At 46.6% G+C, this 1,048,775-nt stretch overlaps 11 protein-coding genes, 4 long non-coding RNA genes, 4 other non-coding genes and 12 pseudogenes across 58 annotated transcripts; 15 read left to right on the forward strand and 16 right to left on the reverse strand.

The window, feature by feature from the left end:
- Window positions 1–4,475: 4,475 nt before the first annotated feature.
- On the forward strand, window positions 4,476–10,517 carry PLD6 (phospholipase D family member 6). Its single transcript, XM_064378024.1, has 2 exons — window positions 4,476–4,908; window positions 7,721–10,517. The coding sequence occupies exons 1-2, from the start codon at window positions 4,476–4,478 to the stop codon at window positions 7,966–7,968; spliced, it is 681 nt and encodes a 226-aa protein (XP_064234094.1). The 3' UTR covers window positions 7,969–10,517.
- Window positions 10,518–27,141: 16,624 nt separating this feature from the next.
- On the reverse strand, window positions 27,142–180,033 carry MPRIP (myosin phosphatase Rho interacting protein). 7 transcript variants are annotated; one of them, XM_064378203.1, is made up of 25 exons: window positions 179,893–180,033; window positions 147,223–147,300; window positions 144,960–145,025; window positions 83,624–83,775; window positions 78,814–78,898; window positions 74,061–74,280; window positions 72,082–72,595; window positions 67,720–67,858; window positions 66,822–66,935; window positions 64,709–64,765; window positions 63,402–63,470; window positions 60,700–60,789; window positions 56,646–56,755; window positions 52,077–52,647; window positions 49,763–49,879; window positions 43,254–47,060; window positions 39,344–39,491; window positions 38,422–38,539; window positions 37,026–37,185; window positions 35,967–36,086; window positions 34,876–34,962; window positions 34,070–34,232; window positions 31,206–31,291; window positions 30,622–30,684; window positions 27,142–27,872 (listed from the first exon to the last, which is right to left on the reverse strand). In XM_064378203.1, exons 1-24 carry the CDS (start codon window positions 180,013–180,015, stop codon window positions 30,652–30,654), a joined length of 7,227 nt encoding a protein of 2,408 aa, XP_064234273.1. In that variant the 5' UTR covers window positions 180,016–180,033; the 3' UTR covers window positions 27,142–27,872; window positions 30,622–30,651. The 7 variants fall into 7 exon arrangements, with proteins under 7 accessions (XP_064234273.1, XP_064234278.1, XP_064234275.1 ...); XM_064378208.1 differs by lacking the exon at window positions 43,254–47,060 and having other exon boundaries at window positions 72,436–72,595; XM_064378205.1 differs by lacking the exon at window positions 30,622–30,684 and having other exon boundaries at window positions 72,436–72,595.
- On the reverse strand, window positions 41,009–41,111 carry LOC135275821 (U6 spliceosomal RNA). The gene has a single exon (XR_010343392.1). It is a non-coding gene; the product is annotated as a U6 spliceosomal RNA (small nuclear RNA).
- A 51,298-nt stretch (window positions 180,034–231,331) lies between the features above and the next one.
- LOC105723586 (TBC1 domain family member 26-like) lies at window positions 231,332–236,470 on the reverse strand (annotated as a pseudogene).
- An 8,276-nt stretch (window positions 236,471–244,746) lies between these two features.
- Window positions 244,747–282,140, reverse strand: TNFRSF13B (TNF receptor superfamily member 13B). Its single transcript, XM_012461746.2, has 4 exons — window positions 282,052–282,140; window positions 259,739–259,969; window positions 245,827–246,012; window positions 244,747–245,296 (listed from the first exon to the last, which is right to left on the reverse strand). The coding sequence occupies exons 1-4, from the start codon at window positions 282,110–282,112 to the stop codon at window positions 245,046–245,048; spliced, it is 729 nt and encodes a 242-aa protein (XP_012317169.1). The 5' UTR covers window positions 282,113–282,140; the 3' UTR covers window positions 244,747–245,045.
- Window positions 282,141–307,270: 25,130 nt separating this feature from the next.
- Window positions 307,271–308,509, forward strand: LOC105723587 (ribonucleoside-diphosphate reductase subunit M2-like; annotated as a pseudogene).
- Window positions 308,510–325,947: 17,438 nt separating this feature from the next.
- LOC105723588 (lipid scramblase CLPTM1L-like) lies at window positions 325,948–341,792 on the reverse strand (annotated as a pseudogene).
- Window positions 341,793–342,302: 510 nt separating this feature from the next.
- Window positions 342,303–651,201, forward strand: SPECC1 (sperm antigen with calponin homology and coiled-coil domains 1). Of its 7 annotated transcripts, none has more exons than XM_064378212.1 (15): window positions 342,303–342,319; window positions 425,096–425,263; window positions 439,496–439,631; window positions 536,608–538,187; window positions 556,357–556,564; window positions 561,359–561,432; window positions 561,792–561,997; window positions 584,603–584,748; window positions 585,888–585,988; window positions 592,551–592,632; window positions 596,187–596,343; window positions 598,969–599,071; window positions 629,736–629,852; window positions 637,894–637,953; window positions 644,412–651,199. In XM_064378212.1, exons 2-15 carry the CDS (start codon window positions 425,117–425,119, stop codon window positions 644,499–644,501), a joined length of 3,207 nt encoding a protein of 1,068 aa, XP_064234282.1. In that variant the 5' UTR covers window positions 342,303–342,319; window positions 425,096–425,116; the 3' UTR covers window positions 644,502–651,199. The 7 variants fall into 7 exon arrangements, with proteins under 7 accessions (XP_064234282.1, XP_064234281.1, XP_064234279.1 ...); XM_064378211.1 differs by lacking the exon at window positions 342,303–342,319 and adding an exon at window positions 373,530–373,606; XM_064378209.1 differs by lacking the exon at window positions 342,303–342,319 and adding an exon at window positions 405,206–405,624.
- On the forward strand, window positions 440,885–444,181 carry LOC135275727 (BTB/POZ domain-containing protein KCTD9-like; annotated as a pseudogene).
- Window positions 444,277–454,979, forward strand: LOC110567545 (keratin, type I cytoskeletal 18-like). Its single transcript, XM_064378215.1, has one exon. It carries the CDS (start codon window positions 448,651–448,653, stop codon window positions 449,299–449,301), a length of 651 nt encoding a protein of 216 aa, XP_064234285.1. The 5' UTR covers window positions 444,277–448,650; the 3' UTR covers window positions 449,302–454,979.
- On the reverse strand, window positions 455,728–455,832 carry LOC135275832 (U6 spliceosomal RNA). The gene has a single exon (XR_010343401.1). It is a non-coding gene; the product is annotated as a U6 spliceosomal RNA (small nuclear RNA).
- Window positions 624,888–624,986, forward strand: LOC135275834 (U6 spliceosomal RNA; annotated as a pseudogene).
- LOC135275680 (solute carrier family 66 member 3-like) lies at window positions 650,190–652,647 on the reverse strand (annotated as a pseudogene).
- A 659-nt stretch (window positions 652,648–653,306) lies between these two features.
- Window positions 653,307–725,496, forward strand: LOC135275736 (uncharacterized). Of its 6 annotated transcripts, none has more exons than XR_010343310.1 (6): window positions 653,307–653,577; window positions 672,313–672,526; window positions 675,939–676,041; window positions 677,636–678,932; window positions 717,458–717,575; window positions 723,419–725,496. It is a non-coding gene; the product is annotated as an uncharacterized LOC135275736 (long non-coding RNA). The 6 variants fall into 6 exon arrangements; XR_010343309.1 differs by lacking the exon at window positions 723,419–725,496 and adding an exon at window positions 687,719–687,900 and having other exon boundaries at window positions 717,458–720,734; XR_010343313.1 differs by lacking the exons at window positions 717,458–717,575; window positions 723,419–725,496 and adding an exon at window positions 687,719–688,717 and having other exon boundaries at window positions 653,313–653,577; window positions 677,636–677,702; window positions 678,634–678,932.
- LOC110567841 (D-3-phosphoglycerate dehydrogenase-like) lies at window positions 667,626–669,030 on the reverse strand (annotated as a pseudogene).
- On the forward strand, window positions 682,494–684,413 carry LOC135275729 (phosphatidylinositol 3,4,5-trisphosphate 3-phosphatase and dual-specificity protein phosphatase PTEN-like; annotated as a pseudogene).
- LOC135275728 (leucine-rich repeat-containing protein 37A3-like) lies at window positions 688,724–727,550 on the reverse strand. Of its 4 annotated transcripts, XM_064378223.1 has the most exons (14): window positions 727,535–727,550; window positions 726,454–726,555; window positions 724,254–725,435; window positions 722,272–722,343; window positions 718,160–718,231; window positions 715,140–715,211; window positions 713,794–713,874; window positions 703,941–704,012; window positions 703,194–703,268; window positions 694,497–696,081; window positions 693,875–693,973; window positions 690,899–690,948; window positions 688,993–689,047; window positions 688,724–688,911 (listed from the first exon to the last, which is right to left on the reverse strand). In XM_064378223.1, exons 3-14 carry the CDS (start codon window positions 725,150–725,152, stop codon window positions 688,774–688,776), a joined length of 3,270 nt encoding a protein of 1,089 aa, XP_064234293.1. In that variant the 5' UTR covers window positions 725,153–725,435; window positions 726,454–726,555; window positions 727,535–727,550; the 3' UTR covers window positions 688,724–688,773. The 4 variants fall into 4 exon arrangements, with proteins under 4 accessions (XP_064234293.1, XP_064234290.1, XP_064234291.1 ...); XM_064378220.1 differs by lacking the exons at window positions 726,454–726,555; window positions 727,535–727,550 and having other exon boundaries at window positions 724,254–725,495; XM_064378221.1 differs by lacking the exons at window positions 718,160–718,231; window positions 726,454–726,555; window positions 727,535–727,550 and having other exon boundaries at window positions 724,254–725,495.
- Window positions 727,551–732,516: 4,966 nt separating this feature from the next.
- LOC135275768 (U7 small nuclear RNA) lies at window positions 732,517–732,578 on the reverse strand. Its single transcript, XR_010343353.1, has one exon. It is a non-coding gene; the product is annotated as a U7 small nuclear RNA (small nuclear RNA).
- Window positions 732,579–737,442: 4,864 nt separating this feature from the next.
- On the forward strand, window positions 737,443–757,351 carry LOC135275739 (uncharacterized). The gene is made up of 3 exons (XR_010343318.1): window positions 737,443–737,511; window positions 756,578–756,625; window positions 757,263–757,351. It is a non-coding gene; the product is annotated as an uncharacterized LOC135275739 (long non-coding RNA).
- Window positions 747,289–748,580, reverse strand: LOC135275731 (laforin-like; annotated as a pseudogene).
- On the reverse strand, window positions 748,879–749,877 carry LOC135275732 (ribosome maturation protein SBDS-like). The gene has a single exon (XM_064378228.1). It carries the CDS (start codon window positions 749,860–749,862, stop codon window positions 749,110–749,112), a length of 753 nt encoding a protein of 250 aa, XP_064234298.1. The 5' UTR covers window positions 749,863–749,877; the 3' UTR covers window positions 748,879–749,109.
- Window positions 757,352–762,298: 4,947 nt separating the features above from the next.
- LOC135275734 (prothymosin alpha-like) lies at window positions 762,299–762,674 on the forward strand. Its single transcript, XM_064378232.1, has one exon. It carries the CDS (start codon window positions 762,334–762,336, stop codon window positions 762,643–762,645), a length of 312 nt encoding a protein of 103 aa, XP_064234302.1. The 5' UTR covers window positions 762,299–762,333; the 3' UTR covers window positions 762,646–762,674.
- Window positions 762,675–770,089: 7,415 nt separating this feature from the next.
- On the forward strand, window positions 770,090–820,554 carry LOC105714590 (uncharacterized). 13 transcript variants are annotated; one of them, XR_010343298.1, is made up of 8 exons: window positions 770,090–770,230; window positions 794,812–795,258; window positions 798,355–798,575; window positions 799,173–799,337; window positions 806,603–806,788; window positions 808,844–809,214; window positions 809,765–809,874; window positions 810,313–820,554. It is a non-coding gene; the product is annotated as an uncharacterized LOC105714590 (long non-coding RNA). The 13 variants fall into 13 exon arrangements; XR_010343299.1 differs by having other exon boundaries at window positions 799,173–799,283; XR_010343304.1 differs by lacking the exon at window positions 806,603–806,788 and having other exon boundaries at window positions 799,173–799,283.
- LOC105725764 (voltage-dependent anion-selective channel protein 3-like) lies at window positions 782,685–785,078 on the forward strand (annotated as a pseudogene).
- LOC135275735 (developmentally-regulated GTP-binding protein 2-like) lies at window positions 805,234–851,575 on the reverse strand. 5 transcript variants are annotated; one of them, XR_010343293.1, is made up of 6 exons: window positions 851,356–851,575; window positions 844,472–844,521; window positions 818,923–819,021; window positions 808,337–808,522; window positions 806,709–806,762; window positions 805,234–806,044 (listed from the first exon to the last, which is right to left on the reverse strand). XR_010343293.1 is itself a non-coding variant. In XM_064378233.1 (4 exons), the coding sequence occupies exons 1-4, from the start codon at window positions 851,441–851,443 to the stop codon at window positions 805,958–805,960; spliced, it is 279 nt and encodes a 92-aa protein (XP_064234303.1). In that variant the 5' UTR covers window positions 851,444–851,575; the 3' UTR covers window positions 805,234–805,957. The 5 variants fall into 5 exon arrangements, 1 of the variants encoding a protein (XP_064234303.1); XR_010343292.1 differs by lacking the exon at window positions 808,337–808,522 and adding an exon at window positions 827,107–827,223 and having other exon boundaries at window positions 851,356–851,370; XR_010343291.1 differs by lacking the exon at window positions 808,337–808,522 and having other exon boundaries at window positions 851,356–851,374.
- Window positions 851,576–860,367: 8,792 nt separating this feature from the next.
- On the reverse strand, window positions 860,368–869,738 carry LOC135275730 (TBC1 domain family member 3G-like). The gene is made up of 13 exons (XM_064378226.1): window positions 869,565–869,738; window positions 869,320–869,402; window positions 867,701–867,740; window positions 867,135–867,215; window positions 866,575–866,682; window positions 866,132–866,241; window positions 864,840–864,888; window positions 864,172–864,292; window positions 863,361–863,455; window positions 862,906–862,971; window positions 862,362–862,461; window positions 861,856–862,002; window positions 860,368–860,925 (listed from the first exon to the last, which is right to left on the reverse strand). The coding sequence occupies exons 1-13, from the start codon at window positions 869,640–869,642 to the stop codon at window positions 860,528–860,530; spliced, it is 1,476 nt and encodes a 491-aa protein (XP_064234296.1). The 5' UTR covers window positions 869,643–869,738; the 3' UTR covers window positions 860,368–860,527.
- A 2,944-nt stretch (window positions 869,739–872,682) lies between these two features.
- Window positions 872,683–911,364, forward strand: NT5M (5',3'-nucleotidase, mitochondrial). 2 transcript variants are annotated; one of them, XM_064378230.1, is made up of 5 exons: window positions 872,683–872,949; window positions 876,056–876,156; window positions 889,341–889,401; window positions 908,544–908,676; window positions 910,488–911,364. In XM_064378230.1, the coding sequence occupies exons 1-5, from the start codon at window positions 872,683–872,685 to the stop codon at window positions 910,628–910,630; spliced, it is 705 nt and encodes a 234-aa protein (XP_064234300.1). In that variant the 3' UTR covers window positions 910,631–911,364. The 2 variants fall into 2 exon arrangements, with proteins under 2 accessions (XP_064234300.1, XP_064234301.1); XM_064378231.1 differs by having other exon boundaries at window positions 908,544–908,658.
- Window positions 911,365–930,348: 18,984 nt separating this feature from the next.
- LOC135275737 (uncharacterized) lies at window positions 930,349–934,275 on the reverse strand. 3 transcript variants are annotated; one of them, XR_010343315.1, is made up of 4 exons: window positions 934,186–934,275; window positions 933,658–933,707; window positions 932,278–932,499; window positions 930,349–931,196 (listed from the first exon to the last, which is right to left on the reverse strand). It is a non-coding gene; the product is annotated as an uncharacterized LOC135275737 (long non-coding RNA). The 3 variants fall into 3 exon arrangements; XR_010343314.1 differs by lacking the exon at window positions 930,349–931,196 and having other exon boundaries at window positions 932,079–932,499; XR_010343316.1 differs by lacking the exon at window positions 930,349–931,196 and having other exon boundaries at window positions 932,079–932,499; window positions 934,177–934,275.
- Window positions 934,276–980,921: 46,646 nt separating this feature from the next.
- LOC135275767 (5S ribosomal RNA) lies at window positions 980,922–981,040 on the reverse strand. Its single transcript, XR_010343352.1, has one exon. It is a non-coding gene; the product is annotated as a 5S ribosomal RNA (ribosomal RNA).
- Window positions 981,041–990,874: 9,834 nt separating this feature from the next.
- LOC105706505 (E3 ubiquitin-protein ligase LNX-like) lies at window positions 990,875–992,826 on the forward strand (annotated as a pseudogene).
- Window positions 992,827–1,030,727: 37,901 nt separating this feature from the next.
- LOC105706507 (tRNA-splicing endonuclease subunit Sen15-like) lies at window positions 1,030,728–1,031,312 on the forward strand (annotated as a pseudogene).
- Window positions 1,031,313–1,048,775: the final 17,463 nt, after the last annotated feature.

The raw sequence follows: 1,048,775 nt of genomic DNA on the forward strand, positions 1-1,048,775 counted from the left end.
TACTAAAAATACCAAAAAAAAAAAAAAAAAGCTGGGCTGGTAGCGTATGCCTGTAGTCCCAGCTACTCAGGAGGCTGAGGCAGGAGAATCACTTGAACCCAGGAGGCGGAGGTTACTGCACTCCAGCCTGGATGATAGAGTGAGACTCTGTCTCCAAAAAAAAAAGATATTTATACTCAGTTTTCTTTTCAAGGGAAATGGGTCATCTTACAGATTCCAGGAACAGGCCTTCTGAAGCATTTGTTCAGCTTATTGGGCAGCTACCCAAGCATTTTCCCTAAATTCCTCCATTTTTTTTTTTTTTTTTTGAGAAGAGTTTCGCTCTTGTTACCCAGGCTGGAGTACAGTGGCATGATCTCAGCTCACTGCAACCTCTGCCTCCCGGTTCAAGCAATTCTCCTGCCTCAGCCTCCTGAGTAGCTGAGATTACAGGCACCTGCCACCATGCCCAGCTAATTTTTCTATTTTCATTAGAGACAGGGTTTCACCATATTGGCCAGGCTGGTCTCGAACTCCTGACCTCAGGTGATGCACTCGCCTCGGCTTCCCAAAGTGCTGGGATTTCAGGCATGAGCCACTGTGCCTGGCCAGCTTTAGTTTTAGTTTTTTTTAAAAAAATAATCATCCTAATAAATGTGAAGTGATACCTCCTGTGACTTTGATTGCATTTCTCTGACAATTCATGACATTGAGCTTTTTAAAATGTACCTGTTGACCATTTGCATGTCTTTGGGAAAATGTCTATTCATGTCTTTAGTCCATTTTTTAAAAATTGGGTTATCAGCCATAGGAGCTGCTTACATATTTTGGAAATTAACCCCTTATCTGATAATATAGTTTGTATAACATTTTAAGAAATGTATTGTGTATATTTAAGGTACACAACATGATGTTAGGAGTTACATATACACACATATACTAAAATGGTTTTAGAGCCGGGCACAGTGGCTCACACCTGTAATCCCAGCACTTTGGGAGGCCAAGTCGGGCAGATCACGAGGTCAGGAGGTTAAGACCATCCTGGCTAACACGTGAAACCCCTTCTCTACTAAAAATTTTAAAAAAAAGTAGCGGGGTGTGGTGATGCGTGCCTGTAGTCCCAGCTACTCAGGAGGCTGAGGCAGGCGACTTGAAACCGGGAGGCGGAGGTTGTAGTGACGGGAGATCGCACCATTGCACTCCAGCCTGGCAACAGAGTGAGACTCCTTAAAAAAAAAAAAGAATTTTATTGATGTAATCACTGACACAATACATTTTACTTATTTAAACCATACAATTGGACAGGTATATCCCAGTGAAACCACCAGTTAAGCTGATAAACACCCATCACTCCACTTCCCGGTGGCTTTGTTGGCCCTCCAGGCAACACTGGTCTGCTTTCCTCAGTCTAGTTTGCATTTCCTAGAATTTTATGTAAGTGGAATCATACAGTATGTACTCTTTTTGTCTGGCTTTTTCCACTCAGCTTTGTTGAAATTCATCCATGTTGTAGCATATATGAGTACTTTTTTTTTTTTTTTGAGACAGGGTCTTGCTGTGTCACCTAGGCTGGAGTGCAATGGCACGATCCCGGGTCACTGCAACCTCCGTCTCCCAAGCTCAAACGATTCTCCCACCTCAGGCTCCTGAGTAGCAGCAGTTACAGGGACACGCCACCACACCCAGCTAATTTTCATATTTTTTGGTAGAGACAGTGTTTCACCATGTCGGCCAGGCTGGTTTCAAATTCCTGAACTCAAGCTATGCTCCCGTCTCAGCCTCCCAAAGTTCTGGGATTACAGGTGTGAGCCACCATGCCCGGCCACTTCATTCTATTTTATTGCTAAATAGCACTCCCTTGTATAGATATACAAAAGTTTGCTTACCTGTTTACCTGCTGACACACGTTTGGGTTGTTTCCAGGTGTGGGTTATTGCACGTATGCCTGCCGTGAACACTAGTGTATGCATGCTTGTGTGAATGGATCCATCCTTTCTTCTGGGAGTGGGATACCTGGATCATATGGAAGGTGCAAGTTTAATATTTTAATACATTTTTAATTTAGAATAATTTTAGATTTACAGAAAAGTCTCAAAGATAGAACAGAGTTCCATTTACCCCCATCCAGCTTCCTTTATTGTTAGCCTTTTACATTCCTTTCACACATTTGTCAAAGCTAAGAAACTGACATTGGTACAAAGTGATTAAGCTCCAGACTTTATTTGGATCTCACCAGGTTTTCTGTGAATGCCTTCTTTCTGTTCCAGGATCCAGCCCAGAACACCATATTGCCCCGTTTTCCCTTTGCCCCCGGCTCAGTGCCCACTAAGACAACCCTCAGCTGCCTTAGTCTCCCCTCTGTTTATGCTTAAAGCAGGGCAGCCTCCTTCCCATAACACCGGAGATCCAGTTGGGTGTGGGTAACACCCCCCAGGGGCACCGAGGAAGGAGAACTGTGCAGACCCCGGGCACAATTAGTGCCTGAAGTTTAACTCACTGCTTACTTATATCTAGCTTATATATAAAATCATACTAGGTCCCATATGATCTTTCTATATAATCATATAACTTACTGCTTACTATATGTAGCTTATATATATAATCATACTTAGTTCCATATAATCTTTATAATCATATAGGTATTGTGGTCGGAACTGTACAGACACATTTAGTGCTGATTTATAGAATCCTTCTATATAACCATATAGTAGTTTGTAGTAGTAGGAATGCCTAGAGCAGTCACAGAACAGAAGCAGTACATGGGAAAACAGCCAGACCAGGACGAGAACCAAAGACTCAGGCGGTGGCGTCCCTGCCTGAAAGGGCATACATTGTATGGCAGGCTTGGAGCAAGAGCCTCTCCTCCTGATAAAGGAGTTTAGTACCTTGCATCCAGTTCCTGTGGAAAGCAGGCCTCAGGCCTGAGATCCCGCAGATGACTGAGGGAGAAGAACCCCTCTGGTGTGACCCAGTCACGGCGGCCGTACACCCTGTCAGCCTTTTCTCACTTCTGTGCTAGCTCAAATCATCCTCCCATAAATAAGAGCACAAGTCTGTCAGCTCCCACTGCATTGGCTTGCAGTATCTGTCTATTAGAAATCCTTCGAAGTCTCCAGCCCCAGATAAGAAGTGTCGCGCACGACACCTATTGCACACAGCCCACCTCTTTGCCTCGGTGACCTAATGGGGGTGGACCCCTTTTCTGTACACGACCCTCTACTACTGCTCACGGCACAGCCCCCTACTGCACACAGCCCACCTCTCTGCCCAGGTGACATAATGGCGTGGCCCCCTCGCTTGTGATTCAAGTAATTATGTGTGCCCTATCACTAAGCCTATAGGTGATGACCTCACTCACGACCCTTCCCCCTGCTTCTACCTAATAAATACAGACGCTTCTGGGCATTGGGGCCTCGCCTGTCTCTGCTTATAGCTGGCGTGCCCCCACCCCCAGCCCGGCTGCTCTTCTCCAGTTCTCCAGTGTCCTGTCTCTTTACTTCTCGGATCCTGCACCTCAGCACAGCATAAGGGACACCCCATAACCCTGTGGGGCCAACAGCCCTACAGTTGGGCTGGGAAAAAAAACCTATAGGGGCCTAACTCTGGGCTTGGGCATCCCCATTACGCCACCGCCTCCAGCAGGCTGGGTTCCAATGCTGCCTCCAGCTGTGTGGATTCCCTCATATCTGTGTTTCCAGGTCCTTCCCCAGCCCGAGGGGACAGTGAAGGTGTCCACATTTCCCGAGCAGCTCTGCTGTGCTCCAAGCGAAGAAAGCTGGGGTTGCTGAGGCTTCTGGGGCGGCGGGCGGTCTCCGGCCTGAGCAGGTGAGTGGTGCAGCGAGGGCCCGTGGCCTGCAGGTGTGCATGAGGTGCCGGGTGATGGCGAGTCTGGGGGCGCGGCTTGCTTGGTACATGGTGGGAGGTGGGACCTGGGGGGCGTGGCCGGGGGCCTGGCTGGAGGGGAAATAGGGGGCGCGGCCTGGTGTTGGCAGCGTGTGGCCGGTGGGGGCGGGAGTGTGGGTAGTGGTCTGGCGCGAGGGAGGCGTGCCCACCCCTTAGGGACTAGGCAGCACGTGGCCCTCGGGGCTGGGGGCGTGGTTTTGCACGTGGCTGTTGGCGGCGCGTTGGGGGGGGCGTGGTCTGGCGCGTGGCGGTGGGAGGGGATGGGCTCAGCTTGGTGAGTGTCAGTTGTCGGGGAATGGCGCGGCCTGGCACAGGTACTTAGGGGGCTGGGGGCGTGGCCTGGCACGCGGCCGTTGGTGGCGCGTGACGGGGGCGTGGCCTGGCTCGTGGCCCTCGTTGGGGGGCTGGGGGCGTGACTTCGCACGTGGCCGATGGCGGCGCGTGACAGGGGCGTGGCCTGGCACGTGGCCCTCGGGGCTGGGGGCGTGGTTTTGCACGTGGCTGTTGGCGGCGCGTGGGGGGGGCGTGGTCTGGAGCGTGGCGGTCTGGGACTGGGGGCGGGCAGACTCGGCGGCTGCCAGGGCAGCGGCGGCATGGGGCGGCTGCGCTGGAGGGTGGCGGCTGCGGCGGCCGTGGGCCTGGCGCTGGCCCTGGAGGTGCTACCCTGGGTGCTGCGCTGGCTGCGGTACGGGCGGCGGCGGCGGCGGCTGCGGCGCGAGGTGCTGTTCTTCCCGTCGCAGGTGACCTGCACCGAGGCTCTGCTAAGGGCTCCGGGCGCGGCGCCGTCCGCGCTACCCGACTGCTGCCCGTGCGGCCTGCCTCACGGCGAGAGCTCGCTGAGCCGCCTAATGCGCGCCCTGCTGGCCGCCCGCGTTAGCCTGGAGCTCTGCCTGTTCGCCTTCTCCAGCCCGCAGCTGGGCCGCGCCGTCCAGCTGCTGCACCAGCGCGGGGTGCGAGTGCGGGTCGTCACCGACTGCGACTACATGGCCCTCACCGGCTCACAGATCGGCCTGCTGCGCAAGGCAGGTAGGCTTGGCGGGGCCGCAGGTGGAGAAGGCCGGCCTGACCCACGAGGGGTCCTAGGCAAAGGTGGACACTTAGGGGAGGGGGTCTGGGGTCGGACTGAGACCTCATTTACTTTCCCTCGTGGCCATGGGGGTGTCGGGGTGGTTTAATGCGGAGAAAGCGGAGCCCCCTCAAAAGGCCTAGCTGGCTTTGCGGGCAGAAGCGAGCAGGGCCCTCGGTTGTCTCCGCGGTGAGGGCGGTTCTCTGAGTGACTGCCATGCTGGAAGCAGGTGCCTGCGTGTGCTGGCTTAGAGGCGGGGCCGGCTCCCCCAGGAACTCCCCCGCCCTACCAGCGGAGGAGTTTTCGTGACTGCTGCATCCCGGCCTGCCGTCCAGCAGGCTTTCGGAGACCCCCGGACGGCCTCTGGTGACCTGGATCCTGCTGGCAGGGAAGCTGGACGCCAGGGTTGTGCTGGGACTTCCGTACTGAAGGGTTCCAGGGAGAGGCGGCCACATGCTGCTGAGCAAACCTCAGGCCACCGGGCTTTGGGAGACCTAAAGATATGTTCTAGAAGGCAGCGCCAGGACGTTCGGTTGTTTTCTCAGCTGCATAAGGAGGGGGAAGACATATCTCTCTGGCGGGGGTGCCTCTCTCACGGGGTTGACAGAAGGGAACAGGAAATGTGAATTAATTGGGATCCTTGTCCTGCCTGAGGATTCTCAGGCCATCCTGGCCCAGTTCGGTGGCCCAGCCTGCTCTTGCCTTTGGGGTATTTGCACCCACAGACTCTTGGGCTTCTCTCTGTCTCCATCACTCAGGTACCCAGAAAGTCACACCTGCACGTGCAACCATTGGATCTGGTAATTCTGGTCACAGTGACTGAGAGACCGTGGAGTCCTGGGAACTGCCCACGTTGGGCAGTGGCCACCAACGCACTGTTCCTTCTGCATAGCCGCGGCCTCTTGCTGACTTGGGCAGCAGAGCAGCCTCTCCAGAGTCAGCCAGCCTCCCTCTCCACTCTGAGTGGTGTGGGGTTTGTTGCATCCCCTGTGGGAGCAGAGTGGGGCGAGTGCTTTTCATATTGAGGATGTGCCTTTCTCTTTTGGCAGTCACAAGAGCTGTCCTCTCAAGTGTTGGTCATTTTAACAGGGGAGGTGTGGGGACCTCCAGGCGTGCACAGCACAGTTCTGTTTGAGTTGCTTTTAGAGTCGTAGAAGCTGAGGTTTGTGGGACCAAGGTTCCATCCGATCCCCTCTGTGATGGCCTCCCAGCGTCCTTGCTGACTTTGAGGCTGTCCAGTGGCATTCACCCATTCAAGGAAGGAATGTCCCTGTGTGCCAGTATTTGTGAGGAGCCGGGACACCCTAGGGCACAAGGCCAGGTTCCCATGGGGATGCCAGCTAAGTCACGCATATTTCACTTAGGGCACCAAGAAGGGTCAGGAAAACTTCATAAAGCAGGGTGAGGAGGCAATGGTGTGGGAGGAAGTGGCGTGGGCCAGGTCGGCTGCCCAGGGGCAGTGACACTCAGGGCAGGGACCTTGATGACACGAGTGGGCTGTCCGGAGGGAGAGGCATGCAGGGCAGTGACACTCAGGGCAGGGACGTTGATGACACGAGTGGGCTGTCCGGAGGGAGAGGCATGCAGCTGGAAGGGGCAGCAGCACAGACGCCCTGGGTCACAGACTGACTTCCTTGTGAGGAACCGCATGTGTCCTCTGTGGCTGACCATGGGAAGTGATGAGCAGGGGTAGGCCGGGCTTCCCCTGAGAGGCCAGAAGTGGCAGGCCGCGGGGAGGGCTGGGGGTTGGGGCAGTAGATCCCAGTTGAGGCAGGAGGTGTTGGCAATGGTGAGACTTTAGATTGCCCACCGTTTGGAGGAATGTGTTTGGATGGCAGCGCCGACAAGGCATGTTGCTGGTGGAGTGGCCAGAGTGTGAGGAGGAGGGTTGGATCCCCCAGGTAAGGAAGCCACCAGGCGCAATGCAGGAGGCACAATTAAATGTGAATTCCACACGCAGGGAGTGAGTTTTAGGGTATGTTCCTAGTACTCCATGGCACATACTTCCCTTCAAAAATGACTATCTGAAACTCCATTTAACTTGATGTCCAGTATTTTGATGTGGAAAAATCTGGCAACTGTGTTGCGTGGCAGCCTGTTTAAAACTTTTAAGCCCCATTTCTAACGGCCTCATTCCTTGAGCAGGTCGTGAGTGAGGCAGTGTTATTCCAGGGGAGACAGACAGGCCCTTCCCCGCAGGAGTTTGAAAGCTGGGAAGAGGGGAGGCGGGCATCACTGGTTCTTTGGTGAAGGAAGCAGGGGGGTGTGGAAGAGGAGAATTCATTTGTGCGTCAGTTAGTTAGGGCCCTTCCTCCCTTGGTGGCCAAGGTTGTGCCAATGAAGTGAGCTCTGCTCCCAGACTCCAGGGCCTCTCTGGGCAGAGTGGGCACAGTCTCAGCCTTAGCTGTGGAAGAGTCAGAATCTGAAGGCAAGGGGACTCACAACGCTGTCTTTGCCCCGGTTGCCTCTGACTGGGTTAGTGACAGCCTCAGCAGCAACCAGTAGCTCCGAAGGGACATGCTGCATAGACTCAGAGGTGTGGTCTCACCGAGACCATGGCCTGTGTGTGATGTTCTGGCCCCATGAGTGATGCCCCCTCTGTGGTTCTCAGGATCCCTCCTGGGAGCTTAGCCGCCACCACTCTGTGAAACATGGTGGGCTTTCCTGGCCCAGCAAACTGGAAACAAATAGTAAAGCCATTTGCCCCCAGGAATAGTCCACACTGGAGGCGGGACTCCTGAATGGAATGAAAGCACCTTGTCCTTTCTGCAGGTATCCAGGTCCGGCACGATCAAGACCTGGGCTACATGCATCACAAGTTCGCCGTCGTGGACAGGAGGGTGCTCATCACTGGCTCGCTCAACTGGACCACACAGGCCATCCAGAACAACAGGGAGAACGTGCTCATCATGGAGGACGACGAGTACGTGCGGCTTTTTCTGGAAGAATTTGAGCGCATCTGGGAAGAGTTTAACCCTAGAAAGTATACCTTTTTCCCACAAAAGAAGAAAAGTCACTGAAGCTGTGCCCCACCTGTCTCCAGAGCTGGAGGGAGATCACTTTCACGGCACAGAACTTGTGGCACCTCCAGCCGAAACCAGACCTAACCAAGAAGGGGACTGTGCCCTCCCTTTGCTCTAGTGCTGTTCACACACAGAGACCTCAGCACTAGAAAACCATTGTTAAACTCCTGTCCATTAGAATACTAAATTGAACTAAAGAAGGTTAGGGAAGGGATGTCTGTTATTTCAGGTCAGTTATTTTGGGCCAGACTTTTTTTTTTTTTGCCCCTCTGCCAAAATAACTTCAGTCACAGCCTGCCACAGGGATGCTTTCGGGAGCCTGGTCTTTATCTTGGTTTGGAATCGAAGCTTCTGCCACAGTACAGAAAAGGCATAGTGCCTCGTCCAGGTTGGTCCCATTCCCTTCCCAGATTCTAGAAAACCTCTGCTTTGCCTAACTTGGCCCTTTTTGCGTCTCCATGAGAGTTCTTCCCTTGCTCCATGTGGCATGCTGGGGATTGGCTGGGGCCAACAGTCTCCTTGTCCCTCACACTCTGTCCCTGTCAGGTCTCTGTCTTCAGAGTAGGGAGAGGAAACAGAAGTCAGGAAGAAGAGAAGATGTGAGCGTGCGGTGGGGGTGGCAGGCAGCCTTCGGAGCAACCCTGTGAGCATCATTGCCACCAAAGGCTGGCTGTTCCCTTGCTTCCTTGCATAATTTCTCTTTATAACCAGTGTGCATGCCAGTGCCAAGCTCTGCAGCCGGCCTGTCCTTGGGTAGTAAGTGCAGTGGCCTGTCAGGACCAATGGCCAGCAGCTGCTTCTGTTGCCAAGGTGGGCTTTTAACTTTTTTTTCCGAGATGGAGTCTGGCTCTGTGGCCCAGGCTGGAGTGCAGTGGTGTAACCTTGGCTCTCTGCAACCTTTGCCTCCCAGGTTCAAGTGATTCTCCTTCCTTAGCCTCCTGAGTAGTTGGGATTACAGGCACTGCCACTACACCCGGCTAATTTTCTTTTTTTTTTTTTCTTATTTTAGTAGAGACGGGGTTTCACCATGTTGGCCAGGCTGGTCTTGAACTCCTGACCACAAGTGATCCACCCACCTCGGCCTCCCAAAGTGCTGAGATTATAGGCGTGAGCACCCACGCTAGTCGGGCTTTTAACTTTTAATATCCTTATGTTTAAGGTAATTTTGTTGTGTGTTTAGAAGTGACCTTACCTTTAACACTGTGGACTTAGTGTGTGCACATTGCTGGCTCAGCATAACCCATCACGGGACCAGAGGAGAGGAGAGGAGGGAAGAGGAGAGCAGCTTCAGGCTGTGGTGTCTCCCATATCTGCTCTTATTTGCAGCTCAGGGTTTGCATTCACAGGTAGAACAGGTGTCGTACATTGTGAAATGTTTTAGGTTATTTGTTCATAATGTGTATGTCATATATAGATAGCTCCAATGACATCTGAATTTGTGACTTCACCATCTTGCCGTATTTCTATATGATGTGCCCCAGGTCCCGTCCTGAGGTCTGCTGGCTGTGTGTGTGGTCTCACCTCCCCGGCTCATGCTGACACTACCACCTAGAGACCCTTCAGTGCTGTGTGTTTTTCCTTTTTAAAGTTACCTTTCAACAACAACAACAATAAATAAGTTACCTTTGACTCACAATGTTAGGCAAGTCAGCTTGAAGTTAATTTTTTAAAAAATTCAATTGAAGCTGTGAAGTATAATATACAGATTGGAAGTCACCAGAAATTGTTTTAGTTTGTGAATTCCCACAGTGTATGTTCTGAAAAGAAAATGGGAGAACTTAGAAAGCACCTCCTGAATGTGAAGCCACGAGGCCCTGGACTTCCGGCACATCTCAATAAGCATGTTCTTACTCTGGAATGTGAGCGCTGTGTTTCTTTGCCTTAGCCTGCTGCTAAGTCCTTCAAACGGGGGCTACTCTTTGTTAAATACAACTTTTTTGAGGGCAGTGTACAGCTATTTGCAAACAACTGTTAGTCAAAGAACAGGAGACTCAAAAAGGAGTAAAACTTTAAGATGTTACTTGGGTGAAGAAAATAATGTATACAGTGGTCCATTTCCAAGACAAACTGCCTTGAATCGTCTTAGGTCGGCAAACTACGGAACAAACGATGCACTAGGCCCCTCAGGATAGCTGATGCCTGCTTGTCGGTTTCCCCTGTGCCCCCTTCCCTCTTCCTTAGTTGCCTTCACCTGAACCAAAAGAGTTTAGTCTAAAATGAGTTACTAGCCTGCAAAATAGCTCGCTTTGTCTGTTCTTACCAGCCGGCCTGGCTACTCAGCTGTTGTCAAATACTTGAAGAGCCCCTAAGCTATGATTGCAATGCAACAAAATGCAGCAAGACAACCAAAAGCACCTAAAGTCCCTACCTAACGATCAATAAGCAACGTCTGAGAAGACCGTGACTCCATAGTCCTCAGCCTAAAAGGAAGGAGGAACCTGCACACTAGGGGATAAATTGCTCGCTGCAACTGTGCTGGGTGTGCCTGCTCATCAGACACCCGATCTTCGAAGATGATTGTTATTAAAAGCCTCACTTTCACTGTTCTCCGGGTCTCTGAGTCCATTCTTTGGTTTGGATGGGTGCGTTTATTTCTCACACTGGGTGCCTCCTAGGTTAAAATATTTCCCAAAATGTCCAGGTGCTCTCTCTAGACCAGGAGTTGGAGCAAGGCTCAGCCCCTGCTGTTGCCCTGACTTGTGTGGCATGCACCCTGCCACCTGGGGACCTGCCCCACGCCCAGCGCAGGTGGGAAGGTGCTCCAGTGGTATCCGTGGGTGAATGCATACAAAGTAACCTGCCCAAGCTGTCAACAGGAATGTTTTAAGAAATGTGGAATTGCCAGGAGCGGTGGCTCACGCCTGTAATCCCAGCACTTTGGGAGGCCAAGGTGGGTGGATCACCTGAGGTCAGGAGTTTGAGACCAGCCTGACCAACATGGAGAAACCTGTCTCTACTAAAAATACAAAATTAGCCAGGCGTGGTGGCGCATGTGATGAGTGGAGATCGTGCCATTGCACTCCAGCCTGGGTAATGAGTGAAACTCCATCTGAAAAAAAAAAGTGAAATTATTTCATATATTTAGTACTTCTTTTTTTTTTTTTTGAGACGGAGTTTCGCTCTTGTTACCCAGGCTGGAGTGCAATGGCGCCATCTCGGCTCACCGCAACCTTCGCCTCCTGGGTTCAGGCAATACTTCTTAATTATTGTTAGCAGCAGAGGGAAATTGAATCTCACAAAAAGTTTCAGATACCAGTTAGCCTTTCTTTTTTCTGAGACTGGGTTTCACTCTGTTGCCTAGGCTGGAGTGCAGTGGCACGATCATGGCTCACTGCAGCCTCGACCTCCCAGGGTCAAGAGATTCTCCTGCTTCAGCCTCCTAAGCAGCTGGGACTACAGGTGCAAGCCACCACACCTGGCTAATTTTTAAATTTTTTGTAGAGATGAGGGTCTCATGTCCAGTCTGGTCTTGAACACCTGGGCTCAGGTGATCTTCCTGCCTCAGCCTCCCAAAATATTGGGATTATAGGTGAGTCACCACACCCACCCCAGTTAGCCTTTCTGAAAAGAACTTAAGCTAAAGTGAGATGTCCCTTGAGGGAAGTGTGTCTGAGGAAATTTGGTGATAAAATCTTCCTCAAAAGTGGAGGCTGTTTTCTGCCCTGCTGCCCCCACCATGGGTATAGAAGATCCTTGGGCCACACACAAAGATTGCTGTGCCAGTAGCAGGCAGGCATGCGCAGGTGACCCTAGAACTGCAGGCCAGCTTCTGCTCCAACACCTAAGGCGAGTGATGCTAGAAGGCGGGGGTTCACTGAAGATGAGGGCTGGGGAGGGGGCTGTGTACTGTGTGTGTCACCTGAGCCTCTTTTTGCCTGCAAGATTGTCTTGCTGCCTCCTAGAGAGAAACTTTAAAAGAATAAAAGAAGTAATAGCACCTGCAATCCCAGCACTTTTGAAGGCCAAGGCAGGCGGATCATGAGGTCAGGAGTTCAAGACTAGCCTGACCAACATTGTTAAACCTTGTCTCTACTAAAAATATAAAAATTAGCCAGTCATGGTAGCACGTGCCTGTAATCCCAGCTACTTGGGAGGCTGAGGCAGGAGGATTGCTTGAACCCAGGAGGTGGAGGTTGCAGCGAGCCGAGATCACGCCACTGCACTCCAGCCTGGGGGACAGAGCAAGACTCCATCTAAAAAAAAATAGGCTCAACCCTCTTGACCCAGAGATTTCTTGCCTATCCCTTTTCTAGAGACTTGTTTAAGGTTCAACCTCACATGCTTGAGGAGTTTCTTGCCCTTCTTTTCCCGGGGGAGGGTTTTTAACTGTACCCCCACCCCCAGAGGTCTCTTACACTCTTTTCCTTTCCTTTCATCCTCTCTGGCTGCTCCCCCAGAGGAGATTTAGGCCCCTCTTAGCAGTGGCGTGTCAGTGCTATGAGGTGACCACAGAACTGCAGAGAGGAACGACTCACTCCATCCAGCAGCAGGGCTTATCACCAGCCACAAAGGCAGCACATTCAACCTCCAGAATCCTGACCACCAAAGAAATACTTTGTTGCCCTTGTGACGTTTCTTACCTTCGTCTGTCCACAGAGTTACCTGGTTGCTGCGGTGTTGCAAGCCTTTCCCTTCCCCACGTTGCTGAGAACCCGGATTTATTCATCACAATGGGTGGATCTCGGTCTCCCATCTTGAGGCCACTACAACAAGGCAGTGGGGTGCACCTTCCCTGGGAGGTGACCAAAGACCCCTTCCCTGAAGGAGAATGGTATATCCTGGATGAGTCCCCAGAATTGTTGGAAGTAAAAGTTTGGCGTCGTGAAGAAAATGAACACTTGAACAAAGAAGTTCTCACCAAGGCAATTTTTACTTCTGCAGAAGGGTGCTGCTTGTGAGCCTGGTTGCCACAAGAACACACCGAACAAAGGAGAGGAGGGCTTTCTATCCCTAATGTTTGAGGTTTCTACTACTGTGTCCAGTCTCCATTGGCTGGAGCTGGACTGCACAGTCTAAGCTACACCCGACTGGCTAAAAGCTTGAAACTTTCCTAAATAGGTAAAAGCAATGGAGAACAAAGGAAGGGAGGAAGTGGCTTGCATGGCTTTTAAAAAGGCTAGGAAAGCAATAACATGTTAAAATAAGGAAAAGATTATATGCTACAAGCTAAGACATGCCTGGGCATATCTAGGCATGCCCTGACGGATCAGGAACCAGTGGATTAGGCCTGTTAAAAATAAAAGAACAGGGAGGCTGGGCGCAGTGGCTCACGCCTGTAACCCCAGCACTTTGAGAGGCAGAGGTGGGCAAATCACTAGGTCAGGAGTTCAAGACCAGTCTGGCCAACATGGTGGAACCCCGTGTCTATTAAAAATACAAAAATTAGCTGGGCATGGTGGCGAGTGCCTGTAATCGTAGCTACTCGGGAGGCTGAGGCAGGAGAATTGCTTGAACCAGGACCCAGGAAGTGGAGGTTGCAATGAGCCGAGGTCACACCACTGCACTCCAGCCTGGACTACAGAACGAGACTCTGTCTCCAGAATAAATAAATAAATAAATAAAAGAACAGGGAGACAGAGTATGCTTTATTTGAGGAAGAACTTTACTGCATCTGTCACTGACTCAGGGCAGCTGCTACAATGTGGCTACTAGAGGATCCTTCTCCAGTCTCAGGAACTGAAGCTGAGACTGGACCATTTTCAGAAATTTCATCATGAAGATCCTTACACTCAACGCTAAGGTGATAGGTTTCCGCGTGACTTTTCAAGACCACAGCCAATGCCTTTAAAATCATAGCTGGCTTATGTGTCAACACGTATTCTCCACTCAAACTTCAGAATAAGGCATGAGGAGGATGTGTGTGATGGCACCAACTCTGCCTTCTCCTTTCTGGTGACCACTCAGGCCCTGCCTGCACCCATTTTTACTCATTTTAGGGCTCTGTCCTTTACTCTGAGCCTTCAACTTGCTTTTCACTGTCTGCAGATGCCTAAGAAAGGCATCACTAAAGGCCTTGGGCTGTTGGCTGCACTCAGCACCTATGGGAGCCGCCATGATCCAACCCACAGTTTTTATAAAAACACTTGATCAGCCATGTGTGGTGGCTCACGCCTGTAATCCTAGCACTTTGGGAGGCTGAGGTGGGTGGATTGCCTGAGCTCAGAAGTTCGAGACCAGCCTGAGCAACATGGTGAAACCCTGTTTCTACTAAAATACAAAAAATTAGCCAGGTGTGGCAATGTGTGCTTGTAATCCCAGCTACTTGGGAGGCAAAGATAGGAGAATTGCTTGAACCCAGGAAGTGGAGGTCACAGTGAGCCAAGATTGTGCCAGTCTGGGAGACAGAGCAAGACTGTCTCAAAAAAAACAAAAACGAGAAACAAAATACTTGATCAAGATTTACATACCATAAAATCCACACATTGAAAGCATATGATTCAATAGTGGGTTACAGTATATTAACAAAGTTGTGTCACCATCACTCCAAGAAGAAACACTGTCTCATTAGCGGTCACTCCCCATTCCCTACTATGCTCCAGCTCCTGGCAATCACTAGTCTACTTTGTCTTATAGATGTGCCTACTCTGGGCATTTCCTATAAATGGAATCCTCTATGCAGCCTTTTGGCTCTGCCTTCTTCATCTAGCGTCATGCTTCAAGGGAATCTCTGCTGGAGCCTGTTCCATCACCTCATTTCATAGTCTGGCCGAATAACATTCCATTGTATGGATAACACATTGTGTTCACCCATTCATTAGTTGGTGGAATTTGGGTTGTTTCCTCTTTTTTACCGTTATGAATAACGCTGCTATAAACATTTGTGTACAGGTGGTTGCACAGACATGTTTTCTTTAGTATACACACCTAGGAGAGACATAATTGGGTCACATAACACTATTTAACCACTTGAGAAACTGCTAGATTTTTTTCCAAAATGGGAGTATCATTTTCTATTCCCACCGGCAGTGAATGAAGATTCCTTTTCCTCCACATCCTTGCCAACATTCGGCATGATCTCACTTTCTGATCAGAGCCATTTTCTTGGGTGTGGTGTCTCATTGTGGTTTTGACTTGCATTTCTGATGACTGAAGATGATGAATGTCTTTTCATGAGTTTATTGACCATTTGTATGTCATCTTTGAAGAAATGTCTATTCAAATCATTTGCCCATTTTTTAGGTTGTCTTTTTATTGTTGAGTTTTAAGAGCTTTTGTATATGTTCTGGATACAAGGATCCCTTAACAGAAATATAACTTGCAAGCTGGGGACAGTGGCCAATGCCTACAATTAGCTGGGCATGGTGGCACATTCCTGTAGTCTGAACTACTCAGGAGGCTAAGGTTGGAAAATGGCTTGAGCCTGGGAAATTGAGGCTGCACATCATCATCCTGGGCAACAGAACAAGACCACCCTGTCCCAAAGAAAAAAACAAATGATTTGCAAATGTTTCCCTTCTTTGGGTAACAGGTTTTGATGGAATTGTTTGCAGCATGTAAGGTTTTGCTTTTGGTATAATCTATTAATATTTTTACTGTTGTTGCTTATGCTTTGGTGTAGTATCTGAGAAACCATTGCCCAACCCAAGGTCACAAAGATTTGCTTCTCTGTTTTCTTCTGTCATATATCTAATTTTTTTTTTTTGAGACAGTCTTGCTCTGTTATCCAGGCTGGAGTGCAGTGGCATGATCTCTACTCATTGCAGCCTCTACCTTCCATGTTCAAGCAATTCTCCTGCCTCATCCTCCCGAGTTACTGGGACTACAGGTACCCACCACCATGCTCAGCTAATTTTTGTATTTTTAGTACAGATGGGGTTTTGCCATGTTGGCCAGACTTGGTTTCGAACTCCTGACCTCAAGTGATCCGCCTGCCTTGCCCTCCCAAAGTGCTGGGATTACAGGCATGAGCCACTGTACTTGGCCATTGTGTTCTTATCACTTACACTTAGGTCTGTGATCCATTTTGAGTTAATGTTTGTGTATGGTGCGGAGGTCCACTTCATTTTCTTTTGCATGTGGCTATCTAGTTGTCCTAGTACCATTTGTTCAAGAGGTTATTGTTTCCTCACTGAATGGTCTTGGCATTATTGTTGAAAATCAATTGACCATAAATGTAAGGACCGTTTTTCTGAACTCTCAATTCTGTTCCACTGATTTACCAATGTCTATCCTTATGCCAATAGCACAGTTTTTTTTTTGTTTTTTGTTTTTGTTTTTTTGAGACAGAGTCTCCCTCTATAGCCCATGCTGGAGTGCAGTGATGCAATCTTGGGTCACTGGAACCTCTGCCTACTGGGTTCAAATGATTCTTGTGCCTCAGCCTCCCAAGTAGCTGGGACTACAGGCATGTGCCACTATGCCTGGCTAATTTTTGTATATATATATTTTTGGGTAGAGACAAGGTTTCACCATGTTGCCCAGGCTGGTCTCGAACTCCTGGTCTCAAGTGATCCATCTCTCTCGGCTTCCCAAAGTGCTGGGATTATAGCTGTGAGCCACTGCACCTGGCCTACCACACTGTCTTAATTACTGAAGATTTGTAATAAATTTTGAAACTTGGTGATGTGAGGCCTCTTTATTCTTCTTTTCCAACATTGTTTTGGATATTATGGGTCCCTTATATCTCCATATGAATTTTAGGCCCAGACAATTCTGGGAAAAAAAAATCCCAGCTAGGATTTTGATAGGGATTGTGTGGAATCTGTAATGAAGCTGGGGAATATTGCCATTTTAACAATATTAAATCTTCCAATCCATGAACATCGGATGCCTTTCCATCTTATTCAATTTGTTTTAACAAGGTTTGTAGCTTTCAGTGTACAAGTTTTACACTTAACATTTTTTTGATGTTACTGTAAATGGAATTGACTTCTTAATTTGTTCATAATTAGAGTATAGAAGAAATACAACTGAGTTTTGTCAGGATAAACTGGTCGTGTATCCTGCAAACTGTTGAACTCAATTCTAACAGATTTTCTGCTGGATTCCCTAGGATTTCCCATATTACAAGACCATTTCATTTGCAGAGATAGTTGTAATTGTTTTTCAATCTCGATGAAAAAGAATTTTTCATTTTCCTTGCCTAATTGCTCTGGGTAGACCCCTCGGCAAAATGCTGAATAGAAGTGGTGAGAACAGATATCCTTGTCTTGCTACCGATCTGAGGGGGAAATCGTTCAGTCTTTTACCATTGTGTATGATGTTAGCTGTGGGTTTCCATATATAGTCTTTATCATATTGAGGAAGTTCTCTTCTATGCCTACTTTTTTTTTTTGAGACACAGTCTTGCTTTGTTGCCTAGGCTGGAGTGCAGTGGCACAATCTCGGATCACTGCAACCTCTGCCTCCCGGGTCAGGTTCAAGCGATTCTTCTGCCTCAACCTCCAAAGTAGCTGTGACTACAGGTGCATGCCGCCACGCCTGGCTAATCTTTCTATTTTTAGTAGAGACAGGGTTTCACCATATTGGCCAGGCTGGTCTCGAACTCCTGACCTCGTGATCCGCCTGCCTTGGCCTCCCAAAGTGCTGAAATTACAGGTGTGAGCCACTGAGTCCAACCTTTTTTTCCCTTTTTTCATTTTTTTGAGACATCTCGCTCTGTCACCAGGCTGTCATGAAAAGGTGCCGAATTTTCAAATGTCAACTGATTTTAAAAACTGCATTTACATAGCTTTACAAAAATAGCATATGTTAAAACCATAGGAGGCTGGGCACAGTGGTGCATGCGTGTAATCCCAGCACTTTGGGAGGCCAAGGCAGGTGGATCACTTATCAGGAGTTTGAGACCAGCTTGACCAAGATGATGAAACCCTATCTCTACTAAAAATACAATTAGCCGAGTGTGGTGGCGTGTTCCTGTAGTCCCAGCTACTCAGGAGGCTGAGACAGGAGAATAGCTTGAACCTGGGGTGGGTGGTGGCAAAAGTTGCAGTGAGCTGAGATCCCACCACTGCACTCCAGCCTGGGCGACAGAGCAAGACTCTCTCTCAAAACAAAAAAACAAATAAGAACAAAAACAAACAGGAACCATAGGACACCATCTGACTATAATAATTTTTTAAATGGGCAAAAAATTATTGAAAAATCATTAAACAACTGGAGTAGCAGACTGAAAATATGTATCTTCTTATGTCTGCACTTTTTTGGGTTAAGTTTTATAAATCTCTTAAATTGATTTTTTTTTTTTTTGAGACAGAGTCTCGCTCTGTTGCCCAGGCTAGAGTGCAGTGGTGTGATCTTAGTCACCACAACCTCCTCCCCGGGTGCTCAAGTGATTCTCTTACCTCAGCCTCCCCAGTAACCAGGATTACAGGCGTGCAACACCACGCTCAGCTCATTTTTGTGTTTTTAGTAGAGACAGGGTTTCACCATGTTGGCCAGGCTGGTCTTGAACTCCTGACCTCAAATGATTTGCCCTCCTTAACCTCCCAAAGTGCTAGGATTACAGGTGTGGAGCCACCACACCTGGCCTCTTAAATAGCTTTCTTTTTTTTTTTTGAGACGGAGTTTCGCTCTTGTTACCCAGGCTGGAGTGCAATGGCGCGATCTCGGCTCACCGCAACCTCTGCCTCCTGGGTTCAGGCAATTCTCCTGCCTCAGCCTCCCGAGTAGCTGGGATTACAGGCACGTGCCACCATGCCCAGCTAATTTTTTGTATTTTTAGTAGAGACGGGGTTTCACCATGTTGACCAGGATGGTCTCGATCTCTTGACCTCGTGATCCACCCGCCTCGGCCTCCCAAAGTGCTGGGATTACAGGCATGAGCCACCGCACCTGGCCCCTTAAATAGCTTTCTTATCAGTAGAATCAACTTTAACTTTTTTCAGTGTTATCTGGATGAAAGTTTAGATTCCCACAATGTCACCCATTTCATTCTAAATGTTGTGAATATATTGTTTAAAAAGCCCAGTTTCTTTGTTTTTTTGAGTTGGAGTCTTGCTCTGTTGCCCAGACTGGAGTGCAGTGGCACTACCTTGGCTCACAGCGACCTCCACCTACTGGGTTCAAGCAATCCTTGTGCCTCAGCCTCCCAAGTAGCTGGGACTACAGGCACGTGCCACCACACCCAGCTAATTTTTGTGTTTTTAGTAGAGACGAGATTTCACCATATTGGCCAGGCTCGTCTCAAACTCCTGACCTCAGGTGATCCACCCGCCTCAGCCTATCCACCCGCCTCAGCCTCCCAAAGTGCTGGGGTTTACAAGCATGAGTCACTATGCCTACCCTAAAAATCCCAGTTTCTTAAATTTATTTAGTGGGTCACAATCAGAATTTTTAAAAATGAACAAAATCATCACAGTATATCATAGTCAGGGTGCATTATTTTGTTAAATTTCAGGTTGTTGGTGTGTGTTTATTAGGTCATGATGTAAATTGCATTTTCTTCTTTAAACGAAAGGTAAAATTTTATTGTAAATAAATCTATTCATAAGAGGGACAGGGATGGGGAATTACAGAACCTTGATTAATAAAGGCATCACCACTATCAGCACTTCTCATCGTCCCTTTAGCCCCTGAAGGGTTCTTTAACTGAAACAGTGTACCTTAATTGATTCTGGATGTAAAATATTTCTTATGATGGCTTGTGTGTGAGCAGGTAAAATCTGAATTTTTATGTGAACTACCGTAATTCTGAAATGCTGAAAATTGGCTGGGTGTGGTGGCTCACACCTGTAATCTCAGCACTTTGGGAGGCCAAGGCAGGTGATTACCTAAGGTCAGGAGTTCAAGGCCAGCCTGGGCAACATGGTGAAACCCTGCCTCTACTAAACAAACACACACACACACACACACACACACACACAAAGTGAAACCCCATCTCTACTAAAAATACACACACACACACAGCCAGGTGTGGTGGCGCGTGGCTATAATCCCAGCTACCTTGGGAGGCTGAGGCATGAACATCACTTGAACCTGGGAGACGGAGGTTGCAGTGAGCTCAGATTGTGCCACTGCACTTCAGCCTGGGCAACAGAGAGACTCTGTCTTAGAAAAAAACCCCAGACAACAAAAAAACCCCACTATAATTAAAAAGGAGGTAATGAGGCCCTGGCACTGTGTTCATGCCTGTAATCTCAATAATTTGGGAAGCCAAGCTGGGAGGACTGCTTTAGCCCAGGAGTTTGACACCAGCCTTGGCCACACAGGGAAACCCCATCTCTACAAAAAATGCAAAACTAGTTGGGTGTGGTGGTGATACCTACAGTCACAGCAAGTTGGGAGGCTAAGGTGGGAGAATCATTTGAGCCTAGGAGGCAGAGGCTGCAGTGAACCAAGATCGTGCCATTGCACTCTAACCTGGGTGACACAGTGAGAGCCTGCTTAAAAAAAAAAAAAGGAGGTAATGAAACTGAAAACAACCCACTCTAGAGCTGGAGGCTACTGCCCAGTTTCTGACTTCTGACATGCATGCAGATGTCTCTCAGCTAAACAAAAGCTCCTAACACAGCATGCAAAGGGTGATGCAAAAATAGTTTATTATGATATAGTTTATGTAAAGTTAGGTAATATTTACAAAATAAAAACAATCAGCTACATCCAGGGAATCTAGCATGTCACACAAAGGAATAAATATTCTGACAAAGTAACACTTCAATTGTAGTGAACAGTTGATCACAAATATTGTAAAAAAAAAAAAAAAAAGCCTCAAAATGTCCCCTCCCCTCCATGCCCCCCTCCCCCAAAAGAGAGCAGCAGCTCAGCTAGTCAGGCTTTCTCCAGACACTGGGCTGACGGAGGGTGGCCACCCCACCCCGGGGCTCTACCTCTCATACCCGAGCGCTGCGCTGGAACCTGGGGAGGCCGGACTCATTCCGCCCTTTCTTCTGCACATGGCTTTTAGTCTGTTAAACGTTACCATTTAGTATTAGAACAGAAATGAAATGCCAGTTAGAATTGTACAAGCTGCTTCTTTTATCATGTGACAGAACGTTTCTCAGAACCACTGGAATCACAAGCTGTGGCAGAGGTGACTGAAGCATTGCTACTCGGTCACACACAGCGCCCCAGCTTGGCACAGTATGTTTTGTCTTTGATAACAGATTGAGACATTCACCCTGACAGAAGGGCATATTTGTGAGAAAAATCATTAACTGTAATTGTTGAGGAGCCACTTGGATGCTTTCTACCTTTTATGAATATTACCCTAGGAAAACCACAGGAAATAATTCTTACACTTAACTGGTTTTGAATCCTAACAGTAAGTCAGTTAATAAGTGGTTAATACTAAAGGTAAATCCTAAAATCCTTTAAAATCCATTTTAATTGAAGCTTGTGATATAATCATAACACAGTAGTGAACTGCGTGTTCTTCACAATCTATTCCTAGCCGTCTATAAAATAAAACTAAGTATGTGACACCACTAACTTCTCAAGGGGGGTGTGGGGGCGGGGAGTGACAGGCGTGACTCTGAGGCTGCAGGCGGTGTGTGTATGTGTGTGTGTGTATCTGTGTCTGCACCTCCACAACACCCTTTCCTCAGGTGGCTGAGCTGTGCCTGGGGAAGGCTCCCACTGAGGCCGTGCCCGAGGAGAATGCGGTGCCCACCACTTGGGACTTGTCCTCCCAGGCCATCCTACAGTACTGGAGTCTCCAATTCTTAAGTATTCTGTAACTCAATGTTTCCTTACCAATTTGACAAAAATACATGTTGTAAAAAAAAAGCTGCATTTAACTTCTGCAGCCTCCATGGAATTCTAGGATATGACCAAAGGGCTGGGGAATTCAACCAGCTCTGGTGCTGCGCACAGAGCCCTGCCCAGTGGGTGGTCTTGAAGGTTCTCAGAAACCACACATTTCGACCTCAGTCCCAGAACCATGCCTTAAACCAAGTCTCCCTATGATAGCCTTACGTTACTGTGCAGAATTCCGGTCAAGACGGAGCTATCATTTTCTTCATTTTCCTTGAGGACTCTGGCTCTACCAAGAACAGGCAATACAGAATTATTTCAATGAAAACAATGTATGGATACAGGGCTATCGTTTTTTAGATAATGTATGCATTCTTTAAAGACATCTATTAAATGACCAAACCTTTTACAAAGACTTAGCAGTCATTAAAAACATTTCCTTATAATGCTGGGCGAGGTTCAACGGTACACTTAATCCTGTTCTCCCCATCTTAAAAAGGGGTGTCTAATAAGATTTTTTTTAAAAACCCATACAAACTTTGTCACAAAAATCCCTGCAGTAACTTCTCAGTAATATTTACATTGCTTGCTCTGAATAATATACAGGTTATTTTGACGGAAATAAACACAGCTGCTTTTAAATACAGAGAAATTGCAAGCTACACCAAGCATGCAGTAGCTCAAGTATCCACAAAGCACTGCACCCGAATACCTAAGGACTCGGACCCAAGGTGCGTTCAGACGGAAACGGCCCCATCTACAGGGATGATCTAGTGTTGAGCTACTGACTCCCCTACCCTGCCAAGAGTCTTTTCTTTTGTTGAAGGATTTCAGAAAAGGGAGAGATGTCTTCCCTTTACAGAGAAGCAAGAATACTTGAAGCTCACAGTTCTGAAAAGGGCAAGAGAATAAGCAGGGTTTTGTCCCTGGCAGTCAAAATTTGAGAGAACTGATAATGTTCCTTTCCACACTGGGTTTATGTCAGGCTTCCCTTTTAAAGGGCCTACAGCGCCGTGTTACTAGCCTTCAGCTTAGGCTGGTTCTTACTGCCCTCAGCTGTGGACACATGCCCTTGCTGAAAGCTGTCAGCACAAGTGTGTAAACAACTGCACGAAGGTACAATGAACAGCCACCTCTAAGGGCAGGCTGCAGAACAACCTGCCGTAGTTGCTGTGCAAGGAAGAATGCCCGTCTTGGAACGTTCTGTTGCTTGGCACTGAGAACCATGGTGGCCTTCACCTTTCAGTGTGAACATGACCTTTCATGTGATCACAAATCTAATATCTGAGGAGTTTACACCTTTAAAGAGGGTGTAAAAGTGAGGAAAAAGTGAGGAAAAGCCAGAGGCGAGAAGGAGTGTGCTTGTACATGGCCAACCTTCAAGCTCTAAGTGCATGGAAAACCCACGTGCAGTCGCTGAGTATTTACCCACTGGAGACTTGAGCGGGCTAGGAACCTCTCTTCAGAAGAATGCTGGAGGGCAGAAAAGCCCAGGAAGGTGAAAGGTGGGAAAACAGTATGCAGATGCCTAAATTCTAAGGAGCTTTTGAATAAGCAAGTTCCCAGCAGCTTTCGTCCTAAGTCCTTTTAGAAAGCCGGGAGGGCTGTTTTGCCAACACACTGAGAAACTTCGATCATCTCAGCGGAAAGGAGAAAACACAGGGCTGATCCCAGCTTGCAGGAAAAGAGAATTGAAACATTGTCTCTACCTATGTCATCTCTTAGTGCTCCAACATGGACCTTAGGGCAAGTTACAATCTAGTTATAAAGCAAATTCCTTGTACATCAGACCAGTGACTCCCGTAGCCAGGAATGTTATCTCATACCCTAAAATGAATAAAGTTCCCAGGAAAGTGAAACTTCTCATCAACACACCAATTTTTCTTTGAAATTTGAACATTAAATTCCTTTGAAGTACAGTATCATTTCCATTCTTCATAAAACTTTGAAAATATTTAATTTCTTTCTCCCTTAGTGACAAAGGGGTCACTTTTTTTTTTTAAACCTGTATCTCATAAAGGAAAGTCTATAAATTCCAAGCTTCTTTAGGACCATGTTGAACAAATTCTTCTTTTCAGGAAAAATAAATACTGATGTGTCACATTAAATGTGGCTGTCTTGGAACGTAGGCAAGTCAGTGAATGAGCAGCTGGGAGAAAGGGGTATGTGGCCAGCCATTAAAGTCACCCAATATACAAAGGAGCAGGGGACAGCAGAGCTTCCCCCACATCCCAAATTAGACTTCAGGTCATATTCAAAGCCTAGTAGGCCAAATAAGATTGTTTGTGTAGGGACCTGGCTGCCAACAGGGACCCCACGCAGGGTGGCCTTGGCCTCCAGGGCCCAGCAACACCTGGCGGGCTCTGCTCTGTGTCCCAGCTCCATGGCACATGGCAGCCTCCCAGGAGATGGCCAGGCGGGAGTGATGACCTGGATTGTGTTCAATTCTCAGCATGTTTCCATGTACCCAAAAGTTAAGAGCCCTATCTACCTCCATAGTAAAATGAATGGTAGTAAATACATTCCATAAAAATGTTTTTCAAGCCATCAGTTTTGTTTCTGGCCTTATCTGTCAGTATTCCTTTCGGGTTCTTTTAACAGCCGAAATGCCCTCTTCTCCCTGTTATGTCCTGCGTGAGCTGGAGGGTAAGGGGTGACGGGAGCCAGTGGCTGCTGCAGGAACAGGTTCTTGTCCGGCCTTCTACATCACTCAGCAGCCTGTGGGGCCTCGCTCTCTGTGCTCTTCTGCCTTGATACTTGCTGAATCTGAAGGCAAGATCCTCTCCGACATTACCTTTTGTTCAATAAACCCCCATGTTCCCGATGCTGCCTCCTCTAGTCCCCCTGGGACGTCCACTGCATCACCCGCTGAGCACAAGCCCATTATGACTCCCTGAAGCAGAGGCTTTCAGCTCACAGGGAAGTGCACTGTCTGCCTCCACCCCTGCCCAATGATCCACTCGGACCTGGGAGGCTGTGGACAGCGCGTCCTCTGGAATGCTGGTCTCCACACTTGCTTGGGGCTGAGGCACCACATGTGATAAAGAAACTGACCAGCAGAAAGGACTATTCTACATGTGCATGCGTGCACACAAGGTAATCACGCACATGCCCGAAAAAACTCAACGAGAGTCAACCTGCCTCACTTTCTCGTTAATATGTGCGGCATGGCTTACCAGCTCGTGCTAGCATACTACACATAAGTACATTTATAGGAAAATAATTAAAATGCTGAAGTCTATTTGAACATCTTCCTCATTGATGAAGCTGGGAAAGCTCACTGTCTTGTGGGTGGTGCCAAGGAGCAGCCTGAGACCCCACTCGCAGCTGCCCCTAAGAGGACTTTCCTCTCCCCATACAGAAACCAATTCTACTTCTTCACTGTTCTTTCTTCTCCGTGGAATTCAGGGGCTAAATCCTTTCCAGGGTATTTGGTTGCCTTCAGGAAGGAAACTGGAGAGAGCACCCAGCCCTCTGCAGCACGAGGCTCCCTGCCCAGTGTGGCAGCAGTTGACACCTGTGCCACTGTTGCTGGGACATGTCCAGGTGGAACATGAAGACCTTCATCCTCTTTCTTGCCTGGTTCACTCCATCCGAAGGATGTAGCCCACCAGCAGGGAACCCAGACTTCCTTGACCCAGTTTGTGGCTGTCCCTATGTGAGGGCATTTTCAGGAGCCCTTAGGAAAGGGGCCTTTGTTAGAATGGCCAGAGAGTACCTCCCCACCTGTTCTCTACTGGCATAGCAGCCTCAGTCTGTTTCCTGGCAATACCCTACACTAAATCAGCCCCTGGGGGAGAGGCCTGTGGCAGAGGAACACAGATGCCCAGCTGGTCTGTCTCTGACTCCTCACAGGGTGCACTCATATTAATTTTTTAGGATTCCTGAAGTCCAGTCTCAAGGGATAAGTGATGGAAAAAAGTCAATCGAATTCTCTTTGACCTATGGGCAAACTTGCTTTAATTTAAAGAACTGTGAGGGCTGAAGGCAGACGGATCCTGTCTCTAAGCACAGACTCTGCCCAGAACAGAAGGCAGGGAGCTGTCTGCAGAAGGGCCAGTGGGTCTGTACCCAGGGGGCAGCAGGGATGGTTACAAAGGAAACCATGCCAGGCAGGGCAGGTGGTGGACCTCAGAGAATGATACAAAGTCACAGCATCCGGATACCAGGCAAAAACACTCCTGTCTGGTCAGATCTGAACCCACACCAGGTCCCTGTCTGTCTTGGAGCATTTGTGTGTCAGCAGTGTCCTGGAGACAACAATGGGGCTGTGGAGGACAGCTGGGTCCCACACATTCCTTCTGTATATTCCCATCGACAGAGAAAAGTGCATTTCTCAAAGCACTGCCAATCTAAATGGTCAGTGGGGTCTGATAAGTATATCTATATTTAATATGGGGCCTCACTCTGTCACCCAGGCTGCAGTGCAGTGGCACGATCATGGCTAATTGCAGCTTCGACCTCCGAGGCTCAAGTGATCCTCCCACCTCAGCCTCCTGAGTAGCTGGGACTACAGCTGCACAACTGTGCCACCTCAGATAAGTATATTTGTAAACAAATCCAATTTTCTCTTGCTGTTAACGACATGGAAGACTAGTATCAGAGGAGCAAAAGTGTGGGTTAAAACCCTTAAAAACTTGTGGAAAGGGCTCAATGCCTATGGAGAGCACTTAGTTATTCCAGTGAGAAGAGAACACCTAAACCCGGGTCCTAAAACAGATGAAGACTCCAGGCCTTGCTTCCTGCCCTTCTGCACATTAGGGGTGGGGCCAGAGCGCCACAGATGGCCTTGCTCATGACTTAATCAAGAAACTGAGCAATAGGATTTCTACATTTCTACCCCCCAAAGCATCTATGCACCCACAGAGATCACCACACCAACTCAAGCATGAATACAAAGTGAAAGAATGCTCCTGGCATGAAAACCATCTGCTCACACCCCACCTAGTTCCTAAAGTAGCAGAACCTGTTCCACCAGCCAGGGTTTTGTTTATACTCCTTATCTGAATGGGAATAATGGTTTTCATGGGGCCGAAATAGAGACTCCAATTTAAGAGATTTTCAAGAATTGCTATAGAATGTTTTGTGGCAGTTAAAAAGGCCTTCCTCAAACTGTTAGAAAAAGCAAAATTGTTAGTATAGGTTTAGTTTAACTAGGCCCTTTTAAAGATAAATGCTGCAAGATAGGTTTCCAGAGCTCAGATTAATTATGAAAGTTAAGATCAGAGTCTTAAAACACATTAATGGGCTGTTCTCATCAGGTTCTGACATCCTCTGTACCTTCTTCTTTACTTAACAGGGGTCTCCTCTCAACCTTTTCCAAAGCAATGACAGTTTCTTCTCCAAAAGGCAAAAAAAACCCAAACCCCAAACCTTCCCCTACTTTGAATGATTCCCGGAGAGAATTCATCATTTTTTGCAATTAGAGTCTGAAACCCAGGCTGCAGGTCAACAATCTTGAGTAGTTATGAAAAGACCAGGGTTACTGGAGACCAAGAAAAGAACGAGCGGAAAAAGGAAGAAAGGAAGGAGAGGGGCCGGGGATTTTGTGCAAGATTTAATAAAAAACAAACAAAAATAGGAATGGTTGCTTTCAACATTTTCCAGGTTGTGAGAGGTTTGCCACAATTATCAGGGGTGTGGTTCTAAGCTGCATCAGTGGAACAAATAGAAAATGCTGTCCTCCTCCCAGGCCGGAAGGCAGCACACCTCCTCCTCTAACAGCCAGACTAGCAGGTGAGGAGTCAGTGCTGTGACCCAGGCCAAGCTGGAGTGTCCGCACGGCTTTTTCTCTGACCATTCCATCTACTTTGAGGCATGCTGGCTGGGCCCTGTTTCCACACCAGTGCGTGGTGAGACAGGGTAGCTTATCAACAGGCTGCTGGGCCTTAATACTGACAATGAGTGCGGCGGGTCACAGCCAGGAAGGGGCTAACACAGATGTCCTCCCAGCCCCCAATGCTGGCCTAAGTTTACAATACCATGGAAAAAAAGCTTTGATGAAAACAACAGGAAGTCAACACAGCAGAGTGGTGTGGTGTGGACAACCCAGAAGCCAGCCTCACTCATTCCATGCCCACAGTTAACGATGACAACAGCAATAATAATAATAAAACAAAGGTACAGGTGAAAAGCAGCGCTCAGGGTGTGCTGCTGCAAGCTGGGGAAGGTGCGTGCTCAACTTGGATGGGACACAGCTAGTCTTTCTTCAAGTCCCTGGATTCAAAGAGCTTCAACCGTTCTTGCACCGTCAGGCCTTCCTTCAGACTCTGGGTAGAGACAGAGCAGGAGAAAATAAACACACTGTTAGACCCCCTGCATCGGACCGGACCAGACCAGACCCGATCGCTGGTGGAGCCGGCATCGGTCAGAGAGTCGGGTGCAGGTGCAGTTAGTGGGCATGCCAGGAGGAGAGGCCTGGGGAAATGCTGTTATTGGTGGAGGATGTTTTCCCCTTCAGAAAATTACTTAAGACGAAAAAGGAAAAAAATCAAGAGAGACAAGACCATGTGTTTAAAGCAGCTAAATTCTGAGCTTTGGGCTCTTTAGACAAGCAGTGATCAGACAAATCCAGCCAGGGAAAACAGTGCAATGAGCGAGGAGACTGCCCATCCCTGTGTCTTGTCCTGTGTGTGGATTTGTCCGCATTCAGCTCCTGAGAGATTCTTTACCTAACAGCCTCAGATGAGGAGGGTATAGGGGTCTCACAGTAGCCAGTCTTGCAGAGGACCTGGGTAGACATCTGGTTACCCTTGAAGGCGCTGGGGCCGAGCCAGGCAGGCAGCCCTGAGCCTAAGTGTTACTCAGAGGCAGGCCCCTGGAGCATGGCTGGGGGATGTCACTATCACATCCCGCTTCCTGCTAGCTGTGAGTTTGATCACTCCTAAGGCCTGGGTTTGCTCCTTGCAGGCACTGCATCAGAAGCCCCAGAATCCTCCTACAGCAGGCCCAGGGGAGTAGGGGAAACCCTGACAGCCGCCCCAGTTACAAGGGCACACCTCAGGCTCGGGTGATGTTGGGCTTGCTACAATTCCAAGGGTGGGAAGGAAGTGAAGCCCCCTACACTATCCCCACACTGGCTGCAGGAGGCTGTTTCTCTCTCTGTATCTTCTGGCTTCTCTCCTGGTGGCTGTTCAGCTCAAGGACTCCCATACAGGTTTGGTTGCCATGCCTGGCCCTCAGGGTTCAGCCAGCTCCCTCTGGGGCTCATCTCCCCCTTGGCTGGCCTCTCCACTGAGCGCCTCCTGCAGCACCATATACTGAGCTGACCACAGACACAGGGCCCCTTAAGAGCCCTGAGGGATTCTCAATCCCAGAAATGGGGTCTTAATCCCAGAAAAGGCTATGCTGCTCTTAAGCAATTTGCTGGCTTTGATTTTGTAGCAGCTGAGACTTGCAGTCCTTTTGAGTGAGGCACGACAGAAAAACAGAACAGAACGAAAGACACAGATCAGTGTACATCAGATGCCATACCAAAAAACACCAATGAGAAGTATGGTTTCTGGGCAACTTCATGCCCATCTTCTTGAAGGGTTGGGTGGAGTCTTCAGATACAGCTGAGGAAAAAGATGACGCCCACCTGTGCCTGTGCCTCCTAATGTGTCCTGGGAGCGCCAGCATGGCCCCATCCTGTCCTGTTGCATCTACGAAGTCCTCATCTTTCTGCTGGGGTCAGCAGGACTGGCCTTGCACTCCAAGGACTTTCTTATCACAGAAACACAGCCAAGCCAAACACCAGCTTAAAAACACTTCAGGAGGACCCCATCCGGGGGTTTCTCTCCATCCTTTGAGTCTGCCCTGGGGTCCAGATAGTCTGCTCCCTCATCCCTGCTCTGGCTGGTTCTCAGCCACTGTGAGAATCCCCCACCCATGAGCTACACAGAGTTACTGTCAGGGGCCCTGGAAGGGTCTTGTCAGTGACAGCCGGTTCTCTACCCTGAGTGTCACTTACAGGCATGGTCCAAAAACCCAAATCACTAATAGTGAACTTCAAACTCATTCAAGAAAAGCTCAAAGACACTAGCTAGAGGGTAGTCTCAAAGAAGCAGCAGAATTTTCAATAAGAAAACCATGAACCAAAAAAGAATGTTTCATTTTGCTAAACAAAATGTTCTTTATGTTTAAAGAAAAATGCCCAAAAATTTTTGATCAAGCCCAAACCATGTTTGGGTATAGGTGACTTAGGACTGTAGAAAAATAAAACAAAACTGACTAGGCTTAAAACCCTCAACTCTTTAGCCAAGCCTCAGGCTGAAGTCCCTCAGCTGGCACGGTGCTGTGAGTGCACCTGAGAAAGGACCAGTGTAGGCAGGAAGATGTGGTTCTTGCTTTCCTTCACCTTCTCATCCCAGAATTAATGAGATCAAGCCACTGAGCTGGCAACCGTTCAGTCTCGGGGTGTCTCCCACCATGGGCCTGCCCCCACTTCCTCTCTGGGATAGGGCCTTCAGTGGCACCTAGTGAGAAGCTTTTGTTTTGTTTAAAAAAAATACTGGTAAATATTTAGCCCCTATTGCTTGCAGTTATCATGCTCTTCTGAACCACCTGCATGAAGCTCTAGTCCTGATTCATCCATTCCTAGAATGACTGGCCTGTTAGCCCTGAGAGACAGAGGCCACTAAGTGGCTCACTAGGTGGGCAAGGCCTTTGGTGATGGTGGACTTTACTTGCCAGCGTGGGTATCTGTCAACGCCACCTTGAGAGAGATGGCAGGACAGGTGTCCTCTAAGAGGGTAGAGTGAGTTCAGTCGTTGTGCACAGATTACCCCACATGCATGCTGATGGGTGCCTACCTCTCTGCTGGCATGGCCACCAGGCTAGGGGAGTGCCTCACTGCCAGGGTTAACTCTGTTCAGAGGTTAGAGTGCCAATTAACTTCCCAGAGCAGGTTAAAGAAACCTCACTTGGATTTGGTATGTGTTTGTTGGAGCAGGATGAATTGAAATAAAGTAATCATGATGCAGGTGTTTGCCATGGGGGTGTGAGCAGTGCATGCAGGTGGTGGGAGAGGCGGTTTACCTCCTGCATGGGCCGGGAAGCAGGTGCATTTCAGGTATCCCACGAGACCTGCTCAATTACGGACTGTCAGAGGAGAGAGCAGACATGAGACACACAACCAATCCCAAACACACGTGGTGCTGCTCCCACCTCCGCCCGCCCTCCTGTGCCCGCCCAGCTCTGGACAGCACACTAAAAATGTGCTGCTTCCTGGCTGGGGAAGGAGAGCAGGCAGCATCATTTCTTGCGAGGCGGCACCAGTGTCACAACAGTGATGTGCAAGAAACAATACAACACAGGCACAGCTGACAGCAGGCCGACACGAGCGGGGCTGGGTAAAACCTGGTCTTGAGGCAGGAGCCGATCACACCAAGCACTGCTCCTCACAGCCCTGGCCTCTCAATGTCGCTGCCAGGAGGCACCTCCAAGACAGAGACAAAGCTCAAAGACACCAGAACCAGCCCAGCAGGGTGAGCTTGGGGCTGGCTAAGTGCTGGGCTCTGGGGCTTTGCAGCTGTGGCCCATGGGAGCACCCAGACTTCAATTTGGGCTCTTCTCCCAGTGTCCTCAAGCCTCTCCCACCAGGGGCTGGATCCCAGACTCACCTTGGACCTGATGTTTCTGAGTTGCCGGGCGACACAGGATCTGTCTTTCTTCAAGAAGTCAGGGTTGCTTTTAGATTTCATTATATCTGAAGTACATAATGAAAACAAACAGACCTGTTATCTTTGCTTTCTGAAATCCTCTGGAATCAGACTGAATCCTGAAACACTTCCCAAGCTTCCTACTGCAGCATACTTAGGATGCTTCCTTAAACAACACTAAGGAAGGCCAGGTGCAGTGGCTCACGCCTGTAATCCCAGCACTTTGGGAAGCCAAGGCAGGTGGATCACGAGGTCAGGAGTTCAAGAGCATCCTGGCCAACATAGTGAAACCCCGTCTCTACTAAAAATACAAATTAGCCAGGAGTGGTGGCATGTGCCTATAGTCCCAGATACTCAGGAGGTTGAGGCAGGAGAACCGCTTGAACCCGGGAGACAGAGGCTGTAGTGAGCAGAGATCGCACCACTGCACTCCAGCCTGGGTGACAGAGCGAGACTCCGTCTCAAAAAACAAACAAACAAAAAACTCTAAGGGAATTCAAAGCTAATAACCATAAAATATGCTAGATCTCTTCAGACCACCATAAAACACCAGCACAATGGGAGAATGGGTATGTGGGGTGCCACCAGGGCTTCCTGCAGTATGACTGTAGCCCAGAACAGCATTCCCTCCAAAGGGACTTGGTCTCCTCATTCTGGTGTGGAACCTCAATGCTGAGCAGACTCTACCCCCATTATCTATGATTCTCCACCTTCCTCCTGCTAGCACAAGGCTGTCTAAAGCAAGATGATAAGGCCAAGGCCTTCTTATCCACCCACCCAACATCGTCCACCCACCCAGACAGCAGTCTTTTAGGCTTCTTACAAATGTCTACTTAAATACCTGCAACACAAATGTATATTGAGTCATAGCATACAAACTGTGCATGTGAGTTTTTTGTTTTGTTTTATCTATTTTTTTTTTTTTTTTTTGAGACAGAGTCTCACTCTGTCACCAGGCACCAGGCTGGAGTGCAGTGGCACGATCTCGGCTCACTGCAATCTCCGCCTCCCAGGTTTAAGCAATTCTCCTGCCTCAGCCTCCTGAGTAGCTGGGACTATAGGCACACGTCAACACGCCCAGCTAATTTTTGTATTTTTAGTAGAGATGGGGTTTCACCATGTTGGCCAGGATAGTCTTGATCTCTTGACCTCGTGATCTACCCACCTTGGCCTCCCAAAGTGCTGGGATTACAGGCGTGAGCCACCGCGCCCGGCCTTCTCTATTTCTTTTAAGAGACAGATTCTTGCTGTTGCCCAGGCTGGAATGCAGTGCCTGTTCATAGGTGTGATTCCACTACAGCTCAGCACAGATGATTTTTTTTTTTTTTTTTTTTTTTTGAGGCAGGGTCTCATTCTGTCACCCAGGCTGGAATGTAAGCAGGGTAGTCACAGCTCACTACCACTTCCACCTGCTGGGCTCAAGTGATCCTCCTACCTCAGCCTCCCAAATAGCTGAGACTACAGGTGCATGCTAGCAATCCTGGCTCGTTTTTTCTATTTTTTGTATAGACAGGGTTTTGCCATGTTGCCCAGGCTGGTCTTGAACTCCTGAGGTCAAGTGATTTGCCCACCTCAGCTTCCCAAGGTGCTGCGATTACAGGTGTGAGCCACTGCGCCTGGCCAGCATAGGAGTTTTGATCTGTTTCACTTAGACCTGAGCCAGTTCACCCCTCCTTAGGCAACCTGGTGGTCACCATATTGATAGCAAACTTAGTGTGGACACCTGATTGACTCAGCTTGGTACATGACTGCCCAGAACTGCTGGGCTCAAGTGATCCTCCCACCTCAGCCTCTTGGGAAGCCAGGCCTACCACCATGCCTGACTACTCAATGTATTTGTGGAAAAATGATTCTTCCTCCCAGCATCTGTCAATACCATCATAATCACTATTTCTTGCCTGACAGAAAAAAAGCTGATTTTTTATTGCGGGGGGAGGCTATTAATGAGCTAGCACATCTTTTCCTGTTGGTGGGTCTTTGTATAAAAGGTCAAGATAAAGGTCAAATGAGATTATGTATAATCTGGCTGGGTACAATGGCTCACACCTGTCATCCCAGCACTTTGGGAGGCCAATGTGGCTGGATCGCTTGAGCCCAGGAGTTTGAGACTAGACTGGGCAACATGGTGAAACCCCATCTCTATTAAAAATACAAAAATCAGTCAGGTGTGATGACACGTGCCTGTACTCCCAACAACTGGGGAGGCTGAGGTGGGAGAATCCTTGAGCCTGGAAGGTGGAGGTTGCAGTGAAATTGTGCCACTGCTTTTCAGCTTGGGAAACAGAGCAAGACCCAGTTTCAAAAAAAAAAAAAATTATGTATGATCTGAAAATGCTTGATAAAATGTTACCTCTTTCATCTTCTCTGCCATCTATTTTTTACAGGGTATCTAAATGTTTTTAGCCAAGAAAAAAAAGAGTCAGTCCTGCTGTTCATTCCAGAAAGCAGGGAGCTCCCTCCCATTCTCCACTCTATGGCCTTTTATAGATTTTATAGTAAAATCCTGGGATCAAGCAACTAGTAAGAGCTACTTCTGTCTAGTGGTTGAGTTCTTCAGAAAAACAAGACTTGTTATTACTTTGAAAATATTATGCTGATATTGTGGGTTCTCTGTAGAGCAACTGGCACAGCGTCCACCGCTGCGCATGGGAGCGAGGGCTGTCTAGGGCAGCCGTGTGAGGCTGGTGCTCCTACTCCATGGGGATGCCTGGGTCTATAAGCAGCACTGGGAATCTTCTACTTCGAGTCAAGCACCGGTAAACCTCTATGATCAAACCCCACAATCCCCTGAGCAATAACCCAGAGGGCATGACCTGAGGACGCACCGTATCCCGACACTGTGGCACTGTCAGGGGACTTTTCCCCCAGTGCTTCTGTCGCAGCCTTGAGCTGCTCCTTCAACCTGCTGATGTCACAGTCAGCCTTAGCCTTCGCGATGCTGAGCTCTGTGTAGATGTCTTTGTACTTGTCACTAGCGTACTTCTTGTCCTTGGGAGTGAAATGACAGAATGGTAGTTACATCCAGGAAAGAGGGGCATGCACAACATGGCCTATCTCCCCGGGGGCTGAACATGGTAGGGAGGCTTGTTCACCTCTGTCTTCTAGAGGCAGAAAGTGGACAGAGAGGGAAAACCATGGGACCTGAGGACACAGGCATAACCATCTCGATGTGGCCCTGAGTGCCCCAGCCCCTCCCTTGTGGGCTTCAGCCTGGAAAACTCTCCCTGTGTCTTGGATTCCCTAAGTGACTGAGTGGCCACCAATGGTTCTGTCATCGTCCCTGACTCCAGGAGTCCCTGGAGGAAGCTAGTGGAAGCCAGGAGGCTCAAATGGAAGTCAAGCCATGTCTCACTTCACAGGACTTTTCTCTGAAACATTCCTTCCAAAGCACACAAAAAGCACACACACATTGATGCTGGAGCCAGGCCAGGCAACCTGCTCACATCCACGTTCCCACAGCACTTGCTTGCAGGCTGGTCTTTTAAGAGGACTTGATTTTGGAAACTGCCTTCCTCAAAAGAGTAAAATCTGCTTCAGAAGAACCCTCGCTGAGCCCCAGCCTGAGTTCAGGAGGCTCATGTCACCTAAAGCCTGTTCCTCTACCTGCCTTCCTGTGGTGTAGTGGTCTTACCCGAAGTGCGGTCTGCAGCTCATCCTTAAGGGAGCTAATCTCCTGTTTCAAGTACTGTATTTCCGATTCCTTGACCCGCAATAAGACCTAGAATGACAGAGAGATCAGGGACCAATATTCAGGAGCAAAGGAACCTGCAGGGTCTCCAGTGCAGACTGAAGCATGCAGAGGGCTCTCTAATCACCAGTGAGCAGGGCAGCCCCATGGTGCCCAAGCATCGTTTAAACACCGCTCACAGCTTCAGCCTCACACACAAAAACAGGAAGAGGAAAGAAATGGCCGTGATTCCTCCCAGTGCCGAGGACTCCCTCCTCAGCCTGGGGTGCCATGAGCTAGACCTGCTTGTCTCTGGGGACCAAGCCCGAGAGAATCAGTTAATGTTATCACTGACACTTGTGTCACAACTCATTCAGCCTCCCCTGCTAGCCTTTTTGGTAAAGCACTCATTTAGTACAAGGCACAGGCACAGCAGACAGTGGCCTGACACCTGGCCTTGAGGCAGGAGCTGATCTCACCAAGCAGTAATCCTCCCAGCCTTGGCTTCTCAGTGTCACTGTCAGGAGGCAGCTCCATGACAGAGACAAAGCTCAAAGCCACCAGAACAGGCCTAGCAGTGTGAGCTCCGGCTGGCTGAGTGCTGAAATTTTAGCACATTTTAGGGTGAAATTTTAACTGAATGCGGAGAAATCTAAGTGCCTTCCTAAAAGGACACCCAATGTTCCAGAATCAATTATTCCAACGTAAAGCGAGCCTCCCTGACCTGAGCTGCAGCAACCACCTGGCTATGGAACGTGTCCTTTTGAGTGGAGTTTGTGGCATGGCAGAAATGGAGGGGAGGGAGTATGGGGAGTGAGATGGGGTCAGGATCCCCACAGCCTCTTGAAGGCTCTGCTGGGCCAGTGGCTCTCATGCCACCTGGCAGCTCACTGCTCCTTGCCACCTTGGGGTGACTTGAATCTTCCCAGACCCTTCCACTCCTGCTGTCTTGGGTCTGTCCCTCCCACAATCCTGTAAGTCAGGGGCCATGCTGCACTCCCCTGGAGCTCTGGGATGCAGAGCTGAGTCAGGCAGGGCCTGGCTCCTGATGGTACCTCCAGCTCGTAGGCATCCTTGCCCTGTGCAAGGGGTGACCCAGTGGCCTCCCCACCGCCGTCCCCAGTCAGTAGCGTCCGTAACCGTGTGATCTCTGCAGCCAGGCGGTTGTTCAGCTCCTAGGGGACAGCAACACAACAGTGACACTCCAGAGCCGCCTGGGGCCAAGTCGTATGACACAACTCGGGAAGGCTATTTCCCTGGGTTCTTTGTATATCTGTAGAACTGTGTAGGGAGGATCCAATCGATAACACTTAATTCCTTTCCATCACGATAACTGGTGTCACTCTGTTCAATGGCTGGTCCCACCTGAGCTCCTGTGGGGTCATCTTTAAGCCACAACAGAAATGAGCGGACCTAGTCCTGCCTGAGTAGCCTCATACACAGCCTGGTGCAGCAGCCATGGCCCCTGGGAAGGCCTCAGGTGAGAACGAGACTATGTGCCCAGTCCTAAGGGGTGCTTGTGCAGGGCAGGGACATAGAGGGCTGCTTAATTGGTGCCCACAGAAAAGTGAATACTGAACTAACTCTGACTCAAACCTTTCAATTAGCCAGGATTTAAATGGACCCCGATTAACTGAGGAGCAAGCAAATCTTAAGAAAAAAATCTGACAAAAATAAATGTGAGTACTAAGCCTGACCCTGAGCTGTATCAGCTCAGTCCCTGGGGGACAGGATCTTCAAGGAGTGGGATGATCCTGCCAGGCCCTGCCCAGAAACAGTGAGCCGGAGGTTCAGAGGAGCACAGAGAAGACACCAAGACACCCGAGAGTCTCAGAAAGGGTCAAAGCAAGAGTTACTTCATGTGTAAGCAGATGGTGCACATGGCAGTACAGCCTTGCTCCAGCTATTTGCAGTGATGTTTCTGACAACAGGGACGGCCACGTTGGGTGGCAGGGTGAAGCCTTGGGGCAAGGACCACTCTGTGGCTTGGGGACCTTCATGCCACTTTGAGGGTAAGGTCTGGCTCCAGCTCCAGTGTGGGTTCACCTGACTATGGGTCCACCTGACCTTGAGTGCCCCTGACTAACCTTGGGCTCACCTGGCTGCAGGCTCACCTGGTTGTGGGCGTTGAGCTCCTGGTTCTCACGCTGGCACTGACGCAGGGCCTGCCGCTCGGCCTCCAGTGCCTGGGCCAGGTGGGCGTTCTCCAGGCACTTCTGAGAGTACTGCTCCGAAAGGACCTCCAGTTCCCGCTGCACTGACTGCAGCTCCTCCCTGGGGAGAGGGCAGCACTCACTCCTCTGCCCGGTTCAGGACCAGGCCTCTCAGAGGCTGGTGTCCCTCCTTGACACCAGACCAGCCAAGCACAGGTCGGATCTGCGCAGTCTGTTGTCTTAATCAGCCTGGGTCACACAGAATAAGGAACCCCATACAGAGATGGCCCCATGCCCCTCCCTGGTCCTTTCTCACAATCTGACAGTCCTATATCCAGCGCTTTTCTGGGGATGCCAGTCAGGGCAGAATCCAATACCTGTGGCCACAGACATCCCATTTCTAGAACTCTCTTCTGACTTGGAGTTTGTTTTCGGTAAACCCACTTTTGAAGGTATCTGTGCCTAATAGCCAGGACCAGGCTCTATGCAAGACTCAGAAAACCAAGCTTCCTGAGGCTGCCCTGCCACCCTGAATCCAGGAGGGCCGTCTCTCTTGCAGGTGAACCAGGGACAAGAGGCTTCCAGGTGAGCCACCCTGCTCTGACCGAGGTGAGCATGAGCCTCTACAGGGTGCCACTAACTGCTGCCAGCTCCTGAGGCAGGACCCCTGGCTTTGGCTACACTGCAAAGGCTCCTGGCAGAGCCTGAGTGCTGCGACACTCATGGCACCCAATCTGTTGGCTCCTGGCTGTGGCAGTTCTACCAAGCAAAAAGTCTACAGCAGTTATTCCGGTGTTGTTCTATCCTCAGCACATGTGCAGTTTTTTTGGTTTGTTTGTTTTGTTTTTAAAAGACGGGGTTTCACCATGTTGGTCAGGCTGGTCTTGAACTCCCGACCTCAGGTGATCCGCACGCCTTGGCCTCCAAAGTGCTTGGATTACAGGCGTCAGCCACCACACCCAGTCAACATGTGTGGTTTTTAAATGGTAGTCATAGTTCTCACTTCTACCCCATATGACCAAGCCTGGCCGCCTGGCTTCTGGTGGGCTACGGGGCAGCTGTTGAGAAACACATGTGGGTAGCCGCTGGGATCAGCCCTGGACAAGTAGAAAGTTTAAGATTTCGTTGATTTCATCACATTTGTGGCATTTCAAGGAACAGCCTCTCTGAACAGGGGAGACCCTTCTTGGGCCATATCCTGCACTGGACAGGAGGGCATCTGAGCTGCCCTCAGCACCATCCCTGGGCCCCAACTCTCAGAGGCCTCTGCAAAGACACAGGAAGGGCCCAGCTTCGGCCTGGCCAGCCACTCCCCAGGGGCACTCCCGAGGGTAGATGGGCAGGCCTAGCCACTTACAGATACTGGCGCCGCAAGGCCTCAACGTCTGAGTTGACGCTGCTGATCTGGGACCGCTGGCTCTTCTCCAGTTCCCGCTCCATCTCCTCCCGGTGGGCGTTCTTCATGGCTTCGATGGCTGCAGGCAAGAACAAGGTCTCAGCACCAAGGGGCCACACCCTTCCCCAGAGGGGGGTGGGAGTGGGGAGCTCCACACAATGGGGTGGTGCCTGCCACTGCTGCTGCTTGCTTAGTCAATCAGCAATCGGATTTTGCATGATAGGCTGGCCCCTCACAAACCAATTCTCTGAGGTAAGTGGAGGCTGAGAATTCTCCATGAACTCCTCCTGGAAGGAATGCAGATTTGGCTTTTTTTGTGCGTGTGTTAGAAGAAAACCAAACTGATTAAATAAATGTCACTGTTTAATTCCAACATGAGTTTATAAAACAAGCAAGCTTTTGTGCTGGTGTATTTTCTTCCTTGGCACTAAAGTAACCAACCGCTGAGGTGGCAATTACACAAAGGGAAGGTAGCACAAGGTGGAGGGGATGTGCTTGTTCACGGCCACCTGCCGTGAGGCTACGTTTCCTCATGCTGAGGGCATGGACACTCTGGCCAGAGGTGGTCCTACATTGACAGATGTTTGTTGGCGTAAATCACTGGCTGTATTGACACTGGTTAGTCACTTGTTGGGACTGGAAAGTCACTGGTCGGGATAGCTCCCAAGCAGTGTGCAGGTTGTGTGCAGCCAGCCAGGGGATTGCCAGGGGCTGAAGGGTGAGCTCTCAGCTTAAGAGCTCTCAAAAGGCTCCTTATATTTCAATAACAAAGCTTACATCTCAGCCAAAAGGCAATTCAAAGGCTGCCATTCCTCTGAGTTGTGTGTCTAGCTCAAGAAAAGCTCGTCATCCACACTGCCCTCGGGGTTATCCCACCCCCCACCTGAGATGGTGGCGGCTGTCTCCTCGGCCAGGAGGCGGTCCTTCTCCTCCCGAAGTTTCTCTAGCTCCCGCTGGTGCTGCCTCTGTAGATCTTCAATTTTCTTCTGGTGCGTTTCTTCCATTGCTGCAAACCCTCGCTCACATGTGGCCTGCAAAATGCAAAAGGGACTTTATTGACTTCTTTTTTTACCTCTAAGTTGGGGGCCTTTTAAAATAAATGAGCCAGAAATCCCATGCCATCCAGGCCCAGCTGTGACTGGGCACTCACTGAGCTTGCTCCATGTTAGGTGCCCTGAGCAGGATCCCTGGGGCTGTCTGGGGATTCTCAGCGATGCCATCAGAGCACTCAGAAAAGGGTGTTTGTTCCCAGTCAACTCTACATCTTATTTCTGTGATTGTCCTGTGCCCCATTTCTTCCTGGAAGAAGTGGTATGTTGGGTGGGGAGAGGCTGCTATGAAATGGAAACCAAATCCCCAACCTTCCTGTGGGGCTGCCAGGTGGGGCCCACAGGAAGGAGGGAGGAGAAAGCACGTGTGCAGAGGCTGGTTGTGTCTGGTTTGGAGGGACACAGTGAAAGGCCTGTCAAACAGGGATGAGGGACTCGTCTGCTAGAGGGAGCCAAGGCCATTTCACAAACAGTGAGTGGCCTGGCAGGCACTGGGCTGGGAGCCTCTCAACCCACAGTGGGTTGGGGGTACAGAGTCCCCTTCTAGGAGCTGGGGGTTGGGTCTTGCCACTAGCCAGCTGACAACCTCCAGCTGGTCACTTAATGCTCAGGTGTTGCCCGAGAGAATAAGATCAGGCTACAGGATCTTGTTCCTTCTAGCCTGTGTCTTCTTTCTTACTCTTTTCTTAAAGGAGAAGGGCACCAATGACTTAGCACCTCTGCTAACTCTAACAAGAACATGACAGGAGACCAGCTTTCCAAATTTGCCTGCACCTCCCTAGAGCAACACAGGCATGCCCCAGGATGGGAGCAGGCCACACCAGGAAGCCCAGGCCTGGTATCAGAGCTGTGCTTGACAACAAAGCACGTGAGAATGCCACACAGCTGCCAGGAAGCGGGGGTGTGCAGCTATTTTGAGCACAGAGGAATACACTTTCTGTCTAAATCCTTTACACCGTCTGCTTCAGAGAATGGACTGGGCCTTTCACTGAGTTTCAAAAACTGGAAGAACGTGGCCACATTCCATTCCAAATTCAAGTGTAGGGGCTTTCCCACTCTGGCTCACAGGCTCACTACTTGGTTAATCTTCTTGCATGTGGATTCAAGAAAGGATACCAAGAAATCCTATTGGCATGCCTGGGCATCTTTCTCTGGGCCCACTTTTAGCAACGACCCTCTGTGAGAACCTTAAGCAGTATTTCCAAAGTCGTGGTCAGTCTGGACTTGACTGCAACCCATGTGCTTCTCTGGGCAAATGTCTCAGCTACTGCCACCATTAACTGGGCATCCCATCCCCTCTCCCAGCGGCTCCACCTGGAAGCACCTGTCTCTTCCTGCCACCCTTATGCCTCAGGATAGCTGCAGGAGCTTGGAACTCTGGATCTCCTGGTCCTCAGGCCCCAAGGCTGAGCTCCTCTTTCTCCTTCCCATTCGCTTTGGTTCGTATGTGGCTTCTCAGTTAACACATTTAACTAATAGTTTTTTTTTTAATTAAAAAAAAAAACATGGAATACTTCACAAATTTGCATGTCATCCTTGTGCAGGGGCTATGCTAATCTTCTCCGTATCATTCCAATTTTAGTATATGTGCTGCCAAAGCAAGCATAACTAGTATTAATAGTCTTTTAAGTCTTATTGGTTTTTTTTCTCTCTGAGTCTACTTCCTGGGAAAAGTCTTATTTTGATCTGAGTGCTTTGGAATATTATGCAGATAAGAGTCAAAAATCTAACAGAAACACTGAGATATCTTTAGAGACCCAGTTGCTTCTTTGGAGAGAAACTATATGCTAAAAGATAATTGATCTTGCAAACAAATGTTAATTTTTAAGCCAATCATTCCTGGGACCAAAAGAGGTTCCTCGATGACTCTGCAATGGTGGTGTGGTGGGGGCCTGTGGATGTTAAAGGATGGCTGTTAGGCCAAGACCCTGTCCCCCTGACCCAAGTGGAAATCTGCATAAAGTGATGAAATCTCAAGGTGTTGTTTACAAGTTCCACATGTCTGCAGGGGTGGGTGAGAGCACCACACCTGGGCTGAAAGCTCCCAGGCATAGGAAGGGAACACTATGCAATGGCAGCTAAGACAGCAGGGAGTGGACAGCTAGACAGCAGGAGTGGATTGTGTCCAAGCCCCTAGGGGGCCTCATCCCGACCTACACCACCTGTTTCTCCCTCCTGGGTGACACTGGCCCAGCACAATCTTCTGGTCAGTTCTCAACATGAGGCACTCCTCTCCTTTCTGGTTTCTTGCTGGTGGTATAATGGCACCCGAATGGGGCCTCACCTGCACCTGGCTGACTAACCTAAAGCAGCCTCGCTGTGGAGGGGGCTCTTGTGGATGCAGACAGGAAGCAGAGCATTGCTGTGCCCAGGCCCTGCCCCGATGGACTTTGCTGAGTGTCTGGGAAGCTGCTGGCTGCTCTGCTGCTCTGGCATGTTTGGGGTCAAAGCAAAGGTTTGTGCAATTAACTTTTCAAGGCACACCTGGCCCCAAGGTGCACCTGGATGCTGCTCTTGGTGAAGTGTTGTCACATACACACACTTTCAAAAGACAGCTGTTGAAAGCGTCTCACAGCTCATAATGGTTTTTAAAAGGTTTTGACTGACTAAAAGAATGGTGAAAAACAGCTTCTCGGCTCTCCTGAGAAGGTGCTCGCTGACAAGCAAACCTGTGTGTCTGGCTGGGGCCAAGTATGCCACATAGAGGTGACATGCGAGCTGTTTCCATTCAGAACTAGAGAAGTAAGGGGCTGGGAAACATAGGCATTTGCTCCACAGTGGCTGTGGGGATATGTGGGCAGGAGCAGTGGCAGCTGCCTGGTAGTTAGAAGCTCGCTGCACAACGGTGCTGACCATGTGTGCACCCAGCTCTGCCACTTGAGCGTGGGAGGTGCCACCTGAACACAGCTTTGGAGGGGCCTAGTCATTTACTGGGGCAGCTTCCAGAGTGGGAGGAACATAAGGGCACAGTATGGAAAACTTTTGAGTCTAAGGGATGACACTTGGCAGTCACACATGGTGGGTGTGGCCTGCAGCTACACAGGGTGGGGCCAGAGAGCTGGGTCTCCACTCAGCCCACCCCCCACCCCTGAGGGGACTGGCATGTCACCTTAGTGTTCCAGGACCTCAGGGGCAGAGGTGTAAGACAGTTTTGGGGAAAAGCTACTTGTAAAGCTCCCAGGGAAGGGGACAGGAGTGGCTGGAGGCTGTGCTCAGTGGAAAAGCTCTTCTCACCAGAGCACACATCAAATGCCAGTTCCAGAGGGACCCTCTATCCAACTCTGCTCTCCTGGGGCGATCAGGAGACTGCCCTCTAACCGGGCCCTGGCTCTCTGGGATGTTGCGGTGAGCGCAAGGCTGTCCTCAGGCAGCTGCCCAGATTTGGGTTTGGACTGGACCAGGCGGGGTTCTGGGGGTGGTGCAGGAAGGAGGCAAAGCTGGCAAGGGGAGTGGGGGCTGCTCTCAGGAACACGGAGAGGCTGCATTAGGGAGGCAGAGAGGCACTGGGAAGACTACATGCTCCTCTCCCACCAGGGATCCCGCTGGCCCTCCAACTAGTTTTCCTGGTGGAGTATGCTGTGGAATGCTGAACAAGAGGCTGCGACCAAACCATACCCAGTGAGTAGAGGGACGGCAGCACATCCCCTCAATTCTGCCTGCACGGTAGCTGAGCCAGACGGCCCCACACCCACACCCCCATTATCAAGGAGGATCTGTTTTGCAAATTGAATAGTGTGTTAAGACCTTAAGGCTTTCCAAGTCCCTCTGGTACTTCTCGCGCAGCGTGTCCGCATCGCCCTCCAGCTCCTTGTATCCTAGTTCCTCCCGCATGACGTCCATCTGGGCCTCCAGCTCCTGGATGCGCTCCCTCAGCCCCGTCATGGAGTCAGCCTCCCCCTGGGTGGCCTGCCAGTGGGGGGCAGGGGCCGGCAGGGCCTTGGGGTGCGGCCCCTGGTGGAGGCAGAGGGTATCCTGCAGGCACCTCAGGCTCTGTGAGTAGTGCTCCTGCAGGGTTCTCAGCTCCTCCTCATGGATTGTCTGTAGCTCCCGGACCTTGAGCTGGAACCTGTCCTCCAGGGTCTGCATCTGCTCGCCATGGTGCCTCTCCACGTCCTGCCTGTCTCTGACCGAGGCGTCCAGCTGGCTCAGGACTCGGCTGCGCTCAGCCTGCAGTGTGTTCTCAGTCCTGGTCAGCTGCTCCACCACGCACCGGATCTCCTCCTCGTACCTACCCCGTAGGGCGAACATGCTCATGCTGTGCTTGCTATCCGTGTCCTCCAGACACCGCTGCTGATGGTCTAGCTGGGCGGCCTTGGCCTTGAGCTCTGCATTCTCCCTTTCAATGATGGCGATCACATCCAGGTACTCGCTCTTCTGCTTTCGGAGAAGCTCCTCGTACTCCTCCCTCAGGGCCTGGGCTGCTTGTGCCTGCTCTGGGCAGGGGGGCTCCCTGGTCTGCCAGGAGTCCTTATAGAGCTGGAGCTCCTTCTCGTATTCTAGCCGGATTCTGCAGGCTGTATAGCACACCTGGGCCTGAATAATGGCATCCTGAACCAACAATGAAGAATACTGACTGAGGCCTCCCAAGCAAGTGTTATATGAGAGACTCTGGGATACCTGGAGAAGCTTCTGGCAATCTCTTAGTGATTCCACAGGTGGCAGAGATGTTAAGGCAGCAGCTATCTCCTCTAAGAGGCTGGCCTTCTCCTTCAGCTGCTGGGCAAGCTCCTCCTGAATAGCAACAAAGGCCCTAGGGCTCTGGTCAGACACATGAAAGGGCTCCTGAGAGCCTTCTGAGTCTTGGCCCAGTACTTCTCCTAAGGGGCTCAGGTCCCAGGACAGCTGCACACCATCTTCATGGCCCGTTGGAAGCCTGAGGGCTTCCAAGACCTGCTGCATCACTCTCTCAAAGTCTGGGGTTTGGTAGGCTCCCAGGATTTCCCTCAGCAGGTACTTGTGCTGCCGCAGGGCCGTCTGGGTGCCCCTCAGGGTCTCCTGGATGCTTTGCAGCCTGCGGTGGAACGACTCCCTCACTGACTGTGTGGCAAAGCTGAGCTCTGCCCTGACCCATGTGGCATTGGCCAGGATGGGGGCCAGGCCCTGTGGGATGCTCTGCTGCCCACTTCCTGAGGCACTGACTGCCTCTTCTCCCAGTGTCCCCAGATGCTTCCTTAGGGACTCAACCTGGCTCCAGAACTCACCGTCCACCAGCACCTTTCTGGCCCAGGTGTCTACAGGGGCTCCAGCAGACTCCATCAGTGGCTGTCCTGACCAAGAAATCTCGTGGAGCATTCGGGAGACATCTGATGTCGTGTTCTTCAGGGAGTCTGCTATCTGGCTGATCAGCGAGGCCTCCAGAGTAATCTGGTCAGAAAGAAGCCTCGCCTGCTCCTGCTCTGTCAGCTCAGGCTGGGGGCGCTGCTGCAGGGAGGCAGGCTTCCCATTCTCCTCGGTGCCACCCATCTCCAGCTGTGCATGGGCCCCGCCATCATCTGGGACGGGCCAGCGCCGCAGGGCTTGAATGGCGCTGATGAGCGCACTCTCCACACTGGCCAGGGAGGCTGCGCGCGCATCCTGCTCATCCTCCTGGCTGGCTCTAGGCAGAGATCTCAGCTGTTCTCGGCAATTTTCCAGGCACATCAGGGCCTGACTGTTCTTGACCTGAAAGTCCCCGAGCTCTCCAACATGCCCTTCAACCCTCCTGGCCCTCTCCTGCCTCTCCTGCTCCAGCTGGGAGGCCAGCGCACCAACCTGGAGCAGGCTGGCACGAAGCTGCTCACGCAGCTGGGCCTCAGTGCCCGCCCACTGGTGGTGCAGTGCGAGCAGTGCCTCACGGCTCTGACCCTGCTGGCTCTCCAGCCTCACGGTCACGTCTTTGAGCTTTTCCTCTGTGACGTAGAGCTTGGTCTCCAGGGAGTGGATGATGGAGAGGTACGTGTCAGAGTCGCCAGCTGCGGGCAGTGCACTGGGTGCAGGCTCTGAGGACATGCTTTCTTCCGAGGGTGACCGGTCCTGGCTGGTATCAGAAGATGTGCTGCTGGTCCAGGTCTTCTCGGACCCTTCGGGGTGAACGTATCTTTGGCACTGTATTGTGGAGAACCGGATTCTTTGCCTTTTAACACCAGGTGCCCCCTGGTCGAGTTTGGTTGTACCCTGCTGATGCCCCTCCCTGTCAAGCACTTCCACTGACTTTGGGGGCACTACACTCTCTTCCCTATTGGGGCTGCCATCGCCGTATTCCTCCCCCGGAGGACCCCCCAGGTCCTCGTCCTCATCCTCGAGCCTCGTTTGTGGAAAGGCCAGAGCAGCCCTGGTGGCTGGGACTGGATGGCCTGGGAGCAAAGTGCCATCCCTTTCTGTCTCTTCAGGGGTGCTCCGTGGCTCTTCCATGTCCTTTGGAGACTCATTTGCAAATTTCCTTAAAATCTCCTCTTTTGCCTGGAGCTTAATTTCTGTTTCCTCTAAGCTGCTCCCCAAGGCAACCATTTTAACCAAAGCCTCATTGAGGTCCTGCTCCTTCTTCACCAGAACCTTCTCGTGTGCTTCCTTAATGTGCTCCAGCTCTTCCTCCTTCTCTCTCAGCAGAGTGTGCATGCTCTGCAGCTGGCTGGCGACCCTTTGGTAGGAGTGCTCCAGGCTCTGGTTGTCGGCCTCTCTTCTCTTCAGCTTTTCCCGGAGCTCAGCCACATCCCCATCGGACGTGGCCACACGCTCCGTCAGCTCCTGGAACCGCTGCCTGAGGAGGTCCCGCTCGTCACAGAGGCTCTGCACATGCTCTGCGAGCCGGCGCACGCTGGCCTCTCGTGCCTCCAGCTGCTCCTCCAGCTGGTGCACCTGCTCACTGCCCTCAAAAGTGGCGCTCAGCTTCTCCTTCTGCAGGGTCTCCACCTGCTGTGCCTGGCCCTGCAGCTGGTCCTCGTAGGCGCTGGCCTTGTCTTCCACCTCCTTCAGGTTCTGCAGCAATGCCTGCTTCTCCTTCTCGCAGCTCTCCAGCAGCAGCTCGTAGTTTCTCTGCAGCTTCTCCTCCATCAGCCGCTGGGCCTGCTCACTGGCGCCCAGCTGCTGGCTGAGGTCGGCGATACGCTCCTGCAACCTCTGGACCTCTTTCTGCCGGTCCCGCTGCAGCGCTTGCTGTGTCTCCAGGCCCCGTAGCTCCTGCGTCTTCTCCAGCAGCAGGGCCTCGGCGCTCTTGAGCTTCTGCTCACTGGCCCTCAGCTGGCTGCTTAGTGCTGCCTCGCTGTGTTGCCGCTCCTCCAGCTGCTCTCGGACCCTGCCCTGCTCCCGCTTCAGGTCGCCTTTGAGCTTGGCCAGTGCCTGCTCCTTGATGGCCAGCTCTGCGGCCGCATTACTGAGCCGTGCCTGGAGGCTGCGGATCTCAGCCTCGTGGTGTCGGATCGTGTCCTTGGCCTCCCCATAGCTACGCTTCAGGGTCTGAATCTGGTGTGTAATCAGCTCCTGGCGCTGGCACTGGGCTTCAAGCTCACTCTGAAGGTCTTGGTTGACTCTATGGAGCCTCTGCCAGGCACCCGATGGGGAGGCGGCCACTTCAGTCTTAAAAAAACCGATTAAATACTGGTTAGTAACACTCGGGCCTCCCAGTTCTGAGTGTCACACCTCTGGCCAGGAACAACCACAGAAAGCTCCTTGGTGGCTTTGGCTTTTATCCTTTGCACAACTTTATTTTTTTTTCCCATTAAAACAATCCAACAAATTATCTTTTTTTTTTTTTTTTAAATAAGTAGCTGCTTCCAGGTAAACAGAAAACATGGACAATAACATCAAAAAACAGCTTTAACCTTGGAGGAATAAACCAAACAAAACTGAATAATGGAACACACTGAGAAGCAAAACAAAGACTAAACGACAAGAGAGTGCCAGGAACAGGGACAGGCAAGAGGAGCAGAGCACTTGCAGCTGCTTGTTTTGCAACAAAAAGTACACGGTCTTGACAGCAAATCCTAAACAAGCGCAGGATGTAAGGTGTACGTAAATGATGCCACTTCCTTCTAAGACAGGAGGAGAAGGAAGGAAGGTAACGCTCGGGAGATGTCAGCAAGGTGACATCCGAACATTTTCCTGTGGAAAGTGTAGCCAGTCCGCTAGAGTAACAGAAGAACTAATCTCTACCTGTAAGAAGACAAAACGAGGGGGGAACGGAAACCATGGAATAAAATACGATAATCAACAAAACAAACAAACCTTTGTGGAGTTCAAAATAAGAAAAAGTGAAGCATGCAAAAACAAAACACAACACAAATGAAACAAAACTCCCCACACTGAAAGGCATGCAGAGACAGAACTCATTAATGTAGGGAAAAACAACACGAACAAGAGTAAGTGGAACCCAGCCTAAGAATCTGGCCTGCCTGTAGCTCCCTCTCGGTCTGCTGGCCGGGGAAGCCACAGATGTGACACTCAGTTAAGTTCAAGTTAAACTTCACGCTCAATGTCCAAACCATGCAAGCTCCTCCCAGCAGTCAGTGCAGCACCCACCCCAGCAGCTGGCTTCTGACCCTTAACCCCACGGACCCCCTGCTCATTCTGAGTCATGAGTAAAAGCATTTCCAAAGCATAAAGGGTGGTGAAAAGTCACAAGTTATTAGATTTAGTGGGAAGGTATTAAAGACCAGCTTTGCCCAGTGCTGACTGACAGGGGCTTCAGTGTAGGCTCATGCAATCATCCAAGTTAGACCAAGAGGCAGGTTCCTAGGTTAGCAATGTGCAAAGCCCACTGCTAGTACAAATTGAATATCCTTTATTCAAAATACTTGGGACAAGAACTGTTTGGAAATATTTGCATTCTACTTACTGGCTGAGCATCCCAAATTCAAAAATCCAAAATCTGAAATGCTCCAGTGAGCATTTCCTTTGAGCATAATGTCAGCGTTCAGTTTTGGATTTTGGAGCATTTCAGATTTTCGAATTTGGGATGCTGAACCTGTATCTTTACCACCTGATTTGAAGTTAATTCTTGCAGGATGAGGCCCAATCAAGAATTAAAAAGATGCTCCCCAAACCTGGAGGGCATGCAGAAATGACCTTGGTGGGGAGGTCCACCATTACCAGGTGTGAACTGGGCATGGCAATGACTATGACGCAAGAGGCTGGAGAGGAGAGTCCAGCGCACGGAGGGGAGAAAGAAAGAGAAGGTCCAGGGAGCATGCAGGAGAAAAAACAGCAGAGTCTGACTATGGTCAGAGGCCAGCTGAGTGCCCCTGGTCCATCTGCTGCCTGCGATGACTCAGACCAAGGTCAGCGCACTGTGGTCTGGAAATACAGACACTCATTATATGACAGAGACTTGGGGTCTAAGAGCTGGAAGGGCCCCCAGGGATCACTGGGTCTAAGGCTATACAAGCAGCAGGCTGCCGCTTAGAGGAGGGGACATGTGCACTTGCTTTGGGGGTCAGTAGCAGAGCCAAGTCTTGAACTCAGGACCCTGATTCTAATGTTGTAACCTCAGCCTTTGCTGAGAAGTTAGGCTCCCTGTTCTGGTACCCACTTCACTTCTCCCGAAGTATTCATGCATCAGTCTCCCTACCACAATCTCCCCTACTGCTCAATGCAGGCAGGAATATATCTGTTTTATGCCCCAGACCTGGCACAGGGCCTGGCACGCTGCAGGAAAGTCAGCACACACAGGCCTGCCCTTGGGCCAGGCTAGCTCCAGTCTTGTGACACTCCTACATCAGGGCTCGGTGGTACAGAATCTCGGTGCAGGTATTCCGGGCTTGGGCTAGTAGTGTTAACAGCCCCAGGTCTGCCTGCAGGTGTGGTACAGACACAGATGGGAATGGGGTCCAGTGCCAGCTCTGCCATTGACTTACTCTTGTTGTAAGCAGGCACTGGGCTTGCTGTATGATTCAATGTCTTCAATCTGTACAACAGGCCCAATATTACTACAGTGAAAACAAGGAGAAATCACATGCATATGTATGGCACTTATAATAAATGCATACTGGCCACTTTCACAGCCAAAGGGAAAGGTCACCAAAATGATTTTATTACCAAAAAAAGTCCTTAGATATAGAGGTTTGAGGGAGATTCCCAAAATGTCATACCAGGAGGGAAAAATAGAGCTCCCCAGCACACTGAATGCCCTGATCCCATGGCAGAAGAGCCCAGGGCCGTGAGCTCCCAGGAGGCAGACCCTGCTCAGCCAAGTTTTGCACACTTCTAGCCTGCCTAAGCATGAACCCTTCACACTGAAGCTCCTGAGCGCACCATGGGCCAAAGCAGCCCCTCCACCCTACCTGCAGCACGTAGCCCTCACGGGCGCTCTGCTCCCGGCCCAGGGCCACCCTCAGCTGGTCCTGCAGGAGCCGGTTCTGCTCCAGAAGGTCTGAGGCCTCCTTCTGGCTCTGCTCCAGCTGTTGGCAAAAAAACACATTCTTTTGTGCAAAATGACAATGATAAACAAAGCAGCTGCACAGCACAGACTCTTCCACTGGTCTTCCTTGTGGCCCAAGAGTTTTGGAGTCTCCACATTTCAGCAGATGTGCTGATACGGCCTTTACCTGCAGCATTTGGAAGTGAAGGTTCCAATGCAAGCCATCAGTAAAAATGGCAGACTCGGTACCATCTGGGGACCAAGGGACTACCTTGTCCTTCCTACTCCAGGAAGCCCTGGGTGCCCACATAATTCCCACACCAGCTCAAGGTTCCAAAGTGCATGCCCTATATAGATGCCAAGGCCCATATAGGGTGTGTCCACTGGGAAACAAGGGCTTTGCATCTGGAGGAAGACCACCCCGTGGGGTCCTTCAGGTGTCCTCAGCTGGTCACACAGGCCAGGCTAGGCTCTACAGGGTCCACTGTGAGTGACGGCCCCAAGCAGGCCTCACTTCAGGGCCTACCATGGTCTCAAGTGAAACCACTCCATTTGACCAGTTTTACATGATGGATTCCACATAAAGTTCTGTTTGCAAAAAGGGTTTCCGCAGTTCCCTTAAACAAGATGTGGACACCAACAAGTAAGCTGTTTTACATTTTTCTTGCTTTCAACAGCTTCAGCTACTCATTCATCCATCCACCTCTTCCCCACACACTTCCCAGGTGCCTCCTGATGTCTGGTCGTGTGCAGGTTACCCATCCTGCTCCCACGGCTCATGCTGAGTGGAGCTGTGTGTGTAGTGGGCAGTCAGGTCAGTGAAGCCCAGGGTGCTACCAGGCTATACTGTGAGAGGCGGGGAGACTCCTGACTTTAATTTTTAAATTTTACTTTCTTTTGAGATAGAGTCTTGCTCTGTTGCCAGCTGGAGTGCAGTGGTGCGATCTTAGCTTACTGCAACCTCTGCCTCTTGGGTTCAAGCGACTCTCCTGCCTCAGCCTCCTGAGTAGCTGGAATTATAAGCACATACCACCATGCCCGGCTAATTTTTGTATTTTTAGTGGAGATGGGGTTTCACCATGTTGGCCAGAATGGTCTTGATCCTTGACCACAAGATCTGCCCGCCTCGGCCTCCCAAAGTGCTAGGATTACAGGTGTGAGCCACTGTGCCCAGCCAGCCCCTGACTTTTAAACAGTGAAGACTGACCCCCCAGATTGTTGAGTCAGTGTGTCTCCTGCTGGCTGGCCCATTTTGGTAGCTTGAAGTAATTGAGTTTCAACTGTTATTTTATTTCATCTTGCCTTTATTATTTGTTAATGGACAAGGAAAATGAAAAAGTACAAGTGTTAGTGCTGGTCTTAACTCAGCCTCACACACTTAATAAAATACAAAAAAAGATATGAAGCGTGAGGCAGACCTAAGTGGCAAATCTTTAACAAGCTACTTACGTAAAAGAACATATTTGAAACAATGCTGAAAACTGTCCCCAGATGGAGAGTGAAACAGGGAGTTCTACAAAAACCATAACGCTATGCCTACCTGGTTACAAGATTCCCCGACCAGACATGTAAATCCATTGCTGAAGTTCTACAGACTGGATTTCTGGATACATTTCCATGAAAGAACATCTTACGCTATGCATCGGGGGCTGGCTTGTTCATCTTTGTACCCAGGTGCACTAAGGGCCTCATGGAGGAATGACAGTCACAGGGCAGCCTTCATCCATGGCCTACCCACTGCCTTCTGTTTCACATCCTCACGACCTGAGACCTGGCTGTTGTCTCCTGCTGCATGCCCCTGGCTTCAGCTCTGATCAGCTGCCCCAAGCCACTAGGGCTGGTCTCTGCCTCCAGCTTTGATCTATCCAGGCCAGGGCTGCCTAGTGCAAAAGCATACCTGGCCCTGCTCACTCCCCTCCTGCCATCGGGAGGCACAGTGAGGAAACCATCTGGGCCCTGTAAAGTGGCTTGCCTCTCAAGGGCAGTGGCCCGGACCGCAGGATAAATTCCTCTGTGCCTGGAAGGCCCCCTCCCTGCCCTGTACGCACTGGTACGCTCCCTTAGCTCTCAGGTCTGCCTCAACTATGAGAAGTGATCTGTGTGTTTGTCTCCCCTAGGTCTGCAAATCTCTTGAGGGGCAGGGCTATGTAGATGAACTCTTCAGGCCACAGGTGGGTACAGCTGATATTCTGGAAAGGCTGCTGGGGCAGGGGGAGGCTCCAGCCCCAGGCTATTACCTCCTTCTCCAGCAGAGAGGTCAGCTCGTGTGTGGAGAGCCGGTCACCTCCATCTTCAGAAGACAGGTGCACGGGGGCGATGGGCACCTGCTTCTCTTCCCGGAGAGGCGTGGTCTCCACCTGATGCCACCGCTGCTCTATCTCCACGTGGACGTTATGTGTTTTGAGGTCGCTCACAGGTAGCCCTGGGCTCCGGTCCACCTCCATGCGCAGGGCTGTATCTTCAGTGCCCGGCCCGTCTGTGGTGTCCAGCATCCCGAAGCGCTTGCGGCGCTCCTCCCGCCTCCGTGCACGCTCTCGCTCCAGCTCCCCAGGCTCTGCCTCAGGGCGCAGGGGCTCATGGGTGTCAGGAGGCCCCATGTCACCCACCCGCTCCTGAGCCAGGGCCTGCTGGATGGGGCGGAACTCAGCCCAGTCAAAGGTCTTGGAGCGGCCCTCTCGTCTCCGCTCCCGTGCACGGCTCCTCTTCTGCTCAGGGTCAGGCTCCCCCGGCTCTGCCTCTTGCTTCTCACTCGGCCTTGGGCATGTCTCAAAAGAGGAGCTGCTCTTGTTTTTTTCCTCTGGCAATGAGCTGTGGTGCAGGAGGATGGACACAGCCTGTAAGGGGCGGCTCTGGTATGGCCTGCCAGGTAGAAGCTGGCAACGCTGAGCTATGACCCAGCTCCTGCAGGCACCACATCCTTTTTCTATCCCAATCCCAGCTTCCTAAGTGCAGGGAGGACAGGAATACTCTGTCTTTACCCCACGTCCCTTCCCAAACTGGTTCTGAGGGGGAGGAGAGGGGAGAGGAGGAGAGGGCAGGGGAGGGATAGAAAAAGAGCCTCAGAAGGCTGAGGTTTCCCAAATGATGACACTAGGAGGGTCCCTTGACCAAAGAGATGCTGTGAGGGTATCACTGTGGTGGCCCCGCTGCCAGGGTATGGAGCCAGGGGAGTCCCAGGACTCCCACAGCCTCACAGGCAGGATGGCCAGCCCTCCCTTGTTCAGGGTCAAGAAATGCATCAGGCTGTACCTGGGCACAGCCACTGTACCTGCCTGGTCCGAGGCCTGGCCTCTGTGCACCCCTGGACTGGACTGTGGTGAAAGAATGAGGAAAAACCAAACCTTCTCTAGAAGGGCTTATTTATTTATTTTTTTTTTGAGACAGAGTTTTGCTCTTGTTGCCCAGGCTGGAGTGTGATGGCATGATCTTGCTCACCACAACCTCAGCCTCACGGGTTCAAGCGATTCTCCTGCCTCAGCCTCCCGAGTAGCTGGGATTACAGGCATGTACCACCATGCCTGGATAATGTATTTTTAGTAGAGATGGGGTTTCTCATGTTAATCAGGCTGGTCTCGAACCCGACCTCAGGTGATCCGCCTGCCTCGGCCTCCCAAAGTGCTGGGATTACAGGCATGAACCACTGCTCCCAGCCCAGATCTATATTTTAAAAGCCCAATCCAGCTGCTGGTATGACAGATGGATGAGTATGAAAGGCTGGGACCTCCTATGGGTACAGGAGACAGGAGGCCCAGGTGGCCATGAGCTCACACGATGCAGTAGTCAGGGGCTGGGAGGGGAAGGCAGAAGGGTAGAAGGACACTGGGTGACCAGCCACCTTGAGGAGGCAAGTGGCAGTCAGGAAAGGGAATCAAGCTGTGCAGGTTATGCTTATTGGTGCTTCTACCTACTCTGCAGTCAGTGGAGTTAAGCCAGGTCTGCATGAGGAATCCATGCCTATTCTCCATCTGCCAGAAGCAGAGATTCCTGGGGAGGCCTAGTCTGGAGCAGGGGAGGGACAGGGTCATTACCGATGGCAATTTGGCAAAGAGGCTGAGAGTGTTTGAGGTAGAGGTTTATGGGCTCTGGGGATAGGCCTCAGAGACTGCCAGTTGGCCTGAGGCTGATTGAGTGGCCCCTAGTCTTGCCTAGGCCATCAGAAGGCAGTTGCAAGCCCACCTGGGGACAGTGGGGGCCCAAGGAAGAGTTCCAGGGAGCACATGTGTTTCAATCAGGGCCAAAGGGAAAGAAGCCTTTAAAGAGAGACCCAAGGAAAAGAGAAGATGGCTGCTGTCACCACCTCACTAGATTGCTGTCTAGGCAGCGATCAAGTGAGAGGCAAAGTGCTTCAGAGCAGCAGGATCTGCCGGTGCCCACTGTAAGAGCATGCTAACATCTGGATGAAAATGACATAGGGCAGATCTTGTGATGTCACTGAACTAAGAGCTCAGGCTCTTGACCATGGCGAGAGTCAGGATGACACACACGGCAGGTATACACGGAGGCCCCCAGCCGGGCCCTGACAGCAGCCACAGCCACACCAGAACTGGCCGTGCTCCCCGGAAGAAACTTCCCCACAAGCTTCTCCAGCCCCAAAGGCGGGAAGCACCCTGCAACTTCCCCACCCCAGACTTCGAGACACTGACGAGAGCAGGATGAGGACAGCAGCTTCTGAGACTGCGATTTCTGTTTTCATGGCTCCTTGGGAATTTTCCTGGCAGCACTAAAAAAAAAAAACACCTCACATTTTTCCTCAAATAATAAAAGCCTATAAAGAGGAAGAATAAATGCTGAAAACAAACTGGTGGAGAGTAAGCACTCTACTAGACTACGTAGACACGGTAGATTATGAAGTAATTCTAGTCAGGAGGCCAACTGCCAGGTGAACTTTCATATGAAAGTAAAACCCCTAGTCTCCTCTGTCATACCACTGGGCCCAAAGCCCCTACATGCAGGGAAGCAGGCACTCAAGTGTGGAGGCACCTCTCCTGAGCCATGTGCAGGCACATGCATGTGCACAGGTACATTCCTGACACCTGCCCTGGGACATCCCAAAGCTGACTTCTTCCAGCCAGGATTTCTGATCCACAGCACTGAGCCCCGGCCTGGCTGGGAAGAGGGGCAGGAGAGGACCTCAGGCCCGCCAGCCCTATGAACTGCCCACCACTACCCCTCCTGGACCCCTGCAATAAGCTCTGCCTGCTGCCAACCGCCTGGGCAGAGAACTGGGGCCTTTCTCACTTTGCTCTGGGGGCTTCCTAAAGGTGCTTGGAAAAGAGTGCTTAGCTCATCAAGCTTGAGTGTCTGCTCTTGATGGGAGAGTCACGGAGGCAGTGGCTGAGGCCACCACAGGATGCGGCCCCTGGAGGGCGGGAGAGCCTGCTGCAGCTCTGGGTGCCTCCCACCAGCTGTGCACGCAGACGACTTGCCACTAACCAACAAGGCAGCTCTCTGCACAGGATCCTGAGAGACAGAGGGCAACCTATCCTGGCCACAGCCTCTTGGCCTTACTAGACAGTGTCATGAATAAATGATAAGACACAGAAAAGAGGGCTAAAAAGAAAATAATCAATTTAGGTGTTCTTTCCTTCTTAAGCAAAGAGGTGTGGAGTCAGCAGAAAGGAGGCAAAGGTTTGGATAAAGAATGTGCCTTTAGGCTGAGCATGGTGGCTCACACTTGTAATCCTAGGACTTTGGGAGGCCAAGGCGGGCAGATCACAAGTTCAGGAGTTTGACCAGCCTGGCCAACATGGTGAAATCCTGTCTCTACTAAAAAATTCAAAAATTAGCCGGGCATGGTGGCAGGCACCTGTAATCCCAGTTACTCGGGAGGCTGAGGCAGAATTGCTTGAACCTAGGACATGGAGGTTGCAGTGAGCTGAGATTGCGCCACTGCACTCCAGCCTGGGGGACAGAACAAGACTCTCTCTCTCAAAAAAAGAATGCACCTTTAGATCAAGGGTCCCATGGACAGCCCCTGTTGAGACATCACCACACCCAAGCAGCCTAACCCACAGCACAAGAAACACATTCATGGTGTAATCTACATCACATGACATGAGAAATAGCACCAGAGGTGCTTAGATGTGTGGAGGCTCTGAAGCCCTGAGGTGGGTAAAGCTGAGGTCTGGCCCTCATAGGACTAGCTCTCACACTGGAATCCTCTCTTTTTATTTATTTATTTATTTATTTATTTATTTTTTTGGATGTGTCTGAGTCTTCTGATTCTCCACTTTCTTTTAAAATGACAACTAGGTTTTTAACTTTCAGGGCCGGTGGAAGAAAGCCCAAAGCAAAATCTGAGGCACAGGAATCACAGAATGCTAACATAGGAGAGGATGGTTTTTTCAACTTGGCTGCACAGAAATCAAACAGACATAGGAGTGAGGTGAAAAGAAGACCAAGACAAGACAAAGAAGCACTGGGTGGTCTATGGATGCTGCACATGGGCCTACCCTCACACCAGCAGCGCACAAGGCCTGAGCACTGACTGCAGGGGTAGGGCTCGCCTGGCCAGGTGCCTGCTGACACAGATTATTCTCTACCAAAGCCTAGTTCTAATGACCAGCACACACGCTACCTGCAAGATAAAATCACCCAGGCTTAAAAGAGGAAAAGAACCAGAAATGTTTGTTCTGATGTGCTCGGGACAGGAACCTGAGCAACAGAGGGACACAGAAGGGAAAGAGCAGCTGACTGGGATGCGCTGGGCTCAGGCCTCAGACTTCAGACTCGAGTCTGATACTGCCCTGGTGGGAGTGGTGCCCACAGGAGGCACGAGGGGCTCCCTGGTATCTTCACCATCCTACCTGGTCACATCCGGGGCGGTGGTCGGGTGCACATGCTTCATGATGGTCTGGATCCAGTTCCGCCGGATCCCGGACGTCATGGCCGATAGGGTGAACTCGCCCTCCTTTGTCTACATGGGAAAGATGAGGCACTTTCAGTGACTGTTCCCTGGGGTGCCTGCTACCCTCTACCTCCAAAGGAGCTCCCTGCATTGGGTACAAAGTCCCACAGGGAGAAAGGCTGTGGCTGACTGACCCTTCTAGGAGTTCCACACGTGCCCACTACTGGGACAAGAGGGAGCTGGTAAGCAGGAAACAAAGCTGTGGCAGGGATATCTGTGGCAATGGTAAATCCGGTATCTTCTCTCAGTAAGGTCAGCTCGCAGTTACTGAGCACCCACTATGCACCATCATCCTTCCCAGTTCAGACAGAGGACACTAGGCCCCTCTCTTTAAGGAGTTCCCAGCCTTGGGGGAAGGGCAGAATCAGCATGTGCTGAGCATGGGTGGAGGTGGGGAATGGGGAAGGGCATGTGTCTTGGGTGGGGGAAGTGGTGCCTGCAGTCTGCACCCACACAGGCACATGGCATGATAGGGCCCGGGGAGTGGTCAAGAACAAGGGGTATCAGGGTCTTGGTGGCACTGAGAAAAGGCAGGAAAACCTGCTGGTTGGTTACTGCAGCTGTCCAAGTGATGAGAATTAAGGTGATGGCAGAGAACGGGGCAGCTCAGAAGTAACAAAGCGGGTAGGCACAGTGCCTGGCTGGCTGGGTTGGGGAGCGCCTAGGACAAGCCCTGGACTCCTGCTTGGATGAGGCAGAGTCTAGGGCTTGCCCTAGGTACTTGCCCAAGGCAGTGGGGTGGGAGAGACTGTTCTGGGTGGGGATGGGGCAGCAGGTAGGACAAAGAAGCAAAGAGCATATGGCTCTATGACATGACCACTGGACCCCTGAGCAGCCCTGCCTGGGTACCTTCGGAAAGGGGAGGGCCGTCAAGTGGCCTGCATGGAGCTGGAGGCCAGCTACTGAACCTACAGGCGCCTGTCCAACAGAAGTGAGGGCTGCAGCCCTGAACTGAGAGCTGCTCACAAGCAGACTCAGCAGCCAGGTCAGCAGGGAAGCTGATGGCAGGATACACTCACGGGGACAGTTGTCAGATGGCTGCTACTAGCCTGGCTGGGGGCCAAAACAGATCATGTGCCGGCCTGACATGCCACAAAACACAGCTGGGACCTGACGTGCCCCTCCAGATGCCCGATCAAGACACTGCCACTGCCCAGCTTGGTCCTCTATCAGTTCTCATGTCCTCATGAGCTGAGGTGGAAGCCCCACCTTCTCCACCCCCAGGTGTGGGCGTTGTTGGAGTCTGGCCTCAGAGCTCCACATAGAGCCCTTTTCTCCAGCTGAATTTTCTTTCCCAGCAGCTGCCTAATGTTCTCTGAGAGCCCATCATGCCTCAAATGAATCACTGCCAGAATTTCAGGGGATCCTCATGCTTCTGCTGGCTTCTGGGCGGGGCCTTGCCATGCTCTGGGTCCTGGTCCTGTCCTCACCTCTTCCTCCCGGATGCCACTCCTTCCTTTCTTGCCCAGCCTCACCATGCCAGCCTGCCTGGCTCCTTTCTAACCAACCTGCACGTCCTGCCAGTCATGTATCATGAACACACAATTGACTGGCGTCTTCCCCTTTCTGTGCTCTCCAAAAGCACTGAAGACCAGCCCCAACCTGACCTTTGACCTGGCACTCTGGTCCCAGACTGGCTCTGTGCTCTCTGTGCCACCAGGTCTGGAATCCAGTCTGGGATATACTTTCACACTCAGCCTTCCTGCTGAGCCTCGAGGGATCCTCCTCCAGGAAGTCTTCACTCTGGAAACACCTCCTCATTCCTTAAAACTCTCAGTACTTGGAGTTCACAGAAAGTCATCAGGGTAAGTAAGCCCTACCAGGGTGAAGTGAGGAGGGGTTGATCAGTGGGTAAGAATGGCTAATGCCCTCATTTGTCACTAGGAGAGTGGGGCAAGTTCTCAGATTTTAGGTGTGCCCTGCCGGGAGAAAGCTGCTCATGAAGATGGGAGGTGGATGGCAGGAGAGGAGGCTCACTGGGCACTGTGCTCGCAGAAGGGCCTCGAAACTTTGACAGTGCAGGCCGCTAAGAGCAGACAGTTCATGCCCGGCCCTAGTGCCACGCTGTAAGTGCAGCCTCCAACTGTGACTCAGCTCCTCTCACTGACGCCTGCACACAGGAAACCACTGCCAGCAGCCCAGTGGGCTGGCGGCCAGGATTTTCCTAGTAAATGAACACACTGGCCTTCGGGTCTATACTTCAGTCTTCTCTAAGTTGGGTCAATTTGAGTCAGCACCAAATAGAGGATCAACTCTCAACATAGCAATACAATTGAGCTTCTGGGTCCCAAAATTTTAAGGTAAGACTCTGCTACAGGTGAGTCCATCAGAGTCTAGCCTTGTGTGAGAAACCAAGTCCCAGAGCCAGGGCCCAAGCCCATGGTGGCAGCTCTTGATCCACCACACTCTCCACCTATTCTTAAAGCCCTTGCGAGTGATGAACTAACTTTACCCAAAGAGAGGCCTGGCCTCTGTCCTGGTTCGTGGGAGGTAACTTCCAAACCTTGGAATTTCCTGGATGACTAGAGTCTTTGTTATTCATGGTGGTCCCCTGGGACCCCACCTGACACTCCATCCTGACAAGCCAACTCAGGGTGGAGGCTGGCCTGTAGAAGCAGGAAATTAGAGGAAAGCCATTAGAGGGTTGGGATTTGGGCCATGTGAAAGCAGCCGACCACGATAGGAAGGGCTACAGGTGGAGTTCAACAGTGAGAACAACTCTGTCAACCACAGCAGCTACAGAGTCTCCTAAAGCTCAACACTGGGGCTCAAGTGGGCTTCCTGGAGATGCTCTGCGCACTGCCCTGCATCAGGGCTAAGAGGGCACCATGTCCCCAAGGATGCAGAAACTTTGGCATTTGTGATTCCCCTAGTCCCAGATTCCACTCCACATGGCTCTCCTTCGGCTGGTTGTGGCTCGTATACTTTGTCTATAATAAAACTCATTGTAAAGACAGTACTTTCCTGAATTCTGTGTCATTCTAGTGAATTCTCAAACCTGAAGGTGGTTTTGTACTTGCAATTGGTGTCAGAGTGGGGACAGGGCTGGGCATAGCGGTTCATGCCTATAATCCCAGCACTTTGGAAAGGCGAAGCAAGTGGATTGCTGGAGCCCAGGGGTTCAAAACTAGCCTGGGAACATGGTGAAACCCTGTCTCCCTAAAAAAAATAATAATAATTAGCTGGGCATGGTGGTATGCACCTATAGTCCCACCTACTCTGGAGGCTGAGGTAGGAGGATCACTTGAGTCTACGATTTCAAGGCTGCAGTGAGCCATGATTGTGCCACTACACTCCAGCCTGGGCAGCAGAGCGAGACCCTGTCTTGGGGGGGGGGTGGCGGGGGAAGAAGTGGGGCAGATGTGGCAATATGGAGGACTGTGCCCTTAACCTGGAGTCTGGCTGACTGCAGCCAGCCTTTGATCCACATAGTTTTGAAGAAACAGCCAATAAGAACCATTCTGTCCTACCAATAAGATTTTTTTTCTATTTAAAGAACAAAGCAATGCCTTGCTCATCTGAGTACCTCACAAGATTTTGGGAAAAAATAGACTTTAAGTAAATGAATGAACAAACACATGAATAAGTGAGTAATAAACAGATGTAAATAACTGACTAACACTTTCATTCTTATTCCCCATACCCCACAACCTCCCAACTGCCCCAACTCCAGCATTACAAAAAACAAAAGAAAAGAATCTTCAGAAACAAAAATCTTTTCAGCAGTCTTCAGAAAAAAGATACTAATGTCTAATGTATTGTTCAGATCATGAACTGGGGAAGAGGGTCAGGTGTCACAGGACAGAGGTGTCAAGGCTAGTGGGAAAGACTAAGTGCTGACCACACATGCTGCATCAGGCCTGCCCAGAAGTGCCCCTAGGCGAGACATCAGGCTCTCCGACATGTGTCCCTGCCTGTCAAGCCTGTGGCCCCACTTCCATCCCTGGGCTCACATGTATCTGGAAGCCATAGTTTCTCTGAACTGGATACTCTGTGACATTGTAACATGTAGACAAGTCAATTTCCCCATCCAAGTCGGCTGCCTGCAGAGAGAAATGAAAGGGTCTTGAGATTTTTAGGAAGTAGAATCAATGCCTAATTTCCATAAGCGATTTCCTGCATTGACTTTATTTTTAATAGTATACACACTGACAAGTGAGGATACCGTCTATCCTACCACTGCACGACCCACGTCCCTCCCTGAGTGCAACCACACCACCATTTGTCCCTGTACCTGGCCAAAGATAGTTCACACCGGTGGTCCTCAAACATGCTGCTATTGAAATTCTTTCACACTCCTAAAAACTAAGGACCCTAGAAGAGTTTCTGTTACGTGGATTTCATCTACTGATGATATTTACCATGTTAGAAATTAAAACTGAAAAATTTAAATATATTTGTTCATTTGAGAAAAATAACCTCATTTCATTTTAAAATAAAATTTAATTAAACAATCAGTGTGATAAGAGTCACACTGCTTTTAACTTTTGCAAATCTAACATCTGTCTCCAGAAAGGACAGCTGGATTCTTGTTTCTGCATTCAATCTGGTGAATAAAGAAAGCAATTTTTTTTTAGATGGAGTCTTGTTCTGTTGCTCAGGCTGGAGTGCAGTGACATGATCTTGGCGCACTGCAACCTGTGCCTCCTGGATTCAAGCTATTCTCTTCCCTCAGTCTCCTGAGTAGCTGGGACTACAGATGACCACCACCATGCCTGGCTAATTTTTGTATTTTTAGTAGAGACGGGGTTTCATCATGTTGGCTAGGCTGGTCTCAAACTCCTGACCTCAGGTGATCCGCCTGCCTCAAGCCTCCAAAGTGCTGAGATTACAGGTGTGAGCCACTGCGCCTGGACAATAAAGGCAGTATTGTAATAGCTTTTTCAGATACTTGTGGCTGTTCTTTGATAAGTAGTAGGCTCTTAAAGGTTAACTACCATGTGGTATTGAAATCATGAACTCTTTGTACTGTGTTATGTTAAAACCCATGCATGCTTTTGTAACATTAGGTATTGGTCAATATTAAGTTATGGGAAATATTAAGTTATGCATAGCTACATGTAGCAAATGTCTACGTATTTCATTATGCAAGATTAAAATATCACCTTTGCTAACACCACCACCTATTGCATCAGAAGAATGTAAGTACAGGGAAGTTCGTAATGGTGAATACAAATTTTCTCAAGTTCTAATTTTTGCTTGGAAGCTCAAATTATATTACTGGCAACAAACTCTGTCAGTTGTTTTCCTTAGAGGAATGAGCTAACTTGGTTCATTTTCAGAAAAAATATGCCAAACACCCAAAATGAATGATGACAGTTTTGCCTATCAGTTGTTTTTCAAGTAAACATGGTGCTCCACAGAGAAACTGCTAGTTCAGCTGGCAACTCAATCACATGAGTTCTTTCCACGAGAAAGCCAGCATACTCCAGCATGTAGCTAGGTGATGCTTCTCATTTCAAATCACAGAATATTAAAAAGATGGCCATTTAAAGATTGAGACTTCATAGAATTAATAACTTCTACTGGTCCTTCAAGGACCTTTATTTACTTTAAAACCATTATTTAAAATGTAAGGCAGTGAAGAATCCAGTGACCACTGTTCCAGCCTGTTGCTACAACTGGGGCTGTGCCAAGTGCTAGTGGCTTTGCCTCCCATTGCTTTTACACCATCAGTGCAGATGGCCGCACATAAAAAAAAGGTCAACGACATCTTAATATTATAAATCATTTTAACCATCACTGCTCTCCTGAGAGGGCCTCTGGGACCCCCAGACGTCTACAGACCACAGTTGGAAGTGCTATTCTGTGCACACACAACCAAACACTTACATAGGCTCCTTACTTCCCCAACGTTGACCACCACCAGAGGCCCACTGCCCACACTCTCCTACCCCTACTTTTTATCACTACCGCCTTTAGTCTGTAAAAGACTGGCTCAGAGTATTTCATACTTTAGCTCTTAACAATGGGTATTTAGGCTCTTTCCAATCTTCCGGCTATTGCAAATGTGTGGGAATGACTAACCTGAGTATGTGGGAGTATATCTGAGGGATTCCTGGAGTAGAACTACTGGGGAAATGGCGGAAGAGGCTTGCCAAACTGTTTAGAAGAGGTTATTTTATTTGTAGGTGAAAAAAAAAAGTCCCTTCTAGTTTTCTTTGACCACAGAATCAGGATTGTCAAGGGGCCCAACAAAGCTCATCTATCATATCTTGTCCTGGTCCAGAAGGAAGGCGACAAGATTTAGCTAAATTCTTCCAACTCCATTTACCATGAAATCTCTTTGTGGAAAAAACAAAACCGTTTATCCTGAGTTTTCAAATTTCAGTGCTTTTCAAAGAACAGAGAAAATAAAAGCTGCCCAGATCCACTGCATGTAGGCACCTAATTCAGGGCCTTGACGAAGTCTGGCATCATAGCCAGGAAAATGGTCACAAGGACAAAGGCTGGTCTTGTGCTCACCTTCCCACCAAGTTGGGACTGGGAAACCTAAGAGGGCAATATGGACACACCTTTGGCAAGGGAACATCACTGAAGGGCATTGTCCTCAGAAATGGAGACGTTAGCCTAGGGGAAGCAGATCTCCCAGCCCCAGATGCCACCTGGACCCCTCCAGCTGTCTCCACAGCAGAGGCAAAGCCCAGACACTCACCTCTTCAGCCACTGAATCCCTGTAGTATCTCAGGCTTTGATCAGCCAGGACAAACCAGTGTTTCTTCCACTGAAGGGGAAGAAAAGAAAAAAGACTCGACTACCAACTCCCATACAGCATGCCTGCCACTCCATGGCGATGTGCAGCCAGCTAGAGCCTGTGGGGCCCTCCCAGAGCACAGGGAAAGCAGGGGACAGGCTGACTCCCTCCCTTGACCGCACACAGGGGACTGTGCTGGGACCCGCAGGCAGCCATGCACTCACGTCCTCAGGACGCTCGCTAAGCTGCAAACCTCCAGTGAAGAGGCAGCACAGACAGCTGAGCAGGCCTTGGCTGTGGACCCTACGACCAGTGGTATGGCTGGTGGCCAGGCTGTGCAGTCCTCAATAACTAGAGAGGCTGCAGACAACAGGCTGGGCCCATCGGAACAGAAAGGTGGCTGTGAAATGGCATTTCCACCTGCAGGTGGCAGCCTGCAAGCCATGGCCATGTGGCCACTAACCAGCAGGGGTAACTAACCAGCTAGAGACCAAGTCTTCACTGTGAGCAGTAAGGAGGGGAACTTGAGTCTTCAGGCCAGGTCAAGGGCATTTGATATGGAGGAGAGAGAAAGAGGATGTCTTGCCATAGCAGCTCAGGAAGCAGGAAGGGAGTGCAGATGGGCTGGGCGTCAGGGCCTCTTAGGTAAGGACCCAGCAGGCTCCTCTTCATGCCTCCTTGGGAGCCCTGGCCTTCCAGCCCAAGGCACAGGGTCAAGGTGGGCTGGCAGGTCCAGCCTCAGATGGCTCTTCCTGCTTGAGTCTGATGGCAAGAATGTACCATGTTTGCTCCTTCCAGGGCTAACACTGCCACTGCAGCTGAGGGGTCTCACGCATGAGAGTCCTGCAGTGCTAGGCTACCGTCTACTTGGCTAGCTTGCATGGAAACACAAGCCAACCCCAGAGCCAGAGGTTTTCTTTGTCCCTGGGGAAGCCAGGCCCCTAAAGAACTTTTAGGAAAGATCATCAGGTGGGGGCTACTGTTAAAAGACATCCCTAAGGCCTGAGGCCAAGACCCCTTGCCATCAGCAGACAGGCCGACTGAGCGCCCCTCCAGAGCACCCTCCACTGCAGAAATGGAGGCTGTGTGCCTGCACTTCTAGGGGCAGATGGGAATTTCAGCCACAGCCCTGGTCTGTAAGACAAGGGACATGCATGCAGGAGGCAGGCACGGAGCCAGCACTCGCAGACTGGCTGGGGACGAGGTCAGCTCACCCTCACCCTGCCCCAAGACACTCCCCAGGGGCTATGGCAACCCTGCACACTCACCTGGCCATCCTCATACTGCTTAGTCAGCCAGCCTTTCTTGAAATTCAGCAGGTCGGGCTGAGGGAGAAAGGGAGAAAAACAAACAGCTCAGAGGAGATCCTATAGTGTTATAGGTGTTTGATGGGGCCGGTATTTCTGTCCAGATGAGGCGGGTACCAGGAAAGGGGTTTCTCCACCTGCCAGACAAGCCTGTAAAGCCCCCTCACCCTGGTGGGTGCTGCCCACAACCCGCCTTCTATAGGCACGCGCAACCTTCAAGAAGGAGATGGTGGGCTTGGCAGGCTGGCAGGAGAAGGTATGGTCTCATTGCCTGTGAGCGGTGTGGGCTCCAGCCTGTACAAGGCTCACAGCACAGGACCTATCTGGGGGGCAGAAAACAAGCCCAGATGAAGAGTCACAGAGCACTTTACTTGAAGGGAAACATCTGCAGGGAAGGCTGAAAGAATTGATTCAAAAGTTCTTGCAGAAGCCACAGGAAGCCTGGGAAACAGAGACGTGTGGTTTGAGGAAGCAGCAGCTGCAGCCCCACTGAGACCCTCAGGCCATTTCTCCACCAGAAGCAGGCTTGACCTGTATTCCCCACAGGTCAAGGAGCAGGACAGCAGACAGTGGGGCAGCGCCCAGGCACAGGGCTCTGTCCTTCCTCCACCTGTGCTGCCCAGACACACCTGGAACCTGAAGAGTAGCCTGAGAGAGCAATGCCACCTGCAGCCCACCTGGCTGGGTCCCACAGAGACACGGGTCACCCCACCTCTGGTCCCCGGTGCTCTCCACTTTTCTACAGCCATCTCATCAGAAACCAGCTTTGATGTCTTTCTGTATTATCCCAAGGAGTGAAACTAAGTGAGAATAGGCAAGAATTGTCAGGACAACTACCAGGACAGAGCGTTCTGGGAGCCTCTGCTCAGAACCCTGTCTCTTTGAGGAGTGAGGGAGGAACCACAGGTGGCTGCTGCCTAGGTCTGGCCAAGGCTGACCCAGATAGATAAGAAGTCCCTCTACAGAGCCCTGTTTCAATCCCAGCATCCTGCCAAGCTGTGCAACTTCCTTGCTGCCAGAGTTATTTGAGGCACCCAATCAAAAGCAACACTGTGAAATTAGGATACCCTAAGCCAAGCGACCCTTAAATAGGGAGGTCCTCTCCTACATGCTTGTAGTTGCCATTGTGGCACAAGACCTGAGGCGTGGGCCTGCCACCTGACCCCTCTGACAGCCTGCCTAGCCTGTGGATCTTTAACAAAAACTTATTAACGTCCATATCGTGGTTGTGTCATTGAAGCCATACCTGCATTCCAACCCCTGATGGCGAGGCCTATGCAGGTGGGCTCCCTACTGGTGCTCTCTGCTGGCTGCTGGGGACAGGAGCTCCCAGCTAAGCTGACAGAGAATCGAGTGGTTTTGTTCAGGTCACTTGAAGCAAAACCCAGACTGAAGGAGAAACCCAAACCTTACTCCTCCTCACACTCCACATGACACATCAATCTGTGGTTGGCAGCCCCCAATCCCTGGGGCAGGCCAGGGACCCTTGGTGAGCTGCTTTGCAGGCAGCAAGGATGAGACAAGAGGCAGTGAGCAGGCTCCAGGCTCCCATGGAGGCTGAAGACAGCATGCTGAGGTGGCCTTGCTCCCATACCCTGACCACTCCCTGCCGCACCTCTGCTGTCGTAGCTCTGAGGACTTTGGAGGACCCAGGGCGAGGCCTGCTCTTCTACTTGAAGCATGAAGCGAAGAAGACAAGCTCCAGCAAGACATAGCTCCTGACTCTGAAGTGCCACAAAATCAAATGCCCAAAGCCAGAGGAGCAGAGGGTCCCTGCTGCAGCCCTGCCTCCTGGAGTCAGGAGTCTGCCTGGCAGAGGTGGCCTCCTCCGCAGGGCTTCCTCCCGGAGCACAGGATGCCATGGAGCCCTTGGTTCTGCTAGGACCAGAAAAGGGAAGAAACATAGAATCTGCGGTTGACGGCCTGTGGGTCGGTGGGTGGGGTGCTCACAGACACGAGGGCCTGTGTGCAGAGGAACAGCTGGCGTGGATGCATAGACAGAAACAAGACAGCGCCTCAGAGTGACCAGAAGCAGAGGAGCACGGCCTCCAGAGGACACAGCGCCTGGGCTCACCGTCACGGAGGGCTCCGTGGACCTCCTGTCCAGTGACTTGGCTCTTCGGTGTGGAGACAGGGGGGAAGCCGAGGCGTCTGGGAGAGGAGCTGGGGGGGCTTCGTTGGTGAAGTCCTGTGGCAGAGAGCAGCCACCAGTCAGTGCAGCCCAGGGCAATACGGGCAGGTGAGGGACGAGCTGGTGCTGTCCACACCTCCAAGGGCCACCAGGCCCTTGCTCCTGGCGAGTGGCAGTGATTTGCCTAGGCCCCCACAGCAAGTCTGCAGCAGGGCCACAACAGGACCCGCGTCGTGAAATGCCCTGATTGATAGAGCAGTCTTTCTTTTTTTTTTTTGATACCCGGTCACCATCACTTTCCTGGTCCCACCCCATCCGCCAGCTTCTCTGGGTCACAGAAGGAAGACACCTGGGATCTGTGGTGGCAGGTGGCAGGCTATGGGCCAGGCAGTGGGCACTAGGCACCTTGTGAACAAGAGAGAAGCAAGGAGAAGATGAGCTTGGACTTGGCCGGCCACAAAAGCAGCAGGCAGGTGCCCAGGAGGATTTCAGAAGCCGAGTCTACCTTGGGCTGAGTGGAGAAACGAGGGGTGCAGCTGTACTGAAAGGAAGAGTTAAGAAGGTGTGACACTGAGCCTTGTTTCCGGGCTGCCTCGGAGAGGAAGAGAGTGACTCTAATTCAATTTGGGATCTAAAACGTGCGAGAATATCCTTTAGCAGAGACAGAGACGGCTCTGATACGAAGCTACAGGAGACAGGTCTGCACACGAGGTGGTCACTATGCAGAGGAGGCGGTCAGAGAGCAGAAGCCTGGCAGCAGCACATCCTAGGCATGTGTGGAAGGGACTTGGCACATGGGGTGCATGCTGATCCGAACCCGAGCCGCCCCCCAGGAGCTCACCCGCTTTCTAGGGAATGCTCTCTTCTCGCTGCGGCCCTGGCGCGTGTCGCTGGATGGCGAGAGCCCCACTGCATTGGTCTCCATGTGCTCTGCCTTCTCAATGTCCAAGGCCTCAAACTTTTCAATCACCTGGGACCTCCTGCAAGAGAGGACACAAGGCCCTGAGGTGGCAGTAAGGTGAGAAGAGGCTCCTATAGCTGACTCCTCCCATGCCTGGCCTGGCCTGGGCCTGATTTCCCTGAGGTTTGCACAGCATAGAGGTTGTCTACACATGTGCTCAGCCAACCTGAGCTCCGCCTGCATCCCTCCATGGCCCTCCCTCCCACCAGGCCTGTGCTCGCCCCTGCTCTCTGCCCTCACGCTGGAGGCCCCACAGGCTCTGTGGTGTTGACCCACTCAGCATTCACACAGCTTGGCACCCAGCAGCCTCTCCTGAGCCACAGACATGATCAAAAGGCAGGCAACCACCACCTCGGAGGGCGGCCTCCATTCTCATTGCATTCCTCATGGATCACAGTGCAGCCCCCACCCCAAAATTTAGCAAGAAAGAGGCCCTGGAATTAACATTGTTTCTGCCAACAGTAAAAGGAATCAAAGACCAAATTAAAACAAAAACAAAGCAGGCTGATTTCATGTGAGAGGGCTGGTGGCCTCCTCAGGCTGTCTACTGCCGGAGACGGAGCTGAGATGGGGCGAAGCGGGTGGAGGAGGTGCAGCGCCACCCAGCGGCACAGCAGGAGAGCGCAGAGGCAAGACCTGAAAGAAAACAAGGCTGGGAAATGAATACACGGAAAAGCACTGCTTTTTCAAATCAAATAATGGTGAACCAAAATTACCCAAAGAATTAAAGAAGCAAAAACCCAAGGTAATCACTGAAGAAGGAGAGAGACCATGATTGTCCACCAGTGGCAAGGAGTCACCCTGGTGGGGTCAGACGTGGGGGACATGCCAGCTGAGGCTCAGCTCACGGGGACTGCTCACCTGGGGGGCTTGGGCATCACTGTGTCAGGAGGGTGGCCCCCTTCTCACGGGGCTGGGGCCTGTTCTCCCAGGGACACCTAAGTTACCTGGCAGAGAGGGCGTCACTGTTGCTCTGGACAAGAGAATAAGAACTGAGGGGAAGCGGGTGAAGGGCTCCCAAGCCAGGAAGCCTAATTATCTCCACAAGGAAGAAGAGAGAAAACGAGATCAAATCCTGAGACCCCACCTCTCCCAAGAGGCCAGCTGCTTCTCAGGGAGGGTGAGGGAAACCTGAAAACCAGCTGCCTAAGGTGTTTTCACCACCAAGCAAGGAGGCCCAGGGCTGGACTCTGAGGGCCCCAGGCTCCACTTTCTCCCTGCACTTCCACACAAAGCATCTTTCTCAGGAAAGAAGCTTGTGCCAGGCCAGCCTGCCAGAACCGGCAGCGGACGCAGGCGCTGGGACAGGGGAGCAGGAGAGGCCGTGGCATCGTGAGAGCAGGAAGCTAAGGAAGCTGCTGGAATTCCTGGGTACCCAGGGAGAGCTTGGGTAAGTGCAGGCCGAGCATCCACCATACTTGAGCCATTGTGGTGCGATCTGGGTGAGATTCAAGGCCCACCAACAGGCCTCAGTGCCGTCACTTCCAGCATGAGGGCTCCTCTGCCCAGCACTGGGGCCTAGAAAGCCCCAGGAAAGCAGTGAGGGGCTGCTGGGCTTGAATTCCATGCGAGTTGCATGCCATGGTATAGTGGGGATCCAGAGAGAGGAGTTGCAGAAGAAGGAAGGCACTTGCTACAGTTGCTTTGCATGGGGGTCTGGGGATCCTGTAAGACCACAGGCTCGCGCAATGGCTGCCATGATCTACTGGGGTAGGTGCAAAGTTACTAACTGATGTCCTGGAAGCACTGCAGGTGGGACAGCAAGTGCCTTACTGGCCAGCACAGAAAACTGGGCCTGCACCCTGTAGCTCCAGGGTTCCTAGGGCACAAAACCCTGTGCTGAGGGCAGGGGGGTTAGGGTTACATGGGGAGCTGGCCTTGCTGCCAGTCACCAGCAGGTCAACCAGGACCACAGCTTCCCCTACTTGGCAGTCAGAGGTGACTCATTATCCAAGAAACACTCTGGAAGTCTGAGGAGCAGATACATAGAAGCCCACAGCTGGTCAGGTTCAGACAGGCCTGCCTAGATGACTGTGGCCTGTCAAAAAACCAACTCTGTGGTCCCAGCAGTCTGGCTCCTGGGCACACCTGTTGTGGCTGCCATTCCAGGCAGCTGTGGACAATCTCTTGCCAATTTGGAGATTCTGTTCTAATCAACTAGGGGACAGGAATCCAATTAAACCACAGGGTAAGCTACTAGGGATCCAGTGAGCAGGCCTCGGAAAGTGACAGTAGCCAATCAGATGTCACCAGGGTCAGGAGAAAGGGATGCTGCAGTATTAGTATGCAGAACTGGCAGGGCCAGCACCGGGTGAAAACCTGTCCCCGTGTGGCAGTGCATGCAGAGTACAAAGCCCCAGAGACTGCACCTATCCCAGGCCAGGAGACCAGAACAAGTACAAAAGGAGTTCCTCTGAGAAGAAGCCAAGCCAAGCAGGTGTGCTGAATGCTAATTCTGTGGTCTGGCACTAAACCAGGACATAGCTGATCCTGCTCTGGAGCCATGACGACACACAGCCTGCTTGCCAGCCAGCGTGAAGCCTCCCCTGCCCACCCACTGGCCTCCTCCTCTCTCTAGCAAAACCCTTTATTTATATATTTTAATTGCTTAAAAGGGCACCTTTGGCATCAGTCCTGGGTCACAGGATGGGAGCAGGGACTTCCTGGCTAAGGCCCCACTGGGATCTGCACCAGCTTATCCACTGTGAGAAGTCACTACTCCTGAGCCTCAGTTTTCACGTCTACAATGGGGGGCGGTAGTAACAGGTCCTCATCAGGCTACTATGAAACGTTAAGGCAGTGAAGTGCTTAGCAGAGCACCCTGGGGCACCAGGCAGGGGCTGAGAACCACTTGGGTGCCCTTCCTTTCTTTAGGAAGTCAACGTGTCATTTTCCTCTCAAGAGCAGTATCTCTGGGAGATGCTTCCTTATCCTGGAGACTAACCTGCAGGCTCACAGGTCCTTTCCATCTGGGACGTTTAGAAGAGTGGGTGGGTTGTCAGCCAATGTGGGTGTTCAGAAGAAAAGGGCACAGGAGGTAAAAACACTTCTATCCACCTGCCCTTTGAGGCATGGGAGCCCATGGCTGCCTTCATCTGTCCCTCCCAGTAGCATCTCTAACTCTGAGCTCCAAGGTTGTCGTTGGAGAAGTGAGGATGCTCTGAGAAGACTTCCAGAACTATGCATTGAACCTCTTTTCTGGACAGTGAACCTTGGGAAACTAATGAAAACTATCGGTTTTCTTCCCAGAAGAGTGCCCATATATACTGTGGAACTGTTTTGTTGAGGAGGCAGGTCATGATGGACCTTCAGAAGTCTGTAAGTCTACCCATAAACTGGGCTGAGGACCCCTGCTGTCAAGGCAAAGCCTCAGTTTATAGATGTAGGGGTGTAAGCCTGATCGAAGGCATGCTTGGGCGCTTGGGTCTGGATCTGGGCTTGGAGGCCTCAGATGGCATCCAGCTCTTTTCTAGTTCTCTAGGAAACTCTGGCATACAAGGGCAGGGCAGGGCAGGGCAGGGCATGGCCCCTCCCTCTTTTTAGGCAGCAGTCAAGTTCTGCACCTGTGCTCCTTGGCCCCTGCCCTAAGCCCGGCTGTCCAAACTGTTTCTTTCCAGCCAGTCAAGGTCTTAGAGGGCCAAAAGCAATGCTCCCTTGGAGGGCAAAAGCAATGCTATTGGGTGCTCAGCTGCTTCACAGGCTGCCTCAGGGTTCCTGGGGCTGTGGCTATCCATGGAGCATGTCCTTGAGAGAGGAACCTGTGCTGCCCATCCCCCACCTTCCTGGGCACGACTGTCTGCCCCTGCATCTCTCTCAATGCCCTTTGCCCACCCTGGAACTGCCAGAGTGAGGAGTGCCTCTATCACCATGTGTAGCTCTAGGGTCTTCCTGCCTCCATGCCACTTAAGCGAATAGAAATGGCCCAGGAGGAAAAGATCCAGCCCCACAAGGAGCAGGCAGCCAGGAATCACCAGGAAACCCTAAGGTCCCAGTCCTAGGAGGCACGGATGTGAAAACTGCTATTCTTGGCTTTGATCTCTGATGCTCAGAAATTCTGCATTTTGGCTGCAAGAGCTGAGTTTTGGGCCCAGAGGGAAAATCCCCCTACGCTCTGAATGGAAAGTGTGCTCCCCTAAGGGAGGCTTGGGGACTGTATGTGAGAGAAAGAGAGTGTGAGTGTATGTGCATGGGTGGGAGTGCATGCGTGTGGATCTGACTGTTCAGCCCTAACCTGCTCCTTACCTCCGCTCGTTGCCAAACAGACGGGCCACCTCCTCCCTGCCAGGGCTCCGGGCCCGAGTTCTACGCTCCAGCCGCCTTCTCTCCACCTGGAAGGCTTCTCGGTGGCTGATCCTGATGGCCTTAGGAACGTCGGCCAGGGTGGCATATTGCCTGCTGGCTTTAAAGGCAAAGGTGCTCCCCAGTCTCTCTGTCCCCCGCCCCCCAGTGCTGCCAGAGTCCACGTAGGCAGGTGGCTGGCTGGCCACATCCAGGGAGCCGAGGGAGACGCTGTAGACCATTCGGTGGGGAAGTCGAGGACCTGGGGAAGGAAGGGGACCACCGAGCTCCCGGGAGGGTGACTCGGGGCAACTGTACCTGTGATTAGGGGTGCTGGGGCTGGGAGGGGAGAGCGGCAGGGGCAGCTGCTGCTCCTCAGCCTTCAAGTCCTGTTTGGTCTTCTCCAGGGAGAAGTAGCCGCTCTCCACCCGGACTTTGCGGCCACAGTCTATGCGGTCGCTACTCATGGCGCTCTCCTCTGGAAGAGACAGTGGGAGGGAGGAGATGCACTCAACCTGCTGCCAGCTTTGCTTTGAGGACTTTTTTTATAAAGTCCATGTAGGACCCAAGCAGGGGCCTTTTCTACCTCCCATCTCTAATTTACAGCACAGCCCACTCAAGGGCAGATGTTAAAAACCATGGATGTGTGAGAAATATTCCGTGCATGCTTTTTTCCCTCATCCATCTCTCCCCTGCAGCTGACTGCCTCTCAGCCAGGCTGGCAGGCAGGCCCTACACGTCTAGTCTGGGGGCTCGGCTGGGAGAGCAGATCTGTACCTCAGGATGTAAGACACTCACCAACAACTGCTTCTTACCATCAAGGGGGAAGCTGACAGTCAACCAGCTCTTTAGTCTTCTTTTTTTTTTTTTTTTTTTTGAGACAGAGTCTCACTCACTCTGCTACCCAGGCTGGAGTGCAGTGGTACAATTTCAGCTCACTGCAACCTTCACCTCCTGCGTTCAAGAGATTCTCCTGCCTCAGACTTCCAAGTAGCTGGGACTACAGGCATGCACCACCATACCTAGATAATTTTTGTATTCTCAGTAGAGATAGGGTTTCACTATGTTGGCCAGGTTGGTCTCAAACTCCTGACCTCAGGTGTTCTACAGGCCTCAGTCTCCCAAAGTGCTGGGATTACAGGCATGAGCCACCATGCCCGTCCCCTTCAGTCTTTTAGTGCATTCTGGGGGCGGGAAGGGGCAGGGGACTTCTGCAGAAGTAAGACAGAGTGAATAGATGTTTAACATCGATAGGCCCGAGAGGAAGACTGAGACACCTTCCACCCAGAGCGCATGTGAAACATGCAGCCAGAGTAAGCTGGGCTGGCCACAGCTGCTCACTGATCTTTAACAATCTAGACAAAATACAGATGGGAAAACCTAGCCTGTGTCTTACAGAGACCTCTAGGGACTGGGAACAATAGAGGCAAAGATAAAAGCCTTGCTCCTGCTCAGGCAATTCCAAAGTGCTAAAAAAACAGGGCACAAGGATGCCAACTGCTGTCTCCCCAGCACCCCTTCCCCTCCTTCTGCCAGGGGCCTGGGCAGAATGTGGACAGTCAGAGGGATGAAGCTGTCTGACCACTGCTTCTTGGGGCAGGATGCACATAGAAACACAATAGTACAGTGATAGAGGCCTGACACAGACCCTGCTGCAAAATGTTTCTGATTCTCCTGACAAGCAACTGGGGCTGACAGAGCAGGTGCTGTTTTCCTCCTTTAAAGATAGGATTTAGGAGCCAAAAGGGGCAAGGCCAAGACTGGAGCCCAGGAATCTCAGTCCATACCAGGCCAGGGGCTACCCATAGGGCTGATGGACAAAGGGAAATCAAGGTCCAGGGCTTGTGACTGGGCTCTAAAGCCGTTGGCTGAGTCCCCAGTGCCAGCCCTGATAGGAGGGAGGGCCATTCTAGTGCATACAGGCCAGCCTGGCCCCTGCTCACCTTCTTTGCTCTCCAGCCCAGGTTCCCGCAATGAACTGGCAGCAGGAGGCTGACTCTGGCTGGGACTCTGAGCTGGACTCAGGCTGCTGCCATCTGGTTGGTCCTTGGCCCTCATTTCTTCCTGCCAGAGTGTGGACTTGGTGGTGGGGACTTTCTCGGCACTGGGGATGCTGCTGCTGCTGCTGCTGCTGGTGACAGCCACTTTGGCAGGCCCAGGCTCCTGTAGGAGGAGAGAGTGGTGTCTATGCAGGTGCAGGAGCACATAGCCCAGGCTGGGTCACACGTGCTGGCTGTCCAGCTATGGGGGGCACCCGGGCCAGCTACACAATCTCAGGGAGCTGGAATCTTCAGACAGTGCTCTGTAACAGTGGGCCAGGCATTCACAGTGAGACCACAGTAGCTGCTTCGAAATCTGTCATTCCTAGGCATACAAGACTTGAATAAGATGAGACAGAACAGAGTGAGAAAAGAGAACACACCCTTGAGACACATCCAGCATCATCTGTAGATCCTTATGGTGAATGCAAGAACAAGTTCACAGCACCCAAGTCTGGGCCAGCCCTGTGGCCTTATCCAGCCTCTGTTTTTTGCTCCTAAGAAGCTAAAATGGAATGCCCAGACGCTATGTGAAGCGAAGAGTCATCAGATGCAACTAAATGCTATGGTTTCAATGCTGTGTCTCCCCACAACTCATGTGTTGAAATCCTAACCCCCAGGGTGATGGTTATCAGGAGGTGGGGCCTTTAGGAGATGATTAGGTCATGAGAGTGGGGCCTCATGTATGGAATTAGTGCCTTCATAGAAGAGGCCTCAGAGAGCTGCCCTGCCCCTTCTAACATCTGAGGACCAGCAAAGGGGCCCTCACTAGATCCCTAAAGTACTAGCACTTTAATCTTAGACTAACCAGCCTGCTGTGAGAAAAATTTATATTATTAATAAGCTGACCAGTCTGTGGTATTTTATTATAGCAGACAGAACAGACAAAGACACCAAACACCCGACTTGAATCTGTACACAGGCACACACTCACAAATGCAAATATATATTCACATGCACATGCTCTCTCACACTCACAAGCTCATATATGCACAAGCTAGATACAAGCCAGTAGCCAAGATGGAAAGAGTGTCAATCCCCAATCTCTCCAGGCTGTAGAAATGGTATTGCTCCCCGAGGGAGAAGCATTTGTTGGGGAAGCATTTAGGCAGACACAGAGTCCAGACAACAGCAGGGCTGTGATCCCTAGCTGCTCCACAGTACCAGGTCACAACCCGGGCTCCAACAACCCTGCCTAGAGGGCTGCCAAGAGGATGGCTTTGGCCCCTCTCCAGAAGTGAAGCACATCTGAGCTCTCTTGCAAAAGACAAGAGCATGATATACAAGTGCCCAACTCCCACTTCTATCCTGATGGCCAAGCCTCATTTTTAGAAATCCACCTTAGTCCCTCTCTGGCTTGGACCCTTGGAGAGGGTTGCAGATGACACACGTTCTTTACATGCATGTGTGTGTGCACACTTGCAGATGCAGCGTCACCATTAGGCTATTTATTAATAGCCTGGCTGGGCTCCATACATCCAGTTTCACCCATCTACCTCTCAAGGAAGGCCACAGGGGCTGAGAGCAGAGGCAGTGGGCCCATGCACGCAGAGCCAGTGAGGGGCAGCATGGGGGTGTGAGTGTTTCCACCATGTGCCCCAGAAGCAGCAAGGCCATGGGGTTGGGGGACATTGCCTTGGGTGGGGCTCTGGGTCCAAAGCTGTTGGCACTTTTGCAAGGATTCCAGGCCTCATGTACAGGATAAAGGCAGGGAGGCTCTTCCCACAGACCCAGGATGCACACCTGACTGCCTACTTGTCTCAGGGCCACCAGCAGACAGAATCCCAGGCTGAAGACTTCCTCAGAAGAAGCCAGCTTCTCAGAGGCAAACAGTGAAGGTTTCTCCTGACAAGTTTCCCAAGGGCTCCAATGACCCATGGGGATGCCACCCTAGGACCACCTGTCCCTGCAGCAAACACAGCACCCTGAGATGCTTACCTATGGGAAACCAGCAGCTGTGCTGGATGCAGAACCACCCGAATTGCCCACCCTGGCAGCAGCGCTTCCCCAAAGCAAAAGCTGCTCTAGAGCCCTGCTTGCCAAGCAGGAACCTCTCTCTGCATGTGTTTCAGAAGGCTCCCCACTTCCCTAACAGGAACATGGAGCAGGGCAACCGATGGGAAGGAAGGATTCTGACTTGGAGTAGGGGGTGGCAGTAGGCACCCCAGTAAAAAACAGCATTCTTAAGGAAGGAGACACTCATGTGGGCCCGGTGGTGCTGTCTCGGCTCACACTGAGGCCTGTGGTTCTACAGGTCTCAGAAGAAAGCCAGAGAAAAGCAGAAGAACCTGGGGGGCTGGGAGATGGAGGAGCTGGCCTCCCTCAGGTCCACTTGAGAAGTGGAGACCTGGGGCCTGGAGACCTGGCTAGAAACACAACTCTGGGCTTTCCGCCTGTTTCCATCCTTCCTGCCCTTCATACCTACATGGGTCATCGTTTCCTTCTGCTCTAGGCTCTTTCCTTCTTTGAGTCCTAACGCGAGTTGAGTAAGAAGCCGCTCCCTGGAGCCCGTGCTTCTCAGACCACAGGCTTTGGAAGCTGTGGTTAGGGCCAAGCCAGTCTCCTCTCTCAGCCCTAGACTCTCTTGAGACCCCTGCCCTCAGCTGAAAAGCTGTCTGCTGCCCCTGTAGTGCAATCCTTGGCCCCAACTTCTGGAAGCAGAACCTTCCAGAAGGTCCCACCTGAGTTCCTCAAGGGCAGAAGCTAATTCTTACTGGGCACAGTGGACAGTCAATGCTTCAAGCCCTCCACTGGTTCAGTTTGAATGAAACTCTCCTTGGCCTACACTGGGCCATGGAGAAGGAAGTCAAGTATACAGTCTTGGGTTCTCACCTCTACAGGTGCTCTGAAGGTGTGAAGCTTACCCCCAGCCCCATCCTAGGCCTGGAGAATGCCTTTAGCATCAGGCTGCATGCAGAAGGGAGGCCTATCCAGAGACCCCATCTCAACCACGATCCCTGCTGCTCCTTTGCAGTGCCCCCACGTCACCCCCACAAGACTGCCTTGACAAAGAGATGGTTCCTGATTAAAGTTCAAAGCTTCTGGAAACAAGCAGCCTCAAATGGCATGCTCTCAGGACCAAGGGGTAGAAAGGAGAGACTCTGCAAGGTTGACTCAGGAGTGGGCTGAGTGCAGAAGGCTGGGACCCCTGTGTTCCAGACTCTGAGACCTCAGGGAAGTGGATAACCTACCCACCCTGGGATCATGTGGCTGGCCCCTTCTACCAACCAAAAAGCTGAAGCTTGGTCATGGCTAGCTGTTTTGGGAGCTGGGTGTCATGAGGGAAGGAGAGTAAGCAAGCTCCCTGGCCTCGGATGAGAGCAGCTTCTTCACATGGAGTTACCTTATTGGAGGCAGGAGCTCTGCTTCTGCACTGTTTCCAAGGCATCACCATGGAAACACAGCATAACCCTAAACACTGTTATTCTGCCTGTGTTTTTTTTTTCTCTCAAACCAGGCAGCTTTGGGGGATTTACGTATTAACTGCTGTTCCACAGCAGGAGGCTTTATTTTCTGTCTCCAAGAAGCACTCTGTATTTTTTGCTGATTTCTTGCTAGCTACATCTCATTTCCAGTGGATGTTGGCTTGGGTGCCCCCACCTCCCTTCTTGACCCCAAGATGGAGGGTGGATGACCATGGACTGAGAGTGGTCCAGGCTGATTCCATCAGCAGGAGGGCCAATACAGCAGCCCAGGGCAGGCACATCCAAGGGCAGCCCAAGGGGCTGAGGGGAGAAGGGGGCCCAGGCCAGTGCATGCTCCCCACCTCTGCAGCCCGTGGCTGGCTCTCTTTACTTCTGTGGGCCTCTGGCCTTGTGATGCCCAAGGGACCCCCAACCCTACTCTGCTCCCTCTCAGGGTGACTATGAGGCTCAGGACAAAGCAAAGCGCTTGGGAACAGTAGTGTATAGTACAGAGGGGAAAGGAATTACATTTACTGAGCACCCATAATCAGTCTAAAACTTCCTTTCATGCTCACAACAATATTGTCAATTAGGCAGCAACAGGCCCGCTTTGCAAGCTAATTAACTGAGGCTTAGAAAGGTTACCTCATTCCTCCACGGCCCCAGGAACGTGGGGAGTGTGGTGAGGCAGTGCAGGACCCTTCTACGCTCTGAGCCTTGCACACTGGCCAGGGAGGGAAGGAGGATTGTGGCCTGTAAGGAAGAACTGGGCCTAGAGGGACCACCCCAGCCAGCCATGCCCTGCTCAGGTCACATGGGAGTTGGAGCAAGGGCCCCTGTGAGCTCCTTATGGGCCACGATACTCCAGGACTCTCTTCCCCATCCTACTGCATCTGGCTGCCTGCAGGGCCACCTGTGGGTGCAGAGTCCTTTTGACTGTGGCTGCAGGCTGCCCATGCTGCCCCTCCCCAGCTGCCAGCAGAACAGCGAGGAGAGGGGGTCACAGCTGTGTACTGTTGGCTGGCTGGAAACTTCCCTTGGGCAGCCCCAGAGCATACCAGCAGGCCACCCTGTCCTTGTTGTGGGTCCCTGTGGCTCAGTCCCTGCTGTGCAGCCCACAGCAAGGATGTGCAGGGTTGATGACTGCCTCAGCCCTGGCCTATGTCCTCATTCTCTAACCTCCAGGGAGCCCTCACTTCTTCCCAAGCCCTGGCTCCATTGAGGGGATGGCACCTGGCAAACCCACTGCCTACCTGCGGTGTGGGGGGCTCCACTTTCCGTTTCTTCTTCTGGTTCTGTTTGTTGGTCCGCGGATAGACCATGAGCATCTCCAGCCACCTGGGAAGACAAAAGGAGATAAAGTACCAGGTAAGACCCTGGCACTTGAGGACTAGAAGCCCTGGCCCTTGCCGGGGTGGTCCAGGCCTCTGGGTACTGAGAAGAGCAGGGTACCATCCCCAGTGAGAGACTGCTACGCTGGGGCCAGAAGTGCCCAGAGAGGAAGCCTGAACGATGACCCTGCCACAACCACAGCAGGCTCAGGGCACAACACAGGCTCTGTGCTAGCAGAAAAGCCAGGCCTGGCCATGGGCCTCAGACCACAGGACGTGTAACTTCCAGTACTGACCTATATCCAGGGCCTGGACTTGCCCTAACACTGCTCTCCCAGAGTGGACTTGGTGAGAGCACAGATCAGGTATGACTGGGAGCCATTTAGGGCAACAGAGGCAGGTGCTGGCCTTGAGGCGGGAATCTAGGAGCTGTGCTGGCCAAGTTCCTGCAATGGGTCCCCTCAAGGGACTGGAGTGGTGGGTGCTGAACTCCCACAGCCCCTGTAGAGGGAGAGTGCTGGTTACCCTGGCTTTGAGGAAGCCTGGGCAGAGCTGCCCAGGGACCCCATCAGGGCTTGTGTATGGGAAGTTCACTCTGGATAAGCACCAGGGGTGAAGCAAGGGAGCACAGCAAGAGCAGGTGCTGCCAGCAGGAGGACTCTGGATCTGGCTCTGCCACCATCTCACCACAATCTTGGGTAGCTCCCTGCCCCTTGGAGCTTCAATCTTCTCATTTCTAAAATCAGGAGCTAGATCAGATCATGGCACTACAACGACTACTTCCACCATACAGATTTTTACAACAAACAAAGGAACTAACAGCAGTTGCCCTGCTAGAGCTGCCTGCCAGTCCTGTGGAAGCTGGAGGACGGGGGTGGGAGGAGTGGAGAGCAGTGTAGGTCCTGCCTCTGAAGCCCCAGATCCAGCCCTGGGCCTGGTTGTGCAAGGGCAGCCCTAGTGTCCTCTCCAGAGTGGAAGGAGCCTCAGAAGACACTGCTCCAGGTCTTCCTCCAACACTAGGGTCTGTGCTGGGCCTGTTGGCAGCCTGGGCTTGGGTTGGGGATGGGAGGGTCTGCACTGCTGCACCCTGCTAGACATCACACGGGTGCAGCACCCAGCAGCACACCGAGCCTGAGCAGGAAAACAGCTCGAGTCTTCGTGCTAAGGTGTTTCTTTAATTCGAGGTGGAGAGGAGAGGAGGGAAGGGGAAAAGGGATAGAGAAGGGAAGAGAGGAAGAGGGTGGGCAGGAGGGAGGGAGGGGAGGAAGGAAGGAGGAAAGGAAGAGAGAGAAAAGATAAAATGAAGGAGGGAAGGAGGGACACACAGACAAAGGGAGGGTCAGTCACAGTCACTGGCTTCTGAGACAGCCTCAGGATGGGTGTGCTGTTGACAGCTAGTAGCTGCAGAGGCCAGGCTCAATGCAGGGAACCAAAGCAACAGAGCTGAGGGGCCACCCTCAGCCCAGCTCAGCACACAGCCAGTGATGCTGGATTTGCTGAGGATGAATAAATACCTGCACTGCCAAGCCACAGGTCCTGTGGGTCACTCCCCCATGGCCCCAAAACAAGAAAGGAGGGCATGATCATCTGCAAAGCCAGCAGACAGGTGGGCTTTCTGAGGGTCCTGAGCCCCTCTCCTCCTTGGTCACACTTATCACCAAGGCTGGCTGGGAGCAGAGGTCCCAGGAAGGGGCTTCACTCATACAAGTGAGGTGCTCACAAGGCATATGGGGTTAAAAAGGTTTGTCCTTCTGGTCTGCCATGGCAGCTACCACTTCTCCTGAGCACTCTGAGGGACTGTGCCTGCAGAAGGCTGCACTTAAAATTTCACTGAGGTGTGGAGCATGCCAGAGGTGCAGAACCCTGCCAGTTACCCCATACCCCTGCAGACTGGAACCTGGAGGGGAGGGGAGAAAGCTGCACTGCAGGCACTCTGCTGACTACGTGAGCTGCTGAGCTCTCCTGGGCTGGCTCCAGCAGCCCAGGACTCAGGAGGAGCCAGGACAGCAGGTGTCCCATGTGGCCTCAGTCCCATTATGCATCTTAGTCTCTGTTCAGACTGGAATCTGTGGCTGGAGTCACAGAGATGCAGGGTCCAGCAACAGACGATAGAACGTGTCCTCTGCACTTGGATTTCTCACGGAAGTCCAGTAGGAAGCATCTAACATCATCCAGATGTATTATAAATGTTAACAAAACAAACCCAAGAAGAGAGGAGAGAGGTGAGTGTGAATATGGGACTGGTAGGTGCTGGGGCTCTCCAGCTGGGGAAGGTAGAGCCCAGATGAATGAAAACAGGGGAGTGGGTAAGGTTAAAAGGCAGGGCAGGGAGAAGGGAAGTTCAGACTTCACCCAGCTGAGCACAGAAGAGCTCCCTTGGCAACTCCTACCCAAATGCCACTTCATCTAAAAGAGCTGTGTAAAATATAGCCCAGCATCCTGGAAGTGGGAACTGGAAAGAGTTGCCAACTTCTTCCACCCAGGCCCAGGAGAGACCTGGCATCCCATGCAGCTGTCAGGGCTATGCAAAGAAGACTTGGGAAGAGGGCTGGGTGGGACTGTCCCTAACCCACCTGCCTGGTGGAAGTATCTGCACCTCCTTAGGGACCAGCTTTGATGTGACCAGAGAGCTCAGACCCAAAATGGCGCTCCAGAGCCTAGGGATGAAGTTACTGGGCAGAGGAGTTATAACTGGCAACAGAGGGAGGCAAGAGAGGGAGCAGAGGAAGGCGGCTGTCAGCAAGGGCAGGAGACAGAGGAACGGGAGGTGGTGGCAAAAGCACTTGTCCTCAGGGTGCACAGGCCACACCTGACTTTCTCACGCAGCGGAGCATCCCAGCTTGTGAGAAGGTGAGAAAGTGGCTGCCAGGAGCCCAGGGCAGGCTGCCACGTGAGAACCTGCCTGTTGGATGCGAACTAACATGGCCCACAACCAGGGCAACGGGAAGGAGAAGAGCCTTGGGCAGTGTATTCTGGTTTTGGATATGCCACTGAGCCACCACACACATGGGGCCCCATACCATGTGTACCTGGTACCTTGGTGCATTAATGATCTTGTCTACCCAAGCTGCATGCGTATGGCAAGCCTGAACATGCAACAGAAGAGAGCAGAGAAGTAGAGGGCTCAGGATGGAGTGAGGACCTCTGGCAGGACTTAAGCTGCCTGCTGGAGGCAGTTCAAATGCTAAACATCACCCTCTCCTCATACCACATGGTACAACACATACCTCTCTGGCCTGGTCCCAGAACCATCCCTGCTCCAGACACTCCCCAGCCTGCCCTGGAGACCCAGAAATCCCATCTGTCCCACCTGTTACCTACACCCTCTCTGGGACCTAGCTCCTGTGGAAACGGTGAGGGTTTCCTAGGGAAGCTACCTAGGCAGAGGGAGCCTCAATTGTGTCCTGCCAGGCCAGCACCAGCAACAGGTGTGAGCCAGGAAGTACAGAAGATGCCCTAGGCCAGGCTCCCATCTCCAGGCCCTGGGTCTTCTCAACTGTATCATGAGGACTCTTCAGAAGCCCTTGACATTCTTGATCATATGGTTCTGGATTAAGATCAGGGGAGACACAAGTGCTCCTCCAGCTTGGGTCCAGGTGCTCAGAAATGCAAACCTGCCTCTCCTCCAGGGAAGGACTCTAGGGGAGGGCATACCTGAGCAGAGAGCGCCCTGGGGCCCAGCACTGGCTCCTGGACGCCTTGGCCATGTGGCTCTGGACTTCAGGCTGTGCTTATTCACCAGGCTTGGCCAGGCTGCAGCTGAGAGACTAAAGCAAGCCTGGTGTTCTGAGTTGTCCATATGTTCAAACCCAAGGGTTCCATATTCCTGAATCCCTCTACTCTGTACTGCTAGTCAGCCTGGCCCAGCAAGCCCCAGGTTGACTTTTTCCCAGAGCTTCTTAGACTCATGTGCCTCCTTCTCAGACTTAAACAAGACAGGGATTCTCAGAGATCCAGTTTGTGAGTTCCTCTCAGGCCCAATCAGCCTGTTCACCTGCATGGACCACATATAGTTTTTCATCACAGCCCAGGCCATGCAGGTAGCAAAGAATCCCGTTAGACTGGGAGCTCTGGGAGGGCAGATGCTGCCCTGGGCCCAGGAACACAGTGCACAGGCCCCTAGACTATGGGCTTTCTCAACCTGAGCTGGTCTGCTACTCTCAGGGGACCTGGGTGAGCAAGAGACTTATTCATCCTCTCCACTCACAGAAATCAGTCTGTGCAGTGGCAGCAGAGTGGCCCGGGTGTGAGGTGCTGGGGATGTAATTGAGACACCCCTTGCCCCTGCCATCACTGAGACACGTGGACACAGCAGATAACCTGGTGCTTTCATAGGTGTAGAGCCCAGCACCCACCCTGGAAGGAAGAGCAGTCACCCAGACCGGGGGAGGGTGTGCCCAGGTCATGTGCTTCGGAGACTGATCCCCTTCCAGGTTGAGAGGTAGGTGAGTTGGGGGTGTGGTGAGTGTGAAGGTGGAGAGGCCCAAGGAGGGTAAGGTGGCCAGAGCCAAGAGGGGCCCCCAGAGTCTGCAGGTGGAATGGCACATGTCCTGGTTTCCAGTGTGCTGAGCGGATCTCAGCGGATCTCTGTCTCTGAGAACAGACAGAGCCCAGGAATAGAAGTGCGTAAGGAAGCAGACAACATCGACACCGCCACAGGAGCACGTGGCCCATTTGGTATCGGCCCCGCATCAGGTGGAGACGCCTCGTTCCACAGTGCCAGCAGACTCACCCGCTGACTATCTCCTTGGTCTCCGCTCGGATGAAATGCTCCTTCTCAGGCGTCAGAATGCACAGGGAGAACTTCTGGCCCGTTCGGCCCTCCCCATCCACCACATCTGTGCACTGGTTCATGTTGATGGTACCCTGAGGCAGGGTTGTGGGCTGCAAGAAGGGGGCAGAGAGTCACCCAGAGGCCAGCCAACAGGGCCATAGACGTCCCACAGCCTCAGGCCATTCCTGACCCTCCCAGCCTGTGGGGCCCCCAGGTGCGCTCTCCCTCGCCCCAGCCCCATTCCTCTTCCTTTGTGCTCATTTCAGGGTAGATGGGAACAGGTCTGGCCTTCTCCAGAGGACACCCAGTTAAACACCCCTCCTACATGGAGAGCAATATCCCACTTGCACTGGAGGAGGTGTGCAGGCGAGGACAAGGTGGGGACAGCTGGGGTGACAGGGGCAGCCGAGATCCTGGTCTCAGAGGGGCTGCTGATCCCATAGAGAAGCAAGAAAAAGCTCCAGAGGAGGCAGTTTCAAAATAGCAGGGTTATTTTTAGAGGCAAGGAGGGGCCAGAGAGAAGCCACATCCTTGAGAGCAGGCTGTGGGGTGGGTGCACCATGCGTTCTTTAGAGGCGGCCAAGGAGCACACCCGGCAGCCTGGTCCATGGCACCTTCCCAGGGCCAGAGCCGAGTCCAGCAAAGGCTGCCACGCCAGCTCTGGCATGGCAAACAGTGACATTTTTTTCTCATAACAAAAGCTGTTAGACACTGAAATTAGGGACAGAAAACCAAAAGCAGGAAAGGAAGCCTGTAAGAAATCCCTACTGAGGCGAAGAGCTAGACTTGTTTAGCCCTGTGCCCTCTGGCCTCTTTCTTACTCTCCCAACATAAGGATGCTTTGGGAAAGCGGATGGGTCGCTATGACCAGCACACGAGGGGTGCTCCTGTCCTTAACACCCTCTGCACTGATTCCACCCCACTGCTGGGCAGCTGCTGGCTTCTCCACCGAGCACCCTCAACAGCCCACCATTTCCTTGGTCTCATTCTTGAAGAAACAGAAGACGCTTCTGACACATCTGAGGGGTGGGCTGCAGTTGGGCTGCCTTCTACCCAGAAGTTTAGAAGGTTCCTACCACCATCCAGCCTCAAGCTCCTTGCCGACAGTCAATGGGGGCTTGGTCTGAAGAGCAGGATGCTGGGTCTGGTGCCCACATTGAGCTCAGACCAACCACTCTCCACACCCCCAACCTTCTTTCTCTGTCAGATGCAGGTTAGGTGCAACCTCCCTGTCCCTCCAGCTCAAGTTCCTGTGATCTTCCTGTTAATTCCTCTGATCCACTTGCCACCTCTTTCCACACCCCCTGATGCCTGCCTGCAGGAGCCAGACCCGAGGGCTGCTGGCTTTGCACAGCCCTTGCCTATGTGGCTGCTGGCTCTTTTCTCCATGGTTAAGTGCCCAGCTCTAAGAAGCCTTTCCCTGTGGGGTCTCTGGGCTCAGCCATGCCCTGTGGGCCCAGCTCAGAATGGAGGTGGCATAGCAGGTGGGATGGAGGTTGAGCTCACAGGAAAGCCTCTTCAGTGGTTTCACCCTTTCAGCAAACACCCTTGGCATCCTGCCTCAACACTGACCCTAGGGGGACATGAGGAGGAGCCACATTCAAGCCTAGCTCAGTGTTCTCTCCATCAGTGGAGTGGCCAGCAGGTGCCTCTTCCAGACACTTTTGGAGGGTCCTTGAGAAGGAGCCAGGAAAGGGAGATAAGTGGGTTTGCTCTGCAACCAAGCAGTGGGTGTTTCCTGAGGAGGAGAGGGTAGAGGAGGCAGCCTCGGACCCTATCTTTACGTTAGTCCAGGAGGCCTGCATCCAACCCCCTGCCATCTTCTGACTGGGGAGGCCCATACTGAGTGCTATGGCCACAGCCACAGGACAGGTGGGCCTTCCCACCCAGGGCAGGGGTCATAGCCTTCCCAATCTCTTCTCTCCAGCTCCAGCCCCTTTACTCTATTCGACAGAAGTTCTCATCCTGGGCCTCCTGGCATGGTGTAGGTGCCTGCCTGAACCCTCTGGGCAAATGAAGGGTTGCTCTGACTTCCCTCTAGAGCCCAAAATCCCCATGCAAAAGCACAACCCGCCCTCACCTCCCCAGACAAGGCATCCTGTTTCTCTGAGGTAGACTCTCTTACTTGCTAATTGAGGAAACTCCACGGACCACAGTGAGGACTGGATGGCATGAAGCAGTAAAGTGCCCAGTGCACGCGGGTACCAGAGTGAGCCATCATGGAGGAACCACTGTGGAGGCAGAGGGGCTTTCCTAAGGCAGCCCTTCCTCTCTGGTCTTTGACTCCCACCCTGGTCCTTGCGACAGTGGTCTCACAATGCTGACAGTGCAGGCCCTGGATGAGCTGTGTATCCACACCATGGTGCCAGTCTATCATGAGCGTGCACGCATGTGCACACACACGTTAGACGGAATATATCAACAGAAATTCCAATGTTTTCTTCTCATGGGATCATCCACTGGGCCCCTGGAGGCACAGCACAGGCCCCACTTTGAGGCCACCATTCCAGGGTTCAGTGTCACCAAATTGCTCACTGTCCCTGAAGCCCGTTTGTCTGGACACCTGGCCCCCAGCCAAAGCTCCTGCTCTGCCGCTGAACGTGGTTGTCTCTCAGTCTCACCGAGTATGAAAAAATGTCTACCATGTCTCCACCTGTTTAGGCCTCAGTTTCCTTATGTATAAAATGAGGGTTCTATCTCCTTCCAAAAAGGATTTCAGAAACGTTAATAAAAGGCAAAAACATGCCAAGCTGGGCCAGGGCTGAAGGAAATTAGCAATTAACTACCTGTGTGTCAAGATCTCACAGTTATAATCTCTTCAACATTACTTACTGTGAGGTGGGCATCACCTAACCCTATCACACACGAAGAAAGGAGAGCAAATGGGGGTAAATAACAGTTATCAAAGAAGAGCCCAATCTATTTCCATGAAGGAGGAAAACTTCCTGCTTTTAATCAGATGATCTCATTTTTATTTAATCCTGGTATTAACTTTTCGTTTTTGTGGGTTTTTTTCTCTGATACTAACTCCAGGTAAACTTTTTCTTTTTTCTTTTTTTTTTTACTTTTTTTTGAGACAGAGTCTCACTCTGTCGCCCAGGCTGGAGTGCTGTGGTGCAATCTTTGCTCACTGCAACTTCCGCCTCCTGGGTTCAAGCGATTCTTGTGCTTCAGGCTCCCGATTAGCTGGGACTATAGGTGCATGCCACCACGCTGAGCTAATTTTTGTATTTTTAGTAGAAATGAGGTTTCATCACGTTGGCCAAGATGGTCTCAAACTCCTGACATCAACTGATCTGCCTGCTTCAGCCTCCCAAAGTGCTGGCATTACAGGCATAAGCCACCGTGCCTGGCTTAACTTTTCTTTTTAACAACAGCTTTATTGAGATATAATTCACATATAATTTATCTAAAGAGTACAGTTTAATGGCTTTTAGCATCATGTTCACAGAGCTGTAAAGCAATCAAGTGCAGAACATTTCCATCATCCCCTGAAAACACCTGGACCATTCAGTCACTTTCCTTTGACACCTGCCCCGACCTCAGCAACTGCAACCTGCTTTCTGCCTCTGTGGATGTACCTCTTCTGGATACCCTGTATAAATGGAAAATTCTGGCTTCCATTTAGCATATTTTCAAGGATTTAGCATATTTTTGAGGTTCCTCCGCATTATAGCATCTGTCAGTCTTTCAATCCTTTTTACAGCTGAATAATGTTCCATTGTGTGGCTATACAGCATTTTGTGTATCCATTCATCTGTTGATGGACATTTGGACTATTTCCATCTTTTGGCTACTGTGTATAGTGCTGCTGTGCACATTCCTGTACAGTGTTCATGTGCTCTCATTTCTCTTGGGTGTGTACCTAGGAGCAGAAGTGCTGGGTCATATAGAAACTATATGTTTAACTCTGAGGAGCTGCCAGACTATTTCCCAAAGTGACTGTTCCATTTCACATTCCCACCAGCACTGTGTGAGGGCCTGGGACTAACTTTTTTTTTTTTTTGAGACGGAGTTTCACTCGTTACCCAGGCTGGAGTGCAATGGCGCGATCTCGGCTCACCGCAACCTCTGCCTCCTGGTTTCAGGCAATTCTCCTGCCTCAGCCTCCTGAGTAGCTGGGATTACAGGCACACGCCACCGTGCCCAGCTAATTTTTTTGTATATTTAGTAGAGACGGGGTTTCACCATGTTGACCAGGATGGTCTCGATCTCTTGACCTCGTGATCTACCCGCCTCGGCCTCCCAAAGTGCTGGGATTACAGGCGTGAGCCACCGCGCCCGACTGGGACTAACTTTTTAAATTGTATTATGCCCTGCTTCTAACCAGCACTCTTGGAAGAGAGGTCCAGGTACATACTGAGGACCTGCTATGAAAGTAGCTACCTTCAACTGTGGAGAGAAAGGAACGCTTATACACTGTTGCTGGGAGTGTAAATTAGTTTAGCTATTGTGGAAGACAGTATGGCCATTCCTCAAAGACCTAAAGATAGAAATACCATTTGATCCAGCAATCCCATATATACCCAAAGGAATATAAGTCGTTATATTATAAAGACACATGCATACCAATGTTCACTGTAGCACTGTTCACAATAGCAAAGACATGGAATCAACCTAAATGCCCATCGATGATCTAGACCAGATAAAGAAAATGTGATATACATACACCATGGAATACTATGCAGCCATTAAAAAGAATGAGATCATATCCTTTGCAGGGATATGGTTGGAGCTGGAGGCCACTATCTTAAGCAAATGAACACAGAAACAGAAAACCACATAGTGTATGCTCTCACCTGTAAATGGGAGCTAAATGATGAGAACACAGACACATGGAAGGAAACAATACACACTGGGACCTTTCGGAGGGTGGAGGGTGGGAAGAGGGAAGATCAGGAAAAGTAACTAATGGGTATTAGGCTTAATACCTGGGTGACAAAACAATCTGTACAACAAACCCCTATGATACAAGTATACCTATGTAACAAACCTGCACTTGTACCCCTGAACTTTAAAAAAAAAGAAAAGAAAAGGAAAGAAAATGGCTCCCTTTAAGTCTCGTAACGCAGTGTTCCCCCTCCCACTGCCACCGATGGGGGAAGCAGCAATGACACCACCAGCACGGGTGCAGAGCGCAACGCTGCTCATGTTTGCACTCATGCCCCGAATACCAGGCACTGCTGCAAACTCTTCCCCTGTGTCCTCTCACTCAACATTCCGAACACACTGTGAGGCAGGCACTACTGTCACCCCCATCCCAAAGACAAGGGAGTAGGCCACTGAGAAGCTAAGGGCAGTCACGCACCGCATACAGTGTTAGTCAACAGGGCCCTCTATTTTTGCTGTATATGGACACATAAATACTTGCCACTGCGTTATAACCGCCTACAGTATTCAGTACAGTATGTGCTGTACAAGTTTATGGCTTCAGAGCAATAGACTCTACCACATAGCCTAGGTGTGCAGTAAGCTGTATACTGTCTAGCTTTGTGTAAGCGCACTCTAGGATATTTACACGAGGACAAAACTGCCTAAGGATGCATTTCTCAGGATGTGTGCCTGTCATTAAACAACACAGGACTGTAATTTAGATCTAAGGTCACAACGCTAGGGAGTAACCATGCCAGGATTCAAACCCAGGCACTCTGGTTCCAGAGCTGGTCCCCTTGCTGCTCTGCGCTCAGCAGCATTTCCAGTGCTTATAAGGCTGGAGCAGATTCAACCATTGGCTCCAGGAAGCCCCTCAGCCAGCACCTCTCCCCTCTCCTGCCTCTGTCTAGGAGGGTAGGTCACACCCATCTATGTCTGGCTAGGCCTGAACCTTGTGCTGTGAGAGTAAGGGCAAATATCTAGACTGTAACCCAAATCCAGCCAGAGGGAATGCTTCAGCTCTTACGCCATCAGCAAAGCAGCTCTGACGAGCTCCCTGACCTAATTCTATGCCTCCAGAGGCCAGGAATTCAGGTTTCCTAGGAGGCTAAGTTTCACCTAGTTTTGCTGGACTCATTTTCCAAAAAAAAGATAGGTGCTCTCCGTAGGACACTGACTCTACTATGTCACTAAGTTATGGGTTCAGCAGCCACATAGCCCTCCAGCTATCTGAAGCCTCAGGTCCTCTTCTGGGCTCCACTCTACCCCAGTTAAGAGGGCAGAGTTGCTACAGGCTGCAGATTGTTTACGCAGGAGGACACAGGACGACACAGGACAAAGGCTTCTCTCCAAAGAGATCAGCACACCCTGCTCCCTCTGCCTGTTCTCTGTCCACGGGCCCACAGGAGGCTGGAAGCTCTGTGCACTGTAGCCAGGGCATCTGTCAGAGGCCAGAGAGACCTTCCTAGGTTAGGATAATATAGCTACAGCAGGCTCTCCACCTAGGGACCCTCCACCACACCCCTGGCCCAAGCAGGCGCACTTTTGGGAAAACTGGCCTGTTTCTTACTGACCCAGTAAGTGTGGGAAGACAAGCTTCTAAGAGCCAGAGAGAAGCAAGAGGAAAGCAAGCAGAAATACAGTGAGGGGCTGTTTGGTGTTATCAGGCAGCTGCTATTATAAAACCAGTCACATGTAAGACCTGGGTGGGAGTCTTCCTTTTATCCCCTAATCCCTCATTCAGACTGTAAAATAGAGACCCACAAAAACAAAGCTTTTCCCCAGGGCAAAGAATTATCCCCAAAATCTCAAGGTCATAAAGGGTATTCCAGGGTGAAGCCTGACGTCCCCCAACGCCTGAAGTCCTAAGACAGCGTGTTTCACAAACTCATCCAACCAAGGCCCACAAGGAACACAGCATTCACACCATGATGAGCACACACACAAGTGCACACATGCACATGAAATGGAAATGGTGAGTCAGCATTTCTACCACGTGCAGTGCATTTATTATTTTTTCATACGCACGGTGAACCACAGCAGGAGTATGAAAAGCTTTGCCTGAAAACCTTGGTGCTGAGTGGTCACCTCGCTCATCTGCACACTGCCAGGGACAGGTGGCTCAGCCTGTTCCAGGGAACGCACAGGGAATTGCCTTGCCAGAGAAGCGGGAAGTGCATCCAGCAATTCCAGGTTGCTCACTGTGGTCAGGTCCTGAGTAGTTGTAGGTACTGACGACAGCTTCAGGAGACAGGCACATCACTGTCCCGACCTCCAGATCTGCAGGCTGGGGATCCAAGTGGTTACGGGACATGCTGCTCTGTGGGGCCAGCCAGAACAAGTCTGGTCCTCTCTGACTGGCACCCTTGTCCCTCTCTCCTTGGCATCTTTCCTCCCTGGACTTTTCAACTGTTTGCACAAAGTTATGCCTAAGTTTATCAGAGAAACTGCAGGCAGAGCCACCCTGCCCAGACCACATGGAGACTTGCACGGCCCTGCCTTCACTCTGGCCTTTCACTGAGCTATGGCCTGATCAGACAGCGCTAGGCAGGAACACCAACTCCCTCCTCCCTTGGGCTGGTGGGCTGTGCTGCAGACTTGGTCTGGCTGCTTCCTTTCTTTGGAATTCAGGAGGTTGGCTCCAGAATTTTCTCAGGAAGGAACACAGCCCTTGGGGAGCACTAGTTAAGTACAGTTCCTAGGTGACCCCAGAACCCACATCCTGGGAGGCATAACACGTGAGCTGGTCTCCCTGGCCTGTGTTGTAGGTCTAGCCTGGGTGGCCCTGGCTGGCCCAGGTCAAGGGTGGTCTCCTGGCTCTTCTTGCTGCAGCCAAACTGATTCTAGGAGCGCAATCTAACAAATCACAAGCCCCTCTCTTTTGAGGAGGCGCTGGTGACCACCCCAAAGGCCATCAGGTGTAGAATGGGCACTTAACTCTTGGCCCAAAGTCCCTCCGGGGCTGCAGACCTCCCCAGTGAGCAGCACTCTCTGCAGACAGATATCCCCAAAGCCTAGGTTATCTGAGAAAACTGTAAAGAGCCTCAGAAAAGGGGTCACAAGCCCATGCAGACCTGGAGTAAGCAAAGCTTCTGCCTGGTCTCTGTGCCACAACTCAGAGAAGTGTTAGGCCAACCATACCTAGGGACTGACAAAGGGACGGAGCAGGTACCCGCCAGGCAGAATTCCCTTCCCTCTTCCCAGTTGTCACTGCCAGTCCTGGTGTATTCCACAGCCTGTGTGGTTCAAAGGGCAGTTCCACAATCATCTTCCATACTGTAGCCTCCCGGGGCTACATGGAACAGCCCCTAGGCTGGGCTGAGCCCTCATCCCAGTGTCTGTCCTCAGGTGCCAGGTCTGATTCCAGTCATATCACCTCCTTGGGAAGGGAGCCATGATTCTGCACTCTTCCAGATCCTTCAGGTGTCCCACATGACATCTGCATGTTACAACCTGGCAGACCCTAGGGAGGGTCCTGCAGCCCCGGAGGGACTTTGGGCCAAGAGTTAGGTGCCCATTCTACACCTGATGGCCTTTGGAGTGGTCACCAAACCCTAACCTTCTCAAAAGAGAGGCTTGTAATTTGTTAGATGAGGCTCCTAGAAGCAATTTGGCTGTAGCAAGAAGAGCTGGGAGACCACCCCATGACCTGGGCCAGCCACACAGCCCCCATGAGCCTCCCAGGACCCTAGGTAGCCTTGGCCAGCCAGGGCCACCCAGGCTGGGGAGACCAGCTCATGGGGCTTCCATCAGCCCAGGACAGAAGAGAGAGTTGGAGCCACAAACCACTGCTCTCCCAGCTGTTTCCTTCTGCAGAAGTTCTGAGATCTAAGATAGACTTTAAGCTTTCTGTTTTCAGAGCTCTCTAGCCAAGAATAGCCTACCCTTGGAGTCAAGTCCTAACTCCACACTCACTAGCTCTGTGATTCTGGGTAAGTCTCAAATTGTGAGCCTCAGTTTTCCTAATGTAAAATGATAGTAAATATAGGCTTCATTTTGATTGTAAAATGATATAGCTATTATGGGAAAGTTTAGTAGTTCCTCAAAAAATTATAGAGTTTCCATATGATCCAACAATTCAATTACTGGATATATACCCAAAGAACTGAAGCCAGGTGCTCGAACAAAAACATGTACACAAATCTATCACAGCAGCATAATTCAGGATAGCCAAAAGGTGGAAACAACCCAAATGTCCATCAGTGGATGAATGAATAGACAAAATGCAATATTCATGCAATGGAATATTATCTTACTCAGCCATAAAAAGAATAAAATCTTGACACATCCTCCAACATGAGCGAACCCTGGAAACATCAAACTAAGTGAATGAAGCCAGTCACAAAAGGACACATACTGTGTGAATCCATCTTGGTGAAATGTTCAGAAAAGGCCAACCCATAGAGAAAAAGCAGAGGAGTGGTTGCCAGGGCTGGGCGAGGTGAATGAGGAGTGGCCTAATGTGTAGGGATTTCCCTTTGGGGTGATAATCTACTCCCTTCTGTCATAAGACTACAGACGATATTGCAAAGCTGAAGCAGGACTTGGGCTCAGGTTTGGGCTGGCACATCCATGTGGTCCCCTCTGCTTCTCAGCGCACATCACCACTCTCCTACCAGGCAAGGGTGGTGGTCAGAAGCCAACAAGTTCAACAACTTTCCCTGAACGCTTAGGAAGAAGGGAGGACAGTGTCAGGCATGTTCTGTCTCCTATCCTGGGGCACAGAGGCAGGGCTCAGTGAAATGAGGAGCTCTGGGCATCACAGGCCACCCTCTCCCACAAGGGGAGGAGGCACATCCTCTATGCAGTGGCCACGGCCAGCTGCTTGTGCTAAGATGGCTGATGAGGGCTCTTGAAAACAATGGGCCAAGCCTTAAGTACCTCGTAGATTCTTCGTGTTCCTCGTGTTCCTCTCAGGCCCTTGCCTTGGGGCCCTGGGGAGCACCACGGGCTGTTTCCCAAGCCACATTCCAGGGGAGAACAGGGTCTGCCCCTCTGCTAAGCCCTAGGCCAACAGCAACTGGCCCCAGATGCTAGCTCTTGTGATTTTGGGCAGGTCGAAAATTGTGAGCCTCAGCTTCCCTAATGTAAAATGGTGGTAAATACAGGCCTAATTTTAATTGTAAAATGGTGTAAAATACATTTCTGACCACTCTTCCCAGCTGCAGATACTCGCAGGCCAGGCCCTTTCCCAGTGCCCACCAATACAGACTGGAGACTGGGAGGAGAGAGGCCTCAGACCTGTGATTCTGGGAGTTCCATGGAAGGCTTGGTCAGATGCACCCAGCTGGGAACACTTGGTACACACTGAAGAGGCCCATGAGTTCTACCCTCCAGGCACAGTGGCACTTGGGGCCTCAGAATGGTTCAATAGAAATAGCCCCAGAACCATTCTTCTTCAGCACAGATCTAGCCAGGTCATCCCCCGACTCAACTGCTTCAACAGCTCCAACAGCTCCCAGCCCAAGTTCTGCTCCCTACACCAACTGCCCGACCTTGCCTCCTGGACCTGCTTGCCCCACGGCTACCCGCTGCACAGCGCAGCCTCCTTTATCGCTGCCCTGCCAGAGAGGCCTGCCTGGCATCCTCCCCTCCTGGATCACTGTCCTGTGCTCCCTGAAGGGAGGCCCTGGGCAGAGGCCATGGCCCACCTGCAGGTCTGCCCAACTGCTCTGCATACTAAGCTGAGAGGTGCTTGATAAAACTCACTTTATTTACTCTATACACCTAGGTCAGTACCTTCTAATAAGAGCTTCAGTAAACATTTCTGAATGATGAGGTTGGAACAAGCCAACCCTGCTAGATTTATATTTTATATTATAGATTTAATTATAATGTAAATATTTTATTTATTTATATATGTGATAGGTTTTATGTATAAAATAGAAACCATCAACTTTACCAAAATCTTATATTCATTAAGGGTTAACAGGATGATATTTATACAAAGATCAGACAGTGACATGCTCTGCAAGGCATGAGGTGGAGAAGCAGCCTGGAAAGAGACGCAGGCCCCTGAGGAATGGCTTTCCCATGATCAGTAGCTAGGCCACCAAAGCCATGGTGTTGGTCGGCAGCTACCACCCCGGCCTTGGGCCAAGGACTCTGCTGCAACCAGCAGATGGTAAAGTTGTGAGATGATATTGCATGACTCAATTTACACGAAACATCCAGGACAGGCCAATCGAAAAAGAAGGAAAGCAGAGGAGTGGTTGCCAGGGGCTTTGGGGAGGGTAGGATTGGGGGTGGCAGCTAAGGGGTGCAGGGTTTGTTTGGGGGTTGATGAAAAATGTTCTGAAATTAGATTGTGTTGGTGGTTGCATAACCATGTGAATATCCTAAAAGACAATGACTTGTACACTTCAAACAAAACAAAACAGAACACTGCACAGATAATAGGGAAAAACCATGCGCTCGGCAGCAAGCAGGCCAAGCCCTTCTCAGGCCTTTATGGCTTCATCAGGACAGAGAGCTCGCCTCCCTGCCTACCCAGGCCTGGAAGGCACTCTGCATCCCACCTCTCCCCTAAGGTCTGGACATGGAAACTGAGGCCCAGGCTTCCTAACTCCTAGCCCACCACAGCATGCCACCTCCACCACAGAACCAGCAGGGACTATGTAGCCAGGACCAAAATCCCGAGGCCCTACCTTTCTTTCTCTCTACTGGGATGTGACAGTGCAGAGGCAGAGCTATTGCTCCCATTCCAAGGAGGCCCTCTTTTTAAGATTCAGCTCTGGCCCTCGAGACAGTGTGGGCTTTCTGAGGCATTCATGGATTAATAGGAGGGGGCCTCCAAGACGTGAACATCTGCTGCTAATCCCAGCAGCAACAGTGTAGTGTGGGCCCCGTCCCAGCCTTGGTGCTGCAGTGGATGGGCTGGGCCTTCTGCTGCAAAGGACTTTGTTAAGATGCTGCGGAAATGACCCATTCAGGGCTTTCCCAGGGGCATAGTTAGAACTGCTAAACTACTTTTTTTTTTTTTTTTTTTTTTTTTTTAAGGGAGAAAAGAACAAAACAAGGACCTTTTTCACTTGCTACCAAGACCAGGAAGTTCCTCCTCACACCTGCTGTGCCAGGCTAGCCTGCTGGCTCTGACCACTGCCTAGGCAGCAAGATTACCCAGGCCCCCGCCAAGTGGCCAAGGGCCCTCTGCCAGAGAAGCTTCCCTTGGGAGCCCTCACCCAGCTAAGGCCCACTTTCCTCCTAAAACTGGTACATGGGTAGATGGGAAGGGGGTGGGAGAGGCATGTAAACTGGGGAACAACAGCTTTTCACTCCCCTCACCCACTACAATGGTTAGCTTGCAGGATCCACCAATCAAGGGTTACACTACACCATATGCGACAATGAACTAAAAATGGAGCAGATACCTCAATGCAAGAACAAAAACTATAAAATGCATGGAAGACCAAGGAGAAAAGCCCCATAACATTGGATTTAGCAACCACTTCTTGGATATGACAACAAAAGCACAAGCAATAACAACAACAAAATAAACTAGACTTCATCAAAATTGAAAACCTTTGTATATCTAAGGACACTATCAAGAGAGTGAAAAGGTAACCCAGGGAAGGGAAGGGAATACTTGCAAATCATATATCTGATAAAGTATTAGTATCTAGAATAAAGAGCTCCTAAAACTTAACAACAAAAAACAGTTAAAAATAGACAAAGGATGTGAATATACATTTCTCCAAAGGAGATATACAAATGGCCAAGACACACATAAAAAGGTGCTTGATATCTTTAGTCATTAGAAAATGCAAGTCACCTAGCACTTCAGAAGGCCAAAGTAGGATTGCTTGAGGCCAGAAGTTTGAGACCAACCTGGGCAAGGTAGTGAAACCTCATCTCTAAAAGAATAAAAAAAAAAAACCAAATAGCCAGGTGTAGTGGTTCTACAGTCCCAGTTACTCAGGAACAAGGAGGATCCCTTGAGCCCAGGAGTTTGAGGTTGCAGTGAGCTGTGATGGCACCACTGTACTACAACCTGGGCAACAGAGTGAGACCCTGTCTCTTAAGAAAAAAAAAAAAGAAAGAAAAGAAAATGCAAATCAAATCAGCCAAGTCACACTCACTAAGGCAGAGATTATTAAAAAAAAAAAACAGAAAACTACAAGTGTTGGTGAGGACATGGAGCAACTGGAACCATGGTACAGCCAATCTGAACAGCAGTATGGAGCGTCCTCAAAAAATAAACTGGACTTTATAGATTTGCTGTTTCATCCAGCAATTCCACTTGTAGGTATATACCCAGAGGAACTGAATGCAGGGACTCAGGCAGATATTTGTACACCCATGTTCCATGGCAGCATTATTCACAATAGCCAAGAGGTGGAAGCAACTCCAGTGTCCGCCAATAGATGGAATGAATAAATAAATTGTAGTATGTACATACACTATAATATAATTCAGCCATAAAAAGAAATGAAATTCTGGTTTGTGCCATACTATGGATGAATCTTGAAAATATTATGCTAAGTGCAATAAGCCAGTCACAAAAGGACAGATACTGTATGATTCTACTTATGTGAGGTACCCAAAGTAGTCAAATTCATAGAATGGTGGTTGCCAGGGTGAGAACAGGTACTGCCAAATTTCTTTTATAAAATTCTGTACATGACCTATACCCCAGCAACTTTTCTCTGATATTTCTGTCCCTGTCTTCATAGAAAACAGACCCTTTAGGGCTATACCACTAGTGATGGACTCAGATGGGGAGGGCAAGCAGGGATGCCAGTCAGTGGAGGAAGAGACTGCAGGCCAGGCCAGGAGCTGTCTGCAAGGGCAGCCCTAAGTTCCCACCCCCAGGGCATGAAACAGTTCCAGCCCCAACCCAGAGGAGTCCCCAAGTGAACAGCTCCCAAAGCTCACGGGAGCTAGTGAGACCTTAAGTTCTACCCCAGCTGCCTGAGCTAGGAGGGCCCCTGGGAGAGAGCCCAGAACTGAGAACACTTCATTGGCCTCCTGTGGCCAGGTAGAAAGGACAGAGTGAGTTGGCTACATCACCAGCAGATATGCCCAGCCTCTCCCAAGGCCCATGTTCCTCTGAGTGGGGATGGGACGCAATACATGCACAGCCTCAGAGCTGCCCTGTCCTCCCCCCACCTAGTGCCACTGGCTGCCCTAAAATGCCTTTGTCCAGAGGCACCAACCCACAGCCGAGTCGAAGCCCTGTCCTCAGGAGGCTGTCCTCCTGCAGAGCTGGGCCCCCCTTAAAAGGGCAGAGGGGAGGAGTCTGAGAATAAGTGTAACTCAGTTCATTGGTGCAATGAACCATGCAGAGGGTCCTGAGTGAGCTCCACAGGAGCAGACAGCAGGAGCCAGGGCTGTTCCACATACAGAGAACAGAAGCCGCTGGGGAGGGGCTAGGGCTATGGGGCAGGGCCACCATCCCCTAAATATTTTAACTCCATGGCATCCACTGGACATTAGGCTTGGGATCACAGTGATGAGGAAGACATGGAGCCTGCCACAGACTTCATGATCCGGGAGGAAAAGACACAACCGCTGAGAGATGAGCACTTGTGGAATGCAGGGGCAAGAAGGCCTGGTTTGGAAGATTCAGATATCTTAAGGTGGCTCCAGGCACAAGGCTTGAGACTTGTCCTGGGAGATCCCGACAGAAAGAGTTAGGTCCTTGGAGCGGGAGGGCAGAGACAGAGTTCAGCCGGAGACAAGAAAGGGGAGTTACCCAGGCCTTTCACACAAACACGTTCTGTCCCACAAGTATGAGGTGCATCGCTGCCACTGCATACACAGGGACACCAGCTGGCAAGCGCAGCAGCATGCCTAAGGTGGATCATGCTGCCCGCAGCACCCGCAAACCTGGTGAACATTATTATTTACCCAGCAACTGCTCTGTGCAGTGCCAATGACCATCATGCAACAATGAACAAAACTGATGAAACCTGGTCTGGACGGCTGCCCTTCCAGAGCAGTCAGGTAAGCTCAACAAGTAGCAGGGTGGGTAGCATGTCACAAAGTGGGGAAGGGCCTCAGTGAGAAACCAGCAGACACAGTGGGAGAGGCCTCCTGGGGACAGAGTGAGCGAGCAGTGCTGGGGAAAGTGACCCTGCTCGAGGGAGCCTGGGCACAGGTCTGACCAGACATCACACTCAGGAAGGTAGGAGGCTACCTGCTGCTGGCACTGCCCGTGACGGCCGAGTCAGTCCACAGTTCCTACTTGGTCCTGCTGCCTTTGTTTAACAGGCAGAAGAGTCTGAACAAGTCCGACAACCACAGAACATGTGGTCCTGAGAGGGACGCCAGCTTTAGCCTCCATAGCTGTTCCCCAGCACAGTCTCTCAGGTGCCACCCATTGCCAGGTCTCCCTCCTCAGCAGAAGCAGAAAACAGAGCCCCCTGGACACATGGGCCAGCAGGCAGATGCCCAGGCCACAGGGAAGATGGTGGAAAGCCCCTGGCAAGGCTCCTGTCACAGCCTGAGCTCCCACTTCCTGGCTTTCCTCTCATGACCTGGGCCCGCAGGCCTGCCTCAGGATACCTGCCGGGGGCCTCCATGGCCAGGGTGCTGGTCTTCCCTGGCCTTAAGGGCAAGTCCACTGGTACCTCTTTTCCAGGTCTTTCTTGGCAGCTTGGCCTAGAGTGGCTTCCTCTCTGAGTCACTTTTTTATTTTTATCTTTTTTTCTTGATATTGTTCCTTGTGGAATATGCACCCCCCACCCATAGGCACTGTGCCTAGAGGATTTTTTTTTGTTTTTTAAACTTTTTAAATAACCTTTTAATTTCAGAATAGATTTAGATTTACAGAAAAGTTGAGAAGAGAGCGTGAAGAGTTCTCCTATACCCCTCACCCAGTTTACCCTGTTATTAATACCTTAGCTCACTGCAGTGCATTTGCTACAATAAATAAACCAATACTGACCTGTTACTAACTAAAGCTCACACCTCATTCAGCACAACTTGATTCAGGTGACCTCAGCTTGCATCTATTATCCTCTTCCTGCTCCAGGATCCCACCCAGTACCTGCATCACATTAAGTGCCCTGTCCCGAGGTTCCTTTTGGCTGTGACAGTTTCTCAGACTTTCTGTGTTTGGGTGACCTTGATGGTTTTGAGGAATCCTGGTCAGGTGTGTTACAGATTGCACCTCAATTTGGGTTTGTCTGATGTTGTTCTCATGATTAGACTGTGGTTATGTGTTTTAGGGAGGACAATCACAGAGGTGACGTCCCCTTATCTTCCCATCCTTTAAGGCTTCATGACTGATCATTGTTGATGCTGACCTTGAGTGCCTGGCAGGGGTCATGACTGCCAGTTTCTCTGTTGCAGAGCTGCTCCCCACCCCTGTGCTCTCTGGAAGGAAGTCACCACTCAAACGGAGTGGGGGGCTATGGCCATTTCCTTAAGTGAGGAGTAGCTGCATAAATTACCTGGAATTCTGCACAGGACATTTTGTCTCTTCCTTTTTATTTATTTTTTTCTTTGCTAAATCATTTATTTCTTTAGTAACGAAATAAATATTTCCTTCCCATTTATTTCTTTCTTTGCTTAATCATTTCCTTATGGCAATATGAACTTATGGATATTTTATACTTTGGATTATAATTTGTCTTAAGTCTGTTTTGTGCTGCTATAAAAGAATACCTGAGGGCCGGGAGCGGTGGCTCACGCCTGTAATCCCAGCACTTTGGGAGGCCGAGGCGGGTGGATCACGAGGTCAAGAAATCGAGACCATCCTGGTCAACATGGTGAAACCCCGTCTCTACTAAAAATACAAAAAATTAGCTGGGCATGGTGGCGCATTCCTGTAATCCCAGCTACTTAGGAGGCTGAGGCAGAAGAATTGCCTGAACCCAGGAGGTGGAGGTTGCGGTGAGCCGAGATCGCACCATTGCACTCCAGCCTGGGTAACAAGAGCGAAACTCCGTCTCAAAAACAAACAAAAAAAACAACAAAAAAAGAATACCTGAAGGTGGGTCATCTACAAAGAAAAAAAGGGTTATGTGGCTCACAATTCTGGATGGCTAGAAATTTCAAGATTGGCCATCTCATTGGGGGAGGGCCTTGTGCTGCTCTACTCATGGTGGAAGGCAAATGGGCAGAGAGCACATGGCAAGAGAGGAGGGCGAGAGTAAGAAGGAAGCTGCCAGGCACTTTTTAACAACCAGTTCTCAAGGAAACTAACAGAGTAAGAATCCACTTGCACTCCTACCTAGGGCATTGATCTACTCATGAGGGATCTCCCCTCATGACCCAAACACCTCCCAACTAGGCCCCACCTCCACACTGGGGAACAAATTTCAACATGAGATTTGGAGGGGACGACCATCTACACTACACCATAATCCAACATTACAGTATTTATTTTGTTGCCCGAATTGTTCCATCTTTGGCTACTGGGAGCTTTTCAGCCAGCTCCTATGTACCCCTGACCTACCGCCATCCGCATGTGCACCTGTACAGCCTCAAAGCACTTCCTGGCACTGCAAGGTGCTTCATGTACCTTTAGGGTATATTTCCTGTCTCAGCCCTAGAATCGACCTTTCTTCCAGAAGCCCTGGTTCACTTTTATTGCAAAGTGCCATGTAAATTCAAGATCTGGGTGACAGGTGTGCTCATTGCTCTGCAGGTCTCATGGCGTCTTCTTTTTTTTTTTTTTATTATTCTGAGACAGAGTCTTATTCTGTTGCCCAGGCTGGAAGGAATGCAGTGGTACGATCTCGGCTCACTGCAACCTTTGCCTCCTGGGTTCAAGCGATTCTCCTGCCTCAGCCTCCCAAGTAGCTGGGACTACAGGTGTGTGCCACCAAGCTCGGCTAATTTTTATCCTTTTAGTAGAGACGGGGTTTCACCATATTGGTCAGGCTGGTCTCGAACTTCTGACCTTGTGATCTGCCTGCCTCGGCCTCCCAAAGTGTTAGGATTACAGGTGTGAGCCACTGCGCCTGGCCAGGTCTCACGGCTTCTAGTCCCTCTCCGCTAATGGAACAAGGACAGAAGTGTATATAACCTGGGTATACCACATATCTATAATCACTTCTCTCTGTACCCTTATGCATCTTTATTAAAGTCTCTATCAACCAAACACACTAGTACCTCTGGATCACTCTAGCCTCCTTCCCTTGCCTGCCTGTTCCTTGTCACTGCGTGCAGCAGTGGCTCCTGCCACCTGCTGTCCATTTGCTTAACTGTTCAACCCCAGTACACATGCATGGTGGTCTCAAAAGTGTCAGTACTCCTGTGGGAGAACTGCTTCCCCTTGAACGCAGAGCCTATATATGGCTCCTCTGGCCTCTAGGTTTGCAGATTCCACTCCGCTAAAAAGGTGCACACTTCCTTTTACCCCACTGTCTGGAAGTCCCTCTGGTGAATTCGCAGAGAAGAACTTGCCATGGTGCTCTATATACCTACAAGCTCAGCAGTGGGTAGAACAGATTTTAGTTGAATATTTTATAGCTTTGCTGTGAGTTTTTGAGACCTTTTCAAGGCAAGTTTGGATAAGAAATGAGGGGAAAAAAGTGGCGAGGATAAGGAGAGGACACAGAGGGAAAGGGAGAGAAGGGGGCTAAGGGCCCTTTAGCCTGTCTGAGTGCTTTCGAAAATCTGTGGACCAGGGCCAGAGGAAGAAGTTGTGCTGGAGAAGAGGCAGTGCTGGCACACAGGCAGGCGGAGTGCTGCTGCTGGTGGCCTCGGATGGAGCTTCCTGTGTCCCAGCTTGCCTGGTCTCCAAGTCCACCTGAGCCTGAGAGGGAGAGAGCACTGCTATGCCACATGGCATAACTGCCTTTTCTGCCCAAAGGCCTGCCAGGCAGACGTAGAGAAAAAAAGCTGCTTTTGTGGCAGTGAGACTGAAAGCAATGCAGCTATGAGGCCCATAACATTCACCCAGCCCCATCCCCAGCACCCTCCTGGTCACCCCAGGGGATCTAAAGCAGAGAAAAGCAGCTTCAGGGGCCCCAGACCTCTCTAGAGGCTAGAGACAAAGGCCAGCTGGCTTAAAATGGCAGGTTTTAAAGCTTAAAGCAATAGTTCCAAACTTTTGCTGAATAATGGAATTGCCTGGAAAGATTTCAAAATAGACGTTCCATGCCCAGATACTCAGATTTAAATTCTCTGGGGTAGGGCTAGGGCGTAGGAATTCTTAAAAGCTTCTTTAGTGCTTCTAACGTCCAGCCAAGGCTGGGAACCACTGCCTCAAAGGGAGACCTTGGTCTCTATTTGATGCCAGAGGCTTGGCTCTGATGGCTGTCTGTCTGTCCCAGGCTGGCTACCCAGCTGTACTAAGTCACTTACAGCTTTTTGATGGGCCACAGAGGGCCTGATGAAAGCAAAGAATAACAGAAGAGTGTGCAGACAAAATGCAGCTGTAAAGAGCCTGCTGGCAGTGGGGGTGAATGGACACACTGGAGCTATGATTTCATTAAATGTTTGGGGGCAGTACCCTGGAAGGCCATGCCAGTCACAGGAAAGAAAACAAAACCCTCAGGCAGCCTGAGGGACAAGGCAGCAGGGAGGCCATCTTTCTCTAGCAGGCCTGGGAAACAGGAAGAGGTGGTGGCTGTGTAAGGCAACTGCTCTGTCTACAGGGAAATGGCCCTTGCAGGTGTGTGAGGTGGGAGATGTGGAGAGGGCTCCGGGGAGGCCCCTGAGTAGTGAGCAGCCTCTGCAGCCCTGGCCCTAAGCTGGCACACCATGGGCTCTCACATATGCACCTTCTTGCCAAACACTTTCAGACCCAGAGGGCAGCAGGCAGGCATAGAGGAATCCACGCAAGCTGGAAGCCCAAAGGACTTCAAATCACCTGCTGGGGAGAAATTCAAGATTCCAAACCAGCCAGAGAGATGGGAACTCAAGAATGAGCTCAAGATACAACAGGAATCTCTGGGTTTCCCCAGCCATCAGGGTCTCAGACACGAAGGGGACAAAGGAGGGTAAGGATTGTCCTTTAGCAGGGGATGAGCAGGACCAGCCTGGGCCTGTGTGCCAAATCCATTTGAATACAGGCGAGGCCACAGTCCTCCCTGTTGCCCCCCAGGACACTGGACTCTAGAGGTAGCTGCTACGTGAGATGATGCAGATGTCTCCCTGCCCAACAGCATCAGGCTCACAAGGCACCTGCCAGCCGCAAATCTTCTAAGGACAGGTCTTGTGCCCAAATGCCAGATACCGAAGCAACCTGAATAGCACCCAGCCTCTGTCTGGCTCCTGCTCCTCACATCTACCCGAACCTGGCAGCAGCCTCGAAGTCCCCACCCTGCCCAGGCGCTGAGGTTCCTTCCTGAGGACTCATGGGGTTTGTCACTGAGAGTAATTGAGCTTCCTGGCTGTAAGTCCAGAACCCTGGAAGAAGCACCCTGTTGTTCTCAGAACTGATTCACAGAGAAAACCCACAAACACCAACCCTGTCACTCTAAAGGCACGAGCAGGCGCTAGAGCCCATTAAATCCTGACACCCTCCAGGCTACACTTCCAAAGGACAGGAGCAGGAGCTAAGAATCAACCAAATGTGTTGTAGAGAAAACGTTCCTCGAGAAGGAAGTATGACATTAAGTTCCTCTTTGGCTTATTTTCTGCTTCCAAAGACTTCCCAACCCAAGAAAATAATTATTAAGAACTGAGATTGAGATCCTCAGCCAGCATTCCAGGAAGGCCAGCATCTGGGAAAGAAGTCCTTATCTTGGATGCTCTCATCTGCCTCTCTCCCACTGGGAATTCCCAATCTGCTTCTCAGAAATCAAGCATGTTACGGGAGCTCTGTATCAACAGTGATGTTTGAACCTCCATCCTTACAGCCTGCCACTCCCACCTTGTCCTTCCAAGGTTGAGAATAGGTACAATTGGTCAGTTATGATGGCACAGTGGCAATTTCTTTCCACGTGTGGGTCTTTTTTCCTTGTGTTCAGCCCTGACCCACCCATCCTCTGAGACTGACGTGCCTTCCAGACTAAACAGCTCTCCATCCCGGATCTCTCCACTGGGCCTGGCCAGCCTTCACCGGTCAAAGCCACTGAGGGACTCAGGAAGATTCGGTTTTGGAAGGAGGAGAGGGAACACTACATGGATCCTGCCTGGTGGGTAAAGTCCAGGTCTCAAAGATACCAAGCTCTGTGAAGGGTGGGCTCCGGGGTGCTCTTGGCACCCTCTCTCAGAAGTGGTGGAGGCTCAACTCTCTTAAGATCACAGGTGCTGCCCACACCAGGCATGGCATGTTTCTGCTGCTGCCTGCTCAGGATAAAGTTCTCTGGGCAGAGGGGCTTCTACAAGTCGACCACAAAGGGTGAAGAAGCAGAAACACTGAGACATGGCCACAGATTCACTAGAAAAGACTAAGAGTGTAGGAATCAGTTTCCTTTCACCTGTTCAGTCACTCAGTGGACAACGGGATACTGGGTACCTCTGCTGTGTAGGGCGTTGGCTGGGCTGAGAGACATGGTGGTGAGGTCACCCTGTGTGTCGTAGCAACACTCTGCAGACGCTTTGCCCTGGCCAAGCTCCCACGCCCACCTAGAGATGCCGTGTTTCCTGATCATGGCACTGGCTACACAGGTGTGCTCAGTCTGTGAAGCTTCATCAAGCTGAACCTATGATGTGAATGTTCTTCTGTCTTATGGCTTACTGCAATAGTTTCTTTAAAAAGCCTCCCTTTGAGTGGTAGATGTCCTATATGGGGTGGGAACGGCTATTTTAAAGATCAAAACCCTAAGCTGTATTGAAAGGAAGACCCTGCCTAGGCCATCGGGCTGGTAATGGCTGAGCTGGAAGTAGGGCCCAAATCAGACCCCCTTCCCATAGTCCTGGAGTCACACTGTTTCCAGCCCTTACTGGAAAGCATCTCATTAGAGAACTTCGGATAATCAGAGACAGCATCTCTCACAACACCACCAGTGAGTGAGTGCCTGCTCTCCTCTGCCTCAGTGGGCTGACTCAACGGCAAAGGGACCCATCCATCTCTGAGGTGAAAGCATTCCCGTCTTGATTGCCCTCCAAGCCGAGGCGAACAGGGACCTCACCCCTACCCACTTCTTAGGGGGACAGAGCAGACCTGCCCCAGTTAAGAGGAGCAAGGGGGAATGGAGGGGTCCTCACCCAGTTTCAAGACTGACTCCACATCCCTAGGAGTGTGGGTGTAGAAAGATGTGTGACCTCACAACAGCAACGGGCAACCCTGGACTCCTAGGAGACTGTTGGCCAGGGAGGAATAATAGGAGCTGCCTGTGGGTGCTGACCAAGGCCTGCAGTGAAAAAGTCCAACAGCATCCCTGCTGGGCCCTCAACCCATACCACTATGAGGGTAGGTGAGACACGCTGTGGGACAGCAGGCAGTGCTCCCTGCCCTGGGAGGAAGCAATGCCCATCCCAGGTTCCACTGAATGGGATTAGTGTATACTTCAGGATGAACAACAAAAGTCTATTTGTAGGCTTCTGTGTGAGGTTTACATAACCCTAAAGTGGGCTAACTATGACAGGGAAGACAGGAGAAAGTAGCAAACACGCCCAGTGGATACCTGGGATCATTCTACCAAAGCACCTGGAAGCAACAAGGCCCCTCTCAACTCCACAGCATGCCAACCCTCCCCAAACCAAGAACCACCCCAACAGAGAAACCTGAACAAGTGCCCACACTGGGTCCCAGAGTGGGCTCAGGGCAATAATGAAGCGGGGGCTTAAGGACAAAGCTGGTGGCCCATACCACTGAGCCACAGGCCCACACTTTGGTGAAAGATGGAAGGGAGACTGGAAGGGTGGGTGCTCCGAAGGGAGGAAATGGCTCCCTGCAGCAAGCTAGCTGGTATGGCACTGAGACCTCATGGGTAGCTGAGAGGGAGGCAAGGAGAAGATGCAGTAGAAAGAAAACAATCAGGGCTCTGTCTGTGACGCAGGACAGGTAATCAGCTAGCAGCCAGGGGAAGGTGACAGGGACAAAAGGAAGGACGGGGAAACAGTCCTGCCTTCGTGGCTCCCCACTTAGGCTTGAATGCAGCCTTGGACTGGTCGGCAGGAAAGGCGGATGAAAGACACAGCCACCCAGCCGGCAGGAACAACAATCCTTGCCACCCACCTTCATGCCACATCTCCTTTACTGGCGGGACACAGAAGCAATTCTCTATCAGGAAAAGAAAAATGTTCTGTTGGTTCACCATCAATTCACTCACAGCCAAAGGCTCTATGCAGCAGCACCCCATGGTCATGCAGCCTGGTACACTGCTGTATGCGCATCCAGAAAATAGCTGCTCACGTCCATGAGCCAGGAGTGCTGGGATCATGTTAGATGATGCAGGCACATGGTCACATAGCAGTGGGACAACTCAGACTCTCTAGTCTCAGTTTTCCTCATCTGTATAATGGAGGTAAGCATGGGGCCTATTCCATAAAGGATTAAATGAGAATGTTTACAAGCACTTAGTGTCTGTGTCACATGAATATCTGACATGCAAATAAGACAGACATTATTCATTATCATCTTAGTTTTACTCCTGAGGAAATGGGCTCACACACCCATTCCCAGAGCCACCAGGGACACACAAAGTTCCTTTCCTTTGGGAAAAAGCTAAATGATGACTGTGCCCAAGAAAACACCTGGTCTCCCATCCTAGGAGATATCTCATTGCTAAAAAGGAACGAAGAGGCTTTACTTGAAGATTTGGTTCTTTCAGCTTAAAATAAAGTGAGGGCATCAAAAATGAGAGCAATCATGTGCAAAGGGCCATTGTCTGAGGCAGGATGTAGGACAGCATTTTTGAAACCAATCTGTTTTTCTGCAGAGAATTATACTTCCATCTTTTTCAATACTCTTTTCAGCCCCCAACCCCTGATGTCCTGATATAGCAGATAAGAGAGGGAGATCTTATTAGGAAGGAACCAACATTAATGCTGACAACCCACTGGAAATTACTTAAGAAACAGAGCAGGGACCTGAGAGGGGCAGGGTTTTTTTTTTTTTTTTTTAACAGCAAAAGCGTTTGTCTCCTGCTAAAACAAATTTGCTTTGGTCAGGCCATGAACTTCAACTCTTTCCATGTAAAAAGAGGAGGTGAAACAGAAGGATCAAAGCACAAGGTGAGCTGGTTAAACTCTACCAGGGCCTCCAATTAGGCAGCTTACTAAAAATAGCAGCTGCTGCTCCCAAAGAGCCACTGCAAGCAGATACCCTCATGGCTGCTGGCCCTGGGGTCTGAGCTGGTTTCCCAGCAGTGCTGATGGGGACACAGTGCTGGGGACAGGGCCAGCTCCTGGCAACAAGCCTGACCTCCTTAGCTCCAGGCCTTGGCATGGAGGAAACAGGCCAGCTGTACCTGGAAGCTGGCATACATGGGTCTTCCAACCCTAGCACACCCACACTTGTGTCAAAGTATGTGAGGCCTGCATGTAGCATCAACTCTTGGGGACCATGCCAGACAGAAGTGGTTACAAAAGGGATAAACAGAGGTCCACCCCTAGAAGAGTGCAGGTTTGACTGGGTAAGGACAGGAGGAAGAATTACACGGAGCGGCCTGTCCACAGTGTTGACCTCAATGTTGCCCAGCAGGCCTCTAACCTTTGAGGTGTTTCCTTCAGAGTCCTTTGTGGACAGGAGTCTACTAGCTGGGCTGGAAGTACAGAAGACAAGGAGGGTGGGTGGGCTGCCAGCAGATGCCACCTGAGCAGCTGTGTCAGCCCAGGCCTGGTCTCTCTTGGGGGTGTGCATACCAAGCACACGAGACGTGACACATGGCCATCTTGCTGACTCCTTAATGGCCCTGAGGAGGGAGCTATCACCACTGCACAGGTGAGAAAGTGGCTTAGCCAAGGCTGCTCCACTAGTGACTGGTGGACCTGCTTGCACACTCCACACATGCCCTGACCATCACCTGCCCCATCACAATGACCTGGCAGAGAGGAAAGCCTGACAGTTCCACACTGCACTCACCCTCTGGAGGCCTAGGTGTCTCAGCACTGGCTTTCTTGGCATCTCCCACAATGCCCGGAACAACACAGAGCACAAGGGAGGTACTCATATAGGCCAAAGGAGAGGCAAGGACCTTGTGCACTTGGGGAGCTGATGGCATAGCCCCTTTCCTGACCTAAGGCCTTGCCTTTACTATGGCCAAAGCAGACAGGAGTGGCCCATAAAGATAGGAAGGGAGACTGGGTGTGGTGGCTCATGCCTGTAATCCCAGTGCTTTGGGAGGCCAAGGCAGGAGGATTGCTTGAGCCCAGGAGTTTGAAACCAGCCTGGGCAACATAGGGAGATCCTGTCTCTATTTTTAAAAAATAAAAACAATTAAAAATAATAATAAAGATAGGAAAGGGAAGCCTAGAAGCCAGAGGACTACATCCACCTAGACGTTTCCTAGTCCTCAACCCTCAGCTCCCTGATGCTGACATTTGAGCCAAGAGTAAGCCAGTCCTCCTTTAGGCCAAGCCTGACCTCCTGGACATCCGGACGGCGAGCCAAGGCAGGCAGGCTTTCTGGGCATGGCTTGAAGGGAGTCCATGACCTGGAAAGGGCACTGGAACTGCAGCTGCCTGAGCAGTCTATACACCTGCAACAGGGGCCACAGCAGCAGGACCTATAGCTGTTACATCTGCCGCAGGGGCCACAGTAGGACCTATAGCTGTTACACCTGTCACAGGGGCCACAGCAGGACCTATAGCTGTTACACCTGCCACAGAGGCCACAGCAGGACCTATAGCTGTTACACCTGACACAGGAGCCACAGCAGGACCTATAGCTGTTACACCTGCCACAGGGGCCACAGTGGGACCGATAGCTGTTACACCCACCACAGGGGCCACAGCAGGACCTATAGCTGTTGGCCTTTTCTGTTCTATTTCTAGAACTCAATCCTCAGGAAATAATTCTCAGGCAGGAAAATATCCTCACTGCTGTCTACACTACTGTTTAATGTTGCTGAAGGCTTTTTCTTCAAGTAACTATATGTGTGTGTGTGTGTGTGTGTATATATATATATATATTTTTTTTTTCTTTCTTTCTTTTTTTTATCTTTTTTTTGAGATACAGTTTCACTCTTATTGCCCAGACTGGAGTGCAGTGGTGTGATCTCGGCCACTGCAACCTCCACCTCCTGAGTTCAAGCAAATTCTCCTGCGTCAGGCTCAGCTCGAGTAGCTGGGATTACAAGTGCCCACCACCATGTCCGGTTAATATTTGTATTTTTAGTAGAGACAGGGTTTCACCCTGTTGGCCAGGCCAGTCTTGAACTCCTGAGCTCAGGTCATCCACCCGCCTCAGCCTCCCAGAGTGCTAGGATTACAGGCATGGGCCACTGTGCCCAGACTTTTCTTTCTCAAAATCTGTACATAACATTACTGAAATGTTAAACTCTGCTTCTTAACCAGTTGGCAGCTATCACTGGGCCTGAGACCAGGAATGGACTTTTTTGAGGGTGAAGTGAGTCTCTCCCTTGCTCAGAGGATCACACAAGCACAGCAGAACACAGCAGAAGGTTCCCCTGCCTTCTTCCCAACTCTTAAGATAAATTCCCTGAGTGAAGCAGAAGGGTGGTAGAGAAGACAGGATATAGCACTCTACTGAGTTCTGGTTTAAATCCATAGTCATCCTAAAAAACTGTTATTATTCTCCACATTCTACAAATGAGGAAATTAAGGTTTAGTGAGATTGCAAAACTGTTCAAGGTTAGCTAATGCAGCGTTCCCCAAACTTTTTGGCACCAAAGACCACTTTTATGGAAGGCAGGTTTTCCAGAGTAGGGGGGGAATGAATGGATGGTTTCAGGATGATTCAAGTGCATTACGTTTATTATGCACGTTATTACATACTCTCCATAATGTGTAATCAGTGGGAGCCCTGAGCTTGTTTTTCTGCAACTAGATGGTGCCATCTGGGGGTGATGGGAGACAGTGACAGATCATCAGGCATTAGATTCTCATAAGGAGCACATGAGCTAGATCCCTCTCATGCCCAGTTCAGAATAGGCTTCATGTTCCTTTGAGAATCTAATGCTGACAAGAGGTGGAGCTCAAGCGGTAAGCCTCGCTCGCCTGCTGCTCACCTCCTGCTGTGCAGCCAAGTTCCTAATAAGCCATCGACCTGCCTGAGCACTTGGGCACCAGCAACCCCTGAGCTAACAGATGGGAGAACTGAAATACATACATACATACAAACACACACACACACACCCAAGTTATATATTTTTTGACAAATTGCTTGAAGACAGACTAATCCAATTTCGTTTGTTTTGACTGGTTAGACAAGGGGGAAAAAGTCCAGCTTGAAATGAGCTATGAGTCTGGCCTCTGAACCTCGGACTCACTGGGCCATTTATGCCATGTTTTCCAAGAACCGTCTGTGCACTGCAGCCTGTACCCCAAGCCAGACTGAACTAGGGTGATTCAGGAGGGGCACCAAGGCACTCTGGAAACCTTGGATCTCAAGTCAGAATCTCTTTGGTATGGGGAAGTGTAGGCTTCCAAATTAACGTGTTTCCAAGTCAATGCTAAATCTGTACCCTTCTATTCAAACCTCCGTCCAGGATAGCTACAGTGCAGGGTAGAGCCTGGTCAGAGCTATCGAAAGGCCTCCAAAAGACTGGCCACCCCTCCCAGTGCCATCCCAGGAGAAGACCACCCCAACAAGGATAAATGTCCCTTCACCTTCTATCAACTGCCCCAAGTGACATCAAGTGGAGATGTACCACCTGGAAGGATTCTTCCTGGAGAACATCTTTTCATCTTTGTGCTTACCTATTTTCACAAAATTTACAATTTTTACAAAATTTGAACAATACATATGTTGGTTTTATAACTGGGAAAAACACCTGGAACAGCAGACCATTTTCATGGCATTTGCTCTCTTGCATATGACCACTCCTCTTGGCTTGCGATCAAATCCAATCTTTATATATTTTTTATTGTCTACACTTTTTTTTTTAAAAAAAGAGATGGGGTCTCCCTCTCTTCTCCCAGGCTAGACTGTGGTGGTGCAATCAAGGCTCGCTGCAGCCTCCCACTACCAGGCTCAAGAGGTCCTCTGGTGTTAGTCTCCCAAGTAGCTGGGACTACAGGTATATACCACCGCACCCAGCTAATTTTTAAAATTTTTGTACAGACGTTAGTAGGAAGAGTCACAGTTGCAGGAAAAGCAAACCAAAGGAGGACTTTTCACATTTCCTCATGGGTTTTCACAAAAAGCTGCGGCCACCTGTTAAGTGAATTTAGATGCAACTCAGTTACCTGAGGGAGGTGCTGGACCCTACAAGGCTGCAAGACTGGTTGGTCCAGCAAGAGCTTCAAAAGAAGGGGACTGCAGAGGAAGGGGAGTGCGTCCAAGGAGGAGGGAGGGAGGGAGAAGCAAATGGCTTTCAGCTGGTTCTTCTCGGCTGCTATTTGCAATGTGTGTGTGCCTCTGACATGGCTATTTTTGGGTTTCTGAGTGGGGGAAAATGAAAAAGAAGACTTTTGCACAGCCACCCTTTGCCCTAGCCCCCCCTCCTCCCTCCAAAGCCCCCCTAGGGGATGGCGGAAGCAGATCCTTGCGTATTCTTCATCCCCCACCCCACCCCCCTGCTTCTGGAGTATCTGTAGGCCTCACCCACGTGCTTGTCTCTTTATACAGAGCTGGGAAAATGTGGAGATAAATAAAGCCTCTATTAGGCAGGCATCCAATGCTGGGGGGCGGGGGGTGGGGCAGGGAGGGGTCTGAGCCTCTGTCCCAATCTAGGAATGCCTGAGAAAGCTCCAGGGGCCTCAGGCAGCCTGGAGGTTGGAGGCTTCCCACAGACTCCTTTCGCCTGTGCTGACCAGGCGTGGCTGGGGCTTGGGAGCCAGCTTCTTTCCCACCAGGAACCCACAGCAGGGCCTGGCTTCTCTCGGCCATCTCAAATGCAGAGAGGAGAATGGGGTTCTTGCTCCTTTCCCCTTCCTTCTTTCTTGATTCCCTCCTCTGAGTGTGGGCCTGCACCAATGCCATGCCAGCCCTCCAGACCCAACAAAGGCAGCCCTTCTCTTTCAACTCTGGAAACTCAGCCTTTCTTATTTATTCCATTCTAAGCCTGGAAAGAGAGGGAGATCTTATTTCCTCCCTGAGCCGAGGGTTGGGGGAGAGAAGTGGGCTCTGTGGGGACAGGCCTGGGTGGGAAGAGACTCGCGGATATTTTTAGAGACATGGGAATTAGGCAGGCAGGGGCCTTCTGGAGCCTGAAACATTCTAGTCCCAATTCCAAAAGGCCAAATGGGGTGGTGGAGAGTGAGGGGCCTTGGAGGTGGAGTGGGAAGGCATAGGTTCTAGAGAAAGAGGTTGAGGCTGAGTGCTGAGCTCCCTGTGGCTGCTTTACCCTTTCCTCCTGCTGCCTAGTGGTTTCCTCATTTATCAAAAGGTGGGTGAATGCTACTACTTGGCGTTGGGATCCTGGTGCCTGGCTCCAGCAGGAAACTTCCAGCGGCCCACTCTTGGCAGAAGCAGCACAGAGAAGTAACAGGAGTGTGGGGGCTGGGTGAAGGCCCATCACCCAGCTTCCTTTGCTGCTGGCTCTGGTTTGATGGTGGAAGAACGAAACGGGATCTAAAATAAGATTTCTCAATTATCTGTAGGCTTCGAATGGGTCAGGCTACCTCATTTCTCAAAGACCACAAATTTAGTATTAAACATCTGTGTGGTGCCTCACTCAACAGCCTCGGGAAAAGTCAGACAAATCTGGGGGTAGGATGTGGAGAAAGGAAAATAGGAAAGTGAGAGACCCTGGGTGCCTCCTGCTGCTGTTGGGAGTAGGTTGGTTCTGGAGACAGGTAACTACCGGCTGTCTCAAACACGCTTGGACCTTTGCACTGGCAACTTTACTTCCAGGAATATTCTCTGAAGCACTACATTAACAAAGTAAAAATTTGAAAACTTGGATGTCCAAAAGTACGAAACAAAGAAATCAGATATAGCCACCCAATGGAATGCGGTATAGCTATTAAAGACCATATGTAGAAGGATAGGAAAGGAACTGTGAGACAGAATTTTTTTTGGTTTTTCAAGAGACAGGGTCCCCCTCTGTCACCCAGGCTGGAGTATAGTAGTGCAATCCCAGTGCACTGCAGCCTGGAATCCCTGGCTTCAATCGATCTACCCACCTTGGGCTACCACAGTGTTGGGATTACAGGCATGAGCCACCATGCCTGGCCAGAAAATTCTTATTAAAAATAACTGGTTTATTTTTAAATTCTTATTTTTAGGTCTTATATAAGTACACAAATATGCATCATAAGAGAATAGATACATAACCACAATATGAACAGATTTTTATCTCCAGGTAGGGTTTAACGGGCAACTTTGTTTGCTGCATGCTTTTCTGTTTTCCCAAATTTTCACCATGAATCTATTTTACTTCTGACATTAGAGGGGAATCACTGCTTCTTTAGCCCCACTGCTTTGGCTGATCCTGCCTTTTGCATGGGGCACTCCCTCTCTGCTCCATACCCCAGACTGTTCCTAGATTGTTCTTCCTCAGAGAGTTGCAAGGCTGCCAGCCTGCCTATGATACTGGGCAGGCACGTGTGCCTGTCTCAGTGCTTATGCTTCCTGTGATGGTTGGCCCCTTGGTCTTCCCAACGAGATTCTAGAAGGTAAGGACACTTTTTCATATTTATTTTCCACCTTCGAGCCCCTCTGAGGAACAGAGCAAGCCAGCAATGGGTGAATGAATCCAAGTTACCTTGTGGTTTCCCTATGCCCCAAGGAGAGTCACTGAGAAGACATTTGGAGTGAGGAAAAGGAAAATATATCAGTGTTCTGTGGCCCTGGGTAAGGACAGGGCCGAGCCCCAGATCTGCCTGATGGTATTCCTCAAGGCAGCCAGAATATCAGCTGTGGAACCTGCCCAGTCCAAAACAACAAGGGCCTTATTGTTAGTCCCAGGTAGGTGATTGGGACCCAACAGTGAATGGCCTTATTCACTAGAGGGAAATGAGATAAACTGTCTCCTCTCCCTCCAACCTTTCTGGAATAGCAGTCATCTTTAACCCTAGGGTTTCCAACCAGAAGAATCTGGTATTTCAACTATTTATGAAAGTATCTTTTCCTCATAAAATTTGCTCCAAGGTATTAGAGAAAATTATGGATGGTACATTTAATGCAGGATGCCAACACACACAGGTCCCCTGGCAGGCATGTGCATTGACACTCACACACACGCACACACACCCTGCCAAGCACACACAAAGAGCTGCAACAATATGACCCACACAGGGAACAGTGTAGGAAAGGACAGGGAACAGTGGCATGGAAACAGGCGGGTGAGAGGCACAACGTGCCATAGTGGACACCAACACGTGCCGACAGGCTGCAGGCCAGTTCCTGACATGCAGAGGGACCTCCAGTTAAATACAGGTGACTGAACATATCAGAAAGTTCAATTTCCTGCTAAAACCCTAATTAATATGACCATCAAGGTGGGGGGAAAGGTATAAAATCTCAAGGATAAAAAGCTGGAGACGAGACAAGAGCAGATATGAGATATCAAGTAAATTTTGAGTGAGAAGTGGCGGATACATGGAAAGTGGCCTGGTGGCTTGAACGAAGGTTCCTGAGGACAGCCAGGAGGAGGCAGGCTGGCACTTCTACAGACATGAGAAAGTTCAGGGCCTGGGGGCTCTAGGGGACTCCCACAGCAGGGGCAGGGCTGAGAGCAGGAGGAACGATCAGCACCCATACAAGAGCAGGCAGATCCCAGGGCCTGGCTCTGGCCAGAGAATCCTACATACTGGCCAGCACAGAGGGCTGCCCTAGAAGGGCCCTAGAGTCAGGGGCAGCAGGCACAGCTGAGGGGGCAGGCGAGGCAGAGGTGAAGGACTAATAGCAGGAAGGGTCCAAGAAAGTCTGCATCCTAAAAGTTGAGTCCCTCATCCCCAGTCTTTCTGCTGCCCATAGGTCTCCCTACACTGGAGATGAGAGAATTCCTATCGGGGAAACCAACTAGCCCAGAGAAAGATCTCCTAAAACTGTCATTCTCCATGTAATGGAGATGAGAGGGCTTACACCTGGGGACATTCTAGGGTCTCTCCCAAAACAAACCAGTGCCCTGCCTGCCTGTCCTCTTAAGGCAAGGCCTACCTGTTGACATTCCTACACGCACCCCAAATACACACACAGTCTCCTTCTGAAGGGTCAACACTCATTTAAGAGAGTTTAAGACCAAAACAAACAGAAAGGGTACTAGGAGAATGAAAGTCAGACCAGAGACAGAATACAACTTCAAAATAACTGAAATGATTAGAGAAAATACCGCATCCATGAAACACAAACAGGATGCTACAAAAGAGGACACACGGAAAACACAAAAGAAATTAAGAATTCAATAGCTGGAACCAAACCCCAATAGAAGGGTTAGAAGCAAGGTTAATGCGATCTCAGGCACAAAAGAGCTACGCAAAAAGACAATAAAATTAGAGACTCTAGTCAGAAGAACTAATAGGCAAATAACAGTAGTTTCAGAAGTAAAGACCAGAAAAAATAAAACAAAAGAAATTACCAGGACGGGCACAGTGGCTCACGCCTGTAATCACAGCATTTTGGGAGGCCATAGCGGGCAGATCGCTTGAGTCCAGGCGTTTCAGACCCGTCTGGGAAACATGGCGATACTCTCATCTCTACCAAAAATACAAAAATTAGCCAGGCGTGGAGACACATGCCTGTAGTCCCAGCTACCTGGAAAGCTGAGAAGGAAGGACTATTTGAGCTTGGGAGGTTGAGGCCACAGTGAGCAGTGATAGCACCACTGCACTCCAGCCTGGTAGACAGAGTGAGACCCTGTCTCAAAAAAACTGGCCACGTGCAGTGTCTCACACCTGCAATCCCAGCACTTTGCACCTGCCAAGGTAGGTGGATTACCTGAGGTCAGGAGTTCGAGACCAGCCTGGCCAACATGGCAAAACCCTCTCTCTACTAAAAACACAAAAATTAGCCAGGTGTGGTGGCAGGTACCTGTAACCCCAGCTACTCGGGAGGCTGAGGCAGGAGAATCACCAGGAGGCAGAGGTTGCAGTGAGCCAAGATTGTGCTACAGTACTCTAGTCTGGGTGACAGAGCAAGACTCTATCTCCAAAAAAAAAAGGCAATGAGGAAAGGAGAGAGATGATAAGTTTAGTTTTAAAAATTAAAGTAAAAAAGAAGGAAAGAAATTACCAGAGAAAGAAAATACAAGACACATTCTGGACCAGAAGGTCAGAACTTCTCACACTGAAATATACACAAGCGTCTATCTTAATAAAAGAAAACAGATCCACACCAAGACATATCTTCATGAAATTGTAAAACTCAAGGGACAAAGAGAAACTCCTAAAAGTTTTCAGAGAGAAAATTCAGTTTATTTGCAAAGGATCAAGAATCAGACCCTTGCACATGAACTTCTTAATAGCAACGATGAAGTTAAAAATGAACGACACCTTCAAAATTTCAAGGCAAAATTATGTCCCATCTAACATTCTAGAGCCAGTCCAGCTGCTGGTCAACAGTGTGCACAGGACAGGCATCCTGAGACAGGCAAGGCCACAAAACCTTTCCTCTCTGTGCCTTTCTCAAAAGGTTTCACCAAATGAAGTAAACTGAAACAAACAAAAAAGGGGTCAGGGGAAGGCAGAGGGGGAGACACTTCCCAGGATGAAGGTGAAGGTCAATCCCAGATGGAGGGCCATGCAGCCAGCCCAGAGGACAGCCAAAGCCAGTCTGGAACATGAGAACGGCTGGCTCCGCGAGCAAAATGACCAGGAAAAACAAGGGTAGTGGGGTAGGAGAAAGGAGTTAGGCAGGAGAAAGAGCTAAATCCTATCTATGGCATATAAAAACCAATAGATATTATCTCCTAAAACTCAAGAAGTAGCAGTAAAAACCAGTTATTTACAAACACAGAAGTAGGCACTGGAATATTCTGGCTAGAAGAGCTCGAATGGCTTCCTCTAGGAACAGGACTCAGGAGTAAGAAGAGATAGAGCAAGAGACTTTTAGTATAAGCTTTACGGTTACATATCTGACTTTTTAAACTACTGAACGTGCACTATTTTGGGGAAAAAAAAAAAAGTATAGCCCCTCCATGCCTTTAAAATTCCCATCTGGCCCATTTTCAGCTTTCACATGTATCAGGGAGCACAGTAAGATCCAAGGGTAAATACTGCACAATAGGGAGAAAAAAATGGGTACATCTTATGTACCCCCCCCGCCCCAGAAACAGTAACAACAACAACAAACTTCTGCCCCACTATCACACCAAAGAGAAAACAGAGTAACTTTTAAGGGGTCTGAAAGATTGCTCCCAAGGTCCTCAGGTCAAGCAGTTCTCACTTCTCTTTAGGTGTGTTCACATGTTAAATTCTTCATTGGAAATAAAGATTGTTTCCCTAAGTCAAACTCCTCAGACAGGGCATCCACTACAGGAGAGTCCATGCAGGGGCTATGCAAAGATCCTTTCCAAGCCTCCAAGGCTGTCACAATTCAAACACGTGACTTTGGGGGAACTATAAAGTTTACACCAAATGACTGATGTGTTCTAAAACTAGGCAAATGCTCTTCTCTCAGCCAGGAAAAGGCTAACAATATATGGGGGAAACTAGCATAGCCAAAACTGCCACGCGTTTATCCAAAATTCAAATGTGTTATCTAAGCCTACAGTTCTATACCGCAGCCCTCCCCTTCCCCAGCCCTCAAATTACTGCACAGGGTGCCTCACAGCACTCAGGACTTCTCAAATGGCTGGTGAGTGACAGAACAAACAGTAAATGCACACTCGCACGTCTATTCCTTTCCACAGACTATGACCCCTGGTATGGCCATGGTACTCTCCTCACCCAGTGGGAGCCACGGCAGAAGGGCGAGGCTGTGGTCCTAGAACACAAGCTGGATGTCCTCTGACATTACCTAAGTTGTCTTTCCCTGCAGAGTCTCTGTAAGAGACAGAGAGAACAAGGGTGAAATGGCCCCAGGAGGAAAACTTGACTCTCCTTTCCTGCTCTGGAAAGGACAGGGCTTGCATTTACTTCAGCAACAGAAACACAGTGAAGGAGCTCGGTGCAGGGTCTGATCCCATGGGCTGAGGGAGAGGAAAAAACGTGAATAGAAGCAAGCAAAGAGGAAGAAAAGGGTGAGGGAAGCCTTTGAGAATTCCCACCAACTGCACTCTGGCTTCTCTGTCTTCCCACTCCCACTATGCTAAGAAGGGAGGGACTAGAGATTAGAAGTGTCCGCCTTCCTAACCTGACCCTCAAGGACTGTCACAGTGGCTGTCACAGTGACATATTCTGCACAGCTCAGTGCTTAGCACAAGTCAAGCAGATGACCAGACTGCACCTGACGTATTCATAGCCATTCCCCCTCCCTAAAATTCTAGTGCTGCACATTTAACACAACTATAACACCCCTTGGACCATGAGAAAGAGAAATTTGAAGTCTGGTCACATGGATGACATGAATGAGGCGGTCACCTGTGGCTCCAGGCATCTGCCTCGTTTTGTAGGGCTTACGCCGCCCATCTTCAGAGGAGAAAGAGGATGCCATGGGGAATACGGTGGAAGAAGCAACAAGATGGTACAGGCAGTCAAACAAAGGAAGCCAAGTAGGGCTCAGGGAGGTAAGGGGTTGTTCCCACAGAGGGCCCTGGCCTGACGCTGTGCTCCTGCACCCCTCCTGCAGTGTGCGTCACCACAGCACCACCCGAAAAGAGCACAAGTCCATTTACAACAATATTCGACTGCACCTCTCCCAGATGTCAATGTTTATAGAGAATGCTGCCAGGTTCACTGGAGTGGGGCTGTTTTCTTAACCTTTTCTCATGGAGCACAAATAGTGTTCTCTTCTCCATCTTGGAATGTAGCTCCCAAGAAACAAGAAACCCAAGGCATTCTCACAACACACTTCCCACCTCTCTCCCACTGCAAGTCCACATCTCTCATCACAGCCTCTCACCTTCCCCCTGCTTTGCACCCTTGGCTTTTCCTGGGGGAGAACTGCTTAGAGAGGCAGGGCCAGGAGGGCCACAAGGGATGTGGCATAGTGAGAAGGGTGCTGGACGAGGTTCGGTTGTCCAGCCATGGTTCTGGGACAACCAGCTGCCTGACCCTGGACAACACATTCCATTCAGACCCTAGTCACCCAGCAGCTGCTACACACTTGGGCATCTGCTGGGCTGGGCCATGAGGAGTGTCTCTCAGTTGCTCACAGCTCACTGAGAACTGCCCTATTCACACCAATCTGGGCAGGGAGAGCTGCTGCAGGGAGGCAGGCGGCATCTGTCTCTGAAACCTACTGGAAGTGGTAGTGGAGACCCTGCCTGCCTTCTGGGTCTCAGTTTCCTCATCTGTCAAAGGTGAGCGCTGGACTATGTCCCCAAAGACCCTCCTTCCCAGACCTCCCCGCACCTACCATTCTCATAGCCCCTTCAGATACAGCTAGAGCGGCCTCTGGGTCTGCTGCTGGGACCAGAATACATAGTAGTCCTGGGTGGGTCTCTTGTTGACAACCTGCTGGAAGTCAGGGCGAGGCAAGCATGTCCTCCACATCCAGATGCAAGTCAACCCCCCCGCCCACGGCCCCCGAGATCTTCAAACCTCTGCTGCCTTGGGGGATGAAGTCAAGAGAACTCCTGGCTCTGTGCTCCACTGTGGCTGACACGCTCCACGGGTGTTGGCCACCTGACAGCGTTAGTGCCCATTGCCTGGCAGAGGTGTAAAGACCTAGCATATCTGAGATCTTCAAACATTAACCAGGTAAGGCTCCAAAACCCTCAGGCCAGAGGGGTGCCTGGGTCCCAGCTCACTGAATGGGAATGGAGCCAGAGCAGCTCCACCTACCAGGTCTCCAACCTGTGGCTCAATGCAAGACCCCCAGCTCTCCCAGAAAAAAACCTGACTTTGGACAATTTACTGCTCTCCTCATGGGACAATTTTAAGGATTAAATGGAAACACAATGAGGACGCTAGCACTGTGGTTGGTGTGTGATTTCTTTTTACCTCTGCACTGATCACAGAGGCTGGTTCCAAAACCTGTACTTGGTATCTGGAGGAAGTGAGCCTTGGACTTCCACCCCATGACAGCTACCGCACCCTGAAGACAGATAGGGGACACCACTAATGAACCCCAGCACAACTGCTTCTCAGCCGGGGCCTGGGCATCAAAAAGCACCCCCAGGCACCAGGTGCAACCCTCCTGGGCTCAGAGGAAGACAATGACTCACTGCTTATTAGACTTTGAGGAGAAGCCTGTCTACCACCCTTCCATCGAGGCAGAAGAACACAAAGAAGCCCGAAAGCAAGCATTAGCTACCTAAAGAAAGACTGAGAGTAGGGGATGGGTCGTGGCTGTAAGACCCTTCTGGCCAAGTGGGACAAGCCTGCCTCAGTGCAGCTGGTTGCGGTGGGTCACAGCTGGGACAGCACAGTCCTTCAGAGCCTTGTGGCTTCAGGGAGTCTCTCTCTTCCACCTGCTCTGCCCCTGTCCCTTCACCTTTGTGTCCCACGGGCTTGGTCACACACCAACCACAGTGCTAGCATCCTCACTGTGTTTGCATTTAATTAAAATGGTCCCAGGAGGACAGTAGTAACTTGCCCAAGGTCAGGATTTTTCTGGGAGAGCTGGGGGTCACCATACCTGTCTGTACCTCACAAGTGAGAAGTAAACACAAAACCAGTCTCACCAACAAGACAACACTGCTCAAGGACAAGGAGTATTTTCCATTTCCCCCTCTCCCCCTGGGGCTGAATCAGTGAACAGGAGGCTGCGCATGGTATCTGCTGCGCCCTACACACTGAGGGGCTCAGCTCCCAAGTTGACTTGAGTCAGGGCAACCTTCAAAGCTTTGCAGTCCCAGGCTCTACAAACTGGGGCAAAAGTCAGTTCTCCATTGCCCCCACCTGTGGAGGGGGCTGGTTCTTCCGGGTCTTTTCCTATAATGACATTCCCTGATCCTGCTTCACACTGAAAACACAAATGCTCTGGAAGGCGGTGACAATGATACCCAGGTGGGGACTGTGTGTCTATCAGAGCAGTCTCTGGTGGCCTTGTCTTCCTTTCTCCGTTTCTCATGCCTATACCTCATACCTGGAAGGAGCTCCCACAAGTCCTACTTAGCCCTGCTGAACTCCCCTGAACAGCTTGCTGAGCTCACAATGGAGCACCTGTAATCCCAGTTACTTGAAAGGCTCAGGTAGGAAGACCACTTGGGCCCAGGAGTTCAAGGCTGCAGTGAGCTATGACTGTGCCACTGCACTCCAGGATAGGTGACAAAGCAAAACCCAATCTCTAAAAAATAAAAAAATGAAACAAAAAAGCATCCGGATCATGATCTAACAGGGAGACAGAGGAAAACGTGACAAAGAGGAGAAGGAAATGTGACGACAGGAGCAAGAGACTGTAGTGGTGACAGAAGGGTCTTGAGCTGGGGAAGGCAGGTGGCCACTGGAGTCTGCAAGCAGTGGAGAGGGGATTCTCCCCCAGGACCTCAGGAGGAAGCTGCCGCGCCCAAAGTGGTACTCATTTTGGACTCTCAACCTCCAGACCGATCAGAGAACAAAGATGTGCTGTTTTAAGCCACTAAGTTTGTGGCAACTTGTTACAGTGGCCACAGGAAATAAACACACCTGCCATGTTGTGTGTTGGGACCGGCACCGCCACGAAGGAAGCCACCCTGGAGTTCGAGTCTGACAACTGCAGGCAGGTGTTTGTGCGTGACTGGTCTGTGCCTGCAGGCAGGTGTTTGTGCGTGACTGGACCAGCCCTCAGGCCAGTACACAGCACAAGGTGAAGGACACCTCCTTCCTAAGGTCCCTGCACTGCTGACCTGCATCTCTGAGATCCCACCAGTGCAACTGCCCCCCCAGGTTCAGAGAGTTTTCCCCACCATAAAGAATATATCCTTCCTGGCCAAAGAAAAGATTCTTCTGAAAAATGGTCTTGCGGAGGCCAGGAAAGGTTAAGACACTAACATATTACATTGCCTGCCACAAGTGGAGCCCTATGCGGATCAGCTCATCAGACTGTTTTTGGACATGACATATTTCCCAGGAATGCCCCAGGCAAAAGACATGGCAGGTGGGGATCTGAGTAGGGGGCAGAGCAAGGGGACGCCTAAAAGGTGAGTGTGTGCGAGCACTGCACAAACACGTGAACACACTAGCACCAGCCACGTGGCTTTGATTTTTCAACCCTAAATGTTTTCTGCTGTAACTCCCATGAAATGACTTTTTTTTTTTTAAGAAGTGAAAAGGGCTCACATATTACTGAACCCAGCCAACCAACGCCTTCATAACAGATCCAGAGAGGAAACTCTGTTCAAACTTCTCTGGATAGTGGTGACATTTTTCAGCTTGAAAATGTAACATGATTGTGACCTTCAGACAGCATAAATGTGTGTGCCAACTCAAGTGTAATTTCTTGTAGACCCAGCTTGGTTCTTCTCCAATGTCTCCTTTTGGAGTTGTACCTGATTTTATTACCAGTTTTCATCTGAATTCACTGGGGAATGGGACAATTTTGCTTTTGTTTCTTGGCCAGGAATTGCTTAATCCTGAAAGTCTTGTGAGAAGACACGGCGAGAAATGGAGTAAAGCACACACCACGACAGCGGAGAAAGGAAGAGAGCGAAATGACTTTTTTTTTTGACAGTTCTTTCCCTGCTGCTACTTAGTTTCCTAACCAATTATTCCAAGCTTTTCACTTTCTTAATACCTAAAGTAATTTCTCTCTGTGTGGGAGGGAGACGCCCAGCGCATTATCACAAGCCTTCATGCTGCAGGGCAGCGTCACAGCTGCTGCAGAGAAGTCCACCCACAGCTCTGAAGATAGCCCAGCAGGGGTGCCAATCAAAGCCTGTCTTCCCAGCTGCCTCCCCAGTGTGGGGTGTGGGCCACAGAAACCCCTCTACCTCCTCACATCACTGAAAGAGCTGTGCACACGGCAAAGGTGTGGACAGAGAGCACCTCAGTGGACAACCAGGTGGAACCCTCTTCAGTCCCTTGGTAATTAATTGTGGGTGGCCAGCAGTCACTCCACTCACGCAACACAGGGAAGGCAGAGAGATAATGTGGGTATCTAATTATGGCCCTGAACACAGGCGGGCAGCTAATTCCTATTTTGCTGTCCTTGACTCACCACTTACGTAATGGGAAGGTAAGCACACTGGACAGTCTCGATGAGCCAGAAGGCGCTCACTGGGTACCTCAAGTCACCAAATTCTCTGTGTGGCCTGAAATTCAAAGAAAGGGGACTTCTGGGGGGAGGTCTACATGAAATATTTATACCAGAAACTCAAGCACGAAAGAGTTGGGGAGCACAGCTGCCCAATTCTCCAGCCCTGTCTATGCAAGCAGACACCAGTGCTGCCAAGAGGCACTTACGGCCCTGTAGACAGAGATCCTCATGGAAGTAAGTGCAAGGTGTTCCCCATGCTGTGACAGGTGTCCTGGGGTTAGGAACACAGGGAGGACTCGTGTCTGGCCAGGGCCAACCTGTATCTTCTCTTGGCTCTCCAGAATGACCCAGGATGACCTGCAGAGGTTCCTTTGTTCCCGTCCTCTGATCCTCTTTGCCTGCTCACTCTGGCACATATTCTCCAACTTCTTCCCTCTACCAGGCTCAGCCATCCATGTATAACTCCAATACCAGAGGCAGAGGACATCCAAATTGCCCCACGCAGGCCCAGTCCCTTCCCTCTCACTCTTCCCTTCCCTGAAGGGCAACTCCCAGGTCCTAAGTCGGGACAGGAGATCCAGGGACCTGGATGCTTGTCCACATCTGTAGTTCAGTCACTCCTGACCCCTCCCCCTGGCTGAGCTTCCTTACCACAATACGGAAGGTCTGAATCAGGTCACAGCTGGAACCCCCGACCATCACCCTCAGGAGACTGCTGTTTTTGGTTCACACAGCCCCCTGATTAACCGCTGCTGGCTTCCATTCCCAGATTCTTTCAGTGTGGGAAACATCACTTGGGCCTTGGGCAGAAGTACAAATAACAAGGAAGCTCCCGAAGGCGAAACCTGCCCCTGCCTAACAGATCCGGGTCCAAGAGTCTTAGAAGACTGGGTCCCAAGACCTTCCTGGACCTGTCATTAGCTGACCTCCCACAACCTCCCAACTACGACAAAAGGAGGGTAAGGAGCTTAAAGTTCAGCCCCCAGTTTCCAGAGAACAACATCCATCTCAAAGGTCCCATGGAGATTCAGAGAATGCTCTGACCACTATGCACTCCATTCTAATGGGTGAACTTTCATGAGTCACCATAAATTACACTTTAGGGAAAAAAAGTGGGTGTCATTTGTCAGTGAATGGCTCTGAGCTTCCCTTATGACCCTTAACCTCTACTTTCACAGCACTTAAGAAGCATTTCCATCCCACCTGGGTTCACCTGCACCCAGACCTGGCTCACTCACCTTTAGTATTTCCAAATAACTTAAATCTAGCCACAGATGCTTTCAGGCGAAGTGGTCTGCAGGAAGCTCAGTCAAGCAGGGCCCTCCCCACCCCACTTATTATCCCTCCAACTCCCTGCTGCTTAAAGAGCATCATACAGACACCATCCTGTGGAGTGGTTCAGACCTCACCTTCCAGCCAAGACTCCACCTTCCTTCATTAAGGAATTCATTGTTACAAATAGCCAACATCTCAATTGTCATGACCGAATCAAGACGGGATGGGGACTCATCTAAGGCTCTGTGTCCAGAAAAGTCAAGTGGGGCAGGGGGCAGGGATAAAAAACCCTCAACACCCTGGAAGAACCTTCTCAACACCATTGCCTTGTCCTCAATTTTTGGAATCTCGTGGCCGTGCCAGCACTGACAGCCAGCAGACTGTTCCCCGAGGCCCAGCCGCTTCTCCTGGTGAACACGAGCCCCCGTGTGCCTGAGAGTTCACCTATAAACATGGGCGCTGCTCACGCACAAGTCACCATTGGCAAAGAGCTTCAAGACATTGACTACTTTGGGAAATCTTTAAAAAATAAGCTTATTCATTTGGAAAAATAATCAAATGATCACACAAGAGGAGGTGCCTTTCCTGAGCAGGTCTGTGATCTGGACCTCTGGGCATCTGGATAATTCCTCAGAGAAGAAGGTTGTTCCAGTCTGGTCAGTGTATATTCTTTTCTGCGGCTGCCAGGGCAGGGTTGTTGATGAGGGAGAGGTCAGAAATATTTCAAAACTTCGAATAAAGCAGCATCTGACTGTATACTTTTTAAAACTTGTATTAAGACTCCATGCAGAATTCCACTTAAAGACAGAAGTCTCTCAACCAAAAGTCTGAAAGCACAGAGACCCCAGGGGAATGTGATGCATGGGGACAGCGGGGGGTGAGGGTGCGCCTCCCGCATTAACAACCCCTCATACCTTGCTTACAGGGCTTGTGTAAAGATGAAAACACACCTGAGTCTGAAGTTATTTTTAAAAATGATCTGATTCTGAAAGTACACAGCACAGAGCTAGAAATGAGCTGCTGGGCAAAGGAGCAAAGAACTCAGGGCTTCCTGCAGGCCAAATAGCCTCGGAGGTGCCTACAGAGGCAGGAAGGGCCTAAGTGACCCCACAGTTACCCCACCCCGACAGGTCCTCCCTAAGATACTCCACACACCACACAACAGGGCCTGTCTCCTTCCCCTTGCAACCAGGACCTCGTGGAAAAGCACAAAGGCCAGGACAAGGCTGAAACATGACAGACTGAAAGCTAAATCTGAAAGCATAAGACTGGCCCATAAAACAACTTCCCTGGTTCCCTGTTTTGCTCCTTCCTGTTCTTTAAACATGAAGGGTCTGCAGGCCTGAGGAAGCTTCTCTGCCTCTCAGACAATTACAGGCTCTACATTCTTATTTTTCTGATCTTTAACAAGAGCAAGTGTCAGAACTGCTTCAAGCCCCGCGAGTCGCATCTGCTCAATGATGAGGACCTGACGCAGGTGAGAGGCGAGGGCCGGCCTGGCATCTCTGTCTGGGAAGCCTTGAGCAGGGCGGCCGGGGGCTGGGGCGCCACCGAGGACTGTGGGGAAAATAAAAATGGAGCAGGGAAATGCGCGAGTCCTGGGACATGGGGATGGGGACGGGAAGTGCATTGACAGAGCCTAGACAAAGGAAAAATCCTCGAGTATGCCGAAAAATAACACCCTTTCCTGTTCCCATTGCCCGGCTGTGTGTGATCGATGCTTTTTGGGTGACTCAAAAGTGACTGGTTTCGCTTAGTAGAAACAAAGCGCTTGGGGATTGGATGCCGTTTGACGGGACCCCCCTCAGAGGCTTGCTTAGGATGGGACTTGGACTTGTCCAGTCAGAGTGGCCCCAGGGGGCGGATTATTGGGGGACAACTGTGGGCTCTCGGAATCATCATCACCGTCAAGGACTGGATAGAGGCGAAGCGTGTCCGAGTCTGGCGAGGAGGGTCTTGCTCTTGAACTTAGGCTGGGAGGCTGTAGTTGAGGGGAGAGCTGGGACCAGTTCCCTGGTCACTGGCCTAGGGGTGAGAAGACCTGTGGGTCCGCGGGAATGTTGGTTTCTGTCTCCCAGCCTTCTCTGTCAAACAGGGTTTTGAACTAGTTGTAGCTCCCAAACCTGCATTAGAGTCATAGCCATTAAACAGCGTTCTGGCTTTGGGAGATGGGGAATTTGTATTGCCAAAAGGCCCCAAGAGGCTTGGCTGCAATCCTCATGGCCCTCCGGAACCCCTGCAGTGATTGCTCTTTGACTTAGAGTTCCAGGATTCTGAGCCCTTGTGTGCGCCTCCTTGGGAGGTGCCTGGGCGCCTTCCCCACTGCCATCTTCTCCATCCTCTTCAGAGCTTTCAGCCTCTTGAGTGAGGGCAGGGGAGCTCCCTTCACATTCCAGTCCAGTGTGACCTAGTTGTAGCCACTCCTGTCGCAGAACCACACTTTAGACTGAAAACGTTGCTTTGAAGTGAAGGGGCCTGGTTGGTTTTAACGCCACTTCAGTGCACCCAGGGTTTGACTTGTTTACATGGCCGACTGGAGTAGGGTGGTGGGGCAGGGGTTATGGCCTGGGGCGTGGGGCCTTTCTCTGAGGTCAGGTTTCCAACCGCTGGGAAAAAGATTATTTTCATCTAAACGCAAAAGCTTAAGGAAACACTCAAGGCTGCAAAGTCATAGATGGTTAAGATACCAAGAGCTTTAGGGAAGGTCTACTTGGGATGGGTAGAACTCAGTTACTCAGTTACCTTGGTGTTCTGGAGTGCAAAGGAGACCTTGACTCATCTCATTTGGATGCTTTTTTGGGGGGAAACAGTTTATGTGATGAGGAGGAGTTGGGAGACTTTGCTTCAAGTGTTGGGAGACTTTGCTTCAAGTGTTGGGCTGTCACTTTCACCCGTGTGACCTTGAACAAATCCCTATACCTCTATATTTTAATTTCCTTATCTGTAAATTGGGAATCCTGGTCCCTGGCTTACCTCCTTCACTGACCATTTATGAAAAGCAGGAAATCTTATTTTATTATTTTTCCCTTACAGTTTAACAAACCAAAATATCCTGCCACTTTTAGAGATTTCTGGTCAAGGGTTGTTCTGACAGAGGTTTGTAAGTTTCCTGGTTATTCTAAGCAATTGTCAAAATTGGTAACTTTACACCTCATAGGGGCTGTTTGTGGATTCTTAAGCTTAAACTAGAATGGAATCTGCATGTTTGAGTACAATCTGCTTAAGTTTTTTTTTTAATCTGTTGATCATTAATTGGATTTACTGGGGGAGGCAAACTTAAAATACTCTCACTGTATTCAAAGTTGAATTGTGGGTTTTGAAACAGGCCTGAGACCTTCAGGGCACAACTGGAGTGGTAGTTTCTGAAATAATGAGTGGGGTTATTTGTGCTGGGAGAGATTAGCCCAGCCTTCTACCTCCTGGGATCTTTCAGGAAGAAACTGCTCTTGAAAAGAGAGGAGGGAGACTCAGGGCTGTTGCCAACAGCCTTCTCTGCTGCTCTCTGCATCCGGCCCTCCCCCAGCCTCTCACTCTCATCCTTATGGCTCCATTAGAAAACCTCAACCAATCGGTTCCCATCAGTCTCCCCCAAGCCCCTGCTTCCTGCCCCTCCCAGCCTTGAGCTTATTTTAGATGGTCAAAGCTGGAAGATACATCAGCCACCATTGAGGCCACCCCTGTTTAAGTGGAGAGGATACTGGGCCCAGGGAGGTGATGAGCAGCCTTGGCCGGCTTTTGCTCTTGAGATGTCATCTTCCCAGGAGCAGACATTTCTCTGAGCTTTCTTGGTTTGAGCTTTATTTCCTCAGCTGTGGGTTTTGTTTGTTTGTTTTTCCTCTAGAGAGGCACAGAAACCTCTTGCAGGGACTGTATTAGGGCATCAGATCTGGAAGGGACTTGGACATCAGCTAACATAACCACTTCCTCTGACTGATGAGAAGACTGAAACCCAGAGAAAGAAAGCGACTGCCTAGTTCAGGGATGGAGCCAGGATTTTGAAGCAAATGTTACTTTCCCTGCTTCTGTGGCCATAAACACATGACGAGGACAATAATGTCAGGGATGGTTATGTTGCGGAGGGTGCCTTGAGAATGGTAGCTTGGAGCAGAGGAGTTCTTTGCCTTCTCCTCACGGGAATTCAGAGTGATCTGGGATAAGTGATAGGTGATCGTCCTTTATTACTTGTCCCAGGCCCCTGTTCACAGAGTGTCATTTGTCTCCCAGTTTTCCTGTGCATTTCTCGGTGACATATGGACTCAAATATACAGTTAAACCTTTTTGTCCTGAACTGTGTGCATGTATTTGTGCTGTGACATTTTCTTGTTTTTTTGCTTAACAGTATGTCTTGGCATTCTTTTCATGGTGTTACATATAAATATGCCAGAACCACTTTGCATACTGGGCCTTTAGGAGTGTACTATAATTTAACCTATTCCCTTATTGATGGACATCAAGGTTACTTACAGGTTTTGGTGTCATATACAGTGAATGTTTCTGCAAACAGCCTTATAAATGCTTTTGGGTATGTGTGCGTGTAAGCACGGATGAAAGTATTTCTCTGGGGGCAGATACCTATAAATAGAATGGCTGGGTTGACATCAAGTGCATTACATTTTTTTTCAGATACCATGAAATTGCCTTCCAAAAAAGACTGTGTCATAACATTTCCAGGTCTGGATATTATCAAATGATTTAATTCTCTAATAATTTTCCTAATTACTGGTGAGGTTGAGCCTCTTTTTATAGTATTTACTATTTTTGTTTCTTTTGTGGATTGCCTGTTCGTATTGCTTGCCCATTTTTCTGTGAGGTTAGTTTTTCCCCCAGTTGATTTGTAGGAGCTTTCTATAAGTGCTTCAGGTCAAGGGTCTGCAAACTTTTTTGGTAAAAGGCCAAAGAGTAAATATAATTTAGTCTCTGTGGGCCGTATGGTCTCTGTGACAACTGTGCAACTTTGCCGTCTCATCACAAAGGCAGCTGTAGACAACACATTAATGAATGAGTATGGCTGTGTTCCAGTAAAACTTTATTTACCAGCAGGGCGTGGTGGCTCATGCCTGTAATCCCAGCACTTAGGGAGGGTGAGGTGGGCGGATGACCTGAGGTCAGGAGTTCGAGACCAGCCTGGCCAACATGGTGAAACCCTGTCTCTACTACAAAAATTAGCCGGACCCGGTGGTACATGGCTATAATCCCAGCTACTCGGGAGACTGAGGCACGAGACTTGCTTGAACCTGGTAGGCAGAGGTTGCAGTGAGCCGAGATTGTGCCACTGCACTGCAACCTGGGCAACAAAGTGAAAACTCTTTCTAAAAATAATAATAATAAAAAATAAATAAATAACTTTATTTACAAAAACAGGCAGCTGGCATGATGTGGCCTGCGAGCCATAGTTTGCTGACCCTGCTCTAGATGTTAGTCCGATGCTTGCCGTATATTCCAGGTATTTTTTCCCAGAATGGCACTTGTCTTTTATGTGTGGTCATTTTTCTTTTTCATAATATGAATGCAGTTAAGTCTGTTTTCCTTTAGTTTGTGGTTTTAATGTCATATTTAAGGCCCACTTTCCAAGATTTGTAAAATAATTTCTCAGATTCTTTTATAGCTGTTTTAATGCTTAGCTTTTTAATCTATCAGGCTTGTTTTTTAGTAAAATAATTCTGGCTAAAGGCAGACGATCTACTGGAGGCTGTTAAAGTAGGTGAATTACAGTAAAGGCCTTCTCTCCAGATCAGTGCTGGTGAGGATGGAAGGAATCACACTAGGAACAGGAGGTTGTCGGTTTATCAGAGGTCAGTGTTGAGGAACCTGGGGTAGTTAGAAGTGTACCTTTAACAGAGATTGAGAACAGATTTGGAGTAAATTGGGGGGATGGGTAAGGGTAAAAAATAACATGGTAAGTTTGACCTTATGGAAGTAGAGGGAAGCTGGGTAGGAATTGTTGAGTCTTGGATGTGGAGGTAGTTGCTGAAATCATCGGAGTGAGTTCGAGCACTCAGGAGTCTGCATAGAGTGAAAGGAGAGGAACCAGCCTAGGGAGCACACATGTAGTGGACAGGCAGAAGGGAAGCAGATGCAGAGGCCGGGAGGTGAATCAGAGGGGTGGGCGTTAGTGGGAGAAGCAAGTCTGGAACCCAGGGTGCTCAGCTTCCACATCCATGTGGGCTCTCAGTGGGTGTTGATCTGGAGGTGCTGTCTCATTCTCCTGCTGACTGTGTAACTTCAGGCATTGCCTCTGTGAAAGGAGCCACTGCCCACAAGCCTCTTTCTAGTTCTTTGTGTAGCCCTGTTTTTTGTGGGACCTTGGCTGGGTCATTTTCGTTGTTCAGGCCTCTGTTTTCCCATCTGGAAATGAGCTTAGTCTTGCTCTCTCCCAGGGTTCTTAGTCTTCCTGGTGTGTCCCATACCCCACTGCCAAGGGTGCAGGGGCCTCAGGGTAGGAATTTCAGACATAGAGGGTGTAGGCCAGGATGAGGTCTCAGGGAAGCATTTCATCAGGTTTCCTTTGTTCCTGTGACATTCATACAAGTTCTAAGGCATAGGACTTCCTGATTTGACTTAATGTGTATCTCAGAGGCAATGGGGAGATTTCACGTTCACCCTTGTAGAAGATCTGTAACATGGGTTGGTTTGTTGTTTGGCAGGGAGCTTGTCAAAAATCTCAGACACACAAAATCCTATTTCAAACTGCCAAGCACCAAATTTTCAGCATCGTCATCAGGAAAACCCAAATAGAAACCACAGTGAGATACTACTGCATACCAGTCAGGATGGCTAGAATTATATATAACACATTGGTGAGGATGTGAAGAAGTTAAAACCCTTGTGCGTTGCTGGTGGGAATGAAATGGTATAGCTGCTGTGGAAACAGTTTGGGGGTTTCTCAAAAACTTCAGCATTGAACCTACCACATGAGCCAGCAATCCCACTCCTAGGTATATGCCCAGAAGAATTGAAGACAGGTATATTCAAACAAATACTTGTATGCAAATGTTCATAACAGCGCTACTCACAATAGCCAAAAGGTGGTAACAATTCAAGTCCATCCACTAATGAGTAGATAAGCAAATCATGGTGCTTTTGTACCATGGAATATCATTCAGTTCTAAGAAGGAGCGAAGCGCTGAGACATGCTGCAACATGGACGAACCTAGAAAACATTGTGCTAAGCAGGCATGAAAGGTCATGTGTCACATACTGTATGATTCCATTTGTGTAAGATGTCCAAAACACGTAAATCTGTAGAAATAGAAAGCAGATTGATTGTTGCCAGAGGCTGAGGGTTGGATGGGCGATGCGAAATGACTGCTAATGAGACTGGAGTTCTACTTTGGGGGTGATGAAATGTTTTGGAACTAGATAAAAGTGCTGGTTATACAACATGTGAAATGTGCTAAACGCCACTGAATTATTCACTTCCAAGTGCTCCATGACTTCTGAGGGACTTACGGTGGGGGTACATCCAGGTGAACCCATCAGACCTATCACAAACTCAAAATCCTAAGTCAGGGATTCTCTGTACAAGAATTTCTTTCTCACCTACACACCTGCCTTCTGCTCCTTGTGTCACCTAGAGTGAATATCTGATTGTTTCTAGAGTCTACACCAGGGATTGGCAATTTTTTTTGAAGGACTCTTTTTTTTTTATCCTGGGAACTCCTTCCCCAAGCCACTCTTTCCCACCTGAATGACACAACTGGACCAAGTCAGTGGGTTTCAAGCTTTCATCAAATCCCAGAGTCTTTTACTCAAAAGAATCTTGTAAATATTTTAGGTTTTGCAGGCCAACAGGCAAAAATCGAGGAGTTTGTGTAGGATATAGCCATTTAAAAATGTAAAAGCTGTTCTTGGTTAGGAGGTCTTAGAAAAGCAGGTCGTGGGCCAGATTTGGCACAGAGACACAGTGTACCACCCCTCAGTTAGACCAGCCCTGTCCTCTAAAGCTGTACTAGAAGCCACATAGGAAATTTTAGATTTTCTAGTGGCTACATTAAAAAAGTAAAAAGAGGTGAAATTAATTTTAATTATATTTTATTTAACCAGACATATCCAAAATACTATCATTTCACCATGTAAAAAAGTTATGATGTGCGCATTTTACCTTACAGCACATTTCAGCTCAGACCACTTTCCCACTGCTTAGTAACCCAGTGGCGTGGCTGCTGTCTGCAGTCCTGGCGGCAGTCCTGGGGTGGCACAGGTGGTGGTGAGTTTCTTCCCTCCCTCCCTCAGGCCCTGGGTTGCAAGGTTCCTGGAGTGCTGCTTCTCTAGGATGTATTACTCCTGTTTGTGCCCCCACTGCTCCTTGGCTCTTGGAGTCTATTGCCAACTTTTGAAGTTTCTTTGTTTGACTATCACGTCTTTGGTGGCTTCTTTTGGTGTGTTAGAAGCGCTGTTCGGGGCTCTGACCCTGACCCCCTGCCCAGAGGCAGAGTTTAGGGGCAAGAAGGGTGCTGGCCAGGGCTTCAGGACTGTCCCATGGGGAGCAGGTGAGGGCCTTGGGGGGCAGGCTGGTGTGTCCATGTGTCCCGCTCTAGATTGGATGTATGATGTTTCAGTGTCATGTAGTTGCACCCTTGCTTTTTCCCCTGGGTTCTAGCCTGTTACCGACCTTTTCCTCTGAGTTCTGTGTCCCTTGTCACATAGGACTATAGTCCAAGGCCTGTGTTCTCGTCTTGGCACAAATGTGCAGGGTGACCCAGGAAGGTGACTTATGTCTCCCACCTGTAAAGCGTGTGCCTGCCTTGTGTTTGTAGGGAGGGAATAGTGTGCTGATGGAATGGAGGAGTTCCCCTCCGTGGTAAGGGATGTTCCAGGAAGCACACTGGCTGCGGCCTCTTGGGGAAGTAGCCTTTCTTTGGGCAACCTCATGATTAATAGGACCCTAATGCTCTTTAGCAGAAATAAAACATTCAACTCGGAATGTTTAAGTTGTTCCAAGCTGCCACTTAGTCTTGAAAAAGGGAGAGAGCGTGGCAGCGTGGCACAGGGAAAGACATCCTACTGCTGGACGTGGAGGATCATTGGGTGCTAATTTGGAAGCATCTGACCTAAGAAAACAAGCTCTTCTTTTATCCTGGGAAACTCACTCCCCTAGCCACTTTTTCCCAGCTGAATGACACAGTTGGACCAGGTGGATAGTTTTCAAGCTTTCATTAAAAGCAGTGTGGCTCTGGGCGATGCGGTCCAAAGCCTGGAGCTGGGCCTGTCATCCTGGGGGGAGCCTTGGGTCATCTCTGGGGCCATATGGGGCAGGTTCAAACACTCTGTCCTAGATTTTGTGCTTTTTCCAGTTTCAGCAATTAAGGCAGTCTCACAGCTGCTTTGGGATGAAGCCCCATGCCCTACCCAGCACTCAAGGTATTGTCACTTCCGTTGGGGGCAAGAGCACCTAGGGGGTTGAGTCACTGGCATTTCATCTCTGGAAGTTGGAACTGGAATCTTCCAAACCACTCACTGGTTTTTTCAGTCAGGGTCATCCTAGTTCACATGAAACCGGAGCCTGGTTTTTGCCTGGAGCCTGTAATCCTTCCTTTTTTTGAGATGGAGTTTCGCTCTTGTTACCCAGGCTGGAGTGCAATGGCATGATCTTGGCTCACCGCAACCTCCGCCTCCTGGGTTCAGGCAATTCTCCTGCCTCAGCCTCCTGAGTAGCTGGGATAACAATCATGCGCCACCATGCCCAGCTAATTTTTTTTTGTATTAGTAGAGACGAGGTTTCACCATGTTGACCAGGATGGTCTCGATCTCTTGACCTTGTGATCTACCGGCCTTGGCCTCCCAAAGTGCTGGGATTATAGACTTGAGCCACCGCGCCCGGCACCTGTAACCCTTCTGACTCCTTCCCCTTGGGCTTGGCTTGGCAGTTGCAAGCTGTGCTGGAGGTGGCCCTGGTGTCAGAGCTGCCTTCCAGCAAGACTCTGAGTGGATGGGCCTGCTGGATCCTTTGAACCTCTGTCTACTATATTGTGTCATATCCTGTGATTTCCCACAGGCCTCAGCAGGCAAGGATGGCCAGCAGGGCTGGTGGCAGCAAGGCCTCCCTTGGAGAAGGGGACACTGAATTTTCAGAGAGGTCGTGCGGCCTGTCCAAGGTCACTGAGCTGCTCAGCAGTGGGGCTGTGATGCACAGCTCACCTCCCATGCCAGCATCTACCCTGGCTCCAGACTCATCCTCTCTGTCCTTGGGAAGGCCACTTTGCTTTGTAAATGCTTTAGTGTTTTTGTTTGGCTTGGGACGGATGGGTGGTAGGGAGATTCATATATTGCAATATTGCAGAACAAATCACAGCTGTTTAATGGACTTCTAGTTCCTAGCCCTGGGAAAAGGGACCTGCTGGGGCTGTCTGTAACCGCCCTCTCCTCCTTTCCCCCATGTTATACAGGTGAGAAATTGTCTCCAATTGGCAGATGGAACCGCTGAGACCTGGAGAGGTTCATCGACCTGCCTAGGTCACAGGAAGGCCAACATGTTTTTTTTCTGAAGTCCTGTTTGGCTACCTTGTCTCTGATAAGTGCTAACCTTTGCTATCAGGAACAGGGCCTTGCCCCAACTTGGACTCCTTAGTTCTTGGGTGTGTGGTGGGGTGTGTGTGTGAATGGTGCAGGCTGTTGCTCAGGGCGTCGCCCAGGTCTTCACCTCCCCTCAGCTTTGGGGTGCCCCACATCCCCAACATGGGCTACTGGCCTAGGCAGCAACCACACCTTTGGCACAGCTCTGAACAGGAAGCACAATTTTTTCCCTGTGAAAGAGGAATTCAGAATCAGGAAATAGCTTTGCCCTTGATCTCTGTAGGTTCCGAGGCACTGGTTTTAACAGACCCACAAGCACCCATGGCGCATTTTCCACACAAAGCTTCTGACCTTCTCGTGGTCCTGCCCATAGCTAAAGGAACCAAGGGAAGGGGGAGCAGCTGCAGGGGGCCCCAGCTGAGCCAGAGAAAGGGGCCATGTCTCCTGGGTCTCCTGATGCCACACCCAGAGCCTTACTGTCAGGACTGAGTGAGCCACTTGGGGCTCAGGAGCCTCAGGGCCCGGCAGAGCAGGGAGTCAGGGCATTTGTATGGCTTCTGCTTGGGGACCTGCTCTGACCTAGAAATCTGACACAGTCCCACTTTTCATTTCAGTGTGCCCAGACAAGGGAATTGGAATGGTGGCGAGCCCAGATTTGAGTTTCCATTCTTGCTCCATTTTCCATGCTGATGGGTGCAAGTTACTTAGAGCTGAAGCATCTGTGCCCCTCATCTGAAAACTGGGGGGTTATAATAATAGTGCCCATGGCTTTGAGTCCTGATGAGGATAGTGGAAGATGCTTGCAAAGCCCTCAGCAACCGCAAGATTGCTGTGGCAAGGGCTGAGTTTGTAAATACTGGGTTACATGGTAGGTGCTTAGTAAGTGGGATCCGTTTTATCAGCTATAGACCATGCAGTATGGAAGCTCTCACTTAGCATGCTGGCCCATCTGCGCTTGAATGTCCACCATGGGCCAGACCCTGGGCAGGATGGGGCAGAGGCAGTACAGGGAGTGCTGGGTCCCGATCCCTCTTAGGTTACTGCTGAGAAAACAGCCCAGGGAGGGGACCTTCCACCGTGATTTTGTGAGCGAGCTGGCCTTCAAACCTGTTTCTGTCTGTCCCATGCCCATTAAACAGAAGCTCAGGCTGTCTCCTCTCCCACTGAGCTGCTCTGCACCACCCTAGCAGCTTCCTCATGTCAGCCCCTTGAGGACTGGAAGGACAAAGTCGGTTTGCCTTGTGTGTGTTTGATTTTTCAGAATGTATAAGTACAGTTAAGTCCTCACTTATCGTTGTTGATAGGCTCTTGGAAACTGCTACTTTAAGCAAAACAACATACAACCAAACCAATTTTATCATAAGCTTATTGATATAAACAGGATTTAAGGTTTTACAGCATATTTCTGGTTACAAAAAAAAATCAAACTTCTAAATAAAGATCCAAAATACTTCTAATATTAAGCATGGAAATACATGTGAGCTATTACATACATTTCAGAAAGATGAATAAAAACAAGTAAGATCATTATTTATCCAAGTTTTGGTGAATCAGTGAGTGATGACAGTTACGGTGGTGGGTTAAATCAAGGAATAAATGTCTGCAAAGTGAAAACCATAAGGCACACCTCCTATTGTAACCGGGAAGTTCAAAAACAAGAACAAAAGTGGCGAGTCCGCTGGGTGCTTCTTACTGTGTAGCTTATTGTTGTGTATTTGTATGATTATTGTAGACTTGATGAATTTTTAGTTGACAGTTACCCGTATTCATTCATTCATTTTCCAGCTCATTTATTCCAGTTCAACGTCACAGGTGTCTGGAACCTCTCCCAAGGGCACAAAGCCTGGACAGGATGCTGTCCCACCTCAGGACACCCTCGCACCCACACCTGCTGAGACTGGGACCATTTAGATGTGCCATTTCACATCTAAGAATGTGCTCATCTCTGAGATGTGAAAGAAAGCAGAGTACCCAGAGAAAACCCATGCAGACATGAGAGCACACAAACTCCACGCAGACAGTGGTCACTGGAATCCTTTTTTTTTTCCCCAACATTTTTATAACAAATCAATGTTGAATAAAATGATATTATTTGAGGGCCTGCTGTGTAAGATTTTAAGAATCTTTACATCAGGTGCTATAGCTTACACGTGTTATCCCAGAACTTCGGGAGGCCAAGGGGGGCAGATTGCTTGAGCCCAGAAGTTCTAGATCAGCTTGGGAAAGACAGGGAAACCCTGTCTCCACAAAAAATTGAAAAACGTAGCCAGGCATGGTGGCACATGCTTACGGTCCCAGCTGCTTGGGAGGCTGAGGCGGAAGGATTGCCTGTGAGAGGAGGCAGAGGTTTGCAGTGAGCCCAGATCACACCACTGCACTCCAACCTGGGTGATAGAGCAAGACCCTTTGTTAAAAATAAATTTGTTTTTTAGAGGGTAGGAAGTGAAGGGGCCAGGCATCATCAGTTTAGGATTTAACATTAGAGGCCACTAGAGAGGCCACTTCTGTGCCTCTATCAAGCCCAGTGAAGTCATGCAGATCCCATGAAGGGCAGAGCAGATCCCAACTTTAGGAATCACTTTGAAGGGAGTAGGAGAGGATTGAGAGAAGCCATGCTTATCTCACTGGTATCCTGTGGGGCAACTGCCTTACAGTTGTCTGAGAAGGAAAAATCCTTGTGCCGGGCATGGTTGAAATGCCCAAGGAAGGTACAGAGGAGCCCAGAGCCGGGGACCTGGGTCTAGTCCCAAATCACCGGTTGGGTGGGAGATCTGGCCAGGACGTTTCATGGCCCTCTGGTCACCGGTGTTGAGTGGGTCCCCTCAGCTGGCGGGCAGGTCCTTCCAGCCTCTCTGTCCACCTCACCTCCAGCCTTTACAAGTCATTCACCAGTGCAGGGAAAGGAGCCTCTGCTGAGGGGACCCTTCTATGAGATCTAAACAAGAGGAAGCCTCTTCTTTTGAGCCTGAGAACTAGCTCTTCTAACAGGCAGATGCACCTCGGCAGACAGCCCACTGCTTCTCAATTCCACATCTCCATTCCCACCTGGAAACCCCGTGAGCCTGCGAGCTTAGGAGTCCTCTTCCTGGGGGGCCCGGCCAGCTAGCACCTGGCCTTCTATGGTGTGGAGGTTTTCTTATACAGAAATTGCTGAAGGGTGGCCTGCTCTGGGATTGTGTTGTTGCTCTGTTGGTGGTATTCGTAACTGACAGGAATTGCCCTGTGCCACTATTAGCTCATTTATATTTACAGCAGCCTCAGAAGGTGGAGATTAGAGAACGGTAGAGAGGTAGTATAATGTGCCTAAGGCAGCTCCTCTGGTGGCAAAGCCAGAAGGAAACCCAGCTGTGGGACTCTGGGATTTTATTTTTCCTTCACTTATGAAGCTTAGTTTGGCTGGATATGAAATTCTGGGTTGAAAGTTCTTCACTTGTTGAAGGAAAGATACCATCCCTCTCTCAGACGGAGTCTACCCTGCCTACACATCAAGGTTTGTGACTCATTAGTTGAGGCACCTCACAATCTCTGGGCCTAAGTCTTTTTAACTGTGAAATGGGCATGGTATCTACCACTGTGCAGACTAAGATAGAAATGGGAAGAAAGTGTCACCATGGAGCCCCAGCCGGGCACATGGCTCTCCTGAATCTCTGTGATGAGCGGGAAGGCAGCCAAGTGCCACCTCTCTCCTCTCGGAACACTTCTCTGCCTCCCCAACCACCCACCACCTTTAAGGGCCTACATACCACAGTTCTCCTAGGGATTTAGTCTGCATGTGTTCATGTGGGTCCCGAGAGATACGAGTTTCACCACAGGAGGGGCCTTCTATGGCCTAGTGTCCCTTCAACTGCTCTGTTATGAACACAGCTGCCACTATGGTTCCCAAAGAATCAGATACCCAGGAAGTGCCTCAGCACCAAGGGAGGACTAGATGGTTCTTCTCGCCTGCCTGGGAAAGCTCTGAGCTAAAGGAAAAAAAGGCAGAGCTTAAAGGAGCAGTTCTCATTGGAGTGCTTAAAAATCACATTCACTTCGGGAGGCCGAGGCAGGCAAATCACAAGGTCAAAAGATCGAGACCATCCTGGCTAACACAGTGAAACCCTGTCTCTACTAAAAATACAAAAAATTAGCCAGGCATGGTGGCACACACCTGTAGTTCTAGCTACTCAGGAGGCTGAGGCAGGAGACTTGCTTGAACCCGAGAGGCGAAGGTTGCAGTGAGCCAAGATCACACCACTGCACTCCAGCCTGAGCGACAGAGCGAGATTCTATCTCCAAAAAGAAAAAAAAAAAAAAAAAAAAATCACATGGAGTGGTTATTTAAACTGGTCTCCCAGCCCCGCCCTGCAGATTCTGATACAGGGTAACATCTACAAAATGCTGGCTTAGGGAGCAACTGGAACTAGGTGATCAGCTGCAGAGAAGGGAGAGAAACCTCAAATGACAGATCCTAAAGACAGCAGGGCTCTGCGGTAACGCCCCTCCTCCTAGGCTCTCACAGGCCCAGGCAACTTTGGGCTGCTTATGGCTTTAACATCACCAAAAGTAGCAGAAATTTGTCAAGAGTGAGGTGAGCAGAGGTCCCCAAGATCAAAGCAACCTCCTGGACACTCTCCTATAGGAAGCAAACTCTAAAGAAGCCAGACTCTTCTTGGGAGTGCTCTGAAGATCCTTTGGACCAAGCCTATTTACTTCACACACAAGTACATAAGCATCCCAAGTTAATTTCTCAGGACCTTCATTTCTTATGGGACTCACAAACTCATAGGTTGCCCCTGTAAAAGGCACATATCCAAGAGCTAAAACTGTTTACTGTGTCTGAGGATGTGAGCTGAGCTATGAGTCCTTAGTATGGCCCCTACACAGGAGGCAGCTCTCATCTCTCACGAGGCTCAAAGATTCCCCAGGCTAGGACGGAGCGGAGCTCCCCATTGTGGAGGCTGGCCCTCAGTACCATGCCTGCCACAGAAGGTGGCCTCATGGTCTCTCCATGGCTTCCATGTATGAGAGGCTCAGGGTCAGCGGTCACGGTCCAAGGGCATCAGACCTACTACAATCAGGAGGAAGGAAATTTTGACACCAACACAGTTGATCTCTCAAGACCTTTATGCTGAGTGAAACACGCTAGTCACAAAGAACAAACACTGCATAAGCCCATTTATGTGAGGTGTTGGAGGAGTCAAATTCTTAGAGACAGAGAGTAGCATGGGGGTTTCCAGGGGCTGGGGAAGGGGTGCACAGGTCAGTCAGCAAGTTGAAAAATGTCCTGGAGAGGGAGGGTGGTGGTGGTTGTACAACAGTGTGGATGTACTTAATACCACTGAACTGAACACTTAAAAACAGTTAAGATGGTGAATTTCCTGCACACTTACCAAAGTTAAAAACATTCGAACAAAACATTCGATCATCTTTTTGCCTTGGAGAGCAGGCCTGTGAGAATCCCAAAGCATGGCCTGGCCTGCTCCACCCCAAGCTCCTGGCCCTCCCACTCTGCTTCTAGACCTGGAATTCCTCCCAAGAGCTTTCTAGTGATGTCTGGTGACACCCACACCTCAGCTTGACATCAGTACCCAGAAACTCAGTGGCAGAATTAGGTAAAATCATGGGGAACATTTTACAGGCAGAGAAACAAAGGCAGAGGACAGAGGCAGCAGTCCAGGTTTCTAGACTGTTGCTTCATCCACTCCTGAAAAACCAAGGGCCAGCCAAATCTCTCAGGCTCCTACTTGTCTGTGCGGCCGCCCAGAGCCCACCTCACCTCAGCCTGCATTTGAGAAATTTCCTTTTTCGGGAAATTTGCCTCTCCTCCACAGCCACCAGTTACAGGGTACGTGGGTGTATCGAGAAAGAAATTTCCCAAAAAAGGAAAAGAGATTCCCCAAAGTTAGTCCCATCTCAGGGCTGCCTGGAGAGGCAACGGTCAGTCTCCAGAACTGGACAAGGTCCACCAGCCCGAGGCCCAGCAGAAGTCCGCAAGCAGAAAGAGCTTCCTGGAGCTACTGTCCCCAGATCCAGGGACTGCTGCCTTCCTCCCCCTCCTGCATGCTGTGACCTCCTGATGCCCATCTTCCTCTCCAGGTCCCAACCCAGTGGGGCTGAGGTAACCTTTCCCCCATCCCGGTTCTCAGGAGCTCTTGGGAAGTTTCTCCCTTCTGCTGAGTAATCCCTAAGGGTCACCACATCCCTCATGAGGAACACCCCTTGTCCCACCTTCTCTACTTTCCTACCCGCTCTCTGTCTTAAGGTTTTAAAGCTGGGAGCAGAAATTCTGCAGCAAGGCACTGACAAAGGTGGTAGCTCAACTCCACAAATATTTACTGAACATCTGCTAGATTTGTGCCGCCCAAACCCCATGCTAGCAACATGGAGAGACACTTAGAATTATCAGGGGCCCAACAACAACAACAACAACAAGTCAGTCTAGTTGGCAAGATAACACCCAAGCAAATGAAATCAAATGGTAACATCGTATAAAAATCAGTAACAATTCGAAACAGATGGTGACTAGTATTGAGGGCACGCACCAGCCATAAAATGCTACAGTTTATTAGGTGGGCCTGGGAGGGTCAGAGGTGGCCACAAGCTGCTCAGAGCTGCTGCTTTCGGAGACAAATGCTGAGGCAGGGCTCACTTTACAAACATTACGGTCTGAGGGCACCATGCAGGGAGTGGCACTTATGTGCTCCCTGGGACACACAAGCAGTTCTGCAGGCCTTGTGGTTGCCTGGTATGCAGGGGCGCCCCATAGAACTCTCCAGATGAGGAACAGGCCTATCCCATTCCATGACTGGCACTGTGCCATCAGCAAGCCAACTCTGTGCCATCACCCCCTCACTCCCAGGAAATCTGACAGGTGAGTCCTGTGCTGTTTAAGAGCAGAGCTAATAGCAAATCGTATTTACATTTTCATTTTAAAAAATAAATAAGAATTTAAATAAACCATTGACCAAATCCCTCAGTTTCTCGGCCTTGGCACTGTCGACATTTTGGGCTGGAGCCTTCTTTGTTCTGGGGGCTGTTCTGTGGAGGACCTTCAGCAGCATCCCTGCCCCAGGTGTGACAATCAAGGATGACTCCAGACATGGCCAGTGGTGGACAGTGGCCCTGGGCAGCACAGTACTGAGGACCACTGGTCTATTTCAAGGCACTCACAGAGGAAGCTTCTAGCTTGGCTGGAGTTCACCCACACATGAGCTTGCCTGAAATGGAGTTCTCCTGCTCCAGGTCTTAGGATCCTGCCAGCCTGGTTGGGATGGGATTCTCAGCTCAGGGTGGCTGACCGTTAGGCTGGAGTTCCCTGGCCACGGGCTGTCTGCTCACCCTGGGGAAAGGCTCTGAGGAACAAATCCTGATGCAGAGCACTGGGTACTGGAGAAATCAGCCTCTGCCTCCTCCCACCTGGCTTCTACCCCAACTGCTTCCTTGCAACCTTCCTCTGCGACCTTCCTGATACAACAGGGAAACGCCTCCATGGCCTCGGCTGGGCAGAGCCACACTGATGGGCTCGCTGGGTCAGTCTCTCCAGCTCCCAGGTCATCTGCCAGGAAGCAGCCCATGGTCAGAAATGCCCAGCTCTGGGCATGTTTTCCCTGGGGCCTCTCTCAGTCCTCTCTCTCTCAGTCCAAGTTTTCCCTGGGGCTTCTTTCTTTCCCCACATCTCTAGCACCATCCTACCTCTGCCTGAGCACTCCATGAAATAATACCCAACCCATATCCAGGTTGCTGGGAGACCAAAGTACACTGTGAAGTGTTAGTGCTCCTGGCTAGGTGGCCTCTATTATCCAGGAGCTGCACCTGGGAAGCAGCATGTGCTCTGCACTTGTGCCAGCACCAAGGTGTCCCCAGGAGCTACCCTCTTCGTGCTTGTGCAACTGAGCCAGAGGGAATAATGGAATTTGCTGGACTTCAGTTAGACCTAAAGAAAGATTTCCTGACTGGAATTATCAGTCCCCAAGGAAAGTACAGGGAGCTCTGTTTTTTGGGATGGTTCATGACCCAGCCCAGCCTAAATGCAATTCAGGGACCTCTTAAGGCTCCTTTGATACTGTTGGTCAATTGCAGGACTTAAGAACCAGTCAGCCAGCTACAGGGAGGCAAGGTAAACCTCACAGCTGCAGGAGCCCAGCTCTGACCCCAGGACTACTCCCTGTGTAAGGGCTAAGCCAGGAGAATACCAGTGTGAAGTCTATCCTCTAGGTCTGCTTTCTTGCCTCAAAGGAACAGAGTGTCCAAATGCACTGTCTCTCTGCTCCTACTTCTAGCCAAGTCCACCATCAGTGCTCACCTCCAATCCACTACCCTGGAGCACAGATGTTCCCACAGCAAAAACCCCCTGTGGTCTAATCATGATGTGCAAATATGCTCACCAGAAAGAATGAAAAGGAAGACAATTGCTTTTAAGAATAAATCAATGAGGTGACAGCTGATACAGGATTATGGTATCATACCTCTTAATTCAACCCAGAAACAAAAGTAGAAAAAGTATAACATCACAAAGGTTAGGACTCAGGTGCAAACAAACCCAGTTCTGGCCTTTGCACATGTAAGCTGTAATGACCAGCCAAAAATCCCAGGGCCCCCCACAGTCTGGAAGGTCCCTGGAGGGCACAGTTATCTCCACTCATACTTTCAGAGTCTGTCTCACCCTTGCAGCAAAGAAAGAAACTCTGGGTAGGACAGGCAGGGGCTGCCTGTTTTATATAGTGTGACTAGACTTTCCAGGACAGCCCCAATTTTAAAATGCTGCATATATGTGCACACAAACACTCACCCACCAAATGGAACTGGAAAAGGCGATCAAATCTCCCATCTTCAACCCTCTGCACAGTTTGGAATACAGTCCTACTTTAATTAGTAGAGACTAATCTCCTTTAGAGAAAAAGTCAGGAGATAAAATAGGTGGAAAAAGAAAAGCCAGAAATTCCACCTAGCTGATTTTCAGGTTTGGCCTCTGGGGCAACAGCAGCAAATGCTCATCCAGCCCAGGAGGCAGCTGGAAAACCAGGGAGGTGGGGAGCAGGAAGGAGTCTGTCTGCCTGGTTTAGTGACCAGCTGACGTGACCAGGAGGCTGGCCTCTGAAGTCGGCTCAGAAAACTATGTGAAGCTCAAATAAGACAAACAAAACCAATTGTAGCTGTAGAACTCACAGGCAGCCCCAGAACTAGGTATGTGAGCACGTGTGCCAGCTCCAGGGCCAGTCCCCGCCCCACGCCTACAGGTCCACAGCCTGTACCCGTCCTCACTGTGACCCAGGACTTTGCCCTTGCTTTCCCCTAACCAGGAGTGCTCCAGCCAAGTCCACACTATCAATCTTGAACAGAAATGACTTCCTCCCTCACTTCTTCCTCTCACTCAAGACCACAGAAGATGATGCTTCAAAGGTCTGGGTTTTTAGGGCGGTCTTCACAAGGTGCCACAAGTTCTTCAAAACATTCCAGACTTCCAAACAGACAAAAGTGGGAGCACACAGCTGCTGTGCTCTTACACAACAATGCAAGGACACTGTAATGGAGGGAACCGGCGAAGGCTGGGGACAGGGAGTGGGCGAGGATGACACTTACCATCTCATCTAGGGCATAGCGCAAGAGGCCGTGCTCGTAAAGGATGAAGAACCGTCGCTGCCATTTCTGCAATGGAGCACAAGATGGGTGGTTAGGAGGATCTGGGTCCTGGCCCCAGAGCTTGGCTTGTGGAGTTCCCATGTCTGACAAGCCCATATCTAAGGAAGGCAGTTCCACAGATTCCACTTCTGGGACAGGTGGCAGAAAAAGAGGGACCCGACGCCTAAGAATGCTGATTCGTCAGCCAGGACTGGGCTGGGAGAAAGGCCCAAAATCACGTGAGTGATCGAGGCTTAACAAGAAGCTTCTTTTTTTTTTAAACACTTGAAAGCTCCTCAGGAGCAGAAACAATCTGTGTTTACCTTTTCATATTCCTTCTGGTGCCCAGCACAGAATGCATCACATGATATGTGTCAATATTTATTCGATGAATGATCTGACATAACATGGAATAACCCAGGAATGTCAAGGCACAGATTCACCACTTCTGAAAAAATCTAGCAAACGCCACAAAAGGTCATTCTGATGATCCACTGGCAAAGAGGAGGCACAAAGACAGCCAGGTTCCAGAATTAACTGAGGGGAAATGAGCTACTGAAAATCAAAACAGAGGAGCAGCAAGACCAGTGGAAATAACTCCAATAACCAAGGAGTGACCAACTGGCAGAGTGTCCCCCGCTCTACTCTCCATCCAAAAGCCAGACCACTGGGAAGTGCCCATGGTGGTCAGATGCCACCAGAAGCTGAAAAGAAAAGGACTACGAAGTGTATGTCTTCCTTTGTGTGGGGAGAAGAGCCTTGTCATGAATGACAGGCACAGCTCCCAGCCCCAAATCATCAAGGGTCCATGACTATATTCAGTATTTCAAAAAGCTCAATCCAGCCTGGGCAGCATGGTGAAACCCTGTCTCTACAAAAAAACACAAAAATTAGCTCGGCATGGTGACACACGCCTGCAGTCCCAGCTACTCAGGAGGCTGAGGTGGGAAGATCACTTGAACCTGGGATGTCAAGACTGAACTGAACTAAGATCACACCACTGCACTACGGCTTCGGTGACAGAGCAAGACTCTTTCTCAAAAAAAAAAAAAAGAAAAAGAAAAAGAAAAGAGCCCAGCAATGCTCAAAGTTTAACTGGCAATAAGGCCACATGAACTGACTATGAAAGCACATCTCTCTGCTTTGGGCCAGGGTTATCATTTATAATAAAGAATCCCATCAGAAGCTGGAAATGGCAATTTTGTATAACCTCAATATAAACTAGGAAAGGGAACTACTCCCTGGAAACTGCAGTCTGGCTGGACCAGTGATTCCTGAGCCCTCCTGTCTGGGTGGGGACTCAAAGGGCCTTGCTAAGAGGCCTTGTAGAGGGCTGCTCCATGCTGGGTGTGTAGAGGCCACCTGAACATGTTTCCCAGGAGCATTTCCAAGGGCCTTATGTGCTGCCTTTGAAATCAAAACCCATTCCGGAAGGAATCCCAAAGACCAGAGACACAATGCAAGGCCTGTGGGACCAGAATATACAGCCCAAGGCCCCTACTCCAAATGTATACTCATGGTGGGGAGAGGGTAAGTAGTGGATACTAAGAAGAAGGGGAAAGGGAGCTCCTGGGGATGGAGGGGGCTGAGTGGAAGCAATTTATAGGGTATGAGTGGCAAAACCGTAAGAAAGTGTGTGAAGAAGGACAGTGTTTTAACTGGAGTCAAATCCAGAGGGGCTTCTTGGCAGAGAAACAAACCACAGATCAGGCCAATGGTGGTTCCAGCTCTAGCGGGGCCCTGCCCTGGGCAATGCATAATTTAGTAAGAGGTGAGCCAAGGCTTCTGGGCCCCCAACCCTTCACTAGTACTAGTAGGCTGAACCCCTGGCTCAGGAGGAAGGGAGGTGTGATAGGGGCAGGCCTTGGCATGGAAGGAATTGGGAGCTGCTTATTGGGAGCTGCTCAACATAACACAAACGTTTGTTAAACAGTTCTTTTGCCTCTTCCATTTGACTGTTTCCAGAGTCAGGCTTACCCACAAAACAGGTAACACCCACATGAAAGCTCCTCACTCCGAAGGGAGCACTACACATAACTATGTATAACTGAGACCTTTTCTGTACAATGTACAAGTGCACCAAATGGGGGAGCCCTGCTGATTCTGCCACCCCAGGATCCACTGTTCAACTCTCCATCTCCCTCTTCCATTCCGCCAGTTCACCCTTAGATAGGCCCCCTTCTTTGGTTCCTCCCACCCTGAGAGTTGGCTCTGATGCCCTTACCCGAGACCGGTGCACTGGGTTGTCAAAGTCGGTCCCATCTGGAGCCAGGAGCAGCCAACCGCCATAAATGGGTTTTGCCTAGAGGAGAAAAAAGAGGGCAGGTCACCAGCAGCGTTCGACATAAGAGAGAGAGAGAGAAAAAAAAAACAGCTAAAGTTAATGGCAAGTACTTGCTGGAAATGGACACTACCTCTGCTCAGCAGAGGTCATGCCACCCATTCCCGCTGCAGTGCATCTGTGGCTGCTTGAGAATGAGAGGCTGGTGGGGATTCTGCAGCATCCGGGATAGAGAGCGGAACACAGACCTGAGCAGGAGTGTGAGAACCTGTAGAGTACGGGAACCCCTAATACATGCTGCCTCCCTCAAGCTGCTGATCAAGCCACCAAGATCAGGAAAAAATGATATTTTATTAAACAAATATGTGAGTGACAATGTGTAGCAGGTGCCAGGAATAAAACATGAACACAGTCAAAAAGCCTTATCCTCTCACACCTGTAATTCCAACACTTTGGGAGGCCAAGGCAGGTGGATTACGAGGTCAGGAGTTCAAGACCAGCCTGGCCAAGATGGTGAAACCCTGTCTCTGCTCAAAACACAAAAATTAGCTGGGCGTGGTGGTGGGTGCATGTAATCCCAACTAGTTGAGAGGCTGAGGCAGGAGAATCACTTAAACCTGGGAGGTGGAGGTTGCAGTGAGCCGAGCGATTGCACCACTACACTCCAGCCTGGGCGACAGAATGAGACTCTGTCTCAAAAAAAAAGGAACCTCAACCTCATCCTGAAAATACAAAATAGAGCCAAGAGAAGAGACTGCTTTTGTGATCAAAGTCAGCTCTAGCTAAAGAATCATCAACTGACTGGCTGTGTGACTACATACAGAAACCCTCTGAGTTCAAACTCTTCCATTTGAAAAGTGAGAGTGATAACAATTCTACCTAAACCTTATGACTCTGATGTGAGAACTAATGAGATAATGCAATTAGTAAAACCCAGCACAGGGATGTAAAACGGTGCTGCCACCTTGGAAGAGTCCAGCAGTTCCTCAGAAAATTAAAAGCAGAATTACCCTGGGACCCAGCAATTTGACCCCCATGTATACACACCCCAGAAAACAGAAAACGAGCTCAAACAAAAACCTGCACATGAATGTTCATAGCAGTATTATTCACACTTGCCAAAAGGTAACAGTCTAAATGTCCATGGACAGAAGAATGGGTGAACAAAGTGTGATGGATCCCCACAAGGGAACACTATTCGGCCAGAAAAAGGAATGAAGCATCACACACACTACAGCACAGAGGAACATCTAAAACATGATGCTAAGTCAAAGAAACCAGACACAAAAGCCCACGTTACAGAACTCTGCTTACACGAACGGTCTAGAATAGGCAAATCCACAGCACAGAACGCAGATTGGTGGTTGCCAGGGACTGGAGGAAAGGGAATAAGGAGAGACAGGTAATGGGTATGGGGTTTCTTTCCTGGGTGATGAAAATGTTCTGGAATTAGACAGTGGAGATGGTTGCACAACACTGTGAATACGCTAAAACTCACCAAACTGTACCCTTTAAGAGGGTGAATCTTAAGATAGGTGAATCATATCTCAATTTAAAAAGCTGCATAAGCACAAAGAACACTGAGCACAGTGTCCGGCCTGTGAGGTCTCAACAAATGTGAGGCATTGTTCTACTTCACCATCCACAGTCCCCACTCCCCAGACCGCGGGTAGGAGCTCAACACAGGAGATCTAGACACACACTCTGGTTCCATCTCCTTCCTCAGCCACACCCAGCTGGTGAGACCAGGCTGGAAAAGGTACAACCAGACCCATTTATTTAGTCCCCTTTGGAAGTCATTAACACAAATTAAAACCCAAATTCTCTGACTGCTGCTTACACACACAGCCTGATCCCTGGATCCCCTCACGGGTTCCCCATGTGCTTTTTATTCAGTGCTCTCCAAAGTAGAAGGCTCCACCACACTACCTCATTTGGTAGCTGCAGGCTGTGACTCAGAGAGGGCAGGTCATGTGCCAGAGGCCACACAGCCTCCAGGCTGAACCAAGAACCCTCTTTTCTTGGCTTCTGCCTGCAGGGGTCCTCAAGGTCCCCAGAAGCACTGGCTTTCCTCATGAATGACGGGAGTAGAGCTGTGTGCCCGGAATTGGGGGAAAGCTGTAAGGACAGGAGAGTGGGTGCTGGCTGCAGACACAGTCTAGGAGGGCCAATGGGTGTATGGTGGAAATCCCACCTGGGAAGGCAGAAGCAAAAACAAGGAGAGGTCTGCACTCTCTACGAACTCTAGCTGTGTCCAGCCAACCTCAGGCAGGCACACACACTTGGCCTCTCCACACCCCATTCCAGAAGTACACACCCTAAGCAGACCCTCCCAGAGGCCCTGCATACGGCATGGGAAAGACGTATGGACAACTCTCCGTGTGTATCTGGACTCTGACTCCCAGCTCAGCCCCTTGTCAGCCACAAAAGCCCACCTGTGAGGTCGGAGGCTAGCCCACCAGGCCATTCCTCCAACTCTGGCTTAACTGTGCGACACCACCTTGGCTTCTGAAGGCAACTTGGGGTGTCATCGCATCATCAGCTACATTTACCTGACCTTTCTCCAGGAGGGACTGTGGGGAGCTGAGGGCTCAGCATCTGTTCCCTCAGAACCTGAGCCCCGGTCTCAACCCAGGCATCCTCAGCAAAACCTCTGCTCAGAATTTTTTTAAAAAATCACTTATCAAGGAAAAGCCCTAAAGAAGGTAAGGACCCCATACACGGGGGAGGCCTGGGGTTGAGAAGGCTCTCTGGGCAGGGGCACAGCTGACGCATAGGTGCAAAGGCAGGAATGACGGTGCCATGAGGACACAAGGAGCAATCTGTAATTACTGAGAATTTACTCCCCAAGCCCAGGGAGCCAGGGACCAGAACCTGGCGGGCTATGGCACTGCCACTCTTCCCTCTCACAGCTAGCCATACGGCCTGTGCAGCTGCCTCCAGCCTCCTCAGTTCCCCAAAACCTGGCCCTCTCTGCCATCCCTCAGGGCTTCCCTAAAATGCCCCTTCCTCAAGGGACAGTCCTGATTCTTCCTCCGTCAGTCTCTAACTACTCACTTCTGCCATTACTGTCACTGTACATCACAGAACTAATTTCTACCTATGGTTTCATTATGCAATTACATTGCTATGACATGACGGCCCCCCCACCCCCACCCCAGAACCTTCACTCCAGGAAGGCAGAGATGGGGTTGGCCCTGTGTCCTTGATCCTGAGGCAGGTGTGCAGAGGGAGTAGAGGTGAGTACCCCGCTGGCCTAGGCCAGCAGTGGGTGTGTGGTGCCCGCTTTGCGCTTCCTTCTCCTTACATAACCTAGGTCCCGACTCAACCTGTCCTCATCCCCCAGGCATGGGAAAGGCCTCCCAGGAAGAGCTGCCACTTCTCTATGTCTCAGTCTATCTAAAAATGCTGCATCCTCCCCCGCACAGCAGACCACAGTGTCTGTGAGTCCAGAATTTCCCACAGGCAGAGGCTCCCATGCATGCCCACCTGCTGCTGGAGCAGCGCCTCTGAAAGGCCCTAAGGTATTCTCTTCCAGAGTGACCTATAATAATCTGAAACTGGGACACTAAAACAGAAAGTCCAAAAGGCAGCAGGGAGTGTGCTTTGGAAATGCTGCCCGGGGAGGCTTAGCTTTACTGCTTTCTGGTTGAGCTGCTGGGCATTTTGGAGGGAGGCATGAGAAGCAGGTATCTGTTGTTGACACGGGGGATCCAAGCTGGGCTGTAAGGACACAAAAGATGGGGCCTGAGTCCTGTTTCAAGCAGCCCTGCACACGAGGCACCTTTCCTATGCAGGTCCTCCCAGAGGATGCATGTGGCTCCGGACCCAGTATAAACGTGATCACATGAGAGACTCCCCGGAGCTATCTCTTCTCCAATTGAACTTGGCCTTCCCTTGTGATCTATACAAGCCAGAGGCTGCACTCCTGGTTGGCCTCTAGGAAGAGGCTGCTGGTGGTCTGGGTGTGCCTTCAACCTGAAACTCTTTCAAAAATAGTGCTGTGAAACTTCTGCTTCCTGGACAATGGGGTAGATATAGATTTCCCTATTCCTCCTGCTAAGTACAACTAAAAATTTGGGACCATCATGTGCAAGACAAACATGAGAAGACTCCGAAAGGTGGAGAAAAGAAGGTAGATGGGCCAGGGACCCACGACCTGAGGAAGGACACCATGGCGACTCTCCCAGGCTTTTTCTTTTTATCTCACTATCCCAGAGTGGGTACTGGAAAAACCTGAAAACGCCAATGGGCACACAACGAGAAAAAAAATCAATCAAAAGCTACTCTCCATAGCTGACACATCAGAAAAGAACAGACAAACAAGACAGAAAACTCTTAAACAAGAACTGCCCTACTCTGGCCAAAAGCCATAGGAAAGACTGCACCCCAACCTTCCCCTCGCCCCACCACCAAGTGAGCAAAAGCTGATTTTCCATCCTTGTGAAGTGCCCCACACCCCGGCCAGGGTGGTGTCAGAAGACACAAGGGCCGTACATCCCACCAGCAGCAATGACGACCCTTCCCCCTCCATGCTAGATTGTGTCAGAGGACGCCAAGTGGAGAGTCAGGGTTTTTACCATGGCCCAGTGGGAAGGTAACCCATGACGAGGAGCCTCTCCAGTTCAGGCATCAATGGAGGCCGAGGGGTGGACTTCTGTCTCTCCCTGAGTAACTAGGTGGTCATGGTGACCCCCTTCCCCCATGAAAACATTGTCAGAAAAGTCAACTGAAAGAGAAAGTTCCAATGAGACCTAGAGTCACCCAAAAGAATACAAAAACACCTGGGTTTCCACCAAAAATCATCATTATACCAATAACCAGGAAGGTCACAAACTGAATGAAGAAAGACAACCAAGAAATGCCAACACCAAGACGCAACCGTGCTAGAATTATCCCACATTTAATTTAAAATACAATAACTGAAATAAAAGCTCCTGGGTGGGCTCAAGAGCAGAAGGATGGGGGCCAAGGAAAGAACCAGTGAACTGGAAGACAGAACAACAGAAATCATCCCATCTGACAACAGAGAAAAACACAGACATGAAAAAATGAATAAATAAAAGGGACCTGTGGAACTGTAACAAATAGTCTAACATTCATGTCATCAGAGTCTCCGCAGGAGAGGAGGGAGGAGAAGCAGAAAAAGGGCTCAAAGAATGGCTAGAAACCTCCCAAATTTGGCAACCTACACATTCAGTAAGTTTAGTGACCATCAAAGGATAAACCCAAAGAAATTCAGACCAAGACATATAATAACTAAAGAGAAACCTAAAACACAAAGAAAGACAAAAACAAAGAAAAAAAATCTCAAAAGCAGTCAGAGAAAATTAAGACCTTACAGATTTGAGAAAACCAAGCAGAATCACAACAGATTTCTTATCAGGAACCACGGAGACCAGAAAGAAGTGGCACACCACTTTTCAGCTGCTGAAAAGAAAACAACTGTCAACCTAGAATCGTGTAACCAGTAAAAATATCCCTCAGGAATGAAAAGGAAATCCAGACCTTCTCATATGAAGGAAAACTAAGAGAATTTCTTAGCAGACTTACTCCTAACAAAATGATCTTCTCTAAACAAAATCATGGAAAAAGGAATTTTGGAACATCTGAAAAGAAGCAAGAACACAGCATTTAAAAAGGGGGAGGAGGCGAATAATTAGGCTTTCCTTCTCTTGACTTTTTAAAATTATGTTTCGCCGGGCGCGGTGGCTCAAGCCTGTAATCCCAGCACTTTGGGAGGCCGAGGTGGGTGGATCACGAGGTCAAGAGATCGAGACCATCCTGGTCAACATGGTGAAACCCCGTCTCTACTAACACAAAAAATTAGCTGGGCACGGTGGCGCGTGCCTGTAATCCCAGCTACTCAGGAGGCTGAGGCAGGAGAATTGCCTGAACCCAGGAGGCGGAGGTTGCGGTGAGCCGAGATCGCGCCATTGCACTCCAGCCTGGGTAACAAGAGCGAAACTGCGTCTCAAAAAAAAAAAAAAAAAAAAAAAAATATGTTTCATGACTGAAGCAAAAATTGCCTAATGTGATTCTAAATGCATGTAAAGGAAACAATTAAGACAATTATCAAAGGAAAGGTAAAGGGATATACAGATAGGTACTCTCAAACTGGTAAAATGACACCCAAGAGACTATGACAAGTTATGTCTATATAATGTCTCATTAAAACCACTAAAAAGTCTACACAAAGAGATATACTTAAAAACTATTTGTATTTTTTATACATAAATCAAAATACAATTCTAAAGAAACATTCAAGTAACACAAAGGAAGCAGGAAAAAAAAACCAGAAATAACAACCAGAGATGCAAACAGAAAACAAAAATAATTATGTCCTAAGTTATTAGTAAATATTTTAAATGTAAATGATCTAAATACACCAATTAAAAGATTGGTAGATTCTTAAAATGATTCAACTGTATACCGTCTACAAAAGATTCACTCTGAATATAATGATTACAGGCAGGTTGAAAAGACTAAATATGATACATCCTGTAAATATTAATCTAAGGAGAGCAGAGTTGTTGTATTATCAGATAATTTATATTTCAACACAAAGAAAATGACCAGACCCCAAGAGGAATATAACGATAAAAGGGTGAATTCACTAAGACATAGTGAGCCTAAATGTGCATGCACATTTAAACATCAGAGCTGCAAAATAATGTGAAGCTAAAACTAATACGACTGAAAGAAAAAATAAATAAATCAACAAATATTGTTGTAGACTTCAACACCCATCTCAATAACACAACTAATGCAGTCCTAAGAGGGAACTAAATATAACTAAAATGCTCACATTAGAAAAGAGGAAAGGTCTGAAATCAATAATCTAAGCTTCTACCTGAGGAATCTAGAAAAAGAAGTACAAAAGGTACCAAAAGCAAGAAAAAGGAAATAATAAAGATAAAAGTAGAAATCGGGCTGGGCATGGTGGCTCATGCCTGTAATTCCAGCATTTTGGGAGGCTGAGGCAGGTGGATCAGGAGGTCAGAGAGTTCGAGACCAGCCTGGCCAATACAGTGAAACCCTGTCTCTACTAAAAATACAAAAATTAGCTGGGCTGAGGCAGGTGGATCAGGAGGTCAGAGAGTTCGAGACCAGCCTGGCCAACACAGTGAAACCCTGTCTCTACTAAAAATACAAAAATTAGCTGGGCCTGGTGGTGTGCACCTGTAGTCCCAGCTACTTGGGAGGCTGAGGCAGGAGAATCACCTGAACTCAGGAGGCAGATGTTGCAGTGAGCCGATATCGCACCACTGCACTCCAGCCTGGGCAACACAGCAAGACTTCGTCTCAAAAAAAAAAGAAAGATAAAAGTAGAAATCAATGAAATTAGAACAAAAACAAAATCAATGAAACAAAGAGCTGGTTCTTTGAACAGACTGATAAAACTGACAAACTTCGGCCAGGCATGGTGGCTCATGCCTGTAATCCCAGCACTTCGGGAGGCCAAGGCGGGCGGATCACCTGAGGTCGGGAGTTCGAGACCAGCCTGACCAATATGGAGAAACCCTGTCTCTACTAAAAATACAAAATTAGGCGGGTGTGGTGGCATGCCTGTAATCCCATCTACTTGGTAACCTGAGGCAGGAGAATCGCTTGAACCCAGGAGGCGGAGGTTGCAGTGAGACGAGATGAACCAAGATCGCACCACTGCACTCCAGCCTGGGCAAGAAGAGTGAAACTCCATCTCAAAAAAAAAAAAATTTTTTTTTGACAAACTTCTGACAAGACCAACAAAGAGAATAAAGACATCATGGCACAAATTAACATCAGAAATAAAACAGGGATAGCATTACAGATTCTGCAGACTTCAAAAGGATAATGAGGAATACTAATACAATTCTACAAACATTAATTTGACAACATATAGGAAACTGACTCACTTCACTAAAAAGCAGATAATTTAAATGATCCTATAACTATTAAGGAAATTGAATATGTAATTCTATAACTCACAAAAAAGAAATCTCCAAGCCCAGATGGTTTTACTGGAAATTTCTACCAAGTGTTTAAAGAATTGACACTAATTCTATATCATTTTTTCTAAAAAACCGGAAGAAACACCTTCGAATTTATTTTATGAAACTATTATTACCCTGACACCAAAACCAGACAAACTATATGAGAAAGCCCAAACATTTTTTAAAAAGGAAAAAAAGAAATATGGGCTAATATCCCTCATTAATAAACAGTAGTTCCCCCCTCCCTCATCTACGGTTCCACGGTTTCACTTACCCACAATCAACCACAGCCTGAAAATATTAAATGGAAAATTCCTGAAATAATTTACAAGTTTTAAACTGCATGCCATTCTGAGTAGTGTGATGAAATCTTGCATTGTCCTGCTCCATCCCAGCTGGGATGTGGATCCTCCCCTTTGTCCAGCGCATCCAGCTGTACACTCTGCCTGCCCCTTAGTAACTTAGTAGCTGTCAGTTATCAGATTGATTGTGGTGGTGTTGCAGTGCTTGTGTTCAAATAACGCTTGTTTTACTTAATAATGGCACCAAAGCACAAGAGTAGTGATGACAGCAATTTGGATATGCCAAAGAGAAGCCATAAAGGGGTTCCTTCAAGTGAAACAGTAAAAGTTTTCAATTTGAGGGAAAAAAAAAAAATCAGCCGGGCACAGTAGCTCACATCTGTAACCTCAGTACTTTGAGAGGCAGAGGTGGGTGGATCATGAGGTCAAGAGATCAAGACCATCCTGGCCAACATGGTGAAACTGCATATCTAATAAAAATACAAAAATTAGCTGGGCATGGTAGCATCTGCCTGTAGTCCCAGCTACTCAGGAGGCTGAGGCAGGAGAATCGCTTGAACCAGGGAGGCGGAGGTTGCAGTGAGCCAAGATTGTGCCACTGTATTCCAGCCTGGCAACAGGAAAAAAAAAAATCACATGCTGAGGTTGCTAAGATCTATAGTAAGAATAAATCTTCTAACTGTGAAATTGTGAGGAAGAAAAAGAAATTCATGCTAGTTTTGCTGTCACACCTCGAACTGCAAATGTTACAGCCCTAGTGCGTGATACAGTGCTTAGTTAAAATAGAAAAAGTATTTATGGCTGGGTGTAGTGGTTCACACCTGTAATCCCAGCACTCTGGGAGTTTGAAGCAGAAGGATGACATGAAGCCAGGAGTTTGAGACCAGCCTGGGAATTACAAGACCCTGTTTCTACAAAAAAAAAAAAAAAAAAAAAAAAAAAATTACTATTAGCTAGGTGTGGTGGCAAGACCTAGCATAGGCCCTGCTACTTGGGAGGCTGAGGCAGGAGGATCACTTGAGTCCAGGAATTCGAGGTTGCAGTAAGCTACACTAGTACCTCTATACTCCAGCCTGGGCAGCAGGGCAAGACCCTGCCTCAAAAAAATAAAAATTAAAAAAGATGGAAAAAGTATTTGTGGGTTTGATATGAGGGGATACCTAGGTTGTTTCCAATCAGAAATGTGTTCCGACTGAGAACAATCAGGTTCAGTAGCTTCAGTACTATCTGTGGTTTGAGGAATCCACTGGGGGTGTTGGAATGTATCTCCTACAGATAAAGGGGGACTGCCGTACATGCAAAAACCAACAAAATGTTAGCAAATAGAATTCAGCAATATATTTACAGAATTATATACCATGACCAAGGGGGTTTATTCCAGGGATGCTGGCTTAATATTCAAAGATCAACCAATGTAATCCACCAAATTAATGCTCTACAGAAGAAAAGTCACATGCCCCTACCGATTGATGCAAAAAAGGCATCTGACAAAACCCAACGTCCATTCATAATTATTTTAAAAACCTCTCAGAAAAGTAGGAATAGGGGGGAACTTACTCAACTTCATAAGGGCATCTCTAAAGAAACCTCCAGCTAATATTATAATAATAGGGAAAGGCTGAATGCTTTCCCTCTAAGATCAGGAACCAGGCAATGATGTCCATCTCAGAATTCTAATTCAACATAGTGCTGGAATTTCTGGCCAGTGCAGTAAAGCAGGAAAAGGAAATAAAAGGCACAGAGATCAAAACAGAAGAAATAAAATCTTTACAGATGACATAGTTATCTGTGTAGAAAATCCCAGAATCTATAAAAATCTCCTCGAACTAATGAGTTCAACAAAGTTGCAGGATACAAAATCAGCATAGAAAGATCAATTGTATTTCTATATGCTAGCAATGGACACAGGGACACTGAAATTAAAATACAATGCCATTTACAACTACTAAAAAAAAAAAAAAGAAAGAAATACCGCAGGACATGTACAGGAACTGCTGCACGCTACACAACACTGATTAGAGAAATCAAAGATCTAAATAGAGAGACATAATGTGTTCATGCACTGGAAGATTCTAAGATGTCAATTCTCACCCAACTGATATTCAGTTTAACACAATTCCTATCAAAATCCCAGCAAGAGTTTTTATAAATATGGATAAGATTATTATAAAATTTACAAGGAAAGGCAAATGAACTGGAATATTTTTAATTAAAAAGGAATGAAGAGGATATAATCTATTTACTAAATTACAAGACTTATTATATATCCACAGTAATGAAGACTGTGTGGTATTAGGGGAAACTCAGACACATGGATCAACGGAACAGAAGCTAGCAATAAACCAACACAAATATGCCCAATTTTGACAAAAGTACAGAAGGAATTCGATGGAGGAAAGATGGCCTTTCAACAAATGGTGCTAGAGTAACTGTTTGTCCATAGGCAAAAAAACAAAAAATGCCTCAAGCTGATACAAAAAGTAATGTTATACAAAAAAAATGACACAAAATGGAACAGATTTAAATTGATAAATTGGACTTCATTAAAATTAAAAACTTTTGCTCTGCACAAAGTCCTGCTAAGGAAGACAAAAAAATATTTTGCAAACGACATATCTGACAAAGAACTAGTATCTAGACTGTATACTAGTATTTAGACTATATAAAGACCCTCAAAACTCAACTGTAAAAACACAAAACAATCCAATTAGAATATGGGCAGAAGACACGAGAAGACTTTCCACGGAAGATAAATAGCATAAAAAGGTGTTCAACACCAAAAGCTATAGGGGAAATACAAATTAAAACTGCATCAGATGTTACTATACCCCTATCAGAATGGCTAAAAAAACAAATGGTGACAACACCAAATGCTGGCAAGGTCACAAAGTAAGTACATCACTCATATCACTCACACACTGCTGCTGAGAATCAGTTTGGCAATTTCTTAAAAAACTAAACATGCAACTACCATACAACCTAGGAACTGCACTCCTGGATATTTATTTCAGAGAATGCACTCACACAAAAACTGCATGTGAATGGTTATAGCAGCTTTGTTCATAATAGCCCAATATTGGAAACAACCTAGATGTCCCTTGTATCATGGAATGCAAGTCAACAATAAAAAGGAGCCAACTACTAATCCAAGCAACAACCTGAATGAATCACCAGAGAATTCTGAATGAAAAAAGCCAATCTCAAAGGTTCTAGGTTGTATGATTCTCTTCACATAACATTCTTGGAATGTCCAATTTATGGAAATGGAGAAGAATTCCTGGGTGGCTGGGGCTGGGGTGATGTGGGAGGGAGAAGGCGATGGAGACGCTGGGTACTCTGTGCATTGTAGCCAGTATCCCAGCTGCGGTGCTGTACCACAGTGTTGCAGGTCACCATTGGAGGACCTGGACAAAGGGGTACATGGGATTTTTGTTATTTCCTACAACCACAGGGGAAACACAATTATTGCAACATAAGAAGTAGTAAAAAAGGAAAACAAAACCCAGCCACTGTGGCCTCTGTAGTCAGTCCTCAGGGATCTATGTTGGATGGCCATGGGCCTCCTCTAGGGCACCGGCCTGCCATGGCCTTGAGCTGCACCATGTATGCTCTGCTGGCCTCTCCAGCTGCTTCCCTGGAGGCTATGCACATTCCCTCTCTCAGGAGTTCTTCTGCCCTTTCCCTTCACCACCCTCCCCAGCCAGATCTGGGATGCATGTCAGGAAGAGCACAACTGTCTAAACTCTGAGTTGTCCAACTGCCCCAAATGGGTGGCCGGGGGCAAAGGACAGAGAAATATCCCAGCCTGCTCTTCTGGGTGTTATCAAGCTGCCAATGTTGACACTTCCCAGATGTCCTCTGGACATAGCCACCCCATAACAACCAGCACACATGACATGCTTGGCTCTCACTCCATGTGGCCTGTCTGTGGCTCCAAGAGGAGCCCTTAGACAGCAGTGGGCGGGGAGAAAGGTGGTCAGACACATTGCACAATCTGGCACCGAAGAGGGCAGCCCTCAAACAATGTAGACAGGTGGGTCTCCCCCTTCTTACCTCATCACATCCTGCCATCCCTCTAGGGTCCCATGCCCCTCACCTCTCATACACAAACATCTTCTATTCCATGGAATAAGGTGACTCACTGTCCCATACACAGCCCCCTCAAAATCCCACACCTTCTTCAAGAACACTAACCAGCCCCAGGCCAAATGTGTCCGTTCTCTCTCACAACACCACATCTAATCGTTGGGGACAAGAATCCTGCCTCATCCAGCAAAGCACCGAATACAAAGCTGGGCTCCAATGACCAAATAAGTAAAACATGTGAATGAGTCAACGGGTACATTTATTAGTCACTCACACCCAGCTGAAAAGGTAACTGCTCCCTAACAGCTCTGAGTGCTGCTGGAAGGCCCTCCCAGCCAAGCCCTGGGCGAGCCAGGCTGCACCTCTGCCTCCCACACCCGGAGCTCCCAGGTCACTAGGACGATACTGGTCAGCATCCAGCAGTGAGGGACAATCAGCACTCTGAGGAGCAAGTAGACATGAGCCAGGGCTGCATCCTCACATGGCTGAATCCAACTTGTATTTCTCCTTTCTCTTGAGTCAAAGTCTCCAGTTATACCACTGTGTGCACTATGCCACCAAGGACAAGAGGCAGGGCGTAGGCAAAGCTGGCACTCAGATAGCAGCACACGGCCACACGCAACAGCCACAGTGCTTCCATGCTCCTGGTACAGTGAACCCACATCCAAAGCCTGGGCCTGAAGAACTCACACAGAGAGAAGCAAACAGTCCCATTCCCGATGTGGGAAAAGCTCAATGCCCAACAGATAAACAGTTTTGAGAGTGATGATACATCCACTTGCTAACATGCTACCTGGCCATTTAATGACCAGTGAGGACGAGGATTCAAGAAGCCCTCCAGGGCACCACTCACACCATCGAATGCAGCCAGCATGTCCTGGTGACCAGCAACCCCTGAAGGTGTGCAATAGAATTTCTCCAGCAGCTGCCCTGAAGCTGACACCGCTCAAGGCCCCACAGATAAAAACATGAAGTACACAGGTCTCCCAAGGGGCTCATGGTCGGTTCTGTTTGTAACACATGCAAGGATGGATAAAGATTGAGAGTTAACGAGAAAACAGCTATTACATGGACTGCAGGGATCAGCAGCAGGTTGGGAGGTTTTTGCTTGATTTGACCATTTTTTTAATATAAATGCCACTACACAGCACTTATCAGTTATTTTTTACGGGAGGGAAAGATGCCTGTCTGATGGAGCATACAGGACTTCTGATACGACCCTGGCAGAGCGGCTTCAATGGGGGGGTGTTGGTCATTCCTGGGAGAAGTAGGTGCAGTTAGGGAACCCCTACACTTCACTCTCCACAAACCGGACCTCACAGCTCCAGGTATTTAATGTAAACTGGCCTGGGAACAAGAAGACCAATTCAAGTCCTGGCTCTACCACCTAGTGGCCCAGGGCAAGGCACTATCTCTGTGATTCTCAGTTTTATCATCTACAATGGAAAAATACACATATTCCTTCCATACCATTTTTTATTAAAAAAAAAAAAAAAAGATCATGTCAGACACAAGCATACCTTGGGTAACTGCACAATCAAAAATGCCTCAAGGTCAGGAACATATACCCAGCACTTACACCGATACACAAACCAAACCAGTGCTCACAGGAGTGCTTCACAGTGGAAGCAGCCAGTGGGAGCCCCAGAAAAGCATTGTGCAGTTCAAGCACTGCAGGGTTTCTACTTCTGAGGGTAGGCCAAGGATCCAAATCCCACACTGGCTTCCTCACAGCAGGCTCCACCCTAGACTCCAAGCAGAGTGTTCATCCCCAGGAAAGTTCTTCAAGAGGGAAAGTTCCACACAGTACTGAAGAAGGGCCTACACCTGTAAGCAGAATGTGTGCAAACTATGGCTAATACAGTCTCCATAGTTTTCAGGTTGATTCTTGCCCTTTTCTTTTTCCCAAAAGAAAACATTTCCATACTCACAGCAAACAGGCTGTTTAATAATGTTTTCTGCATTTAAATTTGAAAGAGAAAGGATACCTGAGTAGCAGTCATCTGGCCCCCTTTCTAAGCTTGTAAATCATGGAAGACTTCAAGGTTGCCTCTCTTTTCTGGGACATTCCAATGTAAGTCAGTAAGACAGTGAGGGATGAGGGCACATTAAAGTCCAGACTCAAGCGTCATCCCTGCCAAGACTTTGTGTGTCCTGTGGCCACCCAGGTGGACTGTGAGAAAAGCAGGGGTGCTGAATCCAAGCATCTGGGGAGGGAAGCTTCTTGGCAGAGCTGTGACCACCTGCCTCACCACAGCGGGGTCAGCACACACCTCTGACCATGCTCTGAATGGGGAATTCTCTTTCAGAACAAGCCTGCCAGGGCCAACGAGCACTGGTCACCACTGTACACCTCTCAAGAGGCCACAGGCTTGTCCTGTGTTGACCAAGCTGTGCTAGAACTCCTAAGAGTTGTCCATGGGGCCTTGAGCCCTGGAAAATACTGTTCTGTTGCTGTACAATCACACAATTCTAAACCCAAACTATGTTCCTCAATGCAATCATCATCATCTGCCAGCCCAGGCTTCTGGGAGCAGCCAGCCACTCTGCAGGTGTTAAAGATAGAGCTATAGCCTCTGAAAGTGTTTCAACATCATCAGGACCCAGAGCCATGTCCAGGGAGGTAGCCCAGCCTCCGAAGAACACCAGCTCACCAGCTGGCAGGAAAGCACCCTGTGGGGAGGATACACACCCCAGCTATGGGAGCCCAAGGGTAGGTCTGCACCCCTCCCCACTGGCATTGGAGCTGACCCCAGGGCTTAGGGCATTATGAGCCCTTATGAACTCCATTTTATACCCGAGGAAACCGAGGCACACAGAGACTCAAGGTCTATCCGAGGCCACAGAGCTAGGAAGCGGTGGAAGCAGAACGGGAGCCAAGGCCACGTGGCTCCACATCTGGCCCTGGCCCTGGCCCATGGGACACTCTTCCACAGGTTAGCAGGTCACTCCAGAAGGTAAAGGTGACACAGGTGAATGGCATGTTCCCAAGTGAGATGTTCTCCCAGGGGTGGGGGTCTGGTCCTCACCAGCACAGCACTCAGTTCCGTCCCACATCCATGCAGCTGGGGCCACAGCCCTGTGAGGCTGCATGTAGGGGCTCAGGGACCCAGTGGGGCCCCCAAGCACATTGCCCATGAGGCACACATGGAAGGAAGAGCCCTACAGCCTTTACTTCCAGATGAGCCAGCCACAGACCACTCTTCCACAGCACACACCCAGCCTGGCCAACTGTGCAGGAGTTCAAGAAGCTGGTGAAGATGGCAGACTGTCCTCCAGAAAGACTCTTTCTTACCTGTGCCAAAACATCAAGCCTGGGCACAGGCTACCACCTCTACTCACCCCCAAAAAAGCTGGGCCAATAAGCCATCTACTTCAGAGTCTCATCAGTAAGGAGCTCAACATAATTTATCATCCAAATTGGGGTACTTGGGCAAGGAAAAGGGATCCTGCTAATTATGCCAGGACTGCTGGACCCAGAACTCAGAACAGCTGTGCCCACACCAGCACCTGCAGACTGCAATTGGCTCACCTCCCAACTGGGCCATTCCCTGCCCCCCATTCTGCTGCTCTCTATGGAGGCAGGTCAGGGATGCCCCTGATGTTTACCAGACACTGCAAGGCCACTGATGCAAAGATTGCAAAGCCTCTAAGAATACCAATAAGGAGATAAAGGCACGAAAGGTGGTGCAAAAGGACAGGAACTCACCACTGTGCCGGGGAGCAAAGCGGAGGAATTTGGGAGACTTCCCTGGGAGTGGGCAAAGGGCAGACTTCAGAAATTGGAAGTCAGGGGACACCACCTGTGGGAAGCTGACACAGCCACAGCCAAGCAGGCCCCAAGGCAGCGGCGCAGCCTAGAACAGTGAACTGCAATGCCCCTCCTATCGAGGCTGGCATGCTTCTCCAGCCAATGGCCCAACTTAAGCTTGACCAGTGGTCCACAAGGGTGGGAGTCCCTGAGGCTCTTTTTAGGGTCCCTGAGTCAAAACCATTTTTTTTTGAGACGGCGTCTCACTCTGTCACCCAAGCTGGAGTGCAATGGCATGACCTTGGCTCAATGAAACCTCCACCTGCCGTGTTCAAGCAATTCTCCTGCCTCAACTTCCTGAGTAGCTGGGACTACAGGCGCACGCCACCATGCCCAGCTAACTTTTGTATTTTTAGTAGAGATAGGGTTTTACCACTCTGTTCAGGCTGGGCTCGAACTCCTGACCTTGTGATCCGCCCACCTCGGCCTCCCAAAGTGCTAGGATTATAGGCGTGAGCCACTGTGCCTGGCCATCAAAACCATTTTCATAAAAATACTAAGACATCCTTTGCCCCTTCTCTCACTCTTTCACGAGAGTACAGTACAGCTGCCCAAAGGCTACAGGACATGCTATGGCTGCAGACTGCAGAAGCTCTGGGAATCCAGCTGTCTTTCATTACGACAGACAGTAAAGAGCTCTGCAAAGAAGTAAAAATGTGGGGCTATTTAGCAATTTTTTGTTTTAGAAAAGTTATTTTTCAGAATATATGTTACTTATGTGACTACGTAATAGGCTTGTTACTTTAAAGTGAATTTATGAATAGTTTTAAATTTTTCAGTTTTAACTTCTAATAAAAGAAACACCAATGAACATAACCCACGTAAACTAAAGCCTTCTGAGGGCCTCAATAATCAAGAGCATAAAAGGTCTGAAACCCCAAAAGTTTGAGAACTGCTGACCTAGGCACCCACTCCCCTAGCATGTCCCCATCTTTCTGCACCTCTGCTCGGGGAGCAGCCCTGTACTTCTCAGTTGCCATGGGCCTAAACACAAACATGCCTTTAAGTCTATCTCCTGATTTCTACTCAGAGTCCTTTCTATCCAACAGCACTACCTTAAAAGGCGACATCTAACCCAGACTTTCTCTCCGTGGCTGTGTTACATATGGTCCATCTGGAAATGAAACAGACTCCAAGGCACAGGCAGACAGGAAAACCTTTCTCTCAAAAATGCAGACCTCTGCCTTGGTGAGGAGGCCAGGAGGAGGGAATACCTGTTTCCCCAGGGACCTGCAGCCCTCCCTCGGTCCCCACTCCCCACGACCCTGGAGCTCTGTTCCCGGGTCCCCACTCCCCAAGGCCCTGGAGCTGTCCCCCCAGATCCCCACTGCTAATAGTCCTGGAGCTCTCCTCCCCGGGTCCCCACTCCCCACAACCCTGGAGCTCTCCTCCCGGGGTCCCCACTCCCCACAGCCTTGGAGCTCTCCTCCCCAGGTCCCCACTCCCCACAGTCCTGGAGCTCTCCTCCCCGGGTCCCCACTCCCCACAGCCCTGGAGCTCTCCTCCCCGGGTCCCCACTCCTAATAGTCCTGGAGCTCTCCAATCCCCATGGCCTTGGAGATCTCCTCCCCGGGACCCCACTCTCCACAGCCCTGGAGCTCTCCTCCCTGGGTCCCTACTCCTAATAGTCCTGGAGCTCTCCTCCCTGGGTCCCCACTCCCTATAGTCTTAGATCCTTCCCTGGGTCCCTGCTCCCCATGGCCCCTGGAGTCCTCTCCCTTGGTCCCAGTCTGCAAAGAGGGACTTGAAGGACCTCAAACATAGGCACCTTTACTATGCCACGGGAATAACATCCCTGAGCCTGGAGAGGATTCAGAAAAGCAGGGGACTCCACTGGAATGTGCTTCTGTCTGTGTTCCCTAGAACAGCTCAACCAGCACTGGCATGAAGGGTAGTGCCTGAGCTAACCACCTGGGCCTTGGCTACCACCCCTAAATCATCCCAGGTCACCTCTGTGGAAAAGATGCCATTGGGGAGGGGCCTGGAGGATGCTTTGACTGTATGTCAGTGTTCTCTTTCTTAAGTCAGGTGGTAGGTTCATGAGCATTCATTTTTATTAGATTTATATTGTAAATGTATACTACTTGTATGCTTTTATGTACATCCGATACTACATTCTATTAAAAAATATTACTGCAAGTATTATAATACACTAGTGGTTCTACAGCACATCAAACTGTGAAGATCCCTGGAGGTCATGCTTGAGGGGCCACCTCAGGTGTAGGATGGGGCAGGGGGTGGGAGGTCAAGGTGGTCTCATAGCTGGGGCCATTCCTCTTCCTGGTCTTCAACATGAGAACATTCAAGCATCATATACGTGATCTCCATGTTTCATTTCAAGCGGCTGGGTGTTCTGCTGCCAAATAAATGAAGCTTGAAAACTGGTAACAGTGACGAACAGCTCAGAGAAGGCCTTTTCCCTCTAGCTGACCCCAAGGTCCTCTGGGGACGACTGTGGGGCACCATGGGCCAGCAGCTCCTAGCACCTAGCACTGTGAACACTCCATGTCTCCCTGGGTTCTCCAGCCTTCAGCTCCCATGCTCCACAGCCCTCCTTCCAATGATGTTTAAGGATTAACTTGCCTCTTTCTTGGCAGCTCAGCTGATCTTCAGGTCAGACAAAAAGGAAAGAAAGAAGGCATGCACCTCCTAGCAGCTGAGCTATCCCTGCACCTGCATGGCCCCCTGTGCCATTGCCTCATGGTGGCATTTCATGTGTGCGACTCTTGAGGGATACTCCAGGAACCCAGTTTCCATCCTGGACTCCTCTGTGAGGAGCACCAGGCTTTGGGTGGGCACTATTCGGGACCCACCCATAGCCCTCCCATCCAGTAGTCTGTAGGGCTGACATCTGGCTCCAGGTGCTGATGCCAAACAGCTCATTCACAGAACGGCCACAGGCCAGCAAGTTCTCTCCTAGGGTCCACTCAAAAGCTGAAAGTAGGTGTTCAGACAAATGTCCGCACACCTGTGTTCACAGCAGCACTATCCACAACAGCCAAAAGGGTGAAGCAATCCCAGTGTCCACCACCCATAAAAGGAATGAATTCTGACCTGTGTTACAAGGTGGATGAACCTTGCAAGCATTATGCCAAGTGCAAGACGCCACAGACAAAAGGTTACATACGGTATGATTCTGTTTTGACAAAATTTCCAGAATAAGTAAATCCATAGAAGCACAAAGCAGATTTGTGGTTACTGGGGACCAAAGGCAGGGGTGACTGCCTAATAGTTATGGGGGGGCGTCTTTTGAAGCAATGGAAATGCTTTCAACTGAAGAGGGGTGGTGGTTGTACAACACTGTGAATGTGCTAAATGCAATGGAATTGTACATGTTAAAATGGTTAATTTTATGTTGTGTGAATTTCACTTCAAAAAAAAAACACCCTCAAAATCAAGAAACCACACACACAGTTCACCCCATAATGGCACCAGGGCGGCAGGGCCCACAGCTGCTGGCCAACTATAAACTATCCCCCAACTCCCACTGGGCTCCTGGTCACCCCCTGCCCACACACAGGCCCTGCAAGCCCAGCCCCAGTCCCTGATCCTGCTCCCCTGTACTCCAGCTGGAGGGGGAAAGTCACATTTTAAAAGCCTCTTCCCTGTTTGGTCTTGACAAACAGCCCATGGCCACAGGATTTTTGGAACATGACGCCATTCATGGCAAAGGGAAGAAAGCTGGAGAATGCATGGGGATGAACTTCTGGGGCAACATCTTTGCAAGGAAGTCACACCCTGTTCCTCAAAAAGCTGTCCTTCCCATTCAGAAACAGGTAAGACAGAAGTATTGTAGAAGGAGGAGCAAAAAAGGGACAGGAAAGCTAAAAGAGGTCACCCTTCTCCACACACACCGAGGTGGTCAGGCCCACTCCTGGACACTAGGGGCCAAGGGGGCCACACACGGACAAAGAGTGATCATCTCAAGGCCGAGCTCAGCCTTCTCAGGTCATGTGGAGACAGAGAAGGCCCAGAGTCCCACAGCTGGGTTTCCTTCTGGCTTTGCCACCAGAGGAGCTGCCTTAGGCACATTATACTACCTCTCTACCGTTCTCTTATCTCCACCTTCTGAGGCTGCTGTAAATATAAATGAGCTAATAGTGGCACAGGGCAATTCCTGTCAGTTACGAATACCACCAACAGAGCAACAACACAATCCCAGAGCAGGCCACCCTTCAGCAATTTCTGTATAAGAAAACCTCCACACCATAGAAGGCCAGGTGCTAGCTGGCCGGGCCCCCCAGGAAGAGGACTCCTAAGCTCGCAGGCTCACGGGGTTTCCAGGTGGGAATGGAGATGTGGAATTGAGAAGCAGTGGGCTGTCTGCCGAGGTGCATCTGCCTGTTAGAAGAGCTAGTTCTCAGGCTCAAAAGAAGAGGCTTCCTCTTGTTTAGATCTCATAGAAGGGTCCCCTCAGCAGAGGCTCCTTTCCCTGCACTGGTGAATGACTTGTAAAGGCTGGAGGTGAGGTGGACAGAGAGGCTGGAAGGACCTGCCCGCCAGCTGAGGGGACCCACTCAACACCGGTGACCAGAGGGCCATGAAACGTCCTGGCCAGATCTCCCACCCAACCGGTGATTTGGGACTAGACCCAGGTCCCCGGCTCTGGGCTCCTCTGTACCTTCCTTGGGCATTTCAACCATGCCCGGCACAAGGATTTTTCCTTCTCAGACAACTGTAAGGCAGTTGCCCCACAGGATACCAGTGAGATAAGCATGGCTTCTCTCAATCCTCTCCTACTCCCTTCAAAGTGATTCCTAAAGTTGGGATCTGCTCTGCCCTTCATGGGATCTGCATGACTTCACTGGGCTTGATAGAGGCACAGAAGTGGCCTCTCTAGTGGCCTCTAATGTTAAATCCTAAACTGATGATGCCTGGCCCCTTCACTTCCTACCCTCTAAAAAACAAATTTATTTTTAACAAAGGGTCTTGCTCTATCACCCAGGTTGGAGTGCAGTGGTGTGATCTGGGCTCACTGCAAACCTCTGCCTCCTCTCACAGGCAATCCTTCCGCCTCAGCCTCCCAAGCAGCTGGGACCGTAAGCATGTGCCACCATGCCTGGCTACGTTTTTCAATTTTTTGTGGAGACAGGGTTTCCCTGTCTTTCCCAAGCTGATCTAGAACTTCTGGGCTCAAGCAATCTGCCCCCCTTGGCCTCCCGAAGTTCTGGGATAACACGTGTAAGCTATAGCACCTGATGTAAAGATTCTTAAAATCTTACACAGCAGGCCCTCAAATAATATCATTTTATTCAACATTGATTTGTTATAAAAATGTTGGGGAAAAAAAAAAGGATTCCGGTGACCACTGTCTGCGTGGAGTTTGTGTGCTCTCATGTCTGCATGGGTTTTCTCTGGGTACTCTGCTTTCTTTCACATCTCAGAGATGAGCACATTCTTAGATGTGAAATGGCACATCTAAATGGTCCCAGTCTCAGCAGGTGTGGGTGCGAGGGTGTCCTGAGGTGGGACAGCATCCTGTCCAGGCTTTGTGCCCTTGGGAGAGGTTCCAGACACCTGTGACGTTGAACTGGAATAAGTGAGCTGGAAAATGAATGAATGAATACGGGTAACTGTCAACTAAAAATTCATCAAGTCTACAATAATCATACAAATACACAACAATAAGCTACACAGTAAGAAGCACCCAGCGGACTCGCCACTTTTGTTCTTGTTTTTGAACTTCCCGGTTACAATAGGAGGTGTGCCTTATGGTTTTCACTTTGCAGACATTTATTCCTTGATTTAACCCACCACCGTAACTGTCATCACTCACTGATTCACCAAAACTTGGATAAATAATGATCTTACTTGTTTTTATTCATCTTTCTGAAATGTATGATTTAATAGCTCACATGTATTTCCATGCTTAATATTAGAAGTATTTTGGATCTTTATTTAGACGTTTGATTATTTTTTTTGTAACCAGAAATATGCTGTAAAACCTTAAATCCTGTTTATATCAATAAGCTTATGATAAAATTGGTTTGGTTGTATGTTGTTTTGCTTAAAGTAGCAGTTTCCAAGAGCCTATCAACAACGATAAGTGAGGACTTAACTGTACTTATACATTCTGAAAAATCAAACACACACAAGGCAAACCGACTTTGTCCTTCCAGTCCTCAAGGGGCTGACATGAGGAAGCTGCTAGGGTGGTGCAGAGCAGCTCAGTGGGAGAGGAGACAGCCTGAGCTTCTGTTTAATGGGCATGGGACAGACAGAAACAGGTTTGAAGGCCAGCTCGCTCACAAAATCACGGTGGAAGGTCCCCTCCCTGGGCTGTTTTCTCAGCAGTAACCTAAGAGGGATCGGGACCCAGCACTCCCTGTACTGCCTCTGCCCCATCCTGCCCAGGGTCTGGCCCATGGTGGACGTTCAAGCGCAGATGGGCCAGCATGCTAAGTGAGAGCTTCCATACTGCATGGTCTATAGCTGATAAAACGGATCCCACTTACTAAGCACCTACCATGTAACCCAGTATTTACAAACTCAGCCCTTGCCACAGCAATCTTGCGGTTGCTGAGGGCTTTGCAAGCATCTTCCACTATCCTCATCAGGACTCAAAGCCATGGGCACTATTATTATAACCCCCCAGTTTTCAGATGAGGGGCACAGATGCTTCAGCTCTAAGTAACTTGCACCCATCAGCATGGAAAATGGAGCAAGAATGGAAACTCAAATCTGGGCTCGCCACCATTCCAATTCCCTTGTCTGGGCACACTGAAATGAAAAGTGGGACTGTGTCAGATTTCTAGGTCAGAGCAGGTCCCCAAGCAGAAGCCATACAAATGCCCTGACTCCCTGCTCTGCCGGGCCCTGAGGCTCCTGAGCCCCAAGTGGCTCACTCAGTCCTGACAGTAAGGCTCTGGGTGTGGCATCAGGAGACCCAGGAGACATGGCCCCTTTCTCTGGCTCAGCTGGGGCCCCCTGCAGCTGCTCCCCCTTCCCTTGGTTCCTTTAGCTATGGGCAGGACCACGAGAAGGTCAGAAGCTTTGTGTGGAAAATGCGCCATGGGTGCTTGTGGGTCTGTTAAAACCAGTGCCTCGGAACCTACAGAGATCAAGGGCAAAGCTATTTCCTGATTCTGAATTCCTCTTTCACAGGGAAAAAATTGTGCTTCCTGTTCAGAGCTGTGCCAAAGGTGTGGTTGCTGCCTAGGCCAGTAGCCCATGTTGGGGATGTGGGGCACCCCAAAGCTGAGGGGAGGTGAAGACCTGGGCGACGCCCTGAGCAACAGCCTGCACCATTCACACACACACCCCACCACACACCCAAGAACTAAGGAGTCCAAGTTGGGGCAAGGCCCTGTTCCTGATAGCAAAGGTTAGCACTTATCAGAGACAAGGTAGCCAAACAGGACTTCAGAAAAAAAACATGTTGGCCTTCCTGTGACCTAGGCAGGTCGATGAACCTCTCCAGGTCTCAGTGGTTCCATCTGCCAATTGGAGACAATTTCTCACCTGTATAACATGGGGGAAAGGAGGAGAGGGCGGGTACAGACAGCCCCAGCAGGTCCCTTTTCCCAGGGCTAGGAACTAGAAGTCCATTAAACAGCTGTGATTTGTTCTGCAATATTGCAATATATGAATCTCCCTACCACCCATCCGTCCCAAGCCAAACAAAAACACTAAAGCATTTACAAAGCAAAGTGGCCTTCCCAAGGACAGAGAGGATGAGTCTGGAGCCAGGGTAGATGCTGGCATGGGAGGTGAGCTGTGCATCACAGCCCCACTGCTGAGCAGCTCAGTGACCTTGGACAGGCCGCTCAACCTCTCTGAAAATTCAGTGTCCTCTTCACCAAGGGAGGCCTTGCTGCCATCAGCCCTGCTGGCCATCCTTGCCTGCTGAGGCCTGTGCGAAATCACAGGATATGACACAATATAGTAGACAGAGGTTCAAAGGATCCAGCAGGCCCATCCACTCAGAGTCTTGCTGGAAGGCAGCTCTGACACCAGGGCCACCTCCAGCACAGCTTTCAACTGCCAAGCCGAGCCCAAGGGGAAGGAGTCAGAAGGGTTACAGGCTCCAGACAAAAACCAGGCTCCGGTTTCATGTGAACTAGGATGACCCTGACTGAAAAAACCACTGAGTGGTTTGGAAGATTCCAGTTCCAACTTCCAGAGATGAAATGCCAGTGACTCAACCCCCTAGATGCTCTTGTCCCCAACGGAAGTGACAATACCTTGAGTGCTGGGTAGGGCATGGGGCTTCATCCCAAAGCAGCTGTGAGACTGCCTTAATTGCTGAAACTGGAAAAAGCACAAAATCTAGGACAGAGTGTTTGAACCTGCCCCATATGGCCCCAGAGATGACCCAAGGCTCCCCCCAGGATGACAGGCCCAGCTCCAGGCTTTGGACCGCATCGCCCAGAGCCACACTGCTTTTAATGAAAGCTTGAAAACTATCCACCTGGTCCAACTGTGTCATTCAGCTGGGAAAAAGTGGCTAGGGGAGTGAGTTTCCCAGGATAAAAGAAGAGCTTGTTTTCTTAGGTCAGATGCTTCCAAATTAGCACCCAATGATCCTCCACGTCCAGCAGTAGGATGTCTTTCCCTGTGCCACGCTGCCACGCTCTCTCCCTTTTTCAAGACTAAGTGGCAGCTTGGAACAACTTAAACATTCCGAGTTGAATGTTTTATTTCTGCTAAAGAGCATTAGGGTCCTATTAATCATGAGGTTGCCCAAAGAAAGGCTACTTCCCCAAGAGGCCGCAGCCAGTGTGCTTCCTGGAACATCCCTTACCACGGAGGGGAACTCCTCCATTCCATCAGCACACTATTCCCTCCCTACAAACACAAGGCAGGCACACGCTTTACAGGTGGGAGACATAAGTCACCTTCCTGGGTCACCCTGCACATTTGTGCCAAGACGAGAACACAGGCCTTGGACTATAGTCCTATGTGACAAGGGACACAGAACTCAGAGGAAAAGGTCGGTAACAGGCTAGAACCCAGGGGAAAAAGCAAGGGTGCAACTACATGACACTGAAACATCATACATCCAATCTAGAGCGGGACACATGGACACACCAGCCTGCCCCCCAAGGCCCTCACCTGCTCCCCATGGGACAGTCCTGAAGCCCTGGCCAGCACCCTTCTTGCCCCTAAACTCTGCCTCTGGGCAGGGGGTCAGGGTCAGAGCCCCGAACAGCGCTTCTAACACACCAAAAGAAGCCACCAAAGACGTGATAGTCAAACAAAGAAACTTCAAAAGTTGGCAATAGACTCCAAGAGCCAAGGAGCAGTGGGGACACAAACAGGAGTAATACATCCTAGAGAAGCAGCACTCCAGGAACCTTGCAACCCAGGGCCTGAGGGAGGGAGGGAAGAAACTCACCACCACCTGTGCCACCCCAGGACTGCCGCCAGGACTGCAGACAGCAGCCACGCCACTGGGTTACTAAGCAGTGGGAAAGTGGTCTGAGCTGAAATGTGCTGTAAGGTAAAATGCGCACATCATAACTTTTTTACATGGTGAAATGATAGTATTTTGGATATGTCTGGTTAAATAAAATATAATTAAAATTAATTTCACCTCTTTTTACTTTTTTAATGTAGCCACTAGAAAATCTAAAATTTCCTATGTGGCTTCTAGTACAGCTTTAGAGGACAGGGCTGGTCTAACTGAGGGGTGGTACACTGTGTCTCTGTGCCAAATCTGGCCCACGACCTGCTTTTCTAAGACCTCCTAACCAAGAACAGCTTTTACATTTTTAAATGGCTATATCCTACACAAACTCCTCGATTTTTGCCTGTTGGCCTGCAAAACCTAAAATATTTACAAGATTCTTTTGAGTAAAAGACTCTGGGATTTGATGAAAGCTTGAAACCCACTGACTTGGTCCAGTTGTGTCATTCAGGTGGGAAAGAGTGGCTTGGGGAAGGAGTTCCCAGGATAAAAAAAAAGAGTCCTTCAAAAAAAATTGCCAATCCCTGGTGTAGACTCTAGAAACAATCAGATATTCACTCTAGGTGACACAAGGAGCAGAAGGCAGGTGTGTAGGTGAGAAAGAAATTCTTGTACAGAGAATCCCTGACTTAGGATTTTGAGTTTGTGATAGGTCTGATGGGTTCACCTGGATGTACCCCCACCGTAAGTCCCTCAGAAGTCATGGAGCACTTGGAAGTGAATAATTCAGTGGCGTTTAGCACATTTCACATGTTGTATAACCAGCACTTTTATCTAGTTCCAAAACATTTCATCACCCCCAAAGTAGAACTCCAGTCTCATTAGCAGTCATTTCGCATCGCCCATCCAACCCTCAGCCTCTGGCAACAATCAATCTGCTTTCTGTTTCTACAGATTTACGTGTTTTGGACATCTTACACAAATGGAATCATACAGTATGTGACACATGACCTTTCATGCCTGCTTAGCACAATGTTTTCTAGGTTCGTCCATGTTGTAGCATGTCTCAGCGCTTCGCTCCTTCTTAGAACTGAATGATATTCCATGGTACAAAAGCACCATGATTTGCTTATCTACTCATTAGTGGATGGACTTGAATTGTTACCACCTTTTGGCTATTGTGAGTAGCGCTGTTATGAACATTTGCATACAAGTATTTGTTTGAATATACCTGTCTTCAATTCTTCTGGGCATATACCTAGGAGTGGGATTGCTGGCTCATGTGGTAGGTTCAATGCTGAAGTTTTTGAGAAACCCCCAAACTGTTTCCACAGCAGCTATACCATTTCATTCCCACCAGCAACGCACAAGGGTTTTAACTTCTTCACATCCTCACCAATGTGTTATATATAATTCTAGCCATCCTGACTGGTATGCAGTAGTATCTCACTGTGGTTTCTATTTGGGTTTTCCTGATGACGATGCTGAAAATTTGGTGCTTGGCAGTTTGAAATAGGATTTTGTGTGTCTGAGATTTTTGACAAGCTCCCTGCCAAACAACAAACCAACCCATGTTACAGATCTTCTACAAGGGTGAATGTGAAATCTCCCCATTGCCTCTGAGATACACATTAAGTCAAATCAGGAAGTCCTATGCCTTAGAACTTATATGAATGTCACAGGAACAAAGGAAACCTGATGAAATGCTTCCCTGAGACCTCATCCTGGCCTACACCCTCTATGTCTGAAATTCCTACCCTGAGGCCCCTGCACCCTTGGCAGTGGGGTATGGGACACACCAGGAAGACTAAGAACCCTGGGAGAGAGCAAGACTAAGCTCATTTGCAGATGGGAAAACAGAGGCCTGAGCAACGAAAATGACCCAGCCAAGGTCCCACGAAAAACAGGGCTACACAAAGAACTAGAAAGAGGCTTGTGGGCAGTGGCTCCTTTCACAGAGGCAATGCCTGAAGTTACACAGTCAGCAGGAGAATGAGACAGCACCTCCAGATCAACACCCACTGAGAGCCCACATGGATGTGGAAGCTGAGCACCCTGGGTTCCAGACTTGCTTCTCCCACTAACGCCCACCCCTCTGATTCACCTCCCGGCCTCTGCATCTGCTTCCCTTCTGCCTGTCCACTACATGTGTGCTCCCTAGGCTGGTTCCTCTCCTTTCACTCTATGTAGACTCTTGAGTGCTCGAACTCACTCCCATGATTTCAGCAACTACCTCCACATCCAAGACTCAACAATTCCTACCCAGCTTCCCTCTACTTCCATAAGGTCAAACTTACCATGTTATTTTTTACCCTTACCCATCCCCCCAATTTACTCCAAATCTGTTCTCAATCTCTGTTAAAGGTACACTTCTAACTACCCCAGGTTCCTCAACACTGACCTCTGATAAACCGACAACCTCCTGTTCCTAGTGTCTGATTCCTTCCATCCTCACCAGCACTGATCTGGAGAGAAGGCCTTTACTGTAATTCACCTCCTTTAACAGCCTCCAGTAGATCGTCTGCCTTTAGCCAGAATTATTTTACGAAAAACAAGCCTGATAGATTAAAAAGCTAAGCATTAAAATAGCTATAAAAGAATCTGAGAAATTATTTTACAAATCTTGGAAAGTGGGCCTTAAATATGACATTAAAACCACAAACTAAAGGAAAACAGACTTAACTGCATTCATATTATGAAAAAGAAAAATGACCACACATAAAAGACAAGTGCCATTCTGGGAAAAAATACCTGGAATATACGGCAAGCATCGGACTAACATCTAGAGCAGGGTCAGCAAACTATGGCTCGCAGGCCACATCATGCCAGCTGCCTGTTTTTGTAAATAAAGTTATTTATTTATTTTTTATTATTATTATTTTTAGAAAGAGTTTTCACTTTGTTGCCCAGGTTGCAGTGCAGTGGCACAATCTCGGCTCACTGCAACCTCTGCCTACCAGGTTCAAGCAAGTCTCGTGCCTCAGTCTCCCGAGTAGCTGGGATTATAGCCATGTACCACCGGGTCCGGCTAATTTTTGTAGTAGAGACAGGGTTTCACCATGTTGGCCAGGCTGGTCTCGAACTCCTGACCTCAGGTCATCCGCCCACCTCACCCTCCCTAAGTGCTGGGATTACAGGCATGAGCCACCACGCCCTGCTGGTAAATAAAGTTTTACTGGAACACAGCCATACTCATTCGTTAATGTGTTGTCTACAGCTGCCTTTGTGATGAGACGGCAAAGTTGCACAGTTGTCACAGAGACCATACGGCCCACAGAGACTAAATTATATTTACTCTTTGGCCTTTTACCAAAAAAGTTTGCAGACCCTTGACCTGAAGCACTTATAGAAAGCTCCTACAAATCAACTGGGGGAAAAACTAACCTCACAGAAAAATGGGCAAGCAATACGAACAGGCAATCCACAAAAGAAACAAAAATAGTAAATACTATAAAAAGAGGCTCAACCTCACCAGTAATTAGGAAAATTATTAGAGAATTAAATCATTTGATAATATCCAGACCTGGAAATGTTATGACACAGTCTTTTTTGGAAGGCAATTTCATGGTATCTGAAAAAAAATGTAATGCACTTGATGTCAACCCAGCCATTCTATTTATAGGTATCTGCCCCCAGAGAAATACTTTCATCCGTGCTTACACGCACACATACCCAAAAGCATTTATAAGGCTGTTTGCAGAAACATTCACTGTATATGACACCAAAACCTGTAAGTAACCTTGATGTCCATCAATAAGGGAATAGGTTAAATTATAGTACACTCCTAAAGGCCCAGTATGCAAAGTGGTTCTGGCATATTTATATGTAACACCATGAAAAGAATGCCAAGACATACTGTTAAGCAAAAAAACAAGAAAATGTCACAGCACAAATACATGCACACAGTTCAGGACAAAAAGGTTTAACTGTATATTTGAGTCCATATGTCACCGAGAAATGCACAGGAAAACTGGAAGACAAATGACACTCTGTGAACAGGGGCCTGGGACAAGTAATAAAGGACGATCACCTATCACTTATCCCAGATCACTCTGAATTCCCGTGAGGAGAAGGCAAAGAACTCCTCTGCTCCAAGCTACCATTCTCAAGGCACCCTCCGCAACATAACCATCCCTGACATTATTGTCCTCGTCATGTGTTTATGGCCACAGAAGCAGGGAAAGTAACATTTGCTTCAAAATCCTGGCTCCATCCCTGAACTAGGCAAGTCGCTTTCTTTCTCTGGGTTTCAGTCTTCTCATCAGTCAGAGGAAGCGGTTATGTTAGCTGATGTCCAAGTCCCTTCCAGATCTGATGCCCTAATACAGTCCCTGCAAGAGGTTTCTGTGCCTCTCTAGAGGAAAAACAAACAAACAAAACCCACAGCTGAGGAAATAAAGCTCAAACCAAGAAAGCTCAGAGAAATGTCTGCTCCTGGGAAGATGACATCTCAAGAGCAAAAGCCGGCCAAGGCTGCTCATCACCTCCCTGGGCCCAGTATCCTCTCCACTTAAACAGGGGTGGCCTCAATGGTGGCTGATGTATCTTCCAGCTTTGACCATCTAAAATAAGCTCAAGGCTGGGAGGGGCAGGAAGCAGGGGCTTGGGGGAGACTGATGGGAACCGATTGGTTGAGGTTTTCTAATGGAGCCATAAGGATGAGAGTGAGAGGCTGGGGGAGGGCCGGATGCAGAGAGCAGCAGAGAAGGCTGTTGGCAACAGCCCTGAGTCTCCCTCCTCTCTTTTCAAGAGCAGTTTCTTCCTGAAAGATCCCAGGAGGTAGAAGGCTGGGCTAATCTCTCCCAGCACAAATAACCCCACTCATTATTTCAGAAACTACCACTCCAGTTGTGCCCTGAAGGTCTCAGGCCTGTTTCAAAACCCACAATTCAACTTTGAATACAGTGAGAGTATTTTAAGTTTGCCTCCCCCAGTAAATCCAATTAATGATCAACAGATTAAAAAAAAAACTTAAGCAGATTGTACTCAAACATGCAGATTCCATTCTAGTTTAAGCTTAAGAATCCACAAACAGCCCCTATGAGGTGTAAAGTTACCAATTTTGACAATTGCTTAGAATAACCAGGAAACTTACAAACCTCTGTCAGAACAACCCTTGACCAGAAATCTCTAAAAGTGGCAGGATATTTTGGTTTGTTAAACTGTAAGGGAAAAATAATAAAATAAGATTTCCTGCTTTTCATAAATGGTCAGTGAAGGAGGTAAGCCAGGGACCAGGATTCCCAATTTACAGATAAGGAAATTAAAATATAGAGGTATAGGGATTTGTTCAAGGTCACACGGGTGAAAGTGACAGCCCAACACTTGAAGCAAAGTCTCCCAACACTTGAAGCAAAGTCTCCCAACTCCTCCTCATCACATAAACTGTTTCCCCCCAAAAAAGCATTCAAATGAGATGAGTCAAGGTTTCCTTTGCACTCCAGAACACCAAGGTAACTGAGTAACTGAGTTCTACGCGTCCCAAGTAGACCTTCCCTAAAGTCCTTGGTATCTTAACCATCTATGACTTTGCAGCCTTGAGTGTTTCCTTAAGCTTTTGCGTTTAGATGAAAATAATCTTTTGCAGGGCGCGGTGGCTCAAGCCTGTAATCCCAGCACTTTGGGAGGCCGAGGTGGGTGGATCACGAGGTCAAGAGATCGAGACCATCCTGGTCAACATGGTGAAACTCCGTCTCTACTAATACAAAAAATTAGCTGGGCATAGTGGTGCATGCCTGTAATCCCAGCTACTCAGGAGGCTGAGGCAGGAGAATTGCCTGAACCCAGGAGGCGGAGGTTGCGGTGAGCCGAGATCGTGCCATTGCACTCCAGCCTGGGTAACAAGAGCGAAACTCCGTCTCAAAAAAAAGAAAAAAAAAAAAAAAGAAAAAAAAGAAAATAATCTTTTTCCTGGCGGTTGGAAACCTGACCTCAGAGAAAGGCCCCACGCCCCAGGCCATAACCCCTGCCCCACCACCCTACTCCAGTCGGCCATGTAAACAAGTCAAACCCTGGGTGCACTGAAGTGGCGTTAAAACCAACCAGGCCCCTTCACTTCAAAGCAACATTTTCAGTCTAAAGGGTGGTTCTGCGACAGGAGAGGCTACAACCAGGTCACACTGGACTGGAATGTGAAGGGAGCTCCCCTGCCCTCACTCAAGAGGCTGAAGGCTCTGAAGAGGATGGAGAAGATGGCTGTGGGGAAGACACCCAGGCACATCCCAAGGAGGCGCACACAAGGGCTCAGAATCCTGGAACTGTAATTCAAAGAGCAATCACTGCAGGGGTTCCGGAGGGCCATGAGGATTGCAAACAAGCCTCTTGGGGCCTTTTGGCAATACAAATTCCCCATCTCCCAAAGCCAGAACGCTGTTTAATGGCTATGACTCTAATGCAGGTTTGGGAGCTACAACTAGTTCAAAACCCTGTTTGACAGAGAAGGCTGGGAGACAGAAACCAACATTCCCGCGGACCCACAGGTCTTCTCACCCCTAGGCCAGTGACCAGGGAACTGGTCCCACCTCTTCCCTCAACTACAGTCTCCCAGCCTAAGTTCAAGAGCAAGACCCTCCTCGCCAGACTCGGACACGCTTCGCCTCTATCCAGTCCTTGACGGTGATGATGATTCCGAATCGGGGCAGGCTGGGTCCCCCTAGATGGGAGCCCACAGTCGTCCCCCAATAATCCGCCCCCTGGGGCCACTCTGACTGGACAAGTCCAAGTCCCGTCCCAAGCAAGCCTCTGAGGGGGGTCCCGTCAAACGGCATCCAATCCCCAAGCGCTTTGTTTCTACTAAGCGAAACCAGTCACTTTTGAGTCACCCAAAAAGCATCGATCACACACAGTCGGGCAATGGGAACAGGAAAGGATGTTATTTTTCGGCATACTCGAGAATTTTTCCTTTGTCTAGGCTCTGTCAATGCACTTCCCGTCCCCATCCCCATGTCCCAGGACTCGCGCATTTCCCTGCTCCATTTTTATTTTCCCCGCAGTCCTCGGCGGCGCCCCAGCCCCCGGCCCGCCCGGGCCTGGGCCGCGCCTGCTCGCGGCTTCCCGGACAGAGATGCCGGGCCGGCCCCGGCCGCTCACCTGCGTCAGGTCCTCGTCATTGAGCAGATGCGACTCGCGGGGCTTGAAGCAGTTCTGACACTTGCTCTTGTTAAAGATGTTGGCCTGGAATTTCCTGCACGGGTTCTCCTTGGCCGCCGACATGGTCGGCGCGGCGGCTGCGGCGGCGGCGGCGCAGGCCCGGCCGGCCTGGCGCTCCCGGCGGGCTCGGGGCTCAGCGCGGCCGCCGCCGCATCCCTCGCCGGCCCCGCCGCAAGTCCGGCCCGGCCTCCTATCCGGCCGGCGGCTCGCTGCACGCGCCGAGGCTCCTACGCCGCCCGGGCCTCACAGCGCGCGCGACGCCCCGCGCCCGCCCGCACCGCCGCCGCCCGGCCGCCGCGGGCCCATGGACGCGGCCTCGGGCCCGCTGCCCCCCGCTGCGGCCCGCCTCTCAGGCGCCGGTCGCCGCCGGCCCGGCTAGTCCGCGCCGCCGCCGCTGCCCTCGGCGCCCCGCAGCCGCCGCAAATGGGAGCGGAGCGCCTCACGCACTCCGGGCGGGGCGGGCGGTCGGGCGCGGGGAGGTGCCGGGGCGTACGAGGCGGGGCCGTGCCCAACGCGATTGGCAGCTCCATCGACCAATGGCGGCAGGGTACTCGAGCTAACAAAGGAACCCCTGGGCCCATGGAAGTTGGGGGCGGGACAGAGGGCCGCCAAGCTCAAGGTAAGTTGTGCACTCCGGGAAGGTGGGGGCGCCGGCTTGGGACGTTCAGGTTTGGTGGACTGGCGCCGAGGCCAGCCGGGCTGACAGCTGCAAGGCTTGGGTAGGGGCCGCGGAGGAAGGCGGAGCCGACCTCTGGCTGGCTCTCGGCAAGCCCCTCGCTCCAGGCTCGCCTTCCCGCGCCCACGCTGCACATCCGACGGAGGCATCTTCCCCAAGCCCGGCTCGGAGAGGATTAGTTTAGCACCTACTGTGTACCAGGTCCTCTCGTAGGAGTCATTGTTAGCGTCGGGAAGGGCTGGATACTGCTCCAAGGGCTCGCTCATTAAAGTTTCACAATCTCTCCATTCTCATCCCCATTTTACACAGGAGGAGACTGAGGAGCAGAGAAGTAATAGCGGGTAGTGTTTCAAGGGATGACTAAGAGAAGACGTCAGCGGAGTTGAAGAGCTGTCAGCTCCATTATGGGAGATTAGCCAAGGCTGACTCTCTGCCAGGTACTAAGCTAGGCATTCTTTCCCCCGTGATGTGCTTGAGGAAATGAAGGGTCAGACACCTGGAGTAATTTGTGCAGGATCACCCTGCTAGGAAGGGGCCGAGTTGTCACTCCCGTCCTCCACTGTCCAGCTTCCTGGCCAAAAGACAACCTGGAGAAGGCTGTCAATGGCTCAGGCAGAAGGTTGCAGGAGCCCAGAGAGGGGAGAGATGCGCTCTTTAGAAAACTTAGGTTGGCTTCAAGGAGGAGGGGACGTTTAAGTGGACAGTGAGAGAAGGTTGAGTGTGGCTGGAGGTGGAGACAGGGGAAGAAGGTGCAAGAGGCATTGGAGGAGGGCTCGGTCACCCAGGCCTTGTATTCCAAGCCCCGGTGTGCACATATCATCACACTGGCAGCTGAGAGTCATGGTGAGTCTTTAAACTGGGGGTGAGCGAACCCAGCCTTCACGGAGGAGGTGACATTGGAGTATGTGGTAGTGGCAGCCACAGCAGCTGTTGCTCAGGGAATGGGGAGGTTTTGGGAGGAGAAGTAGCAAATGCTTCGGGAGCTGTGTACTTTTCCACTGATCATCTGGTAAATATCCCAGGGAGGTGGATTTCAACTCAGTGTAAGAAAATGCTTTTCCTCCAAAGAGAGCTTGGGAAGGCAGATCAAAGTTCCTCAGCAGCCTAAGGGGGAAAGCCCAGCTCCGCGGCAGGAGCTCTGTGGCCTCGGGTAAGTCCCTTAACCTGCCTGATTGTCTCAGTGACCTCATCTACAAAATTGGCATTAATTAATTAATGTGAACATTAAATGATATAACACTTGTAAATTAGCATACTGTGGTAAAATGTTAATTGGCATTCTTGCAACTTTTCTGTTGCTTTAAATTTTTGCAAAATAAAAAGGGGAGAGAGGACTGACAATTCTGGCCTGCGTCGAATACTCAGAAACTGATATGAAAGGTGGCCTCTGGGAAGGGGTGCTTGGTGGTTGAGAGGTGACCTACTTTTAATTTTCATTGCAACCCCTTTTGTTTCTGCTGAATTGAGTATTGTGTGCATGTACAATTTGTTTTAAGGTAATTTTTTGATGTCCTACCCATGCCTCAAGGCCCCCTCCCTTAAAATGCTAGGCATGTTCTGCCCAGGTTAGTAGACGCATCCAGCACCTGCACTGGACCGGAGGGGTCCGCAGTGGGGGTGCAAAGAAGAGTTTCATTCAGAGATTCAGAGGCTGCCCACCCGGCAGGAGCCCACACTCAAGCAAGGGGTGACAAACAGAAACAGGAGACAGACAAATTCAGTCCGGGGTGTTGTGGGGGCCCACACAGGGGCACCCAGACCTGTAGGCAGCTTCAGGGAAGGCTCCTGGAGGAAGCAATGCCTAAGCTGTATCTGGAGCTGAGTAAGACCCAGCCAGAGAAGGTGGAGGGAAAGATTTATCAAATGGGGTCACCAATTATAGAGTCTCAGGCCTTGAAACCAAAGGGTGTGTTCGTGAACAGAAGCAGCTTTCTATCACTGGGTAATGCAGAGAGGTGGGAGTGACCAGCACTGAGAGGCACTGGGAGGAGGAGTGTGGATAGGGCAAGCCCAGCCTCTTCAGGGAGACAGGTGTGGTTGTTGTTGTTAATACTATTTCATCTCCATTTTACAGAAGACGAAAACGAGGCTCAGGACATATCAGGAACTTCCCTTTGGTCACAATTATAGACCCTACAGGTGAAGATTTGAGCCTCCCAGGCCAGCACCGGAGCTGCCTGGGCCAGGGGCAGTCATCAATTTTGAATTTTTTTTTGGCTGAGCACTTAGGTAGGGGCTGCTGATCTGGAGAATGAATCAGAGGCGAGGACTGAGAAAGCTCTCAGAGGAAAGAGGGTAGTAGCCTAAGATAGGGTCGGTGGGAGGCAAGGGATTGAATTTGGAAAACGCTTAGGAGATGGAATCAGTTAATTGTGCTCCTCTCCAAAATCCTCAGGGTAAGGTGGGGTCTTGGTTGCTACTCCATTTCCCATGTCTAGTTCAGTGCCTGACATAGAGCCAGGGCTCAAAATCACCCCATGGGTGAATGGATGAAAAACCATCATTCTGCCTTGTATTATAATATCTCCTTCACCAGATTATGAAATCCATACCGACAGGGTCTTATAACCTTGGTTTCCCTTTCCAGGGGCCTAGAACAGCAGTTTGCATGAAGTTCAACACTAAGTATAAACATGTAAACATTCATTGGCTGTACTCTTTTTCACTGCATTGTGTACACCTCGATGTATAGTGTTTATATCAAATAAACAAATGAACAAACAAGCAAGCAAGCAAGAAAAGGCCTCTCAGGTGAGCCTCTAATGCAGATAAATCTTGCTTTGTGGCTCTGACTGCCATCCTGGCAAGTTTTCCCTGCATCCTGTTAGGGAGCAGAATTTATACACACATAAATTATCCAGAGGTAACCACTATTTTGATCTCCATCACTCTGGATGAGTGGAATTCGCTACAAGCCTGCCTGGCTCTTCTCATTCAACAGTATGTCTGTGAAATTCATCAATCCACACCACTACTTTAGGTATCAGTACTTCATTCTTTTTCACTGTGGCCTGGTAGTCCCTTGCCTGGAAATACTACAATTTATCTGTGCATGTTCCCATGGATAGACATTCGGGATGTTTTCAGTTTGGGGGACATTATGAATAAAGCTATGAATATCTTCATGCTTGTCTTTGGTGCACGTAAGCACTTATTTCTTTTTCTTTTTTTGAGACGGAATCTCGCTCTAGCCCAGGTTGGAGTGCAATGGTGCAATCTCGGCTCACCGCGACCTCCGACTCCCTGGTTCAAGTGATTCTCCTGTCTCAGCCTCCTGAGTAGCTGGGACTACAAGCATGTGCCACCATGCCCAGCTAATTTTTGTATATATACATTTTTTTTTTTTTTAGTAGAAACAGGGTTTCACCATGTTGGCCAGGATAGTCTCGATCTCCCGACCTCGTGATCCACCCTCCTTGGCCTCCCAAAGTGCTGGGATTACAGGCATGAGCCACCGCACCTGGCCATAAGCACTTATTTGTATTGGGAATACTCAAGAGTGGGGATGGCTAGGTTTTGGTAAGCAAATGTTTAATCTGATGGGAAATTGCTGAGCAGTTCTCCACACCTGAGAGCTGGGCTCTCATCTCATCCTTTTGCTGCTAATCATTGATAATAGGATTCATCTGGAGGAATATGTGACTGCTACAGGTTTCCGGGGCCTCCCATGGAATTATTTATCTGTTGGCGTTCATGAATCTATTTTTTCATTGTTGTTGAGACAGGGTCTTGCTCAGTCACCCAGGAGTACAGTGGTACGATCTCGGTTCACTGTAGCTTTGACCTCCCAGGCCCAAGTGATCCTCCCACCTCAGCCTCCCAAGTAGCTGGGACTACAGGAGCGTGCCACGTTGCCTGCTAATTTTCCTGTAGAGACAAGGTCTCCCTATGTTGCCCAGGCTGGTCTCAAACTCCCGGGCTCAAGAGATCTTCCTGCCTCAGCCTCCCAAAGTGCTGAGATTACAGGTATGAGTCATTGTGCCCAGCCGAAGAATCTGTTTTTAAAATATTTCTGTTAGGCAAGTTTTAGAAATAGTGGGTAGAACTGTGGTTCTCAAATCCTAGGGGATTTAAAAAATTCCTACTCTACAGGCTGGGCTCGGTGGCTTATGCCTCTAATCCCAGCACTTTGGGAGGCCGAGGTGGGTGGATCACTTGAGGCCAGGAGTTCAAGACCAGCTTGGCCAACATGACAAAAACCATCTCTACTAAAAATACAAAAATTATCTGGGCATCATGATGCAGGCCTCTAATCCCAGCTACTCAGGTGGCTTGAACCTGGGAGGAGGCAGAGGTTGCAGTGAGTTGAGATTGTGCCACTGTACTACAGCCTGGTGACAGAGCTAGACCCTGTCTCAAATAAGAAAAGGAAAAAAAAAAAAGATTCCTATTCTGGTCCATTCCCAGATATTCTGATTTAATTGGTATCTGTAAAGGCTCCTCAGGGGATTCTCATAGCCACATAGGAGTTTGAACCACTGGATAAAGGAGGGTGGAAAGGTGAAGGCTCTGGTGTGGTGGTGTCTCAGTCAGCTGTTGCTGCAGGAAACACCCCTACCCTACCAAGCAGAGTGGCTTGACCACCATTTTCTTGTTTCTCTGGTTCCGAGAGTTGTCTGGGCTCTGCCCAGCAATCCTGTTGGTCTTGCTTGCTATAAGTGCAGCTGCACGGTAGCTGAGTGAGGTCATTGGAGGCTGGACTGAGACAGGGCTGTCTGGGCCCTCATCCTCTTCTTTCAGCCTCAGAGCCCCTCTTTCCTCGTGGCCTCCCCTTCTGCTCTGCGGGCAGCTCCTCAAGGTTTCCCAGAGCGAGGAAGCAGAAGTGCCCATCTTCCTAAAGGCCAGGCCTGGCACTCGACCACATGCCATTAGTCAGCACATGGCACAGGATGTCCCAGACTCAAGGTGGGGGGCACACAGGGGTGTTTGCCCCAGGAGACGTGCTTCACTGGGGCCACTGTTGAGACTAGCTACCGTAAATAGTAACCATGTCATAGGAGTATTGTGAGGACTAAAGAAATTTATATACGTGGCATGCTTAGAACCGTCCCTGAAACACTGTGTGAGCTCAGGAACTGTCGGCATGTATTAGTACTCCTATAACCCCTATGCCAGGGGTTGGCAGATTTTTTCTGTAAAGGGCCAGTTAGTAAATATTTTAGGCTCTTCGGGCCATATGGTCTCTGTCGAAACTATTCAACTTTGCTATTATCACATACAAGTATCCATAGACAATACATAATGAAGGGGCATAGCTGTGTTCCAATCAAACTTGATTTATGGTAGAAAGTGGCGGGCTGGACTAGGCTGTCTCTTGGGTTCCCTCTTTTTCTGTTGCTTGGGCCTGTCTCTCCTAGACAGTCTCTCTGAAAGTTGGTCTCCCTGTCCCAGCCAGCACCTGTCAGCACTCAAGAATTCATGACTATTGAGCACTGACAGTGTGCCAGGCTGTGTGCCATGTGCTGGGCATCATCATGTCTCATCTCACTAAGTCCAGCTGTCATCATTTTAAATTAGCTCTGGCAACATTGGTGGTACCTGATGGGGGTCCTTAGTATCCACCTCCGGTCCTCCATCAATTCCCCACAAAGCCACTGAAAATAAACGTATACTTTGCAAATGTAGCCTGAGGAAAATCTCCTAGCCCCTTTCCAGTTGCCACTCTATAATTAGTATTATCCCCAGCTTACAGATGAGGAAACTGAGACACAGAGAGGGCAAGCATGCAAGGTCATACAACAGTAAATGGTAAGGCTGGGATTCAGACATGGGCAGCATCTTTGTGAGCACTGCTCTACACAACCCCAACCCAAGGAGATGCATGCGGCCCTGACAGCATCGGGGCTGGGCCCTACCCTTCCCTGGAAGCCAGACCACAAGATCTCTGAGGCCCTTTTCAGCTGTGACTCTATGAGGCTTTTCTGCAGCAAGTACCAAATGAAAATAGTCTCCAGATGTGTACTAGGAGAGAATGTAGTGTACTGGACGCAGAAAGTCTGCCAGAAGGTGGCCAGGTGCGATGGCTCACAACTGTAATTCCAACACTTTGGGAGGCTGAGGCGGGTGGATCACCTGAGGTGAAGAGTTCGAGACCAGCCTGACCAACATGGTGAAACCCTGTCTCCACTAAAAATACAAAAAAGTTAGCCGGGCGTGGTGGTGGGTACCTGTAATCCCAGCTACTTGGGAGGCTGGAGCAGGAGAATCGCTTGAACCTGGGAGGTGGACGTTGTAGTAAGCCAAGATCTTGCCATTGCACTCCAGCCTGGGCAACAGGAGCAAGATTCTGTCTCAAAAAAAAAAAAAAGAAAAAAGAAAAAGAAAAAGGAAAGTCTACCAGAAGAGCAAGTTGGACATTTTATTTATTTATTTATTTATTTATTTATTTATTTATTTATTTATTTAGAGACGGAGTTTCACTCGTTACCCAGGCTGGAGTGCAATGGTGCGATCTCGGCTCACCGCAACCTCCGCCTCCTGGGTTCAGGCAATTCTCCTGCCTCAGCCTCCTGAGTAGCTGGGATTACAGGCACGTGCCACCATGCCCAGCTAATTTTTTTTTTTTTTGTATTTTTAGTAGAGACGGGGTTTCACCATGTTGACCAGGATGGTCTCGATCCCTTGACCTCGTGATCCACCCGCCTTGGCCTCCCAAAGTGCTGGGATTACAGGCGTGAGCCACTGCGCCTGGCCCTAGACATTTTATTTAAATGTTAAGTCTGTGACCCCTTTGACATAGTGATTCCACTTCTAGAAAGATAAGCTGTAAAATTGCTTACACAGGTACACAGAGGTATTATGTACAAGGATGTTCATTGCATTATTGTTCTTAATAGCAGAAAATTGAAGACACTCCAGTTGTCTACCATTAGAGGATCAGATGAATAAATTATGATTCTTTGATATAGGGAAGTACTATGGAGCTATTAAAGACGGAGATAGTGTTAACAAGGCCAACCATCTCAAAATGTGGTGAAGTAAAAAAGCTGGTGGAGAAATGGTGTGCATTGTTGTAGCTCATTCTTGTTTTAAGAGCATGTGTGCTGGCAGTATTCACAGCTCGTGTTTGCATGGAGAAGGTCAGGGGCACATATACCGAATTGTTCATTGCAGTTAACCCTGGGAGGTGAAAGAAAGGGGACTCACACCTAAGCTAGAGATTTGTATCATGTTTTAAATTTTTAATATAAGCTTTTGTTTTCTTACTAATGTAGAGAAAATCATATAATGAAGGTGGATGTATCTATCACCCAGCTTCCATATCAACTCAGGCAAGTCTTATTTCAACCATACTCCCTCATCCACTGTGTGTGTGTCTGTAAAAGATAAGAACTATTTTCAAAGAGTAGCCACAATACTATTATCACACCTAAAAAAATAATAATTCTTTAATATCATTAAACATCCAGTAAGCAATTTCCAGTTATCTCCTAAAAACATAAATTATTTTTGTAATAAGAAAAAAAAAAGGCTGAAGAAGAAAAAGCTATCAATCCAGAGAGCAGATGAGTACAAATTTCCTGGAGCTTTGTTTAGTGATACTTATCAAGTGCCTTAACAACGTGCTTATCTTTTGCCCTAGTAATCCCCACCTGTGAATTTATTCTAAGAAAAAAAAAATAAAGAGGTATACAAACATTGTTTATTAGAGTATGCAGTGTCTGTTACAGAGAAGTTGTTTGAAAACTGTAGAGGCCAGGTGTGGTGGCTTTCACCTGAAATACTAGTGCTTTGGGAAGCCGAGGCAGGAGGATTGCTTGAGGCCAGGAGTTCCAGACCAGCCTGGGCAACATAGCAATAGCCCATCTCTACAAAAACATTTTAAAACATAGCCAGGCATGGCGGCTCATGCCTATAGTTGTAACTGCTTGGGAGGCTGAGACGGGAGGGTTGCTTGAGCCCAGGATTTCGAGGCTACTGTGAGCTGTGATCACACCACTACAACTCCAGCCTGGGTGACACAGCAAGACCCTGTCTCAAAAGAAAAAAAAATACACAATTTTTGTTGAATTTGAAGTTGAGCAACAGCACTGCGGTTTGCAGCTTTGTTTGTAAAAGGAAAAACTGAAAGTCATGGAAGTGTGTGACATTAGGGGACCTGCTAAATAAATGAGGGCAGATCCATAAAATGGAACATTGTTCTGTCATTTAAAATCATATTCTAATAATACACATAGATAACCACCCCTTCCAAGAGGCAGAGCTTCATCCTCATCCTCTGCTAGTGTGGAGTGGACTTTATGATTTTCATCCAAAGAATGGCATATGGAAAGAAGAAAAACAGTCCTTTTACAGTGAAGAAACCCAGCAGACGCTACCTCAACATCACTGGTGGTAAGTTCTGTGGCTACTGGGTACCCCCTGACACGATCACAGGGGCACCTCACCTCTGTAGTCTTTTACCCAAAAACTAGTAACCTCGGTCTCGTCATGAGAAAAACATCAGACAAACCCAAATGAGGGGCTTCTACAAAATACCTGAGCAGCATTCATTGAAAGTGTCAAGATCATGGAAAACAAGAAAAGACTCAGAACTGTTAGGGACCAGAAGAGCCTCAGGAGATGATGCAGACTGGATGCCACGTGGGATGTCAGATGAGATGTTGGAACAGAAAAAGGGAAAAAAATTGGGAAACTGGCGAAATCCCAATAAAGTCTGTCACCTAGCTAATAATGTGTTCCTAATGTTAACTTTCTAGTTTTGACAAATGTAGCATGGTTATGTAAGATATTCACGTTAGGGGAAGGTGGGGGAAGGGTACAGGAACTCTGTGCAACTTTGCTATAAATCTAAAATCATTAAAAATTATTCAAAATATCAGGATGTGGATATTTATTAGCCTAGACATGTATTCACAACATATTAAGGGGAAAGTATGTATGGTCTCATATAGTTTTTGCTGAATGAGGCTATTTTTGTAAAAGCACTAATAACAAGGTGTGTGTTTACATGAATGTGTATATATACACATGTAGGCCGGGCACAGTGGCTCACGCCTGTAATCCCAACACTTTGGGAGGCTGAAGTGGGTGGATCACCTGAGGTTAGGAGTTCAAGACCAGCCTGGCCAACATGGTGAAACCCCGTCTCTACTAAAAATAGAAAAGAATTAGCTAGGTATGTTGATGCACACTGGTAATCCCAGCTACTTGAGAGGTTGAGGCAGGAGAATCACTTGAACCCAGGAAGCAGAGGTTGCAGTGAGCTGAGATTGCATCACTGCACTCCAGCCTGGAAGACAGAATGAGACTCCATCTCAAAACAAACAAATAAAAAAATATATATATGTATATATATACACACATGTACACACATGCAAGGATATGGGACTATATACATATGTGTATGTGCATATAAGCCATTCACGAACAGTGTTTGTGCACCTCTTTAATTTTTTTTCTTAGAATAAATTCACGGGTTGGGATTGCTAAGGCAAAAGATAAACACATTGTTAAGGCTCTTGATAAGTATCACTAAGTAAAGCGCCAGGAAAGTTGTACTAACCCACTCTCTGGATTGACATTTTTTTCTTCTTCAAGACATGCAGGGAAGCATGTAGTTCCAGGGTCGCACACTCAGATGCCTCTGGGGCCAGGCAGGTGACGGCAGTGGCCTCAGTGAGCTGAGGTGCTCATGCTCCTACCACAGGCAGCGGCTCCATGGCCTTGGTCAGTAGCCGTCTGTCCTGCAGGATTTGGGCCTAGTCCTGACCCATCTCTTAATTTTCCAAAAGAAACCAGAAATCAAGGTTGTTACACAAATTTTCAGGGCCCAGTGAGTTGTGGGCAGGTGGCCTTCAGGATCACACAGCCAAGAAGAAGCCTGGGATTCAAGAGGCAGGCAACACAGGCCTCAGGCTGGGCTGTCCCTGCCCTGGCCCCACCATTCGCACCAAGCCTGGAGGATGGCCAGCTGGCCGGGGCAGGGAGAGGCGGCAGCTCTTCCGGCCTGCGTGCCTGCGTGCGGCCAGGCTGGGGAGTGGAGGTTTGCTCAGAGTCCAAAGGGCTGGGGGCTGACACTTCTAGTTCACCAGATCACTACAGAGGCTGTGACTTGTGTGTATGTGTGTGCGTGTGTGTGTGTGTGTGTGTGTGTGTGTGTGTGTGTATATCAGAGTCAAGGATATATCATCTCCTTATGTGTCTGTGCATGTCCGGGGGGTCTGGCTATCTCTGAGGGTGTCTCTAAGAATGACCACAGTATGTGTCTACATGCATATTGGCCTGTTTATCTGGGGGTCTGTGTCTGCATCTCTGAGTTGTGAATGCGTATGTGAATTGTACACATGCATCCATCTTTGTGTGTCTGTTATATGATGTGTGAGATGATGGTACACACTTATGTGAGTCTGTGGGCAACTGTGCTCTCAGGCTGGCCCCAGTGCATATATATCTCGGCTTCTTTGTGATTGTCTATCAGTGTCGTTGTGTGTGTGTGTCTATTCTGTCTGATTGAGCTGTGTATGTTTGCTTGTCTGTTGTATGTATGGGGGTCCATGTGTCCATATCTATGTGTGTGTCTGGGCTAAGCAAGTTGCCTCATGCCTGCAATCCTAGCACTTTGGGAGGCCGAGGTGGGCGGATTACCTGAGGTCGGGAGTTCGAGATTAGCCTGACCAAAATGGAGAAACATGGTCTCTACTAAAAATACAAAATTAGTCAAGCATGGTGGCACATGCCTGTAATCCCAGCTACTCAGGAGGCTGAGGCAGGAGAATTGCTTGAACCCAGGAGGTAGAGGTTGTGGTGAGCCAAGATCGTGCCATTGCACTCCAGCCTGGGCAACAAGAGCAAGACTCTATCTCAAAAAAAAAAAAAAATTAGCTAGGCATGGTGGCACACACGTGTAGTCCCAGCTACTCAAGAGGCTGAGGTGGGAGGATCACTTGAGCACATGAGATTGAGGCTGCAGTGAGTTAGGATGGTGTGACTGCACTCCAGGCTGAGCGACAGAGTGAGAACTTGTCTCTAAAAATAAAAGTAATAATAAATAGAGTAAGATAAGTGCATGTCTGTGCCCATGCCTCTGCGTGAATGTGTCAGCGTGCATAGCTGTGTGTTGTGTCCGGCTGAGTAGGCACATGTGCGTGCGTGTGAGTGTTGGATGCTGGGGCAGTCAGGGTTCAAGTCACTCACAGTCAGCACCTGCTCCTCACTTCCTCATGCCTGTTCCCTACAGTTCCCCACAAGAAGCATGCAGGGCCCAATCCCCCACCCCTGCCACCTCTGAATCTCAAGTGCAGACCCGAGAAGGGTGCGGGTGGCCGGCTGCAGGGCCCAGGCTTGGAGGATCCTGGAGCAGAATCCTGGTGCACATGCTACAGCCACCAGCCTGCCCTGGCCTGGCTCCTGGGAAACGCTTGCCCTTGGCCAGCTGGAGAGCTGTGGATTTGGGACACAGCCCCACAGTGACCACCACTTTATCCCGCTCCCAAATACTTCCTAAGGCCATTTGTTGCTAGGAGACAGGCACAGGCAGCCTGCTTTGATGGCTCTCTAGACACAGGCTCCCAGGACAGGAAGCCTGTCTGGCCCCCTTCCTATGAGGTGGCCGGGAAGGGTAGGAGTGGGCATCGAGGATGAAATATAGATGGGGCAGCTCAGGCAGAGTAAGCAGCATGAAGCATGTCCCCCAGAGGGGACAAGATCCTGACTTGAGGTCACATAGCAGCAATCCCTGGCAGAACTAGCGTTCCTTTTGGAGAAATTCAGAGTTCATGGCCCCAGGAGTCATTCATTCACTCATGCATCCATTCACTCAGCAATTACGTATTGAGCACCTACTATATGCCAGGCCCACTTCTAAGCCCTGACATTCAGCAGTGGACAAGACAGACGTGATCCTCACCTCACGGAGCTGATGCTCTAGTCAGAGACAGAAAGCAAGTGAAGAAGTAAGATCACATCACTTTGTGCTAAAGGCTAGCAAATAAAATTACACCATGTGGAACACTGGGGTTGTTCTGTCCAAATGGTGGCCACTAGCTCCACGTGGCCATTTGAGTTTCAAGTAATTGGAGTAATTGAAAATTGAGAGTCCAGTTCCTCTGTTGCAGCGGCCACATTTCAGGGGCTCATTAGTCACATGGGTCTGGTGACTTCTGACAGAGGCTGGTGACAGCAGACAAAGGGCACTTCCATCGCAGAAGGAACAGCCGGACAGCGCTAGTGTGGGGAGTGGACAGAGGGCTGGGGACTGCATGGCTGAGGACAGCAACATCTGGGCTGTCCTGCTGAGAAGGGGCAGCCACATGGTCATGCACCAGGAGGAGGGGACAGCAGGTGCCATGTCGGCCAGGTGGGGATGTGCTTGGTGTGGTCAAGGGACAGAAAGGACAGAGGCAGTGAGGGGAAGGGAGAGCGAGGTGGGATTGGGAAGGTCAGTGGGGGCCTCTGAGACCTAGGTAAGGAGTTTCTGCTTTATGCAGAGGGTGTCAGGAAGCCATGGGGGGAGGGGTTAAGCAGGGGAGTGGCATGGTTTTAAAAATACATGGAGAATGGATTTGTGGGGGCAAGAGTGGAAGGAGGGAGCCCTAGCGAGGAGGCAATTGTGTCACAGAGAGGAAGGTGACTGAGACCTGGGTGACACGGGGGAGGGGGTGGTGGGCAACAGCCATAGCCCAAGCCTTGGAGCTCTGGATCCAGCTGTGCCTGAATCTACAGCTTGCTTGATCCTGCCCCCTTCCTAGTTACTGGGCAGTTACTGGGCACTGTCTCGAACACCCCTCATTATTACCACCCACATACCCCCTCCCTCACAAAATCCTCAACTGTCCCTCTTTCTGTCCCTGTGCGGAGCACTCAGACAGGGCCTGGACTTCCCTCGGTGCCCTGTGTCCAGTTTCTTTTGCAGGGATTTTCCCCTCTCACCACATCCCAGAGCTGATAAAATAGCTCCATCTTGGGGTCCTGGGAAGATACCTTAGGCCACCTGGTGTTTCACTGACTTTCTCCACCAGGATGCTGTCCCGGAGCTGTGAGCAGGAGGCAGGAGGTACCAGCTGGCTCTGGGTCTGGGGGGCAAGGGTGACTAAAACAGAAGGCTCAGCTTGGCCGGGCACAGTGGCTCATGCCTGTAATTCCAGCACTTTGGGAGGCTGAGGCAGGAGTATCATGAGGTCAGGAGTTTGAGACCAGCCTGGCCAACATGGTGAAACCCTGTCTCTACTAAAAATACAAAAAATTAGCCAGATGTGTAAAAATACAAAATTACAGATGGCGCACGCCTATAACCCCTACTCGGGAGGCTGGGGCACAAGAATCACTTGAACCCAGGAGGCAGAGGTTGCAGTAAGCCAAGATTGTGCCATTGCACTCCAGCCTGGGTGACAGAGCAAAACTCCATCTGGAGGAAAAAAAGAGAGAAGGCACAGCTTCAGTTGCAAAGTCCCTCGGAAGGACTTTGGTTTGTTCTTAGGAAGAACTTCCCCTCTGTAAAAGGCCGATGTCATCCCCGTACACTCGCAGTGGAGGGGATCCCCTAGGGCCCTAAAAATGAGGTGGAAAACCTGCTCCCTAGAGCGGGTGCCCAGAGCCCAGCTCTGCTCCTCAAACACTGGGCGCTCATTCCCTCGCTCTGCACTCTCCTCCTGAGCAGTGATGTGGATTGCCTGATGAGCCCGGCTCCCTCCTCGGAAGCACCTTGTCTGTCTCCTGTATGAGAGTGCCAGCTCCACAAGAGCAGGGTGGTTGTTGATCTTGTTTCTCTCTGTCCCCTTCTGTCTGGCACTGTGCCTGGCATGGTGGACGTTCCCAGGAGGTTTTTGGAATGAGCGGATGTGTGGGGTGAGTGTGGGCAGGTGGCTGCCATGCATACAGAGGCTGCCAGGCCCCAGAGGCCTCAGACTCACCCTCTCACTGCACCCTCCCAATGGTCCCTTGAGGAAGGTGGGATCAGGACTTTGAGGCGTGGAGAGGTGAGGTCACTCACCAGAGGTTGCACAGGCAGTATATGGTGGGCCTGGTCTAGAGAGGCCTGGAGGGGACTCTGGAGGGTGCTTTTCCCTATGACAGCTCTTCATCCATCCACAGGCCCTGCTTCCCTTGCCAAGTCCCACATGGGCTTTCCCCGGCCACCTTGAGTCCTCAGGTACAGTTGCCACTGCAGGGCCCTGCCCTGTGGTGCACAGCAATGGGCTTTGCAGCCCAGATTCACACAGCAAACAAATGAGGCATGGCTGAAAACCATGTGTATGGTGGCCTTGGCTGGGCCACAATGGGTGGACCCAGCCCTGGGCAGGCATGTGGCTCCACCCGTCACTGGGCAGGCAGCCCTGCCTCCTGAGTGCACCTGCCACGCCCGGGGCTTACGTCAGCTGAGGGGACTGGGGCAGCCTCTCTGAAGAATGCAGCTCATTGTCAGCGATGGGGCAGGATTCCTTCCCAATGGCCACACCCAGAGGCAAGTCTGTCCAGGCAGACAAGGGCAGCTGAGTGAGGCGCCTGAAGAAGGCTGACTCCGTCTGCCCTGTGATGGGCCAGCAGCTCCAGGAAAAAGGACCAGAGTGCCCATCACCACCTGACCTTGCAACCACACACACGTGTGACTTTTATAATGAGAGAGAAAAAAACAAGTTATAAAATCAACTTCTGTATGACTTGACCAATGGCAGGATTAGTCTCAGCATGGACTCTTTTTTTCTTTAATTTAAAAAAATGTTTGAGATAAGATCTTGTTCTGTTGCCCCAGCTGGAGGGCAGTGGTGTGATCATAGCTCACGGTATCTTGGAACACCCAGACAGCAGATCCTTCTGCATCGGCTTCCTAAACTTCTGGGATTACAGGTCTGAGCCACCGTATCCGGTTTAAGCACCATATCTTAATCCTGACAACAACTCTCTGAGGAGTAAGTATTATCCTTATTCACATGTTGCAGATGGGGAAACTGAGGTCTAGGTAACTGGCCCACGTTCACACAGCCAGGAAGCAGGGAGCCAGGATTCACAGCCAGTGTGACCCAGCGTTCTCCCAGTTCCTGAGTGGCACCACACACAGCTTTCAGAATCGTACACACAGCTTTCAGAATCGTGCACACAGCTCTCACTCTGGAACCATGGGGTAGGGCTGAGAAAACTGGGCATGGCAGTTGAGTTCCACCTACCTTTCCACACGACCTGGTCCAGAGTTTGCTCAAGATCTTTATTAACCAAACGATACAGCATACCATGGTGGTGAAAAGGCCAGGCTCTGGTTGAATTTCGATAACAGGCAAAGGCGGGTGAGGCGGCTCACACTGGTAATCCCAGCACTTTGGGAGGCTGAGGTGGGAGGATCCTTTGAGCCCAGGCAATCAGCCTGGGCAACATGAAAAACCCTGTCTCTACAAAAAATATAAAGATTAGCTGGATGTGATTGTGCACCCCTTGTTGTCCTAGCTAGTTGGGAGGCTGAGGTGGGAGGATCACTTGAGCCTGGGAGGTTGAGGCTGCAGTGAGCAGTGATTACACCACTGCACTCCAGCCTTGGCTACAGAGTGAGGCCCCATCTCAAAACAGAAATACATACATACATATGTAAATAAATAAATGTTATTGTGTATATTTAAGGTATAAAGGCTATCTTATATATAAAGACAGTAAAAGGATAACTATAATGAAACAAATAAACAGATCTATCATCTGAGATATTAACAGTGACCCGTAGGTTTTGCTTTTGTGGCAGGAAGAGCTAAAATCTCCTCAACATGAATCCCACACACTGTGCAACTTTCTTAGCTATGAGTCCCATGCTATACATTAGATCTCTAGGCTTGTTTTGTTCTTTGTGTATATTTGATTTTTTTTCTTCCATTCCACATATAATTTTCTTTTTTTGAGACACAGTCTCCCTCTGTGGTCCAGGTTTAGTGCAGTGGTGTGATCTTGGCTCACTGCAACCTCCGCCTCCCTGGTTCAAGCGATTCTCATGTCTCAGCTTCCGTGTAACTGGGACTACAGGCCTGTGCTACCACACCTGGCTAAGTTTTGTATTTTTAGTAGAGAAGGGGTTTCACCATGTTGGCCAGACTGGTCTGGAACTCCTGACTTCAAGAGATCCTCTCACCTTGGCCTCCCAAAGTGCTGGGATTACAGGCATGAGCCACCGAACCTGGCCTAATTTTTTTTAATGAATAAGAAATGCAGGCTCTAGAACCTGACTTAAATCTCTGCTGCTTTTGGCTGGGTGACCTTGGTTGCTCTACTCCCATTTCGTCATATGTATGTTTGGGGGTGATCCTACTACTATAACAACAATGGATTATCCAGAGCAGAAATGGAGCGTCAAGCACCCAGCGTCGTGCCTGGCACATAGGAAGTGTGCGTGAATTAGTAGCAATGATTGATAATGAGATTTACACCATGAGAGGCATGAGACATTTACCTACAAATATTAGTTAAGCACTGCGTGTGCCAGACCCTGGACTCTGGGGATAAAGCAGGAAACAGAACAGACCCAGCTCCTTCACTCAGGGAGCTGACATTCTAGTACCTTGGCTGTCAGCAGCAGCTCACTGTGACTTGCCCACAGCGGCACAGCTGGAAGTGCTTCAGGGGACCCCAGCTCGGCCCCTCTGCAGGGGAAGCGTATGCTTTTGCTGCCTGTGCTTGGGGCATCCCCAGGTTCTGACAGACAGTCTCTGCCCAGCTCAGGGCTCCTGTGCCTGTCACCTCCAGAGGGGTTGGACAGAAATCCTGGGAGCTCAGAGCAATGAGGGCTGTGAGTAAGTGACAGCCACTGCTGGGCTCTGGAGGGAGAGCAGAGAGTCTCCAGCGGAGCCAGGCCCGCGAGGCTCCACTCACTAACAGGTCACTTTGACCTTCCTCCCTTCTCCCTCCTCTACCGCTGCTTCCTGGGATCATATGTCCCCCAAAACAGCTTGTCCCCAACCCTTATGTCAGAGCCTGCCTCGGAGGGTGCCCCTTAACAGAGCCGGCCATGGGCCATGTGGAGTGGAGTTTCAGAGGGGGTGGAGATGCCCCTGGCCAGGAGTATGGACCCAGCTGCCCTCTGGGACAGCTAGACAGGAGCCCTGCTCTATCTCAGGAAGGTTCTGCAGAGAGCAAGGAGTCTGGCTGAGGCCTCGGTCATGTCCTGGCTTTTGGAGGTGCTCCTGGCTGCTCTTCCAACCCTGAGTCCCTCAGGAGGCCATGATCACTGAAGGGAGGGAGCTGGCTTTCAGCAGGACCATGAGGTTGGTCCTGACCCAAGGGAGAGGGGCCTGGCCTCAGAAGGCCTACCCTCTCGGAGGACCGGGGAGATGCTGCCAGCCTAGATCCCAATGTCATGGATGCTCTCAGTCCATCCTTCTTGCCACAAATCCCCCAAACGGCATCAGTAGCCATAGCAACAGGAGCAATAATGATCTCTTTTTGTGTGGAGATGGGTTCTTTACAGAGGTTATCAAGTTAAACTGGGGTCAGTAGCGCAGGCCCTTCTCCAGCATGACCTGTGTCCTTATCAAAATTGTGCGGGGGAATCCCCGCAAGAACCGAGGCAAGCGTCTGAAGCCTCAGCCTGTTCTCATATAAACATAAAATTAGAAATGAATTAGAGATGTAGTTATTCCTATATATATATAATTATAATTACACGGCTATTCATATGTAATCATAAATATATACATTTATATAATCATATAATCTTTAATCTTACTAAGTCTTAGGTCAAGAAGTATGGGACCGAAGTGGCATTGGAAAAGAGGTGACCCTAAGGCAAGATGCTCTAAGTCCTCTGTCACGCCTGCATAAGGGCTGCTGGAGGACGCCTTGGCTGTGCGACTGTGCCAGCACTGTGAAAGCGCCTGCTGTTTAGCCAGCTAGGGAAAGAGACGTCCAAGATGGCCAAGACGTCTCCTTGGGGGAGTGAGAAGAAAACTCCGCTCTTGTGGCAGGCCTGGTGGCTGTCAGGGAGGCCCGCAGACATCCGGGGACTTAATTGTCTCTCTCTGGTGCTGTGCTTCAGAGGTCACCTTCCATGGCCACTTTCAAGTTCTGCTTCTGCACCTGGTTCCTCTTTTTCTTAGAAGATAAGAATTAGTAATGGTAACATAAATCTTAGTGACCTTGTTATTCCTTGACAAGTATGAAAAAAGTGCTGACGCCTTAGGTTTCCTCCTCATCTCGGCTTCTTCAAAGTCTTGGGCCCCTGTCTCCAAGACACGTGATTAACCCGACCTTATCACTGACCACCATTACCTACCCTGCCCCTGCTTTGTACTCAATAAAAGTCAGAGTCCAGATACTCAGGGCCACTGCCGGACTCCGCGCTTTGGTTGGCCGTGGACCCCTGGGCCCAAACTCTGTTTTCTCTTTCTCTGTGTCTTGTGCCTTTATTTCCACAGTTTCTCGTCTCCACACCTGTAGAGAGGGACTCACGGGACCCTGTAGGGCTGGATCCTACAAAAAAAGGGGAAATTAGGGCCAGGCACAGTGGCTCACGCCTATAATTCCAGCACTTTGGGAGCCCAAGGAGGGTGGATCACAAGGTCAAGAGTTAGAGATCAGCCTGGCCAGCATGGTGAAACCCCGTCTATTAAAAATACAAAAATTAGCTGAGCTTGGTAGCGGGTGACTGTAGTCCTAGCTCCTTGGGGGGCAGAGGTGAGTGAGAGAATCGCTTGAGGCGGAGGTTGCACTGAGACGAGATTGCACCACTGCACTCCAGCCTGGGCAACAGAGAGAGACTCTGTCTCAAAAAAAAAAAAAGAGAGAGCGATACAAGTCGCATACCAGAACATTCATCCATTTAAAGTGTTCAATTCAGTGATTTTTTTTCTAGTAACAGAGTTGTGCCACCATCACCATGACCTAAGTTTAAAAGATTTTTCTTCATCCCAAAAGGAAGCCCTGAACCCACTAGGTGGTAACTCCCCATCCCCTCCCCCTGGCCCTGGTAGACACTCGCCTGCTTTCTGTCTCCATGGATTTGCCTGAGCTGGACATTTCAATCCATGTGATCAGACAATCTGTGGCCTTTTGTGTCTGATTCCTTCACTCAGTATCATGTCTTGGAGGCTCATGCACACCGTGGCAGGTCCATACATCATTCCTTTCTATGGCTGAATAACAGTCCATTGTATAGATGAGCCGTTCATCAATTGCTGTGTCATACAATTTTGTTTTAAAAAGAGGATCTGAAGCATGGCAAATGTTCACATTTGTTAAATCCAAGTGGTGAGAACATGGATATTTGGTATGTTTCTTTATATTTTTCTGGATATTTTAAAGGTTTTATAATTTTTATGCCAATAAATATAATGTAAAAATATGTATTGAAGGAGACAGAGGAGTCTCCAGGCATGGAAGGGAGGGGCGTTGCTGACATGCTAAAGAAAAAGAGGGATCTGGTGTTAGGAAAACAGCAAAGGATTCCTGAACCTTCTTTCCCGTGATTACCTGTTCCAGTGTCACAGGGACAGAGATGTTACTTAGATGAGCCCTGCAAGGGTGGGGACCCATCTGTGGTATTCTCAGCTCCCTTCCCAGCAGGTCCTGGCCTGGGGCAGTGCTCAGGGAAGGTGTGGGATATTCCCTGAGAGTGGGAAGGGACCACCAGGCTGCTGGGTTGGACCTGGCTCCCCAGACACTGCAGCCTTCCCCTCTCCCCACCAGCAGGCTCAGCCCCAGCCCCACTTCAGTAACTGCCATGTGCATTGATGGGAAACTCACTGCCTTAGGAGGTGGTCATCCCACTGCTGACCACCAGGGAGGGGTGCCCATGGCCCCTCCTACCTGGGAGACAGTCCAATGGCATGCCCAAGGTGAAAGGCTCTGAGGACAGATGTCTCTGGGGACATGATGTGGCCTTACCTGTCACTACTGACCGTGTCACCACTGACCCCGTGCCCCGTACTGACCCTTGGCTTTCCATTGTGTTTCATTCTCCCAACAGCTGCAAGAGAAGGACTCTAAGGACTCCATGGAAAGATGGGCTCCGAGGGGCACAGTGCTGGCCAGAGGACCCACAGCCAGAACCTGAGCTCATTCTGTACCCCATGCCCTCCTTATTCACTCACCACACCCAGCAGCAGACCCAAGGCCCTGGGACCTGAGACTCACCTCTGCCCAGGGACTCCCAAGCTCACCTAGTCATCAAGCCCCCACTGCCCTAGCCCGGGGGTAGGCGGCCTGCACGGAAGCTCTGGGCCTACCGGATGAGCCAGAACTGTCAGCCCCTTGTTTATAGAAGCTTCTGGGGGGCCTTGTGGCCAGGCGTTGAAACAAAGATTTCATCCTGCTTGCGTTTCACAGGAGGGAAAATACACATTTTTCATCCAAGATGATGCCTTATCTGACAAGCACTGTGCTGTGATGGGATTGTACGTGCTGTGGCTGAAAGGCCCCACAAGGCCTAGAGGAGAGGCTGTTTCGGATTCCCCTGTGAGCTGGAGGTAGTGGGAGGAGAGCCGGCTTCCTTATCCCAGTGTCACAACCAGGCCAGGCCAGCCCTGCACCCTCTTCACCAGGGCCCTGCCTTGCTCTGCTCCTAGGCAGGCTGAGCTGGTAAACAAGTCAGAGGGTCCATGGGACAGCTGGGAGCCCCTCCTTCGGGGGAAGGGACAATCATGCTTCTCAGGACCCAGCTTCAGATGGAGCCCAGAGGGGTGGGAGGGAGGAGACGCATTCCCCTCCTACCACACTGGCATTCTTTCCTCGAAACCTTGCAAAATATGACTGTGTGGCTCCCTGCTGTGGCCCGGCACTTGTGGCATCATTGAAATGCCAGAAGGGGCTGGCACCGGGTCGCCCACGGTCCTAGCAGGCACTGTCCCCGCTGCCCTGAGCTATGAGGAGCTGAGCGGGTGGGCCCCTCCCACGTCGTCTGAGGCCCAAGAATGCTGTCATCTGGCCACCCACAGCCTTATCAGTGTGGCCTTTCTCAGGATTGCTGGGACAAAGGGTGTGGGCGTCCTCAGGACTCCGGGGGATTCTGGGAATGTGTCTCCGCCTTCCCAAATTGCCAGCTCCCAGAGCAGGATAGGACCCTCACCCACCTCCTTACTGAAGGAGAAACTGAGGCCCAGAGGGAGGTAGGGACTTGTCTGAGGTCACGCCTGCTTTGTCGGTGAGAATCAGACCTTACTTGGAGCCTCTTATCATTTCTGGGCTACAGGCTCCTTTGACAATGTGAAGAAAATTCTAGGCCATTACTCCAATGCCCAAGGGCTGGGGCTGTGGTGTTGAGGGCTGGCATGGCCTGCTGAGCGTGGGCTTTGTCTGGAGCCCAGGTCCCCCACCTCTGGCTCACTGTGGCCCTGTAGGGCACCAGATCGTCCAGTGTTTCAGAGGAACCAAAGAGCCATCTTTCTGTGTGAAAACTCATGTTCAAATGTTGGCAATGCATTAAAAACGTAAAACTGTCATTATGTCAGCCCAATTAAACATCTGTCAGCCAGATGCGGGCTGAGGACCACCAGGATGGGACCCTTGCTCTCGACCCTCTTCCTAGGAAGAAGTTCACAGGAAAAAGTCCTAGGAAGCCGGTCACCCAGGGGAGAGGCCTGTCACCTGGAGCTGGTGGCCATGTGGTTTCCTCGAGAGGCACTGATTGGAGTTGACAGAGTTCTGGGCAAGGAGTCGCAGGCTGGGCGTCAGGCTGGCTTGTCCAGGCTTGCCAGGAGGAACTCCAAAGAACGTCTCCTTCCAGTTGAGGAGCCTGGATTGCAGAGTGGCTGAACAAGCTGGCCAGGCCCCCTCACCACCAAAGGAGCCGGGGAGGTGGGAGGAGGTGAGGTCAGAGCGGCGGTGTCTCATCACTCCGGGCTGTGGCTTGAGGAAGCAGAAGAGGGTGGGATCCAATCTTGTTCCTGCACTTGGCTCTTAATTCACGTAAGCTCAGTGGTTAGTTCACGTCGGGGGTCAGAGTGACTCCAGGGTGCGAGATGACTAAATACCCACAGGGCCCAGGCTGGGGACACGGGCTTCCCGGGAGTCAGACACAGCTGATTCTCACTCCTGGACAGGGAGCTGAGCACAACACACAAGTAACAAGCCCTGGGGGCCCTGGATGGGGGGCTGGACCGCCTGGCCTTTCGCCTGCCACCCAGTCCTGCACGAGAGGTGGTAATCACCTCCCCTGGTTCAGTTTCCTCCTCCCATCCCACCCGAAGTTTCTTACCTGGCAGGTGGTGGGGGGCAGCATGGGGTGGTGAGAAGAGAGCAGTCTGGGGACCAGGTGCACCTGTCCAGGCACAATTCCGGGGCACAGGACCTTGGGCCATTCCCTTCCCCTCTCTGAACCTGTTTCCTGAAGTGTAAAGAGGGAGTGGGCAGAGGAGAGTGGAGCACGAGGTCACCAGTGGAAAGCCACGCCAGGGCCGCTTCTTGCCCTCTCCCCTTCCCAGGTCCCTTTTAGTGAAAATGGTCACAGCCCAGCTGTCGCTCTCCCTCCCTCTGGTCCAGATCGCAAGTCCTGACTGCAGGGGTCTGCTTAAAAAACAAATTGAGTCTGGTCACACTCCACCTAACCCTCTCCTCTTGGCTCCTCCAGGTAACCAGAGCCACACTTGGTGGCCCCATGGCTTCCTGGCCCTGAGGCCCGGCCCCGCCTCTCTCCTGCTTCCTCTCTCCCCGCTCCACCTGTGCCTCAGCTCAGCAGGACCTCAAAATGCTCATTCTTTCCTGCCTGGGGACCTTTGCACTCACCATTCCCCAACCCAAGCTAGCCCCCGCAAGCCCCCTTCCCCACTCCCCCAACAGCTTCCTCAGTCCTTGGACCACAGAGCTGCCCACAGAGCTGCCCCCATTCCCCCAGCACCTCAGTGCCTTGAGTCCCTATCTCCCTGTGTGTCCACTTGGTCCTCGTCTGCCCCCTGCCCCATCAGGACGGGAGCTCCGTCAGATCAGGCAGCAGACCTGCCCCCTCCACCCTTCCCGTGTCCCCAGCCCCAGGCCTGGAGTCTGGCACTGGAATGTCCGGCAACCATGAACAAATTCTGGAATCTATATTGGTTCTTAGACATGCCAAAGACTCTGTTCCTGGCTGTGGCCCTGGGCAGGCCTGGTGTGAGCCCTGTCTGAGGAGGGGCCCTGGAGGGGGAGAGCTGCCCAATGGCCCTCGATTGACGTGGACATGGGCCTTGCGGCTCTAGACCCGGTCAGACAGGTCCGACAGGATTGCTGTGGACAGGACTCAGCCTCTGCTCAGAACAGCCTGTCCCTCACCAGCAGCAGTTACCTGGTGCAAGGCCTGGGGGCTCCTGGCCTAGGAGGACTGGCTGAGCCTCTCCCTGGCCTGGGGATTGTTCCTCAGTCTCCCTGGCCTTCTCTACAAGAAACACATGCCAGGGCCGCCTCGCCATCCCTCCAACAACACCCACCAGGAGTCTACAATGTGCAGGGGCTCTGCCTGGGGTTGGGGGTTCAGCAGTGAGCAGGAAGGATGGATCCCAGACTTTTGCGGGAGTCACAGTTCAGGAACATCAGGTGACATCAAGTGGCTGGGGCCTGGGGGTGGGGATACATGTATCTCTCTGGGAAGAGCCCTGTCTAGGGTGGGCGCCCTGGTTTGAGAGGAGGATCAAAGCACAGGGGGCTTATGTGGAGGGGTCCAGAAAACACCAGTTGCTGAGTCAGGAAGTGAGGCAGGCAAGAGAAGCAGGAAGGAGCCGAGACAGGATGTGCCAGGGAGTGCTCTGGGCACACGGGGCTCCCTCCCTGGGGGAGGATCCCTTCCTGGAGTGGGGGTGAGAGGGAGCGCTCTGGGCACATGGGGCTCCCTCCCTGGGGGAGGATCCCCTTCCTGGAGTCAGGGTGAGAGGGAGCGCTCTGGGCACACGGGGCTCCCTCCCTGGGGGAGCAGAACATACCTCAGAGGCTCCCCAGCCCGGCCAGCCGGCTGTGATGTTGACCCCAACTGTCTCTGGGTATTGGCTACCGGCAGGTCTGAACTGACGGTGATGGAGTTGGTTCTGTGGTTCCTCGTGGGGTTAAATGTATCACAGGGAAAGCCCCAGCCAGCCAGAAGCTGGGCCCATATCCCTGTGGCTGGGCCTGCGGTGCGGGTGCTGGGGCAGCTTCTGCCACAGTCTTTAAGGCCCTTTTCACGGCCGTGGAAGGAGCACTCGCTCCTACATCAGTCACGTCTGTGCCCAGCACCACAGCCTGCCCACAAGAAACACCAGGGCCACCACAGTATTCCAGGGACACTCAGAATAAAAGCCTGCCAGGCCAACAAGCAGGGTCCTGCCTGTGTCCACCCCATCCCGCTGACCGCCTAGGCTCACTCTCTCGGTCCCAGCCGGTCTGGCGCCTCACTTCCTTGGAGCTCTGCGGCTCCTTCCAGCTGCCCGGCCTTCCCTAGGCCACTTCCCCTGCCTCGAATGCTCTTTGCTCGTTGTTTCGATTTCTGCCACGTCTTGGTTTATGTGGTCTTGGTTGGAGGATGGGCTCTCTGACCGACACCCCTGCACGTGGGACCCTCTCTCTGTGGCCTCCATGCTCAAAATGCTCATTCTCTCCTGCCTCAGGGTCTTTGCACTTGCCATGCCCCCACCCAAGCTAGTCTTTTCAGGCACCCACTCCGAGCCACCTCCCCACTTCCCCACACAGGCTCCTCTGTCCTTGACTTGCAGGGCAGTTCTGGTTGCACTTGCATTTGGAGTCGGTGCTCACTATGGCACAGCCCTCCTGTAAGCTGGGAAATGCAGCCAGGAAGGAGTGCTTGTCAAAAGAATGAGTGAGCACTCAGCAGTGATTCAGATTGGGTTCTGCGTCCACATGTGTCCCCCAATGCAGTGTGTGACCTGAGCCAGCCCCCTCTGCACCGAAGCTCCTCTGTCCCCTGTCATGGTTGGTCCCCAAGATCCCCAAGCACCCTGCTGGCCTCACATTTGGAGTTCTGGGACACAATCATCAAGGGAGACCTGCTGCCTACATTCCCAGAGCTGAGAGCCCAAACAAGCTCTTAAATCAATCAGCAGCATCACCTTCCAGGTGAAGAAAGCAGGATCCCTGGCCTAGACACGAGGACAGGGCAGAGGAGGCTGCAAACGCTCCTGAGTGAGCTGGCTAGGAAGGGTCACTGGTTGCCTGGACCTGGAAGTTGAGGGACCCACAGAGAAAGCAGGGAATCTCAGCTGGAAGATGGAGATGACACCAACTCAGACCCTCCTCTTTGGAACCTCAACCTGGTGAGGGAAGTGGATACATCAAGACTCCTTACACCACTGAAATCAAGTCTGGCTAAGTCCAGCCAAGGCAAAACAAGCAAGGAGTGTGCTGGGAGGTTACAGGTTAGCTCACAGACCCAAAAGAAGAAGTGAAAAACATACTGGAAAGGACTGGTTTGGATATGAAATTTAGGTAGCACAACTAATGGGAAGCCCTTGGATGAATGAATTCCCTCTGCCTCCATCTGCAAGTCACTCTACTCCAAATTTCCTTAATATATAAAGAATTCCTACCAGTCAATAAGACAAATGAAACAAAAATAGAAAAAATGTCCACGAGTATGGACATGAACAGAGAGTTCACAGAACAGGAAATGGCCCTTGAGCTTATAAAAAATGTTTAGCCTTATTCATCATCAGAGAAGTGCAAATGAAAACTCTAGTTCAAGACCATTTTTTTACCGATTAGATTGGCAATCATCCAAAACTGTGATAACACTGTGTTAGCGTGGGTGTGGGAGACAAGCTCTCTCCTACATTACCAGTGGGAGAAGAAACTGGTGCAGCCACTGTCAACATTTTTTTTTAATGCACATGCCTTTTGATCTGAAAACTTACTCCTAGAAATTTACAGGGACACTTGCAAATGTGCTGATGGCCCTAGTACAAGGATATTGATTGCAGGATGTTTTTCTTGTAACAGCAAGATTGGAAACAATCTATATACCCATCAATAGAGGTCGGTGAGCTCCATGATAATGTAGCCACTCAGTGAACACCGCGACTGTGAAAAGAAGAGAATGAGGTAGCTTTACATACTGCAGCCTGGAATGAACTTCTAGATAGTGAATGCATATTCGTGAAAAAATGGCATTCACTATCTAGTGCATGAGAAAAGCATGGTGCATGCATATCCGTGAAAGCCTCCCTCCTGGTCTCTGAATTCAGAACGCTCACCTTTGTCTTGGGTGGCTACTGTCCACTCTTCACTGATAGGTCACAGAAGTGACCCCTTGCACCTTTCCATGTGCCCCTCCCCTGGCCTGAATGGCCTTGGCTTCTAGCTGTCCACACCTGTGACTCTTTGCAGCAAGACTGTCATCAGGCTATTGGAGCCCCTTGGCCTTTTCTGCAGAGAGCTAGAAGTGTCCTCCTGCTGCAGGATGGCCCTTCACTAATGACTGACACATATATCCACAGCTCAGGCTGGGAAACAGAGATGTGACCTCCCCTCCACAGTCCCCTCAGGGATCAGGTCCGAGCACCTGCCTCTGTAGGACTTTGTCTGGGGTCACAGCCTTGCACGGCTTCTCCCCTCTCTGTCTGACATCCCCATTCCCTTCCTGCTCTCCATGGTACCTGTCCATCAGTCACTGCCATACAAATCAGGGTCTCCTTCTGGGGAATGTGCCCAAGATAGGAGCTCCCTTACCCTGCTCCTTGCTTTTTGCAGGTAGGTTGTGCCTGCGTATGCAGGTGTATGATGCAATGCAGGCACCATGGTTCTTCCTGTTTCACAGGTGAGGGACCTAGAGCTCCACGGCTCACCTTAGGTCCCAGGTAGGAAGTGGCAAGTGGTTTTGAAACCAAGTAGTCTGGCTCCAAAGCCAAATTCACATCCACTGTTATGTTGAAAATAGCCTAGAGAAGGAAAGCTCCAAGTGCAAGGAAAATCTCCATTGTCAAAGCAGGCCAAGCAGGGAAGATCTTTTATTTTTCCAAAAGATTCTTTTCTGTGGTCTTCCCTTCAAAAACACACATCCCACTGTCAGATGCAAATCCTAGGGCTAGAAATGGGGCAATCAAGGTAGGCAGATCTCCTGGGAACAGCACGTTTGCAGAGATGGGAAAGGAACCTCCCACTGGTTTTCGTTTCTCCATGGCTACAGGCAAAGCCTGCCTGCTCTGCATCCGGGGATCTTGGTCAGGGGTGGGAATCAGTGGGTGCATTGCCAGTACACTTGCACTGTGTCCCAGAGAGCCTCTATGCATTTCAACTCCGATTCTCCTTCACCACCCACGTGCAGCCCACAACCGCAGGAACCCGCCCCTGGCCCTGAATCTCCCTGTCCTGGCGCCAAGCAGGTGAGTCAGCCCAGGAGGAGCAAGGTCTCCCGGAAGCCAAGCCCATGCTGGGGTGGTGAGAAACAACTTTCTTATGCAAGGAAGTGCCCGAGAATGCCCTGATGATCAAGCCTGAGCCCCCTGACCTCCCCAAAGTGTGGTGGAGGAAGGACGAACTGGAAAGAGGTGGCGGTCTTAACCTTCTGCGGTTGAGTGTCTCACAGGTGCCAAGTTTTACCTAAGCTGGGCACCATGTGCTTAAAGGCTCGAGGTCTTGGTGGGCCCAGGGCCTTGGAGGGTCCTGGATGACCAAAGGATCAGAGGTTCAGGCCCTGGCTCTGTATGGGGAAATTTTGCGAATGTTGGAAGACCACAGCTCCTACCGAGAAATGAGCCAGAGGCCAGATCTTTTGTACAAATCCTGCCTGTGTTCCTAGACCGTCCCTCCTCACCGGGGCCAAGCTGACCCGGCAGGCAGGAGCCTCAGTCCATTCACCGGACCAGCATCCTGGCAGGGCTGTGGCCTGAGTGCTCTGCTGCAGGGGACCCTCATGCTGGACGGTCAGCCACTTGGCACCGTTTACTCTGTGGGGCGGGGATGACATTTGAGAGCCTCCAAAGATGGGCAGGAAAAACAAAAGCCACCACAGAGGAAGCTGAAGGCAGAAGGAGATGCAGAGAAAGTGGGAGAAGCTCAACTGTGCTTTGTGGGGGACCCTGCAGGGACATCCTGAAGGAGCGAGAGACAGGGTCCCCTGAACTTTGACACTCTGTTCTCCTTGAGGCCTGGCCAGCCCTGTGGCTCCTTGGAGGAATCTGGGTGCCTCCTGTCCCTAGTACCTGACAAGCCCGAGATGAGAAGACCTGAATTCACCTGCACTGCCACTTGGAACTTGATGGCCCCGGCACCCTCACAGGGTCCAAACAGCGGCCCTTTCCCTATTTCCCAGATTGCCACACTCAGAGGCTCACATTCCACCCTGCAGCCTACAAGTCAGCCAGGGGCCTTTGGCCACATGTGCTGATGACGAGGATCACTAGATTGTAAGCTGCAAAAGGGCGAGGATGGCGTTTTGTTCCCACTACCCCCTGCACCTGAGGCCCAGTGAGGATGGCGGCTCAGGATGAAGGAGAGTGAGTGTTCGTGGAGCCCTTTGCAGAAGGCATGGGAAGCTTCCCGTGGCTTCTCAGGGTTAGTTCTCAGGACAGCCCCATTTTCCAGATGAGGAAGAGGAGCCTAAGAAATGAGGATAAACTTGTCCAGGATCGGTGGTGAAGCTGGGATTTGACCAAAGCCTGTCAGACTCAACACTGCCTCTGAAAAGATGGGAAAAGTGGGCTGCCTCCTTCTGGCTTCAGGAACTGGGCAGAGGAGCAGAGCTGGGCCAGCCACGTCACCTCCCGAGCCCTGCTGCACCCAAGGGTTCCCAGGGTCCCCTTCCTCCGTTTGGCTCTTTTCCTTTCCGGACCCTCCCACCTTCAAGGACTGGACTCCTTGCAGGGAGCGCAGAGCAGAGAACAGAGGAGGCCCATCTGAGGACAGCGTGCTGGAACGAATGGGGCACACAGAGAGTCCAAAACCTGAGCCTCACCTGGAGGTCGGCTCCCTGCAAGCTGAGCCTCTGCATGCCCTGAAGTGACATGGGCATTCAGGGAAGGGACTGAGGGAGGGAGAAAGGAGCCATTCCTCTTCCAGCGGTGGCTGCCCTGGGTTACTGAAGTAGGCTCCGTGTTTACATCTGCAAAGGCCAGTCCCAAATGTGCCGGAGTACGACGACCTCCCTTAGACCCAAGGCCGTTCTCAGAGCAGCAGGAGACAGCCTGTCCACCCCCACCGAAGGTGGGTCACCGGGGAGACACCTCTTAGAGCTCCTGAATTCCTGAGAAGCAAATAGAAACGTGAAAAACAGGCCTGGCGAGGTGGCTCACGCCTGTAATCTCAACACTTTGGGAGGCTGAGGCGGGTGGATTATTTGAGGTCAGGAGTTTGAGACCAGCCTGGCCAACACGGTGAGACCCTGTCTCTACTAAAAATACAAATAAATAAACAAGCCAGGCATGGTGGTGCACACCTGTAGTCCCAGCTACCTGGGAGGCTGAGGCAGGAAAATCATTTGCATCTGGGAGATGGAGGTTGCAGCGAGCCAAGATCGTGCCGCTGCACTCCAGCCTGGGAGACAGAGCAAGACTCCATCTCAATTTAAAAAAAAATTACAAAAAATGAGAGAGAAAATAAATGCAGTAAGATGATAACGATGGGTGAATGTAGGTGAAGGGTTTGTGGCAGGGTGTTTTTTATTCTTGCAAATTTTGTGTAGGCTTGAAATTATCTCAGAACAGCAAATATAAAAATAATCCCTGCAGACACCCGAGTGGTTTTAGCTGTTCATGGGGCTCAGGCAGGAAGCAGGTCTCTCGCCCTCCCTCTGACCCCGGTCGCTTAGTCCAGTCCCTGAAAGCAGTGGATGGACAAGCATGCCACCCTCTTTCCCCAAATACGCCTAGTGTTGTATCCTGCCCTTTGTGTAGCATTAGATCACGGGCATTCTCCTGTGCTATAAATATCCCTCGAGCACGTGGTTTCTCGTGGCTCCCTAGTGTTCTCCCCATGATTTCCTCGGCTGCCCCGCCCTGGTGGAATTCGGTGATTTGTCCGCCTTTTCACCATTGTAAGTGACGCTTTGATGAACAGCTTTGTAGGTTCATCTGTACTGCACCTCTGACCAGTCTCTTCTGGAAGAGTCTAAGGAAGGAGACAGGGGAGGGGCATGGACCACTGGCTTTTGAAGGCATTCGATGGGTCCTGCCACGCTGCCTTCCAGCAATCTAGAAAGGTGGTCCCTGTGTACAACCCACCAGTGCGGGTCCCCGCTCCACGGCACCATGGCAAGGCCAGCGTCCCTATACAGCAAAATTAAACCTTTTGCCAATTCAGGGTGCCCCAGATGGATCTCTCTGTTCTCTTTGATGACTGATGTGTCTATTTTTGTTTCCTTCTGTGCACTAAGACTGCATTTTCCCATGACTGTCACAGTGGTTTTCTTCCCAACGTGTGGTGGTTGCGTCGATGCCTGTAAAGTGCTGGCCCAGTGTAAGAAAAGCACCCAGTGCTTGCCGGCTGTGTGCTGTGCCACTGCCCGGGTCACAGGCTGGGTCTGCTGCTGGCAGTGCCGCTGTAGCCAAGCTGCTCACCTTGCTGAGCCTCAGTTTCCTTCTCTGTGAAAGGGGAGCACCTTCCTTACAGGGCTGTGGTGGAGTGAAGGCAGATAAGGCACCTAGGAGGGTGCCCTCCCATACCCGGCGCTTGGCAAATGCTGCTGGGATTTGCACAGGAAGGAAGTTGACCCTTTGTCCTATTTATTGCCCATAGTTTCCTTCCGGAATCCAAAAGTGGAGTGTGGTGTGGCTGGCAGAGCAGACTGCCCAAGGGAGCCAGGAGGAGGGGAGGAGGGGACGGGTGGGGGAGGCCTCCTCCATGGCTGCTGGAATGCTGACCTGGAAAAGACCTCCAGAGGGGGGCATGTCCAACACTCAGCGGGCCCTGCTCCTGCCACTAGGCCTGGCACAAATCGGGTGCTCCCTGAGCCACGTCGAGGAATGAATATCTAACGCTTGAAAACATTCTAGAGCCATAAAGATAGGCCTGGTTGGCCCCAGACCAAACCTCAAATTGGTCCCAAGGAAGATTTCACAACTTCCTTTGAGAAATACCTCCCAGTGTCGCCTGGCGTGAGTCAGGAAGTCCTTCTTGAGAGCTAGCCTAAATCCTTCCTGCTCACCCTCCTCATGCTCGGAAGAGGAGGCAGAGACTGTGCCCCTAAGGAGGTAGGAACAGGTGGGCCTTGCACCTCATAGCCCATGTGAGGTCCCGAGAAGGCGAGGCTGACACTGACTCAGCTTCAACACACAACGTTTCCATTCCCTTCCCGTGACTCAACAGGGGAGGAGCCCTGGGGCCACTCACCTCTGTCTTCTCAACCTGCAACTCCCCCACCCGTTCCTGGATTCCTGGGATGCAGGCATCCCTCTGGTCTGTGTGAAGGAACCCAGAGCAACTTGAGACGGTAGTGGATGTACAAGCCGGCATGAGTCACCCCTCAAAATCAGGGCCAATGAGGGCTCGAAGAGGTCACACCGTCCCTGGCAGCCTGGCCTCTTCTCACTTCTCTGGGAAAGTGGCCTGGAGCTTGTGTGGCATCTGGGCCAGCTTCTGCCTCTGACCTGCACTGTCCCCTGTGTCATCTGCCTCCAGGGTGATCCTCCTCCTGGCATTTAGACAGCTCCACTCACTGCTTCACACAAACCTCTGCCATCCTGGTTCAAACATTGACCAACTGTGTGACTTTTCAGAAGCCCTTCCCGTGTTTGAAAACCAAGCTGGGAGGACGCTGCGTCACTGTGTCATGGTTATCACTGAACCGTCAAAGGAAAAAGAACTTCTTGTGCTGTGGCTACGAGCAGAACAGGCTTCCCATGCCTGAGTCCCCCAGCCCCCCAGAGACACTGCCAATGAAATGCCATCAGCCTTGAGCATAGTTCTTGGTACCCAGCCCGGGAAAAGCCACGTGCCTCAGGCCTTCAGAACCACAGTGCCCAGAACTCCAGCTGGGCTTTGTCCCAGTGGATAAGACTGGCCAAGCCCTGGCTGAGCTGGAAGAACAGCTCCCTCAGCTGGCAGGGAGCTGCCCCGTTGTGATTTGGGCTCTGAGTAAATGCTGATGGGGCAGCCTGCGTGCCAGGCCAGGAGGACAGAGGCAAACTCTGTACCCTCGAGAGCTTAGAAGCTAGGGTCGGATTATCTGGATCAGTGGCTGGGCCATCACAGATCAAGCGCAGTGACTTTCGGTGTTCAGTGGTCGTTCTCCACACTCTGCAGCCATTTTAACCAACTCTGAGCGCAAAATCCAGCCTCTCTTTATGCGGCAAAGCCTGCCCAGTCAGTGACCCTGCTGGACAGATCCAAGGCTGGCCCTGGTCCCCTACTGCAGCCACCATCCTGATGTTCATCAGAGCAGGCTGGGGCCTGGCCTTCCTGGCATGAGTGGGTGTTCTGAGAGGCCCCCAATTTGTCCCATCTGCACTGCTGAGAGGTCTCCGGGTGGCCAAAGGAGCGAAGCTGCCCTCCAGGTGCCTGTCCATGCCTGGGAGAGCAGAGTAGAAGTGTTGTGCAGTGACGCCAGGCGCTGAACAACTACCCTGGACCCTTGGGCCTGTATCTGACTCTCGGCTGCAAAACCGGAAGCTGAGTCCTGGGAGAACAGAGTAGGAGCATCGTGCAGCTACTCTAGGTGCTGAAGAACCCCCCTGGACCCTTGGGCCTGCATCTGACTCGCGGCTGCAAAATCAGAAGCTGAGTCCAGGCAACTGCTCAGTCACTCCTGGTCGCTCCTCCCCAGACACCCGGTTACCAAAGTCAGCAAAGAATGCAGTAATCGCCACCTGATTACCGCGGGGTGAACACAACAGTCACCAACACCTCCTTGACCGCTCAGTCTTCAGGACCAGGGGTGGACAGGCAGGTTTTCTGTGTTTACGAGAACCACACAGACTAAGCACAAGCATGGAACCAGAATTCCAGGTGAGGAAACCCCACTTACAGAAGCCCAGCCTGCTTCTGTGACTCCACCAGGTAATACAGCGTGCCCGGGCTGTGGGTGCCAGGAGCCAAGCCAGGGACACGTCATGAGTGGGAATCCCCACGTTCCTGTTACTACCGTAAAACAGAAGGTAAACAGTCTTATGAATGTATTTCCTTAGGAAAACTATTCTAAAAACTTTTATTAGGAAAGATATCTATTTATTTAGTATTGGACTTTGGCCTACTTTGTGATAGACTATAAAAGTAAAGAAATTTAGGAAATCCCTATTTCTCACTTCTGTATTTTCTCAAAAATAATTTTGTTGCAGAGTTCAGTATGCCGTGTACTATTGATCTTCTTTTTTCAGATGGAGTCTCACTCTGTCACCCAGGCTGGAGTGCAGTGGCACGATTTTGGCTCACTGCAACCTCCGCCTCCCGGGTTCAAGCGATTCTCCTGCCTTAGCCTCCTGAGTAGCTGGGACTACAGGTATGTGCCACCACGCCCGGCTAATTTCTGTATTTTTTAGTAGAAACGGAGTTTCATCAAAGTGGACAGGCTGGTCTGGAACTCCTGACCTCATGCTCCACCCACCTCAGCCTCCCAAAGCACTGGGATTACAAGTGTGAGCCACCGCGCCCAGCATACTACTGATCTTCTATTGTGAAAGCAAAGAATTTCATCAAAACAAATATTTTAAATTATGAGTGTGAAAATTGTGTATAATTTTGCAATTGTAATATTAATCAAACTGTAATTCTAATCAGGAAGTGATGTGTCTTAAATGCCCCTCCAGTTGTGGGTTGGCAGTGTCTGGGCAGGGAGGACCCATCACCCAAACCCTGAACGATTACGAGACCAATTCTATTAAAAACATTTCAAGGCAAAAAAAAAAAAAAAAAAAAGCAGCAGCAGCTAGGGTCGGAAAGCACGGGAAAGGGTCAGACACCCAAGAGAAACAAGTGCTGATGTCCACTGAAAGAAAGTATCTTACATTCTATAAACTAAAAAGAAACAAATGTCCTCCTACATTACATAGCAAAGGAAAAGACCAGATGACTCTTCTGTGCAATAACTTAGATGAATCTCACAGACAAAATTGGACAAAAGAATCCAGACACAAAAGAGCCCGCACAGGACGGAGTTCAAAAATAGGCAAAAGTCATCTATGGTGGTAGAAGTCAGGGCAGTGGTTTCCTGATGGGGCTGGTGGAGGATGGGGTTGTAGACAGGAAGGAGGCACCAGGGAGCTTTTTGGGGTGCTGGAAATGTTCCATGTCTTCATCTGGGGCGTGACCACAGGTCAGACATGTTTGTTAAAAGGCACTGAGTTGAACACCACCATTTGTGTACTTTGATGTATATTTTGCCTTTATTTCAAAAAGAAGAGGAGGGAAGAAGAACCGGTGGGGAGCCCAGCTGGGACCCCCTGCTGCTGACTCCTTCACGTCTCATGATTGGCAGGGCATTCAGTCCTCCTGGCAGCCTGGGAGACCTAGAACTATCTATGCCAATAAAACACCCCCAGTTTCGGAGTCAGGTGGCCTAGGAGGGCCCTGGAATTAGCATTTCCAACAAGCCTGCAGACCATGCTGAGGCTCTGGCTCAGGAATGTGCTTTAGAAGAGACGGTAGAACGTGGTACTGGCTACAGCATGTGCGGTGAGATCCCTCCAAGCTGGGAGGGACCCAGGCAAGTTCACAGAGGAAGTGCCCTTGAAAGATCAATAAGATCTGAAAATGCCCAAATAAGCAGGAACTGCTGGTTCCAGGGAGGGAAGCCAGTGTGAGCCAAAGCAGGGAGGCTGGGAAGTGAGGCGAACACATCTCAGCCCACAGGAGGGCAGGGCGGGTGGAGGAATGTCGGAGTCCGTTTTGTGCTGCTCTAACAGAATGCCTGAGACTGGGTCATTTACAATAATCAGACATTTATTTGGCTCATGATTCTGGAGGCTGGGAAGCCCAAGGGTATGGTGCCTGCATGAGCTCAGCATCTGGTGAGGGCCTTCTTACTGCCTCATCCCATGGCGGAAAACGGGAGGGTGAGAGTCCAAACAGCCTCAAGGCCTTTTATAATCAGCATTAATCCACGCGTGACCTGACGGTGGGGACCTCAGAACCTAAACAGCACATATTAGGCCCCAGATCCCAATACCATTGCATTGGGGATTAAGCGTTGAACACATGCCTTTTGGGGGACACAGTCAATCCACAGTAAGAGGACATTGAGGCTTCTGCTTAGGAGGTTTGGTTTTGCATGATAAATCTTGAAAATAGGAGGAAGCTCTGGAAAAATGACCCTTCCCCACACCCACTGGGCGATTATGTTCCAATGTCAGAAGGTGAGGCATAAACCAGGTGTGGTCATTTACCTGTGACAGCCTGTGATTGGCCTGTGAAGGTAGACAGCCCGGCTCAGTACTGAAGGGCTGGAGCAGACACTTAGTTCACTGCTGAGCGCCAGGGAAAGCCACCCATGTGCACTGAGCACTTATGTTGGATGACAGACCTGGACAACAAGCCCTCCAGCCCTTCCCTGTAGCAAGCAGGAGCCAGGACTGAAGGACAGAGGCAAAGGGCAGCTGGGTCTAATGTGGGGAGCAATGTGGGGCAGGGCCAGGAAAGGGGCCTGCAGCTGTTGGTAGGCAAGTAGGTAACGCATTACAATGGAGGTGTGGTGTTGACCGCTTTCCTACAGCTCATAGGCCGCCTTCACTGCACTTCCCCTGCTGTTTCTTCAGTGTAATCTTACAGCTATCCTGTCAAGACACCACGTTAAAAACTAGTGGTTCACGTCTGTAATCCCAGTACTTTGGGAGGCCAAGGCGGATGGATCATGAGGTCAGGAGATCAAGACCATCCTGGCCAACATGGTGAAACCCTGTCTCTACTAAAAATACTAAAAAATTAGCTGGGTGTGGTGGCACATGCCTGTAGTACCAGCTACTCAGGAGGCTGAGGTGGGAGAATTGCTTGAACCCGGGAGGCAGAGATTGCAGTGAGCTGAGATTGTGCCACTGCACTCCAGCCTGGGTGACAGTGCGAGATTCCCTCTCAGAAAACAACAATAAAAAAACTAGCTGAAAAGTCACTGTACAGAATTATCATGTAATCTAGTAATTCCACTTTGGGGTATATGCCGAAAATAATTGAGATCAGAGTCTCCAAGAGATATTTGTTCACCCATGTTTACAGCATTATTCTTTACAAAAACCAAAAGGTGGAAGCCCCCAAATGACCATCAACAAACACAATGTGGCCTATGCGTACAGTGAAATATTATTCTGTCTTAAAAAGGAAAGAAATTCTGGCGTGTGCTACAATAAGGAAGAACCTGAGGACGTAACATTATGTGAAAAAAGCCAGCCACAAAAAGACACTCAACATGATTCCATTTATATGAGCTAAGGGAAGGGGAATGGGGAGCTGCTGCTCAGTGGAGACAGCGTTTCAGTCTGAGGAAGATCAAAGAGCTCTTGAGATGGACAGCCGTAACGGTTGCACAACAATGCGAATGTGCTTAATGCCACTGAACTGCACACTTAACAATAGTCAAGATGGTAAGTTTTATGTGACAGAAAGAGCACAAGATGTTTGTATTTAGGATCTAGGTATAGCTACAATTAACAACCGTGGCTTTAACAAGACAGAGATTCGTTTCTCCTGCACACAATCTGGAGGTGGCAGGGCAGGGCTGCCGTGGCAACTCTGCTCCATGCAGCAATTCAAGGATCCATCCTCCTGTCTCCCATCCATAAGGTGTTTCTCTTGTCCACGTAGTTCAAGACAGTGCGCCATGATGTCCATGTCCTAAACAGCAGGATTAGGGCTTGCCCTCACCCTTCATAATTGTTTTTTGTTTTTTTTAGAGACCGGGTCTCACTCTGTCACCCAGGCTGCAGTGCAGTGGCACCATCATAGCTCACTGCAGCCTAGCTTGGGCTGTAGCAATCCTCCCACCCTAGCCTCTGGAGTAGCGGGGCTATAGGCGCGTGTTACCATGTCCGGCTGATTTTTTGTTTGTTTGCTATTTTTTGTAGAGATGGGGTCTCACTATGTTGCCCAGGCAGGCCTTGAACTCCTGGCCTCAAGTGATTCTCCCACCTCGGCCTCCCATAGCTCTGGGATTACAGGCATGAGCCACCGTGTGCAGCTCCTGCCTCTCTTGAAGACCTGACATTTGGGCCTCTGCTCTGAAAGGGGGTGCAGTTGCTGCTGGGTGTACTGTCCATCCCTCCACAGGATGGCAGCCGCATCTCATGTCCCTTGGCCGCCACGGAGGTACGCTGCTCAGGTCGGACTTTAAGAGAGAAGCCTCTGCAGGAAGTGCAGTCAGCTGACAGCCGCCAGTTACTTGGGGATCCTCCGCCACATTCAAATCGTCCTGCCCAACCCGGGACCCCACTACTGGCCATCTTGGGCTCCCCCGCCCAGCCCTCCAGCGGCCCCTCTCCTTCACAAGCATCGTCCTTGGTGTGCTCCAGGCCTTCCCTGCCTGCTCTGTCCCCTCACCCCTTTCTCCTTTACGCTCCTGCTCCTAACGCAGGTCTTGCATTTCTAACTCCAACCTGTTGTCTACTTCCCAGGGGACCTGAACTAATACCTTTGCCCAAGGCCGTATCCCCAGCACACAGACGAGTGCCTAGCGCAAAGTAGGTGCTCAACAGGATTTCCAAGTGAGCACAGAAAAACGCAGTAGGCACTCCACACATGTGTGTTGAACTCAGCAGATTGCAAACAGCTGGGAAACAGGCCCGCTCCAGCTGCTGAGCCCCTTGCTCAGCACAGCCCTTTCCCGACACCTGCAGGGTGGGGTCTTCCAGAGCCCACAGAGGGCACAAAAGGAAACATCTGCTCCCAGCCATGCAGGCCTCCCTGGCATGGGCACCCTGAGAGTCCCGGTCCTGGGAGCCAGGAATAACAAGGAGGCTTCCAGGGCCAGGTCCCTGGGATGCTGGCTGAGGGCAGAGCATGCCTCCCCAGTTTGCCAGGCAGGAGGCTGATTGGGCTAAATGGGCTTTGTTAATGGTGACCCTTCATTCCCCCATGGCGGCTCCCTCTGAGGATATGTTTTGGAAGCTGTTCATTCTTCCTGTTTCCCCGGCTGCCGGCCCAGAGACAAGGAGAGCAGCCTCCCAGTGGCCTGGTGGTTTGTAAAACAAAACAGTCAGGTGTGAGAGGTTACATCATGTGCTTCTCTGGCTTCATGGTCTGCGAGGATGTGTGACCAGTGTGGCTTTAGGTTGACGAACTGTGTGAGGCTTGGGAACGGGCAGTGGACCGGCCAGCGGGAGCAGCAGGTCACTCCAGCCTCAGGGATGGACGTGAGGGAGCTGGGTCTGAATAGGCAGGAAGGAGACATCAGCAACAGCACTGGGGGGTGGCGGGCAGAGACAAGCCAGAGATGCCTGGATGATCCGTTCTGCAGAAATAACAGCCTCGAATCCGGGGCTGGGCCTGGCTGTGGCCCGTCCTGGGCAGGGGTGGTGAGCAGCAGGTGTGCTGATTGCACTTAGGAAGACCACTGGGGCCGGGCGCTGTGGCTCACGCCTGTAATACCAGCATTTTGGGAGGCTGAGGCGGGTGGATCATGAGGTCAGGAGATCGAGACCATCCTGGCTAACATGGTGAAACCCTGTCTCTACTAAAAACACAAAAAATTGGCCAGGTGTGGTGGCACATTCCTGTAGTCCCAGCTACTCGGTAGGCTGAGGCAGGAGAATCACTTAAATCTGGGAGATGAAGGGTCAGTGAGCTGAGATCTGCCACTGCACTCCAGCCTGTGCCACAGAGTGAGACTCCATATCAAAAAAGAGAAGGCCATCAGTGTCAGGTCAGAATCCCCAGGCTCCGCGCCTGAGGCTCCTGCGAGAGGAAAGCGAGAGGGGCTCATGCATGCCGAGGATGTAGGTGGGCACGTGGAGGTGCAGCTCCAGGGTGGGGCTGTGAACACAGCAGAGTCTTGGAGCTTTCTACTTCAGGGGCAGGGGCAGGAGGACGGCCACCTGGCTTCACCACAAAGGGCCCGAGAGCATGGCACGAAGGGAGAGGCAGATATAGGAAGAATGCCTGCCCGTCTGCGGAGAGAGGTGGAGGACTGGGTTGAAGAGGGGAGAATTCCAAACACAAATCCTGAAATGACGAAGGGAAAGAATGACAAATCCAATTACACAAACACGAGCAACTTCCAAAGACCAATCACAAAAGCAAAACAAACACGAAGGCCCCACCAACACGGCTGAAAGCAAAACAGTTAGCTGAGAAGAAATATTTGTCGCCTGCAGACCATGGCAGACACAGGATATTATTTTAAAGCACCCTAAAAATCACTAAGGAAAAAACCCCAAAGAAATAGCAGTTTGGGTGGAAGGGTGTGGTGGCTCACACCTGTAATTCCAGCGCTTTGGGAGGCTGAGGTGGGTGGATCACCTGAGGTCAGGAGTTCGAAACCAGCCTGGCCAACATGGTGAAACCCCGTCTCTACTAAAAATACAAAACATTAGCTGGGCGTGGTGGCGCATGCCTGTAATCCCAGCTACTTGGGAGGCTGAGGCAGGAGAATTGCTTGAACTTGGGAGGTGGAGGTTGCAGTGAGCTGAGATCGTGCCATTGTGCTCCAGCCTGGGCAATAAGAGTTAAACTCAGTCTCAAAAAAAAAAAGAAAAGAAAAAAGAAAAAGAAAAGAAAAATAAATAGCAATCTGGAAAAGGACACAAAGAGACAATGTACAGAAATGCCAGCAGCTGCCAAATCCACGGCCCATGGAATCTTGGATCAAACAGGCAAGAGATGGCATGACAAGGTGCCACTCTCGCCATCGGGTCGGCACAGATTTAAAAACAAGAACCTGGTATTGCCAAGGATGTGGAGAAAGAGCCCTGTGGGTGAGGGTGTGAATTGGGCAATGCCTGTCAACTGCTAGAAGAATCACATGTCATTTCCCTTTGATCCAAGAATCCCGCTGGGGGGAATTATTCCCATAGAAATGTTTGCTCAGGTGTGCGAAGATACCTGCATATTTTTCATCTCAGCACTATGTGATGCTGATGCCACAGGATGGTGCCAAGACACCTTCTGGAGAGGACCTGGAAGGCCTGGCTAAGGGTGGGGCCTTGGTGCTGTGGTCTCTGCCTGGGGGATGCCTGGCTGGTGCGGGGCAAGAGAGAGTTGGTCCTGGAGGCTGCCTTGATCTACCCACAGGAGTGCATGGAACAGGGGTCCTGTGAGTGTGGGATCAGGGTTCCCCAGCCCCATCTGCCCCCTCATGCCCAGTGGCATCGAGCCGGTGTGTTGGCCACTCTGATCTCCGCATCCTCCTCTGTGAAATGGGGTGTGATGGGACTCCCTCTTGGGCTCCTGAGATCCTGGCATGCATAGCGCTGTGTCAGGCGCAGTTCTAGGCCCTCTCCCTTCGCTGGACCTAGGTAGCCTCCTACCAAAGGAGGATGAGAAGACACAGAGAAGCCAAGCAATTGCCTGAGGTCACATAGCTGCCCAGCGGCCGCAGAGGATACAGCTGGTGTCCTATCCATCAGTCACCCACCCTCCCCACACAGGACTCGCCTCTTCACGTCTAAGCTTGGGATGTCCCAGCAGGATCCTTGGGCTGCTTCTCCCAGCTGCAAGGGCGGGCGGGCTCCACAGCTGGAGGCCTGGAGAGTCACTGCCCTAGGAGAGGCTCTCGGCCAACAGTGGCTGTGGGGGTGGCGGACAACTACTCCAGCCCCTCGCTCCTCAGAGGTTGCTCTGGGGCCTGCTGCACGCTGTCTCCCAGGGCTCCCCACAGCCGGGAGCCTGGAGCTTCACTGGTAACTGCCTTGATAACACACCCTTTACTGGCTTCTTCCCGTCCCTGCCTCTTGCGCCCTCCCCTGGGGCTTCCTGCATCTCCCAAACCAAGCACTTTCTCTGGGATCCTTGTCCCAGGGTCTGACTCTCCCCTGCCCAAGACAGTGGCAAAGTCGGAGTTGGACCGGACAGTCGGGCTCCAGAACCTACTTTAAAAAAGTTTTTTAAAATAAAGAGACAACAAGGTCTTGCTTCGCTCTGTCATTCAGGTTAGGGTGCAAGGGGCAGGCAGTCTCGAACTCCTGGGCTCAAGCCATCCTCCTGCCTCAGCTTCTCCAAGCCCTGGGATTGCAGGTGTGATCCACTGCAGAAGACTGTGTTCAGTGCGGTGGCTGGACTGGTTTTGACCCACTGGACTGGTTTGCGAAACTCCCCACCCAGCACAGCCTCTGGACATTTTCCCAGATTGTGATGAAGGGTCACTGCCAGAGGAGAGCGAGGGAGGCTTTGCCCTCCTGTGCCCCCTGTACCTGGGTCAGAGTCCTGAAATTTATTGCACCCACTGCCCCAGGGACACAGTCCTCTGCACCTCTGCACAGGGCAGGCAGCCAGCCCCTTGACTGAGGCATCAGTAAGGTAAAGAAACCGGGGCCGGGCGCGGTGGCTCACGCCTATAATCCCAGCACTTTGGGAGGCCGAGGTGGGTGGATCACGAGGTCAAGAGATCGACACCATCCTGGTCAACATGGTGAAACCCCGTCTCCACTAAAAATACAAAAAATTAGCTGGGCATGGTGGCGTGTGCCTGTAATCCCAGCTACTCAGGAGGCTGAGGCAGGAGAATTGCCTGAACCCCGGAGGCGGAGGTTGCGGTGAGCCGAGATCGCGCCATTGCACTCCAGCCTGGGTAACAAGAGCGAAACTCTGTCTCAAAAAAAAAAAAAAGGAAGCCGGATCCACTCGTGCTCACCACCTGACTTCAGTCCAGGGTAGGCGGCCCAGGGGTCCACCACACCCAAGCTGGCTCCCTCCCAGCTCCACCCAGAACCCAGGATGCAGAGGGACCCAGTGCCTAGGTCAGGGGCGCCACCTGCTGGTGACCATCAGGAGGTGCTGGTGCCTGGTTCTCTGCAGGATGCCAGGCAGCCACTCAGGGGCAGTGAGGGCTGTCACCCAGGAGAGCTGTTACTCAGAAAACCTGTCACCCAGGAGAGTTGTTACTCAGGAGGGCTGTCACCCAGCAGGGCTTTTACTCAGGAGATCTGTCACCCAGCAGGGCTGTCACCCAGAAAGTGCTGTCACCCAAGAGGACTGTTAACCAGGAAGGCTGTCACCCAGGGGGGCTGTCACCCCAGGAGTGGCCACTCACCCACAGGTGCTGAGGGGCCTTTAGACAAGGTCTCCTACAAGCTGCTGGGGTGCCTTTTGGCAGCCATCACACAGTGTCACAAACCGGGTTTAATACAACAGAAGTTTATCCTGTCAGAGTTCTGGAGGCCAGAGTCTGGGATCAGGGGTCGGCAGGTCTCACCCCTCCTGGCCCCTTCCCTGGCTTTCGCTGGTGGCTGGCTTTCCACGGTGTTCCTGGGCTCTGGACGCACCACAGCCACCTCTGCCTCCGTCTTTACAGGGCTTCCTCCCTGTGTCTCTGTGCAAATGCCCCTGCCTTATAATGACACCAGTCACTGGGTGAGGACCCTCCTTAATCCAGCAAGCCCTCATGTTCCCTTCATCACATCTGCAGAGAGACCCTGTTTCCACGTCAGGTCACCTTCACAGGTGCTGAGTGGACATGACTTTTGGGGAGGTCGCCACTGAACTCAGCACAGAGGCTCGGCTCACACACGGCTCCCTCCACGCAGCCCCACCCCACCCCCTGCAGCGCCCCCTGTCCTCTGAGCCCAGCAGGGCGCTGAGGGTCACTGGATGGGCCTGTGCCACACTGCACTTGCTTGCTGGTTGTGAAGCATTTTCTCCCTACATCTACCTCACAGCACACAGCTGAGTGGCATCTCCTGGGGAGGCTGAGCCGGGTTAGGGGCCCCTTTTCTGTGCCCCATGGCCCTGTGCTGTTCCGATCTTAGTGTCATTCATGCATTCAGTAGGGATGTGACCTCCGCACTTGCTGTGGACTCTACAGCTGGAATTTAGTTCTGATTTCAGGCACCGTCACTGACATGCAGGCCTAGAACACTCCGAATGGAGTCGGGTTTTCCAGGTCGAAGCCTGGGAAGAACTGTCGGGTTTCCGCGTGTAGCGTCTGTTCCGTGACAGGATGTACAAGAAGGAAGAATGGAAGAGGCTGTGATCCCAGCTGTTTAGAGAAAGGGCTACGGTCAAAAACGGCCGCACAGTGAATCCCGTTGTCCATGGTGTTGAATTCTTGGAGACAGGTGCGTCCCTGCCGACCAGCAAAGTGAGAAACGATGTTTAAGATTGTTTTGATTCCAGTGCTTATGAGCTTATGAAAAACAGGGACGGGTGGGACAGGGAGTGGATTTCTGCCCAAAGCAGTTCCTCCATGTGACCGGCAGGGCAGATGGCTGTGGACCAGCACGCAGCCAGCCAAAGGGAAACCGGTGTGCAGAGATGCACTCCTGAGAGTCAAGTGCTTAAAATGCAAATCAAACGTGGGAAGTGCCAAGAAACGTTATATCGGGACATCACTCCGAATTTGGAAATAGAGGAGAGGCGGGCAGTGGGGAGGTGACCTATTTGAGCCACACTACCCCAGCCAGGAGAGGAGGCCTTGGGGAACCCGTCTTCTTTTTGTCACAAGAAAAAAGTGTATGTTCATAGTAGATGACAGTGATGGTGATATTGAACAACCATCGTTAAAATTACATCACCTATATCTTCTGATGACATTTCACAGTCTTCCTGTAAGCTGGTCTAAGTGGCTGCAAAACATTCATTAAGTTTCCCCGTCTCTTAAGTTTCCCCTATTGCTGGGTATTCAGAGACTTTCCAGCTTTGGGATTTAAAAGTGATACTCGCCGGGTGAGGTGGCTCACGCCTGTAATCCCAGCACTTTGGGAGGCCGAGGTGGGTGGATCACTTGAGGTCAGGAGTTCGAGACCAGCATGGCCAACATGGTGAAACCCCATCTCTACTAAAAATACAAAAATTAGCTGGGCGTGGTGGCAGGTGCCTGTAATCCCAGCTACTCTGGAGGCTAAGGCAGGAGAATCACTTGAACCTGGGAAGTGTAGGTTGCAGTGAGATGAAATCACGCCACTGCACTCCAGCTTGGGCAACAGGAGTGAAACTTTGTCTCACAAAAAATAAAATAAATAAATAAAAGTGATACTTAAGTGTATGTGTCAAATGTTGCCCACTTTTTGGATTATTTCTTGTGGGTGGATCCCTAGAAATGGAATTTCTGAGTAAAAGGGAGGCAGGAGTTCCTTGATCAGTGATTTCAAACTGATGGATCACGGCCAATTTGGCTTTTAGCTGAATTTGATTTGGCCCATGCAAGCCCATGCAACTTTTTAATGCACATGAATTTTTTTTTTTTTTTTTTTTTTAGATAGAGTTTTTGCTGTTGTTACCCAGACTGGAGTGCAATGGCGCTATCTCGGCTCACCGCAACCTCCGCCTCCTGGGTTCAAGCAATTCTCCTGCCTCAGCCTCCCAAGTAGCTGGGACTATTGGCACGTGCCACCATGCCCAGCAATTTTTGTATTTTTAGTAGAGACAGGGTTTCACCTTGTTGACCAGGATGGTCTTGATCTCTTGACCTTATGATCCACCCGCCTCGGCCTCCCAAAGTGCTGGGATTATAGGCGTGAGCCACCGGGCCCGGCTGAATTTTTCTTTTTTAAGAGGTGGATTCTCACTCTGTTGCTCAGGCTGGAGTGCGGTGGTGCTATCTCGGCTCACTGCAACCTCAGCTTCCCGGGTTCAAGCAGTTCTCCTGCCTCAGCCTCCTGAGTAGCTGGGAGTACAGCTGCGTGCCACCACGCCCGGTTAATTTTTGTATTTTTAGTAGAGATGGGGTTTCACCAGTTGGTCAGGGTAGTCTCAAACTCCTGATTTTGTGATCTGCCTGCCTCAGCCTCCCGAAGTGCCGAGATTACAGGCGTGAGCCACTGCGCCCAACCTATAGTTTAAACTTTAAAACAAAGATAACAGCCTTTTCCCAAAACAAACCTTTTTTTTTTTGCCTGGGGACTAGACTGCCTTTGTAAGACTAATAAATTAGTCACAGGGCTAGAAATTATGGTTTAGGAGTCATTTAGCTGGAGGCTATGACTCTGACCCTCCCCAAATTGCTCCATGGAATTACATCACTATTGTAAAGCCTGAGATCGTGCTTGAGAGATTTTACCCACCCTACACTTGATGGATCAACTGGTGCCACCCAGATTGATAAACTGGCTCATCTCATTTTGTGGCTCCTACCCAGGAACTGACTCAGCTCAACAAAACAGCTTCGACTCCCTATGATTTAATCTCTGACCCAAGCAATCAGCACTCCTGACTCACTGGCCTCTCCCATCACCCACCAAATTATCCTTCCAAACTCTGATCCCCAAATGCTGATGGATCATGCAAATGGAGACTGATTCAATTAATAATTCTGGTCTCTCATACAGCTGGCTCTGTGTGAATTACTCTTTCTCTATTGCAATTCCCCTGTCTCGGTAAATTGGCTCTGTCTAGGCAGCAGGCAAGGTGAACCTGTTTGGCAGTTACAGGGGCACCCCTGCTTTCCTGGGGTGTCCACCACAGAGTGTGAAAGGCAGGTGTGTGGGCCTTTCTGGCAGCTGCCTGTGGTTTGGCCAAGCCCTGCCTCCCCACTTCCCCCTGGGCTCTCTCCTGTCTCAATTTGTATTTAGGGGTGGCTGTTGCTCTGGAAACATTAGAATCCAGAAGAGAAGTGGAGCCACATTAGTTTTTTTTCAGGCATCATTCTAAATGTTTGTATCCAAGTTAATCCCCCTTATTCACTGTGGCATTGCCTTTCTAAGTAATTACCTCTGTGTCTGCTGCTAAAGAACTTCTTATCCAAGGGGGGCAGCGGCCCTGGGCACTATTCTGGGCATTAGGTCCTGTGTTTGATGTGCTCTTGTGATTTTACTTTGTTAGAACCAAGTATTTACATGATGGGTTTGGGAATCTCTCTTCTTTTAGCTCCCTATCCAATATGAAATTCAGGAAACCAGTTTGTGACAAACTGCATCTGACCGCTAAGGGACACCCTGGGTGACCCCCAACACATTCACACCAGTGTATTAAAAATCGCCTGCATTTCTGAGATGCTGGCTGTTGTTTCAGTGCTTCACAGGAAGATAAATGGGCTTTCTGTCTTCAGATACCTGAAGGGAGTGCTTTAAGCTCAGTGGTATGCAACCTCCCTCCATTCCCAGGGCCCTCTGTGAGTCTGGGCTCCCTGGCAGGCACTGGAACCTCCCTGGATGTTCCCTCCTGCACCAGCACCACTGCAACATATAGACCCAAGTGTAATTTATTCTGACTTGGCGTGTATGCTTTTCATTGTGTAAAATTGCTGTTCTTTTGACAATTCAAGAGACTGTTTTGTTTACTATAACTTTGAAAACAAAAATTGTAATAACAACATTGTAATCACTGTGCTATGGTTCCAGGCTTTATTACCAGCATATTTACACCTTCCCTTCCCCCTCATTTTCAGGAGCTGTTTGACTACTCCTCCCCTAATAACTTGTAGTCTTTCCTATGTCATAACAAAGCTACATTTTCTTCTGAAAACAGGCAGGTTCTCCCTTCCTAACACAGACAGTGGAAGAGAGGGTGGCAGGAGGGAGAAGAGCAGCCAGGGCAGACCAGACTGCACGGAGGTGTCCCTGGTCCGAGTCAGTGGCCAGAGCTGCAGCCCAGCTTTGTGCCCAAAGTCTTGCCTGGGTGTCAGGAAGGCCACACGCTCACGTCTTATCCTGTTCTGTGACTGGCTCGCTATTCGTTGACCCTCGTTCCTTCTTTTTTGAGCAGGAATGTGTCATCCTACCCACAGGTGGCCAGCTAGTCCTCCTGGGAAATAGTGCCAGCCCAGGGATCGCCCCCCAGAGTGTAGCCTGCGGCTCTGGGTTCTTGGGAAGCCCCCTTGTGCTGATGGGCCTCAACCTTGGCCTTAGGGACAGCCTTGTTCGGCCATGCTGGGGGAAGACAAGGCTTTTGTTGCAGGCAGGCTGATGGCATGAACTTGGCTGTGCATGAAAGTCACCTGAGGCCTTTGAGATGAAGGAATCCTTGCCAGGCTTGGATTGCAAGACCCAGGCTGTGGTATAGCAATGTGCGTTTGGTAGCTAGCTCCCTTAGTGATTGGAGAGTTGCAAATGGAAAGAAATACTATAATCAGTGGAGAGAAAATGTGCACAGCTATTCTAGTGCACAGTTCTGTGACAGATCACAAGGCCGGGGTGGACCTCTATGACAGCATCTCCCAGCCACCCCCATACTTCCCCTGTCCTCAAAGGGTCACGATTCTCCTGCTTGGCCTCATCTTTGACTCTGAAGCCTCTGAGTTCTGAATAGTTCTGCCCCCTCTTTTTTCAGATGCCTCTGTGGCAAACTTTTGTGGCAAGTTATTTGACTTTCTTTACATGGAAACACCAAGAACAGAGAGTGCCCTGGGTTTCAGACTTAGTCCAGTCTCTTCACATTAAATAGAAACATTGTTGTGTTCCCCTGGGGGAAGCTCCACTCTGCCTGGGTCCTAAGACCTTCCAACCGGCAAAGCTCCATTTTTCCAGGACAGGAATAGAAAACTTTGTGACTGAGAGATGAAGTGCAATACTGAACATTGTCCGCTTTCACACGTTGAATCTCAGACCTGTACCTCCTGGCTGTGAGGGCTTCAGCGCCATCTACTGGTTTCCAACAGAAATGATAAAATTCAGCATAACTGAGTGACCGTAAGCCCAGTGGCTTCCAGGCGGTGGGTGATGTAGTGAGAACAGTCAGTTCCTTGGTCTGGGGTTACTGCTGCATGTCCCTCGCTGTGAATGAAATGACCTGGTCAAAAGCAATTCGATGTGGGCTGCTGTCATGGTGACAGGAAGGATGGGCAAGGCAAGTCTATATCCAGGTAGGGGTTCCCTGCAGTGAAGGCCGTTCTCAGCCCCCTCCACAGTGTAGCATCCTACCCACAGGCGGCCAGCTGGTCCTCCTGGGAAATAGTGCCAGCCCAGGGATCAACACCAAGTCTCTCATCAGCAGATGGGGCGCTTGGCAGTGGTGTTGGCCTGGTCAGCCTTGGTCAGGCCACGTGCAGCATGCTGAACCTCTCATGTCCCAAGCCTGCCTGATGGCCACTTGTCCCCAACCTAATGTGGTGGCCAGGGAAAGGAGCTGACTCCATCCACCTGGCATGCCATTTTGCCCACCTTTGATCAAGAGCATCCTCTGTAGGGAATCTCTTTGGTGGGAACAATGGAAATGTGGATGAAACTACCTTCCCAGTCTGCGCTGCTGAGGCACCTCTGCCCTCTGGGAAGCCCGGCTGGAAGGCGCTTGGCAGTGGTCCCTCCTGTGGCTGCGGCAGTGGCTAGGCTGCAGGACAAGGCTTTCAGGAGGGGAATGTGGCAGGCAGGGCCTCGAAGTCTCCAGGTGGCCTGTTGGCATAGCAGAGCGGGGTACTCGAGTGCTGTTGGGCCAGGCTATGGGGTGCAGACTGCCCACACAGCAGTGATGAAGTCAGGAAGAGGCAGCAGTGTTCACAGCTGTTGACCCCCTGTGCCAGCCACCCATATCATCACTGCACAGGCTCAGCGTCTCTGGTCTGGCTTGTCCAGGTTCTCTGATGTGAATCCTCGTAGCATCCAGGGCTCGCAGTGCCCTGGTCCCCTGCATGGTCACCTGGGGACCCGCTGTACTCCTCTCCACCAAGGACTTGGGTTGAAGCCAGGTCCCTCTTGGCCTGAAACTTGGGCCCTGGGGGAGAGGCTCTGACCCACAGGTGGGGTCAGAGGTCCCAGGGCATGCTGCTGGCTGGCGGAGACTGCGGGAACCCCGTGCTCAGCCTTCCCTTCAGAGGCCTTGATGGGGTCAAGTTCCTCATCGAGCAGTATTTCCCAAGGCCCAGAAGCCAAAAACATAAAATAAAAATAAAAGGGCAGTAGGAAACAAGGTCCAGCAGCCATCTGGGTCTTCGAGGCAGCTGGGCAGAGGGCCCCTGGGCTCCTTCCATGCCATATTGTTCTTCTACCGAGGGGAGTCGCATGCAGGGGAAACCTTGTTGCTGGGGTTTCTCTTGAAATGCCTCCTCTCTGTCATAAGCCCAGGCAGGACCTGGTGTCAGGGTCCCACTGGGTTCGCTGGGCGGGGTCCGTCTTGTAGTTTCAGGGCTGTTCATGGAAGATGTAGAAGCGACAGAGTCCCAGGAGCCATGTTGGAAATGGCAGCGTAGGAAACACGGGTCCCCAGCGGGCAGGTCTGTGTGGAGACCTGCCCTCCTCTGTGGCACGGAGCTCCCAGATGAGTGTTTCCGTGAAATGCAAAGCCTGACCTCAACGGGGGACAGGCAGCCTTCATCTTGAGCCTCTGGGCCCTTCAGAGTGCAGTGTGCGGCCCCAGGTCCTGGAGAAGCCCTCACAGAGTCCCTGGAGCGGTGTTGGAAATGGCAGTGCGGAAAACACGGGTCCAAGACGGGCAGTTCTGGATGGAGCAGTAGCATGGAACTCCTGGACCGGCGTTTCCATGGAATGCAAAGCCTGATCTCGCTGAGGGACAGGCTACCCTCTTCTTGAGCCTCTGGGCCCCCCAGAGGGTAGCCTGCGGCTCTGGGTTCTTGGGAAGCCCCCTTGTGCTGATGGGCCTCAACCTTGGCCTTAGGGACAGCCTTGTTCGGCCATGCTGGGGGAGGACAAGGCTTTTGTTGCAGGCAGGCTGATGGCATGAGCTCCTGGAGCTGAGCTGGAGGGGTGGGCAGGGCCAGTCTGTCCCCCTCACAGAAAGTCCCAATGCCAGGGGACACTCTCGAGGACACTTGCTCGAGCTCAGCTGAAAAAAAGAAACAGACGTGGTCAGCATCCTCACCGCCATCTGATCTCTTCAGGGCTATGCCCCGCAGGCCTGGTTCTCTGGAGTCGGGGTCCCTGTGTGGCCCCCTAGCCTGACACTGAGGATGCCCCTGCAAGCAGCTGATCCCAGGGCAAGGGCTGTGTGCAGTCTGGGGTGGGGGAGCTTTCGAGGAACCTCAGGTCACTCCTGGAATGGGGACCTGGTGCTGGAGCCCACCTGGGGGTGGCAGGTCCCAGTGTGTCCTTGTGAGTTCCTCCATGAAGGCTTGAAGGCTCCTAAGGACGGCATTGTCCTCCAGGGCCCAGCTCTGAGAGAGCCGCTCCTGAAATTCCCAGACGGTGTTCCAGGAAATCTTCGTGAAGTGCCCTAGGAACAGGGTGGGCATCAGGCCAGGAGGGTTCCCTGGGAGGGGTCGGTGCCCACACCCTGTTTCCACCAGGCCCACCTCCCACTGGGTAGTGCCAGGTCCTTTTTGGCCACCCGGGGTCGAGCTGTGCACGGGAGGCCACAGCTGCGGAAGGCCGTGCAGGGAAGTGCACCACACTCCTGACTTTCGTCTGGGTCACGTTGTGGGTGGACTCAGTGTCATCATGCCTTGCCTAGCCCACCAGGACAGACCCCCCCCACCCGATGGAGCAGGCAGTGTAAGGACAGTTCCCTCAGGCCAGCCGGGGTCTGTCCCGCGTGTTCCCCCAGGCACCCTCGGGCATGCGTAACTTACTCCTGTGTATTTTGAATGATGCATGCGCCATGGCCGTCAGTACCCGCTCGCCCTCCAAGATGAGCACATCCCACAGTCACAGGGTGACCCTGTGGATTTCTGTAGGGACAGCAGGTGTGGGAGGACTTGGCCTTTCCAGGCTGGGGTTGGTGGCCTGAGCAGGGCCCATTGGGGTTTCAGTCCGCTGGAGTGCTGGGGACCCCTCTCCGTGGGATGAGACCCCCACCATGAGGCTGGGTCAGACAAGGTCCTGCAGCTCCTCATGGGAGACTCATCTCATCAGTGCTGTGGCTTCTGAGGAGGGGCTTCCTGAGAACTTGGGGCTTCCCTGGGCCCTCCCAAGACAGGTCCTGACCCAGTCTGCCCACAAGGCTGGGCTGAGCCCTGGCCTTTGTCATGAAATCTCCCCTCTCAGGCAGAGCCTGGCTTGTGTGCCCTGCAGGGACCTGCCTGTGCCTTCTGCGGGCTGGGGGTGAGCCGGATCCTCCTGGGGGAGCCGGACCCCTGGGCTGAGGGAGCCAGACACTGCGGGGCAGGAGGGTCCCTGGGCTGGGGTCTCCCTGTGCCTCCTTACCCTGTCAATGAAACACCGGAGGAGCCTTGTCAGCATGGAACCCTCAATGCACAGCCCTTCCTTGCCCTGAAGAAAGGAGCAGAGGTGCTCAGGGCCCCCTGGGTTGCCCTGAAATCCTCCCACTTCCAGGCCCCTCCGCAGACCCTTCCCCAAGGGACAGAACCCCGGGGGTTGGCCAGGGCTCCAACACCTGCCCCATGGACGGACGCTCAGTGGACACACTTCCCTCAGCCCTGCTCAGCTGTGGCTTGGCCCTGGTCCCAGCACCTCTGCCTCCACCAGGGCAGAAAAAGGAAACCCAACTCCGAACCCATGGAGAATGCCCATCCCAGGTCAGGCCGTGGCTGGGACTTGGCCTCTTGCCAGCCCCATGAGGAGCTCGGGCCTCCCCTGGCCCAGGGACCCAGGGCCTCTGGGGAGGAGCCGAGGGCGTCGTCCACTCACCAGGTGTCTCATGATCTTCGGGAAGGACTTGTGCAACACCTGCTCCTGCAGCGGGGTTGGAGCTTCTGCAGCGGGGCTGTATTTGGGCTGTAGAATGCTGAGAAGTCCCCGACCCATGACCCCATCAGAGCCCACTCCCAAGATGTGGAGGCATCAGCTGGAAAAGCTGGGCAGGGCAGGGGACACCGGACCCTGAGGCCTCCCTCCCTCCCATCTGGTGACCCCTCATGCAGCCTTAGCCCTAGGGAGATGGGTCCTGGCTGGAGGCGCTGCCCAGTGGCATCCTGGGTCCAGATGCCAGGAGGGCAGGCCCGCCTTTGACACCATGAGGAAGATGCCAGCAGGGAGAACAGGGTGGGAGCTCAGGGCTATGTGAGCATCTCTTGGATGTGAGGTCAGGTTGGGGGACATGGGATGGGCAGACACTCCATCTTGGCTTTGTTGGCCCATCCGTGGGCAGGGAAGGTGGCTGGGAGCACAGCCAGCTGGGAGGCAGGAGGACACTCAGGGAGGTGAGCGGCACCTGCACAAAGTTGGGGCTGGCTTCGGTGACAGAGGGCGGCCAGGGGGAGGTATCGATGCCCTCTGCTGTTGGGGATGAAAGGCGTCTGACTTGACGTGAGGGGGTCCCTGCCCAGACCCAGGCTGCTGTGGGACCTCAGCAGGGGCGTCCTGGAGTCTCCAAATGAGCTGGGATGCAAGGAAGGTGCCTTGCCTGGAAGTCGGGCTCACTAGCCAGGGTGATCGTCCCCTGGCATGGCTGTGTCCAGGGACAGATGTCCACCTACCTTGCAGGGAGTGCCCCTCACTGGCCAGCAGCTGGGTCAGTGCCCAGAATGCATCTTCCTCTGGCAGATACAGGAGGAGGATTGCGGTGATGCGGCTCAGGTCCCTGTGGTAGCACATCTCCTGCAAAAGCCAGAGTCACTGTAGAAGGATGTCACCTGGGAGGGCTCGCATCACCAGAGATGGCAGAGGTCCTCAGGGACACCTGCCTCAGGCCCCAGGGGATTTGAGGTGTAGCCTCTGCACCCCTCCCCTGGCCCTGGGCATGAGGACTAAGCAGGTCACATGCAACTCAGTGGACAAGGAGCCTGGGGGGGATCCCTGCCGTGAGCATTCAAGCTCACATGGCCCAAAAGGGCACAGGCAGGGATTGTTCATGCCCCTCCCATGGGCCAGGCTGGAGAAGCCACTGTGCCAGGCCTGGGGCAGTACCTGTGAACTGCACCCACTACGAGGGCAGGTGGCGGGGCGCTGAGCACCACACAAAGGTCCCGCGACAACAGCCCAGGGGCTGCCTGCCGGGCACAGGAAGGCAGCTGGGTCCAGACCCCGTGTGGGCAGCCCATGGAGTCGGTGCAGCAGCTCTCCCTGCCTGGAATGGTCTGGAAAGTGGGGGCCAAGCAGGAGCAGCCACCTGGGTGACCCCCTCCCCTATCTGCTGTGCTCCTATGGGGTTTGAGCAAAGGGGAAATTGTATCCTTTCCAGGTTTCCATTGAAGAAGAGGCTTCCTCAGGATGCAGACTCATTTCATGACAAGAGCCTGGCCCATCAGGCACCTCAGCAACGTGTCAAACCTGTCTCCTGTGAGGGCCAGCCTGCGGGGGACCCTGCCAAGCTCCCAAGCTTTGGGCAACACCAGGAAGGGAAGGTCATTTCTTTATCTGAGACGTGGTGGTTGGGTCCACGTGACACCAGGAGTCTGGGTCTCAACCCTTTTCTGCCAGCAGTGAGCTTGAGTTCTGTCTACTATGTTCTGGTGGGTCATGAACACAGAATTTTCAAGAAGTGCCGACACCCCCGAGAGAAACCCATGCCTGTGAATATGGGAATATGGCCCAGGATATCGCTGCCCGGGAATACTCACAGGGTTATATGCAGAGTAGGCCACGAGAATGTCACATAATTCCTGCTGCCTGGAAAAGCGGGAAAAGAGAGTTTTGTTTGTTTTGTGTGGATGCTGTCAGTTTCATTTTGTCTACAAACCCGGACCACAAACACAATTCTGGGTTCGGATGATCCCCCAAATAAGTAGTGAGCTCTTCAGGACACCTGAGTTTTTAGGAATTGTTTCAGTAAAATCCACATTCCTTGCAATGCAAATATCACAGTGTACAGTTGGATCAGTTGTCATTTTCACTCTGGTTGATTTTTTTCTTCCTTCTTTTCTCGGTTTGGACACACAGAAGTCCAGTCTTTGGGACGTGCAGTTCCACGGTTCTGAACTAATGTGCAGGGCCTCCTGTCCACCACTGCAGCCCCTCCCGGAGCAGCTCCTTCATCCTCCAAGTCCCCAGTGTGTTCCCTTTGCAGCCGACCTCTCCTGGCTCCGTCAGCCCCTGGCCATCCTGACCTGTTCTCTGTCTCTGTGGTCTGTGAATACGGTCTAGACCCTTTTCCAGAATGACCTAGGAATTGGAATCCTGCAGTGGTGTGGCCTGCTGGGTCTGGTTTCATTCTCTCAGCAAGACGCATCTAAGTTCCACGCATGTTCCTGCGGGCATCAGGGGTTTGTTCCTTTTCCTCACTGAGTCGTCTCTGTCTGAAGAGCGGAACTCCCTTCCTCCCCAGTTCCCGTGTTGAAGATCATCTCGGCAGCCTCCGGGTGTGAGTGACAATCAATCAAGCAGTGAACGTGGCATGCAGGTTTTACTTGGATGTCAGTTTGAAATCAGTGTGGTCGATATCTGTGACACTCTGGGGACATGTGGTACGAGGCCACTGAACTTTGTGAGCCGTGGCCTATCTGACTTCCAAAGTGGCTGTGCCCTGTCGCGTTCCCACCAGCCATGGATGAGAGTTTCTGGGCCCTGCATCCTCCCTGGTACTGTGGGCTGTTAGTGTTGCCCAGGAAGGCTCCCGAGCCCTGGCATCCTGCCACCTTCCCATGGGTCCCTGCCCTGGGTACTTGTGGGCCATGGAGAGCACTTTTCACCATTCTGTATGATTTTTTTTGCTGCCTTCCGTCTCCTTGGGAACCACCTGGGTTCTGGCCTCACACATCCCAGCCTGGCCCAGGGCTTAGAGCCCTGGAGGTGCTCAGTCCATGGTGCCGGCTCCTCCCAGGGGCTGGAGAGCCCTTGGTGGCTCTGTCACCCCTCCTGGGTGACCCCGGCCTCTGCCCTCCTGGGTGACCCTCTTTCCTCTGGATTGCCCCATCTTCCCTGGCACCCCTGCAGCCCCCACAGGCCTTACTTGACCCCGAATCTTTCTATGAACATCTCGTGCTTCTGGAGGGTGTGGCTGACATCTAGCTTGATGCGGCTGATGATCCTGGAGGAACTCTTACCCTTCTCCTTCATGACCTGTAGGGAAGGACCAAGAGGAGCCTCAGAACAGACAAAAGACTCCCTGCCCCAAATAGCAGCCATCCCACAGTCAGCACTTCCGCAAGGAAAGGAGGAAGGTTTCCTTCTGCAGAAAGCTCCTTTTTGCCTTGTTTCTGAAGCTAGGGAGGGTCAGCAGAACCCAGCGCACCTGTGGTGCCTGCGTCACCATCTGTGCCCGGATGTGCGTCTGACTAGAACCCCCACTCCCAACCCGGGCTCCACGATCCCTCCAGCTGGGGTCCTGGGCACCTGCCACAGCCTGGCCTGTTTGTCCTGCCCTGGTTGAGTCTGGGAGGGCCTTACCCTATATTTCCCCGGGTTCTCAGCCTTGACTTTGCCCATGTCAAGCAGGAGTGACCACACCCGGCCCTGCACCGCCAGGGGAATGCCTTTGTACACTCTGTGGGAGAGCTACAGACAGAAGAACATTCTAGTGAGATAGGACATGGGGCAGCCCCAGCGAGGAAAGCTGGAGAACATAGTGAGGATGGGGTGCCACCCACCCACTGAGAGGCAGGTGGTGCCAGGTCACAGCCATGGGCGCCTGTCTCCTGGCTCTGCAGAGAGCAGTCACAGGGGGCCACTCCCTCCCCATGGTACCTTCTTGCTGTTCCTGTGTTTCGGTCTCTGAGTATCTTCAGCCACTTCTTAATTTGTATTATTTCCTGACGTCTGTGCTGTGAAATGGGCCATGATGGAGTTAGCGGAGCTGTCAGGCTTCTGGTAGCGGCCCGAAGATGCTGGGTCCTGGGCTTCAGGGTCCGGAAGGGACCCAACCGGAAGGAGCCAGGAAAGGGCAGACCCCAGGGGCTGAGACCCTCTGAACTAACTGGAGCTGGCAGTCTGGACTGGTGATGCCAGGACACACCATCTTCAGGCCACAGAAGCCCTGAGTTTCGGTCAGTCCCAGGCTTCAGCTCGGGACTTGGTGCAAACAGGCAGTGACCTCTGGGCCAGCAGTTCTTGGGTTTTGGTGAAACCCTCAGGGGACAGAGTTCAGCAGGAATGGCTGCCCCTCCCAGTGATAGCTGTGGTCCATTCACCACCTGGGCCCATGGGCCACCCTCGCTGCCTCACCCACCTGATTCCCTGTCCCTGGACCAGCTTCCCACACAGCAGGCCCAGGCTCTTACCTTTACCTCCAGAACACTGACGGGGGGCAGCTCTGTCTCACTGTAAGGCAACCCAGGCAGAGCTGACAGTCTGCCCAGGCCAGGATCCATCCCCCTCCCAGAGAGGACCCCGGGGAAGGACCAGCCCATCCCTATCCACCCTAAGTCTCAGCCCGGAAGAAGGTACAGGGAAGGAAGGCAAAGCCTCCCTGTGGAGCCGCCCGCCCGTGAGGCACTGGGAGCCTGGAGGAGAGGGAGCTCGAGGCTGGCCTGGGGGTGGGCACTTGGGGCCCATGGGGTGCCTCGGGCTGCACAATGGGGATGCCCCTCCTGGGCTGGAGGCAACACTCTCTGTGGGAGCTGAGCAAGTCCAGTCCTGAGACGGGATGGGTGCCGCCCAGGGTGGGTGGCTGAGCCCTGACTGACGGGAGTGACCACATCACCCACCAGAGTCCAGGGAGCCTGGCCTGAGAGCTGCCCAGGGCCCTGAGGACGCACTTGGAGCCCGTCCCACCTGACAGTCTCATGGGCCTTGCAGGGTCTAACTTCCCAGCTTTCACCTGCCTCTCCCTGCACCCTGGCCACTGACCTTCCCCGTCTTCCCCCTTCCTGCCCGGCCCAGAGACTGTGAGACTGTGACCCTCTCCAGCCACCCTGGCCTTTCTGTGACCCTCTTCCTGTCAGAGCGTAAGAATGAGACCCCCAGGTCTCTCACTGGGCTGCCCAGCTCTGCTGGGGAGTAGCCTGGGGTGACAAGGTGACCACGGGCCCTGCAGGCATGGGGCTGGCCCCACCATCTGCATCCAGCCTCAGTTAGCTCTCAGGGCAGTCGGCCTTCAGCCCTCAGCCTCCTTCCAGCCACAACAGCAGCAGCCGGGACATGGGGTGCCTGGCAGTCCTCCCCCTACTGTCTTGCCAGCTCGAACTTGGCCCCTCCATTCACCCTCTGCAGTGCTGACTGAGCCAGCAGGAAGCAGAGTCTCTGGAGGGCCACACAGAGCCTTGGGGACTGACTGATTACCCCACTGAGGGGTCCCAGGTGACTCACCAGACACAACCTAGGAAGTGACTAAGGGACCAGATACAACCTAAGAAGTAACGAAGGTCGGCGGAGACAAAGAAATTAAGAAACAAGATAAGAGTGCGTCAAGGTGGGCTCCCAGGGCGCCGAAGCAAGTAGGCGGATGCGAAGGCTCTGAGCACTGGAGATCCACACTATTGATTGTTTAAACAAAGAAGCATGTGCTCAGGGATGGGGGCGTGAAAAGAAGGGAAGCATCAAGCATGTGATCTATAGCCGTGGCGGTTTGGCGTTTCCTCTGAAGGTACAGAGCATACTCTACTCTAGAAACAATTGGTAAACAGATGGGAAAAGGCTGCGGCTAGAGCCAGTGAGTCTGACCACATTCTGGTGCTTCAGAGAGGTCTTCCTTGCTTTGAGCAGGGAGCATGTTCTTCCATTAACTCCCATCCTGTGCCAGATAAGCAGGTCATGCGTCAGCCCTTTTCCCAGCAACTGTTCCCTGCCTACCCCATCTGTTGTCCTCTCCAGATTGTCAGCTCCACCCTGGGATGGCTTGGTTCAGGTGCATCCCAGAAATGGCAGGTCTCAGGATTCACCTTGCCCCCCTCCCCCTGGCTCCTCCTTTCTCCATCCCGTGAGTCCTGAGGGGTTGGCCCCAGGCTGGGATCCCCTTCCCAGGTCCAGAGCCCTTCCCAGCACCACTCCCGGGGTCTTCAGCTGCACTCCCTGTTGCCCCCGCTGGCCTCACCGTTGAGATGCCCAGGCCGGGCCCTGCCCTTCTCCTCCCCCAGCCTCCCATGGTCACAGTCCTTGATGTCCCCATGCCACTCCCTATAGGGTGCCTCAACTGGGCTCCCTGAGCTTTCAGAGGGGCACAACTGTCCACAGGCCTGGCCAGGTGTCCCCTAGCCCTGTGGCCACCACCCTCAGATCTTACCAGGGCAGACCCTAAGGGGATGGGGCCAGACCCTCAGGCTGCCCTCTCTCTCCTACTGACGTGGAGCCCTTAGTGCTGACAGCTCGGGGCCTGACCCAGCTCCCTCTGTCCCACCTGCTCTCCCAAGCTCCCTAAATGGGTCTCGAGGCTCTGCCCCAACCCTGACCAAGGGCTGGACCTGCAGGAGATGCAGGGAGGAGTTTTGACCCTGGAGAAAAGGTTGGTGTGAGCCGGGGAAACATGTCATCTCAGAGAGGCCTTTCTAAAAACAAAACACGTCCCTGAGGTGAGACTGGTGGGTGGGGTTACAGAGGACTCACGCCACAATCCAGAGACGATCGGTGAATTTCCAGATGTCAACACACTCACGTTTCATGTCCATGGCTCCACATCCCTGTGACCTAGAGGGGCCAGGGAGAGGGGCGCAAGGTAGGGACTTGGGGGCACTAGGGCATGGATAGCCTGTCCCGGCCCTGTGATCTGAAGGAGCCCTGGACCCTCTGATCAGGGCACAGTGGGTGAGGTGAGGCCCCACCTCCCTCAAGGAAGCAGCCTGACCTGTACCTGCTCCTACTTGTCAAAAATGTCCCCTCGCCCATGTGCATGCAGGGTATCCATGACCTCATTCATCACCATCCTGCGAGACAAAGTCATCCAATGGTTCTGCTGTACCCGAGCGCTCCAGAAAATACCCAAACCAGTCCTGCTGTACCCCCAGATGCCCTCCGGCCCGATGAGCCCCATTCTGCCACCTCTTCCAGGTGACATGGGGCCAGACCCAGTGACCCCACTCCTGCCCCAGTCTCTGGAGTCCTTGCCTCCAACCTAAGGTGGGCTCCTTCCTGAGGACTTGAGCACAGGGCAACCTGGAAAGAGAGGCCTATTGTCCTCAAATGCTCCAAGATGGCCATACACCCGCACTGGCAGGGCAACTGGCCCCCACCTGCCGAGGGTGAAGAGCTCATGATGAGCTGTTCCAGGAACCTGGAGGCAGATGGGGTCAGGGACCGGACGTCTCTACAGGATTGATCTCCATGAAGATAGCCAGTTTTCTGTAGGAAGCAAGATATCTGGTGATTGCTCTGTTCTATTTCAATTCTCGCTCATTCTGGCAAGGGAAGCCACTTTAGGAATAATGCCAGCCAAGCCAGGAGGATGTTTGGTTTGGGGGAAAAATGATCTATTGAATCCAGAGCAGCCTCTGTGCTCATGGAGACCCCGTCTCAGGTGGAGGGACAGCAGACTCCACAATTCCCAGCTGTCAATACAGGAGGGGGCTTTATTTTCCCAGGTCACCAAGAAACAACAAGAGAACTCTGGGGCATTGGTCCCAGAGAACACCCAGGGGAGCCATCCCTCCCAGGAATACTTGGGGCAAAAGAAGGGCAAGGCCTCTAGAGGATCCGACACAGAAAGGGCTGCTCGGGGAAGGTCCCAGTCCCCAAGCCCTTTTGACCGTGAGGGACAGTTGTCACCCTCCAGGCAGCCCTCCAGAGCTTCTTCATTTTCCACAACTGACTGAGGGCAAAGGGCTCCCTACCCCACTCCTAGACGAAGGACCCTATGTGTCTAGTGAGTCCCACAGCAACCATCAGTGACTGCACCTGAAGTCTGAGTTGGTGAGACCTCCTTCCAGCTTAAGGCACAAAATTGGACTGAGAACCCCCACCCCCACCACCCATAGGGGCTCTATTTTAGTGGCTCTTCCAGGGTCACGCTCTGCCTCGTTGAAGTCCAGAACTCCAGGAAGATTTGAAATCCAGGACAGGGAGGCTGCAGAGTTCAGGGCTTGAGCCCAGCACAGCACTTGGCAGGCCTGAGAGCACATCCCAGGGTCACATCTGGGTCCCCGGGCCAGTATCTGCTTCTCTGACTCTAGACAGCTCATTTGTCCAATGGGTACATTTGTGGACAGCACCCACCCCACAAAGTTGCTGCGAGGATGAAGGAAACAACTGTCCACCAGGTCAGTGCAGAACGGGCACCTGGTGAGCGCTCAGGGATGGCCCTCCTCGGCTCCTGCCTAGAGGCCAGCACTGCCCACCAGGTAGCGACTGTCCCAGGTCAGCAGGGAGGGAACAGAGCAGGTCACACTCACCTGAGTCTGCTGATCCAGCTGTGCCTCTCACTTAGGAAAGCCTCCTCTGTGCAGAACCACACACCCCTGTGTGTCTTGTCTCAAAGAGCTCCAGACATAGAGTAGGGCAGGCGGGTAGGCGGGTAGGTACCCAGCACCAGGGACACTGTGGGGTCACGGCACCCACTACAGTGGGCCCCTGCCTGGGTCAGCAGGGCCCAGAGTCAGCGCCCTGCAGCCCCCGAAGTGTCAGCATGCGTGTGTGCGGTGTGTTTGTGCAGGTGAGTGTGCGTATGTATGTGAGTGCCCTGATGCGTACATGCATGTGTCAGTCACTGCTCTGGCCAGGCCTGGCTGCCCCACTCACATGTGCACCCAGGTCCTTGTCACTGTCGCCACCCCTGGGACCCGTAGCCAGCATCAGAACATCTGTGTGTGCTCCCCAACCTGGGCCAGTCCTGGGGATGCAGACAGGGAGATGAGCGGCTGACAGTTGAAGGTTGAGGGTTGAGGGCAGAGGGCCTCAGTGCCCATTCCTTAGCAGGGACTCAGCTAGGGTGTAACGGGGTGTCTGTGTGGCAGAACTGGATCCCATACACCTCCTCGCTCCTCCTCCCAGTGACCCTCTGGGGTGCCACGACTCCTCCCTGCTGTGGACGGAGGAAAGGAGGCTCCTAGGACAAACCCCTGCCTAAGGTCACCTAGTGGCCACCTGGCCAGGCTCCTCTAGCCAGGACTCCACTGACCAGGTTTGTTGTGTCTGAGCCCCAGAGTTCAACTCTTTGTGGACCAGACCCCCACTGATCAGACCCCTGAGGCGTGGTGCTCAAAGTCCCCTACCAATGGCCCCCTTAGTCCACAGACCCTTCCCTCCTTCATCAGGACCCACAGGCATTTGAGAGTCTTCTTGGGAATGGACCCCCACTCCAGGACACAGGGAGAGGCAGTTGGTCCCAGGCTCTGGTGCCTAGTTTCACACTCGCCCCACAAGGTCCTCTGGGCCCATCACAAAGGGGGCAGTGACGTAGCCTGGCACACCTGGACACACTGTCTGGGCCTATTCCTGAGCCACACAGCCAGAGGAACAGGAGGATGTTTGTCAGGCCAGGCACCCCGCTCTACTGGGTCTCTCAGGGTCCTTCCCATGGAGGCTGGATCCAGAGACACAGCACAGAGGCCCCAGGGTGACCGGCCCAGAACTCTCGAGACTGGGTGGGGGACCACACAAGGGGTGTCCCTAGACAGCCAGAAGATCCTTTGCTAGTTTCTTGGTAACTCATTTCTCACCAGCCACCCTCCCCCACCAGGAATCCCCTTCATGCGGAGTCAATGAGAAGAGGAAGATGGTCACAGGATCCGTAGAAAGAAAGAAAACCAAAGATGGGTGGGGGGAAGAGTTGGGAGTGTAGCGTTGTAAGGTTCCTACACTATGCCTGTTATTTGACGGTTGACTGTGATCAATTAAAGGTATATCTTGTAGACAACCCACACACTACACACACACACACACACACACACACACACACACAGACACACGCTCACGCAGAGAAAGAGACAGGGTCTTACTCTGTCACCTGGACTGAAGTGCAGTGGCCTAATCACAGCTCACTGCAGCCCTGACTTCCCAGGCTCAAGCGATTCTCCCACTTCAGCCTCCTGAGTAGCTGGGACTACACGTGTGGCCCCCATGCCTGGTTGCTTTTGAAATGATTTCTTGTAGAGAAGGGATCTTGCTAGGCCAGGAGGTCCAGGCTGGTCTGGGCCTCCTGGCCCCAAGCAATCTTCCAGCCTCGGCCTCTTAGTGTTAGGATTACAGGCATGAGCCACTGCACTCGGTTTACACGTGTTTTTAAGAGGCATAAATACTAAGGTCAGTGTTGCCATGAAGTCAGGCAGGGGAATGGCCCACGATCCGGAGGCAGCCCCCTCCTTGTGGTGAATAAAGGTTTATTGGAGCCGCAGTTCCTCCCTGTGTTCATTTCTCGTCTGTGGCTGCCTTGGGGCTGTGGCAGCAGAGCTAAGGAGTTGTTGAGTAAGTGCAACAAAGACCGCAGGGTCCACCAAGCCCAAGATACTTACTACCAGGTCCTTTGCAGAAAAATCTTGCTGAGCCCTGGGGAGGGGGCCAGGTGGCATTGGGGAGGCCAGTGGGGAGGCTGGTACAGTAATCCAGGTGAGAAATGATGGGAACTCAGATTAAAGAGGTTATGACAAGTGGCTGGAATCAGGATATATTTTGAGGGTAGGACCAGTGGTGCATGGATCACGTGGACAGTATTTAGAGTTTCAAATTTTCTTTCTACCAAAGGATCCCTCTCTAGAAAAAAAAAAAACTACAAAAGATCAGTTTAAAAAACTGACAGGCCGGGCGCGGTGGCTCACGCCTATAATCCCAGCACTTTGGGAGGCCGAGGCGGGTGGATCACGAGGTCAAAAGATCGAGACCATCTGGTCATGGTGAAACCCCATCTCTACTAAAAATACAAAAAATTAGCTGGGCATGGTGGCGCGTGCCTGTAGTCCCAGCTACTTAGGAGGCTGAGGCAGGAGAATTGCCTGAACCCAGGAGGCGGAGGTTGCGGTGAGCCGAGATCGTGCCATTGCACTCCAGCCTGGGTAACAAGAGCGAAACTCCGTCTCAAAAAACAAAACAAAACAAAACAAACTGACAAACACCACCAGATTATTTGTGTGGTTGAGGCTGGGGTTGAGCCTGGGCACCCTGTGTTTTCAGCACCCCTAACACACTGGCTATTCCAGAGGCTCCCTACAGAGCCCCTTCGGTTCAGACGAGCAGATCTTGAAACCATGGATCGGAAGGAATAGAAATCTGCACCTTACACACAAGCCGTAACATTCTAAGTCGCATCTTTGCAGCACACTGACGTACGGCCGCTTCGCCCACAGCCAGCAAGCGTCTGCACCAGTGCCAGGGTTCGTGTCCACCTTGTTATAAAAAGGCAGCTGTGTGCGTGAGTCATGGCGGTAAGGAAACAATGCCACCTGGTCTCACCATTGGCCATGTGGACTGGCTGGACCGTGGGCCAGATGCATGTCTTGGACAGACACTCTTTAGATGCCAACTTGCCTGTAGACAACAATGACTCAGAGGTGGCCTCGGGGAAGGCCTGTGTGATGGGTTGAGTTTGTCCCCCGAAATTCCCGTGTTGATGTCCTAAGCCCCAGTGCTTGAGAATGTGATCTTGAAATAAATTAACAATGAAATACAAGGTCAGTAGGGGGTGCCCAATTCAGTATGACTGGTGTCCTTATGGAAAGGGGAAATTTGGACAGAGCGAAGAGACACAGGAAGGCCACCTACACGCCTGGAGAGAGGCCTGGAACAGAGCCTTCCCGCACCGCCCTGGAAAGGGACCTTTCCTGCCAACACCTTGATCTTGAACTTACAGCCTCCAGGACTGTGAGACAGTGAGTTTCTGTTGCTGAAGCCGCCCAGTCTGTGGTACTTTAAGGCAGCCCTAGCGGACCAACACAGCCTGGTAGCCCACGGATGGTGAAAAGACAGAATGAGCGATGGAGCCCCTGGCTTCCTGTCTACACCTCCTGAAGTGCGATGTGGGATCATTTGGTGGGTGTAGGTATGCAAGGTAATTTTGGGGGTGCAGGGTGCATGATTTCAGTGTCCATTATTATGGATTTACCTTACTGTGAAAATGCTTCTAAGAATAGTTAAACAACTTAAGGTTTACATGCTACTCAAGATACAGCTGTAAATGCCAATAAAAAGTGGATGCAAACGAAAACATTCTCTTGCTGTGGTCCAGGGAATTTCAATCTTTTTTGCAGCTTTGAGCTAGAGCTGCCCTCTCCTTCCTGTCCACTGCACACCCCTACAACACACACATGTACATACATATGTGCGCAGACACACACGTGCACACACATATGCACACACACGCACACACACATGCACACACACGCACACACGCATGCACACACACATGCACGCACGCATACACACATGCACACACACATACACACAAATGCATGCACACACCTGCACATACACACACGCTGTGCTTCATGCCTTCACTAAGGGGGCACGGAAGGGAATGTGTGTCTGTGAGGAAATGAAGACAGCAGAAGCCTCTGGTTCCCTGGTGTTTGCACAGGCGCCCTCCCCGCAGACCATTCTTTGGTCTCTTTCTCCCTCTTAGAGAAAGAGAGAAGCAGAGCCCCAGTGGGTACTCGGCTACTTAGGGCCCGACCCAAGGTCACAAGCTTCCTCAGGAGCCTGGTGAGATGGGGGCACCACAGGTCCTCCCAAACTGAGGGGGCAGCGTTCAGTGGAGCCTTGAGCCCAGGAAGGTGATAGACGGGACGTCTCCATTCATTAGACACAACCAAAACCCAGTGAGGAAGGGCAGCGGTCAAAGGTTTTATTCTCCAGGAGGAGGGGCTCTCGGGGGCTGTAAGCAGCAGGCACCAGGACTTTATCACGTGTGGTCAGGTGATGGCGACCTACGGCTGCACCAGAAACTGGGACCCAGAGCGCCCGGACCTCCTGCTCTGTCTCTCTCTCCCTCTCTCCCTCTCTCTCTCTGTGTCTCTCTGTGCCTCCTCTGCCTCTCTCTCCCCTCTCCTCACCTCTCTTTCTCTCTCCCCCTCTCTCCATCTGTCTCCCTCATTCTTTCCCTTTATGCCCCCCATTTATGCACCCGGGCCCCCCTCCTGGGCAGGCACACACACGATGCCAAGGCGGCTGTCTGGGATACACGGGCAGGGCTGCAGAACTGTGGTCCTGGCGTGGCATCCCCACCCTCCAGTGCAAGTGGGGTCGGGGGTCTCAGGCGTGACCGTGCTCTCCTGGGTGGGCACCCTGCACTCGGGGAAGCAGAAGCCGCAAGTCTCCACTGGCTCAGGGGATGTGCCCACAGGGATGCTGGCTTCCGTTGCGTGATCTGCAGAGGCGAGAGTGGAGAGTGTGGGCCAGGTTTGGCCCTGTACCGGGGTAGGGGTGACGGTGTGGGCAGCTGCACTCTCCCTGGCCCAGGAACTGAGGGCAATCACCCACCAGCCTAGGATGCCCCCAGGCCAGTGTCAATGTCCCCCAGTTGCTGACCAGAATCTGTGCTGGGGCAGGGGTGGGCAGGCAAATCTTGGCTCTCACTTCTGCCCAGCTCCAAGCCTGCCATGCCCACCAAGGGGACGCTCCTCCAGTGCTTAGCCCTGATGGCCCTGCATCCTGAGGACCCCAGGCCCAGGCAAGCCTGAAGGCCGGCACCCCACACCCGCCCTTCCCGGATGCCACTCTCCCAGGTATCTGCCTTCCACCATGTCTGAACCTGATCTTATCAAGCTACAGCAGGTAACAGGGATGAGCCCCGGGCCTCTCTGCCTAGAAGCAGGGACAGTGACAGGACTGAGGGGTGGCCTGAGGCTTGCCACCCAAGCAGCGAGAAGGGTGAGGACTCCAGTTCCATGCACTCACCCTGGGAAGACTTGGCCGGACTTTGACAGGGCCTTGTGTGGGGCTGGCAGGAGCAGGGATCCCCCTTCTTCTTGAGGAAGCAGGCCACCGCCACCAGGAAGCAGCAGACGACAGCACACAGGCAGAGCCCCAGCGTGCTGTAGACCAGGGCCAGCTGATCTGCACTCAGCTTCTGCCCTGGGAGAACTGCAAGACAGCAGGAGACCACTCTGCAGTGCCTTCTCCTCTTCCCCTCATTAGGCTCCCGCAATCCACATGCGTCTGACCCACCCTGCTGCTGGCCCATCTGGCTCCCGGAGAGGCTGGGCTCCTCTCCCGACCCTGAGGCTTCTGGGATGCTCTCTGGATCCTGGAGGAAGTTGATCCACTCCTCCATCCTGGCAGCAGCTTCCCAAGACCTCGAAGCTGGAAACGTGATCTGGGCCTTCTTGTTGTTTCCACTTGCTAAGGTTGTAACTGGGACAGCACCGGAGATGGGCTGATGGGTGAACAGACGAATGGACGGCGCTCCAGGGAGCATGTCCCTGTGCATCCTGAACTGGGCCCTTCCTCCAGGGAGAAGCCTTCCTGTGTGAGGGTTTATAGTGGTCCCTTGGTATAGTATCCATGGGGTGTGGTTCCAGGATGCCCCACAGATACCAGAATCCACAGATGCCCAAGTGCCTGATATAAGATGGCCTCTTATTTGCACATAACCTATGCACATCCTCCTGTACAATTAGATTTATCTCTAGATTGCTTACGATACCAAATACAATATAGATGCCATGTAAATGGATGCTATACTGTGTTGTTTAGGGAATAACGACAAGAAAAAATGGCTGCAGAGTCAGTATATCCGTTTTCTTTCCTATTTTCCAGCCACTGTTGGTGGACTGCTCATGAGACAGGGTTTCTGTTTGGTAATAAAAATGGTCTTGGGCTGGGCACGGTGGCTCACATCTGTAATCCTAGCACTTTGGGAGGCCAAGGCGGGCAGATCACAAGGTCAGGAGATCAACACCATCCTGGCTAACACAGTGAAACCCCGTCTCTACTAAAAACACAAAAGATTAGCCGGGCATGGTGACAGGCACCTGTAGTCCCAGCTACTCAGGAGACTGGGGTAGGAGAATCTCTTGAACCCAGGAGGTGGAGGTTACAGTGAGCCAAGATCACACTACTGCACTCCAGCCTGGGCAACAGAGTGAGACTCTGTCTCAAAAAAAAAGGTCTCAAATTAGATAGTGGCTGTGTCTGCATAACCTTATGATGTGCTAAAAACCACTGGGTGTACCCATCAAAATGGCAAATTCGATGGTATACAAATTCTGCCTCGATTTTTTTAATGGGGCTAATTGTCCTTCATGAGAGCAGGAGGATTAAGGGGGATGGTGTGGAGGAAGTGCCCGACACAAAGTGGGACTCACTCTTCTAGACATGTTGTCTTAAACCTGGCTCATCTGTCCTTCCACCCAGAGCCTGGAGGATGCCTAACTCCAGGGACAGGGAAAAGCTTGGGATAAGGAGAACTTCCAAGGGGAGGGCTTTTGCCTGGGCTGAGTCTGTCTCTGGCATCCAAACCTGGAGGCTCAAGTCATGAGTCACAGGGCGTCCAGGTGCCCTGCTGCCCAAGGCCCTCCTGGTTGGCACCTGCTGTCCTGGTCTCATTAGTGTAACATCACCTGTTCTACTCTCAAACCATAGTGGCCCCTCTGTGTCCACGACACTGCTGTGAACATTCACATCCACGTGTTTGAGTGGATGGATGTTTTCCGTTTTCTTGGGTGTATAGCTAGGAGAAAGAATGGCCGAGTCACATGATTGATGAGAACAAAACTTGATGTGTGTGATGAATTATATCGTTTACTGAGAAACGATGGCAAGGAACACCGAGCCGTCCCCAGGTGGAAAACTGCTCAGGGCCTTCTAGAATAAGTAACAATAGATAGATGTCATGCGACAGTTAAACTAGTTCTTAAAACACAGGATACACGACCCTGCCCCCATTGCTCCCTCGCAAAGAATGCTTTCTAGTTTATCTTTAATTAGTAGCGAACAGGCACTAGCTGCCCGCCTACTTTATGTTTATTCTATGAAAAAACATAGAACACCTGCTTGTTAAAAACAATCACTTGTTCACACTTGAATAAATTCCCAAGTGAATAAATATGTGGGTCAGAGTCTGCTCTGGGCTCTCAGCTGGGAATGCTGTCAGCCCCCTGAGCCCACTTTGCACTGTAAACTTGTGTCTGACTCTTAATTCCTTCAGTGCCACCTGGGTTGGGGTCTCCATGACCATGCTGGTCTCAGTAAGTGGCGCCCAAACGTGGAAATCAAACCCAGGATGAAGGGTTGCCTGAGCGATGGAGAAAGGAGAAGCTAATCTAAGCTGAAGGACACCCGAGAATGCTTGAAAAAATCTCCCAGGTAAATTAGGGGGGGCTTGGAAGCGTCAGGGTAACAATGGGACACGGTTCAAGCAAACGCAAAGCTGATCTTAGCTTGCTTTACCATTTGCTTAGAAGAGAGGGAGTTAAAGTTAGTAGTAGCCACTTAGCACAGCTTTTTAATGCAGTTGAAAGATATTGCCCCTGGTTTCCTGGGCAGGGAACTATGAATATAGAAGAATGGGAAAAAGTGGGTACTATTCTAAAAAAGGCATAAAAAGGAGCTGAGGATGTTCCTGTTCCAGCATGGTCAGTTTGGGCAATGGTGCATTCAGAATTAGAGCCATTTCAAACTGATGAGGAGGAGGAAGATTCAGCGGAAGAAGGAGAATATAATTGGGATGAGGAAATTAAAGATAACCCAGTTAAGAAAAAAAAAACGAGGAAAAAGAAGGAGGCTGTCTGTCAGCCCCTCCTCAGTGTTTAACCAAAGCATGGCCAGATCCCCCTGACATTCCTCCGTTAGAGGAATCAGAGGCTGTTTCTAAAGTGAAACTTGCTGCTGCAGTGGTAGTATTTACGCCCTCCACAGCAGTAATTGGGAAACTCCCATTTATATTCCTTTCCCTCCTTTGTTGCGACCTATGACGTGGTTAGATCCCCCTGTGGATTGGGTCTATACAGGCTGGAATACAACAGGCTCACAGGGATGGAGATTTAGAGGCTTGGCAGTTTCCTGTTACAATACACCCCCAAATCAACAAGGACAGTTTCAGGTAACATTTGACTTTTCCATGTAAACTTTTAAAGGAATTTAAACAAGCAATTAGCCAGTATGGCCCGGGATCTCTGTTTGTTATGGGACTGTTAAAAAATGTGGCCACCTCTAATAGATTAATTTCCGCTGACTGGGACACTTTAACTCGAGCTTGCCTATTTCCTTCTCAATTCCTACAGTTTAGGACCTGGTGGGCTGACAAGGCTAATATTCAAGCTAATATGAATGCCAATGCTCAGCCTCCAATGAATATTACTGCAGAACAGCTCACAGGAATTGGTGCATGGGCTCCTTACACGCACAGGCTGCTACGGCTGATTCGGCCATAGAGCAGGTTAGGAAGGTGTGTTTAAGAGCTTGGAAAAAGATTACATCGGGAGGTAAAAAATTTCCATCTTTTAGTACAGTGAGACAAGGGCCAAAGGAGCCGTATGCAGACTTCATAGCTAGACTACAAGAAGCAGTAAGAAAGGCAATCACAGGCACAGAAGCTCAGGACGTAGTGCCATAGTTACGAGCATTTGACAACACAAATGCAGAATGTCAGGCTGCCATGTCACCTATTAAAGGACAGGCTCATTTGATGGAGTACATTAAAGCTCGTGATGGTATTGGAGGAAATTTACACAAAGCTATTTTATTAGCACGAGTCATGGCAGGTTTAAAAATAAACGAAGGAGGTATGCCTTTCCCTGGAGCTTGTTTTAACTGTGGAAAAAGGGGACATATAAAAAAGGATTGCAGACAAAATCTAAAAGCAGGGCAGCCTGTTACTGTAAGTAATTTGATAGTAGCTATGATGGTGGTTATCACCACTGCAGTGAGAATTCCTGGAGTTGGGGCAGAAGTGAAAGGAAATTTTACATATTGGGCATATATTCCTTTCCCTCCTTTGTTGTGATCTATGACATGGTCAGATCCCCCTTTAGATGTATACACTAATGAGAGCTTGTGGATGCTGGAGCCGATAGATAATCGGGGCCCGTCACTTCCTCAAGAAGAAGGTACTTTGATGAATCTCTCAACTTTGAACATTTACCTATATGCCTAGGAGCAGCTGAAGGATGTTTAAAAGCAAAAATTCAAGCATGGCCAGCCATAATACCTGGAAAAAGTCACACTTGAGCTCAGTTACATATGATCTCTGGCTTTAGTATTTTCTATAATAATTCAGGAAATAAAAGTTATGTTTTGTCCCCCAAAACCTACATGCAGACAAAATAAAGAGTGGTCCTCTAGCCGGGCATGGTGGCTCACGCCTGTAATCCCAGCACTTTGGAGGCTGTGGCGGGCAGATCACGAGGTCAAGTGATCGAGACCATCCTGGCCAACATGGTGAAACCCTGTCTCTACTAAAAATACAAAAATTAGCTGGGCGTGGTGGCATTGTAGTTGCTAGGGAGGCTGAGGCAGGAGAATTGCTTGAATCCGGGAGGCAGAGGTTGCAGTGAGCTATGATTGTGTCACTGCACTCCAGCCTGGTGCCTGGCAATAGAGCAAGACTCTGTCTTAAAAAAAAAAAAAAAGAGTGGTCCTCTAAGTTAAAAATATTAATCTGGGAAGATTGTGTTTCGGCAGAGGCTGAGCTGCTGTACAATGATTTCCATGGAATTGTTATTGATTGGTCCGCTAAGGGGATATTTAGCATTAATTGCACCTGGCAGCCCTCTTGTTGTGACACGGAATCACTTCGGCGGCAAGTAAAACATAATAACTGTTCCGAGTCAATACCCACTGAGACAAATGCCCCTATTATTTGGAGAAATGGGGGCAGGGTAGGACCACGATCAAGAATGATTTGGCCAAGATTGGGAACTGAACAAAAAGAGCTTTGGAAGATGTTTATGGCTTTAAAACCAGTAAAGGTCTGGGAAGGAAAGTATAATGGAGGATTGGGTTCTAATTCTTATCCTTCGGAGTTTTTAAGAAACAAAACTATATGGATGGGGAGCTGTGTTAAACCTCCTCACCTGGCAATGGTAGGAGAGCTACAAATTAACTTTGTTAACTCCGAAGCGGCATGTCAAAATTGTAGATTGTTTTCTTGCATTAATCCTTCTATGTTCAACTCTCATCAATCTATACATATTGTTAGTTAGAGCCCGAGAGGGAATCTGGCTACCTGTAAATCTGTCTCATTCCTGCAAAGCGTCTCCCTCAGTGCACATTCTTACTGACATTTTACAAAAGGTTTTAAAATGAACCTGAAGATTTCTTGCAACTTTAATTTTAGTTAGCATGGGTCTGATTGCAGTCATGGCCACAGCAGCTGTGGCCGGAGCAGTCTGGCACCCCTCCAGACAAACCGCTGAGTTTGTCGACAACTGGCAAAGGAACTCCACTTTGCTGTGGAATTCTCAAACAAAAATAGATCAGAATCTAGCTAATCAGATTAATGATCTTAGGCAAGCTGTCCTCTGGTTAGGGGACAGAGTAGTTAGTCTAGAATACAGAATTCTATTACATTGTGATAGGAATACTTCTGATTATTGTATTACTCCTCATCCGTACAACGAGACAGCATAACGGGGAAAAAGTAAAGCATCACCTCGAAGGGCATGCTGGAAATTCATCTATGGATAATTTTAAATTAAAAGAACAAGTTTTTCAGGCTTCTCAAGCACATTTAACTTTAATTCCACAAACGGAAGTGCTTCAGGGAGCTGCTGATGGATGGGCAGCCCTACATCCAGTGACCTGGGTAAAAACACTCGGAGGATCTATGGTGGCTGTTATGACTGTGTTACTAATTTGTCTGACTTCTCTTTGTGTAGTCTGCAGGTGCAGATCCTGAATCCTTCGAGAAATAGCTCACTAAGATAAAGCTGTGTTTGCTTACCTAGCTTTGCAGAAAAAGAAAGGGAAACATGATGAGAACAAATCTTGATGTGTGTGATGGGTTATATTGTTTACTGAGAAACGATGGCAAGGAACACCGAGCCGTCCCCAGGTGGAAAACTGCTCAGGGCCTTCTAGAATAAGTAACAATAGATAGATGTCATGCGACAGTTAAACCAGTTCTTAAAACACAGGATACACAACCCTGCCCCTATTGCTCCCTCGCAAAGAATGCTTTCTAGTTGATCTTTAATTAGTAGCAAACAGGCACTAGCTGCCTGCCTACTTTATGTTTATTCTATGAAAAAACATAGAACACCTGCTTGTTAAAAATAATCACTTGTTCACAAAGAATAAGCAAGTGGTCAGAGTCTGCTCTGGGCTCTCAGCTGGGAATGCGTCAGCCCCCTGAGCCCACTTTGCACTGTAAACTTGTGTCTGACTCTTAATTCCTTCAGCGCCGCCTGGGTTGGGGTCTCCACGACTGAGCTGGTCTCGGCACATGATAACTGTTTCATTTTTTGAGGACCTGCTGGACTGCTCTGCACAGCATCCCACCGTTCACACTCCTTTTTACAGGTGACAAAACTGAGTCTCTGCAATATCGTTCCAAGTCTCAGACCTGCACCCAGGAGCCAGTCTGACCAACTCCCAGGCTGGTGCTCCAAGCCAGCAGGCCGCACAGGGGCCCCAGGGCTGGCACTGTTCCTCTTCCTCACACACGCTCTTAGATTCAGGAATCTCATAAAGTGACAGAGCTGCCAGGACTCTTAGGGGCTATAAGTGTCACTCTGACATTTACAGGCGGGGGATGGGAACTCAGGGTGAGATAGTGTCATTCCAGCAGCCCATGGCTGGCCTTCCTGTCTGGTGTCCAGAGCTCAGAGACGCCTAAAGGTGGAAAGCAAAGTCCCCAGGACCTGCAAACTTGGTGCCACACATTCTGAATCAAATGCAAACAGTGCCCTGGAGGCATCAGCAGGGGAGACACTGGCAGCTGTCAGAGCACAGACAGAATGCCCAGCTATAAGATGTCACTAGGTGGAAATGAACAGCATTGATTCAAGGAGGAAGACCAAACATTCATGCATATTTCAGTGTTTCAGCATGAGATTCTGAAATCCGAGTGTTCAGAGACCATGCCTAGAGCACAGTCACCTGATGCCATGCCCTTGTAGACTATCTGAGCTGGGCCTCATTCTATCCAGGAGAGTGCCGTTGGGGCAAGGCTGTGCCACTCTGGGCATCTGCCTCAAGAAGGCCCGACAGCTTCGGTGTTTGCTCACTTGGGAGCCCTGAGCCACCACTGGAGAAGTCCAGCTGGAGAGGCCCCGTGGAGAGGGGCAGGCCCTCAGATCAGCTGGAGGAGAAGCAAGGCCCAAACATCCCAGCATCAGAGCTGAGCCTCCAATGGTTCTATCCCAGCACCATCTGCAGGAGACACCCCAAGCAAGAGCACCAGAAGACCCGCCCAGCTGAGCCCCACCTCCCCACAGAGCCAGGCAAAGTCACAACATGAAGATAAGGATCTGGAAATGAGGTCATCCTGGATTCAGGTGGGCCCCAGAGCTAGTGGCAAGTGTCCTTCTACAAGAAGAGAAGGGAGGAGACACAGGCACGGGAGAGAAGCCACGAGAAGACAGAGGCAGAGATGGGAGTGATGCAGCCGCAAGCCCAGGAGGCCTGGGGCAGCTGCCAGAAGCTGGAGGAGGCAGGGAAGAATCCTCCCCTGGAGCTTTCAGAGAGAGCGGGGTCCTGCTGATGCTTGGATCTGACTTCTGGCCTCCAGACCAGAAGAGGATCAGTTTATGGTTTTTTTTTAGACGGAGTCTTACTCTGTCTGGCTGGAGTGCAGTGGCATGATCTTGGCTCACTGCAACTTTTGCCTCCCAGGTTCAAGCACTTCTCCTGCCTCAGCCTCCCGAGTAGCTTGGACTACAGGTGCATGCCACGATGCCCAGCTAATTTTTGTATTTTTAGTAGAGACGGGGTTTCACCATATTGGCCAGGCTGGTCTCGAACTCCTGACCTCGTGATCCATACACCTTGGCCTCTCAAAGTGCTAGGATTACAGATGTGAGCCACTGCACCCGGCCAGTTTGTGTTGTTTTCAGCATCCAGCATGTGCACACTGTCACAGCAGCTCCGGGAAGCAAATACAGCCTATCCGAGGACAGCACCCACCCAGCCAGGTCATCAGTCCTGGGCAGGTGCAAGTCACTGAGGCTCCACAAGAGCCCTGTGACATCAGAGCCATTATGATCATTATAGGTGGGGACAGCAAGGCATGAGTAGCCCAGATGCGCCTAGATTAATTCTGATGTTGCAGAACGTTCAATATTTAGATCTCAGCACCAGTGGTTTTTCCTAACCATATGTGCTTTGATGCATTCCAGATCCTTATTCTCAGAAGGGGCCATGGGCGCCCCCAGTGTCTGCAGCACACAGAGGCTGAGCAGCTCCATGGCCATCGCCACTCCCTCCAGTTCCAATCTCATGCCAATGCGCTGTCCCTCTGTCCCCCTCCCAGGTCCTTGTCATCTCTGGTTCCCCTTATTGCCAGAAATAGCCTCTCACAGGGCCCCTGCTGCCATCAGCATCATCCGGGGGCAACAGGACACTCTCCCCACAGCCCTGCTCTGACCCCCTCCTCCCATGGCTGCCTCTGCCCCCAGCAGGACATTGGCCTCCCAGCCTGGCACATGGGGCCCACTGTCACCTGCTATCTGGTCCCTCCTGGTGCCATTTCCAGCCGCCCCTGAATGCTTGCTTTTCCCAACTCAATCCTCTGCAGCCCCCACATGGGGGACAGTTTCCTGCACTTAGTGCTCCTTCTCTTCCTCCTCTGCCGGACAGATGAGCATCCCACCCGCTGGGGCAGGCTCCCTGGGCCACCTGCTCCCCTCCGGGAGAGGCAGACACTCCCTGCACCTGCCCCGGGGCCCAGGCAGGGAGCTCCTCACGTCAGCCTGGAGTCATCGCAACAGAACCCACACCAGTCTCCTTTGCTGCTCACATCTCGAGCTATTTTCAGTCCAGCTTGGGAGCCTGCCCTGCTCTTCCCACGAAGCCCCTTGTGCGAGCAGCAGGGCTTTCCATGTCCTCTTGGTGAGCATGTGGAGCCGTCAGCCTCTACCTTCAGAGCAGATCTGGGGTGGGGTCCCTCCTGCTTCTGTGGAGTGGCCACCACACTCCTGCAGGCTAGGAGCCCCGGAGAAGGGATTTAGCCTCCAGCACAGAGCCCCTCACAGCCTTCTCTGCGTGCTGCTGCCTCTGCCTGGAACCCTGTTCCCACTGTGTGGCTTCAACATGGAGAGCATGTGCTCCCCCAAAAATGTGTTCTCCCAAATCATCCTCACAGTGACTCTATGAGGGTGAACAACAGCCTCACAGAACCAAGGCTCAGAGAGGGTCGGTAGCTCGCTCCAGACCACACAGCTTTTGAGGGACATAACTAGGGGTCTACCTACACACTCCACACCCCTGGCCCAGCCTGCACTAAAGCTCCTCCTCGGGGAAGCCCTCCTTGTCTCTGTCTCCCCTGAGGCTGGGTTACATGGCCCCTGTGCAGTAAGAGGAATGTGTTATCTGCCTGACCTTTCACAGGACAGTGAGCTCCATGGGTCTGAGACAGGACCTGCCTCGTTCACTCCCCTCCCCACGCACAGCAAGCCTGCCACCGTCCTGGGTCCCACTAACGAGTGGCAGTTTTGAATGGGATGCAAGAGAAACCTGGAGTTGGGGTGAGGTGGAGTCTGGCAGGGCTGGAGAGGGGGCAGCAGAATTCAGGGAGCCCACGAAGTGGGCAGAGGACAGGTCAGCCCTTCCACTGTGTGCAGCTGGACAACTTGGTTACATGGTGTCCTCTGCTGCCTGTCCTCAAATAGGTCCACCTCTGGGTCCCTCCCCTGGCCATGCAGCTCTGTACTTCCTGTTTGCGGTCCACAGCAAGCTCCCCTCCTGCCTCAACAGCCCATGCAGGCATCAGAGGACAGAGCAAAACAGACCTTAGCCCTGGGCCCCTGGAGAGATGCAGGGCAGGGCAGTGCACAGCGACAGTCACAGAGCCACCGAAAGCTGCGCCATGGCAGAAGTGTGGCAGCTGAGGCGGGGTGAGGCATAGTAATGCCGATCCCAGTGACACCAACACGTCCTCACACGGCTTCCAATGCTCACAGCCTGGGGCTCCATCCCTGGAGCCAAGATGAGGCTCCAAGTTTCTGCCCAGTGCCCTCTGGGAAGGGGGCTTGGCTGGTGGTCACACCTTGTCCCACGGGTGATAGTTCACCCCACAAGGAGCAATAGCCTTGTGGACGCTACTCTGGGTCATTTTGCTGTTGCAGAGGGGGAAAACTTTGGAACCCCCAGACTGTGCTCAAATCCCAGCTCAGCCATGCACTCGCTGTGTGACTGTCAGCAAGTCACTCCAAATTTGAGACTGCCTCTCCATCTGTGAGGTGGGTAGGAACGACCGGAAGGAGCGTCTATTGTATCGGAGGTGGGCAAGGTTCCAGTTTGGCGGGAAGTTTCAAACGCCTCACTGGATGCAGGGAAAGCATGAGGGTGGCCAGACACCAGGGCGGCAGGCATGGCCACTCACCTCTGCGGTTGAGCTCATCAGCTCCTCTGTATCCACACCCCCTCCATGCGAATCTGCGCTTCTGCTCAGTAGAGGCTGTGTTAGGTTAAAAACAGCCTTGGAATTCACCATGGCTACAAACTCCCCCCTCCCCATGCTTGCTCCAGCCAGCAAGAGATGGCGTCTGTTTCCCCTCCCCTGAATCCTCTGACACTGTGACTGGAAAGAGATGCAGAGGAGGTGATGAAATGCAAGTTCCCAGCCTGGGTGGGAGAGGCTGCGTGCTTCTGTCTGCTGAGCTCCTGTATCGTCATGAGATGGACACACCTGGCCAGCCCACTGGTTCCAGGAGAATGAGAGGCACATGGAGCAGAGCCAGCTGGGCACAGCCAAACCCCCGACTCAGGAGGAAGCACCCCCCGCCCCGCATTTGGGGACGGCTTGTTATGCAGCAGCAGCTAACTGACTGTAGAGTGGGAGATGCCAGGCTAAGCAGAGACAATGGGGTGCTGGGCAACCTCCTCATCAGACACATAGGCTCTGCCCTTGGGACCTTGGCTCTGGGGCCCGGCCTCATGGAAACAATGTTATCCCAGGAAAGTCACTACAAAGGAAAGGAACCCATCAGCCCCCTGAGAAGAGCAGGCCTGCGGTCTCTCCTGGACTGGCCGAGAGCAGGGCAAATGCCATCGCTAGTGTTTATGGATCCACACGGCATCCCCCTCCCGTCCTTTCTGGTGGCACAGAGCAGGGCAGGTGCACCAAGAGGTGTTTGCTGGGAGGATTAATTAGATCCTCTCCAATGCCTGACACTTAGCAGATGCCCAGCTCAACAGGAAACTTCTTCCCATGTCTGAAGTGGCCATCTCCAGCCATAAGTTTTTTCATTTTCTTTCTTTATTTTTTTATTTTATTTTATTTTTGAGACGAAGTTTCGCTCTTGTTACCCAGGCTGGAGTGTAATGGCGCGATGTCGGCTCACCGCAACCTCCGCCTCCTGGGTTCAGGCAATTCTCCTGCCTCAGCCTCCTGAGTAGCTGGGATTACAGGCACGCGCCACCATGCCCAGCTAATTTTTTGTATTTTTAGTAGAGACGGGGTTTCACCATGTTGACCAGGATGGTCTCGATCTCTTGACTTCGTGATCCAGCCGCCTCGGCCTCCCAAAGTGCTGGGATTACAGACGTGAGCCACCGCGCCCGGCCCTCTTTCTTTATTTTTTATTCTTTTTAATTTTTATTTTTTTGAGACACAGTCTTACTCTGTCCTCAGGCTGGAGTACAGTGGCATGATCTCGGCTCACTGCAACCTCCACCTCTTGGGTTCAAACAATTTTCCTGCCTTAGCCTCCCAAGTAACTGGGACTACAGGTGCGCACCACCATGTCTGGCTAATTTTTGTATATTTGGTACAGGTGGGGTCTCCCCTTGTTGATCAGGCTGATCTTGGACTCCTGACCTCAAGCGATTGGCCCACCTCGGCCTCCCAAAGTGCTGGGATTACAGGCGTGAGCCACTGTGCCAGGTCTTTTCTTTCTACAATATTTTTTTCCTCTGGCAATGTCTAATGAACCACATAAACTCTTTTAGTAATGCCTTTGCCTCCTCATTCTTAGGAAGCCTCCCCTCTCTTGCCTCTAAATGAAATCTGATGGATTCACAGCCAGATTCCACCAGACGCACGAAGAAGAGCTGGTACCAATGCTACTGAAACTATTTCAAAAAATCAAGGAGTAGGGACTCCTCTTTAACTCATTCTGCAAAGCCAGCTTCACTCTGGCACCAAAACCTGGCAAAGACACAACAACAAAAAAGAACACTACAGGCCGACATCCCTGAGGAACATACATGCAAGATGGAGTCGAGATTTAAATGAAGACCCTAAACTGTGAGAGTCCTAGAGAAATCCTAGAAAATACCATTCTGGATATTGATCCTGGGAAAGAATTTGTGACGGAGTCCTCAAGGGCAACTGCAACGGAAACAAAAATTGACAAGTGGGACCTGGTTAAACTGAAGAGCTTCTGCACCGCAAAACAAACTATCAACAGTGTAAACAGGCAGCCTACAGAATGAGAGAAAATACGCACCCAGTGAGGGTCTAATACGCGTAATACGTGAGGAAGTTAAACAATTCAAACTGCAAAAGCCAAATAACCACATTAAAAAGTGGGCAGAAGACATGAACAGACACTTTTCAAAAGACAGGCAAGCAGCCAACAAACGTGAGAAAATGCTCAACATCACTGATCATCAGAGAAACGCAAATCAAAACCACAGTGAGGGACCATCTCACACCTGTAAGAATGGCTACTGCTGGTGAGGCTACAGAGAAAAGGGAATGCTTATACGCTGTTGGTGGAATGTAAATTAGTTTGACCACTGTAGAAAGCAGTTTGGAGATTCCCCAGAGAATTTAAAACAGAGTTACCATTCAGCACAGCAATCCCATTACTCGGTATGTATCCCAAGGGAAAAAAAACAAAAAAACACACACGTATGTTCATCACAGCACTAATCACAATAGCAAAGACATGGAATCAACCTAGGTGCCCATCAATGGTGGAATGGATAAAGAAAATGTGGTACATATACACCATGGAATACTATATAGCCATACAAAGAAAAAAATCACGTTCTTTGCAGCAACATGGATGCAGCTGGAGGCCATTATCCAAAGTGGATTAACGCAGGAACAGAAAACACCAAATGTTCTCACTTGTAAGTGGAATGCTAAGCATTGCATACAGATGGACATCAAGATAGGAACAACAGACACTGGGGCCTACTAGAGCTGGGAGGAAGAGAGGGGACAAGGGCTGAAAAACTACCTATCAGGTACTATGGCCACTACCTGGGTGACAAGATCGTTTGTACCCCGGACTTCAGCATCAAGCAACATACCCATGTAACGAACCTACACGTGCACTCCCAGATCCAAAATAAAAGTTGAAATTATAAATAAAATAAGAATATAAATAAATGAAGTCTGCAGCATTGGCGGAGGGCAGGCGGTGGCTGTTACTCAGGTGCTCACACAGGCGGGTCTGCTGCTTACTTGTGCCTGTGCTTTGAGAACTCACACGGCCTCAGCAGCCTCCAGTACAGGCTCTTCCTCACATGGCAGGTCCTTTTTCCTGCTTTCTTCTTGCCCACAGATTTCTGGAAATGTTCCCTACATTGTTTTTTTGTTTTTTTTTTATCCTGGGATGACCTCCCTGGCTTCTGGCCATCTGCTTGGACTCTGGGCTTCATGCATTGTGGACTCTCCTGTTCTAGGCCTGGCATCAGTCTTCCCATTCCTTCCGACCCTGCATGGCACTCTGCAGGTTTGCCTCAGATAGCTTACCTGGACTTGCTTCTGAGCCTCTGTGCTCCGATCCTTGGTCTGAATTGCTTTCAACTTCTCCATTCCTCTGTCTCCTGAGCTCTGGTGGGAGGTTCACTGGGCTCCTGAGCTTGTTCTCACAGAAGTATGCACATTGCTTAGGGTGCTGTCCACAGATGGAGGCACAGCTGACACAGCGCCTCAGGAGATGGTCATAGAACCTGCCTTGCTCCTTGCGGCAGCTGAGTAACCCTGGGAGATAGAAATGTGTGATACTCTTGGGTAACACAGACCAGCAGGAGCTCTAGGTTTGGCTACAAAGGACATCAAAGTTAAAAAAAAAAATGGTAAAATTCCAGAAAGCAATCCCAGAGTAAGCCAAGTACTTTTACAATATACAAATTGAAGACTATGCATTGTCCTCTAAGTACTATTTTGGCTGCATTGCATTTTGATGTGTGGTATTTTTCCTCTATCTAGTTCAAAATGTACTTGTTTTTCATTATTATTTCTTCTTTGACCTATGGATTATTTACAAGTGCGTTTCTTAGTTTCCAAACATATGAAGAATTTCAGTTATCATTTAAAATTGAGATCTAGATTACATCGTTACATAAGACCTTTACTTGCATTTTTCAAGCCTTATCGAGGAGAAATATATTTCAAATTAGCATAAGGAATGAAGGGGAAAAACCAGAATCCTCTTTGGCAAGTTGGAGGAGGGAGCTGGAAGGAAAGTAGAAAAGTTCACATGAATAATATTTCTTCTCTCTGAAGACTAGATGAGAATTACAGCAGCTTACACAGGTATCAGCACCAAGGTGCAGAAGCCAAGGAAACTAAACCCAGTCACACTTGCCTTAAGAGAGCACAGTGGACCAGACTTTGAAAGTGTAAAGAAATCCATCTGGAACAATCCATTGTCTAAAGCCTCAGAATATTTCTTTTTTAATTTTTTTTTTTGAAAGGGAGTTTCACCCTTGTCACCCAGGCTGGAGTGCAATGGTGTGATCTCGGCTCACTGCAACTTCTGCCTCCCAGGTTCAAGCAATTCCCCTGTCTCAGCCTCCTGAATAGCTGGGATTACAGGTGCCCACCATGAGACCCAGCTAATTTTTGTATTTTTAGTAGCGGTGGGGTTTTGTCATGTTGGCCGGGGTGGTCGAAAACTTCTGACCTCAGGTGATCCATCTGCTGTGGCTTCCCGAAGTGCTGGGATTACAGGCGTGACTACTGTGCCCAGCCCAGCCTCAGAATATTTCTACATGAGAAAAAGGCAAGTTTTCTTCGTATTTAGAATAAGGTATTTATGTCAAAATGTGGCTCACACACATTTGTGAAGGACACATTTCAGAGGCAGTGCAGGATAGTGGATAAGAACCCAAATTTCAGAACCGAATTTCCGTTGGGGCCATCCCGGCTGTACCGCTTGCAGACAGTGTGGTCTTAGCCTTTCCATGACTCAGTTTCCTCATGTCCAGCATAGGGAAAATAACTGCACTGACTTCTTAGGGTTGTTGGTGGAGTTGTAGTGCCTGGCACATACCAAATGCTCACTTAATGGAAGGCTTGAGTAGAATATTCATTTGAGCCTCTTCACAAAACAAACACACCCATCCTTGTGCCTTTGACAGAGTAAAGGAAGGACCTAAAAGATCATGGAATTGGGGACTTGGGGAAAACTCAGATGGCCCACATGAGACCAGTGATCTCCCCTGCTCTGGCCCTGCCCTATCCCCAGGGCTCCACTGAACAGCACAGAAACCCACACCTCCACTCTGTGTCACACAGGGTTGGCCCAGCAGTGGTGTCCTTGGGGTTTTTTGTGACCTCCTCCCCTTTTGCAGGTGGTGCCTGAGCACCCCAGACCAGGCCCTCCCTGCCTGACCTCACAACCTGACCAGCCCCTACCCAGGACTCAGTCCTCCGCACCGCGCTTCCCACCTCTGCGCCTCTGCTCATGCTGCCCTGTCTTCTAGGCACCCTCCCCTCATCGGATTTCTGCATTCCGTGGCCTCTTAACAATCTGCCTCTGACGGTGCTTCCTCCAAGGACACCTCCCTGCTCCCCTGCCCATCAGCTGAAGGTGGCCTCTCCCAACTGTGGCCTTCTATCTTGACACATAGTCATTTCTCCCATTAGGTGACACTGTCCTTGAAGGGCCATGCCAGATTCCTGTTTCCATGGGGCTGGAGCACTCCATCTGTGTTTGTGGGATGAACCAATGAATGTTCTAATTTATTAATGGTTAGTGGTTCAGGCCATGATTTAAGAGTCAGAGTCCTGGGTTCAAACCAGGATGCCACTGTGACGTCTCCACTTTTCCACTGTGTGATCTTGGGTAAGTTACTCAGCCTCTCTGAGTTCCCCTCAACAAGTATTCATGAAGGACTTACTATGTGTCAGGCACTCAATGTTTTCAATGTCTCAAACATGCCACATTCTCTCCTGCCTCAGGTCCTTTGCACGTGCTATTCTCACTGCCTGGAATACGTTCCCTCTATCATCTTCTCTCGGCCCCTTCCTACCTAATCTTCAGATCTCAGCCCAAATGTCAGGGGTCTCCTCTGACCATCCAGTAGAAGTAGGCCCTCCCTTGTCACTGTCTGTTGTTTCTTTCTTTTGAAATTGTTTATTACAGAACTTATCACACATGTACATAAAGAGGACAGCACAATGATGCCCTCTGCACCGATCGTCAGCTTCACAAATTGTTTAAATTCTGTCTTATACTTTTGTAAACATTTTTTTGGGGGGCTTGTATATTTTAAAGCACAGCCAAGATCTCATATAGTTTTTTTTTTTTTTTTTGAGACAGAGTTTCACTCTTGTTGCCCAGGCTGGAGTGCAGTGGTGCTATCTCTGGTCACCACAACCTCCGCCTCCCGAGTTCAAGCGATTCTCCTGCCTCAGCCTCCCTAGTAGCTGGGATTACAGGCATGCGCCACCACACTCGGCTAATTTTGTGTTTTTAGTAGAGATGGGGTTTCTCCACGTTGGTCAGGCTGGTCTGGAACTCCCGACCTCAGGTGATTGTGTGAACCTCAGGAGGTTGTGTGACCAGAGCAGAAAGGTAGAGAGTAAGAGATGCCACAGTGTACACCTTCTCCTGTCACCCTTTCCTCAGCCACCTGACTGTGGGGCCAGAGGGTGCTCTGCAGGGAAAGGACGGGGGTGATCCCACTGTCTCCTGGGCTCAGGCCTCAGAAGTCACTGCAGAAGGCTGCACAGGTGCGCTGGCTCTGACAGCTGCAAATGGCTTTGCAGGAAATGCAGGTGCCCAGCAGGGGATCCCAGTACTGCTCTTCAGGGCAGGACCTCATAGTCGGCCCTGTCCACAGGCCAGCAGCGTGAGCACAGCTGGTAGGCAGCCACAGCCTGACCTCTTGCTCCTGGTGGAAACCCAGATGGCCTCTCCTGCCCACAGTCCCACAGACATCCTTTCTGTCTCAGAAGCAGACAGGGCAGACAAAGCTGGCTTCCAACCCCCACTGCACTTACTGGGGGCCTGGGGCAGCCACCTCCCCTCTCCAGCCTCAGTTTCCCCATCTGCACATGGTTGTTTTCAGGCCGCCTGCTCTCTCATATCAGCAGTGCCCTGCTGGGCCTCGCTCCCTGCCCTCCTTAACATGCCATGCCGCTCCCTGGCTCAGTCTTTGCACATGCTGTTCCCTTGATGTGCCCTTCTCCCCAGCCCCTCCCCTCAGCTGCTTATTCCTCCTCAGCCTGAGACCTCTGTCTAAACCTGATCTTTCAGGGAAGCATTTCTGACTCGCCCCCAGACTAGGACGCAGTCCTTCTTCTACACACTTGCACTGCCCTTCACTTGTCATTGTGGTCACTTTCCTTCCATACGTGTGGTTATTTGATGCTGGCTCCAGCACTAACTGTGAGCACCATCTGGCAGGGACTGTGCCTAATTTTTTTTGTTCATTGCTGAGTCCTCAGAACCTAGATAGTACTTAGGACATAGTAGGTGCTCATGAAATGAATGAATTTTTAAAAGCAGACCAAGTCAGGATCTAGGGCACAGCAAGAACCAAGACATGTCAATTTCCTTCCGATTTCCTTTTTTTTTTACTGAAGTATAAAGCAACCACAATGATGTGTGTAAGGTGCACAAAAAGCTGAAGAATACAGCTTGGTGGAATTTTATGTATGTATGCATCTGTGTTATTATAGCCCACAGTGAGACGTAGAACGTTTCCTGCTCCCCTGAAGACTCCCTGGGGTTTCCTCCCACCCAATGCCCACTCCTAGAGGCGGCTACCGTTCTGTTGTTACCCCCATAGGTTAATATTGCCCCTTCTGGAACTTCCATGTCTGGTTTTGCCTCTCCACGTGGTGCCTGAGACTCATCCATGTGGGTGTTCTCTATGTGTCTGGTTTTGTGTCACTGTGAGTCTTCCACTATGTGCATGCATTACTTCTGTTTTTCTGATTTCATGACCTTTGCTTCCACCAATAACTTCTCCTTAAAAATGTTTAAAAGCATTTTGCAAGGCAAGTGTTTATTCTTTAATGAAAGCAAGCTGAGGGAAGACCAGAGGTGGCTGGGCACCGTGGCCCACGCCTGTAATCCCAGCACTTTGGGAGGTTGAGATGGGAGGATTCCTTGAGGCCAGGAGTTCAAGACCAGCCTGAGAAATATAGTGAGTCCCTGTCTCTACAAAAAGATTTAAAAATTAGCTAGGTGCTATAGTCCCAGCTATTCAGGAGACTGAGACAGGGAGATCACTTGAACCTGGGAGTTCAAGGCTGAGATGAGCTATGACCACATCACTGCATTCCAGCCTGGATAACAGAGTGAGATCCACTCTTTAAAAAAGAAAAAGAAAAAAGATCAGGGGCCCCCCATTTAACACAGCAGCTTAAACACAGGGGTTTATCTTCCTTCCCTCCCCAAACCATGCTAAGCTGACAGTCAAGTGCAACTGTCTTCAGAGATAAAGGGAATGGCAGTGGTTTCTACAGCAGGGAACGCATGTCTCTAACATTCTGGGAGTTGGAAGGACTGGAGTGCCAGACTGCCTTTGAGGATCTCATCATTGATGCCTACAGGGGAAGGAAGTTGTTCTGAGTCACAGAACTCAAGGCAGTCTCCAGAATTGGAGGCACCAAGTCTCTCTGACAGCAGGGGCTGGGCGGGAGGCGGCAAGCTCTGAAAGAGGATTGGTTGGAAACTTACATGAAGAGGGTGTGACCCCAGCACATCCCCATTCCAAGGCTGAGGCCAGCCCCTCACCCACCCAGGCATGAGTGGGGTCTTCTTGGACACAGCTGAGGGTAGAAAGGTGGTCTTTCCTGGCAACAGGGGAATTGTGAGAATCTTATTCCTGGACACTCAGTCTCCCCTCTCTTTATCCACCCCAGTTTCTATCTGAAGAGTGCAGCAACCATGTTTTTAAAGATGCCTCCTTCCCTACCCTGCAACTGGCAGGAAATCAGAAGTCTCTGCTCTCAGAAAACAGACCCAAAGGAAAAGAGCCAGAGGCACTGACGGCGGGAGAGTCTCTCAGGAAAATATCCAAGTCCCCGCCTGATCCCAGTGGAGCAAAGCTTCTACATCAACCAGCCCATATGGGCTCCAGGCAGCGGTCAGTGCCTGTCTGACTTCTGAACTGACAGCCAAAAGTCACCTGACATGGGAGCACCACCTCTAGCATGAAAGTAAACTCAAAGCAAACAGAAGACAAACACCTGGAGCCGATGAAGACACGCAGGAAACCGAAGAACATTTTACAACAGCAGCAGCAGCAGCTGAGATCCCCAGAAATATGAGAGGATTGTGTATCTATGGAACAAAACAGTGGACTATTTGTAAAGGACATTCATAGGACAAAAGAGAATTGTTAGAATTATAATTTATAGCCAGAATAGAAACATTAGTAGAAGGGCTGGAAGATGTAATCGAATAAATTGTCTGGAAAATAGGAGACAAAAGATATACAATTATGGAATCATTTCAGGAGCTCCGAAGGCTGACTAATGATTTGAGGGACGCTGGCTCCAGATTGGAAGAGTCAATCAAGCATCAGTGCAGTACGGTCACACAAACTGGGATACATTATCATGTAATTTAGGAGGACCAGTGATTATGAGCTGATTCTAAAACCTTCTTGAGAACAAGCAGGTTAGCCATAAAACTCTGTTAGTTATGAAGTCAGGACATCTCAAAAGCAATCCTGGAATGTGAGGAGTGACATGGAGGAAAGCAGCAGAGAAGCAAGCTCTGGGAATCTGTGCCTCCTGCTCACAACTACGGGGCCGGCAGCCGCCGCCTGAAGTCACTATTTGGGAGCTCTGGAGTTGTCCAGAGGAGAGCTTGATGGTAAATTTTAGGAATTTCAGCCTATGACATGGCAGTGGCTACTATTCCACAGCAGTGCCACTGGCTGGAGCCAGGATGAGTAAGAAGGACCCTTGTCCTCCAAATACTGGGGCTGTGGGTTCTGATTGCTGACGGCTGCCTGTGACCACTGAGGGGTCAGCACAGAGGACATCGTTTCAATCCCCAAGGACTCAAGTGGCTTCCAGGGGATTTAGAGACAGTATCCTTCTCTGGCCTGGGAGCCAAGCACTTAAGGAAATCCTTGTCAGGTCACTGGTTGACTGCAGAGATAAAAGAACAGAAACATCAGTGACTACATGCAACGAGGAACACACGCTGTGCAAAAAAAATAAAGTTGGGAAAAAAATAAAGCTGAAAACGAAAACTTTGGAAAAGTCACAAACAGATGGCTTCTGCCCTTAACAGGCAAGGTTCAGCAATCCTTGAGGAGTGGTAAGGTTAGATTTCCAGTCACCACAATACACCCCTCAAAATGTCCAGGTCTCAAAAACATTGCAAAGCAGCAGCTTTACCACATTTACAGGAAATACAGACCATGACAGAAACCGTTTCCAGGAAGTCTACATCTTGGAATTACTAGTCAAAGGTGTTAAATCAAGATTTATCTTAAATATGTTAATGAGCCTAAGGAAACCATAGACAAAGAACTAAATGAATCAGGAAAATGTTGTATCAACACAATGAACACATGGTAAAGAGACAGAAGCGGTAAAAAAGGAACCAAAACTTGGAAGCCACCAAAATGTCCTTCAGTAGGTAAATGTATAAATAAAGCGTGGTATATTCAAACAATGGACTGTTATTCAATGGTGAAAAATGAGCTATCAAGGCATGAGAAGACGTGGGGTAACCTTAAATGCATGCTACTAAGTGAGAGAAAAAAAGCAAAAAAGGTCTTTGGTTGACTGCAGAGATAAAAGAAGTTGATAAAAGTTGATTTCAACTCCATGACATTCTGGAAAAGTCAAAAACTATGGAGACAGTAAAAAGATGGGTGATTCCTGTGGGTTGGAGGATGGGAGGGATGCGTAGGTGGAGCACAGAGGATTTTTAAGGCAGTGAAGCCATTCTGTAATATACTCCAATGGTGGACACATCTGTGTACGTTTGTTCAAACCCAGGTACAATACGAGAGTGAACCCTGATGTAAACTAGGGACTTTAAATGGTAATGATGTGTCAGTGTAGGTTCACTGATTGTAACAAATGCACCATCTGGTTGAGGATGTTGATAGTCAAGGAGGTTGTGCAGGGGTGTGTGGATAGGGGTGTGTAGGAACTGTCTATACTTTTGCTAAATTTTTCTGTGAGCCTAAGAATGCTCTAAACATAGTCTCTCTCTCCCCACCCCCCATCTCTCTCTTTTAAAGAACCATACAGAAGTTCTGGAATTGAAAAGTCCAAAAAGTGAAATACAAACCTTAATGGAAGGGATTTACCAGCAAATTTAAACAAGCAGGAGAAGGGATGGGTGAACTTAAAGACAAGACAATTAAAATAATTGTCCATGTAGCAAAAATGAAAAAAGATTGAGGAAAATTGAACAGAGCCAAATGTACTAACATTGCTCACAAAAGTTACGGAAGGAGAAGAGACTAAATGGAAGAAAAGGTATTTGAAGGAATAATGGCTCCGAACTTCCCAAATCTGAGAAAACATGTGAATATACTCATTCAGGAATCTCAATAAATTGGATGCAGGAAAACCTCAAAGAAACTCACATCAACACATATTACAAAAAATTGAGGAAACCCAAGGACAGAGAGAATGGTGAAAGCAGCAAGAGAGAATCAATTTCTCGTGTACAAAAGAGCCTCAATATAGTAACAGCTGATTTCTCCTAAGAAACTGTGGCAGCCAGAAAGTAGTGGAATGATATATTCAAAATCCTAAAAGAAAAAAATAAGCTGTCAACCAGGCATTGTATGTACTTTTAAATAACCTTTCAATAATGAGAGCAAAATTAAGACATTTCCAGATAAACAAAATCTGAGGATTGCATTATCAGCAGATTGCCCTACAGGAAATGCTAAAGGGCGTCTTTCACGATGACATGAAAGTACTCTAGTCAGTACCTTGAAGCCATAAGAAAAATAAAAAACAATGATAGAGATAACTAAGAAAGTAAATATAAAAGCCAGAATTATTTTACTTTCTTCGTGGTTTGTAACTCCTATCTTTCTCCTATGTGATTTATTAGGCAGTGAGTAGAACAGGGATTATAAACCTATGTCAGTGGTCAGTGTGCAAAGATGCAATACGTGACAATAGCAATAGAAAGGAAAAGGCCTCAAACCTGTAATCCCAGCACTTTGGGAGGCCGAGGCGGGTGGATCACGAGGTCAAGCGATTGAGACCATCCTGGTCAACGTGGTGAAACCCTGTCTCTACTAAAAATACAAAAAATTAGCTGGGCACGGTGGCGCGTGCCTGTAATCCTAGCTACTCAGGAGGCTGAGGCAGGAGAATTGCCTGAACCCAGGAGGCAGAGGTTGCGGTGAGCCGAGATCGCACCACTGTACTCCAGCCTGGGTAACAAGAGTGAAACTCCGTCTCAAAAAAAAAAAAAAAGAAAGGAAAAGGCAGGGACATATGGTAGCAAAGCTCTTATGTCCCACCGAAATTAAGTTGGTATTATTCAAACTAGGGTGTCATACATTTAAGGTATTAATTATAATCCCCAAGAAAATAACTAAAATATATACAGGAAAAGAAAGGAAACGGGACTCAAAATGGCCCCCTACAAAAAAATCAACAAAATACAAAAATGGAGTAACTGAAGAAAGAAAACACTATGACATACAGAAAACAAACATATAAATGGTTGAAGTGAATCTTTATCAATAATCATATTAAATGTAAATGAACAAAGCTCTGCTAGTTAAAAAAAAAAAAATTGGGAGATTGGATTTAAAAACCCACAGTCTTCACGTATTTTCTGTGTATAAGAGACATACTTTAGATAAAAAAATACAAAGAGGTTGAAAGCAAAAGAATGGAAAAAGGTATTTCATGCAAATAGTAACTAAAAGAGAGTTGGGGCAGCTGTATTATTGTCAGACAAAATAGACTTTAATCACAAAAAGTTTACAAAAGACAAAGGAGGACAATATATATGAATAAAGGAGATACAGCATGAAGATGTAACAATTATAAATGTATACACACCTAATGGCAGGGCCCCAAAAGATATGAAAAAAGATTGACAGAATTGATGGGAGAAATAGATAGTCCTACACTAATACTGGAATATTTCAGTACCTCACTTTCAATAATAAGGCGGAACAACCAGACAGATAAATAAGAAAATAGAGGACTTACGTAACAGACATACAGACAACACTCAATGCCACAACAGTGGAACACACATTCTTTTCAAGTGCACATGGAACATTCTCCAGGAGAGATTATCAGTCACAAAATAAGGTTAAAATTTAAAATGTTTTAATTTAAAAAAATTAAAATTATTCAAAATTTCTTTTCTGATCATAATGGTATAAAACTACACATCAATAATGGAAGGAAAACTGGAAAATTCACAAACGTAGAAATTAAGCAACACACTCTTTAACAATAAATTGGTTGAAGAAGAAATGACAAGGGAAATTATAAAATATTTTGAGACAAATAAAGAAAATACAACATACCAAAAGTTATGAAATACAACAAGAGCAATGCAAAGTGGGAGATTTATGTAAATGCATACACTGAAAAAGAAGAATCATACCTGATCATAACGAAATCATAACCTATCATACACCTTGAGGAAATAAAAATAGAAGAGCAAACAAATCCAAAAATAACAGAAGGGAAGAAATAATGAAGACTAGGGCAGAGATCAATAACACAGAGAATGAAAAAATAGAGAAAATCACCAAAACCAAAAGCTGGCTCTCTGAAAAGATCAACAAACTTGAAAAACCTTTAGGTGGACCGACTATGAAAAAGAGAGATGACTCGTATTATTAAAATCAGAAATGACATTGAGAACATTATTACTTATTTTACAGACATAAAGAAGGTTGTAAAATAATACTATGAACAATGATACGCCAATAAACTGGATAACCTAGGTAAAATGGACATTTTCTTAGAAACACACAATCTACCAAAACTGACAAATGAAGAAATAGAAAATCTGAATACTCCTGTAACTAGTGAGGAGACGGAGTCAGTAATCAGAAGCCTATCAGTGGCAAGCTCAGGACAAGATTGCTTTACTAGTGAATTCTACCAAAACATTTAAAAAAGAATGAACACTAATTCTTCTGAAAATCTTCCCAAAAATCAAAGAGGAAGGAACACTTCCTAACTCATTCATGAAGTCAGCATTACACTAATACCAAATCACAATAGGGAAGTCACAAGGAAAGAAAATTACACACCATTATGCCATATGTATACAAATTGAACCCAATGACACCTTAAAGGTTTACTCACCATAACCAAGTGGGATTTGTTTTTGGAGTGCAATGGTAGTTCAATATACATTTTATCAACCAGTAAAATGCACCACACTAAACGAATGAATAATAAAACTAAATGATCATCTCAATTGATGCAGAAAAAGCACTTTACTACATCCAACTTTTTTTTTTAATGATAAAAACACTCAAGAAACTAGGGATACAGAGTAACTTCCCTATCATGATAAAGGCCATATTTGAGAATCCCACAGCTAACAATGTTCTCAATGGTGAAAGTGAAAGCTTTCCCCTAAGATCAGGAACAAAGACAGGATGCACACGTTTGCCACTTCTCTTCAACATAGCACTGGGAGTACTAGCCAGAGCACTTAGACAAGAAAAAGAAATAAAGGTATAAACATTGGAAAGGAGAGCAAAAGATTATCTCTGTTCACAGATAACCCAATCTTATATGGAGAAAACACTAACAATTCCATTAAATGGGGAAAAGGACAGTCTCTTCAACAAATGATGCTGGGAAAACTGGATATTCACATGCAAGAGAATGAAGTTGAACCCTTACCTAACACCGTATACAAAATGGACTCAAAATGGACCAAGAGCTAAAACTATAAAACTTTTAGAAGAAAAGATAGAGGGAAATCTTCATGTGCTAAATTTGGCAATGATACCTTTGATATGGCACCAAAGGCATAGGCAATGAAAGAAAAAATTAGATAAATTGGACTTCATCAAAATTTAAACCTTTTGTGCACCAAAGGACACTATTGAGAGACTGAAAAGACAACTCACAGAATGGGAGAAAATACATGCAAATCATATATCTGATAAGGGATTCATATCCAGAATATATAAAGAACTCCTAAAACTCAACAACAAAAAAACCAAACAACTCAAGTCAAAACCGAGCAAAAGGCTTGAATCAGCGTTTCTTCAAATAAAGCATTCAGGTGGTTAATAAGCACATGAAAAGACGCTCAATCTCATCAGTCATTAGGGAAATGCAGATCGAAGTGACAATGAGATATCGTTTCACACCCATTAGGTTGGCTATTATAAAAAAACGGAAAATAACCAGTGTTGGAGATGTGAAGAATGGATGTAGAGGCACTGCTCATGGGAATGTGTAACAGTGTGACAGCGGTGGAAAAGCCTGGCAGTTCCTCAAAAAGTCAAACATAAAACTGCCACATGACCCAGTAATTCCACTCCCAAGTAAAAATCCAAAAGAGCTGAAAACCAACGCAAACAGATACTTTTGCCTCAACACCCAGAGCAGAATATTCACAATAGCCAAAGGTGGAAACGGCCTAACTGTTTATCAGCACATGAATGAATAAACAAAATGTGTTATAGGTACACAGCAGATACTACGGTGCTATTGAAATGCATGGAATACTTATACATGCTACAATGTGAATGAACTTTGAAGATACTATGCTAAGTGAAATAAGACAGTCATATAGAGACAAATATCATACAATTCTGCTTGCACGAGAGAAGCAGAAGAGGCAAATTCATAGAGTTAGAGAGTAGAATAGAGGTATGCCTAAGCAGGAGTTACGATTAATGGGTACAGAATTTCTGTCTGGTTCTATAAAAAAAGTTTTGGGTATAGATAGTTGTGCTTGTGCATGTGCATAATGCCACTTAATTGAACACATCATAATGATTAAAATGGTAAAAGTTCCATTATATATATTTTACCAGCAAAATGTGGAAGTAGAAAGCAGAAAGGGAGCAGAAAAATGAAGGCGTGCCCTAAAGTTTATGATTGATAGAAAGTGATTTTCAGTCTAGAACATTGTTATCTATCAAGTATGAGGGAGAATAAAGACTTTCTCACACATGAATGGCCTTGGAAGCTGCTGGAGGACGTGCTCCATCGAATCTGGAAAGTCAACAAAGAAAACCAGGGGTGGTGAAGAACAGGACTCCTCTCACAGCAAAGAAGGGGAGGTGGACGTTCTCAGCACGATGGTGAAGGACGTTCCCAGTGACAGCTGCTTGGAGGTCTAGAGGGTACCCTACCCCAGCTAAGATGGAAGAGAGGGGAATGCTACCAGTGAAATCATGGAAGTGTTGCATAAGTGAGAATGTCTGACCAACTGACAAGGTGGCTCTGTCTCAGAGCTGGAGATGAATTACATGCATAGAAAACAGAGGAGTTATCAACTCCAGGGAAACAAAAGACGTCACTAAGAAAAGAAAGGTAGGCTAGGTGTGGTGGCTCATGCCTGTAATCCAGGCACTTTGAGATACTGAGGCAGGCGGATCATTCGAGGTCAGGAGTTCGAGACCAGCCTGGCCAACATGGTGAAATCCTGTCTTCACTGAAAATACAAAAATTAGCTGGGTGTGGTGGTGCATGCCTGTAATCTCAGCTACTTGAGAAGCTGAGGCAGGAGAATTGCTTGAAACCAGGAGACAGAGGTTGCAGTGAGCTGAGATCTTGCTACTGCACTCTGGCTTGGGCCACAGAGTGAGACTCTGTCTCAAAAAAAAAAAAAAAAAGGAAAAGAAAGAAAGGTAATCACAGGACATGTACAGCTCAGCTGTGGGGAATATTTACAGTGTCTTAAATAAGTGAGCCATCTGAGTCAATGGGTAAGGTGGAGATGTGGAATTATTCCTTCTGTAAAACAGTTTACTCACTGTGAGAGCCATTAGACCACTGTCAAAGAACAAAGGCAAAAACAGGCTTTCTAGGAGAGAGGAAGAAGACAGGAGAGAGCAAAACTGCAGAGAAGTTGACATTCTGGGACAGAGCTGGCGGCCAGCAGGTGTCTATCTTGACTCTAACTGAGCACGCACTCCTCCTTCACTGGGGGCCTGGGGAGGGGAGGCTGCGTGCATTCAGATAGTGACGTCAGAGTTACGTTCTCACCTTAGAAAGTGGGAAATCAATCCAGAGCATCTAAAATGGACAAGCCAAGGACCAGCAGGGGGAATGGACCAGGTTACGAGCCTCTTTGGGGATGACCTGGGGAAAGCCACAGGGCAGCCCTGCTTGGGAACCCTGGACTGTGTGCCTCACAGGACCGGTACTCCTCTCTGTGTAACTCTGGGCACAACTTCCCCTCTTCAAGAGCCAGCATCCTCCCCTGTAAACGAGGAAGCTGTTGCTTATGTGCAGGGTCATTGAGAGCAGCATATGCACGGCAGGTGCCTAGTGTGGTACTGAGCACATTAGTAAAGGCTTAACCCCCTGAGCTGCTGCTGTTATTAATATTGGCACTTCCTGCCATGTGGAGTGCTTTGCTGGACAAGGCCTACACCTGAATGGAGAAAAAAATTTTTTTCAGGGGCCAATTCCTGTTGGCCTGAGCCAATTCCATCTTTTCCTCCTCGGTGGGGAGGGGTCTTTGCAGGAGTAAGGGAGCAGGGCTGCGGGGAGAGGTCGACTTCTCGTTCTTGCCCTTTGCAGTCACACCAAGGAAACCTGCAGATGTGACTGGAAGAGAAGGAACAGTAGCTCGGTAATAGGCGGAATTTCTCATTCAATTATTCAAGCAAACACTGAGTGCAAACTAGGGCTGGGCACTGATCTGAGCTCACCAGTGGGGTGAGGGCAGGAGAAGATTCCAGTGTGCAGAGACAGGGGTGTGCCTGGATGAGGCTGCAGCTGAGACCTGGGGGATGTGCATGGGAATGGAATGTGACCTTACAACCTGGCTTCTGCTAATCAGGAAGGAGGAGGAGGAGGAACTGGAGGAGGAAAAGCAGGATGCGGAGAAGGAGGAGGCAGAAGAGGAGAAGAAGGGTGAAAGAGGAAGACAGATGAGGAAGCCAGAAAAGAGAAGGGGAGGAGAAAGGAGGAGGAGGGAAAGATGGCTTCTGGTTTCTGTGAGCTGTGTATGCTTTTTCCCCAGGCTATTTTGAAATATTGAAAATGGTTCTAACACCCCCCTGCCTGCTCCCACTTCCACTCAGAATGAAACTTCAGAGATTTTCAGGGTTGAGAGTCAACCAACCCCATCTGGTTCTTTTTTTTTTTCTCTAGATGGAGTCTCGCTTTGTCACTCAGGCTGGAGTGCAGTGGTACGATCTTGACTCACTGCAACCTCTGCCTCCCAGGTTCAAGCGATTCTCTTGCCTCAGCCTCCCAAGTAGCTGGGATTACAGGTGTGGGCCACCATACCAGGCTAATTTTTGTATTTTTACTAGAGACAGGGTTTGGCCATGTTGGCCATGCTGGTCTCAAACTCCTGACCTCATGTGATCTGCCCACCTTGGTCTCCCAAAGTGCTGGGATTACGGATGTGAGCCACCGCACCCGGCTTCCCATGCTGGTTCTAAAGGAAGAAGAACTTAGTTAGGTCCTGGGAGAACTGGTCAAGTTACCTTCTCAGTTTTTGTTTGTGAAATACCCATCATAATTTTTACCTCCTGTCAGCTCATGTTGAAAATAGATTCACCATGGTTCAGTGACCCAAGTGTGCAGGAGTGAAGTGCCCACAGTGGGGAAAGCATGGCTGAGTCATCTTGGGAAGGACTTGGGCTGTGCACAGCCTCAGTTTTCCAGACCTGTAAAATGGGGATTCTAGATTTTCTTTTGTAGATCTTCTCAAGGGTGTGTACATGACAAGCATATAACGGCCCAGGACATGGCTGCTGCTACTGGTAGTTATTATTGTGATATAAATAGTATGAAATATAATGGGCTAATAGTTATTTTATAATAATATAAAATAATTTTAATATTAGTGATAATTAAATTTCCTTTTGTAGAGACAGCAGGGTCTTGCTCTGTCCCTACAAAATTACAGTAGTACACTCATAGCTTACTGCAGCCTTGAACTCCCGGGTTCAAGCGATTCTCCCCACACAGCCTCCCAAATAACTAAGACAACAGGTGTGAGCCCCCATGCCCAGCCAATGATAATCACTAATAGTGACAGTAGCATAAAATTAGTGCCCTGCGGGGGGGTGGGGGGGAACTACCTCCAGAACCTGAACTCCTAGTACCCACTGTTCGGTGACATTTCTTGTTGGTGATGTGACATTTCAGGGTGTAGCCATTCTGCCTCCTCCTACTGTCTCGTTCGTCTCTGCATCCAGTGCCTTCCATGATAGCAGGCACACAGCAGGTGCTGGATAAATGCTTTTCAGTGACTGGATTCCTTGTATATAGTTGTCCTCAGTAAAGACTTGTGGAAGGAAAAGCAAGCCGCATTCTTGCACTGTGTTGATGGACAGCTGGGCAGGGATCATATTGAGTTTCATGAGCGCTCCTTCCCTGCCTGCATCTCCATCCAGGGAGGACGCAGGGAGAGGTGCCCTGGTGGGGAAAGGGGGAAGTCCTGGCTCTTGCTTTCAACACTTTGGAGAAAGGATTCTTGGCACAAAGTGACTGGGCAAGAAATGAGCATGGGAAGCAATTTCCCTCAGATCAAAAAGCAACCCAATAACATACTTAAATGTGAAAGGAATGAAAATACATACATTTAATAGAGAAGAAACCATTTGATAATTTTTACATCATCAAAGTGTGAAAGGCCTTTCTAACTATGACCCAAAATCCATAAAAGAAAAGATGCATAACATAGAATCCACAAAACAACAAGCAAACAAATGAAACATTTTTGTGGCTGGACATGGTGGCTCACGCCTGTAATCCCAGTTCTTTAAGAGGCTGAGGCAGGTGGATCACTTGAGGTCAGGAGTTCGAGACCAGCCTGACCAATATGGTGAAATCCCATCTCTACTAAGAATACAAAAATTAGCCTGACATCCTGGTGTGTGCCTGTAGTCCCAGCTACTCAGGAGGCTGAGGCAGGAGAATCGCTTGAACCCGGGATGGGGAAGTTGCAGTGAGCCGAGATAGCGCCACTGCACTCCAGCCTAGGGGGCAGATCAAGACTGTCTCAAAAAAACAAAACAAACAACAACAACAACAACAACAACAAAAAAAAAACCTCAAAACTTCTTCATGGCAACAAACACCCAAGTCCAAAGACATATGAAAAACAGGAACAAAACCTTTGCAACTCAGATCCAAAGAATAAACAGAAAAAATAAAGATCAGCTACCCATGAGAAAAATGGGCAAAGGGCATGAATAGACACAGTTCACAGACAGGGAAATACAACATAAGGATGCTTGATCTCATTCAAAAGAGACAGGCAAATTCAAACTACACTGATACCATCTTCACCCTGAGATTGTTAAAATTCCAAAAGTTTAATAATACCCTCTATGGGCAAAGTCATGGTGACAGTGGCACTCTTACTCATCATGGAAGGAGAGTAAATAGAAGTAACCCCCATGGAGGGTAATTTGGCAACATTTGTCAAAATTACCGATAGATTTACCCACTGACCCAATGATTAAACTTTGAAATGTATCCTGAAGTGTGAAATGATAAATTTATTGCAGCAACATTTTTTTGTAATTTTTCTTTTTTCCTTCTTTCTTTTTTTTTTTTTTTTCTTTTGAGATGGAGTCTCTCTCTGTTGCCCAGGCTGAAGTGCAGTGGCACGATATCAGCTCACTGGAACTGCTGCCACCTGGGTTGAAGCGATTCTCCTGCCTCAGCCTCCTGAGTAGCTGGGATTACAGGCACCCGCCATCATGCCTGACTAATTTTTGTATTTTTAGTAGAGATGGGGTTTCACCATGTTGGCCAGGCTGGTCTCGAACTCCTGACCTCAGATGATCTGTCTGCCTCAGCCTCCCAAAGTGCTGGGATTACAGGCGTGAGCCACCGTGCCTGGCCAATTGCAGCAACATTTGTAATAGCAGAAGATTAAAAGTAACCCAACATCCATCAGCAGGGAATTGACTAAGTTACAGTACATTTACATAGTAGATTATTATGTAGCTATCAACAAAAGGAATGAGGAAGTGCTCTTACGTTGCTTTGGAAAGAACAGCAAGACATATTAACTAAAAAACAAAAATAAAAACAAAATAGCATGGCTCATGGGCTCTATTTTTGTTTTGAAGGTTATTTTTTTAAAAAAGGGAAGTTCTAATCTATATTTGTAAATGGTCATATATGCATAAAGAAATCCTGTTAGAAAATAGGAAACCAATAACACTATTTTAAAGAAAATAAGAAGAAATTTAATAAAAGGAGTGCGAGACATACATAAAAACTAAAAAACATTGTTGAAGGAAATGAAAGTTTTAAATAAATGGAAAGACAGCTCATGCTCATGAACTGAAAGAAAAAAAGAAAACATAGTTGGAAGACTCAGGGGTTTCCTACATCAAAACTTATTGCAAGGCAATGCTAATTAAGACAGGGTGGTACTGGCATCAGGATAGACGTAGATCAGTAAAATATAATTGAGACTCCAAAAATAAAGCCCAGCAGCTATGATCAATGGATTTTCAACAAAGGTACCTGACAATTCAATGGGAGAAAGAATAGTCTTTTCAACAAATGGTGCTGGGTGAACTGGCTATTCACATACAAAAGAATGAAGTTGGACCCCTATCTCACAGCACGCACAAACCTTAACTCAAAGTAGATCACAGACTCACGTGTAAGAGCTGAAACCATAGCACTCATAGAAGAAAACACAGAAGTAAATCTTCATGATTTGGGGATAGGCAATGACACCAAATGTGCATGTGATAGAAGAGAAGATGGATCAAAATTGGACTTGAAAAACTTTTGTGGGCCGGGCGCGGTGGCTCACGCCTGTAATCCCAGCACTTTGGGAGGCCGAGGCGGGTGGATCACGAGGTCAAGAGATCGAGACCATCCTGGTCAACATGGTGAAACCCCGTCTCTACTAAAAATATAAAAATTAGCTGGGCATAGTGGCGCATACCTGTAATCCCAGCTACTCAGGAGGCTGAGGCAGGAGAATTGCCTGAACCCAGGAGGCGGAGGTTGCGGTGAGCCGAGATCGCGCCATTGCACTCCAGCCTGGGTAACAAGAGCGAAACTCTGTCTCAAAAACAAAAAACAAAACAAAACAAAAAAACTTTTGTGTTCCAAAGAACATCATGAAGAAAGTAAAAAAAAAATCCACAAACTTTGAGAAAATAGTTACAAATCTTATACCTGATAAGAAGCTTGTATCCAGAATATATAAAGAATGCTTAGAATAATGAAAAAGAGACAAATAATCCAATTTTTATATGGCCTAAAGATTTCAATAGGCATCTTCCTGAAATAATCCAATTTTTATAAGGCCTAAAGATTTCAATAGGCATCTTCCTGAAAAAAGACATAAATAGCCAACAAAGCACTTGAAAAGATGCTCAACATCATTTGTCATTAGGGCAATGCAGATCCAACCGCACTGAGATACCACCTCACACCCCCTGAGATGGCTAGAATGAGAAAGACAGTCAACGACAAGTGTCGGGGAGGATGTGGAGAAATCGGAACCCTCGTGCGTGAAGCGAATTATAAAATAGTGCAGACACTCTGGAAAGCAGTTTGGCACTTCCTTACAATGTTAAACATAAAATTTATCATATGACTCAGCGATTCCACTTAGAGGTATCCATCTACTCAAGATAAATGAAAACATGTCTATCCAAAACTTGAACTCAAAAGTTCATGGAAGCATTATTAATAATCAGAGTGGCTAAAAAGTAGAAACAACACAAATGTCCATCCACTGCTGATTGGATAAATCACACGTGATAGATCCATAAAACGGAATGTTATTGGCTGTGTGCAGTGGCTCACTCCTGTAATCCCAGCACTTTGGGAGGCCCAGGCAGGCAGATCACCTGAGGTTGGGAGTTCAAGACCAGCCTGACCAATATGGAGAAACCCTGTCTCTGCTGAAAATACAAAATTAGCTGGGCAAGGTGGTGCATGCCTGTAATCCTAGCTACTCGGGAGGCTGAGGGAGGAGAATCGCTTGAACCCAGGAGGCAGAGGTTGTGGTGAGCCAAGATCATGCCATTGTACTCCAGCCCAGGCAACAAAAGCGAGACTCTGTCTCAAAAAAAAAAAAGGAATGTTATTTAGCTACAAAAATGAAGGAACTACTGACACATGCTACAGCATGGATGAAAACATTATGCCAACTGGAAGAAGCCAGGCACAATACACCATATGTGATTCAATTTATGGCAAACGTCCAAAACAGGCAAATCTGGAGGGACAGAGTGGATTAGCGGTAGCCTGGGCGGGGAGGAATGAAGACTGACAAGGTTTCTTTTGGGTTTCTCAGAATGTCCTGAAACTAGCTTATGGTGATGGTTGCACAACTCTGTTGTGCAAATATACTAAATACACTTTACACAGGTGAATTTCATGGCATGTAACTTATATCTAAATAAAGCTGCTTATTCTAGGGGAGGCAGGAACTGGGCAGATGGAGGACAAGGAGGGAAAAAGACTTTCTGTCATATATCTTTCAATACTTTCCGGGTTTCAAACCATCTGACTATACTATCTATTCAAAAGCAGATCTAAAATCAAAGGATCAAACAAAATTAAAGACAGACCCCTGATTCTCTCCCCTTTTGGGTGGCGGAGCAGAGAGGGAGAAAGCCACACCCACTGCATATCACTGTGAAGAGCTGGCTGAGTGGAAGGTGGGCAGCAGGCTCTATGTGACAAGGGCAGCCTCGGAGAGGTTCCGAGACCCATTCATTTCCTGGAAGCCACCAAAGCCACTGGACCCGATGGAGAGACGGTGCCCGACTGACCAGATGACCTGAAGGCCTGTCCCTGTCCCTTCCTCTAACACCATGTGGACCTACGTAAAATCCCAGAACCAACATCAAGTGTCAAAGGAGGGCAGAAAAACCCCAAGACTGACACCAGCCAGGAAGAATAGAAACTTGAGAGAGAAGCTCCGTTGACGGAAAGGGAAGAAACAGAACTCCTCTCTGACACTAGCTCTGTGGGCTGGGCTCACACCCCGGGCTGCTACAGACTCAGATGTGGGATAGAGACTCACCCCCTGCACCCTGAGACCACAGAGCAGCCAAGGAGGGTGATTCTCAGAGCCCTCTGCTTGTGTCTCCTCACGTGCTTGGCGGGTTAATGGGCGTTACACCAAGAAAGATCTCTGTAGCCAAATTAGCTTGAAAAATGCTGGGTTAAAGAAAGTCAAGGCATTTTTTTTTGTTAACTGCAGGCCTTCTCAGAGCCTTTCCTCGTGAGTCTCCAAGAGGGTGTCTGGCAGTTTCATCAAAGCACTTTTGTGTTTTTGAGGGATATCTAATAGGAAAGATCGTCTTCTCCATTTTACAGCTGAGGGGAAGTGGCTCAGCCAGCGTCCCAGAGTGGGTCAGTGAACAACTGGCCAGGGTGCTGATTCGGCAGCACCAGGCAGCCTCTGCCAGCGCCAGGTCATGATTCTGGCTGGGTCCCCACTCATGGTCCCAGAGCACTGGGCAGTTTCACCCTGTGTGGAGGTGTCCTCTGGTCACTGCCTTGTCCAACTCTCTCAGAAACTTGACGTATTTGAGCCCTGGCTGAGGATTCTGGGGACTTAGTCACCGGACATACAAGAGGATCAGAGAACAGATTCGCTCCCTGCCTGGGGTGTGGGACAGAGCAGCAGGGAGAGGCTGTGACTCCAGGCTTTGCCCCGGGTCCACCCAGCCTTGGGTTCTGTCTGCACGGTGAGGACCGGGGGCCCTTTCATAAAGCCTTAGAAACCTACCCTGATAAAATGCTATAGGGGCTTGGGTGCGGTGGCTCACACCTATAATCCCAGCGCTTCGTGAGGCCGAGGCGGGTGGATCACCTGAGATCAGGAGTTTGAGACCAGCCTGGCCAACATGGTGAAACCCCATCTCTACTAAAAATACAAAAAATTAGCCAAGCATGGAGGGCACCTGTAATCCCAGCTACTTGGGAGGCTGAGGCAGGAGAACGGCTTGAACCCTGGAGGTGGAGGTTGCAGTGAGCCGAGATCGCACCATTGGCAATAGAGGGAGACTCTGTCTCAAAAACAAAAAACAAAAAACAAACAAACAAAAAACTATAGGATAAATAGTCTAGTTTCTTCAACAAATAAATAACCAAGAAAAAATGGGTGGAAACTGTTATAGATTAAAACGTAGCCAAAAGTCTAACATGGACCAGGCTGGGATCCTGATTTGAACAAATCAACTGAGACAGACATTGATGAGGCAGTCAGGACAGTCTGAACCCCGGCGGACTGTGCGATGCTGTTCGGGAATTGTATTTCAGCTTAGTTTTTGGTTTTGTTTTGTAGTTAGAGTTTGTGTTCTTAAGGAATAAATCCTGCTGTCTCTACAACTCAAACAATGTGATACCTGAGATTAGCATTAAAACGCTCCAGAGGGGATGTAAGGGGAAAATGGGGGCTGTGGGGGGGCATAGTGACAAGGGGAACTTCTGCTGGTGTGGCCAACCCTGCAGCCTCAGTGGCTTCTCTCCCGGAAGGCAAGCCCCACACCCCAGAGGTATTCAGATTCAGGGCTCTCCATGTGCAGGGGCTTGGGGAGGCCAGGACTGCCCCAGTGTGTGGATCTGCTGGGGGCCCTGCACCCACTGGACCCAGCCAACCTCCACCAGCACTCAAGCCCAACCCTCCTCACACCTCCCACCTGCCCTCCTGCCCTCCTGCCCTCATGCCCTCCTTCCCGGCTACTCACACCGCTCCTCTAGGTCCGCCCGGCTCCGGCCACCTCGCCTGCTCCGGCCCAGGCCACTCATTACTCAGGATGCTTATTATTAGTCTTAGATTTGATTAGTGCCTGGGCTGCACTTCCTGGGTTTTCCCCTCAACCTGTTGGATGTAAATCAGCCACACCCACTCCCGCCCCCATGCCTGTGCATTGGGTCTCAGGATCCCAGGTGGGTGGTGGTGCCCCAGGCTCCTGGCATCCCGGTGGGTGCATGCAGAGCAGTGGAAGGCCTGCCTGGCCTTGGGATGAGGTATTGACTATGGAATGGCCCAGGCTCTTCTAGATCTGACCCTGGCCACCCCTTGGACCCGATCTCCTGCCCCACTGGCACACACTCTGGGCCAGGCCAGCTCTCCAGCCTCCCAGCATCACTGAGGAGGCCCTTCCCTTTTCCTGGACATATTTATTCCATTCATTGCCTGGTCAGCTCCTCCTGATCCTCTTCAAGGCTCTGTGGAGCTGTCACTTCCTACGGGAAGCTGTCCCTGACCCAGCCCAAGTCAGGTGGTGTTCATTCTCTGTGTCTCCTTGGCCCTTTCCAACACCTAGCAGAGCACTGGAGAGGTTGAACCCAGAACCAGACAGCCTGGGTTTGAATCTTGACTCTGTCGCAATCTTGACTCCTCTGTGCCTCCGTATTCTCTGTGGAAAAGGGGATGAGAAACGTTGCCCGTCTCACAGGTGGTTATGAGCATGAGGTGAGGGAGCACAGTTACGTTCTTAGAGCAGGTTCTTGGCACATAGTAAGTTCTCAACAAAGGCTGTGGACGATGGACACTGTGGCCTGTATTACACCACACGGCAACTTTTCTCCCGTGTCTTCCTGATCCTCTGAAACCTCCCAGGGGATGGGAAGCCCAGCAGCTGCCAAGGGTGGAGTGAAAGGAACGTAAAAGCCAAATAAGGCCCATGGGCCCTTAGGAAGAAATGAAGGATGAGGAGGACACAGGCAGATGGAGAGGAAGGAGGGAGGCTCCGGGAAGCAGCTGGAGCAGGGGGATGCTGCACAGAGCAGGAGAGGGGACGCAGACAGTCAGCAAACACAGAAAATGCCCAGTCTCCCAAAATTCAGAAAAACACAACTGAACAATGAGAAACTAACTTTCACCCATCAGGTTGGAAAGTTTTAAAGTTGGTAACATCAAGGGCAGGGGGTGATCTACAGAAACATGAACCAACACCCCGCTGGAGGAGGGAGCTGGCAGCAGCCTTCTGGAGGGCAACCGGCCAGAGTCAGTTAAATGTAGAACACAGACCTAACCCACCCCTCAGAAATAATTGTCCTCAGTGAGCCTTCTCATGACAGCGAGAAACTGGAAACAATGTAAAAGTCCATGCAGCAGAGGATGCCTGAATAAGCAGGGGGCACAGGCCAGAGCCAGGAGTCTATGCCACAGTTAACACAATGAGACAGATATGGAAGGTCTCAGAACAGATGCTGAGTGAATACAAGTAGTTTATGGCAGGAGCCTTACAGCATGATGATGTCTTTTAGTAAAACAAAACCCCAAAGCAAACAACGCATGCGTGCACACACACACAGAGTACAGTGCCAAGTGGTCCGTGATCACGCGCGCACACACACAGGGTACAGTGCCGAGTGGTCCGTGATCACGCGCGCACACACACAGAGTACAGTGCCGAGTGATCTGTGATCACACACACACACAGAGTACAGTGCTGTGTGGTCCGTGATCACGTGCGCGCACACACACAGAGTACAGTGCTGTGTGGTCCGTGATCACGCGCGCACACACACACAGAGTACAGTGCTGTGTGGTTCGTGATCACACACACACAGAGTACAGTGCCGAGTGGTCCGTGTTCACGCACACACACACACAGAGTACAGTGCTGTGTGCTCCGTGATCACACGCACACACACACAGAGTACAGTGCTGTGTGGTCCGTGACCACGCACACATGACTGCGAAGCGTAAGAAGCCTTCAAGGACTTGCATGACGAAGGTGGCTCTCACCCAGTGGGGCAAGAGGGAACCAGGACTGGGTGTGACTGTCAAAGGAGACTTGAGCCCTATTTGTAACTTTTAAATTTAATTACTTGTGTCAATGAACAGTAACAAAACCACAGCTGGGCTCTGGCAGGTGGATTTCTAAGAGAGAGGTAAGAAAGAGATCCCATTGCCAGGAACTTTCTGCCTGTTGAAATGAGCAAGCCTAAAGTCAATACAGGATGCCCTCACTGTGTCCCACCTCACCTCCTGTTTGCACACCCCCAGGGTCAGGGCTCTCACCACCTCACAGAGGAACTGGCTCCCTGGGGGTAGCTCTGATGGTTAGAAAGTTCAGCTCTAGCCTGGGCAACATAGCAACCTTGACTCTATAATTTTTTTTTTTTTTTGAGTCTCACTCTGTTGCCCAGGCTGGAGTGTGGTGGCATGATCTCAGCTCACTGAAACCTCCACCTCCCGGGTTCAAGTGATTCTCATGCTTCAGCCTCCTGAGTAGCTAGGAGTATAGGTGTGAGCCACTATGCCCAGCTAATTTTTGTGTTTTTAGCACAGATGGGTTTCGCCATGTTGGCCAGGCTGGTCTTGAACTCCTCACCTCAGGTGATCCACCTGTCTCAGCCTCCCAAAGTGCTGGGATTACAAGGGTTAGCCACTGTATCTGGACTACATTTTTTTTTTAATTAGCTGGGTGTGGTGGTGTCCACCTGTAGTCCTAGCAACTTGGGAGGCTGGAGGATTGCAATCCTGGGCTGGGGCTCAGGAGTTCAAGGCTACAGTGAGCTATGATTGCACCACTGCACTCCAGCCTGGGCTACAGAATGAGACTCTCCTGCAAAAAAGGAGGAGGCAGAGGAGGAAGAAGAAGGTGAAGAGAAGGAGGAGGAGGAAGGAGAAGAAGAAAAGACAGCAAGTTCAGCTGTGTCCAGTGAGCAGACTGTTTCTATGGGACTGACTGCTGCTCTCTGCAGCCACACATATTGTCCTGGTCCATTTGCAGCACTTTGGAGTTTGAAAGGCAATACCTGTTATGCACGAAATGAAAAACAAACAAAATCCAGCCTGACGTGGGGAGTGGCTGAGAATTAAATGGCAGGGTTCCCTAATGTCTCATTACCAGTCACAGCTTGTTAATGCTTTTGCTCAAATGCAGTTTACAGAGAATGGATTTAATTTGCTTTCTTTAATTAGATGGGGTAATTTACAGACAGTGAAATGCACCCTTCTAAAATGGGAAGTTCAGTGAGTGTTCGCATACAAGCACACCGAGGCAACCACAACCCAGATCACGATTTAGAGCAGGCGCAGCCCCCAGAAGGCCCCTCACCGCCCCTTCCAGCCAGCACAGCCCACCCCATCCCCAAGAGAGCCACAATTCTGACTCTCAGCACCAGATTCATTTTGCTTGTTACCCAAACTTTGTGTAAATGGAAACATACAAATGGGATCATTTCATGAAACACAAAAATAGATTCCGCCTCTGCACTGGCTCCGTCCGAACAGGTGCTGGAGGTTTCTAAACCTCATTCTGAGACCAGACTTTTTTTGAACTGTCTCCCAAGAGGATGCAGGATTCTAATTTGAAGCTCCACAGCCAAGGTGACAGAAGAGATTTACAACCAGAGTAGAGATACCGCATACACCTCAAGGCTTTGGACCTGGTTTACTTATATATGTATAATTAATGAGTTAAAATGCATACATAGTAGAGAAAAATTCAAGCAGTATAAAAGAATAGGGCAAAAGTAAATTTCTCTCCCATCTAGTTATCCTAGACTCATCATGTCCCTACTCAAAGGCAGCAACCCTCAGTGGGCCTTTTTCACACAGCCTCCCAGCAAAACACAGGCATTTCCCAGCAAGTGTGTGTCGCTAGAGGATGTATTTCACCTCCCCCTACCCCCATACCTTTTTTTTTTTTTTACACAACTGCTGGCTTACACAGACCAAGCTCGCTGTTTAGCAGGCTACCTTCCCCATTTAGTATAGCCTGCCAGGCAGGCTTTTTAAATGAACTCCTATGGTCACAACAAGGAAAACTTAGGGCACTGTTCTAAACACATAACATCTGCTCATTTAATTCACATTTTACTGTCTTTGTGTGGCCTTGAAGGGCATGAGTTCCTTAAGTGAAATTGCTTGATGAAAGGGAACACTGTCCTGTCGATCAATATTTCCCAGGGAGACGGCTCCACTCTGCCCTAGAATGTCCGTGGTATTTTGGCTCTAAACACCCACGTCCCTGCAGGTGCTGTGGTCTCTTTGAGCTCCCTCACGTCTGCCACTCAGTCCTGGCCCCTTGATGCCCTGCTGTCAAACCTCCTCTGAGACAGTTCTGGGTGTAAGACAAAAGGAAGAGTCTCCAGAAGAGGACATTTCTTAGACATGCAGCGAAAGCCCTCAGTTTCATTATCGACATTTATTTCCTATGTTGCTAATGTAGCTGTTCCTTTATGCTAATTTCTCAGAAATGCCAGATACCATTATTTTAGCAAAACTCACTTTATAAAACAAAGAGAAGGGTTTAAAAATAATAATAGTAATAATAAGGGTCCCCAGTGTTCTGTGGGAAGATCTAGTTTCTCTACTTTAAAATGTTTTCCCCCTAACTTTTTATTATGAAAAATTCAAAACTTCAAGAAAGTTAAAAATATAAGGAAGACTCAGGGACCCTCCACCAAGATTCAATAGCTCTTTGGTGTCTGCGTGGCTCCATGTGTCTCTGTCTCTTCCTTCCTGCCTTCTTGCTGAGACCCTGAAGGCAATTTGCAGACATCCCGACACTGCACAAGTGCTTCCACAGACACCTCCTAAGAAAATGGACATTCTCTCGCACAGACTGTCATGATCACATCTAAGAAAGTCATAGTTCAGTAGATCATCTGGCATCTAGTCCACATTTAAATGGCCCTGATGGTCCAAAGAAGTTTACCATGGCTGCATCTTTTGAATCAGAGTCCCACTGGGGATCACACATTGCATTTGGTCAATGTCTCTGTTTAGTCCTTTTTTGTTTAGAGTAGTCTCCTCCCTTTTGCTCTTTTTCTTTTCTTTTATCTTCTTTTCCTTTCTTTGGTGTGTTTGCTGTTGACTTTGTGAAGAGCCGTGGCTGTGGTCTTGTGGAATGTCCCACGGCTGATCTCTCTGGCTGCTTCCTTCTGGTGATGTTTCACATGTTCCTCCATCCTCTGAGAGCTCCTAGAGGTGCATGATGTTAACTTTTTCCTCCCCACAGTGATGCTGTCAGATCCCTTGTTAAGGTGGTGACGCCAGCTGTCCCTCTGTGGAGGCACACTGTCCCTTTTGCAATTAGCGTCCCCTGTGGGCAATGCCTTGTGAGTGTCCTGCCTGGTTCTCAACAGAAAGGACGACCCTTCTGTTGATCATTTTAGCATCTTCGGCCAAAACAAATATTCCATTTGCAAGATGGTAGCTTTCTAAACCTTTTACATTCCTTCTACACTTTTTAGCTGGTGTTTTTCTGTAAATAGAGTTTTCTTTTTATTTTTCCCCTTTGGAAAAAAATATACAGAAAATAATCATGAAAAATATAACCAACATCCATATTCTCACCACCCAGAATTTGTGTTAAAATTTTGGCATATTCACCTTCAATTTTTTCTGATAAGAAAAAAAAGTGACAGTGAAATCTCTGAAATCCCCTACACTCACCATCATAAATGTGGCTCTATCTTCCCGGTCCATTTTTACACTTTTATGAATACAGTACTGAATGTTTTAGCTATGAAAAACACAGTATGTAGCATTATTCTGCATGAGTTGTTTTTAAACATTTTGCATCAATAGCATTCCATAGCTACCACTGTGCACCCTTCTTTTCTCACCCAACACCTTTGAGCTCAACTCACATGGACGCTCGTATAATGAGCTCATCCCCCTTTAGTGGCTGTGGGGATTCCACACACACTTTTCCATTCCTCCTTGTAAGGAACATGTGGACTGTTTTTGAGTCCTTGCTGTTAGGAGCCATGCTACAGTGAGCAGACCTGTGCGTGCCTCTGTGCAGACTAGTATACTTTTGCCAAACTAATAGATGAGAAATGGTATTTGTTGCTTTAATTTGCATTTCCCAATTACTAGCAAGGCTGTGCACAGATGTTTCTCAGCCACTGGGAAGGGGTGCTTCCATGAGAGACACGGGGTGATGCTCTGCTCTGCGGATCTGAGCTGCTAGTGAATACTCGGTCTCTCCTCTAAAAAGCCCACCCTCAGCCAGCCGAGGTATGTTTAACCATCAGGTGGTTATCAAGAAGGGAGTGAAATTATTCTCAATTGTCCTTATATTTGTATGAATAATATTGCTCGTCACCTGGTACTGGCTTTCTATGTGCCAGGCTTTATTACTTTACCGGCTTTATTTGATCCTCTCAGAAATTTATTTTTATTTACGTATTTATTTTGAGATAGGGTCTCACTCTGTCACCCAGGCTGGAGAGCAGTGGCACGATCACAGCTTACTGCAGCCCCGATCTCCTGGGCTCAAACAATCCTCCCACCTCGGCCTTTCGAGTAGCTGGGACCACAGGTGTGGACCACCATGCCTATCGAACTTTTAAATTATTTTTAGTAGAGACACAGTTTCACTTGTTGATGAGGCTGGTTTCAAACTTTTATGCTCAAGCGATCCTCCCACCTCAGCCTCCCAAAGTGTTGGGATTACACGTGTGAGCTGCCATGCCAAGCCTAAGAATCCATTTAATATTTCCATTTTGCTGAAAAGGAGACGGAGGGTCAAGGAGGTACAGTGACCTGCCTAAGGTCATAGAGCTGGTAAGTGATCTGTTTCCAGAGCCCATCCTTTCCCTCTGTTCAGTGATGCTCCTCCACATTCCTCCCAAGTGCCCAGATAGTTCCCAGGTAAATAAGAGATGGCTTCACACTAAAAGAAGAAGATTGGTTCTGGTTTTCTTGTCTCCTTCCCTGGTTCCCATGGCTATGAGCAGAGAAGTTGTTTGTTAATCAAAAATTACAGCCTTGCAAATAGCTCCCAGCCCATTTGTCCAGGTTTCCGGGTAGGAGACGAGCAGAGCAGGCAGTTATAGTGCAGCCAGCCCTCCACACCTGCAGGTTCTGCCTCCACAGATTCAACTAACCATGAGTAGAAAATAGAAAATAATGGCTGGGCGTGGTGGCTCATGCCTATAATCTCAGTGTTTTGGGAGGCTGAGGCAAGTGGATTGCTTGAGGTCAGGAGTTCAAGACCGGCCTGGTCAACATGGTGAAACTCCTTCTCTACTAAAAATACAAAAATTAGTCAGGCATGGTGGCGGGTACATGTAATCCCATCTACTGGGGAGGCTGAGGCACAGGAATCGCTTGAATCCGGGAGGCGGAGGTTGCAGTGAGCAGAGATTGCACCATTGCACTCCAGCCTGGGCTACAGAGCGAGACTCCATTAAAAAAAACAAGAAAGAAAGAAAATAAAGAAAGAAAGTAGAAAATAATACAAATGAAAACAATGCAGTATAACCGTTTTTATAGCATTTACATTGTATTGGGTATTATAAGTAGTCTAGAGATGATTTAAACTCTATGGGAGGCTGGGCATAGGTTATGTGCAAATACCACATATTTTATATCAGAGACTTGAGCATCTGCATATTTCGTTATCCTTGAGGACCTGGACCAGATCCCCTGTGGATACTGAGGGATGACTGTGCTTCTTTCTCACTCCAGCTCAGGAAGGAAAGGTGGATTGGTGAACTCGGATCTCTTTAAAGTTTTTGGATTGGTTGTAGCCAGGGTAGGAGATCTGGGTGGGCAATGGAGCCACAGAACTGAACATTCAAGAAACTTTTAGATCCTAAGTTGGGAAAAAAGAATCTCTCTCTCATTTGCTTTCGTTAAAGTCCTCTGTGGTACATGTGGTATTGGGCAGAGATATATACGGGCTTCTCCAGTGTCATCAGAACTCCAGAGAGAGGTGGCTTCCAGGCAGATGAGCTTTCAGGACTTCAGGTCTGGCCTGCCTGTTTATAGATGGGAAAGCAGAGGCATTGAAACTTCTAGGTCCTGGGCTGCTTGAAGGCATCAAAGTGCCTGATGGGTCCTCAGAGCCTGGCAAAGTATTCAGCTTATAACATACATTTCGTGACTATTTGTTGAATGAATAAATAAATGAACAAGAAGTTTGGAAACTTAAATCAAATGCACAAAACCCCCAAGCTTTTGAGGAAGGAGAATCAATGAACCGGGTCCTTCATGAGAAGATGGGGCCAGGTCCCGCCGTGAGGCCCTGGGTGACTCAGTGAGCACTCCCTGTCCACAGCTCAGTGACTCACAGATGTCCCAGGGGTGGGGGGAGGAGTACAGAAGCTCAGAGTCTGGACGAGGCCCCAGGCTACCCAGCCCCTGCCTCTGCTGTCCTCTGCCGTCTCTCCCCTTCACTCCGCTGCAGCAGCAGGTGTCTTGGTCTTGAGACAAGCCAGGCCCATTCCCTGCTCAGGGGTGTTGCCCTGCCAGGGGTGCCCAGCCCGTGGCTCTTTGAAGGACTGAGTCTGGTTCCAATAGCACATCCTCAAAGAAGGCTTCCTGGATACCCTGGCCAGAGTCCCCACCCGGACCTCCCCCTACAGCTCCCATCTGGTTTATTTCCTGAGCACTTGCTCCTGCTTAGACTGACCTGGCGTGTCCCCATGCCCACTGGTGGGCTATCTGCTTCCCTCATCTGCATGCCACTCTGCCCCCTGCATCTGGGGCTGTGCCTGGCACATGGCAGGCACTCGAGACAGCTGGTGGAAGAACAAGAGGAAAAGAGGCTGGGGCTGAGCTCCATGCTGACGTCTCTGGCAACCTTATCTCTGAGCACTGAGGAGCCCCAGCTGGAAAAGGCAGGCACGGCTCATGGTGAAGGTGATGATGAGGATGCATACGTGTGCACGGCAGATGTTAGGCTAACAATAGGTGGCCACAGTTAGCTGAACACCTACTATGTGCCAGATGCAAACTTGAGTTTTAAATCACTCCATCCTCAGAATAAGGCAGATGCTGTCATGACCCTCTTTTTACAGACAGGGGAGTCGAAGCCCAGAGAGACAGCATTTTGCATCCATACTGTGATGTGGAGAACTGAGATGTGCTTCCACAAATCCTGACCCCAGAGCCCAGCTGGGCTCTTTCTAGTGGGCACTGAACAGCTGAGGCTGTTACCAGTTTTCATCAGGCCCCGAATAGCAGCCCAGCTTCCTGCTGACCCTGTTCTTCTTCTTTCTGTTCAGGGACCCCCATCCTCTCAGAGCGAACAGGTCCAAAAACAGAGTGTTCACTCACTCAGTCCACAAACATTTATTGAGCACCTATGGTGTGCAGGGGTGTGGGGATAGAGCAGGGCTTAGTCAAAGCCACACTGGGGGAGCTCACAGTCTGCAGGGGGCATAACAAAGAAGTAGGCAAAGGAGTGGGCAGCAGACATTGGTCTGCCCTGGGACAGTCAGGAGACAGGACCAGGAGAGCCAGGGCTGGGGACCTGGCAGGACAGTCAGGCAGCCTGTCTGTGGAGGAGAAGCCAGCTTGCAGCAACTCAGGTAGGGGCTGCCCAGCAGCTGGGCATTTAGGAGAGAGTGGACTTGGCACACTAGCGAAGAAGAAAAGAAGGCCAGTGGGAGTGGGGGTGGGGAGCAAGGGCGAAATGGGTACTGAGCTAACGAACATTGAAATATCATCTTGGGCTCCCCCAGTGCCTGGCACACAGAAGCCCCTCCAGAAACGTCTGCAATACATGGGATTGGATCAGGTCAGTGCCCCGCTTGGCAAAAACAAAACAACAATTTCTGGTACAGCCTGTCTCACAGAAAAAATTCCTTCAGGGAGGAGGATGAATGAAGGTGAACCTCCTGGTTTTAGCAAACCAAAACAATATATGCAGATGGAGTAAAGCAGATTAGCAATTCTCAGATTGCAGGGTGCAGAGGCAGAATTAAACCCGCTTAAGATCTTTTTTTTTCCTTTTTTTTTTTTTGAGATAGAGTCTCATTCTGTCACCCAGGCTGGAGTGCAGTGGCATGATCTGCAACCTCTGCCTCCTGGGTTCCAGCGATTCTCCCGCCTCAGCCTCCTGAGTAGCTAGGATTACAGGCACCTGCCATCATGTCCAGCCAATTATTATTACTATTATTATTATTTGGTATTTTTAGTAGAGACAGGGTTTCACCCTGTTGGCCAGGCTGTTCTCAAATTCCTGACCTCAAGTGATCCACTGCCTTGGTCTCCCAAAGTGCTGGGATTACAGGTGTGAGCCACCACACCCAGCCCCACTTAAAACCTTTTATGTTGCAGGAATGAGCTTAATCTTCCATTACTATTGAAGGCTCATCTATTTTTCCCTTTTTGCAGATAAAAGAGGAGTCGTCTCTGGTACAGGAACTAAACCAGCTCTGGGATCCCTAAACCACATGGCTGGGCTGGCCTGGTGGCTTCAGCCCTGGATTCAAACTGGGCAAGGACACAGGAGCCCAGGGGTGGGAATGGTAACATCCTGCTTCCAGCTGCCTGCCCGAACCATTGACTTAAATGTATGTAATAGCAGGAGCTAACATTTAATCATCCTAATAAAGCTATGAGGTGGGTGTAAGTGTGGCCCCACCCCAGAGATGAGGAAAATGTGGCTGAGAGAGAGTAAATTACCTGCTAACGTAACACATCCCAAACCGCTTCCTTCCCCAGTCTTTCCCATTTCAGTAAATGACGCCACCCCTTACTGTACTAAATTGCTCAAACCAGAGATCTGGGATGACGCTTGATTCTTTCCTTGGCTTACCCCCACATCTTACCCATCACCTATTAATCTGTTCTACCTTCCCAAACAGGATCTCCTCAACGTGGCTATTTCTCTTCATTCCCACTGCTATCACCATCACTGTGCCCACCATCGGCTCTCTGCGGAGCCGCTAACTGGTCTGCTACTATTACCCATTCTCTTCCAGTAGTGGTAGGTGATCTTTTCAAAACATAAGTCAGACACCAGGTCAGCCCTCACTGAAAACTCGCTGATGGTTTCTCATTGCTTTTATTCTTTTCTCCATCTAGTTGTAAGATTTTTCTCTTTGTCTTTCATTTCCTGTAATGTTATACTGTGCCTAAGTGTGGCTTTCTTTATATTTTATGCGGCTAAGTGTTCACAGTCCTTCTCAAACCCATGGCTCGATGTCTTTCATTTACTTAAAAATATTCAGCTGGGTTCAGTGGCTCACACCTGTCATCCCAGCACTTTGGGAGGCCGAGGGGGCAGGGTGGATCACCTGAGGTCAGGAGTTCAAGACCAGCCTCACTGACATGGTGAAACCCCATGTCTACTAAAAATACAGAAATTAGCCAGGTACAGTGGTGGGTGCCTGTAATCCCAGGTACTCGGGAGGCTGAGGCAGAAGAATAGCTTGAACCTGGAGGTGGAGGTTGCAGTGAGCCAAGACTGCGCCATTGCACTCCAGCTTGGGCAACAAGACCAAAACTCTATCTCAAAAAAAAAAAAAAAAAAAAAAAAAGAATAGGTCAGGCATGGTGGCTCACGCCTGTAATCCCAGCACTTTGGGAGTTCGAAGCAGGCGGATCACGAGGTCAAGAGATGGAGACCATCCTGGCCAACATAGTGAAACCCCATCTCTACTAAAATACAAAAAATTAGCTGGGCATGGTGGCGCGTGCCCATAGTACCAGCTACTTGGGAGGCTGAGGCAGGAGAATCGCTTGAACCCATGAGGCGGGAGGTTTCAGTGAGCCGAGATCGTGCCACTGCACTCCAGACTGAAGGACAGAGGGAGACTCCATAAAAAACAAACAACAGCAACAACAAAAAAAACCACATAATTACAGTGATTGCAAAGTCTGCGTAATCTGGGTGATGAAGATTATTTATTCATTCAACAAGATGAAGATGATTGCAAAGTCTGATAATCCCACCATCTAGACCCCCATTGGCCTGCATAATTACAGTGATTGCAAAGCCTGTGTCTGATAATCCCGCCATCCAGAACCCCATTGGCCTGCATAATTACAGTGATTGCAAAGTCTGCATCTGATAATCCTGCCATCCGGACCCCCATTGGCCTGCATAATTACAGTGATTGCAAAGTGTGCATCTGATAATCCCGCCATCCGGACCCCCATTGGCCTGCATAATTACAGTGATTGCAAAGTCTGCATTTGATAATCCCGCCATCCGGACCCCCATTGGCCTGCATAATTACAGTGATTGCAAAGTGTGCGTCTGATAATCCCGCCATCCGGACCCCCATTGGCCTGCATAATTACAGTGATTGCAAAGTCTGCATCTGATAATCCCGCCATCCGGACCCCCATTGGCCTGCATAATTACAGTGATTGCAAAGTGTGTGTCTGATAATCCCGCCATCCGGACCCCCATTGGCCTGCATAATTACAGTGATTGCAAAGTGTGCGTCTGATAATCCCGCCATCCGGACCCCCATTGGCCTGTTTTCATTGTTCGTGTTCTTCCCCCTGAATTTTGGTCAGGTGTTACATTCTTGTAAAGACAGACATTAAACAGGAAAAATGGTACAGATAATTTGTGTCATCTTCCTCTTTGCTTTTGCTTCTTACAGGCGTCTAGGCTGGGAACACTGGCAGATCCAGATCACCTAATCCAAAGACAAACTGAGATGGCTTGAAGCTGAGGTTCAATCCCTGTAAGGGTTTATTTCCTGTTTATTTTTATTCTACAAATGTAGCTTTTAAGGATCCCAACCTAAAGCCTTGGGCGTTTAATAAATCCCTCCTTCTTGGCAGATTCTAAACACCAGTTTTGTACCTTCCTTCTCCCAAGCTCAACGAGTCTTGAAAGCTTTGCCCAGCTTCTCAGCCTCTCCGATGCTGTTTGCAAATCAGTCATCACCTCGAAGGGAAGAGTGGTTTCTATGCCAGCCTGGCCACTCTAGACATCCACACTCTCCCAGATCGTGGCCCCATAGTTCCACTAATTCCTTGTGGCCTTGATGGTTCTCTGATACCGGGAAACACTTTTTTTAAATTAATTTTGAATGAGCACCAACCCCCACAACATTATCTTCAGAATGATGAAAAAATGTCCTGTCCTTTCTATCAGGCAAGAGATGACTTAGATACTGCCTTACCTGCATGATTCATTCATACCCCCCTCCCCTTGCTCACTATACTGCGGTGAGATCTTGTCCTTCTTTCTGTTGTTTGAATGTGTCAACCTCCTTCATGCCCCAGGACCTTTGCGTACGCTCTCCCCTCTGTCTAGAATGCTATTTTCTTTACCTCATCCTTCAAGTCTCTGTTTAAATGTCACTTCTTCTGAGTGGCCTTTCCTGACCTTGCATCGGAAATAGGCCCACCCCTCACCTAACACGTTCGAGACGTACTCACACTCCTCTCTACCCGGCCTCTCTTAGATGTACAGTTGACCTTCCCTGTCTATGAGTCCTGCATCTAGGGATTTAACCAAACACACATTGAAAATATTTTTTAAAACTTGTCTGTACTGAACAAGTATAAACATTTTCCTGTCACTACTCCCTAAACAGCATAGTATAATAACTATTTATAGCATTTTTGTTGTATTCGGTATTACAAGTAATCTAGAGATGATTGAACGTATACAGGATGATTGTGTAGGTTATATGCAAACACCATGCCATTTTATACCAGGGACTGGAGCAGCCTCGGATTTTGGTATATGCAGGCGGTCTTTGCAGCAATCCCCCTCAGATATGGAGGGATGAATGGACAGTGTTCCTCCTTCACACCCTTACCACAACTTCGAACTGTGTATTTGTCGATCGTTCTTTCCTTATTAACCCCTTCCCACCACACCGGTGTCCTGTGAGGCCCAGGGCTGTTTTGCTTTGGGCCCCACCATAAGCAGGCACCGTGATGAAGATGAAATACTGGTAGTTGTTTAGGAATTGCAGGTCTTGGGGGTGGGAAAGTGACACAAGGAGGGGAAAGCCGTCAAGAAAGGGTGTGTTATGATGCCGGCTACCGCAGCGAGCAGCTAGAGCTTCCTCGCGTGGGGAAGCTGGGAAGTGGTGTAAGACCCTTACCCACGGGGGCTGGGGTGTCTGTTCAGCAGTTCCCATCTGTCCCGTTGGTTGAAGGCCGCTCCTAGGGTATATTAATTCCCTGGCACTTCTGCCCTGCCCTGCAGGCAGGCATAGCAGCCCCCCACAATTCTAGGGAAAATCCTCGGGCTCAGAGATACAGACATGGCATGAGCCGATTCCTGGCATTTGGGAGTTTTCTGGGGCCCAGTGAAGCAGCGAGGCCAAGGGGGAGTCATGAGGGGCTTAAGATGATTGTGTTCACTTTGGCGTTCATTTTATTCCCAGCCCCCAGTAGTAGGAATTCCCAGCCTGGCACATAGTAGGAAGTCACTAAATAGTTGCTCAATAAATGAACTTTAAAAACTCTGCCAGGATTAGGGCTGTGATCTTTGACTGGGCTCACCATGTTACTAAAGACAAATACTGAGGGCCGTCAGTCAGGCCCCTTGGGGAGGTGGTGGGAGGAGGGCAGGCAGGGCCTGGAGCCTGTCTCACAGCACCCTGTGGAGAGGAGGAGGCTCCGTGGCAGTCCCCACGTGCCCCTGGGGGGCATCCTGCAGGGACTCCACAGCCCCACAAAGAGATGAGGAAGAGCTGCTCCAGCCAACACTGCTCAAGGCTGTGCCAGCTACGGAGTGAACTCCTGTCAGTGTTCTTGAGAAGAAACCTTTAGGTGGAAACACAGTCCCTGCCCGAAGGCATCCACACTCTGGTTGAGAGGATGAGACATCACTATTCCTAGGACTGGAGAAAAAGAACTCATCCAAAAAAAAAAAAAAAAAACCTCAAGACAAAAATACTCAAACTCAACTCTTGCTTGGGAGAGCTCACACTGGGCATCAGGTCAGGGGAATCTAAGGCAGGAGGAGGTAAAAAGAAAAAAAAAAAGGCAATTAGACCTTTTCTTTTTTTTTTTTGGATGGAGTCTTGCTCTGTTGCCCAAGCTGGAGTGCAGTGGCGCGATCTTAATTCACTGTAACCTCCGCCTCCCGGGTTCAAGCTATTATCCTGTCTCAGCCTCCGGAGTAGCCGGGATTGCAGGTGCACGCCACCACGCCTGGCTAATTTTTTGTATTTCTAGTAGAAACAGGGTTTCACCATGTTAGCCAGGCTGATCTCGAACTCCTGACCTTAGGTGATCTGCCCGCCTCGGCCCCCGCAAAGTGCTGGGATTACAGGCGTGAGCCACCGTGCTCGGCCGGCGACTAGACTTTTCTGTGTAACTCATGGTGTTGTGTTTCACAGGGGTCCACTTGGTCCATGGTTTGCGATCTTGTTGTATGAGGCCTTTGTTAGGTTTCAGAGCACCCAATACCTGTACTGAGATCCTGACAAGCCCGGGAGGGAACTAAAGGACACTGGAGATGTTCCTGGGGATTCTGCCTGGATCTCTGACCTGTGGGCTCCCGACTTCCCTGGTTCCATGTTTCTGCCCTCTGCCTCTCCTGATGTGATTGTCAATTTTTTATGTTAATTCAGCTAGGCCACAGTACCCAGATATGTGATTAAATACCAGTTTAGATATCCCAGTGAAGGTATTTTTTAGATGAAGTTAACAAATCAGTCAACTTTAAGAACAGCAGATTGCCCCAAAAGCTGGATGGGCCTCATTCAGCCATTAAAGGTTTTAATGAAAACCCGTGGTTTTCATTAAAAAGGCCTGTGGTCCCCCGGGGAAGAGGGAACTCTGTCTCCAGAACACCTTCAGGCTCGAGTTGCAGTATCAGCTCTTCCCTGGGTGGCTAGCCTGACCGCCTGTCCTGCAGATTTCAGATCCACCAGCCCCACAGTCACCTGAGCCAATTCCCTAAAATCAATCTCTTTCTCTTTCTCTATCACACACACACACCTGACTGGTTCTGTTTCTCAGGAGAACCCTAATATAGTTGGCCTGCGTTCAATGACAGCACCCAAATTCCTATCTGCGGTCTGGGCTTCAGAACTGAGGGTCCACTGGCCTCCTCTGTGTCTCCTCTAGGATTCCTAGTGGGCAGCTCAGTCTTAGCACAACTTCACCAAAGTGAGCGTCTGACTTCAGCTCCACGACCTGCTGTGTCTCAGCCATCCTGGTCTCAGGAGTTGGCATCCACCCCAAGATTCATGTGTTGGAAACCTAACCCCCAATGCAACAGTGTTAGGAGGTGGAGTGTTTGGGGAGGTGTCAGGTCATGAGGGCTCCACCCTCAGGAATGGATTAATGCTGCTATAAAAAGGCTTGTGGGAGTGGGTTCCCCCATTCTCCTGCTCTTCCACCATGTGAGGGCACTGAGTTCATCCCCTTTTGTCCTTCCACCTGCTGTCACGTGAGGGTCCAGCAAGATGGTCCACACCAAATGCCGGTGGCTGATCTTGGACTTTCAGCCTCTAGAACAGTAAGAAATAAATTTCTATGTAAATTACCCAATCTCAGGGATTCTGTTACAGCAGCACAAAATGGACCAAGGCGAACATTGGTACCAGGAGTGTGGCTGCTGTAAAAAACACCTAAAAATGTGACAGCAGCTTTGGAACTCAGCTTTGGGCAGAGGCTGGAACAGGATGGAAGTGCATGCCAGGAAATGACGGACAGGGTATTAAAAACAGGAGGGAAGGTGATACTTGTTCCAGAGTGGAGAAGAACCTGGCTCAATTGTGTCCATGTGTTAGGACTTCATGGAAGGCAGAACTTAAGAGGGATAAATGTTGATTAGGCGCAGTGGCTCAAGCCTGTAATCCCAGCACTTTGAGAGGCCAAAACAGGAGAATCATTTGAGGCTAGGAGTTCAAGGCCAACTTGGGCGACATAACAAGACTCCGTCTCTACACAATTTTTTTAAAATTAGCAGGCATGGTGGCATATGTCTGTAGACCCAGCTACTCAGGAGACTGAGGCAGGAGGGTCAGTTGAACCCAAGAGTTCAAGGCTATAGTGAGCTATGATCACACCAATCTACTCCAGCCTGGGTCACAGAGGGAGACCCTGTCTCAAAAAATAAACAAAAAAAAATTTTTAAGTAATCAACTAGATATATGGCAAAAAAAAAAAAAAAAATCTCCAAGCAGCAAAGTGTTTAGGATGCTGTATGTCCCCTCTTTGTTGCTCACAGTAAAATGCAAGAGGACAAATGATTTAAAGATGGAATTTATAACCACAAAGGAAGCAGAACACAAAGATCTGGAAAATTCTCAGCCTGGCCGCTTAAAGAATAAAAAGGTGTGTTTGGGAGAAAACACCAAGCGAATGACCAAGCGACCATGTGATAAGGAGATGGGTGTGGCTGGAAAGAAGCCCGGTGCTGCTCTTCAACACCGTGGGAGAAAGACTGAAGGCATCTGAGAGACCTCGCAGATGACTCATCTCATGGGAAGCCCAGAGCCCTCGGAGCTTGAGGGCAGAATGAGGCGGGGGAGGGGCTAGGGGCTGCCTTGGGCCTCTGCTCGCAGTGCTCCTTGGCCACCCCAGCTGTGGCTTGAGTGGGCCCAGGTGTGGCTTGGACTGCTGCTGCTGCAGAGGGTGCAAGCTGTGAGCCTTGGCAGGGTGCACGTGGTGCTAACTCTGCAGGCACACAGAGGGCAAGAGCTTTGGGGGTATGGCTGCCTCCATCTGAATTCAAAGAATGCCATGGAGGGACGGCCTCCGTGAGGGCGATGCCCTGCAGAATTGTGGGGTTGGGGCCTAAGACGAAGACAGGCCCCAAATCCCTGGAGTCATCCTTGACTTCGCTTTCTCTCCCTGTCCCCTTCCCTTCCACCAATCCATTAGCAAACACTGTTGGCTTGACTTTCAAAACATGCCCAAGGTCATCTGACCACTTCTCGCCACCTTCATTCCTGCTTCAAGCCACTCCCCACCGGCCCCTCCTCAGCGGCCCCCGCCCCCAAGTGCCCTGTACCCTGTTAGCACCTGAGCCACAGCTGAGCCTGCTGCTGCCCAGGACCCTCTGCCACTCCCCAGCGGCTCTGCCTGAGCGCTGGATCCTTATAATGACCCTGGGCCTTCTCTCCCTGAGCCCTCTGCCACCCTCCCCTGCTCACACCAGGCCAGATGCCAACAATGTCCCCTCTGTGCCGCTCCGCTGCCGGGATGCTCTCTGCCCAGCTGTGTGCCTGGGTGACTGCTTGCCTCCCAGGAACCTTGCTCAAATCTTGCTCCTCAATGAGGACAGCTCTGGCCATTCTTCTAGAAGGCAAGAGGCACAGAGCATGGGCTCACTACATTTATGGGGAAGGAGGAACGGGAGTGGGGAAGAGGAAGGGAGGAGTGCAGCACGCCGTTTCATTCCAGTGAAAACAGCTTACAAGGAACACCCAAAAGCAACCTGGGCAGTACAAAACTAAAGATGACTAAAGGCCACCGTGAATGGGTGGCAGAGGGCAGCTCTTGTCCTCAGCCCTGGGACAGATGTGGAGACTCCAGATGTGTGACGTTTGGACAGCCCCTTCTCTGCCCCTTCCCACCCCCTGCCCCACCCATCCCCAGGGGTTCAAGACAGTACAGGAGACAGCTGTCCTTCTGCCAGGACCCCAGGAATGGCTGGGGCTGGGAAGACGCTCAGTGGCCCTTGAAACTCATCTCATTTTTGTTCCAAATGGGAGACCCTGCCACCCCCACGAAGAGGAAGAGCACTAGAATGAGAGTCCAGACTCTGGACTCTAGTCCTCTTGATGTCCCAAGCTCAGTGTGTGACCTCAGACTACGCACTTAGCCTCTGTGGGCCTCAGTTTCCCCTTCTGTCCAAATCAGGGGCGTTGGATGTGGTCACCCAACAAAAAGCCCACTGTATACACTGAGCATCTATAAATACAAGGAACACACGGTTGATGTTAGGAAACCCATCAGCCCCATCCTGAGCTGGATGGGTTTCACTCTGACATTGTATAGTCAAATGCTCTACCCTTGAGTCACACCCTCTACTCTGACGTTGTGACCGCCGCACCTGGGCTGACTGTACCCCAGACCAGGGGCAATGTCACCTGGCACCACCCCTTTCCACTGCTCTTCCCTCTCGAGAGAGACCAGGGTTTCACACAGAGCAGCCGAGCCCCATAAATAGCAGCTGGCCACTCACAGGCCAACCCTCCCAGGCCCCAAAAAGGAAGTGAGAGAAAGGCACTTCTGTTCTTCCTGCAGAAAGTGCCGTTTCTGCAGTAACTCGTCAGATGCTCCCCAGAGCCGGCGCAGACTCAGCTCCGCCCCACTTCTCTGGGTTGGCCAGATGAGTGAGAAACACAGGCACAGCCCACGAGATGGAGCTGAGGCCGGACCCAGGAGTCTTTTGCCTATGGTAGGGGACGTCTCTGTGTGAGGAAGCCCCAGCCTTGAGTGAGTTGCCAGAAGGAGGTGGCTTAGGATAAACTCCCTTGTGCATTCACTTCTAGATCAAAAAAGTCATCCCCTGCCTCCTTAGGCAAAACTGGATTTGAGGCATCACAGTGTTTGCAGATAACCTGGCCCCAATGAGTCCTCTCGCAAGGGCCTCTGGAGCCGCTTCTGCACATGGACACTGTGAGAAGCTGTGAGCAGAGGCAGTCCCTGCAGCAGCTTCTGAAACCACGAACCCCGGGAAGACAATGTGGTGCCACGTTCGTCAGCCCTGCCCACGCCTTGCTAAAGTCCATCCATTCAGCTCTTTTCCACACTGAGCGCTCCTCTGTTTCCTGACCAGGCCCTGCCTCATACAGCAACAGGGGTGATGTTGTAGCGGAGCATCACAGACCAGGTCAAGGATACGACCTTGTGCAGTGATGAGTGCAGACAGCTGGGTCAGCGTGGCTGCATGTCAGTACATCTTAAACACGGACGCCAACATAGCACTAGACACTGTTCATAACACTTCCCTACATATGTAAAACACAAAAGCAGATTGGAGACACGCAGAGGGGAGACCGCAGGGGCCTTAGCCTCTCATCCCTCTCCTCTTCTCATCAGGCCATCTCTACACCAGCGGTTCTCAACCAAAGTGCTTCTGCTGCCACTGTCAGGAGACAGGTGGTTGTGCCTGGGGACATCTGGGGCGTGTCAATGATGGTAGTGGGAGGGATTATTACTGGCATCTAGTGGGTAGAGGCCAGGCATGTTGCTAACCATCCTAGGACATGTGGGACAGCCCCACAACAAAGCTGATGTGGCCCCAGCTCCTTCTCAGCTGTCCACTCTCTCTGGGAGGAGTTATGCAACTTGTACAACCACATGCAAAATGTATTTGTTTTACAAAGAATTCATGCACACAGTGCCCAGTCTGAGAACTCTGTACAACAAAAGCGTTTTGTTTTTGAAAACTGAAATTACAGAATAAATACCGAAAGAGAGAGAGAGAGAGAGAGAGAGAGAGAAACGTCACCATATGGGTTCAAGTGAGCAAGCTGAGTATTCTCAGCTCCCGGTGAAAAGAGAGGCGCTAATCTCAGGCGAGCCCATTTGCTGTGGCACAGGGCTTGGTTTTGAGCTGCTCCTTGCACTTCTGGCACAAGAGGAGCAGATGTTTAGGGCAGCCGCGACCAAGACTCCTGTTTACACAGAAACTCATGTTCTCAGTGGAACGGAAAGCTCTGCTGACCGCTCACTCGGGATGAGAGGTGTGGTGAGTCACCAGTGGGGCCTTTGTGTAGCCCAGACCAAACAGCTGGTTCTAGGCATGGCAGAGGCCAGTGAGGCAAGGCCCTGTTGGGTAGGTAGTGCCCATCTGAGTGCTACCCGGCTAAGGCCAAGGAGGAGGAGCCATCCAGCAGAATCCGTTCATGCAGCTCGCTCGCTCCAATGTGGTGGCTGCTAGTCTCTTGTGGAGATTTAAATTTAAAATCTTGCTTCTCAGCCCACCAGGTACGTTTCAGGTGCTCAGCAGCGCACCTGTGCCTTGTGGCTGCCTTCTGGACAGCACGGACACAGACCATCTCCAACCATCCCAAAAAGTGCCACTGCAGGCACTGAGGCACAGCTGGCCACAGGAATGGAGCTGACAGAGGGCGAAGCCCAACCTCACTTTGGTCAACACATCAAGGACAGGTGCCCAGGGGCAGGTGCCCAGTGGCAGAAAGGTCTTCAGGGAAGCTCCCTGCCCACAGGCACTCCCTCAGTGCCATCTCCTGCCTCCGAGCCCATCCGTGGTCTTTAGCCCGCCTTGGCCCCTGTCCTCCACTCCGCCCCAAGCCGGAAGCCGTCTGTCCTTCCTCTAAGCTCCTGGAGTCTCCAGGAGGTGTTTATGGGCTGACTCTGTTGAAATGCACGGCATTGCTCAGAATAAAGCTCACCAGCCCGTGTTGGCCTGGAGGCCCCGCCTGCCCAGCCCCCAACCCCTCTGACCTCCCCGCTGGCTCTCTCCACTCTAGCCCAGGTTCCTGTTTGTGGCCTTTGCAGCTGCTGTTCCCTCTGCTCAGAATGCTTTTCCCCAGCACCCCCAGTTATCCCCCCACCCCACTGCTTCTGCCAGGTCTCTCAAATTTCACATGAGAACGTCTCTCCAGAACATTCTAGCCAAAAGAGCTCAGGCATATGCACACAGACACACACACGCGCGTGTGCGCATGCACACACAAACACACACTTTCACACATTCTGATGTTCACATTCACACATTCTCACTCACACTCACACACTCTACATGCACACCCCCACCCCCCACAGGCATACCCCCTCCACACACTCCACAGTCACACACCCTCACAACCCACACACACACTCCACAGGCACACATCCCACATGCCCCCACACACTTACACACCCCCTGCGCACACTCCCACACCCGGATACAGCCCAGAGGCTCACTGCGCTCTGGGCATGGGGCTGTTCCACCGCCGATGCTGGAAGCCTCCCCCGGCAGCCGCTCCCCGGATCAGGGGCCTGAACTCCTCTCTTCCCTCACCTGCCTGTGAGTTTCTGAGAGTCGGAGCCCTTGAATGGGGCTCGCAGCCCTATGCTTTGGCTTCCCGTCTGTAGGAAACCTGTGTGGCAGGAGGACAGGTCACTGGTCTCAGGATCAGACGAGCTGGGCTCCAGTCCCGATGCTCTCCTTGACTGGCTGTGTGACCTGGAGCAAGTCACTTAACGCCTCTGAACCTCACTCTCCTACCCACTGAAATGTGGGAGTCAATGTGTCGAGCAGGGTTTGGTGAAAATGTTTCTCTCCTGGATCCCGAGTGGTGGTGTAACTGACTACACATTCTCTGGAAGGGGATTTGGTAATATGAATCTAGAGTAGGGTTCTCAAACTCAGGTGCCCCTAAGAGCCAGGTAGGTGATGTAATAGAGGGAGAGCCCCTTAACACAAGGGCAAGGGCAGCTCTGATTTTCTGCGGGTTTTTTTGAGACAGAGTCTTGTTCTGTTGTCTAGAGTGAACACAACCCACACACACCCCACACACCCCACACACACACTCACACACCCCACACACACACCCCACAGACACAACCCACACACCCCACACACATTCACACATACCACACACACATCCCACAGCACACCCCACACACTCACACACCCCATACACTCACACACCCCACAGACACACCACACACACTCACACACACACATACCTCACACACACCCACACACTCACACATCCCACAGACACACCACACACACACTCACAACCCAGACACACCACACATGCTCACACAACCCAGACACATCACACACACTCACACACCTCACAGACACACCACACACACTCACACATCCCACAGACACACCACACACACTCACACATCCCACAGACACACCACACACACACCTCACAGACACACCACACACTCACACAACCCACAGACACATCACACACACACACCTCACACACATACTACATACCCCACACACCTTCACACACCCCACACACACACCACACACACTCGCACACTCCACACACTTCACACACCCACAACACACCCCACACACCCCACACACATTCAGACGCCCCACAGCACACCCCACACACACCCCACACACACTCACACACCCCACAGCACACCCCCCACAGACACACTCCACATATCCCACACACACTCATACACCCCAGAGACACATCACACACACACCCCACAGACACACCCCACACACCTCACACACACCCCCTGCATACTCACACACCCCCACACATTCACACACTCCACACACTCACACACCCCACACTCACCCCACAGACACACACCCCCACACTCACATTCCACACACACACCCCACACACTCACATACCCCACACACACTCACACACCACAGACACACCACATATACCCACACACATATACCACATAGACACACCCTATACACCCCACACACACTCACACACCCCACAGACACATCCTATACACCCCACAGACACTCACACACACCCCTACACTCGCACACCCCAAACACACTCACACATCCCACAGACACACCCCACACACCCCACACACACACACCCCATACACATTCACACACCACACAGCATACACCACACACACCCCACAGACACACCACACACACACCTCACAGACACACCACACACACCCCACACACACCCCCACACACCCTACACACTCACACACCCCACAGACACACCCCACACACACTCTCACCCCATACACACTCACATACCCCAAAGACACACCCCATATACTCCACACACACTCACACCCCACACACCCCACACACATCCCACACACCCTCAACACACACCCCACAGACACCACACCCCCCACAGACACACCCCACACACCCCACACAAATGCCCCACAGACACATCACACACACACCCCCACACCCCCACACACAGCCTATACACCCCACACACACTCACACACCACACACACGCCCCCCACAGACACACCCCATACACCCCATACACACTCACATACCCACAGACACACCCCATACACCCCACACACACTCACACACCCCACAGACACACCCCATACACACTCACACACCCCACACCACTCCACACACACTACACACTCCACACACTCACACACCCCACAGACACACCCTATACACCCCACGCACTCACACACCCCACAGACACACCACATATACCCCACACACACTCACACACCCCACAGACACACCACACACACTCTCACACCCCACACACACCACACAGCGCACACTCACACACCCCCCACACACTGATACACCCCACAGACACATACACTCACACGCCCAACACACAGTCACACACCCCCACACACACCCCACACACACACCCCACACACTCACACACCCCACACATACACACCTCACAAACACATACCCTCCACACACTCACATACCCCACAGACACACCCCACACACCCCACACACACTCACACACCCCACAGACACAACCCACACCTCCCGAAGTGCTGGAATTACAGAACTGAGCCACTGCAACTGGCCTGATTTTAAAGAAAAAAATTGGCCTCACCTCGGGAGGCCGAGGTGAGTGAATCAACCTGAGGTCAGGAGTTCGAGACCAGCCTGACCAATATGGTGAAACCCTATCCATTAAAAATACAATAATTAGCTGGGCATGGTGGTGTGCACCTGTAGTCCCAGCTACTCGGGAGGCTGAGACAGGCGAATTGCTTGAACCTGGGAGGCAGAGGTTGCAGTGAGCTGAGATCATGCCACTGCACTCCAGCCCGGGCAAGACGGAGCAAGACTTTGTCTGAAAAAAAAAAAAAAAAAAAAAAAAAAAAACAGAAAAGAAAAAAAATTTTTTGAGGTAAAACTCACATAACACAAAATCCATCATTTTAACTATTTTAAGGTGCACAATTCCGTGGTGCTTAATACACTCGCAGTGTTGTGCTACCATCAGCTGTAACCGGTTCCAGAACATGTGCATCACATGAAAAGGAGACCTGTAGCCCTTACGCAGTCAGCCCCCATTTCCTCCTCCCCTCATTCCCTGACAGCCACTCATCTCCTTTCTGTTTTTATGGATTTACCTATTCTGGCCATTCCGTATAAATGAAATCATACCATATGGATTATTTTATATCTAGCTTCTTTCACTTAGCATACTATTTTTATAAACTTATCCACGGCATAGCATGTATCAGTATTTCCTTACTTTTTATGTCTGAATAATATTCCATTATGGATAGACCACATTTTGTGTATCCATTCATTTGTGGTGTTTCCATCTTTTGGCCATTACAGCAATTACAATGTACTGCTAAGAACATTTGTGTACAAGTGTTTGTCATCAGCTCCTTTGGATACACACCTAGGAGCGCAAATGCGGGGTAATTCTATGTTAAACTTTTTGGGGAATCGCCACATTGTTTTCCACAGCAACTGCACCATCTTACATACCCACGAGCAGTGTACAAAGCTTCCTGCGCGCCCCTTCCCAGGCGCCCGGCCCGGCCGCCAGCTCTCCGTCCGCGTCCAGCTCGCGCCCATCACGGACCCGCAGCAGCTGCCACTCTCGCCGCTGAAGGGGCTCAGCCTGGTCGACAAGAACACGCCCCCGGCCCTGAACGGCACCCGCGTCCTGGCCAGCAAGACCGCGAGGAGGATCTTCCAGAGAAAACCCGCGCCGCTTTGTCGTTTTCCCCACCGAGTACCACGGTATCTGGCAGGTTATCTGAAGGCGGAGGCCTCCTTCTGGACCGCCGAGGAGGTGGACCTGTCCGAGGACATTCGGCACTGGGAATCCGTGAAGCCCGAGGAGAGAGACTTTATATCCCACGTTCTGGCTTTCTTTGCAGCGAGTAAGGGCATAGTAAATGAAAACTTGGTGGAGCGATTTAGCCAAGAGGTTCAGATTACAGAAGCCCGCTGTTTCTATGGATTCCAAATTGCCAGGGAAAACATACATTCTGAAATGTATAGTCTCCTTATTGACACTTACATAAAAGATCCCAGCGAAAGGGAATTTCTCTTCAATGCCGTTGAAACGATGCCTTGTGTCAAGAAGAAGGCAGACTGGGCCTTGCACTGGACTGGGGACAAAGAGGTTACCTATGGTGAACGTGTCGTAGCCTTTGCTGCAGTGGAAGGCATTTTCTTTTCTGGTTCTTTTGCATCCATATTCTGGCTCAAGAAACGAGGACTGATGCCTGGCCTCACATTTTCTAATGAACTTATTAGCAGAGATGAGGGTTTACACTGTGATTTTGCTTGCCTGATGTTCAAACACCCAGTACACAAACCATCAGAGGAGAGGGTAAGAGAAATAATTATCAATGCTGTTCGGTTAGAGCAGGAGTTCCTCACTGAGGCCTTGCCTGTGAAGCTCACTGGGATGAACTGCACTCTAATGAAGCAACACATTGGGTTTGTGGCAGACAGACTTATGCTGGAACTGGGTTTTAGCAAGGTTTTCAGAGTAGAGAATCCATTTGACTTTATGGAGAATATTTCACTGGAAGGAAAGACTAACTTCTTTGAGACGAGAGTAGGTGAGTATCAGAGGATGGGAGTGATGTCAAATCCAACAGAGAATTCTTTTACCTTGGATGCTGACTTCTAAATGAACTGAAGATGTACCTTTATTTCGCTGATTTTTTTTCCATCTCATGAAAAAATCAGCTAAAGTGTTATCAACTAACTACACCATGAATTGTCCGTAATGTTCATTAACATGGTCTTTAAAACTGTGTAGCTACCTCACAACCAGTCCTGTTTATTTATAATGCTGGTGCTATCACCTTTTGCTAGCAGGCTGGCTGGCTGTGACTTGCCATAGCAGTGACAGTGGCAGTCATCTTGGCTTTAAAGTGAGGGGTGACCTTCTAGTGAGCTCGACACAGCAGGATTGAACATTTCATTTAACCAGCACAGGCAGTTGAAAGATGCAGCTTGCTGCTTCAATGCAGATTTTAATATTTACTTAAATATAAAACTCTCACTTTACAAACAAACATTGTTTGTACTCAAAAGATGATAACAGCTTGATTTATTTGGTTTCTATACCAAATACAAAGCATTCTCCTGACCACTAATAGGAGCCAATTCACAATTCACTAAGGGACTAACGTAAGTTAAACGTGTATAGACTAAGCATGTAATTTCTAACTTTTATTTTAATCAATTAAAATACTCATTAACAACAACAACAAAAAAGCTTCCAAGTTTTCCACATTTTGACCAACACCTGTTATTCCCCCTGCTCCACCATCCTGCTAGGTGTGAAAAGGTACCTCATTGTGGTTTTGATTTCATGTCCCTAATGATTAATGATGTGGTACATCTTTTCCTGTGCTTATTGGCCACTTCAATATTTTCTTTGGAGAGATGTCTATTTAAGTCCTCTGCCCATTTTTAAATTGGGTTGGTTGGTTTTTTCGTTGTTATGAGAGTTCTTCCTCTATCCTGGATCCTAGATGTTGATCAGCTATATGCTTCGCAAATATGTTCTCCTATTCTGTGGGTTGCCTTTGCACTCTCTTGATAGGGTTCTCTGCATATACATTTTCAATTTTGGTCAAGTCCATGTTATTTTTTCTTTTGCAGCCTGTGCTTTTGTTGTCATAGCTGGAAAACCACTGCCAAGCTCAAGGTCATGAAGAATTACCATTATGTTTCCTTCTAAGAGTTTTATAGTTTCAGCTCTTATATTTACAATTTTAATCAATTTTAAGTTAATTTTTGTATATGGTGTGAGGTAAGGATCCTATTTCATTCTTTTTATGGATATCCAATAGTCTGAGCACCATCTTTGAAGAGATTAGCCTTTCCCCACTGAGCAATCTTGGCATTCTTGACAAAAATCAAGAGACCATATGTCTGAGGGCTTAATTCTGGACTCTTAATCGATTTCATTGTCTACATGTCTGCATTGTCTCAATCCATTCCATTGTCTATATGTCTATATTCCATTCTGTAAGTCTGTCCTTATGCCAGTGTCACAACCTTTTGATTGCTGTAGCTTTGTAGTAAGTTTTGGAAATCAGGAAGTGTGAGTCAGTCAACTTCATCTTTTTTTTTTTTTCCAAGATTGTTTTGGCTCTTTGAGGTCCCTTGCAATTCCACAGCAATTTGGGGGATCAGCTTTTCCATTTCTACAAAACAAGGCCATTGGAATTTTGATAGAGATTGTATCAAGTCTGTATTCTGCTTTGGGTGGTATTGCATCTTAACAATATTAAGTCTTCTAGTCCATAAACATGAGCTGAGTTTCCATGCATTTAGGTCTTCTTTCATTTCTTTCAGCAATGTATTGTAAGTTTCAGTGTACAAGTCTTTCATCTCCTTGGTTAAATTTATGCTTAAAAATTTTATTCTTAAGGATGCTATTATAAGTGGAATTGTTTTCTTAACTTTCTTTTTGGATTGTTCGTTGCTGATATGTAGAAATACAACTAATTTTTGTGTGTTGACTTTGCACACCACAACATTGCTGAATTTCTTTGTTAGGGCTAATACTTTTTCAGTGGATTTTTTCTATATAAGATCATGTCGTCTGTGAATAGATCATTTTATTTCTTCCCTTCCAATATGATGGCTTTTATTTCTTTTTCTTGCCTAATTTATCTGGCTAGAATCCCAGTACTGAACAGAAGTGGTAAAAATTGGACATCCCATCCTTTTCCTCTGTTGGGATAAATGCTTTCAGCCTTTCATCATCAAGTATGAGGTTAGCTGTTGGTTTTTCACAAATGTGCTTTTTCATGTTGAAGAAGTTTCCTCTGTTTCAAGTCTGTTGAATGTTTTTATCATGAAAATATGCTGCCTTTTGTTAAATGCTTTTTCTGCATCAATTATGATGATCATGTGGCTTTCTTCCTTCAATCTCATAATGCAGTGGATTATACTGATTGACTGCGTAACTCAGATTTTCCAAGATAAGCTATTAATCTGCATTCTGATGGTAAATCTTACTTTTTAAAATGTGTGCACAGGCCAGGTGTCTCATGCTTGTAATCGTAGTACTTTGGTAGACTGAGGCAGGAGGATTGCTTGAGGCCAGGAGTTTGAGGCCAGCATGGGCAATATTACACTAACCTGTTTCTACAAAAATAAAGAAAAACTTAGCCAGGCATGGTGGCATGTGCCTGTAGTCCCAGCCTCTGTGAAGGCTGAGGCAGGAGGATTGCTTCAGCCCAAGAGTTTGAGGCTGCATTGAGTTATGATCATGCCACTGCACTCCAGCCTGGGCAACAGAGTGAGATCCTATATCTAAAAAACAAAACAAAAAACTGTATGTATATTTTAAAAATTGGGACCGGGCGTTGTGGCTCACACCTGTAATCCGAGCACTTTGGGAGGCCAAGGCAGGCAGATCACGAGGTCAGGAGTTCGAGACTAGCCTGGCCAACATAATGAAAACCCATCTCTACTAAAAATACAAAAAATTAGCTGGGCGTGGAGGTGGACAACTGCAATCCCAGCTACTTGGGAGGCTGAGGCAGGAGAATTGCTTGAACCAGGGAAGCAAAGGTTGCAGTGAGCCGAGATTGCCTCGTAGAACTCCCGCCCTGGCTACAGTATGAGACTCTGTCTCAAAAAAAAAAAAAAAAAAAAAAATTGCATAGGCCAAATGAAACTCAGCTAACAGCCAGCTTGGTCGTGGCCCACCAGTCTGAAATCACTAATCAAGGGACTTAAAAGTCCTCCCTCCCTTTGACTCAGGAATTCCACTTCTAGGGATCCACCTAGAAGAAATAATCCAAAATGTGGGCAACATTTGACACCTGCGCTTGAGTATCACCTTTAATTGCCAAAGCTGGAAAGTCCCTGAATACCCAGAAACAGGCGACACCAACATGTCGTGGTCAGCCCTGTAGAGTGAATGTTTTGCAGCCACTTAGAATGGCTTACAGGAAGACTGTGAAATGTCATCAGAAGATATAGGTGATATAATTTTAACGATGGTTGTTCAATATCACCATCACTGTCATCTACTATGAACATACACTTTTTTCTTGTGACAAAAAGAAGACGGGTTCCCCAAGGCCTCCTCTCCTGGCTGGGGTAGTGTGGCTCAAATAGGTCACCTCCCCACTGCCCGCCTCTCCTCTATTTCCAAATTCGGAGTGATGTCCCGATATAACGTTTCTTGGCACTTCCCACGTTTGATTTGCATTTTAAGCACTTGACTCTCAGGAGTGCATCTCTGCACACCGGTTTCCCTTTGGCTGGCTGCGTGCTGGTCCATAGCCATCTGCCCTGCCGGTCACATGGAGGAACTGCTTTGGGCAGAAATCCACTCCCTGTCCCACCCGTCCCTGTTTTTCATAAGCTCATAAGCACTGGAATCAAAACAATCTTGAACATCGTTTCTCACTTTGCTGGTCGGCAGGGACGCACCTGTCTCCAAGAATTCAACACCATGGACAACGGGATTCACTGTGCGGCCGTTTTTGACCGTAGCCCTTTCTCTAAACAGCTGGGATCACAGCCTCTTCCATTCTTCCTTCTTGTACATCCTGTCACGGAACAGACGCTACACGCGGAAACCCGACAGTTCTTCCCAGGCTTCGACCTGGAAAACCCGACTCCATTCGAAGTGTTCTAGGCCCACACGTCAGTGACGGTGCCTGAAATCAGAACTAAATTCCAGCTGTAGAGTCCACAGCAAGTGCGGAGATCACACCCCTACTGAATGCATGAATGACACTAAGATCGGAACAGCACAGGGCCGTGGGACACAGAAAAGGGGCCCCTAACCCGGCTCAGCCTCCCCAGGAGACGCCGCTCAGCTGTGTGCTGTGAGGTAGATGTAGAGAGAAAATGCTTCACAACCAGCAAGTCAGTGCAGTGTGGCGCAGGCCCATCCAGTGACCCGCAGCGCCATGCTGGGCTCAGAGGACAGGGGGCGCTGCAGGGGGTGGGGCGGGGCTGCGTGGAGGGAGCCGTGTGTGAGCCGAGCCTCTGTGCTGAGTTCAGTGGCGACCTCCCCAAAAGTCATGTCCACTCAGCACCTGTGAAGGTGACCTGACGTGGAAACAGGGTCTCTCTGCAGATGTGATGAAGGGAAGATGAGGGCTTGCTGGATTAAGGAGGGTCCTCACCCAGTGACTGGTGTCATTATAAGGCAGGGGCATTTGCACAGAGACACAGGGAGGAAGCCCTGTAAAGACGGAGGCAGAGGTGGCTGTGGTGCGTCCAGAGCCCAGGAACACCGTGGAAAGCCAGCCACTAGCGAAAGCCAGGGAAGGGGCCAGGAGGGGTGAGACCTGCCGACCCCTGATCCCAGACTCTGGCCTCCAGAACCCTGACAGGATAAACTTCTGTTGTGTTAAACCTGGTTTGTGACACTGTGTGATGGCTGCCACAGGACACCCTGGCAGCTTGAAGGAGACCTTATCTAAAGGCCCCTAGGCACCTGTGGGTGGGCAGCTGCTCCTCCTGGGTGATAGCCCCCCTGTGTGACAAGCTTCCTGGGTGACAGGCCTCCTGGGTGACAACCCTCGCTGCCTCTGAGTGGCTGCCTGGCATGCAGCAGGGCACCAGGTGCCGGCACCTCCCGATGGTCACCAGCAGGTGGCACCCCTGACCTAGGCACTGGGCCCCTCTGTACCCTGGGTTCTCGGTGGTACTGGGAGAAGCCAGCTTGGGCGGGGTGGAGCCCTGGGCCGACTGCCCTGGACCAAGTCAGGTGGTGAGCATAGGTAGACCCGGCTCCTTTACCTTCCTGAGGCCTTGGGCCAGGAGCTGGCTGCCTGTCATGTGCAGAGGTGCAGAGGACTTTGTCCCTAGGGTGGGTGGGTGCAATGAATTTTGGGACTCTGTGCCCAGGGACAGGGGCACAGGAGGGTATATGGTCCCTCACTCTCACCTGGCAGTGGCCCCTAGTCAATCTGGGAAAACGTTCAGAGTTTGTGTGGGGTGGGGTTTTTCAAACCAGTCTAGTGGGTCTGAACCAGTCCAGCTGCCCCTCTGACTCTGAGAGGCTGGGCCTGAGCCCCCCACCCCATGCAGACTGAGATGAAAGGGGGGTCTGTCCCAAGAGGGGCAGGAGCAGCCTTCCCTTCTGCGGATCCGCTGGGGTGGGTGAGCTTCGTCCTCCTCCTGGCAGAGGGAAACGCTGGCTCCTTAAAGGACGATTTCTTAGGGTGAGGTGGCGTGGCGTGGGAACAGGATTGGTGGAAAGAGCGCAGATCAGGAGGGAGACCCAGGGTCCAGCCCCCTCTGCCACTCACCTGCTGGGCGCCTCCTTCCTCTGGATTGTAAAATGGGCCTGACTCTGTCCCTATCTTTCACAGATGGGGCATCAGTTGACTGGACAACACACAGGAAAGGCTCTGCAGAGGGTCCTCTCTGGTGTTATTGGTTTTCAGTTTGGGGTTTTGCTTTACGTGTGGTAAAATGCATGGAACATAAAAGCTGCCGTTTTAACTGTTGTTAAGTGTCTGGTTCGGTGGCATTAAGTACATCCACACTGCTGAGCAAACATCCCCAACGTCCATCTCCAGAACCCTCTCAGCTTGTAGAAATGAAACCCTCCCCATGAAACACCAACTTTCTTCCCCCTTCCCCAGCCCCTGACAACCTCCATTCTACTCTGTCTCTAGGGATCTGACTACTCTACTGCCTCACCCATGTGGAATCATACACGATTTGTCTCTGTGTAACTGGCTACTTTAGCTTAGCATCATGTTCTCAAGGTCCATCCATGTGGCAGCATGTGGCAGAATTTCCTTCCTTTTGAAGCCTGAAGAACATTCCGCCAGGCAGCTTTCCCACTCTCCGCCTCTCCATTCACCCGTGGATGAACGTGGGACTGCTTCCCTGTTTCAGTCGTTGGGAATAAGGCGGCGGTGAACACGGGCGTGCATCTCTTTGAGACCTGCTCTCTATTCTTTTGAGTATGTTCCCGGAAGTGGGATGCTTGGATCATGTGGTAATTCTATTTAATTGGTGTGTGTGTGTGTGTGTGTGTGTGTGTGTGTGTGTGTGTGTAATCTTCATCCTGTTTTCCTCAACACCTGCATCAGTTGACATTGACACCAACAATATGCAAGCGTTGCAGTTTCTCCACATCCTTGCCAGCATTTGCCATTTGATTTATTTATTTTATTTTTTGGTTTTACAGTGGCCATCACAATGGATATGAGTGATATCTCCAGGTGTTTGAGCAGCTAGGATTTGATGCAGGCATCTAGCACTTACAAAATCCCCGGACAAGTTGGAGGAGAGGTCTATGGGTTGCCCCTGCCCCATGCCTCCCAGAGGCCGGCAGAACCAAGCTGCCCAGGGAGCTGACCGGGCGGTGGGAATCAGGGGCACCACTGAAGCACCACTATCTTTGTGGGGTGCAGGGAGCTGGGATCAGGGCCACGGGGCAGCTCAAGACCAGACACTGGAACACTGCTTTAGACACGTCCACGTTCCTGTGACCCTGCTGGGTGGCAGAACACAGTCCAGAGCTGTGAGAAGATGCTTCCCTGCCCCGCCTCCTTGTCTCACCTGAGTGTGTTTACTGGTGGATCCTAACCCACATTTGGAAGCTGCTGCAACAGAACCTGGAAATGCAGCTTCAGCTTCCCAGCCCCTGCTGGTCAGGAAGGAACAGGAGGAGGTGAGAATGGGTGTGGAGGGCCACACACCAGATCAAGGCAGGAGGCGCTCAGAACACAGCAGCCTAGAAGCAGGGTACAAGAAGGGAAGCCCCTCAGTCGCACCAGCCCTTGGGCCCCAGCCAGGCTCCCCCTCCTGCCAAAGGCCTTTGTGCATGTTCTTCCCACCTCCCCAAATGTTCCTCCCTATCCTATCTGCCTCCGCATGGCAAGGTAACGTCTACTCAGCCAAAAACTATCACTGTCGAGCACAACCCAAATAACCATAAACAGAAAACATCAACAAATGACTGTATATTCATACAAGGAAATATTATACAGCAATGAAAAAGAACAACCTATGACCACATGCAACAATACGAGAGGATCTCACAGGCATCATTGTCGAGTGAAAAAGACGGACTCAAAAGAGCACCATCCACACACCTCCATTCCTAGGAAGCTCAAAAAGAAGCAGAATTAATCTATGACCAAAGGGCTGAGAAGAATGGCTACTTCTTGTGGGAGAGTATTGGATGGAAGGGAACAAAGACGCCCTCTAGGGGCTGGGCATGAACTTGGTCTTCATCCAGCTCGGTCTGGGAACTGAGCCTGAGTGCACCCATGGGTAAAAGCTCATCAAGCTGAACACTTAAACTGTGCGCTCTTCCTACGATGAAAAAGTAAAAATAACACAGGCCCCTTTCTCTGATAAGCCTTTTCCCAGACTAGACCACCTTCCCCAGGATGAGCTGCCAGGGTTTGTGCACCCTCCTGCAGGCTCTTGTCCGGCTGTGACAGTCTGTTTCCCCATGGGATGGTCAGATGGTCGGCTCCTCCAGATGGTAAGCTCCATTCAGGAAGTCTCTCTGTCTTTCCAGGGCCTGTGTCGTCAGTGCTCAGATCTTAAGCATCTGCTGCAAGCATGGGTGACCCCCATCATGGAACGAGCCCACTCTCTGGCAGCAGCAATGTGAATCTTCTGCTTGTAATGTAAATCTAAAACCCAGGGCCAGGGAGAGATTCCTCAGATTTGCTGTGCAGCCATGGATGGCAGGTTTTTCAAACAGAAACTCTTCTTCCTAAAAATGTTCCATGTTCAAATCTTTTCTCCACCAAAAAAGACAAAGGATTCTTTTACTTTGAAACCTCAGCATTAAAGATCCTTAAAATCATGCCCATGGAATATTCATGTAACTGTGCTCACATGACACATAAGTGCTTGAAGTTGGTCTGATGTGTGTGTTCAGGGGTTTGTGTATGGAAGGGGAGGAAGAACAGGAGCTGGTGGGCAGCAGCCCAGGAAGAGCCGAGGGACTGACAGTGACAGCTCAGTCACTGCACCACCTGGGCCTCCTGCTCTCCCAACACAGCAGAATTTTCACTTCAGATTGCAGAGCCAAGCCGGTGGAGAGACAGATGTTGGCTCAAGTGTTTTTTCTTTTTTTGAGACAGAGTCTCCCTGTGTTGCATCAGCGGAAGTTGCAGTGGCCCAATCTCAGCTCGCTGGACTTCCGCCTCCTGCGTTCAAGCGATTCTCCTGCCTCAGCTTCCCAAGTAGCTGGGACTACAGGCACATGCCACCACACCCGGCTAAATTTTTTTGTATTTTAGTAGAGATGGGGTTTCACCATTTTGGCCGGGATGGTCTCGATCTCCTGACCTCGTGATCCGCTCATCTCGGCCTCCCAAAGTGCTGGGATTACAGGCATGAGCCACCACTCTCGGCTGGCTCAAGTGGTTTTGAGGGCTGGTGAGCTCCCTGTCCCTGAAAGTGTGTAAGTAGAGACTAAAGGACCACTCATGAGGGATACTGTGAGACAAGCAGGGGTTGGGACTGGAAGGATGGCCCCTGGAGGACCTCAGAGACCCAGGAATTTTGTGTCTGTGTCCTTTTAAAACTCTTGGTCCTCCCCGAGGAAGGGATGCCCTCCAGCCTGCCTGGGACCACATAAGGTCTTGGGAGACAGCAGCAGCTGTAGCAGCTTTGTGTATGAAGGTGCTGCCGGGGCTGGGCACTGTAGGGAGGGCTTTCCTACCGCATCCTCTCAACGAGGGGCTTCTGTAGAATATGGTTAAGAATGCAGATTCTGCGGTGGGTCATACCTGCGATCCCAGCACTTGGGGAGGCTGAAGCAGGAGGATGGCTTGAGCCTTGGATTTCGAGGCTGCCTGCCCCCTGCACCCCAGCCTGAATGACAGAGCGAAATGAGACCCTGTTGTCTCTTTATTAAAAAAAAAAAAAATAGGTTCTGAACTCTGAATGTTGCAGAGAACCAGGCGCCGGCCCCTCCCGATGGTCACCAGCAGGTGGCGCCCCTGATCAGGTGCTGGGCCCCTCTGCACCCCAGGTTCTGGGTGGCGCTGGGGGGAAGGAGCCAGTTTAGACAGGGTGGAGCCCTGGGCCGCCTGCCCTGGACTGAAATCAGCTGGTGAGCACAGGTGGACCCAGGTTCTTTACTTTCCTGAGGCCTTGGTCCCGGGCTGGCTGATCTTGTCATCACTGCTTGAAACATTTCAATGGCTTCTCACTGCCTTTAGGGTAATAGACAAAATCCTGGAGGTCTACGAAATCTTGTGAAATTTGGCTTTTACTCATTATACCAACCTCGTTTCACAGCGACTCTCCTTCCATCTCTGTGCTGTAGTGCAGCAGTTCTGAATGCTTTAGCATCAAAGGACCTACTGCAACTATAAAAATTATTAAACACCCTAAAGACGTTTCATTTATGTGGGTTGTGTCTACCAATAGTTACTATACTACAAGCTAAAACAGAAAAATTTTAAGCTATTAGCTAATCCGTTTAAAAATAATTGGCCAGGTGTGGTGGTCACACTTGTAAGCCCAGAGCTTTGGGATGCCAAGGCGGGTGGGATGATGGAGCCCAGGAGGTGGAGACCAGCCTGAGCAATACAGTGAGACCTCATCTCTTGAAAGAAAAATAGAAATAAACAATTATAAACCTGTTATGTGTTAGCACATTATAATTTTTTATTTAAAAAAACAACTGTTTTCTTTAACCAAAAAATGTTATTATAAAGTATGGTGGTGTTTTACGCATTTGCCAATCTCGCAGAATATAGCAGAAGAGAGCTATATTCTCACAACTCCTTCTGAATGCAACTTGACATGATATGTTGTTTTGGTTGACACGCATGAAGAAAATCCAGCATCATACAGATATAAGTTAGAAAAGGAAAGATTATTGTATAGTCTTTTCAGGTAATTATGGCTATCCTTCTTGGAAACAGCTCCAAAACTGAACGAGTGGGACTTTCTGAAAGATTAGGTGCCCTCAGCAGCCCAAGCATCTGCAAGAATATTAATGAGTCATGGAAGGTAGTGTTTAACAAGTGGAGCTGAGTCCCCAGGCCAGGTACAGGCACCACTCAGTAGGGCTAATTGAGGGAGAAAGGGAGGGAAGACATTTGTATTAAAAAAAACACACTTAAAATTAGGCAAAATGGACCGGGCGCGGTGGCTCACACCTGGAATCCCAGCACTTTGGGAGGCTGAGGCTGAGGGACCACCTGAGGTCGGAAGTTCAAGACCAGCCTGACTAACATGGAGAAACCCCATCTTTACTGAAAATACAAAATTAGCTGGGCATGGCGGCACATGCCTGTAATCCCACCTGCTTGGAAGGCTGAGGCAGTAGAATCGCTTGAACCCAGGAGGCAGAGGTTGCGGTGAGCTGAGATTGAACCATTGCACTCCAGCCTGGACAACAAGAGGGAAACTCTGTCTCAAAAAAAAATTAGGCAAAATGTGGTAAAAATCTGATTTTGTCTAAGTTTTCAATTGCATCTGGTTTGGAGGAAGACAATGTAATATCATCCGAAAGTATAAAAATGATAATGTAAGAATACTAAACATTGTTCCAGTTATTGGCAATTAACTAGATCAATTTATCTATTAAAACTTTCTCATAGTTGTTATTTTTTAGATGTGTTCTCACTTTTAAAAACATGTGTTATCAGAAGATGACTCAGGTTGGAAGCTTGCTTTCTGCTCTTCCTCGTGTAATTCTTTCCAGGCCCCAACTAGGCAGTCTCGGGACCCAGAGTCATGAGCTGCCCCTCTCCGTAAGTTTTACTGACAAGGCAGAAAGGGATTCCCCTGTGGTAATACATACAATGTGGCATTGGGTCCTACTGTGTAGTTTCCACTGATACCCTCAAAAAATTAGATGTTTTCACTGAAATGTTTTTTATATTTTTCATGATGTAACCTCTGTTTATAAGTCCCTTAGATTGAGTGGACTGTACAAAAAAGGTGCATGCTTCACCTCCCTCCCACTCCCACCAATTCATAAACACACTATCATCATGTTAGCAAAGTTCACATAGCTGGGGCAGTCTGTGGAGTGAAACTGGAGACTCACGCTTTGCTGTTAACAGATCAAGGACTGTCTGCCTCCATCTCTGCTCTGGCTCCCTCTCTGCTGGCCGTGCTTTCCTTAGTCTTTTGCAGCGACAAATAGTCTGCTGGTCCTTGCAACTTATATTATGGTTCTTGGCATTCACAATTCCAAGGAGAGTAGCTCTTTCCAAATAGCTCCAGCAAAGTCCCTGAGGCTACTTCTCAGCTTTGCTTGAGTCATTTTAATCACCGAACCTTTTATAATACCGCCGTGTTGGGAAAAACAGCACAGGAGAAAGGACTGACAGAGTATCTACATAAATTGGTTATGAGTAACATGCAAACAAGGAACAACAAATTGCAGAGGGCCGCAGGAGGCCTCTGAGGAGGAAGCCTCTCCATGCCTCATGTGCCAGTGCAGGGTGACTTCACTCTGTTACCATAAACACTGTGCTCAAGGACTTAAAACCCCTTCGTAGCACTATGAGGTAGCCAGACTCGAAGGCTCTTTGTAAGGCCCGTGTTTCATCAGCTGTACTTAGATAATAAGCTGAAGGATAACCACATGTTCTCTTGTTTTGTGAAACTCCCAAACCACCACTGTTATCAATCCTTAGGATGACACACCAGTTCCGGTTCACTGATTCACTCCACCATCACCCTCTCCCCACCATCACTCCACCTCTACCCTGTAGATCAAAGTGATTGTAATCAATATATAGTGTGAATGATGAGAGCTCGGGGCCTTCACTGTCACCTCCAGAGTAATAAAGTGGTGGCCCCCTGGTCCCACTTTTTCTCTTAATCTGTCTTTTTCGCATTCCTTTGTTGCCACCGAATTTGGGCTACCCATGGGTGATGTCGGGCTGGCTCCCTGCACCCTGGAAATGGGTTCCTCTCATCGACCAGGCTTGAGTCTTGTAAAACCCTGGAGGAAGAGAGGGCGGAGTACATCCCATTGACACAACTTGTACTGTGGCTGGGGAAGGGGTGCTTCCCTAAAAGAAATCCGAAGGTGCTGTGCAGGTAAAACAAACACTGCCATTGGAAGCGAACTTCAGCATGACATGAATAAGACCGTCTGGTCTCCTGCTCCTCATATATTGCCCCCCAAAGAACAGGTTTTTAAAGATCAAACAGCGATACACTGACAGAAGTCTAAAACCTAAGAAAGTATTTACAACATTGATTTCAGAGAGTTTCTGTGCGGGTTATGTGAAATTGTATATGTGAAGGGGTTTTGTGGTGCATTGCTGAGTTATGATTTGATGATAATTTTCTATTCTTTGATGTCAGGCTCTGAAAAGCATGTGCCTGTGGGTGGGAGACCCCATAAGTGCCAAGGCAGGAGTCGGAAGCCTCAGTCTATTGCCATATAAATAATGAAGAAGAAAATAACTAGAGATATAACCATAGTAGTTACTCGTAGGTGATCTTAGTTATTCATATGTGATTTTAGTCATTCAGAGGTGATCTTAGTTATTCAGAGGTGATCTTAGTTCTTTTACTAATGCCTCTCAGGTCGTTAAGTGTGAACCTCAGGTGACATTGTGAAAGGAGTAACCCTAAAGCAAGATGCTTTAAGCCCTCTGTCATGCTGGTGTAAGGGCTGTGCGGCAGTGCCAGCACTGGGAAAGTGCCCACTGTTTAGCCAGCTAGGGAACGAGACGTTCAAAGATGGCCGAGATGTCTCCTTCCTCAGTGGAGTTAGGAGAAAACTCTGCTCCTCCAAGTTCTTGTGGTAGGCCTGACAGCTGTCAGGGAGGCCCGCAGACATCCGGGGGTTTAATCGTCTCTATGTGACGCTGTGCTTCAGTGGTCACGTTCCATGTCCACTCTCATTTTCCACTTCTGCACCTGGTTCCTTTCTTCTTAGAAGAGATAATCAGTAAAAGTAATATAAATCTTAATGTCTTTGTTCTTTCTTGACAAGTATGGAAAAGTGCTGGCGCATCATGCTCCTTACCTCATCTCCGCTACGAGAAGGCCTTGGGCCCCTACCTGTATGACACGTGATGTACTTGACCCTATCACTGACCACCAATGCCATACCCTACCTCCCCCGCCCCCAGCGTTGTACACAATAAAAGAGCGTCCAGGCACTCGGGGCCACTGCCGGACTCCGTGCTTTGGTTGGCAGTGGACCCCTGGGCCCAAACTCTCTTTTCTCTATCTCTGTGTCTACAGTTTCTCATCTCCACACCAGCAGAGAGGGGCTCAAAGGACCCTGTAGGGCTGGATCCTACATGTACCTCTCACCAGGGTGCCAGTTCTTAGTGCTAACCTGTGCCACCTGCCTTTTGTGGGCTGGCAGGGAGTCTGCTCATCTGTAGTCATTTAGGGACCCAAGATGATATAGGGCAGCCACCACCATAAACATTACTTTTGCCGGCTGGGCGCTGTGGCTCATGCCTGTAATCCCAGCACTTTGGGAGGTCGGGGTGGGCATATCACTTGAGGTCAGGAGTTCGAGACCAGCCTGACCAACATGGAGAAACCCCGTCTCTACTAAAAATACAAAAAAATTAGCTTGGCTTGGTGGTGCATGCCTGTAATCCCAGCTACTCAGTAGGCAGAGGTAGGAAACTCACTTGAACCCAGGTAGCGGAGTTTGCCATGAGCTAAGATTGCGCCATTGCACTCCAGCCTCGGCAACAAGAGCAAAACTCTGTCTCAAAAAAAAAAAAGTTACTTTTGCCATATCAAAAACATAATTTCATGTATGGTTGACTCAGTTTCCAGTCTTATGACCTATGCATCTCATAGTGTAGTGACTCAAACCTGCTGGGTTATCCAGGACTGTAATTTTTAAAAACCCACGGTGATATCTGGCTTCAGATATGACTGGATTCATATAATTCAGAAGACTTCATCAGATCATTTCTTGCTTTCTCAGCACCATTTAATTCATCTGAATTTATAGTTAATGATTTATAATTTATTATAATAACTAACAATATCAGAACGAAGGAGAGTAAAATCCTTTATTGGGGTATCACATGACTATTTGAAAGAGGCGTTGATCAGTGTTTCCCTGAGAGTAAGAACGCATTATATACAACGTGGACGTCTCCAGGGCCCTTCCAAACATAAGTAAGTATACAGTTTCTGAAGCATTTATTTTAGGAATATATCTATATAAAATTAAACTAGGGAAGGTTTCTCTTCTCTTTGATCTGACACCTCTTCCAATAAACAGAGCAGCTCTTACAATCATTTTGAACTAATTAATAACCTTGGGACATACCAAACCCAAGTATTCCTTACATTTCCTGTTTCCTTACATTTTATGAGTGCCATATCATAAGCTCCAAGATAAGGGTCTGTTCTGGCTTTGTTCATTTATATAAATATATACCTACATATAATGAAAAGCGTAACACAGCACGAAGCACAAAACCATAGTTCTGAGGAGAGACAACTCTACTGTTTGGGCAGATTACACAGAAGGCAAAGAATGATCTTTCCTTTTCTCTTGTTGAACAAACTATCACTTAAGCAAACACAACCAAAGCTTAATCTTTTAAAATACAATATTTTAAATTAAAGATTTCATAAAGATTTTAATGAATAAACCCCACGTTATAGTTCCCAGATGCCAGCCAGTGGCCAACCTTGTAGGCAAATCTTTCTGAAGATAGCAGGCTGAGCCTTGCTATGTTAACTTTTCTGCACAGTTTTGTTGCCATTATTGTTTTCATCCAGGCTCGCAGCCACTCATATTAATCACAGATTTGCTAACCAAAGAAATTAACTGGGATATAGATAATCAGAACTCTCTACTATAGACAGGCAACTGAGCAGACGAGCAAAACTCACAAACACATAAAATAACCTCCTGCAGCCACACATCCCTTTTACACCTTAGCACACACATTTCCTAGCTCTGTCTACCGAAAGGGGCTAAAAGCAACGACACCTCAGTTTCAATGTGCCCAGATCTTGGTTTCTGATATCGTTCTCTACTAAAAGGAACCAAGGCTCCTCAAAAAAATGGCCTATTCCTGGTCTAAGAAAAGGAGATCTTCTCCAAGAAGATCCTGGAACATCTCAGGAAAAAAAAAAAAAGTACTCAAAAATATGATGAGGGTAGGTCACAAAGACACAGGAAGTAGACCTCACTGACTAAATCTGGTGCGATTTGAGCAGCAAAACAAGACAATGATGAATTGTAAATCATTGAAAAAGTAGTGGTCCATGAGTTCACATTGATAATAAGTAAATAAATGAGCGATAACAGAGGACCCTTGCTTACAGCAGAATACCCGGTGCCAACGTGTAAATGCGAAGGGAATGTTGGAGCTGGAAAACTATCATTTTGTAGCCATAACACTAAAGACTGATTCAAACAAGAATCATCAACACATACTAAATCTAAGGGGAAATTTTGATGAGGAACAGGGTATTTGATTAGAATTCAAGTATCTTTTCCAGAGATTGCTTGTTATGATCAGCAATTGCAAAGCAAAAAAATAATTAAATAGTGGAAGAACTGGGAGAAACTTTGGATATGTGATCAAAATGAATATAATGAGTAAGTGGCAGAGGGACATTGTGTGCCTCAGATGTGACGCCACGAGAAGGCCACAACGTGCGGTGTGTACTATTCTGGCTGGGAATGCATAACTGGAATCTAGTCACAAGGAAATATTTGACAAACCCCAAAATGAGGACTATTAAAAGGACTGCATTCTTCTAAAATGTTGTCATGAAAGACAAGGAAAAGCTGAATCACTGTGCCAAATTAAAAGAGACTAAAGAATCATGACAAGCAAACGCAATACAGAATCTTGGACTAGGTCTTGTGTGAGAGACAGTCCCCCAAAGACATTATTGGTTCAATTTTTAAAAACTGGATTGCAAGCAATAGAGTAGAGAAAAGTATTGTGTTGATGTTAAATTTACTGCAATTGATAACTATATCATGGTTATATAAAGTATTAATAATATCTTCATTATTGAGAAATGTATATTGAAGTATTTAGAGGTAAGGAAGAGGAATGTGGGCCAGGTGCAGTGGCTCATGCCTATAATCCCAGCACTTTGGGAGGCCGAGGCGGATGGATCACCTGAGGTTGGGAGTTTGAGACCAGCCTGGCCAACATGAATAAACCCCGTCTCTACTAAAAATACAGAATTAGCTGGGCACGGTGGCACATGCTTGTAACCCCAGCTACTTGGGAGGCTAAGGCAGGAGAATCACTTGAACCTGGGAGCAGAAGTTGCGGTGAGCTTGGGCATCAGACTCCAGCCTGGGCAACAAGAGTGAAACTCTGTCTCAAAAAAAAAAAAAGAAAGAGTAATGTATGAAATTTACTTTCAAATGATTCAAGAAAAATTTGTATATAGAAAAAGCAAATGATAAAACAAGCAGGATTAAATGTTAACGGTGTGTCAATCTGACTAAGAGGAACCTGGCTATCCTTTGTAATTCTATTGCATCCTTTGTGTAAGTTTCAGGTTTCTTTCTTTTTCTTTTTTTTTTTTTAATTTGCTCTTTTAATGCATAAATAAATCCATATTATGTATTACTTTCTGGAAAAGGGTTAAACTCAAATATCTGAAGTACTTTCCATTATTATACCAGGTCAAGAAAAATACCACAGCCAGAAAAAATGTATTTAAAAACAGAAACATACATACATTAAGCTTTAAAACAATCAACTCTCAAAAGAGGAAAGAGCCTTCGATCCCAGAGTCCACACGGAATGAATTCCATATGTGTTTGCAATTCACATAAGGAGCACTTAAAAAAACCACCTGAAGTGTTAATCCGACAGCCCCCGTACCTGCGAGGGCTCCCGCGTCTGCCAACTCCCACTGGACACTCGTGTGCCGGGAGCCACCACAACTCAGGGTGACTGGCAGTGTGCAGCTCGGTAACCGAGACAGATGTTCACACGTGGGGGGCATTGTAAGCACTACCAGCTCCAAATCTGACATGAAGGGAACTTGGGAGAGGTCTGAGCAATGTCCAAAGGGATTCTGGCAACACAGAAGATGCAATGTCTAGGAATTCCATGAGATGCTTCCAAAAATACTCATTGACAATTCAAGTTGCAGTTGGCTGGCAGCAGCCCGGGCAGCCCCAAGGGTGGGCGGCCTTCAGTCCGTGTGGGGTGTGCACGTGGCCTCCTCATAGGACTCCCCTGACTCGTTCACTCTGTGTTTGTCCACAGGATAAAGCTGGGACAGGTAGACCAGAAACACCATGTGGGCATGGTGATGATGAAGGCAAAGACGTCAATGAAGGTGTTGAAAGCTTTGTAGGTGAAGGCCTTCCAGGGCAGATGTGCCACTGACTTCAGCTTGTAGTTCAGGAAGAGCTGGAGCAGCATGAGGAGGAAGCCGAAGGCATAGACCCTGTTGACAAAGCTGTTATTAACCAGGAGTACCAGCTCTTATGCTTGATGTTCAGGAGCGAATAGATAGCACCCTCCATGCAGAGAGGGTACAGCAGGTAAGACAAGTTCTTCATGGCCTGAGTATCGTACTCCTTGGTTTTCCTCTTGGAGTCTCTGTAAGTGCCAAAGTGAAGTTCCAGTCTCAGGCCTCTACAAGGAACAGTCATCTTCAATGCCTTCTTCACTTTCCACACCTTCATAGTGGCTCCCATGCCCGCTGGGACCAGCACCAGCAGGCTCCTCTGCGCTTCCAGCAGGAACAGGAAGATGACCACGTGCTGAAGCGGCTCCAGAGCACTGCCTTGGTGAACTTGTCAATCATGCTCTTCTTCTTCCAGAAACTGATGTCATTTTTAAAGGTCAGGAAATCAAAGCGAAAATGGAACGCTGCGACAGAAAAGGTCAGCGCCAGGAAGTACAAGCAGGTATCTACAAAAATTCCTTTCACCTCATCAGCATCTTTCTCTGAAAACCCGAACTGCCGGAGGGAGTCCATGGCGTCCTGCACGTGGATCCAGAAGCGCAGCCGCCCCAGCGAGACCTTGTCGTAGGACACCGGGAGGGGCAGCTCTGTGTGGAGCGGTTTACGACCCTCAGGCCCTTCCCGCGGTTGCCGAGCTGGCGGATGAGCAGGATGGGGAGGTGGTGCACGGTCTTCTCTAGCTGGACCGTCTTCATGTGCAGATACACGTGGGCGGGCAGGGAGGGCCAGCGGAAGACGAAGCTGTCCGCCGTCACGTTCAGCGCCAGCCGCGGTCTCCCGCGGGACAGCGGCTCATCGGGGCGCCGGTCGGCTTCTTCTCCGCCTCCATCTGCTGCTGCGTATCAGATTCCCCAGGGAGCAGGTTGATTTCTTCCAGCTTGGGGACCATGGCGGTGGTCAGAGGACCGACGGGTGCACCTGCTTCCCCTCGTGCCAAGGCAGGATCCCAGCGTGCTGGAGGAGGATGTAGGCATGCAGCGTCCCATTATTTCTTGTTTTCTTCGGTACAGAAACATGAACCGTCCTTTCAAATTTGGACTCCACATCAAAGACTTCCACCTTCAAGACCAGGTCGATGTTGTTCTCAGCACCCAGGTGGGACCCCGTCGTGGGGTACACGCTCAGCTGTAGCTGGGGCCGCCGCGCTAGGTAGGGCTGGATGCAGCTGGCGTCGCCGGAGCACGGGCGGGTGTAGACGATGTCCGGCAGGACCCAGCAGGTGCGCACCACGCAGACCACCAGCTCGCCCAGCACTAGGCTGGTGAAGGAGCCGCGATCCCTCTACAAGGCGGCCCCGCGCCCGGAGCCCCCGGCCCGCCCGACTCTCAGCCGCGGGCGCCACCCGCCCGGCGCCCAGCCCGCCGCTCCGGCCGCCGCCTCCGCCACCGCCGCCACCGCTGCGGGGGAACGAATGCGCCGCGCGCTGCTGACTGCTTGCCGCCCCGGTTTCTTTCAAATTAAAAATTAAGTGAATACATATATTGACCCAAAGTTAGACCCATTCTGTAAAAATACAAGGCAAAAATGCTTATAACACAACTATGTCAAAAGACCCTTTTTGCTATCTTACCTAAAACACGTCGCCAATGATTGATTATCCATTAATAATCTCTTTCCTTTTCCTTTCTCTCTTTTTTTTTTTTGAGACAGAGTTTCGCTCTTGTCGCCCACGCTGGCGTGCAGTGGCAGCGATCTCGGCTCACTGCAACCTCCACCTCCCAGGTTCAAGTGATTCTCCTGGCTTAGCCTCCTGAGTAGCTGGATTACAGGCACGCGCCACCACACCTGGCTAATTTTTGTAGTTTTAATAGAGACAGGGTTTCACCGCGTTGGTCAGGTTGGTTTCGAGCTTCCGACTTCAGGTGATCCGCCCACCTCGGCCTCCCAAAGTGCTGGGATTACAAGTGTGAGACATGGCACTCGGCAATAAGTTCTTTCTCAAAGATAGATCACAATTTATTTTATCAAGAATTTATTTTTAAAAACTTCTCAAAGATCATTTAGAAAGATTATCACCGTAGAAAAAGTTTAAAAAATTGCACAGACCCCTGAAAATACGATTATATACGTTTTCTTTTTTGTTTTGTTTTGTCTTGTTTTGGTTTCTTGAGATGGAGTTTCACTCAGGCTGGCATGCAGTGGCACCATCTCCGCTCACCGCAACCTCCGCCTCCCGGGGTCAAGCGATTCTCCTGGTCAGGCTCCAAGTAGCTGGGATTCCAGGTGTGCATCAGCACGCCCAGCTAACTTTTTTTTGAGACCGAGTTTTGCTCTTGTCCTGCAGGCTGGAGTGCAATGGCGCTCTCCGCTCACTGCAACCTCCGCCTCCCGGGGTCAAGCAATTCTCCTGCCTCAACCTCCCGAGTAGCTGGGATTACAGGTGCCTGCCACCACTACCGGCTAATTTTTTTGTATTTTTAGTAAAGACAGGTTTTGTCATGTTGGCCAGGCTGATCTCGAACTCCTGACCTCAAGTGATCCGCCTGCCTCGACCTCCCAAAGTGCTGGGATTACAAGTATGAGCCACTGTGCTCAGCCTGATTACATATATTTTCAATAAACATATATGAAAATGGTCTCAGGCCTTTTAATAATTAGAAGACCAAAATAAATAAAAATAACATTACCCACTATCCAGACTATATCAAAGAAACTGACAAAGCCAGGTGTCGGAAAGGACATCTAATTAGAATGCTCTTAAACTTGTGGTTGGGTTGTATATTAGTGAAAAAAATTTTGGAATTAAAAAAATTTAATTGATAAATTGTATGTATTTCTGGTGTACTACATTTTATGTATATGCACACACACACACACACATTGTAGAATAGTGAAATCTCTGTGTGTGTGTGTGTGTGTATATATATATCTATAGCCACAGACATACATTGCAGAATGGCTAAATCAAGCACATAGCGTATCAGTTACCTTAGATACTTACCGTTTTTTGTGCGGTGAAAACATTTAAAATCTGCTGTCTTAGCGATTTCAAGCATTACCACATTGTTATTAACTATAGTCAACACGTACAACAGAGCTCTTGAGTTTTTCCTCCTAGCTGAAATTTTTGGTGACATGCATTGCATTTGAACATAGGCAGTTACTATGACCAAGCTATTTTATTTGTAGGTCTGTACTTAATTAAAATATCTATACATGTGTACCAAAAGAAATGAACAAGAATGTTCATAGTGCCTTTATTGCTAATAGCCCCAAACTGGAAACAAACCAGTGTCCACCAACAGTAGAATTGAGAGATGTGCCATATTCATGCAGAGCACCACCGAGCAGGGAAAAGAAATGAACTGCTTCATGAAAGCACATGAAGGAGCGTCACAAATGTGATGCTGGGCCAAAGAAGCCACACACACACGCATTCCTACTGAATGGCCCTCCATGAATCCATTTATGAAACAGGCAGCACTAATTGGGGCTGCTAAAAACCAGGTGATTATTTGCTTTGGCAAGACAGATGGGTGGTGGTTAGGGAGCAGACCTTCAGGAGAGGGATTTCCAGATTGTTATTTTTATTTCATTTTTTTGGACTGTGTGGTAGATCCAAACATGTATTCTCTTTGAGATAAATCACTGAGTAGTAGAATACTAGGATTATTTTATATTATACTATATTATTTTTATTTTATTTTATTATTTTTAATTTTTTTTTTAGAAAAAAAAGAATGAAGAAGAGGAAGAAAAAGGAAGAGAAAGAGAGAGAGAGAGAATGGGAGTATTGCTTTCTTGCCCAGGCTAGAATGCAATTTAGTAATGGGTATTGAAAACCTCTTTTATACCAATAATTATACTTAATGATGTAGACAGGAAGGAATAAGGGAAGAAAATACATTTTTCATTGTGTTAATGCTCTTTGCTTTTTGATATATTTTTGGAAAGGCTGATATTGGTTGCTCCTTTATATGTATAGTGCTTCTTTCAGAAGCTCTTGTAAAGCAGGCCTGGTGGTGGTGAACTCTCTAAGTACTTGTTTGTTCGCAAAAGATTTAATTTTTCCTTCGCTTGTAAAGCTTAGTTTGGCTGGATATGAAATTCTGGATTGAAAGTTCTTTTCTTTAAGGATATTAAATATTGGTCCCCACTCTTTTCTGGCTTGTAGGGTTTCTGCTGAGAGATCTGCTGTAAGTCTGATAGGTTTCCCTTTATGGATAACCTGACCTTTCTCTCTGGCTGCCCTTAGTATTTTCTCCTTCATTTCAACCCTAATAAATCTGGCAATTATGTGCCTTGGGGTTAGTCTTCTTGAAGAATATCTTTGTGGTGTTCTCTATATTACCTGGAGTTGAATATTACCCTGCCTTGCTAGCTTGGGAAAGTTTTCCTGAATGATATCCTGAAGAGTATTTTCCAACTTGGATTCATTCTCTTCATCACATTCAGGTACACCTATCAAATGTAAATTAGGTCTTTTCACATAGTCCCATATTTCCTGGAGACTTTGCTCATTCCTTTTCATCCTTTTTTCTCCAATCTTGTCTTCTCGTTTCATTTCACTGAGCTGGTCCTTGACTTCTGATATCCTTTCTTCTGCTTGATCAATTTGACTGTTTAAACTTGTGCATACTTCGCGAAGTTCTCGTGTTGTGTTTTTCAGCTCCATCAGTTCACTTATATTCCTCTCTAAATTGTCCATTCTCGTTAGCATTTCATCAAACCTTTTTTCAAGGTTCTTAGTTTCTTTGCATTGGGTTAGAACAAGTTCTTTTAATTCACGGAAGTTTCTTATCACCCACATTTTGAAACCTGCTTCTGTTATTGGAACACACTCGTTCTCCATTAAGCCTTGTTCCGTTACTGATGAGGAATTGCGATCCCCTGTAGAGGGAGAGGCATTCTGATTTTGAGTATTCTCTGCCTTTTTAGGCTGGTTTCTTCTCTTCATTATATATTTATCCCTCTGTCGTCTTTGTAATTGCCGACTTTCTAACTAGGTCTCTGAGCGGACGTCCAACTTTTGATTCCCAGAGCCGAAATCTGAGCAATCCACTGCGCCGGCCAAAACAGCGGTGTTAAGATTGATGGTGCTTTTCTGCCCGGGAATCTCCGGACTCTGCACCAAGAACTGGTGCGCTAAGGCGCCAGCAAAACCGTCACGCCGGCCACAAGAGTCGCCCTGGCGACCCGTGGGGCTCCTCCACTGGGAATCTCCTGGTTTGTGAGCAACAAATATTCGTCTGAAAGTGTGGCGTCCTCTCGTTCTCTGCGCTTTCACTGTGAGCTACGTGCCCGAGCTGCTAGTGATCAGCCATCTTGGATCTCTCTCCTATACTATATTACACTTTAGTAAATGGATTTGAATTCATTTTTGCCATTATAACAAATAATATACATCATAATAAATCTTTGCAATTTTAATATTATTTCTGGTTGATAAAAAATAAGTTACCCAAAGGATTCCAAACCTGGGTATTTCAATATAGAACTTATGCATGCAAATACATATTTCTGGAGATCCACAGCTATCTAATGTCATTAGAGTATAAAAAAGCACAGTTATGTTTACAATTTGCTGACTCTCTAACCTTTTACTTTAAGCTAAAGCACTCCAGAGGGCTGCTGGGAGGAGGAGGTGAGCAGGTATGTGGAATCCAGCCCTGACTCACACACCTAGCACTTTACAGCCTAGCTAAGTCCCCTACTAGGGAGGGGGCCCTGCCCTTTGCCCTTTGACCCAACCCTCAACCTTCTCCCCCACATCCCCATCTGCAATTCCAGGAGCTTCCTGGATGGGGAGGTCTGAAGTTAGGGAGCACCTGTGAATGCTCTGATAATGGCCATGGGTCCCAAGGTGGAAGACAGTGGCAAGGGTGACCCAGTGTCCTGGGTGCTCATGTGAGTGGGGCAGCCTGGCCCAGCCAAAGCAGTGACACACACATGCACATATGTGTTCACCCACATACACGTGCATGCTGACATGCACAAACACTGCATGCACGCATGTTGACACTTCACGGGGTGGAGGGCACTGACTCTGAGCCCTGCTGAACCAAGCAGGGGCCCATTGTGATGGGTGTCTTGACTCCACAGTGTCACTGGTGCTGAGCACTCACCCACCTACCTGACTGCCCTCTCTCTGTCAGAGCTCTTGGAGACAAGACATAGAGGTGTCTGGTTTTGCAAAGAAGTTTTCCCAGTGAAGCTCCTCTATAAATTGCTGTCTTCCTCTAACTGATCCTAGCTTTGAAACTGCATTCCATATTATCTGGTGGTTTTGTTCATCTAGGGCTCCTCCAGTCTTAATCCATATGGGCACAGTGTTTTTTTCTTCTGCCCGTGTGAGTATGTTTACCCAAAATCTGATGTCCAAACCCTGTATCCTTTTGAGAATTGGGCAATTGCAGAGTCGAAGGCATTGACAGCTTGGAGGCCAATTATAATTTCTGACACTGGTCAGAAAAAAATTTCATTAATATTTTGCTTCTTTTCCTCAGGCCTACACTTCAGTGACATGTTCTTTTCCTTGTTTGTTTGTTTTGTTTTGAGACAGAATCTCACTCTGTCTCCCAGGCTGAAGTGCAGTCATGCAATATTGGCTCACTGCAACCTCTGCCTCCTGGGTTTAAGCCATTCTCCTGCCTCAGCCTCCCAAGTAGCTGAGATTACAGGTGTGGGCCATCATGGCTGGCTAATGTTTGTATTTTTAGTAGAGATGGGGTTTCATCATGTTGGTCAGGATGGTCTCGATCTCTTGACCTCGTGATCCACCTGCTTCAGCCTCCCAAAGTGCTGGGATTACAGGCGTGAGCCACCGCGCCTGGCCGGCATGTGCATGTCTTAGAAAAAATGTCCATTGTTAGATCACATTTTTTTTTTTTTTTTTTTGAGGCGGAGTTTCGCTCTTGTTACCCAGGCTGGAGTGCTGTGGCACAATCTTGGCTCACCACAAACTCTGCTTCCCAGGTTCAAGCAATACTCCTGCCTCAGCCTCCCGAGTAGCAGGGATTACAGGCATGCGCCACTACGCCCGGCTAATTCTGTATTTTCAGCAGAGACGGGGTTTCTCAATGTTGATCAGGCTGGTCTTGAACTCCCAACCTCAGGTGATCCGCCTGCCTTGCCTCCCAAAGTGCTGGGATTACAGGCGTGAGCCACCGCGCCCGGTCTGTTTCAGCACATCTTAAAATGAGTCCATAACCCAAAGTTGTAATTCCTAGCATAAAACATCCAAACGGTTTTGTTAAAACTCCAAGGAATTCTGCTTTATTCTGTTAAACGCAGCCTCCAGTTTGCCCAATGTCTGCGCACACAGTTCAGTACTACATAAATCCTCTAGGTGGCAGCATAACCCCCAATATAAAAACCCGTTCTGCGCCCCGCGCGGTGGCGCGCCAGAAATCCCAGCTACAGCTACTCGGAAGGATGGCTAGAGCCCAGGAGCTGGTGCAGTGCTCTAGAACTGCACCTGTGAACAGCCACTACACTCCAGCCTGGGCAGCAGCGAGACCCTCTCTCTAAAATAAACAAAAACGAAAAATGAAAAACCCGATTAGGCGCGGTGGGTGGCTCATGCCTGTAATCCCAGCACTTTGGGAGGTCTCTGCGGGTGGATGGCTTAAGCCCAGGAGCTCGAAACCAGCCTGGACAACATGTACAGACCTCGTGTCTACAAAGAAACAATTAGCTGGGCATAGTGGCACGCGCTTGTGGTTCCAGCTACTCCGGAGGCTGAGGTGGAAGGGTCGCATGAGCCGGGAGTTGGGGTGGGGTAGTGGGGGCGGGGGAGGGGAGGTTGTAGTGAGCCGCAATCGCTCAACTGCACTCCAGTCTGGCGACAGAATCAGACGGTCTCAAAAATAAGTAAATAAATAAACAAAAAAACTATTTTGGGCCGGGCGCGGTGGCTCACGCCTGTAATCCCAGCACTTTGGGAGGCCGAGGCGGGTGGATCACGAGGTCAAGAGATCGAGACCATCCTGGTCAACATGGTGAAACCCGGTCTCTACTAAAAATACAAAAAAAAAAAAAAAAAAAAATAGCTGGGCATGGTGGCGCACGCCTGTAGTCCCAGCTACTCAGGAGGCTGAGGCAGGAGAATTGCCTGAACCCAGGAGGCGGAGGTTGCGGTGAGCCGAGATCGCGCCATTGCACTCCAGCCTGGGTAACAAGAGCGATTGCCATCATGCGTGGAAGCGTCATTGCACCAGCCAAATTTCTTGGTTGCAAGCAACAGAAATAAACTTTGGCTCTCTTAAGCATGAAAGAAGTTATTGGAATGGCTTGGCACTATAATCATGAGAGTTTGTCTTAGTTTGCTTTCTGTTGTTTATAACAGTATCTGAAACTGGGTAATTTATAAAGAAAGGCATTTATTTCTTACAGTTATGGAGGCTGAGAAGTCCAAGGTTGAGGAGCTGTATCTGCTGAGAGCCTTCTTGGTGGTGGGGACTCCAGGCAGTGTAAGACATCACACGGTGAAGGGGCTGACCATGCTAGCTCAGGTCTTGTTTTTTGTTTTTTTTTTTTTCTGAGGCAGAGTTTCGCTCTTGTTGCCCAGGCTGGAATGCAGTGGCTTGATCTGGGTTCACTGCAATGTCTGCTTCCCCGGTTCAAGCGATTCTCCTGCCTCAGCCTCCTGAGTACCTGGGATTACAGGCATGCACCACCACACCCAGCTAACTTTTGTATTTTTGGTAGAGATGGGGTTTCACCATATTGGCAAGTCTGGTCTTGAACTCCCGACCTCAGGTGATCCACCTGCCTCAGTCTCTTAAAGTGCTGGGATTACAGGCGTGAGCCACCAAGCCTGGCCCAGCTAGCTCAGGTCTTAATTCTTCCTCTTGTAAAGCCACTGATGACACTCCCATGACAGCCCATGAATCCATTAATCCACTCGTGAGGGCTCTGCCCTCGTGATCCAATCACTGCTAAAGCCCCATCTCAACATTGCCACTTTGGGGATTAAGTTTCAAAATGAGTTTGGCAGGGGACAAACATTCAAACCATAGCAGGGTTCAAAAGCGGGTTCAAATAGTTCTAAAAATTTGTTTTAATTTAAAAAATTAAAAGAGGCAGGTTCAGCAACAGGCAAAGGAAGTCCTGGATGGACAAGAAGTAGGAAGCACAACCACCGCCTTTCAGCATGAAAGGTCTGGCTAGGGCCCCAGCACCGTCACTGTCCACCTCCACAGCGATGGGCAGTGTCCTGATTTGGGCTGTTCTCTCGCCTTTGCATCATATATCAAAGGGTGGATTGACCCTTAGACAGAAGATAAGTCACATTCCAAAGCCCCAGTTGCCAAAGTGTGAAGCTGGGAGGATCTCCCTGATACAACTCCCTGGCGGAGGAAACACCCCGCATCCCACCACTCACACACTGGAGCATCCTCCAGCCCGTTGGGCAGGCTTCACAGGGGGGAGTCAGGGGCGTGGCCGTCCACCTGCTCCGGGCAAGTCCTGCACAGCCCTTGCCGCCAGCCTCTGTACGGGTAGTTTTGTGTTTTGTTTTGTTTTTTTAATCACTGCTCATTTCTTCTTTTTGACTTCTTGGACTAGCCATGAAGATTGCAGACATTCTTGGCCTTTTAGTAGGAATGTTTCTAATGTTTCACCGTGGAGTGTTAAGGTTTACTGAAGGCTTCTGGTAGCTAGATTATCTATTTGGTTTGAGAATTTTCCTTGAATTCCTAAGCTCAATAAGAGCTGTTTTGTTTGTTTGTTTTACTGTATTTTGTTTTGAGACAGAGTCCTGCTCTGTCACCTAGGCTGGAGTGCAACGGCATGATCTCGGCTCACTGCAACCTCTGCCTCCTTGGTTCAAGCCATTCTCCTGCCTCAGCCTCCTAGGTAGCTGGGACTACAGGCACCTGCCACCACGCCCAGCTAATTTTTGTATTTTTAGTAGACATGGGGTTTCACCATGTTGGTCAGGCTGGTCTTAATCTCCTGACCTCAAGTGATCTGCCTGCCTCAGCCTCCCAAAATGCTGGGATTGCAGACGTGAGCCACCAAGCCCGGCCACTAAGAGTTTTTGAAAACAGAAATCGGTATTTATTTTATGAAGTGATTTAGGGTACAACATTTTCCTCCCTTAATGTGTTACAATGACAGAGAATGACCTTGACAAATGTTCTAATGTAGAACCAGTCCTGTATTTCTGAGATTAATTCATTCAGCAATTCATTCATTCAACAAATATTTATTGAACGCTTATTTTGTGCAAGTATGTTCTCAGTACTGAGGAGGAACAAAAGAGAATCAACAGAACAGCAATGAATAAAATAGGATCAAAATGCCTGCGCCATCCCACCCTGAACAGGCCTGATCCCTCCTGCTCTCAGAAGCTAAGCAGGGTCAGGCCTGGGGAGTATTTGGATGAGAGGACTAAAAGTGGCTACCTGCAGGAGATACCCATTCTAGTTGGGGGACAACAGAATTTTTGTTAAAAAAATGTATTCTGGAGAAAAATAAAACTTGGAAACAGAATATGAAGATAAGTGTGTTTGTGTGTGTGTGTGTGTGTGTGTTTTTTTTTTTTTTTTTTTTGAGACTGATTCTCTCTCTGTCGCCCAGGCTGGAGTGCAATGGTGCAATCTCAGCTCACTGCAACCTCTGCCTCTCAGGGTCAAGCAATTCTCCTGCCTCAGCCTCCCAAGTAGCTGGGATTACAGGTGCCTGCCACCACGCCTGGCTAATTTTTGTATTTTTAGTAGAGATGGGGTTTCACCAAGTTGGCCGGGATGGTCTGGATCTCTTGACCTTGTTGATCCACCCATCTTGGCCTCCCAAAGTGCTGGGATTACAGGCATGAGCCACCATGCCTGGCCAAATTAATGACTTTTTTGTTTGTTTGTTTTTTTAAGACAGAGTTTCACCCTTGTTATCCAGGCTAGAGTGCTGGAGTACAATGGCATGACCTCAGCTCACTGCAACCTCTACCTCCTGGATTCAAGTGATTCTCCTGCCTCAGCCTCTCAGGTAGCTGGGTTTACAGGCATGTGCCACCACACACGGCTAATTTTTGTATTTTTAGTAGAGACTGGGTTTCACCATATTGGCCAGGCTGGTCTCAAACTCCTGACCTTGTGATCCACCTGCCTTGGCCTCCCAACGTGCTGGCATTACAGGCATGAGCCCCTGCACCTGGCCTGTTTGTGTGATTTTTAAACATGATGGTTAGGAAGGAAGTGTAGGAGACAGCCAGGTGACTTCTACAAAAACATTCCTGGCAGAGGGCACAGCAAATACAAAGGCTCTGAAGAAGCAAAATCTGGGATGTTCAGGAAACAGGATGGTTGCAGGGCTGGAGTGGAGGGAGCAAGGGGAAAGAAGTGGGAGGCGATCATGGGCAGATCATGTAGGTCACTGGAAAGACTCTGGCTTTTAATCTGACAGATTAAAACGTGAACCATGACAGGGTTTTGAGCAGAGCAGGGACAGGATGTGACTTACACTTTAAAAGGATCCCTCTGACTGCTCTGTAGACTACGCTGAGGTGGAGTGAAAACAGAACCAAAAGACCAGTGAGGAGAAGGCTGCAATGATTCAGGTGAGAGAGGAAGAGGGCCTGGACCAGGCAGTAGCAGGCGAGATGATGAGAGCTAACTGGATTTGAGGGTCGACTGGATATGCAGAAAGATTAGATACGGTGTGTAAAAGAAAAGAGTCAAGAATTGGCCGGGCACGGTGGCTCACTCCTGTCATCCCAGCACTTTGGGAGGCCGAGGTGGGTGGATCACGAGGTCAGGAGATCGAGACCATCCTGGCTAACATGGTGAAACCCCGTCTCTACTAAAAATACAAGAAAATGAGCCAGGTGTGGTGGCACGTGCCTGTAGTCCCAGCTACTCAGGAGGCTAGCCAGGAGAATCACTTGAACCTGGGAGGCAGAAGTTACAGTGAGCTGAGATCTCACCACTGCACTCCAGCCTGGGTGACAGAGTGAGACTCCATCTCAAAAAAAAAAAAAAGAATGACTGCAAAGTCTTTGCCTCCAGGTTAGATTTGACATTAGCTAAGATGGTGGAGACTGCAGGAAAGCAAGTTTAGGGAGAAAAGTAGGAATTGACTTTTGAGCATATTACCCATTGGAGATGCTATTTACGAGTTGGATATATGAGTGTGGAGTTGGGAGGAGAACACTCATCCAGCAAGAGATAGAAATATGGAGCCATCAGTCTACAGATGGCATTTAAAGCCACAAGACAGGAGGAGTTTATGAGTGGAGTGAGTATAGATAGAGAGGCCGTCTAAAGCCTGTACTCCGGGGCACTTCGAGGTCAAGAGGTCAGGAGGAGGATGAGGAAGAACCAGCAAAGGAGACTGAACCTGTGCAGCCTGAAGCAGCGACAGACTCACAGGAATGTGCTGAGAAAAGTTTTGTATTTTGTTTTTTTTTGAGACAGGTTCTCACTCTCACTCAGGCTGGAGTGCAGTGGTGCAATCATGGCTCACTGCAGCTAAGGCAGGAGGCTCAAGTGATCCTCCTGCCTCAGCCTCCTAAGTAGCCGAAACTACAGTTGCATGCCATCACACTGGCTACTTGTTAGTTTTTGTAGAGATAGGGTCTTGCCATGTTGCCCAGGCTGATGTTGAACTTCTGGGCTCTCGTGATCCTCCCACCTTGGCCTCCCAAAGTGTTGGGATTACAGATGTGAGCTATCACACCTGGCTGAGAAAAGTCCTTTTTTTTTTATTTTTATTTTGAGACAAAGTCTTGCTCTTATTGCTCATGGTGGAGTGCAATGGCGTGATCTCAGCTCACCACAATCTCGGCCTCCCGGGTTCAAGCAATTCTCCTGCCCCAGCCTCCCAAGTAGCTGGGATTATAGGCATGCACCACCACACCTGGCTAATTTTGTATCTTTTAGTAGAGATGGGGTTTCCCTATGTTGGTCAGGCTGGTCTCAAATTCCTGACCTCAGGTGATCCACCCATCTCAGCCTCCCAAATGCTGGGATTACAGACATGAGCTACCACACCCAGATGAGAAAAGTTATTTTATTATTATTATTTTTTATTTTTTTTAAGACGGGATTTCACCATGTTGGTCTGGCTGGTCTTGAACTCCCGACCTCAGGTGATCCACCCACCTTGGCCTCCGAAGTGCTTGGATTACAGGCGTGAGCCACGCGCTTGGCTTGAGAAAAGTTATTTTTAAGAACAGGGAGTGAGGCTGGGCGTGGTGGCTCACGCCTGTAATCCAAGCACTTTGGAGGCCAAGGCGGGCGGATCACCAGAGGTCTGGAGTTCAAGACCAGCCTGACCAACATGGTGAAACCCCGTCTTAAAAAAAAAAAAAGAACAGGGAGTGATCAGCCAGGCCAAATGCTGCTGAAAGATGGAGTAAAATTAGGAATTGAACATTGACCATTGCATGTGGCAGTGCAGAGGTCATTTCATGGAGTGACTGGGGCGAGAGTCTGCTAGAAGGACTCAGCAGAGAATGGGAGGAGAAAAATAAGAGTCGGCACACAGAGATAACGCTTTCAGAAATTTTACAGAGAATGGAAAGAAACACATGAGATAGTAGCTGGGGGAGAAGTGAGGCTGAGAGACATTACCGCATGGGAGAAACGTTACTAAATTTATGTATTGTTGGGAGTCACCCGGGGAGGGGAGGAACTGATGGTGCAGGGGCGCAGGGGAGCTGCTGCGGCCCCGCCTGAGAAGCCACGGGTGGTGGATCCAGAGCTCCAGGGAGGCCTGGCTCTGGCTCTGAGCCCGGACCGTTGATCCATGGTGAGAGGAGAAGACACAGGGTGGGACACAGATGTAGGGAGGCGTGTGGTTTTGCCTGTGCTGGGAGGTGGAGGTCCACTCTTTTTTTTTTTTGAGACGGAGTTTCGCTCTTGTTACCCAGGCTGGAGTGCAATGGCGCGATCTCGGCTCACCGCAACCTCCACCTCCTGGGTTCAGGCAATTCTCCTGCCTCAGCCTCCTGAGTAGCTGGGACTACAGGCACGCGCCACCATGCCCAGCTAATTTTTTTTTTTTTGGTATTTTTAGTAGAGACGGGGTTTCACCATGTTGACCAGGATGGTCTCGATCTCTTGACCTCGTGATCCACCCGCCTCAGCCTCCCAAAGTGCTGGGATTACAGGCGTGAGCCACCGCGCCTGGCCCCGAGAAAAATATTTTTAAAAGAAGAAAAAGTCTTCAGTATAACTGAAAACATAAATCTAAGAGTTGGTTCTTTGAAAAAAATACCATTTTAAAAGTTAACAAAATAAAGAAAGCAAAAATACCGAAAATAAGGTATTTGGGAGAAGTTAAAAGGTTCAAAAAAGACTACTTTCCTCAACTTTATGCACATACACTTGAATATCTGGAAAATAAAGGATAATTTGTTTTAAAAAATACATGATTTATCAAAATTAACTCTATTAGAATTTTTAAAATGTAAATTATAAAATTGCCACAAAAGAAACATTTCTAGCCTTCAAAGAGTTACCTTCCCCAAAGAAAGCATCAGGCTGGAAGTGACATTTTCAACCGGGAAATGATCAAACCTCAACAAATAGATAATTTTAATTTTAATGCTCCTTAAATTGTTCAGAGTACAAGGAAAAAGCAAAAGTGCCTTTTTTTTTTTTTTTTTTTTTGGTAGAGATAGGGGTCTCACTATGTTTCCTAGACTGGTCTCAAACTTCTGGCCTCAAGCACTCCTCCTATCTTGGTTCCAAATTTTTTGTGATGTGAGCAAAAAATTTGGTTGATTTTGAAACCAAACAACATTAGACATTCAAAAGTATTGCTCATTTCATTTTTGAGTATCAACGCAAAATTTATAAACAAAATATTAGCAAACAGAATCAAACAGTATACTTTTAAAAATAAGACAAGTTTATTGCAGGGATAAACCGGATTTTTTATTAGGAATTTATTATAACTAGGACTCATGACTTCGGTATGGGGAAATCCGCGGTCAGCCGGTTTGCTCATGTTTAGAGACATCTTCTTCCTCTTTCTCTCCTCCTTTCCAGTGAAAATTTCTTCAAGTTTCCTCTAACAAACCAAAGCTTCATCTCTCTTCTTTTGTTCTTTCCTCCTCTCCTCTCAGAACAAAGGGGTTGCTGCGGACCAGCCCAGGCCTTCGTATTTGGGCCGGGGTCATTCTTCCTTGCGGGGCAGTCCTGTCCTTCAGGTGGGGTCTCCAGACCTCCCTAGATGTCTGCGGGGCGGCGGGGAAGGGCAGCACCGGCCCTGGTGGAGAACCGCTGGTCTAGGCTCGCCCCTCTACCTGTGCACTGCATCCTGCCAGGGTTGGTTAGTTTCCCTGGATCCGCTCCTTCCTCCTCGTTTGATCCTCACGCCCTCAAATATGACCAAAGGTCCTGTTATTTCACTAAGGTCTTAGGCCACTTCCATGTCAAGAAACACAGTGGCACTTTCCAGCCCCTGGCCATGAGGCACCCTGGAGAAGAGGCGGTGAGGGAAGGAAGATGCTGAGTGTGATGTTGACCCTGCTGAGTTCCAGGCGCCTCCGCGGTGTCCTGGGGGAGGCGCTGGGCGTGAGGGTGCAGCGGGGCGGGGGGTGGGGGGCTGGGTGCAGCGAACGCCATAGGCCTGACCGGGCCCCTTGCAGAGGGGGGAGGTGACGCCGTGAGCATAGCTCTCAGACTGGAGGGCGCCTCAGAATGACTTGAAGGGCTCGCGAGCCTGCGGACTGCTGGGTCCACCTTCAGGCTTTTAGTGCAGGAAAAACCGAAGAGCCTCGGTGGGACGAAGACTGCATTTTCTCGGTTCCCAGATGAGGCTGAAGCTGCTGGTCCCGGCACCACCCTTAGAAAACCGCCGGTCTAGAGTGCGGAGATGGGGCCCAGGTCTGGCCTGGGGCGCCTCAACATCGATTATCTGCGACCGGAGGATGAGCAGCTAAGGAGAGGGGTCCCGGAGCGCCGGAAGAAAGGCGCCCCCAGCCGCCAGCGGAAGGAGGATGGCGCAGGCGGAAGTGCCGGCGGCAGTGCCGGGACTACAGCTCCCAGCGAGCCCCGCGCGGCTCGCGCTCGTCCCCCTGGCGGCGCTGGCGGGAGGCGCTGGCGGGAGGCGCCGGCGGAGCGCGGGTCCCTCTCCTGAGCATCAGTGAGCGTCCGGAGCTGCGGCGGTTGCGAGCTGCGGCGCTGAGCCAGCAGGGCCGGTGAGTAGGAGCCGCGCCGCCTGCCTGCCAGCCCGCCAGCCGGCTCTCTGCGCCTCAGCTGCGTGGTTTGCAGGGGTGGGTGGGCGAGCGCGGGGGTCCGGCAGTCCGTCGCGGGGGCACGGGACTGCCTTTCTGGGGAGGCACGCTGCGTCTTTGCCGCGGGGCCCCGGTGTCCTCGGTGCGGGTCCTGTCCCCAGCCCAGGAGGGACGTCCTGTCCCGTCCTGCCCGACCCAGAGCGGAGGGACCGGTGCCGCAGGTGGCCGCGGCAGGTGGCCGCCTCCTCTCCTCCGTGCCTGACGGTTGTCGCAGGGACCCGGGACTGAGGGCCAGGTGGCTCCCGACAGCTGCGGCCCTGGAGGCCACCCCAGCCGCGGTGGGACAGGTGCGCGGGCATGCCTGGCCCCGGCTCCTGGGTGCCGGGAGCCTCTCGCACCCTCCCTGGTGCTGCCCTGGGGTGCTGCGTGGTGCAGGGGACCGGGAAGCCCTTGGCCCTCGGCGTCCACTGCGCTCTCGCCCCTTCCTGGCCGGGGTGGCCGGAGAAGGGCGCAGGCTGCGCATCCCGGGTCAGCTGGGGCACCGCGGCGCAGTGCACCTCGCGGGCCCGGGGGAGCGCGCGGTGCCCGTGGGGTGTCCCGGTGGTGCGGACCTGCGGGCGTGCGGCAGTAACGACCTCCTTCCCCAGCGTCTGTGCAAAAAAATTAGTGTTCTGTGCTTACTTTTTTTTTTTTTTTTAAGGAAGTTTGACTCTGAATATTTTATTTTGCTGGAGCCCCATTTGCCAGCATGTAGGTTTATGTAATAAACGGCATACAGTTGGGAAAAAAATCTTCCTGTGAAGGTGTTCTTCCTTGCCCTCTGCAGGAAGAATTACGCGGAGCTGGTGACAGGCTTATCCACCAGTAAGTGTAGGAGCTGCAGGCAGCAGATAAAGTGTTTTCTGAGTAGGGACACAACTCAGCTCTTAAGGACAAGTTTTGTTTTGGAAAGATTCTGTTATCCAGTTTCAAACACCGTGTTCTTTCAGTGTTGAAGATGGGGGAGGAGGGAAGAGCAAAGGCTTGTCAATCCTAATACCTCAACAGAAATTAGCTTTGCAGGATTAACTCTCCAAGCAAGCGAGCTGAATTTGGTAGCCCAAACTACAGCTGAAGCTGAGCCTCCATACTAAATCCTGTCTCAGTTTTAATAGTTTTTCAGTTGATTGGTTTGCCTCTTCCAAATGGGTGATCTTACTGTCTGTTAACAGGTATCTCGCACCTTTGTACTTTATTTCTTGTCTTCCACGGATTACTCTCGCTGCAGTGTTGACTATTAAGGTTAAATAGGACTCCTGGTCTCGGGCCTGTTTTTAGGGAGCATTCCCCCTGTATCTTCACCGAGTGTATTCTATTCCATTAAGTACTTTTTTGTTTATGCCTAATTACTAAAAGTTTGAAAAGTCAGGGGTGGGTGTTGGTTTTTTCCCCCCAAATGCTTTTGTGTGGCATAGATTTTCGTCTTAAAATTGTTAACATAAGTGGTCATGTTGCTAGATTTTCTTTCTCTAAAACCCTAGGCTAATTTAAAATGCACTTTTGGATTGTCTGTTCACATCAATGAGCTAGCATTTTATTTAGGGTTTTGGTATCTGAGATTGGCATTTAACTTACCCGGTTTTTGTCTGTGTTCATAATTAGGATTAGGCTGTCCTCTCTGATTAAATTGGGAAACTTTCCATCATTTTCCATGCTCTGGAATAGACGAATTACCTGTTCCCTCAAGTTTGGCACAACTTGACTGCAGACTGCCTGCACTGTTGCTGGTGTTTTTTTTAGGAAGTTAACATCAGTATTTAATTACCTTTTCATTTTTTTCATGATAATTTATTTTTCTCAATTTTCTATTTCTTCAAAGTAAATTTAATATATGCTAGTATAATGTCCTATATAGTATTCTGTTGTAAGACAACAAACTCTTCCATATCTGTATGTTCTCTTTCTGATGCAGTACTTTTTCGGTACCTTTTATCTTTTTTATTGGTCAGACTTGCTTAATGATTATTTTATTAATCCTTTCAAAGAACCAGCTTTTATTAACCAGGATTCATTGATTAATTCTATTGATTTTAATTTTTCTATGTCGTTAATTTCTGTTCTTTATCTTTCTATTTGATTTGAATTTATTTTGTTCAAGTTTTAGCGGTTTGAACAGAAAACTTGACTCATTTATTTAATCAGTTAGTCCTTCTGAACAAGGCAAAGATTTCTAATTCTTTCATTCCCCTTACCTCACATTTGGCCTTTGCTGTATTTTTACTTTAACCCTGCCAATGAGACATTATTACTATTTTTTTGGTAATTTTCTAGGTCAACATTTATTAGCTTTATCTACCTGTTTACCATTTTCTTCGCTTTCCATTCCTTCTTGTATCACAGATACTTTTCTCTGGAACATTTTCCTTCTCCCTCAAATACATTCTTTGGAAATTACTTCAGTGATGACAAATTCTCTATTTTTGTAATATCTGAAAATGCCTTTATTCTCCCTGTGTTCTTGAGTTTTGGTTTCGCCGTGTTTCTTTCTTCTATTGATTTCAGAGTTATTTATATATATTTTTTCTTTTCTAGCATTTTAAAAAGATGTTTTGTAGCTGCAAGGTTTTGGGATCTCTATTCTGCCAGAGTGCTGAAAGAAAAACAAAGATTAAAAATAGAAATTAATTTACAGTCCACTGTCAGTCATGACTGTTCCCTGTATCCTTAGTATATTGGGTATACAGTTCTATATTCATCTCAAGTTTATTAATTATAATTCATGTTTTCTGCATCCTTAACTTATTATTTTCTCTGTTTGACCTGTTGAATTGGAGAGTTGTATTAAAGACCTCCATTATGATTCTTGTAGAGTTTTTTTGTTCTGTTTCTATGTTTGATATATGTTTCTTTCTTTAAATGTTATATTTTTGAAGCTGTTTTACATGCTTAAAGGTTCACAGTTCTTCCTGGTGAGTTGTACCTTTTGAGAATAAACCAGCCATCTTTATTTTTGTTACTCATTCCTTTTATATTGCTATACTTGCTTTTTGTTAGCATTTATGTGGCATATCTTATTCTATTCACTTATTTCCAGTTTTCTGTGTCTTGTTTAATTGTTACTGTTACCATTAGCTTATAGCTGGATTTTGTTTAATTAATCTTTGTTTTTAATAAATATTGTGGTAAAATAAAATTTATCGTCTTTTTTTTTTTTTTTACCATTTACCACTTTTAAGTGTACAGTTCACCAATGTTAAGTGTGTGCACATTGTTGTGCAACCAATCTCCAGATTTTTTTCACCTGACCAAATTGAAGTTCTGTATCTATTACTCCAGCCCCTGGCAACCACCATTCTGCTTTCTGTCTCTATGAATTTGCCTATTTTAGGTACCTTGCATGAGTATCTAATATAGTACCTCATATAGTATTTTTCTTTTTATGACTGGCTTATTTCGTTTAACATAATGCCCTCAAGGTTCATCCATGTTGTAGCATGTGTCAGAATTTTCTTCCTTTTTATTGCTAACTAATATTCTATTGAATGTATATACCACATTTTGCTTATCCATATATTTATCAATGGATATTTGTGTTGGTTCCACATCATAGCTATTATGAATAATGCTGCCATGACCATGCGTAAATGAATATTTCTTCAAGACCCTGCTTTCAGACCCTGCTTTCAATTATTTGAGTATATACCCAGAAATAGAATTGTTGGATCAAGTAGTACTCCTATTTTTAATTTTTTGATGACCCAGCTTACTTTTTTCCACAGAGGCTGACCATTTTATAGTCTTACCAGCAATGCATGAGAATTGCAATTTTTCTACATCCTTGCTGACATTTGTTATTCTCTCTCTTATTTTTTGATAGCAGCCATCCTTATGGGTGTGAAATCCTAGTCTTTTAATAGGTGGCTTTAGCCCACTTATATTTATTTTTATTACTGATATTTTGGAGTTTATTCCTGCTATCTTACTTTATGTTTTTGATTTCTTTTCTTGTCTTGCTTGCTTGCTTGCTTTTTTTTTTTTTTTTTTTTTGAGGCAGAGTTTCACTCTATCGCCCAGGCTGGGGTGCAGTGATGCAATCTCAGCTTGCTGCAACCTCTGCCTTTTGGGTTTAAACAATTCTCCCATCTCAGCCTCCTGAGTAGCTGGGATTACAGGCCTGTGCTACCATGCCCAGCTAATTTTTGTATTTTTAGTGGAGTTGGGATTTAACCATGTTGGCCAGGCTGGTCTGAAACTTCTGAGCTCAAGTGATCTGCCTGCCTTGGTCTCCCAAAGTACTGAGATTACAAGCATGAGCCACTGTGCCCAGCTCATTTCATTCTCACTGCTGTATATATGCCATGCCATTGTGTATATCCCTAATGTAGATACACATTTAACTTTGGCAGTTGGTTGTTTGCAGTTTTGGACTATATGAATAGTGAGTGCATGAACACTCAAGTACATGTCTTTCGTTGAGAGAGTATATGCATTTCTGTTGAGTGTGTATCTGGGAGTGGAATTGCTTGGTCATAGACTGCATATGCTCAGTTTTAGTAGATACTAGCAAACAGTTTTCAATAGTGGTTGCACCAACTTATTTATCCCAGAGTAAATGTGGTTGCTCCACATTCTTGCCTACTCTTGGTAATTTCTGTCTTTTCCCTTTTAGTATTCTGATAGATTTTGTGGTTTTAATTTGGATTTTCCTGATGATAAATGAATTTGCGTTCTTTTGGTACCCTTAGTTTTTCACACATATCTAAACAGTTTTTTCTCTTGCTGTTAAAAGATAATCTGTTTATGTGAACTCTCCATGAGTAAAGCAAAACAGAATCTTGCATGATTTTAATTCTGTCTCATGTTAAGATCATATTAAAGTTCTGGGTTTTCATACATTATGCATAAACAGTTATTTAGGTAAACTGTAAATTTTTCTGATTATTTGCTCATCATTGATGCTTTTGTCTTCTTTGTTTTGCTTAGTGAGTAAGGACTAAAAGTGTTTATTTTGTTTTGTTTTCAGAAATTCTGTGAGTGGTACACTTTCTGAACCCTTGCATATTTAAAAAATGTTTTTTATTTTGCTTTTCCAGGTGAATATTCTTGGCTAGGTATAGGATTCTACCTTAAAACCTTCTGAATTTTGAAGGTACTACTTTGTTATCTGCTGGTCTCTAGGAAGAAGTCCATGCACTCTGATTCTTCTTTCTTTGTAGTTAGCCTGTTTCTTTTCTCTGAAGCTTTACAATTTTTATTCTTTTTCCTTGGTATTCTGAAATTTAACTACTGTTTGTCTGGGAGTGGATCTTTTTCTTTTTCTCTTTTTTTTTTTTTTTTTTTGAGACAGAGTCTTGGTCTGTTACCCAGGCTGGAAAGTGGCATAATCTTGACTCACTACAACTTCCACCTTCCAGGTTCAAGTGATTCTCCTGCCTCAGCCTCCCAAGTAGCTGGAATTACAGGTGTGTGTACCAGCACGCTTGGCTAATGTTTGTATTTTTAGTAGAGACAGGGTTTCACCATGTTTGCCAGACTGATCTTGAACTCCTGACCTCAGATGATCTGCCCACCTCTGCCTAACAAAGTACTGAGATTACAGGCATGAGCCAACAGACCCAACCAGCACAACCCAGCCTAAGAGTGGATCTTTTTTGTTCTTCCTGTTTAACATTTGGTAGTACCTTTCATTCTAAAGATTAATACACATTTCTGTGGCACTGGAGAAGTTTTGAGTGTTTCCTTGCCTCTATTCTATTTTCTGCTTTTGGAATTATTATTACTTGGGAATGAGAATATCTTGATTTATCTTTCATGTTTCTTAAAATAAGCATTTATTTTCTGTCAAATGTTCTGTCTTTTTAAATTAAATTAATTAATTTTTTTTTTTTTTTAAGAGACAGGGTATTGCTCTGTTGCCCAGGCCTGGGGTGCAATGGTGTGGTTCACTGTGACCTGGAACTCTTGGACTCAAGCGAGTCCCCTGCCACTGTGCCCAGCTCAAATGCTCTGTCTTTTTATCTTTATGGGCTGCATTCTGGGATGTCCCTTGACCTGATTTTGCAGGTCGCCAATCTAATATTTAGATTTATTCAGTGAACTCTTTAGTCCATCTCTTGAGTGTTTTTGTTTGTTTGTTTGTTTTTTGAGTGTTTTTAAATATTGATTATCATATTTTTAACTTTCCGGGTCTCTACTTTTAAACATTTAACTTTGGAAATAGATAAGATAATCAGTGTTCAAAACCAGATTGTATTAAAAAGGTGTAAAAAGCCAGGCACGGTGGCTCACACCTGTAATCCCAGCACTTTGGGAGGCCGAGGAGGGTGGATTGCCTGAGCTCAGGAGTTGGAGACCAGCCTGGGCAACACAGTGAAACCCCATCTCTACTAAAATACAAAAAATTAGCCAGGCATGGCTGTGTGCGCCTGTTGTCCCAGCTACTCGGGAGGCTGAGGCAGGAGAATTGCAAAACCGTGGTGGAGGTTGCAGTAAGCCGAGATCACACCACTGCACTCCAGCCTGGGCAACAAGTGAGACTCTGTCTCAAAAAAAAAAAAAAAAAAAAAAAAGGCGTAAATGAAAGGCATCCCCACCATTCCTATCTTCTTACTTCTCTTGCCTTACAAGCAGGTAACCATTGTTATTAGTTTCTTATGTATCCTTCCAAAGTTTCTTCATGCAAATACAAGCAAATATGAATCAGATTCTCTATTCCTCCTTTTTTGCACAAATAGTAGCATTATTCTCTATAATAATGTGTTTTTATTTCACAGTATATCTTAGAGATCATCACATACCAACTGCTTGCTCTTTATAGACATAATGTCCCCTCAGATCTTCCCAAGAATACCTAATAATTTCTTCTATGTGCTCTCGTAATTATCTTTGCTTGGGTATGTGTGTGTTCTGTTGATTCAGTGTCCCCATTTCATGATATTGAATAAAAACTTCGTGATTCTTCGTGTGTCTTTGAAGTTTGAGAATTCCTGTTTACTGTCTCTTCTTAGCCATGCCCTGCCTCTTGTGATTGTTGAAGAGCTGTGGTGGGCTGCCAAGTGGAGTGTGTGTTCCTGGTGAGGGGGTTGGTTGTGGAGAAGGGTCCAACAGTCCTGGCCATTCTGATTGCAGTTCCCCAGTTAATCATCTTGTCAGATTCCACCTCTGCTCTTCTTTCTGTCTGCTGTTAGAAGCCTGTTACCAGAAACCTGTTACCATTTCCCACTGCATGACAGCCTCCTCCCAAGCTCATATTGGGCTGTGGTTTGCTCAGGTAATCTGGTTCCAAGTACTTTTTACGTTTCAGAAATTTTCTAGACATTTTATTTGGCCATTGGCACACTTTCTTGTTTTCCAGGTTTCTTTTGATTTAGTGTTTTAAAAATATTCCTGCCATTCTGTTGAATTTTAAGACACTTGGAAGGCAGAAGTATGTGATTAGTTTATTATCTTGGTCCAACCTCCAATACTATATATATATACACACATACAGACACACACACACACATATTAGAGGAAAGGTCTTGCTCACTCCCAGGTTGGAGTGTATTGGGGCGATCATACCTCATTGTAAGTTTAAACTCTTGGACTTAAATGTTTCTCCTGCCTTGGCCTCCCAAAGCACTGGCATTACCAGCATGCGCCACCATGCCCAGTCCTTTCTTTTATAATTTATTTTAGTGTTGGGGACCCCCAGGACCATGCTCAGATCTGGTGGTTCACTTGGAAGACTCAGCAGCATGTGGTGTACTCATGGCTGTAATTTATTGTAGTGAAAGGATACAAAGCACAATCAGCAAAGGGAAAGCCAAGGGAAAGGTGCATGGGGCCAAGTCCAAAGGATGCCAAGCACAAGCTTCCAAGCATCATCTCTCAGTGTAGTCACACAGGATGTGCCTCACTCCCCTGCTAACTCCCCTACCAAGGAGCTGTGACAATGTGTGTGAAATGCCGTCTACCAGAGAAACTCATTAGAGACCCAACGCCCAGGGTTTTTATCAGGGACTGGTCATATAGGCCCCCTCTGCCCAGCACATACCACATTCCACACTCCCTGAAGAAAATTAGTTCAGCATAAACCACACAATAATTTAAGCACAGTGTGTCCCTCTTTACAGCTTAGATGGTGGGAACCCTCCTGAAATCTAAGTTGCCAGATGGGTAAACCATGATTTTTTTTTTTTTTTTGAGATGGAGTTTCGCTCTTGTCATCCAGGCTGGAGTACAATGGCACAATCTCGACTAACTGCAACCTGCACCTCCCACGTTCAAGTGATTCTCCCGCCTCAGCCTCCCAAGTAGCCAGGATTTTAGGCGTCTGCTACCATACCCAGCTATTTTTTTGTATTTTTAGTAGAGATGGGGTTTTGCCATGTTGGGCAGGCTGGTCTCAAACTCCTGACCTCAGGTGATCTGCCTGCCTCGGCCTCCCAAAGTGCTGGGATTACAGACGCGAGCCGTCACGCCCGGCCCAGATGGTGTTATTAAATGTTTTAGTTTGAAAGGCTTTTCAATTTCATTCAACCTGAGTGTGGGCTTAGATTGTCAAATCATCTTTTCTAACTGTACAGGTTGTATCTAGCCATAGGCCTGTATTTAGTTTCCTCCCTTTGCCTGTTTTTAGACCTCAGGTGTGAGCAATTGAATTAATTATATTCTCATTCTTAGCCCTTTATCATCATTGGCGCATGCAAGCCCCTCTGTAGTTTTGCTTGCTCATGCGTTTGTTGGTTCATCTATTTATTACATTTTGTCCCCCTCCCATTCTCTTTTCCCCACAGACAGCTGCTCCAGTGAGGTTCATATAATGCTCTTGTGTATATACAGTTGACCCTTGAATAATGAGGGGCTTAGGGGAACTGATTCCCTGCACAGTTGAAAATCTGTGTATGACTTTTGACTCTCCCAAAACTTAACTACTGACAGCCTACTATTGACTAGAAGCCTTACCCATAACATAAACGCCAATTAATGCTTATTTTGTGTGTGATGTGTGTTATATACTGTATTCTTACAATAATGTAAGCTAGAGAAAGGAAAATCTTACTAAGAAAATCATAAGGAAGAGAAAATATACTTTTTATTAGTTACTTGTAAGTGGATTATCATAAAGGTCTTCATCCTTGTCGCCTTCATGTTGAGTAGGCTGAGTGGGAGGAGGAAGAAAAAGAGGGGTTGGTCTTGCTGTCTCAGGGGTAGCAGAGGTAGAAGAAAATCCACATATAAGTGGACACATGCAGTTCAAACCTGTGCTGTTCAAGGGTCACGTGTATACTGTTTTCTGTGCATATATTTTAATTCATGTAAATTAAAAAAATATGCACACAAAACAGTATACACGTGACCCTTGAATAGCAAGGTGTCCTGTGCTAGCCTTTATTCTGTATCTTAGCATTGTCACTTACCACCCATCCCTGTTACTTGGTGACTCTCTGGTCTTAGTATCTACCACATTTTGCCCATCTTGTTTGCTGGAGATGGACACCCAGGTTGATTCCCACTCCCAGCAATGCTGAATGAACCTCTTGTACATGTCTCCTTATGGACTTGTATGAGAATTCTTTGGGATTTAGACCCAGCAGTAGGACTGTCTGGTCATGGCATGTGCCTGTACTTAATATAACCAAGTACTGCCAGTTCATTCTCAAGGGTGGCTGCACCACTACCTTCCCCAGCAGCACGCAAGAATTCCAGAGGCCCTGATCTTCAAATGTGCGTGGTATCATTCAGCTTTCTAGACTTTAGCAGTCTCCCTCTTTTTATGTGCATCGCTCTGCTTACTGCTGAATGTGAGAATGTCTTTATATATGCTTGTTATCTTTTTGAGTTTCCATTGACATAAATTGCCTGTTTGTGCCCTTTCCCCATGTTTCAACTGGAATCTCTGATTGGATGTCTTACACAGTAGCTGCTTGTTGATGTTTTGACAGTGCACAGAGTTTCTCCCGATATGTCATATGTCACCTTTTTGGTTGGTATCTTTGTTGGACAAGAATCCTTAATTCTATAACCTGAATAATCAATCTGCCCCATGAACTTACTTAGTTTTACCTTTTGACATGTCTGTTGACAACATTTAGTAATCAAGATATTTCACATAAATATCCAGATTCCTAACCTCTTTTGGAAAAGTGAAAGATATTTCAGTCCTGGCTAGAGTGACTGAGGGGTGAGTTCCTGCTGTAGCTAGGGCCTGGGCTGCCTACCCTCCTGTCCTCACTCATTCTCTTGACCTCCTGGCCACTAGCATCATCTGACTTTATGACCAGCCCCTGCTGTGTGTTAGGCAATGCCTTGAGAATAAACAAGCATGGTGATGATGTTCTTAAGATTGCTTGGACATAATTTTGGGGTGGGTGGACTCAGCATTGAGAACACAGTAGTAGCTGTTGTGTCTCCTGACACTATAGGATGGGTGTCAGCACGGCAATAGGATACTGACAGACTGTGTGCACCCTCTCTCATCAGTAATGATTCATTCTTTTCAACCTTTTCTGGATCAGCTCATTTCTTTTCACCAAAAGAAAAACCAACAAAAAAACAAATCATGGTTTAGTGAAATTGCATATGAGCAACAGTTCTAAATGAGGGATCTGAAAACTTTTTCTGTGAAGAGCCATGGAGTAAATATTTTAGGCTTTGCAGGGCTGTGTGTTCCCTTGGAATTACTCAGCTCTGCTCCGGTAGTGTGAAAGCTGCCATGGGCGGTATGGAAATGAACGTGGTCTCTTCATTTGGTCTGAATTTGTGCTGCAGACTGTAGTTTGCTGTTCCATGTTCTAAACCACAGTCTTAGACTTAATTTTTCTCCTAATGAATACATGGTAAGTACCTACTAGGTACTAGGTGCTGAGGTTATAGTGATGGACAAGATGCAAATCCAGTCTATTCAGCTTAATGTCTGGGTGAGGAGACACATGAGGTAGCAGGTAATTACTGAAGAGGATGGCAGGCCAGGACACAGGAGAGCACAGATTTGGGCAGCAGGGGTTGGGAGCAGGGCATGTCAGGTAAGACTTTCTAGAAGAAGATGAAGTCTAAATGAAGCAGGGAGAGGGTTAGGCAGGACAAGGCAAAGGTGTTTTTGAACCTCATCTGCAAATTCCATGAGGTGAGAGTTTAGCTCAATATAGCTGGAAAGTCGAGATTGGGTTCTGTGCTGATAGCAGGAATGACAAGAAAGAGACTGAATGAACAATCCACACATGGAATTGTGAGTGCTTAAATAATCCAAGGTTGATGGTGATAACTCCTATGCTATTAAAATGTGTCAGAAAATTAAAAAAAAAAAACATGGAAAGCATCTCAGTGAATTTTACAAAGTGTGATAGAGAGCAGTATATGAATTCTGGGGGTTAGACATTTTTAAAAAATGAAAAAAAAAGAGAACAGTGTAAGCCCACAAATATAAACTATAGACCAAATTTACATGTGATATGTATACAGATATCCTAAAATATCAAAATGAGGTCAGAAGAATATTAAAAGAGTAATAAACTTTGACCAGATAGATTTTACTCTAGGAATTCCAGAATCGTTTGATATTAGGACGTATGTTAATTTAATACAAGGGGAAAGTTTAATAAGTTTCTGTTTTATTAGTTTAATAAAATGGGGTAGCTATATAATTGTCTTGAGAAATTCTGGGAAAGCATTTGAAAGAATTTGACTTTAAATCTTGCCATTTCTTGAAGTGCTTTCATTATTGTGCCTTCAGGGTGTACAGCGTGGCTGACTTTACCACTTTTTAATTTCTCTGGCAAATCTTTGCTCATTATTTCTATAACTTTGGTTCATCTTGTCCTTTGTGAATCCATTCTTGTTTACTCTATGTGGAATAAGTTTTTCTTTTCTCTCTAGTCCAGTTATACTCCATTCTTGCATTTCAATTGGAATTTTTGGTTTCTTTCAATTGATTGCCTTTTTTGAGAGACAGAGATTAGGCACTGTAGAAAAAAGATAAATAAGACAGTACTCAGAGTTTTTTCTCTTTACCCTCAGACTCATTTTCTACCCTTCCATATTTCTCTGTCTCAGAGGGAGAGGATTCCTACAAACTTCACTTTGCAGTGTCCCCTGCCAACTGCCTCTGGCCAAGTATGGCTAGTAGGAAGCACTAGTGGGAGATTGAAAGGTGGGAGGAAGGGAAAAGCCAGGGTTTTCCCTCCTTGTTTTCGGCTTTGTACAGTGTCTCTGAGGTGGTCCCAGTTCCAGCCAAGGACTCTGACACTGGCTTGTGACCTCTGATAATACCCCCTCCTCCTTTATCCTTCCAGCTTCATGGGAATCTCTGGGTTGGCTCACCATCCCAACTGGCTTTTTAGTCCTGCCTTAAACCTTGTAATTAGTTCCCATAGTAAATTCCCTCTATTGAACTGCTTCTCTTGAATTCTATTTTCCTTAATAAACCTTGCCCAATGTAGATAAAAACCCTATTTCTGTGTGTTCACAATCTCATAGAAAAGCGGACATGAAAAACTGTAAGTTTTGTCTATTCAGTGTTCCCTCTTCCCTTCTTTTGGAAGTAGACTTCACTTTGGGCGCAGTAATCAACTATGACCCAGAATGAGCCAATCGAAATTTAGACATGGACACACACAGAGAAAAGATGATGTGAATATTTTTTGTTGACATGTAATAATTATACATATTTATGAGGACAGAGTGATATTTTGATACATATATGCAATGTGTAATGATCGAATCAGGGTAATTAAGATATCCATCATTGCAAACATTTATCATTCCTTTGGTTGCGAACATCCAAAATCTATTCTACCTTTTTGAACATGTACAATATATTATTGGTAACTATACTCACCCTACAGTGCTACTCAACACTAAAACTTATTCTTCTTGTATAGCAGTGAATTTGTATCTATAAAATAACTTTTCCTGAGCTTCCCCTTTTAATTCTATGACCCCATTTTCTTTTTAGCAACCACATCTGAGTGAGAACATGCACTGTTTATCTAGTAGAGATGGGATTTTTCCATGTAGGTCATGCTGGTCTCGAACTCCTGACCTCAGGTGATCTGCGCATCTTGGCCTCCCAAAGTGTTGGGATTACAGGTGTGAGCCACTGTGTCTGGCTTCATCTGGGATTTTGATAAGGATTTTGTTGAATTTATAGATCAATTTGGAGAGCATTACCAATGCTAAATCTTTTGATCCATGAACATGGGATAGTTTTTCATTTATTTAAACCTTTAATTTCTTTTAACAGTGTTCTATAGCTTCTAGAGTATAAGTTTTGCACTTATTTGGATAAATTTATTTCTGACTGTTTTTATTCCCTTCTATTCATATCATGAAAGGGTGGTGGATTTTATTGAATGCTCTTTCTGTGTCCATTGAGATGATCATATGATTTTTATTCTATTGATATAATCAATTGACTTTCAGATAATAAGCTTTTTTTTTTTTTTTGAATTCAGAGTCTTGCTCTTGTTACTCAGGCTGGAGTGCAATGACACGATCTCGGCTCACTGCAACCTCCGTCTCCCAAGTTCAAGAGATTCTCCTGCCTCAGCCTCTTGAGCTAATTTTTTGTATTTTTAGTAGAGACGAGGTTTCACAATGTTGGCCAGGCTAGTCTCAAACACCTGACCTCAGGTCATCCACCGCCTCGGCCTCCCAAAGTGCTGGGATTACAGGCGTGAGCCACTCTGCCTGGCCTCAGATATTATATTTTTAAACCAACCTTTCATTCCTTGCATAAATCCCATATGATCATGGTATATAATTCTTTTTACATGTTGCTGAAACTGTTTTGCTAGTATTTTGTTGGGGATTTTCATATCCATATTCAGAAGAGATACCAGTGAGTAGTTTTCTTGTGATATCTTTACCTGATTTAGGTGTCAGGGTAATACTAGTCTCATAAATGAGTTGGGAAGTGTTCCCTCCTCCCTCCCTGCAACCTTGCTGAACTTTTTGAACAGTTATCATTAGTGTCTTAGTAGTTTCCTTAGGATTGTCTAAATATAAGATCATATCACCTGTGAATAGAGATCTGTTCTGTTTTTTGGAGGAGTTTGTAAAGAACTGATACTAATTTATAAGTTTGATAGAATTTCACAGTGAAATCTTCTGGGCCTGGGATTTTCTTTGTAGATAGTTTCTTGATTGCCAATTCAGCCTCTTCCCTTGTTATAGCTCATTCAAATGTCTTTCTTCTTGAGTAAATTTTGGTAGTTGGTGTCTTCCTAGTAATCTGTTTATTTCATCTAAATTTTCTAATTTGTTGGCACACATTTGTTCATAATATTCTTTTCTAATCCCTCATTAGTAATGTCCTCTCTTTCATTTCTGATTCTAGTAATTTGAGTCTTCCCTCTTTTTTCTTTGTCAGTCTAGCTAAAAGGTTAATTTTGTTAACTTGGTTGATCTTTTCAAAGAACTAACTTTTGGTTTTATTTATTTTTTCTATTGTTTTTCTACTTTTGATTTCATTATTTTTTGCTTTAATCTTTATTATTTCCCTTCTGGTTGCTAGGAGTGATGCAACTACAAGCCAAGGAGCACTTAGGATTACTGAGAACCCCTGGAAGCTGGGAGACAAGGGAGGATTCTTTCCTAGAGCCTTCACAGGGAGCATGGCCCTGTACTCACCTTGAGTGCAGACTTTTAGCATCCAGAATGGGGAGAGAATACATTTCTGTTGTGTTAAGCCACTCAGTTTGTGGTAGTTTGTTACTGTAGCCTGAGGAAACTAATACAAACTTTTTAATTCTTTTATTTCTTTTTTTACTGTGTTTATGTGAGTTATTTTTTAGTATCTAGGGTTTAACATGTATGTCTTTACTCATAATTTAATTCTAATGAGATATAGAAATGTTATTCCTATGCAGTTCTATTGTCTTTCCCCTTTTTATGGTATTTTTTATTACATTTATTAATATTACAAACCCAACCATACTATTGTTGTAATTATTATTTTTAAATTTTTTAAATTTTATTTTTAAGTTCCCTATCGTTATATTACTTTCCTATCTATAGTAATTTCCTTAGCCTAATAACAGCTTTGTTCCAACTCTCTCTTTCATGCAGTTATTTGCAAATATATTACAAGTATATTTCTATATAAGTTCAACAATATGCATTATATATAATATTTTATGCAATTGCTTTTTAAATCAATTCAGAGAAGAAAGGAGAAAAATATGCATTTTTAGTGTCACAGTTACAGAATAACCTTGATAGGTACGCTTTGGTTTTCTGTGTAAATTCAGATTATCCTCTGGGATCACTGGCTTTCAGCCTGAAGAACTTCCTCTAGTGTTTCTTATAAGGCAACAAATTCTCTATTTTTGTTTATCTGGGATGTCTTTATTTCACCTTCATTTCCTGCCCATTTTTACCACAACAAAGTGGCAAGATACGTATAAAAGGTACCATTTTAATCACTAAAAAGTTTTTGCTCTCGTGAGCCTTGGTCCTTCATATGCTTTCTCCTTCTCAGCAGCAATCTCTTGTTTCCTGCTTAATTATCTTTTTTTTGAGACGGAGTTTCGCTCTTGTTACCCAGGCTGGAGTGCAATGGTGGATCTTGGCTCACTGCAACCTCCGCCTTCTGGGTTCAGGCAATTCTCCTGCCTCAGCCTCCTGAGTAGCTGGGATTACAGGCACGCACCACCATGCCCAGCTAATTTTTTGTATTTTTAGTAGAGACAGGGTTTCACCATGTTGACCAGGATGGTCTCGATCTCTTGACCTCGTGATCCACCCGCTCCGGCCTCCCAGAGTGCTGGGATTACAGGCGTGAGTCACATTTTTCATTTTTTTTTTTTTGGGACAGAGTCTTGCTCTCTCATCCAGGCTGGAATGCTGTGATGTGATCTCAACTCACTGCAACCTCAGCCTCCTGGGTTCAAGTGATTCTCGTGCCTCAGCCTCACAGGTAGCTGGGATTATACGTATATGCAGTCATGCTCGGCTAATTTTTGTATGTTTATCAGAGATGGGGTTTGGCCATGTTGGCCAGGCTAGTCTCGAACTCCTGGCCTCAAGGGATCTGCCTGCCTTGGCCTCCCAAAGTGCTTGGATTACAGGCATGAGCCACCGTGCCTGGTCTCCTGCTTAATCATTTTTAAGTGTACAGTTCAGTAGTATAAAGTATATTTATATTATTATACAACCCTCACCACCATCTGTCTCCAGAACTCTTTATCTTGCAAGACTGAAATTCTGGACCCAATAAACAAAAACTCCCCGTTACTGTTCTACTTTCTATCTCTGAATTTGACTACTGTAGTTCATGTAAGTGAAGTAATACAGTATTTGTCCTTTTGCGGCTGGCTTATTTCAGTTAGCATAGTGTCCTCAAGGTTTAGCCATGTAGCATATGTCAGAATTTCATTCCTTTTTAATACTGAATAATATTCCATTGTGTATACATAGACCACATTTTGTTTATTCATTTGTTGATGGACCCTTGGGTTGCTTCTACCTTTTGGCTATTGTGAATAATGCTGCTATGCACATGGGTATACAGATACCTCTTCAAGACCCTGGTTTCATTTTTTTGAATATATATTTTTTATATTTTTGAAAGATAGCTTTGTTGTATATAGGAATCTTGGTTAATACTTTTTTTTCTTTGAGGACTTTAAATATGTTATCATTCATTATTTCTGATGAGAGGTCAACTGTTTATATTATTGTGGTTCTTTTATAAGTGAGTTTCTTTTATAAGTGAGGTTCTCTTTTAAGTCTTCCTCTAGCTGCTTTTTTTTTTTTTTTTTTTTAAAAACAAGCTTGAAAAAATTTTATTAAAGGAAAATTTTGCATGGTTTACTTTTCACCAGTCTGTTCTGGCATGCTTCTAATGATGTCAGAATCACCTGGATCAATGATAGCCAGTGTGCACACTCTGTAGTATTTTCCACGTGCTGTGCCCAGTTCAATATTATTGCCACTATAATGATGGACACCAGTTTTGACTAACATTGCATAGTACTCTATTTTGGATTTCCTCAAAACTGGGCAGTTGTTAGCGAGAATGACCAATTTCGCTTTGCCTTGTCTGATCATCTTCAGAGTCTGCTTGTACCCCAGCACGTACTTTCCGCTTTTCTTCTTTTCTTTTCTTTTTTTTTTTTTTAGATGGAGTTTCGCTCTTGTTACCCAGGCTGGAGTGCAATGGCGCGATCTTGGCTCACCACAACCTCCGCCTCCTGGGTTCAAGCAATTCTCCTGCCTCAGCCTCCCAAGTAGCTGGGATTACAGGCACACGTCACCATGCCCAGCTAATTTTTTTGTATTTTTAGTAGAGACGGGGTTTCACCATGTTGACCAGGATGGTCTCGATCTCTTGACCTCGTGATCCACCTGCCTCGGCCTCCCAAAGTGCTGGGATTATAGGCGTGAGCCACCGCGCCTGGCCTACTTTCCGCTTTTCATAATGAGTTGAAGCCTAGAGTTGATCGACTCCAGCGACTTTTTCATCTTCTTTGCGGCCACCATCTTCCTGCCTTAGGTGCGGCACGGCCCCCAACCAAGAGCAGATGCTAAGATGGCCGGGGAGCGAGAAAGCTCTAGCTGCTTTTAAGATGTTCTCTGTTTTTGACTTTCAGTATTTTTACCATGGTATGTGTGTTTGTGGATCTTTTGGTATTCATTCAACTTGGAATTCATTGAGTTTCCTGATTGTGTAGGTTATTTATTTATTTATTTTGAGACAGAGTCTTGCTGTGTCGTTCAGACTAGAGTGCAGTGGCATGATCTTGGCTCACTGCAACCTTCACCTTCCGGGTTCAAGTGATTCTTCTGCCTCAGCCTCCAGAGTAGCTGGGACTACAGGCATGTGCCAACATGCCGGGCTAATTTTTGTGTTTTCAGTAGAGACAGGGTTTCACTATATTGGCCAGGCTGGTCTCAAACTCCTGACCTTGTGATCTTCCTTCCTCGGCCTCCCAAAGCGCTGGGATTACAGGCGTGAGCCACCATGCCCGGCCTTAGGTTGTTATTTTTTTAAAAAATCCAGGAAGTTGCTGGCCATTAATTGAATATTTTTTTCTTCCTCTTTCCCTTTCTCATCTCCTTCCAATATTCTCAGTATGCATAAGTTAATGTGATTAATCATGTGCCATATTTTGCTGAGATTCTGTTCATTTTTCTTCATTCTTTTTGTTTTTCATTTGAATAATGTCTATTGACGTATATTCGTACTCAACTGAATTTTTCTTCTGCCAGTTCAAATATAATGTCGAGCCTTCTCTAGTGAATTTTTAATTTTAGTTATTCTACCTTTCAACTCCAGAATTTCCATTTTATCATTTATTATAATTTCTGTTCCTTTATTGATATTCTCTACTTGGAGTTGTATTGTTGTGATACTTTCCTGTACTTCTTTAATTATGCTTTTCTTTAATTCCATGGACATATTTATAATGATTATGCTGAAGTCTTTTTCTGTTCAATCTGATAACTGTTTCCTCTTACTTGCAGTTTCCCTTGTCTGCTTCCCCCGTCATACCCCACCCTATCATAACCACAGAAAGTATGGTTCATGCTTCCTTGTTTCTTTTCATGCCTCATATATAAAAATATTAGTTGGACTCTTGCTCTGTTGCCCAGGCTGGAGTGCATTGGTGTAATTTCAACTTACTGCAACCTCTGCCTCCTGGGTCAAGCAATTCTCTTGCCTGAGTAGCTGGGATTACAGGTGTCTACCACTATGCCTGGCTAATTTTTATATTTTTAGTACAGATGGGGTTTCACTATGTTGGCCAGGCTGTTCTTGAACTCCTGACCTTCATTGATCCACCCACCTCAGCCTCCCAAAGTGCGGGGATTACAGACATTAAGCTACCACATCTGGCCTATATATATATTTGGTTGGAAACTGGACTTTTCAGATACTGTATTGTAGGAACTCTGAGTATTGGCCTCCCACCTCTGGAGCCTCTTATTATTTGTTTATTTGTTTAGTGACTGCATAGACTATTTTAATGAAGGCAATTGCCCCTATCTTGGTCCATTTGTCTTGCTGTAAAGGAATACCTGAGACTGGATAATTTATAAAGAAAAGAGGTTTATTGGGCTCATGGCTCTGAAGGCTGTACAAGAAGCATGACATCAATATCTGCTTCTGGTGAGGGCTTCAGGCTGCTTCCATTCATTGCATAAAGGGAAGGGGAACCAGTGAGATCACACGGTGAGAGTGGAAATGAGAGATGGGGGGGATGTGCCAGACTCTTTTTGACAACCAGCTGTTGCAGGAACTAAGAATAAGAACTCACTCATTCTTCCAAGAATGGCACCAAACCATTCAGGAGGGAAATGCCTCCATGACTCAGATACCTTCCAATAAGGCCCCACCTCCAGGACTGGGGAACACATTTCAACATGAGACTTAGTGGGGCCAAACAAACCATATCCAAACCATAGTACCCTGACAGTGCTAAACCTTTGATGTTGCTCCTCAAGGAGGCACAGCTTTGGGTGTGCCTACTGTCAGCCTCAAATGACAGTGATATTGATAGGGCTCTCTTCCTAAATGGTTACCAGATTTAACAGCTGTTGAACTCCACTAATTGTTAGCTAATTATTTTCAACAATGCTATAGAGCATAAAAATTTTTCTATAAACTAATACAATTAAATTTTGGCTCCTTTAAATAGTTTCTAAAGTTAGTATTTGATTTTTTTTTTTTAAGATGGAGTCTCATTCTGTTGCCCAGGCTGGAGTCCAGTGGCACGATCTTGGCTTAGTGCAACCTCAACCCCCCGGGTTCCACCAATTCTCCTGCCTCATCCTCCGAAGTGGCTGGGACTACAGGTGCATGCCACCACGCCTGGCTAATTTTTGTATTTTTAGTAGAGATGGGATTTCACCATATTTGCTATGCTGGTCTTGAACTCCTGACCTCAAGTGATCCACCCACCTCGGCCTCTCAAGGTGCTGGGATTACAGGAACTAAGAGTAAGACTGCTGTTGTCTTAGATTCAAGGCGCCCGGCCTAAACTTAGTGTTTGATATTCTGATCCTGAAAAAACTCCTCCCAGCCATTATATGTTCCAGTTCTCTTCTGCAAACTAGCCAGCCTATAGTTGAGGCTGTATCTTCATTAAATTCATGAATCTTTTCCCACATGCCTTTCACCACAACATTTACCATTCTTGAATGTGCCCTTAGGCTTGAACTCCAAACCACTGCAAATCAAGTCAGTTCCTCGCAGAAGAGATTAGGAGCTATCTCTCTAGGTAAAATTATTGAATCAGGGTTTTTGAGCTAGAAGTGGAAACAATGGTAAGCTTCTTTCTGAGTGATACTCTGCTCCAGGAGCCAAGCACTTGATGGGAGTAGGGACAGTGGCCTGAAGTCCTCTTGACTTGCCTCTCTGGCTGTGAAACCACTGCCTTATGAGCCAGGGCAGGGGTGATCCAGGCTTCAGTATTCCCAGCACACTGAACTTAAGGTATAGCCTCCATTTTATGAGTAGGGGCTGGATAGAAGAAGGGAGTCCCCACCTCCCAACCACACTCACCCAGGACTTAGCCTCATCAACAGGTGGTTAGCTGGTAGCAGGATGAGAAGCACTAATGTCCTTCTTCTTCTGGGAAGACAGCCCTCCTACTAGGACCTGGGTGAGAGAGCCCAGTGTCCTTGGTCTGTGGGAAGAGGGGACGTGTTCTCGTCAGTAGCAGTCTTGAGTGGAGTCTTTACTTGACTAGCTGACAGTGAGGAGCGAAGAAGCAGTCTTGGTTCAAATACCACAAACTATTGCCTTTCTTACTGAATAGTCATAGATTTCCTTGAGTTGATGTTTCTTTACTTGCTGTTTGTCCTTAGGACCATTTCCAGAGCTTGTCAGTGGTTGATTTTTGAAAAGTAGTTTTGGCTGGGCACAGTGGCTCATGCCTGTAATCCTAGCACATCGGGAGGCCGAGGTGGGTGGATCACCTGAGATCAGGAGTTCGAGACCAGCCTGGCCAACATGGCAAAACCCCGTCTCAGCTAAAACTGCAAAAATTAGATGGGTGTGGTGGCAGATGCCTATAATCCCAGCTACTCAGGAGCCTGAGGCAGGAGAATCGCTTGAACCTGTGGGACTAAGGTTGCAGTGAGCCGAGATTGTGCCACTTAACTCCAGCCTGGGTGAAATGTGAAATTCTGTCTCAAAACAACCCCCCAAACCCCAAAAAACTTGTTTTTCCCAGTCTCACTGGGGACTGGGTTAGTAGAGCTGCTCACACTGTCGGACTGGAAGTTGATTTCCCTTCCTCCCTTTTTTTTTTTTTTTTTTTGAGACAGAATCTTGCTCTGTCACCCAGGCTGGAGTATAGTAGCACAATCTTGGCTCACTACAACTTCTGCCTCCCAAGTTCAAGTGATTCTCCTGCTTCAGCATCCTGAGAAGCTGTGATTACAGGCATGCACCACCACACCCGGCTAATTTTTTATAGTTTTGGTAGAGATGGGGTTTCACCATGTTGGCCAGGCTGGTCTTGAACGCCTGACCTCGTGATCCACCTGCCTTGGCCTCCCAAAGTGAGGCATGAGCCACAGTGCTCGGCCCTTCCCCCAATTTTTTATTTTAAAAAATTCAAACCTACAGAAAAGTTGAAAGAATAATACAGTGAATTCCTATACACCTTTCATCTAGATTGATAAGGCATTAACATTTTGACACATTTGTGGGCTTTCTTCTCTCTCTCTCTCGTCATATATGTATGCGTGTATATGTGTCTGTATGTGTATTAGGTCTATATTTGTGTGTGTGCTTACATACATATTTGTCTTTTTAAAATTTTGTTGGCTCACACATTTGAAAGTATATTGCAGACATTTTAAAACTTCATCCATAAATATTTCAGTGTTTATTTCCTAAGACATGAGTATTCTTCTGTACAACCTTAATATTATCACAGTGAAGAATAATACTAAACCAATAATATCATTTAATCTATAGTTCATATTTAAATTTTTTTCTTTTTTCCTAGAGGGTCAACCCTGATTTCTTTTTTCTTCTAAATTTTCTTAATCATTTAAAAAATGAGTTTTACTTTTGTTTTTAAAATCCAGGAGTCAGTCAAGTTTTACATAACATATTTGGTTATTGCCTTTAAAAATCTCCATTAATTTTATTTTGGTAGAATTATTTACATTTCTAAGAAATACAGAGGAAACCCTGGTACACTTTACCAAGTTCCCCCATGGTGATATCTGTATTTTCTTTTCTTTCTTTCTTTTTTTTTTTTTTTTGAGATGGAGTTTCACTCTTGTCACCCAGGCTGGAATGCAATGGCACGATCTCGGCTCACTGCAACCTCTGGGTTCAAGTGATTCTCTTGCCTCAGCCTCCCGAATAGCTGGGGTTACAGGCACCTGCCACCATGCCCAGCTAATTTTTGTATTTTTGGTAGAGACAGGGCTTCACCATGTTGGCCAAGATGGTCTCAAACTCCTGACCTCAGATGATCCACCCACCCCGGCCTCCCAATGTGCTGGGATTACAGGCATGAGCCACCGTGCCCGGCCATGGTGACATCTTTCAAAACTATAGTACAATACCACAACCAGGATTTTGACATTGATCCAGCCAAGATATGGAACATTTCTATCACCATAAGGATCCTTCCCCCGTTATCCTTTTATAGCCACACCCAAATCCTTTCTTCCTAACCCCCTCCTTCATCCCTGAAAATCACTAATCTGTATGAAATTTCTACAATTTTGTCATTTCAAGAATGCTATATAAATAGGATTATATAGGATACAACCTTTGGAATTGGCTTTTTTCTCTAAGTATAATCCTCTGGAAGTTAATCCAGGTTGTGTGTATCAATAGCTTGTTTCATTTTTATTGCTGACTTATACAGATGCACCAGTCTGTTTAATTATTTACTCACTAAAGGACTTCTGGGTTATATATATCCTGGTGTTTTACTATTACTAATGAATCTGCTGTGAACATGAACATTTGTGTACAGACTTTTGTGTGAACATAAGTTTTCATTGCTCTGAGGTAAAATGCTTATAGTGCGGTTGCTAGGTTGTATGATGGTTACATGCTTAGCTTTTTAAGAAACTTCTGAGGCTGGGTGCAGTGGCTCACGCCTGTAATCCCAACACTTTGGGAGACCGAGGCTAGTGGATCACGAGGTCAAGAGTTTGAGACCAGCCTGGCCAATATGGTGAAACCCCATCTCTACTAAAAATACAAAAATTAGCCAGGCATGGTGGCGCATGCCTGTAGTCCCAGCTACTCTGGAGGCTGAGGCAGAAGAATCGCTTGACTGGGAAGGCGGAGGTTGCAGTGAGCCAAGATCGCACTATTGCACTCCAGCCTGGGTAACAGAGAGAGTCTCTGTCTCAAAAAAAAAAAAAAAAAAAGGAAACTGCTGAACTGTTTTCCAGAATGGCTATACCATTGTACCTTCTCACCAGTTATGTTATTTACCTACTTTCTCTTCATTTTCACCAGCATTTGGTGTTGTCATTATTTTTTCTTTTAACCATTCTGATAGATATACAGTGATATTAGTGTTTTAATTTTCATTTCTCTAATGGCTAATGTGGTTGAAAATCTTTTCATGTGCAAACTTGTCATATATATATCCTCTTTGTTGAAATGTTTGTTCATGTCTTTCACCCATTTTCTAATTGGATTTTTTGTTTTTTTTTTACTGTTGAGTTCTTTATATATTTTTGGTACTCATTCTTTGTTGGATGTATGGTTTGTAAATATTTGTCCTTTCATCCTTGTAACAGGGTCTTTCACACAGAAAAACTTTTGATGAAGTCCAGCTTATTACTTTTTCCTTTTATAGATTTTTTTTTTTTTATTTGAGATAGAGTGTCTCTCTGTTGCCTAGGCTGGAGTGCAGTGGCACGATCTTTGCTCACTGCAGCCTCCTCCTCCCGGGTTCAAGCAATTCTCCTGCCTCAGCCTCCCAAGTAGCTGGGTTTACAGGTGCCAACCATCATGTCTGGCTAATTTTTGTATTTTTTTTTTTTAGTAGAGATGGGGTTTCACCACATTGTCCAGGCTGGTCTCGAACTCCTGACCTCAAGTGATAGTGATTCCCCGCCTTGGCCTCCTAAAGTGCTGGAATTTCAGATGTGAGCCACTGTGACCTGCCTTATAGATCTTCTTTTGGCATCAAGTCTAAAAATTCTTTGCCTAGGCTTGCATCCCAGAGATTTTCCCCTATCTTTTTCTAAATGTTTTATAGATGTACATCTTATGTGTTGTTTTGAGTTAATTTTTCTGTAGGGCGTGAGACTCAGGTTCATCTTTTTGCCTATGGATGTGCATTTGAGAAACATCTTCCCCCATTGAAGTGTTTTAGCACCTTTGTCAGAAATCATTTGGGCATATTTGTGTGTACTTCTTTCTCAGTTCTCTATTTGGTTGCATTGATCTGTGTCTGTCCCTCTGTCAATATCACAGTCTTGATTACTGTAGGTATGTAAGTCTTGAAACTGAATAGACTGATTCTTCCCACCTTATTGTTCTTTTTCAAATTTGTTTTAGCTACTCTAGTTCCTTTCCATTTCCATATACATTTTAGTATACTCTTGCCTATATCTATATAAAATTTTTCTGGGATTTTGGTAGTAATCATGAAAATCTGTATAATAATTTGGATAAAATTGACATCTTTACTACATTATGTTTTCCAACCTATAAGCATGGTATATTTCACTCTATTTAAGTCTTCTTTGATTTCTTTTATCAGCATTTTGTAGTTTTCAGCAACAAGTCCTGCACATTTTGTTAGATTTATACCTAAGTATTTTGTTTTTTGCAGGCAATTAAAAACAGTATTTATTATGTTTTTAATTTCAGTATCCATGTGCTTATTGCTAGTACATAGAGACACACTTTTTTTTTTTTTTTTTTACTAGAGATGTGGTCTCATTATGTTGCTCATACTGGAACACAGTGGCTACTCATAGGCACAATTATTGTGCATTACAGCCTCAAACTACTGGCCTAAACCAATCCTCCTGTGCCCAGCTCAACTGATTTTTGTATGTTCATCATATATCCTGAAGACTTACTGAATTTACTTATTAGTTTTAATTTTTTTTTAATTAGGTTGCTTTGCCTTTTTTTTTTTTTGAGATGAAGTCTCGCTCCGTTGCCCAGGCTGGAGTGCAATGGCGTGATCTTGGCTCACTGCAACCTCCACCTCCTGGGTTCAAGTGATTCTCCTGCCTCAGCCTCCTGAGTAGCTGAGATTACAGGTGTGCACCACCACACCTGGCTAATTTTTGTATTTTTAGTAGAGGTGGGGTTTCACTATGTTGGTCAGGCTCATCTCAAACTCCCGACCTCAGGTGATCCTCCCACCTCAGCCTCCCAGAGTGCTGGGATTACAGGCGTGAGCCACCTTGCCCAGCCACTTTGCATTTAAGAAAAATTATGCTTTATTTTGTTTATTTTTTTTTTTGAGATGGAGTCTGGAGTGCAGTGGACCCAGCTCACTGCAACCTCTGCCTCCCTGGTTTAAGCGATTCTCGTGCCTCACCCTCCTAAGTAGCTGGGATTACAGGCGTTCACCACCACATCCTGCTAATTTTTGTATTATTAGTAGAGATGGGGTTTCACCATGTTGGCCATGCTGGTCTCGAACTCCTGATCAAGTTATTCACCTGCCTCAGCCTCCTAAAGTGCTGGGATTATAGGTGTGAGCCACTGTGCCTGGCCAAAATCATGCGTTTTTAAACTGACAGATAAAATTTTATGTATTTAACATGTAGAACTGTGATGTTTTGGAATAGTATACATTGTGTTAATTAACATATGTGTTACTTCACATAGTTATCATTTTTGTGGTGAGAGCATTTAACTTCTAGTCTTAGCATTTTTCAAGGATACAAAATATTGTTATTAAGTATAGTCACCATGTTGTGCAATAGATATCTTGAACACATTCCTCCTGTCTAACTGAAATTTTGTATCCTTTGACCAGTATTTCTCCACTGCCCTCCTACCCCAGTTGCTTTACATTTTCTATGTAGACAATAATGTCATCTGCAAACAGGAACAGTTTTATTTCTTCCTTTCCAATCTGCAGGTCTTTCATTTCCCTTTCTTGTCATTTTGCACAAGTTAGAATTTCAGGGCTGTGTTAAATAAGACCAATGAGAGTGAACATCCTTGCCTTGTCCCTGATCTTAGGGGAAAGCATTTAGTTGCTCTCTATTAAGTATAGGTTAGCTGTAAGCTTTTGTAGATGTTCTTTATCAAGTTAAGGAATTTCCCTTCTATTTCTATTTCTTTTTAGAGTATCATGAATGGATATTGGATCTTGACAAATGATTTTTTCTACATTGATTAATGTTATCATGTGGTTTTCCTCTTTAGTACATTCATATGGTGGATTACCTGGATTGTTTTGTTTTCAAATATTGAACCAGCCTTGCATTTCTGGAATAAGTCCCACTTGATCATGGTGTGTAATTATTTTTATATATTGCTTCTACTTGCTAATATTTTGTTAAGGAGTTTAAGGAGTTATGTGTCTATTCATGAAGGATATTGGTCTGCAGTTTTCTTTTTCTTTTATCTGCCACCCTGCCCGGCTAATTTTTGCATTTAAGTAGAGACAAGGTTTCACCATGTTGATCAGGCTAGTCTCAAACTGCTGACTGCAGGTGATCCACCCACCTTGGCCTCCCAAAGTGCTGAGAGTACAGGTGTGAGTCTTGCAAAATAATTTGTCATTGTTTTTATTTTCTAGGGAAGGGTATAATTAATTACCTTATCTATTATTTATAAAATTTTAAGTTTAGTGTTTCTGTTTTAAGAGTTTTTAAATTACAAATTCAATTTTCTCAGTAGTTATCAGGCTATCCAAATTATCTGTTTCATACTGGGGGAGTTGTGGTAATTTGTGTTTTTTCAGTAATTAGTCCATTTCATCTACATTGTCAAATTTATATGTGTAGAATTGTTTGTAATTATGCTTTCATTCTAATAGCTGGTAATCTGTGTCTTCTCTCTTTTTTCTTTGTTAGCCTTGCTAGAGGTTTGTCAATTTTATTAATCTTGTGAAGAATCAATACTTTGTTTCATTGATTTTCTCTATTGTGTTTCTGTTTTCAATTTTACTGATTTATTTTTATATTTTCTTTCTTTTGCTTGTTTTATGTTTATTTTGACCTTCATCTTCTATGTTCTTGAGATGAGAGTAGAGACTATTGATTTGAGACTTCTTTTTTCTAATGTAAGCATTTAGTGTTATAAATTTCCCTCTCAGCATTTCTTTAACTATGTCTCACAAATTTTGATACTCACTTTTATTCAGTTTATTTCTTTTAAGAAATTTTAAAAAATACATTAAACTGGACAGGTGCCAGTTTTTACGCCTGTAATCCTAGCACTTTGGGAAGCCGAGGCGGGCAGATCATGAGGTCAGGAGTTCAAGACTAGCCTGGCCAACATAGTGAAACCCTGTCTCTACTAAAAATACAAAAAATTAGCTGGGCGTGGTGGCGGGCACCTGTAATCCCAGCTACTCAGGAGGCTGAGGCAGGGGAATCGCTTGAACCCAGGAGGCGGAGGTTGCAGTAAGCCGATTTTGCACCATTGCACTCTAGCCCGGGTGACAGTGTGAGACTCTGTCTCAAAAAACAAAACATTAAACTGAATAAAAATGAATATCAAAAATTAATATCTTTGACCCATGGATGATTTTAGAAATGTGTTGTCCAGTTTTCAAGCATTCGGAGACTTTCTTCATTATCTTCCCGTTAACTTCTTTCTAGTTTGATTCCACTAGAGCACACTCTGTATGACTTCTATTCTTTCAAATGTGTTGTGTTTTTAAAAAGTGTTACTGAGATATAATCCACATACCATATGTTTCACCCACTTAAAATGTACAATTCAGTGGCCCTTTTAATATTTGTAGAGTTGTGCAAACATCACCACAGTCAATTTTGGAACATTTTCATTATTCCTAAAAGAAATCCTACACTCTTTAGCTGTCACCTTCTTCCTCCCCATTCAGTTCTTTATTGAGCTTTGTTTTATGGTCCAGGGTAGGGTGTAAGGATATGTTCGGTGAATACTTGAAAAGAATGTTTGTTTTGCTATTGTTGGGTAGAGTGTTCTGTAAATATCTGTTAGATCCTGTTATTCAGTGGTGTTAAGTTCTTCTCAACTCCATGTTGATTTTTTTGTCTAATTGTTCTATCATTTGTTAAGACAGGGTGTTGAGTCTCCAACTATAATGATGGATTTGTCTTGTTTTTCTTTCAGGATCTTTTCTTGATCCTTTTATTCCTCTCTCTCTTGAAATTTTCTTTTCTCTGAAGTCTATTTTATGTTATTAATATAGCCATTCCTTTCTTTCCATTAATGTTTTCATGATATGTTTTATTCTTTTAATTTCAACCAACATATATTGTTATACATATATCTATATATTTCAATTGAGACGGAATCTTGCTCTGTCACCCAGGCTGGAGTGCAGCAGCGCAATCTTGGCTCACTGCAACTTCTGCCACCTGGGTTCAAGCAATTCTTGTGCCTCAACCTCCTGAGTAGCTGGGACTACTGGCACGTGCCACCATGCCCAGCTAATTTTTTTTGTATTATTAGTAGAGATGGGGTTTTATCATGTTGTCCCTGCTGGTCTCAAACTCCTGACCTCAGGTGATCCACCTGCTGTGGCCTCCTAAAGTGCTGGGATTACAGGCGTGAGCCACTGTGCCTGGCCTAAAGCAGGTTTCTTTCTTTCTTTTTTTTTTTTTTGAGACTGAGTTTTGCTCTTATTTTCCGGGCTGGAGTGCAATGGTGTGATCTCGGCTCACCACAACCTCCGCCTCCTGGGTTCAGACAATTCTCCTGCCTCAGCCTCCTGAGTAGCTGGGATTACAGGCACACGCCACCATGCCCAGCTAATTTTTTGTATTTTTAGTAGAGACAGGGTTTCACCATGTTGACCAGATGGTCTCGATCTCTTGACCTCGTGATCCACCCGCCTTGGCCTCCCAAAGTGCTGGGATTACAGGTGTGAGCCACCGCGCCCAGCCCAGCAGATTTCTTATAGCTTTGTTTTTAAATTCACTCTGCTATCTCTGTCTTTTAATTGACATAATTAGATCATTTACGTTTATATAATTATTGATAGGTTGCGGCTTAAGTCTACCATTTTATTTATGTTTTTAAAAAATTTAGTTTGTCTTCCCCTTTTTTCTTTTTTCTTCTTGTCTTTGTAGATTATTTGAATATTTTTTAGAATTTCACTTTGATTTATCTAAATTGTTTTTGATTATTATCTCTTTGTATAGTGTTGCTAGTGATTGCTGTCAGTATTATATTACATGTATACGTATATAGGTATATATATGTGTGTGTGTATATATGTAACTTTTCACAGTGTTGTCATTTTACCACTTCAAGGAAGTGTAGAAACCTATACTTTCCCCATTTATAATTCTCTACATACATTTAGAAGCACTTCAGACAGGGTTATAATTTTTGCTTTCAACCATCGGTATAATTTAGAAGTCTTAAGAGGAGATAGAAATTTTATTGTAATTACATGTATTTTTGCTTACCATGTTATTTCTTTCTTCTTGATGTTTTTGGATTCCTTCTTTCATCATTTTTCATTCTGTTGCATGATCTTCCTTCTGCCATTCCTTTAGGGTAGATCTGCTGGCAACATGTTCTCTTATTTTCCTTTATCTGAGAATGTCTTGGTTTCCCTTTGATTCTTGAAGCATATGTTTACGAATCTAGAATTTTGTGTTGACACTTCTTTTCTTTCAGCACTTGAAAACTGTTGTGTCACTTCCTTCTGGCTTCCTTAGTTTCTGATAAGAAATCTGTTATTTGAATTGTTTTTCCCTTATAGGCGAAGTGTTGTTTCACTGCTTTTTGTCTTTTAGTCTTTTCAGAAGTTTGAGTATGATGTATTTTGGTGTGGATTTTATTGGGCTTTTAGTTTGTAGTTCAGCATTTTGAATCTGTAGATTTATGTCTTTTGCCAAATTTGGTAAGTTTTCAGCTATTAGTTTTTGAATGCTTTTTCAGCTCTGCCCTCTTTGTCTCTTTCCTGGACCCTGAGGACAAGAGTGTCGGATCTTTTATTTTAGTCTCAGTGGTGTTTGAGACTTTCTTCCTCCCTCCCTTCCTCCTTCCCTTCCTCCTTTTCTTTCCTTTTTTCCATCTTTCCTCCTGCTCCTCCTCTTTCTTCTTCATTTTTTTTGGCCAGTCTGTTTTCTTTCTGTTCTTTGTATTGGGTAATTTCTATTTTTACTTTTTTGAGACAACATCTCGCTGTGTTACCCAGGCTGGAGTGCAGTGGCATGGTCTCAGCTCACTGCAACCTCTGCCTCCCAGGTTCAAGCTATTCTCCTGCCTCAGCCTCCTGAGTAGCTGGGATTACAGGTGCCCTCCACAACGCCTAGCTACTTTTTTGTATTTTTAGTAAAGACAGAGTTTCACCATGTTGGCCAGGCTGCTCTGGAACTCCTGACCTAGTGATCCACCTGCCCCGGCCTCCCAAAGTGCTGGGGTTACAGTCGTGAGCCACTGCACCCGGTCTCTATTGTTTTCTGTTGAAATTCACTGATTATTTTGCTTGCCCCCTCATTCTATGTTAAATCTATCCATTTAGTTTGGTTACTGTGCTTTATTTTTCAATTCTAAAATTTCCATTTATATATATATATATTTGAGATGCAATTTCACTCTTGTGGCCCAGGCTGGGGTGCAATGGTGCGATCTTGGCTCACTGAATCCTCCTCCTCCCAGGTTCAAGCAATTCTCCTGCCTCAGCCTCCCGAGTAGATGAGATTACAGGCATGCATCACCACGCCCAGCTAATTTTGTATTTTTAGTACAGATGGTGTTTCTCCATGTTGGTCAGGTTGGTCTGGAACTCCCAGCCTTGGGTGATCCACCCACCTCAGCTGCCCAAAGTGCTGGGATTACAGACATGAGCCACCATGCCAGGCCAAAATATATATTTTTTATTTCTTTGCCAAGACTACTTTTTCATTTGTTTCAAGCACATTTGTTGTTGTTTGTTAAGGCATTTTTATGACATGTGCTTTAAAACCCTTGTCAGGTAGTTCTAATATCTGTGCTCTGTCAGTGCTAGTGTCTGTCAGTTGTCTTTTCTCTTTCAGTTTGGGATCTTCCTGGCTGTTTGTATAAGTGATACTCAATGGAAACTTCAACAATTTAAGTATTATGTTATTTGACTCTAAATCTTATTTAAACCTTCTGTTTTGACAGGCTGTTTTGGACACCACTGTAGCAGAAGAAGGGGGACATTCGCTTGTTACTTCTAGATGGGGGTAAATATCCAGGCTTTCTGCTCTGCTTCCATTGACACCCAATGGGCTGGGGGACCCTTGTTGCGGCTGGGTGGTTGTGGGTATTCTGGTTCTAAGCCTCCCTGATACCTCCCTGTCTGGGAGGGGTAGGAGTGTCTTGTGACTGCTTGCCACAATGCTTTCACTGTCACCATGGGGGAAGAGGAAGGAAGGGTGGCCTCGTTATCTCTGGGAAAATGTTAAGTCACTGAATCTCTATTAGTCCTCCTCTGACATGACCCCAGCAGGGAGAGGAAGAGCAGGGTGCTTCATCACTCCTGGTTGGGAGTGGAAGTCCAGGCTCTCCTGACACTGCTGGGGGGTGAGGGATGGGCTCCTTATTACTGCCATGCAGGGATGAAAGTCCATCCCAGTCCTTACTCTGCCTTGGTAGGGGTGTTGGATACCTTGCTACATCCTCACGAGACTGGAAGTCCAGGCTCCCCGCTCAGTCTTTGCTGGTAAATGGGCAGTTACTGTCTAAACGTGTTCCATCTCATTAGACTGTCCCCTTCCTGGTCCTTGGGCTAGAGACGGCAGGCTGTTCTTGGGGCTTTTCAGTCTGTGCCCCTTGGTGTTTTGAAGTTGTCTGCTTCTTCAGCTCCACGTCTGAGATAATGAAGCAAAAAAAGACCCAGTGAACCCATCACTGGGTTGTTCTGTGGGCCTCAAGGTACCTGGATCATTTACCTCCTCTCCCCCTTCCAGAACCTTCTTATGTTTGTATTATATCTAGTGTTGAGGGTTTTTATTACCACTTAGTGGGAAGAACAGGGAAAAGTATGTCTGCTCTGCCTTCCCTGGAGCTCACATCCACAACTTGTTTTTTGTTTGTTGTTTTAAAATAATTAGTTTTGTTTTTAAATGAAACTAAGTTTTCTTTGAAGAGGCCAAGCAAGTTGTCTGTTGGAGCTTCTCACAGTCAGAATCTGTCTAGCTCTTCCCTTGTGATTAGCTTCAAGCCATTTTGGCGAGCAGCTGTGTGGGCGATGCTGTGTAGTTCTCTAATCACAAGGAGGCACAGAGTGTCGAGGGGCCCAGCTGGGGGGTCACAGGAAGCCCAATCACATCTTCCTTTCTGTATCTAATGAATTATCTGTGGTGTGAAACTCTGAGATCATGTGAGCATCCTCTTCCCAAGCAGCCTTTTACTAAGTGGTTTTAGCATGTCGAGGTAAATAGATTAAGGTTTACAAAATGATAATTTTTCTAATTCAGTCATTTCCTTTACGTTTATTAGCTGGTATTCTTCCATGAAGAATAGCTTTATCCAAAGCCACACCCCTTTGTTCTCTTTTTAGTATCAATATGTATTTTAATTCATGTTTCATAATTCATTACTGTCATATTTTTATTGAAATTGTCTTAAGTAGTGCAAATTGAGTTCCTTCTGGTTCATTCTTAAGTCCATTTAACACGACTCCATTCATCTTCGGGCATTTCTTTGATTTCTGGGCCACATGAGATGTCTGAGACTCACCATGTTCATTTCATAGTCCATACCTAGAATCAGCTATTTCCCCAAGGAGCCCTGCTTCCTTTCAGTAAGGAATGGTATTTAGAAATGTAGATAAATTTCTCAGGGAGAAGAGTTTTCTAAGGGAAGATAAAGTATTGAATGGTAATTCGTAGTCACAACTGCTACTGTATCCTTGGTGACTTAGGCCCTCGTTTGAAGTTAGGGAGGTAGAGCTTCATGTGACAGTGATTTGTGTGCTTGTGTCTCCCCAGCCTGGCTGGCTTTCTTGGGAACCAGGAGAGTATCTTTTCGATTTTTATATTCACAGTATTTAACTGTTTCTCAAACAGAAGAGGCATTTAATAAATATTTGGACTTAAATTGTGCTAAACAGACCCCTAGGCTGTGCATCATAGAATCCAAGTATTTTTCTTCTTTTCTTTTTTTTTTTGGCAATTCAAGTGATTTTTTAAAAAATTATGCTTTAAGTTCTGGGGTACATGTGCAGATCATGAAGGTTTGTTACATAGGTATACACATGCTATTGTGTTTTGCTGCATCCATCCCCCGGTCATCTACATTAGATGTTTCTCCTAATGTTATCCCTTTCCAATCCTCCCACCCCCTGCTATTCCTCCCCTAGCCACCCCCAACCCCCAACAGGCCCCAGTGTGTGATGTTCCCCTCCCTGTGTCCCTGTGTTCCCATTGTTCAACACTCACTTCTGAGCGAGAACATGCGTTGTTTGGTTTTCGGTTCTTGTGTCAGTTTGCTGAGAATTATGGTTTCCAGCTCATCCATGTCCCTGCAAAGGATATGAACTCATCCTTTTTTATGGCTGCATAGTATTCCATGGTGTATATGTGCCACATTGTCTTTATCCAGTCTATCATTGATAGGCATTTGGGTTGGTTCCAAATCTTTGCTATTGTAAACAGTGCCGCAATAAACATACGTGTACATGTGTCTTTATTATTTATTTTATAATCCTTTGGGTATATACCCAGTAATGGGATTGCTGGGTCAAATGATATTTCTAGTTTTATATCCTTGAGGAATCGCCACACTGTCTTCCACAATGGTTGAACTAATTTGCACTCCCACCAACAATGTAAAAGTGTTCCTATTTCTCCACATCCTCTCCAGTATCTGTTGTCTCCTGATTTTTTACTGATCGCCATTCTAACTGGCGTGAGATGGTATCTCAATGTGATTTTGATTAAAACACCAAAAGCAATGGCAACAAAAGCCAGAATAGACAAATGGGATCTAATTAAACTTAAGAGCTTCTGCACAGCAAAAGAAACTATCATTAGAGTGAATCCAAGCATTTTTCTAGTGTTCTGACTGTATGGAGAAGAGTAAAGATCTGGAAAGAAGTTGCAGTGGAAATATTCATAGGCTGCGGGCAAATTATTCAGTGTTTCAGAACTTGCTTCTCTTGCTGAATGGAAAGCACTTTATTGGCTTCAGCATGCTAAAAAGGGCTATAACAAGATCTGAGGCTGTTCTTACGAGGTAGTCATAAAGTATGGGGACCAGATTCAGTGTGAACATTTACAGAAGGTGACTTTCAAAGCTGTATGTAGCTCACCCAGAGGTGAATGGTCCTGGTTTTCTGCCTTTATTTGGGAGATGTGTGTTTTTTCTTTTCCTAATTCTGCTGCTATATTGTTTGATGACCTTTAAGTCAGTCAGTTGCTCAATTTCTTTTCCTTATTTTCATCTGGAAAAGAGTGTGATGGTGTCTTAAATTAAGACATAATGAGAAAAACATATAAAACCTTCTGATATGTAGAATAAAATGAAAGAAGATGTTTTATAAGCGCAGAACTTGGCCATTATAAGTAGCAACAAAGGAAGCCTAGTGTCAGGTCCTAGGGTTTGTTTTTATTTGAAGGAGCTGTAGTGTGGCATTTTAATAAGAGTTCCAAATGAAAGGGTACTTCCAGGCTGAGTCTAGCTTTGAGACTATAATGATAATGCGACTGTAAAATTATATTAAAGTGGGTTTAGGCAGAAGGCACATGAGAAGTACATTTATTTATAACCTGCATTTTGAGTGAAGGGATAGAACCTAAAAGGAAAGACTAAAATATTCAACATGGTATTTATCAAGTAAAGGATGTGTGTGCACATGTGGGTGCATGTGTGCTGTGTATGTGTGTTTATGATTAGTAAGAACTGTTATTCCATCACCATTTGTTTAAACACGAAGTTTAAAGAAATGTTTTATTTCCTGAATTTCTTTTTTCAAAAAGTAATTCTTGCTTGGGGTAAAAGTTTCAAACAATATAGATGTAAAACTTAGTAAAAAGTCTCAATATTCTTCCAACAGTTTTGTTTCTGTTCTTTCAGATGTTTTCTGCACATATGCTAGAATTCTTTTTCCAGAAATTAGCCCATACTGGCTAACGTAAGCCCACCCTGCTGCTGCTTGGGTTTGTTTTCACATAACACACAGTTTTTTACGTCCATCTGTGACATCTGTATCATTCTTTTTGATGGCTGAATTCTGTGTGTGTACCCTCGTGTACGAAGTATCCTATTGAGCGACATCTGGATTATTTCTTGTTTTTTACTATTACAAACAATGCTGCAGTAAATATCATTTTGTGTGTATATTTGCTGTCTCATGTACTTTGGATTGATACCTAGGAGTGGAATTACTGAGGCAAAAGTTGTGGATATTTACATTTTGCCAGTTGTTCTAAAGAGTTGATCAGTTTGTAGGGCTGAGGATTCCTCGTCTCAGATGACATAAGGTCCTTGTTACACTCTCTGAGTGCCCTGAGTTTCTCCTCTGCACCACAAGTCAGAATTGTACTTTTATTGCATGCTTGTTTTAAAATTTCCCCTCTCCTCTTATTTTCCTCATAAAAATATAAGTTCTATGTGGACAGGAAAATCATGTCTGTATTATTAATATTCACATCTCTGGCACCCAGCATAATTCTTCACACACAGTGTGTACTCAGTAGGTCATCAGTATTTCCACAACCTCACCAACACTTAGAGTTATCAGCGTTTGCCAGTCTGACAAATATTTTATCATAGATCATTATTTTACTGTATATTTAAAAATTGAGTGAGCAACTTTCTGCCTACATATATTTACCATTCGTATTTCCTCAGTGTTTTTTCCCCCAGTTTTCAATTGGGCTGTTTGTCTTAGAACTGGCTAAAAGAGCTCTTTATATTTTAGTGATAGCAGTTTGTTCATCATATGTATTGCAGATTTTTCCCCATTTTTCGTTTGTTTCTTGAATTTGTTTATGGTGTTTTGGGCTATATAAAAGTTTGAAACTTTTGTAGTAGAGTTATAAATCTCTTTTTTATAGCTCTGGATTTCATTCTATATGTAAAAGGGTGTTTCCCATTCTCTGGTTCTGTATTTTCTCTTAGTACTTTTTGATGGTCATACTTAATCTACATTGTTAAAATACATAAACAATTCTCACTCTGCTGTTTCCCTCATAATAATTATTCTGTCTTAGTCTGTGGGTAAATGTGCATTTAATACTTACTACCAGTCCTCATGGTGAACTCTCTCTAGACGTTTTACTTGGCTAAGGTTTGTTTTCTAGGAGAGTCCTCAAGAAGAGTCCATAGGAGTAATATTCCCTGAGTTCTTCCATGCTCATAACAGTTTTATCTGTGACCCTTATACTCAAGGGTCTGTTTGGTTGGTTATAAACTCCTTGGCTTATGTTTTATTTGAGTATCTTCAAGGTATTTCTCTATTGTCTGCTGCCAAAATCTGATGATAGTTTAATTTTTTTCCCTTATGAGGATCTTGGTTATTTTACCTAGATGCTCAATGGGTTTTCTTTCTTTATCTTTAAAATCTCACATATGGTGGCTGTAATCAGTTGGCATTACAGGTGCCTTTGAGACGGTGTGACCCTTCCAGGGACATCTGTATCCTGCAGAATGTCTAAGTTGGTACATCCTAGCTCCTGGCACGTTCTTCTGACTGAGCCCAGCTTGGCAGGATTGGCCAGGTGTGTGCTCGCAGTTTGTGGGTTGAGACTGTGGCAGTTTTCCTACTTTATCTGAGATGACGCTTTTCTGCTCCGTTTATCAGCAGTTGTGTGGGTTGGGGTCACAAGTAAGGTGAAGCAAAATAACTCCTACTGTCTTATTTTCAACTGGAAACTAATTTATGTCTTTTTTTTTTTTGGTCTGGCTTTTCCTCCCCTCTTTTAATTGGAAGACATGCTTATCTTTCTCAATTTATCGATGTGAGAAAGAAATCTTTTGGTTATACCTTTCTGAAAAAGAAAAAAAACCATTAGCATAGTAATATTACTTCATACTCCCTGTACCTTAATCTCCAGTTTTTGTGATGCTTTGAGAATTCTTTTTTAAAAATTTAAGTTTTAATTTTTTTTGAGACCATCTCTTGCCATGTTGCCTAGGCTGGGTCTTGAACTCTGATCTCAAGTGATCCTCCCACCTCAGCCTCCTGAGTAGCTGAGATTGCAGGTTCAAGCCACAGTGCCTGGTAGAATTTTTCTGATTATTGTCAGATTAATATTGTTTTAAACATTGTTAATTTTTCTTTCTAGACTTCTTAAAATTATATCTAATTTTCTGTCCATAGTTAACTCAGGCCATAGGAACTAATTCTATTAGAATTAATTCTGTGCTTAACTGGAATTGATACTACTGCTAGTTCATTCATTGATAACATTGAATACCCTGAACTACGTACTGTTCTATGTGCTTGGAATAAATAAATGAATACATAGACAGAAATCCCTGCACCCTGGAGTTTATGTACTAGAGGGGGTGGGACACAATAAATGTAATAAATCAGTAAATCTTATGTTAGAAGAGAACAAGTGCTAAATTATAAGAATAGAAGTAGAATAGGGTGAGTGAGGTCCAGGGGGCCAAGGGGAGTATGTAGAATTTTAAATAGGGTGGTCAGGGAGGGCCCCATTGAGGTGCTGACATTTGAGCAATGACCTAGAGTAGGTAAGGGAGTTAACTCACTACAGATGGAGGCAGCCAGAGCCAAGACTCAAGGAGTCGCCTTTCTGATGTGTAGGAGGGGCAGTGAGGAGGCCAGAGCTGCCAGGGTATGTAGGAGACATGGAACAAGGACCCAGAGGGCACGTGGGTTGGGGATTTGGAAGGACCTTGTAGGCAGGTGCCCACTGGAGGGCTCTAACTTGGGTGTTGATGTGGTCACTCTGCTATGCTGAGAGCAGACTCCAGGGGACAAGAGTGAAGCGAGGGAAAGAGCTGACTATTGCAGGAAAGCCAGGTGAGTGATGTGGGTAGGTGGGACCAGGCTGGTTTGAAACTGAGAAGTTCCCATTAATGAGCACATTATGTGCATTTAATTTTTGGTCTGCTGGATTAGGACTACATTTTTCTCAAGGGTTCTTGAGTGTGAGAATGCTTGGGTTCTTTCATGTCGTAAAACAGCTTTTTGCTGTCTTTAAATATGCATGACATTCCAACTTGGTAAAGATGTGTTGGATCTCTTCTCTTCCTTCTGGCTCAGTAGGCAGCATTCTTTTGTCTTCGGACTCCAGTGTTCGGGAGAAGGTCAGCGCTTCTCCACATCACGGGCCACCCACTTCTTTCTCTGTGTTGGTAGTATCGCCAGCCTTGGTAGATATGTCTTGCCCTGATTGGACTCTACTGATTTTTCTTGGCATATGCTGAACCCTTTCAAGCTATAGATTCAGTTATTCAATTTCAGGAAAGTTTCCCTCTATTATATCTTAAATTTTATTTTACTGTGCAATTGGTTTTGTTCTCTTCCTGAGAATTAGCAGTTGTGTGTCTGCTGTATCTCTACTCCCATATATAACATCTTTCTAATCACTTTCATGGCTTCCTACATTCCATTTCCCCAAATGAGTCTCCGCTTTCACTGACTGACTTTTTCAGCATTTCCATTTCACTTCTTGCCCTTCCTCACGTACTGTTTGTGGGTAATGGTGTTAGTGCTTTTCTCCATTGGTGTCCTCGACTCATCCCTTATCTTTCTTCAGTAAGGAACAGGGCCCACAGGGCAGGATATTCCTTGCTTTCACCTCTCACTTAGTTGAGAGAAATTTAAAAATGTCTCTAGATCTAGAGAAGTGAGTCTTGATTCTTGCTGTCATCCCTCGATTTTGTTCAGCAAATTCCCGTCTCTGGGAGATAGCCTTTGTGTCTGTTGTTCAGGGTTAAGGCCATTCATTATAGGTTGAATTTCCTGCTCTGTTTTGACTTTAACAGAAGGAGAGAGTAGATATTTTTTCTTTTATAAGAATTCCCATATAGGCCAGGTGCAGTGGATCATGCCTGTAATCCCAGCACTTTGGAGTCCAAGGCAGGTGGATTGCTTAGGAGTTTGAGATTAGCCTGTGCAACATAGTGAGACCCTGTATATAAAAATGCAAAAATTAGCATGATGGCATGTGCCCATAGTCCCAGCTACTCAGGAGGCTGAGGTGGGAGGATTGCTTGAACCCAGGAGGTCAAGGCTGCAGTGAGCTGAGATTGTACCACTGCATTCCAGCCTGGGTGATGGAGTGAGACCCTGTCTCAGAAAAGAAAAAAATAAAAGAATTCCCAGATATATAACTTAAAAATTATCTTTTGTGAAAAAGTAATATATTACAGTATATAAAATTCAACATGTTTAACAGGGAGAATGAGGGAAAAGATTATCTTCTGCCCCTGTCCCTTAGCTCCCAGTTCCCAGCCCCAGAAAGCACAGCCATCTAGAACACATTCCTGGAGTGGAATTGCTTTGTCAAAGGATATATGCATTTGTACATTTGGTAGATACTGCCAAATTGCTCTCCATAGAAGCCATCAATATATATATGCTATCAGCAAAAAATGAGAGTGCCAATTTCCTCACATTCTCACCAACATGATGATGTTTGAAACATTTCAAATTTTTGGCATTGTAATAGATAAAATAGATTTTACTCCTGCCTCAGCCTCCTGAGTACCAGGACTACAGGTGTTCTCCACTACACCTGGCTTGTCAACCACCTGTATTAAGAGGAAATGAAAATCAAAACTATCAAATCTATTTTATCTATTAGAATGGCAAAAATTTGAAAAGTTTCAAACATCACCATGTGGAGAATATCCACAGCCTAAATGTGAGCCTGATGGTTTTTGTTCTATGGTATATTAATATGAACTAGCCCAACTTAGGCTCACATTTGATAGCTTCATCTTAGTAAGTATGCTCCTTTGGTTAAATAAACTGGCTGTGGATATTCTCCAGGGAAAAAGTTGCTACTAATTCTTAGAAAACTAATGCATACATGAGCTGGTAAAGAGGAACTTGTTTAAGCACAATTTTAGAGTTATAGAAGCATACATTTGTTGTTATGATATTGCAAGTTTACTAATTCCTTTACTTAAAATAGTGTGCATGAAAAAACATAGCACAATATGTCCCAAATAAGCACTTGGTTCTTTCTTTCTATCTTTTTCTTTCTTTCCTTCTTTTTTGAGACAGAGTCTTGCTCTGTTGCTCAGGCTGTAGTGCAGTGGTGCAATCTTGGCTCACTGAAACATCTGCCTCCTGGGTTCAAGCAATTCTCCTGCCACAGCCTCCAGAGTAGCTGCAGTGATAGGCACCTGCCACCACGCCTGGATAATTTCTGTATTTTTAGTAGAGACAGGTTTCACCATGTTGGCCAGGCTGGTCTTGAACTCTTGACCTCAAGTCAAAACTTACTTAAATTCTGTCCTGAATTTGTCAAATGCTTTCTTTAAAATGTATGTTTATTTAAACCTCTGTTTTAGTGCTTTTTCTTCCTTTGAATTTTTTTTCATTTATTTTTGATTACTTGCTCTGACAATGTTTTAGGTACTGATATTCAGCAGGGAACAAAACAGACAAGGACCCTGCTTTTATTGAGTTTATAATCTAGTGGGGGAGATCAACAATAAATAAGAAATTGTCCGGATGTGGTTAGTTTTATGGAGAAAATAAAGCAATATAGTTATATTTAGCATTAGTTACCTTTTATTAGAAAGGCAGTGTGGGAAAATAGGAGAAGCATGGACTTCAGAGTTTGATAAGATCCTGTACAAATCTCAGATTTTCTACATGTAGGTTGTGTGGCCTTGAGCAAATTACCTAACCTCTCTAACCCCCATTTCCTCAACTGTCCAAAGGGGAAAAAAGAATATCTAACTCATAGTGGGTTATTAAGGATTAAATGTGACAACTTTAACAAAAAACCATAGAAGAATGTTTAAACTGAAATAGTCACTTTATAAGTAGTAGCTAAAATATTATCACTTAATCGCTTTATTCATTAAAAGTTTTTAAAAATTTTCCCCATGATTTCATTAGTTTTAATATCATGTGCCTAATAAGAAGATGGTAGGTTTTAACAAAAGCACCCTTAAATAGCCATTTGTGCCAAATGTCACCATGGTAACTGCTAAAATGTGGAATTGCTGGTATCAGTGTATTCATTTCCATGTGTTGTCATAGTTTAATGTTCATCTACAGTTGGTCACATTTTATTGAGGTCATAACAAAAAAGGAATTACATTTGTATTAAACATTGTGTTAGAACAAATTTTAGTAGCTCTGAAAGATAATATATCAAAGAATCTAGACACAAAACCAGAGTTCTAGCTCAGAAACACCAGCACTACCACTGTTTCATCTGTCCCACGTTGAGGAATATGACAGACTCTGGTTCAGAGATACTTTAATGCCTTATCCATACTACTAGAGGCCCAGGTTGTGCTCCTTGTAGACTACAGGCTGGGAGCAGTGACATCCCCAAGATACCAAGTCGTTAGGGTCACTGATGGAGATTTCTATAGTGTGGGTTCTCAGGCCAAGCTGAAGACTTCACTTCTTAGATAGGTGGCCCAATCAAACACCATCCAAGGGAGGAACGTGGGCTCCAGAGAGGTTTGGGAACAGAGTAGCAGACACACTAGGTTGCTGAAACCTGGAACAGGCCAGGAAGACAAAACAGCGGTCTGCATATAGCAAAAAGAGAAGGTAGGAAGGTACAGGTGACAACGAAATGGATTTAAGATGAGAATCTCAACGTGAGGTGGCATCTATATTCCTAACACACACAGTTTGTTACCTATCCGTTTGCCCTAAAGACAGGGCCACACTAAATAACACACATTCTTACTTTTTTCCCTTATTCCTTAAACAAAGAAGTGTCCCTCCCTTGGCCTGAAATCAGTGGCCAAGGGATTCTGCCAAGAACTTTGTCAGCTATCCCCTGTCATTTATATTTTGTATTTCTCCCTGTCTACTGATTTATTCTCCCTCTATCTCAAAACATGCTCATATACTTCCTATCTTTAAGAAAGAAGTCCGCCAAAATCTCCTACTCTGACCTCTAATTCAATAGTTAAAGTTCCGTTCATGGCTCACTTTTCAGGAGAACTCTGACTCCACTTCCTTTACCTTTCAAATCCTCCTTAATTCTGTGATCTCCTTAATTCCACGACCTTCCTCTATTCTTAGTAAAGTCATGACCATCTATGGGTATGTTCATCATCTGTTGGAGATTTGAATGTCTCAGGCATTTCAAGTTTAGCATTAATTGAACCCATTATCCACTTCCATAGTGTGTGATTTTTAAATATATCTGCAAATTCTTTGCCACTTCTTATTTCAAGAGGTGGAGCTTAATTCCCTTTCTAACTAATGGAATAAGGCAGAAGTGAGAGTGTTAGGAGTAGGTCCATGGTGTTAGTAGGAGTAGGAAGAACACTGTGGCTTCTTCCTTGCTCTCTCTCTCAGATCACTCATGCTGAGGGGAGCCAACTGCCAGATGGAGAGGATGTTCCAGCAACTCTATAGAGAGGCTCACTTGGCAAGGAACTGAGATCTGCCAACAACCAGCACTGCCTTGTCAGGCATGCGAATGAACTGCTTGGAAGTGGACCCTCCAGCCCCAGTTGAGCCTTCAGATGATGCAGCCCCAGCTGACATCTTGATTGCAACCTCATGAGAAACTCTGAGCCAGAACAGCCAGCTAAGCCTGTCTTAGATTCCTGACCCACAAAAACTGTGAGATAAATGTTTGTGTTTTAAGCTGCTAAATGGTTGTCAGTGATTTACTAAACAGCACTATATAACCAATGCACATGACAAACCTTCTGTATTCCCAGTCCTAGGGAAAACAAGGAAACAACTCCTTCCTCTCCAACATCTAACTGTTGACCAAGTCCTGTTATTTTCATCTAGCTATCTGTTGATTCAGCCTGTTCTGATTTTCCTAGTCACTGCCTCAGTTTATTATTTATCATCTAGACTGTTTCAGTTACCTTTTAACAAATGTCTTGCCTCCACCTTCACTCCCTTTTAATCTATTCCGCATACTTCTACAAAAAATCATTCTAAAATGTGAATCTGAGCATCTTTCTTCTTTGCTCAAATTGTTCCCATTGACTAGAGTTAATCAAGCCCAGTTATCTTAAGCAATGCAGGCAAAGCTGTTTGAGGTTTGATCCCACTGCACTTTCTAGCTTCCATCTCTCCTGAAGCAGGGAGTTCAGCCATCAGAAATGGTTGGTGGGTCTCAGAATCTGTCACGGCTTTTCCTCTTTCTGTGATTTGGTATGTGCAGTTCTCTCTAGTTTTGGAAGGCTTTCACCAACTCTTTGACAATTTCTATATTTTCTGAAAGTTAGGCATTCTTCCTTTCTTCTGCAGTTCCCAGTGGACACCTATGTAATTGCTGTGATCACATCACTGTCATTGTTTGTCTGTCAATGTCTGTTTTTCAGTTAGACCAAGAATCCCACTAGATGAGGGTCTGTGTTCTGTTCATCTTTTTTTTGATTGTTCTTGCATCTCTGATCTTTTTTAAATGTTTGATGTTCTTTTTATTTTCTTTTTTGGATGGTATCTTGCTCTGTCACCTGGGCTGGAGTACAGTGGTGCAATCATGGCTCACTACAGCCTTGACCTCCTGGGCTCAAGCAGTCCTCCCACCTCAGGCTCCCAAGTAGCTGGGGACCACAGGAGCACACCTCCACAGCTGGCTAATTTTTGTATTTTCCGTAGAGACAGGGTTTCACCATGTTGCCCATGTTTTCAAACTCCTGGGCTTGATATTCTTTCTTTATTTTATTGTGGTAAGAATGCTTAACCACATTTGTTGATCTACTACATTTGTTGATCTACCCTCAACAAGTTTTTAAGTGTGCAGTACATTGCTGTTGACTCTAGGTACAGTGTTGTATAGCAGATCTTGAGAGCTTATTCATCTTGCTTAACTGCAACTTTATGTTCGTTGATTAGTAACTCCTCATTTCCCTCCCTGTAGCTCCAGGTAACCTCCATTGTACTCTTTGATTCCATGAATTTGACTATTTTTGGTACTTCATATAAGTGGAATCATGCTGTATTTGTCTATGATTGCCTTATTAGCAAAATATCCTCAAGATTCATCCATGCTGTTGCATGTTATAGAATTTCCTTTTTTAAAAAGACCAACTAGTATTCCATGATATGTATATACCACGTATTGTTTGCCCCTTCATCCATTGATGGGCATTTAGTTGTTTCCACATCTTAGTTTCACTTCTTTGAGGAGCCTACATACTGTTTTCCGTAGCAGCTTCTCCATTTTACGTTCTCATAAACAGTACACAAAAGTTACAGTTTCTCTACATCCTCACCAGTACTTCTTGTCTTTTGATATTTTGGGAATAGCCATCCTGACGATGCGTCTTTTGTTCATCATAAGTCTCTAGCACCTAATGGGATATTTGAACAGTGTGTCTAAAACTTTTAGTCTAGCTGATAGGGAATTTCAAATTAGCAGACTCAGAATATTAAAATGTAATTTTACCTCTCTGTACATGATTATAACTTCACTCTCTAGCCATTGTTTTTCCACTAAAGGCAGTGAACATTCTTTGGGGGTGAGTGTTCTGGCCCCATCACTGATGCTTTTGTTTGCCACAAAGGCTTTCCTGGTTGTTGGTGCCATCCATTCCTCTGTGCTCTTGTTTTTCTTTATGTTAGTCCCACTGGGCCCCCTCCTTTCTGACTGTGAGAGTTCTCCAGGCTTGCAGGCTTGCAGGCTTGTGCTCAGCTGTTTCAGTGTCTCTCTGGGGCATGCACCCTGGGACATGCTGTGTGGGTCTCAGTCCCGCCCTCCTGGTGCCCAGGCCTGCTGACAGCTGAGCCTTAGGCCTGCACTCTGGGAAGAACCAGTGATGTGCCTGGGATATCTGTTAGCTAGATCACTCAAATTCTAAGTCTTAGTTTAGGATGGAAAGAGGTAGCGGATCTGGATTTCTTTCTTAGCAGCATCTTTAAAAGAAAACTACTTAGTTCTTCCAGTGGAAAATCCTGGGTTCCAAAGGGTATCTGCTATGCATCTATGGGCCTATTTTAGAGCAGAATGCCAAAATATTCACCATAATTTTTAAAATAAATATTAAATAATTTAAAAATTGGTACAGCTGCCAGGAGCTCAGTGCATGGCACCGTCCAGCCTGTGAGGCCACCTGGCGTGGCTTGGGAACCCCCAGAAGCCGAAGCCCAAGAAACCCCTCATCCTGACTTAACTGTGTCAAGGAGAGGCGTCCAGAGAAGGATGAAGCCACTTGTATCACAGAGTGTCAGCTTACTGGGAGCTAAATGAATTCCTCAATGATGTGTGCAGAAAAGAGGTCCAGGGCGTTTTCAATTGTGCTTCAAGGGCTTAGGAAGCCCAAAAATTGAGATCGATGCAGGAGCCCCTGGGAGAGTCTGGGGGTTTACCGCCCAAGAAATTGAATAAGTTGTTGCAGAAGTTTCCTAATAAACTTCACCTAAGCTTAAAATGGAGAAGGATTTTCAATGATTTCTGAACTATAGCTTCTGACAATTATGCAGAAGCATTTTACAGATGTTTGCATTGCTGTGACCTCTTTGAAGGGTAGAAGGAGGCAAAACACTTTTCCACCCTTTGGAATCAGAGTGTGGATACAAGTTATGTTTTATCTTGAAATAAAATCCTCTGGAGAGAAAAAATAATTTAAAAATTAATTATGCTTATTTTATATTTATAGGAGAGATCACATTGTTTGTGATCTTTGATAGTATCATAGCCCAGGACAGATTTCTAGAGCCTTTCATTTCTTTTCTTATTCTGTTTCCATTAAAATAGAAAGCCGAAACCAGAATTATAGGTCATCAGGAATGATAACAAATGTTTTGGCTGTAACTGATCAATCTGAATATGCATTCAGGTTAAATATGGATGTAGAGATTATAGAGAAATTTTTTTACTGAAGACCACTTTTGGCATTCTTTCAGCTGCTGAGTTAACAAGCATGTCACACTTAAAAGCAGGAAGATTAAGTTTTTTATTTTGTTGTTGTTGTTGTTGTTTTTGGGACAAGGTCCTCTCTGTCACTCAGGCTGGAGTGAAACATGACCATGGCTCACTGCAGTCTTGAACTCCTGGGCTCAAGCGATCCTCCCACCTCAACTTCCAGAGTAGCTGGAATTACCAGCACCTGCCACCGTGCCTGGAAATTTAAATTTTTTTTATAGAGGTGAGGTCTTGCTGTGTTGCTCAGGCTGGTCTCAAGCACCCGACCTTAAGCGATCCTTCTGTCTTGCCCTCCCAAAGTGCTGAGATTACAGATGTGAGCCACCATATCCAGCCCAAGTGTTTCTATTTAGTTAATCATAGTGAGTAGATTCCTAATCCACTCTTTGATTGCATTTGATTCTGGAAAATTTTTCTTTATATCATCTTGCAGCATTTCAGTGTAGTTTTTAAATATGGCAATCATGTACCAAAAAGTGTATTTCTGGCTGGGCATGGTGGCTCAAGCCTGTAATCCTAGCACTTCGGGAGGCCAAGGCGAGCGGATCACTAGATCAGGAGATTGAGACCATCTTGGCTCACGGTGAAACCCCATCTCTACTAAAAATACAAAAAATTAGCCAAGTGTAGTGGCACATACCTGTAGTCCTAGCTACTCGGGAGGCTGAGGCAGGAGAATCGCTTGAACCTGGGAGGCGGAGGTTGCAGTGAGCCAAGATCATGCCACTGCACTCCAGCCTGGGCAACAGAGCAAGACTCCGTCTCAAAAAAAAAAAAAAAATGCATTTCTTTAATTTGTGAAGAAAACTGTCAACTATTGGGGAAGTCAAACTCGTGGAGATTTAGCTGCCTACATTGCAGTTTGGTCATATCAAGATATCCTGATATTTTGACTAAGATTCAAGCTGTTCCAGATAATGATTGCTGAAATATACTACTTGAGTGAATCACCTGAGATCACAGAAATGGTCTTTATCAGCATCATCAAAGTCATGAAGAAATAGTCTTCCTCATTTTAAATATCCTTGTGACACCTTTCTCATTAGCATCCCGTGTATTTCAGTGTGGAAAAGCAGACACTGGGACTCACTGTCCATACTGCATGTTGAAACGGCTGATCGCCCATGACCATAGTGTGATTTAAAATGTCTATCCAGGCAGTACATTGGCTCATGCTTGTAATCCCAGCACTTTGGTAGGCCAAGGAGGGAGGATCACTTGAGTCCAGGAGTTTGAGACCAGTCTGGGCAACATAGTGAGACCTCTATCTCTATAAAAAATTTAAAAATTAGCTGGACATGGTGGTACATGCCTGTAGTCCTAGCTACTCAGGAAGTTTAGGTGAGAGGATTACTTGAGCCTGGGTGATTGAGGCTACAGTGAGCTGTGATCATGCCACTGTACTCCAGTCTGGGCAACAAAGTGAGACCCTGTATTTTAAAAAAAGTTTATTCATCTTTTAGCATTGAGTGAAGATTAGATTATTTAGGTCCATGGTCCCCAACCATCAGGGACTGGTTTCGTGGAAGACAATTTTTCTATGGAGTAGGGTGGGGGGATGGTTTTGGGATGATTCAGCCACATTACATTTATTGTACACATTATTTCTATTATTATTACATTGTAATATAGAATGAAATAATTATACAACTCACCACAATGTAGAATCAGTGGGAGCCCTGAGCTTGTTTTCCTGCAACTAGATGGTCCCATCTGGGAGTGATGGGAGGCAGTGATCAATCATCAGGCATTAGATTCTCATAAGTAGCACATGACCTAGATCCCTTGCATACACAGTTCACAATAGGGTTCATGCTTCTGTGAGAATCTAATGACACCACTAATCTGAGAGGAGGTGAAGCTCACGTGGTAATGCTTGCTTGCCTACTGCTCACCTCCTGCTGTGTGGCCTGGTTCCTAACAGGCCATGGACCAGGGGTGGGGACCCCTGATTTAGATCATCAGCTCTGCTCTGAGGAAAACAGCAGTGTTGTAGGCTGGCATGAAGTGCAACTTCTTTTACTCTATGTAGCAACTCCTTTTCTTTCTGGTCCTCCTTCAGTTTAGATCCCTGGGACGCTTTTCCACTTTGTACCTTGGTCATTGTATATGAACCTCAAACATGAAAGGTGCTAGTAAGACCTCATCGCTACAGAAAATTTTAAAAATTATCTGGCCATGGTGGCACATACCTGTAGTCCCAGCTACTTGGGAGGCTGAGGCAGGAGGATCCCTTGAGCCCAGGAGTTTGAGGTTGCAGTGAGCTCTGATGGTGCCACTGCACTCCAGCCTGGGTGACAGAGCAAGAGCCTGTCTCTAAAAACAAAACAAAACAAAGCAAAACAAACATGAAGGGTGCTGATTCATACCCTGCAAAGAGGTTTCATTTGGCAGCAAGTTGAAATTATCTACTGGTTTGTACATGAGCTAGCACTTCCTCTTCCACATGGCATGCCATTGCTGTTCCTTGATGTTCGGTGTTCAGTAGAGGAATTTGCTAATACCTTTTCCCTTTTCTCTCTGACCAAAACATTTATCATTAACTTTGGGGCTGTTCTAAAGAATATTCCATTAGTGTATGTTTTGTACTGGTTTTTTGTTTTGTTTTGTTTTTTGTTTTTTTGCCTCTGAAGAATACAACTTTCAGTGATGCCTGTATAGTTGTGGTATTTTCCTTTTGGTAATGAAATGCATCAGTTTTGTGCTGAGAAACATTATTTTGCCCTCTACCATGGTAGAGGCCAGTCTGAGAGTACACCTGGTGGATCCTTAAAGATGCACCCTTTGGAAACCTTGAACCTTTGGTTGCTGTAAGCAAGTAAATCCCCTAGTTGATCATCACTCTGGAACCTTGGCTGAGCAAGGCCTATGAGGAAATTGATTTCTTTTTTTTTTTTTTTTTGAGATGGAGTTTCGCTCTTGTTACCCAGGCTGGAGTGCAATGGCGCGATCTCGGCTCACCGCAACCTCCGCCTCCTGGGTTTAGGCAATTCTCCTGCCTCAGCCTCCTGAGTAGCTGGGATTACAGGCACTTGCCACCATGCCCAGCTAATTTTTTGTATTTTTAGTAGAGACGGGGTTTCACCATGTTGACCAGGATGGTCTCGATCTCTTGATCTCGTGATCCACCCGCCTCGGCCTCCCAAAGTGCTGGGAATACGGGCTTGAGCCACCGCGCCCGGCCGGGAAATTGATTTCTTGACAGATACTTTTGGAAGGTCTTTAAGTTATTCCCTTTACCGATCACATAACTTTTTTTAATGTTTTCTATAACTTAGTGACTTTGGTCACATTTTTCTTTCACTTATTCAAGAAATATGTATTAAGGGCTTGCTGTATGCTAGGCACTCTGCAAGACAAGACAGCATTTTTGCCCTCATGGAACTAATGCTTTGTATATGTGATTTTCTCCTGTATCATATCCAGTCTGTACTTTCCTGCTTATTTTTCTAATTTTTCTGTTTCTTACCTATTATGTTTCAGATCCATAAACTGTTTTGTCTGTGTCCTTATTTCAAATTATTTTGTTCTCCAGTCTAAACATACAGTAACAGTTGTAGCATTAACCTTTGTGCATTAAAAGGTAAAAATTCCATCCAAAAAATTTCAGGTATTTTTATTTTAAAGTTAGACAAGGTCTCCCTCTGTCATCCAGGCTGGAGTGCAGTGGTGTTATCACGGCTCACCGCAGCCTTGAACTCCTGTGCTCCTATGATCCTCCCACGTAGTTGGGTGTACAGGCCTGTGCCACTATGCCTGGCTAATTTTTAAATTTTTTTTTGTGGAGATGGAGGCTTGCTATGATGCCCAGGTAGTCTCAACCTCCTGAGTTCAAGTGATCCTCCTGCCTCAGCTTCCCAAAGTGCTTCCCCCCTGTCATGAGCCACCATGCCAGGCCAAAATTTCAGGTATAACACAAGAAATACATTCTTTTTCTTTTTCTTTTTTTCGAGATGGAGTCTTGCTCTGTTGCCCAGGCTGGAGTGCAATGGCACAATCACTTGGCTCACTGCAACCTCCACCTCCCAAGTTCAAGCGATTCTCCTGCCTCAGCCTCCCGAGTAGCTGAGATTACAGGCTCAAGCTACCATGCTCTGCTAATTTTTGTATTTTTAGTGGAGAGAGGGTTTTGCCATGTAGGCCAGGCTGGTCTCAAACTCCTGACCTCAAGTGATCCACCTGCCTTGGCCTCCCAAAGTGCTGGAATTACATGCATAAGCCACCACACCCGGTCAAGAAACACATTCCTATAAAAATCCAAATATATAGAAATAGGGTAAATATGAAGTCACCCCTTATATTCCCCAGCCCATCTGCCTCTAAAGAGCCATGAAACAGCCTATGTTCTACATTTTTGCTACTAGTCTTATCTCATATGTTAGTCTGTGTGATGGATTTAAAAATACCTCATTGCTTTAGCTCATATTTGTTGCTATTAGATGGGTTAAGCATATTTTCATATGTTTAGCAGTCATTTGTTTTTTTCTTTTTGTGAATTGCCTTTTCATATCCTCTGCCTTTTTTTCTGTTGGACTGTTTGTTTCTTCTTGAGTTAATTTTGGTAATCTATGTTTTCTAGAAAATGATCTGGTTTGCCTAGTTTACAAATCCTTATGTGTAATTATGTCCTCTTTCTTGTTTCTAATTTGGGTACCTTCCTTTTTTCTTTCTTGATTAGATTTGCCAGAGGTTCTATCTTGTTAGTCCTTTCAAAACACCAGCTTTTCATTTTATTCATCTTCAAGGTCATTTAAAAAATGTTTTCTGTTTAATTAATTGTCATTTTTATCTTTATTCATTTCTTCATCCTGCTTTCTGTGGGCTCAGAGAAGACCCCTTTGTATAGAGGAAGGTGGGAACAAAGGTTCAAAGATAGTTGTTGGGGGTCGGAAAAACAATTGTTGGCATCATTCTCCTCTACCCCCTCACCCCCAACTGCCATCACAAATACAAGCAGTTCAGAATCCATCAAGAAGTAAGTCAGGAATAAGGCAGACTGAATCAGGCTATCAGCTTTGTTAATAAGGCTAAAATATGGTGTTAGGTCTTATGTTAAAATCTTTAATCCATTTGGAGTTAATTTTTGTGTAAGGTGTAAGAAAGGGGTCCAGTTTCAGCTTTCTGCACATGGCTAGCCAGTTTTCCCAACACCATTTATTGAACAGGGAATTCTTTCCCCATTGCCTTTGTAGGGGCATGGATGAATCTGGAAACCGTCATTCTCAGCAAACTGACACAAGAACAGAAAACAAAACACTGCATGTTCTCACTCATAGGTGGGTGTTGGACAATGAGAACACATGGGCATAGGAAGGGGAACATCACACACTGGGGTAGATTGGGGGTAGGGGACTAGGGGAGGGACAGCAGGGGGTGGGGAGGCTGGGGAGGGAAGACACTGGGAGAAATGCCTGATGTAGGCAACAGAGGGGACAGAGACTGCAAACCACCATGGCATGTGTGTACCTATGTAACAACCCTTTGGGATGTGCACATGTACCCCAGAGCTTAAAGTACAATAAAAAATAAGGCTAGAGAGTAGTATTTGACTTAAGATCACAGTCAGGCTAGTAACTCTTCCTTCTGAGTTAAACTTAACCAATAGAATAAGGCATTTAGAATAAATGCTTTGAGAGGTTTGATAAGAAGCCAGTTATGAATAAATGAAATGAATAAATCAATCACTTAGAGGCACCTTGGGCCAAATGGCCTCAGGGCAGTTCAGTATTTCAGTTCTGTTTGGAGGCCTAGATCAGGAACAAAGAAAAATGACTTGGCAGTCTCTGGTTGGTGGCTGATTAAGCCGGGCCAGAGTTGGCGAAAGGAGGTGATCCTGGGGCTTCAGACTAGTCAGGGAGGCAAGTGAGACCAGCAGGGCATGGAAGAAACCAGAAAGAGGCAGGAGTTGGGGCTTCAGCTTCTTTCAAGCATGCAAACCCTGCTTGGAGGGAGTGTGATGCTGGGATAGCCGAAAGAGGAGCAGCTGGGGGCCGCAGAAGGGCATTGCACATCCAGAACCCTGATGGCAGGAGAGTGGCAAGGACGGGCACACCTCCAAGTGTGAGGAAACTTGTGGGGGACTGATGATGAGTCATTTTTCAGACTCTCTGGGACGCTTGTTCTTTCCCCAAATTAGTTTAACATCTGCTTTGGAATCAAAAGGGTAACTGCTTTTCTCTTTCTGGCTAATTAAACAAATGCAAATGTATGCCTAGCCTTACTGTATCCTCACACAGCCTGGGAGGGAAGCACAATGTGGGTGGCAGGTACATGACACCAGAAGCAGAGGGTGTTCAGGGGTGGGAGGACAGCAGGAGGATCTGTCCTGGTGCCAGACATCTTCCATCCCTACAGGACCTCTCAAGGTCATGCTACATGACCTTTGGCATATGAATTCACCTGGCACTGCAGTATCGTTTTTAAAAATGAAAATATACCAGCGTATTGTAACTTGTAAGCCCACAAACGTCTTGTTTCTAGCCAGGTACTTACAGGAAGACCTTGCTTTTATGTTTTCACAGGGAGGGCATGATGAACCTTGTCTTATAGCTCATGAGAAGGCCAACTTCACTAACCACTCCTGGCTGGGTGTGGTATGTTTCCCTCTGTAATTAGTTCCCCTGTGTACTTTCTTAATGGAAAAATTTTATGCTTTAGGATAAAATTTGAAAGTCACCTAAAGAGATGGTTTGGTTAACATGGAAGTCAAGTTCCTCTTAGTAGAAATGAGTAGTTATAGTCAGACTTTATAGATATTACAAAGAAGAGCAATATATTTCTAAATGACATGTAAAATTTCAGATTTCGTTTAGCAATTTGTATATTCATTATGATCTGCTAACCCATCTGTTTTGGAAAAACCCTCTCAAACTGGGTTTTTCCTCTGCTCTCACACCACAACAACAGTCATCAACATGGGAAAAGATTTCCGTGACCAAATGGTTGGGGGTTTCTTTCCACAAGCAGTGGACACCAGCTGAGTGTTCTCCAATTCAACTCTGACACTGTCTACCTGGAAAGAGCATCAGATCCCACAGGACGAGACTCAGGCCCCGAGGCTGCCCCCTTCCCCAGACGCCAGTCTCAAGTCTGGGCCTCTGGAACTTCTGACCAACTGGCTTCACGTTGGGTTCCCATGACTCCCTCTTTGGGTTCAACTAATTTACTGGAACGGCTCACAAAACTCAGGTAACACTTACTTACATTGACCAGTTTATTATAAAGGATATCACAAAGGATACAGAGGAAGAGATGCATAGGACAAGGGATGGGGAAAGGGCATGGAGCTTCCGTGCCCTCCCTGGGCGCACTACCCTCCAGAAACTTCCAGGTGTTCAGCTGTCCAGATGCTCTCTGAACTGTGACCTTTTGGGTTTTTATGAAGGTTTCATTGCATAGGCACCGTAACCATGTAGAAATGTGATTGGACAAAAAGTACATGATCTAAACCCAGCATGCCGGTCCCTTCAAGACTTCTCTTGATCTCTCTGTGTAGCATTCCTTCCTCTAGGGTATGGGTAGGACTGTCTCTGAATTGAGTGACTTCTGACCCATAATTAGATTAGGGTCCTGCCTTGGGCAGGTGAAAGGACAGGAAAAGTTCACAGAGAGAGATTCTGTTTCCTGAGACCTAAAGTGTCCTGAAATTATAAGAAGGACTATAGGCTTTATGAGCTAGGAACCGGTTCCTAATGCCCGTAGTCATTGTTATAATTTGCTTTTTACATATATATGTATCTCATTTTATATATATACATATATATATATATTATATATATAATAACACCATACCATCAGATAAACAATTTCTATTCATACCCATTTTCCAGTAATAAAAACTAGATCTGTTGCTGGCTAGGTGAAACTCAGAAACCCATGAAGCTTTTTACCTTTTTTACCCCTGGGAGTGTGCCTTTTCATCCAGAATCATTAGGGTCTCCTGGGTACCCTGCTCTGAGGACTTTTATTCTAACAGTCTTTGCAAAAATTAGCCAAACATCTGTTTGAAACTCACTCAGTCATTTTCATCTTTGCCTTTCTCCTAGTTATTTTTAGGGTTGATAAATTTGTTTTCCAAGAGCAAACAGCATTTTTAAACTTCGATTTTTGGCTAGCATTTAGGAATTCTTGTTCTGTGGAGAGCTGGCCGGTTGCCCATTTAGGAACTTAGCCTGCACGCAGTTTCCCTTCAGCTGAAGAGCATTGGTCTGGAGTCGTCCATCCAGCTCCTGGAGCTTGGCTACCCTGATACTGCCTGGCCTGCCTACAAATGAACACCTCGACATGCCATTATAGTCTATCATCTTACTCTGTTCTTACAGAATCCACGAGAGATTTAGAGTCCAAGCAAAGGATGTCTTGTCCAGGGTTTAATTATTTCCACAATTAAGAAAGCCTTCCTCAAGTTGAATTGAATTTCCTTTCTGCAATATAAGCCATGAATTTACAAATAGAGTCTGAAGCTGTCAGGATACATAATTGTCGTTATGCTTCAGTAGTTTTTTTTTTGAGATAGGGTTTCGCCCAGGCTGGAGTGCAGAGGCGCAGTCACTGCTTACTGCACCTTCAACTTCCTGGGCTCAAGCATTTCTCCCATCTCAGCCTCCCAAGTAGCTGGGAATACAGATGCATACCACCACAACTGGCTAATTAAAAAAAAAAGTTTTTTTTTTTTAAGAGATAAGGGCTCATTATGTTGCCCAGCCTGGTCTTGAACTCTTGCACGCAAGTAATCCTCCCGCCTCGGCCTCCCAAAGTGCTGAGATTCCAGGTGTAAGCCACTGCGCCCAGCCTTAAATAGATTTAAAAAATTACAAAACTGTTACATGTTCATAGTAGACAGTGTAGAGAAATTTAAAAAGCATAAAAGAAAATTAAAATGTCTTATTATTCCACCACCTATATAACCATTCTTGGTTTTGTTTTGTTTTTTTAAATTTTTTATTTTTGGTGTTGGAATCTCGCTTTGTTGCCCAGGCTGGAGTGCAATGATGCGATCTCACTTACTGAAATCTCCACCTCCTGGATTTAAGTGATCTTCCTGCCTCAGCCTCAGAGCAGCTGGGACTACAGGTGCATGCATACCACCATGCCCAGTTGATTTTGTATTTTTAGTAGAGACCGGGTTTCGCCATGTTAGCCACACTGGTCTCAAACTCCTGACCTAAGTTGATCCATCTGCCTTGGCCTCCCAAAGTGCTGGGATTACAGGCATGAGCCACCGTGCCCAGCCTAACCATTCTTAATATATAGCTTCTTTTCAGTCTTTTTTCTATGCCTAAATGTAAATATGAGCTCCTACTGAATACACTTACAGCTTGTATTTTCCACCAAAATATATTGTCATCATTGTTCTATATCATTGGATATTTTACAGTATCACTTTCTATTCTAAGATGCTATAAATTCACATATATTCACATTTATATAAATGTTTAAATATTTATAATATTTTTAACATATTTATAGTATATATCATATTTCTATGGAGATAGCATGAATTCACTTATATTCACTGCCATAAAATTCATACTTTAAAAGTGAACAATACAGTGATGTGTTTGTATCTTCACAAAGTTGCACAACAATTACCACTGTCAAATTCTAGAACATTCCATTACTCACCCCAGAAAACCCAGAGTAGTTACTACCCTTCCAGTGCTCCCTCCCTCATCCTGTGGTAGTCACTCAAGTACTTTCTGTCTGTCTGGATTCCCCTCTTTGGACATTTCATAGAAGTGGAATCATACAATATATGGTCTTTTGTGTGTGGCTTCTCTTTTTTTTTTTGAGACAGGGTCTTGCTCTGTCACCCAGGCTGGAGTGCAGTGCTACAATCTCAGCTCACTGCAACCTCTGTGATCCTCCCACCTTAGCCTCCCAAGTAGCTGGAACCACAGTTGTACACCACCACACCTGGCTAATTTTTTGTATTTTTGGTAGAGACAGGATTTCGCCCTTTTGGCCAGGCTGGTTTCAAACTTCTAGGCTGAAGTGATCTGCCTGCTTCAGCCTCCCAAAGTGCTGGGATTATCAGCATGAGCTACCGTGCCCAGCCTGTGTGGCTTCTTTTGTTCAACATAAGGTTTTCAGGGTCATCCATGTATTGGTATGTTATTCCTTTTTACTGATGGATAGTATTTCACTGTGTGAATGTACACTTTGTATGTATCTATTCATCAGCTAATGGCCATTGGGTATTTTCTGCTTTATGGCTACTGCGAATACTGCTACTGTGAATATTTGTCTGCAAGTTTTTGTTTGAACTTCTGTTTTCAGTTCTTTTGGATATATACCAAGGAGTGGAGTTACTGGGTCATAATGGTAACTGTGTTTAACTTTTTGAGGGACTCCCAAACTGTTTTTCCCAGTGGCTGTACTTTTTCACATTTACATAAGCAATGTATGAGGGTTCCAGTGTTGCCACATCCTCACCAGCACTTGTTAATGTCTGTTCTTTTGGCTGGAGCCATCCTAGTAGATGTGGAGTGATATCTCCCAGTGGCTTTGATTTGCATAATGCCTAATGATTGATTTTCCTAATGTGGAGCTTCTTTTCACATGCTTCTTGGCCGCTTGTGTTGGTCTATTTGGAGAAATATCTATTCAGATCCTTTGCTCACTTTTCAGTTGGGTTATTTGTCTTTTTATTATTGAATTTTAAGAGATCTTTATACATTCTAGATAGTAGATCCTTATCATATATATGATTTGCAAATGATTTCTCCCATTCTGTTGGTTATCTTTTCATTTTCTATTTTTTAACTTATTTTAGGTTCAAGGGTACGTGTGAAGGTTTGTCACATAGGTAAACTCATATCACAGAGGTTTGTTATACAGATTATTTCATCACCCAGGAATTAAGCCCAGTACCTAATAGTTATCTTTTCTGCTTCTCTCGCTCCTCCCAACCTCCACCCTCAAGTGTCTATTGTTTCCTTCTTTGTGTTTACAAGTTCTCATCATTTAGTGCTTGCTTATAAGTGAGAACATGCAGTATTTGGTTTTCTGTTCCTGCATTAGCTAGAGGCTGAGGATAATGGCCTCCAGCTCCATCCATGTCTCTGCAAAGGACAAGATCTTGTTCTTTTTTTATGGTTGCATATCCCTTCATTTTCTTGATAGTACTTTTTTTTTTTTTTTGAGACGGAGTCTCGCTCTGTTGCCCAGGCTGGAGTGCAGTGGCTTGATCTCGGCTCACTGCAATCTCCGCCTCTGGGCTTCAAGCAATTTTCCTGCCTCAGCCTCCTGAGTAGCTGGGACTACAGGTGCCTGCCACCACGCCTGGCTAATTTTTGTATTTTTAGTAGAGACAGGGTTTCGTCATATTGGCCAGGCTGGTCTTGAACTCCTGACCTTGTGATCTGCCTGCCTCATCCTCCCAAAGTGCTGGGATTACAGGCGTGCACCACCATGCCTGGCCTCTTGATAGTTATCTTTTGAAGCAAGAATTTTTTAATTTTTATGAAGTCTGGCTTATCTAGTTTGTCTTTACTTACTTCTGCTTTTGATCTTATCTCTAAGAAATTATTGTCTAATGTAGTCATGAAGTTTTACAGCTCTGTTTTCTTCCAAGAGTTGTATAGTTTTAGCTCTTGTACTTTGATATGATTTTTGTAAATAGTATGAAGTAGGAGTCTAACTTTGTTCTTTTGTATGTGGATATACAGTGATTCCAGCATCATTTGTTGAAAAGACTGTCTCCCATTGAATTGTCTTAGCATCCTTGTTGAAAATCAACTGCCTATAAATTTATAGGTTCACTTCTGGACTGTCAATTCTATTTCATTGATCTATATGACTGTCTTACATGAACATGAGATGTGTGTTTATTTACTTCTTTAGTTTTTTTCAATGACATTTTATAGTTTTCAGCGTATAGATCTCCCACATACTTATTCATACATATTTGTAAATATTTTATAGTTAAACATATTTATAAATATTGTAATCTTTTTGATGCTATTATAAATGGAATTGGCTTCTTGGAGTATTTGGATTATTCATTGCCAGTGTATAGCAATACAATTGATTTTTGTGAGATCTTTGTTCTGCAGCCTTGCTGAACTCCTTTATTAGCTCTAAGAGGTTTTTGTTGTAAATTCCTTACGATTTTATACGTACAAGAGCATATTATCTGTGAATAGAGATAGTTTTACTTCTTACCAATCTGGATGCCTTTTCTTTTCTTTCTTTTTCTTGCATAATTCTCCAGACTAAATCCTCTGGTATAATCTTGACGAGAAATGGTGAGAGCAGAGACACCCTTGTTTAGTTTCTGATCTTAGGAGAAAGCTATCAGATTTTCACGTAAAGTACAATGGTAGTTGTGAGTGTTTTGAACTTGCCCTTTGTCAGGTTGAGGAAATTCCCTTTTATGTCTAGTTGTTCAGTGTTTATATTATGAAAATCTGTTGGATTTTGTCTAATGCTTTGTCTGCATCTGTTGAGATGATCATGTGGTTTTGTCCTTTATTCTATTACTATGGTAAATTACATTAACTGATTTTGACCAACTTTGAATTTCTGGGATAGATCTCATTTGGTTATGGTATATTGATTTGCTAGTATTTCGCTGAGGATTTTTCTATGTCATATCTAGATACATATTATCTATATCATACGTATTATCACTTTTAATGGCTGCATAAGGCTTAATTATGTAGATAATTAATCTAGCCAATTAGACTTTAAATTATTTCTTTTGTTGCCATTGTTGTTATAATCAAGGATAAGCTCATCACTGTTGCTTAGATGGCTTTGTATTCATTCATGATTATTTATTTATTTTTCCCTTATATTTAATGGTTTGGGCTCTTTAAAAAATTATACTTTAAGTTCTTGGGTACATGTGCAGAACGTGCAGGTTTGTTACATAGGTATACACATGCTATGGTGATTTGCTGCATCCATCACCTGGTCATCTACATTAGGTATTTCTCCTAATGCTATCCCTCCCCTGTATCCCCACCTCCTGATGGTCTCCTGTGTGTGATATTCCCCTTTCTGTGTCCACGTGTTCTCACTGTTCAACTCCCACTTATGAATGAGAACATGTGGTGTTGGTTTTCTGTTCTTGTGTCAGATTGCTGAGAATGATGGTTTCCAGCTTCATCCATGTCCCTACAAAGGACATGAACACATCCTTTTTTATGGCTGAATAGTATTCCATGGTGTATATATGCCACATTTTCTTTATCCAGTCTATCACTGATGGGCATTTGGGTTGGTTCCAAGTCTTTGCTATTGTGAACAGTGCTGCAGTAAACATACATGTGCATGTGTCTTTATAATAGAATGATTTATAATCCTTTGGGTATATACCCAGTAATGGGATTACTGGGTCAAATGATATTTCTAGTTCTATATCCTTGAGGAATCGCCACACTGTCTTCCATAATGGTTGAACTAATTTACACTCCCACCAACAGTATAAAAGCTTTCCTATTTCTCCACATCCCCTCCAGCATCTGTCTGGTCTCCTGACTTTTTGTTGATTGCTATTCTAACTGGTATGAGATGGCATCTCATTGTGGTTTTGATTTGCATTTCTCTAATGACCAGTGATGATGAGCTTTTTTTCGTGTTTGTGGGCTGCATAAATGTCTCCTTTTGAGAAGTGTCTGTTCATATTCTTTGCCTACTTTTTGATGGGGTTGTTTTTTTCTTGTAAATTTCTTTAAGTTCTTTGTAGATTCTAGATATTATCCCTTTGTCAGATGGGTAGATTGCAAGAATTTTCTCCCATTCTGTATGTTGCCTGTTCACTCTGATGACAGTTTCTTTTGCTGTGCAGAAGTTCTTTGGTTTAATTAGATCCTGTTTGTCTGTTTTGACTTTTGTTACCATTGCTTTTGGTATTTTAGTCATGAAGTCTTTGCCCATGCTTATGTCCTGAATGGTATTGCCTAGGTTTTCTTCTAGGGTTTTTATGGTTTTTGGTCTTACTTTTAAGTCTTTAATCCATCTTGAGTTAATTTTTTGTATAAGGTATAAGGACGGGATCTAGTTTCAGTTTTCTGCATATGTTTAGCCAGTTTTCCCAACACCATTTATTAAATAGGGAATCCTTTCCCCATTGCTTGTTTTTGTCAGGTTTGTGGAAGATCAGATGGTTGTAGGTGTGTGGTGTTATTTTTGAGGCCTCTGTTCTGTTCTGGAACATTCATGATTATTTTTGTATGATACATTCCTATAAATGGAATAATGGAACCAAAGGTTGTGCACAGATGTTTGTTTCATCTTGTCATTGACATTTACATTTTGTTTATAGTGGGGTTCTTTTTTCAGAGGTTTTTAATTTTCAAATAGTCACATCTGTTTTTTTCTTAACGTATTCTGCCTTTGCCTGTGGGCTGAGAGAAGCCTCTCCTACCTTATTCAGATGTATAATCTCCTGTATTTTCTTTCTTTTTTTTCTTTTTTCTTTTTTAATTTTTCGAGATAAGATCTCACTATGTTGCCAGGGTGAAGTGTGGTCTTTTTTTTTTTTTTTTTTTTTTTAATTTTTCAAGACAAGGTCTCACTATGTTGCCCAGGCTGGAGTTCAGTGGTTATTTGCAAGCACAATCATAGTGCACTACAGCCTTGATCTCCTGGGCTCAAGTGATCCTCCCTCCTCAGCCTCTCGAGTAGCTGGGACTATAAGTTCATGCTACTGTGCTCAGCTAAAACAATCCATTCTTTATCCTAAACTAGTCATGCCATCTTTGTCATAGTCTAACTTCTTATTTCTGGGCTTTGCCATGATCCACTGCTCTTCTTTCTATTCCTAAACCATGCCATTGTAATTTTTTACTTTTCTGATCTATTTTGCTATCTGGTAGTACAAGTGGGGCGTGTGTGTGTGTGTGTGTGTGTGTGAATGAATTTTCTTTAGAGAAGAATCAAGTTATTTGATAGCTTCTATAGAGAATAATCAATTGTTCTACCAGATGAATTTTAGGATAATTTTATAAATAATTTTCTTCATATTTCTAATCCAATTAGAATTTTTACTGAAATCACAGCACCTTTATAAAATTGTCTGCAGAGAATGAATATCCATTGGGAGAACATATGTTTTTCTACCAATTTTCTTTTTTGTCATTCAGTAAAGCATGAATTTTGGGGGTGACTGTAACTTTCTTACTAGATTTATTTATAGATAGTTGCTGTTGTAAGTAGGATTTTTTAAAGCATGTGATAACTTATTTAAGTATATTATTTTATTATACAATTTAATACTTGTTTTAGAAAATTTAAAAGCTACAACATGAATTTAAAAAGTAAATGACCCTCAATCTGAGAGATAAGCACTGTTAACATTTTGTGTGTATCTTTCTATTAATAGATTTACAGTCTATTAGGGAAGTAAGACATGATCACATGAAAGGCTTAATAATCTGAGGCACTATTGAGTGACTGGCTTGTACTTTTTTCTGCCTAGTCTTTTTTCTCCTTTTGGAAACTGCTTTTCCCATAACTAGTAGAGCTGCCAATCATCCAGGTCCGTCTCCACAGCCAATGGGTTGGACAGTGTATCACCTCAGGGCTCTTTTCTGGTAGGGACTCTATTCTTCTGGAATCTCAAATACTAAAGACCTCCAGTCCTGCAGTGCTGCTAGGCAAGGCCTTCCCATCCCAAGAGCACCCGTGTTTGAATGACCCCAGCTTAGGAGAGTAAAGCTACCAGGTGATTCAAAACCATTCCTGATGACATCATTGGACCTCAAGGTCTAGCTGGCTTAAAGCCAGCTTGAATTCATCCTAGACTTTCCTAAATCAGTAAAACTAACAAACTCACTATTTTGCTTAAGCAGAGTTGAGTTAGGTGTCTGTCATCTACAGAGTCCTGACCACTACCACCTCCTGTGTCTGTGCCATGCTGCCACATGCTGGGGGAAGTCACCCAGATGAGTTAGGACCCTGTATGCCCCTTGTCCCTTGTCTTGTTTTTAAATCTGTTTGATATATCAGGGAGCAATCAGCAAGAAGCTAGCCATTCCACATCTTGAAATCCTTACATTTTGGAGAGGTACAAATTGAGTTCCTCAGTGAGAGCAGGTTCAGTGCATTATGCCTATTGCCTCCTTCAAGGCAAAGAGGGAGGGATGGCCATGAGAGGCAGCAACCTTGACCAAGTGGGGCTACCATGCCAGTCCAGGCCGGCTCTGAGCTGCCTGACTACAGCTCCTTACTTCATTCTGTTGATTAAAATGACAGAGTCTGCGTATGGAGGTTAGAATTATAGTGAACACAGGGGATTCTGTGTCACAGAGGCTCTGCAAACCCATGCCACCTGCTATATAAGAGCTCTCTGCCATGCAAGAGTAGATTGGCTGCCTTCCACACCTGTTATCCAGTAAAACAGCAATTAAAGTGCAGCTTGTGGCAGTGACCAAGCTTAACCCAGGCCCTCTGATAAGAGTTCGTGGTGCCTGTGGATGGAACACATGTTGCTTGTTTACCTTGACAAAGTTTCTTCCGTGCTTTTTTCTGGGCAATGTGTTTGCTCTCTCTTGCAGTAGATCCCGTTGTCACTGGGGCTTACTCTAGGCCATCCGTAGTAGCAGGGAACATGGACCCCAGGCTTTGTGAGGATGCCCATATCATTCTGGAGCTCCCTGAAGTCAAAATTAGGTATGAAAAGATTTATTTAAAATGAAAAAAAAAAATGCAACAAATTATTGGAGCCTGGGAGTTTCAGATGCCTACCTCTGAGATCCCTTTAGCTGGCTCACCAGAACCCCCTTCTGCGTTATGCTTCCGGGTCGTAGCTCGACTTCCCCTTCCCACCTAGAACTCGCGGTGTTCACAGGGCCGTGGCAAGCTGGTGGGGCGCGGCTGTAGCTTCAGGGTAGATACATTTGTGAAAAGCAGACTGAGTTTTGTTTTGTTTTTAAATCTGTTTGATAGCTCAGGGAGCAATCAGCTAGAACCCAGCCCACCTACATCTTGAGATCCTTACATTTTGGAGAGGTAAAAATTAAGTATTCAGGACCTAGTAGGATGGAAATATGATTTTGCACTTTGTGCATGTGTATTTATATAAGAAAGAGATTCTGAGAGACAGGAGAGGGAGAGGCCAACAGATCTTGGAGAAAGCAGAGCCCGCCTGCTTCCTGAGTGAAGTGTTGCTCAAGCGCTCTCTGCCCGGCCCCCTCCGAGTGTGGTTTTCCTCCCAGGCCAGCACCAAACCCAGAATAGAGTGGCTGACGAGGTCGGCAGCTCCCGAGAAGCAGGAGAAGCAGAGTTTTGCAGTAAGTATGCGGTTGGCTATTATTTAAGACTGAGATGGAAAAGCTTAGAATAGCTAGGGAAGAGGTGCTTCTGTTTTAGTAGGTACAATGTCTTACAGACCCAGTGGATCCTGGTGTGACTAAGGCAGTGTGAGTACATTCTCCCATGGTGCATGGACTGGATAAGCTAAGGCCACATGCGTGCTTTTGCCGGGGCTGAAAAAGGATTTGAAACCCATCTTCTGACGTCTTGAAAGAACATGGTCTTTTCTCTCTGCTTGTCATTTGTTTCATCTTGCAAGGAAAGGATGATTAATGCTGACTTCAAGTTAATATATGAAGTTCTTTAGAAAAGAAGCCCTATGGGTACTAATTAGTAGCCGTGTGGGTATTTCAATCCAGGGTGAGTAGGGCTCCTTCTGTGCATTCTTTTTACCAAGTGTGGGTTGTCTAAGATCCTGTGGAGAGAACTGCCTGCTGAACTAGTGCTTAGCCCCTGGAACGTTCTAGAGTCATCTCCCCTTGGAGGAGATCAGCACTGTAGTGTACCCTGTCATCTGGCAGAGGATCTGATAATGTCCCAGTGCTCAACATCTGGGCAATACAAACATTGTGTGAGGGTCTGAAATTAGATGCTTGTGAAGCCCAGATGGCAGAGTTTCAAGCAATAATATGACAAAGTTGGTGGCTTTTCTGGGAAGTTATTTATTATATGGTTGGTTGAGGCAGTTTTCCCCCACACCGTCTCACAGGGCTGAAGATACCTTAAAATCTCTCTTACACACTCTTATTTTCTAGAAATTAAGTTTTTGCTTTTTATTTCCTTGTCCCACTGACTCTAATTTCCTATTGGAATAAAGTGTTCGGCTCAGCAGTGCAGGAGGTCCACAGTTTAAGTTTTCTTGGGAAACGTGACTTCCGCCCTTTCTCCATAGAATGCAAAGGTTAAAGCCACGTGGTGCTGCTCCTGCTGCAGAACTCGCCAGTGTGGCTACTTCTGCTCCTTTACAGCTCAGCTCCAGGGTCTCTGTGTCTCTGTGGTTCTGTTTTAGAGTAGCCGTGTTTCACTTCCTTTAACCTTTCCTTTACCAAGTTAGTTAACTTGGAAGGCCGTCTAAACAGAGGAGCCCCCAAGGCAGGAGAGGGGGTATAAAATAAGCAATCCTAAACTTTCATTTGAAAATGTGGAATTTGAAATAAACCACCACCTATGAAGTGTCATTCCTCATTCCAATTTTATTTTTCCAATACGTTAACTTTTTTTTTTTTAGATGGAGTCTTGCTGTATTGCCCAGGCTGGAGTGTAGTGGCACGATCTCGGCTCACTGCAACCTCCACCTCCCAGGTTCAAGCGATTCTCCTGTCTCAGCCTCCTGAGTAGCTGGGACTACAGGCGCATGCCACCACACCTGGCTAATATTTATATTTTTAGTAGAGACAGGGTTTCATCATGTTGTCCAGGCTGGTCTCAAATTCCTGGCCTCAGTTGATCCACCCACCTTGGCCTCCCAAAGTGCTGGGATTACGGGTGTGAGCCACATACCAGGCCTTTTTTTTTTTTTCTAAGATGGAGTCTCACCGATTGCCCAGGCTGGAGTGCAGTGGTGCAGTCTCGGCTCACTGCAACCTCTGCCTCCCAGGTTCAAGTGATTCTCCTGCCTCAGCCTCCTGAGTAGCTGGGATTACAGGCACCTCCCACCACACCCAGCTAATTTTTGTATTTTTAGTAGAAACAGAGTTTTACCATGTTGGCCAGACTGGTCTCGAACTCCCGACCTCAGATGATCCGCCTGCCTTGGTCTCCCAAATGCTGGGATTACAAGCGTAAGCCACCTTACCCGGCCCCAATATGTTAACATTTTTTTAAATGATCCAAGTAATTTTGAGCTCTCACTGTGTCACCGGTGCAGCAGCCATTTTTTCCAAGCCCACAGGCATTTTTTCCAAGCCCTCAGGCAAGAAGATTCTTGGGAACAGGATGCTAGATGTAGAAGCTCAAGGTTGGGAAAGCGAGTGACAGATATTGGGAAGAACAAGCATTTTGTGGCAGTGTTTAAAGATGTCTTAAACGTCTTACTTTATGTTTTAGAAAAGGAAGCAACCCAAGAGGCCTGGAGGAAAAGTTGCTTTATTGGTGGGCGCTGGCCTCTTTCCGTCTCCTGTCCATTTTTAGGCTTTGTGAAGTTGCGTCCCCACACACAGCTCGTAGGTGCCCCCGAGGCACTGTGCTCCTCACCTTCCTTTCCATCCTGTGTTCCTTATCTCTGGTGTATTGATTTATTATTTATGTATTTATTTTTATAGACAAGGTCTCTTCTGTCACTCAGGCTGGAGTGCAGTGATGAGATTATAGCTCACTGCAGCCTCAACCTCCTGTGCTCAAGAGATCCTCCCACTTCAGCCTCCTGAGTAGCTGGGGCTACAGGTGTGCACCACCATGCCCGGCTAATTTATTTATTTGTAGGTATAGGGGCTTACTACAGGCTGTTCTTGAACTCCTGGGCTCAAGTGATCCTCCTACCTTGGCCTCTGAAAGTGCTGGGATTGCAGGCATGAACCACTGTGCCCGGCCTCTCTAGTTTAGAAAACTGTCATCTGAGGTTTTTCAAAATAGCCCTTCATCCATTATCCACCCGGCAGACATCCAGCATCCAGTCTGAGCCGGGCAGTGTGCTAGGCCCTGGAGAGATGAGGGTGGGCAAGAGAGAACGTGCCAGCCTCCAGGGACCTACACACAGGTTAGAGAGGAGGGACAGCAAATGCAAATGAATTACATCACTGACTGTGATCATGGCTGTGAAGCTGCCATTGGCAGGCTGTGATGGAGAGTCATAGAGGAGGGATCCTTTCCCTGGGTGGTCAGGAGGCACAAGGAAACTAGGGCTTCTCTGAGGAGAGCCTGCATTGCTCCAATCCCTCCCATTCCATCCCTTTCTCTGCATCCCTACCGCCATGTCCTTTCACTGGGACCACTGTTTCCCAGATTTTGGTCCTTTAATGCCTCTTTTTACAATTGTTGCCATTGCCAACTACCATTACTTATTACAGTTCCTAAAACTGACTTAACATTATTAATGTATCTCAAAAGGACTTAATGAAAATGAGAAACAATGAAAATGAAATGATGCTAAATTTACAAGTTAAGATGATAAATAATGAAGGCAGAACTCTTGAATGTAGTCTCTAAGGCATGCAGGGGGTTGCTTTGATCACAAAGGAATGCTCTTTATATGGGAGGAAGGGAATGTATTAGATTTAGATATTTAGCTGGCAGAGGGAGACTCTTGTCAGTGAATTCAGGGAGGACACTGCAGGAAAGAGATGAAAGAAAGAGGGAGAGACTACAGAGCATTTATTTTTGTTTAATTACAAGGGTGAGATAAGCCAGCAACACATTACCACCCGGGGAATCAGAGGGTCCCTCTGAGACAGACTGTGGGAGCCATGCCTGGTTGCTACAGTAATGGGCCTCCTTATAACGAGAAGAGCCACAAATGCCCAAAATAAATGGCACGGGCAGAGCAACAGGCAGCCTACCTTGCTGCCTCTTGGGGAAAGCAGACTCAGGGAGGTTTTGCAGTAAGTAAAGAATGAGATCCTCGAGGGATGGTCTCAGGTCGTCTTGAGTCTAGGAGTTTGAGAGCCTCTCTCAGTCTCCCTGATGAGGTCTGAACACAGGGAAAGGAAGTCCTCTTGGCTTCCCTGTGCTGCCTGCGAGCCCTTGCTGCATGGGAGGAGCCCCAGGACAAGAAGTGGCATAGCAGCTTTTGTGAACTGACTTGGGATGCTAAGAGATTTGGGCATCCCCTTGGCCATGTTGAGGAGAGCCAAACCTACATGATAGGATCAGGGCAGGTAGGGGTGGTCACCAGGGCCCTCCTGTGGTCCTGCTCTCCGGTCTCGGCCCTGTAGCTGCAGGAACTTGAAACACTTGCTTTCCCCCTTCCTGCCCCAGTGTCCCTCCTCCTTGCTTTGCTGTTCCCCATGCCTGTGAGTTTCTCTCTCTCGTCACCTGGTTCATGCTTATTATCCTGGAAGGGTCACCAAAGGGTCTTTTCCTCTCCTCTTGGTCATGCGCCCCTCAGATAAGCTCTCCTGTCAGTCTGCGACTTTTTAGTAGTTTTCCTGGTTGACATCTGGTATTTTCATGGCCATTTGATAGTTCCCTACCCTGGATAGTGAGCCCCAGGTGGGGAGGGGTGGTGTTTGGTTTTGCCCGTCCTGTGTCCTGGTGCCTACTGCAGGGCCTAGATACAGGAGGTGCTCCCAGAATGATTCTTGAGCAAACAAATGAATGAGAGTCTCCAGCTGTTTGTGTAAAGGAGTGAATTCCCACGACTTCTTTTGGGCCTGGTTTTTCTTTCCCAGTGCAGCAGAGCACAGGGAGTGAAGGGGAGAGGAAGGCCTGGGGAGTGGGGATGCGGGGTGTGCATGTGAACCATGGTAGGGCGCCTGGGTTTATTCCAGGGGACACAGGGACCCACTGGAGGGCTTAGAGCAGAGGAGTGATGAGATCTGATCTACATTTCAAAAGGATCACTGTGGTTAGTGTAGAAAGATTAGCCAGGCAGAGGGAGGGGGCTGAGGAGAGGATGGAGGTGAATGAGAGAGGTGGTGGCATCTGGAAGATTGGGGTGGATTGGGATCTGTCCAGAATGTAGAGCCCGTGGGGGAGGTGTTCTGGGCATCAGGATCCTATGATATGTTTGTTGCTCTGATCCGTGTTCTAACTTTTCACAAGTGAGCCGTGCTGTGGCCCTGAGTTTCCCACATTACACACACACATAACTTCTTAATTAACAGAACTTTGCTGCCCCCTGAAGCCACCCCAGGAGGCTCTGGGGCCTATGTATGCCAGTTTAGGCCACGGTGACCCCACCTGCAGCTGGCTGACGTTCAGACCCCTTCTGCTGTGTCTGCTGCCTCCTTCTGTCACAGGTGTTACCGGGTTGCCGCCAGTCACACAGGGAAAAGGCACTCTCAAAGCCTCAGCTCCTCAACCTGCCATTCTGGGCCTCCACCATCCACTGCCACCCTGTTTTCCGGCTCGCCCGCTGTGGCCAGGCAGCGCTGCTCCTTGCCTGCCTTTAGAGGTGCTCCTCTTCTCACCTGGAACGCCCTCTCCTCACCCAGAGCGCCCTCTCCTCCAGTTTTCACGCGTCAACTTCCTACCCATCCTTCAAGAGTTGTATTAGTCTGCTTGGTCACTCACAGCAAAGCACCACATACTGGAGGTCTTAAACAACAGACATCAGTTTTCTCACAGTACTGGAAGCAGACATTGAAGTCAAGATCAAGGTGTTATTTTGGGAGGCTGAGGCAGGAGAATTGCTTGAGCCCAGGATTTTGAGACCAGCCTGGGCAACACAGCGAGACCCCATTTCTAAAAAAAGAAAAAAATTGGCCAGGCATGGTTGTATGCACCTTGGTCCCAGCTACTCAAGTGGCTGAGGTGGGAGGATCCCTTGGGTGTGGAGTTTGAGGCTTCAGTGAGCTATGATCATGCCACTGCTCTCCAGCCTTGGCAACAGAGCAAGATCCTGTCTCAAAAAAGGTATATATATTCACCTTGTGTCTTCACATGGTCATCCCTCTGTGTGTGCCTGAGTCCTAACCTTTTCTTATATGGACGTCAGTCCTGTTGGATTAGGGCCCACCCATGTGACCTCATTGCACCTCAATGCCTACTTTAAAAACCCTCTCTCCAAATACAGTTACATTCTGGGTTAAGGCTTCAACATAGGAAGGGGGTGGCGGGGAGGGACATAGTTCAGCCCATGACTAGAGTCGCACTCAGATGCCACTTTTCTCTCCAGCACCCACTGTGCTCACACACCATAGCCTGTTAGTGGGCTTCCTTCTAGCACTGGTTGCTCTGTCCTTTGGTGTTCATTCGTTCATTCATCTGAAATAGTACTAAGAGACCATCTAGTCCAGACTCCTGGGCTATATTATACTTTCTGAGTGCTGACCACACCAACTTTATCTGACACAGGTCACCCAGGACATTTAATTTTTTGTTAATTCATCAAACAAAATTTCTGAACACCTCCCATATGTAGGGCATTGATCCAGATGCTAGGCACCAGGCACAGCAGAAGGGGTCTGAATGCTGGCCAGGTGTTATGGGCCACTGATTTGCCTTTGCTTTTAAATGCAAAGGCGAATCAGAGTTGGTGCTTCCAGTTTGTTGGAGAGACATGATAACTGGCATATACGGATGAGAGGACACAGACAAAATGCTTGGCATGTAGAGGCACATCAAATCACTTTTGTCTTTTTGTAGGTGTGGGGAGATGGCAGGTAAGACTGCAAGGAAGAAGTAACATTTGATCTGGGACTTGAAGGATGGATAAGATTTATGTATATAGTAGGGAGCCTTTTGAGTTTAGGCTTTTTTCACTTAGCATAGTGCATTTAAAATACATCCTTTTTGTATGTGTGCTATTCATTCACTTTTACTGCTGAGTTCATTCTTTCTGTTGCTGAGTAGTAGTCTAACATGGGGATGCATCAGTTTATTTATCCACTCACTGTTGAGGGAGAGTTGGGTTGCTTTGCTTTTGCTGTTATGAATCAAGCTTCCATGAACATTAGCGTTACAGATGTTTGTGTGAACACAAATTTTTATTTCGCTTGGATAAATACTGAAGAGTGGGAATAGTGGATTGTATATGTTTAATTTTGAAGAAACTTCGACACTGCAAAGTGGATGTAGCATTTTGCATTTCCACCAGCAATGTATTAGAGTTACAGTTGCTCCGTATCCTTGCCAGCACTTGATATTGTTTTGTTTTGTTTTTTAATTTTTACCCATTCTAGTAGGTGTGTAGTGATAGCTTCTGTGGCTTCAATGTGCATTTTCTTAATGACTAATGAGGTCAAGCATTTTTTCATGTGCCTATTTTCCATCCAGATATCTTCTCTGGTGAAGTTTTTATTTACATCTTTGGTCATTTTTTATTGAGTTGTGCATTTTATTATTATCATTTGTTATTAATGTGGACATCACTTGTTATTTTTAATAAAAATAACAAATAGGCTGGGCACAGTGGCTCATGCCTATAATCCCAGCACTTTGGGAGGCTGAGATGGGCGGATCACCTGAGGTCAGGAGTTCAAGACCAGCCTGGCCCACATGGTGAAACCCCATCTCTGCTAAAGATACAAAAATTAGTCGGGCATGGTGGTGGGCACCTGTAATGCCAGCTACTTGGGAGGCTGAGGCAGGAGAATCACTTGAACCTGGGAGGTGGAGGTTACAGTGAGCAGAGGTCACACCATTGCACTCCAGCCTGTTTGACAAGAGGGAGACTCCATCTCAAAAAATAAATAAATAATAAATAAAAATAACAAATAGTAACAAAAATGGTTATTATTCAAGAATTCAAGATTCAAGTCCTTTATCAGTTTTGTGTTTTGCAGATATTTCTCCTCTAGTTGATGACTTGTCTTTTCATTTTCTTGACAATGTCTTTTGAAGACCCTAAGTTTTTTTTTTTTTTTTTTTTGAGTTGGAGTCTTACTGTCACCCAGGCTGGAGTGCAGGGGTGCGATCTCGGCTCACTATCACCTCCACTTCCCTGTGCCCCTGCCTCAGCCTCCTGAGTAGCTGGGACTACAGGTGCGGACCACCCATACCTGGCTAATTTTTTGTATTTTTAGTAGAGAGAGGGTTTCACCATGTTAGCCAGGATGATCTCAATCTTCTGACCTCGTGATCCGCCCACCTTGGCCTCCCAAAGTGCTGGGATTACAGGCATGAGCCACTGTGCCTGGCCTGACCATAAATTTTAAATTTTGACAATGTCCCATTAATCAGGCTTTTTGTTTTTGTTTTTTTTTGGTTTTAGTTATTTTATTACTCATATTTTTGGTGTTGTAACTAAGAAATCTTTGTCTTACTCAAGGTCAAAACAATTTTCTCCTGTTTTCTTCTAGGAGTTTTCTAGTTTCAGGTTTCACCATTAGGTCAATGATCTATCTTTAATGTGGACCAGATACTGGGCCCACAGATGTGGAACCACAGAAGAATGAGACAGAGCCCTTCACTCAGGGTCCGTCTAGGCAAGGGAGGTAGGGGTGGAAGCCACAGCAGGAAACAGTCTTCGTCTGGCGTAAGGCCTGCTGATAAGCCTAGGTCCAGGGTGCTGTGGACACACTGTGGTGTGGAAGCAGGTCTGTGCCCCAGACAAGGGGGGCTGTGAACTGAGGTTTACCAGACAGTAGGGGGTAGGTAGAAAGCAGGAAGCTGGGCTGGAAAGCCTGTTCTGGGCTTGGTGTGGCCTTGGACAGGCCTGGAGGCTGGATGATAGAACTTAGCATCCCAGCAGCTGCAGGTCATTTCCTGTGCCTGGGGTTGAAGTGCAAGACGGCTGGCAGGAGTGGGCAGAGGGGAGCAGGGGCCTGAGCACTCGGTGTGCCTTATCCTGAAACAAAGAGGAGGTGGAGGTGGCTTCATGGCATGGCTCTGGCTGTGCTCTTTGAGGGTTGGGGGAACTGTCTCTCTTCATTTTGAAAGTCAGATGTGTCTGTGTCATAAAGGGCCCATCCACAGGGGGCAGTGGAAGTGCTGTTACATAACTGTTTCTGTCCCCCACACTGGGAACAGATCATATAGCAGTTGCTGTATTTGCTGTTCCTTGTAGACTTACTCCTGTGCAGGGAACGTGTAATGACAAGGTAATCCCAGGAGCAGCCTGCAAAGTTATCCCCCCTATTTGTGGTTCCTGTGTATATTTAAAACACAATGCTAGAAGCGATTGATGCTGACGAAGGATAGGGCATATTCCAGGCACTGAATAAATTAACCCTGCAAAGCACAGCAGTTGCTTTCATTAGCCAGCTGGCACTACAGGAATATAGCTAACGCCTGTGGGCGAGAAAAGAAAATCTCAGGAATGCGAGAACAAAAAAGAAATCAGCTGCATTCAGTGATTTAATGTAATCTGGCAACAATAAAGAAATCCAGAACTCACGGTGTTCTGAGCAATGGCAGACTCCCACTGCATGTGTGAGGGGACGGACATTCCCTGTTCAGTAGAGGGCATATCCACCACGACTCTGGGTACCCAGGGTGGGATGCAGGCATGAGTTAGGGCCATGCAGAGATGATCCAGATTTTGTTCCTACATCCTCTGAAACTAGAGAAGCTCCAGCAAAGCTCTGTGTTCCCCTCCTTTCTTCCTGATGTCCCCAAGGAGTGAAGCAAATGATTAGGCCTAGCTATTGTGTGGCCTCTCCCTTCTCTACCTGGCCAGGCACTTTCTGGGATGGCTGCTGCCATCATGTCCATGGCACTGAAGGCCTCTGCTGCCTGCAGTCTCACTGCTGCCTCTGCCACCCTGACCAACCACTGCCATGTTGCTCTGTGGCTGTGAGATGCCATAGTGCCAAGTCTTCAGCACGCCCCATTGAAGGTATGATGAGTACAGTGGAGGCCTCAGAATTTCTTGGGGAGGTAGCTCTTTCTGTGTTGCCTTGATGGCCCTGTTCCCACCTCCTCTCTCTGTCCCTAGGCTGAGTGTTATCAGGACAGACGGCCCAGACAGACAGACAGACAGGCTGCTAGGGACACTCCCCAGCCAGTCTCATCACATGCCGAGGCCACAGCACTCAATGTGGTTGGGTCCAGTTGACACCCTGCTGCTAATGACTTAAGGCTTCTGTGCATTGAATTAAGCCACTTTCTCAGCTAGGGAACTAATGGATCACTCTCGGCTTCTCTTGTTGGGTCCCATTTGCCATGCAGCCAGTGCCTGTCACCTGGGGGCATGTGGCATGTGTAGGCTGCCTCTCCTGAGTTTGCAGAGTCGGGCTGGCTCCTCCTTGCTTTTGTCTTCCTCTTGTCAGAAGGCCAGAGTGGCTGAAGTATAGTGAACCAAGGCGGGGCAGTGGACGTGATGGGGGGCAGACCTCTCCACCCATGGGTCGAGGCTCTCACTACAAAGGGTCCCTTTTTCGCATCTGTGCTCAGCAGTGCCGGGAAAGAGGGTTTGTCCCCTTGCTCCCAGGTCCTCATAGTTCAAATGCACGGAAGCATGTTGGTAGAGCACACAGGAGTTTTGCTGGGTGGGTGGGGCAGCATGCCTGGCAGTTCTTGCATTGTTCCTAGAGGAAATAGAAGAGAATGAAACAGAACTGGCCTGGGAAGCTGTGCCCCTGACATCACAGGGCTGTGCCCATCTCACCACTTGGCTTAGGGGCCCCAGTTAGTAATAAAGAAGCAGAAAAGATTGGATAAAACTTAAGGTACTCAGACTTGATACTTTAAATTATCAGATTCTTAAGTCTGTGGTTACCATCAGTTCCCACTTTACAAAGCATCTACTAACATAAATTCATTTATTATGTCTCTGTGAAGATGCCTAGTTAAATCTGAAACCATAGAAATGTAAAGCATTGTTTAGTATTTCTGTGAAACTAGGGTGTAAACCAAAATTTTTTAAAAGTCATCCCTCAGGAATAAATTTACGAACTATTTCTCAAGCATGACTGTCAGTTAACAAGATTAAGTTTTATAACACTAACGTACATGAATCTTTTCAAGGTAGTAGTGCCGGAAGGCTCTGTATTCATATCCGTGGGGCTCGCAGTCTGTTTTCAACTGCTTAGAGATATTTATAAGTCTTATGGGAGAAGTACTGCCATTGGTTTCCAGTTCTCTTTTGTGCTTGCCCATTAATTCAACACCTATTTAGTGAGTGGCTCCTGCCTGCTGGGACCTGTGCACCTTTGTAGGAGCTCCCTGGCTGGTGGGGCAGAGGCAGGGAGACACCCATGTGCATGTCTTCAGTGAAAGCCAGAATCTAAATATTCATTAACAAATATTTGTTGAGCACCTACTATGTGCCAGGAACACCATGGTGAACAAGGGAGTTAAGGCTCTGCTTTCATGGACCTTCCTTGGTGGTACAGGAAGGCAGATAACCCGTGACAGATAATCAATGGCAGATAATCAGTGGCCGCCGGAGTCTTCGTTTGCTGATAAAGGCTCTGAAGAAATAAACCAGGGACTGTCTGGTGGGATGGGAGAGCTACTGTAGAGAGTGGAAGAAGGACGCCTCCTAGAGGAAGTACCTTGGAGCAGAGAGTGACTGAGGAGAAAGGAGCCCACTGTGTGAGAATCTGGGGAACTTTCGGGGCAGAGGGAACAGCAGGGGCAGAGCTCTTCCTTAGGAGCTAGGTGGGCATGCTCAGGGAGCTAGGAGCAGCCCAGGTGAAGCATAGTGAGCAGGGGAGAGTGATCAGAGCCAGGCAAGGAGGTGGGCAGAGCCAGGCTGCCTAGGAGCTTGGGGCCGGGACAAAGACCTTGGGCTTTCATTCCCAATGCAGTGAGAGGCCACTGGGGGTTCTGTGTAGGGATTGATACGATCTGATTTTTGTATATGTGTCTTAATTTTTTAAGCTTTAATTTTAGTGAAAAAAGTCACAACATGAAATTTACCATCTTAACCACTTTTAAGTGGACAGTTCATGATCTGTGTTTTGAAAAGACTCCCATGGCTGCTGAATGGGGATTAACCAGTGGACAAGAAGGGACAGGAACAGAAGCTAAGAGCCAGTGAGGGGAGGCTACAGCACCTGAGTGAGAGGCAGGACTGGCTCAGAATGGTGGGCTGTGGTCATGGCCCTACGAGTTCCAGAAGAGACACAGTTTTCTGGAGATTTAGAGGTAGGAGTATCAGAAAGATTTTGCAAGAAAGTCTTGATTGGCATGAGCCTGAAAGGAGGGGATAGAACATTCATACAGGGAGGTCCTCAGATCCGTGAACACCCCAAGATGAGAACCGCAAGGTTCGTGGGAAGCGCAGAGAAGAGTCCTGCTTGGCTACACTCAGGGCAAGGGGTCAGTGTGGATCAGCTGAGCTCAGGCAGGCTGTCATTTAATTTGGTGGATGCTGTTGTCTGAATGTCGATATACTCCCCACAATTTATCTGTTGGAACCTAAAACCCCATGTGACAGGATTAAGAGGTGGGGCCTTTGGGAAATAAGCCATGAGGGCTCTCCCCTCATGAATGGGATTGTGCTTGTGTAAAAGAGGCTTGAGGAGCTCCCTTGCGCCTTCTGCCATGTGAGGTGCAGCAAAAAGGCACCATCTGTGCAGCAGAGTGAGCCCTCACCAGATGCTGAATCTGCTGGTGCCTTACCTTGCACTTCCCGGCCTCTAGAACTATAAGCAATAAAGTTATCTTGTTTATAAATTACCCAGTCTACAGTTTTTTTGTTGTAGGAGGCCAGATGGACTAAGGCAGTGTGTAGGGGGAGCAGTAGGCCAGGGCTAGGCACACAGCCTGAAGTGGATTGCTGAGGTCCCATTGGGGGAGTTAGCAAACTCCTTGACGTTTCCTTGTTGCCGAACTATAAAATGGGGATGATAGCAGCTACCTCACAGGGCAGTCAGAAACATGAAAGGACATGTAGGAAAATGCTGAACATGGTGCAGGGCTCTTAGTTGGTATTGCTAAATGTTAGCTTAAAAATACAGTAACATGGACTGAGTGCACTGGCTCATGCCAGTAATCCAAGCACTTTGGGAGACTGAGACAGGAGGATCACTTGAACCCATGAGTTTGAGACCAGCCTAGGCAACATGGTGAGATTTTGGCTCTACAAAAAATAAAAATAGCCAGGCGTGGTGATGCGCCTGTTGTCCCAGCTACTTGGGAGGCTGAGACAGGAGGATCCCTTGATCCCAGGAGGTCAAGGTTGTAGTGAATTGTGATCATGCCACAGCACTCCAGCTTGGGCAATGGAGTAAGACCCCATCTCTAAAAAAATAAATGAGTAAATAAGATAAAATGCAGAATTTTGAGCAGGAAGTGACTAACCCTAGCTGAGTTTTCAGAAATCTGTCTTGACTATGTGGAACGGATGAGCCCTGGAGTGACTTAGTGCCAGTCTGTGCTGGAGAAAAGACAGGGCTCCTACAGGAAATGTGGAAATATTGCAGGCATCTAATCTGCTGGGCTGGACAGCTGTGAATTTGAGAAATGGGAGCCCTGGAGAGGAGTCCAAGATGACTCTGAGGTTTTGAGTCTGGGAAAGCAAGAGAAAGGCTGTGCTGATGACAGAAATAAGGAAGTCAGGGCCAAAGCTGGTTATTCAGGGTCTGTTCTGTGCTCCAGCTGAGGCTGGCTGTATATAGGCAGATGCCAGGAGGCTGCCCCCGGGAAGGGCTTACCAACAAGGAGAGGCATACTGATGAGACCCCCTCAGACTAGAGGAAGATTTTCTGGAGGGGAGAGACTTGAGCACACTTTGGAAGGTGGTGGTGAAGTTAGCCAGGGCATAGGAGCTGGGTGGTGTCCTGGGCTTCCTGTTTGCCACCTGCGTCTCTCTGCTTCTTCCTCCAGCTCTGTGCCTGTAGACACTGCCCATGCCCCGATGCCTTTCCTGAGCCTGTGGGCAGCACTGGCTGTCAGGCTGGAGGGAGGGAGAGGATGTGTATGTGGATTTCCCTAGCCCTGGGGTGCTGCACTTTCCCTTTTGTTTCTCCCTTTTGTTACAAGCCCTGCCCATACCCTTGTAAACACTTCCTTTCTCAGCTTGCCTCAGTTTCCCAGCTGGCGTCCCAGGCAGAGGTAGTTGCATGTGCAAAGGCCCGGAGCCAGGACTTGATAAATATGGCTCAAGATACTGCAGCCTAGATAGATGTGAAAGTGTCTGTTTCCCTCCTATACTGTAGTTTTTATTCTGTTTACTTTGCAATAGACCCTTTTACACTATTTCTTAAAAAAAAGGAGGGGGCTCTTAAAGTATTTTATTTCAATCCCCTTTGCCTACTGCCTTGGCTCATTCACTTTTAATTCTTTGATGTGAAGCCATGTTATAGGTAAGGGAATAACTACTTATTAGTGGTCATTTAGTTCTTTGGGATGCTGATTGCTTGAGGCAGCTTTGGAGACAGAAGGACATCACAGACCAATGATTGTGAGCTCTTGGTCTCAATATAGCCTCCAGATTATAGCCTCTCTCTTGCGTCTACATTTCATATTTGAGACCTGCCTCAGCCTCTGTTTCTTATTCCAGATTGTACCCTATTCCTTATGGGTCTCTGCCTTCTGGCAGCAGTCCATTGTTTCTTATTCCACTGTCAAAGTTTGTTTTCAGATTTGAGGTGGTGTGGTTGGTGATGTACAAATGTTCTTTTCCATTTAGTTTTTGTTTTTATCACTTCTTCTTCTTTTCTTTCAGTGACTTCTGCTGATGGGATCAATGAATTTTAGTTTGAAGTTTTTCTTCTGATGCTGTATGGAAATCTGTTCCTTTCCTTGTTCACCAGGAAGGAATCTGAGGCTATTGGGATGATTTTTCATCTCGAGACCATGGGAAATAATCAGCTTTGAAGCATTTCCTGTGGCCATTTGCTGAGGTCCGGGAGTCCTTCAGCTGTGCCCCAAACAGATTTTCAGTGCTAATATTCCCATGGTAGGTGGGAGGCTCACCAGATACATCATGTGCCCTAGGAGCCAGCGTCCGAGGACTCTCATTCTTCCTCTGCAATTCTCTCCACCATGGCTCTGCTGACATTGTAGGCCAGATGCTTCCTTGTTGGGGGGCTCCCCTTTGGGTTACAGATGTCTAGCAGCATCTCTGGCCTCTGTCCAGTAGCACCCCAAGTTGTGACACCATAAATGCCTCTGCACATTGCTGCATGCCCCCTGGGCTTGGAACTACTACCGTAGAAGATGTCAGGAGCAAATTTGACCCACGTTCCAAAAAGCTCCAGCTCAGTGTTTTCAACATGTGGTTCACTTACGTTCTATTTCCTGCTGAGTCCCCTGGCGATTGAGCTATGTGCACATTCTTATTTTGTTGGTTCTCAGACTTGAATGCTCTGGGCTTCCGCTTCCCAGTGCTTATTGTGCTTGTAGCTGAGCCCTGAATGCCCTCTCCCACTCCTGGAGACTCGTCATTATTTTCTGATCGTCCAGAATGGTTCTATTTCTTGCCTTAAAAGGATAATGAAGCTGAGGCTGGAGATAACCCCTCCAATGCAGGCTCTGAAGGCAGCAATTTAGTGGCAGAACAGCGTGTTTTCAGGGAGAGGGAGACGTGTGGACTCTGGCTTTCCCTGGTGCCCAGCACCTAATAGTATTCCTTAAATAGCGGTTCCCTCTCTCCTCCTTTTCTCCCTCCTTCCCTCCTTTCTTTTCTACTTTACACTGTGAAGTTTATGAGTTGCAGTTTAAGTCTTACACTATTCTGGAGAGGGGAGAAACTTGGTAAGAAAATAAAATGTTTGAAAAATTTAAAGGAAACAGCCCTGGAGTGACATTCCCCACCCCACCATGGGAGTAGGGGTCCTAGATTTAACTGTCATTCCTTGATCCATATAATCCTTTGTGGTGTTTATGAAGATTGTAGAAAATCATGAGATTAATAATAGATGCCTTTTTTTCACTATCTTGTACTTGGCTGGAGCCTGTTTATTTTATGTGACTAATTCACATTCATAAGAAAATTATTACTTAGCCAGCATTCCCACCTGTCTTTGTCTTTCGGCAGCTGGAATTTGTTAAGGCCTGGGCAATTCTAATGGCTGTAAAGTGTCTGCCCTGCATGTGTGTTTCCCTTGTTTCTTTCCCTCTTTAACATTTCCAAATGAAAATAGGCTTTTCTGTGTAGAGGAAGAGCATGTTCCTTGGATCTGGTATGTCTGTCTGCCTCCTGCCCCGAACACACATTTAATTGACCCATCACTGTGTGCTGCTGAGTCCGAAGGCAGAGCTGTGCTCCAATGAACACCATCAACAGTTTTTGTCGGGAGGGTGGCTCATCATTGTCGACAGCCTTTTGTGTACCTGGCACCCATGGATCTGTTCTCTTTTCGTCTTCACAGTTTTGCGAAGTTGGCACTGATAATTCCATCTTATTGGATGAAGATATAGAGAATCATGTTCAAAAAGCATGACTGAGCTAACAATGTCAACAGTGGAGGTGAATTTGGTCCAGGTGCATTTGATCTACAGCCCCGATGCTCTGCCAGGGGAGCAAAGATTATCCTGAGAGGCCATCTGTCCCCAGTGTTTAGGCGTGTAGGTTTTGGAACCAATTTAAACTGGGTTTGAATCTTGGCTCCATGATAAACTCTGAGATTTGGGCAAGTTGCTTAACCTCCCTTGGGGAAATGAAGATTCCCCACTTGTGAAATGGAGATGTCTTAGTCTGTTCAGGCTGCTATAAGAGAATACCATAAACCGTGTGGCTTATAAACAACAGAAATGTATTGCATTTCTGTTTTGTATCACAGTTCTATTGTATCACAGAAATGTATTGCATTTCTGTTTTGTATCACAGTTCTATTGTATCACAATTCTATTGTATCACAGTTCTGGAGGCTGTGTAGTCCAAGATCAAGGCGCCATTAGATTTGCTGTCTGGCGAGGGTCTGCTGTCTGGTTCATAGATGTAGTCCTCTTGCAGTGCCCTCACTTGGTGGAAGGGACAAACAAGCTCCCTCAGGTACTAATTGCGTTGATGAGCGCTCTGCCTCCCAGATGCCCTACCTCCTAATACCACATTGGGGATTAGGTTCCAACATGTACATTCTGGGAGAACATTCAGACTATAGCAGGAGGTGACCCTTACCTTTTAGGGTTACTGAGCCATTCACATAGAGCATTTAGCAGTGTCTTGCCAGGCTCAGAGTGAAATAGGATAGCTGCTCTCAGATCATGATAGCATTTATGTAAATGAACTGGCTTCCTAGGTCAGAAAGCCAGGCCAAGGGGCTGAGATGACAGGAGGGAAGTAGAAGTGGTGGGAAGTGGATGGGAGGAAGCTTGAAGGTAGGAGTCCTTCCTGCAAGTGGATGGAGGGGAGCATATTGTGTATTTTTATTTATTTATTTTTTTTGGAGATGGAGTCTCCCTCTGTTGCCCAGGCTGGAGTGCAGCGGCTCAATCTTGGCTCACTACAACCTCTGCCTCCTGGGTTCAATTAATTCTCATGCCTCAGCTCCCTGAGTAGCTGGGACTACAGGTGCGCACCACCACATTCAGCAATTTTTTTGTATTTTTAGTAGACAGAGGCTCACCATGTTGCCCAGGCTGGTCTTGTACTCCTGAGCTCAGGCAATCCACCTGCCTTGGCCTCCCAAAGTGTTGGAATTACAGGCATGAGCCACTGTGCCTGGCCTGTAATAGTCATTTCTAAGTAATTCTAATTGTAACATAAAAGGATGCCGGGGCTGGGTGCGGTGGCTCACGCCTGTAATCCCAGCACTTTGGGAGGCTGAGGCGGGCGGATCACTAGGTCAGGAGTTCAAGACCAGCCTGGCCAACATGGTGAAACCCCATCTCTACTAAAAAAATATATATTAAGAATTAACCAAGCATGGTGGTGTGTGCCTGTAATCCCAGCTACTCAGGAGGTTGAGTCAGGATAATCGCTTGAACCCAGCAGGCATAGGTTGCAGTGAGCCAAGATTGTGCCATTGCACTCCAGCCTGGGTGACAGAGCGAGACTTCCTCTCAAAAAAAAAAAAGGTTGCCTTGATTAAACAGATATTTTATTAAGTCATCTCCATGAGTCAGATTGACAGGTTTCTGGTTGATTCTGCAATAATTGGTAAAATTTATCAATAATTCTCTTCAAGAGTCACTCTGTTCATTCATTTTATATTGGAAGGGGGTCCTTATCAAATTAGTTACTGTATAGGTCTCAGCCTAGGCATTCTTTCATTGTTGCTGTGGAAGCCAGCAATAAAAATCATGGGCTGAGGAAGAAAAATAATTGGTGCTGAACATCTCTGTAAAATAGTTGAGAATTAAGTTGCTGTTTGTAATCTAGAATTTTTAAAAATCATAATACTTGGGCCGGGCGCGGTGGCTCACACCTGTAGTCCCAGCACTTTGGGAGGCCAAGGTGGGTGGATCACGAGGTCAAGAGATCGAGACCATCCTGGTCAACATGGTGAAACCCCGTCTCTACTAAAAATACAAAAAATTAGCTGGGCATGGTGGCACGTGCCTGTAATCCCAGCTACTCAGGAGACTGAGGCAGGAGAATTGCCTGAACCCAGGAGGCGGAGGTTGCGGTGAGCTGAGATCATGCCACTGCACTCCAGCCTGGGTAACAAGAGCAAAAAACTCCGTCTCAAAAAAAAAAAAAAAAAATCATAATACTTGGAACAAAGCTGAGACTCACAAGGTTCTGAACTAATTATATAACTGAATCATTAATAGTTTTTCTTGGAAACACTGTGGAAAACAAATTGCCTAGCCTTTAAAGGAGGATTTCCACCGGTAGCAACATTCACAGAGCCACTGCCATCAGCGCTGCAGTGTGAGCTCAGTCAGGTGCATGCTGGACACACGCTACCAGCCGGCCACTGTTTCAATAGAGACGGGAACCGGAGGGCCTTGCAGAGAGACATTGTCAGGTGAAACCAGGTCGAAGGCTGAGCAGGAGGCTGCCTGTGGTTTTTCTCATGGTTGGCTAATGGGCCGTGAGGGGAGAGGCAGCTAGGGAGGCCAGCACTGGCTGCCATCCCAGGGGGGCAGTTACTGAGATGCCCCCCTACCCCATGCCCTGTGAGAGTGGCCGCTGAAAGTGGTTGTCACATGTGGGTGTTTTGTAAAGTGCATTTCTCATGTTCTTTGAAAGGATGGAACATCATGGGTTTGGTGCCCATGTCACACCCTTCGCTGTTAGAGTCCATGGGACAGGCGGAGTCAGGGTTGGGGCTGGAAGAAAACCAAGAGGGCATTTAATCCAGCCCTGTTATGTTATTGATGGAATAAACAGAGGCTCTGAGAGGGTGAGGGATGGGCTGGGCTGCTGCTCGCTCAGGAATCACAGCGCTGGTCCCTGCTGGCCAGGCTTGGGCTGCCTTCCACATCTCTGCAGATTTCCCCCTGATGTCTTCAGCTGCGTCCTGCTAGTTTGAACAATTTTCCTATCATAAAATATTGTAGTTAGGCAGTCATTCTTGCCCTACAGTGTCAGATCTCACCAATTAAAATATGCTTCATTAATTTTTATATGATACCCATTTTTATCCCAAAGAAGAAAAACATCATTTTGTGCTTCTGTGAAATCTTTCAAGTAATTCATTTATGTTTATTTAAAAAATAAGTAAATTGTTCTTTTGTCAATCCTAAAGCCTCAAAGCTTATGGGCATTTTATGTGTTGACTCTGGACGACCTGTTTTATCTGGGTGTGAGGCACAGATACATAGTGTATGGATATTAGGTAGAATGCTGTGTCAGGTGTCCCTGACCAAGAAACTATCATTTTGCTGAAAAGTGATGTCAGGACATCAGTAATGTTTTGGATATGTTTCAGTACTTTGGTAAAAGCTGTTGTGGAGTTGTAAAAATTAGCCTAGTATAAAGGTCCCATCTTAGGAATATTCTATTTTCAGCTAAATCATAGGTGCTCCTGTTCTATGATAGTCCATGGTGACGTGGTATAGGGGGTAAAATGTGATGATGCAGGTTCAAGTGATGGAGACATGTTTTTCTTTTCTGCTCTTCTGCAGGACAGACCCACGAAGACAAACATGCGGAGTGCAGCCAAGCCCTGGAGCCCAGCCATCAGGGCAGGGGGCCATGGCCCAGACCGGGTGCGGCCCCTGCCTGCGGCCTCTTCTGGCATGAAGAGTTCTAAGTCTTCAACTTCACTGGCTTTTGAATCCCGACTCAGCAGGGTATGGACCAATATGCACAGGGCTGGGCAGGGTGCCTGGATACCCTGGGTTGGGAGGATTGAAGAGGGCAGTAGACAAACCAGTGGCCTCTTGAGGCAGGGAAGGAGGCCCCCAAGGAGGGGCGCAGGAGGACCACCATGCCTGGACGTGAAGGAATGGAGCTAGTAGGTGAGGGTGGGGGTGCTCTGGGGTCCAGAAAGGAGGTCTACAGAGTGTTTAACACAGTAATTAAGGTCCTCTGCCCTGGGTTGCATGGATGCTCCCGGTAGTTTCAACCCCAGCACCCTACCCTGGATAGGGGTCGAGGTCATGCACGATCTCCGTAGCCACCTGCCATCCAGTTATAGTTCTTCAAGCCCCTCTTGCTGGACCCGGTAGCAGCATAGGCGCTGTTGATTACACCCTCCATCAGGGAGTGAGTTCTCCTCTGGTTTTCTCCTCCCTCCATCCCTTTGGTCTCTAAGGTTGGGTGGGCCAAGATCACATTCCTAGACTAATCTCTTTTCTAGCTGCATTTATTTATCTACGTAAGAAGCTCATACGTAGCTGCCCTAAGAGGAATTCATAGACAGTAGCACCTACCTCATGCAATACTTTAGAAAAATCAACGTGATCTTCTAACTCAAAAGGGAAGTATTAAATAGCATGCATTTCCACCTGCAATGCCTGAGCGCAGCTGTGCTAAAAGCCTTGAGGTGCTCCTTAAAGCACCATGGGCCTGACAGCCACATGCAGATGGGTTAGAGATGCAGCTGATTCCAGTTGTCCTGTTGATTACTGAACTACAGTGAAGGCTGCGCAGAGGGAGAGATGGGATTGTTTTGAAATAGATACTCTTGGAGAAGTTCTGATCCAAACATGGTGTGGGCTCCCCTTGTTTTATGTATTCTTGGAAAGTTTAGGTACCTTGGATCTTGGGCAAGCAGTACATTGTTTTTATGAGTCAAATGGAGGGAGTCTGTAGGTTCAGATAATAATAAAAGGTGTTGCTCCTGTGTCAGTGCCTGTGGAATCTGTGCAAAGTCTGTGGGTCATGGAGCAGTTCTATGTGCAAGATTGTCGTGAGCATTTTAGGACATCTGAATTTCCCGTCCTCCTACTCATTAAATGTTAGTAACACATCCAGTCATGGTGACAGCCGAAAATGTGCCCTCAGATTTTCAACACAGCCCCTGAGGGACAGCACTGTCCCCATGGAGAACCATTGTTCCAGGTGACAGGGTCCATTCTCATGGATTTTAACACTCTAAGTGGATTATGTCCAAATTTGCATCTCCAGCTGGGACCCCTCTAACTGACCTTGTGTCATTGCCCTTGGATGTCCGAAATCCCCCTCTAATGTAACATGTCCAAAACTGAATCTCAGTGCCTGCCTTTCTATCTATCTCACACCCCAACCAAACCTGCTCCCCATGAATCTTCCTGTTTGTGTAAACAGCAACTCCATTCTTTCGGTTGCCCAGGCCAGAGCCAGCAGCATCACCGTCGAACCCTCCTTTTCTCACGTCCCATAGTCCATCAGTGAAATGGCATCACTTCTACCCTAAAAATACGTATTAACTCTGACTGGGCACGGTGGCTCATGCCTGTAATCCCAGCACTTTGGGAGGCCGAGGCGGGCGGATCACCTGAGGTTGGAAGTTCGAGACCTGACCAACATGGAGAAACCCCATCTTTACTAAAAATATAAAATTAGCCAGATGTGGTGATGCATGCCTGTAATCCCAGCTACTCAGGAGGCTGAGGCAGGAGAATCGCTTGAACCCTGGATGTGGAGGTTGCAGTGAGCCGAGATCGCGCCATTGCACTCTAGCCTGGGTGATAAGAGCGAAACTCCCATCTCAAAACAAAACAAAAAAATATGTGTTAACTCCAACCAATTCCCACTGCCTCCCTTGTGACCAGTTGGGTCATGCCGCCACCCTTCTGTGTCCTCGTCCTGGTCCTTGAAACACCTGAGTCATGTCACTTCTCTGCTTAAACCCTCTAGTGGCTCTCCCTGTTCACTCAGAGTGAAAAGCAAAGTCCTTGAAATGGCCAGTGATGCCCTCAAGGCCCAACACTATCCTCTCCCTCTCAGATGTGGCCTCACTCCTCTGTGCCTTGGCTCCTGGAGCTCCAGCCACATGGTCTGCCGGTGTCTGGTGACAGCTGTCTCTCAGATATACCAGGCGCAGTCCTGCAGCAGTGTGTTTGCGTTTGCTGCTCCCTCTGCCTGGAAGGCACCTGATACCTCTACAGGAAGTGCCCTTGACCTCCATCCTCCTCCTCCTCCTGCCTTGTTTTCCCTCTCAGCTCTTGATGCCATTGTACACAGCTGCTTATTTAGGGTCTGTCTTCCCACTGGTGGAAAGTAAGCCCCCTCGGGGCAGGAACTGTATACTTTCTTTTTTGTCCTCAGCTCCGTCCCTAGTGCTTAGAAGAGCACCTGCTACCTGGTAGGCACTCAGTATTTATTGAATGATGAGCACACCTGTTTTCTGGCGATCTGATGGAACAGGAGGAACTTGGGGACGTGGGGCCGGCCTGAGTTGGAATCCTGGCTCAGCCACTTTTCTGCTGTGAAGCTGCAGGCAAGCTGTGTAGCTGCTCTGAGCTTTTGCTTCCTTGTCTTTGAGATGAAGACAAGGAGTCTTACCTTTGCCACAGGAGTAAATGTAGGTAAAGCATCCTACGTATAATTTTATTATTCTATTATCCTGGATTCAACCATCATTTCCATTACTTTTGTTTTTTGAGACGGAGTTTCGCTCTTGATACCCAGGCTGGAGTGCAATGGCGCGATCTCGGCTCACCGCAACCTCCGCCTCCTGGGTTCAGGCAATTCTCCTGCCTCAGCCTCCTGAGTAGCTGGGATTACAGACACGCGCCACCGTGCCCAGCTAATTTTTTGTATTAGTAGAGACGGGGTTTCACCATGTTGACCAGATGGTCTCGATCTCTTGACCTCGTGATCCACCCGCCTCGGCCTCCCAAAGTGCTGGGATTACAGGCTTGAGCCACCGCGCCCGGCCTACTTTTGTTTTTATTATCTTCAACCAATAGCACATTTTAAACTTAGAGTTTTATGTTTATTATTATTTTTTCTATATCCAATAAGCAACATACAAATTTAGACTTTTAAATGAATACATACATTCCACAATAATAGACTATTAGAGCTTGTGGAATATGGAAATATTTGTAAAAGCAGTGTTTAAAATAAGGCCTCGGCCAGGCAGGGTAGCTCACACCTATAATCCCAGCACTTTGGGAAGCTGAGGTGGGTGGATCACCTGAGGTCAGGAGTCCAAGACCAGCTTGACCAACATGGTGAAACCCTGTCTCTACTAAAAAAAAATAATAATAATACAAAAATTAGCCTTAGCCAGGCATGATGGCATATGCCTGTAGTCCTAGCTACTTGGGAGGCTGAGACAGGAGAATTGCTTGAACCTGGGAGGCAGAGGTTGCAGTGAGCCGAGATCACGCCACTGCACTCCAGCCTGGGTGACACAGTGAGACTCTATCTCAATAAAGTCAAATAAAATAAGGCCTGAAGCATAGGAGTGTTTCTAAAGACAATGAATGAGATGCTGGACACTTCTGCCATCAATAGGTTCATGTTTTGGAAACTTGTTCCACAGGGGAAATATCAGGGAAAAGCAAATATAGTCATTCCTTGGTATCCTTGAAGGATTGGTTCCAGGACCCACTGTGGATACCAAAATCCGTGGATGCTCAAGTCCCTGATATAAAGGGTGTTTGCATATAGCCTACACACATCCTGCTGAATACTTTAAGTCATCTCTAGATTGCTTATAATACCTCCTACAATATAACTGCCATATACATAGTTGTTATTTTAAATTTTTTACTGTTGCATTGTTAATTTTTTAAATTAATTTTTTAAATAACTTTTCTGCACTTGGTACTATGCACATATTAGGGGCCTTCTGCTCTCCTTCCTGATTCCTGTCCTCCAGGACTGATTTAGTGAAGGAGAATGATAGGGCTTGAGGGAAGGAGCAGCAGAGAGAAATGTACTCTACCTGACCCTTTCCAGCCCTTGTTCTGTTCCTCTGATTTGACCTTCTTCTTTCCACCTATGGTATGGGAAGAAGAAAAAGACTATAAAAGAATTTGGAGAACAGAAGAGAAAAAGGGGAAATGGTGGTGGACAAAAAAGCAAGTAATCCCACCCCCCCACCCCCCAATATTTTACTATGAGAATTTGTAAGCACACAGGGAGGTTCTGCAGTAGTACAGGGGATCCTACAGCAGACACCATGGACCACCACCTAGATTCTACAGTCGGCATCTCGCTATATTTGCTTTATAGAATGGATAGATAGGGTTTCACTGGTCAAAACAGGAAAACTGAGACAAATCCACCCAAAGTAGAACTAAATGCCTGACTTTCTTTTTTTGATTTTAATTTTAATTTTTATAAAATTTTACTTTAAGTTCTGGAATGCATGTGCAGAATGTATAGGTTTGTTACATAGTTATATATGTGCCATGGTGGTTTGCTGCATCTATCAAATGGTCATCTAGGTTTGAAGCCCTGCATGCATTAGCTATTTGTCCTAATGTTCTCCCTCCCCTTGCCCCCAACCCACCAACAGACTTCGGTGTGTGATATTCCCCTCCCTGTGTCTATGTGTTCTTATTGTTCAGCTCCCACTTATGAATGAGAACATGTGGTGTTTGGTTTTCTGTTCCTGTGTTAGTTTGCTGGGAATGATGGCTTCCAGCTTCATCCATGTCCCTACAAAGGACATGAACGCATCTTTTTTATGGCTGCATAGTATTTCATGGTATATAAGTGCCACATTTTCTTTATCCAGTCTATCGTTGATGGGCATTTCTGTTGCATTTACACTCCCATAGGAACACAGTGTAAAAGCGTTCCTGTTTCTTCCCAGCCTCATCAGCATCTGTTGTTGTTCTTTTTTTTAAAGGGATGATCACCATTCTATCTGGCGTGAGATGGTATCTCATTGTGGTTTTGATTTGCATTTCTCCAGTGGTGATGAGCATTTTTTCGTATGTTTGTTGGCTGCATAAATGTCTCCTTTTGAGAAATGTCTAAATACCTGAGTTTCATTATTGGTCTGAACTGAAGGAGCAGTGAAAGAAAGAGTGGGAGATGGGGGCACGGGAGCTCAGGGAGGGTGCAGACACTCCTGTAAATCCTCCTTATGGTGTCTGAGCACAGCCCAGAAAGAAGAGTACCTACAGCGCTCCGGTTGACGAAGGCTGCCCATCCTGGCCATTTGTGAGGCCCAGGTCTATTAGTCAGGCCTTTCTTGGTTGCGATGATGAAATGTTCGCTTGAGCTTGCTTCAGCAGAAAAGGAATGTGCTGAGCAGATCCTCAGGCTCCCATGTCACTATGAGTGGGACACAGGTGCATATTAACAAACCCTTCCCATGACTTTGATGTCTGCTTCAGTTTGAGAAGCACTGTCTAATCATAACATGTTACCCATGGCTAATGACCAGATTATGTTATGTCTGATGATTTTAGAGCTGTGGATTCTTTTCAGCATCTTTGTGGAATTGAGAGGAATTTCTTAGTTGCTTTAATCTGTGAAGTAGTTAAACTTTTTCCTTTTATACGCTTTCTTATACAGGTGGTTTGTCAGTTTAAATATCAGTGAAACTGTTAGTGAAGATACTTACTAGACAGCAAAGCAACGCTGAAGCGCACACCTTCCTAGGATCTTCTAGAGCAGCCAGAAATCTCAAGTGGTGCTGTGGCCAGGAAACAAAACCAAAAAATGCAGCGGCAAATAGAGAAAGAGCGAGAATTAGTAACTGACACTGGTAGCTTTCCCTTTGATGTTGCATCCAAAAACCAGTGACAGAGTAAGAGTAATTTCCTTCAGCTGTTTGTTTTGAAGGACATGTGGGATCAGTTTTTTGTCTTTATGTCCTACCCCTAGGAAACCTTCTAAGCTACCAGTCTTTTTCAAATGGAATTCCTTGTGGAAGGTGCAGGGGAGATGAAGCACGCCCTTTGAAAGCTTTGCTGCTACCCAAACTCCAGGCCAAATGGGAGGGAGGTGGCACAGCATGGCCTGCAGCACATACTTACCCTCTTGCCTGGGAAGGAGAAAACCACATCTACCCACAGTGCAGAGTCAAATCCCACAGTTTAAAAGGAGACAGAGTCAGCTGGGTGTGGCCGGCTTACAAAATGCAACACAATAGCTGAGTAAAGTGTATATTATCCCTAGCTGTGCCTGGTGCATCAGAGGCAGGCACACTATACATTTTTACTGGATATTGTTCTTGGATGAATTTACCAGAAGAAGAGCCTGAGGTTCAGGGAGGTTAATGACTTGCTTGATGTTCTGTTGTACACTCTGGAACCCCACTGCATTGCATTCATCTTTTCCTAAAAACACTCTCCACCTTCCTCCTCCTCCTCGCCTTAATTTGAATTTAGTTTTTATAGGATAACAATAGTAAAAGCAATAATGATGATTTTCATTTGTTATTGTTATAGCTGGTGTCTGTTGAATGTATACTGTGTCAGACACTGTTATCCTAAGCACGTTACATGGCTAACTTGTTTAATCCTCAGAGGAACTCTCTGCAGAGGGTACCATGATTATACTTACTTTTTAGGTGGAGAAACCAAAGCACAGAGAGGTAACATGATTTGCCCAAGGTCACACAGCTAAGCACTGGCAGAGCCAGGATTCACACCCAGGTGGTCTGTATTTTGAGCCGTTGGCCACTAAACTGTGCTGCCACGTGACATGGCTTTTGTCCCAACTCCTGTGACATAGGATGGGAGCCTCCTGGCTCCTGTTGGTCTTCAGCCTGATGGTGCTGTGGAAAACACCCACCCCTCCAGAATGCCTCATCTCCCTCTCTGCCTGAGAAAAACCGAATCATGGCCTCTGCGGCGAGGTCTTTGGACTCCCCCAGCCCCTCCTGAGCTTTCTGCACGTTCGTTTCTCTGCAGCTTAATGCTGTCCTCACTGTGTTCTGCGTGGTTGTATGGGAGCCCCCTCTGTAGGTGGTTAACCCTGAGTGGCAGGGCCTCCTGATTCACTTTGACTTTCAAGCCATATACAAAGTGTACGGATCTACTAAGCGGACATGGACCAAAGATGTACATCCAGCTTCTAGTGGGTTTTTGGTAAAGCTTAGCTGAATTATAGTGTCCAGGATGGAAGGGACAGGAATGGAGAAGCCACAGGCCCGACAGAAGCAGCCCTGGCACCGTGAAAAGAAGGGTGGGAAGTTTCTGGAGCCGTTTCTTCTGCCAGTCTGCCCCTCCCTGTCCTACATACATGCGGAGGGCCGCTGCAGGCTCCCTAGGAGCACGGCATCCCAGGAGGAGTGCTTCCCTACCCCAAGGGCCTCCGCATCGCTGGCCCACTTCCTCCTGGCACTGAAATCTGGACTTTTATCTCACTGCAGGATTCACTGAAAGGCTGATGGATGGCTGGAATCTCTTTCAGCCTTTACAGCTCACATACTAGGTGGCCCCATATTCTAAAGGCTCTTCTGCCGTGGGTGAGGTGGCTGGAGGAGAAGGGAAGAGCAGAAGTGGGGCGAGGAAGTGAGCCCACCCTCTGCTCAGGACCCACTGTTCACATTCTTTTCCATGTGAAATATTGCTTCAGCCAGGCCCTAGGTTATGAGTAGTGCCATTTCCATGTTTGCGGAATGAATTTAAATCTGTTTTAGGATCAGTAGTCAAAAATCAGTGTGTTTGAAGTGGAGGTTATGATCAGTTGGTTAGTCCAATATTTGGCAATTACCACAGGGCCCTTAATGATGCAGTTTTTCTGACGTGAGGAGGGTGAAGAAGCAGGCACTACGTGTACTAAACAGAAGGGGTGATGAATACAGTCAGTGTAGGATTGTGAAGGCGTCAGCACATTCCTTCTTCAACTAATCAGCGCAGAGATCATGGTGGGGAATTTTTGTATTCTTTGCTATTTGTGCTCTGAGTACATGTGCACAATATGCAGTGACACTGATCAATAAATTCTTTAAGCCTAATAAGCATACATATGCAGTCTTGTAGCAATGAAGACATACACGGGGAGAAGGATCTTAGGTAATTCAAATTCTTCTCTTTTGTGAGCGGACACAGCGGCTCATGCTTGTAATCCCAGCACTTTGGGAGGCCAAGGCGGATGGCTTAGCTGGGGTCAGGAGTTCGAGACCGATCTGGCCAACATGGAGAAACTCCGCCTCTACTAAAAATACAAAAAACTAGCTAGGTATGGTGGCACGTGCCTGTAATCCCAGCTACTCGGGAGGCTGAGGCAGGAGAATTTCTCAAATCCAGGAGGCAGAGGTTGCAGTGAGCCAAGATCGTGCCACTGCACTCCAGCCTGGGTGACAAAGTGAGACTCTGTCTCAAAAAAAAAAATTGCTTATCTTTTGGAGGTGAGGAAACTGAGCCTCTAGATCATACTTTCCCAAGGCCCCATGGCTCACAAATTGCCTGATTCCTAATACAGCATAATACTTCATGGCCTCCTTCCAAAGTTTTATTTGTAAATCTAAAAATCTAAAGATGCTTCTGTTGGTACCAGCCTGGAGGACCACCATGGAGGGGCACTAGGAAAACAGCTGCAATGATGAGATGATGATGAGAGCTGCCAACATTTATATTCTTAATCAAATGCTTTAAATTCTTAACTAAGGGCACAATCCTAAAAGTATACCAATTGCTCTCTCTCTCTCTCTCTCTCTCTCTCTCTCTCTTTTTGGATTGTAGTGATACGGTCATGGCTCACTGCAGCCTCGAACTCAAGTGATCCTCCCACCTCTGCCTCCTGAGTAGTGGGGACAACAGGCACGCATCACCACACCCCACTAATTTTTTAAAAAGGTTATTTGTAGAAATGGAGTCTTATTGTGTTCCTCAGGCTGGTCTTGAACTCCTGACCTAAGTGATTCTCTTGCCTTGGCCTCAAAATGTTTTCTCCATTTTAGAATTGAGGAATTGCAGCATCGGTCCCCGGGTCACACAGGTAGGAAGAAGTAGCGCCGCTCCCTTCACTGCTCCCTGGGCTGCCTCCTGCCTGTGCGATTGCTGGAAACCTCCTCTGTAGAGATCCTAGACGACAAGTCCTCTTTCGCATCTCCCACTCCCTCCTCACCCTTGAAAACGAAAACAAACCCTGAGATACAGCACTTACTAACTGCTAACTCAGCACCAGAGGCCCTCCAGCCCTGAGCCTGGTGCTGCAGCTACCTGTGTATTCCCCCGTCACTGCTGCTGCTTCACCCCTGTTCTTATCATTACTGGCGCCACCTCTGTTGCCTTGCCAGGTCCTCTTGTGGTGCCCCAAGGGTAAAACTCCCACTGCTTGCCCACTGCTGTCCTGTGTTGCCTCCAGCTGTCATCTCACCAAGACCTTGAGTCCCAGGAACGAACCCCTTGTGGAAGGGGGCAGGGCAGTGCTACCTATGCTGCTCTGGGGTGGTGGTGGCTGGGGGTGGAGGCTGTGGTGGGATCTCCAAGGGGGTTTCACTTCTGTTCCCAGTAGGAGTGCTCTCACCTGTTGGATTTCCCGGTTTATTCTAGGTTGCAGAGGAGTCCTTCCTCTCTTGGCCTCTGCCATAGTTTGATAATTCTGTACTTTGAGTCAGACTTGCAGATTTTAATGTCAAAGAGCCACATAGGGGAAAAGCAGAACCCAATGTGTATGACTTGCATTATTTCGTTAAGAATTCCCTTAATCACAAATGAAAAAGGAAAATTAATTTTCCTTTTTCATTTGTGATGTCATCTAGGGAGTTTTCAAAGTTTCAAACCAGAATTGATTTTCCTTTGGGGAGCAGGAAGGCACCTGAGTGTGCTTCTTGGAAGAGTGAGTAATAGTTTTTCTCTCTTGAGAAAAAGCTGCCAACATTATAGGCTTTGGTCATTTAATATTAAACATATATTATACAGGTGACCTGATGGATGGTTTGAGAGGCTGGAGAGCTTTAATGAAGGGAGGCTTTTTACTCTGAGATGGGAAGTAGAAAGATCATTACAGAGTTCCTCTAAGAAGGGCAGTAGTCGGTGGCTCAAGCCTGTAATCCTAGCACTTTGGGAGGCCGAGGCAGGTGGATCACGAGGTCAAGAGATCGAGACCATCCTGGTCAACATGGTGAAACTCCGTCTCTACTAAAGATGCAAAAAATTAGCTGGGCATGGTGGTGCATGCCTATAATCCCAGCTAGTCAGGAGGCTGAGGCAGGAGAATTGCCTGAACCCAGGAGGCGGAGGTTGCGGTGAGCTGAGATCGCGCCATTGCACTCCAGCCTGGGTAACAAGAGCGAAACTCTGTTTCAAAAAAAAAAAAAAAAAAAAGAAGGACAATAGTGTAATTTCTGTGTCAACCTAAGTATCATGTTTGTCCATGATATGGTTTGGCTGTGTCCCTACCCAAATTTCATCTCGAATTGTAGCTCCCGTAATTCTCACGTGTCGTGGGAGGGATCTGGTGGGAGGTAATTGAATCATGGTGTTCTTGTGATAGTGATTAAGTCTCAGAGGTCTGATGGTTTTATAAAGGGGCATTCTTGCCTGCCAGGAGCAAAGTAAAATGTGACTTTGCTCCTCCTTTCCCTTCCACCATGATTTTGAGGCCTCTCTAGCCGTGTGGAACTGTGATTCAACTAAACCTTTTTCCTTTATAAATTACCAAGCCTTGGGTATACCTTTATTAGCAACATGAGAACAGACTAATACAGTCCAGTTGCTAAATTAGGGGACTGTGCTGTTGTTCAGAAAATGTGATCACGGGCCGGGTGTGGTGGCTCATGCCTGTAATCCTAGCACTTCGGGAGGCCGAGACAGGTGAATCACCTGAGGTCGGGAGTTCGAGACTAGTTCGGGCAACATGGTGAAACCCTGTCTCTACTAAAATTACAAAAATTATCTGGGCGTGATGGCAGGTGCCGGTAATCCCAGCTACTTGGGAGGCTGAGGCATGAGAATTGCTTGAACCTGGGAGGGAGAGGTTGCAGCGAGCTGAGATCGTGCCATGGCACTCCAGCCTGGGTAACAGAGTGAGACTCTATCTCAAAAAAAAAAAACAGAAAAGGAAATGTGATCATGCTGATATCTAGTAATTGGAGTTGCACATAAATCATCCTTTTAATGTGAATTATTTGTTTTTAAAGTTAATAATTTGTTTTAAAATCTTGACCAAGATCACCTGGCTAATATTAAGACATCTACCATGAGGCTGGGAGTGATGGCTCACACCTATAATACCAGCATTTTAGGAGACTGAGGTGGGAGGATTGCTTGAGGCCAGGAGTTCAAGACCAGCCTGGGCAACATAGTGAAATCCTATCTCTTCTTTTTTTTTTTTGAGATGGAGTCTCACTGTCTCCCAGGCTGCACTGCAGTGACACAATCTTGGCTCACTGCAACCTCCGCCTCCCAGGTTCAAGCAATTCTCCTGCCTCAGCCTCCTGAGTAGCTGGGATTACAGGCATGTGCCACCACGCCCAGCTAATTTTTGTGTTTTTCCTAGAAATGGGGTTTTGCCATGTTGACCAGGCTCATCTCAAACTCCTGACCTCAGGTGATCTGCCCTCCTCGGCCTCCCAAAGAGCTAGGATTACAAGCGTGAGCCACCTCGCCTGGCCATGAGATCCCATCTCTACAAAAATTTTTTTTAAATTAGCCAGGCATTGTGTTGTACACCTGTAGTCTTAGCTACTTGGGAGGCTGATTTGGTAAGATCCCTTGAGCCCGGGAGTTCAAGGCTGAAGTGAGCCTTGATTGAGCTACTGCACTCCTGCCTGGGTAACAGAGCAAGACCCTGTCTCCAAAAAAAAAAAAAAAAAAAAATTCTACCATCATCCCTCTTGTTAAAAAGCAATGGCAAGTTACTGTTTAATGAGTAGACTTTATTTGTGATGGTAAAATTCTGGAGATGGATGGTAGTGATGGTTGTACAACATGCAACATGGTGAATGTATTTAATGTCACTGAATTGAGCACTTAAAATGGTGAATTTTATATTATGCTTATTTCAGCACAGTAAAGTTTTAAAAATTATTTTAAAAAAATAAAAAAAAAACCCCAGAAGGCTGGTATTTGCAGGAGTGGAACTAGGACTTTCCCCAAATTGCAATCTTCACCCCAATCTTTTTTGTTTTAATGAAGCACAGCATATTTACAATAAAGTCTGTAAAGTACACTAATCTTAATCTTAGCTATAAAGCTCACTGCATGTTTACATTTGTTTATATTTGTGTAATCACCATGCTGCCAGGATGTCGAACGTTCCAGCATCCCAGAACATTTCTTTTCAGTTGTAACTCCCCGAGAGGCAACGACTATTTTGACTTACATTACCATCATTTGATTGTGCAGTTATTAAACTTAATACAAGTGGAATCAGGCAGTGTATACTCTTTTATACTCTTTTGTGTCTGCTTCTTTCACTTAGCATAATACCTGGGGTAGACATCCATTTATTAGTGTATCAGTAATTTGTTTTTTTCCTATTTGCTGTGTAGTTCCCATTGCATTTACCCTTTCTCTTGAAGGTCATTTGGATTGTCTTAGTTTTGAGCTGCTATAAAAATGGTGCTATGAACATTCTTTCAAGGGACCTATGTACTCACTTCTCTTGGGTGTGGATCTAGGAATGCGATTGCTAAATCATAGGGGACTGCTGTGCTCACTTAGGAATCTCCTACTTTGATTTAGTGCCTTTCAGCAAATGTTTGTCCTACCCCTTTCATGACAGGGAAGAAAGTGAAGCTAGAACAGAAGGTGTTGCTTTCTTCTGTCTGCCAGCGTTAGCATTAGTAGCTACTGCCAGTTTCCAAAGCAGTTGTACCAGTTTACACTTCCACCCACAGGGCATGAGCATTCTAGGTGCTCCACAGCCTCACCAACACTTAGTATTGGTGTTTTTTCACTTTTAAGCTGTGGTGGGGTGAGGGTATTTATACCCTGAAATTTAAATGATGCAAAGGTGGAAACTTTAAAAAACTGTGCAAATATTTAAACTTCTAACTCTCAGTAAATGACCAGTGGAGTAGGATGGAGCAGGATTTCCCCCCCTACCCCCCACCCCACCTCCAGCCTGTGCGATGGGCGGGGCTTGCCCACTGCATGCCTGCATTGATTTGAGAGCTTTTCCATACTGTGCACTCCAGATGTCGGATATATTAGATCACTCTGGGCAGCTACCTTCTCCAGTCTTCTGGCGCCATTCCTCTCCAGAGCCTTCTTTCACAAAGACTCAACAGTGGTTGAGACAATTTAGTTGTGGTTTTTGTAATTAACCTTGAATGTAATCTATCTGGGCCTGAAATGTGGATCACTAAGGAGTCTCCTTTCTTAGACCTCAGTGCCATTTAGTGAATGTTTGTCCAATGGCAGGGAAGAAAGCAAAGCCAGAACAGAAGGCATTGCTCTCTTCTGTCTTCCAGCCTCCAAGAAAGTTCCTTTCTCACCTTTGAACACATTTTCCGTGTGAGATCATCTACAGAATGCTTGGTGATGAGACCAGGGCAGATATTCAGATTGTTTCTCTCCCTCCACTTCCTCCTGGCCTATGTCATGAGCCTTTTGTTGTTATTGTTGAATTTCTTGTGCGTTGACCTACCCTGCCTTTTGTGCATCTCACGGTTCTTTTTTCATTGGTTCCCATTCTTTTTTCCCCCCACCAGGAAAGCAGATTTATTTTTTATTTAAAATTTTTGTTTAGAGACAAGGTCTCACCCTGTCACCCAGGCTGGAGTGCAGTGGTGCAATCATAGTTTACTGCAATCTTGAACTCCTGAGCTCAAGCAATCCTCTTGCCTCAGCCTCCTGGGTGCCACCATGCCAGCTAATTTTTTTAAAAAATAGTAAGACAGGCTCTCACTGTGTTGCCCAGGCTAGTCTTGAATATCTCAGCTCCAGCAATCCTCCCACCTCAGCCTCCCAAAATTCTGGGAGTACAGTCATAAGCCACCATGCCCAGCCAGATTTTTTAAGGCTCATTACTCGACCTGATGGAAATTCTTCACATGGTCTTAAACTGTTCTTTGAAACAGTCATGGGAGATCATGCTCAAACCTGTAATTACAGAAACAGGTTTGTGTAGCTTTGTATTTTTTCACTTCACCCTGTCATGCTACTCAAAGTGCTGTGACTGTATCTTGACTGCTGGGCACATAGCCCAGCTCCCATGCACTGCTGGCTTATAGGCTCCTTCCCGAAAACCACCTCCTCATCCTCTCTCTTTCCCTCCAACTCTCTCAGCTCAAGAGGGCCAGCAGTGAGGACACACTCAACAAGCCAGGAAGCACCGCCATATCGGGAGTGGTTCGCCTGAAGAAGACCGCCACTGCTGGAGCCATCTCAGAGCTTGCCGAGAGCCGCCTGAGGAGCGGCACAGGTAGGAGGGACCGGGCATGTGGGACCGCCAGGCCGCATGGAAGCACTTCGGTGACCCATGACCCACCCATTCCTTCCCTCGTCAGGTATTTCTTGAGCACTTAACCTGTGCCGGAACTGTTTTAGGCAGACGATGTAGCTGCCCACAGGGAGTTCACATCTAGTGGGGAGACCGATGACAAACACAAGGTAACTGGGAGTGCTGTGGTTTCTCTGGTCCCTCCAGAGGTTCATTCGTCACCATGCATGTGTGAACTTCTGACATCCAGGCAGGGCGTTGTATGTTCTGGGACCATCTTGATAAAAAATGCATTAGAGGAATGAATGAACCCTGTTGATCCCTTGTAGAGGTGGATGTGTTGATCCCTTGCAGAGGTGGATGTGTAATATTTGTACTAAGAGCCTCACCCAGCATCTGTGGAAAGCTGCTCAGAGTGGCTTGGATGGCAGTGGCAGCTGGAAGCTGTGAATCTTTTCAGTGTTACTCATTTTCTGAGAATCAGGAAAGGGTTCTTTAATCATTATATTTGAGTTCAGAGCATGTGAAACATGAAATATCAAAGAATTTGTTTAATTTTCTCTTTGAGCATATAGATAATAAATCTAAACTTTCCATGGTCTCACTCTTATAGGACAGCCCTTGGTGTATTGCTAAATTGCCTAAGATGGGAAAAATAACTGAAATACATCATTATTAATTTTTAATGTGTTGAAGAGTAGTACACTTACAATTTTTGTGCTATTTTCGTAAAAGTCACATTCAGGCTAGATCTCAAAAGGTATATTTTAATTTATTTGGTTTTCAAAAAGTTGAATCTGTGAAGACTGTATGTGGCTTTCTTTTCTTGGATATAAGGGGAATTGCCTGGTGTTTCTATATAATGACTTTACCATTGTAAAGATTGATATTGTACTAAACATACACACATACTTGGTTTTTAAAATACAGCAAACAAAAGTACCGCTTATTTTTATCAAGCCAACCTAACACTGATTCCGAAAGTTAATAAAGCCCCACTAAAAAAAGACAGACTGGGAGGAGCCTAGGGGCAGGGTGAGAAGGACGACCAGCTGAGCCTCGGGTGTGGGACAGAGTGCGTGTGTGTGGTATGTCCCCAAGAGCAAGAAGATGGCGAAGGGAGGTGAATCTGAGTGGGAGGAGGAAGGGGAAGGGCGGAAGGAGAAAAAGGTGGGAGGAGGACCAGGTGGGAGGGTAGCGGCTCACTCAGGACCCAGCAGGGGGTGGGCAGCGTGATGAGGCGGGTGACCCTGTTCATGAACGGCAGCCCCAAGAACGGACAGGTGGTTGCTGTATATGGAACTTTATCGGATTTGCTTTCTGTAGCCAGCAGTAAACTCGGCATAAAAGCCACCAGTGTGTATAATGGGAAAGGTGGACTGATTGATGGTGTTGTTTTGATCAGGGATGATGATGTTTTGTTTGTATGTGAAGGAGAACCATTTCTTGATCCTCAGACAGATTTTAAGCTGCCTGAAGGGTTGTCAGGATTCCACCCAGACTGGCTAACATTAAATGTTGGAGGGTGGTACTCTACAACTACATGGAGCACTTCAGTGAATAAAGAACCTGACAGTATGCTGGCCCACATGTTTAAGGACAAAGGTGTCTGGGGAAATCAGCAAGATCTTAGAGGAGCTTTCTTAATTGACTGAAGTCCTACTTTGAACCCATTTTAAACTACTTGCCTCATGGACATCTCATTGTAAATGATGGCATTGATTTATTGGGTGTGTTAGAAGAAGCAAGATTTTTTGGTATTGACTCATTGGTTGAAAAGCTAGAAGTGGCAATAAAGAATTCTCAACCACTGGAGGATCAATCACCAACATCCCGAAAGGAATTTCTCCAATGTTTGCTAACAACTCCAACCAAGTCAGAACTGCGACGCCAGGGTTCGAGCTTCAGTGGTGCTGATCTTTCTCGTTTGGACCTTCCATACATTAACTTCAAAATGGCCAGTTTACGCTGCTGCAGTCCAGCACACGCACTTTGCTATGCAAAAATCTTGAACGAGCTGATCTCTCTGGATCAGTGCTTGACTGTGCAAATCTCCAAGGAGTCAAGATACTTTGTTCTGATGCAGAAGGAGCATCCCCGAAACTGTGTAATTTTGAGGATCCTTCTGGTCTTAAAGCGAATTTAGAAGGTGCTAATCTGAAGGGTGTGGATATGGAAGGAAGTCAGATGACAAAAATTAACCTGAGATTTTAATTTTTTAAGGCAATTTTTAAGGCAAATTTTTTAAGGCAATTTTTTAATTGCCTTAAAAAATGCAAAGCTGAAGATCTGTAACCTCAGCGGAGCAAGTCTGCCAGGAACTGATTGAGAGAATTGTGATCTGTCTGGGTGTGATCTTCAAGAAGCCAACCTGAGAGCATCCAACGTGAAGGGAGCTATATTTGAAGAGATGTCGACAGCACTACACATGTCACAAAGAGTCAGATGAGAATTTTAGGGGCTGGAGGAAGATGTACAAGAAGAAAATGTTTTTCTTATCACTTTACTTTCTCCACCCACTCAGTTGTCAAGAAGAAATAACACTGTAAGGAAATTTAAAAGAAAAAACATTTAGAGGATTATGCTTGGTCTCAGCAGTGCATAAGGGAAAAAATTGACTTTTTTTCCATATTATGATTTTTAATAGAAAAGCACTCATTTAATAGATGTGGGGAAACTAGATATTAATGCCTTTTGAATGGGGCGGGGAGTTTATCTGGTTTTATGACCAGGAATAGTATATATTATATTTGCTTTTAAATAGGCTTGATGTGGAAATACCATCTCGGTTTGAGATGCATTTGAGGATTTTAATTTATGAAAGCACAACATATGCAATTATATTTATTGAATACCTAGATGCAGTATGGATATTTAAACTGTTAAAACTTTATGAAAACTTTGGAAAGGTTGTTCAGGTTTATAAATAGCTTTAGTGATGCCTCCCCTCTTTAAATACCTGTCACACCATATGAATGTGGTGAGATCAGACTCCCTAATACTCTTTTCTGGTTCGTTTTGATAATGTTTACTTTTTGGAATAAAACAGTAGCTAAATTAAAGTAATATCTAGTTCTTACTGATTGAGACAGAGTGGAAAGAAAGACATCATATATCATTGTCATTCCAAAGGTACAGCGGAACAACGGATGGAAGAACAACTTACCTATCATTATAACACTTACAAATGAACATTTCTCAGAATTTCATCCTAGGCAAGTTTCACTCAGCAGCAGACCAAGAAATTCTGTCTATTTACACTATTAGCCTGGTTTTCTCATACAGTCAGCACAAGCATAGGAAGATACTTCAAAACCAAAAAACCGAGGTGCATCATTATATTCATTTAATTCAAATATCGAATAGTTTACACAGGGCCAGCTTAGAAATAGATATTAAATCCAGATCTACTGCAGCCAAAGCTTATACAGTACGAATGAATATGATAGAGTTGCCTGTTAAAAGGCAATGTAATATAAATGCAGCTAGAACCCTACAGTGGGGAATGAGGAATTTCAAACATACATTTGATTACAGCCACCAAAAAAATATATAAAGTAAAAATAAAGGCATTTGGCTGCTCCACGATGTAATACCAATCAGTCAGCACCTATAATTCTTTTACTTATATTTTTTGTTTGTTTTTTTTTAAACAAATTTTAGCCCAATTTTCTTGAGTCATTATCTCTCTGCAGCAGCAGAGGAAGGGCATGTACCTCTCTAACCAATGACCTGGTGTCCTTACGTCTACCCCAAGAGCAGGGATATTAGCTGTGTCCAAAGGCAAGGAATCGTTGAAAAACACTTTGGTCTCCTTTGGGAGAATGACATATATTTAGTATTTACATAGCTTATTCTTCTATATCTATATACGCAAAGCTTTCTTTAACAGTAAAGTGTACATATGCATAGTGGGAGGAGATCAGACCTTTACAAGTGAAGGAAAGCAACTTCAGAAATGAATTATTTTCTTTGCTTTATTATTTTTACCAAGACAGAGAAGTATTGTATTGAGAGATAATCTATTTTCATAATCAGTATGTGCCTAAATTGCATTTAAGTCATTTCACTCTGTACTATATTTTCAGGAATTGTAGAATGTGTTATTCATTCACTTAAAGGTAGAAATAACCTAAAACCTCTGTAGAAATAACCAAAAACTGCAGAAGGATCTGAAAGATCTAAACATGGTGTGCTTATAAACTGCAGATTTTAGATCTAATGTATACTGCATTAATAAACGATATAAAGTGTTGAAAAGAAAAAAAAGACTGATCCCATCATCAAATATTACTATAAAAATTTGAGATCAAAATATTAGCACATAGGATTCAATAATAAATTAAAAGGACAGTAGTGTACATCACAACTAAGTAAATTTATGCCACCCAAGATTGGATGAATATTAGGAAATTTTGGAATATAATCTATCACACCATTAACAGGCCAAAGAAGAAAAACTGTACAGTTATATCTAGAGATACAGAACATACATTTGACACAGTTAATAATCTTTCTGATTTAACAACAAACTCTTGATAAACTGTACATGTGCAGAGACTTCTTTAACGATATATGTGTCACAAATGAAAATCAGCAATTCCCATTCAAGTCAAAGACAATTCAAGGTTGCCTACTATCACTACAGTCATCTAAAATTTTTTGTAGATATTAACCAAGGCAGTAAGATAAGAGAGATATAGAAGTACATAAATATTGGAAATGAAGGAACAAAATGATGATTGTAATCAGATAATAACATTGTATGCTTTGAATTTCCTGAAAATTGTATCTTAGAATTTCCTGAAATTCTGTTAGAGACAATAAGAGTTCTGTATGTGGCGAGTTGTAGACTAATATATCAGTAGCTTTCTTACCAGTGACTAATTAGAAAAAATAATAATGTAAGAAACAATTGTATTTATAAAGGAATAAAAGGGCAAAATATTTAGAAATAAATAGTGTACATATCTATATGAAAATATCTTAAAACTCTTTTCATGGAGAAGTCTATGTCCTTCAAAGAAGGCATAAATAAGTGGAAGCATTTATGTGATTCTTAGATAGGAAGATTAAATATAGTGAAGATTAAACTTAATTAGTACAACGTATAAAATGTCATAAGGATGTCTGAATTATTCTATGAATTCATTTTCATCTTGATTATAATATCAGTGGGAATTTGGGAGTGGAAACACGAATAAAATAACTGAATTTTAACTAAAACCCGTTGTTCTCAATGGGGGATGATTTTCCCTTCCAGCTCCAACCAGGGAGCAATTGGCAATGTCTGGAGAATTTTTTTTTTTTCTTTTCTTTTTCACTGTCATGACTCGGGGCTGTTACTGCCATCTAGTGGGTAGAAGCTAGAGATACCAAACATGCAAGGATGCGCAGGACCGTCCCGCAGCAGAGAATGTCCTGCCCCAAAATGCCAACAGTACTGCTGCTGAGAAACCCTGACCTAGCAGAATAAATATTCTAGAGTAACCAGGAAAATTCTGAAAATAGTAATCAGGGGATTAACCTTAGGCATCCTTGAACTGAAGAAGCGATAGGCAGCTCAGTGGAACGGTGAAGAAAGTGCAGAATACACTGGAAGGTTTAGTACAGGGGAAAGGCGGCATGTCATATCACAGTGGATAATTCACTCAACAATGTGACTGAGTAAGCATTTAGGAAAGAATAAAGCTGGATCCCTATTCCATTCCTCCCATCAAAATAAATTCTAAGAGGATTAAAGATTTAAATATTAAAAAATGAAACTGCGAAAGTACAAAGAGAAAACATCAGAGAATTAATTTGTAGTTTGGGCCTGGGAAGAGCCTTTCTAAGTAGGAACAAACACAGAAGCTATAAAGGAAAAGATGAAAAATGTACTTACATAAATAAAAGAAACTTCTTTGCAAAAAGAGGAAGTTATTTGCAATACATGTAACAAAGGGCTTATTTATAAAGAGTTTATACAAATTGATAAGAAAAAGAAAAATAGGCCAGGTGCAGTGGCTCATGCCTATAATCCCAGCAATTTGGGAGGCTGAAGTGGGAGGATTTCTTGAGCCCAGGAGTTCAAGATCAGCCTGGGCAACATAGTGAGACCCCATCTCTATAAAAATAATAAATAAATAAAAATTAGCTTGGTGCATGCCTGTAGTCCCAGCTACTTGAGAGGCTGAGGTGGGAGGACTGTTGGAGCCTGGGAGTTTGAGGCTGCCATGAGCTATGAACACACCACTGCACTCTACCCTGGATGACAGAGTGAGACCCTGTCTCAAAAAAAAAAATTAAATATATAAAAGAAAAGGAAAATAACATAATAGAAAAATGTATAGCTCCCATGAAAACATACAGATAGCCAGTGGAAAGATACTAAGCCTTACCTATAGTTCAAGAAATGTAAAGCCAGGCTGGGTGCAGTGACCCACGGCTATAATCTTAGCACTTTGGGAGGCTAAGGTAGGCAGACTTCTTGAGCCCTGGAGTTCAAGACCAACCTAGGCAACATAGTGAAACCCCATCTGTACAAAAAAATACAAAAATTAGCTGAGCATGGAAGTGTGCACCTGTGATCCCAGCTACTTAGGAGATAGAGGTGGGAGGATCACTTGAACCTGGGAAGCGAAGATTGCAGTGAGTGAAGATTATACCACTGCATTCCAGCCTGGGCAACAGTGAGACGCTGTCTCCCAAAAAAAAAAAATAAATAAAATAAAGCAAAATTAGATATATAATTTTCCCTAATAGCAAAAATTAAAACAGTTTATGATTTCTGGTGTCAGTCATTAAGGGTATAAGGAGCCACATATGGTTGATGCACAAGGACGATTTGGTAATATCTATCTAAATCTTAATATAACCTTTGACCAGGCATTTCTACTGTTTAGCACTTAACATTACTGATATTCTTGGAAAAGAATGCCAACACGTATGACCAAGTTCAGTTGCAAGATAATTTATAATAGTATAATATGGGAAACAACCTGAGTATGTATTCATACAGGGCTAGTTGAACAATGTGATTTTGGTGCAGTAGAACAGTATACAGGCATGAAAATGAATACAATAGATTTGTGTGTACTTGATAGGGAAAGATCTCCAAAATACATTACTAAGTGGGGAAGATAACATGGTACATATGGTATAATCTTAATTTGGTTTTGATTTTCAAAGTATATGTTAATTCGATTATTAAAATCAATTTTTTTCCCTGGAAGAATGTCAGAATGGTTGTCTTCGAGGAGTGTTACCAGAATTGAAAGTGGCAGAGGAAGATTTTTTCATTTTAGATTTTCCTGTGCTGTTTGAACAGTTTAAACATATGCATACATTGCTATAAAAAATTAAAAACAAGGTAAATACAATATAAATTTAGACAATATAAATATAAACACATAATCCTTCCTCTTCTACTTGTCTTCTGTGTTGTTCCTTAGCCATTTGTTGGTGGATTTTCTTTTTGTTGTTTGCTTACAGCATCTGCTCCTTTGCACAGGATTCTGAGAAAATACCTTGGTTTCATATTGGCTCCTAAAGTAGACAAATTCCCATGCCCCAAGGGGCATTAGTATCCTTTATTTGTCAAAGAAAGGAAATAACTACTTATCTAATACACAGTGATGTTGGGAAAATGGTCTGTGAATATGTTATAGACTGTAATGAAATGTAAGTGGCAGTTACTATTCTCCTAGTTATACAAATTGTCAATTACTTCATTTAAGTGAAGTTAAATTATTTGACTTAATAGGTTGAATCTGAAAATTACATTTTGTTTCTGCAGCTTTTATTTTTAAATGTCAGTAGTCCTCAACATTTTGGTAGCACTTTTGGAGAGCTTACACTTTTGTACGTTGTCATGATGTCCCCAGACTGCCTCATTTGGAATGGGTGGCTTCCAGTCTATTAGGACCGACCATTAGGAGCAGCGGCATCCAGTGCCTCTCTGTTGTAGGTGCTACCACCTCCGCAGTTGTATAGCATTGTTTCAGTAATCATTTCAATATCTGATTGCATTTTGTCTATTTTACATGTGTGAAAACCAGGAAAGTGAAAGTGCTGGTTGGGACTGCAGCAACCAGTTGTCCAGGTTGAGCATCCCAAATCCAAAAATTCAAAATCCCAAATGCTCCAAAATCTGAAATGTTTTGAGCACTGACATGATGCTGAAAGGAAATGCTCACTGGAGCATTTTGGATTTTGGATTTTGGATTTTGGGATTGGGGATGCTCAACCAGTAAGTATAATGCAAATATTCCAAAAAAAAAAATCAGAAATCCAGAACACTTATGGTTCTGAGCATTTTGGATAAGGGATACTCACCTTGTATTAGTAAGTGTGGGTTTTAAAGTCTCAATTCTGTTGGGTGTGGTGGCTCATGCCTATACTCCCAGGACTTTGGGAGGCCAAGGCAGGCAGATCGCCTGAGGTCATTTGGGACCATCCTGGCCAACATGGCAAAACCCCTTCTCTACTAAAAATAGAAAAAAATTAGCCAGGCGTGGTGGTGGGTGCCTGTAATCTCTGCTACTTGAGAGGCTGAGGCACAAGAATCACTTGAACCTTGGAGGCAGAGGCTACAGTGAACCAAGACCACACCACTGCACTCCAGCCTGGGCGACAGAGTGAGACTTCATCAAAAAATAACAACGGGGCCGGGCGCGGTGGCTTAAGCCTGTAATCCCAGCACTTTGGGACACCGAGGCGGGTGGATCACGAGATCAAGAGATCGAGACCATCCTGGTCAACACGGTGAAACCCCGTCTCTACTAATACAAAAAAAATTAGCCGGGCATGGTGACGCGTGCCTGTAATCCCAGCTACTCAGGAGGCTGAGGCAGGAGAATTGCCTGAACCCGGGAGGCGGAGGTTGCGGTGAGCCGAGATCGCGCCATTGCACTCCAGCCTGGGTAACAAGAGCGAAACTCCGTCTCAAAAAAAAAAAGAAATAACAACAGGTCGTCGGCAAAGCCTGAGTCCTGTCCTCTCGCTCTCCTCCCTGGGCAGCATGAGCTTCACTACTCGCTCCACCTTCTCCACCAACTACCAGTCTGTGGGCTCCGTCTGGGTGCCCAGCTACGGCGCCCGGCCAGTCAGCAGCGTGGCCAACGTCTGTGCAGGTGCTGGGGGCTCTGGTTCCCATATCTCCGTGTCGCACTCCGCCAGCTTCCAGAGCGGCATGGGGGTCGGGGGCCTGGCTGCGGGGATGGCCGGGGGTCTGGCAGGAATGGGAGGCATCCAGAACAAGAAGGAAACCATGCAAAGCCTGAATGACTGCCTGGCCTCCTACCTGGACAGAGTGAGGAGCCTGGAGACCGAGAACCGGAAGCTGGAGAGCAAAATCCAGGAGCACCTGGAGAAGAAGAGACCCCAGGTCACAGACTGGGGCCATTACTTCAAGACCATCGAGGACCTGAGCGCTCAGATCTTCGCAAATACTGTGGACAATGCCCGCATCGTTCTGCAGATTGACAATGCCCGTCTTGCTGCTGATGACTTTAGAGTCAAGTATGAGACAGAGCTGGCTATGCGCCATGGGCTCTGTAAGGTCATCGATGACACCAGTGTCACTCGGCTGCAGCTGGAGACAGAGATTGAGGCTCTCAAGGAAGAGCTGCTCTTCGTGAAGAACCATGAAGAGGAAGTAAAAGGCCTATAAGCCCAGATTGCCAGCTCTAGGTTGACCGTGGAGGTAGATGCCCCCAAATCTCAGGGCCTCACCAAGATCATGGCAGAAGTCCGGGCTCAATATGACGAGCTGGTTCGGAAGAACTGAGAGGAGCTGGACAAGTACTGGACTCAGCCGATTGAGGAGAGCACCACAGTGGTCACCACACAGTCCACTGAGGTTGAAGCTGCTGAGATGACGCTCACAGAGCTGAGACGTACAGTCCAGTCCTTGGAGATCGACCTGGACTCCATGAGAAATACGAAGATCAGCTTGGAGAACAGCCTGAGGGAGATGGAGGCCTGGTACGCCCTGCAGATGGAGCAGCTTAACGGGATCCTTCTGCACCTGGAGTCAGAGCTGGCACAGACCCGGGCAGAGGGACAGCGCCAGGCCCAGGAGTAAGAGGCTCTGCCGAACATCAAGGTCAAGCTGGAGGCTGAGATCGCCACCTACCGCCGCCTGCTAGAAGATGGCGAGGACTTCAGTCTTAGTGATGCCCTGGACAGCAGCAACTCCATGCAAATCATCCAAAAGACCACCATCAGCCGGATAGTGGATTGCAAAGTGGTGTCTGAGACCAATGACACCAAAGTTCTGAGACATTAGGCCAGCAGAAGCAGGAGACTCTTTGGGGAGCAGAGGCCAATAAAAAGTTCAGAGGTCATTCAATGTTAAACAACAACAACAACAACCACCCCTCCCAAAAAAAACCCACCGAAACACTCAATACAGTGGAAATTATTAGACAGATGGAAATAATTTAGCATGTTGGTAATAGCATCTCCCATTAGATGCTCACTGGACTTGAAGCAATTTTCTATAGGCTCAGCTGTGAAGAAAAAGAATAAAATTAAAGGATATTGGGGGAATTCTGACAACATATAGTTGATTTCCTCTGAAAGGAAAGGTGTGATTATTGTATATAGACTTTCAGGGGGCAGAATTCTTTTTATGACATCCAAGACTTAGTTTTTGTACTTTTGACTAGGGGACAAACTTTCTAAGATGCATAGCATGGTATTATCTGTATTTTCTTTCAATTGTATTAATTTTGAGAAAGATTTTTGTTGTGAAATTTTAACACAGTATTGTGATTTTGAACTCACAAGAGTGAAACCTATGGTCAGCATGTATTTTATTGCGCCCTTTCCTGGGAGCTGATCTGTCCTCAGGGAGAACCCCTGAAATCTACTCCAGGAGAAAATGTGTCATCTTTTGGTCATCATAATTTTTATTATTGCCTCAGCCTTGCCTAGGGCACCAACTTACCATCTATCATGGGTGGTATTGGAACTGCTTGAATGGGGAGACATGAACTTCTTCATTCTTTTCAAGACTATTTCTAGTTTCTGGTTTCCAGGCCTTATGCTGTTCTCTGGGGCTTTGCCAAAGTTCTCTCCAACAATAGCAAGAACACAGCAAAAATCACGAAAGGGACTACTATTTTCAAGCCCTGCCACCTGCCTGCCACTGTGCTGGCTTCTCTGAGCTGCTGTCTCTCTTCATACTCATAAGAGCTGTAGGAAGAGCATGGTATTTCACCCAAACCAGGAACCTTGGCTTTGGAAAAGTCAAACAAGTTTGATTTTTTTCTCTCCCATGCCCACCCCAGGTTTCCTTATGGAGCATCTACTTTTTTTTTCCTTTTATTTATTTTTTTTTTCATTTTTTTATCTTTTTTCTCTTTTTTCATATTTTCTTTTTTTTTCTTTTATTGTTAGGCATCTACTTTTTCTAATTGGTTTTCTTTCATTGATATTATTCACATATCTGAATTCTGAATTCCAAAATATAATTCTGGATTCTTTTTTTTGTTTTTTCTAGCGACAGGATTTTGCTCTGTTGTCCAGGCTGAAGTGCAGTGGCGCAATCATAGCTCATCGCTGCCTCCATACTCCTGCCCCAGCTCTCGAGTAGCTGGGACTACAGGTGCATACCACTGGGGTCTCGCCATGTTGCCTAGGCTGGTCTTGAACTCCTGGGCTCATGCCTTGGCCTCCCAAAGTGCTGGGATTACAGGCTTCACGCCTGGCCTGGATTCCAGTTCTTCTTCTTCTTCTTCTCCCTGAGGTGTCCTTTGTGTATATCTCATGTTACACAGTGGTGTAGCTTTTAGAGAATGAGGAGGTTCCTTGTATGCAAGTGGTAGTCCTCCCTGCCTGCCCCAGGGTCAAGAAGGCGGTCAAGGAATCCAGCCACTAGGTGGCAGCCTTGTCAAAAGCACCCACCTGCTCCTCAGCTCCAAGTTCCAGTTCTGACTAATGTGTCTGACTTTAGAAACAGTCCTATTTATTCATTAATTCAACAAATATCTTTGAGAGGCTACCATGTGCCTGGCACTGTTCTAGGCAAAAGGGCTACATGAGTGAGCAGAACAAACATCCTTGCCTTCATAAAGCTACATGAGCAAGATGTGGGACAGATGAGAAAGCCAGGTGGACGGCTGGAGAGGTGGACATTCCAGGCAGTGATGACAGCTGGCCCGTGTCCCCCACATCCAGGAAGGGGTAGGAAGGCCAGTGGGGCTGCAGCAGAGTGAACAAGCAGTTGGGGAAGAGGGCAGAAATATGGAGGAGCTTGCGAGTCACTGTCAGGACTTTAGATTTTTTACTCCGACTCCGCTGGGGAACTTTTGCAAGGTTTTGCACAGAGCAGTGATATGACCCGATCGCATTAAAAGGACTGCTTTGGCTGCTTGTTGAGAGTGGACAGATGGAGTGAGCAGAACAGATTGGAGGCTGGGACTGTGGTCTAGGAAAGAAGTGACCTGGGCTGGGCCGGCCGCTGTGGCACCAGGGAACAGCAGCTGTGTCTGGATGTATTCTGAAGGGGAAAGCCAGCTGGCTCTCAGCTTTCCTAGTTTTGGAATTGTGGAAAAATACACATAATCATTTTTAAGCGTACAGTTCAGTGGCATTAAGTTCTTTCACGTTGTACAACCATCACCACCTTCTATTTCCAGAACTGTTTCATCTTCCCAATGTGAAACTCTGTTCCCATTAAGCACTCACTTCCCATTCCTCTCCAGGAGCTGGTTCTATTCTTTGTCTCTTGACTGCTCTAGGCCCCTCATAGGAGTGGCATCATATAGTGTTTGTCCTTTTGCAACTGGTTGATTTCACTCAACATAGTATCTTCAAGGTTTATCCATGCCATAGCACATGTCAGAATTTCCTTCCTTTTTGAGGCTGAATAATATTTCCTTGTATGGATATACTATATTTTCTTTATCCATTCATCTGTTGAAGGAAGCTTGGCCTATGTTTTCCTTTTGGCTATTGTGAATAATGCTGCTCTGTACACAGGTGTACAAATATCTTCTTGAGACACTGCTTTTACTTTTGGGGGGTATATACTCGGAAGTGGAATTGCTGGATTCTCCTGATAGATTGTAAAGTTGGTGTCGGGTAAGATTTCTGCTCATGTTAGCAGTGGGATGAGTGAGATGAGATTTGATGGGCCCCCAAGGGATGAGGAGTGAACACGGATCTCTTCTGGAGACAGCAGTTGGCTAGAAGGAGGTTCACATAGCCACATTTAAAACATTTTAAAAACCGTGAGACACGGACGTGCCCATTTAGATGTTTCCTTATATAACACATGTGGAATACAAAGGAATGTCACTATTTTAAACTGATATCAATGTTCTCTTAAAAGTTAAAAAACAAGGCAAAATAAATGTGAAAGGCTAGTTTTACTGTGGCCAAACTCTGCTTTAATGGTTTCAGAATCTCAGACCCCTCAGAGGGTGATCAGTAAGGGCAAGCAGTCGTGATTGGCTCACTGCCAAGAAGCTGTCTGTGTCCTTGCTGATCCCTGCATCCTTGCATTCCCAGTTACCTGCATCACACCCAGGTAATGCCTGAGGCTCCAACCTGAGACACCTGTCCTCTCTGACACAGGGAGGGAATAACTCTGGGCTCCTATCAGGGAAACTCCTCTAACACGGAAGACAAATATTCTTATCCCCATCTGACATGTGAAGAAGCCAAGGCTCCAGAAGGTTAGGTAGTGTTCCCAAATTCAGACCTAGGGTCTGACTCCAGAGTTCCTTGTTCTGCTACTCTGTTTTCCTCTAGTAGGGAGACTCATCTTCTTCCCCCATCATCTTTATGTGTTATAGAATTACTAGTACTGGTGACTAGCATTCTTTGCTCACTATGTGCTAACCACTGTTCTCAGTATGCAATGAATATAGTCTTCTTTAGTCTTTACTACAACCCTGTTATCATTCCCATTTTATAGATCAGGAGACTGAGGCATAAAGAGATTGAGCAGACTGTCCAAGTCCATGCGAGACAAATATTGGGACCAGGACTTGCAGCTTAGGAAACAGAGGCTGTGAGAAAACCATGGATGGATTGGCTTGTTGGGAGGACAGTAGAGGAAGGGAATGTTGGAAGTCTTGGAATTGAGAGGCCGGAAGGTGGGTAGGTCAGTTTCTTGGATGCCACAGAAGGAGGAGCACCATGAACCAGGGACATTAGGGAATGGGGAGATGGGGGTAGGGGTCTGAAGATGGCAATAGGGAGGGAAAGAGGATGCCAGGTCTTGCTGCATGAACTGCGGAGATAGAGGGTGTCTGCTTACAGCAGGGAGGAGAACAGGCAGTGGGGAAGCAACAGTCATGAATATGAGGTACAGCAAGACCTTCAGTTTGGGAAATGTGAGAAAGGGAACAGACTGGCTTGGAAAGGCAGTGGTGGGATTCATCCAGCCGTGGAAGTCAGGGGACATTCAGAGAGCTCAGCCTATGGGAAGTGTTGATTTCACTGTGAGTTCTGAAGGGCCCTGAAGAAGTGTTGGGGACTCAAGGAAGGGGCCTGGGGCAGGTGTGGTCGAGTCTGTTTGGGGCTAAGAACCTGCAAAATCACAGAGTGCCAGGAATGCGTTTGTTCTTGTTTTCATAATTTTAGACAGGTCATTTATCAATGAATATAGTTGGTGATTTAAAAAAAAAAAATTCAGATTCGGTACAGATGCTCCTCCAGTTGCTTCATTGGTTACTTCCAGATAAACCCATCATAAGCTGAAAATATGCTAAGTTGAAAATACATTTAATGCACCTAACCTTCCAAACATCATCGCTGGGCCAGCCTGCCTTAAACATACTCAGAACACTCACATTAGCCTACAGTTGGGCAAAATCATCCAACACAGAGCCTATTTTATAATAGAGTTGACTATCTTATGTAATTTATTGTATTAGGTTAGTACAAAAATGTAATTGTGATTTTTGCCATTTTAAAAATTGTAATTACTTTTGCACCAACCTAATTTACTGAAAGTGAAAAACGGAATGGTTGGGCACTTGAGGTATAGCTTCTACTAAATGCATGTCACTTCTGCATCACCTTAAAGTCAAAAAGGGTAAGTCACACTATCATAAGTTTAGAACTGTCTGTATTTTCATTTTCTTCTATTTTATTCTACATTTAATTCATTTTCACATTGTAGTGAGAACATTTAACATGAGATCTATTCTCTGAACACATTTTTAAGTGTGTAATTCAGGGGCAATGCTGCATAGCAGGTCCTTCAAGCTTACACATCTGTACCCACTGAGCAACTCCCTGTTCCCATGTCTGCAGCCCCACGTTCCCCTGTCCACAGCTCCCTGTTTCCCTTTCCGCAGCCTCCCATCCCCTGTCCACAGCCCGCCCCCCACTCCCCTGTCTGCCCCCTCCATTCCCCTGTCGGCAGCTACCACTCTACTTAATCATACAGTATCTTTTTGTGACTGGCTAATTTTCCTTAGCATAGTATCCTTCAGATTCATCCACGTTGGGGCATGTGTCAGAATGTCCTTCCTTTTTAAAGCTGAATAATATTCCATTGTCTGGATAGCCACACTTTGTTTATCCGTCATATGTGGATGGACCAGGAGTGGCTTTCAGTTTCTAGTGGTGGTGTGGCCCTGCATTGCCCAGGAGTATATGATTTAGTCAGGGCTTTGGAGTGGGGCCAAGGGGTTTTCTGTGGCTTTTCTGTGTTGGCACAAGGTGCAGTGCTGGTTTGGGGATGGCAGCTTTCCTGGGTCCTCCCTGGGTGCCTTTGGTACAGACAGCCAGGAGCTCTCTCTGCACCTCCCCAACAATACTGACATCTTTGCCAGTTCTTTTCATCCAGAACCCAGTAGCCTCTCCAGTTCTCCATGTCCTCTCTTCGTTTTTTGGCTTTTCCCCTAAAGTTTGCTTATTTCCTTCCTCCCTCCTTCCCCTCTCTCCTCCCCTCCCTCCCTTTTTGTTGAGTTTATACCTTTGATCATGCCTTCCCTCCCTTCCTCCCTCCCTTCCCTCCTTCCTTCCTTCCTTCTTTCCTTCCTTCCTTCCTTTTTGTTGAGTTTATACCTTCATTTATACTTTGATTCCTATTGTGAATGGAGTTCTTTATTCATTATACTTTTTTTTAAAACAAAATATAGATTATTTCACAACTTTGAATGTCATCTTTACACAGGAACCAGGCTAATCTTCTCTGTATCATTCCAATCTGGGTATTAGCACTGTCATTGACTGTATTTTTAAATTAGATACTTTAAAAATATTTAGTTTGGAACTGGCTTGCTCCCTTACCATCCTCTCTTCTTAGCACTAATGGTTTTCAGCTGATTCTCGGGTGCCTTCCAAGCGGACAGTCATATCAGCTGCAGGTAACAATGCCTTGTCTCCCCCATTCCAGTATTTCTTGCTGTTTTGTGTGTGTGACCCCAGTTGTGTTAATTGTTAGTGACATCTTGACTTGCTCTCACTTTATTGTGGGTGATTTTGGTGTTTTGTCATTAAATATGATGCAGAAAGTTGGCTTGGGGCATCGGTTTACATGTTAAGTCCTCTTCCTATATTCCTTTGAGTTATTAGGGTTTGGTGATGGGTTTTATTAAATGCCTTCTAGGCATTCTGTTATTACTTTGATTATTGCTTCTCTTTTCACCCTGGCGTCTCCTCCAGGAAATTAAAGTATGTGTGTATTTGGTCTCCTGAGTGTTTCTTCTGTGTCATATATTTTCTCTGATTCTTGTGATCACTTTCATTCATGCTCTGATTTTAAAAAGTTTATCATCTAATATGCTTTGCTCTGTATGTTTCTTTTCTTCAACTATTGTGTTTTTAATCTTTAGTCTAACTTATCTGACTTCAAATTATTTCTCATTCTTGCCTTCTTGCTCAACTTTCATAGGTATAAAATCTTAAATTTCAATGAGAATGCAAGCTGGAGATTTTTCTGAAATCTCCCATTTCTACCAGTAACTTTGTTTCATAGGTGCCTATTTACTTGGAATCTTCAAATGGTCCTATGATCTGCCAGAGCTTTCCAGATAGTTCTAGAGAGTTTTCTGTGATCACCTATTTTTATAGAAGGAAGCTTGTGTTTGTCCAAGTCAGAAATTGAGAGAGATACTACTGGAGAATGTGTGATTATCAGATCATCTCTCTCTCTGTGTCTGTCTGTCTCTCTCTCTCTTTCTCTCTCTTTCTCTTTTTTTGATAGGCTCTCACTCTTCTGCCCAGGCTGGAGTGCAGTGGCGTGATCGTAGCTCACTGAATCCGCAGCCTCCCAAGGTGATGAGATTATAGGCATAAGCCACAGCACTCAGCCAGGTCATAACATTTATGCTTAGTTGAAAGAAGAAGAAAAATTTTTGCATCATCTGCGGTGAAAGTAAGGAGGGCACTAAAGCGGAAAGTGCAATTTTGCCATTTTTTTCTTTTCTTTTCTTTTGTGTATTTTGTTTTTGTTGTTCTCATTGTTACTTTAGTGCCTGCTGGAAGGTGGCCTTGTCCTCCCCTTCTGCTTGCAGGATGGCCCCTGTTTTTATCATCTGGCCGTGGCTGTTTCCCTCATGTGGCCTTCTGTGCATGCAGGCAAGGAGAAGGAAGCACTAGCAGGCTTTCTGAAGCTGCTCATGTCAAAGGCCTCAACCTAGTAGTCCAGTTACCCTTTTAAATGATGATTATTCTGTAATGTGCCCCTTTAATATTCTAAAATGAAATTCACCAGTCCATATATATTACTGAAAAAAATCAACATAATGCCCTACCTATAATGTAGAGAAGAAATAAAAGGCAAATAGTTTCTTTTTTTTTTGAGACGGAGTTTCGCTCTTGTTACCCAGACTGGAGTGCAATGGCACGATCTCGGCTCACCGCAACCTCCGCCTCCTGGGTTCAAGCAATTCTCCTGCCTAAGCCTCCAGAGTAGCTGGGACTACAGGCGCGTGCGCCACCATGCCCAGCTAATTTTTGTATTTTTAGTAGAGATGGGGTTTCACCTTGTTGACCAGGATGGTCTCGATCTCTTGACCTCGTGATCCACCCGTCTCGGCCTCCCAAAGTGCTGGGACTATAGGCATGAGCCAGGCAAATAGTTTCTAATAAAGTGACATCTCAATGTGTAGATGCTGGAGCCTGACTCCACTAGAAGACTGTTAGATGCTTGTGCATTAGTGGAGATTGCTGTATTTAAGCATGAGTGCTGCAAATGAGACTGACTCACAGGTGCAGTGTTGAGAATTCAAATACCAGGCAGTGTTGACATCAGTGACTTTGAAATGCTGACAGCTCAGGCTAAACGTTTTGAATAAAGCAAAGTACTGTCTTTCCTTAAGTTACATGTTAGTTGCATTCCTAGAATATCAGTGTATAATAGCAATGCTGTGTAAAACTGTTTTGTGTTTCTCTGTAAAACAGAGTTTGATTGTGTTCTCCCCTTCATGAGTGCTGTCAGATCACAAGGAGAGAGCGGGGAGGCAGGAAGTAGGCATGGCTCATATTTGCAAGGCTTGAGGCAAGAGTGTATTGGGGGCTGTCTGTTTATTCACAATGTTCTGATATAATTAAATATTCTAGTAAGGGAGATCAAGTGTCAGGGATTTCAGATGACCCGTTAGGCTATACATTTAATCACAATAATTTTCTTACTCGTTTTCATTTTTTTCTCAGTAATGAGTGAATTTTGTTTTTTCTTCTTAAGTTCCCCCTAGTTCTACTTTAGTATTTTCTCATTTTTATGACTTTGCAATTTGTAATTCTTCTCAAAGATTAAAAAGAAAGTAATGATATTCAAATATAATTTTAAAATAATTTTTCTTCAAAATATAAATTAAAGTCAGTATGAAGGGTGAGATGTATTTCATGTTTTTTAATTTTTTAATTTAATTTTTTATTTTTAGAGACAGCATCACACTCTGTCACACAGGCTGGAGTGTAATGGTGTTATCATGGCACACTGCAGCCTCAAACTCCTGGCCTCAAATGATTCTCCTGCCTCAGCCTCCAGAGTTGCTGGGACTACAGGCATGTGCCACCATGGCTGGTTAATTTTAAAAAAATGTTTGTAGGCCAGGCACGGTGGCTCATGCCTGTAATCCCAGCACTTTGGGAGGCCGAGGCGGGTGGATCACGAGGTCAAGAGATCGAGACCATCCTGGTCAACATGGGGAAACCCCGTCTCTACTAAAAATACAAAAAATTAGCTGGGCATGGTGGCGCGTGCCTGTAATCCCAGCTACTCAGGAGGCTGAGGCAGGAGAATTGCCTGAACCCAGGAGGCGGAGGTTGCGGTGAGCCGAGATCGCGCCATTGCGCTCCAGCCTGGGTAACAAGAGCGAAACGCTGTCTCAAAAAAAAAAAAAAAAAATGTTTGTAGAGACAGATACTCACTATGTTGCCTAGGCTGGTCTTAAACTCCTGGGCTGAAGCCTTCCTCCCATCCTGGCCTCCCGAAGTGCTGGGATTACAGGCGTGAGCTACCATGCCTGTCCTGTTTTTTAAAAATTTAATTAAATGTATTAATATTTCATGTTTTTTATTTTGCAGTAATTGTAGATTCTTCACATGCAGTTGTAAGAAATATTACAGGTAGATCCCCTGTACCCTTTACCCAGTTTCCTGCACTGGCGACATCTTGTCAAATGATAATATAATATCACAACCAGGATATTAACGTTGACATCGTGACCTTATAGAACATTTCCACCACCAGAAGGGTCCCTCATATGACCTCATATGACCCCTTGATAGCCACACCCACTTCCCTCTCCCTACCCCCTTTTAGCCCTTGGCAGTCACAATAGTTTGTTTTTCATTCCTATCATTTTGTTATTTCAAGAATGTTATGTAAATGGAATGGTACACACAAAAGTGTATACACTTTTGGGATTGGCTTTTTTTTCACTCAGCATAATCCTCTGGAAGTTCATCCAGGTTGTTACATGTATCAAAGTTTGTTCCTTTTTTATTTCATCCTGTATTTCATGGTAGGGATGCACCACAGTTTGTTCAACTCCTCACCTGTTGAATCTGAGTCATTGCCAGTTTTTTGCTGTTATGAATAAAGCTGTTATAAACATCATGTACAGATTTGTGTGAACATTTTGTGGGAGCATTTCTCTGGGGAAGATGCCCAAGAGAGCAGTTGCCGGGTCACAGGGTAGTTGCATGTTTAGTTTTTTAAGAAATTGCCAAATTGTGTTTCCAGTGTGACCGTATCATTTTACATTCCCACCAGTAATCTACAACTGATCTAGCTTTTCTGCATCCTTGCCAGCATTTGGTACTGTAGTGACTCTTTTTTATTTTAGTCATTGGGATAGTTGTGTCATGACAGTTGTCATTTTTTAAGTTTGCATTTTCCTAATGGTTTATGGTGTTGAACATGTTCTCATGTGCTTGTGATCTGTACATCCTCTTCAGTGAAATGTTTATTCAAGTTTTCTGCCCATTTTCTAATTGGATACCATGATTTTTTTTTTAACTGTTGAATTCTGTGAGTTCTTTATATACACTAGAAACTAGTTCTTTATTGGATATGTGGTCTGCAAATATGTTCTTCCAGTCTCTCTTTTATCTTTTCAACCTCATAACAGGGTTGAAGTACTATAAATATTACTTCATAAAGTAAATTGGGAAGTATTCCTAACTTTTGTTTTTTTCTGGAAGAAATTAGGTAAAGTGTATGTTAATTCTTCATTAAATATTTGTTAGCATTCTGAGTGAAATCTTCTGTGCTTAGAGGTTTTCTTTTTTTTCTTGGTGTGAAAGGGTGAGTTTAAAAAAATTTCAAATTCAAATTTCCCTAACTGTTATAGGGCTACTCATATTACCTGTTTCATATTGAGTGAGTTGTATTTTTCAAGCAGTTGGTCCATGTCTTTTGTCAACTTTTATGTGTGTAGAGTTATTCATAGTATTTTCCTTTATCCTTTAGAGTCTGTGGGGTCTGTGGTGATATTCCTAGTTTCATACCTGCCATTGGTAATCTGTATTTTCTTTCTCTTTTTTTTTTTGTGAGAGGTTTGTCAATTTTATACATTTTTTTCTGAACCAGTTGTTTGTCTCCCTAGTTTTTCTCCATTGTTTTTGTTTCCCATTTCACTGAGTTCTGCTCTTCTTTATTATTTCCTTCTCTGAAAAACAGAGCTAGTCTTACCCATCTCCCACAGTGTGAGAATTAAGTGAAATGACAAATACATGTACCTAAGACAGAAGCAGAAGCATAGATTTTTTTTGTAAAATATTATTTCCCTCCCTGAACTATCTCCCTTAATGGAATCTCCTACTTAGGAATCATGGCAGTTAAAAAAAAAAAAAAAAAAAGAATCTGCCTGCCTTAGTGTGGAGTATCTTGCCCAGTGTTTCAACCTTTGCTTTCTTAAGATTTTTCTTTTTTTAAAAGTCACACATGACTCATGTTATGTCTAGGTTTACATGTACATAAATTTGAGACGAATAAGAATACTCCTCAGCCACCAAGGCTTCTGCTGCGAACACTGCAGGGATTCATTAATATTCCAGAACCACCTGTTGAGATAGGAATAAAAAGAAAATGGAAAATGGAACTTGGTGCCTCTGGCAAAGTGTAAGAATATATTGTATTCATCCTATCTGAAACCAGTTTAACAGATTGAATCATTTGTGTGATCTGTTATCAAAACCCCTCCCAGCTTTGCACTCTGTATTCCTAACCAGGCCCAACTCCACTGGGGCAGTGGGTGGTACAACCCAAAAACCCGCACAGCGTTCAGACGTGGTCCCTTTTGTTTCAAAGACAAGGAAGAGAGATGTGAAGTGTTTCTTGGGGCTGTATGTGTGAATATTCTATATGGGAATATATAATCTTGTAACCCTAATCATCAACTGTTATGAATAACTTGTAACCTTAACCATCAACTGTTGTGAATGGTGTTATTAATATATAATCTTATAACCCTAACCATCAACTGTTATGAATAACACCAGTTATTCATAACACAATATAAGATTATATATTATAACCCTAACTGGTGTTATTCATAACAGTTGATGGTTAGGGTTATAAGATTATATATTAATAACACCATATAGAATATTCACACATTATATATCAGATTATAAGATTATATATTAATATAGAATATATTAATATATAGATATCTCTAATATATAGAATATTCACACATTATATATAAGATTATAAGATTATATATTAACACTATATAGAATATTTATACATTATATATAAGCATTACTTCATATATTTATAAATATTATAAATGTAAACATTTTACAAACGTATGTATATATTTATGCATTATAAATATAACAAAATATATTATAAAATACATATTATATGTAACCTGTGTATATATAATAAAGCCACACTTCCAATTTCAATCCAACCACTCAGGGTTCTTTCTAGCCTTGCCCCTTTCTCTGTTTGTAACCATCATCTCTGGTAGTAATGAGAAACGTGGCTCTCATTATCCTCAATTTATGTGCCTATTTGCTCAATCAATATAGCCAATTCTCCCACCTGCCACCTGCACCCAACTCCCCATTCCCCACCCTCCAGACTCACTGACCAACCCAGGCTTCTGCATGGCTCCATAACATCCTTTCACTGCCCCATACTCAGCTACCATGCTGATCCTTTGCCCTGGGAAGGGAAAGAAAATTGGGTGCAGGAGCTTTTTAAAAACGTATTATAAATTAAAAAAAAATACATTATAAAGCCAATTCAATGTGGTTCTTCTAGTGGTTTACATTATCAAAAAGCAGGATCTCCTGCTTTCTTTCTTGAGAAAGGTACTTCTTATTGCCTAGGAATGTTTTGTTTTATATTTTTCAGAGAGAGTCCCACTATGTTGCCCAGGCTAGTCTCACTCCCGGGTTCAAGCCATCCTCCTGCCTCAGGCCCCAGAGTAGCTGGGAATATAGGTGTGAGCCACTGCACCTGGCATGTTACCTAGGGAGCAGATGAGAAATGCTTTCTCTGAAGGTAACATGGTCAGGTTCCAGTACCCTACACTCCCTTATGGAAGAGGAGAAAAGGGAAAGAATTGTAGGATCCCACCATAGAACAAGTTTTGTGTTCCAGAAGAAAGTTCTGCTTTTCTGGTTCTGTACAATCATCATATTGAATGGAAGGGAAGGTGGAGGTCTTTCCACTGAATTCATGGAATATTAAAGTTCCAGCTTGAACTTGGGCGTGACCTTACGAAGTTTTCAAGTTTGTCAGTGGAAAACATGATCAGATCTCTCATGCTCCTTTTCCTGGCTGCTGAGACACAGTAGATTCTTGGTGTTGTGTGTTCTCTTTTCCTAAAAGTTTGTGCGTGTTACTGAGTTTGCCATTGAATTGTCTTTGTTTACATGTTGATTTCCACTTCAAAAAGTAGTTTAATACTGTGAGAGTACTGTTCCTAAGCAAATTACAGTACAGATAGTCAGAGTAGAATTATGCACTCTTGATACTTCTCTCTTCCCCCACAACAGTGGGATCTTGCTAATATTTTCTCAGTGATATTTGGATGGGACATTTATCCTTATTTGATCAGTCTCAAAAGGCAGCCCAATTATGGTGGTTTTATGCTGTGGAAATTGGTTTTGGAACATTAAGCCAAGAAGATTACAATAAATTAAATCAAATTTGTTTATGTATTCATTTGAGATTGGATCTTGCTCTGTCTCCCAGGCTGCAGTGTAGTGGTATGACCATGGTCCACTGCAGCCTTGACCTCCTGGTCCCAAGTGATCTTCCCACCGCAGCCTCCCAAATAGTCTGGAAGGACCCCAGGCATGCACCATCATGCCTGGGTAATTTTTTTATTTTTGTAGAGACAGAGTCTTACTATGTTGCTCAGGCTGGTCTTGAACTCCTGGGCTCAAGCGATCCTCCTGCCTTGGCCTCCTAAAGCGCTGGGACTACAGGTGTGAGACACCATGCCTGGCTCCAACATATATTTAATGATTTACATTGCACGGAATTACATTAGGAACCATGTGTCAGGGAGCAGAAAATAAGACTTGCACATAGTCAATGCAGTAATGAGAAGACCATAAGAAAAGTCTGTATAAGAGAGGGCATAGGCATGGTCCTCTTGGCCACATCCTGGCTGTGTGACCGTAAGCAAATTAACACACCAACTACAACCATTCCTTCTGCTGGGAGGAGCCAAGTTTGTGGGAGTGGAAAAGGTGCTGAAAAGAAGCCAAACTCTAGGACCTTACTGTAGAAAGGGCCTACACACCCCACCGTAGAAAGGATCCTAGAGTTTGGCTTATTTTGGCTCCTGGGGATCATTGTGTCTCCTTGCAAACCATTCTTTTAAAAATCTGTTCTCTCAAACTCTAGTATTTTATCAGGTAGACATTTTCTAAGTTTTATTCTTTTTTTTTTGGAACAAGTAAGACAGTTTACTTATTCAACATGTAAAAGGTTACAGTGAAAGGTTTTGCTCCTGCCCCTTTGCCCAGCCACCAAGTGCACCCACCAGTGGTGGGCGATGTGGGATCCATCTAGAGCTCTTCAGTGTGTCTGGAAGCAAAGGGATATCCTCTTACGTTTCTGTGTGCAAATGGTAGCATAAATGTGCTGTATTGGGATGCGAGATTAAAATAATTCACCAAGACAAAAGTATGCCAAATTGCAGGGTCTTTATTGCCGGCGACCACGGAGGACTCACGTCTCTCTAACCCACGGCCCCGAAGGGAGGATGCCAAGACTTTTTATACCAGAAAAACCACCTTAGGAGTGGGGGTGACAAGCGGGGAGGGGGATGAAGGGGCTTCAGACATTCCGAGGGCTGGTGGATTCTGTAAATCACCTCCTGGGCAGGGACGGGGGGTGGGGGCTTATTGTCACTCTAATTGCTACCTAAGTGATTTACAGAAGTCAAAATAAACGTTAGTTTATACATTGTCTGGGTAGCGGTGGAATTTACAGATCTTTTTTTTTTTTTTTTTTTTTTCGTTTTTAAAACTTTTATTTTATGTTCAGGGATAGATGGGAAGACTTGTATATAGGTAAACTCATGTCATGAAGGTTTCTGTACAAATTATTCATCACTCGGGTATTAAGCCCAGCACCTAAAAGTTATGTTTTCTGCTCATCTTCTTCTACCCAGCCTCCACCCTCAAGTAGATCCCAGGGTCTGTTTTTCCTTTCCTTGTGTTTAGAAGTTATCAGCATTTAGCTCCTACTTGTAAGTGAAAACATGTGATATTTGGTTTTCTGTTCCTACATTAGTTTGCTAAGGATAATGGCCTCCAGCTCCATCCATGTTCCCACAAAATATATGATTGCATTCTTTTTTACGACTATATAGTATTCCATGGTGTATATGTACCACATTTTCTTTTTATTTTTTTTATTTTTTTTATTTTTATTTTTTATTGCATTTTAGGTTTTGGGGTACATGTGAAAAACATGCAAAGTTGTTGCATGGGTGCATTCATGGCAGTGTGATTTGCTGCCTCCCTCCCCCTCACCCATATCTGGCATTTCTCCCCATGCTATCCCTCCCCAACTCCCCACCCCCCCGCTGTCCCCCCTCCCCCCAACAGACCCCCGTGTATAGTGCTCCCCTCCCTGTGTCCATGTGTTCTCCTTGTTTAACACCCTCCTATGAGTGAGAACATGTGGTGTTTGGTTTTGTGTTCTTGTGTCAGTTTGCTGAGAATGATGGTTTCCAGGTTCATCCATGTCCCTACAAAGGATGCGAATTTACAGATCTTAGTTCACAGGGGTCAAGATGAAATTAGCTTGGGCCGCGTATCCTGATAAGCAAAAACCAAAGTCAGCAGTTATTGCAAGGAGAATGGGGCAGTTATTACAACTCATTTTTGGAGACACAGCTTTGTCTTATAAAATGGCGTTGCTCAGGTTTTGGCTCCAGGCCAGCTATAGCACAAATGGACACATCATTCTGCAGTTGAGACTTTTCTCTTTTCAGTGTATTTTGGAGATCATTCCTATCATTCCATAAAGAGCCTCCTTGTTCTGGTCCCCATCTCTCTGGCACTTGTTTTATGATTTCTCAATGGCTACTAATAGCAGTTCACAGCCTAGTTCACAAGTTATCTCAGTGTTTGGGGTTTAATTTCCCTGAGCCAGGATATTTAAATTCATTAGATGGTTTCCTTGGACTTTAGTTTCCTCCCACTAAGGTTTGAGCTACACGTTGCAAATGGCAAAGACCATTTTTGGGTGTATATGCCCGAGGGAAGACAGAAAAACAAAGCTGAAAGAGCATCCAGAGGGTTTGCCTTCACCATTGTAAACCACCCTGCTCCTTTTCAGGGCTAGCTTTTCAGACCACTTTCTGAGGTTTCTGTCCACTCCTGTTCAGCCACAGCTGTGTGCCCTGTTTTCAGTTTCTATGTACGCCCTCATGTTTTCCTGAGCACACCAAGAACACCTGCACAGTTACACTGGTTTATTTAGGAACCGCCCCTTTCTTCTTCAGTCTGTCAGTTACTCATCTGGGGTCAGACTCACAATTCTGCCAGCGTTTTAGCCTCTTGAAGAGCGTCGTGTGTCACTTTGGATAAGCTGCTTAGTCACTCTCAGCTGGTTTCCTCATCTACAAGGTGGTATTAATCATGTCCATCACAGAGAATTGTGACAAGCAAATGAAATGACACATCTGAGGAACCAAGAGCAGAACCTGAAATATATATGTTTTTATAAAATGTGATTTTTCCCTCAAATCATCTTCCTTAACAGAATATCCTACTTAGGAATTATGGCAAAACAAAAACAAAATTTAAAAAATCCACCCGCCTTTGACTCTGGGGCATCTTGAAGACTCTTCAAGTTTTGCTTTCTTTTTTTTTTTATTTCCTTTAAAAGGTTTTTTAAAATTAAGTCTTTATGTTATTTTATTTATTTATTATTTTGGTTTTTCAGACAGTCTCACTCCATTGCCCAGGCTAGAGTGCAGTGGAATGATATTGGCTCACTGCAACCTCTGCCTCCCAGGTTCAAGCAATTCTCATGCCTTAGCCTCCTGAGTAGCTGGGAATACAGGCACACATCATCAAGCCCAGCTAATTTTTGTGTTTTTATTAGAGATGGTTTTTCGGCATGTTGGCCAGGCTGGTCTCGAACTCCTAACTTCAAATGATCCACCCATCTTGGCCTCCCAAAATGCTGAGATTACAGACCTGAGCCACCGCACCCAGCCCCTTTATTTTATTTTATTTTTCTGCAACAGGGTCTCACTCTGTCGTCTAGGCTGGAATGCAGTGGTGCAATCATGACTCACTGCAGCCTCGAACTCCTGGGCTCAAGCAACCCTCCCACCTCAGCCTCCTGAGTAACTGGGACTAGAGGTGGGCACTTTCACGCCTAGCTAAATTTTGTTTATAGAGATGGAGTGTCAGTATGTTGCCCAGGCTGATCTTGAACTCATGTTCAAGCAATCTTTCTGCCTTAGCCTCCCAAAGTACTGGGATTACAGGTATGAGCCACCAGGCATAGCCTGAGTCTTATTTTTTTTTAGAGTTTCCATATACCCCCTTTCCTTGCGCATGTACAGCCTCTCCCATTATCAACATCCCCCACCAGAGTGGTACAATCACATGACAGATCATTATCATCCGAAGTCCATAGTTTAAGTTTGGGTTCACTTTTGATGTTGTACATTCTGTGGATTTGAATGAGTGTATAATACTACATATGTGCAATTGTAATATCACACAGAGTAGTTTCACTGCCCCTCAAATCCTCTGTGCTCTGTCCATTCATCCCTCCCTCATCCCTAGCCCCCTGGAAACCACTGATCTTTTTACTGTCCCATAGTTTTGCCTTCCTGGAATGTCATATAGTTGGAATCATACAGTATGTGGACTTCTTAAATTGCCTTCTTTCACTTAGTAATACATATTTAAGGTTCCTCCATGTTTTTTCATGTCTTAATAGTTCATTTCTTTTTAGCACTGAATAATATTCCATTTTCTGGATGTACCACAGTGTATTTATCCATTCCCCTACTGAAAGACATCTTGGTTGATTTCAAGTCTTGGCAATTATGAATAAAGCTCTATAAATATTTGTGAACTTTTGTTTTAAGGTATCATGTTTTTTTCTCCCCAAGTTACCATCACTTATCAACCAGTTTTTTTTGGTCAAAATTAAATTTTTCCATTTTTGGCTCCAACTAGTAAAACTAGGGCCATATTTTGACTTAATAGATGAAAGAATATTCCGGTTAGCTGCAGAAATTCAGAGACAAGCATGTTGCCCCAGGAAGTAAGGAACTCCATGTTATTGCTAGAGAGGTACTCATTCGCTACAAGTGGAGGAGCTGTGGGGTGACAGGGGCAGAAGACTTTCATCAAAGTCCTTTCCAACCCTGACGGGGTTGCTATTAAGGTAAAATGACTGTTCTTGGGTACATTTTCTTGTATCCTCCCATGTGGGAAGCTCTATGCCAGGCCCTTGAATTACAAGATGGACAAAGTCCCTGATGATTCCCAAACCTGCATCTGTGGTCCCAACTTGCCCCTTGTACTCCAGAAACACTCCTCCCACTGTTTGCTGAAAATGTCTGGTGAATGTTCTGCAAGTGTATTCATTTATTCCTTCTACACATATTTAGTGTCTACTATGTTCCAGGCATCTTTCTGGGTGCTAGGGATGTAGCAGTTAACAACAACAACAACAAAAGTCCCTGCTCTCATGGATTTTACATTTCATTCTCAGCATGTCTTGACCAAACTCATCATCCTCATTTTGTTATACAGTTGTTTAACTGCTTCCTCTAGCATCTGGATTTGTCCTAACTGAAGTGGCATTTCTCAGTCCCCCAGATACATTCTAGTGTTATCTTTATTAACTTCCTTTCTCTCAACATGTAATTGTCATTTGCAGTTGCATCTTGCCCTTCTTTTTATTTCTTTTGCATTCCCCTGACTTCACCCAATGCAGCCTCTCTTACCTAAAGCACAGTAGTTTCCTGACCTGAGTTGCTGCTGGTCATTAATGCTTACTCTCTCGTCCTGTGTGAGTAGGACCATTTTTGGCCAATCAGTTGAAAAAGTTGGCTAAACCAAGGAAACCTAAAAAAATTAAACATATATTTTAAACATTTTATTTTCACCCAAAAGATATAAGTGCACATTTGCTCACTCATTTTTAGTTATAGGCCAAGACATTGTTCTTCAGTGGTCTTGTTGATTGCAATTTTTAAAAACATCTTTCAGGCTGGGCGCAGTGGCTCATGCGTGTAATCCCAGCACTTTGGGAGGCCAAGGCGGGTGGATTATGAGGTCAGGAGTTCAAGACCAGCCTGGCCAATGTGAAGAAACCCTGTCTCTACAAAAAATACAAAAAATTAGCTGGGCATGGTGGCACATGCCTGTAATCCCAGCTACTTGGGAGGCTGAGGCAGGAGAATCACTTGAACCCAGGAGGCAGAGGGTGCAGTGAGCCAAGATCGCACCATTACACTCCAGTCTGGGGAACTCCATCTCAAAAAAAAAAAAAAAAAAAACTTTCCATTCTTATAATACATCTCCTATGATTTCCAGTTGTAGTTTTTTTAAACGTGAGAGAACAAAAATACTTAAGAGGAAGACTGAATGCTGAATCCTTTCACATGTTTGCAGGTATTCCCCTAATCTTTCATAATTGCTTCAACCATTTTTAGTGACTCACCTTCACTGAGTCTTTTTAATTCATCGTGGCTTTTGAGGAAGCGATGTCTCTCCCTCTTTGCACTCATATTTCATTAGTTTATGTACAAAGTTATGGAAATTAGTTTATGTACAAAGTTATGGAAATAAAATTGCAAGTACAACTAGCATAAATAGGCTTGGGAACAAACATTCCTGACTCTTAGTACGAAGACAACCCACATGATGGCAGCAGAAGTGCCCAGGTGTCCCAGAGAGGAGACTACAAGCCAAAAGTGCTCATTTTGCCAAGGGTGTCAGTGTGTCTTATAAACATGGGGTGCATTGGTTATTCTGGTGAATTGATTATCTGTAAAATGTTCAGTAGAGGGTGCATAAGAGAGCAACTTCTGTATTACCGAAGTAATCTTCCTAAGCCACAGCTGTCATTAGACCACTTCTCTGCTCAAAAACCTTCAAGCACTCCTCACTGGGTGAGGGGCCACGGGCAGTATCTTGCCCTGTGACTCCATGTGATCTATGACTGTCTTACCTCCCTCCCCTGTGGGTGCCTTCACTGTGACCTTTTCACAATCAAGCCTTTGTTCACTCTGGTGAACAAAGACAGGGGCCTGCTGCTGGGGCCTTGTTTGTCTAGGCTGTGCATGTCCAAGCCAAGCCCCTCCCTCCCTGCTGCCGCCCACCTTCTGCCATTGCAGACCTTGATGAACATGCCATTCACCTGGAAAGGACCAGCTCATAGTAGCACCTCCTTTAAAAAGCCTTTCTTGAGCTCCTTACAACAGGACATGTTTTTTCCTTTAATAACCCTTCTCCATACCCCATGTGTATTTCTGTTAAGTCACTCCCATATCCCACCTATACTGCATTTCTTGCCTAATAACTCTCTGTTGCTGTGAGGTGAACCCAGCTCACTGGAACTGCTGGCTGCTCATTCAGCAAGCAGGCACCTCTTGAGTATGGGCCTGTCCCCTTTAACTCCTCTTCTTCAAGCCTGTGTCTTTGTGAGCTCGCCAGGCTCCCCTAGGTTTCAGTCATGCTAACTGATTCAGAGCGAGGACATGGCTCTTTTGAGGTTGGAAGTCGGAAGTCATACATCAAGTCCTGAAGGCTTATCTGCTTGCCTCCCTTGACTTTTTCTAAAAACAGCTTTATTGATAGTAATTTACATGACATAAAAGTCACCCATTTACAGTGTACAATCCAATTAATTTTAGTTAATTGACTGAGTTACAACCATCATCGCCAATGAGTTTTAAGACATTCCTCTCACTCCAGTAATACCCGCTGCTGCTCTTTCCACTCAATATCTGTTTCTACCACCAGCTCCAGGCAACTGCTAATCTGCTGTTTATCCATGTAGCTCCTCCCTTGACTCTCCCCGCCACTTCCTCAGAATTGGAGTGTTTTCTGGACTAATGTGTGAGCTGTTTGCCTAAGGAACTTTTCTTCTGATTCTGTTACATAGCTTTGTGATCTTCTCTTTCACTCATTCTTCCCATGTTCAAGTTTCTCTTGGTTTTCTTTGTTGTGTGAACCTTATCTCTGTTCACTGAGTTGGCCTTTGGCTTGTTAAGAAAATTGACCTTTTTCCTTCCTTTAGAATATGGAAAACTTGAATAGTGTCATGTACAAGTATTGTAGAGTCATGTACAAAGCAGATGCTAAACACTATTTACTGAATAAAAGAATCTGGGCCCAGTAAGGCATAGGAAATCTTGTCTTCTGTTATAGTTAGCATAGTACACATAAAGTCATTAAATTATTATATTTGGTAATAAATACTTTTTATTTTTTGGTAAGGAAAATGACGTTTTTAATTAAAATGATTCATGTTTGATAGCTTAAAGAGTACAAACAAAGTAATATCTTAAAATAATGTGATCCAGCATTTCCACTTCTGGGTATATACCCAAAAGAATTGAAAACAGGGACTTGAAAAGATATTCGTGCACCCATGTTCTCAGCAGCATTGTTTGTAATAACCAAAAGGTGGAAGCAACCCAAGTGTCCATCAACAGATGCATGGATCAACAAACATGTGGTCTGTACATACCACAGAATGTTATGCAGCCTTAAAAAGAAAGAATTTCTGACACATGCTACAGCATGCACTACTGCGAAGATATTACACTGAGTAAAAGGACAAACACTGTGTGATCCACTCCTATGAGGGACCTAGAGTCACCAAATCCATAAAGACAGAAAGCTGAATAGTGATTGCCAGCAACTGAGGCAAGAGGGAATAGGGAGTTGCAGTTTTATGTGTACCAAGTTTCAGTTGTGCAAGACGAAAAGAGTTCTGGACATGGGGGTGGTGATGGTTGTACAACAATGTGAATGTACTTAACACTTCTGGAATGTGCACTAAAAATAGTTGAGATGCCAGCCTGGCCGACACAGTGAAACCCTATCTCTACCAAAACAAAACAAAACAAAACAAAAATTAGCCAGGCGTGGTGGCATGTACGTGTATAGTCCCAGCTGCTTGGGAGGCTAAGGCAGGAGAATCATTTGAACCTGGGAGGTGGAGGTTCAATGAGCTGAGATCGTGCCACTGCACTCTAGCCCGGTTGACAGAGTGAGACCCTGTCTCAAAAAAAAAAAAAAAAAAAAAAAAAATAGTTGAGATGGTAAATTTCATGTTATATGTATTTTACCACAATTAAAAAATAATAAAGGGAATAATAGAACAAGAACAAAGAAGAAAGTTATAGTATTATCTAAAACACAATGTCTTAGAAGCAACCAGTGGTTGCCACAAGAATATTCTTTATAGGAAAAAAAAAAAAGCCTGGGCAACATAGCAAAACCCCATCTCTACCAAAAATATAAAAAATTAGCCAGCTGTGGTGGTATGTGCTTGTGGTCCCAGCTACTCGAGAGGCTAAGGCAGGGATTGCTTGAGCCCAGGAAGTTGAGGCTGCAATGAGCTATGATGGCACCACTGCACTCCAGCCTGGGTGACAGAGCAAGACCAAGTTTCAAAAAACAAAAAGGCTGGGTATGGTGGCTCACGCCTGTAATCCCAGCAGTTCGGGAAGCTGAGGCCAGCAGATCACTTGAGGTCAGGTGTTCGAAACAAGTCTGGCCAACATGGTGAAACCCTGTCTCTACTAAAGATACAAAATTTAGCTGGATGTGGTGGCGCGTACCTGTAATCCCAGCTAGTTGGGAGGCTGAGGCACGAGAATAGCTTGAAACCTGGGAGATGGAGGTTGAAGTGAGCTGAGATCTCACCACTGCACTCCAGCCTAGGCGACAAAGTGTCTCAAAAAATAAAAAAAATAAGAATAAAAGCAACCAGTGTTAAACCATGGGGATGATTTTCTAAGCACCTCTCTCAGTGGTGATACCACTGTAACGACTAATACCAGTACAGGTTCAGAGTAGGGGGAATCCAGCCAGAGTCCTCGAGAGGAGGCCTGCAGCAAGGGTGGGGGCTGATCACGCAAGGCAGGAAAGCTGTCCGCACTCGCAGCAGTGAGTGCCGGATAGGCCTGTGGGGTGGCTTCAGGGCCCATCATGGGGCATCAGGGAGCCCAGGCAACAGGGAGCCTCCTTCTGCCACTGAGTGAAGGGAGGGGCTTAGGCTGCTGAGTTTGAGCTTCCCAGAGGTGTTCTGCAGAGGAGGGAGAATGTAAAGAGCACACGATGTGAGTTCACTGAGAATCCTTGCTTTGAGAAAAGGTGACACACTCCTGGGATTCCCAGAAATACTGGGGAAACTTTGCAATGGGGACGATGGTTAAGTCACAGTAGTAAATGACTAGGGCCAGAAAAATAGTATTTAGTACTGTTTTTTCTTTTTTTTTGTTTTTTGAGGCAGGGTCTCTCTCTGTCATCCAGGCTGGAGTGCAGTGGTGCGATAACAGCTCACTGCTGCCATGACCTCCTGGGCTCAAGTGATTCTCCTGCCTCAGCCTCCCAGGTAGCTGGGACTACAGGTGCATACCATCATGCCTGGCTAATTTTTGTACTTTTTGTAGAGATGGGGCCTCTCTATGTTTCCCAGGCTGGTCTTGAACTACTGAGCTCAGGCAATCCTCCCGCCTTGGCCTCCCAAAGTGCTGGGATTGCAGGTGTGAACCACCGTGCCCAGCCAGTACTGTTAACATGACCCCATTTGTATCCCTAACATGAGACACACAAAATACATAGGAAGGTATTCAGCCTACGCTTTTCCTTTACGTATAATGTGAACTTCAAAATCTTGAAGGCCAATGATGATTTTTATTTTTCTTATTTAGAGATAGGGTCTTGCTATGTTGCTTAGGCTAGACTGGAGCTCCTGGGCTCAGGCAGTCCTCCTGCCTCAGTCTCCCAAATAGCTGGGGCTACTGGCAGGCATTACCATGCCTGGCACAATTATGATTTTTGATTATTTGTACCAAGCTCTGAAAGAAAGCATTGGGCATATAATAGAGTAGTCACAGGCTCAGAGGATGGATTCCTAATGAATCAGTGGCTGAGACAAGTACAGAGGTTTTTTTTGTATATTTTTGTTGTTGTTGTTGTTGTCGTTGTTTTGAGACAGAGTCTCTGTTGCCAGGCTGGAGTGCAGTGATGCGATCTTGGCTCGGTGCAACCTTTGCCTCCTGGGTTCAAGCAATTCTCCTGCCTCAGCCTCCTGAGCAGCTGGGACTACAGGTGCATGCCACCACGCACAGCTAATTTTTGATTTTTTTAGTAGAGACTGGGTTTCACTGTGTTAGCCAGGATGGTCTCGATCTGACCTCGTGATCTGTCTGCCTCAGCCTCCCAAAGTGCTGGGATTACAGGCGTGGGCCACTGCTCCCAGCCTTGTGTATGGTTTTATAGTAATTGATATCAATCTTCTTTCATTTAGATTATATCAGTGTTATTCATGTTTAAGTTAAGCTCTATTAAGGATAAAAACATATTCTAATTCAAGAACGATGTTCAGGATTCTCTCCTTAAAGATAATTCTCATTTTATAGTTTCCTATTGCATGAAACTATCTGTTTTCTCTGAATCTTGCAATGTTGATTTCTTTTTGAAGTTTCTGTCTCCAGCTTCTACTGGAGACAAAGTGGTATAGTGTAGGAAGAATGAGTGCTTTGGTGGCAATAGACCTGCATTAAATTTCAGCTCCCTACTTTTAATCTATATGACCTTGGGCAAGATAGCGTAATCTCTCTGAAGCTCAGTCTCTTGCTTGTAAGAAGAGAAAAAGAATGGCTACTGGGTCAGACCACACCTGATTCACTGGACTGTAACACTGAGGAAGTGTACCATGTGCATAACAGAACAGAAAGTAGGTAACCCAGAGGGTGTTTAATTCAGGAGTTCAACATGCCGGAAAGGGCCCAGGTTCTTTCCATCTTTTTGGTTGGCCAACCTGACCATGCTGGCTTGGCCCTCTGGCCAGCTCCCCTGTAACTGCTAGAGTTCTGGCAACCTCAAACAGTGGACAAAGTCCCATGGAAGAAGGTTTCCAGTGTCTGTTTAAGAACAAGAGAACTTTCCCCAGCCCTCCTCCCAGCAGACCTCCCTCCAACTTTTGTTGGCCAGACTGGGTCTCATAGCATTCCTGACCTAGCCACTAGCAAGGAAAATGGAATCACCAGGATTGACATAGACTGTGCATAGAGGGTCTACTCTTGAGCTAAGAACAGGCCACCTTCTGTTAGGGCCAGCTCTCTGGAGGCAGGAAGGAAGGAAGATGTGGGAAATAGCTGATAGGTAGGTAGTCCACAGAGACTGCCACATCTGTTTTGTGGTGTTAAGCTCAAGTTTATTATTTGGATCAGGAATGTTTAAAAAATTAATGGGCTTTATCTTTTTTTTTTTTTGAGACGGAGTTTCGCTCTCGTTACCCAGGCTGGAGTGCAATGGCGCGATCTCGGCTCACCGCAACCTCCGCCTCCTGGGTTCAAGCAATTCTCCTGCCTCAACCTCCCGAGTAGCTGGGACTACAGGCGTGCGCCACCACGCCCAGCTAATTTTTGTATTTTTAGTTGAGACGGGGTTTCACCATGTTGACCAGGATGGTCTCGATCTCTTGACCTCGTGATCCACCCCTCTTGGCCTCCCAAAGTGCTGGGATTACAGGCGTGAGCCACCGCGCCCGGCCAATGGGCTTTATTTTTTAGAGCTATTGTAGATTTATAGAAAAATTAGTAGAAACTACAGCAACTTTCCATATTTATACCCCCTCACCATCACCTCCAGTTTCCCCAGTCACTAACTTCTTGCATTAAAGGTGGTACATTTCTTAGAATTGATGAGCCAGTACAGATACATTGTTATTAACTGAAGTCCATAGCTTATGTTAGGGTTCAGTTTTGGTGTTGTACGTTCTATGGGTTTTGACATGTATCCACCATTACAGAATCATACAGAGTAGTTTCCCTGCCCTAAAAATCCCTTGTGCTCCACCTGTTCATCCCTTCCTCCTAGTTCCTGGCAACTACTGATCTTATTGTCTCTACAGTTTTGCCTTTTTGTCAGATAGCCGGAATGATACAGTGTGTGGCCTTTTCAGACGAGCTTCTTTCACTTAGCAATATGCATTTAAGGTTCCTCCATGTCTTTTTGTGTCTTGATCATTTCTTTTTAGTGCTGAATAATATTCAGTTTTATGGACATATACCACAGTTCGTCGTTCACCTATTGAAGGATATTTTGCTTGCTTCCAGGTTTTGTCAATTATGAATAAAACTGCTATAAACATTCCTGTGCAGGTTTTTGTGTAGACCTAAGTTTTCAGCTCATTTGGGTAAATAACAAGAAGCTCAATTGCTGGATCATATGATAAGAATATGTTTAGTTTTATAAGAAACTGACAAACTGTCTTTCAAAGTGGTTGTACCATTTTGCATTTCCACCAGCAATGAATGAGAATTCCTGTTGTTCCACATCCTTGCCAGTATTTGGTGTTGCCAGTCTTGGATTTTCACCTTTCTAATAGGTGTGTAATAGTATGAATCATGATTTTTTTTTTTTTTTGACATGGAGTTTCACTCTCGTTGCCCAGGCTGGAGTGCAATGGCGCAATCTTGGCTCACTGCAACCTCCGCCTCCTGGGTTCAAGCGATTCTCATGCCTCAGCCTCCTGAGTAGCTGGCATTACAGTCATGCGCCACCACACCTGGCTAATTTTGTATTTTTAGTAGAGATGGGGTTTCTCCATGTTGATCAGGCTGGTCTCGGACTCCTGACCTCAGGTGATCTGTCCACCTCGGCCTCCCAAAATGCTGAGATTACAGGCATGAGCCACCACACCTGGCCATAGATCATGATTTAAAAAAAATACTGGCACAAGGAAATTTGAACTCTGGCTATTTAATTAAAAATTATTGTTAATTTTTTTTAGTTGAGATAATGGAATTGTGGTTTTTTTTCAAGAGTTCTTATCTTTAGAAATCCATGCTGAAATATTTACCCATGAAATAGGATATCTTGGATTTGCTTCAAAATAATTGAAGCTAAAGGAAGAAGTGGGTGATAGATGAAAAAAATTGGCTGAGTTGGAAACTGTTGAAACTGAGTCGAGAGGCACATGGAGGCCCATTATGTTAGTTCTCTTTAGTTTTGTATATGTTGCAGTTTTTCATAAAAGGTTTTTATAATTAAAGTTTAATCATGTATTATTTAAAAATGGTGGAGGGTCAGGCGCAGTGGCTCACGCCTGTAATCCCAGCACTTTGGAAGGCCGAGGTGGGTGGATCACGAGGTCAAGAGATTGAAACCATCCTGGCCAACAACCCCATCTCTACTAAAAATACAAAAATTAGCCAGGTGTGGTGGCACATGCCTGTAGTCCCAGCTACTCGGGAGGCTGAGGCAGGAGAATTGCTTGAACTCAGGAGGTGGAGGTTGCAGTGAGCTGAGATCGTGCCACCATACTCCAGCCTGGTGACAGAGCAAGACTTCGCCTAAAAAAAAAAAAAATGATGGAGACAGGGTGCAATGGCTCATGCCTATAATCTCAACACTTCAGGAGGCCAATTAGGGAAAATTGCTTGAGCCCTGGAGTTCAAGACCAGTCTGGACAATATAGTGAGATCCCATCTCTACAAAAAATTCTAAAAGAATTAGCTGGGCATGATGATATAAGGCCATCATCCCGGCTACTTGGGAGGGAGGCTGAGGCAAGAGGATCATTTGAGCCCCAGGGTTCGAGACTGCAGTGAGCTATGATCATGCCATTGCATTCAAGCCTGGGCAACAGAGTAAGACCCTGTCTCAAAAAAAGAAAAAAGACACTTTGGTGTTTAGTGAAAATTAGGAACTGTCTTTTGGTCCCACCTTCACTTAAGTTTAGTTCTTAACAGTATTCTGAGGAATAAATGACTATTTGTTGAATAATTATATATGTATTATAGTTTATTATTCAAAGAATCTTCCTAGAAACTGAAGATTTTTGGTAATCTTACTTGTAATTTTATGACAATTTTACTTATAACTATATTATTTTTAGAGGTAGGGTCTCACTCTTTTGCCCAAGTTGGAGTGTGGTGGTGCACTCATATCTTACCGCAACCTCGAACTCCTAGGTTGAAGTGGTTCTCCCACCTCAGCCTCCCAAGTAACTGGGACTATAGGTGCACACCACCACACTTGGCTAATTTTTTATTTTTTCTAGAGACAGGGTCTTGTGCTGTTTTCCAGACTGAATTTTACTTTAAATTATTTTAACATTTACGTATTTTTCCAAATAAATGTATTTTTAACTTAAAAGGAAAAAACAGTACATGTGTACTAGAAAAAAAATTATGGACAAGCAATAAAATAACTTTTATAAATGACATCATAATCCTGCCTACTCAGAGAGGCCACTCTCAATCAGTGCCTTGAGGTATAATTTTTTAAACCTTTTCCTGCTTATCCAGGTATCTTTGTCTATATAGTTTTTGTTTATGTACACAAATTTAGAATTATGTTCTTAATATATTTACTGTTTTGTGTTGTAACTTAGTATCTCTGACACATTGCTTTAGAGACTGCATAGGAAGCCATCATATACCTGTATTATATTTTATTAAACTCAGATATTTGTGTTGAACATTGAAAGTTTTTCCAGCTTTTTGCTATTGCAGACAGAAGGAGGCAATGTGCAGTTGTTAAGAGCACACACTCTGGAGTTAAATGGTTTCTCTGCAGAAAAGCGTGACTGTAGCAGGCCTGGGACTGCTGTCCTTGGAAAGGCTGCTTGCAAGGTTGGCACTTGGCTGATGTCAGAGAACTTGGATTTCAGAAAAGTTCCTACCACCCTGATTGATAAGAATGGCTCACTGCATTAACTGTGCAAACACTGTAATTTATGCTGAACTCCTATTTTCCTTCCAGGAGCCTACATGATCAGCCCCTGGTAAGAACCTTGGGTGCTAAGTGTCTAAGTGAGTTTCCCTGGCAGACAACATTTAACACATGTTGTCACAGCTCATTGCTGGGAGAATTAAGCACACCCCTAATGACTATACTGTGAGAAAATTCTTGGAAGCTTGTACCTAGTTTCCTCTGGACTTGGCCTTGTAGACCTTTTCCCTTGCTTTGTATCCTTTTGCTGTAATATATCGTAGCCCTGAGTACAACTGTGTGCTGAGTCTTGTCAGTCCTTCCAGTGAGTCACCAAACCCTGGGGTGGACTTGGGGACACAGGTTTAAATCCTGGCTCTGCTGCTTTCTAGTGGAGCAAACTTAGGCAAGTTACTCACCCTCTCAGTCATTTTCTAATCTTTGAGTTAGAAAATAGTTTTGTTTTATAAATTGAAATATATAAAGTACTTACAATGGTGCCTGGCATGTAATTATTTCTCAATAAAGGTTAAGAATTATCTTGCAGGCTAGATGTTTATATAAATTTTTAACTATTCCTTTTTTTTTTGGAGATAGAGTCTCACTCTGTTGCCCAGGCTGGAGTGCAGTGGCACAATCTCAGCTCACTGCAACCTTGGCCTCCCAGATTCAAGTCATTTTCCTGCCTCAGCCTCCCAAGTAGCTGGGAATACAGAGATGTGCCACCATGCCTGGCTAATTTTTGTATTTTTAGTAGAGACAGGTTTTCACTGTGTTGGCCAGGCTGGCCTTGAACTCCTGAACTGCCCGCCTTGGCCTTTGAAAGTGCTGGGATTGGCTGGGCACAGTGGCTCACGCCTGTAAACCCAGCACTTTGGGAGGCCGAGGCGGGTGGATCACCTGAGGTCAGGAGAAACCCTGTCTCTACTAAAAATACTAAATAAGCTAGGCGTGATGGCGCATGCCTGTAATCCCAGCTACTCGGGAGGTTGAGGCAGGAGAATCGCTTGAACCCAGGAGGCGGAGGTTATATTGAGCCAAGATCGTGTCATTGCACTACAGCCTGGGCAGTAAGAGTGAAAACTCTGTCCAGAAAAAAGGAAGTGCTGAGATTAAAGGTTTGAGCCACCATGCCTGGCCTGTAACTATTTCTTTCAAATAAATTTCTATAAGAATAACTACTGAGTTTAAGGATATGTACTTTTTTTATGTTTTCTGGTCACAAAACTAAAATATATTTATTAAAGCATTGGAGATATCTGCTATAGAAAATAAAAGTCCTAATTTTGTATTTCAGATATAGTTATTTCTAATAATTTGCTTTGTATGTATTAAAATTTGTTTCTACACATATTAATATGTACAGTAGAATATAGAAATTTTTAATAAAAATGGGACCAGGTATACATTATTTTATTGTTTATGCCTGTATATAAGGAATCCTTATATTCAATGAAGATCCATACAATTTTTTGTCTTCCTTAAAACATTTAGAATATAGGTAAAGTAGAAAATATGTAATTATAACGTCCAAGTTGTCAACTTAGTTATACCTTTACATTTGAAATTACACATTATAGAAACACAGTATTTTAGAAATTGTAGACAGTCTCTGACTTATGATGGTTTCACTTAGGAGTTTTTTGATTTTGCAATGGTACAAAAGCTATACTGTACTGCAAATTTTGAATTTGATCTTTTACCGGGCTAGCGATATGTGGAGCTACACTATCTCGTGATACTGGGCAGTGGTTGTGAGCTGCAGCTCCTAGTCAGCCCTGCAATCATGGTAAACCTTCACAGCACTGCGTTGTCAGCATTTTTTGGACTATTGTTTGCCAGCGTTTTTGCATCCATCCTGTCTACAAAGCCCATTTCAACCTAGGATATTTTCAGTTTGCAATGGTCTATTGGGATGTAACCCATTATAAGTTGAGGAGTGTCTGTATACTGTTGCTTTTTTTATAGGCATCACAGGGTTCTTTGACACTTCATGCTGTCAACATGATCATTAGAGCCACTTTTAAGGTTTACAGCAGATACAGAGCACATCAGTTCCACTTCCACCTGTTGCTTGATTCCACTGGACTCTTTGATTCCACTGGAAATTTTATCCTATTCATATAACATTCAGGCAATTGGTTTTTTGTTTGCCCAGGATGTGTGATTGCCACAACCTTACTAGTCCCTGTACTGCTTTTTAAAGTTATCACTGGCTGGGTGTGGTGGCTCATGTCTGTAATCCCAGCACTTTGGGAGGCAGAGGCAGGTGGATCACCTGAGGTGAGGAGTTCGAGACCAGCCTGACCAACATGGTGAAACCCTGTCTCTACTAAAAATACAAAAATTAGCTTGGCATGGTGGCAGGTAGCTGTAATCCCAGCTACTTGGGAGGTTGGGCAGGAGAATCGCTTGAACCTGGAGATGGAGGTTGCAGTGAGCCAGAGTGTGCCTTTACACTCCAGCCTGGTTGACAGAGTAAGACTCCATCTCAAAAAAAAAAAAAAAAAAGTCAACCTTAAGACATGTTTATAGTGATATATAATACTTAAAATTGTGAGGCCATCCCCCAGGAATAATTACTGGGAGTGTGTTAAATTTCTCTACCTCCTTTTAAAATAGTGTTGTCAGGTAACCTCTGTAAGCATCAAAAACTATCATTGATCAAGGATGTTTCAAGATATGTCTTTCTCAAACAATATTTAACATTGATTGGATCCTGGAATTAATTTTTCTAAGGTATATAAAAGACATTTTGGAGACAGAGAAATTTGAGTATGAACTATATACTATATGATACTTTGAAAATAACATTTTTTTTAGGTATGATAAGGTATAGGAGAATGCCCTAGGAGATGATGCTGGGTGTGCTTAGGGGCAAAGTGGCATGATATCTGTGACATATTTTCAAATGATTCAACAAAAAGGAAAATAGGGGTAGGATGAAAAGCAAATGTAATTTGTTTACAATTGGTAAATGTAGATGATGGATATATAACAGTGTTCAATATTGTCTGCACACTTTTCTATGAATTTGAAAATGTTCAAAATGAAAAGCTGGACAATATAGAAGGACATTTTCTCTGTCCTTCTATTTTGTCCTTCTCTGTCCTAAATATGAAAAAATATTCATTCGTATTTACTTCTAGGACTCTTCTAGGACTTATATTTTTATATCTTACAATTAAATTTGTATTGAAATGGGATTTTTTTATTTTTAACTTTTTGGGAATTTATTTTGTCATAAAGAGTGAGATAGGGCTTTCACTTAATTTGAAGTGCCACTTATGTTAAAATCTCTCAAGTCTATTTTTTGGGAATTTCCATTTTTCCACTTTGTTATAACCACACTTTTAAATATAATTTTATAGCTCTTTTTTTTTTTTTTTTTTTTAAGATAGGGTCTTACTCTGTTGCCCAGGCTGGAGTGCAGTGGCATGATCTTGGCTCACTGCAACCTCTGCTTTCTGGGTTCAAGTGATTCTTCCACCTCAGCCTCTTGAGTAGCTGGGACTACAGGCATGCACCACCCTGCCTGGCTAATTTTGTTTGTGTGTATTTTTGGTAGAGATGGGGTTTCACCATGTTGGCCAGGCTGGTCTCAAACTCTTGACCTCAAGTGATCTGCCTGCCTCGGCCTCCCAAAGTGCTGGGATTACAGGTGTGAACCACCACGGACCTGGCCTATATCCTTAACTGAGTTATTTATTAGGTATTACGGCTGCAAAGATGAATAAGACAGCATCAGTGCCACTCAAAGAGTTCATGATCTCATAAGAAAGAATGGTTAAAATAGGCCGGGCCTGGTGGCTCACGCTTGTAATCCCAGCTACTCTGGAGGCAGAGGCAGGTGGATAACTTGAGGTCAGGAGTTTGAGACCAGCTTGGCCAACATGGTGAAACCCCAGCTCTACAAAAATACAAAAATTAGCTAGGCATGGTGGTATGCACCTGTAATCCCACCTACTCAGGAGCCTGAGGCACGAGAGTCACTTGAACCTGGGAGGCGGAGAGGTTGCAGCGAGCCGAGATCGCACCACTGCACTCCTAGGCAAGAGAGCAAGACTCTGTCTCAAAAAAAAAAAAAAAAAAAGGTTAAAATAATACAAGGTATAGAAGTACCATGAGGGAGATAGCATTGAATTCTGAGATGTGCAGGCCCACTAAAGCGGGGTGGTAACAGAGCAAGAATTTAAAAGATGAAAGATATTACTCTGCATGGGCTACCATAACCAAATACCACAGACTAGGTGGCCTAAACAGCAGAGATTTATTTCTCAGAGTGTCAGAGGCTGGAAGTCTGAGTTCAGAGTGCCAGCATGGCCAGCTTCTGGTGAGGACTCTTCCTGGCTTATACATGCCACCATCCCAGTGTGACCTCAGATAACAGAAAGAGGGAGAGAGAAAGATCTCTTCCTCTTCTTATAAGGCCACTTATCCTGCTGGATTAGGGCCCCACCCTTATGACCTCATTTAACCTTAATTGCCTCCTAAAGGCCCTATCTCCAAATACCATCACATTGGGGGTTAGGGCTTCAACATGAATTTAAGAAGGACACAACTCAGTTCATAGCAGATGAATAAGCATTTGCCAGGCAGCTCAGTTATGGAAGAGGTGTTGAAACAGAGGGAATATAGCAGATATGAAAGCATAGGGGCCTGAAACAATAGGGTGTGTTCAGGGAGTTACAGCTGGCTCCTCAGTGTTGCTGGAATATAAAGTGGGAGAAAGAACTTCTGAAAGCTGAGGCTAGAACAATAGGGGTGGAGGTGGGGCACATGATCATGAAGGACCTTAGTGTGTACTAAGCTTAGAAGGACTTCATCTTAATGGTAGAGTGGAGCCACAGGAACTTCTAGGCAGAGGCATGGTGAGGTCAGATTTGCATTTTTGATAAATCAGGTGGAGGAGCAATTTGAGCAGCAGCAAAACTGGAAGTAGTGAGTTAGTTGGGAAACTAATGTAGTAGCCCTTGTGAATGAAAGATGCAGCAAAGACGAGAGAGGCAAAGTCTGAAAAATGTTAAGGAGATGAAATGTGCAGGACTTGACTAGATTTTTTTTTTTTTTTTTTGAGGGAGGTCACATGGAGAAAATGGTCTTTGATATGCAATGAGATTGTGTTTTGTCCAGTGCTTTTGTCTATAATATAGGTGAGCACATTTACTTATATTTATAAAAGCAAATACTTTCCAACTAATCCTAGTATATCAACATTATCCTGACATGATAACTTACAAACCAATACTCTCATGAACATAGATGCAACCTTCAATCTAGCAATGTATTTTTTTTTTTTCCTTCCAGAAAGGACTCTTTTTTTTTTTTTTTTGAAAGAAAGAAAGAAAGAAAAAGAATAAAGAAGAGGAGAAAAAAGGAAGAGAAAGAGAGAGAGAGAATGGGAGTATTGCTTTCTTGCCCAGGCTAGAATGCAGTTTAGTAATCGGTATTGAAAACCTCTTTTATACCAATAATTATACTTGATATAGACAGGAAGGAATAAGGAAAGAAAATAACAAATGAACAGCCAACCAATATTTCATTCAAACCTATGAAATGCTATGTGATTACTGAGTAGTGATTTACTTCCAATTATGTAGTCACTTTTGGAATAGGTGTGAGGTGATAATGTATGTTTTATGTATTTGAAGTGGAGAGTTCTATAAATGTTTATTAAGTTTACTTGTCTGAGTTCAAGTCCTGGATGTCCTTGTTAATTTTCTGTCTCGTTGATCTATAAAATCGTTAGCTCTTCTTGTTACATTGATCCTTTTGCCATTATGTAATGTCCTTCTTTGCCTCTTTTGTTCCTTGTTACTTTAAAGTCTACTTTATCAGAGGAGAGAATTGCATCTCCTGCTTTTTATTTATTTTTACTCTCTGATTGGTTGATAAATCTTCCTCCTTCTCTTTGTTTTGACTCTTTGTGTATCGTTGCATGTAAGATGGGTCTGGATGCAGCATAGCAATGGCTTTTGGCTTTTTATCCAATTAGAATATATATAACTTTAATACTAGCATTTGATGCTAGCTGGCTGTTTTGCCCATTAGTTAGTGTAAATTTTTCGTTGTGTTAATGTTCTTTTCTTTTTGATATATTTTTGGAAAGGCTGATATTGGTTGTTCCTTTATATGTATAGTGCTTCTTTCAGAAGCTCTTGTAAAGCAGGCCTGGTGGTGGTGAACTCTCTAAGTACTTGTTTGTTCGCAAAGGATTTAATTTTTCCTTCGATTATAAAGCTTAGTTTGGCTGGATAGGAAATTCTGGGTTGCAAGTTCTTTTCTTTAAGGATGTTAAATATTGGTCCCCACTCTTTTCTGGCTTGTAGGGTTTCTGCTGAGAGATCTGCTGTAAGTCTGATAGGTTTCCCTTTATGGGTAACCTGACCTTTCTCTCTGGCTGCCCTTAGTATTTTCTCCTTCACCTAATAAATCTGGCAATTATGTGCCTTGGGGTTGGTCTTCTTGAAGAATATCTTTGTGGTGTTCTCTGTATTACCTGGAGTTGAATGTTACCCTGCCTTGCCAGGTTGGGAAAGTTTTCCTGAATGATATCCTGAAGAGTATTTTCCAACTTGGATTCATTCTCTTCGTCACATTCAGGTACACCTATCAAACGTAAATTAGGTCTTTTCACATAGTCCCATATTTCCTGGAGACTTTGCTCATTCCTTTTCATCCTTTTTTCTCCAATCTTGTCTTCTCGTTTCATTTCACTGAGCTGGTTCTCGACTTCTGATGTCCTTTCTTCTACTTGATCAATTCGACTGTTTAAACTTGTGCATGCTTCGCGAAGTTCTCGTGTTGTGTTTTTCAGCTCCATCAATTCACTTATATTCCTCTCTAAATTGTCCATTCTCGTTAACATTTCATCAAACCTTTTTTCAAGGTTCTTAGTTTCTTTGCATTGGGTTAGAACAAGTTCTTTTAATTCACAGAAGTTTCTTATCACCCACGTTTTGAAGCCTGCTTCTGTTATTGGAACACACTCGTAATCTATTAAGCCTTGTTCCGTTACTTATGAGGAATTGCGATCCCCTGTAGAGGGAGAGGCATTCTGATTTTGAGTATTCTCTGCCTTTTTACGCTGATTTCTTCCCTTCATTATATATTTATCCGTCTATTGTCTTTGTAATTACCGACTTTCTAACTAGGTCTCTGAGCAGACGTCCAACTTGTTAATTCCCAGCGCTGAAATCTGAGCAGTCCACTGCGCCGGCCAAAACCGCGGTGTTAAGATTGACGGTGCTTTTCTGCCCGGGAATATCCGGACTCTGCACCAAAAACTGGCGCACTAAGGCACCAGCAAAACCACCGCGCCGGCCACAAGAGTCGCCCTGGCAACACGTGGGGCTTCTCTGCTGGGAATCTCCTGGTCCGTGAGCAACAAATATTCGTCTGAAAGTGTGGCGTCCTCTCGTTCTTTGCGCTTTCACTGGGAGCTAGGAGCCTGAGCTGCTAGTGATCAGCCATCTAGCAATGTATTTGACTAGATATTTTAAATGTGGTAGGTGAGAGAGCCATAGGAGTCCAGGCTGGGCTGGTGTCTTACTTGTCCAGTTTCCATAAAGAGACATGTTAATTACTTCACATTTTACGGAATTAGTAAATTAACTCATTGATTTCCAAAACTCAAAATAAGTATGTAACTGTTTTGTAAATTGAAGTTGCGTCACTCTTACCATGATCACAAACTCAAGCTTTACCTATCATTTCGGAACTATTTGGGGAAGTCGACCATCTTTTCTGGGCTAATGACCTTTTTGGGTTTTTTTTTGAGATGGAGTCTTGCTCTGTCACCCAGGCTGGAGTGCAGTGGTGCGATCTCAGCTCACTGCAACCTCCGCCTCCTGGGTTTAAGCGATTCTGCCTTAGCCTCCTGAGTAGCTGGGACTGCAGGCACCAGCCACCATGCCCGGCTAATTTTTGCATTTTTAGTAGCGATGGGGTTTCTCCATATTGGCCAGGTTGGTCTCAATCTCCTGACCTCGTGATCCACCTGCCTCAGCCTCCCAAAGTGCTGAGATTATAGGCATGAGCCACCACGCCTGGCCTCTAATCACCTTTTTAAAAGGGTGTCATTTGCATTTCTGCTCTAACATTGGTATCATATGCATGTCTGCTGTAACATTGGTGTCATATGCATTTCTGCTCTAACATTGCCCTCTGCTATTTATTTTCCTTAGTATATTTGCACATGCTCAGTATTGTGCTACATTTGATACATTACAGAAATAAAACCATGAGTCATGTTTTTGACACACTAGTTTTGCGGGAGAAACCAAATCATGGTACTGCCACTAAAAGGAAGTAATGTGTATTTAAGGGCTAATTTGTGTCTGCTACATGCAGCCTATACATTGGTTCATTCATTTGTTTTCATTCATTTGTTCGGAGTGCCTGTGTTTATAAAGTTTACACTCTAGTGGAGGAACAATAATTAGTAAACATGTAGTAAATGGAATGGCAATCAGTGTCACAGAGGCCAGCAAAGTAGGAGCGGGTGTGTGCTGAGGGTCTGGCTTACTATTTAATGTGGTGTGATGAGAGAAGCCCCCTTAGTAGGGTGACATTGGAGCAAAGGCCTACGGAGTGAGAGAGGGTGAGACATGGTCTATGCAATGTAGGTGTCTGGGGGAAGAATGTTCCAGGCAGAGGAAACACCAAGTGCAAATTCCAAGGCCCTGAGATGGGAACATGCTTCACTTATTTGAGGAACAGTGAGGAGGCTGGTGTACCAAGAACAATGTGAGAAGGGGAAGGTGAGTTGATGAGTTTGCTGATGAACGGAGGGGAAGATTATTCAGGGCCTTGCAGGCCATTTTAAGGGTTTTGAGTTTTCCTCCAAGTGAGACAGAGAGACGAGCAGAGGTGTAACCTGATTGGACCTAGGTTTTAGAAGCATCACTCTCACTGTATGTGGAGACTATAAGGAGGCAAGGGCAGAAGTGAGACTGGTTAGGAGGCAGTTGCAATAATCCTGGCAGGAGATGACAGTGACTTGGATTAGGTGGTAGCAGTGGAGGAGGTGAGAAGTGCCGAAATGTGGGACTATTTATGATATACACACTGACATGCCTTGCTGAGGGACTAGATGTGACGTGTGAAAGGAGTCAAGGCTTCTGGCCTGAGTCACTGGAAGAACAGAACTGCCATTTATGGAGATGGACAGGACTATTAGAAAAGCTAAGTGGAGATGTCAAGAGAAGCTGTCCAGAAGGTAGTTGGGTAAATGAGTCTGGAGTTAGAAGAGGGAACCAGCCTGGAGATATGTAGATGGTATTTAAAAGCCACAAGTTGGTAGATTAAAGACCAAGGGAGTATATAGGAAAGAGGTATGTTGGCTGAGCTTTTGGGCTCAGGGTTTAGAGGTCAAAATGAGGAGGAACCAACAAAGGGGACTGGGAAGAGGCTTTTAGGTGTTGGGCAGAAAACTAGGAGAGCATAGCTTCCTGGAACCAAGTGAACACACTGTTTTGAGGCGTCAGGAGTGATCAGTCCTGTCCTACGCTGTTAATGCGTGAGACCTAAGAATGGACCATAGTGCTCAAGTGATGCAGGAGATAGAACCAGTCATACCACTAATAATTTTATTAGTCCTAAATATTTTTACTGCAAGATGTAGTCGTTCTAAGTGTTTTCACTGTCAGATGAAGGATGAAAGTCGTTCAGGGTAATTTCCATTTTAGTAATTTCTGACAGCAGCAGAACAGTTTCTACTTATGATTGGTATGCATTTTTATTATTAGCCATAGTTTTCATTTTAGATAATGAGCACGTCTTTGTTAGCGTTATTTTTCTTCACCTCCTCCTCGAGTTGTTCATCCATTCATTCATTCACCCCAAAAATGCTTATTAAGCGCCTGTCCTGCACCAGTCCTAGGTTTTTCTTGTCCTGATAGGTCTAGTTTCACAAGCGCAGGATTTTGCCTTTCCGGAGGCAATAGGCTCCCGCCTCCCCGCAGTGGGGTTTTTCCAGCCTATCTTGTGCAGCTGCAGTCCTCAGCGTCCGCGGGTGGAGGCCTGCAGCGGGTCAGCCGGTGCGACCCGCCCACGGCTGAGGGCCCTCTAGCCGCCAAGAAGGAAATGCAGATGAGGTGGGTGGACAGTATGCAGATGAGGGAGCCGGCCAAGCCTGGAGGGCGGTGTGCAGTGGAGGTGGTCCGGCAGGATGCAGATGAAGGGGGCGGGCCGTGCCGGGCGGGCAGGATGCAGATGAGGGGGCGGGGCCCGCGGGCGCGGGAGAGGAGCGGCTCCGCCGGCAGCCTCTGGAAACTGGAAGGCGCCCGCCCCTTTCTTTGACTGGAGCAGACCCGCCGGACGCAGCCGCCTCGCCAGCCGGAGACGGCGCGAGTTCGGCACGGTGGACACCCAGACCGAGGCCGGCCAGCCGGCCGCTGCCGGAGTCGGCCAAGCATGGGCAACCACTCAGGACGGCCCGAGGATCTGGAACCAGGTCTGTGCGGCTGGCGGGGTCACGCCGCTCCCCACCCCCCGGCCGAGCGCCCTTCCCCCACCGCCTCCGGCCCGCGGCGCCCAGAGGGGCGAGCGAAAGGCTAAGGTCCCAGCGTGTGATTCTTGCCGTTGGAATGCGGCGCAGGGGAATGTGAAATTACCTGTGCCGGCGTTGCGACCAGGAAACGCTGCTCGTCCTGAACGCGCCCCTGGGAGCCGGGGCCGCCAGGCGGAAGCCGCGGGGTCCCTGCCGCGGGGTCCCACCTGCGTGCCTGACCTGCGCCTAGACTGGGTTTCCTGAGCGCGCAAGCCGCCCGCGGACTTTCCGGGCGTATGCGGGGAGGGCGTGCCCCGCGGCTGCTCCCTCTCGGCCGCGGGCCCCGCACTTTGTGGCGTCCGCGGCTCTGCCCCTCACACTCACGCTAGGGCTGCCCGGCGACTGTTCCTTCCCCGGAATAGTCCGTGCTTGTTCTGGGATGTCGGGCGCGCCTCTGGTTATCCCGTTTTTACTTCCTCAGTCCTGAGTGAGCTTGGTGGAGTCAGCTGGGCCGTAGTTTTTGTCTTCTGGGCGCTTATCCCGGCCCCCAGCAGAGTTAGATGCTGATAACCAGGGTTGCTTTTAAAAACAAAACGAAACATTTCTGGACTGTCACGTGAAGCAAATGGGTTTTAGTTTTGCCTGAAAAATGGCATCTTGGCTGATAGGAAAGAGATGGTTGACCTGACGCTGGAGTCGGGGGGCGTGCAGGTGACGGGTATGTGTTTCTGTGAGAGAGTCAGAACTCTAAACATTTTCCAAAGGCGTAATATTTTAATATTAATTTGAATGAGGACTTTGAGGCTTTGAGACGTGAAGCGACTTTTCCGAGTGACCTTTTCCGGAGCTGGGAGCTGGCTGTAGGACGCTGGGTTGTCCCGGCCTCTGCGCATTACTCCTCCTTCACCTCCCAGAGCCCCAGCTGGCCGTATCCTTGGGGCAGGGCGGAGGCGGGTGCCTCTCTGGCACCTAGGGTACGTTGGACTGGAACCAGAGCCAGGATGGAAAACTTGGACAGCCACACCAGGAGTATGTGAAGAAAAATTTCAGGGGCCGGCTTACTGCGTAGAGGTGACTCTACACAGCACTTGTTCAGACTTTTTTTTTGTCAGAATAACCAGTAATATGCATATTCATAAAATAAAATATCTATAAAATAAAAATAATGTACTTAGAACCCTGTTGATAACTGTTCGGTAAAAGATAGTTAACATTTAAAAAGCACCTCTCATTAGTTACGTGCCTGTCCAGATATTGTGAAAAACCATATGTATTATTCCTTTGTGTTAAAATTGTGAAAACACTGTTAGGAGTTTTTAAGAGTGATTTGGATACCTGTGTTCCAATTTTTTAGTGACCTTACTTTTTAAAGCACTCTGATGGATAGGGCATAAAAAGAACGTTTATGCCAGTGACTTATTTTATTGTACTTTCCAAAGAATGCATATTATTCCAGCATGGGAACTCTGGAAATTAGAGCTTTGTTAAAGATGCACGTGTTGGCCGGGCGTGGTCGCTCACGCCTCTAATACCAGCACTTTGGGAGGCCAAGGCAGGAGGATTACGAGGTCAGGAGTTCAAGACCATCCTGGCTAACATAGTGAATCCCCGTCTCTACTAAACATACAAAAATTAGCTGGGATGGTGGCGTGTGCCTGTAGTCCCAGCTACTCGGGAAGCTTAGGCAGGAGAATTGCTTGAACCAGGAGGTGGAGGTTGCAGTGGGCCGAGATTGTGCTGCTACACTCCAGCCTGGGCTACAAAGCAGGACTCTGTCTCAAAAAAAAAAAAAATGTGTGTGTTTTCAGTCTGCTTTACCACGGACTGGGATGAGGTCACATGGCCCCAACTGGCAGTTGTGGTACATTGGACTAGAATCTCAACAAGTGCTTCTGTGAGTCGTCAGAGCAAGGGGACCAAAAGGATATAAAGGGGAAGCAGAAGGGAGGCTGGATGAGTGATGAGTGAAAGCAGCGTGCAAGCCTGAGTGTCACATGGTTCCTGTGCTGTGTTTTGTCCATGGAGACCAGACATTTAGAGTTAGGAATGCACCCAAGAAAGACAAAAGGGATAGGAAGCAGAATTTGAGGAGTTTGAGGCCAGCCTGGGCAAGGAAAGCTTTTGACTGTGATGCAGACCCAAAACCTATGAAAGGGAAGCGGTAGGCAGCAGGTTTGGACAGGGAGAGCCTCCTCAGCTAATGATGTAGACCTGAAGTCTTGGTCAGCTGATGGGGGAGCTCCAGAGCGAAGCCCACCCATTAGAGGGGTCTCAGGTTGGGCAGAAAGGACAGTCGCTAGTCTTTCTGTGGTCAGTCATTGGCTAGAGGCTACCTGGGAAGAACGTGCTTTCAGCTCAGAAGCTAACAGGAGTCCTAGGATCCTTGTGACGTCAACAGCTGGAGGCTGTCAGCCCTCTGCAGGCCTTGCAGCTGAGTGGCAAGTTTGTTTTTTCTTTTTTTTGAGACAGGGTCTGACTCTGTCACCCAGGGTGGAGTGCAGTGCTGTGATCATGGCTCACTGCAGCCTTGACCTTCCAAGCTCAGGCGATCCTCCCACCTCAGCCACCCAAGTAGCTGGACCATAGGCCTGGCTATTTGTTTTGTTTTTTTGTAGAGATTTTTTTTTTTTTTTTTGAGGTGGAGTCTTGTTCTGTCATCCAGGCTAGAGTGTAGTGATACGATCTTGGCTCACTGCAACCACTGCCTCCTGGGTTCAAGTGATTCTCCTGCCTCAGCCTCTCGAGTAGCTGAGACTACAGGTGCACACCACTACGCCAGGCTAATTTTTGTATTTTTAGTAGAGATGGGGTTTCGCCATGTTGGCCAGGCTGGTCTTGAACTTCTGACCTCAAGTGATCCGCCTGCTTCGGCTTCCCAGTGCTGGGATTACAAGTGTGAGACACTGCGCCCGTTGTAGAGATGGGATCTTGCTGTGTTGCCCAGGCTAGTCCCAAACTCCTGGACTCAAGTGATACTCCTGCTTCAGCCTCGCAAAGTGCTAGGATTTTAGGCGTGAGCCACTGCACCTGGCCAAGCTCTTGAAAAAGAGATCCCAGTGGAACACCTCCATGGTGGCTGCCACAGGACCTCAGTTGCTTGGATAGGGAGAGTCTCTTTAAAGGGTAAAGAGATAAAATCCCCATCTCAGACCCCCTGTAAGGGTTAAGAGTGCACCATCTTTTCCAGGTGGAAGCTCATCCCCTCTGAGGAGTGTCTAAGGCAGAAGGCAGCTTCTCAGCTGCTGCTTCATTTCTAGCCTTGGAATTGGCTGTGGTAGCAGCAGGATTCCTCTTTTGTGGTATCTACAGTCCTTTGAATTGGAGCATCATGACTTAACGTGGTATTGCAGAATGGATAAGATAAATAGCTCAAGTAAAAGATATGAAAATGTCATATCTGAAATTTTCAGCCTGGGCAGAGAAAGCTGGTGACTGTCTCTTGCTTCCTAAAAGTTCTAGTTTATAGTCCTTCAGTTTCCAACCAGGTTGTCAGCACCTGCATTATTAGGGCTGCCGGGCATAGTTGTGCAGTCTGTGTACTGTTCAAAGGCATCTGCTTAGAGAGCTGAGTGGGCCCAGCAAGGTTGTAGCAACTCAGAGGAAGGAGTGCATTTTGCAATTTTGCCTTTTTATATTGACACAAAGGTGCCCAAAGTGCTAAAGAAGTCTTAGAAAGTAAGTTTAGTCTTAGAAAGTAAGGTTTGCCCCAGACCCCATACTAGCTTATTATTTATTTTAAATTTGCATGTACGTGTTTAAAAGTTAATGCAAATTACGTAAAATAAAAGCTCCTCAGGTGCAGTCTGTATTAGTTACAGTTAATGCTAACTGTGGTTACAGATAACTTCCAAAATAGCCACTTAGGACAGTGAAAGTTGATTTCTCCCTCATGTTGCATCTGGTGTGAGTTGGGGGCCATTAAATGGTGGTTAGAGTCTCAGGCTAGTGGATGCTCCTCTTCAACATATGGCTCCCAACTTGCTCTGAATCTGCCAGCAGTCAGCAGAGGAGAAGGCGTGTGGAGGACACTGCAGGAGGTTTTAGGGGCCAGGCCTAGAAGTGATGCACATCATTTCCGCAAATGTTCCACTGGCCAGGCTCCGTCACACAGCCCCACCGACATGCCAGGGGACTGCAGCACACCAAGCAGAGAGAAGCATGGATGTTGGTAAACATTAGTGTGTCTTTGTAGACATGATGACCACTCAACCACATTTGCATCAGTATTTTATTACAAACATTTTAATCAGAAGAATTAAGACTTACATAGTAAACACTTATGTACCAACCATCTAGATTCTAAATTAATATTTTGCTGTATTTGCTTTATTTGTGTATCTCTCTATTCATCCCTCTGCCCACCCATTAGTCTGTCTTATTTTTGGTGCATTTCAAAGAAATGGTAGTTATCTCTATAATTCTGCATTATATACTATACCTTTACTGTTTCTTGATTTGTTAGCTTTAAAGCCTCTCTACTACTCACCCACACTATGAAAGTTGAGGAATTAAGTACATTTTCCCTACTACATATTCCCCTCATCTCTCATTTCTGCAAGTCATACTTAAAACATATTCCCCTCATCCCTCATTTCTGCAAGTCATACTTAAATTTTCCAAATCCATTGTGAGTATAAAAATGCTAATGGTGGAATACAGGTGGTGGTATACAGACGTTTACTATAAAATTCTTTCCACTTTGCTGTATGAAATTTTCATTTTGAGACCAGCCTGGCCAACATGGTAAAACTTTGTTTCTGCTAAAAATACAAAAATTAGCCAGGTGCGGTGGTGGGCGCCTGCAATCCCAGGCTACTTGGGAGGCTGAGGCAGGAGAATCACTTCAGCCCGGGAGGTGGAGGTTGCAGTGAGCCGAGATCGCACCACTGCACTCCAGCTTGGGTGACAGAGTAAGATTCTGTCTCAAAAAAAAAAAAAAAAAAAAAAAAAACTTTTAAAATTCTAAGGAAATCTGTTGTTTTCCACTTGTATTTCTTGACTCACCAGCTTTAAACAGTGTGCTAGGCTTCACTACAGGTAAATGAGAATGTAGTGCCCCTAAATGTCTTCTGCCTTTTTCTCAGAGTCCCCCTCCCGCACTTATCCCCAGTCTGCCTCTTAACCTTTCACATGACTAGAACATTTACATTCTGTTCCATAATTAGTATTATTAAATCTTCTGTGCATCATTTATAGGTTGATTCTAAAAATGGAAAGCCAATCAGCATTTAAAATATCAGGATCTAATGTATTATTTACTGGAGAAGCAGGTAGTATGTTTAGATTTATAGAGAAGACAGTGGAATCTTACATTGCATAACTCATGATCTATGACGACAGGAGGGAGGAGTAAGGAGAATGGAAAAGAGTTGGTACAAGTATTACTGCTGTTTACTTTTTTTTTTTTTTGTGACAGAGTCTCGCTCTCTTGCCCAGGGTGGAGTGCAGTGGTGCGATCTCAGCTCACTGCAACCTCCGCCTACCGGGTTCAAGTGATTCTCTTGCCTCAGCCTCCTGAGTAGCTGGGACTACAGGCGTGTGCCACCACGCCTAACTAGTTTTTAGTATTTTTAGTAGAGACGGGGATTCACCGTGTTAGCCAGGATGGTCTCAATTTCCTGACTACTTTTAAAATTAATATGCTTTTATCCTATTACCCAGTTTCTTACTTTTGCAGACTGGTAGAGGGAATTTCTTTTTTCTTAAACCAAGAAGCACAGTGGTTAAGAGTTTGGGTTCTGGAGCTAGGCTGCCTTTTCAAACTCAGTTCTGTCACTTCTTTTTTCCTTCTTTTTGAGACAGAGTCTCAGTCTGTTGCCTAGGCTGGAGTGCAGTGACCTGTTCTTGGCTCACTGCAATCTCTGCCTCCCAGATTAAAGATACTCATTCTCCTACCTCAGTACCTGGGACTACAGCTACTAAGTAGCTGTCCCTAGTAGCTGGGACTGCAATGTGAGCCACCACACCTGGCTAATTTTTGTATTTTTAGTAGAGACAGGGTTTCGCCATGTTGGCCAGGCTGGTCTCGAACTCCTGACCTCAGGTGATCTGCCCACCTGGGTCTACCAAAGTGCTGGGACTGCAGACTCGAGCCTCAACTTCTTCATCTAGAAAAGGGAAGAGTAATATAACCTACCTTTCAGGATTATTGTGGTGATTCATAGGTTAAAACATATGAAGGCTTAAAATAGACACACATAGAAAGTGCCTGATAAGCTTTTAGCTGTTAATTCTTCTTAACCCTCCAATATAATATTTTGGTCTGGAGTGGTTGCTTTCTAATTCTGTCTCACTCTCTCGTTAGCTCATTATTTCTTGGATTTTTTTTCTCTTTTTTGCATTCTCTTTGCTTTTGTAAAAGTAAAGATGCGGCCTGGCACAGTGGCTCGCACCTGTAATCCCAGCACTTTGGGAGGCCGAGGTGGGTGGATTACCAGAGGTTGGGAGTTCAAGACCAGCCTGACCAACATGGAGAAACCCCATCTCCACTAATAAATACAAAATTAGCCAGGCATGGTGGCGCATGCCTGTAATCCCAGCTACTCAGGAGGCTGAGGCAAGAAAATCGCTTGAATCCAGAAGGTGGAGGTTGCGGTGAGCTGAGGTTGCGCCATTGCACTCCACCCTGGGTAACAAGAGCGAAACTCTGTCTCCAAAAAAAAAAAAAAAAAGTGAAGATACATGCATCAGATATCAATGATAATACATTGTAAAAAATCTAAGAAGTAATGTCAAATATAGTTAGTGTAATAAATGTGAATGAGTTAAACTGTCCATTAAAAAGAGAGCTTCCCCAATTAAGACAAAAATCAAACATACATAGTGTAGAAAAGCTTATTTATATGTTACTTTGATTTTTAAAATTAAGCCATTTAAAGTTGTGAATAATAAAAAAGTAGCTCTTTAAACTTTCAGGTTCAACGGTCTTGTTATTCTATATGTTCTATTTACAAATGCAGTAAAATTTAATAAGCACTGTTTAACAGTCTTTGGTTAATATTCAGTTCTGTTTACAAACTTTGCTAATAAATTTAACATTTTAATTTGTGTTTATTAATTTAGTATATTTAGGTTCTTGTTAAAGTCTGACTGGCAAAAAGTAAAAGTCCAGTTTTTAAAGTCTTATAAATTTAATAATTATTCTAATAAACTTAGTGATTCTTAAGTCCTCTTATATATTCCAAAACATTTATATTCTCTCTCTCTCTCTCTTTTTGAGACAGTTTCTCTCTGTTACCCAGGCTGGAATGCAGTGGCATGGTGTAGACCTCCTGGGCATAGGCGATCCTCTCACCTCAGCTTCCCTAGTAGCTGGGACTATAGGAGCATGCCACCACACCTGGCTTTTTTTTTTAAATACAGATGGAGTCTTCTATATTGTCCAGGCTATTCTTGAACTCCTGGGCTCAAGCTATCCTCCCACCTTGGCCTACCAAAGTGCTGCGATTACATATGTGAGCCACAGTGCCCAGTCTACATTCTCTCTTTGTATGTGTGTATATGTAGATGCACACTTTCAAACTTAAAATTACAAATTAATTACTTAGTTACACATTTTGAATTGGAATCACAAGGTTGACCTGTTACTCTTTAATAAATCCAATTCTCTTAAACATTAAAAGTATAATTCTGTAATGTGGATATTTCTTAATATGGACTACTATTACTATTTGTCTGATTCTGTTGATCATTTCCCCACTTGTTCTAAATCTTTCTAGGATTAAAAGATGTTTACATAAGTGTTTTATTTCAAATAATATTGGGATTTCTTCCCATATAATTTTTTAAGAGTCACAGTCTTGCTCTATTGCCCAGGCTGGAGTGCAGTGGTACGATGCTGGCTCACTGCAGCCTCGACCTTCCTCTCTGCCCAGCCTCCTGAGTAGCTAGGACTACAGGTGGTGCCACCATGCCCAGCTAATTAAAGAAAATTTTTTTTTGTAGAGATGGTATCTCACTGTGTTTCCCAGGCTAGTCTCCAACTCCTGGCCTCAAGCAGTCCTCTCACCTCAGCCTCCCAAAGTGTTGACTGTTTGCCACCATGCCTGGTCCCATATAATTTTTGGGGTTGTCTTCTCAATTTGCTGAGGTTTTTTAATCAACAGAGATCTCTGACAGGGACAAGGTTGGGATTCTTACCCTTCCTAGACTTCAGATATCCACTTGCCACTTTGCTTTGGTTGGAACATATTCTTGAAGATATTTGGTTTGAGCATATTCAGGGATATTCTGTGCTGGAAAAGTTTTCTCAGCCTTCATCTGAGGATATCTATGTTTTGCCCTTACACTTTATTGATACTTTGCCTGGGTATAGAATTCTTGTTCACTACCTTTGTAATTTCTCCATAGCATGGACTTCAACACTTGAAGAAAGAGGTGTCATAATACTCATATGCCTTACATTCAACTTGTATTTTATTTAATTCATGTAGCTTCTAATAGAGGCCCGAGACCCCCATTCAAATGGCCATATCACTTGATTAGAGTTTGCACTTCTTTAGCACTTAAAATATATAAATATTTTCCCATCTAACTCCAATGAAATTTGACCTGATAGAATACTGCCTGCTTTTTTTAAATACTTTCTGTTTCTTAAAGCAGTATCTTTTTTTTAAAATTTAAATTAATTTTATTTTAAGTTCTGGGATACCTGTACAGGATGTGCAGGTTTGTTACATAAGTAAACGTGTGCCATGGTGGTTTGCTGCACAGATCAACCCATCACCCAGGTATTAAGCCCCACATGCATTAGCTATTTATCCTGTTGCTCTCCCTCTTACCGCCCTCTCCCCCTGATGGTCCCCAGTGTGTGTTGTTCCTACCCCCTGCCTGTGTCCATGTGTTCTCACTGTTAAGCTCCCACTATAAGTGAGAACATGAGGTGTTTAGTTTTCTGTTCCGTTAGTTTGCTGAGGATAATGGCTTCCAGCTCCATCCATGGCATCTGGATGCCATTATAATATAGAAATTTTTATAATATAAAATGATTTATATTCCACTGGATATATACCCAGTAATGGAATTGCTGGGTCAAATGGCATTTCTGGTTCTAGGTCTTTAAGGAGTCACCACACTGTCTTCCACAATGGTTGGACTGCATTCCCGCCAACAGTATATTTCTCCACAGCCTCACCAGCATCTGTTGTTTCTTGACTTTTTAATAATCGACATTCTGACTGGCATGAGATGGTATCTCATTGTGGTTTTGATGTGCATTTCTCTAATAATCAGTGATACTGAGCTTTTTTTCATATGTTTGTTGGCTGCTTAAATGTCTTTTGAGAAGTATGTGTTCATATCCTTTGCCCACTTTTTAATGGGGTTGTTTGTTTTTTTCTTGTACATTTGTTTAAGTTCCTTGTAGATTCTGGATATTAGACCTTTGTCAGATGGATAGATAGCAAAAATGTTCTCCGATTCTGTGCGTAGCAGTATCTTGAGAGTAAAACAAAATGTGATTTAATTGTGGATATCTTTCTTGGCTTTGTCTGTCTTATAAGATAATTCTACTGAAACAGTAGTATCAGTTAAAGACACAGTACACCACAAAGTATATTAAATGAGATAGAACCTTTTATACTGATAAAAGTACAGTTCAAGAAGAAAAAGTAGCAGTTACAAAGTCCACTCATTAAATAGCAACTGGAAGTAACTAAAGCAAGACCTATTTGAAATGCATGGAAAAACTCACAAGTGTAGTGAGAGAATTTAACCATGTCTTACACAAACCATTTTTCCAAAATGATCATGGAATGGTTAACATTGATTTATGCTAAGGCCAGAAAAAAAACCTCATTACTGTCATTCAGGGGAAATTTTACTGGTCATTCTGTGATCATAATGCAATAAAACTGTAAATAATGAAAGTTGACAATTTAAAAACAATCAATTTGGAAATTTTGACTCAAATAGGAATTGAAAACTGATTATAGATCATTTAGAAAAATATGAAATAAAATTTATTCCTCTGAAAGCATTTATTATCAAAAAATAAAGAATGAAAATAAAGTAAGTTCTACACAAAGGACATTCGAAAGAAAAGAAACAACAAAATAAATCTGGGAAAACAGGAGGGAGTTTTTAAAAATGGCAGAAATTAATGAAGTAAGTCACGACCGTGTCTGTTTCATTCTTCTCTTTCCTCAGTACCTAGTACCTTACCAGATACGTGAATGGTATTTAGTAAATATTTGTTGAATAAATATGAATAAGCAAAAAAGAAAACCACTAGAATTGAAAAATCTTGAGTATGCTCTTTGTTAAACAATAAAGTTTTAGTTAGACTCATCAAGAAATAAGATAACACAAATACCCCAAATTAGCTATGTAGTAATGTATATAATCAGGGATGTTGGAGATTTAAAAAAAACTAGAATAAAAAATAGAAAATCTTGATAACGTTGAAATTATCTACGAAAACAATTACCAAAATCAATTCATAAAGAAATGAAACACTTGGACAGAAAAATAATCTTGGAAGATGTCACAAAGTGACTTAAGAAAATAGCTCTCAAAATAATCCTGAATCCAGATGGTGTTATAGGTAAAGTTTTTCAAATATGAGGAAAATATAACTTCTGTGCTATTTAAAGTTGTGTGATATGTTTCCCAAAGATATTAGATATTACTTATTACAAAGGGCATAGGTAATGATATAAGATATGTACAGATGATTATTTCTTATTTTAATAATTCAAATATGTTAGAAAAACTATAACTAGTACATTTAATTTATGTCTGTTGTTTAGGACCAGGTTAGGTTAAAGAAGAAATGAGTCAATATTAAGTTTATGCAGAAAAATATTAAACACATAAGACAGTTGAATGCAAATATAGCCAGAATTATGAAGGTGATATTCAAATAATAGAAACTCGAAAAATTTTCCAAAGTACAGAAAAAGTGGAAAGTTTTCCAATTTGTTTTGATGAAAGTAGTGTTAATACTATTAATACTATTTCTGATTTCCAAAGCTTTTCAAAGATGGTACGAACAAAGAAAGCCACAGTATATTCTTACTAATGTAGATGCTCTCCTTGACTGAAATATAAGCCAAATTTAATTCAATCATATATTTTTAAAAATACTACATCATTGGTTAAAAAGTGGCTTATTCCAAGAATGCAAAAATATTATTATATATATAGAACTGGAAAAATCAGTAAATTTAAAGATAAAAATTACCATCACTGTATGTCAATAATGCATTTAATAAAATTTAACATCTACCTCATAAACATTTAATTCCTTTTCTTAAGATTAAAAAAAAAAAGCTCTAAAAGCAGCACATACCATGCTTAACGGAAAACTAAAAACATCCCTATAATGGTCAGGAACAAAACAGTGGTGCCCATACAGGACTTTATGACACTGTTTTCAAATATACTAGCCAAAACAGTAAGATTTTTAAAAAATGGTTATTAAAAACAAGATAAAATTAGCATTACTTGTAGGTTGTAGAATTCTCTTGTTAGAATAGCCAAGGAGAACAACTGAAAAACTGAGAACTTATGAGAATTTAGTAAGGTAAGCAGCTTGGAAATGAGTATATATTCAGATATGTATGTGTGTGCATATATATGCTTGTATGATGTAGATGTATATGTAACAGTAGTTTTATGTTAGTAATCAGAAATGATGGTTTATTTTATTTTTTTGAGACAAGGTCTTGCTCTTTAACCCAGGCTGGATTGCAGTGGTGCTGTCTTGGCTCACTACAACCTGTGTCTCCCAGGCTCAGACAGTCCTCCCACTTCAGTCTCCCAAGTAACTGCAACTACAGGCAGCATTACCACACCCAGCTAATTTTTGTATTTTTTTGTTGAGACAGAGTTTCACTGTGTTGTCCAGGCTGATCTTGAACTCTTGAGGTCAAGTGATCCACCCACCTTGGCTTCCCAATGTACTGGGATTACAGGCATGAGCCACTGTGCCTAGCCACAATGGTTTATTAAAAGGTTTCATTCACAGCATGAAAAAAATGTATAAAACCTGAGAAGAAATAAGAAATGTGCAAGGCATCTGTGAAAACTATAAACTGTCTACTCAGGGGCATAGATATAAACTTTTATACTGATAAAAATGTACAGTTCAAGAAGAAAAAGTAGCAGTTACAAAGTCCACTCATTAAATAGCAACTGGAAGTAATTAAAGCAAGACCTATTTGAAACGCATGGAAAAACTCACAAGTGTAGTGAGAGAATTTAACCATGTCTTACACAAACCATTTTTCCAAAATGATCATGGAATGGTTAACATTGATTTATGCTAAGGCCAGAAAAAAAACCTCATTACTGTCATACTAGTGCTCAGAGGCACTAGTGATGTGGTAGGTGTTCTCCATTAAGTGGAGGAATTATCATTTAATATATTATAGTTCTGAAAATCAGAAATAGCTGCTGAATTTTGTAAAATGCCTTTTGGACATTCACATTAATCTTCCTTTTTTTTTGAGATGGAGTTTCCACTCTTGTTGCCTAAGCTGGAGTGCAATGGCGTGATCTTGGCTCACTGCACCTTCTACCTCCTGGGTGCAAGTGATTTTCCTGCCTCAGCTTCCGGAATAGCTGGGATTGCAGGCACGTGCCACCATGCTCAGCTAATTTTTTGTATTTTTAGTAAAAATGGGGTTTCACCATGTTAACCTCGTCTCCCCTCCCCCTTCCTCCCCTCGTCTCCCCTTCCCCCTCCCTTTCTCCCCTTCCCCTCCCCCCTCCCTTCCCTTCCCCCTTCCCTTCCCTTCCCCTCTCCTCCCCTCCCCTCCCATCCTATCCCATCCCCTCCCCTTCCCTTCCTTTCCCTTGGCTGGTCTCAAACTCCTGACCTCAGATGCCCACCTTGGCCTCCCAAAGTGCTGGGGTTACAGATATGAGCCACCATGCCCTGCCTACAGTGATCTTACTATTTTTCTTTTTAGATATAATGATTTGATGGATTTAAATATCTTCACCTTACAATAAACTTTAAATCAGGTTTTTTCTAAATTTTCCTTTTGGAATTTATTTTTAACATGAAAGGTGAATTAACAGCATAAATTTTTCTTGGTGCCTTATTACATTATATATAAAATAAGGGTGTGTGCACATGGTTAGTTCTAAAGTTCTTGATAACTTTAACATTCTGTGATTTTATGGTTTTAGACTTTTTTTCCCAAGAAGCAGGGGTGTGCTCTGTTGCTCAGGCTGGTCTTGAACTCCTGTCCTCAAGGGATCCTCCTGCCTTGGCCTCTCAAAATGCTGGTGTAACAGGCATGAGCCACCACCCTTAGCCAGACTTATAAACATTTCTAACTCAGAGAAGTGTTTGGATTTCACCTCTTGAGTATGTTTCCCAAATGTGCTTTATTTTAGGTATGGGATTTCTAGTTTGTTGAATTCTATTTTACTTAAAAAAAATTTTTTATATGGTTCCAATTAGATCAAACCAGCCTATGTAGTATCATAGAAGGAACAGTAAAATATTGAGAATTTTGAAGGGTTCCAGGTATCCTGAAGACTTCACCATCACAAGACAAAAATACCTTTAGGGCTGTCCTCCCGCCAGACCCAGCCTCTGCTGTTCTATTGCCCTTGCTGTCTGTCCCCCTCCATCCAATTTGTCTGCCACTTTCTGCTTAGCCAGGGGGCATGTTGTCTGGCGTCCACCTTCACGTGGATATTGCGCTGCAGTTGGTTGCTTCTCCAGCTAAGTAAGAACCATCTGAGTGTCCATGTTTATCTTTGCCATCTCCATAGTCTCCAATACTCTGCAGAGTCCTTAGCAAAATGTATGGTTTTAATGAATTGATGGCAGCTGTCCTTTGTATTTCTAGGAAACTTTTGAATTGTCAGGAGAAAGTAGGCTTGATATTTCAAAACTAATGTGGTTGGCCAAATATTTTATATTGGGATTGAAAAATTATTTTAGTGACATAAATCTCCAGAAAGTTTGTGGATAAGAGTTTTTCCTCACCCTACACTACTACAAAGATGACCCAGAAATCCTGAGCCAGTGGATCTCCTGGGGCGGGGGTAGAGGGGTGGGTACAGGTATCACAGGGACCTTGCCCACCCACTGTCTCCTTTTATCCCTGTCCCAGAGACCTAATACCACCATGGTCCCCTTTCCCTCAGTCTTTCATATGTATTTGTAAATATTCTTTTACCAATATCTTTCTTCTTGTGTTCTTTTTCCTTCTTAACCTTCCCCTAATTTCCAACTTCTGGTTCCAAATTAAGCCTAATTATGATTGAGTGTTAAGATTAGGGTTTATGATAAACCTAGAAAGATAAAGTAATACATTTTGATGTAAAACTATATCCAGTAAAGAACTGGTGCCAACCACCTCCAAATCCCTTGAAAATCCCCTTTGTTTTATCTGCCAGAGAATTCATCTCTTTGTCTAATTGGTCCTCCTTTGTCTCTCTAGCACCAGCAGCCAAATTTTTAAAAAATCTTAGAAGGTTACATTATAAGCAGTCTAACCTTCTGATCTGTAAGCAGATAAACAAAGAGCCTATTCATAGTGGTCAAAAACTATTATGAAAATTATCTGCCTGTAGTCCTATTTTGGTCTCTTTTGCTCTCCAGCCTCAGTCTGAATACATTCCGAAGTTATGTGGAATTAATACGCTTTCAAACTGGACCCAAAATGTGATAGATATAACAGCCTCTATTTGCAGGTTAACAAAGTATGAGTGATGGGGATATGTGGCTCTGCGTGCTGTGTTTGTCTGCTCATATTTGTGTTTCTGTGTTTGAGAAACAAACACAGATTCCCTGACAGCCTGCACTTTATGCTTTCGTAGGGATTTTGAATCATACAGGAAAGAAAGAAGAGAGAATGAAAATCAAGAGATAACCGTAATTGGATCAATGATGAAATTGTAGTGTAAACTATACATTAAAATTACCTCTCCTGTAAATTTTGATATCCAGAACCTTATGCTATCCATTTCAGATGGAAAACAGTGCTTAAAGCATCATAAGCATGCCTTTTTCGTTTACTGTTTTCTCATTACTTAAGTTATCCCTTTTTTTTTTGGGAGAGGGTCTTGCTTTTTCACCCAGGCTGGAGAGCAGTGCTGCAATCATGGCTCACTGCAGCCTCGACCTCCTAGGCTCAGTGATCCTCCTGCCTCAGCCTCTCAAGTAGCTGGGACTACAGGCATGTCCCACCTTGCTTGGCTAATTTTTTAAATTTTTAGTAGAGGTGGGATCTCACTATGTTGCTCAGGCTGGTCTCATCCCTAATAATGTGAATTCTAGTACCAGCTTTGACTCTGGAGATGCTCTGGGCTTCTTGATGGCTGTGGTCAGCCCACACCAGCTCTTGGACATCACCAGCTCGTGGTCATGTGCTTGCCAGCATTCTCGCCATTCCCCACTTATCATCTGCTGGCTTTCATCTGTTCCTGTATACCTGGAAGCTGGTAGCCAAACCTGTCATAACTGTATACAGGCCAGTTTATTATTATTTATTATTCTCCTAGTAATAAGCAGGTGTGGAGTTTAGGGTACAGTCATTGTGAGCTCTGGAGCTCTCTTCCTGTTCCCGCTGATGATGTCATCTCAGGTAGCTGAGTGGCCGTAGAGCTGAGTCTTAGATAAAGTGTCATTGCACAAGCATGTGGTCAGGTGCTGTTCCCCTGTCCTGGCACCTGTGGAAGATGCATGGGCCTGCTTTCTGTTCCTTCCTTGTACCATACCATACCCCTCCTGGCCTCAGGTCTCAGTCCAGTATCACCTCTTCAAGTAGACCTTTCCCTTTCTCTCTCATGGAGCAAATTGCTTGGTTTATTGTGGCTGTAGAATAAACCCCACGGCTCGGTTGGGCTAAGCCAGGGTTTGCCAGTAGACAAATTCAGGCTTCGTTCTATGTGAGGACCCATAGCAGGCCAGCATGGGAGGATGTGAGATGGGAGGGGCAGCCAGGTGCTGGGAGGGTTGGGAGAGACATGGGGAGGAGAGGTGGGGACTGAAGCCAGAAGGGGAAAGGGAGGAAGAAACATGGAAGTGTGCTGTACCTCAGTGGTAAGCTCAGTGCACACCAGCCCTTGATGAGTTTTAACCTGTTTTACCCCTCAAGGCTATAAGAGTCAGATCTAAGTGTTTTAAAAATGAGACAGTGTGTGCAATTAACTTGAAGAGAACTGATACAGGAGAGACTTCTGGTAAGGCTTGATTATGAATGGATGACATTAATAAACAAGTTTCATTTTCTCTAGGTGATAGGCTGGACTGTTAGACAAAACCTTGGATTCAGAGAAAGTCACTCTAGGTGCATTTTGCCTCCTTTGTTTACCTTGATGGATTTTCATGTTGGTCGAATGAAGACTTGAGCTACATCTATGAAATCCCTTTCCAATTTTTAGAAGTATATGATTCTGTTGTATGCTCTGAAGAGTCCAGACTATAAAGCATTTTTAATTTTATTGTTTTTTCCCCTAATTGTAGGCCAGAAAGGAAAACTTCCAAATTAGGATGCACAAGCCACTCTGGGAAACACAGAGAAACAAAAACTAGAATACAAGTCTAGCCTTTGTGCTGGCATGAAAAGAATGCAGACTTAGATAATCTAAAGGTTTCTGTTTTATTTCATGTTTAGGTGAAATGGTCAGCTTTGACCACTACTCTCAAAGAAGTTTCTCTCCAGACTTTAAGATATTTGTGCAATGATAAGATGGTTATATTATCTGTGAGACAGCTGTGATCACTTGTATTTATGAAACTGCCATGCTTATTGTATATGTATCAGGAGCAGTGCTGAAAAGCTAAATTTAGAGAAATTAATCTGGGCTCACAAATGAGTATGGTGACATTCAGTATACCCGCCCCCATCTGGCACTGTCACTAACATTGCTAGGTCGTCTCCCAGCAGTTTATCCATCTCAACCATGAAGGAATGGTGAATAATGATGGCAACTTGCCTCATTGGAGAGTGTGCAGACTGCCGTTGTAAACTGTAATTGTCAGGATTAGGCCCTAAGTAAGCATGGTGAAATGTTGGACATAAAGGTATGTGAACAAAGCTGAATGCAAAGTTGTGTGAATGCTGATTCAATCTTTGTGAAAGTGCAGTCTATAGGACACAAATTGGCCAAATTTATTTGTCTTACAGTGCTCTAAATTTTTTAAATTATGACACTTTGGGCCTGAGTTCTCCACATGCCACAGTTCTTGTCAGCCCCTTTGTTCTTTACTTGGCCCTTGCAGACATTTATTTACTTGTTCAGCTCTATAGATAATTGAATTTTTTTTTTTTTTTTTTTTGGAGATGGGGTTTCACTTTTCTTGCCCAGGCTGGAGTGCAGTGGTGCCATCTTGGCTCACTGCAATATCCACTTCCCAGGTTCAAGCTATTCTCCTGCCTCAACCTCCCAAGTAGCTGGGATTGCAGGCATGTACCACCACACTTGGCCAATTTTGTATTTTTGGTAGAGACGGGGGTTCATCATGTTGGTCAGGTTAGTTTTGAACTCCTGACCTGAGTTGATCTCATCCTCTTTGGCTTCCCAAAGTGCTGGGTTTACACATGTAAGCCACTGCACCCGTTGGCAGTTGAAGTTTTGATCCCTGATTTAAAAAACACTATTGTAATTCTGGGATTTAATTTAAATTAAAATAAAGATGATTTTTAAATAGAATAATTTTTGAAAATTAAATTGATATAATGTAAATATGCAGTGAGGAGATAATTGATCTTCCTGGTTACTTCCCAGGGAAGCAGGCCTTGAGACCCAGATTTGTTTGCAGGGTTTGTGGGGGATGCCTCTGGGAATAGTACCAATGAGGGGGGTGAGGGAAATGGGTTGGGCAGAGTGAGAAGCTAAGATGGATGCAGCTGTAACAGCTGCCTCTTCCATCCCAGGGGATCGAGCTGCAATGGGCCTTCACAGTGTCCCAAATGGAGACCAGGTGGTCACATTGCTCTCCCTCCCCTATCAGTCTTAGAGGGGAGTCTGTGAAGAATCTGTTTCTTTGCCTTTTCCAGCAGTCTTGCCCTTCATTTCCTTTATGAATTTCAAACACTCACCAAGTATTTTCTTCTTTCAAAAGTTTATTCTCGGGGAGGTGGCTCCCTGGTTGACCACAGGTCCTGCCTGCATTTGGCCTGGCTGACTCAGTAGGTCAGCACGCAGGCCTGACTCATTCTCTTCTGCTCCTTGTCAACCTCACCAGGGCTTGCTTCCTGGCACCTCATTCTGCCAAGCCCTCTGCCCACCTCCTCTTTGCCTGTGGTGAGTGAGCAGGCCAGGTCAGGCTCACCCTGCAGTGTGGAGGGTGGGGTCAGAGGCTTCTGGACAGCCTGGGGGTACCTCTGTGCTCTCAGCTCAGTTTCTGCAGGAGAGCCGTGGCTAGTTGTTGAGAAAGTGTGCCTCTCTTTCTGGGGTGATGCTGTGAGCCCAGCACCTTCAGCCTGCAGCCTCCAGAGGGGATCTAGTCATGCCAAAGCTCCTGATGCCATCATTGACCTGTCAGAACCCCTCACTTCCTCCTCCACTCAAGTCATTTGCCCTAAGCCAGCACAGCACTTCGAATTCAGACAGTTGATCATCATCTAGGTGTGAATCTTATTTCATTAATTTTTGCCTGGAGATTGGCACTCCCTTTAAAATCTTTTAATGCTTTTGTTTACTGCAAGTTAGTATTCTTCCATTACCTTTCCTTCTGTGTGTGCTCTCTCCTGGCTCTCTGGCTTTCCCGTTAAACTTGTATTGAATCTTTTCAGTCTTCTCCATGTCTCTTAAATTTTTAAAACATCTATTCATTTCAGTATTCTTTTATTCACAACTCTGAGTGAATTTTCTTAGTTGGTCTTCTCATTCATTGATTGGATTTTCTGTAGTGTTCAGTATTGCTAGTGATTAATATTTTGCAGTTGACAGCAATCTTTTCTGATGTGACATTTTCCCTTTTAACAAAGGTGTTCTTCTTTAAAAATTCTTGCTGAAAATATGGATGAAAGACTTCTTTTTTTTCTTTTCTTGAGACAGAGTCTCGCTCTGTTGCCAGGCTGGAGTGCAGTGGTGTGATCTGGGCTCACTGCAACCTCCGCCTCCAGGGTTCAGGCGATTCTCCTGCCTCAGCCTCCTGAGTAGCTGGGACTACAGGCATGCAACACCATGCTCAGCTGATTTTTATATTTTTAGTACAGATGGGATTTCACCGTGTTGGCCAGGGTAGTCTTGATCTCCTGATCTCATGATCTGTCTGCCTCAGCCTCCCAAAGTGCTGGGATTACAGGCGTGAGCCACTGTGCCCGGCTGGATGAGAGACTTTCTAAAGGACTATTACCACACTGGCCTTGCTGGGTATGTGGGTAATCATGACTGTTCTGCTCCTGGAGATTAAGTACTGGGACTTCTGTAGCTCAGGTCCTTAGGGGGTCTGGGCCTGCAGGGTGAGACAGTGGGCTGGATGCACATTTAGAGAAGGCTTCAGTGCAGCATTCCTAATCTGTAAACTTCCCTGCTTCATGCCAAGGGATTTGAATCCAGGTGTGAATTTGAACACTCACAAAAGATAACCACTCTGACCTATGGCACATTGAATGGTGAGTATTTTTTTAAATGAATTTGGCCTGATTTAAACTATATTCAGCCCCCTTGGCTTATGTAAATGCACAAAATTCTCTTCATAGAAGTTTTTTCTTCATGCTTTCTGGAGCGAAAATTCTTATCCTGGCTTTCCTATTTACTAGCTATAGGATCCACAGTCTAGTTTCTTTCTTGCTTGCTTCATTCCACTCCTGTGTAAAATGGGACTGATAGTGTTTCCTTATGGAGTTCTTAGAAAAAAGCCCAGAAGTTAATAAGTTCTCAGTGAATGTTAGTAAATGTTAAATAAGTTAGCAGAAAATGTTACTTTCAAAAAAATCTTAACCCCTTGTCTTTTTCTTCTCTCTCCTCCCCCTTGTTTTCCTACTTTTCAGTCATTTTCCTTGAGGGTAGGCAACATTTCATTTCTCACCAAATGCAAACAGGTGCTTCCCTCTGCTTCCATGTCCCTCTCCTTCTCCTACCACCCTTCTTGCCTCCTCTAAGGTGTTCTTTATATAGTCAGGGAGTGTATTGGTTCCTATTGCTGCTATAAAACAAATAACTACAAATTTAGTGACTTCAACACAGATTTATTTCCTGGCAGTTCTCAAGCTTAGAAGTCTAAAGTCAAGGTGCTGTCAGGGCTATGTTCCTTCTGGAGGCTTCAGGGGAATATCCATGTCCTTGCCTTCCTAGCTTCTAGAGGCCACAAGCATTCCTTGGCATGTGGCCCCTTCCTCCCTCTTCAAAGTATGTTGCTTCAACCTCTTGGGCTGTCATCACATCCCCTTTTTTCATCCCTGATTGTCTCACATCCCTGTTACAAAACCCTGATGATTATTTTTAACCCAGCAGAGAATTCAGAATAATCTCTTTATCTCAAGATCCTTAAGCACATCTGCAAAACCCTTTGCTGTGTGACAAATTCACAGGTTCTAGGGATTAGGATTTGGACATACTTGGGGGACCATTATTCAGTATGCCACAGAAAGAGAGATGTGTAAACCTTTTATCATAGCACAGTGCAGGTGGGACCTGCACAGTGGTACCCTAAGCAAAAGGCATGGACCTCAGACAAGGAAGCAGTTATTTCTGAGGACATTGGGAAAGGTTTTACAGAAGAGAGATGTTTGAGCTGAGTCTTAAAGGATAAAGAGGACAGGGATGTTTGGAAGGCTTTTAGGCTGAGGAAACAGCACTTGCTAAGAAATAGAGTTGTAAAAAAAATCCAGCAGTTTTGAAGAATAGTGAAATCTTTGATGTTACTAAGACACAGGGTACATTGAGGAGGGTGGTAGGCAAAGAAAATTGTAGTTTAAAACCTGTGATAATGAGCTTCGAAGGTATCCTGTGAAGAGAGGGGAGCCAGTGGAGTTGTTTTGGTGGCTTTTTAAATATAAATTTTTGTCTGATTGTGTAAAGTAGTTTTCTTCTTCTAGAAAATGAAGAAATCAAAGAAATACATCAAGAAAATCAAATCATTTAAAACCCTGCCACTCAGAGATAACGGCTGTTGACATTTCTGTGTAGTGTCATTATTGAGCCATTTGTGTGTCTATGTATTGTTACCCAGTTCAGACCTCACTGTATATTAAAATTCATATCTTGATTTCTTTACTTAACAGCATATCAACATTTCTTCATGTAATTAAATATTCTCAAATATCCTTAACATCTCCGTGATCCCGTATATATTACCATAATCCATTTAATCCATCATTGTTAGATACAGTATTTTTCAATTTTATTTTATTTATTTATTTTTGAGACAGGGTCTGTCTTGCCCTGTCACCCAGGCTAGGGTGCAGTGCTACCATCACGGCTCACTGCTGCCTTGACTTCTCAGGCTCAAGTGATCCTCCCACCTTAGTCTCCCTGGTAGCTGGGACTGTGGGCATGAGCCACCACTCCTGAATCTGCTCTATTTTAAATAATACTAACACATAGATCTGTGTTTAAGTTTTTGAGTGATTCCTCAGGGCAGGAGTGCTTCTCCTCTGTTTATTCTCTGACTTGTGAGATCAGGTGGAAATGTTCCCATGTCTAGGTGAAAGAGATCCCGATGTGCCAGTTCATTCACTCCTGTGCTCTAGAGTGGAAACTTCTGTGTCTTTCTCTGTGTGATGATTTGTGTGAGTGCCAAGAGCCAAACCCATATTTAGCAAAGAAATAGTGTGATCCACTTAAAAGGGGATTTAATAACTTGAGATGGAGAGATCAAACTGAACATTCACAACAAGTCTGACTAAATCAGAGAGGCAGAAGAAAGCATAACCAGAAAAAAAGTACTAACTTTAAAGAGTGATTACTCCTGATTTAAAACTTTTGTTAGATGAAATACAAAGGGTAGCAGTCTCTGTTGAGAACAGAGTTAATTTTCTGGAAGGAGTGTCCTGTAAAACAAAAATACTGTAAGGTAAAAAATATAAGATGCTTAAGGGATCTATGTAGGAGACATAATAATAGGTTTCCTAGAAGGAGACAAAGGAACAGATGGAAAAGACATAATATTATAAAAGAAGAAAACCTTCTAAACTGAATAAAATTTTAGACTTCAGATTGAAAGGACTCATGGAATTGTTTTTTAAAAAGACATAATTGCTGGACTGTAGCAATAAAGATAGAAATCCACCAACTTCTAGACAGGAAGATAGGTCAGCTTTGAGGGGAACTGGGATGCTGTTGGAATTCTTAGCCACTTCACTAAGAATTCCACTGGAAGCTAGAATAGAGTCTGTAGGGATTATTGACTCTAAAGAACTAATATAAATCTTCTCTATTCAACCATATCAACCTAGGTTTTTACTTTCATGCCACAGAAGCTGGTTTTGGTTGATTAGGAAGAAAAATATTTTTTTTTTTTTTGAGACGGAGTTTCGCTCTTGTTACCCAGGCTGGAGTGCAATGGCAGAAAAATACATTTTTAAGGATGTTGAGTTGCTGTGAAATTGTTAGAAGGGCTAGAGAGAGATGCCTGAAGGCTCTGCAGCCAGGGACAGTGCATCAAATATTACACAGAATTGGCCCAGGTCAGATGCTGCCTCTGTGTTCCTGGGCATAGACTGTGCAGCTTGTACCAGACGCTTCAGGAACTAAAGTCTATAGTGAGCGCCTTGGCCACTGCTTTCCAGGATCTTAATCTTGCTGCAACTACCATTGTTGCAGCGAGCATTTTCCATCATAGTCATTACTTTACAGCATTAGTTTCTGAATCAAAGTCTGGGATGGGTGTAAACAATGGCAGGATCAAGGGGCCTCCTAGCTGCAAGGGGGCATTGAGAAAGCAGACAGCTGGCATTTTTAGCTTACTTAATGGGAGGTAGACCCTACCTTTAACTGAGACTACTAAGGTGGGAAAGTCCCCAGGCTTAGGAAAGAAGAGTTAAAAAGCTACATAGTCAGAAATAATGTCAGAGATTAAGTACTCCTGCCCAGATATGATTCAGTGAACCAGGGCGAAGGAATATTTTTAGCCATGAGAGATTCATCCATCTCATTTGAACAAATATTCGAATGTCCAACTAGATACTGGTACTTGGCTCAGAATAGAAATATGAAGATAGAAGAAAATGAAGAATATAAGAAACCGTAGAGAGCAATGAATCTTGCAGCAGGAAACATTGCATACATAAATGGAAGATATTAATATGGCCGAAGATTCAGAACGTAAGTGTGAAGTAAGGATTCTTGAAGAATCATACTATCTTGGAACATCTAGGAAATACCCTAGAACCAAAAATTCTAGACTATCTCAGCAAAATCCTGGATTAGGATTCCAGGCATCCAGATATAAAATTACTCTAAAAATTTTGTCTTTGTTAATGAGGGACTGGGGGGCATGGTTATTTAGTTTGGATGAAGATTTAATTAAGAATGTTAGGAATGGCAGGTAACCACCAACAAAATAGTAAAACATAGTATTCCCAGAATAACAGGGATCAAGGATGATAGTTAACAGAGGGATAAGCATGCCAGGAAGGAATAAAGAGAAGTAATATCAAATTAGCTATATCGAGGAGAGGAAAAAAATGAAAGGAGTTAACAAACAGTAAACAAAATCAAGTGGAAGCAATAAAGCCAAGTGAGCAGCCCTGCAATAAATACTCTTCAGCTAAATTCACCTATTAAAAAACAAAACTGGAATATTCGTGTCAGAGCAAGATGCAAGAACAAAAGCACTGAACAGGACTAAGAGGCACTATATATTGATAGAGACCAAAAATATAAAGTATAACTGTCTTTAACCTTTAAGCAGCAAAATGCATAGAACAAACACCAGGAACAAAAGAATTTGATAAAAAATATATTATAGTAGGAGCTGCTAATTATGTGTCTTTTTTAATTTGAGGGACTAAGCTAAATTGCCAACTTGGATGCCCACAGGGGCAGGTGGGTAGCATGAATATGTGAATTATGGGGTGGGAGACCAGGGATGGTGGGAATTGTACAGTGAACTGGATAATGCATGTCTTGCCTAAAGGCATTGAAATTCATACATTTTAAAGCACTTTGCCAGCCAGACAAAATCTATCTGTAGCTTGCTTGCAGCCTGCCAGTTTTCAACCTTTGAAACAAACAAAAAAGCAGAAGTATAGAGGTTGGAAACAACATATGCAACACATTTATAGATCAGGGAATGTATATTTTTTCCCCTACATTTAGGGAGTACTTACAGAAGTCGATCATGTCCTTTATCACAGAAAACAAAAAGTAAAATATGAAAATTTTTATTTTTATATGCAATAACCTGTTATCCCAGTCCAGTGAAATTAGTGGGAAAAAAAGAGATGATTATAGCAAGAACAACAACAACAACGCCACAAACTACCTTGGAATTAAGAGCCACTGTTGTAAAATAATCTCTGCACCAAAAGAAGGTCCAGACAGAAATTATAAATCGTCTAGAAATAAAATAAATAGAAGCATTTTTTATCACAATCTGTAGAATAGAACTGAATTTATAGTTAGGAAAAATTGTAATTTTAGATGTTTTTGTTGGTATAAGAAAAGAAAGACTGAAAATACATGAGTGAAATATTCAACTTATAAAACTAGAAAAAAGAACAAAATAAAAGAGAAATAAAGATAAAAGCTGAAATGAATGAAATAGAAAACAAAATGATAGAGAAGATAAATAAGAACAACACTAGTTCTTTAAAAAAGCAAATAATGGAAATTATTCTTGATTAAAGGAAAAAGTATTAAGGAAGAACCTATTGTCATAGATATGGAAGAAATGGAAAATTAAATCTGCAACAATGTTCGTGAAACACTGGAGGAAATGGGCAATTTTCCCTCAAAATATAAACTTACAAATTGTTTTCTAGAAAAAACATAAAACCTGAAGTATTATTGCTGCTATTTAACATTGTTTTGGTATTGATGCAATAAGGCAAAAGCATTTTTTGCTTTAAATCCTGAAAAAGAGAAAAACAAATTTGACCTAAGAATAAGAGAATTTGTGATTATATGTAAGATAAATATAAAAAGAATAATAGCTTTTTTCTAAACTAGCAGTAACTGGTTAGCATTGGAACGTGGAAAAAAATTCAATTCACAAATACCGTAAAATATCTAGGAGTAATTTAAACTAGAAAATTATAGGACCTAAAGTGATATGTATTAAATCTTACTGGTTCATAAAACAAGACTTGAAATAATGGAGAAACTGCACTGTGTTCCAGGATGGGCAGACTTAATGTTATAAAATTATCCTTCCAAAGTAGCCTGGTTAAGAGACTAATTCTCCCCAGAATTTTTCATTAGGAAAAAAGAAGCTCTGTATATTTAAGTCTTTAGAAAGTGTCTTTTTAAACTGGGCATTTTCTTAATAACTTTATTTTTGAATGAAGTAATACTTGAGACAAACCTCAGTTTTTTTCTTTTTTTGGAGACAGAGTGTCACTCCACTTTCCCGGGCTGGAGTACAGTGGCACGATCTTGTAGCCTCGACCTCCAGGGCCCAGGTGATTCTCTCACCTCAGCCTCCCAAGTAGCTGGAACTATAGGCGTACACCACCATGCTGGCTAAACTTTTTGTATTTTTAGTAGAGACAAGGTTTTGCCGCGCTCAGGCCAGTCACAAACTCTTGGACTCAAGTAATCCACTGCCCCAGCCTCCCAAAATGCTGGGATTACAGGCATGAGCCACCACACCTGACCTCCTCAATTTGTTTCAAATTGAGTTTTATAGAGACCACGTGACAGAATTGGTTTTAAAAAAAGCTAGTCCATTGTTTTTTTTTAATTTAGTACTTATTCTGTTGGGTATGATCTCATAGTTACAAGTGTTAATATTGTTGAATTGAGGCTTCGAAAGACTATATAACAGTGCAGTAAGTGGTTAGGTTGTAGAGATCACCGGTAAACACCCACAGAAAGAATTTTTTTAAAAAACTGACCTGGCCATGCGTGGTGGCTCATGCCTGTAATCCCAGAACTTTGGGAGGCTGAGGTGGGTGGATCACCTGAGGTGAGGAGTTCGAGACCAACCTGACCAACCAACATGGAGAAAACCTGTCTCTACTAAAAATACAAAATTAGCCCTGCGTGGTGGTGCATGCTTGTAATGGGAGGCTGAGGCAGGAGCATCACTGGAACCTGGGAGGTGGAGGTTGCAGTGAGCAGAGATCGTGCCATTGCACTCCAGCCTGGGCAACAAGACTGAATCTCCCTTAGAAAACCCAAAAAAAAAAACAAAAACAAAACTGACCTAATGTCATATAAATACATATTTGTGACTTAGTATAACATTTCCAGTGACAGCATAATACTATCACTGGATTCAGAAAGTACTGAGTCTCAAGTAGCTTAGAGGATAGAGGAAAGGGGTGAGGAAATAGAGAACCAAGGTGATACATGATACCTGCACTGCCTGTTAAAGAGAGCTTCCAGAAAATGCTTCATCCACTTGGCCAGAACCTAGCCATCCAGCCACACCCAGCTGCAAAAGAGGCTGGAAATGTTCTGGAACCACCAAGTGCCTAACAAAAAGTTGAGTTACTGAGGAATAAAAGAGAACAAATAATGGGGTACAACTAGCCTCTACTTGGACATAGGTAGTACTCTGGGGGAAAACATAATAAAATATCCTGAAATATAAGTACAATTGTAAACAAATAAAACTAAATGCCAAAAGAGGTGGTGGCAGAAGTCAGTAGGTATAGGGTGATGAGCAATCGGATGGCAAAAAAGAAAAAGAAAAACAAAGATGTTCAACAGCAGTAGTAATCAGAGAAATGCACATCAAACGAAATCACTTTTAAACCTTCAAAAAAGTAACTTCCAGTGGTGGTAAGTGTATAGAGAAACAATTACTCCCATACGTCTACCCCAGTGGTGTGTGAATGATTGCAGTCTTTTTTGGAAAGCAGTATGGCAATAGTTTTGAAATTGAAAATATGTTTCTCTTGAGGAACCTAGGAATTCTGTCTTCTAGACATAAAAACACAAGTATGTACTTACATCAAAAATGTAGGAAAAGTTTGTTAATTGCAGTACTTTCTTTGTTTTGGCCCGAATCTGGGAATATCTGAATGTCCCTCAGTAGGAATTGGTTAAATAAATTACAGTACAGTCATCTTCAGTATCCTTGGGAGGTTCGTACTGGGATCTCCCATGGATACCAGAATCCACAGGTACTCAAGTCCCTGATTCAAAATGATATCATATTTGCATTTAAACTATGCACATCCTCCCATATAGTTTAAATCATCTCTAGATTACTTCTACCTAATATGTAAATGCCATGTAATTTGTTGTTATACTATATTGTTTAGGGAATAATGACAAGAAAAATGTGTCTGTATACATTCAGTTGCACCTATCCCTTTTTTCCCCAAATATTTTCTTTTTCTTTTGAGATGGAGTTTCACTCTTGTTACCCAGGCTGGAATGCAATGGCATGATCTCAGCTCACTGCAACCTCTGCCTCCTGGGTTCAAGTGATTCTCCTACCTCAGCCTCCCGAATAGCTAGGATTACAGGTGCATGCCACCACACCCAGCTAATTTTGTATTTTCAGTAGGATTTCTCCATGTTGGTCAGGCTGGTCTCGAACTCCTGACCTCAGATGATCTGCCCACCCTGACCTCCCAAAATGCTGTGATTATAGGCATGGGCCACCGCGCCTGACCTCCCCAAATATTTTCTATCTGTGGTTGGTAGAATTCTGGGTAGAATTCATATCCCACAGATATGGAAGGCCGACTATATCATTCTTAGAAAATTTTATTAATTAAGAATGATGTCGGCCAGGCATGGTGATTCACGCTTGTAATCCTAGTACTTTGGGAGGCCGAGGCAGGCAGATTGAGCTCAGGAGTTTGAGATCAGCTTGGGCAACATGGCGAAACCCCAGCTCTATTAAAAAAAAAAAAAAAAAAAATATATATATATATATATATATATATAAAACTAGATGGGTATGGTGGCACATGCCTGTAGTCCCAGCTACTCGGGAGGCTGAGGCATGAGAATTGCTTGAATCCAGGAAGTGGAGGTTGCAGTGAGCTGAGATTGTGCCACTGCACTTTGGCCTGGGTAACAGAGTGAGACTCTGTCTCAAAAAAAAAAAAAAAAAAAAAGAATGATGTAGATGTAAGAAATATTGTTAAAAAGGCCAGGTGAGAATTATTTCCTGGAAGCTATGGCCAGGATATATTCTAAGGCGATAAATATAACTCATAAAAGAGTGTTTACACCTTTATGTCATAGTGCCTATGCTGTGATCCCAAACAAAAGGCTAAGCATGTTTGTATCAACATGGAGAGAGTCTTGGAGGAACATATTCTTTCCAGGCCGTTCATAATGATTATTCCAGGCAAGAAGGAGATTTTGATTACTTTATTTTGCTCTCAGAAAGAGCATGTATTATTTTTATATGTGGGGACTTAGGGGAATGTAGTGATTAATAAGAGTGTGAACTTTGGGGCCCACATTTCCTGAGTTTGAATTGCAGCTCAAGCTGTGTGATATTGGGCAAGTTATCTCTACTGTGCCTCAGTTTCCTCCTTGGTAAAACGTGTAGAAGCAGGACCTACTGCATATAGTTTTAAACGAGTCAATATATTTAAAGTATTTGGTACTGTGGAAGTTCTACATAAGAGTTCTATGTAAGAGAGGGCTGGCTTTATTATTTTTAAACATTTTAAGTATTATTAAAGTAAATCAAGGGTAGAGGAAAGGTTATTGTATTCTTTTTGTGGAAAATGCTGAACATATTTTCATCAGTCCTAGAGCTTGATTTTGAAGAACATGGTGATGCAGAAATGTTTCTTAATCATGCCTTTGCCTCCTTTTCACTGGAGTGAAGAAACAGAATCAGCTCGCCTCAGAAAGTGTGAAGCATCGAGTTTTGTATTTAACAGAGAGTGGGCTTTATAGCTATCTTCACTGTATCTTTGGAATTGGCTGATTGTCCACAGAATTCACATGGATTCCATGTCTAAACATCTCAATGATATAAACATTAGTTTGGGAAATAGAGGCACTTGAATGAATGGGTTTTGAGATTAAAAACCTGTCTTGTCATCCTCCTAAGGTGGGACGGATTGCATTTTTCAGCTGAGGCTGTGACTCTTCCTTGTCCCACATGCTCTCCTACAGTGTGACTCTGCCACTTCCTCTGTTGAGGGATCTGCATCTTCAATCTGGGCAGGCCTAGAACTGCTTCAGCTGGTAGAAGAGGGTGGAAGTGCTCCTTTGACTGGTGAGGGTGGGTTATAAAAGGCTGTGCAGGCCCCTCTTGTTTGCAGGGGCGCTTGTGCCTGGAGCCGTGAGCCATTCTGTAATAAGTGCAACCACTGCGAGGCCACCATGCTGGGGAAACTACTGCATGGTGCTCTGACCCACAACCCGTGGAGCTCCCATCTCAGCCAGGGTTTCGGATGGCTACTGCCACCTCCTGGTATCTGTGTGAGAATGGCCTAGCCCAGCTCTTCCAAAATTTCTGACCTGCAAAGTGATCAGAAAGTAAAACAGTTATGTTAAGTGATGAAGTTAACGGGGAAACTTGCTCTGAAACAGTGGTGGCAGAAATGTAAGGGTTAGTAAACAGCAGCATCATTGTGGTGAAGGAGTTCATTTGCTCATGTTGGAAAGACCTTTGCAGAGTCAACCTCCACTGCTCCTTGCACCCAGTTGGACGGTCCCATGAACCAGAAACATTTGTCTAGTGATAATCGTAGGAGTCTTAAAGTGTGGTGTTCTGTTTTGTTTTTGTTTTTGTTTTTTTTTTGAGACAGTCTCACTCTGTTGCCCAGGCTGGAGTGCAATGGCATGATCTTGAACTGCAACCTCCACCTCCCGAGTTCAAGCGATTCTCCTGCCTCAGCCTCCCAAGTAACTGGGATTACAGGAGCCGGTCACCACACCCAGCTAATTTTTGTGTTTTTAGTAGAGACAAGGTTTCACCATGTTGGTCAGGCTGGTCTCGAACTCCTGACCTCAGGTGATCCACCTCCCTCGGCCTCCCAAAGTGCTAGGATTACAGGTGTGAGCCACTGTGCCCAGTCCCTGTTTTGTATTTTTTATTTCACGTTGCATTTTAAGTACAGGCACACCTTGGAGATACTGTGAATTCAGTTCAAGACCACCACAATAAAATGAATCACATGAAGTTTTTGGTTTCCTGGTGCATACAAAAATTATGTTTACATTATATTGTAGTCTATTAAGTGTGCAATAGCATTGTGTCTAAAAAAAAAAAGCAATGTAAATTCCTTAATTAAAAAATATTGCTGCCGGGCACGGTGGCTCACGCCTGTAATCCCAGCACTTTGGGAGGCCGAGGCAGGTAGATCACGAGGTCAAGAGATCGAGACCATCCCGGTCAACATGGTGAAACCCTGTCTCTACTAAAAATACAAAAAATTAGCTGGGCACGGTGGCACATGCCTGCAATTCCAGCTACTCAGGAGGCTGAGGCAGGAGAATTGCCTGAACCCAGGAGGCGGAGGTTGCGGTGAGCCGAGATCGCGCCATTGCACTCCAGCCTGGGTAACAAGAGCGAAACTCCGTCTCAAAAAAAAAAAAAAAAATATATATATATATATATATATATTGCTAAAAATGCTAACAAAGTAAGCACATTCTGTTGGAGAACTGGTGCCAGTAGACTTGTTCAATGCAGGGTTGCCACAAGCCTTTAATTTTTAAGAAATGCATTATCTGCAAAGCACAACAAAGCAAAACTCAATAAAGCAAGTGCTTGTATTGTGTCTCATATATACCAAAAGTATGCCAAATAGTTTAGGTGATTTTTGTATGTTTGAATCTACTTATGAGACAGGGTCTCACTCCCTTTGCTCAGGCTGGAGTACAGTGGTGCAATCACAGCTCACTGCAGCCTTGACTTCCCAGGCTCAGGTGACCCTCCCACCTCAGCCTCCTGAGTAGCTAGAACTGCAGGCACACACCACCATACCCAGCTAATTTTTTGTATTTTCAATAGAGATGGGGCGTCCTGGGGTCAAGCGGTCCTCCCACCTTGGCCTCCCAAAGTGCTGGGTTTATAGATTACAGGCGTGAGCCACTAAGCCTGACCAATTTTTGTTTGTAATTATTGCCTGATGTCCCCTGCTGGGGCCTGAAGCCTTTTGGGTTGGTTTGTTTTCAACTGGTACGCAGTACCAGTTGCATCTGCTGTATTAATTAGACAGGTCTGACTATCCCTTATCTGAAATGCTTGGGACCGGATGTGTTTTGGAATACTTGCTTATACTTGCCAATTGAGCATCCCTAATCTGGAAATCTGAAATACTCCAATGAATGTTTCCTTTGATGGTCATGTCAGCACTCAAAAAGCTTAGGGTTTTGGGTTTTTTTTTCTGGATTAGGGATGCTCAACCTGTACCAGTATACTACACCAGGGACCTGACTCAGCATTGGTCAGACCACATTTTGAACACTTTTTGGTTGACTTCCCAGCATCTACCCCTCTTCTCCCAGGAATTCTCCTCAGATAATTCCCACTTTCAAGTGAGTCAGCATATCACACTGCCCTTAGTGAGTCAAGGATGGCAGAGACTCAATCATAATGAGTGTTGCAGAGCTTGTTTGTTGGGGCTTCTGGGAGAGAGTCCCTGCTCTTTGCTGGATTTGATGGTGTGCAGCTGTGAGGCCTGGAGCTGCCAGTGCCATGACACTGCCACGAGAACAGGCAGCTTATTGATGAAGGTGACCTGTGGAGGAAGGGAGGAGCAGGAGATGGAGAGAAATTGACCTTGAGAGAACATCTTTCAGTTGAGCCAGACTTGAAGTTGGACGTGATCCTAGACTTTGAGTTATGTGAGACAAAACCTTCTCTTTTTATTGTTGTAAGCTTGAGTTGGATTTTCTGTTGGAACCAAGAGATTTCTAACTCACAGAGACCCACATCTGTAGTGTTTCTGATATTCTGGGTAATATTTCAGAGGGACCTTGGTAAATCAGAAGCTCTCTAGGCAGTTTATCCAATGAATGCACCCTGGGACCTATGAGGCCTGGTGGGAAGAATAGGGAATGTTTTAAGTGGAGACTTAGAAGATCGAAGGGGAAACAAAGGTGCCTGCAGACATTCAGATGTCACGTGGAAGAGGCAATAAATTTGTTCTTTGTGGTTCCAGAGTGTTTCAGAACTGGAACCAGTGTGTGCCATGTTAGTGAAGATATAGAATTCAGCCTCATATAAAGAAGGATTGTCCAACTATTTTAGCTGCTCAACAGTCGAATGGACTGTCTAGTGGTGAGTTTTCTTTTACTGAAAATATTCAATGGTAACTGGAACATGAGAGTTCAGTAGATGATGATAGAAGTTGGATGCTGTTGATGCCACTTTGAATGAAAATTAGGCTATATGATTTCTGTTTCTTCCAGTTCTGCAATAATATGATTTTGTACTTTCTTAGGTATCAAAAGGCATACTTTTTTTGTTTTTTGAGACAGAGTCTCGCTCTGTTACCCAGACTGGAGTGCAATGGTGCAATATCAGCTCACTGCAACTTCTGCCTCCTGGGTTCAAGTGATTCTCCTGTGTCAGCCTCTAAAGTAGCTGGGATACAGGCACATGCCACCACGCCCAGCTAATTTTTGTATTTTTAGGAGAGACGGGTTTCACCATGTTGGTTAGGCAGGTCTTGAACTCCTAACCTCAGATGATCTCCCTGCCTCAGCCTCCCAAAGTGCTTTATGGGCATGAGCCACTGCACCTGGCTTGTATCAGAAGACATACTTATGATGTGACCATTGAGCAAATCATGAAGTCTCTCAGACTTTCAGTTCCTTATCTGTAAAATAACAATAATAATACTTTTACGAACTGAGTTTTGTGAGCCTCGAGTTAATGTATGTGAAAGCACTTTCATTTGTGTAGCACTTTGGTTTTGTAAGCACTTTCACATATGGATGATTCCTTAAAGTTCTTTGTGTATTTTGACCCATGGGTGGTTTAAAAAAACAACCCCCCGCTAAAGTGAGATTAATAGAAATAAATAGGATTTAGCATGCCTAGTCCATCTAATTCTCTAATTTCTCCAGTTACAAATTCAGGTTAATTTGATATATTTTCCTGGTAGAACTTGAAAGTTTCTCAGTGATCTCTGTGAGGGAGAGCTATACCTGAGCTATAACTATAGGAAGTCAGACTAACTAGGTGGTTCTCTTGCATCGAGCCTCACATACCTGGAAGTTAGCTTTTCCCATCTGTCCTGAAAGTAAGGCTGCACATGAATATGGCAGATCCTTTAGTTCATGAAAGCCCCCACCCTCAGCTCCTCCTCATTCTCAGTGTTTGGTGCCTGGAGACTGTGGGCTTTGTTTTCCCACAGTGCTGCTGGGAGATTTCTGTTTAGAGGTGCCAAGCTCTCCAGTTAGGCAATGAGAATTTCATTTGGCCCACACAATGGGCAAGGAAGCTAAGGCAGTGTGCAGAGAGAATTCTGGGACCAAGCGCTCCTCTGACCACTTCAGTTTCAATGGAAATTTGATGTCTCTGCCTGCTTTGCACTTTTCAAATGGCCCGTTAGGAGCTGCCCTCCCAGAGCTGCTTGGCATTCTGGCTTCTCCTGGAGATGACTAATGGCAGCTGGTTGTGTGGGCCGCCTGCTAGAAGCTGGTCAGATCATACCATTATCTCTCCTCAGAAACACTGAGGCTTTGTCTGCTGCCCTATCTCCCCTGCATCCCGACACAGAGCGGTCACTGTGTCCTCTCCAGGCCTGAGCCCCTTCTGAGTGTTAGGGGGCTTTTGTTCAGAAGCTTTATTGTCCCCCTCTTTCTGGAGTGCTGTTCATAGTAGCCATGGTACAGAATGAGTATTTGGGAAACAGGAGGAGTAGATTTACAAGCATTTTTAATTCTAATCCAATTTGCTGAGCAAGTGGAGTGTGAGGAAAATTAATTTTGCATTCTTCCAAAAAAGAGTAAAATGGGATGAGATAGAAAATGTTTATCCCTTTACAAAAATCATCTCTACACATTGATACTGCTGTTTGCTTTTAACAAAGGGAGTAAAATGGGTGAGTAATTTGGTTCATTTGTATGTGTAGGACTCTTCTGTGTTTTTTTTCCCTCTGTGATTTGCAAAGACAATTTCTATTGACTTTTAATACAAGTTAGGTATGAATCTCTAGAAAGCACACCACTGAGACTACCCAAAGGATAGTCCAGCTGTGGAAAAAATTACTTTTCTATTACAGTCAAGGTGGGGCCCCAACATTTGATAACAGACTTAGTTCCTTATGGCTGTGCATCTGCTTGCTGAATTGCCTCAAACTTCTTTTATCTCATTTGTTCTAAGTCCAGAGGATCACTGCTGCCCATAAAACCAACGGATTGCTAATTGCCTGTTTCCACATTGTAGTCATAAACATTTACATTTCTTTTTCTTAATTTTCATTATCAAAGTACCATGTACAAGGGTTAAAAAAGTGAACTAGGACAAGGAGCTTATTATGGAAAGCAGGACTGCTGCTGCCCTACCCCTTCCCATTTCTTGTCTATCTTCTCAAAGGTAACCACTTGATGATGCTTTTCTGCCTTTTTAAAAAATAGACACTATTTTTTAAAGAGCAGTTTTAGGCACAGCAAAATTGAGTGAAAAATACAAGTTTTCCTATACTGTACTCCTGTTCCCAAACACAGCTTCCTCATTATCAGCATCTCCCCGCAGAGTGGCACATTGTTATAATCAGTGAACCCACACTGATATATCATTCATTATTCAGAGTCCATGGTTTACAGTGAGGTGCATTCTGTAGGTTTGGATAAATGTATAATGCTATGTATCCAAGATTTTTGTAGAGACAGGGTCTTGCTGTCTTGCCTAGGCTGGTCTGGAACTCAGGCTCAAGTGATTCTCCCACCTTGCCTCCCTCCCTTGGGGGTAGGGGATGAATAGGCAGGTACAGAATAAACAGGCAATTAGCAATCCTTTGTTCATCCCTCTCTCCCTGCAACTCCTGGCAACCATTGATCTTTTTGCTTTTGCAAGTAAAAAGACTATAGTTTTGGAAAACTACGGTCTCTGTAGTTTTGTCTTTTCCAGAATGTCATAGTTGGAATCATACTGTATGTAGCTTTTTAAGACTGGCTTCTTTAACTTAGTAAATGCATTTAAGGTTCCTTCATGTCTTTTCATAGCTTGATAGTTATTTTATTTTAAGGGTCTGGTGATAATAATATTCCATCATCTGAATGAACCACTTTTGGTTGCTATCAAGTTTTGGCAGTTATGAGTACAGCTGCTGTAAACATCCATGTGCAGATTTTTGTGTGGACATATGTTTTTGACTCATTTGGTTAAATACCAAGGAGTGCTACTGTACTCCTTGAGTACAGACAGACAGTATGTTTAGTTTTCTAAGAAACCATCAAACTGTCTTCCAAAGTGGGTGAATTGTTTTGCATTCCTACTAGCAATGAGAGTCCCTGTTGCTCCACACCCTCTCTAGTATTTAGTGGTCTTACTGTTTTGGATTTTAGCCATTCTAATAGTTGTGTTAGTAATATCTCACTCTTGTGTTAATTTGAAATTTCTTACAGATATACGATATGGAGCAGCTTTTCATATGCTCATTTTCCACCTGTATATCTTCTTTGGTGAGGTGTCTATTCAGATGTTTTTTCATTTTTAATCAGATGTTCATTTTCTTCTTTTTCTTTTTTGAGACAGTGTCTCACTCTGTTGCCCAGGCTGGAGTACAGTGGCATAATTATGACTCTCTGCAGCCTTTACCCACTGGGCTCAAGTGATCCTCCTTCCTCAGCCTCCTTAGTAGTTGGGACTACAAGAGTAAGCCACCACACCCAGCTAATTTTTTATTTTTTTGATGAGACGAGTCTTACTTTGCAGGGAGACCCCTTGAGACAGGAGTCTCAAGGCTGCCCAGGCTGGTGTTGAACTCCTGGACACAAGTGATCCTCCTGCCCTGGCCTCCCAAAGTACTATGGTGGGATTATAGGTGCACCCAGCTCTCATTTTCTTATTGTTGAGTTTTGAGAATTCTTTGTATATTTTGGATAATAGTCCTTTATTAGATATGTCTTTTGCACCTATTTTCTCCCAGCCTTTGGCTTGTGTTCTCATTCTTTTAATGTTTCTATTTTTTTCCCCCAATTTTGTTGATTCTTCTTATGATAGATGAGGATTTAGCACTTGGCCTTGCAACTCCCTCCCAGTGTCATAAAATCACTGTTTTAGTTTCTTTCTTGGTTATTGCTTTTATTTTAGTAATGTATTTCATCTTTATTTCTTGTCAATAGCATCTTTGACACCCCATTTGTAAGGTGAGGGTGGCTATTATTGCTGCCATCCTTTTTGTCTGCTCTTTCTACTTTTTCTTCTACGTCCTAGTTTCTTTCACCTGTATTTTACCTTTTTCACTAGCAAGAATGACAGTATTCATATGTTCTAGAAAATAGTCTTGCATGTTCTGTGTGTAGTCAATTTAAGTAGTATGGATATTATTGTGACTAGATATATATTGTGCCCTGCAGAGTGAAGTAATGTGCTGTCATTTTTGTTACCTCTCTTATACACCTTATTTTTATGAAGTTTCTTGTTTTGTCACTATTTTTGTTACAGGAAAGGGGGCCCCATCCAGACCTCAAGAGAGGATTCTTGGATCTCACATGAGAAAGAATTCAGGGCAAGTCCATAGTGTGAAGTGAAAGCAAGTTTATTAAGAAAGTAAAGGAGTAAAAGAATGACTATTCCATAGACAGAACAAGGGCTGCTGGTTGCCCATTTGTATAGTTATTTCTTGATGATATGCCAAACAAGGAGTGGATTATTCATGCCTTCCCTTTTTAGACCATATAGGCTAGCTTCCTGACGATGCCATGGCATTTGTAAACTGTCATGGCACTGGGGGGAGTGTAGTAGTGAGGATGACCAGCGGTCCTCTTGTGGCCATCTTGGTTTTTGTAGGATTTAGCCAGCTTCTTTACTGCAGCCTGTTTTATCAGCAAGGTCTTTATGACCTGGATCTTGTGCCAACCTCCTGTCTCATCATGTTACTTAGAATGCCTTAACTGGGAATGCAACCTGTTAGGTTTCAGCCTCATTTTACTCAGCTTCTATTTAGGATGGAGTTGTTCTGGTTCACATGCCTCTGACATTTTCCTCCTCCCTTTTATAAGAGAACCCTTAATCCTAAGGATTGCAGAGGGATGAAGATTCATCTTCTGTAACTTCTTCAGGCTGAATAGGGACGATTATATTCCTGCCTAACTATTAGGCTCTTTTACATTCAGAGTAGAGAGGAGCTTAGTCAGAAAGCATCAGTATGGTAGGGTCCATTCATAACTCTTGAGTTTTGACAAAAAGTGATATCTGGAAGACTAAGAAGACATTCAGTAAGCTTGTCTACACAGAAAGTATAACAGCAATATATTCCACAAGAATAAAGCAAAATAAGTAAAGTTATTTCATGTAAACTAAATTAGAAGATTTTTCATGAGCTGGACAGCTGTTGGAATTAAGCTGATGTGGGGTTGTTAGCTGATTGTAATGTGCCCAGAATTAGAACACTTATTCAGATTTTTACATTATCCATCCCCCTTGTTTATTCTGAGCGGCAGTCAGAGATCACTGGTTGGTTCACAGGAATAAGCAGGCTTAGACTAAATTGCAGAAACAAACTTAAAAACAACTGATGAGATTAGAATTTAATAACAAGTGTACCATAGTTCTTGAAATTTAACATTTCTCTTTCTAGTTTTCCATTTTTACTAAAGACAAATTATGGTAAGACTGATTTGCTTTATTATACTTGGCCTGATTATTTGTATAAAGTTCAACAAGAATAATTATTTTTCACATAGGCTTTTAAATTGGCTTTGATGGAACTCTGTTTTGTAAGGAATCGCAGATAAGATGTTTATAAAGCTGAGCCCTGTCATGAGTTTGTACCCTCAAATACCTATGAGTTGGGTAAATTCCTTTTGAGGTCCCAAGATAATTTGGGGCTCTTGGACCTGTGAGAAAGTGATATTCTTTACTTACTACAAGTCAGAAACCCTGCACAGGGACTGTTGTAGACAAGGTATGAGGCCAATTCCCCATAGACTTATTGGCTCTATAAGTCAAGTTTAATTCCTTAAAGGAAAACATACCATTCCAGTCAAAGCCTTGGTAAAATAACCAGTTTCTCCAATTGTGTCCTGTTACAAAAGAAAGCAGATTCTTATTGCACCTTTGCAAATAACGATATTGCCGTAAATTAAGAATACTCACAACTAGTTGCCAAATTCTGGAGAAATCAGGTAGAGAGAAACACATGCTCCAATTTTGTGCATAGGAGTATATTTAACTCTTAAGAGCTATAAATAGCTCAGAAGAAAAGTTTACTTGACTCCAAAAAACAAAACAAAGGATCAGCAATGTTTTAAGCAAAGTTTAAAAGATTACTTCAGTTTTTTATTGGTTCAGTGAATTTAGTTATCTCCTGTTTTGCTTGATATTTATGAACATTTCAACTCTCCATGAGAGTCTTGAAAGATTTTTCTTTATTCTGATGTTACACTCTCCAGAGTTACCAGAAAACCTGCATTCAAGAACACGTTAGAGTTCAATAATTTCTTATAAGCCACATTCTAAAGAAGATTAAAACAAGGCAGTTGTCTGTGGATGATAAAAAGCTTTAGAACAGCCACTATTAAAGCCACAATTGATAAGGAAATTTGGTTACTTCTGTGGTACACAGAATGTTGTATAACAATTATAATTATTAATAACATACACTAAATAATATTAGAATTATAGGAGTTTCCCCATAACTTTAGAATATACAAGTAACATGTTTATGCAAACATAGTCCAAAGAAAGCAAAACATCATTTCACATTTGATAATGCTTCCTGTATGATTTTTATACCAAATAAGCCAAATGTCACTGTTACATTAGAACATTATTCATATTAAACCCAATTTTTTTTTTTTTTTTCTTTTTTGAGACAGAGTCTTGCTCTGTCACCCAGACTGTAGTATGGTGGTGTGATCTCTGCTCACTGCAACCTCTGCCTCCTGGGTTCAAACAGTTCTCCTGCCTCAACCTCCCAAGTAGCTAGGACTATAGGAGCCTGCCACCACTCCCGGTTAATTTTTTATATTTTTAATAGAGACAGGGTTTTGCCAATTCTTAATAAAACCTTATAAATAAACAAATCTATTCATTCTTAATCAGTTTGACCATAAGGTAAGATTCTCATAAACCTTTTATAACCCTTTACAAGTTTTTGTTAAAGAGCAGATCATAAGCAGGTTTTTGCTCTAAGAAAAACCTGTTTTGCTTTAATTCCAATGTTTATAGAAAAACTGAATAATACCCTTTTAATTTAGCCAATGTTCACACACAGAATCTCTTTTACAATTAATTCTTTACAAACCTTCCACAACTGTTCAAACCCTTAGCTTTATTCTATCAAACTTAAAACAATCCTTTAACCCTTTAGACAAAAAAACAACATTTCCATGCCTTCTTACAATCTTTTACCAAAAGTATATTCTACTTTCCTTACACACCTTACAGGTAAAAGTGTTTCTTCAGTAGTCTCAATTACATGTTACAAGGTTAACTTTTAGCGACTTCTACTTTTGGTGAAAACCCTGGTTAGTAAGCAGTTTTAATTGTGTACTAGGTGTGGAGCCTAGCCCAGGACACACCAGGCAGACATGTGGCTAACTCCACGTGTCCCCAGGCCTTACCTTACTTAAGCAGGCAAGTTGTACAGTGAGAGTCATAGTGACATTTTATGAAGCATTTAGGAGGCCTAGCAACCTTTCACTTGTATAACATTTCTTACATAAATTCTCTTTCAAAAATCCTTTCATGACTTGACACAGACCATCTGAGACCCTCTTGGACTTTCTGACTTGCCTTAAACATCCCTCTTTTAAACATCCAGTCATTTTACTTTAGGGCAAGAATTTACTATACAAGATCCTTTATTATATAAAATCTCTTTATAATCTTTGTATAGCTAAGGGGCATGGCTAATTCCACATGCCCCAGGTGTTATCTAGAATCTAATGGCTTTAAGGTAGGTAAATTGAACAAGTTTTAAAAGTTAAACAGTTTATGAACATAAAGCAAAAAGGTGCATGAGGTGGATATACCGATTGGGACGAGGTTACACATAGCCTTGAAAGCCAAGGGAAGAAGTTTGACATTGATGCAGCAGGAGATAAGAAACGTGTACAGATTCTGGAACAGAAACATCAATGGGATATTTAGGGGATATTAGTCCAGTGTGTCCTGAAGAGGAGAGAGGCTGGAATCAGGAAGACCTGTGAGAAAGCAGTTTCAGAAAATTAGGTGGAATATTCTGAGGGCCTAGACTTGATTCGGATCAAAAGAAAAGGAAAGAAAAAACATGGGAACATTTCCAAAAACTGCTAATGGGATTTAGTGGCTGGCTGGTTGGTTGTAAAAAGAAAGGAGAAGGAAATTTTAAATATGGTTATAAGTTCCTTGCATGGGGGAACCTGAGTGGTTGATACCACTGTCAGAGATGAATAAAAAGAATGACGGAAAGAAGAAACAAATAATTCATAAAGTTAGCAGCCAGTGAAAATTGAGAAGGATGAGGATTAAGGGAAAAAATTAGATTTGACAATGAATAAATTATTGGAAGTCCTTGAGAAAACAATTTATGAAGAGTGATATTTTTAAAATCCTAATAGTTTAGGTTCTTAAAAAACCAAATGAGCAAGTTATCTTGTAATTTTGTGGTGTATGAAGATGTTGAATTTTCATTTGTGTCTCCTACCTACCACTCCATTAATACTTGTTGAATACATGAAAAAAAATCATTTATTTCAGAATGTTACCATTTTCTTAATCAGTTCAGGTTAGAGAGATGACCTACCAAAGAACAGCTCCACTAGTATATTCTTTGGGTAAGAAGGTGAATGAAAAAAAGGATTGAAAATATTTTATTTTCAGCTCATGAGAATCACCACTGAAGCAGTATTTAGTTATTAATCTATGATTTACCTGATCTTGCTATTGCTATTTTAAATGTACTCTTTGTTCTTTGAAAATATTTATTTTTCCCACCCCATCTCTCTGTATATTGCTATGATAGAATTTATTCCTTCTGTTTTTAATTGTTTTACATCAAAAATTTTTTAAATAAATGAATTGATTGATTGAGACAGGGTCTCACTTTGTCATCCAGGCTGGAGTATAGTGGCACAATCTCGGCTTACTGCAGCCTCCACCCCCTGGGCTCAAGTGATCCTCCGTCTTCAGCCTCCAGAGTAGCTGGAAATACAGGCACGGGCCCACATGCCCAGCTACTTTTTAAATTTTTTATAGAGATGAGGTTTTGTTATGTTGCCCAGGCTGGTCTTGAACTCATGGGCTCAAGCAGTCTACCTGCCTAGGATTACAGGCTTGAACCATCATGCCCAGCCAAATTTATTTTGTATTGAGACAAACTTTATATATTTATTATGTACAACATGTTTTTGAAATATATGTGTACATTGTAGGATGGCTAAATTGAACTATTTAACATTTGCATTACCTCACATGCTATTTTTGTGAGAACACTTAAAGTCTGTTCTCTCAGAGATTTTTGAGAATATAGTACATTGTTACTAACTGTAGTCACCATGATGTACAGTAGATCTCTTGAACTTATTCCTCCAGTCTAACCCAATTTTTGTCCTCTGACCAGCACCTTCCCTGCCCCTCCAGCAGCCCCTGGCAACTCTACTTTGCTTCTGTGAGTTCAGTTTTCTTAGCTCCACATATGAGTGAGAGCATGCAGTCTTTTTTATTTTTTTTTTGAGCCGGAGTCTTGCACTGTCGCCAGGTTGGAGTGCAGTGGTGCGATCTCAGCTCACTGCAACCTCCACCTCCCGGGTTCAAGTGATTCCCCTGCCTCAGCCTCCTGAGTAGCTGCGACTTTTTTGTAGTTTAGTAGAGACGGGGTTTCACCATGTTGGCCAGGATGGTCTTGATCTCCTGACCTCGTGATCCACCCACCTTGGCCTCCCAAAGTGCTGGGATTACAGGCATGAGCCACTGTGCCCAGCCAAGCATGCCCTCTTAACATGGTATCCTCCAGGTTCATATGTGTTATCACAGATGACAGAATTTTCTTCTTTTTACAGGCCAAATAGTATTCCATTGTGTATATATTACATTTTCTTTATTCATTCATCCACTGATGAATACTTAGGTTGATTCTATATCTTGGCTATTGTGAGTAATGCTGTGGTAAACATGGGAATGCAGACGTCTCTTTGACATGCTGATACCTGCTGATTTCATTTCCTTAGGCTGTATATGTGATAATAGGATTGCTGGATCATATGGTAGCTTTTTTTTTTTTTTTTTTTCTTGAAATGGAGTCTTGCTCTGTCCCCCAGCTGGAGTGCAGTGGCATGATCTTGGCTAATTGCAACTTCCGCCTCCCGGATTCAAGCAATTCTCCTGCCTCAGCCTCTTCCCGAGTAGCTGGGGTCACAGGCATGCGTGATGGCGCTCAGGTAAGTTTTGTATTTTTAGTAGAGACGTAGTTTTGCCATGTTGGCCAGGCTGGTCTGGAACTCCTGATCTCAGGTGATCCACCCACCTCTGCCTACCAAAGTGCTAGGATTACAGGCATGAGCCACTGTGTTGGCTTTTTTATTTTTTTTTATTTTTTAATTTTTTTAATAGAGACAGGGTCTCTCTTTGTCACCCAGACTGGAGTGCAGTGGTGCAATCTCAGCTCACTGCAGCCTCAAACTCCTGGGCTCAAGTGATCCTCCTACCTCATCCTTCCAAGTGGCTGGGACCACAGGTGCATGCCCTATTCCTGGGGTTAATTTTTTAATTTTTTGTGTGTAGAGATAGGGTCTCACTATGTTGCCCAGGCTGTTCTTGAACTCCTAGTCTTTAGTGATCCTACTGCCTTGGCCTTATTTTTAATTTTTTGAGGAACCTCCATACTGTTCTCCATAATGGTTATACTGATTGACATTCTCACCAACAGTGTACAGGGGTTCCCTTTACTCCACATCCTCACCAATACTTATCTTTTGTCTTTTTTATAGTACCCATTCTAACAGGTGTGAAGTGATATCTCATTGTGGTTTTAATTTGCATTTCTCTGATGATTACCACATTTTTTCATATATTCTTTGGCTACCTCCTGTTTTCTAATTTATTGCACAAATGTAACCATAAAAGAGAAGCAGGAACATTACTTACAGACCAACCAACTTAATACTCAACTGTTCCCAATATTTTGTGTTCCTTTCTAGTTTGCGAATGCTTATTTTACATGAATTCTATGAATGCTTAGTTTGATGTACTTGTGATTGACCGCAGTGTAATTGTTCATTGCCATTTAAAAAATGTCACACATCAAGCATGTTTCTTCTTTATGATTATGTTACTCTTCATAATTATGAGATGGAGCTTGCTTTTATGTTAACTTCTTGGAGTCAGCCTGCCTTACGGGGATGGTACACATAAGTGATGCCTGGGTGGGAGGAGCACAAAAGATCCAATGATGCTGGCTGAGCCAGTCCCTGTTCCACTGCCCTTCTTTCTGCTGCCCCAGATGTGCTGTGTAAAGAAGCATGGCCAGTCTCAGGGCTCCAGAGTGCATTGGTTAGCAGTGAGGTCTGACTCCCACTGCTTGAAGGAGGTGTCATAAGCTGTTTACTCTTCCCCTTCAGTACCCATGAAGGAGGTATGTTTGGGCTGGAGGCCTGGGCTCACATGGGAGGTTCACAGCCAAGACCTTCATTATTGGTCTGATGATTAATTTTTAGCAACTCTCTGAACCTAACCTGTGCTCCATAACAGTTTCTGAAATGAAGTGTACAGAGATGGGAAGAATCTTTTGGAAAAGAGAGACAGATGTAGTTTAAAAAAAAAAAAGGAAAAAGAATAGATGTAATAAAAATATGGCCAGATTGTACATTTCATAATACACATCAATTCATAAATATACTTTAGTTTCATGGTTTTTAAAAATTTCTAGTAGTATAGATAAGGCAGAAATAACACGAGGAGAACAAACTACAATTTGTCAGCAAAAGGAAGGAGTTAAACTGTAGCTGGAAATAACGACAGATAATAACAGATCAATAAAAGTTGATCTGTTCTATATTAGTTCTTCTATCTTAAAAACCAACAAATGATTGAAGGTTTTAAAAAAAGAAAGTGGCTGGGCATGGTGACTCAGGCCTGTCATCTTAGCACTTGGGAGGCCAAGGCAGGCAGATCACCTGAAGTCAGGAGTTTGAGACCAGCCTGGCCAACATGGTGAAACCCTGTGTCTATTAAAATATATATATATATACAAAAAATTAGCTGGGTGCGGTGGCTTGTGCCCGTAGTTCCAGCTACTCAGGAGGCTGAAGCAGGAGAATCACTTGAACCTGGGTGGCGGAGGTCGCAGTGAGCTGAGATCACACCATTGTACTCCAGCCTGGGTGACAGGAGTGAAACTCCATCTCAAAAAATAAATAAATAAATAAAATAAAAATCAGAAAGAAAGAAAGAGGCAGCTTTAATTTAGTGATGTTATTAAGAATGGCAAATGCCTGTTTGATGACCAGTCCTGGACTCTCAGGTTTGCCTGTTCTGACTAGAGTTATGGTGAAACTTTAGTTTTATTCCAGTTTTTAATATGGTCCTTGCTGCAATGACTTCATTCTAGAGAACTGGCATTACTGAAACATTTTAGTGCTTAGTGGTTTTAATGCTCATTTCCCAAGAATAATTAAATCTTTTCCTCATTGAGTTGTGTAGTATGATGCAGGTTAGGTATCTGACACCTAAAAATAAGGTTGACCCGTGAACAACACTGGCTTGAACTGTGTGGGTCCATTTGTATACAGATTTTTAAACAATAAATACATTGGAAAATTATTTGGGGAATTGCAACAGTTTGAAAAAAACTCAGATGAATTTACGAGTAGTCTAGAAATATGGAAACAATTGAGAAAAAGTTACGTATGTCATGAATGCATAAAATACATGTAGATACTAATCAGTTTTATCATTTACTACCAAATATGCGCAAATCTATTATAAAAAGTTAAAATTTATCTAAACTTACGCACACACAGACTGTACATGGTGCTATTCATAGTTGAGAGAAATGTAAATAAATATAAAGAGGCAGTATTAAATTATAACTGCATAAAATTAACTGTAGTACATACAGTACTCCTGTAATAATCCCATTTGCCACTTCCTGATGCTATTACAGTGTGCTCAAGCATTGGGTGTATCTACTCGGAAGGCACTATGATGCCGAACATCTCTGTGGGAGCAGTTCCTCACTCTAGTACACTTCAGATCATGATAAAAAGTGATATCTTGAAGTTCTTGAGTATGTTTTATTGTGTGTAGTGCAGTACCACAAACTTTGAATAACACTATGGGACCTATATGAAGTGCCACTAGTGATGCTGGTAGTGCTCCCTAGAAGCCAAGAAAAGTCCCGACAGAGTTGAATTGGTTGCTAGATTGAGGAGTGGTTGCCTGACGCTTCAGACAGATGATTCATTTTGCAAACAGACGATTTAAACTTATGGTTTTGGTAAATACAGTATGGTACTGTAAATATATTTTCACTTCCTTATCATTTTCTGAATAACATTTTCTTTTTTTTATCTCACTTTATCTTAATACAGCATCTAATACATATAACATACAAAATACATGTTAACTGTTTATGTTATCAATAAAACTTCCAGTCAGCAATAGGCCAGTAGTAGTTAAGTTTCTGGGGAGCCAAAAGTTATACACAGAGTTTTAACTGCATAAGACGTTGGCACCCTAACCCCCAAGTTGTTCAAGGATCAACTGTATTAAAAGTCTATGATATATATACTCTTGGCTTTCCAAAAACTTAATCTGAAGAAATTAATTTTAAAGCCATGGTTTTCTGTATGTTAATTTGACAGTTCAAGGCCGGGCGCGGTGGCTTACGCCTATAAGCCCAGCACTTTGGGAGGCCGAAGCAGGTGGATCATGAGGTCAAGAGATCGAGACCATCCTAGTCAACATGGTGAAACCCCATCTCTACTAAAAATACAAAAATTAGCTGGGCATGGTGGTGCGCGCCTGTAGTCCCAGCTACTCGGGAGGCTGAGGCAGGAGAATTGCTTGAACTCAGGAGGCGGAGGTTGCGGTGAGCCGAGATCGTGCCATTGCACTCCAGCCTGGGTAACAAGAGCGAAACTCCGTCTCAAAAAAACAAAAACAAAAACAAAACAAAAAAAATTGGCGGTTCAGCCTTTATTAGGTCAAAGTTTCAAAAGAACTCAGTTGTTAGATGTTTAACAATGAATGCCATCAGCCTTTTTATTGTCAAGATCCAGGATGTTGAAGTATGCGTTTGCTCAGGGATTGGAAACAGTCTTGGTGGTGGGTTTACAGATGCCCACCCTGTTAGATGCTGAACCTGTCTTAGCGCTGGGGCTGCTGCCAGTCTATGGGAACATTCTCTCCCATGCCCTCCCTATGCTGTAGAGGCCTACAGGTTGATGACCACTTCTGGGATCCTTTGTTAGACCTCCCACTCAAAGCATGTAGTTGTGTAAGTGCCAGCAGCCAGCCTTGACTCATCAAATAGTCTGAGTTTGTAAGAAAATGAAAAACAAAATCCAGGATTTAAATTTACACTGTAACATTTGAGGTGGAATGGAGACTAATGTCTGGGTATCACCCCTAGAATTGTTTTTTACATTATCTATGATATAGTACATGGTACAGATGAAAATAAAAAATAATTATTTATACCTTACATTTCCTGTTACAAGTATCTGTATTATGTCCGTATCATGTCAATTACCATAGGTATGTTCTGATCTCATTTGTTCTTATTTCTCCATGTATTCAAATGAGTACATCATTTCCACTTATGTCAAAAGCACTATGTCATTGTATCAGATCCATCTCGCAGTATTATCTGTATCTTCTGATTTCTTAATCAAATTTATGCTCTCAAAATATGTTAATGTTTTTAAAGTGTTTATTGAGAAATTCACAAAGAACTTGTATTTTGTCAAAAGGCCATTGTTTAGTTGTCAACATTATCAGTGCAGATGTACTAAATTGCAAGTTACAGAAAACCCAACTCAAGGTGACTTACAGGAAGGGTATTTCCTGGCTTGCCTAACTAAAAGACCAGCTATAGGCCAGGCTTCAGGGTTGATTTGATTTAGCAACTCAACAGTGCCCCTGAGAGTTTAGTTTCCTTCTTGTTTCTCTTGCCATCTGCATTCCCACCTTCGTCTTGAGAGGGCAGGGTGGTTGCAAGCCATTTCTATACCTACACGTTTTTTCACTCTGGTCCTGTGGTGTTTAATAGCTTGCCCAGAAAACCTGCCCTGTGTCACATTGATCTTAATTGAGGTGTGTGCCCATGTGTGAACCAGCAACTGGCTGGGGATGGAGTCATCCTGAGTAGCTCAGGCGTGGAGTCAGCCTCACCCAAAGTATAGGCTGTGGGAGGAAGTACAGAAACCCTAGTCAGAACTGGGTAATTAGCTAGAGGAGGAGGAAATGGATGAAGAACGACAGCCACTGTCCACTGTGCCATGTGATTTACAGTCATTTGGGTTTTGTTTATAAGAGTGCTTGCTTTATTTTTTTACTTTTTTTCTTCTTCTGTCTTTAAGGGGCCTTTACAACAACGAAACGGACAGGCATTCCAGCACCACGGGAATTTTCAGTAACTGTCTCAAGAGAGAAGTCTGTGCCACGTGGTCCCTCCAACCCCAGGAAATCAGTGTCCAGTCCAACTTCTTCCAACACTCCCACTCCTACCAAACACCTGAGGACCCCTTCTGCGAAGCCCAAGCAAGACAATGAAGGTGGAGAAAAGGCTGCGCTTGAGTCCCAAGTTCGGGAACTTTTGGCAGAAGCCAAAGCAAAAGATAGTGAAATTAACAGGCTTCGAAGTGAACTAAAGAAATGCAAAGAGAAAAGGACTCTGAGCACTGAGGGGACTGATGCTTTGGGCCCAAATGGAGATGGAACATCAGTCTCCCCAGGTGACATGGAACCTATGATAAGAGCTCTTGAAGAGAAGAACAAGAACTTTCAGAAAGAGCTCTCTGATCTAGAGGAAGAAAACCAGGCCCTGAAGGAGAAACTCATCTATCTTGAGCACTCCCCAAATTCAGAAGGGGCAGCAAGTCACACTGGCGACAGCAGCTGCCCAACATCCATAACTCAAGAGTCAAGCTTCGGAAGCCCAACTGGAAATCAGTTGTCCAGTGACATTGATGAGTATAAAAAAAACATACAGGGAAACTCATTACGGACATCAGGCTCCTCAAGTAGCGATGTTACCAAAGCTTCTTTGTCACCAGATGCCTCCGACTTTGAGCACATTACAGCAGAGACACCCTCGAGGCCCTTGTCCTCGACCAGTAACCCCTTTAAGAGTTCAAAGTGTTCTACCACTGGGAGTTCCCCAAACAACGTAAGCGAATTATCCCTGGCTTCCCTCACAGAGAAGATACAAAAGATGGAAGAAAATCACCATAGCACGGCAGAAGAACTGCAGGCTACTCTACAAGAATTATCAGACCAGCAACAAATGGTGCAAGAATTGACAGCTGAAAATGAGAAGCTGGTGGATGAAAAGACAATTTTAGAGACATCCTTTCATCAGCATCGAGAGAGGGCAGAGCAGCTAAGTCAAGAAAATGAGAAGCTGATGACTCTTTTACAAGAGCGAGTAAAGAATGAAGAACCTACCACTCAGGAAGGAAAAATCCTTGAACTGGAGCAGAAGTGCACAGATATTCTTGAGCAGGGCCGCTTTGAAAGAGAGAAGCTTCTCAACATTCAGCAACAGTTGACCTGTAGCTTGCGGAAGGTTGAGGAAGAAAACCAAGGAGCTTTAGAAATGATTAAACGCCTGAAGGAAGAAAATGAAAAACTGAATGAGTTTCTAGAACTGGAACGGCATAATAATAACATCATGGCCAAAACTTTGGAAGAGTGTAGAGTTACCTTGGAAGGGCTAAAAACAGAGAATGGATCTTTGAAGTCTCATTTGCAGGGTGAGAAGCAGAAAGCCATAGAGGCCAGTGCCATAGGGCAGATGGCAGAGAGCTGCGAAGTTCAAGAAATGTTGAAAGTAGCCCGAGCAGAGAAGGATCTACTGGAACTGTCTTGCAATGAGCTCAGACAAGAATTACTAAAGGCAAATAGTGAAATTAAACATGTTTCCAGTCTGCTGGCCAAGGTGAGAAGAGATAATTCTTTACTGGTATTTGTTCATCCTTGTTCACATTTCTGCCCTTAACCTCTGACTTTACAGAGCACATAGAAGCATTTGCTCAGTCTATTTCATTCATGAAGCCAGCATTCCAGCTTGAAGTCCTGTTAGATTGCAGAGACATTGGAATTGGGGATACAAAAAAGAAAGGCCTAGATTATGTGTGGTTCAAAGTGTAGTGGGTATGTAGAGTGAACTCAGAGTATGATGCAGTGATAAAGAATATTATAGAGCTTATGCCCAGGCTCTAGTCTAGTGCAAATGAGGGGCACCTGGTATAACATGGGGTTTGGGGGTACAGAAGGACTTCCTGGAAGAAATAGCAACTGAGCTGAGTTCTGAAGACTGAGTGGGAGTTTACCAGGTCTATCACCATGCTTTTAGCTGCTAGTAACAGACAATTAAATCACTCCCAATTTTCCACCAAAAATTGCCACATTTTTGTGTTTTCTTCCAGATATGTGTGTGTATATGTATCATACAAGTTAAACAAATTTAGAATCATCCTATACATGTTATTAACTTTCTTTTTGCATTTAGCAGTTTAGAAATGATTAAAGTTTTTATCAGCATATTTACATCATTAAATATTCATTTAAACATTCTTTTAAAGGCCAGATAGTATTTTAATATAAATATTTCATATTTATTAGGTCCCCGTTGTTGAACATATACATAGTCAAACATTTGTGATCTTTCCAGTCTTTCAGTATTATAAATACTTTTTTATATGTCTTACTGTTTATTTTGGAAAAATTCCTAGACGATGACTTACCAAGTCGAAGAGTATAAACATTTTAAAGACGTTCAACACATTCAGCCAGATTGCCCTTCAGAAATATTATGCCAGTTTATTCATCCTAGCGGTCATGAGATCATGTGCTTCCCTGAGCCCTTGCCAACACTTGGTATTATCATTTAAATCTGTTAATCATTTCATTTTTTAAACCTTTTTTGCTTGGGAAGATCTTCCATAGCCCAAGACCAAATAAATTATAACTTTTCTCATTTTTAAAAAATAATACTTTAATCAGCCTGGAATTTTTTTTTTTTTAATGTAAGAATTGTGGTAATTATTTGATATTCTGCCCACCTCTCAGAGCAGTGCTGCAGAGGTGCAGAGAGATGGCCTCCTATTCCCTGTTTCCTCCAAGTTCTGGGTCTGATTTAGGGATCTGCTGGCAAGAGGAGTTCAAAACATCTTCCTACCTTGCTTCAGGGGTTGTCATTGTTTCAAGAAGCAAATTTTGCCCTGGGTTCTCACAAGGTTTTTCTCCACTGCTTCATCTGTCTTAAGATAAGTCCGTTGCAACCTGATTCCACATTTGGCCATCTGATGGTTTTAGTGGTGGGTCATGTTAAGGAGTTTCTATCTTTGTCTGTATCCTAAATTTGCAGGTATTTTATTGAAAGTATGGAAGTAATTCCATTAGAGGTTACCTGTCAGGCTTTGTATTGGGTTTTAATAGCTTATGGAATAAGAATATTCTTTTTTTACTTGATTACTCACTACTCTCTTGCAGAATGTTTTATCTCCCATGTGGACCTTCTTGAAGTTCTTTCTCAGTCCCTCAGTATTTTTGGTAGTTTGATTGGCATTACATTGTATATATCAATGAGAAATAATTTGACATCTTAAAGTAGCTTATTTTTCTGATCATAAAATTAGGTTTCATTATGACGATTTAAAAAAGCAGAAAAGTATAAAAAAGAAATGTATTACCTTTAATCTCACCACTTGGAGAAAAACTGCTAACATTTTGCTATATGTCCTTTCAGGCCTTTTCTCAGTTTATACATGTTTAAGCATGTATAAAAACTTACATTGATATGATTATGGTATTTTGTCTTCCTATCCAGAAGAGTAGAGTATGTCTGTCCACATTCCATTACAAAGAACCAGTTGGATCAGTTTATCTATTCCACTGTTAATCTGTTTCTGATTAACTTGTTTCTACTTTTATCTTTATTAATTTTTTTGTCCTATTTTTGTGCATTTCTTTGGTTTCCTACTAGTTTCTTGAGTAAAATTATTTCTTCATTGAACTTTTTTTATCCTTGGTTGATAATGAAAGCATTTAAAGGTATTGTAGCTTTGGTAAATAGAGACAATAAAATCTATACTCTTCTAGAATAAACTAAATCCAATTTAAAAGAAATCGTTTGCATTTTCTGTAGAGTACAAGGCACAATGTATATGTTTAAAATCAAACTGTTATTATTTATATATCCCAGATCTTATTGAGTGCTAACTAGAATTATAAAATACTGATATGATAGTAGGAGGGGAAAGGTCCTAGCTAGTATTTTTAGGTAAGAGTTTGAGGTAAAGATGGGGGCATGCTATCACATAGGGTTTCTTTTATATCCATCAAGACCTTAGGTCTGTGATTTTGTGCTGTCTTAAGTGCACAGAAACTGATTTGTAATTGTAGTGGACTTGTAACATACTAATCTTCCTGCCCTTTTACATTACTGCAGAAAAAGCAAAACACAGACCTCCTAAATGGACTAATATTTATTGTATCTCTACCACAGAGTATCAACTAATGCACCAACAACCGTGAATTTAAATGACAATACCTAAGAGACTCATGTCCAAAGGATAACAGGAGAAGTTTTAGCACAAAACTATGATATGGTTGTTTGTTTTTAGAGACAGGTTCTCGTTTTGTCACTTAGGCTGGAGTGTAGTGGTGATCATAGCTCATTGCAGTCTTGAACTCCGGGCTCAGGTGATCCTCCCACCTCAGCCTTGTGGGTAGCTGGGACAACAGCCTGGCACCACCATGCCTGATTACTTGGCTTATTTTTAAAGGATGGGGATTGAATTTTTTCTATAGCTAATGACATGATCTGATAGTTTTTATGTAATCAGGTTTTTTTCTCCTTTAATTTGTTAATGAGGTAAGTTATAACAACAGATTTTCTAAGGTGGTCTAGTGTAAAATCATGCTTGCGTTTCTAAGGTAAATCCTAATTCTTCAGTTTTCAATTGTTTCACTTGACCTTTTGCTGAGAACTTTGAAATATAACTGCCTTCAGCAGGTATGGGAGTAACTGTCCTGTTAATCACCAAGCAACATTGTGTACCCCGTGAGCAGTGCATTCATCCACTCTAATGCTTGGCAGAATGTGAATATTATGAAAAAGAATACAATAAGCTATTTACAAAGGGGAAAAGCAGTGCCAAACCATCCTATGATCTAATAGATTCAGTAAATCTATGTAAGTTTCCAGTTTAGATTACTCAGGTGACCCAGAAGAGCCTCTGAAAAGCCTTGAAAAGTCCTTTTTTTTTTTAAATAGAAGGTAGGTTTCTTCCTCATACAATAAATGGAAAATTGATAGGATTTCTACAATATTTTGTAGGCTTCTTTTTCTTCTTATTTCTTTGTCTTCAGTGGTTTGCTAAGCTCTTTATTTTTTTAACCTCTCTGATATACCCCATATGCATTTTGCTGGCTGCTTAATCTGTAGTCACATGACATACTTCTGTACAACTTTGAGGAAGGGTCTGATTTCCACAGAATCCAAAGCCACCATTCCTGGGAGCCACACCTGTCCTTGCAAGCAGCATGGAATTGTATGGGATTGTTGTTTTTCCAGGCAATAACATGACCCAGCTTTAATTTTCTTTTTTACCTTTTCAGTTGTTTGGGATCTTGATTTCAAGTTAGAGAATATCATTTCTAGGCTTGAAACCTAGAAGTTCTAAAAGAAAAATATCCATTTATTCCCCCGAGGTTGAAGTTTATAGGTGGTGTCCTTAGAATCTTAGTTCTTTCTGCAGAAACTCGGGATCCACTTCTAGAAGAGTAAGGAAATTATAAATAACTACTTGCCGTGAGTGGTCTGGGGGAGTCAGCAGAGGTGAAATGACTAGTGTGTTGCCTGCATGAATTCTGGAGCCAAACTGATGTAGAGTGGCAGCTGGTCAGAGACGGCAGAACCAGAATTTGAGGGAAATACTGGCAAATAGATGATCCTGTAGCTGTGACATTGGAGTAGGGTACCTTAGAAGACTTAAGAGATCTGGAAACCTGGTTTAAACAGTCAGGTGGGCCAGGAATGTATCCAGGTGATGCATTGGAATATGAGAAACTGCCCTCCTATCAGAAGCATGAACGAGGGGACCCTCTCTCCACCCTGGACCCTAAGAGCAGGAGGAGGTGGGCTGTGGCTGCCTATGGTGCAGGCCCAGACTGTGGCTGGTAGTGCTGTGGTTCTGGGCCTCCTGCCAGAGTTACAGGACAGCTCAGCATTGACAAGCAGCTTGGCCCGCCTGTTGGCATCTCTGGGCAGGCATGTCTCCTGGACACCTGGGTCCTACGGGGAGAGGGTTTCCCACAGCCTCCCAGAACTTTCCCTTTACATCTGATTGATGAGAAGTGGGTCACACAGCGCCCCCACACTACCTCTCTTGAAATCACAGTTGCAGCCTGATTCTTGAACAAAACTGGAATTCTATTAGGAAGATACAAGGTTGAGGGGTGGCTTTTGGTGAGGAATGGGCACCGTTTACCACACCAGGCCTCCACTCCTTCATCTTTCCCCACACAGTACTCATAGTGATCTGATCATGTAGCCCTTCCGGTGCTGCCTGGGGTACCACACGCTTTGCCCAGCACCGACTCCCACCACACCTCCACTCACAGTCCCACCGCACATCCAGCCGTACTCCCACCCCTCCCTCCATGCCAGGCCCGCCAGGCCAGTGGCTGCCTGGCAGTCATGTTTGCTCAGGGGGCTCTCTTGGCCTTAAGAGACCCCCACCCCGTTCACCATTACCTGATCCCTCCTGAAGCTTTGTGCTTCAGTTATGGGGTCTTCAGTGAGGCCTTCAGTTCTGCAGGGCCCTGTCCCATGGAACTCCAGGCTCATTTCAGTAAATGACATAAGTGTCACTCAGCCAAGGTCACTCATGGGAACACCCTGGCCCTCAGAGGACTCAGACCTGCAGGTGAAACTATTTGGGGTGCTTCAGGGAAGCTGAGGGCACCTACTGCCTGAGTAGCCACTGGCGGCTGCTGGAGAGGTGGGAAGGTTTCTGAGCTGAAAACACGGAGATTTCAGTCATCTTCAACTCCCACTCTCCAGCACCAAACATCACCTCTCTGATGAGCAGAGGACTGTGGCTTCATGCTGGGAAGGAAGCCTGTCAGCAGCTTCTGTCAACAGTGCCTGTTTTCCAGCTCTCCTGGGCAAACCATGAGGATGTGGAAGTCAGGAAGAGGCTTGGGGAGAGCCCCACAGACGCTACACCAGGAAGCCTCTGCTCAAGGGGCTGTGGCCTGGGGAGAGTTGTCACAGGCCTCAGCCTGGCTGTGCAGAGTCAGCTGTGCCCCAGGAGTGGAATCTTCTGAAGATTAAACTACAAAGCCAGAATGCCCCTGCAGCCTTTATTATGTGGGATGTGACAGGCATGTGGCCTGGAGCTCATGGCATGTCTGCCAGGTCCTCCCCCTACACCCCTAGATCTCTGTTCTTGAAGCCCCTTAAAAAGGGGCAGAAGTTTGGTGGAGACAGTCGGATGGTTTGAGGAAGGGTGGTCTTACCACTTGGGCAGATCTTCAGAACCTGTAGCTCTGACCCCTTGCTGTTACCTGTGAATCCACAGGGGGCTGCTTCCCAGTCCTGCCTGACCCTGCTTCCCCCTTGATGGACTTGTTTTCTCCTGGACATGTTAATGCCTTTCCTGAGGCGAGGCCTCACATGAAGAGAGCACCCTCTCTTCCGTTCACATGACCTCGGGACTCATCTGTGAGCCTGGTGTTGCCCAGCACTTCTCTCTCCAGTGTGAGTTCTTGGGAAGCACCTGAGTGGGGCCTTGCTGCTTTGAAAGGTCCCTACCAGGGCACAGACCCTGCTTCTGAAGCTTGCCTCTGTGCTCCCAAAGGTGAAATACAGATGTTTATCCTCATCTTTGAGTTTTCCAACAGCCTTACTCCCCCATAACTGAAGTGTAAATAAACTAACATTTTCTCCTCTCCCTTGGTGGAGCAGCATTACCAAAATAATAATAATTCAACTTTAGGCCAGTAAGAATGAACTGTGGCTGATTATCAGCAGTGTCTATTCACAACGGGGCGAAGAACCAAGCAGAGGGAGTTTTGCAGTAGCCAAGCTAGATGCCAAAACAGAAACACCCCACATTCTTACTCATTGTATTAGTCTGTTTTCATGCTGCTGATAAACACATACCTGAGACTGGAAAGAAAAAAGGTCTAATGAACTTACATTTATTTCCACATGGCTGGGGATGCCTCATGATGGTAGAAGGTGAAAGGCACATCTCTCGTGGTGGCAGACAAGAGAAGAGAGCTTGTGCAGGGAAACTCCCCCTTATACAGTCATCAGATCTCGTGAGACTTATGCACTGTCAGGAGAACAGCAGGAAAGACCTGCCCCCTGATTCAGTTACCTCCCACTGGGTCCCACCCACAACATGTGGGATATCAAGATGAGATTTGGGTGGGGAGACAGCCAAACTGTATCACTCATGGTAAGTTACTCAAGTGTCATTCCAAGTTTTTTTCCTTTTAAACTATATGTAATTTTAGCATTGCAATTTCTTCCATCTATTAGGTATTCAGTAAATACTTTTCAGATGAATGAATGAATGTCAGAAAAACTTGCAACAGAATTGAGAGACTGCTATAATTATGTTAATATGTTTAAAAATAAAGTTTATTATATCTTAATAACAGCAGCTAATATTTTGGGGCTTTATATGTGCTAGGCATTCTTAGAGCTTTTCCATGTTTTATCTTATTTTTCGTCTTAACCATATGCTGTTGATTCTGTCTAACCTTTTTTCAGTTGAGCAAACAGAATGATTAAGTTATTAGCCTAATGAATTGATGAAATGAAGCCAGGATTCAAAGTTGGGTCTGACCTTAGAGCGCTTATTTATTTATTTTTTTGAGACATGGTCTTGTTCAGTTTCCCAGGCTGGAGTACAGTGGTATGATCATAGCTCTCTGCAGCCTAGAATTCCTGGGCTTAAGTGATCCTCCCACCTCAGCTTCCCAAGTAGCTGGAATTACAGGTGCACAATACCACACCCCGTTAATTTTTTAATTTTTTTTTTTTTCATAGAGACAGAGTCTTGCTCTGTTGACCAGGCTGATCTCAAACTCCTGACCCCAGATGATCCTCCCACACCTCAGTGCTTCCCAAAGTGCTGGGATTACAGGAGTGAGCCAAGGTACCCAGAGCTCTTACTCTTAATCACTGATTTATACTGCTTCCCAGTTACCTGAAAGCAGAGACAGAAAAACATTTAAAGCAGACCTAAGACTCCAATTAATATGCTGTCACTGTTGTCATAAGGCCAAAGCCCTTTGATTTGAAGAAAACCACCTTTGAAAGCTTTGTTGAACCGGGAGAGTTTTACCTGATTATAATACAATGGAGAAATTCACAGTGAAAACCTGAGTCATCAAGAAATGTTGTTTCCTTTGACTTCTAACCTGAATCTTAAGGGGAGAGGGGGTGAGTTGACCCCTGAGTATGTTGGGGTAGGGACTCTGGGAATGCTGCTGGAAGAAAACAGCAGGTCCTAAGGTCAGAAAGCCTGGCCACGGAGGAAGTGATGCAGGTAGTTTGTCCTTGTTGGAGTGCACAAGGTGGTCGGTGGAAGTGGCCTGGAGGAGATTACAGCCAAGCAGTTAGGATTTTATCCTCAAGATAGTGGGAGTCTCTGAAGAATTTTTTTAATAGCTTTTATGGAGATATAATCCATATAAATCACATATGTCTATGGTTTTTAGTATATTCACACAATTGTGCAACCATCAGCACAATCAATTTTAGAACATTTTTATCACCCCATAAAGAAATCTTAACCTCCAAGACCACCTCCCTTCCAGCCCCTGGCATCCACTAATCTGTGTTTTGGTTCTGTGGACCTGTCTCTTCTGGATGTTTTATACATATGGAACTCATGTTTTATACATATGGAACCCGCGCTATGCGGCCTCAAGCAGTCCTCCCACTTTAGCCTCCCAGAGTGCTGCAGAGTTCTTTCTATGCTCTGGATACAAATCCCTTACCAGAAAAATGATTTGCAAATATTTCCTCCTATTCTGTGGGTTATCTTTTCACTATCTTGATAATGTCCTTTGTGGCACAAAATGTTTTAATTTTTATTTTTATGAAGTTGAGTTTACTATTTTTCATTGGTGGTTTGTGCTTTTGGTCGAAGGAATTTTAAACAAGAGTTACAGAATCACGTTTACAGTTGAGAAAGATGACTTTGGCCACAGGCGAGAAAGAATGAAGGGCAGAACAGGGAGTGGGTTGGGTGGGAAGATGAGGGCTGGAAAGACATTTGTTTTATTTATTTGTTTATTTGTTTTTAAGATGGATCTTGGCAGTGGTGCATCTGTTGGTTCACTGCAAACTCCGCCTCCTGGGTTCAAGCGATTCTCCTGCCTCAGCCTCCTGAGTAGCTGGGATTACAGTCACCCACCACCACTCCTGGATAACTTTCCTATTTTTAGTAGAGACAAGGTTTCACCATATTGACCAGGCTGGTCTCGAACCCCTGACCTCAAGTGATCCACCCACCTCTGCCTCCCAAAGTGCTGGGATTACAGGCGTGAGCCACCACATCTGGCCTGGAAAGAAATTTAGACATTAGATGTTTAGAAGGGAGGTTCAGTAGGGTTGGGTGACTGATTTGATGTCAGGGATGGGCAGGAGGAAGGCATTTCAGCCCATTCATAGATCTCCAGTTTGTGTGATTGAATATGTGGTTGTGCTCCTTCCTGGGAGAGGAACACAGAATATGGGGCAGGTTTGAGAAGGGAGAGTTGTCTGCTGGAGCCAGCAAGTATACCCAGGCCTGCAAGCCGAGGCTACTGTCAGCACCTGCTGATCCAGCCTCAGAGATCGGAAGCCCCTCCCCTTCTAGGCCAAGAGTCCTCCAAAGCAGGGACCTCATGCTTGATGTTTCTCTTTGCCCCTCCAGTACCTTTAGAAGCTATAGAAACATGTCTAGCCAGGATGTTCCACGAATGCATTTCACATCTGCTGAGGTTTGTGAGTGGTCTCCACAGTGTTGGAGGAGGAGGTGACCCTGAAGATGGGCAGGTGGGATTCTGAATTCTTGACAGTTCTTTGCTCTGGTAGATGATCTCTTTTTAAGCACTCGAGATAACTTGATTGAATGGACTATATAATCACCAGATTAAGTCAAAAGCCAACTGAAATGACAGACTTATACAAGAAGCAGTTATGGGGCGTTTATGAGTCAGATATCTTCCTGTTGGTCATACCCACTTCTCCACTTGTGCTGGTTTTTAATAACACTATCTGTACAACTTTAATGTTACTGGAATTTACTCAGAATTTATTATAAGATATCATTCTGTTTATGTCTCCACAGTACCATGTTTTTGCTATGTGAATATTTGAATGAAGGGTTAAATGATTTCTCAAAGCCAGGGCATAATTCTTCAAAATACTGTCTTTGTTATAAAAATTTACTAAAAATAACTAACACTGAAACGTTTGAGCCACAGCATGCTTTTACTGTAATATTCTGATTTCTTGGTTCTTGATACGTTGACAATGTTGCTGGGTTAGCTATAAACCTAATTCCTTATTCTCTTTAGTCTCTATTCTTACGGCTGCTTTGTGCAGGAGAAGAGCTTGGTTCTTAGATGATCTCTAGCTTGATTTCCTTTGTGTTTTTGTTCATTACACTAAAGAAAGCTATGTAGATGTTCTGATAGAGATGTTTATTCAGTACTGTCAAATTACCTGTTGGGCAAACCATCACAACCAGTTGTTTACCCCTCTGAGAGAAGAATGTAGATGGGTGTGTTGCCACCATCATAGGAGTGCTCTTAATATCCGCAGTCTGGGAGTGCATCCCCAGGGTCCCCGAGCATGAAGCTCTTCCTCTTTTCAGGAACACTCATCTGGAGTTGCCTGAGGCCTTTCGCCTTTCCTTAGGGCACTGGTGAATGTCTGATTTAATGCTTTGACCCAGACTTGTAAAGCAATAGATTCATTTGGGGAGAGGATGGCAAGTAGCATGACAGCCTCCACGCTTAACTTTATCTTCCGAGTAAGGAGTTTGGGGGTCCTGAGATTTTCTTTTTTTTCATAAGTGTCTTGACTAGCATGGGGTGGAGGTTGGGGAGTGGAGGAGGTGACCCTTGCTAGAATTCTAGAGGGATCTGACCTCAGAGCTACACTGCCTGTCCTCTGGGCCCTCCCTGGGGGCCTCTGCTGCCATGCTGCTGGAAAGGAGCGGCTTTCACTGTCCTCTCTGCAGGAAATAGTGGCCTTCCTGGGAAGTTTGTTTGAATCTATTTATAGTGCAATTCCACTGACTCCATATCTACAGAAAATTGATCTTTGAAATTGGGAGTTGCTTGTGATGCACAAGAGTGGTTTCTTTTTTCAAGGGAAATGTTGAAAATCACATTGCTAGGTGACAATGTCTCTTGACATAGAGAAGTTAAAAGGAGCTGGCCAGTCAGGCATGTTGGGTGGTCTCCCTGTAGTTCCTAGCTACTCAGAGGGCTGAGGCAGGAGGATCGGTTGGGCCCAGGAGTTCAGCCTAAGCAACATAACAAGACCCCCATCTCTTAAAAAAAAAAAATCTCAAGCAAGGGAAATGCAAAGGAGCTGGCCAGCAGAGAGACCCACAATGTAAGCAGGGCCTGGAGCACCTGCAGTCTTGGAAGGGTAGGCTTTGTTCTCAGCCACTTGATACATGCTGGATTACTCTTTTCAAGTGATTTAATTTCACTTGAAACTTCCCTTCTCTTCCTATGTTAATCTGTTAAATGAATATAAAAAAATCCACCTGTTATTACTTAGCAAGCCCTTGTTAGAAGTTGTGAAGTTACTTAAGGGTTTCTGTTTTTTGATTCTTGTCTTTTTTTTTTTTTTTTTTGTAAATAAAAGAAGTTTCTGGAATATATTGTTAAATTTGAGATAATTATTCCAACACCCAAGAAGGATGAAATGATGGGTGCATATGAAACAAATGCTGATTTGCAGGTGCCCTCCCCCATGCCAAGTTACCTACCCATGGGAGGCAGAGGGGCAGAGCTTCTGAGGGGCAGCAGCCTCAACTGCTTGCAGAGGCCTTTCTCAGGGTACTCTCCCTCTAGGCTGCCTCGTTACATCCTCAGTTTAATTCGTAGCCCACAGTAGTCCCAGCCAAATCACACGCATGTTTCTAGACTCCAGCCTGAGGACTCCACAACACTCAGCCAGCCAGCTATGCAGAAGGCCACAATCTGCCCCAGGTTGCAAGACTCAAAACCTACCTTCTGTTGCTGCTTTTCAACTGATTTCAGCTATCAGCCTTCCAGGATCTAAAATGCAGTACCTCTTTTCTCCTTAGAAGTCATCTGGCCAGGCACAGTGGCTCATGCCTTTAATCCCAGCACTTGGGAGACCAAGGTGGGAGGATCACTTGAACCTAGGAGCCTGGGCAACATAGCAAGACCCTATCTTTAAAAAAAAAAATTTGCTGGTCATTGTGATGCACACCTTTACTCCCAGCTGTGAGGGAGGCTGAGGTGGGGAGAATGGCTTGAGCCCAGGAGGTCGAGGCTACAATGATTGTGATTATGCCACTGCACTCCAGCCTGGGCAACAGAGCAAGACCTTGTCCCCTGACTCCAAAAAAAAAAAAAAAAAAAAAAGTAAAGTCATCTTCTGTTTAATAAAGTAGTTAGGATATAAGACTTTTGGTCTTTTATGTATTATGATTTTTCTTGATCAAATGGACCTGTATTACATTACTATGTAGTATTGTATATGTAATATATAAGGCACTTGTGACAGAAAGAGTGATTTTTTTTTTTTTTTTTTGAGACACAGTCTCACTCTGTTGCCTGGGCTGGAGTGCAGCGGCTGTGATCTCAGCTCACTGCAACCTCTGTCTCCCGGGTTCAAATGATTCTCCTGCCTCAGCCTCCCAAGTAGCTTGGACTACAGGTGCATGCCATCACACTCAGCTAATTTTTTGTATTTTTAGTAGAGGTGGGAATTTCACCGTGTTAGCCAGGATGGTCTCAATCTTCTGACCTCGTGATCCACCTGCCTAGGCCTCCTTAAGTGCTGGGATTATAGGCATGAGTCACCACGCCTGGCCCGAAAGAATGAGTTTTACTGACTTTTACTATTATATGGTCCAGGCACTATGATAATCTCTACAAGTCATTATTTCACTTAACTGCACTGCCCCCCTCCCCTCTCCCGCCAGTTGTTAGATTATGAAACAGAGGCAGAGGGATTAAAGAATACAAGGCTTGATTCACTAGAATTGGGGTTTAAACCCTGGCAGTCTGGCTCCAGAATGTATGTCCTTAGTCATCTTGATGTACTTGAGCAGCTTTCAAGCTTTGGGCTACAACCTGCAATGATCCATTTTATATTACCATCCAGAGCTGACCTCTGAGCACAGGCAGGGCCCTCTGGCTCTTTCCCAGGCTGTTTCTCTCTCTCTTTTCCTTTCCTTCCCCTTCCTCCCTTCCTCCCTCTTAGACTTTTTTCTAATTTTTAGTTGTTATGGGTACATAGTAGGTATATACACTTATGCGGTACCTGAGATATTTTGACACAGGCATGCAATGCAGTAGTCACCCTGTTGTGCTATCAAATAATAGGTTTCATTAACTATATTGTACCCATTAACCATCCCTATTTCCACCCCTGCCCCACCACCCTTCCCAGCCTCTGATAATCATGCTACACTCTAGCTTCATGAGTTCAAATGTTTTAATTTTTATCTCCCACAAATGAGTGAGACTATATGAAGTTTATCTTTCTGTGCCTGGGTTATTTCATTTAACATGATGATTTCCAGTTCCATCCGTGTTGTTGCAAGTGGCAGTATCTCATTCTTTTTTTATGGCTGAATACTCTGTTGTGTATATGAACTATACTTTCTTCATCCATTTGTCTGCTGATGGACACTTAGGTTGATTCCAAGTGTTGGCTATTGTGAATAGTGCTGCAATAAACATGGGGAATGCAGATACCTCTTTACTAAACTAATTTCCTTTCTTTTGGGTGTATACCCAGAAGTACTATTGCTGGATCATATGGTAGTTCTCTTTTTAGTTTTTTTTTTTTTTTTTTTTTTTTTTTTTTGAGGAACCTCTATACTGTTTTTCATAGTGGCTGTACTAATTTACTTTCCCACTAACAGTGTACAAGGGTCCACTTTTCTCTACATCTTCCCCAGCATTTGTTGTTGCCTGACTTTTGAATAAAAGTCATTTTAATTGGGGTAAGATGGTATCGCATTGTAGTTTTGACTTGCATTTCTCTGATGATCAGCGACATTCAGCACCTTTTCATATTCCTGTTTGCCATGTCTTTAAGAAGTGTCTAATAAGATCATTTGCCCACTTTTTAGTCAGATTAGATTTTTGAATTGTTTAAGCTCCTTATATATTCTGGTTATTAATTCCTTATTAGATGGGTAGTGAACAAGTATTTTCTCCCACTCTGGGCTGTCTCTTCACCTTGTTGGTTGTTTCCTTTTTAACTTGATATGATCTCATTTCTTCAGTTTTGTTTCTATTGATAGATTCATCTTTTAGTCTTGCTGTTTAAGATATGAGTAGTTGACACACCACAATTACAGTGTTACAATATTCTCTATTTGTCTGTGTATTTGCTGTTACCAGTGAGTTTTATATGTTCACATGATTTCTTATTGTTTGTTAATGTCCTTTTCTTTCCGATTGAAGAACTTCCATTAGCATTTCTTGTTGGCTATTGATGAAATTTTTCAGGTTTTGTTTGTCTGGGAAACTATTTCTCCTTCATGTTTGACATTTTTTTCCTTCAGTACTTTAAATATGTCATGCCTCTCTCTCCCTGGCCTGTAACGTTTCCACTGAGAAGTCTGCTCCTTTGTTTGTTGTTTCTTTTTTCTTGCTGCTTCTAGGATCCTTTCAATATCTTTGAACTTTGGGAATTTGTTTATTAAATGTCTTGAGATAGTCTTATTTGAGCTAAATCTGCTTGGTGTTCTATAACCTATTGTAATTAAGTATTAATATCTTTCTGAAGGTTTGGGAAGTTCTCTGTTATTATGCCTTTGAATAAGCTTTCTACCCCAGTCTCTCTCTCTCTCTACCTCCTCTTTAAGGCCAATAACTCTTAGATATGCCCCTTTTTTAGACTGTTTCTAGATCTTGTATGTGTGCTTCGTTCTTTTTAAATTTTGACTCCTCTGTAGATTTTCAAATAGCCTGTCTTCCGGCTCACTAATTCTTCTGTTTGAGCAGTTATGCTGTTGAGACTCATGCATTCTTCAGTATGTCATAAATTTCTGGATGTTCATAGATGGACATAGAAGAGTCCGGGATTTATGTAATCTTCGCAGTCTGGACTTGTTTGTATTTGTTTTCCTTGAGAAGACTTTCCAGGTATTCAAAGGGAATTGAGTGTTGTGATCTAAGGCTTTGGTCACTGCAGCTTTATCTGCATTAGGGGGCACCACAAGCCCAGTAATGCTGTGATTCTTGCAGACTCATAGAGATACCACCTTGGTGGTCCTGGATAAGATCCAGGAGAATTTCCCAGTTTAGCAGGCAAAATTTCTTGCTCCTTTTCCTTACTTTCCCCCAAATACACAGTCTCTCTCTTCATGCTGAGCTGCCTAGAGTTGGAGCAGAGGTGAAGCACCCCTGTGGCTACCACTACTGGGACTGTGCTGGGTCAGACCTGAAGCCAGCCCAGCACTGGGTCTCAGTCAAAACCTGTGGTAACTATTGCCTGGCTACTGCTGATGTTTATTCAAGGCCTAAGGGTCCTTTAGTCCTCAGGTGAGGAATACAGCGAGGCTTGTGTCTTTCCCTTCAGGGTGCTGGGCTCCCTTCTAGCCCAGAGTGGGTCTAGAAATGCTATCTGAAATCTAGGGCCTGGAGTCCGCAACTTTGGGAGTCTACAACTTTAGGAGTCTGCTTGGTGCTTTATTTTACTGTGGCTGAGCTGGTACCCAAGTTGAAAGACAAAGTCCTTTACTCTTCCCTCTCCTTTCCTCAAACCAAAGGGATCCCAGTGCCCAACATCACCCCAGGCCTGTGGCAGCACCAGTGATGTTTATTCAGGGCCCAAGTGCTCTTTAGTCAGCAGGTCTCAGTCTCTCCCTTCAGGGCAGTGGGCTCCCTTCAGGTCCAGGGCAGGTCTAGAAATGCTGTGCAAGAACTAAGGCCTAGAATCAGGGACTTTAGGAGCCTGCTTGGTGCTTTATTTTACTATGGCTGAGCTGGTGCCCAAGTTGTGAGATGACATCCCCTTCACTCTTCCTTCTCCTTTCCTCAAGTGGAAGGAGTCTCTCCCTGTGACCACCACAGCTGGAAACCCATTGGCTCACACCTGAAGCCAGTACAGTATGTGGCCCATGATGAGTACTGTGTTGGCACCACTGATGTTTAACCTCTTTGGTCAGCAGGTGATTGATGCTGCCAGGACTGGGTCCTTCCCTTTAAGACAGTGGGTTTCCCTTCTGGTCCAGGCTGTGTCAGAAATGTCATCTGGGAGCTATAACCTGGAATGGGGGCTTCAGGACTCTGGTGCTTTATTTTACTGTGGCTGAGCTGGTATCCAAGTTACAAGACAAAGTCCTCTTTACTCTTCTGTCTCCTCCCTGAGCTGTGAGCTGTGCTGCCTGGGTTGGGGGAAGAGTGGTACAAGCACTCCCTTGGCTGCTCCAGCTGGTGTCTCACTGGGTCATGTGCACCCCAAGTCCACTGGCTCTGAGCCCAGCACAGCACCAAGACTTGTCCAGGAATTGCAGCCCTTATGGCCTAGACTGTCTTTCACGCTTGCTTAGGACTCCAAAGTACTTTAGCCCACAGAGGTGGGGCTTGCCAGAACTCAGATTCTCACTGGGATGGAAGATTCCCCTCTAGCTAGGGCTGGTCTAAAGGCTTCTTCCATGGGTGCTGCCTGAATTCTGTCCTGTGTTGCTTTCTGCTATGATGGGACAGCACCAAATTCCAATACAGAGTCTCAAAATCTTTGTGCTTTCCCTCCCCATGGGTGCACCAGATGCTATCTCTGTACCATGTGGTTGCTGCCAAGGAATGAGGAAAGGGGATGTTGGAGAGTCAAGACTCTTTCCTCCCCTCTCCAGTGCCTCTTTCTTTCCTTAATAGGATGTTAAAAACAGGCACTGTGATCGTTCACCTGATTTTTTATTCTTACGAAGATGCTTTCTTATGTGGATAGCAATTCCATTTGGTGTTTCTGCAGGAAGGGTGCATAGCTGGAGGAGTCTTTTCAGCCATCTTGCTCTGTCTCCAGGTCTCCCCTCCCTTCCTTATCCTTTATCACAACTTCCCAGTGAATGACCCTGCAGTGTTGCCTCCCAGTGTTCATTCATTCATTAAATATTCATTAAATGCCTCCTGTGTGTGATGCTGTGTAGACACTGGGGATGCAATGGTGAATTAAACAGAGAAGTCCCTGTTGCCATAGAGCTTATAGCCAGAAGATTTTGCACGTGAAATGTAATTGGAAAAAAATTTTATTGCATACAAAGAAACCCCACCCCCACCCCAAGTCTAGGAAGAAGTCTATTAGGCATCAAGCTTAGACTACGTGGTAAATATACAGCTATTTAGTAATGTTAATTGAAGCACTGTAGAAAAGGGACAATGATGTTTATTGCAGCATTTTTGTAATAATAAAACACTATATTAAAGACAGTGGAATACTGCGCAGCAGTTAATGACCAGCATGATGTGTATCAATCAGTATGGATACATTTAAAAAACACAGTTGGATGGGCGCTGTGGCTCACGCCTGTAATGCCAGAACTTTGGGAGGCCGAAGCGGGTGGATCACCTGAGGTCAGGAATTTGAGACCAGCCTGGCCAACATGGTGAAACCCTGTCTCTACAAAAAAAATAGCTAGGTGTGGTGGCACACGCCTGTAATCCCAGCTATTCTTGGGAGGCTGAGGCAGGAGAATCCCTTGGACCTGGGAGGTGGATATTGCAGTGAACTGAGATTGCATCACTGCACTCCAGCCTGGGCGACAGAGTGAGACTCCGTCTCAAAAAAAAAAAAAAGAATAGAAAACAGTTAAAAAGCAAGAGCATGCAGTATAATGCAGATACAGTATAATCCACTGCAAAAGCACAATGTAGTATAACATTGTATGAAATGGCAGTACTGCATATTATCATGGACACATACGTATATAGTAAAAGTGAAAAATCATTCAAGGGATAACCACATATCAATTTTAGGATAATACTCACTACTCTCTGAGGTGGAAGGGAAGGTAGAGGCTTTAAGAAATTCTTATTAAAGTAAAAAGATTTTGCAAATGTGGCAACATTTAACTATTGTTAAATCTGTTTTGGTGCATGATTATTTTTGGTGCATGATTATTTTTGGTGCTTTTCTGTGTATTTAAAGTGTTTAACAATTAAAAATTGAACAGGTGGAACGACTATGCTGTGCCACTTTTGTGCTTCTGGTGCATGCACGTTTCTGTGTGCCTTCTGTTGGCATTATCTATCACATTTTTGCTGTGATAGAGCATGAATGTGATAAAGAATCTTTAGAGATTCCTCTAAAGAAGCATTGCAACTACAAGTATCTTTATGTGTAAGGGGACCTGGGGGTTTGCAAATTAGCTTGATTTCAGGGATGTTGTTCACAGCTCAGCAGCAGAGGGCGCTGCTCCACAGCAGATGTGTGGTGAGGGCGGCTGCACCAGGCAGCTCTCTTGGTGCAGGGCCAGTGCCTCCCAGGGAAGCATTGCTCTCTCCAGCTGCGGAAAGAGGAATGTTTAAGTGCGTGCAGATTCTCTCTTGTTTGTAGGGTCACAGGATCCAGTCCTTTGGGAGCATACATTGTGTTTCTCTGACTATTCACAGCCATGGCTGTTTCTGAGGTAATGCAAGAAACCGCACATGCCAAGAGCATCTTTGCTACTGTGGTCATGAGCTTGCTGCTGACTTGTGGGGAGCTTTTTGTAATGTTTTATTTTAGATTGGATAGGTTCATGTGCAGGTTTGTTACATGGGTATATTGCATCATGTTGGGGCTTGGGCTTCTAGTGGACAGGTCACTGTGGGAATTTTGTTGTTGTTAAATTGACCAAGGAACCTTCCTTTTATTTTAGGTGGAAAAGGATTATTCATACCTGAAGGAGATATGTGATCACCAAGCAGAACAGCTGAGTAGAACCAGCCTAAAGCTGCAAGAAAAAGCTTCAGAGAGTGATGCAGAGATCAAAGATATGAAAGAAACCATATTTGAATTGGAAGATCAGGTGGAACAGCACCGGGCTGTCAAGTTACACAATAATCAGCTTATCAGTGAGCTAGAAAGTAAGTGGGATTGGCCGGGCATGGTGGCTCACGCCTGTAATCCCAGCAATTTGGGAGGCCAAGGCAGGTGAATCACCTGAGGTCAGAAGTTTGAGACCCAGACTGACCAGCATGGTGAAACCTCATCTCTACTAAAAATACAAAATTAGCCAGGTGTGGTGGTGGGTGCCTGTAATCCCAGCTGCTTGGGAGGCTGAGGCAAGAGAATCACTTGAACCTGGAAGGCAGAAGTTGCAGTGAGCTGGGATCGTGCCATTGCACTCCAGCCTGGGCAACAAGAGCGAAACTCTGTCTCAAAAATTAAAAAAGAAAGAAGGTGGAGTCAAGCCCAGGTGAAATGTGGAAGGGACCTGAGTAGGACACTAAAGAAGCCAGTAGCAGTGGGTGACTGTGGCAGGGTTTTTGACCATGTGTTGGCTGGGGTTTATGAAATCTCTCATTTGAGTGCTCTGTAATCTCCTAGGAAGAATGCCACCTAAGAAACAATCATTAATCTCTAGTTTAAAAACTACAGATTAAGAGATCAATGATTATAGCCGTTGTTTTGGAAACTGGGATGACAGAAGAAAAGACTGTTGAACATGAGTCAGCAATGTAGGTGGTTGTGAAAAATAGCAAATTCTTTTCAATGTGTTTTTTTAGAGGTCTCATTCTATCACCCAGGCTGGAGTGCAGTGATGCAGTTGTAGCTCACTGCAGCAATCATAGCTCACTATAGCCTCAAACTCCTGGGCTCAGGTGATCCTCCTGGCCTCTCAAACCACTGGGATTACCAGGTGTGAGCTAGACACTATACCCAGCTGCAGATGTTTTTTGGCTGTGCTGGATGTGCTGTGTGTGAGCCATGCTGCTGCTGATGTCTCTAGGCAGCCTGATCAACTTGGAGGCCACATGTTAGGACACTTTTAGCTGTGTCTGAGAGTTCACAGGAACCCATCCTAAGGATATTCTGCGGGATAGGAGAAAGTTATTCAGAAGAAATTGTTTGCCAGTCATCAAGTACTGACACTGTGTTCTCTCTTGGATCTGATAGAAATGGGTGATAGGTGTCAGAAATGTGTACGCTTGGTCTAAGGGAGAAAACAATTCCTGCATGTGTCCCATTGGTGGTAGGATATCAAGAACTTATAGATGTCGGACACTTAGTTGCTGAATAGGCATCAGCATATGACTTATTTATGAACTCATTGTTTGCTTTGAATTGGGAAATAAAATTTTAAAAACGATTAAATATTACCTTTTTGGTCCAAATAAGCCTTGTCAAATTATCACATCTAATGTATTTTCTTTTGTAACAAAAGATTTAATGCACAAACCATTGTCACACCGGCCATTACTAAGAATGGTTTGGTCAGTTGCCTGAGAAGGTCCCTATCCCATGTAGTTGATCCTCCTTATTCAGAGATTTCACATTTGTGAATTCACCTGCTTGCTAAAATGTATTTTAACCCCAAAACCAATACTGTGGAAGAGCACTTCCACAGTCATTTTCAGACATGCACAGAGAAGTGAAAACCTTGTGTCATTCACTGCTTATATTTTCAACTCAGGTAAGACTGAGACACTTGGCCTTCTCATACTGTACATGTGTCTTTTTTACAGTCTATTTAATACCTTGCTTTTAAACATTTTTGTGCTTGTTTTTGTTTTTCGTGACTTTGCTGTTTAAAATGGCCCTGAGTGCAGTGCTGCAGTGCTGTCCACTGCCCCCGAGCACAGCAAGGTTGAGATGCACCTACAGAGAAAACATGTGTGTTAGGGAAGCTTCATGCAGACACGAGCTCTTGTCCTGTTGAGCATGAGTTCAGCATTATTGAATCAACAATATAGTGCATCAGACCAAGTCCAGTGACCTCATCCCTGTAATCTCAGCGCTTTGGGAGACTGAGGTGGAAGGATCACTTGAGCCCAGGAGTTTAGACCAGCCTGGGTAACATAATGAGACCCTGTCTCGACAAAAAAATGATTTGAAAACTAGCCAGGTGTGGTGGTGCATGCCTATAGTCCCAGCTACTCTGGAGGCTGAGATGGGAGGATCCCTTGAGCCCGAGAGGCCAAGGCTGCAGTGAACCAAGATTGTGCCACTGCACTCCAGACTGGGCAATAGAGCAAGACTCCATCTCTAAAAAACAAACCAAACAAAAAACCCAATACAGTGCATCAGAGAAGAGGAGAGGAAGTTTGACAGTATGTATAAAAGGCTGCCCTGAGACCTGTTAAAAGTATGTGCTAAATTCATGGATTTGTGAGATGACATCCAGTTCTAAAAAGCAGTGGGCAATATTGTGAGGCTGAAAACCAAACAATGTATGTTCACATCACCCAGGGGCAGGAAAATGTTAACCCCTTCTTGGCTAGTGCTGGTTGGCTCCCAAGTTTCAAAAGGGCATAAGGTGTGAGAAAGGTTGACTTTGCAGGCAAGACAGGCTCTGCAGATGAGGAGGCTGAAGAAGAATTTAAAATACTTGCTTAATGTTATTCAGAAAGAGAGAAATGGGAAGAGTGGGTTTCCATGGTTGATGAGCCTGGCTTGTTTTATAGAGACATTGGTAGATGAGTCTGTATAATGCAAATGACATTTTAGTTGATGAGAATCTCATGATCAGAGGCTCACAGGAACCTAACTCGTATTTTTCCTAGGGACAATAGTTCAGTGTTTGCTGATTTGGTGTTCATGGCAACTCTGCAATTACCATGAATATTAGAATTGACTGTGTATTTCAGACGTTAGTTAGTTAGTTAGTTAGCATGAGAGTTGACAGCGTCTGCCCCATTCCTACTTGGACGTGACATGCAGTAGAACTGGGGAACCTCGGCATTTGGTGCCATCCAGACTGTTGTCAGGATGCAACTGAAAACCTAGACGCCATCATCATCAGTGTATCCTTCCAAACCCAGCAGCATGATTGAGAAGAAAAGTCAAAGACAACAAGTTCTGTTTTATTTTTGTTTTTGTGATATTTTGCTGTTGAAAATAGGGTTATATTGTCCCTAAATCCTTAAAAGTCAGCACAGATACACCAAGAACATCAGTGTATAATTAATGTCCACAGCGAAATTTAGACCCACCTTGTGGTTATATTATCATATATCTTTTTTTTTTTTTTTTTGAGACAGAGTTTCGCTCTTGTTACCCAGGCTGGAGTGCAATGGCACGATCTCGGATCACCGCAACCTCTGCCTCCTGGGTTCAGGCAGTTCTCCTGCCTCAGCCTCCTGAGTAGCTGGGATTACAGGCACGCGCCACCATGCCCAGCTAATTTTTTGTATTTTTAGTAGAGACAGGCTTTCACCATGTTGACCAGGATGATCTCGATCTCTTGATCTCATGATCCACCTCGGCCTCCCAAAGTCCTGGGATTACAGGCGTGAGCCACCGCGCCTGGCCCTATTATCATATATCTAAGACTGAAAATTATACAAGTCATCTTCTGAAAAGCTTTTAAACTTTTTAAAAGGATATTGAGGTATTATTAAGATATGTTTTTGCACATAGACCCAGGGACACATAAATCTAGCCTAGACCAATCACTTCTTCCTATAAGATCCTGATGGGAAAGAAATGGACTGAAAAATAAAAGGAAGTTAAGGAGTGTTTTCTGCTGTGCAGCGTTGATTCCATACACAAACTCTCAGTCCCATTAGAACTAGAGCTGCTGAGGTAGGACCTGCCCACAGCATCTTTTTAGCCTACTCTGGTGATTCTGATTTACATCCCTCATAAAAAACTAATGCTCTAGGTTAGAGCTTGAGGACCTATTGAAGAATTTTAGCTCAGTGATTGACACCATCAAATTTAAACTTGAATGACTCTGATAGCCATAAGGAGAGAACTGGAGGCAGGGAGACCGAGGGGCTGCAGGTGTCCTTAAGTAGGGAGAGGTGGTCAAGCCTCCTGGGAAGCTGATAAATGCACACATGCCTGGGTTCTGTCTGTCCTTGGAGATTCTGCCTCTGTGTGTCTGGAGTGTGGGACTAGAACATCTGTGCTTTTGAAAAGCTTCACCAGTGATTCAGAGGCTTAACTGTGATTGAGGCTCACACGTTTAGAAAGTGCTTTACAGGAGGGGTGAAGTGGCTCGCGCCTATAATCCCAGCACATTGGGAGGCTGAGGCAGGCGGATCACGAGGTCAAGAGATCGAAAACATCCTGGCCAACATGGTGAAATCCCGTCTCTACTAAAAATACAAAAATTAGCTGGGCATGGTGGTGTGCACCTGTAGTCCCAGCTACATACGAGGCTGAGGCAGGAGAATCACTTGAACCCAGGAGGCAGAGGTTGCAGTGAGCCAAGATTGCACCATTGCATTCTAGCCTGGCAACAGAGTGAGACTCCGTCTCAAAAAAAAAAAAAAAAGTGCTTTACAAATCACAGGAGGAATAAGCATTCATATGCTGTGTCATGTGAAAGCCTCTCTCTCCCAGCAATAAAGGACACTCAGGATGATTGTGTGTGAGTGCCAGGGAGGCTGGGCTCAGGGTGCAAGTGTGCATGGCCATGGAGGCCTCTTCCTGTAGTGCTGCTATTTGGTTGTGCATTCTGTCTTCAGGCTTTAACTTCAATACACACCACATATTTTCCAGAGCATCCTGTTCTCTATCTCATAGGAACCTCTTGTGTCCATTCCCTGGTTTGCAGGGTAAATTGAAATTGCTAAAAGTTGCGTTTAGAGTAGAATGGATGGATTTGAATGCCTGTTGTAGCATCTGGAGCTGCCCTTTTGCTACCTAGCTTATCTTCTCTTAAGAGTCTCACAGCTTTTCCAAGCCCTGTTTGAATTATTTATTTCTAGGTAATGTGATCAAGCTGGAGGAACAGAAGTCAGACTTGGAGAGGCAGCTAAAGACTTTGACCAAACAAATGAAGGTGAGATGTGGGCAGGAGCCTTCACCACCATCTTCCTATAAATTACCCCCTCCAAGATCTGGGTCACTCTCTCTATACTGCTTTCTCTTGGAACATTTCCCCAGCTTGGTGGGCCCTGGAACTGTAAATTCTTGTTGGCAGGAAGTAAATTCAAAGCAGTCATTTGGTGTCAGGATGGAGAACCTGAAGGTGTAATTCCCACCAGTGCCTTTTCCTAGCAGTGAGACACCGTGAAAGCAGGTCCTCATCAAGCATTGCTGGCATTCTTTCTCGGTGACCAACATGGGGACTCTGGGGTCCCTGCCCAGGCACCAGCCCTGGCAGACATCTGACACAGGGGTGGGCTCTGGCATTTTCAGGAGGAGACTGAGGAATGGAGGCGGTTCCAGGCAGATTTGCAGACCGCGGTGGTGGTGGCCAATGACATCAAGTGTGAGGCCCAGCAGGAGCTGCGCACTGTGAAGAGGAAACTGCTGGAGGAGGAAGAGAAGAACGCCCGGCTGCAGAAGGAGCTGGGGGATGTGCAGGGCCACGGCAGGGTGGTCACCAACAGAGCCGCCCCTCCGTGAGTCTGGTGGGCACCCGGGCTGTGCTTGCTTCTCACTTAATCACTATGTGTGGGGCTCCCTGGTGAGGATGGGACTCTTCATGTCTGTGCCAGGCTCTGCTGTTTCCTTTCTGAGATCACCCTGCATTACTGCCACTACCGCACCACTAGGAACATTCTGTCCAGTACCCAGTCCCTGTCATGTTCCAGCTTAAAGGGCTGCTAAGCTCCTCACTTACATATGAAGGGCAAGTTCTAGCCAAGTATCCTGCTAGGCTTAAAGAATAGAAGTCCTGTCTAGGATGTCCCTTGAATCTTAGTATTTATTAATGCAGGGGAGTGCACACTAATATGAATCTACTACCTTGCACAGGTCACTCCCATGCAGTGGGAGAAGCTGGAATCACTCATTTATAAATAGTATTTTATGCTTTAATATGATATTGTATTTACCCAGTCAGGAATCATTATCCTTAACTAGGAGATTCTTGGATATTAGGAAATGATTTTGAATTTTCAGGTGTCTCTCAAATATCGAACATAGTCTTTTTAGATCAGATTTCCTGGGTTTTGAATTGTGATCAGTTGGCCCTAATTTTTACATGTTTCAAAGATCAGTAGATAGCTCCTGAGCCTTTTGATCTGATGTTCTGTTATCATGAATTCTCATGACATTGGAAAGAGGAGATTTTTCAGAATTCAGTTGTGATTCTCCTGTCAATTCTGCTCCAAGTAATTACTTATTTCTTTGTTTATGACTTTTACATAAAATGGCCTTTGGGGAAGGATAAAGATCAGATGTAGCTAGCTCCACAATTCACTCTTGGAAAATCAGACTCAAGATTGTTGTTTTATTTAGTTACTTGTTTTTAGAGATGGGGTCTCACTATATTGCCCAAGCTGGACTTGAAATACTGAGCTCAGGAGATTCTTCTGCCTCAGCCTCTTAAATAGGAAAACTAGATTTTGCTGTGTTCCCTCTTGAAGCAGTAGTGAGGCCATTCTGGGTGGCCTCGGTGTCTGCTTTTGTTTGTTTGCCTCTGTCTTGCTTCCCTGTTGTCTGTCATTCAAAGAAAATCCGAGTCAGAACTTATGTTGCTTCACATGGACATTATTTTAATGATAAATGGTAAAAGACAGATCCTGAGTTTCTGTGGTGGCCTTGAATGGGTTCTTGTATGAGATGCCGTGTTTCTTACATATATTCTGAGACACAGGCCAGACCATGCATCGTGAACCCTGATATTCTAGGAAATCTCTGCATGCGTCTTGGCAGTTTAGGACTCCCTGTGCTGCATCCTGCATCTTCAATCTTAATGTCACTTAAAAAAAAAAAAACACACACACACACACACAGAATGTTTCTTTTTTGATTTTTCCAGTGTTTTGCAAACCTACCTTCCAATCCAACAATTTAATCTCTTATCAAAAGACATTTCAAAAATTTAGAATGGACACCAATGAGAACATTTCATGGTACTGAAATCAGGCATCAGAACGTTTCTGCCTGTCAACGCATTTGGCAGGACGTCGGACAAATGCTGGTGATGGTTTCTTGTCTGATTTTGCACTTCTCTAGCAAGCTGCCCCCTCTAAAGAGTTGACTATTTGGCAATTAGTCGCTGATGGTTCAGCCACTTCCAGCACCTACCCAATGAGCAAGACTTGAAACAACTCACATCCTCAAAGCTGCAGAAGCCACTTAGTGTTTCCATCTTGGCTGAATGAGTTCTTGATTGAAACTCAATTTGACTTTGATAGTCATCTAATGAGAACTCAAAAGTCATTCTTGGTTCAGCCACAGCCAAAGAACTTACAGAGCATTCTCTGGCGAGGTCCTCAAGGACAACTGAGAGAAGGTAAGATCACCCGAAAAACACCTGGATCCCGACATGGGATTACCCGGTTCTTAAGCTCTGTTTGTGTTCATGGCACTCATGGGGTTGGTTGCAGCCAGGCGGATAAGCAGCAGATGAAGTGCCCAGGCAGAAGTGCAAGTCAGCATTCATTGCTGGAACTCAGTAATTAAACAGTGGGATATTATCTAACTCATCCATGATCTTCAGTCCTGTTACACTTTTACAGATATTTTTATTTCAGAGTCAGAATAACTGATGTTAAGGTACATGGGGAAGGAAGGCAGTAGTCTCATCTTTGCAGTCAAGCAGCAATATCTCATTCCCAGTCTCATGTTTGCAGTAATATCTCATTCTCAGCCTTGCCTCCTGCCTCTGTTAAAAGAGGTTGGAACAGCGGGTTGTTTTCGAGATCCCTTTAAGCTCTGCTGTTCTCTGGACTGGCTGGTTAGCTGACCTTTCCCTGGTGGGAGAATGAGAAAGTGCCAGCCGTAGCGTTGTTCTGGTGTAGTACTTTGAATCTCTTTGACACAGTGGTATCTCCGTATCTTAGTTGTGGCTTGTGGACCTGATCTCTCTCTTCCAGAAATGTGAACAAGCCATTGTGTTTTTAGGAACCTAAAAGTGATGTGTTTCACTGGATACATATAAATTAACAGATGAAAAGATAATAACATTTTCAGCTCTGGCTCCTCCCAGTTTTGAAAACTCTCAATTAAGAAAAAGGCTTTGAAATGAAAACTCTCATTGAAATGAACATATCAGATCTTTTTCCTGAAAAGTTGAGTTCTGGGGCCTGGCAAAATCAGGAAAAAACACAGGCAGCTCAATGTAATTATACATTACATTGTATCATTACAGCTGGGCCGTATAGAAGCTTTCTTAATGAAAGACACTGTTCATGAGCAGCGCATGGCACAGGCTTCTCAAGCAGCAGCAGGAAAAGACCTCTGTGTTTGTGGCATTTGTTTCTCTTGTTCTGAAACAGCAAATGCCATTACTTTTAGGGTGACTTATCTAATTCTTAATGAGTTTGTCATATAACACCAATAAACATCCATGGAAAACATCTTTAAAAGCGATCGTTCAACACACTTAACATCTGTGCCTAATTAATGCTATTGATTTCTAAACAGAATGTCTGTGATTCGAATGTGTTTACCTGCACCACCAGTTCTTGCATTGTTGCCTCTTGGAGGTGAGCAGCATGGCAGCGCAGCACTGCAGACTCCACTGGAATTGGCTTAACTCCGTGTGTGCACATCTGTGTCAGCCTGAGCGTCACTGTGTGTGCCTGTGCTACCCTCTGTGTTGCTCTGATATGGGTCATAGCTGCTCAGCATGTGTTCTCCATGGAAAGAGGAAGGGTGGAAGTTGGAGGTATAGATTTTTTAAGGTCCCTTTTTCAGCCACAGATGCTCTGATACCAAGCCTCTTTCCCAGGTGGAGGAGGCCATTCTCCTGAGAAGTTTTTTTTTTTTCTTTCCAGACGGAATTTCACTCTTGTCGTCCAGGCTGGAGTGCAGTGGCAGTGATCTCGGCTCACTGCAATCTCTGCCTCCTGGGTTCAAGTGATTCTCCTGCCTCAGCCCTGAGAGTAGCTGGGATTACAGATGCCCGCCACCCCGCCTAGCTAATTTTTATATTTTTAGTAGAGACAGGGTTTTACCATGTTGGCCAGGCTGGTCTCGAACTTCTGACCTCAGGTGATCCATCCGCCTCAGCTCCCAAAGTGCTGAGATTACAGGCATAAGCCACCATGCCCCACCTCTCCTGAGGATTAAGCAGTTTCTGAACAGACCTCACCTTAGCACCCATGACCCATGATGGACAAGGGTCTTCAGCACTTAATTTGGCCCTTGATGCAGAACCTGGTCCTCTCATATGCTCTTACTCCAGCCAGCATTATCTGTTCACTCACATAGTACTTTTTTTCATAGTTTAAAAGTACATTTATGACATTAGATACACAGTCTATAATTCTAAAGAGGTGCGTCTACCTACCAGTTTTAATAGATTTCAACAGTGTGGACATAAACTTCCTTTAGGCCTTTAGGATTTTTAGGTTGCAATTATAAAAGCAAGGAAGGTTTTTCGGCCTTGACAATAGAGAGAAGCATGAGCCTCTCTGTAAATTCCAGAGGGGCCGGTGGTGGTCATTGAGGACCTCTCTTTCTTCACCACATAGTTCTTTTGTTGGAGAAGTTCTGGCAGAAGGAGCCTAGTACAGGCATTTGCAGTCTTTTCTTTTTTTTTTTTTTTTTTAATGTCTGAAAATCTTTGGCTTCCAAAAAATTGGAACAATAGGAATTAAAACCCATTGGCCTATCCTGCACATTAGCTTTTCCCTGTGGGACAGCTTAAGCTGGAAATTCTTGCATTTGTAAACTAAGACTGTATTGCCTTAGGTAACTCCTTTACAGCCTCTCCCTCCCATTTCTATTTTCACAGCTCCCTGGGCTCTGTCAGCTAGCAGAGCATTTGGTGGAAGAAAGACAGCCCAGCTCTTGCCATGATTGGGAGCCACAGCCATCTCTAGATGAAAGGGGGAATGTGTAGAGGAGAAATTGCCTCTTTATAAAGAGCCCAATTGTCCCCTTGTGACATTCACTGTTTCTCAGTCATTGCCGTCAAGTCTCTGCTTTTTGTCCACATTTTGGGATCAGCTCATTGTATGATCAAAGATGATGTTTACCTCTTTTTACTTTTTCTCAGAAGATTCAGCCGTCTTTTATTTGGAGAATAAAATGAAGTTGTATTGAAAAAAAGGACAAGTCTCATGAAAAAGTGATTTGCAGCTGGAGTGCTGAGAGTGCGCAGTGGCAGAGCTGGGCGCAGCGCAGGCCCAAGTTCTTTTGTTGTTTTTTTTTTGAGATGGAGTTTCACTCTTGTTGCCCAGGCTGGAGTGCAATGGCATGATCTTGGCTTACTGCAAACTCTGCCTCCTGGGTTCAAGCGATTCTCTTGCCTCGGCCCCCCAAGTAGCTGGAATTACAGGTGTCTGCCACCATGCCCAGCTAATTTTTGTATTGTTAGTAGAGATGGAGTTTCACCACGTTGGTCAGGCTGGTCTCGAACTCCTGACCTCAGGTATCCGCCCACCTCGGCCTCCTAAAGTGCTGAGATTACAGACATGAGCCACCGTGCCCGGCCCTTAAGGCCCGAGTTCTGCTTTTTGGCATTCATTTCTCTGCTTCCTTTTGACTGTGGTATCTGATGATCTTGGAATTCACATAGCTCAAGGCAAAATAGGAAGCCGTCTGTGTGATGCTGTATTCCAAAGAAGTCGGAAAGTTCGACAAGGCGGAGTTTTGCTCTTGTTGCCCAAGGCTGGAGTGCACTGGTGCGATCTCGGCTCACTGCAACTCTCGTCTCCTGGATTCAAGCGATTTTCATGCCTCGGCCTCCCAAGTAATTGGGATTACAGGCACCTGCCACCGTACCTGGCTAATTTTGTATTTTTAGTAGAGACGTGATTTCACCATATTGGTAAGGCTGGTCTCGAACTCTTAATCTCAAGTGATCCAACCACCTCTGCCTCCCAAAGTGCTGGGATTACAGGCATGAGCCCCTGTGCCCGGCCCCATCTATGGTGTCTTGATTGAGTCTCATCACTCAGATTCTGACTTCATTACCTCGTTTGAAACAAGGTGCCTCCAAGCGTTGGGTTGATTTCCAAAATCTTGCTGGGCTAAACATGAGTAGATGTTTGATTGATCATAAAGGATGTTGTTAAGCCAGATAGGTAAGCACAGTGACAACGGCAATAGAAATCTAATGGAAAACAATTGAATGACAACTATACCAAAAGCTTCATGGATGAAACTCGCCCTGGAAACTTAGTGTTCAACTCAGAGTGATCCACAATTCAAAATACGATTTTAAACTGCTGGAAATGTGTGTTTGTGAAGATCCAAATTAAATTCAGCAACCTCCATCAGGCAGAAACCTGCAATTCTCATGTGAGGAACTGGTTTAGAGTGTACAAAGAATGGAGCTGTTAGCTACATTATCCAAAGAATGAGACAAGACAAGAGTTACTGTCTAATAAAAGGAAAATTAGGAATAGGAATGCTCTTTAAACTCAGGAAGATATTTTGGGGTGTCAAACTGGACAACATAGAATCACTAGAAAAATTAGCTTGGCATGAGAAAGAAGAGACATTGAGGTCTCTGTAAAAATAACTTAGATACTTGTGAGTGGAACTGAAATTTATATTTCAGGAGCTCTTTACCTCAGATTCAGAATTCTTAGGATTATTTAAAATTCAGTTGCTGGATGTTTTCAAATATAAACAAGAAAACTGCAACCTCAATTTAAAAGGCGCCACTGTATTTGCATCCCACGTTTTGACCTGTCGTTACGTGCTGTTAAATATTTTTATCTGTAAGCATTTATGAAGTGCAAAATAAACGTTATCATATAGAAGCGTCTGCTGCTTAGTTTTAATCCACCAGCTATGTTTCTGCAGGGCCTTTATGTCGTTTTATTCTACATTTTTTTCTGAATACAATATCAGAACTTCAGAGCCACATCAAGTAACTAGAATTTGAGGTAGAAAAAAGCTGGACTGTAAGTTGTAAACAGGAGGTTGACATGGAATATGAATAATTTCATTATTAGAACAAAAGGACATGGAGTAAAAATGCTAATTTTGCATAAATTTTTCAAACTCTAGGGTCTCAGAAAATATAGTCTGGACTTAAAGTCTAGATGTGTTTTGTTGACATTTAAATATGAAAAGATTGGTGACAATGTATTCGGTTTTTTAATTATGAAGTAATATTTAGGTATACTAATAACAAACTGGAGATGTGTGAAGAAAAATATTAATCTTTTCCCTCATTACCACCTGGGAGGAAATCAGTGTTAACGGTGTGTACATTTTTCTTTACTCATAAATATGTATAGGGTTCATTTTTATATTTTTAATAAATTTGGATTATATTCTCTTCAGTACTCTGCACCTTTACTTTTTATTTTTTATTGTACTTTAGGTACTGAGGTACATGTGCAGATGATGCAGGATTGTTGCATAGGTACATACATGGCAATGTGGTTTGCTGCCTCCATCCCCCTGTCACCTATGTCTGGCATTTCTCCCCATGTTATCCCTCCCCAACCTTCCTACCCCCCACTGCCCCTCCCCTACTCCCCCCCAACAGACCCCAGTGTGTGATGCTCCCCTCCCTGTGTCCATGTGTTCTCATTGTTCAACACCGCCTATTAGTAAATACATGTAATGTTTGTTTTTCTATTCTTGTGTCAGTTTGCTTCCAGATTCCAGATTCCTCCATGTCCCTAGATTTATCCATTTCCCTGCAAAGGACACGAACTCATCTTTTTTTTTTTTTCCCCGAGACGGAGTCTTGCTATGTTGCCAGGCTGGAGCGCAGTGGCACAATCTCGGCTCACTGCAACCTCCGTCTCCTGGGTTCAAGCATTTCTTCTGCCTCAGCCTCCCGAGTAGCTGGGACCACAGGCAGGTGCCACCGCACCCGGTTAATTTTTGTGTCTTTTTTAGTAGAGATGGGATTTCACCATGTTGGCCAGGATGGTCTCAATCTCTTTACCTCGTGATCTGCCCACCTCGGCCTCCAAAAGTGCTGGGATTACAGAACTCATCGTTTTTTTTGGCTGCATAGTATTCATGGTGTATAGGTGTCACATTTTCCTTGTCCGGTCTATCATCGATGGGAGCATTTGGGTTGGTTCCAGGTCTTTACTATTGTAAACAGTGCTGCCGTGAACATACGTATGCATGTGTCTTTATAACAGAATGATTTATAATCCTTTGGATATATACCCAGTAATGGGATTGCTGGGTCAAATGGAATTTCTATTTCTAAGTCCTTGAGGAATTGCCACACTGTCTTCCACAATGGTTGAACTAATTTACACTCCCACCAGCAGTGTAAAAGTGTTCCTATTTCTCTACATCCTCTCCAGCATCTGTTGTCTCCAGATTTTTTAATGATTGCCATTCTAACTGGCATGAGATGGCCTCTCAATGTGGTTTTGATTTGCATTTCTTTAATAACCAGTGATGATGAGCATTTTTTCCTGTTTGTTGGCCTCATAAATGTCTTTTTTTGAAAAGTATCTATTCATGTTCTTCACCCACTTTTGAATGGGTTTGTTTGTTTTTTTCTTGTAAATCTGTTTTAGTTCTTTGTAGATTCTGGATATTGGCCCTTTTCAGATGGGTAGATTGCAAAAATTTTTTCCCATTCTGTTGGTTGCCGATTCACTCTAATGACTGTTTCTTTTGCTGTACAGAAGCTCTTAAGTTTAATTAGATCGACCGGGTGCGGTGGCTCACGCCTATAATCCCAGCACTTTGGGAGGCCGAGGCGGGTGGATCACGAGGTCAAGAGATCAAGACCATCCTGGTCAACAAGGTGAAACCCCGTCTCTACTAAAAATACAAAAATTAGCTGGGCATGGTGGTGCGCACCTGTAATCCCAGCTACTCGGGAGGCTGAGGCAGGAGAATTGCTTGAACCCAGGAGGTGGAGGTTGCGGTGAGCCAAGATCACGCCATTGCACTCCAGTCTGGGTAACAACAGCGAAACTCTGCCTCAGAAAAAAAAAAAAAAAAAAGTTTAATTAGATCCCATTTGCTTTTGGTGTATTAGTCATGAAGTCCTTGCCTGTGCCTATGTCCTGAATGGCTTTGCTTGGGTTTTATTCTAGGGTTTTTATGGTGTTAGGTCTTATATTTAATTCTTTAATCCATCTGGAGTTAATTTTAGTGTAAGGTATCAGGAAGGGGTCCAGTTTCTGTTCTCTGCACATGGCTAGCCAGTTATCCCAACACCATTTAATACACAGGGAATCCTTTCCCCATTGCTTATTTTCATCAGGTTTGTCAAAGATCAGATGGTTGTAGATGTGTGGTGTTGCCTCTGAGGCCTCTGTTCTGTTCCATTGGTCTGTATCTCTGTTTTGGTACCAGTACCATGCTGTTTTGATTACTGTAGCCTTGTAGAATAGTTTGAAGTCAGGTAGTGTGATGCCTCCAGCTTTGTTCTTTTTGCTTAGGATTGTCTTGGCTATGCGGGCTCTCTTTTGGTTCCATATGAAGTTTAAGGTGTTTTTTTCCAGTTCTGTGAAGAGGGTCATAGATAGCTTGATGGGGATAGCGTTGAATCTATAAATTACTTTGGGTAATATGGACATTTCACAATATTTATTCTTCCTAACCATGAGCATGGAATGTTTTTCCATCTGTTTGTGTTCTTCTCTTATTTCCTTGTGCAGTGGTTTGTAGTTCTCCTTGAAGAGGTCCTTTACATCCTTTGTTAGTTGTGTTCTTAGGTATTTTATTCTCTTTGTAGCAGTTGTGAATGGGAGTTCATTCTTGATTCGGCTCTCTTTAAGTCTGTTATTGGTGTATAGGAATGCCCGTGATTTCTGCACATTGATTTTGTATCCTGAGACTTTGCTGAAGTTGCTTATCATCTTAAGGAGATTTTGGGCTGTGACAATGGGGTCTTTTAAATATACAATCATGTCATCTGCAAATAGAGACAGTTTGACTTCCTCCTTTCCTAACTGAATATCCTTTATTTCTTTTTCTTGCCTGATTGCTCTGGCTAGAACTTCCAATACCGTATTGGATAGGAGTGGTGAGAGAGGGCATCCTTGTCTAGTGCCAGATTTCAAAGGGAATGCTTTCAGTTTTTGCCCATTCAGTATAATACTGGCTGTGGGTTTGTTGTAAATAGCTTTTATTATTTTGAGATACATTCCGTCAATACCTAGTTTATTCACAGTTTTTAGCATAAAGGGCTGTTGAATTTTGTCGAAGGCCTTCTCTGCATCTATTGAGATGATCATGTGGTTTTTGTCTTTGGTTCTGTTTATGTGGTGAATTATGTTTATAGACTTGCGTATGTTGAACCCGCCTTGCATCCCTGGAATGAAGCCTACTTGATCCTGATGGATAAGCTTTTTGATGTGCTGTTGCAATCGGTTTGCCAGTATTTTATTGAAGATTTTTGCTTCTATGTTCAACATGGATGTTGACCTGAAGTTTTCTTTTCTTGTTGAGTCTCTGCCAGGTTTTGGTATCAGTATGATGTTGGTCTCATAAAATGATTTTGGAAGGATTCTCTCTTTTTGGATTGTTTGGAATAGTTTCAGAAGGAGTGGTACCAGCTCCTCTTTGTATGTCTGGTAGAATTTGGCTGTAAACCCAACTGGACCTGGCCTTTTTTTGGTTGGTAGGCTATTGATTGCTGCCTCAACTTCAGCCCTTGTTATTATTCTATTCAAGGTTTCAACTTCTTCCTGGTTTAGGCCTGGGAGGGTGCAACTGTCCAGGAATTTATCCATTTCTGCCAGGTTTACTGGTTTATGTGCATAGAGTTGTTTCTAGTAATCTCTGATGGTAGTTTGTATTTCTGTGGAATCGGTGGTAATAATCCCCTTTATTGTTTTTTATTGCATCTATTTGATTCTTCTCTCTTTTCCCTTTAATCTGGCTAGCGGTCTATTGTATTCATCTTTCCAAAAAACCGACTCCTGGATTTATTGGTATTTTTTTTGAAGGGTTTTTTTTGTAGGGTTTTTTTTTTGTCTGTCTCCTTCAGTTCTGCTCTGATCTTAGTTATTTCTTGTCTTCTGCTACCTTTTGAGTTGTTTTGATCTTGCTCCTCTAGCTCTTTTAATTTTAATGATAGGGTGTCAATTTTAGATCTTTCCTAACTTCTCATGTGGGCATTTAGTGCTATAAATTTCCCTCTAGACACTGCTTTAAATGTGTCCCAGAGATTCTGGTGTGTTGTGTATTTGTTCTCGTTGGTTTTGAAGAACATCTTTATTTCTGTCTTCATTTCATTGTTTATCCAGTCAACATTCAAGAGCCAGTTGTTCAATTTCCATGAAGTTGTGTGGTTCTGAGTTAGTTTCTTAATCCTGAGTTCTAATTTAATCACACTATGGTCTGAGAGACTGTTTGTTATGATTTCTGTTCTTTTGCATTTGCTGAGGAGTGATTTACTTCCAATTATGTGGTCAATTTTAGAGTAGGTATGATGTGGTGCTGAGAAGAATGTATATTATGTGAATTTGAGGTAGAGCGTTCTATAGATGTCTATTAGGTTTGCTTGGTCTAGATCTGAGTTCAAGTCCTAGATATCCTTGTTAATTTTCTGTCTCATTGATCTCTCTAATATTGACAGTGGAGTGTTAAAGTATCCCAGTATTATTGTGTGGGAGTGTAAGTCTCTGTAGGACATTAAGAACTTGCTTTATGTATCTGGGTGCTCCTGAATTGGGTGTGTATATATTAGGATAGTTAGCTCTTCTTGTTGCATTGATCCTTTTACCATTATGTAATGCCCTTCTTTGTCTCTTTTGATCTTTGTTGGTTTAAAGCCGGTATTTATAAGAGATTAGGATTGCAACTCCTGCTCTTTTTTTGCTCTCCATTTGCTTGGTAAATCTTCCTCCATCCCTTTATTTTGAGCCTATGCTTGTCCTTGCACATAAGATGGGTTTCCTGAATACAACACACTGATGGGTTTTGACTTTTTATCCAATTTGCCAGTCTGTGTCTTTTGATTGGGGCATTTAGCACATTTACATTTAAGGTTAATATTGTTATGTGTGAATTTAATTCTACCATTTTGATGCTAGCTGGTTGTTTTGACCATTAGTTGATGCAATCTCTTCATTGTGTTGATGGTTTTTACTATTTGATATGTTTTTGGAATGGCTGGTACTGGTTGTTCCTTTCTATGTTTAGTGCTTATTTCAGGAGCTCTTGTAAGGCAGGCCTGGTAGTGACAAAATCTCTCAGCAATTGCTTGTTTATAAAGGATTGTATTTTTCCTTTGCTTATGAAGCTTAGTTTGGCTGGATATGAAATTCTAGCCCCAGTGAGATATGCAGAGCCATAAGAATAGACTTCTGCATTCTGGTGACCACCTGACTCCACCTGGACTGTGATTCATGACACAACACGTCCTGTGGCCCCCACCCAGAGGTTGACTTAGCACATGAGGACCATTTTCGACACCCCTGTAATTTCATCCCCAGTCAGCATCACCCATTCCCTAGCCCCCTGCCTGCCAACTTATCCATAAAAATTCTAGCTTCTTGAGTTCTCAGGGAGGCTAATTTGAGTAATAAACTCTGTCTTCCAATTGGCTTTAAAAAAAAAAATTCTAAGTTGTAAGTTCTTTTCTTTAAGGATGTTCAGTATTGGCCCCCACCCTCTTCTGGCTTGTAGGGTTTCTGCCTAGAGATCTGCTGTGAGTCTGATGGGCTTCCCTTTGTGGGTAACCCAGTCTTTCTCTTTGGCTGTCCTTAGCATTTTTTCCTTCATTTCAACCTTGGTGAATCTGACGATTATGTGCCTTGGGGTTGCTCTTCTTGAGGAATATTTTTGTGGTGTTCTCTGTATTTCCCGGACTTGAATGTTGGACTGCCTTGCTAGGTTGGGGAAGTTCTCCTGGATAATACCCTGAAGAGTGTTTTCCAGCTTGGATTCGCTCTCTCTGTCACATTCAGGTACACCTATCAAACATAGATTAGGTCTTTTGACATAATCCCATATTTCTTGGAGGCTTTGTTTATTTCTTTTCACTCTTTTTTCTCTAATCTTCCCTTCTCATTTTATTTCATTGAATTGGTCTTCAATCTCTGATATCCTTTCTTCTGCTTGGTCTATTCAGCTATTGAAACTTGTGTATGCTTCGTGTTCTCGCGTTGTGTTTTTCAGCTCCATCAAGTCACTTATATTCTTCTCTAAGCTGTTTATTCTTGTTAGCATTTCGTCTAATCTTTTTTCAAGGTTCTTAGTTTCTTTGCATTGTGTTAGAACATGTTCTTTTAGCTCAGAGAAGTCTGTCATTACCCACCTTCTGAAGCCTGTTTCTGTCAATTCATCAGACTCATTCTCCATCCAGCTTTGTTCCCTTGCTGGTGAGGAGTTGTGATCCCTTGGAGGAGGAGAGGCGTTCTGGTTTGGGGTGTTTTCATCCATTTCGTGCTGGTTTCTTCCCATCTTTGTGGATTTATCTACCTATGGTATTTGTAATTGGTGACTTTCGGATGTCCACTCTGAGTGGACATCTTTTTTGTTGATGTTGAAGTTATTTCTTTCTGTTTTTTAGCTTTCCTTCTAACAGCCAGGCCCCTCTGCTGTAGGACTGCTGGAGGTTCACTCCAGACTCTGCTTGCCTAGGGATCACCTGAAGCAGCTGCAGAACAGTAAGGGATGCTGTTGGTTTCTTCTTCTGTTATCTTCATTCCCAAAGGATACCTGCCAGATGTCAGCCTGAAGTCTCCCTTTTGAGGTGTCTCTTTAGATATACAGGGGTCAGGGAGCTGCTTAAGGAGACAGTCTGTCCCTTATAGGAGCTCAAGTGCTGAGTTGGGAGCTCCGTTGTTCTGTTTAGAGCTACTGGACAGGGACGTTTAAGTCTGCTGCAGTGGAACTCATAATCACCTTTTTCCCCAGGTGCTCTGTCCTGGGAAGATGGAGCTTTATTTCTAAGTCCCTGACATGCTGCTGCCTTTTTTCAGAGCTGCCCTGCCCAGCAAGGATGTAGTCTATTCATGGTCTGCCAGCAGAAGTGTTGCTGAGCTGCCATGGCCTCTGCCCAGCTGCTGTGTTAACTTCCTTGCAGTTTTGTTTACAGAGGCACAGTTAGAACTGCCTCGGTAATGGTGGTCTGCCTCGGTAGTGGCTGACGCCTTTCCCCCACCAAGCTGGAATATCCTGGGTCCAGCTACGCTTGCTGAGAAACTCAACCCAGAGCATTTCTGATTGCTGGTCTTTGTTGGTGGTGGGACCCACTGAGCCAGATCACCTGGCTCTCTGTTTCAGCCCCCTTTTTTTTCAGTTTAATGGGCAGTACTGTGTCCCAGGTGTTCCAGGTGCCAGTTGAAACGGCCCCCTGGATTTGTGTGAGTTTTTGTGCAGCGACCCGCAGCGCTGACTGAAACAGCAGTGCTGGAAACTCTTGGTGCTTTTGAGCCCGGGAATCTCCTGGTCTGTGGGCAGTAAAAACTCGTTTGAAAATGCGGTGATCACTCACCCTCTGTGTTCTTCTCACTGGGAACTGCACTCAAGAGCTGTTCCTATTTGGCCACCTTGGATCTCCCCCTACTTTTCATTTTACATATTTTAGGCGTCCTTCCACATCCATACCTACAAATTTAGCTTATTTTAAGAGCTTCATGACCTTCCACAGGAGGGACATGTCCTGGAATATTAAAATATTGTCTTACTAATGCACAACAAGGTTGTAATTTTTTTCCTTATGAGGAGTGCTGTAGTAGCAGTCCTTATTCATATAGTCCTGATTTTATTGTTGGAATTTGTAGATTAAGATGCTGGTGTTCAAATTACCTTTTTATCCTGTTTGTTTTTCTTGTCATATGTGCTTATATTGAAATTTGAAAGTGAAATTTAGAAGATATTGTTTGACAACTGAGAGACAAAGTACTTTATAATTTCTGTCTCCAAATAGAGTGAAAAACTTCTGTTACATTTGTTCTGTGCAAATTAAGTATTTAGAGAAAATTACATTCCAGGAAAGGGCATAGAATGAGCAAAGGCGCAGAGGCAGTACATAAAAGTAAACAACTTCAGGTGCCTGGGTGAATAGTCCAAAACTAGATGGGCAGAGGGGAGTCATGGGCAATCAACCAAAAGGCCTGGGATTGAGCTTCATTCACATGTTCAAGGAAGAACCAGACCAGCGTGTGCATGTGGTTGACATGACTGCCCTCTTCACAAATATTAATATGCCAATTGTGAAGGTAGCAGTGGTGCCATACAACACTGCTCAAATGGAGTTAACCTGTGAATACTTTAAAAATCATCATGTACAGGAGCTCACCTGTAATCTAATCTCCTCTGTTCATGAATCAGAATAAACAGTAACACAAAGTGGTGATGTTTTGAGGAAGTAAACACTGTAGACCATCACTGACATTTGAAGACTCTGTTCTCTAATGTAACAAGGAAGGCAGCAAATTAGAAATGTTAAATAAAAGTTTTAAAGGGAAATAATTACAGACATAAATGTGTATGTGCTTAAATGACAAGGTAAGGCATAGTAGGCAGACTTGACATTCAGTGAGGAGGGCCATGTGCCTTGCTGTGCTCCATGGAGACACTGCCTGCTTATAGAGTGTGTGTCAACCTGCTGTGTTTGACAGCATTGGGCGATCTGACCTGCAACTGTCATTCTCAGGTATGGGTGGCCACCTTGTAAGAGCAGATTATTGTATGAAGTAAGGAACACTGAAATAAATATTGGTAGTATTTTAAAAATATACTTAAATCTTAAGAAGAAATACCATCAGTATTATTTTTAGAACCTTGTATACCTCTCACAGAACATTCATGCATTATAGAAAATTTGAGAAAGGCATGATCAGAGTGGGATTAGAATCCCAGATTTACCATTCATGAACTGTGTGTCCATTGTCAGATTTTCCTCTAAAACAAGGGATAATAATATTTGTTGAAAATTAAATTAGATAGCTTTTAAGACACATGGTATCGTACTTGGCATATACAGTGGAGTTATGTCATACACATATTCATATTTGTTTTGCTGAAATTATCAATTATTATTATAGTTTTATGTGCTGGGAGCAGGTAGAACACATGCTTCATTTTTGTTGTTTTAAGCATGGCCTCTAAACACAAAACACCTCTTTAATCTGTGATGTAACTAAAGAAAGAGCCAACCATGAAATGCTGGAGAGAAAGTGAGTATGTGAGACTTCTGGAGAGATGGTGTGTTTGTAAACAGTAGTGTTTACGAAAGCATGTACTTTTGAGTTCCTCAAGTGATTTTCATGGCTTATTTGATGACACATGTGATTGTTATTTTACAGGTTGATGTTAGAACCTAACACCATCAGCCTGCAGTAGCAAGCCTTGAGCAAATGTTTCTCCAGAAGTGGTGCCTGCAGTTTTTCCTTTATTTCTAAGACATACCTGGCTGTATAGTTAAATATTTCTTAATATTCTTTATAGAATACAGAGTTTGTATGCTTCCTTGGAACAGAGGAAATGTAATACTTCATTTATTGATGAGGCTGTTACTAATTGATCCCACCAATAGGCTAGTGTAAGGATTTTCAACCCCATGATTAAAGTACATTCTAATAAACCAATAGCATTCTTAATAACCATTTTCTTTGGTTATTCAACTCAGGCTTTGTTTGTGAATCCCTCATACACACACACACACACACACACACACACACACACACACACACACACACACATATCGCTGTTATATAACACAGTAGCTATTTCCCTAATCTACTCAAATAATACAGGATTTTCTCATACTGACTCTTACTGTTCCGGCCAAGTAGACTGGGTGTTTGGAATATTATCTTTGGATACCTGAAGGCAGGGGTGATTGATTCTTGTGGCCTTGCTTTTTAAATTTATCATTTGATATTTTCAGTTGCAGAGAAATTCAGATAACTGAAAGGAATACCTCAGCAGAATGTAGGCTTCTCCATTTTGTTCTTATTAAATTATCAAAGAATGAAATATAAAATGAATTATTTAAAATGATTGTCCTTGGAGGCCTCGGGTACCAAGTCATTTAAATGAACTGGTAAGAAGGTGGCCAGAGCCGGGCATGGTGGCTCACGCCTATAATCCCAGCACTTTGGGAGGCCGAGGCAGGCGGATCACGAGGTCAAGAGATCGAGACCATCTTGGTCAATATGGTGAAACCTCGTCTCTACTAAAAATACAAAAATTAGTTGGGCATGGTGGCGCACACCTGTAGTCCCAGCTACTCAGGAGGCTGAGGCAGGAGAATTGCTTGAACCCAGGAGGCGGAGGTTGCGGTGAGCCGAGATCGTGCCATTGCACTCCGGCCTGGGTAGCAAGAGCGAAACTCCGTCTCAAAAAAAAAAAAAAGGAAGGTGGCCAGGCACAGTGGCTCATGCCTATAATCCTAGCACTTTGGGAGGCCGAGGCAGGCAGATTGTCTGAGTTCAGGAGGTTGAGACCAGCCTGGGCAATGTGGTGAAACCCCATCTCTACTAAAAAACAAATATGAAAGATTAGCTGGTTGTGGTGGTGCTTGTCTGTAGTCACAACTACTCAGGAGGCTGAGATATGAGAATCTCTTCAACCTGGGAGGTGGAGTTTGCAGTGAGCTGAGATTGCGCCACCGCACTCCAGCCTGGGCAACACAGTGAGACTCTGTCTCAGGAAAAGAAAAAGAAGATGGCCCATTTTGTTTGTCGATGACCTTCGTGAAAATGGCTAGCACAGAGAAAGGAAATAATTTCCTGCTCAAACCTAACCTTTCATTCACTCTGCATTTTCGCCACCTTATTTTATTCTATGGGAAAATATGAAAACGCATTCTTCTTAATAAACCTTTAAAAACCCAACCTCCTAGAATTTCTAAAGTGCCTGATAGTTTCTTCCAATGAAATTTTCAGTTCACTGCTGTGTTTTTTTCCTTTATAAAAAGGGACTATGTAGTGAAGAGTGTAAGGCAGTGTGGTTTAACTATTTTAAACCAGCTTAAGGAGATTTTGGGCTGAGACAATGGAGTGTTTTAAATATACAATCATGTTGTCTGCAAATAAAGACAATTTGACTTCCCCTTTTCCTAATTGAATACACTTTATGTCTTTTTCTTGCCTGATTGCCCTGGCCAGAGCTTCCAGCACTATGTTGAATAGGAGTGGTGAGAGAGGGCATCCTTGTCATGTGCCAGTTTTCAAAGGGAATGCTTCCAGTTTTGCCCATTCAGTATGATATTGGCTGTGGGTTTGTCATAAATAGCTTTTATTATTTTGAGATATGTTATAACGATACTTAGTTTATTGAGAGTTTTTATCATAAAGGGCTGCTGAGTTTTGTCGAAGGCCTTCTCTGCATCTATTGAGATAATCATGTGGTTTTTGTCTTTGGTTCTGTTTATGTGATGGGTTATGTTTATAGATTTACATATGCTGAACCAGCTTTGCATCCCAGGGATGAAGCCAACTTGATCATGATGGATAAGCTTTGTGATGTGCTGTGGGATTTGGTTTGCCCGTATTTTATTGAAGATTTTCGCATCAACGTTCATCATGAATACTGACCTGAAATTTTCTTTTTTAGTTGTGTCTCTGCCGGGGTTTGGTATAGGATGATGTTGGTCTCATGAAATGAGTTAGTGAGGAGTCCCTCTTTTTGTATTGTTTGGAATAGTTTCAGAAGGAATGGTACCAGCTCTTCTTTGTACCACTGGTAGAATTTGGCTGTGAACCCATCTGGTCCTGGACTTTTTTGGTTGGTAGGCTATTACTTGCTGCCTCAACTTCGGACCGTGTTATTGGTCTATTCAGGGATTCAACTTCTTCCTGGTTTAGTCTTGGGCGTAAGTGTCCAGGAATTTTTCCATTTCTTCTAGATTTACTCGTTTATGTACATAGAGGTGTTTATAACAGTCTCTGATGGTAGTTTGTATTTCTGTGGAATCGGTGGTGATATCCCCTTTATCATTTTTTATTGCATCTATTTGATTCTTCTCTCTCTTCTTTTTTATTAATCTGGCTAGAGGTCTATCTATTTTGTTGATCTTTTCAAAAAACCAGCTCCTGGATTTATTGATTTTTTGAAAGGTTTTTTTTTTTTGTCTCTGTCTTCAGGTCTTCTCTGATCTTAGTTATCTCTTGTCTTCTGCTAGCTTTTGAGTTTGTTTGATCTTGCTCCTCTAGTTCTTTTAATAATGATGTTAGGATGTCGATTTTAGATCTTTCCTCGCTTCTCATGTGGGCATTCAGTGCTATAAATTTCCCTCTAGACACTGCTTTAAATGTGTTCCAGAGATTCTGGTATGTTGTGTATTCGTTCTCATTGGTTTCAAAGAACATCTTTATTTCTGCCTTAATTTCATTGTTTACCCAGTAGTCATTCAGGAGCAGGTGGTTCAGTTTCCATGTAGTTGTGCGGTTTTGAGTGAGTTTCTTAATCCTGCGTTCTAATTTGATTGCGCTGTGGTCTGAGAGACTGTTTGTTATGATTTCTATTCTTTTGCATTTTCTGAGTAGTGATTTACTTCCAATTACGTGGTCAATTTTAGAGTAAGTGCGATGTGGTGCTGAGAAGAACGTATATTGTGTGAGTTTGGGGTGGAGAGTTCTGTAGATGTCTATCAGGTCTACTTGGTCCAGATCTGAGTTCAAGTCCTGGATATCCTAGTGGAGTGTTAAAGTCTCCCACTTATATTGTGTGGAAGTCTAAGTTTCTTTGTAGGTCATTAAGAACTTGCTTTATGTGTCTGGGTGCTCCGTATTGGGTGCATATATATTTAGGATCGTTAGCTCTTCTTGTTGCATTGATCCTTTTACCATTATGTAATGCCCTTCTTTGTCTCTTTTGATCTTTGTTGGTTTAAAGTCTGTTTTATCAGAGGCTAGGATTGCACCCCTGCTTTTTTTTCCTCTCCATTTGCTTGGTACATCTTCCTCCATCCCTTTACTTTGAGCCTATGTGTGTCTTTGCATATGAGATGGGTCTCCTAAATACATCACACCAATAGATATTGACTCTTTATCCAATTTGCCAGTCTGTGTCTTTAAATTGGGGCATTTAGCCCATTTACATTTAAGGTTAATATGTATGAATTTGATCCTGCCATTTTGATGTTATCTGGTGGTTTTGCCCATTAGTTGATGCAGTTTCTTCATATTGTTGATGGTCTTTACAATTTGGAATGCTTTTGCAGTGGCTGGTACTGGTTTTTCCTTTCCATGTTTAGTGCTTCCTTCAGGAGCTCTTGTAAGGCAGGCCTGGTGGTGATGAAATCTGTCAGCAGTTGCTTGTCTGTAAGGAATTTTATTTCTCCGTCACTTATGAAGCTTAGTTTGGCTGAATATGAAATTCTGGTTTGAAAATTCTTTTGCTTAAGGATGTTGAATATTGGCCCCCACTCTCTTCTGACTTGTAGGGTTTCTGCCAAGTGATCTGCTGTGAGTCTGAGGGGCTTCCCTTTGTGGGTAACCCCACCTTTCTTTCTGGCTGCCCTTAGCTTTTTTTTTTTCTTCATTTCAACCCTGGTGAATCTGACGATTATGTGTCTTGGGGTTGCTCTTGAGGAATATCTTTGCAGTGTTCTCTGTATTTCCTGAATTTGAATGTTGGCCTTCCTTGCAGGGTTGGGGAAGTTCTCCTGGATAATATCCTGAAAAGTGTTTTCCAGCTTGGTTTCATTCTGCCCGTCACATTTGGGTACACCAGTCAAACGTAGATTTGGTCTTTTCACATAATTCCATATGCTTGCAGGCTTTGTTTATTTCTTTTCACTGTTTTTTCTCTAATCTTTCCTTCTTACTTTATTTCATTGAATTGATCTTCAATCTCTAATATCCTTTCTTCTGCTTGATTGATTCAGCTATTGAAACTTGTGTATGCTTCACGAAGTTCTCTTGCTGTGTTTTTCAGCTCCATAAAGTTGTTTATGTTCTTCTCTATGCTGGTTATTCTAGTTACCATTTTATCTAACCTTTTTTCAAGGTTCTTAGTTTCCAACATGCTCCTTTAGCTCGGAGGATTTTGTTATTAGCCACCTTCTGAAGCCTACTTCTGTCAATTTGTCAAATTCAGTCTCTCTCCAGTTTTCTGCTGGTGAGGAGTTGTGATCCCTTGGAGGAGAAGAGACATTCTGGTTTTTTGTAATTTCAGCCTTTTTGCGCTGGTTTCTTCCCATTTTCATGGATTTATCTACCTTTGGTTTTTGAAGTTGGTGACATTTGGATGGGGTCTCTGAGTGGACTTCCTTTCTGTTGATGTTGAAGCTATCCTTTCTGTTTTTTAGTTTACCTTCTAACAGGTCTCTCTGCTACAGGTCTGCTGGAGGTCCACTCCAGACCCTGCTTGCCTGGGAATCACCCGCAGGGGCTGCAGAACGGCAAAGATTGCTTCCTGTTCCTTCCTCTGGTAGCTTTGTCCCAGAAGGGTACCTGCCAGATGTCAGCCAGAGCTCTCCTGTATGAGTCACTCCCAGTCAGGATAAATGGGGGTCAGGGAGCCACTTGAGCAGGTAGTCTGTCCCTTATCAGAACTCGCGTGATGTGATGGGAGCTCCATTGGTTCCTTCAGAGCTGCTGGGCAGGGATGTTTAAGTCTGCTGAAGTAGGACCCACACTGCCCCTTTCCCAGGTGCTCTGTCCCAGGAAGGTGGGGCTTTATTTATAAGTCCCTGACAGGTTGCTGCCTTTTTTCAGAGATGCACTGCTCAGCAAGAAGTAAGTCTAGTCACAGTTTGCCTGCAGAGGCCTTGCTGGGCTGCTGTGGGCTCCACCCAGTTGCTGTGTGAACTTCCCAGCAACTCTATTTACACGGGCGAGTTTAGAACTACCTACCCGAGCCTCAGTAATGGTGGACTCCCCTCCCCACACCAAACTCGAATGTCCCAGGTTGAGCTCAGACTGCTGTGCTGCCTTGAGAATTTCAAGCCAGTGGATCTTAGCTTGCTGGGTTTTGTGGGGGTGGGACCTACTGAGCTAGATCACTTGGCTCCCTGGCTTCAGCCCCCTCTTTTTCAGGGGAATGAGTGGTTCAGCTCCCCCAGTTTTGTGCTGGACACCGGGGCACTGGTGGCATAGGCACTGGAAGGAATCTCCTGGTCTGCAGGTTGTGGAGACCATGGGAAAAGCACAGTTTCTGAACCAGAGTCCCGGAGTGCCTGGAAAAGTCCCTAATGGCTTCCCTTGGCTAGGAGAGGGAGTTCTCCGGCCTCTTGTGCTTCCCAGGTGAGGCAACGCCATACCCTGCTTCAGTTTGCCCTCCTTGGGCTCCTCTCACTGTTTAACCAGTCCCAATGAGATGAACCTGGTACCTCGGTTGGAAGTGTGGAGATCATTCACCTTCTGGATCACTCTTGCTGGGAGCTGCAGACTGGAGCTGTTCCTATTTGGCCATCTTGGCGGAAGTCCAGAGTACTGTTACCATTCTTACGCTTAGAAGGCAGAGTGTCTGAGTCAGGATTCTGTCGTGTATAATGGATCACACTCTCTGGCTTAGGCAGACAGGTGTTAAATGGCTTGCAGAATTGTTGGGAAGGTTGAGCTTCCAGGAGCAGTTCCCAAAGTCTGCACACAGAACTGGATCACCAGGGAACCTGCTCCCTCCACTAGAACAGGAGCCTTAACTTCAGAAAGCTGCCTGCCCAGTTGGAAAGCTACCACCACAGTTGCCATCACCAGAGCATCTTGTCTCTGCTACAATCTCTGTCCACATAGTGAACACCCTATGTCCTGCTCATCTGACTCAGATCCCACTCCAGGTCTTGCCCAAGTCTTTCTGATTGGTGGAACTTGAATCACACCCAAAATCCCAGCTTCAGGAGAGCTGTGAGATTTCATCTTTCCAAACTCTGTGTGCTGCATGGAGTTTGGAGCACATGTCAGCAAGCCAATCCACTGCATTCACCATTGACAGTAAGCAAAATAAATATGATCAACAACATTTGCATTTTTTTCACAAAAAAATGCAGAATTTGCAGAGTAGCCATAAGTCACTCTCCATATAAAAATATTATTTCTGACCATTTCCCAAGAAAACAGCTCTTCTAAAAATTGAGAGCAATGCCTACATTATTTTCTAAAGATGCAAACTGGTAGAGAAAACAGGATGTTAAATTTAGAATTCCCTTCAAGCTTCCTTTATTTTCTTCACATCAGTTCTATTTTCCTCTGTGTCTTTTTCTCCCATGGGGATGTCCTCCACCTTTTCAATCTGATTTGCTCTTTGCCATGCAGACCTGTGGATGAAGAGCTGCAGTCCTCCGAGGTCGATGCTGCTGGCCGGTGGCCTGGTGTCTGTGTTAACAGAACATCTCCAACACCCCCAGAGTCCGCAACCACCGTTAAGTCACTTATCAAGTCATTTGACTTGGGACGCCCAGGTATTTAATCATTTTTTTTATAAGCAAAGCTCCAAATTCAAATTTTGACCCGACATTTGATGTCTACTCTCTCTACTGCACCCTGGCCCTATGTTGTTACAACCACAAGGGCACTTTCCAGGTCCTACCACGTGTAGCCACTGCATGCAGGAGCCTTCCTGAGGCTCTGGGGAGGCACCGATGGAGAGCCTGGTACATGAATAACACAAATGCAGCCTCTTTCTCTCTACCTCTTCTGTCCCTCCAGTTCCTGCCTTGCTACCTTTCTTTTCTGCCTCTCATAGCCATTAAATTCAGGTCACTACTATTAGCCTTTTTGCCATCTCATGATGGCAAAATCGTAAAGGTCAGCTAGAGACTTCATCTCCTAGGAAATGAGACATCACATCTGTGCACCTGGCCCTCTTGTAATTCCCTGGCCATCCTCATCTTGCAGCCTGCTAGACATTTTTCTACCTGGTCTTGTACATGAGCACCTGTGCTAATCTGTCACTCCTGATCTAGGCATGTTCCCAGCTTTTCCTGATATTATCTGATGGACTCAAAATTCCCCTTTAGTCATGCTTATCTTCCTATATGAGAAAGATGCATATCTATACTTCATACATAAATATAGCAATAGAAGAAACAGAATGTTTATCTCTCCCCAATAATAATATCTATCTTCCCCAGACTGCAACAATCATGCCATTGTATTGGGAGTTTGTAGCAAAAGTTAATTCTAGGATGTACCTGGTTGTCTCTGCTAAAATTGTTTGCACCTAAATTAGATTAAGACTAGACTCTACATATTCAAAGGCATGAAAGCCTTTCATGTCTGTGAAGACTGGAAATGAATTAACAGTAACAATTTGTACAAGAACTTTTCTTCTCCTTCCTTTCCTAGGCACCCCATTATTTACACATTTTCTTTTTGCTCAGCTATCCTGTATCTAAGACTGACCTCCACATTCAGCTGACTCCTCCCTTCTTGTTTCCCCAATTCAGCTCTAGACCAGAGAAGAAAAGGATAATAGAACAAGTATTTCACTAAACAGGGATACTCCTGAAGCCACCAAAAAAAGTAGTGAGAAATCAGGAACTATCAGCTATTTTGAAGTGGAACAACATATAAATGTTCCCATGTTTTTTCTTGGCAGGTGGAGCTGGACAGAATATTTCTGTCCATAAGACCCCCAGAAGTCCCCTAAGTGGGATACCAGTGAGGACTGCTCCAGCAGCTGCTGTCTCTCCAATGCAGGTAGGTGAGCCCCAGAAATAATCACTGCTTATGGTTTGCTCTGTATCCCTCTAGATGGTTTTCTTTACACATAGTAGTGTCTGTGTGTGTATGTGTCTGTGTTTAGAATGTGTGTTTTGTAAATTGGATTACACTACGCATTATTCCAATACTTACCTCACTTTATCATCAGAATATAAGCTTCGTGAGGTCAGAGATTTTTGTTCATTTTGCTCGCTGTTATATCTCTTGTCTATAACACTGGCTGGCACATGGCCACATTATAGAAGTTCAATAAATATTTGTTGAATGAATAATATGTCAGAGATACCTTCAAATTTTAATATTTGGAGAAACAATTCTTTTTATAAAAGGTTACATAATATGTGGTCATTTATTTAGCTACTCTTCTGTGATAGACCTTAGGTTTTTTCTGGTTTAACTTATTACAAAAAACTTTACAGTGAAGATCCCTATACAAATTTTTGACTACTTAAGGGGCTACTTTTTAAAAAAGGGTATATCAAGATTCATTTGTAAATATCAGAGATCACTAGTTAAAACCGGGAGATCAGTAGTTAAGCAGAAAGGAATTTAATACAGGGCTTTTGGCACTGGGAGGGCTGGAGAAAGCTCTAGACTGCACTGAGCTTCCAGGAAAGGTTCCCAGAGCATCTGAAAGTTGGCCCATTAAAGGAGCTTCTGTCTCTAGGTGCTTATTACCCAGGACTGCCACTGCTGCCCAAGATCTAGGATCAGCCTCAGGACAACAGTGCCACAGGTGCAGTCCATGCCAGCAAAGCGGGCTCTGTGCCTGCCTCAAACTGCCCAGAAAACAATGGAACAGACCCCAGAACCTCTGCTCCCCTGCCACAGAGCAGCTAATGCCTTTCCAGTGATGCTTGCCAGGAGAAGCTGCAGAAGGGATCTTACACTCCCTTGCACCTCCCAGATGCTCTGAGAGGGGGCCTGTTTGACAGAAGCTAGGCCACTTGATGAGCCAAGCTTTAAGGGAGTTTGGCTAGTATATACACCCTTTAGCTTCCCAGTCCCTTATAATTCAGTAAGTCACCCTACAAAGAGATGAGGATGGAGTTGAGTAAGCCCTTCTCGAGATCTTCTACAAATTGATTCCTAGTAAAGGAAAGTGGAATCCTAGAAAAGGAAATGTATTTGACCTGTTCCAGCATGTTGAGAAACTTGATAGATGCATTGCCCTTCAGTTTGCCCTCCCACTCACAGTACTATTTTCCCAGAATTTTGACACTGTCTATAAAGTTTGAAGATTAAGTAAATGAACAATAATATCTAGCTTTATTTTATCAGTAAGGTTAAGCACTTCTTCATATGTTTATAGGCCATTTATCTTTTGTATGTCTGTATGGAAACTTACATACTTTGCCTGGTTTTCTTTTGAAGTGTTAGTCTTTTTCTAGTTTGTAAGAAATCTTGATATATTGTGCATTTTTCATATGTAATTTTATTATCTTTGTTATCTTTTAATGTTATTTGTATTAATAGTTATCTTTTTTTTTTTTTTTTTTTTTTGAGACGGAGTTTCGCTCTTGATACCCAGGCTGGAGTGCAATGGCGCGATCTCGGCTCACCGCAACCTCCGCCTCCTGGGTTCAGGCAATTCTCCTGCCTCAGCCTCCTGAGTAGCTGGGATTACAGACACGCGCCACCGTGCCCAGCTAATTTTTTGTATTAGTAGAGACGGGGTTTCACCATGTTGACCAGGATGGTCTCGATCTCTTGACCTCGTGATCCACCCGCCTCGGCCTCCCAAAGTGCTGGGATTACAGGCTTGAGCCACCGCGCCCGGCCAATAGTTATCTTTTACCAAAGAGAAATTTTACATTTTTGTGTTGTTTTCTTTTAAGATTTTGTTTTGTTTCCCGCCTTAAAATGTCTTTCTAGCTATTTGATTATTAAAATATTCTCCCTAAATATCTTAAGCAAGTCTTTTGTTTGTTCAGTCTTAAAACCTATAAAAACATGGGTTTGGATTTAGATGTTCTTCCCCATCTTAACTGCCTTCTGGAAGCAGAAGTAAATACTCTCTGGCAGACAATTACATCATCTAGATCCTTAAATCATAACCGCATTTTAAAACGTACAATGTCGTATAGTAACTTTTACAAATACCAGATATGGCTGGGCACAGTGGCTCACTCCTGTAATCCCAGCACTTCGGGAGGCCAAGGTGGGCAGATCACAAGGTCAGGAGTTTGAGATCGACCTGGTCAATGTAGTGAAACCTTGTCTCTACTAAAAATACAAAATTAGCTGGGCATGGTGGTGCTGCTCAGGAGGCTGAGGCAGCAGAATTGCTTGAACCCAAATGATGAAAAACCAAGAGAAAAATAGACAATAGAAACAGACACAGAAGATTTAGATATTGATATTATTAGACATAGACCCTAAAACAACAAAGATTAATATAGTCAACAAAATAAGGGACAAGGTGAAGAATTTCCACAGAAAACCACAATCTGTAATAAAAGACTCCATTAGAAATTTCAAGAGAGGCTTAAAGAACTGAAGACAAGTCAGTAGAAACATCTGAACTGAAGCACAGAGAAAAAGGATAGGAAATAGAGAAAAGGGCATAAGAAACATATGGGATGAAGCGAGAAGGTCTCATGTGTAATTGGAGTCCCCAAAAGGTGGGAAAAGGGCAGAAGCAATATTGGAAGGAATAATGACCAAGAATTTCCAAAACTGGTAAAAGATGTCAAGCCCGTATTCAAGAAACAATATGAACTTCAAGTGAAATAAGTACGAAGAAAACCACCTAGACACATTCGGTTAAAACTGCTGGATATTAAAGAGAAAGCATCCTAAAAGCACACAATAGAAAAAGGACACCTCAGTGTCAAAGGATCAAGAGGAAAATTGACATCTTTCTTCTCAACAAAAATGATGGAAGCCCTGAAGACAATGCAGTGGCATCTGCAAAATGCTGAAAGAAAACACCTGCTTTCCTTTACCTGGTGAAAATAACCTTCAAAATGCTGTACCTGGTGAAAATACCCTTCAAAGGTGAACACAAAAGACAGATGCTTTCAGTCTGACAAAACCAGATTTTTGTTTTACTAGGATACTTACAGTGAAAAGACTATTTAAAGGAGTTCGGCATGGAGTTTGTTCTTTTAAAGGACTGTTAAAATTCAAAACATCTGAGAAAGCTAATGCATAAATTACCTGTATCAGGAATTTTTAAATGGGTACATCACTAAAGATCTCATAATTATTAAAGCAAAAGAAAGAGAATATTATAGATTACTAGCTTGTGCTATAAATTAGAAAATATTGATGAAATGGTCAAAATCTTAGGAAAATGTAACTTACTGAACTTACATAGGAAAAAGTAGAAAATCTCAATCATCTATAATTTATATCTTTTCCTTAAAGGAAATACCAGGTCCTCATGGCTTCACCATGAAACCTCTCAAACATTTAAGGAAGAAATAACATCTTTCTTAGTAAATTCAGAGACTAGAAAAGAGGTTAGCATAGCTTTGATCCCTAATACTTGCAAGAACATTATTAGACAAGAAAATTAAAAGGTCAGTCTTTCTCATGAACCTCTTTACAAAAATCCTGAACAAAATCTTGGAAAACCTTATTCAGAAATACATGAAAAAGATCATGTCACGTTGGGTTTATTCCAGGAATGCAAGGTGATTTTAACTATTGAAGCCAACCACAGGAATTCGCCACATTAACAAAGGTGTAAAAAGAATATGGTCGGCTGGGTGCAGTGGCTCACACCTGTAATCCTGGCACTTTGGGAGGCCAAGATAGGCGGATCACTGGAGGCCAGAAGTTCAAGACCAGTCTGGTCACCATGGTGAAACCCCATCTCTACTAAAAATACAAAAATTAGCTGGGTGTGGTGGCACACCCCTGTAACCCCAGCTACTCGGGAGGCAGGAGAGTCGCTTGAACCCAGGAGGCAGAGGCTGCAGTGAGCTGAGATCGTGCCACTGCACTCCTGGGTGACAGAGCAAGATTCTATCTCAAAAAAAAAAAAAAAAAAAAAAAAAAAAGAATATGGTCATCTTAGTAGGTGGCAGGAAAATGTATTTAATAAAGATTAATATATTTATTGATGTAAATTCTTTAAAAACTAGGAATAGAAGGGAAATTCTTTAATAAGATAAAAGATCTCTATTATATATTTACAGTAAACATCATTCTTAATGGTGAAATATTGCCACAAGATTGTGAATGGGATAGGAATGCCCCATATTGTTACTTTCTTTCAGCCAACTTCGAAAGCAAAATTAAAACTGCTTTTGAAAACTGTATACCGCAACCATTATATTTTTGTGGGATGTGGGAACATGGTATTGTGTCTAATGTGATATGAAGTAGGCCGGGCGCGGTGGCTCATGCCTGTAATCCCAGCACTTTGGGAGGCCGAGGTGGGCGGATCATGAGGTCTGGAGATCGAGACCATCCTGGCTAACATGGTGAAACCCCTCTCTACTAAAAATACAAAAATTAGCCGGGTGTGGTGGCACATGCCTATATAGTCCCAGCTACTTGGGAGGCTGAGGCAGGAGCATTGCTTGAACCCAGGAGGCAGAGGTTGCAGTGGGCCGAGATCACACCACTGCACTACAGCCTGGGTGACAGTGTGAAACTCTTGTCTGAAAAAAAAAAAAAAAAGGTGATATGAAGTAGAGCCTCTAAGAGAAAGAATGTTCTGGAAAGCCTCAGAATGGCCCTGCACAGACAAATGTACCAGGATGTTCATTGCAGTATTGTTCCTTATACTAATATCAATATCAATAGAGAATCACTGAAATAAATTATGGTAATGAAAATAGCTAAGATCTACTGAATGCTTACCATGTGCTGGGCTGTGTTTTGATTTTTCTAACTGGATTTAACTCATTTAATCCTCTCATAACTCTCTGCGGTAAGTACTTTTAGTATCATTGCCATTTTACAGATAAAATAAGGCACAGAGAATGAAGTAACCCAGAGTCTCACAGGTGAGTGATGCCATCTGGCCCTAGAGCCATGTGCTTGGCCTCTTGTGGCACTTCTCATGGGAAGCTGCCAACATGGTGGGTGATGGTGGGTAGAGAATGACATCCAAGATACAGTAAGTGAAAGAAACAAATCGGTATACAAAACAATGTAATGCTATAACATTTGTGTTTTTAGAAAAACAGAGGTTTTTTTTCAAGGTTTTTCCTTGAATAATGTCATGCTTACTTGCATTCTGAAATGCTTTTTTAAATGGCAGTAAAAAAATACAACATGTAATCTACCTCTTAACAAATTTTTAAATATTATCAATTAGAAGCACAATATTGTATGGCAGGTTTCTAGAATTTTTTTTGAATAATTTCAACTTTTATTTCAAATTCAGGATGTACATGTGCAGATTTGTTACATGGATATATTGCGGGTTGCTGAGGTTTGGGGAATGACTGATCCCATCACCCAAGTAGTGAGCATAGTACCCAACAGTTTTTCAATCCTTGCTTCTCCCTCCTCTGGCCCTGCCCAGTATCTGTTGTTGCCATAATTCTGTCCTCTAGAACTTTTTTGTCTTGCCTGGCTGAAACTCTGTACCCACGGAACAACTCCTACCTCCCCTCTCTGAGGCCTCTGGGAGCCACCACTCCACTGTCTGCTTCTGTGATTTTGACTACTTTAGATTCCTAACGAACATGAAGTTATGCCGCACTTGTCCTTCAGTGACTGGAGTATTTCACTTAGCATAATGTCTCCAATACTCATTTATGTTGTAGCATGGGACAGGATTTCCTTCTTTTTTAAGGCTGAATAATACTCCACTGTATATTATATACCACATTTTCTTCATGCATTCATCTGGTGGTGGACACTTGGGTTGCTTCCACCTCTTGGCAGTTGTGAATCATGCTGCAATGAACATGAGGGTGCAAATATCTTTTTGAGATCCTGTTTTCAATTTTCTTGGATAAATACCTAGAAGTGGCATTGCTGAATCATTTGGTAGTACTATTTTTAATTTTTTGAGGAATCCTCCATACTGTTTTCCATAATGGCTGCACCGTTGTACACGCCCACCTATAGTACACAGGAGTTTCATTTTCTCCACCTCCTCACCAACACTTGTGATTTTTCTGTTTTTTTGATGATGGCCTTCCTCATAGATGTGAGGTGGCATGTCACTGTAGTTTTGGTTTGCATTTCCCTGATGATTAGTGATGTTGAGTATCTTTTCATATACCTATTGGCATTTAAAAAAATACTTTTACACACGTCCTTGAATATACGTAGAACGTTCCAGGAAAGATACTCACAAAGCCAATTAATAATGATTACCCTTGGAGAGAAGAACTGGGGGATGGGAAGGAAAAGGAGACTTTCTGTTCACTATTTGTCCTTTTTATTGCTTTTGAGGATGGTGTCTATTTGCGTGTATTTCCTATTCAAATAAATGAGTTAATTATAAACCCCCCTGCTTATTCCACTGTGTTTAAGTAAACTATTGCACACCCACCCATACCTGTGTTTGTGCTATTCTTGATGTTATGAGTTCACCATGCTGGTGTTCCCCTGCTTTTTACAGAGGCATTCAACTTACAGCAGTGTGCGGCCAGCCAGCAGAGGGATAACTCAACACTTGGACCTTCCCGACCTTCCCCTCTCAGGTAAATTATGTAAACATGAAGAACTGTTAACTTTTCTTCATTTCTTTGCATGAAACTGAGCTTAGAAAAATAATCAGTGGCATTTCTTGCAGGTGATTTCAACCCCTGAATAATGTACGTGTCATGGATGTTAGATGCAGCAGTGCAGCTGACAAAAGGAGAAAGTGTCTGTCTCCTGCCAGCTGCACTTCTCAGTGCCCTTGTGCTAGGGAGACAGGCCCGACTTTGTTGTGTTTTTTTTTGTTTTTTTGTTTTTTTGTTTTCATTTTTTTTAGAGACATGGTCTTGCTTTGTTGCCCAGTCTGGTCTCAAACTCCTGGCCTCAACTGATCCTCCTGCCTCAGCCTCCCACAGTGCTGGGATTATGGGTGTGAGCCACTGTGCCTGGCCTGTTGTTTTTTAAGTGAATCTCAAGAGCGTATTTTCTAATCTTTAAAAAGTAACTAATTTAAGGGGAAAAATCTTACCTGATTTTGAGTTTGTCTGCTACTTCCGCAATTCTCAAAAGTTGCCTCTTTAAAAGTATTTGTCTTTTGGTGCAGTCCTCTTCCTGTTGCTACACCATGTGTGTGTGTTCGTGTGTGTGTGTATTTTTTTGCTTGTTTGTTTTGTTTTAACTCAAATTTTGGTTGTAAAGTGGAGGTTGCATTCAGCAATCCCCACCCATCATCACATTTGGCTTTGCACTACATCTCCTGTGTCACAGGCTGATGTGAAGCAGTCGTCCAGAGGGGACCCAGGAACAGGGTCTCATCACTGCTGCTCAGCCTGGCTTTGGCCCCATCATCCCACCTCTCTGTGCTTTTGTCTCCTCATCTCTAAAATGGAAATAATCCTGTCCACCTCATTGGATCGTATCAAGCATTGAGTTAGCACGTTGAAGTGCCTAGAACATACTGAGCTCGTGGTAAGTGCTGTGGAAGTGTTTGCTGTGCACATCTCACCTGTTCTTCTCTGCTGACCCAGCTTACCTGCCCAGAACTAAAAGGACAACAGCACTTGAGCCTAGTGGGAAGTTTAGGTTGTCCAGAATTTAGGCCTTAGAACCTATGTATGTGTGTATGCGGTCACTGTTAGGAAATAAAAAAAAAAAGAACACTAAATGAACTGTTTATGGGTGCCGGTAGGAAGGATAGAAAGCCAAAAGTCTGCATCACATGGACAGAAATCCTTTGGTTTCTAAGCATAAAATAGAATTTCTACAACTGTACTTCCTTTAGATCTTGGTCAAGCACAATCCGGCTTGTTCTTAGTTGTTTCTATAAAGGAACTTTCCCCTCTGAATAATCTTCTTTGCTTTTTCATGAAATTAAATAAAGATTTTAGAATTGGATAAACAGTGACAATTGAGAATTTGAAGATGATCTCGGCCCATTCCTTGAATTTTACGTGGGAGAGATTCAAGCCCTACAGAGATTGAGTGACTTATTAAGGCTTCAGTGATTTTGGGTGGGTCTCCAGCCAGGAAGTCTCCTGATTCTTTCTACCATGTGCTTCTTGGTGCTGAGGCTGGTGATTGTGCTGAGTGATAGCTTTCTAAAGAAGTGATGATAGTTTATGTGGGACTCCAAGTCATGATAATGACTTCCCAGCAGGAGGAAATGCAAACCAAAGGCCAGCGTAAAGTCAAGAGTGTAAGAACAAACAGATGGAGTTCGGTGGAGGTAGAGAAATGAGAGAGTCTGCGCTGCAGGAGACCAGGCCTGAGTGTCCTGTGCTAGGAGGGGAGTGGAGGAGGCCAAAGCAGAGAGGGAAGCCCACTTGGCTTACAGTAGCCGCTGTGTAGCACAGAAGTGGGAATAACTAGATTATACGTGTAGTGCTAGGTGTGGGGTTTTTGAAAAATTGTGTTAAAAGACACATAATATAACATTTACCAACTCAACCGTTTTTTAAGTGTACTAGGTAAGCCTTTGGTAGATAATATTTGTGTCTTCTCTGTTGCATTAGCCTTAAAGTTTCCTGTTGTGTAGAGACACCATTCTTTCTGGTTTTCTTTGAGACGGAGTCTTGCTCTCACATAGGGCGGGAGTGCCGTGGCATTATCATAGCTCACTACAGCCTCAAACTTCTGGTCTCAAGTGATCCTCCTGCTTCAGCTTTCAAGTGGCTGGGACTAGAGGTGCATGTCACCATGCCTGGCTAATTACAAAAAAATTTTGGGGTATAGAGATAGGGTCTCACTAATTTGTCCAGGCTGGCCTTGAACTCCTGGCCTCAAGCAGTCCACCTGCCTTGGCCTCCCAAAGCACTGCGATTACAGGCGTAAGCCACCATGCCTGTCCAAGAAACTATTCTTTTAGTTGACAAGATACACACTGAACTTGAGACCACAACAGCTATTGCTCTGAAGTTAATACCTCATTGACAGCCCTCCCCACTTTGCCCCCACCAGGCACCACCTGTCTGCTTGGATGATTCTATTTACTGTTACTACAGCAAAGGATCGCAGTGACAATTACTTGTTTCTGGCAATCTCCAGAAATTGCTTGTCAACGTTGAGGTCATTGGAAGCTGCAGAAACCAAAGATTAATGTGCTGTTCTTGTTGTTCTCTTTAGTGATATAAATACTGTTTTTCTCTGCTATTTAGAGCTGACTAGCCTCGCTCCCAACCTTACTGCCCTTAATTGATGGCTGTGAGCTGTAGAAGGATTGTTTTCTTCTGTGACTATTCGCAGGTCATAGGAACAACTGTGGGCTCATCCTGGTCCCTGGCCTGCTATGTAGCTTTGAACAAGGCACTTAATTCTCTGAGCTCCAGTTGCCTCTATAAATATAAACTAGACAATCTTGAAAAGTTTCTCCTGTTCCATTCTTTTATGATCCTTTAGGAAATATCATCTGACTAGACAAGGTGGTACACTCTCCTGTAGTCTCAGCTACTTGGGAGGCTGAGGCGGAGGATTGCTATAGGAGGTCAAGTCCAACTCCAGCCTGGGCAACACAGTAAGACCCTGTCTCTAAAAGAGAAAAAAAGGAATATCATCTGGAGGATTCAGTCCATTTCATTACCTGTTTTGACGCAGACTAATATGACAGCAGAAAGGAGCCTTGAAAGAATGATTTTTACTTCTTTTTTAGCAAGCCAGGCCCTGTGGCTAGAATGGCCTTTTCTGTTGTAAAATAGGTTTTTTTGATTACCAGCTTCTTGTTTGCCTGTGATCTGATCATCATACAAGGCATTTTTCTGCCACTATCTCTCAGATGTCTGTCAATTAAAACAAAAGATATTACCTGGGGACAGGGCTGGCTTTCTTGGCACTTGCACAAGGCCCTTAGAAGAACACATGCTTTGTGTAATAGTCTGATGACATCGTCTTGAAATTCACAGTAACTTTTGAACAAGAGGTTGATCCAGCGCTAGGTCCTATAAATGATGTCATGGTCCTGCCTGGAGAATCCACGTCCCTATTCCATTTTTATTACTTCAGAAACTATATATATGTTTGTACTTGAGGATAAAATGAGAACTGTATTATATTTGAGAAGAAATATGATGGCAGTCAGGAGATGCTGCTTCAGGAATGGGTGATTATGTGGTTGTTCCCACAGATATTCTAAAGGGAAGGACTGAGGCCCTGAAGCCGGACCCCCACCTCCGCAAGAGTCCCTCACTGGAGTCACTGAGCAGACCCACATCTCTGGGCTTTGGGGACACGAGACTGCTGAGCGCTTCCACTAGGGCATGGAAACCACAAAGCAAACTCAGGTATCATGTTTCAAACAATAAGAAATCAGAAAAACATCGGGCTGATCACCTTTTATTCTTGCTGTTTGTCCCCGTGGCCAATTTACTTTTACAAGTATTTCCTGCATGAACATGACTAAGACACTGTGCCTGCCCTTGGTGAGTCTAAAAGGAGGACACTGGACAGCAGTAGTATGCAAAATGGAATTAAGGACTGTAAAAAACAATACTGCGTAAGCAAAGTCTTGAGAGGTTGTTAGTTGGATCAAGAAGTCTAAAGAGAAGTGGCATTTCTGCCAAGGGCTCTAAAGTACCATTACAAGCATGCTGTGGAGCAGTGTTCAGGGAATGTGGGTGGTATTGTGTGTCTGGACTAGACTATGGGCTTCCTGAGGGCAGGGACCCTGCCATACATATGCATAACAAGCTCTCTGTCAGTATTTGTTGGGTAGATGGATAGGTGACTAGGACATTCCAGCTGGAAGGCAGGTTGGAGCCATATTGTAATTAATCTTCATTGCTAAGGGAGAGGTTTGTGCATTATTTTGGTAAAGCACTGGGGAACCACCAAGTTTGTGGGATTTTGCTTCGGATTTTGAGATTGTACAGTGAGATTGGACCTGCATTTTAAGGGGATTCATCAGAAAACAGTGACATGTAAGGATTGAAGAGGCATTTTGAAATCAGTGTTTAAGAAGGACTTTCACAAGGATGTGAAGGAGGGGTTGGCAGAGGGAGAGGATGGCAAGACCAGCAGGGTGGTCACTAAGAACTGGTCTTTGCTTCCACACCTCTGTCACCTCCTCCCTTTTCAGTGCCCCTGGTCATCCAGACCACAGCAAACCTCTTTCAGCTGCTGCTTCTCTTTCTTATGTCTTCCCTGCTTCTCTGTGTTGGTTAATCTTCTGAAGCACTGAGCACATCCTGCTGCAGATCTCACAAAAATCTCGCGTGACTCTGTCATCCACATTCCTAATCCTGGTCTTCTAGATGCCTCACGACTTAGCATCACCCCACCCACCTTCCAGAATGGCTCTGTTCCTCCCTCCACCTGAGCCTGTTTTAGTCCCTGCCTTTGTAATATCACATGAGAATTTCTGATTGCAAGTCTTTGTGTATAAGGTTTTAGCCTGAATCATTTTTCTTTTGTCCTTTCATACTGTAAATACTGCTTCTCCTTCAAGGTCAAACCTTTCATGAAGTTGTACCTAATACCTGGCACATTGACATATCCCTTCTCTGACTTTGGTGTCTACACTGTTTTGGGCGTTTAGTTTCTGTACTTCTTTGTAGTGTGGAACAGTGTTGCGCAGTACATGCCATTGTCTCCATTTATGCTATAATTTAGTGGACAGTAAATGTTCAGCTTACATTATGGTATCTCTTCCAGCCCCTTGCATTGTGCAGCACACATAGTATTTCACTTAGTAAAACTTAAGAATTGAGTAGATGTATCAAGATACAAAATTGGCTACTTTAGGAGTAATAGCTTTTTAATAAATATTATAATTAAAAATACGGCTATCATAGAAGGATTTATGAAAGTCTGAATTAATTCAGGTCTTGTTACACCTTTGGGTATAGCATATATTTGAATCCAAATAGATGAAGTCATGTGTTTTAGAGGTGTAATGTAAAGCCCCAGATATTACATATTGTCCTGTTTAAGTACAAGCGATTTATATAATTGAAAGAGGTTTTAAGGACCAGAATTAGTGCTCTTCTGAATTGACCTTTTCTTTATGCCAGAAATGCGTACAAAAGGCTATGTGTATATGAATATGCTATTCATAATTGATGTTTTACCTTCATAATGAAAAATTGATAAAGGTAAAAATTGATATTTTACCTTTCATAATGAAAAGTTAGATAAGTAAAATTCTTATTTCAATTTTACATTTGTGTTAGTGAGTTAAACAATGGCAGGCTATGTGGTGTTTTTAATATGCCCTTCCAATCTACCTTTAAAATTTGTTTACTTTTATTTTTTGGAGATGGAGTCTTGCTCTGTTGTCTAGGCTATAGTGAGGTGGCACAATCATAGTGCACTACAACCCTGAACTCCTGGTCTCAAGCAATCCTCCTGCCTAAGCCTCCTCAGTAGCTGTAATTACAGGTGCACACCATTATGCCCAGCTAATTATTTTATTTTTTTAAAGATGGGGTTTCACTATGTTGCCCAGGCTGGTCTTAAACTCCTGGGCTGAAGCAATCTTCCTGCCTTGGCTCCTAAAGTTCTGGGATTATAGATGTGAGCCACTGCTCCCAGACAGTCTACCTGTTACATGTTATTTAGATATTGGTTTAGTCTTGAAAGATGTAGGGTGTGTTTTGTTTAGGTATCTTTAATTCAAATAATATTGTACTTAAGTGAACAAAGAAAAGACTAGATGGATGAGCAACAGATGGATTTTAAAACAAAATGTAACACAACTCTCCTTAGATTTATGATAGTCAGGAAGCACAATTTAATTTTTATTTTATACGGTGAGATATAAAATAGTAATGTGACTAATTCGGCTATTCTTTAGATTCTTGCTGAATGAAGTAGACTTTTGCTTTTCTAGTAGGTATTTATTTCTTGTGTATTTGAGGATTCTAAATATTCACATCTTCTCCTAACTATGTGCCCTTCTTTCTAACCAGTGTGGAAAGAAAAGACCCTCTGGCGGCCTTGGCCCGGGAATATGGCGGTTCCAAGCGCAATGCTCTACTGAAATGGTGCCAGAAAAAGACACAGGGTTATGCGGTAAGGGACATCAACCAATATCCAGCCAGACCCAGGCAGTAGTATCCCTGTGCCAGTACATGTTCCATGTGTGCCTGTGCTTGGTAGGCCGATAGGTGTGTAATTATCATCTTTCTGTTCTCCTGGGCAAGGCTGCCAGGGAGGGTTTGATATCTTTGCACTGCCCAAAGGCACCCAGACAGAGAGGCAAATGCAACTGAAAAACAGTCTGCACTCCACCCACCAAACGTATGGCTGCATGCAAAGCCGCATCTCCTGCAGGAAAGGGGACCTTTTTCTTTGCTCAGAGTGTTATTGACTGCAGGTTCTTGGGCTCTCGATGCGATAGAAATTGTCATGCGGCCAAAAGAGTTTTCCCAACAAGGCTTTATTGGAGCTTATGCCCAGGCATGAGGGAGGAAGCACAGAAGAGGGAGGATTCTCTGGCTGACTCCCTGAAATGAGCTGGTAGGGATTGTTTTATTAAACAGGAATTAAGAAGGAATTGATATCAAGGTAGGGAATGTGGGCTGGGCTGGGTAGAGCAAGTGAGGGGTAGGGGATGTGGGTCAGCTTATCTGCTGACGGTGGTTGTCTTGAGTAAGGAGCTAGCTGGTGTTCTGGTCAGTGACAGCAAGGCTGTACATCAGTTGTTGAGCATTCCTTCCTGAGGTGGGACCTTGGCAATTTTGGTTGGATATTTTGGATTTCCTAGGGTTAGTTTCTGGAATTCTTTAAGTAAAAGAATTAAACATTCTTTTATTCTTTTAAACATTATGAGAGTGCAGAAAAACAATGTGGTTATTTTCTTTGCCTGGCTTCAGGTATGTCAGTGACATAATGGTGTGGGTTTTGTGCTCAGTGGGAATGCAAGAAATAATGCTGTAGTGGGGGTAAGCTGAAGATAAGCCCTGTCCCTGCACTATCTCAGAAGTTGGTTGATGTATTCCTGGTGGACGCGTACTTAAGAGTGGAACTCCTGGGCCATAGGGTGTGCATACAATCTAGTGGATAGTGCCAAACAGATGACGGAAGTGATTGTGCACTTTCTGTCCCTCCAGCAATCTGTGAGAGATTTATTTCTCTGCATTCTTATCAGCACTTGGTATTGTCAGTCTTTTTACTCAAGGGCATGTGGGTAATGTGTAGTAAGTAGTGTCTCATTGTGGTTTTTATTTGCATTTTCCTGTTGACTGGGGAGGCTGAGCACCTTTTCATATGCAACCTGGCCGTGTGGATAGTCCCTTTTGGGATGCACCTGCTCAGGTCTTTTGCACATTTTGTTTGTTTTTGGGGGAGTGGCTCCATAAGCCAGATATGAACTTTCGCTCCTTTTTAAAATTTTTTACTTTAAGTTGTGGGATACATGTGCAGAATGTGAAGGTTTGTTACATAGGTTTACACATGCCATGGTGGTTTACTGGACCCATCAACCTGTCATCTACATTAGGTATTCTCCTAATGCTATCCCTTCCCTAGTCCCCTACCCTCTGACAGGCCCCGGTATATGATGTGTTCTCATTGTTCGCCTCCCACTTATGAGTGAGAATATGCAGTGTTTGGTTTTCTGTTCCTGTGTTAGTTTGCTGAGAATCATGGTTTCCAGCTTCAGCTGTGTCCCTGCAAAGGACATGAACGTGTCCTTTTTTATGGCTGCATAGTATTCCATCATGTATATATGCCACATTTTCTTTATTCAGTCTATCACTGATGGGCATTTCGGTTGGTGCCAACTCATTGCTATTATGAACAGTGCTACAATAAGCATATGTGTGCATGTGTCTTTATAGAATGATTTATAATCCTTTGGGTATATACCCAGTAATGGGACTGCTGGGTCAAATGGTATTTCTAGTTCTAGATCCTTGAGGAATCACTACACTGTCTTCCACAATTTTTGAACTAATTTATACTCCCACCAACAGTGTAAAAGTGTTCCTGTTTCTCCACATCCTCTCCAGCATCTGTTGTCTCCAGACTTTTTAATGATCGCCATTCTAATTGACGTGAAGTGGTATCTTTTTTTTTTTTTTTCGAGACAGAGTTTCACTATTGCTACCCAGGCTGGAGTGCAATGGCGCGATCTCAGCTCACCACAACCTCTGCCTCCTGGGTTCAGGCAATTCTCCTGACTCAGCCTCCCGAGTAGCTGGGATTACAGGCACGAACCACCATGCCCAGCTAATTTTTTGTATTTTTAGTAGAGACAGGGTTTCACCATGTTGACCAGGATGGTCTCGATCTCTTGACCTTGTGATCCACCCGCCTCAGCCTCCCAAAGTGCTGGGATTACAGGCGTGAGCCACCGCGCCCGGCTGAGGTGGTATTTTAATGTGGTTTTGATTTGCATTTCTCTGATGACCAGTGATGATAAGCATTTTTTCGTGTTTCTTGGCCACATAAATGTCTTCTTTTGAAAAGTGTTCATGTCTTTTGCCCATTTTGTGATGGAGTTGTTTGCTTTTTCTTGTATATTTGTTTTAGTTCTTTGTAGATTCTAGATATTAGCCCTATGTCAGATTGGTAGATTTCTGACATTTTTTCCCATTCTGTTAGTTGCCATTTCACTCTAATGATTGTGTCTTTTGCTGTGCAGAAGCTCTTAAGTTTAATTAGATCCCATTTGTCTATTTTGGCTTTTGTTGCCATTGCTTTGGTGTTTTAGTCATGAAGTCCTTGCCTATGCCTATGTCCTGAATGATATTGCCTAGGTTTTCTTCTAGGGTTTTTATGGTGTTCTTATGTTTAAATCTTTAATCCATCTTGAGTTAATTTTTGTATAAGGTGTAAAGAAGGGGTCCAGTTTCAGCTTTCTGCATATGGCTAGCCAGTTTTCCCAGCACCATTTATTAAATAGGGAATCCTTTCCCCATTGCTTGTTTTTGTCAGGTTTGTCAAAGATCAGATGGTTGTAGATGTGTGGTGTTACTTCCGAGGTGTCTGTTCTGTTCCATTGTTCTATATCTCTGTTTTGGTACCAGTACTATGCTGTTTTGATTACTGTAGCTTTGTAGTATAGTTTGAAGTCAGGTAGTGTGATGCCTCCAGCTTTGTTGTTTTTGCTTAGGATCGTCTTGGATATGTGGGCTCTTTTTTGGTTTCATATGAAGTTTAAGGTGTTTTTTTCCAGTTCTGTAAAGAAGGTCACTGCTGGCTTGATGGAGATAGCATTGAATCTATAAATTACTTTGGGCACTTTGGCCATTTTGACAATATTGATTCTTACCAATCATGAACATGAAATGTCTTGCCATCTCTTTGTGCCCTCTCTTATTTCCCTAAGCAGTGGTTTGTAGTTCTCCTTGAAGAGGTTCTTCACATCCTCTGTTAGTTGTATTCCTAGGTATTTTATTCTGTTTGTAGCAATTGTGAATGGGAGTTTGCTCGTGATTTGGCTCTCTGTCTGTAACTGGTGTATAGGAATGCTTGTGATTTTTGCACATTGATTTTGTATCCTGAGACTTTGCTGAAGTTGCTTATCATCTAAAGGCAATTTGGGGCTGAGAAGATGGAGTTTTCTAAATATACAATCATGTCATCTGCAAACAGAGACAATTTGACTTCCTCTCTTCCTATTCAGATATGCTTTATTTCTTTCTCTTGCCTGATTGCCCTGGCCAGAACTACAAATACTGTGTTGAATAGGACTGGTGAGAGAGGAGAGGGCATCCTTGTCTAGTGCTGGTTTTCAAAGAGAATGCTTCCAGCTTTTGCTCATTCAGTGTGATATCGGCTGTGGGTTTATCATAAATAGCTCCTACTATTTTGAGATACGTTCCATCAATACCTAATTTATTGGGAGTTTTTAGCATGAAGGGGTGTTGAATTTTATTGAAGGCCTTTTCTGCATCTATTGAAATAATCATGTGATTTTTGTCATTGGTTCTGTTTATGTGATGGATTATGTTTATTGATTTCTGTATATTGAACCAGCTTTGCATCCCAGGGATGAAGCTGACTTTATTGTGGTGGATAAGGCTTTTGATGTGCTGCTGGATTCAGTTTGCCAGTATTTTATTGAGGATCTTCTTATTGATGTTCATCAGGGATATTGGCCTGAAATTTTTGTTTTTAGTTGTTTCTCTGCCAGGTTTTGGTATCAGGATGATGCTGGCCTCATAAAATGAGTTAGGGAGGAGTCCCTCTTTTTCTATTGTTTGCAATAGTTTCTAAAGGTATGGTACTACTTCTCTTTGTACCTCTGGTATAATTTGGCTGTGAATCCATCAGGTCCTGGGCTTTTTTTTGATTGGTAGGCTATTAATTACTGCCTCAATCAGAACTTGTTATTGGTCTGTTTAGGGATTTGACTTCTTCCTGGTTTAGTCTTGGGAGGGTTTCTGTGTCCAGGAATTTATCCATTTCTTCTAGATTTTCTAGTTTATTTGCATAAAGGTGTTTATAGTATTCTCTGATGATAGTTTGTATTTCTATGGAAGCAATGATGATATCCCCTTTATCATTTTTTATTGTGTCTATATGATTCTTCTCTCTTTTCTTCTTTATTATTGTGGCTAGTGGTCTATGTATTTTGTTAATCTTTTCAAAAACCAGCTCCTGGATTCATTGATTTTTTTTTGAAGGGTTTCTCTTGTCTCTATCTCTTTCAGTTCTGCTCTTAGTTATTTCTTGTCTTCTGCTAGCTTTTGAATTTGTTCTTGCTTCTCTAGTTCTTTTAATTGTGATGTTAAGGTGTCGATTTTAGATCTTTCTTGCTTTCTACTGTGGGCATATAGTGCTATAAATTTTCCTCTGAACTCTGCTTTAGCTCTGTCCCAGAGATTCTGGTATGTTGTGTCTTTGTTCTCATTGGTTTCAAAGAACTTATTTATTTATTTCTGCCTTAATTTTATTATTTACCCAGTAGTCAGTCAGGAGCAGGATGTTCAGTTTCCATGTAGTTGTGTGGTTTTTAGTGAGATTTCGCTCTCGTTACCCAGGCTGGAGTGCAATGGCGCTATCTTGGCTCACCGCAACCTCCGCCTCCTGGATTCAAGCAATTCTCCTGCCTCAGCCTCCCAAGTAGCTGGGACTACAGGCGCGTGCCACCATGCCCAGCTAATTTTTGTATTTTCAGTAGAGACGGGGTTTCACCTTGTTGACCAGGACGGTCTCGATCTCTTGACCTCGTGATCCACCCGCCTCAGCCTCCCAAAGTGCTGGGATTATAGGCGTGAGCCACTGTGCCCGGCCTTAGTGAGTTTCTTAATCCTGAGTTCTAATTTGATTGCACTGTGGTCTGAGGGACGGTTTGTTACAATTTCCATTCTTTTGCATTTGCTGGGGAGTGTTTTACTTTCAATTATGTGGTCAATTTTAGAATAAGTGCAATGTGGTGCTGAGAGGAATATATATTCTGTTGATGTAGGGTAGAGAGTTCTGTAGATGTCTGTTAGGTCCGCTTGGTCCAGAACTGAGTTCAAGTCCTGAGTATCCTTGTTAATTTTCTGTCTCATTGATCTGTCTAACATTGACAGTGGGGTGTTAAAGTCTCCTGCTATTATTGTGTGGGAGTCTAAATCTCTTTGTAGGTCATTAAGAACTTGCTTTATGTATCTGGGTGCTCCTGTATTGGGTGCATATATATTTAGGATTGTTAGCTCTGGTAAATATTCCTCTATCCCTTTATTTTGAGCCTATGTGTGTCTTTGCATGTGAGATGGGTCTCCTGAATACAGCACACAGATGGGTCTTGACTCTTTATCCAATTTGCCAGTCTGTGCCTTTTAATTGGGTCATTTAGCTCATTTACATTTAACGTTAATATTTTTATGTGTGAATTTGATCCTGTCATTATGATGCTAGCTGGTTATTTTGCCTGTTAATTGATGCAGTTTCTTCATAGTGTCGATAGTCTTTACATTTTGGTATGGTTTTGCAGTGGCTGGTACTGGTTTTTCCTTTCCATGTTTAGTGCTGCCTTCAGGAGCTCTTGTAAGGCAGGCCTGGCCTTGACAAAATCTCGCAGCATTTGCTTGTCTGTAATGGATTTTATTTCTCCTTCGCTTATTAAGCTTAGTTTGGCTGGATATGAAGTTCTGGGTTGAAAATTCTTTTCTTTAAGAATGTTGAATATTGGAACCCACTCTTTTTTGGCTTGTAGGGTTTCTGCAGGGAGAGCTGCTGTTAGTCTGATGGGCTTCTCTTTGTGGGTAACATGACCTTTCTCTGGCTGCGCTTAACATTTTTTCCTTCATTTCAACTTTGGTGAATCTGATGATTTTGTGTCTTGGGGTTGTTCTTCTCAGCGAGTATCTCAATTTGAATGTTGGCCTGTCTTGCTAGGTTGGGGAAGTGCTCCTGCATAGGCTCCTGAAGAGTGTTTTCCAACTCTGTTCCACTCTCCCCATCACTTTCAGGTATGCCAATCAAACGCAGGTTTGGTCTTTTCACATAGTACCATATTTATTGGAAGCTTTGTTTGCTCCTTTTCATACTTTTTTCTCTAATCTTTCCTTTATGCTTTATTTCAGTAAGTTGATCTTCAATCTCTGATACCCTTTCTTCTGCTTGATTGATTCAGCTATTGATACTTGTATATGTTTCATGAACTTCTTGTGCTGTTTTTCAGCTCGATCAGGTCATTTATATTCTTCTCTAAACTGGTTATTTTAGTTCGCAGTTCCTCTAACCTTTTTTCAAGGTTCTTAGCTTCCTTGCATTGGGCTAGAACATGCTCCTTTAGCTCGGAGGAGTTTATTATTACCTGCCTTCTAAAGCCTACTTCTGTCATATCATCAAACTCATTCTCCATCCAGTTTTGTTCCCTTGCTGATGAGGAGTTGTGATCCTTTGGAGGAGAAGAGGCGTTCTGGCTTTTGGAATTTTTAGCATTTTTGCACTTGTTTGTCCTCATCTTTGTAGATTAATCTACCTTTGATCTTTGGTATTGTTGACCTTCAGATGGTGTGTTTGTGTGGACATATTTTTTGTTGATGTTGATGCTGTTCCTTTCTGTTTGTTGCTTTTCCTTCTAACAGTCAGGCCCCTCTACTGCACGTCTGGTAGAGTTTGCTGGAGGTCCACTCCAGACCCTGTTTGCCTGGGTATCACCGGCAGAGGCTGCAGAACAGCAAAGATTGCCAACTATTCCTTCCTCTGGAAGCTTTGTCCTAGAGGGGCACCTGCCTGATGCCAGCTGGAACTCTCCTGTATGAGATATCTGTTGACATCTGCTGGGAGGTGTCTCCCAGTCAAGAGGCAGAGGGGTCAGGGACCCACTTGAGGAGGCAGTCAGTTTCTTAGCAGAGCTCAAACGCTCTGCTGGGATATCCACTACTCTCTTCAGAAACAGCAGGCAAGAACATTTAAATCTGCTGAAGCTGTGCCCCCAGACACCCTTTCCCCCAGGTGCTCTGTCCCAGGGAGGTGGGAATTTTATCTACAGTCCCTTGACTGGGGCTGCTGCCTTTCTTTCAGAGACATCCTGCCCAGAGAGGAGGAATCTAGAGAGGCAGTCTGGCTACAGCGGCTTTGTAGTGGGCTCTGCCCAATTCAAACTTCCCAGTGGCTTTGTTTACCCTGTGAGAGGAAAACTGCCTACTCAAGCCTCAGTAATGACAGACACCGCTACCCCCACCAAGCTCAAGCATCCCAGGTTGACTTCAGACTGCTGTGCTGGTAGCGAGAATTTCAAGCCAGTGGATCTTAGCTTGCTGGGCTCTGTGGGGGTGGGATCTGCTGAGCTAGACCACTTGGCTCCCTGGCTTCACCCCCCTTTCCAGGGGAGTTAATGGTTCTGTCTAACTGGCGTTCCAGGCATAAAACTCCTGCAGCTAGCTTGGTGTCTGCCCAAATGGCCTCCCAGTTCTGTGCTTGAAACCCAGGGCCCTGTTGGTGTAGGCACCTGAGGGAATCTCCTGGTCTGCAGGTTTTGAAGAGCATGGGAAAAGCACAGTATCTTGGCCAGATAGCACCATCCCTCACTGCACAGTCCATCACAGCTTCCCTTGGCTGGGGAGGGAGTTCCCCAACCCCTTGTGCTTCCCGGGTGAGGTGACACCTCACCCTGCTTCGGTTTGCCCTTTGTGGGCTGCATTCACGGTCTAACCAGTCCCAGTGAGATGAGCTGGGTACCTAAGTTGGAAATGCAGAAATCACCTCAGACCCCTGTTTGTTCTTCCTGCTACCCTGTCCACTCTGCCTCCGCCCTGTTTCAAGGCTAGACCATGCCATGAAGGAAGGTCCCTCGGTTACAGCATCTCCCAGCCCATCAGCCACACTGCCCGAGCACACAGGAAAGAATAAGAAGCCAGAGGGAGGCGGTTGCCTGCAGGAGGTTTAGTGTAAAGGAAATAGGAATGGTAACGGGAAATTAAAGAAAACAGTTAAAAAGAGCAGTCATTCAAGAATGACACCACTGATGCCGCCTGTGCTGTCTTTCCCCACCTGACAGAAATGGACCGAGCCAGCTGCCAGAGTGGATATGAAAAGACAATTAACATTTTCAGAAGGAGTAGCCTTTTATGAAGTAACCTTGTTGTAATGCAGGAAAGAGACAGACAGTAAGATGTTTACAGGAGGATCACAAGAATAGTATTTCCTGCTGGAGTGATTTTTTTTTTTCTGTGAACATCTTGGATTAGTTTTCAAAACATTTTATGTTTGATGAAACCCAAAACTCATTTTGCCTGAAGAGTACTTTTCACTCATTAGTAAATCTCTATAAAATGAGAAATATGAACGTGCATCTGCTTTATTTACTCTTTACAAATATTCTATGTCTAGACCTGTTTGTCGAGACACCTCATATGCTTATTCTCTCAGAATTAGGAAGCCAAAAATAACTGGTGAAAACTTTTTGAAAACCAGGAACGATGTGTACCTGACTTAAAATAACTTTCTCAGCAAACTTAGACAAGAACAGAAAACCAAACACTACATGTTCTCACTCATAAGTGGGAGTTGAACAGTGAGAACACATGGACACAGGGAGGGGAACATCACACACCAGGACCTGTCTGAGGGTGGTGGGGTAGGGGACGGGTAGCAGGGGCGTGGGGGACTAGGGGAGGGATAGCATTAGGAGAAATACCTAATGTAGATGACAGGGTGATAGATGCAGCAAATCACCATGGCACGTGTATACCTATGTAACAAACCTGCATGTTTTGCACATATACCCAGAACTTAAAGTATAATAATTTAAAAAAATTGCTAAACTGGCTTTGATTAAAGAACAAACTGTTAAATATATTCGGTGAATAAGAAACTATAGATAATCTTCAGAAAAATTTGAAGAGACAAACAACCACATACTTAAGCATGAAAATATAATAAAATTTAAATCTCAGTGGAGTTTTGCAAGAAGAAGACAATTTAACACAAACATACCTAGTAAAGTACAAGAAGTTCTAAAGAATGTACTTTAGGCACAAAAAGATATCCCAGGTAGAAGGTATGAGATGAAAGAAAAAGAACAAAAATTAAAGGTAAATGGGTGGTTAAATATAAATTGAGGTTTAAAGGGATAGTATGGATACTGAGAATCTACAAATATAGTTAATTGAAATATAAATTATTTTCTCTTTTTCCAAGTCTAATGCTGGATTTCTTTTCTTCATATGCTGATTAAAATTTCAAGATTAAAAAAAAAACTTTACTTTATCAAAGTATAGTGTGAAAGGTTATGTTACATCCCTCCATATATCTATATATTTTTTATTTCAACTTTTGTTATAGATTCAGGGGGTGCATGTGCAAGTTTGTTTCGAGGGTATATTGCATGATGCGGAGGCTTGGGTTATGGGTCCCGTCACCCAGGTAGTAAACATAGTACTCTGTAGGTCGGTTTTCAGCCCATGCCTTCTTCCCTTCCCTTCCCTGTCTAGTAGTCCCCAGTGTCTATTGTTGCCATCCACGTGGCTTTTTTTTTTTTTTTGAGATGGATTTTTTTATTTATTTTTTAAGACAGAGTCTCACTCTGTTGCCCAGGCTAGAGTGTAGTGGTGCAATCTCAGCTCACTGCAACCTCTGCCTCCCAAGTTTAAGCGATTCTCCTGCCTCAGCCTCTCAAGTAACTGGGACTACAGGTGCACGCCACCATGCCCGGCTAATTTTTGTATTTTTAGTAGAGACTACCATGTTGGGCAGGCTGGTCTTGAACCCCTAACCTCAGGTGCCCACCTTAGCCTCCCAAAGTGCTGGGATTATAGGTGTGAACCGCCCCCCCCGCTTTTTATATCCATGTGTACTTGATGTTTAGCTCTTACTGAGTAACTCAGATGTGGTATTTTTTTTCTGTTCCTGCATTGGTTTGCTTAGGATAGTGGTCTTCAGCTGCATCCATGTTTTTGTTCTTTTTTATGGACATGATTTCCTTTTTTATGGCTGCATAGTACTCCATGGTGTATATTTACCACATTTTCTTTATCCAACCTACTGTTGATGGGTACTTAGGTTGATTTTACGTGTTTTCTACTGTGAATAGTGCTGCAATTAACATATGAATGGTCAAACTATTTATTTTTCTTTGGGTATATACTTAGTCATAGGATTGCTGGGTCAAATGGTAGTTCTATTTTTAGTACTTTGAGAAATCTCCAAGCTGCTTTCCACAGGGGCTGAACCAATTTTTTTCCCACCAGCCGTGTATAAGTGTTTCTTTTTCTCCATGGCCTTGCTAGCATCTGCTGTTTTTTAACTTTTTAATAATAGCCACCTGACTAGTGTTAGATGGTATCTCATTGTGGTTTTGATTTGTATTTTTCTGACGATTAGGGATGATGAGTATTTTTTCATGTTTATTGGCTGTTTGTCTTCCTTTGAGAGGTGACTGTTCATGTCCTTTGCCTATTTTTTAATGGGTTATTTGGGTTTTGCTTGATGATTAAGTTCTAATAGATTCTGGATATTAGATTCATAGTTTCTGAATATTTCTTCCCATTCTATAGGTTATCTGTTTACTCTGTTGATGGTTTCTTTTGCTGTGAAGCAGCTCTTTAGTTTAGTTAGATCCCACTTGTCAATTTTTGATTTTGTCGTACTTGCTTTTGGGAACTTAGCCCAAAATTCTTTGCCAAGGCTAATGTCGAGAAAAGTTATTTCTAGGTCTTATTCTAGGATTTTTATAGTTTGAAGTCTTACAGTTAAATCTGTAATTCATTTTAAGTTAATTTTTATATATAGTGACAGGTGGAGGTCTAGCCTCTTTCTTCTGCGCAGCATTTGCTGAATAGGGAATTCTTTTCCCATTGCTTATGTTTGTCAAAGATCAGATGATTATAGGTTTGCAGGTTTATTTCTGAGTACTCTAATTTGTCCCATTGGTCTATGTGTCTATTATTATACCAGTACCATGCTGTTTTGGTTACTGTAGCCTTATAGCATAGTATGAACTCAGGCAACACGATGTCTGCAGCTTTGATCTTCTTACTTAGGATTGCTTTGGCTATTCAGACTCTTTCGGTTCCATATGAATTTTAGAATAGTTTTTTCTAATTCTGTGAAAAATGACATTGATAGTTTGATAGGAATAGCATTGAATCTGTAAAGTGCTTTGGGTAGTATGGCCATTTGAATGTTACTGATTCTTAAAATCCATGAGCATGGAATGTTTTTTCATTTATCGATGTTGTCTCTGGTTTCTTTCAGCATCCTTCCATATATTGTTCAGCTCCAGGTAATATTGTAGGTGCTGGGGACTATATAGTGAATGAAACAGGCAAAAGTTCTTGCTCTCATGTAACTTACATTCCCATGGGGTCTGGCAGTTAACTGAAATAAAAAGGTGACATATGTACCATATTTGAAGGTTGTATTACTGTGGAGAGAAATTAAGCAGGGAAGGAGGATTGGGAATGCTGGGTGAATAGTACAATTTATATACAGTGGTCAAGGAGGTGACATTCGAGGACTTGCTCCCCTCCCCTGAAGGGCTTTGGTGTCTGCATGGTTTATTTTCCACCAAGGACTAAGTGTGGAAGGTCAGAGTAAGGAGGTCCTCACTGCCATGACTGTGCTGATAGGAGCTGAAGTGATGCACAGTGGCCACCCAGCGCTGGGAAGAGAGCATCGCAGCCAGACCCACCTGCCAAGCCCCCAGCCAGCTGCCTAATGTCTTGAGTGGCCCAGGATTGAGACCCAGTGAAAGGATATGAGCATGCCCTTGCTATGAAGTGAGATCCAGTTCACTAAGCTCAAAATGGCATTCCTAGGAGACCCTTCCAAACATTCTGCTCAACTCAGACATACTGGGGTCTTTTTGGAATAAGTCATTCCTGGGAAGCCCCTCCAAATTACTCTGTTTTCATATGTCACGCTCCTGATGCATGTTAGCTGTTTTTTAAGCCAAGGGCAGACCTGACTCAGAGAACCCCTATACTTCCCTTTCTTTCATCTGAAAGTCTAGTTTGAGCTCCTAGTTTTGTGTTATGATGGAGAAATTTCCATCTGTAACGTAGTATTTCCAGTAAGAATTCTGAAGGGACAGAAAGCCAGGCAAGTAGGTGTGACAGGCAGAATTCTAAAAATAACCCCCATGACTCTCCTTGGTAGAATGCCCTCCCCTTTATATGACACAGGGAGATGGTCTGGATGTGCCCCACCTAATCATAGAGCCCTGTAAAAGCCAAGTGATGTCTCTGGCTTGTGTCAGAAGCCGGAGAAATTCAAAGCATGAGGACTCTTCATGTTTTTGATAGTTTGAAGAGTGAGGGGGCACATGAGAAGGAGCCAAGAAGGGCCTCTGGCTGACAGCCAGCAGGAAACAGGGACTTTCTATCACTAAAGGATTAGTGCTGAGGTCCTAGCCATGCCCAGAAATTGCCATGTGGGTGCTCTGTAGTTTTGAGGTTGGCAACTGCAAGTGTGGTGCCACCAGGTCCTTTGCTCTCTCTCCCTGTTCTGATACCCTCAGACCTCAGTCAGGCTGAGGATGCTGTTTGCTTTGCCTTCTGCCTTCCCCCAGCTGGGGGATCTTGGGCTAGAAGTCACTCTGATGAACGTGTGAAATTCAGCTGTAAGTCTCTCCTAAGTCCTCTGTTACCTCCCAGAAAGCATGATGAGGTACAGCCACCCTACACCTCCATGAGTAGCATGAAGATATATGCAGATATCTTTTAGATAAAAATATATACAAGTATTTACTGTTATTTGAATTCCTGTTTGGTTCTTGCATGTCAGATCACAAGAAGGAAGTGTTTGGATAGGGATTTACTTGAAAATGTATCTGAATCTGTTCTGCTTTTGAAATTGTATGACAGGAATTTAGATAGCAAGGGATACCTACACTATCATTAAGGAATAGATAGATGTCTTTGAACCAGTTTTTAACCTGTTAGCTCAGACCTATATCTTCTTCTCTTGGTGAAAAAAAAAATCAGTCTTTGTGTGTCCACACTGAATTTTGCTTTGAATCTGGAAAGAAAATCCACATTGCAGACAACTTCTGTTGTTCTGTCTCTGAGTTCCCACAGACAAGCACTAAAATCTGCTTAGCCAGTAGCAAGCAGCCTCTAAAATATCAGGCCACTTGGGGCTGTTAATTATTTTCTTTTTTGAGAGAAGTCTCTTGAAGACTACACACACAATTTGAAGAACCTAAAGACTTTGACTTATTTATTGCCATCAGAGTAGTCCTTTCCCTACTTCCTTGTGAAGATAGTCTCAATAGCAGATGCACGGTACTGTGGGCTTCCACTCTGTTGAGGCCTTTTCCACCCACTCTCTGCTTCTGTGCCATTCATTCCTGACACGGTGGTTTGTGAGGACATTTTCAGTGGCACAGGAGTTGTCCTACAATCTGAAACAACAGTGAATTTTGTCTAGAAAATAAAGATGCAGGGCCTTCCCATGCTGTGGGAGACACAGTCCTCTCCTGGTAGCCATATTTCTAGTTGGTTTTCTCTCATGAGCCAGTGTGCTATGAGGCACCCTCTCCCACTCTCAGTGGTGTGTGCACCCTCAGAGGTGTGTGCACTCTCAGAGGTATGAAACTTGGAGGAATAAAAATGGCTTTCTGAACAAAAATATCAAAGGGTATAGAGACCTGTCAGACTGTTCGCACAGCAGATGGGGAGAGACGCATTCTCCTACCTTTGTCTGCACAAACACCGAGGAAGCAGCCCCAGTAAGTCTAAGCTGGGCCCATCAGCCTATTCTTTGTGAAGTTTGGGAATAAAACTGAGAAAGATCACTTTAAAATATAAAGCCCAGATGCTGTTGTCAGCTATTTTTGCCTCTGCAGAAAAGAGTTAACCCAGCAGGCCTGGGATGGCTCTCTTTAGCAAGGCTGCTTATAAGGCTGGCCCTTGGCTGGCATCTGGAAACTGGGATTACAAGAGGGTTTTCATTGTTCCCAGAACTGATGAGAGAGGCTCACAGTGCCGAAACTGTTTGTGCAAACACATGGTATGTGCTGAACAGCTTTCCTATGAGGAGTCTGGAATGTAGTATGTGCTGGGCAAAAGGGGCCCATGTGACCAGCCCCTGATAAAAACGCTGGATGCTGAGTCCCTAGTGAGCTCCCTGGTTGGCAGCATTTCACACAAGTTGACATGGCTTGTTGCTGGGGGAATTAAACGTGTCTGCGACTGCTGGAGAGGACTCTCGGAAGCTTGTGCCTGGCTTCCTCAGGACCCTGTGCCTTTTCACTTTGGTGATATGGCTTTGTGTCCTTTCACTACAATAAATCTGTAAATAGCTACGGCCATGACTGCATGCTGCATCCTGTGGGTCTTCCCCATGATCATTGAACGTGGGCTTTTTATTGAGCCTTAAAAAGGAGTAAGGCACTGACACAGGCTACAGTATGAATGTTCCCTGAAGACGTGATGCAAAGTGAAAAAGCTGGGTGCAAAGGCTACCTCTCGTACGAGCCCCTTTATAAGAAATATCCAGAATAGGCAAATTCACAGAAACAGAAAGAAGATGAGTGGTTGCCAGAGGCTGAGGAGGGAGGGGAATAGGGAGTGGAGTGGCTGCTTAGTGGGTACAGGGTTTTCTGTTGAGTGATGAAAATGTTTTGGAACTAGGTAGTGGTGATGGTTGCACAACATTGGGAATGTACTAAAAGCCACTGAACCATACACTTTAAACTGATTTAAAATGGTGAATGTGATATATGAATTTTACCTTAATTTTTTATATAAAAAACAGTGCTATGGCCAGACACGATGACTCATGCCTGTAATCCCAACACTTTGAGAGGCCAAGGCAGGAGGACTGATGAGGCCAGGAGTTCAACACCAGCCTGGGCAACATAGCAAGGCCCTGTCATTACAAAAAAAAAAAAAAAAAAAAAAAAAAAAAAAAAGCCAGGTATGGTGGTGTACACCTGTGGTTTCAGCTATTCAGGAGACTGAAGACAGAGACTTACTTGAGCCCAGAAGTTCATGCCTCAGTGAGCTATGATCGCACCACTGCACTTCAGCCTGGGCAACAGAGAGAGACCCTGTCTCTAGGAAAAAAAAAAAGAAAAAGTATGCCATGATGATGAATATCACTTACCATGCATTTTTATGCTTGTGCTAAATAGTTGTGAAATAGTGCCAAATTTTTGTAAAATAAGTTCCTAGAAGTAGATTTGCTTTTGCAAAAGGGTATGTCACACTTCCAATTTTAATTTATATTCTCAAATTGCTCTCCTGTAAGGTTATTTAGTTTATACTTCTCTATGCAGTGTACAAGATTATACATTCCCAATACTGGATACATGTACTCTTTTGATCTTTTTCAGCCTAAGGGGAGAAAGTGGCATTTCTTTTCATTTTTCATTGCAGATGAAGGTGAAGCACTTTTTATCAATTCGTTATTTATATCTTTCTTCTAAGAATTACTAGTACAGTTGCTTTACTTGCTTTTCTATTTGTGTGTTCATCTTTTTTCCTCAAAATTTTTGACAGCTCTTTTTAGTTTTGTTTTGGTTTTTATTTTTATCAAAGCTCTGCATGCCCATAATCAGGTCTGCAGAGATCCTGACGAGCAAAGCAGTCAGCCTGGCCTGAGAGCTCTGCTTCCTGCTCCCCAAAGTCAAGCGTTTTCAAGTCGCCTTGTTGATATCTTGGCATTTACCTCCTATGTTTCTAAACAGCACGCTTATCAACTGCTATTTCTAGTTTTTTATTTTAGATGTTGTATTTTGATCTCCTACTGTGAAAGATGAGGATTTATTTCTTTTTCACCCCCCACGCTTCCTGTCTTTGCAGTCTCTCATTGTGGTTGTGCATATCTGGAGTTCGCATTAAGATGCTATGAATGTCATTCATAGATTAGCCATGTGGTAGTATACACTGTTGCTGCTTTTTCTTTTTTTTTTTTAATTGCATTTTAGGTTTTGGGGTACATGTGAAGAACATGCAGGATTGTTGCATAGGTACACACATGGCAGTGTGGTTTGCTGCCTTCCTCCCCATCACCTATACTTGTCCTACACTTAAAAGTCATCTTGTTTTTTTCTGTTTACTTAGTTTTCTATGTAAATGTCACTCATTCAACCCCAACTGTTTGTGAGATATCCCCACACATCACAGGGGTCAGGGATCGCAGCAGTGTCAGCCTGAGATCTCTCTGGTCTTTGTTTTACTCTGATGCTTGATGGTTTCCTAGGGTGTAAAATTTTAGGTCAGAAACTATTTTTCTTCATAATTTTGTGGGCGTTGCTGCATTGTCTTCTATTTGCCAGTGTTGCAGCAAGAACAAAATAATTATAATCCTTTGTGATTTTTTTTCTCCCCAAAAGCTCATAGGAGGTTCTGGTTGTCCCCAGGATTCTGAAATTTCAGGGTGATGTGCTTTGCTCTGTAGCTTAAGTTTTGTCTTTTCTATCATGCTAGACACTCACTGCACCATTTCAATATGGTAATTCGTGCCTTTATTTTCTAGAATTATTTTCTGGAATTATTTCACTGGTAATTTCTTCCACTGTATTTTCTTTTTCTGGAAGTCCCCCTGCCCTGACCCTCTAATTATCATATTATTTTTTTCTTCTATTTTCTTTCTCTTTGCATTACAGTTTTGTTTTCTGGGAGGCTTCCCTAACTTTAATCTTTCAAATTCTATTAAATGCTTAATTTCTGCATTTTTTTGTTTTTGCATTATTTCTTTTTTTAAATTGTGAAATACCCATAACATAAAATTTACCATCTTAACTATTTTTAAGTGTACAGTTCAGTATTGTTGAGTATATTCACATTATTGCATAACCAATCTCTAGAACGTTTTCATTTTGTAAAACTTAAATTCTATACCCATTAAACACTAACCTGATATTCACCTCTTCCCCCAGCCTCTGGCAGCAACCATTCTACTTTGTATCACTATGAATTTGACTACTTTAGGTATTTGTCCTTTTGTGTCTGGCTTATTTCACTTAGCATAATGTCCTTAAGTTTCATCCACGTTATAGCATGTGTCAAAATTTCCTTCCTTTTTAAGACTGAATAAAATTTCATTGATTATATTTGCTATCATATTTTTAACTTCTAGGATTTCTTTTTTGTTCCCTGAATTTTATATAGCATCCTGTTCTTGTTTCATAGATATAATGTTACATATGAATTTCACTGAGGATTGTAGGTTGATTTTATCGCGAAATCTCTCTTCGCAGATTGTTTTCTACAGTCCCTTTGTTCCATTGGTATCTTTAGGTCTCTATCTTTATGCTTGAGATTTGACTGCTCATGTTCAGGTGGACGCTCTGCAAAGCTGACCCCTGCCCTGGACAGTGTATGAGGTCTGCAACTATGGTCTTCATAGTAGAGAGCTGTTCCTGTGGCATGTCTATGACACACTTCTGATGTCAGTGTCTGTAGGTGGTCCCTCCTCTTGGGCACACCCATTCTCCAGAGAAAGCCCTTCCAGTATTCTGATGGAGGACATCAACCTGGCAACCAGGATTGTGGAACCTAATCAGAAAAGAGGCCTGGGGGCTAGGCACAGTGGGTCACGCCTGTTTCCCAGCACTTTGGGAGGCTGAGGTGGGTGGATTGCTTGAGGCCAGGAGTTCAAGACCAGGCTGGCCAACATGGTGAAACTCCGTCTCTACTAAAAGCACAAAAATTAGCCAGGCATGGTAGTGCATGCCTGTAGTCGCAACTACTCGGGAGACTGAGGCATGAAAATCTCTTGAACCTGGTAGGTGGAGGTTGTAGTGAACCAAGATCGTGCTACTGCACTCCAGCCTGGGTGACACAGCGAGAATGTCAAAAAAAAAAAAAAAGACATAGAAGAGACCTGGGAGTGGAGGGTGACGACTTCAGCCCTCACCATGTAAATTTACTTAATTCCCTTGTTTTCACTGCATCATTTGTGCCTCAACTGCTCACTGTCCTCTGGGTATGAACAGAAGCCAGAGTGTTTGGAGTGCTGGCTGCTCTGTAAACAGATCTCCAACCCAGTCTTCCTGTGTTTAACCACCTTCATTCCCCCACCTGAGGCACCTTTTGCCACCAATTTCCTGAGTCTTTGAAGGATTTTGCACCCTAAATCAGGTTGGGTCTTTGCCCTTCCCCACTGCTGGGTTGGAATTTAGTTTGCTTAGACCTGTTATGTTAGTTATCTCTTATCCATCGACTTTTCAGCTGCCAACATTTTTATTTTTTGTTTTCTATTCCCTTTTTTCTTCTCAGTTAATGTCTTTGGGGGGAAAAAAGAAATTCCTTTCTATGATTTTGTGGGGCTTCACGAGGGAATGAGATTATGAGTGCATGTGTTTCATTGCCGTCTGCCTGGAGGCCTCAGAGAGCGTTATTCCTTTCCCCTTAAGGATATTAATCATTACCTGTCACAGAGGTTCCAGATATCCGTTACATATATATTACATTATATACAAATACACACACCCCTTTGTTCCTTCTGGAGTGCATTTGTGTTTATTAGGTCGAGTTTTATTTTTCCCCTAGATGGATGACTGTTTATTTCAGCATCACTTATTTAACCATTTCTCTTGAACTGCCTGATAGGCCCAGGTATGAATGGGAACTGAGTGGTGTCTGGACTTGCTGTTCCCTTTTGCGGCTCTGAGTGTCTGGTCCTCCGCCATAAGTTGCCGCCAAGCAGAGAAATGAGAGTGTGACCTGAGTTCGGCACAGCGCCCTGGGCCCCAGCCAGGGCCCTGTGAGTGTCAGCCAGCGCTGTAGTGTGTGTTGTTGTGATGATTTTAATGCCCTGGAAATTTTCATTATTTGATTATATTATACTTGTTGGTTTTCTAGGTAAACTATCACAAATAATGACAGTTTTGTTTCTTCCTTTTTTTTTTTTGTTTTGAGACGGAGTCTTGCTCTGTCACCCGGGTTAGGAGTGCAATGGCGCGATCTGGGCTCACTGCAAACTCCACCTCCTGGGTTCAAGCGATTCCCCTGCCTCAGCTTGCCTAGTAGCTGGGACGACAGGTGCCCACTACCACGCCTGGCTAATTTTTTATATTTTTAGTAGAGATGGTGTTTCACCGTGTTAGCCGGGATGGTCTCGATCTCCTGACTTGTGATCTGCCTGCTTTGGCCTCCCAAAGTGCTAGGATTACAGGCATGTGCCACTGTGCCTAGCCTTGTTTCTTATTTCTAATATTTATACCTTTTGTGCTTTTTTTTATTTATTTCATTCATGAAAGTCCAGGCCACTGTTGAATAATGCTATTAATAGTGGATATTCTTGTTTTATTTTCTGTTAGTAATAACTCACCTATATAAGATTTAATAATATTAAATAATTTGATAATTTAATAATCACCTAAATAAGATTTAAATAATATTTTTGTAATGTTTTGTGATAAATACACTCTCAACTAAAGAAAGCTTCTGTCTGTTTTCAGCTTATTGAGGGATGTTTTAAATCCAGAAATAGATAAGAATTATATCAAATTCCTTTTTAGCATTTAATGAACTATCCATATGGTTTCGTCTCTTTTGACCCATTTTGTCTCTTTTGACCCCATAAGTAATTAATAACATAAATACATTTACTAGTAGGGAAACATTTGTACATATCTGGGGGCCAAATTCCAACTTGGTCATAGTATATTATTCCTAGAGGAAACCTCTACTTGATTATGGTTATTCTTTAATGTGAAACATATGACTTTTTAGACTCTGTTATTGATGAAGAGACATTTGGCTTGTTGTTGTTTGCTTTGATATAAATGAAGTTTTGTGTCAATAAGGCTTTTTTTTGTTGTTATGTTGTTCATGAGCTCTAAAACCCTGTATTATCTATATATAGTCAAAAATGCAAGAGGTATTTATTTTACCACCTTCTGTAGTAGGATTGGTGACAGATTTAATTCTTCTTTTTAATTGTACTTTAAGTCCTGGGGTACATGTGCAGATCTTGCAGGATTGTTGCACAGGGACACACATGCCATGGTGGTTTGCTGTCTCCATTTCCCCGTCACCTACATCAGGCATTTCTCCCAGTGTTATCCCTCCGCAACCTCCACGCCCCCTGCTGTCCCTTGCCTAGTCCCTTTCCCCCCAGCAGACCCCAGTTGTGCCATTCCCCTCCCTGTGTCCATGTGTTCTCATTGTTCAACACCCGTTTGTGAATGAGAACATGCAGTGTTTGGTTTTCTGTTGTGTCAGTTTGCTGAGAATGTTGGTTTCCAGATTCATCTATGTCCCTACAAAGGACACAAACTCATCGTTTTTTATGGCTGCATAGTATTCCATGGTGTATATGTGCCACATTTTCTTTGTCCAGTCTATCATTGATGGGCACTTGGGTTGATTCCAGGTCTTTGCTATTGTATACAGTGCCACAGTGAACATACGTGTGCATGTGTCTTTATAATAGAACAGTTTATAAGACAGAATTAATTCTTAGCCACATAGAATGTTTTTTACTCTAGGTGCAAAACTCTATCCAGTCTGACAGATGAAAACCTGTTATTGGGTAGAAGTTGGGAAATCTTTCATTTAAGCTTCAGACAATTTTTGTGAAAAATATAAAAGTGAAGACTTACATTTTCCTTGGAACTGATGCTCTTTTGTTTTGGTGAAAGTCCTCTGAAAGGACCTGTTAATTGCACAGAGGTAAGGCTAGGTCCCCGCCTGTTCTCAGGGCTCAAAGCCTGAGCGGCCCAAAGCCTATCATTAGTAAATTATAAATTTTTTTATGATGTATAAATCATTCTACTATAAGGACACATGCACACGAATGTTCATTGCAGCACTGTTCACAATAGCAAAGACCTGGAACCAACCCAAATGCCCATCGATGATAGACTGGACAGGGAAAATGTGGCACATATACACCATGGAATATTATGTAGCCATCAAAAACGATGAGTTTGTGTCCTTTGTAGGGACATGGATGAACCTGGAAACCATCATTCTCGGCAAACTGACACAAGAACAGAAAATCAAACACTGCATGTTCTCACTCATAGGTGGGTGTTGAATAATGAGAACACATGGACACAGGGAGGAGAGCATCACACACTGGGGTCTGTCGGAGGGAAATAGGGGAGGGACAGCAGGGGGTGGGGAGTTGGGGAGAGACAGCATGGGGAGAAATGCTAGATATAGGTGATGGGGAGGAAAGCAGCAAATCACACTGCCATGTGTGTACCTATGCAACAGTCTTGCATGTTCTTCACATGTACCCCAAAACATAAAATGCAATAAAAAAAGGTATTTATATCCTAGGAAAAGTTAATTTGCAATTAATAACTAGCATTTCTCTGGGTAAAATAATCAGCAAGTTTCTTTCTGTTTTTATTCTAATTTTTCTCCCAATAAATCTTGTATATAAATTCTAAATGTTAGTGTTCAGAGTAGACACCACGCTCCAGCCCCTTAAGACAATCAAGGTCCTTCCCTCTTCCCCACTCTCCCTCTCCCCTCCCCTCCCCTCCCTTCCTTCCTTCCCTCCCTCCCTCCCTTCCTTCCTTCCTTCCTTTCTTCCTTTTTTTTTTTTTTTTTTTGATAGTCTCACTCTAGCACCCAGGTTGGAGTAAAGTGATGTGATCATGGCTCACTGTAGCCCCAGCCTGCCCAGACTCAAAATATTCTCATGCCTCAGCTTCCCGGTAGCTGGGATTACAGGCGTGCACCAACATGCCCAGCTAATCTTTACATTTTTTGTAGAGACAGGGTCCCATCATGTTGCCCAGGCTAGTCTTGAAATCCTGGGCTCAAGCAACTCCTGACTCGGCCTCTCAGAGTGCTGGGATTACAGATGCGAGCCATTGCATATAACCTTCTTTTTTTTTTTTTTAGAGACCAGAGTCTAGCTCTGTTGCCCAGGCTGGAGTGCAGCGGTGTGATCTCGGCTCAGTGCACCCTCTGCCTTCCAGGTTCAAGCAATTCTCCTGCCTCAGCCTCCTGAGTAGCTGGGATTACAGGCACCTGCCATCACACCCAGCTAATTTTTATATTCTTAGTAGAGACAGGGTTTCACCATGTTGGCCAGGCTGGTCTTGAACTCCTGACCTCATGATCCGCACAATTTCAGTCCCCCAGAATCCTCTTCATGTTCCCCTGGTTATCAGCTTCCACTCAAGGATAACAATGATGGAATGAATATCAAGGAAAATACCTGAAGATATAGCCTGTAGAATGCCCGCTTGCTTGGCTGCTTTTCATTTTCTTCTCATCGTTCTTTTGACGAACCCCTAAGTCTCAGATGAGTGGTCCTTGGGAAAGGACCTTAGTGTATTAACATCCCTGGGGTGGTCTGTGTTTCTTCTTAGTTTTGGCTGCTTCTGTGAGCATTGAGGACTGTTGCCCAGCAGCTTACCCAGATTTCACCTCCTTCTACTCTAAGGACTGAGCCAGCTCTAATCATCCTGTGGCCAAAAATGAGGCTTTTCACCCCCATCCAGGGGTAGGTCCTGGAGTGAGTCCTCAGCTTGCTTCCTAGGGTGCCCAGGACTGACCCAGCCACCCTTGCCCAACAAACTGCAGTTTTTCTGCCTGGTGCCCAGTACATTGGCCCTGCCCACATCAGTACATTGCTGCCATGGCTTCCTTGACCTCTCTGGTCACTGCAGTGGGACTAGATCTTAACCCACCTACCTGGCACCCACAGAACCTGCCTAGCTCCTGGCTGCCTAGGGCTGGATTCTTTTCTAGTCCAGGAAATCACTCCGCCAGAGCCTGGTGAATGATGGCATGATCCCATCACTGCTGCCTGCCCCTTCCCTGCACCCCCCGAACCAGCCCCCATGCCTCAGGCTGCAGGAGCTCCTGGAGACTGTGCTAGCCCAGAGGAAGTCCTGGCTCCTGGAGGACTGACCTCCTTCCTCTCTATGAGGCCATTGACTGCCATCCTCAGCCTCCCCTAGCCTCACCTGGCTCTGCTGATGAGGGTGCAGCACACCACATAGCTCATAGCCTCTGTATGTCGTCCACAGGGGAACAGTAATTTAAGTGATGTGGCTTTTCCAGAATTAACTGAGAGCTCTGATAAAGCATAACTCAATTTGTCTCTTTTCTGCAATTCATCTTCCATCCACGTGGAAAGTGTGAACGATATCAGTTGTGCCATATCATGTCAACAGACCCCTTGCTCCTGAAAATATGCCTTAGAGCTCACAGGAGCACACCCTAGTGACTGGAAAGGAGGTCACTTTTGCTGTAAGGACAGCAGCAGAGCAGCCTCTGAGATGCTCCGCAGCTTGCTGCTTGGCCTCGCGTCCGAGATGTCCTAAGTGCACACAGCTTTTTTTGTTTATTTCTAAGAAACCTTAATTACTACAATTCTTTTTTAAAATCAACCTTTATTTTAAGTTCCAGGGTACATGTGCAGGATGTGCAGGTTTGTTACATAGATAAATGCGTGCCATGGTGGTTCGCTGCACAGATCAACCCATCACCTAGGTATTAAGCTCAGCATGCGTTAGCAATGCTTCCCCCGGCCCCCCAACAGGCCTCAGTGTGTCTTGTTTCCCTCTATGTCTCCATGTGTTCTCATCATTCACCTCCCACTTATAAGTGAGAACATACGGTGTTTGGTTTTCTGTTTCTGCACTAGTTTGCTGAAGATAACTGCTTCCAGCTCCATCCATGTCCTCGCAAAGGATATGATCTTGTTTTTTTATGGCTGCATAGTATTACATGGTTTATATGTACCGCGTTTTCTTTATTCAGTCTATCATTGATGGGCATTTGGGTTGGTTCCATGACTTTGCTATTGTGAATGGTGCTGTAGTGAACATATGCTTGCATGTATATTTATAATAAGAGGATTCTCCAGTAATAGGATTGTTGGGTCAAATGATTGCTGCTTCTGGATCTTTGAGGACTACAAGGAACTTAAACAAATTTACAAGAAAAAAAACAAACATCCCCATTAAAAAGTGTGGAGGCAGCAAACCACCTTGCCATGTGTGTACCTATGCAACAATCCTGCATGATCTGCACATGTACCCCAGAACCTAAAGTACGATAAAAAAAGTGGGCAAAGGACATGAGCAGACACTTCAAAAAAGAAGACATTTATATAGCCAATGAACATATGAAAAAAAGTTCAACATCACTGATCATTAGAGAAATGCAAAGCAAAACCATAACAAGATACCATTTCACACCAGCCAGAATGGCAATTATTAAAAAGTCTAGAAACAACAGATACTGGTGAGGTTGCAGAGAAAAATGAACATTTTTTTTTTTTTGAGATGGTGTATTAGTCCATTTTCACGCTGCTGATAAAGACATACCTGAGACTGAGAAGAAAAAGAGGTTTCATTGGACTTACAGTTCCACATGGCTGGGGAGGCCTCAGAATCATGGCAGGAGGCCAAAGGTACTTCTTACATGGTGGTGGCAGCAAGAAAAAAGAGGAAAGAAGCAAAGTGGGAACCCCTGATAAACCCAAGAGATCTCGTGAGACTTATTCACTATCATGAGAATAGCATGAGAAAGACTGGCCACCATGATTCAGTTACCTCCCACTGGGTCCCTTCCACAACACTTGGGAATTCTGGGAGATACAATTCAAATTGAGATCTGGGTGAGGACACAGCCAAACTGTACCGGATGGAGTCTTGCTCTGATGCCCAGGCTGGAGCAGGGGTGTGATCTCGGCTCACTGCCACCTCCACCTCCCAGGTTCAAGTGATTCTCCTGCCTCAGCCCCCTGAGTAGTTGGGACTAAAAGTACACACCACCAAGCCCAGCTAATTTTTTGTATTTTTAGTAGAGAAGAGATTTCACTATGTTGGCCAGGCTGGTCTCAAACTCCTGGCCTCAAGTGATGTGCCTGCCTAGGCCTCCCAAAAAGTGCTGGGTTTACATGCATGAGCGACCGTGCGTGGCCAAAAAAGGAACACTTTTACACTGTTGGTGGGAATGTAAATTAGTTCAACCATTGTGGATGACAGTGCACGCTGCTTTGAATCGTCCCCCAGCTGCACTGGACTGGGAGTTGCTGGCAATCCTGATGTTCAGCTAGAATTAGAGATGAGTTCAGATGGTGCCAAGGGGACTTGGTTGGGGTTGTTCCACTCCGAGATGAAAGGGAACATTTTTATTTGGGAGTATAACGTTCTTGGAACAAGATGTTGCAAACCATAGCTGGGTAGCTTCCACCTCTGCCAACGTTAGCTGAATTGAGGCAGGGAAACCCTGTTTGTGGGGAAGAAGAGTGTTTCCTGACCATGGGCTTGGGCTTGTCTACCTGACTAGATTTGGGCTTTTTATCATGATTCTTTTTTAAGGTAGCACACACTCCTTTTTCCTGTGTTGTTTCTGTGTGGTCTCACTGCTGCAATGCCAGGGTCTGCATTCACATATGCCTGAGCGCCTAGACCAGACACCAGTGCAGTCTGTCCTGAGGCACTGGGCTCTCAGTGCTCTTCTGTGCGTTTCAGTCATTTTGTTTGGTTTTTCAATCACGGCTTTGATCTTGCCAGACTTCAGTCTCAACCTGTGACCCATTCATTGTTACAGATCAAGAATTAGTGCTCACTTTGGCAGCATACATACCAAAATGGAAATGATACAGAGAAGACTGACAAGGCCCCTGCGCAAGGAAAACAAAAGAATAACTTTTTTTTTTTCGAGACAGTGTCTCACTCTGTCACCCAGGCTGGTGTGATCATGGCTCACTGCCACCTTGAATTCCTGGGCTCCAGTGATTCTCCCACCTCAGCTTCCCAAGTAGCTGCAACTACAGACACGTACCACCACACCTGCCTGATTTTTATTTTTATTTATGTTTATTTTTTTGAGATAGGGTCTGACTCTGTTACACTGGCTGGAGTGCAGTGGCATGATCTCTGCTCACTGCAACCTCTGCCTCCGAGTTCAAGCAATTCTCCCACCTCAGCCTCCCGAGTAGCTGGGATTACAGTCATACACCACCATGCCTGGCTAATTAATGAATTTTTTTTGGTAGAGATGAGGTTTCACCATATTGGCCAGACTGGTCTTAAACTCCTAACCTGAGGTGATCTGCCTGCCTTGGCCTCCCAAAGTGCTGGGCCACCACTCTTGGCCCAAAAAACTATTCTTGACAGTGTTCAATTAACTAGCATATGGGCGCCTTCTTGGTTGTAGGAGATGGCGGCATTGTCGAGCTTTCAGATCCATCTGACCCCCTCAAATGCTTCTGAAGATTTTGCAGATGAAGAAAAATGATGTTTTGTATCAGAAATGATAGAAGATATAAGTGTGTATAAAATGTTCTCATGTTTTGGGAAAAGAAAGATTTAGCAAGTGTTAAAGTGAATTTGGGAAGGGAGGGAGGAAGGGTGAGAGGGAGAACCTGGCTGGTTTGGATGCATGAATTCCTTGGGGTGGTAGCATTCACCAGTTCAGAGAGCAGTGCCCTCCACCCCAGAGCCTGTTCCTGGTGGGCCTGGCCTGGCCTCAGAAAACGAGGTTCTAGTTTCTTTAACTGACAAGAAGGAACCAAAGTTTCACCACTCACTCTTCTAGAATCTGCCCGCTCCCACCCTCAGCCTCTCCTTTCACTCTTGTCCAAGATGGGAATTGACCAAGCCACAGGGCCTCTTTCAGCAGGATCTGCTTTCAGCGCTGCCAGCAGTGCTGACATCCATGCTGCAGCTGTCCTGCCTGGTGCCCTCTCCTCTCCTATCCTCACCCTTCCCTGATGGCAGTGTCTACAGCAAACTGGCATCTCCTTCAGAGGCAAATGGAGCTGGCATTCTGGCCCTGACTCTGGCACTAGAAATACTTCTTTTTGCTCTGGCTTTCTCATCTGTAAAATGGGTATAATACTAGTCACTGTGCATGGCTGTAAATGAGAAAATACACAGTGACAGGCCCATCACAGGCACTCAGCAAATGCCACTGCCCTTCCCAGCCCACCATTTTTGGAGCTTTGTATTTAAGGGACTCCTATTTTTTTCTTTTTTTTTTTTTTGAGACAGGGTTTTACTCAGTCACGCAAGCGGGAGTGCAGTGGCATGATCTCAGCTCACTGCAAGAATCTTCCTGCTTTAGCCTCCTAAGTAACTGGGACCACAGGCATTCGCTACGACACCCAGCTAATTTTTGTATTTTTAGTAGAGATGGAATTTTGCCACGTTGGCTAGTCTGGTCTCGAACTCCTGAGCTCAAGTGATCCACCTGCCTTGGCCACCCAAAGTGCTAGGGTTCACCTTGAGCCACTGCACCCAGCCAAGGGACTCATACTTAAAGGACTTTGGTCTCGATCATTGAACATTTGGTTTTCTATTTGAAATGTGGCCTTTCTGTTGGAAACCATCTTGTATCTGTCAGCATTGCTCTTGGGAAAGAGCACTTGCAGGCAGGACAAATGTTTGTCCTGTGTACACAGATGCCTTGAGGTCAACATAATATAAACATCAACACGGGTTTGGATATAAAGCCTGGCTTTCCTTCCTCCAGGTCAGCACTGCAAGAGATGGGTTTGGAGATAGGGTCTTGGGCAGCCTGTGCAAGGCAGAGGAAGGAAGGGGGCGCCTGGTACTGGCAGGGGCCACAGTGCTCTCTGCCCTTCCCAAGGCTGGCTTGGCCCTCCTTGTTTTCATCTTCCCAGGGTTTGACGTCTATAACATCTGGTTTGAATGCTTTCAGTGAACTGGATGGGGCACCACCCCCACCACTGTTTTTTTCCCAATGCTTTTTTTTTTTTTTTTTTTTTTTGGAAACAAAATCTCTCTCTGTCGCGCAAGCTGGAGTGCAGTGGCTCAATCCCAGCTGACTGCAACCTCCACCTCCCAGGTGCAAGCAATTCTCCTACCTCAGCCTCCTGAGTAGCTGGGATTACAGGCACCCACCACCACACCAAGCTAATTTTGTATTTTTAGTAGAGATGGGGTTTCGCTATGTTGGCCAGGCTGGTCTCAAACTCCTGACCTCAGGTGATCCACCCACTTCAGCCTCCCTAACGTACAAACCTCTTCAAAAAGTGTAAAATCAAAGCACTCCCCATTTCTTCAGGAGTGTCCAGGTCTCATCAGGTAGCTTTTGAACTCAAAGAGATTGAAGCCAAAAATTCACATGATCAGCTTCCTGATGGCCCCAGCACTTACAAGATGGGGCCCTCCCAACAAGGGCATCCTCAGGCTTTTTTTATGTAACACTGATGCTTAGAAGCTTCTGAAAGTTGGTTGTGCTTGAGTCATGAAAGCCAAGATGAAGAGATATTGTTATGGTTGTGTGTTGCTTTCAGCCAGATCCTCCTTGCTAGGCAAATGTAACTGCAAAGGAGACTCAGGAACAGACTGTTTTCCTGAAAGCCGGTGCTTTTGGGGGACATTCCGGGGTCTACCAGGGTCATCCTGGACACAGAAGTTTGCTAGGAAGACAAGGACAGATTCCTTGTATCTGTCATTCAGGTAAACCCTACATGTGACATGTGAAAACCTTCACTTCTGACCTCAGTTTCTTTACCCATAAAATTAGATATTTGACAAACCTTATTGCTAAGGGTCAGTCTAGCTTGAAATAACCCTCAAAAAATCTATAGACAAAAAGCTAAATGAGATTATAGGCTTTTTTTTTCCCTAAGATGATCTGCTTCCAGAACCCTAAGGAAACTTCACAGAAAACATGGTACCATATTTTAGTACACATCTCCTAAGTATATTCTCCAGAACCTCTTTACAAACACTTCGAGGAGAGTTCCATAAACCTCCTTCTCTTACTCCATCTTAATGTCATGCCTTGTTCATCTTCACCCTTCCTCTCCTTTTCAGGCACGAATTGATTCTGATAGAAACTCCCTAAATGGTCTTCCCAGAGCAGTCAGAGAGTTAACTTATTGTAGGGTTGCATTTGGCCATCTGGGCAGAGAGAAGGAACAGTGGTCAGTGTCCACCCTGTGGGAGGGAGCCGGCACCCACCACAGCTTTCCAACATTGCTGGCTTCACATTTCCCAGGACAGGGCATGAGGAGGAAGAGCTCCTCAGTGACTGTGGGGAGACTGCAGGAAGGAACCCTAAACTTGCCCAATTCTTCTTGTCCCCAAACCTAACACAGACCTAAAACTCAGCCAAGTCTGAGTTGTGTCCCGCTTCTGCAATCCCTTGCAAGGTCCCTGCTTAAACAACCTGAGCTCCCAGCTTTAGCAGGCTTGGGATCCTGATGCTTCATTTGGGACAGACTTTGTGGATCCAGGGAGGAAAACCTTGTTGGGGTGAGCAGGTGGGTGACAGGACTGAGGATCTAAGAGGTGGGGATGCAACAGAGCCTAAGGGCCTAGGGGACCTTCACGGGAGTCTTCAGAGCCACCATCTCCATGGGCAGGAACTTAAGAGTTGGATTTTTTTTAATCTATGTTTTTTTGAAATAAGAGTCTTGCTCTGTCACCCGGGCTGGAGTGCAGTGGTACAATCTTGGCCTACTGCAACCTCCACCTCCCGGGTGCAAGTCATTCTTCTGCCTCAGCCTCCCAAGTAGCTGAGATTACAGGTGCCCACCACCACGCCTTTCTAATTTTTGTATTTTTGTATTTTTAGTAGAGACGGGGTTTCACCATGTTGGCTAAGCTGGTCTCGAACTCCTGACCTCAGGTGATCCACTTGCCTCAGCCTTCCAAAGTGTTGGGAATACAGGCGTGAGCCACCACACCTGGCTAGAGTTGGATTTTAGTTTCCTTATCACTGTGTACCAAGTGGCTGCTGGGGGCTGCACCCATCCTGAAGGAGAAGCTCCTTTCTCCCCATGCAGCCTTATGCTCCCTGCTTGTTTGGTGTGCTGACAGGGGATGCTGAGGAGGAAGGGTTTTCTTTTCCCCCTGAGAAGCCTCCTAAATTGTGGGGAGAAGACTGTGGTAGGAAGAACAATCCAGAGACAGCCTTCTAGGTCTTTCAGACCTTCTCATCTTGGTCTGCTTATTGTGAATTGGGGTTATACAGAGATGGTGATGGTGGTAGTGATGGTAGTGATGATGGTGGTGGGGATGACGGTAATGGTTATGAAGGTAGTGATGATGGTGGTGATAATGATGATGGGTGATTCTTTCTTGACCAAGTAAGTCTGGGAAATGCTGGCATGTACAAAGCTAATCAGGTGGGTTAATTTGAGAATAAGATATCTTTGAGCCTTTAATGACTCCTGAGGGATGGACAGAAATCTTCTACTGTTTTGAGCACTGAAAGCTTTTTCTCAGTGTTATTCTATGAATAGCTTTGGGCAACACCAGGCCATTCCTGGTACCAAAATGAAATGTACTCTGAGCAAATTTGGAAGTTTATTCTTACGTTGCCTTACTGAAAAATCCAAAGGTAGATTCCCATCTTATCAGAATCCCCTCATCTGTGATACTGCACAGCTTGCAATAATATTTGATTAATACTGCTTTTCTCTACTGCAGAACATTGACATCACCAATTTCAGCAGCAGCTGGAGCGATGGCCTGGCCTTCTGTGCTCTGCTCCACACCTACCTGCCTGCCCACATCCCCTACCAGGAGCTGAACAGTCAGGAGAAAGTAAGTCATGGCCCTGTCACCTTGGTTACCTTCTAGGAAATGCAGGGGGATTCCTAATTGATAAACCCCAGTGTCAGGGGGTGCTTACAGGCCTGAAGTAGAAGTTGGGATATTGATATCAGGTACAGATAACTCCTGAATGTGTGACTGCACTGTGGAATCCCATCCTCAGCAAATACTTCTCAGCTTCCCTTCTCAGGAATCTTACCTTCATGGTTTCAAGACCTTGGCCAGCATTTTTCAAAGCCTATTCCAAAGAACCAGCAAGCACCAACAAAAAGAATATCCTGCTCAAATAAGTCTGGGACACTGTATATTGCGTCACATTTTTAGAGAGCATGGTGCCTGTTAACTCATTAAAGACTTCCAGGAGTCCTACATTAAGAAATCTATGTGACCGTTTAACCCAACGTAGATCAGATCCACATAACCTCTTTACTTACATTTGTTTATTTTACTACAATCACCATAACAAGGGTTAGCAAATTTTCCCTGTTAAGGGCCACGTGATAGGCTCAGTGGGTCAGTTGGTCTCAGTCACAACTATTCAACTCTGCCATCCGGCTAAAGATGCCATTGATTGCTTTGTAAATGAATGGGCATGGCTGTGTCCCAACAAAAGTTTATTTACAAAAACAGGCTATGAGCCAGATTTGGCCCATGGGCACCAGTTTGCCAACCCCTGGCCTAGAACCTCCTACAAAATGTCCCACAGAGCATACTATGGAAAATGCTGTGCTGGGTCCTGCTCTCGGTCACTCAAGAATCTCTTGTCAAGCATCGGGCACCACAGTAAGACAACAGTCAACAATAGAGACGCTCTGCGCCCTCATGAGCTAGGCAGACAGTAAGCAAGCGGGTAGACTTATAATAAATAAAATTATAAATGAGCAAGGATGAGTCATCAAAGAGTCCAGAGAGAAACTCAGCAATGTGAGAGTGAGTGACGGGGGATCGCATTCAGACCATAAAAACTACAGCAGTGATGTCAAAACTGGCATCCGGGCTGGGCACAATGGCTCACACCTATAATTTCAGCACTTTGGAAGGCTGACGTAAGTGGATCACCTGAGGTCAGGAGGTCGAGACCAGCCTAGCCAACATGGTGAAACCCTGTCTCTACTAAAAATACAAAAATTATCTGGGCGTGGTGGTACACACCTGTAATCCCAGCTACTTGGGAGGCTGAGGCAGGAAAATTGCTTTAACTCGGGAGGCGGAGGTTGCAGTGTGCCAAGATCATGGCACTGCACTTCAGCCTGGGCAAGAGAGCAAGACTCTATCTCAAAAACAAAAAAGAAAAAAAGAAAAGATACTGGCATTGGAAGGTGGAGGAGGCAGCAGTGCAGAGCCAGGGTGACAGAGCAGTTGCAGTAAGGGAACGTGTTGGTGTTATCCAGGCTATGGAGGAAGGCTGATTGACTGGATGTGGTTAGGGGGTCCAGAGAGGCTGTGATGATCCAGGGAAGTCAGGGGGAAGAACCCCACAGCTGGGCTGACCCGAGGTGGCAGAGCCCACAGAGCTTCCCCACAGCTCTGGTTTGGCCTCACTCACTAACCACGAGGGTGGTAGCAATGCAGATGGAAAGACATAGAAAGATTCAAAATATGTCTTAGATAGAATCAACTGGACTTTGTGACAGGTTGGTTGTAGGAGAGGAAGGAGTCAAAGATGACGCCCTGGTGTCTAGTTAGACAGGGCCATTTTCTGAGATGGGGAGGGTATAGATGTTTAAAAGCTCTGTTTTGATTATCCCACGTCAGTATTCAAATAAAGTCCAGAGAATGGTTATGGAAATGACAATAACTGAGCAAAGTAATTTAGTTTTTTAAAGTGTTAAAATTCTCCAGAGAAGCAGAACCGAGAGAGAGAGAAAAAGAGAGAGACAGTGTGTATGTGTGTATGTGTGTGTGTGTAGATTATAGAAGTTAGCAAGTCCAAAATCTGTAGGGTAAGAAGCCAGCAGGCTGGAGACTTAGGGAAGAGCTGATGCTTCAGTCCCAATGTGAAGGCCATTTGCTGGCAGAATTCCCCCTTCTTGGGTAAGGTTAACCTTTTCTATTAAGGCCTTCAACTGATTGGATGAGCCCACCCACACTAAGTGGGGTCTTTTGCTTTGCTCAGAGTCTACTACTTCAAATATTAAACTTGAGCCCTGCATAGGGGCTCATATTTGCAATCCCAGCATTTTGGGAGGCCGAGAGAGGAGGATCGCTTGAGCCCAGTAGTTTAAGATCAGCCTGGGCAACATAGGGAGACCCCCATTTCTACAAAAAAAATTTTTTTTTATTAGTTGGCTTGGTTGCACACATCTGAGGTCCCAACTACTTGGGAGGCTGAGGCGGGAGAATCAGTTGACGCTGTAGCAAGCTGTGATTACACCACTGCTCTCCAGGCTGGTTGACAGAGACCCTGTCTTAAAAAAAAAAACAAATTCACAGAACCATCTAGAATAATATTTGGCCAAATATCTGGGTACTATGCCTATCCAAGTTGACACATACAATTAACCATCACAGAATGTATTAAAATCTTTAAATTACTTTTCTGTGATTCTTTGTTTGTGAAGCAGGCTGGACAGGATTATTAAACATTCTAGGGGAAAGGTTGTGTTTAAATCACGTGAAGTCAGAGGTGCTGTGAAATAAGCAGGTGGTGATGGCAGGCAGGTGACTGCATAGCAGATCCGAAGCTGGGATGGGAGAACAGAGCTGGAAACACATATCTGGGGTCATCCATGAAGAGATCCATGCCATCTAATGCAGGTTCCTGAGATGATGGGAACGTTCTGTATCTGCACTGCCCACGGGGCAACCACCAACCACATCTGCTCTTGAGCCCTTGAAATGTGGCAAGTGTGCCTGAAGACTGTATCTGCTGACTAGCTCAATTGAATTACATTAAAATAAATTTTAATTTAAATAGCCACATCATGTGTGGCTGCCATGTTGGACACTGTGGGCACAAATGGAATTTAAAGCCATCAGAGTGGAGGAGAACATCCAGCCCCTTGGTCTTAGGGAAGCTTAGAGAGGGAGGACCAAGGAACACATCTGGGAACCCCAGTGTTTGTCGTGGAGGTAGAAGAGGAGGACACAGCAAAGGGGACTGGAAAGGAGCAGCCAGAGAGGTGGCCTGAGTTGGGGCCGCGGGCTGCGGCGGCCTCACGGGTCACAGGTGTGATCTATGCATTCATTGATGTCTTAGTCTCTGCTTTTCTGATATGACATTGTGAGATAACTGAGGAAATAGTGGGCATAAAAGCACTGAAAATAGTCAGAAGGCCTTCCTAACACTGTGCTGGGTGGAGCCCACACAGGCACACACCCACGTCCTCCTGACAGTGCCTGTGTGTCGCTCCCTGCAGTCATCCAGATAGATTGGCTTTTTTGTCCTTGAATCAGCACGGTTCTGTTGGAAAATTATGGACCTAAAGATGTTTGCTCTCAGGTTCCGAATTGCGAGCCATGCCTCCTGGGCTGGAGCCCCTGTGTCTGGCTAGTCCGCGGTTCTGAGCGCAGAGGCTTCACCACCTGCCCAGGCCTCCCGCAGCCATGGCAGCACGCAGTGGGTCAGGCTGAGACCATGGCATAGGCCCCTGTTCCCTACCTGCAGGGTTGAATTTCTTCCCCAGACCGATCACCCAACCACCAGGGAGCATGTGGAAGACTGTGGGTCTGTGATGAGAGTCTCAATCAGCCCTGGATGTCTGGCATTTTTCATTTTAGGGTCTATTTGACTTCACAGTAATCTTGAGTTGGGTTGTGTCCCAGAGCCTAGGATTCTGTTTGCTGATTACAGCCTGTTTGCCTCTCCCTGAAGGAACCCAGCCGCCTGCTTCCTAAATGCTCCATCCTGGCCACACTGCAGAGGAGCCACAGTGGCTGCAGTGACATTTCACCACTTCTTGGTGTATGGCTTCCCCTGGGGGATGCTGGCATTCTTTTTGGTGAGAGGTCATATCTATCACAGTTACAGGTGTAAGTTTTCAAAATAACATGTCAAAACAGGCAAACCCATACAGTATAAAACTGAGCACATGGGAGAAATCTTACTAGAGCAGAGGAGCGAAAGAGCAGGGAAATTTTCCTGAAAGAATCGTGTTAGAAGCTGGGTTTCATAGGGAGCATGTGGATGTGAATGTAGCACACACCCTGTGTCATCAGGATGAGAGGAACATCTGTCCACCCCAGCCTGCAGCCATGTTCTTCTGTGTGCTCGGTGCCAGGGCTTTTTTTTTTTTTTTAATTTACACATACATCACAAAGAGCACCAAGAGAAGTCTTTCTCTAATGTTTGTAAAGCTCTATTAAAAACAAAATCTAAAAAGTATATGATAGAGTTGTTGATAGCCCAGGAAGTATAGAAATTATGAGCTGTCCCCACCTGGATGGAAGCAATTAAACTACGTCTGTTTGACATTGGTGTTAAGTAGGGAATTTCTGATAAAAACTAACAAGCGTATCTTCTATGATAGTAAAGAGTTATATGATCACAGAGTGTGATTTCCAGTCCATGGGAGGTTTTGTCATTTTGTTGTTGTTGTTTTGAGACAAGAGTCTCATTCTGTCACCCAGGCTGGAATGCAGTGGTGCCATCTCAGCTCACTGCAACCTCTGCCTCCCAGGTTCAAGTGATTCTCCTGCCTCAGCCTCCTGAGTAGCTGGAACTACAAGCACGCACCACCACGCCTGGCTAATTTTTGTATTTTTAGTAGAGATGGGGTTTCATAATATTGGTCAGGCTGGTCTCGAACTCCTGACCTCAGGTGATCCACCCACTTTGGCTTTCCAATAGTTCTGGGATTACAGGTGTGAACCACTGTGCCTGGCCATTTTTGTTTTGTTTTATTGTTTTCAATAATAAGGGCATTCACCTGCCAGCCTATGCAACTCTCTTAGTCCAGACGGACTCAGGTGTTGGAATGGAGTGTGCTTGTGCCAGTGTCTGAAATGAAGCCTGACCCTGAGAAGGGGAGCTCTAGGATTGGGATCCTTTCTCCCATCAGTTTTGAGTGTAAGGCCCAACTAGCACAAGCCCTTGAGCCCTGCTGGTGACAGAGTTTTCCCACTGGTTGGGCACTAAGGCTGTCCTGGAACTGGAAGGTCCCAAGTCTGCACCATCCTCCCCCTACCACGGCAGACTGAAGCAGTGACCGCGTCACCCTGCCCAGCTCCTGTGGGCCGAGCTGCAACTGAAGCTTACAGCCTGTGGGGGATGTGAGTCCCTTCAGAGCTGCTGCTTCTCTGTGGCTTCTGCCTCCCAGCTGGCCTCTGCACAGTGATCAAATGAAAGAGGTTAGGATAATAACAGTTGGCCACAGATGTTCTGCTGCTGCAAAAATGAATAAAAGTCACTGTTGTGAATAAAAAAACACACCTCCTCTCTATATTCCATGTCACCCTGTATACTATTTCAGGGTATTTTGAGATAGTTTTCAGCAAGGGATCCTCCCACCTCAGGCTCTGGAGTAGCTGGGATTACAGATGCGTGTCACATCTGGCTCCACTTGTGTTTTCACAACAGATATTGGGACACAGAAGAAATGAGGAAATGGAAAAGGGTATAAAATGAAGTATGAAATCTAAAATATATAATTACATATAATATCTAGACACCATTAAGAAATTTGGCCAGATGCTTTGGCTCATGTCTGTAATCCCAGCAGTTTGAAAGGCATACACAGGCGAATCACCTGAGATCAGGAGTTCGAGACCAGGTTGGCCAATACGGTGAAACCCCACCTCTACTAAAAATACAAAACTTAGCCAGGCGTGGTGGTGGGTGTCTATAGTCCCAGCTACTAGGGAGACTGAGGCAAGAGAACTGCTTAAACACAGGAGGTGGAGGTTACAGCGAATCGAGGTCATGCCACTGCAGTCCTTCCTGGGACAACAGAGTGAGACTCCATCTCAAAAAAAAAATAAGAAATTCTACTGAGAACATGATGGCCAGGCACCGTAGCTCACACCTGTCCCAGGACTTTAGGAGGCTGATGGCAGGCAGATCACTTGAGCCCAGGAGTTCAACACCAGCCTGGTCAACATAGTGAAACCCCTTCTCTACTAAAAATACAAAAATATATATATGTATATATATTAGCTGGGTGTGGTGGTGTGTGTCTGTAATCTCAGTTACTGAGGTGACTGAGGAACAAGAATCACTTAAACCTGAGAGGCAGAGGCTGCAGTGAGCTGAGATCGAGCCACTGCACTCCAGCCTGGGTGACAGAGCAAGACTCTGTCTCAAAAAAAAAGAGGGAATTTTTCATACACGATTGCATCTAGAAAATGTATCTCCCCATATTCCTTCTTAAGAAGGAAACCTAGGCAATTTTATGGGAGTAAAATCCAAAAATCAATGAGGTTCTGGAGGGCTTGGGGGTGAAGGCTTTCATAGAATGATGGGATGATTAAGAGCTTGAGGCTGTGATAAAGGAGAAGATGAGAAGCTGTGTGAGGAAGCCACAGTTCAATGTGTCTATGAGGCAGTCTCTCTGTGTCAGAATTGAATGGTGAGGCCACGAGGAGAATGTTAGGACTTATAAGCAACAGTCAGAGTGGGCAAGAGGCCAGATGAGAAGGGAGGCTGAGGCAAGAGAACTGCTTGAACCCAGGAGGTGGAGGTTACAGTGAGTGAGATGAGAAGGAGGCATGAAGTCCTCCTCCCAGTAAGGAAAACCCCAAACAAGCAGAAATTGTAGGAGAGAACCAAACTTTTGAAGAAAGGTAGGGTCCAAATCCAGAGCACTCTGAAATGTAGGGTGATTTTGGACAATCGGTAGAGTAACAGAGGAAGTCCTTTGAATGAAGCCTTGAGTGGCGCAGGTCACAATGGTGGAACTGTAGAGGACCCGTGCCCAGAGCTGCCTTCTGTGATGCTGCTTGTGGTTTTCACCTGCCAGAATCATTCTGGTCAGAGACCACAGAGGACTTAAATGTGCTTCCAGAGAAGGAAGCAAATGTTTTCAGCTGTGGCAGTTTACAGCTTGACCAGGTGGAGGGAAGACAGGGGAATTTATTCCTGACATACAACGTGGAGTCAGGAAGTGGTATCCACATCACATCAATAGGACAAAAAAATAGAAGTTCGAGAATATTATTTAAAGTCACAAACATAGCTAATATTAATAGGGCACTAAAATTAGCTATGTGACTACAGTGCAAGGAGGAGGCAGATGCATGATGCCTGAATCCTGGGGGAACTGGAGGGATTTGTCCTGGAGGAAGTCCGTTGAAAATGCCTTCATTTTAGAAATCAAGTAGTAGTTGTGTAAGCATTTACAGAGATATGGAAATAATTCACAACTAAGCAGAAATTAAAAGGTAGTTCTCCGAAGGAACAGGTTTTCATTCTATTTAAATACAATCTATATATACTGTAATATATGCATATGTTACTTTGATAATTTTTTGATGCAGTATCATGATCAAGCAACTTTGTTATACAACAGAATATGTATGCCATAAATCTTATTTATTTATTTATTGGAGGTGGAGTCTCTGTTGCTCAGGCTGGAGCGCAATAGCGCAATCTCGGCTCACTGCAACCTCTGCCTCCCGAGTTCAAGTGATTCTCCTGCCTCAGCCTCTCGAATAGCTGGGATTACAGGCACCCACCATGACGCCTGGCTGTTTTTTGTATTTTTAGTAGAGACAGGCCTTCACCATGTTGGCCAGTCTAGTCTTGAACTTCTGACCTCAGGTGACCACCCGCCTCGGCCTCCCAAAGTGGTGGGATTACAGGCGTGAACCACCACAGCCAGCTCCATAAATCTTGCAAAGTATAAATTACCTAAATCTTGACAGAGGTAAACAGAAATTTATCTCTGACAGGTGTCAGTCAGTGATGTTGGTTTTGGTGCAGTTGCAACCTCTTTATTTTTTTTTCTTAATCTGAGACTATTTTTTACACTTGACTTATTATTCTTTGTTTTATAATAGTGCATAATTTATATGGGAATATCAGTTGATGTTCTTTCCTGGCAAAAGCTGTATATTTTAAATTAATGATTCCAATCTGTTTGTCTTTTTAACCTAGAAGAGGAATCTATTGTTGGCATTTGAAGCAGCTGAAAGTGTAGGCATCAAACCCAGCCTGGTAAGTATCCTATTTTGTATGCTTGTGATACTTTATTTTAATTGTATGAGAAATAGCTTAATGGCAGCTAATAAACAATTTCTTATTGAACATTGACATCTGTTTGCTGAAAGTCTGTTGCTCTCAATACCTAATATAGAATTATCCAGTTGATCTAATCACATATGATTTAGAAATTTTCAACTCTAAGAGATTTTCAATCACATACGATTTCATATGGACAAATTTCGGTTCTGGAAACACACAATAATAATTCAGTGGACTGAATTATTATTAGAGCCCTCTTGTTCAGATCACCTAGAAATCTGAATAAAATGCTATTTAAAAAAATATCAACATATAGCTGACCTCTCAAGGAAGAATGGGAAATACCCAGATGCCAGAAATGTAAAATGAAACAGAAACCAGGCATAGGCTGAGCCTGCAAAAGCCGGCCGGGGTGGGCAGGGGGCAGGGGGCCAGGCAAGCACCAAGACCCCTGCCTGTATAAAGCCAAGGCTTACAACATGCTGCTCTTCTTAGTGAAAGCAGAAATCTCTAACACTCCACCAGCCAGTCCAGGGAGGTGATAAGGAAGCTGGTCTCCACGTGTGTGTGTGTGTGTGTGCGCGCGCGCACAGAGAGAGGAAGAAGAGAGAGAGAGAAAAGAGAAAAAGTCTCTTGCAAGGAAAGGAAAAGGGCCAGATGAGATTTAGAGTCCAAATTTATAGTATCTGTGCTGCATGAAGCCCTTAGTTTATACTCTTGGATGCAGGAAGCCCCTGGGCTGATACTACAGTGGCTGCTAAAAAATGACAAAACACTTGAGAAAATGATCTACTTGAGCTAGTCAGCAGATACAGCAAACAAAAGAATAATCTACCAGAACTTGAGATGATAAATAAGAGACAACAAAAAGACTACTTAAACATATTAAAGAGATAAAAGGAGCAATATAAACCACAAAGAAAGAATGATTCAATTTAAAAAAGATTTTTGAAAAGAACCAAATAACACTTCTAGAAATGAAAATTTAGAATTAAGACCACAATATGTGTTGCCAAACTCAATAGATAGAGCAGAAGAGAGAACTACTAAATTGGAAAATAAATATAGGGAAATTACCCAAAATATAAAAGAGACATTAAAAACTATAAAATATAATAGTAAAGTAGAATTAATATGTGTTCAGCATCAGTAAAGGGAAAACCCAACTGGCAGTTGCTTAAACCATAAAATGTTAATTTTCTTTTTTAGCAACAGTAGTTTTAGGATTGGTTCACCACTCAGTATTATATTCAAAGTCCCAGAGTGTCTCCTCTCCATGCTCACCATCTTTAATCCGTTTCTTTCGTCTCCATACTTGTTCCTTTGTGGTTGAAGGTGGCTGCCAGACTTCAAACATCACTTTCACCTGCAGGGTAGGAAGAAGGGAGAAGAGATAGAGCAAGTGTCTCCTGTCTTTTCCCTTTAAAGAATGAAAGTAAAAGGCTCCTTGGGTTTCTCCAGCTCCTTGACAGTACTCTGTTACATGGTCTTCAGCTGCAAGGGCATTTGAGGAAGTGAGCATATAACATTTTTCAGTTTCTTTGGTGGGAAGCCTGCAAGGGAGAGAGAGCTTGGGAATTATGTTGGGCTATCTAACTAATAGGGTCTGTCTCAGAGTTTAAGAAACATGGATGAAAAAAATGAGACAATGGCCATGTCCCATGCCCAAAGGGAATTCCTGATTTGAAAAGGATAGAAAGAATGGAATGGAGACAATATTTGAAGATACGATGCCTGAAAATTTTCCAGAATGATCAAAGGATAATGAAAGAGTCCACAGATTCTTTATTTATCTCCAGCAGGATGAATAAAACAAAAATATCCATCCAGACATATTGTAATGAGACTACAGAAAAATCAAAGACAAGACAGATAATCCATTAAAAATTTCTGCTAATCAGTAATAAAAATACAACCTAGTAGGAAATTATCAAAGGCTAGAATAGACAGTTCAGAGAAGAAGATCACGAATGGTCAATGAGCAGTTTTAAAGATGTTCAATCTCATTAGGGATCGAGAAAATCTAAGTTTAAATAAAAATGAGATACAATTCTGGCCGGGCATGGTGGCTCACACCTGTAATCCTGGCATTTTGGGAGGCTGAGGTGGGTGGATCAGCTGAGGTCAGGAGTTTGAGACTGGCCAACATTACAAAACCCCATCTATACTAAAAATACAAAAAATTAGCTGGGCGTGATGGTGGGTACCTGTAATCCCAGCTATATGTTCAGTTTGACCATGATACCCAAGATAGAATATGTCAGAGCCAAGATTTGAACTCACCTCCATGACTTCGAAACCTGTGCAATGGCCCCCATACAACATGGCCTTATTATTACAATTGAGGAGTGGCCTTGGGAAATACCTGCTCCCTTTTTTTTTTTTTTTTTGAGATGGAGTCTTGCTGTGTCACCCAGGCTGGAGTGCAGTGGTGTGATCTTGGCTCAGTGCAACCTCCACCTCCCAGATTCAAGCCATTCTCCTGCCTCAGCCTCCCTAGTAGCTGGGATTATATGGGATTATAGGCGTGCACCACCACACCCAGCTAATTTTTTTTTTTTTTTTTTTTAGTAGAAACAGGGTTTCTCCTTGTTAGCTAGGCTGGTCTCAAACTCCTGACCTTAGGTGATCCTCCTGCCTCAGCCTCCCAAAGTGCTGGAATTACAGGTGTGAGCCACTGCACCCGGCCCTTTATCCAGACTACTGTTGATGGGCACCTATGTTGATTTCATGTCTTTGCTATTGCGACTAGCACTGTGATGAACATAAGTGTGCATGTGTCTTTTTGGTAGAACGGTTTCTTTTGTTTTGTATATACCCAGTAATGGGATTGCTGGATCAAATGGTAGTTCTGTTTTAAGTTCTTTGAGAAATCTCCAAATTGCCTTCCACAGTAGCTGAACTAATTTACATTTCCACCAGCAGTGTATAAGCATTCCCTTTCCTCCACAGCCTTATCAGCATTTGTTACTTTTTGATTTTTTATCAGTAGCCATTCTGACTTGTGTGAGATGATGAGATCTTTAAAAGCGAAGTTCTATAGTGTTTCCCAGATATTAGAAATTGTTCTTCCTCAGCCACTGTGTAGGGAAAGCATCTTAGCCAGTCCAATTGCAGGTGCAAGCAACTCCTCGGGAAAGGAATTATGTGTGGGAGGATATGTGACATCACTGTCATTAAACAGCCAGAACATGTGCCCCAGGGCTGCTGTGTCATTACCAGGCCATGTAGTCCATGAGGGCTGTTGCTCACTGAGTGCCAGCGTGCCCACAGGACAGCCACTGCAGGACTGGGTGCCGCATGCTTCCATGGAGGAGGTCACCACACAGCAATTCCTGAGGTGTGGCTGGGCCTACTCTGCAAGTGTAAACTTGATGAGCTGTGCTTAAATAGCTAATTTGTGCTTAATTGTGTGAAAAGCATTTTTTGTTTCATATTTACTGTTTACCATTCCCGGCATTTTTCATGCATGGACTTGTTGGACGCTTACAGAGGTCCTTAAGATGGATGCCCTCTACAGGGGGAAACTGAGGCATGTGGCTTATGAGCAGGAAAGGTAAGAGGCAAGGTCAGGCAAGCGGCTCCAGAGCCCATACTCTCAACCACCCTGACAGCTAAGTTCACCTTCTGCACATACTTTGTTAGATTTAGACCTTAGTTTTCTTTTTTTTTTTTTTTTGGTGCTATTAAAAATCATATTGTTTTTTCTTATTACGGAATCCAGTTATTCAACTGTATATAGGACAGCAATTGACTTTTGTATACTGACTTTGTATCTGACTTTGCTAAACCTGATTGTAAATGCTTTGAGATTTTCTAAACAATTATGTCATCTGCAAATAAAGACAGTTTTATGTCTTCCTTTCCAATCTGCATGCCATTTATTTATTTTTCATGCCTTTTTGCACTAGCTAGAACTTCCAGTACAGTTTGTTTGTTTGTTTTTTGAGCACAGTCTTGTCTGTCACTCAGGCTGGAGTAAAATGACATGATCTTGGCTCACTCAACCTCTGCCTCCTGGGTTCAAGTGATTCTCCTGCCTCAGCCTCCTTAGTAACTGGGATTACAGGTGCCCGCCACCACGCCCAGCTAATTTTTTTTTTTTAGTAGTGATGGGATTTTGCCGTGTTGATCAGGTTGGTCTTGAACTCCTGACCTCAGGTGATCCCCTCGCCTCGGCCTCCCAAAGTGCTGGGATTACTTATAGTCCAGTACAGTTTTAAACAGGACAGATGAGAAAGGGTATCCTTGCCTTGTTCCTGATTTTATGGGGGGAGTGTTCAAGTCTTTCACCATTAAGTATGATATGAGCTGTTGGTTTTTTGTACATATTCTTTATTAGGTAAAAGAGGTTCCCTTCTATTCCTAGTTGTTGAGGGTCACCACATATAAAAACTGTCTTGGTTGTGGAATTTTTTGTGATGCTTTTTCTTCATCCGTTGATTTGATCATGTGGTTTTTCTCATTCAGTTATTTAAGGTGATGAATTACATCAGTTTACAAATGTTGAACCAGCCTTGTGTTCCTGGGATAAACCTCATTTGATCATGATTTATTATACTTTTATAGATTAATGGATTCAGTTTAGTGTGTACTCGTGAGAAACTGGCATGTAGATTTCCTGTAATGTTTGTATCTGGTTTTGGGATCCAGATAATGTTGGTATCATAGAATGAGTAGGGGAAGTGTTCTTTCCTCTTCCATGTTTTGAAGAGATTGTGTAGAATTGGTATTATTTCTTCCTTAAGTATTTGATAGAATTCACAAGTGAAATCATCTTGGTCTGGTATCTTTTGGAGGGTCTTAACTACTAATTCAAACAAATGTCATGCACTATAAGATTGTCACTAATGCATCATACTCTGTCTTCTGAAATGCACAAAATATACTTTCACAAATTCTGAAATGTGATGTTAAAAATGTACCAAATATTTTTAGTTCAATTATTATGAAGTTCAAGCATGTAAGATTGTCTGCTCACAACTGAATATTGATTGAACTTCTGAGTCGTCCCTGAGATTGAAGACACACCCTTTCCATCATACAGAGGAAAGTGTACAGTGTGCTCTTTCTCTTGCATTCGTAGCCATCCCTTCTTTTCCCAGAGCTCCTGTCTCCCAAACTGCATGCTGAATTCTTCATCACTTTCTTTCTGTAAGTCATGTTAGCAACCCTCGTTGGTAAGGATTTTAGCTTGCCAGGCCTCAGTCTGTGTGCAGTCATGACTACAGCAGTGTAGGTAGAAGGAGACATTCTATCCTTGTGTGAAAGTTTGTTGTTGGTTTTTATTAATTGTCCTGCATGGAATGTTCTACCCACTCCTCTTCCACTCCTTTCCATAACTAGTGATATGCTGATAATTTTTTAGCATCACCAGGGAGCAGAATAGGTGAAGTCTGTTCAGATGTTGAATCAGGGGACAGATGTGCTAAGTTCAGCCTTACTTTTCCATGGCATCTCTGCTTCTGGCTTTACATCAGGGTCCTTTCCTACTATTCTCTGGTACTCGCACAGGAATCCAAATTCAACCCCAAAGTTAATTATTAAATATGTCCAGTGGCACAAATTTCAGAAAAGTTTGACTGAGTGCCTGACAGGATGCCTACCCTCTGGAGCCCTTCCCTTTCTGGCCTGGACTTTATGCATGTTCATCACAAGCTTACTTGCAAAATGAACAAAAATAAATCAGTCTATCAAAACCAGCAAATTAGCAAAAGTAAAAATAAAAATAAGCCAAAAAAATCACCAAACTATATTAAATAACAAAAAACAATGTTAAATGGTAACACTTAATGCTGGTAAAACAATTACATTTGAAATTCGTTCAAGACTTTTGTGACAATCCCACTCTCAGGAATTTATCTTGAGGGACTAGTTTGACAGAAGGAAACAATCTTGCACAAAGATGCTTATCGCAAAGTCTGGTGGTGACGAGGTGAGCATACACTGCACTCCATGTCCCTGGTGGACAGCAGTTTCCCTGGATAGTGCGCATCCACTAGAATGGCAGCCCGCAGAATGGCGTAGCAGCACAGGGACCCAGGTGTGAAATGCTCAGTCCACGTAATAGCACGTGCACTGTGCTGGGAGCCTGGGGAATTAGAGGTGTGGATTCAAATATAATTTAGAAACTTGGAAATCATTTTAACAGTGAAATTATGGGTGACTTGCTTTTTAAAACTTGTTAAATGCTGTCCTATGGTTAAAAGATGAAAGTGGTGGGAAATCATGTTTTCCATTTTCGGAAAGGGACAGTATCTCCTGAATAAGTGGGAGGAAAGGGCCTTTAATTTATCACTTTCAGCACCACACGTTCTGTGTAAGTGGAGGGTTTCCAGGCAGTGTAAGCCCTAACCTGGATTGAAGTCTCAGAGGAGAAGGGTCTGTGATGTCCTGCCTTATGATCTGTCCCCCATTTCCTTCCCCTGCAGGAACTCAGCGAGATGCTGTACACGGACCGGCCCGACTGGCAGAGCGTGATGCAGTATGTGGCCCAAATCTACAAGTACTTTGAGACGTAACCCTGGAGGGCCCGGAGAAGCCACCACTGCCACCTACTGTAGCGCCTGATCACTGTCCACTGACCCTGCTCTGCCACCACCCAGCTGCCTAGACTTCAAAGACAGGCTCAATCCAAGTGGACCCACACCCAAATAAGAAACAGAGTGGGTCCCACGGTGTACCTGTCTCAAATGCAAACCCAGCCGGACTGTAAATTGGGGACACTTTGTTCTCCCTCAGGATGCTTCTAAAGAGGGCAGCCTCCCTCCTTCCAGACCAAGACCCCACACCCAGGATTGTTTTGCTGATTACACTGGGTGACTGAACACATCATCTGCAGAAATTCAGACAAATAGCATCTCCAAATCAGTCTTTTGGTTGTTTTTGTTGTTAAAAATATCCTGGCTTTGCCTTTATGAAACCTTTGCCCTTGGCTGGGTGTGGTAGCTCGTGGCTGTAATCCCAGCCCTTTAGGAAGCCAAGGCGGTAGGATAATTTGAGCCCAGGAGCTATGAGCATACCACTGCACTCCAGCCTGTGTGAAGGAGCCAGACCCCGTTTCAAAAAAACAATAAACAAAAAGCAAATAAACCTACCCTCCTTTCCCCCCTCCAAAATAAAAACCAACAGAACACAAAAAATAAACATTTATTCCAGGGCAACCTGGAAGAATGTGCTCGCTCAGCCTTTTGGGGAAAAGTGGGAGTTCTAGGTAACAATGTTAACACCTAGAACTTGATTCATTTTTAGTTCTCACAGCTCCTTATTTGGTTCATTGTAGCAAAAGGAAAGCCTGTGAGAATGCAAGAGAGCCCCTGGCTGCTTTGCTGGAGGGTCTCTGGGAGGTGCCCCACACCTCTGCCCACCACAGTCTGTGTGGCCCCGAGTGGCTGGCAGCTTTCACACTAGGGAAATTGAGTCCTCGTTGGGCCCATCTTTGTCCTCCCATTCGTTCACACCCACACAGGCTTGTCCCCCGCAGAACTTGACAGGAGGTCACGTGTGTGGGAATGGCCTGTGTCTGCTTTGCAGGGTTGAGCAGGCTGAGGCCATGTGCTTCTGGGGATACTCGGCTGACAGCAAATCCTGACAGTATTTCAGCTCTGGACTGACTTGGCCTTCAGTGCTTCCCCAGGCCTCTTATGTTGGCATGGGAAAAAGAAGCCTTTGGGGGTGGGTGGTGAGGGCCCATTTATAATTAACAAGAATGCAGTTGCTCCTGACACCCTACTGGTCTCCTCAGGTGGCAGCAGAGCCCTCCCCAGAGCTGCCCCAGTCGCTCAGAAGAGCTCATTCTGGCCTGGGTGCCCATCTGGTGGCTCTGCGGTGTCTGGGCAGATCTATGTGCACTACACAGCGAGTAAGGGTGTGGCTTATACAGGTGGTTGAGGGAAATGGGTAATGCCCATCCCTTGCTGTTTTAAGTGCCATATAGCCTGTTAGTGCCCTTCCAACAAAGGATCATCCTTCCAGTGAGTCACCAAGAATGACAGTGACTACCATTACTGCTCAAAGTACATTTCTGATTGCTGATCTGAGCCGCTGGTTCAGAGCCAAGTTCTAGAGTCTGCAGGTGCAGCCCCTTACCATTCCTGGAGAAGCAGGAGCTCAGTCCCCGCCTCCAAGCCAGACCTTTGCAGAGGTGGCAGCTGGGCTGCACGGGTCAGGGGATCCCTGAGTCTCAGGCCACCTTGAGACGAGAGACTTTGCCCCAGCCCTGTTAGTGCATCCCAGCTGCAGCTCTGCATCAGAACCTGCAGGGCACCTTTTGAAAACTCTCTTGGCTGCCCCAGTTGGTTGTCTCAGAATGTATGAAATGGGACCAGAGATGCAGTCTACGTGTTTTGAAGGTTCTTTAGGCGACTGAAGCACAGCTACGTGGAGAACCACTAAGGGGTTGACGGCTTTCCACGGCAGCCCCAAGGCAGGCAGCCTGCGGGAGCTCCTGAGCAGCTTTTTGGTGATTGTCATTACATCACCCATGCCTTTGTATTTAAATGAAACTTGAGATACATTCAGAACCAATTCAACCTGTAAGTTATTACTTTTGCTGCTTCAGGCACCTGTCTGAAGCATTTTTTATTAACCCCGCATTTCTACTTTGCCCACCAGTAAAGTGGGGGAAAGCAATACCCAAAGTAGTTGAGTTGAGCTGGAATTACTCCAGGGTTTTATGTGGGGAGGCAGTTGCTGTCTTGGGATACCCAGAGTGGGGGCAGGTGTTTTCTGTGATTGGCCCGGTTTTTTATTTTTATTTTTTTATTTTGAGAGGGAGTTTCATTCTTATTGCCCAGGTTGGAGTGCAGTGGCGCAGTCTCAGCTCCCTGCAACCTCTGCCTCCCAGGTTTAAGCAGTTCTCCTGCTTCAGCCTCCCAAGTATCTGGGTTCACAGGTGTCACTACTACACCTGGCTACTTTTTTTTGTATTGTTAGTAAAGGGAGTTTCACCATGTTGGCAAGGCTGGTCTTGAACTCCTGACTGCAAGTGATCCACCCACCTCAGCATCCCAAAATGCTGGGATTACGGGTGTGGGCCCCTGTGCCTGGCTGTTTGTTGTTTGTTTGTTTTTTGAGACAGAGTCTCGCTCTGTTGCCCAGGTTGGAGTGCCAGTGGCGCTATTTCGGCTCAGTCAGGTATGAGTCACCGCACCTGGCCTGTGACTGGCTCTGTTTTGAGTGATTACATGTAAACCATCTAGAACCAACTTTGGGCAATGGGGTTGTGGTTTCCCTCCCTCCACTCTGGGGCCATACCAGCCCCTCTCCAATGGGATCCCAAGTTGCCAATCACTGTGGCCAATCTTCCCATTTTTGTCTGTATCCTGCTCTTTAGATTAAAAAGAAGGAAAGAAACATGAAAGGCCATGTACAATTTATTTTTATAACTTAAGGAGATTCCCCAACTACCATTTTCTCTGCCAATGAGTGTGCATGTAAAAGAGGAATGCCATGTTCTGTCCACAGAAATACACATGGGCTCAAGCCTGTAATCTCAGCACTTTGGGAGGCTGAGGTGGGAGGACTGCTTGAGCCCAGGATTTTGAGACCAGCCTAGGCAACATGACAAGACTCTGAATCTATCAAAAAAATAATAATTTTTTTTTTTAAGAAAGCATCTCACTCCATCGCCCAGGCTGTAGTGCAGTGGCATGATCACGGCTCACTGCAACCTCTGCCTCCCAAGTTCAAGCAATTCTCCTGCCTCAGCCTCCTGAGTAGCTGGGATTACAGGCACATGCCACTGAGCCTATCAAATTTTTGTACTTTTAGTAGAAATGGTTTTGCCATGTTGGCCAGGCTGGTCTTGAACTCCTGACCTCAAGTGATCTGCCTGCCTCAGCCTCCCAAAGTGCTAGGATTACAGGTACCGTGCCTGGCCCAAAATTTTTTTTAAAAATTAGCTGAGTACGATGATACACACCTGTAGTCTCAGCTGCTTGGGAGGCTGAGGCAGGAGCATCACTGAGCCCAGGAGTTGGAGGCTGCAGTAAGCTGTGTTATGCCACTGTACTCTGGCCTGGGCAAAAAAGCGAGACCCTGTCACACACAGAAAAGAAGTACACATGATGTTTAGGGGAAGGGCAGATTCTGCTGGCGTCTTGGAGCTGTGACTGATGGCCTCAGGGCTGTAGGAATAGGCCTTCTAGCACAGCAGCAAGTAGGCTCCCCTAAGCATCGGCTGGCATCTCCATGCAGGACCTGGGGGAGGCAGTCCCACCACAGCTAGGCCAAGGGGTAGGGTTTTTAGGTGTTTTTAACAGAGCTTAGAGCGCCAGGTGAAGGTGGAAAGTTGACAAACTGGGAAAACAAGGTGAGCATCTTACATTTTCTTTAGCAGAGTATGCCATTCCCAGTTTCTGTCCTGAGACTTTCGGAGGCCACAACAACCATGTTTCTTTCCACCTTCCCTCAGCCAGTACATAGTCATTTAAAATTCTTTGGTTGTTCTGCAGATTCTTTTTTTAATGTGTAAATTTTACATGAAAAGGCATCTGCAAAAATGCAAGCCCCAGTAGAGTGGGGGAGTTTTTCAAGGCGAGAAGTCGCTGTGCTCTGCATTGAACATGGACTGAATTTTTCCTGTCTGATTGTAGCCCATGGCCCCCGCCTTGTAGGGGTAACATTCTCAGGACCTTCTCTTGTCCTAGTCCCTTCTCATTTCAAAAACAATATTAGTCTTTTGTTTCCCTTTTTCATTCAGTTGTTGTTTTACAACTTTTGTAGAGACCGACCCAAGTAGATGCTGGTGGGTGTTTGACAAAAACACACATCCCCAGGGGCAAGCCATCCAGTGGTGAGGAATCTCTCCCATGTTCTCTTCCCTGCTGCCCACAGAGACTCCCTTAGTCTCCCCCTCCTCTTCCCCACTGAGGGGCGGCTTGTGGAGATGGAGGACTCAGGCCCCTAGATGCAGAACCCCTGCCAAGTCCAGCAATAGTTCTCACCCTTCCAAAGCTTGAGTGCCATTTTGAGATGACCTACCAGTGACATGCAGTGAAGGATATAACCTCACAGCCCTTTTAGAAGCATTTTGAATAGCTACCAGTGCCACTGGGCATTTCACTCCTCTAACCCAAGTTAGAGTTTTGCTACATCTGTAGCAACCTGAGTAGCATACGAATTTTAACTACATTAGTTGAATGCAGTTGATACATCTGTGGCCTCGTGTCTATAAAGAGCACACTAGATTGTACCCAGCACTGTTAGGATATGACATGCTTATTAGATGTCTTTATTCACAGGAGAGTGTATGATAAATGACTAATATTTCTTTCTTTTTTCAAAATATGAAAATTTATTTTGCATAGGAAACAGTTTCTGGTAAACATCATTACTGCATATGACAAAACAATGTCTTCAATTAAAAGGAGAAAGTGAGTTTTTAAAGTTAATTTAGAAGAAAATACAGTATATAATAATCTTATGTTTAGGGTAAAAAATACCATAATGTGAGTAAAATCCATAAGAATTGGGCAGAACCTACCTAACAACACCCTTTACTGTGTATGTTTTCAATAGACAAAACTTATTTTGTACCAAATTCCAACAGTGGTAATTATATAGTTGTGGCCCTTTAAAAAATGGCAGCATTAGGCTGAGCGCGGTGGCTCACGCCTGTAATCCCAGCACTCTGGAAAGTCAAGGCAGGTGGATCACGAGGTCAGGAGTCCAAGACCAGTCTAACCAACATGTTGAAACTCCATCTCTACTAAAAATACAAGTTAGCTGGGCGTGGTGACGGGTACCTGTAATCCCAGCTACTCAGGAGGCTGAGGCAGGAGAATCACTTGAACCCAGGAGGCGGGGGCTGCAGTGAGCCGAGATCACACCACTGCATTCCAACCTGGACGACAAGAGCAAGACTCTATCTCAAAAAAAAAAAAAGGCAGCATTGTACTTGAATCAGAAAGCTTATTGGGATTTCCTCAGTAGAGATTACAGCTAATCCTAATACCTTTTGTTAGGAATTACTTAAGGCGCAGTGCGAAGTTGAAGGACTATTTTGGTATACAAACTCAAGCCAGGTACATTTATGCTTGCCTTGGTATCCTTGCTAGAGCGCATGCAGGTGTAATATGGTATTATATAAAACAAGGCCATCCTGTTGTATCTATGTTAAAATTAAACATCAGTCCCAGAAAGTGAACCCTAGTCATTTATTATGGGTGTCCACCTCTGACTTGGAACAAAATGCCACTCCATTCATGTTCATTTTTGTCATGGAGAGGATTTATTTCCTAAAAGATTCTGAAAGCCAAAAACATCGATGTAGTTAAGTTCTTTGTAGAGAACTTAATCATGACTTCAAGAGTAAGAGTCAAAATGGCCTTGAAATGGGCTTCCTGGATGACTTCCAACAGTCACCGGCCTTCTCAACACTGCAGATGGCTGGGCGCTACCACAGTCTAATGAAGTGAGGAAGGAGGAGGGAAATCGGTATTTTTAAACAAGTATTTAAATGGCTCTTTCCAATCTAAAAAAGCCTTTGGCTTCAAAGAGTCTGAACTGATTTACTAAATTTATAAAAGACCTTAATTTAGCAAAGAGCTTCTTTTTCCTTTGGTTCAGTTACTCAGAATCCACAGTGTAAAAGGACTAATGAGTCCATCATTCAGCCTTCATGGCGGTCTTCCGGTAGCGAAGCACTGTCACTGTTACCCATATATTTAAAGCCAGCATGATCACAAAACGTATAAGAATTGTAAAATCATTGGTGGTCATTAAGGTTGTGATTATTCCTGTTGCACGGGTGTAGGAGGAGAGGCTCCAAGTCAGCGCACTCACCGCTCCCGAGTCTCTCGTCTTCCACAGACACTGGAGCTGCGCAAACTTACTGGCCGCGCTGATGATGAAAGTACAGAAATTCATGGCCAGGTCTATGATCCACTTCTGCAGGGCAAAGACGAACCAAGAAGACCCCAGAACAACGACATAGGGTGTGGCCTGCTTCACGTTCCCGTTAAAATGAAAGATACAGAGCAGGAGGATGACATCTTGCGCCATGAGGATGGGGTACTCCAGGCAGGTCAGTGGCGGACACCCATACTAACACTGGTACCGGAGAAACACCAGGAACCTGCGTGTCTCCTCTGAGGGTTTGCATTTTTCAAGCAGTGGTACAAAGGTGGTGGAAAAGCAGGCCCAGGAGCCGGTGGCAGGAGGGACTCTATAGGCTGGGTGGCTTCTTTCCCTCCATGGGTCCAGCTTCAGCTTCCCCAGCTCAGGGACCTAGCAAGGGCCCCGCCAGCTCCAGAAGTAAACTCGGGAGGCTGAGGCCCCGCGCGCTGCGCGCCGCCAGCACCGCGGAGATCTGCGGCAGCTTCAGCGCGGCGCACACGCCCAGCGTGCTCCAGTTGCACAGCCCCAGCAGCGCCGCCTCCACAGCGCCGGGCGCGGGCACGGGGGCGCCGGAGCGGGAAGCCACCGCTCAGCCCCGGCGGCGCGGCTCCGCCTAAGCCTCGATAAATGACTAATATTTCTAATAAATATATTTTGTTTCTGTCTGATGATATTTTCCCTTGGTGACATTTATCATTAATATTTTCTCAAAGGGCCATGCTTACACTGAGTCTGTTTTCAAACCAGCATCTTCATCCATGTATTCCTTGTTGGGTCACAGTCTTCACTGCAGCTGCTCTTGAGGGTTGTGCTGGAATTTTCCGCAGAGGACTGGGCTCCTGGCTCCTCCGCTTCCCTTTCCCAGCTTTCTTGCTGAGGCCACAGGCTCGTGAAGATTGCCTTTCAAGGCCTACCCAGGATGCTGCTGAGCTGTGCAGATGTGCACACAATATGTGCAATGTCATACGTGTAATTAAATGCCAACTGAGACCCTGGAAACCACTCACAGGGGGAATTATGCCAAGATTGAGGAGGCAGGGTGAAGATAAGTTTTTTATACGATTGCTTCCTTACCCCTCCCTAGTTCATGTTTTCTTATACATTATTACATTTCTTCCTTGCTATACTACAAATCCCTAATTTTAGTTGGTCAGAGATGGATTTGAGACTGAGCTCCCATCTCCACGGCTGCAGCACCCGATTAAAGCCTTCTTCTTTGGCAATACTCATCTCTGTGATTGGCTTTCTGTGGGTGAGCAACGCAGGACCTAGGCTAATGCCCCGAGGCTTCAGTGACAAAATCTGTTTTTCATAATTCGATCTATCTTCACTGTCCTCAAGAATTAGTATTTGAGTACTTTCTAGAGTCTCCTTTGTCGCTTTTCTTTGAGAGGGAGTCTTGCTCTGTCGCCCAGGCTGAAGTGCAGTGGTGCAATCTTGGCTCACTTCGACCCCTGCCTACTGGGTTGAAGCGATTCTCCTGTCTCAGCCTCCCAAGTAGCTGGGATTACAGGTGCTCCATGCCCAACTAATATTTCTATTTTTAGTAGAGACGGGGTTTCACTTTGTTGGGCAGACTGGCCTCTAACTCCTAACCGCAAGTGATCCGCCCACCTCGGCCTCCCAAAGTGCTGGGATTACAGGTGTGAGCCACCGCGCCCGACCGACACTAGTGCTCGCGGACTGCAGGGACAGGACGGACTAGAGGCGAGCGACCCCAGCGGCACCTGGCATTCCCCGACCCAACCGGGTCGCCGGCCGCACGGCCCCTGGGCAGATGCGCGCGGCGGCTGCGGCTCCGAGCGGGGAGCGGCTGCTCGGCCCCATCCCCAGGTAGCGGAATGCCCAGAACTGGTCCCCTGGCTTGGGCGCCAGCCGAGTAGGAGTTGGGCAGGCAGTGGCGTCGGGCAGGCCCTTCCCGCGGGGCGGGCAGCTCGCTTTGACCCAGCCGCCTGACTCAGCTTGTGTCCTGGCAGCGATGACTCTGGGGCAAGTCCGCTGCGGTGGCTAGCCCGGGGGCGGCCAAGCGATGGCGGCACAGGGGCGGGAACTGGTCCGCACGCCTGAACTCAGCAAGCCGAGGAGCAGGTGCGCGGCGGCGCTGTGAGGCGGCGCTCCCTGAGGACAGGCGGGCTGGACGCCGCCACCCCGAAGGACCCGCCAGCCCAGGCCGGCGCCGGAGCTACAGCGCCACCTGTAGGCCAAGGAGTTTTCTCCGGGAGGCGGGGGCCTGTGTGTGCGGGTGCGGTGACGTTACAGGCGCTGGCTTGCCGTTACCCGCGTGGCTGGGCGTCACCCGTGAGGCTTGGCGGTGGTCGCTTGGCTTGACATTTCTTACTTGGCTTGGTGGTGCTCCTTTCACTGACTGGAAACCTCGGGCTTTCCTCCTGGGAGGTTGTGGCCAAGGCAGTAACTCGCTACTGTTGGCCTCCTGGGGTGGAGAAAAGCGGGGAGGGGCGGGGAGAGGAGGGGAGGGCCTGAGGGGTCTCCGAAGGCGGCAGTCTCCGCCGTGAGGAAGACATTTAGAGGCGGGATCCCGGAGGACCAATGGTCCTCGGGCTCCCTCACCAGCTGGCGGCGCGACAACTCGGGCGACGGAAATGAGCATGATGAGGACGGCTTCGCCCCGCCTCGATACCGCGTCCACCTGGAAGATCTCGACGAGCTCCACAGCGCTGCCTGGCGGGGCGACGTCCCCGGGGTGGAGCGCGTCCTGGTGCCCGGAGGCCCTGGCGTGGACAAGAGGGACAATAACAGGTAACGGCCAGGCGAAGAAGGCGGGCGCGCTGTCCTGTCGGGGACCCGGGCTTTCTGGTGCCCACGGGCTCCACGGCACCCCGGATGGGGAAACCTCGGAAGGGTCGGGGGCCCAGGCCTCTCCGTGAGCCAGGAGCAAATATAAATGGTTATTACTATTGCAAAAGTGTTGCTCTACTTTACAGGAGTTTTAACAGTAAGATTTTTTTCTTCCCAAGACATTTTCCTGATTTCTTTAATGTGATATGTGCCTGTTATTTTTAAAACCTTGTTTAAACTGTTTTAGAACAGATCTAATTACGAGTTTCATGTCTAAGAGTCATTGTCTGTATGCTCCAGCTGTCTGATGTAGCATTCATCTTCCATTCTTAGTTTCCTTGTGTTTTACACTCTTCCTTTCAAGTTCCTAGGAAACACCTAGATTTCATGGGACTAATCTTTGTGCTTTCATTCTGTTCTCCAAGTGGAGTCATTTTCTCTATTTTTCCCTGGTGAGCTCCTATTTTGCCTCTTCTGTAAAGCCTTTCTTGTGCTAAAATATAACTTTTCATATATCAACTCTTAAACCACACATTGTATCATAATTGTATATTACTTGTATTTTGAGGCAGGAAATATATATTTCTTTATATGTTGGTAATTCAGAAGTGTGTTTTTAAATTAATGAATTGAGATAGGGAAGAGTTGGAATTTTACAAAATTGTTTTTTATTTGTTATCAGTAGACTTATTATAAAACATTGGCTTTTTATAGTTTTTTTTTTTTTTTTTTTTTTTTTTGAGACAGAGTCTTGCTCTTTTGCCAGGCTGGAGTGCAGTGGCCCAGTCTCAGCTCACTGCAGCCTCCATCTCCTGGATTCAAGTGATTCCCCTGCCTCAGCCTCCTGAGTAGCTGGGACCACAGGTGCATGCCACCATGCCTGGCTAATGATTTTGTATTGTAGTGGAGACAGGGTTTCACCATGGCTAGAATGATCTCAATCTCCTGACCTCATGATCTGCTCTCCTTGACCTCCCAAAGTGCTGGGATTATAGGCGTGAGCCACTGCACCCAGCCAGATTTTTTAAAAGTTGTGGTTCTGCATTATATATGAAGGAAGTAAAGAAAAATGAAAATAAAAAATGGACCTCAAAATAATGTGATTACACCAATGTTTGAGAAGGCTAATTTAGTAACCCATGGTCTGCTGCAAGTAGATGATGACAGTGGTTTAAGTGAAATAGATGAGGATGAAAGGAGGTAAAATTTAAACGTTCTTTATTTCTCTGAGAAGGAACATTTGCAGTGGTTACGTTTTCTGGAAATAGAATAGTATAGACTGCCAAAGCTAGAAGATACTCAACTATATCAACGCTGAAACACCGATTATTCTAAGGGCTGGTGACTTTGACAAGGAGCAGTTTCAATAAATAATTGCTGTGGAATCCTGACTATCGTGGATAAGCATAGATACCCCTTGAGGGAATGTCTTTGGGAAAGACAGTAGAGAAATGGGTGATATTTGAAGAAGAATATGGAATTCAGGGATTTTTCTTTTTTTTTAATTTTAAAATAGAATCTTTTAGAGTGTGTTTGTAGGATGCTGGTAATGATCAGGAAAGAAGAACATGTTTATGAGATTTAGTTTTCTTTGCATGTCTCAGTGTTTGAAAGCTCGACTTACTATCTTTTATAGGCTTTTAGCAAACTAATTGTCCTTAAAATGTTTATTCATGTAGAGTTTTATGGTCAGAGTTTGTTCCTTCAGCATTGCTTCAGAAATGTAACATTAGTCTAACTGATCATGTAAATGTGAACTAAAATTTAAACTGTTACATATAGATTTTTTTAAATTGTGAAATAATAAACATGCGAACACTTAGGCCATACTGAACAGAATTTAAACATCCCTTGATGAATAGGTATGATTTGCTAAGGTACTCTAAAATGTCAGGCGTATCAACTTTAGAGTTGTTGAGATTCTGGGGAGAAGGGGAGGGTTTTGTTCAAGTACTTTAGAAAAGCTAATTGTTGACAGTCTATAACAGATTATTACTTTTGGAATATAGAGTTAAAAAAAAAATTAATCAAGTTGACCCACAGTGGATTCTAAAGTTCTAAAGTATCAATACACCATGTTTCCCTGGACCAGCATTGCCATCAGCGTGTATTGTGTGCTCAATTAGTATTTGTTAAATGTGTGAATACATGGGTGAATACATGAATGAATGCCTGTTGATGAATTTCATTAAAAATGATTTTTAGTTTTTTGAAAGTAGGTTTCCAAACTTGCCTCTGTATAAAGTTTTTTTATTAGAAAAAAATTGCAAGATTCTGAAATTATTATTTATAGTTATAGTTAGAAATGGAATGACAGTGTGGATTCATCATCCATCTGGAGTTAATTTTAGTGTAAGGTGTCAGGAAAGGATCCAGTTTCTACTTTCTGCACGTGGCTAGCCAGTTTTCCCAACACCGTTTATTAAACAGGGAATCATTTCCCCATTGCTTGTTTTTGTTAGGTTTGTCAAAGATCAGATGGTTGTAGATGTGTGGCATTGCCTCCAAGGCTTCTGTTCTGTTCCATTGGTCTATATCTTTGTTTTGGTACCAGTACCATGCTGTTTTGATTACTGTAGCCTTGTAGTATATAGTTTGAAGTCAGGTAGCATGATACCTCAAGCTTTGTTCTTTTTGCTTAGAATTGACTTGGCTATTGCGGGCTCTCTTTTGGTTCCATATGATGTTTAAGGTGGTTTTTCTCCAGTTCTGTGAAGAGGCTGTCATAGGTAGCTTGATGAGGATAGCATTGAATCTATAAATTACTTTGGGCAGGATGGACATTTTCACAATATTGATTCTTCCTAACCATAAGCACGGAATGTTTTTCCATCTGTTTGTGTCCTCTCTTATTTCCTTGAGCAGCGGTTCATAGTGCTCCTTGAAGAGGTCCTTTACATTCTTTGTTAGTTGTATTCCTAGGTATTTGATTCTCTTTGTAGCAATTGTGAATGATAGTTCATTCTTGATTTGGCTCTGTTTGTCTGTTATTGGTGTATAGGAATGCTTGTGATTTCTGCACATTGATTTTGTATCCTGAGACTTTGCCGAAGAAGCTTATCAGTAAGGAGATTTTGGGCTGAGACGATGGGGTCTTCTAAATATACAATCACGTCATCTGCAAATAGAGACAATATGACTTCCTCCTTTCCTGTTTGAATATCCTTTATTTCTTTTTCTTGCCTGACTGCTCTGGCTAGAACTTCCAATACTCTATTGAATAGGAGTGGTGAGAGAGGGCATCCTTGTCTAGTACTAGATTTCAAAGAGAATGCTTCCAGTTTTGCCCATTCAGTATGATATCAGCTGTGGGTTTGTCATAAATAGCTTTTATTATTTTGAGATATGTTCCATCGATACCTAGTTTATTGAGAGTTTTTACATTAAGGACTGTTGAATTTTGTTGAAGGCCTTCTCTGCACCTATTGAGATGATCATGTGGTTTTTGTCTTTGGTTCTGTTTATGTGGTGAATTACGTTTATAGATTTGAGTATGTTGAACCAGACTTGCATCCCCGGGATGAAGCCTACTTGATCATGGTGGATAAGCTTTCTGATGTGCTGTTACAATCAGTTTGCCAGTATTTTATTGAAGATTTTTGCTTCTATGTTCATCATGGATATTGGCCTAAAGTTTTCTTTTCGTGCTAAGTCTCTGCCAGGTTTTGGTATCAGGATGATGTTGGTTTCATAAAATGATTTGGGAAGGATTCCCTCTTTTTGGATTGTTTGGAATAATTTCAGAAGGAGTGGTACCAGCTCCTCTTTGTATGTCTGGTAGAATTCAGCTGTGAACCCATCTGGACCTGGGCTTTTTTTTTGTTAGTAGGCTATTAATTGCTACCTCAACTTCAGACCTTGTTATTGGTCTATTCAGGGTTTTGATTCTTCCTGGTTTAGGCCTGGGAGGGTGCAAGTGTCCAGGAATTTATCCATTTCTTCTAGGTTTACTGGTTTATGTGCAGAGTTGTTTCTAGTAATCTCTGATGGTAATTTGTATTTCTGTGGAATTGGTGGTGATATTCCCTTTATTGTTTTTTATTGCATCTATTTGATTCTTCTCTCTTTTTTATTAATCTGGCTAGTGGTCCATCTATTTTGTCGATCTTTTCAAAAAACTAGCTCCTGGATTTATTAATTTTTGAAGGGTTTTTTGTGTCTCTATCTCTTTCAGTTATGCTCTGATCTTAGTTATTTCTTGTCTTCTGCTAGCTTTTGAGTTTTTTGATCTTGCTCCTCTAGCTCTTTCAATTTTGATGACAGGGTGTCAATTTTAGATCTTTCCTTGATTTTCATGTGGGCATTTATTGCTATAAATTTTCCTCTAGATACTGCTTTAAATGTGTCCCAGAGATTCTGGTATGTTGTGTCTTCATTCTTGTTGGTTTTGAAGATCTTTATTTCTGCCTTCATTTCATTGTTTATCCAGTCCACATTCAAGAGCCGATTGTTTGGTTTCCATGAAGTTGTGCAGTTCTGAGTTAGTTTCTTAATCCTGAGTTCTAATTTGATTGCACTGTGGTCTGAAAGACTGTTATGATTTCCCTTCTTTTGCATTTGCTGAGGAGTGATTTACTTCCAATTAAGTGATCAGTTTTAGAGGTGTGATGTGGTGCTGAGAAGAATGTATAGTCTATGGATTTGGGGTAGAGAGTTCTGTAAATATCTGTTGGATTTGCTTGGTCCAGATCTGAGTTCAAGTCCTGGATATCCTTGTTAGTTTTCTGTCTTGTTGATCTGTCTAATATTGACAGTGGAGTTTTAAAGTCTCCCACTATTATTGTGTAGGGAGTCTAAGTCTCTTTGTAGGCCGTTAAGAATTTGCTTTATGTATCTGGGTGCTCCTGTATTGGGTGTATATATATTTAGGATCATTAGCTCTTCTTGTGGCATTGATCCTTTTACCATTATGTAATGCCCTTCTTTGTCTCTTTTGATCTTTGTTGGTTTAAAGTCTATTTTATTAGAGACTAGGATTGCAACTCCTGCTTTCTTTTTTTTTTTTTTTTGCTCTCCATTTGCTTGGTAAATCTTCCTCCATCCCTTTATTTTGAGTCTGTGTGTATCCTTGCACATGAGATGGGTTTCCTGGATACAGCACACCAATGGTTTTTGACTTTTTATCCAATTTGCCAGTCTGCATCTTTTGACTGAGGCCTTTAGCCCATTTACATTTAAGGTTAATATCGTTATGTGTGAATTTGTTCCTGCCATTTTGATGCTAGCTGGCTGTTTTGCCCATTAGTTGATGCAGTTACTTCATTGCACCAATGCTTTTTACCATTTGGTACGTTTTTGGAGTAGCTGGTACTGGTTGTTCCTTTCTATGTTTAGTGCTTCTTTCAAGAGCTCTTGTAAGGCAGGCCTAGTGGTGATGAAATCTCTGAGCAATTGCTTGTTCATAAAGGATTTTTATTTCTCTGCCGCTTATGAAGCTTAGTTTGGCTGGATATGAAACTCTAGGTTGAAAGTTCTTTTCTTTAAGGATGTTGACTATTGGCCCCTACTCTCTTCTGGCTTGTAGAGTTTCTGCTGAGAGATCTGCTGTGAGTCTGATGGGCTTCCCTTTGTGGGTAACCCGACCTTTCTCTCTGGCTGCCCTTAGCATTTTTTCCTTCATTTCATCCCTGGTGAATCTGATGATTATGTGCCTTGGGGTTGCTCTTCTTGAGGAATATCTTTGTGGTGTTCTCCGTATTTCCTGGACTTGAATGTTGGCCTGCCTTGCTAGGTTGGGGAAGTTCTCCTGGATAATATCCTGAAGAGTGTTCACCAGCTTGGATTCACTCTCTCCGTCACATTCAGGTACACCTATCAAACGTAGATTAGGTCTTTTCACATAATCCCATATTTCTTGGAGGCTTTGTTCATTTCTTTTTACTCTTTTTTCTCTAATCTTGCCTTCTCATTTTATTTCATTGAGTTGATCTTCAATCTCTGATATCCTTTCTTCGGCTTGGTCAATTGGGCTATTGAAACTTGTGTATGCTTCACAAAGTTCTTGTGTTGTGTTTTTCAGCTCCATCAAGTCATTTATGTTCTCTAAGCTGTTTATTCTCATTAGCATTTCATCTAACATTTTTTCAAGGTTCTTAGTTTCTTTGCATTGGGTTAGAACATGTTCTTTTAGCTCAAAGAAGTTTGTTATTACCCACTTTCTGAAGCCTGTTTCTGTCAATTCATCAAACTCATTCTCCATCCAGCCTTGTTCCCTTGCTGGTGAGCAGTTGTGATCCCTTGGAGGAGGAGAGGAGTTCTGATTTTGGGTATTTTCATCCCTTTTGCACTTGTTTCTTCCCATCTTTGTGGATTTATCTACCTGTGGTCTTTGTAGTTGGTGACTTTCGGATGGGGGTCTCTGAGTGGACATCGTTTTTGTTGATGATGAAGTTATTTCTTTCTGTTTTTTTAGTTTTCCTTCTAACAGGCCCCTCTGCTGTAGGACTGCTGGAGGTCCACTCCAGACCCTGTGGCAGCCTCTGCGTTCTTGCTGGGAACTGCACTCCAGAGCTGTTCCTATTTGGCCATCTTGAAGAATAGTCGCAGCTGTGCTTTTTAACATATGCATTGTTTACGGCTGGTCTCATACTACAATGGCAGAGTTGATTGGCTGTGACAGAGACGATTTTGCCACAAGTTAGTTTCAAAATGAAAAGGTCTGACAACCTTTGGTGTATGTATAAAAGCTGATTGACTCAAATCTCAATTTTAAATGTTCATAAGCTACCCCGATTGGAAAAGACAGTTCACCAAAAAAGATATACAGGTAGCAAATAAGCCCATACAGAATGTTCAACATTATTAGTCCTTAGAGTAATGCACATTAAAACCATAATGATATGAATACATATCCATTATAATGGCTGAAATTTCAAAATTTAAAAAACAGCAATAATAAGATCTTGAGATGCTACAGAACAACAAGAAATGTCATATACCTCTGGTTGGAATGGAAAATCAATTCAAATACCTTGGGAAACAATTCAATAGTTTCTTAATAAAGGAATAAAAAGGGACAGGAAAAGACTTTTATGGATGATCAACATGTTAACTCTCTTCATTATGGTGATGGTTTCACATGTCCATGCAATTGTACATTTTATATATGTGCAGTCTATAGTGTGTCAGTTATACCTCACTGAAACTATCGACTGCTGGAACAATCATCTAAGACACTGGGTGGGACACAGAGAAAGAGAAGGGTAGAAACGATGCAGGATAAAGCTAGAGGATTCAGATCTCTAACCTTACAGTAATGAGTAGTAGCAGCTGAGTTATAAGCAAAGGAATAACATGATCAGATCCGAATCTTTAAAAACATATCATTATGATTGCAGAGTAGACCATGGTTTTAGGAGGTTGGGTATTAGGGAAAAGAGTTCTAGGATTCCTAAGATTCCTGCAGCATTCCAGGTGGGAAAAAATGGTAACCTGACATTGGGGGAAGGCATAGGAGAGAAACGGAGCCAACAAAAAGACTGGGAGTGCCATTCACACCGAGAAAAGTACAGTGGAGTTATCATAGCTCTTTTGTGTACAGTATACATTCGTTCTCTTTTTAACACTGAGCATATTTCTGAGATGAACTTCACTATCATGCATCAGTTCTCAGCAATGTATACACACATTACTGCAGGATACATTAAAAGGTCTTGCATTTATGCAATGATCCTACCTTTGCACTGCATTTTAAGTTGTTCAATCAGCAACAAAAAATTCTCATAAGTAGAGCGAGACAACTCGCATTCTGAGGCTGTTTCAGATGGTCGCATTGAGTCAGCAAAGTCAGCCCCAGAATGTATTTGGTTTTTGACCTATAAGATAAATAATACTGTTTCACAATGTCCTAGAAAGATTTATAACATATGCTAAATGTACAGAACTGGTATTTCTCCATGGTTTTTTTTGTACGAGCAAAAACACAGGTACTTCTTTTTTTTTTTTTTTTTTAGAAAAAAAAAGGAAGAAAGAAAGAGAGAAAAAAAAAAGAATGAAGAAGAGAAAGAAAAAGGAAGAGAAAGAGGGAGAGAGAACGGGAGTATTGCTTTATTGCCCAGGCTAGAATGCAGTCTAAAAATGGGAATTGAAAACCTCTTTTATGCCAATAATTGTGCTTAACAATGTAGACAGGAAGGAATAAGGAAAGAAAATAACAAACAAGCAGCCAACCAATATTTCATTTAAACCTATGAAATGCTAAGCGATTGCTGAGGAGTGATTTACTTCCAATTATGTAGTCACTTTTGGAATAGGTATGATGTGGTACTGATAAGAATGTATATTTTGTGTATTTGAAGTGGAGAGTTCTATAAATGTTTATTAAGTTTACTTGTTCCAGGTCTGAGTTCAAGTCCTGGATATCCTTGTTAATTTTCTATCTCGTTGATCAGTCTAATATTGACAATGTGATGTTACAGTCTCCCACTATTATTGTGTGGGAGGCTAAGTCTCTTTATAAGTCATTATGAACTTGTCTTATGTCAACTCCTGCTTTTTATTAGTTTATTTATGTTTGCTCTCCATTTGGTTGGTAAATCTTCCTCTGTCCCTTTGTTTTGAGTCTTTGTGTATCGTTGCATGTGAGATGGGTCTGGATACAGCGTACCGATGGGTTTTGGCTTTTTATCCAGTTAATAATATATATGAGTTTAATACTGTCATTTGATGCTAGCTAGATATATTTTTGGAAAGGCTGATACTGGTTGCTCCTTTATATGTATAGTGCTTCTTTCAGAAGCTTCTGCAAAGCAGGCCTGGTGATGGTGAAATCTCTAAGTACTTGCTTGTTTGCAAAAGATTTTATTTTTCCTTTGCTTTTGAAGCTCAGTTTGGCTGGATATGAAATTCTGGGTTGAAAGTTCTTTTCTTTAAGGATGTTGAATACTGGCCCCCACTCTTTTCTGGCTTGTAGGGTTTCTGCTGAGAGATCTGCTGTAAGTCTGATAGGCTTCCCTTTGTGGGTAACCTGACCTTTCTCTCTGGCTGCTCTTAGTATTTTCTCCTTCATTTCAACCCTAATGAATCTGACGATTATGTGCCTTGGGGTTGGTCTTCTTGAGGAATATCTTTGTGGTGTTCTCTGTATTACCTGGAGTTGAATATTGTCCTGTCTTACTAGGTTGGGAAAGTTTTCCTGAATAATCTCCTGAAGAGTATTTTCCAACTTGGATTCATTCTCTTCGTCACATTCAGGTACACCTATCAAACGTAGATTAGGTCTTTTCACATAGTCCCATATTTCTTGGAGACTTTGCTCATTCTTTTTTATCCTTTTTTCTCTAATCTTGACTTCTCATTTTATTTCATTAAGTTGGTCTTCGAACTCTGATATCCTTTCTTCTGCTTGATCAATTCGACTGTTAATACTTGTGCATACTTCGCAAAGTTCTTGTGTTGTGTTTTTCAGCTTCATTAATTCAGCTATATTCCTCTCCAAATTGTCTATTCTTGTTAGCATTTCGTCAAACCTTTTTTCAAAGTTCTTAGTTTCTTTGCATTGGGTTAGAACAAGTTCTTTTAATTCACAGAAGTTTCTTATCATCCACCTTCTGAAGCCTACTTCTGTTAATGGAATGCACTCATTCTCCATCAGAGCTTGTTCCGTTGCTGATGAGGAACTGTGATCCCCTGTAGAGGGAGAGGCATTCTGATTTTGGGTATTCTCAGCCTTTTTATGCTAATTTCTTCCCATCATTGTAAATTTATCCACCTGTCATCTTTGTGATTTCCGACTTTCAAATTAGGTTTCTGAGTGGACGTCCAACTTACTGATTCCCAGCGCCGAAATGGGAGCAATCCACTGCGCTGGCCAAAACAGCGGTGTTAAGATTGATGGTGCTTTTCTGCCCGGAAATTGGCCAAAAGGGGACCCAGTCCCGCTCACTCTGCACCAAGAAGTTCTGCGCTGAGGTGCCAGCAAAACCACGGCACTGGCCACAAGAGTCGCGCTGGCGACCCATGGGGCTCCTCCACTGGGAATCTCCTGGTCCGTGAGCAACAAAAATTCATCTGAAAGTGTGGCATCCTCTCTTCTCTGCACTTTCACTGGGAGCTACAATCCCAAGCTGCTAGTGGTCAGCCATCTTGGATCTCTCTCAGGTACTTCTTAAAGAAACAGATTGTTCTTAGAAGGTACAGTTATCAACGGCTGTTTTTTAATCACTTTTTCTAAGCAAACAGCTTTATAACAAAATATTCTTTTTTTCCACCTTACCTTTTAGAACATTTTTTAAAAATAATATTTTAGATCATTTACTTTTTTTACAATACCTTGTTCTTTTCAGTAGATGTTTTATTTTCAGCCCTGAAAAAAGAAACAATTCCTTTTAGAAAAATAGCAAAGATGTAAAATATAAAGAATATCTAATACTATTGTTTTATCATACAAAATATCTGCATTTGTATTACTTCTGCTATTCATCAAGTGCACAGGTAATTTTTTTTTACAGGTAATGCAAAACACAGTAATTTTCTACAATAGACATTAAATTATAAACAGAAACATTGACATTAAGGGATAAATAAATTTACTACTACCCCAAATAATTAAATTTAGGTCCAGCTTTCTGAGAGTAAAACCAAAAGAAAAAAACATGTTACCTGCATCATGTGATAAAAAGATATATATCAGGTTCTTCTCATTGTTGTCCTTTTCAATAAAAACAGTGTTTACAGGCACTAAAACCTATTTGGAAAATATTACTCACATTCTTATATAAGGGAAATCCTTTTTTTAATGATGATATTAGTTAGCTTTTTCTGGGCTTACTATGTAGGTACTATGCATCATTCTAAGCACTGTCCATGTGTCAAACTCATATAATCCTTTTAACACTGTGAGGTTGGTAACACTGTGAGGTTGGTAACATATTAGGTATTTTATAAAGAAAGAAAATAGGCACAGAAAGGCCCCATGACTCTCCTCAGCCGATACAGCTGGCCAGTAGCAGACCCAGCACTCAAACCCAAGAATTCTACTGAGACACCATCTCATGCTACTTAGAATGACAATCATTAAAAAATCTGGAGACAACAGATGCTGGAGAGGATGTGGAGAAATAGGAACACTTTTACACTGTTGGTGGGAGTGTAAATTAGTTCAACGATTGGGGAAGACAGTGTGGCGATTCCTCAAGGACCTAGAAATAGAAATTCTATTTGACCCAGCAATCCCATTACTGGGTATATATCCAAAGGATTATAAATCATTCTATTATAAAGACACATGCACATGTATGTTCATTGCGGCACTGTTTACGATAGCAAAGACCTGGAACCAACCCAAACGTCCATCAGTGATAGACGGGACAAGGAAAATGTGGCACATATACACCATGGAATACTATACAGCCATAAAAAAACAGTGAGTTCATGTCCTTTGTAGGGACATGGATGAATCTGGAAACCATCATTCTCAGCAAACTGACACAAGAACAGAAAATCAAACACCACATGTTGTCATAGGCAGATGTTGAACAATGAGAACACATGGACACAGGGAGGGGAGCATCACATTCTGGGGTCTGTTGGTGGGGAATAGGGGAGGGACAGTGTGGGTAGAGAGGTTGGGGAGGGATAACCTGGGGAGAAATGCCAGATATAGGTGACGGGGGGATGGAGACAGCAGACCACATAGCCATATGTGTACCTGTGCAACAATCCTGCATGTTCTGCACATATACCCCAGAACCTAAAGTGCAATAAAATATATATTAAAAAAACACAGCTGCATTCCAATAAAACTTTATTTGTAAAAATAAGAAGCTTCCCCACAGGTTGGATTTTACCCGTCCCTATTATGTGATCATGATTGTGAATAAAGACAGTTTTACTTCTTCCTTTCAACCCAGATAGCTTTTATTTCCTTTTCTTGCCTAACTGCACTGGCTTCAGTACAATGCTGCTCAAATAGTGAAAGGAGATATTCCTGTGTTCCTGATCTTACAGGGAAAGCATTCGGTTTTTCATCATGATGCATGTTAGTTGTAGATTTATCAGAGATGCTCTTTATCATGCTGATGACCTTCCCTTGTATTCTTTAGTTACTAAGAGGAATTTTTTTTTTTAATCAGGAATGAATGTTGTCTTTTATCAAATGCCTATATCTACTGAGATGGTCATATGGTTCTTCTCTTTTAGTTTGTTAATGTGGTGAATAACTGATGTCAAACCAACCCTGTGTTTTGGGATCAACCTCACTTGTTTATGATGTATTATCCTTCTAATATATTAGATTTGCCAAAATTTTATTTAGAAATTTTTAAAAGACTATCTTTTAGAGTAGTTTTAGCTTCACAGCAAAACTGAAAGTAAGGCACAAAGATTATCCCTGTACTACCTGCCCCCACACGTTCACAGCCTCTGCAATCATCAGTCTCCCTCACCAGAGTGGTGCAGTTGATCTCACTGATGATCCTGAATTGACATACCATAATCACCCAAAGTCCATAGTTTATATTAGAGTTCAGTCTTGGTGTCTTAATTGCTGTGAATTTAGACAAAGGTATAAGGACATGTATATATCATCGTAGTATTATCCAAAGTAGGTTCAGAGTTTTAAAACTCCTTTTTGCTTCATCAGTTCATCTTTTCCCACCTTCCCCAACTCCTGGCTACCACTGATTTTTTTTTACTGTCTCTATAGTTTTGCCTTTTCTAAAATGTCATATAGTTGGTATTATACAATGTGCAGCCTTTAGACTGCATATTTCACTTGGTAATATGCCTTTGTGGTTCCTTCATGTCTTCTCATGACATGATAGCTCATTATTGCATGGCTGTACCAGAGGTGGTTCTGTCACCTAAAGGAGGCTATCTTGGTTTCTTCAGAAACTGGTTAAATTTTTATGTCCACGTTCATGAGGGACTTTTCCTTTTTTGTAATATCATTGTCAGATTTTGGTTCAGGGTAATGCTAGAGTGACAAGATGAGTTGTATTTCTCCTTTTTTTTTTATTTTTTATTTTGAGGGCTAGGGGAGAGGCCATGTAAAATTGTTATATTACTTATTAAATATTTGGTAGAATTCACCAGAACATAGCTATCTGGGCCTGGAGTTTTCTTTCTAGGAAGGCTTTACCTATGCTTTATTTTCTTTTATAGATATAGAACAGTGGTAGTTTTTATTTTTCAAGGAAAGTGTCCGTTTCATCAAAGTTGTCATGTTTAGTCACATAAAGCTGACCTTATTATATTGCTATTCTTTTAGTATCTGTAGAATCTATAAAATGTCATATTACTACGTTTCTGAAATTAGTAATTTGCATCTTCTTTTTTATGATCAACCTGACTAGATAGTTTTATCACTTTTTTTGACCTCCTCAGTGTTTGGTTTTAATTGATTTTTTTTCCTATTGTTTTTCTGTTTTATTCGTTTCATCTTTGATGTTATGGTCTGTTCAGTCCGCTATAACAAAATACTATAGACTGGGTGGCTTATAAACAACAGAAATAGATTTCTCACAGAAGTCCAACATCCAGGTGATGGCAGATTTGGTGTCTGGTGAGGGACCAATTCCGGGTTCATAGATCCCTTTTTGCCCCCTGTGTCCTCACATGGCAGAATGGGTAAATGAGCCCTCTGGGGTCTATCATATAAGAGCACTAATCGCATTCATGAGGACTTGGCTCCCATGAGCTAATTACCTCCACAAAGCCCCACCTTCTGATAACATCACCTCTGTGATTAAGTTTCAGCATAAACTTAAGTTCTGGGAAGATGCAAATGTCAACCATGGCATATGTTTATTTATTTATTTATTTTTTGCTGGTAGGATCTTTTTTTTTTTTTTTTTTTTTTTGAGACGGAGTTTCGCTCTTGTTACCCAGGCTGGAGTGCAATGGCGTGATCTCGGCTCACGGCAACCTCCGCCTCCTGGGTTCAGGCAATTCTCCTGCCTCAGCGTCCTGCTGGTAGGGTCTTTATTAGATGGTTATTGCTGTACTACAGGGTCAGACGAGCGCCATGTAAGCAGTGTCAGAGGCCTGTGTGTTCAGCCCAAGAATGTGGATCTTCTCTCCCTGTTGATCACAGTGGGAAGGTTTCTTCAGAAAAGCCCCAGAGGCGGGGACCCGTGAGCCCCAAGGTTAGAAGTGGAACTGGAAGGCCTCGGTCACATGTTGCTTCCACACTTCCAGTCTGGGCAACAAGGAGGAGATGCCCATGACGTGCCAGGTCTCCCCCTCTGACACCAGTCAAGTCTGGTAGGACAGCAGCCGCATGCCTGCCTCTGCCAGGAGGCCAGTCGTGGTAGGCAGCATTGCAGGGTCAGAAGCCTGAGTCCGGAATAGGAGCAGGGGCTGGCCCCTGCGGAGAGGCATTGCTGGCCTGAAGACAACTCCACTGAGCCCCTGCAGCACAAGTATGGTGCCCTGGACCAAACCCACAGCCTGGTAAGGGGCGCCTGCCAGGGCCACAGCCAGGAGATAGTCCCCGAAGCCCTGCTCCCCTGGTGCTGCCGGGCTGTGGGAGGTGGTGACACTGAGGCCAGCCTCTTTCACCAGCAGCTTGGCGTTCACCAAGTTCACATCCGCCTGCTTGGAAGCCTCCTTCAAGAGGCCAACGATGACTGCAGGGCTTAGGTAGTTCCCAGCATTCTTCAGGGATGTTCCTTGTGTTATCACCTGGATGGTCCCTTTGGGAGACCCAGCCCAGGCTTGCATCAGTGTCCCCAGAGCTTCTGCTAGACCAATCCAAGGCTTGTTGTGTGGAGAGAAGGCGCTGGTAAGGGCCTGGGCATTTACAACCCCAGTGAGAGACTTCCCCTTCACCATGTCCACGAACTGAACAGCAATTTCCTCCCCACAGTGGCTCTGCACCTCCTTGGTGCTGGTGCCCAGGTGGGGACAGCTGATGACATTCTCATTGTCCACCAAGGTTCGGTCCTATGGTGGCTCTTCTGTAAACACGTCCAGCGCAGCCCCGGCACACTGGCCCGACTGCAGGGCCCGGAGCAGGGCGCCTTCCTTCACGATCCCTCCGCAGGCGCAGTTCACCACACGTACCCGCTTCTTGCACTGGGCAAAGGTGCTGTCGTTCAATAAGCCTGTGGTGGAGGGCAGGAGAGGAGTGTGCACAGTGATGAAATCACAGAGAGGCCAGATCTCCTCCAGGGGCAGCTGCTGAACACCGAAGGAGGCCGAGACCTCTGAAGAAATGGCGGGGTCATACCCTATCGTCTTCATCCCAAAGGACTGCATCTGGGTAGCCACCTCTCTCCCAATCCTTCCCAGGCCAAGAATTCCCAGGGTCTTTCCATTCAGCTCTGTTTCCATGAACTGCACCTCGGCCATCAGCTCCTCTTTGCTAAGGTTCTGCTTCTCCACCACCTGCAGCCCTCCATCTTGCAAGATCCTCCGGCAGCAAGGGTCCAGGCTGTCACTGATGAGCACTTTCCGCAGATTTGCAAAGGCCATTGCTGGAGGTGGCCTCGGAATCGGCCACTGCAAGTGGAGGTGCTTAAGCCGAGAAGCTGCGGTTGGGCCTGGCGCGCCAGAGTCGGCATATGTTTGTTATGTCATTTCCTCTGCTTGCTTTGGGTTTAATTTGTTCTTTTTTTAGTTTCTTATTCTTCTTCTTCTTCTTTTTTTTTTTTTTTGGTTGCTTAAGATAGAAGTCAAGACCATTGACTTGAAAGTCTTCTAATATAGACATTAAGTGCTAAAAAAAATGTTAAGTACTGTTGTAGCTGTGTTCCACAGATGTTGATACGTAGTATTTTCATTTTCATTCCGTTCACAATACTCTTAATTTCTCTTTGCATCATGTCTTTGACCTAGGGTTATTTAGATGTGTGTTACTTTTTGAATATTTTGATGAGATATTTTGTTATTGATTTCTGATTTGATTGCTTTGTGGTCAGGGAACATACTTTGCATGAGTTAAATCCTTCTGACTTAGTTCTTTTACTAAGCTTGATTGCAGAACCTAGAATGTGGTGTGTTTTGGAAAGTGCTCCCCGAGTACTAGAGAAGCATGGTGTTGTTCAAGTCTACCCCCTTCTTGCTGATTTGCTGCTCCCTTGTTTTATCACTTACTGAGTAATATTCAAATGTCAGACTGTACTTGTGAATTTGTCTATTTGTTCTATCAATTTTTGCCTCATATATTTTGAAGCTGTTATTAGGTACACAGTCATTTAAGATTATATGTTCTTGATTAACTGAACTTTTAAAAGTCATGAGGAAATGACTGTTTATAGCTGGTAAATATTTTTGTTGTGAAATTTACTTTGGTGTTAACATAGCCATTTCTTCTCAGGCTTCTTTTGTCAATTCTTAACCCGGTATATCTTTTTCTGTCCTTCTGAACAATTTGTGTTTTTAAATTTAAAGTGTTTTTCTTTTCTTTCTTTCTTTTTTTTTTTTTGAAACAGAGTCTCACTCTGTTGCCCGGGCTGGAGTGCAGTGGCGCAACCTCGGCTTACTGCAACCTCTGCCTCCTGGGTTCAAGCGATTCTCCTGCCTCAGCCTCCCAAGTAGCTGGGGGTTACAGTTGCATGCCACCACACCCGGCTAATTTTTTGTATTTTTAGTAGAGACAGGGTTTCACCATGTTGGCCAGGCTGGTCTTGAACTCCTGACCTTGTGACCCTCCTGTCTCAGACTCCCAATGTACTGGGATTATAGGCGTGAGCCACTGCACCCAGCCTAAAGTTCTTTTTTTTTATAGGAAGCATGTAGTAGGTTCTTGCATTTTTATCCAATCTGATAATCTGCCTTTTAAATGAGATTTTTAGGCCAGTTTCATTTATAATGTGCTTATTGATACAGTTAATCTGTCATCATGCTTTTTGATTTCCATTGGTCCCTGCAGTTCTTTGTTCTCTTCTTTTTCTGCTTTCTTCTCAATTAGTCTAGTAAATTTTGTGATTTATTTTTAATCTCCCTTTTATGGCTTATTAGCTATAACTATTTTTTTCTATCTCAGTGGTTGCACTACAATTTATAGTATATGATTTTAACTGATCACAGTCTATCTTCAAAAATATTATGCCATGTCACATATGGCATAAGAAAATTACAAATGAAAAACCAAACATCATATGTTCTCACTCGTAAGTGGGAACTATGCTATGAGGATGCGACATAAGAATGATACAATGGAGGTTGGGGACTTGGGGGCAAAGTGTGGGAGGGGGGTGAGGGATAAAAGACTATGGATTGGATATTGTGTGTATGCTGCTTGAGTGATGCTTGGGTGCAGCAAAATCTCAGAAGCCACCACTAAAACATTTATTCATGTAACCAAAGACCACCTGTTCCCCAAAAACCGATTGACATTTTTTAAAAAAGGAAAATTAGAATAATATACTTTTATTTCCTCTCTCCCAACCAGACACTTGTGGATTTGTAGGGTTATAGTTTTCTTTAAATTTAAATAGTTTCGACCATTCTCTTTGTATTTTTCTATCTCTCTTTTTCCCTCTTTTGGGACTTATTCCTGCTTGAAGTTTTCCCGTAGTTCACTGATGTCTCAAATTTATAAAACTTCTCTTTGGTGATGTCTAATCTGTGTTCACTTCCATCCATTGTAGTTTTCATTCCTGACATTGTAATTTGAATCTCTACAAGAGTATTTTGCTTTAAAAAAATATATATCTTCCATGCCTCTGCCAATCTGCTTGAGCTTAATTTTGATATACGGTTGAGTTCCATATGAACAGCTTGATCTTTCCAGTCTTCCTTTTATGATTTGGTCGAATTTCCCACTCCTGAGGCAAGGTCTTTTTGGTGGCTCTATTCATTCCCATGTGAAGTCTGAGTTTTCCCAGCATCACTCATGGGAATGGACACTCTTTTTGGCATCTTGTGAGCAGCAGGCATGTTTCTTTCCAGTTTTTTTAGATGTTTCTTCCCCTTGGTCTGGGGCAGTTTTCTGGCACACATGCACTGTTCAGTACTCTGCTAGATACCCAGGAGGTATTTTTGCAGATCCTCAGTGTTCTTTCCCTGTACTCTGTCTCCTTTCCAGTGTTCTGTTTTGTGATCTCTTGGCTTTACCAGACTCTCAGCTTCATCGTCTCATCTCAGGGAATCTGGTAGACTCTATGTCAGTTTTTCTCTCTGTGTGATAGCCTGGAAACTCTGTGAAGGCAGGGAGCTGGAGCGCTGGTATGAATTCCATTTGTTTCCTGTCTTACGGGATCATTGTCTTCATTACCTGAAGTCCACTGCCTGGTAAATCATTGTATAATATATTTTTTCTATTTTCCTTTTGGTTATTTCAGGCAAGAAGGTAAATCAGTACTTGCCATCCATCATGGCCAGAAGCAGATTGCAGCAGAGCTTCGGCACCTGCTGTCGACTGCTAGAATGCTTTTCTACCCCTTTGCTTAAGTGCGTCCTTCTCACCCTCCATTTCTTGGTGTGGTCATCTCTTCCTCAGGGAAATCTTTCGTGGGCCCAGTATAGATCACATTCTCCTGTGTGATCATGGAAGTCTGTTTTCTACACCATCTATCTGAATTTATAATTGTCACTTTTGTTGTCTTTGTTCCCCACTACACTTAAGACTAACTGAGAGTAGAGGTCTCGTCTGTTTTATCTGCAGAGCTTAGTGGAATGTCTGCCACGCTGTAGGCACTCAGTGCATATTTGTTCTGTGTATGAAGGAGACAGTGTTTAAAAATGCACAGTCCTTTCTACCTAAAAAGTACTCACATATTTTATTTCCACCTTGTTTTCTCCCTGACACAGATCCTGTTAGCCCATCAAGAATCGAGGATGCATTTCATTTATATGAACACTTACTGGAACTTAAGAATAATGACTGTGAACGACTTACAGCAGAAATTAAACAAATGGGAAATATGGTTAGTGTACTACAAAAGGAGCTATCTGGAATAAAAAAGACAGTATTACAGTTAGAACATCAGAAGATCGAATGGGAACAAGAGCCGGGCAGTTCGAGGTGTGACACTCTAGTTTTTTGTTTGTTTGTTCTGTTTATTATTATACTTAAATTATGGTGTACATGTGCAGAACGTGCAGGTTTGTTACATAGGTATACACGTGCCATGTTGGTTTGCTGCATCCATCCCCCCGTCATCTACATTGGATATTTCTCCTAATATTATCCCTCCCCTAGCCCCCCAACCTCCTGATATCCCTCCTGTAGACCCCAAACCCCCAAATAGGCCCCGGTGTGTAATGTTCCCTTCCCTGTGTCCATGTGTTCCGATTGTTCAACACCCACTTAATGAGTGAGAACATGAGGTGTTTGGCTTTCTGTTCTTGTGTCAGTTTGCTGAGAATGATGGTTTCCAGCTTCATCCATGTCCCTGCGAAGGACATGAACTCATTTTTTATGGCTGCATAGTATTCCATGGTATATATGTGCCACATTCTAGTTTTAAAGAAATATTTATACTAAAGATAATATATTAGAATTTTTGTAATTTCTGACTTGCCTTCTGGGGATTAATGGGAGAAACCTTCTTGGTCTTATGGAACATGAAATTCTTGGAAATAATAAATTATTAACTGTGAACTCTTCTGCTAATAAATAAATGCATATTCTTTACTATCTTAATGGCCATGTAGAAGTCCACCATATGAAATCTTGTTATTCATTTAACAAGTTGCAATTTGAGTTTTGAAATTATCTTGTATTTATAATTAATGATATAAGGAGCATCTTTTCTCATTATTATTTATAGACACAGGGTCTCACTCTGTGCCTGAGGCTGGAGTTTAGTGGTGTGATCGTACCTCCCTGCAGCCTTGAACTTCATCCTCCTGCCTCAGTGTCCTAAGTAGTTGGTACTACAGGTGCCTGTTCCCATGTCTGGCTAACTTTTTAAGTTTTTTGTAGAGACAGGATCTCACTGCATTGCTCAAGATGATCTCCAACTCCCCACCTCAAGCATTCCTTCTGCCTTGGCCTCCCAAGTCATTAATATTACAGGCATGAGCCATCATGCCCAGCCCATAACATTGTTTATATAAATCTCACATCCCTAAACTGTTTGCTTTGAATAAATTATCCAATATAGAATTATTAGGTTGAAATACAGGAACTTTTTAAAAAAGACCTTTGATCAATATTAATTTTTCTCAAGAATGTTTGTGTTAATTTACAGTCCAACCAATAGAGCATGAACTGGCCACTTTTCTAAACCCAAAGTAATTTTTAAAAAATTTCTACAGTTTTATTCTTTTTCAGAATTTTGGTGTATTTCATAGCTTTAGGGGATACAAGTGGTTTTTGGTTACATGGATGAATAGCTTAACTCCCTATTATGAATGAGAATGTGTTTTTATTTGGCTTTCCATTCCTGAGTTACTTCACTTAGAATAATGGCCTCCAGTCCCTTCCAAGTTGCCATCCCTCTGCTCGCTGATATAAATGTATATCTGGTACTCCTTTGGAAAGGCTGATCAGAATCTCACAAGAATGCAGCTGTTTGTCTCTTATCTACCTATGACCCCGAAGCCTCCTCAACAGTTTGAATTGTCCTGCCTTTTCGTACGGAACCAGTGTACATTTTACATATATTGGTAGATGTTCCATGTCTCCCTGAAATGTCTAGAACCAAGCTGTGCCCTGACCACCTTGAACACATGTCAAGACCTCCTGAGGCTGTCACAGGTGCATCCTTAGCCTTAGCACAGTGACCATCCTAATGATTGAGACTTGTCCCAGATACGCTTGGTTTACAACACACATAAGCATACATTGCTGTCCCTTTGAACAAACTGTTATATGTTAGATCATTCAAGAGTAGGAAAAAATCAGTGCTTTTTTTTTTCAAATATTCTGTCTTTATTGCATTTTCTTTCTTTATGTCATTTCTATGTCTTTGCTATTGTGAATAATGCTGTGATAAATGTCCATGAGCATGTGGCTTTTTGGTAGGATGAAGTATTTTGTGTTGGGTATATACCCAGTAGGGAATTGCTTAGTTCAGTAGTAGCTCTGTTTTAAGTTTTTTTGAGAAATCTCCAGACTGCTTTTTACAATATCTCAACTGCTTTCCACAGTGCCTGAACTAATCTATATTTCCACCAGTAGTGTATAAGTGTTACCTTTTCTCTACAGCCTCACCAGGGTCTGCTGTTGTTTGACTTTTAAATAACAGTCATTCTGATTGGTGTGGGATGGTATCTTATTGTGGTTTTGATTTGCATTTCTCTGGTAATTAGTGATGATTAACATGTTTTCATGTTTGTGGTCTACTTGTATAATTTTTCTTGAGAAGTGTCTGTTCATGTCCTTTTCCTATTTTTAGTGGGGTTATTTGTTTTTTTGATTGTTAAGTTCCTTACAGATTCTAAACATTAGAACTTTGTCAGCTGCAGAGTTGGGGTAAATGTTTTATACCATTCTGTATGTTGTCTGTTTTCTCTATTCATAGTTCAGTTTGCTGTGCAGAAGCTCTAATTTGATTAGGTCTTACTTGTCCATTTTTGGTTTTATTGTAATAGCTTTTATGGACTTAGCCAAAAATTATTTGCCAAAGTTAATTTCAGGGATATTTCCTAGGTTTTCTTGAAGAATTTTTACAGTTTGAGGTCTTACATTTAAATTTTTAATCCATTTTGAATAAATAATTTTACTTATTCAATTATTTTGAGATGGAGTCTCACTCACTTTGTCGCCCTGGCTGGTATGCAGTGGCACAATTTAGGCTCACTACGACCTCCACGTCCCAGGTTCAAGAGATTCTCCTGCCTCAGCCTTCAGAGTAGCTGGGCTTATAGGCTTGTGGTACCATGCCCAGCTAATTTTTGGATTTTTAATAGAGACAGAGTTTCACCACATTGGCCAGGCTGGTCTCGAACCCCTGACCTCAAGTGATCCACCTGTCTTGGCCTCCCAAAGTGCTGGGATTACAGGTGTGAGATACCATGCCCAGCCTTGAGTGAATAATTTTATATTGTGAAAGGTAGGGGTCCAGCTTCAGTCTTCTGCATATGACTAGCCAGTTATCCCAGAACCATTTATTGAACAGGGGATCCTTTCTCTGTTGCTTGTTTTTGTTAGCTTTGCCAAAGATCGGATGATTGTAGATGTGCAGCTTCCTTTTCGAGTTCTCCATTTTTTTCTGGTAGTTGACATGTTTGCTTTTGTACCAGTACCATGCTGTTTCGGTTACTGTAGCCTTATAGAGTAGTGCAAAGTCGAGTGGTGTGATGACTTCAGCTTTGCTCTTTATGCTTAGGATTACTTAAGCTATCCAGGTTCATTTTTGCTTTAATATGAATTTCAGAATGGTTTTCTCTAATTTGGCAAAAAATTATATTGCTACTTTGAAAGAAGTAGTATTGAATCTATAAATTGCTTGGGTAATGACAGAGTTGGGATATTTGTTTCTGCCCAGATCGCATGTTGAGTTACAGATCCCAGTACTGGAGGTGGGTCCTGGCAGATGATGTCTGAACCATGATGGTGGATCCCTCATAGCTGGATGCTGTCTTCATAAAGTAAGTTCTTATGAGAGCTGATCATTTAAAGGTGTGTGGCACCTTCCCCACATCTCCCTCTTTCTCTCTCTTTCCCCTCGCATTCTCACCATGGGATGTTGATATTCACTCAGGGTGGCTGGCAAAATATTAAAGATATATTAGGAAGTTACAGATTAGTCTCAAGCCTTTTGGAAGGCTAAAAGGTTTTATTGGGACAGGCTGAAGATGGCAAGCCCATTAGTTAGGGAGAGGATAGGGACGAGGCTTTCCCAGTTTAAGTCTGTTTACCCCACATCCCTTTGTCTCCAGTCTGTTTACTCATGTAAATTTTATGCTGGGTGGTCCTCTCAGGGGGAGATCAAAAGGGAATTAACTGTTAATAGTGTTTACTCTGGGCCCAGAACATAAAGCTTTTATCATTCATAAAACCACTCTTTTAACCATGTTAATTATCCACAAAAGTGTTGACTTAGACCCTGTGCTGTACAATTCATACTGAATAAATGTAATGATGGAGAGGGAATCTTGGTTGATTAGTTGCATTTTGCCCTCTGAAAGCAGCCAATGGCCATCCCTAGCCCACTCATATCACTGTAATGGTGTGAGAGTACATTCATTCATCCGTCGTTAGGTCAAGGTCTGCAGACCAGACTTCCGCAGGTGGTAGATGACATCTTAGGTGGTGACCCTGATGTGATAACCGTCACAGCAGGCGCTCGAACGAGGAACAAACCAATGTGATCACTGCTGCAAAGAAGGAACAGCAGACCTCCTGAGACCAGAAGGTAGAGAGGACTGTGCGGTCAGGTCAAGAAGTCAGTAAGCCATTGGTACCCACTGGGGATTGTCAAGCTCAGTGAGGCATTGTTTCAGGCTAGGGATTCATCATGGGACAGCAGTTATCAGCTCAACAGGTAAAAGTACAGAATGTAATTCAAGCTGCTGTTTCCCAAGGCCCATGGTTCTCGGTAAAGAACACACTGGATATAAGGCTTTGGGAACAAATGGGGAGAAATCATGCACAAAGGCATCTAATAAATAGGAAAAAGGACAAAGAAAATGCTACAGCTATAGGAATTTGACTTAAACAAACAGCATTACAGAAAAAAATTTTTGCCTGCCCAGTAATTAATAATTGGCAAGGCAATCAGGTATGTGTTTATAAAAGGAGTAAGAAAAAAGGCCAGAGCTGTGGCCAAGCAAAAGAAAAGAAGGGGAAAAAAAGGCTCCAGCAGGAAAGCTTCACCCAAAGCCTCCAGCTACCGCCCGGGCAGGGGGAGTGAGCAGCACAAGTGGAAAGCTGCAAGCAGCACCTGGGTGGGGCCAGCATGGCTACCATCTGCCGTGCCGCTGTGCTGCTCTCCAGGGTGTCCCACAGTAAAATTTTGTGTATTCTTTGTATATAAGCAACATCCCAAATTGTAAATGGTGGGAGGTGTTTGGATCATGAAGACAGATTACTCATGGCTTGATGTCTTTGTGATAGACTTCTTGTGAGATCTGGTCATTTTAATGTACGTGGTGCCCCACCCCAACTCTGTCTCTCTCTCTCTTTCTCTTGCGTCCACTGTTGCTATGTGATGTGACTGCTCCCCCTTTGCCTTGAACCAAGGCTGGACACTTCCTGAGGCTTCTCCAGAAGCAGATGTGACTATCCTTCCTGTATTGCCTGCAGAACCGTAAGCCAGCTTAATCTTTTTTCTCATAAATTACTCAGCTTCAGGTATTTAAAGCAGTGCAAGAACAGCCTAACTCAGGTGGCATGGCCATTTTATGATATTGATTCTTTCAATCCATGAGCCATGAATGTTTTTCCCTTTTTTTTTGTCATCTCTGATTTTTTTCAGCAGTGTTTTACAGCTGTCCTCTTCAGTTTGCTGTATGCCTAGGCACTTCAATTTTGTATAGCTGCTATAAATGGTATAGTGTTCTTTATTTGGCTCTCAGCCGGAATATTATTGGTGTATAGAAATGCTATTAATTTTTGTACGTTGATTTTGTATTCTGAAACTTTACTACAGTTGTTTTAAGAGGAAAGACCCCCTCCTCATCTCCCTCCTCACAGGCCTCCACCTCCTCCCTCCAGATGAGAAGGAGGGTAAAGAGAGATAAAATACCAAAGAACTGGAATCCATGGTCAAGTGACTTGCTGACGCCACTGACCAGGCCATAATGAGGCCCAAGGACTGGAAAGATAACTCACTTTTTGGTTCCCAGCATCTAAGCTATCTATAAGCCTTGAAAGTGTTGCAAAGAATATAACTACTGCCCAAAGCCTGGAACTGGGTCACGTCCTCCACATTTACACAACCCAGACCCCCTCCTGGAAATACCTCTGCCAACTAATAATTTCGAGAAAGCCTTTGTCTTGTCTCTGTAAGCCCCCTCTCCTGCCTATTTCTGTGTGTGCTGCATATAAACTAGCAAATCAATGAAGCCAAAGATTGTGAGGTCACTTGGCAAATGGACAGTGACACAGTTTTGCCTCAGTTTCCCCTTTAGAGTTGTAAGCCTATAAAAAGGGAAAGAAGCTGCTTCTTGGAGAGCTCACTTGTTAAGGCATTAGCCTGCTGTGGCTTCTGGCCAAATAAAAAGCCACCCCTTTCTCAGTTCAAGGTTTTGTTCGCTGCCGCTCCTGCTGCATTTTGGTTCCCTAACCAGGAAGAATGTTTCGGTTGGCGGACGGCCAGGACAGCCTCCCAGGCAGCTTTGCCATGCCATGCAGAGCATCCATGTGGGAGACTCCAGCCCACTTGGCTGATGCGGATCCTGAGAGTGCTCCTGTGTAGGCATTAGCCCTGTTGGAACGCCTTGCCCAGAGCACAGCAAGGCAGGCCCTCACAGCAGATCTGCGCAAAGGCTGAACACCGAGAAGGAACTGGCACTTGGAGTCTGGACATCAGAAACAGGTAGGATTAGTCCTGGGAAACTTCCCTGCCCCTATTGGGTGGAAACGTGGCCTGATCACCCACAACATGCCTATCTATCTTGGCACTTTGAGCTTAATTTTTGTCTCTTTGTAACTGGTTTCAGTAATCTTGTTTTCTTAGAACTTGGGTGGTGGGAGATGTGTGCATGTGAATGAGTGTGGAGGGGCCCAATTGGGCTTAATAGCCGCGAAGTGTGCAGGCCACAGGTCTGTTAGAGTGGGCTGCACGCTCCGAGTGAATTGTGGGGCCAGCTGGGACCGGGGACTAACTGCACAAGGCTGAAGGAGGTGCTCTCACAAGCTAGGTATTGCAGGGGGAGTAACAAACTCTCCAATGCCAAGCAGCCTCTGAAACACTCCCGCAAGGGGGACAGTCCTACCAATCTGAAGCAGAAGTGAACAGAGAGAGTGTTGTGCCCTAACAGTCAGGAGACTGAGGGTGGAGTGCAGAGTCCTGAGTTGCAACATCAGTGAGCAGCCCCTCTACCTTTTGGGAGTGCTGTTCTTACCCTAACAGAGGGAGCTGGGTAAAACACAAAGTAAACCCGCTCCATTGGGAACTAAGCTAAAAAATTTCAAGAAAGGATTTAGTGGAAATCATGGTATCACCATGACGCCAGGGAAACTCATAACTGTACAAACTGCAGCAGTGCTAATGGCAGAGAAAAAGGTGTAAAAAGGAAAATCAGGGATGAAAAGAGTTAAACTGCTAACCGTAAAGACAAGGAACAGCTGGCTGTGCAGCTGTGTGTGGAGCTGCCAGGCTCAACAGCTAAGATGGGGCAAACAGTGTAACACTGCTAAGCTGGTATAACAGCAAGTAAAATGCAAACCTAGTCAAAAAGAGAAAGAGGGAGCACTCGGTGGTGACCCAACTCATAGCCACTTTGTCCAGTAAGACAACAGACGTAATTGGGGCAACTGGGGTTTCAGAGAAACAAACAGGCTTTTTGCCTACCATGGACCTGTTTGGTGGGAGGCCACGAGATTATACATCAATTCTTGTACATGCCGACTGCCCCCTACCTGTCTTGGGGAGAGACTTGTTAAAGCAAACTAAGCTACTATCACGTTCACTGATAAGGGCTTCCTGCAGCTCAAACTGCCTCGGGCAGTGATTGTCATGACTCTCACAGTCTCATGGGAGGAGAAGTGGAGACTTTCTGACTGAGCCGGGATGATAATTAACCCCTGCGCTGGCCAAGCAATGGCCACAGGTCTGGGCAGAAGACAAGCCCCCTGGGTTGGCAGTAAACCAAGCCCCGGTGGTTATCAAAGTAAAGCCAGGGGCACTACCAGTCAGACAAAGACAGTACCCAGTCTAAGGGAAGCTCTTGAGGGCATCCAGGTACTGAGATGCCTGAGAGTTTATGGTATTATTCTTCCATGCCAGTCTCCTTGGAACACATCTCTTCCACCATCCCCAAGCTGGGGACCAATGACTACTGACCAGCGCACGACCTGTGCTTGGTCAACCAAGCAACTGTGACCTTGCACCCCACGGTGCCCAATCCTTACATGTTGCTAGGACTGTTGCCAGCTGAGACCAGCTGGTTCACTTGTTTAGACTTAAAGAATGCTTTCTTCAGCATCCGGTTAGCCCCTGAGAGCCAGAAACTGTTTGCCTTCCAGTGGGAAGATCCAGAGTCAGGTGTAACAACACGGTACCCCTGGACTTGCTTCCACAGGAGTTCAAAAACTCCCCAACCATCTTCAGAGAGGCATTGGCCTGGGACCTCCAGAGTTTCCCTGCCAAGGACCTACGTTGTGTGCTGCTCCAGTACATGAATGACCTTCTGCTGGGACACCTAGCAGCAGCTGGATGTGCTCAGGGAACTAACATGTTAGTCAGACACCTGGAAACCTGTGGATACAAGGTTTCTAAAAAGAAGGCCCAGATTTGCCAACAACAGGTGTGCTATCTGGAATTTACTATCCAGCTGGGGCAGCGAGGCCTAGAAATAGAGAGAAAGCAGGTATCAGTAACCTGCTGGTACCAAAGACTTGAAGAAAGGTACAAGAATTCTTGGGGGCAGTGGGATTCTGCTGGCTGTGGATTCCTAACTTTGCAGTTCAGGCTAAACCTCTATATAAAACCACAAAGGGGGAAGATGGAGAGCCCTTCAAGTGAGGCTGGGAGTGGCAGGGGGCCTGCTCACAGTTAAAAGAAAAACTGATATCTACCCCGGCTCTGGGGTTGCCGGACTTAACAAAGCTTTTCATGCTGTATGTGTCTGAGAGAGAAGAAATGGCAGTGGGGCTGCTGACACAGACTATGGGCCCATGGCCCTGACCTGTGTGGATTTGTCCAAACAACTAGACAGAGTTTCCAAGGGATGGCACCCATGTCTATGAGCATTAGCGGCCACTGCCCTACTGGCGCAAGAGGCTGACAGCTGACTTTGGGACAGAATTTAAAAATAGCCCCTCACACTGTGATCACCTTAATGAATATGAAGGGCATCACTGGCTCATCAGTGCCTGCTTAACTAAGTACCAGGGCTCGCTGTGCAAGAATCTGCATATAACCATAAAAGTTTGCAACACCCTAAACCCAGCCACTATACTCCCAGTGTCGGAAGACCCGGTGACGCATGATTTGCCTAGAGGTACTGGACTCAGTTGATTCCAGTCAGCTGGATCTGCGGCACCTGCTGTGGTCTCAGGCTGATTGGGAACTGCATGTGGACAGAAGCAGCTTTGTCAGCCCTCTAGGGGAGAGGTGTGCTGGTTATGTGGTGGTTACGCTGGACTCAGCCCTAGAGGCCAAATCATTACCTCAAGGACCTCAGCACAGAAAGCAGAGTTAATAGCCTGGACGTGCTGACAGGCGACTCAGACCCCCTCCTTGGAGCTGCAGCCGCTGCCGCCACCGCCAGAAAAAATGACGATTTGGGATCCTTTCCACCTCGGTCATAGGGGAGCCACATTTTAGTCCTTGCTCCCAACTCAGTGACCTGGTGAAAATGGGTGAACTGGGGAGAATAAGCTAACAGGGCAGCTTTTATTAACCCATTCAGACACCTTCTCTGCCACCTTTTCCCAAAGCCTGTAATTGCCGGTATAACTGAGTTTCCCCTAATTCCCAGGGAGTCCCAGGGAGTTCCCAGAGGATGCAGGGAGGCCTATGATATAGGATCTCATATGGAGAATACCCAGTTTTCTTAGAAGATGTCCATTTAATTTTAAACAAAATTATAGGAAGAACCTGTACCCATTTTAACCGTGTCTCCTGGCACACTTTCCCTAAGTTACTTTTAATAGTCCAGTTCATTTGCTCCACTTTGCCTGAACTCTGAGGCCGGTAGGAAGCATGTAGAAGTGGCAGAGAAGGTGTCTGAATGAGTTAATAAAAGCTGCCCTGTTAGCTTATTCTCCCCAGTTCACCCATTTTCACCAGGTCACTGAGTTGGGACCAAGGACTAAAATGTGGCTCCCCTATGACCGAGGTGGAAAAGATCCCAAATTATTTTTTCCGGCGGCGGCGGCGGCGGCGGCGGCGGCAGCGGCTCCAAGGAGGGGGTCTGAGTCGCCTGTCAGCATGTCCAGGGCCGGGAATACCGGAGAGTTGGTCTCTCTCATTCTGCTGCCTCCAACACGGCGGCGGCGGCACATCCAGGGACCTGGACCGGTTTTAAACCTCCCCTCCGCCGCCGCCGCATCTCCCGTGGCCCAGGCTCCGGAGGCCGCCGGAGGAGGCAGCCGTTCCGAGGATTATTCGTCTTCTGCCCATCCAGCAGCCGTCGCAGCAGCCATTACCCGGCTGCGGTCCAGAGCCAAGCGGCAGCAGAGCGGGGGCATCAGCTACCGCCAAGTCCACAGCCATTTCCATCTTGCAGAAGAAGCCCCACCATCAGCAGCTTCTGCCATCTCTCTTCTCCTTTTTCTTCAGTCAAAGGCTCCCAGACATGACAGCCATCATGAAAGAGATCGTTAGCAGAAACAAAAGGAGATATCAAGAGGATGGATTCAACTTAGACTTGACCTATATTTATCCAAACACTATTGCTATGGCATTTCCTGCAGAAAGACTTGAAGGCGTATACACGAACAATGTTGATGATGTAGTACGGTTTTTGGATTCAAAGCATAAAAACCATTACAAGATATACAATCTTTGTGCTGAAAGACATTACGACACCGCCAAATTTAATTGCAGAGTTGCACAATACACTTTTGAAGACCATAACCCACCACAGCTAGAACTTATCAAACCCTTTTGCCAAGATCTTGACCAATGGCTAAGTGAAGGTGACAATCATGTTGCAGCAATTCACTGTAAAGCTGTAAAGGGACGAACTGGTGTAATGATTTGTGCATGTTTATTACATCGGGGCAGATTTTTAAAGGCACAAGAGGCCCTAGATTTCTATGGGGAAGTAAGGACCAGAGACAAAAAGGGAGCAACTATTTCCAGTCAGAGGCGCGTATCCCAGTCAGAGGTGTGTATTATTATAGCTACCTGTTAAAGAATCATCTGGATTATAGACCAGTGGCACTGTTGTTTCACAAGATGATGTTTGAAACTATTCCAGTGTTCAGTGGCGGAACTTGCAATCCTCAGTTTGTGGTCTGCTAGCTAAAGGAGAAGATATATTCCTCCAATTCCGGACCCACAAGACTGGAAGACAAGTTTATGTACTTTGAGTTCCCTCAGCCGTTACCTGTCTTTGGTGATATCAAAGTAGAGCTCTTCCACAAACAGAACAAGATGCTAAAAAAGGACAAAATGTTTCACTTTTGGGTAAATACATTCTTCATACCAAGACCAGAGGAAACCTCAGAAAAAGTAAAAAATGGAAGTCTGTGTGATCAAGAAATTGATAGCATTTGCAGTATAGAACGTGCGATCATGACAAGGAATATCTAGTACTTACTTTAACAAAAAATGATCTGGACAAAGCAAATAAAGACAAAGCCAACAGATACTTTTCTCCAAATTTTAAGGTGAAGCTGTACTTCACAAAAACAGTAGAGGAGCTGTCAAATCCAGAGGCTAGCAGTTCAACTTCTGTAACACCAGATGTTAGTGACAGTGAACCTGATCATTATAGATATTCTGACACCACTGACTCTGATCCAGAGAATGAACCTTTTGATGAAGATCAGCATACACAAATTACAAAAGTCTGAATTTTTTTTTTATCAAGAGGGATAAAACACCATGAAAACAAACTTGAATAAACTGAAAATGGACCTTTTTTTTTTTTTTAATGGCAATAGGACATTGTGTCAGATTACCAGTTATAGGAACAATTCTCTTCCTGACCAATCTTGTTTTAAGCTATACATCCACAGGGTTTTGACAACTTGTTGTCCAGTTGAAAAAAGGTTGTGTAGCTGTGTCATGTATATACCTTTTTGTGTCAAAAGGACATTTAAAATTCAATTAGAATTAATAAAAATGGCACTTTCCCATTTTATTCCAGTTTTATAAAAAGTGGAGACAGACTGATGTGTATACGTGGGAATTTTTTTCCTTTTGTGTTCTGTCACCAACTGAAGTGGCTAAAGAGCTTTATGATATACTGGTTCACATCCTAACCCTTTGCACTTGTGGCAACAGATAAGTTTGCAGTTGGCTAAGAGAAGTTTCCAAAGGGTTTTGCTACATTCTAATGCATGTATTCAGGTTAGGGGATTGGAGGGAATGCTCAGAAAGGAAATGCATTTTATGCTGGACTCTGGACCATACACCATCTCCAGCTATTTACACACACCTTTCTTTAGCATGCTACAGTTATTAATCTGGACAGTCGAGGAATTGGCCGCTGTCACTGCTTGTTGTTTGTGCATTTTTTTAAAAAGCATATTGGTGCTAGAAAAGGCAGCTAAAGGAAGTGAATCTGTATTGTGGTACAGGAATGAACCTTCTGCAACATCTTAAGATCCACAAATGAAGGTATATAAAAATGTCATAAGAAACACAGCAACAATGACTTAACCATATAAATGTGGAGGCTATCAACAAAGAATGGGCTTGAAACATAAAAATTGACAATGATTTATTTATTTATTTTTTATTCATTTATCTATTTACTTTTGAGATGGAGTTTCGCTCTTGTTACCCAGGCTGGAGTGCAATAGCGCGATCTCGGCTCACCGCAACCTCCGCCTCCTGGGTTCAGGCAATTCTCCTGCCTCAGCCTCCTGAGTAGCTGGGATTACAGGCACGCGCCACCATGCCCAGCTAATGTTTTGTATTAGTAGAGACGGGGTTTCACCATGTTGACCAGGATGGTCTCGATCTCTTGACCTCGTGATCCACCCTCCTCGGCCTCCCAAAGTGCTGGGATTACAGGTGTGAGGCACCACGCCCAGCCTAGTCTTGGCTTCTTGTCAGCTCCCTGCTTATGTCTAACACTCACCCCTCTACAGAGCTGGTGTGGGATTTTCTGTCCTGGTGACTTAACAGTGTAACTAAAGTGCTTAGCACTGTACCTGGACCACAGCTGGTGCCCAATAAACAGCAGCTGTCATCATCCTCACCATCGGTATGTTATCATTACAGATTCTTTGATGGCAACCATAGCTCATCCCCCTCTATCTCCTATGCCCTACAGCAGGGCAGTGGAATGGTTAAGAGGCTTTGAAGTCTAACAGTCCTGGTGTAAAACGCTAACATGTTGTTTTGGATGTGTGGCCTTGGACACTTGGGCAGGTCATCTATGTTCTTCGAGCCCTGTTTCCTTATCTGTCAGATCATGATTTTAAAAACTATGCTTCCATGGATTGCTGGGCTAAATGATGTAAGACCATAAAAGGACGGCCAGGCGCAGTGGCTCATGCCTGTAATCCCGGCACTTTGGGAGGCTGAGGCGGGTGGATCATGAGGTCAAGAGATTGAGACTATCCTCGTCAACATGGTGAAACCCCGTCTCTACTAAAAATACAAAAAATTAGCTGGGCATGGTGGCGCATGCCTGTAATCCCAGCTACTCAGGAGGCTGAGGCAGGAGAATTGCCTGAACTCAGGAGGCGGAGGTTGCGGTGAGCCGAGATCGCGCCGTTGCACTCTAGCCTAGGTAACAAGAGCAAAACTCCGTCTCAAAATAAATAAATAAATAAAATAAAATATAAAATAAAGAAAGACTGTAAAATGCCTAATCCACCAGGGTTTGGCATCAAGTAAGCAAATTGTAAATGGTAGCTGCTGCTCTGCCTATACTTATAACTATTTAGTCTTGTGCTTTAAACTCAAATATTTGTTTGCTCACTGAAGTCATTATGCAGAAAGACACTTTTCAGTCTCAGTAAGGAACTTGGGGAGGTAACTGGGGCAGGCAGCAGCAGAACAGGTGTCTTTTCTTTTTTTTTGAGACAGAGCCTCACTCTATCGCCCAGGCTGGAGTGCCATGGTGCAATCTCAGCTCACTGCAACCTCCACCTCCTGGGTTCAAGTGATTCTCCTGCCTCAGCCTCCGAGTAGCTGGACTACAGGTGCATGCCACCACGCCCAATTAATTTTTTTTATTTTTATTAGAGATGGGGTTTCACCGTGTTAGCCAGGATGGTCTCAACCTCCTGACCTCATGATCTACCCACCTCAGCCTCCCAAAGTGCTGGGATTACAGTCATGAGCCACCGCACCTGGCCCGAGAACAGGTGTCTTTTGTCAAGCTTCAGGAAACTCACTGGAACTGATGGGCAACTCGCTTTGCTTAGAACCCCCACCAGCACGCACGCGGGGCTGCTTCCCAGTCATATTGTTCCTGGGATGGGGGCTGCTGTTCTGCAGTTGGCACCATTCTTTACCTCCTATTACTGAACTGCCAGCGTTCACTTGTGTTCTGTTAGGTAGATTACCAATTCTTGTTCATTCAGATTTTCTTTTGCTCACTAATGTGTTTAACGTTCACTAACTTACCAAATGTGACTTATTAGTGACTTTTTCTTTGAAGATGGAGTGGAGGAATCCTTTCGCCTTCTGCAGTATTCTACTGCTGTCATGGAACAGTGGGGCTATGGATGTGCATCAGTGAGGGATGGGGAGAGGCTAGGGGAGTACATGTGAATGGAGAGGTAGCCCCACCAGTATGTTTCCTGAAATATAGTCTTGCAGAGGGCAGTTTTGGGAAATTACTGCTCTCACACACTCTTCTTGACCCTACCCCTCCAGCATCTCTCTGCTATCCAAGGGTTGGGATTTTTAAAAAGAAAAACAACAACAACAAAACCAAAAAACAATGTGAATTTTCCACCATCTTACAAGGGTGAAAAGCCCCCTCCCACGTCTGGATGAACATTCATGCATGGGTTTGAGGGCTTGGGAAAAAGACAGGGCTTGGCCCCCACAGTGCAGGTAGGCCCAGTGATCTTATGAGAGGGGCCAGGAGGTGGGGGAGGTCCCCTGTGGGCAGGAGGTCAAGTATGTTGTATTGTATGACTGGTGCTTGATGAACCAGGGGAGAGGGCACCAAGAACAATGGTATTTAATTGTAAAATCACCACCCCCTGAGGGTACGTTTTCAGGTCCGGGTGACTAATTAGACTGGGAAACAAGGGAGGGCAAGATGGTCCTATGCTTCCCCTGCCTGCTGCCTCTGGTGGATGCGTGGGCCACTGGCTTCAGTACTGTTTTTCTTTCCGATGGCCCTTGTTATTTCCGCATAAATTTTTAATTACACATTCAAATGTCTTACTGAATTGCTAGAATTAACTATATATTGTAAGAAAAACAAATTTTTTCAGAAGGCCTGAGGTGGGCTGGGGTCACTCTTGTCTGGTGGAGGACCCTTGGGCCCTATTTCCCCTCTCTTCCCTCAGGCCCCGGCCACATGGAAAGCCTCGATAGGGAAAAGCCCCTTCCCCCACGCAGGGAGGGTCCCTTATCTCACTCTGATTACTGTCCTGGCTCGGCCCGCATAACTTCAGACTGATGCAGTTCCAGCAACCTTCCCGCCCGGCAACCGATCAAACCAATCACCATCCGCCTCATCAGCTCTCCAGTAAGTTCCCACCCAACAAACTCCCCGCCCGGCTGATTTCCCGCCCGACGACCAACCTGACCAATCGCCACCCGCCAGATCAGCTCTCCCACTCCCCTAGTCCCTCTACCCCTATAAAAACCGCAGTGTGCTATACCTGGCCTGGAGCCAGAACCTGAGCAATGCCATTTTATATGACAAAGATGAATCTCCAAAAATGAGTTGTAATAACTGCCCCATTCTCCTTGCAATAACTGCTGACTTGGTTTCTGTAAATAAGACTGCTAGTCTGCTCTGGATAATGTCCACCAGGTGAAGTTGTTTACCTTTCTCATCAGTAACCGACAGAATTGCTGGCCTTTGCTGTTGTTTACCTTTCTCATCAGTAACTGATAGAATTGCCGGCCTTTGCTTATCGGAATGCGCAGCCCAAGCTAATCTCATCTTGGCCCCTGTGAACTAAGATCTGTAATTTCCACCGGTACCCAAACCATATGTAAACTAACGTTTATCTTGACTTTTGTCGGTACCCAATATGTAAACTAATGTTTGTCTTGACTTTTGTGAATCATTTATGTAGCAATTTAAGTGACAATAAGCCCCGGAGCCCTCGGAATGTCCGGAGGCCCCCACCCCCGTCCCTGCCCAGGAGGTGATTTACAGAATCCACCAGCCCTCGGAATGTCTGGGGCCCGTTGATCCCCCTCCCCATTCCTCAACCCACTCCCAAGGTGGTCTTTCGGGTGTAAAAAGCCCTGACGCTCCCCTCTCGGAGCCGCGGGTTAGAGAGACGTGAGTCCTCCGCGGTCGCTGGCAATAAAGACCCTGCAATTTGGCATACTTTTGTCTTGGTGAATTATTTTAATTTCGCATCCCAATACTACAGCAGGCCAGTCAGTGACGGCTGAAGATCTCCTCCTCACTGTAAGACTCCTCGTTAGGCAGCTTCTGTAGCCTGTTGTTCACACGTGTGGCACTGAGAGATCTGTACTTATCTGTAAGCTGGAGCAGCGCTCTTAACAAAATGCCACCCTAGAAGATAGAAAGGGAAATATTAATTTTTCATGTCTTCTTCTTTCTCTGGCCACAGCAATGAATAATGCTCCAATGTACCTGAGTCGCACTTTGCGATGAGTATGTCCTGTGTGGCAGACTTCTGGAAGTGCCCCTGAGGAGACATAGGCACAAAACATTGAGTGATGCTGCCGTTTCCCACGTCTCTCACATTGTACTTCTCTGGTCTTAATTAGGACTAAATGAGTACCTCAGTCCAAAATCACAGTGAGCAGAACCACTGCAAACCACATACCTGAGGTCTTGAAAATAATTCCATGCAGATGGGACTTTCAGAACCTCTCCCTGTCTGTCCAGAAAGGCCCTACAATATAGCTGGAGGGACTTTGTGTGTGGCTCAGCATGGAGCACGGGGAGGATCTTCAGTTCCACTCACCCCCTTGGCCAAGCGCCCTTGTACAGTGAACAGACAGCACAACCATGCTAGGCAGAAGCATTTTACATCAGTCCCCTTCGGACTTAGTCTCACGGGCATCATTTGATGGGGGGATGGAGGATGAGGTGTTTTTTTTTTCTAGATGCTTTATTTGCTTTATTCTATAAGTTGAATCACCTCAAGCAAAAATGCCTGAGTGCAACTAGCCAAGTCATCCATCTCATAGATCTTCATATGGTACGCTGTCACTGGTGAGTGAGTGAGCTGTGACATCAGCTTAAAGGACAGCATTCTTTTGAATGTGAATAAAATAGAAAAAGCCAGAGTGCATTGTGTGACCATGGGGCAAGACACTCTCCCCTTCTCGTTCTCAGGTTTCCTATCATAAAGGACAAACTACTGTCTAAAGTCTCTCCTATTTCTTTCTTTCTTTCTTTTTTTTGAGACCAGTTTCACTCTTTTTGCCTAGGCTGGAGTGCAAATGGCATGACCTTGGCTCACTGCAACCTCCACCTTCTGGGTTTAAGCGATTCTCCTGCCTCAGCCTCCCAGGTAGCTGGGATTATAGGTGTGTGACACCATGCCTGGCTAATTTTGTATTTTTATTAGAGATGGGGTTTCATCATGTTGGTGAGGCTAGTCTCCAACTCCCGACCTTAATTGATCCACCTGCCTCAGCCTCCCAAAGTGCTGGGATTACAGGTGTGAGCCACCTGGCTTGGCCTTCCTAGTTAAAATTCGGTGAGGTTTGTATAAAAGGAATAGAGTGGGAGCGCAAAAACCAGTGAGATGAAAAAGTAGTGTTTCCTCAGTTCTTGGATCCAGGGAAAAAAGAAAGGGAAAAAAAAAGAGAAAGTAGTGTTTCCTGCCACTTTAGAGGAAGGACTCACATATTCTTCCTTCCATCAGCCTTGAAGGAGACTAGCGCCCTCACTCCAACACCAGGTGGCCTTCCCTACCCCTTCCCCAGAGCCTCCAAGAAGGCCCCTAGTCTGCCACCACCAGCAGGAACAGGCACCAAAACCTTTCCCCTTCCTGTCCCTTCCCACCTCCCCAAAGGGCTGGGGACATCAGATGTGTCCTTGTTAGTTCCATCCAGCTCAGCTTTGGCTGGGGAGCTAATTTCAGAGGAGTCAGGCTAAGCATTAGGGTAAGTAAGTATTCTTCCTGTCTTGGGTAGTTTCCTCTCTGAAAAATGAGGATAGAGTTCTAAGCTTTCCTCTATTTCTTAAATTATAATTTAAAAATTGCTGGACTGGCTGGGTGCAGCGGCTCACACCTATAAAATAACTTTGAGAGGCCGAGGCGGGTGCATCACGAGGTCAGGAGTTCGAGACCAGCCTGGCCAACATGGTGAAACTCTGTCTCTACTAAAGATACAAAAAATTAGCTGGGCGTGGTTGTACATGCCTGTAATCCCAGCTACTCAGGAGGCTGAGGCAGGAGAATTGCTTGAACCTGGAAGGTGGAGGTTGCAGTGAGCTGAGATTGTGCCCTTGCACTCCAGCCTGGGCAACAGGGTGAGACTCTGAATTAAAAAAAAAAAAAAATCACCAGGCTAATATTTACCTTAAGAATGCTTCTTCATCTTTGTTTGGTGCCCTTCTAGGACAATACATCTGTTTTGGAAGAAAACACAATTAAGATTACCCATCACAACAACCACTATCTCCAAATCTGTATTTATTCCTTTTATTCATTATAAGTCTCATCCACCCGAGGACAGAACTTTTTGGAGACAGGAATTGTATGCTGTTTAACAGTGCTTTGATTCTTCCACAGTACACTCATCCTTGATATCTTGCAAGGGATTGGTTCTAGGATGCTGCCTCCACACCATACCAGAATCTGTGGATGCTCAATCCCTTACATATAATGATGCAGTATTTGCCTATAACCAACACACATCCCCCATATACTTTATTTAGAGACAGGATCACTCTCTGTTGCTCAGGCTGGAGTGCAGTGGCACAATCACAGCTCACTGCAGCCTCAGCCTCCTGGGCTCCAGTGATCTGCCTAACTCAGTCTCTTCAGTAGCTGGGACTACGGGTGCACACCACCATACCTGGCTAGTTTTTATTTTTAGTAACTATGCTGCCCAGGCTAGTCAAGCAATCCTCCCACCTTGGCTTCCCGAAGTGTTGGGATTACAAGTGTGAACCATTATGCCTGGCCACATGTGCTTTAAGTCATCACTAATAGAATGTATAGATATTGTACAATGGTGACAGTTGTTATGCTGTACTTTCTATTTGTATTTTTATGGTGTTTTTTTCAAATATTCAGCCTCATCTAGTTGAATCTGAAGATGTGGACCTGCTGATGCAGAGGGCTGACTGTATCTAACTTAGGATCTTGCATGCAGCTGGCACTTAATATATTTTATTGACTGTTTGAGATAAAATTCAACATATAATTCCTAATAAAAACTCTTAAAAGTAGGAAAAAAAGGAAACCCGAATCTTTCCTCTAAAATGGCAGGAAAACCAGCCTGGGCAACATAGCAAGACCTTGTCTCTACAAAAAAATTTAAAAAATTAGTTGCTGGCCTGTAGTCCCAGCCACTCAGGAAGCTGAGGCAGGAGGATCCCTTAAGCCCCGGACTTTAAGGTTACAGTGACTGCTCTCCAGCCTGGGTAAAAACAGGCTCTAAAAAGGAAGGAAAAAAGGAAGGGAGGGAGGGAGGGAGAGAGGGGGAGGGAAGGAAGGAAGGAGGGAAGGCAGGAAGGAAGGAGGGAAGGAGGGAGGGAGGGAAGAAAGGAAGGAGGGAAGAAAGGAAGGAGGGAAGGAGGGAGGGAGGGAAGGAAGGAGGGAAGGAATGAAGGGGGAGGGGGAGAGAGGGAGGAAGGAAGGGAAGAAAGGGAAGGAAGTGAAGGGAGGGAGGAAGAAAGTAGAGTATAACTATTGGAAAGGAAGAGACAAAACTATCATTATTTGCATATGAAATGATAAATATTAGACAGCCAAAGAAGCCTAAGAGAATCAACTAACATTTTACTGGAAGTAATATAGGAATTCAGTACGGTGGCTATATACAAAATCAAGAGATCAGCATACAAAAAAATTTTTTTAAAAAGATGGCTACCTTAAATACTTTTCCCACGTACCACCAATAACTAATTAGAAAATGGAAGAAAGATCCCTTTTACAATGGCAATAAAAATGTATGAAGTATTTAGGAACAAAAATACAAAGATCTTTTATCTAACAAAAGATGTGTAAGATCTATATGATGGAAACAGACTCTTCTGACAGACATTCAAAAAAATGAATACATGACAAGAGATATCACGTTCCTAGAATGTTGTACAGATGTAATTCTCAAATTAATCTGCAAATTTAACGTGATCCTATTCAAATCCCAAGACAGTTTTTGGTGGTGGCTATTTTTGAGACAGGGTCTTGCTCTGTTGCCCAGGCAAGGATGCAGTGGTATGATCACAGCTCACTGCATCCTCGACCTCCCAGGCTCAAGCAATCCTCCCACTTCAGCCTCTGAAGTCTCTCATATGGTGCCTAAGAAATGGTGACAGAGTGAAATAAGGGCATTTTAGGTGGACAAGGGCACAGACAAAAGCAGAAATGGGCACGGTGTGACCAGGGTATGGTGAAGGGCTGCTCTGGCTGGAATGGAGGGCTGCCACAATAATGGAAATAGTGAGTGAGGGAAATAAAGTTGGATTAGCAGCATAGCGTCAAGGTTGCCAACTTATTAACTCACTCTTCCAATATGCTAGCACTGGCCTGTTGGGAAAAGTAATACATCGTGTAATTGAACAAAAGGCAAACAGAGGCAAGCTCTGGGAATGGGCGCTATAAACAGGACTCGCTCCAGAGTAGCCAGATGTAGGCTTTAGATAGGTAATGCAGATTGAGCATCCCTAATCCAAGGAGGAATGTCTCATATGGTGTCTGAGAAATGGTGACACATCTCACAGAGGGCCTGGGCTCAGGAGGGCTGGATTATGAGACATTCCCCCTCCCCTGTGAACTTAAATAAGTGGCCAACTACTTTTTTAAAAGATGGCTACCCTGTAGTGCTTTAACTGGACTTATTTAGACAGCACCCTACACACTGGAGAAGGAAGACACTGTGTGAGTCTAGTAAGTCTACAAGACAAGACTTCTCTGTTTTGCTTCGTCCTTCCTCTCCAGGGTGATGACAGCTCTGTGAGGGTGGAGATTATATACTTCTCTTCATTTCAACAACAAGGAAATAAATTAGTGGCACAGTACATTCAATTGTTGACATAGTTTTGAGTGGGAGAAATTTTCCTATTATATCAACTTAATTTCTTAAAATAGTCTAGTGGGATTAACTTAATTTCAATTGACAGAAATCTCCTGGAAGTGAAGATCCTTTTAAAATCCTGGAATATACATTATAGTAAAAGAACAAAGCATACCTCGGCCTTAAACAACTGAAGGAGAATGCCAAGTAGTAGTAGGTGGGAAAGTGGCTTTGATTTTCAGTTTGTGGGTTCTGAATCTACACAGAGGCAGAATTGCATTCTGAAAACCTGAATTAATTATTGTTCTTACCTTGATGGCACAGAAAATTAGGATCAAAATTGCAATTACAGTCACAGGTATTGCCACGATGAGGTTGTTGTAGCTGTATCCTGGAACAACTTTAGTGAGCTAAAAAAAAAAAAAGGAAAGAACAATTTTTTTAAAAAAACAAAGAGATAGGATGAAAGCTAACTATTAAAAACCCTAGTATTCCAAGTGAGTAGCTTACAGGTTCTTTTTTATTTTTTTGAGACAGGATCCCACTCTGTTGCTCAGGCTGGAGTACAGTGGTATGATCATGGTTCCCTGTAGACTTGACCTCCCTGGGCTCAGGTGATCCTCACACCTTAGCTAGCCTCCTGAGTAGCTGGGACTACAGGCATGTGTCACCACACCTAGCTAATTTTTGTGTTTTTTTGTGGAGACAGGGTTTCACTATGTTGCCAAGCTGGTCTCACACTCCTGACCTCAAGCGATCCACCCACCTTAGCCTCCCAAAGTGCTGGGATTACAGGCATGAGCCACCTGGCCAAAGTTACATGGCCAAGACAAGCTATGGCCTGTGAGTCCCAGGTTCTCTTGTGTTGGCACTTTCCTGACATATGCTAAATGATGGGAAAGTCTGGGTCTCACCTTTCTCTGTGGTCCTCACCTCACTTGACTTCCGCTCTTTCTGTTCACTCTGGGCTTCTGTGCTCTCGATATAGTTCTCAGTTTCCCATTGGTCCGTATGCCATTCTGCCCTGGACACATTTACTTCTTGCTGTTCACTGAGAAGTTTCATGAGGAGGCCTGTCTTGGAGATGAGCTTAGCACAGGCTAATTGCACTTGGGTCTCAGAGCAGTCCATCTTCAAGGTTCGGATAACGTGAGCTATGAGCCTTCTCACATTGTTGTTAGGGATGAGGGACCGCAGCTTCTGGTTTAGCTGAATTTCAAACCGATCACCTGGGGACAAGAGCCATGGGTAATTGAAGTTTTTGGGCTTGGGGAACAGGTCAGGGAACAGGCTTTTTGCTGCAGAGAATGGAGGCCTCTTCACCAGCATCAGTCTGTTGGGAAGACTTTTCTTTTTGAGCTTTTGACTCTTTTTGGCCTTGGGTGTTCTGTGGACCACACGGGAGCGAGTTGTATGAATGTGGTGTTTTATTTTGGAATTGATGGTTGGTTTAGCAGCCTTCAAAGTGGCGTAGGTTAAGTCTTTCTGTCTGTTTCTTACCTCAGGTTGGGCTTTTGCAGAGGTGGAGGCGGAAGGCCCTCCCATGGAGAAGGCTTTCGGCAAAGAGGAGACCACAGTCTTATGCTCTTGGGTGAACAAAGGCTTGGTGTAGATAGTGTTTCCCACTAACTTCTCAGGCCTCTGCACCACATGAGGCTGTTCCAGCTCCCTTGGGGCTGCAATCCCAGGCCTTTTTCCTTTGGCAGTGTTTTCCACAAATGCCTGGGCACTCTGTTCCCTCCTGATGCTCTGCTTTCCCAGCTCTCTGAAGTGCCTTTTCTGGACGCTCCTTGGGCCCATAAGGACTCTGTTTGCTCTCTGCAGGATTTTTCCTACACTTTGAATCTTTGCCAGGCTGTTTTCCTGTGGTTGAGCAGTTTCTAATTTTGTTTGAAAAATTTGCCGTTTAAATTTGGGACCTAAATCGCTGGACTGTACAAGCATGGCAGTTTTTTCTTCCCTTTTAACCTCATCAATTTTTTCTTGAATTTCTGCATCTAACACATTTTCCAGAAAATACAGCTTTCTCAATTTATTTTCGTAAATTGAGTCAGATGCAGGTTGAAGAGAGGGGCTCTTTGCATGGTTCTTCAAAATACCCAGGGGCCTGTCACCACCTTGTGTATCTGAAAAAAGCAGTTTAACGAATGATAACAACGTTGCCTCCACATCTTCTAGATATCTTGCCGAGAAATAAGGCAAGATATAATTTAGTGCACTGATAACACCACTTTCATCATTGATGTCTAGCTGCTCACTCCCAAAGCCTGACAAGTTGATGCCATTGCTGTCTGAGGGTGTCTCTGGCTCAATAGTCAGCTCAGTGCTCGTGTGCTTCTTCCGAGCTTGTAACACCTTCATGAATGCTCCTTCGGGATTCCCTATGGATGCTTCTTCAGGACAATGTGTGGTGTTTGTCAGACATGCACTGTTGCAATGCAGCTTGACTGTCTTGCAGACAACCTCAAAGCTATTTTTAAATTGGCAGAGGCAGCAGGCCATATGGCTGGGTAAGATCCTATAGATAAAATCACAGAACAATAAATTAATGGTGAAGGGGTTTCTTGAGCAGGTAAAGGAGGCAGACCAATGCTACCACAGGGCTGGGCAAAAAGGTGTTATTGAGGCCTATGGACTGGACAGTTGGGTAGGAACCAGAAGGCCACAGGAAGGAGGACAGAGGTGCACAACAGAAGGGTAAGCATGGCAGTGAGTATGGTATGCCTAGAATAAACATGGTTGGGATTAGAACTGGGTGACATTGGTCAGCAGTTTAATTCAGAAGTATCTTTTCCCAACTCAAAAGTTTCACTTTGGGCTGAAAGTACACAGGAAGAAGGTAGACTTCTAAGAAGAGTCTGAATAAGTCCCCAACTTCTGTAGTCTCTTTCTCAATTCCTGTTGGGAGTGGGAAATATTAGACATTCTCTGGGCATTAAAAACAGCTTAGTTTAACATGTATTGTGGGGTAAAAAAATAACAGAGATTGCATTGGCCAAATCTGGATTTGAGCATTCAAAAGAATAACAACAATAATAAGCTACAACATAATTAATATAAAGAAGAATCCATGAAGAATGATATTCAAAAAGAAAGAGGGGGTGTTCTCCTTTAATGAAATAATGCCAGCTAGTAAATGCAGAAGGAATGACAAAATTTAAAAAAGTGTCACTTTGCACCACCACTGTAATAAAAATTGATTCAGACAAGGATTATTATTGATACACAGTTGGGTAAAAAGACACTTGGAGAACAGGATCTTTACTGATTTCAAAGTACCACCCCACAGATTATTTATTAATTACCAAGGGGAAAATTCTTTTTTATTTTTTTTATGAGACAAGGTTCCACTCTGTCACTCAGGCTGAAATACAGTGGCAAAATTATAGCTCATTGCAGCCTTGACTGGGCTCAAGTGATCCTCCAAATTCAGCCCCCTGTAGGCTTGCACTACCACGCCCAGCTAATTTTCTTTTGTTTATTGTATTTTTAGTAGAGACAGGGTTTTACCTTGTTGCTCAGGCTGGTCTAGAACTCCTGGACTCAAGTGATCTGCCCACCTCAGCCTTCCAAAGTGCTGGGATTACAAGCGTTAGCCGCTGCACCCAGCAAAAATAACACCAATGGAGAGATCTGGAAGATCACCTTAATCAAGTGATCAAACTTAGCATTATGGGCCACCTGTGGTCATGAGGCAGGAAGGATGTATCACCTATGCAGTATTCTTCCCAAAAATGCTTAACTTGAATCTCATCATGAGGAAACAGACAAATCCAGATTGTGGGACAATTTACAAGACAGCTATCTTTGACTCTTAAAAAATACCAGTATCATGAAAGATAAAAAAAAAAGTAGAGGAATGTTTTAGATTAAAGGAAATGAAGACATGACATGCAGTGCCTGACCTTTGATTGGATTCTGTACTATTCTTTCATCTTTATGGTATGTTTGAGTTTTTTTCAAAATATAAATTTGGGCAAAAGAGATACCAAGATAATTGATTATTGTTATGACTTATTGGGGGCAGTTTTAGAGAGATTAAAAAAACCTCTGTTATCTGGAGTAAATCTCAAGGTTAATCTTAAGCAGTATAGCATGGTCATTAAGAATACAGATTCCACAGCCAGACCAGGCTTAAATCCCAGCTCCACTAATAATGTGAATTTGGGCAAACTGCTTAATCTCTGTTCCTTGGCCTTGTCATTATAATAGTACCTACCTCTAATGAGTTTTGAGGATTAAATGAATCAATACCTGAAAAATGCCTGGCACACAGTGAGTGCTCAATAAATGTTAACTACTATAATTATTACATTGCAGAGGCTGTGGGGGCCTTTTCTGGGTCCTTCAAAAGGATGACTTTATCAGGACCTCATTAAAACTGTGAAAACAGAAGAGTGTCTCATGGATATATGAAGTCTATGAGTTGGGAGTACAACATATAGAGTTTTTTTTTTTTTTTTCCTATCTCCAGTAATGGGTATAAACAAACATATAGTGTTTTATATTAAAACTGCATCCAGTAAGTTGGCCTGACACAGCTTTCAAACCTATAGAGAAATAACCACTAGCGACTAGTAGTGTTCCTTTGGGTCCAGTGGAAGCTTTTGATCTTCATATAGAAAGAATGGACCCAGAACCATAACCTGGCATTTTACTTACATAGCAACCTTAACTCTGACACAGAGGTGTTTCTTTTGTTTGTGTTGAGGCAGGGTTTTGTTCTGTTACACAGGCTGAGTGCAGTGGTACAATCTCAGTTCACTGCAGCCTCTGCCTCCTGGGCTCAAGTGATCGTCCCACCTGAGCCTCCTGAGTAGCTAGAACTACAGGTGTGTGCCACCATGCCCGGCTAATTTTTGTATTTCTTGTAAAGATGGGGTTTCACCATGATGCCCAGGCTGGTCTTGAACTCCTAAGCTCAAGCAACCCTCTCTCCTTGGCCTCCCAAAGTGCTGGGATTACAGGCATGAACCCAAAGTTTTTGTTGTTATTTTTGTGCCTTCAACTTCTTATTTTAAACAATTTCCTTTTTTCCTTTAAGCCTTAGGATGGCTGGGAAATATTTTCAAATGGTATAATGAACACCTGTATAACTTCCATCTGGAATCAACAGTTGCTTTTTTTTTTTTTTTTTTTTCATTTCCCACCTAACCCCAACAGTTGCTAATACTTTGCCACATTTGCTTTCCATGTATGTATGTCTACATATTTTTCTGGACAAAACATTTGAGAGTTAGTTGCAGATATAATGAGCCTTCACCACTAAATAATTCAGTGTGCAGCCCCTAAGGACCTAGACATTCTCCTCCATAACCAGAATACTATTATCACCCAATGAAACTTAATATGCCTACTATGTAGTCCCTATACAAATTTTCACAATTGTCCCAATCATATCATGGCTTAAAAAAATTCAGAATCCAATCACACATCAGACATTGCATTTAGTTTTTATGACTCTTTAGTCTCCTTAACTGTTCCCAGAACTGTTTTAAAGTATACTGACAAATCTTTGAGACTGTAAATGACCTGAGGTATAGACTATTCTTACTTGAGAATAATAATTTTCCAATACGCATTAAAGATCATTACACACGAGCCAAGACTCACATGAGCTGCCCTACTTTCTTTGTATATAAATGTGTAAACTCCTGAAGACTTCCAATAATGAACTCCAATAGGGCAGTTAGTTCAATGTCTTTTGAGTCCTGATGACAAATGGTTACAGAGAATAGGAGCATTTTTCCTATCCACTAATGGTAAAGAAAAAAGCAGACAGAACTTCACTATGTTAGAGAACTAAGTGAGAAGGCTGGTTGATGAAGAGGACTTCATCCAGAGAGGAAGGGATCTAGCTGACTTGGAAGATGCTGCAGGAGGCTGAGGAAAATGAGGCTAGAGCAATAAAACAGATTTGATAACGTGATGAAGATGAGAAAGTGACCTGACAAAAATGAATGCAGCAGAGTGCTAAATGAAGGGCCCATTCCATGCTAATCCTGTATAATGCCCTCAACTAGCCTTAGCATACCTGAGTTTCTATTTAGCTTGCCATATTGTGTGTTGGGGGGCGGGTGGCACAATTTAAGTTGCAGTAAGTTGTGTAACAAACTCACAATAGGGCCCTGCAGATATATATAGGGTCATGCTCTGTCACCCAGACAGGAGTGCAGTGGTACCATCTTGGCTTACTGCAACCTCCACCTTCTGGGTTCAAATGATCCTTCTGCCTCAGCCTTCCTAGAGGCTGGGACTTACAGGTGTATGCCACCACACCTAGCTGATGTGTGTGTGTGTGTGTGTGTGTGTATATATGTATATGTATATATGTATATATAATTTTAACTGCAAAGAAGGCCAGGCACAGTGCCTCATGCCTATAATCCCAGCATTCTAGGAGGGTGAGGCAGGAGGATCACTTGAGGCCAGGAGTTTGAGACCAGCTTGGGCAACATAGTGAGACCTCATTTCTACTAAAAATAAAAAATAAAATTGAAAAAAAAATAGATACCTCACACCATATATGCAAATTAACTCAAAACGGATCATAGACCTAAATGTAACTATACAATTTCTGGGAGAAGACATAAAAGAAAATCTTTTTGACTTTGGATTAAACAACAAGTTCTTAAAGATTTCTTAAATAAGAAAGAAAAAAGCATAAGCCATATAAGAAAAAATTGCTAACTTAAAGCTTATAAAAATTAAAAACTTCTGCTCTTCAGTAAATACTTTTATTTTTATTGTTTATTTTTCATTTTGAGACAGAGTCTCACTCTGTTGCCCAGGCTGGAGTGCAGTGGTGCAATCTCAGTTCACTGCAACCTCCACCTCCCGGGTTCAAGCATTTCTCATGCCTCAGTCTCCTGAGTAGCTGGGATTACAGGTGCCCGCCACCACTAATTTGTGTATTTTTAGTAGAGATGGGATTTTGCCACATTGGCCAGGCTGGTCTCAAACTCCTGACCTCAGGTGACCCACCCACCTTGGCCTCCCAAAGTGCTGGGATTACAGGCATGAGTCACTGTGCCCAGCCAGAAAAAACACTTTTAACAGAATGAAAACACAAACCACAATCTGAGAGACGATATTTACTAAACACATATCTAAAAGGACTTTTTAAAAAAAATTTATTTACTTATTTATTTGTTGATATAGCATCTCACTCTGTGATCCAGGCTGGTGTGCAGTGGTGATCATGGCTCACTGCAGCCTCGACCTCCCAGGCTCAAGCAATCCCAAAGCGCTGGGACCACAGGTATGCACCACCACACCTGGATTGTTTTTATATTTTTGGTAGAGACGAGGTTTCACCATATTGCCCAGGTGGTCTCAAACACCTGGCCTCAAGCAATCCTCCTGCCTCAGCCTCCCAATGTGCTGGGATTATAGGCATGAGCCACTGCACCTGGTCCCTGAAAGGACTTGTATCTAGAGTCTATAAAGTACTCTTAAAACTCAATAATAAATAATCTCTTATGGGATTACAGGGGACAAACCTCATTAATAAAAAGATTAATATTCAATTAAAATATGGGAATAGATTTGAACAATTTAGTAAGGAAGATATTTGCACATGAACAGACATTCAACATCACTAGCTATTAAAGAAATGCAAATTAAAACCACAATGAGATTCCACTACACATATAGCAGTAGAAAGGCAAACATTTCTTTAAAAACTGAAATATAAGAATCTGCTGGGCTGGGCCAGGAGTGGTGGCTCACGCATGTAATCCCAGCACTTTGGGAGGATAAGGTGGGTGGATCATGTGAGGCCAGGAGTTTGAGACCAGCCTGGCCAACAAGCTGAAACCCTGTCTCCACTAAAAATACAAATATTAGCTGGGCGTGGTGGTGGGCACCTGTAATCCCAGTTACTCAGGAGGCTGAGGGAGGAGAATTCTTTGAACCTGGGAGGCGGACATTGCAGTGAGCTGAGATTGTGCAGCTGCACTCCTGCTTTGGCAATTAAAAAATTAAAAAAAAAAAAAAATCGGCTGGGCTGGGCACGGTGGCTCACACCTTCCAGCACTTTGGGAGGCCAAGGTGGGTATATCACTTGAAGTTAGAAGTTCAAGACCAGCCTGGCCAATATGGTGAAAACCCATCTCTACTAAAATTACAAAAATTAGCTAGGTGTGGTGGTGGGTGCCTACAGCCACTTGGGGGGCTGAGGCAGGAGAATTGTTTGAACTCAGGAGGTGGAAGTTGCAGTGAGCCAAGATAGTGCCACTGCACTCAAGCCTGGGGATAGAGCAAGATTGTGTCAAAGAAAAAAAAAAAGAATCTGCTAAAGTTATGGAACAACTGCAACACTCACACAACGCTGGTGGAAATGTAAAATGGCACAGACACTTTAGGAAACAGTTTAGCAAGTTCTTAAAAAGTTAAATATGAACTTAGCATGTGAACAATCCAACTCCTAGGTATTTGCCCAAAAGAAGTGAAAACAGAGGTTCACACACAAAGACCTGTATATGAGTGTTTTTAGCAGTTTTATTCATAATTGCCAAAAAATTGAAAACAACCCAAATGTCCATACATTGATGAATGAATAAACAAATGGATACATCCACACAACTGGAATACTACTGAGCAATGAAAAGGAGTGAACAGTTGTCCCTCCATGTCTGCAGGGGATTGGCTCCAGGACCCCTTGCAGATACCACAGTCCACAGAGGCTAAAGTCTTTTACATGAAATAACATAGCATTTGTATATAGCCTTGGGTATACTTTAAATACCTAATACAGTATAAATGGTATGTAAATAATTATACCATATTTTAAATTTTCTACTGTTTTTATTATTTCATATATTTTACTTTTTCCAAATACTCTCCATCCATGATTAGTTGAATCCATGGATGAGGAACCTGCAGATATGGAGGGCCAGCTGTACTGATAGGTGCAACAACATGGATGTAGCATAATCTCAAAAAACATTATGCTAAGTGAGGCCAAGGGCGGTGCCTCACACCTGTAATCCCAGCATTTTGGAAGGCCGAGGTGGGTGGATCACTTGAGGTCAGGAGTTCGAAACCAGCCTGGCCAACATGGTGAAACCTCGTCTCTACTAAAAATAGGAAACATTAGCCAGGCATGGTGGCAGGTGCCTGTAGTCTCAGCCAGCTACTCGGGAGGCTGAGGCAGGAGAATTGCTTGAACCTGGGAGGTGGAGGTTGCAATGAGCTGAGGTCATGTGGCTGCACTGCAGCCTGGGTGACAGAGTGAAACTCTGTCTCAAAAAAAAATTATGCTAAGTAAAAGAAGCCAGATACAAGAGGCTACATGCTATATGATTTCATTTATAAGACATTCTGGAAAAGGCAAAACTATAGGAACAGAAATCAGATTAGTAGTTTACAGGGGCTGATGGTGGGAGGAGGGGACTGACTATAAAGGGACGTGAGGGGCCTTTTTGAGGTGACAGAAATGCTTTATATTGGGAATGTGGTGGTGGTTATGTCAATATACATTTGTCAAAACTCATAAAACTGTACACTCAAAAAGGGTGAATTTTGTTATATGAAAATTGCATCTCAGTAAACCTGACTTAAGAAAATACTAAAACAAACTTAAAGAACCAATTAAGTGAAAATAAATCTAAGAAAAAAATAACTTACAGTTTTTCCAATTCAAGAGTCATCATGAGGATGTTCTTAACTGTTGTAAGTGGGACTTGTGTTGTTCCCATGTCTCTGAAGAGGAAAACCGAAACATTCGTGATATAAATGCCAATACAAAAATTCTGTACTTAAAAAAGACATTTCAAGGACATGTGATTACTTCAATTTTGGCTTTTCTATAAAACAAGCCAACTCAAGAGTTTATTTGCTGCAGAATTCCAGAGAGTTCTTATTAAAGAAATTTAAGTTGATTTGCATCATCAAATTAATGATATTCAAGAGTAGAACTTGTACTTTTTTGTTATTTATTTATTTATTTATTTATTTATTCTTCTTACTTGACATGGTGATTGTAGTCAGCTGTGTATATATATATATTTTACCATTATCTTACTTCTCATTTTCATATTGGATTCACTCATCTTGATTATTTACTCTTTTCTTCCTTTTTAGACTAATGAACACCTATTCCTTCTTCCTTTCTTAGTTAAGTAATATTCCTCCACGTGTCTGCATGTTCCAAATCTATATGGGTTCTTCAACACTGTCCTCTTCCCCTGCTGGCTGTCTTGACCATTATACATCCTTTCTTAATCCTTTTCTTTGCCAATAACTTTTTTTCAATAACCCAGTTAAATTTAAATTATCACTTTTTAGCCTAAATGCAAAATACTTAATCATTGATGAAAAACTTAAAAAGAGCATAAATCATTTCATGACTCATGAGAGTACTGTAATACTTACAGATATTTTAATGCTGGCAATTTAAACAAATATGGATCTTCAACAGTTGTCAGAGGATTGCGATTGAGAATTCTGAAAAGAACAAGGAATTAAAATTACCTGCATTTTCAATGTGTGAAACTGCATGAAAAGCTTATATTCATTTTTTGGTATGGAACGTGTAGGTAAAAAAAAAATCATTTTCTGTTTTTACCCAATAAATCACCATTAGACTCCATAAAGCACTATTCCTCTAGGAACTACCTAGGTCTCTAGAAGATAAAGCAGAGGAGAGAAAGAGGGGAACAAATAGAAAAACCAAAAAATGGAAAACAAAGAAAAAATATGCCACAGAACTTTTCAGGTCAAAAACCCCAGAAGTGACAATGCTAGTAGGAAGCCCTGACTCTGTAGGAAACAGTTTCTAGTGTCCTCCATGGCTGGATCTCAGCTCACTGCAACCTCCGCCTCCCACGTTCAAGTGATCCTCCTGCCTCCTGCCTCAGCCTCCTGAGTAGCTGGGATTACAGGTGCCCGCCACCATGCCCAGCTAATTTTTGTATTTTTAGTAGAGACAGGGTTTCACCATGTGGACCAGGCTGGTCTCGAACTCCTGACCTCAGGTAATCCACACACCTCGGCCTTTCAAAGTGTTAGGATTACAGGTGTGTTCCACTGTTCCTGGCCGCTTGTCTTATCTTTATAAAGTTAAAATTTATGGCTTAATTTGCACAGTTAAGAAAAAAAAAAAGGACCAATTCTTTTGCTTTAGAGCCAAAGAAAAAGGGATAAGTCTAAGAGGAGGAACTGGTCAAAACCATACTCCTATCACATACTCCCACTTGTATTCTTGTATCACATCACAGCCTTTGCTACATTTCATGTAATCACTTGTCTACCTGTCAGTCTCCTGGACTATCAGCTCCTTAAGGGAAGACACCACATCTTATTGTCATTGTGATCCCTGTGCTGGGCACGATGTCTGAAATTTACTAGGCATTTAATAAATGTTTATTGAATAAACAAATGACATTTTGTTTATATGTCAATAAAAAGAATAAATTCATTTTGATGCAAATTTTTATTCCAAAATGCTGGAATCTATTTTCTTTTTAATTCTTTAAAGTGAATGAAAAAAAGAAAAGAAACAGGAAGAAATAAAAGAAAATCTGCCTTTAGGTTAACCCAAGAATCATCACCATACTTTCGCAGAAATTATAAAAATAATAATTACTACAGCGAGTATCTATTGGGCTGCCAGGTATTAAATGATCGGCGCTTCACATTTAATCCTCACAATAACCTTATATGGTAGATATTATTATTGCCCTACTTTATAAATGAGGAAACTGAGGAACAGAGAGGTTACATAATTTGTCCTAGGTCACCAAGCTATTAAGAAGCAAAGCTGTAATTTGAACTCATATGTTTAATCTGTATGAAGAAAGAGGGTTTACTTTAACCTTATGGGTTTTTTAATTCTTTCTTTCTTCTTTCTTCATTTCCCCCCCACCCTCCTTCTTTCCCTTTCTTCCTTCCTTCCCTCCCTCCCTCTTTCTTTTTCTTTCTCTCTTTCATTCTTTCTTCCTTCCCTTCATTGCTCCTCCCTCCTTCTTTCCCTCCTTCCCACCTCCTTTTCTTTTATTTCTTCTTTCTTTCCTTCTTTCTTTGTTCCTTCTTTCCTTCTTTCTTTCCTTCATTTCCCTTCCTCCTTTCCCTTTCTTCCTTCCCTCCTTTCCTCCCTCCTTTCTTTCTTCCCTCTCACCACTGTTTTTTTCTTCCTCTTTCTTTTCCTCATTTCCCTCCTCCTTCTTTCCCTTTCTTCCTTCCCTTTCTTTTCTCTTTCTTTCCTTCCTTCCTTCTTTCATTTCCCTCCCTCCTTCTTTCTTTCCATTTTTCCTTCCCTCCTTCTCTCCCCTCCCTTCCTCTCCCTCCCTCCTTTCCTTTTCTTCCTTCCTCCCCTCTTCCTCCTTTTCTTTTCTTTCCTTTCCTTTTTCTTCCTTTCTTCTTTCTTTCTTTCTTTCTTTCTTTCTCTTTCCTTCCTTCTCTCCCTCCCTCCCTCTTTCTTTTTTCTTTTCTTTCCTTTCCCTCCTTCCCTCCCCCTTTCTTCTCTTTCTCTCTTTTTTCTTTTTTCCTTTCTCTCTCTTTTCTTTTTCCCTTTCTCTCTTTCTTTTCTCTCCCCTTCCTCCTTTCCTTCCCTTCCCTCCCCTCCCCCCTTCCCTTCCTCCCTCCCTTCCCTCGATCTCCCTCTCCTCTTTCCAACAGGGTCTTGCTCTGTTGCCCAAGCTGGAGTGGTGTAATCTTGGCTCACTACAACCTCTACCTCCCAAGCTCAGGTAATCCTCCTTCCTCTGTCTTCCAAGTAGCTGGGACTATGGGTACATACCACCACACCTAGCTAATTTTTGTATTTTTAGTAGAGATGGGAGTTTCATCATGTTAGCCAGGCTGGTCTTGAACTCCTGATATCAGGTGATCTGCCTGCCTTGGCCTCCCAAAGTGCTGGTGTGAGCCACTGGGCCCAGCCTTAATTTTGAGAAGACTAAATACAGAAATGCCTTTAAATCTTCATCTACTCTGAGAAGGCCTCTATGAGAATTACAGTTTCTCACTAGCAGGGTGTGGTGGTGCGTGCCTGTAGTCCCAGCTATTCATGAGGCTGAGGCAGGAGAATTGCTTGAACCCAGGAGGCAGAGGTTGCAGTGAGCCGAGATTGAGCCACTGTACTCCAGTCTGGGCGATAGAGCAAAAAATAAAAGAGAGAGAGAATTATAGTTTCCCTTTTTATTTCTTTTCCCTAATCATTTCCTATGATTAAATATTTAATTAGTCTACGGTCATTGAGACTTTTTTTTAAAGAAACACATTCTCACTCACTATGTTGCCCAGGCTGGCTAGCAGTGGCTATTCACAAGCCCGATCCCACTGCTGATCAGCATGGGAGTTCTGACTTCCTCCATTTCTGAACTGGGCTGAGACATCCCTTCTTAGGCAACCTGGTGGTCTCCTGTTCCCGGGAGGTCACCATACTGATGCTGAACTTAGTGCAGACACCCAATCAGCATAGCACACTACAGCCCAGAACTCCTGGACTCAAGGGATCCTTCTTCCTTTGCCTCTCAAGTATCTGGGACTACAGACATGTGGCCGGTGAGACTTTAGAAATTTAAAACCGTGTTGTAGGTGACATCAGTGAAAATGGTGGAATAGACACCCAAAAATTCATCCCTTCATAAAAGCAACAACAACCAAACAAATAGCCATAAAGGAGCAGTGTGAAGAATTAGAGGTGAGAACGACCCCCGGACCAACCAAAGCCCATGCGCCGCTGCATCCTGCGCCCAGCACCTACATCCCGCCTCCGTCGCCAGCATACCCAAGAGAAAGGCTGAAGGGGATGCTAAAGGAGATAAAGCCAAGGTGAAGGACGAACCACAGAGAAGATCCGCGAGGTTGTCTGCTAAACCTGCTCCTCCAAAGCCAGAGCCAAGCCTAAAAAGGCCCCTGCAAACAAGGGAAAGAAGGTACCCAAGGGGAAAAAGTGAAGAGCTGATGCTGGCAAGGAAGGGAATAACCTTGCAGAAAATGGAGATGCCAAAACAGACCAGGCACAGAAAGCCGAAGGTGCTGGAGATGCCAAGTGAAATGTGTGCATTTTTGATAACTGTGTACTTCTGTTGACTGTACAATTTGAAACACTATTTTTTATCAAGTTTTATAAAAATGCAGAATTTTGTTTTACTTTTTTTTTTTAAGCTATGTTGTTAGCACACAGAACACTTCACTGTTGTTTTGGGGGAAGGGGCATATGTCATTAATAGAATGCCTGCAAAGTTGGATTGATGTGGGGAAAACACCTTTCCCTTGGACTGATGTGGGGAAAACACCTTTCCCTTCTAGTTTTGAGAGACTTCCTCTTGGCTCCCAGGAGGAGGGATTCTCTGACTTTGACACACATGGACCCCTTGGCACACAAAATCCTTGTGGTATAGAAAAACAAATTCATTTTTATGTCCTCTTCTCCCTTTCCATCTTTCAGCATAGACTTAACTCCCTTAAGCCCAGACATCTTTTGGGACCTGACCCCCAGTCATTGGTTACCGGTGTGTCAGGCAATCTGGACTTGCCAGTGATGCCACTGAGATGGCACCTGTCAAAAGAGCAGTGGTTCAATTTCTAGATTGTGGATCTTCAGATAAATTCTGCCATTTTCATTTCACTTCCTGAAAGGCAGGGTAAGCTTGTGAAAAGTTGTTAAACAACATGCTAAATGTGAAATGTCAATCTTCACTCTAAACTTTCCCTGTTTGGAGCATCAGATGAAGACTTCATTGGGTTTTATAGTGGCTTTCTGATTTTTGGTGCTCCATCAAAGAAGGGAGTTTGAAAATTATTGTATACTGTTAATGATTGTCTGCCCATGTCCTGCCTAAAATACCATGATTGTTTATGGAAAGTATCTTTAATAAAGCTGGATACAGTTTGGCTTGGGAAAAAAAATGGCCAAAAAAATAGACCAGAATGAACTTTTTCAGAACTCTAGAAATGTAACCAAATTCTTGCAGCAACTCAAGGAGCATTTATTCAAGAATAATTTCTGCAAGAATAGGGAGATTTGTTTTAACTTGCCTTAGACCATTCCTCACTCTCTAGTTCAGTAGTTGCCTTGAAAAATAGCCCACATCCCCAACCAGCGCAAGCAGAATGGAGCTGGAGCTCCTTCAAAGCCTTATTCTCAGTGAACTGTCAGTATGTCATCTGTCTGGTGGTTCCCGGGAAGACCTCACTTGAAAGGTTTGTCTTTATTTGACCAGAATGAAAACTGTCTAGTGCAAAGCCTCTCCACGGAGTATTTTTGGAAAACAAACAATTATGGAAAAGCGTTTTAACATGGCAACTGTATGAGGCAATGGATAATAGTTGGGGGGAAAATCCTAATCAAAAAGCTTAATAGGAAACGCTGAGGAATAAGATGTCCACAGGAATTGGATATATCCTTGGGAAACTAGGAAACCATAAGACATTTTCCTGGGAATCTGGAATGTCAAGCACATGCATAGGGCGGGCTGTGAGCATGGGCAGGAAGGACCTGCTAAGTCCAGAAACTCTCACACCTGGTTGATGTTGAGGTTCTGCACTAGCAAGAAGTGAAAGCTAAGGTATAGCTGTAAACTGTCTGGCTGAGTGCTGAGGGTATGCCCCACCATGTACACAGAGCCCCTTGGCAAAAACTAGGAGAGACTTATCGGTTCCAAGAATTTAAGTAAATCTCCATTTAATCATTAGCTGATCAGTAAGCTAACCAATGAGAGACTTCAGTGGGCACACATGACAAATAATGTAAGACTTTACAGAATAAGTTAAATAAATGGCACTAAATAATAAATAGCAACTACTCTAACAAGCAGCAGTAACACCAAATCCCGGGAGCATGGATCTGATTTTCAGAATTGCTGCATTACATTATTTAAAATATTTAATTTTCAACAAAAATTTATGAAAGATGCAAGGAAACAAAGTATGGCCCATATACAGGGAGAAAAAAGAAGAAAGAAACAGAAATTGTCCCTGAGATAGCCCAGATATTAGACTTACTAGACAAAGTTTTTTTTAATTTTTGGTAGAGGTGGGGTCTTGCTAAGTTGCCCAAGCTGGTCTTGAACTCCTGGCCTCAGCCTCAGCCTCCCAAAGTGCTGGGATTATAGGTACAAACCACCATGCCTGGCCTACTAGACACAGATGTAATTCAGCTATTTAAAATATGTTCAAAGAGATAAGAGAAACCATTCAGTTCTATAGACTAGAGAACTAAAGGAAAGTATGAAAGCAATGTTCCATCAAATAGAGGATATCAGTAATGGGATAGAAACCACAAAAATGAGCCAAATAGAAATTCTAGAATTGAAAAGTATGGTAACTTAAATAGAAAAATCACTAGAGTTCTCGATGGCAGATTAGAGTAGGCTGAAGAAATAATTGGGAACTTGAAGGTCAATTGAGATTATCAAGTCTGAGGAAAAGAAATAAAAAAGAATGAATGAAAGTGAATAGAATCTCAAGAGACCTGTTTGTGGAACACAGCATCAAGCTTACTAACATACATATAATGAGAGTCCCAGAAGAAGAAAAATAGAAAAAATTAGAATATTTGAAGAAATAATGGCCCCAAACTTCCCAAACATGATGAAAAACAATCTGCATATTCAAGAAGCTCAAGGAACTACACGTAGGAAAACCTCAGGGATCCACATTTAAACATATTAAATCAAACTGACAGAAGCCAAAGACAGAAATATCTTGAAAGCAGCAGGAGAAAAGCAACTTATCACATACAAAGGATCCTCAATAAGATAATAGCTGATTTCTCACCAAAAACAATGGAGGTGCTGAGCACCGTTGCTCACACCTGTAACCCCAGCACTTTGGGAGGCTTGAGGCTCAAGAATTGCCTGCAGCCAGGAATTAGAAACCAGCACTGGCAATATAGTGAAACCCCATCTCTACAAAAAAAATTAAAAATAGCTGGGCATGGTGGTGCATGCCTGTAGTCCCAGCTACCCAGGTGGCTGAGATGAGAGGATTGCTTGAGCCTGGGAGGTGGAGGCTTCAGTGAGGTGAATGGCTGCACCACTGCACTCCAGCCTGTGTAACGGAGCAAGACCCTGTCTAAAAACAAAACAAAACAACCACACACAACAGTGGAGGACAAAAGGCAATGAAATGGCATATTCAAAGTGCTGAAGAAACTTCCATCAAGAATTCTATACTTGGCAAAACTACCTTTGAAAATGAAGAGAAATTAAGATGTTCTAGATAAATAAAAACTGAGAGACTTTGTTGCTAGAAGACCTGCCCTATGAGGAATACTAATGTGAATCCGCACAAAGAAATAAAAAGCACTGGCTGGGCACAGTGGCTCAGACTTGTAATCCCAGCACTTTGGGAAGCTGAGACTTGAGGATCACTTGAGGTCAGGAGTTTAAGACCAGCCTGACCAGCATGGTGAAACGCTGCCTCTACTAAAAATACAAAAACTAGCTGGGCATGGTGCTGTGTGCCTGCAGTCCCAACTACTCAGGAGGCTGAGGCACTAGAATCACTTGAACCTGGGAGGTGGAGGTTGCAGTGACTGTGCCACTGCACTCCAGCCTGGGCAACAGAGGGAGACTCTGTCTCAAGAAAAAGGAAAGAAAAAGAGAATTGCATAATGCAATAATTATAAATCTAGGTGATGAACATAAAATGTATAAAGATGTAATGTGTGACAATAACAGTATAAAGGAGGGGGTGAGAGTGGAGCTTTAGAGAAGCAAAGTTTTGTGTACTATCAAAACAAAGTTGGTATTAGTTTGAACTACAATGTTATATAATTAAGAGTAGCTGAGACCACAGGCGTGCACCACTATACTCGACTAATTGTAAAAAGTTTTTTAGAGCTGGGATCTCACTATGTTGCCCAGGCTGGTCTCCAACTCCCAGCCTCAAGCAATCCTCCTTCCTTGGCCACCCAAAGTACTGGGATTATAGGGACACACCACTGCAACTGGCCACAAATATTTTGTTTTTTCAGTTTTCATTTTTTGAGACAGGGTTTCACTGTTTCCCAGGCTGGAGTGCAGTGGCACAATCATGGCTCACTGCAGCCTCAACCTCCCAGGCTCAAGTGATCATCCTGCCTTAGCCACCTGAGTAACTGTGACTATAGGCATGTGTCACGACATTCAGCTAATTTTTAAATTTTTTTGTAGGGATGAGGTCTCAGTATGTTGCCCAGGCTGGCCTTGAACTCCTGGGCTCAAGCAGTCCTCCCACCGCAGCCTCCCAAAGTGCTAGGATTACAGGCATGAGCCACTGCACTCAGCCCACAGATATTTCAAAAATCTCAAGTCAAGCACCTAAACTTCCACTGGAGGTAACTAGGAAAAAAAAAAAAAAAAAAGCTCTCGGCAAACTGAACCCAAAGCTAGGAAATAATAAATATTAGAGGAGAAATAAATGAAATCGGGAACAGAAAAACAACAGAGAAAATCAACATAGTTAAAGGTTGGTTCTTTGAAAATATCAACAAAACTGACAAACCTTTAGCTACACTGACCAAGAAAAAAATAGAGAACACCAAATTATTAAAATTAGGAATGAAAGAGGGGACACTACTACTGTTCTTACAGACATAAAAAGGATTATAATATGAATAAAAGGATTATATAAAATATATGCTAATAATTAGATAACCTGGATGAAATAGACACATTACCAGAAAGATACAAACTACTGAAACTGACTTAACAAACAGAAAATCTGAATAGACCTATGTCAAGTAAAGAGATTGAGGTAGTAATCAAAAAACTTCCCTCAAAGAAAAGCCGAAGACCAGACAGCTTCACTGGTGAATCTACCAAATATTTAAAGAAGAATTAACACCAATTCTTTTACCACAATTTTTGTTTTTAGTTAAAGTTCCCATTTATTGGATGGGTGAGGTGGCTCAAACCTGTAATCCCAGCACTTTGGGAGGCCGAGGCGGGCAGATCATCTGAGGTCAGGAGTTCAAGACCAGCCTGACCAACGTGGTGAAACCCTATCTCCGTTGGAGTCTTGTTCTGTTGCCCAGGATTGAGTGCAATGGTGTGACCTAGGCTCACTGCAATCTCCACCTCCCAGGTTCAAATGATTCTCCTGCCTCAGCTCCCCCGAGTACCTGGGATTACAGGCATCTGCCACCATGCCCTGCTAATTTTTGTATTTTTAGTAGAGATGGGGTTTCACCATGTTGGTCAGGCTGGTCTTGAACACCTGACCTCATGTGATCCACCCACCTTGGCTTCCCAAAATGCTGGGATTACAGGTGTGAACCACCACACCCAGCCTCCATCTATTTTTTAACTTTTATTTTAGGTTTAGGGGTACATGTGCAGGTTTGTCATATAGGTAAATTGTATGCCAGGGGGTTTGGTGTACAGATTATTTTGTCACCCAGGTAATAAGCATAGTACACAATAGGTAGTTTTTGATCCTCATCCTCCACACACCCTTCGCCCCCTAGTAGGCCCCGGTATCTGTTGTTCTTTTCTTTGTCCACATGTACTGAATGTTTAGCTTCCACTTACAAGTGAGAACATGCGGTATTTGGTTTTCTGTTCCTGTGATAGTTTGCTTAGGATAATGGCCTCTAGCTGCATCTACTTTGCTGCAAAGGACATGATCTCCTTTTTTTCTTTTTTTTTTTTTCTATGGCTCCACAGCTGGTCTTAAACTCCTGTGACCTCAGGTGATCCACCACCTCGGCCTCCCAAAGTGCTGGGATTACAGGTGTCAGCCACCATACCTGGCCCTATGCTTTGGATTTAACTTTGATTCCTGCTCATATGCACAGTTTCTAACTGCTTAAATGTCTGCAACATTTAGCTACAAGGAAGGAAGCTTAACACAAAGTCCTCCAGGGAGCAAAAAAACTGTGCCACCATGCCCAGCTGATTTTTTTGTATTTTTAGTAGGGATGGGGTTTCAGTATGTTGGCCAGGCTGGTCTTGAACTCCTGACCTCAGGTGATCTGCCTGCCTCTGCCTCCCAAAATGCAGGGATTACAGGCCTGAGCCCCCATGCCTGTCAACAAGGCTAATTTGAGGGTCATTTGTTTAATGCCTTTTCTTGTCCATGCCAAAGGTCAGAATTAGGAAAAGCAGAGCAAGTCATATATAAGCTATGTAAGGCTCTGGGCCTTTGTGCCTTAGTTTCCCCATTTGAGAAAAACGAATGGATCTTAAGACATACTTTTCAGAGTTTGTAATGGGCTTATACCCAGCTAACCAATAATTGTATGAGGTTTTCACATGTAAATAGTTGTTCACACGTATTCATTTTCTATTTCACTTACAAATTGTGTAAAAACTGCATTCCATGCCAGGCCTGAAATGTTCCAGAGCTCAGTTCTGTGAGTAAATTGCAACTAAGATTTCTACAAAAAAAAAGACACAAGCCAAAGGAAAAAAAAATTATTTCAGAACATTTATCATTTGCCGTGATTCTAATTTATATAGGATGGACCATAACCTCAATCCTTTCTCTGTGCACTAAAGAAATCTCACTGTGGACGATACTAGCTTATGATTTATACTTTAGCATTGCACATGTGGTGCATTAGATACAAAACAGCGAATGCTCAGTAAATACTTGTGTTTAGTGATCTTTATTTCTCTAGAATAGGATTTCACAACTTCAGTGTCATTGACATTTTGGTCTATACAACTCTTTGCCACCAGGCTCGGTGGCTCAAGCCTTAATCCCAGCACTTTGGGAGGCCAAGGCGGGCGGATCACGAGGTCAGGAGTTTGAGACTAGCTTGACCAACATGGTGAAACCCCATCTCTACTAAACATACAAAAAATAAGCTGGGCATGGTGGTGGGTACCTGTAATCCCAGCTACTTGGTAGGCTGAGGCAGGAGAATCGCTTGAACCTGGGAGGTAGAGGCTGTGGTGAGCTGATAGCACACCACTGCATTCCAGCCTGGGCAACAAAGCGAGACTGTCTCAAAAAAAAACAAAACAAAACTCTTTGCTGTGGGGGTTTGTCTGTACTCTGGAGGATGTTTAGCAGCATCTCTGGTCTCTGCCCACCAGATGCCAGGAGCACACCCACAGTTTTGCCAACCAAAACTGTCTCCAGACATTGCCAAATGTCACCTGACTACAAAATCACACCAGTTGAGAACCACTGCTCTCTGATGATTCACTATGATCTGTGTAATAATGTTCACACTAAGGGCCGGGTGCGGTGGCTCACGCCTGTAATCCCAGCACTTTGGGAGGCCAAGGCAGGTGGATCACAAGGTCAAGAGATCCAGACTATCCTGGTCAACATGGTGAAACCCCATCTCTACTAAAAATACAAAAAATTAGCTGAGCACGGTGGTGCGTGACTGTAATCTCAGCTACTCAGGAGGCTGAGGCAGGAGAATTGCCTGAACCCAGGAGGCAGAGGTTGCGGTGAGCCGAGATCACGCCATTGCACTCCAGCCTGGGTAACAAGAGTGAAACTCCATCGCAAAAAAAAAAAAAAAGTTCACACTAATCTTTGCTATAGACAAAAAGAATTTGCATATAATTTTAGTTAACTTTCTACTGGTAAAATTTTAATCATATTTCAAAATGAATAGCAAAGATGTTTATAATTAAGTTTTATAAAAATTCCAAATGTAATCAAGTTTTATTTGTAACTTACAAAGACTGTAAAAATGGTAGTGATTCAAATGTGTATCTTCCAATAGACTGTATTTGATTGCAGGATAAATCTCTAGGAAAAGTAAAAGGAAAATATTGCCTTGATTAGTTATTAGATGTCAAATTAGTATGAATAAATAGCAAGAGTTTAGAATAGTATTGAATACACGGTTTTCATCTAAGCTCTAAACATTTGGACATGTATTTAAACTGCCCAGAGCTCCTAACCCTGCCTGTACCTCTCCTAGAGTCTTACCTTCATGGTTTTAATAAATAAAATATACAACTATAGATCTTGATAGACTTTAGGATTAATTATTCCTGAGAGCAGTAGACTTGATTAGATGCCCTTTTGTAGTCTCATCAAATCCTAGATTATGTGCTCAAAGTTTTTATCTCTACATATAGTTTCCAATATTAAAAGGAATAGTCTCACATTTATATACCTTCCTAGTTTAGGTCTGTTTTCCTAAGCCAGTTCAATATCAGAAGAAATAAGACATCCTTTCACATCATTTGGAAGGAAGTTAACCCTTTAACACATAGCTTTGAACTAATTCAAATCATATTAACAGAATTTCTATCATATTAATAGAAATTCATTTTTGGCTTTATATTGCTTTAATATTTCATGAAAGCAATTTCTTCAGTTATATAGTGATGGGGCAACAAAAACAACATGGAACTGGATTTTCATTTTTTGAATAAAAACAGGTATAGACAACACCCATCCTTGACTACAGTTGGCTCTCTTATTTTTATTGATTCCACTTGTCAGCTTGTCCCTCCCTCTTTACCTGGATGGTGTAATGTTGTCTGGTTGATGTCTCCATCTCTGGTCTCTCCCTTCCTAAACTACCCTATACACAGTCATCATATAAACTCTCCAGAAGTGGCTTGCAAGACCAGCATCTCCTGGGAAATTATTGAAGATGCTAATTCTTGGTCCCACTCTAGATGAACTGAATCAGCAACTATGAGGGTGGAGTCCAGAACTGAGTTCTAACACGCCCTCCCAGTGATTGTGAGGCTACCTTACAGCACTGCTGTGATAACACGGTTCCCCATCATGGCTCCTGAGCTTGGCATTCAAAGCCCTAGAAGATCTGGCTCCAATTTCCTACTCTCCCTCCTTATACTCGACAGGTACTCATGGCATTCCTCAAATACTTTCCTGTGTTTTAGCCTTCTCCCATTTTCCTTTTGCAAGTTTAGAATATTTTCCCCAAGATGTCTGTCCAATGTTACACAATGGCCCTTCAAAGTCCTATTCAAATGGCATTGTTCTAGTGACACCTTCTTGGGGCCAAATTGAAGTCATTTTCCCCCTCTTCTATGCTCCAGAAACAATTATCCCTCCTAGTGCCCACATTTATTTCTTCTTTTTTAATGTAGTTATTTTTCATCCCATTTCTTCTGAGCATAAACTCCTTGAAAGCATGGACTAGGTCTTGCTCATCTGCATTGCCCACCATGCTTAAAACTGACACATTTAGAAATAAAGCAAACTCAAATATTTTCAAAATAAATGGATAGCTGGGGGAGTGAGTAGTGCATAGAAGGAAAATGACTATTTTAAAGGAAATGTTGTTTTATTACTTTGTGGCCTCTGTAGCACTTTGGCATCCACTTGAGGGTCTTCATACCCACTTTCCTTAAGCCTTCTGCGTTTGAAAGAATCTGTTTGCAAAAGAGCATCACTAATGGGCTTAATAAGGATTAATGACATACACACCTCTGGACCATGGACAGAGGATAAGAATCAAGCTTTCATAGCAATGAACATAGTATCTTCTTATCTCTAAACAGACAGAAATACTATGCAGGTATCCCTTCCTTGGTAACAGGGTTGAGGAGATATTTATTTTGTAATTATTGAAGACTAAGGGGCATTTCTGATACACTTACTTAATGTAAACATTTGTAGCTATACCACTTAACCATCATTTTAAACATCTATTTTAATATAACAATTCCTAAAATGAAACCCTTAATACCAGTCTATTCTCTTGGTAGCTTAATATTCTGGATAATATTATTTATATAATTCAGCTGATTTTTTAGTATTTAAATGTTCATTTAATTCAGATTAAATTACCAAAAAATTCTAGATTGATGATGTTCAAATGAATGTGGGTGGTCTATATTTTCTTCTCTTTCAGGCAACAATGTGAAGTTAACTTTAATTCCTTTCATTCTACTAAGCCAACTTTCTCAAATCTTTTTTTGGAAAGGTCAGGTAGCAAATATTTTAGGCTTTGTGGGCCACATATGATCTCTGTTGCATATTTCTCTGTTTCTTTTCTGTTTCTTTCACAGTCCTTTAAAAATGCAAAAACCGACCGGATTCCGTGGCTTATGCCTGTAATCCCAGCACTTTTGGAGGCTGAGGCGGGAGATCATCATGAGGTCAGGAGATCAAGACCATCTGGCCAAGGTGGGTGGATCACGAGGTCAAGAGAGCCAGACCATCCTGGTCAACATGGTGAAACCCTGTCTCTACTAAAAATATGAAAAATTAGCTGGGCATGGTGGCGTGTGCCTGTAATCCCAGCTACTCAGGAGGCTGAGGCAGGAGAATTGCCTGAACCCAGGAGGCGGAGGTTGCAGTGAGCCGAGATCGCGCCATTGCACTCCAGCCTGGGTAACAAGATCGAAACTCCGTCTCAAAAAAAAAAAAAAAAAAAAGACCCTAAATTAGATTTGATCTCTTGGCTGTAGACTGAATATAAGAAGATGGTATGTGAACAGTTATAAAACAAGGATCATATGAGTGTCAATCACTGCTCAGATTGACCATGTGAATTTTTTTCTATCTGTATTTGGTCTATATAATTTAAAAATTGAAAATGCATAGGAAGTAACTAATGCTAGAGATGGGCTAAGACCCTATATAAACTTACAGAATTAAAGAATTTTATTCCTGGAAGAAATCTTAGAGATTATCTAATTTGAACTCCTTATTCATTTTACAGATAATACAACTAAAAACTCATAAATAGGATTAACTAACTAACTTACAAATACTGGAGGGATAGCAGGCCTTCAAATGAATCCTTATGTAATTCAGTCAAATAATTTTCACTGAGAATTCTGCAAAATGAAAAAGGTATTTCTAGATTAAAATGCAAACTACAACTATTTGCTACACAGGACTATCTCCTATATGTGGAGGAAAGCTGGGTAATGGTCATTTCAAGATGGTATCTGCTCTACTTTCATTAAAACCTTTTCTTACATTTTCATTTTTGTGTCCATCTCTCTCCACCACCACACACACACATGCACGCACACACACACAAGCACACCCTACCCACTCTTCCCACCAAATTGTATATTCAATGCCTCCTCTCTAAATCACAAAGTCCCTATTAGACTCCAACTCTGGGTGGCACCAAGATCAGCAGAACCTCCATTTCCTCCTCTCTTTTCCCAAACCTTATTATGAAAGCCCCACATGGAACTATGTCAGGGCTGCAAGTGAAGCCATTCAACATTTTTCCCCATTAAAAAAATTTGAGAACTACAATATGCATAAAGTGCACATAATATAAATGTTGTTTATATTTAATTTAATTTCTGAGACACGGTCTCACTCTGTTGCCCAGACTAGTCTCAAACTCCTGGCTCAAGCGATCCTCCTGTCTCAGTCTCCCAAAGTGTTGTGATTGCAGATGTGAGCCACCTCACCTGGCCAAATATTCAGTTTAATAATTATAAAGCAGATACCCATGTAACATCGTTAGAAAAGATCACCGCTAGCATCCCAGAAGTCCCCAATGTGCCCCTTTCCAATCATAAACCTCTCTCTAATCCTTATAGGTAACCACTATCCTGACTTTTGTAATGATTTTCTTGCTTTTAAAATGTAGTTCTGGCCTAGCATGGTGGCTCACGCCTATCATTCCAGCACTTTGGGAAGTCAAGGTGGGTGAATCACCCGAGATCAGGAGTTCGAGACCAGCCTGGCCAATATGGTGAAACCCTGTCTCTACTAAAAATACAAAAATTAGCTGGGTGTGGTGGCGGGCACCTGTAATTCCAGCCACCCAGGAGGCTGAGGCAGGAGAATTGCTTAAACCTGGGAGGTGGAGGCTGGAGTGAGCTGAGATCGCACCATAGCACTCCAGCCTGGGTGACAAGAATGAAATTCTGTCTCAAAAAAAAAATAAGAGATAAAATGTAGTTCTGGCTGGGCATGGTGGCTCACACTTGTAATTCCAGCACTTTGGGAGGCCAAGAAGGGAGGATTGCTTGAGCTCAGGAGTTCGAGACAAGTCTGAGTAATACAGCAGGACCTCCTCTCTAGAAAAATTTAAAAATTAGTTGGGCATGTTGGCATCACCTGTAGTCCCAGTTACTAGAGAGGTTCAGATGGGAGGACCACTTGAGCATGGGAGGTCCAGGCTGCAGTGAGCTGTGTTTGCACCACTGCAGACCCTGTCTCAAAAATAAATAAAATGAAATGAAATGAAATGTAGTTTTACCTATTATGTGTCAGTCATAAACAACATAGTTTAGTTTGCCTCTTGAACATTATATAAATGAAATCATATTATACATATTATTTTCTGTATCACTTCTTTCACTCAATAATCTGTTTGTACTTTTAAGATGTATGTTGCTGAGGCTGGTTCAAGACCTGTGTTGTGCTTCCAATAAGGTAGTCACTAGCTACATTTGGCTAGTGATAGTGGCTAATGCGACTGAGAACCGAATCTTTAATTTCAATCATTTTAATTATTTTTAAATTTAAAAGCTGACACTCAATTCAGTTGTTAGAAAATGTATGTTTGCAACACTTTGGGTATATGATGCTACTTTTTCAACTGCAAATTTTATGAAATCTAAATATAGATTAAGGTGTGGTTTTTTTTTTTTGTTTGTTTGTTTTTAAAGATGGGGTTTCACCATATTGGTCAGGCTTGTCTCAATCTCCTGACCTCAGATGATCCACCCACCTCAGCCTCCCAAAGTGCTGGGATTACAGATGTGAGTGTTTTCATTTTTGAGATGGAGTTTCATTCATCAGCCAGGCTAGAGTCCAATGGTGCGATCTTGGCTCACTGCAACCTCCATCTCCTGGGTTCAAGCAATTCTTATACCTCAACCTCCCAAGTATCTGGGATTACAGGCACCCACCACCATGGCTGGCTAATTCTTGTATCTTGAGCAGAAATGAGATTTCACCATATTGGCCAGGCTGGTCACAAACTCCTGACCTCAGGTGATCCACCCACCTTGGCCACCCAAGGTGCTGGGATTACAGTTGTGAGCCACTGCGCTCAGCATGTTTTATTTTTAATTTAGAACTCACGTATGACTTGTCTACATAATATAATTACATTAGTTCAATGTAAGTTGAACTAATGATGTGACACACAAACTGTTGTGAAAAATGCCAGTTACTTCTAATGTAAGCATTTTTTCCAAAATCATTTATGTGTCTAAACTAATTCCTTCTATAAATCAGTAAGAAAATGATAAAAACAATTCAACAGGAAAATGAACAAAAGACAGAAAGCGCAGAGAAGAAACACAAATGTTCAATAAACATATAAAGGTATTTAATTAAATTCATGAGTAATCAGAAAAACTCAAATTTAGATGGAATCCCTTTTATTCACCCATAACATCAACAAAAAGTTGGAGAATACCCAGTGGTGAAAAACTGTGGGGAAATGAATGCTGTCATATTCTACTGACAACAGAGTAAGTTGGCACAACATTTTTGAGGGCAATTACAATTTTATGTCTACATAGTCATAAATACCCCATACCCCAACAATTTCATTTCTAGATATTTATTCTACAGGAATAATTTCACATGTTCACAAAGAAGCATGTGCAGGGATTCCATTGCAGCAATGCACGTAACAAGAAAACTAAATGAAATCTAAACATTCATCAATTGGGGAATTATTAAATAAACTATGATGCATCCATACTATGGATTATGCAGGAGTTTAAATGAATGGGGTAACCCTCTAAGTACTGGGAAGGAAAGAAATCTAAGGCGTATCATGAAGTGAAAGAATCAAGTTACAAGATGTTACCACTTATGTAAAGAAAAAAGATTTAAAAAACCACACAACAAATGTATTTTGCTTTATGTAAATATGTATGTAGGTAGTGGGAAAAAGTCTCGAGGAATACATACTAAATGCAGGGTAGTGTTACCTCAGGGATGAGGGAGTAGGGCACAAGGAGGGTTTTTGTTATATTTGTTATTTCATTTTTTTTTTTTTGAGACGGAGTTTCACTCTTGTTACCCAGGCTAGAGTGCAATGGCGCGATCTCGGCTCACTGCAACCTCCGCCTCCTGGGTTCAGGCAATTCTCCTGCCTGAAACTGTGATTCAGGGTAGCTGGGATTACAAGCACCCACCACCATGCCCAGCTAATTTTCTGTAGTTTGAGTAGAGACAGGGTTTCACCATGTTGACCAGGATGGTCTGGATCTCTTGACCTCATGATCCACCCGCCTCGGAGTCCCAAAGTGCTGGGATTACAGGTGTGAGCCACCGCGCCCGGCCCTGTTATTTCACTTTTATACATTAAAAATAAAATCATGGGCTGGGGATGGTGGCTCATGCCTGTAATACCAGCACTTTCGGAGGCCAAGGTGGGAAGATCACTTGAGCCCAGGAGTTCGAGACCAGCCTAAGCAGCATAGGGAGACCCTGTCTCTACAAAAAATACAAAATTAGGTGGGCATGCTGGGATGCACCTGTGGTCCCAGATACTTTGGAGGCTGAGGTGGGGGATCTCTTGAGCCTGGGAGGTGAAGGCTGCAGTGAGCCGTGATTGTGCCACTGCATTCCAGCCTGGGGAACAAAGTAAGACCCTGTCTCTGGGGAAAAAAAAAAAAAAAAAAAAGAGAGAGAGAGAGGCAAAAAAGGGAATATAATCATGTATTATTTGTATGCTAAAAAATTTAAATTGCCTCTTACTTTAAAGAGAGCTCACCAAATTTAATTCTAAAATAACCATAGGATTGCAATCAACAGAGGTTGATTTGGGGTATGGAGGGGAAATACCTTTTCTCAGAAGTACAGACCTCAAAATTCTGGACCAAGAAGGATCTTATAATGCAGTTAGTTTTTTTGTCATATTTGGAGAGAATATACTCACAGTTTCTCAGTCCAATGGTATGCCTTCCATACCTTTCCATCAATGTAAGAAATATTGTTTCTTTGGAAATTTCTGTGAAGAAACACAGTTTATATCCTTGAATAGGTAGGAAAAGAATGAACAGGATAAGTAAAAGAATCATGGCAACCTTGTCAGGGATATTCAGTTACAGAAAATAACACCTGCCTTCTAATTTCCAGAGCTATCAGCTTTCCAGTTTGTACAATTAATCAAAAAATAATGTGGGGCCACTGGCACAAATGATGAGGTGTCTCCCAAAGCTTAACTTCCTATCCATCCAATCTTTTAGACAGATGATGCCAGTTAATTACTTTGAATGTAACTATTTTATCCAAAAGCAATTATGTGTCTAAACAACTCCTTCTACAAATCAATACAAAAATGGTAAATAATTCAACAGAAAATGGGCAAAAGCTTATCATTATCAACAAATAAGAAGAAAGAAACCCTATGCCAGGTAACACCAAGGCTTTGGCCCAGAGCCCTCTGCTGAAACATCCTAGGATTTTTCTTTCCACTTCTATTACAACCGATCTGATTTAGCCCCTTCACACTTTACTCCTAGGTTTTGCCAGACCTTTCTATTTTGTCTCCCTGAATTAAGGTTTCTCCTCTAGGGCACTCTACGTATGGATTCTAAAATAATCCTTTGCATGTCTACACTTGAACATAAAGCAAAAAACAAAATAAAACAATCTTCCTGTTTTAATCATTTAATCTCTCTTGCTTGGAAACTTTCAATGGCTTTCCATATCTCACTGTGTAACTTTCAAACTCCTATAGCTGATAATCAAGGTTTTACAAAATCATATCTTCATTGTTCCTTCATGTGATTCTGTGCAGCGAGATTGGTCTACTAAATTCCAACCATACCTGTAGCCACGCCTTTGCCTAGACTATACTCCCATTTTTTTTTTCTATTTAACAAATTATAGCTACTCTTTAAGACCCAAGTAAAGTTTTAACTTATCCGTGTAGCTTTCCCTGACCTCCACACCTCAAGGATCACAGATCCTGGTAAATTCTAGCACTGCTGTTCTGTATTATCTTTTAGTACTTAATTATATGTACCTCCCTTTTTATGCCTATTCTCTCTCTTCCTTCCTATCATTTTCATGTTCTGGAGACGGTAGCATACTTGGCCCTGGGTTGGACACAAAACGAGTGCTACATATAGAAAGCCGGGGACAAAGATGAGTTCCGGACAAAACTAAAGGACTGAGTAATCATGTTAACAACCAACACTCCTACATATGCTAGGCACCGATGCAAGTGTTTCATGTATTCACTCACCTAAATTTTGCAACAATCCTGTGAAATGGTAACTACAATAATCTCCAGTTTAAAGATGAGGAAGGGCCGGGTGTGGTGGCTCATGCCTGTAATCCAAGCACTTTGGAGGCCAAGGCGGGTGGATCACCTGAGGTCGGGAGTTTAAGACCAGCCTGACCAACATGGTGAAACCCCGTCTTTAAAATAAAATAAAATAAAATAAAATAAATAAAGATGAGGAAACTGAATCACAGAGCAGAATAACTTGCTCTGGGTCACCAAGCTAATAAATGACAGACCTCGGTTTAAACCCAGGCAGCCTGGCTCCAGAATCAACTCTTAATCACTTAGAGCATCATCACTGACATGGGGAGAGGGACAGGCTGCTGTAAAGAGGGTGAAGTGAAAATGGGAGGAGAGCAGCGGTTAAGCAATGATGTGATGAGGCTAAATAAAAATGGATAAGGAAACAAGTAAGGGTTAAAGACTAGAGTAAAAGTAAAAGACTGGAGAAGGGGCCTAACAGTAAAGGAGAATGAGGAGAAGGAAAAGTGGACAAGCAAAGGTGAAAGCAGAAAGTCAGCTGTCAGTATGGTCTGGGGAGATAAAGAAGGCCCAGGAAGGCCTCCAGGAAAAGCCTGCCATGTCAGGCAGGACACAGAGGACAATGGAGGAAAGGTGATACATACAAGATAGTGAAGGTGCCATTGTAGGTGTTCGGCTCTGGCACAGGCACGTGGCGGAGCTTCTGCTTTTGGCTGAGATCAATACATGACAGCGTCTCATCTCTGCAGGTGCAGAGGTCACATATGTTGGTGCTTGCGGAGGCCTGTTCCCCTGGAACAGTTAAAGCCTTATTTTGGGCGTAAGTTTCAGGCTGCACCAGTAAATTTTGAGTAGGGTCTAGTTCAGTAGGTGGACCTGTGACTTCAGTCAGATTTTGATACTGAGTCTGAACCTCATCTGGACGAGGAGCTGTAGTCTTCTCCAGGGCTGTAGAATGTCCAGTCTGTGTAGTGGGTTCTGGAGTTATGGCAAGCCCCAGATCTGGAGGCTGAGTTGAGGTCTCCTTCGTGGTTGGAGACAGTTTAACCTCTGTAGTGGATTCAGCAGTGATGGTAAACCCCAGGTCCAAAGGTTGAACTGTGACACTAGGCGATGTTGAATGCTGACCTTGATCCTGACCTGGTGTTGGAAATGTCACCTCATAATGAGCTGGAGGTTGAGCTGCAAACTCCTTAGATGGCTCTGGAACCTGAGCTGGGACCATGTGCTGGCTTGAAGGTTCTACCTCCTTAGGGGGCTCTAGAGCCTGAACTGTGGCTTCCTGCTGGGCTGGAGAAGATTCAAGCTCCCCAGAAGACTCAGAAGGCTGAGCTGGCTGCTCCTGCTCACTCAGGGAAAGTTCAGGCCCCATAGGAGGACCTGGAGGCTCAGTTGGGGTCTCCTCTTGGGTTGCATAAGGTTCCATCTCTTCTGGAGGCTGAGCTAGGGTCTCCTCCTGGGTCTGAGAAGGTTCAAGCTCCCCAGAAGATTCAGAAGGCTGAGCTGGCTGCTCCTGCTCACTGAGGGAAAGTTCAGGCTCCATAGGAGGACCTGGAGGCTCAGTTGGGGCCTCCTGTTGGGTTACAGAAGGTTCTGCCTCCTCTAGAGGCTGGGTTGGGGGTTCCTGCTGGGTTGAAGAAGGCTCTACCTCCTCAGGGAGCTGTGGAAGCCACTCTGGGGCTTCTTGCTGGCGTGAAGAGGACTGGATCTCTTCAAGGGTCTCTGGATTTTGAGTTTCAGGCTCTAGTTGTAATTGAGAAAGTCCAACTTGCTCACGGGACCCTGGAGGCTCATTTGAGTTCACCTGGAGTTTTGGAGGCAGGTTGCTGGAATACAGCATATCCACAATTGAGTCTAAATATTCATCCTGCAAAGTTTGTTTCTGATGCTGAGATTTTGATACAAATTGATGTGGAGTTCCCAGAATCTTAGCAAGCCTCCAACGCTGAGCTAAATCTTCCTTCAGGTTCTTGGGAGAAATTATAAACTCTGTTCCTTTTGAATCCTGACTGTCTAGAGGTGGAACAAGTATTTCATCTGCCTGATGATCTGCAGCCTGATCTAGATCTGCAGTTTGAACCTTACTTTTGAAGTGACGAGGCTGAACTATGGGCTGGTTCTGATACCAGCCGAGCACTGGACCCACCTGTGGGAGCCTTTCTTGCCAAGTCAGCTTTTCTTTCAGATCCGGGTGTTCAGACAAGGAGTGCTTGGGCCCCGGGGGCAGCTCTCCAGCTGAATGTGCTTCCAGAGATGGAACCAAATTCTCAGTCGATTCCTGGGGCAGGGCTGACCTCTGGGAGGAAGCAGAGGACCCCAGGTAATCAAAGCCCCCTGGGACTGCTGAGGGAGTACTCACATGGAGAGATTCCCAGGGGAGATCGGAGGAGCGGGAAGACCAGGGCTCAGTCAACCCCAGGGGGTTAGAGGCCAGCTGGAGCGGGTCCTTGACCCACTCCAGAGGCTGAGCTTCCTGGACTAGTAGCCACAATAGTGGCCACGTGAGAAGGGGCCATAGGGCCCAGAGACGTAGCCAGGACATAATAAGCACTGGCGCCTCGCATTGAGCGAGAATCATTCTGGCAGCCCCTAGAGGCTGGCAACCCTGACAAGCACCCACCCAGTCCTTTATGACACCTTTATTTACACTACCTTTATTAGGATCTGCTCCATGTCGCCAGGGCGATCTTATGTCACATTCCCGCCCAAGCACCCCTCCCCTCCCCTTAGCTAGGAAGGATTTGAGAAGACCCGGGTGGGTCCCAGGACTCCAGCAGCCGGGTGGGGTGGGGTGGGGTGGGGTGGGGCATGGCAGAGCTTCCCAGGGAAGTCGCAGGACCTTACCTCAGGATATTCAGAAGCACTAGCCCAGTTCTGGCAGCCTGAACTCTTCCTCCTCCAAGGTGAAATCTGAGAATACTCCTCCTTCCAGGGAGAGCAAGTGACCTACAAAATGTGTGCCAGTTAGGGTGGCAGGCAGAACACACATTACAGTCATTTATTCCAAAATGTTGCCATTTTCGCTGAGGTAGTAGACACTTCACATTAGAAGCAAGGCTAGGTGTCTACTCCCTGAGAATCAAAATGACACCAGATACAATGAACAAAGCCTCAGAGAGAGAGAGCACATTTAAACATTTTATTGGCAGAAAATGGCCCACATACTCTATAGACAATACAACTTCCTTCAAGGCAAACTACAGCTATAAGGTTTTTGGTCTAAGAAGTTTTGAGTGTGTGTGCCAGGGGCACTTTTGCATACTAGGGAGAGGCAAACAACCCACACATTTGGCTTGTTCTTAAAGGTTGTTACTCAGACTTGACAGTTGATGACCAAGGAAGTAAGACTTTCACTAGACGGGCTGCCCAGGTTGGAAAGCTGAGAGCAATCAGGGCCACCTCCTACAAGCAAATAAAGATCTATGGTAACTTAATTAGAATCTATCTCTCAGTCTCTCATCCTTCAGGGCTGTGAAGCAGAAGAGCAGTTCTGTTCAGGGACTCTTTGCTAATCATCAGGTTTCCTTTGGCACAGCCTGTAACATTTGCGTCATTGTAGAACTCAATAGGGAATACAAGCAATGCCATTCAATAGCATGACCACTTCCAACGCTCACAGCAAAACAACTGATTATTGTATAAGAATCATATTTGCCTAATATGTCAGTGCCAGAGATGAAAGCTAGAACTGAACGCCTCCCCGCTTTCTTTCTTTTAATTTTTTTTTTCTAGAACTGAATTCTCGATTCAGGAAACATAATCTAATAAACTCTTCAGCAGAGAGTTTATTCAGAGAGAAAACAATAATGACAATAATAGTTGACATATTTTGTCTGCTTACTTTGTAAGTATAGTTCTGCGTTTTTACATTTGTCATCTCATCTCCTCTTACAATAGCCCCCATAAGGTTGATTGGATTACTAACCCCAGTTTGCAGATAAAGAGATTGCAGCTTAGAGATATTAAATATCTTCAAGTCTCTCTGGCTATAAGACCTAAAATTGCACAAAAAAATCTAAGAGACAGTTAGGTCTCATCCATGTGTCTAAAGCTTATAATCACTATTCTGTATGATAGGCATGCAATTAAAGAAGACCTGGCTCAAACTTTTTCTCTGTGAACTGAGGCAAGCCCTTTTACATCTATAAAGTAGGGACAATATTTGCTGTCATTTTTCCCACAAATGTCACAAAGAACAAATTTCAGCCTGCTGCTGTGAAAGAATTTAGCATACTATGGAGTGTTTTAGATATCGATATTTTTATCCAATTAACTTTTCAAAGTGAGTTTCTTTGCTCATTGAAACTGAAGTACTTCAATGACGATTAAGAAAGTTTCACAGGCTGGGTGAGGTGGCTCATGCCTGTAATCCCAGCACTTTGGGAGGCCAAGGCGGGCAGATCACGATGTCTGGAGTTTGAGACCAGCCTGGCCAATATGGTGAAACCCTGTCTGTACTAAAAATATAAAAATTAGCTGGATGTGGTGGCAGGTGCCTGTAGTCCCAGCTGTAAGGCTTGTCCTTGGGGTGTTGCCGCATTTAAAATGAAGAAACTGAGGCCAGCAGGAAAATAATCCAATGTAAGGGAATTTATTCAGGCTCCCGGGTGAGATTCTGCGGTCCGGACGGGAGGGGCCAGAGAAGTCGCACGGACTCCGCTCAGGAACAGGGTTTTATAGGGACTGGAGGCGTCCGATTGGCTGTGCTCAAGGTGAGTGGGACAAAATGGAGGGGAGTGGGACCCGGATGGAAGGGAGTGGGGCCCAGATAGGACAAAATAGTATCAGGTAGGTCCTGATGGGGCTTTTTTCCCGGGCTCCCGGGGGGGGGGGGGGGGAAGGAGGCGTGTCTGATCTCCCAGCAAGGGAGGGGGGCGTTTCCGAGCTCCCGGCAAGGGAAGGGGGTGTGTCCGAACTCCCCGCGAGGGAGGGGGACGTTTCCGAGCTCCCGGCAAGGGAAGGGGGCGTGTCCGAACTCCCCGCGAGGGAGGGGGACGTTTCCGAGCTCCCGGCAAGGGAAGGGGGCGTGTCCGAACTCCCCGCGAGGGAGGGGGACGTTTCCGAGCTCCCGGCAAGGGAAGGGGGCGTGTCCGAACTCCCCGCGAGGGAGGGGGACGTTTCCGAGCTCCCGGCAAGGGAAGGGGGCGTGTCTGAACTCCCCGCGAGGGAGGGGGACGTTTCCGAGCTCCCGGCAAGGGAAGGGGGTGTGTCCGAACTCCCCGCGAGGGAGGGGGTGTGTCCGAGCCCCCGGCAAGGCAACCGGCCTTACACCAGCTACTTGGGAGGCTGAGGCAGGAGAATTGTTTGAACCTGGGAGGCATAGAAACCAGAATGGACCACTGCAGCATTTAGGAAGACCCGGACTGAACACAGGTCAAATTTTGAAAACGCTGTGAACAGAGAATGCTTGTGGGGGGGGGTCCCACCCCAAGTAAGTGCATGAAATCTCACACCCAGAAAACAAAACCGCACATGCTCTCATATTCTCTAAATCCTTCTTCGCGAAGGATGCAATTCAAAACACTTCCCACTTGATGAACAAGTGTTCTTTTTGTTTTTGCTTTTTGAGAGGGAGTCTCGCTCTGGTGCCCAGGCTGGAGTGCAGTGGCGCAATCTCGGCTCACTCCAACCACCGCTTCCCGGGTTCAAGCGATTCTCCTGCCTCAGCCTCCCGAGTAGCTGGGACCACAGCTCGCGCCACCCTGCCCCGCAGACTTGAGCCGGAGCCCGGCCCGCCCAGCCCGGCCCGCACCGCCCCCTGCTCTTCTGCTCTCAGGCAGCCTCCCGAGAAAGGCCCCGCCCTTGCGGCCTGCCCATCTGCCCTGTGACCTCTACAGTGTCCCCACGAGAGTGGCCCCTGGAGAATGCACTCTGAGACAGTGACTATCCGTGCGGAGTCCCAGAGCAGGGGCCCTCAAAGCTCTCCCGAGTGGTCACAAGCCCCGCTCCCCCCGCCCCACCCCGGCTCCGGTGTGTTAGGGATGGGCGAGGGCCTAAGTAAATAGGCCTGCGCCCCTCCACCACAGCCACGAGTCGGTGCCTGGGCCCGCCAAACTCCCACACTGACCACACCTCCTCCTGCCCCCTAAAGTGGCCCGGGCCAGGGGCCAGGAGACCACCGCTTGCCGAGGCTGAGGGACCGAAGGAGCAGGGTCCAACGGAGGCCCCCACAGGGCTCCTTCGCCACTTTCTCAAGCGTTCCTCGACGAGGAAAGGGTGTAAACTGAGTCACTAAGCACACTGGGCCCCGGAGGCGGGGTCATCGAGCTGCCCAGAGGTGGGCCAACAAACCCCAAAGAGGACACTCCCCCGGCGCCCTTTCCCCCTGGACCCCGCAGCGCACTCCAGTCGGCTGTGGGGCGGAGCCGGTGGTGGCTGCAGGTTAGGCCCCTACCATCGCCGTGGGCGGGGCTTCCAGGGGCGAGGCCGGAGATGCTGCGAGGAACCGGAGCTGGCAAAGGGAGCGAAGAGGGACAGGGACGCTCAGAAGTGCAGTCACCGATACCCAAAGCAGCTGTGTCTGGGCGGGGCGAGGAGGAGCCTGAATGCCTCTGCTGGGGACCTTGGGGGGCATTGGGACAAGGCCCGGAGCAGAAGGCCAGGAGGGCTGCGACTGAAGGGGCGCTGGCCGGTCACGAGCGGAACCCATGGAGAGTGGGGCCGCCCCTGCCCTACCTCCCCCCAAACCCCCCCGGGGATTTGCTGTCCCTGCGTCTCTCCGGCGCGCGGCTCTGGGAATGCCGGGCTGGGGCTGGTTGACTCGTCCGGGCGTTCCCGTTCTCAGGGAGGTCATTTGCACCCTGAATCACCTACTGAGAGCCTGTCCACCTGGATTGCAGATCCGCCCGCTCCGGGCCCACCTTCTCCCTCACCAGGGCCTTTCCGGGCTCAGCCTGGCCTGGCCTGGAAAAACCCCGAGCGGGATTCCCAGCGCAGGGACGCCCACCGGAGCGCAGCGTCTTAGGCTAGATAAGAAGGGGAACCGGCCTCGCCTCTTCCCCGACCCTGGGGAAACACAGAGAAGGGGAAGGATTGGGGGAGCCTGGAGGAGCACTGGATCGCGAGAACGCACCCGTCGCCAGGTCCCCTGCGTCCACTGCCCAGGCGACGCAAGCTACAGAGGCGTCAATGACTGGGTCTGCGCTGAGGGCCTGGGCCTGCTCCCTTCCCGCCCCCAGACAGAGGGCAGCCCTTCGCCTACTTTCTCCTCCCCGTGGGATGCGGCCCGCGAAGCTCCCACCCCAGCGCGGAGACAAGGGGAGCAGGCGCGCCGAGTTCCCGGGGGCGGACCCGCCACCTGCCGCACCCTTCCCTCCCCTACCCTGCCCCTTTCCCCACCCCAATCGCACCTCCCACCCCAACCCCCGCTCGGCGCCCCACTCCCGACCCTGCCTGCCCGGGCACCTCGGGGCGTCTGCTCGCCAGCGTCGCTTCCACTTGTCCCGGCAGGCGCGTGTGGGATCGCCGTCCCGCGCTCCCTCCTAGACCGCGCGAGCTGCCCGGTTTCCTGTTCAACAATATCACCAGGGAGGCACCGGCGGAGAGCGCCGGGCAGACCTTCCTCCCAGACTGGGGCTGGGCTGAGGTTGCGAGAGACAATCCCCGGTGTCCTGGCTTCCTGTCCCCTCTGGGCCGGGCCGGGGCCTGAGAAACGAAGACGCGACCCCCTCCCCTGCACTTCCCGGGATCCTGGGCCACACCTGGCTGTCTCCAGGGAGGAGGAGGCCACGGGGCTGAGATGGTGGGACTGGGGAAGGCGGGAGCCACCCCCAAGCTTCTTCTGGCCAGATTGCCCTCCCACCATCCCCCACCCCCTCTTGATCCTCGTGGGGAAGGAGGGCCACCCTCCAATCTGTCCTCAGGGTAAGCTCAGAACAGCCTCCTGGAGGCAAGGAATCCAGCCCCAGGTCCCTCTCCCTTGGGGTCTTCTGTTTGGGAATTGTCTGCCTCTCTGGACAGGCAGCCTGGCCCCTCTGACCTGACCCTGCACTCACACCAGGTATCACAAGCCCCAGCCCCAGCCCCAGCCCCAGCAGACCCCCAGCCCCAGCCGACCCCCTGCCCTCAGGGGCCCCAAGGATGAAGTTGTGCCTGTGGACCTAGCTGTGTGTGCTGAGAGCTGTCTGAGTCAGGCCAGTGTTCTGGGAGGAAGACGGGCTGCACCCCAGGCCATGGCCCCTCTTGACACCACCTCCTGGGGGTCCAGGGTTGGTTGGGAAGCTGAATCTGGCTATGCTCATTCTGAAACTCCCTTACTCCTGTATCTTTGCCCCTGCTAGGCGTTGCCCGCCCATGAGTCCACATTTCCTCTGAGAATCTCAGTATGTCTGAGGCCTGGTGGCATCTTGGGATCCTTCAGGGTAGGCACACGGCAGAACTCAGCATTGGTCTTTGGTGCCAGACATGCTTAGAAAATAAGTGACTGGAGGAATCTTCTCTCCTTCCCTACCTTTTAGGTCCCTCCTGACCTGCACTACAGCCAGGCAGCAGCTGGCAGTGGTGATGGTTGTTGCCTGGGGTCAGGCAGGTATGATGCCCCACTCTGCTGCTTGCCAGCTGGTAGACATTGGGAGCTCTGCCTGGTTCTGCCTTGTCTCTGCAGCTCAGCTTTCTTATAAAAGGGATAGTAACACTCACTTCATTGGATTATTGGGAAGACCAAATGAGGTCCACTAAGCAGTGCTTACCACATGCCCCAGCACACACAATATATCAGCTTTTTTTTTTTTTGGAAACAGAGTCACTGTTGTCCAGGCTAGAGTGCAGTGGCACAATCTCGGCTCACTGTGACCTCCGCCTCCAGGTTCAAGCGATTCTCCTGCCTCAGCTTCCTGGGCACCCACCATCATGCCCAGCTAATTTTTGTATTTTTGGTTTTTTAAAAATTATTTGATTTTTTTTTCAGTGGGGAGCTTTCTGGCATAAACCGGAAAGCCTGCTAGACAAATTCTAAAAGAGCTATAACACTAATTTTTGTATTTTTGTAAAGACGGGGTTTCACCATGTTGGCCAGGCTGGTCTTGAACTCCCGACCTCAGGTGATCCGACCGCCTCCACCTCCCAAAATGCTGGGATACAGGCATGAGCCACTGCGCCCAGCTATATCAGCTATTATAACTGCTTATATTATGTGATGAGCTCTTAGGGATTGGATTGGAATCTCCAAAACACCTGTCCTCCTTCAGGCAGAAGAGAAGGGGAAGTCTCAGCTACTCAGGAGGCTGAGGCAGGAGGATCGCTTGAACCTAGGAGGCAGAGGTTGCAATGAGCTGAGATCATGCCACTGCACTCCAGCCTGTGCAAGAGTGAGACTCTGTCTCAAAAAAAAAAAAAAAAAAGGAGGTGGGGGAGAAGGGAAAACAATAGAGGTGCTTTGCTGAGGATGGAGAGGGGCTGAGCCGCTGGCAGGGCAGCACCAGGTAGCATGCCGTGGTCCTCCACTGGGCCACCTCCCCAAGTTTCTCTTCTCTTTTCTGGGTCTACCATCTACTGTACTGGAGGGAGGTGAGGCTCCTGGGGGAAGCTAGGGTGCCTAGATGGGCAGAGGGTGCCACCCTGTCTTCTGAAAGGGGCCTTCAAGAAAGGGGTGGGCTCAGAAGGCGAGAAGCAGTGAGGTGGGGAGTAAAGAGGAGACAGAAGAGAAGCGGGGTTACCAGGACTGGCCCTGCCCTGCCAACGGGAGGTTTGGCACTGGCAGTGAGGGCCAAGGAAAGGCACTGGGTGGGCCTGTGGGCAGTGGCCTGCCCGCCAGCCACCCGCTGCCTCCAGGCCAGGCCTGAGTGGCTCCTGTGCATCCGCTGGGAGTGAGAATGTCTGGATTTCTTGGGTGACTCGTGTAGGGTCAAGAATAAAAAAACACTTTCTATTGAAATATGAATGGGAAAAACCCGCCTTAAAAAAACTAGACCTTTTAAATCAGAAATGTGGATTGAAAATGCTCCCAAGTCTCCATTCCACAGTGTGTGAGCGGCCTTAACAGAGGCGCTGGGACACTGGTGAGCCAGGGCCTGGTAAGTAAAAGGCCTGTCTGTCCCGAGACAGGGAGCATCTGGTGGTGTCCTTGCCTCCTGCAGCAGAGGGGTGGTGGGAGGGCCAGGGCACATCACGGGAGTTTCCTGGGCTTTCTCTGGGAGGTCGGTGCTCTGGTCACATCTGAGGGTCTTCCTGACAAGGGGACAGAGCTGTGACATGGTGAGTATCCTGAGCTGATGGCAAACCCAGCTGGGATGGCTGAGCCACAGGGTCTGCAGATGAGCATCAGGTGAAAACGTTTTGTTCCTGGTACTTGCACCAGCGGGCACTGTTAAACAGTCAGGAATTTCAAGGTGACTGCATTGAAATGTTGTATTCATACATTGTATACTATTGGAATTTTTTTTTTTTTTTGAAACAAAGTCTCACTCTTGTTGCCCAGGCTGGAGTGCAGTGGCGAGATCTAGGCTCAATGCAACCTGGATTCTCCTGGATTCAAGCGGTTCTCCTGCCTCAGCCTCCCGAGTAGCTGGGATTACCTGCCACCATGCCCGGCTCATTTTTGTATTTTTAGTAGAGATGGGTTTTTACCATGTTGCCAGGCTGGTCTCAAACTCCTGATCTCAGGCAGTCCACCTGCCTCGGCCTCCCAAAATGCTGGGATTACAGGTGTGAGCTACAATGCCCGGCAACCAGGAGGAGCTGCATTGGCCAGGAATCAAACCTGAGTCTCCTGGGTGGGATTTGAGAGTTATACCACTGAACCACCAATGCTTTGGAACTAATTTAATGGAAATAAACTTAGGAAGTATCAGTCAAACGTCTTGAGCATTTGGCTATTACATAAGCAGAGTCTTGACCTAATACTTCAGATTTGTTTGTTTGTTTTTGAGATGGAGTCTTGCTTTGTCGCCAGGCTGGAGTGCAGTGGCACAATCTCAGCTCAGTGCAACCTCTGACTTCCTGGTTCAAGTGATTCTCCTGCCTCAGCTTCCAGAGTAGCTGGGATTACAGGCACATACCACCGTGCCCAGCTAATTTTTGTATTTTTAGTAGAGATGGGCTTTTACCATGTTGGCCAGGATGATCTTGATCACCTGACCTTGTGATCTACCCACCTCGGCCTCCCAAAGTGTTGGGATTACAGGCATGGGCCATTGCGCCCGGCCTAGATTTGTTTTCTTGATTTAAATTGTTCATCAAGGGGTACAGTATGTTTAGGAACTAGTATAGTAACTTTACCAACTTGAAGCAAATGTCATTTTTACTGACCATTAGTTTTGGTTATCTGTCTGAGGTTTATAAATTGAGAACTTTTTTTTTTTTTGAGATGGAGTTTTGCTCTTGTTGCCCAGGCTAGAGTGCAATGGCGCGATCTTGGCTCACCAAAACCTCTGCCTCCTGGGTTCAAGCGATTCTCCTGCCTCAGCCTCCTCAGTAACTGGAATTACAGGCATGCACCACTGTGCCTGGATAATTTTGTATTTTTAGTAGAGATGGGGTTTCTCCAAGTTGGTCAGGCTGGTCTTGAACTCCTGACCTCAGGTGATCACCTGTCTCGGTCTCCCAAAGTTCTGGGATTACAGGCGTGAGCCACCATGCCTGGCCAAATTGAAAACTTTTGATATTGTAAAAATCAGCTTTCAGCTTTAAATGACACTTAAAATGAAATTCATTTTTCCTTTAATTCCAGAAGTAATGTATGCCCACAGTTAAAGTAATCAAATACTATGAAAATGGTAAATTAGAGAAGAGATGGCAATTCCCAGAGATAACCGCTGTTTTATGTATTTGTTTTAGAATTTTCTAAATACATATATTAATCTATAACCATTTATACTTAGTATTTTTTTTTTTTTTTTTTTTTGGAGACAGAGTCTTACTCTGTCACCCAGGCTGGAGTGCAGTGGCCTGATCTTGGCTCAGTGCAATGTCTGCCTCCCGGGTTCAAGTGATTCTCCTGCCTCAGCCTCCTGAGTAGCTGGGATTATACCACGCCTGGCTAATGTTTGTATTTTTAGTAGAGATGGGGTTTCACCATGTTGGTCAGGCTCTTCTCAGACACCTGACCTTGTGATCCACCCTCCCAGAGTGCTGAGATTGCAGGCGTGAGCCGCTGTACCCGGCCATTTATACTTAGTTTTTAAAGCTTTTCATTGTGAGAGAATTAGTAGTGTTTGTACAGAAATACAACTTGTTTCATTAAGCTTAATGTATCTTAGATACCTTTTCATAATCAGTATAATATTGTAGGGCTAAATAATAATTTACTTAAAACCCAATTATGAGCCAGGTGTGGTGGCTCACACCATAATCTCAGTGCTTTGGGTGAAGCAGTAGAATTGCTCGAGGCCAGAAGTTCGAGACCAGCCTATGAAACATAGTGAGACCCTATCTCTACAAAAAATAAAGTTAGCCAGATGTGATGGTGCATGCCTGTAATCCCAGCTTCTTGGGAAGCTAAAGCCGAAGGATCACTTGAGCCCAGGAAATTGAAGTTACAGTGAGCTGTGATTGTGCCACTGGCCACTGTACTCCAGCTTGGGTGACAGAGTGAGTCCTGTCTCTTAAAAAACCACCCAATTGGTCGGGCGCGGTGGCTCACGCCTATAATCCCAGCACTTTGGGAGGCCGAGGTGGGTGGATCACGAGGTCAAGAGATCGAGACCATCCTGGTCAACAAGGTGAAACCCCGTCTCTACTAAAAATACAAAAATTAGCTGGGTATGGTGGCGCACGCCTGTAGTCCCAGCTACTCGGGAGGCTGAGGCAGAAGAATTGCTTGAACCCAGGAGGTGGAGTTTGCGGTGAGCCGAGATCGCGCCATTGCACTTCAGCCTGGGTAACAAGAGCGAAACTCAGTCTCAAAAAAAAACAAAAAAAAACAAAAAAACCCACCTAATTATGGTTATTTGGAGTGTTTTCTATTTTTTCCATATTAGAAGCAGTACTGCAGAGAAAGCTCTGTGCATATATCTTTATGTGTTTTTATAGCATTCCTATAGAATAAATTCCTCGAAGTAGAATTGCTTGGTCAAAGACACTAGCTGTCTTTTAAAAGATGATACCATTTCTTTCTGTTGCCCAGGCTGGAATGCAGTGACACAGTCTGGGCTCACTGCAACCTCCACCTCCCAGGTTCAAGGAATTCTCTTGCCTCAGCCTCCTGAGTATCTGGGATTACAGGTGCCCACCACTACTCCTGACTAATTTTGTTTCTGTATTTTTAATAGAGATGGGGCTTCACCTTGTTGCCCAGGCTAATCTTGAACTTCTGACCTCAAGCAGTCCACCTGCCTCAGTCTCCCAAAGTTCTGGGATTACAGACGTGAGATGCTGCGCTCAGCCTGTTTAATATTTTTTTTGTAATTCTTATTCTTTGAATTGTGTACTCCTATTACTTAACTCATTTTCCTATTGCTTGTTTTCATACTGGATGTTACAAAGTTGTATTAGTTCTCACTTGTATTTAAGTGCTGCCCTTTTCCAGACAGAAAGCGAAGTGGCTATTTTGTAATAGAGAACACTATAGCAACTATTCGTGCAAGGTTGAGGTTATGCTAAAACTCAACATTGGGCTTTTGAGATGCTTTATTCCTGCAGATACTTGAACAACAATAAGCACAATACAGGAATCTTCACAATTTGATGCTGTTTCTCAAAGATAGTTGTTTAGTGCTTTTTTTTTTTTTTTTAGATGAGTCTTACATGGTCTTCTTGGTATAAATGTGTTGGTATTTGTGAAACCACATATATGTTTTAGTTTTTATGTGGAAGGCAAAAGTTAACGTCATTTATATATATGAACTTACCACTCAGGTGGTTGTTTTTTTTTTCTTTCTCCCAGTATTCCAAGAGAAACATCACCTTATTTGGCTAATCTCCTTTTGGGTTTGCTTCAGAGAAACCAAAAAGATAGAATGGACTTTGGTAAGAAATAGTTTCAACTTTTGCATGTCTTCTAATTTTATTTTTATATGTGCTGAAAGATTTAAAAAATACCATAGAGATTTCAGAAGAAAATTAAAGTCAGTTTCGCTTTTCTTTTTGTTTATTTGTATTTGTTTATTTTAGTTTCATAAATATGTATTGAGTGCTTATTAGTATGTCCTAGGTCCGGGAGATAGAGTAATAAACAAAATCCCTCTTCTCATGTAGCATGTATTTTCGTGGTAGAGAGAGACAAGAAACTTGAAAACCATAATTGCATATTATATTAGAAGTTGCTAAGTATTGTGAGAAAAAAGAATTGGGGGTGGGGGTGGGAAAGAAATTTTAAATAAGGTAATCAGTGAAGACCTTAGAAAGTGACATTTGAACAAAGACTTTACTTGAAATGAGAGTGAGCCATGTGGATATCCATGGGAAGAGCTTTTTAAGCAGAGTGAACAGCTAATACGAATGCTTAGGGCTGGAAGCATGCCTGAGCAATAACTAGAAGGAATAGCTTGAAGAATAACTAGAAGGCCAGTTGAAAACTTGGGCTTTTTCACAAAGTGTGATGGGAGCCATTAGAGGGTTTTGAGTAGAGGAAAAGTGATGTGACTAATGTTTTTAAAAAGGATCAAGCTGGCTGCTTCTTGAGCAGAAGCTGGGAGACTAATCAGAAGACTCTTGTCATTACCCCGGTGAGAGATGAGTGTATGTAGCATTGACTAGGGGAATAGTAGTGGCGGTGGTAAGAAGTCTTTCTGGAGGTAGAGGTAGAGGCAACAGCATTCACTGATGGGATTGAATGTAGGGGTGTGAGAGAGAAGACTCAAGGATGACTCCAGCGTTTTTGGCTTGAGCAGCTGAAAGGATGTTGTCAGTTACAGTGATGGGAAAGACTGTATAAATAGAGCAGCCTGTGGGAACAAGTTGAAGAGTTTCTGATGGACATGTTAAATTTAAGCTAACCATTGAATATCTAAGTGTAGATGTCAAAAGTGCACTTGAATCTCAGAGAGGTCTAGACTGGGGACAGATTGGGGAGTTATCAGCCTATGGTTGATATTTGTTTATTTGTTGGTTTTAAAAAAAATTTTTGAGACAGGGTTTTACTCTTTCACTCAGGCTGGAGTGCAGTGGTGTGATCATGGCTCACTGTAGCCTTGACCTCCCCAGGCTTGGTGATCCTCTCACCTCAGCCTCCCCAGTACCTGGGACTGCAAGTATACAACAACACATCTGGCTAATTTTTGTATATTTTTTTTTTTTTTTTTTTTTTTGTAGAGACAGGGTTTAATCATGTTGCCCAGGCTTGTCTCAAACTCCTGGGCTCAAGCAATCCACCTACCTTGGCCTGCCAAAATGCTGAGACTATGCACATGGTCACCGTGCTTGGTGATATTTATTAAATAGATTATTTTCTCTTTTTTCCCCCACTTTATTTGAGAAAAGGCCTCACTCTGTCACTCAGGCTGGATTGGAATGCAGTGGTATGATCATAGCTCACTGCAACCTTGAACTCCTGGGTTCAAGTGATTCTCCTGCCTCAGCTTCCCTGGTAGCTGAGACTACAAGCCTGCACTCACATTCTTTAACAGGTGAGAAGTCACCTGTTAATCTTATTAACAACATTTAGTTGGCTAATTTTTTTTATCCTTTTGTAGAGATAGGGTCTCACAATATTGCCAGGGCTGTTCTCAAACTCCTGGCCTCAAGCACTCTTCCTGCCTCAGCCTCCCAAAGTGCTGGGATTACAGGTGTGAGCCACTGTGCCTAGTCAAAATAGAGTATTTTCTAGTGTACCATTTAAATACTTTCATTGAGTTTTCTGGCTTTTTTGTACTATTTATTGAGTTTTTTTAAAAAAATAATTGCTCTAGGGATTACAGTATGCATCTTAATTTATCACAATTTATTTGAATACTAGTTGAATTCCATTAAAACGCAGAAGCTTTGTTCTGTTAATATGGCTCCATTCCCTCTTCCCTTTATGTTGTTATTGTCTCACATTATGTCTATGTTGTAATCTCAACAGTGCAGTGTTATAACTATTGCTTTATACAATCTTACCTCTTTTAAAGAAGCTCGGAGAAGAAAAGTGAAAAACATGTATGGAGTCCTTTTTTGTATTTCTCTCTCTTTTTTTCGGAGACAGAGTCTCAGTCTGTCACCCAGGCTGAAGAGCAGTGGTACAGACATGCCTCACTGCAGCCTTGACCTCCGGGGCTTAAGTGATCCTCCTGCCTAAAACCTCCGTGTAGCTGGGACTATAAGTGCACATCACTGTGCCCAGCTACCATGCCCAGCTAATTTTAAATTTTTTTTTTTTTGAGATGGAGTTTTTTGTCTCCTGCCTCACCTTCCTGCATAGTTGGAACTACAGGTGCCCACCACCATGCCCAGCTAATATTTTAGAGTCGAGGTTTCACCATGTTGTCCAGGCTGGTCTAGAACTCCTAGCCTCATGTGATCGATCCACCCACCTTGGCCTCCTAACGTGCTGGGATTACAGGCTTGAGCCACTGTGCCCGGCTGGTTTTCTCTGCTTTTAAAAATGTGTTATGATAACTGCTTCAAAGTCTTTGCGAAGTCCAACATTTGGCCCCCTTCATAGACAGTTTCCATTGGCTGTTTTGTTCCCCTGTGTATTGGCCATGCTGCTTTGTGGCTTTGCATGCCTTGCAGTTTTTTGTCGAAAATCAGATTTTTTGTACAATACAGAGAGCAACTTTAGATTTGCACCCTCTGCCTCTTCCAATTGGGGATTGTTCTTTTTTTTTTTTACAGTGAGACAGAATCTCACTATGTTGCCTAGGCTGGAGTGCAGTGGCACAATCTCAGCTCACTGCAACTGCAACCTCTGCCTCCTGAGTTAAAATGATTCTCCTGCCTCAACCTCCCGAGTAGCTGGGATTACAGGGGCACACCACTACGCCTGGCTAATTTTTTTTTTTTTTGGCACCATAGGGAATAAGTGCTGCAAGAATGCCTGGCTAATTTTTGTATTTTTAGTAGAGACAGAGTTTCACCATGTTGGCCAGGCTAGTCATGAACTCTTGACCTTAAGTGATCTGACTGCCTTGGCCTCCCAAAGTGCTAGGATTACAGGCATGAGCCACCATGCCTGGCTGGATTGTTCTATTTGTTTAGTAACTTGCCTGGATCAAATCTGTGGAATATTGGTTTCCTTGCAGTTTTTGAAAATTAAAGATTTATCTCCAAAGTTTTTTTTGTATTTTTTTCAGTTAAAAAGAATTTCAAAGCCCTGTTTCCTAGGGGTCATCCCGTGTCAACAATTTTTTAGCAGTCAGCTGGTGATTGGTCAAAGGTGGTGCTTAAACACTTTGAGACTGTAAGTTACCGTCCTTTGTCCATAGATCTGTGTGTGGCTTGGGAATGCACTAAGAGTTCAAGCACAACTGGGCATGGTGGCTCACATCTGTAATCCCAGCACTTTGGGAGGCCTAGGTGGGCAGATCACTTGAACTCAGGTGTTTGAGACCAGCCTGGGCAACATGGTGAAACCCCTCTACTAAAAATAAAAAAATTAGCTGGTGTTGTGATGTGGGCTTATAGTCCCAGCTACTTGGGAGGCTGAGCTGGGAGGATTTCTTGAGCCCTGGAGGTCAAGGCTACCTTGAGCTGTGATCATGCCAATGCACCCAGCCTGGGTGACAGAGTGAGACCTTGTCCCTAAATAAATAAATTAATAAAGTTCACGCACTTAAAAATCTGTCATGGCCTTTTCTTTCTTTTGTTTTTCTCTTCTGTGTTTTATTTATCTCAACTCCAATCTTTATTACTTCTTCTACTAGTTTTGGGCTTAGTTTGTTGTTTTTCTAGTTCCATAAGCATGAAGTTAGCTTATTCATTAGATGTTTCTTTCCTTTTGTTTTTTTGAGACGGAGTTTCACTTTGTCACCCAGGTTAGAGTGGAGTGGCGCGATCTTGGCTCACTGCGACTTCCATCCAGCTCCTGGGTTCAAGTGATTCTCCTGCCTCAGTCTTCAGAGTAGCTGGGACTGCAGGTGCATGTGTCACCATGCTTATTTTGTATTTTCAGTAGAGACAGGGTTTCATCATGTTGGCCAGGCTGGTCTTGAACTCCTGACCTCAGGTGATCCACCCTCCTCGGCCTCCCAAAGTGCTGGGATTACAAGTGTGAGCCACCACGCCTGGCCTATTCTTCTTTTTCTTTCTTTTTTCTTCCTCCCCCTCTTCCTCCTTCTTCCTCTTTCCTCCTTCCTCCTCCTCTTCTTCTGAGACAGAGTCTTGCTCTGTCTTCTAGGCTGCAGTGTAGTGGCACAGTCTTGACTCACTACAACCTCCACCTCCTGGGCTAAAGCGATCCTCCTCCCTCAGCCTCCCAAGCAGCTAGGATTACATGTGCCCGGCTAATTTTTGTATTGTCTAAAGAGATGGGCTTTCACCATGTTGGCCAGGCTGGTCTCATACTCCCGACTTCAAGTAATCCACCCGCCTTGGCCTCTCAAAGTGCTGGGATTACAGGTGTGAGCCACTGCACCTGGCCCTATTTTATCTTTTTTAATGGAGGTGTTTGGTGTTTACAGCTAAATATTTCCCTAGTACTGCTTTTGCTACATAAGCTTTAGTATGTTGTGTTTTCATTTTCATTTGTCTCAGGATATTTTCTAATTTCCATTTATGACTTTGACTCAATAAATTGCTTAAGAGTTGGTATCGTTGATCAGGCGTGGTGGCTCACGCCTGTAATCCCAGCACTGGGAGGCTGAGGTAAGTGGATCACCTGAGGTCAGGAGTTCAAGACCAGCTTGGTCAACATGGTGAAACTAATAATAATACAAAAATTAGCTGGGCCTGTAATCCCAGCTACTTGGGAGGCTGAGGCAGGAGAATTGCTTGAACCTGGGAGGGGGAGGTTGCAGTGAGCTGAGATCAGGACATTGCAGTTCAGCCTGGCGAACGAGTAAGACTCCAGCTCAAAAAAAAAAAAAGAAGAGTTGGTATTGTTTGGCTCTGTGTCCCCACCCAGATTTCATCTCGAGTTGTAATCCCCATGTATCCAGGGAGGGGCGTGGTGGGAGGTGAGTGAACCATGGGGACGGATTTCCTCCATGCTGTTCTCATGATAGTGAGTTCTCATAAGATCTGATGGTTTGAAAGTGTGGCACATCCTCTCCCTGCTCCTTCCTGCTCTAAAATGGTAAGATGTGCTTTCTTCCCCTTTGCCTTCAGCCATGATTGTAAGTTTTTTGAAACTTCCCCAGCCATGCAGAAGTAAATTAAGCCTCTTTTCTTCATAAACTAGCCAGTCTTAGGTAGTTCTTTTTTTTTTTTTTTTTTTTTTTTTTTTGAGATGGAGTCTTGCTCTGTCACCAGGCTGGAGTGCAGTGGCGCAATCTTGGCTCACTGCAACCTCCACCTCCTGGGTTTAAGCGATTCTCCTGCCTCAGGCTCCTGAGTAGCTATAATTACAGGCACGCACCACCATGCCTGGCTAATTTTTGTGTTTTTAGTGGAGACGGGGTTTTACAACATTGGCCAGCTGGTCTCAAACGCCTGGCCTCAAGCAATCAGCCCACCTGGGCCTCCCAAAGTGCTGAAATTACAGGGGTGAGCCACGGTGCTCGGCCTGAAATAGTTCTTTACAGCGAGTGAAAACGGAGTAATACAAGAGTCTATTGTTTAATTTCCACATATTTTGGATTTTCCAGTTATTTCCTCTGTTACTGATTTCTACTTAATTTTTTTGAGACAAAGTCTTAAAAAGACAGGCATGAGCCACCGTGCCCAGGCCATGATTTCTACTTTTATTGCATTGTGATTGGAAAAGATAATCAGCCACCATGAGTGCAGTCTTTTAAAATTTATGGGCCAGGCATGGTGGCTTATATCTGTAAACTTAGTGCTTTGAGAGGCTGAGGCAGTAGGATTGCTGAGGCCAGGAGTTTGAAATTACCCAGGGCAACATAGCGAGACCTTGTCTCTACAAAAAAATTTTTAAAATTATCTGGGTGTGGTGGTATGCACCTTTAGTTCAAGCTTCTTGGGAGGCTGAGGTAAGAGGGATTACTTCAGCCCAGGAGGATGCTGCAGTGAGCTAATTGCACCACTGTACTCCAGCCTGGGAAACAGAGAGACGTTGTCTCTGATTTTTAAAAAAATTATTAAGACTTGTTTTGTGGCCTAAGGTGTGGTCTGTTTTGGAGAATGTTCCATGTGCACTTGAGAGCAATGTATGCTCTGCTGTCAGAGACTAGAATATTCTGTGTGTGTCTGTTAGGTCCAGTTAGTTTGTAGCACTGTTCAATGCCTCAGTTTCCTGATTGATGCTGTATCTGGTTGTCCTATCCATTACTGAAGGTAGGATATTGAGGTCTCCAACTGTTATCATACAAATCTCTTTCTCACTTCCGTTATCAGTGTTTGCTTCACGTATTTTGGGGCTTTGGTGTTTATAATAATTGACCCTTTTATCATCATTTAATGCCTTTTTTTTTTCTTGAGACAGGGTTTCATTTTTTCACCTAGGGTTGAGTGCAGTTGCTTGATCTTGGCTTACTGCAACCTCTGCCTCCTGGGCTCAAGCAATCCTCTTGCCTCTGCCCCCCAAGTAGCTGGGACTACAGGTGCAAGCCACCAAACCTGGCTAATACTTACATTTTTTGCAGAGATGGGGTTTCACCACGTTGCCCAGACTGGTCTTGAACTCTTGAGCTCAAACAATCCACCCGCTTCGGGCCTCCCAAAGTGCTAGGATTACAGGCTTGAGCCACCTGGCCTTATTTAATGTACTTTTTGATTTTTATAACAGTTTTCAGTTCAAATTCTATTTTGTCTGATAGCCAACCTTACTCTTCTCTTTTGCTTAGTATTTGCATGGAATATCTTTTTCCATCATTTTGCTTTCAGTATATTTGTGTCTTTAGCTCTAAAGTGAGTCTTTTTTTTGAGACAGAGTCTCACTCTTTCACCCAGGCTGGAATGTAGTGGTGCAATCTCAGCTAACTGCAACCTCCACGTCCTGGGTTCAAGGCATCCTACCACCTCAGCCTCCTGAGTGACTGGGACCACAGACGTGCAGCACCATGCCTGGCTAATTTTTTGTCGTTTTGGTAGAGACAGGGTTTCACTATGTTGCCCAGGCTGGTCTTGAATTCCTGAGCTTAAGAGATCCGCCTGGGATTATAAGCGTGAGCCACCTTGCATGGCCTATAGGGAATCTCCTCCAGACAATTTATAGTTGGATTATTTCCTTTTAATCTACTTTGCCAATCTCTGCCTAAGGAGATTTATTTACATTTAAAGTAATTACTGATGAGGAAAGATTTTCACCATTTCACTATTTTTATGTTTTATAGCTTTTTTGTTCCACATTTTCTCCATTACTGCTCTCTTTTGTGTTACTTGATTTTTTTTTTGTAGTGATGTGTTTTGATTCCTTCTCATTTCCTTTTGTGTATATTTTTCCTTGTGGTTACCTGGGGATTACATGTAACATCTGAAGTTACTGAATTCATATTAACCTAACTCTAGTTGCATACAAAAACTCTACTTCTATATTGCTCTGTCCCCTCTTTATGTTATCGATATCACAAATTATATATTTATAATAATTTTAATGCATTTGTCTTTTAAAGTCTGTAGAAAGTGAAAAGTGAAGTTACAAATCAAAATTACAGTACTCTTGGATTTTAAATTGGCAGTGTATTTATCTTTTCTAGCTATCTTTATATCTTCAATTGGCTTTTCTTTACTGTCTAGATCTTTTCGTTTCAACCTGAAGTACTCTCTTTAGCATTTCTTATAGGGAGGTCTAGTGGTAATGAATTCCCTCCACTTTTGTTTTTCTGGGAGTATCTTAATTTCTTTCTGAGTTTTGAAGGACAGTTTTGTAGAATGTAGAATTCTCAGTTAACTTTTTTTTTCTTTCAGCGCTTTAGGTAATATCCCGCTGCCTTCTGGCCTCCAAGATTTCTGATGAGAAATTGGCTGATTATCTTATTATGAATCCCTTGTACAAGTTGCTTCTATCTTGCTGCTTCAGATTCTCTCTTTGTCTTTTGAAAGTTTGATTGTGTATCTCTGTGTAGGTCTCATCAGTTTACCTTAGAGTTCTTGGAAGTTGCTTGCTTTTTTTTTTTTTTTTTTTTTAAATGAGGCAGAGTCTTGCTCTGTCACCCAGGTTGAAATGCAGTGTCGACATCTCAGCTTGCTACGACCTCCCAGGTTCAAGTAATTCTCCTGCCTCCATCTCCCGGGTAGTTGGGACTATAAGTATGTGCCACTATGCCTGGCAAATTTTTGTATTTTTGGTAGAGATGGGGTTTCACCATGTTGGCTAGGCTGGTCTTGAACTCCTTACCACAAGTGATCAGCCCCCACTTGGGCATCCAGAGTGCTGAGATTACAGGCTTGAGCCACTTCGCCTAGCCTCCTTTAGTTCTTTGAGAATATTTAAGATAGTTATTTTAAAGTCTTTGTGTAGTACGTCTAACATCTGGACTTCTTTGGGGACACTTTTTGTCAGTTTCCTTTGATCCTTTAAGTGTACCACATTTTCCTATTTCTTTTTTTTTCCCCAAGACAGAGTCTTGCTCTGTTGCCCAGGCTGAAGTGCAGTGGCACAATCTTGCCTCATTGTAACCTCCCACACCTCCCGGGTTCAAGTAATTCTCCTGTCTCTTAAATGAAAGTTGCCAGGAAATTTAAAATTTAAAAAAAAAAAAATTCTCCTGTCTTAGCCTCCTAAGTAGCTGGGATTACAGGCATACGCCACCACGCCTGGCTAATTTTTTTTTTCTTTTTGTATTTTTAGTAGAGATGGAGTTTCATCATGTTGGCCAGACTGGTCTTGAACCCCTGACCTCGTGATCTGCCTGCTTTGGACTCCCAAAGTGCTGGGATTACAGGTGTGAGCCACAGTGCCTGGCCACATTTTCCTATTTCTTTGTATGCTTTGTGATTTTTTTCTTTTTCTTGAAAGCTTGGCATTTTCCTGTTACAGTGTAGGAGTAGTGAAAAGCAGATTTTTATTTTGCTGTTGTTTATTTTTTTAATTATTGATATCATGGTAGTCTCTTTGCTTTGAAAGTTTCCAAACGTTTTGCAAAGACTGTTCTTGTTTTATATGATCACTGATGTCTCTGTTCTTTCAATTTGTTTGGCTACTGTTTTCACAGTATTTCCTTGAATGCCAGGAGCATTGCTTTTTCTTGATTATTTGCTTGGTTGCTCTAAACCTTTGATTGTTTTCCAGAGCATTAACAAAGTTGGTTTAAACAGTTTCTGTCTGTGTTCTGCAGAGGTTGCAGTGAGCTGAGATAGAGCCATTGTGCTCCAGCCTGGGTGACAAGAATGAAACTCCATCTCTTTTTTTTTTTTTTTAATAAAAATAAGAGTGGTTTTATTGATTACATACAATTTTAGCTATATTAATATATATTATAAACTTTAAGAATTAGAAATAAGTTTTTTAACCAAGAATAATCTAAGTTATGGCAGCATGTTCAATGAATATTATTTAAGTCCTATACAGTTTTTCTTTTCTTTTTTTTTTTTTTAAATACAAGTCCCAAAAAGCCATTATTTTTTAACATAGTGAGCTCTTCTTTTGTCATGGTTCAGGCTTCTCAACTTCCGTCCTCCTTTGGCAACTGACCAGCTTACACACACACATTAGTGATGAAATCCACAAGGCTCCCGATCTTTTCCTCTGCATGACAAAGAGTTTCAGTGCAACAGGAAAGTGCTGTCATGGACCCATCATGCAACACATGTAGTGCTATGAATCAAAGCCCTCTTCGCCTGCAGGCAGCAGGAACTGTATGCATTACGCTTCTGTCTGACGCACAGCCTAACTGCTTCAGGCTTCTTCTCATGTGTCAGTCACAGCTTTCTTGTAGACTATTTCAAAGACACAGCCCAAAACAAAGCATCATTGAAAGCCATCCCCAGGTAGAAGTGGTTGGCCTGGGGGAAGTCACACAGTCCTTTCCGTTCAGGTAGAATCCTCGTTTCTAGGTCATTTGACCAACATCACCCCAGGCTCCTCAGGGAAATCAGGAGGCAGCAGAAGCAGGCTGACCAGCTACAGGCTACAAAGGGAGGAATGAACCATCCCAAATTTCTGTAAAAAATCTTCTTGTGCCCGGGCCAAGGCCTCTTCATCAATGTAGACGGCCGGCCTCTTGGCCATGAGGAAATACTGCACCTTCCTCAGATTCCAGCCCATCACGTACTGGAGCCAGCCGCAGACGGCCGCAGTGGAGCGGCCCACCCCAGCGTTGCAGTGCACGTACACGGTGTGTCCGTTCTCCAGCAGCGCGTGCAGCAGGCACACCGCCTGGGGCAGCATCTGCACTCGGCCTTCGGTGCTCATATCTGGGGTTGGCATCCAGATGTAGGCCAAGCCTTCTTCCTTATATAGTTTAATCATAGTGTCTGCAGTCATGGGCTCTGGGTAGCGGTTACAGCCTGAGGAATTCTGTACAATATCCCATTCAGTCTGGAAATTCATTACAGCTGTAATCCCCAATTCATGCTTCAGTTTGATGGTTACATGTTCCACTTGACGAGGGCAGCTACCCAGCCAGATATTTGGTAGAATTCTTGAATAATGCATGGCTTGATGGCCTGCAATATTAAAATAGAAGTCTGTTGTGTGCTTCATTTCATTGGTGTGCCCAGTGGCCTCAATCCAGTGTCCTATTGGGAGACAATAAACACCATCCACCAAGTTGCTTTCATTGTTAAGTGCAGCAACGGTCATGATGAGGTCCATTGCCTTCCCAGGAGAGCTCTCCTCCCGGCTCCCGCTTCAGGAACTTGTACCACAACGTGTCCACGCGTCCCGGCTCCGCCCCGTCCTGCGCCGCCTCCTCGGCCGCCAGCTACACCTCCCCGAGCCAAAGGCCCGGCTCCTGCAGCGCCAGCGACCCAGCGCCCGCCGCGGTGCCCGCGGGCCTCATGAGCACGGCCCCTCCCGGCTCCCAGAGCCCCAGCTCGGGCCGCAACCCCACGACCAGCAGCTCTGGCCGGGCGCCAGCCACGGCGGGCGGCACCACCACTCCGAAGCGGAAGCGCATGGCGAGCGGCCTGCGGCGCGAATCTATACAGTTTTTCTTTATCTGTTTCTCAGATAACCAGGAACATCATCCAAACTTTACATTATGACACCATAATGACCCTCATAACACGAGTTCCATTAAGTAGAAATGAAGCATCATGTTTATTTTTAGTGAAGACTCCCCCGTTGTTGTATAGACATACCCCTCAAATAATCTTACTCTACAAATAACTTTTTACCCACGAGAGTTGCCTCAAATAACTTTGATTTTGGAAAGCTATCAAGGATGAGACAGAGTGGACTCTGTATCTTGGGGTTCCAATTTTGCTTTAGGATTCAGACCCCAGCTTATAATTAAAACTTAATCATTCCCACATTATTATGCTTCTGTAGGAAAGCCTTGCTGTGTCTACTGTTAACACAAAGATAGATAGATAGATAGAAAATGTCAAATAGTTTGAGCATGTATTTGGCAGACCACAGACATGAAACAGTGCTGTGGGAAACAAAAACACGTCAGTGTTTAGAGGTGAAGAGATTGATGGACGTCATTCAAATTTCTCATCTCCTTCTTCCACGTCTTTCAAATTGAGCACTTCCAAAGAACCTTTGCCTTTGGTTTCCTTTTTTATTAGCTCATCGATTTCTCTGAAGCAACCCGGGTCAATCAGACATACGATTTCTAACTGTTGGCCATAATCTTCACTTTCTATGACCTTGATCAGTGGCTTGAGCTTTTCTTTCAGCTTCTTCCCTTCATTCACTGGAAGGATGAACCGAAGTCTCATGTGAGCTCGCTCTATCTTCATTTTCTCTTTTAACTGCTTTATTACTTCCAAAGCCTGCTGTTTTGTACTCTTGTTGGTTTTCACTGAATAGTGAATGTCCTTCATGGCCCTCTCGATGAGGATCACGGTGTATGGTCTCTTTGTTTCCGGGTTCACACATTTGTCTGCCACAATAGTTGCAATGTCCCTGAACATCTGCTCCAGTTGTGTGTGTCTTTCTTTATCTGATACTTGAACCTCTCCTTTAGTCAAAATCTGCTTACAGATTTCAGTTTGGTCATCTGTTCCAAACGCAGTGATGAGATCTTCCTTCTTTGCAACCTGTCCTTTAGAAACATTTCCAAACACTGAGTGCGTCTGCAGAACTTCATCAAGGTCTTTTTCCACGCCGCTCCGCCAGCCGACGACCTTGTTTTTGTAGCAGGCGATTTCGAAGCGCTTCCCGGCGCGCTTCATCCGTACCGCGGCCACATTGGTTAGGCGGATCTGGTTGGTGGGGGTGAAGATCGACATCGCGGCTGTTCAAAGACCTAGGAGCCGGCGAACCAGGGTACACTCGCGCCGCCGGGCCTGAGGGCCCTCAGCGCGTCGCTGTACCGACCGAGCGGCGCGAGGCACTGACCCAGCCGCAGTTGCGCGCAGCCGCGACTCACTGGCTTCGGGCAGCCGAAACTCCATCTCTTAAAAAAAAAAAAAGATCCAGTAGTGAATAGATAGTGCTCAAAATTCATTCACTGATTTAATGTGATTCCAGGCAGCTAACAACTTTTGCAGTTGCGGTTGATCCTTGAACAATATAGATTTGAACTGTGTGAGTCCACTTATACATGGATTTTTTTAACCGAATACACATTGAAAATAAAATATTTGTGGGATACAAAACTGCATATGTGGAGGGCTGACTTTTTGTATACATGGATTCCACAGAGCCGACTGAAGGACTTGAGTATATGTGGATTTGGGTATACGTGGGCAGTCCTGGAACCAGTCACCCCCACATATACCTAAGGACAACTGTATATAGAAAATGTGAAGACATTTTGTGCTGTCTTCCACATACTTGACATCCATATACACATATGTACATACATAAAGTAATCCTCCTTTATCCATAGGGGTACATTCCAAGAACCCCAGTGGATGCCTGGAACTGCGTTTAGTACTGCACCTGATTGTCTCAGTACAGCATGTCTCTGTTCATATCTTCAGCCTACAGATTTATTGCCTTTTCTGTCTTAGCAATTAACATGCATTGTGGCCATAACTTTTGCAGTTTGAGATGCACAACTAGCATGCATTTTTCCGCTTCACAGTTTCACAGAAGATTCATTCTTACCATAAATCTTAGCAGCTTCAGCATATGACTTTTTTCTTTAAGCTAGAACTTTTACCTTTTCATTTAAAAGATGCATTTTGCTTAGCTGGTTTACAGTGCGTGCCTGTAATCCCAGTTACTTGAGAGTCTGAGGCAGAAGGATTGCTTGAACACCTGGGAGGTGGAGGTTGCAGTGAGCTGAGGTTGCACCATCGCACTTCAGCCTAGGGGACAAGAGTGAAACTCCGTTTCAAAAAAAAAAAAAAAGATACATTTTGTAGTTTCTCTTTGGCATAAATGAATTGCCGGCATCACTACTTTTGTGCTTTGGAATCATTATTAAGTAAAATGAACACAAGTACTGTGATACTGTAGTGATGGATCTGATAACCGAGACTGCTACTAATCAACTAATGGGTGGGTAATGTATACAGCTTGAGTATACTTGATAAAAGGACGATTTATGTCCTAGGTGGGATGGATTAGGACAATGTGAGATTTCATCACACTGCTCAGGACAGTGTGCCATGTAAAACTTGAGTTGTTTATTTCTGGGATTTTCTTTTTTGGACCATATTTGACTGTGGATACTGAACCACAGAGAAAGGGGACAGCTGTACATGCATGCATATACATAGACATATACATATGATGATGATAGCCTAAGAAGAGGACCTGAGTTTAAATAATTAGATGAAAGGTTAAATATGTACATTCAGTGCAGATATTTTTGGTAAAGTATATAAAATTGATTCCTATGTTCACTAATTTTGTCTACCAAGAAGAAACAGTTGTAGTGGGAAGAGGGTAAGAATTTAGCCGGGCGTGGTGGCTCACGCCTGTAATCCCAGCACTTTGGGAGGCCGAGGCAGGTGGATCACGAGGTCAAGAGATGGAGACCATCCTGGTCAACATGGCGAAACCCCGTCTCTACTAAAAAAAAATACAAAAAATTAGCTGGGCACGGTGGCGTGTGCCTGTAATCCCAGCTACTCAGGAGGCTGAGGCAGGAGAATTGCCTGAACCCAGGAGGCGGAGGTTGCGGTGAGCCGAGATCGCACCATTGCACTCCAGCCTGGGTAACAAGAGCGAAACTCTGTCTCAAAAAAAAAAAAAAAAAAGAATTTAAAGTTGTAAAGCAGAAAAAATTGCAGGTGTAAGTAGAAAAGGATTTGTCTGGAATATATTTTAAAATTTACTTGTTATTAAATAGTCAGAGTTAAGCAGTTACGGTGAGTTTCTCCTGATAGCGTATGTTGCTGTCATTAAGATAAGTAGCAGAACTTGGCTGGTCCCGGTGGCTCACGCCTGTAATCCAGGCACTTTGGGAGGCCAGCGTGGGTGGATCACCTGAGGTCAGGAGTTTGAGACCAGTCTGACCAACATGGTGAAACCCTGTCTCTACTAAAAATGCAAAACTTAGCTGGGTGTGGTGGTGCCTGCCTGTAATCCCAGCTATTTGGGAGGCTGAGGCAGGAGAATCTCCTGAACTCTGGAGGCGGAGGTTACAGTGAGCCGAGATTGCACCATTATAGTCCTACCTGGACAACAAGAGTGAAACTCCGTCCTGACAAAAAAAAAAAAAAAAGTAGCAGAACTTAACATTTCTAAATAGCAGGGTGTAATGGTGCATGCCTGTAATCCCAGCTACTTTGGAGACTGAGGCACGAGAATCACTTGAACCCAGGAGGGGAGATTGCAGTGAGCCGAGATGGTACCATTGTACTCCAGCCTGGGTGACAAAGTGATACTCTGTCTCAAAAACAAAAACAAAAATAAAAACTTAATGTTTCCAAGATATGTGCCAAAATCAGAATACAAATTTAGTTTTCCTTGGTCCACTGGGTCACACATTTCTGTTTTTGTTTTTGTTTTATTTACTTATTTATTTTGAGATGGAGTCTCACTTGGTCGCCCAGGCTGGAGTGAGGTGGCATGATCTTGGCTAATTGCAACTTCTGTCTCCCGGGCTCAAGCAGTTCTCCTGCCCCAGCCTCCCTAGTAGCTGGGATTACAAGCATGTGCCACCACACCCAGCTAATTTTTGTATTTTTAGTAGAGACAGGGTTTCACCCTGTTGGCCAGGCTGGTCTCAAAGACCTCAAGTGATCCACCCACCCCGGCCTCCCAAATGCTGGGATTACAGGCATGAACCACCTCGCCCAGCCTTGGGTCACACACTTCTATATGTTCTTCAGCATGTTCTGCCATCTTAAGATGATTTATTAATATCAAGGTTCATATTTAGTCTCCTGTTGTGTCTTCAAAATTGCTCTGATCTTTTCATTTATTTTTTTTAATTTTTAAAAAATAAATTTTTTTTTTTTTTTTAAAGATGGGGTTTCACCATGATGGCCAGGCTGGTCTTGAACTCCTGACCTCAGGTCATCCACCCACCTCAGCCTCCCAAAGTGCTAGGATTATAGGTGTGAGCCACCGCGCCCAGCTCTTTTTTTTATTCTTTTGAGACAGGGTCTTGCTGTGTCGCCCAGGTTGGATTGCTGTGGCATGATTCGACTCACTGCAACCTCCACCTCCCGGGTTCAACTGATTCTCCTTCCTCAGCCTCCCAAGTAGCTGTGATTACAGGTGCCCACCACCACGCCTGGCTAATTTTTGTATTTTTAGTAGAGACAGGATTTTACCATGTTGGCCAAGCTGATCTCAAACTCCTGGCCTCAAGTGATTCTCCTACCTTGGCCTCTCTATGCTGGGATTACAGGCGTGTTTTACTGCTCCTGGTCTCTTTTCAACAATTTTGTATCATGGTAAAATATACATTACATAAATTTTACTATCATAATCGTTTGTTTGTTTGTTTTGAGACGGAGTTTCACTCTTGTTGCCCAGGCTGGAGTGCAATGGCGTGATCTCGGCTTACTGCAACCTCTGCCTCCTAGGTTCAAGAGATTCTCCTGCCTTAGCCTCCCAAGTAGCTCGGATTATAGGTGTCTACCATCATGCCCGGCTAATTTTTTGTATTCGTAGTAGAGAGGGGGGTTCACCATGTTGGCCAGGCTGGTGTCAAACCCCTGACCTCAGGTGATCCACCCGCCTCGGGCCTCCTAAAGTGCTGGGATTGCAGAGGTGAGCCACTGCGCCTGGCCTATTATAATCGTTTTTAAGTGTATAGTTCACTGATGTTACATACATTTCTGATGGTTCTACTTTTTCATATTCCCAGAATACTCCTCATTTATTTTAAATTCTTGTTTATAACTAGCTTAACCAGGCAGTAGTAGGAGGGAGGTGAAAAAGAAAAAAAGAAAAAAACTTAGCCATTTGAACAAGCTGCCTTCCTCAGGCTGTTTTACATAGAAAAATGGAGGGAAATAAGAAAGCGGACCTTTATGAGAACAGAAGATATTTCTTGAACTACTATGAGGTGGGAAGATCACTATTCTCAAGTGGTGATTGTATCAGTTTCTGTTAAGCATTTGCTCTTTTTGGATTCTATAGTTAGAAAGGCCCACACGTCTATACCAGTGCCAGCAAGCTGTGGCCAGGGCTCTTGGTGCTGTGGAGGTTGACTTTTGTAGCATGCATAGGAATGGAACATGCTAGGTAGTTGGCCAGATTCCGGATTGGCTTTGCAGAGAAAGTGCCCAGAGCCTGAAACTCTCTCCAGGCTTTTTCATTTCTTTGATCATTAGACCTGGGAGGGAAGAAAGGAGGAGAGATACCCCTGGTGGAAAACACCATGGCCTCAAAGATGGGGCTCAGAGAGGGTCAGCTCCATGTGGTGGCTCTTTATAGGCCCTGTGGCAGCTCCACTCTCACTGAGGCTTGGGAGAGCAGCCTGTAGTCTTAGAGGCCTTGTTCTTAGATTTTTAGATTCTTACAGTAGGAATATTGATTTGGGGCCTTCTTTTATAACATGGGTGTTAGGCTAATAATTTCCCTCTGAGCATTTTAACATACCGCAGTCTGTCTTCACTAATTTTTTTTAACCACTTCATGTATAGTAAAAGAATTTGGAACATTTAGTATTGTAGGGATTTTCCAGTTCTGTTTTTCGTTTTTCCTCTATCCCACCCCCGGTTCTGGTTTTGAAAGAACATTTATCCCTGAAATTGCTTGGCTCTTAGTTCCTTTTTGTGGGGTTGGTTCTTTGACTTTTTCTTACCATCCTTATGTAAAAGATTGTTCTTTTCAACCTAATTATCTTTTTGTTTTTTTGAGACAGAGTTTCGCTCTTGTTGCCCAGGCTAGAGTGTAATGGCATGATCTCAGTTCACCACAACCTCCGCCTCCTAGGTTCAGGCGATTCTCCTGCCTCAGCCTCCCGAGTAGCTGGTATTACAGGCATGCACCACCATGCCCAGCTACTTGTGATATTCAAATATTAATACACAGTAAATTTAAAAGTCTGAGCCCTAATGGTAAATGAGATTATGTTTGTGGGTTTTAATAAACATAGGAAATAGAGTAAAATAATGAACTTCCAGGTACTTACCAACTTAACTTATCTTTGTCTAATTAGCAGGCTTATGTAGATTTTAACCTTGGTGGCTAGCTGAAGAAATTGAAATTAATAGCTTTTTGCGTTTTTTTGTTTGTTTTGAGATGGAGTTTCACTCTTGTCATCCAACTGGAGTGCAATGGTGTGATCTTGGCTCACTGGAACTCAGCTTCCCGAGTAGCTGAGATTACACTCAACTGCCACCGCACCTGGCTGATTTTTATATTTTTAGTAGAGACAGGGTTTTACACGTTGGCCAGCCTGGTCTCCAACTACTGACCTCAAATGAGCCACCCACCTCGGCCTCCCAAAGTACTGGGATTACAGGTGTGAGCCACTACACCCAGCCAGTTTTTCTTGTTTTTTTTTTTTCTTTTCTTTTCTTTTTTTTTTCTTGAGACACTCTAGCTCTGTCACCCAGGCTGGAATGCAGTGGTGCAATCTCTGCTCACTACTGCCTCTCAGGCTCAAGTGATTTTCCTGCCTCAGCTTACTGAGTAGCTGGGATTACAGGTACCCGCCACCACACCCAGCTAATTTTTGTATTTTTAGTAGAGACCAGGTTTCACTATGTTGGCCAGGCTGGTCCCAAACTCCTGACCTCAGGTGATCTGCCCTCCTCGGCCTTCCAAAGTGTGGGGACTACAGGCGTGAGCCACCATGCCTGGCCAGTTTTTTTTTTTTTTTTTTTTTTGAGATGAAATCTTGCACTGTCATCAGGCTGGAGTGCAGTGGCTGCCATCTCAGCTCACTGCAACCTCTGCCTCCTGGGTTCAAGGGATTCTCCTGCCTTAGCTTCCTGAGTAGCTGGGACTATAGGTGCGTGCCATCACACCTGGCTAATTTTTGTATTTTTAGTACAGTCTGGGTTTCACCATGTTGGCAAGGATGATCTCCATCTCTTGATCTTGTGATCTGCCCATCTTGGCCTCCCAGAGTGCTGGGATTACAGGTGTGAGCCACCGTGTGTGCCCGGCTTTTTTTTTTTTTAAATGTGAAACCAGAATCAGGAATACTTCTAGGGCGAAGGATAGTTTGTTGTATAAATCAGCTGTCTCAATTTCCTCTTAGGACAATTGACAGGTGTAGTTAACATGGTTGCTTAATATGGGCCTAGTGATCACAGTTCTCCCGTGGGGCTGTCCACTAGAGGGTGGCATTCTTTAGAGAACATGTCTGTGTAAGCAGCATCAGAGTATGTTGTGTTGGTGATAGATGTTTTGAGAATTCATAATTACTTAATTTTTATTGATACATTTTATATGATTATTAAAATTATTTTATAGAGGATTTATAAAAATATGCTTTTACATTTAAAGGAAATGGAGGCTATATGAAGAATTTAAATGATTTCTGATCTTAGACATTATGTTGAATACATTGAGGAAAATAGCCTGGTTGATATTTTAGTCAATGTCTCTTTAAAGGTTGCATTCTCATTTCTATTACAGAAGCATTTTTTAGTCATCCTTTTCTTGAGCAAGTTCCAATTAAGAAATGTGAGTACCCAGTTTTTGTATTTTTATTTAAAGAATGAATGCAGGCTTTCGGAAAAATTAATGATTTTTTATTACAAAATTAATCTTCTACTATGCCTTTTAAAATTTCATTGAATTTACCTTTTTTTGTTTGTTTGTTTGAATCGAGTCTTGTTCTGTCACCCAGGCTGGAGTGCAGTGGTGCAACCTCTGCCTCCTGGTGCAAGTGATTCTCCTGCCTCAGCCTTCCAAGTAGCTGGGATTACAGGTGGTCACCACCACGCTTGGCTAATTTTTGTATTTTTAGTAGAGATGAGGTTTTACCATGTTCGCCAGGCTGGTCAAACTCCTGACCTCAAGTGATCCTCCCTCCTCAGCCTCCCGAAGTGTTGAGATTATAGGAGTGAGCCTCTGTGCCCAGCCTGATAAGATACCTAGGATTGTGTTTATAATAACAGTTCTATTTTTCCTTCTGAAACGAAGTTGGAATAGTTTTAGTAATTGCTGCATTTTTAGTTTCATCAGCTATGATAATAAGTAGGCGAATGCAAATTTTGGGGGAACACAAAGGTATGGTAGTTTTGGCAGGTTTTTCTATTATACAGGTCACGTGACTGCACTACAAAATGATGTAGTTCATTTGTGTTTCTTCCCCCAGCTTGCCCCGTTCCAGTGCCCGTGTATTCTGGTTCTGTCTCTGGAAGCTCCTGTGTCGGCTCTCCATCTTGTCGTTTTGCTTCTCCACCAGTAAGTTCTGGTTTTATTAAAAGTAATTTCAGAGTTAGTGCTATTACTGTTCTCAAATGGAACATGCACATATGCTGTGGATATTCTTTTTATACATAATGTTTACTAATGCAGCTGAGGTTTGGGAGAAAGAAGCATTATACTTGGGTCAAAGGGACCTGTATTCAGACCTCTGCCCATATGTTACTGTGTAAGCTGCAGCAAGAAATGCCACCTCTCTGGGCCATTTTCCTCTGAACAGTGAGTATAGTACTATCACCTTTTTATACCATATGGTGTTTCGGTGATGATACTTGTAAACAAAGAGTACCCATTACAGGTGGATAGGCAGTAGATATTTATTTTGTCCGAATGCAGTAGACATGAGCTTGGATTTTTTTGTATGTGGAATTTCTACTGATGGAGGAGTCACCTCTGAGCCAGATTTCTCTGACTTAGATTCTCTTAATGATTTCTGGCCCTCTAAGGTGGCTTCTACTCAAACCTCTTCCTTTCCCTGAATCTCCCAAGCCATTTTCTTCATGGCTGTGTTCCCTCCCATCTCAGTACTTCTTCCTAATCCCGAGGCCTTCTGATCACTGTAGTCTTCTTCCTACTCTACTCTCCCAGGGTTTTACCTAGCTCTCCTCTTAGGTTTTTGTTTGTTTTGAAATGGAGTCTTGCTCTGTTGCCCAGTCTGGAGTGCAGTGGCATAATCTCGGCAACCTCCGCCTCCTGGGTTCAAGCAATTCTCCAGCCTCAGCCTCCCAAGTAGTTGGGACTACAGGTGCATGCCACCACACCCAGCTAATTTTTTGTATCTTTAGTAGAGATGGGGTTTCACTATGGTGGCCAGGCTGGTCTCAAACTCCTGACCTCAAGTAATCTGCCTGCCTTGGCCTCCCAAAGTGTTGGGATTATAGGTGTGAGCCATGGCACCCAGCCCCAGACTTGAATTTCTTGAATTCCGCTGGCAGAAAGGTAGGGGAGCCATAAAAGTGAGGCAACTCAGAGGTTTATGTGGATGGGGCTTGGAGCCTCCACGTCCCTTACCTGTCATATTAACTAGGACACCTTTTTTTTAAATATGTCAAGTGAGTGTAATTTACCTACCTCATAGGTTCTTCAGGGATAAGTGAGTGCAAGCACTTACTGCATGTAGTGTCTGGCACATAGTATATAATGCAGGAAGTGTCAACTGTTAGGTAAAGCAGGTGCACATGTAGCCTGTTGCAAACAGACAAGTCTCAAAACTGGCAGCAAGACTTTCTTATACAGCCCTGCAAATTCATACCAAATAGATAATGGAGATTATGGTTTTTTTTTTTTTGAGATGGAGTTTCGCTCTTGTTACCCAGGCTGCAGTGCAATGGAGCGATCTCGGCTCACCGCAACCTCCGTCTCCTGGGTTCAGGCAATTCTCCTGCCTCAGCCTCCTGAGTAGCTGGGCTTACAGGCACGCGCCACCATGCCCAGCTAATTTTTTGTAGTTTTAGTAGAGACGGGGTTTCACCATGTTGACCAGGATGGTCTCGATCTCTTGACCTTGTGATCCACCCTCCTCGGCCTCCGAAAGTGCTGGGATTACAGGCGTGAACCACCGCGCCCGACTGGAGATTATGTTAATAAGTCTTATGTTATATTCTTGTGAACTGAAAAATTAAGAGCCAGGCACACTGTCACCAATCCTAGCCCTGCTGCTTGCCCGCTCAGTGACTTTGGGCCAGTCAGTTAGAGAGGTGGGCCACGGAGCCCTCATCTGGACCATAGGCTTGATTAACCTTTGCTTGCAGGCTCCTGGTAGTAGTATATGGGAAGTGCCTAGCCATAGCAAATTCTCTGTAAATTGTGGCCATTATTATAAACCATATATTTGACACAATGTGATATGAAAAGCAAGCTTGTGCTAGAGAAAAGAACAACAGAGAAGAATCTAATTTTGGGAGAGCAAACATAAAGGAGCCTGTGGGATGGTAGTGTGACAGAGGGATGAGAGGCCAGCAGGGAGGATGTTGAACTGGAAATTTTCTTTGACTGGAGAGAACATTTTGAGGTTTTTGTTGGTTGAAAGAGGAGAACAAAATAGGAGCCAGGCTAGGGCTGCCAAGGAGTAGGTGAATGTAGAACTAACTGGAGGAGTGAAGAGAGGCAGGACAGAGAGAAAGCCTTTTTAGATGTTAAAAACTCTGGTGGCCAAACCTATTTTTACTGAGGCAGGAGTATTGCTTGATCCTAGGAGTTCAAGACCAGCCTTGGCAACATAGTAAGAACCTGCCTCTATTAAGAAAAAAAAATCCTAATCAAGTATCTTTTTTTTTTTTTTTTTTCCAGACAGAGTTTCACTCTTGTTGCCCAGGCTGGAGTGCAATGGCACGATCTGGGCTCACTGCAACATTCACCTCCTGGGTTCAAGCAATTCTCCTGCCTCAGCCTTGTGAGTGGCTGGGATTACAGGCATGGGCCACTGTGCCCAGCCTAATTAAGTATCTTTATTTGCAGCAAATCAGAGTTCCCATTCTGAAATTAAAAAAAAATACAATATGGCTGGGTGTGGTGGCTCACGCCTATAATCCCAGCACTTTGGAAGTCCCAGGCAGGTGGATTCCTTGAGGTCAGGAATTTGAGACCAGCCTGGCCAACATGGCAAAACCCTGTGTCTCAGTGTTTTTTTCAAATACAAAAATTAGCTGAGCATGGCTGCATGTGCTTATAATCCCAGATATTCAGGAGGCTGAGGTGGGAGTATCACTTGAACCCCAGAGGGAGAGGTTGTAGTGAGCTGAGATCGCGCCACTACACTCCAGGGTGGGTGACAGAGTGAGACTCCATCTCAAAATAAGTCACTGGCATAAACATATCCTTTTTATGTCTTATTCATTAGAGTTCTTTAAAAAGTAAGGTTGGGCCAGGCTCACTGGCTCATGCCTGTAATCCTGCAGTTTGGGAGGCTGAGGTGGGTGGATTGCTTGAGGTCAGGAGTTTGAGACCAGCCTGGCCAACATGGCGAAAACCTGTCTCTACTAAAAATTAAAAAATTGGCCAGGTGTGGTGGCGTGTGCCTGTAATCCCAGCTACTTGGGAGGCTGAGGTAGGAGAATCACTTGAACCTGGGAGGTGGACATTTCAGTGAGCTGAAATTGTACTACTGCAGAGTGAGACTTTGTCTCAAAAAAAAAAAAGGTAAGGTCGGCTGGGTGTGCTTGCTCACACCTGGAAGCACTTTGGAAGGCCAAGGTGGGAGGTTTGCTTGAGCCCAGAAGTTCGAGACCGGCTTGGGCAGCATGGTGAAATCCCCTCTCTACAAAAAATAAGAAATTAGCTGGGTGCTTGAGCCCCTGAGTTTGAGGCTGCAGTGACCTGTGATTGCTCCACTGCACTTCAGCCTGGGTACAGAGAGACCTTATCTCAAAAACCAACCAACCAACCAATAAACACCATTTTAGGAAGGCTTTTAAAAAAATGGAAATGAAGTAGAAAGCAGGGGAAAAAAGGAAAGTAGGAACATTTGTATATAATTTTCAGTTAGAGGGATCAGAAAATGGGATGGTTTGATGGGACCTTATATTTAACATAAACTGCCAAAAATAAGATGATTTCATACCTGTGTCCCCTTCCTAGGACTGGTGTAGAATCATACAGAGGCTTGATATACACAGGCATGCAGTATAACATTGTCTTTTTTACATTCTCATGTAAATATTTAGCTGCTACTTTATTCCAGAAGAATTGTAGGCCCTCCCAAAAACAAAAAATTATGAACAATAAAAAAAACTCCAAATTGCTCTTTTAATTATTGATACTGACTAGAGATTAAATGCAATTTAGATGGTAAATCTTGAATATTTATTTATTTATAGACAGAGTTTTGTTCTTCTTGCCCAGGCTGGAGTGCAGTGTCACGATCTCGGCTCACTGCAACCTCTGTCTCCTGGGTTCAAACGATTCTCCTGCCTTAGCCTCCCAAGTAGCTGGGATTGTAGGCATGCACCACCACACCTGGCTAATTTTGCATTTTTAGTAGACACGGGGTTTCTCCATGTTGGTCAGGCTGGTCTTGACCTCCCGACCTCAGGTGATCTGCCTGCCTCAGTCTCTCAAAGTGCTGGGATTACAGGAGTGAGCCACCTCGCCCTACCTATTTATTTAATTATTTTTGAGACACAGTCTTGCTCTGTCACCCAGGCTGGAGTGTAGTGGTGTGATCTCAGCTCACTGCAACCTCCATCTCCCGGGTTCAAGTGATTCTCCTGCCTCAGCCTCCCATGTAGCCGGAGTGAGCCACCACGCCTAGCTAATTTTTGTATTTTTAGTAGAGACAGGGTTTTGCCATGTTGACCAGGCTGGCCTCGAGCTCCTGACCTGATCTGCCTGCCTCAGCCTCCCAAAGTGCTAGGATTACAGGTGTAATCCTAGGCCACTGCACCTGGCCTATGTATTCATTTTATAACAGTTATTGAATACTTTGTGTGATGTTCTGGTTTATACTAATGAATGAGACGGCCAGTCCCTAACATTAAGCGGTTTTGATTTAATTGTATGGAGAAGAGGTAGGTAACTTAATCATTCCTAGGAGCATATGTATATGTGTCTTCGTTGCTTCTGGGAATGTGAATGGGGAACATCAAAATTAGACTAAGGACTTAGGAAGGCTACTCAGAAGAGGGGATTGTTTGAGCTGAGTTTTGAAGAAAGTTTGCAAGATGAATTAGTGAAAGAATGATACTGTAAGTAGAAGAATTTCTGTACTTGAAGTCATAGAAGCATGAGCCACTGAAGGAATTCTGTAGCTCTCCGTGGCCATTTACATTGAAATTTGTTAAGATTAAGTGAATTGCCCCACGGGCTGCTCTGAAAAGTCATCTTTGCATTGTTGCTCCTCTGTCCGACTCCGCGCTCGCAGCAGCCACCTCAGCCACCACGGACTCCAGCAGCTTTATCGCCAGAGTCCCTGAACTCTTGCTTTCTTTTTAATCCCCTGCATTGGATCACTGACTTGCTCTACCATGTCAGATGCAGCCGTAGACACCAGCTTCGAAATCACCATCCAAGGACTTAAGGAGAAGGAGGAAGTTATGGAAGAGGCGGCAAATGGAAGAGATGCCCCTGTTAATGGAAATGATAATGAGGAAAATGGGGAGCAGGAGGTTGACAATGAGGTAGATGAAAAAGAGGAAGGTGGGGAGGAAGAGGATGAAGAAGAAGGTGATAGTGAGGAAGAAGAGGAAGCTGAGTCTGCTACAGGCAAGCAGGCAGCTGAAGATGATGAGCTTGACGATGTCGATACCAAGAAGCAGAAGACCAATGAGGATGACTAGACAGCAAAAAAGGAAAAGTCAAACTGAAAAAAAAAAAAAAAAAAGAAGGCTATCGTGACCTATTCACCCTTTACTCCATCTCAGAATCTAAAAGTGGTTACCTTTGAGTAGAGAAGTCCACCCCCTATGGGCAGTGTCACCTGCAGATGACACATGCTCTTCACCACCCAGCCCAAACCATGAGAGTTTGTAACAAGGGAGGAAAAAAAAAACAAAACTTCCAAAGCCCTGCTTTTTTTTTTTTTTTTTAAAGTACTTTAAAAAGGAAATTTGTTTGTATTTTTTATTTACATTTTATATTTTTGTACATATTGTTAGGGTCAGCAATTTTTTAATGATCTCAGATGACCAAACCAGCCTTTGGAGCATTCTCTGTCCTACTTCTGACTTGTGTGACCATGTTCATTATAATCTCAAAGGAGAAAAAAAGCCTTGTAAAATAAGCAAAAACGACAACAGAAAAGCAATCTTATTCCAAGCATTCCAGTAACTTTTGTTGTGTATATACTTAGCTCTACTATAAGTAGTTGGTTTGTATGAGATGGTTAATAAGGTCAAATATAAAAGGTTTCTTTTTTTTTCCTTTTTTGTCTATGAAGTCACCATTTGCTTTTTTTGGCCTGTTTGATGTATGTGTGAAACAAAACTGTCCAGCAATAAACAGGAATTTTATTTTGCCAAAAAAAAAATTAAGTGAATTTTAAAATTCACTTTCTTATTCACACCAGCCATATTTCAAGTGCTTAGTAGCCTTAGCTAGGTGGTGGCTCCCATGGTGGATAGCTCGAATACAGGCCTTTTCTATCATTGCAGAAAGGAGAAGGCTGCACTCAGTTCAGTTTGGTGATGTAGAGAGCATTGGTGATGGGTGAAGGGAAAAGAAATCTAGAGAGGTGGCAGAAGCTCAACAGGATTTGGATGTCAAGCAAAGGAATTTCAGTTGCATCCTTAAAAGTTGTAGTGAGCCATTGGAATGATGTTAAAGTGAAGAGTGATATGATCCACTGTGTGTTTTAGCTAGATTCTCCCAAAAGCAGGGTGGAGGACTAGGTTAGAGTGAGAGAGGTCTCCACTAGAGGAGAGAGAACACCTTGAGACCCTTGCACCTTTTGTTATTATCATCATCATTATCGTCGCTGTCATCATTGCTGTTTTGAGAACGAAGCCTGAACTAGGTGGCAGTAGGAAAGGAGAAGAGGAGAGCCAGGTAAGAGAAGGGCAAAGAGCACACAGATCTTGAAGATTGCCTGAACTTGGGACCTGAGGAAGAGAGAGACCTTGCTGGTGACCATGGCTGCCTGGCAGGGTCACTCTGAGGGAACCTGGGGGGCAGTGCTTTGGAATATAAAGATGATGAGTTAATGTACAGATGTGGATTTGTTGTATAGGCAAGTGAACTCGTCAGAATCTTGGCTGGAGATCAAAATGTGGGAACCGTTGGGCACGGTGGCTCACGCCTTTAATCCCAGCACTTTGGGAGGCCGAGGCAGGAAGATCACAAGGTCAGGAGTTTGAGACCAGCGTGGCCAATATGGTGAAACCCTGTCTCTACTAAAAATACAAAAACTAGCCAGGTGTTGTGGCATATGCCTGTAGTCCCAGCTACTCGGGAGGCTGAGGCTAGAGAATCACTTGAACCCAGGAGGCAGAGGTTGCAGTGAGCCAAGACTGCACCACTGCACTCCAGCCTGGGCAATAGAGGGAGACTCCATCTCAAAAAAAGAAGTGGGAACCATCATTCTGTGAGTGGTAAAGGTAGGAGGGACGGTGAGCATGGTCACTAGGGTAAATACAAGTAAAGTGTTAAGGGCCCAGAGTGGCTTCTGTGGAACTCCATGCTCATCTCCTCCTCCTTTTTAAGGGGCAAATGAGAAGTATGTACTCACAAAAGAGACTCAGAAGGTGTCCCCAAGAAGTAGGAGGAAAGACGAGAGAATAGGATCACTGAATGAAGGGGAAGAGTGTTTAGAAGAATGGTCTACAGTGCAGATGGAGCAGAATTCAAGTGCCTTAAGGAATAGGGGAAATACCTGCTGGACTTGGCAATAGAAATTATTGGTAAACTTAGTAAAGGCAACTTTATTCAAGGGTTAAAGACAGAGTGGGTTATGATGAATTAAGGGATATATAGGATGTGATAAATTTGAGTCAGTGAAGATGATAATTTCAAGAAACATTAAGAAATGAAGAAGAGGCCAGGCACAGTGGCTCGTGCCTGTAATCCTAGCACTTTGGGAGGCCGAGGTGGGTGGATCATGAGGTCAGGAGTTCAAGACCAGCCTGGCCAAGATGGTGAAACCCCGTCTCTACTAAAGCTACAAAAATTAGCCAGGCCCCGTGGCAGGTGCCTGGAATCCCAGCTACTCAGGAGGATGAGACAGGAGAATCTCAATCTGGGTGGTAGAGGTTGCAGTGAGCCGAAATTGTGCCACTGCACTCCAGCCTGGGTGACAGAGTGATATTCTGTCTCAAAAAAAAAAAAAAAAGAAAAGAAAAAAGAAATGAAGAGATGGTAGTTCGAGAGGGTTGTAGGGATTTGAGATGTGAGAAAGTTAAACATGGTTATCTACAGAGGGGAAAAATGCCTTAATAAAGGGAGAGGGTGAAAATGTCCGGAGCTGAGGGGAGTTTTCCTAGGTCATTGGGGACTTTACTAAAGGAGCTTGGGATGCAGAGCAACAGGTAGAGAGAGGAGCGCCCATGGAAGGGAAGCATCTCGTCTTTTAGGAGACAGAATGACCAGGGTGGTTGTAGATAGCAGGAGAAAAAACTGAGAAACTGGGAAAGTTCCTGCCTAAACCACTGAAAAGAAATTGTGGAGGTAGATACTTAGAATCACATCTCAGCTTGACTCCTTTTTTTTTTTTTTTTTTTTTTTGAGACAGTCTCGCTCTGTCACCAGGCTGGAGTGCAGTGGCATGATCTCAGCTCGCTGTGACCTCCGCTTCCTGGGTTCAAGTGATCTTCTGCCTCAACCTCCTGAGTAGCTGGGACTACAGGCGTGCGCCACCACACCCAGCTAATTATTGTAATTTTAGTAGAGACGGGTTTTTCACCATGTTGGCCAGGATGGTCTCAATCTCTTGACCTCATGATCTGCCCACCTCCACCTCCCAAAGTGCTAGGATTACAGGCATGAGCCACCTCGCCCAGCCCAGCTTTACTACTTTTTAATTGTGTGATCTAGGGCAAATTACCTGTCTGAACTTTATTTATATGTGAAATGGAGTTCAGAATAGGGCTAAAGTTAGGTAACATGGAAAGCTCTTAACAGTGCCTAGCCCATGGCTGAGGCTCAGTAGTCCTAGTTCTTCCATCTTCCCTTCCCTTCGTTACCTTGAGATATAAAGTCTTTTCAAAAAATGTGTCAAGTGCATGTCACACACACGAAAATAAGTGATAGAAATGACCTATATCATGGCGCCGTGACATTCAAAGAAGCAGCAGAAGTGAACCAGGTAGTTAAAGCTTGGGTTTGAAGAGCATAATATAGTATTTTTCCTTTCCTTAAATAGAGGCAAAGATGAAACAGGTTAATAGGGGCTTAACACAACAAGCTATGAAGTTCATTGTTGTAGAAAACCATTGTATAATCAAAATATTCAATGAGTTGTCAACTAGGGTCCTTGAACTAGATAAACGACAAAAGATATGTAGCTAGGCTGGGCGCTGTGGCTCACGCCTGTAATCCCAGCACTTTGGGAGGCCGAGGCAGGTGGGTGGATCACGAGGTCAAGAGATCGAGACCATCCTGGTCAACATGGTGAAACCCCGTCTCTACTAAAAATACAAAAAATTAGCTGGGCATGGTGGCGCATGCCTGTAATCCCAGCTACTCAGGAGGCTGAGGCAGGAGAATTGCCTGAACCCAGGAGGCAGAGGTTGCGGTGAGCCGAGATCGCGCCATTGCACTCCAGCCTGGGTAACAAGAGCAAAACTCCATCTCAAAAAAAAAAAAAAAAAAGCCTTCAAACTGCTTCTAATCCTATAAATAGTTAAAATGAGCCTTACTGCTGACAACTTATTCTACAAATTGATAAAGGAATTAAGCATGTATCCTGCTCTTCTTGTACTTCAAAGCAATCAAAAGATTGACAGAAAATCTTTATAGAAGAACAACTAATAAGTACAGAAAAAATGATGGAATCACAAAGTGAGAAAATCTGAAAGCCTCCATTGAATACCAAAACACCTCTCAAAAAAGGGAGTGTGACAGTTAAAACTGAAACTATTAAAAGCTGAGTGGTAAATAACACTAGGGGTTAATTATGCTGTTTTCTCTACTCGTTATGTTCAAAAGCATCCATGTATTTCCCTTTAAAAAAGTAAACTCTGGCTGGGCATAGTGGCTCACACCTGTAATCCCAGCACCGTAGGTAGCCGAGACAGGTGATCACTTGAGGTCAGGAGTTCCAGACAAGCCTGGCCAACATGGTGAAACCCCATTTCTACTAAAAATACAAAAATTAGCTGGGCATGGTAGCAGGTCCCTGTAATTCCAGCTGTATGTACCTCAGGGATAACACAAATGGTTTCGTAGAGGAGGCAGTGCTTGAGCTGAGCCTCAGTAGATAAACAGTAAATAGAAATAAAGACATTGAATGTGAAAAACAATATAGCCTGAGAGCGTAAAGAAAAGTATAGAATCCAGATTCCGCCAACATGGCGGAATAGGAACAGCTCCAGAGTGCAGTTCTGAGAGAGAGAGAGAGAGAGAGAGAGAGAGAGAGAGAGAGAGAGACAGGCAGAGGGCAAGTGATCTCTGCATTTCCAACGGAGGTACCAGGTTGATTTCAATGAGACTGGTTGGACAGTAGGTGTAGCCCAAGGAGGGCAAACCGAGGCAGGGTGGGGCGCTGCCTCACCCGGGAAGTGCAACTGACCGGAGGATTGGGGACTTCACCCCACCCCACCCTGCACTCCTGTTCAGATACCATGCTTCTCACATGGCCTCTGCAACCCACAGACCAGGAGATCCCCACCAGGCTGAAAAGCACCACGAGTTAACAGCACAGATCCAGCGCCGCGGGTTGTCAGCACAGATCTGGATGGACATCTTGACTAGCACCGACAGCGCCTCCGGGACAGAGCTACCCACTCCCCAGAAAGAGGGGGAGCTGAAAGCAGGGAGACAGGTGATACAGCTGGGTGGTTCCCACCCCCACAAAACCAGCAAACTGAAGCCCTCTCGTTTGAGAGTTTTGCAGCCAGCACACCAGTTTGAGCTCAACCCAGGACAATGGAGCTCAGTGGGGAGAAGGGTGTCTGCCATTGCTGAGGTGGGTCTAAACCTACCTGTGTAAACAAAAGCCAGAGGAAGCTTACACAGGAGCTGGACTGAGTCGGTGATAGCCCAGCAGCGCCTCTAGAAGTAGGCAAGGGACAGACTGCCTCCTCAAGTGGCTCCCTGACCCCTGTATAACCAAATAGATGCCTCATACATGAGACCTCTGACACCTGGCGGTTACCCTTCTAGGACGAAGCTACCAGAAGAAAGATCAGGCAGCAATCCTTGCTGTTCTGCAGCCACCACGAGTGATTCCCAGGCAAGCAAGGTCTGGAGTGGACCTTCAGCAGTCCTACAGCAGAGGGGCCTGACTGTTAGAAGGAAAGCTAAAGAACACAAAGAAATAGCTTCAACATCAATAGAAAGGACGTCCACTCAGAGACCCCATCTGAAATCACCAAATTCCAAGATCAGCTGTGGCTGCCACTACCACATGCTCCAACGTCACCTCCTCCGTGAAGGCTGGGTTCGCTCACCCCCCCAGTTTAAAGACATCATGACTCCCAACTGCCCGTGGGATGACATCTGCACACCGGGGCTTGGAATACAAGGCCTGGGTGAGCGAGCCCTCCTCCAATGCCTCTTGCACCTTCTTCCCCTGTCTCCACCTCCAGCCACACTCAACCTTCTCTCACTGTCCACTTAAACGTCCCCTCCTCCTTGAAGCTAACCTAAATTTTCTTTCTTTTTTTTTTTTTTTTTTTTTTTTTTTTGAGATGGAGTTTCGCTCTTGTGACCCAGGCTGGAGTGCAATGGCGCGATCTCGGCTCACCGCAACCTCCGCCTCCTGGGTTCAGGCAATTCTCCTGCCTCAGCCTCCTGAGTAGCTGGGATTACAGGCACGCGCCACCATACCCAGCTAATGTTTTGTATTAGTAGAGACGGGGTTTCACCATGTTGACCAGGATGGTCTCGATCTCTTGACCTCGTGATCCACCCGCCTCGGCCTCCCAAAGTGCTGGGATTACAGACGTGAGCCACCGCGCCCGGCCCCTAAATTTTCTAAAGAGCGCATCTCTCCCCTCTCTGGGCTCCTGCAACCTTCTGCCTGAGCCGTTGACAGCCTTTTCCAGGTTGTTTTTTGGCCAGGAAACTGGACAGTGGAGGACCGGAGTGACAGCTCGGCTCCTCCCTAGCAGGGTGATCCTGCACAAATTACTACAGGCGTCTGATCCTTCATTTCCTCAAGCACATCACGGGGGGAAAGAATGCCTAGCTCAGTACCTGGCAGAGTCAGCCTTGGCTAATCTCCCATAATGGAGCTGACAGCTGTTCAAGTCCGCTGACATCTTCTCTTAGTCATCTCTTGAAACACTACCCGCTATTACTTCTCTGCTCCTCAGTCTCCTCCTGTGTAAAACGGGGATGAGACTGGAGAGGTTGTGAAACTTTAATGAGCGAGCCCTTGGAGTCATATCCAGCGCTTCCCGACGCTAACAATGACTCCCACGGGAGGGCCTGGTACACGGTGCTAAACTAATCCTCTCCGAGCCGGGCTTGGGGAAGATGCCTCCGTGAGGTGTGCAGCGGCGGCGCAGGAAGGCGAGCCTGGGGGCGGGGGGCTTGCCGAGAGCCAGCAGGAGGTCGTCTCTGCAGCCGCAGGAGCCCGGCAGCTGTCAGCCCAGCTGGCCTCGGCGCCAGTCCACCAAACCTGAACGTCCAAACCTTCCCGGAGTGCACTACTTAACGTTGCGCTCGGCGGACCTCGGTCCCGCCCCGGACAGCCATTGGCCCATTGTTAGCGAGAGCGCGCCGCCGCCATTGGCCGGCGGAGCTGCCAATCGCGTCGGGCACCTCCCCGCGCCTGGTACAGTGCGTGAGGTGCTCCGCTGCTAGTTGCGGGTACTGCTTGGCGTCCAGGGTTTCGGCTGCGGCGCGGATGAGCCGGGCCTGCGGCGAACCGCGCCTAAGAGGCGGGCTGCAGCGAGAGGCGACGGGCCCGAGGCCGCGTCCGTGGGCCGGCGGCGTCCGGACGCGGCTGTGCCGAAGGGCGCGGGGAGTTGTGGTTGCTGTGAGACCCGGGCGGCGCAGGAGCTTCGGCGCGTGCAGCCAGCCGCCGGGGTGGAGGCCGGCTTGGGCCTGCGGCGGGGTCAGGGACGCGGCTGCGGCCGCGCTGAGCCCCAAGCCCGCCGAGAGCTCAGCGCCGGCCTGGCTTGAGCTGCCGCGGCGCCGACTGTGTCAGCAGCCAAGCAGAAGCCGTGCAGGAAATTCCGGGCCAACATCTTCAAGAAGAGCAAGTGTCAGAACTGCTTCAAGCACCGCGAGTCTTATCTTCTCAAGGAGGAGGACCTGACACAGGTGAGCGGCGGGGGCCGGCCCGGACACCTCCGTTCTGGGAGCCGCGGGCCGGGGGCGAGGGCGCCGCCGAGGGCTGCAGGGAAAATAAAAATGGAGCAAGGAATTGCGCGAGTCCTGGGGCGTGGGGACGGGAAGTGCGTTGATGGAGCCGGGACAAAGGGAAAATCCTGGAGTATGCAGAAAAATAACATCCTTTCTCGTTCTCATTGCCTGGCTGTGTGATCACGCTTTTTGGGTGACTCAAAACTTCCTGGTTTCGCTTAGTAGGAACAAAGCACTTGGAGATTGGATGCCGCTTGACGGGACCCCTGCCCTCAGAGTCTGGCTTGGGACTGGACTTGGACTTGTCTAGCCAGAGTGGTCCAGGAAGTAGGATTGTTGGTGGGGGGCGACTGTCGGCTCCCGTCTAGTGGGACCCAGCCTGCCCCGATTCGGAATCGTCATCACCGTCGAGGGCTTGATAGAGGTGAAGGGTGTCCAAGCCTGGCAAGGAGTGTCTTGGTCTTGAACTTAGGCTGGGAGGCTGTGGTTGAGGGGAGAGCTGGGACCAGTTCCCTGGTCGCTGGCCGAGGGGTGAAGAGACTGGGTCCTCGGGAAAGTTGGTTTCTGTCTCCCAGCCTTCTCTGTCAAACAGGGTTTTGAACTAATTGTAGCTCCCCAAACCCGCATTAGAGTCATAGCCATTAAACACAGATTCTGGGGCCCTCCGCTCTGGAGTGATTTGGGAGATGGGGAATTTGTATTGCTAAAAGTCCCCAAGAGGCTTGGCTACAATCCCCATGTCCCTCGGGAACCCCTGCAGTGATCGATCTCTGAACTCCTAGAGTTCCAGGATTCTGAGCCTTGTGTGCACCTCCTTGGGATGTGCCTGGGTGCCCTCCCCACAGCCACCATCTCCATCCTCTTCACAGCTTTCTCTCAGCCTCCTGAATGAAGCCAAGGGAACTCCCTTCACATTCCAGTCCAGTGTGACCTAGTTGTAGCCACTCCTGTCGCAGAAGACCCCCTTAGATGGAAAACGTTGCTGTCAGTGTTCAGTGAAGGGGCCTGGTTGGTTTTAATGCCACTTCAGTGTACCCAGGGTTTGACTTGTTTGTTTACATGGCCAATTGGAATAGGTTGGTAGGGCAGGGGTTATGGCCTGGGGCACAGGGCCTTTCTCTGAGGTCAGGTTTCCAACCTCCTGGAAAAGATTCTTTTCATCTAAAACCAAAAAGCTTAATCAAACACTCAAGGCTGCAATGTCATAGATGGTTAAGATACCAAGGGCTTTAGGGAAGGTCAGCTTGGGACGAGTGAAACTGTTACCTGGGAAGGTGTTCTGGAATGTAAAGGAGAGCTTGCTTCCCTCTTCTCAGATGGATGCTTTTTTCGGGGAAACAGTTTCTGTGATGAGGAGGAGTTGGGAGATTTTGCTTCAAGTGTTGGGCTGTCAATTCCAGCAGTGTGACCTTTGAACAAATCCCTTTACCTCTATATTTTAATTTCCTTATCTGTAAATAGGGAATCCTGATCCCTGGCTCACTTACCTCTTTCACTGAGCATTTGTGAAATGTTTTATTAAACTTTTTTCTCTTACGCTTTAACAACCAAAAGAACTGCCCACTTTGATTGAAGAAGTTAGCAAGGGTTCTGGCAGAGGTGTGTAAGTTTCCTGGTTATTCGAAGCAACTGCCAAAATTGGTAACTTTACACCTCATAGGGGCTGTTTGCAAAGTCTTAACCTTGGATAAAGTAGAATGGAATCTGCATGTTTGAGACCAGTCTGCTAAGATTTTTAAAAAATCTGTTGATTATTAATTGGATTTACTGGGGAGGCAAACTTAAAATACTGCACTCTCACTGTACTTAAAGTTGAATTATGAGTTTTGAAACAGACCTGAGACCTTCAGGGCAAAACTGGAATGGTAGTTTCTGAAACAATGAAACTACTGTAACTATGGGTTATTTGTGCTGGGAGACCAGCCTTCTGCCTCCTGGGGTCTTTCAGGAAGAAACTGCTCTTGAAAAGAGAGGAGACTCAGGGCCTTTGTCCACAGCCTTCTGTGCTGCTCTCTGCATCCAGCCCTCCCGCAGCCTCTCACTCTCATCCTTATGGCTCCATTAGAAAACCTCAACCAATAGGTTCCCATCAGTCTCCCCCAAGCTCCTGCTTCCTGCTGCCCCTCCAATCTTGAGCTTATTTTAGACAATCAAAGCTGGAAGATACATCAGCCACCATTGATTGAGGCCACCCCTTCTTTAAGAGGCGAGGATACTGGGCCCAGGGAGGTGGTAAGCGGCCTTGGCCGGCTTTTGCTCTTGAGATGTCATCTTCCCAGGAGCAGACATTTCTCTGAGCTTTCTGGTTTGAGCTTTATTTTCTTAGCTGTGGGTTCTGTTTATTCCCTAAAGAGGCACAGAAACCTCTTGCAGGGACTGTGTTATGTTGTGGAAGTGCCGTGGCTCTTGATTGTGGCTGTGTGCTGCTGTCTGAGTGCCAGCTTTGTCCACGCCATGCCTCTTGTTCTTGGTGGCATAGTGCACACAGCAGCACAACTGGAGACTTGAACTCGAGAAAGGAGAAGTACAAATTGGATTCAGCCATGTTGGGGGCAGGCCCTGGCTCATGTCTACTTGCTCCTCAGAGTGCTGATTGTCCCTCACTGCTGGGTGCTGAGCAGCGTCATCCTAGTGACCTGGGAGCTCTGGGTGTGGGAGGCAGAGGTGCAGCCTGGCTCGCCCAGGGCTTGGCTGGGAGGGCCTTCCAGCAGCACTCAGAGCTGTTAGGGAGCAGTTACCTTTTCAGCTGGGTGTGAGTGACTAATAAGTCATTCAGGTGTTTTATTTATTTGGTCATTGGAGCCCAGCTTTGTACTGGGTGCTTTGCTGGATGAGGCAGGATTCTTGTTCCTAGCGAGGAGATGTGGTGGTGTGAGAGAGAGGGGATACATTTGGCCTGGGGCCGGTTAGTGTTCTTGAAGGAGGTGTGGGATTTTGAGAGGGCTGTGTTTGGGACAGTGAGTCACCTTATTCCATGGAATAGAAGATGTTTGTGTATGGGAAGTGAGGGGGAATGGGACCGTAGAGGGCATTCCGGGTGGCAGGACGTGATGGGGTAAGATGGGTGAGACCCACCTGTCTGCATCGATTCTTTGAGGGCTGCCCTCTTTGGTGCCAAGCATGTCGTGTGGGCTGGTTGTGATGGAGTGGCTGTGCACATCTGGGAAGCATCAGTGTTGGCAGCTTGACAACACCACATATAGCTGGCTGGGATGTTTCTCCATCTCTTACCCCTGGCCGCCCACTTGGGGCAGTTGGGCAACCGAGTTGAGACAGTTGGGTTCTTCCTGACATGCATTCCAGATCTGCCTGGGGAGGGTGGTGAGGGGAAGGGGCAGAAGAACTCCTGAGAGAGGGCATGTGTATGACCTCCAGGGAAGCAGCTGGAGAGGCCAGCAGAGCACAGGTGGTGCAGCTCAAGGCCATGGCAGGCTGGTGTCACTGGAGAAGGCACATGGCCATCCACTGTAGACCCCTCGAGACTGACTGCAGAAGCCACAGTGGCTGGGTTTTGTTTTTCCTTTTTTAGTAAACTGTTTATTGTGTTTCCCCTGTAGTAGTAATAAATGAAACTAAAACAAAGTTTTTATTAAACTTTTTAATTGTGTTTTCCCTGTAGTTGTAAGAAATAACAGAGATCCCGTGTACCCCTTTGCCCAGGTCCTCCCATGGTGACCTCCTGCAACACTGTGGTACAGCACCGCAGCTGGGATACTGACTACAATGCAGAAAGTACCCAGTGTCTCCATCGCCTCCTCCCTCCCACATCACCCCAGCCTCAGCCACCCAGGAATCCTTCTCCATTTCCATGAATCTGACATTTCAAGAATGTTATGTGAAGAGAATTGGAACCTTTGAGATTGGCTTTTTTTCACTCAGAATTCTCTGGTGATTCATCCAGGTTGTTGCTTGGATCAGTAGTTTGCTTTTCATTGCTGGCTTGCTTTCCGTGATATGAGGGGACAGCTAGGTTGTTTGCAGTTTTGGGCTATTATGAACAAACCATTCACATGTAGTTTCTGTGTGAGTGTATGTTTTCATTCTCTGGAGTAAATATCCAGGAATGCAGTTCCTAGGTTGTATGGTAGTTGCATGTTTGGTTTTTTAAGAAACTGCCAAACTGATTCCCACCAGCAGCGTATGAGTGATATGAGTGATGTACTTACTTTGTGACCTTGCCAGCATTTGGTGTCACCACCATTTTTTTTTTTTAGCCATTCTGATAGAAGTGTAGTAACATCTCATGTGGTTTTAATTTGTTTTTCCCCTATAGCTTATGGTATTGAGCACCTTTTCATGCTATTTATCTTCTGTGGAAAGTCTTCTCATGTCTTTTGCTCACATTCTAATTAGACTGTTTAGTGTTTTTAATAGTGAGTGCTAAGTGTCTTTATATAGTGTAGATGCTAGTGTATAGTCTAGATACTAGTCCTTTTCAGATACGTCCTTTGCAAAATATTTTATCCTACTGGGTGGCTTATCTTTTCATCTTCTTAGCAGGATTTTGTGCAGAGCAAAAGTGTTCTAATTTTAATGAAGTCCAATTTAGCAATTTAAATTTGTTCAGTTTTGTGTTATTTTTTGTATACCATTACTTTTTGTATCAGCTTGAGGCGTTTTTTAAAAGTTCTTTTGCCTATGGATGAACACTCTAGCTAGCACCATTTGTCGAAAGGCTGTTTTTCCTCCATTGAATTTCTTGTGCACCTTTGACAAAATTGGGCATATTTGTGTTGGTTTATTGCTAGCTTCTGTTCCGTTGATCCATGTGTCTGAGTTTCCCCTAATACCACACAGTCTTCATTACTGTGGATATATAGTACATCTTGTAATTGAGTGAGCAGATTATACTCTCTTTATTCTTTTTTTAATTAAAAATATTCCAGTTCATTTGCCTTTCCACGTAATATTTAGAATAATCTTGTCCATAGCTACAAAAAATCTTGCTGTGAAAATTGATAGGAATTGTGTTAAACTGAGTATCAATTGGGTGAGAGTTGACATCGTAGAATCTTCCAGCCCATGAACACATTATGTCTCTCCATTTATTTAGATCTTCTTTGATTTCTCTCATCAGTGTTGTGTAGTGTTCAGCAGTTCCTGTACATGTTGTGTTGTATATACACCTAAGTATTTATTACTTCTTTTTTTTTTGAGATGGAATCTCGCTCTGTTAGCAGGCTGGAGTGCAGTGGTGCAATCTCGGCTCACTACAACGTCTGCATCCTGGGTTCAAGTGATTCTTCTGCCTCAGCTTCCTGAGTAGCTGGGACTACAGGTGCCCACCACCACGCTCGGCTAATTTTTGTATTTTTAGTAGAGATGGGGTTTCACCATGTTAGCCAGTATGGTCTCGATCTCTTGACCTTGTGATCCGCCTGCCTTGGGCCTCCCTAAGTGCTGAGATGCTAGGATTACAGGCATGAGGCACTTTTTTTTTTTTTTTTTGCCATTTTCAGTGGTATTACCTTTTAATTTTGGTGTCCACGTGTTCATTTCTAGCAGATAGAGAGTTACAATTGATTTTTATATGGTGATCTTGTATCCTGCACCTTTGTTGAACTCACTAGTTCTAGGAGTTTTTTTGTAGATTCTGGGATTTTCTACACAGATAACTATGTCATCTGTAAAGATTTTATTTCTTCTGTTTTGATCTCTGTGCCTTTTATTTCCTTTTCCTGTTTTACTGCACTGGCCAGAAGTTCCAGCACTATGTTGAATAAGAATTCTAAGATGGACATCATTGCCTGGTTCCTGATCTTAGAGGGAAAGCATTCAGCCTTTCCTCATTATTATAATATTAGCTGGAGGTTTCTTTAGAGATGCTCTTTGAAGTTGAGTAGGTTCCCCTCTATTCCTACTTTTCTGAGAGGTTTTTAAAATAATTATGAATGAATGTTGGGTTTTGTCAGTTGCCTTTTTTGCATAAATCGATAGGACCATGTGGCTTTTCTTCTGTAGAGCATTAATTTGGTGGATTACATTGGTTGATTTTTGAATATTAAGCCAGCATCCCTGCAATAAACCCCCTTGGTAAACCCCCTTGGTCATGGTGTATAATTCTGTAAATATATTGCTGAATTCTATTTGCTAACATTTTGTTGGTTTTTGCATGTATCTGCAGGAGATACATTCCAACACCCCCAGTGGATTCCTCAAACCACAGATAGTACCGAACCTACTGAAGCTGATTGTTCTCAGTCGGAACACATTTCTGATTGGAAACAACCTATGCATTCCCTCGTATCAAACCCACAAATGCTTTTTCCATCTTTTTTTTTTTTTTTTTTTTGAGACAGGGTGTTGCTCTGTTGCCCAGGCTGGAGTATAGTAGTGCAAGCATAGCTCACTGCAGCCTCAAATTCCTGGGCTCAAGTGATCCTCCTGCCTCAGCCTCCCAAGTAGCTGGGCCTATCCCAACACTTGCCACCACACCTAGCTATTTATTATTATTTTTTGGTAGAAACAGGATCTTGCTGTGATGCCCAGGCTGGTCTCAAACTCCTGGCTTCAAGCCATCCTCCTGCTTCAGTCTCCCAAAGTGCTGAGATTACAGGTGTGAACTACCACACCCAGCCATAAGTATTTTTTTAATCTTAACTAGGCAGTGTATCATGCACCAGGGCTGTAACATTTGCAATTGGAGGAGTGACAGGAAAACTAGCATGAATTTCTTTTTCCTTCTTCACAGTTTCACAGATAGAAGATTTTTTTCTTACTGTAGATCTTAGCAACCTCAGCATATGAATTTTTTTTCTTAAATTGAAAGTTTTTACGCTTTTACTTAAAGGCAGCATTTTATGCCTTCTCTTTGGCATATCCAAATTGCTGTCATCCCTACTTGTATTAGTTTGTTTTCGTGATGCTGATAAAGACATACCCGAGACTGGGAAATTTACCAAAAAAAGAGGTTTATTGGACTTACAGTTACACATGGCTGGGGAGGCCTCACAATCATGGCGGAAGGCAAGAGAGCTTGTGCAGGGAAACTCCTGTTTTTAAAACCATCAGACCTCATGAAATTCATTCACTATGACAAGAACAGTGCAGGAAAGACGCACCCCCATACTTCAATCACCTCCGACCAGGCTCCTTCCATGACACGTGGGAATTGTGGGAATTACAGTTCAAGATGAGATTTGGACACAGCCCAACCATATCACTACTCTTGTGCTTTGGGCCGTTATTAAGTAAAACAAGCGTTATTTGAACACAAGCACTGCAACACCACCACAGTCGATCTGATAACTGACAGCTACTAAGTTACTAAGGGGCAGGCAGAGTATACAGCTGGATGCGCTGGACAAAGGGAAGGATCCACATCCCAGCTGGGATGGAGCAGGACAGTGCAAGATTTCATCACACTACTCAGAATGGCATGCAGTTTAAAACTTGTAAATTGTTTCAGGAATTTTCCATTTAATATTTTCAGGCTGTGGTTGATTGTGGGTAACTGAAACCCAGGAAAGTGAAACCATGGAACCATGGTTTTTGTCACATAGTGTGTCTGGTTTTGGTATCAGGGTAATACTAGCTTCATAAAATGAATTGGAAAGTGTTTCTTCTGTTTTCTTAAAAAGATAATGTAGACTTAGTGTTAGTTCTTTAAACACTTGGTGGGAATCTTCAGTAAAACCATCTGGGCTTGGAGATTTATTTTTTGTGAGTTATAAAATTGCATATTCAGTTTCCTTAATAGTTGTAGTATCATTTTAATTATCTGTGTTTTTTAGTGGAATGGGTCCATTTTCTATACGTTGTCAAATTAATGTTTGTAGAATTGTATTAGCATTCCTCATCCGTTTGCTGTCTGCAGAATCTGTATTGTTATCCCTGTTTTATTTCTGATATTAATTTGTGCCATTATGTCTTTTTTTTCTTTGTTGATCTTGTCGGAAGTTTGTCAATTTTATTGATCTTTTCAAAGAACCAGCTCTTTCTTTCATTGATTTTGTTTCAGTTTCTTTGATTTCTACTTTTATCTTTATTATTTCCTTCTTTTTCTTGCTTTTGGTACATTTTGTACTTCTTTTTCTAGGTTCTTGAAGTAGAAGCTTAGATTATTGATTTGAAACCTTTCCTTTTCTCTAATGTGAGCATTTTGGTTACAGTTAGTTCCCTCCCAGGACTGTATTAGTTGTGTTATTGAGAGGGGTGTTGAAGCCTCCAACAATCTTTGTGAATTTATTTATTTTTCCTTTCAGTTGTATTAGTTTTAGCTTCACATTATTTTGCAGCTCTGATGTTTTTGAATATACATGCACATTTAGGCTCACTATGTCTCAGTGAATTGGCTCTCATTATTATGTAATACTCCTCTCAGTCTCTGGTCATTTTCTTTGTGCTGAAATATACTTTATCTGATAATGTAACAACTTGTTCTTCATAGATTAATATTTTCAGGATGTATCATTATTATTTTTTTATTTTCAACCTGCTTGTAATCATTGTATTTGCAGTGAATTTTTTCTAGACAGTGTATAGTTGAATCATTTAAAAAATCTACTCTGCCAATCTGTCTTTTAATTGGTGTATTTAGATCATTTACATTTAATATATTTACTGATATGTTAGGGCATATTCATTTTTCGTTTTGTTTGTCTCTGGTTATTATTTCTGTTTTCTTTTTCCTGCTTTGGGTTACATGAACATTTTCTTTAGAATTATATTTCGATTTATATATAGTTTTTTAAAAGTATGTCTCTTTATATAGATTTTTTTAGTCATTATAATGAGATATTACTTTATATAGACATAACTTGTCACATTCTCTCTGGTGTCATTTTATCAGTTCAAGAGAGCACCTGTCTGTACTCCCCATTACCCTTCCTTGTATAATTGTCATAAGTATTTCTTTTACATACATTTAGAACCACATTAGACAGTTTTTGCTTCAGTTATTAAACATAATTTAGGAAACTCAAGAGAAGGAAAGCCTAATTATTTACTTTTTTTAATATTCTAAAATACTGTGTTCTTGCTTCTTTTCAGATGTTCCAAGATTCCTTTTTCTATGATTTTGTTTCGAGAACTTCCTTTGATCATTTTGTTAGGAGTAAGTCTGCTAAGAAATTCTCTTAGTTTTCCTTAATCTGAGAAGGTCTGGATTTCCCTTTCATTCCTGAAGGATATTTTTACTGGTTACAGGATTCTTGTTTGACAGTTGTTTTCTTTCAGCAGCTGAAAAGTGGTGTGCCACTTCCTTCTGGTCTCTGGTTCCTGATAAGAGATGTGTTGTCATTCTGCTTGGTTTTCTCAAAACCGTAAGGTCTTATTTTTCTCTGACTGCTTTCAAGATTTTTTCTTTGTCTTTGTCTTTCTTTGTCTTTTATGTTTTCCTTTAGTTTAGTTATTATATGGATTTCTTTGGGTTTATCCTCTGGCATTCATTGAACTTCTTGACTGTGTAGGTTTCCACTTTTGCTAAATTTTGGAGGTTTCTAGCCACTCTTTGAGCTCCTTTTCTGCTTTATCCTCCTTCCTCTCCTGGAAAGACTCTGATGACATAAATGTTAGACTTTTTGTTACGGTCCCACAGATCCCTTTTATTTATTCATTTTTTTCTGGCTTTTTTTTTTTCTCTGTTGTCAGATGGGATAATTTCTATCGTTCTGTCTTCCAGTTCACTGATTCTTTCCTTGGCCCCCATTCTTCCACATTTTTTTTAACATGGAGTTTTGCTCTGCTGCCTAGGCTGAGGTGCAGTGGCTCAATCTTGGCTCACTGCATTCCTTGGGGTTCAAGTGATTCTCCTGCCTCAGCCTCCTGAGTAGCTGGATTTACAGGCATGCACCACCACACCTGGCTAAGTTTTTGTATTTTTTAGTAGAGATGGGATTTCACCATGTTGGCCAGGCTGGTCTTGAACTCCTGACCTCAAGTGATCCACCCGCCCAAAGTGCTGGGATTATGGGCATGAGCCCCCACACCTGGCCACCATCCTTCTACTCTCAAGCCCACCCAGGAGCTTTTTATTTCAGTTATTGTATTTTTTTTTTCTTTTTCCTTTTTTTTTTTTTTTTTTGAGACAGAGTGATGCGCTCTCTCACCCAGGTTGGAATGCGTTATCGTGCTCTCAATTCACTGCAACCTTCGTCTCCTGAGTACAAGTGATTCTTCTGCCTCAGCCTCCTGAGTAGCTGGGACTACAGGTGTGTACCACCACGCCTGGCTAATTGTTGTATTTTTAGTAGAGACAGGGTTTCACTGCGTTAGCCAGGATGGTCTTGATCTCCTGACCTCATGAACTGCCCGCCTCAGCCTCCCAAAGTGCTAGGGATTACAGGTGTGAGCCACCGCATCAGCCTGTTATTGTACTTTTCAATTTCAGGATTATCATTTGGTTCTTACAGCTTCTATTTCTTTGCTGTCTTTCCCTTTAATTCAAGTGTGCTCATTATTTCTTGTTGAAGCATTTCATCATGGCTGCTTAAAATCTTTAAATGTGGGATAATTCTAGCATGACTGTCATCTTGGTGTTGGCATTTCTTGGTTGTCTTTATTCATTGAGTTTGTGACCTTTTTGGTTCTTGGCATGATGATGATTTTTGGTGGAAACCCAGGCGTTTTTGCATTCTATTGGATATCTCTGTGTCTCATTTGAATCTTTTCTTTCAGTTGAGTTTTCTGACACTGCTTCCATGAGGGAAGGGGGTCATTATCACCACCTAGTTACTGAGGTAGAGACAGAAGTCCACCCCTTGGCCTCCACTGATGTCTGAACTGGGGAGGCTCCTCGTTATGGGTTCCCTTCCCACTGGACCATGGTAAAAGCCCCTTAGCGCCCCCGACACATCCTAGTATGGAGAGGTCCTTATTACTGCTGTTGGGATGAAAGAACCAGCTCCTACTTGGTGTCTTCTACACCACCCTGACCGGGATGTGGGGTACCTTGTAAGGGTGGAAGTCCAGCCTTTGCTCACTTGGGGGTGGGAGGGGTGCAGGCTTTTCTGTGGCTTTTGGCCAGAGTAGGGCGGTTCTTGTTTAAGAGTTTTCTGTCTTGTTGGGCTGCTCCTTTCTGGTTCATCAGCTATGGAGAGTAGCTTTTCATTGCTTTTTTTTTTTGGTTGTGTGCACATTGGTGTTTTCGGGTTACCAGTTTCTCCAGTACCCACTCTGGGATAGTGAGACAAAAAGAAAGCCTGGGAGAGTCGCCATGGCGTCCTTCCTTGAGTCCTGGGTCCCTGGCCCGCCTGCCTTCTTTTCTCCACCTTTCAGAGTCTTCTCATGTTTGTCTTGTACATACATGGTGGTCCTAGGTTTATAGTTGTACTTTGCCAGAGGAATAGGAAAATCTACATGTGCCCATCGTCCAGGAAGCAGAATTTTCAAGGCACTGTTTTTGAAAGATCTTTGGGTTGAAGAGCACGCCCAGACCACCAGCAGCTTCTTCCTAGAGGCCAACCGGAAGTACAGCCTCTGGCTTGTCTGTGTCACCGTGGAAGGCCAAGTTTAATTGGAGAGGAGATAGCTCCTAGGAGTCTCATGTGGTCACTTTTATATGGGGTCCAGAGCCACATGCATCCTCTGGAAGGACCTGCATAGGAAAGAGGCCCTGTGTACAGGGCAGCTTGAAACAGGACTCGGGCCCCCTCTTTCAGGTCCTTACAGCCCAGCTGGGATCCCACATGTCAAGAACAGATGACTGTTTCTCCTGCCTCCCTCCAAAATGCCCAGCAGCTCAACCAGAAAACAGCAAAGCTAAGCCTCCCCATGCAGCGTTTCCAAAGCACACTCCCTCCTGCCTGTTGCCTTTTGGGCTTTCTGTTTTAGTGTCCCAGTTTCAGATTATTATAGGGCTGTCTGCAAGAGAATACCTTAGGGCCTTTCAGAGGCGCTGCCCCAGGAGCAGGTGGGCATGCGTGGGAGCCTCTGCCTGTGGGCACTTCTGGACTCACAGACACTGTGGTCTGCTGTGCGGGGGAGGATGCAGCATTTTTAGATAGCCCGAGACATGGAGAAGGGGCAGCTCTTCCTGGGAGGCCTTTCCCATGCCTGGGGGATGAGGACAGGTTGTCTGAGTCAGGACCTAGGTTATGTAAGGAGAAGGAAGCTCAAAGCGGGCACCACACACCCACTGCTGGCCTAGGCCAGCGAGGTACTCACCTCTACTCCCTCTGCACACCTGCCTCAGGATCAAGGACACAGGGCCAACCCCATCTCTGCCTTCCTGGAGTGAAGGTTCTGGGGTGGGGGTGGGGGGGCCGTCATGTCATAGCAATATAATTACATAATGAAATGGTAGGTAGTAATTAGTTCTATGATGTACAGTGACAGTAATGGCAGAAGTGAGTAGTTAGAGACTGATGGGAGGGTCAGGACTGTTCCCTTGAGGAAGGGACGTTTTGGGGAAGCCCTGAGGGATGGCACAGAGGGCCAGGTTTTGGGGAGCTGAGGAGGCTGCACAGGCCACATGACTAGCTGTGAGAGGTAAGAATGGCGGTGCCGTAGCCGGCCAGATCCTGGTCCCTAGCTTCCTGGGCCTGAGGAGTGAGTTCTCAGTAATTACAGATGGCTCCTCGTGGCCCCACCGTGCCATCGTTCCTGCCTTTGCACCTGTGCATCAGCTGCACCCCTGCCTAGAGAGTCCTCTGCACCCCTGAGCTCACCTGTGTGTGGGGGGTACTTACCTCCTTCAGGGCTTTTTCTCTGTGTGGCAGCACAGGGCTCCCCGTGCCTTCCTTGCGTCCCGGGACCCTCAAGGTGCAGGAACATCTGGAGGTCCTGTTGCCATCCAGCTGCCAGTACCTGGGCAGCTCTCCCAGGGGTGGTGCCCTCCATCTCCCCAGTCTCCTGTCCCATCGGCCTGCAGCCTGCTCCAGCTTCCTTCCTGTAACCAGAGGATCAGGCCATTGCCCTTTGTCAACTGTGTTCCTGCCTCTTTGAATGAAGCCACATCTGGCTGAGGCAGAGTCATCAGAAAACTTAAATAGGTCCCCTACTCTGCTACCCCAGATGCTAGACTTCCTTGGGTTTAGAGAAGGACTTGTGTTATTTTATGTTACCCTTGGACTGTGTGCCCACGAGAGTCAGGGCAGTCCTTATGCTTGCTTCCCCACCGCCTGACGTAGGCAATGATGAGTGATTTTTTTTAACAGCTTTGTTAAGATAAAATTCACACATTTTATGTTTAACCCATTTAAACTATATAATTCAGTGCTTTTTAGGATATTCCCACAGATGTGCAGCCATTATCACAGTCACCTTGAGAACATTTCATCGTCCCCAAAAGAAACCCTGTACCTCTTGGCCGTCACCTCCACCCTTTCACCCCCCCTAGCCTGAGGCAGCCACTCCTCTGCTCTCCATCACTGTGGCATTGCAATGATGAACACTGGATGGGATGTCACCTGCATCCCAGCCTGCTCCTCCTCCCAGAGTCCTTGCTTCTCACCCTCTGCTCTGTGTCCCCTCGGCCTGCCCACCTGGATCAGTCCCCTCTGTGGTGATCCATATCAGGAAGTTACAGCCCAGCAAGGTGGCTGCAGCAGGCTCCCTGGTGTATAGCACCCAGGGCCATGCACACAGGGGTCCTGAGCAGAGGTTTGCTGAGAATGCCTGGATTGAGACCCGGGCTTGGGTTCTGAGGGAACAGATGCTGATCCCTCGGCTCCCTACAGTCCCTCCTGGAGAAAGGTCAGGTAAATGTAGCTGATGATGTGACAACGCCTCAAGTTGCCTTCAGAGGCCAAGGTGGTGTCGCACAGTCAAGCTAGAGATGGAGGAATGGCCTGGTGGGCTGGCCTCCGACCTCACAGGTGGGCTCTTGTGGCCAACGAGAGGCCAAGCTGGGAGTCAGGGTCCAGATGCACACAGGGAGTTGTTAAGCTTTGGCTTTCCCATGCCGTATGCAGGGCCTCTGGGTGGGGTCTGCTTAGGGTGTGCACTCCTGGAATCGGGGGTGGAGAGGCCAAGCTGTGTGCCCACCTGAGGTTGGCTGGACACAGCTGGAGTTTGTAGAGAGTGCAGACCTCTCCTTGTTTTTGCTTCTGCCTTCCCAGGTGGGATTTCTAATACACAGCCCTTGGCCCTCCTGGGCTGTGTCTGCAGCCAGCACCCACTCCCCTGTTGGATCAAAGCAAGCCTCTCCTGTCCTTATAAGTTGGGTGAAGGGTTGAAACGGACTCTTGATACCATATTTATACTGAACGCAGGAAAGAAGAGTGGGAAATTGAAGGCCTCCTATAAATGGGATTGTTTTAGTGTTAGCAGTAATGTTGTTATAGATTTTTCTGGACCAACAGTCTATGGCTGGGCTGTGTTGGCCTTCGAAGGGTGGCTTGCTGGCTATCAGATGAATTTTGACACAGCTAAATCCAAACTGTTACAGAATAATTTCACCCTGGGTTACAAGGCTGCAGACTTCCAGCTGCACACACATGTGAATGATGGCACTGAATTTGGAGGTTCTATCTACCAGTAGGTTAATGAGAAGATTGAAACGTCAATAAACCTTGCTTGGAGGGCTGGGAGTAACAACACCCGTTGTGGCATTGCTGCCAAGTACAAGCCGGATTGTAGAACTTCTCTCTCTGCTAAAGTAAAGAATGCCAGCCTGACTGGACTGGGTTATACTCAGACCCTTCGACCAAGAGTCACATTGACCTTATCAACTTTAGGTGATGGAAAGAACTTCAGTGCAGGAGGTCACAAGGTTGGCTTGGGATTTGAACTGGAAGCTTAATGTGGTTTGAGGAGAACATCAGATTTGTCCCTGGAAGTGAAGAGAAATGAACCCACTATGTTTTGACCTTAAATTCTTCTGTAAAATTTAAAAAAAAAAACAAAACAAAACTTTTTTTTTTTTTTTTTTTAGACTAAAGGATTTATTTGGAAATTTCCAAAGCTGCCAGAAGTGGCACTCACCAAGACCTCCGCCCATCTTCCTCACCATCTCCAAAGGGTAACACCAATCCTCCCAGCCTCCCCATGCACAAACCGATACCTCAGGCCATGTAGGGAACTAGAGTATCCCCTCCACGGCCCACACCACTGCAGAGGCAGCCCTCTGGCATCCCAGGAGATGATGGCGGCCAGAGCTGCTTGCATAGATTGAGGAAAGAAAACAAGGAGGCACCAAACAGGGCTCCTTGAAAACTCCCAACTTTCCCCTGTACAAAAAAGTGTCTCCCACATAGAAAATTTGCTCCCAAAATAGTGCAAATATCCAAAGGAAAGGGAAAAACCAGCAGCAAGGCTGGGCTTGTAGGAATGGCAAAGAACTTTGGTTTAGAAAGGCTAGGAAGAGCCTGGGCTGCACCTCCTCTTCCTGGCCCAGCTCCCCAGAGCCAGCTCTGACCCTCGCCCCAGGGGGTTGTCTGTAAACATGCAAACCCAGCAGCCTTTGGTTCCAAAATTGTTACAAAGTGCAGCCTTCAGCAGTCCTACTTGAGCTGGCCTGCCTGCCTGCATGGGGCAGAGGAGGTGTTTGCTGAACCCAATTAAAGCCAATGCAAAAAGAATAAGGCTTTGGGGACCAAGCAACAAGGAATCCTATCACTACATTTATAAAACTAAAGCTGGGGAGAAGAGAGTGACAGCAGACACTCCTCACCCCAATCTCTATGTCTGAGGCCCCAGCAAAGACCCAGAGGGTGATCTCCCTCCAGGCTCCAGGGCTGGGAAGAAAGGAAGCGATCCCTGAGCATTTAGGTCAGGCTACTTCTCAGCACCTGTTCCAGTTTTTGCCTTCGCTGCTGTACCTTGGCAAAGATGTGCCTGCCTACTGCTTCCTTGGCCTAGGGCTGGGGGTAGAAAGCAGCTCATCTCTCCTCCTTAGAATTTCCAGTCACATCAGTGATGATCTTGAGGTCTCGGCGCTGGGAACGGAGCCATTCCGGATGAAGTCCTGGGGGTTGGTGCTAAAGCTGAGCATGAAATCCTTCTGGGTCTTCAGCTGGTTGATGGACTCAATGGTCTCATGGATCTTGACATCAAGGGAGGTGATCTCCTGCTGATTGGTGGTAGAGGCCAGAAAATTGCTCATCTAGGCCTTCAGTGGGTCATCCACCTCCACATCAGTGTGCTTTTCCCTAACTCCAGGCACACAGCTCCAATTGGTCCTGGGGACCTTGAGGACCCTGTAGGCAGAAGCCAAGGAAAGAGGGTTTCTGGTTCAGCCTGGAGGCTGTGTGGCCTCTGGTACATGACCTGCCCTCTCTGAGTCACAGCCTGCAGCTACCAAATGAGGTGGTGTGGTGGTGCCTCCTACTTTGGAGAGCACTGAATAAAAAGCACATGGGGAACCCCTGAGGGGATCCAGGGATCAGGCTGTGTGTGTAAGCAGCAGTCAGAGAATTTGGGTTTTAATTTGTGTTACTGCTCTCCAAAGGGGACTGGATAAACAGGCCTGGTTGTACCCTTTTTTTTGTTTTTCTGTTTTTGAGATGGCATCTTTCTGTGTTGCCAGGCTGGAGTGCAGTGGTGCGATCTTGGCTCAGTGCAACCTCCACTTCCTGGGTTCATGTGATTCTCCTTTCTCCGCCTCCCTAGTAGCTGGGACTACAGGTGCACGCCACCGCACCCAGCTAATTTTTGTATTTTTAGTAGAGATAGGGTTCAGCATGTTGGCCAGGATGGTCTCGATCTCTTGACCTCGTGATCCGCCCGCCTTGGCCTTCCAGAGTATTGAGATTTTAGGTGTGAGCCACCATGCCCGGCCAGTTGTACCGGCTCCTTCTCACCAGCTGGGTGTGGCTGAGGAAGGAGATGGAACCAGAGTGTGTGTCTAGATCTCCTGTGTTGAGCTCCTACCCGCGGTCTGGGGAGTGGGGACTGTGGATGGTGAAGTGGAACAATGCCTCACATTTGTTGAGACCTCACAGGCCGGACACTGTGCTCAGTGTTCTTTGTGCTCATGCAGCTTTTGAAATTGAGATATAATTCACCTATCTTAAGATTCACCCTCTTAAAGTGTACAGTTTGGTGAGTTTTAGCATATACACAATGTTGTGCAACCATCCCCACTGTCTAATTCCAGAACATTTTTGTCACCCACGAAAGAAACCCCATACCCATTACCTGTCTCTCCTTATTCCCTTTCCTCCAGTCCCTGGCGACCACCAATCTGCTTTCTGTGCAGTGGATGTGCCTATCCGTTCATGTAAGCGGAATTCTGTAACATGTGGGCTTTTGTGTCTGGTTTCTTTTGACTTAGCGTCACATTTTAGACGTTCCTCTGTGCTGTAGCGTATGTGATGCTTCATTCCTTTTTCTGGATGAATAACGTTTCCTTGTGTGATCCATCATACTTTGTTCACGCATTCTTCTGTCCATGGATGTTTAGGCTGTTACCACCTCAGCTCCCTGCAGCACAGTAGCACTAGTGCAGGGTTGGGGGCCCAGAGGCCTTGGGTCACCTCATACTAAACTGTGCATTGTCTGCCAAGAAGCCTCTCTGGATTTGACTCCAGTTAAAACACTGTCCTTCCTCACACGCTCTTACGGTTTTGCCACTCATACCCTGTAAGTTGCTTCCACTCAGCCCCCTCCATCCCTGGGAGCTCCCTTTCCCCTTTTGCTTAAGTTTCTGCTACTCACCCCCTCCCCACCCTGAATATTACATTTGGAGTAGGGGCCTTGGGTTGTGTATTCTCATGCCACAGGCCTTGCATTGTGTCTCTGGTCTTTGGGATTCCTTCCGGAATGGGTTTTGATTTCAAAGGCAGCACATAAGGCCCTTGGAAATGTTCCTGGGAAACATGTTCAGGTGGCCTCTACACACCCAGCATGGAGCAGCCCTCTACAAGGCCTCTTAGCAAGGCCCTTTGAGTCCCCACCCAGATGGGAGGGCTCAGGAATCACTGGTCCAGCCAGACTGCAGTTTCCAGGGAGTAGTTCCCTTTCCTAGTTTATGTTGAGGTTGTACAAAATTGCCATTTCCAGCTTCTTATGGGAGTCATTATTAAAAATGATAACCCTGGCCCAAAGTAGAGAGATGTGCTTTCATAGTCAGTTCATGTGGCCTTATTGCCAGTTAAACTTTGAGCATTGTTGGGCTCTTCTCTTTTTTTTGGAGACATAGTCTCGCTCTGTTGCCAGGCTGGAGTGCAGCGGGACGATCTCGTCTCACTGCGACCTCCGCCTCCCGAGTTCAAGCAATTCTCCTGCCTCAGCCTCCCAAGTAGCTGCGACTACAGGTGCACACCACCATGCCCAGCTAATTTTTGTATGTTTAGTAGAAATGGGGTTTCAGCATGTTAGCCAGGATGGTCTCAATCTCTTGATCTCGTGATCCGCCTGCCTCGGCCTCCTGAAGTGCTGGGATTACAGGAGTGAGCCGCCGCACCCCGCCAAGATGTGCTTTTACAGTCAGTTCATGTGGTTTTATTGCCAGTTAAACTTTGAGTATTGTTGGGCTCTTTTCTCTTTCATTTTTTTCAGACAGAGTCTTGCTCTGTTGCCCAGGCTGGAGTGCAGTGGTCTGACAGTTCAATGCAGTCTTTACCTCCCAGGTTCGAGTGATCCTCCCACCTCAGCCTCCTGAGTAGCTGGGACTATAGGCATGCCTCACCAACCCATGGCAGGGTTGAAAAAACAAAACCAAGTGGCTGGTGCTACTGTGTTCACGTGTTTGTGCAGTGCTCACACACTTGCAGAAACAGGGCTGACATCATGGAGACAGACTGCAAAGTCCCCCAGGGCACATCCCCTCCACTCTCACCTTTAAGGCGTCCCCTTGCTCTGCCCTCTACTCAGATCCCCACCTGCCATGTCTTTTGCCTGGGTCATTCCTGGGAAATATGTCATGTCCAAAAACAGTCTGATGAGCTGATCCGCATAGGGCTTCACTTGTGGCAGGCAATGTAATATGTTAGTGTCTTAACCTTTCCTGGCCTCCGCAAGACCATTTTTCAGAAGAATCTTTTCTTTGGCCAGGAAGGATATATTCTTTATGGCGGGGAAAACTCTCTGAACCTGGGGGGCAGTTGCACTGGTGGGATCTCAGAGATGCAGGTCAGCAGTGCAGGGACCTTAGGAAGGAGGTGTCCTTCACCTTGTGCTGTGTACTTGGCCTGAGGGCTGGTCCAGCCCACACGCAGGCACAGACCAGTCACGCACAAACACCTGCCTGCAGTTGTCAGACTCGAACTCCAGGGTGGCTTCCTTCGTGGCGGTGCCAGTCCCAACACACAACATGGCAGGTGTGTTTATTTCCTGTGGCCACTGTAACAAGTTGCCACAAACTTTGTGGCTTAAAACAGCACATCTTTGTTCTGTGATCAGTCTGGAGGTTGAGAGTCCAAAATGAGTACCACTTTGGGTGCGGCAGCTTCCTTCTGAGGTCCTGGGGGAGAATCCCCTCTCCACTGCTTGCAGACTCCAGTGGCCACCTGCCTTCCTCGGCTCAGGCCCCTTCCTGTCACCACTATAGTCTCTTGCTGCTGTCATCACGTTTCCTTCTCCTCTTTGTCACATTTTCTTCTGTCTCCCTCTTAGATGAGAACCTGGATGCCTTTTTCTTTCATTTTTTATTTTTTAGAGATAGAGGTTTCCTCTGTCACCCATGCTGGAGTGCAGTGGCACAGTCATAGCTCACTGCAGTCTTGACCTTCTGGGCCCAAGGGATCTTCCTACTCGAGCTTTCGAGTAACTGGGATTATAAGTGGAAACCACCAGGCTCCAATGTGAGCTCAGGGGAGTTCAGCAGGACTAAGTAGGACTTGTGGGAGCTGCTGCCAGGTATGAGGTGTAGGCATGAGAAATGGGGAAAGGAAGATGGGGCCACCAGAGACTGCTCTGATGGACAGCACAGTCCCCACCTGGGTATCAGCGTCACCGCCTTCCAGAGCATTTGTGTTTTCAGCATGAAGCAGGATCAGGGAATGCCATTGTAGGAAAGGACCTGGAAGAGCCAGACTTGTCCACAGGTGGGGGCAATGGAGAAGTGACTTTTGCCCCAGTAGGGGCAGTGTGGCACCTGGCACTGTGGAGCTTTGAAGGTTGCCCTGACTCAAGTCAGTGAGGAAGCTGAGCCGCTCAATGTGTAGGGCGCGGCAGACACCAAGCCCAGCCTCTTGTTCACTGATTTAGTTCCAGGGGAGGTGGGGAGACAGGAAAGACTTTTTGTCCTTGAGCAGTGTTGTCTTGTTGTTAAGACTGTTTTTGTGTTTACATTTCTCATTGTGAGGTGCAGACAGGCATGGTGTTGCCGACCAGCATGGGACACGAAGGTAAAGGGACAGAGACAAGCAGGTGGAGGAGGAGAGAGACTCCCTGGAGCCACAAGGCTCTGAAGGACTGTGCTGTCCCAGCTTTGACCCACCTTCAACCAGCCACAGTGAGGCAGGCTTGTTCCACTTGGCCAGAAGGGTCTTACAGCCACGACCCATACCCCACTGTCAGTCCTTCCTCAGGTAGCTAATGCTTGCTTTTGGGCTTCTGTGTGTTCCTCTGCCTCCATGGAAAGGTTGTAGACAGGCTTCTCCTCAAAGTCTGATAAGCAGTGAGTCATTGTCTTCCTCTGAGCCCAGCAGGGTTGCACCTGGCGGCTGGGGGTGCTTTGTGATGCCCAGGCCCCAGCTGAGAAGCGGTGGTGCTGGGGTTCTTAGTGGTATCGGCGTCTGTCTGCAGGGTGCAGTGGCAGTCAGAGGGCAAAAGTCCAAGGCTCACTTCCTCCAGATACTGAGTACAGATTTTGGAACCAGCAAACCTCAAAAAACCAAACCACACACCAACCACAGTGCTGGTGTCCTCACTGTGCTTGCATTTAATCCTTAAAAGGTCCCATGAGGAGAGCAGAAAATTGCCCAAAGTCAGGGTTTCTCTGGGAGAGCTGGGGGTCTTGCATTGAGCCACAGGTTAAAGCTAGGGGCTTTAGGGGTGTGCATAGTTTTAAATCCACACTGCAAAGTAGTGGAGAAATCCTGCTGGCTGCAGCAGCTGCAGACGTGGAACAACCTGGATGCCTGCCCCAGGAGGATGGGAACTATGGACATGAGCTGCCCAGCATCACCAGTGCACTTCCCTAGAATGCCATTCACAGCCCAGACTCCTTATCTAGACCGAGACAAACAGTATTCACTAGAGCCATTGAGGGCTGTGAATGACATTGGCAGGACAGCCACCTATAGTGTATAATCAGCAGTGATGTTTATACAGCTCCTGCCTGCCAGCGGAAAAGTGAAAGCTACTCTTTAATTCCCAAGGCCAGCCACTGTGGTTTGAGCATGTGCCTACAGCCTGTGCTCGGGTTGACATCCTATATTCCCATGGTTATCTAAAAGAGGTCCTCAGGCTCACAGTGGCCATTACTAATACTCTGAGGTTGCCGCAGTGGCAACTAAAATAGAGAAGCACATTCTTCTTCCTCCCTCATCTTCAAACTGGCCTAAAATGCATTCAAGATTGCTACTCCCACTGACAGTAGTCCTGACAGCACCCTGCTCAACCTGGCCCTGGAACCTGGATTACAGTTGATGTAGATGACCTGACTGACCCTTAAGCGGAGACACTGAGAGATGGTATGATGATTGGTGACCTGTGCTGCAGAAGTAGGCATCTTCCACCTCCCTCTGCCCCCAGGGGAAAGGAGTTTCTGGGCCTACTCTTGGGACAGGACAGTGAATCCTTGGAGCTCTCATATTCCTCTTCCTGGTGGCCTAAGAAATGATGGGGCTGCCGGTGGGAGAAGATGGCCTCTGTTCAGCCAGCCCAAGCTCTGTCCTCACTGCTTGAACCGTATGCTGATGTCAGAGCACTTTGAATCTCTCATCAGAGACGTGTCTAAGAGAATAAATTTTAGCTGCCAATACTCAAGTGTGCCCTTGGGAGCTGTAATCTCCTATGACAGTAATGCCTTCTGGAAACCTGAAGGAACTCCCTGAGGATGTTTGTTTCATAGTTGACCTTAAAAAAAAATAGGTAGTAATCATATACTCTAAAATAACAATAAGAAGTATAGGATATTAAATACATACATTAACATCATCATCATTTTTCTTTTTTTTTGAGACAAAGTCTTGCTGTGTTGCCAGGCTGGAGTGCAGTGACACGATCTTGGCTCACTGCAGCCTCTGCCTCCTAGGTTCAAGGATTTTCTTGCCTCAGTGTCCTGAGTTTCTGGGATTGCAGTCATGTGCCACCATACCCAGCTGAGTTTTGTATTTTTAGTAGAGATGAGGTTTCACCATGTTGGCCAGGCTGGTCTCGATCTCCTGACCTGGTGATCCGCCCTCCTTGGCCTCCCAAAGTGCTGGAATTACAGGCATGAGCCACCATGCCTGGCCGATTGTTTTCATCAAGCATTATGCACTGTACGTAATTGTATGTTCACAGCCACATCACCACAAACATATAAGTAATGCATTGCACTGTGACATTATAACACCTATGATGTCTCTAGGCGATAGCTCCATTATAATCTCATGGGACCACTGTCTTATGTGTGGTTCATCATTGACCACAATGTTATTATGCACTGCTGGACTGTATTTTGAAAATGGTACAAATACACTCAGAAATACATGAAAGATAGAACTTTAGGGCAACAAAAGACATGGAAATTTCGTTTTATGCCTTATTTTATACCAGGGAGTTGACATAAATGTCTTTAAGGTTTGAGGTGTTGAGTAGTTGGATGAGAGAGATTAGAGAGGAATGGAAAGGAATAAGGAAATGTTATTTTTTTCTGTGATCCTCACATAGTTACTTAATATGGAATCGTTGAAATTTCTGTTGCTTTGATGAGGTAGGTTGATCCTAGATAAATAGATGATAGATCAACAGAGGTAGAGATGGGTAGATAGAGAGAGAGGTGTGGTAACAATTCTTCACTTGACCAAACTTTAGTCGGCTCCTAAACCTTTTCCTAGGTTCATCTGTATTCCCTTGTAAAATTCACATTTAGCAAAACCCTCTACCCTGGATGTCTATCGCCCTAGATGTCTGATGGGGCTCCTCATCCCCTGCCATTATACGAACGTGATGGAAATTGCTGTGTTTGGGGATTGCTTCCCATCTTATTTCGTCTCCTCACAATTCCTTCAGTAGGGGTTGGAGCATAGACTCCTGGAGGCAGAGTGCTGACCTGGCTCCCTTGCTCTGAGCCAAGGGGCCTTGGCTGTTCTAACTTCTCTCCACCTCTTGTGTCTTGACCTATAACATGGGAAGATTAATAATAATAAACGGCTGTTATGAATTAATACATGTATGCCTGGGACAGCATAAGCACTGTGTGAATATTGGCTATTGTTGTTTCTTTTGTTTTCTCTATAGGCTCAATTTCATTCATTAATCCCACTATGGAAGAGCCTTAAGTTGACCCAAGGCTTCCCTACAGGAAAGCACAGTGTGATGAAGGTTTTGGCCCATGCTTTCTGTGGCCCTGTGGTGACACCTGGGGTGCTGTGCTCAGCAGTGGGATCACTGGATCAGGGGTAAATACCTATCCTGACCAGCTGTGACAATTTGCTGGCCAGAGGAGCTGGGCCATGTCACAATTTCAGCAGCCATGGGGTGAAAGTTCTATTGCCCACATTCTCACTAGCATTTGACGTTGATGTTATACTTCATTTCCTAACAGGAATACATTTTATTTATAGGATGGAATGATTATTTGTGAGTTAGAACCTTTTTCTGATGCTTATTTGCCTCTTTCCCTGTCTATAAAGTGCCTGTTCATTTTGTTTGCTAATTTTCCTGTTGTATTTCCTGTCTGATTTGTAGGTAGTCTTTGTATTGATTGCTTACTGCTTGCAGTTGTGCGAGTTCTCTGACTCTAACCTCTTTCTTTCTAGTTTGTCTATCACATCTTTGCCTGAGCATGGAGCTGGAATTCCACTGTAGTCAAATCTAATAATATTGTTTGTTCTGGTCAGAACTTTGGGGTCTTGATTATTGAATCTTCTTCCCTGCCCAGTATCACAAAGTTGTTTCACCATATTTTCTAAGTTTTAAACATGTTTTTGAAGTTTTATTTTTACATTAAAGCTTATAATTCTTTCAGTATTTACATTTGTGTATAGCTTGAGGCGGGGATCCACTGAAAGTTTCTACCCATCATGAACTTTGTTTTCTTCTGAAATTTTCTCTAAATTTTATTAAATAAATAAAAAAATTATTTCTGACTGCACGATGGGGCATTTGGTAGAAGTGTAGAAAAGGTGTAGATGAGCAAACCCTGATGTAGGAATGAAGTGGGAAGGGAAGGTGCTCCACCAAAGTGCAGGCAAGAGCAGGAGATACAAGGAGGAAAAACGCTGGGGTCCTCTGGACCGGGCAGATCCAGGATGCACAGTGGATCCTTGTGGAGTGAATTAATGCGTGAATGTTTAGTGGAAAGTTTTCTCCTTTGAGTCAGAGTGAGAGTGTGGCATCAGGAGGTCCACTACAGAATCTTGAGTGCTCTTTCCTAATGTGCAGTACAGGGGAGAAAGGGGAGAAGGATGTTTCAGTTTCAGCAAACAGTTTTGAGTACTGACTGTGTACAGTGCCTGTGTCAGATGCTTTGGGAAATGACCATGAATACATCTTGATATTTGTGCTCTGAAACTCTTTTTTTTTTTTTTTTTTTGAGACGGAGTTTCGCTCTTTTTACCCAGGCTGGAGTGCAATGTCGTGATTTCGGCTCACCGCAACCTCCGTCTCCTGGGTTCAAGCAATTCTCCTGCCTCAGCCTCCCGAGTAGCTGGGACTACAGGTATGCGCCACCACGCCCAGCTAATTTTTGTATTTTTAATAGAGACGGGGTTTCACCTTATTGACCAGGATGGTCTCGATCTCTTGACCTCGTGATCCACCCGCCTCGGCCTCCCAAAGTGCTGGGATTATAGGCGTGAGCCACTGCGCCCGGCCCTGAAACTCTTAAGGAGAAGGGACAGACTTGGATACAGGTGTCTTCACACTACCAGACAGATGGTAGTAGGCTCCAGAGCAGCATAGAGAGACTTACTGTGAGCCAAGGACTGAGAGAGATTAGCCCCGGGAACTCTGGAGTCAAGGGAGGACTGGAGAGCTCCAGACTGAAAGATTTTCATGCGTGAATACAGGTAAGCAACTAGACTGCCAGCTTCTAGTGGCAGAGCACATTTCTTTCTTTCTTTTTTTTTTTTTTTAATTTTCTTTCTTTCTTTCTTCTTTTCTTAGACTGGGTTTCACTCTGTCACCCAGATTGGAATGCAGTGATGTGACCTCGGCTCACTGCAACCTCCACCTCCTGGGCTCAAGTGATCCTCCCAGTTTAGTCTTGCGAGTAGCTGGAACCACAGGCAAATGCCACCAATGGGCCTGGCTAATTTTTTGTAGAGATGAGATTTCACCCAGGCTGGTCTCGAACTCCTGAGCTCAGGTGATCTACCCATCTCACCCTTCCGGATGCTGGGATTACAGGCATGAGCCACTACGCCTGTCTGGGGACATGTCTTTACTTGATTTTGTTCTCAATCAGTGGTATTTATCATAGTCCTATGCACACAGTAGGTATCCAGCACACCCCTGCTTAACATATGAATAAATAAGCCTAATGTGAAATGCCTTTCTAAATTTAGTAATGGTTATTGTCCAGGTGACGTACTTTCAGAGAACAATGGCATAGGATGGCAGAAGGGTGCCTGAGCATATATGTTCCCTTCTTGGCAATTTCCCTTTGTGGATTTCTGGCCAGCAGACTAGCTTAGCACTCCCCACATTAGAGGTCAGTGTCTCCTAGAGGTGGCCATCAGGGAGGCACTGCCATATCCTTGGGTGTGACCTATCGACATTATCAACTGCCTCCCAGCCAAGGTAAGCAAGCCACTTGCACCCCTGGTGACTCCAGGACTCTAGATTGATGTGGGTGACATTCTTTGGAATATGTCTGTGTTACCGATGTGGACGAGTATGCAGTGGATTCCCACCAGTGCAACCCTACCCAGCTCTGCATCAACACTGAAGACAGGTATACCTGCTCCTGCACCAGTGGATATTGGCTTCTGGAAGGCCATTGCTTAGGTAACAGCTCTCTGGGAGGGGTCACAGGGACTCTTGGAAGTTAACCGTTGCAAGGGACATTATGAGATGTGGGCATAGCTGGCTGCCTAAGGGTACTAAGCTTTTCTTTGGGTGGGAGGTCGGGGAGGGATGAAAGGCTATTGAGTTGACATGCATAACCACCCTTGAAAATCAGTTGCCACCATCACCATCTTGTCATCAATACAGTTTTTGAACATTTTTTAAGGGCTGGAGTTTTGGATGTAGTTTTTTTTTTTTTTTTTTTTTTCAGGGCGGAGTCATGTATGTTTTTTATTTTATTTTATTTTTATTTTTATTTTTTGGAAGAAAAAAAAAGAATGAAGAAGAGGAAGAAAAAGGAAGAGAAAGAGAGAGAATGGGAGTATTGCTTTCTTGCCCAGGCTAGAATGCAATTTAGTAATGGGTATTGAAAACCTCTTTTATACCAATAATTATACTTAATGATGTAGACAAGAAAGAATAAGGAAAGAAAATAACAAACAAGCAGCCAACCAATATTTCACTTAAACCTATGAAATGCTATGCGATTACTGAGGACTGATTTACTTCCAATTATGTAGTCTCTTTTGGAATAGGTGTGAGGTGGTAATGTATGTTTTGTGTATTTGAAGTGGAGAGTTCTATAAATGTTTATTAAGTTTACTTGTTCCAGATCTGAGTTCAAGTCCTGGATGTCCTTGTTAATTTTCTGTCTCGTTGATCTATAGAATCGTTAGCTCTTCTTGTTACATTGATCCTTTTGCCATTATGTAATGTCCTTCTTTGCCTCTTTTGATCTTTGTTGCTTTAAAGTCTACTTTATCAGAGGTGAGAATTGCATCTCCTGCGTTTTATTTATTTGTTTATTTTTACTCTCTGTTTGGTTGGTAAATCTTCCTCCTTCTCTTTGTTTTGAGTCTTTGTGTATCATTGCATGTGAGATGGGTCTGGATGCAGCATACCGATGGGTTTTGGCTTTTTATCCAATTAGAATATATATGAGTTTAATACTGCCATTTGATGCTAGCTGGCTGTTTTGCCCATTAGTTGGTGTAAATTTTTCATTGTGTTAATGCTCTTTGCTTTTTGATATATTTTTGGAAAAGCTGATATTGGTTGTTCCTTTATATGTATAGTGCTTCTTTCAGAAGCTCTTGTAAAGCAGGCCTGGTGGTGGTGAACTCTCTAAGTACTTGTTTGTTCGCAAAAGATTTAATTTTTCCTTCGCTTGTAAAGCTTAGTTTGGCTGGATATGAAATTCTGGGTTGAAAGTTCTTTTCTTTAAGGATGTTAAATATTGGTCCCCACTCTTTTCTGGCTTGTAGGGTTTCTGCTGAGAGATCTGCTGTAAGTCTGATAGGTTTCCCTTTATGGGTAACCTGATCTTTCTCTCTGGCTGCCCTTAGTATTTTCTCCTTCATTTCAACCCTAATAAATCTGGTGATTATGTGCCTTGGGGTTGGTCTTCTTGAAGAATATCTTTGTGGTGTTCTCTGTATTACCTGGAGTTGAATATTACCCTGCCTTCCCAGGTTGGGAGAGTTTTCCTGAATGATATCCTGAAGAGTATTTTCCAACTTAGATTCATTCTCTTTGTCACATTCAGGTACACCTATCAAACATAAATTAGGTCTTTTCACATAGTCCCATATTTCCTGGAGACTTTGCTCATTCCTTTTTATCCTTTTTTCTCCAATCTTGTCTTCTCATTTCATTTCACTAAGCTGGTCCTCGACATCTGTATCCTTTCTTCTGCTTGATCAATTCGACTGTTTAAACTTGTGCATACTTCGTGAAGTTCTCGTGTTGTGTTTTTCAGCTCCATCAATTCACTTATATTCCCTTCTAAATTGTCCATTCTCGTTAACATTTCATCAAACCTTTTTTCAAGGTTCTTAGTTTCTTTGCATTGAATTAGAACAAGTTCTTTTAATTCACAGAAGTTTCTCATCACCCACCTTTTGAAACCTGCTTCTGTTATTGGAACACGCTCGTTCTCCATTAAGCCTTGTTCCGTTACTGATGAGGAATTGAGATCCCCTGTAGAGGGAGAGTCGTTCTGATTTTGAGTATTCTCTGCCTTTTGAGGCTGGTTTCTTCCCTTCATTATATATTTATCCCTCTGTCGTCTTTGTAATTGCCGACTTTATAACTAGGTCTCTGAGAGGACGTCCAACTTGTTGATTCCCAGCGCTGAAATCTGAGCAATCCACTGCGCCGGCCAAAACAGCAGTGTTAAGATTGATGGTACTTTTCTGCCTGGGAATCTCCGGACTCTGCACCAAGAACTGCCGCGCTGAGGCGCCAGCAAAACCACCGCGCCAGCCACAAGAGTCATCCTGGCGACCCGTGGGGCTCCTCCGCTGGGAATCTTTTGGTCCGTGAGCAACAAATATTCATCTGAAAGTGTGGCGTCCTCTCGTTCTCTGCGCTTTCACTGGGAGCTACGAGCCCCAGCTGCTAGTGATCAGCCATCTTGGATCTCTCTCTTGGATGTAGTTTTTAAGTGGATTTTACGTAGACTTTCTTCCTGTCATCAGGAAGTTTATGCCCAGGTCAGGAAGGGACACAAGTGAGGATTATTTTGCCATAGTTAGAAATAATGCTAAGAGGGCCAGGTGCGGTGGCTCACACCTGTAATCCCAGCACTTTGGGAGGCCGAGGCAGGTGGATCACGAGGTCAAAAATTAGCTGAGCATGGTGGTGCATGCCTATAGTCCTAGCTACTCAGGAGGCTCAGGCAGGAGAATTGCTTGAACTCGGGAGGCAGAGGTTGCAGTGAGCCAAGATGGAGCCATTGTACTCCAGCCTGGGCGACAGAGCAAAAAAACTGTCACGAAGAAAAAAAGAAAGACAGGACTATGTTGGTCACAAGGCAGGCCCACTTGTGAGCATACTAAAACCACAGCATTGTACACTTTGGTGGGTTAATTGTATAGAGTACAGATTAAATGCTGATTTTTTTTTTTTAAAGGAAAGAAGGGAGGGAAGGAAGGAAGCAAGTAATCCACCCCTGGGAATCTCTCCTACATGTCCTTATGGGGAATGACACAAAAGGAGCTGCTTGTTGCCACAGTACACCATGGTGCGTTCCGGGATGGAGCATGGAACAAGGAATGTGGACGATCTCTGTGTCCTGGTAGGGAGCGATCTCCAGGACCTGCTAGTGCAGGAAGCAGGCTGCTGTCTACAGTGTTTCCTGAGGCCTTTCTGTAGGAAGTGTGTGTGTGTGTGTGTGTGTGTGTGTGTGTGTGTGTGGTAAGAATATAAGTTTGTGTTCTTGTATTTGCTTTTTTTTTTTTTTTTTTAAGACAGTCTCACTCTGCCAACCAGGCTAGAGAGCAGTGGTACAATCTCAGCTCACTGCAACATCCACCTCCTGGGTTCAAGCAGTTCTCCTGGCTCAGCTTCCCGAGTAGCTGGAATTACAGGCATGCACCACCAGGCCTGGCTAATTTTTGTATTTTTAGTAGAGATGGGGTTTTGCCATGTTGGCCAGGCTGGTCTTGAACTCCTGGCCTCAGGTGATGCGCCTACCTCATCCTCCCAAAGTGCTGGGATTACAGGTGTGTACCACCATGCTCAGCTTGTATTTCTTTTTATTTCCATATTAGAAATACTGCAGCCGGGAGCAGTGGCTCATGCTGTAATTCTAGCACTTTGAGAGGCTGAGGTGGGAGGAGCCCAGTAGTTTGAAACCAGCTTAGGCAATATAACGAGACCGTGTCCCTAAAAAACAAACAAACTAAAAAATTAGCAGGGAGTGTTGGCAAGCGCCTGTAGGCCCAGATACTCAAGAGGCTGAAGTGGGAGAATCACTTGAGCCAGGATTTGAGGCTTCAGTGAGCTGTGATCACGCCACTGCACTCCAGCCTCTGACAGAGCAAAACCCTGTGTCAAAAACAAACAAATAAAAGACATATAGCACCGGGTGCAGAGGCTCAAGCCTGTAATCCTAGCACTTTGGGAGGCTGAGGTGGGCAAATTGCCAGAGCTCAGGAGTTTCAGACCAGCCTGGGCAACACGGTGAAACCCCCTCTCTACTAAAATACAAAAAATTAGCCAGGCATGGTGGCGTGTGTCTGTAGTTCCAGCTACTCAGGAGGCTGAGCCAGAAGAATTGCTTGAACCCAGGAGGCGGAGGTTGTAGTGAGCTGAGGTTGTGCCACTGCACTCCAGCCCAGGTGACAGCGTGAGACTCCATCTAAAAAAAAAAAAAAAAAAATACAGCAAAAGCTATACAGGAAATTAATGAGAATGGTTATCTCCCTGTAAATCTTTCTATATTAATTTGATTTTTGATCCATATGAGTGCATTTCTGAGTCAAAAACCAAACAAAAATGTAACATTTAAAAGTATAAATGTGGGCTGGGCGTGGAGGCTCTCACCTGTAGTCCAAGCACTTTGGGAGGCCGAGGCAGGTGGATCACTTGAAGCTAGGAGCTCAAGACCAGCCTGGCCAACATGGCGAAACCCCATCTCTACTAAAAAATACAAAAATCAGCTGGGTGTGGTGGTGCACACCTGTAATCCCAGCTACAGGAGTGCACAGTGTGGTGGCTGAGGCAGGAGAATCACTTGAACCCGGGAGGTGGAGGTTTCAGGGAGCCGAGATTGCACCACTGTACTCTAGCCTGAGAGACAGAGCGAGACCCTGCCGCCACCCCCAAAAAACTGTAAATGTGAAAATGGAAAGAAAAGGAATTGGAGACAGTGAGTGGAAACACCACTTTAGACAGGCTCTCAGGAGGAATGTCAGGGCCCGAGATGTCACAGTTCCAACCCCACCCCCACGCCCAGTAACATTTGTTGAAAGTGAGGCAGAGAGAGGTCAGAGACTTGCTGGAGAAAAGTGGGGCAGGGCTGGCCCTTCAGAACCAGGAGCACCTCCCAGAGCCATACTTTCTGTCTGCCCCAAGTAGGGAGCCTTGTCTGTCTGTCCAGAAGAAAGGCCGAGAGGCCACCATTGTCTAGGGGCTTGCCCAAGTCACGCCTCAAACCCGCAGGCAGGCATCTTTCCCCTGCAAAACCCCATTGTCCAGATGAAGACCTGCCACTCAGAGAGGCAAGCCCAGCTCTAGCCCAGGGGATGAGGAGGCCCATGGCTCAGAGCTCTGGGTCGGGTCTCATTTCTCGCCTGGATCTGACCCATAGCAAGTCATGCAGCCTCGGCATTGGAGTCTCCTCATCCGTGAGTGTAGATACCTCCCCTACCAAGGCTGACCTGGGCATTACATGAAATAGTGGAGAGCCGGGCACAGTGGCTGGCCTGGGTAAGCAGCTGTTATGACTGCCAACATTGTTGCTACAGGCTGCTGCCTGTCTGCTCTGAGTGAGGTGGTCTGGGTGACTGCTGGCAGCAAGTCCTGCCCACCTGACCCCTCCTGGTCTCTGGGGCCCAGGCTCGACCTCAGGCCAGTAGTCACCTGAGGCTGCCCCTTCTCTGCTAGGTTCCAGGTCCTGCCTCCCTCTCAGGGTCCCTATCCTCTGTGCAGGCACAGAGCAGGTGTCAGGGCCCAAGTCTCTCATTCATTCATTCTTTAAATGTTAGCTGTGCATTAGTTGTGCATGTGTTATGTGCCAAGCACTGTGCAGGGCACTCAGGGTTGGCAGAGTGGAGTGGAACCCAACCTGATCTCTGCTCATGAAGTTCCCTGCATTATAGGGGACACAGACTTTGTTTTTTTTTTTTTTGAGACAGGGTCTTATTCCATCGCTTAGGCTGGAGTGCAGTAACATAATTACAGCTCACTGCAGCCTTGAGCTCTCAGGCTCAAGCAATCCTCCCACCTGCCCGAGCAGCTGAGACTGCAGGTGTGTGCCACCACCCCTGGCTATTGTTTTCAGTTTTTTTAGAGACAGGGTCCCACTAAGTTGCCCAGGCTGGTCTTGAACTCCTTGCCCCCAAGAACTACTCCTGCCTCAGCCTACCAGTGTTGGGATTACAGGTATGAACCACCATGCCCATCCTGGATGCAGGCTTTAAGCAAAGAGTCACACCAATAAGAAGAGCTGTGAAGCTCAGGGCATGACCCCAGATGGGCAAACACTGCATTGGAGGTCCAGGAAGATTCTCCTCACAAGGCAACCCTGAGCCAAGATCTGAAGGATAAGAGGGAGCTGATCACATGGAAGAGGGAACAGTATTCCCGGCAAGTGGAACAGCATGTGCAAAGGCCAGGTGGTAAGAGGGGCTTCAGGGACAGTCTATGGCTGGAGCAGAGTGATTGAGGGCATGTGAAATGAGAGGTGGCCAGGGTGGCAGGCAGGGACTAGCCCAATCGGCCATGGAAGGGATGGGACTTTGGTCACTGTTCCACATTTCCAGATGTTTACTGTGTGCCAGGCTTGGTGCTAAATGCTTTTCTGGAGTATCACACTAGATTCTCACATAGGTAGGACAGGAACTGTTCTTCACATTTTATAGATGAAGGGCTTGATCTCAGGTTAGATCCCTCAGCCGAGAGCCCACAGTGAGGAAGCAATGGGACCTGTGACGGCAAGGCCTGTGTTCAGAACTGCCAGGCCACACAGAACTCAACTCACTACAACCTCCTGAAGTGGGTGTGATGATTATTCCCACTTTGCAGAGGAGGACATGGGCCCAGAGAGCTTGTAGGTGGAGTTGAGCCTGGGCAGTCTGGCTCCAGAGTGTCCACAGTCTCAACCACTGGCTCACGTGGCTTCTTAGGAAGTAAGAGAAAAGGCAGCTCAGGCCGCCATGTGAAAAGAGTGGAGCGGGGACAGTGGCGTGGCTGGGACCATGCTGTGATGGAGTCCAGTGGACACATGCAGGATGAGGTGAAACAGGCTGGCCCTGGTGAGGGGCTAGATGGGGCTGGGATGAGGGGGTAGCCAGGTGAACTTGGGGTTGGGTTGGTACAGCTGGAGGGTGTGGGGAGTCTCTGAGGTGAGGCCGGGTGGTGTGGGAACGCCATGTTTGGTCTGGGACACGGCGGGTTTGGATGGCTATGGGACAGTGCAGTGGAGAGTCAAAAAGGCTGCTCGGACCCAGGTCTGGCGAGATGGAGGCTGGAGGTGGGGTGAGCTGTCTACGAGAAGGACAGAGTGGGAAGGAGAGGCTCTCGACGTGGCTTTCTTGCCAAAGGAGGGTTCTGAAACGAGAAACTGTGGAATCTAAGCTGGAGAGGAAGAAAGATGGAGAATGAGTGAATGCACAGGCATGGGACAGATTAATATTCATTTCTTTGGCTCCTTTGTACCTGAGTCTTCTAAAGCTGTGGCCAGATGACCCCCGGGAGGCTGCAGGGATGCCAGCTGGGAGCTGAGTGCAGCTCTGCTGCCTGGGCACGGCGGGTGAGGGTGCATACTCCTGCCTGTGATTGCCAGGGAGCGTGAGTGATGAGAACAAGGTGCTGACAGGGTGAGGCCCTGGAGCTCAACCAGGTTGGTGGGAGGGGTCTGGGACCTTTGAGGGGGTCTTAGGGAGCTCCCCCAACCCTAAAGTCACCACGAACTGCCACTTCACACTGACCTGGGCATACACAGCTGCATGATCTCTCGCTCACTCTCTCACATGCAAATGTAGACCGTACAACCATCCTGCCCACAGATCCAGAAAGCCCAGGACACAACAGAGCTGCAGTGCCTGCCTGACCCCCACACACCCTAGCCCAGGAACAAGCCTACCCACGGTGAGGAACATGTGGCCCAGTGGCAGGAGCCTCTCACCCAAGCCCTCACTGCCTGAGGACCCCCCAGCCTCTGGCCTCATTTTCCACCCTTTGTCAGCCAGCCTGGGGGACAGAACAGGCCTGGATCTAATCCAAGGCCTAGACTCAGCCTGACACCGTGTGAACTCAAGGCCTTCCCCACCTCACCTAGGGCCTGAGCCCTTGCCTGTAAAGTGGAAGTGGGAATGGCCACCACCCAGGTAGAAACCCTCACTTAGGGCCATGGCCAGGCATCAGGGCTGTTGGGAGAGGGCCCAAGGTAAGCCAAGGAGCCCTTGCCCGTCTTGGTATCCCACCATCACCAGGAGGGGGCTGTGTAGGCATCACACCCCTCACAGATGAACAAAGTGAGGCAGCGAAGGGCCTCCAGGTGAGTTAGGGGCAAGGCCCCAGCTCTGCTGCTGCCCCTGCAGCCTGGGATGGGAGGGTAGCTAGTGGCCAACCCCAAGGACTCCAGGCTAGGGTCCCCTTACCTGGGTCCCGTGGCCTGCTCCCAGCCTGCATGCCGCCTCATGGGGGTCCTCTGGCTGGCCCAGGAGCACGATTGGTCCAGCAGAGCAGCTTGGTGTTATGGGGAAGGGAGGCCCAGCCCACCAGGCTAACCACCTGGGGCCCCATGTATATTTAATGATGTCTATTATTCCTGCTTTGTCTCTGGAAAGGACTGAGCAGCTGACAGGGGAGCCACAAACAGCCCAGAAGCTGAGCCTGGGCCTGCTCCACATTCCAGCTGGGCCCGAGGCCCCTGGGAGCTCTCTACCTCTCCTGGCAGCCTCTCAGAACCTGCTGTATCCCTCCAAAAAGGCACACCTCCTCCAGGAAGCCTTCCCTGCTGCTCAGAGGTCTTACATCTAGACTCTGCATTCACAAACTGTGCAACCTACACCAGCTTCTGAGGGACAGCAGAATATTGTGGGGGGCCTGGCACTGTCCCTGGCACACAGTAGGCACTCATCAAGCCCCCGCCAGCCCCTCTGCTCCTGGCTTCTGAGGCAACAGGAAATGATAAGCCACCTTGTTCTCACTGGGGAGCCTCCCTGCCACCCAGATGGTCACAAGGGCCTCCTGGGATGCTGCCCACCTTGGCAGCCAGGCCCCTCTGGAGGGGCCAGTCTGGGCCTGACACCCATGACCAACGCCCTGGGAAGAGCCTGCCCGTGCCTGAGTGAGGAACCCTGCATTCTCCTTGCCACCCATGGCCTGGGGCTGCCCTGGGAATCCAGGCTCCACCCTCTCCAACTCCCAGGCCCACTGCTACCCTCAATGCCTGACCTGTGCCCACCTGACTCAAACTGGCTACTGTTCAGCAAGTTTACAAAGTGTTCTCAGTCTGGACAGGAACGGTTTTCAATCCTTTATTTCAGAAAGGAGAGCCAGGAGAACTGGGGACTTAGAAAACAGATTCTAAACTCAAAAGTCCCCAGCCCAGGTGTTCAGAGCCAGGGTCCGGGGGTTTTGTGCTGGGCAGGGGCTGCCCTGGGAGGGTGAGAGAGGGGGAGGCACTTTAGGACCTCTTAGGCTGTGGAAGGTGTCAGCTGGGCCTTTGAAGCCACTAACCTCTGCTTCCAATCCTGGAGAGCCCTGAGTGGAGGACCCAAGGGGGTTTCTTCCTAAAAGGGCCCCCACCCCGAGTGTCAGAGAAGCCAGCAGGAGCTGAGGGTGGGAGATGCTGTAACAGCAGCCACAGCCTCCAGGGACCCAGGCAGGCCCAGCTTCCCACCTGGCACTGAGCATGCCATCTGCTTTAGGCCCCGGCTGGCAGGCAGGTGGGCAGCTTGTTCCCTCAGCGCAGGGGCTGGGGGCACAGACGCAGGCCCAGCACTCCAAACTCAAAACCCCCATGAGAAGCCTCAGTCTTGTGGGAAATGCCTCCAGCTGAACCCCTCTGTCCCAACGCACTCTTCATCTGCCTACTGAAGAAACTTCTGGAAATAGCAGAGACTTGAGGGACCCCTTCTTGGGGTGTGTGTATTTGTATTTTTCCGTTTGGGTGTTTGTGTGTCCCAGTAGGACCGACGCCCCCAGGGAGATGGGGCAGGTGGGCGGGAGGCTTGGCAGGTGCCATTACTTCTTCACGATCTGGATGATGTCCTCATGCTCCATGGTGTGGGTCAGGCCCACCCGCTGCGGACTGTACTTGGTGCTGGTGCCCTGGGTGAGGAATGGGGGCAGAGGGGTCACCTCAGCTTGGACTGGCCAAGGCCAAGGTCAAGAAAGATATCCCCGGGGTGTGTGTCCTGGGGGTGAATGCTGACATAAGGTCGGGGCCCCAGGCAGCAGGATGTCTGCAGTGGTCTGACCATCCCTGACCTCAAAGGTGGGGGAGGGCCAGGCACAGTGACTAATGCCTGTAATCCCAGCACTTTTGGAGGCCAAGATGGAAGGATCATTTGAGCTCAGGAGTTCCAGACCAGCCTGGGCCAGATAGCAAGATCCCGTCTCCATGAAAACTGAGCCAAGCATGCTGGTGTGCGCCTGTAGTCCCAGCTACTTGTGACGCTGAGGTGGGAGGACTGCTTGAGCACAGGATGTCAAGGCTGCAGTGAGCCGTGACTGTGCCACTGCACTCCAGCCTGGGAGACAGAGCCAGACCCTGTCTCAAAAAAAAAGTAAAAAGAAAAGAAAAAGGGTGGGGAAGGCCCATGTCCAGCCTGGGTTGGCACGTACGTTCTATGGAGGACAGACACACAGTCATGCCAATCCCCACAGGAAGGACAGGAAGACCATGCAGAGGAATGTGAACGCCTTGCTCCATGCCTAACCCGGGGGCACTGCTGGGTCTGACCCCCTGCCTGCCTCCCACCCAGACACTTACCCACACCAGGGCATACTTGAACTGGCTGGCGAGTGACCGGTGGATGCGGTGGCACTGGAGGACACAAGAGAGACAGAGAGGTGAGGCTCCACCTAACCCTATCCCAAGCTCGGCTGCACTGTCTCTCACTCCTCCTGGCCCCACCTGTGGCCTGAAGCCTCCCACATATCACATCACCCCAACTCCCAGAGCAGCATACACCCTCCAGTGCTCCTTGGTAGGGATGAAGGTCCCAGGGGTCCCAGATGTCACGTGAAACTGGAAGGAGACCCTGGAGGGGCAGCCAGCATTTGCCCTGAGAGTGTGGACCTCTGGTTGCCACGCTGATGGTGGGACAGTGGAGGGCGGCAGGGAAGGGACTCTGCAACTGTGCGATGTGGCTCCTCCCCCCACATTCCCACAAGTCTTCCAGGCCCCAGTGGGAGACAAAAAAAAAAAATGGATTCAGTGATAGTCAGGTACACATGGCCCTTCCTGTCATCTCAGCTCCTACAATTCTGAGCATCTCTGAGGGGAAGGACTAGGTTTTAATCACCTTTCCATCTCCTTTGCCTAACACTGTAAAGTGGCAGCATCTCCAGCCTCCCTACGAGTTTCCTTGGGCCTTATAGGTAATATTCCACACAGCAGCCAGAGGGAACTTTCAAGACATAAGTCAGAATAGACTCTCCCCTGCTTAACACCCTGCGCCAGCTCCCACTGGCTTAGAACACAGGAGTCTTTCCCATGACCTGTGGCTCTGCATGATCAGCTCCGTCCTGTTCTATCACTGCACCCCAGCCACCGTCCCGTTGATCTCTAAACAGCCAAGTTTGTTCCTACCTCAGGACCTTTGCACTAGCTGCTCTTTCTGGCAGGAACACTCTTCCCCCAGATGTTTGCGTGACTGGTTCCTTCTTCTCATTCTGGTCTTAGGTCAAACGCCCCATCCTTATGGTGGTCTTCTGTATCATACCAGCTAAGCAGGCCCAATCCCCAGCCGCTCCCCACCCTCAATACCCTGCTGTATCACCCTGGTTTGTCTTCATAGCACATATTGCTGGCTGACATTATCTTATTTATTTGGTTTCTAGTTTCCAGACTGTCAACTAGAAGGTCAGATCGAAGGGCTGGGATATGGATTTTCTATGTGGCATTTTATTTAGTCCTGCCGAGGACTTTATGAGGGGGGCACCCCGTTTTACAGAGGGAAGGGGGCCTGCATGGCGCACAGCACTGAATGTGAGAGCCTAGAGTTCAGTCTGCCTCTCTCTGGTTCCAAAGCCTGTGACTGTCACTTCATACGCTCCCTAAGACGCATTCATACGCTCAGCTGAACGTTTATTGAGCACCTACTGTGTGCTAGGAGTACAGCAGCAAATGAAACAGGCAAAAATTCCTTACATTCTGTGGGGCTGACAAACCAAACTAGGAAGAGGCGTAGTGCCTCAGAGGAAATAAGCAGGGAAGCAGCCCAGGGAACACTGGGGAGTGTCATTTTAAGTAGGGTGGCCAGGGGAGGTGGAACTGGAAGGTGATGTTTGAGAATAAACCTGAGGCGGTGAGGAGGAGCCCTGTGGATACTGAAGGAAACACTCCGGGCTGTTCTGGAGGGGCAGCAGACACAAAGGCCCGGGGTGGGAGTTCACCTGGCATGTTTGAAGAACAGTGAGGGAACAACAGGCCCCAGGTGTGTTGAGTGGGTCGGTAGATATTTGGCATCCAAAAGTCCCAAGGTCAGACAGCCTGGGACATGCTTAGTTCAGCCAAGGGAGACAAGTCGCTTTACTCCAAGACTTCTCGGAGGCTTCAACGTGCTGCTGTGCTTCGGGACCCTTGAAGGTGGGGAGAAAAGAAAGGACGTAGCACTTCCCAAACGTATTCATCGCAGAGTTCACACTTCCTGGAGCATCTTTGGTGGGGGATGAGCTCTCAGCAGGAAATGGGAATGCTAAGTAAAGCTTTGGAGATGGTTACAGGGCCCACGCTAGAGCAGGTGCTGAGCAGGGGGTTAGAGTCTAAACCAGAGTCAAGCACAATCTAAGTATGACAGCTGGGGAGACAGATGGCTGGGGAAAGTCCACGTGACAGGGAAGCTCGTCCTAGGGGCTCGTCCCAGCCTGGACTTGACACGTTGGTTTCTGCTTCCACTTCAGCGTCAGAAGTGCTATCATGAAGATGTCTTTGGTGCTCTATTTCCCTACGAAGTGAAGAAGGACAAGGCGGCGGTGCAGCCCATCAGCCTGGAGATGTCAGCACTCTGACGGCCCACAGGAGGGGTTAAAGCTGCCGGCACAGAACTTAACCACAGCCAGATCTGCATTATCACAGGTCGTGGGTTCTGGGGGGATGGAGGAAAGTGATAGCCCCAAGTCTCATGTCTTATTTCCTCACCTCGTTCCCCATCAAGCCCTTTACTTGACCTCCTACCAAGTAGCACCCTGGATTGGTCGGAGCCTCGTCTCTCAAGCTGGGGCCTCCCTGGTCCCTTGGAGATGAAATCTTCAATGCTAGGCCTGTCAAATGGGTAAGGATGGAACCTGCCGCTGAGTGCACCACTGCAAGTGACCACCAGGAGGTGCTGTGGCACCACTGTATTTAACTGCCCTGTGTACAGTTATTTATGCCTCTGTATTTAAAAAACTAACACCCCAGTCTGTTCCCAGTAGCCACTTGGGCCTTCCCTGTATGATTCCTTGATGGAGATATTTACATGAATTGCATTTTATTTTAATCACTCTGTATGTGTGTGTGGCTGTTTTGTAGGGAAAGCTCCCCTCAGAGTAGGGGGCTGTGGCCTGGACAGATCCCCCATGAAGGGACACCCCAGGCAGGCCATGGCTCCTCTGAAGTAGCTGCCATGTGGGAGGGCAGCAGATGGAGCTTTGTGCTGGTCCAAAGACCTGTAGTCAGGTGGGGGGCGTGGGCCTGCCTCCCACACACAGGATCTGATGCAGGGTGTGGCGAGGGTGGGATTCTCGCATTAGGCCAGCGCTTCAGGGAAGGCCTGGAGCTTCTTGGACAGTGTCTTTTTTTTTTTTTTTTTTTTTTGACACGGAGTCCACTCTGTCTCCCAGGCTGGAGTGCAATGGTGTGATCTCGGCTCACTGCAACCTCTGCCTCCTGGCTTCAAGCAATTCTTCTACCTTAGCCTCCTGAGTAGCTGGGACTCCAGGCATGCACCACGGTACCCGGCTAATTTTTGTAACAGAGATGGGGTTTCACCTTGTTAGCCAGGCTGATCTCGAACTCCTGACCTCGTGATCCACCTGCCTCAGCCTCCCAGAGTGCTGGGATTACAGGTGTGAGCCTGGCCACTGTCTTAGAAAGCATTTTGCTCTGGGGCCATGCGTCTCATGTGTTTGGACAGTACAGGTGTGATCTGGGGAAGGCAGCGTGTGCAGGTGTGTGTGGCCACAGCATACTCATCCAAGGAACTGGGGTCCCTCCTGGGTTTGGAGCCGGCCAGGGAAGGTTTCTTAAGAGACTGAGCCCCGTTAACTTCTGTCAGAACCAAGGAAGGAGCTCAGAGGGGGCCGCTGGGGACCTGGCAACACGTGGCTCCCAGCTGGGGTTTGGCCTCTGCCTCCTGGGCACCCTGGCTAACTTCACCCTACCCCTTCAGCAGCGTCTCAGGTGGCAGAAGAAGGTGCGGTGCCAGCCTCAGGTTCTGGAAAACTCCGTGCCCTGCACAACGGCTGTGCATCTCAGAACCACGGCCAGGAGTCTGCTCCCAGACCAGGGCGTCTCAGCTTTAATGTGCGTACCTCATTGGGGGTCTTGTGAAAACGGAGATTCTGATTGTGCAGGTCGGCGGTGGTGAGGGGGATGTGTCATGTTTCCAGCAAGCTCCTGGGTGCTGCGGGTGCCCTGCTCTGAGGACGACATTGGGGCCTGAGGAGCTGGATTCTTGCTGGGTCGAGCAGGGTGTGTTGGCATCACGTGGACACAGAGCTGGGCTGCCTGGCAGTGCTGCAGTGGCTGGTAGAACCCCACACAGAGACACAGAGACACTCTTCCCACGCAAGCCCTGACCTCTAATGCCGGGGAGACCCACAGTGGAACACACACCCAGACGGTGCTTCGGGTCGGCTTCTCCTGACCTCCCACCCCCAAGACACCTCCTCCCACTGAGACGCCAGGTATGAGGAGCCAGCTCTGGCCCTGCTGCAGCCCTCACAGGCTCCGCCCCAGTCCCTCTCCCATCTCGGAGGCATGGGGCTGTTTCCTGGGGTCCCCCATTACCAACTCCCTGTGTCCGAGACTCCTGCCCAAAAGCCTGGAGCCCCAGCCTGCTTCTCCAACACCCTTGTGGGATTTGTGAGGGAGCCTGAGAGGAGGGGTAGAGGTCAGGCCCCCCTGCCCAAAGGGAGCCCACGCTCTCCCCTCCCACTCCTCTCAGCAGGCTCCCTGCCCGATTCCACAGACTCAGAAATGTCTCCAAATGAATGAAAGAAGCCACAGGTCATCCCACATGAATGTGCCAACAAGCATTTTCATTTATTTAAGGACACTGGGAAAGGAGCCACTCCCCTAAAGAGAATATACTGGTCAGTTGGTGGGGGCCAGTGGGTTGCCATCAGGCTAGCTTTCCTGGAAAGGGTGAAGGGTTGGTGCAAAATGCAAGGTGAGAGTGAAGTTAAAGGTCATAGAGGGCCAGGTGTGGTGGCTCATGCCTGTAATCCCAACACTTTCGGAGGCCGAGGCAGGTGAATCACCTGAGGTCAGGAGTTCAAGACCAGTCTGACCAACATAGCAAAACTCTGTCTCCACTAAGAAATACAAAAATTAGCTGGGCGTGGTGGTGGGCACCTGTAATCCCAGCTACTTGGGAGGCTGAGGCAGGATAATCACTTGAACCCCGGAGGCAGAGGTTGCAGTGAACCAAGATTGCACCATTGCACTCCAGCCTGGGATACAGAGCAAGACTCCGTCTCAAAAAAAAAAAAAAAGTGGGGGCTGAGGAGGTCAGCTCCCACCAGGAGTGGACAGCTGGTGGCTTGGGACTAGGGTGGAGCTGCATCGGGGATGGTACAGGACTCCCCATGGGCTTCATCTTCACTGCCTACTCCCCTGCTCTCCCTGGCTGTGCCGGCCTCCTAGGATGGTAGGATTCGGGCAGCTGGAGCCCCAGGTGCTCCCCCGGCTGAGGAAGGCAATCCCGGTCAGCTGCCTTCTCCGTTCCGGGTGGCTGTAGCCAGAAGCAGGACCAGACAAGGACATGGCCTCTGCATTAAAGCCCAGGTCCCAGGCAGGGTTGGAAAGGCTGGGGCTGGGCAGTGGGGATGATAAGACCCAGACCCACACCCCAGCCCCTGTCCCCAGGGCCAGGGAGCTGCCTATGTCTGCACGTGGGTCAGCTGGACGTCGTCCCCCACTTACAGTCTATTGATGGCGTGCAGGTTCCTCAGGTGATGGTAGTATTCAAACAGGTGCTGACCACCTTGAGGCCACTTTGAGGCAGTGACCTTCACACAAGATCCACAACTGTGCAGAGATCATGCCGCCTGCACTACACTTGGGAAGTCCTCCACCCTCACTGCCTCCTCCTGCCTCCCTCCCTCCTTCCCTCCTCAGACGTTAATAAGCCCCTCACCCGCACTCTGTCCCCACTGAGCGACCAGCTCTTCACTAAACAGGCTGTGCGGGCTCCTTCCCCTGTACTGTTCCCTGACCTAGAATACTGTTCCACCCCATCAAAGACGGGAGTGCTGGCTGTGCTGTCTGTATCCCTCGGACCCAGCACACAGGAGGGCTCTGTGCCTGGGTTCCTAACTTGTCTTTTCCACCCCATTGCCTCCTCCACAAGGCAGTCAGGTACAAATATGAAAACCTCATCCCCTTAGCAACAGCTAACACTCCTGTCACACACACCATGTGCCAGGCACTGTCGGGCACAGTGGGCTTCAGCTGCCCGAATCCTACCATGTTACAGATACTCTCACTCCATTCTTACAGCTCTAGAGATTCATATTATTAGTTCTGGTTTGTAGACGAGGAAACTGAAGTACAGAGAAGTTAAGTCACTTGCCCAAGGTCACACAGCTACCTACAAATCAAAGAATGTTGCTTCCCAGCTTGAAACACTCCTATGGCTTTTCACTGTGCTAAGATCCAAGCTCCCTTCCATGGCAGCAAAGCCCTATGTCAGTCACATCCAACTCTGATTGCAGAGTATAATCACTTAAGGAATATTTTAAAACTACAAATGCCTAGGCTGACTGCCTCATTGGCCTGGGCCAGGGCCCCAGCGCTGATTTTTCCTTTGTAAGCCCTCTGGGTGATTTGAATGTGTAGTCAGGGCAGCGCCAGCCTGCTGTTCCTGGACAGGCCACACCTGTGCCTCTGCACGTTGGCCCTCGCTGCCCCTCCCAGCCTCGCTCTGTCCCATCGCTCTGTTTTGCTTTCTGTGTGGCACCGTCGTTATCTGCAACAATCTGTTCATGCTTTAGTTTCCTTGTTCCTTCCCCACCTGCAGGAAATTGTAAACTCCCTGCGGGCAGGACCCTGTCTGTCAGCTTCATGACTGTACCCCCAGCATGTGGGGTGCTTCTTGCTAAGAAACTGGCTAAAGGCTCAGGCCTGTAATCCCAGCACTGTGGGAGGCTGAGGCAGGAGGATCATTTGAGGCCATGAGATCAAAACCACCCTGGTCAACATAGTGAGACCCCCTTTACAAAATAATTTAAAAATTGGCCAGGTGTGGTAGTACTTGTCTGTAGTCCCAGCTACCCAGAAGGCTGAGGATCACTGAGCCCGGGAGTTCAAGGTAGCAGTGAGCCATGATCATGCCACTGGCTCCAGCTTGGGCAACTGAGTGAGACCCTGCCTCAGCCTCCCAAAGCACTGGGATTACAGGCATGAGCCACTGTACCCGGCCTGGGTATGTTCATTTTAAACCTATGCCAGAAACTGCCAAATTGCTTTCAGAAAAAGGTGTTTATAGCCCCACTAACACTAGTGTCAGTTTTCCTGTGCCTTGCCCAAGTATGCATATTGTTAAAAGCAATGCTGTGTCAATTCACTAGATAAAAGGTGTAGTGCCTCCTAATTGTTTTATTTGATTACTAGTGTAATCAAATACTAGTGAGTATGATATCTTTTCACGTTGGTCATTTCACATTTGTTCCTTTGTGGATTGTCTGTCATGTCCTTTGATCATTTTTCTTTTGGGACATTTCTTACTAGTTTGTAAGAGCTCTTGATATTTTAGTGATGGTAATCTTTTAGCTGTCATGCATGCTACAAATCTTTTTTCTGTTTGTTTGCCTTTATATTTTGTTTTTGGAGTGTTTCAATGTATAGGAATTAAATTGTGTTAAATGTTTTGATTTCTACTTTTGCAAATGTACTTCAAAAGACTCTACTTCAAGATCAAGTGTTGCCCGTATTTTCTTTTCGTTCTATTTAAAACCTTCTGGTTTATATGCCTTTGTTGTTAACTTCCAGTTTGACTCGCAAATGTATATAGTTGAATTTAGTGGAAATTTAATTATTTACTACTTCTTTTACAGCAAAGATTTGTGGAGAAGACGGACAGGTAGATCCCAACTGTTTCGTTTTGGCACAGTCCATAGTCTTTAGTGCAATGGAACAAGAGTAAGTTAGTTTGTTTTTTCACATTATGTATCCTAGGGAATTTGGGTCCATTGTTAGGAATGGGCTTCACTCAGCTTAAAAACAAAGTATTTTTGAGGATTTAAGTATTCTGAACATTTACAAGATCATATCAAGCATACTCTATCTTGGTTAATAGTCTCTTTTAAATATAAGTTATGTGAACTCTTAATTTTCATTTTCAGTGTTAATACTTCCTAAGTTAAAAGAATTTGTTTTTAGTTCTAAAATCATTTGGGGGGTGATTAAGGCTGTCGTGATTATGACTGTTAGAATTGGTTTATTTAAATAATACATGTCTTCAGATGACTCTCCTAATTTGTTAGTTCAGGCTTCAAGCTAAATGGATGCCATATAACTAAATCCACATAGATTTGTTGAAATGCCTCCAGAGGTGTTTTAGATTTATTACTGCTGTGTGCCCTCAAAAAAAAATCTGTGTCACATTCTTTCATTTAACATTTATCAAAAGAGTGCTCTGTGTAAGACTTGGTTAGGTATAGTACCTGCCTTGAAGTTACAGCCTAATAAAAGATATGGGGCATGTTCTTTGGTTATTGTAATATGAAGTGGCATGTGTTAAATGTCAGGGGAGAACTACAAAGTCATAAAAAGGTGGCAGAGATTACGTACAGGTAAAGGAATTAGGAATGACACCATGGGGAAGTGAGGTAGTGTTGACCTAGGCCTTTAAGATACAATAGGGACCACCATGACTGGCAAATTTTTTATTATTTTTATTTTTGTTCGAGATGGGGTTTCACCATGTTGCTCGGGCTGGTCTCAGACTCCTGGGCTCAAGTGATCCACATGCCTGGCCTGCCAAAGTGCTGGGATTACAGGTGTCCACCACTGTGCCTGGGCCACTGTGATTAACGTTGCCTTCCAGCTCATCTTTGGAGCAACATGCCTCATAAGAGTTGTCAATACTTGCTGGTTCCGCTCCTCCTATTCTTAATACTATCCTATTAAGACTCCTCCACTTAAGTTTTGCACATAACGGCCCACTGTAATTAAGATAACCAGTGCACAATGGGTTACCCAATCCATTCAATTCCTAGCGTTCGTCTTACTTACCTCAGCGTCATTTCCTCCCAGAAACATTTTTCTTACCTGGTACCCTGAAGAAAACTACTTCTTGATACACCATTGTCATAAGAGGGCCTAAGTCTCCTTTGCTAGTTCTTCCTCATCTGCCAGAATGTCAGGGCACGCCCCAGGACTCAGTCCTTAGACCTCATTCTGCCTCCTACACTCACTCCTACGGTAATGTTATCCAGCCTTGCAGCTCTAAATCCATCCATATGCTAATGACTTCCAAACATGTGTCTCCAACCCGGACCTCCGTCATAAAATCCTAATATAGGTGTCCAATTGCCTACTTGACATTCACCATTTGGATATCTAAATCAAACTCCTGACTTTCCTCATAAGCCATTACCCCCACAGTCTTTCTCATCTTATAAATGACAACCCCATAATTCCAGGTATTCAGTGTTTTAAAAAATGGAGTCATATAGCCAGGTGTCATGGCTAACGCCTGTAATCCCAACACTTTGGGAGGCTGAGGCAGGTGGATCATGAGGTCAGGAGATCAAGAGACCAGCCTGGCCAACATGGTAAAACCCTGTGTCTACTAAAATACAAAAAAAAAAATTAGCTTGGCATGGTGGTACACACCTGTAGTCCCAGCTACTTGGGAGGCTGAGGCAGGGGAATCACTTGGACCTAGGAGGCAGAGGTTGCAGTGAGTCAAGACGGCACCAATGCACTCCAGCCTGGGTGACAGAGAGAGACTCCGTCTCAAAAAGAAAAAAAAAAAAAAAAACGGAGTCATGCTTTATTCCTTTCCCCCTCATACCACTTACTTCCAAACCATCAGCAAATTCTGTCAGCCGTACCTTCAAAGTGTTTTAAAATTCTACTACTTTAAAGATTTGTGAAAGATGAAGGAGGTAATGAAAGTATAGATTTTGGATCACTCTAAATCCTCACATAAAGACAGTAATTACGTAGCAATGCCAAAAACCCAAGGGTAACTTTTTTTTTTTGAGATAGACTCTGTTGCCAGGTGTCAGGCTGGAGTGCAGTGGCTCAATCTCAGCTCACTGCAACCTCCGCCTCCCGGGTTCAAGCAGTTCTCCTGCCTCAGCCTCCTGAGTAGCTGGGACTACAGATGCTCGCCACCATGCCCAGCTAATTTTTATATTTTAGTAGAGACGGGGTTTCACTATGTTGGCCAGGATGGTCATGATCGCTTCACCTCGTGATCCACCCGCCTCAGCCTCCCTAAGTGCTGGGATTACAGGTGTGAGCCACCGTGCCTGGCCTAAGGGTAACATTTAAAACAAGACTATGCAAGTCAGAACACAATAAGAGCTAAAGTGAAGGCTCCTTTGAAAAAAACTCACTTGAAGTACAGCTATTTTAAAATAGTCCAACTGTAAGAGGCAAGAAATAATTTGGACAGGATTAAGAGTGAGGCTCAAAGAGGAAAAATGACTTGCCTAAAGCCATATAGGTAATTAACATTCTAAAATATATACTGATAGACACTGGGATAGAGGTTTCCTCAAATCCCTTGATCAAAAATGGTATCAATTTGATCCTTCAAAAGACTTTTCCTTTGATTCCTGAAATCCTTGCTCATGTAGGAAAAAAATGAAGGAAAAAAAAAAAGAACAAAAGACTTTTCCTTCATGGGATTACACCATTAATTTGATTAAGTTTAAGTAAAGGAAAGAGACATGCAGTATGGTTTCATTTTTAAGTGTTTCATTTGACTGGAAACTCCTTCCTTTTCATCCCCACATCAGTCAGGTTATTAACTGGTACAGACTCCCCTCAAAAAAATCACTAGCCAACGAATTTCTCAAATAGGCAAATTCTAATCAGTCAGAACGTCCCTGATGTATTACTAGGAAAAGCTGGTCTAGGGAAGATGACAGCAAATTCCCACATAAAAATAGACCAACAATAGAAAACTCAATCTCATGATTATATCCGTCAGCAATACGCAGTGAAACAGTATCTCTAAAATACAAGCAGATAGGTATAAGTCACCACCAGCCACCGAACCTATGTTATAACTGTTACAGGTATCTGTCTGAAAGAAAGAAAAGGAAAACGGAGACAACATGAGACAGACCCCAGAATAGCTAACTGGAAGGTATAATGGGCCAATTTAAGAACCACAGCTGAGACTACCAGGGCTCCTGCTGTCTCCAGCAATGAGTGAGTGCAAAGTACCCACAGTAAGGACTGAAGAAGCCCCACACTGGGATAGATCTGCTACAGGTGCAACAACATGTTTTATTTAATAAATCACAAATACCAATTTTTTTGAAGAATAAAAATACAAAATCATAGGACTTATGAGAATGTAATATTTATTGAATATTCAATAAATGTATTTATTTATTGAGAATGTAATATTTATTCATTTTATCTGTGAATATAGGTTCACCTAAGGTTTTCCTGATAAAACACAGTAAAAGCTTTCAAACTATTTTACTATAACCTATACAGAAATGTATTTGTTGAATCAGCATACACATGCATACATGTATATATAATGGAAACATTTTTCTGAAATATTTGTCCTTACTACTCTGAGCCACTTTGATTTGTTCTAAGTTTTTTTTTGGCCGTGGGTGAGGGTGTAAGAGAAGGCTGGTCCCTACCTACAGTATGAAAACACTGCCAACAACACAGCAGTTAAGGTATGTGAGGGTCTAGTTTCAAATCCTGACTCTGTCATATCTGAGCTGTTACTTTGGATAAAGTTAAAATGAGTTTATCCACAGAAAGTGCTTGGAATATTGTCTGGGACACGGTGAGTGTTCAATAAATGTGTGCTATTTATTGTTCTTGCTGTCATTGCTATTCAGGTCAAAGTCTAAGACTTTGGGTCCAACATATAAGAGAAACTTTTTTTTCTTAAAGCTAGGAAGTTAGCAAATTGCCTTTATTAAGAAGAATCAAGTTACATGAAATTGGGAGTGGACATGAGGCTGGCCTCCTCCTCGCACCTCCAGCTGTGCCAAATGACGCTGCATGTGGCACAATCTACTGGCAAAAAATGGTGGGTCACAGGCCATGTGATGGCTCCGGCTAATGAAGGTGGACATCTAGGGCGCCCCAGGGAGGCCAGGCCACTGAGGAGTGGGATGAAGCCCTGAGATGGAGAGGCCAGCATCAAGACACCTGTCTGGCCACCCAGTCACCCACCTGCCATGAAGACTCTTGAGTTGCAACCCTGATGCCTGGAGACTTTGGGACTGTCCTTTAGCCTCACTGGGCTTCCAATCCCGAAGTTTCCATCCCGCCCGCCTGGCGCACATAGCCACCCGCCGGGCCAGCTCCTCACTGGTGCCAGGCCAGAACACCCACTACACTGCAGTCCACCTGGCCCAGGCGAAGACCCTGGCACCGACTGCAGCCGAGAAACTTTTAAAGTGAGCGATAATCTGATATAAAAAAATTCAGAAAACAAATTCGGAAGGGAACTATTAAATTCCATGTTGAGAAAAAATCATCTTAGTCAATAACCAAAATGGTCAGTTTTGTGAATTTTTTGCTGTTTTGTTTTTTTGCCATAGCTTCAAGCACTGCTTACCTATGATGTCATTTCTCATTGCTTCTGTAATTGGTATTGGTTTAGCAGCATCTGGAGATACATATTTGGTAAAAGTATTCACTGCATCTTGTTCTATACCTGCAAGGGAAGAAGAGAATTTCAAAAATCAAAAAGCAACTTAGACTCCAGTCATGAACTATATTCATGAATAGCAGGGCTTAGATCACTGTGAATTCCTATTGCAAAATGAGCTTCCATCACAAATGTGCTTTTTCATTGTTTGGTTTGTGGAAGAGGAGAGTTATAGGGGGTGTTCAAAGCTATGGAAAATGAATATTATCAAACAACTACGCACGAATTTCAAAGTACTTTTACACCAAAATAAACTCATATTAACCTGTTATAATATATCTGAACAGGATCTACTTTGGGGCATTAAGAAGGATAAAGCATTAGTTTGAAGACAGCCCTTAACGGAGCAATATGAATGCTGCTAAAATTGAAGTAAGAATAAACATCAAATCTATGGTGAAGCTTGGATGAATAAATGATAAAATTATTGATGCCTTACCAAAAGTTTATGAGGATAATGCCCCAGAGAAATAAGCAGCTTACAAACGGATAACGTGTTTTAAGAGGGATGAGACATATGAAGTCGGCAGCAGCACACCATCCACATCAATTTATGACTAAAGAAATGGATCTTGTTTGTGTCCTATTTGAAGTGGATCAACAATTAACAGCAGAAACAGACAACACCACAGACATCTCCACTGGTTCAGTTTACACAATTCTGATTGAAAAATTTAAAGTTGAGCAAATTTCCACTGGATGGGTGCCAAAACCATTGCATCCAGATCAGCCACAGATAAGAGCAGAGCTTTCAATGGAAATTTTAAACAAGTGGGATCAAGATCCTGAAGCATCTCTTTGAAGAATTGTAACAGGAAACGAAACAGCTCTACCACACAATCCTGAAGACAAAGCACAACCAAAGCAATGGCTACCGAGAGGTGGAAGAGGTCCAGTCATCAAAGCAAAAGTAGACTTGTCAAGAACAAAGTCAGGACAACAGATTTTTAGGATGCTCAAGGTATTTTGCCTGTTGACTTTCTGGAGGAACAAAGAATGATAAAATGTGCTTGTTATGAGAGTGTTTTGAGAAAGGCAGCCAAAGCTTTAGAAAACCCAGAAAAGCTTCAGAGAATCCTCCTCCTCCACAGCAAAGCTCCTGCTCATTCTGCTCATCAAACAAAATTCTGTGACAGTTTCAATGGGAAATCATTAGGCTTTATAGTTCTGATTTGGCTTCTGACCTCTTTTTGTTTCCTAATCTTAAAAAATCTTTAGCCACTGCACTGCTAGCCTTCAAAAAAAAAAAAGAAAGAAATCTTTAGCTGGGTATGGTGGCTTATGCTGTAATCCCAGCACTTTGGGAGGCAATCCCAGCACTTGAACATGAGGTCACGAGTTCAAGACCAGCCTGGCCAACATGGCAAAACCACATCTCTACTAAAAATACAAAAATCAGCCAGGCGTGGTGGTGGGCACCTGTAATCCCAGCTGCTGGGGAGGCTGAGGTAGGAGAATCACTTGAACTCAGGAGCCAGATGTTGCAGTGAGCCAAGATTGTGCTACTGCACTCCAGCCTGGCAAACAGACTCAGTCTCCCCCTAAAAAACATCTTTATAGTGTATCCATTTTTCTTCAGCTAGTAATGTAAAAAAGACTGCATTCATGAGGTTAGGTGTTCAAGACCATCCTGGCCAACATGGTAAAACCCTGTCTCTACTAAAAATACAAAATTAGCTGCTCGGGAAGCTGAGACAGGAGAATTGCTTAAACCAGGGAGTCAGACATTGCACTGAACTGAGATCACGCCACTGCACTCCAATCTGGCCACAAAGAGACTCTGTCTCAAAAAAAAAAAAGACTACACTAACATGGTTAAATTCCCAGGAGCCTAAGGCTATTAGAGATAAATGATTAGTATCATTGCTTATAAAAGTATCTTGAGGCTGGGCGTGGTGGCTCATGCCTGTAATTCCAGCATTTTGGGAGGTCAAGGAGGACGGATCACAAGGTCAGGAAATTGAGACCATCCTGGCTAACACAAAGAAATCCAGTCTTTACTAAAAATACAAAAACTTAGCCAGGCAAGGTGGCACGTGCCTGTAGTCCCAGCTACTCAGGAGGCTGAGGCAGGAGAATTGCTCGGATTCAGGAGGTGAAGGTTGCAGTGAGCCAACATTTCACCAGTGCACTCCAGCCTGGGCGACAGAGCAAGACTCCATCTCAAAAAAAAAAAAAAAAAAGTATCTTGAACTTGATAGAGCTTACATTGGGAAATAAAATATATGTTTTAAATTTTTCTTTTAATTCCATCTTACACAAACATTTCAAAGTCACCTTATATGTGAATTCTCTCCTCCCATTCCTCTTATGAACTAAAAAGCTCCTTAATAGCAACTATTTATGTATATTCTGTCTCTTCTCCAAAGTCCCAACTTCAAGAATTTGCATAGTAATATAACAGAGCTCAAAAATTATTTATTCAAGACCAGCCTGGTCAGCATGGCAAAACCCCATCTCTACTAAAAATACAAAAATTAGCCAGGCATGCTGGGACATGCTTGTAATCCCACCTAACTGGAAGGCTGAGGTGGGAGGATCACTTGAACCTGGGAAGGGGTGGTTGCAGTGAATTTTATCATTTGGCAACAAATACTGTCAGCTGTTTTCCTTGAAGCGACAAGCTCACTTAATTCATTTTCAAACAAATGTCTGCCAAATACCCAACTCTGAACAACCATAGTTTGTTGATCATCACTCTTTTGAGTAAAAATGGTATTCGACGCCGGGCATGGTGGCTAATGCCTATAATCCCAGCACTTTGGGAGGCTGAGGTGGGTGGATCACGAGGTCAGGAGTTCAAGACCAGCCTGACCAACATGGTGAAACCCCATCTCTACTAAAAATACAAAAATTAGCCAAGTGTGATGGTGTGCATCTGTAATCCAAGCTACTCAGGAGACTAAGGCAGGAGAATTGCTTGAACCAGGAAGGTGGAGGTTGCAGTGAGCCAAGATGGCGCCACTGTACTCTAGCCTGGTGACAGAGCGAGACTGCCTCAAAAAAAAAAAAAAAGAAAAAAAAACCCCAAAAAGGTATTCCACCAAAAAAAGAGTTAATTGAACTAATAAACTCAATCCATTGTACCCAGGCTCATCTTTGGGACAACTATTTTACTTCAGTATGCAGAAGTGCTTTATGCATAATTCCTACGTCATCACACGCATTTAAAACCATGTTAAAAAGTTTATATTTAATAAAATTATCTATTGCTCCAAGGACATTCTTAAGCAAAACTGGCATTTTTTTTACTAGGAATATGTGGCAGCAAAAAATATAGTGACTGTAAATATAATTTGATCCAATGTCGGCAAGCTTTTCTCATCGCTTTTGTACCATTGTTCCAAGTGTCAACACAGTGGAAAAAAAAAAAAAAAGACCATCTTAGAATCATGATGAGAACAGTTCTGACCTCACAGATGCTCTTCAAATAGTCTCTGGGAACCACATTTCAAGAACTCCTGAGTTAGTGGAATACATTATTATCCCCATTTCTGTAGAAAAGAAAATGTATGTACAAGAAAATAAAATATCTTATTTGAGTCAAGGACGTGTGTATATGTAGGGGGAGTAAAGGTGTAGAGTTTTTGTAGGGGATTGAAGTCGTTCTCAGCTTAAGGTAAATGTAATTTTTTTCCACAACCGACTTCTAATTATTTTTTATGTAAGCCCCATAGCAACCACAAAAACATATATATATCTATAGAAGACACATAAAAAGAAAAAGAAATCAAAGCATATCACTACTAAAAAGTTAACAAAACAGGCCGGGCATGGTGGCTCACGCCTATAATCCAAGCACTTTGGAGGCCCAGGCGGATGGATCACCTGAGGTCGGGAGTTCAAGACCCACCTGACCAACATGGTGAAAGCCCATCTTAGAAAAAAAAAAAAAGGTAACAAAACACAAAGGAAGATACCAAGAGAGAAAAAGAGCTATAAGAGAAAACAATTAAAATGGCAATGAATCTTATCCTATAAATAATTACTTTAAATTTAATTGGATTAAACTTCCCAATTAAAAGACACAGAGTGGCCAGGCATGGTAGCTCATGCCTGAGTTCTTCGGGAGGCCAAGGCAGGAAGATTGAGAGGACAGGAGTTCAAGACCAGCCTGGACAACATGGTAAAATCCCATCTCTACCAAAAAAAAGAAAAATTAGCCAGTGTGGTGGCTCATGCCTGTAGTCCCAGCTACTCAGGAGGTTGAGGTGGGAAGACTGATTGAGCCTAGGGGGGTCAAAGCAGGTGGCAGTGAGCCAGAGCAAGATCCTGTGTCCAAAAAAAAAGAAAGAACAGAAAAGAAAAAAGTGATAGAGTGGCTGAAGGAATAAAAACAAGATACAAATATATGCTATCTCTGGCTGGGCACAGTGGCTCACGCCTGCAATCTCAGCAATTTGAGAGGCCAAGGCAGGCAGATCACCTGAGGTGAGGAGTTCGAGACCAGCCTGGCCAACATGGTGAAACCCCATGTCTACTAAAAACACAAAAATTAGCCATGCATGGTGGAAGTCACCTGTAATCCCAGCAACTTGGGAGGCTGAGGGATGAGAATCACTTGAGAATCGTCTGAACTCAGGAGGTGGATGCTGGAGTGAGCCAAGAATATGCTACTGCACTCCAGCCCGGGCGATAGAGCTAAACTCTGTCTCAAAAAAACAAAATAAAAAAAATACATATATGTTATCTCCAAGGGATTAAATCCTTTAGATCTAAGAATATGCACAAGGTGAAAGTAAAGGGATGAATAAAAAGTCCATGTAAATGACAATCAAAACAGAGCCATGCATACATCAGACAAAATTCAAAAAGTAACAAAGAAGGATGTTATAAAATGATAAAAGAGTCAATCCACCAAGAAGATATGAAAGTAAAAATACATATGCACCCAACATCAGAGCACTTAAATTTATAAAGCAAGCATTAACAGAACTGAAAAAATAGATGGGAATACAACAGTAGTAGGAAACTTTTCTACCCCACTTTCATTTTTTTGTTTTTGTTTTTGAGAGGGAGTCTCACTCTGTCACTCAGGTTGGAGTGCAGTGGCTTGATATCGGCTCACTGCAACCTCTGCCTCCTGGATTCAAGCAATTCTCCTGCCTCAGCCTCCTGAGTAGCTGGGTTTATAGGTGTGTGCCACTACACCCGGCTAATTTTGTATTTTAGTAGAAGCAGGGTTTCACCATGTTGGTCAGGCTGGTCGCAAACTCCTGACCTTGTGATCTGCCTGCCTCGGCCTCCTAGAGTGCTGGGATCACAGACATGAGCCACCGTGCCCAGCCTCTACTTCACTTTCAATAATGGACAGAACAACCAGATAGAAAATCAGTAAGAAAACAAAGGACTTAAACAACAAGTAGACCTAATAGGCATATACAGAACATTTTACCCAACAGCAGCAGAATATACCATCTTCTACAGCATACCAGAATGTTTCAGGATGGATCACGTTAGGTCACAAAACAAGTATTAAGAAATTTAGGAGACTGAAATCACAGCAGAAGGAAAACCAGAAAATTCAAAATTATGTGGAAATTAAACACTCCCTTGAACACCAATGGGTCAAGGAACAAATCAAAAGAGAAATTAGAAAGTATATTGACCACAGCAAAGGCAGCAGTAAGAAGAAAGCGTATGACAATAAACACCCACAATAAAGAAGAAAGATCTCAAGTAAACAACCTAACTTTAAACCTCAGGGAATCACAAAAACAAAGTGAGCCTTAAATTAGCAGAAGGAAGGAAAAAATAAAGATTAGAGCAGATATAAACAAAAAAGGAACAGAAAATAGAAAAAAAAATCAGTAAAACTGAGTTTTTAAAATATCAACAAAATTGACAAACCTTTAGCTAGATTACAAAAAAAGAGAAGACTCAAATAAAATCAGAAATGAAAAAGTAGAGAGTGCAACTAATGCCACAGAAATAAAAAGGATCATGAGACTACTGTGAACAATTATATACCAACAAGCTGCACAGCCTATAAGAAATGGTTAAATTACTAGAAACATAAAATCTAGCAAGGCTGAATTATGAATAGAAGACCTAGCAAGGCACAGTGGCTCACACCTGTAATCACAACACTTTGGGAGGCCAAGGCAGGCAGATCACTTGAGGTCAGGAGTTTGAGACCAGTCTGGCCAACATAGTGAAACACTGTCCACTAAAAATACAAAAATCAGCAGGGCATGGTGCCACACGCCTGTCGTCTCAGTTACTCAGGAGGCTGAGGTAGGAGAATCGCTTGAGCCTGGGAGGTGGAGGCTGCAGTGAGCCAAGATCATACCACTGCAGTCCAGTCAGGGCAACAGAGAGAGATTCCATCTCAAATGACAACAACAAGATCTAAATAGATTTAAACAGCAAAGCTCATGACCAGATGACTTAACTGGTAAATTCTACCAAATACTTAAAGAAAAATTAATGCCAATACTTTCCAAAATCTTCCAAAAAGTGGAAGAGGAAGAAACACTTCCAAATTCATTTTATAAGGTCAGAATTACCCTGATATCAAAGCCAGACAAGAAAAGAAAACTATAGGCCAATATCCCTGATATAGAGATGCAAAAAATCTTATCAAAATACTAGTAAATCAAGTTCAACAACACATTAAAAGGCTTATACGCCAAGACCACAGTAGGATTTATTCCTGGTATGCCAGAATGGTTCAATATAAAAAAATTGTTTAATGTGACACATCAAATTGACAGAAAGAGAAATAAAAATCACATGACTATCTCACTGGATGCACAAAAGTTATTTGACAAAACTCAACAGGCTTTCATAATAGAAACTCTCAACAAACTAGGAATAGAAGGAAATTGTCCATAACTAACATCATATTCAATGGTAAAAAGCTGAAAGCTTTTCCTCTAAGATCAAGAACAAGGAAAGGATGTTCACTCTCACCGCTTCTATTATCATAGTCTTGGAATACTAGCCAGGGCAATTAGGCAATTCTTTTTAAAAGGCTTCCAACTTAGGAATAAAGAAGCAAAAAAACCTCTCTCTTCACAGAGGTGATTATTTTATGTAAAAAACCACAGATACTCTACAAAACAAAATCTGTTAGAACTAATTTAGTTAAATGGTATTATTATACAAAATCAACACAGAGAAATCAGTTCCACTTATATATACTAACAATGAACTAAGGGAAATTATGAAAACAATTCCATTGACAATAGCATCGAAAAGAATAAAACACAGGTACCAGATGGCCCATGCCTGTAATCCTAACACTTTGGGAGGCCAAGGCAGGAGGATCGCTTGAGTCCAGGAGTTCAGGACCAGTCTGGACAACATGGTGAAATCCTATCTCTACAAAAAATACAAAAATTAGCTGGGTGTTGTGGTGTGTGCCTGTAGTCCCAGCTACTTTGGAAACTGAGGTGGGAGGATCACCTGAGCCCAGGGAGGTGAAGGTTGCAGTGAGCCGAGATCACACCACTACAGTCCAACCTGGAGTGAGACTCCAGAGTGAGACCCTGTCTCAAAATAAATAAAATAAAATAAAATAAAATAAAATAAAATAAAATAAAATAAAATAAAATAAAATACTTGGGAATAAACTTAACAAAGGAGGTAAAAGGCCTATACACCAAAAACTAAAAAATATTGGTGAAAGAAATTTTGAAAGACAGAAATAAGTGGAAAGACATCTGTGTTCATAAATTGGAAGACAATATTTTGTAAATATCCATTCTATCCAAAGTGATCTATACAATCCCTATCAAAATCCCAGTGGCAATTTTTACACAAATCATCCAAACAATCCTAAAATTCATATGAAACCACAAAGGACCCCAAATAGCCAAAACAATCTTGGAAAATAACAACAAAGCTGAAGGCACTACATATCCTGATTTCAAAATATATCACAAAGCTGTAGTAATTAAAACAGTACGGTACTGAAATGAAAACAGACAAATAGCCAGGTGCAGCTCACGCCTGGAATCCCAGTACTTTGGGAGGCTGAGGCTCGTGGGTCACCTGAGGTCAGGAGTTCAAGACCAGCCTGGCCAACATAGCGAAACCCCATCTCTACTAAAAATACAAAAATTAGCAGGGTGTAGTGGCAGATACCTGTAATCCCAGCTACTCAGGAGGCTGAGGCATGAAGATTGCTTGAAGCTGGGAGGTGGAGATTGCAGTGAACCAAGATTGCACCACTGCACTCCAGCCTGGGTGAGAGAGCAAGACCTGGTCTCGGGGAAAAAAAAAAAATACAAATAGATCAATGAACTAGAATACAGAGGCTGTAAATAAACCTATGCATATACAGTTAACTGTTCTTCAATAAGAGCATAAAGAATACACAATGGGAAAAGGACAGCATCTTCAACAAATGGTGCTGGGAAATCTGAAAATCCACATGCAAAAAGAATGAAACTGGACCTTTACCTTACACCAGACACAAAAATTAACTCAACATAGATTAAAGAGTTAAACAAAAATAAGATCTGAAACTATAAAAATCCTAGAAAAAAACATAGGGGAAAAATTCATAACTGTGATCTTAGCAACAATTTCTTGCATATGACGTTAAAAGTACAAATAGATAGGTAGAAAGACATCAAACTAAGAATCAGTAGAACGAAAAGGCAACCTGCAGAATGGGAGAAAACACCTGCAGAACTAGAGAAAAATACCACATATTAAGAAGCGATTAATATCCAAAATATATAAGGAAATCCTGTAAGTCAGTAGCAAACAAATAATCTGATTTAAAAAATAGCCAAAGGACTTGAGTAGGCATTCTCCAAAGAAGACATACAAATGTCTCCTTTTGAAAAGGTATGTATGAAAAGATGCTCAACATTAGAAATTATGGGAGAAAAGGAAATCAAAACTACAACACGGCATCATTTTACGCTTGTTGGGATGTCCATTATCAAAAAAACAAAAGATAACAAGCATTGGCGAAGATGTGGAGAAATTGGAACCCTTTGTACACTGTTGGTGGAAATCTAAAATGGTGCCGCTGCGATGGAAAACGGTATAGAAGTTCCTCAAAAAAATTAAAAATACAACCACCATATGATCCAGCAATCCTATTTCTGGGCATTTATACAAAAGAATTGAAATCAGGATTTTGGAGAGATATTTGCACTCCCATATTTATAGCTGCATCATTTACAACCGCTAACATACAGAAGCAACCTAAATGTCCATTGATGGGTGAATGGATACATAAAATGTGATACATGCATACAATGGAATAACATTCAGTCACAAAAAAAGAGGGAAATCCTGCCACATGGAACAACATGGATGAATCTTGAGGATATTATGCTAAGTCAAATAAGCTGGTGATAGCACAAATACTGCATGACTCCACTTTATGAAGTACTTAAAATAGTAACTCACAGAAACAGAAAATATAATGGCGGCTGCCAGCAGACGGGGGAAATGTAACATTGCTATGAACAGGTATAAAGTTTCAGTTATGCAAGGCGATTTCTGGAGGTATGCTGTACAACACAGTGCTTCTAGTTAACAGTAGTGTACAATTAAAAAAATTTATATTTTTTTCTTTGAGACACTCTCCCTCTGTTGCCTAACCTGGAATGCAGTGGCATGACCTTGGCTCACTACAACTTCCGCCTCCCAGGTTCAAGCAATGTTCTTGCCTCAGCCTCCCGAGTACTGGGACAACATGTGTGTGCTAATTTTTATATTTTTAGTAGAGACGGGGTTTCACCACGTTGGCCAGGCTAGCCTCAAACTCCTAGCCTCAATTGATCTGCCTGCCTTGGTCTCCCAAAGTGCTGGGATTACAGGAGTGAGCCATCATGCCCAGCCACAAATATTTATTGTATGGCTACTATGAGCAAATTACTGAGCAAAAAATGTCTGTCCAAAAGCTTTAAAATCAGAACCTGGTTGTTTGTAAATGACTGCTTTTCTATTAATGACTGCTTTTCTAGTAATCAAAAACATCTATTAATCAAAATTTCTATTAATCAATACCAGATGCATACAGTAGGAATTTGTCTAGATATTAATGCATATTTATTTTCTGGGGATTAAAACCATTGGAAGAAGTATTAATACTCTTAAATAAAACATTAACTATATTGCAGAAACTGAACTAGGTCACACCCTTCTTTCAGATACAGAAAGTTTTCATTTGTTTACTTCGAGAATAAAAGGACACTAAAACATTTTAAAATATTTTAATAAATAATAAAATATGTTTTAAGAATAAACTCAAGAAGTACTAGAGGAAAAAAAATGCTTTGGTCCAATTCCCACAATACCCTTTAGAGAAACTGCTTAAAACAACCTGTTTTTTTTTTTTTAAAAAAGAACCTTTTAGGAAACTGTGAGATCAGTTAAGTAGAATAGATATATTTTATTTTATTTTATTTTATTTTATTTTATTTTATGAGACAGAATCTCGCTCTGTCACCCAGACTGGAGTGCAGTGGCATGATCTCGGCTCACTGCAACCTTCTTCTCCCAGGTTCAAGTGATTCTCCTGCCTTAGCCTCTAGAGTAGCTGGAGTTACAGGCATGCACCACATGCCCAGCTAATTTTGTTGTATTTTTAGTATTTTTTTTGTATTTTACCATGTTGGCCAGGCTGGTCTGGAACTCCCGACCTCAAGTGATTCACCTGCCTCGGCCTCCCAAAGTGCTGGGGATTACAGGTGTCAGACACTCGTCCGGCCCAAAATGGATGTAATATTTTAGATCACCCATTTGTCAAGCAGTGGTAAGATCATTTCAGGGAACATGAAGTAATAGATTTAAGTATAAATCTGTTAGAACAATTAAAGTATTAAAGGTAAAAGTTTAAATAACCAAATAAATTCTTCAGACTATAAATTCATGCAATGGACAAAAAGTTTCCTGAATGCTCAGCTTGTGACTATTGCATCTATTACTGTACTGTTGGTGTTTTGGCACATAAAAAGTGCGTAATAAATATTTGCTAAGAGAATGAACTTACCACAAAGACCTGTTGAAAGAAGGAATTTACCACATATATCACCACGTTTTCTGTTATCTTATATTGTTAGCAATATCTTTATGAAAAATTTTGAGGTCAGGAGTTCTCCTTAGGCAGAGGGAAGATGTCTGAAGATAAAGACAGCTTAAAGCAGAGAAGATAAGCAATGGAAGTGGGGCTCCACCTCAAGGCACGACGGGCAGGCCTATTCCTAAAAGACCATCAGGCAGTCAGGCATGGGGCTCTGAAGGAGTATGTATTCTAGGCAAAATGCAAAATTAGCAATTTCATCAAAGTCAGTTCAGAAGAAATTATTTTGTTAACTTCCACCTCTCTACATAAAGCAAGATCCTAAAATCAAACTTAGTATTTATTTAAATGCCAAGTACAAAGCATCACTGTACCGTAAAAGAATTTAGTCAAAAGAAATTATACACTGCTTGTGAGTTCTTTGTGTTGATCTTAAGTTACAAAAGTAGTAAGCCATTATAAATCTCTTCACTGCTAAAAGGAGTAACAAGGACATATTCAGGGAACTCTAGGCCACACAAGAGTAGTGATATAAGTAAAAGGTTTATTTAAGACAGACATTATCCATTCTTTATGAAAAATGGGAGCTAGAACCACTGGAGGAAAAGATAGTAAGAATTTCTAGGCTCCAGACAAGTTTTATATACAAATATAAGAGGTATTAATATAAAGCTACCTTCTGGAGTTCAAGAGGTTTTAATACAATGAAAGTATTAAATAATTATGACAGAAACCACTACAGTGGGTGTTAAAACATTATCTTCCTAATGTGCTTGCTATTTAAAGGGAAAACAGCAAATTAATATAGAAAACATCATCCTTTGATTTGATTTGAAATCCTAACAAGCAGATCAAGATGAAATAAGTACCCTATTCTGCCTCTCTCATGGAATGCAACTAAAAACAATGGGCAGATGCATCCGAGGACCTGGAAGCAGGTGGACTGAGAAAAGTAACCAGAACTCACAGTATCTCCAACTCCTGACAAGTTTGTCCAGCACCTCCTGGCCTGGATTCAAAAGCTGAAACTGCACACTAGATGCACAAAGAAAAATTTCCAAGAGAGGCCCTCTATTTCTGGTCTGAGGAACAGGAAAGGGGGCTCCCAGAGATCAAAGAGAATGGAGGAAATCCCCTGGGTTGTTTTGTTTCATTCTCTCCCTCTTGGGATCCCAGGCAGTATCAGAGCAGCAAAAGAGTCAATGACAGCAGCTCCAAGAATCCTACTTTCTGACAAGAGAAACTGCAGTCCCAAGAGGAAGAAGAGAGTCTTGGCCACAGAGGCTGACACAGCTGCAGGAAGCGTGCTTAAGTACAGAAACTAAAGCCCTGACTTTCTAGCCAGACAACAGGAAAGGGATAGAGGGAGGTTCTTAGGAGTCAGAAAGTGTCAGGCACATCAAAGAAAAGAAGGAGCTCATGAAAACATAGAGTTTTATGTACACTCCTGGGGCCACCCGTGAGTTGGGAGTGCATGGCCCTGCTTCTAAGAGTGTACAAAGGCTTTGGGACCTGACCACTGGCCAGGTCCCAGAGTGGACACAAAAAGGCACGTAAGCAGGTCAGAGACAAAACTGAACTGATGCTGGAACCAGAGCCTACAGAATGCTGGTTGGAATTTGTGGCCTGAACCTAAATTGGTCAACTGCTTGTTAAAGCAAAAACTTCAATATTTTCCACAGGACTTAAACAAGATTCAGAATTATGTAATGTTAAGTCAAACTGTCCAGGATACAATCCAAAATTAATTGTCATACAAAGAAATAGAAAATCCCACAGGAGAAAAGACAAGAGACGACACATACGTTGGGATTATAAAACAAAAAAAAATTTTACGTAGCTACTAAAACCATGCTCTATTAAGGTCACTCTTGAAACAAATGATAAGAGTTTCAGGAGGAAAATAAAAGACTATACACAAAAAAAGAAAATTTTAGAACTAAAAAAAAAATAATCAAATTTAAAATTCACTACAAAGACTCAGTAACAGAATGGAAATGACAGGGGAAATAACCAATGAATATTAAGACAGATGAATAGAAATTTCTGAAGCTGAAGAACAGGTAAAAAGAATTTTGAAAAGTAAATAAAGCCTCGGGAACCTGCCAAACAGTAACAAAATTAACATTTGGGTTACTAAAATCCTAGAAGGAAAAGAGTGAAGTACAGTGTCAAAAAAATATTTCAAGACTCTAATGGCTGAAGACCCCCCAAATTTGGCAAAATACAAACTTACAGAAACAAGAAGTTCAGTGAATTTCAAACAGGAAGAAACTCAGAGAAACCCACGTTCAGACACCAACCAAATTGCTGCTTTGCAAACACTTTCAAAGCAGCTAAAGAAAATAATGGTGCTATACACAAAGTAATAATGATTCCAAGACAGCACATTAATCACCAGAAAATACGTGAAGCAAAACCAGACAGAGCTGAAAGTAAAATTGGAAAAACAATTATAGTTGGAAAATTCAACAATATTCTCTGAGTAATGAAGTAATATAATTGCATACAGAGTATTAGCAAGAATAAAGAAAAACTGAACACCATCATCAACCAACTGAATCAACTTAAAATTTATAGAAAACTGCCTGAAAAGAGAATGCACATTCTTTACACTAAGATATAAAAAATTAATAAATGGGCCAGACTCATGCCTGTAACCCCAGCACTTTGGGAGGCCAAAGGATTGCCTGAGGTCAGGAGTTCAAGACCTGTCTGGCCTACATGGTGAATCCCCCCATCTCTACTAAAAATACAAAAAAATTAGTGGGGCGTGGTGGTGTGTGCCTGTAATCCCAGCTACTGGGGAGGCTGAGGCAGGGGAACTGGTTTGGTTGAACCAGGGAGGTGGAGGTTGCAGTGAGCCAAGATTGTGTCACTACAGTCCAACACTCTAGCCTGGGTGACACAGCAACTCTGTCTAAAATAAAAAAAAAAGAAATTAATAAATGAAATCATTCAAAATATATTATCTGACCATAATGTAATTAAATGAGAAATAAATCGAACAAAAAGAAAAAACAGGAAAAGAAGTTTCCAATGACTTGCAAACTAAACAACGTATTTCTATATAATCCGTGAGTAAAAGAATAAGACTCAAGGGAAATTAGAACATTTGATTTGTGCTCGGTTCAAAATACCAGAATTTGTGGGGGCGCAGCTAAAGCAGTGGTTAGAAGAAAATTTACAGTATTAAATGCTTATCTTAGAAAATAATGGTCTCAAACCAGCAATCTAAGTTTCTACTTTAAGCAACTTGGGGAAAAAAAAGCATAAAATAAACCCAAAGCAAGCAGGAGAAAATAAATAATAAAGAGCAGAAAATCAATTAAATTGAAAACAACAGAAATATCAAATCAAAAGCTAGTTCTTTGAAAAGACTCATAAACCCCTATACAATCTGACAAAGAAAAACAACACACAGTTGCCAACACCAGGAATAAAAGAGGGATACCACTACAAGCCCAAAATGCCACAAATTATTACATGCCCATAAATTTGACGATTCAGTAAAATGAACTGCTCAAAGGCTATAAACTACAGTTAAAATACACTCAAGAAGAAACAGATAACTTAAATAGTCCTATATCTATTAAAGAATCAGAATTCATAGTTTAAAATATTCTGAAAAAGAAAACCTCAGGCCCCAGCCGGACATGGTGACTCACATCTATAATCCTAACACTTTGGGAGGCCAAAGCAGGTGAATCACTTGAGGTTACAAGTCCGAGAGTAGCCCGGCCAACACAGTAAAACCCTGTCTCTGATAAAAATACAAAAATTACTCAGGCATGGTGGCACACACCTCTAATCTCAGCTACTTGGGAGGCTGAGGCGGGAGGATGGCTTGAACCTGGGAGGAAGAGGTTGCAGTAAGACAAGATTGCACGGATGCACTCCAGCCTGGGTGACAGAGTGAGACTCGGTCTCACACAGAAGGAAAAAAACCCTAGGCCCAGATGGTATCACTTCCCAATTCTACCAAATATCTAAAGAAGAAATGATAACAAATCTACACAATCTCTTCCAGAAATGGAAACAGAGTAAAAATAAAAACTTCCCAATCCATTTTATAAGGCCAGCATTACCCAATTTTAAGACTTACCATATTTTAATTAAGACCATGTGCTATTAATGAAGGAATAGACACATACATCATGGAATAGAAAAAGGAGTCCAAGGCCAGGTGTGATGGCGGCTCACGCCTGTAATCCCAGCACTTTGGGAGGCCAAGGCGGGCAGATCATGAGGTCAGGAGATTGAGACCATCCTGGCTAACATAGTAAAACCCCATCTCTACTAAAAATACAAAAAATTAGCCAGGCATGGTGGCACGTGCCTGTAGTCCCAGCTACTCAGGAGGCTGAAGCAGGAGAATCACTTGAACTCGGGAGGTGGAGGTTGCAGTGAGCCAAGATCGCGCCACTGCACTCCAGCCTGAGTGACAGAGCAAGACTCCATCTCCAAAAAAAAAAAAAGTCCTGTTGCTTTGCAAAAGATGCCATTTGCTTTGTAAAAGATACCTTAATAGAATACAAAGTCAGGCTATAACCTAGGAGCAAACATTTGTAAATTATATAACCAATAAAGTTTTTACTTCTAGCATATAGAAAGAACTGTCAAAATTCAACAATGAGAAAACGGATAACCCAATAAACTATGGGGAAAGATTTGAACAATTCACCAACAGATGACAAATATATACATGAAAAACCACGCAACATCATTAGCCATCAGGAAAATAAAGGAAAACCACAATGAGATATCACTATCTGTCTATTAGAATGGCTTTAAAAAAATAAAAACAACTTAAAAAAATGGCTGTATCCAGTTCTGGCAAGAAAATGAAGCCACTAAAACTCTCATATATCAATGGTAGGAAGGCAAACTAGTGTACTCTACAAAACAGTCTGGTGATATATTATATAATTAAATATACACTTACCATATAATCTGGCAAACTCGCTCCTAGGTGTTTATTTACCCTACAGAAATAAAAACTTACATCCACACAAAAACCTGTACACAAATGTTAGCAGCTTTATTTATAATCGTCAACAAAACTGAAAACAATCCAAATGTCCTACATTCATATGAAGGAACACTACTTAGGAATAAAAAGAAATGATCTATTAATAAAATTAACAACATGGATAAACTTCAAAGCTATTGTGCTGAGTGAAAGAAGCCAGTGTCAAAGGTTTCAAACTGTAGATGTATATACGCCACCAATACAGCACTCTAGAAAAGGCAAAGCTGGCCGGGTGCAGTAGTTCACACATGTAATTCCAGCACTTTGGGAGGCCAAAGTGGGTGGATCACTTTAGGTTAGGAGTTTGAGACCAGCTTGGCCAATACAGTGAAACCCTGTTTCTACTAAAAGTACAAAAAAGTGGCTAGGTGCAGTGGCTCATACTAATCCCAACACTTTGGGAGGCAGAGGCAGGTGGATCACCTGAGGTCAGCAGTTTGAGACCAGCCTGACCAACATGGAAAAACCACATCTCTACTAAAAATACAAAATTAGGCCATGGTGGCGTATGCCTATAATCCCAGCTACTCAGGAGGCTGAGGCAGGAGAATAGCTTGAACCCAGGAGACAGAGGCTTCGGTGAGCTGAGATTATGCCATTGCACTCTAGCCTGGGAATGAGCAAAACTCTGTCTCAAAGAAAAACAAAAAAAACAAAAAATATGGCAGGGCATGGTGGCACATGCCTGTAATCTCAGCTGCTTGGGAGGCTGAGGCAGGAGAACTGCTTAAACTCAGGAGGCGGAGGTTACAGTAAGCGGAGATAGCCTCACTGCATTCCAGCCTGAGTGACAGAGCAAGACGCTATCTCAAAAAAAAAAAAAGAAAGAAAGAAAGAAAGAAAAAGAAAAAAAAGAAAAGGCAAACCTATTGAGATGGAGAAAAGATCAGTGGATGCCAAGTGTTGGGATACAGGTGGGGTTTGACTTGAAAGGTGACAGAACTAACCTTTCTTTATCCTTATTGTGGTGACAGCTACAGGAATCTGTCGTGTTAAAACTCATCCAAGCATACATTTTAAAAAGGTCAAACTTACTGTATATAACGTTTGAAGATAATGAAAAAGAACAAGATAGAGTCTTGTTCTGTCACCCGGCTGGAGTGCAGTGGCATGATCTTGGCTCACTGCAACCTCCGCCTCCCAGGTTCAAGTGATTCTCCTGCCTCAGCTTCCCGGGTAGCTGGGATTACAGGCATCCTCCACCATACTCAGGTAATTTTTGTATTTTTAGTAGAGACAGCGTTTCATCATGTTGCCCAGGCTGGTTTCGAACTCCTCACCTCAAGTGATCAGCCCACCTCGGCCTCCCAAAGTGCTAGTATTACAGGTGTGAGCTACCACGCCTGGCCAGAAAACACTAATATTATTTATAATTCTCACAATACTGTGCCAAAAATTTAAATTAAAAGAGGGAGATCTTTCTCTGAAAACTTCGACGGTGGATACAATTAACAAAGCCAGAAAGCATTCTAAAATATGGACTCTTTAATTCCTTAAACCTCGCTGGCTGTAGGAACAAAACTAAAATTGTAGAATAAATGCTTGGGGTGGGGGAAACCTATAAAAATATTCTTCAGGCTGAGAGTGGTCGCTCATGCCTGTAATCACAGCACTTTGGGAGGCTGAGGTGGGTGGATCACCTGTGCTCAGGAGTTCGAGACTAGCCTGACCAACATGGTGAAACCCCATCTCTACTAAAAATACAAAAAATTAGCTGGGCATGGTGGCAGGCGCCTGTAATCCCAGCTACTTGGAGGCTGAGGTAGGACAATCACTTGATCCAGGGAGGTGGAGGTTGCAGTGAGCCGAGATTGTGCCACTGCACTCCAGCCTGAGCAACAAGAGTGAAACTCTATGTGGGGAAAAAAAAAAAAAGATAAAGCACACTCCAGATTCATAAAATATATTTTTAGTAGTCTGAAGAAATATTAATATCACTCTTTTGACTTCAGAACAAAGATCATTTCAGTCATTCAATAATAGTTGTGGGAATTACAAAATGAAGAGTAACTATCTTTATTTTTTCAATTTTAAAGGAAGTTTTATTTTTATTTTCATAAGAAATTGGAAAGAGCAAAATAACTTTTAGCTTCTTTATAAACAAAAGCTACTTTTTGTGTTCAGACAAGTAAGAGTCTACAGGAATGGTGAGACTCTCACATTGTTTCTTAATTAGATGTATATAATGCAAAATGCTATTAACTCATTTGTACAAGGCTTTCTCTGCTCCCTCTTAACCTCTCTGTTAGAACCAGTAACTTATTTTTACCACTCCGTCCTGATAGTCCACCTTCCTTGTCTCCATAGTACTACACTCCTAATTTCCTCTTCTATCTGCCCATTCCTCGATTATTTTTGTCCCCATTTATTAACACACTGTGTCAGATATGGTTTACTTCCTTTACTCCTCCTCTTCTTCTTGAGGCTATTTGTTCTTTTATTCTTTCTGCTGGAAAGCATATTTACTCTCAAATCTTTAATTATTTCTAGAGCAATAGTTATCAAACTTTTTTTAAGTTATAACTTCCTTTGCTTCCTCTCTCAAAATAAACTTAACAGGAGGCCGGGTACAGTGGCTCACCCCTGTAATTCCAGCACTTTGGGAGGCTGAGGAGGGCAGAGGTCTGGAGTTCGAGACCAGCCTGGCCAACATGGTGAAACCCCATCTCTACTTAAAATACCAAAAATTAGCTGGACATGGTGACGGTCACCTGTAATCTCAGCTACTTGGGAGGCTGAGGCAGGAGAATCACTTGAACCCAGGAGGCAGAGGTTGCAGTGAGCTGAGACTGTGCCACTGCCCTTCAGCCTGGGCAACAGAGAGAGACTCCGTCTCAGAGGGAAAAACAAACAAACAAACAAAGAATTCTGGCAAATTCAAGGCAACTGTCTTACTCACGCCCTCCACATGGACTCTGCAACAGCTCCCGGGGCACACCTCTGTGGAGCAGATGAAAAGTCCCTGACCTGTATGTGTAACTTGTCCTTGACCTGAGCTTTGATCTTGTATCTTATATCACTGATTGCTCTCTACTAGACATTCCCACCCACGGTAATCTTACTATCTCAACCACAATCTGTCTAAATATCAATCTAAAACATCATCGTCTGATTCTCCTTCCTGATTTCCCTGTCTGTTCAATCCACCAGTCTCCAAAACTCAAAATTGTGGTCCCATTCTTTTTTATTGTATCTGTTTATCTGCCAAGATTTGTTGACTTTTCCTTCAAGATGTTTAAACATTTACTTACCTGTTTATTTTTACCACCATACCCTCAGTGCAAGTCTTTCTATATTATAACAAAAAAACTTCTGGGGTATCCATCCTGCAAATCTCTTCCAGACTAACCTTTCATAAACACCATACTTAGAGCATCACTATCTTGCCCAGAAACCTACAGTGGCTTCCTGCTTCCTCTGTCTCAATTCTTTTTTCTGGTCTTTACAGCTCTCTATAACTTCATCTCAGTCTTTCTGTAAAAATCTCCCTTTACTTGTCTGAAAGCCCCTCTGCCCAATGTATCCTCAAATAAGAAGCTGGGCTGGTAGGGAGAAAAGAGAAAGACTCTCTCATTCAGATCTTTCTTATTCTTCTGGGGTAACTTTTATGCAAGGTTAAGTGTCATTTCCATGAAGTCTTCCCTAAACTTCAGAAATCATTTGCTGATCTCAAATTCCTCTGAACTCCTTGCAATGCTTCACTTAATTTTACTAATTCAACATGTTGAAGGCTGAATATGTTAAAACTAGATAATGACAGCTACCAATGGAGGACTTACTATATACCAGGCACTATACTAGTTTCACCATGTACCTTTTTTTTGGGATATTATTTCATCTATCTCTCATGACAATCTCGTAAAACCATACTTTCCTCATTTTAGAGATGAAGACAAAAATGAAAACAAGTTGAATACTTTGCCCTAGGTTAATGAGCTAGTAAAGAGCCATTTCAACAGGCAGGATTTCAACCTAGGATTGCTAGACTAAAAAAGTCACTCCCTAACCTTTGGTTTAAAACTCAGACCCTAAAATTACTGTGCATATAAAATAACATATGTAAATAAATGACTCAAAAGCACCTCCCACCCAACATTACAAAACTGAACATATAATTTCCTGGCTTGGTTCTGTTAGGCAAGCCAGAAGGTAGGTATCAACCTCAAATATCCCTCTCTCTTATACCCCATATTTAATCAATAACAAACTTCTATCCATTTTGCCTCCTAATGTTTTTTCAAGTCCGTTCAGATCTCTTTACTTCCACTGCTACCAATCTGGCCCAAGCTATCTGTGGAATTATTTGACTAATGTTCCTTCTTCCTCACCAATCTATAAGTTCAATGAGGACAGGACCTAAATCTTTCTTGCTCACTGTTTTAGTCAGTTTTTGTCTAACTCCCAGAACAGAAGAGGTGTTCTATAGATGGCAGCTAGTATTATTTTGGTTTATTTGCTACTGTTCTGTGTATAAGTTTGTCTTCTTTTTTTTTCTTTGAGATAGAGTCTCACTCTGTCACCCAGGCTGGAGTGCAATGGCGCGATCTCGGCTCACTGTAAACTCTGTCTCCTGGGCTCAAGCAATTCTCATGCCTCAGCCTCCCAAGTAACTGGGATTACAGGCACCCACAATTATGCCAGGCTAATTTTTTTGTATTTTTAGTAGAGACTGCTTTTCACCATGTTGGCCAGGCTGGTCTCAAAATCCTGCCCTCAGGTGATCTATCTGTCTAGGCCTCTCAAAGTGCTGGGATTACAGGCATGAGCCACTGCGCCCAGCCATAAGTTTGTCTTTCTAAGCAGAATGTAAACATCTTGAGGGCTGTTTCTTGTACTGCTTCTATATGATACTAAGGTTAAGTCAGTGAATGTTAAGCAAGATTATGTACTGTCATAATTAGAGTGTAAGCATAGAATTTTTTAGCCTGGTAGAGATTTAGAAATTAGCTAGGCCAGCCAGGCGTGGTGGCTCATGCCTGTAATTCCAGCACTTTGGGAGGCTGAGGGGGCTGGATCACCTGAGTTTGGGAGTTCGAGACCAGCCTGACCAACATAGAGAAACCCTGTCTCTACTAAAAATACAAAATTAGCACATGCCTGTAATCCCAGCTACTTGGGAGGCTGAGACAGGAGAATCGCTTGAACCCGGGAGGCGGAGGTTGCAGTGAGCTGAGACTGGGCCATTGCACTCCAGCTTGGGCAATAGGAGCGAAACTCCACCTCAAAAAAAAAAAAAAAAAAGAAAAAAAGAAATTAGCTAAGCCAATCCCGTCATTCAACAAATAAAGAATCTTCGCAATGTCATACTGTTAGTGGCAAAGTTTAGAGTGGAAGATTGGTGTTCTCACTGTCGGAGACATCTAAGTTCCTTCCTTCTACTACAATTAGATCTAGTCTTTATAGTCTAGACCTTTATAGGTCTCTGCTTGAGAAGAGACCTCTCTGCTTATCAATGCCAATCAAATTTTGCTCAAAGGAGTTTGAACTAATGTGGAATCCAACTGGCTTTAAACGATAAGAAAGAAGTAAACTAGGCTGTAAGTTACCCTATTTGCCCCCTAATTTTACCACTTTCCTAAGCTATAATTAGTCTCTTTCTCCAGCAAATTGAGCATATAGAATACTCAATTTGAGCAATACAACATAAAAACATTTGAAAGAAAAATCTAAATAAGTAGCAGTCTACAGATTTTATGTAAACAAATTAATGAAATTAATATGTAATGACTACGGAAACCATTTCCATTATAATTTTCCCATTTCAACCTCTGTACACTGAACATAATAAAATCAGTCAATAATACAGCATCATTAAAAAGCATGCTCTAAACAAGGACAATGTCTTGATTCCAACAAAAAATAAACAAAGTGAATATATTTTAAATTAAGGTCGTTCATTCATATAAAAAAGCAAAAACTGTAATCAACCATACTTCTGGATAAATTACAGAAAACCAGGCCTTTTAAATGTCAGTGCTTTCCAGCAGTTAACAGACTGCTAAGTTAAGAGTAATCTTCATTTTTTGTCTTACTAAACAAAGTCAACTAATCACTTTTAGGGAACAATTAAATGTGTGATGAATAAGAAGTCAGGGAGAGAGATCCAAGATGGCTGATTAATAACAGCTCAGGAATGTAGCTCCCAGTCAAAGCGCAGAGAACGAGAGGACGTCACACTTTCAGACGAATTTTTGTTGCTCACAGACCAGGAGATTCCCAGCGGAGGAGCCCCACGGGTCACCAGCGCGACTCTTGTGGCCGGCACGGCGGTTTTGCCAGCGCCCCGGCGCGGCGGTTCCCAGTGCAAAGTAAACGGGACTGGGTCCTCTTTTGGTCGACGTTTGGAGCTCCAGGAAGGCAGAGTCGCCTATTCAGCTGATTGAAAAAGGGACTCAAGAACGAAGCCAGATCAGAGATTCCCGGGCAGAAAAGCACCATGAATCTTAACGCCGCTGTTTTAGCCGGCACAGTGGGTTGCTCAGATATCGGCGCTGGGAATCAACAAGTTGGACGTCTACTCAGAGACCTAATTTGAAAGTCAGTAATTACAAAGATGACAGGTGGATAAATTTACAATGACGGGAAGAAACGAGCATAAAAAGGCTGAGAATACCCAAAATCAGAATGCCTCTCGCTCTACAGGGGATCACAGTTCCTCATCAACAAGGGAACAAGGCCTGATGGAGAACGAGTGCGTTCCATTAACAGAATTAGGCTTCAGAATGTGGATAATAAGAAACTTCAGTGAGTTAAAAGAACATGTTCTAGCCCAATGTAAAGAAACTAAGAACCTTGAGAAAAGGTTTGACGAAATCCTAACGAGAATAGACAATTTAGAGAGGAATATAAGTGAATTAATGGAACTGAAGAATACAATACAAGAACTCCGCAAAGTATGCACAGGTTTTAATAGTCGAATTGATCAAGCAGAAGAAAGGATATCAGAGGTTGAAGACCAACTTAATGAAATGAAACGAGAAGATAAGATTAGAGAAGAAAGAGTAAAAAGGAATGAGCAAAGTCTCCAGAAAATAAGGGACTATGTGAAAAGACCTAATTTACGTTTGATAGGTGTACCTGAATGTCATGAAGAGAATGAATCCAAGCTGGAAAATATTCTTCAGGATATTATTCAGGAAAACTTTCCTAACCTAGTAAGGCAGGACAATACTCAACTCCAGGTAATACAGAGAACACCACAAAGATATTCCTCAAGTAGAGCAACCCCAAGACACATAATCGTTAGATTCACCAGAGTTGAAATAAAGGAGAAAATTCTAAGGGCAGCTAGAGAGAAAGGTCAGGTTACCCATAAAGGGAAGCCTATCAGACTTACAGCAGATCTCTCAGCAGAAACTTTACAAACTAGAAGAGAGTGGGGGTCAATATTCAATATCCTCAAAGAGAAGAATTTTCAACCCAGAATCTCATATCCAGCCAAACTAAGCTTCATAAATGAAGGAAAAATAAAATTTTTCATGAACAAGCAAGCACTCAAGAGATTTCATCACCACCAGGCCTGCTTTACAAGAGCTTCTGGAAGAAGCACTATACATAGAAAGGAACAACCAGTATCAGTCATCCCAAAAACCTACCAAAAGGTAAAGAGTATCTCTATAATGAAGACTCTATATCAACTAACAGGAAAAATAGGCAGCTAGCATTAAACAATATTAAATTCATGAATATCAATATTAATCCTAAATTTAAATGGATTAAATGCCCCAATCAATGACACAGACAGGCAAATTGAATAAAAAGTCAAAACCCATTGGTATGCTGTATCCAGATCCATCTCATAAGCAAGGACATACTAAGACTTAAAACAAAGGGTTGGTGGAAGACATACCAATCAGATGGAGGGGGAAAAAAAACAAAAAAACAGGAGTTGTAACTTTTGTCTCTGACAAAATAGACTTTAATAGTAACAAAGACTAAAAGAAACAAAGAAGGACATTACACAATGGTAAAAGGATCAATGCAACAACAGGAGTCAATGATCACAAATACATATGCACCCAATATAGAACACCCAGACACATAAGACAAGTTCTTAATGATTTATAAAGAGACTTGAACTCCCGCACAATAATAGCGGGACACTTTGACACCATATTGTTAATATTCGACGGATCAACGAGATAGAAAATTAACAGGGACATCTATGATTTGAACTCAGACCTTGAATAAGTAAAATTTATAGAATTCTTCACCCCAGGTCCATAGAACATACATTTTTCTCATTACACCTATTTTGAAAGTGATCACATAATTGGAAGTAAATCATTCTTCAGCATTTGCATAGCATTTCACAGACTTAAATGAAATATTGGTTGGCTGTTTGTTTGTTATTTTCTTCCCTTACTCCTTCCTATCTTCGCTGTTAAGCACAATTATTGGCATAAAAGAGGTTTTTATACCTATTTTTAGATTGCATTCCGGCCTGGGCAATAGAGCAAGACTCCTGTTCTCTCTCCCCCTTTCTCTTTCTCTTTTGTTCTTTCTTCTCTTTTTCTCTTCCTCCCTCACTCCCTCTTTCCCTCCTTAAAAAAAAAAAAAAAAGAAGTCACTAGGATCCAGCCAACACACACAAGGCTCAGTAAAAGCCTACTTATGGCTGGGCGTGGTGGCTCATGCCTGTAATCCCAGCACTTTGGCAGTCCGAGGCAGGCGGATCACGAGGTCAGGAGACTGAGATCATCCTGGCTAACATGGTGAAACCCCAACTCAACTAAAAATACAAAAAAAAAAAAAAAAAAAAAAAATTAGCCGGGTGTGGTGGCACACGCCTGTAGTCCCAGCTACTTGGGAAGCTGAGGCAGGAGAACTGCTTAAACCCAGGATGCAGAGGTTGCAGTGAACCAGAGATCATGCCACTGCACTCCAGCCTGGGAGAGTGAGACTCCGTCTCAAAAAAAAAAAAAAAAGAAAGAAAAGCTACTTATGGCTGGGCTCGGTAGCTCACACCTGTAATCCCAGTACTTTTGGGAGGCCAAGGTGGGTGGATCACTTGAGATCAGGAGTTCGACACTGGCCTGGTGAACCCCGTCTCTACCAAAAGTACAAAATTAGTCAGGCATGGTGGCAGGCACCTGTAATCCCAGCTACTCAGGAGGCTAAAGCAGGAGAATTGCCCCAATCTGGGAGGTGGAGGTTGCAATGAGCCAAGATGGTGCCACCGCACTCCAGCCTGGGTGATAAGAGTGAGACTCCATCTCAAAAAAAAAAATTAAAGTAAAGTAAAAGCCTACTTTTTATATGCTAGGTGCTAAAGCATATACAGGTTAAAGAGGGAAACAAATCAAAATCCTAATTATAAAATAAGGCAGAAATGATTAATGCCAAAAAAGAGAAGATCACAGGATTAAAGAGCCCACAAACCCAAAGCACATCACTTTTGAATGCAGTGGATTGCCGGCGGCAGAACTTACCTTTAATGGACTTGACATCTGAGGTCTTCTCTTGTTCTCTTTGCCTTTCACTGGAATAAAAAAGATCACTATGACCAACTTTTGTAGTCAGAGATCCATTCTATAACAACACTGTAAAAATTAGACCAGCTTTATTCTAAGATGAGTATTCAAAGTTCTGGAACAACGGACAGCCTTGGAGGAGGGCACAAGAGGGCAGCTGTCGGCAAAGGCTTCTCTAACGAAAGTGACCCTGGAACAGCATCCAGTCAAAAGAGCTGAACCTGCTTATGGAGAGACAATGTAGTCACAACACCTGGGGTCAAATTTTGGCTCTACCACTTATAAGCCATGTGATCTTGGACAAGTTACTTTACTTCTCTGGCTCGTAATTTCCTTGATTTATAAAATTAGGTCAACAATAAAAACTACCTTGGAGGGTTGTTGATTAAAAAAAAAAAAATTACCTGTAAGGGACTTAGAAGAGTAACTAGCACAGTAAATTTAGGGCAAATGTTAACCAACATTATCCTCCATAGTACTGGCTACTAGAAGCATAGTGAAGAAAGATCTTTGGTTGTGTATCACATCTTCTTATTCCTCCCATACCATCAAGTACAAACATTCTAAACCTCTAACACTCAAAGTATAACAATTTGTCTGTAAAATAATCACATAATTGCTCCTTTATTACACAAAACAGGAAAAACTCTGCTGTAGATAAGCTAATATGACATCCAAGAAAGGAAGCTGCCCAGCAGCTTGAGCCAAGTGTGAATTCTATTACAGGCTCTAACATAAGACTATTTTTAACCTTCTTTTCTTGTGATTTTTTTCAACATTAAACTTTAAAAAAATCTTACCATGAAAAGGTTATCAAAATAAGAAATGCCAAAATGTGCCCATCTCTCTATTTGTGCTCTTAAACATTAAAAGGTGAAAGGCTAGTAGCAGGAAATAACTTGCCCTCAGGGTATCTGGTTGAAGTCAATTCATCAACAGTTGAGTACTTGGTATGTGCCAGTCAGGCTCCCAGCTCAGAAAAGGCAGTGCTTTTGCCTTCAGAAAAGCAATTTACATTCAAGCGTGTGGACAATGTGAAAATAAATAAGATCACTGCAGGTACTGATCACAGTTGTCAGGTAGACAACATTTAAAAATGTTGTAGGCTACTGGTGTTTGCAGTCCTCTCAGCAGCAACTGCCCATGGACTGAATCTCTCACCTGAAACATTAACTTGTCTTGGCTTCCTCGACTCCTCTCTTCTGCGTAAACACATCTATTTCCTGGCTGAGCTACCCATTCTTAAGGCTTACAATACCATAGATATGCTGTTACTCCTAAATTTCTATCTCCATCCTAAATCTCTTTTATCTCAAATTCATATAGCTAACCACATACCTGCCATCTTCCATAATTCCACTTGTCTAAAATGGAACATGTCATCTTTTCCCAAACCTGTTCCTACTCAATCTTCATCTTCTCTCATGAATGACATTGTCATCCACCCACTACTCAGACCAAAATTCTGGAAGTCATCCTCCATATGGTCTGTTTATTACCTTCCATATGCAAACTATGACCAACTGATTCTACTGTCAAAATACACCACCGCAGTTCCACTTCTACCACCCTAAAAACATTCTCCTACTATCAATCAGATCTCCTATGTTATACTACCATGAAAGTACACACAAGCCAACAATCAAATATCAACATTTTGCTGTTTTTCCTTTTGTCCTCCTAAGTATTATACATAGAGCTCAAAGTTCCTATGAATCACCACTTGACCCCTCCCTTCCCAGATATAAATATTATATTAAATTAGATATTTTCTGGCTGGGCACAGTGCCTCATGCCTGTAATCCCAGGACTTTGGGAGGCAACGGTGGGAGGATCACTTGAGGTCAGGAGTTGGAGACCAGCCTGGCCAAAGTAGTGAAACCGTCTCTACTAAAAATACAAAAAATTAGCTGGGTGGCATGGTACACGCCTGTAATCCCAGCTACTTAGGAGGCTGAGGCAAGAGAATTGCTTGAATCCAGTAGGCAGAGGTTGCAGTGAGTGAAGATCACACCAAATTTTGTGCTTTTTTTTTTTTTTGGGTGGGGCGCCTTGGCTCACACCTGTAATCCCAGAACTTTGGGAGGCAGATCACCTGAGGTCAGGAGTTCGAGACCAGCCTGGCCAATAGGGCAAAACTCAGTCTCTACTGAAACTGCAAAAATTAGCCAGGCCTGGTGGCATGTGCCTGTAATTTCGGCTACTCAGGAGGCTAAGACACGAGAATCACTTGAAGCCAGGAGGCAGAGGTTGCAGTGAGCCAAATCGTGCCACTGTACTCCAGCCAGGGTGACGGAGTCTCTGTTGCCTAGGCTAGAGTGTAGTGGCACCATCTTGGCTCACTGCAACCTGTGCCTCCTAGGTTCAAGCGATTCTCTTGCCTCAGCCTCCTGAGTAGCTGAAATTACAGGCATGTGTCAGCCACCACGCCCAGCTAATTTTTGCATTTTTAGTAGAGACAGGGTTTCACCATGTTGGCCAGACTTATCTCAAACTCCTGATGTCAAGTGATCCGTCCGCCTCACCCTCCCAAAGTGCTGGGATTGTAGGCATCAACCACCATGCCTAAACTTGCCCATTCCCAGTTTTTGTAAGTAAAGTTTTATTGTAGCACAGCCATGCCCATTTGCTTACATATTGCCTATGGCTTCAAGGATAGAGGAGAATGTGACAAAAAGCATATGGTCCGCAAAACCTAAAATGTTTACTATTTGGCCCCTAAGAGAAAAAGTCTGTTGATCTGATATGTATGAGAGGAGGAAGGAAATTATTTTTTGCCAGGCAATGGATAACCAGCATCATTTACAGACTAGTCTATCCTTTCCCAACTAACTAGGAATTCTTTTTATATTGCATATATACCTGGGTCTCTTTCTGTTCATTTGTTTTGAAATACATACCATAAGTATCAAGAATGGAAGGGAAACCAAATGGAAGCCTACAGCAAAATAATGCTGTCTCCTCAATCTTTATAAAATCAGCTCCCTCTTGACATTTAAGCTGAGATTTGAATGTCATCTCCTTAGAGGACTTCCTTAACTGCTCAATCTTAACAGAGATGACTGCTTAGATAGACCAGGGTGCTAACTATCAGATGGTGAGAAGTGATTGGATTTGAGTATGTCCAACGTAGACCTAAACAGATTTGCGGATGGGTCATATAGAGTAGGAGGAGAGGTTCAAGGATGTACTAAAGTTTTGGCCTGAGCAATTAAAAAAGCCAAAAACGCGGGCGGGTGCAGTGGCTCATGCCTGTAATCCCAGCACTTTGGGAGGCTGAGGCAGGCAGATCATCTAAGTTCAGGAGTTCGAAACCAGCCTGACCAACATGGTGAAACCCTGTCTCTACTAAAAATACAAAAAATTAGCCAGGTGTGGTGGCACATGCCAGTAATCCCAGCTACTCGGAAGGCGGAGGCAGAAGAATCACTTGGCCTGGGAGGCAGAGGTTGCAGTGAGCTGAGATCACGCCACTGCACTCCAGCCTCGGCAGTAAGAGTTAAACTCTCCAAGAAAAAAATAAAAAAAAAAAAGCCTCAGAAAAAAATCCAAAAATGCTACTTATTGAAATGAGAAAAACTGGTGAACATGTTTAAAAGTACTAAATCTGGTATAAAATTTTAGATATCGTAAGTTGAAGGTATCTATTGGATCAAGTTGTCCTGCACGCGGCCCATGATGGCTTTAAATGCGCCCAACACAAACTTGTAAACTTTTTTGAAACATAATGAGTTTTTGTGACTTTTTTTTTTTTTTGAGACCGAGTCTTGCTCTGTTGCCAGGTGCCAGGCTGGAGTACAGTGGCGCAATCTCGGCTCACTGCAATCTCCTCCTCCTACAGGTGCATGCCACCACACCCAGCTAATTTTTTCACCATGTTGGCCAGGATGGTCTCGATCTCTTGACCTCGTGATCCACCTGCCTTGGCCTCCCAAAGTGCTGAGATTACAGGTGTGAGCCACTGTGCCCAGCCTTTTTTTTTTTTTTAAAGCTCATCAGCTATTGTTAGTGTTAGTGTATTTTATGTGTGGCCCCAGACAATTCTTCTTCCAAGGTGGCCCAGGGAAACCAAAAGATTGGACACCCCTGTATTAGACAGTCAGGTAGAGATATAAAGTGAAGCTAAAGTTGGATCCACCAGTCTGGATTCCAGGGCAAGGATCCAAGTTGTAAAGATTAAATTTGGGAATCATTAACGCATTGGTTGTACTTAAAGCCTGCATCAAATCCCTAATAGGACCATCTCCAGCTTCTACTCTTGACACATCCAGACTCCAAAAAGCATCTACAACGATTTTTTTTTTTTTGAGACAGGGTCTCACTGTGTTGCAGTGGTGGGATCATACCTTACTGCAGCCTCCAACTCCTGGGCTCAAGTGATCTTTCTGTTTCAGCCTCCTGAATAGCTCACGACACCCAGCTATTTTTTTTCCTTCTTTTTGTAGAGATGGAGTCTCTTTATGCTGTGCAGGTTGATCTCGAACTGGCCTCAGGTGATCCTCCTGTCTCAGCCTCCCACAGTGCTTGATTACAGGAGTAAGCCACTGTGACCTAGAATGATCTTTTTAAGATATAAGTTCAGATCACCCCTCTTTCAAAATTTTAAATTAATATTCTCTCTGTATTTTGTTTTGAGACAGGGTCTCACTTTGTCATCCAGGCTGGAGTGTAGTGACTCAAATATGGCTCTTTGTAGCCTCCACCTCCGAGGCTCAAGTGATCCTTCTACCTCAGCTTCCTGAGCAGCTGGGACCACAGGTGTGCACCACCATACCTAGCTAATTTTTTAACATTTTGTACAGGTCTCACGTTGCTCAGGCTGGTCCTAACTCCTGGGCTCAAGCTATCCTCCTGCCTCAGCCTCCTAAAGTACTGGGATTACAGGCATAAGCCACCATGTTCGGCATCTCGGCATTAGGAACAAAACCTAACCATGGCCTATAGAGCTCTCAATCACCTGATACTTGCCTGCATCTATGCCCCAGTCACAGCAGCCTTCTTTCCTCTCTTGAAGGGCACCATGCTCTTTCTTGCCGCCTGGCCTTTGAACATGCTATTCGCTGGCCTCTCTAGTTACCTCCTACTGATCCTTCAGCTCTAAGTTTCAAGGTCACCTGCTGAGGTCTCTATCTAACATCTAACCAAAATGCGTTTCTCCTCTTTAATCTTTCGTAACAGTTTACTCCATTTGTAAACATACACCTATACACGCACACTTACACGGAGCAAGAGGGACAAGAGAGATTTGTTTGCTTACTTATTGTCTGTTTATCCCAGCAGACAGTAAGCTCCATGGGTGCAGGGTCATTGTCGTGTTCACTACCCAACAGTGAGGGCCTAGCATAGCGCCTGGCAGACTGTGGACACTCAAAAGATATTTGTTGAATACAGACAACAGTCTCTTGTGCAACATGCAATGTGCCTCGTTATTCTTAGAATGTTTTTTCCTCCCTTAAAAAAACAAAAGTTAACCACTTCAGTAACAATAAATTAGAGAGCTATTAAGTATGCCCCTGCCTTACCAATCAGGCTTCCTCCTGTTTTACCGGTTTCATTCATTCAGCACTTTCATTCATTCAGCACCTAGCATCAGTTACCAAAACCCTGTACCTACTCAAGAAGTAGTCATTCGGAGTTCAATAGGCCTTTGGGAATCATCTAATTCTCAGCTCACAGAAGACAGAAAAGTTAGTTAACTGGTCTGTCCACCATTACAGTTAATAGCAGGCTGTCATATGAATCCAAGTTCCTGATTTTGTTTAGTGCTTTTTCCACAACCTATTTCTGGCTGGGTGTGGTGGCTCACACCTGTAATCTTAGCACTTTGGGAGGACGAGGCAGGCGGATCACTTGAGGTCAGGGTCAGGAATTCAAGACCAGCCTGACCAACATGTTGAAATCCCGTCTCTACTAAAAATACAAAAATTAGCCAGGCATGGTGGGGCATGCTTGTAATCCCAGCGACGTGGGAGGCTGAGGCAGGAGAATCGACTGAATCCGAGATCGCACCATTGCACTCCAGCCTGGGAGACAAGAGCGAAACTCCATCTCAAAACAAAACAAACCCATTTCTGTCTGGTACATTTTATCTGAAACAACAAGAACTGACAGGAAAAATCACTATTGTCCGCAGACCCACACTTGCTCACTTCGGATATGTATTTTTAATTAACTGCAACAACCTTACTCAGAATCCAAATCAAGCTGCTTCTACGTAAATATTCGGCAGGTAATACAACTGAAAATCAAAAATGCAAGTAGTTCGTTTATAAAGTTAGGGTTCCAGTACTTAGTAAACTTGCCAAGTCATCAAAAGTAGTGGTCTTCCTGTTGGCGAACTTTAGCAATAAGTAATTTTATTTTAGGAACGGCAGTAACTACCTCTCCCCACAAAGAGTAAACTGGAAGACAGCACTGGTCGAAGAAAATAATTTTTCACATGTTGCTTTTACACATAAAACCCTCAATATTTGGAAAACTCAGACTTTCAAAATAAGGTACTAGAGAGATTTCCTTGATCTTGATCCACAGTGCGGAAAGAAACACAAAAAAACCTAAAACCCCCCTAAGAACTGTTGTTAAGCATATACGCATGAACTTCTGTGGGTTTCAGCAATCGCTTCTGAACCGGCGCGACAATTCTCTGACCTCGCGCAAGAAGGCCACCTTCTCCCTCCCAGAAGAGTCCCGGAGCAGAGCAAGACACTCAGGAGGCGTCTGCGCGGAGGCCGAGGCTCGCTGAAGGCCTTGCTGCAGCCCTGGAGGAAGCCCTCGCAGGCCCACCTGCCCCACCGCCACCCCTGATGCCCGGCCTGACTTCCCGCCGGCGCCCCCTCAGCTACCTTTCCGCCAGAAGAAGGACACGGCGGGGCCCGGGTCGGGGCGGTGGGTGCGGGGGGACTGGCGCGGGGAGGGCCCGGCTCCCCTCATTCAGCAACCAGCCCGGACTTCCGGGTCCAGAGGGGCCGCCGCACTAGCGCGAAAAGAGACCCTTCTTCCGGGAGCTGGCCCCACCGCCTCCTCGGGATGCCCAGGCAGCTCCAGCCGCCATATTATCCACAAGCCGCCCGCCGGAGCTCCGGTCCTTCCCCGCGCGAGGCTTCACGGGAGGTCAAGCGCCGGCTCCGCCCCTTTCCCCGACCCCCCTCCCGCGGGTGCAGGGGCGCGAGCCCGCGTCGCCCACGTGACTCTACGCGCGTGCGACCCGCGCCTCTAGTCCGGGCCCGGAGGTGCCTGGAGCGGGCTACGGTGCCTGGAGCGGGCTACGGTTCCTGTAGCTGCTTTGTGGTGTCTGTCACCGGCCCTTGGTGGAGCGCTGCAGACCCAGTCTCTGCAAAACCAACCCGCCTCGAGCGAGAGCCCTCCCTGCAGCTGGAACGGCGCGGGCCTTACGTCCCGGGCTTCCGGCCCGGGGCACCCTTCAGAGTGTGCCCTCCTAAAAGGCAGGGCCAACACTGCCACGCTCGGGCTGGACCCGTCCTGCTCCTCGGTTCGAGTTTTGCTCACAGGCGCTGGCCGGCACGAGCAGCTTTCACCCTGCACGCCAGCCTCTGCAGCAGCTCACCGCGGCCCGCGGCTTCCATGCAGAACCCTGATTGGGAAAAGGCACAACCTGCTGCGTGCGGAACCAGCAGCTCCCTCGGTCACGGTGACCTCGCGAATGAAAAGAGGAAGCGGGTTTATTGCGGAGTGCAATCCCTGCGAATGCTCAACTTTGTAAGGAGCTGCAACCTAAAAACCTCGTCAGTATTTAAAAGCAAGCTCCAGTGAATCATCCTTACTCAAATGCCATTTTCCTTGGAATCTTCTGACCTTCCCTCTACTCCCAAAGCAAAATGAATCAAGCCTCCCTGTCTTTGGTGCTCCTTACACCCCGCGAGTGCGCTCAGCAGCTAAGTGACAGTTTTAACTGCTCCCTGGGGTTGGGGTGGGGAGGGCAGGAAGGTAATAGTAACTCTAAATAAAGGTTCGCTGGAGTTTTTAAACCAGTGAAGTTTATCACGTGACAGATAGGGAACCAGCCCCATCAGAGGCAACTGGCCCAAGATTGTTCAGTAAGTCCAAAAACCCGAAATAGGCAAATCCCTTAGCCTCCTTTAATAATGATAGGGTCTTTTCACTGTATTATTAGAGCAGGTAAAAAGATTTGCCTATTTCCTTTCTGGCCCGGAGCGGTGGTTCACGCCTGTAATCCTAGCACTTTGGGAGGCAGAGGCGTGCAGATCATCTGTCTGGAGTTAGACCAGCCTGGCCAAGATGGCAAAACCCTGTCTCTACTAAAAATACAAAAATTAGCTGGGCGTCATGGCGCGCGCCTGTAATCCCACCTACGCAGGAGGCTGAGGCAGGAGAATCTCTTGAACACCGCAGGCCGAGGTTGCAGTGAGCCGATATCGCGCCACTGCACTCCAGGCTGGGCAACAGAGGAAGACTTATCAAAAAAAAAAAAAAAAAAAAAAAGGTTTGCCTATTTCGTTTCAGAGCATTGCGCTATACCCTCCGGATGAATAATAGTCCTTGAAGTCAGTCCTGGCATCTGGAAAACTAGGCACTGAAAAATAAAGTCAGCTGCCGAAGGTCACACTCTAACTGGGGGTGAAGCCTGGATTTCAAGGTCAAGCCTCTCTCCAGGTAGGGAGAGGGAGTCAGGAGCGCTGGGCGGAAGCAACGCGGGCGGCGGCTCCGGAAGCCCAGAGTGAGCTGGTGCCGCTTTCCCCGGCCTTGGCTGGGCCTGCACTGGGAGATTGCGCGGCGCCCACCCGGGGATCCGAGATGCCCTCGGAAGCCAATCTGTGTTCTGGACGGACCACACCCCGCTGTCTGTAGCCAATAAAACCCTGGATCGTGCATCCCACCCCCACCAAAGGGAGATTGGCTGAAGCCGAGGACCCGGGCGCGGTCTCCGTGGGATTTCTCTGCAGGCTGATGAAACACGTGGCTATCTAGCAGGGGCCCAAGTACAGGGTGTCTACACTTCAGCAAGAAAGCGCAGCGCCCTTCTCTCGTTCCCTTCTAGAGTGCAGTCCCTCGCTGGGGCTTTTGTATTTGTTGTGTGTTTAGTTGGATGGGGCGGGAGGGAGGCAGGGGAGGGAACAGTGCGAGAAATCCCCTGAATGTGTCTGACAGGGGAGCAGATCTGACAGAGTTGGGGGAGGAGGACTCCAAGTTCCTCTTTCCTCATTCTCTCCAGCTAAGCAGAGTCAGTGCAGAAGCAGTGTCTCACCTCGACTTCCAGTGTGATTGCAGCTTTTGCCCCGCCTACCAGAAATTCTGAAGTTGCCTCATCCCCGACAGCTGCAGACACCTCAGTCATGATAATGGCGGTCATTATTTATGAAGTACTTATTACGCGCCCTCCTTGAATTAAGTGCTTTACAATTACTATCTCACTTAATCCATCACTCTTGCCCTTCCCCGAAAAGAGACCCTGTGAGATGGCTGCCATCACAACCCTCAATTTACAGATGCGGCCTGAGGCTCCGGGTAACTTATGCAGGTTCATAAGGCTGGAAGAGGTAGAGACAGGGTTTCAATCACTGTCAATCAGATTCCAAATCCATTCGTTTATACCACTTTCTCCTGTCTTTCTCTCCACCCACTTATTTATCCAGTGTCCCGGAATGGGATATCTGTCGGGCAGGTATAAGGGGATGAATGACATCTGGCAGTACAGATGCTTCGGGTGCCTTCTGAATCATCACCCATTAGAATTTTTTTTTTTTTTTTTTAGACGGAGTTTCGCTCTTGTTACCCAGGCTGGAGTGCAATAGCGCGATCTCGGCTCACCGCAACCTCCGCCTCCTGGGTTCAGGCAATTCTCCTGCCTCAGCCTCCTGAGTAGCTGGGATTACAGGCACGCGCCACCATGTCCAGCTAATTTTTTGTATTTTTAGTAGAGACGGGGTTTCACCATGTTGACCAGGATGGTCTCGATCTCTTAACCTCGTGATCCACCGGCCTCGGCCTCCCAAAGTGCTGGGATTACAGGCGTGAGCCACCGTGCCGGGCTAGAATGTTTATATACTTAGGGAAGCTTGCTGCTAAGAGTATTGTCATTTAATCTTTTGAAATTTGATGATCCACATATAAGTAAAGTCAAAACAAGAATTTAAAAATAACAAGAATATTACATTAGCCTGAATACCCAGCTGTGCCAAACTAATACCCTGCATTGTATTTCTGAATTAACTTGATAGAGTCATTTTAGTTTACATGGAAGATAAAATAAATTGGCCGGGCACGGTGGTTTGCGCCTGTAACATCCAGCATTTGGGGAAGCCGAGGAGGGCAGATCACGAGGTCAGGAGTTCGAGCCCAGCCTGGCCAACATAGTGAAATCCATCTGTACTAAAAATACAAAAAGTTAGCCTGGCATGGTGGCCCACTCCTGTAATCCCAGCTACTCAGGAGGCTGAGACAGGAGAATTGCTTGAACCCAGGAGACTGAGGTTGCAGTGAGCCGGGATCACACCATTGCACTCCAGCCTGGGGAAGAGAGCAAGACTCCTTTTCAAGAAAAAAATAAAAAATAAATTTTTATCAGAAGTTTCTTGAATTATGCTCCTAATTTTAAGGGAAATGTCAGTTTTTTTTATACCAGTTGTATTAATTACAACAAATCAGTGTGGTAAAATCAGTAAGTTAATTATCAGAAATCCAGTGAATGAAATTAATCTAACATTGTTTATAAATCAATGTATAGTATTCTACAACAAATATTCTAACAAATGTAGTTCATCAAGCATTCATAACCTTTTTTTTTGAGACAGAGTCTCATCTCACTCTGTTGCCCAGGCTGGAGTGCAGTGGCGTGATCTCTGCTCACTGCAACCTCCACCTCCTGGGTTCAAGCAATTCTCCTCCCTCAGCCTCCTGAGTAGCTGAGACTACAGATGTGGGCCACCATGCCCGGCTCATTTTTGTATTTTTCGTAGAGACAGGGTTTCACCATGTTGGCCAGGCTGGTCTTGAACTCCTGACCTCAGGTGATCCACCCGCCTCGGCCTTCCAAAGTGTCGGGATTACAGGCATGAGACACCTTGCCCGGCCCTGGTCCCTGGTTTTAGTTTTTTTGTTTTGTTTTGTTTTGTTTTTGAGACAGAGTGTTGCTCTTTCCCCCAGGCTGGAGTGCAGTGGCACAATCTCAGCTCACTGCAGCCTCTGCCTCCCTGGTTCCAGCAATTTTCCTGCCTCAGCCCTGGGTAGCTAGGATTACAGGCACATGCCACCAGAACCCGGCTAATTTTTGTATTTTTAGTAGAGACGGGGTTTCACTATCTTGGCCAGGCTGGTCAGTTTTGGTTTTAATCTAATCAATTGTAACCAAAGAGGAGAAGAGAGAATTTATCAAGGAAATATTTTGAAAGCTAACGGCTGACAATTTTCCTGTGGTGATAACAGAAATCAACACACTAATTCAAGAATCACTATGAACTGCAGACAAAAGAAATAGAAAGAAATCTGCACACAGATTATTAATAACAAAACTTCAGGAAATAAAAATGAAGGAAAATTATTAAAAATTTCTAGGGGTGGGAGAAGCAGATTACCTTCAAAGGAGTGTCACTTGGCCAGGCGCGGTGGCTCATGCGTGTAATCCCAGCACTTTGGGAGGCCAAGGCAGGCAGATCACCTGAGGATGGGAGTTTGAGACAAGCCTGGCCAATATGGTGAAAGCTCGTCTCTACTAAAAACACAAAAATTAGCCAGGCATGATGGCACACTCCTGTAATCCCAGCTACCTGGGAGGCTGAGGCAAGAGAATCTGCCTCAGATTGTCTTGAACCTGGAAAGCAGAGGTTGCACTGAGCCGAGATTGTGCCACTGCACTCCAACCTGGACGAAGAGCGAGACTCTGTCAAAAAAAGAAAAAGGAGTGCCACATAAACAGCTGATTTTTTCAACAGTTTCAATGGAAGCCAGAAGACTGATATTAAATCTTCAATGTGCTATAGAAAGTAACTAATGGCCAGGCATGGCCCAGCGCTCTGGAAGGCCAAGGTGGGTGGATTGCTAGAGCTCGGGAATTAGAGACCAGCCTGGGCAACAGGGCGAAGCCCCGTCTCTACAAAAAATACAAAAATTAGTTGGGCATGGTGGCGTGTGCCTGTAGTCCCGGCTACTGGGGAGGCTGAAGTGGAAGGATCACCTGAGCCCTGGGAGGTCAAGGCTGCAGTGAGCCGAGATCACATTCCTGCACTCCAGCACAGGCAACAGAGCGAGACCCTGTCTCAAAGTAATAATAACAACTATCAACCCACAACTTTATACCCATGAAAAATATATTTCAAAGATAACACAAGATAAGATTTTCAGACAAAAACAGAAAAAATGGTCACCAACAGACCTCACTAAAGAATATTCTATTGCAGGGCGTGGCGTGGCTTGCCTGTGGCCCCAGCTACTCGGGAGGCTGAGGTGGGAGGATCGCTCGAGCCCAGGAGTTCTGGACTGTAGTGCACTATGCCGATCGGGTGTCCGCACTAAGTTCAGCATCAATATGGTGACCTCCCGGGACCACCAGGTTGCCTAAGGATGGGTGAACCGGCCCAGGTCGGAAACAGAGCAAGTCAAAACTCCCGTGTTGATCAGTAGTGGGATCGCGCCTGTGAATAGCCACTGTACTCCAGCCTGGGCAATATAGCAAGACCCTATCTCTAAAAAAAGAGAATATTCTATTTCAGCCAGGTGTGGTGGCTCATGCCTGTAATCCCAGCACTTTGGAGTTTGAGACAGCAATGTCCTCCCTGCACATGTACCTTAACAGATGTGTCTATATCTTCATTAAAATACAACAATCCTTATAGCAGCATAATTTGTAATAGCCTCAAACTAGAAACTTCCCAAATATCTGTCACAGAAGGATGGTTAAAAAAACCATAGTACATTCAAGACTAGACTACGATACAGCAAAGAAAATGAATACAATCATATGCCTACACACGCCAATGAATCTCACACAACTCATGTGTGAGCGAAGAAGTTAGACCTATAAGGATAGATAATGTGTGATTCCATTTATATGAAATTATCATCAGGCAAACTAATCTCAATAACAGAGTTTACCTGGGGCTGAGGGTGCAGGGATTAGAACCTTCTGTGGGGCCTGAAATGTATACAGTTGTCAATCAATGTATGTGGGGAATCAGTTTCACCATCTCCCACAGATATCAAAATCCACAGATGCTCAAGTCCTGATATAAAATGGTGCAGTATTTGCATATATCCCTAGTACATCTTCTCGTATACTTTAAATCATCTCTAGATTACTTATGCAATCACCTGTCAGATAACGACACTTCAGTCCATACCAGAATACATATAGGATGGTGGTCCCATAAGGTTATAATGGAGCTGTGCCATACAGCTGTACAATCTCTAAAAACTGATATTTAAGAAGAGATGGGATGGCAGAGCGCAGTGGCTCAGGCCTCTAATCCCAGCACTTTGGGAGGCTGAAGAGGGCAGATCATGAGGTCAGGAGATTGAGACCATGCTGGCTAACACGGTGAAACCCGTCTCTACTAAAAATACAAAAAATTAGCCTAGCATGGTGACATGCACCTATAGTCCTAGCTACTTGGGAGGCTGAGGCAGAAGAATCGCTTGAATCTGGGAGGCAGAGGTTGCAGTGAGCTGAGATCCCACCACTGCACTTTAGCCCGGGCGACAGAGCAGGACCGTCTCAGAAAAAAAAAAAAAAGGAGAGATGGGGTCTTGTTATGTTGACCAGACTAGTCTAGAACTCCTGGGCCCAAGTGATCTTCCCAACTTGGCTTCCCAGAGTGCTGGGATTGTAGGCATGAACCACCACACCTGGCCAGGTGTACCATTTTTATTGTTTATACTGTAATTTTAGGGTCCTTTTCTGTGTTTACACAGATAGCTACCATTATGTTCCCATCGTCCACAGTACCCAGTACGGAACATGCTGCAGAGGTGCGGAGCCCAGGAGCAATCAGCTCTACCCTTCAGCCCAGGTGCGTGTCTGGCGGGACCATCTGGAGGAAGCCGAGGAGACATGAGCTGAAGGCAGAAGGTGAGTCGGAGGTGGGATCTTGGGACCGGTGTGAGAAGTTAGACAAAAACGGGTGAAATCTGAATAAATGTTACCATATTCATATAATTACTGCATTAATAACCTTAGATAATGGTTCATGTTATCATTTAGTTAATAGGATTACGCCTATGTTAATTTTTTTTTTTTTTAAGAGATAAAGTCTCACTCTGTGACTTAGGCTGGAGTTCAGTCTGTGACTGATCATAGCTCACTGCTTTCTGGAACTCAGGCTCAAGTAATCTTCCCACCTCAACCGCCTGACTAAGTGGGACTATAGGCAGATGCCAATATACCTGGCTAATTTCTTTTACTTTTCTTTAGAGACAGGGTCTGCCTAGGCTGGTCTCAAACTCCTGGGCTCAAGTGAACCTGAACCTCCCGCCTCCACCTCTCAGATTGCTGGGATTACAGGCGTGAGCCGCCATACCCGGCCTAAAGTTCTTACTTTTGACAAATGTGCATGGTAACGCAAAATGTCATTATTAGGGGAAGCTGGATGGAAGGTATATATGTAAAGTTATTTCAACAGTATGTGTTTATTTTACAACATGGAGGTGTTTATCTTTCCATGAGTGTAAAGTACAAAAGGCAGGCTCATGGTGTTGTCAGAAGTCAGAACACTGGTTTCAGGGCTGGGGGCCCTGGGAGGGGCTGGGCATGGTTGGCTTTGTGATCTGGGGGCTGGTGTGTTCCATCGCTGAATGTCTTTTGAGCTGTGCACTTACCAGGGCCGTAAGTCACATCTCGAGAAATGTTCATAAGTTTCCCAAAAAGTAAAACGAGGATGGGAGGCTTGTTTGGGACCTTGGGTGCTTATCCAGCCATGAGCCCTGGCCCTGGCCCAGATGCTTCTAGAACTGAGAACATTCCAAGTAGAGGTGGCAGAGCCAAGGCCCTGAGGTGGGAGCACACTGCTGCTCGTCCCCAGCTGTGAATGGGGTGTCCTGGTGGGAATCAGTGCCGTGTGCACTGCAGGGCCGGCAGGTCCATGTCCACATTGTGGCTCAGGGCAGCGAAAGCCAATCTCCGTCCCCTCCACAGGGTGGTCAGCCTGTCAGCAGGTGGCCAACTAGTCCTCCTGGGAAATGGTGCCATCCCAGATACTGGGTGTATCTCATCCACAAATAGGGTGCTCAGCAGTGGTGTCAGCCTGGTGAGCCTTGGTAAGGGCAGGTGCAGGATGCTGAGCCTCTTTAGTCCCCATGCCCGTCTCAAGGCCACTCCTTCCGTGGGCCCATCCAGCAAACGAGGTGGCCGGGAAAGAAGCCAGCTCCATCCACAGGGTGTGCCGTTTTGCTCAGCTCAGAACCAGCATCATCCTCCGTCGTAATTCTCTTTGGTGGGAGTACTGGGAAAGCCTGCACTGGCAGCTGGAAGGCAGCTGGTGGTGGCGAAGCTGCAGCAGTGGCTGCAAGGCTTTTAGCCTCGCCCGGCCTCTGGGACAGTGGCAGAGCTCTCCAGCACCAGGGTCCCCGGCATGGTCACGCTGACTACAGCTGGGAGCCCAACACACCCCTGGTGCCCCTCTCGTCCCAGGGCTGGGGGTCTAGGCCAGGCCCCTCTTGGCCTCAGAATTGTGCCCTGGGAGGGGAACACGCCCAAAGGTTGGTACAGAGGCCCTGGGGCATGCTGCTGGCTGGCCAGGGCTGCGGGGATGCCATGCTCCTCTCTCTCTCTCGTGGCCTTGATGGGACAAGCCTCCCCATTGAATGGGATTTTCCAAGGTGTCTGGGGCTGCGGGGTTAGGGTTAGGGTTAGGGTTAAGGTCAGGGGTTAGTGTTAGGGCTAGGGCTGGGAGCTGGCGGGGTGCCCCCTGGCTCCTTCCAGTCACAGTCATTTGGTGAAGGGGCCAAATACAGGTGCCCATGTTGCAGTGGGGATATCTCCCGACCTTCCTCTTAGTCCTGATGGGCCTGGGCAGGGCCCGGTGTCGGGGTCCCCATGGGCTTCCTGGGCTAAGCCTGTCCCATGGTCCCGGGGATGTCCAGGACACAGTCGGAAGGGACACGGACCCAGCAGCTCTTCTCGAAATCATAATGGGGGAACCAAGGGCCCCCCACATCCAGGTCCGTCGGGAGCTGGGGCATTGAATTCCACTCTATATATCGCCAGGAATGGCGAGGTCCTCTCTGAGCCAAGGCTGGGCTGGACACAGGGTAGGTGTTTTCATGGACTGCCCCACCAGGACAGGGTGTGAAAGGACGAGGTGCCTGTGGTGGGGGAGCTGACCAAATGGTCTGCGGGCACTGGGTTGCTGGGCCGGGAGGGGGCTGACCGTCCCCCTTGCAGAGGGTGTTCCTGCCAGGTGAAGCCAGCACGGGCCTGGGTGCCGAGGACCCTTTTTCGGGTTTGGCTGAAAGGAAAACAGATGTGGTCGGCGTCTCCAGTGAGCCCATGTAGGCCTTTCCGGGCTGGGCCCCACGTGCCTGGGGTCTGACACTGAGGACACGCCTGTAGTCTGCTGATTCCAGAGGGAGGGGAGTGTGCAACCTGGGGTGAGGAGGCCGTCGGAGGATGGCAGGTGGCTCCTGGGACTGCCCCCCAGGGTCCAGGCTGGCTGGGGGCTTCCTGCCACACACCCTCCTCCCAGGGCTGCAGCCGCCAGGCAGAACTCAGGTGGGAGGGGCCTCGGCTGTCACCCAGCCGCCTTGCCACCTCCCATGGGGATCTGTCTCCAAAGTGGGTGATTGGACCTGGACGTGGGTCACCCTCTGCTCTCCTGAACTGCCCAGTCCATGCCAGCGCTGACCGTTCCCACATCTGGCTGAACTCTGGGCTCGCCTCTGGGACCAGGTTCCCACCTGCGTCCTTTCCCTGAATGCTCTGGGGGTCAGGGACACTGATTCCCTCATCTCCCTGACTCAAGGCTTGTGGTCCTGGCACCCTTGAAGGGCTGTGCAGGAGTAAGGGGCCTCTGCTGCTCTCTGAGGCTGTCAGTGCTCACAGGGAGGGACAGGGGCTCCCACAAATGGGTCTGGCTCCTCCGGTGCCCTTGAGGGCCCCATGAGGGGGACAACGGGCCACCATGGAAAGTGCGAGGAGGCTTCTTGGAGGGTCTTGCCCACATCCCCCTCCTGCATGCACAGCACATCCAGTCCACATGCACTGAGCGCCTGCCCTGAGGACCGGTGGGCCTACTGTACTTTCTTATAGTCTAGGAGGAAGAGGAGGAAGAAAGGCTGAAGAGGGAGGGCCAGGTAGTAGGGTTGGGGCTCCCAGGCATTTCCCCACTGTTGACTTCCCCAGAGAGTGACTCGGGAGGGGACCTGGCACTGGAGCTCACCTGGGGATGGCAGGTCCTTGTGCTTCTTTGTGGGCCTCGAGGCCCACAGATGTTTTAACACCTTTTCATCATCCATCACCCAGGTACCGGAAAAGAAGTTCCGGAAGCGTGCCCACAGGCCAGACCTTGATGTTCTCAGCAGGCGCTCTAGGGACAGGGTGGGCATCAGGCCAGGAGAGTTCCCTGGGAGGGGTCAGAGCCCATACCCCGTGGCCACTTCAGTCTCCCACTGGGCGGTGCCAGATCCTTTTGTGGCCGCCTCAGTGGTCCAGATGTGCACAGGAGGCTGTGGCTGGGGGGCGGCCTGGGCAGGGAAGTGCTCACCACACTCCCGACTTTCATCTGGGTCATGTGGGGGATGGACTCGGTGTCACTGTGCCCTCCCAGCCCACCCGGGCAGATCTCCCTCTGGGCCAGAACTGAGGATCATGAGGACAGTGTGAGGAAGCTCCCTCGGGTCAATTGGGGTCTGACCCCAGTGCTCCCCAGGTCACAGATGGACTTACTCCTCCAAACCTTGCTGATGATTCTTGTTATGGGCATCAGCGCCTGCTCCCCCTCCAATACATAAACATCCCAGAGGCACAGGGTGAGGCCGAGAGAGATCTGTGGGGACAGCAGGCGTGGGAGGACCTGGCCCTTCCAGGCTGAGGCTGGGGCTTAAGCTGGGCCCATTGGGGCTTCAGTCCCCAGAGTCAGTGACCCTCCCCATGAGGGTGGCCTGACCCTTCTGGGAGGCTGGGTCAGACAAGGTCTTGCAGCTCCTCATGGGGGGCACTCATTTCATTGGGGATGTGGCTTCTGGAGAGAAGGGCTTGAGGCTTCCCTGAGCCCTCCCAAGTCAGATCCTGGCCCAGTCTGCCCATGAGGTTGGTCCTCAGCCCCGGCCTCTGCCTTGGTATGATCCTTCTGGGGCAGAGGGTCTTGCTGTGTGTCCTGTGGGGACCCGCATGGGCCTCCTGTGGGCTGGGGGTGGGCCGGACCCCCGAGCTGGGGAAGCAGGGCACTGCACGGCAAGGAGGGTCCCTGAGACTCCCTGTGCCTCCTTACCTCATCATTGAGCATCCGGAGAAGCCAGCCTAATGAGGAAGCCTGTGCGCCTAGCCCTTCCTTGTCCTGATGGGAGGAACAGAGGTGCTCAGGGCCCCCTGGGCTGCTCTAGAAACCTCCCTCTTCCAGGACCCACTGAAGACCCCTCCCTAAGTGCAGAACACTGGGCGGTGTCCAGGGCTCCCCACAACACCTTCCCCTTCCCACACTCCCGGGGGACACACTGCCCTTAGTCCTGCTCTGCGGGAGCTGGGCCCCAGTCCCTGTGCCTCTGTCTCCTCCAGGGCTGGAAAAAAAAACCCAAATCCCAGCCCACGGAGAACCCTACGTCCCAGGTCGGGCCCTGGCTGCCACTCAGCCTGTCACCAGCCACCGGGGGGCTCCAGCCCCCCCGCTCCTCCAGCCCCACGTGATGCAGGGCCTCTGGAGAAGAGTCCAGAGGACCATAAACTCACCAGATGCCACATGGTCTTGGGTTGTGACGAGGGCACCACATGCTCCTGATGGTCTCGGAGCCCCTGGACTGTCCCGCCATTTGGGCTGTGGAATCCTGAGAAGCCCCCAGCTCATCATGAAATCAGAGCCCTCTCCCAAGATGTGGAGCCATCAGCTGGAAGAGCTGGGCAGCTGCAGAGGCCCCCAATCCCCGAGGCCTCCCACCCTCCCATCTGCTGACCCCACGATGCTGCCTTGGCCCTGGGGAGGAGGGGTGGGAACATCCCCTGGAGCCTGGCTGGAGGTGCTCCTGGAGGCCTCCTGGGCCAGGGTGCTGGGAGGGCAAGGCTGACTTTGAGGCCAAGACAGAGGGTGGCCAGAACAGAGTGGGTGCTGGGCTTCTCGGTCATCTCCTGGAAGTGGCGTCGGGCCAGAGGACACGGGATGGGGGAAGATGCTGCCATCTGGGCTCAGTCAGCCCATTTGTGGGGACCGAGGGCAGCTGGAGCCCAGGCAGCTGAAGGGCAGGAAGACTCTCAGGGAGGGGAGAGTCAGCTGCACAGAATCAGAGCCAGAGGGCGTGGCTCCAGGACACACAGGGCGGCCACAGGGAGGATGAGATGTCCTCTGCTGATGGGGATGAAAGGCGTCTGACTTGGGCTCTGGGGGTCAGCCCCCAGCTCCTGTGGGACCCTCAGCAGAGACATCCTAAAGGCTCCCAACAAGCTGGCGACACAGGAAGGTGCCTTCACTGAAAGTTGAGATCACCTGGCCAGGGTGAGCATCCCCAGGTTTGGTAGCAAGAAGCCCCAGGGGCACCTGTCCACCTACCCTGTGGGAAGTGCCTCTCACTGGCCAGCAGCTGTGCCAGTGCCCAGAATGCGTCCTCTTCGGGAAGGTACAGTAGGAACAAGGCGGCCACCTGGCTCAGGTCTCTGCAGTAGCCCACCTCCTGCAAGAGTCAGAGTCACCGTGGAAGGACATCACCATGGAAGGATATCACCTGGGTGCTGAGGTCACCTGGGAGGACTCATGTCATTGGAGAAGACAGAGGTGACTGGGGAGGCTTCCTCTGAACAAGAGGCTTCCTCAGGATGCAAATTCATTTCATTTCAAGACAAGAGCCATGTCCATCAGACACTTCAGCAACTGATCGAAATGTCTCCTGAGAGCACTGTCCTGCGTGCGACCCCGCCAAGCTCCTGGGCTTTGTGGGCAGCCCCAGGAGGAAGGTGTCATTTCTTGCTCTGAGAAGTGGTGGTCGGGCCCAGGTGACACCAGGAGTCAGGGCCCTGACTCCTTTGTGACTCAGTTTGACCCCTTGAGACCACCCCCCTTGCTTGGAAGTTTATGCCAGCAGTGAGCTAGAGTCATGCCTTCTATATCCTGGTGGCTCACAAATACTGACTTGGAAAGAAGCAACGACACCCCCAATAGACACCCACACCAGGGAATATGGCCGTGAATATGGGAATATGGTCACTGCCCAGAATACTCACCGGATTATACTCTGCGTAGGCCAGCAGGACGTGGAATAGTTCCCTCTGCCTAGGAGACAGAGAAAGGGGGCTTTCATTTCTTTTGTGGAGATGCTATTAGTTTCACTTTGTCTACAAATCCTAACAGCAAATCCCATTTCACGTTCAGATGATTCACCAGACAAGCGGTGAGCTCTTCAGGGCCTTTGACTGTTTAAGAAATGTTTCAGTAAAGTCCACATCTATGAAATGCAGATATCCAAGTTGGACAGTGAGTTGACTAATCAGTTTTGCTTTGATTGACTTTTTTTTCAGTTTGCACACACGCCAGTTCAGTCTTTGGGTGTACAGTTCTGCCATGGTTCTAACCCAATGTGCAGAGTCTCCCGGCCACTGCTCCAGCCCCTCCTGGAGCGACTCGTTCATCCTCCACAACTCCAGAGTGGCCCCTATGCAGCCCGCCTTCCCCATTCTGTCAGCTCCTGGTCACCCAGACCGGTTCTCAGTCCCTCTGGTTTGACCTTTCCCACAATGGCCTATGAATAGGAATCCTACAGTGGTAGCTTTTCGAGTCTGGCTTCTTTCTCCTAGCAAAATGCATCTAGGTTCCACCCACGTTCGTGCGGGCATCACTGGCTCGTTCCCTTTTCTCAGCGAGTCTTCTATCTCAAGGGAGAACCAACCTTCCTCGCCCCATTCCCATGCTGATGGTCATCCCCAAAGGCTCTGTGTGTGAGTGATGATGAATGAAGCAGTGAATGTGGCATGCAGGTTTCATGTGGATGTCAGTTTCCAAGTCATTGGGCTCAATATCTGACACTTTGGGGACCTGTGGTTCAAGTGCGTTGAGCTTTGTGAGCCACTGCCCAACTGGCTGCCAAAGTGGCTGTGCCATATTACATTCCCAGCAGACCCGGATGAGAGTTTCCAGGACCCTGAGTGCCCCCAGCATTTGGTGCTGTCAGTGCTGCCTGGGGAGGCTCATGGGCCCTCCATCCTGCTGCCCTCCCGTGGGTGCTACCATGGGTTCCCATGGCTCAGGGAGAGCACCTTTCCCCATTGTGCATGATTTTCTTTGCTGCCTTCTGTCTCCTCAGGATCCTCTTCGCTTCTGGCCCCACATGTTCCAGCCTGGCCCAGGGCTTGGAACCTGGGAGCTGCTCGGTCCCTGGTGCCGGCTGCTTCCTGGGCCAGGAGAGCACTTGGCAGCTCTGTCATCCTTCCTGGGTGACCCTGGCTTCTGCTCCAGGGAAGTCCCCATCCCTCTGGTTCACCCCGTCTCCACTGGGGCCCTGTGGCTCCCGTGGGCTTACTTGATGCCATATCGCTCCTGGAAAAGACTGTGTCTTCTGAGTGTCTTCCTCACGTCCAGGTCGATCTGGTGCACCTGTTGACAGGACCTCTTCCCCTTCTCCTTCATGAGCTGTAGGGCAGGGCCAAGAGGAGGAAGCAGCCTCAGAACAGAGGGAAGACTCCCTGCCCCAAAATGCAGTCATCCCACAGTCAGCACTTCCAGAAGGAAGGAAAGAAGGAAGATTTCCTTCTGCAGAAAGCTGCTTTTTGGCTTGTTTCTGAAGCCGGGGAGGGTCCCCAAAGCCAAGCTCCTCTGTGGTGTCTATGTGGCCATCTATGCCCAGGATGTGCATCTGGCCAGCACACACATGCCCCAAGTGGGGCTTGATGTTCGTTCCCTGCAGCTGGAGACCTGGGCCCCTGACACGGCCTGGCCTGTTTGTTGGGCTCTGGCTTAGCATACCTGGTATTTGCTGGGGTTTTTCGCCTTGATGTCATCAATGTTGAGGAGGACCGACCACACCTGGCCCCGGATATTCATGGGAATGCCCTTGTAAACACGGCGAATGAGCTGTGGGCAGAAAACGATCTGGTGACTCGGGCCAGGGGCGACCCCCACGAGGACCAGATCCCGAGAATTCTGTAAATTATTAGTTTTGGCCCCGTGATTCCTCAGTAGAGGTGAGGTCAAGCTGGGGCAGGGTCTCCCTTCCCAGGACTGAAGGAGAAAATGGGCACTCAGAGTCCTGAACTCTGATCTGGACCTGTTCCTTCCTTTGGGTCACCAGGAGGCTGCCCTAGCCCTGAGCTCCGGTGGCTCCAGCCCTAGATTCAGATTCCCTTCGAACAAGGTGACTCTCACACCAACGGGTAGCAAAGCTGGCGACCAGGCCTGTGGTCCTCTGCATGAGGACAGTGTGCCACCCGCCCTCTGAGAGGCTGAGGGTGCCAGGCCACAGCCACGGGTGCCTGTCCCCTGTCCCTGCAGAGAGTGGTTCTGGGGCCTCTCCCTCCACACGTTACTTTTTCGCTCTTCTTATATTTCTCCCATTCGCCCAGCATTTCCCTCCACTTGGTCTTGCGTCTCAGCTCCTGCCGAATTTGCTGTCAAAGGAGGAATGCTGGAGTTAGCGGAGCCGCCAGGCTTCTCAGAGCAGCCCGTGAATGCTGCGTCTTGGGTTCTGGAGCCCTGGTGGGACCCAGCTGGAAGGAGCCAGGGAATGGCAGACCCTAAGGGCTGACAGCCTTTCAGCAAATGAGCGCCAGTGGGCTGGCCTTGGGTCCCTGGGATGTGCCATTCTCAGGCCACAGACACACCAGTCATAGGTCAGGTCCCAGCCTCTAGGTGGGGTTCTGACACAAGTGGGCAGCTGCCCCCAAGCCACGACTCTGATTCTCACTTTGGAATTTCATCAAACTGCCAGAGATACAGTGACTTGGGGTCAGGTCCAGCAGGGAAGCTGCCCCTCCCTGTGACAGCGTGTTGCTCCCACCCACCCCCACCCAGGCTTGCTGCCTCCTCCACCTCACCCACCACCTGCCCAGTCCCTCTGTCCCTGGGTCAGGCCCCCCATGCATCAGGATCTTACCTTGACCTCCCGGGAACTGAGAGGGGGCAGCTCCGTCTCACTGTAAGGGAACCAAGCAGAGCTGAGGAGCTGCACAGGGCTTGGAGCCGTCCGGTCTGGGAGCCGACCCCCAGAAAGAACTGGCTCTGTCCCATCCAGCTCAGGGCTCAGCCTGGAAAAAGGCACAGGGAAGGGAGGACGGGGGCTTTCCTGTGGGGCTGACTCCCAGGAGGGGCCAGGACCTGGGAGGAGCGGGAGTGCAGGGCCAGCCTGGCCTGGGTTACTGGGGCCCCTGGTGTGGGGGGGCAGTCAGGCTGCACAATGGGGTGCCCCTCCTGGCCTAGAGGTGGTGCTTTCTGCTAGAGCTGAGAAAGGTGGGCCATGAGATGGGATAGGGGCTTCCCAGGGTGGGTGACCGGGCCCTGACAGGAGTCCCTTCAAAGTGCTCACGTGATGTGGAACTGCCGGGGTCTCCAGAGCCTGGCCTGAGACCTGTGCAGTGCACCCAGGGTGTAACCGGGACCCATCGCCCCCTACACACCCAAGGCCCTCGCAGGTCTGACCTCCCAGCGTCCACCTGCCTCTCCCTGCACCCGAGCCACACACCCTGCATTTTAGAAGTGGCAGGGCTCATACGCTCCCTCCACCCTACCTCCCCCGGGATCCTCTGTCTCTCCATGCTATGATCCCTGAGGGGTGGGCGCCAGGCTGGGCTCCTCTTACCTAGCCCCAGATCCCTTCCCAGCACCAGACCCAGGCTCTTTTTTTTTTTTTTTTTTTGAGACGGAGTTTCGCTCTTGTTACCCAGGCTGGAGTGCAATGGTGCGATCTCGGCTCACAGCAACCTCCGCCTCCTGGGTTCAGGCAATTCTCCTGCCTCAGCCTCCTGAGTAGCTGGGATTACAGGCACGTGCCACCATGCCCAGCTAATTTTTTGTATTTTTAGTAGAGACGGGATTTCACCATGTTGACCAGGATTGTCTCGATCCCTTGACCTCGTGATCCACCCGCCTCGCCCTCCCAAAGTGCTGGGATTACAGGCCTGAGGACCTAGGCTCTTTAGCTGCAAGCTCTGCTGCCATTTTGGCCTCACCGTGAGATGCCCAGAACAGGGTTCTGCCCGTCTTCTCCCTCATTCCCCTAGGGCCACAGCCCCCACTGTCCCTGTGCCTTTCCCCTTTCCCCATGGGGACAGGGAGGGCTATGGCTCTAGGGAAATGGGGGAGAACAGGGGCAGGTGGGCCCTCAACAACAGCCCCGAAGCTGGGGCAGGTGTCCCTTCACCCTATGGCCACAAACCTTGGATCTCACTGGGGTTGTCTGTCAGTGGACAGGATTAGACCCTCAGGCTACCCTGCTCCTCTTGTGCTAACTTGGAGATGGAACTGCTGAGAGCCCAGGGGCCTGATCTAGCCCCTTCTCCATTCCCACCCGCTCCCTGGATGGGCCCCTCACCTCTGGCCTAACAACCTCAGGTGGGGCCTGCAGGGGAGCCAGGGAGGAGGTCTGACCCTGGGAAGGAGGTTGGCCGGACCTGGGGAGACATGGCCTCAGGGCCTCAGGAGGTTTTTTCTAAAAGCAAACCCATCCCTGAGCTGAGATAGGTGCTTTAGGGGCTGAGGGGAGCATAGAGGACTCACTGCACAATTCCAAACCGATCCGCGCGGTTGTGGATTTCCACAGGCTCAGGCTCCATGTCCGCTGGCAGCCCAGCTCGTTGTCCCTGCAACCCAGAGGGAGCCTTGCTGAGGGGCCCAAGGTAAAGGGTACAAGAGGCCTGGGGCATTGGCCACCCGTCCCCACCCTGTGCTCCTAGGGAGCCCAAAACCCTTTGACCAGGGCACACTGGCAGAGGTCCCCCTCCAAGGAGCAGACCGACCTGTACCTTCTCATATTTGAGAATGATGTCCTCTCGCTCCTGTAATGTATGTTCTGTCATCTCCATCTTGTGAGACAAAATCATCTAAAGATTACACTGCACCTGAGAACTTCAGAGAACACCTGAACCGCTCCCACTGGGCTCCCAGATGCTGGCTGGCTGCGTAACCCCCATTCCACCACTGCCGCCAGGTGAAAAGGGGCCAGACGCAGTGGCCCACACCTCCATGGGTCTCTGGAGTCTCAAACCCCAAGCTGGGTGGGCATCTTCTCAAGGACGTGAGAACAGTGGGACCTGGTCAGATAATCCCGTGTCCCCAAATGCCATGAAACAGGCACACACCTGCCCTGGCAGGTTGAATGGTGTCTCCTTGCCTAAATTGAAGGGCCCATGATGGGCTACTCCAGACATGTAGAGGCAGACTGGGGTCAGGGACCAGAGGTCTCTGTACAGTCGGCCTCCTGAGATTCTCAGGGACCACAGAGATGTCCAGTTTCCCACAAGGAACAGGATCTCTCCTGAGTGCTCCATCCTACTCCACTCATCACTTGGGCTACCATGGCCCTTCAGTCAGAGCAGCGAAGCCACTTTAGGAATAACGCCAGTTGAGCAGAAGGGTGTTTGGTTGGGGGATGAAAATGATCTACTGTCTCCAAAGCAGCCTCTGTGCTCGTGGAAACCACGTCTCTGGGGAAGGGACGGCAGACTCCACCATTCTGAGCTCTCCACATAGGAGGGGGCTTCATCTCCCTGGGTCACCGAGGAAGAACAGTGGGTCCTTGGTCCTGGAGAACACCTAGATGGACCATCCCTTCTGGGAACACTCGGGGCAAAAGGAGGGTGAGGACTCGATAGGACCAGACAGAGAAAGAAATACTTGGGGAGAACCTCAGTGCCTGGACCCTCTGAAGAGGAGGAGAGAGAGTCTCCCTCCAGCCAGCCCTTCAGGGATTCTTCATTTTCCACAACTGCCCAAAGGCTGAAGGCTCCCCATTCACTCCTGGACAAGAGACTGTGTGTGCCCAGTGGGTCCCACAGCGACCATCAGGACCCAGCTTAGGCCACAGAGGTGTTTTGATGATTCATCCCAGTCAATTTGTGGATTCATCCCAGTGGCTCTGCCAGGGCCAGTTTCTGCCCCATCGGGATGGAAAACCCTGGACAGATTTGGGATGTAGAGCAGGGAGGCCACAGGGTTCAGGCCTGAAGTCCCTCTCAGCACAAGGCAGGCTGACAGCAAAACCTAGGGTCATGTCTGGATTCCCAGACTGATTACCGCCTCTCTGACCCCAGAAGTCTCACCTGTCGAATGGGTACATTTGGGACAGCACTCACCCTACGGAGCCACCATGGGGACGAAAGAGACAATCGTCTACACGGGCAGCGTAGAAGAGGCACCGAGTGCTCAGGGATCACCCTCCTTGGCAGCTGCCCAGAGGCCAGCATAGCCCACACCATAGCCACTGTCCCCAAGTCAGCATGGAGAGAAGAGAGCAGGTCACACTCACCTGATTCTGATGAATCAGCTGGCCTGGGTTATGCCTCTCAGGCAGAAAATCTCTGAGTACACAGAAGTGCTCACAGATGCCACTGTGTGTGTGTAGCCACTGTAGAACACAGAGTGAGGCCAGAGAGCAGACAGGTGCTAGGCATAAGTGGCATTCCGAGGTCATGGCACGCATCACAATGGGGCCTTGCCCAGGTCAGCAGGGCCCTGTCAGCGTCCTCCACTACCTGAGGGCTGGTTCTGGGGCAGGCTGCTGTCAAACTCCGTCCCATCTTCCAGCTTCCCCGTGTAGTGCATATGCAGGACATCCCATTTATGAGATTTGATGGGACAGTGGTCCACCCGTTTCTTGACCCCGATCTGCAGCTTCCTTTGGCCCTAGGCCCCCGTGGCTATGGCCACGGCGCTCAGGCAGATGGACAGTACTGTCAGGACCTGGACCCAGCTCGGCCTCATGTCTCTGTGGGCACAGACCCCGACCGACCGACTCCTCTGCAAGCCCCGGGAGTCAACCCTGGCGGTGCTGCTCTGCTCTTTCTCTTCATCGTGTCTGTTTCAGCATCACTTCCTAGGAGAGGCCCTCCCTGCCCACCCCTGCTAATCCCCCCACCTGTCTCCACCATCCCATCACCATGCTCTTTAAGGTTTTTGTTTTGTTTTTTTCTTGTAAAGAAAAAAAGTGGGCTGGGCATGGTGGTAGCTCACTCTTGTTAACTCTTGTTATCCTAGCACTTTGGGAGGCTGAGATGGGAGGATTGCTTGAGCCCAATTCTAAAAAAAAAAAATACCAGGATGTGGTGGCATGCCCCTGTGGTCCCAGCTACTCAAGAGGCAGAAGCAGGAGGATCCCTTGGGCCCAGGAAGTCGAGGCTGCAGTGAACCGGGATCACGCCACTGCTTCCAGCCTGGGCAACAGAGCAAGAACTTGTCTCCAAAAAAAAGCAGACTATACACGGGTACATAATATATAATATATATTCATATATTTACTTGAGAATCATTTTTACTAAGGCAATTAGATGTTAGCACGTTACTGGTTCTATCAGTCTCTCCGCAGGCACTCGCTATAAATGAAGCAGAGGTTTTCAGAGCACACATCACCCTGTTTTGGCTTCTCCGTGCTGTTGTCTGGCTCCCCTTCTAAAACATAAGTTCCAGGATGGCCAGAACTTTGTTCTATTTGGTTCACACGCGACACAGTAAGTGCTCAGAAATGTCTAACGACACAGGCCCGCTCCTCGGTTTGCACTGCTCCTCCGTGGCCCCCTATGCAGTGGGAGAAGGTAGTTTGGGCCCAGGGTCCAGGGAGAAGACGCGAATGGAGAGCGCGGGAATGCGGACCTTCAAGAAGCGCCGGGGGCCCAGGGCTCTCAGTCCTCCGAGCCCCGCCCCCGGGCTCCGCCTCCTCCGGTGCTTGTCCCTTTAAGGGCCGCGCGCGCCGTTGTCTCGCTCTGGGGCCGGTACCTGCGCGCCCGCGCCCCGCGTCCCTAGCTCCGCGCCCCGCACGTTTCCAAGTGTTGGGGGCTTGTCCTCCGCCGCGGTCATGTCCACTGGCCGGCCGCGGCAGCCCCGCGCGGCCCAGGTCCCCGCGCCCGCGCTGGGCCGGCGCGCTGGGCCATGATCCGGCTGGGCGGCTGGTGCGCGCGGCGGCCCCGTGGCGCGGCGGTTCCCGCGGGGTGGCGCGGGGCGGCGGGTGGGCCGGGCCTGGCGGGCAGTCGCGCCCTGCGGGTGCTGGTGGACATGGATGGCGTGCTGGCCGACTTCGAGGGCGGATTCCTCAGGAAGTTCCGCGCGCGCTTCCCCGACCAGCCCTTCATCGCGCTGGAGGACCGGCGCGGCTTCTGGGTGTCGGAGCAGTACGGCCGCCTGCGGCCAGGGCTGAGCGTGAGCGTCCCTGCCCGGCCCCGCGCCGGGCCCCCTTCCCGCCCCGGGCCCCCTTCCCGCCCCGGGCCCAGACCCCGCGCCGCTGCGGCGGGAAAACGAGGTCGCCTCCCAGCCGTGGCCCAGGGCACCCCCTGCGCGGGTGACCTTGGACGGTCAGCGCCCCAGCCTCGCGGTGGCCCTCTGGTAGAATAGGGTCAGGTCGAGGTGGGGGGGACCAGGGGCCACGGGCCACAGGCCACAGCCCACCGGGAAGACACAGCCCTGCACTCGGGATCTGTTGGCTGCCATCCAGGGCTTCTGAAAATGCGGGAGAGTACAAAGTGTTAATGTATCTGACTCTCCATCTGAAGCTGACTTTAACGTTAATTTGTGGTATATTTTGGCCTCAAGTCGTTTGTTAAATTTTTAGATAAATAAACGTTGTTAAGTTGTCCTCTTTCACCCAGACCGCCATCACGTTCCCACTCGTTTGTCCTCCGGACTTTTATGGGTATCTTTACCCATCTTTTTTACCGTTGTCCATGAAAGCATAGCTTCCAGTGGTATTTGAGGCCCAGAGAGGTTTTGTGACTTTCTGGGGGTCACACAGCGAGTCAGTGGTCAAGGTGAGGTGGGATCCACCTCGTCTTTTTTTTTTTTTTGAGACAGTTTTGCTCTTCTTGCCCAGGGTGGAGTGCAGTGGTGCCATCTGGGTTCACCGCATTTTCTGCCTCCCGGGTTCAAGTGATTCTCCTGCCTCAGCCACTCAAGTAGCTGGGATTACAGGCATGCACCAACTCCCCTGGCTAATTTTGTATTTTTAGTAGAGATGGGGTTTCTCCATGTTGGCCAAGCTGGTCTCGAACTCCCGACCTCAGGTGATCTGCCTGCCTCGACTTCCCAAAGTTCTGGGATTACAGGCGTGAGCCACGCGCCCGGCTGCCTCATGTCTTATCCCCTTGCAGAGGTGGCCTTCCTAAACACCTGAGCTCAACCCCTCCCCTCTGACTCCCGAGGGGTTCTGTTCAGGATGGATAGAGGGGAAAGAAAGATCCAAGAGGGACGTTTACACGCAGAGTTTGATTGGTAAATTTGAAGTATTTTGCGAAAGGAACAGGGGATTTTGGCATGCACAAAATTAAAGAGGCTGAGTGTTTTCTGGCATCCCTCGATTGGCCACCTAGGGTCGCTGCCGGAGGATCTGATAAAGAGAAGGAAGTTACAAGAGCCCTTTTTTTAGCCACAAGTTCACTGCATCCTCTCTTTTGTTGGGTAGATATTATCTCTGTTTTCCAGATGAGGAAACTTGCCCCAAGTCACATGCTGCTCAGGGGCTCAGTCAGGACTCAAACCTAAGTCTGTCTGCCTCCCAAGCAGAGTTAGAGCTCCCCACTCCAGAGTCCTGTTCTCTGTCCTGCTATCTCTAACAAGTGACGTTTCTTCTGACTTCAAAAAGATGCCTCATCAGTAATGTGGTTTGTTGAGGGACAGGTTTTCAAAAAGGAAACCAAGTGCCATTTGTCTGCATCAACACCAGGCCCTTCAGAAGGTGACTTTCCCAGAGCCCAGTGTGCCGAGCTCTTCCATGACCGATGCCTAATGATGAGCTTTAAACTGGAGAAAACATCCTAGTACTTTCTGCAGTCTCAGGAATAGGCTCCAGTGTGCCGTGAGCGTTCATGTATAGACAGCGCTTGGCATTGGGAGTCTGGGCACTGTACATCCACCCAGGAGTGGATTATCGTGGAAACAGCCCACCCCCAACTCTGAAAAGTGCAGTGGCTTTTCCAGTTCATTGTGCAAATGTGCAGGCTCTGCAAGTGCGGGGTTACTGGTTTCCAAGCACAAGGCAAAGGCACATGGCAATAAGAAGGGTACCCTGGGAGTAGTCTGCTGGCTTCCCCTACTTCCCTTCCTTAGGATGGTTTGCTGCTGCAGACATCCCTGGGCCTCCCCTTGGCCGAGCTGGCCCAATAGCTGTGGTTAAAACAACACCCCCACACGTGGCTCCTTTTGTGTATGTAGGCATTTCTGTTTTCAAAATTCTGCTCTGTCTGTATTCCCTTTGAACTTCACAGTACCCCATGTGGGATGTGAGGATCAAATGTGTTTCAGTAATAAGCATGCATTTGCCTAGTCCCTGTGGTTCCTAAGCGTGTTGCTGGTGTGCTCTCAGAGCATCCTCCAGTCATCCATGGGACACGGTGGCGTCTTTCATAGCGTGCAGAACGACCTGGCGGAGGCACTGCCTGCACTGCACACGCGGGATTTAGGCTCCTGCTTCTCGTAGGCTGAGATGTGTCTCCCCTCTGGTTGTCACATTCCCCTTGCCTGACCCTAGAAAAGGTGCTGCACTCTGGCCCAGTAGCAGAAAGGGGAAAGGAGAAAGGCAGTGGGGGTGGGGCAGTGGGGAGGAGGGGGTTAGGAGTTGGAGGTTCTCCTCCCAGCTCAGCTGCTGTTTTGCTGTGTGACATCAGGTGGATCTCTTCCCCATTCTGAGCCTCAGTTTTCTCATAAGTAAAATGAGGGTCTGCATTTTTGCTTTGCAACTCTAAAAGCAGCAGAGTCCTTTTTTTTTTCATGTACTTATTGGCACCTTGACATATAAAACAGATGAAAGCAGAGCTCTTCTGGTTGATGTGGGGAGGATCCTGGACTCCCTAAATTGTCCTTTTACCCTGCCTCCTCCTCCCCCTTGTCCGTCATGGCACAGCAATGCCCTTAAAGATCTCTGAGTCCCTCCAGTTCTTAAGTTTAAGGACTCTACTGCCACAGCAAGAGCTGTTCCAGCCTCAGTCTCCACAATGCTTCTGGCCACTTGAATCCAGCCTAGCAAGCATGCAGTTTCTGACAATTGGCCTCAGGTCCCAGAGAGCTCCATAGCCCTGGCATTTTAGCTGGTCTCTGCTGGATCCCGACAGAAGCCAGGTCCTTTCTGGAAAGGGGCTCGAAGCCCACACACTCTCTGCACTTCCCCCAGGAAATATGTCCTTGGGTGTGTGCTATGTCCTTGGGGAAGTGAGAAGACTGTGGGACCCCTCCCCCCATAGCCTGGATATACTCCCTGAGATGAGGGCAGTAAAGTGCTGAGGACCCTAGAAGTAACTTGTTTTTCTCAACTTCTCAGGAGAAGGCCATCAGCATTTGGGAGTCAAAGAATTTCTTTTTTGAACTTGAGCCTCTGCCAGGGGCCGTGGAAGCTGTGAAGCAGATGGCCAATCTACAAAAGTAAGTTTGTCTTCCTGGCCCTGCCCAGCCAGGCCACTCAGCCCCGTACCTCCTTCCGGCTTCTTCCCTTCTCTGCCTTCTCCCTTCTCGCTCCTTGGCCCTGCACAAGGCTGCACTTGCCTCATTGTTGCTGAATTTGGGGAAAACCGCTGAGTAAAATGGACTCCAGGCCAGGCGCGGTGGCTCACGCCTGTAATCCCAGCACTCTGGGAGGCCGAGGCAGGCAGATCACAAGGTCAGGAGATGGATACCATCCTGGCTAACATGGTGAAACCCTGTCTCTACTAATAATACAAAAAATTAGCCAGGTGTGGTGACACACACCTGTAGTCCCAGCTACTTGGGAGGCTGAGGTAGGAGAATCGCTTGAACCCGGGAGGTCGAGGTTGCAGTGAGCCGAGATTGTGCCACTGCACTCCAGCCTGGGTGACAGAGCAAGACTCCGTCTCAACAACAGCAACAAAAAATGTGTACAGAGTTCTTCCCATTGATGTACAAAATAAACGTGTGTAGGTTTCTTTTTAGGGGTGATGTAAAAACTCTGAAATGGATATGGTAGGTCTGGGTACTGTGGCTCATGCCTGTAATTCCAGCACTTTGGGAGGCTGAGGCAGGCGGATCACAAGGTCAGGAGATCGAGACCATCCTGGCTAACATAGTGAAACTTTGTTTCTACTAAAAATACAAAAAATTAGCTGTGCGTGGTGACATGCGTCTATAGTCCCAGCTACTTGGGAGGCCGAGGCAGGAGAATTGCTTGAACCTGGTAGGCAGAGGTTGCAGTGAGCCGAGACCGCATCATTGCACTCCAACCTGGGTGACACAGCAAGGCTCCATCTTGGAAAAAAAACACAAGAAACAAAAAATGGACTCCATTTGTAGGCTATGATGTTTTGATCCAGGAACTTGAGGAAATACCCAGTTTATTTTGGTCTGGTTCCTTGGGTGTTCAAAGCTCGTTTATTCAGCAAATATCTCAGAACTGACTGTGCTAGATACTGCAGGCCCCAGGGATTCGGTAATGAGCAAAGCATAGTCCTTGCCCTCATGAAGTTTCCAGTCCAGACAGAGCAGACATTAAAGAATCACAAAGTGAAAACAATCGCAGATTGTCCAAAGAGCTGAAGGAAAAGAGGTTCAGTGGGAAACCTCATTTAGAAAAAGACAGTTAAGAAAAGAGGAATGGTATTGCTTGAGATATTTCTGTTTTGTTCTGATAAAATGAGTAATTCTGTGGACTGAAGCCCCCTACTCAGTGACCGTTACAGAGTCCACTGTGACCCATTGACAATTACAGAGGATGTCCTTCCCTGAGAAGCCTTACTGACATATAAATGACGTACCACACAGTCCGCCCATTTAAAGCATATATTCCAGTGGTTTTACAAAACCATTTGCAAAGTTGTGCAACCATCACCGTGTCCATTTTTTTTTGAGATGGAGTTTTGCTCTTATCACCCAGGCTGAAGTGCAGTGGCACGGTCTCAGCTCACTGCAACCTCACCTCCCGGATTCAAGCGATTCTCCTGCCTCAGCCTCCCGAGTAGCTGGGTTTACAGGCACATGCCACCACACCCAGGTGATATTTGTATTTTTAGTAGAGACGGGGTTTTCACCATGTGGGTCAGGCTAGTCTTGAACTCCTGACCTCATGATCCGCCTGCCTTAGCCTCCCAAAGTACTGGGATTAAAGGCATGAGCCACAGCGCCGGGCCCCACCATATCCATTTTAAAGCTTTTTCATCACCCCTAAAAGAAACCTTGTACCCATCAGCAGTCACTCCCATTCCTGCCCTCTCCTCTAACCCCTGGCAATCACTATTCTACTTTCTGTCTTTAGGAATTTGCCTATTCTGGGGATATCATATAAATGACATCATAGAATATTTGTTTTTTTGGGTCTGGCTTCTTTCATTTAGCACATGTTTTCAAGTTCATTCGTGTTGTAGCATCTATCAATACTTACTCTTTTTATGACTGAATAATATTCCAGCTATTGGGTATGTATGGATCTAATACATGGATAGACAACATGTATTGATGTATTTATCAGTTGATAGATGTTTGGGCTGTTTTCACTTTTGAGCTATTAGGAATAGTGTTGCTATGAACATTCTTGTAAGTATTTATTTGAATCTTGTTTTCAATTCTTTTTTTTTTTTTTTGAGACAGAGTCTTGCCCTGTCACCCAGGCTGGACTGCAGTGGCATGATGATGGCTCACTGCAGCCTCTACCACCTGGACTTGAGCTCTCCTCCTGCCCCAGCCTCTGGAGTAGCTGTGGCCACAGGTGCACACTACTACATCCAGCTAAGTTTTCATTTTTTGTAGAGGTAGGATCTCCCTATGTTGCCTAGGCTGGTCTCAAACTCCTAGGCTCAAGCAGTCCTCCTGCCTCAGGCTCCAAAAGTGCTGAGATTACAGATGTTTTCAGTTCTTTTGGGAATATACCTAGGAATGGAATTGCTAGACCATGGGATAATTCTGTTTGATATTTTGAGGAAATGCTAAACTGTTTTCCAAAGCAACTGCACCATTGCACATTTCCCACTAGCATCATTTCAAGGTTCCAGTTTCTCTACCTCTTTGTAAACACTTGTTAATTTCTTTTTCACTTTAGCCATCCTGGTGGTTGTGAAGTGATTTTGGTTTGCATTTCTCTGATGGCTAATGATGCTCAAGCATCTTTGTCTTTTTTTTTTTGAGACATCATTTTGCTCTCGTTGCCCAAGCTGGGGTGCAATGGCGCAATCTCTGCTCACTGCAACCTCCGCTTCCCAGGTTCAAGCAGTTCTCTTGCCTCCGACTCCTGAGTAGCTGGGATTACAGGCCTGTGGTACCACGCCCGGCTAATTATTTTGTATTTTTAGTAGAAACGGGGTTTCACCATGTTAGCCAGCCTGGTCTCAGACTCCTGACTTCAGGTGATCTGCCCACCTTGGCCTCCCAAAGTGCTGGGATTACAGGCGTGAGCCACTGCACCGGCCACATCTTTTTCTTTTTAGACAGGGTCTGGCTCTGTCACCCAGGCTGGAGTGCAGTGGTGTGATCTTGGTCCACTGCAACCCCTGCCCCTCCTCCACTCCCCCACCTCCCAGGCTCAAGTGATCCTCCCACTTCAACCTCCCAAGTAGCTGGGACCACAGGGATGTACCACCATGCCTGGCTATTTTTTTTTGTATTTTTAGTGGAGACAGTGTCTCACCATATTGCCCAGGCTGGGCTCAAATTCCTGGGCTCAAGTGATCTGCCTGACTTGGCGTGCCAAGTGCTGGGATTACAGGTGTGAAACACCACACCTGGCCTCAAGCATCTTTTCATGTGCTTATTGGCCATTTTAAATTTTCTTTAAAGAAATGTTTATTCAGATCCTTTGTTGAGTTTTTCAGTTGGGTTGTCTTTTTTTATCATTAACTTTTGGATAGGGTCAGGCACAGGATAACTTACTTTTGAATATACCACTATCTTTTTTTTCATTTTTTGTAGAGACAGGGTCTCACTATATTGCCCAGCTGGTCTTGAACTGCTGGCCTCAAGCGATCCTTCTGCCTTGGCTTTCTGCTGGGATTACAGGCATGAGCCACTGTGCCTGGCCTTTTTTCCATTGTTAACTTGTAAGAGTAATTTATATATTCTAGATACAAGTCTCTTATCAAATCCATGATTTACAAATATATTCTCTCATTCTGTAGGCTGTTGTTTCACTTTCTTAATTTTCCCTTAGAAACACAAATGTTTTTACTTTTGGTATAGTCCAATTTACCTGTATTTTTCTTTTGTCACTTGTATTTTTATGTCATATCAAGAAGCCCTTGCTGACTGAAGGTCTCAAAGATTTGCTCCTGTGTTTTCTTTAAGAGTGTTAGTTTTAGGCCGGGCGCGGTGGCTCAAGCCTGTAATCCCAGCACTTTGGGAGGCCGAGGCGGGTGGATCACGAGGTCGAGAGATCAAGACCATCCTGGTCAACATGGTGAAACCCCGTCTCTACTAAAATACAAAAAATTAGCTGGGCACGGTGGCGCGTGCCTGTGATCCCAGCTACTCAGGAGGCTGAGGCAGGAGAATTGCCTGAACCCAGGAGGCGGAGGTTGCGGTGAGCCGAGATCGCGCCATTGCACTCCAGCCTGGGTAACAAGAGCGAAACTCCGTCTCAAAAAAAAAAAAAAAAAAAAAGAGTGTTAGTTTTAGCTCTTCCATTTAGGTCTATGATCCATTTTGAGTTAATTTTTGTATATGGTGTGAGGTAGGGGCCAAATTTCATTCTTTTCCTTGTAGATATCCAGTCGTCCCAGTTCCATTTATTGAAAAGACTATTTTTTTCCCTGCTGAATGGTCTTGACACTCTTGCTGAGAATTAATTGGCCATTAATGTAAGGGTTCATTTCTAGACTCGGATAAGTTTTTTTGGCCACATTTTGCTTGAATTTAGCAACCTGAATGACAAATCAAATGTAAGGTATGATTTGGCCTTCATTGTGCCATGTCAATGCCTCTAAACACTGTCAAATTTTAAAGTTCTAATATGATAAATAGGTGTCAGAGAAACACAAAATACAGAGTTTGAGTTGAATTGTAGACCTTATTTGGTAGTAATTTATCTTTGGATGTGATTCCAGGTCCTGCAGAGTAGTGAATTTTATTCTGATTTATGGTATGAACTTGATGTATATATAGTGTTGGTAGCAAGAGTTTGAGAGGCAAAGAATATGTATATAGCATTCACACTTAAGCTTTCAAAACTCTGCTCACAGCCTGGATCAATGTGTGCTGTCCTGCAGCCACATGGTTGTGTGCTGGGAAGCTGCAGGACATGGTGGTTTGAAGTGGGGTCCTGGACATAGGCTGCCCAGGTTCACATCCTTACTTCCCTGGAATCTCACTCTCAGATGTCAGGCAAGTTATTAAACTTTCTGGGTCTCGGTAAAATGGAGATAATGAGAAAGTCCTCAGTAGAGTGCCTGGCACATAGCAGGTGCTAAGCAAATGCTAGCTGCTGCTGTTGCCATTCTGTAAGATTTAATAGGCATGTCACAAGAAAAGCATCCTTGAGCCACCACAGTATGGGAAATACTGGATTAGTTTGGCTTCTTCACCGTAGAACTTTTCAGAGCTTTTAACTGCTTGTGGGTTTTGTGGCACTTCACTGGGGTAGGAGAGGATGCAGCTTTCTTCAAAAGTATTCTTGCTTGGGTGGGGTGTGGTAGCTCATGCCTGTAATCCATCACTTTGGGAGACCAAGGCAGGAGAATCACTTGAGCCCAGGAGTTTGAGAACAGCCTGGGCAACACAGCAAGATCATGTCTCTACTAAAAATAATAATAATAATAATAAAAAGAAGCCAGGCGTGCTGACCTGTCCCTGTAGTCCTAGCTACTTGGGAAGCTGAGGCAGGAGGGTCACTTGAGCCCAGGAGTTCAAGGCTGCAGTGAGCTATGATCATGCCACTATACTCCTGCATGAGCAACAGAGCAAGACCCTGTCTCTTTAAAAAAAAAAAAAAAGAAAAAAAAAAAAAGGTATTCTAGCTAGAACATTTTTTCATAGCTTCTCTATTAACACCTTTCCAGAAATTCCAGTTTGGGAATGCAAATCTAGACCATACTCAGTGGTCCTTTATCTCCATTTGATTCTAAACTTGGTAGAAGATTCCTATAGTCAGTTTGTGCCCAGTATCTAGACAAAGTGAAGGGACTTGTCAGTAACTGAGGTGATAAATGTATATCTGGTGCTGAAGTGGGCACTCTGAGGACAAGAGATGTGGGCCCAGTAGCAGAGACCAGGGCTGATCAGTCATCCTCATGACTTTATCCAGCACCTGCTGCATGCTCGGCCTTATCCCAGGGGCTGCAGACACACAAATAGGTAAGCGAGTTCTTACCTTCAAAGAGTTCTCTGGTAAGTACGCATTGGAACATAGATCTCAAAGGAATTGTGGCGTTGGGGTGCAGGCAGGCAGAAACTGCTTCTCCCAGGGAGGCTGCACCACTGTGCTGCCATCTTGAGGAATGAAAAGGAACCTGCCAGGTGATGAAGGGCAAGGGGACTCCAGGTAGGAGGAGAACTGTTGAGCAGACGCCCAGAGGACTCTCCTGAGATGGCCTCGGTGGCATGTCCTGCCGTGTTCCAGCAGCTCTGTGCATGAGATAGGTCTTCCCTGGGCAGAGCCTCAGCTTCTGAAGAACCTGGTTTGGAATATCTTCGGGGTGACCATTCTTTTTATTGTTCCGGAATACATGAATATGTATATATATTTGAGATGGTCTTGCCCTGTCATCCAGGCTGGAGTGCAGTGGCGCCATCTTGGCTCACTACAACCTCCACCTCCTGGGTTCAGGCGATTCTCCTGCATCAGCCTCTGGAGTAGCTGGGATTACAGGTGCCTTCTACCACACCCAGCTATTTTTTTTGTATTTTTAGTAGAGATGGGGTTTCACCATGTTGGCCAGGCTGGTTTCAAACCCCTGACCTCAAGTGATCCACTTGTCTCAGCCTCCCAAAGTGCTAGGATTACAGGTGTGAGCCAGGTGCCCAGCCATGAATATATTCTTATAAAAGACTCCAATAGTGTGAGCATGTGTGAAAATGTGTCAGTTGCCCTCTCTCCCTGCATATGCCCGCCTCGGCCCACCCTTTTTGCCCTAGTTAAGAATTTGGTGTTTATGCATCCAGACCTTTTGAAGTGCACCCCCTACATATGCAGATATAGATTTACAAATTTGTGTGTCCCACCCAGCAGCCAGTGATATTTTTTTTAAACCAAATTTGGATGATGTTAGCCCCACTGCTTAAAGCCTTCTACTAGCTTCATACTGTGCTAAAATCCCACACTCCCTCAGCCAGCCTGCGAAGGCTGTCTGCCCTCTGGTCCTGCCTTCCCCTCTAACCTCTGTCCTTCCTCTGCTCCTGTCATGCTGGCTTCTTTCCTGCCCCTTGTTTCTGGTCTTAGGACCTTTGTTCTCGTTACATGTTCCCGGAATGTTTCTGCCCTAGTTCTTCACACAGCCATATTGTTTTTCTCTTTTATGCTGAGTACCTTGAATGTTGCTCCTCACAGAGGCCTTCCCTGACAACTGCAGCTCAGGTCTCTGCCCTCCCCTCCTGCTCGTTCTGTCCCATGATCCTGGGTGTGTACTCTAAGCTGAAATTGCATGTCTGTGTCTGTCTCTTCCTCTTTCGAATGCCAGCTCCCTGAGGTCAGGGATTGTCTTGGTTCCGGCTCTATTCTCAGTTCCCAGAATGATGCCTGGCACATCCATACACTCAAAATATTTGCCAAATGAATAACTTTATGTGCATTATCCCGTAGTAATTGTTGATTTTCAAAAACATGTTTTTTTTTTTTTTTAAATAACAATTTTGGATGAAACCACTCATTTGGAAGGATAAGAACTTAAACCTGATTTTAGCATGGTGCTCACTGTTGTGGAGCCTAGAGTAAGAGGCATTTCATTCATGGGTTCATTCAACATACATAGTTTACCACTTAATATGCACCCAGTACTAGGCTAGCACTGGGATATATTTGGAAATAAGACAGCTAAGGTCTCACGCCTCAGGGAGTTTACGTCACAGCAGGGAAGATGACAACATATAAACGAAAATAATTTCCAATTGTGATAAGCTCTGTGAAGAACTAAACAAGGTGCTGTGCTGGAGAGTAAACCGGGAAGGGCTACTTTAGGTGGGGTGGGAAGCTTGCTCTAGGGAGCTGAGAACTGACTTCAGACCTGAAGAGTAAGAATGAACAGGCCAGTGAAGAGTCGGGACAGGCCTTGCAGGCCGAGAGAGGAGCAGCCGTAAATGCCCTGAGCCGGGCCAGACCTTCGTTTATGTGAGTAACATAAAGGAACTGGACAGCTGGAACTGGAACTTAGGGGGCATGCTGCGGGTGGCAGTGGGGCAGGGTGCAGAGGGTGAGGTTGAAGAGAGATTGATGTGATCTAACTTGGTTTTTTTTTTTTTTGAGACAATCTCACTCTGTTGCCCAGACTGGAGTGCAGTGGTATGATCTCAGCTCACTGCAACCTCTGCCTCCCGGGTAAAAGCAATTTTCCTGTTTCAACCTTCTGAATAACTGAGACTACAGGTGTGTGCCAACACACCTGGCTAATTTCTGTGTTTTTAGTGGAGATGGGTTTTCACTGTGTTGGCCAAGCTGGTCTTGAACTCCTGACCTCCTGACACTTCGGCCTCCCAAAGTGCTGGGATTACAGGTGTGAGCCACCACACCCTGCTGTAACTTAGGTTTCTATTTTTATTTATCTATTTCTTTGAGACAGAGTTTCGCTCTTATCACCCAGGCTGGAGTCCAGCGGCGCTTTCTCGGCTCACTGCAACCTCTGCCTCCTGGGTTCAAGTGATTCTTCTGCCTCAGCCTCCCAAGTAGCTGGGATTACAGGTGCCTGCCACCATGCCTGGCTAATTTTTGTATTTTTAGTAGAGATGGGATTTCACCATGTTGGCCAGGCTCTTCTCAGACTCCTAACCTTAGGTGATCTGCTGTCCTTGACTTCCCAAAGTACTGGGATTACAGGCTTGAGCCACTGTGCCTGGCCATAACTTAGGTTTTTAAAATGTGGATTTGGGGCAATGCATTTGGATAGACATTTTTCCAATGAAGATATACAGATGGCCAATAAGTACATGAAAACATCATCAGTCATTAGGGAAATGCAAGTCAAAACCCCAAGGAGGAGCCGGGCGAGTGGTACTCACCTGTGGTCCCAGCTACTCGGAAGGCTGAGGAGGGAGGATCCCTTAAGCCAGCCTAGGCAGCAACATAGACTGTCTCTAAAAAGACCACAATTCGGCCGGGCGCGGTGGCTCAAGCCTGTAATCCCAGCACTTTGGGAGGCCGAGGCGGGTGGATCACGAGGTCAAGAGATCGAGACCATCCTGGTCAACATGGTGAAACCCCGTCTCTACTAATACAAAAAAATTAGCTGGGCATGGTGGTGCGTGCCTGTAATCCCAGCTACTCAGGAGGCTGAGGCAGGAGAATTGCCTGAACCCAGGAGGCGGAGGTTGTGGTGAGCCGAGATCGCGCCATTGCACTCCAGCCTGGGTAACAAGAGCGAAACTCCGTCTCAAAAAAAAAAAAAAAAAAAAAAAAAAAAAAAAAAAAAAAAAAGACCACAATTCACATTGTGGGTGTGAGTATAAAGTTGTGCAGCTGCTGTGGAAAAAACCTTTAAAAACATTTCCTCAAAATGTTAGGCCGGGTGCAGTGGCTCATGCCTGTAATCCCAGCACTTTGGGAAGCCGAGGAGGGCGGATCACCTGAGGTCAGGAGTTGGAGACCAGCCTGGCTAACATGGTGAAACCCCCGTCTCAACTAAAAATACAAAAATTAGCTGGGCGTGGTGGTGGGCGCCTTGTAATCTCAGCTACTTGGGAGGCTGAGGCGGGAAAATTGCTTGAACCTGGGAGTGGGGGTTGCAGTGAGCTGAGATAATGCTACTGCACTCCAGGTTGGGTGACAGAGTGAGGCTCCATTTCAAAAAAAAACCAAAAAAGTTAGACATAGACTTACTGTATGAGTCAGCAATTCCACTCATTGATATATACCCAAAGGAATTGAAAACAGGTATTCAAACAAATACTAACACCCGAATGTTTCAGCAGCACTATTCACAGCAACCAAAAGGTAGAAACAACCCAAGTATCTTTTAAGTGATCGATGGATTTTATTTATTTATTTATTTGTTTGAGATGGAGTTTCACTCTTGTTGCCTGGGCTGGAGTGCAATGGTGCAATCTCGGCTCACCACAACCTCCGCCTCCCAGGTTCAAGCAATTCTCCTGTCTCAGCCTCCCAAGTAGCTGGAATTACAGGTATGTGCCACTATGCCCGGCTAATTTGTACTTTAAATAGAGACGGGGTTTCTCCATGTTGGTCAGGCTGGTCTCGAACTCCTGACCTCAGGTGATCTGCCCGGCTCGGCCTCCCAAAGTGCTGGGATTGCAGGGATGAGCCACCATGCTTGGCCTGGATGGATATTTAAGATGTGACGTAGCCACACAATGGAATATGTTTCTGCTATAAAAAGGAATGACTGCTGGCACGGTGGCTCATGCCTGTAATCCCAGGCTTTGGGAGGCTGAGGTAGATGGGCGGATGGCCTGAGCTCAGGAGTTTGAAACCAGCCTGGGCGACATGGCAAAACCCCATCTCTACTAAAAATACAAAAAAAAAAAAAAAAAAAAAAAAATTAGCTGGGCATGGTGCCAGACACCTGGGATCCCAACTACTCAGGAGGCTGAGGCAGGAGAATTGCTTGAACCCAATAGATAGAGGTTGCAGTCAGCTGAGATTATGCCATTGGACTCCATCCTGGGCAACAAGAGCAAAACTCCATCTCACAAAATTTTTAATTTGGTTATACACTTAAAATAGGTGAATGTTATGATATATGAATTATATCTCAATGAGACTTTTCTTTTCTTTTTTTTTTGTGACAAATTCTTGCTCTGTCACCCAGGCTGGAATGCAGTGGTGCCATCTCGGCTCACTGCAACCTCCACCTCCCAGGTTCAAGCGATTCTCCTGCCTCAGCCTCCCCAGTAGCTGGGACTATAGGTATGCACCACCATGCCAGGCTAATTTTTGTATTTTTAGTAGAGATAGGGTTTCACCATATTGGCCAGGCTCATCTCGAACTCCTGACCTCAGGTAATCCACACGCCTCGGCCTTCAAAAGTGCTGGGATTACAGGAGTGAGCCACCACACTCAGCCTCCCATGTGTGTCTTTATGTCCAAATTTATTGACTTGTACCCTTTTAATATGTGTGTTTATTGCATGTTGATTATACCTCGGTAAAGCTGTTTAACAAGACTCAGTCTGGATGCTGGGTGGAAATGCTTGGGGAGCGAGAACTGGAAGCTGAGGAGTCAGTGGAGATGGTTGTGGCTGCTCAGTGGGAGGCGGCTCAGTTGGGTCTGGGGTGAGGTCTGTGGAGAGAGGCTGGTGGATGATGTGTGCTTTGGTGGGACCCATAAGACCTGGGGATGGATCTGATATTGGGGGTAGAAGAAAGGTAGGAAAAAGAGGTGATTTTTAGGTGTTTTGCTTGAGCACAATTCCGTCTTTATCATCTCTATTTATCTAAAATAGTCCAGGAACTGAGGGAAGACTCAGGGAAGGACAGGCTTTAGAGCAGAGGACCACATGTCCCACATCGGAAATCCTGTATGAGGTGTGTGAGGTGTCCAGGTGGGTGTAAGGCTGGTGCTGAGAGAGGCTGGGACACATCAGCCTGCAGAAGGTGTTTAAAGCAGGAGTGCAGGCAGAGAGCCCCCGAGGGTCTGGACCCAACCTGGAGAGGTCAGCAGAGGAGTAGATGGGGAGTCTGGGCCCAGCACCTGGCGAGGAGCTGGAATGGAGGAGGAAGAGAGCCCAGTGGCAGGTGAGCTTCCACATCCATGATGAGGTGCACTCAGAGTCTCACCCACAAGAAGATTGAGGAAATGAGGCAGATGTGTCCTGACTCTGCCCAGAGTGCCAGGGAGGGCACTGGAGAGAGCTGCCAAGCAGCTGGAGGCCCTGGCTCAGTGTCAGGAATTGAAGATGAAATGGGTCCAACTGATGATGTGAATTTTCTTCTCCAGCAACATTGAGTTGCTTGGGTGCAGGTGGGAGGAGTGGGATAGCTGGGCTCCTTCAGGGGCCTGGCGAGACAGGCCTGCGTGGAGCACAAGAAACGCAAGCAGAGGATGGCAGCAAAGGCTGGGCCCCAGCTGGATAAAGGCGGGTCGCCAAGTTGGGACAAGGACGGTGTCTCCATGAGGCTGAAGAGTTGAGTGCAGGATGAGAGAACACATGTGCTGAAGCGTTGTGGGTGGTGGCCAGGGAGGCAAAGCCTGAGACTAGGATTTGGGGGGAAGTGATTCCAAGCTCCATGGGGTGACAGTAGGAGACTTATTGGAGGTTGGGTGTTTGGAGGTGGAGAGGAAGGTGTTTGGAGGTGGGGAAGGTTTGGAACTGAGTGACAAGGTGTTGGATCTGCACCTGTGCACGCACATACATGTGGACATGTATCAAGTCACTGAGGACTGCGATGGAGCAGGAGTGGAGAGGATGTCCAGCCAGCGACAGAGTGCATGAGGGATAGTAACTGGCAATGGTGACAGCGGCCAGGAAGGGCAGCAGGGATGTGCTATAGGGTGTGGGCACTGGCATCAGGGATCTGGAAGGAGCAATGGAGAAGGAAGATGCCGCCATCTCTGAAGTCTGTGGGGTGTGAGGAAGAGGCAGCTCTCACTCAGAGGCGAGCTGGGGAGGTGCACCCTTGATGTGAGGCCAGTTTCGGTTGGGGCAGGAGTGAGGATGTTGGGGAGAGGCTGAGTCTTCAGGAGAGGGGCTGGCATGGCTGGCGGAGGTAGTGCCAAGAGTCAGGTAATGAGAGGGCACACCCTGTGCCCAGGAACCTGACAGTCTCACCTCTGCCTCTTGGGGGACTCGTTTGCCAGAGAGAGAGCATCAGCAAAGTTCTGTCTTCCAGAGGCTCAGCAAAATGCACAGGAGATACAGGTTCCAGTGGCGAATGCCGGCCTCATGAGGGTGTTTGGGACCAAGTGGCCCCATTAGTGAGGGCTAGGGCCCTGTGGGCATGAGGGTGCAGGCACCTGGGAGGCCATTTGGGTCAGCTGCCCCATGTACAGCACAGCACTGCGACCCCGGGGACTTGGTGCTCCTCATGCTGAGCCAAGCCAGGCCTGTCTTTCAGGGACTCGATCACTGCAGGGCTCAGCCCAGCATGGAGTAGGCCCCTTCTCTGTGTTCCCCGGGCCAGGGGACTTGCACACTAGAATCCTTCTTCCTCATAGATTTCTTGACTTACCTCTCTGCATCACAGGAGGCCCTGCAGGCAGATGTCCAGCCCAGAGCTGGCTGCCCATGGCCAGGGTAGGGTCATGTGGCTGCCCAGGGCCATGGGATGGGGCAGACACACGAGGCCAATGCCTCTGGCATGGAGATAGTACAGGGTGGTGGGGCTCCCACAGCAGGTGAAGGGTTCAGACTCAAAGGGTCCAGCCCTGTGAAGGCGGGGCAGGTGGGGAGGGCCTCGGGTGGTGAGTCGGGGGCTGCAGGCTCACCGCTCAGCCGGGGCAGGTTGGGAGGGCCTCGGGTGGTGAGTCAAGGGCTGCAGGCTTGCCACTCAGCCTCCCTTCTCTTGTTGACAGCACTGACGTCTTCATCTGCACAAGCCCCATCAAGATGTTCAAGTACTGTCCCTATGAGAAGGTAAGGCATGCATCTGCTCAGCTGGACCTCACCTGTGTTCAAACAGGTGAGGGGTGTGGGACCCAGCCTGCCTGTGGAAAGGGGATGGACCCTTGCAGCACTCCCCCACCTCTGTGACAGTAGCTCCCGCTCCCCAGGGCCCTCTCCAGCCCCAGCCTGAGGCTCTAGATGGGGACTCGTTATGATGCAAGTTCTCCGGGAAGAGTACCTGTCACCGTGTCAGGTCAGCCTGGCCCAGAGCAGGCCTTTGAAGGGTGAGAACCATAGCTGGGGAGGGCCTGGAGGCACGTGGATATATTTCCATGGAAAGTCTCACAAAGGTGAGCTGGGTAAAGTTCATTTTGCTATTTACTCACTTTATTATCTTCATTGAAAAGAATTAGAATTGCATGACATTGAGACCTTTCTGGAAATTGGGAACTTGAAGTGGCCAAACCCAGAGGAAAGGTCTGTGACCCTGGAGGAGGCGCTCATGCTGGAGGCCAGAGCAGCTCTTCCCAAGCTCAGGAAGGCGAGATCTTCAGCCTGGAGCCCCTCCTGCTCTGGGGGCGTCAAACCTTCAGGCATGAGTTCTTTCAGGGGTCTTCACATGACCTTTCTCTCTGGATTCCTTTTTTTTTTGATGATGGAGTTTTGCTCTTGTCGTCACCCAGGCTGGAGTGCAGTGGCACGATCTTGGCTACTGCAACCTCTGCCTCCAGGGTTCAAACGATTCTCCTGCCTCAGCCTCCTCAGTAGCTGAGATTACAAGTGTCCACCACCAGGCCCAGCTAATTTTTTCTCTATTTGTAATAGAGACAGGGTTTTGCCATGTTGGCCGGACTGGTCTCAGACTCCTGAGCTCAGGTCATCCACCCGCCTTGGCCTTCCAAAGTGCTGGGATTCAAGGCATGAGCCACCAGGCCTGGCCTGGATTCTATATTTAAATGAAATTCATGGCCTGGCACAGTGTACTTCCAGTTACTCAGGAGGAGGCTGAGGCAGTCACTATTTTAGCTGGAGTTTCACTGGGTGGCCATGGTGGTCGACCAGCAACTATGGGAGTGAGATTAACAACAAGGCCTCATTCATCTGTTCCTGGGGATTAGATACTGTCTTTGTGCTGATCGTCCCACCTTTGTAGCCTCAGCCCTGGACTGCCCTCAAGCTCCAGACACTCAGATCCAACGTATCTGTCCCTGGGGTGCTGATTTCCTTGCCGTGTCCTTCCTTCCCTCCCAGTGGGTGGCACTGCTGTCTGCCGGCCTCAGGTTGGAAGTCAGGGGCCATCCTGATGAATCTTCTCTAACCGCTCACCTCCAGCGTGTCGGTACGTCCCATGTCTTGTGGGACTGACTTCTAAACTGCGCCTGGCACATGTCCGCTTCTCTCTTCTCACTGCCACCACCCTGGCGTTTCCTCCTAGAACAGCTGACGGGGCCTCCTAAACTGTCTGCTCCTCTCAGTTCCACACAGGCTGACAAGGCCTCTCACACAGCAGATCATGGCAGCTCCTGACTTGAAACCTCTTTATGGTTTCCCTTTAGAAACCATGTGCACATGCCTGGGCATGACCTGCAGGGCCTGCCTGCCTCTCCATCCACCGGGGCCCCCTCCCCATCTGCTTTTCCAGCAGCTTTTGGCTCGGAATGTTCTCCTCCCATCCCCAGTCCTGGTGCCTTCTCGTCCGTGAGGCCTCCGCCCAGAAGTCTCCCCATATTTTGTGACCGTCATGTTTAAGTGTATTCTTTGTCCACCTTGGTTTTTGGATAACGCTTCCCACCATTGAAATGGGTTTACGTTTTCATCTGTGGCTTGTTCTTTGTCCATCTCCCGACTGGGCCGGGACCTGTGCAGGCTGGGCTCTCACTGTCCTGCCCACTGTCAAGCCCAGCGCCCAGCGCAGGGCAGCACAGCGTGAGTACTCAGCGTTTGTTGTTAGATGAGTAGATTCATTTGTCCAACAGAGAGTTACTAAACACCTGCGAGCAACAGTGCTTGCAGCTCATTTGACTTTGATAGAGCCAGGCGCTGTCCTTCTATTATCACTTTTGACGTTTATAACAGCTGCCTGTGAAACAAGAAAACTCTTCTGATTTGACAGATGAAGAAACTGAGGCTCCGAGGGATGAGGCAGCTCATGTACCGGGTCTGACGCTTGCCCAGGCAGCGAGGCCTGCTCTGGGTCTGCCTGTATGTTCCCCGGCAGGTAGCTAGCGTTCACTCACTGGAGAGGATTTGGAAACAGTGCGGATATAAGAGGAAGGGGATGTCAGTTAGGACCCTAGTCCCAGCAACATCAACAGCCTCTGGCTAACTTGAACAAAGGCAGGACCGATTAGAAGGATGTTGCTTTGCTCAGGAAATCAAAGGGAAGCCTGAGGAAGCAGGCCTGAGACCACAGGGGCAGAGCTCACAGACTCTCCAGCCAAGAGTCAAAGATGCTGGAACCCCCTTTCTCCATCCTTGGGTTTCATTGCCCAAGATTCATAGTCCCAGGAGAGGGAGGCCCATCAGCTGAGCTTGGGTCCCACACCTAGCCCTGGGTGCCCTGATGGACTGTCCTAAAAGGCCACAGCTGGTGACAGAGGCCTGACTTTCCAGAGGAGTTGAGGTACCGTTGCCAGAAGACGGGGCACACTGACAGTGGATGTCCTGATCGAACTAAATGAAAGAGCAAAGGCAACAAGAATCCACGTCTGCAGTCCCACCACCTGGAGAGAGATGCTGTTAGCACTTTGATCTGTTTCTAGCTTTTTTTTGGCAGGGGCAGCGTCTCACTATGTCACTCAGGCTGGAGTGCAGTGGCGCCATCTCAACTCAGTGCAACATCTGCCTCCCACGTTCAAGCAATCCTCCTGCCTCAGCCTCCTGAGTAGCTGGGATTACAGGTGCATGCCACCACGCCCAGCTAGTTTTTTAATTTTTAATAGAAATGGGTTTCATCACGTTAGCCAAGCTGGTCTTGAGCTCCTGACCTTGTGATCTACCCACTCAGCCTCCCAGAGTGCTGGGATCACAGATGTGAGCCACCGCGCCCGGCCTTGGTTTTTCTTTGATGTGTTTTAAACATAATACATGGGTCGGGCACGGTGGCTAACGCCTGTAATCCCAACACTTTGGGAGGCTGAGGCAGGCAGATCATGAGGTCAGGAGTTCAAGTCCAGACTGGCCAACATGGTGAAACCTCATCTCTACTAAAAAATACAAAAATTAGCTGGACATGATGGCTCGTGCTTGTAATCCCAGCTACTTGGGAGGCTGAGGTAGGAGAATTACTTGAACCAGGACCCGGGAGGCGGAGGTTGCAGTGAGCCGAGATTGCGCCACTGTACTCTGGCCTGGGCTACAGAGAGAGACTCCATCTCAAATAATAATAATAATAATACATGTATTTAACAAAGCTTACATCCTGTATGGTTTTCCTTTTCTGCTTAGTAATACATTTTTAGCCTTTTTTCTGTTGTCAAACACTCTCTTCAGAAATAGGATTTTTTTTTTTTTGAGGCAGAGTCTAGCTCTGTGTCCCAGGCTGGAGTGCAGTGGCATGATTTGGGCTAACTGCAACTTCTACCTCCTGGGTTTAAGTGATTCTCATACCTCCGCCTCCCAAGCAGCTGAAACGACAAGTGTGTGTTACCATGCCCGCTGAATTTTTTATATTTTTAATAGAGGTGGGGTTTCACCATGTTGGCCAGGTTGGTCTCAAACTCCTGGCCTCAAAGTGGTCTGCCCACCTTGGCCTCCCAAAGTCCTGGGATTATAGGTGGAAGCCACCACGCCTGGCTAGAAACATGATTGTTAATAGCTGAAGGTGTCTTGTGAGTAAGTCTTTGTACGGTCATGTCCTTAGGGTGAATTCCAAGAAATAGAACTCCTGGGTCATGTGAGAAAAGGTAGGGTTTGGGTAAATGTCACACAGAAAATTTATTCACTTCCACTGCACCAGCCGTGGGCAGGGTCCTCTCCTGCCAGTGGGTAGGCTGGGCCACGTAGGGTCAGTCAGTAGAGGAAGTGGGCTGTTGAACAGATACACGAAGACGGGAAAGTGCGTGGCACATTTGAGGAATTCGGGATGAATTTGTTGGCTGGTGGCTACAGGGGCTGTTAGGAGTGGGGTTGGGCCGGGTGAAGTGGATTAGTTTATTCAGATCTCCCAGCTGTCGTCATGGTTTGGACACACCACCACCTCTAACCCTAGAACTAAGACAAGGGGGAAAGTGTGGGCTAGATGTGAGTAAGACGAAGCTTGCTCCAGGCACCCCCGGCCCACCGTTTATGCCCCTCCCAGCCCTGTAGACTGGCACTTCTTCCCTGGCTGAGGGCGGGCAGGTATTAACAGTTCCTCTGCTCCATGCCTGGGGGTGGCAAGGAAGGGCTGGGGGTGGGTCTCGGGACATGTCTGCACAGGACAGAGGTCTCCAACATGGTAGCCCCAGTCTAGGCTCAGGCCCCAGACCACGCACACTTCCTCGCCAGCTCCGTGCACCAAGTAGGATCAGCCTTTGTGGCCAGAAGTGGGAACTTTTCTCCTTGGTTGATTTTCTTTCAAGACCCAGTCAGAGGATGGGAACCTGACTGCCATCAGCTCTCCCTCTTTCTCACATGGAGGGAGTTGAGTTGGGTGACATTCAGGTTACCAGAACCTTCTTTCTGGTTGGAAAGAAGGTTTGCCAACATTCTAAACCCAAACCGCTGGGTAATGGTTAACAGTAGCCAAGCTGGTCGTATATGCCTGCAAGGGCTTGCCCTGTAGTGATGCATTTAGCCTCATAGTAGCCCTAGACAATAGGTACTGTTATTATCCCTGTTCTACAGATGGGGAGACTGAGGCACAGGGTCAGCAGCCAGAAAGTGGGGAGTCGGACTTCAGAGCCCGTGCTCTGCTCCTCGGCCTCAGTGCCTCTTCTCGGACTCCCTGACTCAGAACTGAAGCAGCATGACCTGTATCTTTCACCCTGCAGAGAGATTTTAAAATCCATGGCAAGTTCTTCCTGCACAGGCGTGACATTTTACTCTGAAATTTTCCCGTTCAACAAGGGGAGTAATCACAAGCCAAATTAAGGGAGGGGCTTGGGTGCAAAGGGGAATGTGCTTTTCTGACTTGAAGTCTGGTTTCCAGATGACATGTCTGCCTCATTCAACATTGATTTTTAGAATAAATGTCAAAAATTCCCACTTCAGGCCGGGTGCAGTGGCTCACGCTTGTAATCCCACTTTGGGAGGCTGAGGCAGGAGGATCACTTGAACCTAGGAGTTGGAGACCGGCCTGGACAACACGGTGAGATCTCATCTCTACTAAAAAAAAAAAATGAGCTGGGTGTGCTGGTGTGTGTCTGTAGTTGCAGCATTTTGGGAAGCTGAGGTGGGAGGATTGCTTGAGCCTGGGAGGTCAAGGCTGCAGTGAGCTATGATCATGCCTCTGCATTCCAGGCTTAGTGACAGAGTAAGTCTCTGTCTCAAAAAATAAATAAATAAATAAATAAATAACCAACCTACTTCTTAATTGAGCCTCTTCCTTTAACCTGGAATAAAAACATAAAAACCTAGACTTTTTTTTTTTTTGAGACAGAGTCTCGTTCTGTGGCCCAGGCTGGAGTGCAGTGGCGTGATCTCAACTCACTGCAATCTCCGCCTCTTGGGTTCAAGCAATTCTCCTGCCTCAGCCTCCCAAGTAACTGGGATTACAGGCAACTGCCACCATGCCTGGCTAATTTTTGTATTTTTAGTAGAGACGGAGTTTCACCATATTGACTAGGCTAGTCTCAAACTCCTGACCTCAAGTGATCCACCCACCTCGGGCCCCTAAAGTGCTGGGGTTACAGACGTGAGCTAACGCACCTGGCCAATATAGACCTTTTTTTTTTTTTTAATATAATGAATTATACTTCTTTGCATTTGTGTGTGTGTGTGTGTGTGTGTGTGTATTTTGTTTTTGAGACAGGGTCTTGCTCTGTTGCCCAGGCTGGAGAGTAGTGGTGTAATCTCGGCTCACTGCAACCTCCACCTCCTGGGTTCTAGCAATTCTCCTGCCTCAGCCTGTAGCTGGGAATACTGGTGCATGCCACCATGCCTGGCTAATTTTTTGTATTTTAGTAGAGACAGAGTTTCACCATGTTGCCCAGGCTGGCCTTGAACTCCTGAGCTCAGGCAATCTGCCCGCCTCTGCCTCACAGAGTGCTAGGATTACAGGCGTGGGCCACGGCGCCTGGCCTTCTTTGCGTATTTTACTCTGAATTTTCAGTTGCTCCCAGTACCTTTTCCAGTTGCTCCCTGTAGGACTTATGCTAAAAGGCTTGAGACTTTCTCTTGGCACGTAAAGAAGCCCTAGGTTCTTTTGGGGATGGCATGGGGGCCACACTGCCAGCCTTCAGGAGCTTTGTCTGGAGCTCCTGAACCCCACTCTCACCCCCACCATGCCATCTCAGTGAGGCTCACGGTGTGTTTTTTGGCATGTTTCTGGCCCATATCAGTGGTTATCTTAAAAATTGTTTGTTCCTGCTAATTGGCTTGAGGTTTCTTTTAGGGGTAATGCAAACATTCTAGAATTTAGATAGTGGTAATGATTGCATAACATTGTCAATACACTAATGATCAATGAATTGTACGCTTTAAATTGGTGAATTTCATGGTATGTGAATTACATTTCCCAAGAAAATAAAATTGGCTGTTCAGATGGCTAATAATTCCAAAAGTAACCCACTCCTTTTAGTTAGATCTGGCCATTTTATCATTGTAATAAGCATTATAGACAAAAGCACATGATCCCTTTATTTATTTATGTAATTTTTTTTAAAAGACAGGGTCTTGCTCTGTCACCCAGGCTGGAGTGTAGTGGCACGATCATAGCTCACTGCAGCCTCTTAACTCCTGGGCTCAGGTGGTCCTCTTGTCTCAGCCTCCCACTGGTTAGGATTACAGGCACATGCCACCACACCCAGCTAATTAAAAACATGTTTTTGAAGATGGGGTCTCCCTGTGTTGCCTAGGCTGGTCTCTAACTCCTGGCCTCAAGTGGTCCTCTTGCCTTGGCCTTCCAAAGTGCTGAGATTACAGGGATGAGCCATCGTGCCTGGTCATAATACTTTTAAGGTGTCCTAGATCAAGCCATTCATTCTGAAAACCTCCAGCTTTATGGTATTATTTTTCTAACAATGTCATTCACCCACCTCTCACACCTGCATACCCCACCCTCCCTGATTTGAGGCTTGTCTTGGGATCTGCTCATCTAAGTGGAGCAGGACTTTGTCCCTTCCAACATTCTACCTGCCATGGATCATGTTTAACTCATAGAGCTCTGGTTCTAATGTGTGCATTTGGTGGTGGGCCTGTGAGCCACATGGCACAGGAAGGGCAGGGAGGTAGGGATGAGAGCTGCCAGCCATCTGCCCCTCTGATCTTTTCCAGCACTATCCTCTGCCAGCATCCCCCTTTACTCCTGTGTCTTCTTGGTAATCACTGGTCTCTTTGCTCTCGAGGTGGTTCATGGACTTCCTGCCTGCACCCCTGGGTCTTGGAGAGAGGGCCTCCCCTGGGAGTCCTGCCCACAGTTCTTTAGCTACATGTAGTTTTAGGTTCCATGGCAGGCATTTTTCCTGATTCTGGTCTAGAACAGAACCACTTTATGCTTGCATACCTTTACATACATCTGGGCTGAACTATTTTCTCCCTAGAGCTTTCAGGAACCAAAATGGTGATCAGGTGATAAGCAAGCCTTCTTCCAAACAGCTGCTGATAAACCCAACAGACGGTTCCTTGTCCAAGCCTACCCTTGTCCACTGAGGTGTCCCTCTGAGGCAAATCTGAGCTAAAGGCACAATGCCCCCACCAGCGTGCACATTGTTACAGCCGATGAACCTACCTCTATGCACTATGGCCACCCAGAGCCCATAGTTTACATCAGGGTTCACTCCTAGTATCCTGCGTTCCGTAATGTTGATAAAAGGGGTGGCTATGCATTGTGCAGGGGTGGAGGGTATATGGGAAATCTGTACCTCTGCTCAATTTTTCTGTGACTAAAAAGTAAAGGCTATTAAAATCCACAGTGAATGAGAGTCCCTCTTGCTCCATATCCTCTCCAGCATTTGGCGTTGTCAGGGCTCTGGATTTTGGCCTTTCTCATGCATGTGTAGTAGTGCCTCATTGTTGTTTTAATTTGCATTTCCTTGATTAATGATATTGAACATCTTTTTAACTAAATAGCCCTTTGTATGTTTTCTGTGATGAAGTGTTCAAGCCTTTTGCCTAGTTTCTCACTGAGTTGCTTGTGAGTTGTGAGGGTTCTTTATATATGCTAGAAACAAGTTCTTTATCAGATAATGTGTTTTACAAATATTCTGTCCCAGTCTGTGCTTTGTATTTTATTTTATTTTATTTTTTTTGAGATGGTGTCTCTCTCTGTTGCCCAGGCTGGAGTGCAGTGGCACAATCTTGGCTCACTGCAACATCCGCCTTCTAGGTTCAAATGATTCTCCTGCCTTAGCCTCCTGAGTAGCTGGGATTGCAGGCATGTACCACCATACCAGGCTAATTTTTGTATTTTTAGTAGAGACGGGATTTCACCATGTTGGTCAGACTGGTCTCGAACTCCTGACCTTGTGATCAACCCACCTTAGCCTCTCAAAGTGCTGGGATTACAGGTGTGAGCCACTGTGCCCAGGCTTCTCTTTTTTTTTCTTTTTGGAGAGACAGGGTTTTGCTCTGGCACCCTGACTGGAGTGCAGTGGCATGATCATGGCTCACTGTAGCTGTGACTCCCTGGGCTGAAGTGATCCTCCCACCTTAACCTCCTGAGTAGCTAGGACTACAGGCAAGTGCCATTATGCCCAGCTAATTTTTAAAACTTGTTTTTTGTAGAGATGGAGTCTTGCTATGTTGCCCAAACTGGTCTTGAACTCCTGGACTCAAGCAATCCTCCTGCCTCAGCCTCCCAAAGTGCTGAGATTACAGGCAAATTTTCTCAACAGAGTCTTTAGAAGAGCAGAAGTTTTATATGTTTAGATTTTTTATTTAGGTTATGATCCTTTTTTTTTTGTTTTTGAGATGAAGTTTCACTCTGTCACCCAGGCGGGAGTGCAACAACACAATCCCGGCTCACTGCAACCTCCACCTCCCAGGTTCAAGGGAATCTCCCTGCCTCAGCCTCCTGAGAAGCTGGGATTATAGGAGCCCGCCACCACACCCGGATAATTTTTTTCTATTTTTAGTAGAGATAGGGTTTCATCATGTTGGCCAGGCTGGTCTCGAACTCCTGACTTCAGGTAATCCACCTGCCTTGGCCTCCCAAAGAGTTGGGATTACAGGCGTTAGCCACTGCGCCTAGCCACTGTAGTTTTATAGTAAGTTTTGAAAGCAGTGTGAGTTTTCCAAAATTATTCTTGGTTTAAAAAATTGTTTTGGCTATTCTAGGTCCTTTATATTTCTACTGAAAGCTTAGAACAGGCTTCTCAGTTTCCACAAAGAACCTAGTGAGAATTTGATTGCAAGTGCATTGTAGCTATGCAGCTAAACAATATTGGATCTTCTGATCTGCGAGCACACACACCTCCTCATTTATATAGGACACCTTTAACTTCTCTCAGCAATGTTCTGCAGCTTCAGTGCACCAGTCTTCCACATACTGTGTCAAATTTGTCTCAATTTCATGGTGTATTTTGTTTGGCACAGAGACTATCTTTATAAAAATATTTTTTTAAATTTTATAGTGGTTAATACACACAAAATTTATCATTTTAAGTGTACAGTTCAGCTGATTTTATTTATTTATTTATTTGTTTATTTATTTATGATAGAGACAGGGTTTCACCATGTTGGTCAGGCTGATCTCGAACTCCTGACTTCAGGTGATCCGCCCACCTTGGCCTCCCAAAGTGCTGGGATTACAGGTGTGAGCCACTGCACCCAGCCACAGCCGATTTTATTTTTAATGTTATTATAAACTTTTTTGTTTAATTGCAGTTTCCAAATGCATACAAGTGGTTTTTTAATTTTAATTTTTAATTTTTTGGGTATATATTAGATATGTCTATGAGGTACATTAGATGTTTTGATGCAGGCATGCAATGTGTAACAAACATATCAGGGCAGATGGGGTATCTGTTACCTCAAATATTCAATCCTTTGTGTTACAGGCAATCCGATTATATATGTAGTTATTTTAAAATGAACAACTTTTTTTTTAGGTGGAGTCTCACTCTGTAGCTCAGGCTGGAGTGCAGTGGTGCGATCTCTGCTTACTACAACCTCCGCCTCCTGGGTTCCAGAGATTCTTCTGCCTCAGCCTCCTGAGTAGCTGAAACTACAGGCGCATGCCACCAGTCCTGGCTAATATTTGTATTTTTGTATTTTTGTATTTTTTGTATTTTTTGCCATGTTGGCCAGGCTGGTCTTGAACTCCTGACCTCAGGTGATCCACCTGCCTTGGCCTCCCAAGGTGCTGGGATTACAGGTGTGAGCCACCTTGACCAGCCATGAACAACTAAATTATTTTTTGACTATATTCACCCTGTTGTGCTAGCAAATACTAGGTCTTATTCATTCTTTCTATTTTTTTGTACCCATTAACCCTCTCTACTTCCCCCCAGATACTCCTCCACTCGCCTTCCCAGCCTCTGGTAACCATCCTCCTATGCTCTATCTCCATGAGTTCAGTTGTTTTAATTTTTAGCTCCCATAGTGAGAACATGTGACATTCTTTCTGTGCCTGGCTTATTTCACTTAACATAATGACCTCCAGTGCCATCCACGTTGTTGCCAATGACAGGCTCTCATTCTTTTATGGCTGAATAGTCCTCAATTGTGTGTATTTACCACATTTTAAAAATCCAGTCATCTGCTGATGTACACTGAGGTTGCTTCCAAATCTTGGCTGTTGTGAATAGTGCCGCAGTAAACGTGGGAACGCAGATATCTTTTCCATACACTATTTTCCTTTTGTTTGGTGGTGGGGGGCGGGATATATGCCTAGGAGTGGGATTGCTGGATTGTAAGGTATCTCTATTTTCAGAGGAACCTCCATTACATTCCCACCAGGAGTGTACGAGGGTTTTCTTTTCTGCTTCTTCTCTCCAGCATTTGTTCCTGCCTGACTTTTGGATAAATGCCATTTCGACTGGCGTGAGATGATACCTGCTTGTAGTTTTATTTGTATTTCTCTGAGGATCAGCGATGTCGAGCACCTTTTTATATACCTGTTTGTCATTTGCATGTCTTTTGTTGTGACAGGGTCTCGCTCTGTAGCCCAGGCTGGAGTGCAGTAGTGTGAACACAGCTCACTGTAGCATCAACCTCCTGGGCTGAAGCTATCTTTCTACCTCAGCCTGCTGAGTAGCTGCGACTATTGGGTGTGTGCCACCAAGCCCGACTAATTTTTTTTTTTTTTTTGAGACAGCGTTTTGCTCTGTCTCCCAGACTGGTGTATAAGTGGTGCAATCATGGCTCATTGCAGCCTTGACTTCCCAGCCTCAATCAATCCTCCCACCTTAGCCTCCCAAATAGCTGGGACTACAAGTGCATGCCACCATGCCTGGCTAATTTTTGTGTTTTTTGTAGAGACGAGGTCTCAGTGTGTAGCCCAGACTGGTCTTGGACACCAGGGCTCAAGCAATCTGCCTGCCTCAGCCTCCCAAAGTGCTGAGATTATGGGTGTAAGCCACCGCGCCTTGCCTCCCCAATGTTTTCTTTTAGTAGATTTTGTATATGTCTAGAGAGAGGGATCTAGTTTAATTCTTTTGCGTATGGATATCCAGTTTTCCAGTGCCATTTATTAAAGAGACTGTCTTTGTCCCAATGTATGTTCTTGGCACCTTTGTCAAAAATGAGTTCATAGATTTATCTGTGTGTTTTGTTTTTTTTTTTTTTTAAAGATGGAGTCTTGCTCTGTTGCCCAGACTGGAGTGCAGTGGTGCCATTTTGGCTCACTGCAACCTCCACCTCCCGGGTTCAAGCAGTTCTCCTGCCTCAGCTTCTGGAATAGCTGAACTACAGGCGTGTGCCACCACACACAGCTAATTTTTGTATTTTAAGTAGAGATGAGGTTTCACCATGTTAGCCAGGCTAATCTCGAACTCCTGACCTCAGACAATCTGCCTGCCTCAGCCTCCCAAAGAGCTGGGATTACAGTGTGAGCCACCATGCCCAGCCTGGTTCTGTATTCTTATCCACTGATCTATGTGTCTGTTTTTATGCCAGTAACATATCATTTGGGATACTGTAACTCTATAGTATAATTTAAAGTTAGGTAATGTGATTCTTCTAGTTTTGTTCCTTTTGCTTAGGATAGCTGTGGGTATTCCGGAACTTTTGTGGTTCTATATAAATTTTAGGGTTTTTTTCCTATTTCTATGAAGAATGTCATTGGCATTTTAATAGGGATTGAATTAAATCTGTAAATTGCTTTGGGTAGTATGAACTTTTTTTTTTTTTTTTTTAAAGACAGAGTCTTGCTCTGTTACCAGGTGCCAGGCTGGAGTGCAGAGGCAAGATCGCGGCTTACTGTAACCTCCGCCTCCCAGGTTCAACCAATTCTCCTGCCTCAGCCTCCCGAGTAGCTGGGACTACAGGCGTGTGCCACCACGCCCAGCTAATTTTTGTATTTTAGTAGAGATAAGGTTTCACCATGTTGGCCAGGATGGTCTTGATCTCTTAACCTTGTGATCGGCCCACCTTGGCCTCCCAAAGTGCTGGGATTACAGGCGTGAGCCACCGTGCCCGGTCAGTATGAACGTTTTAACTATATTTATTCTTTGAATCCATGGACATGGAATGAATATCTTTCCACTTTTTGTATCTTCAATTTCTTGTATCAATGTTTTATAGGTTTCATCGTAGAGCTCTTTCACTTGGGTTAATTACTAGATATTTTATTTTATTCGTAGCTATTTTAAATGAGATTCCTTTCTTAATTTTTTTTCAGATTGTTCACTGTTGGCATATACAAGTGCTACTGATTTTTGCATATTGATTTGGTATCCTGCAACTTTGCCGACTTTATCAGTTCTAGTAGTTTTTTGGTGGAGTCTTTAGGTTTTTCCAAATATAAGATCATGTCATCTTCAAACAAGGACAATTTGACTTCTTTCTTTCTAATTTGGATGCCCTTTATTTCTTTCTCTTGTCTGATTGCTCTGGCTAGGACTTCCAGTACTATGCTGAATAACAGTGGTGACAGTGGGCATTCTTGTCATGTTCCTGATCTTACAGAAAAGGGTTTCAGTTTTTTCCCATCCAGTATGATACTAGCCATATATAGTCTGCCATATATGGCTTTTATTATGTTATGTTCCTTCCATACCCAGTTTTTTGAGGGTTTTTATCATGAAAGGCTATTGAATTTTATCAAATACTTTTTCAGCATCAATTGAACTAATCATATGGTTTTTGTCCTTCATTCTGTTGATATATCGCATTAATTGATTTGCATTTGCTGGACTATCCTTGCATCCCAGGGATAAGTCCCACTTGGTCATGCCGAATGATCTTTTTAATATGTTGTTGAATTCGATTTGCTAATATTTTGTTGAGGATTTTTGCATCAATATTTATCAGCGATATTGGCCTATAGTTTTCTTTCTTTTTCTTTTTTTTTTTTGATGTGTTTTTGTCTGGTTTTGGTATCATGGTAATACTGGGCTCATAGAATGAGTTCGGAAGTATTCCTTCCTTCTGTCTACTTCTGAATAGTTTGAGTAGGATTGGTATTAGTTCTTTGTGTTTGGTAGAATTCAGCAGTGAAGCCATTGGGTGCTGGCCTTTTCTTTGCTGGGAGACTTTTTTTATGGCTTCAGTTTTTGTTACTTGCTATCGGTCTGTTTGTTTGGATTTCTCCATGGCTCAGTCTGGGCAGATTGCACATGTCTAGGTGTCCGTTTCTTCTAGATTTTCTAAGGTATTGGCATGTAGTTGCTCATAGTGGCCACTAACGATCCTTTATACCTCCGTGATATCAGTTGTAATGTCTCCTTTGTCAACTCTGATTTTATTTATTTGGGTCATCTCTCTTTTTTTCTTAATTAGTCTGGCTAAAGGTTTGTCATTTTGTTTACCTTTCCAAAAAACCAACTTTTTGTTTCTTTTCACAAAACCAATCTTTTGTATTTTTTATTCATTTCATATTCATTTATTTTGCTCTGCTCTTTTTTTTTTTTTTTTTTTTTTGAGACAGAGTTTTGCTCTTGTTGCCCAGGCTGGATCGCAATGGTGCTCACTGCAACTTCCGCCTCTTGGGTTCAAACGATTGTCCTGCCTCAGCCTCCCGAGTAGCTGGGATTACAGGCATGTGCCACTACACCCAGCTAATTTTGTATTTTTAGTAGAGACGGGGTTTCTCCATGTTGGTCAGTCTGGTCTTGAACTTCTGACCTCAGGTGATCTGCTCGCCTCGGCATCCCAAATTGTTGGGATTACAGGCATGAGCCACCATTCCTGACTGTTTCTTTTCTTCTATTAATTTTGAGTTTCATTTGCTCTTTTTTTTTTGAGACAAGAGTCTTACTCTGTTGCCCAGGCTGGAGTGCAGTGGTGCAATCTCGGCTCATTGCAACCTCTGCCTTCCAGGTTCAAGCAGTTCTTCTGCCTTAGCCCCTTGAGTAGCTAGGATTACAGGTGTGTGCCACCACGTCCAGGTAATTTTTGGATTTTTAGTAGAGACGGGGTTGCACCATGTTGGCCAGGCTGGGTCTCGAACTCATGACCTTGTGATCTGCCTGCCTCGGCCTCCCAAAGTGCTGGGATGACAGGTGTGAGCCACTGCACCTGGCCTGCTCTTGTTTTTCTATTTCTTTAGGGTGCATCATTATGTTGTTTACTTGAAGTTTTTCCTCTTTTTAAATTTTTTTTTAAAAAAAACTAGACCCCCACAAAAGCGTTTTCTTCTTTTCGATGTGGCATGCTTCGTCCTGCTTCTGCCACACCCCATAGGTGTTGGTATGTTGTGCTTCTGTTATCATGTATTTCAAGAAATGTTTCAACTTCCTTAATTTCTTCATTGACCCACTTCATTCAGGAGCATATTGTTTAATGTTTCCGTGTTTGTATAGTTTCCAAAATTCCTCTTGTTATTGATTTCTAGTTTTATTTCAAAAATATATGTGATTTTTGTATATTGACCTTGTATCCTGTTACTTTGGCAAATTAATAGTTCTAGTTGCTTTATGTAGATGATTTGGGGCTATGAAGGTTTAGTTATAATAATTACATTTATTTAGTACATCTTGTGTCCGGCATTGCTTCAGGTGTCCTCACGGAGTTTTTACGCGATCATACCAGCAACACTGTGAGGAAACTGACCTCACGGTGGAAGTCACTGGCTTGCCCAGGTTTCCAGCTCACATGTCTCAGAAGCACAGGGGGAAGAGGGGGGCTTAGGGCCTAACTTTGAGGATAAGACAAAAAGCTAGAATCCTTTTTCTGAGGATTTTCTGGGTGCCAGGTGCAGTACTGAGACTTTGATGCACAGTTTTCCACTGAATCCCAAAGGCACCCACGAGGTAGATGCTGTTCTCATCCCTGTGTCACTGCACAGGGACCAGGCAGCCTGCTGAGGGAGAGACACTCCCGTGAAAAGCTGGTGGTATCTTTGAGCAGTGGCCACACGAGTTCTCATGGCCAGGCTCCAGGAGGCTCCGGGGAAACCCCAGGCCTTTTTCTATTTTTACCTCCTACCATATATATATATATCCCATATATATATATATATATTTTTTTTTTGAGATGGAGTTTCACTCTTGTCACCCAGGCTGGAGTGCAATGGCACAATCTCCGCTCACTGCAACCTCCGCTTCCCGGGTTCAAGCGATTCTCCTGCTTCAGCCTCCCAAGTAACTGGCATTACAGGTGTCTGCCACCACACCCGGCTAATGTTTTTATATTTTTAATAGACATGGGGTTTCATCATGTTGGCCAGACTGATCTCAAACTCCCAACCTCAGGTGATCTACCTAGCTTGGCTTCCCAAAGTACTGGGATTACAGGCGTGAGCCACAGTGCCTGACATCATATATAAAATTTAACCCTGGCCAGGCATGGTGGTTCACGCCTGTAATCCTAGCACTTGGGAGGCCAAGGCAGGCAGATCACAAGTTCAGGAGTTTGAGACCAGCCTGGCCAACATGGTGAAACCCCGTCTCTACTAAAAATACAAAAAACTTAACCAGGTGTGGTGTGGGTGCCTGTGATCCCAGCTTCTTGGGAGGCTGAGGCAAGATAGTCGCTTGAACCTGGGAGGTGGAGGTTGCAGCGAGCTGAGATCATGCCACTGCACTCTAGCCTGGGGGACAGAGCAAAACTGTTTCAAAAAAAATTAACCCCAAATGGGTTAAATACATATAAATACATATATACATATAAAAGCTAAAAGTACAAAACTTCTGTTCTTCAAAAGATCCTATTCAGAAAATGAAAAGGCAAATCACAGATCATAAAAAAATTTGCAAAATGCATAGTCTGATAAAGGACTGGTTTCTAGAAGCATAAAGAACTCTCAAAACTCAATACAAACAGCCCACTTTGTTTTGCCACTTGTGTGACCGCTGGTGAGTCACGGACCCTCTCTGAGCCTCAGTTTCTTCATCTGTACGGGATCTAGTCACCACTGTCATGGTGTGTCATTCTCCCACAAACCCTTTCTGCAGAGCAGCTCTGTGTGTTGTCTGCAGGTTGGCGCCGGTCCAAGATAAAACACGGAAATGGGTGTGTGTGACTGGACGCGTTCATGGCAATTTGACAGTGCTGCAGTGTTCAGGCACGTGATTTGATTTCACGTCTTACAAAAGCGTGGGTCAAAATGCACTGGAAATTAAAAATACAAAACCTGACCCTTCTCTTCCCACATCCCCAGATTTTCCGTATTCCAGCCACACTCCAGGGTTTTCCCCATTCCTCAAACGCCTGAACACCTGCCTGCCTTAGAACATCAGCGTCTGTGGTTCCTCTGCCTGGAATGTTCCTGCTGACCTGCGGAGAGCTGGCCGCCTTGTCAGTCGGGTCCAGAGCTGATGCTGCCCTCTCAGTGAGGCCTCCCTGCGTGGCTGAAGCTCTGTGCTGACCGCAGAGCCCTCGCCCACCGGCTGGGGTTGTCTGTGGCCCGTGGGCCTCCTCCTGCATTGTGTGCTCTGTGGGTCTCCTGTTCACCATTGTCTCTCTGGTTCCTAGAATTGTACCTCATGCAATATTGGCTAAATAACTGCACGAGAAAGGCACCCGCCACCACGCCTGGCTAGGTTTTTTGTATTTTTTTGCATTTTTAGTAGAGACAGGGTTTCATCATGTTGGCCAGGCTGGTCTCAAACTCCTGACCTGGAAGGTTGCCATGAGGTTTAGATACGATGACGGACACTTCGTGCCTGTGCAGTAGGTCTGCTAAAAACGTTAGCCTCAGGCTCCTACCCCCAATCCAGCCTGCACGAGCAATTTACAGTTGAGTGGGGCAGATGTGAAGTAAGTTACAGAGACGTATAGCTCCGATTGTGACATTGCTAGGAAAGACAGTGGGAAGGCTCAGGGAAGGCTGAGAGGATGACAGCTTTAGAAGGATAGGTGCTCTGGGCTAGGAGAAGGGCCCTGTGTGCACGTGTGTGTGTATGTGTATGCATGTGTTCTTGTGTGTGCATGTGTGCATGTGTGCTGTGCATGTGTGCATGTGTGCACACAGGCGTCCATGAAGGAATGTTCTAATCAGAGGAAATGGCACATGTGAGGCTCTGAGCAGGAAAAAGCAAAACAGTCAAGCAGTGAGAGGAGGTTGTTGTGGGTGGGTAAGGTAAGCGAGGTGGCCACAGAGCAAGGTGATGCTGGGACCGCCACAGGGCTGGAGCCAGCCTGCTTTGCAGACCCAGCCTTGTTCTCATGTCCTGTGTGCTGGCTGGTTGCAGAGGGTCATGTGGTGTCTGCCTTTGTGAAGCGGGACTGCTGAAGCGACTTGCAACTGGAAGAAAGCCAGCCCAAGGCACCCATGTCCCATCCCCTTGTCATACACAGGGGAAAACGGAGTCCCTAAGAGGGCACGGACCTGCCTGGGCTCTGCCCCAGGGTGGCGGCCGATGCACTGAGCTCCCTTCGCAGACAGGGATACTCAGCGTGAGTTTCTGTTTGTTTGTGCAGGAACCAGAGGAGCTTTGGGAAAAAGTGCCTCCAGTCCTGCCCCTCCTCTGCTGGGGGTCTGCTGCTGGTTGACATCTGTAGTTGTAACAGGGTCTGTGCGTTAAGGCGTTGGTTGCCAATGTCAGAAATCACCCAGGGTGTTGGAATCTGGGTGGCTGTAGAGACAGCCTGGAGCTGGGCAGGGCTCAGTCAGGGTGCCTGGGCCCCACGGGCCAGAGCAGGTGCTGTGCTTAGGCGGCGCTGCACTGGGGTGGTGAGAGCAGTCGGGACCTGCTACCCTGCAGGAAAAGTTTCCCCAGGAAATCGAGGAAAGGGGAAAGGGTGCCGAGAGCCCACCAGCGGCAAGAGGGTACTGGTGACTGGCTGGCCAGGCCCCATCTACTCCCCGCCCCTGGGGAGCGCCAGCACCCCAGCTTGCTGTCCCTCAGCCCAGACACGCCCTGCCCCATTTTCGTTAGCGCCTGGAACGAGCTGTGTGCTAGGAGTGCCCCTGGGGTCAGCTTGCCTGTCCTGAAGAAAGCCTTCCTTGGGCAGCCTGTGGCTTCTTTGTGGGCCTGTGGGGTGTTATGTAACTCATTGTTTAAGAGGGCCTTGACAACTGTCACCTGGCTGTAGGCTCCCTGAGGGCAGGAACTGTTTTTTGTCTTGGTTTTCTTTGTTCAGTGCCCAACAGAGCCCACTGCCCGCACGCAGGTGGGGCAGGAGGTGGCAGTGGCCCAGCGGGCGGTGGGGGTGGCAGACATGGCTGCCCTCTGCTCCCTGCACCTGGGTGGTGCTGCGCAGTGTTCGCTGGTGTGTTAGGAGCAGGCCTGGGTTTGCTGTGACTGCTGCTTTCCAGCTGCAGGGGTGTGGACCAGCCACGCGCGCTCCCTGAGTGCCAGCGTCCTGGGCTGGAGGGCTGGACTCTTCCCAGCACTGACTGCCTGGAGCTGGGCCTTGGCATCAGGCCCCGTCCCTCCCTGCCCTGTTAGCTGAGGTCTAGGCTGGCCCCTGCCCTGGCTCTTGGTCGACTCCCAGTTCTGATGTCCCTTTCTTCTCACCACCCGCCCCCGCCTGCTGGCGTCCAGTATGCCTGGGTGGAGAAGCACCTCGGCCCTGACTTTCTGGAGCAGATTGTGCTGACCAGAGACAAGACCGTGGTCTCTGCCGACCTTCTCATAGACGACCGACCGGACATCACAGGCAAGTGGCCTGCGGCAGGTGAGGAGCACATGGGGAGGGCCCGCGCCTTGGCCTCCTTCTCCGGGGCGGTGAGCGCTCAGTCGCCTCCTGCCTCTACCCGCCCCTCTTAGTTACCAGCTGTTTGCCAGGCACTGAACTCCTCCCCTCCGTGTGGGCTGTGGCCTGGTGCTCCTGGGAGCTGGGAGGAGTGGGTGCCGGCCTCAGGGTTAGCTTGAGGGGTGGCCTTGGGGGAGTCCCTTCAGCTCCAAAGCCTTTACTTCCTCATGTAACATGGGGACTCAATTCTGGTTTCCAAATGTTTGTTTTTAGCAACAAAACCCTTTTTTCCCCCAAAAGCAATGTGGACTAATGTAATGAATGACAGGAGGGCGGAGCAGAGCTCCTGCGGGGAAGGTGGGTTGGGACAGAAAACCCTCCTCCCAAAAATCAAGCCAGTCAATGTTGAACTGCGTAGAAAGGAGAGGGAGGCCGGTGGCGCGGTGACTCACGCCTGTGATCCCGGCACTTTGGGAGGCTGATGCAGGTGGGTGGCTTGAGCCCAGGAGTTTGAAACCACCTTGGCCAACATAGCGAGACCCTGTCTCTGCTAAAGGTACAACAAATATCTGGGCGGGATGGTTCATGCCTGTAGTCCCAGCTACTCCAGGGGCTGAAGTGGGAGGATTGTTTGAGCCCACGAGTTGGAGACCAGTCTTGGCAACTGGTGAGACTCCTGTCCCTACCAAAAAAACAAAAAAATTAGCTGGTCCTGGTGGCGCATGCCTGTGGTCCCTGCTACTCTGGTGGCTGAGGTGGGAGAATCACCTGAGCCGGGGAGGTGGAGGCTGCAGCAAGCTGTGATTGCACCACTGCACTCCAATCTAGGTGACAGCGTAAGACCCTGTCTCAAAAAAACAAAACAAAACAGGAGAGGGGAAGGTTATTGGTTTACCTAACCGAAAACAGGGTAAGGAGAGCTTCGGCCGTGGAATCTAGGCGTTGAAACTGCCCGTGAGCGTTGTTTCACTGCCTCAGGGCTCTGCCCTGGCCTGGCTCTCCAGCATCCCCGGGTAGCCGTCTCCTCCTGGAAGCCGTCTCCTCCGGGAAGCCATCAGTAGTTTCGGGTTACAGCCTAGTCTTTTGGACACCCCAGTGGGAAAATACCTTCTGGTTTTTCCCTGATGGTTTTGGAACTGGCTTGAGAAACATGCCACCTCTGTCACTTCATCCAGAGGGTGGACTCCACGAGTGCACCCGCCCCACCCTCCCCAGTCTTGTGGGCTCCCGGGAGAGCCAGGGCAGACAGTGGCCTGTGGGGGCCCATGACCCTGAGGGCCCAGAGGCCGGCTTGGCCTCCATCTCCAGCCACAGGGAGCTGGGGCAGGTGCATAACCCAAAGGGGTGGCGTCCCACCAGCAGCACCAGTGTGGACATGAGGGCTTGAGGCCTGGGGAGGCTGTAGGGCCTATGGTCAGCGACTGGGGAGCTGCAGAGCTGGTGCCACTTGGCCTTCCCACAGCGGGCCAGCAGGATAGCAGGGCACGGAGAGGGAAGTCTGGGGAGCACCGGGCGGCATGAACCAGCACATGTCCCTCGGCAGCGCTGGTGGCGATGGCGGCCCGCGCAGTCAGTCCCTGTCCACTGAGCACTGGCTGCGCGTGCTGAGGGCCTCCTTGCTGCGTCTCACGCCATCCTCACACCCGCTGTGAGGCAGGTGCGTGTGCTCTCACACTCCACAGAGGAAACAAGTTTCGGCAAGGCCGGAGGCCTGCTGGATACCCAGGTTTCCGCCCTCGGCAGCTGCGCTCCAGGTCTCCGAGGCTGAGCTGATGCCGCTTTCCCACCCACAGGGGCTGAGCCAACCCCCAGCTGGGAGCACGTCCTCTTCACTGCCTGTCACAACCGGCACCTGCAGCTGCAGCCCCCCCGCCGCAGGCTGCACTCGTGGGCAGACGATTGGAAGGCCATTCTGGACAGCAAGCGGCCCCGCTGAGCTGAGCTGGACTGTACTTTGTGGGGCTCCAACCTCAGGGCTCCCGGCTGGGGGCCTGTGGGGCCAGTGTGCTAGCTGGGGGGGTCCCTCCCAGACTCCCAGGGCCCGTGACCTCCTGCTGCATGTCCCTTCCCTTCCCCAGCCCTGCCAGGCCTTAACCTGATCTCGGGGCAGGGCTGGGCCCTCCGCACCCTTGGACACAGATATGTGGTCCCAGACCATTGAGCCTGACCTCAGGCAGCAGGCTGCAAGCTGCCAGAAGCTGGGGGGCTCAGGAAGGGGAGGAGTTGAGGCCACTGTTCAGGGGGCTGGCGGCCCTCTCCACTCCCTAGCAAGTTCTCTGAGGCAGAGCGGGGGTTCCCTTTTCCTGGGTCTGCAGCCATCAGCAAGGAGGGCCAGGAACCTGGCAACCAAGGTGCTTCCAGGTGGGGACGAGCCCCTCATGGTTTCAGCCATGGCACCCCTTATTCCAGCGGCCCTGCCACAGCACCCCTTATTCCAGCAGCCCCGCCCCGCCTGCTCGCTCCACACGACCTGCTGTGTATTCAGCAAACACTCATTAGGTGACAGCGGCCACCAGGCTCTGTGCTGGGGGACGATACCGGCCCTGGCCTCAACCAGCTCAGAGGTTTTTTGCACCTCTGTCCCCAGGGCCCCGCTCAGGGCCCAGCAGAGAGTCCGTAGGCTTGAACGTGTCTTGAGTGCATGAAAAATAAATGCTGTCCACGTGTGTAGCTCGAGGCTGTGGCCTGCCCCCAGGTCCTCTGGCGTCTGCCCTCCTGGGGACCCAGCTTCAAGTCTTGTGTCTGGGGGGTTCCTCTGCACTGAAGACAGGCGGAGGAAGGCATGACTTCAGCCCCTGCCTTGCAGGCTGGGCCCTAGCGGGGGTCCCCTCAGGCCACCCACCCACTCCGGTGGGTGAGGCTTAGAAGATGGGCCCCAGGCACTTGGCCGCCCTCTCCAGTGCCTCCTTCCTACACCTTCCCCAGTACCCAGAGCTGGGTCCCCATCCTCTGCTCTTCTCCCAAGGCCAAGTTTCTGTGGGACTGCAGGAGCCCTGGGGGGAGGCTGGTGTCAGAGCCTCAGCTTCTGTTCCTTTTCACCCACTGGGGAGTGACGGCTTGAACCAGGCACCTCCCCACTGCCCTTTGGAGAGGTTTTGGGGCCGCTATCTGTCCCTATGCCCTTCCCTTACTGTTCTCCTATCATGGCCCTTGAAGGGAACAGGGGTTTCCCACACCCCTAACCCACCCCAGCTCTGGGCCTTACTGGCAGGCCCTTCTGCCTTAATGTGACAGAGATGCTCTGGGCTGCCCTGAGGCAGGGCCAGATAGGAGAGAAGACAAGGGGAGGTGCCCATGGCTCAAAGCTGGCTGAGCTTTTGGATGTTCCTGTTCTTAAGTTTCAGGAGCTTGGGCTCCATCACCCACCTTAGTGAGGAAGGACACGTCCAGGCTCCATCACCCAGCTTAGTGAGGGAGGACTCCTCCAGGCACCATCACCCGGCTTAGCGGGGGAGGACTCCTCCAGGCACCATCACCCAGCTTAGGGAGGGAGGACTCCTCTAGACTTGGCCAAAGGCAGATCTCGATGGCGCCCCCACTCCCCACCCACTGAACTGACATTTTTCTTTAGGGTGAAAGGGCGAGGCTGGACCAGGAATATATCTGGGGTTGCATCATGTGATCTCAAACCACCTGGTCCAGGCAGGGTGGTGGCTGGAGGGGTCCTGGTCATCTTGCCACATGGCTCTGGAAGGAAGGGTGACCTGGGGTGCTGGCTCCCTAGCTGCTCCTGAGCCCCCTGACTCTTCCTGCTGTCTGAGGTCTCACCCGGGGGGCCCTGAAAGTCCTTCCTCTTGAAGGGCCAGGAGAATGTGTGATGTTCATCTCCTTTCTTGTCCCTGGGGGGCCTGTCCACCTGTTCCACACCCTCTGTCCTGAGAGGAACTGTCCCACCAAGAGGTTCAGAAGACTCGAGTCACAGGGACTCTCCCGGGCCAGCCACAGCCTGAAAACATTGTAACTATCACTTGGGGTGCAGAAAGCAGCTTGGCTTGTTCCCATTCTGGGGCCCTTCTGCTGGGGACGGAAACTCAATCCTCTGTGGGCTTTTTCAGCCGCGTCCGGGTTTCTCCCTCTCTCCTCCTGCCCAGGCAGAACCCCGGCCTGGGGGCTGACTTGGTGCAGAGGTATGGGTCAGGTTGCTGAGAGCGGTGTTCACGGACCCCTAGGGAGCTGCGGAGGGGCCCTGAGGCCTTCTGTCCACAGAGGGGAGCAGGGCCTGGCAGGGCCCCACTCGGGGTCGCTCCCTCCTGCCTCTTGCTGTGTGCCCCCGGCCAGGGGATCTTCGTTGAGTTTAGGGCAGGGCCGGGCAGTCTCTGTCCGCTCCTAACCAAGCGTTCGCAAGAATAATATGCTCTGATTCTTTCAGGAGACGGACTCTTCCGAAACCTTTTGTTTTAGACTGATAATTGCCATCAGTTTTAAAGGCCAGTTGAGGAACTCCATTTTCCAAATTGCCGCATTTGCTCTCAGCTATCATCACTCACCCGAGGTGGGCAGCTGCTTCAGCCGCATAATTTATTTAAAGAAGAAAAATCATTGCAGGGGCAAAAATCCTTCAGAACAGGGATGCCTCAAAGCAACTTGCTGTGATGGTGACAGGTGCTTCGAGGGGCAGCTGAGGGACCGCCGGGCACTGCAGGGTGGCAGGAGGAGGCCCCAAGGGCTTCAGGTCCTGGCATGGTCCCCCAGGTGGAAAAGAGGGGCAAGCCCCTGGCTGAGGCCCCTGCAGAGGCCCAGGGCTGGGGGAGCTTGCCGATGTGAAAATGGGAAGCAGGCGTGGACGAGCGAGGTGCCGTCTGCACCCAGATGCTCAGCCGGCTGCTGAGTCCTCATTGCACTGGGAAGGGCAGGGCACCCACCGCAGCTGATGACCTTGGCCAGGACCCCAAATTCATGATCGTGTCAACATTCTCCTGATTGAGGCCCGGTGTGGTGGCTCATGCCTCTAATCCCAGCTTACTTTGGGAGGCCAAGCCAGATGGATCAGTTATGGCCAGGAGTTTGAGACTAGCCTGGCCAACACGGTGAAACCCCGTCTCTACTAAAAACACAAAAATTAGCCGGGCATGGTGGCAGGTGCCTGCAATCCAAGCTGCTCGAGTGGCTGAGGCAGGAGACTTGCTTGAACCTGAGAGGTGGAGGTTGCAGTGAGCCGGGATTGGGGCACTGCACTCCAGCCTGAGCGACAGAGCGAGACTCCATCTCAAAAAAAAAAAAAAAACATTTCCTGATTGAAATGAAGGTAACTTTCTTGGAAGCTTGAGAAGCACGTGTTTTGCATCAGAACCAGTTTGTGAACCCCAGCAAAGAAAATCCACCCCCGATAGGAGAGCTAGGCCTGGTTCTGCCCCGTGGCACGTCAGCTCTGTCCCTCCCCTACCCACAGGGCTGGCTTCTCAGTGGCTCAGCTCTCGGTGGAAGTTGTGATTCATTTGAAATGTTGGAAAGATTCAGAGCTCTAGGACCAGAGCCCCTGGAAGGGGCAACATCCCCCAGGTGGAGAGGGTGCTGGGAGGGCAGGTGTGTGGAGCAGGTAGGAGTCCCAGCCGCACACTCAGCTGTGTGGGGGATGTGCCCCTGCTTCTCCGTCCTGCCAGAGGGTGGAGGCATCTGACTCCCCGACCTGCTCTTCAGCGTTGGGGCCTCCAGCAGCGGTGCCTTGTCATTGTCCCCATGCTCCTCCCCTTGGCCCTTCATCCCTGTCCGTGCAGGGCGTCCTCCTGTCCTTGGGGAGGGGCCGCTGCTGCCCGGCCTTGCCCCCACCCAAGTCCCCCGCTGCTTCCCCACTGCAGCCCCTACCTGGCTCGGGTGAGGTCCTTGTTGTCCTGCCACCCCCACCTCTCCCTGGCCCCCTTCCAGGTTCCAGAATTCCACTTGCGTGTGTCAGAAACACAGCTCAAACCCACCCATGTGCAAAGCTTGTGGGCCTGGGAGGCCCAGGGCATGCTTACCCCCAGGGGTCACACAGGCTGACCAGGGCTTTCTCTGCCTTCTCGTCCTTCCTGTTCTCTTACTGCCCTGTCTACCTCTGCTTCCCAGCCTGTGGACCCTCCCAGGAGGGTGGATCAGCTGGTACAATATGCCCATGCTCCGAGCGAGCAGCCAAGCTCCGGCCCACAGTGGTGGCAGATGATGGTGCAGAAAGGGCTCAGAAATAGCGAGGGGTGGTGGTGGTGGCAAACCCAGCAGCAGAGCCTGTGACGAGTGCAGTGACGCCTCACAGCCAGGCTCGGTCGGGGCAAGTGGCCTGGTCTGAAGTCACTGTAAGCAGAACAGCCTTCACACTGGGACATGCAGGTGTATAACAGAGCCGGGCCCAGGCCGGGGATGATCCATGTTGCAGGGCTCTGGCCGAGCCTTGGCCATTGCCCTGGATGACAGGCGTGGGAGCAGTCTCTCCAGATGAAGTTTACTTCCAGCGTTTGGGTCTAAACCCCCAAATGCACAGATGGGCTGGAAGTGTGGCCTGCTTGCTGCAGGCAGCAGAGGCTGCTGTGTGGTATGGCGGCAGGTCCTGCTCTGTGCCCATGCACCGAGGGGGCACCAGCAGCACTTTCCAGCCCTCGGGTTCCATCGCATGGTCTTCTTACATGGGCTGCTGGGGGTGTCACGGGGGGTCACATGGCTGTAAAATGTGTCCTCACGGCCAGGCACGGTGGCTCACACCTGTAATCTCAGCACTTTGGGAGGCTGAGGTGGGTGGGTCACGAGGTCAGGAGTTCGAGATCAGCCTGGCCAACTTGGTGAAACCCCGTCTCTACTAAAAATACAAAAAATTCGCCAGGTGTGGTGGCAGGTGCCTGTAATCCCAGCTACTTACTTGGGAGGCTGAGGCAGAGAATTGCTTGAACCCGGGAGGCGGAGGTTGCAGCGAGCTGCGATGGTGCTGTTGCACTCCAGCCTGGGTGACAGAGCAAGACTCTGTCTCAAAAAAAAAAAAAAAAGTGTCTTAATTGACGGGGAGCTCCAATGCTGAGTGAGGGAAGGAGGCCTGGGGCAGCCCAGCCAGGCAGGGAAGCTTGGCAGTCAGAGTGGCAGCCCAGGGTGGAGGAAGGGTGACCGCCCCCCCAACTCCCTTCCCAACCTGCCCTCCGTAGACCTCTGTGCTCTGCGTCTGCGCCTGGGCCTCAGTGGGGGTGTTTTTTAAATGCAAAATGGACATTTTAAGGGCATCTCTCTCGGAGCACCCAGCGTATAGACACGGTTCAAAAGATGGCAGCCAGGATGCAGATGCAGTCCTCCCGGCTGGCCTCGGCTTCAGGGCAGAAAGACTATGGGGTTTCTTCAGTTTTCTGGGTCAGGGTTCCCCATTCGTTGGGGCCCGATCCAGCATCACTACGACAATAGCTGTTTCTTTAGAGCTTACTGTGTCCCGCCCCTGTGATCAGCACATTTCACGGCCATGGAGCCATCCTCTGGAGCGGTTCACGGTTAGGGATGGCGCGAACCATCTCTGCGTGGCCAGGCCTGCTGGGGCTGCCCTAGGTGGTGGCTGTGCTGGGCTGCACTTGTAGCCTCCTGGCACTGTCCTCTGGCCTGGCATTCTCTTGGGGCCCAGGTGTTCCTGGGTAAAGCAGGACGTAGGTTGGGAGCTGGGCCTCCACCTGAAGGGGGTTCTAGGCACTCAGCTTGCAGCAAAACCACAGGACAGGCAGACAGGGTCAGGCCAGAGCAGGCCAATTCTTAGAGGCCAGAGGGGCAGGCCCAGCCACCGAGGTGGCCTCAGTTGCCAGCCTTGGGACAGGGGAGGGTGAAGAGGGGATGGGAGCGAATTAATCTTCCACCATGTGACTGGCCTGGCGCTTACATATGCAATGGAGACAGCACTTTGTAGACAACTCCCGTTGCTCCAGTTTTCTTCCCTGCACTCCTGCCAATCAGGCCAGGTGACAACGCCACCACCCCTGGGAAGGTAGGGCAGGTGCTATCCAGGACAGGAAGTCCACGGGGTAGAGAGGAAGATGACCTGGGGTAAGGTCCCACTAGACTGAAATCTGCCTCTGGTCCTGGATGGGAGGAGAGCCTTGGAAGGACCACGCTGTTGGGGGATGAGCCAGGGCCCTGGGAAGTGACCCCCATTTGTCTTGGTTCAATAGTAGGTGTTTGTGCTGGGGGGTGTGAGCAAGGGAACAGGAACCCCACAGAAACCCCGACTGATGAGGGGCTGCTTCTGCATGGCATGAGAGAGACTGAGCAGGTGAGCCTCAGGTAGGGCCCCAAGGCCCCCTGCTCTCCCTCGGCCTGGAAAGGAAAAACCCAGGGGATCCTAAGTGCTCGTGGAGGAACCATGGCCAAGAACTCTGGTGGGCAACTGCCTGCTTGGTGAAGCGAGCTGGGACTGAGGGTTGCAGGGGCCATGCAGTCTGGGATCAGATGGGAGCTGCGGCCAGACCTGAGGGGCTCAGAGCACCCGTGGAGCCAGGCAGGACTTCACTGGCAGGCCCCTCGCTGCTCCCAAGTTTTGTCTCCCAAGATTTTAGTCTCTACTAAAAATACAAAAATTAGCCAGGCATATTGGTGTGCGCCTGTAATCCCAGCTACTCAGGAGGCTGAGGCAGGAGAATCGCTTGAACCCAGGAGGCAGAGGCCGCAGTGAGCCAAGACTGCACCACTGCACTCCAGCCTGGGCCACAGATCAAGACTGTCTAAAAAAAAAAAAAAAAGAAAAGGCTGAAGGAAATGGAACATTTATTCCAGAATGTTGCTGCTTGATTGGGGAAACTGACTTCCTCTGTAAAGCAAGGCCATGGGCTCAGTGGTGGGAGTCCCAAATGGGGAAAAGGGGCCTTCCACGGGAACTTGGAGTCCTTCCAGGGGCATTGTCCTAGAGTGGCCACCAGGTGGCAGCACAGCCCCCTTCAAATGATGACTCGCCAGTGTTTATGATGGGGGTGCATGGGCACAGGCCGCTGCGGGGAAAGAAGGGGGAAGGGCCCCATTCCCTATGTGCTCTTCTTGCCCTCCTGGGCCAGCTCTTCTTCCTCTTCCCCTCCAGGCTGCTGTGGACAAGCGCCTGATAGGCCCAGGGCTCCAGTGAGGACCCATGAGCAGCCTGCCCGGGTAAGGGGCTCCCCCTTGGCCAGCAGAAACCTTGTCTCCAGCCATACACTGCAAGCACCCACCACCAGCAAGACCTTAAGGAGGCCGGGAGAGGAAAGCCGCTCTGCTTCCAAGCCAGGGCTCTGCACGATGCAGCCGGGCCTTGGGCTGCACCTCCGGCCCACTCACAGCTCCCTGTCATGTTGGGGATGAAGTGGGATCTCCTTAGCTTAGCACTGAGGGAAGACCCTTCAGGACCTGGCCCTCCCATCTCCCCACTCTGGGCTCCTGGGGCTCCTCGCAGGCCTCTCACCTGCGCCTTTGCACCTGCTGCTCACCTGTCTTTACTGGTGCTTTCTTCGCTAGCCCTGGCTCTCACTTCCCTGCAGCGGGGAGTCCGTGCGGGCTGTGTCGGCAACAGCTTTTGCAGTGTCACCTTCATCCAGAGCTGCCCAGGCCTGGGGGCTAGGCTGAGGGTCCCTGCGACTTTGGAGAGGGAGAGGCTGGGCCTCCGTGAGCACAGTCCAAAAAAGAGTCTTCTTTTCCTCTGGGCTTCACAGACCCTAAGCCACATTATGCCAGGGCTGCCACAAGATGACACTTAAGGACGGAAATACATACAAATAGTAACCAAATCGTCTGTCCAGGAATTGTCTCTTCCCTGTTGGCAATTTAGGTAAAATTGCCAAAAAAAAAAAAAAAAAGTCCTTGATCAGATTTGGCAAAGCTGGTTTGTAGCCACAGGTCAGGGCCTAAAGGAACCCAGCAATAATCAGTCTCCTTAAAATGTAGAGAGACGCGGGGCTGAGGAGATACCCTGTATTCTCACCTGGTTTTCTGCTGACGCTTGGCAGTTTCGGCTCTGGAGAGTGATCAGGCAGTGTGGGGGGCTGCAGTTCACACAAATGGCCACTGAGTGGCGCCAGAGGACCAGCTCTAGATGCTCGGGTCCTCACTGCTTCCCTGGAGGGGCCTCCCTTGGACCCTGCAGTCACCACCCACCACACCTGCCCCACGTTCTGGTCCCACAGCGGTGTTCCTAATGACCAGCATCTCTTTCTGACCCCAGGCACGTTGAAGCTCCTGTGGGCAGGCCCTGGGGACCTCAACCACTTGGTTGGCAGAGGGGTAAGATGAATTGCCTGAGCTGTGACTTCATCTGAAAGAGCAAAGTGCTGTGGGCATTCCCGGCTCCAGAGACAGATTGGGGGTGGCTGGGGTCTTGCACGGGCCTGGCTAGGAGAAAGGCAGGTGCTGAAAGACATCCGTGCGTTCCTGTTCTCATGGGAGCTTCCATCTGCTGTGGGCCCTTCCCATGGTGCCAACAATGGGTGCCCATACACGTCAGAGGTTGCAAACTGGCAGCCCTCAGAAGCGCTTTGGTGGCCCACCATATTTTTTCATGGTACTTTTGTATCCTCTACTGCAAGCCCTCAGGAGCCGGGCACAGACGGCTGGACTGCTGGGCAGTAACTGAACATCCCGCCCCAGGCTTCAGTCCCCGGCCCTCTTGGACCCAGCCCTGGTCACAGGTTTATCACTTCCTGGCCCCCTATAACATTGGAATCCCTGACCTCAGCCTATACAAAGCAGATGATGGTTTTCCCCGACAGTCCCACACCTCGCCTCGCTCTGTCCTTCCTGCCTCCCCCACCTCCAGACTGAATCTTTTCCTTCCCTCCCCACTTATCTGAAGCCTGTTCTTCCTTGAAGGCCCTGCCCACCTCTTCCTTCCTCCACAAGGTCCCCACGGCTCCAGCCCCCCCACCCCCTACCCCGTGGTCTCTCTCTTTTGTCCCTGCGGCACTCATTGCCTAAACCACTGACTGCAAACAGAGAGACGCTAGGGGAGGAGTTGAGTCCCTAGGGCGGTGGAGAGAGAGCAAGAGGGGATCCTACAGGTGTTGAGCAGATGCCAGACGCCTCATGAATCCTCCCGGTGAGGATGAAGTAAGGTCCAAATAGACTTTTTTTTTTTATGAGACAGAGTCTCGCTTTGTTTCCCAGGCTGGAGTGCAGTGGCACAATCTTGGCTCACTGCAAGCTCCGCCCCTCAGGTTCAAGCGATTCTCCTGTCTCAGCCTCCCGAGTAGCTGGGATTACAGGCGTGAGCCACCATGCCCAGCTAATTTTTGTATTTTTAGCAGAGACGATGTTTCACCATGTTGGCCAAGCTGGTCTTGAAATCCTGACCTCAGATGATTCGCCCACCTCGGCCTCCCAAAGTGCTGGGATTACAGATGTGAGCTACAGCCCCGACCCACATAGACTCTGAATTCTGTGAAGAGTCATGCTGAGAAGGTGCAGCCCAGGCTCAGCTTGACTCCAGGGCTGATGCCCAGCACCTCAGGCTACAGAGATTAAGAAACTCAGAGTCATGCCACAAATAGAAGGGGATGGAGTGGCAGGCCGACTCACACACCCCCACCCCCGTTGTCCTAGATCCTCTAAGGGGATAGAAATGCTTTTAAAATTCACAACTACATTGGAAAACAATGGTGCCCTCGATTCACCGTACACTATGCTGAAGGCCTTAAAGGTGGAAGAGGCTGGGGCCCAGGGTGGGAGAGGGCGGCTGCTGCAAAAGGTCGGGGGTGTTGTAGGCCCCTGGACCCTGATGGGATGATTGTTTAAGGTGCGCAGTAGGAGCCACAGGTGAATTGAACCCTCTTCCTGACCACACACACACACACACACACACACACACACACACACACACGGGCCGAGCAGAGAACACAGGCATCTGTGTTTCGAGGAGTAGTCGTCAGAAGTAATGTGAGTGCAAGGCTTGAAGGGGCAGGCACTGTCCTGGGAGGCTGCTGAGTCCAGGGAGAATGGAGGCCCCATGCACAGAGCATTAGGTAGTGGCTGGTGGTGCATTGTGCTACCCCTCAAGTGGGGCAGGCTGTGGGATAGAGCCGTGATGCTTGCAGGCTGGCTAACCGTGAGCTTCAGACACGGAGATGAGCCCTGGAATGACAGGCAGCAAACCCCTCAGTGAGAGAATTGACACCCAAGGAAAGGGAGTTAATGCACCAGAATGAGGATTTAGAAAGGTGTAATCAATATCCCTGGAGAGATGTGATAGGATATTGGATTCCCCAGAAAGATCAACTAGAGACTCTATAAAGTTAAAATCTGGTCATTGAGGCTGGGCATGGTGGCTCACGCCTGTAATCCCAGCACTTTGGGAGGCTGAGGTGGGTGGATCACAAGGTCAGGAGTCTGAGACCAGCCAGGCCAACATGGTGAAACCCCATCTCTACCAAAAATACAAAAATTAGGTTGGCCGTGGTGGCCTGCACCTGTAATCCCAGCTACTCAGGAGGCTGAGGCAGGAGAATCACTTGAACCCAGGAGGCAGAGGTTGCAGTAAGCTGAGATCACGCCATTGCACTCCAGCTTGGGTAACAGAGTGAGACTCTATCTCAAAAAAAAAAAAAAAATCTGGTCATTGAAAACCTCATAAGTGGACTGAATAACAGAATGGACACAGCTGAAAAGCAAAGAAATGAGTGAGAGATTGAGCTGAGGACTTCTAGAATGCAGCATGAAAGGACACGGAGATGGAAAGCACCGAATAAAAGTTAGGAGACACGAAGGACAGAGTCAAAGTGTCATTTTCTGTTCCCCAAAGACACAACCAGAAGAATGCAGGGAAAGAAATTTTCCAGAGCTGAGATTGGCAACGTCCCAGAACTCTGCCAGTGCCTGTCAGGACGAATGAAGAGAGAGCCTCTACTGGACAAGCATGTTGAAATTTCAGAACGCTGGGGATAAAAAAGATTCTAAATATTTCAGACTGAAAACAGACGGCTTGCAAAAGAATGGAATACAGGAAGCCAGAAAATAAGACAACCAAGTAATTATCTTTAAAACCTGAAGGAAAATAATTTCTAACAGAATTCTAAATGCAGCCAAATACAAGGATAAAAACACATGCTGAGATATGAAATGGCTAAGGTGGTTAGCATTGATAAAATTCCTTTCTGAAAAAATTATTAAATGATGTGCCCTAATAGGGCAAGAAGAAACAGTAATCCAAGAAATGGAGGCTGAGTGCGGTAGCCCACACCTGTAATCCCAGCACTTTGGGAGGCCAAGGCAGGAGGATTGCTTGAGGCCAGGAGTTTGAAACTAGTCTGGGAATCCTAGTGAAACCCTATGTCTACAAAAAGTAGAAAAATTAGCTGGGTGTGGTGGTGCTTGCCTGTCGTCCCAGCAACTTGGGAGGTTTAGGTGGGAGGATCACTTGAGCCTAGGAGTTTGAAGTTCCAGTGAGCTGTGATTGCACCACTGTACTCCAACCTGGGTGACAGAGGAAGACCCTGTCACAAAAAAGAAGTGGAATACAAGAGACGGTGAGGAGCAAATAAACCAATAAAACTTGTTAAATTTTTAATAAGTGTTGATTGCTTGAAAATTAATGACAATCTGCAACTAAAATATTAGATATTATCAACTAAAGGACTGAGGTGTTTATGGAGCAGTAGAGAGTAAATGCGTGCCAAAGCACTTGTCTAGGCAAAGGGTAGATAGAGATTATGATTAATCGTAGTTATTCATAGAATAAAGTTAAGTAGTATGTGAAAATGTAAGGGAAAGCTCCAGAAAAATAGAAGGAGAATGTGTAACTTATAAACTAGTAGAGGGAAAAACTGAAATGGGAAAAATGAAGTCAATCCAACAAATATCAAGAAAGATACAAAAACAAAACATAGGAAATAGAAAATAAAAACTTACATAAAAGGAATAAGTTCAAACATTTCAATACTCACATACAATAAATGTGAATGGGTTAAATTTGCGTATTCTGGAGTCTCCCTAGACCAAAAAAAAAAAAAAAAAAAAAAAGGGAAAAAAAAATCCTGCCTTCAGAAAACACATATAAATAAATCCTAATGACCCAGGAAAGTTCTAAACAGGAGAGTAGAAAAAGATAATTTTTAAAATCCTAACAGAAAGCTTTTGGTGAGCATACATCAATATTAGACAAAATAGAGCTCAAAGCAAAAACTTTATTAAAAAAGGAAATTTGAATTCATGTTGCTAAGAGACAATATACCAGCAAAATAAAAATTATGAAATCTTATGCCCTTAACATAGTTTCAAAATATTTAACACAAAAACTCATAGAACTATAAAGAGAAATGGACAATTTTACAGTTAGAATGAGAGATCTTAATATGCTTTTCTCAGAAATTGGCAGATGTAATACAACTTTTTTTTTTTTTTTGGAAATGGAGTCTCACTCTGTCGCCCAGGCTAGAGTGCAGTGCCTTGAACTTGGCTCACTGCAGCCTCTGCCCGGGCTCAAGCAATTCTCCTGCCTCAGCCTCCCAAGTAGCTGGAATTACAGGTGCCTGCCACCATGCCCAGCTAATTTTTGTATTTTTAGTAGAGATGGGGTTTTGCCATGTTGGCCAGGATGGTCTCAATCTCTTGACCTTGTGATCTGCCTGCCTTGGACTCCCAAAGTGCTGGGATTACAGGTGTGAGCCACCGTGCCTGGCCACGATTTCCTTTTTTAACTGCTCAAATCTATATAGGTCCTATAGGATTTTTGTCTAGGGAGATTCCTGAGTAGGTGAATTTAACCCATTCACATTTATTACATGTGATTGTTGAAATGTTTGAACTTATTCCTTTTATATAAGTTTTTGTTTCCTACTTCCCATGTTTTGTCTTCTTTTTTCTGATATTTGTTGGGTTGATTTCATTTTTTCGATTTCAGATTTCTCTCTAATAGTTACAAGTTATACATTCTATTTCTATTTTTCTGGAGATTTCCCTTAACATTTCTTTTCCTTCCTTCTTTCTTTTTTCCCTTCCTTCCTCCCTTCCTTCCTTTCTTCTTTTTCTTTCTTTCTTTCTCCTCTCTCTTTCTCTCTCTTTTTCTTTTTCTTTTTAGAGGGAGTTTTGCTCTGATCTCCCAGGCTGGAGTACAGTGGTGTGATCTCGGCTCATTACAATCTCTGCCTCCTAGCTTCAAGCAATTCTCCTACCTCAGCCTCCTGAGAACCTGGAACTGAGCCCCACCATGCCTGGCTAATTTTCGTATTTTTAGTAGAGGTGGGGGTTCACCATGTTGGCCAGGCTGGTCTCGAACTCCTGACCTCAAGTGATCCACCCCCTCAGCCTCCCAAAGTACTGGGATTACAGATGTGAGCCACTGTGCCCTGCCTCCCTTAACATTTTCACACATCTACTTAACCTTATTCTACCAATATCTAAAATTAATCAGAATCTATATCCACCATCTAACAAGATAAATCTATAGATAGATAGATTTGAACAGTTCAAAAAGAAATTATTTTCAGATATACATGGACTGGTCACAATATTTAAATATTGAAAATGAGATAAAATTTGTTGTTTTGTAGACAACATGATTATCTCATTAGAAAAGAAAAAAAAGAACTAACGAGTTTGGCAAGCTTGTTGGACTAGAATACCAAGGTGCAAACACCGTTGCTTCCCTGGTAGTGGAAATGGGGATGAGGATGGATATGAGAGATGGCATTTGGCAGGCAGGGCAACAGGGCAGGGAGGGAGGAGACAGAGGCAGGGAGAGGGAGGACAGAGGCAAGGAAGGGGAGGACAGAAGCAGGGAGGGGGAGGACAGAGGCAGGGAGAGGGAGGACAGAGGCAAGGAAGGGGAGGACAGAGGCAGAGTTGGGGAGGACAGGCAGGTAGAGGGAGGACAGAGGCAGGGTGGGGGAGGACTTAGGCAGGGTGGGTTAGGACAGAGGCAGGGAGGGGGAGGACAGAGGCAGGGATGGGGAGGACAGAGGCAGGGACGGGGAGGACAGAGGCAGGGTTGGGGAGGACAGAGGCAGAAAGAAGGAGGACAGGGGCAGGGATGGGGAGGACACAGGCAGGGAGGGGGAGGACTGAGGCAGAGAGAGGGAGAACAGAGGCAGGGAGGGGGAGGACAGAGGCAGGGAGGGGGAGGACAGAGGCAGGGATGGGGAGGACAGAGGCAGGGATGGGGAGGACAGAGGCAGGGTTGGGGAGGACAGAGGCAGAAAGAAGGAGGACAGGGGCAAGGAGGGGGAGGACAGAGGCAAGGAGGGGGAGGACAGAGGCAGGGATGGGGAGGACACAGGCAGGGCGGGGGAGGACCGAGGCAGAGAGAGGGAGGACAGAGTCAGAGAGAGGGAGGACAGAGGCAGGGATGGGGAGGACAGAGGCAGAGAGAGGGAGGACAGAGGCAGGGTGGGGGAGGACAGAGGCAGGGAGGGGGAGGACAGAGGCAGAGAGAGGGAGGATAGAGGCAGAGTGGGGGAGGACAGAGGCAGGGAGGGGGAGGACAGGGACGGGGACAGGGAGGACAGAGGCAGAGAGAGGGAGGACAGAGGCAGAGAGAGAGAGGACAGAGGCAGGGTGGGGGAGGACAGAGGCAGGGAGGGGGAGGACAGGGATGGGGACAGGGAGGACAGAGGCCGAGAGAGGGAGGACAGAGGCAGGGTGGGGGAGGACAGAGGCAGAGAGAGGGAGGACAGAGGCAGGGTGGGGGAGGACAGAGGCAGGGACAGGGAGGACAGAGGCAGGGAGGGGAAGGACAGAGGCAGGGAGGGGAGGTGAAGGCTGGGAGCGGGAGGACAGAGGCAGAGAGGGGAGGTGAAGGCTGGGAGGGGGAGGACAGAGGCAGAGAGGGGTGAAGGCTGGGGGGGGTGGTCTTTGGAAAGGCTGCAGAGCAGGTGAGTGTGGGCTTGCCAACACTCATTGTGTGCCAAGCATCTCCTAAGTGATGTGTATGAATAATCTCATCAAATCCTTGAGGTCGGTGCTATTAACACACCCGCTTCACAGACGGAAGAACCTGAGATGCCTGCGGGCCTGTTGAATCCCAGCTCAGCCAGGATTTGGGCTTTGGTCCATCCGACGCTGCACAGCTGCTCTTCATCTCCACGTCATAGACAGGGGCTCTTCACTCTGCTCAGGGCGCCCTCTGGGAAGAGTGTGATTGGTTTTTCTAATTCTCAAAGAAGCGTAGGATCCAGATTTTCTGGATCATACGCTGGGATACATCCCAGCACACATTGGGATATATCCCAGCATTGGGAACGTGGGGTCTGAGGGCCTGGCATGGGGAAGATGCTGGCTGCTGTCGCCGGGGGGACGGTCCTGGAGAGCCTGTGCTGGGCGTTCTGACATTCCCGCGAGTCAGCAGAGGACATCTGGTTCCACTCAGACTCAGACAAGAAGAGAGAGACTCCTGGAGCTGCCCTCTCTGGTCCCACGCTGTTAAGAGATGGACATCTGGAGCCCAGAGAGGGGGCCACTCACCCAGGGTCCTGCAGCTGGGGGTGGCTGAGGGGCCGGGCCAGGGAGAGGCATGGTCCTACCCCAGAGCCGGTGCTGCAGGGACCACAGAATAAGGACAAGGGCGGATGCGCCCGTGTGTGCTGGCAGTCTCAGGGTGAGCTCACACATGTGAGCTCATTCGGTTCTCAGGGCAGTCCCGAGAAGCAGGTGCTAACGTTGTCCTCATTTTACAAATGTGGAAATGAGGCTCAGAGAGGGCCAGCAGTCTGCCCAAGGCCACACAGCTAGGAAGTAGAGGATGAGAGTGGGAAGCAAATGGTCTGTCTCCTCAGGGGCTGAGGCAGGTCCTTGGGAACAACAGAAACCTGCTGACTCTGCGGAAAGGTCAGGGCTCAGGACTCAGCTCGAGATGGGAGGAGTGTAGGAGAGACGGAGGCTGGAAGGAGAGGCACCTCTCTGAGGCAGGCGAGGTCAGAGCCAGAGTCCCAGGGTCATCACATACAAATCGGCCAGCTGCCGCAGCCCCCATGGCCTCCAAGCCTGGGGAGTTGACAGGCAGAAGCCAAATGCGGGAGGGACTTGGGCGTGGACAGATTGCTGGGAGAGGATGGTAGTTCGAATGCCGTGAACCGGCTTGAATGCATGTCCCGTTTCCTAGCGATCGCCATAAGACTGACAGGCTCAGCCAGAGCTGCTGGAGAGCAGAGATCTCTCCAGGAACTGAGTTTGAATCTGCGGTCTTCAGGCCCTGGGTGGTGGGGGAAGGGGCCGTGTAACCACATGCAAGGACTCGGACCCTAGAACCCCAGCCCCGGCCACTCCACAAGTTCCTCCCCTAGATGAAGGACCAGCACCCAGGGACCGACTCCCAGACTCAGGATGGCCCCGTTCCCCCAGGGCACTGATGGGCCTCTTTTTAAAGTTTTTGTGGGTTTTTTTTTTTTGAGCCGGAGTCTCACTCTGTCACCAGGCTGGAGTGCAGTGGTATCATCTCAGCTCACTGCAACCTCCCCCTCCCGGGTTCAAGCGATTCTCCTGCCTCAGCCTCCCGAGTAGCTGGGATTACAGGTGCATACCACCATGCCCAGCTAATTTTTGTATTTTTAGTAGAAACGGGGTTTTCACCATGTTGGCCAGGCTGGTCTGGATCTCTTGACCTCGTGATCCACCCGCCTCAGCCTCTGAAAGTGCTGGGATTACAGGCGTGAGCCATTGCGCCTGGCCTGTTTTTGTTTTTGAAAGCAAGTTCATTAGAGAAGTAAAGAAACAAAAGATGGGCCAGGCACGGTGGCTCACGCCTGTAATCCCAGCACTGTGGGGGGCCGGGCGTGGTGGCTCACGCCTGTAATCACAGCACTGTGGGGGGCCGGGCGCGATGGCTCACGCCTGTAATCCCAGCACTGTGGGGGGCCGGGCACGGTGGCTCACGCCTGTAATCACAGCACTTTGGGAGGCCGAGGCAAGTGGATCACTTGAGGGTCAACAGTTTGAGAGCAGCCTGGCCAACATGGTGAAACCCCGTCTCTACTAAAAACAGAAATATTAGCTGGGCATGGTGGTACACACCTGTAATCTCAGCCACTCAGGAAGCTGAGTCAGGAGAATCGCTTGAACCCAGGAGGTGGAGGTTGCAGTGAGCCAAGATCATGCTACTGCACTCTAGCCTGGGCAATAGAGCAAGACTCTCCATGTCAAAAAAAAAAAAAGAAAGAAAGAAAAGAAAAGAAAAGAAAGAAACAACAGAATGGCTACTCCACGGGCAGAGCAGCCACTGACCGGCCTCTTGTTCAGCCTCCTGCCCCGGCAGAGCTCCGGCAGCCACACGCCCTCCTGCGGCGCGGCCTTTGCAGCAAGCCTGGCGTTTGGCGGTAGCTGCATGAGGAGCCGAGCCCGGCCTCGGCTTGGGTTGAAGCTGCTGTGTGAGGGCAGCAGGCAGATGGACTGTGAGCGGGGTGGGCTCTGTCCTAGGTGTGAGACTGTGCGGGGCAGAACAGGCCGGGCCCTGCCTTCCTGAGCTCACAGCCCACACAAGCAAAGGAGCGAGTGGCTGCGGGCTGTCCGCACCCCGGGATGCAGGCCTTCAGGACCCTGACACTCCCTGCATGGATTCTGAGTTGGCCAGGGCACTTCTCCAGACCTGGGCACCCCAGGCCGGGGACGTGTCAGCAGGCAGTGGACCGGGACACCTGGACAGTTTAGTCTGGGGACCTTGCTTCTCTTTGTGGACCCACTGGCTCTGTCTCACACTCTCCTGGTTCCAGGCCCCGGAGCCCCTTCCCCCCGGAGCCTCTAGAAAACAATTTCTGAACCCATGAAGCTAAAGATCAGGTCCCTGATGGTGGAGACTGAGAACTAAAAATAAAATTCTGGGCCCACAACCGACTGAACAGACCGAGTCCCCTCTCTTATCCACGGGGACCCCAGTAAATGTTAAAAATGTAATTCCTGGCTGTGACAGGGCAGCTGGCAGGACGCGCCTCTTTATACCCCCTCCATGGCTTTTCGTTGCTGTTGTTGGTTGTTTTGAGACAGAGTCTTGCTCTGTCACCCAGGCTGGAGTGCGATGGCACGATCTTGGCTCACTGCAACCTTTGCCTCCTGGGTTCAAGCAAGTCTCCCGTCTCAGCCTCCCAAGTAGCTGGGACTACAGGCGCACACCAGCACGCCCAGCTAATTGTTGTATTTTTAGTAGAGATAGAGTTTTGCCATGTTGGTCAGTCTGGTCTCGAACTACTGACCTCAGATGATCCACCCACTTAAGCCTCCCAAAGTACTGGGATTATAGGCGTGAGCCACTGCACCCAGCCACCCCCTCCATTTTGTGGTTTAGACACAACTGACCAGCATTAATGTTAAAATAGGGAACAGAAGACTGATGGAACGGACTCTTTGTGGCAATAAGAAATCAAATTATAAACAGGACCTAGGCCGTGCCAGGCAAGGGTTAAGTCACAAACTCTATGCCTAGAGAATAAACTGTGTTCTAACAGGCACAGGCTTTTCTTTTTCTCTAGCAGCTGAACAACCACTGCATTTGAGAGATACAAAATTAGAACAATTTGCAGCCCCACCAGCAGTAACTACAGGGGACCCCCAGCCCTGCCCACCAACAGTAACTACAGGGGACCCTCAGCCCTGCCCACCAACAGTAACTACAGGGGACCCCCAGCCCTGTCCACCAGCCGTAACTACAGGGGACCCCCAGCCCTGCCCACCAACAGTAACTACAGGGGACCCTCAGCCCTGCCGACCAACAGTAACTACAGGGGACCCCCAGCCCTGTCCACCAGCTGTAACTACAGGGGACCCTCAGCCCTGCCCACCAGCAGTAACTACAGGGGACCCTCAGCCCTGCCCACCAGCAGTAGCTACAGGGGACCCCCAGCCCTGCCCACCAACAGTAACTACAGGGGACCCTCAGCCCTGCCCACCAACAGTAACTACAGGGGACCCCCAGCCCTGCCCACCAGCAGTAGCTACAGGGGACCCCCAGCCCTGCCCACCAACAGTAACTACAGGGGACCCTCAGCCCTGCCCACCAGCAGTAACTACAGGGGACCCCCAGCCCTGCCCACCAGCAGTAGCTACAGGGGACCCCCAGCCCTGCCCACCAGCAGTAACTACAGGGGACCCCCAGCCCTGTCCACCAGCTGTATCTACAGGGGACCCCCAGCCCTGTCCACCAGCTGTATCTACAGGGGACCCTCAGCCCTGTCCACCAGCTGTAACTACAGGGGACCCCCAGCCCTGTCCACCAGCAGTAACTACGGGGAACCCCCAGCCCTGCCCACCAGCAGTAACTACGGGGAACCCCCAGCCCTGCCCACCAGCAGTAACTACAGGGGACCCCCAGCCCTGTCCACCAGCAGTAACTACAGGGGACCCCCAGCCCTGCCCACCAGCTGTAACTACAGGGGACCCCCAGCCCTGCCTACCAGCCGTAACTATGGGGTACCCCTAGCCCTGTCCACCAGCCGTATCTATGGGGAACCCCCAGCCCTGCCCACCAGCCGTATCTATAGCCTCCCCTGGACAAGCGACTGAGTTCAGGAACTTTCTCCTGATGAGACCAGAGACCATGGACGGCCTCTGGCAGGTTTTCAGAGGCAACACACTGAGTGTCTTCATGTTCCTGTTTCACCACTTTTTTTTTTTTTTTTTTTTTGAGACAGAGTCTCTCTCTGTCACCCAGCTGGAGTGCAGTGGTGAGATCCCGGCTCACTGCAACCTCCGCCCCCCAGGTTCAAGCAATTCTCCTGCCTCAGCCTTCCAAGTAGTTAGGATTACAGGAGCCTGCCACCATGCCCGGCTAATTTTTTGCATTTTTAGTAGAGATAGGGCTTCACCATGTTGGTCAGGCTGGTTTCTAACTCCTGACCTCAAGTGATCCACCCACCTCGGCCTCCCAAAGTGCTGGGATTACAGGTATGAGCCACCGTGTCCGGCCCCTGCTTCGCCTTTTCATGTGGAGGGCTGAATGGTAACACATTTGTTAAGTCTCCTCCCCAAGGTGAGCGTAACATGCAAGTAATGTACATTGTGGGAAGCAGAAAAGTTCTTCTTTAAAGTTTCTTTCCTGCTAAAGAGTAAATCGTAAGTGCGCTAATAGCTCTTTGTTAAGCCCTATCCTGTGTAGCTGTTAGACATGCCATGCTTACAGGCACACAGTATATAGTCTACGCCCTTGTAATTTAGTATATTCTATGCCTTGTAATTTAACCAAAATATCTGCTGGACGTGCTCCCAGGCATGTCCCAGCTCTCCATTGCTTTTACCTGTTTAGAAAAGTTTTCAGTTGTTAGCCAAGCGGGGTTTAGTTTGAATTGGGAGGTCTGGCTCCACCCAACAGAAATCAGACACAGCCGTAAGGGCGACCCCAAATGCGTAAGGGATAAATTTGTCTGCTTTTCCTTTATTCCTTGTCTTCTCATGGCAAGATGGCTAGCGAGAGCGCCCTTCCTGCAGTCCAGGAAGTAAAAATTGCTTTGCTGAGAGATCGACTGTCTTAGTGCTGATTTTTCTGTGCGGCACCGAGCATCTGTTTCCAGCATGCATGCCTGCCCATCACACATGTGCATGATCCGCCCTCGGTGAACCCTCCTCCGATGACAGCCTGTTGAATGTGTGCGCCCGGCCAGTCCGTTCCGCAGTGCCTGCCTCCGGTTCCGGCTGGAGGCCTGCTTCCCAGCCTGCAGGTCACACCCCTTTATATGGAACAAATTCTCCTCTCCACATTTATAAATCGTGTGATTTCTCAGTTGACAAGACGTTGCCGGGGGGCCACCACTCTGTGAATTCTGTGACACCACGGGCGCATTTCCCTCTAAGTGGGATTTGATACTTGCGACCCGCCCATTCATACTTTTGATCCTTCCGCAGACGTCTGTGGGGCCCCGGCCATGGCCAAGGCCCGATCACTGCCTCTTGTACTTAGCCCTTGAGTTCCTATGAGGCAGCCCCCACCCTCCCTTCCGACGAGCCTGCAGAAACCCACTGGACACGGCCTGGCCCCTCCGCTGAGCTGGATGCTGGGACACAGCAGGAGCCAGTGCACAGGCAGAGGACGTGCAGGATGGCTAATGATTAGGTCATCCATTTCAGTAGTGCTAAGTTCTACCAAGGAGGACAGGGGTGTGGGGGTGGGGATCAAAAGGCTGCTGGGGAGCTGGCCTGGCCTCCCTTCTCCTCACACCATCCTTTCTTTTTAATTTATTTTTTGAGACAAAGTCTCACTCTGTTTCCCAGGCTGGAGTGTAATAGTGCGACCTCGGCTCACTGCGACCTCCACCTCCCGGGTTCAAGCAACTCTCGTGCTTCAGCCTCCCGAGTAGCTGGGACTACAGGCACTCGCCACTGCGCCCGGCTAATTTTTGTATTTTTACATACAAAAATTATCCGGGCATGGTGTCGAGTGCCTGTAGTCCCAGGGGCAGTTTCACCATGTTGGGCAGGATGGTCTCAATCTCTTGACCTGATGATCTGCCTGCTTTGGTCTCCCAAAGTGTTGGGATTACTGGCGTGAGCCACTGCGCCCAGCCCACACCGTCCCTTCTAACATCAAATTCTACTGGCTTTGACTCCAGCTGCACTCTGAACGCAGCCTTACCATCGACCACCACTGTGGCCCTGGGTCAGCTCCTCGCTGGCTCCTGCTCCCACCCTTGCCACCTAGAGTCTGTTCTCCCCCAGCCTAAGGCAGCTCTCCTCCCTCCTCTGCTCAAAACCTTCCCATGGCTCACACTTCACTAGGCCAGAAGCCCAAGTCCTCACCACAGTCCTCATCCATTGTCCATTGGCTCCACCTCTCCAGCCTCCGCGCTCCCCGCAAAGCTCCTGCACCTGTTCTTTCTTCTCCCAGGCGCTCTTCCCTGTGTGCAGGCTCAGACCTCCCATGGCATCTCTAGGTCTCAGGTCTCCCAAAGAGCATCTTCTGCTTAAACTTGGACCATCCTTCCTCCAGCCCTTCCTTGTTGACTCATTCGTTGCCATCTCCTAAGGAAGGGAGGGAGATTTAAACGGGACATGAAGGAGCAGTAGGAATCAGCCTGGTCCAGGAGGTGGTGGTGATGGGGAAGAGGGCTTGGGTGTGAAGACCCAGGGCAGGAGGGAGGGGGCCTTGGAGGGACTGAACAGGCCCATGAGGCTGTGCGCGCAGGCAGGGGCGGGGCAGGTGGGAGAGCAGGCGAGGGGGCGGGGCTCTGTTGGCCTCGTCTGTCTCCGCCCCGCCCTCCCCTGTGGCCCCATCTTGTTATGGCATCTCAGGCCATCAGCCTCCTGCACACACCCTGTTCCCCTGTCCCCGGGTGATTATAAACACCCTCAAGGTGACAGCCCGCTCTTCCCGGCCTCGTCTGCACCCTACAGAGCGAGCCCCTGCAGGATGGATAAATAAACAGCTGTGAGAACCAGTCAGCCAATCTCACAGCGAGGGAGTGAGGCGGTGGGAACCCGGGGTTAGGCAAAGTCAAGGACCCCACAGCCCCCTTTTAGCCTTGACCTCCAAGGAGGGGTAGGGCAGCCGCTTGGGTGGGGCAAAGAGTGTATTTGAAGGAGCCAGGCAGGAAGAAAGAGAAAGTAGCTCTCCATGGCTCTCCTGGGAGGTGAAAGACTTTGAAAACTTGGAGGGCTTCCTGGAAGAGGCAAACCCAAGGTAGCTGGCCCGTCTCACCTCACTGGGGAGCTTCTGTCCCATTCCTTCCAGATCCCAGAGACTTGGCCTAGGTCCTGCTAAGCCTGGACACTGTACCCTGCTTCCCTTTGGGCAGGGCCCCTCTTCCCCAGATTCCCAGGCCCGGAGGGAGCCACAGAAAGTGGGACGGGGCGCTGGCTCTGTCTGCTCAGGGACATGGGTTAATTCATGAGGCTTTGCCCTTTCCTGGTGCTTTTGCACCCTGGAGCTGAATATTCAGGCTGGCTCCCTGACTTAGGTCTGGCCTGCGTCTGACTGGCTCTATTTTTAAAGCCCAGAGGACAGCTGATGAAAATGTTTAAAAAGAAACCAAATCTTTAACATGTAAAAGCCTGGTGCCGCTGTTTTGTTTGGAAAGCAGGATGACATGTGATTTGCCCCTGCCCCCGGAAGGGTACAGGGCACTGCAGCAAGGCCGGGGGCTCAGGGAACCCAGGTCAGGCCCCAGCTTTTCCACTTACCTCTGTGTGAACTTGGCCAGGCCCCTTCTTCTCCTGTGCCTCAGTTTCCACTATGTGAAAAGAGAAGTTAGGATGAGTTGGATTTCCCTCATTAGACTTTGGGTGATTCAAGAGCCGTTTTTCTTTTTTTTTTTTTTTTGAGACAGAGTTCTGCTCTTGTTGCCCAGCTGGAGTGCAATGGCATGATCTCAGCTCACTGCAACCTCTGCCTCCCAGAGTGCTAGGATTATAGGTGTGAGCTACCGTGCCCAGCTTCAAGAGCTGTTTTTCTGCAGGGAGTGGGTGGTGGGGGCAGGCTCTGTCCTCTGTTCCCCACCCTTCTTCCCTAGGAAGCTCCACTTTCTAACTAGGAGTAAAGGCCTCCTGCAGGCCCCTCGCAGGGGCTGGGGAGGTCTTGGGAAGAGAAGTTGGCAACCTTCATCTTTAATCCGCAGCTCACATGCACGGTCACCATGTAAGCTTTTGGGTCTCAGTTTTGACATCTTTTAAAAGGGCAGTGGCAGTGCCCTCCCGGCTCACCTCACACACCTGTAGCAGAAATCCAGTGTCATGGTAAATGTATGTGGTTGACGACACTTGGAGTTCCTTCAGTGCCACCAATTTCCGTGTACTCTAATCCAGATACTGACTGAGCATGTACCAGTACCATCAAAACCCCATCACTGACATGCAGGGTGGGGCCGGCTACCTAGGTGACATGATTTCTGAGCTAGCCCCAGCAAGGAACAGCAGTATGAGTCATGCAGACCACTGGCACCTCTCAGTTCTCCCTCGCAGGGCAGAGCTGGCACCTTGAGGATGTGGCACAGGGTTCACCCCCACAGGGTTCCTCCTTGGCGGGGGTGGTGGCTGCAGTAATCTCTCTAACCCATACGTCCTCTGCACATGGCTCTGTCTCTCCCCTCGATTCTGGGAGGACGTGTAACTTGCTGAGGAGCAGCAGAATGCGTGAAGCAATGCAGCTTCTGCTTCGTTTGCTGAAATGCCACGTGAGCAGACCAGCTGCCCGAGTTGCCATGCTGTGAGGAAGCTCAACAAGCCACACAGATAAACATAAGAGGGAGAGGTGCCCGGCCAGGGGCTCAGAACCACAAGCACACGATAGACTGTTTGGCCGAGTGGTCCTGGAATTCCTCAGGCACAAAAATTATGAGAAACAACAGTGTTGTCTCTGCGGCTAAGTTTTGAGCACTTTGTTTCACAGAGTAGTAATTGACTCAGAGGTGGTTGGTGCAGACCGGAGGCCAGGTCTTCCCTCAAAAGTCTTGTCTGTGGTTTAGAGCTGGGGTTGAGACTTTGGAGAGGTAAATGAAATGAGCACAGAAGTTACCAATGCCACTTCCTGGTGGAAAAGCCTGTGTGCTACTCTCTTCCCTGCTTTGGCAAGCTTTAAAGCCTCCCTTTGAGGTGGGGATATATATATATATATATATATATATTTTTTTTTTTTTTTTTTTTTTTTTTTTTTGAGACAGAGTCTCACTCTGTCACCCAGGCTGGAGTGCAGTGGCACAATCTCGGCTCACTGCAACCTCCGCTTCCCAGGTTGAAGCGATTCTCCTGCCTCAGCCTCCTGAGTAGCTGGGATTAGAGGTGTGTGCCATCAAGCCCAGCTAATATTTGTATTTTTAGTAGAGACGGTGTTTCACCATGTTGGTCAGGCTGGTATTGAACTCCCGACCTTGTGATCCACCCACCTTGGCCTCCCAAAGTGCTGGGATTACAGGCGTGAGCCACCACGCGTGGCTGAGATGGGGGTATCTTAAGATGGTGAAACATGTTAGTCTGAGTGGGTCCCTGAAGATCTGCAAAGAGAGAGACCCTTCCCATCAAGCCAAACCTTAGTGGTAACAAGCCCTTGAGACTTGGGGGTTGTTTATTACTGCAGCTTAAAATGACCTCTCCTGACTGATATTCGATACAAACAAATAATAAGAGTGAAATGTTTCCCATGTTATTGTTGAGAGCCTGGGATATTGAGAACATTCAGTTAACCATTGGTTGTTATTATAATACCAATTCCTGTGTCTAAATCCAGACCCTGAGATGTGGAGTTGAGTGCAAGACGTTTGTTTGGAAACTGATTCCTGGAAGCACTGGTGGTAAGGCAGAGAAGTGAGATGACTAAGGGAAGGAATTTGATTAGAGGGTGCAGGGATGAGAAGCTTACTGCTGCCGGTAACCAGGGTTTGGTCCTTCTGGGGACCTCTGGGAGACTGTGTAAAGCACGCTTTGGGTCATCCCAATCCAGAGGTACGGGAGCCAGGGATTTACCCACCTGCCCTCATCCATCGTTAGGTGAGGGCTGCTCCTGGGGTGGCGGGCTACTCCTGGGGTGGTGGACTACTCCTAGGGTGTCAGCTGCCGGGCCCTTGGGCTTGCCCTGGGCACACAGCAGCATGTTCTTGGGTCAGGGGAAGTCCTCAGGCAGAGCCCTGGCTTTGCAGGGAGGGGCCGTTGGGGAGAACAGACTTTGGCTGCTCCGGGAGTGTGGGGAGGCATCCTTCTTTACAGATAAGAAAAGGAGCTCTTGGGAGTCCTCTGTGCCACAGCCTGACCACGACGTCTGGCCCGTTTGACTTCCGGGCTTGCATTCTGGATCGCTGAGGTTCTTGGTGGGAAAGCACAGAACACCAAGATGGGACCTCCCGTCTGGAGTCTCAGCTCTTGGTGGGAAGGGACCGCATCTCTTTTGCTGTGACCAGCAGCCCTGCGTCTGTGGAAACGTCCCGCAGGGGAGCAACCTGAGACCCAGGCGCGCTGTCAGGGACCCTCACGGGCTGCCAGCTGGACAGCAGCCCAAGGATTTGATATAGGGCGTTCTTCATTGTTGTGTGAGTCTGGGACCTCTCTGGGCCCTACTTTGCCCAGAATTTTTGCACAGAGCAGATGACATGCTGAGTAGAATGCGAGGCATTGGAGCCACTGACAGAGCTGGGATCAGTGCAGCGTTCTAATCTGTAGGGCAGTCGGCACGGCTGACAGGCAAAGCTGCCAAGGCTCAGCGAGGAAAGGGGGGCCAGGAGAGGCCGAGTCTGGGGCACACGCTTGTCTGTCCTCGTCGCTGGAGGTGTTTCCTCTTCCCAGTCCCTGTTTGCTATTGACCGCCCCGCCCCCCGCAGCATCTATGCACCGCTCACCCACCATTTGGACACATTTATTTAGTACCTTCTAAGGCCCTGTAGGAGGAGTCAAGCAAGGCTTCGAAGGGACATATAATTAATTAGGGTGAAAAGCATAGAAACAAATAATTCACAACCCAGAAATGCATTTTGATTGATGGAGCACAGCATCCTGCTGAGAAGTGCTCCTGTGCTGGAAGCCCTGGTGGGGAGGGAACTTGCCCGCCCTGGGATGAGTCTACACCCTCCTGATCGGGTTTTTGGATTTTAGGGATGGAAAAGAAAAGGTTCTTAGAGACGTCCCCAAGAGGCCTCTGACTGAGATAATGGAGAGGGCAGGGGTGGGGATCTGGGGTCTCCAAGATTGAAGCAGGCAGGGATTTTGGGGCCTTGGAGACCACGGGATCGACACTGCTGAATGCCAGGAGACATTAGGGTGCTGATCAGGGTGATGCCAGCTGGGCTTTCTCTGTGGAGGGTCAGGGCTCACCCACATGGTGCTGGATGGCCAGGTTCTCATTCATTCTGTGGGTCTGAGAAGGGAGGAAATCCCACATCAATTCACTGGGTGAGTGGCTGCTCAAATGGGATTTAAAATGACTTTAGGGCAGGTGCGGCAGCTCATGCCTGTAATCCTAACACTTTGGGAGGCCGAGGTGGGCAGATCACCTGAGATCAGGAGTTCGAGGCCAGCCTTGCCAACATAGTAAAACCTCATCTCTACTAAAAATGCAAAAATTAGCCAGGCATGGTGGTGGGCACCTGTAATCCCAGCTACTTGGGAGGCTGAGGTGGGAGAATTGCTTGAACCCGGGAGGCAGAGGCTACAGTGAGCTGAGATCACGCCACTGCACTCCAGCCTGGGCGACAGAGTGAGACCCCGTCTCGAAATAAAACTTAAAAAAATAAAATAAAATTACTTTAAAACAATAAAGAGGTATGAATAAAAACAGCACGCTGAAGCTTGGGGGATGCAGCAAAAGCAGTGCTAAAAGGAAATTTTAGACCTGTTAAATGCTTATGTAAAAAATAAGAAAGCTCTCAGCCGGGCGTGGTGGCTCATGCCTATAATCCCAGCACTTTGGGAGGCTGAGACAGGCAGATCACAAGGTCAAGAAATCAAGACCATCCTGGCTAACATGGTGAAACTCCATCTCTACTAAAAATACAAAAAATTAGCCAGGCATGATGTCATACCCTATAGTTCCAGCTACTCAGGAGGCTGAGGTTGGAGACTCACTTGAACCCGGGAGGCAGAGGTTGCAGTGAGCCAAGGTGGTGCCACTGCACTCCAGCCTGGGTGACAGAGTGAGACTCTGTCTCAAAAAAATTAAAGAAGAAGAAGAAAAATCTCAAATCAACAACCTAACTTTACAACTTAAGGAACTAGGAAAAAAAAAACACCAAAACCAGACTAAGCCTAAATTGCAGAAGAGAGGAAATAATTTAGATTAGAGCAGAGATCAATAAAATAGAGAAGAGAAAATCAATGAAACGAAAGTTGATTATTTTTAAAGGCCAATGAAAATTGACAAAGCTAACTAGAATGACTAAGAAAAAAAGAGAAAAAACTCAAATTATCAAAATCAGAAATGAAAGTAAAAAGGATTATATTTGGTGAACACTTGTACGCCAACAAATTGGATAACCTAAATGAAGTGGACAAATTCTTAGAAATACACAAACTACGATTTCCAGCTCTCTGGAATCCCCTCCCACATAATGGGAACTCAAAAAAAAAAAAAAAAAAGAAATACACAAACTATCGAAACTAAATCACAAAGAAATAGAAAATCTGAATAGACCCCTCACTGGTAAGGAAATTGGCTCAGTAATCAGAAAGAGAAACCTCCCAACAAAGAGAAGTCCTGGATTGATGCCTTCATTGATGAATTTTGCCAGACACTTAAATCACACCTGTAAATCCCAGCACTTCGGGAGGCTGAGGTAGGAGGATTGCTTGAGACCAGGAGTTTGAGGTCAGCCTGGTCAACATAGTGAGACCCCCATCTCTACAAAAAGTTTTTTGTTTTTTTTTAATCTGGGTATGGTGGCGGTGCTTGTAGTCCCAGCTCTTTGGGACTTGAGGTGGGAGGATTGCTTGAGCCCAGGGGTTAGAGGCTGCGGTGAGCTATGACTGTGCCACTGCATTCTAGCCTGGACAACAGAGCAGTACCCTCTCTTTTAAAAATGGTTTATTAAATCCTGACTAGCTCACAAAGGGAGGACTCTCACCCCCATTTTACACACACAGAGACAAGCTCAGAGGCAGAGCCAGGTCGGAACACTCGGGCTCTCTGAGGCCCACGCCATGCCAGCTCCCTTCCACCCTGGTTCCTGGCCTTGGTGTGGTGGAGTCTGTCCTATGCATGGGGCCCTCTAAGGCTCTTTCCGCATGAGAAATTCTGTGACTCCAAGAATCAATATTTGAATTTCTCAAGCTCAATCCAAACCCAAACACCAGTAAATCATGACTTTTTTTTTTTTTGAGACAGAGTGTCATCCTGTCGCCCAGGCTGGAGTACAGTGGCTGGCTCGCTGCAACCTCCACCTCCTGGGTTCAAGCGATTCTTGTGTCTCAGCCCCCCAAGTAGTTAGGATTACAGGTGTGCACCACCACACCCAGCTAAGTTTTGTATTTTTAGTAGAGATGGGGTTTAACCACATGGCCAGGTTGGTCTCAAACGCCTAACCTCAAGTGATCCACCTGCCTTGGTCTCTCAAAGAGCTGGGATTACAGGTGTGAGCCACCACACCTGGCTGCTTTTTTTTTTTAAAGTAAAGAAAATAGATCAATCAGACCACAACTGAATATACAATTTTCTAAATCCACAAAACCTGAGCTTCACAATGCTTTTTAACCAGGGTCTGAGTGAGGGTTAGAAAGTCACATAATTTTAAGCTTTGCTTAAAATCTCCCAGGAAAAAATGGCTTAGATGGCATGGCTCAGACTTCTGGATATGCACCTAATACTACTGAATCGCTCCACCTGGAGGTCTTGCAAGCCGCTCCATCTCTATGGGGCCAAGGTGGGACTTGCCTCTTCTTTTGCCTGTCCTATACCGGTCATGATTTTTGTCAGGCTGGCATTTTTGAACACCCTTTGTACGTCTGGGGAATCTTCCTCGTACTGGGCAGATATGTGCTTCCCAGGACTCCTTGCACCTAGACATGCACATGGGAGCTGGTAGGCAGGACGGTCACCGGCCCTGCATGAGGATCTGTAGACGCTGCGCCAGCCGCTCTGGCCAGGTGGCTGCCGACGCCCAGGTCCGGTGGTAGCCACCGCATCTGGCCCCAGCGCTGGTGGTGTGCTCTCCTGGGCTGGGATTTGCATAGACCTCTGGCTGCAGGCCTGCCCTCTGGGCCACTTGGAGACTCTGTGAGCTGGCTCTCTCCTTCATTAATCCTTCACATGCTAAACACCTGGCACGGGTTGCAAGGAAGAATCTTGACTGATACACGCCTCCTCCCCAAGCTTACTCCTCGTTTCCATCGGAGGTCGCACCCTTTCCCTTGCCCAAGTCTGAAGCCCAGCGATTGCCCTATCTCCTCCCTCTCCGGTTCCATTCCCCCAGTCTTACCGATGACTCTACTTCCTACTTCTATAGCTCTGGAGGTGTCTGAGGTGTTTGACCCAAAGCAGCTCCATCTTAAATACCAGCTGGGTAAAATGAGACCAAAACCTACTGGGCTGCATTCCCACATGGTTAAGGCTTTCTAAGTCACAGGATAAGGTAGGAGCTCAGCATGAAATATGGGTCACAAAGACCTTGCTGATAGAACAGGTTGCAGTAAAGAAGCCGGCCAGAACCCGCCAAAACCAAAAAGGTGACGAGAGTGACCTCCGGTTGTCAATGCTGAGGAGCCTTGCACACTTGCCTGGCCCCCCACGTGGCAATCATTCTGTCTGCCTTCAGGCTCCTCCACAAGCTGATGCTTCTACTGGGAGTTTTACTCCACCCTCTCCTTCCTCCCACCTCCACTTGGTCTTGGCGCTCAGCTTCTGGGGAAAGTCATTCCCAGCCCTCCCTCAGAGTAGCCATCTCTCACTGGGGCCTCCACCATCCCCTGTGTTTCTGGGGGCTGTTTGGCATGGGGGCTGCCTGCCCAGCCTTTGACACTTCCTTTTTTTTAATCTTTTTTTGAGGCAGAGTCTTGCTCTGCCGCCCAGGCTGGAGTGCAGTGGCACAATCTTGGCTCACTGCAACCTCCACCTCCCGGGTTCAAGCAATTCTCCTACCTCAGCCTCCGGAGTAGCTGGGATTACAGGCATGTACCACCATGCCCAACTAATTTTTGCATTTTTAGTAGAGACAGCTCGGCCAGGCTGGTTTCAAACTCCTGACCTCAGACCATCCATCTGCCTCGGCCTCCCAAAGTGCTGAGATTACAGGCGTGAGGCATGGTGCCTGGCTGGCACTTTCTTTAACACTGAGGAGCTGTGTGGCCCTCGGCAAGTTACTGAATCTCTCTGGGACATCTTTGAGTCTTCATTTGTAAAATAAGGTTTGTGAAAGGAGAATAAATCTCAGGACTCCAAAATCACTAAGCCATAGGGAAAAGTCAAGCTGGGAACTTTGTCAGGCAAACCTGCCTCCATTCTATTCCTAAATAAGATAGCTACAAAGATTTTTTTAAAAAGTGACATGCCACATTTTCTTTATCCTAAATGAATAGCTGATAGATGCTGGGCTTAATACCCGGCTGATGGGTTGATCTGTGCAGCACAGCACCATGGCACACGTTTACCTACGTAACGAACCTGCACATCCGGCACATGTCTCCCCCAAAATTTAAAATAAAAGTTGAAGAAAAAAACTTACCACAAGGAAATTCCTGTGGACGAAGGAACTCAGTCATCCCTCTGCCATCTGAGACAAATGCTCCTCGGATTGCTTCCTTTGTCCTGTGGTTTCACTGAGCCAGATTAAGGTTTCAGTGTCTCTTCCTCCACCCTCCACTCCCAGGAGGCTCATCAGAGACTCCAAAGAATGCAGCCATTTGTCTCTTATCTACCTATGATCTGGAAGCCCCTCCCCGGCCTCGGGTGTCCCCGCTTTCAGGACTGAGCCAATGTACATCTTACACATACTGACCGATGCCTTCTGTCTGCCTGAAATGTGTGACACCAAGCTGTGCCCTGACCACCTTGTCGTCACGTCCTCCCGAGGCTGTGTCACAGGCACGTGATCATACAGCAGCATCATAGCTGTGTAAGGTCTGACTGCGCCGTGGATGGCATGGTGACCCCCATGAACGGCATGGCGACCCCCATGAACGGCACACACACCTCTGGAGGGCCTTCTGGAGTTAGAAAACTGAAACGGCTGTAAGATAGTAGAAAGAGGAAGAAATGATCAACCCCTGGTGCCTACTTAACTTTGAGACGTTCTCTATTGTTTCTCATTCCGGCCTCAACTGACAAGGCCGTTGGACTTTGTAACCGGCCTTGGCCAACCTCCTGACGCCACACTCTACGACCCCCTACCACCTTGCAAAAATCCTCCAACTGTAACTTCTGTAACTTTCCACTGTTTACCCCAAACCTATAAAAACCAACTCCTATCCCTCCACGCTCCGCTGACGCCCTTTTCGGCCTCAGCCCGCCTGCACCCAGGTAAATAAACAGCCACGTTGCTCACACAAAGCCTGTTTGGGGGTCTTTTCGTTCAGATCGTGCATTTTAACAAGCTCCTTAACCTTAGCAAAATAAACTTTCCAAATTGATCGAGACCTGTTTCGGATAGTTTTGGGTTCACAGGATCATCACACGTGCAGCCTTCACCCTTCTCCACCCTTCTCCACCCTGCTTTGCACCCCTGGACGCTGCCCCTTCAGCCTGCATGTCCCTGTCTCTGGTTTCCCAGCACAGATTGGGGCTGGGAGGAGTGGGGCGTAGCTGCTTGGGACCTGCTGCTCACAGGGTCACAATGGGGTGGCCCTGGGGGTGGTAGCAGTTGCCCACTGCTGCTGCCCTCTGGGGGCCTCTGTGCCTCTGGGCCGTTCCCTTACTTCTGCCTAGGGCAGTGCAAATGCAGGCAGGCCTCCTTATTACACTTCGCTTCACTGCCCTTTGCAGATACTGCAATGTTTTTAAGAGATTGGAGGTTAGGCGGGACGCAGTGGCACACGCCTGTAATCCCAGCACTTTGGGAGGCTGAGGCAGGCAGATCACTTGAGCTCAGGAGTTTGAAACCAGCCTGGCCAACATGGCGAAACCCCGTCTCTACTAAAAATACAAAAATTGGCCAGGTGTGGTGGCAGGCACCTGTAATCCCAGCTACTCAGGAGGCTGAGACAGGGAGAATTGCTTGAACCTGGGAGGCAGAGGTTGCAGTGAGCTGAGATCGTGCCACTGCACTCCAGCCAGGGTGACAGAGCGAGACTCCATCTCAAAAAAAAAAAGAAAAAAAAACCCTAAATAGATTGGAGGTTCGTGGTGGCCCAGCATTGAGCAGGCCTATCGGTGCCATTTTCCAGCAGCGTGGGCTCACTTTGTGTCTCTGTGCCACATTTTGGTAATTCTCATAATATTTCAAACTTTGTCATTGTTATTCTATATGTCATGGTGATCTGTGATCAGTGACCTTGCATCTTACTATTGTAATTGTTTTGGGCACCAAAAGCCAATGAGAAAGTGAAGTGAAGGGCTGCACGTGTTCCAACTGTTCCACCAACTGGCTGTTCTCTGTCATTCTTTCCTCGGGCCTCCCTATTCTCTGAGACAATATTGAAATTAAGCCAACGAATAACTCTACAATGGTCTCTAAGTGTTCAAGTGAAAGGAAGAGTCTCAGGTCTTTCACTTTATTTATGCATTTATTTTTGAGCCAGGGTCTCAGTCTGTTGCCCAGACTGGAGTACAGTGGTGTGATCGTAGCTCATTGCAGCCTTGAACTCCTGGGCTCAAGCGATTCTCCTTCCTCACCCTCCCAAAGTGTAGGGATTAGAGGCATGAGCCACCATGCCCAATGTCTGTCTCTTTAAATCAAAAACTAGACCTGATTAAGCTTAGTGAGGAAGGCCTGTTGAAAGCCAAGCTAGGCTGAAAGCTAGGCCTCTTGTGCCAAACACTTAGCCAAGTTGTGAAGGCAAAGGAAAAGTTCTTGAAGGAAATTACAGATGCTACTCTGAGTGAACACACAAACGATAAGAAAGCAAAACAGCCTTATTCCTGATAGGGAGAAAGTCTGAGCAATCTGGAGAGATCAAACCGCCACAGCATCTCTTAAGCCAAAGCCTAATCCAGAGCAAGGCCCTAACTCTCTTTAATTCTATAAAGGCTGAGAGAGGTGAGGGAGCTGCAGAGGAAAGCTGGAAGCCAGCACGGGTTGGTTCATGAGGTTTAAGGAATGAAACCCACTCCATAACATACAAGTGCACGGGGAAGCAGCAAATGCTGACGGAGAAAACTACGGCGAGTTCTCCGGAAGATCTAGCTAAGATCACTGACCAACGTGGCTGCACCAAACAGCAGATTCCCAGTGAAGATGAAAGCGCCTTCTATTGGAAGAAGAGGCCATCTAGGACTTCCATAACTAGACTGCAGAAAGTCAATGCCTGGCTTCAAAGCTTCGAAGGACAGTCTAACTCTTGTCAGGGGCTAATGCAACTGTCATTTGCCATCCCTCAAATCCTAGGGCTCTTAAGAATGATGCTAGATCTATTCTGCCTGTGCTCTGGAAATGGAAAACCAAAGGCTGGAGGACAGCACATCTGTTTCCAGCAAGGCTTGCTGACTATTGTGAGCCCATTGCTGAGACCGACTGCTCAGAAAGAAAAGTTCCTGCTCGGCCGGGCGCGGTGGCTCAAGTCTGTAATCCCAGCACTTTGGGAGGCCGAGGCGGGTGGATCATGAGGTCAAGAGATCGAGACCATCCTGGTCAACATGGTGAAACCCCGTCTCTACTAAAAATACAAAATATTAGCTGGACATGGTGGCGCGTGCCTGTAATCCCAGCTACCCAGGAGGCTGAGGCAGGAGAATTGCCTGAACCCAGGAGGTGGAGGTTGCGGTGAGCCGAGATCGCGCCATTGCACTCCAGCCTGGGTAACGAGAGCAAAACTCCGTCTCAAAAAAAAAAAAAAAAAAAAAAAAAAAGTTCCTGCTCATTGACAATGCGCTGATGGAGACATACAAAGAGATGAATGTTGTTTTCATCCCTCTAACACAACACCCATTCTGCAGCCATGGATCAAGGAGTAATTTTGACTCTCAAGTCTTATTATTTAATACATATATCTCATAAAGGGTATAGCTGTAATACATAGTAATTCTTTTGGTTGGTCTGGGCAAAGGACATTGAAAACATTTGGAAAGGACTCGCCATTCTAGATGCCGTTAAGGACATTTGTAATTCATGGGAGGAGGTAAAAAATATCAACATTAACAGGAGTTTGGAAGAAGCTGATTTCAACTCTCATGGATGAATTTGAGGGGCTCAAGATTTCAGTAAAGAAAGTCACTGTAAATGTAGTGGAAATTGCAGAGAATTAAAAGTGGAGCCTCAAGATGTGACTGAATTGCTGCAATCTCATCATCAAACCTGAGCAGATGAAGAGTTGCTTCCTTTTTTTGAAACAGGGTCTCACTCTGCCCAGGCTGGAGTGCTGTGGTGCGATCTTGGCTCACTGCAATCTCTGCCTCCCAGGCTCAAGAAATCCTCCCACTTCAGCCCCCCAAGTAGCTGGAACTACAGGCACTTGCCATCATGCCTGGCTAATTTTTGTGGTTTTTTGTAGAGACAGGGTTTTGCCCATTGCCCAGCTGGTCTTGAACTCCCAAACTCAAGCAATCTGCCCGCCTTGGCCTCCCAAAGTGCTGGGATTACAGGTGCTCTATACCACGACCAGCCGAGTTGCTGCTAATGGATGAGCCAAGAAGGTGATTTCCTGAGATGGAATCTACTCCTTGTAAAGATGCTATGAGCATTGTTGAAATGACAACAAGGAATTCAGAATATTACATAAAATTAGCAGCAGCAGGATTTGAGAGGATTGACTCCAACTGTGAACGTTCTTTGGGTCAAATGTTATCAAACAGCATCACATGCTACAGAGAAATCTGTCGTGAAAGAAGAGTGGATCTATGCAGCAAACCTCACTGTTGTCTTATCGTAAGAAATTGCAGGCTGGATGCAGTGGCTCACGCCTGTAATCCCAGCACATTGGGAGGCTGAGGCGGGCAGATCACGAGGTCAAAAGATTGAGACCAGCCTGGCCAACATGGTGAAACCCCATCTATACTAAAAATACAAAAATTAGCTGGGCGTGGTGGCGGGCACCTGTAATCCCAGTTACTTGGGAGGCCGAGCCTGGAGAATCACTTGAACCTGGGAGGCAGAGATTAAGCTGAGATTGTGCCACTGCACTCCAGCCTAGCATCAGAGCGAGACTCCATCACAAAAAAAAAAAAAAAAAGAAATTGCCACAGCCACTCCAGCCTTCAACAACCACCACCCTGATCAGTTGGCAGCCTTCAACATCAAGGCAAGACCCTCAACCAGCAAAAAGATTATGACTCGCTGAAGCCTCAGGTGATCATTAGCATTTTTAGCAATAAAGTGTTCTTAAATTAAGGTATGTACATTTTTTTAGACACAGTGCTATTGCACACTTTTTTTTTTTTTTTTTTTTTTAGATGGAGTTTCGCTCTTGTTGCCCAGGCTGGAGTGCAATGGCACGATCTCAGCTCACCACAACCTCTCCCTCCTGGGTTCAGGCAATTCTCCTGCCTCAGCCTCCTGAGTAGCTGGGATTACAGGCACACGCCACCATGCCCAGCTAATGTTTTGTATTTTTAGTAGAGACGGGGTTTCACCATGTTGACCAGGATGGTCTCGATCTCTTGACCTCGTGATCCACCCGCCTCGGCCTCCCAAAGTGCTGGGATTACAGGCATGAGCCACCGTGCCCGGCCCTGCACACTTACTAGACTACGCTATAGTGTAAATATAACTTTTATGCACTGCGACCAACAATTGGTGCCACTTGCTTTATTGTGGTATTTGCTTTGTTTGCGTCAGTCTAGATAGAACCACACTTGCAATATCTCTGAGGTGTGGCTGTAGTCACTTTGTAAACATGTCTTCCTGGAGCCATCTGGGGGAGTTGAGTTACATTCCAGGGCTGTCAAGAGAACTCAGTAAGAGCACTTTCCTGGCACCCTAGCACAGTGCCTGGTGCAGCACGTTTTAGCTCTCAGTGCTTTTCCTGAAGCACTGCACCCATCAGTCTGCTTCACAAGTGATAATTTTCTCATCTGTTTCTGCCAACAGACCAGATCCGCAATGCAGGGATCTTTCTCTGCTATATCCTCAGTACTTAATGAGGAGTGCTTGGTCGGCAAGAGCATTTAATGTTAATGGTCCTATCTGCCTGTTTGCTGTGCCATTGTCCTGTCAGGAGTACAAGAGGCAGGAATGCCCACAACACCCCCCCGTGCGGTTGTCTAGGTTGTGCATTGCAAAAGTTGCCTGCCTTGAGGAGCCAGGGGAGCTGAGATTAGCCTGGGTTCTTCCCGCCAAGCTGCGCTCCCGAGAAAGAGGAGTCTCCTACTTTGTTCAAAGGGGCTGCATGGACTAGTGGTTCCTTGGGCCTCCACTCACCGACAGAAAGTCTGTGATGCCTAAACCCAGTTTCACAGGAGACTCTGTCCTCCTGCCTGTGCTCTGCCTCCCGGGGCGCTGAGCACCTCTCCTCTTTTTTTGAGTTGTTCTCTGCCTTCCAGTAAGCCAACAGCTTTCCACGGAAGTGCCCTGGCTTGAGAGAGGCCCGCAGAAACCAGCAGGGACAGGCTCTCTAAGAAGTTCCCCGGCAGCCTGAACATCAGAGCCGCTGATCTTCCAGATAAATAGGGGCAGGCAAAGGCGATTGAGCAGTGAGGTCCAGAGAAACCAGTTGTGCCCAGCTGCAAAAATAATGACCTGGCTGCAAACTGGACTCAAAATGGACTAATAGGCAATTAGCATCAGAGTGCCCTCACCCAGCCCAAAGCCCGTAACACACAGGATGGCTTTAACCAAATCTTGTCTTAAAGAGCTCTGTTGAGGGTCTCCATCATGTAAATAGGGCTTTAAAGGGGAAAAGCAGCCCAGTGAAGCAGGTGAAGAGAGCAGTTCTTGGCGGGAGCTTGTAAGTGGGCTGGAGGCGGCCGAGCGCTATTGTGCTTCGCAGGGGCAGGTGGAGGGAGAGGCGGTCGCGTTTCAGTCCAGCTTGTTCTGGTGAGCTCTGCTCCAGGTCCTCCGCCTACCCCCAAATCTCTTTCATATTTGGAGCCCAGAAGGGCACCGCCACTGTGGGGTAACCTGCGTTTCCACATCTGCCCAGAGTGGTCAGATCTGGTATGTTCTGGGAACTGGAAGCAGACGTTCTTCTCTAGGCCTAGATTCTGCGTTTGTCTGTGACACTGGCCTTGGCCCTGTGCCTCAAGTTCCTTCCCCTTCACTCTCTCCCTCCCTGGTGAGGCAAGAGGACAGCTGACATCACCTCCCCTCTGGGCAGGACCTTAGGGATCTCACCCTGGCTGCATGCAGGAGTCACCAAGTGAGCTTTCCAAATGCTGATGCCCAGGCTTCATCCTGAGAGTCCAATCAGTTGGTCTGGAGTGGGGTCCCGGTGTGGGGACTGTAAAACCTCCCCCAGTGGCTCATGTGCACCCAAGGCTGAGGCCCACTGGTCCCCAAGGCCTGTCCTGTTCATGCCCTCTCTGCTGGTTAGCCAGGCCCTTTGTGGAATTGGACAGGTGCACCTTATTAGACCTCATGCTTGAATGAGACACTCGGCTAGCCTCTTAGACCCTCGAGCAGGAGCTCTCAAGCGGGCTCCAGACCAGCAGCATCGAGGAAACTCAGAGTCTCAGGCCCAGCCCCAGACCTACGAACCAGAATCCCCCAGGTGGGGTCCAGCCATCTAGGTTTTAACAAGCCCTCAAATTTGAGAATCACTGTGCTAGAATAGTGATAGAATTATGACTGCAGTTCAGGGCTTTTCAAACTTTAACGTGGATGCAACTCATCTGGGCATTGCGTTAAAATGTAGATTCTGCTGTAGTCTGAGCTACAGCCAAAATTCTGCATTCCTGACAAGGTCCCAGCTGCTGCTGCAGGTCCCGGGCCCACACTCCGAGCAGCAAGGTCAGAGGTGGAGTCACCAAGTGCCTTCTGCAGGCCGGACACCAGGCTAAGCCCCAAATTGGGTCCTCTCCTTTCATCTTCCCTGAATCATCTGACTCCATCTTGCTTCAGCTTTGCGGTGTCTCATGCCTGTAATCCCAGCACTTTGGGAGGCCAAAGGGACCCTTAGGTGAGGAGGTCAGGAGTTCAAGACCAGCCTGGCCAACATGGAAAAACCCCAACTCTACTAAAAATACAAAAATTAGCTGGGTGTGGGGGCTGGCACCTGTAGTGCCAGCTACTCAGGAGGCTGAGGCAGGAGAATCACTTGAACTCGGAAGGCAGAGGTTGTAGTGAGCCGAGATCGCACCAGTGCACTCCAGCCTGGGCGACACAGAGAGACTCCATCTCAAAATAAATAAATAAATGTATAAAAACATACAATTCCATGGCTTCTAGTATATCCACAGACTTGTGCAACCATCGCCACGATCAATTTTAGTGTTTTCGTCAGCCCAGCAAGAAAGCACTCCCCTCAGCCAGCCCTCTCTCCACTCCCCATCCCCTGAGCTCCAGGAAGCCACTATCCACTCTCTGTCTCTGTATTTGCTTGTTCTGGACGTTTCATAGAAATGAATCACACACCATGTGGGCTTTCATGTCTGGCTGCTTTCACTCAGCAACATCTTCTCAAGGTCCTCCCCTGTGGCAGCCGTCAGAACTCTATTTCTTTCGACGGCTGAATAGTAGTCCGTTGTCTGGAGATACCACACTTTGTGTATTCATCCGTGGATGGCTACTTGGGTTGCTTCCATTTTTTGGATATTGAGAACAGTGCTGCTGTGATCATTTGCTTACAGATGAGGATGCGGAGGCGGAGGCAGCCACCTGGGCTAGGTCCCTAACCAGGGCCCGCTGCAGCCCATGTGCCTCTGCCTCCCGCCACCCACCTTAGAGGCCCACGGCCCCATCAGGTGAGGTGGAGGGGCTGTACTTGCTTCCACGGGGTTCTTTCTGGGACTTCCAGTCAGGGCTCCTGGATGTGCGTCTTGTCTCCACTCCTTCCTGGAGGGCCTTGGGCAGCACACTTAAGCCCGAGCCTCAGTTTTCCCAGTAGACAAATGATGCTTCTATTAAGGGCTGTGTATTTAGGAGGGAATGGGAGTGAGGACGGCCAGAAGGGCCCAGAGAGACGATCAGGAGGAGGGAGGGAGAGAAAGAGTGAGGGAGGGAGGGAAAGAGTGAGGGAGGGAGGGAAAGAGTGAGGGAGGGAGAGAAAGAAAGAGGGAGGGAGAGCGAACCTGAGTGCCTGCCCAATGGCTCCAGTCCGCCCTGAGTTGAGGGCTGAAGCTTTCGCCTCCTCCCACAGCCATTTACCCAGCCCTGGGGTAATTGCTGTCATTTCAAGGCTGGGTAATGCCAGCAGATTAGAGAGGGAAAGGCTCCCTGGGGTTCAGCGGCACATTAGGCACAGTTATAAATGTCAGCGCTGACGGCTTGTCAAGAGCCCAGGACGGGGGCACAGGCTCCCCACTGTCCTCAGGCCCAGCCGTTTCCCGAGTGTGGGGTGCTGCACTCCCCACAGCTCACCCTCCACCATCAACCCCCTCCCGTCCCCCTCCGCTCGGGGTTCAGACCCCACTTCCGCCGTCCGGTGTGCGCCCTCGGCAAGCGCCGGTCCAGCTCTGAGCCTCATCTGCAAAACGGGCAGCAGCGACAGCACGTGCTTCACCCGCCCCGCGCGGCGTCCACGGCGGGCCCTGGTCATCCAGCGGTGCAGAGGGAGACGCTCTGGGACCCCATTCGTCAGGAGGGGACACGGAGGTGGAGAGAGATGAGGCCCCCGCCTGTGCCTCCGTTTCCCCATCTGCAAAATGTGGACGTTGGTAGGAAGAGGAGACCCCCGAGTGAGCTTCCAGCCGTCACGGTCTCTGCGTCTGCCTCTGTCCTGAGGGTTGCGTGGCGGGACCCGGGCGTCAGGAGGCGGGGGATGGCAGTGGGGACAGAGGTGGAAGGAAGGCTCCCCCGCACTGGGCTGCTCTGCCTCCACCTGCTGCTGCTGGCGGCTCATGGACGGAGGAAGCAGGGTCTGGGCTCCCAGTGGGGGCGCTGCCCTAGGTGATGGGAGGAAAATGGGAGAGGAGGCGCCTGGCAGCCAGAAAGGCCGACCGGCGTTCAATGCTGCCCCGCACGGGAGCTGGGGTCGCGGCCCAGCCTCCCCAGAGGGGCGGTTCCATTCCAGGAGCTGTGGCTCAAGGCGGAGTGAGAACGCCGGCTCTGCGTAGACCACGTGTGCCAGAAGTGTTTCCAGCAGTGCCGCCGTGGCCTGATCATCTGCTCCCAGCCACAAGCAGATGTCACGCCCGTGAAGGTCACATTTCAAAAAGGAGAGACAGACCAGGCACAGTGGCTCACGCCTGTAATCCCAGCACTTAGGGAGGGGCCAAGGCAGGAGGATCACTTGAGCCCAGGAGTTTGAGACCAGCCTGGTCAATGTAGCAGGACCCCATCTCTACAAAAAATAATAAAAAAATTTGCTAGGTGCAGTGGCACATGCCTGTAATCCCAGCTACCCAGGAGGCTGAGGTAAGAGGATCCCTTGAGCTCAGGAGGTTGAAGCTACAGTGAGCCATGTTCACGCCACAGCACTCCAGCTTGGGTGACAGAGTGATACCTTGAGTCTAAAAAAAGAAAAAGAAGAAAGGAAGGAAAGAAGAAAGAAAGAGAGAGAGAGAGAAAAGAGACAAATGGATAATAAGTATGAAGACAGAGAAGTGTTTTTCTCTAATGGGAAAAGTCTATGGGGTCCCTTCTTTGGGGTCTTTGCAAAAGAAAGAAAGAAGAAAGAGAGAGGGAAAGAAAGAGAGAAAAGAAAGGAAGGAAGGAAGAAAGAAAGGAGGGAGGGAGGGAGAGAAAAATGGAGAGTGAGTTAGCATGAAGACAGGGATGGATCTGCCAGGAGTGTTTTTCTCCCGTGGGAAAAGCCTCTGGGGTCCCTTTTGCCAAACCCAAAGAAGGTGCCGTTAGTCCCTCCAGGAGCTCTAAGGGTCTGAGTCTCTGGCGCACACGCAGGGGTCTCCTAGACATGTGAGAAAAGGCTTTGAGTCCCTAGGGAGGAGACCAGGCATGGGACATCCTGTCCTTCCCACCTTTCTTTTCCTCCCTTCCCTATTCCCAGGGCTATCTTACAAACATTTGCAAGTGCGAAAAGCCGAAAGGATTGTACAGAGAGCACCTGTGCAGCCACCATCTACAACTGTACCATCTGCCTCCTCATCTGTCCATCAAATTTTTGATGTATTGCAAAGTAAGTTGCTGATGGACACTGCACCCCTAGACACGCTAGCATGGACATCACTAAGTGGGGTTCAGCATTTGTTAACCGTGTTTTTAGGGTGAAATTTATACATAATGAAATGGACACATTTTAAGGGTAGCAATCAATGAATCTTAACAAATGCATACGCCTGTGCGGCCAAGCTCATAAGACAGAGGGTGTCACCATCGCCTGGAAAGTTCACCCTTGTTCCTTCCAGTCTTTAGAAACAGCTGCTGTCTCTCTTTTTCTACCATCGCTTAGCTTTGCCTGTTCTAGACATTCATGCAAATAGAGTCATACAGTAGGCATTCTTTTTGGCTGGTTTCTTTTGCCAAGCATGTTTATTTTGAGATTCATCTCTGTTGTCTTGTGTACTGGTAGTCCGTTCCTTTTTATTGCCAAGTAGTATGTCACGGCATGAATGGAACCGCTCGCTGGTTTAGCCATGCATCTGTTGACCTCTTGAATTCCTCCCGGTTCGAGGCTATTATGAATAAAACTGTTGTGAACACTTGCGTGTGAATCTTTGTGTGGACATATGTTTGCATTTCTCTCGAATAAATGCCTAGGAGTAGAATTACTAGTCTTCCTTCTTTTATGATATTAAAAAAGAAAAAGAAAGGGCCGGGTGTGGTGGCTCAAGCCTGTAATCCCAGCACTTTGGGAGGCCGAGGCGGGTGGATCACGAGGTCAAGAGATTGAGACCATCCTGGTCAACATGGTGAAAACTCGTCTCTACTAATACAAAAAAAAATTAGCTGGGCACGGTGGCGCACGCCTGTAATCCCAGCTACTCAGGAGGCTGAGGCAGGAGAATTGCCTGAACCCTGGAGGCGGAGGTTGCAGTGAGCCGAGATCGCGCCATTGCACTCCAGCCTGGGTAACAAGAGTGAAACTCCGTCTCAAAAAAAAAGAAAAAGAAAAAGAAAAAGAAAGAACGAAAGAGAGAGGGAAAAAGAGAGAAGAAAGTAAAGAAAAAGCAAAAAGCATAGGTAACCAGATTGCAGAAACTTCGAACAGTAAGCATCATTCATCCAAAAAACTGCCACCCCAGGAGTCCTCGACAGGCTATAGAGGAAGGCCTGGCATTGAGATAGACTTACTACAAATCTTGGCTTTTTCACTTGTAAGCTGTGTGACCCTAGGGAAGTTTCTTAACCTCTCTGAGCCTTAGTTCTTCTGCTGTAAACTGGGAACAATGAGAGCAGCCAGTTTACAGTTGTTGGGGGGAATTCCCTAAGAGAAGGACTGTAGAAGGCCTGCCAGAACTGGGTCTGCAGTGGGTCATGGCTAACATGAGCCCGTCTCCCTGCCTATGAGCCTTTCAAGGTCCAAGTTCTGATGTCATCTCAGTGAAGCTTTTCCTGAAAATCGAGATAAAAATGAAAAGTGCCAGCACTCACAGGAGACTTTCCACAAACCAGCACGGCTCTGAGTGCTTTGGAAAGATTATCTCATTTAATTCTTCCAACAAGCCCCAAAAATAGCTTAACATCATATCTATTTTGTAGGCACAGAGAGATTATGTGATTTGCCTAAAGTCACACAGCAAGGTAAGTGGTGAAGCTTGATATGACTGATCTCTGTGGATTTGCCTTTTCTGGATTTTTTTTTTTTTTTTTGAGACAAAGTCTTGCTCTGTTGCCCAGGCTGGAGTGCAGTGGCTTATCTCAGCTCACTGCAGACTCTGCCTCCCAGGTTCAAGTAATTCTCCTGCCTCAGCCTCCCCAGTAGCTGGGATTACAGGCACACACCACCACGCCTGGCTAATATTTATATTTTTACTAGAGGTGGAGTTAAGCCATGTTGGCCAGGCTGGTCTCAAACTCCTGACCTCAAGTGATCCACCCACCTCAGTCTCCCAAAGTGTTGGAATTACAGGTGTGAGCCACCGCGCCCGGCCCCTTTTTTTGGACATTTCATATTAACGGAATCCCACCGACTCCTTTGACCGCGAATCGTGGTTCCCAGATCCATCCACGGGGCACCGTGTTGCAGCATGTACAGAATTTCCTTTTTATGATCAACTGACATTCCATTGCCTAGATACACACCGTTTTGTTTATCCCTTCATCCTTTGATGGACCTTTGTGTTATTTCCACCTTTTGGTGACTGTGATGAATGCTGCTATGAACATCTGTGTGCAGTTTTGGTTTAAATACCTGTCTATTACTTCTGGGCGCGTACCCAGGAGGAGGACTGTCGAGACGGCTGGAAGCTGTGTGTAACCTCTTGAGGAACTGCTGTGCCGTGGGTTGTTGTTTTCAAGCACTCTTGGGGTTGTAGCTGAAGACATGGATGATGGAGTGGAAGATGGTTTTGCAACACCCGTGGGTGTCTTAGAGAAGCGAGAACACGGTAAAAGCAGCACCACTAAACGTTCACAGCCGCTTTCCTGCCAAGCCAAGCCTCCCTCCCACACCTGGTTATCTTCTTGGGGCTATCTGGGCTCTTTCCTGAGCTTCCCTCTCCTTCATCCCTGACCCGGGGCACCCTCGTCCAGCAGGGCAGTCCTCTGAGGTCGACCCTGCAGGGGTCCCTTCTGGGGACCAGGTGCCAACACCCCTCCTGGCCAAATCCCACATGCAGCCAGGCTAGGGGACTTTGCAAGTGGCAAGGGAACACCTTGGTGCCCAGTTCCCAGGACCCTGGCTTGCCTCCCATGCCAAGGGCATCAAGAGCCCGGGCAGCGTCCGTACCCCATCTCACCTCCCTCCCATGGTTCACAGGGTCACCAGGAAGGCCAGGTCTGAGAGCGCCAGTGGGGAGGCGCCTCTCGCAGTGAGCCCGAAACTCCATTATCCAGTCCACACACAGCAAGCCCTTGCTGTGGGCGAGGTACTGTCACATGCTGGGGACTTGTCCTCACGGAGAAGGTCCCCAAGGCCCAGCTACATAATTTCCAAGGCCTGGTGCAGAATGAAACTACAGGGCCCTTGTTTAAAAATTTAAAAGAATTTGAAGGTAGGGATAGCAGGGGCCTTCCACGTGCACAGGCCACAGCCCACGAAGCTGGGTGTCCCTGCCCTCATGGAGCAGACACGCTAGAAGGGCACTAATGCCTTGTGCATGGAGAGCGGGTCATTAGGCCTGAGCCACCCATGGGCCCTGGGGCCTCCAGGGAGAACTCAGTCACAAGAAGAGATTTTGGAAAATGCCCGTCCATTTCCCACTTTAGCACTGGAAGCCCCAGGGCCGAGAGAGGGGCTCTCAGCCTGCCCAGGGTTCAGGCAGGGCAGTGACCAGCACCCGCAACCTGCCTCAGAGCCTGAGCATTGCGCTGTACCCTTCCCCACACCCCCTGCTTTGGAGAGGTGGCAGGCTGTGCAGAGTGGAGGTCTGGATGGACTCAGGTGTGGACACCTGTTGGGAAGACACCAGCAAGGCCTGGCCTTGCCAGCAAGGTAAGGAAGAGAGGATGATATGTGTCCCCAGCCTGGGCCAGGAGGAGCCCCTGACTGTTTGCCTCACACACAGCTGAAAACCATTTTAAGAATTGACACTCTGACCTCAGCATCCTCTCAGTTCACAAAGACAAATTCCTGGGGACCATGCCATTCTGTCTCTGGCTGGATTTTCTTTTTTGAATTGAGGTAAAATACACACCACATGAAATGCACAGTTTTAACCATCCCGCCTCTGCAGCCCCTGGTAACCGTCAATCTGCTTTTTGTCCCCACAGATTTGTCTATTCTGGACATTGCATCCAAATGGACTCCTCCAGCATCTGGCTGGGTTTCAGAAGATCCTGGCTTCCATTTGTTGAACACTGATAATCCCTGTGTCAGCGTATGCTGGGCACTTCCATCCACATTATCTCAGCTCACCCGCACGACAGCCCAACAGCTGGCACATCTCACAGAGGGGACAACTGCTCTTGGAGAAGCCATTTGCACAGCAGGCGGCAGCCCCCAAGCCCCTGACCTCAAGGACCCTGTCCAGTGGCCTGGCCTGGCAGAGTCGAGCCGGCGGTGTCAGGGAAAGAGCCGGCCTCATCTTTGTGTCTCAATAATACAAGCAGAGTCACAGGGGAGCTCCGAGGGGCTCAGCACCCCCGTGTCCAGATGCAGAGAGGCCAAATGGTGGCAATGCCTGAGGCCTTGCCAGGAGGCGGTAGTAGAGCTGGGCAAGTAGGTGAAGAGTCTGGGGGGGCTCCAGCCCCCCTCCAGCAGCCAACCCCCAATCTCCATCTCAGCACCCCCCCGGGGAAGGCACAGGGTAGAGCTGACTCTCCATCCACAGCCGGGGAGGAGCCTGGGGCCTTCTTCATTTCCTCTCCTCATTTAAAGAATTACCACTCCTGAGGGGTGTTTGCTTTTTGAGAGGAGGGAGGGAGAGAGAGAGAGAGAGATTGATTCATCTGCACAGCTTGCATATCCCATGGACTGCAGGAGTTAAGAGTCTTCTCCACAATCAATCCTCTCGTTTGGTCGGAGGGTGGGAGCATTACCATCCTCTGTGATCTGCCTAGAAGACCAAGCTCACCACTCAAAGCAGAACTCCCTTGGGGACTTTTGTTCCCAGTATTCCGTGGCGGCTGCAGAAAAGGAACACGGCTTTCTCCCCCAGGGACCTGGCCAAGTGCCTCGGGTGGACAGGCCCAGGGATGCGGCAGGACAGCCAGGCCTGGGTGTCTGTGCAGGGAGGGGCAGTAGCTGAGCCCAAGATGGTGCCATTCAGGGCCCAATAACAGGTGAAGTATTATTAGTGAGGGAGCCAGGAGAGGGCGCTCATTGTGGGCAGAGTCACAGAGACGGAAAGGGAGAAGGCAGATGAATCCTCAGGTGCTGACTTGGCGTGGGAGGCCCCGGTTGAACTCGCACACATAGGTGGATACAAAAATACATGTGTAGGTGGCTCTGCCCACTGAGAGGGCCCCAGCCGCCACGAGCACAGCGCGCACCCAGATCTTGGCTTCCGATGCTGTCTTCCACCAGGCTCCTTGGAGGAAGAGCCTGGAATCCTGTGTTGCGCTATGAAGTCAGGTGGCCTCAACGAAGGGATGGGACGTGTAAGTTGGGAGGCTTGTGGACATCAAAATAAACAATCGTAATAACAGATCGTAACCCACTGAATGAATAGGAAAGCATAAGTCCTTGCAGATATAAGTAAATGAATGAATAAACTGAAAATGTGGTGAGCAATGGAAAAACGACATCATCTCAAAAATACTTATTCATGACAAAGGGAAAAATAGTAGCTTTGCCCTGGAGACGCCTGATAGATATCATGGAGTCGATAAGCCCTCCCCTGGGTGCCATTTCCCTGGCAACCTCTGCTTTCCCGCTCTGGGGCTTTGCTTACCTGTCCGTCACCTGAAATGCCCTTCTATTGAAATCCTACCAATGATTCATGCCTGGCTCAAAGGCCACACCCTCCACAGCACCTCCTCTGACCACTCCCACCAAAAGTGACTTTAGATCATATTTCATTCATTCACTCAATGCTATTATGCTCCTACTGCATACTGAACGAGAGGATGCACTGGGGATACAGCAAACATGGATCAGGAGCCCCCGGTCTGCCAGGGACAGTGTGCATGTGACCCTCCTGTGAAGGGTGCCTCTTGTGTGTGGTTTTATTTTTGGTAGTAGCCCAAAGCAAGGCTGTGATTTTTTTTTTTTTTTTTGAGACAGAGTTTCATTCTTGTTGCCCAGGCTGGTGTGCAATGGCATGATCTCAGCTTACTGCAACCTCCACCTCCCGGGTTCAAGCGATTCTCCTGCCTCAGCCTCCAGAGTAGCTGGGATTACAGGCGCTCGCCACCACGCCCAGATCATTTTGTATTTTTAGTAGAGACAGGGTTTCTTCATGTTGATCAGGCTCGTCTCGAACTCCCGACCTCAGGTGATCAGCCCCTCTCTGCCTCCCAAAGTGCCGGTATTACAGGCGTGAGCCACCGCCCGGCCACCTCTTGTGTTTTATGGCTGGACTGGAGCTAAGGCAAGGTGGGGGTGGGGATGTTTCAGGTGACGGTGTGCAAGCCAATGTGCATGAGTCATCCCCAAGTCCTGAGCTCGGCGTGATGGGTCAGGTGGCAAGATGGAGGGGAGAGGAGAGTGGCACTGCTTGGAACCCCCTGTCAGAGAGTCAGACTTCCATCCAAGACTTATGCGTCACCAGCATTTTGCTGTAAACAAAGCTGTCCTTGGCTGGTGGGAGGGCCAGTGTGGACCCTGGTCCACTGTGTGGGTTTGGGAAGCCCTGTGACCTCTCTGAGTTTCCACTTCTTTGCCTGTGACATCAGGGGCTGGGCTGAACAGCGCGTGGTTAAACTGGAATCCAAGAATTCTGCCTCTGGGAGGAGGTGCAGCAGGGCGAGCAGAGTCCACGGGTCTCACGGGTGAAGGGCCAGTTGAGGGAGAGCGGGAGTGTGCACGCTTGACCTGCTGCCTCTGCGCTCCAGCAGGGACCGCCATGCAGGGGTGTGAGTTCCCTGGGCTGCCACGCCATCCAGTTTTCCAAGTAATGTGGGAAACACTGCATTTGGGTGATGTCTCTTCTTCTGTGAGGGCTGGTGACTCATTCTCACATGACAGAGCTGTGCTTGGCATTTCTTTACGGAGGGGGCTTTCTGCAGTGAAGATTCCAGCAGCCGGCTGGAGGGAGGAAGATGCTGGTCAAGCCCCACTGGAAAGCCAGGCTGCACGGCTCTCTGGAGGATGCTGGGGAAGTGGACGGGGAGGGACGGGGCTGCCTCGAGCTCCTGCTTGGCCTTGGCTGCTGTGTGAGAGCAGAGAGCGGCTCCAGGAGAGGCAGAGCCTGTGGCTCTGGTTCTCCTTCTCAGCTGTCATTCACATCCGGGGCCTCCGTGTCTTGCTAGAAGCCTGCACTGCCTTCTCCCACCTGTGAGTTCCTTCCCGGCTGAGCACAGGCCTGGTACCCACAGGTGTTCACCTGCAGGGTGGGCCCCAGTGGCTGGCTGACATCTGCAGGGACTGGCATGGAGAATTCTGCTCACCGGTCTTGGTGCCTTATCCAAACAGCCTCCACACCCCAGACTGGCTGGGCAGAGGCTGCGGGGGACCCAGGAGTGTGTGTGGGCTTGGGACATGCACACTCTTGGCCCTGGCTGCCCCTCACCCAGCGCTTTCAGAGCGCCTCCTTTGGACTGGAAAGTTGGGGAGCTTCTGGAATCCTCTGAAACCTGGCTGTACCTCAAGGCCTTTCACACCAGCCCCTTAGAACTGAAGTCAAGACCCTGAGTCCTCAGGGATTTAGGGGAGAGGCCAACAGAGTTGGGGGCCATGAGACCCACAGGGTTGTGGAGGGGCTGCAGGAAATGACAGCCTTAGGAGCGACAACAGCTTCCTGTGCTTCCTGGATTCTGATGGGAGTCTGGGGCCTCACAGCCCACCCTGCCCGGCCTCCTGATGGCTGCAGCCTCATCTCAGCTCCAGACAAGTGCTGCAGGAATGTGACTTGCTATACCACAAGCTTCTATCTCTCAAGCGACCATGGGGATTCATTCGGACTTCTCATGTGAAAGCTCCTGAACGTTAAGTGGAAGCAGTGCAGTGCTGGCTGTCATTGCCCTGCCTGTGTCCCCACGACGAGGGTTGCCAGATGAAATGCAGATCCACTGAGGCATGATCCTGCTGCTGCGCTCCAGCCTGGGCGACACAGCAGACCCCAGCTAAAAAACACAGATCGTACGGGTTGCCGGTGAACTCTCATTTTGGATATTTATTAATTTACTTTCATAGGTCGCTGTAACCTCAAGCTCCGGGGCTCACGTGATCCTCCTGCACTAATCTCCCAGAGCACTGGGATTACAGGTGTGAGCCACTGCACCCAGCCTAAAACTGGATTTTTTAATTTTTTAAAGTATAAGTACATACTAAATATTGCATGGGACACATTTATCTGAAAATTTTACTTATTGTTTATTCAATATTGAAATTTAACCGAAGGCCCTGTGTGTGTGTGTGTGTGTGTGTGTGTGTGTGGTGTGTGTGTGGTATGTGTGTGGTGTGTGTGTGTGATGTGTGTGTGATGTATGTGTGTGTGGTGTGTGTGGTGTGTGTGTAATGTGTGTGTATGTGGTGTGTGTGTGGTGTGTGTGTGGTGTGTGTGGGGGGGTGTGTGTGCTGTGTGTGTGGGGTATGTGTGGTGTGTGTAGTGTGTGTGTGGTGTGTGTGTGGTGTGTGTGTGTGGTGTGTGTGTGGTGTGTGGGGGGTATGTGTGGTGTGTGCGTGTGGGTGGTACGTGTGTGGGGGGTGTGTGTGCTGTGTGTGTGGGGTATGTGTGGTGTGTGTGGTGTGTGTGCGGTGTGTGTGTGGTGTGTGTGTGGTGTGTGTGTGATGTGTGTGTGATGTGTGTGTGGTGTGTGTGGTGTGTGTGTGTGTGTGGTGTGTGTGTGTGTGTGGTATGTGTGTGTGTGTGGTGTGTTTATTTTCTCTCTTTATCTCTGGCAAACCTACCTGTGACTTTTCTCATTTCTGAGCATGCAGGTTCAGCTTCAACTGTCTGCACCTTTCGGCCCACAGACCTGCTCTGACCACTGGCACCCCCAGCCTGAAAGGGCTGGGAATACTCTTCCTGAAAACGGTGACATGCCTGGCATATTCCACACAGGGACAGATCATCTTTTAACACCTCCCTTCTCTATGTGACAAAATTACATTCAATACTAGCCACGGAACAAAAGGAATAATATTAATAGCTAAAAAAGAAATGCAAGGTCCGGTGCAGCGGCTGATGCCTATAATCCCAGCACTTTGGGAGGCCGAGGTGGGTGGATCACTTGAGGTCAGCAGTTGGAGACCAACCTGACCAACATGGTAAAACCCCTCTACTTTGAGGGGGAGGTTAGAATATTTTTAGTAGAGACTCTACTAAAAATACAAAACTTAGCTGAGTGTGGTGGCGGGAGCCTGTAATCCCAGCTACTTAGGGGGCTGAGGCAGGAGAATTGCTTGAACCCAGGAGGCGGAGGTTGCAGTGAACTGAGAGCGCGCCATTGCACTGCAGCCTGGGTGCAAGAGCAAAACTCTGTCTCAAAAAAAGAAAAAACCCAGAAAGAAAGAAATGCAGATGAGAATTTGCGTGCAATGACCTTTCTGTATGAAATCATGATGAGGAAAAGTGGCATCAGAAAAGGGATAAAAACTTACCGTCATACTCATCAGTCGGGGTAATGGACACTGACATTATGGTTTCTGTTTTCAGCTTTCATTTCTGCCGCTGTGTCAGTGGCTTTGTCAACACTGGTCTTCCTCACGGATTTGTGTTGACCAGCCAGGCTGGAGCACAGCGGGCTGAGAGGTCAGCCCGCACTCTCTCCCAGGGAATGGATGAGCACTGTTTATTCACTTTCATTTTGTGAAGTTTCTTTTCGGTGACACAATAGGTACAAAATGTTAGAAAAGGTCTTCAACATAAGTACAACTTTGGTAGAGACTTTTTTTTTTTGAGACTGAATTTTGCTTTTGCTGTGCAATGGTGCAATCTTGGCTCATGGCAACCTCCGCCTCCTGGATTCAAGCGATTCTCCTGCCTCAGCCTCCTGAGTAGCTGGGATTACAGGTGTGTGCCACCATGCCCGGCTAATTTTGTATTTTTAGTAGAGACAGAGTTTCTCCACATTGGTCAGGCTGGTCTCGAACTCCCAACCTCAGGTGATCCACCCGCCTCAGCCTCCCAAAGTGCTGGGATTATGGGCGTGAGCCACTGTGCCCGGCACTTTGGTAGAGATTTTTAAAATCCCATTTCACAGTACATTCCAGAACGTGCAACGTAGCTCAGGGCTTTGTTTCTCTGGGATCAGTTCTAGCAATTTTTGATTGACTTCACAGTAGAGAAATATTAAGTGAAAATGAAAACTCCAACTGAAAACGAAAGCTGTAAGTGCTAATGAAAGTGACTCAAGCTCTGTCTTTTCCTCCTCACAGCCTCTGGGCGGTAGCTGCTTCTTCTGAGTCTCCTGCCGGGACCTAGGCACATGAGACCCACAGGTTTAGAGACTAAAACTGCATCTGAATGAGCTGGAGAGGTCCTGGATCCTTAGGAATTCGCTCTCGAAACAGGTGCTTGTAGCTAAATATGCATGTCAGGACTAAACTGGGTGGGAGTTTGCAAACTAACTTCCACATGTACAATATAAAGTTTATTAAAGAATAAATAATAGGCTAGGTGTGGTGGCTCACACCTATAATCCCAGCACTTTGAGAGGCCCAGGTGGGCAGATCACAAGGTCAAGAGATCGAGACCATCCTGGACAACATGGTGAAATCCCGTCTCTACTAAAAATACAAAAATTAGCTAGGCGTGGTGGCACTCACCTGTAGTCCCAGCTACTCGGGAGGCTGAGGCAGGAGAACTGCTTGAACCTGGGAGGTGGAGGTTGCCGTGAGCCGAGATCGTGCCACTGCACTCCAACCTGGTGACAGAGCGAGACTCCATCTCAAAACAAAACAAAACAAAAACAACTGACAACAAAACAAACACGCAAAGGACAAGCAAACGAAATCACCCCACTGGTCCCCAAACAGATTGATAATTGGCTAGGCAGAGGACAGGGAGGTAGCTAAGCGGGGCGAGAGAACGAACAGTGTGACTGCAGCGCATGGGGCAGAAGTCCAATGTCTAATTTCCTTCTTTTCTGAGTTCATGTCTCTTTCCAACTCTCCCTCTCCTCCGGCCCCCGCAAAGTGAAAACCAAAGCCCCCAAATCTTACCTGTTAAGCCCTCAACCTGACTTCAGGGAAAGAACCCTGATTCCCTGTCCTCCCTCTGTCTTTCTGGCCTGAGAAAGCCACCCTTGGTAGGGGGCGTCTTCCTTTTCACAGCATATGACACAGAAACCAGCTCCTTGTGCCCGTTGAGTGAGGGCCACGGGGATGGGCCCCAGTCCCCCGAGGAGAAGGCTCTCGGGCCCCCCGCTCCCGAGGGAAGTTTGTGAGCAGCCTGGGAGCCCCTGCGGGCAGGCGGTAAGTGTGACAGAAAGAAAAATCATCACAGCTCATACCACGTAAGGCCTGTGCTGGGCACGTGGAACCTTTGGGCGAAATCTTGTTTCATTTAGCCCTCATAACAACCCTTTGAGGAAGTCATTCCCACTTTACAGACAAGGAAACTGAGGCTCAGAAAGGCAAAGTCACCTGCTAAGGTTCACAGGGCTTCAGGGGTGGAGCACTTACTAGAAGGAAGCAGGGCCAGAGGCCCTCCTCTGCTCAAACTCTGTCCATGGCTCCCACCTTACTCCAGGTAGAAGCTGCAGTCCTTTCTGTGGCTCACATGCTCTGTTAATCTGTCCCCACCCTGGTTCTTCAGACAGCCCTCTGCCTTCAGACAGCCCCTGCCTCCTCTGGTTCTTCAGACAGCCCCGGATTCTCCCGAGTTGCAGCTGCCATCCCTGTATCTGCCTGGAGCTCGCTTCCCATGGAAGTAGCTGACCTTCGGCGCCTCCCTGTGGCCATCAGGTCCCTCCCCACAGGCAGCTTCTCCTCTCGGCCTTCCCTGACCTTCCTGTTCAAAATTGCAGCCCTCCCACCCACTGTCCTGCGCCCAGGACGCCCTGGCACACTCTCCGTGTATCTTCCATATTTATCTATTGGATGTCTGTCTCTTTCCAGCAAAACTTCGGCTCCGCGAGGACAGAGAGTTTTGCAAGCTTCATTCACTGTCATTTCCCCGGTGGCCAGAGCATCGTCTGGCACACGGTAGGTGCCCAATATGTGTGTAATGGAGGAAGGAGTTGGGGCTTGCACCCAGGTAGTTTGAACAAAAGTGAACTGACCAAAATGTACCCTGACCAGCAACCAAACTTCACTGAATTGCAAATCAGACTTCAGTATTTAAAAAATTTATTTTTACTTTTTAGCATGGAAATTTCGAACAAACACAAAGTACCAAGAATAGTGTGCCGTGTCACCCAACTGCAACAATTGTCAACCCACGGGCAATCCTGCGTCATGTGCACCTCCTCCAACTTCCACCCTTCCTGTGGTATTTCATTTAAAAAGTACCCCAACATTTAGCATCTTAGCAGTTTAGCAAAATTACTGTTCCTGTGGATCAAGAATCTGGGCCCGGCTTACCTGATGGCTTAGCTGAGGGCAGAGCTGCTCATTGCTGGCAGGACTCAGCTCCCCCTGGCACGGGGTCAGAGGCCTCCCTCAGTCCTTTGCCAAGTGAGCCTCTCCAGAGGGCAGCTTACAACATGGCAGTGGCTTTGCCAGAGTGAGTAAGGCGGGGTGTCAGGGTGAGTCCAATTGAGAGGGGAGTCACAATCTTTTGTAAACTAACCTCAGAAGTGACATCCCAACCCAGGGCAGTGGCTCAAGCCTATACTCCCAGCCCTTTGGGAAGCTGAGGCCAGAGGACTGCTTAAGGCCAAGAGTTTGAGATCAGCCTGGGCAATATAGCCAGACCCCATCTCTAAAAAAAAAAAAAGGAAAAAAAAATGAAAAAAATTAGTAGGGTGTGGCTGCACATGCCTGTAGTCCCAGCTACTCGGAAGATTGAGGCAAGAGGACTGCTTGATCCTGGGAGGTTGAGGCTGCAGTGAGCTGAGATTGCACACTACACACCCTGGCCTAGGCGACAGAGTGAGACCCTGTCCTTCCACCACCCAAAAAAGACATCCCATGGCTTCCATGGTATTCAGTTCATTAGGATCAAGTCCCTAGGTTTGACCCACACACAAGGTGAGAGGACTGCGCAAGGGTGTGAATACCAGGAGGGGCCCTAGCCTCTGCCTCCCAGAGAAACGTGCACTCGTGGACGCAGGCCCCTGTGCGCGAACGCTCATCACAGCATTGCCACGAGGCAGAGGCTTTGTGCACCATGCTGCATCCCTACAGCCCGCCTGGCCCAGCAGTGCTGTGCTGCGGCACTGCCTCCACTCTGCCTGCCAAATCCTCTGCTCTTCTGCCTCTGGGCTTGCTCAGCCCCTGCAGGGACAGGCAGGATTTGTGAAGGAGCTGATGTTTTCAGGGGCAACCTTGAACCGATGGGAATGTGAGTCTGTAGATGAGTCCCCGACCTCCGTCCTATGCATTCTATGTAATTCTTCATAGATCCTTGGTGGGGTTAAGCTGCTGGTGCCCACAGCAGTAGTCACCTTTGCTGGGCACCCTGTGTTATTTCCGCACTCTTCCCTTGCTGTGGTCAGCTTCCGAGGTGACCTCTGATGAGCCTCACCTCTGGTCTTCATGCCCTGTGACCTCTGTGGTCTGTTTACCCAGTGGAGTAAGGTGGAGGTGACAGTGTGTGACTCCCGAGGCTGGGTCGCCAAAGGCATTACAGTGTCCTCCTGCATCTTTTGGATTCTCACCCTGGAGAATGCCAGCCGCCATGTTGTGAGAACAGTCAAGCACCCTGTTGAGAGGAACTGAGGCCTCCCGCTAACAGCCACGCAGATGAGCTTGGAGACAGACCTTCCAGCCCCAGGCGAGCCTTCAGATGATGGCAGCCCTGGCCAGCGACTGACAGCAAACTCACAAAGAGAACTGAACCAGGACTACTCAGCCAAGACCCCCAGAAGCTACAAGGGATAAATAAAAGATAACAGTTGCTTTAAACCATCTGGCCACGGAGTAATTTGGTGCATGGTAGTAGATAATAGTGAGACTTTTGCTCTTTCACTTCCTTGCTCTTGCTTCCTGAGAGCACCTCCCAGACCAGTGGCCTGCACCCAAGTCCTTGTCTCAGCTCTGCTTTCAGGGGAATTCAAATCAACACAGTGAAAACTTAGGGACAAGGTAATGTCTATCCACACAACACTGGATAAACTGTGATATTGTCACTTCACTGAATCCCAAACAGCAGTGAACGTGAGTGACCAAGAATTACCTCAATCAGCTAGCGGAGGTCCCTAGCACCTAATGTGAAATGAAAAAAAGTCAAGAAGCGAGAAAAGGAAGGATACCCACAAAAGTGGTGCCACTCATGATCCTGCGTCAGTGGCTTTGCACTGGCTGTTCCATCCCCTGGATACTTTTCCACCAGCGAGAGCCTGACCTTGTTCTTGCCCCTGTGTTCAGAACCACAAAACCCCACGTGTTGTAAAAATGTCCCCTGTTTGTTTGTGCCAGAGTGAATGAATGGGTTTCTGCTACTAACCCCCTTGCCAGGCGTAGAGCAGCGGTCCTGGCGAGGACGGGCCCGGGGCCTTTGGGTCTTCCCTCTTGAGAAATGCTGCTTGGGCCTTTGACCAAGACTCAGGAAAAAGTGAACAGAGACGCAAACTCAGATACACAGCAACCGCTCTGCCCAGATTCCCCTCGGCCTCCCCTCTGGTGCTTGCTATTTTCACAGCTCTCCAATGCCATTAGTTACAATTGTGCCCTAAGTAGGTCACAGCGATTATCCCCCTTTTAGGGGCAATCATCATCATCACTGTGAGGCCTCAGGTTGGTATTTAGCGTCCTGCTGTTCCACGAACTGCTTGGACATTTGACAGGCCCCATCAGCACAAAGCCCTTTAGACAGGTGGGGGTCGGGGGCAGCAATCTGCTCTTTCCTTTTCCAGAAGGAACAGAGAGAGGGTAAATGAACCCCCTGCCCCGCCAAGAGGAGTGTCAGGTGGCCTTTGGGGAGGGGATGAGTCCCCCTCAGTCGCTGTGAAAGGGTGGCATCCTCTCTGCCCAGGATCTGGTGTCAGCACCACAGACCAGCCCTTTCCTTCAGAGAACGTCTCCTCTGTCCCTCCATGTGGTCCTGGGGAGGCTGCCAGGCCCGCTCACTGCGACCCTCCCTGCAGTGGGGAGCCGCCGGTCCAAATGGGAGCATGAGCCGCATTTTCCAAAAAGCACACAGGAAGTTATAAATCCAGTTGTGCAATCAGAAGCAGAAAAACAAAATCCGCAAATCTAAGTGTCTCAGTGGACAGGATAAATTCAAGTCGGCAAGATGAGGTTTCGCTAAGTGTTCTTTAAGCAAAACCAGCAGGCAGGGCTCAAATTGGGAGCAGAATGTGCTGGGATAAGCGAAGGTCTTCTTACACCCCACGGTGTCCAGAGAGGAGGGCCGATTGGTGGACAATAAAAATGCCTTGAGCACTCGAGGTGAGGACCGCTGGAAAAGTTCGAGAGGCCAAAGGCTTGTGACCTGGAGCAGAGAAAGCCACAGCCTCGCTCTCAGGCCCCCCGAAGGCTGTGCCCCGGGCCCTGCCTGGCCCCACCCACGTCTGGCCCTGGCTTCCCTCACTCTTCCACATCTGCCTTAAATTAGAAGCAGACCTGCACACAGCTGCCCACCAGCTCCTAGGGGCTGACACTGTATCTTATTTGCCATTCTTTTAATTTTTTTTAGATGGGAAAATGGAGACCCAGGAAGATGCACAGACTTGCTCATAGGTCCCAAGGCTGGCTGGGACTCTGTGGGACTTGAAACTCAAGCTGGAGCCACATCCCTCACTGCTGCTTCCTGCTGCAGCCCTGCCTCAGCCCTTCCAGCCTGCCTACTACTCTCAGCCCTTCCAGCCTGCCTACTACTCTCAGCCCTTCCAGGCTGCCTACTACTCTCAGCCCTTCCAGCCTGCCTACTACTCTCAGCCCTTCCAGCCTGCCTACTACTCTCAGCCCTTCCAGCCTGCCTACTACTCTCAGCCCTTCCAGCCTGCCTACTACTCTCAGCCCTTCCAGCCTGCCTACTACTCTCAGCCCTTCCAGCCTGCCTACTACTCTCAGCCCTTCCAGGCTGCCTACTACTCTCAGCCCTTCCAGGCTGCCTACTACTCTCAGCCCTTCCAGGCTGCCCACTACCCAGCCTGACGCTGGGTCCTGAGCCTGTGGGCTCTGGCCCGGCCCAGCTGCGTGTGGACTGTGAAGTTGAACGGCAGCTTACTGATCTCCTGCCCCCATCCCTGTCCCCACCCGCCCATGCTTGCTTTCCTTCCAGCAGTCAGAGGGGTGCTGTCGAAAGCCGACCTCCCTCCTCCCCACAAACCCTCCCAGGTCTCCCACCTCCCTCAGGATGAGGCTAGAGTCCTCCCGCTGGCCCCCATGAGTGCTCTGGCCTGCAGCATGCCTGTTCCCCTTGCTGCCTGCTCATTTCATTCTGGCCACTCATGGTACTGCCTCAGGGCCTTCGCATTGGCTGTTCCCTCTCCCGCAATGCTTTTCCACATGACACCAACAGAACTTGCTCCCTCACTTCCTTCAGACTTTGTCCCACTGCCACCTTCTCAGTGAGCCTTCTTCGAGCGCCCTGTGGTGGAGAGAAACAGGAATACCCTCCAGGGTGGGAAGACAAGCAGCCAGCCTAGGGCCTCAAGATGTGGCCTTATGCTGCTCTGATCCTGCCCTGTGTCCGAGCCTGCCCCGCTCTCAGATGTGCTGGCCCCTAATGACCACTCACATTCCGACAAGGAGCCTGCAAAGGCTGCAGCGCCCGGGGATGAGGATGAAGCGTTTTTATCCTTCCCACTGTAAGACAAAGTAGCATGTATAAGAAGCCACGCTGGCTCATTTCTGCTTCAACCCCTGACTCTGTGACAACGTGGAGCTCTCTGGAAAGATGCTTTGAAGACAAAACAGGATGGAGCACGTGGCCCTGCACATCTCTTGCCTGAGTCACTCGATTTCTTGAAAGAGAAGTAGAAGCTGGGTGCAGTGGCTCATGCCTGTAATCCCAGCACTTTGGGAGGCTGAGACAGGCGAATCACGAGTTCAGGAGATTGAGACCATCCTGACCAACATGGTGAAACCCCATTTCTACCAAAAATACAAGAAAAAAAAAAAAAAAGCTGCGCTTGGTGGCACGCACCTGTAGTCCCAGCTACTAGGGAGGCTGAGGCAGGAGAATCGCTTGAACCTGGGAGGCGGAGGTTGCAGAGCCGAGATTGCGCCCTAAACTCCATCCTGGGTGACAGACTGAGACTCCGTCTCAAAAAAAAAAAGAAGAGCTGTAGTCCTTGCCTTTCTGACAGGCTCAGTGATGCTGCCTCTGCCGTCTCTAAGCAGAGGTGCTCTTACACCCACGACTTGTTGGGATGCTGCCTCAGTGGCACTGCTGAGCAGGTCCGAGATGATTTTGCGCTGGCTGAACCTCCCCACGTGCATGTAAGCTGCAGCTTCAGCAGAGCTGCTCCCAGGCACTAGGCCTGGTCTGCGATCCTCAGACTTCTCAGTGAAATGAACTTTAATTCTGTGAAAGCTTGATTTTGTTTTCTTTGTCAACACTAGGAAATTGGGCTGAGAGCGGCTTCCAGAGGCCTTTCTGCCCTCCAGCTTTCCTGGCCTCCCCTTGTCTCCTGACTTGCCCTGGGTTTCTCTACCCTCCAGCACCCCGAGTTGCTAAGCTCCCGGCTCCAGCCTGTCCACCAGCGGGGGCTCCAAGGGGCTCAGGCTTCCCAGCGTGCAGCACCCACAAGGCGGACAAACCCACATCGTGCGCCCAAGTCTCCTGGCCTGGTTTAGGTGTGTGATTACACTCATGGGGTCTGTGTCTCTTGCTCAGATTAACCACATGCCCTCCCCAACCATCAACTAGGTTTGAACGCAAGGGAAGGCCAGGTCCCCGTGTGTTATGTATGACCCACACACCTACGTGAGCACGTGTCTGTGCACATGGAGCGTGTGTCTGGGGTCCCAAAGGCAGTGTTTACACAGGAAACTCTGTCCAGTGAGAGGGCACACACGCATGTCCTGAGCATCTGGGGCTAGAACTCCCAGGCGGGAGCATGGGGTAAGGGACAGACAGTCCTTTATGGTGGGCCACCAGGGCACCCCACTGGTGGCGTGGAGAATGTCTGGAGCCTAGGTCGAGGGTATGAACATCCTCAGGGAGAAGGAAGGTCATCAGTGAATGTAAAGTGGGCAGAGTTACCCCTTCCAGGGGGTGAGTGAGGGGCGCATCCCATCAGTGCTGGGTCCACCGAGGGCTTGGGGGCTGCCATTAGCCTACGTGGTGCATTTTGTGAAGGAAGGAAGTGCCCCCTAATGGTGGCTGCAGTCCCAAGGGTGCAGGGTTTGGCTAGCAGAGCATGGGCTGAATTGTCAGTGAGCACCTCCCGTTTGGCAGGATGGCCTTGGGCAGTGCACAGCCTATACCACTGTACAGGGCATCCCTGGGGGAGGCGGGACTTGTGGAGACACAAGAGACTAAGGTCAGCTCCAGTGTGAATGTGGAAATTGGGGGAACCCGAGGGCAGCAAGAGTTGGGGAGCCATCCCAGGAAGGCCCAGAGGATGTGTAGGCTGGGTCCCCATCAGCAGTCACGTGAGTGCCTGGTAAGACTGTGAATCAACATTCCAGCACTTGGGGTGTCGTGGGGTCCACACACTCACTCCTCTGGTGCCACCACAGTTTAGGGGGCCTGTTGTCTGCACACTGAGCCAGGACCGCCACGGTGAAGGGGACCAAAGAACGAGAGAGCCCTGCCCTCCAGTTAAAGAGAAAATATGCACCCACACGGAACGCATTTAAAACTGTTCTTCACAAGTTAAACCAGAGCCACCATACAGCCCAGCAATTCCACTCCGAGGTATCTACACAAAAGAATTGAAAACAAGTGTTCAAACAAAAACTTGTACACGGGTGTTTACAGCAGCACTATTCATAATAGCCGAAAGGTGAAAGAAGCCCGACTGTGCGTCCACAGATGGGTGGTAACAACTGCAGATGTGGATCCAAGCCCAGAAGCGTCTTACCTTCCAGACCTCTCAGACCCTCAGTCTCTTCATCTAAAAAATGGAAATGACAGTGCCCACATCTTAGGTGGTTGGGAAAACTGAGCCTATATACATAAGGAGTCAGATGTCCTGTAGGTCCTCATGGATGTACAATATACCTGGATGATGGGATATTATTCAGCCATCAAAAGGAGTGACATGTCCATACATGTCACTAGACAAGTGGACCTTGAAAACACTGTGCAAAGGGAAGATGTCAGTCACAAGAAACCACACACGATTCCATGTATATGAAACGCCTCGAACAGGTGAACCAGCAGAGACGGGAAGCAGGCTGCCGGCTGCCAGGGGCCGGAGGAAGGGAGGAATGGGAGTGACAGCTCACGGGAATGGAGTTCCTGTGGGGGATGAAAGTGTCGGGAGCTGGTTAGAGGTGGTGACTGCACAGCGCTGCGAATGTATACTGAACGCTGTGGAACTGTTCACTCGAAAACTGTTCATTTTATACTGTGTGGATTTGACCTCACTTTAAAAAAATCGCATGCCTGAAATCCAGACACTTTGGGAGGCCGAGGTGGGAGTATCGCTTGAACCCAGGAGTTGAAGACCAGCCTGGGGAACACAGCAAGACTCCATCTCCAAAAAAGCATTGAAAAAATAGCTGAGTGCGCTGTCATGCACTTGCATCTCAGCTACTGGGAGGCCGAAGCTGAGGCAAAAGGATCACTTGAGCCAGGGAGACTGAGGCTGCAGTGGGCTGTGACTGTGCCACTGCACTCCAGCCCGGATGACAGAGAAAGACCCTCCTCTCTTACAAAAAGAAAAGATCAAGAAAACAGATGACCAGCAGTCACAAAAACTTGCAGAGCTTCTTGCAGACCAGGGAACAAAGCTGGTATTTAGAACAGTCACCAGCTGGCCCCATCGAGCATAGTCTGAGCCCACCTCTCCCTGGTGGGTTGCGCGGAGGCCAGGGAGCCTGGAAGAAGGGCCGGGTGGTTCAGGTTAGGGGCTTGGGCTATGACTATTTCAATATGAACATATCTGCAGACTCCTCCTTCCCCTCTGCCGCAGGCTCCTGAAGGAGGTCTGGACGGAGGGAGGGAGGGCCAAGGGTCAGAGGGTTTGGAGGGTCAAATAGCAAGCACTTGGGTCCAGCCAGGTCCAGAATGAAATCCCAGCTCTCCCTCTGCCGGCTGCATGGACAGGTCCTGCAGTTTCCCAGACCTCCAACTTCTCCCCAGCGAAATGGAGCCAGTGACTCCCACCCGGCAGGAGGGCCAGGGAGAAAATGCAGGAGGAGCCTGGGCCTGCAGGCAGGTGTCTGGCTGGTCTGGTCGTGTGCCTTTGATGACTTTTCAGAAGCAGCTGGAAAACAAGACCCAAGTGCTCAGAATAGAAAGCCAGGCCGTCCAAACAGAGGTTTGAAAAATATAACGGGGAAAAATCAACTTCCTTATGTTCACACTCGACCTCACGTGTATTCATGGGGAAACAGAGCGGCCTGGAGGATGTTTGCAGCTGCTGTGGGTGGCAGGGCGGGTGGCGGGCAGGGAGCCCCCCCGGCTCTGCCTGTGTGCCCGATCCACCCTCTGTGGGCTGAGACACACTTCCTCCTCTCCCTCTGCACTCTGCTCTGAGGGCAATTTGGCATCTGCCGCCTTCAATTAACATTGCAGACTGGAAGTAGGGGCCTCAGGGACAGAAGTGGGAGGCGGTGGAGAAAAACAAGCCTGCCGTGTTGGCAGCTGGGCGCACCACCTGCTCCAGCATGGCAGGGAAGTTGAGGACCGCAGAGCCAGGAAGGGGTGAGGGAAGGCTGTCGCACACACTGGGCCTCTGTGCCCCCCTCACTGGGTGCACCCCAGACGCAGGCTCTGCTCCGGTCCCTGCACCAGAACTGGCTTGAACAGACCCCTCAGCCCTCTAGCTGCTGATGGGAGGAGAGAAGGCAGGGCACAATGAGGTTCGATGTTTCTCCAGCCCTCTTCCTGCCAGACTGAGGGCGGCCGGCAGTGGGGGCATCGCTGAGTCTTGCTGGTTTCCCTTGATGGTGCACACCAAGGCATCCTTCACTGAACTCCCTGCAGTTACCGTGGCATTCAGGCTGCTTCCTGCTGCGACACTGGCTGCTACCCCAAATAGCGCCTGGGTGGGTAACTGCCTGAGGAGAGCAGCTAGCTCCGGCTCCACTGCCAGGTTCAGCTGGGCGGTGCCGGGCCTGCCCCTCATCAGGCACAGTCTTAGAGGACAGTGACCAATGACTAACCTAGGCACTGACACTGGGGCCAGGGCTGACGTCCCTGTCTGGTACCTTATGTATGTGGGCTTATTTTCCCAACAACCTGAGAAGTGGGCACCGTTATTCCCACTTTCTAGATGAAAAGACCGAAGGTCTGAGAGGCTGCAAAACTCGGTGAGGGCCTGGAAGATAAGATAAGAAGCTTCAAAGCCAGGCTGGGGTCTGCATCTCTATCTCCTAATCCCAGCACCTTCTGGTTGCCGCACAAGCTCCCCCTGGGGAAGTCCAGAGTTAAACGCAGTGAAGGCAGAGTCCAGGGACCTGGGCAGTGACGTAGTTTGAACACATCCCCCAAAGTTCATGCGTCATCTGCAGTACAGCAGGACTGGGAGGTGGAGCCTTTAAGAGGTGATCGCCCTCTTGAATGTATTCATCCATTCATCAATCCATCATCAATCCAATACAACAATTAATGGATTCATGGGTTATCATGGGGGGAGAGCTGGCAACTCTACAAGCAGAGGAAGAGAGACCTGAGCTGGTGGGTGGGCGTGCTCAGCCCCTCGCCATGCGATGCTCTGTGCAGCCTTGGGACTCTGCAGAGTGTCCCCACCAGCGGGAAGGCCCTCATCAGATGCACCCCTGACCTGGGACTTCTCAGCCTCCAGAGTTGTAAGAAGTAAATTTCACTTAGCATAAATGACCCAGTTTCAGGTATTCTGTTGTAAGCAACAGAAAATGGACTAAGCCCAGCAGTGAGATGGTGTTGGCATCACAGGGCTCTGCATGAGCGTCCACAGCAGCCTGGGCTCTTCGAGCCTCCGTTTCCCAGCTAGAAAATGGGCCAGACAGAGCCCTTCTTGGGGCTGTGGCGAGGATAGCATGGAGAAATGGGTGCCGGCGAGCGCCTGGGATGTCGGGGAGGGTTCAGTAAGGGATCAACCTCTTGCTTCCGTCGCCTCCTTTTTTTTCAGGATCCGTGAGACTCTGGACACGAAATGGCTTTGGGACTCATTTGGCAGCACCAGGGAATGGGAAGCATTGTGGGGACTGTGTCCAGGTCACTGACTCGGGGGTGGTGGAAAGAAAGCCCCAGCAGAGCACGGTCTTGTCCCCTGTGTGCATCTGAGGAATCCAATCAGGACCCAGGAGATCTGGATTCTAGAAAGACAAGACAAGGTACTGCGGGGGGTGCTGGTCTCCTTCGGAGGTGGCCCCAAGAGGCGCTGCTGGGCTCCCTCAGACAGAGCCACTTCTGTTTCACGCACCCCTGGCCTAGTTTGGTGTCTCTATGAGAGACATTCTGCAGAGTGCAAATTGCCACGAGCCAACGTCAGCTGGGCCAAGTCAGATGGGAATGCGGTGGGCGGGGAGGGCTGTCCCCACTGGTGGGAGAGCGTGCACAGCCCAGGCCCCCCAGCTCCAGGCCCATCTTCTGGGCAAGCCATCCCCTCCCTGGGCTGCTTCCTCATGAAGTGAAACACTTGGATGGAAACTGAGTCGCTTGTATCCTTTCCCCCTCTGAGCTATCTCTTCAAACAGAATCTCCCGTGGAATCTCAGCATAAAGAGAAAGTGGGAGCAGAGATGCGCATGTGGGGCCCTGGCCTCCTTCACAGGCCAACTAGGACCCCACAGAATGCAGCTAAGCCCCAGCAGAGGTGATTTCCTGGGACCCTTCTGGGCCTGGTGCTGTCGGATGGGTACCTACCTGTCCTGGTGACGTCACCCCTGATGCTGTCACCGGTGGCTCTGTGCCCCAGCTCAGAGCTGAACCTGTCCTGCATGTGTCTGGTGACCTTTGGCATCCTCGGGGACATGCCGTGCCAAGGCTGGGCCAGGGGGAGGATTACACGGCTCACACGCTGTTGCCAAACACATCTTGGAGAAGAAGTGAGAAAGAGCAAAACAGACAGAGCCATGCTCACCTCCCTGGGGCCCAATGAAGAAAGCCTTTCCTGATTTCCTGAAATAGCTTGGCCACAGGTCCTTATGGAAAATCCCCAAGTTGAAACAAGTTGAGAGGGCTCTGTATGGCCCAGAGGCTCTGCCTGGCCCAGAGGCTCTGCACCTGGCTCCCGTCTCCTGTGGCGAGAGTGCCCCCCCAGTCTTCCACCCCTCGACCCAGATCTCTGAACACTTAGGGAAATAACCTACTTAGCAGTGGCTCTATTTGTCTAGCAATTGGGAGGGTCTTGTGTACAGAAGAAAATGCAAGAAAATTAAGTAATCTGGACACATTGTCAAAAAAAGTCATGAAGAACATGGGGAATCAGCCCCACCCCTTTCTTCCAGCGTGATTATGGTCTGTGTCACTTTAGCTCGCTAAGGCTTGGCCTGTGCCATCCAGTCCATGGGGTCCTGCAAATATCTCTTAGGCTCCAAGCACCACATCCAGCTCACAGCAGAATCAGAACGTTTCCTTTCTTCCTCTTGTAGGTTGCATCCCAAGCAAGGGGCTAAGTGAGCCTCAGTTTCCTCATCTGTAAATGGGGGCGTGTGCTTCATGACTAAGGCCTCTAAAAGCTAACGTGACCCCAGTGTCACCCTGGGTGCCGCGGGCCACTGTGTGCACAGGGAGAAACAGACTGGGAGGGACCAAAGATGGATAAGACATATGGGAAGACGGGGAAAGGAATAGAGAGGACCAGGGAGAGACAGACGCACAGTGAAACATGGCGGGCGACACACCTGGAAAGACAAGGAGAGAGACAGGGACACATCGGAGACCAGAGAGAGACACGGAGAGACGGAAAGAGACCAGGGAAATGGCAAGTACAGAGAAAGACGAGGGGGCACCAGAGAGACACAAAGACAGGGACACACACAGAGACCAGCAGAGGCAGGAGAGAGAGAGGAAAGAGACACACAGAGAATCAGGGAGACACAGAGACGCAGAGGCAGATACAGAGAGACGCACCGGGAGAAACACGCATACGCACAAAGCAACTGTTGTCCTGGTTTCAGATTGCGGGGTCCAGGCCCCAGCGAGGTGCGAGGACACCTGCACCCTCACCTTCCAGGCACTTCCCCTCGGGCCCCAGTAGTCTGGAGTGCATTTCTGTTTCTTGCAATCCAAGCATCCTGAGTCAGGCAACCCCCTCTTCCAGCACCCAGCAGCCTCCCTCGGCTGGCTTTGAAGCTCGCCCCCTCTGCTCACACATCGCTCCGGCCCAAACAACCTGGGCATTTTTTGCTTCATTTAAGAAAATTGTTTGTTTTGAAATAATTTCAGATTTCAAAGTTGCAAAGGTAGTACAGAGAGTTTCCATGTACCTTTCACTCAGTGTACTTAGTGTTTACATCTTACAGAACTGTGGTGCAATCCTCAAAACTAGTAAGTTAACATTATTAAAATATTCTTCACTAAACTATAGACTTTGTTAGGTTGCCACCAGTTTTCCACTAATACAAGAGTCAGAAAACTCTTTCTGTAAAGGACCAGGTAGTAAATATTTTCAGCTTTGCAAGCCACATGGCTACACAAAAGCAACCATTGAAAATACGTAAATACTAGCCTGGATAACATAGTGAGACCTTGTCTCTACTGAAAATAAAATGTAAAAAAATCAGCTGGGTGTGGGGGCGTGCGCCTGTGATCCTAGCTATTTGAGACGCTGAGGCAGGAGGATCACTTGAGCCGGGGAGGTCAAGGCTACAATGAGCCATGACTGCACCATTGAACTCCAGCCTGGGTGACAGAGCAAGACTCTGTCAGAAAGAAAAGAAAAGAAAAGAAAAGAAAGGAAGGAAGGAAGGAGAAAGAGAGAAAGAAAGAAAGAAGTGAGAGAAAGAGAAAGGAAGGAAGGAAGAGAGGAAAGGAAAGAAAAAGGAAAGAAAGAAAGAGCATAAAATGGGCATGGCTGTATTCCAATAAAACTTTATTGACAAGAGCTGGCAGAGGGCCACAGTTGGCCCACAGACTGTTGTTTGCTGATCCCTGATCAATGTTCTTTCTCATTTCCAGATCTCACATTGCCTTTAGTCATCAGTTCCTCAGCCTTTCTTTGCCTTTTGTGACCTTGATATTTGTGAACAGTCCTGGTCAGGTATTTTGCGAGATGTTGCTCAATTTGGGTCTGATATTTTCTCATGATTGGACTGAGCTTATGCATTATTGGAAAAACTCCCCCAGAAGTGACGATGTGTCACTCTCAGTGCATCATATCAGGAAGTACATGATGTCAATGTGGCTTATTACTGGTAACACTGACCTTGACCTATTAAGTGGTGTTTGCCAGCTTTCTCCATTGTAAAGTTATTATTTCCCCTTTGTAATTGATAGGCATTGGGAGAAATACTTTGCACCTGTGCCACTCTTGTTCCTCCTTAAACTTTCTCCTCCACGTCCGAGCATCCATTGGCGGGTCTTGCCTGCAGCGATTGTTTCTGTGGTGCTCAGACGGTGATTTGCTGTTTCCCTGGTTCCTTCCACATTCATTAAGGGGAACTCCTCTGTAAGGAACAATGGTCCCTTCTTCCCCATTACTTGCGCAATCATTTATTTGTATCAGTATGGATTCATGGGTATTTATTTGATGAGGTGAAATCCAATACTATAATGTACCTGTCTACCTGTCTGTGTTGCTCGACTGTTCCAGTTTGGACTCCTGGGAGTTATTTCCAGTGGCTCTGCATCCTCTTGCCAGTACCCTCTTTTTTGAGCACATCCTGACTTTCTGGTACCACTCGATGCTCCAGGCTCATCTGGTACCTTCCCTGCCCCAGCCCTGGGCTCTGATGCTTCTCAGGGAGGTGCAGGCACTCTTGCCCTGACTCCTTCTTCTTCCTCCAGGGCACTCTTCCTCCCTCCTGGTGGCCACTCCCTCTTTGCTCCTCTGAGTTGCATACCTACCTCCTCCATGCAGCCTCCTCCCCTCCTGCCAGCCCTGGTCATGCCTGCTCTACTTCCTGACCCATCACAGCTCCGGACGCTCACCTGGCTGGTCCCAGTTCGATGGCAGCTGTCACACACCTCATGGGTCTGTGGCTGTCTCCTAGGGATGTTCGGAGGCCCCTGAGCTCACCGCTGGGCTTCCCCTCAAACACTGGGCACAGGCTGCTGTCCTGCTAGCTTGAGATGTCACCTCTAGGAAAGCAGGGCTGAAAACCACATAGCAACATCACTCATGGGTGCACACCGCTGTGGGAGGCAGGAACTGAGAGGCGGCCGGGGCTGCAGCTCATGGAAGGAGGTGGCCAGACAGTGGTCGTCTTGGCTCAGAGGTGAGCCTGCTGGCAGGAGCTCCTGGCCACACGGAGACAGAAATGACTTTGGAGCTCTCTTCATCCCTCCCTTCCTCTCTGGTCTCCATGCCAGTGTGGCTGAGGACTATTTCTTGTGCCTGCCAGCAGGCTCACCTTTTTTTTTTTTTTGAGAAGGGAGTTTCACCCTGTCTCCCAGGCTGGAGTTCAATGGCCTGATTAGGGCTCATTGCAACCTCTGCCTCCCGGGTTCAAGTGATTCTCCTGTCTCAGCCTCCCAAGTAGCTGGGACTACAGGCACGTGCCACCACGCCTGGCTAATTTTTGTATTTTTAGTAGAGACGGGGTTTCACCACGTCGACCAGGCTGGTATCAAACTCCTGACCCCGTGATCCACCCGCCTTGGCCTCCCAAAGTGCTGGGATTACAGGCATGAGCCACCATGCCTGGCCAGTTACACTCATTTCGGTTTGTTCACTCATTCATTCACCATCATTCATTCAATAGGTATTGAAGCATCTACTATGTGTCAAGAACTATTCTAGTTGGAGGCACAGCTATGAACAAAACCGCTGCCAGTTCTAATAGGGAGAGACAAAATAAAAACGTGTATGTGTGTGTGTTAGTGAATGTGTGTGAGTGAGTGTGTGTGTGTTAGTGTGTGTGAGTGTGAGAGAGAGAGTGTGTGTGTGTGTGTGTGAGAGTGCATGCATGAGGTGGGAGCTATTCCAGGCTGGGGATGTTGAGGGTCTACATTTTTGGTCAAAAGAGCATTCACAACTTCCTCTCAGGGGCAATGGATCCATCTGTTTATTGAGGCTAAATCAGCAGCAACTTAACACGGCTTCACTCAGCACGGCGATTCGTCCCTCGGGTCTGCACAGCCCCATGACACAATCTCATTTCCTCCCCTTTCAGCCCCTTTGAATGGAAGTGCTATTATTAGAAACCTGGCATGTCAAAAATACAGAAGGGGTGTTCAAGGACATCTAGCTGTGTGGTTTTTGAACTAGGGTCCTAGGAACCCCCTGGGTCCTTGGGTGGGTTTGGGGGTACGCTGTAAAGGGAGAGTAACCCCTCCTCAGTTTCCCTTCTGCCAGAGCAACTCCTTTTCACAAATGGGGCTTCTGTTTGGTATTTTATTTGGAGAAAGGGATTCTGGTGCTAAAAAACAAAGTTGAGTAACCTCTCATTTTATTCTTGTGAGGTAAGGTGGCATCCGTGTAAGAGTCCAGACCTGGCACCAGGCTGTCTGGGCTGGATCTTGGCTCTGGATCTTCCCACGTATTTGACTTCCAGTTCAAGACCAGCCTGGACAACATGATGAAACCCCATCTCTACTAAAAATACAAAAAAAAATTAGCCAGGCATGGTGGCAGGTGCCTGTAATCCCAGCTACTTGGGAAGCTGAGGCAGGAGAATCACTTGAACCCGGGAGGTGGAGGTTGCAGTGAGCTGAGATCGTGCCACTGTACTCCAGCCTGGGTGACAGAGTGAGACTCTGTCTCAAAAAAAAAAAAAAAAAAGAAAAGAAAAAAAATTTATAGCCATACTCCCAAGAGTAACTACAGATAAAACAGTTTGGTATGTGTTCTTCCAGACTGTTCTATACATTTACAAATTTGTAATATATAGGTTGAGAAAACTTTTTGCAAAAGGATATTTCACTTTCCATTCTGCTTTGTAATTTGCTTTTTCACTTAGTAATATATCATGGGCGAGTTACTTCTCCTGTTCCGGAGCCTGACCACGTTCCTCTTCACAGCTGTGTAGCATTCCATCACAGGGACCTTCTGTCATTTTTAACCAGTCCCCAAATAAAACATATATGGTTGTTTCCAAATTGTTCTATCACAAACAGTGCTGTAATTAACATATTTCTACATACTTCTTTGAATTCTTGAGTTTTGCTGTAGGATAAATTCATAGAAGCAGAATCGCTGAGTCAAAGTGTTTTCCCATTTAACTTTTTTTTTCTTTTTTTATTATTATACTTTAAGTTCTAGGGCACATGTGCAGAACCTGAGCTTTGTTACATAGGTATACATGTGCCGTGGTAGTTTGCTGCATCCATCACTCTGTCATCTACATTAGGTACTTCTCCTAATGCTATCCCTCCCCTAGCCCCACCCACCGACAGGACCCGGTGTGTGATATTCCCCTCCCTGTGTCCATGTGTTCTCATTGTTCAACTCCCACTTATGAGTGAGAACATGCGGTGTTCCCATTTAACATTTTTGTAGGTACTGGCAAACTGCCCTCCAAAGAGACTGTACTAATTTATGCTCCCATCCATAAACAAGGAGAAGGCCCTCTCTCCACACCCAGTCAGTACTGGGGATGACATTCTGTCTGCTCCCTGCCCTGTGACAGATAAAAAATGTTTTACTTTTTTTTTTTTCCTGAGACAAGGTTTCACTCTGTCACCCAGGCTGGAGTACAGTGGCTCAACCACAGCTTGGCTCACGATCTCCTGGGCTCAGGTGATCCTCCCACCTCAGCCTCCCCAGTAGCTGTGGCCACAGGGACACACCACCCTGCCTTAACTAAATTTTTTTTAAAGCCTACAATTTATTATTTTATTTAAAGCCTAGGCCACAGGGACACACCATGCTGCCTTAAGCTAATTTTTTTTTAAAGCCTACAAGCTAATTTTAAAAATTATTTTATTTTATTTAAAGCCTACAGCCCCTGGTATTCCCAGGCGGTCTCCCATCCAAGTACTAACCAGGACCAACCCTGCTTAGCTTCTGAGATCAGATGAGATCAGGCGCATTCAGGGTGGTATCGCTGCAGACCTGCCTAGCTATTTTTTTTTTATTTTTGTATAATCAGGATTTTACCGCGTTGCCCAGGCTGGTGTCGAACTCCTGGACTTAAGCGATCTGCTTGCGTTGGTCTTCCAAACTGCTGGGATTAGAGGGGTGAGCCACCGCGCCTGGCCTGTTTTATGTTTCCTCAATGATTCATGACACTGTCTGCGTGTGCCCGTGTTTCTTGGCCATTCACAGTCTTCTCTTCTGTGAACTGCCTCATCACGTCTTTTGTTTCTGAATGAGGAAGCTGAGGTCCAGAGAGGCTTGGAGATGTATCAAAGTCTGTAAGCTCCAGTTCTCCCCGCTGTTCCTCTTGCCATCTGTCTTGCTGGTGGCTCAGTCTCCACTCACTTCTCTTTTAATGAAGGAGTACCCGTCTTAGGCTGGATTCCCCCACAAACAGAGTCAAAGGTTCGAATTCTCCTGCAGGAGAAAGCTTGTTAGGGAATGAAGGAAGCAGAACTAGGAGGGGGAAAAAGCCCTGGATGAGATTTTAGGGACAGTCCTAGCTCAGGCCTGAAACTGGGCCAGCTCTCAGGTGTGAATTCCACCTCGGTTGCCCCGCGTGGAGGGAAGGAAGCGGCACAGCTCGGGCTGGCACAGGCTGCCCCAGGGAGTGCAGAACAGGGACTGAGGCTCTGTGGGGGATTTCCTCTGAGGTGGCCAGGGGCTCAGGAGCGAGGCACTAAAGTGCATAGTAGCTGGGCACAAGGACATGTTAAAAAGTGATGTGAGGAAGCCAGATGCAGTGACTCACACCTGTAATCCCAGCACTTCGGGAGGCCGAGGTGGGTGGTGAGGTCAGGAGTTCGAGACCAGCCTGATCAACATGGTGAAACCCCGTCTCTACTAAAAATATTTTTTAAATTAGCCAGGTGTGGTGGTGGGTACCCGTAACCCCAGTTACTTGGGAGGCTGTGGCAAGAGAATCACTTGAACCCAGAAGAGATTGCGGTGAGCCGAGATTGTGCCGTTGCACTCCAGCCTGGACAGCAGAGCAAGACTTCATCTCAAAAAAAAAAAACCATGATGTGAGGAAGTCTGGGAAGGACACCAACATTGTCCTCTACTCTACCCCCATTTTCTTGGGGGATCCACTCCTCCCTTACCCCAGCCCAGCCTTTTGGGTTTCAGTGAAGCCTCAAGAGGGAGCCCCGCCTGGATCCAGCAATTAGACCATTCTGTCCCTCTGGCCATGACTGACTTACGGTTGGATCCACAACACAGTCTCTGCCAGTGGGAGTCAACCCAGCATATGTCTGGGGAGAGCGGTACTTGACCCTTTTTCACTGCTGTACAGCACTCCGCTGCGTGACTAAATCTGGCTTTACCTACCGCTTCACCTGCCGGGAAGCATTTGGGTGATTTCCAGTATTTCCGGTTACGGGTGGTGCTGCTGAGAATTGCTAAGAACATTTTTGCAGGCATTGCCCGAAGCATGTGTACACCTGGGAATGCAGCCTTCAACTTGACAAGACAATGCTCCATTATTCCTCAAAGTGCTTCTGACAATTACACACCCGCCAACTGTGGGCGAGCTGTTCAGAGTTTTCGCCAAACCATGGCCATGTCAGATTTCTCAGCTTTTGCCAATTTACTGGGTGTAAGAAGATAGCTCACCTGGGTCTGCATTTGCATGTCCCTGATTAACATACATATTCACCACTCACCACTGAGGTTTCCTTCAAAGTTATTTCTCCCAGATTCCTCTCCCACCGTCCTTTCTCACAAAGAAGTCAGCCGCCCTTGTTTGTTTAAGCTCTTCCTTCTGTCTGGAATGCCCCACGGAAATTTTCTGCCCACACTTCCATACCTGGTCGTGATGGCACCTCCTCCAGGAAGCCTCCCTTCATTCCCCTGGAAGAGGGAACTCCTCCTCCACGGTCCCTGAGGACCAAGTCCTAAGCATGTTTCCTCTCTCTCTCCTTCCCACCCCAGCCAGGCCGACCAGGTGACTCCTCACAGAATAGGCTCCAAATGGCTTTGTTTCCCTCCCTCCTACTTTGGGTTTACCCCATGCTTGTGACAATAGTATGGGCACAATTATGGATCCCAATGTCAATGTGAAACAGTAACCCAAAGCGTTGCCCCCACCCTCATCCCACAGTAACTTGCCAGAGAAATCCGGGCAGGGCTTTTGACCCCTGCCACCTCCAAAGGAAAGCAGACGGGCACTCTGTTCACATTTTCTGTGCTTGTCGTAGAGAAAGATGAGCATGCCCATCCACCGGCTTGTCCTGGGAACACCCCAGCAGCGGGAGCAAGGAAAGCAGACGGGCACTCTGTTCACATTTTCTGTGCTTGTCGTAGGGAAGGATGAGCATGCCCATCCACCGGCTTGTCCTGGGAACACCCCAGTAGCTGGAGCGCCTCAGCTTTTTGTCCCTGCTCATCCCTACCCTCCCAGGCCTTAGAAACGGGTGACTGTTTCCTGGCTCTGACTCAGTGTGCAGTCTTTATCTGTCTGAGAAAAACCAGAAATTAGAAAAAGTCACAGAAGGCTGCCCCTCTGCCAAAGAAAGATGATTCCACCTCAAGACACAGCTCTCTCTGGGGCCGTGGGGCTGCCAGCTGCCATGTTCCAGAGGTTTCAATGGAACTGAATGTCCCGAAATAATGCATGCTGATTTGCAAACCTCAGATGGAATCAATATTTTCATCTTTCCCCCATGCACTACGAAGCAAGACAAAGATTTTGTCTCAGCTCCTAAACAGCCCAGCGTGAACCAGAACCCGGGAGTCCCTATGGGGTCTGGGTGTCGGGCTCTGCTTCCCCCTGCTCTTCTGTCTTTGGGTCCTGCCGACTGTGGAGGGGAGGGAGTCCTACAACTTCCAGCCATAGGAAAGAATTACGTCTCCTCATCTGCCACTTTATTGTTGATCTAGAACTTTCTAGACCTTGAGGATTTGGACAAAATGTTAATCTCCAATTATTTTGTGCAACAGACATTTCAGAAGCAGTGTGGTGGGAAGCTTCTGAAAGGAGGGCCTGCTGGGAACTAGGCAAATTACCTGACTGAGCAGAGCCTGCTTCTCCTTTGTAAAGTGAAGAAGATGGTGCCTGCTTTCTCCATTTCACTGTTTTCTTCTGTGGATCAAAATGAGACAGCATTAAAGCACTCTGTGGTAGGGGTGGTTCCCAGCCTTAAGATTTCTTGGATCGTGAGACATGGCACAACACGGATGAAATTTGCAAACATGAAGCTGAGTGAAAGAAACCAGGCACAAAAGACCACATATCGGGTGATTCCATTTATATGAAATGTCCAGAATAGGCGAATTCATAGAGACAGAGAGTCGACTAGTGCTTGCCAGGGGTTGGGAGGGTATGGTTAGGGGGAATTGGTGAGTGACATTTCATGGGTATAGGGTTTCTTTCTGTAGTTGATGAAAATATTCTATAGCAGTGCTATATATGGTGGGGATAGGAGTGAATATGCTAGAAACCATTGAACGTTATACCTTATTTTTATTTCATTTATTTATTTTTGTTGAGACAGGGTCTCTGTCACCCAGGCTGGAGTGCGGTAGTATGATCATAGCTCACTATAGCCTCTACCTCCTAGGCTCAGGTAATCCTTCCACTTCAGCTGGGATCCTCCCAAGCAGCTGGGGTCACAGGCGCGCACCACTACACTCAGCTAATTTTTAACTTACTTGTAGAGATGGGGTCTCTTTATGTTACGCAGGCCAGTCTTGAACTCCTGGACTCACATGTTCCTCCTGCCTCAGGGTCCCAAAGTACTGGGATTACAGGTTTGAGCCACTGAACCTGGCCAATGGCACGCTTTAAATCAACGAATTGTATAGTCTGTGAATTATATGTCAATAAAGCTGTTATAAAGAAGAAAAGTGCATACGCTCAGATCACTAGATATTTTGAGTTTTCAAGAGAAGCAGTGTTTCAGGATTAGGTTAGCTACCTAAACAGTAACTCCACCATTACAGTGGCTTAAGTAAGAAAGAAGTGCATTTTTACTTATGGAGAAGTCCGGAGGTAGGCAGTTCACAGCTGGTTTTGTGGCTTCTTGGAATCTACAGGGACTTAGGTTCTTCTCTCTTTCTCCTGCGCCATTCTCAGCAAGTGGTTCCCATTATCAAGGCCAATTCAGAGTTCAAAACGGCCACTTGTTTTTATCCAGGCAGCAGGAAGAAGAAAGGAGGGAAGAATGAAAGCCCCGCCCCCACCCTTGCACCAGCTGCTTCTTTCATCTCATTGGTCAAAACTCAGGCACATGGTCTCACCTTGCCACAAGGGAGGCTGGGAAATGTAGTCTTTTAGTTGGGTGCATTGCTGCCTTGTCTAAAAATCAGGATTTTTTACTAAAGAAGCAGGAAAAACAGATTCTGGCTTGGTAAACATCAGCGTCTGCCACTGTTTTTAGGTGAAATTCTGATTGTTAATTTGACACCCCGTTTTTCTAAACACCTTGCAGGACAAACTGAATATACCTGCAGGCTGGACTCACTGCAGGTGGGCCTGTGGACTGACTGTGGCTCTGTGGGGAGACCAGAGTGGAAAAGCTTGTCCATTATGGCTTTGTAGGTATCACTGGTTTGAAAACAGCCATAGCTAAAATAAGGACAGTGCTGAGTCACTGTGAGGTGGTGGAGAGAGGGAACACACAAGTGCTTGGCAAACACAGGGAGCCCAAACCACACGAAGTCACGGTGTGGCTCTGCCACCACATGGCTCAGACAAAAGCTCCGGGCTCTGCACAAAGGCTCCACAGCACCCAGGCTGCTGGGCAGACAGGAAGGGGCACGGCAATCTGAGTCACGGCACACTTTCTATTGTGTTCTGCGTTTGCATTTTCTTTGAATATAAATCAAAAGCACTACAAACTATGGATGTAATTTGGACACGAAGGAACAAGGACAAAAAGCCAATAATTACTCGCTCTGGACATGCCCCTGTCACTGCTTCACCTTCACTTCCGGCAAGGCAAGAGCCATTTACGCTACTAACGACGTCTCCTGGGAAGATCGCATAATAAGCCCTGTTCAGAAAGCTGTATTTTTTGATAGGCAGGGAGCCCACGGACCTTTACTGCAACGTGTTCCGGCAGGCTGCTCTAGGTTGCTGAGAAGGCCCATGGGGGAGAGGAGGCGGGCCCTGGGTGGGGTGGCAGGGCGCTCTGGAATGCATCATGCCTACCGCCCAGGTGCAGGAAGGCTCAGGTGTGCATGCCCAGAGCGTCAGGCAGTGATGGGCCAGCCCAAGACAGGCCATAGAGGTCCCAGCATTGTCATGAGTTCACAGAGTGACTGTCTTTTCTCATTTTCAAATGATGAGGCTGTGCAAAACTTCTTTCAGGGGCATCTCCCTTGCTGTCAAACCAAGCCTCTCATCTTCTGGGAGTCAGGTCCTTTCACAGCGGCAGATCTTGGAGTGAGGCAAGCCTGGCTCAATACGCAGCTCCAGTTATTTATTGTATCCCAAAAGGCAGTGGATTGAAATAGCACCATTTGATTAGATCTGAATTTGGGCAGGCGAGTCTCCATCAGGAGATCTTTTGGTTCCACATGGCTGTGGTTGGGGGTCATTCAGGGGTACTTAGCTAGCCACTGGTGTGTGTCTAGAGGGTCCCTGGTGCCTTAGGTGGTAGCTGAAAGACTGGGCTCCTTGGGGCCTCTCCGCATGACCTTCTTAGCCCAGTAGCTGGACTTCTGACATGGTACCTCAAAGCTCCAAGAGATGGGAAATGAACCGAGAGATGGATGCTTAGTCCACTGCTGTCTTATTCATCCTCAGTTCAAAAGAAACACTGGAGGTAGTGTTAAAGATTCATACCCCAAAATGGCCCCAATTTTCCATCCCCAACCTGTATCCATTTCCTTTGAATATCCTAGAGAGTATCCTTGACATAATGCCATCATAGAAGAAGTCTGCATCTTACATTTTGTAAGACCCTTTGCCAACAGGGAACAGATGTTTTGCCTGATCAATAAAGACTGCACCTGGCCAGATAAAGACATGACCAAACACACCCTTCCACTGTCTGTCCTCCCCAGAGGACCCTGTGGCCATAAAAAGAGCCGGACTTCCACCGCTCAAAACAACTGTCTTGGTAAGCGCCTGGCATCTGCCACTGAAGACTCTGTCCACATCAAAGACTCTTTGCAAAACTGTGACACTGCTGAGCTGCCCAAGCCAGGCCAGAATATTCTTTTCGTTCCCATCGCTCTCCCTGGACTGGCTTGTTAACCCTTTTCCTATCCCTTTTCTCATGCTGTTACTTTGTTTGATGTGTAATTTTCAATCTATAATGTTTATAAATTGATAAGGACGCTAAGTATGGCTTGCAGTACTGACTGATCTGTGGAGTGGCTTGAGCCTGTGTGGATGCCAAGTCCTAAAAATTGTCTCCTACTCCTTGGGAACTCCATGGAGCTGGTGGCTTTTATGATTGAAGCGGCAACAAAAACAGTCTGCCATGTGGAAAGACACAAACATGGGAGACCTGCTTATCTCTGACCTTGAACCACTCACAGTGTGACTTTATAATTCCTCCCACTGAAAGGTAGAGTCTGTTTCCCCACCATCTGACTCAGCCCTTATCTATGGCCCATAGAAGGTGCCAGAAGTGATCGTGTGTCAATTCCAAGTCTAGTCCCTAAGAAGCTTTTCAGCTTCTTTCTCTCTCCCTCCCCGCCGCCCTTCCCACACCCCTGACCCCTGTGATTGGCATAAGAATATGCCCTGGCTAGCCTGCTGGAGGACCAGGCTCTTAGAGGAGCCAGAGGCCTCCGACCTCAGCTAATGGCAGACAAGCGAGTGAGCCTGTTGGAGGCCACAACTGCCCAGCCAGGCCCAGCCCAGATCAGCAGAATCACCCTGTCAAGCTGCCAGAGGCCAGTGGCATTGTAACATTTTCATTCGAAAGGAGAAGCAGCCCCGCACAGCGGCTCACGTCTGTAATTCCAGCACTTTGGGAGGCTGAGGTGGGCCGATCACCTGAGGTCAGGAGCTCGAGACCAGCCTGCCAAACATGATGAAACCCCATCTCTACTAAAACTACAAATTAGCTGGGTGTGGTGGCACGCACCTGTAATCCCAGCCATTAGAGAGGCTGAGGCAGGAAAATCGCTTGAACCCAGGAGGCAGAGGTTGCAGTGAGCCAAGATTGGGCCACTGTACTTCAGTCTGGAGGCTTGTGGCAACCAAATAAGAAGGTATTTTAGGGCAGGCAACCCCATGGCCTGCTACAGACTGGCTTAGCTCCGCCTCTGGTCAGATCAGCAGTGGCACTAGATTCTCAAAGGAGTGTGAACCCTGTTGTGGGCTGCACACCCCACATGAGAATCTCATGCCTGATGATCTGAGGTGGGACAGTTTCATCCCAAACCATCCCCCTCCCACTCCCAGCCTGTGGAAAAGTTGTCTTCCACGAAACCAGTTTCTGGTGCCAAAAAGGTTGGGGACCACTGTTTTAGAGGCAAGGGATCCCTCTCCGCCTTTGATCCCCAAATGTGCTAACTCCTCTCAGCTCTGCAAACCTAAGGCTGCCTGGATCCAAGTAGAGTTTCCCGACTAGAAGTGATTTTCGGATCCTTAGTAACTGGTATGGCACAGGCCCTCAGCCATTGGAATACACCCAGCCAGGGCCCTCATCAAGTCCCTGCTGTATGCCAAGCTCTGTTCCGTGTGCTGGGGATGTGCCAGTGGGAAAAAAGTCCAGACCTTCGCCATGAGAAGCTGTTGTTCTAGTGGAAAGGAGCAGATGATAAACAACTAGGTGAAATCTTTGGTGGCAGATGGCAGTAAGAGTCACAGAAGGAATCAAAGCCAGGTGAGGGGAACCGCGAGTGCTGGGCAACGGTGGCTGCACTTTGAGTAGGTGGTCGTGGAAAAGCTCATGAAGGTGACATTTGAGCAAAGATGTGGAGAGAGTGCAGCCCCTAGACATCTGGGGGAACAGTGTTCCAGGCAGAGGGAAGAGCGTGTGCAAAGGTCCTGAGGCAGTGGTGTGCCAGGCACATTCTAAGAATGGCAAGGTGCTGGGTATGGCTACTGTGGAGTGAGAGTGAGAGGCAACAGGACACCATCTGGGTAGGGCCTTTGGGAGACTGCGAGGACCTGGGCTTTGCTCCAGAGGACACGGGAAGTCGCTGGTGGGCTCTGAGCCAAGGAGGGACATGATCTGATCCCTCCAGCTGCTGTGTGCAAGGAGCAAGCAGGGAGACCTGTGATGGTGATGGTCCAAGGAGTGGGAAGGAGGCTTGGGCCAGAGGAGAAGGGGAGAGGTGCTCAGATCCCAGTTCTGTGTGGAAGATGGGATTTCGGTGACTTTAATGCCCGTCATAACCTGATAGGAAGGCACATTTATTGGATGAGAAAACAGCTCAGAGAGGTGACAGAACTTTCTGAGGCTTGGCGGCAGCAGAGAGTGGAGGAGCAGGGCCTGACCCCAGCTTCCAGATCCCCGTTGGTTCCTGTGGAGTCAACGGCCTGGTCTGGTGACGGCCAGAGGGGCTCCCAGAGGAAATGACATTGACGCTGAGACCTGGAGGACCGTGAGCCAAGCGGCAGCCCTGTTCCCTAGAGATCACCGTCTTCAAAAACTTCCAGCCCCTGCTCTTTCCACATCTTTCAGCCTGACGTGTGGCCAAAACATGACAAACCTCTGCGGTGAGCTCAGACGCAGGCACCTCCCCTTTTGGGGCCAGGGTGGAGGGGAGGCAGGGTGTGTAGCGAAGCAGGAGGGATCTATTTTCGCCCTCACAATTCCTTAGAGTCAGATGACACTGAAGCCTGGGCCTCCCTCTGCTTGGGTTAGGCCTGGAAGGGCCCCGGGGGGTGTGTAGGAGTCTGTCACATGGACAGGCCTGGGCTGAGGAAGATGTCCCAGGCAGGAGTGGAGGTGTAGAGGACGGCTGGGGTGGGAGGTGGGGGCAGGGCAGGGCGGGGCTGCTCAGGGTGTGGAGCTTATCTTAGAGGCCACTGGGTGCCTCTGAAGTTGGCTTTTCTTTCTTTAAAAGACAGGATCGCACTCTATATTGCCCAGGCGAAAGTGTAGTGGCGCAATCATGGCTCACTGCAGCCTCCACCTCCCCAGGCTCAAGCAATCCTCCCACCTCAGCCTCCCAAAGTGCTGGGATTATAGGTATGCACCAACTGCACTTGGCCTCAGAAGTGGACTGTTTTTTTAAAAATACATTTTTATTAAAGTCAAACATGCGTATGGAGGACAATGCAGTCCTTTTTCAAAAAATCTTTTATTTCTTTTTCTCCTTGGAGATCATGGAACACAGGATGTCCTCACACTGGATACACCTGTGCCTCCTGCACCTTGGTCAAGAAACATCATGGCTAGGCCCCCAGGGCTCCTTGGACTCGTCTCCGGGTCACCACTATCTGATCTGCCCCCGTATGGTGGTCTTGCCCGAGGTGGGCTGTTTCAGCGTGTGCCCTTTGGGTCTCTCTTCGGGATTCTCTCTGTGGAGGGTCACTCAGCAGTGTGCCACTGTCTGCTGGGTCACAGTCCCTCTATTCATTCCTCCATGATGGGACAAAGAGAGGGACTAATTTGAGTTGTTGTCCAAATGGGGCTCTCTTGAGTGGAGCTGCTCTGGCCTTTCTCGCTTCCTGGTGCACGTCTGGCAGGCGTCTGCCTGCAGTGGAGCGCCTGGGTCCTGGAGTCGCTGTTTGTTCGGTGATGGTCGATGCGCGGGACAGCTTTCCTACATGGTTGTACCAGTTCATGCGGAAGAGATTTAACTGATGAGCAGCTGGCATATTCGCTGGTCCCCTGCACCCCAGTGTCTGCCCTCTGCCATCACCATGGACCTCCCCAGGACCCCACCAGCTGCATCATGGGTAGATCCCACACACATATGGTCAGCCACTTCCCTGACCGATGGGCACACATAACATTGACCACTCTGGGCAATGAGACCTTCCTCTCTGTCCCTGGGGCCTCGCCCCTCCTGGGTGCGTTTCTGCCAGGGCCTGTCAAGGCCTCTTGCCCATCGCCAGCTCCTCACTGTGGGCCTGCTCCTTCTTGCTCCCACAGCCACAGGAGATCTTACTCACTCCCTGAGCTTCGGCCACAGCTGTCAGTGCCTCCCCGTCATGGGACCCTCTTTTCTGAGGTCAGCCCTGGCCAGCCAACCTCCACTAGATGTCCGTCCTGGCCACCTAGGACTCTCAGATTCCCTGCATCCAGAGCAGGACCTGCCATCTGCCTCTCAACCTCACCCTCCTCCACGCCCACCTTGTGACCTCAGAGGGGGCTGTTAGGCCACGTCGCTGGGCCTGCCAGTCCCCTCGGCTGTTCAGCCGGTCCCTGGCCACGTGATGGCCATTCTTTCTCTCTAATCTCACAAATATTTCCTCTTCTCTCTACCCCTGCAGCCACTCTGACTTCCCCTGTTGAAAATGATCACTTGTCTCTGTGTCCCCTCAATGCTGTACATCATCAGGAACACTGACTCCGTCAAAGGGCCTCCCATTCTGGCCTGATGAAAGACAAGAAGAGGCGCTCCCAAGATGGCTGACGAGACAGCCGTGTGAGCCTCACAGCCATGGCATCCTCCCCAGAGGTTTCTGCAGCTGCCACCATCTCCTTAATGACAGACAAGCCTGGCCTAGACAACCCCGACCATGTGCCTGGCAGAGGACAGTCAGCCAGCAATCAGCCCAGGGGACTCCGGCTGGAGCAACCCAATGAAGGCATGATCCTTCAAGCAATCCAGCAACTGGTACAACCATGGAGGAAGCTGTCCAGCAGTAATGGTCATCAGTAACAATTAGAAGCAGATCTTTTCAAAAAATAATCGAATTTTGAGTGTTCTTCGAAGGACAAAGAGTGGGAGTGTGGTTGTCAACCGAGCTGACTGGGGCAAGGAAAATTCTGAAAACATCATGGCCCTGAAGTCTTTCAAGTTTGTAGTACCTGATCCCAGATGAAGAAATTACTACCATCAAGATCAATCAAGTGGATCCCAATGAAAGCCTCTCCATTCCGGTGGTGGGAGGCGGGGAAACCCCACTGGACCATATCATTATCCAATACATTTATCATGATGGATCCCAATGAAAGCCTCTCCATTCCGGTGGTGGGAGGCGGGGAAACCCCACTGGACCGTATCATTATCCAATACATTTATCATGATGGATCCCAATGAAATCCTCTCCATTCCGCTGGTGGGAGGCGGGGAAACCCCACTGGACTGTATCATTATCCAATACATTTATCATGATGGATCCCAATGAAAGCCTCTCCATTCTGCTGGTGGGAGGCGGGGAAACCCCACTGGACCGTATCATTATCCAATACATTTATCATGATGGAGTGATTGCCAGAGATGGCCAGCTACTGCTGGGAGACATCATCCTAAATGCCAACGGGATGGACATCAACAACGTCCCTCACAACTACGCCCCACATCTCCCGCAGCAGCCCTACCAGGTGCCGTGACTGACCATGCCACACATGCAGAAATTCCACAGCAGGAACAATGGACAGGCGCTGGGCGCCCATGGACCCTGGGATGACAGCTTCCATGTGAGTCTCAACAAAACTAGCACCAAGGAACAGCCTGGAATAAAGTTGGTGTGCAAGGTGGATGAGCCTGAGGTGTTCTTCAACATGCTAGATGGTGGTGTGGCTGATCGACATGGTCAGCTGGAGGAGAATGATTGTGTGTTAGCCACTAAAGGACATGACCTTCAATATGGTGGCCCAGAAAGTGCTGCTCATCTGATTCAGGTATTGCTGGCCCACTTCACCACTGCATGGACTCAGGCAATGCCGAGAAGTTAGAAGGATGCACTGTGTTCCAGTGTCCAGCTCTGCAAAATGTTGCTCCTTGCGTGGTGGCATGTTTGACTCCCATCTCTCTGCTCTGGGAAGTTGCTGGCCTACATTGCAGCCTGAAAGTGCTAGCAGTTTTTATCAGCCATAGCTGTAAAGCTTGTTCTTGCCAAGTTTAAAAGGAAGAAACTGAGGCCAACACAAGAAGGTCCAATGTGAAGGATTTATTCAGGCTCCCGGGCGAGGTTCTGCGGTCTGACAGGAGGGGCCGGAGAAGTCACACGGACTCCTCTCAGACTTGGGGTTTTATAGGGAGTGGAAGAGCTCGATTGGTTGTGGGAGAGCAGGACTACTATTGGGTAAGGTTACAAGCCTTTGTTTGCATACAGGACTTGGCTGCTATTGGTTAGAATTACTCGGCTGCTATTGGCTAGAAAGACTCAGCTGCTATTGGCTAGAAAGACTCGGCTGCTATTGGCTAGAAAGACTCGGCTGCTATTGGCTAGAATCACAAGACCCTGCTTGCATACTGGGTTAAGGGAAAGCCAGGCTGTGCAAGAAGGGGAGAAGGGAACATGCCCGAGCATGTCCGAGTTTTTGGAAAAAAGGTCGGGGGTATGCGTCCGAACTCCCGGCGAGGCAACCGGCCTTACAATAGCGATGGCATCATTGGGCTGTCTGGAGCAGCTGCTGCCATCACACTGGCTACAGCAGGGAGGCACAGCTGGGACTGCACACTCCATGGAGCTGGCCCAGCCTAAGACAAGTGGAAGCCCTGCTCCTTCTGAGTTGGGGGTGGGGGGCAGGAGCTCCCTGGGTGCAGCCACAACTGCCCACATTGCAGCCACAGACCGGACCTCCTGTTCCATGGAGCAGGCAGGAACTCCCCCGCAATTCCAGGTACAGCTGCAGTCCACCCAAACCACTGCTGTGGACCTAGGCATCCCCGTACTCCTGGGGGCCCGGGAAGGCTCCTCCTGATCTAGCAGGCTTGGAAATACCTGCTTTCCCTCTGCTGTTGGTGCCCATTTCGACCTTGGAGCAGAGTTGGGGCTGAGCCCAGGCACTGGCAAGGCCTGGCAGCTATGCACACACTTGGTGCAATGCTGACACGCCTGCCTCCTGCTGCCTCAGCCAGCTCCAAACTTTGGGCACTGACAAGCATAAGAGAGAAGCAAATGGGGGGGCAGAGGGCAGCTCAGTGCTGGCCTGCAGGTGCCCCTTGGCACCTACAGCTTGGCCACCATGAATGGCAGCAGGAGGCAGACAGGTTTCTGGGCAGAAGAGGGTGGGTCACTGGTGAGGCCCTACCTTCAGGCTAGGGAGGGCCTGAAGGCAAGGGGCTAGGCTGCCGGTCCCATAGACCAGAGTGGGAACTTGTGATGCCATTTCCAGACCTGCCCATGGCTGCTCACGGACCAACTGGTGTGCGCTTGCTCCCCTCTGAGGCCCATAAAAGCCCAGGTTCAGCCAGAGCTGAGCAGACATCAGGACAACTAGCTGCAGAGAGGAGCTTCCCAATCCAGGGTCTCCTCTCTGCTGAGAGCCTCGGAGAACAATGGGATGACCTGCCTGCAGAGAGGAGAGGAGCTTCACACTCCAGGGCCTCCTCTGAGCTATTCTGTCACTCACTAAAGTTTCTCTTCACCTTGCTCACCCTCCACTTGTCCATGTACCTCATTCTCCCTGGATGTGGGACAAGAACTTGGGACCTGTTGAATGGCAGGTCTGAAAGAGCTATAACACAAACAGAGCTGAAACATGCTTGTTTGCAACACGGCGGGTGAAGAGAAGGAGAGAAGAGCTTCAGACCTTCAGAGAACCCAGACCTGGGAGCTCCCTGAGCCAGGACTATGACTCCCTCTTTGGGACCCTGCAGCTCCTGGAGACTCCAAGCTTCTAGGCACCACCATGTCCCCCGGTTTAGCCATGGAAGCTGCTTGCATTGCACCTGGTCCAGCTGCAGCCTCATAGAGAGTCAGTACCCATGCTGGGACCTGGGGCTGCCTGCCCTGCTGCAGCAGCCAGCGTGCCTGACTGTGCGCAGTGGCCAGACCCTGTGCTCATTCACTCACACACCCCTCACTGCTCCATGCCTGGCTTGCCCTTGGCAGGCATGGGATCAAGGCTGGTAACGTGAGCCGGGCACAGCCTGCCAGGCCAAATGGGCAAAATGAGCCCAGTGGGTCCAAGCAAAACTCAGGCAAAAGGCGCCACCAGCCACAGAGGTTTCTGGCCAGAAAAACAACAAAGATCCTGTAACATTTTTAGGGGCTCGTCCAGGATCTGCAGAAGGGTGAGTAAAAGCAGAGCTACTCTTTCTGCCCTTTTTTTCAGAGTCTCTAAACTCCACAATAGTCAAAATGAAAGAAAAATACCAGGCCTCTGTCAGCCAGTTAAAAGCAACTAGCATGGCTGCCGGACTTAGGGCATGGAGGACAGGCTTGCTGGGGAGGATACCGTCAACCCCCCTTTACCCTCGGATGTTGGGAATGTTGGGTTTGTTTGAACCCAGGTTTTTTTCACAGAGGTCTAGCCATTGTGTGGGACCAGAAGGAGGTCCTGAGGCAACTGAGGGTATCTGGCCAAGGCTACTCTTGGCCTTATTCGAAGCCCTCTGGACTAACTCCAGTCCCCGACCACCTGTTACAGTGTCAGCACTAGGACCTCTGGTCTTTCCTATCATTCTTTCTTTTGGGATGTCAAGGTTCCTATTTCTTCTTTATGTACAATGTTAAATGTTAAGGCTGTTGCCAGGCATGGTGGCTCACGCCTGTGCCAGCACTTTGGGAGGCCGAGCCTGGCGGATCACTGACATCAGGAGTTCCAGACCAGCCTGACCTATATGGCGAAACCCCATCTCTACTAAAAATACAAAAAAATTAGCCGGGCGTGGTGGTGATGTTCGTCTGTAATCCCAGCCACTCAGGAGGCTGAGATAAGAGAATCGCTGGGAGGGGAAGGCTGCAGTGAGCTGAGCTTGCACCACTGCACTCTAGCCTCGGTGACAGAGCAGGACTCCATCTCAAAAACAAAAAAATGTTAAGGCTGTTGTTGCAAACCGGAGATGTTACTGGATTGAATGAGCATTTGGTTTAGTCATCAAATGTCTGAAATGGAAGGTTAAGAGTAGCACAGAAGCCAAGTGTGCCTTGGTATCTGTACATAAATTTGTGGCAAAAATGTTCTTGTCATTCCCTTGGTTGAAAACTTGGTGCCAAGCACCCTGAGGCACAGAACAGAAGCATGGCTTCAGGAAGGAAGCTCTTCTGTAAACGCGGGGCAGCTGGTCCCTGGTCCCATACGTACAGGGCTTCTTTGCCTTGCAGGGTAACCCAGACCTTTGGTGATGCCATAGGGTTGATTCAGCCTTCCTACCGGCCATCTCAGGAGAGACTGCAAGGGGCAATTCCAGGGAAGCAAACCCCAGGAGCACCTCCAGCAGGGGAATCAACCCCCTCTGCTCCTCCCTATCCAGGATCTCTCTCAAGCTTGCCCCAGCCTAGGAATCCTCATTTTAGGCAGGTCCCAGTCTCAACTGTCCCCACATCAGATGCCTGGTGAACATGGCCCCACTAAGATCCAGGTCCCCTTTTCTCTACAAGACTTAAGGCAAATGAAGGGGGATCTTTGCAGGTTTGTTTGAAAAAAAAAAAAAGCCCTAATAGGTATACAGAGGCGTTCCAGAACTTAACCAAAGTATTTGAGTTCTCCTGGAAGGATGTCATGTTACTTTTGAATCAATTCCTGACCACCACTGAAAAGCAGGCCACCCTGCAAGTGGCGGAGAATTTGCGGGATGAGCTTTGTATCTTGTATAGGACCAGGGAAGGGAATGAGACTTATATGATTGGAAAAATCGCAGTACCATTGGAGGACCCTACATGGGACCCTGATGATGAAATGGGAGAATGGAGGAGGAAACACTTTCAGGCATGCATACTGGGGGGCTTTTCAAGAACTAGGACTAAGCCTCTCAATTCCTCCAAGATAGCATGATAGAGCTGGGATTAGATGAGAATCCCACTGCCCTCCTGGAAAGGCTAAGAGTGGCCTTGGTAAAGCGTACCTCTCTAACTCCTGATTCAGTTGAGGGACAGCTAACCCTAAAGGATAAGTTTAGCACACAGGTGGCCCCTGATATCAGGAGGACACTACAGAAACAGGTGATAGGACCAAACGGTACTTTAGAGAACCTCCTAAAAGTGGCCACCTCAGTCTTTTACAGTAGGGACCAGGAGGAAGTCCACAAAAGAGAAAGGAAATATAAGGAAAAGGCAGAGACTCTCACAGCCACCGTGCAGGCTCACAAACCTCAGAGTCCCCAGGATGCATGACGGTGAGGGCCGTCTCAGGTCTTTCCTCTACCACATCAAGAGTCATGGTAAAAATCACTGTATCCTCTGCCCCTCCATGAGTTCAAAAGCTAGAATTACTGGCCATTTGGTGTGCTAAGGTCAGGTAATAAGAGATTTGAAAGGACTTCATTTTTCTTTCTTTTTTGAGACGGAGTCACTCTGTCACCCAGGCTGGAGTGCAGTGCTGCGGTCTTGGTTTACTGCAACCTCCACCTCCCTCCTCGTGGAGCTCCATTATGCTATTATTTTTACTTCTGTGCACATTTGAAAATTTCCGCAATACAAGAAGCAGTTCCCCTGCCTCAGCCTCCTGAGTAGCTGGGATTACAGGCACACGCCACCACGCCATGCCCTGCCCCAATAAGTCTTTTTTTTTTTTTTTGTATTTTTAGTAGAGACAGGGTTTCATCATGTTGGCCAGACTGGTCTCGATCTCCTGACCTCAGGCAATCTGCCTGCCTCAGCCTCCCAAAGTGCTGGGATTACAGGTGTGAGCCACCATGCACAGCCAAGAGTTAAAAGGACCTCTTAAGAGGATCACTATGGTTAAAAGTCAATTTAATTAAAGATGGGCATCCAAGCTATAGATCAGCTTAATTAAAGATGCTATAGGTATGTTTTAAAAACCTTTATGTGGCCAGGCGTGGTGGCTCACGCCTGTAATCTCAGCAATTTGGGAGGCCGAGGTGGGCAGATCATGAGGTCAAGAGATCGAGACCATCCTGGCCAACATGGTGAAACCCTATTTCTACTAAAAAATACAAAAATTAGCTGGGCATGGTGGCACGCACCTGTAGTCCCAGCTACTCAGGAGGCTGAGGCAGGAGAATTGCTTGAACCTGGGAGGCAGAGATTGCAGTGAGCCAAGATCACGCCACTGCACTCCAACCTGGCACCTGGTGACAGAGTGAGACTCTGTCTCAAAAAAAAGAAAAAAAAAAAAAAACCTTTATGTTTTTTCTCTTCATGGATCTTGTTTTTCTGGAAAAAGGTTTTTTTCTTCTCAGTTGACTGAACTATTTTTCTTCATTTTTGTCTTGCCACTCTTAAGGCACACATGTGAGGCCCCACAATAACTTCTGATGGCCTGTGACCTCTTGGAAAATGGAGGAGGTGCCACTGACCCTGTTTTGGAAAAATAACCCCTGTTTTCTTCACAGCACTCCAGGGATTAGAAGCAGATGCATCCCTCTCAAAATCTGTTTTTGTCTTCCAACTATGCCTACTTATTAGGGCTTAGAAACTACATGTTTTCCTAGCCCTGGTTCTTGAAAGACTCCACCCCAAGGCCAGTAATCCTATTAGAAGATTGCCAATCCAATTAGGAGATTGGCAAATTAAAAACTTTACGACTACGGGATCTTCTTCTGTCTCTCCGTGTGGTTATACATGTGTCAGGTGTGACATATTTAGAAAAAGAGCTCTAATTGATCGGCTTAAAGAAAAGTAAGTGCCCAGATCAAATGTTTCAAAAGAAAGATAAAGCTGTAATGCCTTTTAGTTCACATGACTTTCATCTTTGAAAAATACGTCGTCTTCAGAATGTAGACATATGGTCCAAATTACGCAGGTCAGATACTAGGTTTGCTAAATGCTTTAACCTGCTTGTTTGGTTTTTGAAAATTGTTCAGCTTTCCTGCTTTACAGTTTGGTAGGGCCTAGGGACGTGTAGAGTTAACCACATCCATGCTGGAAAGAGTCAGACTTTATCTGCATCTAGCACGTAATTAAAATAACTTGCCAGGTTTTACACCAACATTAAAAATTGCCAAGAGTTACCATTTGAGACTACTTAAAAGGAGATTTACATGCAAGGTTTGTAAGGAAAGTAAAGTGTGTCTTTAGTAAAAGAGTGTAAGAAGACACGGGAATGTAAATTTTTGCCTAATTTAGAAGGTTAAAGGATTGTTTTAAATTAAATAAGATAAAGCTAAAGGTTTAAACAAGTTATGGAAGGTTTTTAAAGATTAATCTTGAAAAAGAAATTCTGTGTATGAACATATTGACTAAATTCAAAAGCGTATTATTAGATTATTCTGTAAATTGAACATCAGGATAAAAGCACAAGAAGGGCTTCTTAAGGCACTGGCCTGCTCTTTAACAGAGATTTGTAAAGGGCTACAAAAGGATTTGAAGAATCTCAGCTCATGGTCAAACTGATTAAGATTTTCAGGTAATGTTAAAGGTTAACGAAAGATTTTTGTTTGCTTTGGCGAATAAACTACCTAAAAAAGAAGGGAAAGACAAGAGATAGATTGTTTGGAAAGCTAAGTCTTCGTTCTTAATGTATAAAGGTTTTTGCCTTTTTTTTTTTTGAGTCATCATTTTGGCTACATAAGTGACTTATGGTAACCTGGAATTCTAGTTCATAATGTCAAGTGTTTTAAACCTTTAATGTATTTGATAGAATCAAATTTCAGCTTCAAAATTGTTTTTTTCTGACACTTGGAGCATCCAAAGGAGAGGTAAACAGGATTATTTGACATGTTCAGTCACAAAAAATTGTCAAAATAAGGTGGAGTTTGATCTCCTTCAGGTTATATTTTAGTGAATAATCTTAGTATGTGTTTCAAAATGATATTGGATTTCTAAAATTCTGATGTCTGAGTATGTGGTTTCAATCATAATTAAGGTTATTGTGTTAAGTTATTGTAGGCCACAGAGGTGACCAAATTTCTTTGTCAATCGTGTTTTTGACTGTGACTACCCTGGGACATTTTGATATCCATAGACAATTGTTGTCTTGTTTTGATCCTCTTCAAAAGATGGATTATAGTCCTTGAGTGCAGGTTTCTGATAACTTTGGAGATTCTGAACAAGAGTTGACTGAGTGGACTGAACTAATGGAAGACTGAAGTCATCTGTTTCGACTTTTTGCTTGGAACATTGCTGATCCTTTGTTTTATTTTTCAGAGTTAAGGAAGCTTTTCTTTTGAGCTATTTGTCACCTTTGACAATTGTGAGAATGAACCAACCAGTGCTTTCTGACTGCAGGGAGTGGGCAGAAGGAGCCCAGTGGGTTTGGGCCAAACTCGGGCAAAAGGTGCCACCAGCCATAGAGGTTTCCAGCCAGAAAAGTGACATCCCAGGTATCCCATAACAGTAGTGGATTTTGGAAAGAAAAGAGCCAATTGCGGGCTGAACACAAAGGAAGATGCTTGCTCTGCAAGAAGTCACGGTGTAGCGCTCCCAGACTCCTCCTTCCAGCTATAAGAGATAGCCTTTGTTATTTAAAAACGGGTAAATATAAATGAGGCTGCTGGGCTATGTTTCCCTTCTTTGGTCTCTGCTTAGTTCCACCATATAGATATGATTGGCAGTTTTAAGTTAAATCTCAAAAGAACAAAGAAAAGCAGTAATTAAACAAAACAACAGGGGAAGAAATGTGGACCCTGCACCCACTTCCTCAGGCCAGGCCTAGAAGGGCGGCCCCTGCCCCCAAGTCCTGAGGATGAGGTGGAATCTGAGTTCTTCATGTAGTAGTGACAAGGGACCTTCTCAAATTCAAATCTGCTCACATTCTCTTCTGCCAAAGCTGTGGGACCAGCCACATAGGAAACCACAGATGGATCTCAGCACCATAAAGAGAGGCGCCAGATATCATGCACCCGGGGAGGAACCAGGAGTGGGTGCCTGGTGCTGGATGCTCAGGGCCTTCCACAAAGTTGTCTTGCAAAAGAAGAAAGACAAAACTGGGGACCTCGGGCTACGCCTCTGGATCTCCCAGTTTATGGAGAGTGTGTGGGACAGGAGAACACACAAAGAGCAGGGGAATGAAACCAAATTGCCTGACTCCTTCCCGGAAGAAAGAAAAAAAGGACAAAGTGGGCAAGGAACCTGCAGACCCAAAGAGGCTTCAGGGCCATGTCTACCAACTGCAAGGCGTGGGCCTGTTTGGGTCCTGAACTGGCCTGTGTTGAACAAACCAACCAGGAAACACTCACTTAGGAGGCAATTGTGGAAATGCAAATACTGGCTGGATATCTGCATTTACAGCTCACCATATTAATAAATTACTGGAATTTTTTCCAGATGTGATTATGGTTCTGAGCATACATCTGAAAAACAGCTCTTGTAGAGAGGTACATACAGACAAATTTATAGATGAAATTATGTGGTGTCTGGGATTTGCTTTAAAAAAATTCAGTTTTTTGCGGGGAGGGGAGTTAGAATAAATGAAGTAATATTGACCATTTGCAGGTAATTGTTGAAGTTCAATTATGGGCACGTGGAGGTTCATTATGCTATTATTTTTACTTCTGTGTGTGTTTGAAATTTCCCACAATAAAAAGTAAAACAAACAAATAAATAAAAGAGTATCCTGGTCCCCAGCACTCTCTGTATAATTTATAATGCCATGCTCGTAATCTGGGCGCACCACTCTCACCCTGCAGCCGCGCCACCTCCCTCCATGCACCCCGCTTCCCCTTTCCTGGTTTGCTGATGGCTTCTGGGCAGCTCCCCGCACTGCCTTGTGCTTTCTCCCTCTAACCTTTATTTATTATTAACTTTCCAAGAGGCAAGCATTCATGTGGTTCAGAACGTAGTGCTGCACAGTAACGACGCTCCCTTCTTCCTCGTCCCCGACACGTAGTGTCTTAGTTTCTTGTTTCTCCTTCTAGAGATTTTATGCATATGTGAGCAAACAGAAGTAGACCCTCATTCTCTGTCTCCCCCTCTTTTTGTACACAAAATGTAGACTGATGACATGCTACACTGCACCTCACTTTCTCGCTATATTCTGAAAAGCTTTCTGGATTCGTCCACTGTGACCATCTTCTTATGCAGAGAAGATGAAACCTCTTACATAGACACCTCAGAAGAGAAGTCTCTGTGAGATCGGTTCGGCTGTGTCCCCACCCAAAATCTCATCTTGAATTGTAATCCCCATGTGTCAAGGGCGGGACCAGGTGGAGGTAATCAGATCATGGGTGCTGTCCCCCCCATGCTGTTCTCGTGATAGTGAGTGAGTCTCACGAGGTCTGACGGTTTTATAAACATCTGGCATTCCCCTGCTGGCGCTCATTCTCTCTCCTGCTGCCTTGTGAAGAGGTGCCTTCTGTCATTATTTTAAGTTTCCTGAGACTTCCCCAGCCATGTGGAACTGTGAGTCAGTTAGACCTCCTTTCTTCATAAATTACCTAGTCTCATCAGAGGTATTTCATCAGAGCAGGGTGAGAACGGACTAACAGACCTCTCGTGCAGTTGCATGACATTCCGTCGTGTGGCTGCACTCGTTGCATTTACCGCCTCTCCCTTTGAGGGGAAGTTAGGTTATGGCCAATCCTTCCTCCTTCTAACAGCGCTGTAAGGAAAAAGCATGCGCTCACGTTCCGTGCTTTCTCTTTAACTCCCCCCACCAACTTTTGCCCCTCCAACTCGTATTTACCCTTCCGCTCTTGAATTAGATATCACTTTATCTGGGACACATTCTCAGACTGGAGATAAAGAGGGTGTTAAGAACAAAGGCTCCAGCCTGGGTGCAGTGGCTCACACCTAGAATTTCCACACTTTGGGAGGCCGAGGTGGGCAGGTCGCTTGAGCCCAGGAGTTTGGGACCGAACTCGGCAACACAGTGAGACCCCGGTCTCTACAAAAAATGCAAAAAGTAGTTGGGCATGGTAGCACACCCCTGTAGTCCCAGCAACTCAGAAGGCTGAGGTGGGAAGCTCACCTGAGCCCAGGAGATCCAGGCTGAGCCATGATTGCACCATTGCACTCCAGCCGGGATGACAAGCAAGATCCTGTCTCAAAATAAATAAACAAAGGTGGCAGAGTCAGAGTGGAGCTTGACTTTCGCCTCGTCAACTTAAGAGGAAAGTTACTGCAGTCCTCTGAAGTTATTTTCTCTCTGCAAAATGCACACGATAACATCTCTCCTGATGGGTTGCTTTGAGGATTGTATGAGGTAGTATATGTGTAGAGTCTTAGAACACCACTGGTACCATAGTAGATGCCAAATAAATGATGCTGTTATCATCATCATCATCATCATTGTACTGATGGCCTTTTCTTTTAGAATTCCTTCTCCAGCCTTCAAAATACAAATCACTGTTAAGGCCTAAGTTACATGCTTCTCCGCCTATTTCTCCCTAATCCATTCAACTGAAAATTAATTTCTCTTTTTTTCCACACCCCTGCAGTATCCAAATGGAACGGCCAGGAATTTTTTGGCTGCACGTAACAGAAAACCTGCCGAACAATGGCTTCATAATATCTGGAGTTATTTCCCTCATCTATTAAGAAGTTGGGAGGTGGACAGCTACAGGCATTCATTCAGCTATCCATGGAGTCATTAAAGACCAGGCAAATCTTTTCTTCCTTCTTCTCCATCATCCTCATAGTGTTGCTTACTGGTCTTTAAGAGTGTTGCCTTTGGCTGAGCATGGTGGCTCACACCTGTAATCCCAGCACTTTGGGAGGCTGAGGTGGGCGGATCACCTCAGGTCAGGAGTTCAAGACCAGCCTGGCCAACAGGGCGAAAGCCCGTCTCTACTAAAAATACAAAAAACTAGCCTAGCGTGGTGGCAGGCGCCTGTAATCCCAGTTACTTGAGAGGCTGAGGCAGGAGAATCACTTGAACCTGGGAGGCAGAGGTTGCAGTGAGCAGAGATCATGCCACTGCACTCCAGCCTGGGTGACAGAATGAGACTCCATCTAAAAAAAAAAAAAAAAAGAGTCTTGCTCTTGGCTGTGGTTGCTGTGGCTCCAGCCATTGTTATACAACTTCCAAAGCCAGGAGACAGGGATGGCTGCAGTGAGGTCTTTCCCAAAAGCCCTCTGGAACATTTCCAGTGTCCATAACTGGATCTCAAGCTCACCCCAAGACTGGGACTTTCTTCTCTGAAATCTAGAGATCTCAACTTCTTCCCTGAGTAGGATGAGGATTCTGTGTTCTGTCAGTAGGAAGGGAAGAATGCCTGGGAAGGTCACCATGGTGTCTGCCACATTCAGACACACTCAGGCTGCTGTACCTCTTTGGACAATGATAGTTTTCTACCTTTTATTATAGCTTTATCTCTTTTACTAAACTGTGGGCTTGGATCCATTTCCAAGTACATCCGTATCCCCCCGAGTGCCAAGCACAGCTCCTGTGGGCAGGAGGAGCTCAGCCAGCATTTGTGGCTGTAGGGACAAATGGACAATCTCAAAGACACCATCTGATTCTAGCAGACAAGGATTCTGATTCAAGAAGCTCCCTGGGAAATCTGAGTTCTGTGTGTGCCAGTGACATGGCCCTAGGATGCCACCTTATGCTCCCACCCTGAGGGGCTTTGAGTGTCTTCCTGTGGCTGTGACAGTGAAGATGAACCCCCTCCCTCCCTCCCTCTCCCATTCCTCTTTCTTGTACTTATCTCCTGCGCCCTCCTAGGGAACCCTAGGGTTTAACTCCATGCCTGCGTGTGTTTAGGTTAACTGGATCATGGAGGATGAGTCACCTGTCAGACATACTTGGAGAAAAGGAAATTTTGCCTCCAAAGCTCTGATTGTATCATGAGCACGCTGCCTGCAGATGAGAGAGGCCAGGCTGTTTATTGCTCCTGGGAGGCACCAGAGTCCAATCGGCAGGTGAGTGAGTCACTTTTCACAGGCTGGATCAACAGGCAGCCCCCCAGCTGCAGGAGCTGAGCCTGCCCCACCTCCCAGGGGTGCTGCTGAGCTGTGAGCTGGCGGTGAAGTTACTGCCTTGACCTCCAAAGTCCCAGCTGCTTAAGAAGCTTTTATCACATCAAACAGTGCTGCGTCCCCTCAAGGTGGTAAATGAGGTGGCTGGTGGGGTGGCCAGGCTCAGCATCTGTGTCTCAGCTGCGAATGACGCTGGCCAGGGGCAATGAATGAAGTGAAGATACAGAAGGAGGGATGAAAGGGGCCATTCGCTGCGGTCCCCCTCCTACCCCCACACCCCTTCATTCTTAAGAATCATGAAGTGGGCAGCTGTGGGTGATACACTTTGGTGAGTGGAGTATCAGCTTGTGGCCACATTACAGGTGGCCAAAATTCAGGATACTAAAACATAATAAAATACAATAAGCACTAAAACGAAACGGGATACAATTTTCTTTCTCCTGGCTGACGCAAAAGGCACGTCTCCGGTCTTTGGTGGGCCTGAGGCTCATTGTCGTGAGTCCCCACCAGCCAGGGCTGCTTGCGGAGCTCCAGTTACTGGAGGTTTGATGATGGGAGACTGGGAGAGCGGGAGTGAGGGGGGCGGTGGTCTTCCTTCCTTCAGCATCACTGGACGGCTGGTGCGACTGGGTCTCGCTTGAGTCCCACAAGAATAGTGAGCACTGGAGCCCTGGCCTCTGTCTGGCTCATTTTAGGAACCGTTTTGTGATTGGGCACATTTCACCCTCTGCCTTTGGCTAAGTCCAGCAAAACACTTTACCTGGCTGTAGAGGACCCCACTTTAGGCCAACTCACCCACTCTCCTCAGCACTGACCCTTCCCTCTGTGGCCCAGTGACACCTGCCTGCCACACAGGTAAGCCAAGGTGTGCCGAGTGGTTTCAATAGACCTGATGGGACTGGGGCTTGTCAATGGAGCCCTGTAACCAGGGTCATTCAGGGCTGCCTGCAACCCCACCTGCGGAGAACGCTCTGGTACCATTAGGCACCCAGCAGTGTCCTCCTGGGGCTTGGCATGCTCCCTCAAGGGTCTCTCTCAGGCGCCCAATTTCACCGCCCATCACTTCTCTCTGCCCTCCCACTCAGCTGGCATAGTCAGGTGGGCTAGGGAGCGTGGTCTCACTCAGGAATCGCCCTCTCTTCCCCCTAAAAGGCCAAGAGACAATCAAGTTGAGGCCCAGAAAGAAGGAGGCCCATGTCAGTGGGAAAGAAAGAAACTCCTTTTTTTTTTTTGAAAATGGCGTCTCGCTCTTGTTGCCCAGGCTGGAGTGCAATGGTGCAATCTTGGCTCACTGCAACCTCCGCCTCCTGGGTTTAAGTGATTCTTCTGCCTCAGCCTGGCTAATTTTTTTCTGTTTAGTAGAGACAGGGTTTCACCATGTTGGTCAGGCTGGTCTTGAACTCCTGACCTCAGGTGATCCTCCCACCTCAGCCTCCCAAAGTGCTGGGATTGCAGGCATGAGCCATCACGCCCGACCAAGAACTCCTTTTTGAGTCGCTTCTGATGTCTGGGCTTCATCCTGGTGGGAGACTCCCAGCTAAGCCCAGGGCTCATGGGCCCTGCTGTTGTCACAGCTGTAGGTGGCAAGGGGCTAGCTCTCACATCCTTTAGAGTCCCACACATGTAGGTTTCCTCTGTCTATACTTGGGCTCCTTGGAGGCTCCAGGTCTCATCGGGCACCATGGCTGATGCTCAATACATGTGTGTTGAATTGACGACATTAAATTCAGCCAGGTATAATGCCCAGAAAGACAAATACAAAATGCTCTCGCTCCTACGTGGGGGCTCAGAAGGTGGATCTCACAGAGGGAATGAATGGAGTGGTGGCTACCCGAGGCTGGGAAGGTTGGGAGGGAGAGGGGATGGAGAGGTTGGTTCATGGGTATCTATATAGTTAGATAGAAGGAGTAAGCTCTGGTGCTTGACAGCACACCAGGTGACTATAGTTATCAATAATGCATTGTACATTTCACAATGCCTAGAACAGAAGATTTGGAATGTTCTCAACACAAAGGAATGATACATGTCTGAGATGCTGGAAATCCCAATTACCCTGACACAATCATTGCACATTGTATACATGTATCAAAATATCACGTGGACCCCATAAGATGATTATGTATCAAAAATTTTTAGCCAGGTATAGTATGGCAGCTTCTTAAAAAATTAAACATAGAATCACAACATAAGCCAACAATTCCACATATGCCCAAAAGAACTGAAAGCAGAGACTTGAACAGACACTTGCATACCAATGTTCATAGCTGTATTACAGCAAAATGATGGGACGATCCAAATGTTCATTAACAGATAAATATATAAACAAGATGCAGTATACCCATACATAAACCAGAAACAAAATTCTAAGCCCCCCCCACCCAACCCAACTGAATGGACCCATCCTCTTGGCCAAGGGCATTCCAAAGTTAATCTGAGGCCAGGCACGGTAGCTCACTCCTGTAATCCCAGCACTTTGGGAGGCTGAGGCTGGCAGATTGCCTGAGGTCAGGAGTTCAAGACCAGCCTGGCCAACATGGTGAAACCCCGTCTGTACTAAAAATACAAAAATTAGTTGGGTATGGTGGTGGGCACCTGTAATCTCAGCTACTTGGGAGGTTGAGACAGGAGATTGCTTGAACCTGGGAGGCAGAGGTTGCAGTGAGCCAAGATCACGCCACTGCACTCCAGCCTGGGCGAAAGAGCAAGACTCTGTCTCAAAAAAAAGAAAAAAAAAAAAGTAAAAAGGCTGGGCAAGATGGCTCACGTCTGTAATCCCAGCACTTTGGGAGGCTGAGGCCAGCGGATCACCTGAAGTCAGGAGTTCGAGACCAGCTTGACCAACACGAAGAAACCCCATCTCTACTAAAAATACAAAATAAGCCGGGCATGGTGGCACATGACTGTCATCCCAGCTACTCAGGAGGCTAAGGCAGGACAATCGCTTGAACCCAGGAGGAGGAGGTTGCAGTGAACCAAGATAGTGCCATTGCACTCCAGTCCTGGCAACAAGAGCAAAAGTCCGTTTCAAAAAAAAAAAGTTTTTGTTTGGCGGTCCAGCCGTGGGAATGGATTGGGAATAAGGGATCAGGCGTGCCTCCTTATACCCTCCCTGAAATTCAGGCATAACTGCCCATATTAACATTAAAACAGAGACCTTCAGAGAATTTATTCTTTCCAAAGCCTGCTACCTGGAGGCTTCATCAGCATAATAAAAACCTTGGTCTCCACAACGCCTAATTTTAACCCACACCCTCCCTTCTATTGATTCCAGGTCTTTAGATAAACTCTTTCAACCAACTGCCACTCAGAAAATCTTTGAATCCACCTATGACCTGGAAGCCTCCTGAGGCTGCGTCACAGGTAAATTCTTAACCTTGGCAAAATGAACTTGGAAACTGATTGCGACTTTTCTCAGACACTTTCGGTTGACACATACAACGGAATGTCATTCGACTTTAAAAAGGAGAAAATTCAGACACGTGCTACAACACCGCTTAACCTTAAGGACTTTGTGCTAAGTGAAATAAGCCAGTCACAAAAGAACAAAGAGTAAATGTGTAATTCCACTTATATGAGGTACCTAAAGTAGTCAGATTCATGGAGACGGAGAGTTGAACAGTAATTATCAGGGGCTGGGGGAGGACGGGATAGGGAGTTACCGTTTAACGGGTACAGAGTTTCCGTTTGGGAAGATGAAAAACGTTCTGGAGCCGTATGGTGGTGACGGTCTTAGAACCGTGTTAATGCACTTAGTGCCACGGAACTATACACATGAACAAGATTAAGATGGTAAATGCTGGCATCGGGCGCTGTGGCTCAAGCCTGTAATCCCAGCACTTTGGGAAGCCAAGGCAGGCGGATCACCAGAAGTCAGGAGTTTAACACCAGCCTGGCCAACATGGCAAAACCCCGTCTCTACTAAAAATACAAAATTAGCCAGGTGTGGTGGCATGTGCCTGTAATCTCAGGTACTAGGGAGGCTGAGGCAGGAGAATCACTTGAACCCAGGAGGCGGAGGTGGCAGTGAGCAGAGATCGCGCCACTGCACTCCAGCCTGGCCGGCAGAGTAAGACTCCATCTCAAAACAAACAAACAAAAAAACATGGTGAACATTGTGTTATGCATATTTCACTGCAATTGAAAGCATACATTGATTTTAATTAATTTTAGCCTGGTAATCTCTCAATATCACATTGTTTTGGTGCTGCTTTATGTAGCTTGTTCAACATGATACAAAACATGAGTGGAAAAGATCAATCTTGCTGACATTTACTTGGGCTTAATTCAGGGCTGAAGGGCCTTGCTATTTTGGTCTTGTGCAAACTGCCACAGTCCACCTGCTGACCGGATGCCCTCACTGCAGGCAAAGCACCAGGATTTCTTCTAATGCCACGCATAGTCCCAAGTGGGACGCTGGTGGCCTTGTAGTAAGCTGTGAAAGGACTGCATACGGATCTCCGCTTGTTGGCTGGCATCACTGGCCCAGTGCCGTGAGGTGAAGGGACTCTGCTTTGACTCAGCTAAGTCTCCCAATACAAAGGGACTAGGTGTGCTTGCTGTGCTTTTGAAAGGACCAGAAAAATCTGCTTCCTTCACCCACTGGGAGCCATATATTCTCTTTGACTTTTGTTTGCAGGAGCAAAGCAGACACTTGAGGAAACAAACCAGAACAGGAGGAATGGGAAGCTGGTGCTGGCTGGCAACTTTGAATCAGCGCTCGGCAGGAGGTCTGTTCAGAGCAGAAACCCTCACCCCGCACTTTCCTCACCCAGCCCTGAAATCACAAACAACCCCTTGGCCAGGGTCCTAATGAGCTTCTGACAAGCACAGCCTGCCCTTCTGACACAGAAAACACAATTAGACATGCACAAGTGGCCTGTGAAGTGCCAGGCCGGGCACTTGAGCTCTCCACGAATGCCACCCCCTGCACCCCGGGCCTTCTCAGGTAAACATTGCTTGGGCTCGTTACAGGTGGTAATGGCCAATAACACAGAGAGAACACTGTGTTTTTGTTTCAGGCCTTTGGCCAGAGCAGTGAGAGAGGGGTGTGTGTGTGTGTGTGTGTGTGTGTGTGTGTTTAGTGATGGTAGTGGGGTGACATCTATTTTCATTTTTTCCATCATAAAGGAATTGAATTCCTACATGTGTCAGCAATGTCGACGTTTCAGGGTGAAAGAAACAAGTAAAACGTATAGGCATTCGTATGAGCTCCAGCAGCCTGTGATGTTAGGAAAGTCACCAGCTCCTGGGGCCTCAGTCTTCTCATCTGTAAAATGAGGATAATAATAGAAACCACCTTCCGCTCATTGTGATCGAGTGAGCTGTCGCAGGTAAACAGCCCCAGGCCTGGAACATAGTTAGGACTCACGAAACATTGGCTATTAGTTTAAAAACAAGCCTTATGCATTTTAGTTCATTTAAGGAGCCGCTTTTGAATACCTGCTTGCAAACTCCCATACGAAGCTGGCTGTGAAACCACAGAAAACACAGTCTTTACGCTCACAGAGCTTGAGGACAACCAGGGTGACAAGAAAACCATCCAGGCAGGGCCAGCTCAATGCTGGTGCGGAGACAGCTCTGGCTTGCTTCAGGTCTGTTTGTTTCTTCCCATTTTTGTTCGCTTGTTTCCTTCGGTGGTGGAGGAAGGGCGGTTTCTGCAGGCTGCAGACAGCAGGGTATGGATCACTGGTCTGGTCAGGCTTTAATCAACTGAAATCTGCTCTTCATTTGTTTGTTACTGCTACAAAAGCACATGATTTTCAAGGGATAAGTCATCAGGATGTTTTTAATTATGATGATGAAATTCCAGCTGAAGTTAACTTAAGCAAAAATGAACAAGCAGAATTCCCAAAAGGGTGTTTACTTTCTTACATAATTTCAGAGAAGAAAGATGGGTGTCTTGCCAGCTTCAGTCATAGCTGGGCCCAGGTGGCCAAATCTCTCTTTCTCTTCTTTCTTCATTGTCTGATAGCTTCAGGCATATACAGTAAACCCTCAGCTCAGGATTTCAGAGTCAGAGAGAACCTCCTCCTGGACCAACAACTCTAGGTAGGGAAACGGGGCACCACAGCTGGCCAGACATACCCCCAAAGCCAGGGGATAGGTTGACCAGCACAGGCTTCACATGGGGCAGCGGGGATACAAGGCTGACAAACTCTATCAGTGAGCCTCTGGGGATAGAAAGCGTGAGTAGGCGCCAAGCATTCCAGGTAAGCAGCGAATGCAGCCTTCCTCCTTGCATCTCACCCAGCTGTGCTTAAAATGGCTTGTCTGGCACGCTTTGAGGGGTCAGCCTACTTCCTTGCATTCAAAACGTGAAGAATTTCTAAGTCTTTGTTCTTGAATCAAACCCAGTGAGTGAAGACTAAGCGTTCCGGATGGGCCAACTATGCAGCAGCATGATGGCAGTTCTGAGATGCTGCCCAGTGAACCCCAGTAGTCACATCCTGGGGAGCTCCCTCTCACTGAGTAGGACCCATCTGGCAACCAGTAGGACTGCAGAAATAATGTCCAAGAGTAGGTCATAAAAGACATAGTTCCTGCCTTGCTCTCCTTGAATCACTCATTCAGGAACAGTCAGCTGCCATGTTGTTCCTACACTCAAGCAGGTCTGTGGAGGAGTCCACTTGGTGGGAAACTGAGGCCTCCCACCGACAGCCAGCACCAACCTGCCAGGCATATGGGTGCACCAGCTCAGAGGTAAATCCTCCAGCCCCAGTTGAGCCTCCAGTGACACAGCCCCAGGTGACACCCCGACTGCAACCCCATGCAATCCCTGAGCCAGAACCACCCAGCTAAGCCACTCCTGAATTCCTGACCCACAGAAACTATGAAATAATAAATGTTCATTGTTGTTTGAAGCCACTAAGTTTTGGGGTCATTTGTCACACAGCAGTAGAAATCCGACACAGGCATACTATGATCCCTTCCTCCCTTCCCAGGGACAGAGTCACTTTGGAAAGCTTCCTTGGATCATTTTCAAAGCACTTCTCAATAGTTCTCTAAGTTCTTGTTGTAAGGTATATTGCCGAGTCAAAATGAGGAAACTGAGGCCAGTGTGAGAAAATGAGAATCTAATTTATTCAGCTCCCGGGCGAGGTTCTGTGGTCCGGGAAGGGGCCAGAGAAGTTGCACTGGGTTTCTCAGGGGGCGGGGTTTTATAGGGAGTGGAGGTAATTGATTGGTCTTTAGGGAAACAAAGAGCAGACAGTTTCATTGGTGAGGAGGGTTGATTGATCATTAGGGAAACAAAGAGCAGACAGTTTCATTGGTGAGTTTCATTGGTGAGGGGGTTTGATTGATCACTAGGGAAACAAAGAGCAGACAGTTTCATTGGTGAGGAGGGTTGATTGATCACTAGGGAAACAAAGAGCAGACAGTTTCATTGGTGAGTTTCATTGGTGAGGGGGTTTGATTGATCACTAGGGAAACAAAGAGCAGACAGTTTCATTGGTGAGGGGAAGTCAAGGTGCCGATGGGGCGAGCTGCCATTGGTTGCCAGGCGGGACTACTGGTGGGCTGACCAGCTGGGGAGGTCAATGTTAAGCTGTCGTTGGACAAATCTTTGGCGGGCTTTTTAAATTTTGAAGGGGTCGAGTGAGGAATGCAGGAGTGGGTGTGTGGAGCCTGCATAGAGAGACCAGATAGGAGTGGGTGTGGGGAGCCTGCATAGAGAGACCAGATAGGAGTGGGTGTGGGGAGCCTGCATAGAGAGGCCAGCATGGGGAGAGATAAGTGTGTCCATTTAGCTCCCGGTGAGGCAGCCGGCCTTACGCTTGTTACAAAGTTTCAATTTCGCAAATGGACTCACACTGATATCACAGGCTGTTCCGAACCTCAACAGAGAGTTTGCCAATGAAAGAAAATCAGGTTTACACTGCATTTACTTCCCTCTCCTGTACTAGGTATGGAGGTAGTTGAAATTCTAACAGGAAGGATGCCTTCAAAGATCTGCCAGTCTCCCTCCTTGTTACTGCAAGTGGCGTGTGGTATCACACACTACCACAATTCTGCAGAGTCACTGATAACATGTGGCAGGAGGCCCCTGGGTTCTGAAGCCTCGTGAAGCCAGGTGGTCTTCTGGCTGAAGTAGCATCTCCCTGGGAGATGAGCTAGAATTCAAGGAAGGTCTGATCCCAGCCTGCTTGCATCAAGGGAGGACTCGGGGGAAAGGTGGATCTTGAGCACACCCTTCCATGCCCCTCTCCCCTGGGGTGACTGGGACAGACCCCGCACATCCCCAACCTGGGTCCCCTCCTGTTCCAAAGTGGTTTCCCTACCCCTCCTACAAGCCCTCAATCATGTAGGTTTCAACACCTGGGCCCCTCCCACAGAAAGCTTCATGCTGGGTGCCTTTCTGGTTCTGTGTCATTGCTGGCGTGTGCTCCTTCTCCCTCCCAGGATCCAGACACTATCATTCTGCAAGAGCTCAAAGTACTCCATCTCCTTGCCCTCTCATCGTTGAACTCCAATCCTGGAAAGAAAGCCACACAAGCTAGTTCTCCTCGGTGTACCAGCCAGGACTCTGCAAGTGACAGAAAGCCCTGTGCTCAGGCTCCAGCCCAGCCTCAGGTCTCTGCCTCCTGCTCCGGCTCTGGCTTCCTCTGCATGTGGGATTTGTATGGGTTGGTCCCCAGTGGCAGTGTGAGGCAAGGCAGGGCAGGGCAACACGACCCACGACACCCCGGAGTCACGTGGTCTTGGGGACAGGCACCTTCCCAAAGGGCTGGGGAGACTCACTGGAAAACCAGCAGTGGTTCACATCCATCGGACACACCCTCGAGGTTCACTTGCCATATCAGGTCCCACCTGCCTCTGCAGAGGAATTTTAGGCTCCTCAAGGTCAGGGTCTACTTTACTCCTCCTAGCAGAGAGTAAATAGAAATGGTCCCCTCATCCTGCCCCTGCTTGCATACCCTCTGTGGCAAGACGCTCACTACTTCCGGAAGTAATTCCTTGTGTGGAGTTGGTCTCTGCCCCTCTGTGACTGCCACCATTGGGTCAGTTCCGCCTAATAGCAAAGAACACTGCTCACCAATTGCCACGTTTCTTCCCTCCTTTCCTTCCCTTTTGCCCATAAGTCACCGATGGATGAACTGGACCCATGGGCAATGTCTGTGGATGACGCTGTGTCTGTCCTTCCACAGGGCATGGGGCTCCGCCACCCTGAATCAGGCACACGCCTACTTTGGTGAAAGTCCTGCATCTCATTTTCTCTTGCCTAAAATAGCTACTTCCTTTTTGGGGGAGGCGGGGTGGTGGGGAGCAATGAAGGGAATGAGGTAAGTCGTCCACAGATGCCTGGTTTGGAATTCTTCCTGGAAAAGTCAGCGTTTGCATCAGCCAAACTGGAGGCAAGGCGCTCTGGCTGCTTATTAACCAAAGCAAACAGAGTGGTGGGGAAAGTCAAAGCCGCAGCCAACCACAAGCAAACACGTCAAGTATCCTCTGCGGAGTTGACTTTCTTTTAAAGGAATGTGTAGTTGTTTACAGATAATATCAAATCCATTTCACGTCAGATCCGGATGACGGACAGCCAGAGGCTGCTGGGGTCACATTAAATGGCGATTTTATGGTAATAAATTGTTTCCTTTTCACGGTTGCATAAGCAATCTCAAATTTTATTTTGAGGTGTCAACTGCCCTCAGGGACACCTTCCGCAGGTAGGATCTTGGGTCCTGGCCCCCTAAGTGAGAAGACAGACCCTGGCTGAGTCACTCAGCTGTGGTGACATCACCCCTGTCCCTGCCCTGCTCCTCAGCCCATGCAGGCCAGCAGGGGAGCCCTCCTCTCCCCGACGGGATCTCCCTTTCTTCCTCTCACACTGTCCATTGGTAAGAGTGGCTTGCATTTGCCACAGTGCTGAGGGCTCTCAGTCTTCACAGCTGAGGAAATGACAGGATATGTTGGGAGCCACTTAAAATAACCAGTTCTCCAGCTGGTCTCGCTGTCCCTGTGCTGGCGGCCCTGCTGATGTGGGGCCTGGCTAGAGAGAGGTGGGCCTCATGTGCCCTCACTTGGGCCATCCCCACCATACGGTGAGGTTGGGTTACATCCAGCCAGGAGGCAGCTTGCAGGGCTGTGTGGCTTGTCTGAGGACTCAAGTGGGAACTTATCAGAGGGCTTAAGAGAGAGGGGGCTAAGCGGTTGTATGTGAGAAGAAGGGGGCTAGGAGAGTGTAGATGCTTCCTGAAAGGTCACAGATTCTACTGGAATTCCCAGCCAAACTTCAGGATTGGGAAGCACCATTCTTAGGAGCAGGCTAGGCCTCAGGCCAGCTTGGCTCATCCCTGGCTTACAGGCCTTGCTCCTGAGCACAGGGCAGTGGCTGCCGGCCCTAGTTCAGAACGGTCTGAAAGCTGCCTGGAGAGAACGGGCCTCTGGATCAGGATCACCAGGGTGGGACCTGGATATATCCCATAGTCACCAGATGTGTTGCTCAGAGGGAGGTTCCTGGACAGCAGCTCTGTTAGCATCACCTGGGAGCTTGTAGCAAATGCAGAATCTTGAGCTCTGCCCGGACATACTCCATCAGAATCTCCATGGTAAATGATCCCCACTGACCCAGGCACCGGGGTTCGAGGACCGCAGCCCTGCCAAATCTGAAATCCAGAGCTAGGCCACAGTACACCTGTGGAATCAGAATGCTGAATCTAAGTTAAATGCAGAAGCATCCTTTGAGCAAAGGTGGTGGAGTGGGCTGAACTATGACCCTCTCAGAAGATGTCCATGTCTCAGAAACACAGAATGTAACCTTATTTGGAAACAGGGTCTTTGCAGATATAATTAAAAATCTTGGGGTGAAATCATCCCGAAGTAGCTAAGAGGGTCCTAAATCCAATGGCAAGTGTCCTTGTCAGAGAAGAGGAGAAGACACGGAGACACAGGCAAGAGGACCATGTGAAGACAGAGACAGAGATTGGAGTGATGGGGCCACAAGCCAAGAAACACCTGAAGCCACCAGAAGCTGGAGGAGGGAGGAAGGATCCTCCCCTCAAGCTTCAGAGTGCACACCCCTGCAGAAACCTTGCCTTTGGACTTCTGGCCTCTAGAACAGTGAGACAATACATGTGTGGTGTTATAAGTCAGCAAGTTCGTGGTAATGATCGCAGCAACCACAGGAAACTAAAATAAGTGGCCTTTTCAGACTGTGCAGGGGTAAGAAAAGCATGACCAAAGTGACCTAAGAAAAAGGTGATGACCCCACCACTCCCCAGTCACAGGAATCTCAGCTTTGTTCCCAGAATTAGCTGACTTCCTCCACCCAATTTCCTTATTCCTTTTTAATGCTCCACAAAACCCAAGGACAGTCAAGACCTAGGGCACCCGGCCCTGCATGGCTAACTGACCACCAGACCGTCAAAAGTTGCCAGAACAGCTCCTTCGTGCTCCCAAACATGACCATTTTATTTACTCCTAACTCCACCTTGTTTGGAAATTATTTAAAGCAGTTTCGATGGATTGAAACTGAGTCATATTTTAACTGCTTAAATACCTCTTAAAAACAGACTTCATGAGCTCGCTTGGCTCAAGAAACAAAAAAAGGAAATAAAAGAAAAAAGATAAAGACAGATGTCAACAAGTCCTTTGGCAAATGATCCCACAATGGCTTCGTTTTCTGGGTTTAGATGGCGCTAGATGAGGTTAATTTAAAATGAGGTATACCGGTACTAGATTCGAATGAACAGAAACTCTGAAGGCTTCCGGAGGCTATTGGATAGCGAGATCATTTTTCCCTTTTAGAAAATTTTCAGGATTCAAAGATAAAGATTCAGGCAGGGCTTCTCTACTCTGACTCACGTTAGAATCACTTGGGGAGCTTAAAAAGAACAGCCACGTTCCAGACTCTCCCCAGGTAAGGTGAATCAGAATCTGGGTGGGTAGAGCCCACCCTGGGGCTCCATGGAACCCCCGAGCCAGACCCTGCACCCAGCTCCTCACTGCCCCCGACAGGCAGCATGGTGTAGTGCGGTCACGTGCCCAGGGCTGGCCAATCAGATCTGCTCACGCTGGGCTCAGCTGTGAAGGGGCAGGCGCCATCCAGGATCCGTTCTGCCATGTGTGGTCAGGGCTCCCAGGCAGTGCCGGGTGGACAGTGGTGGGATAAGCTGTGGGCTTGTACCTGGTCGTACAGATGAGGACACAGCTCAGACGGACTGGGAGGCTTGCCCAGAGTCCCACGGCTAAGGACTGGCAGAGCTGAGATTTGAACCCAGCCCTCTGGCTGCACCACCTGCCACTTTTCCTCCCTTGAACCAGCTCCGTGCCTTAATGAGGGTCAGTGTTCTGAACTCTGGCTTTCAGGCCTAGCTCTCCGACTCTCTCAGCGCATCCATGAGCAACCAGACATGCCTTCTGCTTTCTTTCAAAGTTAACTTTGTTACTGAAGTATCAGATACATGCAGAAAAGATCACAGATCCTAAGAGTGCAGCTCAATGAAGTTTGACAAAGCAAACACAGTCATGTAATCAGAACCCAGACCAAGAGACAGAACAGGGCCAGCACCCTACAGACTCTCCCGGGGTCTCTCCTTCCAAACGTAACCACCAGCAGCTTTCTAGATCGGTTCTGCCCGTTCTTGAGCTTTGTAGTAGCGGCATCATACAGTGAACACTCGTTTTGTGTCTGGCTTCTTTGACTCAGCATGGGTGAGAGTCATCCACGCTGTTGTATGTAGCTGAGGTTTCTCCATCCTCCGTGCCATCTGGTGTGAAGGTCCGCAGCCAGTCTACCTGTTCTCTTGTGAATGGGCATTTGATGTTTGAATGGTGCTGTTGGGAATATTCTATTCTTGTGCCTGTCTTTTGGCATCAGTGTGTACCCAATACGCTCTTAAGAAATGCCTTTTTGGGCCGGGCGCAGTGGCTCACACCTGTAATCCCAGCACTTTGGGAGGCCAAGGCAGGCGGATCACATGAGGTCAGGAGTTTGAGACCAGCCTGGCCAACATGGTGAAGCCCTGTCTCTAATAAAAATACAAAAGTTATCTGGGTGTGGTGGTGGGTGTCTGTAATCGCAGCTACTCGGGAGGCTGAGGCAGAAGAATCATTTGAGCCTGAGAGGCAGAGGTTGCAGTGAGCCGAGACTGTTCCACTGCATTCCAGCCTGGGCAACAGAGTGAGACTTCATATTAAAAATATATATATATGAGAGAGAGAGAAATGCTTTTTTTGCTAAAGTGAGCAGAGTTGGTTTATGTTGCTTACAGCCAAACACCTTGGTTGATGCCATTTATAAGCACCACTATTACCCCCACTTTACAGAGGTGGAAACTGAGGTTCAGAGAGAGGTTCAGCCACAGGCCAGGCACAACTGCGGCCTTAGTTACCAAGTCATGTAACTAAAGAGTAGCAGAGCTGGATTTGATCAGAGCTGCCCTCTTAACCACTAGTGAGGGGACACAAGTGCGTCTCAGTCCCTTGGACCTGCCTCACGCCATATAGTGGTTTAACAGGTAATACCCACCTCCTTGATGGAAATGGCTGGGGCAGGGGACTGAGCAGCACTGATGGTGCTGTCCTGGGCAGGGCTTGGGATGTCGCCGGCGCAGGAGCCCTGAGAAGAGGATTGGTCCCTTCCAAGAGCAATGAGGGAAAGGGAAGCCTCCTGGATTGCCACCGTACCTGGCATCAGCCCTTCCAGAGGGAGGCTCCTCCCTGAGAGTAGGGCAGGTTCCTTTGGGAGGAGAGGGCAGGCTCCTTGGCTGGGCAGAGTGGTAGTCTGGGCATTGTTGAAGCGGCCAGTGGAGACAGGGATCCCAGCCTTGAGATTCACCCTCTGCCTCCCACTGGAATCCTAAGTATGAAAATGATGCTTCCGACTGACCGTCTGGCAGCCCTGGTGAGGAGCTGTCCCCACCCACTCACTGCTGCAAATAGCACAGTGGCATATGGTGGCAGAAGGAAGGTCCAGAAGGAAGTTCTTCTGCAGAATGGCCCATGTGATGGGCTGCTGCGTGACTCATTGGAGTGGGGATCGTTTCCTTGCAGCGGAGGAGTGGATCAGAGGCCGGGCTTGTCACGTGGGAGTCCCTCCTGGGGATGGGCCGCTGCCAGATCCCTCTGTAAACAGCATTTGAATCAGATTCACTGCTCCAGAAAGTGGGGATCAGGGTCTCTGAAGCCAAGGAGCAGGCATGGGAGAGGCAAGAGGTGCTGGCAGCGTGTTTGACAGGATGCATGAATCTTGTTAAACGAGGGAGAAGCCAAGCTGGCGAGTTAGACCTTCCTGGCTCATCCCCTGTGGGGGCTACAGGCCTCAGTGTGGTCTCTGACCTGCAGCAGCATCTAGGAACTTGTTAGACATACAGGCGACCAGAAGTTCTGTGGCGGGGGCCAGCACTCTGGGTTTTGACATGGCAAGGAGATTCTGACACATGCTCAGGTTTGAAAGCCACCGGCATAGTGCAGTATGAAGTGGTATTATCATCAATCCCATCTCACAGCTGAGGAAACAGGTCTGAGCCAGTTTTACCCCAAGTTACACAGTCAACAGGAAAGACAACAAAATTAGGTGTAGCTGTGAATAACAGAAATAGAACTCCAGAGCACCATGAACTAAACAAAATCATTTATCTTTCCTTCACGGTCCATGATAGCTGCTGAAGCTCCAGCCATTGTGCCATTGTGTCCTCGTTCTAGGCAACAAAAAAGAAGGGAAAGGGCCAGGTGCGGTGGCTCATGCCTGTAATCCCAGCACCTTGGGAGGCTTAGGCAGGTGGATCATTTGAGGTCAGGAGTTCAAGACCAGCCTGGCCAACACAGTGAAACCCCATCTCTACAAAAAATACAAAATTAGCCAAGCATGGTGGCATGCACCTATATTGCCAGCTACTCTGGAGGCTGAGGCAGGAGAATCACTTGAACCCGGGAGACGCAGGTTGCAGTGAGCTGAGATCACACCACTGCACTCCAGTCTAGACGACAGAGTGAGACTCTGTCTCAAAACAAAAACAAAAGCAAACAAGGAAACAAGTAAAAGGAGGAAGGTCCCACCCTGTCCCTTTAGGGGCACTTCCTAACACTGTATATATGGCTTCAGCTTACATCTCATTGGCCACAATTTAGTCAGTTGCTTCACCTAGCAGCAAGAGCAGCTTGAAGAACGAAGTCTGGGTTCCAAGTGACCACGCACACAGGTAGAACTTGGGGTTCTACTGCTATAGAAGAACCTCAATATTGGGGGATAACTAGGCAGTCTCTACTGCAAGCGTGTATCTGAGAATCAACCCAGAGCTTCTAATTTCACCATCCGAAGTTATGTTTTGTGTAAACATTGTCTTTATCTTCCCCTTTTAGAAGTCCCACCGAAAGCAAGGCTTCTTAGAAGTCTTCTCCCTTCCTGCTGTATTCCCAGTGCCTACAACAATGCCTGGCTTGTAGCGGTGATCTTTGTTTGCTATTGAAATATAAAACTTTAAAAATTAAATTAAATACCTCATGTAAGAGAAGCTTGTTCAGGGTCTGGCACATAGAAGGTACTCGGAATGTGGTTGCTGCTACGTATGTAACACAGTGCTTCCCGGGGAAGCCCAGCTGGCCCCCGGCAAAGTTTACCTCTTAGACCCTCAGTTCCACTGCCACCCCCTGCCTGCATGCAGAGACTTGCACACAAACCCTAGTTCCTGACCTGGGCCTTTCATTGGGCTTTAAGAAAAATCAGTGCTGGCCGGGCGCAGTGGCTCACTCTGTAATCTCAGCACTCTGGAAGGCTGAGGTGGGTGGATCATTTGAGGTCAGGAGTTCGAGACCAGCCTGGGCAACATGGTGAAACCCTGTCTCCACCAAAAAAAAAAAAAAAAAAAAAAATAGCCAAGCATGATGACACATGCCTATAGTCCCCAGCTACGTAGGAGCCTGAGGCAAGAGAATCACTTGAACCCAGGAGGCAGAGGTTGCAGTGAGCCAAGATGGTGCCACTACACTCCAGCCTGGGCGACAGATCAAGATTCTGGCTCAAAAAAATAAAAAGAAGAAGAACCAGCACTGTTTGATGGGGTCTGGAGAATGTAAGCCACAGCCCAGGTAAGCACCAGTTTGGGAGAGAAAATTCATATCGCCATGTCTTGTACAAGCCTGGAAATAGGCCTTGAGAACAAAGCTGGGCTCAGGCTGCTGTGATGGGGTGTCTAACCTGGTGTTTGTCGTTTGAGCTTTTCCTTTGTAGGTGCTACCTCCATGGATTCCGGGGACTTGGTGCCCATACTTACGGCCCATTGGGTGCCCATCCCTTGTTGCCAATGTTCAGGTTTGCGGTCGCCCCTGTTTTACTTAACTGGGTCAGGCTGGATGGAGCCGGGAGGGCTGTTTGCGTTGGCTGCTTTTCCCTATCGAATGCTGCATGCTAATGCAGCCTCCGAAATCCAATTTAACATAGATCTTGACATTTGGACCAAGGCAAGTGGGCCTTATTCGAATCCGAATGGTCTATTGCTGAACTGGGAAACAGACAATAGCTGATGGTGTGTTGTTCAGTTGCAACTGTCCTAATTACAGATAAACACTAATTTCACAGGATTTTTTAGAGTGGAGCAAATCTTTAGAAAGAACTGTCCTCATTTTAAAACTACAGATCGAGAGGGCCGTGAGGGTTCATTTTATTTACTGATAATGTGGACTGCATCAATTCCGGAATCTCATTTGTTCGACCTCCCAGGGCTATTGTGAGGAGCAAAATGAAAATGAGGTAATGTTTATGGAGGTCCCTGATGAAGAGCAAAGCAATCAACACCCACGGTAGTGTTGTGCATTCAACATCCTGCACCTTGCAGCTGCGTCCCACTGACAATGACCTCTAGCTGTGAGTTCCGGGCCCTCTCCCCTCACTCCACGGGCCACTCCCCATGGGTCCCTCACCACCGTCTTCCAATTTCCTTGAATGTGGCTTCTCAACATTTGGGCTGAGGCTCAAACGTCACCTTGTTGAGGAAAAGGTGCCCAGTCAGTACTTGCATGGTGCTCTGCCCTGTGTCTTTCTGAGTTCTTAGTCCCAGGAAATGATCTGATGTGTTAGCTGACTTGCTTTTCTTTCTCTTCTCCATGGGAGCACCAGCTCCATGAGGGCAGAGACCTTGTCTGTCTTGTTCACACCGGCATCTCCTGCAGCCAGAACAATGTCTTGCACCTGGTAGGGATGGATATATGTTGACTGGGAGTTTGGCTTGGGGAGCAAAGGAGAAAGTGAACTGTTAAGAAATTAGGGCATTTAGCATTATCTAAGAAACTGAAGCAGTACCTGGGGTCCCTGGGGTCTCCGAGTACCTGAGGCAGGTGTGTGGAGTGGTATCCGGAGTCCCTGAGATCCCTGAGTACCTGGAGCAGGTGTGTGGAGTGGTACCTGGAGTCCCCGGGTCCTTGAGTACCTGGAGCAGGTGTGTGGAGTTGTACCCAGGGTCCCTGGAATCTCTAAGTACCTGGAGCAGGTGTGTGGAGTAGTACCCAGGGTCCCTGGAATCTCTAAGTACCTGGAGCAGGTGTGTGGAGTGGTACCCGGGGTCCCTGGAATCTCTAAGTACCTGGAGCAGGTGTGTGGAGTGGTACCCGGGGTCCCAGGATTCCTAAGTACCTAGAGCAGGTGTTATGTGAGAGATTTTGATACCCAGAAGCTTACAGATTAATAGAGTAATTTGCAGTATTCAAATAAGTGCCACTAATGTATGAGGTGGCAGGTGGCGGGAGCGAAGATTATAAGTACAGGAGGGGCTGAAAAAGACACACTTGTGGACACTGGAGTTGTTCTCCTTGGAGAAGGGCACCTCGGTCAGCAGTCTCCCCTGTCACCTCCAGCACTTTGCACATGGCCTTCCTCGGCTGCTGCCTGTTGCTGCTGGCTCTGGGCCCTCCCTTTGAGCAGCTGTTCGGCAGCAGAGGCCCTGGTGCTGCCTCCACTCTGTCACACACTGTATGTGGCCACAGCTGGCCAGGGTCTAGGCTGGACATGGTACCAACCAAGTGCTATCCGACATCCGTCCTGCAAGACCAGAGCCGTCCGATGGGCAGGAGGCGGCCATGCAGGGCTGGCACTGGCACTGTGCTTTCATGTTAGCTTAAGATACTTTTGAGACAGAGTTTCATTCTTCTTGCCCAGGCTGGAGTGCAGTGGTGCAATCTTGGCTCACTGCAACCTCTGCCTCTGGGGTTCAAGTGATTCTCCTGCCTCAGACTCCCTAGTAGCTGGGATTACAGGCATGCACCACCACGCCCCATTAATTTTGTATCTTTAGTAGAGACGGGGGTTTCTCCATGTTGGTGAGGCTGGTCTCGAACTCCCGACCTCAGGTGATCCGCCCGCCTTGGCCTCCGAAGGCCTCCTGTGCTGAGATTACAGGCATGAGCCACCGCACCCAGCCACTCTTGACATTTTTTAAAGAATTTTCTCTACTTCATTCTCACCCATATATGCCTTATGAGAGAAGCTAGGAAGCCAGTTCTGAGGATGTCAGTGTGTCTGGTAAAACCCGGAGGATTCTGTCTTCAAGGGTACCTTGAATGTTGTGTTCAAAGTAAGCTTTGAACAACAAATGTAAAACCCCTGCCAGGCCAAGTCCAACGAGTAGCTCATTAAAATGTATTTAGGTTGAGGCCTATTTTTTTTAAGCTACTTTATCAGAAAAAAAAAAATTGGATTTAGATACTGAGGAAGGCTTCTTGCAGAGGGACGTCCGTTGTCTTAGTGCTATGATCTCGCTGCTTAGACAGGCCGCTCACCCCAGCAGGGCAGAGTTGCTCTCGCGTCCGAGGGGGCCGCTGAGGACGCACTATCGACTGTCTGCCTCCTGTCATCACCTCAGGCTTTCCTCGCCAGCACTTCCATTCCTGAGGCTCACCTGAGAGGGACGGTGTGGAGAGAAATAGAAACAGAGAATAGAACAGGATTTCTTTTTTATTTTTTGAGACAGAGTCTCGCTCAGTTGCCCAGGCTGGAGTGCAGTGGCCTGATCTCGGCTCACTGCAACCTCTGCCTCCCAAGTTCAAGCCATTCTCTGCCTCAGCCTACTGAGTAGCTGGAATCACAGGCGCCCGCCACCATGCCTAGCTAATTTTTGTATTTTCAGTAGAGACAGGGTTTCACCGTCTGGGCCAGGCTGGTCTTGAACTCTGAGAGCAGGACTTCTTTTTTTTTTTAATATATTCACAATCTTTTCTTTTTCTTTTTTTTTCTAAATTGTATTTGGGCTCTGGGGTACATGTGCACATCCTGCATCCTGCAGGATTTTTGCATAGGTACGTATATGTCATGGTGGTTTGCTGTGTCCATCCCCCCACCCATTGCCTACATCAGGCATTTCTCCTGGTGTTATCCCTTCCCATCCTCCCGGCCCACCCCCGTTGTTGCCCCCTTCCCCTCCCCGTCCACCCAACCCTGTGAGTGTTATTCCCTTCCCTGTGCCCAAATGTTCTCATTGTTCATCACCGGCCTATGAGTGAAAACATGCGGTGTTTGATTTTCTGTTCTTGTGTCAGTTTTCTGAGAATGATGGTTTCTAGGTTCATCCATGTCCCTACAAAGTACACAAACTCATCATTTTTTATGTCTGCATAGTATTCCATGGTGTATATATGCCACATTTTCTTTATCCAGTCTATCATTGATGGGCATTTGGGTTGGTTCCAAGTCTTTGCTATTGTGAACAGTGCTGCAGTAAACATATATGTGCATGTGTCTTTATAATAGAATGATTTATAATCCTTTGGGTATATACCCAGTAATGGGATTGCTGGGTCAAATGGAATTTCTATTTCTAGATCCTTGAGGAATCGCCACACTGTCTTCCACAGTGGTTGAGCTAATTTACATTCCCACCAACAGTGTAAAAGTGTTCCTATTTCTCCACATCCTCTTCAGCATCTGTTGTCTCCAGATTTTTTAATAATCGCCATTCTAACTGGCGTGAGATGGTATCTCAATGTGGTTCTGATTTGCGTTTCTCTAATGACCAGTGATGATGAGCATGTTTTCATATGTTTGTGGGCTGCATATTTGTCCTCTTTTGAAAAGTGTCTGTTCATATCCTTCACTCACTTTTGAATGGGTTTGTTTGTTTTTTTCTTGTAAATCTGCTTTAGGTCTTTGTAGATTCTGGATATCAGCCCTTTGTCAGATGGGCAGATTGCAAAAATTTTTTTCCATTCTGTTGGTTGCAGGTTTACTCTAATGATTGTTTCTTTTGCTGTGCAGAAGTTCTGAAGTTTAATTAGGTCCCATTTGTCTATTTTGGCTTTTGTTGCCAATGCTTTTGGTGTTTTAGTCATGAAGTCCTTGCCTATGCCTGTGTCCTGAATGGTTTTGCCTAGGTTTTCTTCCAGGGTTTTTATGGTGTTAGTTCTTATGTTTAAATCTTTAATCCAGCTGGAGTTAATTTTAGTGTAAGGTGTAAGGAAGTGTTCCAGTTTCTGCTTTCTGCACATGGCTAGCCAGTTTTCACAACACCATTTATTGAACAGGGAATCCTTTCCCCATTGCTTGTTTTTGTGAGGTTTGTCAAAGATCAGATGGTTGTAGATGTGTGGTGTTGCCTCCAAGGCCTCTGTTCTGTTCCACTGATCTATATCTCTGTTTTGGTACCAGTACCATGATGTTTTGATTACTGTAGCCTTGTAGTATAGTTTGAAGTCAGGTAGCATGATGCCTCCAGCAGTCTCCCATCACCTCCGGCACTTTGCACGCGGCCTTCCTCGGCTGCTGCCTGTTGCTGTTGGCTCCGGGCCCTCCCTTTGAGCAGCTGTTCAGCAGTGGAGGCCCTGGCGCTGCCTCCACTCCATCACACACTGTGTGTGGCCACAGCTGGTCAGGGTCTAGGCTGGACATGGTACCAACTAAGTGCTCTCCGGTGTCCATCCTGCAAGACCAGAGCCATCTGATGGGCAGGAGGAGGCCGTGCAGGGCTGGCACTGGCACTGTGCTTTCATGTTAGCTTAAGATATTCTTGACTTTTTTTTTTTTTTTTTGAGACAGAGTTTCATTCTTGTTGCCCAGGCTGGAGTGCAGTGGTGCAATCTTGGCTCACTGCAACCTCTGCCTCCCAGATTCAAGTGATTCTCCTGCCTCAGCCTCCCTAGTAGCTGGGATTACAGGAATGCACCACCACACCCCACTAATTTTGTATCTTTAGTAGAGACGGGGTTTCTCCATGTTGGTGAGGCTGGTCTCGAACTCCCAACCTCAGGTGATCTACCCGCCTTAGCCTCCCAAGGCTTTGTTCTTTTTGCTTAGGATTGTCTTGGCTATGCGGGCCCTCTTTTGGTTCCATATGAAGTTTAAAGTGGTTTTTTCCAGCTCTGTAAAGAAGGTCAATGGTAGCTTGATGGGGATAGCATTGAATCTATAAATTACTTTGGGCAGTATGGCCATTTTCACAATACTGATTCTTCCTAACCATAAGCATGGAATGTTTCTCCATCTGTTTGTGTCCTCTCTTATTTCCTTGAGCAGTGGTTTGTAGTTCCCCTTGAAGAGATCTTTTACCTCCTTTGTTAGTTGTATTCCTAGGTATTTTATTCTCTTTGTAGCAATTGTGAATGGGAGTTTGCTCATGATTTGGCTCTCTGTTTGTCTGTTATTGGTGTATAGGAATGCTTGTAATTTCTGCGCATTGATTTTGTATCCTGAGACTTTGCCAAAGTTGATTATCAGCTTAAGGAGGTTTTGGGCTGAGATGATGGGGTGTTCTAAATATACAATCATGTCATCTGCAAATAGGGACAATTTGACTTCTTCTTTTCCTAATTGAATGCCCTTTATTTCTTTTTCTTACCTAATTGCTCTGGCTAGAACTTCCAATACTATGTTGAATAGGAGTGATGAGAGAGGGCATCCTTGTCCAGTGCCAGTTTTTAAAAGGAATGCTTCTAATTTTTGCCCATTCAGTATGATATTGGCTGTGAGTTTGTTGTAAATAGCTTTTATTGTTTTGAGATACGTTCTGTCGATACCTAGTTTATTGAGAGTTTTTAGCATAAAGGGCTGTTGAATTTTGTCGAAGGCCTTTTCTGTATCTATTGAGATAATCATGTGGTTTTTGTTTTTGGTTCTGTTTATGTGGTGAATTATGTTTATAGATTTGTATATGTTGAACCAGCCTTGCATCCCTGGGATGAAGCCTACTTGATTGTGGTGGATAAGCTTTTTGATGTGCTGTTGGATTTGGTTTGCCAGTTTTTGTTTGTTTGTTTTTTTAGACGGAGTTTCGCTCTCGTTACCCAGGCTGGAGTGCAATGGCTCGATCTCGGCTCCGCAACCTCCGCCTCCTGGGTTCAGGCAATTCTCCTGCCTCAGCCTCCCGAGTAGCTGGGATTACAGGCACGCACCACCATGCCCAGCTAATTTTTGTATTTTTAGTAGAGACGGGGTTTCACCATGTTGACCAGGATGGTCTTGATCTCTTGACCTCATGATCCACCCGCCTTGGCCTCCCAAAGTGGCCGGTATTTTATTGAAGATTTTTGCATCAATGTTCATCATGGATATTGGCCTGTAGTTTTCTTTTTTAGTTGTGTCTCTGACAGATTTTGGTATCAGGATGATGTTGGTCTCATAGAAAGAGTTAGGCAGGATTCCCTCTTTTTGTATTGTTTGGAATAGTTTCAAGAGGAATGGTACCAGCTCTTCTTTGTATGTCTGGTAGAATTCAGCTGTGAACCCATCTGGACCTGGACATTTTTGGGTCAGTAGGCTATTAATTGCTGCCTTGACTTCAGACCTTGTTATTGGTGTATTCAGGGTTTTCAACTTCTTCTTGGCTTAGTCTTGGGAGTGTGGAAGTGTCCAGGAATTTATCCATTTCTTCCAGATTTACTGGTTTATGTGCATAGAGCTGTTTGTGGTAATCTCTGATGGTAGTTTGTATTTCTTAGGAATGGGTGGTGATCTCCCTTTTATCGTTTTTTGTTGCATCTATTTGAATCTTCTCTCTTTTCTTTTTTATTAGTCTAGCTAGTGGTCTATTTTGTTGATCTTTTCAAAAAACCAGCTCCTGGATCTACTGATTTTTTTTGAAGGGTTTTTTTGTGTCTCTTTCTCCTTCAGTTCTGCTCTGATCTTAGTTATTTCTTGTCTTCTGCTAGCTTTTGAGTTTTTTTGATCTTGCTCCTCTAGCTCTCTCAATTTTGATGATAGGGTGTCGATTTTCAATTGTTCCTTGTTTCTCATGTGGGCATTTATTGCTATAAATTTTCCTCTAGACACTGCTTTAAATGTGTCCCACAGGATCTGGTATGTTGTGTTTTTATTCTCATTGGTTTCAAAGAACATTTTTATTTCTGCCTTCATTTCATTGTTTATCCATTCGTCATTCAGGAGCAAGTTGTTCAGTTTCCATGTGATTGTGACATTTTGAGTGAGTTTCTTAATCCTGAATTCTAATTGATTACACTGTGGTCTGAGAGACTATTTGTTATGATTTCTGTTTTTTGCATTTGCTGAGGAGTGATTTACTTCCAATTATGTGGTCAATTTTGGAGTAAGTACAATGTGGTGCTGAGAAGAATGTGTATTCTGTGGATTTGGGGTGGAGTGTCCTGTAAATGTCTATTAAGTCCACTTGGTCCAAATCTGCATTCAAGTCCTGGATATCCTTGTTGACTTTCTGTTTCATTGATCTGTCCAATATTGTCAGTAGAGTGTTAAAGTCTCCCACTATTATAGTGTGGGAGTCTAAGTCTCTTTGTAGGTCATTAAGAACTTGCTTTATGTATCTGGGTGCTCCTGTATTGGCTGTGTATATATTTAGGATAGTTAGCTTTTCTTGTTGCATTGATCCTTTGACCATTATGTAATGTTCTTCTTTGTCTCTTTTGATCTTTGTTGGTTTAAAATCTATTTTATCAGAGACTAGGATTGCTACCCCTGCTTTTTTTTGCTCTCCATTTGCTTGGTAAATCTTCCTCCATCCCTTTGAGTCTATGTGAGTCTTTGCATGTGAGATGGATTTCCTGAATACAGCACACCGATGGATCTTGACTTTTTATCCAGTTTGCCAGTCTGTGTCTTTTGATTGGGGCGTTTAGGCCATTTACATTCGACATTAATATTGTTATGTTTGAATGTGATCCTGCCATTTTGTTACTGGCTGGTTGTTTTGCCCGTTAATTGACATGGCTCCTTCATTGCACTGTTATTCTTTACCACTTGGTACGTTTTTACAGTGGCTGGTACTGGTTGTTCCTTTCCTTGTTTAGTACTTCCTTCAGTAGCTCTTGTAAGGCAGATCTTGTAGCAACGAAATCTCTCGGCAATTGCTTGTCCATAAAGGATTTTATTTCTCCTTCACTTATGAAGCTTAGTTTGGCTGGATATGAAATTCTGGGTTGATAGTTCTTTTCTTTAAGGATGTTGAATATTGGCCTCCACTCCCTTCTAGCTTGCAGGGTTTCTGCCTAGAGATCTGCTGTGAGTCTGACAGTCTTTCCTTTGTGGGTGACTTGACCTTTCTCTCTGGCTGCCCTTAGGAATTTTTCCTTCATTTCAACCCTGGTGAATCTGACAACTATGTGCCTTGGGGTTTTATCTTCTTGAGGAATATCTTTGTGGTGTTCTCTGTATTTCCTGGATTTGAATGTTGGCCTGCCTTGTTAGGTTGGGAAAGTTCTCTTGGATAATATCTTGAAGAGTGTTTTCCAGCTTGGATTCATTCTCCCTGTCACATTCAGGTACATCGATCAAGTGTAGATTAGGTTTTTTCACATAATCCCATAGTTCTTGGAGGCTTTGTTCATTTTTTTCACTCTTTTTTCTCTAATCTTGCCTTCTTGTTTTATTTCATTGATTTGATCTTCTATCTCTGATATCCCTTCTTCTGCTTGATCGATTCAGCTGTTGAAACTTGTGTATGCCTTTCCGAGTTCTCGTGCTGTGTTTTTCAGCTCCATCAAGTCATTTATGGTCTTCTCTAAGCTGGTTATTCTAGTTAGCATTTTGTCTAACGTTTTTCAAGGTTCTTAGTTTCTTTGCATTGGGTTAGAACATGGTCTTTTAACTCAGAGAAGTTTGTTATTACCCACCTTCTGAGGCCTGCTTCTATCAGTTCATCAGATTCATTCTCTTTTTTTCCCCATCTTCGTGGATTTATCTCCCTTTAATCTTTGAAGTTGGTGATTTCAGGAGTCTCTGAGTAATCTTTTTTTTCTGTTGAGGTTGGAGCTGTATCTTTTTTGGCCTATAGAGGGCGCTGCTGGGCTCTCTCGGGTTCAGTCAGGTTGCTGGGTGGGTGGTCCTTCCCTGGGGTTTGTTTGCAGGTGAGATGGGCCCCGCCTTCCCAATGGCATCTCTCTTTCCCCAGCTGGATCTTCCTGGTTGGCGTGAAGCTGGTGTAGTTGCTTCCAAGCTGTCTAGTGAGGGCTTCAGTTTGAGTCCTGTGGAGGTGAGGCCTGCCGGGCCTTATGGTCTGTTTCCCTGCTTTCAACTCTGCCTCCCTCTGTGGGAGCGTCCATCCCTCCAGCTCTAGTCCAAACTCCTGCCCAGGTCCCTGTGACAACTTGCTGCGCCCCACGGTAGCCGCTGCTCAGATTTGCATTGACTACCCACAGCGCCCCACCGTCTGGCAGGGCTCTCATGGACGTGCGTTGCAGGAGGGATGGGGTAAGCACAGGATCCGAAACGGAGCACCGAGGGGGTTAAGTCCCCCGGCCCTCCCAGCCGGCTGCACGTTTCAGATGGGGACGCGCCCCCGCCACCCCCGTCTTGATTTGCACCCCGGGCGGCTCTCACCCTGCGGCTCCTTCCCTGGGCCTATTTTCAGTGCCCTCTCAGTCTCACAGAAACGAACCTGGCACCTCGTTCGGAATCGCCAAGCCTTCTAACCCCCTGCGTCTCTCTCATTCGCTGGGAGCTGCATTCCGGTGCTGGCTTCTCTCGGCCATCTTGGCGCCCCGCTTCAGAACAGGACTTCTTAAACAGCACCAGCAAGAATAGTCTTAGAATGAAGTGTGCACCACGGGAGCGCCACGCCAGCAGGCATGGAGGAGCGCGGCCATTCCGAGCCGACCCCCCGCAGCACCCCCGCCTCGGTCGGGGCGGCATTCGTGGCTTTGGCGACGGCAGTGGAGCTCCCTCGTGGGCCCCGGAGGATGCCTGGATGGGCACCCACCCTAAGTATTTCAAAATGATGGAATTAGATACAGGAGATGCCACCCAAGTTTATATAGCATTCTTGGTTTACCTGGACCTCATGGAAAGCAAAAGCTGGCATGAAGTAAACTGTGTGGGATTACCAGAATGCCAGCTCACCTGCCTCGTCGGTACTGAGATAGAAGGGGAGGGGTTCCAGACTGTGGTGCCTGTCCCCATCACGGCTTCCCTCAGCCATAACAGGATAAGGGAGATCTTGAAGGCGTCTTGAAAGTTGCAAGGTGATCCAGATTTGCCGATGTCTTTTGCTTTGGCCATAGTGGAGTCTGATTCTACAATAGGCGATTATAAACTTACTGATGGATTTATGCTGCCAGACCCTCAGAATATTCCGCTTAGAAGATGACATCTACGTTTCCTGATGCTTGTTTTATTCATACAAGATTGGATTTGAGACCCATCAGACTGCTTTATCTTTTATCTCAGAGACAGTCAGGGTTGACTTAGATCATGTGGGTTGACTTCTCCATTCCATAAGGTTTTCATTCTGAAGAATAAAACTTCCACAGGTAAAAGAAAAATGACCGGGCGTGGTGGCTCATGCCTGTAATCCCAGCACTTTGGGAGGCCGAGGCAGGCAGATCATGAGGTCAAGAGTTCGAGACCATCCTGGCCAAGATGGCGAAACCCTGTCTCTACTAAAAATACAAAAATTAGCTGGGCGTGATGGTGGGTGCCTGTATTCCCAGCTACTCAGCAGCCTGAGGCAGGAGAATTGCTTGAACCCTGGAGGTGGAGGTTGCAGTGAGCCGAGATGGTACCACTGCATTCCAGCCTGGGCAACAGAGCGAGACTCCATCTCAAAAAAGAAAAAAAGAAAGAAAGAGAGAGAGAGAAAGAAAGAAAACAAACCTGCTTTTCTTTAAAAAAGAAAAAACAAAAAAATATATATAGGGCCTGGGTGCGGTGGCTCATGCCTGTAATCCCAGTACTTTGGGAGGCCAAGGTGGGCAGATCACAAGGTCAGGAGATCGAGACCATCCTGGCCAACATGGTGAAACCCCATCTCTACTAAAAATGGAAAAATTAGCTGGGCATGGTGGTCTCGATCTCCTGACCTTGTGATTTGCCTGCCTCAGCCTCCCAAAGGGTGGTTTCTTTAAAACACTCTTATCTAGAGATAGTTTAATTCCAGCTGTATGCAGGCTTGTGTCTAGGATGTGTTCGGACGGTGGCACCTGTGTGCTGCTTGTCACCCCACGCTCACAGCTGCCTCTTTGCTTACTGCTGCCACTGCTAGCTCATGGTTGAGACCGCCATCTCACTCTCTCACTCAACTCTCCCAGTGCCTTTTGGCCACTGCAGCTGCCTTGGAACGGCATTTTATGTATACCCTGTCACCTACTTCTGTCTGCTTTTCCCTCTCCAGTAGAAAGTAAAAGATTTCTTTCAATTGGTCTTCTTGTTGCAATTACTGTTATTACTCTTTTTTTGGTTAACTTTAAATCAAAACTCAAAATATGTTCATTCAGAGTGCAAACTTACATGTCTTGAGTAACAGGGACAGGAGACGTGCTACCTACAAGAATTCTGGGCCTTCCTCTTCATTCTTATCACCACCACCTTTATTATATCATAGCTTGAATATTACAAGAGAGATAGTGTGGGTATCAGCCTTAGAAATGTCTTCATTCATTAGACCCAGTTATTCCACTTTGTTAATGTTGCTTAAATTGTACAAGGTATGAAAAATTACATGCACAAAGATGTTCTAAGTGACATTACTTTTAGTGGCCCAAATTATAAACCACTTAAAAGTTTGGGGTAAAGATTGGCAAACTTTTTCTATAAAGGGCCAGAAAATAGATATTTTAGGTTTTTAAACCTACTGTCTCTGTCATAACTTGTCTATACTGCTGTCTGAAGCACAGAAGCGGCCATTGACAATACATAAACAATACGGCCATGGCCTTGTTCCAGTAAAACTTTATTTACAAATGTGGTGCCATAGTTTGCCATCCCTGGGTATGGGAAATAGTAAACAGATATCTACCAATGGTACATAATGTACTTACTAAAATTAGTAATGAATATTGTTAAAAACGTGAGAATGTTACATTAAGTAAAAATTGCAAATGCCAGAGTGTGTGGGTGTATGAGTGGGTGTAATCATGGCTGAAACAACACATCAAGCATGTGATAGAAAGGTGACAAAGCAAATCAAATTACTAACTGTGGTTATGGTGGAATGGGAGGCAGTAAATGGATGACTTTGTCTTTTCTCAATGTTTGTTTTTGTTTGTATTACTTTTATAATAAAAATGTTTTAAACTTTTTAAAAAAAGAATGAAATGAGGGTGCCTAAGGTGTGAAAGCACCGTGCCCCAAGAAGGGGAGCTTTCCTGGCCTGCCATTTTGTCCAGATTTTCTTCCCTCACCCTTTATTACCCTCTGGGGGCCTGGGAGGCTCCAGCAGCCGAACTTATCCCCACTCCATGAAGCCATCTCTCAGTAGGAGGAAAGGTGGTGTCAGGAGGAAAGGTGGTGTCAAGGAGAAGAGACTACCCAGCTCTGGTGGCCATTTCTCCCTGGCAGCACCACCATTTACATAGCTGTGTGCATGGCTCAACCATGCTGTACATCTCTTCCCTTTTCCATAAATTATGGAGTTATCAGTGAGGCTGGAAATGGACAATGAGGACTGAATAGTGAATTCGTGTTTGGCTGTGGGAATATGCCAGGCAGAAGGCAGCACTCAGTACTGTTGGCTGTTGTGTGACTATCATCGTCACTGCCGCCACCATCACCATCACCACCATCATCATATCACCATCACCACCATCACCATCACCACCATCACCATCATCACCATCACCATTATGACCATTATCATCTCCACCATCACCATCATCACCATCACCATCATCACCATCACCACCACCACCACCATCACTATCACCATCACCATCACCATCATCACCATCACCATCATCACCATCACCACCACCATCATCACTATCACCATCACCATCATCACCACCATCATCATCACATCACCATCATCATCGATCGCCATCATCACTATCACCATCACCATCATCATCACCACCATCACCATCATCACCATCACCATCATCACATCACCATCACCATCATCAGCATCACCACATCACCACCACCATCATCACCATCACCATCACCATCATCACCATCACCATCACCATCATCACCATCACCCCCATCACCATCACCAGCATCACCATCACCACCATCACCATCATCACCATCACCATCATCACCATCACCATCACCATCATCACCATCACCACCATCACCACCATCACCATCACCACCATCACCATTATGACCATTATCATCTCCACCATCACCATCATCACCATCACCACCATCACCATCATCACCATCACTATCATCACCATCACCACCACCACTATCATCACTATCACCATCACCATCACCATCATCACCATCATCACCATCACTCTCATCACCACCGTCACCATCATCACCATCACCACCATCATCACCACAACCACCATCATCACTATCACCATCACCATCGTCACCACCATCATCACCATCACCATCATCACCATCACCATCACCACCATCACCACCATCACCATCACCATCATCACCATCATCACCATGACCATCACCATCATCACCATCATCACCATGACCATCATCACATCACCATCCCAATCACCATCACCATCATCACCATCATCACCATCACATCACCACCATCATCACCATCACTATCACCACCATCACCATCACCATCATCAACATCATCACTATCACCATCACCATCACCATCATCACTATCACCATCACCATCATCACTATCACCATCACCATCATCACCATCAGCATCACCATCATCACCATCATCACCACCATCACCACCATCACCATCATCACCACCACCATCACCATCATCACCATCACCATCACCATCATCACCATCACCATCACCATCATCACCATCACCACCATCACCATCATCACCACCACCATCACCATCATCACTATCACCATCACCATCACCATCATCACCATCACCATCATCACCATCATCACTATCACCATCACCATCACCATCATCACCATCATCACCATCACCATCACCATCATCACCGTCACCACCATCACCATCACCATCACCACTATCACCATCACTATCATCACCATCATCACCATCACCATCACCATCACCATCACCACCATCACCATCATCACCATCACCATCACCATCATCACCATCACCATCATCACCATCACCATCACCATCATCACCATCACCATCATCACCACCATCACCATCACCATCACCACTATCACCATCACCATCATCACCATCATCACCATCACCATCATCACCATCACCATCACCATCACCATCACCACCATCACCATCATCACCATCACCATCATCACCATCACCATCACCATCATCACCATCACCATCACCATCATCACCATCATCACCATCACCATCATCACCATCACCATCACCATCACCATCACCACCATCACCATCATCACCATCACCATCATCACCATCACCATCACCATCATCACCATCACCACCATCACCATCACCACCATCACCATCACCATCATCACCATCACCATCATCACCATCATCACCACCATCACCATCACCATCATCACCATGATCATCATCACCATTGCTAACAGTTACTGAGCATTTACTGTTTCCCAGGCACAGTGCTAAGCACCTTTCATGGATTAATTCAGTTAATATTTATGGTGGTAGCCCTCTGGGGTAAATGTGGTTATTATCATCCCAAGTTTACTCACAAGGAGATGGAGGTCATATACGTCCCCAGGTCACACAGCTAATAAGTGATGCAGCTGAGACTTGAACCCAGTTTGTCTGGCTTCAGGATCTGCGGGCAGTTGGCCGGACGTCACAGTGAGAGGGACCTAGAGGATTAGGAAAAATACTGCTCGACCCAGTTTTCAGAATGAGCTTTTTGTTGCCCTGTGCTCGGTCCTGTACGTCACAGCTCATGAGGGGTCTGTGCAGGGAGGCAGATCCGCCATTTCCTGTCTGCTTGTTGCTGAACCAGAGGGAAGGACTTCAGTAAATGGAAAGGAGTGGACTTTTCAGTTGAGTCCTGTTCTATGGCAGCTCAATGTGCAGGGCTTCTGTCTTCTGTCAAAGGGCAGTTTGCTTAAGCCTCAGAAACAGCATGGAGAAGCAGAACCCAGAGCTGGGCCACAGAAGGTCAGCCATGGATATTCACTCCTTGGTAATCCTCCAGACTCAGACTGTGAAATTCAGTTTTCTCAATTTTTATACAGCCAGAACACAGAAAGACATATTGCACCCTTCATGATTAAAAGATACCATGTGTACACACACACGCACACACACATGTCTTTATGAAAAAGACCATAATAACCATATTAAAGAGCTTTTTCTTAAAACCTTTTTAAATTTTAAAATTTTTATTTTATTTTATTTTATTTTCTGAGATGGAGTTTCACTCTTGTTGCCCAGGCTGAAGTGCAATGGCACAATCTCAGCTCACCACAACCTCTGCCTCCTGGGGTTACAGGCGTGAGCCACTGTGCCTGGCCAAATTTTTAATTCTTTTAAGAGACATTCTCACTCTGTTGCCCAGTCTGAAGTGCAGTGGTGTGATCACAGCTCACTACAGCCTCCAACTCCTAGGCTCAAATGATCCTCCTGCCTCAGCCTCCCTAAAGAACTTTTAAAAATAAAGACAGGTCAGGCATGGTGGCTCATCCCTGTCCTCTCAGCACTTTGAGAGGCCTGAGCAGGAGGATCATTTGAGACCAGTTCAAAACCAGTCTAGGCAACATAGCAAGACCCTGTCTCTACAAAAGAAAAAAAATGTTTTAATTAGCCAGGCATAGTGGTACATGCCTGTAGTCCCAGCTACTTGGGAGGCTGAGGCAGAGAATCACTTGAGCCCAGGAGTTGGAGGCTGCAGTGAGCCATGATCACGCCACTGCACTCCAGCCTGGGCAACAGAGCCAGGCTCTGTAGAAAGAAAGAAGGAAAGAAGGAAGGAAGGAAAGAGAAAGAAAGAGGGAAGGAGGGAGGGAAAGAGAGAAAGAGAAAGAAAGAAGGAAGTAAGGAAAGAAAGAGAGAGCAGGTGGGAGGGAGGAGGGAGGGAGGGAGAGAAAGAAAGAAAGAGAGAAAGAAAGGAAAAAAGAAAGAGAAAGAAAGGAAAAAAGAAAGGGCGGGAGGGAGGGAAAGAAAGAGAGAAAGAAAGAAAAAAGAAAGGAAGAGCAAGAGAGAGAGGGAGGGAGAGGGAGGGGGAGTGAGGGAGGGAGGAAGGGGTCTGGTCCGAGTGCAGTAGTGTCTACAACTAATTGATCACAAGCAGTTACAGATCTCTTTGTTCCTTCTCCACTCCCACTGCTGCACTCGACCTGCCTAAAAATAAAAAATAAATAAATAAACAGCACTCATAATTCTACCACTGAATAACTATTTTTGAACTTGAACATTTATTACCCTCTCATTTACTGTCCCTTTTAAAGCCTTGGAGAAACATAGCCATCACCCAGCTTCTTCCTTTGACTAATGAAGGGACTGACATTCAACAGGCTATGTGACAGGATTTTACATGGAGGAAGCAGGGGTGATGGCCCTAGCAGGGTTTCCCCGAGGAGCCTCTGCCTGCTCCTCAAACTCACCAGACACAGTCCAGTCTCATGGAGAATTTTGTTCACAGGCAAACAATCCAGATGAAATTTTGGTCATTTATTAAATTTATCAATTTCTACTGAACAGAAATTAAACTTTGACCAGTGAATTAAGTTCATCAGGAAAATCATGAACAAGTTAATCACTAAAAATAGAATGAAAATTTCCTTAACCTCTAGTTTTTATCAAAAACAAATAGCAAATATAAAATTTAATAGTAAAGCACTCACCATATTCCCACTGAGTGCAGAACAAGACACGAGCTATGAAGCTATCACTCACTTTTCAGGGAGTCTCACCAATCTGATAGAACAAGGAAAAGAAGTAAGTGCTATTAAGATTAAAAAGCAAGAGACAGACCCATCAATTGCTGAGGATGTGATTGACTATCTAGAAAATTCAAAAGAATCAATTAAAAATGCATTGGAAAATCAGACTTCAGAAAAAATGTTTTAGAAATACTGAAAACAACAATTTTAAAAGGGTATAGAGCCAGGTGTGGCGGCACGTGCCTGTAATCCCAGCTACTCGAGAGGCTAGGGTGGGAGGATAACTGGAGTCCAGGAGTTCATGGGCCACTGTCATCCCTGGGGAAGTGGAGGTGAGGACCTAGCTGGCATCCACAGGACAAGCCGTCCCGTCTGCCTGCTGCTCCGTGCCTCTCTGCAGAGGACATTCTGAAGGGCATCATGTCAGACACGAAGATCCACACTCCATGTGCCCACTCCATAGGTCCAGCTCCATGCCTCTTTCCCAGAGTTCCTGTCTGCGGCCTTCCAGGATTACTCCCTCAGGTAGGTTCATAAAGCAGTTCGTCTGGTAAAACACTGGACAGCCAGTCGCTCCCTCAAGTGGGTTTGCCAGATAAAACATGGGACACTAGTAAAATCTGAATTTCAGATAAGCAATACTTGTTTTTAAGTAGAAGTGTGTCTCATACACTATTTGGGACATATTTATACTAAAATAATCATTTGTGGCCGGGCACGGTGACTCATGCCTGTAATCCCAGCACTTTGGGAGGCTGAGGCCGGCAGATCACGAGATCAGGAGTTTGAAACCAGCCTGACTAACATGGTGAAATGCCATCTCTACCAAAAATACAAAAATTTGCTGGGTGTGGTGGCGCATGCCTGTAATCCCAGCTACTCAGGAGGCTGAAGTAGGAGAATCGCTTGAACCTGCCAGGTGGAGGTTGCAGTGGGCCAAGATCGCACCACTGCACTCCAGCCTGGGAGACATAGTGAGGCTCCATCTAAAAAAAAAAAAAGAAAAAAAAAATCATTCGTTTATTGAAAAATTTAACTGGGTGTCCTATAATTTTATTTGCTAATTCTGGGAACCCCACCCTCAAGGCCCCCATCAGCTAGGCAAGCCAGGTGCCACTGCTCCAGAATCCAGGCCATCTCAGGACATGCCCTCAGGACATGCCCTCCACAGTGAGATGACAGCCAGGCTTAGTGCTCCCAACTCTACCCACCTGAAGGACTTCCCTTGGCCACCGTCCTTCCTGGTCACTGCTGAATGGGGCTGTAGTGAGCAACAACCCATTTCCAGCCAGCGCCAACAGAGTGCACAGCTGTGAACTAGCCTGGGAGGTTTTCTTTTGTCAGTTGATCTAAGGAGCTCCCCCTCCCCACCGTGAGGCTAGAGGTGTGCGTTAGGGTAGGGATACTGGTGCAATAGCGTTGGATGACATCGGATTCCGGGTCACCTATTCATGAATATACTGAAGCTCTCTGAGTTGCTCAGAGATTGGTCTGTCTTGGCCGGGCGCAGTGGCTCACGCCTGTAATCCCAGCGCTTTGGAAGGCCAAGGCAGAAGAATCACTTGAACTCGGAAGGCAGAGGTTGAGATCACGCCGCTGCACTCCAGCCTGGGTGACAGAGCAAGGCTCTGTCTCAAAAAAAAAAAAAAAAAGAGAGAGAGATTGATCTGTCTGCCCCACCAGGGGGCAGTCCGAAACTCATATGTACCAGTTCCCAAATATTTCATCAACTGTTCTACCCTCACCTGAACTTAGTACCCAGCTCATGACGGTCATCTTTGGTCACAGTCACTTCACGCCCCATGGCCAGGTGCTTAGTCTCTCCCAGGGCCCAGTAAAACATCAGAAGTGGTTACCTGCCGGACATGCTGGTCCTCGTGTCGCGGGGCTCTGTCGCCACTCTCCTATTTGCACTTTCCAGATATCCACACAGCATCCTTGTCTGCCATGCTCTCTCTAAAACTCTCAGACCAGGGTTCCACAACCTGAGTAGTAAGAGTTGCTTCCATGGCAGTATGGTTTTGCTTTAGGCTGTGTTCTTGCTCTGGGCTCCACTTGAAACTAGTGGTTTTTCAGTCAACCCCAAAATGAATTAGAGTGATGTTCCCAAGCGGAAGGAATAGGTGTTGCCTCCAAAAGTTAGCGTCTTGCCGAGCCTCTGTCTTAGTGGTCAGGGGTACCAGGTGAAACAAATTCTCCCTTGCCCATAATAAATCTCCCTCTCTGTCTCTGTCTCTCTCTCTCTTTTCCTCCCACCTTGGTTTGCCAGCTAGACCTCATTTTCACATCTCAAAACTTAGAGTTGTATCTGGTAACCCTGGTAACCCTGGTAACCAACCTCTTGGAGAACTATTTGGGAATTCCAATGACTTTTATTTTTTTAATTCCAGAAAATAAAACCCAATTCTGTCCTTGGATATAATCTCTAATCTTCCCTTTCTCACGTGTGGTCATGTATTTGGACTGTAAACTCACCTGGTGGGAGCTGTATTTACGTTTCTGTTACAGATGATGATGAGGATGTGACAAGACACCCTTCAAGGTCCTTCTCAAGTCTTTAGGGACCTGCTGAGCCTGATAGTGAGAAGGGAGACCCCCTCGCCTCCTTCTGTTTCCCAGCCTCCACCTCCTCCCTCCCCTCCCCTCCAGATGGGAAGGAGGGTGAAAAAAAAAACAAAAAACCAAAGAGATGGGAACATGACTCCCTTTTCAGTTCCCAGCGTCTTTGTTATCTGTAAGCCTTGAAAGAGTTGCAAATGAATGTTATCCCTACCGGCTGGAGCCCGGCACTGGGTCACGCCCCCACGTCTGCACCGCCCAGGCGCCCTCCTGAAAACACCCCTGCCAACTAATAGTTTACTGCCTTTGTCTTGTCTCTGTAAGCCCCTCCCCTGCCACTCCCCTCGTGCTGCATATGAATTAGCAAATCAAAGAAGCCAAAAGATTGTAAGGTCACACGCCCAGCAAATGGACAATGACATAGTTTCACCTCAGTTTCCCCCTTTAGCGTTGTAAGCCTTTAAAAGGGGAGAGAAGCTGCTTCTTGGGGAGCTCAGTGAATGAGCTGAGCAAATACAAAGCCACTTCCTTCCTCAGTTCGGTGTTCGAGAGGTTTGTTTCTTGCAGCTCCTGCTTCAATAGGTGGCTTCGGTTTTGCTGCTTGCCAACAGGGGCTTCATAATGGTGCCCATCCAGGAAAGTAAACACACATGTAATGAGGAGAGGGCAGCAGGGGGGCTAGATCTCCTCCCTGTGCCTCCTTAAGATAAATACTGCATTGTCTACCAGCTGTTTAGACTTTGATGAAGCAACGGTAGACAAAAGAATATGAAAGCAAAGACAGGTCTGTTTAATACTCAACCACAGCAGCAGTCCTCAGACTGCGCGACCAGAAGGCAAGATTGTTGGCCGGGTGCAGTGGCTCACACCTGGGCAGATCACGAGATCAGGAGTTCGAGACCTGCCTGGCCAACATGGTGAAACCCTGTCTCTACTAAAGATACAAAAAATTAGCCAGTCGTGGTGCACGTGCCTGTAATTCCAGCTACTCGGGAAGCTTAGGCGGAATTATCACTTGAAACCTGGGAGGTGGAGATTGCAGTGAGCTGAGATTGTGCCACTGCACTCCAGCCTGCGTGACAGGGTAAAACTTTGTCTCAAAACAAAACAAAACAAAACAAAACGAAAAGATTGTCAAGGGCTGGTGCCTTCCTTCTACGCGGGCTCCTTCCCCACGCACCGGCAGCATGGAGCCTGTTTCTTGGCTTGCCACCCTTGATGTTCTCACCCAGCAGCAGCGCTGATGGACAGCACATGTGTGTGCATGGCTGTATATGTAGGTACATTTAACTTTTAAGATCTAATACCTTAAAATAAAAATAAAAATAAAATTAAAATAAAAAAGTAAAAACAAAACAAAACAAAAAGATTTAAAAAAAAGAAAAGATCTAATACCTTTTCCTTTGGCAGGAAGGAGGAAACAATAGGATATTAATAAATATTAATGAAGTAATTATTTATTAATAATAAATAATTCCCCCTTTAAAAAATTCCAGGGATGTCTTGAGATTCCAGGACAGCTCAACACCTATGAATCCCAGAGGAAGTAAAAATTGCTTCATTTCAATAAAAATGGTCCCCAAAAGCTACCTGCCATCTGTATGATTCTTGAAATTCTGCAAAATTCTAACCCATTATTGCCTTCTTATAGGAATTTGCTGGGTTTTTTCCCCCTTTGACTTAGTTTTTAATGCATTGTTTTGTTGATAATCATGTTGTAAATAAATATTAGCTTACGTGGGAAGTCACGCACAGCAAATTGTTTGGAGAAAAAAAGCAGATTACTAAACAAAATGAACTCAAATTTATCTTCAAAACACACATATACATTTAAAATGTAGGAGAAGATAGGCTGGGTGCAGTGACTCATGCCTGTAATCTCAGCGCTTTGGGGTGCCAAAGTGGGTGGATTGCTTGAGGCCAGGATTTTGAGATCAGCCTGGCCAACATGGTGACACCTCGTCTCTACTAAAGGTGGCATGCGCCTGCAATCCCAGTTACCTGGGGGGCTGAGGCAGGAGAATTGCTTGAACCTGGGAGGTGGAGGTTGCAGTGAGCCTGGGATCTGCTTCCCCTGCATCCTGCCATCTGGTGTAATCCCCCTTTTCCTCAGACGATAATCCTACAATTGCCTCCTTCCAATCCCCCAACTAAAGCCATTTTAAGAGCTGCATTTTTTTTTTTTTTTTTTTTTTTTTGAGATGGAGTTTTGCTCTTTTGCCCAGGCTGGAGTGAAGTGGTGCAATCTCGGCTCACTGCAACCTCCAACTCCCAGGTTCAAGTGATTCTCCTGCCTCAGCCTCTCGGGTAGCTGGGATTACAGGTGCATGCCACCACGCCTAGCTAATTTGTGTGTTTTTACTAGAGACGGAGTTTCTTCATGTTGGCCAGGCTGGTCCTGAACTCTTGACCTCAAGTGATCCACCTGCCGTGGCCTCCCAAAGTGCTGGGATTACAGGTGTGAGCCACCTCGCCCGGCCAACAGCTACTTTTCTTACACATTTGCTCTTTCTTACACCTCTTCTGCAGGAGGCTGAGCTGACTGAGCTCCTTGACAGGGCCCACATCATTCAGACCAGACTCAGTGACATCTGCCTTTGGCTGAACAGGTGTCTCACCTGGGAAATGAATCCTTGGCTAATGCCAGTGAGCCCTGTCACTCATGCAATGTTTCATTTTGCCCGCAAGATTAAAAGCTTCCTGAGCCAAACACCGTTCCTTATACCCTTCGTATCCTCACAGCACCTAATAACATGGCCTCACATAGAGCAGGGGTACCATAAATATTTATTAATATCCTAATCTTTCATCACGAAGGCAGTGTTAACACTGATGATGAGCTTGTGAGTCAGGCTGCATATGACACGAACATGAGAGCTGAAGCGCAAAAAGTGCAGAAAAAAAGATGCAGCAACATGACTTCTGTTTAGCTGATCGCTGATTGTGTTTTCTGCACTGCTGGCTAATTGGGAACCATGCACGTGAACAACTCTCAAGATGTGTGAACAACAAATGTAAGAAGAAAGAACAGAAAACAGCCTGAGGACGTGAGTGGGAATCGCCCCCTTTACTCCGTTTCCTGGGTGTCTCAGGAGCACCAGACCTGGTCTGATACTGCACATAGGCACCCTCTCATCCCCGGGACAGCACTGAGATGGGAGCAGCATGACCCCCATTTTATTGCTGAGATACTCAAGTACGAGGTGGTTGAATTACTCACCCAAGGTCATGGAGCTGGCGGTTGGTAGATGTGAGCCGGTTCTCTGATCTGTCCCTCAGGGGACACAATTCAGGCCAGTGCTCTCCACAGCCCAAGATGGAATGACAGAAGCTGCCCTGTGGCTGCTTATCACGCCTGGCTTGTGGCCTCCTCTCCCTGTTTCCCAGGGTAACTCTGCATATTTAGTCCATCTCCACTGATTCACACAACAAGAAAAGCCAACTTCCACCTAGGAAACTAGCGTCTTCATCCATTCTGGCTGCTATAACAAAATACCATAAACCGGGTGGTTTATAAACAGCAGAAACATAGTGCTCACAGTTGTAGATGCTGGGAAGTCCAGGCTCCAGGTGCCAACACATTTGGTGGTGTCTGGTGGGGGCCTGCTTCCTGATTCACATGTGATGTCCCCTCACTCTGTTCTCACAAGGCAGAAGCGGGAACCAGCTCCCTTGGGCCTCTTTGATAAAGGCACTAATCCTGTTCATGGGGGCTCCACCCTTGTGACCTAATCACCACCTAAAGGCCCCACCTCCTAATACCATCATATTGGGAGTTAGGATTTCAACACATGAATTTTCTGGGAACCCAAACTTTCAAACTGTAACACTTAGCTTGACTCTATCATGCAGGCCTGGGGCCAACGCAGAGCAGACAGACCACTCTCTCGCCTGGGAGCACTTGCCCCATGGCTGGCTTTTCTCTCACCTGGCTTCTGGAGTGACATCTAGTTAGAGGCTTGGTAATCACTACAGGGTCATAAGCTGGGCTGCCAAGGAGTTTTTAATAGCTGCCCCTGAATTTTCCTTGCAGGAAGCTCTTCTGTGTCCTAGCCTGGGTATGGCTCTTCCCACACTTTTTCTCTCCCTGCAGTTGCAGCAATCTCCGGCAAGGCCATTACATAAGCAGTGTCCCTTGCCAGCTGTCACCAAGGCCACCGGAAAAATTAAGACCTATGTAAGCCAGCAATGGCTCACCAGAGGCTGAACAGCCCCGCGTGCTCAGTACCCCCTACTTGGAGCTGGGTTGGAGCCCTCTCATGACTGCCAGCCCTGGATTTTTCCAAAGCACAAAAACCACAATGATGTGCATTTGCTGCAGATTTTTTTGTTTGTTCGTTCTTTCTTTCTTTCTTTCTTTCCTTCTTTTTTGAGATGTAGTCTTGCTGTGTCTCCCAGGCTGGAGTGCAGTGGCGCAATCTCGGCTCACTGCAACCTCTGCCTCCCGGGTTCAAGTGATTCTCTTGCCTCAGCCTCCCGAGTGGCTGGAATTACAGGCGTACACCACCACACCCAGCTAATCTTTGTATTTTTAGTAGAGACAGGGTTTTGTCATGTTGGCCAGGCTGGTTTCAAACTCCTGATCTTGTGATCTGCCCGCCTCAGCTTCCCAAAGTACTGGGATTACAGGCATGAGTCACCGTGCCTGACCAACTGCAGATTTAAAACCAGTTAAGACACTGGGAAGGTAGCACACACAGGCTAGAAGCATTGCCCTGAAAGCCATCCGTCCCCTTTGGGTCTTGATTTCTTCCTGAGGTCAAGGTCATGCACTTGTTCTTGTTTCTACTTATCACTTATCCCACCTTGTATAAGTCCATTGTGTGTTGCTATAAAGGAACACCTGAGGCTGGGTAATTTATAAGAAAAAAGGTGTATTTGCCTTATGGTTCTGTAGGCTGTAAAAAAAGTATAGCATCACCATCTGCTTCTGGTGAGGCCTCAAGAAGCTTCCACTCTGGCCAGGCACGGTGGCTCACACCTGTAATCCCAGCACTTTGCGGGGCTGAGGCAGGCAGCTCACTTGAGGCCAGGAGTTCAAGACCAGCCTGGCCAACATGGTGAAACCCCATCTCTACTAAAAATACAAAAATTAGCTGGGTGTGGTGGCACATGCCTGTAATCCCAGCTACTTGGGAGGCTGAGGCAGGAGAATTGCTTGAACTGGGGAAGTGGAGGTTGCAGTGAGCTGAGACTGTGCCATTGCACTCCAGCCTGGGCAACAAGAGCGAAACTCCATCTCCAAAAAAAAGGGCAGGGGGGGTGAGGGGAGAGTGAAGAGTGAGAAAAACAAAAAGATGACCATGAGAAGAAGGGTATTTTTTTTAAAAGGGTTAACAGAAGGGGTTAAGATTGAGGCTTTTGGGGAGCAGCTGGTAGACAGAAAAAGAACTTGGCTAATAAATAATTTGGATGAAAATTAGTTAGTAAAGAGATTGGAAAGAATATGGTGTCAGAACAATAATGAAGCATTTTTTATATAAACTAGTTCCTGGAATGGATTGCCTCTCATTTGTATTATATCAAAAGCTGTTTGGTAATTGAAGGGCAGCTGGTGAAGGCCTGGTGAAAGATCAAACAGAAGGACTAAAGCAAAGGACACAAGGAGAAAATTCTCTCAGTCTGAAAAAATATACAGTTGGATCTGTGTGCTGAAATGCCCCCAAAACAAATGATTCTGAGAAATGAAACCGCTAAAAGAAATGAGTTGAGAAAATGAACATAATGGAGTATTTTATTCTGAAAAGAAGAAAAATCAAGTGGAGCTCAGAGAGAGAAGAAAGACAATCCGCAGGGTGGACCCGAGCAAAGGGCTTTTGTCTGAGGTTTATGCAGTGAATCGTGGCTTCGGTGAGCTGATTCCTGGTATACTTTGCAGTACATTTGGCCGGAACAATGAGTGCTGCCTGTTTTTCCTTAACTCACAAAAATCAAAGTATTGTGCAGCTTTTTCCACCTGCCTGAGGCTCAAGGTTACGAAAATAAAAGGATGAATCAGAAGTAAGAATATAGCTTTGATGAAAAAGCCTCCATCACACGATGACATGATCGGTTTCACAAGACCCACGGTGTTTGTCTGACGGAGACCTGACTATTTTTGGGCTTCACGTAGCAGAATTCTTGTGTCACAAGAATATTCACAGATATTTGTGATATGGGTTCACGTTGAGCATCTGAAAGTTCAATTCTGGGTGCAGTCTGGTTTTTGTATGTGTCCTTGTAGTAGCAACTTGTTTCATAAGGGAGAATTACTTGGTGGTTTTTTGAAAAAAAATTAAGTAGCAGTAGTAGCTAACGCTTAGATGCTGACTATGTGCCGGGCACTGTTTGAAGCTCTTGACATGTGTTCATTCTTGTAACAGTTTCAGCAGCCCCATTAGACAGATACTATATGATTCCATTTTGCAGATGAGGAAACTGAGGTTCAGGAAGGTTAAATAACTTGCCCAACATCACAGAGCCAGAGAGGAGCAGAACATGGATTCTATGTGCCAAACCCCTTGCACCCACCCCTATACTTGACAATTGTTCATATTTATCCAATTTGCTTCACGTTCTCTCATATACATGAGATAAAACATCTCATAGAAAGTTGCTGTGCCTGTTACATTCCCGGTCCGTTTCATCCCCTGTCCCATGCATGCGGGGGTTACCCTCCAGTTTCTTTTTCAAATATTTACATTCCTGTCATATTTATGGACAATAGTGTTATTTTTTCATGTTTCAACATTTGCATAAGTGGTAACATACTCTATCCGTTGTGCAACTTCCTTCCTCCTCCACTTCCATCATTACGATGTGAGCACCGTCTATGTTGATACAAACCCATTTCTCTGCACCATGCAGTTCTGTACTTGCCGGCCACACTTGGCCATTGAGCAGTTGAAATGTGACTAGTTGGAATTGAGATGTATCGTAAGTGTAAAACACCCGATTTCAAAGACAGCAGGAAAAACAGTAAAATCGCCTGTTAATAATTTTAATATTGATTGTTGAAATTATAATATTTTGGATGTATTGGGTTAAATAAAATATATTATTAAAATTAGCTTCACCTATTTTTTTTTTTTTTGAGATGGAGTCTCGCTCTGTGGCCCAGGCTGGAATGCAGTGGCTTGATCTCGGCTCACTGCTCACTGCGGGGAATCTCCATCTTCCCAGTTCAAGCACTTCTCCTGTCTCAGCCTCCCAAGTAGCTGGGACTACAGGTGTGCACCACCACACCCGACTAATTTTTGTATTTTTAGTGGAGATGGGGTTTCACTATTTTGGCCAGGCTAACCTCAAGTGATCCGCCTGCCTTGGCATCCCAAAGTGCTGAGATTATAGACGTAAGGCACCTCACCTGATCTGTTTTCTTATTTTTTAATGTGGCTGCTAGAAAACTGAACGCAGCATGTGCGGCTCGCATGTTTGGCTTATGTTTTTATTAAAGGGAATTGATGTGGATCATTCCTCTTAGCTGCCGTCTGTCTGGGTTTTGCTAATTGGCAAAGGACGAAGCCCTAAATCTGAATAGTAAGAAGAATTACTATTTGCTGTGCACAGATACTTACTCTAAGGGCTTTACAAGAAAGGTCCATTCAGTCCTGCGAGGTTGCACAGCTACAAGAAGTGAGGTTAAGCAATTGTCCAGTCATGAAACTCCAAGGGGGCTGAGTTGAGGCTGAAGTCAGACTACTGGGTAACCACTAACCAGACAAGCCCCTGTGAGAAACGGCATAAATCCACTTGAGAAAGCAATGACTTCAGTGCTTACCTTGTGGGGAGGGGGATGTCTCCCTCACCACAATACATTCTCCTTGCATATCAATGGAGCATCTGTCTTTCCTGACTTTTCACAGATCAGGTTATAAACAGACACATTTGTTGTGGCAGTTGCAGCTTTAATGAAACCAGCACAGGCAGTATTTTTCTGACATCCACTTGCAACATTATGAAGTCAGCTTTACTCTTTGCCACTAATTATATTAACTGTTTGTAGGGCAAACTGTCAATGCACCATACTGGTTCATGCCTCCTAGGTTTTCAATTTGTTTTCTTTAGTCATATCTATTTATACCTCGAGTGCTTTTCTTTTAAGAGGTGTCCTCATTTTTCTGACAATGATACAGTTGTGGCTCATAATTAACTTTTAAAAGATGCTGGGAGGGCAAAGATGACATGGGATTGCCATGGGGATATTATTGATGAATATCGGATTGCTTTCTGAATTCTGAATTCAAACCCACTTTAACATTTTGAATCATAAAGTTACAGGACTGGTAGGGACCCGAGGTCTCTTTAGTGTTGGTTAAGACCACAGGCTTGGAGTCAGCAAGGTGTGTGGACCCTTAGGCTGGTATCTT

The sequence above is a fragment of the Aotus nancymaae genome, unplaced genomic scaffold (assembly GCF_030222135.1).
Source record: "Aotus nancymaae isolate 86718 unplaced genomic scaffold, 86718_ANA_hifiasm-v0.15.2.pri h1tg000018l, whole genome shotgun sequence".
In the NCBI taxonomy this organism is placed as follows: Eukaryota; Metazoa; Chordata; class Mammalia; order Primates; family Aotidae; genus Aotus; species Aotus nancymaae.

Bases quoted from the DNA above. Each gene is read 5' to 3' on its own strand.
- PLD6 (XM_064378024.1), top strand. From the start codon at position 4,476: ATGGGGCGGCTGCGCTGGAGGGTGGCGGCTGCGGCGGCCGTGGGCCTG. The intron at 4,909-7,720 runs GTAGGCTTGGCG...TCCTTTCTGCAG, and splicing joins CGGCCTGCTGCGCAAGGCAG to GTATCCAGGTCCGGCACGAT.
- MPRIP (XM_064378202.1), bottom strand. From the start codon at position 180,015: ATGTCGGCGGCCAAGGAGAACCCGTGCAGGAAATTCCAGGCCAACATC. The intron at 56,756-60,699 runs GTGAGCCCAGGG...TTTCCCATGTAG, and splicing joins ACTATGGCTTCCAGATACAT to ACAAAGGAGGGCGAGTTCAC. The intron at 52,648-56,645 runs GTAGGATGGTGA...CCTGCACCACAG, and splicing joins ACCGCCCCGGATGTGACCAG to CTCATTGCCAGAGGAAAAAA.
- TNFRSF13B (XM_012461746.2), bottom strand. From the start codon at position 282,112: ATGAGTGGCCTGGGCCGGAGCAGGCGAGGTGGCCGGAGCCGGGCGGAC. The intron at 259,970-282,051 runs GTGAGTAGCCGG...TCTATCTCCCAG, and splicing joins GGCGGACCTAGAGGAGCGGT to GGTTACTCAGCTGCCGCAAG. The intron at 246,013-259,738 runs GTAAGCTATCTG...GCTGTCTTGCAG, and splicing joins AGGCTCAGAAGCAAGTCCAG to TTCTCCCAGGGCAGAAGCTG.
- SPECC1 (XM_064378209.1), top strand. From the start codon at position 405,382: ATGATTTTGCACTTTGTGCATGTGTATTTATATAAGAAAGAGATTCTG. The intron at 556,565-561,358 runs GTAAGTGGGATT...ATTTATTTCTAG, and splicing joins GCTTATCAGTGAGCTAGAAA to GTAATGTGATCAAGCTGGAG. The intron at 596,344-598,968 runs GTATCATGTTTC...CTTTCTAACCAG, and splicing joins AAACCACAAAGCAAACTCAG to TGTGGAAAGAAAAGACCCTC.
- LOC110567545 (XM_064378215.1), top strand. From the start codon at position 448,651: ATGAGCTTCACTACTCGCTCCACCTTCTCCACCAACTACCAGTCTGTG.
- LOC135275728 (XM_064378220.1), bottom strand. From the start codon at position 725,449: ATGCTGTATTCCAGCAACCTGCCTCCAAAACTCCAGGTGAACTCAAAT. The intron at 722,344-724,253 runs GTATGTATCACC...GTTTCTTCACAG, and splicing joins AATGGCACCTTCACTATCTT to AAATTTCCAAAGAAACAATA. The intron at 713,875-715,139 runs GTAAGTTACAAA...TTTTTTTTGTAG, and splicing joins CTACCATTTTTACAGTCTTT to AAATCTTAGTTGCAATTTAC.
- LOC135275732 (XM_064378228.1), bottom strand. From the start codon at position 749,862: ATGTCGATCTTCACCCCCACCAACCAGATCCGCCTAACCAATGTGGCC.
- LOC135275734 (XM_064378232.1), top strand. From the start codon at position 762,334: ATGTCAGATGCAGCCGTAGACACCAGCTTCGAAATCACCATCCAAGGA.
- LOC135275735 (XM_064378233.1), bottom strand. From the start codon at position 851,443: ATGAGGGGAGCCGGGCCCTCCCCGCGCCAGTCCCCCCGCACCCACCGC. The intron at 806,763-844,471 runs GTAAGTTCTGCC...TGTGTCCTCCAG, and splicing joins AGATGTCAAGTCCATTAAAG to TGCCACCGCATCCACCGGTC. The intron at 806,045-806,708 runs GTAAGTGTCTGG...TTCCTCACCCAG, and splicing joins TCAAGTATGCCCTGGTGTGG to GGCACCAGCACCAAGTACAG.
- LOC135275730 (XM_064378226.1), bottom strand. From the start codon at position 869,642: ATGATTTTGTCTCACAAGATGGAGATGACAGAACATACATTACAGGAG. The intron at 866,242-866,574 runs GTATGCTAAGCC...CCTGCCCTACAG, and splicing joins AAAACCCCAGCAAATACCAG to CTCATGAAGGAGAAGGGGAA. The intron at 862,462-862,905 runs GTAAGGAGGCAC...CTGTCCCCACAG, and splicing joins TCCGGATGCTCAATGATGAG to ATCTCTCTCGGCCTCACCCT.
- NT5M (XM_064378230.1), top strand. From the start codon at position 872,683: ATGATCCGGCTGGGCGGCTGGTGCGCGCGGCGGCCCCGTGGCGCGGCG. The intron at 876,157-889,340 runs GTAAGTTTGTCT...TCTTGTTGACAG, and splicing joins CAGATGGCCAATCTACAAAA to CACTGACGTCTTCATCTGCA. The intron at 889,402-908,543 runs GTAAGGCATGCA...GCTGGCGTCCAG, and splicing joins AGTACTGTCCCTATGAGAAG to TATGCCTGGGTGGAGAAGCA.